At 44.4% G+C, this 1,153,433-nt stretch overlaps 1 protein-coding gene across 1 annotated transcript; it reads right to left on the bottom strand.

Moving 5' to 3' along the window:
• Window positions 1-406,235: 406,235 nt before the first annotated feature.
• Window positions 406,236-908,865, bottom strand: LOC147718874 (glycine receptor subunit alpha-4). Its single transcript, XM_086966795.1, has 8 exons — window positions 908,763-908,865; window positions 837,165-837,232; window positions 692,767-692,990; window positions 662,842-662,924; window positions 661,513-661,650; window positions 644,175-644,389; window positions 553,397-553,546; window positions 406,236-407,184 (listed from the first exon to the last, which is right to left on the bottom strand). The coding sequence occupies exons 1-8, from the start codon at window positions 908,839-908,841 to the stop codon at window positions 406,888-406,890; spliced, it is 1,254 nt and encodes a 417-aa protein (XP_086822921.1). The 5' UTR covers window positions 908,842-908,865; the 3' UTR covers window positions 406,236-406,887.
• Between the last annotated feature and the right edge of the window lie 244,568 nt (window positions 908,866-1,153,433).

A 1,153,433-nucleotide genomic window follows, 5' to 3' on the forward strand; every position in this document is an offset into this window, starting at 1 on the left:
GTCTTTTTGTGGTGTACTTTACACGTTTTTCAGCTCTGGCAAAGTAGGCCCCGAATTCTGCCATCGAGCCTTTTTCTTGTTTTCTGACTCCGAAAGCTTCAGCCTAGGCTGTCTGTGTACCCGTGACCTCTGCCTTACTCCCTGTGCGGCTCATGGCGCTTAGCTCAGCCTGCTGCCTGCCAAGACTGTATTCTACCTTCGAAATTATCTGTTCCGCTCCTCGAAAATGCATTCCTGCCTACTAGTTTAAGTAAACATTCCCCCAGCTGCAGAGCGAAGGGCCTGGCCTCACTGTCTCCGCGCAAGTAATTCATAGCCTCTGTTTCCATGGAAGGCCCATGCCCCTCGCATCTCATGCAGACACTCAGGCGCTTATACACGCACTCACAGTCAGTATAGAATAGCTTCTGCCCCAGAGACCTTTCCCTCTAGATAGTATGGTTCCCAAACATCAGATATCAGATATGATAGAAGTACGAGTTGATCTGACATGCCAGACTTCTGTCTCTTTCCGCCAGTGTAAATGTCAAGTCCCCTGCACCCTCCGGTTTCACGTCAATCATACGTCATGCAGCTGCGCGCGCATCCATGCCTCTGATTTCTGCTGACATTACAAGATTCTGCTTTGTTGCCACCCACTTGTGACACCTACTTGTGACGTTTCTAGCACACACCTCTGTGTTCACGCCCAGTTCACGCCTTCTAATTACGTATTGCTAACACGTGGATGCTGTTATCATGCTGTTATCTTGTTTCTCTCAGCTGTTACGCCTCCTGTATTGGTGTCTATAATGCAACTCAAGTATATAAGCTATGTATTGTCAATAAAATATGGCTCTATCCCTTCCTGAACCCCTGTGGTTGCAGGAACATGATATCCAGGTCTTGACCATTCCTTTTTAAGGAATAAAACCCCTAAGAACTCTAACACCACGGACTCTGCCTCTTTCTTTCCGATTGAGTTATTATTGATTAAGTACTTACCTGCATAGAAATTAAGACGGTAAATTAAATATTTACCACAATGGTAGAGAATGGAGGGATAAATGAGGTCCACTAGTTTGAATTCCATGCCCCTAGTCCTTTGCCAGGCAGAAGACTGATGGCAGGGTTTTACAGGGAAGGTGGGCCAAACTGTGATACTGGTGGGGATAGAGGTGTTGTTGATAGCCCTGGTGATAATGCTTGTGTGGTGCTAGTAGTGATGATGGTGATAATGCTGCTAATAGGTGTAATAGTGGTTGTAGTGATAATGATCATTGTGACAACAGTGGTGATGATGTTGGTGCCAGTGATCTTGGTGATAGTGATGGGGGTTGTGATGTTATTGATAGTGTGGATGGTTCTAGCAGTAGTGGTGTTGATAGTGGTTGCAGTGATGATAGTAGTTGTACTACTGGCGATGGTGAGAGTGGCCAAGTAGTGATTGTAAGAAGTTGGGGTAGTAGTTAAGAGGGGTGAGAAATCCACTCAAGTAAGAAACACAACCCTTGTCAGGGTGAACCACAAAAATCACTAAATAAACCTGTGCTTAACCCTGTGTTAGCTTGGACCAAAGGCAGTTAGGCTTAACTTAAAGGCAATACGAAAAGTACTTTTGCAGCACTTAAACAGTAATAAAGTGAAAGCACAACACAAAAAAAATTCCAACCCAATATAGAAAAATAGAGTAAATTTTTATAAATAAAATGACACAATACAACAAAAACCCAAAAAGTAGAACTGGAGTAATGAATTTTTAAAGGTTTAGGCAAAAATAGCGCCTAAAAGCACAAAGCGCCAACTGCGGTTATGCAATCGAGCTGGACCGGGTAAAAGTCAAAAGTTCAGGCCAACCACGATAGAGTGCAGGTCAGATGCAGAAACCAGGTTTGTCCCAGTGAAAAGTTTACCCTTTAACTTAGTCAAGTTTTCACACCGGAAGCACTCGTCAGCGAGGTCATCAGTGGCCCGGCTACAAGCTGTATCGGGAGAGCAGTTCATCGGCAGCAGGTTGGTAACATCTCAGGCCTTGGTTGGGACATTGCATTGGGTTTGAAAAACAATCTCCCCTGCCCCAATGCTAATGGCTCTTAATTTATCGCCCCAACTCATGCTCCAAACTTGATGCTTCCTCTCCAGTGCCCATACCTTCCCTAACAGCAGGGCACTTCTCCCCCTCAACTACGCGCTAGCTGTCTCCCACCAATAGCCTCTTATTTCTCTGCTGTTGCCCTCTCTCACACCTCAATTTCTACCATCTCATCACTGCTCAACAGCCTGTATCATCCTCTACCCAACCATACCAGATGTCTGAGTACTGATGCTGTCCTTGTATTTCTTGCACGCTCTCCTCCCTGAGCTGGGAAAGCTGTTGTCCTCTGCCCTCTTTTTCTACAGAGTAGTAAACGCCATCTCCTTTGCAATTAGGAAGGCCGAACAAAGAAAAAGAAATACTTTAAAAAAGGTAAGAAATGAATCATAAATTATGAAAGAAAAAATAAAGCCAGTAAGAATGAAAGAACGAGAGAATGTAAAATAGAAAGGGCAGTAGGGAAAGAAAGAACGAAAGGAAGGTAGAAATAGTGAGAATAAAGGATGAAAGAACAAGTGTGAGAAATATACAGTTAGACAAAAAGAGGGAAGGATAATAAAAGACAGGAAGGAAATGTAAAGAAACAAAAGAAATAAAGTGACAGGAATAGAAGAAAAACAAAGTGATAAAAAAGAGTAAATAACTAAGAAATAAAGAAACAATGGGTGAGAAAAGAGAATGAAAGATACTAAAGGAAGCTGAGAAGTAGAAGGTTAATATAATAGAAAACTGGTGGAATGAAAAATAAATAAATCTAGACACGAACAAAGAATGGCGAGCATTCAAAGGAAAATAATGAGAAGGAGGAAGTTAATAGGTGTTTTTTGTCAACAAGATTGATCTATGCCAGCGTGTTGGTTAATAAGATATATAGAGAATAGTGGTAGCCTTAAAGTACGATCCAAAGAAAATCCTTTTTGTTTACATGACTGACTGATGTCCAGGAACGGAGCAGCAGGTGCTTTTAAAATGAGAATATACTTGCAAAAATGATGCCCCACCCCAAGTCAGCGCCCGTTGTGGTGGCATAGGTCGTACCGCCCTAGAGCTGGGCCTGCTAGGTATCATGCAGCCCTTCTTGACATACCATCGGATTTCTAGCTATTATGGTACCCACTAGGTGACCATCATTAACATATCATGGGCATCCTAGAAATCGTGGTGGCCATGCCTGGAGTAATGATGGCCATGGAAAAAGTGCTGTTCTTAGGCATATTTATGGCCAATCCATGCTAAGGGGTGTCCATCTCTGGAATGTAATCCTTTTAGAAGATGAGTATTCCTGACGGTTGTATGACAGTGGCCTGCATGGCTAACCACGTGTGTCTCTACTGAGCTGTCCTAAGCATGCATGCATCTAAACCATGCATGCCTTTACCATGCATGCCTTTACCACACACATTTGTGGTAAAGGCATGATTGGTAAAGGGATATATGTGGTAAAGACTACCCTGACCCCTTTTTCCCACCCTAAGCCCTCAAATCCTATCCCCCTACCTCAGCCCCAGCCATGAGGACTAAAACCTACCCTCCCCATAAAAGTACCCCTTCCCAGCCCTGAGGCCTTAAACCTTGCTCACGACCGTAGAGTACCCGACCCTAGCTCCCCCTCTCTGAGCCCTAAAACATACCACTGCACTGTCCTTTAAACCACCGCAACCCCTTCCACTGCCCAGAGGCCTAAAACCCTTCCCACATTAAAAAAAACTACCATGACCCCCGAGCCCTAGAACCTACCCTACCCTGTCCTTAAAAATACTTCTTCCCCTCCCCTGCCCTGAGGCCTAAAACCCTGCCCCCTACCATAAACTACCACAACACAAACCCCAGAGTCCGAAAACATACTGCTGTGTTGTCCTTTATACTACCCCAACCCCTTCCAGTGCGCTGAGGCCTAAAACCCTGCCACCCATTAAGGAAACTCCCCACAAACCCCACCCTTAAAAGTATCCATCCCTCCTCCCCTGCCCTGATCCCCCCCAAAAAACCCTGTCCCCCTTCCAAAAAATACCCAGATCTCCCTTTAGACTCAAAACCGACCCCCACCCCTAAAACAACCCCCCCAAACCCGCCCACACTCCACTTACCTGTCTGTGTCCAGAGCTTCCTGTTCCAGGACTTCTCCTCGCCCATCCAAGCACCAGACTGTTATCTGCCTAACCCATGTATATGCGTGGATAAGGCAGATGTGTGCTTGAGGAAATCATGGTTTCGCTTGCGGGAAAACAGCACATGTGGCTCTGCCCATAGGGGTAAAGGCCATTTCCCATTCCTGACATTTGCTGTCTACCACTAACACATGAAGGGGATTCCGGAAAGTGAATGTGATACATGGACCTGTGTGTCTTATTCTGTCCATGGCGGGCAGTAGTCCCGTTAAAACAGACAAAGTGGTATTTGAGAACCATATTTATAGACTGCTTAAAATGAATAACTGCGTTTTGGTGAGAAAATATTTTGTTTGTAGGGAAATTGAGTTTATTTATCTAAAATGAAAAGTGGATTTTTGGGAACAAATGGGTGTTTTTTATTAAATGTCACATAGATAGTTGTGCACAAAATTATTGGATATCCATAATGCATGTAAAACTGCTGTTTGATGTATAATTAACAGAGTTAGGCAAACTTACTGCTTATGCATTTTCTTTGATGCCAGAGGACACCTACTCCTCTGGATGTAATTTCATGACTCATGATCAAGCATGTCATTATTTATATTGCCACAAATGGCATAACTGTATGGATACATCAGAGTTGAAAACCTTTAAGAACACAGTAATAGGACTGGTATGTCTAATGTATGAGCAAGTGAGATCTCTGTACCCTAAGGGGTAGACCTGCTGCCTCCCTTGACTGTTTTTTTTTTAACACACTATATTATTGATTGCAAAGTTTACATGGTGAAACACAGGGTCAAAAAGCAATATACAATCCTTTTCAAATTTACCCCCCCCGCATCTATAAAACAAGTAAAAGCATATCACTATTTCCTGCATATTACACTATATCTCGTCAGAAGCTGAGCATATTTCGTGGTCATGACCCAACATATCAATTGAGGAGTGTTTTCAGTACATGTGAAATATCAGTGCGATAAAGTGCATTATCTATAGTTAAACAAGAACTCTCATGAACCTACTACCCAATCCAACCCTAACCCGCCCCCACCCACTCCTGGTCGTTCCTGGCACCTCCACAACTAATGGGGTAACTAGTGGCAATTCTCAGACTAAATGGTGTATGAACAAGAGGAAACACCTGTGTCAGTAGGAAGGGTCTCTAACTCAAAAGTACCTGGGGACTCATACACTTCACTGGGACCCAGCCACCTGTGTTGGGACTAAGTCGAGTGTTTCTAATCCGATCAGCATGGCTTCCCACTCCAGTGTTATATAGGTTGTTTACGTAGCCCTTTCTCTTCCTCCCTCCAAAGGGCCGCTCCCTCCGCCCGAACCCACTGCACTAAATCCGCCTTCCACGCGGCCACTATAGGGGATCTGAGAGACTTCCATCTCATCGTTATGACCCTAATGGCCAAAATGAGTGCCAAATCTAAAAATCTCTCAGAAAAGGGGGTGGTGATGGACAGAGTATCTGAATTAAGCAGAACACTCCTACCCAGTCCAAAGATCAGGGCTTGATCCATCACCGTTTTTTAGATCACTGCACCATCCCAGCTCAGAACCTGGCTATATGCAAATTAGTCTGTCCCTGGCCCGGTGCATCATGGGAACAGGGCAAACCAAACTACCAAGCCAATTCTTATACTGGGAAGGAAACAAGCTTCCGGGGACCGGTTTCTGGCATTTCAGCCGTCTTCGGCCCGGCTTGCTTGAATCCTGATGGTGCAGTGAGCAAGGGACTCACATCTGAGTATACCCTTCCACGCTTATGGTGGACAAAATGATTCAGAAAAGGGGGTGGTGATGGACAGAGTATCTGAATTAAGCAGAACACTCCTACCCAGTCCAAAGATCAGGGCTTGATCCATCACTGTTTTTTAGCTCACTGCACCATCCCAGCTCAGAACCTGGCTATATGCAAATTAGTCTGTCCCTGGCCCAGTGCATCATGGGAACAGGGCAAACCAAACTACCAAGCCAATTCTTATACTGGGAAGGAAACAAGCTTTCGGGGACCGGTTTCTGGCATTTCAGCCGTCTTCGGCCTGGCTTGCTTGAATCCTGATGGTGCAGTGAGCAAGGGACTCACATCTGAGTATACCCTTCCACGCTTATGGTGGACAAAATGATTCAGAAAAGGGGGTGGTGATGGACAGAGTATCTGAATTAAGCAAAACACTCCTACCCAGTCCAAAGATCAGGGCTTGATCCATCACCGTTTTTTAGCTCACTGCACCATCCCAGCTCAGAACCTGGCTATATGCAAATTAGTCTGTCCCTGGCGCAGTGCATCATGGGAGCAGGGCAAACCAAACTACCAAGCCAATTCTTATACTGGGAAGGAAACAAGCTTCCGGGGACCGGTTTCTGGCATTTCAGCCATCTTTGGCCCGGCTTGCTTGAATCCTGATGGTGCAGTGAGCAAGGGACTCACATCTGAGTATACCCTTCCACGCTTATGGTGGACAAAATGATTCAGAAAAGGGGGTGGTGATGGACAGAGTATCTGAATTAAGCAGAACACTCCTACCCAGTCCAAAGATCAGGGCTTGATCCATCACCGTTTTTTAGCTCACTGCACCATCCCAGCTCAGAACCTGGCTATATGCAAATTAGTCTGTCCCTGGCCCAGTGCATCATGGGAACAGGGCAAACCAAACTACCAAGCCAATTCTTATACTGGGAAGGAAATAAGCTTCCGGGGACCGGTTTCTGGCATTTCAGCCATCTTTGGCCCGGCTTGCTTGAATCCTGATGGTGCAGTGAGCAAGGGACTCACATCTGAGTATACCCTTCCACGCTTATGGTGGACAAAATGATTCAGAAAAGGGGGTGGTGATGGACAGAGTATCTGAATTAAGCAGAACACTCCTACCCAGTCCAAAGATCAGGGCTTGATCCATCACCGTTTTTTAGCTCACTGCACCATCCCAGCTCAGAACCTGGCTATATGCAAATTAGTCTGTCCCTGGCCCAGTGCATCACGGGAACAGGGCAAACCAAACTACCAAGCCAATTCTTATACTGGGAAGGAAACAAGCTTCCGGGGACCGGTTTCTGGCAAAAGAATTGGCTTGGTAGTTTGGTCTGCCCTGTTCCCATGATGTACTGGGCCAGGGACAGACTAATTTGCATGTAGCCAGGTTCTGAGCTGGGATGGTGCGGTGAGCTAAAAAACGGTGATGGATCAAGCCCTGATCTGTTGACTGGGTAGGGGTGTTCTGCTTAATTCAGATAATCTGTCCATCACCACCCCCTTTTCTGAATCGTTTTGTCCACCATAAGCGTGGAAGGGTATGCTCAGACATGAGTCCCTTGCTCACTGCACCATCAGGATTCAAGCAAGCCGGGCCGAAGACGGCTGTAATGCCAGAAACTGGTCCCCGGAAGCTTGTTTCCTTTCCAGTAAAAGAATTGGCTTGGTAGTTTGGTCTGCCCTGTTCCCATGATGCACTGGGCCAGGGGCAGACTAATTTGCATGTAGCCAGGTTCTGAGCTGGGATGGTGCAGTGAGCTAAAAAACGGTGATGGATCAAGCCCTGATCTGTTGACTGGGTAGGAGTGTTCTGCTTAATTCAGATACTCTGTCCATCACCACCCCCTTTTCTAAATCTAAAAATCTCAGCATAACTTTTGGCTTCCCTGACCGTCGTCGTAGTCCCACAAGGCAAGGCAGTACCTCATTAGGGACCGGAAGTTGTGTCACAGTCGTGAGGGCTTGGCAGACCTCAGCCCAGTATCCCCATACTTGAGGGCAAGACCACATCATATGGATGAAGTCCGCTTTCTCCTCCCCACAGCGAGGGCAACAATGGGGGGAATCCGGAAACATACGGTGTAGTTTCTTGGGGGTAAGATATGATCTATGGAGCACTATCGCTTGAACAAATTTAAGTCTGACATTACGTGACACTCTTTTAGGGTGTTCAAGCATGGTTTTCCATGGTTTGTCCGTAATCTCGGTGACCGATCCTCCGCCCAACTTAATCTAAGGGTCAAGAATGGGATCACTGCATGTGCCCGTATCCCTGTGTACAACCAACGCACCAGATGGCCGCCTGGTCCCATGTAATATAGAAGATGTACTAATTTATGCTGTGTAGGTTTGGTCCGTTGTGGTGCCCATGTGGTCCTAATGTAGTGTGTCACCGTAGCATGTAACAAATATAGGCGTGGTGGAGCCCCAGTCATCTGTACAAAGGAGTCGTGGTCCAGTAGAGCATCATCCCCAAAAAAGGATCCCACTTCCTCCACCTCACTATCCGTCCATCCTTGTAGTCTAGTTCGTGTGAGTCTACCTTGTGGCGTAGGGATGCCTAATAAAGGAATATTTGCCACATAAGGTGGTATCGCCGACGTATAGGAAAGGGCTTTCCTCCAGGATGTAATGCGGTTTTCTGTAAGCGGGGAGAGTCCGGGGGGATCCAGGTCTTAGGTAACAATAAAGAATGGAGTTCCCCTTGGTTAAGTCTCTCTGGTGTAAAGCCGATCTCATGCAAATTCCTACCTGCAGTCCAATAGGAAAGCCACTGGAGCTGACTAGCATAGTAGTATCCCCGAAAATGAGGGACCCCTAGGCCGCCGGCTGTCTTCCCCAGCTGGAGTTTATGAAGGCTGACCCGTCTCCGGTCAGCTCTCCAGATAAGAGTGATCAAGAGAGTGTTCAGGGTGTTAAAGATAGATTGAGGGAGATTCACCGGTAAATTCACAAAGTAATATAGAAGGCAAGGGAGCATAACCATTTTCGAGATGGCGATTCTACCCATCACCGACAGAGGCAAAGAGGTCCAGAACCCTACATTACTACAGAGCCTCGTTATTGCACTCTGAATATTACCATCAATCTGATCCTCTGGTGCCCTATACACTCGTATACCCAGGTACTTAAAGGTGGTAGGGTTAACAGGGATATCATACGTGCCAAATCGTATGTGAGTGAAGTGTAGCGTATTGCGAAAGAAGAAGCTGATCTACTTTACGGGGTTTATCGCTAGGCCTGATAGTTGCTCGAACGTGTCAAATAGAGCGGGTATCGGATCGGAGATATAAAAGAATATCATCCGCGTATATAGAGATAAGGTGCTGTGTTCCGTCAATACGGATCCCTAGATGATCTGCTGTCCTCTCGAGGGCTAAGGCCAAGGGTTCAAGGGCAAGCACAAACAACAGAGGGGATAGGGGGCAGCCTTGTCTCGTACCTCTATGTACAGGGTAGCGTTCTGAGATATATCGGCCAGTGCGAGCCCTGGCCGTAGGAAAATGTATATAGTAGGCGGACCCAATTAAGAAAGTTCTCCCGAAACCCAAATCGTTTCAATGATTCAAACATAAATTCACAGGAGAGGGAGTCAAATGCTTGTTTAAGGTCAAGCGCTATACATCCGGCACGGAGAAGCTCGCGTGAAGTAGCTGCCATTATCGAGTGTAATCTACAAGTATTCAGAGATGTGCTGTGATTAGGAAGGAATCCGCACTGATCCTGGTGAATAAGTGTGGGGAGGTATGATTGTATGCGGTTGGCGAGGGCCTTACTGAGAATCTTATATTTGGTGGAGAGCAAGGAGAGAGCTCTATAGTTGGTCAGTTCTAGCATATCCTGTCCCAGCTTAGGTATGGACGCAACTAACGCCTGCATAGAGGATTCAGGTAGGTGGCCAGTGTCAAACACCACCCGATAAACCATCTCTGATATTGGCACTAGGAGATCTGAATAAGTTAGATAAAACTCCACCGGAAAACCGTCCATGCTAGGTGTCTTATTGCGATTCAGGCTCTTAATCGCTACCCGTATCTCGTGTTGGGTGATGGGGCCATCGATATCTTTCTTAGTATCCTCTGTCAGCACTGGAAAGGGGAGGTCCCATAGGAACTCAGCAATCCTTGCACTGTCTATTGGCACGGAGGGTGCATAAAGGGCCTGAAGATGGTCGCGGAACGCTGTATTTATTTCCGCTTGTTTATTAACGACGATGCCCATATGGTTACGAATGCAGGTTATGTTCGGCGGATCCGGTTGATCTCTCACCAGTCAGGCAAGCAGTGTGCCGGATCTGTCAGCTTCAGTGTGTTTCCATTGAAGGTATTCCCAATAATCTATCGTCCTGAGCGTCTCTAACGTTTCAGCATGGTCAATGAGGGCGGTCTGTAACTTCCCCTTCTTCCCAGGGTCGAGAGCTGCCTCCCTGTCTAGTGTCTGTAGTCTGTCTTCCACGTCGCAAAAGTTTCTGATGTATCTCTTGTCTAGCTCCTACAAGTTGCCCTATTGTCGCTCCTAAGACCATTACCTTCAGGGCGTCCCACTCTATCAGGTTCGAGTAGGCAGTATTCCAGTTCCCTCCCAGGTAATTAGATATGACAGTAGATAATGATGAACGAAAGGGAACGTCCTCTAGCAGGCATGGGTTCAATCTCCAGGTGGGTACCGGGGTCAGTACCCTACCCCAGAGGAGCGTGAGTGTCAGGGGTCTATGATCAGAAAAGGTCTTAGCCAAATACTCTGATCCACCTATGTTAGTGATGATAGATCTGAAACATAGAAATCGGTCAATCCTAGTGTGAAGATTGTGTATTGGGGAACAAAAAGAATATTCCTTATATGTATGGTGGAGACCCCGCCAGGCATCTGCTAAGGTCCAGCCATCTGCCCAGGAAGTGAATTGCTCGGTTAATCTAGTCATGACAGAGGCCTGAAGTGGTGGATGTGATCTATCTAATCCTATGTCTAGTATCGCATTCCAGTCTCCTCCAAGTATCCAAGGAATCCGGCCCAATCCACCAAAACCATACCCAATCTGTATAGGAACCTATCTTGTTCAAAATTTGAAGTATAAATGCTCCCTAGGACCAACAAGTTACCATCCAGAGTACCCTTCACAATTATATATCTTCCCTGGTCACCCACCCGGCGTTCAAGTTCAACAATGGGACCCCATATCGTACCCAGATAGTCGCCCCTCTGACAAAGGCCGAATAATTAGTAGAATAGATGCATCCTCTCCATTTTTTCTGCATCTTTGGCGTTTCGGAATCTGTGAGATGGAATTCCTGGAGGAACGCGATGTGTGTTTGGTGTCTGAGGAGCAACGCATGAATACGGTGTCGTTTCTGTATTGCCCCTAGTCCCCGCACATTCCACGTGAGAAAATCATAGGATCATTTAGTCTCAGCCGTCCTTGTCATATTCCCAATGGTACAGTACAGTCCCCACTCGTGTGAAGTGCTCAAGTAAATTCGACCAGGAGTCCCCGTTCCCCGAAACTAAAACTAAACCCGGCACAATACTAGAACCGCACTGAGCCCAACAGTATTGCAACAAGCAAATAAAGCAAATGAGGGTGCATACGCCAAGAGGGAGGTGGCCAGCCTCTTGCCTGACCATAGTGCAGCCAACCATAGTTACCTGATGGCTCCACGGTACTCCATCCCGGGGGAGATAAAGGCAATGAGTGTGGAGGGAGTGGCAGTGTGGACCCAATCCCACGCTAGGTCCTGCGACAATCGGGAACCCCACGGCCCACCATACAGGTCAACAACAGCATCAAGGTCATGAAACGTATAAATAAAGGTCTCAAAAAGGAGACCCAACCCCCGATGTACTATCTAAGAGTGACTTCATCTGTGGCCCAAGGTACCCAGTCGCAAAAACAAACAGCAATTCCAGACCGAAACAACAAAGCAAGAGCACTGCCAATGTACATGTTCATAGTTCTGCAGAGATAAGGATACGGTGTCTACAATCAATTATCCACTAGGTCATCCGCCGCTCTATGCGAGCCCTCACAATAGGCTCCCGCCGTCGCCAGCGCCCCCTCCTGGTCTCTCCTCTGTTGTTCTCTCGAGGGGCCGGAACCTCCGCCGCCCCGGCCGGACCACGGGGAATTGCGAGCGGTCCGCTCAGGGGCACCCCCCGAGCCCTGCGTAAATACCTCCGAAGCACTGACTTGGCTGGAGCCTATGCACATAACTTCCATCCACTCTTCAACGTCCGAAGGACTTTAAAAAAAGTGTGTTTTCTTCTTGTGGATGACCTTCAATCGATCGGGATATTAAAGTGCATATTTGAGCTGTGCGGTTTGAAGCTTTTTCTTCACTGCTTGGTAGGAGGATCGTTGTCTCTGGACTAGCAATGTGTAGTCAGATATAAGGACACCCAGTGGTTCTCGAATTGAATGAGTGCTTTCTCCCTAGATTTCTGTAACAGAGTGTCCCGGTCTCTATAATTAAGAACCTTTACGATCAGTGGGCGGGGCGGTAATCCAGGTTTAGGTTGAACAGTCGGGATTCTGTGTGCCCTTTCCACACAGAAATACGTAGAAAGTCCGTCAGGTGCCACGTGATCCCTGAACCATTGCTCCATAAACTCCGCTGCCCGAGCCCCTTCGCAGCGCTCCGGCAGTCCAATAACGCATATATTGTTACGCCTATTTCTCCCTTCTGCATCTTTGACCCAATCTAGGAGCGTAGTAACTTGCTGTTGGAGCTGCTTCAAGGAGGTGGAGTGTTCCGCTACCGTCAGTGTGAGATCCGTTAAGGTTAAGCCATGTTCTTTAACTTTGTCCGCCAGCTTGCCATGGTCTTCTTTTAGAAGAGTTAGTCCAGTAGTAAGGTTTCCCTAGTTGTGGTTTCATCGCCGTCCTGGAGACTCGGATCTCTTTAAGAATCAGATCCAATTTGTCTGGGGGTTGTCCATCCACGTGTCCAGTCGAGGTGGCCCCCGGCGAGGAGCTCCCGCTGGCTTTACCCGATATGTTGCGGGGGGCATCAGAGCCATTCTGTCCTTCCTGCCCCTTTGCTCAATTTCTGCCCATGATGTGGAGACTCCCCCAAACTCGCCGCAGGGCCACTACACCGTGCAACCGAGGTACGGGTTCCAGGATCGAAGGCCGTGTAGCCGTGTCAGGCCGCAAAGGCATACACCAGTGTCTAGCAGAGTGGTCCTTGGGGCAAAACAGGTATTCCGCAATGCACAGTGGCGGTCTAATAGAGTGACCAGTGAGGAAGATGCGCCTTGACCAGCACCAACAGGCCAAAGTCCAGGCCGGGGGAGGCCAGCCTGCAACGTCCCAGGCTATCTCCCTCGTGCGACCAAAGCGACCAGTCACAAATTGGGTGTGCCCCGCATCAATAGGAGGGGAGGAAAGGCATGAATCGCAAAGGGCCAGAGAAAGAGAGGGGGGGCCCCTGGGGGACACCGCACTCACCCCTGTCTCTCTGCTGGGCCTCCCGTGCCTGACCCACCACTCCTGCAGCTTCAGCCCCCAGGCCCGACTGGTCCTATCAAGGGGCACGGGCCAGGCCGCCGCGGGAGCAGGTGTTAGGTTCCAGTAGTCAATGCAGGCGTCCAAGTCACCAGGGGGCACATCCACTCAGGCCCGTCATAATGCCACAGGGTCTTCTGCCGGTCTGCTCCCCGGACCTCAACCTCACAGTCCAGAGAGGCGGCCCGCAGTCTCAGGCCTGCCCAGACGCTCCAGATGACTCCGCGGCTCCCCCGCTGCAGGCCCACGCCCCCGTCAGCCCTCGCAGCAGCCACGGTCGGGCCCAGCAGGGAATACTCCAGTCGACGTGGTCTGCACTCAGGCCCTGGCGCATCGACCCATTCCAGGCCTCCAGTCGCTCGGGCTCCCTCTCGCTCCTCCGCTCCCTGGCTCAACGCAATAGAGTCCAATGAAGCCCTCCGTAGGCTCAGGCAGGCACAAGACTCATACAGCCCCCAGCCTCGCAGCAGTTACCAGCAGGTCCGGTCTTCAGTCACAGCGATCTGTAGGGCCTCCCGGACCACGCAGAGGCGCCGCAGCTCCCTCTGCTCCTTCCCACGGATCCTGGCTCCCACTCTCCTCCGCCCGGGCACTCCCACAAAGCTCGTAGCAGGCCCAGTGCAGTGTAAGCCCTACCTGCAGTGATGGGCCTAGCGCTGTGTCGAAATCCGTTGGAGGCCCACCCAGGCCCCTTGAAGGATCACCCACGAGCGTGATGACCGGGGGCGCCCCCAGCCAGGCTGCATCTAATGTAGAGCGGCGCCGTCATGGTCCGCATCCAGTAAACTGCGGCTGCATCCGCGCACCGCGGTTTGCGTTCACAGCCTCGAGGAGGCGGCTCCACGGAGCCCGGCCCCCCGCCTCCACCATAGCTCCCGGCCTCAGCCCTCACTTTATAGCTGGCAGGCCTCGCTCCAACTCGTCAACACCGGGCAAGCCCCAGGGACGGCGTGATCTTCCGGGGGGCACAGAGGTGGCAGCATTACCTTCTCCACTCCCATGCAGGTGCAGGCGCTGCTGGGACTGCACAGTCAGGGTGATTATCCCCGGGAGGGTCCGGAGCTCTATCGGGCTACAACCACCATCTTGGCTGGCTAGCCACGACCCCCTCACCTCCCTCGACTGATAACGAAATCTGTGTACCTTCATAGGTCTTCTTTGCCCCCTTCCCCTAACTGATAGGTGGAAAGTTTTTATGTGTTTATTTATACATTTGCATATCACACATGGCATAATTGAATTGCTGAGAGAGCATGAGATGAATTTGACCACCGGGTCAGATAATAGGAATAATTTCAATTGTTTTATGAATACCAGGAGGTTGTTTAATTATGTAATTGGTGAGACAGGTTATATCACCGGTGTTAGACCTGACAACCTTGGAATGTAGTCCCTAAATGTTATGCCGTCACCCCTCTTGTTTTGCTGGAACCATTTTTGCTGGCTTTAGGTCTCTGTTCACTTTACCACCGGTTACCAGTGCTACAGTGCGTGTACTCTCTCCCTAAAACATGGTACAATTGGCCTACCCCTAATTGGCACATTTATTTTACATGTAAGACCTACTAAATGGTGCCACATGTACCCAGAGCCTGTAAGTTAAATGCTTCTAGTGGACCTCCATCATTTAAAGTAGCCTTTTAAAACATGTCTCAAGCCTGCATTCAAACTGGCAGAATAAACATTTTACCAAGCCTAAACATTCCTATATAAAACATATGTCACCCCTAAATTGGACCCTAAACAGCCCATAGGGCAGGGAGCATAGTATTTAAAAGGTGGGGCATATGTTTTTACATTTTATGTGTCCTGGTAGTGAAAAACTCCTAAATTTGTTTTTCACTACTGTGAGATTGGAAAATGATGCTTGCACTCAAATAAATATGCAATTTACAATTCTGTTTAATAGTAAAGTCGTATGTTAAGTCCCAATTCTGAAAATGCCAGTTTTAGAAAGTTAGCATTTTCTTATCCTAGTCATCTGGCACATGCTGTCTGTGTCCTGGGGGAATGACAGTGAATAGCTTGACAGTTGGTCTTTGTGTATTTCTTCCAGACAGTGAGACAAAGAGGGCATAGGTGTTGGCAGGATGGGCCATCATGCCAGGATGGTTGGGTTGGAGCTGCTCGGGCTCACTTAAATTTCAAAGCGCTGCTTCCAGCACACATACAAAGGGACCTGACACTAGTCTTTGTCACCTCAGATTACTTGGATCCTTGACAGGGGAAGGGAAGAACTTTCCAGAACAAGGGGGCCTATTACGATGGCGGATTTCCCGCATCCACCGGGCCGGCGGAAGCCACCGCCGGCCGGGAGGATGCGGGAAAGCCGCCGCGGAGGCTTGAAAGACCCACCGCCAAATTAGGATGGCTGGTGGGTCTTACAATCTGTCCTCCGCTTTTCCGCCACGGTCGCCTTCCGACCGCGGCGGAAAAGCATTAACATGGCTGGCGGTGTCTGTTAGACACCGCCAGCCATATTAGGAGGGAGTACAAAGTATGCTTTTTCACGGCGGCTTTTCCGCCGTGGCAAAGCATACGGACCTTCACTTCGGGGGCCGTTGAAGGGGGGTGGGGGGTGCACATGGGGGGTACCTATGGTACCCCCCTGCATTTGCGTGGACAAAGCGGCAGGCACCGCGCGGTGCTTGCTGCTTTGTGCACGCAAATGCCGTGCATGCATTTTTAACATTGCGGCGGGTGCAGCTTGAAGCTGCACCCGCCGCAATGTTAAAGATTGAGGATGTGACGGCCACCCTGGCGGTCACATCCTAATCTGCACGGAGGGACGGCCGCAGCCCCTGCGGACGGTCCCTCCTACTCTATGGTGGCGGACGGACTCAGGTCCGACCGCTATCATAATCGGCCCCTAGGTGTGGAGGTAGTATAGCGAGTCCCTCCACTTCAAAGGATGGCACACGGTATACATAGACCTACTCAGCCACTCATCCGAAACCTTTGGACGTATAGGAGACTGCGCTGCTGTTAGAAGGATTGCCCTGTTGCCCTGTTGTCTGAGGAATGAAGCCTTCATCTGCTGTCTAAGCCTAGGACCACCAGTGTGACTCCAAGGGCCAACTGGCTGGCATCCTGTTCTGAGTTACAGGGACACCACCAGCTCCGGAGGCCTCCCTGCAACTTCCCAGATAATCTGCTGCACTTGATCTTCCAGAGCCCTGTAGGCCCCTGCTATAGTGTGAGTATTTGATCCCCAAGAGGTGCCTCTCTAAGTCCGAGAACCATGATTGGCATCAGAGAGAACTCCTCCCGGCCTAACTGGAGGTTCCCTCAAAACCACAATGAAGCAACGTGAAGCCCCGCAAACCTTATCCACATGGCTGAAAGCTTCCTTGGAACAAACGCAAAGTAAGGAAAAGTCCTGCCAAGCCAAGCCGCACAGTTGCAAGCTTCCTCAGAATCAATGCTGAGCGATGCTACACCTTGCAAAGCAACGTCCATCAGAGTTGGCCTGAACATGTGATTTTGTTCTGGTCCAGCGCTATCAGATACTCTCAGTGGTACTATTGTGCTTTTATGTGTTATTTTTACTAAAATCATTGAAATTTAATATCTGTGTTCTACTGATCATATTTTTTCTCATCCTATAATTTTATTTATTAAACTGTCCTCTATTTTTCTAGATTGGTTTGGGCTTTTTCTTGTGTTGTGTTTTCACTTTATTAATGTATATGTATGACATAAATAGTTTACACATTGCCTCTAAGTTAAGCCTAACTGCTTTGTGGCAAACTACTAGAGGGTTAAGCGCAGGCTAGTTTAGTGACTTGTGGTCCACCCAGACAAGGGTTCTTGCTATTCCTTGAGTTGTGCTATTACCCCCCTAAGTCAAAACACGATTTTCTAACAACAGAAAAGATCCAGCCAATGAAAAGGGTCCTGTCTACTTACTTCATGTAGTTTGGTTTAGAGGCAACAAGGAAGTCAAGATTGTCAGAGTGAAGTGGACTGGTGCTATTTCTTGATTTTTGTCTGTAGCTATTTTGTTGATGAATCATTAAGGCAAGTGAACATGAGGCAGTGTGTTTTTAAGCTGACCCAGTTGTTTATTACCAACCAAAACATTACTCAGCATCACAGAAACCTTCCCTGGTTTCTGTGATGCTGGGTAATGTTTTGGTTTTTGCCCAGGACACAGATAAGGTACACTTCAGAATTTTGAACTTTTGACGTCTCTTTATTTCGTTTGTAGGAAGTCAGGGCAGTGAATTTGGGAGTTGAAGTAGTCTAATCAGGAGTTTACCAGCGATCTGACCACGAAGGGGTGGTGTTCTCTGAGAAAGGACTGTAAAGTTATTTCAAGCAATTTTAGTTGGTGGAATGAGGATTAAACCTCTGTTGAGGTTTGAGAGGTTTTAAGCCATTGAAGATATCTCTGAATTTTTTTTTTGTTCCTATGACTTGCAGGTATATTTGCGGTTCATCTTCAGATGAGTTGATTAGGAAGTTGTGGAGTGAATGAGATCAATTAGGGGTACTTTACGTGAATGGTAAACTGTAATAGAGACATCAGGATCCCTGAGGTACCCTGCAGCCCAGTGGGCAAAGGGGAGGGGCAGGAGGTAAACTTCCCCAATCTGGCTTCTTGTGCCTGTCTTTGAGAGCGGATTTGAACCATCCAAGTGATCTGTCTGTGATGTGGGCCACTGACTGCAGGAGATTGTCATATTCCACTAAAGCATATGCACTGGACAGGTCTAGAGGGATCGGTATGCAAACAGATCCATGGTCAGTAATTTCTAGGATGTCGCCCCGGATATTTAGGAGGCTATATCAGTTTCCCATTTGGGGCGGAAGCCAGATTGTTTGGAGTCCAATGTGCTGCTAGTATGGGTGTGATTGAAGGTGAGAGATGGTGATTTTCTCCATAATTTTCATAATCCATCTGAGGCTTGCCATCTGGTGGTAGATGTTAGGATCATCAGGGGTGAGATTGGCTTTTTAGGATTGAGGAGATCATAGAGTGTTTTTTGTGTAAGATTTACCCTGTTGGGAAATATCTATTTATGAATGCAGTTATGGTGGATGCAAGTAAGAAGCGGTTTTAGTGGAGCAAGGGCAACTTCTGTTCTGGCTGGTTTTGAGGTCTTGCAGTCAGGAGGCGGTGTTGGTCCAAGATATATCTGTGAAGCTGAGGAACCATGCCATTGCTATGAGAGGGCTGTCTGTGGGCTGAGGAACTTGGAGGTGATATTGGGTCTATTATTTTGAACTTTTTCAATGAAGAATTATGCACGTTGATATACTGGCTGTGGGCATTGAGAATTGGTGAATATTTAGACTGCTTTAAAGATTTTGTGTGGCTCAAGGCCTTTTTTAACACTGAATATAGCTTTGTACCAGGTGGTTTTGGCATGTTTGAATATCATTGATGATGATTGCGATGTGGATCTGCACCAGGCAGATCTTAGATTGTGGCATTGATGTTTGAGTAGTTTAAGGATCTCTGGGAACCAAGGATTATGTCTGCTCCTGTTAATGCTTTTTCTTATTAGGGCACTTACATCCATAGGGGGGAAACAGCCTTTAGATCGTGGCTTGAACCACGTTGTGCCTTAACAATACAGTCTGAGCCACAAATGTGATTTTACAATGCATTTCTTTACCACACAAGTAATTACAACGACTTGCCTTAAGGTAATCATTGTTGGACTGATGTTGGACTTTAAGCCCAAAACTTTTCCTACTGATGTGCAGACTGGAGTTGGAATAGTAAATTATACTATTCCTAAGTCCAACGCTTTCCCGAAGGAAAGTCGTGGTAACGACTTGCGTGGTAAGGGAATGCATTGTAAAGACACATTTGAGGTTCTGATGCTTTGTTAAGGCAGGCGTGGTAAATGCCTGTGTGGTTCCAACATACAATATGTAGACAACAAGGACCCCCTGATGAGGATAACGTTCCTGGGTCAGGGCAAGTAATTTGTAGAAAGTAATATACCCAGGCAACACACAAACACTGGCGAAGTTCAAGTGACAAAATTTCATGACACGTTATCAAATCTATTAAATTGTATTTTCTGTGCTAATCTAGTGCTTCATTATTTATTATTTATTTTGTCACTTGAACTTCGCCAGTGTTTGTGTGTGGCCTGGGTATATTACTTTCTACAAATTGGTTCCAACATACAACCATTCATTGGTTTAGAAATGGCACTGTGGTTCCAGTCTGGGCCTGGAACATTTATTGATGTGGAATTGAGGTGACCCTCCAGTTTGGATTTAAAAGATTCAGAGTACAGGGATTTTGTTAGCAGAAGTTAGGCATATTGCCATTTTGATCTGCTGTTTGGGAAGAGGGTAGAGAGATCCTGAAGGAAATTGCATGGTGGTCAGACGAGATGACACGGGAGATCATGAGTGTGGACATATGTAAGCTATGTATTACCACAATGTCTAGTAAGTGATCCTTGAGGTGAGAGGGAGAGATAGTGAGGACTTCCATGTTGATGGTCTCACAAGTGTCTGAAGTCTTTGGCTGAAGGAATGTATTGGTTTAGTCTTCAAGCCAGAAGTTGGAGTCTCCTGTGACTAAGATGTGATTAGTTGTAAGGAAGACATCGGTTAACAGTGCAAAGAATTCCTTAGAGTAATTTGTGTTGGGGTAGGCTGGTGGTAGCTTTAATGATTTTGAAGATGTGGTTTGGGTAGGTTTGAAATGATGTGCCATAAAATTTAAAAAATGGGCTTATGAAGATGGTTACTTATTGTATTATAGCTATGCCTCCAGTTCTTCCCTGATGTCTGGTGGTCTGCGTGAATGTGACATTCTGTGGACTGAGGTGTTTAAAGGGTTTAAAGGAGACGTTGGATGATTTTTTGTACAAGATTTCCATGATTAGGTGTATGTTGAGGGGTTTGCCTGTGATGAGGTCATGGAAGTCATAATCATGTTTCATACCACACTTAGGCCCTCATTATGAGTGGGCTGATACATTTTTAAAATATCTTATGTTTTTACACATATCTGAATTATGAGTTTTGCATTAAAAAGGTATCCCCAGATACATGTTGACAGGTCAAACCTGCTGATATTTATCGGAGAATAATTGGTTGGTAATTCTTTGAGCACGTGGATTTTAGTGCATAAAGGACCAGATGCTGCATGCTAGTTCCAAAAACTTTTAAGTGATAATTATCATCCCGATAAATTCTGAGCACACTTTTCAACAGGTGTACTGCAAATTTCATGTTATGATGGCCAACTCACAATGAGGGCCTTAGCATTGTTTGGGATTAAAAGAATAGCTTGCGAGTCGTTCTCCTATTTTCTGGAACATTGTGTTCAAAGTATTAAACTAGGCACATTTCTGTCCACTCCATGGCAATCAAAAAGTGGATTGCCTCAGGGCTCCTCTCTGAGCCAAAGCCTATCTAAAGTGTTCATGACCCTTTGGCTGCCTTGAAACGATCCTATGGCTTCGGTTAATGTCATATGCGGATGACACCCAGATTGTGATCTCCTTCAAAGAGCTACATTATAATCCTTGTTTCCTCTCCCTCCATCTTCACCTCCTGTTGGTGATCAGAGGATTTAGAACAATTGCCATAGCCAAGGAAATCAGCTAAAATCCTAGAATTCTATGTGGATAGTAAGCTCTCTTTTAACACACAAATTAGAAAAATGTACTTGTTCTGTGTTTTTCATATCCGCTTGCTTTGTAAAATCCTACCCCTTCCGATAGGCTACAGGAAGACTGTGATCGAGGTGGTAAATTATTCTCACTTGGACTATTGCAACATGCGATAATCCAAGTCATTACTCAGTAGACTGCAGCTGATTCAGAATAACATAACCTAGATTAACGTGCATTTGACAGCGCACGTTCACCCAAGGGGATCTTGGTGCTGAATAACAGATGTTTAATTAGAGGGGTAAATTATTCTCACCAAGATCCTTGAGAAACATGTGCACAAGGTGCTTTCCGATTATCTGGAATCACATGATCTACTGCACCCCACGCAATCCGGCTTCCGCACCAATTTAAGCACCGAAACAGTGCTTCTGGAAGTTTCAGAGGCTATTAAGGAGGTGCTGGATTCAGGTGGCAAAGCAATGCTGGTGATGCTCGATCTGTCGGCGGCCTTTGACACCGCCCCCCACGAGGGTCTCCTCATCAGACTTCATGAGATCGGTCTGAGGGGGACGGTGCTCAGATGGTTTCGATCTTTCTTGGCGGGCCGTCGACAAACAGTCTGGGCCTCCTCTAGTTCCGCCGAGATGCCGCCATTGGGTGTCGGAGTCCCTCAGGGCTCTGTGCTGAGCCCGACTCTTTTTAACATCTTTATGACCCCTCTGGCGGCACTGGCGGAATCTTTCGGGGCCCATATCGTTTCCTATGCCGATGACACCCAGCTCCTCTTTACGTGCGGGAAAGGTGCGGATTTCGATGGAGAGAGTATCCGGGGTTGCCTTGGGGCTGTTTTTAATTGGTTCCAACTTAACAGCCTCAAGTGCAACTCAAATAAATCGGAGGTACTCTTCTTCGGGTGCAGTTCGGATCCAGAGTGGCAGAAATGGTGGCCGGAGAATATGTTTCCACCTGCAGGGTCGTCCCAGGTGGCCAAGAACCTGGGGATTAAGATCGACAATGGTCTGACACTACGATCCCAGATAATCGGTCCTACTGGCACTTGCTTCGGTTTGCTCCGGATGCTACGCAAGTTTCTTCCCATACTATCGGAAGATCACAGGAAGATAACGGTGCAGGTTATAATTGGTTCGAGAATGGATTATTCTAACATTCTGTATCTCGGCCTGCCGGAGTATCTGCTACAACGACTGCAGGTGGTCCAGAATTCGGCAGCACGAGCCATTTTTGGATTGTCAGGCCGTGCCAGAACCTCGGGCCTCCTGCAGTCACTTCACTGGCTCCCCATCTGGAAGCGGATAATTTTTAAAGCCCTGACTTTGGCTCATAAAGCTCTTCATGCCTCAGGAGCTAAATATTTACAAAAAAGGGTAGCTTTCTACCATCCCACAAGACCCTTGAGGTCCGGGTCTTTGTTCCTTGCCGCGGTCCCTCGTATCAAAAGGGCTCGCATAGGAGGCCGATCTTTCAGACTGTTGGCTCCACAGCTCTGGAACACTTTGCCAGTGACTCTGCGCAGTACTTCAAATTTACTGACGTTCAGGAAGGGCCTTAAAACCTGGCTTTTTACCTCTTAGATATTAGTTTTTTGGGCTGAGTCTTAATTTCCCCCTTCTTTTCTGCTTTTTCTTTCTGTTATGTTGTGATACAGGTGTGCATCAAAGCGCCGGGACACTTTTTGAGTAGCTGTGCGCTATACAAAATAGATATAACATAACATAACATAACCTGTACTATTGCAATAGGCTGTAAATTGGATTATCCAAGTTGTTAATCACTAGACTGCAGCTGATTTGGAATAACATAACATAGCATACTGTGTATTTGTTCAGCGCATGTTCACCCAAGGAGATCTTGGCGCTAAGTAACAGATGTTTATTGCTACCCAACTCAATATTACTCAATTTTGCCACAGCAAGACTCTTGCTAAATGTCCTTGTTGAAGAGTCATCCTGTGCCCTGGTAACCCCCCAACTTTTTGCTGACTGGTACTGGTGGTAACTGACTCTGACTAACCCTGGACTCTGCCTAACCTGAAAGACACTTAGAATACAGTGAAAACATCCACAAACACTAGGGTACACTATGGGTTGGGGTACCCCTGTGATTGGCATGACCTACTCCATAAGCCCCGAGTACATAAATGGGCAGGGGGTTTGAAACTACGTCTAAGTCCCTAACATATAATAGGGCATGGCAATTTAGAGGCCAGCAGCCTTTTCTTCACTTGAATGTGTGCACTGCTGAGCCTGGGGTCAGTTTAATAGTAGTCCTGTGTTGCAGGACTGCTTTAAAAAAGTACATTGTGCCCAAACTCGAGTTTGGTGTTTGGGCCACTTAAAATGGATAACCTACAATGTTTGAGCATATTAGGTACCCTCGGGGTCTCCCCTAGGTGTCCCAGGGGTAGGGGGTAAGGAATGTATAAGGAGGACCCTTATAAAATTAGTTTTATATGCCCTGGGTCTAAGTAAATTGCACATTTAACTCCCAGAAAAATTGTTATAAAGTGCAGCCCAAAATCGACCATAGTGCTAGGAGCACTGTGAAGGGAGGAGCTGCAATATTTTGATATATTCAGAACTCCTTAACTCTCCCCAATGTGTTTTAGGGATGGGGGTCCTGTAGATGTAGGCAGAGTACTTATAAAATATGTTTTTATAAGCCTCTGGTGCTGGAAAAATGGCCCAAGTAATTTTTCCCATTGCAAATCCCCTGCCACGTAAGTTAACATGGCAATACGTTATTAACTACTAACTCTTGATAGGAGAAGGCTAAAAATACCATTCAAAGACTTCCCAGAATGGTATTAATAAACTCAACAATATGATATTGTTAAATTTCTCCTAAAATGTACAGGCAAGAAGTTATAAGACTTTCTAGTTTGTAAGCCCAGATTCAGCCTTCTAGTGGTCTGTCCTGATTGGTCAGAGTTAAGTGGGCTGGTGTCTTTAGCCAGCTCTTCTCTCCCTGCTGGAAAATATGCCACCATGAATTTGGAAGAATTGGTGCACTATGGGACAAAATAGTGCCACACTATGCAGGAAGTGTTCATACCTTGGGGAGGTACCCTACACCCCATTGGAAAGGAGTGACCTCCTGCTTGACCCAGAGAACAAGCATCCTGGGACTGGTTTCTGGCTAATTAGCCGGAAACCGGTCCCAGGGTGTTTGTTTGCAGTCAAGGGTAGACATGGCTTGGCAGTTCGGGCTGGCCTATTCTCATGAGGCACAGGGTCAGATTGATTTGCATATGGCCATGTCTGAACTGGGGTGGGGGAGTGAACTAAAGAATGATGATGGATTAAACCCAGATCAGTTGACTGTAGGTGGGTGAATGCTTGCAATGTTCAACACCCCGTCCATCATCCCCTTTGGTTTTGCTCAGTGACCTTATTGCCAGTGGCAGATCGATATTTTCCCCTACTAATAATTCACTTTCCAACACTCCCTAAATGCCTCTCTATTTAAAAACAATTGAGGAAACTTCACTGGCTTCCTGTGCATAATACAGTCATGTTCAAAGTATTGTGCATCTGCCACAGGTCTACACTGGGTAAGGGTTTTCAGACTATAAAAAAAAAATCACTTCAAAACATCCTGCCCTAAAGGCATGCTTTCAAAGGTCGTTTTCTCAGATTCTTGTTAGAAATGCATCATTTTAAGAAACCCATACTGGAAGGGCACTCGTTCTTCAACCATACAATCAAAGCGTGGCATTCTCTTCTTCTCAAACCTCAGTTGCAATCTGACTTTGTCATTCAAAATAGTTTCAAGAAAGAATATGTATACATCTATGCAAATTTACATATTTAAATTGGTGACCTTGTCGTGGTCTACTGGTTTGGCCAACGATGAGCAATCTCACAAAAAAATAAAAGGAACAGACCGAGAGGCGCCTCAGCTACCCTCTCACCGCTATCTGACATGCATAGAGTGCCGCCTGTGCAAAGCTGGCCACTCATTAACAGTATTGGTGCATACTAATGAGCAATGGCGAGATGTTTTCTTTTCTCTTTCTGAAGAGGAGAGGATGTAGCCTTAGGACTAGAGCTGCCGTCTTTGGAGCCGGGGAACCAGGCTCAAGCCTGGACATCGACTTAACATCCATTGATTCTGGGCAAATCACTTAATCTCCCCATACCTCCCAAAGATGAATGTGCCTTTGTGTAACGTAACTGGTGCTCATGTAAAGTGCTCCAATACCTTATAGTCGAGTTGGCGCTATATAAATCAGCAAAAATAGCCCCCCAAAAAAGCCTGGCGATATTGCACTGGGAGAAGTTTTTGGCAGCCGAGTGCATACCAAACAGGAGAATACATTATGATGTAGTTAAGAGTTTATGACAGAATATATCAGCAGTCTCTAATAGCAGAAAGAACCTGGACCTCAATGCCCTCCTTTAATGTATGCATATATTGAATTGAAAGTTACCAGGAGTTGCACCAAAATACCTCACAGGCTCGAGCTCACAATCACTGTCTCTCCCTTCTTCATTGCTGAGGCAACAATATCATCTACAAAAAATGGCAATATTCTAATACTAGAGTCTGATAAAAACCTAGACATATTTGACGAGATGTTCCACCTACTAAGATCTCACACTATTGCAGAAACACACCAGTACTCATGCCGCACTCCGTGCCATATTGCTCATCTTGAAGTATCACCAAACTTCACTAGTCATCTAGTTCAACTGCACAGAAGTCCTGACTCCTTGCAACAACACCACTCCCGATCCACCCAGGAAAACTCTCCCCAGCCCACTTCACACTGTATCGTCCTTCCCCCAACCAACCCAAAAATTAACACTTCTAGACCCAACATCAGCGTGCCATCCCATCTTAACATCGCAGCATTGCGGACTCTTTCGACTCACAATTCCAAATTCTCCCATTACTGACATCTAGCAGATCATAAACTCCCGACCATACCTACAGGTAGTACCTAATAATCCTGAAACTCCTTTCCTAAGGAGCATTCAACCTTATGATAACCCCACACAGCACCTAACATCACTCGCTCAAATTTTTAAAGAATGTCAGGCCCCTAACCAACACCTTGCAAATGTCTCACCAACCAAACCGACCCATATCTTAGACACCTCCAAGAGCGAACTATAGTCACGCTTTTACCCGACAGTTTGATTAGCTGCCCACATAGATCACCCAAGTCAGAATCCAGGAAACTGTGGGCCTCATTTACAAAACAATTGCGCAGCGTGGCACCGTAAGACATTTTGCTGTGCTGGACTGCGTAATTTTAAAAGCACAGAGATGCGTTGTATTAAAGCTGTATCTATGTGCTTTCCCGTGCGCTGGCGAAAAATTGGCTGCCATGTGCTAGCACAGGCACTCTTGCCTCATGTTGCAAGGGTGTCTGTGTTGCGGGTATGATTTATTTTGTGCAGGAAGAGATATCTTCCTGCAAAATACCAATAATTGATGACAATTTCCTCTTTCTAAGCATGGTGTAGAATGCTCCACCCATAGAAAGAGGAAAAAACGATGAGAAATCAAAGTATTTCTCCTCGTTGCCCCACTCCTACCCCTCCCTTGGGGAGGTGTCGGATTCTGATGCATTCCCAGCTTTACAAATCTGGGAATGTGTCCGGATTCATGGATGTTCCGTGGGAACACCTAAAACAACTCGCATGGAACACCCCTTTCACGCAGAGCAGAGCAATGCGTGAAAGGGGCCCATATTTACAAGGCCATGTAAAGTCATGCAGTGTGACGTTATGTGGCCTTTCAAATATGCGCCGGCACACTGCGCCGCTGGTGCATCACAAAAAAGTGATGTACTAGCGGCGCAATGGTCTTGTAAATGAGGCCTTGTATCTCCTCACCACACGATCCGATCATGCGACGGAAAGCCCAGGGGAGGCACCTGCTGAGACTTATTTGAAACACTCACTCCACTCCACTTCTCTCTTCAAACCTGTTTTTACCTAATGGGACATAAAGCAGACTCTTTGAGTGCAGATCTGATGACCATCCAGATCTGATGACCATCCAAATCAAACTTCAGGGGGCCACACTAGCAATACAGGAGACACAGACAATTATACAACAGCTGGCTACACCCTTAGTAGACAAACACACAATTAAGCTGCCTTGGATATCAACCCCAGTACAAACCAACATTGGGCGGCCAAAAATATCTCACAATCAGCTGACCAGGAGCTACTCTTATGAGGAGGCTGTACTCACCCAGACACAGGCAGCTTCCCACATACCAACTATTAGGAACACTAGCACAGGAAGAACGCTACCGAAGGGGCACGGGGTGAACCCAAATAACCCAATGTCAGTTCCACGCCTACCGAATCACCATCATTCACCCACTACCCCAGCATGAGGTCTAAAATGCATGCTACTCAACTGCAGAACAGCAGGTAAACATGCCATGGACATAGCTGAAGCAATCATATCACTTGAACGAGATATAGCTTTCCTGATCGAAACTTGGTTCAATGACTCTTTCTTCCCCCTCTTGGATATCATAGAAAGATGTATGTAACGGCAACTGCCTTTGCTCTGAACAGCACTCTGATACCTTTGGGTCATGTTCCTGCTTTATGAAAACTTTCGAAACAAAAACAAAATTAATGCCAAAATAAATACATTTGAACTTCCTGTAAAAGTTAGGGATTTTTAATAGAAGCTTAGAGAAAGTTGAATGAAAAATGTTGTATTTTGCCCCCAGGTTTTTTGAAAGATGAACTCTGAATACAACTGCACAGGTTCAGATTTGTCTGGCATATCATTAAAGTATTTGACTACTTCATAAGATGACCCTCTAAAAAATATGACTTGTTTAGCCAAACTATATGAAGATTATGCTGTAGATACACAATGTGATCTAATCTTTTTCAGAAATTACATGTGGGAGAGGGGATAATCATGTGATTGATTCATGTGAACCCTAGTAGGGAAACCTTAAATGTTTGCTCATTCAAAACTGTTTGATAAAAGTTGCACTGTATGCTTACGTCGTTGGTGTTTGTGGGTTTTGAGAACAAAACCAGGGATTTTCCTATTAGATTCAAAATCAGAACACCGGGTAAGGTGGTCGAAAGTTCTTGCGCGGTGGGTCGCCAGCTGGTGTATCACTTTTTCTAGTCATTCTTCATACAAAGGGACTGACTAGTTCGCATTCTTAGCTGGTTCCTTCTTATTTTTCATCTAATCGAAGATTGATGTCCGTTTTGCTCTTCTGCCAGTTTCTGGCTGGTTTGTGGACTTAGTCCGCACTGTATCGTTATCCTAATGAGCGAGTGGCTCGATCTTGTAGCCGAGATAACGAGGACATCCCCTTCAACTCCTTTTAGTTTTTTATTCTGTAGAAGTTTGCAATTTATGGTAGCGAAACTTTTCCCCGAAAATGTTAATAGATGTTTCCGCCAACAAGAAAAAGGTAGAATTATACATAATGAAGTAATGTATCTACTAATTTAAAACTGGAGCTGTCGGGGTTGGAAACGGGCTGCACACTCTGCCGACGCGTCTGTCTCTCTTCCTCCTTCTTTCAGACGCGAGAATTAAATCCATCGGCCTATGCAGAAATGTCCAGGTGTCTGAATTTGAAGAAATTCTCAGAATGAGGCGTGTTCAGTTTTTCCCATCCGCAATTTGTGGACGGTGAAGCCCGAGGTTGTCATGGTAACTGCATCCAGCAGGAATGGGATAAATTAAAATCATAACTCTGGAGGGAAAAAAATGAAATTCTGGAGGAATGCCGTCTCCACAGCTGCTGCCCATGTGCTTTAGAGTTGAACGAAAATCAAATTTGCGCCAGATACGCGGGTCTATCCAGATTGGGGGGGCGGGTGGATACATTTTGATGCTACTTACTAGGCAGCGAAAACAAGCATCAGTAATAGTATGCTAAAATTCACTTGCTCTTCTAGGCAAGAAATATGTTTTGGCGTGCTCCGTTCATGACTGTGTATTCGCGTGGGTGCTAATACAGCCTGTTCCTCACTGTAGTCTCTATGGGCCTCATTATGAGGAATTGACGTAGGGCAGCGCTGCAAGTCTTTTTGTTGCGCTGCCCTATGCAATGTGAAAAGGGGAGGAATGCATCGTATTTGTAAAATATGGTGCATTCCTGTCCTTTCCCCCTGTGCTGACGCACAATTTGCTGCCTAGCGCCATTGTAGGCAGAGTTATTTTCGTGCAGGAAGGGGCGCCTTCCTGTGCAAATCCAATCACAAGAGGTGTTTTCCTTGTTCTGTGTGTGCTGCAGCACAAGTGGAAAGAAGAACAAGCATTGGAAATGCAATAGGTCTCGCATTAGAAAAGTTGGAGCTATTGGTCTTGTAAATGACAAATGTTTTATGTATTTGTTGCTTTTTAAAGTAGCTAAATTGATAACTTTGTCATTTACAATGCCAATAGTTATAACTTTTGCGAATGTGACACCTATAGCATTTGGAATGCAACATGTTTTGTATTTACGTGACTTAGATGGCAGCTCTTGTCGTTAGGCCACATCTTTAGAGAGCAGGAGAGTGCAGCAGGGGAGAGAAGCATAGCACTGCAATAGGTGTTGCATTAGGAAAGTTTGAGCTATTGGTATTGTAAAGGGCACTTTTTTATTTATGTGCTTGTTTTTAAAATAGCGAAAATAATTGCTTTGTTCTTTACAATGCCAATAGTTTTATGTTTTGCAAATGTGACACCTATTGTAACACAATATGTGTTGTAGCACTGAGTGGTGTGAGGGTGAGTGATGTGAGGGTTAAGGGTGTGAGGGTGAGGGGTGTGAGGGTGAGGGGGGTGAGGGTGAGGGGGGTGAGGGGGGTGAGGGTGAGGGGTGTGAGGGGTGTGAGGGGTGTGAGGGTGAGGGTGAGGGTGAGGGGGGTGGGGGTGAGGGGGGGGTGAGGGGTGTGAGGGTGAGGGGTGTGAGGGTGAGGGGGGTGGGGGTGAGGGGGGTGAGGGGGAGTGTGAGTGTGAGGGGGGTGAGGGTGAGGGTGAGGGGGGTGAGGGTGAGGGGGGTGAGGGTGAGGGGGGTGAGGTTGAGGGGGTTGAGGGTGAGGGGGGTGAGGGTGAGTGTGAGGGAGAGTGAGGGTGAGGGTGAGCGGGTGTGAGAGGGTCAGTGAGGGTGTGTGTGAGAGGGTGAGTGAGGGGGTGTGTGAGGGGGTGTGTGAGGGGGTGTGTGAGAGGGTGAGTGAGGGGGTGTGTGAGGGGTGTGTGAGAGGGTGTGTGAGAGGGTGAGGGTGTGTTAGGGTGAATGAGGGTGAATGAGGGGGGGTGAGGGGGGTGAGGGTGGGGTGTTGAGGGAGTGAGTGTGAGGGGGTGAGGGGTGAGGGTGAGGGGGTGAGGGTGAGGGGGTGAGTGTTAGGGGGTGACTGTTAGGGGGTGTGAGTGTTAGGGGGTGTGAGCGTTAGGGGGTGTGAGTGTTAGGGTGTGTGAGGGTGAGGGTGAGTGAGGGGGTGTGAGTTTTCGGGTGTGTGATGGTGCGTGAGTGTGTGTGAGGGCGAGTGAGGGTGTGCGAGGTGTTGTTACACAGAGGGTGTGTGACGGTGTGTGAGGGTGAGGGTGTGTGAGGGTGAGTGTGAGTCATTGGGAGTGAGTGTGAGTGAGGGGGTGTGAGGGTGTTGTTGTGAGTGTGAGGGGAGTGAGCGTGTGTGAGTGTGATGGGGTGTGAGGGTGAGGGGGTGTGAGTGTGTGTGAGTGTGAGGATGAGTGTTGTTGTTTGCGTCTGAGAGTGTGTGAGGTGTAGTGAGTGTGAGAGTGTTGTGATGACTTTTAGGGGAGCGTGTGTGTGTGAGGGTAAGGTGTTTGAGGATGAGGGGGTGTGTGTGTGAGGGTGAGTGAGGGTGTGCGAGCTGTTGTTAAGCAGAGGGTGTGTGACGGTGTGTGAGGGTGAGGGTGTGTGAGGGTGAGTGTGAGTCATTGGGAGTGAGTGTGAGTGAGTGTGAGTGAGGGGGTGTGAGGGTGTTGTTGTGAGTGTGAGGGGAGTGAGCGTGTGTGAGTGTGATGGGGTGTGAGGGTGTGTGAGTGTGTGTGAGGATGAGGATGAGTGATGTTGTTTGCGTCTGAGAGTGTGTGAGGTGTAGTGAGTTTGAGAGTGTTGTGATGAGTTTTAGGGGAGCGTGTGTGTGTGAGGGTAAGGTGTTTGAGGTTGAGGGGGTGTGTGTGTGAGGGTGAGTGAGGGGGTGTGACGTTTCGGGTGTGTGACGGTGTGTGAGTGTGAGTGTGTGTGAGGGTGATTGAGGGTGAGAGAGGTGTTGTTAGGCAGAGGATGTGTGACGGTGTGTGAGCGTGAGGGTGTGTGAGGCTGAGTGTGAGTTATTGTGAGTGAGTGTGAGTGAGGGGGTGTGAGAGTGATGGGGTGTGAGGGTGAGGGGGTGTGTGTGTGTGAGTGTGAGGGTGAGCGAGGGAGTGTGAGTGTGAGTGAGTTGTTGCGGCTGAGAGTTAGCGTGTGTGAGGGTGATGGTGTGAGGGTTATTGTGCGTGTGTGAGGGTGAGGGGATGAGGCTAAGGCTGTGTGAGGCTGAGGGGTGTTGATGGTGATAGAGTGTGAGGGGTGTGAGTGGGTGCGGCTGTCCGGTGTAGTGAGTGTGAGCTTGTTGTGAGGGGTGTTTTTTTTGAGGGGAGTGAGGGTGTGTGAGTGTGTGTGAGTGTGAGGGGGTGTGAGTGTGTGTGAGTGTGAGTGTGAGTAAGTGGGTGTGAGGCTGAAGGTGTGTGATGGTGTTTGAGGGAGATGTTGTGTTAGGGTTATTGAGGGTGTGTGAAGGAGTGTGATAGTTTTGGTGTGTGAGGGTGATGTTATGAGTGTGTGTATGTTAATATTAATTATTTAATATGTGTTGTGTTTAAAAAATGTGATAGATGTTCCCTTTGTATTTCTCCTGTCTTATGTGTATATTTGTATGTAATCTAACTGTGTATGTTTTGTACTAACTGTGTGGTGTTATGTGTGTTTTACGTGTTTGTGGAGTCCCGTAATATTTTTTATTTTTTAAAAATGGCCGACGCAATGCGTCACCTTGACGTTGGCTACGTTAGCGGTCTAGTTTTTTTTGTGTTGCGAGTGTTTACGTTTTTTGATGTTTACTTCTAGCCAATCGGAGCGCGACGTTTTTGACGTTGCGTTCCGATTTGCTTACGTCAACGGTGGAATTCCCCAGAGATCGAGAATGTTGGTGCGCGGAAGGCGTGTTCTTGTTCCTGTGCTGTTGCTGCGTCGTTTGACAGGTAAGAATGTATTCCCAATTTTTTTTTTATGTAATGTAATGTAGTATATATACTATGTTTAAGTTAAAGACTGAATAGGAGGGTGTTTTTATAACTTGAGAAATGTATTTTTTTCGATCGTAATATTTGTAAATGTTTGTAATGTAATGTAAATTAAAGTTTTGTTTTTAATTGTTGATATGTAATGCATATGTTTTCTTAAACTGTAATGTAATGTATTTTTTGCTGTTTTTTGTTATTTGACGTACAAGAGCTGTTATTAGAACTTTGAAGTGCTATTTATTTTATAATATATTTATGTATGTTGCGTTTGCATTTTCTTTTCTTGTGATGCTGAAGTAGCCGGATTATATGTTATTGACGTACTTGATGTATGAAAGGAAACTTTGTGTATTTGCTGACTTTATTATCCCTTGCAATGTATTAAGAGGATGTACAGTGATGTAATGTGTTTTTTTTTTGCGTTTTGTGAAAGAATAGTTTTATTTTCGTAATATGTTTCTTATATTAGATGTAATTCCGTGTGAATAACTTCTATTGTTATATGCGTACGGCTTTTTGTGTAACTCTTGACCATTGTCTTTAATCCGTCCCATTCCCCGGATGAATAGTGCTTGTTTATTGCCCCAATCAAAAGTTGGCTGTTTCACTTTTGTCTTTGTACATCCTCGTCCTCGCTTCCTGCGACATATTTCTCTTTGTTTTGTTGGTGTAATATTGGTGTAATATTGTACGAATGTTTTTTGCTTTTTGGCCCGAAGCCTGATCAACATCCTTGCATGCTGTAGCTCACTTTTGGGAAGTATATTTTGTGTGTAACGTATCTGATGCACTACTCCGTAGACCCCCTATTTTTTTCCGTCCTAAAAGTTGTTTATGTCTATGAAAATGGCATAACATTCTTTAATTTGCAGAGTGGGTGAATGATGCAGAGTGGGTGAATGATGCCGAGTGGGTGAATGATGCCGAGTGGGTGAATGATGCAGAGTGGGTGACTGAAGCAGAGTGGGTGACTGAAGCAGAGTGGGTGACTGAAGCAGAGTGGGTGACTGAAGCAGAGTGGGTGACTGAAGCAGAGTGGGTGACTGCCGCTTGTGGATGCCTGATGCTTGTGGATGTCTGTTGCTTGTGGATGTCTGTTGCTTGTGGATGTCTGTTGCTTGTGGATGTCTGTTGCTTGTGGATGTCTGTTGCTTGTGGATGTCTGCTGCTTGTGATGCTTGTGGATGTCTGACGCTTGTGGATGCCTGCCGCTTGTGGATGCCTGCCGCTTGTGGATGCCTGATGCTTGTGGATGTCTGCTGCTTGTGATGCTTGTGGATGTCTGATGCTTGTGGATGTTTGATGTTTGTGGATGTCTGATGCTTGTGATGCTTGTGGATGTCTGATGCTTGTGGATGTCTGATGCTTGTGGATGTGTGTTGCAATAGGTCTTGCATTAGGAAAGTTTGAGCTATTGGTATAGTAAAGGACAGCTTTTTTATTTATGTGCTTGTTTTGAAAATAGCGAATTAATATGTTTGTTATTTACAATGCCAATAGTTTTATCTTTTGCCAATGTGACACCCATTGTAACATAATATGTGTTGTGAGGGTGAGTGAGGGTGAGGGTGAGGTGTTGAGGGTGAGTTGTTGAGGGTGAGTGAGGGTGATGGGTTGAGGGTGAGTGAGGGTGAGGTGTTGAGGGTGAGTGAGTGTGAGTGAGGCTGAGTGAGGGTGAGGCGTTGAGGGGGAGGGGTGGAGGGTGAGGTGTTGAGGGTGAGGGTAAGTGAGGGTGAGGGTGAGTGAGGGTGAGGGGTTGAGGGTGAGTGAGGGTGAGGTGTTGAGGGTGAGTGAGGGTGAGGGTGAGTGAGGGTGAGGGTGAGGGTGAGTGTGAGGTGTTGAGGGTGAGTGAGGGTGAGTGATGGTGAGGGTGAGTGAGGGAGGGTATTTGAGGGTGAGGTGTTGAGGGTGAGTGAGGGTGAGGGTGAGTGTGGGTGAGGTGTTGAGGGTGAGGGTGGGTGAGCGTTAGTGAGTGAGGGTGAGTGAGTTGTTGAGGGTGAGGTGTTGAGGGTGAGTGAGGTTGAGGGTGAGTGAGGGTGAGTGGATGATGGTGTGAGGGTGACGGTGTGAGGGTGAGGGTGTGAGGGTGAGGGTGAGTGAGGGTGGGCGAGGGTGAGGGTGTGAGGCTTATTGAGAATGTGTGTGGGTGTGTGAGGATGTGTGAGAGTGTGTGAGGGCGGGTGTGTGTGAGGGTGGGGGTGTGTGAGGGTGGGGGCATGTGAGGGTGTGTGGTTGAGGTCATGAGGGTGAGTGAGGGTGTGTGAGGGTGTGATGGTGAGTGAGGATGTGTGAGGTTGAGGGTGTGAAGGTGTGTGAGGGAGGGTGGGGGTGGGTGAGGGTGTGTGAGTGTGATTGAGGGTGAAGCGTTGAGGGTGAGTGAGGGTGAGGTGTTGAGGCTGAGTGAGGGTGAGGGTGGGTGAGCGTTAGTGAGTGAGGGTGAGTGAGTTGTTGAGGGTGAGGTGTTGAGGGTGAGTGAGGGTGAGGTGTTGAGGGTGAGTGAGTGTGAGGAGTTGAGGGTGAGTGAGGGTGAGGGTGATTGAGGGTGAGGGGTTGAGGGTGAGTGAGGGTGAGGGTGAGTGAGGGTGAGGTGTTGAGGGTGAGGGGCTGAGGGTGAGTGAGGTGTTGAGGGTGAGTGAGGGTGAGGTATTGAGGGTGAGTGAGGGTGAGGGGTTGAGGGTGAGTGAGGGTGAGGGGTTGAGGGTGAGTGAGGGTGAGGTGTTGAGGGTGAGTGAGGATGAGTGAAGGTGAGTGAGGGTGAGGGTGAGTGAGGGTGTGATTGGCATATGTGAGTCTTTAGCATGTGTTAATGTTTATTTTAATGTAATGTGTGTTTGTGTTTTTGTATGTGTATTGGTTTTATAAGTGTTTAGTGCATTTTTTTAATCTGTGTTTTATTTGTGTTATGTTAAACTGTCGTACGCTATGTATTCCCTTTACGTTGGTTACGTAAGGGATGTTAGCGTTCTAGTTTTTTTTGTGATGGTGATGTAATGTTTAGCGTGACGTAATTTTTAGCCAATCGCAGCGCTACGTTGTGTGACGTAGCGTTGCGTTTGACGTGCGTCAACGGGGCGTTTTCTAGATTGGTGTGAATGTTCGTGCGGTAAAGGCGTGTTATTCCTCCGTGGTTGTTGCTGCGTCGTTTGACAGGTAAGATGTAAATTTTTTAACATTGAGTACATGAATTTGAATGTATTATTACTTGTGTGTATATACTTATTAGTAGTAGTGTTTTATTAGGATGTATTAGTGTTTTATTTGTATTGCGACTTGTGTATTTTCGACCGTTGACTTAGAATATACTTTTGTACTGTTGTAAACGATAGATGCTGTAATAATGGGAATGTTTATAAATGTTACATAAAGCAATGTATATTTTTGTATGTGTTATGTGTTTTAAATTGCGAACGTTGTAAGATTTTTGGTATGTACTTGTTTATTATATTTGGCAATACTAGAATGTTTTGATTGGGAAAGTTTTTATAATGTATATAAGTAGTCTATTTGTATGAGTATTCCTTTTATTATGTATTTTTTGTATGTATTGCTTTTTGATGTTTTGCATATGTGCGAGTTGGTGCAACATACTGTTTTTATTGGCTAAAATGCATTTTTGTATATCTTTTGAGTGTATTGTATTTTTTAATTGTTATTTTCCTTTAGTTATTTTTTTTATTAATATCCATTTGAAATGAATTTATTAAATATATTATTTGTCGAAAGTGCTTAAACACAAATTGTTATCGTCGAATATTTGAATGTAATACGTCATTCTTGTGGCACGTTTTTGACGCTAACGTCAGTTACGTATATCTTCCGTGTGTATTTGCAGGTAAGACCAAATATTGTTTGTTTATGTAATGTTTTATGTGTGAATTTTATTTCTTATATATATATATGTTTTAAATTTTTTTTCTGAAAATGTTGTCTCGCGTTTACTATGTAGCCAAATTGCAGTGCTACGTTTTGTTTTCAACGTCTTATGTATGCACTGTGGCTGTTTGTGTGCAGTTTGTCGGATTTCTATACTTTAGTCACTGATGTGCTACGCGCGCCAGCTAATTCCCTTTTTAGTAAAAATATATAAAAATATCAGCTGAAAATCTGCGCCAACACTGGCAACAACCCCAATTTTCCAAAGGTGATTCTGCTGAAGAAGCACTAGAAAAATATAATGAATCTCTTAAGTCTGCTATTGACTCTCTTGCCCCGCTAAAACTTCATAGACAGTTTCCCCCCACCAAACAAGAAAAGTGGTATACTCTTGACCTCAGGAAGGAAAAGCAGAAATGCAGGAGGCTAGAAAAAATTTGGAGAAAATCGAAAAATGAGCAGGAAAGGAAAATGTTTTTAGAGGCCCAGGCAAAGTATTATAAAAATATAAAGCTTGCAAGAAAAAATAATTTATCCCTACAACTGGAAGAGGCGGGTAATTGCCCAAGGGAATTATTTAAAATCTTGCTAAGCTTTGTAAAGCCATCAGCTAGTGAGAGCCCTGATGATGCCTCACAGACATTGTGTGAAGAGATCTCCAAGTTCTTTGAGGACAAAATAAACCTGATTTATAATAAAATCTTGGCCTCGCAAGGCACAGTAACAGGGTCCTCCCCCCCATGCACATCTCCGGCACTGACCAAAAACACCTTTCTTGCTATCCCACCAGTTAGTGACTTAGACCTTCCTCTTCTCATTAACCATATGAAAACTGGCTCCCCAAGCGATCACCTTCCTGCTAAAATGGTGGCCCCTCTTATTTCCATCTTGGGGCCTTCCACTCAGTCAGTTATGAACACCTCGCTGACGAAAGGACAAGTTCCGAGAGAATGGAAGATAGCGGCGGTAAACCCTATCAGGAAGAAGGCAGCCTCCCCTTGGACAGATCTGTCCAACCTTCGGCCTATTTCCCTCCTACCCTACATCGGAAAGATGACGGAGAAGCACGTAAACACCCACCTATCGAACCATCTTGAAGCAGTAGAAGGCCTGGACCCTTCTCAATCTGGGTTCAGGCCAAATCACAGCACCGAATCAGCCCTACTGGAAGTTACTAATAACATCAGGTTGACACTAGATAGTGGGGGCTCCATGATTCTGGTGCTGTTGGATTTGTCTGCTGCTTTCGATACGGTGTCCCATGAAGTGCTTCTCGGTCGTCTGAGGGGTGTAGGGTTGGGAGGGACGGCCCTGTCCTGGGTGGAAAGCTTTCTTTCCTGTCGCTCCCAAGAAGTCAGGCTGGGCTCCCACAAGTCCATCTCCAGGGAGCTCACCAGGGGTGTGCCACAGGGCTCATGTCTTAGCCCCACATTATTCAATGTGTATGTGGCCCCCCTGGCCGACTTAGTAAGGCCATACGGGTTTACCCCGATATCCTACGCTGATGACACCCAGCTGATGTTCCCCTTCAAAACCTTCTCACCTGCCCTACAAAAATCCTTCGCGGAAGGCATGAGGGCTGTGTCATGCTGGATCGCTGAGAATTGCCTGCAATGCAATGTGGGCAAAACAGAGGTGTTACTGTTTGGGGAGGCAGCAACACTCTGGTCTGGGGATTGGTGGCCCACAGAATTAGGACCTGTTCCGGTCCCAAAGCAGACTGTCAAAAACTTCGGGGTGTTATTCGATCAAGCCTTGACTTTTAAACATCATGTCGACCAAGTTGCTGGCACCTGCTTCAGAGCCATTGGACTTTTGAAAAGGGTGTTTCCTTATATACCCGATGGTCACAGGAAAACCCTTGTCCAGGCACTGGTGATTAGTAGATTGGACTACTGTAATGGCCTTCTTTTGTCAACCAATGAAGGCCAATTAAAAAAACTACAAGTAGTCCAAAATACGGCGGCGAGGCTTGTTCTCAACCTTCCATCCAGAACTCCTTCCCGCCCTATACTAGCTAAACTTCACTGGCTGCCTGTGCGGCAACGCACAAAGTTCAAAATTCTGTGCACCATTCATAGGTCTCTGATAGGAAAGGGTCCTAAATATCTGACAAAAGTTTTCCTTCCCTACGTGCCAGGCCGATCACTTCGATCGAGTAATCGGTACCTATTACAGGTCCCTAAAATAAAAAAATCCCGCCAGGGAGGTCGCGCTCTGGCATACGCAGGACCCACCCTTTGGAATGCCCTTCCCCTTCAACTCAAACTCATCACCAACCACTTATCTTTTCGTAAAAACCTCAAAACCCACCTTTTCACCACCATTTAATTAGTTTGTGTTTTACCTTTCTGTTTATGACTAGCCCGGGGTTAAGCACTTTTGTTCCATCTTAAGCGCAGAGATATCCCTTCGGGGATCTATTCAGGCGCTATAGAAGCACATAAAATAAAATAAATAAATAAATAAAGAGTGACTTTGTAATTTGGTCCTTAAAATTGTATAAGTTTTTATTTCTGTGAATGTAATGTGTTTTTGGATTTTCTAAATATTTCGCTCGCACTTGCCTTGTGTTTGGCAATTTTCTTGTTATTTATGCGAATGCTGGCTCGTCTTTAAGTTGATTGTTCGCCATGCATTGACTAATCTTTGCTAGTCTCTTCCTGGTATGTAGTTCCTGTAGTTTCGTTTCGCCTGAGGTCGCACTCTGATGTTTATTTTTTCTCCGACTTGCCTTTTTTTTGTGTGGTTTGGACCCGTATGTGACTTGTTTCGCCGCTATGCTTTGGCTTTTTTGTTTGTTGATTGTTTTAGTTACAAGTATTATGTATGCACTGTTTATGTTCTCTTTGTGTGTGTTTTTTTTTTATTTTCTACATTTCAGTGAATGAGCTGCTACGATCGACAGGTAATTACTATTTTATTTTCATATTATTAAAAAGTGCCTTTGTGAGTTGTTACACTTTTGTTTATGCATTTCCTTTTTGTGATGTGAATCTAATTATTGTTTTGGGTCTTGCTTTGTTCGCACTTAGTTTCTGTCCGGCTCCTTTCTTTAGAGTGTGTTTTGTATGTTATCAATGGCTGCTATTTAGTTTTATTTTTTGCCATGGATTGAGTTCCGTTTTGCCGTACGTGTTTTTCGGTCGCACTTGCCTTGTGTCTGGCATTTTTCTTGTTATTTATGCTATTAGTGGCTCGTCTTTAAGTTGATTGTTCGCCATGCATTGACTAATGTTTGCTAGTGTCTTCCTGGTATGCAGTTCCTGTAGTTTCGTTTCGCCTGAGCTCGCACTCTGATTTTTTTTTTTCCTCTGACTTGGCTTTTTTTTGTGTGGTTTTGACCCGTATGTGACTTGTTTCGCTGCTATGCTATGGCCTTTTTGTTTTTTTATAGTTTTAGTTAAACGTATTATGTATGCACTTTTTATGTTCTCTTTGTGTGTTTTTTTTGTTGTTCTCTACATTTCAGTGAATGAGCTGCTACGATCGACAGGTAATTACTATTTTATTTTTGTATTATTAAAGAGTGCCTTTGTGAGTTGTTACACTTTTGTTTATGAATTTGCTTTTTGTGATATGAATCTAATTATTGTTTGGGGTCTTGCTTTGCTCGCACTTTGTTTCTGTCCGGCTCCTTTCTTTAGAGTTTGTTTTTTGATGTTACCAATGGCTGCTATTTAGTTCGTTTTTTTGCCATGCATTGAGTTATGTTTGCGCGTGTCGTTTTGGTATGCGGGTCCTGTAGTGTACTTCCGTCTGAACTCGCCTCCTGTACCCAAAAAATTTTTAGGTTGCTGTTAGCTATTTTTGGTTTGCGTTTCGCCGTACGTGTTTTGTTTCGCAGCTTTGCATTGTCCTTTTGTTGTTCACATTGAAGTATTTTTATTGGTAGTATGTATGCACTGTTTATGTCCATTGCTAGCTGTTGGTGTGTGTGCCTGTTAAAAGCGTACATGTTTGGATTGTATGACGTTTGTCTGCTGAGTAATGCTGTAGTGGTGATGAGTGGTGCTGTGGTGGTAAGTGTTTGTGTGTGGTTGTAGTGTGATAGTGTGTTGTTGTTGAATGATGCTGTTGTGGTGGTGCAGAGTGATGTTGGTGTGTTGCTGAGTGATGTTAGTGTGGTGCTTAGTAATGCTGTTGTTGTGATGTGTTGTTCTGTGCTAGTGATGAGTGGTGCTGTGTTGGTGTTCAATAATTACCACCACAGCATAACTCAGCACCACAACAGTTGCACTTCTCCCAACAACGGCATCACTGATGTCCACGAATGCAACACGCAGCAATACCACTTTATCATTCTGCACCCCCACAGTACCATTGAGCAACAATACAGCATCACTCTGCACCACCACAGCCGTATTTCGCACACCAACAGTCTCATTCATACATACTACTGCAGTACTGATGACTGTTGTGTATGTACGCCTGGTGAAAGCGTCCATTGATAGCTGTTGGTGTGTGTGCCTGTTAAAAGCGTACATGTTTTGATTGTATGACGTTTGTCTGCTGAGTAATGCTGTAGTGGTGATGAGTGGTGCTGTGGTGGTAAGTGTTTGTGTGTAGTTGTAGTGTGATAGTGTGTTGTTGTTGAATGATGCTGTTGTGGTGGTGCAGAGTGATGTTGGTGTGTTGCTGAGTGATGTTAGTGTGGTGCTTAGTAATGCTGTTGTTGTGATGTGTTGTTCTGTGCTAGTGATGAGTGGTGCTGTGTTGGTGTTCAATAATTACCACCACAGCATAACTCAGCACCACAACAGTTGCACTTCTCTCAACAACGGCATCACTGATGTCCACGAATGCAACACGCAGCAATACCACTTTATCATTCTGCACCCCCACAGTACCATTGAGCAACAACACAGCATCACTCTGCACCACCACAGCCGTATTTCGCACACCAACAGTCTCATTCATACATACTACTGCAGTACTGATGACTGTTGTGTATGTACGCCTGGTGAAAGCGTCCATTGATAGCTGTTGGTGTGTGTGCCTGTTAAAAGCGTAGATGTTTTGATTGTATGACGTTTGTCTGCTGAGTAATGCTGTAGTGGTGATGAGTGGTGCTGTGGTGGTAAGTGTTTGTGTGTGGTTGTAGTGTGATAGTGTGTTGTTGTTGAATGATGCTGTTGTGGTGGTGTAGAGTGATGTTGGTGTGTTTCTGAGTGATGTTAGTGTGGTGCTTAGTAATGCTGTTGTTGTGATGTGTTGTTCTGTGCTGGTGATGAGTGGTGCTGTGTTGGTGTTCAATGATTACCACCACAGCATAACTCAGCACCACAACAGTTGCACTTTTCCCAACAACGTCATCACTGATGTCCACCAATGCAACACGCAGCAATACCACTTTATCATTCTGCACCCACACAGTACCATTGAGCAACAACACAGCATCACTCTGCACCCCCACATCTGTATTTCGCACACCAACAGTCTCATTCATACATACAACTGCAGTACTGATGACTGTTGTGTGTGTATGCCTGGTGAAAGCGTCCATTGATAGCTGTTGGTGTGTGTGCCTGTTAAAAGCGTACATGTTTTGATTGTATGACCTTTGTCTGCTGAGTAATGCTGTAGTGGTGATGAGTGGTGCTGTGGTGGTAAGTGTTTGTGTGTGGTTGTAGTGTGATAGTGTGTTGAGGGTGAGTGAGGGTGAGGGTGAGTGAGGGTGAGGGTGAGGTGTTGAGGGTGAGTGAGGGTGAGGGTGAGGTGTTGAGGGTGAGTGAGGGTGAGTGAGGATGAGTGAGGGTGAGTGAGGGTGAGGGGTTGAGGGTGAGTGAGAGTGAGGGTGAGGGGTTGAGGGTGAGGGGCTGTGGGTGAGTGAGGGGTTGAGGGTGAGTGAGGGTGAGGCGTTGAGGGTGAGTGAGGGTGAGGGGTTGAGGGTGAGTGAGGATGAGTGAGAGTGAGGGTGAGTGAGGGTGAGGTGTTGAGGGTGAGTGAGGGTGAGTGTGGGTGAGGGTGAGTGAGGGTGAGTGAGGGTGAGGGAGGGTGAGGGATTGAGGGTGAGTGAGGGTGAGGGTGAGTGAGGGTGAGTGAGGGTGAGGGTGAGTGAGGGTGAGTGAGGGTGAGGCTGAGGTGTTGAGGGTGAGTGAGAGTGAGGGTGAGTGAGGGGTTGAGGGTGAAGGGTTGAGGGTGTGGGTGAGGGGTTGAGGGTGAGTGAGTGTGAGGGGTTGAGGGTGAGTGAGGGTGAGGGTGAGGGTGAGTGAGGGTGAGGCTGAGGTGTTAAGGGTGAGTGAGGGTGAGTGAGAGTGAGGGTGAGTGAGGGGTTGAGGGTGAAGGGTTGAGGGTGTGAGGGTGAGGGTGAGGGGTTGAGGGTTATTGAGGGTGAGGTGTTGAGGGTGAGTGAGGGTGAGGGTGAGTGAGGGTGAGGGGGAGGGGTTGAGGGTGAGTGAGGGTGAGTGAGATTGAGAGTGAGTGAGGGGTTGAGGGTGAGGACTTGAGGGTGAGTGAGGGTGAGGGGTTGAGGGTGAGTGAGGGTGAGGGGTTGAGGGTGAGTGAGGGTGAGTGAGGGTGAGGGTGAGTGGTTGAGGGTGAGTGGTTGAGGGTGAGGGGTTGAGGGTGAGGTGTTGAGGGTGAGTGAGGGTGAGATGTTGATGGTGAGTGAGGGTGAGGTGTTGAGTGAGGGTGAGTGAGGGTGAGATGTTGATGGTGAGTGAGGGTGAGGTGTTGAGTGAGGGTGAGTGAGGGTGAGGAGTTGAGGGTGAGTGAGGGTGAGGGTAGGTGAGGGGTTGAGGGTGAGTGAGGGTGAGGGTGAGTGAGGGTGAGGGTGCAAAAATAACGACACCCTTAAAGTGGTGTCGTTATTTTTATTATGAAAATCGTGAGCATCGAATGTGTCTGTGGGTAGTTTTAAATGCTGGAATTGTTGTTGGTGTGTGTGTACGTCTTGTAAATACAGAACTTTGCTGCGGAGGCGTCCCTTAATGTGTGTGTGGCTACTTGTAAATCCTGTAATTGTTGTTCTTGGTGTGTGTGTACGGGTTGTAGAATGATAAATATGGTGGCTGATTTGTCTGGCAATACATAAATGTAGAGACAGATGTGGCTAAATGTTATGAGCTGATGTATGGTGCTGAATGGGTCAGAGTCCGGATGCAATATTTGCCATCAAAGTTGTGTTGTTATTTTTATTATGAAAATCGTGAGCATTGCTGCGGATGCGGCCCTTAAATGTGTCTGTGGGTAGTTTTAAATGATGGAATTGTTTTTGCTGTGTGTGTACGTGTTGTAAATACTGAACTTTGCTGCGGATGCGTCCCTTAATGTGTGTGTGGCTACTTGTAAATCCTGTAATTGTTGTTCTTGGTGTGTGTGTACGGGTTGTAGAATAAGAAAGATGGTGGTTATCCCAATGAAGGCAACATCGGAAATCTTTCACTGAAGGCAACATAGGAAATCTTTAGTCTGTGCAAGCGTCGACGTACAATCCCCCAATTTTACATACCACGCTCTAGAGGGAGGCTGTGAAATAGTAGGCATGGTATGTAAAGTAAAGGAGTTTTGTTAAAAAAAATCACGTTTCTAGTGTTAGTATTTTCTTTCAGTGGGATTTTTGTTTTTTTGGGTTTGTTGTTGTTCTCGGGCTAACACCCGGCTCGCATCCTGCTGTTCTAAATTAGCACATCCCCAAAGGAACTTCACAAGTGATTACAATCTTGACGACGGCGCTTAAAGTACTCTAGCATCCTGTAGTTTTGTTGACGAAAGCCTTGGAGTCCGTGGCCTGCCTGTGTGTTCATGTAAATGGTATTGAAGAGTGGTCCGAGCAGGTCCGACGTATTGTTGGGGGTTAGGGCGGGTTGCGAGGACTGTTTAGTCACGTGGATGTGCTAGAGGCTCTGTGATGTCACGCTGTGTCGGGGGAGGGAAATAGTAGGTCCGCTGAATGGGACTGAGTCTGTGTCTTTTATTTCGTTTATAATCATGTCAAAATATTAAATGTTTTTTAGGTGCAATGCTATAGATACAATCGCTAATTTTTGCGTAGCACGCTGTAGAGGGAGGGGGGGAAATAGTAAGCCCGCTGAATGGGAGTGAGTCTGTGTCTTTTTTTCGTTTATAATGTCAAAATATTAAATGTTTTTTAGGTGCAATGCTATAGATACAATCGCTATTTTTTGCGTAGCACGCTGTAGAGGGAGGGGTGGGAATAGTAGGCCTGCTGATTGGGGAATGTACACAGCGATGTAGCTTGTAATGCGTCTGTGATTATTTGTTTTTGTCGACAATTTCAGTTTCAAGTCTTTCGTTTATTGTGTTGTGAGAGCCTGGCTGTGTGCAGCGACAGAGAGGGGAGGTGCTGGCGTCTGGGGAGGGGGAGTTGAATTACGAGCCTGGCTGTGTCCGGGAACAGAGGGGGGAGGTGCTGGCGTTTGTGGGTTGGGGAAGAGATGTCGAAGGCTGTAGAAAAGTTTGTTAACAAATAAGTATGTTTCATTGTCCCAAAAAAGAGATTTGTGCAAGTTAGAGTTCAAGACGAAAATCATTTTTGCTGGGCAATAGGTCTTGTTAATGGTAAGACTTTCGTGTGGCAGACAGTTTCACGGAAGACAAGCAGTGCTAGAGTGGTGGTAGAGAGAGTGGGGAGGGGGCGGATCCGGAGGTGCGTCGTGAGGGGGAGTGGAATTGCGAGCCTGGCTGTGTCCGGGAAGAGAGAGGGGAGGTGCTGGCGTTTGTGGGTTGGGGAACAGATGTCGAAGGCTGTAGAAGAAATGCGACACGGCAGGCAGGGGAGGGGGCGGAGCGGGTGTGTGGGAGGGATGCGCCTGAGGTGAAAAACATGCAAGGCAGGCGGCTGCAGGCAGGCATTTATTTCCAAAACGTTTTTTATGCCACATAACTTTGCCTTTAAACACTAAATACATAATATTACTCTTATACTGTTACTAGATAAAAAAAAAAACCTCCGAAATTTGATTTCGGGATCCAATTTTTCGTGAATGGTATGTGTCTTTGTTAGCAGCGGGGAGAGGTGCGACACGGCAGGCAGGGGAGGAGAGTAGGAGGAGGAGGGGAGAGGAGAGTAGGAGGAGGAGGAGGAGGGGGGAGGAGAGTAGGGGAGGCACGGCCTAGCAGCCGTGCAATCAAGAAGTGAGGGGGCGGAGCTGGGGGAGGCTGTGACAGAGAGAGCAGGCAAGGCAGGCGGCTGGGGGCATGTGCACGTGCTTTGAAGCTCATTGCGCATGCGCATTGACCTTAAATTTCTCGTGCACTGCAAGGAATCGCCACGATTCCTTGCAAGTTGGTTAAAGAGTGGATAAGCCCCCATAGTCTCGCAAGCTCGATGCGCATGCGCATCGACAGGCGAGACCTAAAAAACGAAGAGAAATGTAAATATTTCTCCTCCTTACGCCTGCTCTGAGGAGGTTTATGCTTTCTGCAATCTGGTGCAGTGTCAAAATCTATGAGTGTTGACTAGGAACAGCCAGAGCAACCCCCATGGAGAACATCCTTGACGTAGAGTAAGGCAAGGCAGCGCTTTGCCTTATTCCATATCTCCATACTCCATATCTATGAGACCATGCAAAGTCATTCAGGGTGGCTTTGTGTCGCCTCATAGATATGATTGAGAGGCCTGCGCCACCGGATCGTCATAAAAAGTGACACTCTGGCATGAGGGCCTGAATCGTTAACCGCTTAACCGCGGCGCAAATTCCGCTGCGGTGCAGTGGTTTTAATCAGTGGGCGAGGGCGCGTCAGCCAACGGACTTGCGCAGCACTACGGAGGTAGTGTTCACGATGGCGGGAGCACTTAAGGGGACATCCATGCCTCACCTGGACTGACAGGCCTTCAGAGAACCCATAACCAGCAACCTTCTTCAAAAGCCACTTAAAAAACTTGAGAGTTATTTACTGGTGCAATGGCTTTAGGGAATGATTTGGGGGTTCCCAGGATTATCAAGGGTGACTCATCTTCAATTGCATCAATTTGAATTTTTAGCTTTCTTGGGGCATTTTCATTATTGGATCCACAATTGACCCCCTGGGGCCCCTTCGAACTTGGCTCTCAAGGTGACTGGGCAAGGAGAACCAAAGCTGACTCAGACAGATGGTGTGGGCTACAGACCAAGGCCTAATCAAATCATTTGGAAAACTGAATAACGGTATCAGTAAAATTATTGTTTTTTGCTTTAAAAAGAAAAACAACTTATTTTGCACATAGCTGTATACTGCACATTAAAATATAAATGAACATGGAGAAATGACAAAAACGAAAACGGTCTTTTCACAAAAAAATTAATTCCTGGCTATTTGTTTTTACATATTTCAATTTATTTATTTGGAAGTTTTATAGGGTGCTACAGAACACCTTCGAGCCTCAGAGTGCTGCGTACAATGGTATGTGGATGAAAAGGACTTTAAATGGATAGTCAGTGATTGGTCCAATCTGGAACGAGGCTGGTTTGGGGAAGCCAATCAGCCTGTGCCTGGAGCAGGCAGTGACAGATGAGGGGGTTAGCCATATGATTGTTTGCATTTACAGTCAATAATCTACTGCTAGTTGGCTTTTATAACAGCTATTAATAATAACCACCTGCTGAGACACTTTGACAGAGTTTTATTCCACAAGCAATAAGCCACTTCCGCTAGGCTTTGACAACAAGTTTTCACAATCACGAAGCCTCTGCATATCGGCTTTATACCCAGGTTTTATGAGGGCTTATGTGACACACCGGGAAAGTAACTGGTCAGTGCTTTGTCTTCTGAAATGTTTATCACATATAGGCAATGCTTTAAATGGGACGGTATTCAACGGTACTGAGTACTGGCTCTTCTTAGATTTATTACTCTGAATACCAGCACTTCTCTACTGACGTGGAGAGTAACAGTACTCATGAAAAGGTAGGCTCATTGGCTGTGAGTGCTGGTGAGCTGGAGTGGAACATGTATCTGGCAGCCAAGGCACCACTGTAGCCCTGATCTGTGCCCCAGCTGAGCTATTCAGTAGGGCTCACTTGAATAATGTCCGAGTGTTCACCGGCACACTGTGTTTGGCAGAGCACTGTCCATTCAGGCCCTGTGCTGTCTATCAAATTCACACTATGGTGTGCATTTGTGCAAACACAGGAATCATGGCAGTCCCCTGGCAGTGGCATTTAAAAAGCCATGATAGGTGAAGAGTATAAAATGGCTTTTATCATACTTGAGTCATTTGTATGTCTGCTTATGTTTGTGTGTTTGCTTTCATTTGTATGCCTGTTTTTTTGTAAGAAACAAGTGAGAGAAAGAGAGAGAGAATGAAGACACTCTCTGGAGGTATTTTAAAGAAAATGGGTGTACTGTGTAAACCGTGTTATTTTATTTTTATTTTTTCCAGCATAGCGCCAAGACAAAAGCAGAATGCTTTGCCCTAGTCCCATGCAGGAGAAGGCACCCCACATGCTGTCACTACAATTGGGCCCATTAGCACTTATAGAATGAGAATCAGCAGTAGTCTCAGACTGACAAGTCTGCACGAGGGAGGTCCGGGAGGGGCGGCTGCAGGGAGCCTCTTCAGTTTAAAAGATAAGAGCGAGAGGCCCGAGTGAAATCTTCTTAACTCACGGGGCCTCTCGCATGGGAAACAGCATTCCTTTCTGAGATTTCCCATTTCGATTTTAGTATGATGTCTGTGAGGCGTCCGTAATTTGGGATCCCCAAATTATGGACGCCTTGTGGACAGCATACTAAAATGACGGACGGTCCGTGAAATTTACAGACGGTTGGTCACCCTAGCAATGTCACCTGCCTTTGTGGCTGGAGCCTGAGTGGGCTGACAGACGACCTCTTTAATCTCTTCATGCATGGGGGGGCTGTGTGCAAAAGGGTTACTTACATGACTGACATGTGCTGGGGGCGTGTCTAGCAAGCCAGCATGGCGGACGGAGTCTGCTAGAGCTCCGGTGCCGCCGGGGGACAATAAATCCTGAACGCCGTGCCGGAGGGCCGTCCTGCACATCAGACGGCGGGAATCTGTCCCCAAGGTGCCCCGCTAGACTCAACGGCGGTTTGGGGGCTCTGGGTGCTGCGGGAGTCTGGCGGGCCGCGAGCACGTATCTGCGGCCTTGCTCCCCTCAGAAGCCGGGACCTCGAGTAAGGGCTGAGCCCGGGACGCGGTGCGCTGTCTGCCGCGGAGGCGGGAGCTGCCCTGCGGTGTTTGGCTGTTGTGGCGCCTGGCGTGAGGAGGAGCCCGTGTGATCTAAGCTGGGGTGACCCCCTTTCCCCCCCACTGCCACCGATGTGAGAGCCGAGACGGCTGGGGACGACTGCCCGGAGAGGGAGCCTGCTGCATGAACACAAGCCCTACCTGCTGGCTCTGAAATCCCGGGACCGCGCTACGCTGCCGCCTGGAACCGGAGCCTGGTAGGACTAGCGCTGAGCGGGGGCCACACGAGACACCAGAGATAGTGCTGCATTGAGCCTCTTGCCGTTCCCCGCTGCCTATCTCCTCCCCCCTCCCCCATTGCTGCCATTGCTGGCGCCGGAGGAGAGCGAAAACGGGACAGGGCGAGTGTTGGGGACCGGACCTGAGCTGGAGCCGCAGGAGGAGCCACCGCGACTACCCGAGGTGAGGAGGAGGTAGTGACCGTGGGTGAGATCACTGGTCTGGATCAACCTTGCGCCAGAGGGGTGAGGTCCTGGACGGGGGGCCACAACCCAGCGACAACGCGGGAACGGCCTGTGGCCCGACGATAGGCGCGCAGCTGGACGCCATTGCTAACAAAAGGGGAGAACACACACTCGCCCGGCACTGGCACCCATCCTACGAGCTGATCTCTGACGCCCCTTAGAACTGAAAGAAGGTGTAAGTGACTTGCAACCATGGTGCGGAAAGGGGCGAAGACCACGGATGGCAAGGACGGGGCATCTGTGGGGCCTACTCAGGACGCGGGCCTAGGAGGTTCCAAACCTCTCACACTGACCTCTACCCTCTCAGAAGACCAACAGGGGGACAAACTGGACTTAATCCTAAAAGAAATCAGAGACTCTAAAGCTGCGATGGAAACGCAAATGGGCACTCTTACCACTAACCTTTCATTGCTTAAAGCCGACCAAAACAAACTGGAGGACAAAGTCAAAGACCAGGGGCTGACGTTGACGGAACTCACCCCGACGGTGGCGGAACACACTGCGTCGATCAACCAACTCCAACACCAGATGAAAACTCTTGCGGAACGCGTGGGGGACGCAGAAGGCCGCAATCGGCGCAATAACATACGCGTCATTGGGCTTCCGGAACGATGTGAGGGGCCCCAGGCGACGGAATTTATGGAGCAATGGTTCTGCGAGAATGCAGCGGCTGAGAGACTATCGCCGTTCTTCTGTGTGGAGAGAGCACACAGGATACCCACGGGCCGACCGAGACCAGGACAGCTACCACAGCCACTGATCGTAAAGATCCTTAACTACAGAGACAGGGACATGTTTCTCAGACAGGCCTCGGATTAAATCCGTCATAGAATACGAAAATAAACGTATCTCCCTATACCCGGATTATACCAACATGGTGCAGAAACAGAGGTCCTCCTACTACGAGGTGAAAAAGAGACTCCAGAGAGCCAAACTTCGCTATGCCTTGTTGTTCCCTGCACGTCTCAAGGTGATCCACGACAACAAAACGCATTTCTTTGAAAGTCCCACGGACGTGGAAGAATGGCTGGAAGTGATGGACATTGAGGAGAACAAGGACCCGACCCAAGACTCAACGGCCAGCGGCTCCAAGGAGGGACTGAATCACGCGGAGGGCAATCCAGGCGCACGGAGCGCAGAACCAAGGCGGAGAAAACCTACGGCCCAGCAACAGAAACAAGGACAGGAAGATGCTATTGCAGTGCTGGGCTCCTTCAGGGAGGAACATGAAACAATACCCACGGATACTGAGGACAGCACGATTCATTCGGACTCAGAAAACAGTATGGTTCTATTCCCGACTGTTACACCCAGAGCGGCGGATGATCTCCTGGACAATGCCCAAGAATGACTCCTACTATGGATGGGACGCGGAACCCCAAGTCAAACTGGTATCCTTTCTTTAGTGTAACCTGAAGGTACTGATGAGATTTGGTGGGCGAGGGGGGCTCGTGGGCAGGGTGCAGGACTGGAAATACATGGGGATATGCTGACTCTGGTGGTGACGGAGTCGAGCTCTCTAATTACTGTTTTTGACACAAGGTCCTCATGCTCCCAGTACCCCTGTATCACACAAGAATATAGTACTGCATAGACAGGACACCGGGGGTCACCCCCCCCTCCATAAACACGGCTACCAGACATAAGAGATTAACTGTTCCTCGGCACAGACGGATATGGCTCTTTGGACACGGCCCAAGCTTAGCCGACCCCCCAAAAGCGTATGCAACATAGAATGTTTAGTTATGTTTTACTGTTCCATGTTCGGCACAGCAAGGTTCCGAGACTGCGCCTATAGAGTTTGTAGTTGGGAAGGGGAGGGAAACGTCTCCTGGCTAGCAATGAAGATGTACACACTGAAACGTAAACTACTGTTCCTACTAATACCTGACTCTGGATATGGCTGATGCGAAAGGTGAATACAGGCTGGTCACCTGGAATGTGAGAGGGTTAGGGGCGATAAAGAAGAGACATAGGGTTCATGCCTTTCTGATTCGACAGCAAGCACACATTGTGTTCCTACAGGAGTCACACCTGACACAGGCTGAAGCGCACACACTACGGAAAAAGTGGAGAGGCACCATTTTCTCCACTACATACTCTGCCTTCTCCAGAGGATCCACAATATGGGTGAGATATGGTACCCCTTTTGTGGAATTGGAAAGAAGGGTAGACGAACAGGGGTTGTACGTATTGATAAAGGGCACACTAGATGGTATAATGGTGGTGTTGGGCAGTATATACGCCCCGAACTTCGACCAGGACAGGTTTCTAACAACCGTCGGCCGGGCCTTGGCAGACTGGGTAGACATTCCCTGGATTTTGGGGGGTGACTGGAACATGGTATTAGACGTAGAACTGGACAGATCGCACCCTCCCCTACAAGCGACATGGGTACATAAACTGTCTGACTCCTTTAGGACCTGGCTACAGGGATGGGGAATGGCAGACGTATGGCGCGCGCTGCACCCAGAACACAAAGAATACTCATACTACTCCCTACTGCATAACCTGCATACGAGACTAGATAGATTCATATGCACCACCCCTATACTGACTAAGTGTATATCCTCAGACTACCTTGCAAAAACCTTTTCAGACCATAGACCGCAAACACTAGACCTGCATTGGGGTAGGGTGCCTGCACCAGTCCCAACCTGGCGGCTCAATCCCTCCCTGCTTGACGACGGCCCGTTCCGCTCACACCTTGACGACACATTATCCAATTACTTCAGGGAAAATTGGGACTCTACATCCTCGAACTTAGTGGTGTGGGATGCTATGAAGGCTGTGATACAAGGGGCTGCGATTGGTAGACTGGTAGGAGCCAGACAAGAAATTCACGGGAAACTCTGTGAAGTAGAGAATCGCCTGAAGGAGCTTGAGACTGAGGTGGGACGGGACCCAGAGCGCAAAGGCGACCTGCAGCTAAGTAACATAGAACATGCAGAATTGCTAGAGACCTTAAGGGTCAATGATTATGGGGAGTACCTGAGGCGACAGCAGGCGGAAGTGGATAGATCCGGCGCGTTGCTTGCCAGGCTGATCCGAGATGCCTCAGACACCCCAATAATTACATGCGTCCGGGATGCAACAGGCAGACAAGTCCACACACAACTAGAAATCAACAACGTGTTCAAGTCCCATCTAGAGGGACTATATGCTCTCCCCCCTGAAACGGATAGAGATGAAGTGACTGACTTCTTGGCAGATCTGCCGATCCCGACCCTGGCCCCTGAGACCCAGACGGCCCTAGCCGGACCCATAACACAACAGGAAATAAAAATAGCTATCCGCTCACTTAATCGGGGAAAGACTCCGGGCATGGACGGACTGCCTGGGGAGTTTTACCACGTCTACTCCGAGACACTGACACCCGTGTTGAAAAAAATGTATAAAACCGCTTATGAAACCGGCCATCTGCCAGTCACGACTATGCAGGCATTGGTAATATCCATTCCGAAACCCGGCAGAGACACCCTGGATGTGGGCAACTATAGACCCCTCTCCATGCTCTCCTCAGAGTATAAAATCCTCAGTAAAATCATCGCTTTGCGTATACAGGCCCATCTCCCTGGCCTGATTCATACTGATCAATGTGGCTTCCTCCCGGATAGAAGCACTTCCCAGAATACGCGGAGACTCAACGCTCTCATGTCGGCCACCCCACAAGACCTGCCACACGCTGGCTGCATAGCCCTAGATCTAAGACAGGCGTTTGACTCTCTGGCCTGGGATTTTATGTTTGAAGCTCTGCGTCGTTTCGGTTTCCCGGATGCCCTGATCAAATGGATTCGCCTGCTATATACGAATTCGAGAAAATATCTGGTCTGGCCATAAACCCGAGAAAGTCACTGGGTTTCTATTTTCGGAACGGGCAGCGACCCACCCAAATACAGTTTGGAACTCACGAGATCCAGGTAGCACCAACCACGTTTAAATACCTCGGTATTAACGTATTTCGAAGCCCGGAAGACCAGATAGATGGTAATATACTGAAAGCAGTCAATGGCCTTAGAGGCAGCGTGAACTTTTGGACATCCCTGCCCCTCTCTGTAATGGGCCGAGTGGCGGTATCAAAAATGGTTCTACTCCCTAGGATTCTGTATTATTTCGTAAATTTACCAGTATTAATCCTGCGACGCATTTTTGCCACACTAAACACGATATTAATAAACCTTATATGCGGATAAGCCTTAAGAAATTACAACTAAACACCAGACAGGGAGGCCTGGGGGTACCAGACCTACAAAGCTACTACTATGCAAGCCAACTTCAATGGCTGTCACGGTGGGTGGCGGGCAGGAACCTACACGAGATTGCTCTCACGGCAGACCAATTGGAACGTGGAGTTCTTCATTCCCTTTTATTGCCTACGGCTAAGATCCCCAGAGACTGCCACCCCCTATTGCATGTAGCCTTGAAATACTGGCAAAAGGCATTGTCGTATACGACGGGAACCACTCCTTACGCAGACAACATCCCCCTCCTGGGACTCCCGACGCCACATGGGACCCTGACGCGACGCAGATTACAACCTTGGTTGACGGCCGGGTTAGATAGAGTGGGAGACCTGTTTGGGGACGACATTCTACTTGATCATGCCTCTTTCGCACAATACACAGGCGCCCCACAACGCTTATATCTCCTGCACGCCTCGGTGACCCAATATGTCAGACGCACCTGGGCCCCACAATGCACCAAACCTGAACAGCATGAATTAGTTCATCTCCTTCATTACATGGGGACGGGCGGACATCTAGTGAAGTGGCTCTACGTGGGTATCAGGGAACGTGCGGCTTTGCCCCTCACCGCACTTAGGGAAACTTGGGCTACGGACACAGGGGAGACCATCTCAGATGGGGATTGGAAGATCATCCTGGGTCACCACAGGAGGGTGTCCAGAAATGTTAAATTCAAATTTATACAAGCCATGGTTCTACATAGGGCGTACCTCACCCCCCAAAGGCTCCATAGGATGTTCCCTGCCACCCCCCACACTTGCCCTAGATGTCAGGAAGACGAAGCACACATTCTCCATATGCTGTGGACATGCCCGAGAATCCGCAACTACTGGGGGACGATTAGACATATATTGTACACTATAACAGCCCTACAGATCCCTGCGGGGGCACTACCCTGCCTGATAGGACACAGGAAGAGGCCTAAGAATTGTAAGGCGCAACTGAAATTTCAGGATTTAGCCCTTTTGTTAGCCATCAGAGTGCTCACCATGAGATGGAAATCGCCCAGATCTCCGAACGCAGAAACATGGCGATCAGATCTGCTGAAATGGGGAAAGGCGGAAACTGCCGCGCTGCGCAGGGAAGAGGAGAAGGGCCTACGCAAATATCCAGTTGCGCAGGAATGGGAACGAATGCTGTTAGACCTGGACGATGTAGACCTAGAAATGACGCAGTGAGGTACCTGTAGATTGTATGCCAGATGTACGGATTGCCTACAAACATGGGTATTTAGACTACTGGAAGGGTCAACTGGGCCTGAGGACAGTAATATTCTCTGGAGAAGCTACAAGCCAATACATCCAAACTTACAGTGTGTGCGGAGGATGCAGCTGGGAGACGGGGTGGGAGAGGGAGGGTGTTAACGGATAGTTCGCATACAGGCGATACTGCAATTTGTATACTAATGATAACTGATGTAACAGAAAATTACTTGAAAAATGTAAGATAAGACGAGAAATAAGTGCATGATAAATAATACGCCACAGTTACGTTACAGAAAAAGGAAAAGACTGATATAATGTAAATGGAATAATTGTACCATGTAATATCTGATACAGTCACGAATAAACAGTTAAAAAAAAAAATGACTGACATGTGCTTAGTCAAAAGGGGCACGTTATGCATATGTGGCCTCTAGTACCTACTTCAGGTACTGCCGCATGCTGCAGAAGGTACTTTTGTCCAACTCGAAGGACCTCCTGTAGCAACTTCAGGTTCTGCGGCCTGCTTGGGGAAAATGCTGATCGCAGCTTTTGAAAGGGCGTGAAAATGGGAATGCCAACTTCGTTCAAAGTACTGAGAGCTATTGGGTTCCCCAATGCCTTTTCATGCTGCGCTTCCAGGGCTTTAAGTGGGCTGGGCCTCACCGTGTCTGAGCACCGGCAGTTTTTTTAAGGAGGCCTCGAAACGGGTCTCTATCGGGCTCTGTTTTGTGCCCTGGGGCAGGAGGTCCTTCTTTTTTCGTGTGTTATAGGGGAAGAGAAATCCTTCAAAGAGAGTCAGTTTTTCTCTGGATTTCTCTTCTCTTTTCAGAACTAAGGAGCAGCAACATTGTCGTGGTGTCACCAGATCTTTATGTGGAAGCTTTTTCAATATTGTATACAAGCCGCAGTTGCTGCTTATTTATCTTATGCAACTAACAACCATTGACAAAGCCAATAGTCCTGCTTTGTTGTAAGTATGATGTTACTTGTTGTATCATATATTTGGATTTAAAAACAGAAACAACAAAATACCAGTCGGGCGGCACACTATGCTAAGCACAGATTTTTAGATTGTGTTTTTAAGCCACGCCCTTAATTACATAAGCCTCGCCCCCTTGAGAGACCCCCCCAGTTTTTTCATCCCACTTAAAGCCCTGTGCGCTTCCTAGTTTAAACCATATCATTTCTTAAAGGTATAAGAGGTGTTATCATCAACCAACATATTAGCAACACTATATCAGCTTACTTGTATTTAAAACAATAACCCTCGGGTTTCACAGTGATGTCTCCACTTATTGCATAAACCTTCTGAGCTAATTTACAGACTTGTAAAGGAGTGACGAGAGTGTAGGTAAAATCTCCATATGACATTGGGCACAGCCACATAGTTGAAGCTAGTTGAAAGGTGCGAATCACAAGCGTGCACTGATGGTAGAAGTTGTGCTCGCAGCGCGTTGGTGGGAGGGCGCCCCGGCGCCTCTGGCTGTCCCTTCAATAGACTGTTGTTTCAATCTTGGCTCAGAGACACTGGGAGATTGACGGTCCCTGCGCAGCGGTGCCGGCAGAGACGCCCTGCAGTGCTCTGCTGTTCCCAGCTGTCAACAAAGCCTGACTCTGTGGCCTGGCTTGCACTTCATGGCACCCAGGGACAGGGTGGGCTGCTGTGATTGGCTGGTGACAGCTGGTGTTTTCACGCGCCGAGGCTCGCGCGGGAGAGTAGGAGATGGAGGGAACAGCACGAGGCGTGATGCTCGTGACGGGAGGAAGGGCAACTCCCATGACATACCTTCAGCTCGAGCTGCTCAGGTGAAGAGGTGCATGCAGGGTCGGACTGGGACACAAAATAGGCCCGGGCACCAAAATAAAAGTAGCCGCATTAACAGCCGAACAACCGGCCCATACACTGACCTGTGAAGCCGCCCCGATTGCCTGATAGGCTGGACCAATGGAATTATGCAATTGTGCGCCTGTTGCTATTTTCGCATATTTATAGTATTCCAGCATTTGCCACATATTCCATTATCTGCTGCATAATCATAGACTTTACCCCCACATTTGTTTTTCTAGCTCAGACAGTTAAAATGTTACTCTAAAAAACAGCGACAAGTGTTGCAGCACAGTAGGAGGCCCTTTGCAAAGATGGACTGGTTACCTTCTGTTGCTTATTAGTATATTTAGGTGTTAAACAGGTGCTTATGAGGTGCAACCAATACCCAGACAGTATTCACAATTTGATGAAAAATGATGATAAAAAGATGTAATACTAACTATTACAAAATGTGCTGCTTTATGCCACATAATTTACTTAACCCTGCAAGCATAATTTGACACTCTCCTGCCGCAAAATTCCAGTGGCCGTGCCTATGTATATGCGAGCCTCCTATTTCTAGTGGCGCGAGGTCAGACCCGAGTTCATTCCTATTGAGACCATTGGTGTTATATCTTCACTTCTGGTGCGTCACGGGCGACAGAAGCTGCTGCAAGGACGCTGCAGGGAAAAACATTCTGTGGACCATCATGTCTGACTGACTGATACAACCTGCCATGGCTTCAGGTGTTGCAGCTGGCGTGGGTCACGCGCGGACAGACCAGAAACGGAATATGTGTTACTGTGAGCATGCACGTTCTCCACGTAATTATGAATGCTACCTTAAAATGTCTTTTTCTCGATTTCAAAGTATTTTATTGAAGGTTTTATATATATATATATATATATATATATATATATATATATATATATATATATATATATATATATATATATACACAGTACAGTAGTAGTACATACTTTGCGCACTACTCACTTCCTTAAAGACAAAACTAGGGACATGAGAAGCAATAACACATTTTATTTGTTTTATTTGTTGCCACAATTGTACGCACAGTGTTGTCGCTGTCACTTAGTGTATTGCATAAAACACAAGTACAGCATACAGCAGGTTCAATTATAGTCATTGCAGGGTATAGACCAGCGGCTTGCTTCAGGAGTCTTCCAGAGGGGCAGAATGTCTAACGACCACTAATCTGTCTCTTGTATGTCAGGGGCAATGGCCTCTATGCTCACCTCAGCGGGCGCACTCAGGTATGACTCAAGGGGAGACCAGAAGTCTTTAGGACGAGTCCTCACCGGCATCAATGTCCAATAGGCAGTAAGGTTGTCTTGATGGCACCCGGCATCCTTGAGCCCATCATCCTTCTGTGGAGCCAGGGGGCGTCCCCAGTGTATCGCCACTCGACGTTTATCCAGCAAAAGCAGGAGTGCAGTCATTTTCTCAGTTGCAGGGGGTTTGCTCCAGCTGTAGGCCTGTGACTTCATCAATGGTGTTAAAAACAGTAAGTCAGAATCGTCTAGGCAGCCCCAGCCAGGTGCAGAAAATCAGTGCACGGCGTAGAGCAACGGGTACATCGTAAATCTTCAATAAGGTCTACGCGAATGCTCAGGGGTGTGGTAAAGCCTATGTAGATACTTAAAATGCACTAAGCACAGCCGGTAGTTGGATGACAGAGCTCTAGCTTAGGAACAACAGAAACACCACTGGTCTTCAGAAATGGGGGCTGCAAGGACATCAGCCCGTACCTGTCTGGCGCTGGGGACACGCACCAACCTCTGCCTCCCGCATGCTGGCATATATTATGATGATGAGCCTGCGCGGGGACGGGTCCACTAGGAAAGGCTTGAGAACACGAAACGTGGGGTATACCACTGGGAATGAAACATAAAGAGCTCATATCGCCACTCATAGCTGGTCATGAGTGAACGTGTCGAGTATGGTGATGTCTGCTGTGGTGTAGAGAAGGATCATCGGGATGGATAGCACCCATGGTAGTAAGTTGCAACTTGCACATCTATTGGGTGTGCCTGTGTCTAGGGTAATGGGTAAGGCGGGATGGCCAATAAGCAGGATCGAGGGGCCAAAAAGGTTGGCGACCCAAGTTGTCGTCCCTGTTCATTTTATGCCCAGATCATACAGGCTACCGTGTCAAGAAGTGGAGAAGTGTGGCTCACTGTTTAGAGGAGGCAGACCCTGATGCAGAGGTCAGACCCGGGAGCAGGGTTCAATTCCCGACGCGGCAGGGTCTTGAGCTCAAAATGTCCACAGACTTGATATTTCTCGCCTCGGTGCCTACTCAATTCTTGGGTTCACACTCTGCAACTCTGGGCAATAGCTTGCTTAATCGCCACTACGGCCCCACTGCGATGGGATGCCTGGTCTTCACCTCGGGGATGCCCAGTAGGGGTTATCTCGCAGGGAAAGCCAGGACGGGTTCCCAAAGCAAGCGCTAAGAGACCTGTTGGTGATTTGGCGCTATATAAATCGAAATTAACTTAACATAACAAGTGTTGCTCTATGGCATCTCACAGTTTGGTACAATGCCAACCAGAAGGGGCACGGTGCCGCATGATCATGTTCGTGCACCATGTGACATATCCAGCACGGCCATTCCACCCTGTTCAAAGGGAACCGTGAGCACCTCCCATGTAATCCTTGGCTGTTACTCCACCCACGTAAGCGCTACCAGGTGTGAACAGACATGTCTCCTTAAACAGAGCAGCAGCAGGAGGTTATTAAACAGGTACAGAAATTTGGGCAGTACAATCATCTTGACCAGGGTGTTGCAAAGTCTTCTTGTGCCCTGGGCACCCCCCAACTCTTTGCTGGCTGGAACTGGTGGTAACTGACTCTGACTGACCCTGGGCTCTGTTTAACTAGGCCCAGGGCCCGTGCCAAGCTGAAAGGAACACATTAGAATACAGTTAAGACACCAAACATACACTAGGGTACACTATGGTATGGTGGTGTACCCCTGTAATCGGCATGACCAACCCCATAAACCCCTAGTATATAATAGGGCAGGTGATTGAAACTACCTAGAAGTCCCCATTATCCTGGGGCATGGCAGTTTAGAGGCCAGCAGATTTTCTGCACTAGCATGTGTGCAGTGCTGAAGGCTGAGGTCAGTTTAAAAGCTGCACTGGTGGCCAGGATTGCTTTTAAACAGTAAATTATGTCCAAACTCTACTTTGGTGGTGGGGCACTTAAAAATGGAAAACCTACAATGTTTTTGCATATTAAGGACCCCCAGGGTCTCCCATAGATATCCCAAGGTTTGGGGGCCAGTTATCTATAAAGTCCACCGTGATAAAATGAGTTTTTATATGCCTGGGTAAAGTGAAATTTCACATTTCACTCCCCACATTATTTTAAAGTGCTGCTCAAATTCGACTTTGATGCTAGGAGCACTGGGTAAGGAGGATCTGCAATTTTTCTGCAGATTCAGAACCCCTGACGTCTCCCCTAGTTGCATAGGGGGTGGGGGGTCCTGTAGAAATTAGGGAAATACTTATAAAATATGTTTTTATAAGCCCTGTTGCTAGAAAACAGGCCCAAGTCATTTTCCCCATTGAAAACCCCATGGCCCATAGGTTAACATTGCAGGAAGTTATTAAATAATAACCCCTGATAGGAAGGACCTAGAGCCCCCATTCAAAGACTTATCAGAATAGCAGTGCTAAATCCAACAATATCATATTGTTGAATTTCTCCTAAAATGTACATAAATAAGTTATAGGACTTTCTTGTTTGTAAGTCCAAATTCAGCCTTCCAGTGGTCTACCCTGATTGGTCAGAGTTAAGTGGATTAGCCAGGCTGCTTTGAAGAGGTGATAAAGGGCCCCTGGGGTTACCAACTGTCCTGGGAGAGCAATGTGTTGTTCCATAGGAATGCCAGGCCAGGGGGTAAAGTCGTAAACCATGCTCTTCAAAAGCAGAGCGGAGGCCTGAGTTTCAGTTTCACTCTTACACTCTTGACCCAGAGTCAGGGCTAGTCGTAAGGAAGGTATGTGCAGATGGAAGGGGGAGAGGCCAAATAAGCCATCCCAGGGGGTGTGTTTAGCCAGGTCTTACCTCCTTGCTGGAAAATCAGCCATTATGGATTTGGAATAATGGTGCACTCATGGACAAAATAATGGCAGCCTCTACAGGATGTGGTCATAACTATGAGGAGTTGTCCTGCTCTTGTTGGTCAGAAGTGACCTGGTGCTTGACCCAGATAATTTTGAATAAGTATCTGAGAGGGGCAGAGCCCTCCAGATCTTCTGCTTGAAACTTACTGAAGCAAAAAGTGCCCTGCTGAGAAGTTTTGCTGTGCAAAGATTTCTAAGGCCTGACCTCTGAAGACAGCACCAAGTGAAAGTGCAGCCCTGTGGATTTACCTTGTTGCAAAAGGACTCGGTGGACTCCCTGCAAGCTACAGGTTAACAGAGCTCACCTGGACAGCCCCACAAAGAATTCCCAGCCCGGAGTACCAGTGGATTTGTAAGGGTGTTGTTTAGGTGGATGTCGGAATTGAAGTTTCACACTTCCAAGGACCCTCTTCGAGATTCCAGAACCTTGGATTGTGTGTTGGATACTGTGGGACCAGCAAGCAGAACTTAAGGAAGGAGTTCTAACTGGACCCGCCTGCTGGATAGGCGGCACATTTGGTGAGATTCTCCAGAACCCTTTTTAAAGGTGTCCCTGTCAGAGAAAACAAAATGACTAAAAGGGGCACTGTGGGTTTCTAAGCACTAGAAAGTGACTAATCTTTAAAAAGTTCATATCCCTGGTTCCCTACAGTGGATTATTTTTGTTTTGGTGTCATTTAAAAGATAAAAATATTACTTATATTTATAAATTGGTGATGGATTTTTATTTTGTGTTGTGTCTTAATTATTTACTGAAATTGTGTTTTAAATGCTTTACATACCTGTCTTTGAAGTTAAGCCTGTCTGCTCGCAGCCACATTACCAAGGGTTGGGCATAGGAATAATTTTCTAGGACCTATGCTGGGTCCTACCATGTGTTAGTGGCCTTATTGCCAGTGGCAGACCTACATTTGCCCCTACCAATAACCCACTTTCCAACACAGGGGCAGTCTGCCTACCATAGACAGCGGGAGCTTCATCCATGAATCTATCCACCCAGAAAGCTAGTTCATCAGGCGACCATAGTTGGATCTCCAAAGGACATCCAGGTCACACCTCAACCACACCACCAGGTAATTTACCGGCTCAGTTGCCCATTACAGATGAAACTCCGAAGCAACCACTTGTGTTGCAGCTATGAGAGGGAAAATTACTGACTTTGCCCAATTTATCATAATCCCTGAGAGTCCACCGAACCTAGTGAATTCCCTGACTAAGGGGGTCTAGATTGTCACGGGGCTTTTGATGTCCAGAGTAGCGTTGTCCGCATACATAGATAACGGTATAACTCGGGGTGTGAATGTGAGGACTCAATGGGAGTGATGCTGTCAGAGTGTAGCCGCAAGAGGCTCCAATGCAATGGCAATAAGATGGGTGACAGGGGGCATCCCTGGTGAGTGCCGCAAGATATGGGAAACTGAGACATGACCAACCCATTGACTCGGAGGCGAGCATGGGTTGTTCATACAGAATGCCAATTAGTCCAATGAACTTGGGAGTGATACTGAGTCAAGACGATAGAGCAAAGCAGTACAGCCATTCAAGTGACTCAAATGCCTTGGTGGCATCCAAGAAAATTGCAGCAGTGCTGAGAGTGGCTTCAATAGTGTGCAGTAGTACAAAGAAGGTGCGGAGATTGTGAGACGTGGACTGCTCAGGCACAAACCCAGATTGATCCGGCCTGGCTATGAGTAGCCACAGTGGAAGTTACCTGGAAGCAGTCAGTTTAGTGAGGATCTTATTATCCATGTTAATCATGGATAACGGTCTGTAAGAATCACATTGCAGCATGTCTTTGTCCAGCTTTAAAATGGTGATAATTAATGACTCTCGCAGAGAGGGTGGAAGTTCACCCCTCGCAATGGGACTCTTCATACATTGCAAGAAGGTGCGGGGCCAAGAGTGGGCGTATTCTTTATAAAATATAGTTGCAAGTCCATCTAAGCCAGGGTCCTTGTCTCCAGGCATTGCACTTATCACCTTTACTACTTCTTCCTCCCTTAACTGTTTGTCAAGGAACCTACGATGCCTGTCCTTCAACCATAGTAACTGCACCAAATCGAAAAAGGATTCAAGGCCAGGCGAGACAATGGCCTGTGTGGTCTAATATAGTGAGGAGTAGAAATTGATAATTTCCTCCTAAACCAGCTTCCAGCCCAGTCACTACGGGCCCAATTCACAGAACTAACTTAAAACAAAATCCTAAAGTTGCTACCATTTACTCATTTTGGTACTCACAGAAGGAATCTACTGATTTTGGTATTCACAGAAGGCACTTACTCATTGCTGAGTTTTTTTTTGAATACCAAAATGAGTAACTGCCTTCTGTGAATACCAAAATGGTAGTAAGTTTAGGATTTTGTCTTAAGTTAGTTCTGTGAATCGGGCCCAACGTTATTATCATCAGTCAATAATATAGTCACTAGCCCAGGGTTTCCACAGCATGTTGGCCAGTGTCTTGCCAGACCTATTTCCCTCCCCGTACTGCAGCGTATGTGCCATTCTGCTCAAGTAATGTGTCTCCCTGAGCTCTGCTTCCTCAAAATCATTAAGTTTGTTTCTTATACTGGCTACTATGGAGGTGCTATGGTCTGTGAAAAAATTGGACCTCTAGTGCGTGGATTTCAGCTTCAAGTCACATCAGATCTCACCACAGGTCTTGCAACATGCCCACTTGTTTTGCTTTTGACACCCGAGTATCACTGTCTTGAAAGCCTCCCACAGGGTGGAGATCGAGTCAACCGTACCCACATTGTGTGTGAAATAATCCACAATGGCCACCCGGATTTCATCCCTAAATACCTTGTCACGCAGGACACCCGCTGGGACGTGCCTTGTAAAGGCGTGAGATATAGAGACAGACGGGAAGAGGTGAAGTAGTATGGCAGTGTGATCCAAAAAAAAAGTGACAGGTGGGTGACCTCACTGGTCCACGTATCTACATCACGGGTCGCCAGCCAATAGTCTATATGTGACCACATGAGATGAGCGGGGGCTATGCACATTCCTTCCTCACTGTCACCCGGTCGAGTCCTCCAGAGATCAATGAGTTTGTTATCCTCCATTTAGGATCGCAGCAAATCGGCTGCATTTGGAGGTGGGGAGGACGTTTAGAGTCGCTAGATCTATCTGCCAATGGGTCCAGAACCACAATAGACGTGGGCCCCATGCTTGCTGTGCCACTGGATTCAAGCTAGCGCGGCTGATGGGGAGTGATACCCTGAAACCGGTCACAGGATGCTTGTTTCCGGTCCAAAGAGGACCTGGCCTGGCAGTTAGGGCTAGACTGTTCCCATGGGGAGCAGCGTCAGGCCTGATTTGCATATGGCTGGGACCAAACTGGGGTGGCGTGGTGAGCAAAAAAATAAAGGATTAAACCCAGATCTGTGACTTGGGGTGAATGTTTGATCTGTTTAGCATTCCGTCCATCGTTTTTCCTTTTGGCTTACTCAGCCAGGTCTTCAACTTTTTGCAGAATTCAAGAAGGGAAGAGGAGGCTCTGATGTGTTGGGGGAATTTTCCCAGGCATTAGAAGCCAGGTATGAGAAGGCTCGAATCCCCGATCTGCTTTTGTGTATGCGTGGGGTATGTGCTAGTGAGAGCCTGGTAGAGAGGAAGTGTCTGGAAAGTTGGTCACAATGAATGCAGAAGTTCAAATAGGCCGGACCTGTGTTGTAGAGTGCTTCGTAGGTGTGGGTGAGGAGTTTGAAGTGTGCACACTTGTGGATCTCTCATATGATGGACAAGGCAACACTTCTGTCTATATCTTTATCTCTTATGGGAACTGGGAAGAGAGAACTGCTTTAGTTTATCCCCTTCCTTTGCAGGTGTATCCATTTGTGTTATTGTGGGGTGCTATGAGAGTCCTTCCATATTCAACCTTTACATGGAGTCACTATGTGATGTGGTATCTGGCTGTTAGTACATTGATGAAATAGCTCTATTGTATACATTAATTGATTAATTAATGTATTTAATGCAGTTCTTTACTCACCTATATAATTATGAAACAATGCTTCTATGCACATGGAGAGATTGGGAGGAGGTACCAGGGAAACCAAAGAGGTTGCCAAGTCGGCCCGACCCCCTCTGCCTGGGACGACAGCTGGTGGCCGACCACACTAGGAACAGCGCTGACACCCTCAGACCACGCACGCAATCTAAGATTCGTCCTTGACTCCTCCCTCTCCATGTCGAAGCAGGTCAACGCTGTCTCCTCCTCCTGCTACAACACCATCCGCATGCTTCGCAGGATCTACAAGTGGATCCCAACCGAAACCAGAAAAACGGTGACCCAAGCCCTCGTCAGCAGCAGGCTGGACCACGACAACGCACTCTTCGCAGGATTCCCTGCCGAACACCTATGGCGACTGCAACGCATCCAAAACGCCTCCGCCCGCCTGATCCTCAACATCCCTCGTCCTAGCCACATCCCCCCCCACCTGAGAGACCTGCACTGGCTACCAGTCAACAAGAGGATCACCTTCAAGCTCCTCACCCATACACACAAAGCACTCCACAACACCGGACTAGTCTACCTGAACAACAGACTCAACTTCTACACCCTCGCCCTCGCCGCCGTCCCGCGCAGCCAACGAACAACCTCCGGCGGCAGATCCTTCTCCTTCCTCGCCGCTAAGACTTGGAACACCCTCCCCACCCACCTGCGGCAGACCCAGAACCTGATCACCTTCAGTAAGCTCCTCAAGACCTGGCTCTTCGAGCAGTAGCAGCACCCCCCCCCCCCTTCCCCCAGCGCCATGAGACCCTCATGGGTAAGTAGTGCGCTCTACAAATTCACTGATTGACTGATTGATTGAAAGCAATTAATTAAATAGGGATGTCTTGAGGTACTGAACCTGAGAAGGTCAATTTTGTCTCACAGTTCAGCAGACAGAAAGTTCCATAAAGGAAGAGGCACGAAAGAGAAGCTGTCACCTGCGAATGGTTTTTGCTGTCTATTGCTTTGCCTCTTGCTGACAGAAGCCTGGATGATTAATACCAAACACAAATTCAACTAATCTAAGGCTCTGTAAGGCTGGGTGAAACGTCTTTGCTCCAAAACATGGAGCAGTATTTTAAACTCTGGTTGGGGTTGTGTGGTCTTATGACTTTCCGTTTGTCTCCTAGCTGACTGTATAAGCATATATTACCAAAAACCCAGGCAGATCAAATGCAACTCACTTCTTCGTTCTGTCAAACATTTCCTTCCTCCTACCTCCTTTCAGACCGGAGTCCCTTATTTTTTACATCCTGATGATCGCAATACTAATTTAGTTGGAGTACGTCCTTATAAATGACATCTTCTGAAGATGTATTCAACTCACCTGTATGCTCATTTAGCTCAGACATCCGCTCTGCTTTCTCAGGGCCCTGGCACGCAGTCTGTTGTTCCATAGCCCAGACACACATCAGACACCAGACACACACCAGGGTCCTGAGAATTATGCCAAGTTCACCAGCCTGGGGGCACACACCCTGAATTCATTGGACCTGGGCATCTGTAGTAAAGGTTGATGGCCACCTACAGGTTTCAGTAATGCATCTGAGAACAACCAGACATAAATGAGACCTCCAAGTGCATTAAGTTTTACAGCCTATTAGAACACTGGAATGTTGGGAGCTCCATTGAAAACAATGGAGTGCTCTGGGCATCCAATGGCTGCTAGAAGCCTGGTGCTCCAACATTCCAAAGTTGTTGTTCACAGCTGTTGTTGTGAACAAAGGCCAAGGAAAGTAACTCAAGGGCGATGCAAAACCTAGATAAGATATACCAAGCCACGCAAGCTCGCCTTGCGTGGTCCTACAGTGCTTGGTAAATCTGCAAGGCAAGGCAGCGCACGTCGCTGCATTGGGTTACCCTTTCCCCAGGGAAGCGTTCCACTCATGGATTTTGGCTCATTCCCAAATTTAAATTGAGTGGTAGACCTGAGAATACGTCAAAATCCTACACCTTCCCAGGGGAGGTGTAAGAAGGAGAAATATCTTCATGTATCCTTGTTTTTTCCTCTTTCTACTTGCCCTGCCTTCTGCAGCAAATGTAAAAGGAGGAAAAGGCCTCCAAGGATTGTTTTTGTGTAGGGAGGTGTCCTGCCCGAAAATGTGGGCTTAAAATCGCGTTTATATTCGGAATTTTGTATTAAATGTCCTAAAAAATGGGAAATGTGAGAATTTCAACAAAAGCTTAATGCTTAAAATGTTTTAGAGCAGATAGAGTGATAGTAATGTCCAAAATTCGATAACTCTGCTTTAGTAACCCATAATAACCTTTCCCAAATTTTCTCCCGTTTTGCTCTCCCTCACTCTCCTCTGTCTTTGCATGCGCTTAATCTCGTTCATGTTCCCAGTCTAAAGGCACTACACGTATTTCTATCAAAACCGCCGGCAGTAGAGGCCTCTTCTGGCATGGCGCCAGCCCACAATTTGTGGATCTAATTTGTCCTGCTGTAATTGAACTCTGATCTTCCACATCAGCACAAAGCACATCAGCATTCCAGAGGGCCCGGGACTGATTTTCTATTTTATTCACTAAAATGCGTGCATATATCTGTCTTTCCACTGAGACTTCTATTTTCAAGAGATTGTTAATTTCAGACGGGGGTCGCAGTGTAGGGATAAAGAGAGGCGAAAGATATTACAATGCTGGACACACTTGTCGTTATTGATTACTTTGTTAATTCTAGCTAAGCTACCACAGGTTTACAGCAAAACCAATTGCCTTTGGATTTATCACGCCATATTTCATGTAAACTGTCAACGCACTCTGCAGATAATCCTGCTGCTGGGACCCCCCAGTCTGCTTTCACTAACCTTTTGTTAGGCAGGAGGGATCGCCATTAGCACACATAAACCTCTGTAGAATAAAGCAGTTTTGTCTTATTTGTTAGTCGTAATTTAGGACACAATTTTCATTTTATGAGAAACAATATAAAATGAGATATATTAATTGCAATACATCGGAAGTATGTGCAGCTGTAAGGGATTTTTATGGCTTCATACTTTAATGTATTATTAACAATGAGCAAAATTAAATTTTGCTCTTGATTTCACATGTGCAGACTGATGTAGTGTAATTACTTTTGAAACAAATTTTCTATGATGTGTAGAAGTGTCTTTTCCTCGTGTATGTTAACTAGGCCACATTTTAATTTAAAATGCCATCTTGACTAAGACAGAGTGTTCTCTGTCACTTATCCTGTACTCCTCACCCCAAGCTCTCCCCAGCACACATTGTCTGCCCACAAGCTCCGCAGCAACAGTCAAGCTGAAATGTATTGTGATATTTCCACTGTTATTATTTCCTGGTCAGACCTATTCATTCACATAACGCATTATCATTAATGTAACTTGCTCTGTTCCAGAATCTCTGGATGATATTAGAATAGGCGGCGCTGAATAATGATTCAAGTAGTGGGTTAGTGCTGAGGTGTTAAGGTAATGTGACGCTTATTTTTCATGTACTCTGATTGGCTGACAAAATGATGCGCTCGCTCACAACCCGATGACTCTGCAAACATTCTTATTTCATATGCAAGAATTGTGTATAAAAACACTCAATTTTGGGAGTGAGCCAGTAGAGTTTCCGATGTTGCTAGGGATGTCTGAATCTTTTCTGATTTTGCTGCTCATTGAGACTTAGAATATTTTCAGATTTTTTCATACTCTGTATAACTCTGCATTTGAGAGCCTTCATGGCATTGACTCTGTACTGCTTATTTTTAAATTCTGTAATAAAACCAGTTACCTTTTCATTGTTCTAGAACTCAATTATTGAGTGGGCCCATGTTGGACTTGGCCCTTTTTGGCAGGTTCACCCCTGAACTTTTTGCCTTAAGCTCTGACATGGAGGTAGTGGTTTTAGGCCTCTGGGCATTTTAGCACTGTGGCCCAGTGTAAAGTGCATGCACTCTCTGAGTGCGTGTGGTGAGATTGGCCTGCCCTCCCATAGGAATGCATGGGGGATAAGTATGTCCATGGTAATTCCTGGTATGAGAGGAGTGCAGGATCGAGTTTTGTATGTATGAACTCGTGAGGATAAATGCTGCGCAATGGTGTGCGCAGATTTGTGAAAAACTGGTGGAGAAATGCCACTTTAGAAGTTGGCATTTCTGTGTGCTGTGTGTCTGCCTGCCTGATGTGAATTGCATGTCTGGCTTGTGATTGACAGGAGCTGAGAGGTGTGGGTGGCTCCAGGAGGGGCAGGGCGAGTCAGCTAGGCTGAATAGGGACACCTGGGCTAAGAGTAGTGGGAGGAGTAATCCCCTAACTCTGAATAGGACTGTGCCCAGGCTGTACAATGCTGGCTCCGCCCCATGTGGTATGTCTGATCACTGAGCCCCCACTTGACAAAGGGGAAGAGGAGCTTTGAAAACAAAGTGCTCCAAAGCGCCCCTAAACCAGTTCTGACTGGTATCCCCAGCCTCTGTGCTGTAACACAAAGGGATTTTGTAATATAAATATAGGGGCTGTGACCACAGGAAAATGTTCACATCTTGTTCCTATACTCATGGGGGCTTGCTGCTGCTGGGGCCCAGGAGGAACCTTCATTGGGGCTTTCCTCCTTGATGGAGGGCCCTGTGTGCCGACCTCCCTGGGCCCCACCATGCTCCTGACACCTTAAGGACCTGGAAGACCTTTTTCTTCCCCAAGAAGAGCACATGGAGTCTGCAGTGCCGAGCTGAAGTCTTTGTTTCTAGAGGGAATCCCCAGCGTAGGGATTCCCCCGTCCTGCCTTTAGTAGGATCCCACCCCGCGTTTCTGCCGATCACTTGTACTTTTAGGCTTGTGGGTGCCCACCCGCCGGTGTGCTTACTAGCGGGTGCCCACTCCGCTTTCTGGGTTTAATTGAGCGGGTGCCCAACCCACAATGCCGCCAGAAGAAATTATCCCCGCTGTTGCCCGAGCCGCGGCCGACCAGGAAGTCAGGCACGTCTGCCTGTATCGTGGACGGGGCCTGACCGGAGTCCGGTAGCCGGAACACGCCGAGCGGGGCTCCCAGAAGCTGAGGAGAGCCCCGCAGTGCGGGCCCGGGAGGAACGGGCGGAGGCGTTGCTCCATGAAGTGGAAAGCCAGGAGCCTACCCTGCCTCTGTGTGGAGTCTGCCCGCCAGCCTCAGTGAGTGAGGAGGGCCGAGGGTAGAGCAGCTGTGAAGGTAGGAGGAGACCGGAGCAGCACGGCATGGAGAGCTCGGTAAGTAGGGGCTTCTCCAGTGCGTGTGCCGATCGAGGCACAGTTTGAGCGGGCCCGCCAGGAGAGCGGGCCGTTCCCACGTTGCTGGCATAGTTGTTGACAGAGGGCCCAGAGGGGCCCATGCCTTCCCTTTGGGCAAGTTTATTTACAAGCCTGTGGGGGCCAGAGGGCACCGTAGTGCGGGCCCCTTTTTTCATTTACAGCTGCCCGCTTGCTAGAGGGCAGCTGCCACGCTTTGGAGATATGTTGTTTGGAGAGCCCGTGTGCTCAAGCGAGGGGGTCAATGTGATTTAAAAGCCCCGGTGGGGGCCCATAGGGTACAGTGGTGCCATGGCCTCTTTGCCTATTCACAGCTGCACCGCACCAGAGCGGGCAGCTGCAGCGTTTTGCATAATTGACCTCCCAAAAGGCACTGTGAGTGTCCAGGCCTCATGTGATATTCACAGCTGCCCAGCAAGTAATGGGCAGCTGCAACGTTTAGGCCATTCTTTCTTTGGGGGCATGTCTTTTGAGTTAGGAGTGAGATGCACTCCTTTGCCCAATACTTTCACAGCTGCGCAGCACTTAGTGCCAGCTGCAACGTTTAGGTATGCGCCATTGCGTGCTCATGACTACTGCTGCATTGGCAGCGCGCCCTGGCTCTTGGACATAGGGCATTTAAGCCCCTTTTGAGAAGGCCAGTTGGTCAGGGGAATAGTGAGGTTAACAGGGCGCCAGGCCCTAATTTGATTAATGCCTCTACTATGGTCTTTATTAGAAGACAATGTGCTAAATGTGATTAATGTGGTGCTAGGAAATGTGATTCATGTAGTATGATTTATGTACCCTGTTTGATGCCTCTAACTGTGGTTTAGGTATGAGGTTATTTGCATAATATGGTTTATGCTTGGGAGGTTATCCTAAACTGTGATTTATGCCCCTAATGTGAGTTATGCTTACCAGGTGAGGGTTCTAACACGTTTAGACTTATGAGATGGTTGCATAATGTGTTTATGCTGTTGAGGTTGGCGTACAATAGATTTGGCGCCTATGTGATACTGTGCATAATGTGGTATATATTACAGGCTGATGCTGGGTACAGTGGTTACCAGTGATTACTGGTTGTATGTTTATGATATGTCTTACTTTTACTAAGTTCACTTTGTGATGGTTCTGACAGTGGTCCAGTGGGCCCTGTCAGGTGTATATAATCCTTTGTAAATATGACCTAGTGCCAGGTGGCACCATGTATATTATGCGAGTACTAATGTAATGTGTTATGAGAATACAAAGGCTATTTTTGATATAACCTTTTGTGGAGTTCCTTTTGTGGTGTGCCTGGGATGTTGTTGCTGTGTGCGTGTGCAAATGCTTTACACATGGCCTCGGGGATAAGCCTGACTGTTCGTGCCAAGCTACCAAGGGGGTGAGCAGGGGTTATCTTTGGCGTGTTACTCCCTTGCCCTGACTAAAGTGTTGGTCTCTGCCTGGCTTTGGCGCAAGCCTTAGCCAAACAGAGGTCCCATTTCTAACAGCCCAAATTAATTAATGAGTTGTATTTTTCTTGATTTAGATGTTTTGGGAGGTGTCATAGAGTGGGGACACACTGCCTCATGAAATTGAGGTTTAACCTCATCACCAATATCAGTAAATGTGGAAAGTTAAATTGAGATAATATTTTGGGGTGTCCAGATTTTGGGACACCCTTTTGCTCCCGCACATAGCAAAAACATTTTCACAGATAGGCGTGCACAGAGATAATGTTTTAGTGAAAGTAGCAAAATATGATCAGGCTAAGAACAGATGGGTGACATAAGAATAGGGTGACAGGTCCCTGCGGGAGCTGAGGATCACAGTCTACAACTGTGAAAGATCTATGTAAATAGGTGCAACAGGCTAACAAAATGAGTCGAACTGCCTGACAAGTTGAGAGTTGCGACAAGTACTTATATGTGTAGAGGACTCTCAGGTATGTAGAATCATGCATTCAAAAATACAAAGAAGTCAGAATTAGACAAAAGGGAATAGTGCCTGGTTATTTGAAGAGCATACTGAGTTGAGAAAAGGCATCACAAATCATGAATACAATGTCTGTCAATTGGCATTTCATTATGGTGGCTGGTAACAAAAAGAACCTTTAGGTAGCCTATTAAACACTGTAATCGTCACAAATCTGCTATCCCCAAAACACTCAAGAAAAATATTAAATATATTGTGCCTGCTGGAGGAAGTTCTAGGATCATTTCTAAGGGGTATGCAGCTTACACTCCTATGCAAAAGCTTCGGTTGAACTCTAGTGGCTATAGCCATTGATAAGTCTCTACTTAATGCTCTATTTCCAGCATGCCTCATGTAGACTTGTCATAAGTAGTATAGTATGGGAGAGGATGCGGTGTAACAGCCAGAGCTGTCGACTTTGGAGCTGGAGAACCAGGTTTAAGTCTCAGCGTAGGCTCAACATCCTGTGATTCTGGGCAAACCATTTAATCTCCCCATGCCTACCAAAAATGAATGGTCCTTGTGTAACGTAACTGGTGTTCATGAAAAGCACTCCAATATCTTTGGGTTGAAAAAAATATATATATTTCTAGTGCGTGCTACCCCCGATAAGATGCTGTAGTACTATTTCAGACAGGTAGCACACTGACCATGGGATCCCAGTGTTAGTGCTTCACTACGTTTTTGGTTATATTTTGGTTGTAGTGTCATGCATTGTGTTTCCTGTCATACACATGCTACAAAAGGGGTGTTACTTTGTCATGTACTTTGGATAAATGGATGCTTCACACTGTTAGAGATATCATCATGCAACTGAATGTTACAGTTGTTATGCTGTTTGTCAACTGTAAGAGAATGGACAATTCAATGAAAGGGATGGTAGTCCTCTACAAGTAATAATGGCACTATTCATTCAACCTCTGGCAGCTGCAGCACAGAGCAGACAAACTTAATATGGAATGAATGTGTAAAGCATTTGTCACTATCAAAACAGTATAAAAGTAGGAAACACAACGCAATCAAAGTAATACTCCAATTAATAAAAATGGAGCAGTGGCAGCTGGAGACATTTGAAAGTGGAGAGGCGTAAAAATTGTGGATAAGTGCACTGTGGCAAGCAAGCTTAGCGAGTAATCCCAATCTCCATGATGAGGGTTTGAGGGGAGGGGTTCTCCCCCAAGATTTAAAAAAAAAAAGAGTTAGAAAATGGTGCAAGCAAATTGGAGAAAGCAGGAAGGATGATAAAGCAATTGTGATAGTGTAGTTATGACATCAATAAAGAGATTTCATATGATGTTGATGTGGGTAACTGCTTATTCAGCAAAACCACAGGATTTCATAACAGCCTGAGATAATGATGCTGAGTACCTGCAGAGGGACCATGAAGTGGTTTCACTATATGCTCTACCCAAGCACGCACATCCAACCATCCCTAAGATCATGTCACTTGTTCTTGGAAAAAATATTTCTGTATCCAGCTGTGTATTCACCCTCATTGTGAGCACTGCAGCGGCTTCTGAGATCTTGTAGAATTGTATTACCACCAGGCAGATTCATTAGTGAACACTAACACTTCACATTCCGGCAACCAAACATTATTTTTTTCAGCCGGCATCCCCGATTTTCGAATATTCCAGGGGCGGTCTCTGTTCATGGCGATGGGGCTCCGCCCTCTTTATCCCACAGCCCCCACTCAGAGCAGGTCAAAATAAAATCATATTTAAATTAACAGCTATTACCGCGCTTTTTTTGCAAAGTAACTGCACACAGTAAATCTTGCTAACTGGAGAACGGGGTGCTGCAGTCACGCTTGTTATCTTCTGCAGCCTTACGAGGTTGCTTGCTGATTAGTGGGATCCCAATTTGGTTGTCTAAGGCAGGAGAACACAGAGAAGGTAAAGTCTGAAGTGGTATACACCTGTTACAACGCATTCGTTACTCCGCACTACCATTACAACGCGACTTTTACAACGCATACCATTACAACGCATTGCGCTGGGGGGCGCTCTAGGTTAGGGAATAAGTATAATTTACTATCCAACACCTTCCCTAGGGTCCACGGGGACTGGAGTTAGAATAGTAAATTATACTTACCACTATCCAGCACCTCAAAGCGCTATGCGTTGTAATGGTATGCGTTGTAATGGTCGCGTTGTAACAGTAGGTAGTTGTAACGGTATGCGTTGTAACATGGTACATCCGTCTGAAGTCAGTGCCCGGGAAAGACTTGACATCAGTGCTGCTCGACATTAGTCTTGATTAATTCCTTTACAGTCAGACTTAAAAACTTTTCTGAAGGTCATATCTCTTTCTGTGGAGCAAATCAACTAGTCGAGAGCAACAGGCACTTTGACGTTGACGGTTGTGGCTTTGATGGCGATCCCAGTATCCCTTGGTTCTCTGAGCAGAAATTTGGCAGAAATGTTTTAAGTCCCACTTGTTTCAGTTTTGGTGAAAGGGAGATTATACTCTAACACCAGCCAATAGTCTAGGACCTGGGTTCCACCCCTTGGAGGTCAGGATTCATTCCAACAGAGGCCAGCAGGAGGGTCCTGGGCAGCTCTAGTTGGCAGTGGTCAGCTGGACAGTTGCAGGGAGAGAAGCCTCCGGAAGCTTGCTGTGTCTCTGTAGCTCAAATTGACCCTTGGAGTCACTTCTTGGGTACTGGGTTCAAGGCAACCAAATCCAGTCTTCCTTCAGGCTCTTCAGACAACAGGGCAGTACATCTTATTCTTAACAGGTCCAGTTGTGTTCTCAGGATAGGTCTGTAGGGTCGGTTTTATATACCTAATGCCAGACTGTGGGTGGGGCGCAAGCCTTGACCAGCCCCTAAACCAGTTCAGGCCAGTTCCTCTCCTCTCTCAGGCTAGTGATAAGGTAGTGTAGCAGGGATTCTGCTCCTACACAGAACTGTGCATAGAGACTTAGAACCTCAGTGAATTAGGGTGTGCCAAAACTCACCTTAATATCCAAAATCCCCTACCAGACTAGCAATCAGTGTCTCATTGGTACTTACTAAACCCCAATGATTTAGACAACCCAGAACATGGACTTAGAACACCTCAGGTAACGTGGAACACATGAACACTCTTTCGTTATACTAACATATCAATCCAGAACGAGGAGTCAATGAGGACACTTGCGAGTTTGAAATGTTTATTTCTAATGCAGTGTTCTCAAACGCAGTATCTTAGCTAATACAAGCAAACATATTATAAAGATCAAGGTTGATAGCATAGTTCTTATTCCATAAAATACAAAGGGTGAATGCATGTTAAAATGGTAAAGGAAACAGGTTTAAATAGAACATCGGTTTACCCTCCCTAGCCAGTATATTATATTATATCTACAGAAGGTCTCTTTGGGTTTAGAAGGGCAGGCCCATACCTTTGGGTTCAGTGGAAATGGATCACATCATCTCCTGCACCAACACTCTGCATACGGATATTCATCAAGTGTGTGTCCTGCCTTGTGCAGTGCATTATTATTCGTGCCTAAAACCAAAGCCTAAATCATGTTAAAACCAAAGTTGGCCACAGCTGCATCCATATTATGTCTACTCTGTGCGCTGATCAATTCAAACAATAAGCGCTGCGTTGAAATAACCCTGAAGGCCTCGGCACTCACTGTACAGACATAGCTTACCAAGCAAGACTGAAATTATAAGCAAACCTGTTATTATCGTGTAAAGCAAAATACCTAACTAGGCGAAAAGCATTAATAACAAAACGTGTCGTGTGCAGAGGCAGCAGAAAAGGAAAAATGGCGTTTAACTTCTAACCAGCACATGCTAACTTAACACAGTGCAAAGGTGAAACCAATACACAAGACACCCTCCCTTTGATCCGAGCACTGATAGGACAAGAATGAAGGGACAAATTTAGGAACGCAGAGTTCAAGTTCGATAGTTCAACTCAAGTCTCTAATATGGCACTTAAAAAAAAATGAAGACAAAATTTCAATAGTCATGAAACAACTCAGGAAAGGACTTTGATAAAGTCAATAGGCAAGACTTCCCCAAAAAAATTCTTTGAATTCCCCCTTCCCCCCAAAAATCCTAAAATCCAACGAGATGTTTAGGTCAAAAAAAAAACTGAGACTGCAAACACAGTTCATCCTAATAATGAATAGGCAAAATATGCAGCAACAGCCTCCAACAGGAAGTCACTGTTATCATCCGAAAACAGATCAACCATCCAATTTAACAAAGGGAAAGAACATACATGCTCTTCGATTACCGGAGCCTCTTGCACCATCAGAGGACAACTCGATGGGTTCTCGAGGAAACTGCGAGCCAAGAAATCTTGCGCCGCTGCGAACACATTCCAACAACTCAGAATACCATGCATCGCTGCAAAGGCCATAATCCCTCCATCAGAACAAAGCAATTCATGAGTAACTAAGGGACTCATAAGTTGATTATAATCAGCATCGGGAGACACCGTATTGCAGAGACACAAAACCAGGGCCCATTCGAAGTCGCAACTCAGGCAATGGAAAACAGGCTGAACGCATGTAAAGTAGGAAAATCGAAACGATAATCCATAAGCTGCACTCAGTGTAGCAAGCGGCAATGCGCCATAGTACTCAAGCATCCGGGCACGAAGGAGCCCTAGCCGAGACAGCCCGTCTTGCAACACAAGATGTGCATCCATTTTGAAATAGACAGAACAGCAATAGCACGCCAGCAGCAAGAGCCAGTAGCAAGGGAAATCCACCAAACAGGCTGGAGAAAATAGAATGAAAGAAAGCTGGAATGACTCCGAAAATCTTTTGGAAGGAAGTCACCAAGCCACTGCTCACAACTTTAAAAAAGTGAGCCAGCCCCGAAGTGGAGCATGCATTGAAGATAGTATGAATTAATTCACCGAAGTGCAAGGGCAAATTAGTATTTAACAAGGCATGCACCTCTGTGCGGGTGTTTGCCACATGAAGGACAAATGTTTCACGAGCAGATGTGAGGGCAACTTCTTTCTGGGACAATAGAGCTCTTATGCGACTCATCCTATTGAACTCTGCTTTCAAGGTCGGAATCTTAGGCCAGATGGAAACATCAAGTTTCCCATGCGGGGGTGGATACATTACATTCTTGCAACAAACTACACGTTCACTGACTGTAACAACATAAGCAATCCCTTTCATTAACCCACAACGATCCTCATTGTTCAAAAGTAAATAACTCGTTAGCCAGTAACGTGAATGTGGGAACTATCGCAGGCACAGGTGTACCTTTCAAAACACAGGCTAAATTAGGCTTGTTTTGGTTGCAAGAGCCATGTAATTGGATATGTCGACACATTAAGGAATGATCCGGCGTTTCAGTGCATTCTTCACCATTCAAATAAACTTCTCTTCCCTCCCTAAGACATCTATATGTAAAAGGAAGCGACCAGAGATAAGAACTTCCCAGAGGCTCGTATCTGCCAATGGCAAAGTACTTCACACAATTTGTAAATGCAAGTAAAGGAAACAGCAGAGTTATTAAACCATGAATAAGCCATGTAGCAGCATTGGCTTCCGCCACAGAAAACGGTAAAGGCTCTAACTTCTCAAAGTGTAACATGGAAAAAGAAGCATCCCTCATTGATAGTAAGCGTTGCTTGTCAGTCAAATTAAAAGGGGCAAATAAGGATGACGTATTCATGTAATGCTACGGCACTGTTCCCGCTTTAAGGGTCTGCAACGTCCATGCAAATTGCATAATGGAACGCAACTGATTCTGACCATGGTACAAAGCAGACACTTCATCTTGCACAATATCTACAACTGATGACACAATATTATCCAATGTGTAAATGCAAGAAGAGAGCATGTTAATGCTGTTATCTACAACTGCCAGCACTTTTTCTAAATTAGCTTGATCTATAGCCCTAAGGCGAGTAGCCGCCTCAACCTGGGAAGCCTTCCAGATTTCGTTATAAACAGCACATATCCATCTTTTGGATCTACCTTTAGTCGGGCCTTTAATATAATCATTCAAATCAACATCATCGGTCAATTTAGACAAATGCTGTTTAACTGACGCCAAGGTAGAATGTCTGAGCCAGTTCTGACACAATTTGCCTACAGAATAGGTAGTCACAGAATGGCCACTTTCAAAACGGGGATCCACCCTGACCTGTGTAAAGCCTTGAGCTAAACCCAGAAAACGATGCTGGCACGAATCAGCACTTTTGTGTCAGAGCAACCAGCCTTCGGGATCCAAACTGGATATGTTAAAGGAGGAATTCAACAATAGAGTTTGTTACTCTCTCATGGAAAATTTAGTAAAATTACCCCAACCGGAATCTATACTACTATTATAAAGAGAGAACTTGCACCTTTGAGCCAGGTAAACTCGAAAACTACACCACCAATCTGAACACCCAATACATCTTAGAAAACCTCAGGGCAAGCAGAAGGACATAGGCTACATAAAAATAAAAAAAAACATTGTTTAAAATATTTAGAAATAAAAATAAAGTAGTCCCTTGCAAGTAGCGCCGGCCGCGACGTATGAGTGAGGGGAGTAGCGTTGTTCACGAGCAACAGGAAGAGCGAGGACATGAGCGCCGGGAGGAGCGTCTGCGTGAGGGGAGGAGCGGAGTTCACCAGCAACAGGAAGAGGGGAGAACATGAGGAAGCAGAGGAGCAGTGGCAGCGCGGGGAGGAGCAGCGGATGAGGTAGCTGACAAGCGGTCAAGCAGTGGAGAGGTAAACACTCCAGCGTAGGGAGGAGCGGCGGATGAGGTAAGTCGGAACCTGGAGGGGGGGTTACAAAGCCGGGGCGGAAGGCGGGAGGCGGGCGGGAGGGAGGCTCAAGGCGCAAGGCGCGAGGCGGGAGGCGCTATGCCCATTGTCGGGGCGGGGGGCGGCGGGCGGGAGGCTCAAGGCACAAGGCGCAAGGCGGGAGGCGGGAGGCGGTATGGCCAATGTCGGGGCGGGAGGCAGGAGGGATGCGGACTGGGCAATGCCGGGGGGGGTGCACAGAGGCTTAAAATGCTGCCCCCAGCCTCCTTCTGCCCCGGGCAAAGCCGGGGGAAAAGAAGGAGCATTTAATCTTTTACAAGTAGCCAATCCAAAGCATGCCGTTTGTGAAATAGTTGAATTAAAAAATAACATATGGTTCGGGATGAGGCATGCACGGTGCAAAGCCTCAGTGCCTTGCACTTGCCAGCTCTTAGAACCCCAAACTGATTTAAGGTCAATTGTATCCTTCCACAACTCGTAGCCCCCAACGGCCAACTGGTCTAGAAAGGACTTCGAATACAATAATTTAGTATTGGTAAGTCTAACTTTGGAAATGGATTTTTCAGTCACTTTAAAATAAAAGGCATTAGGATTAGACTGATTAAAATCTGTAAAGTATGTGAACCTTTTCAAAAAGGTAGCAGAACTGCCTTGTATAGGAGCTGGACAGTGTTCCCACTGGGTGTAATTCACCGTGAGTCTCCTGGTATTAGCTAAAATGTTGATAACAATACAAATCACCGTAATTAGCAGACTCCAAGTATAAATCTTCAGCATCAAAGGCAGCATAATATTTCAAATCAGAAAACAATGATTCAACGGCCTGAACATCCCAATCATCAGAACGTATATTTTGTTTAACTACATCCCCCATAGACACTCTAAGCACATTAGGTACATTTATAACCTCAGTGGGCCCATGAATTTGAAATCGAACAGCATCCCATACAATCCTATCTAAGACAGGCCAAGCAGTGATGTTAACAAAAGCCAGGTCTCTCTGCACTCTGTGGGAAGAAGAATGGGGAGCCAAAGTTCCATTGATATGTCGAATGCAAGTTCTCTCATCGACATAGTGTCCATTTATGAGACGGAAAAAATAAAACACAAAACCAATTGTCATAAAAAGGTAAATGGAAAAAAGCACCATCCAAATATAAGTCCAAGGGGGAATCAAAAAATGTTTTTTAAACAGTCTTGCCAAAACTGAAATCTTCGAGGGCTTTTTAGATGTGTTGGAAACAGTGTCAAATGAAAATCTGGATTCTTTAGCCAAGCGAGTTTGCAAATCAGGCATCGATAAGTCAGTTCAGTAGGTAAAGTCAGTTTCATCATGTTGAGTACCAGGCAGTATACTCAATAAAGGACTGGAAATTGCAGGCAACTCGAGAGCAACATCAGGCACAGTATTGGGAACCGGGACCAAAACAGAATTTCTCAAAATCGAAGGACATGAGACTGCCGGTGTCATACTAGGAAGAATCGGCCACTCTGTGTATCTTGACATTGTCACTGGAGATATACCTGTTCTTCTTACAACCTGGAAGTGGTGGTAAAATGACTGTTCTTGTGCCCTTCACTCTAAGCACTGGAACCGGAGCTCGATAAGAGGGACCACATTTTTTCTTGTTCTCGATCTTCTCACAAACCAGTTCTCCAACTTGGGGTAGCCAGCCAACTACCGGGATCTGCAACGCATCCGAGGTGGAGGGCAAATGTTCCTTTGCAAGACTGTCTCATGTCTTTTGTAGATCCTGTAAAACATTGCAATGTTCATCTACGTCAAAGGAGGTGGCTTGAGCCACCGAGTCTAGACCGTCAAGGTCCGGTACATACATCTTGATACTAAACAGCATTTCGTATGGGGTCCGCCCATCCAGAGACCTTCTAGGGAGATTATTAAGAACACGCTGCATGCCATTGAGAAGGTCCAGCCAGTTCCTGCCAGTGCCTGTAACTCGAGCCGTCAAAGACTGCTTTAAATCTCGGTTCATCCGTTCCACAACACTATTACCCTCAGGTCTGTATGGAGACGAAAACTTGACACCCAACAAAGTCATGGCATCCTTATACGCCTTAGAGGCGAAAGCCGGACCCTGATCCGAATGGAAGGTGCCACAGGCAAAAATCCCTACAAAGATACCAAGACTCTTATGACAGTCTGTGAATCCGCGCTGCGGTGAGGCCATACCCACACAAAGCGTGTGCATGAATCAACTGCTACTAAGATGTACTTATACGCAGTATCAGAAGAAAACGGACTGCAGTGATCTAAATAAACACACCCAAGGGGTTTATTAGAAATGTACAACTGTGTCTGGGGCGGACGCGCAGCAGTTGAAGGCTTAATCTGCTGGCAAATGTCACATTGAAGGACATAATCACGCGTCTGTCTGTATAGTCCCTGCCACCAGAAACGTTGTTGTAACTGAGCCACAGTAGCGGAAACGCCCACATGCGCAGACGCATCACCTTCATGGGCCGCGGTAATCAGTGTAGCCTGCCGTCTGCGTTGGGAAGTAACCTCTCTCCAACGTCAGGAATTTTCACATAAGGAACTTTATCAGGACTTAAGTGGTATGAATACTTTGAAGGGAACCCTTTTGGATATTTACTTCCCTTCTCAGTTGCAGCAACAGCTGCCAAGATATCATCATCAATCTTATTTTTGGAACGTGTTACTGCTGCAACCAAATATGTCGATACGGCTGATTTTGCTGCCTCAACGGCAAGCGATTTGCCAACAGCGTGGACTCCCACGCGCTGATGACCGAGAGTATGAATCCCAAACACGAGGAGCAACTGCTCTTTAAGCTCAGCCACTCAGACCCAGATCATTTTATGTTTAATTGTGCTACCCTTGGAATCACGAACATCATTCTGAATCCAAAAGAACAGGTTTTCATTGTAAGACTGTACACAGTAGTAAGAATCACTCACAATAAGAGTTGTCCCACCAGGATCAGCATACTCCAATGCAAGCATCAGAGCACGAAGCTCTGCCAATTGTGCGGTGCAGTCCCCAAGACTCTGTGTGTGCACGACTCTGGACTTGAACTCCTCATTCACCATAGCACCTACAACAATAGCGCAAGCGGAAACGTATGCGTGCTTAGACCCATGCACAACCTGCGCTGAACCATCAGTGTATATGATGCAATGGAAGTCCTCCAAAGGCCTCATAGCCAAAGGGGCAGGATGAACAAACTCATACTGCAAAAACTCCTGCGACTGTAAGGAGGCATCAAAAACAAATGTGACATCCGGAGACGTCAATGATTCTGCCCACTGTATCCACAGAGGGTGCAAAGCTTTAGAATTTGGTACACTGGCTTTCGTCACTGCCTCTAATGCAGGAAACGGGGTTACAACCAACATGTGTTTTTCCTGCCACAGTGCACGTTCCTTGAGAATCGCCATTTGCACTGCTGACAAAACTTTCTCCACAGAGGAAAACCGCATTTCAGCCGAAGTGTACAAGTGTGACTTGTAAGCAATAGGTACTGTATCTCCTTCGTTAAAAGTAAGGTACGTGAAACCCACCACCCCAGGGATGATTCTTTGGTTGGTGTGGTTATCACGGGTCAGTAAGATCTCAGATTCTAGAAGATCAGCCTGCAAAGATTGCAAAAATAGCTGAATGTTCTGGCAGCCAGCAAGATTTGGTAAAAGTTGGTTGTATCAAAGCATACAAAGGTTTGATACGCTGGGCATATTCGGGAATGTAAGTACGACCGAAATTCAAAAATCCCAGCAAGGACTGTAATTTCTTCAGAGTTGTAGGAGCGCGCAGTTGCGCATTTCTCCAAGAAGTGAGGAGCCAATCCTCTACCTTCATTGTTTGAGCTCGTAGCCAAGGAACAACACTGTTAACTCTGCTATGTGTGACTTCGCAAAGTTGAATTTGTAACCGAAGTCAGCAAAGTTATAAATTATAAGGTCAACGCGACACAGATGCGCCCAGCGCTCGACGTCTGTGAGATATATGTCATCCACATACGAACACGCATCAGTGTCTATCCTCTCTAAAAGAGTGACTATACGGGCAGCAAACACGCTAGGACTTTTCTTATAACCCATAGGTAAACGAGTATAGTGGCGTTGTTTGCCGCCACAGGTAAAACTGGTCCACTGGGAACTCAGTCCGTCCAAATTGTGGGCAAAAAAACCATTGGATATGTCAAGCGTGGTTTTAAATCGTTTACACACAAGACCATCCACAAGAGCAGAGCCGTGTGTATTCTGTACTGCACAAGTACGGCAATACGAGTTCAAATGCCGGTAATCCAATACCAAACGGTACGAACCGTCAGGCTTGGTCACAGTAAAAAGAGAGTTATTTATCGGTGATACACAAGTTTCAATCACACCTTGCTATTCCAATTGATCAAGGATTTCTGCGACTGAAGCCTTAGCTTCTCGTTGGATGGGATATTGAGGTTGAGGCTGTGGCATAGACCGTAAAGGAATCTCGTGGTGCAGAGAAAATTTATCCCAACCACACTGTGTACGGTACAAAGCCGGCGCTAGAGCCTTAGCCCACTCTTCTGCAAAATGTAGCGCATGCTCTTTCAAGACCGTGTGCGCGAAACTAGGGAGGATCACCTCCTCCCCTCTCGGAGCTGTGAGCACAAAAGGTGGGGGCCAGTCAGCCTCCGCTAACAAAATGTCATATGTAGTCATAAGATTTTGCCAAAATACCCCCTTGATTGTACGTTGTATGTCACCTTCAATTAAAAGGACTATTTCATAAAGTCTATCAGGGGGAGCTACTCTAGTATCAGCTGTCTCCACAACAACATATCGATCAGTCGCTGTCACCTTCAGTAGCGGACGCAGGGCCTCTCGCACTATGGTAATCTCCGCCGCGCTGGCCAGCAAGGTCAGAGCCCATGTCTGATTCCGAAGCTGCATTCTCACTATCGGTGGCATATCTCGCTGTTAAAGCGGCAACTTTCTTTTTCTGAAACTGGGGTCTCTTCGGTGTTGAATCGTCCTGCTTGCCTTTACCGTCTTTTGGGCGGGGCTGGTCTCGTCCCTGCTGGCCACCCCGACCTCTGCCGCCACCTCCACCACCGGTCGATGAGGCCGATGAGTCCTGAAAAGAATGAGGAGAGCATTGTTCAGAAACCTGAAAACGAACAGGTGATTTTATCGTCGCGCGGTCGCGCAAGTCATAAACACGTTCTGTGGGCGCAGGCACTGGTGATGCAGGACGAGACTCCTGTTTCTGTTGTTGTTTACCCTGTTTTAGTTTTTTCGGCCAATTTTGTTTTTTGGTCTTGGGCTGTTCGACATTCTCTGACTTCGGCCCTTGGGGTTGCTTTTTCTCCTTAGAGGAAAATGGCTTGACTCCCACGATATTGCGGGCCAAGGTTTTATAAGCCGCCACAATAATCCTCGGTAACTGTCGGGGTTTGTCGGCATCTGGAACCGCCTATAATGCATTGGACACCTGAAAGTTCACCGCATCCCCCTTGACATTCGCAAGTATGAGATCGGAAACTACGTCAAAGGAGCCGCATAGGCGCATACCCAATTCAACCGCTGCCTCAGGTGCGTGCTCATCCTGAACACGTTTAATGACCGTCGGAAGGACAGTCATAGACGGAGTGCCGAAGCACCTTGCATAAACTGCCGCAAAGATCTTCCCCCACCACTCACAGTCACCAATTTCTGGGGTCAAGTCCTTAGGCATGTTCATTGTCTGAATCCTGTGTTTTTCACCAGAAGTCGTGTTAGGAAATACTGCTTCCAGCTGGGCAAACTTCTTGGCAAGCCAGAAAGGAATTTCATCCTTATCCTGGGGGCGCGTGCCCATCACAGCGTTGACCATTACAGGACTAAGTTTCATTCCGTCCTGTCCAGCAGGAAGCGCCGCACCTCCCGGGGCCCGCCCGGGAGATTGCGGGTAATGTATTGCACTAACGACCTAATCACGCGACTCCATGTAACAGCCGCAAATCAGCAACGGCAACCGCTCCATGACGAGGATGCGGTGTAAATCCAGCCAAAACAGGCCATGTAGCACCTGGAATGGACAAAGGACCTAATCTCAGTGCCGCCAAGGAGTGGGGTAGGGCGCCATTAAACCAAACTCGGTGCTGCCAAGCGTTAATTGGAACCTCCTGTGTCCTATACGGAGCATATTTGTTTGGAACAGCCGTGGCAGTGTATGTGTCGAACACAGTTGTATTTGCGTTCACAGCCGGGAAGGTCACCCACGAATAAAATATTTCATAAGGGTAAGCCACTTCCGCACTCACCACCATGATCACAGCCATGCCATACTCGGGGAAATTATAAGTCTGCAAATGATTGCGCACCGCAATGCGACTATGTTGCGGAATGTCCACCGCGGCCATAGTGACACAGAAAGAAAAAGATACAATGAAAAGTACGTAGCACAACTGGGTCGTAATTCAAGGAAACCGTTTTGAAAGAATCAAGCTTGAAAATACCTATATTAATATAGGCAGGTTTGTCCGACACTACTGTTTTCCGGAAACAATAGCGAAGGGTGTTAAGGACCGATATAAGCACTACTCAAGTGTCATGTAATAAGACCACCAACGATCCGGCGCCATGTAGCAGGGATTCTGCTCCTACACAGAACTGTGCATAGAAACTTAGAACCTCAGTGAATTAGGGTGTGCCAAAACTCACCTTAGTATCCAAAATCCCCTACCAGACTAGCAATCAGTGTCTCATTGGTACTTACTAAACCCCAATGATTTAGACAACCCAGAACATGGACTTAGAACACCTCAGGTAACGTGGAACACATGAACACTCTTTTGTTATACTAACATATCAATCCAGAATGAGGAGTCAATGAGGACACTTGCGAGTTTGAAATGTTTATTTCTAATGCAGTGTTCCCAAACGCAGTATCTTAGCTAATATAAGCAAACATATTATAAAGATCAAGGTTGATAGCATAGTTATTATTCCATAAAATACAAAGGGTGAAAGCAGGTTAAAATGCTAAAGGAAACAGGTTTAAATAGAACCTCGGTTTCCCCTCCCTAGCCAGTATATTATATTATATCTACAGAAGGTCTCTTTGGGTTTAGAAGGGCGGGCCCATACCTTTGGGTTCAGTGGAAATGGATCACATCATCTCCTGCACCAACACTCTGCATACAGATATTCATCAAGTGTGTGTCCTGCCTTGTGCAGTGCATTATTATTCGTGCCTAAAACCAAAGTTGGCAACAGCTGCATCCATATTATGTCTACTCTGTGCGCTGATCAATCCAAACAATAAGCGCTGCGTTGAAATAACCTTGAAGGCCTCGGCACTCACTGTACAGACATAGCTTACCAAGCAAGACTGATATTATAAGCAAACATGTTATTCTCGTGTAAAGCAAAATACCTAACTAGGGTCTTGCCAGTATTAAAGATCTATGAAGCAAAAATTAACTCTGCAATATTGTATGGGGCAGATCTATGGGGTCATATGGACCTAACACCCTTAGTAAGAGCCCAAAATACATTTTTGCGTAAACTGGTAGGCTCTACACCGATCAAACCACTTCTGCTAGATATGGGTTGTAAACCGATAAATGAAATGGCTCGGTATCGGCTTGTAGCACTGTGGAGAAGGATCTGGACGTCGCCGGACCTAAGTCTCTTTGCTAACGAACTAGCGGAAGTGAGATCAATCATGGGCTCTGGTAATATCCCCTGGCTCCGGGAAGTGAAATCAATTTTGGAAAATATGGGACTTAACCAATTGTGGGCTAACCCGGGGTCTTCTGTGTTTCCCTCTAAAAAAGAATTTAAAATGCTTTTCTGGGCTTCTGTTAGAACCCAACTTGTTGCACCGTCTGATGCTACCACCCTAACGGGCCGATTTTTGGTGCACAAATTGGATCCCCTACTTGAGAACTATTGGGATGTTATTACCAGGAGCCTGGATAAAATATTATACCATCAGTTTAGAGTGGGGTCTTTACCAAGAAATGGGATGGTTATACAACTGAGTACTGTCCCTGGTGTAATGACCAAAAGGAGAGTGTGGGTCATTTTTTCTTTGCCTGCCCGGCCTATATTCCCGCCAGAAATAAATGGATTAGGCCCATTTGTCGCCAGTTGAATATTGGAGGGAGTGCAGAGGCGTTGTGGGTTCTAAGAACAAATACCTCAGAGATTGTGGTAATAGGAGTAGCAAAGTACCTAGGGTGGGCTTGGGTTATCAGAGCTAGACACCTGCATGTTCATTGATTTTAACTTTCATAAAAGTTCTCCATTCTAATACTAGGTCTTTAAAATTTACTGTTTAATTCTTGTTTTAAAGTGATGATTTTGGGATGAAATATGATGTTGTTAAATTTTATGTATATTTGATCTGGCTTTAACTCCTTTTGTAAATTGTCTTTTATGATGTAAAAATCGAAATAAAGACGTATGAATCTGAATCTGACCTAACTAGGCGAAAAGCATTAATAACAAAACATGTTGTGTGCAGAGGCAGCAGAAAAGGAAAAATGGCATTTAACTTCTAACCAGCACATGCTAACTTAACACAGTGCAAAGGTGAAACCTATACACAAAACAGTAGGCATCCTTTAAAGCTCAGAAACCGGCTGAGCACAGAGGTGATTCATCCCTTGACATCCTGTCAATGGAGTAGTCACCTTCCCCACATCCAGAGGCCTTTATCCACTGTCCGGGAGCAATTAGCATCTCCCCACAGGCAAGATAACCATCAGTGGTCATGTGACACGGGGCAGTGGCAGAAAGGCCATTTTGGCCCAAGGCAGGAAAATTACAACTTTCTAAAAGTGTTATTTTCAAAATGGAAATATAAAATCAGACTTCACCATTAAGTTGGATTTTAAATTAATTATTATTAAAATAAGTTCCTGAAGCATGTTTTTACTGCTCCCAAAGTGAATTAAGTATTATAAGTTGTCATAGTGTAACTCAGTGTTTTCCTATGAGAGAACCAGCCTTGCCACAGTGAAAAACGACCTTGGAGGTTTTTTAACTGCCATGACATGTAAAACATTAAGGGGCAGATGTATCAACCGTTTTGCGACTCGCAAAGGCCGAAATTTGCAGAATTTCGGCCTTTGTGACTCGCAAATGGTTATTTTGCATGATTTGGAATGTATCATAAATTCGCAAATTAAGAAATCGCAAAGATTTGCGATTCCTTAATTTGCCATAGCATTTAAGGAATCGCAAATTTTGCGATTCCTTAAATTCTATGTATGAAGCATTTTTCTGTTGCGAATTTTGGTTAAGGAATCGCAAATTACCACCAACTTGTAGTTGATGGTAATTTGCGAAGTCCTCAACAAATGCACAAATTTAAATTTTTTAAGTTGGCATGTGACGCGCACACGTGCCCATGGGGCATGTATGTGCGCCATATGCACACATATGTACATTTCAGGGGTGCAGCAGGGTGTCTTTCAGACACCCCTGCACCCTTGAAATAATTCTCAAATTGCGATTAGCAAATTGCGAATTCGCAATTTGAGAATTAGTTCAAAATCATTCCTATGGGCCTCCTGGCCCATAGGAATGCATTGGAAATTATTCCCTATTTGCGAATTCGCAAAATGCGAATTCGAAAATAAAGAATAATAAGGAATCGCTAAAAAATAGCGTTTTTGTACATACATTCCATTTTGCGAATTCTAAATAGCGATTCGCAAAAAATCGCTATTTAGAATTCGCAAATTGGAATCTTGATACATCTGCCCCCTAAATATAAATGCCCTACTTTTTAAAGACCATGCACCTTGTCCTACAGGAATTTAGGGCCTATGTTAGGGGTGACTTTTAAGTATTATAAAGGAAGGTCTTGGCATGGCAAACTGTTTGCCAGGTCGAAATAGCAGTTTAAAATTGCACCCCAGGCTGTAGTGACAGTCCTGGAGAAATATTTTGCAGTGCTTTGTTGGGTGGTACAATCAGTGCTGCACCCCTCTAGTAGCATTTAATTTACATGCCCAGAAACATATGGTACCATTTACTAGGGACTTATAAGTAATTTATATGTGCCAATTTAGGATATGTCAATCATAACATGTTTACAGGGGAACAACACGTACTTTATCTCTGATTAGCAGTGGTAAAGTGCACAGAGCCCTGTGGCCTGGAAAAACGGGTTCAGAAAAAAGAAGGTGAAAATCTGGGGCAAAACCACACAAAAGATGGTAATTTCCAACAATGTTACTGGAACATTGGTTATAAATAGTACATATTACGGCATAGTGTCAGCATTGTGGGAGGAGGGTGTACAGCCGGAAAAGATTGGAAAAGATTTACTTGTGGGGGATTGTTGAGAAATGTTAGTGGCAGGGTCGAAGTGTTGAAGCCAAGATTTCATGCCGTTAGCAGGCGACGGGCGTTCTAGCTGAAAATTACTTTTTGAGCTCTTGCGATAATACCACCATCAAAGAACCAACACTTTCCCACATGCATGTTGCACTTTTCATCAGAGGTACCAAAGCTTCTAGCCAGATACGACCATGCGACATGCCTTTTAGTGGACATTACCAAGATTTTCTAGCTAGGATTTTCGTACCTAGTAACATACGTGGGGGAAAGACAGGGAGGCATATTAAGAGGTTTCCCAATGTGTCATTTGAGGCCAGTGACATTGGTTGGACCTTAATGCGATTTTATAGCCCACCGTGCAAGAGAAATTGAGGTCTGTACACTAAAGACAATTTTAGGACATCAGTTAAGGGCCTTGGAGTTCTCCCCCGGGAGAGTTTGGTGCCATTGTGGTGAATCATGCTTTTTATAGCACATTGAGCAAATAATACTGATCAAAGTTCAAAAGCACCACTTTATGTGGGCTTTTCCACCAAACATTAGAAAATGACTAAATGTCATGGGCATAAAAGAATGATCAAAAATGTAATCAGTTTGAAAGGTCACTTAAAGACCTCCCTCTCTAATGTTGCTGTTTGTTCCCCACTCTTTCTCGTTTACATATGCTCTTCTCACACACTCTCTTTCATCTGCCTCTCTCGCCATTGCCTTTATACCTCTAGAATAACGTTCCGTCTCCTCACCCACGCACACAAGGCCCTCTATGACCTAGGACCCGAATGCCTCAACAAACGACTGTCCTTCTACTCACCCACCCGCCAACTACGCTCATCCAATCAAGCCCTCGCCGCAATTCCGCGCATCAATAGATCCACCATGGGAGGAAGATTTTTCTCCTACTTAGCGGCCAAAACCTGGAATTCTCTCCCCACTCACCTCCGCCTTACACAGAACCACCTCTCCTTCAGAAAGCAGCTAAAGACCTGGCTATTCGATAAGTAATACACCCTCCCTCCCTCAAGCGCCTTGAGACCCTCTGGGTGAGAAGTGCGCTATACTAATCACTGAACTTGAACTTGAACTCCTTATGGTCCTCTTTCCCTTGGCTTGGGCTTGTAATTGCTGCCTTCGTGTCGCCACCACAAATGGACACAACAGCATGCCAAACTACAGCAAATGAGCATTAAAAAGTCATATTCCTAGCTGAAAGGGAACACCCAACTGGGAACGGTCCGTTTTGCCTGAAGCACTGAAAATCCTTGCAGTGTGAACTGGGTGTAGCTAAAGAGGTGGTGAGGGAGGGCTGGCTGGGCAGACTGCACTAGAGCAGGTGGGAAACCGTAGAGAAAGACAGACAGGGCTAGCAGCATATGGTAATGTTTGGCCACCTAAATAATACAGTAGTGAAAAGTCTCTTGTGAAAACTATACGTTTAAATGAACTCCGTTCACCTTGGAATAAATGCTACTTACAAACTCTTGAGGCTGGTGTGTCCATAAGGAGGAGTTAGGTTGTGTCCTCTCTCTGGTTCCAGTTAGTCCCTGGCTCTTTCAGTTCGGGTTATGTAACTCCTTTCATTTTTGGTCTATATCTCGACCATTTCTAATACTGGATGTATGTAATTAAGCTCTACATTCTGGATTTGAATCTGTTCCTGGGACCTGGAGAGAGAGATTTCAAGGCTCCTCAAAGGTTTAACGCCGACCTCAGAAAGAACCAGGGAAAGCACAGGGAGGAAGGAGAAAATGAGGTAAAGGCGCATGGATGATTTTCATAATTAACAACTGTTATGAATAAGTATGAAGATATGCTGTGTGCATGCTTAGTTACAATTGTGTCCGTGAAAAGTTTACTGGTGTGGTGTAGTAGTAGGGCTGAGAACTGGGTTTATAAACCTGGCTTCCTCATTCTAGCATACTGTTTGATTCATGGCAAATCACTGTATTTCCATGTACCTCAGTTCCTTGTTGTCATTGTGACTGAGCGTCCTGACACTCTAAACGTGCACTTGAGGGCAGTGGTGTGACTGCTTTGTTAGGGCTTGAGGCAAAATATTTTTCTGGGGTTGAACGGTGGCTGGATCTGTCTGGATTCAAAACTGTAGATGTAAACTTTGCACACAGATGTCTATAACAGCCAGATCGCCCAGTCAAAACAAACATTTCCCAGTCTCTTTCCTGTTTGTCCCAATTGTCCACATCTACCTTTGTACCTATGTGCCTGTGTCATACCTCTCACCTTACCCTCATTTACAGGATGTCACCCTCATTGGAAGCATCTTCAATCCCCAAACATGGATAACACATCCCATAGTGTTCAATGGGATCCCCCTCACTGCCCAAAAAGGATGTTCGCTCATTGATTTCAATGGATCCCTCTCCAAAATCACTCAATATCACCCTCTTTAGTGGCTCAAAAACTTGAGTGGTATGGTATGTAGACACTGACATTTTTGTTGCTACTGAAAACGATGGGCTTTGTAAATAGTTATCGAACAGTCGGAGGAAAGCATACAGTACACTGTAACTTATACCACGGTGTGCACATACTGTAGACTTGCTTTTTATCGGAATAGCCATCCAGCTTATTCTTCCCACACCAAAAAGAAAATGGGGCTCAAGGGCTTCCGCAAAGCACTTTTACTGCTAAAACTGAAATTGCAATCTTCTTTTTACAATGGGGCATCCATCTCACATGTTGTCAGCTGAAGTGCAGAGCATTGCCTAGACCCTGCCCCAAGATAATTAGCCCCATCTGCACAGTAGCGGCCCATAATGTGCATATGTATAAAGGCAGGCACACACATGCACACTCTTTTTCACCCATCCATTCACAAAATCACACACATACTCACACCCATCCACATGGATGTATGATGTAACAACGCATACTATTACAACGCATGCTTTAACAACGCATTTTTTACAACGCAAGTACCTTTACAACGCCTGACTTTACAACGCATTCTTTTACAACGGAAATAGTATAAGTAATATAAAAGTACCATTACAACGAAATCACTTATAACGCATACCTTTACAACGCATAAAAAACGATACATTTTTAAAAGAAAATTTGTAAAATAAACCCTGGCACGGGATGCAGGGAAAATAGGGGTTTTGGGTGGGGAAGTGTATTAAAATGTGGGAAGAAACCGAACATAAATATAAGGAAGTGAAAAACACCAGACTCAGAAGGTAATTCAAATCATATTTCCAACCTATGAAACAAAACAAATAACAATACTTCGGCATTATTACTCAAGAAAGGTGCTGCAGTAGGGAAAGTAGGGATAGTGTAGGGGCTGAATTTACTATTGTAACTCCAGAAACTTGCAGCAGTAGGAAAAGTGTGGGATAGTGTAGGAGCTGAATTTACTGTTCTAACTCCAGGAAGGTGTAGCAGTAGGGTAACTATGAGATAGTATAGAGGCTGTAATTACTATTCTAACTCCAGGAAGGTGCAGCAGTAAGGTAAATGTGGGATAGTGTAGGGACTGGATTTACTATTCTAACTCCAGGAAGGTGCAGCAGTAGGGAAAGTGTGAGATAGTGTAGGGGCAGGATTTACTATTCTAACTCCAGGAAGGGGCAGCAGTATGGAAAGTGTGAGATAGTGTAGGGGCAGGATTTACTATTCAAATTCCATGAAGATGCAACAGTAGGGAAAGTGTGAGATAGTGTATGGGTACAGTAAAGTAAATTTAAGCTTTTGCACATAAATGCAGACATTTGTGTTTGTTTAAAATACATTTTTACAAATAATTACATAATCATACTTTTCTCTGTTTGCAGAATCTCAAAGAACTCTTCAGAAAACAAAAACAAAGTCAAAACCCAGACAATCTAAGAACAAAACAAGGAAAAAACTCCAGACTCAGAATGTAATTCAAATCATAATTCCAACCAATGAAACAAAGCAAATCACAATACTTCAGTATTATTTCTCCAGAAATATGCTGCAGTAGGGAAAGTGTGGGATAGTGTAGAGGCAGGATTTACTATTCTAACTCCAGGAAGGTGCAGCAGTAGGGTAAGTGTGGGATAGTGTAGGGGCAAGGTTTACTATTCTAACTCAAGGAAGGTGCAGCAGTAGGGAAAGTGTAGAATAGTGTAGTAACTTATTAACTTTATTAAATTCACATACTAAAAGAAATCTCTTTTTTTCACAGAAAATGTCAACTCAGGAAACAGCAACATACATTAAATTTAGAAAAGGAAACCTTTTATTAAAACATTCAGGATATATATATTGTAAAGAAAGGATAAGTGAACAGCGTAGACATTGTAGGTGTGTGCAATACTACTCATCCCATTGCAGCGGCAGAGCGGTTACCCATGATGATATCATTATTAAAACAATAGAACATAACCACTCTGCCTCTGCAATGGACATTGAAGTAAGGGAAACCTTAAATGAAATGAAAGAAATTGCATGCACCTACAATGACACTACTGGATCTATATTACGAGAGGTTGCATGTTGCTAGTAGTATGCCTATTATTCCCAATTTGAGAAGAATTATACAAAGACAAAAGCAGGCAAGTAATACTCAAACTTCAACTCCTCATACTTTTTCTGACATTCAAATTCCTAATGAACTCACTATTTCTTTTTCTAATGAACCTTTCCTCCTGCACGACAACCAAAACCCTCATAAACGTATTCTTATCTTTAGTACACCCCACAACCTTGTTAAGTTAGAAAATAGTGAAATTTGGATGATGGTTGGGACGTTTAAAAGTACACCCCATCCTTTCACCCAAATTTACACTATTCACGCAAAGATTAACCATAATGTAATTCCATTAGTATATAGTTTGCTACCTGATAAGCAATCTGCAACCTACGCTGAGCTTTTATCAGTGATTAAAAGCAAAACATCCAATAAAAGTCCTAGGAAGATAATTATTGATTTTGAATTGGCTATGATCAATGTGATCACTAAAACGTACATGGATACCCAAATTCAGGGATGTTTTTTCCATTTTTCCCAGGCATTCTGGCGTAAACTACAAAAGACATGCCTGGTTGCAGAGTACTCAACTGAAAGCAAACTACAGTTTGAATTAAAAAAACTTACCACTCTTGGTTTTGCCCCTCCTGAAAGTGTAGACGAGTACTACACAGCTATTACAGAATCAGGTTATTTTAATGAAAATGAAGATAAATTGGCACCCTTACTAAATTATTTTGAAGACACATGGATTGGACATCTAAGCAGATCGGGTCGCAGGAGGAAGCCACGTTTCCATGTGGAGTGGTGGAACTGCTACACAAGCTGCTTAGAAGGAGAAGGCAAAACAAACAATGCCATAGAGGCATGGCATAACTCCTTCAACCATACAATTGGCAAACCACACCCTAACTTCTACTCATTTTTGGAAACTTTGAAGAAGGAGCAAAGTGTTCAAGAAATGAGAATCTCTCAAACATTAACTGGTAGTCTAAACCCACGCATTTCCAAAAAATCAAAGGAAATGTCTGAGAGACTATTGGCTATTCTACAACAATTTTTGTTGTGTGTGGCTTTAGACTACCTTGATAATGTTGCTAACATACTACATTTCTAACTTTAATCTACACCTTACTTTCCTGCTTTTACCTAAATTAAATAAAAAATTCAATTCAATTGGCATTTTTAATTTTCTAAATTATTTTTTTTAAATTAAAGTCGGGTCAGCTTACCTTTAGTTGTCTTCATTTTTTTTCTTCCTCTTGTTTCTCCAATAGTAATCCATTAGGAGGCAAAAGGCAAATACCCAAACCAATAAAGCAAAAATCCAAAATCCCCAAAAAACATAATTTAACTAAGTCAATCTTGAAAATTATGAAAGATCACAATGCATCATTTTTAAAATCCAAGGTGCACGAAATACAAATTTTTTTATAACTCCTTCCTGATACTAATCCAAATTCAACGAAATCCACGTTCTATTGAAATCCATGTGGTCTGGTTTCCAAATTCAATATTCATTCAGAAAATCATCCATACTCCACGAAATCCTTTTTTCCCCCAAGTCCATCTTGTAAGGTTCCTAAGGTCCATGTACATCCTAATAACAATCCAAATGCTAGGAAATCCATTTTGTTTCCAAGACCATTTGATAAGGTTTTCAACAACCATGTACATGGTGAAAGCCATCCAAACTCCACGAAATCCATATTTTTCACAAGTCCATCATGAAAGGTTTCTTTCGTCCATATGCATCCTAATAGTAGTCTAAATTCCACGAAATCTATGTTCTTTCCAAGTCCTTCTTGAATGGTTTCTTTCGTCCATATCCATCCTGATAGTAATCGAAAGTCCACAAAAAGCATTTTCTTTCAAAGACCATTCAGCAAAGGTTTGTCAAAGTTCAAAAACATGCTGAAAGTCATCCATAGACCACGAAAGCTAACCAAAGTAAATATACCTCCTAAAAGTTATTCAAAACCCAGGAAATCCATTTTTTCACAAAATCCTACTTAACAGAGTTTTAAAGTCCATTTGCTTCGTGATAGCACTCCAAAGTCAATGAAATCCATAATCAGTTTAAATCATTTTTGAAAGTTTTTCAATTTCGAGATGCGTCCAAAAAGTAAAACAACATGCACAATATCCTAAAACATTCTAAGTCTATCTTACAAATAATATTACTTTCTAGAAATATTAATTTTTACTATGACCTCCTAGCACTATGCGAAACAACTTTGCACTATTTCTGATCTGTCCTTATGGTAATATCTTGTAGATTTAAAAACGCAATACCATACACAATTCCAGTATGTAAAGTTTATAACAACAACCACACCAAATTAATCAAAAATCTACGAAACCAGCTAAGTGTAAAACACGATCTTTCCTTTTTCACATTACATGTATTTCCTGCATGTTAGACGGGGACCTGGAGGGTCGGCCGAGGACAAGGGGAGAGGCCTCCGGTGAGGGCCGTCTCCAGCGATCGTACAGACAAGTAACTTCCCCCCCACAGATGGACACCACACGTAGATGAGGTTGACACTCTTTATATGCAGTTTCTTGAATTAAGGTAGTACGGTACAATGCGGTCAGGACACGAGGGTCCTCTCAATATCTAGTCTCTGGAAGGGAAAGGGGGTAGCGGGACAGTCTTGTTACCAATCTGGTATTGAGATGAGACGATGGGTAGCTCACAATCCTCGAGCTCGGCGTTCGGCAGGTCGGGCCGCGGCAGCGCCAGCAGGTCCCGAGAAGGTCGTAGATAGCAACGGGCCGCGGCAGCGCCAGCAGGTCCCGACAAAGATGGTGGTTGCAAGAGGCCGCGGCAGCGCCAGCAGGTCCCCACGAGGATGAAGGTTACAACGGGCCGCGGCAGCGCCGGCAGGTCCCACGAGGATGAAGGTTGCAGAAGGCCGCGGCAGCGCCAGCAGGCAGGACAACGGTTCACAAGGCAGGGCTACGGCAGCGCCAGTAGTCCGTCAAGGATGAGTTCTTCACGGTGTCTCTCGACTCCAGGATACAACTGCTTTCCTGCTCTGGAGCTGCCTCAGTTATAGGTCTGGCGCCCTTTGATGTCCGGACCCTCGCACTTGGAGGTCGGGAGGTCCGGGATGAGGGAGTCCAGACACCCAGCAGGGGGGTGGAGCCAGCGCCCGGGGAGGCTGGGGGCGATCGGCACCTGGCGGGGGAGAGCCATCGACACTTCTTTCTCCCATTGACCTGCCAAGTGGGCTGTTCACCTCCTGGGTGGATGGTGGTGCCGGGATGTCAGGGCCTGGCCAGGCCCAGGGTTAGGGTCGAGCTGAGGCCACGCGGCCTCGTGGTGCAGTGTCCAAGATGGCGGCTGGTCCGGGCCAAGGATACAGAGATGTCCGGGCCCTGTCATGCGGGGAGGGAGCGAGCCCTTCATGGGGCCTGTCCAACATGCGTCCCCCCCAGCTGAAGGCGGGGAGAGTCACCCATCCTCTTGGGGACTCTCCTCGTCGAGGCGGAAAAAACGGGACAGGCCATCCGCGTTGGCGTGGTCTTGGCCAGGGCGATGTTCCACAGTGAAGTCCATCCCCTGCAGGGAGATGGACCATCGCAATAGTTTGGGATTCTCCCCCCGCATCTGCATCAACCATTGCAGGGGGCGATGATCTGTTTGCACCCGAAAGTGGGTACCGAAGAGGTAGGGCCGGAGCTTCTTAAGGGCCCATACGACTGCAAAGGCCTCCCGCTCAATGGTGCTCCAGCGCTGTTCTCGGGCCAGTAGGCGTCTGCTGATGAAGGCCACTGGTTGGTCGACTCCCTCGGGGTTCAGTTGGGAGAGGACGGCCCCAATGCCATGGTCCGAGGCATCCGTCTGAACGATGAACTCGCGGCTGTAGTCGGGGGCCTGGAGCACAGGGGCGGTGCACATGGCGGCCTTCAGCTTCTCGAAGGCCGCTTGACAGTCGGGAGTCCAGTTGACTGTTTTTGGGTGGTGCTTGGATGTTAGTTCCGTGAGGGGCCCCACAATGCTGCCATAGTCCTTCACGAACCGCCGGTAGTATCCGGTGAGCCCCAAGAAGGCTCGGACCTCGGTTTGGGTTACGGGGGGCTGCCAGGACTGGATGGCAGCGATCTTGAGCTGGAGGGGGGCCACCAGACCGCTTCCCACTTGGTGTCCGAGGTAGGTCACGGACCCCTGACCAATTTGGCACTTGCTGGCCTTGATTGTGAGGCGGGCCTGTTGGAGGGCCTGCAGGACCTCTCGGAGGTGGCGGAGGTGGTCTGTCCAGTGGCGGCTGTACACCGCGATATCGTCCAGGTAGGCGGCGCTGAACTCTTCGAGGCCCGCCAATACCTGGTTCACCAGTCGTTGAAAGGTGGCTGGAGCGTTTTTCATGCCGAATGGCATCACCGTGAAATGGTAGTGTCCATCCGGGGTGGAGAAAGCGGATAGTTCTTGGGCTCTGGGAGTGAGGCCGATCTGCCAGTAGCCCGCTGTCAGATCGAAGATGCTTAGGTAGCGGGCAGCCCCCATGCGGTCAACCAGTTCATCTGCTCGGGGAATGGGGTGAGCGTCGGTTCGGGTGACAGCGTTCAGACCCCGATAGTCGACGCAGAATCGGAGCTCGGGGTGGTGCCCGGGGGAGCAGCCTTGGGGACCAGTACGACTGGGCTGGCCCAGGGGCTGTCCGAGGGTTCGATGACTCCGAGTGCGAGCATCTTGGAGACTTCTTCTTGGATGCAGGCGCGCACCCGATCTGGCACTCGGTATGCCCGGTGTCGGATAGGGGGACTGTCCCCAGTGTCTACATCGTGCAGGCACCAGGGGGTGACCCCAGGGGTGAGGGAAAAGAGGTTTGCAAATTGCCGTAGGAGGGCCCGACAGTCTTGGCGCTGCACCGGGGTTAGGGCATCGGAGAGTCGGACCCCGTCCACCGAACCATCTTTTTCACGGGTCCTCAGTAGATCAGGGAGGGGCTCGGAGTCCTCTTCCGCCCCACTGTCCGTAGCCATCAGCAGGCTGAGCTCCGAGCGCACGAAGTGTGGTTTGAGTCTGTTGGCGTGGAGGACCCGGAGGGGGTTCCGGGGGGATTCCATGTCGATGAGATAGGTGACGGGGCTCTTGCGCTCGACCACCTTGAAGGGCCCCGTCCATTTGTCCTGCAAGGCACAAGGTTCGGTGGGGGACATCACCCATACCTGCTGTCCGGAACTCGATGGAGGAGGCATGTTGGTCGTACCATTTCTTCATGTCCTCCTGACTGGCCTCAAGATTGGCTTTGGCGATCTCTCTGAATCGCCTGGTCTGATTGCGGAGGGTCAGGAGGTACTTGTAGACGTCTGGAGGGGTCTTCAGGGGGGCCATTTCCCATTCTTCTTTCACTAGGCTGAGGGGCCCTCGAACGGGGTGCCCGTACAGGAGTTCGAAGGGGCTGAAGCCGAGGGACTTCTGGGGGACCTCTCGGTAGGCGAAGAGGAGGCACGGGAGTAGCACGTCCCACTGGCGGCATAGGGGTTCTTCCAGCCCCATGATCCCCTTGAGAGTGCGGTTGAACCGCTCGACCAGTCCGTTTCCTTGCGGGTGATAGGGGGTTGTGAATCGGTAGGTGACCCCGCACTGCTGCCAGAGGGATTTCATATACTTTGAAATAAAGTTTGTGCCTCTGTCGCTGACGACCTCCCGGGGGAAGCCCACTCGAGAGAAGATCCCCATTAAGGCTCGGCCTACCACTGGTGCTGTTACAGTTCGAAGGGGAACGGCCTCGGGATAGCGGGTGGCGTGGTCCACCAGGACCAGGATGAATCGATGCCCTTGTGCTGTTCGGGGGTCCAGGGGCCCCACAATGTCTATTCCCACCCTTTCGAACGGGGTGGTGACCACGGGAAATGGTTGCAGGGGTGCCTTGAGCTTGCGGCCGCTCTTCCCGCTGGCCTGGCAGGTGGGGCAGGACCGGCAGTGGTTGGAAACGTCATTTCTCATTTTTGGCCAGTAAAAGTGGGTTACCAGGCGGTTGTATGTCTTGTCTTGCCCCAAGTGTCCAGCCAGGGGGACATCATGAGCCAAGTTCAAAAGGAAGTCTCTGAAGCGGAGGGGCACCACCAGCACTCGACTGGCCCCCAACTCTGCGATTCTTTGTTCGCTGTACAGCAGATCATTGTCCCAATAGATCCAGTGGGCCCCAGCGGTGTCTCCCGCGCTCTGGGCGAGTGCTTGCTGTCGCAGTCCCTCGAGGGAGGGACAGGTCTTTTGCTCTTGCCGGAATTGCTCCTGGGTGGGCCCCCCTTCTTGACGCCACTGAGCCAGGTCTGGAAGGTCTTGGGGCTGAGCGGGCACTTCTTGTGCTTGTTCTGGGGGGTCGGTACGGAGGGTGTCTCCCTCTGGAGCGATCGGGGGAGGAGGTGCTGGCCATTCGGGTTCTTCAGGTCTGGGGATGGTGCGGGCGGCCATGGACCGGGTTGTTACGCACGCCCAGTCCGGGAGGCCCAACATCCCCAGGTGTTCTCTTCTTTCAACGGCCGCCCACGGGGAACTCTCGAGATCGTTTCCCAGGAGGCAGTCCACGGGGGCATCATCGCGGACAGTCACTTTTAGCATACCGGACACTCCTCCCCATTCGAAGGGGACGCAGGCCATCAGACACAGGCTTTCAAAATTGTCGGCCGTTCGGACGGGGCAAAGAACGTTTGGCAGGAATTGTTCTGGGGTCACCAGGTGACAGCGGACGGCCGTCACACTGGCCCCCATGTCCCGCAGGGCTTCGGCCTTGCGCCCATTTATGTTCACCCACTGGCTGTATTTTCTGGTGTTGGCGGGTAGGGGAGCCCCCGGGACCATGTCTCTTCCCCCTAGGCAAGCCAGGACCATGGCGGCGGGTTCCCACTCGGGCTGTTCCTGCTCGTACTCTTCATGTTCTTCGGAGATTTGCTCTTCTCCTAGGGCGGCGGCAGCTACCTGGCGGGGCCCGGGAGTCTGATTCTTTGGGCAGTTCGGGTCACTGGCATAGTGGCCGACTCGCTGGCATCGGTGACAAGTAACATTGGCTCGGAACCCCGGGCGCATCGCGGGGTTGCCCCGGCCGGCCGGGGGCGGGGTGTTGTGAGCGGGAGCGGCCGGGACGGCGTCTCTGCCCCGGCCCTGGCCTCCTCCTCCTCCTCGGGGATGATGATGACCTTGGTTGGTTCTGTTCTGCTCGGTTGGCCCACTCCGGGCCACTTGGGTGCTTTCCCATCGGTCAGCCTCAGCGGCGAGCTGCTGTGGTTCAGTCAATTTACTGTCGAGGAGGTGCTGCCTGAGCTCGACGAAGCAGTTGTTGGAGAGGTGCTCCCACACAATGAGGTTGAAGAGCTGCTCGTAGGTTGTTACATGGCTACCCTTGATCCATCCCTCGAAGGCTCGGCTGAAATAGTTCACATATTCTACCCAAGTTGTACCCGGGATCCGGGTGCAGTCGCGGAACCTCTGGCGGTACATCTCGGGCGTGAGCCCATATCGAGTGAGGAGGGCGGCCTTCATGTGGTCATAGGACGTCATTTGGTGGTCCGGGAGCTGTAGCAGGGCATCGCGGCCTTCATTGACAAACCTCCCCCATAGACCGGCTCCCCAGTCACTTCGATCGATCCGGTGGGAGGTCATGGCGATCTCGTAGGCCTTGAACCACTGCTGTATGTCGTCGTTCCGATAGTATTCACGGACCACATCTTTGGGGATGTGGACCTTTTGTTTGGTAGCGCCTGGGGTGCGCGGTTGCTCGGGCACCCCTAGTTCTTTGTTCTGTTTCCGCAGTTCGATCTCTGCTAGCTTGCGTTCGTGTTCGTATGCCAGTCTTTTTTCTTCAAGTTCTCTCTGTCTTTGCTTTTCTTCCCGCTCTTCTCGGAGCCGTAAGTGTTCTAAATTTATCTTTTGTTCCGCCAGTTTCAGCTCTCCGTCCAACTTGAGCCGTGCCAGCTCTAATTCGTGTAGTCTGCTTTTTTCTCTTTCTTGGATCTCTTCCCGGGAGAGACCCGCTCTCCTTTCTTCCGTCAGAGGGGTGTTTGTCTCTGGTGCTTCGATGTTTTGGTCCCGGGGACCGGCGGCATTTGTTTCTGCCCAGGATTCTAGGGCGTGCTTGAAGTCATCTTTTGTGCTCAGACCGGTGGTAGCAATGCCTAGTTCTATACAAAATTGTTTTAGCTCTCGGTGGTTGTACTCCTCTAGTTTTTCCATCTGGAATTTCTCAGTAGATCCGCTCTCTTTGGTCGTCATTGTGGTTTAGTCGTAGGGTGAGTCACTCTCTGTACGATTACGCGTTGGTTCGGATCGCGCCGCTGGCCACCAATGTTAGACGGGGACCTGGAGGGTCGGCCGAGGACAAGGGGAGAGGCCTCCGGTGAGGGCCGTCTCCAGCGATCGTACAGACAAGTAACTTCCCCCCCACAGATGGACACCACACGTAGATGAGGTTGACACTCTTTATATGCAGTTTCTTGAATTAAGGTAGTACGGTACAATGCGGTCAGGGCACGAGGGTCCTCTCAATATCTAGTCTCTGGAAGGGAAAGGGGGTAGCGGGACAGTCTTGTTACCAATCTGGTATTGAGATGAGACGATGGGTAGCTCACAATCCTCGAGCTCGGCGTTCGGCAGGTCGGGCCGCGGCAGCGCCAGCAGGTCCCGAGAAGGTCGTAGATAGCAACGGGCCGCGGCAGCGCCAGCAGGTCCCGACGAAGATGGTGGTTGCAAGAGGCCGCGGCAGCGCCAGCAGGTCCCCACGAGGATGAAGGTTACAACGGGCCGCGGCAGCGCCGGCAGGTCCCACGAGGATGAAGGTTGCAGAAGGCCGCGGCAGCGCCAGCAGGCAGGACGACGGTTCACAAGGCAGGGCTACGGCAGCGCCAGTAGTCCGTCAAGGATGAGTTCTTCACGGTGTCTCTCGACTCCAGGATACAACTGCCTTCCTGCTCTGGAGCTGCCTCAGTTATAGGTCTGGCGCCCTTTGATGTCCGGACCCTCGCACTTGGAGGTCGGGAGGTCCGGGATGAGGGAGTCCAGACACCCAGCAGGAGGGTGGAGCCAGCGCCCGGGGAGGCTGGGGGCGATCGGCACCTGGCGGGGGAGAGCCATCGACACTTCTTTCTCCCATTGACCTGCCAAGTAGGCTGTTCACCTCCTGGGTGGATGGTGGTGCCGGGATGTCGGGGCCTGGCCAGGCCCAGGGTTAGGGTCGAGCTGAGGCCACGCGGCCTCGTGGTGCAGTGTCCAAGATGGCGGCTGGTCCGGGCCAAGGATACAGAGATGTCCGGGCCCTGTCATGCGGGGAGGGAGCGAGCCCTTCATGGGGCCTGTCCAACACTGCACTTTCTGATTTGTATTTGCAATGCATTTCACATCATAACTTTTAATAAGCAATATAAAGTCTAATTTTCTAATGTAACATTTTCTATTACTTAATTAAAACTAAAAACATCTATTTTTTAACATTTCCCAATTATTTACAGCGACCCGACAAAGGCATACTATAGCAACATGATCAGCGACATGCTGAAATAACATCGTATACATTACATTTACATTTGCAACCTCTCCTTATCCTTTCTTTACAATATATATATCCTAATTAACATTATTATGTTTCAAATGAAGTTTAAAGAGTTTCCTACCTGAGCGCAGATCAGCTTCCTGCTGCTTCCAGCTTCGACGCTCTTCAAAATGGCCCCTTGAATACACATTTACGCGTCAACATCATCTGGAGCTACAAAGATGAAAAAACGACTATTTATATTTATTTATGTATAATTAAATATAATTTATTTTACAATGTATCTTTGCAATATAACATTTTGTAACAAATTATATAATAATGAATACAATTTATTTTATATTTACATGATTTTTTAAATAAAAAAAAGTAAAGGAAAAATATTGAGTCACTGTTTTCAATAATGTAATTATTTTAAATATGATTTTATATTATATGTATAACATAGAAAATTATGATAAATGCTACTTACCTCTATACTGATTCCATTTCCATCCAAAACTTGTCACAAATACCTTTTTTAGAGCTTGCAAAGAAGTTCCGCGGGACTCTTAACTTCAACTATGGAAATAAATAAAGGACAAAACTCTCCATTGAATTCAATGGAAAAGCGTGGGAAAATGTCATTCATTAATGTTTAAACATATAATAGTAACATTTATAAAATACACAACAATATAGAAATGTTTATTTACATTTATGCATATTTTTCAAAGTTTTAATTTAGCCATAACATTTTTTAAACTAATTTTAAAAGATATATTTCACTATTCTTTATTTAAATATTTTTAAAATTATGTTATTAATTTTACATATTTTATAATATATTAATCAATATTATTTAAATATATTATTCTTTTAAAAACATAACATTACTAAATAAAATATATATATATATATTTTAAAATAAGATGTTATTATTTTGTAATATATTTACAAAATTTAAAATATTAAAAATATTATTTATTCTTATATTTTAATAAGATTCAATTAAAGTAATAATCTTGACCAATTATTTAAAAAAAATTAAAATTAGTACACGATTAAATTTAATCCATCATTTACAAATAATGAAAGAGTTCTATTTTAAAAATTCCCATCAAAATTGTAAATAAATTGAGTAATTTTATTTCAATGCTTACATTCAATAAATAAAAATTTAAACATTTAATCATTACTCTTAATTTAAATATTACTAAAGTATTAATTAAAAAAAAATCATTACTCATTAAATTATAAATTGAGTATTAATTTTAAAATAATATTGTTAAATTTACTCATTACTCAAAATTTAATTATTACTGGTTTATTAATTTAAATGATATATTATTAAATGTTCTCATTACTCATAATTTTTTTATTACTCGAGTATTAATTTTATAAAAATATTACTAAATTAAATTTATTTAAATTAACACATTACACTTTTTAAAATTAACACTTGAGTATTAATTTAAAATAAATATTACTAATTAAAATGTATTTATATTTACACATTACTCTATTTTTAGTTTAATACTTGAGTTGTTGGTTAAAAAATAAAATAAATTTACATTTTTTTAAATATACTCATTACTCCTTATTTATTTAATACTTGAGTAATAATTAAAAATAAATATTTTTAAATTTACAAATTACTCATATTTTAATAATTACTCGAGTGTTAATTTTACAAAAATATTTTTCCATTTGCTCATTACTCATAATTTAATTATTACTTGATTATTATTTTTAAATAAATATTTTTACATTTTCTCAGGCATAATGTAATTATTACTTGAGTATTAATTGTAATAAAATATTTTAGCATTTACTCATTACTCATAATTTAATTATTACTTACATATTATCTTCAAATAAATATTGTAAATATTAAAAAATTATTTTAAAAAACGTACCTAAAACATACTTACGTTGTAATGGCATGCGTTGTAATGACATCTGAGTTGTAATGGCATGCATTGTAAAGACATGCGTTGTAAAAGCACTTGCGTTGTAAAAGTTGCGTTGTAATGGTAGTGCGTTGTAAAAGTTGCATTGTAAAGGATGTTCCCCATGATCCACATGCACGCTCACTCACGCCCATCTATTCACAAACATGCACACATACACCCATCCTTCACAAGCACATAAACACACACACTACTCTCATTGGCTGACTTTGTCATAGGTCACCCAATGAAAGGAGGATCTTCCCTAACTCCTCACATAGTGGACTGGGCCAATGAGACTTGCTAACCCGACCCCACGTTGTGACAATGTGTCATTTATAGACAGTCAGCACTGGGCACTTCAGAGCTCAAATCTGAAGCACCCAGGTCTGGTTGTGGCATTGACGCTCCCCCTCGCCGTGAGGGAGATGCCCTCACAGGGCTTTGCTGGGCTGATGAGGTCACACCCCGTGGGCTGTGAAATTTTCAGCCAGCAAACATTGGCTCAGGCTGTCAGGCGCCTGACTATTAAAGAATGCATAGCACCTGGCTGCTTGATCCTGACAAGGTGAGCATCTGTCAGGCTGATGTTTGCTCACCTTGACAGAAACTCATCACCCATCATGCTTTAGAAAAGGGTGGCAGCCCAGAGCCCTTAAGGCCGGGCCACCCTAGCAGCTGCAGCAGCCTTGTTGACAGCTCTGCTTCATGGAATGGATCTGGTATTCAGCAAGTGCTAGTTGTGAGAAAAGTTGTTTATTATATGATGTGATTGTACAACCTCAATGAGTAATACACTCACAAACCCATCTTGGTTCCTGTCAGGATCATTTGCAAGACCTTAGCTCAACCCTGGGTGGCTGTGGCTTTGGGCAGTCAGGCTTTGTCAAAGGTAGTTCAAAGCACTTAGAAGTACCAAACAGCTGATTAAAAAAGAAACACGACTCAAACTAAATCCACCCCATTTTATAAAAATAGCTCTCATTTTTCTGAATGTTTAGACACCACTACAAACAAAATCCACAAGAGAGTTCTGGAGATATAAATTATCAAACAAATAATAAATTCCTGCTTTTCATTCAAATCACAAACAAGCATTGAAAACGGTTAGCGGTTACTTCGAGATCTTTAGAAAACTTTTGTAAAGTTGTGTTTGGGTACTCTGGCCCACTTTGGGTGACCATCACTAGCAGGGAGCAAGTCACAGGGTCCAAAGAGGCTTGGCAGGGCAGCTAACCTACAGTAGAATCAGTCTCCAGTCCAGCTGCAGGCGCTCTGGGTGAACCGCAATTGACATTTTATTATTTTGTTTTATTTATAAAGTTTTATATAGCACGAACTTGACCCAAGAGGGTATCAGAGCGCTTTACATTTAGGATCGTAGCGTTACAAATTACATCAGATACGAGAGCATAGTAAGGTAAGTACACATAAACAATGTTTTAATAATTCGTATGAGGGAGGGGAGGAAGGAGTAACAGCGGGTAGACGAGGAGGAACAATGCCCAATGTCCGGCTGGGTAGGTGACGGTCAAGGGGGAAAACCAGGGCCAATCTCCTCATTAGCTGGCACACAGCTCCACCGGTCATCAGCCATGTTGCTCAGGTCTCAGCGTTCAGGAAAAAAGCAGTTTTGTATTTATTTGATTTGCGAAGGTTATACAGCGCTATATAGACCGGGAGGTATCAGAGCGCATAACCAGGGGAACGTTGCATTAGAAGGTACAGCAAAAGGATTCTAAAGCGCTGGCTAGACCCATAGGTATCACATTGCGTTACAAATTATATCAGTTGCAATAGCGTAGTAAGGTACAGTAAACAAACAACGAGGTTGAGAGAATTTATAGGAAAAAAGGGGAGGAAGGAGCCATAGCAGAAAGACGAGGAAGAACTGTGTCCAATGTCCGGAGAGACAAATAGAGAGGGAAAGGGGAGAGGTGGAGTGAGAAGGGAGAGGACGAGGGGGAAGACATAAAAGAGATAAAGGGAAAGTCAGCCCAAAGACCGAGTGAGTAGGTGAATGCCAGGGAGATAATCCAAAGCCAGTCTCCTCTATAGCTATCTAAGAATCTCCAGCGGGCATCGGTCCGAAAGCGATACAGGATGCTGAAGATGATGAAGGATGCTTAGTATGTTTATATAGTGATGGGTTCTTCCTGAGGCCACCCCTTAGTTAGCGTACACGGTTGGGTGACTTTGACCATGGTGTCCCTAGAAGTTCAGTTGATGTTAAGCCAAAAACCAGTTGCCACTGGTCTACTGGTCTCCAGTTACAGCGAAACCAGTGTTTTTCTTTAACTGAGACTCATGTGTGTTTTGGGCAACCAAACTGCACTCTGACGACTTCCAGGTCCAGCAGACTCAGGTACAACTTTTGAATATTGAGACTTGGTTTCCCAGGCTGCACTTCAGACTTAAGTGGTCAGTGGTGGTCAATGACTTACAGCTACCAACTCTCCAAGGCAGACTTCTTCAGGTTTTGTGGCCCTGGAGCTGTAACACAAAGTCAGCCAACTGACACTTGAAGTACACTTCTGTCTGGGGCTTGGAGATGGCTTTTCTTCCAGCAGGAAAACACTTAAGTCCCTGAATATAAAATTTGGATCTTGTGTTGGGTCAATAAGTTATAGTAATCTAGCGTAACTTATACATACACATCCTAATATTAAAAAAATACCAATTTCAAGTTTATTTCAATCAATACAAATTTCAACAGTGGATCATACATACATTATACACTTTTAGGTACAAATACACTATGGGCTCGATTCCGATCCGGTAAAAAGCGCTCCGAATTGCTGTACGGAGCGTTTTTCCCCGTACGAATCGTACCAGTAGGCGTCCCCGTACGAATGTGCAAGTACGATCACAACTTAATGCGTCACTCCTTACGTCCCGTAAAAAACGCCGTACGAATCGAAAGTCCGTACGAATAGCAGTTGGCTGACGCTCGACGCTACGTCCGTACGTACATAAACCGCGTCTCCCGAACCACAAAGTACGATCCGTGTTCCACACACTCCGTACGGCTCTTTTTCTACGACAGCTCAAAACTACCGTAAAACCAGACTCCGGCACGACCCGCACCCCGGTACGCGACAAGCAGGACATGGACGCCATCGTCCGTGTAATCCCTATCCTGTACGCCCACCACCTCGTACTGAGAAACCGACGACGGCGCAGAAGGTGAGTACAACGAGGTTCTACATACCTGTACGTCTTGCTACACGCGCACATCTCCATTTCACGATTGTAATGTCTGCCCATGTTGCGCCACACACTCCCGCACTACACCAGTGCAATATGGAGACCGGCCGTACCTACGTCATCGACCAGGGGGTACGGTACGTCACCGCACTACACCATCGCAATACGCCGCACCTACGTCATCGACCACGGGGTACGGCAGGTCACCGCACTACACCAGTGCAATACGGAGACCGGCCGTACCTACGTCTTCGACCAGGGGGTACGGTACGTCACCGCACTACACCAGCGCAATACGCCGCACCTACGTCATCGACCACGGGGTACGGCAGGTCACCACACTACACCAGTGCAATACGGAGACCGGCCGTACCTACGTCATCGACCAGGGGGTACGGTACGTCACCGCACTACACCATCGCAATACGCCGCACCTACGTCATCGACCACGGGGTACGGCAGGTCACCGCACTACACCAGTGCAATACGGAGACCGGCCGTACCTACGTCATCGACCAGGGGGTACGGTACGTCACCGCACTACACCAGCGCAATACGCCGCACCTACGTCATCGACCACGGGGTACGGCAGGTCACCGCACTACACCAGTGCAATACGGAGACCGGCCGTACCTACGTCATCGACCAGGGGGTACGGTACATCACCGCACTACACCAGTGCAATTGACGTGTGGCACATATGCCTGCAATCTGATTGTAAGTGTAAGTGGTGAGCAGAACACCCCCCAGTGCCCAGCATCAGAGTGTGTGCCTAACACCCCCCCCGCCCCCAGTGCCCCCCAGTGCCCAGCATCAGAGTGTGTGCCTAACACCCCCCCCCCCCAGTGCCCCCCAGTGCCCCCCAGTGCCCAGCATCAAAGTGTGTGCCTAACACCCCCCACCAGTGCCCCCCAGTGCCCAGCATCAGAGTGTGTGCCTAACACCCCCCCAGTGCCCCCCAGTGCCCAGCATCAGAGTGTGTGCCTAACACCCCCCCCAGTGCCCCCCAGCGCCCAGCATCAGAGTGTGTGCCTAACACCCCCACCCAGTGCCCCCCAGTGCCCAGCATCAGAGTGTGTGCCTAACACCCCCCCAGTGCCCCCCAGTGCCCAGCATCAGAGTGTGTGCCTAACACCCCCCCCAGTGCCCCCCAGTGCCCCCCAGTGCCCCCAGTGCCCAGCATCAGAGTGTGTGCCTAACACCCCCCCAGTGCCCCCCAGTGCCCAGCATCAGAGTGTGTGCCTAACACCCCCCCAGTGCCCCCCAGTGCCCAGCATCAGAGTGTGTGCCTAACACCCCCCCAGTGCCCCCCAGTGCCCAGCATCAAAGTGTGTGCCTAACACCCCCCCACCAGTGCCCCCCAGTGCCAAGCATCAGAGTGTGTGCCTAACATCCCCCCCCCGGTGCCCCCCAGTGCCCAGCATCAAAGTGTGTGCCTAACACCCCTCCACCAGTGCCCCCCAGTGCCCAGCATCAGAGTGTGTGCCTAACACCCTCCCGTGCCCCCCAGTGCCCAGCATCAGAGTGTGTGCCTAACACCCCCCCAGTGCCCCCCAGTGCCCAGCATCAGAGTGTGTGCCTAACACCGCCCCCAGTGCCCCCCAGTGCCCAGCATCAGAGTGTGTGCCTAACACCCCCCCCAGTGCCCCCAGTGCCCCCCAGTGCCCAGCATCAAAGTGTGTGCCTAACACCCCCCCAACAGTGCCCCCCAGTGCCCAGCATCAGAGTGTGTGCCTAACACCCTGTTGGACAGGCCCCAGAAGGGGGCTCGCTCCCTCCCCGCATGACAGAGCCAGGGCCCCAACTCTCCAGAAGCCACCCACAAAAGCCACCCTTAACCCGTCCCGCACGGGACGCCTGCCCCCGAACAGCTCCATATCACCGGCCTGGGCATTCACCAGCACCATTGCCCGGGCCCAGCCGCCATCTTGGACACTGCGCCACTGGCCTCAGCTCGACCCTAACCCTGGGCCTGGCCAGGCCCCGACATCCCGGCACCACCATCCACCCGGGAGGTGAACGGACCACTTGGCAGGTCAATGGGAGGAAGAAGTGTCGATGGCTCTCCCCCGCCAGGTGCCGATCGCCCCCAGCCTCCCCGGGCGCTGGCTCCACCCCCCTGCTGGGTGTCTGGACTCCCTCATCCCGGACCTCCCGACCTCCAAGTGAGAAGGTCTGGACATCAAAGGGCGCCAGACCTATAACTGGGGCAGCTCCAGAGCAGGAAGGCAGTTGTATCCTGGAGTCGAGAGACACCGCGAAGAACTCATCCTTGACGGACTGCCGGCGCTGCCGCAGCCCTGCCTTGTGAACTGTCGTCCTGCCTGCTGGCGCTGCCGCAGCCTTCTGCAACCTTCATCCTCGTTGGACCTGCTGGCGCTGCCGCGGCCTTCTTGCAACCTTTGTCCTCGTCGGGACCTGCTGGCGCTGCCGCGGCCCGCTGTAACTACCATCTTCATCGGGACCTGCTGGCGCTGCCGCGGACCGTTGCCACTTTCGATCGTCTCGGGACCTGCTGGTGCTGCCGCGGCCCGTCCTCTTAGAACACCGAGCTCGAGGATTGTGAGCTACTCATCACCTCATCGCAACTGCCAGATTGGTAACAAGACTGTCCCGCTACCCCCTTTCCCCTTCCAAGAGACTTGAATCGAGGGGACCCCTGAGTCCTGACCTCCTTGTACCATTCTACCGTACTTTAAAATTGCTTATAAAGAACGTTAAACCTTATCTTTGTGTGGTGTCCATCTGTGGGGGGGAAGTTACTCGTCTGTACGATCGCTGGAGATGGCCCTCACCGGAGGCCTCTCCCCTTGTCCTCGGCCGACCCTCCAGGTCCCGTCTAACATTGGTGGCCAGCGGCGCGATCCAAATCAACGCGTACCGTACAGAGAGTAACTCACCCCACGACTAAACCACGATGACAACCAAAGAGAGCGGATCCACAGAGAAATTCCAGATGGAAAAATTGGAAGAGTACAACCATCGAGAGTTAAAACAGTTCTGCATAGAACTAGGCATTGCTACCACCGGTCTGAGCACGAAAGACGACTTCAAGCACGCCAAAGAATCTTGGGCGGAAACCGGGGCCGTCAGACCCCGGGACCAAAACGTCGAAGCATCAGAGACCCACACCACTTCTCCCGAAGAACGAAGAGCGGGTCTCTCACAGGAAGAGATCCAAGAAAGAGAAAAAAACAGACTGCACGAATTAGAGTTGGCACGGCTCAAAATGGACGGAGAGCTAAAACTAGCGGAACAAAAACTGAACTTAGAACACTTACGGCTCCGAGAAGAGCGGGAAGAAAAGCAAAGACAAAGAGAACTCGAAGAAAAGAGACTGGCATACGAACACGAGCGCAAGCTAGCCGAGATCGAACTACGAAAACAAAACAAAGAACTAGGGGTGCCCGAGCAACCGCGCACCCCGGGCGCTACGGAACAAAAAGTCCACATCCCCAAGGACGTCGTCCGAGAGTATTATCGGAACGACGACATACAACAGTGGTTCAAGGCCTATGAGATCGCCATGACCTCCCACCGGATCGATCGAAGTGACTGGGGAGCCGGTCTGTGGGGGAGGTTCGTCAATGAAGGTCGTGATGCCTTGCTACAGCTCCCGGACCATCAGATGACGTCCTATGATCACATGAAGGCCGCCCTCCTCACTCGATATGGACTCACACCCGAGATGTACCGCCAGAGGTTCCGCGACCGCACCCGGATCCCGGGTACAACTTGGGTGGAATATGTGAACTATTTTAGCCGAGCCTTCGAGGGGTGGATCAAGGGTAGCCGAGTCACCACCTACGAGCAACTCTTCAACCTCATTGTATGGGAGCACCTCTCCAACAACTGCTTCGTCGAGCTCAGGCAGCACCTCCTCGACAGTAAACTGACTGACCCTCGGCAGCTCGCCACTGAGGCTGACCGTTGGGAGAGCACCCGCGTGGCCCGGAGTGGGCCAAACGAGCAGAACCGGAACAACCAAGGTCACCATCGTCCCCGAGGAGGAGGAGGAGGCCAGGGCCGGGGCAAAGATGCCGCCCCAGCAGCTCCCGTCAACAACACCCCGCCCCCGGCTGGGCGGGGGAACCCCCCGATGCGCCCAGGGTTCCGAGCCAATGTCACGTGCCATCGCTGCCAGCGGGTCGGACACTATGCCAACGACCCGAACTGCCCCAAGAACCAGACTCCCGGGCCCCGCCAGGTTGCGGCCGCCGCCCTAGGAGAAGAACAAACTTTCGAAGAGCATGAAGAATACGACCAGGAGCAGCCCGAGTGGGAACCTGCCGCCATGGTCCTGGCTTGCCTAGGGGGAAGAGACATGGTCCCGCGGGTCCCCCTACCCGCAAACACCAGAAAATACAGCCAGTGGGTGAACATCAACGGACGCAAGGCCGAAGCCTTGCGTGACACCGGAGCCAGTGTGACGGCCGTCCGCTGTCACCTGGTGACCCCAGAACAAATCCTGCCAAAACGTCCTTTGCCCTGTCCGATCAGCAGACAATTCTGAGAGCCTATGTCGAATGGCCTGTGTCCCCTTTGAATGGGGAGGAGTGTCCGGTATGCTGAAAGTGACTGTCCGAGATGATGCCCCCGTGGACTGCCTCCTGGGAAACGATCTCGAGAGTTCCCCGTGGGCGGCCGTTGAGAGAAGAGAGCACCTGGGGATGTTGGGCCTCCCAGACTGGGCATGCGTAACAACCCGGTCCATGGCCGCCCGTGCCATCCCCAGACCCGAAGAGCCCGAATGGCCAGCACCTCCTCCCCCGATCACCCCAGAGGAAGACGCCGGCCGCCCTGACCCCCCAGAACAAGCCCCCGAAGAGCCCGCTCAGCCTCAGGACCTTCCCGACCTGGCTCAGTGGCGTCAAGAGGGGGGACCCACCCAAGAACAATTTCGGCAGGAGCAAAAGACCTGTCCCTCCCTCGAGGGACTCCGACAGCAAGCCCTCGCCCAGAGCGCGGGAGACCCCGCAGCGGCCCACTGGATCTACTGGGACAACGACCTATTGTACAGCGAGCAAAGAATTGCAGAATTGGGGGCCAGTCGGGTACTGGTAGTACCCCTCCGTTTCAGAGACTTCCTTTTAAACATGGCCCACGATGTCCCCCTGGCCGGGCACTTGGGGCAAGATAAAACCTACAATCGCCTGGTGACACACTTTTACTGGCCCAAGATGCGAAATGACGTTTCCAACCACTGCCGGGCCTGCCCCACCTGCCAGGCCAGCGGCAAGAGCGGCCGAAAACTCAAGGCCCCCCTGCAACCATTCCCCGTTGTCACCACCCCGTTCGAACGAGTGGGAATAGACATTGTGGGGCCCCTGGACCCCCGAACAGCACAAGGGCACCGATTCATCCTGGTCCTGGTGGACCACGCCACCCGTTATCCCGAGGCCATCCCCCTTCGAACAGTAACAGCACCAGTGGTAGGCCGAGCCTTGATGGGGATCTTCTCGCGAGTGGGTTTCCCCCGGGAGGTCGTCAGTGACCGGGGCACAAACTTTATTTCAAAGTATATGAAATCCCTCTGGCAGCAGTGCGGGGTCACCTACCGTTTCACAACCCCCTATCACCCGCAAGGAAACGGACTGGTCGAGCGGTTCAACCGCACCCTCAAGGGAATGATTATGGGGCTGGAGGAGCCCCTACGCCGCCAGTGGGACGTGCTACTACCGTGCCTCCTCTTCGCCTACCGAGAAGTCCCCCAGAAGTCCCTCGGCTTCAGCCCGTTCGAGCTCCTGTACAGGCACCCTGTCCGAGGCCCCCTCAGCCTAGTGAAAGAAGAATGGGAGATGGCCCCTCTGAAAACCCCTCCGGATGTCTACAAATACCTCCTGACCCTCCGCAACCCGACCAGGCGATTCAGGGTGATCGCTAAAGCCAACCTAGAGGCCAGTCAGGAGGACATGAAAAAATGGTACGATCAACATGCCTCCTCCATTGAGTTCGAACCTGGTCAGCAGGTGTGGGTGATGTCCCCCACCAAACCTTGTGCCTTGCAAGATAAATGGACAGGACCCTTCAAGGTGGTCAAACGCAAGAGCCCCGTCACCTATCTCATCGACATGGAGTCCCCTCGAAACCCCCTCCGGGTCCTCCACGCCAACAGACTCAAACCACACTTTGTGTGCTCGGAGCTCAGCCTCCTGATGGCTACAGACAGTGGGGCGGAAGAAGACTCCGAGCCCCTCCCTGACCTACTGAGGACCCGTGAGAGAGATGGTTCTGTGGATGGGGTCCGACTCTCCGATACCCTGACCCCGGAGCAGTGCCAAGACTGTCGGACCCTCCTGCTGCAGTTTGCGGACCTGTTTTCCCTCACCCCCGGGGTCACCCCCTGGTGCCTTCACGACGTGGATACTGGGGACAGTCCCCCTATCCGACACCGGGCCTACCGAGTCCCGGACCGGGTGCGCGCCTGCATCCAAGAAGAGGTCACCAAAATGCTCGCACTCAGGGTCATCGAGCCCTCAGACAGTCCCTGGGCCAGCCCGGTCGTACTGGTACCCAAAGCAGCCGCCCCGGGCACCACCCCCGAGCTCCGGTTCTGCGTTGACTATCGGGGTCTGAATGCTGTCACCCGGACCGACGCTCATCCTATCCCCCGAGCAGATGAACTGGTCGACCGCATGGGGGCTGCCCGCTACCTAAGCATCTTCGACCTGACAGCGGGCTACTGGCAGATCGGCCTCACCCCCAGGGCCCAAGAACGCTCCGCTTTCTCCACCCCGGATGGGCACTACCAGTTCACTGTGATGCCCTTCGGTATGAAAAACGTTCCAGCCACTTTTCAGAGACTTGTGAACCAGGTATTGGCGGGCCTCGAAGACTTCAGCGCCGCCTACCTGGACGATATCGTAGTATACAGCCACCACTAGTCCGACCACCTCTGCCACCTCCGAGAGGTCCTACAGGCCCTTCAGCGAGCTGGCCTCACCATCAAGGCCAGCAAATGCCAAATCGGCCAAGGGTCCGTAACCTACCTTGGACACCAGGTGGGGAGCGGTCTGGTGGCCCCTCTCCAACTCAAGATCGCTGCCATTCAGTCCTGGCAGCCCCCCGTCACCCAAACCGAGGTACGAGCCTTCTTGGGGCTCACCGGATACTACCGGAGGTTTGTGAAGGATTATGGCAGCATTGTGGGGCCCCTCACGGAACTCACATCCAAAAAGCATCCCAAAACGGTCAACTGGACCCCAAACTGTCAAGCGGCCTTCGAGAAGCTGAAGGCCGCCATGTGCACCGCCCCGGTGCTCCAGGCACCCGACTACAGCCGTGAGTTTATAGTCCAGACCGATGCCTCGGACCATGGCATTGGGGCTGTCCTCTCGCAGCTCAACTCCGAGGGGGTCGATCAGCCAGTGGCCTTCATCAGCCGACGCCTACTGGCTCGAGAACAGCGCTGGAGTACCATCGAGCGGGAGGCCTTCGCCGTGGTGTGGGCCCTCAAGAAACTCCGGCCCTACCTCTTCGGTACCCACTTCCGGGTACAAACAGACCATCGCCCCCTGCAATGGTTAATGCAGATGCGGGGGGAGAATCCCAAGCTGCTGCGATGGTCCATCTCCCTGCAAGGGATGGACTTCACTGTGGAGCATCGCCCTGGTCAGGATCACGCCAATGCGGATGGCCTGTCACGCTTTTTCCGCCTCGACGGAGAGAGTCCCCAAGAGGATGGGTGACTCTCCCCGCCTTCAGCTGAGGGGGACGCATGTTGGACAGGCCCCAGAAGGGGGCTCGCTCCCTCCCCGCATGACAGAGCCAGGGCCCCAACTCTCCAGAAGCCACCCACAGAAGCCACCCTTAACCCGTCCCGCACGGGACGCCTGCCCCCGAACAGCTCCATATCACCGGCCTGGGCATTCACCAGCACCATTGCCCGGGCCCAGCCGCCATCTTGGACACTGCGCCACGAGGCCGCGTGGCCTCAGCTCGACCCTAACCCTGGGCCTGGCCAGGCCCCGACATCCTGGCACCACCATCCACCCGGGAGGTGAACGGACCACTTGGCAGGTCAATGGGAGGAAGAAGTGTCGATGGCTCTCCCCCGCCAGGTGCCGATCGCCCCCAGCCTCCCCGGGCGCTGGCTCCACCCCCCTGCTGGGTGTCTGGACTCCCTCATCCCGGACCTCCCGACCTCCAAGTGAGAGGGTCCGGACATCAAAGTGCGCCAGACCTATAACTGGGGCAGCTCCAGAGCAGGAAGGCAGTTGTATCCTGGAGTCGAGAGACACCGCGAAGAACTCATCCTTGACGGACTGCCGGCGCTGCCGCAGCCCTGGCTTGTGAACTGTCGTCCTGCCTGCTGGCGCTGCCGCAGCCTTCTGCAACCTTCATCCTCGTTGGACCTGCTGGCGCTGCCGCGGCCTTCTTGCAACCTTCGTCCTCGTCGGGACCTGCTGGCGCTGCCGCGGCCCGTTGTAACTACCATCTTCATCGGGACCTGCTGGCGCTGCCGCGGACCGTTGCCACCTTCGATTGTCTCGGGACCTGCTGGCGCTGCCGCGGCCCGTCCTCTTAGAACACCGAGCTCGAGGATTGTGAGCTACTCATCACCTCATCGCAACTGCCAGATTGGTAACAAGACTGTCCCGCTACCCCCTTTCCCCTTCCAAGAGACTTGAATCGAGGGGACCCCTGAGTCCTGACCTCCTTGTACCATTCTACCGTACTTTAAAATTGCTTATAAAGAACGTTAAACCTTATCTTTGTGCGGTGTCCATCTGTAGGGGGGAAGTTACTCGTCTGTACGATCGCTGGAGACGGCCCTCACCGGAGGCCTCTCCCCTTGTCCTCGGCCGACCCACCAGGTCCCGTCTAACACACCCCCTCCCCCAGTGCCCCCCAGTGCCCCCCAGTGCCCAGCATCAAAGTGTGTGCCTAACACCCCCCCACCAGTACCCCCCAGTGCCCAGCATCAGAGTGTGTGCCTAACACCCCCCCCCAGTGCCCCCCAGTGCCCAGCATCAAAGTGTGTGCCTAACACCCCCCACCAGTGCCCCCCAGTGCGCAGCATCAGAGTGTGTGCCTAACACCCCCCCGTGCCCCCCAGTGCCCAGCATCAGAGTGTGTGCCTAACACCCCCCCAGTGCCCCCCAGTGCCCCCCAGTGCCCAGCATCAGAGTGTGTGCCTAACACCCCCCCCCCCAGTGCCCCCCAGTGCCCCCCAGTCGCCAGCATCAGAGTGTGTGCCTAACACCCGTCCCAGTGCCCCCCAGTGCCCAGCATCAAAGTGTGTGCCTAACACCCCCCCAACAGTGCCCCCCAGTGCCCAGCATCAGAGTGTGTGCCTAACACCCCCCCCAGTGCCCCCCAGTGCCCAGCATCAAAGTGTGTGCCTAACACCCCCCACCAGTGCCCCCCAGTGCCCAGCATCAGACTGTGTGCCTAACACCCCCCCAGTGCCCCCCAGTGCCCAGCATCAAAGTGTGTGCCTAACACCCCCCCACCAGTGCCCCCCAGTGCCCAGCATCAGAGTGTGTGCCTAACACCCCCCTCCCAGTGCCCCCCAGTGCCCAGCATCAAAGTGTGTGCCTAACACCCCCCCAACAGTGCCCCCGTGCCCAGCATCAGAGTGTGTGCCTAACACCCCCCCCAGTGCCCCCCAGTGCCCAGCATCAAAGCGTGTGCCTAACACCCCCCACCAGTGCCCCCCAGTGCGCAGCATCAGAGTGTGTGCCTAACACCCCCCCGTGCCCCCCAGTGCCCAGCATCAGAGTGTGTGCCTAACACCCCCCCCAGTGCCCCCCAGTGCCCAGCATCAAAGTGTGTGCCTAACACCCCCCCCCAGTGCCCCCCAGTGCCCAGCATCAGAGTGTGTGCCTAACACCCCCCCCAGTGCCCCCAGTGCCCAGCATCAAAGTGTGTGCCTAACACCCCCCCACCAGTGCCCCCCAGTGCCCAGCATCAGAGTGTGTGCCTAACACCCCCCCCAGTGCCCCCCAGTGCCCAGCATCAGAGTAATTGTAATTGTAAAAATATTTGTTAAGCGCGGTTGCTGCCCGTAGGCGTCCAAGCGCTGAGTTGAACCAGAGAGGTGACGGACAGGGGAGCTAAGGTACACAGGATTTGGCAAACAGCAGTGTCTTTAGGTTTTTACGGAATGAGAGAAGATCAGAGTTAGACCGAAGTGCGAGGGGAAGATCATTCCAGAGCCTGGCGGTGTTCAGAGAGAACAGCCTACCCCCGGTCCTGGCTCGCTTGACTCTGGGAACGACGGCGAGGAAGGCCTCCGTCGATCGCAGGTTCCTGTTAGGCTGGTAGGGGGTGACAAGGTCAATGTTAATAGCTGGGCCTGTTTTCCAAAAGGTGCGGTGCGCCAAGCACAGTGCTTTGAAGGCCACTCTCTGCCTCACTGGCAGCCAGTGGAGACTTTTTAGAGCAGGTCTGGCAGATTGGGTGCGCGGGATTTTCAGCAGGGAGCGTGCTGCACAGTTTTGAACAACCTGCAATTTTCGGAGGGTCAGCTCGGGTGCCCCCACGTATAGGGCATTGTTTGAGTCCAGGCGGGACTGGATGAGACCCTGAACTGCCACCTTTTTGGCCTCTAGAGGAAGTAACGGGAGAACCTTCCTCAAGATTCTAAGTAGGCCAAAGCATGTAGCGGACAGTTTTGTGGCCTGGGTGGAAAAAGAGAGTTTGTTGTCCAGCCACACTCCCAGGCTCTTCACGCTTTCCTTGGGAGTGGGGGGGGGGGCCCAGTGCATTGGGCCACAAGGAGGTGAAAGGTACCGGGGAGGTTGGGCCTAGGAGCATGAGCTCCGTCTTTTCTCCGTTTAATTTTAGGGAGGAGTTGGTCATCCATCCCTTGACGTTCTCTAGGCACTTTAGCAGATCGACTGGGGAGTGCCTACTGTTCTCCGTAGCCAACGAGACCACAAGCTGGGTGTCGTCGGCGTATGACACGATTTTAATGCCATACGGTTCGACAACACCCGCCAGTGGCCTCATGTATACGTTGAACAGTACAGGGCTCAGGGAGGAGCCCTGTGGTACTCCGCAGCTTAGAGGTTTACTAGAGGACACTGTCTCACCGTCGAAGATCTGAAACGACCTCCCAGACAGAAAGGAGTCAAACCACCTTAGAGCGTCACCTGAAACTCCGATGTTATGGAGACGGTCCAGCAAGGTGGAATAGCTGACCGTATCGAAGGCGGCACTTAGATCAAGGAGGATCACTGCCACTGATCCTCCCTGGTCCAGTATCCTTCTGGTTTCTTCGGTGACTGCTAATAAGGCGGTTTCTGTACCGTGCTTCGGTCTGAAGCCTGTCTGGGATGTGTGTAGCAGAGAGTGGTCCTCCAGGAACTGAACCAGCTGCTCGTTTATGTACTTCTCTAACACCTTGCTCGCCCAAGGGAGAAGTGAGATGGGGCGATAGCTGGAATGGTCATCTGGATCTAGGCTGGGCTTCTTCAACAGCGCCCGTACCATGGCCTGCTTCCAGGCTGTGGGGACAGAGCAGGCGGATATGGACGTGTTTAGGAGATCCAGGATTACAGGCAGGGTGGCTTTGCTTGCCTGCATCAGGACTTCTGGAGGAGCGGGATCACAGGGGGAACCCGACTTGACTGAACGAGCCACTTTACTTAGAGTGTCAAGGTCAAGAGGAAGGAAATGTTCGAGGGAAGGCTGGTCCGGGTGAAGAGGTGGTCTGGGGGGGAGTGGATTAATCGCATCCGGGGTTGTGGCTGCAGTTGGGAAGGTAGAGTAGATTTTTAGAACTTTGTTGTAAAAGAAATCTGCAAGCTCGTTACATTGGTCCTGGGTTTTATTAGGAGGGGGCGCTGTATTGGCACTGGAGCATTGCTTTATAATTTGAAAGATTTCTTTGGGCTTTGATTTCGCTCCTAATATTTTCTCCGAGTAATGTGTTGCCTGGGCCGTTCTGATCCCTTCTTTATAGGCTTTGACCGCCTCTTTGTAGGAAGCCTTTTTGTCTGGGAGGAAATCTAAGCGCCAGGCTCTCTCTCGTTGTCTGCAAGTACGTTTTAGCTGTCTTAGAGAGTCGGAGAACCAGGGAGCAGATTTCTGTAGTCTCTTCGAGGAGGATTTGCGAAGCGGGAGGGTCGAATCTAGCGAGTGGGTGATCCAGCTTCCGTAGTTGGCGTTTGCCACATTGGGGTCTGGGCAGGGTGAAGGGCGAGTGGCGTCCAGTTTATGCAGCCAAGACTCCAAAGGGAGTTTTGACCAATTTCTCCTGCTGGTGACTTGGGGAGGTATTTGGGGGGTCTTATGTGTGACCCAGGTAAAAGGGACCAGAAAGTGGTCTGACCATGGAAGGGGGATGGGTTTATCAACAGTTAGATCCAGGCAGTTGCTAAATATAGGGTCAAGTAGGTTGCCTTTTTCATGGGTCGGAGCTGCGACCAGTTGGAGCAGTTGCAGGGCTTCCAGATCCTCTAGCAATTCCTGAGCAATATGGTCTGAAGGGGAATTGAAATGGAGATTCAGGTCCCCTAGGATCGTGTGGTTAGGGGACGACAGAATTCTTTCCGCTATAATTTCTGGAAGGGACCTGTGGAACACTTTTGCAGGCTCAGGGGGGAGATAGATCAGGGTACCTGAGAAGGAGCTATTTGTGTTAAACTCTATGCGGAATGCTACACTCTCGCACTCAGGGATAGTATCTGCTGTCGTACGACATCGGTACTGGTTCTTCAATATAATCGCCAGCCCTCCGCCTCTCCCTACCGGTCTATCCAATCTAAGGATATGGTAGCCTACGGGTAGTGCTTGGACCACGTCTGGCTCAGAGTGAGCAGTGAGCCAGGTTTCTGTCAGGAAAACCGCGTCTGGTTTTTGCTCCTCGAGCAGCAGGGCAATCTGTGTGCTATGTTTTGGTAAGGAGCGGCAATTTAATGCGTACATGCGGTATGTTTGTGTCGCGGCCGACGGGGATTTGCGGAAGGAGTGTTTACACCCCAGACATCGGGCGGGTAGTTCTGTGGGAGCGTATATATGGGGGCACTGGGGAGTGGCATTCCTACCTAAGCTGTGCAAGGCCGCCGAGCTGTAGGTCCTGCTCTGGGTAGGAGGGGAGCCAGGGTTTATGGCCCCTGGTCCCGGCTGGTCGCGGACGGGCGCAGACGGGCTTGCCTTAGGCGCGCCTTCGGCGCGCAAACGGCGCTCCCGCTGCGCTCGTCCGCTGCGCTTCCTGTACATGCACATTTGTAAGGAAAAATAGGGGGCGTGGCCTCAAAAAGGGGCGGAGTCAGCGCGCACGCCGGTGGCGATGGCGGCGGCAGGTAGGAGCTAGGAAGGGAGCGAATCGGCTTTTAGATCAGCTGTGCGCAATGAAAGATGCAAGCGCTACGTTGTGCTTTCCGTTTTAAAAGCAGTCAAAAGATCGTGACACCACACAATAATTTTAAAAAGATGAGCAAAGTACCTCCAGCTCCCGGCTTCCGCCTCAGGACTGGGTCAAAGGTTTCTGGTTGCCGCTAAGGTCAGCGGTTTATATAATACAATCAGGGGGCGTGGCCTCAAAAAGGGGCGGAGTCAGCACGCACGCCGGTGGCGATGGCGGCGGCAGGTAGGAGCTAGGAAGGGCGCGAATCAGTGTGCCTAACACCCCCCCCCCCCAGTGCCCCCCAGTGCCCAGCATCAGAGTGTGTGCCTAACACCCCCCCAGTGCCCCCCAGTGCCCAGCATCAGAGTGTGTGCCTAACACCCCCCCAGTGCCCAGCATCAAAGTGTGTGCCTAACACCCCCCCCACCAGTGTCCCCCAGTGCCCAGCATGAGAGTGTGTGCCTAACACCCCCCCAGTGCCCAGCATCAAAGTGTGAGCCCAACACCCCCCCCACCAGTGCCCCCCAGTGCCCAGCATCAGAGTGTGTGCCTAATACCCCCCCCACCAGTGCCCCCCAGTGCCCAGCATCAGAGTGTGTGCCTAACACCCCCCCAGTGCCCAGCATCAGAGTGTATGCCTAACACCCCCCCCCCAGTGCCCCCCAGTGCCCAGCATCAGAGTGTGTGCCTAACACCCCCCCCCCAGTGCCCCCCAGTGCCAAGCATCAAAGTGTGTGCCTAACACCCCCCCACCAGTGGCCCCCAGTGCCCAGCATCAGAGTGTGTGCCTAACACTCCCCCCCCAGTGCCCCCCAGTGCCCAGCATCAAAGTGTGTGCCTAACACCCCCCCACCAGTGCCCCCAGTGCCCAGCATCAGAGTGTGTGCCTAACACCCCCCCAGTGCTCCCCAGTGCCCAGCATCAAAGTGTGTGCCTAACACCCCCCCCCACCAGTGCCCCCCAGTGCCCAGCATCAGAGTGTGTGCCTAACACCCCCCGTGCCCCCCAGTGCCCAGCATCAGAGTGTGTGCCTAACACCCCCCCGTGCCCCCCAGTGCCCAGCATCAGAGTGTGTGCCTAACACCCCTCCCCAGTGCCCCCCAGTGCCCAGCATCAGAGTGTGTGCCTAACACCCCCCCCAGTGCACCCCAGTGCCCAGCATCAAAGTGTGTGCCTAACACCCCCCCAACAGTGCCCCCCAGTGCCCAGCATCAGAGTGTGTGCCTAACACCCCCCCAGTGCCCCCCAGTGCCCAGCATCAAAGTGTGTGCCTAACACCCCCCCCCACCAGTGCCCCCCAGTGCCCAGCATCAGAGTGTGTGCCTAACACCCCCCCAGTGCCCCCCAGTGCCCAGCATCAAAGTGTGTGCCTAACACCCCCCCACCAGTGCCCCCCAGTGCCCAGCATCAGAGTGTGTGCCTAACACCCCCCTCCCAGTGCCCCCCAGTGCCCAGCATCAAAGTGTGTGCCTAACACCCCCCCCCAACAGTGCCCCCCAGTGCCCAGCATCAGAGTGTGTGCCTAACACCCCCCCCAGTGCCCCCCAGTGCCCAGCATCAAAGTGTGTGCCTAACACCCCCCCAACAGTGCCCCCCAGTGCCCAGCATCAGAGTGTGTGCCTAACAACCCCCCCAGTGCCCCCCAGTGCCCAGCATCAAAGTGTGTGCCTAACACCCCCCCCCACCAGTGCCCCCCAGTGCCCAGCATCAGAGTGTGTGCCTAACACCCCCCCCCCCAGTGCCCCCAGTGCCCAGCATCAAAGTGTGTGCCTAACACCCCCCCACCAGTGCCCCCCAGTGCCCAGCATCAAAGTGTGTGCCTAACACCCCCCCCAACAGTGCCCCCCAGTGCCCAGCATCAGAGTGTGTGCCTAACACCCCCCCAGTGCCCCCCAGTGCCCAGCATCAAAGTGTGTGCCTAACACCCCCCCCAACAGTGCCCCCAGTGCCCAGCATCAGAGTGTGTGCCTAACACTCCCCCCCAGTGCCCAGCATCAAAGTGTGTGCCTAACACCCTCCCCACCAGTGCCCCCCAGTGCCCAGCATCAGAGTGTGTGCCTAACACCCCCCCCACCAGTGCCCCCCAGTGCCCAGCATCAGAGTGTGTGCCTAACACCCCCCATGCCCCCCAGTGCCCAGCATCAGAGTGTGTGGCTAACACCCCCCGTGCCCCCAAGTGCCCCCAGTGCCCAGCATCAGAGTGTGTGCCTAACACCCCCACAGTGCCCCCCAGTGCCCCCCAGTGCCCAGCATCAGAGTGTGTGCCTAACACCCCCCCCAGTGCCCCCCAGTGCCCAGCATCAAAGTGTGTGCCTAACACCCCCCCAACAGTGCCCTCCAGTGCCCAGCATCAGAGTGTGTGCCTAACACCCCCCCCAGTGCCCCCCAGTGCCCAGCATCAAAGTGTGTGCCTAACACCCCCCCCACCAGTGCCCCCCAGTGCCCAGCATCAGAGTGTGTGCCTAACACCCCCCCCCCAGTGCCCCCCAGTGCCCAGCATCAAAGTGTGTGCCTAACACCCCCCCACCAGTGCCCCCCAGTGCCCAGCATCAGAGTGTGTGCCTAACACCCCCCTCCCAGTGCCCCCCAGTGCCCAGCATCAAAGTGTGTGCCTAACACCCCCCCCAACAGTGCCCCCCAGTGCCCAGCATCAGAGTGTGTGCCTAACACCCCCCCCAGTGCCCCCCAGTGCCCAGCATCAAAGTGTGTGCCTAACACCCCCCCAACAGTGCCCCCCAGTGTCCAGCATCAGAGTGTGGGCCTAACACTCCCCCGCAGTGCCCCCCAGAGCCCAGCATCAAAGTGTGTGCCTAACACCCCCCCACCCGTGCCCCCCAGTGCCCAGCATCAGACTGTGTGCCTAACACCCCCCCAGTGCCCCCCAGTGCCCAGCATCAAAGTGTGTGCTTAATACCCCCCTCACCAGTGCCCCCCAGTGCCCAGCATCAGAGTGTGTGCCTAACACCCCCCTCCCAGTGCCCCCCAGTGCCCAGCATCAAAGTGTGTGCCTAACACCCCCCCAACAGTGCCCCCCAGTGCCCAGCATCAGAGTGTGTGCCTAACACCCCCCCAACAGTGCCCCCCAGTGCCCAGCATCAGAGTGTGTGCCTAACACCCCCCCCAGTGCCCAGCATCAAAGTGTGTGCCTAACACCCCCCCACCAGTGCTCCCCAGTGCCCAGCATCAGAGTGTGTGCCTAACACCCCCCCACCAGTGCCCCCCGTGCCCAGCATCAGAGTGTGTGCCTAACACCCCCCTCCCAGTGCCCCCCAGTGCCCAGCATCAGAGTGTGTGCCTAACACCCCCCCACCAGTGCCCCCCAGTGCCCAGCATCAAAGTGTGTGCCTAACACCCCCCCCACCAGTGCCCCCCAGTGCCCAGCATCAGAGTGTGTGCCTAACACCCCCCCCCCAACAGTGCTCCCCAGTGCCCAGCATCAGAGTGTGTGCCTAACACCCCCCCCCAGTGCCCCCCAGTGCCCAGCATCAAAGTGTGTGCCTAACACCCCCCCACCAGTGCTCCTCAGTGCCCAGCATCAGAGTGTGTGCCTAACACCCCCCCCCACCAGTGCCCCCAGTGCCCAGCATCAGAGTGTGTGCCTAACACCCCCCTCCCAGTGCCCCCCAGTGCCCAGCATCAGAGTGTGTGCCTAACACCCCCCCACCAGTGCCCCCCAGTGCCCAGCATCAAAGTGTGTGCCTAACACCCCCCACCAGTGCCCCCCAGTGCCCAGCATCAGAGTGTGTGCCTAACACCCCCCCAGTGCCCCCCAGTGCCCAGCATCAGAGTGTGTGCCTAACACCGCCCCCCCCAGTGCCCCCCAGTGCCCCCCAGTGCCCAGTATCAGAGTGTGTGCCTAACACCCTCCCCAGTGCCCCCCAGTGCCCAGCATCAGAGTGTGTGCCTAACACCCCCCCCCAGTGCCCTCCAGTGCCCAGCATCAAAGTGTGTGTCTAACACCCCCCACCAGTGCCCCCCAGTGCCCAGCATCAGAGTGTGTGCCTAACACCCCCCCAGTGCCCCCCAGTGCCCAGCATCAGAGTGTGTGCCTAACACCCCCCCAGTGTCCCCCAGTGCCCCCCAGTGCCCAGCATCAGAGTGTGTGCCTAACACCCCCCCAGTGCCCCCCCAGTGCCCAGCATCAAAGTGTGTGCCTAACACCCCCCCCCCACCAGTGTCCCCAGTGCCCAGCATGAGAGTGTGTGCCTAACACCACCCCAGTGCCCCCCAGTGCCCAGCATCAAAGTGTGAGCCCAACACCCCCCCCACCACTGCCCCCCAGTGCCCAGCATCAGAGTGTGTGCCTAATACCCCCCCACAGTGCCCCCCAGTGCCCAGCATCAGAGTGTGTGCCTAACACCCCCCCAGTGCCCAGCATCAGAGTGTGTGCCTAACACCCCCCCATGCCCCCAGGGGGCCAGCATCAGAGTGTGTGCCTAACACCCCCCCAGTGCCCCCCCAGTGCCCAGCATCAAAGTGTGTGCCTAACACCCCCCCCACCAGTGGCCCCCAGTGCCCAGCATCAGAGTGTGTGCCTAACACTCCCCCCCCCAGTGCCCCCCAGTGCCCCCCAGTGCCCAGCATCAGAGTGTGTGCCTAACACCCCCCAGTGCCCCCCAGTGCCCAGCATCAAAGTGTGTGCCTAACACCCCCCCCACCAGTGCCCCCCAGTGCCCAGCATCATAGTGTGTGCCTAACACCCTCCGTGCCCCCCAGTGCCCAGCATCAGAGTGTGTGCCTAACACCCCCCCTTGCCCCCCAGTGCCCCCCAGTGCCCAGCATCAGAGTGTGTGCCTAACACCCCCCCCACCAGTGCCCCCCAGTGCCCAGCATCAGAGTGTGTGCCTAACACCCCCCCAGTGCCCCCCAGTGCCCAGCATCAGAGTGTGTGCCTAACACCCCCCCCAGTGCCCCCCAGTGCCCAGTATCAGAGTGTGTGCCTAACACCCCCCCAGTGCCCCCCAGTGCCCAGCATCAAAGTGTGTGCCTAACACCCCCCCCCACCAGTGCCCCCCAGTGCCCAGCAGCAGAGTGTGTGCCTAACAACCCCCCAGTGCCCCCCAGTGCCCAGCATCAGAGTGTGTGCCTAACACCCCCCCAGTGCCCCCCAGTGCCCCCCAGTGCCCAGTATCAGAGTGTGAGCCTAACACCCCCCCCAGTGCCCCCCAGTGCCCAGCATCAGAGTGTGTGCCTAACACCCCCCCCCCAGTGCCCCCCAGTGCCCAGCATCAAAGTGTGTGCCTAACACCCCCCCACCAGTGCCCCCCAGTGCCCAGCATCAGAGTGTGTGCCTAACACCCCCCCAGTGCCCCCAGTGCCCAGCATCAGAGTGTGTGCCTAACACCCCCCCAGTGCCCCCCAGTGCCCCCCAGTGCCCAGCATCAGAGTGTGTGCCTAACACCCCCCCAGTGCCCCCCCAGTGCCCAGCATCAAAGTGTGTGCCTAACACCCCCCCACCAGTGTCCCCCAGTGCCCAGCATGAGAGTGTGTGCCTAACACCCCCCCAGTGCCCCCCAGTGCCCAGCATCAAAGTGTGAGCCCAACACCCCCCCACCAGTGCCCCCCAGTGCCCAGCATCAGAGTGTGTGCCTAATACCCCCCACCAGTGCCCCCCAGTGCCCAGCATCAGAGTGTGTGCCTTACACCCCCCCCAGTGCCCAGCATCAGAGTGTGTGCCTAACACCCCCCCCCAGTGCCCCCAGTGCCCAGCATCAGAGTGTGTGCCTAACACCCCCCACCAGTGGCCCCCAGTGCCCAGCATCAGAGTGTGTGCCTAACACTCCCCCCCCAGTGCCCCCCAGTGCCCCCCAGTGCCCAGCATCAGAGTGTGTGCCTAACACCCCCCCAGTGCCCCCCAGTGCCCAGCATCAAAGTGTGTGCCTAACACCCCCCGTGCCCCCCAGTGCCCAGCATCAGAGTGTTTGCCTAACACCCCCCTTTCCCCCCAGTGCCCCCCAGTGCCCAGCATCAGAGTGTGTGCCTAACACTCCCCCCCAGTGCCCCCCAGTGCCCCCCAGTGCCCAGCTTCAGAGTGTGTGCCTAACACCCCCCACCAGTGCCCCCCAGTGCCCAATATCATAGTGTGTGCCTAACACCCCCCGTGCCCCCCAGTGCCCAGCATCAGAGTGTGTGCCTAACACCCCCCCTTGCCCCCCAGTGCCCCCCAGTGCCCAGCATCAGAGTGTGTGCCTAACACCCCCCCCAGTGCCCCCCAGTGCCCCTCAGTGCCCAGCATCAGAGTGTGTGCCTAACACCCCCCCCGTGCCCCCCAGTGCCCAGCATCAAAGTGTGTGCCTAACACCCCCCCAACAGTGCCCCCCAGTGCCCAGCATCAGAGTGTGTGCCTAACACCCCCCCCCCAGTGCCCCCCAGTGCCCAGCATCAAAGTGTGTGCCTAACACCCCCCCACCAGTGCCCCCCAGTGCCCAGCATCAGAGTGTGTGCCTAACACCCCCCCAGTGCCCCCCAGTGCCCAGCATCAAAGTGTGTGCCTAACACCCCCCCACCAGTGCCCCCCAGTGCCCAGCATCAGAGTGTGTGCCTAACACCCCCTTCCCAGTGCCCCCCAGTGCCCAGCATCAAAGTGTGTGCCTAACACCCCCCCAACAGTGCCCCCCAGTGCCCAGCATCAGAGTGTGTGCCTAACACCCCCCCGTGCCCCCCAGTGCCCAGCATCAAAGTGTGTGCCTAACACCCCCCCCACCAGTGCCCCCCAGTGCCCAGCATCAGAGTGTGTGCCTAACACCCCCCCCCAGTGCCCCCCAGTGCCCAGCATCAAAGTGTGTGCCTAACACCCCCCCACCAGTGCCCCCCAGTGCCCAGCATCAGAGTGTGTGCCTAACACCCCCCTCCCAGTGCCCCCCAGTGCCCAGCATCAAAGTGTGTGCCTAACACCCCCCCCAACAGTGCCCCCAGTGCCCAGCATCAGGGTGTGTGCCTAACACCCCCCCCAGTGCCCCCCAGTGCCCAGCATCAAAGTGTGTGCCTAACACCCCCCCCAACAGTGCCCCCCAGTGCCCAGCATCAGAGTGTGTGCCTAATACCCCCCCACCAGTGCCCCCCAGTGCCCAGCATCAGAGTGTGTGCCTAACACCCCCCCAGTGCCCATCATCAGAGTGTGTGCCTAACACCCCCCCAGTGCCCCCCAGTGCCCAGCATCAGAGTGTGTGCCTAACACCCCCCCCCAGTGCCCAGCATCAAAGTGTGTGCCTAACACCCCCCCCACCAGTGGCCCCCAGTGCCCAGCATCAGAGTGTGTGCCTAACACTCCCCCCCCCAGTGCCCCCCAGTGCCCAGCATCAGAGTGTGTGCCTAACACCCCCCCAGTGCCCCCCAGTGCCCAGCATCAAAGTGTGTGCCTAACACCCCCCCCACCAGTGCCCCCCAGTGCCCAGCATCATAGTGTGTGCCTAACACCCCCCGTGCCCCCCAGTGCCCAGCATCAGAGTGTGTGCCTAACACCCCCCCTTGCCCCCCAGTGCCCCCCAGTGCCCAGCATCAGAGTGTGTGCCTAACACCCCCCCCCCAGTGCCCCCCAGTGCCCCTCAGTGCCCAGCATCAGAGTGTGTACCTAACACCCCCCCCCAGTGCCCCCCAGTGCCCAGCATCAAAGTGTGTGCCTAACACCCCCCAACAGTGCCCCCCAGTGCCCAGCATCAGAGTGTGTGCCTAACACCCCCCCAGTGCCCCCCAGTGCCCAGCATCAAAGTGTGTGCCTAACACCCCCCCCACCAGTGCCCCCCAGTGCCCAGCATCAGAGTGTGTGCCTAAAACCCCCCCCAGTGCCCCCCAGTGCCCAGCATCAAAGTGTGTGCCTAACACCCCCCCACCAGTGCCCCCCAGTGCCCAGCATCAGAGTGTGTGCCTAACACCCCCCTCCCAGTGCCCCCCAGTGCCCAGCATCAAAGTGTGTGCCTAACACCCCCCCCAACAGTGCCCCCCAGTGCCCAGCATCAGAGTGTGTGCCTAACACCCCCCCCAGTGCCCCCCAGTGCCCAGCATCAAATTGTGTGCCTAACACCCCCCAACAGTGCCCCCCAGTGCCCAGCATCAGAGTGTGTGCCTAACACTCCCCCCCAGTGCCCCCCAGTGCCCAGCATCAGAGTGTGTGCCTAACACCCCCCCGTGCCCCCCAGTGCCCAGCATCAAAGTGTGTGCCTAACACCCCCCCCACCAGTGCCCCCCAGTGCCCAGCATCAGAGTGTGTGCCTAACACCCCCCCCCAGTGCCCCCAGTGCCCAGCATCAAAGTGTGTGCCTAACACCCCCCCACCAGTGCCCCCCAGTGCCCAGCATCAGAGTGTGTGCCTAACACCCCCCTCCCAGTGCCCCCCAGTGCCCAGCATCAAAGTGTGTGCCTAACACCCCCCCCAACAGTGCCCCCAGTGCCCAGCATCAGAGTGTGTGCCTAACACCCCCCCCAGTGCCCCCCAGTGCCCAGCATCAAAGTGTGTGCCTAACACCCCCCCCAACAGTGCCCCCCAGTGCCCAGCATCAGAGTGTGTGCCTAATACCCCCCCACCAGTGCCCCCCAGTGCCCAGCATCAGAGTGTGTGCCTAACACCCCCCCAGTGCCCATCATCAGAGTGTGTGCCTAACACCCCCCCAGTGCCCCCCAGTGCCCAGCATCAGAGTGTGTGCCTAACACCCCCCCCCAGTGCCCAGCATCAAAGTGTGTGCCTAACACCCCCCCCACCAGTGGCCCCCAGTGCCCAGCATCAGAGTGTGTGCCTAACACTCCCCCCCCCCAGTGCCCCCCAGTGCCCAGCATCAGAGTGTGTGCCTAACACCCCCCCAGTGCCCCCCAGTGCCCAGCATCAAAGTGTGTGCCTAACACCCCCCCCACCAGTGCCCCCCAGTGCCCAGCATCATAGTGTGTGCCTAACACCCCCCCGTGCCCCCCAGTGCCCAGCATCAGAGTGTGTGCCTAACACCCCCCCTTGCCCCCCAGTGCCCCCCAGTGCCCAGCATCAGAGTGTGTGCCTAACACCCCCCCCCCAGTGCCCCCCAGTGCCCCTCAGTGCCCAGCATCAGAGTGTGTACCTAACACCCCCCCCCAGTGCCCCCCAGTGCCCAGCATCAAAGTGTGTGCCTAACACCCCCCAACAGTGCCCCCCAGTGCCCAGCATCAGAGTGTGTGCCTAACACCCCCCCCAGTGCCCCCCAGTGCCCAGCATCAAAGTGTGTGCCTAACACCCCCCCCACCAGTGCCCCCCAGTGCCCAGCATCAGAGTGTGTGCCTAAAACCCCCCCCAGTGCCCCCCAGTGCCCAGCATCAAAGTGTGTGCCTAACACCCCCCCACCAGTGCCCCCCAGTGCCCAGCATCAGAGTGTGTGCCTAACACCCCCCTCCCAGTGCCCCCCAGTGCCCAGCATCAAAGTGTGTGCCTAACACCCCCCCCAACAGTGCCCCCCAGTGCCCAGCATCAGAGTGTGTGCCTAACACCCCCCCCCAGTGCCCCCCAGTGCCCCCCAGTGCCCAGCATCAAATTGTGTGCCTAACACCCCCCAACAGTGCCCCCCAGTGCCCAGCATCAGAGTGTGTGCCTAACACTCCCCCCCAGTGCCCCCCAGTGCCCAGCATCAGAGTGTGTGCCTAACACCCCCCCCACCAGTGCCCCCCAGTGCCCAGCATCAGAGTGTGTGTGGCTAACATCCCCCCCTGCCCAGCTGTTACACAAAAACACATTCCATTGTGAAGCGCATTACCATCTGGAGATTGACACATATGAACATACCTAAATTACAACATGACACCAGCTCCCAGGCACACAGCAGTCACAGACATTATCACACAAAGTCAACTTCAGAAAATAACAAGAATTGCTTTATTCAGCTGCTCCAAAAAAGATACGCAAATAAGAGTACCTGCTCATTAAAGGCCAATGTCCAGTCCAAAAAAGTCTGAGCAATAGTTTGTAGCTCCATGGGTGTGGGCACACCCAAACTTGCCTGCACATGGCGTTTAATCCCCAGTGGAAACGATGTGGCCACCATCTGTGGAATCCTCCGGCACCGCACGGACAGGAGAGGGAAGGACAGGCGGAGTGGGTGCAGGTGTAGTGCATTCAGCCACACTGGCTGGTGTATTGCCAAAAGTAGCTTCGAAAACCTGGCTGCACACCTCAGCCAGTGTGGAAAAACTACCACCTGAACCCGGGGACACATTGGGGGTGGAGGTAGAGGGCTGTGAGTCTGTACTCCTGGGTGTGTGGATGCGTGTGTGCGTTGTGTTCCCTCTCCCTGTGGGTGTGCCTAAATCCCCTTGAGATTGCGTGCGTGGAGCTTTGAGCTTTTTCTGACGTGTGGGTGTGCTGGGTGTGTGTGACCTGTGGCGTCTGCGTGTATGTTGTGTAGATATGGGAGAGGCAGAGGTGGATGGGTCTGAAGGATGGGGGGGGAGACAGAGGCTGCTGGGAGTACATTGCTGCCGTCAGCGTTGACTCTATGGCAGCCACACTCCGACGTAGATCAGACATGGCCGACGACATGCCCTCCATGAACGACATCAACTGTGTAATCAGTTGTGTATGTCCATGGAGGACAGTCAGTATGGATGTCTGACCTACTGCAATCTGTCGGAGTAGGTCCACAGTCTCAGTACTGAGGGCCGCAGGGGACACAGGGGCAGGGGCTGCGGTGCCGGGAACAAAGGAGACACGGCTGCTAGCACGGACCCTAGGGACACTAATGACTGGGAGGGTGGAGATGGTACTGGAGGAGGGGACGCCAGCCAAAGATGATGGAGAGACCATTGCTGCATATTCCCCCTCCTCCTGAGAGTCTGACTCGGAGTTGTCGGCATGGTAAGATGTGTCAGTCACATGTCGTCCGGCCAGCAGACTCTCATCACCCTCCGTGCCACTGCCTCCCTCCGACTCCTCAAAGCAGGTGGCACTGTCGGTGTGTCCCTCTTCGTGGTCCTTGCCTGTGTCCCCTCCAGATTCAGATGATGATGCTATGGGCAAGGAGAAGAATAATAACATATCAGTCACCTGTACACATCAGACATGTCAGCTACAATTCATTAGGCTTCATTTCTGAACATGGCATGCATCATGAGTCACAGGAGACTGAACACTGCACAATGATAAGTCTAGTTGTGGCCAATTGCGAGAGACACTACGCATAATGTATAGTAGGATACAAGCAACAGTGAATGGAAAAATCTATCATGAGCGACACAATGATGATTGACTGCCTGACAACAGGATAGCTGATGAAGCATCACAGCTCATTTACACACCCTGCCACCCAAACCCAGACCTGCACATGTTGAATTTCCTTACACCTTGTGCCACATGGGAAAAGTCCTTCCTGAAGTGACATGTGATGCCATCCTGGGACCTGAACCAAGTGTAAGATCACCTCACACTGGCATCACAGCTGTTGAAACCCCGAGCCTCATTGTGTGACTGACCATCAATAGTAATTACAAAGAACATTTGACTTATGTGGCAACTATGCACACACGCACTGCCCAGTGTGAGTATGCATAAGCCCAAAATATTGCACTTGTACATTGTGCACCTGTAGCCAACACATGACTATTTGAAAGAGTACCATGGACAAAGGCCACTGAGGCTGACTCGTGCAGAAGACACATGTTTAGACTCAAGATAAGTGCCTAAATATGTAGAACAGCAGACACAGTGCACATGTGGTGCCACATGTAAGGTTCCAACAGGTGTCACAGACCCCCCCTCCAACATGATGATGTGCAAAGGAAGATGCATACATAGACATTGCACCATAGGAGTACATGTGAAAAACAAACATCATCCAAAGCGCAGGTCAAAAGTGGATTAGGGCAAGGCATGTAAAGAAGCAGCTGCAGAAACGGGGACATTCTGAGGCCAATGCATGGAGTGCCTGTCTGACCACAACACTCAAACTATGGGAGTGTAACCATGCCTTTGAGCACTGCAAGGAGCATGTGACACACATCACAACAAACAGACATAAACCTACCCACTACTTGCTGCTGTCCCTTCTGCAACTGCCTATGGAGGTCTGGGAACACCACTTCCAGGACCCGGAGCATGTTGGGGGTGAGGTGTCGGGTGCCGCCATGCCGGCGTGGAGCTTCCAGCTTTAGCTGTACTCTGGCGATGCGGCGGCTCCAGCACCGGATGTCCTGCCACCTCTTCTTGATGTTCCGGAGCCTCCTGCGAGGCCCCCCCTCGCTCCTGACAGCCCTGGCGATGTCCAGCTAGATTTCACCCTTCTCATAGGCAGATACCTGTCACAAATGCAAAGTAAAACAGCATCAGTACACCTGGTCCATGTTCCAAACACACACATATGTGCACAAAAAACTTGATGATAACAGGGCATTGTAAGCTAAACACATTAGCATTTTTTGGCATGAGTATGTGGCGTGTGAGCAAACACCACGGCATGACATGCCATTGAAAGGCTACAGATGACATGATGGGTGCTAAACACTCTCCGAGCATGGCACTCACTGAGCAATGTATGCTACTTCTGGGTGCACTGCAGCACGTGACACGCTGTCACACACCCCACTGCAACAAATAAGCCTCTAGTAACAACACTGTACACCCTGGCACTCACTCCCAACAACATTGCATCTAGACACTATACATACACAGTGGCTATAATGTCACACACAAAACAGGTGCACACTCCAAGGTATTGCACACATCACTCACCTGATCCTCTGGTCTCCCATACAGCTTGCTGTAGTTAGGCAGGAGGGCATCCAGCAGGGCCTTGTTCTCACCATCAGTGAATGCAGGTGCCCTCTCCATGCTAAGCCAATCAGGGTCCAGAGGATTCAGAGACAGCAGCTGTGGTTACCACACTAATGTTGTGCAGGCAAGTGCCCTACCACAGCCACATGCTGCCTTATATCTGTGCTGCAGAGGGGCTGTGAGTCCAAGGAGTAGTGTCTGATAGGCCACCATAGTTAGCATCCTACGTTCCATCCAATCACTTCACACATAAGGACATGACACACATATGCATGGTTTGAAAACTGAGCCTGAGCTGAACAACAACTTTTGCAACATTGTATACTTTTGCCCAACTGAATTTTCTCTAACACCTGTAGGAGGCTCAAAAAAATTCAGTATCCATGACAACCTGGTTGCATTTTGAACTGTCCACTGTTCCCCTAGATGTCCCCTATGTATGTAATCAAATACCCACACAAGTAATGTGACATTGCCGTTGCCAATGCAACCCATTCAATGGTGTAACGAGGCGTACACACGCACGTACCATTGGGGTACGCTTTGCTCGCGTAGGGCTGAAAAGCAATAGGGAAACGAGGCGTACACACGCACGTACCATTGGGGTACGCTTTGCTCGCGTAGGGCTGAAATGCAATAGGGAAACGAGGCGTACACACGCACGTACCATTGGGGTACGCTTTGCTCGCGTAGGGCTGAAAAGCTATAGGGAAACGAGGCGTACACACGCACGTACCATTGGGGTATGCTTTGCTCGCATAGGGCTGAAAAGCTATAGGGAAACGAGGCGTACACACGCACGTACCATTGGGGTACGCTTTGCTCGCGTAGGGCTGAAAAGCTATAGGGAAACGAGGCGTACACACGCACGTACCATTGGGGTACGCTTTGCTCGCGTAGGGCTGAAAATCAATAGGGAAATGAGGCGTACACACGCACGTACCATTGGGGTACGCTTTGCTCACGTAGGGCTGAAATGCAATAGGGAAACGAGGCGTACACACGCACGTACCATTGGGGTACGCTTTGCTCGCGTAGGGCTGAAATGCAATAGGGAAACGAGGCGTATGTATAGTGCGTCAGACATGCTCAAGTGAACGTTTGTGTAGGCTGCGTTCCTGACCTCCTTCATGTCACCATTGGGAGAGTGACTCCAGGAAATCACATAGCAGGGATGTACTCTACCCTCATGTTGACAATGTGGATGCATACATCAGCATGGCATCCTCACATCAGCATGCCCCAAGTGTGGCAGACATTGAAGAAGCACAGGGACTGTGAACTAGTGCCTCAGTTGATGTGTGAAGAGCTGGCAAGACTTGTCATTACTCCTTCAGCACATGTGCATCACATGCATACAACACTTTGCACCGGCGTAACGTCTACAACATATTGCGATGCACATCAACACTGGACTGCCACACCATTCAGTACAGGGAACTGGCACATGATGACAGCAACATGCCCACTGTGACAGAGGTGTAATAGACGCACAGCATGACCCTGAGTCACCACGTCATGTGTGTGCCATATGTGATATTGTGCCTGCTGTTTGCATATGAAATGTTCAGGACAGTATCATATTACTCACCTTAGAATATCCCCACGTGTCATCCTGGACATGCCAATTTCCGCTCAGTAGTACACTTGTGTGTCGGTAGGCATGTCCTGTGGCCCACCGTGTGTTGTTGGCGTTGTGTGTGCCGTGATGACGTTGTCTGGGTACTCATACGTGACCTCAGCGGGCTCACGTCAGGTCGTCTGTATTAACAACACCTTCACTGGTCCCGTATAAGTGTAACCTAACTCATTTTTGATACAAGATCATAGTACGATCACTTCTGACCATTTCACTTGGATTGTCTGACTCAGGACGGTGCCAATAGGGATGTCCATTTCAAAGCCTGTGAGGATTGCAACCCTCTCATGTTGGTGACTGACCCTCACCGTCGGTGTCTCCACAGTGTTCACGTCAAGCAAGACAAGTAGAGCTGCTCCGACTGCTGGGACCAGACATATGAATGCAGGTGTGATTGGTCACACATGCCGCTCAGATTCCAGCAGTTGTCCCTGCAGCACAATGGCTCATGGTCTGGACGTAGGAGGAGTGCCTGGGCGTGGGTGTTGAGACATCATTGCCCCTGGATTTGACATCAGTCCTCCAGGGCCAAGTCGTCAGGTAACCCATATATGTGAAAGAGATGTCATCACACTTCCAAATCAACACAATGCACGTGCAATGCTGCATGGGATTCGGGTGACACCGCCCACGCGGCTCTGTCAAATTTGCAGCCGTTGTAGCCTGCACCACGACCTGTGGTACTCATGTCCATGATGTCCCTCACACCACCAAAGGCCTACGCGGCAGATTCTGGCCCAGCGGACCCGTCTGGGGGCACTTGCGCGTCTGGTGATTTGCCCGTGACGCCATCACTCACTTCGTCCCTGACGCAGGCGGCGCATTTGTGCCAGACCCGCTGTGACAGAAAGGATCTGAATGTTGATCCTGGTCCTCGCTGGTTCACCACACAACCTCACTGGCAACTGTCCCCCAGGTGCCAGCCTTTGCGGCGTTCTCGGGTGGTGGTGTCCCCGATACCACACCCTGTACGGCACTGGCGTGGGAACTGTGCGGCAGTATACCGCCATTAATGCTGCAGGGGGAGTTCAACTCCTACGAGCCGGCCACAGCTCATGACAGGCCTGATTATCATGAAATGGGTGTCAATGAGTATTGGGAGGGTCTTGAAGACCCACTGACACATGAGTGTCGGTCCCAAGGTGACAGGACAGGTGGACTGGGGCATGCAAGTGGTCTGGACACCTAGCCAGACACTGGTGATGTCTCTACTCCAAACGTGTTAATGGATGAGCGGCCAACGTACAGTGTAATGTTAATGTGGGCGGCCATAGCCTTGCCCAATCATTTCCCCGTTGCCGCGGTGAGGACCAACCTCCTCACTGAGGTCCTTCAAGTGCAGTCACGCTCCGCTGAGCGTCTGCAGGCCTATCCTGAGGAATGTACTGTATCTATATTGTTCTGCATGTACAGGCACGCTGCATGTTTGGCTGTAGATAGGCACGTTGTCAGACGACCACACCCCTCCCTGGACCGGCCATGTGCCCTGTCCTCCCACCCCACCCCAGAGAGCATGGGCATCCTGCCCGCCAAATCACAGACCACATTCCCCGTAGCTCCGCTGTAGAGGGTATCCAAGAGGTCTGAGCAGTACGGACAGATGTCATCATCCTCCCTGAGTCTGGGACTGAGGTCTTACAACATCACATGCCTCTTTGTCTGCTTCCCACACTGTCTGTGGGACATGGTTGTGTAACTGCTGGCAGAGTGTGCGTTGTAGGTACGAGCAATACTTGGCCAAGCACTTGTAGGATGCCAGTCAGCAACACCGTATTTCATCCAGTGATGGCTCAATATCCCCGACTCACATAGATGGCATCCAGGGAGGCAAATTTGTCTGAAGATTGGTATGTATTCAAAGTCAGGAACATGCTACTTACTACTGTTCCATTATGATATTTTGTTACGAAAGGTAAGTAACCAGTACATAAATTTCAGTACATCTTCTGTAGGAGCATCCATATTGTGTCCTTGCCGTGATTACAGGGTTTCTGTTGGACAGGCCCCAGAAGGGGGCTCGCTCCCTCCCCGCATGACAGAGCCAGGGCACCAACTCTCCAGAAGCCACCCACAGAAGCCACCCTTAACCCGTCCCGCACGGGACGCCTGCCCCCGAACAGCTCCATATCACCGGCCTGGGCATTCACCAGCACCATTGCCCGGGCCCAGCCGCCATCTTGGACACTGCACCACGAGGCCGCGTGGCCTCAGCTCGACCCTAACCCTGGGCCTGGCCAGGCCCCGACATCCCGGCACCACCATCCACTCGGGAGGTGAACGGACCACTTGGCAGGTCAATGGGAGGAAGAAGTGTTGATGGCTCTCCCCCGCCAGGTGCCGATCGCCCCCAGCCTCCCCGGGCGCTGGCTCCACCCCCCTGCTGGGTGTCTGGACTCCCTCATCCCGGACCTCCCGACCTCCAAGTGCGAGGGTCCGGACATCAAAGGGCGCCAGACCTATAACTGGGGCAGCTCCAGAGCAGGAAGGCAGTTGTATCCTGGAGTCGAGAGACACCGTGAAGAACTCATCCTTGACGGACTGCTGGCGCTGCCGCAGCCCTGCCTTGTGAACTGTCGTCCTGCCCGCTGGCGCTGCCGCGGCCCTCTGCAACTTCCATCCTCGTCGGGACCTGCTGGCGCTGCCGCGGCCCGTTGTAACTACCATCTTCGTCGGGACCTGCTGGCGCTGCCGCGGACCGTTGCCACCTTCGATTGTCTCGGGACCTGCTGGCGCTGCCGCGGCCCGTCCTCTTAGAACACCGAGCTCGAGGATTGTGAGCTACTCATCACCTCATCGCAACTGCCAGATTGGTAACAAGACTGTCCCGCTACCCCCTTTTCCCTTCCAAGAGACTTGAATCGAGGGGACCCCTGAGTCCTGACCTCCTTGTACCATTCTACCGTACTTTAAGATTGCTTATAAAGAACGTTAAACCTTATCTTTGTGTGGTGTCCATCTGTGGGGGGGAAGTTACTCGTCTGTACGATCGCTGGAGACGGCCCTCACCGGAGGCCTCTCCCCTTGTCCTCGGCCGACCCTCCAGGTCCCGTCTAACATTGGTGGGCAGCGGCGCGATCCAAATCAACGCGTACCGTACAGAGAGTAACTCACCCCACGACTAAACCACGATGACAACCAAAGAGAGCGGATCCGCAGAGAAATTCCAGATGGAAAAATTGGAAGAGTACAGCCATCGAGAGTTAAAACAGTTCTGCATAGAACTAGGCATTGCTACCACCGGTCTGAGCACGAAAGACGACTTCAAGCACGCCATAGAATCTTGGGCGGAAACCGGGGCCTTCAGACCCCGGGACCAAAACGTCGAAGCATCAGAGACCAACACCACTTCTCCCGAAGAACGAAGAGCGGGTCTCTCACAGGAAGAGATCCGAGAAAGAGAAAAAAACAGACTCCACGAATTAGAGTTGGCACGGCTCAAAATGGACGGAGAGCTAAAACTAGCGGAACAAAAACTGAACTTAGAACACTTACGGCTCCGAGAAGAGCGGGAAGAAAAGCAAAGACAAAGAGAACTCGAAGAAAAGAGACTGGCATGCGAACACGAGCGCAAGCTAGCTGAGATCGAACTACGAAAACAAAACAAAGAACTAGGGGTGCCCGAGCAACCGCGTACCCCGGGCGCTACGGAACAAAAAGTCCACATCCCCAAGGACGTCGTCCGAGAGTATTATCGGAACGACGACATACAACAGTGGTTCAAGGCCTATGAGATCGCCATGACCTCCCACCGGATCGATCGAAGTGACTGGGGAGCCGGTCTGTGGGGGAGGTTCGTCAATGAAGGTCGCGATGCCTTGCTACAGCTCCCGGACCATCAGATGACGTCCTATGATCACATGAAGGCCGCCCTCCTCACTCGATATGGACTCACACCCGAGATGTACCGCCAGAGGTTCCGCGACTGCACCCGGATCCCGGGTACAACTTGGGTGGAATATGTGAACTATTTTAGCCGAGCCTTCGAGGGGTGGATCAAGGGTAGCCGAGTCACCACCTACGAGCAACTCTTCAACCTCATTGTATGGGAGCACCTCTCCAACAACTGCTTCGTCGAGCTCAGGCAGCACCTCCTCGACAGTAAACTGACTGACCCTCGCAGCTCGCCGCTGAGGCTGACCGTTGGGAGAGCACCCGCGTGGCCCGGAGTGGGCCAAACGAGCAGAACCGGAACAACCAAGGTCACCATCGTCCCCGAGGAGGAGGAGGAGGCCAGGGCCGGGGCAAAGATGCCGCCCCAGCAGCTCCCGTCAACAACACCCCGCCCCTGGCTGGGCGGGGGAACCCCCGATGCGCCCAGGGTTCCGAGCCAATGTCACGTGCCATCACTGCCAGCGGGTCGGACACTATTCCAACGACCCGAACTGCCCCAAGAACCAGACTCCCAGGCCCGCCAGGTTGCGGCCGCCGCCCTAGGAGAAGAACAAACTTTCGAAGAGCATGAAGAATACGACCAGGAGCAGCCCGAGTGGGAACCTGCCGCCATGGTCCTGGCTTGCCTAGGGGGAAGAGACATGGTCCCGCGGGTCCCCCTACCCGCAAACACCAGAAAATACAGCCAGTGGGTGAACATCAACGGACGCAAGGCCGAAGGTCTGCGTGACACCGGAGCCAGTGTGACGGCCGTCCGCTGTCACCTGGTGACCCCAGAACAAATCCTGCCAAACGTCCTTTGCCCTGTCCGATCAGCAGACAATTCTGAGAGCCTATGTCGAATGGCCTGTGTCCCCTTTGAATGGGGAGGAGTGTCCGGTATGCTGAAAGTGACTGTCCGAGATGATGCCCCCGTGGACTGCCTCCTGGGAAACGATCTCGAGAGTTCCCCGTGGGCGGCCGTGGAGAGAAGAGAGCACCTGGGGATGCTGGGCCTCCCAGACTGGGCATGCGTAACAACCCGGTCCATGGCCGCCCGTGCCATCCCCAGACCCGAAGAGCCCGAATGGCCAGCACCTCCTCCCCCGATCACTCCAGAGGAAGACGCTGGCCGCCCTGACCCCCCAGAACAAGCCCCGGAAGAGCCCGCTCAGCCTCAGGACCTTCCCGACCTGGCTCAGTGGCGTCAAGAGGGGGGACCCACCCAAGAACAATTTCGGCAGGAGCAAAAGACCTGTCCCTCCCTCGAGGGACTCCGACAGCAAGCCCTCGCCCAGAGCGCGGGAGACCCCGCAGGGGCACGCTGGATCTACTGGGACAATGACCTATTGTACAGCGAGCAAAGAATTGCAGAATTGGGGGCCAGTCGGGTACTGGTGGTACCCCTCCGTTTCAGAGACTTCCTTTTAAACTTGGCCCACGATGTCCCCCTGGCCGGGCACTTGGGGCAAGATAAAACCTACAATCGCCTGGTGACACACTTTTACTGGCCCAAGATGCGAAATGACGTTTCCAACCACTGCCGGGCCTGCCCCACCTGCCAGGCCAGCGGCAAGAGCGGCCGAAAACTCAAGGCCCCCCTGCAACCATTCCCCGTTGTCACCACCCCGTTCGAACCAGTGGGAATAGACATTGTGGGGCCCCTGGACCCCCGAACAGCACAAGGGCACCGATTCATCGAGGAAAGGGAAGCGGAGAGGGAGGAGGAGTCTAGGAGGGTCAGGGCCAGGAAGGCAGTGCAGGTCCACCCCCCAGGGGGGGGTATGGCAGATGTAGGGACGGCCAGGACGGCTTTGAGGCCCGATGGTGCTGGGGCCCGCTCTGGTTTGAGCGACCTGAGGGGTGGGCGGGGATCCAAGCCGGCGGCTGTCGGCAGAGCCCGGGGGTGCCTGGCGGGGCGCAAGACGGCTCCAAGACGCAGGACGGAAGCAGTAGGGCAGTCCGCGGTGGCTGTCCCTCCACCGAGGGCTCGGGCACCTGCAACGCGTGGCGGATCTGGAGTGTGTGGGCGGGGAGGTGTGCAGAAAGGTGTGAAACGTGCGGTGAAGGAGGTGGACAATGTGGGTGTGGATCTGGAACCGGTGCTTGAGTTGGATTATGGTGCCAAGAGTGATGAGCTGGAAGACGGGGAGGTGCGGGATGACTTGGAAGGCGTAGGCGGCGCAGCGGACAACGGCGACCTTGGTGTGTTACAGGTCAAAACGGCGACGAAGACAAAGGCCGGATCGGCGGCAGTCCAGGTGACGGAGTCCAGAGGACGGCCCCAGGAGCGGACCTCGGCACTCACAGGTGAGGGTGCCTGGTGGGCAGCTTGGGAGGACGACCCGCGGGGGGGGGGGAAGGTCGGAAGAGGACTTGCAGGTCGGTGGGTGTGGGGGACGGTTCAGTGCGGGAGGCGGTGAGACCATCGGGCGATCCACCCGGGGATGGTAAGGAGGTGGATGGTAAGTCGGTGACTTTGGGGGTGCAGACGGACAAAGGGGATGGTAAGGATGAGAAGGGAGTGAAGGTGCCTGAGAAGCTCCCATATATGGGGCTGGCGATGCCTCTGGGGTCGCATCTCTCGGAGAAACTCAAGGAGCGGATCTGGAAACATGAGTTTGTCGATGTCTTTAAGTTGCTCCATAGGGAGGTACAGGCTATGGAGGGGTCTAAAGAGGAGGAGTGGGAGCTAACGAGGTGCCCTAGGGTGCCGGTGACGATGGAGAATTGGACGTCAGCTTTCTTGATCTATGCCAGCGTTTATTGCCAGAGGTATTTGGACAGGGCGATTGCACTTTTTGAGTACATGGATATCATTCGCAAGGCACAGATGCAGTTCGGAGGTTTTGCTTGGTTAAGCTATGATGAGGAGTGTTATAATAATGAAGAGATTTAAGTCATTAAATAGGTTTCTTTATTGCAGCACGTAACATGGATCAGCTCCAGGTCAAAGCCAACTTACAAATGCCCTAACTGTACATATTTCACTACAGAGATAAGCATCAGAATTAAGAATGCATTCAAACAATAACTTGGCACATGCAGGAGCTCATGCCAGAGCATGTGCACAGAACATTAATTAAAGGCACAAGACTATTTAATATGATAGGATGTAACACATCTCCCCATTAACAAAACATATATACACAGGAACGAGAAATAAGGAAAAAATTGTAATGCAAAACAAAACTAAATACAGATGAGAGTGGCATGAATTATCCAGATAGTAAAAACCTTTTTGGAACATTGATAGTGCGTTTGGTTTCTTTAACTCTAGAAGCAACAGAATCATTATCACAAAGCTGAACATTCTTATGCAAAACATCCTTGTGCAAATCATCAGGTGCACGACATTTAGCTAGTCTTCTAAAGTTCCATGTCCTACCATCCTGAGTCATAGCACTGTTGGTGAAAACTTTTTTAATCAACACAGGTTCACTATACTTGTTCGAACCTTTACTGATTAAACCAGGTCTGCGAATTCTTACCCACTCTCCTACTTGAAAATATTGTGTCTTAGCACCCCACTTGTTATCATACCATTTCTTAACTTTCAACTGTTTACTTTCAACACGTTTGGCAATATCATTGATACATACTTTATCACCAAGAAAATACTGAGATTTTTCTCTTAGCCACCAAGGTAGAACCTTAGAGGCAGGATTTCTTCCTTTAAACAAGTTGAAGGGACTTACTTGCGTTGTTGAGTGTGGTGTAATTCTATAATTCCACAAACGTTCTCTTAAAGCACTTACCCAATTCACACCAAACTTGATAGAATCAACCACAAAGTTCTTCAAGACTCGATTAAATCTTTCGACTTGACCATTTTCATGTGGTTCATAAACAGATGTGAGCCTGTGGGAAATATTACATTCTTTAAGGAACTCACTCATCTCTACTGAAGTCAATTGAACACCATTATCGGTAACCAAAACTAACGGACAACCTTCCCTAGTAAAAATGTCCTTGAAGAAGTTGATCACAGCTTCAGTAGTAGCCTTTGGGACAAACTTGACCTCTGGCCACTTGGAATGATAGTCAATTAAAACAAATGCATATCGTGATGCCTCAGGCAACATGTGATAAGGACCAGAAATATCAAAAGCAACTCTTTCCCAAGGTCGAGAAGGCCATTTAACAATTTTCATAGGAGGTGTATGTACCTTGAGCATTTTTTCACTGGAATAACACTCTTTACACTCTCTAACTACCCTATCTACAAACCTATCGATGCCTGGCCACCAAAAATAATCTCTGATTAATCTCTTCATGGAGGAAATGCCAGGATGTGTTTTGTGTGCAATGCGTAAAATTACTTCATACATACCCTCTGGAGGAATACATTTACCAGACTTGAAGACAAAATCACCATCCAACTCTAAATCTTCAATAACCTTATAAAAGGAAAACAACTCTGGTTGTATAAAATCTTTTCTTGGCCAACCATTCTTAACACACTCTCTTAAGTCTCTCCACTTTTGATCTTTCTGCACACAATCTTCCCATAACGTCTCTGAAATTTCCTGAAATTCACCACAAACGATATCTTGAACTGAAAGAACAAAATCCGCATCCTTTATAGAATTAACCTCTTCTTGTGCACAAGGTAGGCGTGATAAACAATCCGCTGTAACGTTTTTCTTCCCAGGCACATAAATCGTAGTAAAACTATACTCTTGTAACCTAGATGTTAATCTAGCTATTCTAGCTGTTGCATTCCAACCTCCACCAACCGACAAGATATTCACCAATGGCTTGTGATCAGTCCTGAGCGTGAACTTTGATCCCCAGACATATAATCTAAAATGCTCAATAGCCCAAACGCAAGCCAGTAATTCCCTTTCTATCACAGCATATCTGCGTTCACATTCATTAAGGGTTCTTGATGCAAAGGCAACGTTCCACTCATCGTTACCCTCTTTTTGAGATAAAACACTACCCAAGCCATATAAACTTGCATCAACCGTAATAATGCACTCCCTATTCATTCTAAAAGGCTTAAGAGTAGGAGCATGTATAATGTCATGTTTAATATCCTCAAAAGCACGTTGTTGTATGTCAGACCATTCATATTTCTCCCCTTGTCTAAGTAACCTTCTTAAAGGTTCCATTTTTGTGGCGAAATTTGTGACAAACTTGCTATAATATTCGCAAAGGCCAGCAAATGAAAGTAACTGATCCTTATTTTCTGGAGCGGGAGCCTTAATAATTGCATCAACATTAGATTGTTTTGGAACAACCCCTTCCCCAGAAAGAGTATGCCCTAAGTATTCAACTGATTTCTTAAACAGATTACACTTGTGTGCTTTGAGTGTCAAACCACTCTGTTCCAACCTTGAACACACAACCTGCAAATGTTTCTCATGTTCCATATTATCCTTTGAAAAAACTAAAATGTCATCTTGAAAACATTTTACAAAGCTGTCTACATCTCTAAAGATTTGAAACATAACTCTCTGAAAAACAGAGGCAGCTGAAGCTAAACCGAATGGCATTCTTTTATATTGAAAGAGGCCTTGTGGAGTTATGAAAGCAGTTAACTTCCTTGAATCCTCTGTTAACATTATCTGATGATAAGCAGAACGGAGATCTAAGGTAGAAATTTTTTTTGCCCCATCAAACAAAGAAACTAACTCATTTATGTTTGGCAAAGGATGACAGTCAATTACAATATTGGAGTTTACCGCTCTCAAATCCACACAGACTCTCAGACTTTTATCGGGTTTGCGTACCAAAACTATTGGCGAAACCCACTCAGATGACTCTATTGGCTCTATAATATCTTCTTTAAGTAAATCATCCAGCATATTCTTAAGTTCTTCTCTAATGTTTAACGGAACACCTCTAAGTTTTTGTACCACTGGTGTATGATTCTCTTTCAAAACAATCTTATGTGAGAAGTTTTTAAGTTTACCTAACTTATCACAAAACACATTTTTGAAATTTGATGTAAACTTATTGATCTTAACAGAATCAATGGAAACATCAGAGTTTTCAATAGCTGAAATGGTGCTCATTAAACTATCGTCACATAATGATATCTGTTCTTTAGCACGTGGATTAAGCAAAATACCCAGTTTCCACTGATCAAACCACCCCAAAACATTTATGCCCTTGTTAGTAATGTAGAGTTTAATGTCAGCTCTCCTGTGTCTGAAAGTTAAATTAACATTAAAGAAACCAATGCAATCAATTTTCGTGCCTGAGAAACCACTGGCATTGATATCAGACTCCTTGATATAGTTAATTGGCAATATCTCTGACAAAATAACATTGTAATAATCCAGTGTTATAATGGTCCATGGTGACCCTGAATCAACCATTAAAATCAAATTAATGTTTAACACTTGAAAAGTACATTTTGGTGAACTTAAAATTGATTTAGCATGTGAATCTACCACAGACACTACAAAACCATTATCAGGAACATTGTGTAAAACAGGTAATGTCTTCTTTTCTTCTTCTGTAATAAAAGAAACAGAACCCTTATTGAAAGAACGTTTATCTCTACACATATTGCTGAAATGTCCAATTCTATTACATATTTTGCACTCCCTCTGAAGAGCTGGACATCCTGGAAAATTTGCAAAATGTGACTTATTTCCACACCTAAAGCAAACACCCTGAGAACCTTGAGATGTTTGATGTGGAATAAATTTTGACTTGTTGAAATTAGATTTTTGAAGAAATTCTCTTTTAGGATCAACTCTTTTACCTACAGCACAAATTTCTTCTTCCTGAGATTTCTTGATAGGATCTTTCCTGATAGTGTTCATCCACAAATCTGACTGTTCTTGGGCTTTAGCAGTAGCAATAGTCTCACTTAAGTTAGGAATACCCATGACCCATAACTTGTCCTGGATTTTTTTGCATTTAACATGGACAATGATCTGATCTCTTATCATTTCGTCCGTCATGGTACCAAAACTGCAATGAACACTCAGAGATCTAAGTGATGTTAGAAAGTCATCGAACGACTCATCCTCCTTTTGTTTCCTTGTATAAAATTTAAAACGATTTAAGGCAATACTGACATTGGGTTTAAACCTTTTCTCAAGTCTGGCAAGTGCCTCTGTATATACATTTAACGTATCACCAGATCCATCATTTGGAATAACAATTTGAGGAAGTGATCGAAAAACAACTTGTCCTTCAGAGCCCAAACAATGAAGCAAAATACTTTTTTTTCTTTCTGCACCCATCCTCTCTCCGTCAATAGCTTTCATGTATGTGACAAATTCCTCTTTCCACCTTAACCATGGCATGGGAGGATCACCTTTTACCTGAAGAAACTTAGCAGGTGGGTCAAACTGCATGGCTAATGTTATTATAAGTTGATATGATTTATAGAGTGGAAAAGGTCACTTACAATATTAATTACAATTCCATTTTAAATGTGACTCTGTAAAACTGACGCCATGTCAGAAATGAAATGTTAAATGAAAAACCAGTGCTTTTGTAAACGATGCCCTTATGAATAAAGAAATGTAAGTTCAGCGCTTTATAAATATCCAATGCTGAAAAAGAAATAACTTACAGTTTGTTATTTCATGAAAAACAGTTCCTCGGAGTGAAGCGCGTTGTTGAGCGCGTAGTCAAGGCAACCTAAAATGGATGACAACCAAGGACGCGAGAAACGTGTGATGTAACACGTTATAGCGTGTGACGTAAAACGTCGTCGTTCCAAGCCGGGCTGAGACGAATGGTGGGCAATTACCAGCTCGCGAACACGGAGATGGTTGCTAAGCAGCAAAATGTCGAGCGCTTGCAGCTCAGGCTGAAATACAAACGGGTTGGTACTATTTGTTTTTTTTTAAAAGTTGAAACACAATTGTTGAACGCTTAGTTTTAAAAAAAAAATGACGATGAAAGAATAGAGTTCAAAACAAAAGGGCAATTATTACGGCGGTATTAAGCATCTAAAATGAGATTTTTAAAAATACGAGGCATTGAAGCCAAATACAGCCGCTGGTACGATCAGAGTACGTTTAGAACAGAAAATTACAGTCGCTGGTTCAATCAAAAGAACAGTAAAAATAGATGTACATACCAAGATTTCCTTCGAATTGTGAAAATATTGTAAAATTGGTTCTTCACCACTCCTTAAACGTGCTGCAGAGTGGTGTCCCTCGTCGCCAAATTTTGTTATAATAATGAAGAGATTTAAGTCTTTAAATAGGTTTCTTTATTGCAGCACGTAACATGGATCAGCTCCAGGTCAAAGCCAACTTACAAATGCCCTAACTGTACATATTTCACTACAGAGATAAGCATCAGAATTAAGAATGCATTCAAACAATAACTTGGCACATGCAGGAGCTCATGCCAGAGCATGTGCACAGAACATTAGTTAAAGGCACAAGACTATTTAATATGATAGGATGTAACAAGGAGTTTCGAGCAAGGGTTAGCGCGAATGCCGAGATGTGTCGCACTCCACGGCGTCCACTCACACGGCCAGCGGCCTACCGGTGGTGTGTCGGTCTTTTCCGCCGCGTCTCGCCCAAGGCGGGGCGGGGGGTGGAACAGTGCCCAGCACCATTGTCTCGGGGCAGCAGTCCAAGCAGGGGGGTTATTCCACGGGGGCCTGTTGGAGTTACAATAGGGGGTATTGTTCCAGGTATCCCTGTAAATTCAAGCACGAGTGCTAAAAGTGCGGCAGGAAGCATGCCCTTACGCAGTGCCTCACGCTCGCCTCCTCCTCGGAGCAATGGCGGAATGCCAGGGGGCGGGGCCAACCTGGACCGAAGGGCGCCTACACCGGTTAGGGTGGAGGCGATGGCCCCGTGGCTCTCGTTCTACCCGGATCAGGAGGCTGCGGCGCGGCTCTTCTGGGGTTTCACTGAGGGCTTTAGGGTGGCCTACCAGGGTCCCAGGGAGCGCCGTTGGGCCGAGAATTTGAGATCTGCCAATGAATTGCCGGGGGTAGTGTCTGCTAAGTTGAGGAAGGAGGTTGAGGAAGGAAGGGTGGCTGGGCCATTTACTGACTGGCCGTTGCGGGACCTGATCATTTCCCCGTTGGGGGTGGTGCCGAAGAAGGAGGAAGGGGAGTTCAGGATGATTCACCATCTGTCATGGCCGGAGGGCCATTCGGTGAAGGACTTTATTGCAGTGGAAGATTCGAGAGTGCTCTACGCGTCGGTGGACAATGCGATCCGCCTGGTGAGGGTGTGTGGGACGGGAGCGGAATAGGCGAAGTGTGACATCAAGTCTGCTTTCCGTTTACTGCCTATTCACCCGGCGGATTTTTTGCTCTTGGGCATGCAGTTTGGGGGGGCCATCTACGTGGACTAGGTTTGGCCCATGGGGTGCGCCATCTCCTGCGCTCTGTTTGAGCTCTTCAGCTATTTTCTGCAGTGGGTCTTGGTGCGGGTCAGTGGGTGTCGTGAAGTCACTCACTACTTGGATGATTTCCTCTTCCTGGGACGGGCGGAGACCGGGGATTGCGGCAGGGCCCTGTCGTGGTTCCAGGAGATGTCCTCGCATTTTGGGGTGCCTCTGGCGCCCGAGAAGACGGCTGGTCCCAGCTGTTGCCTCACCTTCCTGGGTATAGAACTGGATTCGGTGCGTTGGTTGGCGCACCTTCCTGCGGCCAAAGTGAGGGAGATTCTGGCATGTTTGGAGTGGGCTGTGGGGGAACGGCGGATTCCTTTGAGGGCAGTGCAGATGCTTCTGGGTTTCCTGAACTTTGCGTGTAGGGTGGTGCGGGCAGGGCGGACGTTCTGCAGGCGGCTCGGCATGGCCATGTCGGGGGCGGTGCTTCCACATCACAGGGTCAGGATCTCCATGGGTGTGAGGACGGACTTGAGGACATGGGTTACCTTCTTGCAGGACTTCAACGGTGTGTCTTAGGACTTTGACGAGGAAAGGGCGGTCTGGCAATGCCAAATTTACTCTGATGCGGCTGGGTCAGCGGGGTTTGGTGTCTTTTGGGATGGCAGGTGGTGTGCGGAGAGCTGGCCGGCCTCCTGGATCAAACAGGGCAGGAGCATTGCCTTCTTGGATTTCTTCCCTTTGCTGGTGGCACTGGTGGTGTGGGGGGAGGAATTTCAAAATAGGTCAGTGCTCTTCCACGTCGCCAATATGACGGTGGTGGAGCTGGTGAATCATCAGAGGGCAAGGGACCTGAGGGTGCTGCGACTGTTGTGGAGGTTCATGTTGGCGTGTCTGCAGTTGAATGTGGTGTTTCGGGCTAAGCATGTCCCTGGGGCGAATAATGACATTGCGGATGCTTTGTCTCGTTCGCAGTGGCAGCGGTTTCGACACCTGGCACCGGGAGCGGATACGTGCAAGACCGAGCTGCCGGCCGGCATCTGGGCCTTGGGGGAGTGAGGATGATTGGGCTGGTGGAAGGATCACTGGCTGCGACCACAAGGAGGACTTATCGTTTAGCATGGTCTGAATTTAGCGCTTTCATGGGCTGGACGGTGGATGGGGTAGTGAGTGGGGGGATTCAACTGTGGTACAGGGGCTGAGGAGTTACGTGTTGGCTTGCATGGATCGGGGTTTGACTGCGGCTACGATATCTGGAAAGTTGGCAGGGATATCGTTCTACTGTGTTTTGTTCCTGGGCTTTGACCCAACTAAGGATGTGATTCTGGCCAGAATGTTGCGGGGTTGGGGCAGGGAACGTGGGGTGGGTGGGGGTAGGCTGAGAGAGGCGGTGACGTTTGAGTTGTTGGTCAGGCTGGTGGGGGTGTTGCCGGAATGCTGTTATGACCTGGGTGAGGTGGGTCTTTTCCGCTTGTGCATGGTGTGGATGTTTTTCGGGGCGTTCCGGGTGTCTGAGCTTTTGGGTACGAGAAGTGGGGCTGGGAGGTTGTTTGAGGAGGTTCGTGTGGATGAGGGGCGCTTGGGTATTTGGCTGCGATGCTCCAAGACGGATCAATTGGGCAGAGGCAAGTGGGTGTGGTTGAACGAGTCGGGCGTGGCGGTTTGCCCAGTGTTGGAATGGCGAACTTTCCTGGGGACAGGGGGGGTGCGTTGTGGGGAGATTTTTTGTCACGCATCTGGCGCGAGAGTGACGGCGGGCCAGTTGTTGGCCGTGTTGCGTGAGGCCTTGAGGCGTTTGGGCATGGATGAGGCTGGTTTTGGGACCCACTCTTTCCGGATTGGGGCTGCGACTGCGGCGGCAAGGTTGGGTTGGTCCTGGGATTGGATTAGGAGGATTGGGCGATGGAAGTTGCGCTGTTGTGAGAGGTATGTGAGGAAGTAGGATGGTCCCAGGCAGGATGTTGGTTGTTTTGGACTGTTTTTCTTGTTCTGACATCTTTTTCTTCGTAGGTTGCGTGGGTGGACCGGGCGGTAGGACAGTGACTTGGATTGTTGGGCACTCCTTCGTGCATTGGGCATCCAAATATGCGGAGCAGCAGGTTTACGGCCGTAACCTGGGACTGAAAGGACACTTGCACGAGGTACAATGGTGGGGCAGAAGTGGAATGCGATGGGGGGCACTACTGCCCAGGCTCGCAAAAAGTGGTCCCACAGAGGGGATGGCCGGATTTGTTGATCATTCTTCTGGGGGAGAACGACCTGGTGCAACTGTCTGCATTGGCATTGTTACAACTCATGCACCGGGACCTGGAGGTTTTGAAATAGAGGCTTGCGGGGACCTGCATTGCCTGGACGGAGTTGGTCCCCAGAAAAGTGTGGAGAGGGGCTGTGAAGCATGGAGCCATAGAGAAGGCTCGGAGGAAGCTCAATAGGGCTATGAGACTCTACTGTGCGGACAAGGACATTAAGGTTATTGCACATGGCGGGATACGACTGGAAGAGCGGTTAGTTTTCAGGGATGACGGGGTGCACTTGTCCCAGCTGGGCAATGCGTACTACATGATGGAGATGAGAGATGTGGTGAGCAAGTTGTGGAATGAGGCTATCTGGTGTCGCAGGGAGTGAATGGTGTGTGTGTGGTGGATGGGCAGCCCTGAGGGGGGGGGGGAGCAGTGAACCACCATACAGGGGGTTCACTGGTTGGCAGGATTTTAAGGGACAAGGGGGGCAAGAGCGGGCACACCCATCCTTTGGGGGGGAGTTCGTAGGGCGGATAGAAGCGTGAATGGCACGACGCAAGGAGTGGGGCTGGATGACGAGTGATTGGGGGGCAAGAATAAAGCGTGGTTGGAGCCTCTAGGGCTTGGTGATGAAGCGGGACGAGTGAAACGAATGAGGGGGCAGTGTGAGTGGGGGTTTGTTGTTATTATTATGTTGATGTTACTGTTATGTTCAGATTCGCAGTTCTGGTCTAATGAAATGGCCTTTTACGCTGACACTGCGTGGTCTGTTTATTGCGCGAGGTGTGTCCACCACATGAAATTGTTTGGCAACTGTAGTATACTATGTAGTGTGATATTTCCCTATCCCTGTGCATTGGGCATGGTGCTTGGGTGTGTCCCTGGGACATATGGGATGGGAGTAGCCTCCTACCCTCCACCTTCCACCCTTTGTGCCTCCCCCTTGCATCAATCCCCATGTTGTTTAGTCATGCTGGGACTCATGGCCACCCACCTCATGCTGCTGGGCACTGTTGTAAGTCCACCCCTGTCACATGTTTTTCTTGTACACTCACCAGGCTCAACGGCTCCTGCTATTCCGTGTACTCCCACCGGTGCCAGCAGCTCCATGACTTTCTGCTCCCAGGGATGGTATACAGGAGGTCTGCGGGGACCACCACCTCCAGTGTGGTGTGCAGCGGCGTACTCCTGGTCCATCTTCCTCCTGACCATCCTCCGCAGATCGTACCACCTGTTCTGGCAATCCGCCCTGGTGCGCCTGATGGGTGCAACAGCATTTACCCGGTCTATGATCCTCTCCCACAGGCGAGTTTTATCTGCCATGCTGGTCTGTCTGACCAATGTGCCAAACAGCTGTGGCTCGACTCTGATGATTTCATCGGTAAGGATCTCCATCTCCGGGTTGGTGAACTTTGGATTCTTGGGTGTGCCCATGGTGTGGTGTGTATGTGATTGAGGTGGTGATGGTGTGTATGGATGAGGGTGTGTGGTTGTGATTGTGAAGGGGGTGGTGTGGGTGTAGATGTAATAGGGTGTATGTGTGAAGGTATGTGGCTGCAATTGTTGGTGTGCTCTCAGTTTCTTTGCTATAATGGGTATGTTGCAAAGGATGATGGGTTGTATGTGTGGAGCCTTTTATAGGTGAAGATGTGGGTGTGGCTTATTTTGAATTGGTTGGGTGTGTCATATATGGGGTGGGTGTCAGTGTTGACCTCTGTTTAGCTGTGACCAGTTCATTCTTACTCAATGGTGTGTACACAGGAGACATGTTTGGTGATGTTGTGGTGTTTTGGGTTTTGGCGTTGTGTGCGTGCGGTACTTGGGCGTGCGATCGAGTTGTACGGGCCGTTGGCGGGTGGGGTGCTCGGGTACGCTTGTTGGGGGGGTGTGCGTGCGGTACTTGGCTGTGCGATCAAGTTGTACGGGCCGTTGGTGGGTCGGGGGGCTCGCGTACGCTTGTTGGGGGGGTGTGCGTGCGGTACTTGGGCGTGCGATCAAGTTGTATGGGCCGTTGGCGGGTCGGGGGGGCTCGCGTACGCTTGTTGGGGGGTGTGCGTGCGGTACGTGGCCGTGCGATCGAGTTGTATGGGCCATTGGCGGATCGGGGGCTCGGGTACGCTTGTTGGGGGGGGCGTGCGGTACTTGGCCGTGCGATCGAGTTGTACGGGCCGTTGGTGAGTCGGGGGGCTCGCGTACGCTTGTTGGGGGGGTGTGCGTGCGGTACTTGGGCGTGCGATCAAGTTGTACGGGCCGTTGGCGGGTCGGGGGGGCTCGCGTACGCTTGTTGGGGGGTGTGCGTGCGGTACGTGGCCGTGCAATCGAGTTGTATGGGCCATTGGCGGATCGGGGGCTCGGGTACGCTTGTTGGGGGGGGCTTGCGGTACTTGGCCGTGCGATCGAGTTGTAAGGGCCGTTGGTGGGTCGGGGGGGCTCGCGTACGCTGTTGGGGGGGTGTGCGTGCCGTACTTGCCCGTGCGATCGAGTTGTACGGGCCGTTGGCGGGTGGGGTGCTCGGGTACGCTTGTTGGGGGGGTGTGCGTGCGGTACTTGGCCATCCGATCGAGTTGTACGGGCCGTTGGCGGGTCGGGGGGGCTCGCGCACGCTTGTTGGGGGGGGTGTGCGTGCGGTACTTGTCCGTGCGATCGAGTTGTACGGCCCGTTGGTGGGTCGGGGGCTCGGGTACGCTTGTTGGGGGGGTGTGCGTGCGGTACTTGGCCGTGCGATCGAGTTGTACGGGCCGTTGGCGGGTCGGGGGCTCAGGTACGCTTGTTGGGGGGGTATGCGTGCGGTACTTGGCCGTGCGATCGAGTTGTACGGGCCGTTTGCGGGCCGGGGGGGCTCGGGTACGCTTGTTGGGGGGGGTTGTGCGTGTGGTACTTGGCCGTGCGATCGAGTTGTACAGGCCGTTGGCGGGTCGGGGGGCTCACGTACGCTTGTTGGGGGGGTGTGCGTGCGGTACTTGGGCATGCGATCAAGTTGTATGGGCCGTTGGCGGGTGGGGTGCTCGGGTACGCTTGTTGGGGGGGTGTGCGTGCTGTACTTGGCCGTGCGATCGAGTTGTACGGGCCGTTGGCGGGTCGGGGGGGGCTCGCGTATGCTTGTTGGGGGGGGGTGTGCGTGCGGTACTTGTCCGTGCGATCGAGGTGTACGGGCCGTTGGTGAGTCGGGGGCTCGGGTACGCTTGTTGGGGGGGTGTGCGTGCGGTACTTGGCCGTGCGATCGAGTTGTACGGGCCGTTGGCGGGTCGGGGGCTCGAGTACGCTTGTTGGGGGGGTGTGCGTGCGGTACTTGGCCATGCGATCGAGTTGTACGGGCCGTTGGCGGGTCGGGGGGCTCGGGTACGCTTGTTGGGGGGGGTGTGCGTGCGGTACTTGGCCGTGCGATCGAGTTGTACGGGCCGTTGGCGGGTCGGGGGGGCTCGCGTACGCTTGTTGGTGGGTGTGCGTGCGGTACTTGGGCATGCGATCAAGTTGTACGGGCCGTTGGCGGGTCGGGGGGGCTCGCGTACTCTTGTTGGGGGGGTGTGCGTGCGGTACTTGGCCGTGCGATCGAGTTGTACGGGCCGTTGGCGGGTCGGGGGCTCGGGTACGCTTGTTGGGGGGGGTGCGTGAGGTAGTTGGGCGTGCGATCAAGTTGTACGGGCCGTTGGCGGGTCGGGGGGGGCTCGCGTAAGCTTGTTGGGGGTGTGTGCGTGCGGTACTTGTGCGTGCGAGCGAGTTGTACGGGCCGTAGGCGGGTGGGGGGCTCGGGTACGCTTCTTGGGGGGGGTGCGTGAGGTACTTGGGCGTGCGATCAAGTTGTACGGGCCTTTGGCAGGTCGGGGGGGCTCGCGTAAGCTTGTTGGGGGGGGTGCGTGAGGTACTTGGGCGTGCGATCAAGTTGTACGGGCCGTTGGCGGGTCGGGGGGGGCTCGCGTAAGCTTGTTGGGGGTGTGTGCGTGCGGTACTTGTGCGTGCGAGCGAGTTGTACGGGCCGTAGGCGGGTGGGGGGCTCGGGTACGCTTCTTGGGGGGGTGCGTGCGGTACTTGGCCGTGCGATCGAGTTGTACGGGCCGTTGGCGGGTCGGGGGCTCGGGTACGCTTGTTGGGGGGGGTGCGTGAGGTACTTGGGCGTGCGATCAAGTTGTACGGGCCGTTGGCGGGTCGGGGGGGCTCGCGTAAGCTTGTTGGGGGTGTGTGCGTGCGGTACTTGTGCGTGCGAGCGAGTTGTACGGGCCGTAGGCGGGTGGGGGGCTCGGGTACGCTTCTTGGGGGGGGGTGTGCGTGCAATACTTGGCCGTGCGATCGAGTTGTACGGGCCGTTGGCGGGTCGGGGGGCTCGCGTACGCTTGTTGGAGGGTGTGCGTGCGGTACTTGGCCGTGCGATCGAGTTGTACGGGCCGTTGGCGGGTCGGGGGCTCGGGTACGCTTGTTGGGGGGGGGTGCGTGCGGTACTTGGCCGTGCGATCGAGTTGTACGGGCCGTTGGCGGGTCGGGGGCTCAGGTACGCTTGTTGGGGGGGTATGCGTGCGGTACTTGGCCGTGCGATCGAGTTGTATGGGCCTTTGGCGGGCCGGGGGGGCTCGGGTACGCTTGTTGGGGGGGGTTGTGCGTGTGGTACTTGGCCGTGCGATCGAGTTGTACGGGCCGTTGGCGGGTCGGGGGGCTCACGTACGCTTGTTGGGGGGGGTGTGCGTGCGGTACTTGGGCATGCGATCAAGTTGTATGGGCCGTTGGCGGGTGGGGTGCTCGGGTACGCTTGTTGGGGGGGTGTGCGTGCGGTACTTGGCCGTGCGATCGAGTTGTACGGGCCGTTGGCGGGTCGGGGGGGGGCTCGCGTATGCTTGTTGGGGGGGTGTGCGTGCTGTACTTGTCCGTGCGATCGAGGTGTACGGGCCGTTGGTGGGTCGGGGGCTCGGGTACGCTTGTTGGGGGGGTGTGCGTGCGGTACTTGGCCGTGCGATCGAGTTGTACGGGCCGTTGGCGGGTCGGGGGCTCGGGTACGCTTGTTGGGGGGGTGTGCGTGCGGTACTTGGCCATGCGATCGAGTTGTATGGGCCGTTGGCGGGTCGGGGGAGCTCGGGTACGCTTGTTGGGGGGTGTGTGCGTGCGGTACTTGGCCGTGCGATCGAGTTGTACGGGCCGTTGGCGGGTCGGGGGGGCTCGCGTACGCTTGTTGGGGGGGTGTGCGTGCGGTACTTGGGCGTGCGATCAAGTTGTACGGGCCGTTGGCGGGTCGGGGGGGGCTCGCGTACGCTTGTTGGGGGGGTGTGCGTGCGGTACTTGGCCGTGCGATCGAGTTGTACGGGCCGTTGGCGGGTCGGGGGCTCGGGTACGCTTGTTGGGGGGGGTGCGTGAGGTACTTGGGCGTGCGATCAAGTTGTACGGGCCGTTGGCGGGTCGGGGGGGGGCTCGCGTAAGCTTGTTGGGGGTGTGTGCGTGCGGTACTTGTGCGTGCGAGCGAGTTGTATGGGCCGTAGGCGGGTGGGGGGCTCGGGTACGCTTGTTGGGGGGGGTGTGCGTGCAATACTTGGCCGTGCGATCGAGTTGTACGGGCCGTTGGCGGGTCGGGGGGGCTCGCGTACGCTTGTTGGAGGGTGTGCGTGCGGTACTTGGGCGTGCGATCAAGTTGTACGGGCCGTTGGCGGGTCGGGGGGCTCGCGTACGCTTGTTGGGGGGGTGTGCGTGCGGTACTTGGCCGTGCGATCGAGTTGTACGGGCCGTTGGCGGGTCGGGGGCTCGGGTACGCTTGTTGGGGGGGTGCGTGAGGTACTTGGGCGTGCGATCAAGTTGTACGGGCCGTTGGCGGGTCGGGTACACTTGTTGGGGGTGTGTGCGTGCGGTACTTGTGCGTGCGAGCGAGTTGTACGGGCCATAGGCGGGTGGGGGGCTCGGGCACGCTTGTTGGGGGGGGTGTGCGTGCGGTACATGTGCGTGCGATCAAGTTATACGGGCCGTTGGCGGGGAAGGGCTCGCGTACGCTTGTTGGGGGGGTGTGCGTCCGGTACTTGGGCGTGCGATCAAGTTGTACGGGCCGTTGGCGGGTCGGGGGGGCTCGCGTACGCTTGTTGGGGGTGTGTGCGTGCGGTACATGTGCGTGCGATCCAGTACGGGCCATTGGGGGGGGTCGCGGTCGCGCAGGCTTGCGCGAGGTGTACACGTGTGGTATGTATTGATTGCGCTTGCTGTGAGGCATGGGATCCCGTACGAATCCATCTTCATGCGTGACTAATTTGGCCCATACGAATCGCGTACAGGGTTCCCCAACTGGATCGTACTTGGGTGGTTGTACGGCAGGTTTACAAATCGTACGGTTTGATTTCCGACGCAGAGTCGTACGGGGGCTTCGACTGTTGTTCGTACGGATGGCTGATATTCGTACGGGAATAGGCGCAAAAGGATCGTACTACGCAGGTCGGATGTTTTTTTACAATTCGTACGGATTCGGCTACGAATACGATTCGTACGGGGGATTTTTTTTACCGGATCGGAATCGACGCCTATGTGTTGTATTTTATGTATTTGTACCTAAAAGTGCATAATGTATGTATGATCCACTGTTGAAATTTGTATTGATTGAAATAAACTTGAGATTGGTATTTTTTAAATATTGTTTAATATTGTTATTATCTTCAGATAAAGATATGAAATGGAATGGAATGGAAGGGCTTTTATAGAGCGCATGGCTACCCGGAAGCATCCCAGTGCTAATAACTGGCACAGGAGAGCAGTGTGTGTATGTATAAATTAAGTTAGATTACTATAATTTATTAACAGAAAACATGATGCTAATTTTATATTCAGGGACTTTAGTGTTTTCTTGTTGTTACCCCGTCCCAAATATCAATTAAATAGGGTTTCTCCCATTTTTTCTAGTTTTATCACAGCAGGGCACCACAGGCACAGTCCTCTCTTTGCTTGCCCAAGGATAAGCATGTGTAGTCAAGTCTTTGGTGCGTCCTCTCTTTGCTGGGTGCAGGCAACAGCAGGGCAGTCCTTCTTCAGCCCTCACCCTAGTGCAGATGGGGTCTGAGATCTGGGTGCCAGGGGTACCAATTTATGCCCACAACTTTCCCTAAGGAGATGCAGTGACTACTAGCCAATGGGCTACCAGGTCTCCTCCTGCTTGATAATGACTTCCTAAACAGTGTGATATCTAGCTATCTCAGAGTGCAATATTGTCCCCACTTCCAAAATGGTAGAATCCCTCACTTGGTATATTGAGCTTGATAGCTCACCATAGTTGTGTCGCTGCCTGAGGGCTACATGCCCACAGAAAAAATGATTTGGCCTGTGTTTCCCCCTCTCTGTCCTCAATGGCAACCTGTACGCCAGAACAAAAAGAGTATCCCTTCTTGTGTGTGTCCACCATTTGCCCTTCAAATGCGGCTTCCCCTTTAAAGCTTGCAATTTGAGCTTTCATCCTGTTCAACCTTCTTGCCAAGGAGAGGGAATACCTCTTCCAATGGCAGGCCCTTTGTATTTTCTTCCTGAGAGTCATTCCCACTTCTTCCCAGGAGGGCAGAAGGCTGTCTAGTGGCCAGCAATTGTAAGCAATCACTGGAAAACCTCAACAATACAGAGGCACATTTCTGAAGTTGCCATTTACCTGAAAGATACATTCAATTCAACTTGGGTATGATGTCGCATTTAATGTAACGAATATTTTGATACCTTGAAGCACAAACTTTGATAGACTCAGTCAGAAATTGCACAGTTGAATCGTCAGCATGTAACCCTGTATTATGCAATAGTGCTACAAGCATTTCTAAAGTAAAAATGACAGTTTGGATTTTTTACTATTAAGATATATAACAACAAGTATTCTTCTGTTAATATACAGCACTTTGCCTTAGGGCTCAATAGACCTATCTTAGGGGTGTCCTGTATATATTAAAAAGGAAGGTCTGGAAATTGTCATTAATTTAAATGGCAAAGTCGAGTTAGCAGTTCAAAAACTACTCTGCCAGCCAGCAGTGGTAGGCTGAGAGTCTTGCTTTGCCAAGTCACACTCATGGAGGCACAATGAGGGATTTATAAGTAAGTTAAATTATGGCAATTGTGGGGGATCCGACCAGCATACTGTGGTAAATAAATTTACCGGACTATTTTTCCATACATTAAATATCAATAAAGATAGCTCAATCAAATGAGAGGCAGAGTCCGTGGTATCTGAGTCATACGGGCTTTAATTATGATCCTCGAGGAACAGGACATCATGTTCCATCACCACTAAGGTTCGGGAAGGGACATTCAACGTTCTATTAACATCACACATTATATATAGTAAAACAGTATAATTGAAATGAATACAGTAGGCGTAACAAGTGAAAAGTAAAAGATAAGAACACATGTGCGTAACAGGAGGCGTGTAAAAGGGCGTACACGTAGGCGTGTACCGAATACGTCACAAGAAGTGTCATAAGTGGGTGGATACATAGTGAATTCCTGCAGGGTCAGCAGAAACCTTTGGCATGGGTGCGCGCGTAACTGGGCATGACGTAGTATAGACGTGTAACTGGGGAGAACTGGGGGCTTGACTTTTAGCACTAGTAGAGGAGACTGGTGTCTGGGATGTCAGAACGACCTGTACCTATAGCATATCTGGTATCTCATGTTTGGAGGATGTAGTATCTGAAGTAAAAGGTCTCTCGGACAGAGGCCGTTCAATACTGGATGCTAGTGCGTGCATACGTGTCTAGGTGCAAGGTGCGGGGCCATGGGCCTACCATGGTAACGGGTTCTGTAAATCACTTGCAAGGAGGACAGGAAGGCCGGGCCCTTTGCTCTGCAGCCGGGAATATGTTTACCTGTTTTACTAGACTGGAATGTGTTTTCGAGGAGGCTGAGCTGATAACTGTAGGCAAAATACTGTCTTTGGCAGGAAGGCCAGGCTGAGCCGGGCACCGCTTCACGGGGCAGGAAGTAAGGCAGAGGTCAGGGATGCATACCTAAACTGCAGCTTTCAGAGACAGAAGAGACTCGGAGCCTCAATTAAGGGCCTAGCTCGACTGAGCCAGGAAACTGAGAAAACGTGTGCAAGATTCAAAAGTGTACCATGTAAAGACGTTGGAACCATAGGCCTAAAAGCCTAATTAACGTGATTTTCTTGGAGAATTATATAACTGACATGTTAACGTTGGACGCAAATGCATATGCGTCTTTCTAGCATGCACGGGAAGGAAGTTACATGACATACAAGGAACATGGGTGCATGGATGGGGTGCGAGTGGGGGACACATTAGCTACCTGAAAATTTCTATTACCTCATTCCCTCCTTGGCCCCTACTACACCCTTTAGGATATATCTATGTGCATGAGACCATCTCTCTGTTCATATAGCATCATTTGTTCATCTTTCTTTATTCGGGAACGGGAACGTGGACTTGGACGGGGAATACAAGCTGTGGCGCACAAGCCGCAAATCGCTGGCCCACATTGCAGACAGAGACAACAACTGAATACTATGAGCAGTTTTATTCCTAGGAATGACAGTACTTTCCATCCCCAGGCGGATATCACACTCCAGAGCCAACCGGACCAAGTCCAGGTTCCTGGATTCTGGTGTATCTGATGAGCTATCTCATGAAGCCTTGTTATCGCTTTATATACAGATGGCGCGTTATTAGGAATAAACACGCAACAACTGGATCCGATGACTCTACAAGCCCCGCCCCTATCGGCCAGGATGACGTCAAGGACAAGGCGATTTTGAAGAACAACGAGTCTCATAGCAGACTGCTCCTCAGTCAGGTTACCTAAAGCAGAAGTAGTCTCATTCACTACTGCTTCCAAAGTTCTGGTCAATCTTCGTATTAATTTACTATTTTGAATGGGGTCTATGAAGAAAAAGAATCCTTTATTGAAATCTGTATATTGCTCCAACGTTGTTTCAGTCTGATCGACAATCGGGGTCTTGATCTCCCTTCTATGTCTTACATGCTCAAGATGTGGATTTCGATGATAATCAGGTGGGGCTAGGAAAACAGGTGGCAATAGGAACGCGACGTAACACGTTCCATCCCAATCTAATGGCAGACGTACATAAGCTGTCTGACCACATATAAAATAAGAATGGCGGGAGGCTTTGAAAATAGACTTTCCTTTGCCACTGAATTCGACCACAGTATTACAATCACTGTGTCCTAGATGTACTGAACCATTCTTTCTGACGCATAATTCGCCTTTCACTGGTAAAACTGTAATAGACGGCAAGTCCGAATTAGTCTCAGACTGCACATTCAGAATCATGAGGTTAAGTGTAAAATTACCTAATCCATATACTTCATTTTCTAGATCGGTCCCTGTCCTTCGGGGAAAACCTTCCTCGTCTGGGAAACATATTTTATTCATAACTGTATTCAAGTTCCCCCATATCCAATCGCCTTGGGAAACTTTAGACTCACTGTCTAACGAGGACATTAAAGTAAACCATGCACCACACGAACCATTATGTGTAAACGGATAGGGAAAAAGGGGCAGAGCTCCCTTGTATTTCTGATAGGGAGGGAGTCGGCCACATACCCAGCAATTGGTGGCATTGCTGGTCTGGTGAGAATGGTGTAACATACGAATAAATGTATTGTTGCGCATTGCTAATCGATAAGACAACTCGTGTGGGGGCAGGTCGCTGAAAGTGTGCTCTACAGTATCATTAGAGGAAGTATGTACATGAGAATCAAGAGGAAAGAAAACATGTAGCATTAAACTTATGCATATGATCGTAAGACTCAGAAGAAACATAAAAATTAATGCGATAACGCATCGGCTGTGCAAATGTTTGCAATATTTTTCTCTCTTTTCAATTCGCCTATCTCTCTGACTACTTGGGTCTATCTTATACATGTCAGAAACCTGTCTAACCGCTTCACCCGAGGGAAACTTAAACAATTAAACGCTGTCTGACTTACTAGACCTCAACTTGGCTCGGTACTCCTGTTGTGGAGTTTTCTCTAGCAGGGGGAGTTTAGAGTCAGTGTCTGAAAGGGGGCAGTCCTTGATTACAGTCTCTGGACACAATCCATAAAATCGCTTCACGTGGCTGGAGTGCAACCATCCCTTCCGGCCTTCGATCTTTACAGCGGTCCTCGTCGTCATCAACACCAGCTTTGGCTGCTTCCACCTCGGTTCCAGAGGGCTCGATCGGTCGAAATTTCGGACGTAGACATGATCCCCTGGAACGATTTCATGCGGTTTTACTTGGGTGTTGTCCGGGAAGGCAGCCGCGACCTGTGAACGACAAGATAGTAGTGCAGACATCAAGGAAGCTAGGTAATCTGTCAGCATAGTACTGTCAACATCAGTGATTCTTCGGGGCATAGGCGTACCCCACATGTTTGGGGGACGTCCAAAAACTATTTCATACGGGGACAATCCAGTTCTAGAATGGGCTACCATTCGCATGTAAAAGAGGGCAACCGGCAGGGCTACTATCCAATCTACACCTTTTTCTGCACAGACCTTCGCTAACCGTGTTTTCAGGGTTTGATTATGTCTCTCAACGAGACCAGCGGCTTCAGGATGTCGTACGCAGTGGAATTTCCACTGGTAACCTAACAGGAGTGATACCTGTTTCATGAGCTCGGACGAGAATGGCTGACCATTATCAGAGTACACGACACGGGGCAAGCCGTATCGCGGGAAAAATTAACGAACCAACTGTTTGGCAGTGGTTACAGCAGTGTAATCTGGGACTGGATATGCTTCTGTCCATCGGGAAAGGGCACATACGACTACGAGGACATACTTGAATCCTCGGCATCTGTCCATCTGGATATAATCCATCTGGAGGACTTCAAAAGGATGGTCAGGAGGATGAAATCCACCTTGTCCCACGGGGATGCCTTTGCCTGGATTGAACTGACAACAGATCATGCAGGTACGCACGTAAATGCTTGTTGAACCATAGGTTCTGTAAACTGTCTTACATGGCTTTCTCTCCCAAGTGTGCTGGACTATGTGTTGTGTTAATGATAACTTGAACCATAGAGTCGGGGAGGAACCATGTGGCTCTTCCCTTCGTCATCCATCCCTGATCTGTCTGGATCCCTCCTTGTTCAGTCCATTTCTTGATTTCGTCTGGAGTAGCATGTGTCTGTATGTCGAGTACTTCTAGTGTGGGATCCTTAACTGTCATGCAATGTGTCAGTGCCGTTACTTCAGTCCTTGTCGTGTCAATCGGAATGTCTGTTTGAGTCTGAGCTGTGAGTTTGGCTGTTCGATCTGCCAGGTCATTGCCCTGGGAAATAGTGTCGGTGACTTTAATATGTGCTTTGCACTTCATGACGGCTATGGCTGTAGGCAAATGTATTGCTTCTAACAGGGCTTGAATGAGGGGACCGTGTTGTATCTTGGCACCGTGAGAAGTTAAAAAACCTCTTTCTTCCCAGAGAACACCGAAGTCGTGAACGACTCCAAATGCATACTGTGAATCTGTGTATATATTTACTTTCTTGTTCTTGGCTAGTCTACAGGCTTGGGTCAGAGCGATAAGCTCTGCTGCTTGGGCAGATAATGTGTCAATACGATGTGTTTCTATGACTTCAGATTCAGTGGTCACCGCATATGCGGCTACTAACTCTCCTGTGCTTGTTCTCATACATGAACCATCCACGTAAAGTGTCAGGTCTGGATCGGGCAATGCAATGTCTGTCAAGTCTTGTCTGGGCTTTGTCACGGTATTAATAACTTCCACACAGTCATGTGGTGCTGGATCTGCTGTAATGGAGGGTAACAATGTGGCAGGGTTGAGTATGTTGCAACGTCTGATTTCTATGTGTGGCTGGAACAATGTCAGTTCATATCCTGTCAGTCGTGCTATGGTCAAGTGCTGAGTCTGGGTTCGGTTTAGGAGAACTTCCACCGAGTGTCGAACCTGTACTGTCAAGGGATGTCCTAATACTATTGAATCGCTTTGTCTGATAGCTAGAGCTGTTGCTGCAACTGATTTCAGGCAAGCAGGCAAGGCCTGGGCTACTGGATCCAATGTACTAGAAAAATAGGCACAAGGCTTGTGGTGTCCTGCTTGATCTTGTGTGAGAACAGATAATGCTGTGCCATCGCGTTCTGTGACAAAAAGTGTAAAAGGTTTACTGTAACATGGTGTCGCTAAAACAGGTGCTTGACATAAAGCTTTCTTCAAGTCATTAAAAGCTTGTGTATGTTCCTGAGTCCAAGGGAGGACAGTCGAAATCGCTGCCTCCTGTGTTGTCAACTGTATGAGTGGCTTGGCTAGATATGCATATTGTGGAATCCATTGTCTGCAGTAAGAAGGGAGGCCAATAAAGGCCCGTACTTCCTTTTGTGTCTTGGGTTGTGGCAGATGTGCAATTAACTGAATACGGTCTGGTGTCAACTGTCTACCCCTCTTGGACAGCAAGTGTCCAAGGTATACCACTTGCTGGGCACAGAATTGTAGCTTCGAAGGGGACACTTTATGCCCCTTTTCGGCCAGAAAATACAAGACTGTCAGTGATGCGCGTTCGCAGTCACGTTCGGTCCGTGCTGTAATTAACAGGTCATCAACGTATTGCAGTAGTGCAGTGTCAGTAGGCATGTGAATACTGTCTAGTTGTCGTTTCAGAGCTTGGCTGTAAATACTAGGACTTTCTGTGAACCCTTGAGGTGCACGTGCAAATTTGAAGCTTCGGCCATTTAAACAGAATCCGAAAAGGTACTGGCTTTCTGGATGAATGGGGACACTAAAGAAGGCGTTCTTGAGATCGATTACAGTAAAGAACGCAGCTTCGGAATCAATGGCAGTCAATAGGGAAGAAATATCTGGGACCACTGGGTACTGGGGTATTATGCATTTATTCAGTTCTCGAAGGTCGATCACCAGTCTGTAGACTGGAGGTGCATTTGGGTCAGTACGTTTAAGGATTGGAATGATTGGAGAATTACATACATTGGAGTCGGTTTCTACAACTACTCCTTGTGCAATGAGCTCGTCAATAATTTTCAGTAAGGCTGCTACAGCCTCAGGTGGTAACTTGTATTGTCGGATTCGAGGCAGTACAACACCTTGCTTGAGCGTGGCACGATATGGTGTAATGTGCATACAACCTACATCAGTTGGACCTTGCGCCCACAAATGCTGTGGTACATTTTGCACTCTTGGATCAAAATCTCTCAAAACATAATGACCTTTGAAGTCACGTAAAAACAATCTTTCTCCTTCCGGAGAACAACATATCACTGCTCCTAGTGCTTTCAATGTTTTAATACCAAGCAAGTTTTCAGGACATGATTTCGTAAGTAACAAGTCTGTAGTACGAGACAATGGACCAACTGCAAGGGGAACTGGCTTGGACACTTCGTTAACAATAGGCTTTCCTGAAAATCCAAGGGAAACATTCTGTGAGCCTGAGAGGGGTGCCCCTGGAACCTCGTCGTGACTGATGGTAGTTCTGCTCGCCCCTGTGTCAATCAAAAAATTTCTGTCTTTCCCCAATACCTGACTATGTACATAGGGACCCTCTTGATCTACAGGAACCTCGATAAGGGGCAAGCCAACCTCCCTCTCTAGGCTGTTTCATGTATACTGCTGATAATCGGGGTACTCTGTCTGTGCATACTGGTACATTTGCTGTGTGACATGTTGCGTGGCCGCAATGGGTTGGGGCCGAGGTACAGCTACTGTCTGTTGTTGTGCATTCTGTGGAGGTTGCGTATTCTGTGGAATATTCTGTGGAACATTTTCTGGTCTAGGTGGACGCGGTCTTTCTTTCATCCTGCCTGTAGCAATATTGTATTTCAGAACCGTACATTCGTTTATATAGTGACCTGGCTGTTTACAGTAGTTGCAATTCCCTTTAACAGGAGCTGCAGGATGACTAGTCTGTGTCGTACCCCTCTTCTGACCATCTGCTGGGACGGACTGGGCAACTAGTACTTTCATTTTCGTATCTTTCATACGTCTCTGTTCATGTTCTTGTTCCTCTCTGATTCGGTTCTGGTGGTACTGTAACATTTGTAACATTTGGGAAGGAGTATTAGCTTGCCATGTACTTTCAACTTTCAGTACTCTGTTTTTAACCTGGGGTAAGGAATTCTCGACTAGTTTGGTCACAAAGAGGTTTGGATATGATTCACTACTTGTTTTCAGACCGCTATTAATAATGAAACATTTCTCAAATCTGGAATAAAAATCACTAGTGTCTTCGTCTTGTTTCTGTTTGCAGGCTGAGATTGCATCCCAGTCTTCCTTTTTAACTGTCAATAACCTAGGCAAGACTTGTACTAATAATCCTGGTAATGCTTTGGCTTTTTCCCCAAGACCTGTACCTGGGATTCGCCTATTTTCTTCGTCTTCTAGTTCAGTCCAAATAATCTTTTTATCTCCCACCTCCCATTCTTTTTCTTTAAGTTTTTCGTAAATGCCAGCAGGCAACAATACCTTTAACATTTTAAGAATGTCGGAATACGTATAATCTCCCATGAGTAACATGTCTTTTAATTCACGGTGGAACCCTGCTGGATCTTTATCATGACAGGGCACTAATTTCTTCATTTCCAATAATTCCATTTTAGTCAGGGGGGTGTATACGAATACTCGTTGAAGCTCACCCCCTGGGGTCTGGACGGGATGAACTTCTCGTAAAGGATTCTGTCTGTCTATGTAAAATGGTTGTCTTACTGGGGGTGGAACAGGAACGAAATGTGGAGTCAGGAAAGTTCTGTATTTGTGGCGTTGTTCTAGAATGGTATTAACTAAATCGGTACCTAGGCCTCTCCATCTTTTTAGGAGTAATCCTTCCAGTACATTATATAGGGGACCTGGATCAGAATGCTGACTTTCATATAGTGTAATGAGATGCTGGATCATGTACATACTGTCATGAAAACCTAGTCATTGCCTGTGTCTCATAAAGCATTGCCTGTGTTTCTTTCTTTACATGAAGCTTAATTGGTTTAGGAAGTGCTTGTTGGTTGTTTGGTACCTTGGTTGGGACAATGCTTATTGAAATCACAAGGTACTGTTGTTCCGTTATGCCGCTCCGTATGCAAATTCGTGAGCACACGTTGGACAGGTGCGCTAAACTGTCATAAATCTACACGTGCCTAAAGACTATAAAAGTCTTGCCAGCGGAAGGCAGAGCGCTTCGCTTCTTGGGCAGACCAAGCGTCACTTCGAGAGCTCAGCCTTCGATTCCAGCCCCGCCCGCCGACTTCTCCTCCCGCTCTACCTTTCGGACCGGGGTTGTGTAAGTCGCCGCGCCACTTACCTGATTCCTTCTTCGGACCCTGCAATCTTCGGCGGCCTTCTTCGGAGTCGCCTATTCCTGGCTTCCGAGATCCCTCTTCAGTTCCGGTCTCCGGTCTTCACTGCTCGGCGAACTTCCGTTTCCTGAACAGCCTTGGTCCCCGGCTAAAGTAATCCTACTAGCAACAAGCAAGTAAGATTTGTTTAAAGGCGCCGATGCACAGAGAACACCGGGGTAAGAACAAGCCTTGCTAAATGCAAGAGTGAACTAATGCAAAGACTAAAGACTTAAACAAACCTTGCTAAAACCTAGGGGGAAAAGCATTTAAGGACATTATCGTGCTAATGTTTCCTTGTACCTATGTAGTGCTCATGATAATGTAGGAGTGTTCAATGTATGTGAGTAAATAGCAGTGAAGTTAACTGTATTACAAATTGAACAGTCGCTCTCTAAGACATTATAGCTCATTGTATTTCTAGAGATTATTTGGAGGTTCTGTGTTCTGTTCTCTCGTTTTCTAAATTCGCAGAACCAGTTACAATTACAGCGTAAAGTGCAAGTTGTGTAAGGTAAGACCGAGTTATTGCATGCTGCTGATTTGATAGTGTGTACTAACCAGTTGGGGACAAGTTGGGAGTTAGAGGTCAAAACCGAAGAAAGCGATCGCTTACCGAATGTCTTATTATTTCAAGGTGATAATACAATTGCATATAAGAAAAGACCTAGAACTTGCACCACAAAGTTAGGATTGGGCTATCTCTCTCTATTGGTATGTATGTCCTAAAATGTAAAAGATAGAGCCTCAGGAGGTAAGAGTAAGTTAATGTTAATTGTTATTTTCTGCGTTTCACTTACTCGACAGTATCAGTGTTTCTTAAACTGTCCTGAGAAGCCCGGTAAACTTCAGGAGAGACGAACAGATTTCTCAAGAAGAGATCCTGTGTTGTTTTTCTCTCTCTCGCTTTCCCATCCCCATCCACCACCCCTTTCCGTCCCCTTTTCCCTTTCCCTTTAGGGGCCAACTAGTTGTGCCAAGTGTCTGGATTTCTTGCTACACTTGTTGGCTCTTGGAGGTATTGGGATTGGTCGGCTACAGGACGGAAACATCTGGACTATTGCAGTGGCGCTCCTGACAGAAAGCGAAGCCAAAACAACCGTCCAAGTTTCCACTTGTAGTCGATTAATTCCATGGAGTCACTAGATACTACTCAGCTGGTTGAGTTAGTGCGCAAAATGAATGATGAAATTCAGGATTTGCGCCTGGAGAATCAGTCACTTAGACAGGCACTGGATCACACCGCAGAGGAACTAGAACATTCTAGGGAGGGTTTTACAGCCTGGAGGGACAAAGGAGAAGTGAAGAAACCCATTTTGTCCCCACCTAAGTTTGGAACCCATTTTCAGAATCACACTTCAAGTTTAGGTCAAGGCCAGCCAGCCCAAATTACAGTGGTATCACCCCAACCAGTCCCCTTAGCCAATCCAGAACGTTTTACTGGGGATAGCGCACACTACAGGTCTTTTATGAGTCAATGCCAGTTGCACTTCTTATGCAAACCTCAGATTTTCACTTCTGACACCACCAAAGTAGCTTTCATTATCTCCTATTTAGGAGGGGTGGCAGCTAATTGGGCCATGCCCTTAGTAGATAAAAACGACCCTTTACTACACAATCTGACACACTTTAAGAATGCAATGTCTAGTCTATTCGCGAAACATGTTTTCTTGCAAGCTTCAGATAATGAGTTGCTAAATTTGCGTCAAGGCACCCGAGATCTGATCTCATACGTAACTACTTTTAATCGTTTGTTGGCTGAGACCCAATGGCCTGAAGATAAAAGAATATCTTTATTTTATCGAGGACTTAGGGATGAGTTGAAAGACTCCCTAGCACATATAGTTAATCTGCCTGATGACTTCACAGAATTTCAAGACCTGGTGGTCAAGTTAGACCATAGGTTAGGTGAGAGGAGGTCAGAGAGACCTAAGACAGATTTCAGAACCTTACACTTCAAGGTAGAAAAGAAGGCTAATGAAGATAAGAATGCTCAGGTAGAACCAATGCAGATTGGAGGCGTCAAGGGACCCTTATCTCAGGAAGAAAAGGATAGAAGGAGAAAAGCAAATTTGTGCTTATATTGTGGTAAGGCAGGTCATTTCGCCAAAGAGTGCCCCTCCAGACCAGCTAAGAAGAAAGTGGTGGCCGCTATTTCTGATACACCACTGGAGTCGGAAAACTAGAAATCTCGAGGGAAGGAGAGATCGCTCACTCGAGAGGAATAGATGACAAGATCTCCCAGTATTTAACTAACGTTCTTAATCACATACCACGACACCTAACCATTAGGTTGATTTTAATTCTGGCCAATCAACAGAAACATAGCATTCCAGTACTTATAGATTCTGGGGCTACAGGGAACTTTTTTGATTTAGAATTCGCTAGAAAATTAAACCTAATAAAAGTTCCTAAGAAGGAACCAGAACCAGTACGGGCAGTTGATGGATCACCACTCTCTTCTGGTCTCATACGATTCCACACCCAACCCCTACTACTTCTATCTGACAATGGTCATACAGAACTAGCCGTGTTTGATCTCATTGACACACCAGCTTTTGGGGTCATACTAGGAATCCCTTGGTTAGAACTTCACAACCCAAAGATCGACTGGAAACTACGCACTGTGACTTTAGATTCAGCATTCTGTAAAACACATTGCTACCAGGAGCATGATGATCTCAAGCACCCTCTCCATTGTGCAGTCTCTCAATCAGTTCCGATAGCCTTACCATCGGAATTTCAGGATTTTGCTGATGTGTTTGACCCTGTAAAAGCTACCACATTACCTCCTCACAGGGTTTACGACTGCAGGATTGATTTAATTCCAGGTGCAGTCCTACCCTGCAGTCGCATCTATGCTTTAACCGAGCCAGAAAACCAATATCTCCAAACATACTTAAACGAACTTTTGGAACTAGGTTTTATACGCCATTCAACCTCACCAGTCTCTTCTCCATTGTTTTTTGTAGCAAAAAAGACAGGAGACTTGAGGGTCTGTATCGACTATCGTGCTGTAAACAAGGCCACGATTAAGAATAGATACCCATTGCCTCTAATACCTGTGCTTTTGAACCAAGTTAAGGGATCCACCATTTACACCAAACTTGATCTCCGCGGGGCTTATCACCTGATTCGTGTAAAGGAAGGTGACGAGTGGAAGACCGCCTTTCGCACCAAATTTGGTCTGTTTGAGTATACGGTGATGCCCTTTGGCCTTTGTAACGCCCCAGCAGCATTCCAGTATTTCATTAACGAAGTTTTGCACGATCTGCTGGATATCTGCGTCATTGTATATATAGATGACATTCTAATCTTTTCCAAAACACCTGAGGATCATGTGCTGCATGTTAGATCCGTTCTCCAAAAACTACGGGATCACTCCTTATTTGCTAAGTTGGAGAAGTGTGTGTTTAACACATCCACAGTAGAGTTCTTAGGTTACTGGTTGTCCCCCGAAGGGATCGTGATGGATCCAAAAAAGGTGAAAGCAATTTTAGACTGGCCAACTCCCATCTCTATAAAAGAAGTGCAAAGAATCCTAGGATTCGCCAACTTCTATAGAAGATTTATCTCTGGGTTCTCAGAAATAGTGGCTCCAATCACCAGTCTGTTACAGAAAGGGAAGAAATTCCAGTGGAATTCTGAAGCAGAAAATGCTTTTAATTTGCTGAAGAAAGCTTTCACCTCTGCCCCAATTTTGAAACACGCAGACCCTGACAGACCGTTTTTTGTAGAAGCTGATGCCTCACAAACAGCAATTGGGGGAGTTCTCTTACAAAAAGATGTTAGTTCTGGTAACTTTCACCCTATAGCCTTTTACTCTAGGAAATTATTGCCAGCAGAACAGAACTACACGATTACAGAACGAGAGCTCCTGGCTATCAAAGCAGTTTTCCAAGAATGGAGGCATCACCTCTTAGGAGCCAAACACACAATAACTGTCTTCTCAGATCACAAAAATCTACAGTTTTACTCCACTGTGAAGGCCTTCACACCACGACAAATGAGATGGTTGCAGTTCTTTAGTGAGTTTGATTTTTTAATTACCTATCGACCAGGAGCCAAACAGTTACTATCAGATACCCTTTCACGCCTAGTCTGTAACAAACACAAGGAATTGGGCCAGGAGGAATTGAGTATCATTCCTGAAGAAAAAATTTGCGCAGAACTTTCTCAGGGTGACTTTTTATCGGAACTCAAGGGACAGATAAGAGCACTAGATCAAAAAAAATGGTTGGAACAAAAACAAGCATCAGTCTCAGAAGGGCTGTTCTTTCTAAAGAAAAAATTGTTCATTCCTACTAAAGAATTAAGGGAACAAGTAATTAAATGGAGTCATGACTCAGCTATCACAGGCCATCCAGGTATTAACAAAACAATCGAATTGTGTGAACGACACTTTTGGTGGAAAAGTATGAAAACAGACATCCAACAATACATTTTGGCTTGTCCAGTATGTGCTCGGCAGAAAAGCTCACATTCTTCCCCTAAAGGCTTACTGCAACCTCTAGAAATTCCTCCAGCACCCTGGCACACCATTAGTTTAGACTTCATTACTGACCTACCCAAATCATCGGGAATGACCACAATTCTAGTAGTGGTAGACTTATTGTCAAAAATGGGACACTTCATTCCTTTGCCAAAACTACCCTCAGCTGTAGAATTTAGTACGGTATTTCTGACCAACATAGTTAAGTTACATGGTTTACCGCAAAAGATCATTTCTGACAGGGGTCCTCAATTTCTGTCAAAAAGTTTGGAAACAGTTGAGTGGTCAGTTGGGTATAGATTTGGCACTATCATCAGCTTTTCACCCTCAAACCGACGGCCAGACTGAAAAAGTAAATCAATATCTGGAACAAAGTTTACGCTGTCTAACCACTACACTATCTACAGAATGGACTGAAGCCCTGCCACTAGCGGAATTTACATATAACAACACAATACACTCTGCTTTAGGTTGCTCCCCATTCTATTTCCTCACTGGTATACACCCTAGAACACTACCAGTAACCTTCCCAGAAAACAGATCGGATATGCCAGCTGTATCTGAAAGGTTAGCTAGTTTACGTAAATTTCAAGAACATGTCAAGCAAACGCTAACAACACAGAAAGCCAGAATGAAAAAATACGCAGATCAACATAGGAAACCAGCACCAGAGTATAAAACTGGGGATCAGGTATGGTTGTCAACGAGGAACATTCAGTTAGAGGGGCCTAGGAAACTAAAACCTCGCTTCATAGGTCCTTTTCCTATTGAAAAAATAATAAACCCGGTATCTATGAAGTTAAGTCTACCTCAGGAGTATAGAATTCACCCAGTATTTCATGTGTCCCTACTCAAACCTGTACACCCGAACACACGTCCTGATGCACCACCCCCTCCAATCATCGTAGGTGATCATGTGGAATATGAGGTCAAGAAAATCCTGGATTCAAAAAGAATCAGGGGACGTTTGTATTATTTAATTGACTGGAAGGGGTATGATAGTTCAGAAAGATCATGGGAACCTGAAACCAGTGTTCACGCTCCTCGCTTGGTTCGTTCATTTCATGCAATGAACCCTGACAAGCCGCGACCCCTGAGGAGGCCTTTGGGAGGGGGAACTGTCATGAAAACCTAGTCATTGCCTGTGTCTCATAAAGCATTGCCTGTGTTTCTTTCTTTACATGAAGCTTAATTGGTTTAGGAAGTGCTTGTTGGTTGTTTGGTACCTTGGTTGGGACAATGCTTATTGAAATCACAAGGTACTGTTGTTCCGTTATGCCGCTCCGTATGCAAATTCGTGAGCACACGTTGGACAGGTGCGCTAAACTGTCATAAATCTACACGTGCCTAAAGACTATAAAAGTCTTGCCAGCGGAAGGCAGAGCGCTTCGCTTCTTGGGCAGACCAAGCGTCACTTCGAGAGCTCAGCCTTCGATTCCAGCCCCTCCCGCCGACTTCTCCTCCCGCTCTACCTTTCGGACCGGGGTTGTGTAAGTCGCCGCGCCACTTACCTGATTCCTTCTTCGGACCCTGCAATCTTCGGCGGCCTTCTTCGGAGTCGCCTATTCCTGGCTTCCGAGATCCCTCTTCAGTTCCGGTCTCCGGTCTTCACTGCTCGGCGAACTTCCGTTTCCTGAACAGCCTTGGTCCCCGGCTAAAGTAATCCTACTAGCAACAAGCAAGTAAGATTTGTTTAAAGGCGCCGATGCACAGAGAACACCGGGGTAAGAACAAGCCTTGCTAAATGCAAGAGTGAACTAATGCAAAGACTAAAGACTTAAACAAACCTTGCTAAAACCTAGGGGGAAAAGCATTTAAGGACATTATCGTGCTAATGTTTCCTTGTACCTATGTAGTGCTCATGATAATGTAGGAGTGTTCAATGTATGTGAGTAAATAGCAGTGAAGTTAACTGTATTACAAATTGAACAGTCGCTCTCTAAGACTTTATAGCTCATTGTATTTCTAGAGATTATTTGGAGGTTCTGTGTTCTGTTCTCTCGTTTTCTAAATTCGCAGAACCAGTTACAATTACAGCGTAAAGTGCAAGTTGTGTAAGGTAAGACCGAGTTATTGCATGCTGCTGATTTGATAGTGTGTACTAACCAGTTGGGGACAAGTTGGGAGTTAGAGGTCAAAACCGAAGAAAGCGATCGCTTACCGAATGTCTTATTATTTCAAGGTGATAATACAATTGCATATAAGAAAAGACCTAGAACTTGCACCACGAAGTTAGGATTGGGCTATCTCTCTCTATTGGTATGTATGTCCTAAAATGTAAAAGATAGAGCCTCAGGAGGTAAGAGTAAGTTAATGTTAATTGTTATTTTCTGCGTTTCACTTACTCGACAGTATCAGTGTTTCTTAAACTGTCCTGAGAAGCCCGGTATACTTCAGGAGAGACGAACAGATTTCTCAAGAAGAGATCCTGTGTTGTTTTTCTCTCTCTCGCTTTCCCATCCCCATCCACCACCCCTTTCCGTCCCCTTTTCCCTTTCCCTTTAGGGGCCAACTAGTTGTGCCAAGTGTCTGGATTTCTTGCTACACTTGTTGGCTCTTGGAGGTATTGGGATTGGTCGGCTACAGGACGGAAACATCTGGACTCTTGCAGTGGCGCTCCTGACACATACCAGCTAATCGCTGTTCGTCTGGGGTAAGACTCAGAAATGTTTGCGCTACTGAATCGTCTTTATATATACTAGTATTTCCAGCCCATTGGACTGCAGACCGTGCTAGTTCTTGATCACGCATGGTACTAAGTTCACTGTAACCTATTCTTTCTTTCAGTATTTTATCGGTGGCTTGGAATACATGTTCAAGAGAACATTGTTCTGGTATGGGAGAAAGGAAACGTTTCTTGTTTTCTAGGCGAATGGGTCTGTCGAAAGGTCTTGCTCTACCTACGTACGCTATTCTATCTGGATCTTCTTCTGCATCATCTATATCGTCATCCTCTGTTTCATTCTCTTTCTCGTCTTCCCTAGCTGTTTTTTCTTTTTCGTGTATTATTATAATTTCTTTACGGATCTTTCTGTACATGGATTCTATACAACTTTGTTTATTATGTTTACCATCAGCTATATTATTACTCCAATTTATCAGGATGTCCATCTCTTCTTTGCTTGTACCTGGCCGATCTCGTTCCCTTATCAAACAATTTATCAAAAACTGTAAGATCATTCTTTGTGTCTCAACCTTGTGTGTGCCATGGCCTCGCGAATGCATTCTGGTCTCTCCCCTGTTCTAATAAAATGGTATATATTGTCTAAATGGTTAGTCATTTCCGGTAAAAGAATCAAATAGTTTGTAACACGTCGTAAACGTAACGAAATTAACATCATATCTTGTTCGCCTGGTACTGGGTCATATCTACAATCTGTTATGTACTGTCTAAGGGTTGCGAATGTCGCGGCTTTGGGTGTACGCTGTAACGCCACTTCTCTAAGCGTCATTCGTTTTACTTGAGGCGGGGTCACAGGGTGACCTCCTACGGCGCCTCCTGAAGCGGAAGCGTAACCATCAACTAGATGTGTTGTTGCTACTGGTGTCATAGCTTGAAAAGTAGGTGCAGGTAATGTAGGCAGACTCTGAGTTGTAAGTGTAGAAAAAGGATTGGTAGGACCGACAGCAGGAGGGACAGTAGCGGTAGTAGTGACAGGATGGGAAATGGCAACGGGTGGGGGAGTCGAGTCTTGAAGGAGTGGAGGTAACGTGTCTTGAACAGGCTGAACAGGCTGTATAGGCTGCTGTACATTATTAGCAGGTGGTACGCGTACATTGGTATATTCTGGAGCTACATCATCTAAATAGGAAGAAAGGAAAATGTCTGCTGCGGTCTGTTTGTGACGGAGTTTAGTCGGGACCAATGGTGGTGGCAAGTTACGGGGTACTTCCGGGGTCGCCTTAGGCAGGCCCTCGGCAAGAACAGGATACATGCCTGTAATAAGGGCATTTCTTTGTCGGTCTTGTTGTTCTATTCTGACTCGTTCTCCTTCTTCTAGTAACTCCTTTTCTTTAGCTTTTTCAGATTCCTCTCTACTTTTCTCTGCTTTCCTGATTTCTTTCTCTGTTCTTCTATACGCCACAATTCTATGGCATCTTTCTGGGATTGTCTGGCTTTCTTTTTCCATAATGCTTCTTCTACTCTCATGATGCAATCAGCATCCCATGTCCCTGAGACAGCCCATCTATACTTCTCTTCCAGATCCCTAGTATAATCCACCCACAAATCTAGGTACAGTATGGCATCTAAGCCGTGTTTGTGGTACATAAAATGTCCGGGAGTGTCCCTAGGCGGGACGAGAACTGCTTCTTCGAGTATCCCTTTCCTAGTTCCTATCTGTCGTAATTTCGAGAACAGTGGCATTTTTGGACTGACTTGAACGTGAGCACAATAACCACAGTAATGAATAGCAAACAATCATTCATACCACGACATTAAACACATTGAAACATGTCAGACTGATATTACCTGGAACATAGAAACACAAATTCTGAAAATCACGAGAAATAATACTAGAATACTGGATTACTAGATGCACTGCTAAAACAGTACAGACAATACCGGTCCCATGAAGAGACACGTCATACCGCATTCACCTAAGTGAACACGTCTGGACCAGGTCTGTGTACCCAGACCTGTCTTGACCGGGCACAAATTAATGAACCCGTCTAGATGCGTTCCCAACAACGGTACTCACCGGGAAGCAGAAACTGAAGGCCTCGGAAACTGGACTGGACTGGACTGCGTCGGGCTACGATTTTCTCCTACGCATGCGCTTCGGAACAGGTGGGCCTCCGGATACCTCGGACCTTGCTCTCTCGGCTTGGGGCTCTGGTCGGGATCCTCCGCATTCCTCACCGCCTCGTCTGGATGCCGGACCGCAGTCTCCGTCTCCTCCGTGGGCCTGAGGGAGATAGCAGGAAAACCCCGCAGGTGTGCACTGGATCCTTCACGGCTGTAGAAGGGGTCAAGGCCTGCGTTACATCGCCGGCGAGTGGGGAAGGGGGGGTCCCTGTTCGGGCGCCAGAATATGTGGTAAATAAATTTACCGGACTATTTTTCCATGCATTAAATATCAATAAGGATAGCTCAATCAAATGAGAGGCAGAGTCCGTGGTATCTGAGTCATACGGGCTTTAATTATGATCCTCGAGGAACAGGACATCATGTTCCATCACCACTAAGGTTCGGGAAGGGACATTCAACGTTCTATTAACATCACACATTATATATAGTAAAACAGTATAATTGAAATGAATACAGTAGGCGTAACAAGTGAAAAGTAAAAGATAAGAACACATGTGCGTAACAGGAGGCGTGTAAAAGGGCGTACACGTAGGGGTGTACCGAATACGTCACAAGAAGTGTCATAAGTGGGTGGATACATAGTGAATTCCTGCAGGGTCAGCAGAAACCTTTGGCATGGGTGCGCGCGCAACTGGGCATGACGTAGTATAGACGTGTAACTGGGGAGAACTGGGGGCTTGACTTTTAGCACTAGTAGAGGAGACTGGTGTCTGGGATGTCAGAACGACCTGTACCTATAGCATATCTGGTATCTCATGTTTGGAGGATGTAGTATCTGAAGTAAAAGGTCTCTCGGACAGAGGCCGTTCAACACTGGATGCTAGTGCGTGCATACGTGTCTAGGTGCAAGGCGCGGGGCCATGGGCCTACTATGGTAACGGGTTCTGTAAATCACTTGCAAGGAGGACAGGAAGGCCGGGCCCTTTGCTCTGCAGCCGGGAATATGTTTACCTGTTTCACTAGACTGGAATGTGTTTTCGAGGAGTCTGAGCTGATAACTGTAGGCAAAATACTGTCTTTGGCAGGAAGGCCAGGCTGAGCCGGGCACCGCTTCACGGGGCAGGAAGTAAGGCAGAGGTCAGGGATGCATACCTAAACTGCAGCTTTCAGAGACAGAAGAGACTCGGAGCCTCAATTAAGGGCCTAGCTCGACTGAGCCAGGAAACTGAGAAAACGTGTGCAAGATTCAAAAGTGTACCATGTAAAGACGTTGGCACCATAGGCCTAGAAGCCTAATTAACGTGATTTTCTTGGAGAATTATATAACTGACATGTTAACGTTGGATGCAATTGCATATGCGTCTTTCTAGCATGCACGGGAAGGAAGTTACATGACATACAAGGAACATGGGTGCATGGATGGGGTGCGAGTGGGGGACACATTAGCTACCTGAAAATTTCTATTACCTCATTACACGTTCTAAGCGTCAGATCATTGGCACTGAGCTCCGTTTAGCAGTACTCAGTGCATTCTCAGAGTGAAAAAAACAACATCATCACTCCAAAACATTGGAGGTGATCATTCAAAAACCTTACACAAGTCCACCTGAGTTCTTCAGCTGTAAATTGATTCCACCTTCCTTGTGGTGTTTTTTTCTGCCTTCTCCGCTCTGCATCAGTTACAAATTCACAAGCTTGAAATAACTCTCTTCAGAGTAAAGAAAATGTCTTAGTTGTTGCCTCGTATTTGTCACACATAAACAAAAAGGGTCCACTTGTGACTGTCCTATCGATAGGACAGTACATTTTTCAGAGAAAAGATATGTTTTCTTAAAATAACCCTCACCCACCAAAGTGACCCATGGTGGCATGTTTCATCATCAGGTTCTTCCTACCCTGCTGCAGGACAGGGCGTGCTGCGACCGACGAAGACGTGGGAGCACTTTGTTGGGTGTTGACTATTAGGGGAAGGGAGTGGATGGATCAAGAAAATACATGTTATTTAAAAGTACCTGGCTAATTGGAAGCTAAAGCTTATTAATCCCTCTAGCTGGTACTAGTAAAAACGGGTGGTGGAGATTTACACAGTGATGGGTGTTATTGTCTCCAGGTCAACATGTTCCATGCCTAACCCTATAGGCTTTTTGTCAGGACCAAAGGTATTGGTTCCAATTACCACTCCGAGCGTGACTCAATAAGACTAGTTGAAGATTCAATAGAAAATTGTGTTACATTGGTGAAATGCTAAATTCATGCATTTACTGGACCTACTAGGTATGTTGATTCAGTTTAGAAATATTTGCTCACTTGTTAAGGCCTCATGAGCACTGCATGGGAAGGAAGGGGTGCTTGTAGTCAAACAGTCGTCAAAGCAATGACCTTGCCCGGCATAATCAGCCTTACCCGTAACTCCGAAGACCATTGAAAACAACTGTTTGACTACAAGCAAACAAAGATAAGCAACCAAAGATTGGGGAGCTGTCTTTGGTGGACTGCGGCAGAAGGGTGGATAATTAGCCCTCTGTGTCTGCGAGGTGCTGGAGAGTACAGAAAAATACTACAGGAGTGCGCACTTACCTCTTCTACATAATGCTTATCCTTTGCAGTAGGTGGAGAAAGATTCCCCTGCATCTGGTAGTTTGGTGTTTTCTCTAGTTACATTATTTTAACTCTATCTTCTCTAAAGAATTTGATGAAGCAGATGCTATTGGGAAAGTAGCAACTAAAGTTTGCAACAAAATTTTGTGCAAGATGTGCATGTTAGGGAGAAGGATGGTGTCAGCACAAAAGTCAGGTCTGCTGTTCAGTTTTCCAGGACGAGGTGTCATCAAGGAGTGGCTTTGAATTTCTGTTGAATGTGATAATGTGTGGCCAAAGTCTTCAATTAGGAAAAATAGACCAATGAGGTAATAAGACTACCTCATTTAAAAGGTTTACTAATAAAGTTTTATTTACTGAGTACACCCAGGGCACTGAATGCATTTCTTGAAGAAGATGTAGTAGCACATTTGTTAATGCAAAAAGAGAGGCAAGGAAGGTTGGTCAGACCAGCACATGCCCTCCCGTAATAGTACAAATAAAAATATATGGCGTGCAGTTCCATGGGATGTGTACTTCTGATCAAATTGTGAGCAAAAAGACCCTTCAGTCCCGAAAAATCATCCTTTTTTTAAAGATGCACATAACCTCACCCTACAAAGTGGCATGCTTCATCATTAGGTCATGCTCCTTGTTGGGCGGGTGCTGTAATGCCCAATGGGCCCCTCGAAGGGGCACTTTGCCATAGATGTTTTCTGTTGATGACACCGGGTTACAAAAACATTTTAATACCGTATTATGAAGCATATTTTTGGAGATAGTAATGTGTGATAAGAATATGTGAACTTATTAATTGTGTGGCCTTTTATTTTGGTGTTGATGTTGGTGGGGTAATGTTCTATTTTTTGTGCTGTATTCTTTTGCTGCATTATTGCAATATGATATTGTTATTTTTACTTTGCTTGTGGTGTCATGTTCTGTTTTGTTTTGTGGTGCCCTGTTATGTTTTAATTGTGTTGTTATGTTGTTTTGTGGTGCCCTGTTATGTTTTAATTGTGTTGTTATGTTGGTTTGTGTGTTATTTTGTTATGTTGTGTAATTCACTTTAGACATGTAAACATATATTGCTATATTTCCAGCCAAAAACAGTACATACTATTACAGTTTTGTGACAGGCAGCGATTTACCATGGTCTGAGATGGAGAAATAGCGCTGCCCTGACTCTGCAGCTATTTAAGACACCAATGAGCTCAAAATTATTTGTGCCGAGATTCTGCCTTAAATTAGCACCGTTGTATGGCCAATTTGGTTTAATATCATTGAAGAGAGAGTGGCATTTCCACAGATTTGAATACTGGTTAGAGCCATGCACGAAAAGGTGATCACATAAATAAATCTCTACTATAATGCAAATTGTTCATCTTGAAACTGTAAACATGGAATGTTTGACAGCACACTTTTGTTGTCATCGGTGAAATAAATGGCCCATGTTCAGATTTCCTTGGACAGTGACAGCATTCAAGCTTCTATGATGTTAAGTGCTAATACATTTTGCAGCAGTTTTAAAATGGGGAGCCCTTCCTTCTAATGTTATCATGACAAACAGAGCGTTGTATGACCACGCCTGAATGCGTCCTGATGTTACATCTTTTTTGTCAACTCAGCAAGGGCAGAATGCCAAAAATGCATGCAGGGAAATCCCCTTTTTGCAAGATCGTCCAGAACTTAAATGTGTTGATGTACTTTAGTGACCAATTGTTTTATGGTGGATGGAAAATATACTACCAAACAAGCATTGGTAAATGCAATAAGTTTCACCTATGTGATTAATAATAAGATTATTTTTTGTTGTAAGTTGTAGCTTGGTGAGCTGTTGTGCAATATAAGTTACTGAAACTCCGTTAAAGTGTTATGACTTGTATATTGAGAAAGGCAATATATTTAGCTGCTACTGGTGGTATTATAAAGTGGAGAGATCTGGTAAATAGGGGAGGACAAAGAAAAAAACATGTTCCCAATAAGTACAGATGAGGCCAGGGACCGAGATTAGTTGAGACTACACCGCGTGTCACTGGCTGCACCTTGCTCTGACTGGAAAGACATCTCACAGCGATAAATGCTGAGTCGTGCACCGGGGGTCCCTTTTGTGCCTCTGCAATGAAGACTTAGGGCCTCAATACGATGCCACCGTTGTGGAATTGGGACCGACCAACCTGTGGTTGGCGGTCCAGAGCACAGTATTAGTATGCGACCACACATGGTGCAGTCGCACACGCCCATTTCTCTATGGGAGCTTGTGCTGCAGTGGGAAACTGTACGCAGTGCAAGCCCTTATATTCGGCTCGAGGCACCTCTAGGCGGTGCTACTAAGGCAAAAGCTAATAAAATACGTTTAAACAAATCATTATTTAATTCAATCAAATTGCTTATTCCATTCTCCCTTTTTCTGTCTATTCAGGTTACATAAAGGTTTTTATGGCCACTTTCATTACGTTCCACAAAAATGTGCTTCACTTATGAAATAGTTTGGCATTCCTTGAAATGAGTCCTCTGAGTTTTAGGTAAGCAACCAGGGCTCTAAAATTGCGCAACGTATGGCACACTGAAGTGCCAAGCCATGAAACCGACACTTCCCTAAATGCAATCTAGAGAGGCGCCCAAGAAAATCAACATACAAGGCAGTGTGCTTCCTGAAACTGTTCAATCTAACCATAGTTTTTGCATTTGTGAATCAGAAGACTCTTTATTCTGAAAGAAATAGTAGAGCAGTCCTCTCTGCCTTGTTTCTCCTCCTTCCTGGCTAACGTCAGAGAAAATCTGTATCCATGTGACTTCTGGTCATATTAAAAGTTTAACAAGGATCATTTCCTAGCAGTGCTCTTCAGCAATCTTTTACATTTATATGCCGAATCATCTCTGCTTTGTCATCGACTTGTAGCAGGAACAAACCTTAGTTCCTTATGTTTGCTGCTCTATTTAAAGTCTACCTTTTGTTTGCCATATGTTATGTTATGTTAATAAAACTTATAAACTGCGCTGATACCCTAAGGTGTCCTGGCGCTGAAAGAGCTGCCTACTTGATTGCTGGTAAAGTGACTGAATCAGGAAAAAAGCCAAGTCTTCAGCCCCTTTCGGACGGAAAGGAGCTCGGTTGCACTTCTGAGATGGAGGGAAAGGCCATTTCATGCTTTAGCGGCACAGCAGAAGAAACTCCTGCCCCCCAAGCTGTTTTTTTTTTACTCGCGGAATTTTTATTCGTTTTGTCTCGGCAGAGCTAGGTGCTCTGCCGGGAACATACCATTGGAGCTGTTGTTGCATGTAGGCCGGGCCGGAACCCCTTAGGGCCTTAAAAACAGTACAAAGGGCCTTAAATTCCACCAGTTGTTTCACAGGAAGCCAGTGTAGGTTCCGAAGTCCCTTCTTCACTGAGACGAACCTCGGAGTACCCAGGAGGAACCTGGCTGCTGCATTTTGCATGACCTGAAGCCGGCTTAAGTGTCTTTTTTGAATGTTAAGATAAAGGCCATTACAGTAATCAAGTCAAGACAAGATAAGAGCAGTGACTACTGTCCTAAGGTTGTCCTCCGGAAGAAGAATTTTAATTTTCCTCATAATCCTGAGAAGATGGAAGCAGGAAGAGACCACTCGGGTGATCTGATCCCCAAAGGGTAGTGCAGAGTCCACAATCACCCCCAAGTTCTTCACCTTGGCGGAAGGGACTGGGGGCGGACCCATGATTTCAGGCCACCAGTCAGGTGACCAGAGGTTCGAGAGATTACCGAAAATGATCACCTCAGTTTTCCCAGTATTCAGCTTGAGGCAGTTTGCTGACTTCCAGCCTGCTATGGCTTGCATGCAATCGTGGCAGTCTTGACCTATCTCAACCTCTTTGCCCTTCTGTACCAACAACACTATTTGTGTATCATCGGCATAGGAGGTCAGCTGGAGCCCAAAAGATATTATAAGGGCTGCCAGCGGGGATACATATACACTAAATAATGTAGGGCTGAGCGCAGACCCCTGTGGAACCCCGAAGGTAACGTAGAAAGACCTCGATCGATCCTTGCCCAGATCCACTGTTTGGGATCTGTCGGTGAAAAAAGATTTTAAAAGGGCGTGGGCCTTGCCTTGAACCCCCCTTTCGACTCACCGGTCCAACAACACTTCGTGGTGGACCGTGTCGAAGGCCTCCGACAAATGAAGCATGATCAGGATAGCGGCACCTCCCTGATCTAATGCCTCTCTGATTTCTTCAGTAGATTTAATCAAGGCCAACTCTGTGCTGTGTTCAGCACGGAAGCCAAATTGCGTTGGATCTAATAGGCTGTTGGTCTTGGGAAAGGAGCTTAGTTGAAAGTTCAATTTAGTTGAAAATACCTTTTGTTTGCCATACACTTAACCTGTTTGAATGAATCATGCTTATTTTTGCCTTGTTTAATATTTGTACCTTTTTAACATCATGATTAATTGTTTTCTAATGCGTGCTATAGCTAGTTGATTGATGATATGCACATTTTCTCATTTTATAAAGGAAAAAAGAGAAACTTATCTAGGATATATGCAGTCTGCAATCTCTCTCACCAAGTCCAAACACAAAAGGTCAAGTAAGTTCAGAGATTATTCACCCTATAGGGAAGAGCTTGTTTGTTTGTTTAACATACATATTGCGCAAGACTTAGAACTCCAAGGCTCACCTAATTCACCAACGAGAATCCAGATAAAAAGCTCATCAGAGTCAGCTTAATTTGAAAAGACGAATGTTAAGTAGTAAGGCGTGAGTTTGGAAGCAAAATCTTCCATAGGTTGTTACCTACCACAATAAGGGGCTTATTCACAAGAAAATTACAGATCTGTGCATTAGAGCTGAGAGGCATCAGTTTCCTTGCGACGGGCAAAGAAACCCTTGTGCCACCATGGATACGTCGTATTTACAATACGTGCCCCATGAGGTAAGAATTGACGGATGCTTCAGAAATTCTGATGCATCTGTCGTGCAAAAGTCATGCATCGCTGGAGTTGTTTTGCAAGCATGACACAACTCCAGAAATGGATCGTGAGGCCTATACTTAATACACTATGTCACTCCTTACGCCTGCTCCCAGCAGGTGGAAGGTTTTAATGCAGTGGCGTTCTAGAAGTGGTGTAGTGAAAGCTTGTAGATTTCACTGTGTCACTTCTACGAGGCTTTCCTGCCTGCATACATTATACCTGACGCAGGAATAAAGTGGCGCAGGACTTTACAAGGTGACGCATCTCCCTAGATCCGTCACGTTGAAAATTGGTCGCAACCTGGTGCATTGTGTACACCGCCCATGCGTCACAAAAAGTAGTACAACAGTGGTGCAAAAGTGTTGCAAGGGGCTTGTAAATCTGATCCTACATAATTTATCCCCATATCTAGCAGTTTCTGAATTGGAGTAATCCGTTTTGGGTCACTAAAAGAGTGCAATTCTCATGAAGAATGCTCTTAAATTGCTAGGGGGTATATTGTGTATGGCTTTCCAATTCTGGCCAAAACCTTTAAATATATCTGCTGTTGGATGGGAAACCAGCCAAGAATTCTAGAGACTCTGACAGATGGTCACATTTTCTTAAACCTGCCACGATCCTACCTGTGGGATTCTGAAGTGTTTGTGACTTTAAATTGGGTCACGTTTACTTAACCCCTTCGCTGCGGCGGCAATTCCGCCGCAGCGCTAGGGTGGGGGGGGGGCCCGAGCGGCGCTCACATGCTCGTGACGGAGCCGCTCCGTCACAAGCCGCGGTTGCGCTGTGCTCATGACGGAGCGGTTCCGTCATGGCCCCGCCCGCTTAATAGAACGTGCCGCGCAGGCCCGAAATCAGCGCCGCGCAGGCGCGGCGGCAGGGCCATGACGGAACTGCTCCGTCATGAGCACAGCTCAGCCGATGCTTATGACGGAGCGGCTCCGTCATGAGCATACAAGGGGTTAATAGCAATCAAGGTGGATCCAGTGAGACTTCAAAAGACCTAGCACAGAGTCTGACTGATCACGGGTTCATGCTGGAATATAAAATGTGTTGGTGTATTATAAAGAAAGATACGCATCTGGAATATCTAGTGAGTCTGTGTAATGAAATATTTGTCACGTGAATTTAAAGCATTAAAATATTAAGTTTCACAGAAGTAAAGAAGTAAAGAAGCAACAAAAACTATTCCCTAGGAACTTGCCGTCCTCCACTGGGGCTCAGATTGACGTAAGTGTCCCGTAACTCAATGATTGAAAATTGTTTCAAAACTACAATCGCTGCCTCATCCCTTAACCCCTCGAACTCCACCACTTGGTGCAGGTTAGCCTTTGAACCAAGCACCACATGCAGGCTCAGTGGACACTCTTGATAAAGCCATTAGACTTACCACCGAACTGGCATCGGAGGACAGAGACTACTAGTATTTCCTGCACCCCCTCTGACAAAAGTTCAACATTTCCTATGTATTCGCCTCCCCCCCCCAGTATATCCAAACAAATCAGGGGCCTTATTTATGAAAAGTGACGCATCGCTGCGTGAAAACAACGATGCGTCACTTTTCACTGCGCACTCCTTGTGGCACCAATGATGCGTCATATTTAATGTATGACGCATCATGTCGCAAGGAGTTACAGATACGTCAGTATTTCTGACGTATCTGTAAGCGCAAAAGTGACGCATTGCTGGAGTGTGTCACAAAAGTGACGCAACTCCAGCAATGCGTCCTTTCACATGGGGAAAGCCCCATGTGAAAGGGCTTGCGTCAGTCTTACGCCTGCTGTGAGGCAGGCGCAAGATTTTGACGCAACAGCGTCCTAAAAGTGACGCAGTGAAATCTCATAGATTTCACTGCGTCACTATGACGAGGCTTTTTGCGGGGGACCGCCCCCTCTGCATACATTATACCTGACGCAGGTATAATGTGGCGCAGGGGTTTAAAAAGTGACGCATCTACCTAGATGCGTCACTTTTTAAATATGGCGCAACAAGGCGCATGTTTTACGCCGCCGATGCGTCACAAAAAGTGACGCATCAGCAGCGCAAAACTGACGCAAGGCCTCATAAATGAGGCCCCAGGAGTGTGGGTTGGTATTCCAACTCTATAGCAGCCATGGATCCTACCTGTACCGTGGGGTACGGAATGTACTGGTTGCTGAATTTGTGGATCATTCTGAGTTAATTATCTCAGAATGGGGAAATGCACACTAATTGCATGTTTACCCAGTTCTGAGATGCTCAAAGTTGGCTTTGCCCAATTTGCAGCCACAGTTGGCACATGTTGAACCTGACATTATAGTTCAGGCAAATACCTATGCAATGTATAATTAAACCCCCAGTTGAAATCTTGATTTGAGCAAAATAGGAGTTTGTGCCTGCACGGGGATTTAAACAGGAGATAGAGTGAGAGCGAGTGTAGTCTTACCGACAGCTCCTGTTTTGTAGGTGAATTAGTTATGTATTATATGCATTTGGTGCTACCTGCTACTAAAAGCGTTTTAGCTCTTTGTCAGAGCTTTGTTTTTCCACAATGACCATTGCTCTTTATGTTTTGTATAGTGTATCTGGCTCAAGAAAGTGATAGTTTTCTTTCAGAGTTATGTTTGCTTTCTGTTCCTGCTGATGTGTCCATGCCCCCGAAGAATGGCGGTAATAGGAGCAATGCTCAGGGTATAGTAGGTCAATATAGAGGTAACATCTGCTACCACTGGTTCTAATTGACATCCATCTGTGCACCAAGGCCGGCCACCTGGCCCAAAAAATGAAAACACATCTGATGGAACTGCATTGGCCCTCCTTGCAGCCCACACCATCTTCAATGCCAGCCGCATCATCTTCAAAGCCATCACCACCAGGACCCTGCTTATTTTGAAGACAGGTTCACTATTTCTGCTAGTTCTTGGCAGACCCACAGCTAGGACTGCAGACTAAAAAGTGTAGAAAAGAAAAAAAAATAGACAGCAGCACTTTTCCATCTATGCATCCAGGCTCTAGAAAAACATCCCCATATCCATTAGGAAAGCCCCAAATTTGCTGCAATCTAGGAAATAATCTTTTTAAAGAATAATACATGAAAATGCATTAACAGTCCACATACCAGTTACCCCTGCTACTACTCCTGGAAGTTATATTGGACTTTGACCATGTGCAACACTCCACTGCCTTTTGGCTGGGATTACGGTATAGAATACCACATACTTACTTAAATACATAGGGCTTGATTACGAGAGCTGGCAGTGGTCAGTCCACTGCATTACGACTCTAAATGTCGTAGCAACGTGAAACCACTGGTTGCACCAGGGAGCAGTTTTTCCCTTGTGGTGTCGCAGCTGAACCACAATGTAACAAGCCCAGCAGGATTGTCACAGTCCAGCTGAGCATATTATGAGATCCTGCACCGCCAGACATTTCATGGCGGGACCCCTGCCATGAAAAAGCTGGTGGTGCTGGATCAAAAGGGGACCACCACACGCACCCACCATGGGGATACATCCAGGGGGGCACAACATGTGCTCGCTCCCCTGTCCCCATCCATGCTGTGCTGAAACTTTTTTTGCTGTTCCTATTGCAGGTGCCTGTTTTCCGGGCACCGCCATGGGATAGGCAAAGAACCATGGGGCATATTAGCAAGGGGAAGTATCGCCGCTTTTTCGTCGAATTGTGCCGAGAAAGCGGCGATACTTCTAGAGCCCTATCCACAAGGGCAGTTTAACGCCTGGCTCAAGCCCACTTTGCATGTCGGCGACAAACATCGCTAATGACATGCAAAGTGGGCGTTCTCACGTCCAACCACATGTAAAATGTGGTTGGAGGTGGGAACACCCTATTACCAAGGCAGGCGTTGGGAGAGACAGACCTGCAATAAACTCGTTTATCGCAGGTCTCCCAACGCCTGCTCTGACCAGGTGTTAGGGCATTGATAACATGGGGGTGTGGATCATAAAGCTGATTCCACCCCCCCATATTATCAATGCACACATTAGCGCATGAAAACAACGTTTGTTTTCATGCGCTAATGTGCCATATCGCCGACTATCGCTGGATTTAATTTCGCCTACGTGATGCGCATTGATAATTGCGCGCTATCACAGCGAAAAAATCCGGCGATATGGGAATGTGCGTTGTGCGTTTTCTAACGCACTTCTAGGTAATATGCCCCCATCTGCCTTACACGAGTGCAACTTGTAATAAGGTGGGCGGTCCTTGCACGGCTTTGGCGGTGCTGTGTCGGCAGAGAGCCCGAGCAGCAACGCCAAACCTGTTATCGGCCCCCATAGCTTTTACCATTACATTTTTAGCCAGTAACCAGAGAGATAATTTACTTGTTGTTACAAAATGCCTCATTATCAGCTAATCCATGAATTCAATAAACTTTCTGTCTACATTGAATACCTAGTTTATTATAGAAAAACTATTCTTGCTTTTTGTTCGCTTTTTGGAAAATGCATACTCATGGTCTATGCACTCTGAAGCAACATCAGAGGGATTTTTTCATTTAAGAGAAAAGCCACATGTTTATTCATGTGCATAGATGTTCCTTCCTGCCAGAGGGATTAGAATTAAAAAACAGGACTCTCTAATTTGTTATCACTGACATGTTTAGCTGGCAGCAAGAAGCAAATGCAAACACAAAATAATGAGCTATGGAATGTGCTTCTGAAAAAGCAAGTACATGCTTATCCTGTCTTGCGAATATTCACACAGGGAAGATGTTGAATAAGAGGAAACACTGAGACTAGGTATACCTACCCCCTTCTGCTCCGGATTACTAATGAAAAGCTGATTGCAGAGTGAGGACGAAGAATGACCCAATGTACGACTCCAATTGTTCTTCAATCGTGGTATTGTGTTGAATGAATAGAAGCTGATGGGCAAATAATAAGAATGCAGTCATTAGAGAGTACCAGAGGCACATTTTTATCAGGATGTTAGCATTGTCTCCGTATATATTGTCTTCCGATCACATTAAAGGTGTAATCATCCACAGCTACTATCCGAATTACAGAGGTGCAGTCCGGCCAACTATAGAGGAAATTACCTTCGAAATTCAAACTTTATTGATGCGGAGGGCAAATTAGTGCACATTGATCAAGGAAATCAAAAGATGTAAAAACCTCACATTTGAAAAATAGGATGGGCTGCACCTTATGTGATTTTCTGCTTTAAAAACGAAACAAAAAAGATTCAACATAATCCACCAAATTTTGAATGCATGGAGTATTTATTTGCTTCAATTTGCTAGGGTTTGTTGATTTTTTATCCTGCAGTTTTGGAGATGGTAATAAAAAAACGAGGGGGCGTGGCTAGCGGTGTCAAGATGGCGGTCGCAGTCTAAGAGTGCTCCGAGACCCCCTCCGTCATCCACCTGCCATCCATCCGTCTTGCCCAGCCTACCTGGTCTTCAGCCCTTGCCTCCCTGAAGACCTCGAGGCCGTCTGCTGCTCCTTTGCTGCTGCTGGAGGCCTCCTTCTACCTGCTTTACGGCGCCTCTACTCCCGGCCGCATTCGGCCCATCCCCCTCAAGATGGCGGCCCCGGTCTGGTGCTCCTGAATCAGCGCGCCTACCCCACCGGAGGCTGCGCTGCTTTCTTTTGCCGGCGGAACGCCGAGCTTGGGGTTCCAGAGGCCCGCTGTCCCTCCGCTGTCTGCCGTGGAGCCCGGGGACGCCGTGTGAGGTTGGTCGCGGGCACTGTTTGTGCCCCTCGCGGCCCGGGCCTGGGCGGCGGCGGGCGGCAAAGCATGACGGCGGTGGCAGCGGTAACCACTGGAGTGTGCCACCTCCCTGAGGACTGACGCTGTGATCCTGTGCGGCGCGGGCTCCCCCGCTGAGGTGAGGGCCCCGGGGGTTGGAGCGCTGGAGTCCCCACCTGCTGCCTGAGCCCTGCGAGCGTTTAGATCATGGTCTTTCCGGACTATTCGAGAGAAGTCCAATCACAGCGCAAATCATATGATGAGGTCAAACAGAAGCTGAGGGCACTCGGACTATGATATGGTCTCCTCTTTCCGGCTGGACTGAAGGTACTCTTCCAAAACAAAACCTTCTTCTTTGATTCCGCCCAGGCTGCCTGGACTTGGCTCATGGAGGAGTGGCCTCTCCTCCCGGGGGCCTCTTCCCTGCCGTCCCAACGGGCCCCGGAGCTACCGGTCTGGGCCGCATCGCGACCCAGGAGACGCAGGACCAGATCTCGGAGGAGGGCCGGTCGTCCGGGTGGAGGCTCCCGATCACCGATGCCGTGGCCCCGGAGCTCCCCGTCCCAACCCCGGGGGCAGGGACCCGGTCCCCAACCTTCGGCCTCCTCCCTGATTGACATAGGCAGTGTCCTTGGACCCGTTGGGACTCTGAGGCGAGCCGTGTCGGACTCTGATCTCTCCGGGAGCCCTGTGGTCCGCGGCTCGGGGGTCGATACTGACCACTGACTGTGGCTGACCCTGGGGCCTGCGTCTCCACTCTGGATCTATCCATGGACCCTTGTACTCTGACCGCCACCTGCGGACCCTCGCTGCCTGCCGGCCTGGTTGAGAGGGATGTTTGCGCCAACGTACTTCTGTCTTGCACCATTTCGGTCCACACATGTTTGTACTCTTAACTTCTCTAAATTGCTGATATTACTTCACCCGTATACATGGAGGGGGTCCGACTTAGCCACGACCCGACCCCGTAGTCGCTAACCGTTTTAGCTTAGCTGTTCGCGTCCTTGTGAGGCACTAGTGTTTGTTCAAGGGCGACAGATTGCTTCCTGTTCTGAAGTATAGGGTGGGGGGAGTTAGGGTGAGAGGGTGGGGGGAGAGACCGTTGTCTCTCGTGGTTTGGTTGTTTCTGGCCACCTCCGGGCTGCCTTGTTCTGTTTCTGTGTGTAGTCACATGCTCCACTGTCCTCAGCATTGGTCACATATGCTCCTCCCTTCCTTGCCCGGGCCCCAGAGCCCCAGACACCGCTGGATTCCTTCCCCGGATGGGAGGGGACCCCTGAGTCACACTCGCTTCACGCCAAATCCCGCCCCTACACATGGCCTACATCTCTGACACGCCACTCCGCATCCTCTCCTGGAATGTGAATGGTCTCCTTCAACACATCAAACGAACTGCGGTGCTGCGTGCAGCCGACTGCCACATGCCTGATGTCCTCCTCCTCCAGGAGACTCACCTTCTGGGGTCCCAGTGCCACTTCCTAGCACGATATGGGTTTGACCAGGTTTGGCACTCCGACTTTGCATGGGGCTCCCGGGGTGTGGCCATTCTTCTGCGATGAGGGCTCCCCTTCACCATGACCCGCGCCATCACTGATACGCAAAGCACATATGGGGCCATCTCGGGGCTAGTTGAGGGCAACCCCCTGAACCTCCTTTGTGTCTATGTGCCTCCGGCACTTATGGCCTCCACTCTTCGACACCTTACAGGTGTGGTCTCCTCCCTTCCCCAAGGCCTCACAATTGTCAGGGGTGACTTCAACGCCGTCCTCCAGCTCTCTAGGGATGTGTCGGGTCCTCCCTCGGCGCGGCGACACGCTTCTGCAAAGGGTCTCGTGAGCTGGGTTCCGGCGCTGGGGCTCTGTGACGTGTGGAAGGTCTGGAACCCCCGCAGGATACAATATACCCACACATCCACGGCTCACCACAGCCACTCGTGGATAGACTTGATTCTGATGCCTGCCACAGACTGCCAGCTGGTGTCCGAGGTCAAAATTCTAGCCCGAGGAATCTCCGATCACTCCCCCGTCGTTGTCCGCATTGGTTTCCCTTCCACTGGTCCCCGGCCTACTTAGCGCCTCAACGCGTGGTACCTACAGGACCCCAACCTTGTAGACTCTGTTGGCCATGAACTCCGACGTTACTTCTGCGCTAATGTTGGATTGGTCCCTTCACAGGGAATGCTCTGTGAGGCGAGCAAGGCAGTGATCCAGGGGGTCGCCAGGGGGCTTGTCCATGCCAAACGCTCGGCCCAGTCCGTCCAGCTGGCACAGTTAGAGTCCAGAACCGTACGCTTAGAACGGCCCAGCTGGAGACCGATGCGGCTGATTCCTCCAGACAACTGGCTCTGATTCGGGACGAGATCCGGCGGATTTCCATAGAATCGGCCCAAATGCTCTGGCGATCTTCGGTGGCTCGTATCTACGGATGGGGCGACAAAAATGGGAAACTGCTTCATAATCTGATTTCCTACCCTGGGGCCCATCGTATTGTCCCCGAGATCTGCACGGCCCATGGAACCTGCCAGATGACCTCCCAGGTTTGCGCAATATTATGAGGCCCTTTATGGTGCATGTCCCCCCTTGCCTCTCTTTCGGACTTGATGGTGGATTCGGGAATCTGCTTGCCCTGCCTTCCTAACGAAACGGCGGATGCCCTTGATGGTCCGCTCACTCCGGAAGAAATCCATGGGGCTATCACCCTGCTGCACTCCGGCAAAACGCCTCGGCCGGATGGATTCCCTCAGGAATACTATTTGATGTTCCGTGAGGAACTGGCGCCCCACTTAGCGGAGCTCTTCCGACAGGCGGTAGACGTCGGATCCTTTCCACCTGAATCAGACGTGGCGACTATCGTGGTCATCCCAAAGACCCATCCACCCTCCTTAGATTGTTCCGACTTTCGGCCCATTTCCCTGATTAATACTGATGTTAAGATTTTCACCACCGCCATTGCCCAGAGACTCCGTCCTCTCCTGAATGACCTGGTCCACCCTGATCAGTGCGGCTTCATGCCGGCTAGGGGTACCCGACACTGCATCCGCCACCTTCATCTCGCCCTGGCCCACTGGCATCGGCTCCCCCCTATTTGGCCCTTCTCCTTCTGAACTTTGAGAAGGCCTTCGACACGGTGGACTGGGGATACCTGGGGAACGTCCTGGAGAAGATGGGTTTTGGCCTCCCCTTTCGCCGTCTGTTCCGGGTCCTATATAGTAGCCCCAAAGCCCGAGTGCTCGTTAACGGCAGACTCTCCAATCCGTTCCCGATCTGTAGGGGCACGCGCCAGGGCTGCCCTCTCTCCCCACTCCTATTCGCGTTAGTGATGGAGCCCCTGGAGGCGCTTATTCGCCAAGACCCCTTGATCCGCGGGCGGCAATGGGATCGGAGCCACGTGGACAAAAATTGCCTTGTACGCAGACGACATGCTGCTCCACTTGGAAGACCCGGAACAGTCCGGCCCCAGGTCCTTGAGAGCCATTTCGGCCATTGAGCAAGTCTCGGGTCTCCGCCTCAATCCGGCAAAGTCCACATTGGTCCCCCTCCATTCCTCACGTGCCTGCTTTGACTGGCAGGTGGTGATCCCCCTCCGGCGCCTGTCCTTTAAGTATCTGGGTGTTTGGGTGACCCTCCTGCCTGAACTAGAGTGGACACTCAACAGCGCCCCCCTGGTTACCCGGATGAAGACAGATCTTCAAAACTGGCAGTCCCTTCCCCATAACCTGCTAGGATGAAGCGCGCTTTTTAAGATGATGATCCTCCCCCGCTTCCTCTATATTTTACAAAACACTTCTTTCCCCCTCACAAGCAGCTGGTTCCGGGAATTGGACAGCGTGCTTATCCGGTTCCTGTGGGAGAGGGGACGCTCAAGAATGTCCCTGGCCCACTGACGAATTCCCCCCTTTGACGGTGGTATGGGAGTCACCAACCTGTACACCTATTACCTAGCCACCAAACTTATTGTGATTCAAGACTGGTTTGCGGGTTGCTGGTCTGACCCCGCCTACCGTGTCAAACTCACTGTCCTCGAGTTCCTACGACTGCAGGGATTCCTCTATGGTTCCCTCGTGCTACTAGACATGCCCTCCATCACCAGATCAGTCCTACTGGCCTGGGGTGCCGCACTCCGTCTGGTGCGCTGGGACCAGAAACTGACTCGACAAATGCCCCTCTGGTGTGGCACCTGGTTGACGGAGGCCTCCGCCCTGTAGGGGTTCCGCCATTGGGACCTGGTGGGAATATCCCTCCTAGGAGATGTGTGGGTGGGAGACCATGTCTGCTCCTTCTCTGACCTGCAACATCGACACTCACTCCAACACTCCCAATTTTACAAATACCTACAGCTCCGCCACACCCTCCATGCCCACCTCCCCATAACTACCTCCCTTCCAGAGTTTAGTCCCCTGTAGGGCCAAGTCATGATGAGTGATCCGGGGAGGGGAGGGGTTTCCCGAATATACCGAGCTCTGGTTAATAATTCCCCCACATCCCTAGATCACCTCAGGGAACAATGGGAGGGTTGGGTGGGCGCCTTGGACGAAGCTGACTGGCACGATGCCCTTATGGCGCCCAAGACCCTAACCACATCTTCCAAATTATGCCTGGTCCAGCTTTACTTCCTTCACGCGGCCTATTTGACGCCGGCCCGTCTCTTCCGCGCAGGTGCTAGATCCTCCCCGGCCTGTCCCCGGTGCTCCGGCACCCCGGCCGATTTCTACCATATAGTGTGGCTGTGTCCGGCCTTGGAGTCGTTCTGGAGAGGGGTGGAGGGAGAACTTACGGGTACACTGGGCTGGGTGGTTCCTCATGACCCGAAACATCTGCTTTTAGGAGTGTTTGCAGGACTGGACGGCTCCCGAGCGGATAAGCACTTTTTGGGCAAGGCTCTGTCGGTGGCAAAACGAGACATTGCAGCCAAATGGACTCAGATGGAGGCACCAGCAGAGGGGAAATGGAGGAGGGGGTTGACTGGTGTGGGACGCAGGAGGAAAGTGTATTTGCGGCCCGAGGCTGCCCGGACCCCTTCCATAAAGTATGGGGCAAATGGTTTGGCTTGTTACCATATTGATGAACTTGTTATGCCACTGGGATCGGTGGATACCGGCGACTTCATCTGCCACTGTTGATATGCTCTGTGATGAAGGGGAGAGGGGTAGAGGGGTCTACCATAGAATATGTGACTCACTACGAATGAACTTGTTTTGTATTGAAACTTTAATAAAAGTTGATTATAAAAAAACAAACAAAAAAACGAGTGCCTTCTGTACCGCAACAGTGATGTGTATGTCCATAAATTTTGGCGATTAACACAAATTCCTTCATGGACATGAGAACTAGAGGCTTTGCACTTGCAACAATTTGTCAGATGCGCATATTCACACAAAAAATGTATTTGAATATTAATGGTGTTGAACTTCACATGTCGCAAATGTCAAAAACAAAAGTATGGCATTGATTTGATGTGCCCAACTGTTATGCTTACCAAAAAAATACAGGCTACAGCGAATGTTGAGTGTTAAAGACAGACCTACTCTAATCAAGAACGTCAAGCGAAACACATTAACAACGCAGCATGGGCAAAGTAATTGCCCAGGTGGGCCCACTTCTCACACCTACAACACACAGATACAGGCAACAACCAATGTTGTGTGCAACAACGTAAATTTAAGAGTTAGACTTCCACAGGGGTTTAGGAAGACTAAATGCAACGAAAAATGCAGCACGGGAGAAGTGCTCATCCTGACCAGCAGTGTCACACTTACCATATCCAAATAAAGGGTAAAGCAGGTACCTACAATGAGTAACTCGTATGCTACCAGTAGATCTCCAGCTACCTATGAGTAGCTCTCCTTTGTGAAGCCCAGACGATGAATATCAAAGCTTTTGCTTGGTTGAATTATATATATGTATACCAAAATTAAAAGGCATGTATTCAAGACAAACATTTGTGTATTTTCACAACTCATAAGCTGATGTCTGTAGAAAAATAGTTGACATTTCAAAATGTGTTTAAAGCTATTATTTGAGTTGGACTGATTTATTGCTCATATTTATACCTTGGTGCCAGGGGGATTGCAGCTTTGAATTGTATGTACTACCCATGTAATATTCAAGCTCTGCCGACCCAACATACCTCAAGAACTACAGACACATCTCCCTGCTCCCCTTCCCAGCCAAAGTCATCAAGAAAGCCATCAACTGCCAACTCTCCGAGTTCATTGAAACAAGCAATGCCCTGGCCCTCTCCCAATCTGGCTTCAGAAGCAACCAGAGCACTGAGACTGATCTCCTCGCCGCTACAGATGACTGTCATATCCTCATCGACCGAGGCAAGACTGCTGCCCTCTTCCTTGATGGGGCTCTCAGCCACCTTTGCCACCATCTCCCACCACACCCTCTGCGCAAGACTCCACAACGCTGGCTTCTGTGACAAATGCCCAGATGCATCAAGCATTTTTGGAGTCGCAAACGGTGCGATTCCTTAAAATCGGCCGTTTGCGATTCCAAAAATGCTTTTTGAGATGCATCATTTGTTTTTGTAGAAAATCGCTAATTTTGCGATTTTCTAAAATGCGATTGCATTTACGGAAATGGCAATTTTGCGATTCCTTAAATGCAATGCATCATTTTTAAAAAAATTGCGAATTTACAAATTGCAAGTGCAAATTACCACGAGGTTGAACCTCGTGGTAATTTGCAAAATTGTTTAAAAATGCACAAAAATGCATTTTTTAAACTGTTAAGTTACAGACACACATGTCCTTAGGACATGTGTGTATGTAACTTATAGGTAAAAGTGCATTTCATGGGTGCAGGGGGGGGGGGTCATTTGGACCCCCCTCTCCACCCTTGAAATGCTTTGTTGAATTGTGATTTTCAAATTGCGAATTCGCAATTTCCATTTATTCCTATGGGCATTTCAGCCCATAGGAATGAATGGGAATTGCGAATTCGCAATTTGAAAATCGCATTTTTTATGCGATTCGGTAAAAATTGCTTCACCCCCCTCAACTGGCCCTGCCCACCATACCACAGATCTGCAAGAACACGGCTGGAGGAAGATCCTTCTCCTACCTCACTGCAAAGACGTGAAACTCCCTGTCTCTGCACATCAGCAAATCACCATCGCTGCCGCAATTCAGGAAGGACCTCGAAACTTGGCTCTTTGACTGAACCGCAGACCCACCCCCACCTCCCAGTACCTTGAGATCCTGACGGTTGAGTAGTTGCACTCTATAGGATCACTTATTGATGTTGATATTGATTTGAAATTGTGAAAGCTATTTTTACATTACTGCAGTACACTCTGCCTAATGCACCAATGTGATCACTGCTCACACTCTTGGATGTAGTGTTCACTTTTACACCACTACTAATAGTAGATAGGGATGATTTTCATTAAACATAGGTATCTCCTGTTAAAATAAAAGGTTAGAGACCCCTGGGCTCAAGCTTAGGTTGGTTGAAAAAATTGACCTACTGAACATTTTGTGAAACATCAACAAACTTCACATGGTCATAGCCCTTGCCTTGGATTTAGTGGGCTCAACTGTTATACTTAGCATGTACACTTACAGGTCTTAATTTATGGCGGATTTCAAAATCAAACTGTATGTGAATATGAACCAAATGCATTGATATGTTTTGAAATACATAACTAGTTAGGCTTCCTAAGTGATATATACCTTAATTTGATGTTCATGAACACAATCTAGAGAGAAATGTAAGCGTTCTCGCACATTTTTCTCAACATACACTTCTTTATTTATGAGATCTGTAAATCTATACATCCCAATGAAATTCCCTGAAAATACAAGCGTTTCAGTGACCTTAAGGCTCAAGGGTTTGTCAATAACCTAAAAAAAGATGCAATTTACAAATTAAAGTCCAACTTTAGCCTTATCTGACACTCTTTCATGACCACTTACATTTAACTCCAACTAGCACCACTCTTTCCAGCATCAAACATGTTTAAACATATACAATACCATACTACACAAAGCAGAATATCAGGAATTACATCTACCACGATACAAGTGGCTGTAATTCATTTTTGACATTTTGTGACAGAAATGAGTAACACCATAAAATACTGAGAAGACTATCAAACAAAAATATATACAGTATAAAGTTAGGACCTCAGCAACAAAACAGCCAGTCATGCCTTTAATGACAGATGATTTCAACTCACAGAGAAGAGATTGCACAATCACCATTTCAATTTTTTAGTTTCAGTCCTCCCATTAAATCACACACTGATAACAATGTTGCACACTCATTAACATACTCAATCTTTCGTTTAAACACATTTGATCTCTGCCTTCAATAAGTGATGAGGTGGCAGTTGAGAATGAGTAGGTCAGGGGTGGGAGATTAGATTAAGGCAGTACCTTGTTAATTGTGTCTTTTTATGTTTGATGCAATTGTCACTATTGAAAGACTCTAGACTCTTCATTGATTTAACATATAAAGCCAGTCCTAAAGGGGGCATGCATAACTTGGCCAGCCAAGATGGTGGCCGTGAGCCCATAGTGCTCTGCTCACTAGCCCGACCATGGCCATCTATCCGGGCCATGCGGCCACTCAGGCCAGCATTCCAGCACAGGTGGTCCACTTAGCACCCCCCTTTTTATGCCTGCTACCTGAGGAGTTCCCACGAGTGCTGCAGCGAGGCCCGGAGCCTGCCGAGACTGACAGGTGTGCACAACATGGTGGCGACATGGGAGGCCAGGACTGGACATGGATTGTCTGGGTGCTGAGGAGGCCTTGCCAGAAGCTGCCCCATCGACATATTGCCGATTGGGACTGCCTCTGGGGCTCATGTTCAGGCTCTGGAGATGGGGGTGCCGACATGTGATCCGCCTGCCTGGTGATGCCCTTTAAGCCCAGACGAGTGGACCGGGGCCAGCTGGGGCCGGACACCCACATCTGGGCCCAAAGGTTGCAGCGCCTTGTGGAGAAGTGTCAGGCCAGGGCCCCGGAAGTGGTGTTGAGGAGTAGAGTGAGTGACATGACTTCCCCTGGACTCGGTAGGGGAGACCTGAGGTGAGAGGCGTCTTAGGCAGGAGGGTGTGCAAATCCCGTCAGTGGAGTGATTCCTCCCTGCTGTGCCTGGCCTTCTCCGACAGCTACTGATTCTGCTTTGCAGCGGAGGGGCTCCCGTAGGACCTTGCCTTCCTCCTATCCACCAGCAGGGAGGACAGGGGCCCTTACCTGCTGCATACCTGCTCAAAGAGGCACTCCGGCATCAAAACAGGGGTGCGTGCCTCCCCTCTGTGAGATGGAGCAGTAGGGATGCACATCACGCACTTGAGTTTGGGGCGCACTGCAGGAAGGACCGCCATTGAAGTGAGAGGCATGGTACAGCCGGGGGATAGTTGGGCCTACCAAGAACAGAGCAGCCCTGATGGACTATGTGAAGCAATCCTCCCCCTGGCTGCAAACTTGCTGGACCTGCAGATCTATCAGGGAGACCGAAGGGGGCCCTTGCCCGTCGCCCACCTGTCCTGAGAGGTGTATCAGCACCACCATCAAGGCGCAGGACGCCTCCTCCGAAACTGCGCTGCTGGTGGTGACTGGCTAGGGACCGGGGTCCCGCCCGAGGTCTCGCTGTTTAGGGGCATCTGCTCGGGGGCCCTCCCCTTCTGCATGGTGGGTCAGTTGGTCCTGAGTTCCTCCCAGGAACCATTGGAAAAGTCACAGTGTTCTACCACCCCGGGGCAGCTCTGGGACCCTCTCCTCTGGACTACACACAACAGGCGCATGTCTTTCTCCCTGCTGAGAGCATGGGGAGCCGGCAATGGACTGAGTCTTCCTGCTAGGGCTCATTTGGGGAGGCCCCTGTCTCACATTTATTCCCAGGGCCTCTGATCATGCTGGAGCCTTAAAGCAGGATCTGGTCCAAGCCGGAGAGATGGGGAGAATGCGATCGTCTTCTGGGGTCCACCGGCCCCGTCTGGCCCCCATACTGAAGCCACTGGCACTTTGCAAGAAGAAGACAGCCCATTCTGCACCACATCCGAAAAGCTGGACAGGGTCCTGACCGCCATAGAGCACTCCTGCATCATGATGGAAGCACGTTTTGGATCCCTTGCAACTGACCTCTCACTCCTCCGAGATGACCAAGGCAAGCTGGCTGACAGGTTGTAGCACTAGAGGCACTCCTATGTATTGAAACCACGTGATGACCTTTGACTACCATTACTTTAATTGACTTTTGGTGTTTTACTTTATCTTAGCTTGAATGTACAACATAATTTTTCCTGCAAGTGCACATTTCCTTGAAGATTTCTTTTGTGTCTTCTTGTAGCTGCGGATGGAGAGAGCTTTCACAGGAGCAGAATGTGTGGGATGTGCATTTGAAAGCATGAGAGAGAGAGAGAGAGAGAGAGAGAGAGAGAGAGAGAGAGAGAGAGAGAGAGAGAGAGAGAGAGAGAGAGAGAGAGAGAGAGAGAGAGAGAGAGAGAGAGAGAGAGAGAGAGAGAGGCGTGGAATGAGCTTCTTGGTCTCAGCGTGCAATTTTAAAAGCAGTGGTGCTCAAATGAGCATTATGTTTGCCATTGGGAGATGAAGTGTAAAAGGCAGTGGTGCACAAAAGTGCATTGTGGTGTAGATTGGGAAGTATTATGAAGTTCTTACTAATGGTTTTGACATGCCCTCATGCCATCTTGAATTTTGTAAGCTAGCTTGACACAGTCAGGCCCCCAGATTACTCAAGTTGTTTAGGCTATTCACGTTCAAGGTTGTTTGTAGCCACTACAGTCACATTGACTGTCTTGAGGAGTATTGCCTCAGGATATCTAGTGGCATGGTCCACTACTACCAAGATATACGTAATCCCTGATGCATTTGGGGGTTCTAGGGGACTCACAATGTCCACCCCCAGCCCCTCAAACGGAGTCTCAACCTCTGGCAGTGGTGTCAAGAGAGACTTTGACTTGCCCCCTATCTGGCCTCTGGCCTAAGAGGTGACACAGAAGCTGCAAAACGCCTTCACCTTCTCAGACATATGGGGCCAGTAGAAATGGTTCATCGACCGGTTCTAAGTCTGTCTGTCCCAAATGTCCTGCCAAGGGGATGTCATGACCCAGGGTCAGGATGAACTCAATGTACCTTTGGGGTACCATCACCGCCCCATGCTCTAGGTTTTTGGCCTCAGTATAAAGCAGCCCATCTTGCCAGTAGATTCAGTGAAATCCATTATCATCCCTTTCCTCTTGCTTGGAGGCAATCTGCCTCAAGCTCTCAAGGGTAGGATAGTCTCTCTGTCCCTGACAAAACTCCTCCCTGGAGGGCCCACCAGCTCCTGTCAGTTCTGCCAAGTCTGACAGATCTGGCAAGGATGGAATCCCTTCCTTAGAGGTCAGATCCAACCAATCTGAAGTTCCCTGGGATGGCTCACCAGACCCAGTGCCCTTGTCCTGGGATGCCTGGCCCCTTGTTCCAGAGTCCAAGCACCCCCCATTTCCCTTCTGGATAGTCTGTGACCTGGTAATAGCACATACCCACTCAGGGAGCACCAATACTGGACAGAGAGTACAGGAGACACAGCTACTTTCATAGGACCTGTCACTCTTCCCCTTTCAAACTCCACCTCAGTCATGGAATGGAGTTTGGTACTGCTGTCTGCATGAGTCACCTGGGGAGACTCACCAAATTGGATTCTCTCTTGAGGCACCAGGGTTTCTAGGACGATAGTCACACTAGCCCCTGTGTTTCTTAGAGCTTCAACCTCAGTTCAATTGACTTTAGGCCTCTGCCTGTACTTATCCATATTTGGAGGTAAGGCCGCCAGGGTTGGAATATTCACCCTCCCCCCATGGATACTAAGATTGCCTCTGCCACTTCCCTACCCCTCTCTGAGACACTCTCCAACCCCACACTTACATTAGCAATACATTGGGATGGCCCATTAGTGGGGGCTTCTTTGTGCAGACAACATCTCCTTTCTTGTACACCCTGGCTGATTACAGTTAAAGCACTTTCCCACCTTTGAGGGATCAAAGAACCTGCCATTCTTTCCCTGATACCCCCTCCCTTTGAATTTGGGCCCCCACTCCTTGTTCAGGTTTTTGTGGGTGTTTTGAGGACTCCTTCTGTTTTTGACCTTCTTTTCTCTGGGATTTCCCCTGAGGGGGTCCTGTGCTCCTTTTATCTGATTACCCCCTCTGGTGCTGATTGAAAACCAAGGTTCTCACCCACTCATCAGCTGCTTCCTACAGCTCCGTGGGGTCTGTCAGCTTAGAGTCCACTAGGTACTGGTGTAAATTCTCTTCAGCACGATGAGTCAAAATGTGTTTTTTCAGAAACAAATCATACGATCCCTCAAATGTGTTTACTCTGTTACGAACAATTCAGGCTTCTAGTGCCTTCACTGAAATGTCCACAAAGTCCACCCAGGACCATGTGCTCACTTTCTTGGGTGTCTCTGAACTTCACCCTGTACTGTTCCGGAGTCAGACCAAACTTCTTGACTAAGCATTGCCTCATGTGAGAGTAGAACTTTGCCTCTTTCCCCTGCAGGGGTAGGAGCATATCCCTCCCAGCTACTGGAATCAGTTCCAACAATTGTGAACACCAATACTTGGGACAGACCCCCCACATCTCAAGGACCCTTTGAAATGCAGTCAGCCATTGATCAATGTCACCACCCCCTCTGTGTACCTGGGTACCTTGGGAAGGTTGTGGTCAAACCCACCGCCCCTGGATATCTCCACCTCTTGTTCATTATCACTGCCAACACCTCATTCTCTTCCTCCCTTTTGCACTCCTTCTCAGTCGATTCCAGTTTCCTCAGCTCCAAAACTTTTAAATCTAGTTGGGCCTAAAGGTGCCTCTCTGCAAGAGACAGCAGTGGTTCCTGAGTAGGGGACCCTGCCTTCCTCCCACCATCTGGAATTACAAAGCTAACTTTGGAGCCAGTGGATGAGAAATCATCCTCACCCTCTTCCTGGGTGTCTGGGGGGATAGCTTCCCCCACCCTTCTTTCTCTGGGGTTGGCTTGCCCCAGGGCTTCAGGGACCTAACCAACTCTGCCTTCCTAATTCTGGTAGTAACAGGTAGCCCCTGAGCATTACACAAAACCTTAAGCTCAGCCAATCTGAGTTTAGTCAAGTTTGCCAGATCCAGCTCAATGGTATCCCTAGTTTTGGGTCACAACAACTATCAATCAGACTTAGAACCACTTTAGAAAATCAAAAAGATTGATACAAAATCAGTTTAGTCCAAATCTCAAAACTGCAAAATCAAAAGCTTTGTTCTTAGGCAATTTAGAGGAATTTTAAGTTCTTAATTTACTTTACTGTAAGGTGTACTTTTAAATACAAGTCTGTATCCACACCCCTGAACACCAAAATGCTGGAAACTGGGTTATTAGTAATGGTATATATGCATTTACTACTGGCAATAAGGCCACTAACACAGTCTAGAGCTCAGTATAGGTCTCAAAAAAATATTCCCATGCTCAACCCTTGGTAGGTTGACCACAAGTTTACCTTAGGAGCGAGGTATGTAAAGCATTTAAAAACACCAATTCAGTAAATAATTAACATGCAATAAAGATCCCACAAAAATTCTAACAAATAGAAATCAGTTTATCTTAAAATTACACCAAAATGACAAGAATCCAACGTAGGGACCTGAAGATCTGAATTTGTAAGGAATTATCACTTTATAATGCTTAAAATCCCATAGCGTCACTCTGGGACATCTGGTCACACTTGACCAGGACAAAGTCAAAGTTTCAGGCTTACAGCGATGGAGCCCTTGCCGGATACACTAAGTGGTAGGCCCCGGTCAAAATGTTACCTTCGTACTAAGAAATTGTTCTGGAGCTTTTTTCTCAAAAGTTCTCCAAACTTCTCCAAACCTCAGAAAGTGGTTTCTGAAGGTCTCCTTATGGGCCCAAAGTATCCAAAGCAGAAATCCAAGGGCCTGGAATGTCCTAGATGGTCCTTGGAAAGTTGGGACCACAATTCCCACAATACACACATTGAATTCTTAAACATCCATTGAATACACTCCAGGCTGGGGACTTTTGGTGGAGATGATGCAGGTGGGCTCTGTTCACCTGTAGCTGCAGGGAGTCCTCTACTTAATCCTTCTTGAAGCAAGGCACAGTCCCCAGGGCTGTAGCTCCAAAGTGTGCAACCTCTCTCATATTTATTCAGATTTCTCCGGTGTCAAGCAGGAGAGCACTCTTGTCCAATGAGGTATAAGGCAGTACCCTAGAGCATGACAATTTCTTCCAATCTGTGGCATAATCTTGTCCCAGAAAGCACTACTCTGCCAAAATTCATGATGGTCGAAATCTCAGCAGAGGATCAAGAACTAGCTAAATCAACCTCCAGTGTGGCGTATTTCTGTAGCTCCCCTCCAACTAACATTTGTGCATTCCATTCTTAAGTCTGTTATCTGACTGGGTTAAGGGGGATGGGTTAGGTAGGCCTGGCATTCCCTGCTTGTTCTGTTCCTCTTTTGAAGCCTCATGCTTTACGACCCCTCCTCTTGCTCTGGCATTCCTGTGTTACAGAACCCTCTCCAGCAGATATGTGGTGTTTTTGGAAATTCTGCTCCCTATTTGACTGAAATTTGAATAGGGTCAACTCCTTTCACTAATCCAATATCTTTCCCTGAAGAATCCCACACATCAGTCATCAACATGTCTCTCAATTCAACAGGCAAATCCTTTGCTGTAAGAAAAGGATATAAATCATTCACTTCAGTCCCTTGCCTTCCCAACATCAAGTTGAACGCAACATCCTCACCTGGCATTTGAAATGCAATGCCATCTGGTGTACAATAGATGGTGCAATTCATTTTGCACAACAAGTTTCTAATGAAATAGGTTTACCGGACTTGAATCACACACCACAAATCGATGTATAACCCTAAATTCTCCAATGTGTACCCTCATTGGTTTTGCCACTGGAGTTTTAATCACCTGGTTTGACACACCTACAACTTGGATAGTATCTATTGAGAGGGGTAGTTTTGGGATTTCCACTGTTCTCACAGTAAAACAGGACACACCAGTGTCTACAAGGAATGTAAGAACATTACCTTCAACTTCTCCATCCACAAAAGGACCACACTGATCTACCTCTAAGGATGCGCCAAGTACGCACTCCTCCTCCCCCCCTCAGGCACCGTCATTGAGATGTATCCGAATCACTCTCCTGACACTGTAACCAATAATGTGAGATTATATGTACATTTTGATTATTACCAACTTGTTCTCCTGCATGAAAACCCACATTCACACTGTATCTTTGTACTTGCGCCTTCACATTATCAGGCATTGGAGCTTGTGAAATTTGTACCTGCGTAACTATCAGTTGCTGCAGATTCATATTCACTTCATTCATTCTGCATCTGTTGATTAACATTTTGATTCATTCCATTATTTCCAAGAAGGCTCCTACACTCGTCCCTATTACCTTTACCTCTGCCCTTATTTTTTATATTTTTTTATTTATTACATTTATAAGGCGCAACAGCTACCCAAGAAGGGTTTCTCTGCACTGGGCAGATCAGAGACTGTGTGACGACTTATAAGGTTACTGGTTAAAAAGCCAAGTCTTCAATGATTTGCAAAATTGAACATACTCTGTTTCATTTCGAAGAGCCCTTCCCTTGAGTAAGAACACCACAATTCATCAAAACACCTCCCATATTAGAAATCAGACCATTATGGACATTCTGATTCTGACCCTTTTCTTGAAAACCTGTTTGAGAATAATCCACAAAAGGTCCACCTTTCTGAGCTGCGTTCATTTTTGTCCACATCAATTTTTCTTTTAGTTTCTTTTGTCTTGATTCAATATCATCACTACAACATTTTGCATATCGCAGAATCTCATCCACACTTTTGTTATGCCAACAAATTAAATGCTGTTGAAAGTGAAACATATTACTAATCTCTCATTTCAAACCAAAGACAAACTTGTATACAAAATGTCCCATATCTTTGTCAGTTATACTTTCAAAACCACTATACTGTTTAAACACCTGTAAAAACCTTTCATAATAAGCATGTACTGATTCTTTAATCTCCTGAGTCGTTCTGTCAATTTTAACCCAATATGTCTCTTTTGGTAAAATCTTACTCTTCAAGTAAGTAATCACTTGATTATATTTTTTCATCACTTCATCTGATGGGGCTCCAGTCTTTGCACCTCTAGGATATTCCTCTTTTGGCCAATCTACTGCAATTTTACACTGAGCCCACAAATCAGCTGGAACCACAATATCAAATAAACCATCCAAATCATTCAACAAAACATTTGGAACCTTTCAAACCTCTCTACTTGTTTGTACCACTCAATCAGTTTTTCTCTCAATCTGGGAAATTCATTAGTAAACGACAATATATCTTGTCTTGACCAAGGAATATGAACGTATCCACCTCTTGGAACTTCTCTCATTGGATATATCCTTTCAGTCATCACTGTTCCTGTTCTTGTCTCCCTCACTGGATACATAGGAGATGCACTTTTGTTTGCAAGCATTTTGCCTTTCTTTGTAGCCCATCTACCTTTCCAACTCCTTAATCTGCAATTGTTTGTCAGAAGCATTCAGATTCTCCAAATATTTTTCACTAAAATGCAATCTATATGTCTTTTGCAAGGCTTTTGATTTTTCAATATCCACTCCACATGTTTGTGCAACCTCAGCAAACCTCTCATGCAAACTCTTTGCTCTCATTGTAATGTGTTTACACAAAAACAACAACTCTTCCGCCTGATATTTGCTTAATCTTTCTGGACTAGTCGAACCTAAAATCATTTCTTCCAAATCTGCTTTTAATCTGCTCACATCCATGTTTGTATTCACTTTATTTGACACCATCCCTCTAATTCATTCATCCAACCCCTCTGGTGATGGCCCTACTGATCCCCCTGAAGTAGGTGTCACTTCTCTTGCATTCTGCATTAATCTTCTAGGTTCTACTTTCACATTTCGCTTTGGGGTTTCCAATGACGTCTTTGAAATATCAATCAATGTTCCCATCTCATTTGCTTCAACACCATTTCTTCTCCTAGTATTATTAATAGGCACTGTCAAAGCATGCACTTGTGAAATATTTTGACCCTCACTATACAGTGGGACTATGCGACCAATTGTCACTGGAACTGATTATGCCTCTGCATTTAAATTCATTTGATTAATTCTTTGGGTCAAATCATCTTTTGTCTTATTAATTACTTCTACATTTCTCTCCTGTGAAGACTGAGAAGCTTCAATTTGAATCAAAGGAGCATTTGGAGTCATTCTTTCCTGTTCTTCCTGATATGGGAGCAGTCTGTTTACTAACAATTCATCTAATATTTCATCATCAATTTCATTTTGGTCTGGATCTGTACATTCCAAATTTTTCCTTTTCTCTTTACATTTTCCTACAGCCTGATCCTCAACAACAACAACTGGATATAAACCATCACCTCCTGCAAATACATCTCTCCTCCATCTTTTTTCTGAGCATCCCATTTCGCTTCTGAATATCTACTCACAGTTTTTCTATATTTATTTGCATATCTGTCTCTTTCTCTCTTGTATGCTTCATATTCCCATTACTTAAGCGCTTCATAGTACATAGGTCTAGGATTTGGTCTCAATTGATTCATCTGATATCTCAAATTTTCTAAAATCCTCACATTGAAATTTCCATGCTCTAGGAAAGCCATATTTCCATCTCCATCCATGTTCATGTATGATATCCTCGTTCTAATGACATAAATGAAGCAGGCCTACCATCAGGTGGAAGAGGAATTCCCTCTCTAATAGGTATAGGCTCATCCTTTCTAAATAGAGTCTTCACCATTCTCAACGACTTCATTTTATGTTTCTTTCTCCCGCTACACTAAACTCAATAACAAACCAGAAAAACTATTCCGTAATTCTACTCGCGCTATTTGTTCACACTGCCCAATACAATGTGACTCATACCAACCAAACAATAATACCACAACACTCTTTGATGACGTTTTCGCTAACTGACCAATGTCAGCACGGCTCTCTGTGAGGTCAGTATAACTCCTACTACTGACCCTCCATTTACAAAATATCTCAACAGTGGATTACAGAATCTTTTTCAAAGGGAAATGAGATTAGAAACAACATAAAACAATCCTGCTTTGTCTGCCCCAATACAAACGAGTTAGATTCAATCAAACAAAGAAATTATTTTGCTACCAGTGGAATATTGACCAGCGTTACTCCACTCCCAATCAAATGGAAACATTTTCAAGACTTCTTCAGTTGAGCCTTCCAAAGGTACCCAACAAATCTCCACTATTACTAGCTTCAGAGTTCCCTATGTAATATTAACAACCTCTTCCTTCCTTAATATCACACCAGCAGACAAAACAATTCTCAGTGTGTACTATCCACACTATTCCTCTGCCCATTAGGCATATACATCCCGGGATCTGAGGCAACTCCATACCTGTTTCTTCTTGACAACATATAACATTAGCACAATATATTAGTAACCAAAAATCATTCATTCCAACCAATTCATTTGCCTAATTAGCTAATTAAACCATCAGTCGGCTGCCAAAACTGATCCAGTGATCAGGGACTAATACATTTAACCACCTAGACCCAATTCAATACCCTACAAGTCCCTTTCACACTGGGTGAGTGTAAACCAAACTTACCAATCCTCATTACCATATCTTCCTCATATTATCCTTTTGTGGCGATGCAATCTTTATTATGTAATCAGGGTTTGGCTAAATAATAAATGGATCCAGAAATAAACTATTATATACTCTTCATACAACCCAGCCAACAACACTAATAAAGACAAATACATTTATGAGTTTATAATGTTTTATCTATAATATTGTGATTGCTCATCAAGTACAATCCAGCTTGAATCATAAATCATCATACAAGAGAAACATCAATGGAAAATGACATAAAAGCATCTCAAATGCTGCGCTCTGAGTGAGTGGAAAGGAGTAGAGACCAAAGAGTAGGGACATAAGTCATTTGCAAAACAGTTATGTCAGAATATCAATCTAACCCAAGTTCAAGAAATTTGGAAAGCTACCCTTTGACCATGAGAGTAAGCAAGGCCCCTCAGGAAGAGTTAAGTTGAAAGTCAGGTTTCAGCAGAACAGCAGCCAGCCCATAGAATTTAAGAAACAGCAACACATCCCTCTCCTCTCACTTAGGGGCCGATTCCGAGTCCGTCTGACATCGGTCAGGAACCGTGACCGACTAACCTACTGTGGTCGGTTACGGCCCTGCAAGTACAATGCGACCGAACCCTGTTTGGTCGCACTCGTTTGTTTCACAATGGGAGCATGCATTTCGAGCGGATTGCATGCCCGCATTGTGAAACAGAAGGGTGCAGTTCATCCGTGCACTCTGTGGCCAGCACCCCAAGTTGCCTGCCACTGGGTGCAGGGATCAACAGTGGGGCATCATTGGTGCCCCTCGCACCAATGGGGACCCTATTGGGGGCTCCCAAACACAGTTTCCGACTGCCTTTTCATGCCGGAAACACCAGCACGAAAAGGTAGTGGAAAACTGCCATCGTACTCCCTAATGTCGTAAAGAGGTGGCAGGGGAGTAGTGACGTATTTCCGGACAGCAGACGGGCTCTCCAATCCCGTCGTAAGCCATCTGGAAATCCAAGTCGGATTCCTTTCCGACCGAGCCCATCAGATTGGCTCGGTCAGAAAGGAATCCGGCGGGCACATTCTGAGGTGGGCAGAAAGGGCTCCGACCATCGTTCGGAGCCCTTCCATCCAAAATTTGAATCGGGCCCAAAGTAGGAAAATCACGCTTCAAACCCCACCCCCGGATACCTGTAATTATACTCTAAATTCTCAAAAGTCCAACCCACATTGTGTCATAACACAACATTTTCATTCAAATCTATTGGTAAAAACAGGGGGTGTTCTATCACACCACTCTTGACATGACAATTTGGCAAAAAGATCCATTGTTCGTTTATTCATTTTATCAACTTCCAGCCAAGGAAATACAAATTTCAAGCTTCCATAATTTGTACACTTCCTCCATATCAGTCATGTATCCATTTTTGTGCCTCGATTGTTTCAATGCGCAGCTCACTGGGGAAGAGTTCCATTCTTTTATTCAATTTGTTTCGTCCATGCAACCTTGGCAGACACACAAGGCTCGCGAAGGACAGTTCACAATTTTCTTCCTTTCTACATTTCTAATAAGGCATTTTTAATTTCAAAAGTGACTCTCAGGCCTTTTTGACAGAGTAGGAAAATCAAACTTCTAGAAAAGACAAATACAAGTGTTATTTATCATTTATTAAGTCATACTATTAAAACGCCGTATGTGATGCATATTTTCTCGCTTTATCTATGCACATTTTAAAGGATTATTCTTTTGATTCAGTTTAATGTAAAATAAAAACTAGCAGCTTTTAGTCTGTTATTTTCACATGCATTTGCAGCCTACTATAGCACTTTAAAATGTGCTTGCACAGTTTTTGTCTTCTCCCATTAGCCTTTTACATTGAGTTTGCACAACCCTCTATTAGTATTTTCACACAATTGGGTTCAATCCGAACAAGTTTTATTCCACTAAAACCCAAAACCATCACTTTACTGTAGATTTATCATTCCAGCAGGGCCATGCAAGATGGCCATGCGTGGCTTGATAAATCTGACTCAGTAGTTATGCTGCCCTTGTGACCCCTTTTGTGGCACAAGGGCGATGCAACTCAATGATAAATTTGGCCATAGATTTCTTGCCACTGTCAACTTAAAATCAACATACCCTTCATAAAAAATTGAAGACTTCAGAAACGTTCGGGCCATCACGTGGGGAGAAAAGGGAATATACGTTACACCTTTCAAGTTTTCGAAATACAATCCAGAAGATGTATTATTGATAGAGCACAAAAGTTTGACATTACAACAGAGGTACATATGAGCTACTACATCGACAAAGATGGCCACCAAAGGGATTGCTGATTGATAGCAAATGAGACAAATTTCAAAACAGCAGCTGCAGTAATTCACCCCTGCTTGCCTAAATGACTTAAACAATCTAACTTCCTTAAGTGGTTTCAGGAGCCAAAACTGATCCACAAGAGGGGCAGCTTGGCTACCAAAGCATATGCTTAAGGCAATAACAACTCTTGCACTTAATGCTGCAAGACCAGCATAATTTTTTTATATTTCTCAATATACCTAGTGTGCTGTTTAATTTACATTCACTCAGTGCTTAATTGGAGCACTGATTACAGGTGGGGTCAATTAGCACTCTTTTGTGGGAAGCAGGAGTTACTTTTAATGATCAAACTGTGTCCCATAACAAGAGAAAGAAAGGTAGCAAAGGCAGGAAGAAAGGGAAAGAGAAATTGGGAATGACACTGACAAAGAGAGAAAGCTGGTATGGAAAAGAACCCAAAAGAGTGAGGTAAAGAGGTACAGAGAGCATTATTGTGGATAAGAGAGGCATGATGTGGATTCAAGACTAGACAGACTTGGGGGAGATTTTCAAACATTTTGCGCTGTGTTAGCGCCACAAAAGTGATGTTAACCAGTGCAACATTTTTTTTGCTATTTACTTTCCAATGTGTTTTGCACTGGAGAACACCCCCAAAAAGCCCAAAGCAGTGTGAAGCATTGGTTTGCGTTTCTGTTAGAAATGGTGGTCTCTAGTTGGCAAGGTAGGTACCTTTGTCCAAATAGGGACCATTGCTTCTAGTCAGGGTAAGGGGGTACACTTCTAAAATAACCCCTGCTCACCCCCTTGGTAGCTTGGCACGAGCAGACAGGTTTATCTCAGAGGCAGCGTGGAAAGCAATTGTGAACACATACAGTAATAAAGTGAAAACACTACAAATGGAAACCATACCAGTTTAGAAAAATAAGTAATCTTTACTAGACTTAACACAGGACCAATCGACAAAAATCCACAATACTGTAATCAAAAATAGACTTTAAAATGGTAGAAAATAGCTTAATTCAATGTAGATGGTAAATGCGACACTTTACTCTCAAAGTAACTTGGATGCGTCATGCAATACAAGCAAAAGGGTCGCAGGGAAGGTGATGTGTTGGTTCCTTGCTTCGGGGGAGGTGATGCATTGGTTCCTTACTGCAGCGCAGGGGAGGTGATGCATCGCTTCCTTAGCGGAGAGGAGGTGATGCGTCAGTTTCTTACTGTGATCCGGTGCGATGCGACAAGATGGTGCATTGATGCGATACGATGATCCGGTGCCATGCAACAAAATGGCGTTGAAATGAGACAAGGTTGGATGCAATGCGTGCACGTTCAATGGCCGTTCAGCAATTTCGGTACTTCTGAGCTGTGACAGGTCCTGCGACACGCTACTCCGGTGATGCGACGGCGACCTCTGCGGCGGTGACACACTTCTCTGGTGATGCGACATGCTTCATTGATGATACGACTGCGAACAGCTGTAGCGGCGGCAAGCTTCTTCGGCGATGCAATGGCAACTGCTGTGGCGGCGACACGCTTCTCCTTGTTACGCTTCTCCTCATTGCGTTGCATTTCCAGCTCCCAGCGACTCGAAGTCTTCTCAGAGGGCCGAAACAACAGTAGGCACCTCTCTGCAGGCAGAATTCCACAGCAGGGGAATTCAGGGGAGCTGGTGGTGAAGTCTTCTATTTCTGAGACTTCAGGCAGGAGGCAAGTTCAGTTCAAGCCCTTGGAGATTCTTCTTCAAGATTGCAAAAGTACACACAAAGTTCCTTTTCCCCTTTCCTTGGCAAACAAAGTAACCACTGCAGGCCAAACCCAGCAGCACAGCACAGGGGCAGTCTCCTCCTTCAGCTTCCTTTATTCGTCTCCCTGGCAAAGGGTTGTCTTGATTCCCAAAGTGATATAAAGTCCTGGGGTCCGGGTCCCCCTTTTTATACACACAAATCCTTTGTCTCTGAAGGCAGGGAGTGTTTGTACTTAGTCCAAACCAGTTCTGGGTACATTCTGCCAGTGCACAACTTCTTCCTGTGTCAGTGTGGGCCAGTGTCATCAGACGCACCACAGGAGGTGAAGCCAGCATTGTGGAAGGCAGGCACAACCCCTATTCAGGCCCAGGTGCTACTTCTCCCACCACTCCGAATGCAGATAGGTCTATTCAGCCTAGTGCTTACTCACCCTGCCTCCTAGAGTCAGACATGGAATACACAGCCTAGCAGAGGCAGGCTGGATGTTTAGGCAAGAAAATACCCACTTTCTAAAAGTGGCATTTTTAAACACAGAATGTTATAACCAACATCACTAAAAGATGTATTTTATCATTCTGAGTTCAGGCATACTAAGCTCAAATTTCTACCTAGGTTCCTGAGTCAGTTAGGACTATAAGATGTTATAATCAAACTGCCCATTCTGGCCTATGGGAACAGGTAGCTTTGTAATAGTGAAAAACTAAATTTGCTCTATTTTACTATCAGGACATGCTACACACATCAGGACATGTCCTACCTTTTACGTACAATGCACCCTGCCCTTGGGCCTACTTTAGGGGTGACTAAAATGTAGAAAAGGGAAGGTTTAGGGACTGGCAAGTAGGTGCACTTGCCAAGTCGACATGGCAGCCCCAGGCTGCACACAGGCTCTGCAATGGCAGGCCTGAGTCAAATTTTACAAGCTGCTTCTGTGGGTGGCACAACCAGTGCTGCAAGCCCACCAGCAGCATTTGATTTTCAGGCCCTGGGCACACATGGTGCACTGTACTAGGGTCTGACAAGTAAATCAAATGGCCAATCATGGAGTCACTAATCCATTACAATAATTTACAAAAGAGAGGTAAAGTGCCCAGAGTCATAATACAGGAGGAAGGCAAAAAGTTCAGGGACGACCCTGCAAAAAGGGCCAAGTCCAACAGTTACTCAGCTCCGATGGGGCATTACATGGGTGGTACATGGGCATCCCATGCAACCACCCATGACTTTTGACATAAAACCATATTTACAAAGATTTGCAGACATGATTTTGCACCAGAAGTTAACACACCTTCAAAGGAGGCACTAACAGGAGAATGCTTTAAGTTCTCCATGCTTTTCTGCCTTTGCATGCGTGCTGCACGGTGCAGCATGCATACAAAGTGGGAAAAGCTTTGCATCATGTCTAGGCATAGTAGTTTGTACAGGAAGGGTGCGTGCCTGGTGCTTGGCAGATAAAATCAGTGCTGGCACAAGGCAATGGGGAATAGAGAGCCATATCTCTGAAGATATGGCGCTCTCTGTCTCCCTCTCTGTCACGCAATGCAGCGCAACCTTGCGGGGCTGCCCTACCTTGCACTGATTTTTTTAAAATCTCCCCATTAGTATTTATTAGACAACCTCAGGATTTAGCAGTCGCGACGGTGGTCTTCTGAGAAAAACATGCCACCTATTAGGCACTGCGTTGGCTCCAGCTTGGAGCATGGTACATAGCTGTCATTCCATGTTTTACATTTAAGGCTGACTTCCAGACTTCAGAAAAAGGTTGCAGGGCAACAGGGAGTCCGAGAAGCAAAGACCGACTCATACTGCAGCCTTCAAAGTTTGAAATGAGTGATGGTCAAGCCATTTCGTGTTTGGATGTTGCACCCTCCAGCTAGCGGCCTGACTGTCTGCCGATTACAGACCATATGATGATGTTTCAAGAAATCATAATGTTTAACATTTAATATATCAGTTTCAGGAAATTAGTTGTTTGCCTGTACACCTGCATTTCAATATCACTTGCATAGAGAGCTATTCGTTTTTAAACATGAGAATCTGATATTTAAATGTGATTTATGTTCAGAGTCAGTAATGTTTGAGTTGTATTTTCGCTCAGCAACATTAAATAGCTAAATAAACACAGAAATGAGTAAGTTAATCATGTCTTTATCTCTTGCCTCCAAGTTTTTTTGCCTCGTCAGCCTCCCCTGCTATGACCAAAGGTTGGCTTGGGCTGCAGAAGGGAATCCACACTCTGAGCAGGTTTGACTGGGGCCTGGGGAGCAGGACTCCGACTCCAGCAAAAGTAAACACCCGAGATCCCAACTCAAAATAATCTAGTCAGATGGAATTTCTCACAATTTTCTTGCATTTTGGATACCAACCACTGAAATCCATAACCACCATTCTTTATTTTCCTTTGACAGTCAGTGTCAGGTCAAACACGCTTGGTTTGTTTCTCCAACAGAAGAGAAAAGATGAGTCTACTAATTTACCTGTGCACGGTTTATAAGACTGAAGTGGATCTGTATTTGTTTCTGATGCATTTCTTTTGAACAGTCCATCCTTTACTGGGAGCAGGAGACAGGAACACAGAGGATGGCACGCTTATGGATTGGGATGCTGCTACCGCAGAAGGTGGTGTTTGGGGCTGTGGCAAGGCTCTATCTCCAAGGTGACACGGAGGCGCATTAATTTCATTAATGGGCGGTAGTGTTTTCTGAGAATCAGTTTGAGTTCCCCAAATGTTCCCAGATCTCCCATCTCAGTGCCCCGACTCTGTATTTCCTGACCGCTGAATAATGAATTGTCCTCGTCGGTGAATGGAGAATTAAGACAGCGTTGTGTAGGTACAGAGATTGAGATGAAGTCTTACATTTTACGGACTCTAAATAAACGAGAATTATTTTCCGCTTTGCGCACACAATATCCTTGTTACTTATTTTCTTAGGAACTTTCTTTCATGTCACTTTATTCTGCGCTGCCCTCTAGTGGCTTTCTTTGGTATTTAGTGTTATGATTGCAGATTTTTATTTTGCCTTAGTTTTTTTCAGTATTCCAAACGATAGTTACCAGTGTTTATTCTTACTTACCTTTATTCAGTGGTGTAGGGAGAGCGCCATGGAGTCTAATGCAAGTAAGCAAAATACACCCCCTATGCGGTAAGAGACACACCTACTTTAGGTACAAAGTGCCCTTCACACCCGGGAGGCCTTCCCTTTTTTATTCCAAAAGTCCTGTTGCCTCCAAAACCCCATAAGAAAAGACATGTATCTACCACAGACACATATGGTCATGCCCTAAAAAATTAGAGGTAAAATGGCTGTGTCCTCCTTTCTACTTAGCTGAGTCTCATCCTGTATTAGTGCGTAGGAGGCTTCTAGTGGTCCTTGTCGGACCTAGGGGAACGTTGAAGAAAATGCGCCTGACATTAGAAAATGTGTATGACTTTGTGATAATCATAGAGAAAACATAGTAAAGGGTTCTGTAAAATGTAATAAATAAATCATGCAGCTTTAAACCGTTGGAGAAGATGCTTTTTTTGAATGTGTAAAATAAACTTGCAGCTTAAATAAGTAGTAGGCTCTCATACTTAATGTGCTTCTATGATTAGGTCTGAAAACTTATTTCGACTTCTGTTTGACATTTAAATAAAATGCCTTTTAGAACTGTTGACTTAACCCTCTGACTGCAAAATCATTCATCACTTTAAAATGTTCTGCTATAAGAGAAATTAATATATTTGCTTGTTCACACCATATGGTTTCCTCATTTCACTAAACAATGTATTTCGCTATATTTGATAATGAACAGAGTATTAATAATGTTAAGCATTATGAAGAAATTGCTTGTATGGTTTCATGAAGACTTACTGATAGAAATGTTTCACTGATTTAGACTAGAACTTTGTCCACACAATGGGATGCTGACATTAGCTACAAAATAGGCCTGCAAAGGTTTTCATGGTAACCTTCTCTCATGTATCAAGTGCAAGACATTTAGAAAGTTTTAGATAACTACTCATCGGGGTGAATGTTTACAATGGAGAATGGGAGGAGAGATGACAGACCATCAGAAGACCTATTTCCATAGGACAAAGATGACTTAACCATTCTGAATGTTGCAAATGTTTTATGTTTTCATATAAACGTGTTCCTAGTTAGAGAGGCATTCAAATCAACCCCAATCATCCAAGCCATTTTCACCTTCGATGCTCTATGCATTGTTTCCCTTATTGTTGCCTCAATTGCTGTGTTCTACTGCTAACTGCGATTCCTGTCTGCTCTGACCTTTTTTCACAGAGACTTTCTCCTTATGTTGATCATAGCTACTGCTGTGGTTAATTTTCTTTTGATTTATTAACAGTTGCTACTGAGTTTCGGAACTGCTTTTTATTGGGAGTTCATTCTTTGACTACAAGAAGCTCCATAATACTGCTCTTTTCTGAGAAAACTCTTAATGGGTTTATTATTTAGGTTAGGACGCTTAGACTAAGATAGGGAACATTTTCTATATGGAAAACACTTTCTATTTTATGCTGACTCTAATAAAACCTTAATCGATATTTCGGTAATTTGGCTAATCTGAATAAAAACAACAAAACAAATACTAATCTCTTAATGAGAAATAAAGCTTTGAAATGATTTCAACCTCTCATCATTGACTAAACATTGAGATACTGAAAGTAGATGATTCAAGTTAAACTAAAATTTATTACCGCTCCATTCTATCACGGTGGCAAAGATCCATTTGCCTGAAGACAGGGGCTGCCAAAAATGGAAGGCCATGGTTTAAGTGCTTTGGGTTTGCACTGGTCATCAATTGGCCCCCATATTTTGGGAGCTGAAGAATCTGGTAGCAGAGTGAATGAAGCTATAAAAGGAATCTCAAATTTTACTTAAAAATTGTGATCCAATGTTCAGAACTTTAAGATCTCAAAGGTGATTGCGGTTTAGAAGGTATGAGTATTAATAGGGCAATGGTTGTGGTTCTGAGTGGGTTAAATTCTGTTTTCTTTGGAGTGTGGGAATGAATGGTAAAAGCATAGAAAACAGGTTGAAGAAAAGAGATTGAGGATTTCAGGCTTGTCATGGCCAAAAGATCCCAGGGTAATATAAAATTGTAACTTGTTTAGAGCATCTAGGTATAGTGTTTGATTTGCCATCATTTAAATCTGTGATATAGTTGTTCAAGTTTGTTTGTGATTGATTAATTTAACAAAGTAATTGATGTACATGGAACCTAATTGCATGAACAGAAACTACATTGATTTGGGTGATTTCTCTCTGTTTGAGAACTCACTTGTTATAGTGGAAAATTCTTGAGTGGTTGTAATACTTTGATTTTTTTAGCTGAGCAAATAAGAAGTTATTTAACACTGTTGTGTGAATGCAGAGAAAAAGTGAAAAGGAGGGTGATATTTGTGAGGGATGAGGTTGTACGTCATCGTCTTTCACACCAGGATTGATTGGTTGGTATAATTTTGCACTGAAATTAGTTGGTAAATTCACAGTGTCGAGCTGGAATTGGGTCTTTGAAAAGTGAATACTGTGTTTGGATTTGGTATTTGGTATTTGATTTCATGAGAAATAATAGCTGAAATTGTATTGGGGTTCTGAAAAAGGAAGTATATGGAATAGAATCATAATATTCGTTTTTAATAGAATTGCCAAAACTAAATTATTACCATGAAATGATTTCAGGATTTCTAATAATTAGTGAGGCACTTCTGAGGGTTCTCCTTGATACATTATGACCACTGATCATGGTTCAACACATGTCTTTGGCTTTGCCAGTGAAGCAGAAATACTGAGAATGAGAGTGCATTGAGTTGTCCTAGATATGGTACATTTAACACCAGAATCCTGGATCATTGAAGGGAAACATTTACTAAATGAAGCCACCACCTTAACCCATTCAATGTGAGGCATTTAATGTTTGGGAGAAAGTTGCAAGGTAAAAGGAGAAGGAAAAGTACCAGAGGAGGATTGGGGAAGCAGTGCAGAATTATACAAATATTCGATAGGATGAAGAACAACATAGATGGATGAAAACTACTATTGAGGGAACTAGGTCCAATGCTCACTTCAGACGTTGCTAATAAGAAAAATAATGCCTGTCACCAAGAAAGAAGGGAATGATACTGATTCAGCGGACGAGATAGTAGAACAGATGATGAATTGCAGACCCCAAACACTACCTACCACCCTTGTTGAGCAATGAGATTTAAGGAACTACTGCTCTAACAGTGGCTACTGCCCCGTGGATCCAAGTGTAACACCAATTGAATGGCCCTTAGAAGTCTTACAGATTTTAACACCAGTTATGGCTCGATCATCAGGTGTAGTTCCCATATTGCAGTTGTTGTGCCTGCCAAAGCCCCAATACCTGTTGTTAATGCCCCAATTGCATCTCAAGTAGTTGTGAGTGCTCCTTTCTCAGCAGAAGTACGGTCAGAAATACAGCCTGCCTCTATGTACAGATTTGGCCCGACTTCCCAAAATTGACAGATAGTTTTGTGGAAACCCCCTCAAACACTGGAAGCTTTGGTGGATGGAGGAGGGACACTGGTCTTTACAACACCCATGGCTCCTAGTGATTTCAATGTTATTAGTGAAGGAAACATTTAGGAAGCTATAGGAGAAAAGAAAACTGAGGCTGTAGAATCACCAGAGAAGCTAGATACAGAAAAAGAGATTCCTTTAGATATACTGTATTTAAAGACAGAACTGGAAGAGATGTTAAAAGGATGTTTGGATTTGGAACATTTAAATAAACACCAGAGGAAGGAATGAATTAACCTGTGTAAGGACTTCAAATGAAGAGCGCCATTGATGCATGATCGATTGACAGAAATACCCAGAAAAATGAGCTAGATCTCACCAGTACCATAAATTTACACTGAAGTTACAGGATAGAATTAGATGAGCCGGCATAGAAAACATGAGAATTACAGGAATGCGCTTGCGTATTGTGAAATTGATCAAATTCATTTGCAGTTGGAAGGATACAGAAACATTGGAAAGTTAGATGGAAAAAAGGAAGCAGTTAGTGGAGGAGCAACATGAGAATGAAGTGTTAGTATATCCATGTAGAGAAATAACAGGAGGAACATACATTCATGTTTCTTGGAGCAAAGGTGAATTGGCAGTATTGACGAACAATTTTCCAAAATTGCGAGACAAGCCGGTGCAATATTATGCACAAGTGGGAAGATTCATAAAAATTCTAAAGTATTGTTGACTGATTTGAATACATTCTTTGACATTTTGGTGCCTGCAAATTTATAGACTGAATGTTAGAAAGCAGATCAATGGCCAAAAGACAAACCATCTAGAGAGAGATGGACGAATGCACGATCACCTGTGTTAATGGAAAAATATGAAGCGTTTGTTACCTTTTAAAGGGCAGAGTACCTCTTAAAGATATTGACTGGCTCAAAATTAAAAGAAATACACAAGAGCTGAAAGACACAGTACATGAGTATTATGAGAGATGGTTGCATGTTTTTCAGCGGCATAGAGGACCTGAGTAACCTGAGGAAAGGACATGAGGATTTATGTGTCCCAACTTGTTTTAGGATTGAAGCCTGATGTCTATGCACACTGAACAGAAAGTGTGATCTGTTTGCAAAATAGATCTCTTGATGAGCTCCTGCGATATGCAAAATATTGTAGCGATGATTTGGTATGAAGCAGAAAAGGATTAAAGAAAAAATCATCTTGTCCGAGACTAAGCTAGCTCAGAAAGGATTTCAAAATACTCCTTTAGTAGGTGGGGTAAATCACGACCTGTTTGCATTGTCCCCCTGCTTTTTTCCCCATTTGAGACCTCTGGATGCAGGTTTTCTGACTCTGAGACTGCCCTGGGCTCTGCTCAGGGCAGGTCCAGGCCCAATGCTATATTGAAAACACCCAGTAAAAATACACACATACAGGAGGGTACACTATATATCAAGGTACACTTATAATTGCCATGACCTACCTTATAATTCCCTAGTGCATAATAGGACAGGGGGATTTAAACCACCTGTAAGTCCCTAGTAGATAATAGAGCATGGCTGTTTAGAGATCAACAGCCTTTCTGCACTTGCATGTGTGCACTGCAAATAAACAGATACTGGATCCAATATCAGAGAATGTCCCAGTAAAAAAAGGTGCGTTCAGTGAAAAGCAACAATTTGTTATGTGTGACACAAGTCCTGTGAATCTGTTAGGGAGAGATTTCCTGTGCAAGTTAAATTCACCATTTATTGTACACCGGATGGTGTTGTATTTCAAACACATGATAAGAATGTCGATTTCAAATTAATCAAACAGCAAGCTGAAATAAGGATGTTCCCTTTATTGACCATTGACCTGAGGAGTTGAGATAAATTGCAAATACAGAAGTATAGGATTTCAAAGGAAAATACATCAGACTTATCAAAGGTGTAGATCCAGTCCGAACAAATGTGAAGTCAAATGCTGTCTACCCTAGAACACCACCATATTATTTGGCTCCAGAAACCCTTGCAGGAATAATAGTAGTGATTGAGGATATGTTACAGAATGGGCTCTTGAGGTAAATGATTGGGAGTCGATGTAATTCCCCAATTATGGGCTTACAGAAGCACAATTCCAAGTACAGGATAGTTCATGAATTAAAGAAGGTGAATGAAATAGTGATGCTCTGTTGTCCCATGGTACCGAATCCAGCCACTGTATTGTTTCAAATACCATGTACTGAAGAGTGGTTTACTGTCCTTGATTTATGGCAAGCTTTTTTTCAATGCCGTTGCATGAAGAAAGGCAGTATATTTTCTCCTTTGTGTTCCAGCAGAAAGTATTAGCATGATGTCATGTCCCACAAGGGTATACAGAGAGTCCGTCCATTTTTAACCAGATTCTGAAAAGAAATCTAGAGACTCTGCAGATGCCTTGTAAATCTACCCTTATTCAGTACAGAAACACATGATGCACGTAAACATGACCCCATTGCACTTTTGAATCACCTGGCTACGAATGGACACACAAAGCCTTATTCACAGAAAAATGACGTGCGCAGCACTGCAAGCCATTTTGCTGTGCCGAGCTGCGTCAATTTAAAGGCACAGGGATGCATCACATTAACAACAATTCAGCGTATCTGTGTGCTTTCCTCTGTGTTGGCGTACAATGGGCTGACATGCACCAGTGCAGGGACCCTTGCGTCATATTGCAAGAGTGTCTACCTTGTGGGGATGATTGTTTTTGTGCTGGACGGCATACCTTTCTGAACAAAACATACATTGATGGCATTTTCCTCTTTCTATGTGTTCTTCAGAATGCAACACTCGTAGAAAGAGGGAAAAAACGAGAAGAAATCAAAGTATTTCTCCTGGTTGCGCCACTCTTACCCCTCCCCTGGGGAGGCGTAGGAATCTGACGCAGTCTTAGCTTTACAAAACTTTGGAAATCTTGGACTATGTCAGGTTCAATGGATGTTGCATGGGAACACCCACAGCAACACATATGAAACAAACCTTTCACACAGAATAAGGTGTGAAAGGGCCCTATATTTCCAGGGTCATGAAAGGTCACGCAGGGTGACTTTACGTGGCTTTGTAAATATGGGCAGGCACACTGCGCTGCTGGTGATTCAGAAAAATGATGCAACAGCAGCACAATGGCCTTGTAAACGTGGCCCAAAGTTTCTCCATGTAAGCTGCAGCACTGCCAAAAAGAGATTCAGAATCTGAGACACTTCATTGTAAAGGGAGCTAGAAAGGTGTCTCCAGAAAGAGTGGAATCCATCTTAAAGATGAATTCAACCCAAATCCATAAGGAAGTCAGAAGGTTTTGGGGAATGGTTGACTACTGTAGGCAGTGGATACCAAACGTTTCCTTAATGGCAAAACCTTTATTGACGTTGACACATGGAGATGTGTCAGATACAACTCTAGGGGACAATTAATGTACAAAAGCATTCCAGGAACCTGTGTCATGCCCTGGCACTAGGAATACCTGATTATACAAAATAATTCACTTTATTTTGCAGTGAGAGAGACAGATGCACTCTCTCTGTATTAACACAAATGCATGGTGTAGCGCAAAAGTCTATATCCTATTTTTCCACTACACTTGATCCTGTAGTGGCAGTTCTTCCTGGTTACCTAAAAGTGGTGGCCACTGAAAGTAATAATCTGGAAAAGAGTGAGAACATAGTGACGGGATAGTCTATAACTATTATGATCCCACACTCTGTAGAGCTATTGATGACAAGAACTATAACGCAATACATGACTATTAACAGATTGGCTCATTATGAGCAGACAATATCAAATTAAACATTGTACAATTGCAAATCCTTCAACATTAATGCTTGTAAATGAACCTGATGGTAAATGTGATGAATATGACTATAATTTTCTAGATGACATGGAAATATGCACATAGGGGCATATGCATCAAGCCCGTATTTTGCGAATCCCAAATAGCAAATTTTACCGATTCGCTATTTGGGAATCGCAAAATGCTATGCATGTAGGAATCGCAAAGAAATTTGTGATTCCTACACATTCCTTAATTTCGGCTCGCAAATAGTGAGTCACAATTAAGGAATGGCTTCCCATTAATTCCTATGGGCCCTCAGCCCATAGGAATCAAAGGGAATTGCATGTGCAATTTGCGAGTACCAAATAGGTACTCGCAAATTGGGCATGCAATTATAAGGGTGCACGGGTGCCAAAATGACACCCTGATGCACCACTGAAATTGCAAATAAAAAACATGTTGTACACACAAAGGCCCCAAGGGCATGTTTCTATGCAACATAGAACTTTGAAAAATGCACTTTTGTGAATTTTTCAAAGTTTTCGCAAATTACCATCAACTTTAAGTTGATGGTAATTTGCGTTACTTGATAGCGAAATCGCATTTTTTTTGTTGCATTGTATTTAGGGAATCATTCCTTAAATGCAATCACAATTTAAGTAATCACAAATTTTGGGTTTACTTAAATAGCGATTTTTGTATTTGGGATGATGCATCCCAAATGCAAAAAAAGCGGTCGCAAAGGGGCAGATTCTGCAAATCTGCCCCTTTGCGACCGCAAAAAGCAATGATGCATGTGTCCCTATACCTCATCCCGATATTAAGGATGAACCACTGAGCCCGACCATGTGTTGTTTGTGGATGGTTCATGCCCAAGAGGAAACAACGGCACGCTGAGAGCAGCATATGCCATGTGCACTATAAATTATGTTATAGGAGCATCATGGCTTCAAACAGTGTTCTCTGCACACCTTGTTGAATTAATTGCTCTTACCAGAGTCTGCAGTTTAGGTGTGAAAATGAGAGTTACCATATTCCCTGACACCCATTATGGGTTTGGGGTAGTCCATGAGTTTGGCCAGCTAAGGTCTCAGAGTGTTTTTCTTATTTCCACAGGAACACCAATAGGGATAGGAATCCATGTCAAGAACTTGTTAGAAGCATTACAATTACCAGGAAAAAATTGCTGTAGTTCAATGTCCAGGCCACCAAAATGAAAGCAGATACATTGCCGTTGGGCAATGGATAAACTGACTTAGTACCAAAGTATTGTGCGCTGTTAGCTTGTTCTTTTAACCACATCGCTGCATGAGAGTTTCCCCTGCTGTACTGGACAGCAATGAAAACGGGTGTGGTCATGACGAGCTGAGCTCGTCATGAGCACAGGAGCACTGTGCTGCATGACGAGCTGAGCTCGTCATGAGCATGGAAGGGGTTAATGGAGCTTTTCACGTGTGGATCGGAGGGAGAAAGTTATTTTGCCTTGTTGATGAAAGCCACTGACAAAAGTGTTGAACTGAAACGAATACAGGAAAATGTGTCAGAGACAGAATAGAATCGATGGGTAACAGGAGGATGTAAGAAAGATGCCAATGACATTTGGATGTCAACTGATGGGAGGCCAATGTTGCCTGATGCTTGTTGTTTCCAATGACACTATATTATCACATGTACACATTTGGGTAGAGATGCCATGGTGAGACTATTCAGACAAAGTTGGTACAACCCCAGGTTTAAAATGCTTGCAGAAGAGATCTGTCACAGGTGTCTGATATTTCAGTAACTGAATGCAGAGAAAAGAACACATGTCACTTTGACACACAGAGGGAGATCAGGTGGTCCTTTTAACAGCATACAGATGGATTTGATTGTGATGTCTATACATAACTGGTTGGAATATATCCTGGTAATTGTCTGTATTTTGTAGAGATGGGTGGAAGCCTACCCAATGAGAAGAAACAACAGTCTGACTGTAGTCAAGTTATTATTGTTGGCAATTACCCCTAGGTACAACATGCTGATTTCTCTTGAGTCAGATAGAGGAACACACCTCAGCAATGAAGTGATGTAGATGATTTGTACAGCCCTAAGTTTGAGCAAAGATTACATTACAATTGCAGACCAGAAGCATCAGGTATCATGGAACGAATTAATGGTAATACCAAGTCCAAATAGGTAAAAGTGTGTGCTTCGACCTCCCTTGGTGTTAATGAGCATCTGAAGTACCTCAGACAGGAAAAGAGGACTATCACCACATGAAATCCTAATGGGCAGTTCAATGAGACTACCAGCTGTGCCTGAAAATGCCCTTGTGAATATTGCAGACAACATCATCCTGCAATAGAGATGGGGCCTAACGGCTAAGGCAGTCAACTACAAATCTGGGGAACCAGGTTTGTGTCTCGGCATCAACGCGCATCATCCTGTGATTCTGGGCAAATCACTTAACTCCCCACGCCTAACACAAATTAATGTGTCCTTGTGTAATGCAACTGGTGCTAATGTAAAGCGTTCTGATACCTGATACTTTCGGGTCAAGTTTGTGCTATATAAATCTTTGGAAAAGTAAAAAAAAAGATTACTGCAAAGAATTGGCTGACGTAGTTCATTCTGTCTCTCATCAGGTATCAGCCGCTACATACGACTCCCACCAAGAAACGTGTTGTGACCTCAGTCCCGGGAATTTGGTCATAATAAAGTAACACATCCAACAGACTTGTCTTGAGCCCAGATGGAAAGGCCTCTTCCAAGTGATCTTGACTACGAACATTGTTGATAAGTGTGCTGGAGTTCCCAATTGGATTCATGCCTCACTCTTCAAAAGAGTGAACAATCCAGAAGAAGTGCCAATCGTCTTTGGACCTGGGAGAAGAGCGTTGGTGATTGGACCACCAGAAGAGAGACCACCCAGACTAGTAGCACCAGTGCCAGTTCAGCCACAAGAAGAAGAAAGGGGTGACGCTCAGTAAACGAAGAGACAAGTGCAAGTTCCTGAAGTGACACAAAGTGGCATTGAGAACTCTAGCAAAAGACAAGAAGAAATTGAGACACCGGTTGAGAGTGTTCAAGGAGCGGTGCAAAGAGATGAGAATGACCCATGTGAAGGTACCTGTACCGGTGTAAGGAGAACAACTCGATAAGGATAGTGGCTAAAATGTTATTAACCCAAGGAGGAGTATCTCAATCACGCAGAATCCAAAAATCATATCTGAAGAAGACGAAACAGACAACAAAAGTGGTATTGATCCAAATAAACAAGTAATACAGCTATCCAAATGAGCACGAGTACCTTGTCGCAGGTACTCTGCACCCGAATGATCCTATTACGTGAACACTGCTCTGAATATTTACACTTGAAGACTTGTACAACGTGAATCCTGAACTTTTAGAGCCACCCTGAGAGCCGAAAGATACCAGAAATAAATTGAAAAAGGTTTGAAGTAAAAGAAGTCAGAAAGACAGTGAGAAAAGACAGTGAACTATAACTAATTGGTTTATTATTTTATTTAATTGTTTTAGAGAAGACTAGCCTAGGCTCGAAAAAAAACTATTGAAGAGTTAGGGATAACATATTAGATGAACATGGAGTAGGTATAAGGATTGTCGATTTAGAAATTAGAAAGTAAGAAAGAAAGAAAGAAAGAAGAAAGAAAGAAAAAAGAAAAGAAAAAAGGACACTAACTGTATCAATAAGTCATCCACAAAAAGTACTGAACTAAGCTTTTGTCTGACTCATAGAGAATGTGTTGCATTTGAAATAACTGTAAATGTCTCATAGGATTGATTTTTGTAATAAGACTAATAACGATCACTATATTACTAGTAGGGTTTTTGTTAACACCTGATTCAGAACTTAAAGCGAAGAATCTTACTAATAAACACAAACCAGACCTTAGAGGAAATTCTCTTAGTAATGCTTTGTTATCTAGAAAAAGGATGACTATTCTACCACTGTTTATTTTAGATAAGTTCAAGAATACCCTAATGTTATTGATTGCTGTGTTTGTGCTCCTCCATTGACACCCAAGTCTGAATGAAAGTTTTAAGAAAGGATTATGTACCATTGGGAACTGGTTTTCAACAGCAGGAAAAAGTATATTGAAAGCTATATTAATGCCAATAGTAATAGTGGGTATAATATTTACTTATGCTCTATTATTGAGTTGTAAATATTTCTTATGCAAAAGACAGAAAAATCTCCAGAAGAAACTATATGAAAGGGATATGTAAATGCATGATAATATGAATGATGACTACATAACATTTCTAAAATGTATGGGGACTAAAAGAAAACAACAGGGCTCAACTCATGACGAAAGTGCACTCTGAAACAAATTTGCATGTGAAACCTTATTGAGCGGTGATTTAAAAAGCATCAGAAGGGAGGGACTGTTAAAGTCTATATTTTTCATGAAAATTGACCTCAGTTAACATTGAAGAATTTGGGCCTGACATTAGTAAATGTGTTTAACTTTGTTATAATCATAGAGAATACATAGCAAATGCTTCTTTAAATCATACAGCTTTAAACCGTCTGAGAAGATGCTTTTCTGAACGTGTAAGATAAACATGCAGCTTAAATAAGTAGTTGACTCTCATACTTTATGGCTTCTACCACTAGGCCTTACCATTTCTTTTGACTTCTGTTTACCATTTAAATAAAATGCCTTTTAGTACTGTTGACCTAATCATCTGACTGAAAAATTGTTCATCACTTTAAAATGTGATGCCATAAGAGAAATGTATTTCTTTGCTTACTCATTACCTGTTTCCATTGGACGAAGATGACCTGATAGTACTGAATGTTGCAAATGTTGTATGTTTTCGTGTATACGTATTCCTAGTTAGAGGCATTTGATTCAACCACAATCCTTTCTATGCCATATTTACCTTCAAAGCTTTATGCATTGTTTTCCCTTCTTCTTGGCTGAATTGCTGTGGGCTACTGCTAACGGCAATTTCCTTTTGCTCTGATCTTTTTGCTGGGAGACTTCCTCATCATGTTGATCATAGCTACTGCTGTAGTTATTTTTCATACTGAATTATTAACAGCTGCTACTGTAACTTATTGGGGAAGTTGGCTCAGTTTCCGGAGCTGCTATTTATGGGGAATTTATTCTTTCGCTAACAAGAAGCTCCAGAATCTTTCTCTTTTCCGAGAGAACTCTTTATGGATTCTTATTTAGGTTAGGGCTGTTAGACTAAGATAGGGACCATTTCCTTTATGGACAACACTGTCTATTTTATGCTGACTCTAACATAATATTTCTCGATATTTCTGTACTTTGACTATTCTGAAAAAAATGACAAAATCAATACTAATCTCTTAAGGAGAAATAAAGCTTTGAAACAATATCAACCTCTCATCATTGACTGAATATTAAGATATTGAAAGTTGATGATTCCATTCAAACTGAAATTTATTACAGCTCCATTCTATCACAGTGGCAAAAATCAATTTGCTGGAAGATGGAGAAATGCCAAAAATAGGAAGCTATGGGTTTGCACCAGTCATAAATTGACTCACCCAAATTTTGCGTGCTTACGGAGTCAAAGCTGAACACCAGCTTTTGAGAGGCCCGCGAAGTAGGTGAAGGCCCCATGGAGGAGCACAGTCAGTAAGCCTTCCAAAAAATCTTCTAGTAACTCTAAAAGAAGAGATTTTGTGCCACAGCATAAGAGGTAGCCACAGTCAGGTGCAGGAAAGCACTAGAGGCAAAGACAACCATGCACAGAAAGTACAACTGTATTCACTGAGATGAATGGCAAATGCACCACTCAACCTCCAATCAAGACTTGGCTGGGGGACAATGGGCTCAGTGTAGCACGTGGCATCCACAATAACGAAAGCACAAGAGTCGAGGTTATGCTTATGATGTCATTAGTCACAGAAGAAGCGACCAAGGAGGTGACTGGTGGCGCTCAGCAGAACTCATAGGGTCTTTAAGCTTTAAATTTCTCCAATTGCTGTTAAAAATATGGCACTGCTGCATCTCTAAAACCACGCCTCCATTTGATACCGCCAAACAGCAGAATATTGGCACCAGGGGGACTGCCTGGATTGAAGAGTTCTATGACTTCATAGCTGCTATATAAGAAAGAGATGACTAAAAGGTCATCAAATACTTAGAGAACAATGCAGGTGACGGAGTAAAAGAAGTAATAAAGAAATATCACAAGAGGATGATGTATTATACCGTCAAATCAACAAAACTTTTAAAACCAAGTGCAATCCAAAGCCGAATGTCGACTAGAAAAGCCATACCTTTAACCAAGCAAGGCAGCAACCTGGTGAGAAGATGGATGAGTTTGTTGAGAGACTTGATGTGCTCATAAAGCATTGCGATTACAGTGAAATAAATGATAAAGAAGCCATGCATCTTAGAGTTATCTATGGTTGCTTCGCTGATTCATTCCAACAATGCATGCTGCAAGAAATGCTTCATTTGGAGAAAGTGCTCATGGCTGCAAGAGCTGAGTAACGTGTTGATCGACAGGCAGCTGATATGGAAGCTGCGATGACTCAGAATGAATAAGCATTGACTATGAAAAGTAAACCAAAACACAAGGCAGAAGCCCACAAAGTGATGTCAAGAAATTGTTTTTCAGCTGTGGATTCTCATTTGCACATGAAGATAAATGTCCCTTCATTGGGAAGATATGCAAAGGCTGCGGGAAAGAAAACCATTTACTAATGGCTTGAAAAGCAAAAAAATCAATTGCATCATAGAGAGATAAGAAGATGGACGCCAGAAAGTTCTAGAAGCTCTCTAGCCACTCCCACAAGACCAAAAGTCAAAATCAACTAAGGCAAGTGGAAACAAACAAAGTTACATGTTATCAAATTCATTTTCAAAGGTTCATGAACCTTTTCACTACTATGCCTCCCAGTGCTAAGTCTTTTTTTGGATATTTGGGGTAGTTTGCAATTATGGCCCCGTAACTTTTTGTCCATTTTTGAGTATGGTAGATTTCCCCTAGATGGACACCAAGCCCAGGGCCAAAAAACAGGGGCCTCCTTTTGCAAAACCAAGTTGTTATGTGCTAGGTAATTTTGATGTCTCCCCAATCCATTTTGGGCCCTTGCCTGGCGCGGGCACTTGGCCCACCCACACGAGTGAAGTACAATTTTTATCAGGGGACCTCGAAAAACGCTGGGTGGTAGGAAATTTGTGTCAGCCTTTTGATCCCACAACTTTCCCACACAGAAGTTTTAGACAAATGTGTTTTTTCAGCTAAATTTGAGGGTTGCAAGGGATTTTGGGTAAATAAACACTGGGGGGACCATGCAAGCCACACCACCAGCCAAGTGTCATCCATGCACACCGCCTCCCAAGCTCCATCCATACACACTGCCAGCCAAGCACTGTCCCCACACACCGGCCGCCATGCGCTATCCACGTACACCACCAGCCAAACGCTATCAATGCACAGAGTCAGCCAAGCAATATCCATGCACACTGTCAACCAAGCACCACCCATGCACTCAGTCATCCAAGCACCATCCCTGCACACTCCCTGCCAAGCAGGGCCGGGCTGGGGACAGCAACCAACCCTGGCAGATTGCTGCTTGACCGGCCCAGTAGGAGCACTAGTAAAAAGCTCCCGCTTACGTTGCTGGTGCACAATATTGCAGCATTGCTTCAAAACCAGCCCCTAGTGACAAAACCACCCAACACTGCCAGAAAACCAGCCCCTCCCCTCCATGCTATCGGGGAAATGCTCGGTGCCCGCTACTGCTAGTACAGCCCTGCAGCTAAGCATCACTCATGCACACAGCCAGCCAAGCACCAGTCCATGTACACGGCCAGCCAAGCACCACTCCACACACACCACCAGGCAAGCGCCAATCTACACACACCGTCATCAAGTGCGAGTCCACCCACACCATTAGCCAAGGGCTGGTTCACACACACCGTCAGCCAAACTCCAGTTTGCAAACACAAACTCTCCCTTCTTTCTAGTTGTTTCTGCTGTCCCCATTTGGGTGCAGGTGAGAATAAAAATATCACTGAAACAGCCAAAATGTATGCCTAAAAAAAGGGAGTGACCCTTGCCTATGGGGCAACTCACTGGCATGACCATAAACATATCTCTGGTGCCTAAGGGGCTTTTTGCCTCCCCCGCAGGGGGGGGGAAGAGAAGGGGCTATTGCCCCAATATGCCTTCTGGGGGGAAAGCCTTTTTTGACAGTTGGGGCATTAGCATGCCAATTCTGGGCAGCCCCCACCCCAATGTCTAAAAAAAATAAATCTTGTTGCCTTGTGGGCTTTCCGCTCCCACTGGGGGACAGATTAGGGACTATTGCCCCCATATGCCTCCCAGAGGAGGCAGTAAGACTGTGGCTAATTTGTAAGGGGGGTGGGGGCATTGGCATATCCTTTTTGGGCCACCCCCAGCACTAAGTATATAAAAAAATCCCTGGGGCCTAGTGGACTTTCTGCCCCCATCGAGGGGCATATCCCGGGCTTTTGCCCCATCTTCCTCCTGGGGGGGCAAAAATACTGTGAATTTTTTTGGGGGGCATTGGCATGTCCATTTTGGGCAGACCCCCTCCCTATATACATTTAAAAAATATCCCTGGTGCCTTGTGTGCTTTCTGCCCCCCCCCAGAGGGTAGATTGGGGGCTATTGCCCAATCTGCCTCCCAGGGGAGTCAGAATGGCTGTGTCAGTATTTTTTAGGGCGGGGTCATTGGCATGCCCATTTTGGGTAGCCCCCACCTCTACCTATAAAAAACAAACAATCCCTGGTGCCTAGTGGGCTTTCTGCCCCCCGGGGGGGCAGACAGGGGTTATTGCCCCCATCTGCCTCCCAGGGGAGGCACAAAGGCTGTGGATTTAATGCATTGACATGCCCATCTTGGACAGCCCCCACACCATGCCAAAAACAAAAAATCCCTGGTGGCTAGTGTGCTTTTTGCCCCCCAGTGGAGGCAGAAAGACTGAATATGCCAACATTATTTGGTGAGAGCAAAGGCCCTTGCCCAAGGGGCTGCTCCCCCTTCCTGGTGTCCAGAGGGTGGATGCCTGCTAGACGATTGCCCTACGGGGGCGATACCCAAGCAGGGATCCACTAGGGAGGGGTATCATTGGAAAGGGGTGATTCTCCCCTTTTTAACGAAACCTGTCCTGACTATCTACATGCTCAGGGGGCTAAGATAGCCCCCTGAGCAAATAGAAAGTGAAACTGAAATGAGCCTATCAGCTCATTCCAGTTTCAGTTTCTTTGAAATGACGTCAGCGCTACGTGCACTCTGATTGTCATTTCAGAAAACCAAAGATACAGCCTCAAGAGATGAGGAAGCCCTTCCCCAGCTCCCAAGGCTGTTGGGGGGGGGAGGCTGGGGGGGGATGGAAATCCCTCTGGTTCCCCCACCAGAGGGAGTTCCAGTTCCATGTGCAAGGATGGCAGGGAGCCATCCGACGCATATGAGCACTGGTGCATCGGATGGCTACTGGCTGTACGATGCACTGAAGGGGTTAATGTCACCATGGAGTGACCGTGAGAAAGATTTGGGATGATGGTGTCAGTAAATGACATGTAGGATTAGCTCCTTGCAAAGAGAAAATGGAAATCTAAAGAGAATTGCTACATAAGCAACAAAGGGGCATATTAGCAAGAACCTCGTTAAAATTATTGCCTTTTTAGCAGCAGGAAACTGCCGCCATTGAAAACAAAGGTATAAACCTGGGCAGCTTCCACTCCCTTGCATAGTCGAGGATCCTTTGCAGCGATCATGCGACACAAGAAAAAGACAGTGTAAGGGCCAATTCATGCCCCCCAATGTACGCCATCGAGTGCATGCTTATTAAGTTTCGAAACTGCTGCTGACATGGAACTGATCTCTATTACCTACAACTTGAGGGCCCATTCTGAAATTGTGAGTCATTTCCCAATGTTGTTTCATGGACTTGAGAAACATAAGAAAATAAAGATGCAGCACCACATCAATTAAGACATTCACCCTATAGCACAGTGACACCATCAAATTGCTTTTCACTTACAATAAGCCGTTGGGAAAGAACTAGAAATACTGTTAAAGAATGCCATCATCGAGTACTCTACTGGTCAAATGCCGTGGGTTTGACCGATTGTGGTGATGCCAAAAAAGGACGGCGGAGGTTCATTACACATTTGTGTTGATGTGCAACAGACCATCAAAGCAATCAAAAGAGATAGACATCCAGGCCCACACAGTGTGGACATGATCATGCAGCTGAATGGCTTCAAAGTTTTCTGATGCCCTGAATTGAACAAAGGCTACAGTGAACTTGAACAGGAAGAAAGCTGTGGGTACATTACTACTCTTTCAACTCATGATGGTTTGTTCAGATATAAATATTTCAGCCTGTCACACATGCTTTAACTACAGTGATGATATATTGGTGTTTTGGGCTACACAAAAGGAACATGATAAAGCACTTACACACGTATGTCGTCTGCTTGCTGATGGAGGTCTCACACTAAAAGTGTGAGTTTCCCAAAAACAGACTTACATTTTTTGGTCAAATTTTCTCTGAAAAGTGACTGAATCTTCACCCCAAAAAGGTACAAACATTGTTGTCTTCTTACCCTCCAGAAGATGTGATCATGCTGCCATCAGTCTTAGGCACGACCTGCTATTGGTCCAGGTAAATCTGTGATTTTGCCACTGTGAGTGCACCGCTAGGAGAACTAACAAAGCAAGTTGTTCCATTTGAATGCTCATCTGAATGTGACAGAAATTTCAAGGAAATAAAACACACAATTGAAAATGCAACTGAACCGGCTTACTTTAATCCAAAATTGCATACAGAGATTGTAGTAAATGCAAGATCAGTGGGGTTGGGCATGATCCTTGCTCAACACAATAGACAGCTTGATGCCCAGAAACATATTGTGGCCTATGCTAGCCGAAGTCTATCTCAGACCAAACATGCTTATTCACAACCTGAGAAAAAAAGCTTAGCTGCAGTATGGGAGTGGGAACACTTTCATGTGTTTCTGTATGGAAAGCATTTCACCCTTACTACAGGTATTGCTCACCATTTCGGAAACCTGAAAGCCAAGATGCCTTCTCGCATCGAGAGGTGGGAGTTGCATCTGCAGGAGTATGATTACACTATTGTGCATAAACCGGGGAAGCATCAAAACCCCACAGACTATTTTTCACAAGTGCCACTACAGTGCCATAGTACAATGTCCAAAGCAGCTGAGGCATACATCAAGTTCATAGTCAAATCAAGTGTGCCTACAGCTCTTTGTATCAAATAGATTCTGACAGCTACAAGTACTGACAAAGCCATGCGAAAGCTTAAAGAAATCATTGTAATGCAGTCATGAAGGAAACATATTCGACCTCTTAGAGAAGATGTGGAGTAGCAGAAATTCAAGAATGTTCGGGAAGAACTTTCTATTACACATGATGGTGTTATAAAAGAGCAGTGAGAATAGTTATCCCTGAAATCCTGAGGCAACAAGTTATTGAACTGGTGCATGAAAAACATCGACGCACTGCTGCCACTAAGAGCCTTCAGGGAAAGAGTGTGGGTCCCACACCTTGATGAATGAGTTGAAAGGGAACCGAAAGCTTGTTATCTGTGCAATTGTCTGTCTCTCAAAATGACTCAGCAACCACTAAATATGTCTGACCTCCTAAGTAGGCCTGGGAGAAGACAGTTGACTTTTTCAGATCCCTCAATAAGGGACATATTCTCATGTTAGTTGATGATGAATACTCATGTTTTTCTCTAGTGGAAGACCTATCATCAACCACACATGAGAAAGTCATAGAGAGGCTGGATGACATTTTTGCAACATTGGGGTTTTCAATTCTCAAATCTGACAATGAACCACCCTTCAATAGCAGAGAGTTCAAAGTATTTCTAAATCATTAGAACCTCAAACATCAGAAAGGTATACCTATCTGGCAACAGGCAAATGGTGTTGTTGAGTGATTTATAAGTACTTTGAAAATGGTGGTTCAGCGTGCTGCGCTCAAAGGCATCGACTTCAGGTCAGCTTTACACCCAGCCCTCCGTGCCTACAGTTTTACGGCCTCATTCTACAACAGGAGAAAGTCTTGCCACCTTTCTGTTCAGGAGATCTCTTGGAACAAAGATACCCCAATGGGCCACCAGCCTGTCAATAGACCCTGATGAGGTCCGCGGCACTGACACGTCTCTCAAATGCAAAATGAAGGCCAACGCTAATAAGCCCTGAGGTGCTCAAAACACGGTCTTTGAGAAAGGAGACCGTGTTCTTGTCAAGCAAAAGCAGACGCGCAAGGCTGAAGCTCTGTTTGATACTGATCCGCTAAGAGTTGTAGCAAGCAAAGGGCATATGATACTAGCTCAACAACCTGGAAAAGCTATAAAGCTATAACCATAGAATAATCACACGTTAAGCATGTGCCTTGATGTTCATAGGTATGGGCGGAAAATCCGTTTCGCTCGCGGATTTTGCGGATTTTCGGGAAATTCGCAATCCGCGAGATTCGCGAATCTCCCGCAAAATCCGCAAATCCGCGAGCAGCGGATTTTGCTCGCACTGCTCGCACTGTTCGCGTGAGTTCGCGGCTTCCCAGTACAACTTCGCGCCCCGCGAATAAGTGCTAAATTGCAGAAATACGATCTTAGCAAAACTGAAACTACTTACCAGGTTCAAAAGTTCAGGCTCATCATTAGTAGCCATTTCCTGTAGTGCTTCCTGAGGGGCCCCTCCAGAGTTCAGTTGCCAGTTGCAACTATTATGTGACCCTGCTCTGAACCTCAGAATAGTTACACATATGCCACAAAGGTCCTGAATTACAGCTAAGGGAGACAAGCAGGAGCCAGGCTGGAAGTTAAAATCCATTAATCAGCCCCTAATTCATTATTGTCAGTTGGGGCAGGGCAGGTGTTGTAACTAATTTTGCAACAATGAAAGCACTTAGCAAGTGCAAAAGATCACTAATCAGGGCGCACTAAGGAAGCAGGTGCCAGCTAAAAAAATATTCTGTGACACATTAATCAGCCCCAAATTAATTCAGGTCACTTGAGGCAGGGAAGGTGTACTTTGCTTTGCCGAAAATAATGTACACTGGACAACCAGAGGGTGTGGTGATGAAACAGAGGGTGGCATGGGTGGGCCAGAGGGTGGCATGAGTAGTCAGAGAGTGGCAGTGGTGACAGAGAGTGGCAGTGATGGAGAAGAGTGTCCCAAACAGGCTGGACACATAGAAACAACAAGTTCGCGAAACTTGCGACCCGACAGGTAAGTTCGCAATTTGCGAAAGTGTACAAAACCCTCGCGAACTGGCAGAAACCCGCGCAAACACAAAAAAAAAAAAAAATCCGCAAATTCGCGAGAATTCGCGGATTTTGCGGATTGCGAGTTTGCAAATCCGCAAAATTCGCGAACGCGAGATTCGCAAAATTCGCCCATGCTTAGATGTTCATCGGTTCCAAACCTCATGAGTGAGGCAAAAGACCTGAGTGTCGAAGTCAAGTCTCCAGCTCTGCTCCAGAGATGCCAGAGGAAGGTGCCTCTCCTAAATCTTATGCAAAAAGATCTAGAAGACTGGTGCAAGCACTTCAATTACTTACTGAGGAGTTATAATAAGTATATATGTAGATATCTGTTCGTACCTTTTATTTAACAAAGGGTAGATATCATATTCTGTGTTTGTACGTACACGCCCTCTAGTTGTACTCATCAAACTCCTTACAAGTACTACGTAATCTGTTGGGTGTGGCTGAGTGTGGTTAATAAAGTTTGTGATGCAGTGCGTTCAGCTAACAGTTGTCGGCTGAAGAATAAAGATGTGCAGACTCTGTGTGCTGAATAGTCTGTTACACATTTCCAGGCTGGAGATGATGCTGAACACAGGACATTTGTTATGTAGTTAATGATTTTTTGTGTTGCCCTGTGTTTAACATGTGTTTAGTTCCACCCATTTGTGTCATCATCAGAAATATAAATACCGGATGCCTGTGTGCATGAGTCAGTACATAACTCAAAACATTATATTCCTCTTGCTGCTAGATACCACATGAGATTCCCCCAAAGTCTAACAACAAAGTGATGACGAACCCACCACCCGCTGGACCCTATGGTCAATACAGGGCCCGCATGCACCAGCTGCCTGAGTCCATTCACAGAGCAAAGTCCGAGGTGCAACGGAATGGCAGGCTGCGTGTGAGAAGGGTGGTCTGCTATGCTCCGCTGCTACTGCTCTTGTGGCACTTCTCTGCAATGCGCCGTCCTACAGCCCAATTGTGCTCACAACACATCTCCCTAATTTATTATGGCGCAGCAGTTCATTTTGCTTTTGCCAAGAAGTGAATTTGTCATGTCTTGGCAAAGTATGTGTTTTTTTTTCTCCCTGTCGTGGATGAGAGATTAAGCCTGTTGTCTCCTCAGTGCCCCACCAACACACGTCTTGTTACCTAAGCACACTCCATGGTAAAGCAGAGGGGCTTTTACCTCGGCATCACTATGCTTTGCAGCAGATAAACCACCAAGGGTTCACAGGAACCAGGACTGTGCTGCTATGTTGGACACCACAACACTGCCAATGCCATCCAACCTTTTGACATGTTTAGAGAACCTTTCTCAATGGCTGTGAATTGGAAGGTGTGAGTAATAAGATTTGAAAATTCATTTATGCTACACAAAGGAAATGCGGAGGCAACAAAAAGGTCAATCCTACTCCACCTGGTAGGTAAAGAGGGTGAGCAGTCTAAATATTGAAAGAAAAAAATTCGACCTCCACTAATATAGATGTTACAATATCAAAGGGACAGAATATCGATGTTAAGAATATCGATGGACACAATATCGACCCTAAGGTAAGTAATATCAAATTTTTTATATCGATGTAAGTAATATCGAAGTTAGTAATATCGATATCAAATATATCAATGTTACTAATATCGATGTTACTAATATCGATATTTATAATATTGTTATGTATTTTATTATGTATTTAATATGTAAGTGTTATATGTGTTTTGTTAAGTTTTTTACTTGTTTTAAAATCGATGTGTACAATTTGTATATGTTAATAATGTTTTTTAAAGTTAATTTTGTTTTTCAGTACCATAGCTGGTATGGGTTAATAGGGGAATAGGGTGGGAAGTAATTTAATTATACTAAATTAATGATTAATTTTCAGTAATTATAAAATGATTTTAATTAATTTTTGCGTTTAAGTTCTGTCGCGGGTTGTGGGTTTATAGGGGAATAGGGTGGGAAGTAATGTAATTGTAATTAAGTAATCATTTTAAATCATTGGCATTGGTAAATATATAATTGTTAATTAATTAATAATTGTTAATTTATTATTATTAATTGGTAATTGATTTTTATTAGTTGATTAATTGATAATTATGTTAAGTGTATTATTTTAATATTGGAGTGTGTTGTGTGCTTATAGGGTAATAGTTTTTGAAGTAATTGAAATGTAATTAAATAATTATTAAATTCTTTTTTGGGTATTGATAATTAATTTATTGGACATTAATTATTAATTGTTGTTTCATCATTAATTGGTAATCAAATATTATTTATCAATATATTTAATTATTATATTAATAAGTAATTATTAATTGGTGAATAATGTTTAATAATTATTATTTCTTGTTATGAAAAATATTGTATTTACCAATATTTATTAGTTGGTCATTAATATTTATTAATTATTATTTATTGGTATTTATTATTATGTTATTGTTAATTAATTATTCATTGGTAATTATGTTTTTATTAATTATTTATTGCTATTTGTTAATAGTTTAGAGTTTTGTAATAATGAATTCATTAATTAAATAAAAAAGTTATTTTATTTATAAGTATGTTATTTTTTTACTTCTACGCTATCCAACACTTTCCCTACTGTTGCACTCTCTGGAGTTGGAAGAGTAATTTTTACCTCAACGCTATCCAACACTTTCCCTACTATTGCACTCTCTGGAGTGGAAAAAGTAATTTCTACCCTCCCGCTATCGAACGCTTTCCCTACAGTTGCAATCTCTGGAGTGGGAATAGTAACTTATACCCCTATGCTGTCCAACACTTTCCCTACTGTTGCACTCCCTGGAGTGGGAATGGTAATTTTTACCCCTATGCTATCCAACACTTTCCCTACTGTTGCACTCTTTGGAGTAGGAATAGTTATTTTAACCTCTACTCTATCCAACACTTTCCCTACTGTTGCACTCCCTGGAGTGGGAATAGTAATTTTTATCCTCCCGCTATCCAACGCTTTCCCTACTGTTGCACTCTCTGGAGTGGGAATAGTAATGTATACCCCTACGCTATCCAACTCTTTCCCTACTGTTGCACTCCCTGGAGTGAGAATAGTAATTTTCAACCTCTAAGCTATCCAACACTTTCCCTACTGTTGCACTCTCTGACGTGTGAATAGTAATTTTAATCTGTACGCTATCCAACACTTTCCCTACTGTTGCACTCTCTGGAGTGGGAATAGTAATTTATACCCCTACGCTATCCAAAACTTTCCCTACTCTTGCACTCCCTGGAGTGAGAATAGTAATTTTAAGCCCTACGCTATCCAACACTATTTTAACTGTTGTTTTTTTGGAGTTGGAATATTAGTTTTATTCCCTCTGCTACATAATATTTTTTGTATTATTTTAGTTAATGTAGTATCTAATTAAATTTAACATTTTGAAAAGTAAGTTAATTTTTTTAAATTTGTTATACATAATTTTTTTATTTTTATTTATGTTATGTGTATAGATGTATTTGTAATTCATAATCATTTTTAATAATGTACACGTTATTAAAATGATCATTACAACAGATTATTATGTAAGTTTATATAATATTTATTAGATGTATATGTTTGATTAATGTTTCATTAAATTTTATATTTTGCTTATTAATTTTAAACATTATGAAATATTTTTGATTATGTTTATTTAATTTATAAGTATTATTTAGTTTATTTTACATATTTGTTAACTAAAAAAAAACTATATATTAATAACAATATTTTTGACAATGATATTTTTTTCTCGATATTTTTGTACTTACCATGTTGTAGATATGATGTTGATATTCTTGATATCGATATTTTTGCTTTGATATTTTTGCAGGTCGATTTTTTGACCTTCAATATTTTGTCAGTGATCCAGGTAAAGAGGTGCATAAAATGTTCATGACATTTCCCAATATCAGCCCTCATGATGACTTTGATACTGCACTGACCGTTCTCAACCTCCACTTCAGCACGCAGGCTAAGTCAGACTATAAATGATTTGTTCAGTCAGACAATGCCCACAAGAAATGACTGATGCCTTATACATGAGGCTTAGCAAACATATGTGAGTTCACCAACATAGAGGAGGAACTATGCGCCCAGTTCATCCAAGGGTGCTGGTGGTAGGCTCTATGTAAAGAAATCCTGAATACTGCTAAGATGCTGCTAGCACCATGTTCACTTTAGGACGTTCACTAGAACTAGAAGATATGAGAGCTGCCCACAGTGCGATGTCTTTGGCATCTAAACCAATCAAAACTGAACCCAATGAGCCCAGTGAAAACTTCGTGCTATATTCCGACGTCAACCAAAGATGGGGCAAAGAAAAGTGTGTGGCTGTTATGGCAATGTGAGGCATGGAGGGCCCAAGTGTCCTGCGAGAAAGACATGCTCAGCCTGCGGCAAAGCAAACCACTTTGCTAAAGTATGCAAACCCATCTAGGCACCTATTGATAAGACAAAGAAAATGAACATGACCACTGTGAGGCATTAAGAATCTGACAGCGAGAAAGGTCACAGCCAGCTGACTCGGATGATGCTGTCTCACCAGTTCTAGAACAAGTTCACTTTATCTCAGCACCTGAAAGTCCCAATCCACCCACCAAGAAAGCCCAACTGCTGTGCTATTTGTACATCCACGGGTGTCTAGTAGATTGACTAATTGACACCAGTGCCATCGCCTGCGTAATACTCAAGGATGACTATAGAGAAATGCACCCCCTTCCTAAGTTAAAAACAATAGGGATGAAGATCTACACCAATCTTCCCTTTTCTTACATGTAAGCCCAAGGTACCCTTGTGGGCAGGATGCTGTTTATGTTAAAGGTAGGACATGTACTGATGTGTGTGGCATGTCCTGATAGTGAAATACTGCCAATTTCGTTTTTCACTATTGAAAGGCTTTCTGTCCCATAGGATACAATGGGGAGTATACTTATAACATTTTATAGGTATAACTACCCATGAGAAGAAGATAGGAAAATGGAGTTTAGTATGCCTGAACTCAGAATATAAAAGTGCATCTTTTAGAAAAGATGATTTTTATATTGTGTGTTTGAAAATACCACTTTTAGAAAGTGAGTATTTTCTTGCGAAGCCATCCTATGTGCCTCTGCTGGTTTGTGTATTGACTGTCTGGCTTTTGAGTGACATGGGCTTGGGAGGTGCATTCTCTCAGACAACCACCGGGGTGGTTAATGTGTGTCCTGCCTTTCCTGAATGAGTAAGGGCTGGGCTGAATAAAACTGGGCTGCATTCAGAGTAGGGGGAGGAGTTCTCACCAGCACCTGAATAGGCCCGGTCTGCATTTAGAGTGGTGGGAGGAGATTTCCCTTGCACCTGAATAGGCCCTGTCTGCCTTACACAATGCTGTCTCCACCTCCTGCTGGGCATCTGCACCAACGAGGACAGTACTGGTTTTGGCTGGGCAAAGAGCTTCTCTGTCACCAGAGAACAAAGGAATTTTGAGTATAAATATTGGGGCCCAGACCCTGACAATTTAGAACTCACTGGAATCAATGAACCTGCCAAGAAGAAAAGCAAGAAGAGCTGACTGGAGGAGTACTGCCCGTTTGTTGTGTTGTTGCTTTGTTGAGTTGGCTTGCAGTTGCTGCTTCTGCTTTGGGCAGTGAAAGAACTGGACTGAACTTTCTTTACTTGTGCTAAGTAGCTCCAAGGGCTTGAAGTAGGGCTATCTTCCAGTTCTGAAGTCTCAGTGAGTGCAAAGACTTTACCAACCTCTGGCTACTGCATCTGGAACCGCTGTTTCAGTTGCCACAGAGAAGGGAAATGCAACTCACATCTCACACTGCAACCCTGGTCTCACTGACGACGATAACTGCCGTTGCAGCCACCGAGCCGCTGCTTGCACCGTACCCTGTGGGCACCGCACTCCACACCACTTCGTTTAATTTCGCCATTCTGGTCTCACCAACACCGACTCTGCTGCTGACTTCAACACCCGTGACGACATCGTGGCAGGGGGCGCTGCTCGTAAGTTTCATGACCCACCGACTCATCCCACACAGCCGTTTGGGCCGACTGATGCCAGCTCCAGCTAACCAGGTTTGTTGCTTGCACTGCAACCTGCAAGCACCGCCTCACCCTGCACCGTAATCCGTGGTCTCACCGGCGCTGTCTGGACAATCATCACTGAACCGCTGCCTGCAACGCATTGTGAGGACACCGCACAATGCACTGCTTCCATTTTGAAACGCAACTGCATCGGTTGCCACAAACAGCAGGCACCAACGTGATGCAACAAGAAAAGTACTGTCCACAAATCTGTCCACGTTTTCACTGGCCCATACTGGCACGGTCATCTGGAACTGTTAGACTCTGTTGTTTTCAGCATCACAGTAGCCCCAGACAGAGCTACTGTGTTTTTGAGATATTTCTGCAATTCTTAGGATATTTTGCAAAGTATATATATGTAAGTACTGTATGTTGAATTCTTATCGTTTTGGTCTTATTTTGGATATATAAAAATATTGGATATTTTTCTAAACTGGTGTGCTGTCCTTCCATGGTGTTTTCACTGTATTACTGTTAGTTATGTACAAATGCTTTACCCACTGCCCCTGACTGCTCGTGCTAAGCTACCAAGGGGGTGAGCAAGGGTTATTTTAGAGTGTATCACCCTTACCCTTACTAGGAAGTATGGTCCCTACTTGGACAAAGGTGCAAACCATTACCAACTTGAATGCCCAATTTCTAACAGTTTTTGTATATGTAACTGAAATGTAAATATGTCTATTAGGAGCACAATTTGTTAGTTTTTTGTTATTATTCTTCGGATGATATGTTTGTAAATCTGTCTAATGCCTTCTGTTTTATCTCATCTTTTAATTATCATTGAGATGGCTCAGTTCAATTCTGTTTGTGTGAGTATTCGCACCACTCATCTGTTCCTTTTACCATACTAATGTGGTTTTTCTCACGGAGTCCAGCTTCCCCTTTCCAGGATCCTCTCTTTTATCCCATCCAGATGATATAGTTGTTGCTTGCGTGACAGTTTAGAATAAATGCATCCTTTCATCTTGTTTCAATTTCAGATGCCAAACTCCCCTCCTTGAGGAAGGCTGGATTTACGCCGGCTCCTGAGGCAGATAATTCTGCCCATGACACTACACCAGCATTAAGGTGAGCCTGCTAATGAGCACTGTGCCACTTCAGAACCCTGACTTTGTGTGGTTGAGCCCCTCACCCAATTCCCTACTTAATTGGCTCGTTTTTACCTTTGGTTGCAGTCGCCTTGAATTGATAGTCTTGCTGGGTAAGGATGAATTAATAACTTGGCATATTTACAAGCCCCTAGTGCCACTACAACATCACTCTATCTGATGTTGTGATGGGAATAGGGGCTTCACCTTATTCACAAGGCGGTGTTAAGCCACTTAATATGGCTTAACATTGCCTTGTAAATAAGGCCTCCTTTCACTCTATACTCAGCATGAAAGGGGTGGGCAATGGGTGTTGTGTGGGACTTCCACCGCACCAACCACTGATTTTGACGCTGCCCCATCTTTACAAGGATACAAGAAACAAACACTATCCCACAAGGTATTACTATTTAGGGGGTTAAATGTGTATGCTGACAGCATTACCCGCAATGAAGAAGGAGACTCAATCTAAGTTCTTGTAAGTGCATATAGCATCATGTATTAAAAAATAAATAATAAATAAAGTATACAGTTGTAGCAGCACTGTATAGACATAAATAAAGAGGCAACCCAAATTGCACTTGGTGCTCAGTGTGAGTGGGTGGCACAAGGTAGCGACGCAAGTGACAATGGTGCACAGCAGAGAAAGGCGCATGTGAAGTGATCGAGATAATATACAGTGTTAATAAGGAACAATGGCTAGAAACATAAGTTGCTTGAATAACGTTTTACAGTTAACAGTTCTGGTGAGCCATTGTAGGGGCTGCGCCCATGATTACGCTGTGTGTTGTCAAAATTTGCGGGTAATGCTGTCAGCATACACATTTAACCGCCTAAATAGTAATACCTTGTGGGATATTGTTTGTTTCTTGTATCCTTCCACCCTGATCCCACTTTGGTCTATGGGTTACACTCCTGTTGCTTTGTATATACCATCTTTACAAGGGCAGGGAAAATATGGGGCAGCACCAAAATTAAGATCAGGGAAAACTAGGTCTTAATCAAGAGCAATGAGGAGAAATGTTTCATTTCTCCTCGTTTTAGCTGTTTCTGCGTGCTGCATTGTGCAGCACACATGGAAACAGCAAAAGGGCATTGACCTTTTATGTGCAGGACGGGCCACCTTCCTCAACATGAACAATTAATAAAAGAAATGAAGTTTTGCAAATTCTATTTGTGCTGCATTAGGCAGCACACATAGAATGCCATTTCAGATTGTTTATGCGCAGGAAGTGGCACCTTCCTGCAAGGGGGGTGCAAGGGTGTCTGCATTGGTGCTAGGCAGCTAAAATTAGAGCCAGTGCAGGGGGAAACTCAGGGCTGCATTGTATCCTCATAAATACTGTGCAGCCAAGCTGTTTGGAAGTGGCAGAGCACAGCGTAAATCCAAGGTGGCTACCACAGCGCTCTGCCACTTCCTCGGAAATATGCCCCTGTTTCTCCCCCTTAGCGCACTAACATTTTTGTGCATAGACATGCCCTTTTGACTTGCCAACCCCGGGATTGGTTTCACATTGCAGCTTTTAAACTGTTCCCTGGAGAGTTCCTGACATAAGCAGGATTCCCCAAATTGCCCACCCTCATATTGCTGAATACTCTGCAATTATTGCTTCAGTAAGTTAAACTCTATATTTCCAACATGGCTTGGTATCTTGCTAGAATGACCTATACCCTTTAAGGATTGGGCGTATATATTATTAATGTTTAAACCATCCAGCTTGGATTTTTATTTCTAATACAGTATCACGTTTTAACTATAGCCACAGTGCCAGCCAGTTAAACAGATGCTTCTACCTCAGGCTGGCTTGACTTGAGGTCATTGACTCACAGAGCTATTCCAGGTCCGACTCCACTGATCCTCTGGGCCTCTTATTAATGGGCTAATCCATCATGTCCCGTTGGTAAACTGATACTACCCTGATCTAATTTATACAGGCAAGTGACCTAATGGCACATATATTATGTAATAGATACATTGGGTCTTTTCTATTTGGTCATATTTATTCTTTCTGCTCACTTCTTTAGATTCAAATGCTCTTGCTCAGACCTTATGATGACATCAGAATTACAGAGGCTGAAATGCCGTCGACAATCAGCCTTAGAGGGTCGCCTTCTAAGCTAAATTAAACATGAGTTGTATGTCTTTTTAAGTGGTGCACTTTTTTTGATTTCTTTTACAACATTTCACTAAAAAGCATGAGCACTAGTTCTTGTCAATTACTGTATATAATTCAAGAAACTTTAGCAAATAAAACTGTACTGTTACTAGAAAAACATTAGTTTCTCACCCTGTGTACATTAATTTTCGTATAAAAAAGATTTATATATATGTATTTTGTTTCCTGTCTGGTGAAACCGTAAAAGAGATACATTCCCTGTGAACCATTGGTTATACAAACATATTACATTACTCATGGTTCTCTAAATGTATGAAGTTACCTTTGTTTTCTCAATATAACTATGTACTGTGGCTCCAAGATGAAAGTCCTGTCCTCTCCTTTGTTACAGGCTAGGGAAAAAGAACAAATGTTTTTCTCTAGTTTTACATGCAACTAAGATCCAATTGTCTTCTCATATTCAATTTCTTGGTCTTTCTGTAATATGTGAGAAGCAGCAGCTTTCTCTCACAAATATCAACCTACATGGGTTCGACAATGAATTAACCATCCAGAAATCTCTTTCTCATTCATCCAGCATAACTGTATGGCTTTTGAATGTGAAATTTCCCTCTCATTCACATTGTCTAAAATCCCTCTAAATGAGCTTGTCTTGCCTTATTATGTACAGCTATATACTGGATAGGAACTTCACATATATAGGCGTTAAGCATATTCCATACGGTAAAACTGCCCTTCTCTGCAGGGGCAGCCCCAAAACCTTTTGCCTTCACCTCTCATGTTTTCTGAACCCATTTTTCTTGACTTCTAGGACTCTGTGCAACTTTACTACTGCTAATTAGTGCTAAAATGCATATGATCTCTTCTTTAAACATGGTAAAATTGGCTTACACCCAGTTGAACTATTTAATTTAGTTGTAAGTCCCTAGTAAAGTGGTACTGCAGGTACCAAGGGCCTATAAATTATATGCAACTAGTGGGCCTACAGCACTGATTGTGACACCTACTTAAGTAAGCTTTTAACGCTGATTCATACCTACCATTGCAGCTCCCCGTCCCACTGGGATTTGAGCCTACTTAACTTGAATAGACGGGGTCTGTCCAGTTGTCATCTGACACCTGCCTGTGACAGGGGAGATCTTCAATCTTTCTTCTTCCCCCAAGTCCATCCACAATTTTCATTCTGTTATGATTTTCATCAGAGACTGGATGAACTGCAATCATCTAAAGTGAAACCCTGACAAGACCGAATTGGTACTCACAGGTGGCAGCTCCAATCCCTGGACCCCTTTATTTTGGCCCCCCTCTCTGGGTATTTCTCCTTCACCTTCCTCCTCAGTCAAAACACTAGCGATAAAACTCAATAACAACCTTACCTTGCACTCCCAGATCAGTTCGGTGGTCTCATCCTGCTTCCTGACCCTTCGCACAATCCGCAAGATCTCACGTTTTTTTCCTTTTCTGCCTCATTTTGTTGGCCATGGTCATGTCACGTCTTGACTATGGCAACATTCTGTACACTGGTGTCCCTGCTTATGATCTACGGCGCCTCCAACTTGTCCAAAACGAAGCCGCCCAACTTATTTATAACCTCCCCAAATCACATCATGTCACACCCCTACTTAAAGCCCTTCACTGGCTCCCTATCCGGGAACGCGCCTTGTTTAAGATGGGTTGCATGACTTTTCAGGCCCGGGCAGGAACCGCTCCAGCCTTCATCAACTCTGAAATTAAAGTATACACCCCTAGCAGAGAGCTGCATTCCTCATCCCAATCCCTCCTTTCTGTTCCTCGCTTTAGGAAGAAGAAATCAGGGGGCCTGAAATTCTCCTTCCTTGCTCCCACTTTCTGGAATACTCTCCCATTTACCATTAGGTCCTCGGTTTCCTACTTTAATTTCCGCAAAGCCCTGAAGACTTTTCTTTTCTCGCAAGCTTTCTCGCTATAGCAGCTTCCCCAACCCTCATTGGGTCTGTATCCCTAGCGCCAAGAAACCGCCTGGTAGTCGTGCGCTTTACAAGCATTTTAACTTCAACTTCAACTTCAACTTCCTCTTTGAAGTAAATTAAGTTCCTGGATACAGCCGAAATGATCATCCTGGCGGAGGAACAGGCCGTTGTCTCTGTTCTGGTAGCAGTTATCATAGCTAATTTAGGACTTGAGCACAGAGGGTCTGCAAAGGGAGGCATCCAGTAGAGAAAAGGTATCTTTCTAAAGATTCCTTTTCCTTAATATTTGTTAAAAACCTGGTTTCATCATTAAAATGGGGTTTTAATAAATATTATAAAGACTCCAAGAATTATGGTTCTAGAGTGTTTTTCTATCCAAATAGAACATTATTATATTTAATAGTGTGACCCAGTGTTTCTCATGAAACATCCAGCCTTGCTACAGCGAAAATAGCTTTTGGGTGCTAGTTACTGAAAGGACATGTTTAACCTTTCTGCATGTCCTACTTTTAAATTGCATGCATCTCACCATATGGGCTATAAGATAAGGCCTACCTAGGTGTGACATTAATATTTAAAAGGAAGGTTTTAAACTGTCAAAAAGGATTTATTTTGACAGGTTGAAATGCGATTGTTTAAACTGCTCCAGTCAGGCCTAAAGCACTGTTTTTCCTGCAACTGTAATGGATGTCATAATAGATGTTGCAGTCCGCTAGTGGCTTCGAAAGTAACTGAGCATATATATGTCATAATAATGAATGTCCTGTATCTTCTTTTAAAACAAGTAAAACTACGTGGACGTTATATTTATAGCAAGTTAAACGAATTGAACTAGTTCTGCCCCACACCATCCTCTAAAATTAAACCCTGACTGTGCGACATCTCCACCAATGGAGTCAAGGACTAAAAGGGAGGAACACTTTACAGTGTGCATGTAGTAGTACATGGTTGCCATGCACACTCACAAAGGGTAACTCCAAACTGTTTCTTCCAGGTTTGGAAGAGGGATGCTTAATCAAACGAAACACAAAAGTCTCCTGCTGACCTCTATTGCTTATCAATGGAACAAACATGTGATTAACAACCCCATTTACTTATCAAATTAAACAATATTCCATTCATTTTTTAGCGCCATGAATCGTTCAATTATCCATTACATATGTTTGCATATATTACAATTTTTCATGAATATTTTCTTCGTATTTCACGAATATTTTCTTCGTATTTTTATCAACAGATAGAGACATTCAATATTTATGTTGATATAAGTCCTGGGTACATTTTGCACCATGTACTGGGAACTTACAGGTAAGTTAAATATGTTAATTAGTGTTATGGCAATTCAACTATTTAAAAGGGGAGTACAGGCACTCTATTATTGGTTAGCAGGGTTAAAGTGCACAGAGTTTGACAGCCAGCAAAAGTGATAGGGAAAAAATCTGGAAGTACACCTCGCAAAAGATAGTCAGTTCCTTATGGTTATTTTAAGTTGGTCAGCTGAGCTACTATGGCATCATTAACATCCCTTATTCCTTTTTCTCACAAGACAAGCATATCAGGCAAGTTTTCCTAGCTTGATCACAGTCTGGGAGACTCACACTGGAGGGTATATATACTAAGTTTTAGTGCCATGTTTGCATCACGAAAGCAACACAAAATGATGCGAAATGTTTTTTTATTAATTTGCTTTCCAGTGCTAAACTTGTTAAGCGCAGGAAAATCACTCAAAAGTAGTGCACAGCAGTGCTTTGCATTACTTAGCGCCAAGGGGGCATCCCATGGGTGGTGCATACATGTTAGGTAATACAAAGTCTGCGCACACCATTTATTTAGGACAAAATGATCAAAGATGAAAAAAGTACTCAAAAGAATGCGTGCAACCCAGTGACAACGTAGCCAACCTAATATACAAGCAAATTCTTCTTGTGGAGAACAACCAGTATACTGGATGGACAGGGAAGAATAAAAGTTAACATACTTGTGAATGTAAAGTTTGTTTACTTTTATTCTTCACAGTGCATCCAGTATACTGGTGGTTCTCCACCAGAAGAATTTGCTGGTGCATACATGTTCCCATGCAACCACCCAATGTTTCTGATGCTAAACCCTATTTACTTAAGCCCTCCCATGCTGATGAGCTACGGTGCCCGTGTGCTGAGGACGAGCTGAGCTCGTCATGGCCGTTAGAACGCTCACACGCGGGGCTAATTCCCATGCTGTGCTGAGCGTTCTAAGGAATGGGCGCGGCCGTGACGAGCCCAGCTCGTCATCAGCACACGAGCACTGTGGCTGATGACGAGCTGAGCTCATCATCAGCACCGCGGCGCAGTGCGCGCCCCCCTTTCGCCCCAGCACAGCGGGGGAATTACCCCCGCTGCATAGGGGTTAAAAAAGTAGACAAGGTTTAGCATCAGAAAATAGCGCACACTTCAACTAGGCTCTATCGTGGCGAAATGCTTTAATTTCTCCTTGATTTTCCGACTTTGCATGTGTGCTGCACTGTACAGCACACATGCAAGGGGGGGAAAGGTTTTAAGTTAGTCTAAGCATAGCATTTAGTACTGGAAGGGCATCCTTCCAGTAGAAAGCCTACGCTAGACTCATGGAGATACTCTTGCACTATGGTGCAAAGGTATCTCCATGGTGCATGGCAGCATATTTCAGCTCCAGCCCTAGGGAGAGGAGAGGCGAGGGTCATATTTCTGTGAATATGGCACTCACCTTCTCACACAGCGCAGCACAGCACAGCATTTGGGGCTGCTGCACTGTGCTGCCAGGGAATCTAGTAAATCTGGGCCATAAAGTGAAAAACATTTTTAGAGTAACTTGTACAGATTGAACAATAAGCTGCAATTTCAATCTTATGAAAACTTCTGTAGTTATTAAAGAGAGCATCAACATCATTTTAATACAAAGATTTGAGATTAATCAAGTGCCACTATTTACCTACAGTACAGACGTCAAATGCTATGGCTTTGCCTTGTGCATCATTCATTTTTTTACATCAGAAATGAGCACTATTTAGGTGGTTCTCAGAGGATGTACAGTAGGGTTTAAAGTTGCCTCCTCTCCCTCCACCTTTTGTGATGTAGAGTACATATGTGTATTTAACTCTAGCACAGCCTGTTTACTCATTAGCATTAATTTGTTCAGTAGAGCAGCCTATTTTTCCACAAGTATTATGCACGGCCAAAACCAATTCAAATTCACTGATCCATGTTATTATATCTGACTGTATAGAGAATTTTGGAAAATAAATACTTAATGACATAGGGATGCATGGAAACACCCCCCTACCGATGCTAGGGTACCTTAGCTGCTTTTAATTACTTCTTTACCATTGTTGTGATTGAACTTTTTAAAGTTTCTCAGTTTATATGAGTCATAATCATAAATGCCCCCTTTTTTTAAACGAGGGAATCTCCGTGGACATTATATTTATTGGAGGTTACACATGTGCTGTTTGAACTAGTTCTGCCCCACACCACCTTCCAAAAGTAAGCCCTGACTGCCCACCAACAGAATCAAGGCATAAAAGGGATGAACACCTTAATGTTGTGAGTATTTAATAGTACGTTATGGTATATACACTCTCAAAGGGTAACCCCCAAATCTTCTTCAAGGTTTGAGAGAGGGGTATTTATTAAAAACATATACAAAAGTCTCCTGCTTAGCCTCTGTTGCTTATCAATGTACCTAATATGTGATCTGCAAAACAATTTACGTACCAAATGAAACAATATTACATTTTTTTAACCAACATGAATTGTTCAATTAGCCATTAAATATGTTTACATATATTAGAATAGTTCATGAAAATATCCTTCATATTTTTATTAACGCATGCAGACATTCAATAATTACTTCAGTAGAGCCTACCCCTTTCCTCATTCTCACTTCACACTCAAACTCGCCATACCCTCTATAAAACAAGTGTTTCTGGATCATATTCATATGCCACAAGTACAGTACTTGTCCCACACGTTTAGACCTTCTTTGGTATACCAAATATTGTAGAGTCATGATTCTGTGGCTAAATGTTCTCTTGCCTCTTTCTCCAGTACCAACACTCATGTAAAAATATTACCTTCTCTATAGGGTAACACAACTTAAACTTGATCTACCACCATGCCCATGCTTCATAATATGGTCTGTCTTTTACCTTGTAAATATGCGTAGCGGGACCCTTCTAGTCCCTGATGGACTCCGTAAAATGGCATAATTGTTTGGGTGTGGTTAATAAAGTTCATGATGCAATGTATACAGTTAGTTAATGGTTGTGCTCTGAAGAATAAAGACGTGCACTACAGAACTCAGGGGCATATTATCAAGCCTAGGCGATAAAATTATCGCCGCTTTATCAGCAGGAAACTGCCGATAAAGTGGCGATAATGGGCTTGATAATATGCTCTATGGAATTCCAATCGAAGCTCATGTTAGATGTCTTTCACATTTAACATGAGCTTTGATTGGAATTCTATAGAGCATGAAATGAAATGAATTTGTACTTGTAAAGCGCACTTATACCCCAACTGGGGTTTCCTGGCGCTGTACGCATACCGCTGTGAAACCCTTCCTGGCTTTTCCCTGTGAAATGTCCACTCCTGGGCACCCCCAAGGTGAAGCCAGGCAACCCAGCACTGTTGGGGCCGTTGTGGAGATTAAGCAAGCTATTGCCCAGAGTTGCAGAGTGGGACCCATGATCAGAATAGGCAGTGAGGCGAGAATTATCAGGTCCGAGGAAATTGAGCCCAAGACCCGCCGAGGCGGTAATTGAACCCTGGCCCCGGGCCAGACCTCTGCATCAGGGTCTGCCGCTCTAACCATTGAGCCACACTTCTCCACATATTATCAAGCCCATTATCGCCACTTTATCAGCAGTTTCCTGCCGATAAAGCGGCGATAATTTATACACCCAGGCTTGATAATATGCACCTCAGTGTGGGGTGTGGTCATTTGCAGGCTACTGGGCTGAGGAGGACGCAACAACTGGCAGCGAGTTAGGCAATCTGCAACAAAGTAACGAGAGTGCTCTCCCTGAGAGTTTGCCAAGGCCCATCAAACTGCTCTTGTGTGCCTCATGTGCCTCAGTCGAAGTGAAGCAGTATACGGTTGCTGTATGCGTAGTCAAAGCACCACTCCAGCCAGTGCAAGGCTTTCAAGGAAGGCAAAAGCCATACAGAAAGTAAAGAAACAATTGGCCCGGAACCTCCTGGCAATACCGAAAGAAGAGCTACTGTGCTGCAACACAATACAGAGCCAGCATACATTCAGTACGGTACCGCTAAAGGCAGTGACAAACAGGTTCATAGAAGCACAGAACGCCACAATATTTAGATGCAAAAGCGTGCCCAAAGCAAAAGCATCTAGGTGTCAGGAAATGCTGTAGGCAGTGTAAACCAGGTACAATGCTGAAGTTGAGAATGGGGACAACCATGCACATGAGATAAAGCAATCACTAACCGTCGAAAATGACAAAGCGGCCATATGTCATGACTTCAGATCGACCGTGATGACACTGATGCAAGCACACAGCGGGAGCTTAGAGATGGTATGAATAGAGCAGGTCCTAGTGAGCAGCAGACTGCACCAGAGAGGGCCCTACTCCCTACGTCAGTGATGTCCACAACTGACTTTGATGCTGACATTTTCTTGAAACTGCTGCTTCCATTCAATACAGCTGAAAAGCAAAATATTGGCACCAGATATTATCTGGATCAAAAACGTGATGATTTCATCAACACAGTAGAAGAAACAAATGACCTAAAGATCATCAAATACCTAAAGAACCTACCAGGTGATGGAGTGAAAGAAGCGATACAGAAAATACCATAAGCTGATGACATATCTTACTGTCAGATTAAGGCAGCATTAGGAATGAAGTTCAATCCAATACCGAACATCAACTATGAAAGGTCAATCTTCAATCAACCTAAATAGGTCGCATTGGACATCATTAGGGATTTTTTAGGAAGCCCTCACTCACCACCCTGGGTGGTGACATGCTTCATCATCGGGCCCACTAAGAGAAGCCGAATGACTACCTGGTGTGCTACAATGCCAGGATACTGCGGAGCTGGTTTTTTGTGACAATAGTGTGAAAAATCAGTGATATTAAAAATGTCAAAGGACTGTACCATACAAAAGTTTTATGCAATGGTCAGCCTGACATGGTTAAAAATATGAGAAATCTACCAAATAATGTTTTGGATGTTTTCACTTAGAGTGGGGTCGACATGTTTCTGCCCTTTTATGTGTAGTTTTACTGGGCTTTCTTCATGACCATTAGTTGTGCACCTCGGCGGTGTGAGCGCGCTAAGGCCCACCCTTACCAGAGGACGTGAAAGTTAAAATAGAGTGTAAAAATGAAAGGGTGCAAAAAACAAACCATCAAGTAGTGGGATTTACCTCAGTTTGAGAGGAACCTGAATAGTTTGTTAATTAAAACATCCACACCCCATAGGTCTCGGGAGGTGGGTGAGGGCGACAATGGCACACCGCCCGCAACGCCCAGCACCCGCTCAGCACCTAGCGTCTCCTGCAACCGGACCACAATCCGGTTGCAGGAGACCTATTTAGGTTGATTCATTCTCTGTTCCTGTGCTTACACACATACATTTTTGTTGCCTTTGACACTCTTCTGTTGTTTGAGTACGATTTGCCTGGGGGACTGAGAGTGTCCCGGTGTTTCCCTCTCTCTCAAATTGTTGTTACCAATCTTCAATCAAGCCAGACAGCAAGTTGGAGAAATGATGGACGAGTTTGCTGAACAATTTGAGGCCCTCATTAAGCATTGCAAGTTCAATGGATTCAATAATGAAGATACCACATGGTGCCTAATCGACTCGTTCAGACGACATATGATGCGTGAGACACTCAGTCTGGAGAGAGTGATCATGGCTGTGAGAGCAGAAGAACATGCAGATCTACAAGCTGCTGATATGAAAGCTGGAGAAGCCTAGAGTGACTCAGCATTGAACATGAAAAGTAAGCAGAGACACAAGGTTGAGGGCCATAAAGTTATGTCTGATTAATCTGAACAAGAGGTATCACCAACTCAAACTAGAGGAAAAGTGCAGATACATTAACACCTTTTTGACCCATATTGGTTTGTTCAGGTATAAAAGACAATTTTTTGGGAATTCGTCAGCTGCAGTTCTTTTTGAGGATACCATTCACTGCATAATACAGCCTGTCACATATGCTTTTACTTATAGCGATAATATACTGTGATTTGGGATCACTCGAAAAGAACATCACAGAGCCTTTACACAAGTGTGTTGCTTGCTGTCAACTTTGAATGCAGAAAAGTGTGAGTTTCACAAAGCAAAACTCTAATTCTTTGGGCATGTTTTCTCTGAAAATGGGATGACTCCAGATCCAGTTAAAGTACAAGCCTTATAGTCTACTACTCCATTTAAGATGTTACCACACTACGATCCTTCGTTGGCATGGCCTGTTACTGTTCCAGGTATGTTTGTGATTTTGCCACAGTCAGTGCTCCGCTGAGAGACTTGACTTGACACTGTGAATGTGACCGATGCTTTAATAAAATCAAACATGCATTTAAGAACTCTACTAAAATGGCCTATTTTGATCCAAAACTTCATACTGAGATTGTAGTAGAAGCCAGCCATGTGGGGTTGAGAGTGATCTTTGCTCGGCACAGTGGACACAGCAATGCTCAAAGGCACATTGTGACTTATGCAAGTCGGAGTCTGTCACAGACTGAACATGCTTATTCCTAACCTGAGAAAGAAAGTCTAGCTGTGCTTTGGGCTTGTGAATACTTCCATGTGTTCCTATAAGGAAAATACTTCACCCTTGTCACTGACTACAGAGCTTTACTTACTATTTCAGGGAATCTGAAAGCCAAGATGCCCTGTCGCATCGAGAGGTGGTGGTTGTGATTGCAAGAGTACGATTAGACTATTGTGCATAGACAACGGAAAGATAAAAATATTGATGGCTACTTTTAAAGAGTGCCAGTACAATGTCACAGTACAACGTCTAAAGTGGCTGAGGCCTATGTTAACTTATAGTCAATTCAAGCATACTTGCAGCTTTTTCAATGGAGCAAAATCTTGCTGGTAAAAATACAGATTGAGATCTGTGTGCTCTCAAATACATTATTGCCCAGCAATCCTGGAAGAAACAGACTCGACCTTTTATTGACAACTTTGAATACCAAACGTTCGAAAATGTGAACGAGGAACTCTCTGTCACACAAGAAGGCATTATATAATGAGGTTCTAGAATTGTCATTCAGAGAGTCTGTGACAACAATATCTTTTGACCCCTTAACAATGGATATCATCTATTCGTAGTTTTTGATGAGTACTCACCATTACCCCTGGTTTAAGACCTGTCATCAACCACACAAGACAAAGTCAATGGGACGTTAAATCAAATTTTTGCATCATGGGATGTCACCTCCATTCTTAAATCTACCAATGGCTCACCATTCAACAGCCAAGAATGTAAGGATTTTCTCACTAACATGAATGTCAAATATCAGAAAAGTACCCCCCTCTGGGCAAAGGCCTGATGTAGAGTTACATAGGCCTGAGTGAAATGGACAGACACTGGTAAGCAAGTAGTAAGGGATCAAGGGCCAGATGTAGGTAAAAGTCCTTTACCGATTCTGAAATACCGAATTTTACCGAATCGGTATTCAAGAATCGGTAAATGAGATGTAGGTAAAAAATCGGTATCAAATACCGATTCGGAAAAAATCGGTATCGGACTTTCGGTATTTACTGAATCGGTATTTACTGAATCGGTAATTACCGAATCGGTAATGGCCATACAACCCTATGGGCCAAAAGGCCCATAGGAATGCATTGGAAATACCGAATCGGTAAATACCGAATCGGTAAATACCAAATCTGTAAATTCCGAATCGGCAAGCAAGCAAAAGTGAAACTAATGAAAACAGCCAATCAGGTGCCACCACCCTCCCCCTCCCTAGCAGGGAGTGGCTACCCAGGCAGCTGCAACTCATTAGAAGGTTCTGGAGAGGCAGTCAGAGCTGAGCAGAGAGACAGAGCAGCAGGGAGAGTTTGTTTGGAGTGAAATGCAGGAAAAATGGCAAGCAGCACTGAGAGCCAGAAGGCTGAGAGAAAAAGAAAAAGAAAGTTCAGCAGCATGGAGCTGCAGGTACTGGTGGAGGAAGTGGTGAGAGTCCACAAACAGCTATTTGGCAGGCAGTCCCTCACTGTAAGCATGGGCGCAAAATCCGTCATGCTCGCGGATTTTGCGGATTTTCGGTAAATTCGCAATCCGCGAACGCTCGCGAATTTACCGACAATCCGCAAATTCGCACGCAGCGGATTTTTTTTCTTGGTGATACAATTTTGCGGCGCGCGGCGTTTACTTACCGTCATTCAGCGTTTGCCGAGTTGTTTTTCTTGATATTTTGCGAGTGCTGCGCCATTTTGGATCTTGCTGCGGGATCCCGCGGGAATTTGGCGAGCGCAATTACGTAATCGCGGCTTGCCAACTTGCACAGCGAGAGTTTGTCAACGCGAGTACGCCGTGATCACGTATCGCGGGACTTCGTAATTGCAAGCTTGTAGATGCGGCGAGCACTCGCCCTCGCACTCGCGCTCGCGAAAATACAAAATTTGCAATTCTGCACAAGAAATCCACCAGAAATCAGCATAAACCTTCTGGAAATGATGATTTTTATCTGAATAACTCCTCAGGTTGACATTTGCCTGACCTTTTTTTGCGAGGAGTTCATTTTGGGGAGGGGGGGTGGGAGGAAGGAAGTGCCCCACAGTCTTCAACTTCCTGTTCCTGTCCAGCAGGCTCCTCCCAGTGCTTTGTCCATCTCCTGGTCACTTTTCATTTGAATCTGGAGCTGGAAGGATTACTTTTTGTGGATGCTGCTGGATATTTGGATTTGAGGCCTTTTTGACTTTCTTTGGATCACTTTTGGATTAGAAATTTCACAAGTAAGTTTGTTTGGGGCATTACAGTTGCTGCAACTACAATTTTGGAATTTTCGATTTTTGGGCTGTTTTGGGGCCTTTTGCCCAGGGGTACTCAGTGGTGGGTGCACTGAGTCTTTCTGTGGGGTGTTTTGAATTTAAACATCATCGTGGGCCTGGATGGTTTGGGATTGTGCTGATTTTTCTGATATTTTCGTTTTTTTGGCCTGTTATTGTGGCCTTTTCACCAGGGGTAGTGAGTGTTGCATGGGCCTAGTCTTTCTGTGGGGTGTCTTGAATTTAAACATCATTGTGGGCCTGGATGGTTTGGGATTGTGCTGATTTTTCTGATATTTTCGTTTTTTTGGCCTGTTATTGTGGCCTTTTCACCAGGGGTAGTGAGTGTTGCATGGGCCTAGTCTTTCTGTGGGGTGTCTTGAATTTAAACATCATGGAGGGCCTGGATGGTTTGGGATTGTGCTGATTTTTCTGTGTTTTTCGATTTTTTGGGGTGTTCATGGGGACAGGGCATGTGGGTGGGGGCCATTTTGAGTGCTGGTACAGGCAGGCCATGTGCTGGGAGGCAAGTGGCCACTTGAATGCAGTCAGTGTTGTTAGGCCTGCAACCATTTTGCCTACTTTTCAAACTTTATGCCCAGGGGTAGTGAGTGTTGCATGTGCCTAGTCTTTCTGTGGGGTGTCATGAATTTAAACATCATGGAGGGCCTAGATGGCTTGGGATTGTGCTGATTTTTCTGTGTTTTTCGATTTTTTGGGGTGCTCATGGGGACAGGCCATGTGGGTGGGGGCCATTTTGAGTGCTGGTACAGGCAGGCCATGTGCTGGGAAGCAAGTGGCCATTTTGAATGCAGTCAGTGTTGTTAGGCCTTCAACCATTTTGCCTACTTTTCAACCTTTATGCCCAGGGGTAGTGAGTGTTGCATGTGCCTAGTCTTTCTGTGGGGTGTCTTGAATTTAAACATCATGGAGGGCCTGTATGGTTTGGGATTGTGCTGATTTTTCTGTGGTTTTCGTTTTTTTGGCCTGTTCTTGTGGCCTTTTCACCAGGGGCAGTGAGTGTTGCATGGGCCTAGTCTTTCTGTGGGGTGTCATGAATTTAAACATCATGGAGGGCCTAGATGGCTTGGGATTGTGCTGATTTTTCTGTGTTTTTCGATTTTTTGGGGTGTTCATGGGGACAGGCCATGTGGGTGGGGGCCATTTTGAGTGCTGGTACTGTGGTATCGGGTTCCCAAGGCCTACATGTTCCGTAGATAACCCACTTACACCGAAAGAACTGTTGGCACGGAAACTGAAAAGTACAAAGAACAAATTTATTAAGACCCCATGGGGTGGTGGTACATTCCTACAGCACCCTTCGGTAATGCAAGAAGTATCACACTGAACGTTGGTGCGAGTCCTTCTTTTATACATTTTTACAGGTAATAAAAGGTAGGCAGTACAAGGTTACAGAGCTTTATGTACATATATGGTCATTTTTGGAGCACAGCCAACTCAGGGGAGGGGTTACAACTCCACTGGTCAGTTTGGCGGAACATTCCTGAGAGGTGACTGGTCAGTTGGGACTGCGCATGTACAAGCTTGACCGTTACTAAAAATAGCCTGTTGCTGGGCAAACTCGGATGGTCAGCGGCACGGACAAAGGACTAAAGGGCATGCTGACCACGAGGCCGCTCATTCCTTAAAATGGCCGCCGTGACATACAAAATGGCGTTTTCTAATATGGCCAAGTTAAGGGAAATAACGTGTAGCAAAGCTAAGCGCTAACCCGGCCATTGTCAAATTACGACAGACGACCCTTTTAGCGTTTAGCTGAAGCTACCTCATAGTGGACGTAGTCGGGATACTCATCTTCGATATCGATTAACATTATTTGAGCAACTTCTTTATGAAGCATCATCTCATTTTGAGCAAGAGCTCGTCTGGATGGAATACAAGCTGATAAGCACATGGAACATAAGGCAGGGCCACATTGTATACATAAACATACAAAGAACAGTATCCCAACAATGATACATAAAATCGTCAGCAGCTTCCAACCCCAAGTAGTGATCATTGACCAGAACCACCCTGAAAGAGTCCAAGTGCCATTGTCCGGGTGTATTTCAGCTGCTATTTTGTGGAGCTTTGAGATGGCATCATAAACAGAAGGCGAATTATCAGGCACGTACACGCAGCAGCTACTTCCGATGATTCTACATGCCCCCCCACGGTCAGCTAGAACCACATCTAGAACCATACGATTCTGGAGCGTAACAATCCTAGAAATCTGGAGTTCTTCTGTTATGTTCCCTAATGCAATAGCAGTGTCATTGGCTACAGCCTCGACAACACGAGTCAGTCGCCGTATTTTCCGACTATTCGAAGCAGCCCCCACAAAGGAAAACAGTCCCAAATTGAAGTCTACATATTGTTGTAAGGCGGTATCGGTCTGGTCGATGCCATCCAGAACCACAGTTCGTTTAACTCGATTTAACACAAAATCATGATAAAGCACGTAGTCATTGTGATATATTGGTGGGGCAATGAATACAGGGGGCAATACAAAAGATACATAACATGTGCCTAACCATCCTAAAGGGAGCTGATGGTAACCTTTATTACCACAGATAAAGTAGGTATTTCGAGATGCCACAAATGATATGCCATTCGGACTGTCAAATGTAAGTGTAATGTTACATTCACTTTTCCCCACCGGGATTGTACCTTTATTGCGAATGCAAAGATCAGCCTTGGTAGTGATAACATTAATAACATGTGAACTGGACATATTAATATTCCTTTGATTACTGTAAACACGGGGTGCAGACACATTATCGGGGCGGTACTCTTCCCATTCAAATCGAGTACCCTCAGCTCGTGGATACCCATCCCGGTCATGGTAACAAATCTTGTTCAAACGGAAGAGCACCCCCCCTTTCGTTGGCCATCGTAAAGTGAATAGAAGAGTATACCAGGCATTACAGGAACCATTATGCGAAAATGGGAGTGGGATGAGTGGAGTGCCCCCTTTCTTCTGATGACCAGGCAACATCCCACACACCCAACAATTTGAAGTGTTCGTCATATTGTGAGTGTGATGCAAGATCTGAATGAAGCTATTGTTCAAGTAAGTCTGTCGGTGCCGTTCTTCATGGTAGGGCAAAGTGAAGTGAAAATGTTCAGATGGAGCCGGGGTAGTCGGCAACAAGTGTTCACGTACAGGCACCACAAGTTCTACTACCCAGGCTATTACTGCTATCACCGCAATTGTCAGTACGAACAAGATGGCACCAAGTATTCTCTTGTCTCGTGATGCAAAGGAAACCATAGTTCAAAGTACACAATGTCTCGAATAGTCTTGAATATACAACTACAAAAATTAAAACAAAACAATGGTGCTGAGCTCCGAGGTAGCCGTTGTTTTCTTATCCGGGGTCAAGACGGGTGTCGCTACTCTTGGCAGAACTGATCCCCCCCCCTTGAGATTCCCGGCTTCCGTTTCACAAACCCCAGAGCGGTAACCAACCAGTCTCGCACAAAAAAAAATCTTCTTCCTATCTTGGCCGCAGATTGTAGCGCTGTCGTCCAGAAGCAGTGTGGTCCGGGAAGGCTCCCTCAGATTCGGCCGATGTCACAGCTGGGCTCTTTTCTTTATCCAAAATTTCTTTGTAGTCGGACAGCACAGTAGGATTCACCAGGTCCGGAGAGACGCGGCGGCAGTGAGTTGAGTGCACCCACCGCTTCCTGTTGGTCACTCGCACAGCTGTTCGAGTTGCCAGGAGGACTTGCTCGGGGCCACGCCACCTCGGTTCTAAGCTATTTGCCCTCTCAAACGACTTCACCATCACAAAGTCGCCAGGACGAAGATTGTGAGTCTCTCCAGCAGAATTGTCAGGGAGCGCTTCTCGAACCTGTTGATGAATAGAAAGCAAATAATTTGTTAATCGTGCCAAATAATCGTTCATCATTATGCAAGGTACATCATGTATAAATCGCGGCTTAGGCACTCCCCATATGTTCATAGGCCTTCCAAACACCACTTCATACGGTGTGAGGCCTGTTCGAGAGTGGGGCACTGATCTAAGAGAAAGCAATGCTAGCGGCAAGGCATCCGGCCACTTCAATGACGTGGACGCCACAATCTTAGCCAGTTTCAACTTCAACGTAGCATTGTACCGCTCGACGAGACCTGCTGACTGAGGGTGGAACACAGCATGAAACTTCTGCTGGATCCCCAACCCCTTCAGTACATACTCCACGATTTTCCCAACAAAATGAGGCCCATTATCGCTCCACAAAAATTTGCAAACTCCAAATCGAGGGAAGTACTCCTTGAGCAACACCTTAGCTGTTGTCAAAGCTGTATTATCTTTCGTGGGAAAGGCCTCAACCCATTTACTAAAGACGCATACCACCACTAAGACATACTTAAGGTTATTGCAGCGCTCAAGCTGGATATAATCCATTTGGAGTACCTCGAATGGTGCAGAAGGTGGAACGAACCCTCCTTTCGGAGTATGAGTCCCTTTTGCAGGATTGTGCTGTAAACATATCAAACAGGTCTGCACTACTCTCTTGGCAGTATTGGCAATCTCGGGATGCTCCCAAACTCGTGTTAACAATCGAGTGATTGCAAGAGCTCCCACATGCGCTAATCCGTGTGTCATCTGAACCATCGCCTGCAAGTAAGCTGCAGGCAATTTCCATCTCTCCATGTCCTTGCTTCTCCAACAACCCTCATCATCTAGTACCCCTTCTGCTGCCCATGCCGCAAGTTCTGATTCAGTCGCTGATTTTTGGATATCTAGTATCTCTGCTTTAGCATCATACCATCGTTCAGCCTGTGATTTTGTTACATACATGGGGGAGTCAGTTCGGGACATAGCTGTTTGTCTTGCTATGCTGTCTGCAAAAGCATTGCCTTGACCCACTTTATCAGTGATCTTTTTATGGGCACTGCATTTAATTATCGCTACTTTCTTTGGACAAAGCAACGCGTTTAGGAGACCACGCACCAGTTCTCCGTGCATAATATGTACTCCATGAGAAGTCAAAAACCCACGTTCTCTCCAGAGTAGCCTGAAATCATGCGCTACTCCGAAGGCGTACCGGCTGTCTGTGTATATGTTCACACATAGGCCAGCACTCAGTTCGCAGGCTCTTGTCAAGGCTATCAGCTCTGCTGCTTGAGCCGATTTCTGTGGTATTCGTGCTGTTTCTACCACTGTTTTAAGTGTCGTGATCGCATATGCTGCTGAGGTCGTGCCACCTGGCAGCCTCAAACACGATCCATCAACCCACAGTTCCCCATCCACATCTGGAAGTGGCATATCCTGTAAGTCGACACGACCCTTTGTCTGTTCCTCGGTCAGGAAAACACAATCGTGATGTTTTTCTTCCTGACCCTCCTCAACCGGATAGGGCAATAAAGTGGCAGGGTTCAGGGTAGCGCATCTTTTCAATGTAATGTGTGGCGCCAAAAGTGTGAGCTCATATCCTGTCAAACGTGCGCTCGTGAGATACTGTGTTTTCGTTTGATTCAACAGGGCATCTACTGCGTGAGGAACTAACACCAACAATTTGTGCGATAAAACTATTCCCTCACTCTGTCGTATAGCTACCGCTGTTGCTGCAACTGCTCGAAAACACCCAGGTAACCCTCGTGCTACAGGGTCAAGAACCGCTGAGAAATATGCACATGGCCTCTGCTTGTCCCCGTGTGCCTGCACTAACACTGATAACGCGCACCCATCTTTCTCGTGCACGTACAACGTGAAGATCTTTGTATAATCTGGTGTACCTAACACGAGTGCAGAGCAAAGGGCTTGTCTCAATTGATCAAAAGCATTTTGACATTCATCTGTCCATTCGAGGGGCATTGGTGTAGTTTTGGACAGTAATGCTAACAAAGGTTTTATAATGTGCGAAAACCCCATGATCCACTGTCTACAAAAGGACGTTAATCCTATAAAGGCACGTACATCTCTCTGAGTGCGGGGGACTGGTGTGTCTAAAATCGCCTGAATTCGATCTGATGTTAATGCACGCCCCTCCTTAGACAAAAGATGACCGAGGTAGGTCACCTTGGGTCTACAGTATTGAAGCTTCTTCTTTGAAACCTTATGATTGTTCTGAGTCAAAAAGGAAAGCAAGGCAAGCGTACTCTCCTCACATTGTGCATAAGTGTCTGCAGCCAACAGGAGGTCATCAACATACTGTATAAGGGCTACTCCAGATTGTAATCTAAAAGAATCAAGCTGTCTTTTTAAAGCCTGGCTGTAGATACTAGGACTCTCAGTGTAACCTTGAGGAACACGACAAAATCTATACGATTTATTATTTAGCGTAAAGCCAAAAAAATATCTGCTATCAGGATGGATGGGGATGGAAAAGAACGCATTTTTAAGGTCAATGACACTGAATGTCGTCGCCGTTGGGGGACCCAATGTGAGCAATGTCGTAATGTCGGACACCACCGGATATTGGGGAATGACAATTTTATTAATTTCTCTCAAATCAATAATAAATCGATAGACCTTGTCGTCAGTGTCTTTCTTAAGAATCGGAAGAATAGGGCTGTTGCAAACATTATAGGGAACTTCCTCCACTACTCCTGCAATGATCAAATCTTGAACAATGTGTGTCAGGGCAATTTCACCTTCCCTGGAAATCTTATACTGTGGTACACGTGGCAAAAGTACTCCCTCCTTTACAGTTATTCGAATAGGTGGAATAAGCATCTGCCCCACATCCGTATCTGAGGTCGCCCATAAAGTGTGAGGGAGAGATGCTAATGCTTCACTTTCTTGTACAGTGCAAAATCTGTCTGAATCTCGATAATTGTCGTTCAAAATAACTCGCACTCCCTCCGGAGCGCAACGTATCGTTGCTCGAAAATATTTGAGCAAATCGATGCCCAGAATGTTATCTGGGGTATGGGGTGACAACAAAAATTGACCAAAACTGAAAAATTTATCAATACAAAGTGCAAGAGGCTTTGATAATGGGCTAGGAGAGGGTGTGCCATCAAACCCTATACAAGTTATCATGTCGCCAGACAGGGGAGCCCTCGGAACCAAGTTTTTAGACAAAGCGCTACGAGTAGCTCCTGTGTCGACTAAAAACTGATCAGTAGAAACCAAAATGCCCGCTGATACATATGGACCTCTCTGATCTACTGGCACTTCAACTGATTCCGTACCCCATCCTACGCAGTCCTATGCATGCACATAATCCTGATGCTCCACATTCTCACCCTCCGATATCTGATACTGGTTCCGTCTATCAAAGGTATTACGTTCATCCTGGCCACGGCCCCTCTCTTCAACCCTACCACGATCACCTCCGCCACCTCTCGCCCCCGAATAACTGTTCCTTGACCTTCCACCTCCTCGACCACGCTGACTACGTTGCTCACGAAGTACCGGACAATCTTCAGCCCAATGCCCAAACTCCTTACAATAGGCACATTGGTCCTCCACTATATCCGTACGCCCATACAACGCATTACTCCCACCTCTTCTGCCTCTATCATTCCCTCTAGATTGCGTTCCACAAACCTGTGCCAACATCACCTTCGTTTTTAATTCCTTCGCCTTCTTATCAACACTTTCTTTAGCCTCCAATACCTGCCGCTCATAATACTGAGCCATTGTTAACAAAGACGCAGGGGTCGCCGTGGCCCAGGAACTTTCACTCGTCTTTAATCGTTTTGCAATCTCTGGTAGGAGATTAGCCACATACTTATCTACAAACAAATGCCTACCCGTATCATCGGTTAACGATTGACCACTGTAATCGTGAAACGCCTCTTCAAAGCGTGTAAAGAAATCTGATACCGTTTCATCTAACTTTTGTTTGCACGAAGCTAGCATGGTCCAATCAATCTTCTTAGATGGAACAAGCGTTTTTAATTTAGTTAAGATAGCCGCTGGGAGTTCTAGAATCAAATCACATGATTTACATGCAGGTTCTCTGTCTAAATCAGCCTGGTTTATTTCTTTCCACGTTCCCCCAAGCATTGTTTCATCATTATTTTTACGAATCAATCTCCACATATCAGGCGGAAGAATTAACCCAAAAAACAGATCTATATCAACAAGAGTCATAACACAGGAGGAAATGGCCCCCTCCACCCCTTCATAGAAGGCTGCTGGATTTTTACGGAGATCGGGTAAGGAATTTTTCAACGCCATAACATCCGCTCTATTCCAAGGCGTATACACCCAATTATATACAAAGTACCCCTTCGCATCCTTCGACGTTTTATCGTCATCTGTACCATCTCCCTTTGGGGGAACATACAAAGGTGCGGCTTCACGCATAGGCATAACATGCACTTTAGGATTCTTATCTGAACCCCGGAGGGGACACTCTTTGGACTGCTCCGCCGACCCCGGCACGGACTCTTTAGCTTTTTCCCTTTCATCCCGCAGTCTGGTCGCCTCATCCCGCAGCTGGAGTAGTTGTTTGAAAAGGTCATCAACATCTGAAAGAGCAAATAAACCTTTATCCAAATTCTCACAATAGACCGACACAGCTTTGGGTTCTAAAGTCTCCGAATGTTTACGAAATCGAGTAACAACTTCATGTGCCAAAGTATTTATGAAACACAGTAATTCTCGTTCTGACCACATTTTCCTTTCAGCTAAAACCGTTGCTACAGTTATATGATCCATGTTTAATTTCCTAGCAAGGCTACGCAAGTCCGCGGCTCTTTCCGCAGTTAACCTGACACTCGAGTTGTCCTTTCCATCCGACTTATCCCGACCTTCATCGCCGGAATCCTCGGACGGAGCCGTAGGGTGGACATACGGAGGCGGAGAGCGATCTAGTAATGAAAAATCATCAATTTCATTATTAAGGACAGGATAAAGCGGACGACGAATAGGAAATTGACCGGTCGTTTGCAAATTACGTTCCCGTGCCTCCCTCTCTTTCTTCTCCTGCGCCTCCTTTTCCTCAAGCTGTAAAGCCTTATCTCGAGCAGCCTTGCGCTGCTCTTTGTCCGCCAAGGCAACCTCACGCTTCATACGCTCACGCACCGCTTTCTCCCACATTCGCACACAATCAAACATATCTTGTCTAGACCTGCGTTGAAACAAACATTGCTCCACAAACTGAACCTTTCGTAAATCAAACGACCCATGTAGTGGCCATTGCAACTCGGGATCGGTTCTGGTATATTTATGCCATAGTCTACTATACAGTATAGGGGGAAGGCCGAATTTCACATACATCTCACGATTTGGAGTTCCTTCTGGGGGAGCCGGCTGTGATTCCGCTAACCTAATTGTGGTACCATTTCCAAAACAGCACATCCCTCGGAGTGTGCTTAAAACAGGCATGTTCAAAAAGTACCACGAAAGCGTGATACCATAAAAAATGGCACTTACAGTACTTCACACAAATGTGCCGCTCAGAATACAAACGAAATCAGAGAAACATCTCTACATGCCTGCCTATGTGAAGTGCACTACACATATAGGTTCAAAGTTCACAAAGTCAAAATGTTAGCTAACTCAAATCATAGTCACAATCATAGAACTTCAGTAAGTGTCCGTAGACTACCTTACCGATCACAAATCTTACCCAAATCTCAAAAGTCCAGATTCCAACTGCCAAGGTCTTTAATCGAATCAGCCAAACGGCACTATCCAGCAACGCAGACGATCAAGAACTCAGTCGGGGACCGGCGCCACCTGGAAGGTCAGATCAGAAGGAAAGGAGGAAAACACCGTGGGTGCCAAGACTCGGGTCACTCGGTGGCAGCGTACGCGTCCATGGCGAGTTTCCAATCCTTCGTCACGACCTCTCTTTCGGGCATCCGAGTCGCCGATGAGTCCCTTCGTGGTCGCCAATTTGTGGTATCGGGTTCCCAAGGCCTACATGTTCCGTAGATAAGTTATAACCCACTTACACCGAAAGAACTGTTGGCACGAAAACTGAAAAGTACAAAGAACAAATTTATTAAGACCCCATGGGGTGGTGGTACATTCCTACAGCACCCTTCGGTAATGCAAGAAGTATCACACCGAACGTTGGTGCGAGTCCTTCTTTTATACATTTTTACAGGTAATAAAAGGTAGGCAGTACAAGGTTACAGAGCTTTATGTACATATATGGTCATTTTTGGAGCACAGCCAACTCAGGGGAGGGGTTACAACTCCACTGGTCAGTTTGGCGGAACATTCCTGAGAGGTGACTAGTCAGTTGGGACTGCGCATGTACAAGCTTGACCGTTACTAAAAATAGCCTGTTGCTGGGCAAACTCGGATGGTCAGCGGCACGGACAAAGGACTAAAGGGCATGCTGACCACGAGGCCGCTCATTCCCTAAAATGGCCGACGTGACATACAAAATGGCGTTTTCTAATATGGCCAAGTTAAGGGAAATAACGTGTAGCAAAGCTAAGCGCTAACCCGGCCATTGTCAAATTACGACAGTACAGGCAGGCCATGTGCTGGGAGGCAAGTGGCCATTTTGAATGCAGTCAGTGTTGTTAGGCCTGCAAACATTTTGCCTACTTTTCAACCTTTATACCCAGGAGTAGTGAGTGTTGCATGGGCCTAGTCTTTCTGTGGGGTGTCTTGAATTTAAACATCATGGAGGGCCTGGATGGCTTGGGATTGTGCTGATTTTTCTGTCTTTTTCGATTTTTTGGGGTGTTCATGGGGACAGGCCATGTGGGTGGGGGCCATTTTGAGTGCTGGTACAGGCAGGCCATGTGCTGGGAGGCAAGTGGCCATTTTGAATGCAGTCAGTGTTGTTAGGCCTGCAACCATTTTGCCTACTTTTCAACCTTTATGCCCAGGGGTAGTGAGTGTTGCATGTGCCTAGTCTTTCTGTGGGGTGTCTTGAATTTAAACATCATGGAGGGCCTGGATGGTTTGTGATTGTGCTGATTTTTCTGTGGTTTTCGTTTTTTTGGCCTGTTGTGGCCTTTTCACCAGGGGTAGTGTGTGTTGCATGGGCCTAGTCTTTCTGTGGGGTGTCTTGAATTTAAACATCATGGAGGGCCTGGATGGCTTGGGATTGTGCTGATTTTTCCATGTTTTTCGATTTTTTGGGGTGTTCATGGGGACAGGCCATGTGGGTGTGGGCCATTTTGAGTGCTGGTACATGCAGGCCATGTGCTGGGAGGCAAGTGGCCATTTTGAATGCAGTCAGTGTTGTTAGGCCTGCAACCATTTTGCCTACTTTTCAACCTTTATGCACAGGGGTAGTGAGTGTTGCATGTGCCTAGTCTTTCTGTGGGGTGTCTTGAATTTAACCGCATCGCTGCTGCGGTGATTTTTGCGCTGTGCGGCATTTTTAAAAATACTGCGTTACATGACGAGCTGAGCTCGTCATCAGCATCGAAGGGGTTAAACATCATGGAGGGCCTGGATGGTTTGTGATTGTGCTGATTTTTCTGTGGTTTTCGTTTTTTTGGCCTGTTGTTGTGGCCTTTTCACCAGGGGTAGTGAGTGTTGCATGGGCCTAGTCTTTCTGTGGGGTGTCTTGAATTTAAACATCATGGAGGGCCTGTATGGTTTGGGATTGTGCTGATTTTTCTGTGATTTTTGTTTTTTTGGCCTGTTGTTGTGGCCTTTTCACCAGGGGTAGTGAGTGTTGCATGGGCCTAGTCTTTCTGTGGGGTGTCTTGAATTTAAACATCATGGAGGGCCTAGATGGCTTGGGATTGTGCTGATTTTTCTGTGTTTTTCGATTTTTTGGGGTGTTCATGGGGACAGGCCATGTGGGTGGGGGCCATTTTGAGTGCTGGTACAGGCAGGCCATGTGCTGGGAGGCAAGTGGCCATTTTGAATGCAGTCAGTGTTGTTAGGCCTGCGACCATTTTGCCTAGTTTTCAACCTTTATGCCCAGGAGTAGTGAGTGTTGCATGGGCCTAGTCTTTCTGTGGGGTGTCTTGAATTTAAACATCATGGAGGGCCTGGATGGCTTGGGATTGTGCTGATTTTTCTGTGTTTTTCGATTTTTTGGGGTGTTCATGGGGACAGGCCATGTGGGTGGGGGCCATTTTGAGTGCTGGTACAGGCAGGCCATGTGCTGGGAGGCAAGTGGCCATTTTGAATGCAGTCAGTGTTGTTAGGCCTGCAACCATTTTACCTACTTTTCAACCTTTATGCCCAGGAGTAGTGAGTGTTGCATGTGCCTAGTCTTTCTGTGGGGTGTCTTGAATTTAAACATCATGGAGGGCCTGGATGGTTTGGGATTGTGCTGATTTTTCTGTGGTTTTCGTTTTTTTGCCCTGTTGTTGTGGCATTTTCACCAGGGATAGTGAGTGGTGCATGTGCCTAGTCTTTCTGTGGGGTGTCTTGAATTTAAACATCATGGAGGGCATGGGATTGTGCTGATTTTTCTGTGTTTTTTCGATTTTTTGGGGGTGTATAACTGAACTGATGTTCCTCTGTCTTCCATTGCTTTTAGGTGCACAAGACTCAAGAGAACCACCAGTGCCAGGAAGAAGTCCTGCAGCGGTGTGTGTGTGCAGCATAACGTCACGCAACGTCACGTCTGGCCACAGACAACTCTGCAACTCGTGCAACTGCGGCCTGCTGTTCTGACCTGCTCTGAAGAAGATGGCCCCAAAAAGAGTTCCCCGTAGCTCCTCTAGCAAGAAAGTTGCCAGTAAGGAGCAGAAGAAGCAAGTTACCAAGGAGGCTGGTGTGCCGGCCGCCACGTTTTTTGGGAGTAGAAAAAAAAGTACGCCTGCAGCAGCAGCGGGATCTGCTGGGGACCAAGCTGGGAGCAGCACCCCCGCTCCATTGGGCTCAGTGCCACCACCACCACCACCACGCCAACTTAAGTCCAAGCCCTTGAGTGCAGCAGAGGCAGTCAGTGTACTTCTTCAATCACCATCGACCAGTGATGTTGGCTCATCGCAAGAAAGTAGTAGTACCTGCTCGTGCTTGACTAAAAAGCACTTTTAATCTGTGCATTTCTCTAGTGTGCTCGATAGCGCTTGACTAAAAAGCGCTTTAGATTAGAGACCCCTTCAGCGCTCCTAAGCGCTCTGTGCCCCTCCCCTACCCCGGACCGCCCTCGGCTGAGCATCGACGCCGAGGGCTGGGATTCGATCTTGGCGGCCATATTGGGTGTGGGCCAGGCGAATCGCGCACTCTAGCAGCGCTATAAAAAGGAATTAGGGACTACTCTTCCAGCGATAACCAACAGAAGGACCCTTTTCCCTCTTGAGGCGGAAGCCGGGAGGTTTCTTTCTTTCACTTTACTTTGCACCCTAGAATCTGTATTTTTACTTTGTTTGCTGCTCGTGCTTGACTAAAAAGCACTTTTAATCTGTACATTTCTCTAGTGTGCTCGATAGCGTTTGACTAAAAAGCGCTTTAGATTAGAGACCCCTTCAGCGCTCCTAAGCGCTCTGTGCCCCTCCCCTTCCCCGGATCGCCCTCAGCTGAGCATCGACACCGAGGGCTGGGATTCGATCTTGGCGGCCATATTGGGTGTGGGCCAGGCGAATAGCGCGCTCTAGCAGCGCTATAAAAAGAACGGTCATGACTCCGCGCAGCGGACGCGTACTGCGGACGCGCCGGACCTGCGCCGGAGTCGTGCCAGAGTCCTGCCCGTTTGCGCCCGTTCGCGCCCAGTCGGGCCCTCGGCCCGGGACCCCTGATACACTAACCCCATGTCCCCTAACATACTCACGCTTGGCACTCCTCACGCTTAAAGGGGTACTTCCATCTTCCTGCAGCCACTCGGTAGACCTTGGACTCGGCTGCCTCTCTTGTAAACATTGCTCTTTTAGGGCAACTGAGGCTACCATCAACACTGCACAAAGTCCTAAAAAAAGTAAAGTTGAGGTTGTTCTAAAAATGGCATTGGTTAACTGCCGTTCTTTACCAAAGCATGCCACTGAAATCGCCTTATTAATCGACGACCTGAACTCGGATATTCTTTTTCTAACAGAAACATGGCTCGGATCGTCTTCCGGCCCCGATATTGTCCGAGCCCTACCATCTGGATATTTGATCCAACATAGGGATCGAGGACCTAAGGTTGGTGGAGGGATCGCCATTTTGTATAGGGAACACTTAGTTTGTCGCTTGATCGACAGCATCATTCCAGACTGTGAGAGTACACAATTCTCCATTACACAATCTTCAGAACTGTCACTCTCCGGCCTTTTAATTTACCGTCCACCTGGCCCGATAGGTCAATTCGTAGAAGGGTTAACTGAAACCACCCTGGAACTAGCCAGTACGGTCTCTAATTTTATAGTATTAGGAGATCAGAACCTCCATTTTAACAATCCTTTGGACACCATCGCACTGGAATTAACCAAAGATTTAGCCGCCTGCCAACTTAATTTGGTTGTCCGGCACCCTACTCACTCCAAAGGAAATCTCTTAGACCCTATATTTTCCAACGTTGCAGAACTGTCCATAGCTGAACCATATCCAATTCTTTGGTCAGACCATATGGTAATTCCTTTTTCATGGAAAATAAATAGATCCAGCTCTATAAAACCCTCCCATAAAACTTTAGGTAGGCGCTGGACGAAATTAGAACCCAGCGACTGGATAGAATCATTGAAGCAGAATGAAACGCTGGCTAATCAGAATATCGACAGGGCCAATACAGACTTCAATCGATGGATTGAGCAATCATAGATAGTGTGCTCCCAAAAAAATGTATCACAAACAAAAAAGGTCCTAATAAACAGCCTTGGTTCAACTCAGTCCTAAGGTCCCTTAAACAGGAATGCAAACGAGACGAAAGGCAATGGCGAAAACATTTCGACGAGGAGATGAAAATTAAATATAGACTCACCATAAAGAAATATAAATCTGCCCTCAACGCAGCTAAGTCCACCTTTTATGCTGAAAAAATTTAAAAATCCGCAAACGCTCCCAGAGAGATGTTCAGAATGGTAAAAGCCCCTGATCCGCCTTCATCTGAATTAACACCAGAGGAATCTGGTGTACGCTGCAATGAATTAGCAAGCTTCTTTGCCACTAAAATCGAAAAGATTCTTCTCTCTCTTCCTCCCCTGCCCGTAGCTAAACCTAACCCTCCGCTGATGGATGATACTAATTCTATCTTACCACACCTTGCATTTTTTCATCCGCTCAGTGACGAACTTTCCCCCCCTCTCTTCAACTCCATAAAAAGCGGCTCCCCACTTGACCCTGCCCCCATGACCATTTTGAAACTGGCCCTACCTCATGTTAGCAAACACATCATCAACCTTGTTAACACCTCACTGGAATCTGGTACAGTACCACAAGACTGGAAGCTAGCAATGGTAAAAGCCCTGTTGAAAAAACCAAACCTCAATCCTGATGATTTTTCCAACGATCGCCCCATCTCCCTCCTTCCCGGCATCAGTAAGCTTACTGAAAAATGGGTGAATAAACAGCTAGCATCTTATTTGGAGACCTATAATTTGCTTCACCCCACTCAAACAGGATTCCGGAAGGGACAAGGAACCGAAACAGCTCTGTTGAGGGTGGTCGAGGCTTCCAGGAGGATTTTGGACGCAGGTGGCAGCGCTGCCATTATCCTCCTAGACCTCATCGCCGCCTTTGACACGGTTAACCACCGTGTCCTCCTAGCTCGCCTTGAGAGGATCGGAGTCACAGGCAAGGCCCTTGAGTGGCTTGGGTCCTTCCTTAGCGACAGAGTCTTTAAGGTTTTCTCGGAAACCAACTGCTCCCTCCCAGTGCCATTACAGTGTGGGGTACCACAGGGTTCTTCCCTCAGCCCCACACTATTTAATGTGTACATGGCACCTTTAGCAGAGGTAGTAGCCCCCTTTGGAATCCAGCTGGTAAGCTATGCTGACGACACTCAGCTAGTAGTCTCCTTAAACCAGGTGGAACCCCTTCCGACTAATCTTTGCAGCTGCCTGGAGGCGGTTGCAGAGTGGATGGATGCGTCCCACCTGAAGTTGAATGGGGGGAAAACTGAGTTGATGCTGCTTGGAAGGAAGGCCACTTTTAATAACTCCACCATGTGGCCTCTCTGTAAAATCCGAGATAAAAAGCCTTGGCTTCTGGCTGGATACGGAATTGTCTTTCAAAATCCAGGCAAGAAAGACAGTGGCTACTTGCTTTGGTCTAATGAAAACAATCCGTAAAATTCTTCCCCAGCTACCAGAAACCGCTAAGAAAACCATAGTCCAGTCCATTATCCTTTCAAGGCTGGACTATGAGAATGCACTCTATCTAGGAGCCCCCATTTCAGTCATCCGACAACTCCAGATTGCCCAGAACTCCGCAGCAAGACTACTCACTGGTACCAGCTACTACATATCAGCTGCACCTTCGCTGAGGACCCTGCACTGGCTCCCAATAAAGGAGCAGGTCCATTTCAAGACCCTCTGTTTGGTCCACAAAACTCTCCATGGGAATGGCCCTCCCATCTTAAATGACATGGTCAGACCATATAAACCATCCAGGGATCTTCGCTCAAAACAGCAAAACCTTCTTATAATCCCCAGGACCAACAGAGCCCGAACAGGGGGCCGCCTCTTTTCCCGAAATGCAGCCAGGCTGTGGAATGCTCTTCCTCTTCCACTTCATCAAGAACCCAGCCTCCTCGCATTTCGAAAAAAGTTAAAAACAGCACTGTTTCCCAAGATATAGATAAGCTGGCTCTTTATTTTTTAGGTTTCCATGCTTATTCCTTCTGTTCAACATCAAGCGCTGGGATGCTTCCGAGTAGCCATGCGTTATAGAAGAACCTTTTCAATTCAATTCAATTCAATGTCCCTGAATCAACACAGGCTGTTGTAACTCATCTGACAAGTGTTGAACAACCACAGCCGCAACAACAACCACATGTGCATGTGCAAGTACAAGCCCAAGTACATGTGGAAGGAGAGGCAGCGCAAGGAGATGCGCAAGCAAAGGTGCATGGAGGGTCACAAGTGCCCACAATAGTTGTTCCTCCCGAAGTAGGGGCACATCAGGAAATCGACAATCAAACCGAGGTATCATTTGAGGAAGCCACTCCTCCTGATGATCATTCATTGTCTTCCACATCCCTAGCAAGGAAAAGATCAAGGGGGGTGTCTACATCTTCTTCAAGCCCACCTCCTTCTGATGATCTGGATGAATATTGGGAACCATCACGGCCGTCTGAGAGTGAGGCACACCATGATCTGACAAAGGTACTTAAGCGTAAAAGGAAGGTCGTCGAAAAACTCATAGTAATGGAGTGTGATGAGGCTCAACAAGAAGTGGCAGATACTGCTGCTGATGAAGCCTCTCACGACGACGAGCCAGTCATCATAAAGGTCACTGCAGCCCCAGCGGGCATGCAGCAAAGAGATATTTTGACCCTAGCCCGAGAAGCTGCTGAGCGTGATGATGATGTCGATGAGGAGGCAATGGAAACACAACAATCATTGGAGTTAACTAGTACACCAACACCTACCGCTTACATATTTCTTCCTCGCAAGAAGGGACCTCCATCCACCTCGACCTCAATTAGTGGTGGTGAAAGTGCACAACGTACTAAAGTTCGGCAATCCACATCCTCCACTTCATCTGGTATTAGCAGCAAGACCACCGCCACCAGTATCGCCGCCTCCTCTGGCCCCCACAGACAATTCAAGTCCCCAGCTTGGGACTTCTTTAGTGTTTGCCCAAAAAGGGAAAACTTCGCCATTTGTAGCATTTGTAAGGTTGCAGTTAGTCGTGGTAAGTTTGGTACCAACTATGGTACCGGAGGCCAGAGAGGTCATCTTAAGAGACAGCACCCTGTCCAATGGTTTGCGCACCTACAGGCGATCAAGGAAGCCCTAATTGCACGTAATGAAAATGTTGATTTTTCATCTGATGATGACGAGGAGGAAGAAGACGTGTCAAACACTTCTCCTACACCCAGTACCCCTGTCCGCAGCACACCCCATGTGAGCCACACTAAGAGTGTGGGAGAGAGTGAGACACCAATGCGAAAAAGTTCATCAGCGAGCGTAACTGGGTCGAAGATATCATCATCATCATCATTATCCCGTAAATGCTTGGTCCAGGGCAACATTAAAAAGATGTTGTTTACAGAAGCGCAATATGAACGCAACCACCCACTGACGCGTCTGTATAACACTAAGCTGGCTAAAATGCTAGCTCCCTTTTTCTTTTGTAGAAGGGGTTGGTTTTCTAGAAACGCAGGTGTTGACCCAGATCAAGTTTTTAAAGCTGCTCGGAAACATGCAACACTAGCCATGTTTGGTTTGGAGAAACGTCACACAGCAGAAAACATTTTGGAGGAGTTTAACACAAAGGTCCTTGACTGGCTGTCCCCAAAAAAGCACCACATTGGTTATGTTTCCACGGATAATGTAGTTAAGGCCATGGAGCTGGGTGACTATTTCAGAGTGCCGTGTTTGGCGCACTGTATAAACCTGGTTGTCAAACATTTCTTGAGTGATAAAGACAGTGCAGCGTACAGGGTAGTGGACACCTGCCGAAAAATGTGCAAGCATTTCAGCCATTCTTTTAAGGCCCGGAAGCATCTGAGGAGCCTGCTATATGAACGTCGAATGCCAGTAAAAGCACTCATCCAGGAGGTGGCAACACGTTGGAACTCAAACTTCTACATGCTTGAGCGTCTTTATGAGCAGTATACGGTACTCGATCACTATTTCTTAACACAGGGTACAGCTCAGAAGGAGGACCTGAGGATGGGTGCAGCGCAATGGGACATAGTTAAAAGCCTGACATACATGCTTTGTCCTTTTGAGGTCTTCACGCGTGCAGTCAGCAAGGAGGACTGTAATTTGGGAAAAGCTATCCCATTGTTGTACATGCTGGAGCACCAACTGAAGGAGGTGTGTTCTGTGTTTCAAAAAGATGAAAAAAACCAAGACCCTTTTGTTTTGGCGGAGAAATTATTAGAGCGCCTACAAGGTGATGAACGTCTTAAAATGATCCACTCAAACCAGCATTACATTTGTGCTACTATTCTGGATCCACGCTACAAAAAGGCGCTGGCAGGCCGAGCATTCTTTCCTTTTGCTGATGAAGATGTTACAAAGTACAAACAGTGGCTAGCCTTCTCAGCCAAGAGGTTTGAAAGAGAACGGCAGAAAATTGAAGGAAAAGGCAGTACATCAGCATCAGCAGGCCATCCCCAGTCAAAACAATCCACTTCTGCACCTGTGGCTGCGGCACAAGTGACCTCTCAGCCGTTAAAGACACCGGCAACCGGATCATCTGCACCAGACACAACAGTAACATTGGAGGCTGAAGAGGATTGGCTAGCTCGGCTTGGGTTTGGTTCTCAAAAGGTCACAGCAACAGCTAAGCAAAGTGGAGGAACCTTGGAGGAGGACCTTGAGTCGATGGTGAAGGACTATCTGAATGACTCAACAGAGGTCTATGTTAATGCTGACCCATTGGCGTATTGGCATGGGAAAAAAGAATTGTGGCCACAGCTCTCCAACCTGGCTTTAAACTACTTGTCTTGCCCACTCGCAAGTGTGTCTTCTGAACGTGTTTTCAGTGCTGCTGGTGGCATTGTAACTTCCAAACGGAGCCGCCTCTCGCCCAAAAATGTGGAGAGGTTAACAATGATCAAGATGAATCAGCACCTCATACCACCAGATTACAGAGTACGAGAAAGCACGCCGGATGAAGACGAGGTGGACAGCAACATAGATGAGGGAATTTCTTCTCTGTCAGGTGACACTGAGCTCACCCTGCCTGAATTCGCAGAGTATGATGACGAAGCCTTATTCTTATTCGTGGACCGTGACACCGAGCCCTGAAAATGAGACAATGAATCAATAACTTTCTTTTTCGTCCTTATTCACTTTTATTCCTGTGTGTCTGTCTTTCTTTGTTGTGCACAGTTAATATAATTCAAACTTTAATCACCTAATCACAAAAACAAGCCCATCAGCAGAACTGTCTTCACTTGTTTGCTAATTGATTTGAAGGTGCCGCAGTCTGCATTCCTCAGGTTCACAAGTTCAGAAGAACATGCTCCTCTATCCTCCTCCTCCAGACTCCTATTTCCATCAAAGCAGAGGGCTGGTTTACGCCCCAATGAAGAAAGACTCAGCACTTGTGGGGGTGTTCTACTTCTTTGCGGGTGAGTTGACGGCTCTGGGGCCATTGCTGGGAAGCTCTAATACCGGATAAAAGTGGTTTGGACCAAATCGGAGGCGGAATTTCTTTTGTGTTTTTGCTGACTTGCTTGCCTTTGAGGTGCTCTTTGGGGGGGTTCCGGCTGTTTGTGGGGGAGTTTCGGGGTCTGGGAGCACTGCTGGGACACTCTAATCTTGATTGCATTTGCTTTTCAGGAAATCCGTGGTGGTAAACTGGAGTTATGGCCTAGCTACACAGCGCGTTTGGACTGAAGGCCGAGAAATATTGTAAGTATGAGATTTAGCTTTTGGGCTGTTTGGGGGTGTTGTGCTTTTTGGCGGGTGGGTTGGCGGGTCTTGGGGCATTCCTGGGAAGGTCTAATACCGGATAGAAGTGGTTGGGACAAAATCCACGCTGATTTTTTGTTGTTGCTATTTCTGACATTTTGCTCAATGTAGCGTTTTCGGGGGCCTGTTTGGGGGGCTTCCTGGTGTTTGTGGGTGGGTTTCGGGGTCTGGGAGCACTGCTGGCTATGGATACTTTAGTTTGCAAGAGGTTTGAAGCAAATCCATGGTGGCAGAGGGGAGTTAGGGCCTAGCTGCAGAGCGCGCGGGGAGTGATTTGGGAAATTGGCAAAAAAATGACTAAATCCCCATTTTTGTACTTTTGCTCTTTGGCTGTTTGGGGGTCTTCTACTCGTTTTCTCCTGGGTTGACGGCTCTGGGGCCATTGCTGGGAAGCTCTAATACCGGATAAAAGTGGTTTGGACCAAATCGGAGGCGGAATGTTTTTTGTGTTTTTGCTGACTTGCTTGCCATTGAGGTGCTCTTTGGGGGGGTTCCGGCTGTTTGTGGGTGAGTTTCGGGGTCTGGGAGCACTGCTGGTACACTCTAATCTTGATTGCATTTGCTTTTCAGGAAATCCGTGGTGGTAAACTGGAGTTATGGCCTAGCTACACAGCGCGTTTGGACCGAAGGCCGAGAAATATTGTAAGTATGAGATTTTGCTTTTGGCCTGTTTGGGGGTGTTGTGCTTTTTGGCGGGTGGGTTGGCAGGTCTTGGGGCATTCCCGGGAAGGACTAATACCGGATAGAAGTGGTTGGGACAAAATCCACGCTGATTTTTTTTTTGCTATTTCTGACATTTTGCTCAATGTAGCGTTTTCGGGGGCCTATTTGGGGGGCTTCCTGGTGTTTGTGGGTGGGCTTCGGGGTCTGAGAGCACTGCTGGCACCTCTGATCCTGAGCAAACTAGAAAATGCTTGATCTCTGCTTATTTTCAAAACACTCGATCTCTGCTCTTGACAAAATGCTTGTTCTGGAACAGTACAACTAGGCGAGCAGGCACAGTCTGATTCTGGTCGAAGTGTAGCTGCCAGATTCAGTCCCATGACAGGGGTTTCAGACTTTTATGGCCCTGAGACTTTGGAAACAGGGGGCAAGCCAGCACGCTCTTGGAGAGCACTTTGAGTTCAGCACACAAAAGGTAGCAGGCAGCAGAGCAGCACAACAAGGCAGGTAACAAGGTGGCAGTCCCTCCTGCTGCACAGCAATCAGCAAGAATCAGGCCAACACAGCAGAGCAGTTAGCAGAGTGGCAGTCTCTCCAGGCAGCACAGCAGTCCTTCAGACAATGTGCAGAGGTACATCCAGCCACGTCTGGTTACAGGTCCAAAAAGTATCTGTTTTTAGGGGGTCAGAGACCCAGTAATTATACCCATAAATACCTTTGATGTATGGGGTGACTTCAAGGGAGCTCTTTGAAGTGCACAAGGAGCCCTTTAAACCCATTCCTGTCTGCCAGGCTATCTGTGGGGGGTAAACAGCCCTTTGTATGTGGACAGGACACTACCTATTGAAGTGTGTCAGCCCCTCCTATTCCTCCATGCCCAGGAAGACACACCAGAATGCAGATGAATGCAGATCCAGTTCAGTGTCCTGTGTGGTGGCTGTCTAGAGGGAATGAACAAATGTAGCGGCCACCCAGCCCAGATGTGTTGAGGACAGGCTGTCAGGCACACAGGGCAGTAAGTGCAGTGAAATGTCCACTTTCTAAAAGTGGCAGTTCTAAAACAGTAATGATAAATCCAACTTCACGAGTATGGAGGATTCATCATTACCATTCCAAAAATATGAAACATGAAGAAGCTACTCCTCTCTGATTAGGAATTACAGCTTAAAAGGGCATTAAGGGATTTCCAATGCTGGCCTACGAGACGGGTAGGCCTCACAGTAGTGAAAAACGAAATAGGCTTTTTTTCAATACCAGGACATGCAAAACATAAAGATACATGTCCTACCTTTTACGTACATATCACCTTGCCCTTAGGGTTACTTAGGGCCTAGCTTAGGGGTTACTGCTACGTAATAAAAATGGGGGATTTAAGGCTTGCCAAGTAGTTTTAAATGACAAGTTGAATAGCAGGAAACTGCACACAAAGGCACTGCAGTGGCAGTCCTGAGACAGATTTGAAAGGTTATGTCTGTGGGTGGTAAAATTATTGCTGCAGGCCCACTAGTATCATATAATGTTCATGCCCTGGATATGTGGTATACACTTTACAAGGGACCTAAAAGTAAATCAAATATGTCAAACAGATGTAAAACAATTATACTATGTTTAAAGGAGAGAGCACATACACTTTAGCACTGGTCAGAGCACTGACCTAGAGTCCCAAAGCCTCCACCTTGGGGGTGCCCAGGAGTGGACGCCTCACAGGGAAAGCCAGGATGGGTTCCACAGTGGTATTCGTACAAGCGCCTTGAGACCCTTGCGGGTGAGTAGTGCGCTATACAAGTATCAATTTACATTTACAAAGCCAACAAAAAGAAGATCAGAAAAAGAGGAGGAAGGCAAACAGTTTGGGGTGAACCTTCTTTGAGAGCCACTTTCCAACAGGGACCCTATCCAGAGAGGGAATGGGATGAGACAATGTTTGTACACAAATATTTTGGTAAGTGTAATACCACATTTTGAGAACGCAAAATGGTTATACACTCACAAATACGGGTAGCTGCATGTAAGAGCTAAATATACATGTACAAGTAGCAGTGAGAACCAGAACCTAGGTGAATAAAGACTAACACCTGAAGGCATTTTGGTGCCCCAAGGGTATGATTCACAAGATTTAGGAAGAAAAGAAATGCCACTGGTAGTTACAAATGACAAGTCCCAAGTCATAGAATCAGGATCGGCAGACATTTATCATTGTAGATTAAATGAAAACCGATGAAAATGTCCAAGTGGGGTTTATACATTGTCCTTAAGTTAGGATTGGGCATTGGGACATGATACTTCCCAGGGCATGGCGGGTTGGGCAATGGTTCAATAGACAACAGTGTCAGATTTGTAGATTGGTGAGTGTTCAGCAACAGTACTGTTAGACCTGCCAACCTTAGGGTGGTTTTCCCTCCATCATTTTGCCTTCCTTTTCTAATTTTCTGACCTTGTAAAGTGCACTACATGTGCCAGTGCCTGTAAATTAAATGCTACTAGTGGGCCTGCCTCCCTCATTGTGCCACCTATGTAGCCCCATAACCCTGACTCAGACTTGCCATTGCAGAGCCTGTGTGTACAGTTTACACTGCCATTTCGACTGGCAAGATAAACCTCTTACCAGGCCCAAACCTTCCCTTTTTACACATGTGTCATCCCTAAGGTAGGCCCTGGATTACCCAGAGGTGAGGGTGAAATGTACTTAAAAGGTAGGACATGCACTTTACGTTTTACCTGTCCTGGGAGTGAAAAACAGCCAAATTAATTTTTGACTACTGCATTGCCTATCTGTCCGATAGGGTAACACTGGGACTACCTTATTACATGGTTTTAAGTGTATTTCCCAATTGTCGATGGATAGATTTTTCAAGTTTAATGTCTTTTGGAATCACAACTTAAAAATACAACTGATGGTGAAGTTGGATTTTAATTAGTTATTCTGAAAATCCAATTTTAGAAACTTAAAAATATAACACGAACACCAGGCTCCATACTAGCCTACACTCCTACTTTTATGGAGTAAGAGGCATTTCAAGAGGCATTTAGTTAAATCTAAATGCGTTTAGTGTTGTATGTATTAAAGATTAACTCATTATTTCTAACACTTTTGTGATATTCTTGCTGAAATACCAAGTTTAGTCCATAAAATTGGATACTTTTCACAAATACTTTTGTGTTTTTCACAGATGATGCAAGCTTTAAATGTTTTCTGTATTTGTTTCATGTTTGTAATCATTTAGTGATTTTGTCGTTTGTTGTAACTAGTTGCAAATAATTCTTATTATGACGTATGTTCAATTTGTTTTTTGACTGTGAATTGTGTTATTTATATGTGATGGTTTCTGTGTCAATTTGAGAAATATGGGTTTCTTTTTCAGTCTTTTGAAAAAATTGTTTTTGATCAGTTTAAAGACTATTTAATAAAAATTCTATTCGGACAAATAACAGAATAGTCTGCCCGATACTCCATAAATACTAGGAGTGTAGGCTAGTACGGAGCCAGATGTTCATGTTGTATTTTGAATTTTGAATAGCCCTACCTGGCACCGGTCCTTTGGGCTTAACACCTATCGTTGTTAGTAGTTTTAGAAAGTTGGAGTTTTCTTTCTTTAGCCATTTGGTTCCTGTTGCCTGTCTTGATACACGTCCGGGGAAGGTGGCAGCTGGGCTTTGTGTATTACCCTCAGACAGCCGTACACAATGGGAGTTTAGGCAAGACTTGATGGGTCATCCAGACAGGATTGAAGGGAGAAGCTGAAGCCAGCCATACTTACACCTGAGTAGGCTGTGTCCTGTTCCGACACAAAGGGCTGCATACCCCCTTGTATTAAGTGTGGAGCCACAGCAGGACGGGAGGACCTTTGTGCACTTTAAAGACCTGTCTTTGAAGTCTCCCCACTTCAAGGGCACAACTGGATATAAATAATGGACCTCATACCCCACCACTTCAGCACACAACTGGACCGGTGGAGTCTGTCAGGAAGAAGGACTACTGTGCTGCTGAGGGACTGCCATTCTGGTGGACTGCTGTAATGCTGGACTTCGACGTTTCTGTGCTGCCTTACTGCCTGCTGTTTCTCTACCTGGGTGAGAAGGACTGGACTTGCATCACTTGAACCCAGAGTGACTCCAAGGGCTTGCTGTCTTTCCTCCTGATTGAAGTCTTGGGACATAAAAGACTTACCACTTACCTGCATCTGCACCTGGACTCTGCCATCTGTGAGGCTGCCCTGCTAAGTGGTGCTACCCCAGTCCTCGACTAACCCTGGGCGGAGTTCACGGAGTTGCACTACGAGGACCTCTGCAAAGTGCAAAAAAACTCAGCCGCACTACGCGGAGTACAATAGAAAAATGCTGTTCGCCGTGATTGTACAGTGCCGGATGCTTGGCCGCACTTTGCAATCATTGCGAACTGCACCATGCACAGTGCAAGCAGTCACTGCTTTCCTCTTCTGCTGCTTGAGTAGATTTTTACTCGAGCAGCAGCTTTTTCAACGCGAACGAGCAGTTTCTAGACATGAGCTGTCGCAAGCATCCGGGACGACTGGCAATGAGAAACCTAACCCCCCTGCATTGAGAAATCTCGCTTGGATGTTGATTTGCCACACTCTCACTCGCCAAGTTGAGATTGACGATCGCAACGGGGAGAAATCTCACCAAGAGGTTGATTTTCTTAGCTCGCGGTCGCCAACTTGACATTAACGTATGCTAGCGAGGGAAAAAACTCCGCTCCCTTCACCGCCCAGGGTTATCCTTGACCCTTGGAAGTAAGGCCTAAGTTGGTTGCTCCAATGAAACCCCTGCATCTACTCTGGAACTGGCACCATTGCGTGGCTCAGAACTGATGCATCGCCCTCTTTTGCTTTTATTGCCCCAATGCATCACCTTTGGAACCAGCTACCTGTGCCGCACTCTTCTCGAGGTCTCAACATCTCCATCAACACCAGTCTTAACAGCGAAGTTGAGACCCTCTGCATCGCAGCCTCTGCACTCATCGGACCTGACACAGCACTGCTGTTGTGCAAACCAAGTCTAGAGCATCATTACCATTGCAAGGATCAATGCTAACGCATCGCTTCAGCTGCACCAAGCATTTTGTTCAACAGCGATGCAGCCCAGATTTAGGTACTTTTGTTCAGGCGGACTGACTGGGTCCCTGTATCTGGGCCATGCTCTATCGCTGTTGGCCTGAGCTTTTGACCAGATATCCCAAGTAAACGATTATTGCTTCTACATACTATTTCACAGTTTATTGTAAAAAATTCATATCTCAAGTTCTACTAATTGGATTTTTGTTATTCCAGTCTTATTTTAGGTATAACATTAAGTTCTTTTTTTCTAACCTGGTGTGCGAATCTTGCTCTGTGGTGTTTTCACTGTTTTACTTTTTGAAGTTTTGCACAAATTCTTTGCATTGCTTCTTAAGTTAAGGCTGACTGCTCTCTGTCAAGCTACTAGAAGGTGAGCACAGGTTAACTTAAAGGTTGCCTGTTTCTTACCCTGATTAGGATTGTGGTTGCTGGCTGACTTGGGCTCATAAACTAGCCAACCATCAACCTAATTTCTAACAAGTACCAATGGTTTTTGAGAGACAGTATGCAAACAACACTTACAGGGTGATTTAGACCTATAGGTAAATTCCTTTTAGGAACTCACTGTGAAATATGTTTACTGCTGTTATGCTCAAGCTCTTAAAACCAGCTTTTAGAAGGTGTCAGCTGCCCATTCAAAACGGTGTGCAAGGGGTATAAACACATAAAATGACTGTAAACCCCATTAATGCAGATAAAACCCCATGTTTGATCACTTGTGTAAATGGGGCATAAATAACAGCTTGCTGCCTCAAATGGTATTTGCACTGAAAGTTGACTGCAAATAACCTAGTTAGTGCTAAAAATACTGATGAAAAATATTTTTTGGGGGGAGCGGCTTTGCGGGAATCTCCAAAAATACATTTTATATGTGTAAATATTAGGCATCTACCATAGTAGTGGACCCTCGTGGCTCGATTCACAAAGGGCCTTTACACTTGTGGTAGAGACCTCACAGTCATGGTGATGGGGCCCACACTCATGGCGGGACATCCTCCCGGCTTTTACTCATTGCAGACATCCCACAGATTGTATCACACTGCACATATTTAAACTGTTCGGGCTGATTCATAAAGGGTCTCCGCAGTTGTGGCGGAGGACCCACAGTCGTAGCGAGGTCCCTCACTTGTGGCGGGACTAATGCCAAACTGCAGTTCGGAGGTCCCACCATGAGTGAGGGCCCACCGCCACGACTGCAGGGCCTCAGCTACGAGTGCGTTGGCCCTTTGTGAATTGAGCCCTTCAACTTTTGCTTTACCATTTAATGACTATTCTTGCACCCAGACTACTCCAAGGATAACAAACCTTATGCTACTTAACACATCCTTTGAGCTCAGCTTGTGGAGTAGGATCTCTGTGTACCAAAATTCCTTCATGGTCAGGAGGCCGACGGAGCGATGGGGTGGGATAGCAAACCCTGTTACAGCGCTATATTACACATTTACACAACCTGCTGCATGGGATGCTGACTTGTGGACCAGGGACTCAGTTTCTCAGAATTCCATTGTGGCCAGGAGGCCGGTGGAGTGAGGGATGGGAGAGCATGTTCCTGGACAGTGCTATATTGCACATTTACACAACCTGCTGCACAGGACACTGATTTGTGGACCAGGGACACCATATCCCAGAATTCCTTCATGACCAGGAGGCCGACGAAGCAAGTTGTGGAAGAGCAAGCCATGTGACAGCGCTATGTAGCGTATTTACACAACCCACTATAAGGATGTGTGTGAGCAAAGACTGGGCCAAGGGTGGGCCCATCCTGCACCCGTCTGCTCTAGGAAGAGGCACAGCAAGGCCACCCTCCTTGACCCTGTGGCTGGTTGTTGTTGGGTGCCCCTGGAAAGTTCTTTGTTATATCCAGGCATATTTCCATTTGCACTGGGGTCTCACCCGCACTTTTGAGCTGCCTCGCATAACACGCCACAACATTTCTCGCTGCTGAGGCTGGGCGGGGACTTTCTTTTTGGCCGTTTGGATTACTGTAAAATTAAGATAATCATTCACCAGTAGTGTCCAAGATGAAGAAGAAGTAAGTTTATTCTTAGAAGGAAAAGGTCCTATCCATCAAGCAGGCTGTGCATGGTGCAACTGACTCAGACCAGAGCAGGTCAGCAACACCAGGTTCTATCACCATGGTGTTGCTCAAAATACTAAAATGTGATTGGGGCCTAAGCAAAGCCCATACAATAAAGCACATTATAAAGCACATTACTGAGCACATTACTACACACCTTCCCTCTTTATACTAAAAGGACAAATGCTGAAAAACAAAAAGAAATAAAGAATAAAAAAAAGAGAAATAATAATAAAGGTTAATACGTGTTAAAATAGAAAAGACTTCATCACCAAAATTGTTCCATGACATAGTCTTTGAATTTTGTGGGTTGTGTGCTCCATGAGGGTGCAAGATCCTTGTGTCCCTTGCACGATGCTGATGTTCAAGGACTGATCACGCATAAAAACATCATTTTTAATAACCACCACTCTTTTGAGATCCTATACATGTGAATCTTCAGTTCTTATAGCATTAGTCAACTGTTTTACCACCCTTTGTGGTCTCTGGAACAGTCCGACGCCTTTCTACCAAACCGTGCCCTGATAAAAACCCAATGTCCAACTTTCACAAGTGTAACTTTGACAGCTTTTCTACTGTCAAAGGTTACTTTCCGAGCACCAATCTTTTTAGTCTCCTTGAGCTTCCATTTGTCATCAGATTACACTTTTCCCCTCTTTTATTCAGCTTCATTGACCTAATGAGGCGCAATCAACATGTTGGTGTTCCTTCCCTCGAGAAACTTAAAGGGAGTGCGACCAGTAGTGGCATGGGCATGGGGAATCTCCACCTTTTTGTTTATTTCTTCTTTTATTTATTTTAATTTGTTTTATTAAACTTATAATGCGCACAGCTACCCACAATGGATTTACCGGCGCGAGGGACAGACTGAAGAAGAACTAGCAGAGTGACATTTCAATAAGAGGAACCTCCGACATTACTGCTGAAAGAGCCAGGTTTTAAGACCCTTACGATCTTTTCGATCTAAATAGTTCTTTTTGGCCATGGCAATGGTTTCCTTCGGGACTCGGTTAAAGCGTTCCACCATACCATTTGTCTCTGGATGATATAGGGAACAGCGTTTGTGTTTGATGGAACAATTTTGTAAAAACTCTTCCATGTCATTGGAGACAAACTGAACACCATTCGGTTAGTAATACCCCAGGTAAACCTTTTCATGCAAAAACCTCTCTGAGAACTGAGATAACATGTTTTGTGTCAATTCCTTTTTGAGCTTAATTTCTGGCCACCTGATATACATATCAATGAGAACAAACACATGAGTATCACAGCCATTTCCTTGAATAGGGACCAAAATGTCTAGCGCCAACTCTTCACAGGGTGCCTTGTGGCGCTCTCTGATGACCATGCGATACAAAAGGGGATGATGGACGGAGGGTTTGAGCAAATCAATAACTCACCTCCAGTCAACTGATCTGGGTTTAATCCATCACCATTCTTTAGCTCACTCTGCTACCCCAGTTCAGACATGGCCATATGCAAATCAGTCTGACCCTGTGCCTCATGGGAACAGTCCAGCCCGAACTGCCAAAGCCAAGTCTTCCCTGGACCGGAAACAAGCATCCTGGGACTGGTTTCTGGCATTTCAGCCGTCATCAGCCAGGCTAGCTTGAATCCATCGGCAAAGTGAGCAAGGGACTCACGTCTGAGCATACCCTGCCAACTTAGGGTGAACAAAGCGATACAAAAGGCGATGATGGACGGAGCATTTGAGCAAATCAAACACTTACCCCAAGTCAACTGATCTGGGTTTAATCCATCACCATTCTTTAGCTCACTCCGCCACACCAGTTCAGACATGGTCATATGCAAATCAGTCTGACCCTGTGCCTCATGGGAACAGTCCAGCCCGAACTGCCAAAGCCATGTCTTACCTGGAAATGGAAGCAAGCATCCTGGGACCGGTTTCTGGCATTTCAGGCGTCATCAGCCAGGCTGGCTTGAATCCAGTGGCAAAGTGAACAAGGGACTCACGTCTGAGCATACCCTGTCAACTTAGGGCGAACAATGCGATACAAAAGGGGATGATGTACTGAGCGTATGAGCAAATCAAACACTCACCCCCAGTCAACTGATCTGGGTTTAATCCATCACCATTCTTTAGCTCACTCCGCCACCCCAGTTCAGACATGGCCATACGCAAATCAGTCTGACCCTGTGCCTCATGGGAACAGTCAAGCCTGAACTGCCAAAGCCATGTCTTCCCTGGACTGGAAACAAGCATCCTGGGACCGGTATCTGGCATTACAGCCGTCATCAGCCAGGCTAGCTTGAATCCAGTGGCAAAGTGTGCAAGGGACTCACATCTGAGCATGCCCTGCCAACTTAGGGCGAACAAAGCTATAAAAAAGGGGACGATGGACGGAGCGTTTGAGCAAATCAAACACTCATCCCCAGTCAACTGATCTGGGTTTAATCCATCACCATTCTTTAGCTAACTCCGCCACTCCAGTTCAGACATGACCATATGCAAATCAGTCTGACCCTGTGCCTCATGGGAACAGTCCAGCCTGAACTGACAAGTCATGTCAGTCCTGGACCGGAATCAAGCATCCTAGGACCAGTTTCTGGCTATCAGCCTTCATCAGCCAGGATAGCTTGACTCCAGTGGCGTAGTGAGCACGGGACCCACGTCTGGGCATACCCTTCCCACATAGGGTGAACAGCAAAAAACACAAGATGTTGGACGGAATATTGCACAATGGCAAAACATTCACCCCCAGTCACAGATCTGGGTTTAATCCATCGTTATTTTGCTCACCAAGCCACCCCAGTTCAGACATGGCCATATGCAAATCAGTTTTGACCCTGTGCCTCATGGGAACAGTCCAGACCGAACTGACAAGCCATGTCTTCCCTGGACCGGAATCAAGCATCCTAGGTCCGGTTTCTGGCTTTCAGCCTTCATCAGGCAGGATAGCTTGACTCCAGTGGCGTAGTGAGCACGGGACCCACGTCTGGGCATACCCTTCCCACATAGAGTGAACAGCAAAACACACAAGATGATGGACGGAATGTTGCATAATGACAAAACATTCACCCCCAGTCACAGATCTCGGTTTAATCCATCGTTATTTTGTTCACCAAGCCATCCCAGTTCACACATGGCCATATGCAAATCAGTCTTGACCCTGTGCCTCATGGGAACAGTCCAGACCGAACTGACAAGCCATGTCTTCCCTGGACCGGAATCAAGCAACCTAGGACCTGTTTCTGGCTATCAGCCTTCATCAGCCAGGATAGCCTGACTCCAGTGGCGTAGTGAGCACAGGACCCACGTCTGGGCATACCCTTCCCACATAGGGTGAACAGCAAAACACACAAGATGATGGACGGAATGTTGCACAAAGGCAAAATATTCACCTCCAGTCACAGATCTGGGTTTAATCCATCGTTATTTTGCTCATCAAGCCATCCCAGTTCAGACATGGCCATATGCAAATCAGTCTTGACCCTGTGCCTCATGGGAACAGTCCAGACCGAATTGACAAGCCATGTCTTCCCTGGAATGGAATCAAGCATTCTAGGACCGGTTTCTGGCTATCTGCCTTCATCAGCCAGGATAGCTTGAATCCAGTGGCATAGTGAGCACGGGACCGACGTCTGGGCATACCCTTCCCATATAGGGTGAACAGCAAAACACACAAGATGATGAACAGAATGTTGCACAATAGCAAAACATTCACCCCCAGTCACAGATCTGGGTTTAATCCATCGGTATTTTGCTCACCAAGCCACCCCAGTTCAGACATCGCCATATGCAAATGAGTCTTGAACCTGTGCCTCATACGAACTGTCCTGACAGAACTGACAAATCCATGTCTTTCCTGGACTGGAAACAAGCATCCTGGGACCGGTATCTGGCATGTCAGCCGTCATCAGCCAGGCTAGCTTGAATCCAGAGGCAAAGTGAGCAAGGGACTCACGTCTGAGCATACCCTGCCAACTTAGGGCGAACAAAGCAATAAAAAAGGGGGACGATGGATGGAGCGTTTGAGCAAATCAAACACTCATCCCCAGTCAACTGATCTGGGTTTAATCCATCACCATTCTTTAGCTCACTCTGCTACCCCAGTTCAGACATGGCCATATGCAAATCAGTCTGACCCTGTGCTTCATGGGAACAGTCCAGCCCGAAATGCCAAAGCCAAGTCTTCCCTGGACCGGAAACAAGCATCCTGGGACTGGTTTCTGGCATTTAAGCCGTCATCAGCCAGGCTAGCTTGAATCCATCGGCAAAGTGAGCAAGGGACTCACGTCTGAGCATACCCTGCCAACTTAGGGTGAACAAAGCGATACAAAAGGCGATGATGGACGGATCGTTTGAGCAAATCAAACACTTACCCCAAGTCAACTGATCTGGGTTTAATCCATCACCATTCTTTAGCTCACTCCTCCATCTGAGTTCAGACATGGCCATATGCAAATCAGTCTGACCCTGTGCCTCACGGGAACAGTCCAGCCTGAACTGTCAAAGCCATGTTTTCCCTGGACCGAAAACAAGCATCCTGGGACCGGTTTCTGGCATTTCAGCCATCATCAGCCAGGCTGGCTTGAATACAGTGGCAAAGTGAGCAAGGGACTCACGTCTGAGCATACCCTGCCAACTTAGGGCTAACAAAGCGATACAAAAGGGGATGATGTACTGAGCGTTTGAGCAAATCAAACACTCACTCCCAGTCAACTGATCTGGGTTTAATCTATCACCATTCTTTAGCTCACTCCGCCACCCGAGTTCAGACAAGGCCATCCGCAAATCAGTCTGACCCTGTGCCTCATGGAAACAGTCCAGCCCGAACTGCAAAAGCTATGTCTTTCCTGGACCCGGAACAAGCATCCTGGGACTGGTTTCTGGCATTTCAGCCGTCATCAGCCAGGCTAGCTTGAATCCAGTGGCAAAGTGAGCAAGGAACTCACGTCTGAGCATACCCTGCCAACTTAGGGTGAACAAAGTGATACAAAAGGGGATGATGGACGGAGCGTTTGAGCAAATCAAACACTCAACCCCAGTCAACTGATCTGGGTTTAATCCATCACCATTCTTTAGCTCACTCCGCCACCCCAGTTCAGACATGGCCATATGCAAATCAGTCTGACCCTGTGCCTCATGGGAACAGTCCAGCCCGAACTGCCAAAGCCATGTCTTACCTGGAAATGGAAGCAAGCATCCTGGGACCGGTTTCTGGGATTTCAGGCGTCATCAGCCAGGCTAGCTTGAATCCTGTGGCAAAGTGAACAAGGGACTCAGGTCTGAGCATACCCTGTCAACTTAGGGCGAACAATGCGATACAAAAGGGGATGATGTACTGAGCGTTTGAGCAAATCAAACACTTACCCCAAGTCAACTGATCTGGGTTTAATCCATCACCATTCTTTAGCTCACTCCTCCATCTGAGTTCAGACATGGCCATATGCAAATCAGTCTGACCCTGTGCCTCACGGGAACAGTCCAGCCTGAACTGTCAAAGCCATGTCTTCCCTGGACCGAAAACAAGCATCCTGGGACCGGTTTCTGGCATTTCAGCCATCATCAGCCAGGTTGGCTTGAATACAGTGGCAAAGTGAGCAAGGGACTCACGTCTGAGCATACCCTGCCAACTTAGGGCGAACAAAGCGATACAAAAGGGGATGATGTACTGAGCGTTTGAGCAAATCAAACACTCACTCCCAGTCAACTGATCTGGGTTTAATCTATCACCATTCTTTAGCTCACTCCGCCACCCGAGTTCAGACAAGGCCATCCGCAAATCAGTCTGACCCTGTGCCTCATGGAAACAGTCCAGCCCGAACTGCAAAAGCTATGTCTTCCCTGGACCGGGAACAAGCATCCTGGGACTGGTTTCTGGCATTTCAGCCGTCATCAGCCAGGCTAGCTTGAATCCAGTGGCAAAGTGAGCAAGGAACTCACGTCTGAGCATACCCTGCCAACTTAGGGTGAACAAAGCGATACAAAAGGGGATGATGGACGGAGCGTTTGAGCAAATCAAACACTCAACTCCAGTCAACTGATCTGGGTTTAATCCATCACCATTCTTTAGCTCACCCCGCCACCCCAGTTCAGACATGGCCATATGCAAATCAGTCTGACCCTGTGCCTCATGGGAACAGTCGAGCCTGAATTGCCAAAGCCATGTCTTCCCTGGACTGGAAACAAGCATCCTGGGACCGGTATCTGGCATTTCAGCCGTCATCAGCCAGGCTAGCTTGAATCCAGTGGCAACTTGTGCAAGGGACTCACGTCTGAGCATACCCTGCCAATTTAGGGCGAACAAAGCTATAAAAAAGGGGACAATGGACGGAGGGTTTGAGCAAATGAAACACTCATCCCCAGTCAACTGATCTGGGTTTAATCCATCACCATTCTTTAGCTAACTCCGCCACTCCAGTTCAGACATGACCATATGCAAATCAGTCTGACCCTGTGCCTCATGGGAACAGTCCAGCCTGAACTGACAAGCCATGTCAGTCCTGGACCGGAATCAAGCATCCTAGGACCGGTTTCTGGCTATCAGCCTTCATCAGCCAGGATAGCTTGACTCCAGTGGCGTAGTGAGCACGGGACCCACGTCTGGGCATACCCTTCCCACATAGGGTGAACAGGAAAAAACACAAGATGTTGGAAGGAATATTGCACAATGGCAAAACATTCACCCCCAGTCACAGATCTGGGTTTAATCCATCGTTATTTTGCTCACCAAGCCACCCCAGTTCAGACATGGCCATATGCAAATCAGTCTTGACCTTGTGCCTCATGGGAACAGTCCAGACCGAACTGACAAGCCATGTCTTCCCTGGACCGGAATCAAGCATCCTAGGTCCAGTTTCTGGCTTTCAGCCTTCATCAGGCAGGATAGCTTGACTCCAGTGGCGTAGTGAGCACGGGACCCATGTCTGGGCATACCCTTCCCACATAGGGTGAACAGCAAAACACACAAGATGATGGACGGAATGTTGCATAATGACAAAACATTCACCCCCAGTCACAGATCTCGGTTTAATCCATCGTTATTTTGCTCACCAAGCCATCCCAGTTCACACATGGCCATATGCAAATCAGTCTTGACCCCGTGCCTCATGGGAACAGTCCAGACCGAACTGACAAGCCATGTCTTCCCTGGACCGGAATCAAGCATCCTAGGACCTGTTTCTGGCTATCAGCCTTCATCAGCCAGGATAGCCTGACTCCAGTGGCGTAGTGAGCACAGGACCCACGTCTGGGCATACCCTTCCCACATAGGGTGAACAGCAAAACACACAAGATGATGGACAGAATGTTGCACAATCGCAAAACATTCACCCCCAGTCACAGATCTAGGTTTAATCCATCATTATTTTGCTCACCTAGCCACCCCAGTTCAGACATGGCAATATTCAAATCAGTCTTGGCCCTGTGCCTCATGGGAACAGTCCAGACCAAACTGACAAGCCATGTCTTCCCTGGACCGGAATCAAGCATCCTAGGACCGGTTTCTGGCTATCAGCCTTCATCAGCCAGGATAGGTTGACTCCAGTGGCGTAGTGAGCACAGTACCCACGTCTGGGCCTACCCTTACCACATAGGTGGGACAGCAAAACACACAAGATGATGGACGGAATGTTGCACAAAGGCAAAATATTCACCTCCAGTCACAGATCTGGGTTTAATCCATCGTTATTTTGCTCACCAAGCCATCCCAGTTCAGACATGGCCATATGCAAATCAGTCTTGACCCTGTGCCTCATGGGAACAGTCCAGACCGAACTGACAAGCCATGTCTTCCCTGGAACGGAATCAAGCATTCTAGGATCGGTTTCTGGCTATCTGCCTTCATCAGCCAGGATAGCTTGAACCCAGTGGCATAGTGAGCACGGGACCGACGTCTGGGCATACCCTTCCCATATAGGGTGAACAGCAAAACACACAAGATGATGAACAGAATGTTGCACAATAGCAAAACATTCACTCCCAGTCACAGATCTGGGTTTAATCCATCGTTATTTTGCTCACCAAGCCACCCCAGTACAGACATCACCATATGCAAATGAGTCTTGAACCTGTGCCTCATGCGAACCGTCCTGGCCGAACTGACAAATCCATGTCTTCCCTGGACTGGAAACAAGCATCCTGGGAACGGTATCTGGCATGTCAGCCGTCATCAGCCAGGCTAGCTTGAATCCAGAGGCAAAGTGAGCAAGGGACTCACGTCTGAGCATACCCTGCCAACTTAGGGCGAGCAAAGCGATAAAAAAGGGGACGATGGACGGAGCGTTTGAGCAAATCAAACACTCATCCCCAGTCAACTGATCTGGGTTTAGTCCATCACCATTCTTTAGCTCACTCCGCCATCCCAGTTCAGAGATGGCCATATGCAACTTAGTCTGACCCTGTGCCTCATGGGAACAGTCCAGCCTGAACTGACAAGCCAAGTCAGTCCTGGACCGGAATCAAGCATCCTAGGACCGCTTTCCGGCTATCAGCCTTCATCAGCCAGGATAGCTTGACTCCAGTGGCGTAGTGAGCACGGGACCCACGTCTGAGCATACCCTTCCCACATAGGGTGAACAGCAAAACACACAAGATGATGGACGGAATGTTGCACAATGGCAAAACATTCACCCCCAGTCACAGATCTGGGTTTAATCCATCGTTATTTTGCTCACCTAGCCACCCCAGTTCAGACATGGCCATATGCAAATCAGTCTTGACCCTGTGCCTCATGGGAACAGTCCAGACCAAACTGACAAGCCATGTCTTCCCTGGACCGGAATCAAGCATCCTAGGACCGGTTTCTGGCTATCAGCCTTCATCAGCCAGGATAGGTTGACTCCAGTGGCGTAGTGAGCACAGGACCCACGTCTGGGCATACCCTTCCCACATAGGGGGAACAGCAAAACACACAAGATGATGGACGGAATGTTGCACAAAGGCAAAATATTCACCTCCAGTCACAGATCTGGGTTTAATCCATCGTTATTTTGCTCACCAAGCCATCCCAGTTCAGACATGGCCATATGCAAATCAGTCTTGACCCTGTGCCTCATGGGAACAGTCCACACCGAACTGACAAGCCATGTCTTCCCTGGACCGGAATCAAGCATCCTAGGTCTGGTTTCTGGCTATCAACCTTCATCAGGCAGGATAGCTTGACTCTAGTGGCGTATAGAGCACGGGACCCACGTCTGGGCATACCCTTCCCACATAGGGTGAACAGCAAAACACACAAGATGATGGACGGAATGTTGCATAATGACAAAACATTCACCCCCAGTCACAGATCTCGGTTTAATCCATCGTTATTTTGCTCATCAAGCCACCCCAGTTCACACATTGCCATATGCAAATCAGTCTTGACACTGTGCCTCAGACCAAACTGACAAGCCATGTCTTCCCTGGACTGGAATCAAGCATCCTAGGACCAGTTTTTGGCTATCAGCCTTCATCAGCCAGGATAGCTTAACTCCAGTGGCGTAGTGAGCACGGGACCCATGTCTGGGCATACCCTTCCCACATAGGGAGAAAAGCAAAACACAAAAGATGATGGACGGAATATTGCACAATGGCAAAACATTCACCCCCAATCTCAGATCTGGGTTTAATCCATCGTTATTTTGCTCACCAAGCCACCCCAGTTCAGACTTGGCCAAATGCAAATCAGTCTTGACCCTGTGCCTCATGGGAACAGTCCAGACCGAACTGAAAAGCCATGTCTTCCCTGGACCGGAATCAAGCATTCTAGGACCGGTTTCTGGCTATCTGCCTTCATCAGCCAGGATAGCTTGACTCCAGTGGCGTAGTGAGCACGGGACCCACGTCTGGGCATACCCTTCCCACAAAGGGTGAACAGCAAAACACGCAAGATGAGGAACGGAATGTTGCACAAGAACAAAACATTCACCCCCAGTCACAGATCTGGGTTTAATCCATCAGTATTTTGCTCACCAAGCCACCCCAGTTCAGACATGGCCATATGCAAATGAGTCATGAACCTGTGCCTCATGGGAACAGTCCTGACCGAACTGACAAAGCCATGTTTTCCCTGGAATGAAAACAAGCATCCTGGGACCGGTATCTGTCATTTCAGCTGTCATCAGCCAGGCTAGCTTGAATCCAGTGGCAAAGTGAGCAAGGGACCCACGTCTGGGCATACCCTTCCCACATAGGGTGAACAGCAAAACACACAAGATGATGGACAGAATGTTGCACAATGGCAAAACATTCACCCCCAGTCACAGATCTGGGTTTAATCCATCGTTATTTTGCTCACCAAGCCACCCCAGTTCAGACATGGCCATATGCAAATCAGTCTTGACCCTGTGCCTCATAGGAACAGTCCTGACCGAACTGACAAGCCATGTCTTCCCTGGACCGGAATCAAGCATCCTAGGACCTGTTTCTGGCTATCAGCCTTCATCAGCCAGGATAGCCTGACTCCAGTGGCGTAGTGAGCACAGGACCCACGTCTGGGAATACCCTTCCCACATAGGGTGAACAGCAAAACACGCAAGATGAGGAACGGAATGTTGCACAAGAGCAAAACATTCACCCCCAGTCACAGATCTGGGTTTAATCCATCGGTATTGTGCTCACCAAGCCACCCCAGTTCAGACATGGCCATATGCAAATGAGTCTTAAACCTGTGCCTCATGGGAACAGTCCTGACCGAACTGACAAAGCCATGTATTCCCTGGACTGAAAACAAGCATCCTGGGACCGGTATCTGGCATTTCAGCTGTCATCAACCAGGCTAGCTTGAATCCAGTGGCAAAGTGAGCAAGGGACTCACGTCTGAGCATACCCTGCCAACTTAGGGCGAACAAAGCAATAAAAAGGGGGAGGATGGACGGAGCGTTTGAGCAAATCAAACACTCATCCCCAGTCAACTGATCTGGGTTTAATCCATCACCATTCTTTAGCTCACTCCGCCACCCCAGTCCAGACATGGCCATATGCAAATCAGTCTGGGCATACCCTTCCCACATAGGGTGAACAGCAAAACACACTAGATGATGGACAGAATGTTGCACAATGGCAAAACATTCACCCCCAGTCACAGATCTAGGTTTAATCCATCATTATTTTGCCTACCTAGCCACCCCAGTTCAGACATGGCCATATGCAAATCAGTCTTGACCCTGTGCCGCATGGGAACAGTCCAACCTGACATGACCAGCCATGTCGGTCCTGGACCGGAATCAAGCATCCTAGGACCGGTTTCTGGCTATCAGCCTTCATCAGCCAGGATAGCTTGACTCCAGTGGCGTAGTGAGCACGGGACCCACGTCTGGGCATACCCTTCCCACATAGGGTGAACAGAAAAACACACAAGATGATGGACGGAATATTGCACAATGGCAAAACATTCACCCCGAGTCACAGATCTGGGTTTAATCCATCGTTATTTTGCTCACCAAGCCACCCCAGTTCAGACATGGGCATATGCAAATCAGTCTTGACTCTGTGCCTCATGGGAACAGTCCTGACCCAGCTGACAAGCCATGTCTTCCCTGGACCAGAATCAAGCATCCTAGTACCAGTTTCTGGCTATCAGCCTTCATCAGCCAGGATAGCCTGACTCCAGTGGCGTATTTAGCACAGGACCCACTTCTGGGCATACCCTTCCCACATAGGGTGAACAGCAAAACACACAAGATGATGGACAGAATGTTGCACAATGGCAAAACATTTACCCCCAGTCACAGATCTAGGTTTAATCCATCATTATGTTGCTCACCAAGCCACCCCAGTTCAGACATGGCCATATGCAAATCAGTCTTGACCCTGTGCCTCATGGGAACAGTATAGACCAAACTGACAAGCCATGTCTTCCCTGGACCAGAATCAAGCATCCTGGGACCGGTTTCTGGCTATCTGCCTTCATCAGCCAGGATAGCTTGACTCCAGGGGCGTAGTGAGCACGGGACCCACGTCTGGGCATACCATTCCCACATAGGCTGGATAGTAAATTACACAAGATGATGGACGGTATGTTGCACAATGGCTAAACATTCACCCCCAGTCACAGATATGGGTTCAATCCATCGTTATTTTGCTCACCATGCCACCCCAGTTCAGACATGGCCATATGCAAATCAGTCTTGACCCTGTGCCTCATGGGAACAGTAATAATGCCATCAACAAGAGAGTAAGGGTCAGAAGACACTCTCATACCCCTTATAAATCCATAACTCAAACAACAGGAGAGTGTTAATATACACAACACAAAAAATGAGCTAGCCAAATTCTATTCAAAGTGCTTCTGAGCTGTTAGAAAAGGCTGTTATTTTCAGTTGGAAAAATAGAGTGCACGTGCTCAAAGAATTAGCTAAGGGGACCCTCAGGCCCCAGTGGAACACTGGTAGCCAGTTGTCTTCATTGGGTCCACTTTTTTGCTAGGAAAGTGAATGTGAGTTTAAAAAGAGTATGCACTACTTCTCAAAATTATTTTAATCAGAGGGTAGCTCTAACTCTGTTAAAAACAGTGATCGAAAAACATGATTGTTTTTCTGGACTACTAAGGTTGTGCAAATTTGAACCAACTAGTCCCGTTAGTAAAGTGATAAAGAAAATAATATATAAAACAAGGTCAACATGTTTCTGCCTGTTAAGCTAAATTCGCTCGGCATTCATCAGGACCAGGAAAACACTATCACTCGCTGTTCAGAGCACGCTAAAGTGCTCAGATACAGGGAGCGATGACACTGAATGATACGACCTGTAGTTTGTCGAGGCTCCTTGTGGGAAAGTCTTCCCCAATTTTCTATAAGCTCCTTGTTATAGGAGAGACAATATGATCTGTAGGGGTAAATAGAAAAAACAGAAATGTCCAAATTTTGAACGCTAAATGTTTAAATCTACCCTGTTAGAACTCTAAACATGTGCACATAAATAGTAAGACCAAACAGTGTCTAAAATGCATGAAATTAGGAAAATTATCCATTTCAAATCAAGAAGAAAAACCAAGCTAGGGGTAAATCGAATAATTCAGTCAATGTTGCAGACAGAGGCTTTTCATTATCCTCTCAAACATTAGATACCAACATGAAGAAAGTGATTGCCTGAGAAACAGTGCTCTATCAAACCGGCTAGGTTTGAAGACTTGTGATAATTACACCACAACAGTACACCTTTGCAAGAAGCATACAGAGCGCAATACACTCCAAAACGGAGAAACTGAGCCAGACACTTACATTATATTTTTAGAGAAAAAGCCCCATGGGCATTGCGGCAGGAGGAAATCTTCACGTTTGGACTCTATCAAGAAGAACAACGGAAAAGCGTTACTCCGTGTTTTCAAAGCCGCTAATTGTGAAATCATAAGTCTAAGTACTCGTATGGATGGGAGAGAGACTTACTTTCCATCAAACGGCTCCCTGCAGGAATACCTACACACGGCCACTTCCGCCGCCCGTATCGACCGACGCGGTTGTGAAGCCGTGTAAGAAATAAACGCTGGGAACGCACGATGCGTCTGGGACGATGACGCCGGTCACGTGACAGAAGTGGTCGCGTCACATTTTTAAAGGGGCCAGTATGTTTGCTAGCACACTTCAAAGCGATCTTTGCTGGTTAGAAGAACCATGAGGGAAAGCCTCAAAAAGCCCAACGGAGGGGCATAATTACATTGTGTAAGAATTTGATCGCGTCACATTTTTGAAGGGGCCAGTTTGTTTACTAACACACTTCAGAGCGATCTATGCTGATTGGAAGAACCATGAGGAGAAAGCCTCAAAAAGCATAACGCAGGGGCATAATTACATTGTGTAAGGATTTATTTTGCGTGGGATTCAATGTTACACCCATGGTGGCAGAATGTCTCATATATTTATTATATTCAGATTAGTTCAAAACGAAAGCCTTGGCAAACACTGGCAAATCCTGACGAGTAATGGTAGAAATTGGCAGAAACCATTATTTTCTTATAAAAAAGAAAGGAGTTTGCAAGATGCCCTGGTACATACCCGCCCTAGAACTAATCAACCTAAACATGATACTACTGTTCTGAATGCCTGGGGCCTGCCTTCTATAACTGGCCATTTCCCATGCGGGGGATGTAGCGTATGTCATTTAACATCAACCACAAAAACACTACAATTAGAAGAGGGTAAAACCTGGCACTTACGATGTCACACAAATTGTAATTCAAGTAACGTCATCTACTTGATTACGTGTCCTTGTGGTCTTAGATATATAGGGATGACCACCAGAAAAATTAAAACAAGAATAGGAGAGCATCGTAGCAACATTCGGTGTGGCAGAACTACCACAAAGATGACGACCCATTTCCTGGAGCAAGGCCATTGTCCAAATGATGTCAAATGGGTAATAATTGAACAGCTGAACTACACTGAAGAAGGCACACTGTTCGAAAAGGAGCAGCAATGGATATACCGTCTATCTACTCATAAACAGGGTCTTAATGATGACATCCCTTGGGGATCAGTCATGCGTAGATAGACGGACCGTCCACCCTAACCATCAGTTTACCTTCGTGCACATCATTTTGTGTTTTTCTAGCTGAAAACTAGAACTAATAACCATTGTACTTTGCCTCCTGACACATGTAAATGGCTGGCTTTCGTTTTGAACTAATCTGAATATAATAAATATATGAGACATTCTGCCACCATGGGTGTAACATTGAATCCCACGCAAAATAAATCCTTACACAATGTAATAATGCCCCTGCGTTATGCTTTTTGAGGCTTTCTCCTCATGGTTCTTCCAATCAGCATAGATCGCTCTGAAGTGTGTTAGTAAACAAACTGGCCCCTTCAAAAATGTGACGCGATCAAATTCTTACACAATGTAATTATGCCCCTCCGTTGGGCTTTTTGAGGCTTTCCCTCATGGTTCTTCTAACCAGCAAAGATCGCTTTGAAGTGTGCTAGCAAACATACTGGCCCCTTTAAAAATGTGACGCGACCACTTCTGTCACGTGACCGGCGTCATCGTCCCAGACGCATCGTGCGTTCCCAGCGTTTATTTCTTACACGGCTTCACAACCGCGTCGGTCGATACGGGCGGCGGAAGTGGCCGTGTGTAGGTATTCCTGCAGGGAGCCGTTTGGTGGAAAGTAAGTCTCTCTCCCATCCATACGAGTACTTAGACTTATGATTTCACAATTAGCGGCTTTGAAAACCCGGAGTAACGCTTTTCCGTTGTTCTTCTTGATAGAGTCCAAACGTGAAGATTTCCTCCTGCCGCAATGCCCATGGGGCTTTTTCTCTAAAAATATAATGTAAGTGTCTGGCTCAGTTTCTCCGTTTTGGAGTGTATTGCGCTCTGTATGCTTCTTGCAAAGGTGTACTGTTTTGGTGTAATTATCACAAGTCTTCAAACCTAGCCGGTTTGATAGAGCACTGTTTCTCAGGCAATCACTTTCTTCATGTTGGTATCTAATGTTCGAGAGGATAATGAAAAGCCTCTGTCTGCAACCTTGACTGAATTATTCGATTTACCCCTAGCTTGGTTTTTCTTCTTGATTTGAAATGGATAATTTTCCTCATTTCATGCATTTTAGACACTGTTTGGTCTTACTATTTATGTGCACATGTTTAGAGTTCTAACAGGGTAGATTTAAACATTTAGCGTTCAAAATTTGGACATTTCTGTTTTTTCTATTTACCCCTACAGATCATATTGTCTCTCCTATAACAAGGAGCTTATAGAAAATTGGGGAAGACTTTCCCACAAGGAGCCTCGACAAACTACAGGTCGTATCATTCAGTGTCATCGCTCCCTGTATCTGAGCACTTTAGCGTGCTCTGAACAGCGAGTGATAGTGTTTTCCTGGTCCTGATGAATGCCGAGCAAATTTAGCTTAACAGGCAGAAACATGTTGACCTTGTTTTATATATTATTTTCTTCATCACTTTACTAACGGGACTAGTTGGTTCAAATTTGCACAACCTTAGTAGTCCAGAAAAACAATCATGTTTTTCGATCACTGTTTTTAACAGAGTTAGAGCTACCCTCTGATTAAAATAATTTTGAGAAGTAGTGCATACTCTTTTTAAACTCACATTCACTTTCCTAGCAAAAAAGTGGACCCAATGAAGACAACTGGCTACCAGTGTTCCACTGGGGCCTGAGGGTCCCCTTAGCTAATTCTTTGAGCACGTGCACTCTATTTTTCCAACTGAAAATAACAGCCTTTTCTAACAGCTCAGAAGCACTTTGAATAGAATTTGGCTAGCTCATTTTTTCTGTTGTGTATATTAACACTCTCCTGTTGTTTGAGTTATGGCCTCATGGGAACAGTCCAGACCGAACTGACAAGCATTGTCATCCCTGGACCGGAATCAAGCATCCTAGGACCGGTTTCTGGCTATCTGCCTCCATCAGCCAGGATAGCTTGACTCCAGTGGCGTAGTGAGCACGGGACCCACAAATGGGCATACCCTTCCCACATAGGCTGAACAGCAAAACACACAAGACGATGGACAGAATATTGCACAATCGCAAAACATTCACCCCCAGTCACAGATCTAGGTTTAATCCATCATTATTTTGCTCACCTAGCCACCCCAGTTCAGACATGGCCATATGCAAATCAGTCTTGACCCTGTGCCTCATGGGAACAGTCCAGACTCCAGTGGCGTATTCAGCACAGGACCCACTTCTGGGCATACCCTTCCCACATAGGGTGAACAGCAAAACACACACATATGGACGGAATGTTGCACAATGGCAAAACATTCACCCCAGTCACAGATCTGGGTGTAATCCATAGTTATTTTGCTCACCAATCCACCCCAGTTCAGACATGGCCATATGTAAATCAGTCTTGACTCTGTGCCTCATGGGAACAGTCCAGACCGAACTGTCAAGCATCCTAGGACCGGTTTCTGGCTATCAGCCTTCATCAGCCATTATATATGACATACAATACATTTTTGTCCTTTTACCCTACTTCAGCACACATGTGGCATAGTAGTTATCCTTGCACTCTGGTGCAAATGTGCCTGCATTGCTGGCAGATTGCTTTAGTTTTTGAAGGGAGACCTACCAGCTCCCAAAAATGAAAATAAATCGGCTTATTTTCAAGCCTCTTGTGCCTCTAGGGCCTCACTTTTGAAACGTGACAAAATGACGTACTGGCGGCACAAGGGTGCTGAAAATTAACCCCTGGGCCACTTTCAACTGTCTCTGTATGCTGCAGAATACAGCACACACAAGGTGAAATATCCACATTTTGGCAAGGTGCGCCTACCTATCTACACCATGGCGGCTTTAGGGAGGCACTATTAGGACAAATTAATTAAATTCTGATTGGTTCTTCCATGTTACATGTGTGCTGCATTCTGCAGTACAAGTGTATCAAGGAAGTTGCACATTTATGTATTTATTTCCAGAGTGTTATATAGTGCAAACTTGACCCGAAGGTATCAGAGTGGTTTACATGAGCATCAGTTACGTTACACAAAGACAATATTTTTTAGGCACGTGGAGATGTAGTGATTTCCCAGAATCAAAGGATGTTGAGCGTCATTGCCGATACGCAAACCTGGTTCCCCAGATTGAGATTGACCGCCCTACCCTATTAGGCCACATCCTCTCCCCTCTCTTGAATATGAGCAGGGAAGTTTCCCTTCCAGCACTGACTCAATCAGCCCCATTACACAAGCACCCTTGCACCATACTGCAAGGCTGCCTACATTGGCACATGGCAAAAAGTGTGTAGTAGACCATGGATGATGTGTCAAAACACCAACATCAACACTCATACTACAACACATTCTTACATAGGACTGGCTGGAAGGTAACCATGATTACAAGACCTCAAAAAGCCATCAGGGTTACTCTACGTTCTATTGAAAATGTTTGCTGAACCATTGTGCTACCAGTATAACTCATGACGGGACGTACAAGTGGTGATGTGGTCTTCTTCATGAGACCCTATGGAGCTTTTTCATCTGCTCCTTGCACCGCTGTTGTGTCACTTGTTTAACGTGACCAAAGGGACACTCCAGTAGTGCAAGGGGCTAATGTATAAGCACATATGCATTTTGCAGGGTATTGTGGGATTTGTAGTTCAGATGGGCTCTGGTGTAAGTGCAATTGCATGTGACACTTCACAGGGGTGGCAGTGGCCTGGTACTGCACTTCTGACATGTGTGTGTGTCATGATGGATCTAGAGTGAGTTGGGCAACATCTGACTGGCCAGTGATGTGACATTTATGTGACACTCAGCTGTAATTGACACATATACCTTCCCTTTGCACAACACATGTCACAAATGAGGATTGATACCTAGGTAAATGCACGGCACAACATTAGCTTGTTAGCCACATTGCCCCTTGCTGATACTTACCCTGTGGGTCTTGCAGTTCCACATGCTCACCAACGTCCTGTCTTGGAAGTCCTGCCACCAACTACTCTGGGATGACAGCTGCCACCTGCTCCTCCAGGACATCTTGCTCCTCCAGGTCTGCATTGCTGCCTTCGGGTTTTGGGCCACTTTCTTTTTGGTCTTGCGCTTAATGTCATGCCAGCATTTCTTCAAATCTGGCATTGTCCTCTTCGATTGTGCCACACAGTTGACCTTTGATAATATGGACTGCCAAATAGCGTCTTTTGTGAATAATGGCAACTTAGAGGTGACAAGCAGCTGGTGTTGGTCGTCTGTCACCTCATTAATTAGTATTTCATTCTCCTCCACACTGAAATGTAATTTAATGAATTTCCTCTTCCTCTTTCCCTGGGTTTCCACCTGGACATCTTGGCTGGTGTAGGGGTCTTTCACTTGGCTGCTGGTGTCTCCTTCCTGCTCCATTTATTTTTCTTTGTCAACAAAAACGATTTTTAATGTAGCTGCTTGTATTTTTGAGCATTTTTTAATCGTGGCCCAGCCACAAAGTGGTGCAAGTCTAGCTTGTCTTGCATCCGAATATGTGATTCTGACTTACAACACTTTTTCAGCACTTGCGTCACTTTTTGATGTCACGATGGCGCGTCTTTACTCTTCACTTACAACATGGTGTGCCAAACCATAAATTTGACGCATTCGTGCTCCAAAAAAGTGATGCCGCGTTTCATAACAAATCGTGATGCATCTCTGCGGCAGAGCAGAGAAGCACCACGTTTCCTAAATGAGGCCTTGAGCACTTTATTATTGTTTTTCTCATGCATGGAACATTCTTTCTCACTGCACCATCAGGATTCAAGCAAGCCGGGCCGAAGACGTCTGAAATGCCAGAAACCGGTCCCCGGTAGCTTGTCTCCTTTCTGGTGAAGAATTGGCTTGGTAGTTTAGTCTGCCCTGTTCCCATGATGCACTGGGCCAGGGACAGACTGATTTGCATATAGCCAGGTTCTGAGCTGGGATGGTGCAGTGAGATAAATAACGGTGATGGATCAAGCCCTGATCTTTGGACTGGGTAAGAGTGGTCTGCTTAATTCAGACACTCTGTTCATCACCACACCCTTTTCTGAATCGTTTTTGGCCACTACACGTGTGGCAGGGTATACTCAGACATGAGTCCCTTTCTCACTGCACCATCAGGATTCAAGCAAGCCGGGCCGAAGACGGCTGAAATGCCAGAAACCGGTCCCCGGTAGCTTGTCTCCTTTCTGGTGAAGAATTGGCTTGGTAGTTTAGTCTGCCCTGTTCCCATGATGCACTGGGCCAGGGACAGACTGATTTGCATATAGCCAGGTTCTGAGCTGGGATGGTGCAGTGAGATAAATAACGGTGATGGATCAAGCCCTGATCTTTGGACTGGGTAAGAGTGGTCTGCTTAATTCAGACACTCTGTTCATCACCACACCCTTTTCTGAATCGTTGGAACATTCTTTAACCCCTTCGATGCTGATGACGAGCTCAGCTCGTCATCAGCCACGGGTGGCATGTGCTGATGACGAGCTGAGTTCGTCATGTATCGCGGTAATTTAAAAAATGCCGCACAGCGCAAAAATCACTGCAGCAGCGATGCGGTTAAAGCATTGCCACCCTGCCCATGTCATAGCGTATCCAGGCAAAGCACGTTACTGTATGCTTTTTTGCACTTTATTCTCTGTGCCACGTCGCTAATTTCTGGCCCCTATTTTACATAAGAGTAAAATCAGATCACATAAACTAGCGCAGATAAGCCTTCAGAAATTAGACACATCAAATATCTGTTTTTCTGTCTAATTTTCATAAAAAGAGCAATCACTATCAGGAAAAGGTATGAGTTTGGCGTATGCACTTCATGAGTTTTTAATATTGCATTGTAATAATATATACTGTATCTTTTGCTATATTTGTATCTGTATGTTTTATTTTATTAGGTTGTGATGCTTTGCTCTTTTCTGGCTGTTTTTTGCCGAATAAAGATAGTGGGGCAGATGTATCAACATCCTGATTTGCGAATCTTAAATAGCGATTTTTTAGAAATCGCTATTTGAGATTTGCAAATAGGGATGTATGTAGAAATTCGCAATTTTTTTGCGATTTCTTAAAATTCCTTAATTGCGATTTGCAAATTGCGAATCGCAAATAGGGAATAATTTACCATTCATTTCTATGGGCCAGGAGGCCCATAGGAATGAATGGGAAGTTGTTCTCAATTTGCAATTCGCAATTTGAGAATCGCAAATTGAGAATAATTTCAAGGGTGCAAGGATGTCATAAGGACACTCTGATGCACCCCTGAAATTTACATGTGTGAGCATATGGCGCACATACATGCCTATGTGCACCATATGGCACCTTCACAAATGCCAAAAAGTGCATTTGTGAAAGAAATCGCAAATTACTACCAACTTGAAGTTGGTGGTAATTTGCGATTTCTTAAGGAGAATTCGCAAAAATGAAATGCTTTTTGCAAAGCATTTAAGAAATTGAAATTTGTGATTCCCTAAATGCTTTCACAAAATTAAGGAATCGCAAATGTTGGCATTCCTTAATTTTGTGATGCGATGTCCCTGATACATAACATTTTGCGAATTTTTTGTCGCAAATGCTGCTTTTTTGCGAATCGCAGCGTATGCGACTAAAAATTGCGTTAATACATCTGCCCCATAGTGAGCTGAACTGACTATTCATCATCCCTGTATGTGACATTAACTTGGTTTTTCTTAAAGTAGGTTCTGCTAAACACAACATCCAGCATAATCTTGTGAAAGCACTTGAGGCGTCGTGCAAGTGAAATTATTTACCTGCCTTCTGCCTTTTTTGAGTGAAATAGTAATAACTCTGCTTCGTTTTCTTTCAAATGAGTAGTTTGTGTATCTGTGCGCTGACAAACTTAGCCTTATCCCAGGGACACATAGAAAATGGAAAGAGGGTTTGGAGTGACGCGGAAGGGATTACTTCTCTTTGTTTGGTATTATATGCATTTCAATAGAATTGTGACCTTTCAGGCAAACCACAATAAAGCCTTCTTAATGCAAACCAAGTGCATAAAGTAGCAATTTCTTCTTTACATGCAGGCAAACATCGTATTCCCTGAAGGACGATGTTTGCATCCTGAACTAACAAGCTATCAGAAGGTATGGAGGATTTAAAAACATATTTTGAGCTTTGTGCCCCGAGAAATAATAAGCTTCCTGATTTCTGCGCAGAAAAAAAGTCTATTTTAATTGTGTTTAAACAAGAGGCAAGTTCGCGAGAAGAAATCAGGCACGATTTATCCTTGAACAAAGATGGGAACGTATGAGCAGAATTGATGTTCAGCAGACTAGAGAAAATGGCCACGGGCTCTGCATTCCTCGTTCTCAATGCTGCAATTTGACAGGTCAGTTTGTTGCCGGAAGTCTGGGGCTGTAGAACAGATGTTTTCGCGTGGTGCAGGAAATCTGTCTGATGAAGCGAGAGGCTCATTCCCTTTGCACACCAAGGAAATTAAGCTATATGGTGAGCAGCAGATATCCCAAAATCAGTATGAATTTTCACTTACATGTCAGATTGACATTTTTCATAAATGTGCTCGTAGTGTACAGAAATGTCGCCTGTAGTTGTCAGCAGAATTTTCTCATAGCCTCAACGCCAGCTTGTCATTTTCGGAAAGTGCATTCATTGCCCCATAAATATCAACTTCAATTTTAGTAATAACCTAATTTTGTACCAAAACATTAGCTCATAATTTTCTCAAGTGACACATTTGTTCCGTAAATATCAGATTTTCATTTTCAGTAAAGGCATTTAGGGGCAGATTTACAAGCCCCTTTCGCCGGGCCACAGGAAGTGGAGATAGGGGCTTTGCCTTATTCACAATGCAATTTTTCACCACCTGGTGGGCGTCCTTAGTGGATTGCAGAGTCTTCTGGTACTTTTTTGCTCACATTCCGTTTTTGTTCCTGTTTAATAACCCTCCATTGGGTAATTGTAAAATGTGATTATTTGCTGTTTTTTTGGTGTCTGTGAATGCAAAGTCCGTTGCGCCCCAGGTTCAATCTATTTCGAGATATATAATTAACAAATAACCAATCAACACAAATATTTAAATATATTTATCACCATTAAGAAAAACTAAACACGTATTAAATATATTTAATTACAATAAAACATATCAAAACAAATACATTGTTACATACATATGATATTAAACAAATTATACCATTAATGAATATATACAAAGTTTTCCAAAATAACACATAGCTGTCAAAATAATTAAACAGGTGCCATAACAACCAGTAAAATAAAAACATAAACAACAAAAACCAATAGAAAGCTTTAACTAATTAAAACAACACTATAAAAGAAGTCAATCAATTAGGCCAAAATTACCTCACAACCTGCAAAGATTGGAGAAGGACGAAACTCTGCCAGATTGAAGCCCCAACAAAGGACCTTCAAAAGTGTCACATCAAACAACTCAAATTCAAAGTAAGTAAAAAACCTAAAAAATGTACATATTCTCCTAACTAAACTTACAATAATTAAAACATGTAAAAAGATTAAATAAATGCACTTCCATATTTTGTTGCCTATTTTACAGACTAAACAAACAGAGTTATAAACCTTACCAAAATCAACTCTGCAAAGAAATAAAATGTGCAGCATTCCACCAATAATACATTAAGAATAAATAAAATTTAAAAAACATTTAAAATAAAGTATGTATAACCATTAATAATTTGTAAACCTCAGTTAAATCAACTGATAAGCAAAGTGGACAAAATAAAACTAATAAACATATTTTTTTCCTACTACAGGCTGTAACAATTCCAATACAAAACCACACTGAAGAAAACAACTAAATCAACCAAAAATAGTAAGTATTGTTTTGAATATTCTTACAAATAAAACCAACTAAACACCAGCAATGCTGAAAAAATGTAAACGTGAAAAATTTCCATCATCATAATAATTATAATTGTTTCACCCAACAGATAACAAAAACAACACTAAAGCACAAGAAAACAGCAAAAAAATGAAAATCAAAATCAAAAACGACAAAAATAACATATATATAGAAGTATTAATATAAAAGCCTGACGTGTTTCAGAGTATTTTACTTCTTGCTCACAGGCAGTGACATAAGGCTGCACAGAAAAAAGGCATCCAACCAGTCTGTCTTTTTATTTTCAATTACCCTAAGGTGGGCCTCATGGTTGAGAAAAACTTTGCATGCTGGGATGTATATATATATTACCTACTGGTGGTCGTCAGTAGGTAGTTATAGTTAGGACCTATTTTCCATAGGAAATCCTCAACATTCTATTTGCAATAACTTTGGCGCCGGTTGACGAATCTTCGCGAAATTTTCAAAACTAGTGGGGCGCTCCAGTCTGCTCCTATCCTGAAACTTAGGGATGATTCGTCAAGCGAGGGACAAGAAAAAAGGGTGTCCCAAAACACGTTTTCCCTATGCAATTTTCCATAGGAACCTTTAGCCGCAGCTACAGCCCGAACTGCTGAATGAAATTACACCAAGTTTGGCAGAGAGGTAGCCCTTGGTTCAGAATCATGCCTTTTTGTTAAATGGTGTAAATCTGTTCAGTAGTCGTTGAGAAAATTAAAAGTAAAATCACAAATATATCTATGGCCGCAGTAGATCTGCGCATCCTGTGTGCACCCTACGCACGCCCTCCTGATCACCAGCTGCATGCTAATTGGCTGTCAACACTGCAAACCAGGAAGTGTTGGCAGCCATTTTGTTCCTCGGTAGAACAGAGAAACAAGAAAACAGTGCAACAAGTGCGCAAAACGTAAAAAGGGGGCAGGGTAGAAACACCCTGAGCCCCTAGACCTGCTTAGGGGGTCCCATAAAAACGGCAGAATCCACGTTGGGTACGCAGATTGTTTGAGAAAAAAAACCCAAAGTGCGGGCTCCCGCGCTTCTTTAATAATTAGCCCCCGGGGGGCCAAATCCTGGGGGGCAAAAATATTTAATGTAATGGAGGGCCCAGAGGGGCCCCCCAGCCCCGATGACCACCACCCCCCAGGGCTACAAAATAAATGGGTGGGGGGCTCAAAGGTCCCCGAGTAAAATACATGGGTGAGGGTGCTCAAAGGCCCCCCAAGCCCCGGGGACCACCACCCCCGCAGCTTTGTACATTGTGGGAGGGGGGCCACATGGTCCTTTTCCTGGAGCCCTCGAGGGCCCTGGGGACCGCCACCCCCCAGGGCTGGTTCCTGCAGTGTCTCGGGGTGCCTACCTCCGGGACACTGCTGTTTGCTATGGCAGGGCAGAAGCCTCGCTGCTCCCGCCCTGTCATAGCAAACTTGGTTTGGATTTTGCTCTCTCTTTCAAAATTCCAACCAGATTGCTTTCCAACACGGGGAGCTGCATATTAGCAGCTCCCCATGTGGAAATGCAATGCCAGCTCCTGAAGGACGCAGGGAGCTGGCGGGACCGTGGAGGCAGTGGAGCTCCCGCCACGGTCCCCAACATTGTGCATAGGCCCCGATGGATGGGGTCCCCGGGGAGAATATAAATTAGTGATCGGAACTAATTTATTTTTCTGTAAAATTAGGAGTTGCGCACCCAACGCGGCCCCCTGGTGTGCTCGCGCTGGGTGCCGACTCCCAGCGCTGCCCCCTGGTGTGAACGTGTTGGGTGTGCGACTCCAAACGCGTTGGGTGTGCGACTACAAGCAAAAAAAAAGTAATATTTGTCAGATATATATCAAGCTTATGTGTTAAGATCTTGGGTGGCACTAAAAAGAGCTGTTGTGTTTATTGGAAGATTTTGGTACCTACAAGTAAGTACCGATGCAGAGTCTAAAGTTGTTGAGGAAGACTCTATTACCCTCATCTGTAAAATGTACACCATTTCTCCTACAGATGCCGTACATATTAAAACGCAGATTGTTGTTGTAAATGGACCCCATTCTATAATCTCTGAGATAAGCAGAAACCGCTTTATTGGCATGTTTCCTAGCTTTCTCAATCTGTGGACAAAATTGTTTGGGCCAGTTCCATTTCTGTCTTTGGAATATGTTAGAATAGACAAAGGCAGTTTGGGGGAAAAGTGACATCAATTCTCCAAAGGTGTCCTTCATAAGCATTTCCAGACCTACCCCAGTCAAAGTGCCTAGGTCATTGCCACGACAGTGCACAATTATGAGGTTAGGGTGTTGGAGATGCAAAAAGGATTTACCCAATGGCATCAATTGGTGCCATTTTAATCCTCTCTGTCCAATCCATTTAATGCCTACATTTGACAAAGCTAGGTCGTGGTCAATACCTCCGTTTTCTGCATACCTTTGGTTCCAGAAAATATAGCTGTGTCCCACAATCCACACTCTAAGAATTTTGAAGGGAGGTCTGGATGCACTCAGAAGGTGTCTGTATGTGAAATGGGCAGTTTGAAAACTAAGATTTTTCTGAAATGGTGGATAAGATGCAGTTTTTTTTTTAAAAAGAAAGAGAAATGATTGGCTGTTTGAAAACATTATAGACTGAAAAATAGGGTGCATGTTTCTGTGTTTCAAAAGCATGTTTCTTATTGGTTAACAAAAACTGTATGAAAGCAACATTACATAGGATAAGCTGATATTTTGAAATGTCAAGCACGCTTGGTTTTTGGATTTGCAACATTGTGTGCTGAAATTGTGACCCGTGTGTTCAGTTGACTGTTCCATGAACTGTTACTATGGTAACAGGCATTAAGCAGAGTGGGGGTAGGGTTCAAAGTTATGTCAATTGGAAAGGGTTGAAATGTGTAACCAACGGAAATGTGTGTTAGCTTTTGAATTAATATGGGAAGCAATGTGATTTGATATTTACATGTATATGTGTACAGAATGAGAGGGAAAGTTTCCCCTTTTTTGGTTTTGCTAAGAGTAGTGCACTACAGACATTCTGTATAAGAAAATCTGGTATGTGACTGACATACTTCTTAATCTATACATCAAATTGAAATGTGAGTTATTAATTTGTGACGGATTGTATGTGGTGTGTTTGTTTTTAAAAAGACTAATTTGTTTCTCCTGCTAAAGTCCAGGGAACAGTCTTGCTTGTCTAGAACTACACTGTGAGTCTGTGTGCATTTGGGCAACCATTGTGAGAGAAGCATATGGTTACTTCATGTGTTTGCTGCCACATAACTGTTTAAAAACCTATTATGTTATCAAGTTTTAGTAGTATGAGAACCAGTCATTGCTTATGCATTCACAGAATGAGTCAGGTATTCACACTAGAGTGCAGTAGTGAAATATGTAGAATTTGTGCAGTCACCTGACTTCTTCTAGACTAGTAAGTCTGTTTTGCTAAAGTCTAAGGAATAGTGTTGCTTGTCTAGAATCACACTGTGAGTCTGTGTGCATTTGGGCAACCTTTGTGAGAGAAACATTTGATTACTTCATGTATTTGCTGACACATAACTGCCTAAAAACGTATCCTGTTGTCAGGGTTTAGTAGTATTAGAAGCCAGTCATTGCTTGTGCATTTGCAGAATGTCAAGTATTCACACTAAAGTGCAGTAGTCAAATATGTAGAATGTGTGCAGTCATCTTACCCCTTCCAGACTAGTGATTCTGTTTTCCGAAAGTCCAAGGAATAGTGTTGCTTGTCTAGAATCACACGGTGAGTCTATGTGTATTTGGGCAACCTTTGTGAGAAAAGCATTTGGTTACTTCATGTATTTGCTGACACATACCTGCTTAAAAACCTATCCTGTTGTCATGTTTTAGTAGTATGAGAAGCCAGTCATTGCTCATGCATTCACAGAATGAGTCAGGTGTTCACACTAGAGTGCAGTAGTTAAATATGTAGAATGTGTGCAGTCATCTTACCCTTCCAGACTAGTGAGTCTGTTTTCCGAAAGTCAAAGGAATAGTGTTGCTTGTCTAGAATAACACCTTTAGTCTGTGTGCATTAGGGCAACCTTTGTGAGAGAAACATTTGGTAACTTTATGTATTTGCTGATACATAACTGCTTAAAAACCTATCCTGTTGTCAGGTTTTAGTAGTATTAGAAGCCAATCATTGCTTATGCATTTGCAGAATGTCAGGCATTCACACTAAAGTGCAGTAGTGAAATATGTAGAATGTGTGCAGTCACCTTACCCCTTCCAGACTAGTGAGTCTGTTTTCCTAAAGTCCAAGGAATAGTGTTGTGTGTCTAGAATCACACTGTGAGTCTGTGTGCATTTGGGCAACCTTTGTGAGAGAAGCATTTGGTTACTTCATGCATTTGCTGACACATAACTGCTCAAAAACCTATGCTGTTGTCAAGTTGTAGTAGTATTAGAAGCCAGGCATTGCATATGCATTCACAGAATGAGTAAGGTATTCACACTAGAGTGCAGTAGTGAAATATGTAGAATTTGTGCAGTTACCTTACTTCTTACAGACTAGTGAGTCTGTTTTGCTCAAGTGCAAGGAATAGTGTTGCTTGTCTAAAATCCCAATGTGAGTCTGTGTTCATTTGAGCAACCATTATGAGAGAAACATTTGGTTACTTAATGTCTTTGCTGACACATAACTGCTTAAAAGCATATCCTGTTGTCAAGTTGTATTAGAAGCCAGTCATTGAGTCACACTGTGAGTCTGTATGCATTTGGGCAACCTTTGTGAGAGAAACATTTGGTTACTTTATGTATTTGCTGATACATAACTGTTTAAAAACATATCCTGTTGTCAAAATGTAGCAGTATTAGAAGCCAGTCATTGCTTATGCATTCGCAGATTGAGTCAGGTATTCACACTAGAGTGTGATAGTGAAATATGTAGAATTTGTGCAGTCACCATATTTCTTCTAGACTAGTGAGTCTGTTTTCCTAAAGTCCAAGGAATAGTGTTGCGTGTCTAAAACCACACTGTGAATCTGTGTGTATTTGGGCAACCTTTGTGAGAGAAGCATTTGGTTACTTCATGTATTTGCTGACACATAACTTCTTAAAAACCTATCCTGTTGTCAGGTTTTAGTAGTATTAGAAGCCAGTCGTGTGCTTATGCATTTGCTGAATGTCAGGTAATCACACTAGAGTGCAGTAGTGAAATATGTGGAATGTGTGCAGTCACCTTATTCCTTCCAGACTAGTGAGTCTATTTTGCTAAAGTCCCAGGAATAGTGTTGCTTGCCTAGAATCACACTGTGAGTCAGTGTGCATTTGAGCAACCATTGTGAGAGAAGCATTTGGTTACTTCATGTATTTGCTGACACATAACTGCTTAAAAACTTAACCAGTTGTCAATCTTTAGTAGTATAAGAAGCCAGTCATGGCTAATGCATTTGTAGAATGATTCAGGTATACACAAACAAGAGTGCAGTAGTGAAATATGTAGAATGTGTGCAGTCACCATACCCCTTCCAGACTAATGAGTCTAGTTTCCCAAAGTCCAAGGAATAGCGTTGCTTCTCTAGAAGCACACTGTGAGTCTGCGTGCATTTGAGCAACCTTTGTTAGAAAAGCATTTGGTTACTTCATGTATTTGCTGACACATAACTGCTTAAAAACCTATCCTGTTGTCAATCTATAGTAGTATTAGAAGCCAATCATGGCTAATGCATTTGTAGAATGAGTCAGGTATTCACACAGTGTGCAGTAGTGAAATATGTAGAATGTGAGCAGTCACTATACCCCTTCCAGACTAATGAATCTAGTTTCCTAAAGTCCAAGGAATAGTGTTGCTTCTGTAGAAGCACACTGTGAGTCTGCGTGCATTTGGGCAACCTTTGTGAGAAAAGCATTTGGTTACTTCATGTATCTGCTGACACATAACTGCTCAAAAACCGATTCTGTTGTCAAGTTATAGTAGTACGAGAAGCCAGTCATTGCTTATGCATTCACAGAATGAGTCAGGTGTTCACACTAGAGTGCAGTAGTGAAATATGTAGAACGTGTGCCATCACCTTACCCCTTCCAGACTAATCAGTCTGTTTTCCTAAAGTCCAAGGAATAGTGTTGCTTGTCTAGAATCACACTCAGAGTCTGTGTATATTTGGGCAACCTTTGTGAGAGAAGCATTTGGTTACTTCATGTATTTGCTGACACATAACCACTTAAAAACCTATCCTGTTGTCAGGTTGGAGTAGTATTAGAAGCCAATCATTGCTTATGCATTTGCAGAATGTCAGGTATTCACACTAGAGTGCAGTAGTGAAATATGTAGAATGTGTGCAGTCATCCTACCCCTTCCAGACTAGTGAGTCTGTTTTCGTAAAGTCCAAGTAATAGTGTTGCTTGTCTAGAATCACATTGTGAGTCTGTGTGCATTTGAGCAACCATTGTGAGAGAAGCATTTGGTTACTTCATGTATTTGCTGACACATCTTAAAAACCTATCCTGTTGTCAGGTTTTAGTAGTATTAGAAGCCAGTCGTGTGCTTATGCATTTGCTGAATGTCAGGTAATCACACTAGAGTGCAGTAGTGAAATATGTGGAATGTGTGCAGTCACCTTATTCCTTCCAGACTAGTGAGTCTATTTTGCTAAAGTCCCAGGAATAGTGTTGCTTGCCTAGAATCACACTGTGAGTCAGTGTGCATTTGGGCAACCATTGTGAGAGAAGCATTTGGTTACTTCATGTATTTGCTGACACATAACTGCTTAAAAACCTATCCAGTTATCAATCTTTAGTAGTATAAGAAGCCAGTCATGGCTAATGCATTCATAGAATGAGTCAGGTATACACAAACAAGAGTGCAGTAGTGAAATATGTAGAATGTGTGCAGTCACCATACCCCTTCCAGACTAATGAGTCTAGTTTCCCAAAGTCCAAGGAATAGTGTTGTTCTCTAGAAGCACACTGTGAGTCTGCGTGCATTTGGGCAACCTTTGTTAGAAAAGCATTTGGTTACTTCATGTATTTGCTGACACATAACTGCTTAAAAACCTATCCTGTTGTCAATCTTTAGTAGTATTAGAAGCCAATCATGGCTAATGCATTTGTAGAATGAGTCAGGTATTCACACAAGTGTGCAGTAGTGAAATATGTAGAATGTGAGCAGTCACTATTCCCCTTCCAGACTAATGAATCTAGTTTCCTAAAGTCCAAGGAATAGTGTTGTGTGTCTAGAATCACACTGTGAGTCTGCGTGCATTTGGGCAACCTTTGTGAGAAAAGCATTTGGTTACTTCATGTATCTGCTGACACATAACTGCTCAAAAACCTATTCTGTTGTCAAGTTTTAGTAGTATGAGAAGCCAGTCTTTGCTTATGCATTCACAGAATGAGTCAGGTGTTCACACTAGAGTGCAGTAGTGAAATATGTAGAACGTGTGCCATCACCTTACCCCTTCCAGACTAGTCAGTCTGTTTTCCTAAAGTCCAAGGAACAGTGTTGCTTGTCTAGAATCACACTCAGAGTCTGTGTACATTTGGGCAACCTTTGTGAGAGAAGCATTTGATAACTTCATGTATTTGCTGACACATAACCACTTAAAAACCTATCCTGTTGTCAGGTTGGAGGTATTAGAAGCCAATCATTGCTTATGCATTTGCAGATTGTCAGGTATTCACACTAGAGTGCAGTAGTGAAATATGTAGAATGTGTGCAGTCATCCTACCCCTTCCAGACTAGTGAGTCTGTCTTGCTAAAGTCCAAGGAATAGTGTTGTGTGTCTAGAATCACATTGTGAGTCTGTGTGCATTTGAGCAACCTTTGTGCGAGAAGCATTTGGTTACTTCATGTATTTGCTGACACATAACTGCTTAAAAACATATTCTGTGGTCAAGTTTTAGTAGTATTAGAAGCCAGACATTGCTTATGCATTCGCAGAATAAGTAAGGTATTCACACTAGAGTGCAGTAGTGAAATATGTAGAATGTGTGCAGTCACCTTATCCCTTCCAGACTAGTGAGTCTGTTTTGCTAAAGTCCAAGGAATAATGTTGGTTGTCTAGAATCATACAGTGAGTTTGGTGCATTTCGGCAACTATTGTGAGAGAAACATTTGGTTACTTCAAGTATTTGCTGACACATAACTGCTTAAAAACCTATCCTGTTGTCAAGTTTTAGTAGTATTGGAAGCCAGTCAATGCTTATGCATTTGCAGAATGTCAGGCATTCACACTAGAGTGCAGTAGTGAAATATGCAGAATGTGTACAGTCACCTTACCCCGTCCAGGCTAGTGAGTATGTATTCCAAAAGTCCAAGGAATAGTGTTGCTTTTCTATAATCACACTGTGAGTCTCTGTGCATTTGGGCAACCTTTGTGAGAGAAGCATTTGGTTACTTCATGTATTTGCTGACACATAACTGCTTAAAAACCTATCCTGTTGTCAGTTTTTCTAGTAGTATCAGAAGCCAGTCATTGCTTATGCATCCGTAGAATGAGTCAGGTATTCACACCAGAGTACAGCAGTTATATTGTAGAATGTGAACAGTCACCTTACCCCTTCCAGAGTAGTAAGTCTGTTTTCCTAAAGTCCAAGGAATAGTGTTGATTGCCTAGAATAACACTGTGAGTCTATGTGCATTTGGGCAACCATTGTGAGAGAAGCATTTGGTTACTTCATGTCTTTGCTGTGAGTCTGTGTGCATTTGGGCAACCATTGTGAGAGAAGCATTTGGTTACTTCATGTCTTTGCTGTGAGTCTGTGTGCATTTGGGCAACCATTGTGAGAGATGCATTTGGTTACTTCATGTATTTGCTGACACATAACTGATTAAAAACCTATGCTGTCGTCAAGTTTTAGTAGTATTAGAAGCCAGTCATTGCTTATGCATTCGCAGAATGAGTCAGGTATTCACACTAGAGTGCAGTAGTGAAATATATAGAATGTGTGCAGTCACCTTACCCCTTCCAGACTAGTGAGTCTGTTTTTCTAAAGTCCAAGGAATAGTGTTGCTTGTCTAGAATCAAACTGTGAATCTGTGTGCATTTGGGCAACTTTTGTGAGAGAAGCATTTGGTTACTTCATATATTTTCTGACACATAACTGCTTAAAAACCTATCCTGTTGTCAAGTTTTAGTAGTATTAGAAGTCAATCATTGCTTATACATTCTCAGAATGAGTCAGGTATTTACACAAGAGTGCAGTAGTAAATATGTATAATTTGTGCACTCACCTTACTTCTTCCAGACTAGTGAGTCTGTTTTGCTAAAGTGCAAGGAATAATGTTGCTTGTCTAGAATCACACTGTGTTGTCCAGAGTCTGTGTGCATTTGGGCAACCATTGTGAGAGAAGCATTTGGTTACTTCATGTATTTGCTGATATGTAACTGCTTAAAAACCTATCCTGTTGTCAAGTTTTAGTAGTATTAGAAGCCAGTCATTGCTTATGCCTTCGCAGATTGAGTCAGGTATTCACACTACAGTGCAGTAGTGAAATATGTAGAATTTGTGCAGTCACCTTACCCCTTCCAGACTAGTGAGTTTGTTTTGCTAAAGTGCAGGGAATAGTTTTGCTTGTCTCGAATCACACTGTGGGTCTGTGTTCATTTCGGCAATCATTGTGAGAGAAGCATTTGGTTACTTCATGTCTTTGCTGACACATAACTGTTTAAAATCTATGATACCCCTTGTATTTCTCTAGTGACCCATTCAGTACCATGTACTAATCCTTTCACTGCCCTAAAACCCAACCACTTACAAATTCACCCAGGCACTCTCCTTGCAGCACTCTAATCAGGCAGTCAGTACCCAGGTACTCATGTAGTGATCCAGAGCCTTAGCACATTGACTGCTTCACACTCCTATGCACTATGCATGTAGTCCTCTAACCACCCACACACTTGTGTTTCAGGCCTTCAATTCCCCAGTCAGTATCCATACACTCTTGCAAACACCCTGTTACTCCCCTTGCAATCCTCCAGTGACCCTTTCAGAACCATGTACTAATCCATTCACTGCGCCAAAACTCAACCACTTATAAATTCACCCAGGCACTCTCCTCACAGTACTCTAATCATTCAGTCAGTACCTAAGTACTCATGCAGTGACCCAGGACCTTAGCACATGGACTGCTTCAACTCCTATGCACTATGCATGTAGCCCTCTAACCACCCACACACTTGTGTTTCAGGCCTTCAATTCCCCAGTCAGTATCCATACACTCTTGCAAACACCCTGTTACTCCTCTTGCAATCCTCTAGTGACCCTTTCAGCACTATGAACTAATCCATTCACTGGGCCAAAACCCAACCACTAATAAATTCACCCAGGCACTCTCCTTGCAGTACTCTGATCATTCAGTCAGTACCCAAGTACTCATGCAGTGATCCAGGGCCTTAGCACATGGACAGCTTCAAACTCCTATGCACTATGCATGTAGTTGTCTAACCACCTACACAATTGTGTTTCAGGCCTTCAGTTCCCCAGTCAGTATCCATACACTCCTGCAAACACCCTGTTACTCCCCTTGCAATCCTCTAGTGATGCCTTTAGGACCATGTACTAATCCATTCACTGCGCCAAAACCCAACTACTTATAAATTCACCCAGGCACTCTCCTTGCAGTACTCTAATCATTCATTCAGTACCCATGTACTCATGCAGTAATCCAGGCCTTCCAACATGAAGTGCTACAAACCTCTGTCCAATGTGCATGCGGTCCTTTAAATGCCTATACACTCCAGCAAGCACCCTGTCACTGCTCCTGCACTGCTGTAGTGACTTATTCAGTACCATCTAGTAATCCATTCACTGCGCCAAAACTGAACCACTTATAAATTCACGCAGGTACTCTTCTTGAGGTACTCTAATCATTGTTTTGATAACCAAGTACTCATACAGTTAGCTGGGCTTTAACACATGCACGTGTACAAACTCCTGTCCACTATGCATGCAGTCGTCTAACAATGTACACGCTTGTCTTTCACATCTATAATTACTCAGGCAGTACCTATACACTCCAGCAAACACCCTGTCACTCCCTAAGCACTGCTCCAGTCAGCCACCCAGCATCATGTAGTAATCCAAACACTGCACCAAAACCCAAACACTTATACATTCATCCAGGCATTCTCCTTGCAGGACTCTAATCATTCAGTCAGTGCCTAAGTACTATTATAATGTCCCAGGGCTTAACACAAACACTGGTACAAATCCTTGTCCATTTCACATGCAGAGCTCTAATCACCTACACAGTTATCTTTATACATTCAATTGCAAATTCAATTAGTGATTACAAAAGAAAGTAGTTAAATGGTTTTTATTTACAATGTGTTTGTATAGTAAATGAAAGGTGTAATTTATAAATGTATTAAAAGAAATGTATTTACGTTTATTTTTTACAGATATTGTTTATCATCATTAAAAGAAACTTATCATGCCTGAAAAATCAAGAAAAACAAAAGGACAATTATTTGAACAAAATTCAACAAGTATTGGATGACCAACATCATGTGGGTAAAAAGAAAAAGTCTTCCGGTAAGATAACAAAATAATTAATTAACAAACTTTCAAAGCCTAGAAACAGTGTTCAGATTGTGCAAAGTACTAAGAATGGTTTGACCAGAAAAAAAGAATATGAATAAAGGCAAAGGAAAACATGGAAAATGATATTCAAAAGACACAATGTATAGTAAAAGAAGGCAAATTCAGTATAAAGAAATCAGAAAAAAAGATTGTTTATAATAGAGTTGTTTTTAACTTGCTAAAATATGTGAAAAACCAAAAAAGAGCACTATTTTATAAAAAGAAGAGGCATATTGAATCCATTGTTCAAAAGGCTTTTGAATTGAAAAGGAAATTCTTAATTTTAGTTTTAAACAGAATTCGATCACTAGATAAACCAATCCATTTTATGAAGGCCAAAAGTAAGAAGAAAATAGTAATAAACAGAACTAATTTTTGTGATTTTTTTGGGTGAATTGAAACACAGTTCAAGTTCAGAACCTTTCTTTAATGAAGAGAGTTATTTTAAGACCAACAATTTATTGCATGCAGTTGATACCAGTGGTCGAGCTTATGAGGTTAGAAATGGTTGTCCAATTGAGAAACAGAAGATGGTTCCCAGAAATATAGAATATGTGATAGCTGATGAAAGCCCGAGTGTATACTTGGGATTGCAGTAGTATTTGTAGTGTTCGCCAGGAATCTATTGATATTTTTCACAATTTCTTATGAGAATATAGTAAAAAAAAGTGTTAAATAAAAGATTAAGATGTTGCAAGTACTAGATCCTTGCAGAGTGAGAAAAAATACTGGTTTGCAAGGTCATTATCTGGCTTCGCTTTCTAGAAAAGTATGTCAAAGTGTTTTTCATCATTTCAGAATATTAGCAGTACATCGTTCTCAAATGTGGAAGTTAGTCAGAAGATTGTATTACGCAAAAAGTCCAACACTAATGTTAAATGAGTTGAACAGTGCTCTTTTGAGTGGGTCAATATCAGATGTGAAGAAGGATTGTGATGAAATTGATTTTCGTTACTTTGCTCCTGAACAAGAGAGTGTAGAAACTGACACATTAATAGAAGAAAATGTTGAAGAAAATGTGCAACATACTACTGCAAAAAATTTTGAAGAACAAATTACAAATTTTAAGATGATTTCAGATGAAAGGTCAAATTATTCTTGTATTTGTTGTCGGCGAACTCACTATAAAAAACAGACTAGGACTGTTGATCTGTATTTAAAAAGTGAAAGACAAAATAATGATAAGAGAAAGGAATTTGCAACTTATTTGCTGGTAGAGAATTGTTTTGAATTGGATTCTGACCAGTGTATTTGCAAATATTGTTATAACAAATAATAGGCGATGGCAAAAATATAATGGAAGAGATTAACTGTCTCGTCACGGGACCTATGAGTAATCACGGGACAGAGCAAATTATTGAACTTAATGAGGAACATCTCTCCTCTGAGGACTGTGATTATGACACAGAGGAGGAATTAGACAAACCTGCGGATAAGACTCTGAATAAGCTACCCCCACGGAAACGCAGAGGCAAGGCCAAGACGATTCATAAAAAAAAAGGTAGAACTTTGACCAACATGGTAGCAGGAGTAATCCCCTTGAGCACAAGAAAAACTGCTACTGACAAAAGTCCGTTAAGAAAGTGGATGGAGGTTAAGGGATTAGTTAAAAATATGACTTTAAGGCTCTCAGGGGGTCGCCCTAAAGACAATGATAATGGGATACAGCAACTTCAAGAAAATGGGTCTTACTCAATGACGCAGACTCCTAATTTAATCACCAACGAGCAGGCTAGTGAACAAATCATAGGGGGGAATGAAGTCCTTTCAGTCGCTTCCCCACCGGATCCCACCGGATCCCCACGGGATCCAACAGCCTCAGTAGACTTGGGCTCGGACTCTGAAATAAACTTATCTCACGCTGAAAGTGGGCAGGGAAAACCAATGGAAGAGCCCAAGCTGGGTAATGCCGACCACCCCCAGCTAGACGCTATCTTAAAGCTCCTTGTAAATCAAAGGGCAGAATCGGAGACACACTACCAGCAGTTGAAAAACGACAACATAAGACTGCAAACTTCAATAACTGATATAGCCTCCATATTAAAGGGAGTCACACAGGAGATAACAGAGCTACAACAGCGTACTGTTATGGTTGAGGAAAGAACGCAAAGGGTTGATGCCAATGTGGAGCGACATGACACAGTCCTAACCCAGCTACAGGGGAAAGTAGAGGACCTGGAAAACCGTCTAAGAAGATCAAATCTTAAACTATATGGTATCCCGGAAGGGGCAGAGGGGTCCGACCCTAGGGCTTTCTTGGTTAAACTGATGCCCCGAGCATTCCCGGAACTCTCTGACTGGGACTGGGACTCCCAAATCCAAAGAGCACATCGGCTACCACTTGGCCAAAGACGCCATAATAGCAAATTTCCGCGCCCATTTCTGATTCATTTTGGCAATTTTCTGCTACGACAAGCGGTGTGGGAAAAAGCTAAACCCAACACTCCTATAACTACCGATAACTTTACTATCTTTGCACGCTCGGATCTAAGCAAAGCTACGATGGACAAGAGATGGGAAATGCGCAAACTAATTGACCCAATTAATAAACTGGGGGGTTCAGCCTATTTGCAGGAACCAGCTCGACTCAAGGTGATCTTGAAAGGACATACAAACTTCTTTAATGAAGTACAGGAAGCGCAGGCATTCTTAACCAGCGTCAGTAAGAGCAAATAGTCACAGAGTTGAAAAGAAAGGAGGGGGTTTCATATATATCTTTACTTTTTGGAAATACAGACTAAATAGACATATCTAGCTGACGCCATCATGAGGGGAAAAAAAAAAAAGGGGGGGGGGGAAACGAATCAATACTATTAACAGATACAAAGTTATTAAAGGTGGAGGGGGGGGAAAGTCCTAGGCTTCTAGCCGCAAGTGCTGCCTCATCAACGGCAGCAGTAGGTAAGGAGGGGGAGGGGAGGGTAGTTCTTCGCAGTCTGGGGTGGGTGTGTGTGGGGTGGATGGGTGGAGGAAGGGTTGGGGGAAAGGGGGGGGAAAAAAACATTTTCAACCTGGTAGAAAGACTCGAGGAGAGATTTATGTTTGCAAGGTACTTTTTTTTATATGTGGGAGAACACCAAACTATGCTGATAATTTGCACCATTGATTATATTTACTACTTTAAAGATGCAAAGTATTAGATGTTTGGCATGGAACGTCTCAGGGCTAAACAATAAGCGTAAGAGACATTTAGTCGCGGCAGAAATAAACTTATATAATCCCCATCTAGTATTTCTGTCAGAAACCCATATCATAGATAGCGATAAGAAGTTGTTGAATCAACTGGGTTTCGAGATGATAACCTATTCAGCAGCTGCCTCTCATGTTAGAGGGGTGGCTATATTAAAAGATAAAAGATTCAAGGTAGAAATAACTAGGACGCAATCTGACAAACGGGGGAGGTGGGCAATCACTCAACTATGTCATAACAACCTGAAGTATGTCGCATGTGTTGTATATGGACCAAACAGAGAAGACCCTAGAATATTTGAACAATTAAATATAGCCCTATTAGACTGGGAAGGAGAAGTTATAATAATGGGTGAGTTTAATTGTATTATGAATTGTCAGACGGATACAACACGCCCAGGTAACCATATTCGAATGCCCAGAACTAGAACATCTATCCTAAATTTATGTAAGCTACATAATGTTAGAGATGTATGGAATTCACTGTATCCAAATACCCCAGGCTATACATACTATTCTGCTCCTCACAAACTATGTTCACGTTTAGATATGGCTTTAATATCGGACTCGTTGATGAGTTCTATAACAACAATGGTCATACACCCACGCATCACATCTGATCACAATCCTATTATGGTTGAACTAACTACCTTTCAAAAACGCAATCCTCCTAGAGCCTTTACGTTTCCAAGAAATTTAATATCGAATATGATCTTCATTTCACAACTGAAACAGCATATTATAGAATTCCTGATCTTTAACAGAAATACTGCCTCTTGTCTAACAGTATGGGATACTTGCAAAGCCAGTATTAGAGGGTTCGTACAGGCGTATGTCCTAAAACAAAATCAAGAAAGACGCAAATGTAACTTAACCCTGACTTCGGATATTGCTGCAGAAGAGACGAAACTAGTAGAGGCTCTAAGAGGAAATATGTCAACCCTGGCTAATAATACAAACCTTAGCCAGCTAAAATGCAAGACCAAAGAAACTTTATTAAAAAAAAGGAGCGCACAGATTCACAAATACAAATTCACACAATATGAGGGGGGCGACAAAATTGGCAACATTTTAGCGTTTAAAGTAGCAGAGGATAGAGCAGAATCCACGGTTTCACAAATTATAGGGGTTGATAATAAGAGATATAACCAGACAGACAATATAATACAACAGTTTGCCAAATACTATGAAATGTTGTACACACCAGAGAACACGCCTAATGACAATACAATTGATAATTACCTAAAAGAAAATCCAACGAATAAAATAACAACCTATGAAGCAGAAAATCTGGCTTTAGAAATAACTAGAGAAGAACTAAAAGAAGCTATAAAATCATTGCCATTAGGTAAAGCTGCCGGGGAGGATACTATCCCTCTGGAATTGTATAAATCATGCTTGGAAGAGTTAATACCCCTTCTTCTAGAAGTAGTCAATCATATAAGTAGAACAGGGGCCGCTCCGCACTCTTGGAATAAGGCAAAAATTGTTTTCTTTCACAAAAAGGGTAAACCTAAAGAGGAGATGGGCTCATATAGACCTATCTCCTTAATCAATGCCGACGCTAAGATTTCCGCAAAATGTTTAGCAAGAAGACTCGCGCCACTACTGCCTAAAATAGTAAGTACACAACAACACGGGTTTGTGATGGGGCGGGACACATCAGCCCATGTTAATACGGCAATAACAGCTTTCGACATAGCAGAGGTAGAGTCTACTCCCTTAGCAATGATAATGCTTGATGCTGAAAAAGCATTCAATCGGGTGGGGTGGGATTATCTATGGCATATAATGGGACATATGGGGTTCGGTGGAAACTTTTTAAATGGGATTCGGGCACTTTATGACAATCCATCCGCATACATTAGCTACCGCGGCCTTATGTCAAAGTATTTCGCAATCAGGAGAGGCACACGTCAAGGGTGCCCCCTTTCACCTTTATTATTTGCTTTATCACTAGAGCCGTTTCTAAAGGCATTGGATAATCAACCAGAAATAATACCCTTTAAAACCAGCAGGCAGAGCTTAAAAATAACTGCTTATGCGGATGACATTGCTATTTATTCGACCAAAGTCATTGACTCTCTGAAAGCAATTAATCTGGAAGCATCCAAATTTGGCAATATATCTGGCTACAAATTAAACACTCATAAAACTCAAATAATAGCTAATTTTGTTCCCCCCCAACCAATGCCTGAAGTTTGTAAGACTGCGACCTATTTAGGAGTACAAATCACCTCAAACATTAAAGAGTTAAATAAGATTAATTATAATAAACTAATGAAAACTACTGCCTCGAATTTAAAAAAGTGGCATCGACTCCCACTAAATTTAATTGGCAGAATAAATTTAATAAAAATGAAAATCATACCCAAATATCTATACTTATTTAGATCAATCCCTTTGGCACAAAATAGGCTTTTTTTTAAACAATTAGATAGCGTTTTCTGTAACTTTATTTGGGGATATAAGAAAGCTAGGAGATCGCTGAAGTTGTTAAAAAATCAAATCGGATCAGGTGGCCTTAATTTTCCCGATCTGAAACTTTACTTCTGGGCCTCATTTATAAGGTGTATTAGATCCTCATTAGATACAGAGAATCTGCTTTTCTACCACCATTTACTTTTAAAAGGAGATTCCAAACAATTTTTACTTCGCATTACAGACCCCAACTTCTACAAAAGGGTCAAATTTAAGACCGCACGGGATTTAGTAAAGATATGGAAAGATATACTTATCCACGGTATAAGCACTATATTTCACACTCAATTAACTTTATGGGACAATCCTGGACTACCTAGCATATTTAGTGATGGGGAATCCCGAAGGTGGCAATCGAAAGGAATCGAGGTACTAGGGGACTTATATACTACTCAAGGCATAATGGATTTCTGCACCTTAAAACAAATATATGGATTGTCTGACACACATGAGTTCAAATATAGGCAAATATACGACTTTTTAGTGCGGAAGAACAGAATTCAAATCTTATCGAGCGGGGGTATCTGGGACATCTTAAACTCTAAAAAGGAGAAATCAATAATCAGTTTGGCATATAAGATCTTCATAGATCTAAAAATGGATGATAACGAATTATTAGCTTATAAATGGAACGCAAAACTGGGAACCAACATAACAGGAAAACAAAAAAAAATAAGCAACTCATACACTAATATTCATTATTATGTCAGATCCTCTAGTCTACGTCTACAGCAATACAGAACTATATATATGCTATACTATACCCCAGAAAAGATTTCTAAATGGGCTTCAAATAACACTTTGGGAGAGAAAACCAAATGCCCAAAATGTGATGAATATGCAGTAGATCTTATACATATGTTGTTCACATGCCCAAAACTTGGGAAGTTCTGGGAAGAAGTGGGGAAAATTTTAGCTATAAAATGTTTCCAACATACCAATAACAGCCCCTATGGTAATACTAGGTCTACATACCACAAATCAACCACACTCCGTATTGTTATCTATCTTACTCTCCTGTGCTAAACTAACTCTAGCTAGAGCCTGGATCAGTCCTAACCCACCCAACGCCTTGGAATGGTGGTATTTGGTTAATGAAATTAAAACTATGGAATGCACGCTAGCAGAACTTAGAGGTGTTAAATCGCTGCAGAAATATGAGAAAATCTGGGGGAAATTAGAACTGAATTGAATTGACATTTAGTTATGATTTCTGTTTAGTACTTTTATTTTATAAGATGAGAACAGATTGTGTATGTATATGACGAATTTGCTGAATTTGAAATAATATCTGAATGCCTTTTGTAACTTTATACCAGGTGAAAATAATAAAATATTTAAAAAAAAAAAAAAAGTGAAAGACAAAATAATGATAAGAGAAAGGAATTTGCAACTTATTTGCTGGTAGAGAATTGTTTTGAATTGGATTCTGACCAGTGTATTTGCAAATATTGTTATAACAAATTAGATGAGAATAAAATGCCCGCTAGAGCGGTCCATAATAATCTAGAATGGGTAACTATTCATCCAGAACTGATAGATTTAAACACTTGTGAGTCTCTTCTGATTCAATGTGTGCATTCATTTCCGGCTATTGTTCGTATGGAGCCTAAATCAGGTAAATTGCCTCCTACAGATTTACAGAGAGGATTAAAAGGAAGAGTTGTATATTTACCTCTAGATTTAAAGAAAAATATTGAAACTATTGGTGTAAAGAATGTAGAAAATGAACCACTAGTTATTCTAGTTAATGGTGTTCATACTAAGAGTAAGAACATCTGGCAAGAATTAGTAGATGTTGGGAAAGTGCAAAAGGCAACATTGTCTCTGATTAAAACAATGAGTACTATAAAAATGTGTATGTGGGAGAAGAAGAAATACTTTTAGGAGATGATACTGAAACGTCAAGTGGTCAAATTGAAAATGTGGACATGTCTAAAAGTGAAGAAATCTATGAACATTATAGTGTGCATCCACTTCATTCAAAAGAAGTCATAGGGAATACTATCAAATTATTCCAAATGAAAAAAGCAAAGGTAAGTCCCATGAGTGTATGGGAAAAAAGTACGGAAGCTCGTTTCCGCAGTTGTTCCAAACAGGAAAAGGTGGACGATATGATGAACGACCTGTGCAGATTCCTGCATCTGAATATCGGACAACAAGATTGTATGCAGAAGATCTAAGATTTCAACAATGTATCCCATATATATTTCATATTTTGTTTGAGAGTGACTTGTCTGGACTTTTATATGCAATTAACCACAGATTGAAAACAGGAGTACATCTTCAAAATGTTTCAGCAAAGGAATTTATGGAAAAAGTACATCTGAGAGATGATAATTTAGAATCTCAGCTGATTAATTTGATGGCATGTCAGCGTGGTAGTAATGAGTATTGGTACCGTCATCATGGAGAACTTAAATGTATACTAAGGAAGTTAGGAACTCCTACGTGGTTCCTATGCTGTGCTGAATATGCTTAGGATGATTTACTGGAATTTCTTCGAGAGGCAAATTCGAATATAAAAAATATTGAATACAAGACACCTGGAGAAATGTGCTCTTTGGCACCCGTTAATGTATGCAGATATTTCAATCATAGATTTGAAGCTATGATGTCTTTTATCCGCAATAAAAAGAATCCTCCTCTTGGAGAAGTCATGGATTTCTTTTGGAGAAAGGAGTATCGGGCTAGAGGTGACCCTCATATTCATATGCTGATATGGATCAAGGATGCACCCAAATTCCAAACTGATTTGGATGATACTGTTTTGTATTTTATTGAAGAATATGCCACATGTGCCATACCAAAAAGAACAGAAGAAAACAACTTAAGACAACAAGTCTTACGATTCCAAAGTCTTCAATGTGGAAAATACTGTTGACAAAAGTACAAGTCTAGGGAAAAGTTTTATACCAAATGTCGTTTTGGATTTCCACGTCCTGTATTATCCAAAGGAAGAGTAAACCGTTTCATGTCAGCTGTGAGGCATACCATCACTAGAGAATCTCCCAAAAATACACACAATTTAGGAAGAAGTGAAGAGTCAAAATACATAAATGATTATAATTAGGGCTCCCAGTTTTATGGTATTTATTTTTGGGTGATTTCTATCTGTATTTATCCATATTTATTTTTGGGCCATTTTATCTGTATTTATCCTTATTTATTTTGTGTTGTGCGTATAAATGAAATTGTAAATCTGTACTTTTCCATATCTATTTAACTGATAGACAAGCACTCATACTTTGATGTCTGTCTTGTTTTAGCTATTTAAGCTTCCAAATATTACACAACAATACATCCACTGGTAAATATTAGTATTATACCACAAATGTATGCTGACATATGCCGTTATTTAATGAAATTTCATCCTGTTTTTCAATTTCCCATGCTGTCTAATTGCTCAGCTGCTGGCCTATAATTCATAAAAAACAGCACAGAGAGTCACTTAAAAGAAGCACAATTTTCTGTATTTATCCATTTACAAAAAAAAATGCAGCTGAAAACACATTGTTTTTTGTCTGTATTTATCTGTAAAAATCCGTAAAAACGGAAACCAGGGAGCCTTAATTATAATCCAGTTATTATCTCAATGTGGAATGCTAATATGGATATTTAGTATGTTGCGGATAATTCCATTGCTGTTGCCCAGTATGTGACATCCTACATTACAAAATCAGAAAAGACAGCATTGAAAGAAATGTGGGAAGAAATTTCTCACAAGAGGAGTCTTATTTAGAAATTATACAGTTTTATTTTGAAAATGTAATCCCATCGCAAAATTGGAGCGTATGAATGCTCAGATCAGTTATCATCTGCAAGTTTATACTCAAAATCTAGAAGAATCATTTGGGTTAGTCTAGGTCTTGCTGCAACATGAAATCGAGCACTTAAATCTGTACAACAAATCAAATATTTAGCAGAAAAAGATCCGGAAAGCACAGATATTGTCAAAACAAACATGTTGGACAAATATTATCCAAATAGAAGTCATCATCTTGTGAACATATGTCTTTATGAAGTGCTGCAAAACTACACTTTTAATGGAATACTGTAGAAAATATCAATGATGGAAAATATGCAGTGATTGGTTCCGAAGGATGTTTGGTGAAACAAAGGAAAGGAAATTTGATTAATCACAGAATACTGAGTTGTGACACTCCTGATAAAAAGGAATTTTACTATTTAGCATTTTTGCAACTGTGGCGTACAGAATTGGAATTACTTGGAGATTTTCAGAGCTATCAAGATTCCTTCAATGCTTGTAAAGATACCATAGGATGTACTGTTTTTGCAAATTATCTAAAAATGTTGAACGATGAAATTGATCAAGAAGCTACTATTGCAGCTGAGATTGCTAGACACAGTTCTCAAGACAAAGTTCTGATTCACTGAGTCAAGATCCACTAGGACAACCAATTCTTGAAAATGAAGCTGCAATCCCAATGAATGAAGTTGAAACAGCAATGCATCAAGTTCAAGAAGATGTCATGGACTTAGGACATTTGGAAGAACAACTAAATGTTGAACAGAAAGAAATATATCACCAAGTGAAACAACAGCTTGACCATGGATTTCTTCATTAAAAAAAAGAAAGAATGCACATGCACATCATTTCAACCTATCCGAATGTATGTCAGTGGTCAAGCTAGAACAGGAAAAAGTTTCTTAATTAAAGTATTGACCAGTTATCTACAGAAAACAACTGACTCACGTTTGTCTTGTGTTGTAACTGCTCCAACTGGGTTTTCAGCACACAACATTAAAGGAATTACCTTGCATTGTTTACTTATGCTACCTGTAGAGCATGAAATAAATTGGAATATCACAAGCTATCTGGAGAAGCTTGTTATGAAGTTGCAAGAGTGCTAAGAAAATGAAACTTCTAATTATTGATGAGGTAAGCATGGTCTCAAACGTAATGCTTGCTTTTGTGCATTTAAGAATGCAGCAAAATCTTAAAACAGAGTATGATGTCTTATTTGGAGGAAAACGCCATAGTTTTTTGAGATCTACTGCAACTTCCTTTTGTTAAAGGAAAACAGTATTTAAAACACTGGTGCATGCAGATATCCAGAAAGGCTTTGGGTAGTGTTGGAAACAAGCTTTGCAAAGTCAACTACTTTCGAATTTGTTTCCAAATAAAAATATAGTTCCTGAGGAAATATATATGAAAATTGCAGAAAATAAATCTATAATCTGCCTAATGCCAACACTGCGCGAGTGTTCTATATTCAATTAACAACTTTTGAAGCTAGAAAATGAAGTACCAATAAAAATGGAAGCCATTGATAAAATAGAGCATGAAGGAATCACTATTATTTTGACCGAAAAATTGAAAAGAAAATTGGATTCTTTAGAAAAATGGAGCAATGGGTGAAGTTGTGGATTTTGTTAATTATCAAAATAGAGATGGAATTGAATTTTTAAAAATCAAATTTGATCAAATTGAAGAAGTAAAATAAATTGGTCCTTGTTCAGTTCGTTTTTTGCTTGTTAAAGATGTGTATGTCCGTTGAAAACAGTTTCCACTTTCTCTGGCATATGCAGTCACTATTCATAAATCTCAAGGATTAAGTGTAGTCAGTGCTTTGGTGAACATTGGATGGAAGTACCATGTTTAAAGAGGGTATGGCATATGTTGCTTTGTCTCGAGTCAGAACTTTATCTGGATTGTTTATGATTGATTTTGATGAGAGAAAGATTATTGCAGATGCCAACTGTCTAAAAGAGTATAATAGGTTAAGAAAAGCGTATGTTCCTAATTTAGGTGAATATCCTGTGTTTGAAAAGTGTGTAATAGGTCGAAAAAGAAGATATGAGAATATCTGCACTGAAGTTATAGAGATGGAAAAAAATCAAGATAATGTTGAGATTGCAAGCAAAAAGAAAAAGGACACTATTGAAGAGATTGTTGGTTATCAGTTAGAATATAGTTCCGGTATTAACTGCTATGCTAATGTAGTGGTCAATGTTATTTTTCTTGAAAGTTTGCAACAGAAAATTATGGAGAATCATGAAAAAAGATTTTGTTCCTTTTTGCATTCTGTTCATGAAAAATTGAGAACTGATAAAAGTAAAATGCAAAGCGTTTCTGATATTCGTAATCTTTTGGATATATGTTCTGGTTCTACACAATTTACTCAGAATATCCAACAATTTTTGGATATTTCTAATGTATATGCTTGCCGTATTGGAAAATGAAGGAATAGAAATTGAAAATCTTTTTGGCCTTTGGTATAAATGGGAACATCAATGTGAAAATTGTATGTTTACATGTAGCGCTAACATAGATACTGAAAGATTTATATATTTGACTTTACCAGACTGTAACACAGTGTCTTTCAACAAACTAGTTAAAGCAGCAAATAAAAACATGGAGTGTAGGCAATGCAAATCAGAAATGTTATCAACATTATTTATACAAAGGTATGGACAATATATAATTTTAATGATACAACGTTGTACAGCTGATGGAAGAAAATTGGAAATTTTAATGAAACGTTTTGTAGCAAGTCAAGTATATCAGGAAGAACATTTGTAGCAGTAGCAATTATTTTTCATGATGGTCCTTCAACAACATCTGGACATTACACTGTCCATTTAAAATGCAGTATAGGATGGACATATTGTAATGATGCTCAATTGGTTTTTAAACACCGTTTGCCTAGCGAATTACCAAATTTGTATCTAATATTTTTAAAGCCAAAGTTTTAAGAAGATAATTCAGCTAATGAGGAATATGTTTAAAAGTAATAATGAAATTACTATTGGACTATTTCAGTATAAAGGATTTCAGGAATACTATTTGGCCTAGAGGAAAAGTATACATTTCAATTAAGGATTTTTTCTTGCACATTCTCACAGCATATATTTTTAAAGAACATCATTTAAATTATATAAGAATTAAAAATAATTGTTCATTGGATTATTATTTGAGTTCTTTCATATTCAAGTAAGAAAATTCTTCTAGAAGTAAGCATTTTATATATGTGTGATTTGTATTATATGGTATGATATTGAGGATGTAGTGTTTATGGAATGTTCAGAAATAGTTGATTATATTACAAATATTTTAGATACGCTTTTGTTTTTTTTAAACAATCTTATTGATTGTTTTGTTTTTGCCCGCTCTTATGTGATGAGTAACATTGAAATCACTGTTTGTAGTGAAATTCAATATATTCTGAGAACAGCAAAAAAGGCAAAGAAAATAATTTATATAATATTAAAATTATGTTGTGTTGTAAAAAATATAATATTATATATTATAACTGTATATTTTCTCTCTTTCACAGATCCTAATTCTAAAATATGACATTTTCTGAAATTTAAATTATAAAAAGCAACTGAAAAAAAAGTTTACCGTTTTTTATATCTATTATTGTGAAGGTAAGATTAACTAAGTATTAATATGCACAGGGGGATGGACGGAGAAGATATGTGTGGAAAGATGCTCTGTGGGCATTTTAAGTTACGGGATAAAGTTGCCTTGAATCCTGAGTGTCCCTGGGGGCCAACTAACCCACCAGATATGTGCAGAAAGTGCCTGAGAGTTGCATTGCAGGGAGGTGTAAAATGGGACATGGCTTCAGACCACCTCTCTGCAACGCACTGTATGGTGTTCAATAGAGAGACATGGTGGGCTACTAGTACCCAGCGACTTTCAGGATTAAAAGAGACTAAATTCCTCAACTTAAAACACATCACAGAGTGTGTTTGCACATTTCACATCAGGCCCTATCCCTCCCCTTCACCACTCTATAAACATGTCCTATCACTTTGCCAAAACCTAAGTACTTATAAATTTATCTTGTTCTCCCTTTGCAGTACTGAAATTGCTCTACTTATTAGTCATATAGTTAAGGATTGGCCTAGCCACTAACCCTAGTACAAGTCAAAATCTTTATATACTATGCATGCAGACCTGCAAGAAGCCACAAAGTATTAATACAGTCTTCAAAATACCCAGTTTATACCTATGCAGTTTCGGAATCTCTCTGTCATAGGATCCCATGTGACCTGAAAAAAAAGATTTGATTGGTTCATAACATTTCCCATTGCACTTATTAAAGGACCACAATCATTTCAATCATTCTTCTTTGAGCATCTTTGGAGAGATGACTCTGTGTTTACCTCCTGTCACTCTTATGCAATTTTTCAATCAATGAACTAGCAATATGTTCTTACTGTAACAGTCTGCCAATACCTAAGCACTTATTGGGCAAATTTAGAAGCATCCTGTGCCAATAATATGTCACTTTTAGTAACATAGTGATAGCGCAAGACACTCTTTCATATTTACAAGAAGAGGAAAAGGCACTCTGTGTAGCTTTTCTTCTCCATGTAAATTCGACCACATCATACACACCACTTTGCGTTGAAGGGGCGTTCTATAGGTCTTGTTGTGGGTGTTTGTACAGAACACTCAGTCTTGTTCTAAGACATCTCCAGATTTGTCATAAATCATAAATCTGGACATGTGTGTGAATGCTGCACCATCCTCCAATTGGTGTAGCAAGGCACAACAAGGAGAACTGTTTTAATTTCTCCTCATTTTTTCTCTTTCAATATATGCTGCATTGGACAGCATACTTTGAGGGAGAAAAATGCCTTCACTGATTGTTTTGGTGCAGTAAGGTGTGTCTTCCTGCACAAAAACAAACTCCGCACGACACAGATATCCTTGCACCTTGCAAGGGTGCTTGTGTCACCACATGGCTACAGTTTAAGCAGCAGTGCAGAGGGAAGCATAGACTTGTAACATATTTATGTACATATGTTGCATCCCTGTGCTTCGGAAGAATCACAGCACACTGTAGCTAAAGAGCTTTCAGTGTCATGCTGCAGCACTTCCTTATAGTTCTGCACTTATACATTCACCATACACTACTAATGCATTCTTTCAGTCAATTATGCACTATGCATACATTCAACCAAACTTTCACACATGATCATACAATTATAGCTCTTTTTTAACCAGAGAAGTTAGTTCTGAAAATAACAATTTTTTGTTGTTTTTTTGTTTTATATTTTTTTGTATTTTTTTGAATAATGTTGTTATTTTTCTGTTTTTTTTTCAAAAGAAAAAAGAGAACAGGACGAACAAAATAGTCAACTTCAGGAAAAAAACTCTAACAGCGATGATTGATTTCTCTGTGCTGTGCAGATTAGATCCACAGACTTCTCTCCGTAGCAGAGTAGTTTGTTGCACTTGATACAGTGGATCTTTAGTTGACCAAATTCTGGACGTATGTCCGGATGTGCTGGCGATGCAGATGTAGCAGAAGTACTAGCCACTAACGGTGGAGAGTTATCTCTAAGTCTTCTGCACTCCTCCCGAGCCATGTTGATAGGGTGCAGAGTTCAGAGGTGCTTGTACATACTTGCTGTACCGCAGGAATATTTCTTGTTGGGATCGCCTCTCGAAAGAACCCTTTCATAATTCTACAGGTCACCTTTGTGGCATTTACTTTTTTTATGCCTTCTGGGATGGAATAAAATTTCCAAACCACTGAAGTAGCTCTTTGCAAATTAAGCAAAAAAAGTTCTTCTCAGGTGTGAGATGTTTCTCCAAAGAAGGTCTAAGAAGAATGATTGAAATGGGTGGGGTCCTTCAATAGTTACAATAGGAAATGTTATGAACCAATCAAATCTTTTTTTTTTAGGTCACATGGGTCCGCGCACCCTGCGCACAGGCAGGACACGCACACAACATGAGTTTGCAAAATTGCATTTAAAAGTAATATAAGTTTATTAAAAGTAAAAGTATATTATTTTTATGATTAGCTTAGATAATGTATTGCCCTAATATGCAGCGACGGCTCGTGGAGGGAGTTACGGTGGGGCAGGAGGGTGGGGAGGGGGAGGGGCAGGGTGGAGGTTGCTAAAAACCGGCATATGGATAATTGCAGGTAAGTAAACAATTTAATTAATAAAACGAATTTCGTAGTGCGCCTTGCATCGCAAAATGCAATGCAGTGCGAGCTACGAAATTCGTTTTATTAATTAAATTGTTTACTTACCTGCAATTATCCATATGCCGGTTTTTAGCAACCTCCACCCTGTCCCTCCCCCTCCCCACCCTCCTGCCCCACCGTAACTCCCTCCACGAGCCGTCGCTGCTAATATGTATATTAAATACATATATATATATCATTTTAGACATTTAAAAATTCAGTGGGAGTCACGCACCCACCGCGTTGAACACATATATGACATTATGCGGAAGCACGCGAGCGTCACGTAAAGTAATGCGCATGTGTGGCGTTTGCGCCATGAGTCGCGTACCGGTCGCATAGCGATCGTGCAGGAAAATACACACCTATTGCACACCCTATACGGATCCTATACAACATTCCTAAAATGGTGGCTAGGTTCCGTGCCGTGATCGAGCAAGGTACGCTTTGGGTGTGCGACTCACCAACAAAATTTGAAAAAAAAGCAATAAAGAAAATAATATAAATATATATCAAAATAAAAATAGAAAACAAAAAAAACAATATTTGAGTTTCAGTTCAGTTAACTTTATTTCGGTCAGTGCGACCTAAAAAAGTACAATCCTAAAATCATCTACAACATACATTAATTTGTATTTGCTTACAGTTGTCGTATTTAGGACATTAAGAACAGCATCCCAACAGTCTTTAAACTTCATGAATTAAAAGGCTAATCGTTAGGGATACTACAAGCTGGTGGGCTATACAATTACATATCGGGAAATGCATGATACAATAAATAAATAAATAAATAGTTAAAAAGAACGGTAATAATCTATAGGGGAAATTAAAACCATAGCACATTAAAAGACTGATCGTAATTTATAAAATATACAATTGTTAAAAGAGTAGTTGTATTAACTCATTGCAACATGCCCTAGGCCTCATTTGGTAGTTTCTATAGAGCCCTTCTAGTGCACCACATGGAAAACAAAAATCTGGAGACTGAGAACACGATCGGGATGCTAAGGTCAGATTTCAGTGTCCGAAATGCCTCCAGATAGTGCCTACTGCCAATGTTTCTACTGATCTGTACCAACCAGCGTTTCCGGGCCTTGTAATAGCGGGGGCAGCCGAAAAACACATGCTGCACTGATTCGTCAGTGAAACCGCAGGCAGGGCATTGTGCCTTTTGGTCCTTGCTCCACTTTGCTGTGTGACAGCGGAGCGGAAGAACCCCAAACCAAAATTGTAGGAAAAGCTTTCTTGCCTCCACCGTTGTAATCAGGTCTAATATTGGCTCAAAGCGGGCAACATCCTTGACTTCCAAGAAGGCCAAGGACAGTGTGCCCGTCTTGGGGCAAGAGTATAGTTGGGCCCTTCTATATTCTTCGTATTGCGCCTTAATTTGCTTCCTTGTGGTTTGCAAACAGGCACGATCTGGGTCTGTCCAACAGTCACCCACACCCAGATTGGTCTGTTGAGATTTTATATGCGCAAACCATGGAAGTGTAACTGCACCCCGGATTGACATAACCTCCAACAACTCCTCCCTGTATGCCACTAGTTCAGGGGTGACCCATAGGCGACGCCAATACAATATAGGTCTAAGGCTTGAAATGTCTGCTATCGCCATCAAACCTGAGTCTAGACTTAACAGGATCAGCGGGGTGCTTATTGGTAGTCTGTACAACTGTCTAAGGAATTGATTTTCAACTTTTAGAAGGGAATCTAGTTTGGTATGGCCCCATAGCTCGGCACCATATAATGCGCCCCCACACGCTTAGGCCTTGTAGATTTCCAGAGCTGGGCTAACTGTTCTTTTGCCTGATCTACTAAAAACCTTCATTATGCCACCTGTCGATTGAGCTAGTTTTAGTGTGCTCTTGGTAATATGAGCCCCCCAATCCAAATTTTCGGTAATCGTGAGACCCAAATAGGTGAAGGATGAGACTCTTTCCAGGTATTTCCCATTTAATTGGGGGTTCAGACGTGAGCTTTTTGGGCTATTAAATGCCACATATTTAGTGTTCTGTAAGTTTATATCTAGACCTCTTTCCTTACAGAAGAGCTCGAATTTGTCTAGAACCCTCTGAATCCCCATGGGTGATTTTGAAACGAGAAGAGTGTCGTCCGCGAACATCATTGCTGAAATTCGGCGGGATGCTAGCTTAGGGGCTTCAACATCTTTTGCAGTTGCAAGTTCATCGATCAGCCCGTTGATATAAAGACTAAATAGCGTTGGTGCTAAGACGCATCCTTGGCATACACCACGTTTGACAGGGATTGGAGCTGTGATTTTTCCATCCTTGCCAAATCTTATTTGGGCGTAGTTATCTTCATGCAATCTTTTAAGAAGAGAAATCAGATATGCCGGGACCCCCAACTCAGTGAAAATGGACCATAGCTTTTCCTGTGGCACCAGGTCACATGCCGACCTTAGTTCTATAAAAATTAGGTATAAGCTGCCCCCCTGAAGGCAGACGGTCTTCCAGTACAGGAGCAGTAGTCTTAGTACTTGGTCCAGGGTTGATATCTTTTCCCTTAACCCCACGTGGAGGGGGACAGTACCCCCTTTTCTTCCATCCAGGATTGAAGCCTGGCTAACAAGACCCTCGCAAATAATTTTTGGCAAATGTCTATTAGACTTATGGGTCTATAATTTATTGGCAGGAGTGGGGATCCTTTTTTGAAAATTGGAATGATCTCCGCTCCCAGCCAGCTGGATGGTATCTTCATGCCCTGTATTATAGCATTGAAAAGTCCACACAAATACGGGGTCCAGATGGCTGGTTCACTCCTATATAGGTCCCCGGGAATCCTATCCAGGCCTGGGGCTTTACCTGGTGCTATTTTTTGCTGTGCGCCCTCAATCTCCTTAAGTGTTATGGATGTATTTAGGCTACTACCTGGGTCTACTTCGTATCCTGCACGTCTTTCTTTGCCTGACCCGGCCAAAGCAGTTTCCATAGGGGACTGGACAACTGAGGGGCCCTCAGAGTCCTTTCCATCATCATAGAGGGTTTCGAAATGCACCCGCCATACCTCTTCGTCCAAGTTTGGTTCAATTGCGGATTTGGGGGTAGGAGCACCTGTGTTAACGATACTCCAGAACATCCTCATAACTCTGTCCCCCAAAGCCGTTTTAAGTAAATCCCAGTTTTCCCTTTCCAATCGCTGTTTGGCTTTGTGGATCGTTGATTTATATGACTTCCTTGTGGTTTTAATAAGGGGATGATTTTTACCCTTAATAGATACCACAAGTGCCTTTTTGCCCTGCGACATTCACTATTGTTACAAGGGTGACTGGAGGGCCTCATCGGTCTGGAAGAAGCATTAGGGTAAAAGAAGGCAAGTGATACATCCCTTAGTTTGCTGTAGTTTGTATCAACAGCTCCCAGATCTAGAACCGCACTGCTTTGGTGTAATGCGGATGCCTCTTCAAGCACAGGGATAAGCGCTTCATACAGATTACTCATCTTATCCTGTGATTGGAGAAAGTTGGACCAACGTACTTTCCTCCTACAATTTGAAATAATTAAGCCAGAGTAGATAGGGCCAGTTGTGGGAGTAGTTTGAGGGTTTAAGGCTTTTATTATCATTATTAGGGCATGATGGGCGCTGTCCATTCGTGTAACAATATTAAAATCGATCATCCTGTCCCAGGAGTTAGTGTCAATTAAAATATGATCTAGTATAGACCCACGTTTCTTGCTATAAAAGGTACAGCCAATAGATGAGTCAGCGCATGATCTCCCATTGCACGCTCTTAATGAGTGTCTTAAAACAAGGCAGTTCATTTGGATTGCTAAGGGGGACCAATTTTTCACTAAAGGGCCATGTGGATTCTGGGATTGCCAGCAGAAGATCCTCATCCACCATGTTTTCGAAAGTCAAGCCCTCGAGGGGCTCAAACTGGTAATTGAAGTCTCCGCCACCAATAATCGTTTGGTTTGGAACTATAAGACTTAAAAAAGTAGATAGGGCCTCTACCGTGTTAGATTCCTTTCCCCGAGGGGTCGGTCTAGAGTATAGATTAATTAAAGTAACGGATGGCTTTGAGCAAAACTGTGGTTGAACACATAAAATGTCCAAAGAACCAGTTTCAAGTTGTACAGCCTTGCAACCTAGGTGGATCCCAATCCAGATCATGAGCTCCCAGACGGTCTCCCTACACCACCTGTTATGGCCGGGATGTTAAAGGTAGCGTAGTCAGGATTGGTTACCTCCTCCCAGGCCCAAGTCTCTTGAAACAAGCAAACCTCATGTTGACTAATGAAAGACTCCCAGTCAGGGTCTCCCAGTTTGTTTTTGATACCTGCCACATTCCAAGACAGAATCTTAGTTACTTGTCTGACTTGTGGAGGAATTTCGGGCGACTTTATAGTAGAAGGCATCAATAGGGAGATTTACACACCGGTATCGACTTTAGGTGGAGGCTTTGTAGTGAGCTGGGGTTCACAGTTTTCCCTCTGGGCACAAGCTCCGCTAGGGGTAGTGCTATGAGTGCTAGTGAAGCCGCACAAGCTTCTACTAGCTAAGCCATCCCTGTTAGGAGAATATGCCCATCTACACTTAGTCCACCAATCCTTGGGCAAAGCGGAGTCAATCTCCTTGATGTGTGTGGCGTCTCCATTTAGTCAGTCCACCCCGTCTAGTGGACTAAATCTGTTACCTGTCGGAATATTAAAACAAGGATAGGTGGTCCAATGTGCTGCTTGTGTGAGTGGAGTATTGTTTGTGGGAAAAGGTCTCCAACCCATCCTCTGGTAGTGGTAAGATTTTTGTGGTATGTTTGGAGGATAGAAGTAGCATAAGTGGAGTGGTACAATACTACCCGAGTTCCTCCCGTACTCTGGTGCTAAAATACTTTGTGATATCTCGGGATTCCTAAAATTTATTATTATGCATTCCCCTGGTATGTCCTTGCTACGCTCACCTATCCAACAGCTCCCAGATCTAGAACCGCACTGCTTTGGTGTAATGCGGATGCCTCTTCAAGCACAGGGATAAGCGCTTCATACAGATTACTCATCTTATCCTGTGATTGGAGAAAGTTGGACCAACGTACTTTCCTCCTACAATTTGAAATAATTAAGCCAGAGTAGATAGGGCCAGTTGTGGGAGTAGTTTGAGGGTTTAAGGCTTTTATTATCATTATTAGGGCATGATGGGCGCTGTCCATTTGTGTAACAATATTAAAATTGATCATCCTGTCCCAGGAGTTAGTGTCAATTAAAATATGATCTAGTATAGACCCACGTTTCTTGCTATAAAAGGTACAGCCAATAGATGAGTCAGCGCATGATCTCCCATTGCACGCTCTCAATGAGTGTCTTAAAACAAGGCAGTTCATCTGAATTGCTAAGGGGGACCAATTTTTCACTAAAGGGCATGTGGATTCTGGGATTGCCAGCAGAAGATCCTCATCCACCATGTTTTCGAAAGTCAAGCCCTCGAGGGGCTCAAACTGGTAATTGAAGTCCCCGCCACCAATAATCGTTTGGTTTGGATCAATAAGACTTAAAAAAGTAGATAGGGCCTCTACCGTGTTAGATTCCTTTCCCCGAGGGGTCGGTCTAGAGTATAGATTAATTAAAGTAACGGGTGGCTTTGAGCAAAACTGTAGTTGAACACATAAAATGTCCAAAGAACCAGTTTCAAGTTGTACAGCCTTGCAACCTAGGTGGATCCCAATCCAGATCATGAGCTCCCAGACGGTCTCCCTACACCACCTGTTATGGCCGGGATGTTAAAGGTAGCGTAGTCAGGATTGGTTACCTCCTCACAGGCCCAAGTCTCTTGAAACATGCAAACCTCATGTTGACTAATGAAAGACTCCCAGTCAGGGTGTCCCAGTTTGTTTTTGATACCTGCCACATTCCAAGACAGAATCTTAGTTACTTGTCTGACTTGTGGAGGAATTTCGGGCGACTTTATAGTAGAAGGCATCAATAGGGAGATTTACACACCGGTATCGACTTCAGGTGGAGGCTTTGTAGTGAGCTGGGGTTCACAGTTTTCCCTCTGGGCACAAGCTCCGCTAGGGGTAGTGCTATGAGTGCTAGTGAAGCCGCACAAGCTTCTACTAGCTAAGCCATCCCTGTTAGGAGAATATGCCCATCTACACTTAGTCCACCAATCCTTGGGCAAAGCGGAGTCAATCTCCTTGATGTGTGTGGCGTCTCCATTTAGTCAGTCCACCCCGTCTAGTGGACTAAATCTGTTACCTGTCGGAATATTAAAACAAGGATAGGTGGTCCAATGTGCTGCTCGTGTGAGTGGAGTATTGTTTGTGGGAAAAGGTCTCCAACCCATCCTCTGGTAGTGGTAAGATTTTTGTGGTATGTTTGGAGGATAGAAGTAGCATAAGTGGAGTGGTACAATACTACCCGAGTTCCTCCCGTACTCTGGTGCTAAAATACTTTGTGATATCTCGGGATTCCTAAAATTTATTATTATGCATTCCCCTGGTATGTCCTTGCTACGCTCACCTATCCAACCCACCCTTTCTGGTTGTTAGGATCTCATCCGATATCTCATATCCCTGGTTACTATTGTTCACTAACCAGTTAACGCATTTATTTTTCAGTTCTCATGGGATTCCGCCAGACCCTCTCTTATGGCCAGTGCCTCTGCAAGCACCACAACATAATGAGTTGAGGCTGGTGGAAGATTAATAACTAATGGAACATAAGTTTTGTTTTTATGGGCCAAAGCCAAACCAGTTACTTGTATATACTTTCTTGGGGATTTCTGTGTTCCCTATTTTTTGTGAGAATTGGTTGACTAATGTTCACTGCACTTGCCTGCGTCGGGGGGGGTTACTAGATTGTTTGGCCCCATGGCCTGTTAGGCGTTTGCCTGACTAGTGGCAGGAATTTGTTCTGTGGCTATTGTAGCGGGGTCGGCCAGGTGGTTATCCCTATTGGCCTGTTGACATGCTCTGTCCTCTAAATTGAGGATAGCCTCATTTGACTCTTTAGGTTTTAGAAAATGGTCCACCCTGACAGATAGCCCGTCTATCCTTTCCATTAGATGACAAAGTTCCTCCTTAATAATAGCCCTCACCTGAATGTGTAGATTATTCACCAGTGAAGACACCCACCCAGGCTGTTCGTTAATGTCACTATTGTACGACCCTGTGGTGTTATCATCCCTGGGCCCTTCTACTGAGTTAGAATCTTGTTGGAGTTTTTTCCGCCTAACAGGTGGTTTCACTTTGGGCTTTGTTCTAGCTTTAATACTTCTGCGCGGTTGCTTTCTGGTACCAGCCTCAGGTGACTCTATGGTAGACTCTAGATCTGCTATTGGGACATTTGGGGGCTCTATGGGTGCTATAGGTGCTACCTCGGTGTCTACGCTAGGGCTATGTGTTGGTGATATGAGGTCGAAATTTGGAGTTATGGATAGTCTTCTCTCTGTCCTTTCTATTTCTGTAGCAACAGCGCCCAGGGCTTTCACCAGCATATCCAGTCAATTGAAGTAGGTTTGGGGTTGGGTATTTGCACAGGTGCCACTTGCTTCTTTTCCACACAAACTCGTTTCCCTATTTTGCAGGATTATGGCAAGTGTGCTAGGACTTGATGAGTAACCCACTGCACTGAGTAATCAGGATATGGCTAGACGATGTAAACTTTAAAATGGGCAATAGTACATCCAGCTCTAATAAGTGGGGGTTAAGATTACATCAATATAATCCATTAGAGAGGATTAACAGTACCTTATTTTTGTCCAGGGCAAGTAATACATATGTTAGGGAGGGTGCCCAGCCCAGCCTCTTCCTGCCGCTGATGGGTGCGGACGGGCCCGCTTGACCCAGGCTTTGCCCGAGCGCGTCCCGAGCTGCGGGGAAGCCTGCCCGGGTTTGCTGTTTCCTGGTGCAGTGCGCCGATGTCACAGGGAGCGCAACACGCGAGGCCCTCTGGGTAGCGTAGTCCTGGGCCTCGCGTGAGTTTTCACAGCGTGCTCCCCCTCTGCCTGCAGGCGATGAAGGAACTGGTGTGGAGTGGCGGTGTTCTATTGCGATGGTGGCCCCCAGAGGTGAGGTTAGATGGCCGTTCCCCTCTCGGCTGGCTCTGGAGAATGCACGCCCCGCGCTGCTGGAGAGCCTGCACGGTTTTACTGTTTCCTGGCGCAGTGCGCCAACGTCACAGGGAGCGCGACGCGCGAGACCCTCTGGGTAGCGTAGTTCTGGGCCTCGCATGAGTTTTCACAACCTGCTCCCCCTCTGCGTGCAGGCGATGAAGGGACTGGTGTGGAGTGGCGGTGTTCTATTGCAATGGTGGCCCCCAGAGGTGAGGTTAGATGGCCGTTCCCCTCACGGCTGGCTCCGGAGAATGCGCGTCCTGCGCTGTGGGAGAGTCTGCCCGGTTTTACTGTTTCCTGGTGCAGTGCGCCAACGTCACAGGGAGCGCAACACGCGAGACCCTCTGGGTAGCGTAGTCCTGGGCCTCGCATGAGTTTTCACAGCCTGCTCCCCCTCTGGATGCAGGCGATGAAGGGACTGGTGTGGAGTGGCGGTGTTCTATTGTGATGGTGGCCCCCAGAGGTGAGGTTAGATGTCTGTTCCCCTCACGGCTGGCTCCCGAGTATGCGCGTTGAGTTTCAATATTTTAAAAAACATTGTTTTCATTTATATTAAAAATATATCATGTAATTTAAAAAATAAAATATGTAAAAATAAACAGTTAAAAAACTATAGGAAATCTGTATAAAAAAATAAATATAACTATTATTACATATAAAACTCATCATTTAAAAAACCTTTGAAATTCACTGAAAAAACCATAGGTTTCAGACATGTTATAGTTAGGAATTAGCTTTTAAAAAAACCTTAGAAATTCACGGAAAAAATCATAGGTTTCCGGAGTGTTATAGATAGCTGGACATTTCACTCGTACAAAACCATTGAAATTCCTCCTTTATAGTTAGTTCTACTAACTATAACTCACGCGCCCGCAATCCACTGCTGATGATGTCACATATTACATCATTCATGACATGGTCAGTGACATCACTGATGACATCTCAAATGCCATCGCTGATGACATCATCCACGTGACAATCTGATACACCTTATCACACAGTAGTATAACCTTTAATCACTCAGTATAAAATACAAAGTACTATTTTTGAAACCATTGACACACCAGTACAAGTTTCTAAAAACCCACTCAGATATTCCTAGGTCTACACACACATCTAAACACTCATCTATAATTTAACTCATACAAGATGTTACAAATCAATAGAACACTATCAAATGCAGTTATGCACCTATATCAAGATTGACACACCAGCACACATCCTATTCACTTATACAGTCATCCTATTCACTTATGTAAACTATTGATCACACTTACATTTACTCAGCTACACACTTATACAAACACTATTTCATTTATTTATACAGATAGTAACTCATATTTAGTGTCATATAAAATCACTATTACAAGTATACAGTCATTGAACAGTCATTTGCACAATCACTGACTCTTATGAATAGTTTTTTATATACAATAACTGTCACATACACGGCCTTTTATTTCTTCTACTTCGTTGCACATGTATCACTAAGAGATATATTTGCTCATCAACACACTCATAAACATACTCACTCACTCAAACAACTGTTTCCACATGCACGCTTAATCTCATAAACGTACTGAATCACCTATTCACACATCTTTGCACAGTCACACCCCCCCCTCCCATTCACACACACACACAATCACACTGCTACTAAATCCTCTATCTAGATATGTATATATCCACTCATTCTTCAATGCGGATTGCTATATATATATGTGTATATATTACAGATTTAAATATCGAACCAAACCACATTCACTGGATGATGTAATCAGTGATGTCATCAGTAATGTCATTAGATATGTCATCAGTGATGTCATCAGTGATGTCGCTGACCATGTCATGAATGATGTAATATGTGACATCATCAGCAGTGGATTGCGGGCTTGCGAGTTATAGTTAGTAGAACTAACTATAACGGAGAAATTTCAATGGTTCTGTATGAGTGAAATGTCCAGCTAACTATAACACCCCTGAAACCTATGTTTTTTTCAGTGAATATATATATATATATATATATATAAGCAGACACTGATCTAAGAATAAAAGTTTGGATTCAGATTCACGGAGTCAGCGCCTTCTTCAATCGTATGAGCATGGTATGAAAGAATATATATATATATATATATATATATATATATATATATATATATATATATATATATATATTGATATATATTGGTCATGGATTGACACGGTCAGGCCCACCACTACATCCAGGTGAAAGAGACGCGGTGATGAGAACATTGTTCCTTGCGCTGGGCTAGCTGCATTGCCGCATGCCCCCGCGAAACAGAAATCTGGGTAGAGTGGTTGTGCGGTGGGGACGGAAGGAGGCTCCTTTAATTGCTAACATGGGAGACATATTGGATAGCGAGTGCGCACCGTCCTGGATTATTGCGTATCCTACTGTCATCACCGCCGCGGGACCCCAAAGTGGAGCACTGTATTCTGGGTCCTGTAGTTCGAGCACCTACAGTACGAACTACCTTTGGCGGAGCCCTTCAGGGGGAGGAGCAGCAGCAGCCAATCCAGCAGCGGCAGGACATTCAAAGGTGCGGACTTACTTCCCTTTCACCATTATTTCCACGGCGCTGACGAAGGCTAAAGATGCCGAAATGCATTCGCCCTGGTGGAATATTGAAAAATAAAGGCTTCCTACCTGTTCCCGTGTTGGCCTCCACCTTTTCTTTTGGGAAGGACTTCTGTGCATATATATATATATATATATATATATATATATATATATATATATATATATATATATCCTACTGGCGGTCGCCAGTAGGTAGTTATAGTTTGGATTTTTTTTCAATGCAAAATCTCAACATTCTATTGGGAATAACTTTGGCGCCGGTTGAGGAGTCTGCCTGCAAATTTCCTCAAATTTGCCTCGCGGCACTTTGGTCCTTCCCTGAAAGTTTGGGGGGGATTTGTCAAGCGGGGGCCAAGATAAAAGGGGGTCCCAAAACGTGTTTTCCCCATGTTAATTTCCATAGGGCGGTCAACCTCACTTTTAGCCCAAACGGCTGAATGGATTTCCACCAAACTTGGCAAAATTGTAGGGACTAGTAGCCCGATGTGCCTTTGCTAGGTCTCAAGAAATGTGCTCCAGAGGATTTTGAGTAATTTAGGTTCAAAAAAATATATATATCTGTAAGCGCGCCCCCGTAAAGTGCACCGGGGAGCGTACCAGCGCGCAATGCGAGTTCGCGCGCGGAAAGCTGATTGGCTCTCGGGTGTCTGTAAACATTCCAAACAGTCCGGAGCGGCCACCATCTTGTGTCTCGGTAGGATCGAGACACAAGAGGTGGCAAAAACAAAGGGGGAAATGACCAAAAGGGAGCAGGGTACACCCCCCCTGACCCCCTAGGATTGATGTGGGGGCCATAAAGGGCCCCGCGGGGCAAAAAAAAATTACTTTTTTTTCGATTTGCATGGGGGAGCGCCCGGTACGCGCACCAGGAAGCGTACCATGGGGAAAAAAGAATGACAGAGTTTTAAAAAAATGTAGTCTTTTTTTAAAAATTGGAGGTAGTTCTAAAAAGAACTGTTTTTTTTCTTCTTTTTGTTGTTTTATATTTTTTTTATTGTTTTTTTGAACATTTTTTAATTTTTTGGGGTTTTCTGAACAGTTTTATATTTTTTTGTAGTTTTTTTATGGGGAGAAACAAAAAAACAGGGAATTGTAAATGGCTCAACTGGAGCAAAAAAAAACCAGAAAAAATTTGGGATTTCACGGGCACTTATGGTTATCCCCAGCACAGATGATAAGTTTTATACTTTCCTCACCATAGCAAATTTACTTTCCACAATATTTGCACATGATTTTAAAATCGTTAAATTTTGGTTGTATGATAGGCATTGTCTCTGTTGCCTCTGAACCCGATGGAGTTGGTTCTTTCGATGTTGAGGGTCTAGATGTTGATGGGGGTAGCTTACTGCAGAGGTCCCTTACCTCTGCAGCAGAATAGTTGATTGGGTGCCAATGGATCATGTGCCGAATCATGGTATGATTCCCGAAGGAATATTTTTTGTTAGGGTTCCCCCTGGACAGCTCAGCATCACAAATCAGACAAGTTACCTTCGCAGCGTAGACTTTTTTGAAACCCCTTGGGATTTTGTAGAACTGCCATATGAAGTGCTCTTTTGGTTTGTAGGGCTGATTAACTTCAGGCAGGAAATGCCTTGTCTGTCCCTCCTCTTCATCATCCTCCTCCTCTTCTTCTTGACCACCAATGTGATCTTCTGGTGGTCTTTTTGATGGTGGTGGTGGGGCAGATGCTCCAGCTGCTGCTGCTACTGTAGCCATTTTAATGTGGAAAAGATTAGAGACAGATCGCCAAACAGGTCTTCCTCAGTCAAAGGACAAAGTCAGAATAAGGAAAAAAGGTGGGGGCTTTCATCATTTGGAAAACAAAACTGTTCTGGACCAATGAAAAGTGGTATTTTCAAGTCACATGAGCAGGGCTTTCATCATTTGGAAACCAAAAGTGTTGTGAACCAATGAAAAGTGTTATTTTCAGGTCACATGACCCGACGCGCTTACGCTACGCGCCCCTGGGCGAGCCCCGAGGCGCGCCCCGGGGGGCGTAGTGTAAGCGCGTCAAGACGTTTCGCGATTGTATGCGCTCGCGTGCTTCCAGGTGCCCTTACGCTGTGCGTCATATGAAGCATCACGCGTCTACGCGATACGTCACGATGTTGTTTTCCATAGCACTGCGCTTACCGGTGAGTGCATCGGTACGCGCCCCGGGAGCGCACCGGGGCAAAATAATTAAAAAAAATATATATATATTACATAATTATACAATATAAAATTCGTAATAAAAAATATTACATTTCATACCTATAGAGATTTGCTATTAAAAACCTTATGAAATTCACTGAAAAACCATAGGTTTCACACCAGTTATAGTTAGGAATTAGCATTTAAAAAACCTATTAAATTCACTAAAAAAACCATAGGTTTCACACCAGTTATAGTTAGCTGGAAATTTTACTCACATAAAACCATTGAAATTCCCACGTTATAGTTAGTTGGACTAACTATAACTTTCGCGCCTGCAATGCACTGCTGATGACATCACATATTACATCACTCAAGACATGGTCAGTGACATCACTCATGACATCACTGATCCTTGTGATACAGTGACAGACCTCCTTCAACTGTAATGTAACCCTTAAAACACATATTCAAAAATAGAAACTAAAATTTTCAAAAAAATGGAGATACCCATCCCAGTTACAACAACCAATTCAATAATTCCACCATCTATATACACATCCACTCATTCACCAACAGTTCTATATAATCACTCATACGTATACTCACTCATCAAATATAATGATACACATATATATCCTGTTACACACCGACAGTCATCCAAAAGATACTCTCACACATACTCACACATGCAAATAAACTATTGAACATCCATTTATTTGCATATACAGCTATACACACACTACCACCTTACTTCTAAGGAACCTTACACATACTTACTCTCTTAAACAATCACTTATAGAAACACATACTTATTTAAACAGGAACTCTTACAATCCCTTAGTCTCAAATATACTCACTTATATACATCAATATTCACATATACTACATTAAAACATATGTAGTTACTATTAAAGACACTAGTGAAACAGTCATTCACTCACTAACATACACATATACACACTCATCCACCCATACAGTCCTGCACATATGCTGTCTTCAAAACACATACAAAGAGAGAGTCAGTCATTCATGCATCTATGTGCTAAGTAATACCCCCACCAAACCCTATAAACACTCATACTGATACTAAGAAAAGCATCTAATAACCCATATACCTACACATGTAGCTACTCACCAACCCATGCAGCCACTTATACACAAAGTGAAACACTAACACATATATTTAAATATTTAAACATCTCTCTAATATATGTATTCACTAACAAACACTCAATAAACCAGTTAACCAATCAATTTTTTAAAAAAAAAAGCATCCATGTAAACACTTATTTAAACATGTATTCTTCCATCAACTTTTACATATACATATATAACACATATTTATTTTTTTTAAAGCCACACATTCACTGGATGGTGTCATCAGTGATGTCATGAGTGATGTTACTGACCATGTCATGAGTGATGTAATATGTGACGTCATCAGCAGTGCATTGCACGCGCAAGTTATAGTGAGTCCAACTAACTATAACGTGGGAATTTCAATGGTTTTATGCAAGTAAAATTTCCAGCTAACTATAACTGGTGTGAAACCTACGTTTTTTTTAGTGAATATATATATATACATATATATATTCACTGAAAAAACCATAGGTTTCACACCAGTTATAGTTAGCTGGAAAATTTACTGACATAAAACCCTGGAAATTCCCACGTTATAGTTAGTTGGACTCACTATAACTTGCGCGCCTGCAATGCACTGCTGATGACGTCACATATTACATCACTCATGACATGGTCAGTGACATCACTCATGACATCACTGATGACACCATCCTTGTGGCACACTGACAGACCTCCTTTCAGTGTAATGTAACCCTTTAAACACATATTCTAAAATAGAAACTAACATTTTCAAAAAAATGGAGATACCCATACCAGTTACAACAACCAATTCAGTAATTCCACCATCTATATACACATCCACTCATTCAGAAATGTAATATTTTTTATAATGAATCCTATAATGTATATTTATGTAATACTATTTTTTTTATGTATATTGTTCATGGTTTTTTAATTTTTTATTTTTTGGCCCTGGAGCGCTCCCGGGGCGCGTCCCGGTGAGCGCACCGGAAAGCGCAGTCTTGCGGCACGCCCTAGGGCGCGTACCGGTGAGCGTCCCGTTAGCGCTTTTGCCGCGAACGAAAACATCATCGTGACGTATCACGTAGCCGCGTCCGCGTGATACGCACGGCGTAAACGCACCCAGAAGCACTCGAGCGCATACGATCGCACAACGTACGCGCTTACGCGACGCGCCCCGGGGCACGCAGCGTAAGCGTGTCACGTAAGGTGCAGGACAGTTTTGGTTTCCAAATGATGAAAGCCCTGGTCATGTGACCTGAAATTAACACTTTTCATTGGTTCAGGACAGTTTTGTTTTCCTAATGATGAAAGCCCCCACCTTTTTTCCTCATTCTCACTTAGCACTTTGAGTGAAGAAGACCTGTTGAAAGACCTCTCTGTACTTTTTTGGACTGAAAAATGGCTTCAGTAGCAGAAGCAGCAGGAGCATCTCAGCCACCACCACCACCAAGAGGACCACCACAACACCACAGTGGTGGAGAGGAAGAAGAGGAGGAGGAGGAGGAGGAGGAGGAGGAGGAGGGAACAATACCCCATATAGGCCAAAGCAGCACATTATATGGGAGTTTTTTTCCATCCCAAGTGGCCTCAAACAGGTGAATGCGCCAAAGGTGACTTGCCTAATCTGTGACACTGAACTTTCAAGGGGGAACCCTAACAAGAAATACTCATTTGGCAATAACACCATGATTCGCCACATGCAGCGCAGGCATCCCAACAACTATGCTGCGGCAGAGGTCCGTGAACTGGCCACAAACCCTCCCGAATCTTCACCCAGCACCTCCAAAAGAAAGCAACCTACTCCATCGGGACCAGAGACAAGAGAGATGGGCCCAAACATACAACCCCAGTTTGGACAATACAAGATCACTTGTATATTTTGTGGTAAGACCATCACCTATGGTGAGCAAAGCATAAAGCTCATCAACCATGCTGGTGACAACCACAATTGCACCAAAAAACAATAATTTTCCCCTGATTTTTTTTGCTCCAGTTGAGCCGTTTACAATTCCCTGTTTTTTGTTTCTCCCCATAAAAATAACAAAAAAAATATAAAACTGCTCATAAAAGCCAAAAAAAGTACAAAATGTTCAAAAAAACATTAAAAAAATATAAAACAACAAAAAGAAGAAAAAAAACAGTTCTTTTTAGAACTACCTCCAATTTATAAAAAAAGGCTACATTTTTTAAAAACTCTGTCATTCTTTTACCCCCATGGTACGCTCCCTGGTACGCTCACTGGTGCGCGTACCGGGCACTCCCCTGCGCAAATAAAAAAAAAACATTTTTTTTTTGCCCCACAGGGCCCTTTTATGGCCCCCACATCAAACCTAGGGGGTCAGGGGGGGTCTACTCTTCCCCCTTTTGGTCATTTCCCCCTTTGTTTTTACTACCTCTTGTGTCTCGATCCTACCGAGACACAAGATGGCAGCCGCTCCGCACTGTTTGGAATGTTGACAGACACCCAAGAGGCAAAAAGGTTTTGCGCCCCGGTGCGCGTACCAGGGCGCGCTTATAGATATATATATTTTTTTTAACCTAAATTACTCAAAATCCACTGGAGCACATATCTTGAGACATAGCAAAGACACATCGGGCTACCAGTCCCTACAATTTTGCCAAGTTTGGTGGAAATCCATTCAGCCGTTCGGGCTAAAAGTGAGGTCGACCGCCCTATGGAAATTAACATGGGGAAAACACGTTTTGGGACCCCCCTTTTCTCTCGGCCCCCACTTGACGAATCCCCCCCAAACTTTTCAGGGAAGGACCAGAGCACCGCGAGGCAAATTCCTCAACCGGCGCCAAAGTTATTCACAATAGAATGTTGCGATTTCCCTATTCAAAATAATTCTAACTATAACTACCTGCTGGCGACCGCCGGTAGGTAATATATATATCTATATATATATATATATATATATATATATATATGTATATATATATATATATATATATATATATATATATATATATATATATATATATATATATGTATATATATATATATATATATATATATATATTCACTGAAAAAACCATAGGTTATAGACCATATATAGTTAGGAATTTGCATTTACAAAACCTTGAAAATTCACTGAAAAAACCATAGGTTATAGACCATATATAGTTAGGGATTAGCATTTACAAAACCTTATTTTACTTGCACAAAACCATTGAAATTCCATATATAGTTAGTTGCACTAACTATATATCGCGCACCCGCAATCCACTGCATTTTTCAATATGTAAGACATATTTTAACTTTACAGAAACATACAGTCACTGGGTGTTGTCATCAGTGATGTCATCAGTGATGTCATTTGAGATGTCATCAGTGATGTCATCAGTGATGTCATTTGAGATGTCATCAGTGATGTCATCAGTGATGTCACTGACCATGTCATGAATGATGTAATATGTGACATCATTAGCAGTGGATTGCGGGTGCGCGATATATAGTTAGTGCAACTAACTATATATGGAATTTCAATTTTCAAGGTTTTGTAAATGCAAATTCCTAACTATATATGGTCTATAACCTATGGTTTTTTCAGTGAATTTCATTGGTTTTTTAAAAGCTAATATCTATAGCTGTAAAATATATTCTTTATTACGTGACGTATCACATAGCCCGTGAGACGCCTCATGACGCATTGCATAACCGTGACGTATCGTCTCTGCAGCGCAAACAAAACCCGTAACGTAAGCGCGCCGGAGCACGCTTACAGATATATATATATTTTTTTATCCTTAATTAGACAAAATCCACACGTGCATATATCTTGAGGCCTTGCAAAGGCACATCAAACAAACAGTCCCTACAATTTTGCCAAGTTTGGTGGAAATCTACTCCTTTAAATTTTATTTTACTGTTTCTCTTGATTTTCCCCTTGTTACGCTTACCGGAACGCTACCCGGTATGCAAACAAACGCTCCAAAAACACAATATGTCAGACTCCCGTTACGCTGCCGGTTAGCTGCCCGTTTTTTTTGCCCCGTGGGGAACTTTAATAGCCCCCTCATCAATCCTAGGGGTTCAGGAGGGGTCTACCTTACCCCTTTCCTTCATTTACACCTTTTTTTTTTCCACCTCTTGTCTCTCGATCCCACCGAGAGACAAGATGGCGGCCGCTCCGGACTGTTTAGAATGTTAACAGCCAATCAGCTTCTCCTCAGACTCCCGTTACGCTGCCGGTTAGCTGCCCAGTTAGCTGCCCGGTTCGCGTACCGGGACGGGCCTCTACGGCGAAAAATCGCATTTTTTTTTTTTTTTTTTGCCCCGCGGGGCACTTTAATATCCCCCTTATCAATCCTAGGGGGTCAGGAGGGGTCTACCTTGCCCCCTTTCCTTCATTTCCCCCTTCGTTTTTCACCACCTCTTGTCTCTCGATCCTACAGAGAGACAAGATGGCAGCCGCTCCGGACTGTTTACAATGTTGACAGCCTATCAGCTACTCCTCAGACTCCCGTTACGCTGCCGGTTAGCTGCCCGGTTAGCTGCCCGGTTCGCGTACCAAGACGCGTCTCTACGGCGAAAAAATCGGATTTTTTTTTTTTTTTTTTTTTTTTTTTTTTGCCCCGCGTGGCTCTATAATATCCCCCTCATCAATCCTAGGGGGTCAGAAGGGGTCTACCTTGCCCCCTTTCCTTCATTTCCCCCTTTGTTTTGGCCTCCTCTTGTCTCTCGATCCTACCGAGAGACAAGATGGCGGCCGCTCCGGACTGTTTAGAATGTTGACAGACACCGGAGAGCCAATCAGCTTCGCTTCGCAAAGCTCCGTTACGCGAAAAGTACGCGAACCAGAGCGCTGTTACAGATATATATCTTGTTTTGAACGTTAATTTCTCAAAATCCACTGGAGCACATATATTGAGACCTAGCAAAGGCACATCGGGCTAACAGTCCCTACAATTTTGCCAAGTTTCGTGCAAATCCATTCAGCCGTTCGAGCTAAAAGTGAGGCCAACCGCCCTATGGAAATTAACATGGGAAAAACGCGTTTTGGGACCCCCCTTTTTTCTCGGCCCCCCCTTGACGAACCCCCCCAAATTTTCAGGGCTGCTCAGAAACAAAATGTGCCATTTTCCTGAAAATTTCAGCCAATTCCGTCCACAAACGCCAAAGTTATTAGACATAGAATTTTCAAAAATCCCATAGAGAAAAAATCCTAACTATATATACCTACTGGCTATCGCCAGTAGGTAATATATATCAACACAGTTGCAGAATACCCATAGTGAAGCAGCCACACGAGGTTGACAATGGCACTTGGTTTAATGGAGATATGCTGGCAGCTTACAGAACAGAAGGTACCGTCATTCAAAGTTTCTCCGCCAGACGCGTTTCGAGAGCCGAATGCTCTCTTCCTCAGTGGCGTGTGTTAAAATGAATAGCAGCGCCGTGCTCAGTCTATTTGCAACACCTGCCTCACGGGGCGTGGCATACACCCCGGCATTCTGGATGCTGTAGTTTATAAGTCAAATTCCCAAGTGGGTGCGCTCGGTATTCAAAATGTCAACACTTTGTAATGGCACAGTGGACAGACGTTCACCTATAAGTCCAAAGATGTCCTGCTTTATTATCTCCATCAGTGCGAGAGCGAATGCTTTCTGCTCAAGCCTCAACTCTCACCTCTTCCTTTAAGCGAGAGAGCCCCCGTTCAAGAGCCCGCTCGGGACCCGCTCACAAGCGGGTGGGCTCGCTTCGCGACCGGGAACAGCCGCTACAATCAACACAGTTGCAGAATACCCATAGTGAAGCAGCCACACGAGGTTGTCAATGGCACTTGGTTTAATGGAGATATGCTGGCAGCTTACAGAACAGAAGGTACCGTCATTCAAAGTTTCTCCGCCAGACGCGTTTCGAGAGCCGAATGCTCTCTTCCTCAGTGGCGTGTGTTAAAATGAATAGCAGCGCCGTGCTCAGTCTATTTGCAACACCTGCCTCACGGGGCGTGGCATACACCCCGGCATTCTGGATGCTGTAGTTTATAAGTCAAATTCCCAAGTGGGTGCGCTCGGTATTCAAAATGTCAACACTTTGTAATGGCACAGTGGACAGACGTTCACCTATAAGTCCAAAGATGTCCTGCTTTATTATCTCCATCAGTGCGAGAGCGAGTGCTTTCTGCTCAAGCCTCAACTCTCACCTCTTCCTTTAAGCGAGAGAGCCCCCGTTCAAGAGCCCGCTCAGGACCCGCTCACAAGCGGGTGGGCTCGCTTCGCGACCGGGAACAGCCGCTACAATCAACACAGTTGCAGAATACCCATAGTGAAGCAGCCACACGAGTTTCTGCAACTGTGTCTGATTTAAAACGGCCTTACCCGGTCGTGAAGATTGCCCACCGCCTCTGTGCGAGTCCTGAGAAGATTCCTGATTGGCGCCTTTCTCACTGAAGGAAAAGGTTCGAGTCGGTGTCCTAGCAGAGAGACACTTACTCGTGCACATGGAAGGTAACAAAGCAGGGCAGCTTGACGTATGAGGATGACTTCAGCCCACTTGGGAATTAACTATTGACAAAAAAACTTTGGATATAAAAGCGCACCCACTGGGGACTTGAAAATTAACTACATGATCCAGAAGGCCGTGGTGTCGGCCACGCCCCCTTTTTGGACAGGTGATGGATATTAACGGTGCACCAGCACTGGCGCTGGTATTCAATGCTTCACACGCCACTGAGGAAGAGAGCAGGGAGCTCTTGAAACGCGTTTGGCGCAAGACTTTGTAAGAAGCTTTTCCCCATTTTGTCAAGCTGTCAGCATAGCTCCCATTAAACCGAGTGTTTAATTTAACCTTTTGCGGCTATTTCTTCGAATGGGTTTCTGCAACTGTGTCTGATTTAAAACGGCCTTACCCGGTCGTGAAGATTGCCCACCGCCTCTGTGCGAGTCCTGAGAAGATTCCTGATTGGCGCCTTTCTCACTGAAGGAAAAGGTTCGAGTCGGTGTCATAGCAGAGAGACACTTACTCGTGCACATGGAAGGTAACAAAGCAGGGCAGCTTGACGGATGAGGATGACTTCAGCCCACTTGGGAATTAACTATTGACAAAAAAACTTTGGATATAAAAGCGCACCCACTGGGGACTTGAAAATTAACTACATGATCCAGAAGGCCATGGTGTCGGCCACGCCCCCTTTTTGGACAGGTGATGGATATTAACGGTGCTCCAGCACTGGCGCTGGTATTCAATGCTTCACACGCCACTGAGGAAGAGAGCAGGGAGCTCTTGAAACGCGTTTGGCGCAAGACTTTGTAAGAAGCTTTTCCCCATTTTGTCAAGCTGTCAGCATAGCTCCCATTAAACCGAGTGTTTAATTTAACCTTTTGCGGCTATTTCTTCGAATGGGTGTCTGCAACTGTGTCTGATATATATATATATATATATATATATATATATATATATTTTTTTTTTTATTTATTTAAAAAAAATAGATAGATAGATAGATAGATAGATAGATAGATAGCCAGACAGTTATATATATATATATATTTATTTATTTAAAAAAAATATATATATATAGATATATTTATATATATTTATTTATTTATTTAAAAAAAATATAGATAGATAGATAGATAGATAGATAGATAGATAGATAGATAGATAGATAGATAGATAGATTGATAGATAGATAGTTAGATATATTCACAGTATAACTAAGAACATGACAGAAGGGGCTTAATTAATTTCTTCACCAAAAAGGGAAACTCCTGCTCTGTTACATGGGCTACACTTATACCCAAGAAAGAAGATCAACTAATTCCATACATTGGAATTGCACCAAATACAACTCTCATTCCTGCTATGGGAGGGCAACAACCAGGGAAACTACAGGTCTAAATGTTAAAGAGCATAACCACCCGTCCCAATGTCACTGACATTGAGGTCAGAGACGTTTTTGAGACAAGAGGCAAGCACTAGCTCCCAACAACTAAGCACTCAAATATTAAAAGATGTCCTAATCCATATCCCAGGGCATGTAATTGGCCAGTTACCTGCCATCCCATCACAAAAATTCCTGATAGCCATAACTAAAAAATATACATTGTCTTCCCCTCAATGCAGACGCAAGGGTGGCTGTGTTGGCGCTCAGCACCAGCGCAGGGAAATTGCAGGGCTGCACCATATTTTTGTAAATATGGTGTAGCCCAGCGTTTCCGAAGTGGCGCAGTGCGGTGTTAAAACAGGAAGGCTAACGCTGCACTCTGTCACTTCTTAGTAAATATGCCCCAAATTTCCTAGATCCCTGTGGCACATTTGAGTATGAAACATGTTGGCTCTACTGAAAATAAACCAATATCTCATAATTATGCCACTTTTGGTTCAGTTTAAAAAAAAAATCTTGACATGGCCAACCACCAGGAATAAACAGTTTTAAAGGAGTGTCCAAAGCCGTTCACCCAGTCTACCATTTATTCTTACCAACACCCAAACTAAGGCAGTATCCTGAACTCATGCCTATACCGGGCCGGGGTGAGAGAAAAAAGATCTTTGACAAAGAACCCCATTCTCTTGGAGCCCGCTGGGTATTGCAGCAATTACCCAGTGAGGCGCAAGACCAATGATGAAGCATGTCACCTCGGTGGGTACAGGCTTTTGCATTCTCAAAATAAGGATTTCCGAAAAGACACCTAAGGATAAGTTAAATCCTTGGTGTCACAGAGGAATGGCATACTATTTTGTGATGTGAATTCTCAGTATGGGGACGATGTGTGCTGGATGGTGCTAAAGAATTCCTCTCCTTTCCCCTCTATTGTGGTTTAGATAGGACAAGAAAATGACAACTTTGTAAGAGTGGTATTTTCAGAATTGTGACTTAAAATCCGACTATACCATGAAAAATGGTTTATAATTACAATTCATTTGAGTGTAAACAGCATATCTCTATCTGATCCCAATTCACAGATATTATGTATTAAATATGATGAGGTAACCAAATGTTAGTCAATGGGAGAGATAGGCCTTACAACTGTGAACAATTACTTTAGGAGTTTTTCACTGTCAGTACATGTAAAACTTAACTACACATGTTCTACTTTGTAAATACAATGCACCCTGCCCTATTAGCATTTGGGGCCTACCTTATGGGATTACATATATGTATTAAATAGGAAAGTTTAGACCTGGCAAAAGGCTTATTTTACCAGATTGAAATGACAGTTGAAAACTGAACTACAGGCTGCATTAGATGGCACAATGAGTGCTGCAGGCCTACTAGTAGCATTTAATTTACAGGCCTTGGTTGTATGTAGTGCAATTTACAAGGCATTACAAGTAAATTAAAGGTGCCTATCAGGTGCCTGCCAATTTTACCATGATTGAAGCCGACAGCACAAGCACTTTAGCACTGGATAGAAGCGGTAAAGTGTGTAAAACAACAAAAAACAAGTTTACCAAATAGGAGATGTAGAAGCAAAACATTTTGGGAAATACCATGCCAAGGATGTCAAGTCTAACACTCAGTTTAAGTGAAGGGACCTCTCTGGACACAGTGGTTATACGGTACCGTAGAGAGGAGGGCATACAAATTGGGTGCAGCATTTCTGTAAGCCTGGGGGTGAAATTCTTTAACCTCCAAATACAATGCTTGTCTAATTGTGTAGTAATTCAAACTACTGTAATATTAAAATGACTTCCTTTTCTAAAACTAAAAGCTTACGGCCAAGGATATTCTAAAAAGATCTATGAACTCCTGAAAATTGGCAAGTGTATGACTATTATTGTTAATTAAAATTGTAGTCCAGATGATGATACCTTGGTCAACTAAGAAAGATATCCAAGAAACATCAGTAAGAAATGCCTGAGATCGGTTAACACAGTGCATCTAGCATTGTGCCATGAATGTCTGAAACTATTTAGGATGGCTGGCTGGCTGGCATACTTCTTCGGCGGGCAATGAGCGTAGCTCTAGCAGAAGTAGTTTTGCCCACAGGATTATGATGCCTAATAGTGGAAGTCGAAGTTGAGGGGTCCGCTTTAATATTAACATTGGGAAACCCTGATACTGATGATTTATGTTGTGCTACTAATTCTCATATTTTTGTCAACACATATTTCTCTCTTGTCAAGCAAACCCAGGGTCTTCCTGAATATTTGCAATACCTTGACAATTGTGTGAAAAGAATTTACATCAGAGTCCATTTCCTAAGGTAACTACTGAACAGGACCTTTGAGCAATTCTTCTCACAATCAAAACAATCTCTCCAGGGGAAAATGAAGGGGGGGTTGGTTCGCTAAAGGAAAGAAGGAAAAAAAACTGGTTATACAGTTGTTCTCTGTAAATCCACAAGCATCGTAAGTTGATCAAGGTGAAAGTTACTCACTATCATCCTTTGGTAAGTGGATAGTTGGAGAACAGATGCATAGGTGACAGAGACATGGTAACAAGGCATTGTATAGTCTCTCTGTACTTCTGGGTGTACTGGGAGCCCACCCCAAGCTTGAAACACTAGGACGCCAGCTTCGGTACTAAGAGAAAACATGCAGCAGCTGGATGATCAAAAACGCTTAACAGCAAAGCTCTATACAGAATCACAGTGGGACCTCACAGAGAATTTTAATATGGAGCTAACTAAAGAAGCGGTAGGACAGTTGTGCTACGGCGGTGCTGCTAGTTGCTTTTAACTGGATTTTAAATGTAAAGATTTTAATGATTTTTAAGAAACGTTTAAATCTGAAACTGCTGCTAGCTTGCTAACAGGCTTGAAACTGTATAAAAACTGCTATTTTGCACATTTGCACACTCGCGCTCACCTAGCGCTGCTTGGTTCTCGCCATCCTACGCCTCAGTCCGACTCGGCAAGTACCGTTGAGCGGAAGGTGCTATTGGGCGGACATATTGGGGGGATTTTGGACACGTCAGGGTGAGAGCTTGTAGCGGACTATCGGCCAGATTCATGAAAGACCCGTTTTGCGAGTCTGAAATAGCGATTCATAAGGAATTGCTATTACAGACACGCAAAACGGGATTCATGTAGGAATCGCAAAATTAAATGCGATTCCTACAGATTCCTTATTTGCGATTAGCAAATTGCTAATTGCAAATAAGGAATAACTCCCCATTCATTCCTATGGGCCAAAAGGCCCCTAGGAATGAATGGGGAGTATTCCTTATTTGCGATTAGCAATTTGCTAATCGCAAATAAGATAGCGATTTGAAGGGTGCCAGGGGTGTCCAAAGGACACCCTGTAGCACCCCTTAAATGCACATTTCAACAGGTGTTGCACACACACATGTCCAAAGGACATGTGTGTGTGTAACATGCAACTTAGAAAAATGCTTTTAAAAGCATTTTTCTAAGTTTTCGCTATTTACCACGAGGTTTGACCTCGCGGTAACTAGCGGCCGAAATTTGCAAATTCGCAATTTTAAAATGTTTCAAGAATAGCATTTAAGGAATCTCTAATATAGATTCCTTAAATGCGAGTTTCTAAATAGCGATTTTTGCATTTGGGATGATGAATACCAAATGCAAAAATTGCACTCGCAAAGGGCCAGATTCTCAGAATCTGGCCCTTTGCGAGCGCAAATATGATTGATGAATCAGGCTGATAATTCCCGCTAACAACACAACTTAACCCAATGCAAGTGCGCACGAGCAGCAGAAGTGGAAGGACTGCTTTGCCATGGCGGTGCTGCTAGTTGGGTTGTACTGGATTTTAAATGTAAAGATTTTAATGATTTTTAAGAAACGTTTAAATCCGAAATTGCTGCTACCTTGCTAACAGGTCTGAAACTGTATAAAAACTGCCATTTTGCACATTTGCACACCTGCGCTCACCTAGCGCTGCTTGGTTCTTGCCATTCTACGCCTCGGTCCGACTCGGCAAGTGCCGTTGAGCAGAAGGCGCTATTAGGCGGACATATTGGGGGGGATTTTGGACACATCAGGGTGAGAGTGGGTATGGGACTAGTATTCCAGCTGACAACACTACCTACCCGATGCAAGAGCGCACACGCGCAGCAGGTGCGCCACCGGCATGCTGAAGGAGTGCCAAAGACAAGCCCCTCTGCGCCCGTCTGCGCCCGTCTCACGCCTAGCGCCAGAACGCCTGTGCATTTTCTGTAGTACTGAGAAATATGACATATTTAAGAGATGAATTAGTGAGGCTGAACTTAGGGTGCAAAACATCTTGTGGTCCGCTTCTTGATCTCAGAAAGAAGCCAAAGAGGTGCGAACACTGTAGGCTGCATCTTAGCTATACGAAAGTGAAGACCTTGATAACACAGCAAAAACCAGCACCCAGAATTAAAACAAAGGAAATTAAAGTTGTGTCAATGAACCTTTTCTGGGCTCGCGTCAGCCAAAGACCGACGCAATGACTCCCTCCCTAGTGCTGCGCACAACCGTTGCCCAACGCAGCCGAGCACACCCTTTAGAACGCCCGCACTGCGGGGAAATGTCCACTGTGGTAAACGTTTTAACTCACGCTCAATAGTAAAACACAACACAGAACTCTCAGAAATGATAGAAAGTCACAAGCTCAATCTGGCCTTTGTAACCGAGACCTGGGCAGATGCAGCATCAGACCAAGAGCTGACACCAGCACTCCCTGCAGTCTATTCTATGACCAGAGCTGATAGAACATACAAGCGGGGGGGGACTAGCTATCTGTAAAATGTTAGCCTTTCAAATACTACTCAATAATATCTATACACTAAAAGGACTTCTTATATATCTTCCACCGAAAGGCCGGACCCCGCTGATGGACAATATTAGTCCTTTCTTGGAGTCCAGAATAATATGTTCAGATTTCACAGTATTAGTAGATTTTAACTATCACCTAGAAAAGGAAGATGACCAAAACACTACAGCGTTTATTGACGCTATGGCAAGTTTCTCTTTGGGACAAATAGCCAGGCAAGAGACACATGCCGCAGGGCACACCCTGGATGGAATCTCCAATTCTAATCCCAGGGTAAACGTTTCAGAAGTTATCCCTGTTCCTTGGTTGGACCACAAAGCAATAATTTCACTGTACAGGATAACTGGCAACAAACACCATCAACTAGCACCCACACGGAGATTGCCTATCATGATTGGCCAAAATCAACATCCAAAATCTACAGGCCCTACTATGCGCATCAAAACCAAGTTTAGACTCATACTCTAATGTTGTGGTTAATAGAGTTACCACCAGGGTTAAAACAGAGGTAGATATGGCAGCCGCTAAAAAGAGCTTTCTGCCCAAAAGGAAAAATCCCTCTGAGCCTTGGTTCTCAGAAAAACTTAGAGAACAAAAAAAGTATGCAGAAGGTCCGAAAGAAAGTGGAGAGCTAATTATGATCGGGTGAGAACAAATGAATATGCATACACCCTGTCAGAATACAAGAAGTTGATTTTCGAGGAAAAAAGCAAATATTTCACAAAGAGAATTTTGGAGGCCAAGAACACCAGCAGAGAGTTGTTTGATACAGTGAAAAAACTAGCCAACCTCCCAGCGAATTCTCAGAAGATGAATAGCCCGGAGTTTTGTAACACTCTAGGACAATTTGTTATAAACAAAGTTGAGACAGTCTGCACAACCTTTAGAGATAGCAATCATTCCTCTTCTGAGAGAATTAAGCCAGGGCCAGATACACAAGTACCCGGCAGGGGTTTCTCCTTTTCCTTGCCCACAGGGGAACAGATTACCCAAGTGGGAAAGACGACCAAATCAGGAGCCCAGGCTGATCCCTGCCCTCCTAAAGGTTTTCATCTGTTACCAGAAATACTCAGTGAGCAACTTAGAGCAGTATTCTCTGAATATTACAATCAGGTCTGTTCCCAGAGGCGTGGAAAACAGCCTCAGTTCAGCCTATATTAAAGAAACCAAACCTCGACCCTAGAGAACCTAGTAGATACCGGCCGATCTCCAGGATTCCCTTCCCGTCTAAGGTGTTGGAGAAACTACACAACATGCAGATTACAACTTTAATTTCTGCTGGAGACCTCATGGATCACTCACAAATGGTTTTAGAGAGGGCCACGGAGCAGAGACGGCATTGGTTATGGCAGCAGAGGATCTCAGAAGAACACTGGATACAGGAAGTACGGCCACCTTGATCTTGTTAGATCTATCAGCAGCTTTTGATACTTTCAACCATGAAATTTTAAATGGCAGACAAGCGGAGTTGGGATTCCAAGATACCTCCATTACTCTACTGTAAACCATATCTAACAAACAGATCTTTTGTAGTAGAAGTGGATGGATTGGCATCTAAATCTTTCAAACTGCCATGTGGGGTGCCTCAGGGCTTCTCCTTGAGCCCCACACTTTTTAACATTTATGTGGCCCATCTGGCAGCGATCATCAGGCAATGTGGTTTCTCTGTGGTCTCCTATGCCAATGACACCCAGGTGGTGGTATCAATTTGAGATTGAAGAGACAGCCGATCGTGTCAACATCTGCATGTCGCATATAAATACATGGAGGCAGACTAGCTGCGTTAAATTGAACGGCAAAAAAACTACTAGGGTCAAACACCTCCTTTTAATCCCCAAGATGGTACCCGGCTGCTTTGGGCGAATGCCCAACCCCTGTCCCAAAGGTCAGGAACCTAGGGGTTGTATTTGATGAAAGAATGACATTTGAATGTCAAATTAATAAGCTTGCCTCCACCTTTTGGGGTATTTAAAATATTATCAGGAAGATCCGCCCTTTAACCCTCCCGGATGCATTAAAAACACTGGTCACAGCCTTGGCCCTTTCCAGACTGGTCTACGACAACGCCCTATATGTGGGATTACAGTCCCAGTTTTTGTTGAAGCTTCAGCGAAGGCAGAATGCAACAGCAGACTAATTCTGGACATCCCTAAATATGAACCAGTCTTCCATCCATTGAGAGGCCTCAACTGGCTCCCAGTGGAAAAAATAATTACATTTAAGTCCCAATGCTTAGCATATAAGGCCCTCCAGGGCAAAGGACCACTGTATTTGAGGACACACCTCAGAAGATATATGCCAGCCAGAAATTTAAGGTCAGCTCATGCACAACTACTGTCAATTCCCAGGTATAAGCAGGCTCGCTTGGGGGAGCAGAAGCTTCCTATTAGGGACAGCGAAGACCTGGAGCCGTCTACCGATCCCGTTAAAGAACAGCACGTCACTCATGTCATTTAGAAGACTGCTGAAAACATTGTTAGTCGCCAACTGAAATGTCAGGATTATCAGGGCCAAGACGCCCTTGGGCATACATGCGCTTTACAAGTCTATAAATCAAATCAAATCAAAGAGGAAGGAAAGCGAACAGAGGTAAGGAGAAAAACAACAAAGGTACAGAAACTAAGATAGTGAAGAAAATAACCATTAGCATGAACCATACAACGAAGAAAGTTGCAGTGGCAGTGCCTCCATAGGAGCGGAGGAGCATTGTTCGCCCCACCACCCCCCACTGCTGCGTAGAAAGCTGGAAAAATAAAATGGTAATATGAAGGATTTTATTAACATTTTACTTTTCCAAACAGAGAAGGCAGGACGGGCCTGTGCATCATTGCTGCTGATCAGCTGATTAAAGTATATCTTAGCATAGTGTTTGGTACTAGAAACGTGTTTGAGGTGCAGGAGAGATGGCAACGCCATGGGTCTGTGCTGGGTTTACCCCTTGCATAATGTAATGCAGCACAGCAACATTGGTTAATGCACTGCACGGTGCAACTATTTAATAACTCTATCCTGCACTTTGTTAAAAAGGAAAATAATTTAATGAGTAAAAAACAATCACAATGAGGAAAATTGGATATAGGGGCAAAGGTAATAGGAAATACAAATATGGTGAGATCAATTAAATAGAGGATCTAAAATTCTAGTATAAGTTTAAGGGCTATGGTGGACTAGAAACTAGGCAGCCTTTGTGGCCAACTTTCAATAAAGTACCCGGGTAAAAGTTGTAGACAAGTTCTGCTCAAACGTTTTTACTTTGGCATTGGAAGCATTTCTGGGGATTGGACATCTTTACTACTCTCCCGGTAGAAGAGAGATGTTCCACACAGGCAAGCAGTATGATCTGCCCTTTCATATCCTTGAGAAACAGAGTGAGTGTATCACCACTATACCTTGGAGCAAGATTATGATCCCAGATGTTAATGCACATCTAAATATATTTATCTCAATAGGCCCCTGTCAGGCAGGCAGGAATTCTTCAGTGCAGCTTGCATGGAGTTTGATGAATCTGTATCTGTTACAGGCAGTTATCTTCAAGTAATGGGCCAAGCTAGGCATTTTGAAGGGCAAATCCAATTAGCTATGGGTGAAGAGCAGTTAGTGAAAAGGAATACCCCTTCTGTGCCATCTTGCCATTACCTTGCAGCAGTGGGATCTGGATCCTGTTACTATTCTAAGGCTATAAAATCTCAATCACATTATTTATTTATTTAAAACATTTATAGAGCGCAACTATCACCTTGCAGGTATCCTGGCGCTGAGATAGCTCCTAGGAACAGATGCACTGGGAGACAGCAGTTGATTCATTTTTAGGGAACAGCCAGGTTTTAACCAATTTCCTGAAAGGGAGAAGTTCACTTGTTTGACGGACCTCCAGAGGCAGGCTGTTCCAGAGTTTTGCTGCAGTAACCCTGAAAGATCTTCCTCCTGTCCTGACTTTTTAAAATCTTGGCACTTTAACAAGACAGGCCGTTGTAGATCGGAGGGCTCTGGTTGGAATGTACCAATCAAACATGGATTGCAGGGGGACGGGCCCAACTCCGTGTAAGGCTTTAAAAACAAGACAGAGAGATTTAAAAGCAACTCGCTGTTTCAAAGGGAGCCAATGAAGCTCGGCCAATGCCGCACTGGCCGAGGATCTCCTAGGCCAGCCCAGGGCTAGTTTGGCAGCGGCTGTTTGAACTCTTTGGAGTCTGTCCAACAGCACAGCCGGGGCCCCGAGCAACAACGCGTTGCAATTGTCAAGGCGGCTAAGAATGGTGCACCTGACTATTAAGGCCCGGGCCTGCAAGGGAAGGAGTGGGAAGATCTTACGGAGTGAGCGGATAAGAGCAGTGCAGGTGAGCACTGTTTTCGCAACCTGGGCTTCCAAGGCGAGCTTATTGTCCATCATAACACCCAGATTGTAACCGGCTGTGGTTTTTCCAGGGTTTCCAGGGGCCAGAACTCCACTGGAAACGGGCGAGGGATCCGACTTCCGGCACAGAACAGAACCTCGGTTTTAGAGGCGTTGAACTGTAGGGAGTTCTTGTGTAACCAGCAGGCCGTGGCTCGTAGACAGTTATGAAACGACTCCAGAGGAATGGATTCCTCACCCTCCCAAGAGAGAATGAGCTGAGTGTCATCGGCACAGTTAATTGCTCTTAGCATAATCTAGAATTCCAAAATGCTGCACCCATTAATCCCTTTCCAAGTCTCCTAGAGCCACCTCAGGGAAACTAAGTTACTCCTACAAACCTACAAAGACAAACTGCACCCTTACATCCCCGTTTGGTAAAGCCCTCCCTTGAGATCTGCTCCTGTACCTCAAGATAAAAGCTGAAGGTTACAATGAAAGATTTGCACTGTAATGTATGACCCAGAATGGCTTGAGATGAATCTCCTTTCCCAAATTAGGCTTTTGTTGGGTTCCTTTTGTTCTGCTACATGCTGGCCCTTGCTCTGAAGGTGAGTGTTAAGCAGGTGGGAGTGATAGAAGCTCAACCACAAATGTGAACACCTTTTGTGTAGTACTTCAATTTATTATGTTTACTAATCCCAAACTGGCTAAAGCACTGTAAATAAACAAAAAACAAAGCATACTCCAGATCTTTTCATACTGGATTTTCCATGCACTGCAAAATCGATTTGATAGCCTCTTCATGTCCAAGATTATCAAATTAAAGTTTTTATCCATTTATGGCAAAATAGATGGATCCTTTAAAACACTATGACACAAATGCTTTGCGCTGTTTCTAAGATAACTAATACCTTCAATAAACTTCAAAGAGCAACCTCAATCTGACCCCAATATATTCTCCAGCAGGTCCTGCATTTTTCTCTCTGTTCCTCTGTATTAGAAACCACAGATAAAGCACCAACTTTAGTTCAGAAAATGAATACTACTCATCAGCATGGGCATGTGCTCTACCCTTTTTTAAAGTTCCTTTAAGATTTGCATCTCAACCAGCAACCTTAAAAACAATTAAAACAATAATTTGTAACACCTAAACTCATGATACCTTTCTTATATACCACCATCAGTAACATCATCTGCCTTGAATCTAACTTACCATTCAGGGTGACATGGCAAACACTGAACAATTTGCTCACTATTATGGATCCCTTTATAGTTCTAGAATAAACTGGTTATTGGGGAATCTAATATATTTTGTTGCTGAATTCCAATTTGCAGGAATGTCACTGTCAGGATACGACAGGGGTGCCCTTACACTTATGTGCAAGTCCATGCAACAGGCTACTCTGTGACTCTTGAACATGCATGTCTTCAGGAGCAGAAGTGGATCGAAGGGTGCCCAGGTTGTGGGTGCTACTTGGGCAGAAACCTTGCATCTCAGAAGGACACATTTCCTGAAACACCTGAAAAAACCAACAAGGGCTACATGCCCCATGAGTCCACAGGACTGTCACAAGACTTGCCAGTAATGGCGGCCATCCTAAAGAAATAAAGTATATCTTCCTGGTTGTACAGAGAATTCTTCTTAGGCGCTCATTATACACAGTAGCTGCAGCCAGGACTTGTTGGTGGAATTCTGTCATCTGTTCTACCGTGAAGTTGAAGAAAAACACCTAGGAAACAACCAAGTATCAAACAAGGATATAGACTTGAACTTGTTGTTTGCACAAAGAAATAGCCATTAGCATTACAAACATGTAGCACTTGTTTGTTTTCACAGGGAATCATCCATTAGAATCACAAAATCTTTGCAAGGAGTCATCTGAACCCCAATCCCCATTTGAGCCATGGATTATTTTTTGATGCAAACTCAGGTGGCATTAGGTTGGCAGAGAATTACTGTTGTATGGGATGTAACAGTTAATTAGGAGCATGGAGAAGGCACTGTCTGAAGATGAGAGGCCGGTGATTAATACAGTCTGCCCTGTCATTGAGTTCCGAAGGATGGGGGCAGCCGCTATCTTGCACCTGTGCTTGATGAAAATAGAGAGGCTCCCGGAGGGTCTTCCGTGGGAGTTGGCCTGAGTAGCTGGTTGGAAAAGTTCATAATAGCCGAAGAGAGGTGTTGAGGCTAGAGACCAAGTCTCCTGTAGACAGATAATATCACTTTTGTTCAGATATTCCACAGCTGATTTAGAGGCCATCGTGGACTTCAGCCCAGCCACATTCCAGGACGTGATAGTCAGATTAGGATCTGACCAGTTAGCTTCCCCGTTAGGAGGAGCGCTGCTGGGCACGTGTAGTTGCAGGCTCTGGGTCGGGATGCCCGTAGCGGTTATCGATGACGTGGGGGACAGGGCGGCTCAACTTGCAGCTCACCAGGTGATGGTTGTTGTCACATGAGATGTTTACGAAACTATCTACTTTCGTCGCTTCTGGGAGCCAGACGTGAGTTGCACCCCGGGACCCCTTCAGAACGCTAATATCCGAATTAACTGTTACCATAATATAACGAAAACCACAAAAGCAACTGCTACAGATCTATTGATTAAACATCTGGAAGATCTGTTATTGGAATTCGCATCTGCAGAGGTACTGCTATTAGGGGATTGTAACATCAAGGATCTGGCAACCAACGCCCGTCCCGCCATCAGAACCAAAGAGCAAGAAGCCATGATTACATTTTTAATCAATCACAATCTACGCTCAGCAAAGCAAATTAGACTGGAACTGAACCCTGGGGCTCTTTTTTTACCAACATTTAAGAACATCTCGACTATTGATTATATTTTCCTTTCACAGTTTCTGGTAAACAAACTAACTGGATGGAAATTCCTCATCGTCACGAGAGTGATCATAACCCCTTAACGGTAGCAATGCAAATGTTAGCGCCTGCCGCCGCTGAAATATCAACGCTGGTTGAACACCATACCATAGTCAGAAGAATCAAATGGGACACATCGAGTTCTGCCAAGGTGGGTTCTTGGCTCACAGAAGAATTTCCAAATCTCATGCATAACGCTACCACTGACCTACATCATCGGTGGGATTACGCTATCATCAAATTACATCCCCTCCTAACGGGTCCCGAGGTTCAACATAAATTCCACAGGCTATGCCCGAAGCAGACCTTCGACCCAGAGCTAGCCACTCAAAGGAAAGCCCTAAGAGGGCCGTGCCCCTGCACAAATTGAATGGCACTGCGCACTCAGCCAACAACAGGGCTTTACTGCGCAAGGCCTACAAAAAATCATTGTGGGATGCTAAGAGACTAAAAGAACAGAATGAGTGGCAAAAAATATAACATGAACAAGCTCCGTTCCTCGAATACCAACAGAGGGAATGCAGTTCGTGAAGAAGATTGGGCCCAGCATGTGACTCAACTATACCGCTGCGACACGGCGGACCCCATGGTGATCGAACTAAGAGACCGTGTCGATTCCACCATGAGAGAAATCCATGAGCTGACCACTGCAGCTGAAGTCTCCAAGTTCCTGAAGGCCATGAAAAACGACAGGGCACCCGGGCCCAACGGCCTTCCTGCAGGGGTATTCAAATGTGCTCTGGAAGAGTGGGCCGAACTTTTGGCCCCATTATACAACAACGTGTTCACGACCTGTCAGCTACCAGACTCATGGCTAGCATCGATGATGCCCCATATTAAAAAAAAGGAGACCCCACGCTCCCAGCCAACTATCGACTTATTGCCCTATTAGATCTTGAGGCACAGGCATATGCCCGGTGTCTTCTTAAGCTCTTAAAAAAATGGGTTGCAGAAAACAACATTCTACCTTACTTTCAAACAGGGTTTCGATCCTCGGCCTCCACTATTGATAACATCACAACCTTAGCCATTCTCAGTCAACAAGCAGCACAAAAAAATCATCCTCCACTCTACTGCTGCTTTATAGACTACAGCGCAGCCTTTGACAAAGTGTCTCCCAACATCCTATGGAGGAAATTGTACAAATGGGGGATCCCACAGAGCCTGCTAGGTGCCCTTATCTCCTTGCACAAGAACACTTGGGTCCGAATCAAAACTGGCCCAAAAACTGTTTCCAGAAAAATTTCTATCGAAGATGGGTTGAAGCAAGGCTGTGTTCTTGCCCCTCTTTTGTTCAATCTCTATACTGCTGACCTGGGAATATTTCTGGAGAAAAATGGGTTGCAGAAAACAACATTCTACCTTACTTTCAAACAGGGTTTCGATCCTCGGCCTCCACTATTGATAACATCACAACCTTGGTCATTCTCAGTCAACAAGCAGCACAAAAAAATCATCCTCCACTCTACTGCTGCTTTATAGACTGCAGCGCAGCCTTTGACAAAGTGTCTCCCAACATCCTATGGAGGAAATTGTACAAATGGGGGATCCCACAGAGCCTGCTAGGTGCCCTTATCTCCTTGCACAAGAACACTTGGGTCCGAATCAAAACTGGCCCAAAAACTGTTTCCAGAAAAATTGCCCCTCTTTTGTTCAATCTCTATACTGCAGACCTGGGAATATTTCTGGAGAAAAGTAATCTTCTCCCGCCAATACTGGGCCCTGTAAAAAGGAATCTGCACATTCTACAATATGCAGATGATATTGTTATAATGGACCAGGCAGAATCGGGGATCCAACGAGCGCTAAGCATGCTCCATTGATATAACACTGCCAATGCCTTAAAAATCAATCAGGAAAAGACCAAGGTGTTGATATTCGGCAGCTGCAAGAACAAGGGAAGTCTAAGGTGGCACATTGGGCCTGTAAAGATCAGCCCAACTTCAAAATATAATTATCTGGGAGTCTGGTTCTGCGAGAATTCTGGACCAACAGCTCACTTAGCTGCCTTGAAAAAAAGAGCAGGTGCAATAATATACTCCCTGACCCGACTGAACCAGTCCCTGAGCAGCCCTTCCGCAGAACCCATTCTGAAGGTGATCAAAGCTACTCTACTCCCCGCCTTAAACTATGGGCATCAGGTCTTCCCTTGTGCATGCTCCGCTACTCTTGACCACGGCCAAGTTTCCACCTACAAAAAAATCTTTCATCTCCTGAAATTCATTCAGAGGGCAAGACTACGTCTGGAGATGGCCTTACAAAGACAGTCCATCTATTGCGAAGCAGACACTTTGAAATATTTTTAAAGGTCATTAAAAGCTGCAGACACTACCTTAAAATTCCAGCTAAAAGAAATCTTTGCCAGCCCTGGAAATCCATGGAATTGTCAGATTACAAAGGCCATAAAATCGCTAGAGATTGACAATTCACTGCTAACGTCAGACACTATTCCTTACTCAGTCTGGAAAAAAGTTATCAACAAGCAGGTGAAAATAATCTCCCATCGGATGGACCTCCAGGCTTTAAACACATCTACTGTCCTGCTCCCCCTGAATATCTCATACCACCCTGGGGTATCGCAATCTTATCTGCTGGAAAATCGGAATGCAGTGGCTCGGAAGAACATAATGTTCATGCGCCTTCTAGGCCTTTGCTCTACTGCCTTTTACAGATGGGCTCCCTCAAAGGAGGGGGGGCGGGGGGCCTGCAGACTGTGCTCCTACCACACCGAATCATGGCTGCATCTTTTGTGTTGTTGCTCTGCCATGGATGCCCCCAGAAGAATACCCGTATTTTTAAAATGGGGCATTAGGTCATGCTGGGAGGCAACGGCCCTGTGTTTTACCTCCTCAGACACTCAAGCGCTCGCAAGGATTGGAAAGTTCGTGAGACTCCTGGACAATCTCCTTTCACCCTCTTGGCCTTAGCGCTTCCTCTCCCTCCCCCCCAAAAACTTATTACAGACTTCTTTTGTCCCTTTGTTTAGCACTTCCTGTCCTAATTTAATTTATTTTTGGTCCAGATCAGTAGTACGAAAACACTGATAACTTTAAGACTGTTTTATATGTATAGACCTTTTAATCCTGACAGAGTGTTTTTTCAGTTTCGTTTTTAATGTGATAACTGTGCTAATGCTGATACTTTATAGCAATGGTTTTAATTAACTGTGCTAATCAAACAAACTACACTAAACTAAACATTGACCAGATCTATGGAACAAATACAACTCTCAGTGGCAAACATAGCCTTTAGTAGATGTCATATACACAAAAGATTTGTGCTAGAAATGGAGGGACGTCAATCTTAAAAACCCTTGTGAATATTGCTCAAGAAATGTACGAATGTGTGGCCTTGAGCTCTGGTTCTATATCCTGCTCTAGTGAATCACACCCGTTTTGTCTGTTTATCGTTGCTCCAGTTACGTGTTAGTTCTTGTTTTACACATCAAATAAAAAGTGCAGAAATAAACTTTAACCCAGAAACTAAACGCAGAGTGACCAATTTTCAAAGTCTTTGCAAAAAACATCCCTTTCAACAGACATGAAAAAATCTGAACTCGAATAAACAATGTTTGTTTGTATGGGATGTCGGTATCAGTGTTAGTAAATATATGATGACCAGGTGCAGAAAACAAGCATGTAGTACTAACAAATGATTTTCATGTTCCAATTAACAACATATCACTTTGAACCTATACAAATCACAAGTTACTTGTTAATGTAGAAGTTAGGTCTCTTTAGTAAACAAACTACTATGACCCCAAGTGTGATTCACAGTTACTATTTTAGTGATAATTATATTTCAGCTCAGATGAAAGATCGAGTTTCAATTTATTACATTAAGTAGAAATATAGAGATTCTCAAGAGGTATATGAAAGACCATATCTAAAGTTAAAACTCTAGTGTCCAAACTATAGGCATGCTAAAGGTCTTCTTTACATGTTTAGCTATCAAATGTCTTGTAGTGCTGTCTAAAGCTAGTTGTGGAACCAGGTGTGTGGTGAAATCCAGTGTGTCTGTTTCTATTTTTATATAATTCCCCTTTCCCTGGGCCTATTGTACATCTGAAGGATAGCAGGGTGGGATTGGCCTTACGTTTTGTGAAGTGTGGAAACTACCATCTCTCCTGTTGGATCTGGCTTGCCAAGTTAGTGTGTTTTGACAGACCCATATTTGAAAAATATTTTTCTGAGGCGAAGCTCTCAAAGGCAGTAACACAGCTGAAAGGAGGAAAGACCTTTAGCCATAATGGATTCCTGACTGACTTTTAAGAGGGAGTCAAGGAAAAGTGTTGGGCATGTCCTTAACATTTTAAAAGTGGCTAGGAATGAGGCAAGGATGGGACATTTGTATTGATTAATATCACATTGGCCACAAATGTAGGAATTAATTAAATTAGCAAATTCAATTAGGACTGTGCTTCATACAGGACCATTTAATTATTGATGCTGAATTGTTGATCATGGTGATAGCTATTGTTTCTGCTGAGTTATTGAAATTCTGATACATCCTGACCAATCTGTATTCAGGCGTGCACATCCATGAGGCTGATATTTGCGTCTCCTGTAGTGATGCTTTAAACTCGAGGAACATGCAGTGATCCTATCACTCCATGCCAAGAAGGCACTCAACTCAATTCACTGGTTATTCATGTCTGCACGCCATGAGAGTATGGACATGGGACTGTCTTTTTTTGCTTCAGTATCTCTTGTTTATAAAGCACCTTATAAAGACGAGATATGGAAGCATGGTGGGGGTTAATGGGACAATGTCACAGGTTTTTGACTTGTAGAGATGGAGTAGACGGCACTACCTCTTGCCATCTCTCCTCTATACCCTAGTCCTTGAGCTCCAGCCTGCTGAATTTGGAGAAACACCCTCATCATGGAATTGAGCTTGAACTCAAGCTAGCACGACACATTATCCATGTTTGCTGCCAATCTTTTACAGAACACTGCTTACTCTAACACCACCATTGGTAGCCTGCTGGTGATCTTTAAGACATATGATGTCATACCCCAGTCTGCCTGTACCTTATGTTTCCTGTTGTCAACACTAATTTGCAATGAGACAGGTGCCATTCATTCTGCTATGTACTTTATTTTGCATACTCTGCTGAGTATTTATTTAAGAGGCATGCTATACACTTTAGTTTGTGTGCACTCTAAATAAGTATGTCTAATGACTGGTATTTGTGTTAAAACAACATGCACTGTTGAGCAATCAATTATAGGCCTGTATTTCCTGCTGTACTTTTTGCCCATTGGAATATCTGTTATATTTGTTTGTATAACGGCTGCTGGCTAACTGTACACAAATGCAAAAATAAAGTCCTGGGCTCACTGTGCCACTGGAATCAAGCTATCCTGGCTGAAGAGGGGTGAAACCCTGAAACTGGTCGTAGGATGCTTGTTTCCGGTCCAGGGAGGACCTGGCTTGGCAGCTCGGGCTGGACTGTTCCCATGAGGCACAGGGGCAAGATCGATTGGCATATGGCCAGGTCTAAACTAGGGTGGCATGGTGAGCAAAAGAATGATGGATTTAATCCAGATCTCTTGACTGGGGTGAATGTTTTGATTTGTTCTGCATTCCGTCCAACAATTGTGTGTCTTTGGCCAATTGTACATAGCCGAGCAATTAAAGACGTTTGATTCCTGATGTCCTCATTTCCTATCAGAGTGTCTGGTATTTTGTTTTTGTTTGTGCAAGCCTGTTGTACTGACAATACATTTCTCAGCAATTAAAGATCTCTCTTTCCTGTTGCCTTTGTTTCCTGCCAGAGTGTCTGGTGTTTTGTTTAATTTGAACAATCACTGCTGACTAATGCAGGGCAGGTGTTTCCTGATGGAGCCTGTCTTCTGATTGGCAGGCAGCTTGATGGGCTATAAATACCATGATCAAATTCTGGCCATCTGCTTGGCTTTGTCAATCTCTGTTGGCCAATTGGCAGTTCAAAGCTCGATATGAAAAGTTAGGCACAGCATAAAAAATGTGCATTCAATCAATCAGGGTTGGTAATGCGCAATTACTCACCTGTGAGGGTCTCAGGGCACTTGGGGTGGCTCTGTTAAGTGCCTGGGTCATCCAAAGAGCATGGTCTTGAGGTCCTTCCTGAAATGGGGCTACGTGGGTAATTTTCGGAAGTAGAGGGGAAAGAGGAGGGTCTGTGAGTGAAATGTCTGCCAGCTACTTATCAGCATCTCCCTAGTAAGAACATTACAGAGGGCAGCACGTAGGACAAAGGCTGACAGGCAGAACTATGGCTAGTCATGACAAAGAGTTTTATTTACGCTCGAGGAAAAAAACTAGTCTTGGGTGGGCAGAGCCTGATTAAGAGCAGACGTCTGCCACAATTTCCCTCTCAGCTGCTATCCTATTTTATCCCAGAATGGTGTGCTATGGGTTAGGCTTTTCCTTGCAAGTGTTGGTTAGGGCTGGAGGGGGTAATATGGCATCTATGGGCAGGATAGGGGCTCCCAGATTCTAGAATTCTCCACCTACATTTTCAAACCTCTACACCAGTAAGAAATCCTGAGAAAAAAGGGAACAATATAGTAAGATGATTGCCTCTCACAGCGAATGAACTCCTCTCTGAAATGTGGAGGACCTACTCTGGACTTGTGCACTCTGTCTTTAGAGCTAGTGGCACTAAATGTCTTCCTTTCTCTCAGAACCAGTGGAGTAGCAGGGTCCCTGAGGGCATAGCATACCATTGGACTTTTGTGGAAATTTCCTGTTTGTGGATGCTTTAAGACTGAGTACTAAAGGCTCAACATGCAAGTGGCTTAAGCCCTTGTTGATTGGTAGGGATATAGGCAAGGAGGGTTGTCTGCCTTTTGGGTCTTTAGAGTATTGCTGTCAACACAACCCCAGATCAGGAGAACACCAGAGGTGGACTGTAGCACAGGTCCAGACTCTTACAGCAAGCTGCTGCTGAAGAAGGGCATGCAGCAATGCCAGTGGCTGTAAAAAGATATCAAGGGATTACTGACTTGCATTCTGGGAGTCAGGAGGTCTCAAAATATCACTCTTATTAGCTGTAGAGCCCCACTAAGAAAACAAAGAAACAAACCCCACCTGAGTTAACCCAGTTGAGTACACAATATTTGAACCCAAATAGCCACTCCTACTCGGGTTTTCATGAGCTACAGCAGGCGCCCTGAAGATTCAACAAGGAGGATCAATTCAACTGTGCCAGGGAGCTTGTCTGTGCTGCTACCCCCAGGGTCCTAGGAACGTTCCCCCGCTAACTTTAAAATCATCTCTTGTAGAGGAGGTGAAACTGCACCAAGAAATACTACACACTTGTAGCCCTGGCCTGGGTGCAGTGGCCCTGTGATGAAGGAAGTTAACTTAACACAGCAAGCATTGTGTCACTCGCTTCCCCACTCCTGCACCCAAGATCAGGCAGGCACGAACTATGGAGGCGTTGGACTCGCCCACCTGGCACCAAAGAAGGAAGAGCAGAGGCAACCATTTACCTTGCAGACCTTCAGCACTTGCACTGTCCTAAAAATGATGGGCCTGATTCACAAAGGCAATCTGAGACAAAAGTCTCACTTTACAACTTTTGGTATTCACAGGGGTCATATTACATGCAGGCTATGATTTGCGCTCCCCTCAGTGTTGACTGTAGTTTCACACTACAGTCAACAATGAGGGGAGAGAAAATTACGGACTGCTCAACACTGAGGGGAGCGCAAATCATGGACTGCATGTAATATGATGCAAAGGAGCAAACTTTTCTGGGAAAAGAGTATTGTCCGGACACAACCTTTTCCCTGCGCAAACTGATTTTCATGACCACCTCTACCATTTATCACATGTTCCTAATGTTTCCTTTTGTAAAACAATTGTATTCCAACTCATTGATTACACTTCTTCCGATGTGAGCTGGAGAGTACAGCTGGAGCCGGAGAGTACGGCTAGAGCCGGAGAGTACGACCCAGGTGCAAAGAGTACGGTCCGGGTGCAGAGATTCCAGCCCAATTGTGGACGTAAAGATACGACTCGAAAATTACCTCTGAGAATACCCAAAAATTGGAAAGTTAGACTTTTGTCTCAGATTGCCTTTGTGAATTGGGCCCTATGAGTGTAAATATCCATGAGGACAGGGGAACATGGAAAAGATAATGGAAATATTGCATGGCCATATGGCAGCCGCCTTCAAGTGTCATCCACAAAGACCTTTGAGAGAAGAAGCATCAAAAAAGCCAGCTGGACCTTTATAAAAATTTACATTTTTGGTGTTGCATAGTCTCATAAGAACCAAAAGCATTTGGTTCTTATGAGATATGGTTAGTATTTTTTTACAAGACTCTGGACGAAACACACAGCTGTGGCAGGCCACACTAATGCTCCATCACTGTAAAAAAGGCCAACAAGTTTAGTCTCCAAGGACAAAAATGTAGTGACCTCAGGAGAAGTCACTCTGCATTTCACATGCTCCCATGTCAAATTTTGTGCTGCCCTGAGAGTGTTATTGGATCCTTTAATTAAAATGTTCTTTTGTATGAAGTCTTGGAAATGGGCTTTTTGTAGGGTCACCCCCCCAACATTTTGCCTTTACCCTCTACTTTTTGTTGAATTCATTTTTGCTTGCCTTAGGACTCTGAGTACTTTACGACTGCCAATCAGTGCTAACATGCATGTGCTCTCTCTTCTAAACATGGTAACATTGGCTTATACCCAGTTGGCCTTTTAAATTTACTTGTAAGTCACTATCAAAATGACACTACATGTGCCCCGGGCTTGTAAATTGAATGGTACTAGTGGGCCAGAAGCACTGATTGTGCCATCCACCTAAGTAGCTCCTTAAATATGTCTCAGGCCTGTCATTACGCAGCCTGTGAGTGTAGTTTAAACTGCCATTTCGACCTGGCAAATGAAACCTTTGGCATGGCCACAACCTTCCTTTTCAATAGATATGTCACCCTTAAGGTGGGCCCTGGACAACCCAGAGGGCAGGGTGCAATCTATTTAAAAGGCAGGAGATATACTTTTAAGTTTTACATGTCCTGGTAGTCAAATTCATTTTTTACTACGGCAAGGTCTATCTCTTCCATAGGATAGCATTAGGATTACATGATTACATGTTGTAAGTGTCATTTCCAATTAAGAAGATATATTCCTTTCAAGTTTGGTGTCTCTGGAATCCTAATTTAAAAACTTGTGGTGAAGTTGGATTTTAAATTGTAATTCTGAAAATGGCACTTTTAGAGTAGTTGGTATTTTCTTGGTTTAGGCATTTGTTGCCTATAGCCTGTCTCTGATTAAATGACTTGTGTAGTTGGCAGTTGGGGTTTCTGTATTCCTCCTAGACAATCACATACAATGGGTACTTGGGAGTGTCTCAATGAGCCATCTCTGGCAGGATGGGAGGGAGAAGCTCAGCCCAACCTCACTCGCACCTGAATAGGCTGTGTCATGTCCAGAAACCAAGGGTTGCATACCCCTTGTAGGGAGTCTGAAGCAAGAGCAAAAGGGGGGACATCTGTGTCCTTCAAGGCCATGTCTTTAAGGACTCTGCCAATTCAAAGGCACCTCTGGGAATAAGTACTGGTCCTCAGTCACCACCATCTCAGTACACGTATGTACCTGTGGATACTCTGCCAGGAAGTATGACTGCTGTGCTACTGAAGGACTGATATTCTGCTGGACCGCCGCTCTGAAGGAGTTGCTGCCTTGCTGTGCTGACCTGCTGACAGTGGCCCTCTTTCCACAAGGGGAAGAAATGGACCTGGAAAACACCTTGAACCCAGGACCCCAGAATGACTCAAAGAGCTTTTCTGCTGGGCTCCTGATCTGAGCTTCCGGAACATAAGAGGTTCCCCACAGCTCCTGGATCTGCCTTCAACAAGTTCCCAGCCCTCTAGATTCACCTCTCAGGTCCTGGGCCCTTGGTATGGTTCACAAGCTCCTAAAGTCAAGCTTTTGGGCTCTTCGCAACTGTGCTTAATTTGAGCCAGGGTTTAATGGTGCTCAGCACCAGCACTTAATTAGTTTCCGATGCTCGGCCCGGCATCTAAATGTCAACACCATGCTCATCTAATTTAGAGATTAGCAGGACAACGGTAGTTTAGGACTACAATATAGATTAAAATTGCTAATACCTGCCTCCTCAGCCATTCCTTTAGCTTTGGGGACCTGGAATACTCTTAACTATTGCATTTACATTTGAGAGAGATGGTTAGTAGTTGTTTTGGCAGAGATGACAAAGGCGATGGGTGGTGCAAGCTGCAGTGGCCTCCGGATCAGAGCCCTGGCACTTAATATTTTACAAATTAAGTACTGAAACCGATGTCACTTTCTTTGGAAATCAGTCTGAGTCACCCCAAGTTCGTCTCTTCACACAGCAAGCATCGTCCACCTACCTGGATCACTACCACAAGGCTCCAGCCCATAAGCACTGATCTTAGTGCTCTGCCAACCACGGACCGTGGCGCAGCTGGTGAACTTCTTACCTGGGAACAGGGCTCTTGGCACAACACTTGAGAAGGTATAACTTCAACAGGACTAATCTGGGACTGTATCCGACCCGCATTCCCTAGTGGTCAGTCTGAAGTTTTGACTTTGACCCGGTCTAGCCTGACTAGGATTGTGGTTGCTGATTGACCAGGGCTCATACCCCAATCAACAAGTAACCCAATTTCTAACATGAAGTATCCATTATTAAAAGTATATCAAAACCAGTAGGTCTTACTATTCAATAAGGAAAGATGAAATATTGTCATTTTTTTGTGTAACAGCACACACATGTTCATTGATATTGAAACGAATGTTAGAACCTAAATATTGTCTGACATAATATGATGTCAGAAACATAGTTTACAAATATATCACTGCATTTGTGTTAATAGCAAATCTACACCTAAAGGACAGTATCTTTGTAAATGATATTTAGGACAAAAGTTTCTTACAGCTCCTCTGATTTGGGTAATAAGGAAAAGAAAAAGGAGATATTTTGTGGCTGTACAGCAGCCACAGCAAAGGCTGATTGAGGAGATTTCTTGAGCTCATGCAGAAGTCATTAAATGAGACTTGGACATACAGAGTCTAGTCTGCATTTAGGGATTTACTTGATCACTTTGATCTTGCCTTAATGTGCTCTCCTTGTAGTTCGGAAGTATCTTCTTGGGAGTGTCCTCATTCGTTTTTCCATCTGACATGTATTATGTGACATTTTTAAAATTGTGTGCACCAAATTTAGATGTATATGTATTAAAGTATATTTTCTTTAGTAAAGCACTGACTAATCACTGATTCATTCAGTGTTTTGTTTTGCCACTGATTTCCGAATTTCTAGCCCACAGCACCTGCCTCAGAACTTTGTAAGTCATGTGCTAATAAGAGTATTTGACATGACGTCCTGCAGTATGGGATCCTCAAACACCAGATGTGAAATATAACTGAGTTGACTCAATTGAGGCCCAGTAACTTTTAATTGACAGTCCTTGAGCTGGCAGCAGTTGTTGTGCCAAGCCACAGGACTAGTAAATTGGGTTCTTAGGTATCAGACAGGGTAAGAGGCCCATAACAAGGAAGAGTAGGAGACATATGGAGCTCGCAGTGGCACTGCCAGCTGGTCAGGCGAGAAATGTTTCCAACTGAGGGGAGATAGTGGAGATATGGTAGATGTGGATGTAGCAGACACTTTTGTTAGGGATTGTTCCTCTGGGCTTTCAGAAGGACAGGCTGCCAATGACTCTACAGTGGTAGCTTCGTTCCTGGTGCCCCTTGGGTTTGCCAGCCTTGAGGCAAAGGACTTTGAGCCTCTCTCAGAAATTCTGATATGCCAGAGACCAGTTCAGCTGCTGGACTCAGCCCATAAGCTGAGTGAGGTGGAAGGTGAAAGTGCCCACCAGAAGATGACCTGTTACATTTCACAAGGAATCTATAGGTCTCAGCATGACTAGTTGGGGACAGGAGGGTTGATAGACATTGGGATATGTCAGATGATGCCAGCACAGTGTCCAGAGGTACTCCCAGTTGGTCCTATGTGGCTTGACAGTCCCTGTGTGGGGGACATGGGCCTTCTTCTCTTGGAGGACAGGTAAGCCAATGTTCCAAGAGAGGTTCCTGATGATGGGGATACCCAAAGATGTATACTGGATCATCTCCAAAAGAAACACACTGGTCCCCCTGAGGGCTTTGTTGTAGTGGTATGGCATTGGCCTGATGGCTGAAAGAGGAGTTTTGACGGCTGGTGCCCCAGGTGGGAACTAGACCAAGGGTCCAAGAAGATTGCTCAGTGAGGAGAGTACTCCAGAGACCAAATGGATTCTACTCCCAGAATTGGAATCCAGTTATCCCAAAAGGGTAGTGACAGCATGAGACCCTCTGTGCAGATGGTTAGAGTTCAAGGTTCTGTCCGAGGCTGGAGACTGCACCTTTAGAGTTTAGTGACCCTGACAGAAAGGTGGAGAATGGATTATCCCTTTTACCCTAGGGCTGTCATTGTGTGCACAGACCTTTTCTACATGACTCCTTGATGGTATTAGTATTGGTGCAGAGCTGTAAGGGTACATTTAGGCTGTGTAACTGCCCACAAGTGTACTGAGGCTATACTGGAAAGCAAGACCCCCCTGTTGTGGTGAGTGAGCACACACTGTCTGACCAGTATCTGCACAGCCCTTGGGAATCTGTAGGTGTTGTTGTTTATCCAGCGAAGGCTAGTTGGATATAGTGTTGATATTGCCATTCTGCATTCTCCAGAGATTGAAAATGATAGCCACCATCTTGACAAGTTTGACACCTATCAGTTATGACAGTAAGCAAATTATGCTTAGATCAATTTGAACCTGGCATTTTACCCTAGTACAGTTCAGCAACTTGGACCTGATGCATTGTAGTAGGGGAAAATTGTGAATGTGAGATAAGGTCTGAATAGCTTGAAATTCTCTATTTTGTAATGATATGACACATATGATAATTTAAAAATTCAGCCAGAAGTAAAGCCATAGATTTTATGCTGATGACACTAAACCCCTCCAATCCTTCCACAACAATGATTTATGTATCTGCTATTTACTCCTTATGATGCTGACTGTGTGTGCAAATGCCACAGGATATTACTAGATATTCCTCTGGGACCAGCTGAAAGGATGCAGTACTGCATGTTGTTACCAAAGGTTCCTCTGAAGTCAGCAGAAAGGTTAAAAGGCTCCTGTTTCTAATTGTACCTTCAAAAACAGCAGAAGTGTTTAGTACTATCACCTACCAGATGTCCTGTGCACTCAGAAGTCTCCAACAGCTTAAATCCACTTAATAACAATGCCGCCAAAATGTGAGCCAACTATTCCTGTTTGAAGAGTCAATGGTCAACAGGTTCATAGGGTGCTGAACTCTTTAATAAAAAGGTCTCCTTGACACTGCCAACAATTCCTATTGTAATGATTTGCTTGATATAGAGGAGACAACTAGTTAAAGTTTATAATTCAGGACGAAAGCTGGATTGATATGCATCCAAAAATAGATGGATTCAATCATTTTAAACTGTATAACCATATTTAATTTCAGCAATTTAGAGTGGATTGGCAATGATGAAGACATTAAGAATTATTGGAGGGTTTCTGAATATAAAGTGAGCCAAACTCTTTGTACAAAAAATGCATAATGATTAAGTAATTAGAGGTTTTAGAGCTGATTTAATTTGAATAGCCTTCTGACCACCATTAATGTAAATAAAAAATATAAAAGCAACAATGTGAAATGACTGTGCATTGTGAAAAATCTGAAACAATATATTTTGGAATTTAAAAGCAAGCTTCAATATACATGTGTTCAAAAATCAACTGATCTCTTGTGAGGCCCTTAGCCTTTGTCCCATACAGTAAATCTTTCTGCTGACATTAGTGTCTGGATCTTCATTTTATTTGTAGAGTGTAGAAAAATGCCCCTTTTAGCATCATCGCTACCTTTTTTTTGTGGATTGATGCAGCTGCTTTGTGTTACTCTTCGTATTGGAACTATGCTATCAAGGTCTCAGTGCATATGCAATGAACCCTAAAACATGTTGTAACTGGCTATAATCTCAATTGGCAAATTTAACTAATCTATAAGACCCTAGTATATGGTACAAAGTTTTAGCAGGTGCAGTAGGTTAAATGGCAGTAGTAGACTGTAGCACCCATTTTGCCAGACACTACTTTGACAGTGCAAGCATGACTTCAGGCCTACTATTGTAGCCTGGCTGTGCAGTCTTAAAACTGCAAAGTCACTGCCCTTAAGGTAGGATGCATAGTATTTAAAAGTATAACTGTAGAAAAAAAAAGTTGAATTAAACATGTCCTTAAAATGAAAAGAGCCCACAATCTAGTTTCAGTGTATCAGGGTTGACTGTTCCACAGAAAAGTGTTCAGATATGAAATGTTATACTGTCATCTAAATATAAATGTTATTCTTGGACTCTTTTAAATATTTATTACAAGCCCAATTCACTGGTGAAGTTGGTTTGTAATAAATAAAGGTTAGTTTTGGAAAGTTATCTTTTCCTTGCTTTCCGTCTGTCACCTGGCAACTAAATAGCCCCCTTGATGAGGTATGGAAACAGCTCCCAAAGCAGAACAAAGGCCTTGGATGTGGGGAGGTAATCTGTTACTCTGGCATGATGACCATCAGGGATGTGCCCAATAACTCGATTAATTTCACAGAGCTCTACCCTGTCACAGACAATTGTTAGCTGACACCTAGGCAGGGCTCTTATTTTTTTCCCAGTCCGGCAGGCACCAATCCCAGACGGAACGGCTACAACTGGAAACTTTTTCCCATTTAGTTAGGGAGGGGCCAGGAGTCGTGCCCATCCACAGGCTAGGGCCAGTCGTATATGTGGCATGCCTGGATACACTTATCAGAACACTACTGGACCTTTGGAAGACAGAATAAGTACTCCAGTTGCTGCTGAGATCTTTGAGGAGACCTGAAAAGCTGAACCTATTCCCACCTGTACCGAGGACAAAGAAGAGGACCTCAAGGGTTAGTTACTAAACTTTTGTTAAGCTACAGGCCTATAAAAAGCTGCAAGAAGCGTTGTTTCATGTAGAGCCCACTGATCAGTTCCAACTGGACATACCCTGAGCCCTGCTAATGGCTACTACTGGAATGAGTCTTGACCTTCATGTGATGTTCTGGGAACTTTGGCCGTGTTAAAGTGTACTCCTTCTAACATTGTGAAAATCATTTGCTTAGATACTTTATGTCTCCAAAGACTTCTGGAGGACGGGGACAAACATGCCAAGTTAATCTGATGAAAGTGTGTTGCGTCTGGGCCAAAGATTCAGGTGTCTCTGACTGTGAGCTTTTCCGCACCAGCAAATCTGTTTCAGCAGGATGTCTTGGAGAGGTATATGGCATCATAGAGATCTCTTCAGATTCTGCTTGTAGCCTTGATCCGCTCCAAAAATGTGACTGAGAGGCAGGTTTCCCATTATTTGTCACATTCCTGTCCTTTCCTAGTGCTGGTGCACTTTTGCCTGGCTTGCGCCATTGCAGGCCCCCTCGCGTCATTTTGCAAGGGTGCCTGAGTTGTAGGCAGGATTGGTTTTGTGCAAAAAGGGAACCCTTTCTGCACAAAAACAACGCTGAGAGGCCCTTTATTCTTTCTACGTGTGCTACAGCATTCAGCACACATAGAAAGAGACACAAGGAGAAATAAAGATATTTTTTCTCATTGTGTCTCACCTGGGTGGGTGTCACATTTTGACGCATTCCCAGATCTACTACTAATGGTAAATCTGGGTGTTGGAAGGTGGTTTATAGGTGTTGGTAAGTATGCACCAACCACCAGTAACAAGGCCACCAACACTGTCTTGGGTTCTAAAAAGGGTCTCTATAATTTAGTACCTTGCTCAACCCTTGATAGCTGATAGCGAGCAATTAGGCTTAATTTAGGAGACAGGCATGTAAAGCATTTGAAAATACCAATACAGTAAATAAGTAAGACACAACACACAATATAAATCCCACTCCCATTTATAAACATAGGAAATATGTATATCTTTAAAATGAGAGCAAAGTGGCCAAAATCCAATAAAGGGAACCAGAGACATGATTTTTTAAAGAATAAATACTTTCTGGTGCTTAGAAACCAAGAGTGACACTCTGGGACATCGTGTTGCTTTTGACTGGGACAACGTCAAATTTTCAGGCTGATCGTGATGGAGGCCTGCTTGAATACACTAAGCCGGAGGCCCTGGTCCTAAGTTTACCTTCACACTTAGAAACTTTTCTGGAGCTTTTTCCTTCAAAGGCGCTCGCTGCTCTTCACAAGGCCTGATTGGTGAGAGTTTGCCGGCATGACTTTTCAGGTAGCTTCCTGTCAAATCCTGAAAGTCAGACCTCATGAGCTCTTTAGCAGGACAAACCTGGAATCTGAGCCGAGTCACTGTTGAAGGTGGCTGGCTTGGCACTTGCGGTCGGGCCGATCACCTTATGGAGCTTTTTTCCAAAAGTTTCCCAAACTTTCCAACAGGTCTCTTTGTAGGTTCCAAGGGTCTCAAATCCAAATCCAATAGTCTGGGATTTCCTAGATGGTCCTTGGCAGGCCTGAACTACACTTCTCACAATGCACTTTGTCAACCCATTAAAAGTCCACTGGATGCACTCCAGGAGGGGGACTCTGGCTGGAGAAGGGTCAGTTATGCTCTGTTAACCTGTTGCTGCAGGGAGTCTGCTCCTTACTCCCCTTGAAGTGAGGCAAAGTCCTCAAAGCTGTAGTACCAGATAGTGCAGCAGGCGCAGTCTTCGCCAGGGAGGCCCTTGAGTGCGAATCAGTATTCCAGCAGGACAGTCCTCCTTCTTCATGGAGTTTCAGGCAGCAGAACTGGGAGGCAATGCACCTCTCAAAAATGTAATCTCAGCTTCTGGGCATCAAGAGGGGGGCACCCCTGACCAATGGGATGCAGGGGGCCACCCAGGCACACATCTACCAAAGGAGCTTCTTGTCCCAGAAAACACTATTCCTCCAAAATCCACCATGGCTGAAATCTCAGCAGATCAGTAAGAGCTAACTAAACCAACTCACTGTGTTGCTTATTTCCATATCTCTCCTCCCCCTAACACCTGCAAATTCCTTCTTTATGCCTCCTAGCTGGCTGTGGCACAGTGGACTGGGGGTAGGTAGTCCTGGCATTCCCTGCCTGTCCTAGCCTCATGATTTATGACTCCTCTCCCCCACCCTGGCATTGCTGTGTAGCTGCAGAGCTCTCTCCAGCAGATAACCTCTCCCCTTGATAGCCACTGATCACCTAATCAAGGCAGCCTTGCTAAGCCTGTTAGCACTGACTAATCAGGGAAGACTGCAGGAAGGGTGGATGTGGGCTTACAGATAAGAAAGTGTTATAACTTATTTTCTGTATAAGTTAGGACAAATTCAACAAGAGCAATCTGTAGGATTTATCAATACCATTTGGTTCAGTCTTTGAATTCAATGTTATATACTTTCCCAACAATAGTTATGTGACCATTAAATATAGCCATGTTAGCCTATGCTGAAAAGTATCTACAATGGGGAAAATGAAATTTGCTATTCCTCTCTCCCAAGGGTTTCTAAAACATCTTTTATAAGGAACCTGCTCATAATCATAGGATCCCTCTCTCTTGGGGCACCTAGAGGAGACCTGGGAGTGGCCTACTATGTACAAATGATGATGATTAATACTTCACAGTGCCCATAGCACCAAAGCTGACTTTGCAGGGGATTTACTACACTGGTAAAAAATAAAATGGCCAGTTTTCTCTCACCAGAGTTTATAAACCATCTTTTATATTGACTCGGCATATAGTTACCTGACCCCTACCCCCACCCCTGGAACAACTAGGGGAGACCTTGGGGGAAAGTGATATGTAACAATAATGTAGATTATCACTACATTATGTTTGCCCCTGCCACTAGTCGGCACCAAAGTCGAGTTTGTAGTGAATTTACTTTTTAAAAGAAGTGCTACAACTCAGGGATGATTTAAAAATGAACTCAGCCTCTCAGGGGTGCACACATGCAAGTGTAAAAAAGGCAGCTGGCCTTTAAACTGCCAGGCCCTATTATATACTAGGGACACATAGGTCATTTTTTATCCCCTTAGCCTATTATCCACTAGGGACTTATAGGGTAGGTCATGCCAATTATAAGTGTGCCTCAATGCATGTATGTATTTTTAACATAGCACTGGCTCCGGGCCTGACTAGCAAGGCTCAGGGCACAGTCAGAGTCAGCTACCATAAGTACCAGTCAGCACACAAAAAGTGGGAGTGAACAAACCAAAAGGGGTACTTTTCTAAAACTGGGAATGCACCACAATTCATCAGTGGATGCTGGAGAAGACCCATGCTCCACCCATATATTACCTCCCTGCCACAGAGTAATGTAAGGAAGCTATTTGGGCTTCCTTGTGCTACTTTATATTTATCAAGCCATATAGGGAAACTCAAGGTGGCCTTCTGTGGATTGATAAATCTCATTTAGGTCTAGTTTCGCTCTTGCACCCGAGTGCGAGGCAAAGAGGACAACGCAAAACCTTGATAAATATGGGCCTGACTCTTAACGTTGGAAATCTTCACTGGTTGAAAAGTATCTGTCTGGTGAAGTGCCGTCATTGGGCACACATTTTGAATTTCTCCTGCTCTGAGATTACTCACAAAAAGTCAGTGGCTTCATTGGGGCCTTGTCTGATGGCTGTCTGAACTCATAGACCCGTTCTTGCCACATCCTGCTGCCTTGCCCCTTTTCGTCTTCCTTTTCAGAGACTAAGTCAGATGATAACATTTCTGGCCAGTACGAACGTAGTTTGGGTCTCCGACCTATGATCCATCGCGGCTGGCCTTAAATATCCCCAAGGTACTGGTCAAGTGCAACCAGACGGTCGCTGTTGCCTCCTAATGCTTTTTGCCACTGTTTTTATAAACTTTAAAAATTCGCATCTCTAGTTCCCCTTATTAGATTGTTTTGGTGGTATTTTGTTCATTAAGTTTTTCCGTATTTTCTTAAATTGAAGTGAGATTTTATTGTGCTGTAGTTTTGACGTTTTAACTCTTTCAATACTTTTAAATGATTTGCACATTTTCTATAATTAGGACTGTCTTCTCTGTGCCATAGCTAGAAGGGGCTGAGCTCAGGATTACATTACTGAAACTTTTACTGGACCTAACAAGAATAGTGAGTGACTCTATTGCTTGGCTACCATCCACCCCCAGTAATAATCCACTTTATCGCAATGAGTAGTCCATAATGCCAATGTTCAGAAAGCAACCAATCTAGGTTTTGCATGCTTTTCCTGGTTGCAGATCACACAGTGGTGCTTATTCCTTCCTTCCAAGTATCATTTATCTTCACAAGTTGCTCACTCCCCCCTGAACCCCAAAACAAAGTTAAGCATTTCAGCGTTACAGGTGGACAGCAAAAAAGGCGTCAACAGTAAAAGTGTTAAATTTAATGTCACCCTTTGTTTAACATTGCTTGCGAAAATATATCTTAATACCACACTATGCAATTCCAATATGGTTTCACCTACATTGACCATGCAATGTTGGTGAGAGACTCCTTTTTCAACAAAGTGCATACCTTTCTCCTGTAGGCTGATACAAACAGCAAAAGACATTAAAAATAAGTGATGCCTGAAGGGGGCTGGCAAGGAATCCACTTGTTGTGTATTTGTGTTTATTGATGGGATGAGCTCTTGCAGTAGCCAGAGTTATAAAATGGCTGTGAATTATAAAAAAAGACCATGGAAAAAAGAAGAGTGAGCAGGCACATTACTGTGAAAGATCAGAAGTGAGACTTGCAATGTAAATCTGGCACTAGGGAGGTTTATGAACCATCCAGGAAATATCTACATGAATAAGGTTGAGTTTGCCTTTTCAAAACTGCACCCACAGTGATATACTGGTTTCTGTTCTTGACTTGACATAGCATTGCTGGATACTATGTCAGAAAGTGGAAGACAACATCATGATAGATTCTTCTCAGCTCCTCACCAATTGCATTTCACCTTTTTGCGTGGACAGCCGCAAAGAGGTGTGTATTTCACAACAAATCTAACAATCACAGAGGCATTTTTACAAGCCCCTTATTCCACCGGAGCGTCACTTTTTTTGATGCTCCGGTGGAGTAGCACCATTCCCCATATTTACAAGGAGGTTCTAAGCCTTTTAACGCGGCTTAACACCACCTTTTAAATATGCCCCTTTCCGCAGCAGTCCGCTGTGGCAAAGGGGCGTGCCATGGGTGTTGATATAGGCGCTCCATTGTAACACCCATTGCAGATTTACAAGGCTGGGGCAGCGCCAAAAACGAAGGCCAGGTAATCCATGGCCTTAGAATGGCGATGCGAGGAGAAATTATTCTTTTCTCCTCATTTGTTGCTCTTTCTATGTGTGCTGCAGTCTGCAGCACACATAGAAAGAGTAAATCGCCATGAAAATGTGTTTATTGACCTTGCAGCGCAAGCTGACTTGCAACCTGGTGGCAGACCGCATGCGCTGGCGCTAGGCATTTTTTTGCGCCAGTGCTAGGGGAAACACTGGTGCAAAAGCATCTTTTCGAAAAAAGAGCGCATCCCTGCGTTTTAAAAATGCCGGAGTGCTGTGTTTCCAAATTTGGTGTTGCACAGCGATCCGACATTTGTTTGTAAATATGTCAATTAGTATTATTTAAATGCCCTGACAATTTAAAAGCTTTAGGTTCACAGGCCAACAGCACTTGGTGCTAGAAACTCTCATTTGTTAATCAGTTCATCAGAGACATCCCACCAGAACAGATACAATAACTTTTTTCATAGAGCAACAGTAGTCATGTTAGAGCCATATTGTACGATAATAATTTATTTGTTAAAAACACATCCTTTTAAAACTTGATGTAAAGTTTGTCCCAGATATGGTACAAGTCCTTGTCAAAGTCTTTTTGAGCGCTTCAGTGGAGAATTTACAGACAGAAAAATCCATCCTGTTTCTTGGGAAGCTTATCCCTGCTGTAGAAATTGATGGCATGCCAGGATGTTCTGACATCTATCTCCAAATGGCTCTTTCAGTTATTGAAAATAATGAAGTACTTGACGTTGAAGTCATTTGAATCATTTTAAAGATGCGTTTGTAAACGTAAGCCAGGTTTCACTAGGACAGAGATGAGAAAGTTTGTTCTGCACCCTTGCTGAGGCAGATTTAGAGCAGCAGGCCATCACGGCATAGTTGTTCAAAATCAATGGCATTGTCAGCATTCTGCTGCTCTCTAGTGGATTTCTGTAGGGTTGAAATGTGTTTCTTCAGGTGACTTTGCCTCTCTCGTGTTATGGGGAGAGGCTAAGTTACTTTTCTATTTGCAGGTTCTGTTGCCCCTGGCCTGGGACCTGATTACAGCTGTGGCCTGGCCTCTTGATTGTGGGTTCTGTGTGTTTTGCTGGCAGGTGATGCATTTGTGCCTGGCAGTCAATTCCCTTAATAAGTCCCTCCCACATCCTGCCACTGTATGGTTCTGACAGCAAGGGGTAATGGGGAGGAGCTGCAGAAAGAGAAGGGACATTAAAAAGAAGCAAGGGTGGCTGGAAGAAGAATATTGTTTTGTTTTGTAGAGGAAAGGGGTAGATTAGGGAGGGTGACTGGAGTAACCTGGGGGTATATTTACTAAACTTTCACACAATGCAGGGCAACAGACAAAGTTGCTGTACTGCATTGCTTGAAAGGGCAGACATGTTCCCAATGTACAAAGATATGGAGCATTTTTGCCCTCCCACGCTTCAGGCAGCTTAGCGCCAACGCAGGCACCCTTGCACAAAGGTGCAAGGGTGCCTGCGTTGCAACAATAATTGTTGTTGTGGTGTAGGAAGGGATCAGTACTTAATTTTAGCCAGTGGTTTCCAGTGCTCAGCACCGGCACTTAATTTTCAGCACTGGCACGTATGACAGTCTGCACATGCTGGCACTGTCAGTTGAATTAAGAGATGTGGTCAACAGCTGTTTATTATTTCAGTACACCTACCACCCAGGCCTTTTTTTACAGCTTTGGGGGCCTGGATTGTCATACTTTTAAGAGTGTGATGATTAGGGGTGTGTTGGTGTTGTCATTGGCAGCTCTGGCAGAGACAACCGTCGGTGCAAGCTGCACTGGCCTCTTGACAAGGGCCCTGGTACTTATTATTATTATTATTTTTTAATAATTAAGCACTGGAAGGGATACATTCCTGCACAAAAACAATATCTTACAGCATTTTTCTCTTCTAAATGTCCTGTAGATTACAGCACACACAGAAAGAGGAAATAACACAAAGAAAAATTATGTTTCTCCTCGTTACGCCATCCACTGGGATACATAGAGATTTCACACAATCTCAGGTTTACAAAACTTTGTAAATCTGGGATTGCATATAATCCATGGGTGGGTGGATGCACGGGGACGCCCAAATTGCATTCAGGGATCGCCTCCCAGAATAAAATGTAACACAATGCAGCCCAAGCCACTGCATTATGGTACTTTTTTATTTTTATAAAGCCACACAAGGCAGGGCAAATCACCTCTTGCATAGCTTTGTAAATATCTACTAGCATTTTGCGTCATGGATGCGCCATAAAAGTGGTGCAACTATGATGGAAAATGTTAGTAAATATGGCCTCTGGTGTTTTCCTGTGGGAATTGTGAGCTGACGAAAGAAGGATGGAAGGTGACTTAGAAGCCAGATGACTATTTCTACATGGGAGGAGAGCAGTCAGGAATCTGTGAGGCAGAAGCCAGCTGAGTCCAGGTGCTGTCTCATGTGTCCACCGGAGACAGAGAATAGAACCAGGCCTTTTTGTGAGGACTTGAAGGAAATAGACAAATCGATGAGAGACTCGCTGGGGAAAGTGGGGTTTTTCATGTGAGGAGGCACCGGCTGAGAGGTTTGAGAGGGTCGCATTAGTGTCCTTTTTTGTTTTCCATAATCCTCCATAATTCCCCTTCATGCCCCTTGGACTGTCTTTACTTTTTCAAAAATAGTTCGATGGAAGAGCTCTGGGCGCGGGAAATGGCACAGGTAAGGAAGGGAAGGGTGCCCTCAGTATTAAACACCCTTCTGTTCCAGTGCTGATGCTTATGAAGCAGTCCAATAGGGGAATGAACGGATCCTTTAAAATGTTGTGCTGTTGACTCTGCTTCCCCGTCCCAGTTCGTCATGGCTCATATCAAACCATTTTTTCAGTGAATAAACTGTTTAAAGCAGGGGGTCGAAAATGCACCTGTTACTGAAACTGCAAATATTGTACATATTAATGCAAGTCAACACAATCATAATACACCGCTAAGAAACAAATTATTAATAACCAGGTCTTTGCTATGCAACAGACATATTAATGATTTTTTTTTAGAAGAAATGAAAATAAACAAGTCCCCTCGAGCCTGATTTGACCCTCCACCCCCACTTCTCCCTTCCCGGGTTTGAAAAAAAACCACTCAGGCTTCCTTTTTCAAATAAATAACCCTCCCCTGAGTGCGCCGACTGCTGACCCAGCACACTTCCCTCGCAGACATTTTCTACTTGTGCATCCGAGTGATGATGATCCTGTGGAAATGGCGCGAGCTGCAGTTTATCATTGTTCGTTCTTGTCACCTTTGCAGAAAACGCTTTGGAAAGGGAGCTCGTGGTAGGCCCTGGGACCACCTGCGTCAGATGCGGCCTCACGCGCCGCTCTCAGGAGCTCAATTAGCGCCAGGCTTCCAGGAGCAACAGAGTCTCGGTTCAGGCCACGCTCCCGACAAATATTGGAGGATTTTGTTTCAAAACATGCGATTGCAGACCAAGAAGTCTTTAAGAACAGCAATTTGTATTTACCCATAAATATGCGTTTACACTCCCGAGCCTAATACTTTATTACAGAGTTGTAAAGTATACAATATTTGCATGAATGGCTTGTTTCCTTAATACCCTTAGTCCTAGGATGCTTAGCTTGTCACATTATTACATTTCTAATAAGCGGATCAATGGTCGGTCATAAAAATTAGCGCTGACATCTGTCTCGAATGTGTTATAAATTGTACCTGCCTAAGCATGTAAATATGATCTCACACATTTATTCTCATGAGCATTTTGGCAAACGGATCATATCTTTTTTTTTTAATCAATGATGCTATATTATTCTAAAACCATGTTTGATTGTCAGTACACATAACTCATTGATGCTGTACTCCAACAAAGAAACTGTGTGATTTCCCTCATTACGAATGGTGCAATTTCACCAGAGCAATACGTCTGGGTGGAATTATGGCACTCAGAAACCCAGAGTTACACTCGACCTCACTTTTCTCCAGCAGGGGCTGCAAGGGGTGGGCAGCAGCACAGCGTGCCACCGCCCGAACCATATAGCAGACAGCCCTCCTCCTTCATGCAGGCAGAAAGAACACGGCCCTGAACCGCTACCTCCAACCTCCCCTCGCCCCCCCACCCCCCCAACAGGCTTTTGGTCTGTTCTTTCCGCTTGCTCAGGACAAGAATGGAAGAGGTTTTCTTTCCCAAATGGGGAAGAAATACATGGGAAATGACCTGCAATGTGCAATTATTCCCCAATCCTGAAAGAAACCTTCAAATAGTGTAATTTGGTGGTGGAAAATTGGCCAGAATCGGATATTCCGGCTCTCCATTATCCCCACACCAAGTTGCGGCAATTCATATTGCGATTCATAATGTTGCTGGGAGGTGAAGCCTGCACAGACAATGTCCTGGAGAGGAACAACATGATATGATTTTGGTAGCTGGACAAAGACCAGATAACGCTAGAAAATCCCAAGACAGGATGAGAGATCGTTTGGCAGGTGGATAATGTCCGGATAATTGAACACCAGCAAGCACTGAAGCATTATTGAGGATGCTAAGTAGCTTGTGCAGGGAAAACTTATCATAGCCATTGGACAATATAATAATATTATATTGGTATAATTATAAGTGATCTACGACAATGCCAGGTGTAATAATGGTGTAAGAAGGAACAGTGGTTCCTGCGAACAATGTCTATAATAAAAGATAATCGTTACGCTCAATGGCAATATTTATGGGTGAAAGATGTTGGCGGGAGAATCAAAATGATACACAAGAAGTTCATAAATATTTGCTGTTAATAAGTTACGTAGTACATCTAGTCAACCAAATAGGTGCTCGGTGTCCCAAGTGAACTTAGAACCTATATTTCAATGTGACAGTTTGTGAGATAGTTTAGGTTTCAAATGATAGAAAAAAACGACCATCAAATCCGAGTACATTAGATCTTAACAGCATCCTAACTTATGAAATACGGACGTAAACCTTTACCACACCGCAATAGACTGCCAGTCCCCCTCCCCTCACAGGGTACCCGGATGGACCACTTATTTTAATGATGTGCACTTCACCACCCTGACAGTCAACTGTTACCTCTTCAGCTCTCCCTCATTGTTAGGTCCTGATGAGACCCCCTGCTGCCTATGGGGTCGAAACACCATCAACAAGCATTTAAACTAACCACTTCTCATCCCCTATGTTTGTGTTAGGAGGCTGTTAAGATCTAATGTATTCAGAGCGTAACAATTATCTTTTATAATATACATTGGCCGCAGGACCCACTGTTTCTTCTTTATAATTGATACCCTGGTTCCGTGTGAGATGGGTGGCCCTTGTTTTTTTAACACAATGTGTAATAATGGTGCAGAGAATTTCACCTAATTTGATCGGAGTGGATACTGCATATCAAGGACATAGTGGATCCTCTTATGTTATGTTAGACAGCACGTGTATCGTGCACAGCTACTCCAATGGAGTGTCCCAGCGCGTGGATCCTGTCCCTCAATGTGGCATGATTTGGGAAACTATAGAGCATTAGTACATGAACATTATGGCAGCACAGACACTTTTCCATCATTTAGCCAACAGAATATATCTAGGGTACTGAAAAGTTATTGTTCATCTTACACACATCAGGCTGGCATATTGTCATATTAAGCATATCCTGATTCCATGGGTTCCAATGTTGCACCACACTATGACAACCGCCCGGGGTGTAGAAACATGGTGTACTGCTAGAGTTGAGTTGATGATACCTCGTGATGGTACAGCAAATACATATGACATAGAGTGACAGAAGTTGTGAATCAGTAGAGCATGTCCAAGGTTCCCTTTAACCCCTTCCATGCGGCCGCGATTCTGCGCCTGTGCGGCAGAATCGCGAGTGGGCGTGTTTATGATGGCCCCCAGCCGTCATCAGCACACGAGCACCGTAGTGCATGACGGCTGGGGGCCGTCATCAGCATGCAAGGGGTTAAGAACAGTCTGAATGTTATGGGCTGTTAGCAGATGGTGCATATCGCTTAGGCTACTTATGTCTAGATTCTGTATGGCACACAAGTGCAACTAGTGTGACATCATGGCATTCTGACTGTCTATGGCTATTGTTTTAGCAGCAACATGGTAATATTATCCTCAAATGTTGCAAGTAGCATATAATACACAACTTTTGCTATCATTAGACCCTGTAACAAGGTAATAAAGTCATTCAGTGTTATGATTGGTTATTGTAACTGTTTGGTGCTCTGGAAACACTTGTAGTTACTATAGAACTGTTACACTCCCAGAAACAATGTAGCTCTGTGTCATGGTGAGAACTAAATAGCGTCAAAAAGATTCTGTAGCTGTAACTGCTGAGTCCTTGCTGAAGGCAGAACCAAACTTATATATTCATATTCACTAGTGACAATTTAAAGATTACATAATTTGGCATGAATGTGATTTTTAGAAACATGTTGGAAATCATCATATTTTCATTGCAGATGAAGACTGAAAAACATGATATGAAACAAAACTTTTTTTAAGGCAGCACTTGCTATTTGTGTTCAGATTTTAACAGTGTATATCGTTTGACAGCAGGTGCATCTTTAACCAGGATTCATTGCCACAGACAATAAAACTGATGACCAGTTCTTACAATAAACGTATATCTAATACTCCAAATTCTTTCTTGTTTGAAGGAAGAGTACCAATTTTGAGACCTATATTTGCCCTCTGAAAAATCCTTTATAACCATTGCATTTCAGAACTTCTTATGGAACATGCTCCTCCCTCTACCACTTTTGTTTACTTAAGTTTCTCTGAACTCTAAAGTTTAAAATTCTGATGTTGGTGTAAATTCCAACCATTTTTGTCTATATATATAGCTGTTGCTGCCACTTTGTATAGACTGTCTCCATCATGCCTTGTGCAATGGTAAAAATGGACTCTTTTCCTAATTTCTAAGAGATCAACCCACCTACTGAAAAGAGCATGTTTTTTCTGTTTAAAAGTGTTTGCATTGATGACTGATACACTGATTATCAAAGAGGATTTGTACAGTCATATCTCATCTTGACCTCCTGGTGTGGTGTTAGCATGACATCAGCCATTTTTAGACAGAAAGCATGATGTGCAGCTAATTACACAAACTAAAGAGTTGCCTGTGTGCTTTTACTGCTACGCATTAAGGGATATCTGTGGCAGAAGTGCTGATTGTCTGTTTTTTTACTATTCTGTATGCTTTGTTGGACAGATAGTCTGTACGGTGACGTGCAGTATGAGAGTACTGGAGAGGAGAAAGACGACCTCATAACTGATGGATCAGCCATTCTGATGACAAGTACTTGCTTGCTATATCTCATAACAGAAACACAAAGGGATGTTATTATTGGCTCAGCACAAACAGGGTTCTGAGTTCGTTTTGATTTTACAAGCTGGTCAAGCTTTGCATGCTTACAGAATTTCTCCATGTGCAGATTTTGACAGGAAAAGAGGTGGGCAGTAGGACAAAATGTAGTATTATGGCACGTTTATACCAATATTGCAGATTAAATATGCAAACAGGCACATAAGTGGAAAGGAAAATGGCGGATTGACTCTGCTAAGGAGATCGCCTTCCGTAACCCTCTCCTGGTGAATCTTCTGCCCCTGGCATCCCCCCTTGAGCATCAGAAATGCTTGATTGAAACCCGCTATTCATAGCGAGGGAGAGGAATGGATCATTCAATAAATGAATCCTTGGAAAACCTACGGATAAATATAGAGAAGGGAGGCCGTTTCCGGTACCTTGAGAGTGGATGTGCTGGCTTTTCTCAGCAGTCGCTTGTGGCTTCATAAATCATAACAGGTCAGCAAGGTGGCTCTCAGCGGGCTCACATATCCCTCCCCGCTTCAACTGCTTTAACCGCATCCTTGGCCTCAGCTCCAGCTGGAGCCTGGTTACAGGAGTGGACAGCATGGCCACAGAAATGACCTGCCACCCTGAAGGGACGCAGCAGTATTAAAGAACTAGTAGCAGCATCAGCTGTTCACTGGATCCTCACATCGGGCAGGGACCACGCCAAACTGAGAAGAGATGCAGCCAAGGAATCAGCTGCAGCATCTGAGGTGGCCCCCGGCTCCCAAATTGGCAAGCTGATCCTCCGCTTGCTGCATTCCGGAAGGGCTGGCGGTCTACTCCAGTCCAGTGGGTCGGAGACTTCCACCCCAGGATCGGAGATGGCTGATGTCCTCATTACAGCAGTGCAGGAGGACGGGGGCATTATGGATGGTCCCCAGTTCATCCTGCTAGTGGCAAAGTAACTTCGGATCTTGAATTGCAGGGGGCAAATGGGAGAGCTAACCCCTCTCTCATGAATATGAATATCACGGAAAAAGATGTAGGTAATTTTGGGCCTGTGTAGGGGGCTTGTGTCAACTTCGAGCCTGTTAACTCTAGCTCTCTCTTGTCACCTAACACTCTACCTGGACCATCCATACACTTGCAATTGGGCACAAGTAACTTGCGGGCAACAAAGTTGGATGCTGTACAACCCAATCCGCAATCTGACCTCATGTGTGGCCCGAATCGTTGAGTCCACTGAGCTCAGGAGCAATCAAACCTCGGTGTCAGTCACCTGTAGCATTGGAAATTACTCATTCTCCCCAAAACATTTGTGCCAGGGCCCAATCGGAGATCCTGGTCCAGCACATGCAACTGACTCTTTTAGAGGAGGCCCCAGAGCCTAATGTTACAAAGGACAGTACCCAGGTGGGGGGTAAATCTTCAATGGGGAAAGAATCCATGGTGCCCGAGGAGCTAAAGGAGAAGAAGGAAAGTGGAGGCACAAAACCACCCGGTACTGCTTTGGGGCAGGGGGGGGGGGCAATTCAAGGACCCAAACTCGAGTGGCATGCGTAAATTGGTGGCCTCAAAAAAAGAGATTAAGCTATCATCTCTCGACTATCTAACTCTGGAAATTGAGACATCGGTGCGCTTGAGGTGAGGGGCCTATCAAAATTCTCTCATGCATGCCGCAATACAGCTGCTTCTCCTCCGGTTCAATTGGATAGCTCTGTTGGGACCTTGGACGGGGCCCCTGATTTCTCTGACCCTTCACCTCTACCTCCTGCACTAGTGGAGCAACCTGAACTCATGTAAGGTCCACTCGCCGGTGACTCCGGACCTGCCGAATGCGTCAAGCCCTCTCTATCCAAAAGTTTACAGTCATTAACCACTCAAAGAGCCAAGGCCTAAGAATATTATCTTCAAGCCAAAGCTGACAGTCAGGAGATTAAATAGGCATTGGCGAATGCTACTACAAAGGTTGCCTCATTATCTTCTGAAGTTCTGGGCTTGCAAGAGGGGGTTACGACAGTTGAAGTAGTCAACACCTTTACTGCGCCATTTGTTAAAACTCAAGAGACTTAGATGACGTTTCTACAGGCTTACACAGTCAGCTTATTCCAGCAGGCATTCCCAGATCTTGCTGACTGGGACATGGACTCACAAGTCCAGTGCGCACATCGACTCCCCTCCTCTATCTCACAAGGGAACCAAGCCAAGTCATCCCATCCTCGTCCAATATTGATATTCCTAGGCAAATTCTTGCTCCATCAAGCAATCTATGTCAATGCCCGTCCTTCCACTCCTGTCAAACAGGACATGATCTCTATATCTGTAAGATCAGATCTTTCTAAATCTACCATGGATAAGTGGTGGGGGCTTCGCCAGTTAATCGATCCCTTTAAGACAGTCTGCTCACATGTCTTCCTGCAGGAACCAGCCGGCTCAAGATTTACAAAGACGGACAGTCGCACTTCTTCTAAACTGAATATAATGCTAAGCAAGCTCTTCTAAGATGGCAGTCTGACTCCACTTAGTGAGCACAAAAGAGAGGGGCTAATACGCAAGGGGGCATAGAGTCTTTTCAGGATTTCCTCTTTCTCTTCTCTCTGAGATATTCTCTTGTATACGAAGGTGGTGGATTGGGGGAGAATGGGGGTATGGGCATGGGGGTCTGGGGAGGCTGCTCTCTTCAAGCTGTCAGTCAGCGACAGCAGGGAAAGGGGATGATTCCTTTCTGTAGGCATAGGAGTGTGGGCTTAGCAGGGTCAGATCAGTGGTTGGTACCTCTAGAGAGCAGCTCTCCGTCATCTCATTGGAGGGTTGGGGAGTGGTGGGGGCTGGTAGGGGTAGGGAAAGTGGTTAAGCAGCCATTCAATAGTTCAAAGCTCACACATAGACGGAAAATGGTACAAGGATAGAACCAGGGGGAGACGGTTGAACCTAGCGTATGTAATGCCTGACTTGAAGATTGTGTTGGAATTTTGCAGGGTTGAACGAGGCTAAAAAGTGATGATTGATCAGTGAGGAGGTTCGAGTATTTAGGCTACAGGTACTAGGCCTAACCAAGACTCATTTACCCTATAAAGACAGATCTGTGTTGAAACAACTGGGGTTTGATGTTTTGATATGTACCTCACAGACAGTCTCCATGAGGGGGGTTGCTATGTTGAAATTTTGAAATGTAACAGTTACTGTGCTGCGACACTAGCCGACTCTAAAGGGAGATGGGCAATATCTCTGTTGTCGATATCAGGGCATAAAATTACGATCGGAGTTGTGTATATCCCCAAATCTGATAGCCCAGACATTTTTAATTATTTATTTTCTGAATTACTGGGGTGGGATGGGAAATTGATTGTTATGGGGGATTTTAACTGTATTATGGGCAACAAAATAGATACGACTAATAGTAAAACATAGGCTAGAATGGTTAGGACCCGGCCAGCTATGTTTGCATTATTGCTTATCCATCAGCTAGAGAATGCCTGGAGGACACTGTTCCCAACGCTGCCAGGGTACATATTTTACTCATCCCCATGCAAACAGTTTTCACACATTGATAAGATTTTTCATTAAGAGATCACTACTGGAAAACACACGCATAGAGGTCTGCCCTTAAATCACATCAGATCACAACCCAGTGATGCTAGAACTACAGAAGCAGTTGGGGGCCAGAGAGGCTTATCGGGCCTTTTCATTTCCCTGACATGTACTTAGCAATCCAGAATCATGAGTATATTGCCGTTTGAATATGGGGAGAGGGTTGGCTGATTGCTGGCTGTTCAGATCTCCAATAGGGAGGCTAGAACGAGCATCAAATGTATCAAAGGAGAGGGTGGTTTGCTCTAGTCTCGACCTTAGGATATATTTAAACAGTTCAGATTATTCTACCCCAAACTGCATTGCGAGTCAGACTCTTATAACATCCGTACTCCCCTAGAATACTTACAGGAGAGCCACCTACCATGGCTTGATACTGCAGGGTTTGTACTATTGCAAAGGGATATAAAGCTAGCTAGGTGGAGAATGCCACAAGTCCCTGCCCTCTTGCAAAGCGGAGGGCGAGGATACCATTGCACTCTAGTTCTATAAAATCTTTAGGGATATTCTGGCACCTGCTCTCATAGATTTAATTACCTGCATTACGAACGGGGGATGCCCCTGCATCCTGGAGTGTGACTAATATAGTAGTATTCCCCAAGAAGGGAAAACCACTTGAGGACAGAGGCTCGTACTGCCCAATATCTGACACCAAAATCTTTTCTAAACTATTGGCTACACGCCTGGCCCCCTTATCCACCAGCTAGTCTCTAATCAACAGTATGGGTTTGTCCCCAGCAGAGACACCACGGTTTATATCATTATAGCTATTGCAGCTTTCGACATATCTGGCAAATTAAACAAACATATAGGGATGATCATGCTAGATGCCAAAAAGGCTTTTGCCAGAGTAGCCTGGGAAGCACTCTGGCTTACTATGTCAATATTTGGTCTTGGTTCCATTTGGTACATAAACTTTATAAAAACTTGGTAGCAACAGTCAAGCTAACCAGCATTTCAGCAGCATATTTTGCTGTTCAAAGTGGTACACAGCTGGGTTGTCCACGCTTTCCTTTACTGTTTGCCCTCTACAGCAAGCCTTTTATAAGACATTTGTTGCAGAACGTGGAGATCCCTCCAGTGTGTCTCAATGGTATTGAACTTAAGTATACTGCATATGAGGATGACATTGCTGTTTTTACTGCCAACCCCATCGTCGCTATAACCGGTATTACAAGTGAAGCTGAGCTTTTCGGCTCCCTTTCAGGATACAATTTAAACTTGGCCAAGACCCAGACAATCTTAAATTACCAAGCTGGTACCCTGCCTATATCCGTAGGGGCTACAAAAATGGCTACATACTTAGGTGTCTGTTTTAGCAGCCAAGTAGATGATATTGTTATTACCCTGAATAACGAGCAGCTTCTTGGCTAAACTGCGTAGTTGGTATCGGCTTCCCCTCCGCATTTTTGGTAGGTGCAACATAATCAAAATAAATTTACTGCCTAAGTTTCTATTCCTATACCGCTCAATCCCCCTGTGGGTGCCAGAGTCTCTCTTCAAGTGGTTGGATAGCACCATGGGCAGTTTTATATGAGGGTATAGACGTGCTAGGAGGGCCCTTTGGTTCATCAAATTGTCTCATAAACAAGGGGGCTTTAAGCTCCCAGATTGCAAGCTTTATAATTAGGCGCCATTTATTGGGTGGATCCAGAGCCTGTGAAATGGGCTGGAAGCTGGTTTGAACTCACTGGCATATCAACTAGCATGTGGACTATCCACTGGGTTCACACTGTACAAGTTTTCTGACCCTAACTATTACAAGCGGGTCAGATTCAAGGTAGTCAAGGATATCGCAAGGTTCTGGCAAGATATCTGTAAGAAATATTCTGTGCCCTCGCTGAATCAGTACACAGTTTTATTAGGTAATCCAACACTTTCTGATATATTTCAGGATTATGTTGGAAGATTAGTCTAGGGCAATTGTACGATGGTCATGGGTTTTGTGCTTTTGTTGCACTAAAAGATGAGTTTGGGCTCCCACATATATCTTTTTTAAAATATCTACAAGTAAGGGACTATTGCCTACAGGGAAAGAAGTTGTCAGATATGTCATGTTTGTCAGAATTACTCTCAGTAATAAACTCGACCTCTGGCAGAGGTGCTATTAGCGCATCTTATCAGAACTTTATCGCAGTAACACGCGTAGATAGCCTGCAGATATCCGCAGAAATAAGCTGGCTTCTTAAAACGGACATATCAGCAGGGGAAATGCAGGAGGCATTGGGCACTGTAGACCAAGTAGTAGCTTCCGTCAATATGAAATTGCAACAGCATCCAACAGTCTTTAAGCTGTACTATATGCTGGAGCTTATGTCTAAGTGGGCAACATCCCAATACTCTGCTAAATCGTACTGCCCATAATGTTAGCTTGTCACTGCAGATTCAAGGCACAGGGTCATAGACTGGCCAACGTTAAATACGTTCTGGAATGATATCTCTACAATGCTTACACTACACCTCAGCTATGATTTCCAGCATACTAAAAAGGAAATCTTTTTGGGATTAAAAACGAACCTGCTAGTCACGGGAGCTCACTAGCCACCATTATCACTGTATGTGCCAGTCACAGCAAGAGCCAGGATAAACCCTATCAGCCCAAAGTCAATGAAATCTGGGCACTGCTCAAACAGGTGTATGAGTCGGAATCAGCTCTAGCCAAGGTCAGAGTTCCCCGTTCTTGGTTAAAATTTAGAAGGACCTGGTCTAGTTTTTTATGGGATTAATTTAGTATTGTTACTTTATCCTATGTGCCTCGATATTTCTCTTTGCAATTTTGCTGTCTTTTTTCCTCTCTCTTTCTCCCCCAAAAGTATTGATCAGCTTTTCTTTTTTCCTATTCTACTGGCCGTATTTGGCTATCTTTGACTGTTATCATGGTAGCCATGGCTCCTCATTTGGAGGGGGAGATATCAGAAATAGCGGTGAACAGGGAGGGTAACAGTTTGCTATCACTCCTGCTTCTGACACCTGGGGATTTTGAAGCGCTGTATTTAAAAATTAAATCAGGTTCTGCAGCGGATGCCCTGTCCCCTGCCTTTTTCCGCCAGGTTCACCATCTGATTTCTCCTGAGTGCTTAGAACTGGCTAATTTGTCGCTTAGGTCAGCCACAGTCCCTCGGGCATGGAAACATGTCAAAGTTATTCCTCTACTAAAAAAATCTTCTCTGGACCCGGGGGAACCTGGCAACTACCGGCCAATTTCCCAACTCCCCTTTCTGGCTAAGCTAGTGGAATCCCACGTGAATTCTACTCTTGCTAATTTTATTAAGCAGAATGCCATTTTTGACCTGTCACAGCATGGTTTCCGACCGAGGCATAGCACTGAGTCTGCGCTATTGGTTGTGTCGGAGGCTATTCGCGGCAGCTTGGATGTTGGGGACTCGGCAGCACTGGTCCTTTTGAACTTAAGTGCCGCGTTTAAAACCGTTTCCCATGACATACTCCTGAAACGCCTCCTGGAAGTTGGAATTGGGGACGTGGCTTTGGCCTGGATTCGGTCCTTTCTGGAAGATAGGTCTTTCCAGGTTTCAGTTCCTCCATTTAACTCACAGGAGTTTGTCCTCCATCGGGGGGGGGGGGGCACAGGGCTCGGTCCTAAGTCCGCTCTTGTTCAATCTGTATGTTAGGCCCCTGACGGAGGTGGCAAGGGGCAGGGGGCTTTTCCTGGTATCGTATGCAGACGATACCCAACTGGTGATTGCTTTCTCTAAGAAATGCAACGCCAGCTTGGGGAAGTTTAAAGATGATCTCCTGGCCATCTCCGACTGGATGGCAGCAGCAAATTGTTTGCAGTTAAATTCCAGCAAGTCGGAGATCCTGTTGTTCGGCAAGGACCGGGACCTTTGGTCTGAGCAGTGCTAGCCGGATCGTTAAAAACCTACCCCACTCCCCAAGGAGGCTGTGAAGAACTTAGGTGTTTGGTTGGATAATGGTCTGACCTTCGATAAACAAACAAAAGCTGCGGCCGGGGTTTGTTTTGGGCTGTTGCAAGGTCTAAGACCGCTGCTGGTTTTTTTTCCTCCCAAGGTGCGCCAGACCATTGTACAGGCCTCTATAATGTCCAGATTGGATTATAGTACTTCTCTGTACTTGGGGGCTAACAAGGCAAGTATCAAGCGATTGCAGAGGGTTCAGAATGCGGCAGCCCGGCTCTTGGTGGCACTGTCTAGGTCCTGCTCGGTGGTGCATGTACTCCTCAAACTCCATTGGCTGCCGGTTGAAAAGCGCATCGAGTGTAAGGTGTTGTGTTTTTCTCAAAAGATTTTGACACATCAGGCTCCAGCAGGGCTATTTCATCTGCTGGCGCCCTATGAGCCGGGGCGTCTATTGTGCTCCGCTGATCTCGCGCTGGATCGCGTTCCGCAAGTATGCAAAGCAAAGGCCGGAGGTCGCTCCTTTTGTTTCCTGGTGGCGAAGCTTTGGAACTCGCTTCCGGTCTTTATGAGAAGCACTATGAATCATCTGGCCTTTCACAAAGCCTTAAAGACCTGGCTTTTCCCTATATCGGCCGTCTAATTCGTTACCCTGCTCCCTTTGGTTCTTCTGTCCTGTGGTTTCTGGTTGCGCTGGGACACCTTGTTGCTGGGGCAGCCATGCGCATTACAAATCTAATAATAATAATAATAATAATAATAATAATAATAATATTCATATTTCTACCATTTACGAGAATGTGCGAATTGCTCCATAAAAAGCCCAAATTAAGTTAGAGGGATGTATTACTTACTAAATACAACACCATTCAGTCCTACTCCAAGGCTGTTTAGTGAAAAGGTGTTAAAGATCCTTCTTTGCCATGCTAATTTGGTATTCCATTACACCTGAGGGTGAAGGAGAGGGGGTTGACAACTTGCTTGACTACTCAGAAATTGCAAAGATGGCTCCGTGAAATCAGTAAAGTTATTTATCATTCTGACAGCTAATCGCAGGCTGCTTGCTGACAGAAGAAACATGTTCATGCTCTTCTACTTTGTCAGACAGTTGCTTCAATGTTTCTGTGTAAGGATGAGGTAGACATTGGGGTAGTATTCTATATTCCAAGCAATAGGGTTGGATGGTAATCTTACCTTTGCTACAAGTACCACACCCCTATTCGATAAGTGTTGGGGCTCAGAGCCACCCATGCGATGCAGGGTGCACTACGAAATTCGTTTTATTTATTAAATTGTTTACTTACCTTCAATTATCCAAAATACAGTTTTTAGCACCCCCCACCCTGCCCCTCCCCCGCCCCGCCTCTCCGCCCCACCGAAACTCCCTCCACGGGCCGTGGCTGCAGTCCAGCCTAGCGCCAACAAAGGCACCTTTAGACATGGTGGTGCAATATGCAGCACACGTAGAAAGAGGAAAATAATGAGGATAAATACATTTATTTGTCCTCGTTTCACCTCCTCTGGGATGGCATGCCTTTTCAAAGTATTCCCAGGGTTATTACTGGTAGTAAATCTGAGAATGTGCCAAAATCCATGGGTGGATTCATGGGTTCACCCACGCTCCACCCATGGAATGCCTCCCAGGGAAGAGTAACGCAAGGCAGCGCCTTGTGTTGTGCTGCGTTGCTACAAATGTATTATTCCACTTAAGATGGGTCTGCATGGTATAGTAAATCTCACTTAAGGCTTGCGCTGCCCTTGGGTTACCTTGCATGACTCAAGAGCAACACAATCCTTTCGTAAATTTGGCACAAGTCTCTCCATTAGGGTAGGGGATGATATTTGATAAAGAGGTCAATGGTGGCTCTATCAGATCCTGCACTGTGGTATTTGCCATTTGATAAAATCCCACCCTAAATAGCTCCATTCACCAAAATGAGGCAAGAATGATACTTTAATGCTCGGGGTATTGGAACAAAGACTGCAGTGCACTCTACCTACCAGGATGCAAAGCAACCTTATTCTCTGCACAGTGAAAGAACATTGAAAAACAGAACTGACCAGGTAATTGTGAAGAAATCTTATATTCCTCTAGCTGAAGTTAATCTAATCACAACTTGGACCGGGTACTCTTTTGCTCTATTTACAGCTCGTCTAAGGTCAACACGTACCATATGTTGTTAGAGGGGGTATCAAACCATATGCTCAAAAATCAGTCCTCTCACTATGCTTCTTTCTTTCAGGAAAGTGCTAAATAGATGCATGTTCTTATTCCTTCAAATCTTACGAGTTCACAGAAGGTCCAGTCCATCTCTTTATGTTATTGTGCCTAGATATGAATCCGTATGTGCATTGCAATGTCTGAAAACAAATTTGGCATAACATAGCACGGCAAACCAACAATTATTTGCAGGCATTGAAAAACCTTTGCTTTACCCATAGCCACAGGCCATGTCAAGGTTAGATAGGGAAAATTGTTGTGTGAGGTTGTGGCATGGTCTCATTCTTACGCCAGCGTAAAGATTTTGTTAAACCTGTAAATTATCTTCACAATAATGCCATATATTATAAAAGAAATTTCTTCTGACAACAAATTAGAATCAATTATTGGCATTTTGCCTAAAACATTTTACCATAACTCAAACCCACTTAGAACCTTAGAGATACAACTATGCTAAGATTCTGGAAGGTAGTGAACGGAAAGGAACACCACCACAATTTGCTGTCTGTCGATTTTCTGCTGAAACCTGTAACTGCAAAGCTCTACGAAAGGTCTCATTTCCCCAACCTGAAGAGTCTTGGACAAAGGCCCTTGCAGTATAAACAGAAATTGGGGGGATAATGCTGTCTCATTCCTGGTAGGACCACTCATAGTTCACAGTACGGCGTGGATGTCCTCCGATCGCAGCACCTTGTAGGTCAGCCAGTAAAAGATGTTGAAGATGAGAAAAGTGAGGGGGAAGAAGGCTCGGGAGACGGTGTCAATCCGCTTTGCACGGTCCACAAAGCGTTTGTGAATGACTTCGCTGTCCTTCAGGAGTGGTGGCGGCGGCGGTGGCGGCGGGCTGTACACGCTCGGACCTTCCATGGCTCCCACATCTCGCAGTTGCAGACAATGGCCGAGGCCATAACCATGAAAATAGAAGCGACTCTCCCTCATGACGTCTTCTTCCTGCACCAAAGCAAGAGAATAACACCACATTTTTGTTACAAGGATTTGGCAACTCACTCTATACAGACTGCATCAGAGATACTGCACACCTCTTGGGGTAACTATCTCATTATTTACCAGACTTTTATTTATTCATTTGTTAAATGTGGAAAATAATGCCAGCTAGCACACAACTAGCAAAATAGACAAAGAAAGCTACCTTCCTACATTTGCAGTCTCTCTCCATAGCAGCATGCACAGATGCACATTTTACAGCTCAACATGTGTAGCAGAAGAGGTTGGTGTATCAGGAAAAGACACATACACGTTAGTGGATTGGCAAAACACACTTTACATACATTCATACATAATCCCCATGAATTATTGACTGCCTACAAAATCGCAAGAGGCTCGCCCGGGAGAAGCCACCAGCAGGTTATGAAAATCCAGCACTAATGAGTCGAGATAAATAATGTATCCGCGGTTAGTACATTGGACACTATGATTTATGCAGCAGCTTGTTTTATATTGTACTTGCTGTTGTGCTTCTGCCCTGCAAGCAGTTTCCTTTTTTAACCTTGCCGAATGGTACAGCAGAGGTTATAGGGGGCACATTCTATCTTTGGGAATGAGAAACTGAGTCAACTTTTATGTGCACTTTTGGGTAGTCTGATTACAAATTTAATTTTCTAAGCAGAACATGTGGTGTTCAGCCGATTGGTCCTCTGGGATAGCGACTGAAAGCTACCTGTTCCACGCTTGCCTCTTGTACAGGGAGGGTATCGGCAAGAACTCTTCCAATGGGAAGTGGCAGATCTCATTAAAAAAGATTCATAAGAATGATTTTACTTTTCACCTCTAAATGCGAAGTTTTTAAGGGCTTAATTATTTTTTAAAGTTTTTTTTAACCCTTTGTATGCTCATGACGGAGCCGCTCCGTCATGAGCTGCGGTTGCGCTGTGCTCATGACGGAGCGGTTCCGTCATGGCCCGGCCGCCGCGCCTGCGCAGCGCTGATTTTGCGCCTGCGCGGCGCGTTCTATTAAGCAGGTGGGGCCATGACGGAACCGCTCCGTCATGAGCACAGCGCAACCGCGGCTCGTGACGGAGCGGCTCCGTCACGAGCATGCGAGCGCCACTCGGCCCCCCCCCCCCAGGGTTGTAGCGGAATTGCCGCGGCAGCGAAGGGGTTAAATGTACTGTGGTAACATTTTAGTTACCAAAGAAGTTCTGGAGGTAGATCTGAATAGAAAACAATGTAGGGGGTGAACAACTTAGAAAAATATAGTAGGTGCCTGTGGCTGATGTTTTTCTATCGTAGCCCATGATAGTCTGCAAGGTTCATTTAGGAAAGGAGCCTGAATAATGCAGTTTCCGGGAGTTTTCTGAAGCACATGTTCAGTTATGAGCACAATGAAGGCATAACACCATTCCACAAAATTGGCCCCTTAACTCAAAGGAATTTGCCACAGTGCCTCAGGGCTGTAACAAGGACAGGGCAGCCGGTGTCACATTACAAGGGCGAGGGCTTGTGTTAGACATATAACTAAAAAAACAGGCCTGACTTCTTTCTTCATGATGCAGTTGATACTGCAACATCACTACTGTGGTGCAAATATTGTGTTTTCCCTTTCCCCACTGCATATGTCTCCTTAATTATGTCTTGAAATCAGTAAGGGGACACTAACTTATTGTCCTTTAGCCACGTCTGTCAGACCATAGGTAGGCAGGGTGCTTTGTACGTAAAAGGTAGGACATGTACTGGTAAGTTTTGCATGTCTTAGTAGTGACAAACACACAAATTCACTTTTCACTACTGTGAGGCCTACTCCTCTCATAGGATAGAATTGGTAATTTCTTAATGCACTGTTAAGATGTTATTTCTAATTAGAAAGAAGTAGCTGTGTCATGTTTTATAACTTTGGAATGGTAATGATAAATCCTCTTTACTGGTAAAATTAGATCCAACATAACTGTTTTTGAAATGCCCATTTCAGAAAGTGGTAAACACATGGAGATGATGGACGGAGTGCTGAAACTTTTCCGACACTCAACCCAAGTCAAGGATCTGTGTTGAATCCAACATTTCTTGATATATTTTTTTTTAAAATCTGTAACTTGCAAAGGTTTTTTTTTAATCATGCAATAAAGTTAATAATAATTACAAAAAAAGTCAATGATGACAAAGTTCACTCCTTCACCGAATAACTGTTTTCTGCCAGAAAACAAAAGGCGAAACTGTAAGGAAATACATCTTTGTGTCATTTTTGCTCTTTGGATAGCTGATATTTATACGTTTAGGCAATGAGGAACTGCTAAATAGTTTGTACCTGCCAGCGCCTTTTGCTAAATTGAGGAAATTATTTTGCTATTCAATTGGCAAGTTTGATATTTTTATAAGTTATCTGCAGAGAGTAGACCAGTAGCACAGTCTGCTTTAATGAATAATTTCCAGTGTGCCTCTGTTGTGGAAGCATCTTCCTCTCACATTTGGAGCAAACTATAAAACTTGACCCTTAGTAAGGTCATGTAACACTCCATCATAACCAAGTATGTTAGTTGTTTTACTTTTTAAATGGCAGGTTGAGCACAGCACAAGACTGCTGTACCTGTGCCTTGCAAAGGTTATGCCCAAATACCCTGTACTTAATCCAAAAATGTGAAATGAACGCAATTATGTTTATAAGGGTAATGTAAGTATTATGTTATTAGGAGGAAGCTGCACGCTTTTAAAACTACACACTGTTCGAAAGCCTATTTTTTTTTAACTAGTGTTTGAAAATATTTTGGAAAGGCATTTCTGTGACATTATCTAATAAAGGCAAAGAAAAAACAATAGTCACGTTGCGTTTTCATTTAATATGTTGCAAATGTCACCTCTATAAGCTTGTCATCTTCTTGTCTTTTAAGGAGGCATTGCGTGGTAGATGCAGGTAAGTTCCCTCTGATTGACATGTAATGTCATATAATTAGGGTCATGCACTTGGTTACCTCCTAAGGGGCTAGATGGTGAATAAAGAAAGTCCCAATCAGGACTGTCATCCCAAACCTGGAACAGAATCTCCCCAAAGTTCTGAGATTGTGAATGCTGTTCAAGACTGGCTTACTCTGTCTCTGGTCCAATTAACTGGCCAAAGGGCATAACCACTGGCAATAGATGCGGCAAAGTATCTCTTAGGTGGGTGTCCATTTCCGGATCATAACTCGATGCAGAAACAAATCTTTTACATCTTTTTCAAAGTTGTTGCTCTGGAGAATATAGTAGGTCAGCACTCACTACTTAGTCGTCTAGTTTGTCCAAACTATTGGGACCTACATCTTGTGTATGAGAGTACCTTGGGTACCCAGAAAAATCCAAAGCTTCACCAGCATCAACTAGACAGCAGGGGTGGAGATTTACCAGATACCTACAAGTATATTTCTTTAAAACAATAACGGTTTTGAAGTGCATTTCAATGGTGCCAGAATCGGTGCACCACCTCCACCCTGTGGAACCAAATTCCATTCTAGGGACTTAAGGCCGCAAGACCCCTTGACTCCCCTGAAACTAGACAGGCCACCTATGAGTACTGGATGAATCATGGATAGTACAGGCTCGCGCAATCAATGTTGTAGTGATGCTTCAGCAACTCTGATTCCCGGTGATGGTGGTCTTTGGTTTCTTCGCTGACCAGCTGGGTTGTATGGATCTTGTCACTAATAGATAGTCCTGGTCTACTCAAGTGCCCTCCATGTGGATTATCTTCTTATATCTTTGTTATATCAGAGCATCTCTTTCTATATTAGGTGCAGTTCAAACACTGTTGAAAGCAGGTATGCCCCCTTCTCTTCACAGATCACAACAACAAAGCTTTATTAAAGAAGCCAACTTGGTGCAGTGTGGAGGAAAAACAGCAATCTAGCAGTAATTCAACTCCTAGCAAATGGGGGCCAGTATTTATCCTTCAATATTGTCAAGTACAGAAAGCTGTAGCTAGGCAAAGACCAGCCTTTTTCAATGTTCAAACAGTTCCATCAACCTTAGTTACATACATTTTTAGTTTATGCCAGTTTCTTGGTCTGAAAGAGCAAGGAGCCACAGGTCAAACCAGTTTGAATGGTTAAGGTGTTTTTTGTATTTAGAGCCAGAACAAGGTTAGCACTGTTTTTGAGTGCCACAGCACCACAGGCAGACGGAGAAGGGAGGTTTAATGTGAGCAGTGACTAAGGGCCATATGTATCAAAAGAGAATTTTGCAATTATCAAACTGCCATTTTTAGCGAATCGCAATTAGAGAATCGCAAAATGCAATGTATGTAGGATTTGCTAAAAATGTTGCGACTCCTACATATTCCTTATTTGCGAATCGCAAATTGAGATTCGCAAATAAGGAATACCTTCCAATTCATTCTTATTGGCCCGGAGGCCCATAGGAATGAATGGGAAGATATTCTCAATTTGCGATTACCAATTAGAGAATCGCAAATTGAGAATGCAATTACAAGGTTGCAAGGGTGCCAAAAGGACACCCTGTTGCACCCCTGAAATGAGCATGTGTGCTCAAGTGGCAAACATACATGCCCTAATCGCATGTATGTGTGCCACATGGCATTTTGAAAAAAGAAAAGAAAGTGCTTTTTTCAAAGAACTCGTAAATTACCATCAACTGTCAGTTGGTGGTAATTTGTGATTTCTTTGCCAAATTCGCACAATTTAGGTGCTTTCTACATCGCATTTAAGGAATCGCAATTTGTGATTCCTTAAATGCAATCACAAAATAGAGAATCACAAATTTTGTGATTCTCTAATTTGCGATGTCCTATTGGGATGATACATCCCAAAAGGCCTTTTCCCTTTTGCAAACGGGCCATTTGCAAATGAGAAAAGGGCTTGATACTTATGGCCCAAAGGGTCTAAACTGGTAGTACCCCCTTTTCCATCACCAGGGTGAAAAGGCTTTAGGGCGGGCATAGCAAGAGTACATGCAGAGTGCATGTGCACGCTGGACAAAGGCAGTCTACATAAAGGAGAGCAACCATCCTGTTCAGTTCGGACACAGGGTCGAAAACGACTCTAACACTCAATCATTACATAGACAACGCAACCATACATCCGCACAAATTCCACACATGTCCTATACTTAAGGGAGGCAAGGACAGCAGGTATGGTCATAGGACGGACCTGTACTAGGGAGAACCAGAAGGCTTCCTCCCTAAATCCCCCCAAAAATGCTATGCCCCTATACCAGTAATTAAAGCCACCACAACCAATCACCATGTAGCCTGTAGGAAGAAGGGGCTAGTGTGGGCGTGTCCACCTGCCATCAGAAACAGCAGCACACAAGATGAACAGTAAAATAAATAACGATTAGCCAAGGGACAACTATCTCCCCCACCTGATGCGGACTTCTTGCAATGTGTAGCATCTAGCTCAACCCTGGGTAGCTGTGGCTTTTAGTCAGGCTCTAACAAAGGAACTAGTTGCAAAGCATTAGATGTACCAAAACAAGTGAATAAGAAAGAAATACAGCACAAAGGAAATCTAACGCCAACCTATAAAGTGATCTTATTTTTATGATTTTTTAGACACCAACAAGGACAAAATCCACCAGAGGGTTCTGGAGATATACATTTTTTAGTAAATCATGAATCATTGCTTATCACTCAATATGCAAAGAAGAATTATCAACTATCATGGTTAACACTTATTTTGAAAACTTTTGTAAACTGTTTATAAAGTTGAGTTTGGGTACTCTGACCCACTTTGGGTGACCAACTCCAGCAGGGATCATGTTGCAAGGGCCAATAAGGCTTAGCAGGGCAGTTACCTTGCAGTCAAAGCAGTCTCCATTCCAGTTCCAGGCTCTATGAGTGAATCACCATAGGCATTAATGGAGTGGTCCTGATGCAAGGGATACAGGATTCCACAGATGCTGAGGATGCGGATCTGGTCAATGGGGTCTTGTTGGAGCCACCCCTTAGTTCAAAAAGGGTTTAGGGTGATGTTGGCCATAGAGGTTGATATCCCTCAAAGTTTAGATGAAGTTTAGCCAAAAATGTAGTTGTCACTGGTCTGCTCGTCTCCAGTCACAGTGAAACCAGCAGTTTATTTTAAATGCAGCTAGTCCATCTTGGGCGACTGAACTGCACTTAGACTTCTGTTTTGGGTCCAGCAGGCATGGGGGCAACCATTGAGTGTCAGGGTTTGGTCAACGGGGCTTCACTTTGGTGGTCAGTGCTGTACAAGTGATTGTGACTACCAACTTTGCCAAGGCAGCTTCTTCCGCTTTTTTGGCCCTGGTACTGTAACAGGTAGTTAGTCGGCTGACTCTAGAAGTTCATCTCTTCTGTCTGGGACTCGGGCCGGATTCTCATCAAGCAGGGCGCGACAGGTAAAGTCCACTAATTGCTTGTTCAAATCAGCATGTGCAGTCCAATCTTTGGTCCAGCCTCTTTTTGCCAAGTCCAGGGAACAGCAGTGTAGTCCTTCTTCACTCCTCTCCCCAGTACGGACGATATTTGAGGTCTAGGTGCGAGCGGTGCCACTTTTATGTCCACAACTTTCCCACTAGAGATGTGGTGTCTACTAGCCAATGGGCTACTAGGTCCTCCACCTAGTAATGACGTGCAATTTGTAGCATCTCACTATCCCAAAGTGCAAAGTTGAGTAAGCAGTTTAAAACTGCTCTACCTGTCTGAAATGGCAAGCTGGGAGAAATGTTTTACTTTGCCACACCAATACCGGAACAATAAGAGCTGCAGCCCATGAGGGATACTTTAACTTACAGCAGCGTGGGTCTGCGGGTCCTATTTTTATACCTGGTGCCAGCTTTGAAGTGGGAGACCCTTGTGTACTGATGGTTCTAACATTTCCTACTGATCTGCTAAGACTCCAAAGAGCTTGGGGTGATGAAAAGCTAGTGTGAAGTTCTTTGTGAGTGTGCAGCTCATATGAACTATAAGTAGAGCAATGAACAGCTCCGCCCCACATATTCTGGCAGGTTGGCCATTCTCCAGACATCTAGCTCCCCTTTGTCTCACTGTCTGGGAGGAATATACAAAGGCTTACTCCCATGCTAATCACAGCCATGTGACCCAGGATACAGGCAGCATTCACAAAGAGTTAGGGCAAGAAAGCATCAACTTTCAAAAAATGAAGTTTTTCAGAATTGTGGCTTAAAATCCAACTTTACTGTTTTAGAGGATTTTAAATTACATTTCTATAAAGACCAAACATGCCATTAAACCTGCTCCCAATCAGAAGTAATCACTTGTTAAATTTAATAAGGTAGTTCAATGTTATTCTATAGAAGAGTTAGGCCCCACAGCAGTAAAAAACTACCAGGAAATGTAAAAAAAAGTGTATGTCCAATTGTTTAAATACAATGCACCCTGTCCTATGGGATGTTTAGGGCATACCTTAGGGGTGACATATGTATTAAAAAGGAAAGTTTCGTTCTTGTAAAGGGTTTATTTTGCTATGGTAAATTGGCAGTTTTAAAAAACTACAGGATTTCTGAGACATGTTTTAAGGTGCAACTTAAGTGGATGGCCCAATGAGTGCTAAAGACCCTCTACGAGCATTTAATTTATAGTCCCTTGGCTCATGCTGTACCATATACTAGGGACCCACATGTAAATTAAGTGTGTCAAGCAGGTGTAGTCCAATTTTAGGGAGAGAGCACAAGCACTTTAACACTGGTTAGTAATGGTACAGTACACATAGCCAACAAAAACAAATTCAGAAAAACAGGAGAAGTGAAGACAAAATGTTTGCAGGTGACCCTGCATAGAGGGCTATGGTGTGTATTCTGAAAGGATGGATATCTGTTACACTTCCTGTAAGGGAGGAATGGTACATGGACGTGGTGATTACAGCTGGCCATGAGCACCTATTTATAGATCAAAGATTAACTACTTATATTGTAAAAACTCTGGGTTCACTTTTTTCTACAGACTTGGGGCAAGGTTGGTGTTGACTGGTTAGACATACAGGGCTCAATGGCTGGGAATACAGATCACTATGTGTAAAGGGGGTAGTGAGTAGGTGTATATATTGGAGGAGTCCACGCTACTATATATGTTTTGCATAACTGCATTCTCATGCTCCTATGTATGCTGTTCTGATAGTTGTATCTGCTATCAAGGTCATCCGAAACTAGGGACCTCATACTGAAAACGCATTCAGGAATAGTAGTTGCAATTTGCACACCAATGCTTACTGAATTAATTTTTATTTTGCGAACCAACCTATTTACTAATAGGTCGGTTCACAAAATGCAGAATTGTAGTGGATTGCATTTTGATCTACCTCATGAATGTTAATGTGGTAGGTCACAAATTGTGACCCACCATGATTGACTTGAGCCACAGGCTTGGTGGCCTGCTGGAATCAGAACACTACGTCTGTGAATGCTTTTCAATCAAGCATTCATTGTTTCTAAATGCAGCCTGTTTTCTAAATGGAAAACTAATGTGTTTAAAAACAAAAATGAAATATTACCCATCCCAATCCGAATGGGTTACCATCACCTGTAAAATATTCTTAATGTTTTGCAAGTGGATTCCGGTTGCAAAACATTAATTCATAACATAAGAAATCAGCATTTGGAAGGGAATCTTTTAACATGCCACTTCCAAATGTTCATTTATAGTGGTGATCTGAATCCATTTAATAATTCAGAAAAAATTGCCAAATTGTTAAATGGGGTTTGTACATTTTAAAAAGTAATTTAGCAGTCTCAAACCCTCTGATTTACAGAATCAGAGGGTTTGTGAGTGCAAAAACCATTAGTACAAGAGACCCTGTAGGAAACTGGGTTATTAGTTGAAAGAGTTGGATGCCCCACTCAAATAATATACATAATTCTTGCCAAGATGAACCACAAAAGTCACTGAATAAACCCATGCTTACCCCTCTGGTAGTATGGAACAGAAGCAGTCAGGCTGAACTTAGAGGCAGTGTGTTAAGTATTAATGCAGTACTCCAACAGTAATAAAGTGAAAATGTAAAATCAGGAAAATCCCACTTTACACTTTTTCACAAATTAGACAAAGACAGTGAATTTTAATATATAAAATGACACCAGCAGAACAAAAATCCTATCAGTAGGACAGGAGTTATCAATTTTTAAATTTTCAGGTGAAAATAGTGACAAAAAAGACAAAGAGCCACTCAAGGACTGGGTCAAAGTCACAGGTTCAGGCAGCACCTCAACGGAGCCAAGCTCAAATATAGTCAGATTTTTCACGCAGTCCAAGTTCACATGAGGAGCCTCAGCCAGAACTTCACGCTGGTGAGAGCTGCGAGAAGATGATTGTCGGCACAAAGAGAAGGTATTCCCTGATGCTTTGCTTTGGCAGGTGACACAGGTGGTCATTGTTGATGCAAAGAGTCCACTCATAGTCACGAAGATCTCAAACCCTCTGGATTTTCACCTCTAGTGCAGTTTTGAAGTAGGAGGAGAACACTCTGATGCCATTGAAGGATCCTGGACCTGGTGGGGCACCTCTTTAGGATTATGACTCACTCCAGCGGAGGCCAGAAGCAGAACTCATCAAGTCCAGTTGGTGATGATTAGCTGGGCAGCAGCAGGGGAAGCCTCTGGAAGCTTGTATCCCTGTAGCACTAACAGGAGGTCAGACAGCTGACCCATGGTATCACTCCTGGGGATCCTCAGTTGAAACCAAGCAGGTTCAGTCTTCCTTTTTCAGACAGCAGGGCACTCCTTCTGAATCTTCCACAGGCCCAGGAGTGTTCTGGTGAGAGGTTGTGATGATGGCACTTTTACACCCAATGCCAGCTTGTGTGTGGGGTCCCTCTCTTCAGCTACCCCTAAACTAGTCCTAGTCAGTTCAGTCCCTTACCCAGGGTTTGGTTCAAAACTGTCTAGGATGACAAAGGGCAGGAAGGCCTAGGTGTCAGCTGCATTTGCTAGTGACAATCAGGCAGCCACAGAAGTCAGGAATGGGATGGACACTTTCCTCAGGCCACCCTTTGAAGCTCATAAGGGTTAAGTACAACCCAGAGTCTACCCTTCTCAGGAGAGGAACAGGCTTTCTCACTCCCAATGCCCCTTTGTTCCCTGTCTGGAAAGAATAAACACCATCACACCACAGGAGGGTCATTTTCAGTCATGTGACCCAGTACACTGGCAGAAAGGTACATCTGGCCTAGGCAGAAAAATGCCTCTTTTATAAAAGTGGAATTTTCAGAATAGTAGCTTACACTCTGACATTACCATTAAAGTAACCCAGAGTTAGTCTATGGGGGAGGTAGCCTTGCTATAGTAAGAACTAACATTTGCAATGCAATATGTATTGCATTCACGCACGTTTGAGCTATTGGCATTGTAAATTACAATGCCTTTTATTTATGTTTTGGGTTTTAAAACATAAATAAAATGCATTGACATTTAGAATACTAATAGCTTAAACTCTCGCAAATGCGAGACCTATTGCTTTGCAAAAATGGCCTTTTCGACCGCTTGTTAGATTGTAAATATCAGAAGAAGAGACCGGCCTGCGATGTCTTCAAAGAAGTGATAAATAGAGCAGTGAAGAAGATGTGTAAGTGTTGTAAATTTCACGGACACAAAGTGCGAAATGAGAGTTACATATGATCAGAGCTATAAACACTAATAAAGCACTCCAACAACTTTAGCTCTGTGATTACACTGTCGAGGTACAAGAGGAAGAGCAGGAGAGGGGGCTATTTCCTTCCCTTGCTGTGATTTGAGTGTGCATTGTGGCATTGCGTAATGTCATTACTATCTTTGTCGAAAAAAAACACACCAGCTTTAGTAGGGCCCTGGCTTCACCTCCTGGTGCAGGGTGGGCTGTGCTTTATGGCAGGCATTGAGGGAGGGAGGAATGGTCTCAGCTGCAGCTCTGGCCTCATACCGTGCCCCTGCTATTACTAGTGAGCGAGAGGCGCTGAGTTGGTGGTGGTATTTGTGGAGCTGGTGTTATTGGTGGTGCTGGTATTGGTGGTGGAGGTGGTGCCATTAGTGGTATTGGTGGTGGTGTTGGTGGTGGTTTTATTGGTATTGGTGGTGGTATTGGTAATGGTGGTGGCGGTACTGGTATTGGTGGAGGTGGTAATGGTGGCAGTGGTATTGGTGGTGGGGTATTGCTGGTGGTGGTATTGGTAGTGCTATTGGTGGTGGTGGTGATGTTATTGTTGCTGGTGGTGGTATTGGTGGTGATATTGGTATTGGTCGTAGTATTGGTGGTGGTGGTATTGGTATTGGTGGCAGTGGTATTGCTAGTGGTGGTATTGGTGGTGGCGATATTGGTGGTGGTGGTGGCATTGGTGGTGGTGGTAGTATTGGTGGTGGTGGTGGTATTAGTGGTGGTATTGTTGGTGGTGATATTGGTGGTGGTATTAGTGGTGGAACAGGTGGTGGTATTGGTGATGGTGGTATTAGTTGTGGTATTGATGGTGGTGGTAATGGTGGTGGTGATGGTATTGATGATAGTGGTGGTGGTATCGGTGGTGGTGGTATAAGTGGCGGTGGTGATATTGGTGGTGGTATTGGTGGAGATGATGGTATTGGTGGTGGTGGTGGTATTGGTGGTGGCATTGGGGGAATGAAATACACAAATTGCAAAGGAGGTATATCTTGATTCACCGCCCTGCTTTAAAAAAGTGACAGCATCATCATTGGGTTAGTTTTGTATGCTTCCTCCATCCAGATGTGAACCACTACTTATTGCAGTAGTGATCAAGGAAAGGTGGGGGTGTTATTGTGAAGTAAATTACAAAAAGTGGTGTTAAAATCTCGTATAACGCACTAAGAGTGCCCATAAAAAAGGTTGACATGTTTGAGCTCTTGTGATTGCCTGTGTGGGTCAAGTGGGCTTTCTTCAGGACCTAAATAAGAAAAAGAAGATGGAGGCCGTATTTTGTTATGGTTTCCTTGAATCTGGATGTATTGACCCAATTTTCACATGGTCTGTTAGTACCTTAAGTCCTAATATACGGACTTCATCGAGCTGCCAGGGAGCTTTTTACCTGCTGCTGCGCAGTGCAACACGACTTGTGCTGGCTCTTCCTATGATGGCCTGAGAGTATATCTGGTGGCATTGGTGGCGGTGGTATTGGATTGGTGGTGGTGGTATTGATGGTGGTATTGGTATTGGTGGCGGTATTGATGGTGGCATTGTTGCTATTGGTGGTGGTGGTATTGGTGGTGGTGATATTGGTGGTGATGCTGGTATTGGTGGCGGTATCAGTGGTGGTGTTGGTGGTGGTGTTGGTGGTATTGGTGGTGGTGGTATTGGTGGTGGTATTGATGGTAGAGGAGGTGGTGGTGGTGTTGGTGGTGATGGTATTGCTGATATTGGTGGTGGTGGTATTGGTGGTATTAGTGGTGGTATTGGTAGTGGTGGTCTTGGTGGTGGTGGTGGTATTGGTGGTGGTGTTGGTGGTTGTATTGGCAGTGGTGGTGGTGGCATTGGAGGTATTTCTCGTGGTATTGGTGGTGGTATTGGTATTGGCAGTGGTATTGGAGGCAGTGGTATTGGATTGGTGGTGGTGGTATTGGTGGTGGCGTTGGTATTTGTGGTGGTGTTGGTATTGGGGGTGGTATTGGTGGTGGTGATATTGGTGGTGATGGTGGTATTGGTGGTGGTGGTATTGGTGGTGGTTTTAGTGGTGGTGTTGGTGTGGTTGTTGGTGGTGGTGGTATTGGTGGTGATGGTATTGGTGATGGTGATATTGGTGGTGGAACCACCAAATACATCTAAAGTATTATCTTTTTCATTGAGTACAACAGAACCCCCGGGCGCTGCGGTCGGAGGAGCAGGGAGGCCGTTTTTTCGAATTCAGATGTTCTAGAGATCGTGAGGACTATAACTAGCTGACGAAGCATACTTAGAACGCGGCTACAGCGATTTATCAAGTCCCTCTCTAGTTTATGTAAACTAATCGGTGGCCCCTCCGACACAGTGTGGAAGTGACAGACCTGATAAAAAAGACAATATCAATTACAAATATACCCTGACTGACCAAGGGGATATTTGTAGTCTTGAGTGTGGACCCAAAACAGGACACCTCCTCCCTTTTTAACGATTCTGACCTCAGAATATAAATCTGAGTGAGATATTTATATATTGTTTGAGAAACAGTCCTGAAGATTTTTCACCGAAACGCTGCGTCAACTTTTGTTCTCAAGAACATTTTTAATGTATTGTGTTATATATTGCATTTTTTTGTAAACATGATGTACTTACTGCCTAACATTTGTACGAAAACAAAATTTTTTAACCTGTGAAATGTAATTTATTTATGCTCAATTTTACTTTTAATTTATTTGTTGTATTATTATCTTTAACCTTTCACAAATCCAAATAAAACAGTCTCCTAGTGAGTGTTAAAACTGCATGCTGTTGCTCGGTCTAGGGTTTATATATACCTGAACTGTTGTTATTTAGATAATACTTTAGATTTATTTGGTGGTTGCGCCTATAAATTAAGTGCAGTGGGTACTAAATTCCGGTTGATCATTCTCACGGGATTACATGACTCTAGGGACATTGTAACTTTTAAAATCTCATTCCCCTGGCCCCAGACCTTATATTAGCGGGCCTCCTATACTTTCTTTGTTGATGTTGGTGGTGGTACTGGTGGTGGTGGTAGTGGTGGTGGTATTGGTATATTGGTGGTGGTGGTATTGGAAATGGTAGTGGTGGCACTGGTATTGGTGGTGATGCGATTATTATTGGTGGTATTGGTATTGGTGGCAGTGGTATTGGTATTGGTGGGGGGTATTGGTATTGGTGGTGGTGGTATTGGTGGTGCGGATGGTATTGGTGGTGGTGGTGGTATTGGTGGTGGTGGTATTAGTGGTGGTGGTATTGGTTGTGCTATTGGTGATAGTGGTATTGGTGTTATTGGTGGTGGTGTTGGTCGTGGGGTATTGGTGGTGGTGGTGGTTTTGATAGTGGTGGTATTGGTGGTGGTGGTATTGGTGGTGCTGATGGCATTGGTGGTGGTGGTGGGGTATTGCTGGTGCTGGTATAGGTTGTGCTAATGGTGATATTGGTATTGGTGGTATTGGTAGTGGTGGTGTTGTTGAACATGGGGTATTCTTGGTGGTGGTGGTATTGATAGTGGTGGTATTGGTGGTGGTAGTGGCATTGTTGGTAATGGTGGTGGTGGTGGTGGTATTGGTGGTGGGGGTATTGGTGGAGGTATTGGTGGCGGTGGTGGTATTAGTGGCAGCATTGGTGGTGGTGGTGGTGGTGGTATTGGTGGTGGTATTGGTGGTGATGGGGGTATTGGTGGTTGTATCAGTGGTGGTGTTGGTGGTATTGGTGGTGGTATTGGCAGTGGTGGTGTTGGTATTGGTGGTGGTGGTATTGGTGATAATGGGGAAGGTGGTATTGGTGATATTGGTGGTCGTATTGGGGTGGTGGTGGTATTGGTGGAGGTGGTGATATCGGTGGTGGTGGTATTGGTGGTGATGGTGGTATTGGTGGTGGTGGTATTGGTGGTGGTGGTTTTATTGAAGGTGGTGGTATTGGCAGTGGTGGTATCAGTGGTGGTGGTGGCATTGAGGGTATTGGTGATGGTGGTATTGGCAGTGTTGGTATTAGTGTTGGTGGTGGCATTGGGGTATTGGTGGTGGTATCGGGATTGGCAGTGATATTGGTGGTGGTGGTATTGGATTGGTGGTGGTGGTATTGGTGGTGGTGTTAGTATTGGTGGTGGTGTTGGTATTGGTGGCGGTGATGGTGGTATTGGTGGTGGCATTGGTGGTGGTATTGGTTGTAGTGGTATTGGTAGGGGTGGTGGGCGGTATTGGTATTGTGGTGGTGGTATTGGTGGTGGTGGTATTGGTAATGGTGGTGGTGGTACTGGTATTGATGGTGATGGTATTAGTATTGGTGGTGGTGGTATTGGTATTAGTGGGGGTATTGGTATTGGTGGTGGTGGTACTGGTATTGGTGGTGGTGGTATTGGTGGTGCTGATGGTATTGGTGGTGGTGGTAGTATTGGTGGCAGTGGTGGTATTAGTGGTGGTATTGGTGGTGGCGCTATTGGTGGAGGTATTGGTGGTGGTATTAGTGGCAGTATTGGTGGTGGTATTGGTGTTGGTGGTACTGGTTGTGGTATTGGTGCAGGTGGTGGTGGCTTTGGTGGTATTGGTGGTGGTATTGTTGGTGGTATTAGTGGTGGTAGTGGTATTGGTGGTGGTACTGGTTGTGGTATTTGGGCTGGTGGCATTGGTGGTGGTGTAGGTGATATTGGTGGTATTGGTGGTGGAATTGGTGGTAGTGGTGATATTGATGGTGGTGTTGGTGGTACTGGTTGTGGTATTGGTGCAGGTGGTGGTGGCTTTGGTGGTAGTGGTGGTGGTATTGGTGGTGGTGGTATTGGCAGTGGTGGTATCAGTGATGGTGGTAGGGGTATTTTTGGTGATATTGGTGGTGGTATTAGTATTGGTGGGGGTGATATTGGTGGTGATGGTGATATTGGTGGTGGTGGTATTGGTGGTGGTGTTGGTGGGGGTGTTGCTGGAGGTGGTATTGGTGGTGGTGGTATTGGTGGTGGTACTGATGGTGGTGGTATTGGTAGTGGTGGTATTGGTATTGGTATTGGTAATGGCGGTGGTGGTGGTACTGGTGTTGGTGGTGATGGTATTAGTATTGGTGGTAGTGGTATCGGTGGTGGTGGTATTGGTATTAGTGGGGGTATTGGTATTGGTGGTGGTGGTACTGGTATTGGTGGTGCTGATAGTATAGGTGATGGTGATGGTGGCGGTATTGGTGGCAGTGGTGGTATTGGTGGTGGTGCTATTGGTGGTTGTATTAATGGTAATATTGGTGGTGGTGGTATTGGTTGTGGTATTGGTGCTGGTGGTTGTGGTATTGGTGGTGGTATTAGTGGTGGTAGTGGTATTGGTGGTGGTACAGGTTGTGGTATTGGGGCTGGTGGTATTGGTGGTGGTGGTGTAGGTGATATTGGTGGTGGTGGTGGTATTGATGGTGGTACTGTTGGTGGTGGTAGTATTGGTGGCGGTGGTGGTATTGGTGGTGGAACTATTGGTGGTATTGGTGGTGGTATTGGTGATGTTGTTGGTGGTGATGGTATTGGTGGTGGTGGTATTGGTGGTGGTGGTATCGGTGGTGGTAGTATTAGTGTGGTAGTGGCATTGGGGTATTTCTGGTGGTATTGGTGGTGGTGGTATTGGCATTGGTGGTTGTGGTATTGGTGGTGTTGGTAGTGGTATTGGTATTGGCAGTGGTATTGGTGGTGGTGGTATTGGATTGGTGGTGGCTACATTGGTGGTGGTGGTGGTTTTGGTGATGGTATCGGTGGTGGTGATATTGGTGGTGGTGGTTTTGGTGGTGATATTGGGGGTGATGGTTGTATTGGTGGTGGTAGTATTGATGGTGGTGTTGGTGGTGGAGGTATTGGTGGTAATATTGGTGATGATATTGGTGGGTGCAGGTGGTGGTATTGGTGGTGGTATTGATGGTGGTACTGGTGGTATTGGTGGTGGTGGTGGTATTGGTGATGGTATTGGTGGTGGTATTGGTGGTGCTGATATTGGTGGTGGTGGTTATGGTGGTAATATTGGTGGTGATATTGGTGGGTGCAGGTGGTGGTATTGGTGGTGGTATTGGTGGTGGTGGTATTGGTGATGGTATTGGTGGTGGTATTGGTGGTGGTGATATTGGTGGTGGTGGTTTTGGTGGTGATATTGGGGGTGATGGTAGTATTGATGGTGGTAGTATTGGTGGTGGTGTTGGTGGTGTTGGTGGTATTGGTGGTGGTGGTGGTATTGGTGGTGATATTGGTGGGTGCAGGTGGTGGTATTGGTGGTGGTATTGATGGTGGTACTGGTGGTATTGGTGGTGGTGGTTGTGTTGGTGGTGGTGGTATTGGTGGTGTTGATGGTGGTTGTGTTGGTGGTGGTATTGGTGACAATGGTGGTATTAGAGGTGGTGGTATTGGAGGTGGTGGTATTGGTGGTGGTGATATTGGTGGTGGTGTTATTGGTGGTGGTGTTGTTGTTAACAAAATAGGCTTTTGAAAACAACCCGTCAGGTGGCTTTAGACAGATGACATGTAACACAGTTGTGCTGTTGTCAGCTTCAGTCCATTAGCATAGGATTATGTGCTACCTGGAATTCACATGACTTAATTCGCTAATCATTTCTAAATCCATTTTACTTTGGGGAGGTTGAAATAGGCATGAGATAATGCTAGGTTAAAGTGATCGAAAGCGGGTCACAGAGTTATAGGGGCAGATGTGCTGCTTAAAAAAACGCAAGCGGTTTTAGCTGAAGCAGCGTACGTCCAGCATGAAATAAGTAAATAATGCTTATAGACTAAATAAGTGGTCCCGTGTAACAGCCAAAGGAAAGGGGTCAGTCTCCATGGGAAGGTACAAATGGTGACAAGGCCATACTAAGGAGGGACTAACAAGCCTATTAACGAATCCGAAGGCAGCATTTACGAAAGACAATGACACAAGCCAATGACAAACATGGGAGGAGAGTGGGCGTGGCTTCTTTCCCATACTCTACTACAGCAGTCTTGCAGAGTGAGTAGCTTATGCGCGCTGCCACTAGGCTTGACTGGTAAACATCGTTTACCACGAAGTTTTTACAACGCAGTACCTTTACCACGCATCCCTTACAACGCAAGTCGTTACCACGACTTGCGCTGGAGGGCGCTAAAGGATTACAAATAGTACATTTACTATCCCAACACCTTCCCTAGGGTCCACTGGGACTGGTGTTAGAATAGTAAATTATACTATTCGAAATCCGCACCCCCAACGCAAGTTGTGGTAACGACTTGCGTTGTAAGGGATGCGTGGTAAAGGGATGCGTTGTGACGGTACGCGTTGTACCGTCATACATCCGGCTTGACCTAAAAAACGACTTTCGGAGGTATTCACTGTGAGGACATGTACAACTTAAGTACCCATGTCTTACTTGTTAAATACCATGCCCCCTTGCCTATTAGCTTTTAGCGCCTACCCTAAGGGTGAACTATAAGTATTAAAATGGAATGTTTTGCGTCTGGCAAAAGGTTTACTTTGCCAGGTTAATATAGCCGAATAAAGTTGCAGAACTGGCTGGAGGCACAGCCTGAGAAATGTTTTAGAGTGCTACTTTAGTAGGTTGCACAATGAGCGTGGCAGCCCACTTGTAGCATTTAATTTACAGTTTCTGGGTACATGGAGTACCATTTACTAAGGGTCTTTATGTTAATTACATTTGCCAACTAGGAGCATACCAATTTTACTATGTTTAAGAGAGAGAGCACAAACACTTTTTCTCTGGTTAGCAAGGCTAACGTGCACAGACTCCTAATGCCACCAAAAATGGGTTCAGCACAAGCTGATGAATGAAGGCGAAATGTCTTGGGTTATATGTCTAACTGCCCCTATGGATTTTAATTTCACTGTTGTACTCAAGGGACTTTCTGTTGGTCCTTATGTCTAAAACAGATTAACATGTTAGCTGCAACAGTTGGATGACTTATTTTTGAGGCAGCATATTTTTGAGATGTGTTTATTAGCCATTCATAGTTTTCTTGATTGTAAATGAGTTTTGCATTGTTTCACATGATGGTGACAAATGATATAGAATTTAAAATAATGCTTTGAGTACATTGTATAAAAATAATTCAAGCTGAAAACAAACACATTTGAAAAATAATATAAAATGGAGGTATTTTCTTTTTTTTATTTTGACTTCCAGTTTGAATCAATTTTTTGGGTATACAGCCTGCCATCAAACAATGATGAGAGTGTATTAACTTGGTAAGCCTATCCCTGAAATACATTTGATGGGAAGTACCAAAAGACACAGGTACATTTCCACTTCTTTATAGAGGTGCACACAATTAGGTGGAAACACGATCACCAGGCAGGGAAGCCACTACAACTGCCATTTAAGTTCCTATCATAACATTTCAAACATCACTGGATTCTCATCGCAGAATCCAGACCCAACACATCTTCCCCTTTATAATAATTTCACAAAATTGATTTAAAACATATGAAACATAAAAGAACCTAACAAAATTAAAACACACCAAAATGAAACACCCCCTCAATTGTTATAAAATAGCAGCTTGTAAATAGTCAAGAAATCTCCAAAAAAGAATACAGTTAATAGGTAGCTTGCAGTCCTGAAATCCTGAAAAGGATAAATGCTAACAGGTTACACAAAGTTTTTAAACCATATGGGGGTTCTCCTCACATAAGTTTACCTTAACACACGAGTACTCCCAACACACCCACTCCCAACACACACAACACCAGCCCCATCAACACTCACAATTACATCCCTGCTCATCTGAGGTGATAACTTCTCCATGATCTACCATTTGATATCCTCCAATTTGACCACACAATACTTGACTTGAAATGCTCTCTTGGGTTTGGAAAACTTGTAATGACCTCTCCCCCTTATTCCAGGAAGCTGAACTATGACCAAATCTCCAGGTTTGATGGACGAGGCATGAACCTTTTCCTGCCTCACACCATCAGAATACTTCCTTTGAGAAATTTCCTGTCTCACTTTCACAAATGCAAGATCCATCTCCTTTACAGAATCCCCCATCCAAGGACCTGCCAGCCGGGTCACTGATTCATAACTCTTTTGGAGAGTGAAAGAAGACACCCCAGCGGCTGCATTGGGAGTGGTGTGAATTTCCCCTAGTAAGTCCTTACTTTCTTTGCTCAATTTCAATATGCTGGCAAAAGATAACTAAATGTTGTCCTTGGTGACCCAGTTGCTTCTCTCGACAAGGCCATTACCGCCTATCACCTGACTCACAGGACACAGCCAAAGTATCTCCTCTTCTTAGCCAACTGTACACACTATTCAACTCAGCAAAACATGCTTGTAAGTGCCCATATGAGCAAAACACTTGTCCTATGGCTAATTCTTCCCAAAGTGATTTCTGACTTCTAACAAATCTTTGTCACACTCTAAACCAGATCTCAACTAAGCTTCAGAAATAATACGCTTTCAGTAATGCTAGCTCTGGCACTAACCACGACAAAATCATCAATATCCATGTCTTCAATTTCCTTCACATCATTCAAGGGCAAATGGAACAGACAATCCACAAAAATGTTCTTTGCCCCTGGAATGTACCCCAAGCGGTAGTGAAACTCTGAAAGCCTAAACTGCCATTTGGCTATGCTTAGTGCGGCATTACAGACACCTTTGGTAGTAAAAAGGTTAAGGTCTTATGGTCCATCCTGATGGTGAATTCCACACCCAATACGTAATTGCTGAAGTGGGTAACTCACCACCAACAGGCCATGGCCTCACACTCAATAACAGAATACGTGCTTTCAGCCCATCTCAAAGCACAAGAGGCAAAAGCAACCGCTTTGTCCTTCCCTCCACATGTCTGCAACAAGACAGCCCCTAAACCATACTAGCTGGCATCAGTAACAATGATGGAAGAATCATGTGTGAGCGAATTTTGCGGATCTCGCGTTCGCGAATTTTGCGGATTTGCGGATTTGTAATCCGCAAAATCCGCGAATTCCCGCGAATTTGCGGATTTTTTTTTTTGTGTTCGCCCGTGTTTCTACCAGTTCGCGAGGGTTTTGTACACTTTCGCAAATTGCGAACTTACCTGTCGGGTCGCAAGTTTCGCGAACTTGTTGTTTCTACGTGTCCAGCCTGTTTGGGACACTCTTCTTCATCACTGCCACTCTCTGTCACCACTGCCACTCTCTGACTACTCATGCCACCCTCTGGCCCACCCATGCCACCCTCTGTTTCATCACCACACCCTCTGGTTGTCCAGTGTACATTATTTTCGGCAAAGCAAAGCACACCTTCCCTGCCTCAAGTGACCTGAATTAATTTGGGGCTGATTAATGTGTCACAGAATATTTTTTTAGCTGGCACCTGCTTCCTTAGTGCGCCCTGATTAGTGATCTTTTGCACTTGCTAAGTGCTTTCATTGTTGCAAAATTAGTTACAACACCTGCCCTGCCCCAACTGACAATAATGAATTAGGGGCTGATTAATGGATTTGAACTTCCAGCCTGGCTCCTGCTTGTCTCCCTTAGCTGTAATTCAGGACCTTTGTGGCATATGTGTAACTATTCTGAGGTTCAGAGCAGGGTCACATAATAGTTGCAACTGGCAACTGAACTCTGGAGGGGCCCCTCAGGAAGCACTACAGGAAATGGCTACTAATGATGAGCCTGAACTTTTGAACCTGGTAAGTAGTTACTTTCAGTTTTGCTAAGATCGTATTTCTGCAATTTTGCACTTATTCGCGGGGCGCGAACTCACGCGAACTCACGCGAACAGTGCGAGCAGTGCGAGCAAAATCCGCTGCTCGCGGATTTGCGGATTTTGCGGGAGATTCGCAAATCTCGCGGATTGCGGATTTCCCGAAAATCCGCGAGCGGAACGGATTTTCCGCCCATGCCTAGTCAAAAGGCTTCACAGGATTATCAGTGGCAACTTCCTTTTTGATGACCTCAAATTCCCAATGTACCTTCTTTCCACACAAATGCTTCATTTCTCTTGAGCAAACTCCTCAAATTGCAGGTCCTTTCTGCACATTCGGGTATGAAACGTGAATAGAATTCCAATTAAGCATGGGCGAATATTGCGAATTCGCGATCCGCGAATTTGCGGATTTGTGAATTCGCGATCCGCAAAATTTGCGAATTTGTGAGAATTTGCGGATTTTTGTTTTTTTGCATGTTTGCGAGGTTTTTTGCGGGTTTCCGGGGTTTTTTGCGTGTTCGCTGGGATTTTTGCGTCTTCGCGAGCCGCTTGCATAGCAAAGTTACTCATGCAGTCGTTTATGAGAGAGGGAGAGAGAGATAGATAGATAGATAGATAGATAGATAGATAGATAGATAGATAGATAGAGAAAGAGAGGGAAAGAGAGAGGGAGAGAGAGAACGAGAGAAAGAAAGAGAGGCCGCATCTCTGAAGGGCCAGATTCCTGAGTTGCCCCTACAGAACATACAGCTTTTTATTTTTAGCAAAATGCATATGAAAATTGTGCTGTAAAGGTCTCTTTTAGTTTAACCCCTCCTGACAACTCAAAATGGGTGTATTTGCCATCCTCTCCCTTCTTCCTGTTTTTTTTATATCTGTAAGTGCTTCCTGATGAGGTTTAATTCCTTGGACAGGTGCCTCGTTGCCTACTTGTAACTATTCTCTGACCCTACTTCAAGGGTCAGAGCAGGGTCAGAGAATAGTTGCAAGTAGGGAACGAGGCGCCAGAAAGCAATTAGCAGCAGGTGTTCAAGTTGAAGTTAATTTGTTTGTAACCCTTTTGTAAAAGGTTACAAAGAAATTAGGTTCAACTTTTGCACCTGCTGCTGTAACCCTTGCTTGGCTGAAAATTCGTCCCTGCTGATTCGCGGATTTTACCGCGATTTAGCGAGATTCGCGGATCGCGAAATCGCAGAAAATCCGCAAATTCGCCCGCGAAACGGATTTTACGCCCAGGCTAAAATATTATTGCACTTGATCCTTGTTAGTGGGAACTGGGAATTCAGCAATTGCCCTCACTAAACTCTCCTTTGGATCCACCCCTTGTCCAGAAAGGTTGTAGCCAAAATAATCCACACAGTCATTAGCAAATTTGCCCTTATCTGCTCTCAACATCAAACCTTTGCCTCTAAAAGAAGCTGAGAACATTGCCAATGACTTGTCTTAGGAGGACTTGTCTTGACCAAAAATCAGGATATCATCCTGCAAACATCAGACATTGGGTATACCTTTGCACGGTGCCTATACTACTCTGAGAAACAGAGGAGGCCGAAGCCAAACCAAAAGGCATGTGTTTAAATCTAAGCGCACCCTCTCGGGTCATAAATGATGTTAAATGCCTCAACTCACTTTGAGTGCATTCTGGTGATATGTGGCTGTTATATCTCAGGTTGTAAACACCTTGGCACCTTTAAGAGAATCCATCATCTCAATTATGTTGGGAAAAGGATGACTATTTACCCAGATTCTGTTGTAAGGTCCCTCAAGTCAATACAAATCCTCAATACTCCATTGGTCTTCTACGCTAACACAATGGAGGACTACCATTCAGAACTTTCAGTAACCTCAATAATACCTTGATCACACAAATTGTTTATTTCTTTCCTAAGTTCCTCCCTCATATTTAGGGGAACATGTTTAACTTTGTGCCCCACTGGAACAACCCCAACCTTTAAAATGATTTGATGAGAGAATCCCTAATGTTTTCCCAGTTTTTCTTGAAACATATCTGGAAATGCTTTCACTAACAGGCAATCACAAATGGTTGGCACTCATTCATCTTTCAACAACACTTGCTCTGGTCTGTGGGGTTCAAGGACTATACCTAACTTCCTCTGCTCCAGCCATCCCAATAGACACGATCCATCTTTGGCTACATACACAGTAGATCACACTTTGTTCCCTTTAAAATCCAACACTGCATCAAATTCACTCACTACCTCTTTGGATTTCTCTCCATACGCAATTGGTTGCTCATTGGACTTTCCTAAACTAATATCTGTGAACCTTTCCCACTCTTTAGTATAAATCAGATTGAAAAAGATACTGAATGAGCAATCATACTGACCAAAACATCAGCTACATTCACCCGGCAAAACAGCCTTTTAACATTTACAGATTCAGTCTGCATCACACCTTTTGCTGAATCATTACTGGCCTCTTGCGCACAAAATACAACGTTCTCATTGTCAGATCCTTCAGACACATCACCCTTACTGATATTGTTTTCAATGATGAAAAATTGCTTAGGAACACTCTTCTCGGTACCAGATTTACAAACCATGGCAAAATGCCCCTTTTTCTTGCATTTCACAAACTTTTAAGCACTGCAGGTCACACCGGAGAATTCCCTAAAGGATTCCTATTCCTACATCTGTACTATTCCATTACTTTTCTCTTAGTGTACCCTTTTTTTTTTTTCCTTATGCTTCACAGAGTTACCTTCCTGGACCGCATGTACCTGTGATCCTGTGATGCCATGTAAATAGTAGTACCTTCAATGCTTCTTGCAATTTTGAAAGCATTTTCCAAGGTTAGGGCATCCAAGGTTAGGGCATCCGTGATCAAAAACTTCTCTTGAATCTTCTTATTCTTAGTTTTCTCTACAATCTGGTCCCTGATCCTCTCTTTCTCAAAACCCCAAAGCTACAGGTAGCAGCTCAGAATATTTATGTTGTGGCATAAGATTCAATAGATTCCCCAGACAACTGTTATCTAGCATAACATGTATGCCTAATAAATAACGCTTTTCTTTTTCTTGAACCTGGCTTTCAAGTTGTTGATGGCTGTGGCATAATTATTTAAAACATCCCCTCCCTCAACACACTATGTAGGTGTTTTAACATTTTCATAGCATCTCACCGAAACACATTCTATCTTCTTTAACAGTGTTCTGGAGTATGTGTTTTTTGGAGAATCTGTATATCTTGGCTTGTCTGTAAGAAACATCTCTGTGAAGATTAAATGAAATAAACCGTTAGAGAATTCACATGCTTATGTTTGTTAAACATATCAAGTATTTGGTTTTATCCCTGTGAGTCCTTCTGAGTATTTGTGAGAGCTAGTATCTCGTGTATTGTGTCCAATGGTAACAACACAACTGCTACCGAACAGATTTGTTCTAATTTCCAGAGCAGGACTGAATCCAGTTTACTGTTACTTTGAGTAAATTATGTTATAGTTGAACACTAGCTAAAAGTAATCATTTGCTTGCATGCTTTGTGCTCCTTTCACTAATAAAAATTACCCCGAAAGGAGGATTCCATGTGGTTACAGTCTACTCTGATATAAGCATTGAATTTGGGTAAAAAAAACCTGATTATACACATGCTGAAAATTGTGCAACTAGGTGGGCCATTTTCTCATTAGGGGAAGGTTATGGTGGACAGCGAATTGAGACGACAGTCATGAATACCAAAGAATGAGTTTTGAGTAAACACAAATTTTGATTCCTGATTAAGAGATTGAGTCTCCCGAAGAGAGAAAGTGAGTTTATAGAAGCATGGTTATAGCATTGTATCAATTCCCGGGCCCATTTATCTAATGCTGTACCTGAGCAAGCCACATGATCATTTCTTATACAGTAGGGATGTTTGATCAGAATATTGAAGAAAAATATATTGTGACATAAACACTGCAGCAAAAATAACGAGGACAACAAAATTGTGAAGGTTATTTTCTATGGGTAAGTACATTTTGCTATACTTAACTCCACATATGTGTACCTTGACGATATATATATCAAACTGAAAATTATTCTCCACAAATGCAGAACATAGACAACTGTAACTCGTCTTTGCCTCAGGGTGAACTTTTAGTATTACATATTTTCTATTGACAGGATATAAGCATTGAACATGTCAAATCTCATACAACCCAGCGGGCCGGCAGAGTTGATTGCAATTGCACCAGAAGGTTGAGGCAGCTTAAGGCCTTTGACTATTATACACAGCATACCGCCTACAACCCGATAGGGCTGGCCGCGTCTTAAGGCAAGTAACTGGTAGGCAAGATTGAGGTCAAGCACTCAAGGGAATTGTGAGGTGGGAGGTCCAAGGTGCCTTTTGCAGACCTTGAGACAATAGACTCAATGTCAAAACAAATCCCACACCCTCCCTCCACCCAACCTCCTCAGTGAGCCATCCAATACAGGAAAAGGGAAAGAAGGAAACAATATTGCTTTCAGGAATCCTATGAACCACCGTTGGGACACTAGATCTGCAAGAGGAAAGAAGAGGGGGAGTCCATGCCAAATATACTTAAGGAGGGGCAGGGTCGTCCTCGGGAATCAGTTTAAGGATACAGAGATATTGTGGGCAGATCACTTCCCGAAATTCTGTGGAAAGAATAGTAAAGAATGGGGCCCAGGTTTTAGCGAAGTCTGCAGACTTCCCAGCAGCTGCCATGGAGAGCTTTTCCATCGCTAGGAGGTTCCACAGCTGATGCCCCCAATGTTTGTGTTCCGGAGCAGTGTCTGACTTCCACCGTGTTAGTATTACCCTGTGCTCAGCGTTCAGTGCAATCGCCATTTGCCTCCCATTAAGTTAGCGTGGGGGAAAGGATAGAGCATTAGGAAGGCCTAGAAGGGTGTATGCAGGGAGCCGGGGCATGAAGGTGGTGAATGCCTTGTCAATGTCATTAAGTATCTGAACTCAATAGCGAGTTAGTTTGGGGCATTGCCATAGTAGGTGTATGAGAGTCCCTGGACTATCGCAACCCCTCCAGCAGAGGTCATCGCACTGGGGTTGCCATTGGGAGATCCTATCAGGAGTATAGTACCAGTATGTCAAGATCTTGAAGGCCGTTTCTGTGTGACTCAAGGAGTAGGTGGTGTGGTGTGCTCAGTAAAAAACATCCTATCATTCCTTGTCTTATAGCGTACTGCCTAGTTACGTCTCCCATCGTTTCCGCCCAGCGGTACGTGTCGAAGGGAGAGCCGCTATAAGGAAAGCATTTTTTAGCGGGATTAGGTGCTTTTCGTCTTTTTTGCTAAGGACCCATTTCTCAAACAGCAGCATTGGGTGGAAAGCCAGGGATCACGTCTCGGGCCCTGATAGCCAGGGTGCCATTTGTGAGTGCAGGTAATAATCGGATGCAGACAGGCTATAGTCTGGTCTGAGTTCTTTGAATGGGATCAGTCCTCTAAGATCAATAGCCTAGGCGTTTACAGCCCCCCTCGATCCTCTCCATTATTCACCCCTGGTGGGAAAGCAGGGTTCATGAAAAGTGGGGTCAAGGGGGAGGGGAAGGTGGACAGATGAGCTCTCCGGGATACCCTGTCTCACGCGAGCATTGTAGGACGCGTGACAGGAGAGGAGTATAAGCCCCATGCCCGAGCCGATCGTGGCATCCAGGTATCGCGCCAAATGTGGTGGCCTGCTACGATTTGGTCCATGAACACCCAATATTTCTCGGTCATGGGGCGGTTCCACTCCGCTAGGTACCGCAGCTGGGAGGCGTAGATATATCGGGCTATGTTAGGGAGGGCCAGGCCTCCCGTTTTCTTAGGTCTCTGAAGCTGTGCTTTGCGCAATCGGGGCACTGAATTGCCCTGGAGGAACCCTTCGATCTCTGACTGCATCTGCCGAAGTGTGTGCGGAGGGGGTTCAAGCGGTATTGTTTGAAATTGGTAGAGAGCCCGCTGTAGTATATTTATCTTAACCGCAGATAGTCTCCCTAACCATGTCAGAGGCAAGCGGCACCAATGGTGTAGATCTGTGCGGATCCATTGTAGCAGTGCTGAGTAATTTATTTCTGCCGTTTTCACTAGGCTTTTATGGAGGACCAGCCTGAGGTATGTGATGCTGTTGGTCACCCAATCGAATGCAAACCAATTCCGGAGAGCCTCCTCCGTCTGCGGAGAAGCTGTGAGGTTGAGCACCTGTGACTTCTGCATGTTGATTTTAAAGCCAGAGAACTGGCTAAATTCACTGAAGTTGTTCACAATAGCCGGTAAGGAAGCTAGGGGTTGGGCCACTGAGAAGATAAGATCATCGGCATATAGACTGAGAAGGTGTTTATCTAGGCCAAAGGGAATACCAAGGGCAAGAGGGTTATCTCTGAGACGCTGGGCCATTGGCTCCATATAGAGGGCGAAGAGCAGGGGAGTAAGGGGGCAGCCCTATTGTGTTCCCCTCCCCACAGCTAAGTGCGCCAAAAGGACACCATTGACCCAAACAGCTGCCCGGGGCGTGCTGTAGATGCTCTCAATCCAGCACCGGAAACTCGGCCCCATTCCAAAGCGTTCCAGAGTCGCAAAGAAGTACGCCCAGTGTACACGATCGAATGCTTTCTCTGCGTCAATTGCTAGAAGAAGAGCCTCTTCTTTTGACCAATGCACCTTGTCGATAAGGTGGAAGATGCGTTTAGTGTTGTCCCCACATTGCCTACTCGGAATGAAGCCGGATTGATCGGGGACAACGAGACCTGGCATGTGGGGATTTAGTCTGTGTGCTAGTATACTAGAAAATAATTTGGCATCTATATTCAATGAGATCGGCCGGTATGAGCTACAAAGCTCCGGACCTTTACCCGGCTTAGGGATGACCGATATAGAGGCCTGCAGCATAGAGGGAGTAAGAGACCCAGTATCCCCAAAGGAGTTGAATAACCGTGTTAGCAGCGGAGCAAGATCCGCACAGAAGGTCTTTTAAAAAAGGGCACTAAAGCCATCAGGGACCGGTGATTTCTGTAGCTTCAATCGTGCAATTACGGATATCACCTCTTCAATACGATAGGTGCTTCCAGAGAACCTGCTTCTCCCTCGGGTAAGGGTGTTATGGCTGCTCCGGCGAGGTAGACCGAGGGATCTGAATGTAAAGAGGGGTCTGCTTTGTAGAGCGCACTATAGAAGGAGCGGAAGGCTGCCACAATCTGGGTGTCGCCGGAGATGGAACGGCTGGTGTCATCACGGAGCGTTGGGACCAAATGCACTTCTTGCTGGCTGCAAAGGCAGTGTGCTAGCATGAGCCTCCCTTGTTGGAGCCGACAAAATATTTGTGTTTTAGGCGCATCGTTGCATGTTGAGCGTGGTCGAGATCTAAACGACGAAGTTGAAGGCGTTCTTTCTCCAGTTGACGCCATATGTGAGGGGCACCTGTATTTTTATGTATAGCCTCGAACTCCCTGACCGCGGATTCCATTTCCGTGCGTTTGTTTGCTAACCTTGTTGTCATAAGAGGCTTTAGCTATAAGGGCTTCCCTGGTGACCAATTTGAGCGCCTCCCATACCGAGGATAGTGGTGTGTCATCCCTGTTGTTAGTCGCAATTTAGTCTGTAATGCAGCGCCTGACGTCCGCAACTACACTGGGGGACCTAAGCGGGGAATCTCGCAGGCGCCAGCGCATTGGGGGCAGCACTCGCAGATGGGTAGCGCATGGACAGTGTGATAGAGAGGGCCCTCACCTCGATAGTCGCCCCTGTGACTAAGGTAACTAGAAAGTTGTCTAACCGGGCATACGTTTTGCGCGCAGGTGAGTAATAGGAATAGTCCTTGATGGTCGGATGAGTGCAGCGCCAGGCGTCCCAAATCCCAAAGTCGCGCAACCATTCATCGCCTGAAGCTGAGATGGTGCCGACACCCCCAGTGCAAAAGCTTGAACGATCGAGGTCCTTGTTCATCACTACCCTCCCACCCCCTCACCTCGATAGTCGCCCCTGTGACTAAGGTAACTAGAAAGTTGTCTAACCGGGCATACGTTTTGCGCGCAGGTGAGTAATAGGAATAGTCCTTGATGGTCAGATGAGTGCAGCGCCAGGCGTCCCAAATCCCAAAGTCGCGCAACCATTCATCGCCTGAAGCTGAGATGGTGCCGACACCCCCAGTGCAAAAGCTTGAACGATCGAGGTCCTTGTTCATCACTACCCTCCCACCCCCTCCCACCACCACCACTGGGTCTGGAGAGTGCAGTACTGCAGCGCAGGCCTCTTAGAAATTTCTCTGGGCTTTCATTAGGAGAGCAAATGGAAGCAAAGGTGCTGAAGGAGGGGCCAATTTGGAGGCGTTGGGCTAAAAGGCGTCCTTTCATCTCCAGTATGGGCCCAATTACTGAACCCCTAAAGTGTTTGGCGACTAGGAAGGCCACTCCACCCCTCTTGCTTGTCATAGAGGACCAGTACTGGTGGGGGAAGTGTTTGTATCGCATGCAGTGGGTGTCTGATGTCAAGAGGTGGGTGTCCTGAAGGAAGCAAAGATCAGCAAACGAGTTTTCTAAAAGGGATAACACCACTCTCCGTTTAGTTGGATTGCTAAGGCCCCGTGCGTTGAGACTGAGTACTTAAAGGTCTAGATCGGGAAGGGAGGAGTGAGTTAGGAGGAACCTGGGAGGTGGAAACTTCAAAATCTGTACGATTATGTTATACATGGCCAGTATAAGGACTCACTGAGGAGGAAACCCACCCATCCCCAAATCAGAAAAAACAAACCCCAATACAGAACAACAAAAAAGGTAAGACAAGGACCCGACAGGGCCGAAATTGGTTGGCTACTTCAACGTGGTACGGAACAACCGAAACCGTGCGGGAATGACAAAAGTTAGTCATAGTAATAGAGTTCTGGGGGAAGGCGTCAGGTCAGGTCCAAGAAAGCGGGCAACGGTGGACGGTCCTCCGGCCCGCTCGAGCGGTGACTTCCATACGTTAGCAAGTGGGAAGAATCAGGCAGAAGAGGTGTTGGCGGGACTGCCAACCAGTGATGCCAGGACACCGTCACGCTCTTTTGCGCAGGCAGCTGCATCCGGGCCAAGGGGCGAGGAGGAGGGTCTGCCCTCGGTGTACCATCAGTCTTGGCGTGTACTGCAGGGCACAGGTGTTCCCCGCGAGCGCGCCGGCTCCGGAGGCGGGAGGCCAAGGAGGTTGGAAGACTTGCACAAGGAACGTATTTAATGTAGTTTTCCATCGTATTCGAAGATGATGCGAAAAGGATGCCCCCACGCGTAGGGGATCCCCTTCTCCCTCAGGCACAAGGTGACGGGAAATTATTCACGTCTCTTGAGCAGTGTGACCGCAGAAAGGTCTTGGTAAAGCGTTGGCGTGAGGCCACAAAATTGCAGGGGGTGAGAGTCTCTGGCCTTACGGAGAATACGTTTCTTTAGTTGAAAGTTGTGGACACACGCCAGGATGTCCGGTGGAGGTGGATTACTCCGGCGAGGCAGGCCCACTCGATGGACTATCAATTTGTATCTCTGTAGTGTGATCTAGGCCCAGGATATGCTTGAACAGGGCCTGCACAAAACCCTCCATGTCGTCTACCTCCACTCCCTGTTTCACCCCTAGGATACGCACATTGTTGCAACAGGAGCGGTTCTCGAGATCCTCCACCTGCCCTTGGAGCTCGATATGTTGTTCTTTGAGTAGGGGAACCTCCTGTTGCAACATCTCAAGTTCCTCGTCACAACCATTCTTATGTTCCTCCAGTCTTGTGACCCGGTTCCCAATGTCCGAGACATCGCGGTGAACTTCCCGTAAATCTACTGCCAGTTGGTCTTTGAGCTCTTGGACGTCCTCTTTAAGGATGGAGAAGAGTGATGTACTGAAGGCCTGGGTGGCCAGAGCGTCCGCTCCACCAGCCGCCCCCGTCGACCCAACCAGGCACGGGCTCATCACCTTGGGTTGGAGCATGTCTTTGACCGAGCGGTCTTTCCTAGGGCGCTCAGATGCCATGGAGGGCCCAGTTCCTAGTAAAGACCCTGCTGTGGTCCGTCGCCGGTAAGCAATGGGGGTACGAATGTGAAGAGGGTGTGTTGAAGGTGTAGTAAGCCTGGTGTATATGGCGAGCGGAGAAGTCAACGGCAGGGTCAGGACAGCAGATGCCTCGATGTCGATTGCAGGTGGTTGCAGTTACTGGCAGACGATGAGGACCCCTAGAGAGAATTGCAGTACCAAAGCCCAGAGCAAGCGGGGTCTCACACAAGCGGTGGGCACCGGGGCCTGCAAGCGTCTCGTGGCAGTTAGAAGGGGGACATCGCCAAGTCCTTTCTCATGCCGTCCACCCCACCGCCCGCCAAACCGCTCCTTCAATGGCCCACTGAAGGTGAATGGGGCCACACCTGGGGCCCTGCGCAGTCCACCGGGAGAGATGTCTCGGTCTCCCCACGGGATTCAGCCCAGCCATTCACTGGATGTTGGAAGCGACCTGCAGGTTCAGGAGGGTGAAAGTCTAGGCGCCGCTGTTGTGGGCAAGGCAGCTGTACCAGAAAGCACAGTGGCCCCTTAGATCTCCCCCCCATGTCAGTGCTAAGGGGATGTCAGCTTCAGGTATTTTCAGGGCTCTTCACCGCTCCCAGCAGAGGGGGTGGGGGAGGAACGCGCTGGCCTGCCTCTGGGTCCAAGATGAGCAAAGGGCAGTCCGTACCCTGAGTCCTCCTGGGCGGAGAGCAGAGTAGTGGTGCGGCGCTGAAAAGCCGGTGAGAGCCTCACCAGTTGCGCTCCGGGACTCGGTTCTTCTATGTCCCGCTCAATGCCCGCCAAAGCTGCAGCCGCTCTCCAGGACGGAGCGGCACTGTGTCCGGCCAATGCACCGGCATCAGGCAGAGCCCAGTGCACCGCGGGAAGGCCCGGTGCGCAGCCGCAGGCCGAGTCTCAGGAGCAGGGCTGTGGCAGTTAAGGCCCGGCTCCTCGACGATTCGCTCTGACTCCCTCGGCGATGCCCAGCAGACAGCGCCCGCAGATTCCACAGGCGGAGGAGGGGGAGGGAAGCACTGCAGGCGAGCCCCAGTCAGCCGCAATCACCAGGCCCCAGCAGCCCGCGATCAGCACCACACGGCAGGGCTCAGCATCCGGGCAGTCAGTGGCAGCCCCCGCACCTTCAACGACCTCTATAGGGTGTCAGAGAAGCAGCGATGGTGTCTTCCGCCCAAAGCCGCCCGTCAATGGAAGGCGATGATAGTGCTGGTGAGTTCGGCGGGCCTGAGCGACCGTGAAGAGCGTCTTACACGGTTGCCATCTTGGACACGCCCCCACAGGGTGAACTGTTATGCAAATTATCTCACACCCCTCAGTGACTGACACAATGTCAAGTCAGTCCTATTGTAAAAGGGATTATACATTGAGAGTAAAAGGAGAACTAAAGCAGAGCATTGCTTTAGGACAGTTAAGCACCAAAAAGCCTTCTGCTGTACAAATAAAACTAAAATACTTGTGGAACTCCTCTCTTAGAATAACTCATTCATACACTAGTGAGCAGGAAACCGAGGCAGATTCATATTAGGAACATTACAGTTCATGCGAAATTAAATGCAGATGTACCTGTTTGCTGATAGAAATATTATTTATCCAATGTATAACCTATGGGCCATTGAAACAATAAAGCTCTACGTAAAAACTGAAATATTGATTTGGGAAGTATTAACCCAAACTCAATGGTGGAATGTATTAGAAGAACAGAAGTATTTAAAAGCCATCAAACCAACGATGGCTCTTAGGATATCAAATATGATGACCTAAAACAAGCTCTTAAACGTAACAAAGCTTTAAGGATAACGGAAGATATTGTGAAGGACATTATGTTGTCATAGTTACAAGTTCTCACTACCATCTTCAGTAACCTGGTTTCAACCATGACCCATGGCCTATAAGGTTCCATGTAAAGTGCCTTATACTTCAGAGGCTGCATTCAGATGCTACTGGTACGGTAAACACTGCTCTGCTGCTCCTCGGAGATAGATGGTGCCCAAAAAATGACATAGGACAACACATTCGTGCTTAATGCTGACACGTCCCAAGATAAAACTTGCAAAAGGCTGGTCTAATCTTTAAAGGAACCAGCTCCGTCTCTGCTGGGTGTGAAAGCCTTGACAGAAGTGGAACTCATTTGCATGGGAAATGCCCCCACACAAAGCGGATTCTCTAATGAGGGAAGCATCACAGGTGTTCAGAATCAGCGGAAGTGGTGTCACATGTGTGCTCTTAAACATTCCCAGTTAAGTCCAGCACACACCGGCCTTATTTTTGCATACACTAGCCTTCCTCTGATAGATGTGCAATCCCACCATAGATAACAGCATTGGAAGAAGTGATAGTGGCATAACAATAGCCCCAGCGACCCAAGGGGGGAGCAAGCTCCAGGGGGCCGCCTCTGATACTGTACATGGGCACAGGCCCCTGACCTGAGAGCTCCGGACTGGATCCAGAGTGAGGGGGCCCCCTCCATGAACTTTGCAGCGGGCCGGCCTCAAGTTCTGTTATGCCACTTAGGAGTGGGCCACATTTCCATGTGGGATGCAAAAACAAATGCGATTTTCTGATGAAGGAGGTATCGCTGGTGTTCCCCACCGGTGGAGATAGAGCACCAGCTCTGCCGCCTTCCCATCATTCTGTGATGGGCAGTACTCTATGTGGAACAGTAACATAGGCCTTACAGCCAGATTCATCATAGTAAATTCGGCTCGCAAAGGGCCAGATTCTGAGAATCTGGGCCTTTGCGAGCGCTATTTTTGCATTTGGGATTCATCATCCCAAAAGCAAAAACGCAATTATAGAAATCGCTAAATTGCGATGAATTGCATTTAAGGAATCTCAATTTGAGATTTCTTAAATGCAATTTATGAACAATTTAAATATTGCGAATTCGCAATCTGGGGCCGCTGTTTACCGCAAAGTTAAACTACGTGGTAAATAGCAAAAACTTTGAAAAATGCACTAAAGTGCTTTTTTCAAAGTTTCATGTTGCGCACACACATGCCCTAAGGGCATGTGTGTGCGCAACATATGTGCACACATCAATTTCAGGGGTGCAACATGGTGTCCTTTAGACACCCCTGCACCCTTGAAATCGCAATCTCAATTTGCGAATCGCTAATTGCGATTAGCAAATTGAGATGGTCTTCCCATTCATTCCTATAGGCCTCTAGGCCCATACGAATGAATGGGGAGGTATTCCTTAATTGCGACTCGCATTCCTTAATTGCGACTCGCAATTTGCGAGTCGCAATTAAAGAATTATTAGAAATCGCTATTTTTGAATGGATTTTTTGATGAATAGCATTTTGCTATTCCTTAATAGCGAATCAGTATTTTTCGCTATTAAGGAAACGCAAAATGTGTTCTTCATGAATCTGGGGGCATATGCTGTCAAGGAAATGTTGCTCTTTTTGCAGTACTCAGTGCTGAGGAAGACACAATATGGGCATTGGAAATGTGCGATTTAATGGTGGATGAGTTTTATACAAAATGATGGATTTATCCCACTTGCCATAGAAGGCCTAATTTGCAGATTTCTCCAAAATATATTGTTTCACTTCAAATTGAACAAAGCGTCTTAAAACTACTTCAAATTGAGGGTACGTTCCATACTTTAAATAAGTAAATTGGCCAACTTTTGCATGTTTTGTGCTTTATCCAGGTATAAAGATGTGAGTACTCTGCCCAGATGGTGCCAATATCCTTCTGTCGGAGCCAGGACATATTCATTCAGCATGGTTAAATGCTGTTTCAATGTTATTAATTTGGGTGGCAAAACTATTATTTCTTAGTTGTGAAATTGTTTGACTAACCTTGCCATTTAAACTCACGCTTATTGTTGTCATGGGCCTCAACTATTTGAAGCGAACCCTTAGGCTCTCATATCAGTTTCCAGGATTTCAGAAAATAAATTGTGCACTCGGTGATTACTGATACCACTGTTTGAGATAAATAGCAGGTGTGAGAATCCCACATTATTTCGAGGTTTGTAGTTTGAAATGCAGAACAGCGAGGCGAAATTGCACATTTTCAGTGATCCAGAACTCCAAATGTCCTTATGATGGAATTCTGTGCACATTTTCCCCCAGGTCTTCCTATACATACATACAAGGGGGCCCAACATCCCAAACATGCTGGTGGTCCAGCTGTGCGTTTTAAAAAAAAAAACTGGTGTGCAATTTTTTTGTTTAGTCACCCAGTGCCTGTTTTTAAATGTACATGTCATTAGCTACTTGCTAGGATCACTTAGTACATACATTCTCCATCCAATCTATCTGCTTATGTATTAAAGAATGGAACAAGCGCATTTTGCTGTCGTCCATAGCAAGGAACTTTGCTTCAGGGCTTTTCAAAAAGAATCTGGGGGCATATTATCAAGGGGGTTTATCTCCGCTTTTTTGGCTTTAAAAGCCAAGAAAGCGGAGATAAAATTATCTCCCTATTACCAAGCTGTCGCTAACACCAGTTAGCGACAGCTAGTAGGAGATAGCGACCATCTTGGGCCCCACTTTGCATGTCAGTGATATTTATCACTAATGAGATGCAAAGTGGGCGTGCCAAGATGTTAGAGACTGAAAACAGTCGCTAACATCGCTATCTCCTATTACCAACTTTTGGAGATATTCGCGCTAAGCGGGAATATCTCCAAAAGCCAACACCTGCCCTGAGCAGTTCTTAGCGATGTTATTCAATGGGAGGTGGATAACATGGCTAAGAGCATTTGCTCGATAATGCATGAATATCGCTGACTTTTCAGCGATATTCATGCATTTCGGCCGTTTTTTATCGCATTTGCGATAAACCTTGTTAATAGCAAGGTTTATCTGCGATAAAAATCGCCGATGTGCGGCGATAATTTTTGTCTCTAAACAAGTTAGAGACAAAAATTATCGCTAGTTGTTGGTAATATGCCCCAGAATCCGTTAATATCCGAGTACAACACGATTTTCTCTGTATTTTCTTCGTGAATACTAGGAATATAAATGAACTGAGTTAATCCCAAACTGAGTTTTTTTCCCCATCGCGTTTGAAGAGTGCAAATAAATCGTTTTTCCACTTCTCACTGCATAAAAGAAACAACAAAGTGCAGACTGCGGTTGGCTTCATTTTTTGTACTGATGCAAAACGTCACTTTTGATGCAAACCTTTCTTGGCCAGTATACAAATAGAATAGAAACTCGGAAATGCATTTGCTTCATTGTTTACTCTGATATAAGATGTTAAGTAGCAGAGCATCAAGGCCTGCATGCAGTAGGTAAAGAGAAAGGCTGCAGCTGCTCTAGTCTCTTATTTGTCATGCTATATAGATGAGCCATCTTGTCTGCACATGGGGGTTACCTATGGTACCCCCTGCGTTTCACAGTACAACATGGCAGGCACCGCGTGGTGCCTGTCATGTTGTGCTGTGAAACGCACAACATGCATTTTTGACATTGCGGCGGGCGGTGCTTTCAGCACCGTCGTCCGCAATGTTAAAAATGCGGGAAGCACCCGCCACTGTGGCGGGTGCATCCTAATTCGGGGCACGGTACCTCCGCCCTTGTGGCACACGGTCCCTGCCCCAGACAGGATGGCGGACGGACTTTGTACATCCGCCATCCTAATCGGCCCCCTAAGGTAGGCAGTTCATAGAGTAATTTACATCTAGGCCTACTGGTAACCTGCAGTCAAACAATCTACAGTTCAATTTTGAATTCTTCCTAGAAGATCTGTAAAAGATACTAATGAAACAGGTGTGAATTCTTCAAAAGACACATTTATGTATTATACATGAAAAGGGTACAAAAAATTTAGACCAGTAAAAAATGACCTCAGGTTTATCAAAATAATTCTGTACTGTTCACACCTAAGAGTCATTGATGCAACCATCTATTCCAAACATAACTATATCAATATAACAGTTAATCTAAACAAAAAGGAAAACACTTTCCACAGAAAACAAATCAAAAGAGGAATTAGATGTAGATGTTGACGTTTCGGTCTTGTTGATGTTTTCATCTGTTAGACCATCTTCAGGACGATCAATAAACTAATATATGACCCTTCTAGTCAATTTTTGGAGAATATCTACAAAATGACTGAATCTGTAAAATAATTGAAATCTTCCAGATCGATTGCACCGGGGAAGAGCTATTAAAAAGCTTTTTTCAACAGGCAAAAAGTGGGGCGTTATTCCTATGACTGGCCACTGCCTTTGTAGTTGGCAACTAATTCTGAGACTCCTTCAAGTGATTCTTTATCATTGCGCTTGCAAGAAGAAATTTCTAAATTGAGCGCAACTCCTCTGACACTCTGCCATAAATGTAATTGCATCGGTAGGAGAATAAAAATGCACCCACGGTCACTTATGTCTGCAAGCGTCAGACTCAAAATCGGGCGCAGCTCTTCTGAAGCACCGCTTTCAAAGCAGTTGGTGGCCATCTGGCGACTCCCATCCACTGCTGCCAGGCAACCACGTTAGTATCCGTGCGACTCACACATTAGGACTGACAAAAATAATGTATAAATGCCTGATGTATTAAAAAAAACAGTCAGGGAAAGCAGCACAGCAGTCAAAAATGCTGTGATGCATTGTGTGACAGGGAGGAAGAAGGAGAGTGGCATATCTACAGAGATATGGCTCTCTCTTCCGCTATCCTTAACACCGGTGCTGACTTTAGCTGCTGTGCGCCAGGCACACACCTTAGTGCCATAGAGCAAGGGTGTGTGCCTGAGTCTACCATAGGTTTTTTCTGGAAGAGCTACCATCCAGTACGAAATACTTTGCTTAGACACACTTTAGAAGTTCTACTACTTTGTATGTGTGGTGCACAGAGCAGCACATATACAAAATCGGAAAGGAGAAAATAAAATTTCTCCTTTTAACGCTTCGTTTGAAATGGGGTAAACGTTTGGCGCTAAATCCTGCCTTCTATTGTTTGTTGATAGGGTTTTACATCAAAAGGCTTGGGTGGCAGCATGGGAATGCTCATGAACCACCCATGTAATGCCCCTTTGGTGCTCAGTAATGCAAAGCAGTGCTTTGCGTTACTTTTAGGGTACATTCCAGCACAAAACAGGTTTTGCACTGGAAAGTACATTAGGATAAAACATTATGTGCTGGTTAGCATCACTTTTGTGATGCTAACCATGCACAAAACGTTTGTGAATGTACCCCAAAGTATTGCACATATCTAGGTTTTTGTCAGCACTAAGATGGTATCCGGGAAGTCCTGTACTATGCCACCAGGATGCTGCTCTTACAGTGAGCGCGCCTGGCAACCCCTCTTCCCAGGACAGCAGCTACTGTCCTTTGTAGCAGGGTTGCTATATTCTATTACCATGCCCGACAGATCCCTTCTAATGACAAACTTTGGCAAAGGCAGTAAATTGAGCCAGTCCTATTGGCTTTGCCACTGCCAGTGTTTTTTTCTGATACCCATGCCCCTGAGAAATGTGAAAACCCCCATCCACTCTTTTTGTGTATTCTTTTTATATTCTTGTAACAGATTAATTTAACACATTACTAATAATTCAGGTATATGACTGGATATGGATGGTACGAATTCTTCCATTTCAAGATTTACCAGCTGTGTTATTGTACCTCCTTCAAAAACAGCTTAGCTTTGTCTATTAGTTCTAAAATACTCATTTCTTATTCAAAAGCTGCAGGATAATGACTGGGCTTTATTATACGAAAGAATAACGAGGCAATTAAAGTCAGTTTTGTCAAGTCAGTGCCTGCGGGTCATTTTAAGCACGGGTCCGGATCCCTGAGCTATTAAAATGCTGGTTATTGCAGGGTTCCCTCGGGTGTGACGTGCAGACAGATATGTGGGGAATAAGGAAACACCGGAAATAGAAGCGAACCAGTTCAATCATCCATCATGGGTGTTATGTGTATCTATTCGTTACTGGCTCTTCCTTTAGCTAACAAAAGAGCTGTAAGCTAAGTGCACCTCGCCGCAGCTTGGAGTCAGCCACCTGAAGTACTTTATAGTTCATGAAGCACACGCCTTTTACACAGCACTGGTGACTCACAAGGTTTGAGGAAAACCAGGTGCGGCTCCTCCGCTAAGGCGGAGGAGCGTTGCCCCACAGCTCTGTGAGAAGTGATTAACCCCTTCACTGTGGCGGCTATTCCGCCTCAGTGCTAAGGGGGCGGGGCGGCCACGCGGCGGCCGCATGCTGGTGACGGAACCGCTCCGTCACCAGCGTTGGTGGCGCTGTGCTTATAACGGAGCGGTTCCGCCATGGCCCGCCCCGCTCAATGGAACGCTCAGCGCAGGCTCTCCGAGCGGGCCATGACGGAACCGCTCCGTCATCAGCACAGCGCCACCGCAGCTGATGACGGAGCGGTTCCGTCATCAGCAGACAAGGGGTTAAAGGAAAACTAAAATAATAATACCCAGCGTTATTATCATTTTAGATTTCCATTTCCTGGTGTGGGTGGGGCTGGACTGCAAGGGCAGGGGCCAGGAGGAGGAGTGGTTGCTTCACTCTAATGCGCACAAAACTGTTTGGGGCTGACCATAACAGTCATGCGCACTTTGCATGTTCTGCACCCAGGCTGCATTACAGCCTGGGTGCAGAACATGCCCAGACCCCTATTCCACGGCGCTCAGACCAATCACAACGCTGCTATGCAGCATTGTTATTAGCTCCGGGAGTCAGGAGCCTGGGTGCTTCCTAGTTTCTGCTTCCTGCAAGAGGCGTGAGCGGGCTGAGAGGCAGCGACCGGTCGGGAGGTAAGTATTGTTTTTTAATTATTTAAATTTACTACCACCCCCCAACCCCTCTCCTTCCCCCACCTTGCCACCCCAGGTATATGGCAGCCGCCCCTGGGAAAAACTAGCCTCTTCCTAGTGTACATGCTTATGTCTACTGTAAAGTCACCACCTGATGTTTGACATACGTGTAAGAAAGGGATAGAGCCTGTAAGGAATCAAAAGCGCTATTATTGCTCAGCATATTCTCAGCAGGGTGGTAGCTAAAGGGGCAAGAGGTTGGAATACCAAAAAGAGCTGGGCCTCAGAGTTTTTCAGGCTTTCTGCACCAGAGAAGAGGGTTCCAGGGACGAGGACATGAGATCAAACGAGATCGGACAATGGAGGAGGCACTATTAGATTTAGAACAGACGGTGGACACAGGGGAAGAAAGGTGTGGATATGTGCCTGAGATTGGTTTGGGGCAGTTACCATACTGATTACCGGCTCAGGAGTAATGCATCCACTAAAGAGACATGTGTTTGACACAATGATCACAGTTTCGAATCCCAGTAGACACACTTCAGTGGCTGCAAAAATGTATACCACACAGTTGATTTGGTTAATAATTATCTTTATTTGAGCTCATGGATCAAAAGACAAAGCATCTCTTCACATATCTCAGACATCGCCCTACTCCACCAGATCATAAAAGAAGACTATTTCATGCGCATTGTTTCATGGTGCCTTTTAAAGCCCATGGCTTTTTAGCAAATCTAGGGGCTATTGGGGCAGCAAAATGCAGAATCCTACAAAAACCCCTTGAGGTAAACGGGCTCATTGATTTGCTTGTTCTATGAAGTTTGGATTTGGTCATTGTAAATTTAGGCTAAGAGTGGCACCAGCATGCTGCCAATGAGGAGAGCAGCAAGCATCCTTCTTTACCAATTTTGTCCATCTTCAAATATTTTTTTTATTTACCGTAGGGAAAGTGCTGAGGGTTCTTCTTGAAGATGGTGGGCTAGAAGGCATGGGCTGAGAGGGGGCTGGCAAATGTACTGCCAAATGATGCATTTGTAAGCACATTAGGCAAGTAACATTAGTCAAACTTTAAAGACAGCTTTATAAGAAGTCTTGTGATTCTCCCTAAAGTATCTCCAGAAAATATTATTGCTGTTAGACCTGGCATCCTTGGGTTGTTTTTCCCCCTAACATTTTGCCTTCACCCCTCCTGTTTGCTGACTTAATATTTGCTGGCTTTAGGAATCTGCTAATTTTCCCACTGCTAACCAATGCAAAAGTGTTTGTGCTCTCCTCTTAAAACATGGTGGAATTGGCTTATACCCAATTGGCATATTTAATTTACTTGTAAGTTTTTAGTAAGGTGGTAATACCTGTGCCCAGGGTCTGCAAATTAAATGTTTCTTATGGTTGTGCAGCACTGATTGTGACACCCATTGAAGTAACACTTTAAAGATGTATCAGGCCTGCTATTGTATCCTGTGTATGCGCAGTTTCAAACTGCCATTTCGACCTGGCGCACAAGTTACTACTTGTGTAACGATATATCTGTAAGAGACATTAGTTAGTGATAGATTCCTTACCTTAGAATATCCCCAGGCGTCAGACTGGATCCGGAAATTTTTGCGTAGCAATACCCCTGCGCGCTGGTAGGCGTCGTCTGCGGCTCCGCGTCCGTCGTCGGCGTCGTGAGCGCCGGGATGACGTCATCGGAGTATATAGACGGCGCCCATGCGCGCTGACGTCAGTTCTGATAACACAGCTTTTCCGCGCCAGATACGCAGAGCCATGATAGAACTAACACTGGTGCCATGAAACTAGGGCCCTGAAAGGGGATGACCTTAACCCTAAATATCGGTTCGCAGAACGGGGAGGATGGGAGGGCGGTAAGGAATCTATCACTAACTAATGTCTCTTACAGATATATCGTTACACAAGTAGTAACTTGTGCATCTGAAAGAGACACGTTAGTGATAGATTCCTTACCTTAGAATAGATACCCCAGCAATACCAACCCCGGTGGTGGGTCTGCGAACCAATATCACACCAGAAAGTCCTGGAGGACGGAACGGCCAAAGAAGCCATCCCTCCGGACTTGACTGTCCAGGCAGTAGTGTCTCGCGAAAGTGTGCAGCGAGGCCCACGTGGCTGCCTGACAGATGTCCTGCAGGGGGACACCGCGGCCCAGGGCAGTTGTCGTTGCCGTGGCCCGAGTGGAGTGAGCCCGCAATCCAGCCGGGGGCTCCTTCCTCGCCATGGAGTAGCATGCTTGGATGCACAAGATGATCCACCTGGAGATGGTCCTCTTGTGTACAGCCTTTCCCTTCTTCGCGCCCACGTAACCAACGAAGAGTTGGTCATCCACCCGGAATTGGCGAGTGCGGTCTAGGTAGTAGGAGAGCGCACGTTTTGGATCCAGACGGTGGAGCCTCTCCTCCTCTTTCGAGGGATGCGGAGGCGGAAAGAAGGTGGGCAAGGTGATGGACTGCCCGATGTGGAAGGCCGTGACAACCTTGGGCAGAAAGGAAGGCCGTGTACGCAACACCACCTTATCAGGATGGACAGACAGGAAAGGTGGAGAAGAAGAAAGAGCCTGGAGCTCACTCACCCTCCTGGCAGAGGTGATGGCAACCAGGAAGGCCGTCTTCAGAGTAAGGAGACGAAGAGGGCAGGTATGAAGTGGCTCAAAGGGAGCACACATCAGATAGGTGAGAACAAGATTCAAGTCCCACTGGGGCATCACGAAGGGAACAGGAGGGAACATGTGCGTGATGCCCTTCAGAAATCTACTCACAATAGGGGACTTGAATAAGGAAGGCTGATCTGGTAGCCTCAAGAAGGCTGAAAGAGCAGAAAGGTACCCTTTAAGAGTGCCCAGAGCAGAGCCCTGCTGGGCAAGGGAAAGAAGAAAGAGCAGCACTTCCGAAAGGGGTGCAGAGAGGGGATCCACAGCCTTTGCTGCGCACCATGCCACAAATCTATTCCACCGGCAGGCGTATACCGACTTCGTGGAGGGACGCCTGGCTGCCAGAATGATGTCACAGACTTCGGGAGGCAAGTCAAATGGCCTCAACTGCCGCCGCTCAATCTCCAAGCTTGTAGGTGGAGACTGGACAGGTTCGGGTGCAGGACCGTCCCCTGCTGCTGCGACAGAAGGTCCTCCCGAAGAGGCAGACGAATCGGGGGATCGACTGACATGCTGAGTAGCTCGGGATACCAGTATCTTCGTGCCCAGTCCGGAGCCACAAGGACGACCTGGGCCCGGTCGCGCCTGATCTTCTTCAGCACTCTGGGCAGAAGTGGTATAGGCGGAAAGGCGTACAACAGGCCGCAGCTCCACTCGCGACGAAAGGCCTGCCAGGTGTTGAACCACCAGGGTCACGCCCTGATGTTCCAGCCACTGCCAGAGGCGCAGAGCCTCCTGGCAAAGGGTCCACGACCCCACACCGCCCTGTTTGTTGCAGTACCACATGGCGGTGGTGTTGTCGGTGAACACTTGCACCACGCTCCCCCTGACAGAGGGGAGGAATGCCTTCAGTGCAAGACGAATCGCCCGCAGCTCCAGAAGGTTGATGTGGAGCCGGGACTCCGCCGGAGACCAGAGGCCTCTGATCTCCGCCTCTCCCATGTGGCCTCCCCAGCCCTGGAGGGACGCGTCCGTCACAACTACGTGCTCCGGCTGGGGGTAGAGAGAGGGGTCTGCCGCTGACCCAGTCGCGGTCCGTGAGCCACCACTGCAGTTGCTTCGCAGTGCCCTCCGAGATCAGGACATGATCGGACAGGTTGCCCTGATGCTGGGCCCACTGAAACTTCAGGTCCCACTGCAGAGCCCGCATCCGCCACCTGGCGTGACGCACCAGAAGGATGCAGGAGGCCATCAGTCCCAGAAGCCGCAGCGTCAACCTGACCGAGACCCGGGATAACGGCCTGAAGACAGGAATCAGAGCCTGAATATCCCGAACCCGCTGCTCGGGTGGGTAAACCCGAAACTGCGCCGAGTCGAGAACCGCTCCGATGAAAAGGAGCTTCTGAGAGGGACACAGGTGTGACTTCGGCACATTGATGGAAAACCCCAGCAAGTGCAGGAGGTCGGCCGTAGTCTGGAGGTGGGTGACGACTGTCTGGGGCGAGCCCGCCTTCAACAACCAGTCGTCGAGGTAAGGGAAGACTGACACCCCTTGCCTGCGCAGATGGGCTGCGACCACCGCCATCACCTTTGTGAACACCCGTGGGGCGCTGGTAAGGCCGAAGGGGAGCACGGTAAACTGAAAGTGCTCGTGGCCTACCATAAACCGCAGGTAACGCCGGTGGGCCGGCAGGACGGGGATGTGGAAATAGGCGTCCTGCAAGTCCAACGCTACCATCCAGTCTCCTGGGTCCAGGGCAGCCAGGACCTGAGCCAAAGTGAGCATCTTGAACTTCTCCGTCCGGAGGAAGCCGTTGACGTTCCGCAGATCCAAGATAGGGCGTAGGCCCCCTTTGCCCTTCTTGGGTACCAGAAAGTAGTGGGAGTAACAGCCACGTCCTACTTCTGGCCCAGGAACGCGCTCGATGGCCCTCTTGGCCAAGAGGGCCGAAACCTCCTCTTGCAGAAGTCGCAAGTGATCCCCCGACACACGGTGGTATTGAGGTGGCATGGATGGAGGGGAAGACTCGAAGGGGAGGGAGAAACCCCTTCGGACTATTTGCAGCACCCACCTGTCCGAAGTGACTGTATGCCAGTGGGAGAGGTGATGGCGAACCCTGCCTCCCACAGGCGTTACATGGGCCTGAAAACTCGGACTAGGAAGGTTTTGAGGCGGGGGCTGCTGAGGGAGGTGTGGACTGGCCTCGCCGCCGGCCCCGACCACCGCCACGGCGGTTCCCACGGCCGCCACCGCGTTGCTGAACATTCTGCGGCGCGTGGCTGACGGTCCGTGGTGGGGCGCCCCTTCCGTGGCCACGAAAGGAGCGAAAGGCACCCGATTGCTGGCGTGGGGCCGTAAGGCCCAAGGACTTGGCCGTGGCCCTGGAGTCCTTAAAACGTTCCAGCGCATGGTCTGCCTTGTTGCCGAAGAGGCGACGGCCATCAAACGGCATGTCCAGGAGAGTGGCCTGGACATCGGCCGAGAAATTGGCGGACCTCAACCAGGCTTGGCGTCGAACCGCCACCGTCGTTGCCATCGCCCTGCCCAGTGAGTCCGTGGTATCCAGCCCACACCGGATAGAAAAGCGTGCCGCATCTCGGCCGTCCGCAAGGGTTTGGCTGAGTTTAGCCCTGACCTCCTCAGGGCATTGTGGCAGCACCTCCGCAACCGTGTCCCACAGAGTGTGGGTGTAGCGGCCCAAGAGACAGTTGGTGTTCACTGACCGGAGCCCTAGGCTCACAGACGAGAAGACCTTCTTCCCGAACTGCTCATATCTCTTGGATTCCCTGTCGGGCGGGGCCGACGGGAATGCGGTCTGGGAGTTGGAGGCCTGGATGACCAGGCTCTCGGGGGTGGGGTGGGTGGACAAAAAGCAAGGGTCGCCCGGTGCCGGGCGGTAGCGTCTGGCCACGTTCCTATCCACAGGGGGACCTGTGGCGGGCTTGGACCAAGTGCCCAGCAGAACGTCACACAAGGCCTCATTGAACGGCAGAAGGGGCTCCGCGGAGCCGGACTGCTGTTTGAGGACCTCAGTGAGGAGATTAGTCCTCACGGCCACGACGGGGAGCTCAAGGTTTAGGGCCTTAGCTGCCTTCGTCAACACTACACTGTAAGCAGAACCCGCCTCCGAAGCCACAGTCGGGGGCGACGTAAATCCAGTGTCTGGCGAGGTGTCAATACCACTGGCCTCCCCAAGCTCATATGTCCAGTCCTGATGAGACTGGCAATCACGTGCCAGAGGGTCCTCGGACCCCTCCCATTGCTCCTCGTCACCCGGCTCCCGGAGACCAGGATTAACAGCCAGGGCCTCCTCGTGGAGATAGAACTCTCCGAAGGCCGACGGAATCGGCGCCCAGCGGCGCCCCTCCGACACCTGAGTAGGACCGTAGGAAGCATTGGGGTCGGCAACCACTTCGGCTGCCGGGGACGACACCTGAAGGGACGTCGCCGGCGAGATCGTAGGGTCGACCGGCGAGGTCCCGGATCCGGAGCCGGATCCAGCGAGGTCGCGCGGCGCCGGGACCGAAGTCGCCAGCGGCGCCGGGGCCGAAGCACCCGACGTCGTCGGGGCCGAAGCGCCCGACCCGGAAGGACCTCCAGACGGAGCCGATCGGCCCGAAGGCGCCACGGGAACCGACTGAGGAGGGAGGGCCCTCATGGCCATGAGGTACCTCTCGACCTCCTCCTGCGACGCGCCGTGCCCAGGGACCCGAAGGTGTGGGGCAGGCGGCGACGCTTGCGACTCCCGCGGAGCCGCGTGGGCGGTGTCGCCCGAATCCCCGGTTGCATCGTGCGAGCGACGGGGCGGGTCGGAGGACCGATGGTGTCGCTCCGACCTCTCATGCCTCTTACCTGAGGACTTGGAACCAGACGATCGGTGTCCACTCCCGGAACGTCGATGACTCCGACCTCGCGACCTGTCCCTCGACCTCCCGTGGGACCGGGACCGGGACCTGGAGTGGCGCGGGGCCGACTGCCTCAGCTCGAGACGCTTGCGGGACCGCTCCCGCCTAGCCTTCGACGTCAGGGCCCGGCAGTCGGAGCAGGTTCGATCGTCGTGGTCGAGGCCTAAGCACTTCAGGCACCGGCGATGGGGGTCCGTGACCGACATGAGTCGGCCGCACTTCGAGCAAGGCTTGAACCCGGGCATCCCTGGCACCGATAGTCGAGAATCGACTAACTAGAGGATCAAAAAGATCAAAAAAGTTTTCAGTCAAAAAGTGACTGGGGGTAGAGCTTCTTCCGGATCTGCGCTAGCTGGCGCGGAAAAAAGAAGAACTGACGTCAGCGCGCATGGGCGCCGTCTATATACTCCGATGACGTCATCCCGGCGCTCACGACGCCGACGACGGACGCGGAGCCGCAGACGACGCCTACCAGCGCGCAGGGGTATTGCTACGCAAAAATTTCCGGATCCAGTCTGACGCCTGGGGATATTCTAAGGTAAGGAATCTATCACTAACGTGTCTCTTTCAGATAAAATAAACCTTTTGAAAAAAAATATTTTTGTTTTTTTACTGGTGCACTCCTTATTTTATCTGAGTTCCCAGTATGTAAATTATAACTCAACTAACTAAAGACTTTTTAGCGTGCTACACAGTGTTTGATGGTCCCCAGAATGCTGGTCCCCCATTCTGAATTATCAACACATTGTTCAGGTAAACATGTGCCTGAATGACTGTGTGCACAGCAGTGTAAATGTGTATCTTTAATTGGTTTTCCAACCTTTGATATTTGTGTGTAAAGGTAGGAAAAACAGTTAAAGGTACACAACTGTGCACACAGTCATTCAGGCACATGTTTACCTGAAAAACCTTCTTTTTTATAACATAAAAGTCACTGTGACCCCCAAGGGCAGGCCCTGGACAGCCCAGAGGCAATGTATTTAAAAAGTAGGACATTCTTTTCATATTACATGTCCTGTTATGCTATTTTCTGAGGATTTGTATAGTGCACTTATCACCCGAGGGGTATCCAGGTGCTGGAGTAGATGAGTAGGCTGATTGGGCTCATAATTTAATAGCCCGGGCTTCAATTACTTACAGAATTCGAGATGGGATGGGGAGGTCCTGATGTGTTCTGGATTGTCATTCCAGGATTTGGCAGCGATATAGGAAAATAAGTGTCCTGCTAACTTGCACCTGTGTATGTGGGGTATTTGCACAAGGTGGGATGACGCTGAGCAAAGTTGCCTGGTGGGTTGGTGGAAGTTGAAGCAGTGGTTGAGGTATGCAGGTCAAACGTTATGGAGGGCTTTGTATGTGTGGGAGAGCAGCTTGAATTGGCAGATCTTCTTTTGTGGAATCTTATGACTTGAGAGAGTGGTGACATGTAGACATTGAGGAGGATAGGGCTCAGTGATGATCCTTGAGGGACATGGCAGAGGAGGTTCGTGGGCTCGGGGTGTAGGGCGGAAGCCTGATTTGCTGGATCTTGTCGGGTAGAAAGATAGTGTCCTGGTAGTGAAAAACTCTTAAATTAGTTTTTCACTACTGCAAAGCCTGCCTCTCACTTAGGATTGCATTGAAGTCACTGTATTACTTTAATAAGCTGAAATTTCCGAATGGGCGTAGTTAACCAGTACATGTTTGGTGTCTTTGGTAACGTAATGAAAAATCCGAATATATGGTGAAGCTGGATTTGAGCATTCCACTTTAAGAAGGTTGGCATTTTTCTGACTAAGCAATTTGGTGCCTGTGTCCTGTCTCTGGGTCACATGACTGGGTGTAGTTGACAGTTAGGCTTTGTGTATTCCTCTTAGACAGCCACACCTAATTAGACGCTTAGATGTGCCTGGATGGGGCATCACTGGCAGGATGGGAGGAGAGAGCTGGGCCCAGCCCCACTAACACTGTAGGCTGTGTTTTGCCTCCACACAAAGGGCTGTATTCTCCTGTAGCTAGTCTGGGCTCAGGGCCAGGAAGGCATGGCAACTGCACACTTTAAAGGACTGCCTCTAGAAGCTTCTCCTAACTTCAAAGGCACAACTGGGTTAAAATACTGGACATCAGACACCAACTCTTCAATACACTTCTGGACCTATGGATACTCTGCCAGGAAGAAGGACTGCTATGCTGCTGAAAGGACTGCCACTCCGCTGGAGCTGCTCTGAAGGACTGCTGCCCTGTTGTGTTGACCTGCTGCCCTCATGCGTGGGTGAGATGGATTGAACCTGCATCTGTTGAACCCAGGACACCAGAGTGACTCCAAGGGCTAGTTGGCTGGACTCCCCACTCAAGCCTCAGGGACAGAAGGCTCCAACAAACTTAAATCCAGCACCTGGACTCTGCCCTCTGTAATTCTACCATGCTAAGTGGTGCCAACCTATTCTTGCACCTGAGTTGATCTACCAGTCCCTGTGGATACGGTGGCACTGGCACATCTCTGCTGCGTGCAGAACAAATGCATCGCATCGGAATCCCTCATCGATGATTTCGCAAGACCACGCATCGCAGCCTCGCCAAACCACAGAACAAACGCCTAGTTTCTGCTGCATGATGCATATTTGATGCAGATCCTCGCAATGCTCTGGAAAACAGCATTAAAAGTACTTTGTTCAGCTGATCTAACTGGGTCCCTGTAGCCGGCCCACTCTCCATTGTGATCAGCCTAAACTTGTGACTTTGTCCTGGTCCAGAATGATCAGATATCCACAGTTACCGCTTTGTGTATTTGGCGCTATTTTTACAGAAATCTTTAAGCCTGCATATTTCCGGTTCTACTGATTGGATTTCTATAAATTTGGTCTTGTTTTATTTATTCAAAATAACTCTATTATTCTAAACTGATGGGATTTTGTTGTGTGTGGTGTTTTCATTAAAATACTGTTTGAAATGTTGTACAAATACTTTACACATTGTCTCTAAGTTAAGCCTGACTGCTCTGTGCCAAGCTATAGGAGTGTTGAGCACAGATTAATTTAGGGTTGGCTGTTGCCTCACCCTAACAGGGGTTGTGGTTGCTGATTGACCAGGGTTCACACCCAGGTCAAAGAACAAGCTCGCTTTCTTTCAAGTGCCAAATGGTGCATTTGCAAGGATCTAAAACACGTAAAATTGGTCAGAAATTAGCAAACACTTAACCAACTGCTATAGAAGGGAACCATGTGTTCGCTCAGAAGAAAAGTTTTTGAAATGTGGAAGTGATTGGCAAATTTTTAACCTTTGTCAGACAGCAGCATTTTATAAAAAAATATTGTGCATGTTTACTTGAGAGTAGGACCATGAGTTCTTTTGGCGCATTTTTTGCAAATAGTACACATTCACTATGTAAGGAAAATTCAGTTTTTCAAAATATGAGTTTCAAAGAACAGTTCATATAGTGGTTGCAGTACTTAATGATTGTTTTGGGAAATCCTTTGGCAGACAGAAAAGTTTGAATATGTTAGACCAGTAGGATTTAAAATTGGAAATGGGGTTCTCCCAAGTCATTTTCAAAGCAGTGCAATCAAAATAATTCCAGATGCTAGTCAAGGAACTAGGGATACAGTAAATGGGTTGTTCATGGTTATTTTCTAAATCTTTCAGCTAAGCAAATGCTGCAAATACATTCATCTACAAAGTATTTGTCATAGCACACTAAAAACGAAAAACTAACCAACTCATGCAAATTTACGGTACTGCCATCCCTAAATGAACAATGTTAGTGCCACAAGACAAGCCCATCTAAAAACAGCTACATACATTTTTTAAAACACACAAATGAGCCTAGATGAAGGAATTAAAGGAAATCCACAATGGTAAAAAACACTCACAAAAGCCCCATTCATACACATAAGCTAAAGTGCTCCGTAAAACGGTAAGCAGCAGCAATTACATTTAAATTAAAAACCTCCATCAATGTAGACAAGCCATAGGAAAAAATAAATTCTGTGCATACGCTGGCAAAAAAAGAAAATGTCAAATTCTAGAGGCAAAATATAGGATCTCAAATATACAACTTAAACGATGTCACCCAAAGAGGCAAACACTTCTTGTAGAATGGTAAACTCACAGCCCACAGTCATTCATGTGGGAATGTGAGGGCAGAGGCTAACTCCTGGCAAATTAAGACTGTTTACATATGAGTGTAACACAGACCAAACATCCTTCAGTCTACATCAAGCATTAAATTGTCCCAAAAGACACCTTCCATACTTCTGAAACATTATTGCATTATCCATTCATTCAACGACTCAAAGGTGCCATGCAACCATTTAATAAAGCTATCAATGCATACAATATCAAAACACAAAAATATCATAAATTAAATATTAATCACAAAAATATTGTCTTACTATACTTAACTGGTGAGAGCAGAAAATTTGAGAACAAAAATAGTGTTGTTAAAAATATAAATTTTTACCTATATCAAAAACAAAAATATCAGATACAAAAGTATTGTTACCTTTAAATAAAAATATATGTCAAAAATATCAAAACACACAATATTGATGAAAATAATATCACCAAAAGAACTAATCACTAATAAATATATAAAAGAAACACTTTTAACATAAAGCAATACCATAAAATAAAATAAAAAATGTTTTCTACACATACTTAAATTAAACGAAACTATATAACATTTAATTTTCACCCACTAAAAATATATAACAAAAAATTCTAACAATACAACGCCAGAAAAATATAAGCATAAACTAGAAACATTTAAACTACAACCTAATTATTATTTAGGGGCTGATTATGAGTACAGTGGTCTCAATACCGCAGTACAGTCGGTGGCAGTCCGATCGCCCGATAATGAGCATGGCAGTTGGACTGCCACAAGACTGCCATCACCACCAGGATCTTCGATCCCACGGTGATGGGAAAAACAGAGGGCAATGGATGAGGTGCCGATGTCGGCACCGCCATGCTGATCCGCTCCTTCCCTGAAAGTTTTGGGGGGATTCGTCAAGTGGGGGCTGAGAAAAAAGGGGGGGTCCCAAAACGTGCTTTCCTCATGTTATTTTCCATAGGACGATTAGACGCGGCTACAGCCCGAACGGCTGAACGAAATGAAACCAAATTTGGCAGAGAGGTAGAGTTCGGTTCGCAGATCACCCTTTTGCTTAGATGGTGTAAATCCCTCCAGTAGTTCCTGAGAAAATCAAAAGGAAAAAAATTATACATCTATAAGCGCGCACCGTACGCGTACCGTACACCTACCGTGCGAGCACCGTACCCGTACGTGCGCGGACCTTTGCGTGCGGGAGCTGCATGCTGATTGGCTGCCAATATCTGTCAACACTCCAAAACAGAAATTGTTGTCAGCCATCTTGTGCCTCGGTAGACTGAGGCACAGGAAAGTAGAAAAACAAATGTGTAGAACTCAAAAAGGGGGCAGGATAGAAGCACCCTGACCCCCTAGGTCTGCTCAGGGGGTCCCACAAGGACCCCCCAGGCCAAAAAAAAATCACTGGGTGCGCACGCGGTACTCCTACCTAAGCGGAGGTACGCGTACGGTGCGCGTACCCCTCAATTTAAAAAAAATAAAAACATTTTGGGGCCTTGGGGGTCATTGTGGGACCCCCTGAGCAGGCCTAGGGGGTCAGGGTGTCTACCCTGCCCCCTTTGCGTGTTTTCCACCTTTGTTTCACTGCTTTCTTGTGCCTTGGTTCTACCGAGGCACACGATGGCTGCCAACACTTCCTGGTTTGGAGTGTTGACAGACAGTGGCCAGAAAGCGGCATGCTCATTGGCTGTCAACACTTCTAACCAGGAAGTATTGGCATCCATCTTGTGCTAGGTAGACTGAGGCACAAGAAAGCAGAAAAACAAATGTGTAGAACAAAAAAAGGGGGCAGGGTAGAAGCACCCTGATCCCCTAGGCCTGCTCAGGGGGTCCCACAAGGACCCCCAAGCCCAAAAATGTTTTTTTTAAAAACCTGGTATGGTTATTTAAAAATTACCCCCCAGGGGGACCAAATTGCGGGGGCATAGTGACAAAGAAGTGTGGGGGGTGCCCAATCCCCCCCACACTGCCCCGGGGACCGCCGCCCTCTGAGAGAGGTGTAAAAAAGGGTGTGGCCTCATTACACCTCTCTGCAATGCAGCCCACTGGCTTATACTGGAGGTCCCAGGTGGGCTAGTTGGCCCACAGGCACCCCCAGTATGCAAGGGGAATTAGTTCCCCCTCTGCAAACATGCCCGGGGGCTGCGTTGCAGAGAGGTGTAAAAAAGGGTGTGGCCTCATTACACCTCTCTGCAATGCAGCCCACTGGCTTATACTGGAGGTCCCAGGTGGGCTAGTTGGCCCACAGGGACCCCCCGTATGCAAGGGGAATTAGTTCCCCCTCTGCAAACACTCCCGGGGGCTGCGTTGCAGAGAGGTGTAAAAAAGGGTGTGGCCTCATTACACCTCTCTGCAATGCAGCCCACTGGCTTATACTGGAGGTTCCAGGTGGGCTAGTTGGCCCTCAGGGACCCCCATTATGCAAGGGGAATTAGTTCCCCCTCTGCAAACACGCCTGGGGGCTGCGTTGCAGAGAGGTGTAAAAAGGGGCGTGGCTTCATTACACTTCCATTTGGGCTTTGTTTTATGTTGGGGAATTAATTCTTCTTCAATCCAGAGGTCTCCTAGAGGACAACTAGTCCAACAGGTATCTCCAGTAAGCGCCATGGAGCTGCGCTGCAGCGTGTTGTAAAAAGGGGGCGTGCTCTCCGAACACCTGCCTGCAAAAATGTAGTAAATCAGTATAAAAAAATAACAATTAATACATTTAAAAATTGTCATTTAAAAAACCTTCGAAATTAAATGAAAAAACCATAGGCTTCAGGCCTGATATAGTTAGGATTTAGCATTTAAAAAAACATTGAAATTCACTAAAAAAACATGGGTTTCAGGCCTTATATAGTAAGGAATTAGCATTAAAAAAAACCTTGCAAAGTCACTGAAAAAACAATAGGTTTCAGGCCTTATATAGTTAGGAATTAGCATTTAAAAAACCTTGCAAATTCACTGAAAGAACCATAGGTTTCAGGCCTTATACAGTTAGGAATTAGCATTTAAAAAACCTTGCAAATTCACTGACAAAACCATAGGTTTCAGGCCTTATATAGTTAGGAATTAAAATTTTTAAAAAACATTGAAATTCACTAATAAAACCATAGGTTTCAGGCCTTATATAGTTAGAAATTAGCATTTAAAAAACCTTGCAAATTCACTGAAAAAACCATAGGTTTCAGGCCTTATACAGTTAGGAATTAGCATTTAATAAACCTTGCAAAATTCACTGAAAAAAACATAGGTTTCAGGCCTTATATAGTTAGGAATTAGCATTTAAAAAACCTTTGAAATTTACTGAAAATACCATCAGTTTCAGGCCTTATATAGTTAGGAATTAGCATTTAAAAAACCTTTGAAATTCACTCAAAAAACTATAAGTTTTAGGGGTGTCATAGTTAGCTGGACATTTCACTCATACAAAACCATTGAAATTGGTCCTATATAGTTAGTTGTACTAACTATATTTCGCGCACCCGCAATCCACTGCTGATGAAGTCACATATTACATCATTCATGACATGGTCAGTGACATCACTGATGACATCTCAAATGACATCACTGATGACATCATCCACGTGACAATCACATGCACCTTTTCATACACTAGTAGTAATCTTTCATCACTCTTTGTAAAATACAGAGTATCATATTTGAACCCATTGTCACAGCAATACAAGTATCTAAAAACTCACTCAGTGATTCATAGATGTATACACACATCTAATCACTTATCTGTAGAATCACTCATACATGCTGTCATTGAACAATAGAACACTATCAAAAATACTTATACACCTATATCGACATTACACACCAGCACACATCCTATTCACATATGAAGTTATCCTACTCACTTATGCAAACAATGGATCATACTTACATATTTACTTAGCTACACACTTATACAAACACCACTTCATCTATTCATTTAGATAGTTAGTCATACTTAGTGAATTATTAAATCATTATTACAAGTATACAGTTATCCATACAGTCACTCACACAATCATTAAGTCTTATGTATACTTATTTATATACAACAATTGACACATACACTGCCTTTTATTTTTCTAGTTTTTTTGGACATGTACCATTGAGAAATATATTTGCTCATCACCACACCCATAAAGAGATTCACTCACCCAAACAACTGTTAGAACATGTAGTTTTAACTTCATATATCTACTGAATCAACTATTCACACATTTTTGGACAGTCACACCCCCCCACCAAACCACACACACTTTCACTCTCCCATACAAATACTCAGTTAACTAATCAATAACTAATATATACTTTCATATAACTAGTAACCAACTGTAGAACCAGTTTACACAACAACTGACAAAGTGATACAGACATTCACACAGTTTAGTCACTATCCACTATATTTAGTGAGACACTATAAATTGGTCAAGTTAACAGTGAATTACACTGCTACTAAATCCTCCATCCAAATATTTATTTATATATATCCACTCATTCTTCAATGCAAATTGCTCTATATATAATGCATATTAAAATAACGAAGCAAACCACATTCACTGGATGATGTCATCAGTGATGTCATTTGAGATGTCATCAGTGATGTCACTGACCATGTCATGAATGATGTAATATGTGACATCATCAGCAGTGGATTGCGAGTGCCCGAAATATAGTCAGTACAACTAACTATATAGGAGCAATTTCAATGGTTTTGTATGAGTGAAATGTCCAGCTAACTATAACACCCCTAAAACTTATAGTTTTTTCAGTGAATATATATATATATATATATATATATATATATATATATATATATATATATATACAGCAGATTATACAGCAGAGTTTACTCGTCATGCAGCATTTGTCTTTTTTGATATATCAGACAAATTTAAACAAGTAACTACTTCAAAAAAGACAAATGCTGCATGACGAGTAAACTCTGCTGTATAATCTCACCATTACAGAAACAATATATACATTTCAACAACTACTTAACCAAAAAAGTGATACTGATGTTTACACTAAAATATAATTGTTATTAAACTTAAAAATCTTAAATAACAAATAATTAATAAAATACTATACAACTTCTGTTTTTTACATAGACTTCCCAAAAGAAAAATCCACTCCTGGAAACAGGGACAAACTGCCTGAAAATAATAACCATCAAAAAGCATCAAAAAGATATAAGAAAGTATACATAAATGGTTACAAAAGTATAAACTCACCCAAGTAGCAAGCAAAAATTAACCTAATGACCTAAACATCTTGAAACTAACAAAAAATACCAAAAGCCCCAGCTCCACATAAGAATACCCACAACGTAAAAGCGGCAAAATAGTGAATAAACATCTATACACAACATACATGTTAGTATGCAAAATAGAAGTGATTGCATAAATTTAAATGCAAATAATAAATACTTAATTGTTATATTTCTACTATTACACTACTTTCAGATTCAATGACAGAAGCTGTAAAGTATATCAGTTTGCAGAAAAGAAAGCAATTACTAAGGGCCTAATTACGAGAGGACCGCCAAACCAGTGGCAGTGGTCCCTGGACAGTCAGACACGCAGTTCACTCGCTATATTACAGCTATGGCAGTGGGACCACCACAGCACTGCCACAACAGCCGGGGATCCCGCAAAGGTGGTGCACTGGTGTAAGAATGCATTATGCTGGCGGTGCTGCTGCGGCAATGCCAATCTTATTACAAGTTTCCTCACAGCGACCCTTTTCATGGCGGTGATCCCGCCATGAAAAGAGTGGCAGTGAGGAGACTGTTGCCTCTGTACATGGAGGTGCAGGCAAGGGGACACATGATGTCCCCCCTGTATTGTGCACCCTCTGTTCCTGCACAGACAGAAATGTTCAACATACTGCATTTCTGTCCATGTACGAACAGATTGTGATTTCCTTCAGCTGAGCCTTTCTAAGGCTCTTTTATGAGCCTTAGAAAGGCACCGCCATGGGAACACCTCCATAGGACCTGACTACGGGTTTGGCAGTCTTCGAATGGGGTGCAGGCGCGCTCCAGGACTGCCAGACATGTAATCAGCCCCTAAATCACATAAGCTATACCTACAGCCAAGAACTTGCAACACAAACTGGAAACTGGAAATGTACTAAATATTATTCTAATGCATGCTATGGGAGAGCAACGACAAAATATGATGTAATGCATGTAAAATAGCACAGCCACCCTCCTAATGTAACAGAAATAGAAATAAGAGAGATATTGCAAGATATAAGAGAGGTAAGCACTAAGTACCAGGAACCCACAAGCAAAATCCTTAAAGATACACTACCTAAAGCCCCTGAACACACAACAGGCCCAACTACCATATATCCCCACTTTAAACAGTTATTTGCACAAACTAAAAGAGCCACCAGTGATACCCCACCAGTGCCTCCAGAAGATACCAAGACATACACATACCTGAACACTTAACAATGACATATAATGAAGAACCTTTCCTTTTACATTACAACCTAAGTAACAAAAAAATGAATCCTAATATTCTCTATAGCACATAACTTACTAAATCGTATTCACAATAAAATGTAACAATCACCATCTAAAAATTAAAAAATTAATTCAGTACATCACATAAAATAATTACAACACATAACCAAACAATTCCACATAACAACACTTAATATTAACTGAAACTTTTAAAATTGCATTTCCACCCAAAAGGAAATAAAATAGTTTATACTTAGAGATCGATTAGATGTCAGTGGGACTGACACTGAATGCACCTCGGTGTCGGTCCAACTGACATCTTTAACTGCGGTCAGACTGCCGCATTATCCTAGGGACAGACCTACAGCTCCCGACAGGCTCAAGGAGCCCATTGGGTGGTCGGTCGGCTCGCATCCCCACCTTTCAGCCAGCCATTTCATGTTGGTTCTTCCGATGTGAAAAGACTGGCGGAAAAGCTTTGTGGGGCCCCTAGCCGTGCCCCTTTTTTATTTATTTATTTATTTAAGTGGTTTTTGGAGCGCAAACTTGACCCATGAGGGTATCAGAGTGCTTTACAAGGTTTACTGAAGAGAACAAAAAGGCATACAAAAGGGCATATCAGTACAGCAGTATCCAAAAAATAAATAAAATGGAGAGGTGCATTGGTGCTGGACCCATGTGGAGTAAAGGAAACACACGTGGATCGTTATGTTAACAGTTAGAGACCATAAAATCCCCATCAAATCTTGGGGGTGTTAATAGGTGAACTGCGGCAAAGGCAGTAGTCTTAATATAGTCAGGCACAACTGAAGTGGTCGACGGAGGAGTTTAGATGAGGAATATACCCATGAGGAAAGATTTGGCCACCTTTTTGAAGAGTGCCAAAGAAGGGATTCTTCTAATGGCGGGTGGGAGAGAGTTCCAAATTCTTGGTGCGGCCCCAGAAAAAGCCCTATTGCAGGTTTTTGTTTCCGGAAACCGGTAGGTTGGAGCAAGAGGTCTCTGGTGGACCGAGAGTTCCTGTTTCTTCCAGATACCAGTAGTTTCTGTGCCAGATATGCAGGGGAGTTGTGTATAAAGCCTTGTGTGTGATGCATGCCAGCTTCAGCTGTATTCTGGCCTCGAGGGGGAGCCAATTCAAAGCTTTCAAAGGTGGAGAGATATGGTCAAATTTCCTGGTAACAGTAAGTAGTCTAGCGGCCGCGTTAAGGCAGGCTTTTAAGGGTGCCAGGGAGAGCTTGGCTAAACCGGAGAGGGTAGAACTACCATATTCCAGCCTAGAGTTGACTAGTGCTTGGACTACCATTTTATGGATCAGGAGCCTTGATTTAAGGTTTCAGCTTCCTTAGGTAGCTCAGATGGAACCTGGCTCTCCGCTAATGGCCCTGTGAGGCCCCTGTGGTGCCCGCTAAACATCCCGCCGTCGGAATCGGGCCCCTACTGTTCTTTAGCTGCAGACCTTTCTGCATTAAAAAATAATATTCCACCAAAAGCAGAAAAAATATTGTCCAAAAAGGAAAAATTCTGAATGCAAAAATGAAACAAATCAAATAAAATTCAGTCAAAGCAAATGGAAATATGTAGAACCATGAGTCTATTTAAAAAAAAGGGGGTGATTATGATGGTGGGCGGATTGCCACCGCTTGGCCGGTGGTGGCGATCCGACTGCCATCACAACCACATTTACCCCCGCCATATTACCATGGTTGGGATACGCGTCAGATGGACAGTCCGACCACTACTTTTCTGCAGGTCAGCAATCGTCACGATTGCTGGCTGGGCGGAACTCGGGCACAATATGGTGGCGGTGCCTTCGATATTATGATGCCTGGTGGTTCAGGCCCTTCCATGGCATCGCTGCCATGGAAGGGCTGGCGGGAATTGCTTTGGGGGCTAGTTGAGGCCCCCCGGGGTGGTGGAGGATTTGGGGGCAGCACTCCCCTACATTGCCATGCTCAAGGTGGCAGGCACCGTGTGGTACCTGTCACGTTGTGCATGGCAATGCACAACATGCCTCTTTGGCATTGTGGCACCCTCCGCAATGATAAAGATGCTAGATGCGACTACCAGGGTGGCAGTCGCATCCTAAATGGCAGTGCGGGACCGCCGCATCCCTGGTGGCCGGTTCCGGGACCACTAGGGTGGCGAGCGGACTTCAGTCCACCTGCCATCCTAATGGGCCCCAATTTCTCCAGGAAAACTGTAAAAAGGAAATCAAATTAAAAAGCATTTTTCTACTTTAAACCAAAAGTTGTTTCCTTAAAAAAAACTCCCAACAGCCATAGCACAAGATCACAGACAGAAATCTGTAAAGTAAAATAAACAATCTACCTGCAAAAACACATTACACTCACAAAAACATAGCTAACATAACTCAATTTGACAACATATTACCATAATAGGATACAAAAATGCAAACCTGCAAGTTATTGAAAAACAGTAACAGTAATACATCTAAAAATACAACAAACCCACAAACAACACTATAACTATCTTCTAGACCCACCCCCCTAAATCCACCTATGGTCAAAACCCTTAAAAGATCCTTAAAAAATATATCTGTTCTTACAAACAGTAGCACCTTCCCACAACCTGGTTCTGGGAAAATAGATTAAAAATAACACAAATAGATTACAAAATTGAAGATAGCTGTAAAAAACACATTTTGCGTTAAATGAAACTGAAAAAAAAGACTATCTCCCCATAGAAAGGTTTGGAAAAAATTGTAAACATTCACACAAAAATTAAAATCAATATTAAACATGTAAAATGTAAAAATATGTTATAAAATGTTTAAAATGTATAAAGTATAAATTAAATATTAGTATAAAATATATACAATCATTTAATATATACTTAAAAAGCATAAGCTTAAATAATATTGAAAATATGTATATTGTAAAGCTAGGAAAAGTTTAAAAAACTGTTAAACAATGTGAAATAAAAGTTGAAAATGTACAACATAAAATATTATGTTCCTCATTACCTCTGACAGGCAGGTATCCGTCCGACGATGAGTCAGCAGTCCCACCTGCCTTATTATGATCGGACTGCCTTGCAGGCCACTGCAGTTTACTGCTGTGGCCCAGGAAAAGGCACTTTGTGCACATCCATGCACGTTTTTCTGCCTGGCATACGGTGCATATATGTGTGGAGCAGCACTACATGTGCCCCCCAGGCCACTTACTAGTGGCCCACGGGAAACAGTGGCTACCTGTTCCTGGCTGTAGGACCACCATGAAAATGCAGTCGGAAATGGACATCCTAATCCCTGCTGAGCTTGCACAGGCACCAACTTCCTTGTCGGCATAGGAGTCCAACTGCCATTCTAACGGCATCCTAGATCCTGTTATAGATGGCAGTCTTACCCCTGACAGCAAATGGTCTGACCTCTGGTATAATGTGGCAGTCAGACAGAAGGGCTGTCAAACGGTCGGACTGCCACCAATAGGCTGTCGTTGTCGGTCCGAGAGGCATCCAAATTAAGCCCTATGTACTTATAATTTACATCTTTTTTTATTAATAAAAAATAAAAATAAATCTTTTATTGACTACATTTTATAGAAATGCTTGTTTTTGACATTTTTTCAATATAATTACAAATGTCAAATTATTCAATTATTAAAGTTTGAAAAAATAAATAAAAGTAAAAAATGTGTGACATGTCTTTATTACATAAAAAATGTAATTAATTATATTATTGCATACAAACATTCACTTAATTATTTGTATTATATTTCTATATCTAGACCAACCATAGTAATAAAATAACGCAAACTATTTCTACAATATGCAGAAATAATAAAGCAAAAAACTGATACACACTAAAGAAGTTACGTTTACTATTCCCACTCCGATCTAAACCAATTTGGGGAAGGTGTTGGACACTAAAGAGGTTGAATTGAATATTTGGATGCAAGGATAGATGTGGTTGTTGGCGCACTGTGACCCCAGCAGCGCCCATATCATTCTGCCGAGCCCGTACAAAGAGCCATATCTGAGGAAAATATCTTCTTTCCTACACTGACATTTATGCAGATGCAACATAAATATTTTTAGCACTTATGAAATCTTAGTGTAACACGGAGCATTCAGAGTTTAACTTAGTCCATTGAGTTTCTTTGAGTTTCGAGAGACTAAGAATGATCCAGCATTCCTTTAAAACTCGGCACCTTCTTGAGGAATTCATGACAGGCAATGTATCGCATTTAACTGTCTAACGACTAGACACTGGACATTCGAGTCACAACTTTAGAGATTAAAGCAACGGCCCCCTGATGAAGGAATTCACGCCGAAATTCACGTAGTGTCTATACACCGACAACCTTTGTGCCTACATATTGTCATCTTTTTCAGATATTCAAGTCTGTCATATTGTGAATTGAATTGCCATTGTATTTAAACTTAATGAATACACATATTGTGCATTAAATAAGATCTGCTCAAGATTAGCATGCTAAGCAGGATTAAATGATTAACAACTGTTTCACAATATAAAAGAACAATTCATGTATTGACTACTGTTCAGGACATTTAAATTATGTGTTATGCTTAAGTGAATATGTCTAATAATTTTCATACAACAGATTAAAAATATTTTTGTGATAATATCTTAAGCAGTTCTTCAAGTCTTTTAATGAATTGTTTCTAAACTATTAGCCTTTTTCCCTGCGATTGGCAAGTCATCTTGCATGCAGGGGCCCCTGCTTTCTAAACTAGTTGAATTGACTATTCCCTCTCCAATGTGATCCAATTTGGGTTAAGTGGTGGACACTAAGGGCCCGATTCCAATGTCAGACGGACCAGAGTCCGTCCGACATCGGTTTGAAACTGGAACCGAATGACCTCCTGTCATCGGTTTCAGTCCAGGAAGTAGGATGCAACAAAACCATGTTTGGTCGCAATCCTATACTTTACAATGCTAGCATGCATTCCAAACGGAATGCATGCTCTCATTTAAAGAGCAGGGGTGCAATTCATCCCTGCACCCCTTGACAGTCAGCTCAAGGTGCCTACCACCAGGTACAGGGAAAAACAGGGCGGCACCACTGGTGCCCCATAAGCTCCCATTGGTGGCCTTGCACCCATGGGAACACTGCTGGGGGCCCTCAAAGACAGATTCCCAATGCCTTTCTGAGTCAGAAAGTTCAGCACAGAAAGGCATTGGGGAGCTCCCCATCGTAATCCCATGGCTGGAAAGAGCCAGCCAAGGGATTACTGCAGGGTTTCCAATTGGGGGACAGGCTCTCTGAGCCCGTCGGAGGCCATTTGAATAAAGGGGTGACATTGACTTATTTAACTGCAATCTAAACATATTGTGGAAGGCACTAGACACTAAAGGGGTGACATTTACTATTCCCTCTCCAATATAAATCAAATTGTTAAAGGCGTTGGACACTACAAACAAGCCTACACAACGCCGGGATCCAAGAGAAGGCCCTGGACTGGACCACATCCTTCCTCTCCAGCAGAACACAGAGCGTCTGCCTCCCCCACTTCCACTCCAATGTCGCCGAGATCACCTGCGGCGTACCCCAGGGCTCATCCCTCAGCCCAAAGCTGTTCAAAATCTACATGGCAACTCTCGCCCGACAGCACGACCTCAACATCATCTCCTACGCCGATGACACCCAGCTGATCCTCTCCCTCAACAAAGACCCTCACACCATCAAAACCAGTCTCAACGAAGGAATGAAGGCCGTCGCCGAATGGATGACGAACAGCCGACTGAAGCTGAACTCGGACAAGATGGAGGTCTTCATCCTCGGATCCACCCCTTCAGCCTGGTTCAACTCCTGGTTGCCAACCACACTGGGAACAACTCCAACATCCACCGACCACACACGCAACCTAGGGGTCATCCCCGACTCCACCCTCTCCATGACTAAACAGGTCAAAGTCATCTCCACCTCCTGCTTCAACACCATCTGCATGCTCCACAGAATCTACAAATGGATCCCCACGAAAAGAGAAGAACGGTCACCCAGGCCCTCGTCAGTAGCAGGTTGGACCACGGAAACGCCCTCTATGCAGGAACCTCGGGCAAACTCCTGAGACAGCTGCAACGCATCTAGAAAGCCTCTGCACGCCTGATCCTCGACATCCCTTGAGCAGCCACATCACACCCCACCTGAGAGACCTGCACTGGCTCCCTGTCAATTAGAGGATAACCTTCAAGCTCCTCACCCAAGCACACAAGGCACTCCACAACATTGGACCAGCATACCTCAACAGACGACTCAGCTTCTACACCCCCACCCGCAAGCACCCCTCCTTTGACCTCACCACTGTCCCCCACATCCAAAGAACGACAGCCGGCAGCTGATCTTTCTCCCACCTCGCCGCCAAGACCTGGAACTCCATCTCCACCCACCTACAGTAGACCCAATACCTACTGACCTTCAGAAGACTCCTCAAGACCATGCTCTTCGAACAGTAGCAGCACCCCCTGACACAAGTGCCTTGAAATCCTCACGGGTAAGTATTGCGTTTTTCAAGTGAAATGATTGATTGATTGACATTTACTAATCCCAATTCAATCTATACCAATTTTTGGAAAGTTTTGGACACTAAAAGGGTTACATTAACTATCCTTGCTGCAAAATAAACGAATTTGAGGAAGATGTTGAACACTAAAGGGGTGACATTTTCCATTCTCACTCCAATCTAAACCAATTTGGGGAGGGTGTTGGACAACAAAGGGGTGACATGTCCTATTCTAACTCCAATCTAAACCAATTTGTGGAAGGCCCTGGACACCAAAGGGGTGACATTTACTATTCCCACTACAATCTAAACCAATTTGAAGAAGGTGCAGGACACTAAAGTTGTTACATTTACTATTTCCACTCCAATGTATACCAATTTGTGGAAGGCGCTGGACATTAAAGGGAGGACATTTACTATTCCCACTCCAATCTAAATCAAATTGTTAAAGGCGTTGGACACTAAAGAGGTGACATTTACTATTCCCACTTCAATCTATACCACTATGGGGAAAGTCTTGGACACTAAAAGGGTTACATTAAGTATCCTTGCCATAATATAAACTAATTTGGGGAAGGTGTTTGGCACTAAAGGGGTGACATTTACCATTCCCACTCCAATATAAACCAATTTGAGGAAGTCATTGGACACTAAAAGTCCATCACTATTTGAAGATGGTGTTGGACACTAAAGAGGTGAGTTTTACTATAGGCACTTCAATATGATTAATTTTTTTTAAATTGATTATATATTTCATAAAGACCAGTGCACTTGAACAAAAAACGTTTATTATCCTTGGTCGGTCCACAAACTGGAAAGATGAATAACCATTTGGCGAAAAAGGGTTCTCAACCTTCTGCTGGCTAAACCAATTTGTGGAAGGCGCTGGACCCTAAAGGGAGGACACTTACTATTCCCACTCCAATCTAAATCAAATTGTTAAAGGCGTTGGACACTAAAGAGGTGACATTTACTAGTCCCACTTCAATCTATACCACTTTGGGGAAAGTCTTGGACACTAAAAGGGTTACATTAAGTATCCTTGCTGCAATATAAACTAATTTGGGGAAGGTGTTTAGCACTAAAGGGGTGACATTTACCATTCCCACCTATCTAAACGAATTTGAGGAAGTCATTGGACACTAAAAGGGTGAAATTTAATAAACCCACTCCAATCTAAAGCTACTTGAAGATGGTGTTGGACACTAACAAGGTGAGTTTTACTAAAGGCCCTTCAATATTAATAATTTAAAAATAATTGAATATATATTTCATAAAGAGTATTGCACTTGAACAAAAATTTTAATTATCCTTGGTCGGTCCACAAACTGGAAAATAGATAACCATTTGGCAAAGAAGGGTCCCCAACCTTCTGACGGTATTTGTTTGGGAGGTGTAGGAAACCGCTTATTAAGGCGGAGGTTATCCCACTAGGGATTATGAATATTGATTGAGGGAACTTATCCCTTTGTTCATTTATATGATTATGGGTACATTGACCTGATCCAATGCTGAGTTGGAGGTAGATGTTTGCTGATTGTTTATTTATTTTTCCAGTATGTGAACCGACCAAGGATAATGATTACTGAGTCCTTGTATTTGATCTAAAGAGCCCTGAAGAAGTTCTCATGGCTTGTTGCCGAATTGAACGAAACACGTTGGCTGCCTTTTTGTGAAATTTCATTTGGATTTGAAAATAAAGGATTCAAAGGAAATATAAAGAGACTGAAAAGTTTTTTGTTCAAGTGCACTGCTCTTTATGAAACATAGCTTCTGAGTCTGTGACCAATGGCACCGAAAGGCAATGGGTGCCGAGAAGTGTGCACAAACCATTACTTTAATAGGACTGCAGCACAGTTGTGAGGTGCTTTTCTACAAGTCAGTTGCCTAAGCTTTCTTGTTGGATTTTCTTATATATTGACTATATTATAATATTATATTGAATATCTAAAATAAACAATGTATACTACATATAGGCATACACATTTATTTACTACAAAATAAATGAAAACAGTACCCAAAACTACAAACCTATATGTACAAATTTAAATATTAAAATTAAAACTTATATTTTAGTTACTATTATTAGTTAAAATATTGTCAACATTTTTCTCTAACATTCCCAAACTTTGAACCGTGAAATAAAAACAATGATTCCAAATTTAAAAATTATAAAATATATAAACATGTAAATACATTTTAAAATGTTATCAATATAAAACATAATTTTTAATGAAAAATATAAATTCAAAAAAATAAACAAATTTACAATCTAAACTAGTTTTTTTACAAAAACTAAGGCCCCCATTAGGATGGCGGGCGACTTTGCCCGCTCGCCATTCTCGTGCAAAACCGGACCGCCCGCCATAGGAGCTACTTGTAACTTTTCACATGTTGGCAGTGATTCACAGATGTGGAGATTTTCTTTTGGAAAAGTATAGGAAGAAGATTAAAAACATATATAAAATTATTTAAAAGGTAAAAATATCTTTGAGATAAATATTCACATAAAACTAATTTTTTTAATGTAGAAAACATTGAAAAAACATGTTGGACTTTGTCCTCTTTGCAGGGCCACCCCAAACATATGCTTTATCCCTCCTGTTTTCTGAAATACATTTTTGTTAGCATTAGGACTCAGTGCACTTTATCACTGCTAAACGGTGCTAAACTGCGTGTGCTTGCACCCTGGAACAAGATAAAATTGTCTTACCCTTGATTGGCATATTTAAGTTACTTGTAGATCCCCAGTATATGTACTACATGTACCCAGGGTCTGTAAATTAAATGCTTTGAGTGGGCCTGCAGCGCTCATTCTGCCACCCACTTAAGTAACACTTTAAAACATGTTTCAGCTCTGCTATTGCAGTCTGCAGTCTGCAGCGCAGTTTTAAACTGCCAATTCGACCCGAAAAAATAAACCTTTTGCCAGGCTTACGCCTATTTTTTTAATACATACAAGTCAGCCCTTTACCCCAAGCTACCTGAGTGACTCAAATGGTCCATTGGCTGACCTCCTACCCTAAGCTACAGGGACAGAGACCTCTCTGCAACTGCCCAGCTGATGTGCTACAACTGGACCTGAACCATGCTGCCCTCTGTTATAGGGAGTTCCTGTACCCAAAAAGTGCCACCCCAAGTCCTGGACCCTTGGCTGGCATCAGCGAGCACTCATCTACAAGAAAAGGAAAAATCCTGAAGTTCTGAACTCATCATGTAGGACTTTGAGAAAGTAACTTTTTACCCAGATTAACCTGGTCCCTGTACACGGCCTGAGCTGCTCCAGAGTGGTCAGACTGAACTTTTGACTTTCCTCTCGGTCTAGCACGACCATAGGACTGCGAGTCTAGTTTTATGCTTTTCGGCGCTATCCCTACCTAACACATTTAAAATAGTATATCTCCGTTTCTACTGATTGGATTTTTCTCATTTTGATTTCATTTTAATAATATAATTTACTATATATTTCTAAATTGGTTTTGGATTTTGCTTCTGGTGTGTTTTTACTTTATTAATGTTTGTGTGCTCCAATAATACGTCAGTGCCTCTAAGCTAAGTTTTACTGCTTTTGTGCCAAGCTACCATACAGTTGAGCACAGGTAATATAGAGACTTTTGTGGTTTATCCTGACAAGGACTGCGTTGGTCACTTGAGTAGGGATTCCACCCTCCTCAACTAATAACACAATTTCTTACATTCGTGCCACTCACTGATTTCGTGTAACACTAAAATCTCTAAAATTGTGCCACATGAAATAACATTTTTGTTTTCTAAATTCTCCTTAGTTTTCGATTTGGATATTGTATCATTTTCAATTTTTTTTTTTTTTTTTTTTTAAATATTTTTATTGATAAATTTTTTCCCCACATTTTATTTCCCCCCCCCCCCTCCCCCATTACATGGACAAGGCACAATAAGTTTCATAAGGCAGCCACATACTCAAACACATATTCAAAAGAAAAAGGGAAAGTGAAATATTACAATATACATACTACATACAGATCCTATCATAATATATACGGATACAAATAATATATGTTAACATTCCATAATACATACATTCCTCAAAATACCTTATTCAGTTCCAGCCTTCCATTGAATCAAAGGACCCCAGATTTGTATACCCAGCTTTTTACCCTTTCTCCCTTTCCTAGAGTAAATAGCTGTTTCCAATTTTTGTATTGACAAAGTTTTTCCTAGCCATTGATGATACGTGGGAGGATTTGGATCTAACCAAGTTGAGGCCACAAGCAGTCTAAAAATCGACATTGCTACAAACAGAAAATATTTACAATTAATTTGTCCGTTGGGGGATATTCCCAACAAAATAGTTGCTGAGTCCAACTCTATTGTTGTGTCTAAGGCATTCCGGAAAAAATTCCCGATATCTTGTTTTATCTTATCTAAGTGTGGACAAGTAGAGAAAATATGTAACAAATTGGCCTCCATACTGCCACATCTAAAACACGAGATGCCCGACACAGCCCCCCATTGAGCAATTTTCCATGGCGTATAATACAGGTGATACAGGCTCTTGTAGTGCTGGGCCTGAAGAGACGCTGAGCATAGTAATTTACATCCCATCTCAAGTGATTCAGAGAAAATATCTCTTTCTCTAGCTATATCTAAATCTGAGGACCATTTAATTATCCATTTGTCAAGATCATCCTTTTTTAACTTTGTCATTTCTAAATAAAATCTTTTTATAGTACAGTCATTACCTTTTTGTATGAGATCCATCATTATACTCCTCCCAAAGCCTAGAGCTCCCCCTTTTTTATTTAATATACAACTCCTTATTTGAAGGTATTTAAAGAAATGATTTGTGTTTAACATATACTTGTTTTTCAAATCTATAAATTGTAAGATGTCATTATCATCCCACATATCACCAATCATTCTTATACCTCGACTCTCCCATTCCTCATATACCATTCCTGAGAACACAGCCCTAGGTAATGAGGGATTATTTTTGAATCTAGTATATACACTATATTTCCCTATTCCAACTTTTTTGGAAAATCCTTTCCATATGCTGTAGGCCGCCATAATTATCTTGAAACGTGTTCTTTTAAAGTAACTTCCATCAGTAAATCTTAAAAAAATATTTTCAGCATTTGTACCCAGAGCTAAACCATATATAGCCAGCGAGCCTGTCTTATCCCATCCATCCATCTCAGCCCCCCCAATTAATCCAACCATTCCTTGTATTGCTGCAGCCCAATAGTATACCTTTAGATCCGGCAGTGACCACCCCCCTCTCTCCCTGGGAAGGGACATATACCTCAATGCCCTCCGGGTTTTACCTCTAGCCCAAATAAAACGATTTACCATACTTTCGCAAATTTTAAACCACTTATTTTCAATTAGAAGAGGGATTGCCCTAAAAAGATACAACAGTTTGGGTAAGATCAGCATTTTAATAATATTAACTCGCCCAACTAATGATAAATGTAAGTTCTCATAACGATCCAAATCTTTTCTTGCCTTTTCGATTACTGGGGCAATATTATTATCCACCAAACTATCTAAATTAGACATAATATTAATTCCGAGGTATTTCCCTGCCGGCACTACTCTTCTATCTTCACAAGGTGTAAAAGAATTTTTAATAATCTGGGTTTTAGACGCGTTCAATGAGTAGCCTGAGACTTGTCCAAATCTTAAGGCCTCGGCCTCTACAAATGTAGTTGCTTCCGTAGGGCAAGGTGTTATCACCGCAACGTCGTCAGCATAGGCTAATATCTTGCATGGCCCAAGAGCTGTATTGACTGGGCTGATCTCTGGTGCTGATTCTATCTTCCGTATTAAGGGATCCATATAGATGGCAAATAGCAGGGGAGAGAAAGGACATCCCTGGCGAGTTCCTCTCTTGATTTTAAATTGACCAGTTATACCCCCGTTTATCCTTAATGCTGCACCTGGATCCATATATAGAGTCTGAATTGCTTTCAAATAGCCTCCTCTAATCCCAACTTTAGCTAGGGTCTGCCACAAATACTGCCAGGAGACCCGATCAAATGCTTTTTCCGCATCCAAAAGCATAACTGCCATCGGGTCTCCTGCTACTTCCGCCACATCAAATAAAGTTATAACTTTTCTAATATGGTGAGTTGTCCCTCTACCAGGAATAAACCCATGTTGGTTATCACTAACCAAGTTACTTATAATTCTTGCAAATCTTGCAGCCAGTGCCTTCGAATAAATTTTGGTGTCATTATTCATCAATGTTATTGGGCGGTACGACCCTGGTTCATTCGGAGGCTTTTCTTTTTTTAAAATTAATACTATATCTGCCCCGCTCCAGGATTTGGGAATGGATACCCCACTTTGTGCAGCTTGAAACATTTGAGTTAAATTATTACCTAAACATCCCCAGAAAGTTTTATAAAACTCAATCGGTAGCTGATCAGGTCCAGCAGCCTTCCCCGAGGGTAGAGCAGTCATTGCTTCTTTAATCTCAATTTCGTCCAACACGGTCTCTAATTCCTCTGCATCTTCAGGGGATATAGTTTTTACCTCAATGTTCTGGAGATATTCATTTATTCTATCGATACTACTGGGATCTTTCTCATCATATAAAGATTGGTAAAACTTCCTAAAGACCTCCCGAATTTCTTCTGGATCTGAATGTAGTTGTCCCTTTTCATCCTTTATTTCCTTAATCGTCCCTGCCGCCGCTATCTGTCTGGTTCGTATAGCAAGGACTCGCCCTATTTTCTCACTGAACTCGTAACATCTCTTCCTTCTGATTGTATATTGCTTTGCGGCTCTATTAGCAAGTTCTTCCTCTGCCTCACTTTTCACCTTCAGTAATTCTATTACGAATTGTTCAGTCGGCTCTCCCCTTATTGCACAGTTATTAAGTTGTTCTTCTGCCTCCAATACTTTTCCCTCTTTCTCCCTATATCGCAGTCTTTCTGTTTTCCTCTTGAAGGCGCTATAACTACACGTTTCACCGCGTGCTCCTGCCTTAAAGGCATCCCATACTATGCCAACTGCAGCAGTTCCTCTATTGTATTCAAAGAATTCAGTAATCCATTTAGACATATGTTTTATATAGTCATCATCTAAAAGCAATCCCCTTTCGAATGTCCACTCCCTTCTTATTTTTGTTCCCCCACTCTGCTTTATCGTTAGGATTAGGGGATTGTGGTCACTAAGTATCCGAGGAAGTCTATCAATTTCCACTATACTAATTAAATCATTGGAAACCAGGAAGTAATCCAGCCTAACGCATATCTGATGCGGTGCTGAATAATATGTATAACCGAGTTGTTTCGATCTGATTGACCCCCAGACATCTCGCAATGTATTATTTTCTAAAAGATCAGTAAGGGCCTTGTAAACCTTTTTTTTCCTCCCCTTATACTGTCTTATTGAGCCTGATCCTAGACCCTCCGCTCCGTCAATATTTAAGTCTCCACCTATAATAACTCGAGGGGCCCAGTCTGCCAACTCAGAATCCAAAAATTGCAGAATTTCTGGATCGTCCTGTGTAGAACCATATGCTGCAACTAATGTTGTCCACACCCCCCCTAATAGTACCTCAACCATCGCCCATCTCCCCCAATTATCTCTTAACTTTCTCCTTGTTACTACATTTTTATCCCTCGATAGAATCGCTACCCCTCTCTGTTTAACTCCTTGTTTAGAAGCAACTATTAATTGAAACCCCAGCTGATTAAGATATATCTCATGGGTACTCATTACATGTGTCTCCTGAAGAAACACAAAATCTACGTTCATTTGCCGTAGCCGTATTCCTATCTTCTGCCTTTTCGTTACATCATTTAGGCCGCATACATTCCATGTCACTAATCTAATAGACATTTTTCCTTTTATTTTTTTTCCCCAGCCAGTTCTCTTCAGACCCTATCTGCTTGCTTTTATTTAATGTTCTAGAAACGATATACAATACTAGGCCTAGCACACTGCATAAATAGACTTCCCTATTAATTTCAATATTGTCTTCCACATCTTCAGTGTCACTACCCATATCATACAGTTGATACAAATTACTTTGTCAAATCCTCTTAAGTGTCTTGTACCTTTGTGCCCTGTCCATTTCCCTGCCCATCCCCAACCCCACCCCAGACTGCCCACCCTCAGAGTCCCACCCCCCCTACAGGCAAATAGGTCCAACGGACCTATGTCTGGCCGACTTTTGCCTCCTGGATGTCAAACCCGTACACCCCCCTAACTTTCCCTTCATCTTACTGTGCTCAGTGTATGTCCAACAAATACCACCCCTATTCGTGCTCAACCTCTACTCCAATTCTTCTTATATTAATACCAATCTTTACTTATTGAAGCAGAAAAAGCTACAACTCAAGAAAACCATCCGATAAAGAGGATTAAAACATCAAATAAATTTTTCATAGACCTTGAGCAAACAGTTTCCTCTACTATTTTAAATAAGTCCTCATATGTTGCTTTCGTCCCCAAAAATTACTTTACACAGTCTCTATTTTCCATATTATATTTATCTTCGTTTCTTTTGGGGAATATCCCTAAGAGCTACTGCATGATCATTATTCTCAACATTCTCCTTGTGCCTTGTTTTCCGTTGGTCTTGCAGAAAGTTAAGATATTCTTGTGCAAGTATCTCAGAGTAGAAAATTTTAAAGTTCCCATTTACTCCAATCTTCAAACGAGCGGGATACAGAAGGTAAGCCTCACAACCTATGTTTTGAAATGGGGTAATGAGCTGCCTCATCCTCCACCTTCTTTCCACAGTGGTGTGGCAAAAGTCAGGACGTGCAAAGAACTCTACGCCGTTGTATTTGCATTTAGCTTGGGGCTTTGCTTTGTTAATTATCTCTTCTCGCAGAAGAAAATTCCCCACGTATAGAAGTATTGCGCGAGGCTTACTCGGCGCTGCTTTCTGGATCAGAGGAAAACGATGCGCCCTTTGTATTTCATGGTCAAGATCCCATGTAGACAACTCTGGGAGGGCACCCTTTAATAAGTCAACAACATACCCCCGAACATCACTTCCTTCTTTCCCTTCCTGTATTCCAATCAGGCGAACAGAAGAGGAAATTTGGGCTGAGAGGCAAGATGGCCGCCGAGACGCCGTAGTGGATGGTCGCACCCTGTAACCCTCCTGACTGGGAAGATGAGGTGTACTACGTGCTCATATGCTTAGATTGCAGACTTACAGATTTGCAGATACACCGATCTACTACCAAGCTAAGTTGATTTAATCTAATCTGCTGCGGAAAATTTGCCTTTCTTACTGGGAGAAAAGAGCACTTGATACTGATAAAAAGCGATGCTGAGAGAACTCACTGGCTTGCTTTTTTTGATATGTGACTTTCCACAAGAGAAAAAGTGGGCTCTGCAGAAATATCTGCACAAACACTGTTCAGTTTTGATTTCCCGTTCGCCCCTACCTGGAAGTCGCTATTGGAAAGTTGCTTCAAAATCTATGGCTACAAAACCTGCACTTTACTCGAGGAAGAATCGTGACCGAGACGATTGGAGCCGTGACTCCGAGGTGGAGGAGGATATGGATAACCTCGGGGCCCCAGCGCTTAATTTAAGAGGGAAAGCACGATCTAAAGCGCAGCAAAGGCGAGAAGCGGCAAAGGAAAATAAATTAAAGAAAATACGTGAAAAAGAGGAAGGAGGGAAAAAAAAGAATGTGACTGTCCCAGCGTCAGCTATTGTAAGGAGAAGAGAGGAAGCAAAACTCACCGCTGGGGAGGTACTTGGAAAGGAAACTGCACTCCGCCAGATGACCATAGTTGAGACTTTTTTGCCCGCAGCAACACCAGTAACGACTGACCAAACAACTTTGCAGTCGAATCTGCCACAGGGAGTGAGAGTCCCCACGTTGGTGAGCCTGTGCAGGATGTTGCAGCCTGCTGTGGAGAGGGAACCGTTTGAACAGGCAGGAGCAGATGGGGATGGTACCTGCACGCTCGAGGTACAGCCTCTAACTGAAGTTACAGAGGCAGCAGAAGGCGGAGACTTTTCTACTGCTGTGGAAGTGGGCGGACCCAAGCTCTTAAAGGAGAAAGCCACAATTCATTGGCACCAGTGGTATCTGGAGTTAAAGGGCCAGGCGCAGAACAAAGCCTGGTGGAGGATACTGTTGTAGAAAAAAGTAATTCTGAGGCTGCAACTAACTTAATTGAAACAGAGCTAAGGGTTGATAAAGATATTAACTTGGATTCAATTAATAAGAGGGATGCAAGCACACGCAAATTACCTGATGCACTTCCTGCCTCTCCCAGTGATGAGGTTTTTTTCACTGGTAATGACGAGGCGGATGATGAGGAAAGTATGAATGGAAGTCTGGGATCAACGACAGACATGGAGTCAGAGACGGAGAGTTCAGATGATGAAACAGTGAATACTGACACGGGAAGTAATGAGACTGTATCAGGGACTGACTCTGAAAACTCCTCAACTCCTATCAGTAGTGAGATAGAACCTATTGATAAAGAATATAAGGATTCAGTTCAAAAAACATTGCAAAAAGACGCCTCTTCTAGATCAAAGACAAATCATGAGGGCAGTATCAGATCTGTGGAAAAAATTAAAACTAAGAGCAAAAAAAAGAAGTCAAGCAAACGAAAAGGGAAATCTAGACAACAGAGATTGTCAAAGGAACGCAGAGGCAATATGAAAACAGTAGTAAAAAAACTAAATTTGGATAAGATGGCAGAGAACTCTGGAATACCGGCAGATGAGTTTGTAAATGGTGAAACTCTGGACTCTGCGGACCGTGGAGCGGATGGTGGTATGTCTAATTTTGAAGTTTTATTTACAACATTAAAACAAATGCAGAGTGAGGCTCGCATTGAGAGCCAAAAAGCAAAGCGCAGGGCTAAACAGGCGAATAGGAAAATACAATCCTCCTTGCGTAAGGTCAGCAGGTTGTATGAGGAGATGGCTGAGAGAGTCTCTGAAGTAGAGACTAGAACCGGGAAATTAGAAGATGATATGGTCAAAGTGAAGGATGACAGAAAAGAACAAGATAAGACTACGGCCGACATGTTATGGAAACTCGAGGAATTTGAGAACAGACAAAGATGTATCATTTTCAAAATGTAAGTTTGCCTCACATCCTTTTTGCTACAAAGTAAATAAAACTGATTAAGGCAGAGCTGCAGAGGAGAGGGAGCTGAATGTACATAGGAAGGCCATAAAGGTAGACCTCCAGGTCGCTCTATGAGCCATTGAGGAAGTCAGAAGGATGTAGACCACCACGGAGGAGCAGGGAAAGGTTGGCCTGAGGATGAGGGGGCAGACCTAGAGGAGGAAGAGGAGGAGGAGGAGGGAGAGGAGGAGCAAGAGGGCCTGGTCACAGGCCCAGAGCTTCAGCACCCTGAAGGAGAAACTGACAACTTGCCTACTGTAGTGAGATCCCCTGTCAGGGAAGGGATAAATGTGTCCATCCACCTCCAATCCCCTGAGAAACTGGAGGACAGGAAGACTGAGGGGGAGCTTCTGCTGCAGCTGGGCAAAAGCTCGGATTTCCGAGGGTACTACTCCTAAAAGGAGAGTACTGTGGCCAAGATAGAGGAACAGAAGACCAGTGGATCAGGGGGTGGTGGGCAGCTCTGAGTACAGAGCACCGCAAGAGGGATCCATGTGAGGCCACTTCAGATCTGGAGGTGCTCCGTGTGCTTCGGAGACCTGCACCAAGCAAACCCCTGTATGACACAAAGTGTGTCACCCGTGAGGGGGGGTGGTGTTCAGTCACAGGTAACTGGCCCTGAACTGGTGGGAAGGAGAGTGGAATTTGGGTGCCTAACACCTAGAGATGCTACCCCCACTCTAAGAAACCTCAGGGGTCTGTGAAGCCTCAAGAGCAGATTGCAACCTCCTTGCATTCACAAGGCTGGAATTAAGTCTGCCCAAGGTCCCCACCTGGAGTCTCCACCTGGCAGTGCATTGTTCTGGGCCTGGCTCTTGATACTGACAGCTATCAGTAGTCCTTGTAGGTTGTTGTCCTTATGGACAGAATACTTTTTGGGTTAGGGACAGAAGTTTGATACAAGGGGTGAAATGTGCTACATCCATTTGTTGGCTATGCTGGTACTCTGTGTGTACTGGGATGCATCTGTGACCGGTTAAGGTTAGTTGCTTCATGGATGGAGTCCACAGGTGAGAATAAGTGTTTCGCCTGGGCCAACTCAGTGGCTCTGGAAATTGTTAACAAAGGCATCCAACTGGGGTCAGAGAGAAACAGAACTGACTGCCCATTGTCCATGTACTCTCGCCTTAACAGGGAAGCCTATAAAGGAATTGATTTCTCTACCCTGGCTTTGGTTAGAGAGTCACCCTCAAATTGTTTGTCTTCAACCCCTCCCCCATTATTCTGAATTTCATTTTTAGGACTCTGCGCACTTTACCACTGCTAACCAGTACAAAAGTGTTTGTCCCTTATATATTGTACTACATGTACTCAGGTCCTATAAATTGCTACAAATGGGCCTGTGTCACGCATTGTGCCAGCCACTTAAGTAGCACTTTAAAATATGCCTTAGGCCTGCCACTGTAGCCTGTAATGCAGTTGTAAACTGCCAATTCAACCTAGAAAAATAAACCCTTTGCCAAGCCTAAGCCTTTCTTTTAAATACATATAAGTCACCCCTACATTAGCCCATAAAGACCCAAGGGGCATAGTGCATTGCATTTAAAAAGTAGGGCATGTGAGTTTAAGCTCCACTTGTTCTTGTAGTGAAAATCTCTCAAATTAATTTTTCACTACTGTAAGGCCTATTTCTCACATTCGATAATATTGGGGTACCTTGGTAAATTTAATAGGTGTTTTCTTTTATTGGTAGTGGGTAGAAAATCTCATGTTTAGACTCTAATGAATTGCACGTTAAAAATCCCCTTAACTGTAAAGTGAGATTTTAGATTATAGTTTTGAAAATGACACTTTTAGAAAGTTTCCATTTTCTTCCCAAAAACTTATAGGTCCTTCTTGGATTTTTCAGTTGCCTAGGTCTGTTAATAGCTCCCCCATTAAGAATACATATTGGGTCCAGACAGTTAGCAATACAGGACTAGCTAAGGGCACAATAGGCCATCTAGCCAGGATGGTTGGGGTAGAGCTGATTTCTGCCCCCTTTACATTTCACTGGTTTTCCCTCCAGCACGCAAAAAAGGATTTGAAACTAATATTTTTTCATCCTAGACTTCTTGGATCATTGGCAGGGGAAGGAAGTAAATTTCCAGGGCCAGATGTGGGATTAGCCTAGAAAATTCCTCAAATTCAAAGGATGGCCTAAGGTATAAATATTGGATCTCCTGAACCATTTCCTCAGTACACTCCAGGACCTGTGCACATTATAGAAGAAGAACTGCCTTGTTCCCCATAGGACAGCCCTGCTGCTTGAGGCCTGCCTTCTTTTCCTGATGACTGCCCTGATGCTGCTTGACACTTGCCTTGTTTCCTAGAGGATTTCCCTGCTGCTTGAGACCTGCCCTGTTCTCTGTGAAGGAAGACTGGTCTTGTTCCCTTCCTTCCAGGTTACCAGAGAAACTCCAAAGGTCAGTTGACTAACCTGTTCTGAGCTGCAGGGATACAGCAAGCCCCAGAGGTTTCCCTGCAACTGTCGAGGTGACCTTCTGCAACTAGACCTTCTTGGATCGCAACTGGACCAGCATGAGACCTGCTGGCCTCTGCTAGAGTGAGTCCTTGATACCCTAGAGGTGTCTCCCTAGGTCCGGGGCCCTTCTCTGGCATCAGAGTGCACTCTTCAACAAGAAAAGGAGAAATCCTGAAGTTCCGGACTCTTCAATCTGGACTTTGAGAAGGTAACTGTTAGAAACTGGCTTCTTGGCTGAAGTGGGTGTGACCCCTCTTCAAGCAAGCACTCCAAGCCTAGTCAGGGTTAAACACAATTGTTGATAATTAAACCTTGTGATTAACCCTTTGGTAACATGGACACAAGCAGTCAGTCTTAACTTAGAAGCAATGTATAAAGTATTTATGCAACACGCAGTAATAAAGTTAAAACACAACACAGAAATGGTCCCAAACCGATTTAGAAAAATAAAGTATATTTTAATAAAATAAAACATCACCAAAACAGCAAAAACCCAATCAGCAAATCTTGAGATGTGCATTTTTTAAGTATCGAAGCAAAACAGTACTTAGAAACGGAAAGTGCTGGAGCACGTGCTGTTGGCTAGAACTGGTGTGTTCAAGTCAGGCACAGGGGAGTCGTGCCAGTGTTGAGGACCAAGTTAGGCCCAGTGAAAGAGTTACCTTCGAGCTGAGAGCTGAAAATGCAAGAATTCACGGAGTCGGTAGTGCCTCCAGGCAATGTCCGCTTACTGTCGGAGTCACAGTAATCGATGATCAGTGCCAATAATCATTGAAGTTGAGAGCTGAAGCAGGCACTGGATCAGGGTCACTGTCATCAGTCTCGGACAGGAGCCACTGGGAATCAGAGCCGCAATAGCTGTGGATCGGGGTCTGCTTCAGAACCGGAGATGGGGAGCAGTCAATGGCTGCTGCTCGTCAGTGGAATTAGACGGGGCCACTGAATTCAGAACTGCTTGTAGCCTTCGATCAGAGTCAGGGCATTGGGACACTTGGAAGATGTAGATCTGAACCGCTTAGGAGCCAGAGTCAGGGATCATGGTGCTGCTCGCCGTCGCTCGGAGTCGTCGAGCAGAAATGTACGGGTATTGAAGGGAGGAACACTCTCTGACACACCCAAGGGTCCTGGAACTTTAGGACAAGGAAGGGAGATCAGAAATTAATCCTTCAGAGGCAGAGAAACAGCTAGCAAGGACTAGGCCATGTTCTGGTCAGGGAGAAGCAAGTGAGGCTCTGGAACTTGTTGTAGTTCTGAAAAATCAAACAGGAAACCAGACAACTGGTTCTTGGAGTCACTCATGAGTCTTGGAAGAGAGAGCAGGTCCAGTCTCTCATGCAGCAAGGCAAATCACTGTGCAGTATTGTCTTCTGGTTTCCAGTCCAAAGAAGTCTCTGAGCTGGGGCTTTTAATACAGGTGCAAACCTTTGAAGTGGGGGATAGCGTATTGACACTAAAGTCTGTCCGGCCCAGTTCCTCTCTCCTTCCTCTGATATGCCAAGATCTCTGGGCCCTGGTCATTGTATGAGTATGAAGACAGGCCATTGAAATGACAGTGTTGTTAGTGTCAGTTCTACCTCCTCATCATGCTCCAAGTGTTCACCACGCAGCACACCCAGACCCTATTGTCTAGTGTCTGGTTGAAATTCAAAACCCAGAGAGACAGTCATTAGCAAGCCATGCAGGGAGACTACAACCAGGAAAGGCTCAAGAGGTTGTAGGGAGAAAAATACCAACTTTCTAAAAGTGGCATTTTTAACATTAGGAGCTAAAAATCTAGCTTTACCATTAAAGAGGATTTTAATCTCTAATGCAAGTAGGTGTAAGAAATATTTTTCTAGCTGCGCCCATTCTTATTCTAGCCTTTTGTGGATTGCACAAAGGTGAATCAGTGTTAGCCTTTGGGAGCGCCAGGCCTTGCAACAGTGAAATCAGAATTTGGGAGATGTCCACTGTTATAACATGTAAAACCTAAATTGCACATGTCCTACTTTTTGACTACACAGTTCCCTGCCCTCTGAGCTGAAAGGGCCTACTCTAGGTGACCTACATGTAATAAAAAGGAAGGTTTGAGGCTTGGCAGATATTTATCCTGCCAAGTCGAAATTGTAGTTTTAAAATTATATTGCAGGCTGCAGGAGTGCAGGCCTGAGGCATAGGCTTACAACTACAGTAGTGGGTAGCACCAGAAGTTCTGCAGCCCACTAGTAGCATTTAATGTACAGGCCATGGGTACCACAGTGCCACTTGCCAGGAACCTACCAGTAAATTAAAGATGCCAAACAAGTAGATATCAATTGCATCATGTTAACTGGGGAGCACAAGCACTTTAGCACTGGTTAGCAGTAAAATAAAGTTCCAAAGCCAACAAAATCTAATTCAGTAACAAAAGGGCCAAAAGGCAAAAGGTCTGGAGAGTGACCGCTCAGCTGATTTTTGGTCCAACTGTAACTTTTTTAGAGGGACAAACCTGGTCCCTGTAACCGGCCAGCTTTGTAGTTCACCCTGTCAGCGATTGGGGTTGTTGCTTGAGTAGGGTTTCCATCCCCTTCAACCAATACCCCAATTTCTTACACAGCATTATTAACTTAATTTTAAATGATATATTTAAATATTTTGATTACATTAACATAATTTTTCTGATGAGTAAAATAAATCCCAGCTAAAGCATGCATTTTATATACATTTTTATGTATTATTCTTTTTAAGTAATTTACAGAATTAATGTATTTGTTTTATCTAAAAAATGAAAGTTACAATATTTTTTTAATTAAAAAAGGTAAGCATATTTTATAATAAACTAATAATAGGCTTCATACATATATATATAAGTAAACATTAAATGTAATGTGTTTATAGTTTAAAAGTTAAAATAATTTCATGTAAAATAGCATTACTCCCTACGGGCTTTTATTTTCAATCCGTGCCTCCATTATTTTCTATGGGAGTTTGTTGCAGTAACAGTGGTTGACAATGTGTGGTGCTGGACTCACTCCAGTTCTGGGCTGGAGTACACGTACAACTCTTTTAGGTCCTTCGTGGCTGTAGTACATATATAAGTGCAGGGTGTGTATTGCAACGGGCTTGCTCTTTTATGAGTGGGTGCCTATCCTTCCCTAAATCTCTTCTTAGCCTCCCCGTTAACCCCTCCTTACTCCTCCCTTAGAACCTCTCCTTTAGTAGTAAATATTCCCATTTTCCAGCCTCTCATGCCAGTCCCTTCATATTTCTACAAAAATATATATCTAGGTGTGCAGAGATCTTGGCAGTCAGACAGAGATCTCTGCACATATAAGATAGGAGCAGCAAATGAGTTGACCCCTGCATGTAGGTTTGTTGATAGCATTTTATAGTGCGTTAGTAGCACTATTGTGGTACTACTAAAGTACTACAAAATGGAGCATGTGAATACTCTTCTTAGTCTTCTGTTTGTTCCTTTCTTCTACCAAACCCAAAAAGTGTCAGTGGGAAACCAGTGAAACATTTGCCAGTATGCCTTTTCAACAGAGCTTAAAATCTCCTTCTTGTGGTACTGAAGTTCGTGTGAAAATGTTGCTTTACTCTCCATGCCCTAAATCACACAGATATGGTTACATAGTTTGCTTCACTTTTTTTATCAACCTGGCTTATTGCCTACTTTCCTTACTACTTTTAACAGTTTGTACCCTATTTTATTTCTAAGTCTTCAACATTCATTCAATGAACACTTCTACCGCTAACTAATCGCCTCTGATCTCTGAACACTTGTCTATTCCTTGATAAAACCTCTCACTTGTAAAATGTCTATTCTGACGTAATTTTCTTTTTTTCTGACAGTGGTTTTTTTGGTTCCTTTTTCCCTAACCTTTAGATGACCAATTTCCTCTCTCCTATTGTTTCTCCTACTATTTCCCTTGTGTTGCCCAAGCTTTCCTTCTTGTTTTTAGTTTGTCCCTATATTCTCCTGACATTCCCCTTCTCAGCACATATATTTTTCCTTCCCCTGACTCAGCTGAAACCTCTCTTGCGTATAGTGCACTATGCAAGGCCAAGAGGAGATGAACGCTTTTTAGATCACCTTCTGAACTCTCTTCTCAATGCTTTTACAACTGTTGATTGAGATAGTTCAGTGACTTAGTTATGCACAGGGCAATCTAAATATGAAGGGCAAATCGCACATCTGCATTATAGCAAGGTCAACTCCTGTTGTATTTTATCATCTAGCACTGTTGCACTTTAGAAATCATGGTAATAAGAACTTCGCTTTCTTTTGCTATTTCCTGATAATGTTTACGACCAAATTATCTTATTGGACTCTATTTGTCTTTTTTCTTCAAGAAAAATGTTTTTTCTCCAAATCCAGATTTTTGATCATTATAAATTGTATTAATTGCCCATCTGCTCTAATCAATAAAAAAAAGGTAATCTCATATTTTTATTCTTCTCAGGTCCACAAAAAGAAGTGCTAGTTTTATTTGAGTAATAATATTTTTGTATAAAAAGTTCAATGAAAAGACTTTTGGAAGAAAGTAATATAACTATGATAGATTATAAAGATATTACTCATTATGTTATCATTTAAATAGCTATTTTCTTCAAGCTCTTTAGCTTATGCTTTTTTACATTGTATATCCTTTGCATTTCCGTTTTTATTGTACCTTTTTTTACCGTTCATGCATCATTCTCTGATTATTTGATATTGTTGAAGAATATAAACTTTGAGTTTCATTAATTCGGTCATTGTGCATTGAAGGACCCCACTAGAGAATAATAGTTAAAAGTGATCTCTTCTAGAACTGGTATGATGATTTTTTTTCTCGTTAAGTGTCTTGGTTCAGGCACCCACCCCTACTTGAAACTAATGACTGTGTCCGTATACATGTGACCTAAGATTCCTACCAGTACACAGAGTAGGTAAAATACTAACCTCCCCATACAAATTAATGAATTCTAATTCAAACTGGCTGATAGGAGTTGATTTCTTCTTCTCTTAGATCTGCTACTCCAATTCTCTTTGACATGCGTCCCGATGAAACCCTAAGAAAGTGACTATAAATATTGCTGAAACAATTTTTGTTTTGACCATTGACTTGCACTAAACAACATTAAGATATATGTCATTACTTTCACGTAGAGTGAATCAACCACGGTAGGCCTGCTTCAGTTCTTCTGACTGTATTTCTGTTTTTTGAAGAATGGGTTCAGTTGTTCCTGATTGCCCTGTTTGAATGGGGGAAGCTGAATCAAGAAGTATCGCATTCAGGTAAGGACAGTATCCTTTTATTCTTTTATTTGTGCATACCTCAGTGCCAGACCCATAGGTATAATTATTTAAAACCTAAAAAATATGTCAATATAACCTCAAATATGTATATATACCCTCAAACTCAAGGCCTTCAAACTATAATACTATAATCTGCTATCACACTAATTTTTTTTAAATACAAAATTAGGTAAAACAAATGTTCCATTTTGTTTAATGGAACATGATATGGCGTTGCCTTTTTATGTTCGGTATGAAAGACAAAAATGCACCCCTAGTAACGTGTAATTGTGAAACAAGCAATATTCTTTGATGAAAAAGCTGTGACTTTTCGAGACTCTCCATGCATTGTTAAGACAAATGTTGATCTAGCTGCCTAGTGCCGCTGCAGTGCACAAAAACACGTACAACACCAGTGCCCATTCAAGGAATAAAGCAAGGACAAAGGGAATTTCACTAGACAGGGAAACCGCAGGAGACTGGGACGGAAACAGACGTGGGGGGTGTACGTTTGTTACCCTGGTGTTGGTTCTGCAGAACTGAGAAAGCGTTCCGTAGGCGGGGTCAATGCTGCTTAGGCTGCTCGACTGTTGGTCAGACGCTATGCTCGTCGTCTCGCTATCCAATCCCTTTTTTCCAAGTAGCAACCAAACAAAAACAGGATAGAATGTGATTGATGTCCCTGCTGGTCGGTTAAAAAACAGAATTTGCTAAGCATGGTAAGCATCTAATACATTCTGTGTGTGTACGCGTTAGTCCTTAGTGGAAGTCTGTTGCTACTGTAAACAAAAGGCTAAACTAGGGACGAATGAATGCGTGTACCTTTAAATAACTGTACTTATTTATTTATGAATTTATTTATTGACAGATTTATATAGTATGGGTAAGACCCGAAGGGTGGCAGTGAGCTTCACGTAGGACCACTTTTGAACAAATAGAAAAGAATAATATGATGAACAATATAGCATTAAATATTATAATACAAAAAAACACATAATAGCATAAGAAAAGGCATTTTTGAAATCATGGCATTGTGATCATAACATTGTCAGGTACAGAACTGGTTTCATATTTCTTTCAAGGTCTTGTGTTAAGGCCTTTCATAGTTTGTTACATTGAGGTTAAGAGTGCAGGCTTCTGGGCTGTTTTTTTTTTTAAATATCATAATCACTGGTGAGATGGGATTCCACATCATAGGTGCACAGAAAATTGATTTTAGTTCTGATGATTTTAGTAGACGGCTGTCCTATGCTTGCAACTGCAACATAATTATTTTCGTATTTATTATGTTTTTATGATTAAAAATAATATATATATGACAATTTATGTATCCGTGTTAGGCGGCTCTTTTTTCGAAAGACATCAGCAGTATCAGCAGCAGTATCATTGATAAGGTGTCTTGGAAGGGCTCACTCGTTAACGCAGAACACTCCCTGTCAGTAAAATGAAACAAGTAGTAGCTATCTTATTATTGTCTGTCGGCCACAGGAATTTATAGCATGGAGCTAGATGCTGTGTATGAACTACTATGGGGCCGATTCCGATCTGGGTCGGAAAGTTCTCCGACCGAGCTGGATCCGGAGTGTTTTCCGACCGAGCCGGAGTCCTGCAGTCCGACTGAGCGATGCGGCCGTACGCTGCCGGACTCAATTTGGTTGGACTCCCATAGAAGTGACTGGGAGCAGGTCGTATGACGTATACATGGCCTCCCATTGACTGAATGGGTACGTCTTGCACAAGGGCGCCCCCTACAGTGGGTAGACGTTGGTGCCATCTGCACCGTACATGCCTGTGTTGGGGAGAGCCTTGGGTCGGGAACTACTTTGTGTGTGGATGTGCTCCTTACGAAATGGCAGCATGCTGTAACACAGCTGAAGTCAGCCAGTGGCTGAAATGGACTGACCCGTTGCCTCATGATGCATGCTGAAGTGAGTAGAAGAAAAATGTGACTGACACAAAGACAGACTAATGAATGAAGTCTGGCTAAAAACCCCTATATATAACCATGTTGTACACATAATGGTAGTAAAAATCAAAGGGGATTGGCTAACACCAGACCTAAAAAAAAGTAAAACTGTCTGCCATTGACTGACACCCTTTAGACTTTACTAATCCCTCTTTGTAATAGTTTTGTAAATTGTTATTACAAATTGACAGGTTTGAAAACAGGTAAATTGAGAGGCTTGAAAAAACAGGCAGAAAGAGAGCGTTGTATAGATAGATAAATAATCAAAGAATGATAGATAGATAGATTTATTTTGTTTTTTATTTTATTTTAGTAGTTTTGTATAGTGCTACCTAGACCATAGGGTATCAGAGCGCTTCACAGCATATACAATACTGAACAGACATGTGATACAGGAGATTGGGGGAACATAGGGGTTGGGGCGGGCGAGGGACTGGCATATGTCCAAATGTTCATCCATCCATAATCTGTAGTCGAAAAGTTTAAACATGGCAGGATTTCTTGAACTGTGTCAGAAGATAGGAACTGATAGTCTGATAGTCAATAAGTTTAAACACCCAAGGATTTCTCGAACTGCATCAGAAGGAAGGATCTGATAGTTAATCATAAGTAATCAGTAATCGGTAATCGAAATGATTATACACGATACGATTTCTTGAGCTGCGACCATGTTGTCAGTCTTGGGTACACTCATTTCAGCTATTGTCTGGAAAGTTTTGGGAAGATTCATCGGTGGGGCAAGAAAAGGAGGGAGGGTTACAAAATGTGCTTTCCCCATTCAATTTCCCATAGCAATTTTAGACACAACTACAGCCCAAACTGCTCAACTGAATTACACCAAATTTGGGAGAAAGCTACATTTTGGTCCAGAAAGAGTGCTTCATGCAATTTGGTTTAAATCTGTTCAGTAATGTTCATAAAATAATGATATTGCTAGAATGTGCTCAGTGCTGACATCAAAAACAAAATGATGAGCTGCTTGAAAGTATCCTGATATCACACCAGGCTCTAAACACAAAGGCAACACTAAAGTAATAAGCACAAATAAATCAGCACTGAACAAATTTACCTTGTGTGCATATGTGCTCCTTGTGACAGGGCAAAATGCAGTCACTGAAAGCGAAGTTAGCCAGTGGCTTAAGTTGGCTGACCCTTTCCTTTATGCTCTATGTTGTGGTGCACAGGAGCCAAATGTGAATGGCAGAACAACAGACCAAATAGATGAAGAGAGCTATCTGAAAACCCTTTTAAATAAGCATATATATGGGGCGGAGCTGGCCACGCCTGAAGATGGCGGATTTCTGAGCGAGCTCCTTTGTTCGCAGCACTATCCTGTATTTATCCTGCACCCAAAAGCCTGCAAATGACCTAAACTCATGAAATAATAGAATCAGAAGATTGTGGCTTGCGCAGAACCCTTTTATACTGCTTGAAATGGCCCAGAACTGTCGAGGTGGTGAGGCCTACAGTAAACGATTGGAAACCGAGGCCGCAGTCAATGTTTTCCACAATACAAGGCACCCTGTCCAATATAGACAGCAAGATATATACTCTTACCTTTTGGGTGGACCGTATGTCCTAGAGGCTGGACAGACATACCGAATGCATAGACATGGTGGAACGTTGGATCTCAGAAGCGGAAGATGTGCAACAGCAAATAGACACAAACCAAGGGAAGATGGACAAGACCTTGGCAGCACTAGTGGCGAAATGTGAAGATTCTGAAGTGCGATCGCGCCTCAACAATCTACGACTCATGGAAATAGCGGAGACAACAATTACCGGTCCAATGGAACAATATATTGAACGCCTGCTAATGACACTGCTGGCAGGGAAACATTTTTAGACATATTCATCATAGGAGGGTGCACAGGTCTCTGGCCCTGCTGCCACCACTTGGAGCCAGACCGCGGCCAATCATAGCCAAACTGTTAAAGTATAGAGACCGTGATGCGGAGCTCCGCAAGGCCAGAGAACTGGGTAGCTTACAGCACGAAGGAATGGAAATCTCTATTTATTCAGATTTCACGCTGCAAGTAAAAGAAGCGATAAAAAAATTCTACAAGTAAAAAAGAAGCTAGAAGAGCAAAATATACCATATGCGGTGATTTACCTGGCTAGACTGTGTGTAACAGACGGAGGAAAAACTACTGCGTACAACAAACCTAAGGATTTCCTTAAGTTTCTACAGCAGAAAGTATCCCAGAGTAATTGTCGAAAATCATCAAGGGGGGGCCACTAGGAGCAGGCTGGCACCTCAGATGTTGAATATTATTATTATTCTGAGTTTTGTATAGCGCCTGGTTACCAATAGGCATCCCAGCGCTTATCAGAACATAACACTATTAAAAGAATGCAGGGATTAAGAGGAGAACAAAAAGGTTTTTAAAAGTTTACGGAACCTAAGAAGGTTGGCTTCCAAGCGCAGTGGTAGGGGCAATGAGTTCCACAAGGAGGCCACATTTATTGAAAACCTTCTGCCACCAGTTCTTGCCTTTTTCACTCTGCCGACCTGAAGGAGATGTTGGTGGTCAGAGCGAAGAGAGCGAGAGGCCTTGTAGGCTGGACCATCTCCTGCAGAATAGGTGGACCTACCCCGTGCAGAACTTTGTGGGCGATGCAGAGTGACTTGAATTTCACCCTGTCCCTCACAGGGAGCCAGTGCAGTGCCCTCAACGCTGGGCGGGCAGATTGACGCCTAGGGAGACCCGTCAAAAGCCTGGCAGCCGCGTTCTGCACTTGCTGCAATCGGTTCAGGGTAGATTCGGGTGCACCCAGGAATAACGCATTGCTGAAATCCAGCCGCGAGATGATCAGTCCCTGGATGAGAAGCCTACGAGTGGCCACTGGGAGCAAGGGCAGAATCTTCTGGGCCGAACGGAGCAGGCCAAAGCACACGCCAGCAGTCTTTTTGGCGTGGGTTTTAAACGATAGGTCCTGTTCCAGCCATACCCCCATAATACAACGGCCCTCTCTGAACTGTTAACCAGCATCTTCAAGCTCTAGAATAACAGTACACGCCAATGTACCAAAGGACAGAGATAAGTGCTGATCTGGGCTATGTGGGTTAAGCTAACATAGTACAGTTGGCGAGCTGTGTGCATAAACATGTTCTGTATGTCCTGATGACAGTATGGGTATTGTTAAGTCTGGGCAGCTCTTCTGTTCCGCTGTTGGAGTGCAGGTTCAGGGGGGCATTAGAATGCATCTTTTAACAAAGCGATGACCCGTGTGATGCCTTCACCGGGGTACTCGGCTGGCAGCTCCCGCCAACCTGTGTGCACCACACCAAGTTAACTTTTTGCTCCGTGACTGGAAGGGGGGCAGGTAGGAATGTTACAAGTTTAATGTGAATTTCTTTGCTGAAATTAGGTTGGCGAAGTGGGTGGGGGGAGGGCCGGGAGGAAAATTGAGAAACCGGTTGGCAACAGAATGGCAATTACCATATGTAATAGAAGGGACATCAGCACACAACATTGTCGAGTCCACTCCAAACAAGTAACAAAGTATGGACAATAGATCATGGCATACAAGACCATTGACATTCATGACATAGAACGTACGCGGCCTGCAAAACCCATAGAAACCCCACAAAGTCCTGGCATACTTAGACCGCCACAAAGAAGACATCGCCTGCCTTCAGGAAATACACTTTACCGACCCAACAGAAGGTAGATGGACATCATATTGCTTGGCGTCCTCATGCTCTACATATGCCTGAGGAGAATTGCTCCTTATTGGGCGACACAAAAACGATGAGAATGACATTACTGATAATTCTTTCTACACTCGAGTTTTACAACAGCGCATGACCACTTATCACTGACAGAGCGGAAATAGTAAATACATTTTAATTTTTTTTTTTAACTATATCATTAAAATCATTTTCTGTGATTTCACAGTTCACCAAATATGTACACAAATTCCAACAACGCAACTACAACTCTTCATGAAAAACAACACATAAACAAAAAGCTCAACAATCTAGACTTTTCTCAACGGATCCATTCGCACCAGTTCAATCACCCACAAAACACTGGTATCATACCACACATACATACACACAGCTCAGTCACGCAACCTTGGCCTCATACCAACTTTACTATCTGTGCATAAACAAAAAAATGAAAACAACTTCAAATTTGAACAATAACAAACTTAACATTAACGCACAAAACAAATGACTATTAAATAAGATGTTTGTTTGGGAATCAACGACACCCGGTCAACGCGTTTCGAACCCTCTTAATTATTGGGTTCTCCTCAGGACCAAACAGCACTGAAAAAGAAAATCAATCAAGAAACGTACTTTAATGAACCAATGGCAAGATGGCAGATTATGCACGTAGCAAGGCTTTTAGATTATTTTTTTAAACTTCTCTTTTAATGTGAGCTGGGTATGCCAACAAACATGGGCAGTGTCTACTGGGGCTTGAATCTAGTACTACGAAGTCCGAATTGGCAACATCGCCTACCTTGTGCTGTGGCTTTTGACACCACTGTGTCTCACCATTGAATTCGGTGGAGTAACTGTCTTGGGTTTGTTGTGGGGCAAAAACTCAGACCTAGAAGCAGACAGAACATCTCAGTCACGCTTCACGCAAGCAATGTTTAACCGGCAATTGATGTAACGGGCATGACGGACTGGCATGTTACCTGAATTGGTGGCAAATCAATTAGCAAACGGCTTCTCCCGTGTCTATTGCCTTTTTTTCTCCATGTTGGTGGTAGCAGAGAGGATAGTCTTTTCAAACATGAGAACTTCCTTTGGTATTTTGTGTGACGGAGGCCAGAAAGTAGATTTTCTGCAAAGGCCTGTCACTTTAAAGGTCTCAGAGGAATTGGCTTCGAGCCCACACAGAGAGGGACATCCAGTGGACAGTTATCTCGAAATTGAGCAAGATCCAAGAGGAGATAACATGGATCTGAAATTAATTCAACGTGAAGCGATGCTGATTGTAAAATGTAATACTGCTATCAATGGGCTGAATGAGTTGTCTGAGCTCTACAAGCTTTGATCACCTGCTTGCTGAAGCCCTGGTTGTTATATCACTTTACTCCATCTTTGGATTTGGCTTTGGAGGCATATGTACAATTTAACAGTTTTTACCATCATTTGCACTTTCACTGAAAATGTATCTATAAGCAGCAGCCTCTACTACGGGAACTGTGTCAGCCCTCATCTCTTGTGAAGCTTTTTAATCAATCTTCATGCTTGCCGTGCCTGTTACATGACTTTGATTTGGGAATTCCAACTTGGAGCGCCGTGGATACAAACCTCAAAACTTCATAACCCAGTGTCCCCCGAGCTGACTCTGTGAGCTTCCGCTACGGGGTAACACATGCATGTTTAACACTTCGTCTCGGAAACTGTGTACACCAAGAGGCTGTCTGAGGCAATAGATACGGAAGAAGCCGTTTGGCAATTGATTTGTCATCGATTCAGGTAAGATGCAACATGCCAGTCCATCATGCCCATTACATCAATTGCCGGTTACACATTGCTTGCGTGAATCGTGACTGAGATTTTATGTCCGCTTCTAGGTCTGAGTTTTTTACCCACAACGAACCCTAGACTATGACTCCACCTAATTCAATGGTGAGACACAGTGGTGTTGTAAGTCACAGAGCAAGGTAGGTGATGTAGGCAATGCAGACTTCGTAGTGCTAGATTCAGGCCCCAGTAGACACTGTCCATGTTTGTTGGCATCCCCAACTCACATCAAAAGAAAAGTTTCAAAAAATAATCTAGAAGCCTCGCTACGTGCATCATCTGCCATCTTGCAATTGGTTCATTAAATGAAAATGTGTTGTCCCCCTTATTTTCAGTGCATTTAAAGCTTGTGAAAGGCAAAGAGACGAATACCTCTACATTCTGGATTGGTAAACAAAGCTGCCATTCATCAGCCTTGCAGGCCCGTATGATGTAAACACGACCCAGCTTTGTTCCATAGTAAGTGCCTGTTGGCTGACCGACCCAAAAAAGACGAGACTGTTTGCGTTCATTTGTGGCATATGTGAATTGAAGTTTGTTCCGTTGTTTGATGTTGTTTATAGACAAAATCTGCACCAGTTTTTCATTGAACACTTGAAAAACTCGAGTTTTAAAGAAATGGTAAGAACACTTGTTTTGGCTGGACACTATGGTGGGCAGTATCTAGATTAGGACCCACAAGTAAGTTTCTTGTTTTATTTTCTTTTTCAGTGCTGTTTGGTCCTGAGGAGAACCCCATAATGAAGAGGGTTCGAAACACGTCGACCGGGCGTTGTTGATTCCCAAACAAAGATCTTGTTTAATAGTCATTTGTTCTGTGCATTAATGTTAAGTTGTTATTGTTCAAATTTGAAGATGTTTTCATTTTTCTGTTTATACACAGATAGTAGGAGTCTGAATTAGATGTGGTTTGGTGTGGCACCTTGGTCTATTAAAGTGAAAAAGATGGTATGAGGCCAAAGTTGCGTGTCTGAGATGTGTGTATGTATGTGTGGTATGATACCAGTGTTTTGTGGGTGATTGAATTGGTGCGAATTAATCAGTTGAGAAAAGTCAAGATTGTTGAGCTTTTTGTTTACGTGTTGTTTTTCGTGAAGAATTGTGGTCGAGTTGTTGGAATTTGTGTACATAATTGATGAACTGTGAAATCACAAACATTTATTATAATGATATAGTTAAAAAAAACCTGAAAATAATATGTAAGTGATAAGTGGTCATGCGCCGTTGTAAAACTCGAGTGTAGAAAGAATTATCAGTATTGTCATTTTCATTGTTTTGGTGTTGAATGGGCTCAGCCTTACTGATTAGAGCCAAACCCATTGTTGTTGTGTGCCTTATCAGGCGAGGCACTCCCTTCACATTACTAGGGTCCATTAGAGTTGACCAGGGCCGTTATGTTATAGTCCAAGACAACATTGGAGCCACAGCTCTAACTATAGTCACAACCTACGGCCCAAATACAGATGACCCTTCCTTTTTTTCACTAATATGGGCTAAGCTGCATACCCTAATGCCCATAACCGTCATATGGGGTGGAGATATTAATGCATGTTTAGATCCATCCATGGATAGGTCCACATGTAATGAGAGATATGGGAAGCAGGCCGTAAAGGTGCTCAGAGAAGGGATGGATGAATATGCAATGTTAGATATATGGCACTTGAGACACCCAAGTTACAAAGAGGGCACTTGTACATCTACAACCCATAATACATGGTCCAAAATTGATTTCTGGATAGCCACGAAAGATGACTGCAAGTGGGCAACATCTAGAGACCATATGCCTAAAACCCTGTCTGGCTACGCACCTGTTCGTCATCCCTACACATACCTGGCGACAATTCACATTGCATCTACAACGAGGCTCGCTTCTAGACGAGGTATTTCGATCAGAATTACACCAGCCATTATGGATTAGTTCGAACACAATGTAGAATTTGCAAGTAGTGCCAAAATGTTAAGGAAAGCCTTCAAAGTAACATTCCGGGGGCCATTGTATCAGCAAACATGCAGGTATATTAAAAGACATACAACAGCAACTTTCCATGATTGAAAGAGAAGTTAAACGATTAGAAGAAGAATACACGATCACACAGCACTTCATAATACTGGCAGAAATAAGGCTTAAGCTAGACACCTATCATGAATTTGCAGACGACGAGATAAAATACTTGTCAACCAGGTACTGCTTGGAATTACGGGGTGGAGGGAAGACCGGGACGGGTGCTCTCAAACAGGATACGCCCTGCACACCGGATGTCCTACATAACCCAAATCACAAACACGCAAGGCCAACACACATATGACACCCCCTCAATTCTGGATTTCTTTTCAGAGTATTATGCCCGCCTTTAGTCCACACAGTCGACCACATCCCCGATGGTGATCAACCAATATTTAGATGGCATTGCCTTAGCGTGGCTGTCGGTTGAACATGGTGAATATTTCTGCCACCACATTACTGACAATGAGAACAAAGAGGCAATCAATTCCCTCCCAAATAACAAGGCTCCTGGTATGAATATGCTCCCAGGGGAGTTTTATAAAGAATACAGAGACTTACTAATCCCACACATGGCTGAAATATATGATGGAGGCCGATGAAGAAGGCCTATTACCGGCATCTTTGCGGGAGGCGCTGTTGATCATTCTCTCCCCAAACCGGACAAAGACCCAGTGAAGTGCGAATCTTACTGCCCCTTGTGCTTAATAAATATAGACGCTAAAATATTAGCCACAATTATTGCAATGAGGATTCAGCCTTTATTGCGTAATCTGGTTTTGCCAGATTAAGCAGGGTTTGTTCCAACTAGATCTGCTTCGAAAACTCTGAGGACTATCTTTGCGATGTTTTACCACTCGAATCCAGACTTGCCTGCAGCTGCGGCCCTTGTAGACGCAGTGAAAGCTTTTGATTCAGTGGAATGGCCATTTATGTTTACGGTACTGCGTAGAATGGGTTTCCCTGAACCGTTTTTACGCTGGATAGCAATGCTATACACGGAGCCGAGCACACGTATAAGGGTTAATGGCTATACCTCAGACCCGATCAGCATAGGCCGTGGGACCAGGCAGGAGTGCCCACATTCACAGCTTCTATTTAAACTAGTGCTGGCACCCCTAGCATGTAAAATAAGGCAAAGACATGTGGACACCACACTGCAATTTCAGCTCCAACCAATCAGTTAATCATTGTATGCTGACGATCTGGTTCTCTACACGATATCTAGATATTAACCTAAACACACTTATCAGAGAAACATTAGATTCGAACACCACTCGGGACTCAGTATCAACTGGGAAAAATCAGTACTGATACCACTTAAACCTGTCAGCCAACTCTTGATTACACACTACAATGGCAGACCGAACTGGTGAAATACCTTTGCATGTGGATACATTGAGATTCAGAAACGGTGATCCGAGAAAACTATGGTAGAACAATATCAAAATTACTGGACCAGATAAATGGGTGGGTCAAACTACCGTTATCAGTAACTGACAGGATAGCCATCCAAAAGATGGTTGTATTGACAAATTTATCTACTTATTCATGAATATACCGATCTGGCTGACACACACAGTATTTACTAAAATAAGCATGGCCATGTTGAGACTAACATGGGCAGGGAAGCAGGCGAGAGTAGGGCTAAAAGATCTGGCCATGCCATATCGGCAAGGGGGCTTTAAAACACTGGATTTACAACTATATTTTTAGTGCAATACACTCATTACTGGTTACACCCACATGGCCATATCCCACACATAGCGGTAGAACATGAGAGTGTGACGCCAACCCACTATCACCTTTCTCTCGGGCCCAAGACGGCACACTTTTAGAGCTGTCATACATCCTGTATATTGTACATGGAAGGCATTGCATAAGCTAGCATAAAGCGCACAGAAACTCACAGTATATGCTCTAGCACTGCACATCTCTCACCACCCATAAATACCGGTAATGCAAGAACCGAATATGTTGACCTTACTGGGGGAAATGAGATTAAGCACTATGGGTAACATATTCCCACAAGACAAATTTATAACACAGAACAACGCTTCCCTTAGTGTGCACCACACGCCTTTAAAGAAATTTGCGTACCTGCACCTGCATGTGGCAGTGAAGGAATTGTACACCTCGTTCCCAGACGAACCACAGATGCTTAATGCCCTACAGATCCTGCTGACATCACCCACATGCCAGTGCTTAGTTACACGCTTATATAACGCGACTCAGGGTGAACAGGTCCAAGCTCCAGATAAATCGATGCAGTAGTGAGAGGAGGCCGTTGGCACCCCTATTACTAAAGGTGATTGGGAATATAGTTGTGTGCAATTGCAACTGCTTAAACCGAACTGCAATTTGTGCATTTTACACTTCAAATTCATACACCAAGTATATTACACGGCAGTGAAATTGCACAAATATGGATTTCGAATGGAGGACAAGTGGCAAACATGTGTGGGCATCGGGTGCAGATTTCTTGCACATGGCGTGGGCATGCCCCCAGCTTCAACCATACTTGCGAGTAGTGACTAGCACTCTTACTCTCATGCTGGCAGAGCAGATACCCAATGAGCCTCTGGTGTGCCTTTTGAGGATATACAAAATCTGGCTAGCTAGGAGGCATAAGCTTCTGGCTGAGGCACTATTGCTGGGAAAAAGACTATTAGCCATACGCTGGAGGAGCAGGCACCTACCAGATATAAGGATTGGATTGCAGACATGACATACTTGCAAGAGTCACTGGAGACATATGCAGAAGAACTACCGCAGGCCTCCAGACCTAGGGATTTTTGGGAACCATTGTACAGTACCTCAGATCCACACCAAATGATGACTGATTGTATAACACAGCTCATCAGCAGTGCTCACACAAATGTGGGCATCTTTGATATAGTTGATGAAAAAGGTGTAGTCCTGAAATGGGTGTGGTGAAGAACAAGCAACATCGAAGACAAAATGTAATAAGTTATACAGATGTTGCGAGGTAAAATACTTAATAGAAATAAGGGAACAGGCTGTATGTGTCAATAAGTGTAATGTCATTGAAATATGCAGTTGTATGGTAAATGATATCTATGTTGTGTAAATATGCCTTCTTCTATCTGCCGACAAGAATAAAATAAACTAATAAAAATAAAAAAATAAGTATATACATACTTTTTGGAAAATTAAAAGTCCTTGCCCAATACTAGACCAAAAAATACAGAGAAAGTTAATGGCTTGAATAATAACACCAGCTGTTACATAACACAAAGACGTCCATGCACTCCTCTTCACCTTCAAAGCAGTGCGTTCATGGTCAAATTAAAATAGATACCTATAATGACAAAAGAAGTACGACATTGGTCCATTATCAAAGCCTGCGACGTTAACACACAGACCTGCCCCTTCTCATATAAAAAGGGTATGGAGACCACATGATGTGTGACACCACAAGGAAAACCTATTTCAAAAGGTCAGTGCACATCACGCATGGTAGGTGAATCAGAATGTCCATCCGGCTATGTGGAAACAGGAGGGCTGTTAGTATTGCTACTCTGGGTTCCCAGCAAATTTACGCTTTTGAAGAATGAAGGTGATGACTGAAGCCATGGGAGGTGCTAAACATGACAAAAGTTTACTTATACAAAATTAAATTCTGGTTACAAATCCCTTCAGTGCCTTGTCAAGCTCGACTATTGGCCCTTTCCACTCTAACAGTCCCTGCACCAGTGCCACTGACCTGAAAGATCAAAGGTCTTCAATTATGCAGTAACTATGCTTGACCATGTTGCTAGATGTCTGACCTATCAGCTAACACAAGTTAGAAATTCATAAGACAGTCTTTGTGTATTATCTTGATAAATGTTTTTAACTGAAGCCTGTCTGGTAGAAATATTCTCTCCTATCCTATTTACTTAATCCCAAATGATTCATATATACACTGTACTACTGCCAATATGTGACAAGTAGAGGACCTGCCATGATCAAGTGAGTGCTTACGTTCCCAAACATTTACAAGTGAAACACAAAATAAAAGTGATCTTTTGCAAATGCACTCTAGCCATTCATCGAAAACCACATAGCATTTCCTATTACCTTATAGGCATCCTCCGTCCTAAGGTTTCATTGTAACTTTCATTGATTTAGTTGACATAAAACCCACAATATTTTACAAGATCAATTTCATGGTAGACACACAGCACCTATTGTAGGAAATGAGCATCTTTGGAGTGAATGTCCCCGCCAATGTTTGCCCTGTTTTTCTTGGCTTAGAACTCTGTGCACTTGCCTCTGCTTTCCGGAGTAAAGAGTTTATGCTTACATTTTAAACATGGTTATATTTGCTGACCACTGATTCATATATTTAATTTGCCTATAACTTCCTAGTATATGGTGTAGAAAATGCACCCAGACCCTGGAAGCTAGATACTCCCTGTGAACAGCAGCACAGATTGTGTCATACACAGAGTGGGACTGTATAGCATGGCTTCAGCCCTACCATGTGTAGCCTGACTGCAGCAACCTAAATACCTACTGTCAACCCTTTTTGGCAGGTGGGAAAACCTGCCTATAGGTATTAATGTCACCTCAAGTACACCTTGCTACCCACAATGGTTAGGTCCCTGATATTTAAAAGTGAAATATGTCCAAAATAAAGTTGGCATATTCCTCCAGTGACTAACCCCCAGAATCTAATATCACTGCAGGTCTGTAGCTGGAACCTAACAATGCTAAAGTACAGATTATAAACTTTAATTTGTAACTTTTGACAGGAAATGGCTAGAATAGTTATCATATTCATCAACAACACAATCCTTTGGAGAAAAGAATCAACAAAAAGAAACCACTTAACTTTTTGCATGGCCGCCGTCTCTCCTTCGTTCCTTCTCTTCCTGGCAAATCCGGAACCAGGAAGCACCCAGGCTCTCCTAATCCAATCACAATGCTGCAATGCAGCATTGTAATTGGCCTATATGCTGTGGTTTGATGCTGAGATGGGGACTGGGAGCCTGGGCATGTTCCCCATCAGACTGTGCAATGCAGCCTGGTGGGGAACATGCTAAGTCTAAGTGCACAAGACGGCCGGGCAAGCAGTCATGCACACTTTGAGAGTGTGCACTCATCACTCCTCCCAGGCTCTGTCCCCAACCTCGCATTAACCCAGCCCGTCAAAGTTATTATCCTTTTTTTTGTATTTTTTCTGCTCTCAAAGCAGGGGGTGCTTTAGCGGAGGAGCCACACCTGCTATCAATCGCAAAAACATTATAAACAACATTGATTCCTTACATATCATTCAAGTAGTGAACTAGCTCTCTTGTTCCTCAGGACCACCAGAAAGTCCAGATTGGTATAGCTAAGAGCTCTATTGGTCCAGTGGGAGGTGACCAGCTGATGGAGAGCATGTGGCCCCACTTTGTGTTTTGACCGATAGGTCATATATAGTGACTTGAATTGTATTCTGCAACTTACGGCAGGCAGTGGAGAGTTTTGAGCACTGCCTGTGCTGACTGTGTTTTCAGGATACTTAACATTATTCGTCTGTCATTGTTCTGAATAATTTGAAGTTTTTTGATAACCAAGACTGGATTGCCCGGGTAAAGAGAGGCAAGAAAGAATCCTCCCTTGAATAGCAATCCTAAGTGATTCCATCGGGAGCCACTCAGTCTTTCTTGGGGATCTCAAGAAGGTCCAAACAGCAGCCCACCACCTTCTTTACTTGGGAGGCCATGGTAAGAGACTTGATCCCTATGCTCTTAACTTTCAGCCTGGTGATGGATGTTCTCCTAGGGAAGTAGGCCATCTGATTTTGTTCCAGAGTGTTGCCTTCTCTTCTCTAGGCAATTATTAAGTCTCATAGAGGTTTAATCTTTATCAGTTGAGTATCATAAGTGTACATACCAATGTAAAGAGCCACATGAAGAGATGATATTAGATAGAGGTTGGACATATACATTAAGAAGTGTGGGGCTCAGAAATGATCCCTTTGGTACCCCACAATTCAACGTATGTCTGGATGAAAGGAAAAGCCCATCATTGATTTGAAAGGTATGTTTCTCCAGGAATGTGACAAGCCATTTTAAGGTATTCTGCGTAATGCCCTCTTCTTCTAGCTGATGCAGTAGGATGGGATGGGAGACGGTATCAAGAGCAGCACTTAGATCAGGTATCTGTAAGCAGTAACATGTGAGCTACTGCACCTCTCTGGCTACCTCTGAGTAGCTCACCTGTGTGCAGTCCAGCTTATTAAATTAGAAATCTTTCACTTGGTTGAATCAATAAACATATACAAAAATTGAGATTATACAACACTACTAACATTTGTAGCTCTCATTGCATTTTAATTAAACTAAGTAGCTCTTAGTACAAAAAGGCTGGAGACCCATGATTTAGATCATGAAGGATCAGTGACACTGACCCACCCTGATCTAGGACTAATTTTAGATCTTCTGTGACCCTTAGAAGGGTGGTTTCTGTTCTGCAACTAGAATGGGAATCTGTTTCAGTAGGATGAAGGATGTTCTTGGCTTCCAAACATTCTGTATGGTGCCTATTTATTGTTTTCTCTAAGATTTTGCTGGCTCCTGGAAGTAACAATATGGGTCTCTAATATTCTACCACCTCAGGGTCCAAAGTGGGTTTCTTAAGCAAAGGGTGAATAATAGCGTGTTTCCATTCCACCGGAATGCTTCAATTATTTAGGAACAGATTATACATATGTGTCAAGGCAGAAAACATCTTGTCTTCCCCTTTCAATATGATATCTATTTGGGCAGGGTCAAGTGGCAAGCCTGACTTGTTTAAGCTTGCCACGGCAATGACTTCCTCTTTTGCGGATTGAGGAAATGTTCTAGAACACATGTCAATATGTCTTACAGTCTATGCACCTACTGGACAACAAGACTTTACATTACAATGATTCATAACTAATAATGTCTGGAAATACTTTCACACTTCACATCTTCACACAGACCTCATTGTCGCCTCTTATTCAGCAAAGGGCCAAGATAGAACTATGATAAACTGAAATGCTGAGTGGCAGGTGTTTTAGTGAGAAATTCTAGTAAAGTAGCAACAAGGCAGGATAGACCAGTAAAAAATATTTAATTTTAAGGTAACAGTCAAAGACAATAACATGCTCCTTGGAGAGCAAGTTTAGAACATAATGTGATTCTGTAGTAAAACACTGCCTCTGAAAGACAAATGAGCGAACATAAAATGGTGATTGGAAAATATAGGTTTTAGTAGTTTCTGCACAAGAATGAATATGTCAGGCTCAAATCAGAACAAGCAATGGTAAATCTTAAATATCTTAAGTAAAGTTAAAATATCAGATGCGATTAAGCCTAACTTAGTTCCAAAAGAAGACCTCTATAACTCTAATACTTTCTAATTCACCCAAGTACTGCTCAACAAAACCCAGAGCAATCATATATCAGCACTATTCACTTGATATGTGGATGATGCTAAATCACCCCCTCTTTTGTTGATACCCAGAACAGGTGCAGGAATTATGTGAAACAAAAGTTCACATTAGGAAATCCGAGATCCAATTCAAAAGACAGGATTTTTAATAAAACATCTGGCCTGCTCATAACTTTTAGGAAGTGTTGTGAGGAGCTCTAATTGTCACTGCACTAGAACATAGTGTCAATCTCTGCGTGGAATCAGAGATGGAAATCAACTCTTTTATGATGGTAGTTGGTAGCCACTGATGAAGCTAGTGAGGGTGGAAACCATTTTGCCTATCTCTTCTTTAAAGACCACAGTGAGGGCTACACGTTCTTAAAAATGAACCCAAAAACACTTCTGCTATCTCGTCAGTATCTATGGAACAGCGCACACTTCCGTTTACATACATGAGTGATCTGAGGTATCATTATGGTTCCGGAACCTACAATGTTCCCCACCCATCCCTTCTTTTGAATGCTTATGCTGTGTAGAAAGAAGATTTACCCCCAGAGACTACATAAACATCTTTTCACTCCTAGACTTTCTGCACAGGATGTTCATTCTTCTGAATTTGATGCTCTCATTGGCATATTCTGCTCCACGTCAACTGTCAAATGTGTACTTTCTCCTTTGGCTCTCCATGCAAGAAAGTATTACATAAGAGTACATGTTTGGTGTACTATACTCACAGTCCTCAAAACTGATTCTTTTTCCAACTAAAAATATTCTATGCCATGCACCCAAATGTTATCTTCTGCCAACCGTGGCCGTGGTTTAGTCAAGGTGCCGTGGTCCCAGGGGATAAAAAGAGTTGGTCCTGGAACCTAAAACATAGAATGTTATCCCAATGACCCAAGATTAAAGACCATCTATCCTTTAGGAAAGCTTTAATCAGACACCTATTTGCAGGATAATTTGTTGACCCCTTCATGCTACTGCTCCTCTATGTCTGTCTTTACTTTGTGCTCTAAGACCACCTATTGGTCATTGTTTCACTTTAAAGACCTCTTTGTCATAACATGACAGAGCATAAACAAGTACGTCATTATCTCTCCTATAATAAAATCAAATACATGAGTTTCTCCCAAACGGGAAAATGTTTGTACAATTCTGTTGCAAAATCTTTTTTTTGTAGGAAAAGAGCAATAATACAATAACATTGGATCACAACCATTATAGCATCACATCACAATCATGAATCTGCTTGAGTACATTAAGTCCTGTTACTCTCCTCTTCCCTCCACCCCATCCCTGTGGCGAGACATCAGGCCATATCCGCCATAGATTGAACCAAATGAAAAATTCAGATTTGGTGGGAGCAGTCAGGGTACATAATCTAACTCGGTAGCCGTTCCACTTCCCCCGTATTTTGGCCCATTTGTTTTAACAGCCCTTTCCCTCGTAAACTGCCCTCTCAACCAGCATGTGCCAATCCGTGTGTTTGCTCCAGTCACTCAATCGTGGCAGCTGGGTGGCCCTCCATTCACGTGAAATATTGTGCTTCGCTACTATTAACCCCAATGTCATGTAAATCTGGTGTGCATTACCATAGATGGCCTTTAGGGGCACCCCCTGAATGCATGACCTGCCTTTCCATATGAAAAGCTGGTTCCCCTTCTGGGAGATGGGCCCAAAGATTAATTGCAAAGAGCTGAGCTGCACAGTAGTACTTTTGTATGTCTGGGAGGGAAATGCTGCTGTTGTACCATCCACTTGTCAGGTTTTTTAGGGCAATGCATGCAGGTTCCCCATCCAAGAGTAGCGTGGAGATTTCTTTATCTGTGCCTGGAAGCAGAATGGAGGGACTGGGTAAGATGTATTGTGAAGTACTTATAGAAAATGGGACAGTTCCATTATTTTAAACAGGGCGGTGTTCTCTAAGAGTAACACAGGTAGGGTCCTCCAATTTTGTACTCATCGAAGGCGTGCAAGAGATGGCTCCAGGTTATGTCTGCAAAAAAACTCTGGATCTGTTGTAATGTAGATCCCTAGATAACAGAGATCCCCAGCAATAGTTTTGGCAGCGCTGTCTCGGGGCAGTCATGGGGCATATCCATGAAGGAGAAAAATGAGGGATTTATCCCAATTGATAGTATATACCGAATAGCGGTGAAACAAGGTATGGATGTTTTTTATCCTCTTGAGTGTAGGTACTGGGTCAGATGTTTACAACAGGATGTCATCTGCATAAAGGGAGATTTGTTCCTCCCAGTCCTCCATCCAGTTTAGTCCTCGGATCCGGGGGCCATGCCAGATCCAGGCCAATAATGGCTCCAGAACTAGGGTAAATAAGGGAGGGGAGAGTGGTCAGTCCCGTCTTGTGCTAAACTTCAGATGGAACACGAAGGACGGACCACTATTGACGGTCACCTGAGCCAGAGGAGCAGTGCATGAGAGTTGTACCCCCATCAAAAAGTACGGGCCGAAGCCCAGCTTGGCCACATGTATGTCCACTTGACAGTGTCAAAGACCATACGCATATCAAGCGACAGTACAAGGGCATTTTCACTGAACCTCTCAGCACACCCCATAATGCCATGGAGGGAGGGTAGGTTTAGAGAGGTGTTGCGCCCTGGCACATACCCGGATGGATCAGATGGATTGATTATGTGATCACGTGGATCAGCCTGGTGGCCAGCAGTTTCACTAATATTTTACTTTAGTGTTTTATAGTGAGATCAGCCTGTTTGAGGCACCTTCTTCAGGAGGTTTACCCTCTTTGTATATCACTATGATATTGGCTAATCTCTGCTCTTGGGACAAAAGGCCCAAATCTCAGCTTTCCCTCTGCATTTGCAGTAAATGAGGTGCAGCCGTGGGGGCTGTGAGCCTGTAGAGTTCAATTAGCAGTGCGCCGGGGCCTAGGGCCTTACCTGGGATTAAATTCTGGGAAGTCTTGATTATTTTGTTCTCTGTGATTTCCTGCTCCAAGAGTGACCAGTCTGCTGGTGTCCAACCCAGGTAACTGAATCGCACCAGTAGCTCATGAGACTCTTCAGCGTAGGCCATGTGTGCCTGGGAGTAGAGGCATGCATAATAGGCCACATGGGCGTCCGCCATTCCCTGTTAGTTGTCAACCCATTCTCCACTGTCCATTCCTATAGTAGGGACCCATCTATCTTTCCTTTTTTGCCAAGCCAAGCTAGGTATTTTCCTGCTCTGTCACCTACTTCGTAGAGCCACTGTTGGGTTGTGCAGTAGCTGGCTCTGGCAGCCTGCACCGTTGTGTCCCTATACTCCTTTTGTTGGGATTTGAGAGTGTGGGGCACGCCATCATCGTTCTCGTGGTTTGAGTTCACAAGCTTGGTCTCAAAGTCTTGGATCTCACTCTCTAGCGCCTCCATGCAAGCCCTCTTTTCTTTTTGTATGTCCTATCAGACAGAGGCCTTGACCGTTTATAACTGTCTTGTAAGCTTCAGATAAAGTCATTGCAGAGTCCACAGAGCCCTCATTCTTTTGAGGTATTGGAGTACCAATCCCCTTTAAATTTTGCCCTCCACCCTATCCCTGTTCCAGGAGAGAACCTTGAAAATGGGAGGAGCTAGTGTAGTGGCAAAAAGGACCATGAGTGGTAGTCATGGCTTCACTAGTGACAGTGTACTACTAATGATTGAACAAGATTAAGTAATAGAAAATAAAACAAACTAACCCCCCAACCATACCCCCCTCCCTGCATGGTGGGCCTAGAATCGCTACCCCCAAATCTGCAGAGTGCTTCTCGCCCCAACCCAACCTATGTAAACTGTGGGAGGCAGAGGCCAAACCGGAGGTGCCCCTCATCTATTTCCCCCATAGCAAACCTCAAGAGACATGCTACCAACAGTACCAAAGGAGAATATGTTATGGCTGAGTCATTCGGCTACCAAATTTGGGTGCTTCTTCAGTTACAGACAGCCAGTTACTGTGTGTTTTCCAGTGATACAGGTCTGTATTCCATTTCAAGAAATCCAGCTGATTCGGGCCAACCTGTCCCCCACAAATGAGTGCTAAAAAACTACTAGCAGTGGAATGATCACAGTGATGAGGTCACTATTTTGCTGGTGATTGCTGGCTCCATTTTGATGCTTTGATGTCTCAGCCTGTCTATCTCGGCCTCCAGATTGTGCCTGCAGTCGTGGGTTCCCCATCTTTCTCCAGCCCTCCAGGCAGTCCCATGTTTCTTTGGGGATTGAAAAATACCCAGTCTTACCCTGAGCAGTAACACAGAGTGTTGCTGGGAAGATTATGTAATACTGCTGGTCTCTGAGTGTTTTTTTTACTTTGAGAAATCTACTGCACATTTTCTGAACTTTCAAAGTAAAGTCTGGGAAGAATGTGATGTGGCAATTTCAAACTTAAGTGGAGGGGCTCTGGGGCCTGTTTCAAGGATAACATGGCTGTGACGATAATTGAATATTCATGTGATGAAAGGGCAGGATGGAATCCCTGGGTTCGGCCGAGTCCCAGGGACATGATTGACCGTTCCACCGACAAGTATTTAGAGAGGCCATGGGGCTGGGGCATCTTCAATACAAGTTCTTCCACAAACATGACAGCCCCTCAGCATGCTCAGGTATACTCCAATGATGCCGACATTATTGCACTGCATGCAGTTCTTCTAGTCTTCCAGCTTGGCTTCTAGGGATTTGGCATTGGCGCCTAGTTCATGGACCTGAGCCTGCAATGCAGTTTTGTCGGTTTTTAGAGTGGCAGTGGTATCCTCCACCTCGTTCATGTGTGCTCCTTATTGCAGAGTGGAAAAAGAACAATTGATGGATAGAATGTTGAACAATGTCAAATATTCACCCCAGTACTATGATCTAGACCTAAACCATCGTTTCTTTGCTCCCCTTGCAATTCAAGTTTGAACCTAGACATATGCAAATCAGTCTTGAGCCTGTGCCTCATGGAAAAAGTCCAAGGTGAACTGCCAAGCTAGGGCCTCCCTGTACCGGAAACAAGCATTCTGGGACCGGTTTCAGGTTATCAACCCTCATCAGCCAGGCTAGCTCGAATCCAGTGGCATAGTGAGCCTGGGACCCATGTCTTTGCATTCGTCACCCCGAGTGGTACAGGTATGCCCAAATGTTGGTTCACTCTGGCGTTCAAGTGCCATGAGTCTCCCCGGGACTGCAGCAGGGTTTCCTCGGTTTCACAGGCCCACTGTCTGGATGAATATAAGCCGCCTGGCAGAGCCTCTGCTGACTCATCATGGTTGCACCCACCTCTGACATGGGCCTCACTGGTCACAAATCATCCTCACTGCTCTACTCTCATGTCATCTTTGCCACCGGGGCTCTTCCAGTCCCCCTCGACCTTGGCCTCGAGCCCTGATGGCAGCGGAGCTAGAGCCTGACAAGTCCATATCGGGTCCCTCAGCATCATGTCAACCCCTTGGTGTACGCAAATGCAGGTTGAGGTTCACTGCCTGGAATAGACCACAGTTTAATTTAGGCCTTAAGGTCGGGCTCACAGCCAAAGAAACTAAGGGTCTAATTATGATGTTGGTCGGAAAGCATTCTGACCAACCAATTACGATGGTTCAGAAAACCGTTCGGTCGGACTATCATTGACTTCAATGGGAGCCTGTGTTCCGACCGATAACATAGGCTCCCATTGAAGAAAGGGGAAGTTGCAAAAAACCTTGAACCCTGTGGCAAGCACCCCATGGTGCCTGCCCCACTATGCAAGGCCTACCCTGTGGTGAGATCTATGTATTATAAAGGAAGGTTTAGTCCTGCTAAAAAGGTTTATTTTGCCAGGTTGAACTGGCAGTTTAAACTGCACACTCAGGCTTTGCAACGGCAGGCATGAGACAGGTTTAAAGAGCTACTTAAGTGGGTGGCACAATCAGTGCTGCAGGCCCACTAGTAAAATTTCATATACAGGCCCTTGGTACATGCAGTATCACTTTACTAGGGACTTATGAGTACATTAAATATGCTAATTGGGGATAAGCCAATGTTACCATGTTTAGAGAAGAGAGCACAAGCTGGCAGTGGTAATTTGCACAGAGTCCTAAGGCCAACAAAAACGAGATCAGCAAAAATAGGAGGAGGAAGGCAAAAGGTTCAGGGATGACCTTGTAAAAAGGCCCAAGTCTAACAACTAAGGAAGATTTTTTTTTGTTTTTTGTAAAGAGCAGTTAGGTAGCAATTTTCCAGACCCTTGCCTTATTTACACAAAAGTAGATAATTAATCATGTAGACCTGGTGCTCACTGAGCTTTTTACTGAATGGGCCATTGTCATGTTGTAAGAACTTTTTATATGGAACCTTGATAAATCCATTACATTTATACAAAAGAAACTACATGTTCTGAAGTTTTAGAGGTCAAATTTGAATGGCAATGAACAAAGGATGATTGCTTTTAGCATAAAACCATGTTCGCCTCTTCTTGTGACATGATAATTTGTTGTCACCACCAAAATTTCCTTATTGAGGGTACTCGCCTGGCATAGTCAAGAAATTGCCTTATATTCTGCTTCTGAAGAGAGGCATGCTTTGCCCACCATTATAACAATCAATAGTAGAAAAAGTTCCCGCCTTACCTATATTGCATTTACATTTTTCCTTCACACCTAAATAGGTAATTGTGATAATTCTTCTAGCTATAGGGAGTCAATAATTGTTTAAGAAAATCCTTCTGGTGCATTGCAATCACTTTATTTTACATATATATATATATACATATATCTCTGCAATACCTCGCAGCACTTCACCGTTTCCTTGGCGAAAAACAAGGCAAGGACCACTTCTTGTAGTTTCTGCAGTATTTTATTTACCCCAACAGCTTGCCATGACGCGTTTCAGCCGTCCCTGCGGCCTTGGTCACATCGTACATATATATATATAGTCACTGAAAAGACCCAAAGGTTAAAGTACCGTTATAGTTAGGTGAAATGTTCAGTAGCAATGTAGCTCTTTAAAGTCTAAAAAACACAGAAGTTCACCAGTTATAGCTATCTCAAGTAACTATAACTCGTCCCCTACAGTAACTATCATTTTCGCCCTCACCATGCACTGCTAATTACTGCACATATTACATCGCTCATGACATCTTCAATTACATCATTGATAATATCACTGCAACTTTTGCAATAAAATTATTGATGAGAAAACTGTGCATGGTGGGGGTGTGAGTTATACATACTAAAGATAACAATAATTGTTGAATTTCTGTGGTTTTCAGAGTTTAACATGCTGTTACTGAACATTTCACCTAACTATAACTTTAATTTACCTTTTCTTTTTTTGTCCCAAAAAAATAAATGGATATAAAATAAAAAAGGTAGCATTATAGTTAGATGAAATGTTCAGTTCTAAAAACCACTGGAATTCAGCAGTTATAGTTAGGGTTATCTCAAGTAACTATACCTTGTACCCAAGGGTAACTATAACTAGCATCCCACCATGCAAAGTGATGCTATCAATCATGTTAAAGAAGATGTCATGAATGATGTAATATGTATGATAAATAGCAGTGCATGGAACCCTGCCCCCCAGGATCACAAATAAAATAAATGGGGTAGGGGGCTGTGTGGCTCACCTACCCCAGCTTCTCACCCACGCCCCCAAGGCCCTTCACAACACCAGACCCCCCAACCTGAACCACCGCCTCACCATCCACGCTTCACAGCGTCCACTCCGCTCGACACAGCTCTCCCTCATGACGGTACCTCGCTTGAAGAAAACCAGAGCAGGAGGACACTCCTTCTCCCTCCTCATTGCCAAGGCATGGAACTCCCCCTTTCCACTTCCAACAGACTCCTTCACTACCCAAGATCTTAAAGGACCTCAAGACCTGGCTCTTCGATGGAACTCTGTGACCTTGCTGGGATCTGCATACCACCCCACCTTCTTCTCCCCTCCCTCAGCGCTTTGAGAGCCTTCGGGTGAGTAGCTTGCGCTTTACAAACCCATAATTGATTGATTGATTGACCTCATCTCCCATGGCTGTTTAAAATAAAGGAGATAAAGGAGAGAGGGTTGCATGGCCCCCCTCCCCAAGCCTTGTTAGGCCCTAGGGACCCCATCCCTCAGGGTCACTAATTATAATTAAGGAAAGGGGGGCACACAGCACCCCTCCTAGGGCTGATGATTTTAGCTCTGTGAATCCCATCCCCCAGGGCCTGGGGCATTTACTGGAGGGAGAGAGAAATATGGACCCCTTTCCCAGGACACTTTTGGCCCCGGGGACACCATTTCGCTGGACCCAGTGCATTTTTTTGGGTGAAGAGGGGAACATGCCCCCTCCCCATGACACTTTTGGCCCCCGGGACTACATCCCCTGGGTTGGTGCAATTTTTTAGCTGAGGGGGAACATTGCTCTCCTCCCCGGGCTGAATCTCTGAGGCCCGGTCTACAAACGGTGGCTGCCCTGGTGCCTACCCAGGCTACAAACAAGGATGTACCTCCCATACCTAATATTAAAAATAATTAACACATAGATGGAACCTTAATAGTATCCCTATTGTTGTCTATGGATAGACTCACTTTTTCTTTAACTATGTTCGAGATAGCATTCACTCCTGAATAATATTCTTATGAATTTGAAAAAAATCCCATTAAATTGTTGTTAAATGTAACTTTTTTCTTTTTATTTATTATTTAGTAAAGTTTTTTTTCACACATATGTAATCTGTACATTTGAAAGCCTAAAGACAGAATACCAGACAAACTTAAATGTGGATCTCACGTTAAAACATTACATAACAACATTACATAAACACATGCAAAAGTTTGTGTCTCAACAAAAAATACCACTCTGTCAGTCCATACAGGACATATTTACAAGCCACAAATATTAGTATCTCATCACATTTATGAATAAATCAAACGTCTTAATAGGAAATACTTTGCCTAGAGGGTGTCCTGAAGGTTGTTTTTGTGGGGACCTAGGCTGTTTTAAGTCCTCCCTACATATAGCGTAACCTACTACTGATTGGCTCTATAGAGGTCAAAGCGTAAAAGGTCTTTTGGATTGGATACATAAATTACATCTCGTAGCGTGCACTGCCACTGTGCACTTAATATTTCAATATATGGTTGCTCTTGGCCCTGGTGATGGTTGAGCTGACGCGTTTCGACTTTCTGGGGTGGGCATATTCAAATCTTTAATGGAAGGTCTTCTACAGAGCGGATGTGTTAGGAGGACACTGGATGTATTTAAAAATTGGCAATTACTGGGTTTGTCTAAGGTTCTATAGCTCATCATTTCTAGCTTGGTTCAGACAAACATGTTTTAGAAAAACGTAATTCTTTAGCATTACCGTTTTCCTATCTTGATGTGCATGACCTATTTTGGGTCATGGCATGTTGTTGATGTTTTTAAATGTATCCTTCGGGAGGTCCTATTTAAGGGATGGACCATGAAACGTAAGTTGAACAATGTATTTTTTAGGGGGGAGGAGGGTGCAAAAAACATAATTTTTTTGTGCGTCATTGTGCCTAGTTTTCCTACCTTTTAGGGATGGGAAACAAAGGATCTTTCAGGTTTTTTCTTTTTAAAGCCTGCATGAGGACAATGGACATTCAGTCAGAACTGTGTTTACATTAAAACATGTGCTCAATTAGTGTTGATTTGACACCAAGGGTCTAGTGGATTGGTGTCTTGGTTCTTTCAAAAGTTGTCAAGTGAGCATGTATTGACGTTCTGCTCTCTTACCAACGAGTAGCAAGCACCTCCTCATGGGAAGCTGGTGAGGCCCCGTGTACCACACACCTATGTGATTGGTCGAAAACATGCAATTGGTGCGCCCTGTGTTACGGTGAATGGATCAAGACTCCAACTTGTTTGCAGGTTGCCTTTGGTTAACGTGGCATACCTGCACTCAGTGCACTTCTCATGGGTCGTGAGGAGATCGCATGCTTGTCTTGCAGCTAGTGGCCCAGTTCCCGTGACTCCTTCCCGACCCAGCTGACTGCCTGTCATCCAGCTCAGTTCTGTTTTATGTCGGAAGCGGTGACAGGAACGGAAATATGGGGGCGGGGAAGACTTTGCCTGACCTGGTTTTTCTTCTGCCTGACTTTCTTTCTGTCCGTGATGTAATAATTTTGAAGAAACTAAACTTTATGTGTGTTGGACTCTGGTTTAGACACTGTTTCACATCATACAACTGTCAAAGACACGATTGCCGCCCAGGGTACTGTATCTATGTCAACTTAAAAAATGTGTCTCAGCTGAGCTAGTGCAGTCTAATCAAATGCAACATTGGAACCTTTGTAAAAATGGTTTGCCACTGGTGTGCTAAGTAACTGTGTTGGCCTTTATTGCTTGGGATCTGCACAATTAGGCATCTTGATGTGCATGCAGACTGAATGGGCTTGTCTAACCAGCCTAATGTACGACCAGTGTGATAAAGAGACAAAGCATGATACTGACGTGGGAATTCACATCAGAATGGTCATGATTGATGTAATATGTGAGGTCATAAGCAGTGCATTGCAGGGGTGTAAGTTCTAGTTAGCTCAGGTATCCATGAATGGTGAATTTCTATGGTTTTGTACAAGTTAAATCGGAGCCTAACGATAAGATCCCTGTAACCTTTGTTTTTTTCAGTGAATGTATATAAGTATGTTGTATGGATGTTTTGGATGACAATGACAGTGATAATGACACCATTCCTGCTATGTCCAGGAAAGGTTTCAGTAATTTAAACCTGAACTCAACCCCTGTTAGCTATGGTATAGAGCAGACAGATTTAAAATTAGAAAATGTGCATTAAGGAGTGGCAAAACAGTTTAAAAAAAGTTGAAAACACAACAAAAAAAATAGCCTGGTTCAATGTATAATAATAGATAATATTTTAATGAAAATATTGACACTAATATGATGAAAGATTAAAAAAGAGAACCAGAGCTATGATTTTTTAAAGGTTTAAATATAAATAGCGCCAAAAATGGCAGCCCACCAACCCTGGGAACTGGAAAATACTAGACCAGGATAAAGGAATCTTTTTAAGACCTAACACAAAGGAGTTTCGGTTGGATTCAAGAACCAGGTTGGTTGGTGGGCCGCTAGAGAGCCTGTCCACAAGATATCCATCACTCTGTGAGACTCCGCTGGCTGGAGAAATCATTGGGCATTTATCTGCTCTTATTGTCGGTATTTGCAGTGGCTGGTCAGCTTGAGAGACCCCCCTAATATTGCTGTATATGGGGTCCCTCTTATACATTTTGCCGATAATGCAGGGGAGGCTGTAGCAGTCCACTGGTGGTTTGCTGCCTAGTCCTGCTGTCCTTATGGTTAGCGCCGGCCTGTGGTACAACGAAGAGTGGCAGAGGAGGAGCCACTCTAGTGTGAGTGAAACAACTACACTGATGGACTGTGGTGACCTGCTGAATGAAGGGTGAGCACCCCTGGTGCGAGACCTGCATTGGATGTGGCACCAGCGGCTGTGGTGAGCCTACGACCTGATTTGAAAACACTGATTGCGGTGCAGTCACAGAGCTGCAGATCGGGGCTGCGGCAGGAGTGGGTGACCTGCTTGGAGGACCGTCACTTAAACACTGATGCCACTACCCCACCTGCGGTGGAGGAGGTGAGTGGGCCAAGTCTGAGGCCCCAAGGGGTCACCGATTGGGGACGAGTGGTTACTATGCGCCCAAGGTGTTCCTGGGGCCATCTGAACTGGTTCCTGCTGCAGCTGAACTGCGATGCAGTGGGGCAGAGACAACTCACTCCTGAGCAGGGAGCGCTGGGAGGCCACGAGGAGAACCTCCTGATTTGCAGTGGACACTGAGCCCCACAGCTAAAAGAGAGGTGAGTGCGGTGGCCCTGGGTAATCCTTATTGCATGCTAGTGATCAGTGACTGACCACACCTGGTGGTGATTGGGGCCAGCAAGGGCCTCCCTTGTGGTTGAATGCCAGTGCGCAGGGTACGGGCACCTTGGTCAGCGTTAGCCACCCCGCCTGAGAAGTGTATGGTAACATACTGTGGCAACTCTGGGCCCACTTATTATCTCCAGTTGGAGGATGCTCCTGATGAGAGCTGAAACCCGAATCCATCTTTGGGGCCCCCTCCATTTGCTGTATGATAGCCCTGGGCCCTTTTTGGCTTGATTCCCTCCCCCTCTGGTCCATGGCACACTAACTGCTGGGAACCGTGGTCTCCTCATGCCTCTCCCCCGATTCGCTTTGGTCAGGAAGAGGCTGGTTGTTGTTTGCAACACTATACGCTACCTTGCCATAATGACTTGATAGACCTCTGGAGGGGTAGGCACAGGGGTAGCGAGGAGGGCACTTGTGTGGCCCCTGCGAGTTTGTTGTGGATGTATATCAACTATTGGCTTGCTTCGTGAGATGTGAACACGTGGACTATTGAGACGTCCCATTTCCTGAGATCTTTCTTAGATCATTCCCTGGTGCTCCATAGGCTTTCCACACGTGTTTCCCAATTGTACACACTCATGGAGTCTACCGCTGGGAGCACTGAGAGATGAGGTATTCAAGGATGCTATCCACACAGCTATAGTGGAATATTTGGCACATAATGAGGGCAAAGTAGATTCCTGCTCAAAGATACGGGAAGCCTTTAAAACCGTCATCAGAGGGAAATGCATAGCCAAACAGGCTGGGGTTCTGCAGTTGATCCGTGGCAAACCGTCGAGAAGTTGAAATTCAGGAGTTTGAGCTCAAATACTCTGCTGATTGCAGTATGGAATTGATTGCACACTTTTGTGATAAGATAAATGAGTTTGAAGAAACAGGGCAGCGGAAGACTCACTTTCTAGGAAAAGAGACATGTGCTAGGTGATATGGGGAGGGAGAATGAGCGGGTGAAACCTTGGCCGGGATCCTGGAAAACCAGGGCTAGTAACTATATAGCTGAACTTCACACTAATGAGGACAATCTGGTTGTTGGCCTAGCGGCATTGCAGGAATAGATGGCTAATTTCTACTATATTCTTTATACCACAAATCAATCACAGGCTCTTCCAGACCTTGACTCCTCCTTTGATTCGATGCAATTACTCTGGCTGAAGATTTTTGTATGAGCCCTTCACCAAGGAGATGATCATACAGGTCATTAGCACCCTCCCTCTGGATAAATCCCCTGCTTTAGGTGGCCTCATAGCCACCTTCCATAGTAAATTGGCGGCCCTTTTAACCCCTCACCTCATGAACATGTTTAGTAAATTCTCAGAGAAAGGCGAATTGCCCCCTTCACTTATAAAGGTACTCATAGTCACTATTTTAAAACCAAAGACCAGCAGTGCTGCGAATCGCGCAGACCATTATCCATGATCAATGATGATAACACAGTTCTTGCTAAACTGATAGCTACTTGGCATCTCCCCCTACTACTTCTCATGGTACACTCGTATCAAACGAGTTTTGTGCCTGGCACGGCAAATTTACATAATATATGCCCCTTTTTCGCAATTCTCCCGGTCATAGAACCCTAACTTAGTGCAGCTGCGATTTTTCTTGATGCCACTAAGGCATTTAATTCACTTGAGTGGTCATACCTATTCACTTTGATGACCCATCTGGGACCCAGCCCCAAATTTTTAATTGATTAGTCTTCTTTACTCTAAAACTACGGTGCGCCTCAGGATCAATGGAGGGATCTACCTCCTTCTCAGTCTCATGTGGAACGCAACAGGGATGCCCCTTCTCACCCATCTTTTTGCCATAGCAATGGAGCCCTTGGCAGCTTGCATTTGGCAGCATCACGGGCACCACACCTCGACTTTCACCCCTCGGGTAGTGCTGGTCTCCATGTACACGGACAATGTTACCCTGTATGTTAAACATCCGGCTGAGAATCTGGATCTCCTTATTAGGAAATTTACCTGATTGATGTACTATCTTAAACTCCATTACTTGAGTGAATTTAATGATTTTTCCACTCACATGGGCAACTGCATAATTTCCTTCTGAATTTCCCTTATTATGGGTGAGTGGTCCAATAAAATTCCTGGGGACCTGGCTGAGCCGCAAAATGGATGACCTCTGGAGTCAAACTAAGGCAACCTAATAAAATGGCTGGAGAGCCAGGTGGCTCACTGAACGGGTCCCTTGCTTTCCATGGCAGGGAGGTTAGCAATTGCAAAGATGGTTGTTTTACCCAAATTCCTCTCTTTGTTCATTAATCTTCCCCTCCCACTTCCCCACTCTTTTTGGCATCAGCTCTAGTCTTGTCTGGTGACTCTGGAATGAGCTAAGAGTCAACTTCGACTTGTTTGGGAAATTCCCACTCTTCCCTTTGAGCAGGTTGGACTGGGCACATCGGACATGGATCTCTATTAAAGCTGTGCACAAGCGTAGTTTGTGTTCTATTGGCCATACCCCACGAAGTTCATGGCCCACACTGTGCCTGAACATGATCACACTGTGCGATATTTTATCAGTTTCTACGTCAGCTGTGAATTATGCTTGATATGGTTAGTTGTATGGTTCGGGCATGGCATGAGCTTCATAGGCGTGAGGCATTTGGCTGTCCTGTTGCTCCGTCGGCGTCGATCCCTCTGACTAGGCACCCGGCCTTACCCTTCACAGAAGATGCTGGCGAATGCAACATATTAACATGGCTGCATCTCACCAATATGGGTTCTGCGTACCCAGGGGGCTCTTTTATCACTCCGCAGAGGGCTCTACAAGACTGCAACATGACTATCCTTGACAGGTTCACCTATTACTAACTGCGAGTGGCCTTGCGTTCTATCTATACCTAATTTCCCATGGAACCGCCCACGCTACGGGTACTTGAAAATCTACTCAGGAATCCCACCCCGCGTAAGCTCATAACCATATTGTACTCTGGAATGCGGCGCACTATGCCAGTTTGGACTCCGACTGTGCGTCAGGCGTGGGAGAACCAGTTGGCATACCTACTTCTGAGGGACAGTGGAGTTTCTGCTGTGCCCAGGTAGGAGCATTTTCGCCCAATTATATGCTCTGACTGGTGCTTTTTACATTTCTGCATAGGCTTTACAGAACTCCAGTGCAACTGTTTAAACAAGGCCTATTAGATGAGGTACGGTGTGTCTGGTGCTCAGAGCCCTGCACAGATTTTATTCATTTGGCTTGGGCATGCCCTGGAATAGAACAGGCAATCAGTTTTCAATGCCATTGACGACATTGTGGGCCTTCAGATAGAGCGCACCCCTCCCCCCTCTAGTTGCAGTATTAAACCATGTTAAAGATGTTCCCCCAGACTTATGGAAGTTAAATGCACTTCTGCTTCTTTTGGGTAAAAGACGGGGGTGACGTGCTGAGGTCTTCTCTAACTCCCCTGATCGGACGACTGGCTCAGAGACGCAGATTACTGCCATGACCAATTAACAGCCGATCACACCCTAAAGATATCTGGTCTCCCCTTTAATCCTATCTGTGACTGCAAGACCCCAAATTAGCTGAGACCAATTTGCATGATATCAATTTGGTTGCTTGAGATCTGCCACTTCCCCCCAAATGAGGCACTTTTTGGGAGAGTGAAAATTATTGGTCATCTCAAGGTCCCCATTGATGTGCTGCCTGAAATTATTCCTATAAAAGCCTTTGTGTCATACCTTCACAGTGGGACTGTCTAACTCCCCTACTTCTCTTCCTTGCTCTTTCCTTTCCATCTCTCCTTGTTGTGCTTTGACTGTATAGTGCTGCAGATTGCTGCTTCAGCTGACTAGATTCGAGACCGCTGACACTACCAGAGTAACCTATCAATCTTGATTATTGTATGATTTATAGTCACTGTACAAGATTCTAACTGCAGTTGTGCTTTTGATCCCTTTGTATTTGAATTATAAACTTAATAAATAAAATAATGTAAAAGAAAAACAAAAAGAACCAGGTTGGTCCCAGTCGAAAAGTTTTCTTGTGACTTAGAAAATTTCTGAGAAGGTAGAGGATCTGGCTCCCGATTCAGGACCTGAAGATGGGATTGTCGAGGACGGAGTGCCAAAGTATGAGGTCTCAGTGAAGCTGACTTCATATGTGGGAGAGCTCTGAGAGGAAAAACCCAGAGTTTGCGTAGGAAAGTTGTCAACTTCAATAGCGTTGTGTCCAGGGAAGACTTCTACCTTTGGACTTGGTTTCTATTCTGGAAGTTGGATTCCTTCTGCGGGACACGGCTGCATGCTGCAGGCTGTAGCTGGAGAGCTTTCCTTGTTGTCGGATGCTGGTGGGGCCACTAAGCCAGATTCGCTGCTGCTGGGAAGCATGCAGTTGGAGCTGAGTTGAAGTAAGGTCCATCCACGATGCACCCTTGAGGGTTCCGCTTGGTAGGTGTTACTGGTCCTCTGTCAGTTCTCCAGACAAAAATCCTTGAAAAACTTTCCAAGTCCCAGATTTTTTGTTCAGATAGGAGGACTACACTCTGACAACAGCCAGAGCTTCCAGGACCTCAGGTACAGCACTTGGGTGTCAGGACTCACTCGAACAAAAGCTACCAGCAGAGTCCAGGGCCGGTCAAGTTCAGACTGGTTAGCTGGGCTCTTTCAAAAAAGGGGGCTTTTGAAGCTTTTGTGTCTCTGTAGCCTAACAGGAGGTCAACCAATTGAGTCCAATTGAGTCCATTCCTTAGTCCTGGTTACAAGGGGGAGCAGGTCCAGCCCTTAGGGTTCTCCTCAAAGGTCACAATAGCAAGTGCAGTCCTTCTTCCTTCTTCCACAGATCTAGAATTGTTCTGAAGAATGTTCCCAGGGGTGTCACATTAATGACTGACACAAGCCTGTGTGTGGGAGTGACTTCTGGCCACTCCTTGACCAACAGGTAAAACGTTTCCATGGGTAACTTTACTCACTTTTACAGCAGTTTTTGTGTACCCTACAGCAAACAGTCCCAGAGGGCCCCTCTCCACCTAAAACCAAGATGGCAGAACCTTTCCTCCCCTTTTTAGAGCTTCTGAGCCCACCCTAGAGGTGTAGCAAGGAAAATGAGGAAACCTTGTCCTGTGGCAACTGAAAACAGTTCTGGGAGCAGTTCCTCTCTCACTGAATTTGTTGACTGAATTGGGTGGAAAGGCAATATTGCATGCTGGCCAAGGTGTGAGCTACATCTGCCTGTGATAAAGTAAACATCAATTGAAGTTAAAGAAGTTCCTGGGCACAATCTATATAGCCATCCTGTTAGGGGAAGTTTAACCATCATCCAATTGTCTCAGCTCTGGGAGCCAATTCACATCTAATCATGGAGAAATTCAACTCAGGCATAAGGGATTTCTAATTAATGTTTTTTAAAGTTCAATAAGTCACTTTTTATCTGGGTCCTAGGCAGAGATGGCATTATTTCATTTTACCATTAACTCACAATGCTTTCATGTGGACCCTAATACACTGAAAATAGCGTTTTAGGACTTTTCACTGTACGGACATGTTTGCTCTAAACCTTTATATATCTACTCTTAACTGCCATGCAGCCTGCCTTATGGGCACTTAAGGCTAAATTACTGGTGACTAATTAATATTTAAAAGTAGGGTTTAGGCCTGATATAAGGAGTTAATTTGACAGTCCAAGTTTGCGGTTTAAAGCTGCACAGCCAGACTACTGATGGTAGGCCTGCAGTCATTATTTGCATTATCACTTTAGTGACAGCACAATATATGCTGCAGTTAACTAGTTACATTTACCTTACAGTACTTGGGTACACTTGGTACTACATATTATGGACTTATAGGTAAGATGAATATACCAATAAGGAGTGTAACCAACGTTGATATGTTTTATGGGCCAGAGCACAGGCACAGGGGCCTGGTCAGCAAAGTCCCAGGGCACAGAGTCAAGAAAACAGCAGCATCAGCCTAAAGAAATGGGGGCAATTATGCCAAAACAGTAATTTTCTTACAATTAACAGAAAATGACATATAATTACAAATTCTTTTAGGTCCCTATGGGTAGAAGCATAGGGTTTCATAGGGATTTATAGTTCAACTCTAGGGAATGAGAAACACAAATTAACTATTCCACTGTTAATTCCTCATCTAGGGTGACCATCTGAACCACACGCATAATGGTCGGTCCATTCTTTCCCTTTAACTGTGAAATAATACTTAAACTAAACATATGAAATCAAATTGCTGTAACACGTTTTTTTTTAATTATAAGCTATATAGCCATTGTATACTATTAAATTCTGTAAAGGCTGAATATAATTGGCTGATAGAAGCTTTACATAGTAAATATGGAACCTAACCTAAAGTACAGATTGTGTGCCTTAATAGACACTTAAAGAGGGGGGCATTGTTGGACCTGAAGCGGCCCAAAGCGGACCAAGGACTTACCTGCTGCCCAGAAAGACGCTGTCCTGCCGGAGTAGCTCCTGGGCGCCACACGCTGTAGTCTCCACGCCGTTTCCAGCACCATCTTGCGGCCAGAGACTACAGCTCTCAGAGAGCTTAGCGGGGACTTCCGGTTTTCGCCACGATCGCGCCCGGAGGCGCTATAAAAGTTCAGGCGCTCCCTCCGAGTCGCGGGACGCGCGCGGGACCAGCCGGTCTAAGCCCGGGCAAAGGGCGGGCCCTCTGTGGCCCTCAGAGGCCTGAGGAGACTGAACTGGGCCAGGGACTCTACACCTTTTAATCTGGACTTCTACTGTGTACTACCTACGTGAGACTTTATTTCTTTATTTTTGTGTATTTCTCGTGAGTGAGTAGTGGTCCTCAGACGACCTTACATACTGCTTTATAACCAAATATAAGATGTCTAAAACCAAAAATTATAACCCTGCCACAGGCCCCGGCCGCATTGACAATTATATGGTGAAGAAAGTAAGCCAGATTAATAACGAACGGCGTGCATCTTTAGGGAAGGGGACTCTGATACAGGATTTGCCTGACTTGTCTCCGCAAGGGGTGACCACAGAGGCTGAGGCAAATACGAGTGGAGTCGTTAGAGTAGATACGCCGACGCCGACGCCCACTACGGTGAGTGTTGAGGTACATTTAGACCAACACGCCCGGTCAAGCGAAGAATCAGGAGAAGCTCCGCCTGTCATAAGGCCGATGCGAACCTGTAGGAAAGTACAGCAAAAACGGGGGGGAAACACTGTACAAAAAGAAGGGATTTGGATGGGAAAGAAACTAATGGCCCTGTCATAAACCCCTTTGTGTTCACCGGAAAGTGGTCTTAATATAAATGCTGAGCAGTTTGCATCGCTTATTAAAAATCTAGAGGCAAAATTAGAAGCAAAAATAGAGGAGATGATTAAACCGCTGACTACTCAGATAGACACCCGGGTTACGGAAGTGGCTAGGCTTGGCGGCCTGCTGTCTACACAGCTGGCTGCAGCCACCAGTGCAAGGGCTAAGGCTGGGGGAGGAGGGCAGGAGGTGACAAGTGCTAAAGTTCATCAGAACACTCGTAATACTGTTGCAGCAGCTACTACTTTGAATGAGGTACTAAGTACACCAGTCGCTCCAGTAGTACCTGCTTTGACACAACCCAATTCAGCTCCAAGGAGCGGACTAGATCCAAGGCCCCCCAGGAGTATTCGATATTTGAACTTACGACCTGACTGTGCACGTTTGTGGCCGTATTGACTAACGTTCCATCTTGTGGTACCCATCCTGCCTCACCCTATGATGAATCTCACGCCTCACTGAAAAACAAGACAGTCGCCTGGCTTAACAAAAACTGTGGTTTTCCTATTTCTTATTCAGATCAGATAATGGCAGTAAGGAGGGTGAACTGGATAGGCCCGTCCAAAAAACTGGGAAGTGGGGATTGCATTGTTGTTAATTTTAAACACCCCCAACATGTGGCAACTGTCCTCTTAAGAGCATCTTCATAAATATATAATGAGAACAGTATATGTGTGCGCCCATTGGGGTACTTTTACCCCATCTGTGCAAACCCCCCCCCCCCAACAAAGGATAATTAGGCTGGTGTTTGAACCTCAAACTCCAGTTATGGACACACAATTTTTATATAATATTGTTAATCCAGGCAGGCCCGGACACACGGCTGAAACCCACAACAGGATTACTAGTGCTGGCCGCTACCATCATGGGTTCAATGTCAACACACAGAATAGGTATGATGCTCTGTCTGGCCTTGAGATGTGTGATTGACGCGAGGTACCTGTGGCTCAGGGCACTGCGGCTTCAGGTGAACTTGTACCCGCAGAGAACTCACAGGACATAGTACCTGGATGTCTGGTTGTCTCGTGGAATATTGCGGGTTTGGCTGCTAAAATGGCTGATGAAAACTGAGTTAACTATATTAAGCAATTCAAGGTCATCTGTCTACAAGAAACTTGGTCGGTAGAGTGTGATCTCTTCTTGGAAGGGTATAAGGCCTTTTACGTGCCAGCTACACCATCAATAAGAGGCAGATCAAAGGGGGGACTTGTGATTTTTGTTTCTATTTTAGTCCCTTGTAAAATTCGTATAATTGAATCACAGCATTCTGGAGTGATTGGTTTAGTTTAAAATGAGAAAACTGTCTGGTTGGTTTGGTAAGTTTTTATAATGCGATTAATGTTAGTGCAGCGTCTAATCAAATATCTGTACTGAATGCTTTTATCACCACTTCTATGAAGGATTTCAGTCATAATCTCATGATCATGGGTGATTTTAATGTGCATCCGTGTGGTGATCCCTTGAAGAAATGTTTAACAGACTTGCGTTGTGAGCGCTTGGGTGGTTTACATATGGAACATACAGTGGATGAAGAACTTTGTATTGACCTAATGAACAACTTGGACCTCTCACTGGCTATGACACTCAGGGACCCGTTAAAATGCTTTGATATTCCTACTTTTAAAGGGCATGGAATGGGCACTTTTATTGATCACATGTTAGTCTCATTGAAGATGCAGACTTATTTGGATTCGTTCAGTATAGAGCATAGTGAATTCAGCGATCATAACCCTTTAATAATTCGTCTGAAGGGACCTTGGGTTAACAAGGAAAAACAGAACTGTAGCTCTGGTAGGCTGTGTACAACAGATGGGAGGAGGCGAGTTAAATGGTCAATGGTTACCCCAGATCTACTATATAAAAATATTGTGGATAAATGTACTGAGGATATTAAGAACTGTACACATGAGGGGGGAGATCCCAGACAGGTCCTTATTGCATATCAAAACCTGTCGGAAAAGGTGTCAGAACTGATGATGGTTCCCGCGAAGAACTTGGTGAAAGGGGGACCTAGGTGGTTTAATCATGATTGTTCCAAAGCAGCACGTAACCTAAGGTTAGCTCTGTCAGTTAATCCAAAAAATCGGGAGGATGTAAAACTGCGTCGGAAAGAATATAAGTCTGTTATTGCATCTCATTAGGAGTTCTTAAGAAAAGAGGCTTGGGACGAGATACTTGACCCCTCCAACTTAAAATGTAGCTCTAAATTCTGGGCGTTAGTTAAAAGACCGTTTCTGGATGAAGACCCGGGTGATGGTCTAGATTGCTGTACAACTAAGGAGGAGTGGGAACTTCATTCTAAACAACTGTACCATTCAGTGGACCCTGTAACAGTTGATGTATTACCTTATGACAGGGGAGGCATCATTAAATTTGATATAAGTGAGGCAATGGAGGCCATAGAAGGTCTCACAGCTAGGAAGGCCCCAGGACCTGACGGAATCCCTCCGGATCTGTATAAATCTGATCCAAGTTTTTGGGCACCTATTCTGGTAGCTGTATTTAATGCAGCTGCTATAGCGGGCTGTCCTTTGTCCTGGGGTCTATCAACAATTGTCCCTGTGTTTAAGAAAGGAGACAAGGGCAGCCCCCTATGTTATCACCCAATCTCATTAATAGATTCCATGGTCAAGATTATGGGGAGAATCCTACTGCAGCGAATGTCAAGTTGGACGTCGGACAACAATATTATGTCCTTCTCCCAATATGGCTTCTGTAGAGGCCGTTCCACCATAACCCAGTGCCTTAATCTTTTCCTTATACTGAGTAAATATACTGTTGTGCAGAAGGGAACTGTCCACCTTGCCTTCATGGATCTGTCATCGGCCTTCGATTGTGTTAACAGGGTAAGGCTGTGGCAGATCATGAGGGAGAAAGGTGTGGACATAGGGATTGTTGATTTTTTGGTGGATATGCACAGTAACACCAGTGAAAATGTAAGGTACTCAGCAAATGGGGACACCACTGGCAATTTTAACATTAAAAAGGGAGTGCGCCAGGGTTGCATTCTGGCCCCATTTCTTTTTAATTTTTACATTAAGGATTTAGATGCTGTTTTACAGGAGGTACAATCAGACTGCCCCAGAGTTGGCAGGCGGGGTATTCCAGTTCTTTTATACGCAGATGATGCGGTTTTAATTTCTAGAACGGAAAAGGGTCTCCAGGCGCTTTTGAATGCTTTTAATATTTTTATGACTAACAGAGACCTATTGGTCAACAATTCCAAATCATATATCATGCATGTTGGCCGACAACCGAAAAAGAACTTTATTTTTAAACTAGATGATGTTTTGATCCCCATTACTCAAACGTTTTCATATCTTGGTGTCGTATTTGACACAAAGCTCAGCTGGGGTCCTCACCTAGCTAGAAAGAAAGGGGAAATGACAAGGGTAAATGCCTCTATCTTTAATTTTGCAACGAAATTGGGGAAGAAGCCAAATACTGCAATGATGAAACTTTATAATGCTAAATCGATAGCTACCACTGTATATGGCAGCGAGTTATGGGGCTACGTAAATGGAGAACAGTTACAGGTCACTGAAAACAATTTTCTAAAACGCCTTCTCTGTGTTCCAGGCAGTACACCTAATCTGGCGGTACATGAAGAACTGGGGACAGAGTACCTATGTGATATATTTGCCATAAGACCGCTGATATGTTGGGTAAAATTGTGGTTAAACCAAGATATACCGCTCACCCACCTGATTGTGAAAGACCTTGTGTCTCAGGATAATTCAATGTGCGTGCCCTGGCTAAAATACCTGAAATCTTGCTTTTTAAGGCTTGGATGTTTGAACTTGTTTGAAAACCCTTGCGGGATTGTAAAGGGGGATGTGGCAGCAATCAAGCGGCTTTTCATATGGACAGGATGGCCCAAAGAGAAGGGGAGGAGCTCAAGAAACCTAATATTAGGAAATATGTTATGCTAAAAACCTGTGACACTATGGAACCATATTTAACATGCACCTTCATTTCTCATGAAAAATTTCTGTTGACGAGGTTAAGGTTTAATATTTTTCATCATCTTTAAATTAGACCAAAGTCGCATATTTTTAATAAAATTGTTGCTCCCTGTGGCTGCGATGGGAAGTCTCCACGGGATATGCTGCATTTTAAATTTTTATGTAGGTTTTATGAATACCCGCGCAGACGTTACCTTGTTTCTCTTTTAAAAAAACTAAATTTTAATCAAATAAGACCAGCACTTATGTATTTACATCTTTTGCACAGTGACAGTGTTCTTCATGTAATAGAATTTTTAAAATTAACTGTCAAACTGAGAAATTGCCTGGATCTGTGATTTTATACCCCTTAAGGAAGATGAGCTTATCTATTGAAAGATCTTATATCATGTTGTAAACCCAGTATTATTTTCACTTCACTGTTGATCTTGTCTACTTACTCATTAATGAAATATGTATAATATATCGTTTTTATGTGATTATGATTTTTAAAGAATGACATTTTCAATGTATTTATGTGTACTTTTATGGTGTGAAACAAAACCGAAATAAAGTCTCTATTGAATTGAATTGAATATTGACACTTAAAGAGATCAAATTGCAGCTGTCAGAGAGAACACCAATGTCTCTATGATTCAATCTTCATTTAATATTCTTGATAGCCAGCCAACACGTGTTTCGTCACGTGGGAGTGAAATGATTCCGCGACCCATCAGAGCTGAAGGGTTGAGGCGGCGCAATCCAGGACGCCAGGCCGGTTATAATTCCAACCCGGCCCCGCTCGAGACCAGGTAATCAGAAGTGGGTCCTGATCAGAAGTGGGTCCTGATCAAATCTGTGTGTTTCTCCTGGTAATTTAGCTTGTTGGTTGTTCAGGAAAAACCCCGTAAATTTGTGGTGACGTAAGCGGCGTTCGGATCTTTAAAATATACGGAATTTACTCGTGTGTAAGTACGAGGTAATCGCTGCCTTGTAGGACAGAGGGTGTGGGTCTTCGGGTGCGGAGGCTCCCTTTTGTTTCATTGCCCCAGTAGGGGGAGGATTATTCGGAGCGTGTTCTTCATTGAGTTAAGGATGAGCCTTGTTCCGGGTTCGGACACCTGTGCGCCCGGTATGTCCCCCATCCTAAAAAACCCTTTTTCAATAGAATTCTATCATTTGTATTCTGGGCTACCTATTTAATGGACTTTTCCCGTGAATCCAGCTACCTAACTCTGATTCACTATGTGCCCTATTGAAATGGATTGAGAGTGCTAGCTTCCAGTGTCTACCTTTTTGGACGAAGCCTACAACTACACAGCTAAGGTAAATGGGTCTGGGCTAGATGCACATGTACATGGGCACATGTGTGTGCACTTGTGACCGGGCTGATTGAGTGAGATTACTGTCTAACTCAACCCTGTATCTGCTCACAGGTAACCTGTCACAGAAGGGACCATTCATAGATTGAGGCTCACCTGGACAGGCCTTATAATATGAGTAAGCATTAAAAGCGTGAATACGTACCTATGTTGTGCTTCACTGAAGTGTGTAGAGTTCTATAGTTTGTTACAGACTATGGTTGAAATCTGCCTCAAAGTATAGTTTTGTCATAGTTAAGCACAGAGACGAATATGGCACACTAATTTTTGGTAAATCTGAACACTGAACGCATCTCTGAAATTAATTTCCACAAATCTACACTCCTTGTGGCAATTCAAAATTAATCCTCTTTCTATAACTCAGTTCTTGAGATTCTGGCCTTTGAATCAACATGCAGGTCCAAGTTAATTGCTGTGCAACCTGGAGGATGAAAAACCTCCCACACAATGAGGCCAATAGGCAGTAAATCGGTCCGCTCCTGGGAGAGGAGAGGGTGGGGACATAATCTGTATCTTATAATTACTTCTCAAATGCTCTTGGACTGGAAAGGATTCACCCCACAGAAAAAATGGTAGCCATGCCTCTGGAGCCAGTCACAGGTGGAGCTGCCTTTTGAAAATTTGGATGGATCAACTAGGCAGCTGTGTGCCATTAGAACCAGGGCTTTGGCTCTCAGAGAGGATCTTAAAACTGACCGCTTGACAGTGCCAGGTTGGAAATTCCCAACACACAGCACAGGAGGGTTGGGCATGGGTGGAGTGATGATGTGCCACACCAGTAATGGGCAGAGATGCCCAACTTCTGAAAACCTCATTCCCAATTAAAACCCCAGCACAAGGGAGAGACTTTTGAGAACAGTGTGAGCCTGAGGTACACGATGCCTGAGAAATGCCCAACTGGAAGAAAGAAGACACTTGATTCCTACTACAAAGATGAATTTAAGAACCTCTGACCTCAGTTGACACCCAGGGACTGGGATTTGTTTCTCCAGGGTCACCCTCTGGAAGACAGTAAAGGGCTGGACCTCCTGGCGAGGATGCTAAAGGGTTCCCCTGGTTTTCTCTGAATTGGCCCTACAAGTGTTTGACCCACAAAGGAGAGGACTCCTGACTCATGCTGACACACAGGTGTCCTGCATGTGGCTAAGAAGCGCAGGACCTGGGGCATGCAGGCAGGGAATGCACTCTGCCTTTGCCTCCTGAGGGTACTGCTGGGAAAGACCCCAGGAGAAGCGCCAGGTGCCCAGACAGGAGACAGGTCTTGTGTGAGAAGTAAAAACAGTAAAAATGAAGCTCCCCAAGGATATACACATTTTAGAGGATAAGAAGACTGAAGAAACCAGTCCTTGTGGCTAGAGCATGCCACCAGTAGCAAAACGACACCTTCTCCATCACTAATTGGGCCCACGAGGCCTGACAAAACATGGAGAGAGGTATGGTCCCCCCAGGGGGAGGAGACCGGGTATGGCTGAGACACAAGTTGTGTCACCTTCCCGGTTTTCAAGCTACCCATAGGGAGCGACAAGGAACTCAGGGTTGGTGCAGAGAAATGGAAAATAGAAGAGGTCATGCGTTGGGCACTCCCAAAAAAGTATTTAGACCTCTGGGCTTCTGGGGGTAGCCCAACTTCTGAAGACCTGTGCCGACAAAAAAATAAGTGAGCACCATCACAGTCTTTTTCTGAAATGTACTCATTTCCCCAGGGATTGAAGAAGAAGACCTTGAGGCTCCTGGGACAGGTCAGAGACCAGGAGCAGAGATGGGTGCTTTCCTACCCTCCATAACCATGTCTGGATGGGTTTTGGCACACCTAACTAGCTGTGCCCACTGGTTTGAAAAAAAGAATTTCTAACTCCCACACTAGCCCTGTGGAGCCAAGCAAGGGAAAGAGGGAGCCAGAAGGGGCTGCAATGGCTCCTGTCAAGCCTCCCCAACATAGCAGGACTCTGGATTCCCAGTTCGGGCCGGGTACATTAAAAGGGGAAAAAATAATTTTGATTGTGGTGTGAGGTTGCTCATAGCATGGTCTAAATGGAAGGAATGTCCTAGAGTTCACTAAGATGCTGAATAAGATTCTCATTTCGTGGTCTGTGGTGGCCCCAGAGAGGACAAGGGTACCACCAATGAGTAAAAAGTGTTTTGGGATGCTGTCATGGATGAAACAGCACCCCCCAAAAACACCCTGTTTTATATTTTATGTCCCTCATGGTATAATTTTATGCTTTTCGCCCTAATTCTCCCAAGTTAAAGGTTCCATGACATGGAGAGATTTTTACTTTGGTTTAAAGCACTCATTGAGCTCTGAAGTGTGGGGATCCCAGTTAGCATGTCCTAAAGCTGAGTTGTAGCAAATATGTAATGTAATGTAATGGACATTTCTACCGCGCTACTTCCACTCCAAGGAGTATCTTGGCGCTTACACAACTCAGATGGAGAGTTGGAAAGGAAAAAGATGTCCTAATCTCTTCACACACATTACACCAGGGTCCGGCACACGGCATCAGGCAGAGAGAAGATCCAGGTTTTCAATGCCGTCCTGAAGGGGGCTTCTTGAGAGAAAGACCGCAGGGAAAGGGGGAGTTTATTCCAGGCCTTAGTTCCCAGAACGAAGATGGATTTGCCACCTTTAGTGATCAGTTTGAAATGGGGTGTAGAGAGTAGGTTCTGGTTTGTGGATCTCAAGCAACGCGCTGGGTGGTATCTTTTGAAACCCTTTTGTAGGTAGGTTGGTCCACGTTGGTGGAAAGCCCTGAAAGTGATTAGGAGAAGTTTGAATAAAATTCTCTTCCCAATTGGCAGCCAATGCAAAATATTCAGGGCTGTTGAGGCTGACGATCTACGGGGCAGACGCAGTACAAGGCGGGCTGCCGCATTTTGGACCATCTGCAATTTGTTAAAATGTGCAAATATTAAAATAGTAAAAAGATTCACAATTACAGTTTATTTAAACTTGAAATGTTTTATTGATAATGACATAGTAAAGGTGAATCATTTCATGTATTGGAAGTCACTGAACTCCATTAATGACAATCACAACGTTAACAGTAAGTTATTATATGCCGTATGAAGTGTCATTTTAAGATTGTCCCTTTCTCAGTGATTTTAATGTTATTGCATTGGTTTATTGCCACATAAAGCTGCTTTTATTAATGCAGTGACACCCAGAAAATCCAGGAGGCATGCTGTTTGATAATTACACACGATGTACTGAGTCAAGGGTGCATGGAGGGTATTGTGGGTATATTCTTCAGCGCTCAATAAGGTGTGAATTCTCAGGAGGGTATCCCAATAGGTATTTCCACCTACCATATTGTACATATTTGTAAATTAATGCATGGTTTTGAGTAGTTTGTGTTTAATACAGTACTTTTTCTTTTATAAGTAAAAGCATTCACGGACAATGATTTATTGGGTGTTGTTTGTTGTGTGCCTGAAGACTAGCGGGCTGGTTACGATGTCTGACAGTCAGACAGCCACCTGCTATCAGGAGACAGTGTCACGGTGCGACCGCCGGGATGGTGGTCACAAAGTGCTCCTTTTTACAGCAGCTTGTGATGCCCAGGAAAAGGGCTGCAACACAAGCCACCATCAAAAGCAGCACTTCTTGTGCATTCCTGAAAAGTGTGCCATGCACCATGTGGTGCATGGAGGTGAGTGGGGCACTACATGCGCCCCAAGGGACACTTTGCAGTGGCCTATAAGGGACGGTGCCCTGTTGGAGGCCCCAATATCTCTACCAACAGCCTGTGCATGGTGGTGTTCCCTCCATGAACTGACTGCCGGAAAGGGACATCCAAATCCCAACGGCGGTGCCTGGCTTGGTACCACTGCCATAGAGGGCCGCATCTTTGACAAAATATCCCCCCACACCCCCATAGGGATCGGAGATCCTAGCAGAGGTGACAGTGTAGACTCCGACCGCATAGAGTCCAACTGCCAGCATTATGATGTGGCGGTTGAACCAAAGGGCTATTGGTCGGGTGCTCGGACCAACAGCCTGTGGATGTCTATGTTCCATTATAGAGTTGACAGTTAATGTAATGAAAAATACTTTTCTTCAGAGCTAATAATTGTCCATGTGTTCAGCACCGTAGGTTTGTCCCTATTTAGTTTTCAATTAAGTACAGCCCATTGTGTAAGGGATAACAGCAATGTTGTATTGGTATAGTCTAGTGTTTCTGTCTAATAATACATGTGACTGCCACTGCAGATAGACCAGTTTTATGCTGGGTATTGTGCAGTAGGTGTGTGCAGTGGGTGAACTTGCCAAATGCACCAGTGGTGTAATGAAAGCATGCTAAAGGAGATGCTATCTCCATCTGGCGATGCTGCCCATTCACAGGTGATCCCAAATTTAGGCTATGTTGTATGTTACAACTTTCCAAGTTACTTTCTTTATTTTTCGTTTTTAAGTGATAAACTTGAACAGATTGCTCAAAGCAGTATGACATCAGGCTCTTCAAATGATGTTTTGCCAGCTAGGCTATGGATGGGTCTATTGCAACGTGAGGGTCCTCACATGAAAAGTAATCAACTCCTCATTCACTACAGGGAGAGTTCCACTAGAATTAAAATCTGCACTGTCCGGTCCACTTTTATAAGTGCCTACATTAAACCCATGCATTCCTTCTAACTGTTAGCCAATACTTTTGGCTAGCTTCAATAGGCAAGTTAATAGAGTGAATGCTCCAGAAACAGTTGCTCGAGTATGTGGAGACAAATAATATCCTCAATATGATGTAAGGAAGATTTCACTCGCCCAGTAGTACAAAGATAGTCTTGTTTGCGGCAATGGATAAACTTCACTGCCAATCGCATGAGGGATCTCAGTAGTTTTGATAGTAATGGATCTGCTAGCAGCATTAACCTCCAAATTCCGATTTCTATACTTGGTGATCTCAATGTCCATGACATGGCATTGGATTGGTTTCAGGATGTTTTAATTTTTAGACATTACCATCCTAAATTTCATCACCTTGTAACTAACTTGTGGAGTGCCTCAAGGCTCAATCTTGTCACTACATTTGTATCCACAATATTTCCCACTTGGCTCAACTTGATCAGTTTTTCTACTACATTTTCTTTATGTATTCCACTGACAAGCTGATAGTGCTAACATTCAATTAAACCCTTCCCTATCTATTACCAACTTTCAAAAGTGCCTAACATCAATTGTTATCTTGAAGAGTGTTAATTGGTTACAACTTAATGATGACAAACCAAGCATACTCTGGTCAACACTTCATTGTAGCACTACTTCGTGTGGCTTCAATCATTAAGAGATCTTCTCATGCTAGTTGCCTACATAAACAATTAAGACTCAACAAGGGACTCCCAATTGAGTATGACCTCTCACATTAATTTGCTTGTGAGCTTGTGCATTTTATGAGTTCAACCAGTAAAAATAATCCTTATTTCTTTTCTTTTCCTTGCAAGTTCTTACCCTTAACATACCAATATCTTCCTTGGTTGATTACTACAATTCAGTTTACTTGGGCCTGCCTAAAGCTTAACTGCTTTGACTGCAGCTGATGCTGTGGTTAGACTGGTGCTGAGTGCTTGGTTTAACCAGAAGGATTAAACACTAGATTCAATTGCCTTGGCCTCACTACACTGTCTGCCCATCCAATAGAAAATTGTTTTTAAATCCATGTGGATTGCAAATACATCTATGCATTCCTAAAACCAACCTAGTCCGAGTATGGAGCAGAGCCTTATCAGTAGGTGCAGTGGTCTAGTAAAACTGTTTTCTTGAGGAAAGCTTAGAAAACCCTGGCTCTACCAGTTTATAAATACCTTGTGATATGTTTCTATTTTAGGGCAACCCTCAAGCGCCAACTTGACTATAGGTATGCAAAAGTGTTTTATAAAACAACATAATGCAGATGAATTGGAATCAGCGGTACAAACAAAGGGGATTGATTCTGTTAAGGAATGGTCAGAGGCTGGAATCAAAAATCATGAATACAATGAACAAGTTGCCTCTGACACCATAGATACAAAAAAACACATCTTTTCCCAAACGGTTTTTTAATTAACGTTGGGTTGTATGTATCACATTTTTACTTCTTTTTACTTTTTTAGCAGTTGCAAAACAACACAGCCCATCAACAGGACCACACAAGTGACCAAGAATAGTCGTACTGTTTTTGCAGACAGGATACAGTGTGCTTGTGAATTATATACAGTGCAGTATTAAGTACTCAAGTATTCTGTACATTACAACAGTGAAACAAATATATACACAATAAATCAAGAGGTACATGAAAACCGAAAACTTCATGTTCGGAAAAGGAGAAGTCCTATTGATTTTTACATATATCAAGGCAGTGTATTGTATTGGACTGTCCTCAAAGATATCTAACTTTTTATTTGCTAAATGAGAGGTCTAAGGGAATTTTACTCCGAGCCCGAAGTAAACACCATTCGTTTGGGAAATGGTTTGGTCCAATTAAGGACCTGATTCCAATTCTGCTCGGCTGAGAGCGTCCCTCCAAAGAACCAACGCGTTTCGACCTTCTTATTGGCACGTTTTTGTGTGAAGGTCTTCGTCAGGGAGAATATGTTTTTCACGCCAGGACTTGTGTACCTTGCTTTTTCTTATGGTGATGCCTGGGATCCTCAGGGAGGGAAAAAATCTTGATGTTTCCCGTGTCTGCTTGTTGAATCAGGAGGGTCTCTTCCTTTCTTTACGGGCTCCAATGGGGACTCTTTACTCGTCTCCGCATCTCCGGAATTACTCCCGGTACCGGTAAAGTTGATGGCTCAATCCTCTTCTTCCGCGTTCTGAGAGAGGCTCTCAGCCGAGCGGAATTGGAATCAGGTCCTTAATTGGACCAAACCATTTCCCAAAGGAATGGTGTTTACTTCGGGCCCGGAGTAAAATTCCCTTAGACCTCTGATTTGGCAAATAAAAAGGTAGATACCTTTGAGGACAGTCCAATACAATACACTACCTTGATATATGTAAAAATCAATAGGACTTTTCCTTTTCCGAACATGAAGTTTTCGGTTTTCATGTACCTCTTGATTTAATGTGTATATATTTGTTTCACTGTTGTAATGTACAGAATACTTGAGTATTTAATGCTGCACTGTATATAATTCACGAGCACACTGTATCCTGTCTGCAAAAACAGAACGACTATTCGTGGTCACTTGCGGGGTCCTGTTGATGGGATGTGTTGTTTTGCAACTGCTAAAAAAGTAAAGAGAAGTAAAAATGTGATACATACAACCCAACGTTAATTAAAAAACTGTTTGGGAAAAAAAGTGTTTTTTTGTATCTATGGTGTCAGAGGCAACTTGTTCATTGTATTGATGTATTGGAATCATGCACAGACTCATTCAGGTAATTTCCACCCAGCATGAATATCTGCGTAAGGTCTTCCATTTCCTCCCTGCATCAACACGTAAAACCCTGATCCATGCCCTGGTACTTAGTCGTTTGGACTTCAGCAATGCTTCGCTCATCTCTGCCAAGGTATCTGCCTTGCAAAGTCTTCAGGTGGTACAGAACACAGCTGCTTGTTTGGTAACCAGTGCACCTTATCGTGCTCCTTCACTTCCCCTGCTACACAAACTTCACTGGCTACCTATTAGCAAAATAATTCATTTTATATTTTGCTGCATTGTGTTCAAAGGCCTAAACCAGCTGGGTCCTGCCTGTCTAGCTGATAAATTAGTTAAATACACACTGTCACGCTCCCTTCGTTCTGAAGGGAAAGGCCTGCTTGTCATCCCTCATATCAGGCAAGCCAGACTGGGAGGAAAATCTTTCTCCTACCTGGCCCCCAAACAATGGAATCAACTGCCCCTCGATATCCGCCTTACCACTAACTATCTAGTTTTCAGGAAAAAACTCAAAACTCTTCTTTTTTAACTTTGCACCCCATACCTACACATGTCCTTAGTGCGGAGATACCCCAATTGGGGTGATTCAGGCGCTTTACAAATGATATAAATAAATAAAAAAATTAAAAATGTAATCAAGTCACATCATTGTACATCACAAAGATTCCAATGTAGTTCAAATATGTAAATGTAGATATTTGTTTATAATTTGACCACATTTGACCCCATTACCTATTCCGAAAACTGCAAGAAAACTTGATTACCGACCTTGAAATAATTATGTGACAAGATCATATGCAACACTTATAGCAAAAACTACATATTAGCTCAATGTTAAAGCATTAATATACAGCCTCCATACCTCTGAAAGTGTGAAACTGAGCCACAAAATAGTTACTGTTTATTATAAAGTCAGTAAATGTAATTTTCCTAACCCATCTTCAGTAACCTGTATGTAGGTAGAGCAGTGATTGTAGAACCATATGTACACATATACAGTAATGTTAGATTTGAGATTGTTCTTGCTCAAATGGAAGTGACTGGTAGTTGACGACTTCGCTTTAATAAAAGTTAAAACATGGGAATCACTTTTTTAAATTGCTTAAAATACATTCTTGTGTTGCCCTTCACCTTTATTTTATGGTATCTTCATCAATTAATTTTAATCTCATAGGATCACTTTTTAAATACATTTCACATTTTGTCATTCAGTTGATTCACACATACTCTTGCTCAAAAATTTGCCTGTGACTAATATTGCACCACGGTTGTAATTTGTTTCTTTTGAGATCTAATAATGAAAAACATTCTTCATATGATTTCTCCTTCACTGACTAATTCTAGATATTTTTTCAAAAAGAATTACAGAAAATGTCTACATTTTTGTTAGAAGCTGGAAAATCAAATGTAAATTTTGGACGATATTTTTCATATGTCTCCTTAATACGAGAATGTTGTTGAAAAACATCTTTAGTCTTTTGTTTCAAAAATGCGGCTCCGCCACGTGGGCGGAGGAGCGGCGCCCCACTGCTTTCTCGCAGTGCGAGAAGCAAAAACATGAATTGGTATTTTAAATAGAATTTTATGGTTCTGCTTCTTGCACTGTGAGAAAGCAGAAGGGTGTGCCTGGTTGGGGGTGGGCGGTCTTACAGGAGTCCAGAGGAGGAGTGGCTTGCCCATTCTGAGTAATCAGACAATTTGGTTGGGCCCTGGGGCGACCAAACCAGTCATACGCACTCTGCATTTCCCCTATGTAGGCCGCATGCAGCCTACATAGGGAAAATGGCCTCTCCATAGATGCCTGTGGGGTCAGTGTCCTAGCCAATCACAACGCTGCCATTGCAACATTGTGATTGCCTTAGGGGAGGGGTAGGAGGCTGCCTGAGAGAGGAGAGAGGAGAGAGGAGAGAGGAGAGAGGAGAGAGGAGAGAAGAGAGAGGAGAGAGGAGACGCGGGACCGGAGGAGATGGTAAGTGTAATTAATTAAAAAATAAATGAACCTCCCACCTCCCCTTCCCATGTGACCCCCTTCTACTTTTATTGTACTCCTCCAAAAACCTTTAAGTTTTTATGTCTAAAAAGAAGCACAAGTGGTAATTCTTGTAGGGGCCTTGAGAGCAGTGGTGATATTTAAGAATCCATTGACCTGATTCAGAGTTTGGCTGATGGATTCTGTACCGGCTCCATTGCAGAGTACTGTACTCTTTCCATGGCAAGGGTACCGTGCCCACCAAATCTAGAATATTCAGCAAACATCTCTTACATTTCCAGGATCTGCCATCACAACAGTTCCTGTAAAAGCACTGAAAACCTTACAGACGGCTCTTTCAACTTGATGGAGCCACGAGTCAAACTTTCAACTTTATTTTTAATGTCAAAAACAAAATCTCAAAGTGGAATTTTGTTTTGGAAATAAAAAAAGCAATGACCCGGACAGTGAAAACTTGTCAGTTGTCCGTTCAATCGTAATAGGGTAGATGGAAAAATGGCAAAACCTCAGTTGCCCAGTACTTTGTTGGGCGATTGCAGATGTATGTTGGAGTAGTCTCTGCCATCAACATATTGAAGGTCCACCTGACTCTAAATGAGACTGGCTATCCTTCAGTACGGTGTCACAAAAGAGTACCTTCTCTGCCAAACTCTAAATTGGGCTCTAAATGTTTCAGCATTCATGCTCATTGGATACACAAACTCGCCCTGTTGGAGGAAATGAAAGGCTGCTTTCAGAGAGAAAAGTGGTATGGCAATTGAAAGATATCTTCTGTCACTTAGTATTAGTTGGCACCAGATATACAAGGGGTTTTTGTGGTTGCAAACCCTGGGATTCAGTAAAATTCAGGGTTTGCTACAGCAAAAACCCTTTGTATTAACTCAATTTTGCAATTTGCACCAGATTTCCTGAATTGCAAAATGGGTTTAGAAGTCATTACAGAATGACTGTAAGGTGCATTCCTTCAAAAATGCTATTCCGTAACCTGTGCATCACAATTTGTGAAAGTAATTCCAGTTGCAAACCATTGATCAGTTATTGACTCCAGAGTTGGGATGGGATCCAATTCACAAAGGGAAAGAAGTCTCCTATGGACCCCTTCCAATTTTGGGAATCAAGGTGGCAGCTTCAGCTAAAGTAGGCAGCTCATGGAAATACAAGCATATAAAACTTTTTTTTAAAAGCTGCCCTGTTTCCCCAGGCTAGTTTAAAAAAAAAACAATTTGGGATGCAATCACAGGAATGGCGTTCTGTTGTCCCTTGCAGGCCACCATCCCTGTGGTTACAGTCAGCCTCACTGGGTTGTAAATTGCGACCTGCCTACTGAATATTGTAGACAACTGGTTTACTGATTGAGGGGGTGGTGAAACAAGGTGAAGTCACAAGCAAACCCCAAATTAACCTGTGCTTAACCCTTTGGTAGCTTGGCACAAAAGCAGTCAGGCCTAATTTATAAGCAATATGTAAATTATTTATGTAGCACTTCGAAAAGTAATAAAGTGAAAAGATAACACAAGAATAAAATCACATACATTATTTGACACCAAAATGACAGGAATCCAATCAGTAGGACCAGATAAATGAAGTTTTAAAAATGTAAGAAGAAATAGTGCTTAAAAGCACACAGTGCCAACTGTGGTTATCTGGTTGTGCCGGACCAAGACAAAGTCACAACTTTAGGCCGACCACCGTGGAGAGTGGGCCAGATACAGGGACCAAGTTAGTCCAGCTGAACAAAGTACCTTAAAACCTGGTTCTAGTGCACTGCAAGATCCTGCGTCAAGCATGGGTCGCGCAGCAGCGGTTTCGGGGATGTCACCATATCTGATGGGTCTTAGCACACCCTCAAAGAGGAAATCATTAGGCTTCAGATTAATAGGTGTAAAAAAGAAAAATACAAGGCAGAAGGACTTTTCCAACTATGCACCAGGATCTGGAACAACATCCCCATATCCATTTGGATTGCCCCTTTGATGTTCCAATTTAGGAAAGACTTGAAGATGCACTTCTTAAAAAAACACTACATCATAATTCATTAACATTCAACCAACCAGCTGCGTGTCCCACAACTTGTTGACCTTAAGCTTGGCTTTGCCCTGTTTTACCAAATTTCAGTGGTACGTTTTTACTGCCATTTTCACCTAACTATAACGTCACTTCAACTCCTTTGTTTTATTAATTGAAAAAAACCTAGAAATTAATTGAAAAATGGTGAACGTAACATTATAGCAGCGCGTGATAAAAAAAGATCTGTTTTTATTTTCTTAAAACCTCAGATATTCACTGAAAAACAAAGGTTATAGTTAGGTGAATATGTCAGTGACAACATTAACGTTTTGAACTGAAAAAACACAAAAATTCACCAGTTATAGTTAGCAGACCTAACCATAACTTGCGCCACCGCCACCGCGATGCACTGCTTATGACTTCACATATTACATCACTCATGACATGTTCTATGAAATACTTTATGACATCACTCATGACACCACAAATGGCATTATTGATGACATCATCCAAAGAGTGTGTTAGTTTCTCTTGTAGTTTGCATAGTGGCAGGTAACTACCATATTGCTTTTCTACCTAATATTGTACAGCCTGTGTCCCGCTAATAGGTTTAATTGTTTACAAAATGCACGTGCTCCTAGTGCATCATAGTTGTGTAGAGGGATTGAACATGGTCCACATCTTTGTATTGAAGAAAAACTCTGTGTGCAGATGATAGGTGATGACTTGTGTTTAGCATGTTCCACATAAGTCTGGGCAAAGACTGTAAATGTAATACAGTATTTGTAAAGTGCAAACAATTACCAGAGGGCCTCAAGGTGCTAAGGTCCGTCTGGAAGATTAAGGTAGCTATTGCCCAGAGTCACATGGTGATGGGCTGATCTGCCGTCAGCCCTGGGGGTCGAACCACGAACCCCTGTGTTCCAGAGGCTGCCACCCTGGCCGCTGCGCCACACCTCTTCCCCTACATAGTATATACTCAGGGGGAGATTTTAAAAAATCTGTGCAAGACAGTGCAGGCCCCCGAGGCTGTTCTGCGTTGCATGACAGTGAGGGAGCAAGAGAGTGCCATATCTTCATAGATATGGCTCTCTCCTCCACTTTCCCTTGCGCTGGCACTGATTTTAGCTGCTGTGCGCCAGGTACACACCTTAGCACCATAGCGTTAGGGTGTGTGTATGAGCCTAGCATAGGTTTTTTACAGGAAGAGTACCCTTCCTGTACAAAATACTATGCAAAGCTTTTCCGACTATGTATGCGTGCTGCACAATGCAGTATGCATGCAAAGTCGGAAAAGCTTGGACAAATGAAAGCATTTCTCCCGTTAGCTCCTTCTTTGCAGGGGCATTAACTTTTGGTGCAAAACCATATCTACAAATCTTTGTAAATATGGTTTTGCATCAAAAGGCATGGGTGGTTGCATGGTAACGCCCATGTACCACCCATGTAACGCCCCCTCAGTGCTAAGTAACTCAAAGCAGTGCTTTGCGCTACTTTGATGGTGTTCTCCAGCGCATAACAAGTTTTGCGCTGGAAAGCAAATAGTATAAAAAACATTTTGCGCTGGTTAGCGTCACTTTTGTGGTGCTAACCCAGCGTGAAATGTTTGTACATCTCCCCCTCAGTATTGTAAACAGCCTTGAGTTATTGGAGGGAATCGGCTCAGCATGACAATTTCTACATAACATAGAAGAAGTACACCAGGTACTAACCTATGTGCATGTGTTACTGTTGCTTCATAAGATGGGCTAAATGTAAAATTTTCACCACAGCATGAATATTGCAGGTACTATGATCTTCAACACCTTCAGACCTTGGTCATTTTAGGCAAAACGTTTTTTTGTGACTAGTGTTGCATAGAGTTTACACTGTTCTTAGTAGATACCTTTTTAATACTCTGTGGTATATTTCTCAGGAGAGTTTCACTGTCTGCAAACAATGTGTTACAGAGTAAACTCTCTCCATAGAGTTAATAGTACCCACTTCCTTACTTATATCCACTTAATTCTCAATGTATGTTCAGTGACTGTCAGGGGTTTAAACACAGGTAAAGAGTATGCATAGTAGGGCATTATTTATGTAATAGGGTTTAAGTATCTGGAGGAACTTGGTTTTTCCTGAACTGTTGTATACAGAATTAACACTGTGAGCAGGATAGATTGCCAATTTATCTGTGGTTCATAGTCAACATGAATTTGGCTACCCATGAAGTGTATGGTATGGGGTCCATATTGCAAATAACAGATGGTTGCTTTACCTGTGGGGGTTGTATGTAAAGCAGTAAAGATAATTCATATTATTCTAAGCTATTTTGCACTTACTTTCATAGCTCTAATGGTATACCCGTTTAAAAAGCAATGTGTACAAAAGAAGCTTGGATGATGTAATCAATGATGCCATCAGTGATGTCATCAATAATGGCATTTGAGATGTCATCAGTGATGTACTAAATAATTTTATATGTAATGAGAGAAGTCATATGTGAGGTGATAAGCAGTGCATGGCAGGGGCACAAGGTATAAATAGTGCTGCTAAGTATAACTGGTGGTTTTTGTGTTTTTTTAGTTCAAAACTTTAATTGTGTCACTGACAAATTCACCTAACTATAATATTAATTTAACCTTTGTTTTTTCAGGTAATTTCTGAGGTTTTTAAAAGAAATAAAAAGTTAAAAACAGATCTTTTTTCATCACCCCTACCTATAAAATTACTTTAACCGTTTTTTCAGTTAATTTCAATTTTTTTTAACGTAAACTAATAGTTCATTATGATACGTAACCCCAACTACCTGCTGCACACAGCCTGTTGTCATGCCCAGCAGGGGGTTGGCCACAGGGCCTGGAGTGTGGCCAGGCCTTGCGGCCAACCCCCACATGCAAACATGCCCTTCAGCCTTGCGTAGTGGGGGTTGGCCAAAGGGCCTGGCCCTAATGACCAGATTCTCCAGAGTCTTTTTTTTAATGGGGGGTGGGTCACAAGGCCCCCTCTGTGATCTTCATAAGAACCCTGTCCCCCCGTTCCATTTTCTTTTATTAGAGGGGAGGGTGGTCATATGGCCCCCCGTTCCAAGTCTTGTCAGGTCCTGCAGACCCCATCCCTAAGGGCCACTTCTTTAAATAGAGGGGAGGGGGCGCATGAGTCTCCCCTTCCCATGTTTATTTCAGCCCGAGTAACCCATTCCCTGGGGCTAGCATGATTTTCAGGGTAGAGGGCCATGTACCCCCCTCGGCAGACCGATTTCAGCCCCAGGGACCTTATCCTCCAGGGCCCGGTGCAATTTTTATGGGGAGAGGAGCATGCGGCCCCTCTGCCCAGGCCAACTATGACCCTGGGGACATGATTCCCTAGGGGCTAGTGAGATTCTTAGGGAGAGTGGGGCACACAACCCCCTCCCTGGGTGTGCAGCCCTCCTGCCTGGGTCAATTTTGGCCTCAGGGACACCATCCCCCAGGGCTCTGCACAATAAAATCTGGGTGCCCTGGTGCCCACCCAGGGCACCCACCATAGTCTTGTTGGGGGCTGCAGGTGAACCCCAAGGCCCCCACAGCTCTAGCCAGCTTCCTGCATACAGCAGGAGATGGCATTGCTTCTCAATGCAGGGACCATCTACTCATGCAGCTTACTGCATGGAGGAGCAATAATGTGATCCGTTTCCATGCGTGCACCTCCACAGGTAGGAAAACAGATCAAAGTGTGCTCCCAGTGGGCAGGAGCATTTTTTAAGCTCCCGCCGGATGGGAGCGGACTTGGTGTTTGCTACCATTTGGCGGGAGTTTTGAAAATGCTCCTGTGAAGCAAGAGCTGACACAGGTGTCCCTGCCCACGCTGCTGCAGGCAGGGGAACTGCTATATCCTGGGGTGGGCTCTCCAAGGTATACTATCTGATCTGGACCAAGTGGAAGGCTCTCCGGGGTCTCTGGAGGCTGGGGGGAGGGCCATGTGCCCCGTCCCAATACAGAATATGTTCAACTGCAGGGGAGGGCTCCCTGGGGCCTCTGATGGCTTTGGGAGGAGGTCGACATGTCACCCCTCCCCATGAACAATATTTTCACCCCAGGACCGGGTTTAGGAGGGCCACAGAGCCCCATTCCACAGCTCCTGGGGTTGGCCTCCCGGGGCTTTACTTTATAAATGCAGGCCTACAATTTCTTTGTTTGATCCTGCATCATTTCTTGCCTTTTGTTTTCATTTTGGGCCCTAGTGTGGTGGGTTCCTCTGGGTACCCCACTTCATTTTTCATTTTGTAATAGCGTCAGGACAGGGTACTAAGTCCCTGAGTCCTGAAAAATGCCTGCCAGCAACATTTTTCTCATGTTGATGGAAGCCAATCAGAGCGCTCCCTCTCGCAGGAGTATGACTCTAATGGAGCGAGATGGCTCAAGTTAAATAAAGCTCCCTGGGCCAATGAGAATGCTCAGTTTTTAAATAGGCACTCCTGCAAGAGCCTCTCGAGACTTTCGCGGACCGAACTGGCTAAATATACAATTATTTTTTACCCTAAATGTCTCAAAATTACTGAACAGATTTACACCAAATCACAAAAAGCACAATCTGCAGACCAAGATCTAGCTTCTTGCTGATTGTGCTGTAATTCCGTTCAGCAGGTTTTGCTGTATCCCATCTTAAAGAAGTCTATGGAAAATACCTTGGGAATTTCGTATTTTGGGACCCCCTGTTTTTTCTCGGACCCCGCTTGACAGATCCTCCCGAAACTTTCCAGGAAGGAGCTGGAGGATCTAGAGAGGTGGATGAACTATTTTTTGGAAAGTTTTGTGATGATTCATCAAACGGGCCACAGTTATTAGCAAACTAAAAATCCTTCTTCCCATGGAAAAGCAGACCTAATTGTAACTACGTACATACAAATGCACTTCTCGTCTGCCTAACACAGACATTAATAATATCATTTTTAATTGCAAGATTGATGCATGAAAGCTCTTATTAAGTACTCTTTTATTACAGCTCTTTTTTTTATCATCACACTTAAAGCTCCTAGTGGGACACTTATACTTTTGGAATTGGCTATAAATATCTTTCGCATTTCACATGCTGAAGCATTAAGAAAATACATATTATTATGTGAAGTGGCAATGTTAATTATCGAAAAAAATTAATAGCAACTTTCTTTTGCAAAGGGTGTTCTTGGTTGTTCAAATAAGGATTTTGATGACCGGTATTTGCTCTAGAGCTCAGCAGAAAGAGGGGGTCACGCCATCTCTGCTTTCATTTTCGTCTGTGAGGTGAGTAGTGTTTTCTGGGCATTAGCGCCTAGGAGTCTAAAAATAGCTGCAATCGTATAAAACTCATGTGCAGTGACAGGTGGGTAGAATTAACATCATAAGTTACCTTTGGCTGCTCTCTACAAAGAGTTGCCATTTTCTTATGGATGTCACAACAGTGTCAGCTTGAATGTGACTCATTTACAGGAGGAAGGAGCTCTATTGCTTTTGCAACTCATTGCCCGCAGCGTATATTGTGTTAATCAAGCAAGGTGTGTTGCCATTGGTCCTCTATACAATTTAGTTATCCCCAATCTGGTTGTTTTTAGGCAGATTGAGCTGAAAACGCCTACAGCTTCCAGGGTCATATATGTTTATCTGAATTTAGGTAACAGCCTCTAATACTTCATCCCAGAGATTGTGATCTGTTGAAGTTTTCGCGGAATGATATATTGAATTTAGGAAGAGTTGGGAGCGCCTTCTGGGCCTCAGGCAAGATCTGCTACCCCTTACCATCTACCTAAATCATATCCCCTGGGAACCCAAATGAGATTACTTTAGGCTTTGAGTAACCCAAACCACCTGGCCAAGCACAGAGGAGCTTAATCCAACTAGATATAAAAATATTATTCTAAAAATCGAGTGATGTATGTAAAAAGGTAATTTTATCAAAGTTATGTCCAGGGTCTGATTGAGCCAAAAACGATGCCGAGGCAACAGATAATAGTGTCTCTCATTAGCGAATCACATTATTGCAAATGTTTCCAATATTTGCAAATAGGGGAGAATTGACAGGTTGTATAGGTGTCTTGCATGGTATGGGAGACTGAAAGCAAGTATGACTGCTACAGATAATATTTGTGGGAATATCAGGGGAGGAGTGTTGTCACAGTTTACATTGCCACATTACCCCTGGTCAAACAGGAGAAGTTGGCCACAGTAGCCATTTTGAATATAGTTTGGGTACAGAAATGCAGTCTAAATTTGATAATGCATTGCATCTAGTCTCTCACTTGTAGGAGTCATGCCAAAACCTACTCAGCAATTGACATAGTAGTGAGTTCAACGTGGGGTGAATTGCATTTGTCCTATAAGACTTCTCTACTCCTAAAACATTAATAAAGTTCAAATTTGCTGCTTGTGTTAAGAATGGTGTCATTTAAAAAGGCAATCATTCATGTACTGTATTTCTAAGGCACTGTGGGCAGGGAAAATCTATACAAGACCCAACTCGGTCAACTTTCTAGAACAGATACAGTACAAAAATGTATATCAATACTATATGCATTGAGGACTGGGCTAAAATTGTATGTAAAGGATTTTAATTTGCAGCTAGTTCGCTCCATACCCACACATCCTCAGTATGATTTTAGATCCGTTGACTTTTGAAATTCCAGCTCACCTTTACAAGAGGTAAAATGGTTCTTACAAGTATGAGACCACAGTTTCCTAAATCAGACCCTATGGGCCTGATACGCAAAGGCAACCTTCTACATTTCGATATTCACAAACTGCACTTTTGTTGTTACTTACACTTTTTTGGTAAGTTAGGGACTTTAAATAAAACCCCATAGTAAATAATTTTAAATTAAATTAAAATATTTCAAATAGTTCAAAAATATAAATAAATGCAAATTCATGTTAAAAATATATTTCAATATTACATATTTATTATTTAATTATAAAATAGTTGATGAATAAAAAAGTAAGGGCCAGAAGTACAAACATTTGGAATTACAATTCACTCCCCCAACACTGCGCAGGAACAGCTGGATACAAAGCAAGGCTTCTATGCCATAGCCGTATTCCCGGCCGGGTTGGGGGCAATCAACTGTACACATGTCCCACTTGTGCCCCCTGCGGATACTGCACACAACTATCGCAAAGAGAAAGCACACACATTCCTTCAATGTGCAGGCAATAGTGGACCAACGTAGACTAATCACCAATGTCATCGCCAACTACCCAGGCAGTGTGCATGATTCCTTCATCTTCCGACAGTCCATCATCAACCAGCGCTTCCAGGATGGCACATATGAAACGGGACTGCTCGTTGGTAAGTACCTAATCAAGATCCCACACATCCTAAAGCCTCCAATGCACAAAGCACAACTGCGGGGATGCACACATGACCAAACCACATTCAACATGTCAAACTACACAACCCCCTACCAAACACGACCACACCACTCCATGGTCATCCTGGGCTACCCCTGCATCCAATACAGACATTTCATGGCACTACAGCCACACACCAGCTGAACATGTGGAGATGGGGAATGCAGCCATGACACATTTGATTTTTTTCAACTATTCTGTCCAACAGGGAACACATAACTACATGTGATGAACAACAATAAATTGTGAATACATTTCGATTGGAGCATCAACGCACAAATTAATGCCATGGGACCGGCCAAAATATGGCACCCCTCCATCTTTATTTCTCGAGTCTGCCTAGCGTTCTTTTTAAATAAACTATAACTATCTAGACATATCAGAATGGTAGTTTATATTCTGGTATGGACTACTACTTCCAGAATGCATCATGAACTATAATACCGCGGGCTCCCTCAACAGGCTTTCACATTCCAGGCCCGCAATTTTTCATGTCGCAATTTTTCATGTTTTAATTTTCTCTTGTCTCGATACACGTCGTTATGTCCATTTCATCAGCAAGCGACTATTTAAAAACCAGGGACTTTGCTGGTTTATTACTTACGCGCATGGGCCTTGGGTGCCTAGTAAGGTACTATTCCCCGAACCGGGAGGCACGTCGGGACGTATTTACGCGTATGACTATGGCTCGCGTCCTAACATTGTTGTGATTGAGATTGACGTTCGAAAGGGAATTTGTGCTTTTGACGGTAAGTGGCACTTATACACACATCCGTTTGGAGAGGGAAAACGATAAGGCAACGATCGGCTTTTGAATATAATTGTTGCTCTATTGACAGCACGGAACTTCATTGAAGTATTGGATTATTCGAAACAGGGCTGTTCAATGCGCGGGCTGGCACCTGGAAGTACGTTAATGTAACTGAGCAGTTGGCGAGCTCTAGAAGGAGGGTGTGGGTTTTAATTTTTTTATAAATTACAAAGGGAGTTAAGCCTACGGTCTTTTTCTGTTTAGAAACAGGATGCCGTCATCGCCGCTCATTTGAACATTAAGTCAAACAGCGCATGAATCTCTAACGTTGGCATTCATCAAGTAAGTGTTTACAGCATTCGGAATGCTGCTTAGCTGGTTGACTGATCCATGCATGACATGTCAAACTCATGGGTTTCTCCCCCTCTTCTTTCTCTTTTTCTCTCCCAACCCTCCTGGGTGTACCACAGAGACTTTCGACTTCTTGATTTCCTTGAAAATAGACCCTGTGGCCTTTTTCAAAACAGGTAAGCAGACATTGAGGCATTAGACGAGATGCGAGCGTCCTTTGGATTTCGAATAGGCGTTTGTCATATAATTTCGTTTTTTGTTTTACAGTGGTTTCTGGTCCTGAGGAGAATCCCAAGAATAAAGGGATTTGAAACGCGTAGACCGCATTTTTTTGCCAAAGAGTAATTTTGTAAATTAGGCTTGGTTGTGTTATGCCCAACTAATGTAAATATTCCATTGGTTGTATATTAGTGTAAATACTGTATAGGGTGTACATACAGAAAAATCATTTTGTAAAGTCAACCACAGTTTTGTTTGGAATTTTAGGTGCTTTCTAGTTGGTGTATTTGTTCTAACCCCCTTTTTTTGCACCAAGCAGGTTGAATGTGTATGGTGTGATACTGAGTGAATGTGCTTTGTTGGAGTGAATGCATTTTGGAAGTATGCAAATGTAAGTGGATTTATCACTAGTCCCTTTGTCGAAATTTATTCCCAATTTATTGATGTTCATCACATGTAGTTATGTGTTCCCTGTAGGAGAGAATAATTAAAAAAAAAAACGTTTGTGTTATTGAAATGAAAGCTACTAATGAGCTGTCTGTATTGTCTTGTGGTTCATTCACCTATGGTTGAAATATTCTAAATAATGGAACAGTATTGGTAATTTTCTTGTTGTTTAGTGTAAAGTGCTCAGCCTTACTGATTGAGAGCCATACCCTTTATTGTTAACAGATTACACATTTGAGGCACAGCTCTGCCTAATGACCCTACCCCACTCTCCCGCAGGTCAGCGTCCCGTGGCAATGGGTCTGTGCCGGCCGCTGTGAATCCGGGGCCACTAGCCCTGTGCGAAATGAGTCATCCCCCCATTGCAGTTCTGACATTGCATTTCTGAGTGCCTTATGACTGTTGTTGTAGTTGCCAGCATCAGTTATTCCCTAAGGGCTGGCTTACCCTCACCCCACACACAGCCAGCACAGGCATCACTTGTTTGGTGGACCTGCCATCACATCCTGACGAACAAGTATTGACTCTTTTCTCCTTGCATTGTCACCGGTGATCAAGGATATGCACTCTGCCCTTTGATGATGACACCCCTCCAAGACCATGCCACACCCGCCCAGAGGCAATGCAGCACACATACCCACCAAGGGCATCGCTGAACGCACATTTGGCGTGTTGAAGTCACTTTTCAGGGGCCTGGACGGCACAGGTGGGAAGCTCCTGTACAGCCTGGACATCGTGTGCAAGATGATCGTTGCATGTTGTGTGTTGCACAACATCCGTGTTCGCACCAGGATCCCAGTTCCTGAGGATGATGGTGGTGATGGGGCAGGTGGCGCACATCCCACTACAGCAGCGGCAGGAATGGCCTGTAGGAATACCATCATTAACACGTACTTCTCATGAGCACGTCACATTGTGACCGTCCATGGCAATCATGCAACAGTAGAAGATGTCCAACGGCACTGCATGTGTGATTAAAACATATTTGCGGTTACAGGTTGTACTTGTACATTGTCATGTTACATTTCCATGCGGTTTCAGATGTGATTTGCCAGGCTGTGCACATTTGCCGTACCAGTTGTGTCCTGTGTTCAATTGTGGCGGGGTTGCTATTTGTACCGGGATGTTGTTAATGTCAAGGTGCACTCCTGCTTATGTGCGTATGCTGCACGGTGGAAGTGTCGCTCCAGCGGCTCTGATTTGTCTGCCTCTGGTCTCTTTCAAGCGGTGTGCCTGTCGGTTCTGTTCTCCCACTGTGCTTGGATGTTGTGGTGTACCTGTTGTCCTCTGCAGTTGGCCAGGGTGCATCCGTGGTACTCCACTATTGATGAATTTTGTCCTGTGACATTTTCCATATGCTGTTCTTCTGCTTTTTCCTGCATTTTTCCTTGCACTAGTTGTGACTGTTTTCTTATCTCACTTTAGCCCATTGCAGGTTTTTTCGCGTTGGGGTTTGTGTTTTTATCTCCATCGAGGTGGTTGTGTCGCTGGCATTGGCTGCCATTTCAGCACACCATCACATGCTACCGCTGTGTTGTGAATTCCACGTTGTCACAGAGTTGTTTTCCCGCGATAGGCTGCAATGTTGAAAGTTGCATTATGCTGCTCTTGCGGTAGTTATCACACGTTCTTGTGAATATATCCCTAACTTGTTAACGAGCCAGCCCTTTGAAACAAGTAGCAGTTCAGCCGGACACAAACTATGTTAAATGTATCCATTTGTCCGAGGAAGGTTAAATAGTGTACAGTAAAAAAAAAATTACAAAAACATTAAATATTTGACATGAACAAAAGTAATTTAAAATATGTGCCAACGTTTAGAGATATACTCATTTAATTCCAAACAATGCAAAAGAGCGGGATATAAATCATTAAACAGATTTAGCCTGGTACGATGGAAGCAGGGTGAATGAGGGAGCATGAAATTAGTGCGACAAGCACAATCCCCGAAAACGAAGAGAAGGAATATGAATGGGGATACACCTTCTAGAAAAATAAGAGAGAAGTATGAAAGAATAGGATTGTGTATGGATCTTCATTTTTGAAAACAAAAGATGGGGTAGAAGTATAGAGAGCAACGTATGTTTTTAACCAAAAAACAAAGAAAACATGAACATCATATTTTTTGCCGGTGAAAATAACACATTTGAAAGAAAGAAAACATAGCAGCATGGGGGAAAGTGCACAGAGTTTGGAGCGGGAAAAACCAGACAGCAAGGAAAAACAACCTCACCATTCTCTGACGTCTTTGTCTTCTTCGCAAGCGGAGGAACTCTTTGTGCTGGCGGGAGACAAAATTCACTGCGGCGTACTCCAGCAGAGCAGCAAACACGAAGAGTAGACACACTGCCATCCAGATATCGATTGCTTTCACATAGGAAACCTAGAAATCGATCACAACATTAGTTGCACTTTGCATAACTTGCATTACTCCCTCTGCAGGGGCATATCTATCAATTGTGCAGCAGGTTCAGTGATGCAAGGGCACAGGAGTGAGGGGAGCCAAATGCACTCGAAATATAACTGTATGTCACAACCTAATCAAGGAATGAGGGGCTCATTTTGCTTGGCTACATTGGAACGTTGCACTGAAGTATAAAAAACAATGATGGATGGAATGGTTGAATTAATCTCAGGCACCAATAATTAATCCAGGCTGCATCCTAGTCAATTGCTATTTTGCACACCAGGCCACATGAATTTGGATGCATCTGTATGCAAATCAGTCTTGACCCTGCTCCAAAAGGAACATTCCGGTCCGAACTGCTAGCCAGGTCCTCCCTGTACTGGAACAAAAGCAACCCCAGATCACTGGCATTTTTCCTACCCCACTTCCTCTCAGTAAACTTTCCACATCAACATCTCAGTTAACTTCATAAAAAGAAGTCACATAATGGCAGAAATAGCAGACATTTAGGAACAAGCATTGGCAAAGCCAATAGGTCTGGCAATGGCCTCTAGCATGGCCTCTAGCATTCTGGCAATTCTTGTTTTGCTTTGTCATGCTTTTTGCAAAACTTTTTTGTTTGGGAATATGCCTGGCCATCATCAACCTAAAAAAAAACTAAGACATTTGCCACAGACAAACATGTTTCTTTGCTAAACAAACACACAGACACATTGCCATAGTACTCCCTTGCACTGAAGAGAGAGTACTTTGTGAGTGGATGTGTTCCTCGTGAAAGGGCACCATGTTGTAACTTGGAGTGAAGTCAGCCAATAGCTGGAATGGGCCAATACATTGCCCCATAATCAATGTGTGCGTGGAAGAAAACTGTGAATGACACATACCAAGGCTAATGTCTGAAGTCTGCCTCAAACCCCTATAAGTGAAGTGAAGTGAAGTGAAGTGAAGTGAAGGGGTTTTGTAGAGCGCGACTGCTGCCCGAAGGCGTCCAAGTAACTATGTTATACACATACATTTAGTAAAAAATATAAAGGTCTTGGCCAACACAAAACTAAAAAGTGTCAACCAGCCTGACATTGGCTGCAATCGTCTTGCCTTTAAGAAAGAAAGGAAGAAAGAACAAAAGAATGAACACAGGCAAGAAAGAAGGCAAAAAAGAACGAATGCAAGAAAAAAGGCAAAAAAGAAAGAAGGTAAGACAAAAGGCAAGGAAGAACAAAAAAGAAAGAAGGAAGGAAAGTGAAAGAAAGAATGAAGGAAAGAGAGAAGGGAGAGAGGGTGAAAGAAAGGAGAAAAGAGAAGGAAAGAAAGAAGGTAAAATAAGGAATAAAAGCTATAAGGAAGAAAAACAGAAGGAAAGAAAGAAAGAGAGCAAGAGAAGGAAGAAAATAAATAAATAAAGAAAGAAAGAAAAATTGTGAAATTTGCCTAATTTGCTTTCTACTAAATATGTAAAATTCTCAATATTAGACAACAATTTGCATAGTTTTGAGGCATCCATATCTTCATTCAATAGCGGCTTGATGACCAGATAATCTGAGCTAGATACCATATTAAAAGATGACTGGTTGTTAGATCTCAGGGATCGATGTATATTGTTACCATGTCGTACTTGAAAGCTTACCATGATATGCACCTGAAATCTTCATGCATGATTTTCCTTCAGAGGCTTGTATGATTAATGATGCAAACAAGAAATGATGATGGACTACAATTTGATATTTAAAATAAATCAATAAAATATTTTTAAAACAATCTGTACATCACGAGAAGGTGTCCCAGGAGCATATCCTCCTCCATTGCACTAAAAAACAGCTTTTCAAATTCACTAATGATATGCTTCATAGTGACCAGGAAGCCACTACAAGGAGCTTCACACCGACCTTTAGGAACAAGGAGATCTAACTATCCTCTCAAGTTAGTTAACATAAGGGGACTTTGCTGGAAAGTTTGAATAACTGCCGATGGTTTTAACTTTAGGCGTTGAATGTTTAAGGTACTCTACTACCTCTAGAGGTGGGTTAACACTCATTGGAGGTTGGTTCTATGCTTGGAAATTGAAAGATCTTCCAGTTTCAGGCTCTGTTGATAGTAGAGTCTAGATACAGGTGGGGACTGACCATTAAAAAAATAGGGTGAATGCTCAGTCAGCCAGCTACATCAAAGCATGCAGGGCGTATTTAGGACTGCATCACTGCATTTGATTACCAACCCACATCCCACCCACTAAGCCATGGGCTTCCATCAGAAGAGAATACAACAAAGCAATAATTACTTGCATGGCTAAAGCTAAACGTATTGTATGAACAGAGTCTTGAATGAGACCTGAGGTCCTTTCATTATTTTACACAAATGGCTGACTCATTGTGGAATTAGGGGCAGTAGATATGGTATGAGTTTGGAAACTGGGTGGTAGCCATACCCTGGGGCTTATTTACAAGCCTGTTGTCCTGCCGGTGCGTTACTTTTTTGGATGCAATGGCAGCGCAGTGTGCCTGCCTATATTTACAATGAATCAATCAATCATCTAATTTGTAAAGCACACTACTTACCCGTGAGGGTCTCAAGGCGCTGGGGGAGGAGGTGCTGCTACTGCTCAAAAAGCCAGGTCTTGAGGAGTCTTCTGAAGGACAGCAGGTGTTGGGTCTGCCGTAGGTGGATCGGGAGGGTGTTCCAGGTCTTGGCGGGGAGGTGGGCGAACGATATGTCGCCGAAGTTCGCTCTTCAGATACAGGGGACGGTGGTGAGGGTGAGGTTGGCGTAGCGGAGCTGGCGGGTGGGGGTGTAGAAGCTGAGTAGTCTGTTGAGATACACTGGTCCAGTGTTGTGGAGTGCCTTGTGTGCATGGGTGGGGAGCTTGAAGGTGATCCTCTTGTCGACGGGCAGCTAGTATAGGTCTCTCAGGTGGGGTGAGATGTGGTTGCCACAGGGGATGTCGAGGATCAGGCACGCAGAGGCGTTCTGGATGCGTTGAAGCCGTTCAGGAGTTTGGCTGAGGCTCCTGCGTAGAGGGTGTTTCCGTAGTCTGTACAAGGCCATGTAAAGCCACCCTGTGTGGCTTTTAATGGGCTTGTAAATATGCCCCCCTTTCAGGCATTACTCTGTGTGAAAGGGGCATTCCGTGGTTGTTGCTGTGGGTGTTCCCAGGCAACACCCATGGAATCTGACGCATTCCCAGATTTACACGGTTTGGTAAACCTGGAAATGCATCACATTCCTATGCCTCACCAGGGAGGTGCAAGTGAGGAGCAATGAGGAGAAATACTTTTATTTCTCCACGTTTTTTCCATGTGTGCTGCATGCAGCACACATCGAAAGAGGACAACGTCTCTCGTGATTGTTTTTGGGCATGAAGGTGCCATTCCTGCACAAAAACAATTAACGCTGCAACTCAGACACCCTTGCACCAAGGTGCATGGGGGCCTGCATTGGTGCATGACAGCCCATTGTGTGCCAGCGCTGGGGAAAAGGGCAGGAATGCGCTGTATCTGATAGCTACGGCACATTCCTCCATTTTATTTTGACGCACAGCAGTGCAACAGGAAGGCTTGCTGCGCTGTGGTGCGCCAAAACATAGTAAATAAGGCCCCCCTGCCTGGGCTGCTGGTGGCACCTCAGTTCATCCTTAGTTTCGATGCAGCAGGTTGCCCCTACAAACAGTAAAGTTACCCTATTGCTTGTAAGTTAAATGGAAAACCTAATGTCCATGTACCAACTCTGACATTGTGAATCCTACTTTCATACTCATAATTTAGGGACTGCAATCACGTGTACCTTGGTCACCTAGTCACGTGTACATTTACTTCTGCAGTCTTCAAAACCAGCATTCCTTAAAAAATATCCAAATAAGAAAACAGGAAAAACTGGCATTCACTATTCCAAGAGATAGTTTATACACTCTCTATATGCTGGGTACAACAAATAAACTTCTGAATTGTAATTCTCGTTGAGCCAGTTTTTATAGCGTGCAAGCATTTTGAGTGCCCAAAAGCTATTCACACATTTTGCTAGGGATGGTTCGATAAGAGATGTGTTAAAAGAGGCAGCGGCCTTTAATGTGAAGAAGTGACATTCACATGCTGTCATATTTGCGAACTCATTCTTATAGCCGGAATAATGTGCTTATGGCCACTAATGGGCGAGCTGAAGGAAGTGTCAAATCGCTCCCAAGAAGCATGCCTAAGACAACTCCAGTATTTGTAAATGCACCATTAATTACATTTGATATTCAGACATATATTACTGTGTGGTATATGTGCCTATTGGATGACCTTCAAATTATAATCGAAACATCCGAGTTATAATTTCCCTGTTGATCATATTCGGTGATACTGGGATCACCATATTGTCTCAGTGTTCCACATTATCCTTATTTGTCAAACTTTGCTGCATTTAGAAATAGGTGCTATCTGCAAAAAGAAAAAGCTTAGATTTTGTTTTGCCATGCAGCCATTTCAAACTGCTCACATTGTTACATCAGCTAAGGGTTAGAAAGTGCAAAAAAAATGTTCACCCCGTTGTGTCGTTGTTGGAACAGTAATATCATGATTTAAAAAAATCTTTTTGTTGAGTTTAATAATATAACAACACATATATAACCCCTACAGTGCATATCCCTTTCCACCAACCAGCAAAGACTGCCTTCCAGCAGCCACCTTCAACACTTTACCATGGTTGTTGCTGTCCCTCATTGCTTTCTACCGACCTCCCTCCTGGCTCCCTCCACCTTTTAATGTGGTGACATGGGAACCCTCCCTTTGCCTCAACTAGGCCTCCTTTTTCTCCATGCCACCCGCGACTCCTTGCTAAGGGGCCCACACTTTCTCAAATTAAAACAGGGAGTCACCGGCATGATAAACCAGCCTCTCCACCCTCATGTACCAATCCAAGTTCGACTTCCATTCTGCCACTGTGGGTCCATTTATACTACCCCAGAACCAGACAATGTCACTCCTAGCCCCATCAACCCCACACTGCAGCACATGAGCTGGTATCTGTTCAATGTTTACTCCCCCCAAATTCCCAAGATCACCAATTGCGGGTGAAAGTGAGTGGCAATTCAGGGCCAGAGAAATCCTCCCATGCACTGCCTCTCAGTAGCTCTGCATGTTTCGGCAGTCCCGTAGTGTGTGTAGAAGGGTCCCTTTAAGCTAACAACCCCTTTAACAGCAATCCTTATCTACCCTGTCCATTTGGAAGAGGCGGGATCTCCTGTGTCAGGCCCCTATGGAGCAGCATCAATTGTACAACCTAAAGCCTGCCTGAATAGCTACTTCTTGGGGATACCTGCAGGCCTTCCCACTGGCATCTTCCTCCATCCTCCCCTTGACAATTTCCCTTTTACTTCACTGAGTGGCCAATGTGGGCTGGGTATGCATCAGCAGGGAGGCATATATTTGAGAGACAGCATGCTTGGGAAGGGGGTCCCCAACACCCTCTATTCTAGTTAAGTTCCTTCTTCTACCTTCCAAAGGAGGCCCCAATATCGGCTGGTAATGTAAATACTGTCCCGTAGTCAATTCATATTGGGCTTGGAACTCAGTGAATGCGATCAGTCATCCATCCCTCCAGATTTCACCCATCTTGAATATGCACAGTATATCCCATGTCCTATGTCACTTTTCAGGCATGCTATTAAGGCCGACTGCCAGAGAGGGGTCTCCAGCATCACCTGTCCCATCCAACCTGTTACTCAAGTCACCTCCAGACAGACTCTAATTTCATGGCCAGTCAGGTCTGGCAAAAAATTCCATCTACCAGTCCCAGAAAGCCAGCCAAGGAACCCCAGAATCCAGAGCACTCGTGTCTGCATATAAAGATGGTTCTTGCTGTGTTGCACAAAGCCAATCGTTGATGTAGTATAACTTAAGATTTGGGATCACCACCCCCCCCCAACTCTCTTGCTTCCTCATCAATACAGACAATGCAGTCCTCGGAAGGCCTCCATCTTAAATTAACAGCCTAGTCATCACCTCAATATGCCTAAAGATTTTTTCCGGAACCCTAAACGGTGTATTCTACAGCTCATACAAAAACTTTGGGAGGAAATTCATTCTGTACAAGGCCGCTCAGCCCAGATCGGAGATTGGAAGCCTTCTCCATGGAACACCCCCCTTTATAGTCATCTAGGATACGCTTCAGATTTTCACACAAAAAGACATCCGGCTGTATGGTAACATACATACATGCCCAGGTACTTAAATCATGTCCTCCCCCATTGCAGTGGACAACTCCTCCCCCATGTGGGAACATTTGAGTCAATAGAAACGCTATCGATTTGTTCCATAACGGAACAGGAATTGTCTACTGTGCATAATATCCAACCATGAGCAATATTTACACCAGTTCAGCAAAGGAATAAAAGAGAGTGATATAACCTTTTAAAAATTTTTTTTTACAAAACAAACATTAAACAAGCAACCGTTCATAACCCAACCACAAATCAAACAATCCTTTGAAGAACTCGAATCTCACTTATTATTTCATCAACGGGTCAACAACATTCATGCAACAACTATGACACAATCTACACGCCTTCACGTAGGCAAATCGTGGCTATGTCGTTACATGCTCAATCTTACCCTATGAAAGAAACCTGCTTATATGAAACAATGGTAAAAGTAATGAACACAGACATCACAAAAGACACCTGCGGAACAATATGGCAATGAGCCTACAAGCCCTTCATTTGTCTACCCTACAAGGAAAACTTCTACTAACTCCTTACGAGGTGGCACTTGCCACCAGTACGGCTACACAACATGTTCGGTGGCTCATACTCCTCCTGGAAGGGCTGTGGGGAGCAGGGCACATTTGTGTATACTTGGTGGGCATATGCAAGCATACCCGGATGCGGTCCTCCTCACTATCCACACCATTGCCTGCACCACTCAACGCCGCGATCCATTAACATTCCTTTTGGGCAACCCTGGCATGGATAGAACTCTTTCTTCATTGACCTCACACGGGTGAATCCTCCGCTATTTATTACTAGCAGCACACCCGTGCATAGTGCAAATGTCGAAACAACCTCAAGCACCTACTCTCAACCTAACGAGGGTAAACGTATGAATTCTATGCACCATGGAAAAGCTTACTGCCATACTCCGAGACAGGGTGGCCGAATTTTGCACAACATAGCGTCCTTTCACTACCCACAAATACGATAGGAGGAATATACCTTACTATGTCTATGACAGTGAAAGCTTCTGACATATGGGTCCCTTCCCCCTCAGAATCCAAGAGGGACCCAACCTTATATGACTATTTTTTATGTCTTCCTTCACACGATACAACATTACACTATTGCAGAATATTTCTCTTTGGGGTTTCTGTATAACATTTGTTCTTTTAATGTAGGGGCTTCCAGAGGGGTGCATGGGCATGGGGACTGTTATGCATTTGGGAGGGCAGTTGGACTTTCCATGTTTAGCCATCATTTTGTGAAGTGGCGTGTGTTGAATATTCCTGTATCTTGCCTTCTCTGACACTTATGATGATGTAGAAATGTGTGTCATAATTCTCTTTATAAAAATGCTAAATAAAGTTGTGAAAAAAAGAAATGCCTTCACGGAAACATTGATCCACCTGGTAGGAACTGCATTCAGGAGCATGGCCACCTGCAGACATACCCAAATATATGTATAAAAGGTGGGTGTTCTGTAATCAACACAGACAAGAACAAAGGCAAAATACAAAAACCCATGTCGATTAGGACCAGTTTAAGGGTGTATGACCGAATATTTAGCACAACAATAGTGTGACACTATAATATAGTCCAGAAAATATTTCGTACAAAGATTTTGAGTTTGCATACTTTGGATGCAAAACTTACAAAATAACAAGTCAAAATATAATGGAGCCGAATAGTGTTAAAAGTATTAGTAAATGAATCGAAATATTCTTGTATATATCATTTATTTAAAATAGAAAACAAAAGTATACTTTAAAATTTTTTGTAGATTTAATTAGTAAAGTAAATAACACATAAAATACATGAATATAATTATATACATATATATGCATATATTATTTGAATATAAAAAATAATCAAACTATTAGCAAAAAAAAATTACAATTATTAGCTGTACTCTAACAATTACAATTAACATATATATAAGACATATATACATAAACTAATTAAAATGTTAACATAAATAAAAACATAATTTTCATTATTAATGTGAATTAATTATACAAATAAAATATATGCCTATACACACATTAAATATGAAACATGATGTAATCAATTAAACAGTTAAATGAAAAAATAACTTAAAATGTACAATTTTATATTAACCAAAGCATATATCACACATAATTCAAAAATATAAAAAACACAAAAATGGAATATAAATAAAAAATACCAATTGTACCTCATAAATAATATAAACATTAAAGAAAAAATAACGAATAATAATAAACATAATGACAATCCAAAACACTCAAAATTTACAAAAGTGTGAGACTTTGAAGGAGTGAGACTTCTTACTTTAACTCCACTCTACTGATCTGCCACGCTCCTTTTTGGTGTTTGCTGACGGTTTCTTTGCCATCGGAGCCCCCTGCCTGCTTCCCGCCATCTCGCTGTTCCCACCACCTTGACAGCGCGACCGCCGAGCGGAGTGCGGGCTGGGGACCACAATTCCCAGCAACCCCTGTGGCTCACGCATCACCCGACCGCGCCAGGAGGCGCATATAAGCGGTGTAAGCCCCGCCTACCGGGACGCCTGGCGAAGCCCGGGCAAAGGGCGGGCCCTCTTAGGCCCTCAGAGGTCCGAGGAGTCTGGTCTGGGCCACGTCCCTTTGCTTTACCAGCAAGACATCGTCCAATGTAAATTATTAAATCATCCCTGCTAAATTGTGTGACTACATTGCGGCTCAATATAGAACTTACCAAGTAATTAAGTGGAATCATGGCCAAAAAGACACCAATGTCCACCGATCCACGACAAGGAAATTAGCTCAGGCAACAACCCCACTCCCAAGCTCAACTGCTATAGACAGAATGTTACAACAAACAATTGGGGTTGCCACTGCTATCAAAAATACCGAAAGACGCCTCTCATTACCACCGAGCATGTGCCTGATAACCCATTCCACGCAAGGAGCTAATATACCTGTAAATACATCACAGCTATGTCACAGGACTCCATCTTATTGCACTCTTATGCGGACTTACCAGGAAATGGTCAGAGCAATGATGATGTATTACAACTGTCACCACCCACTGTGTTCGCTGCTCGGGAAAATAGGCTGTCATTAACTCCCAACTTACAGCCTAATGAGATCCCTCCCCCCCACAGTGATTGATGTGTCTATCGTTAGAGTTGAGTTAGATGCCCGCGATAATATTGATACCAACTTTATAGATGAGACAGTCAACACAAGTCTATCACATAGTATGAGTGATCATGGACCCGGCCAGTCCAAATATGAATTAACATCCAGTAGGAAACTGGTAACTGCAAATAGACATGGGAGGATATATAGAAGAAAAAAGAAGAGACCAAACCAAACTACTGTGAAAGAAGGGGGGGAGGGGAAACACATTGCCGCAGAGCAGGAATTTACAATTAAATGAAAACCATGGCACTGCCCAACAAAATTCACTCCCCAATAACATGGAGGGCCTTATATCACAGCTAGAGCTCTTGGTAAAATCCCATATTACACCAATGGCTGAAAGACTGAGGGTCTTAACGGATAAGGTAGATAACCTAGAAAAGCTGGGAATAGCCAATTTATATCTGCTAGAACATCTTAGTATGCAGAACAAGCAACCCACAGCCAACGCCCCAAAGGTTAATTCTAATAACATCTTGACTGGCAGCGGAACGAGAGTAGACAGTCTTCCGGCTACGGCAAAAGCAATCACCGCCCCAGTAAAATTACCTATTAATACCCCCACTATAACAACAGGGCAGAAATCCGATGTGGGGCAAAGGGAGAAAGGGAGTTCTGTACCTAATAGTATGGACAGAGCAGTATCTGTCCGGAACATCAATAACATAATTCCCACAATGATAAATCTACCACCGGAAAGTAGCGCATACATAGCTATTCTTGCTAACGTACCAAGGCTTAAGCCCACCCAATTTGAAAATCATCAAGCCCTTAAGAACAAAACATTGCATTGGCTTGCCCAAAACTGTGGCTTTCCAATGCGGGGGGCAAATCAGATTATTTCAACACAGAGAGTAGGATGGTTGGGTCCCAGCAAAAAGGAGATAAATGGAGACCGCATAATCATAAATTTTAAAACCCCTGATTGGGCTAGAGACTCGATTTTAAATGCACCCGTACCCTCTAAACGGGAATACAATACAACCCCGCTCCCTTTAGATTATTTTTATAGGGGTCAGTCAGGGAAACACGCTACAGTTCAGATTGCCAATCAACATAGAGCTACCCTTTTTAATCAATATAACACAGCTTATGATCCTGCCCCACTTTATAATCCATGGGACAGCTTTGCAATCCCGACTTACAACAGATTTCAGGTGTTTGGCCCCCCTAAAAGCTCGGCTAACCGCCCTTTGAAGTGGGGCGTCCCACAGGGCTCCTCACTTAGCCCCCTCCTATTTAATGTCTACTTCTCCCCTTTGACTGAGATCATCGCCCAATCAGGTATAAAATCCACTTCTTATGCTGACGATATTCAGCTATTGTTTGTTTACAATAACCCTCATCAGTCCACCTTCGACCCCTTAAAGAACTGCCTAAACAACATAGCCCGTTGGATGGATGACAACTTCCTACGGCTTAACGCCGGTAAAACTGAGGTCCTTTTCTTCCACCAATCCTCCCCCCTTGACTCCAATCTCTGGTGGCCCCATGAATTAAATGCACCCCCCCTTGCCCAAAGAATCTGTGAAAAACCTTGGAGTTCGATGGGACACCAGTCTTTCATTTCATAAACAAATACAAATGGTATCTGCTGCATGCTTTTCTAAAATTAGAATGATCAAATAATTCATCAATTTTCTACCCAATAACACCAGAAGAACAATTATTCAAGCACTGATTACGTCCCATTTGGATTACGCCAACGGCCTCTATATCGGACTCACCTCCGGTCTTTGCCAGCGACTTCAGATGGTTCAAAATGCCGCAGTCCGCCTGGTCTGCGGCATCTCCTTGCGTGATCACATTTCCCCTCATAGACGACGTCTTCACTGGCTTCCGATCAAACAAAGAGCAGAATTCAAGGCCTTAACCTTGACCAATCGAACTGTTAGGGGCAAGGGTTCGGCATATCTCTCCTCCTCCCTTCGCCCCTACAGCAACACAAGACTCCTCCGCTCCAGTTCCAAAAAATTCCTCGTCATCCCTTAATCCAAAAAAGTTCGTTCAGGAGGCAGAACGTTTCAAGTAGGTGCTACTACCCTCTGGAACAAACTCCCTCAATCCATTTGACTGATTCAAGAAGAACTTCCATTCCGAAAAGCCCTGAAATCATTCCTATTCTGTTAAACTCCATTAAGAGCCAAAAATCAGCATACCCCCATACAACGAGCGCCGGGACACCCCGTTGGGGTAGCCGCGCGCTATACAAGATACACTAAATAAATAAATAAATAAATAAATAAATAAATGACTGACTGAGGGAACAAATTACATCACCTCATTTTGAAGCAAATGTATTGAGGGGTATGGTTGAAACCAACCAAGGGTTGCTGGGTACAAATAGGGAAGCAGGGGATACCGCAGTAAGGTCTGCATGCAATGACCAGCACAAAATTGATAAAATAGCCCAGTCCAATGTAACCCCTGTTGCAGACATAACACTGGGTGAGAGTTCACAGAGACCTGAAATGGCCGCATTTTACGATAGCACACATGATATTATTGTTCATGGCCTCACGGTTACCACCTGGAATATAGCGGGAATTGCTGCTAAAATAACTACGCCCTTCTGGAACAGTTTTATTACACATGGATACGATATAATTTGCCTCCAGGAGACGTGGCATAGAGCCCAAATACAAGTTGAGGGGTACACATCATATAGTGTGGATGCAACAGCTCCTTTAGTAGGAAGAGCAAAAGGTGGACTATTGACTTTGGTAGCAACTACCCTAACCGAGTTTAGTTTTATTAGTTGTGTGGAGGTTGCCGTTTATGCATTGATTCTGCGCCTAGTACATGGCAAAGGCAGGGACCTAATTATAGTAAACTTTTATAACAATGTCATTGGAGCCAACCGGGGTATGATTGTACTAGATATAGAGTGGGCCATAGAGGGAGTATTAGAGCTATCAAGTGACTCTCCAGTAATAATATGGGCGGGTGACTTTAATATTCAAGCGTGTAGGCATGCACAGAAGGGGATCTGCGGTCATCGAGGGGAGTACCATAGTAGAGGTAGCAGTGTTTACAATCATTTCCCGCACACTAACTATGGAAGTGCCCTAAATAATCTAGTAGCCAAATTAGACCTTGAGTTGCTAGATTGTACAAAGAATAAAGATAATGAAGAGTGCCCGTCATTCAGAGGGAGGGATGCCCACACTAACATCGATCACATTTTGGTGTCCAATGGATCAGTCTATTCCAACGTATGGGTAGTTGAGCAACCGGTGAGCGATCATAACAGCATATCGCTGGTACTATCTGGCTGGGGGCCAAAAACTCATGCTTATGGGAGACCTGTCCAAGGGATCATAGCCGAAAGACCGAATGGCATGAGAATAAAGTGGATTAAAATTAACCCCGCCCAATTTATGAAGGATGCTCTCTTAAAATGCAGAGAGGAAATAGGCTACTGTCTGGCATCTAAAGTAACTCCAGGTAATTTACTCGCTAACTTCTTAAAAATAACTAAAGCGATTGATGATTCACTTACAGCTAGGAGTCGGAAGATGAGGAAAATCCAAGTGGTGTGGTTTGATAAGCATTGTGCCCAGTCATTAAATAAACTTAAATTAGCCCTTGACACCAAGCCCAGAGATTTAGTTAAAATTAGAGAGGAGCGTCACTATTATAAGACCTCTCTGGCTACTAGGAAAAAAGAACTTCAAAATGAGGCTTGGTCTAACTTGGATATGGCTGCGGAAACAAAAAATCACAAATTATTCTGGGAAACTGTAAATAGCCCACTCCTAAAGAACGATAACATTCCTGATATCACCTCTCATGTAAGCTGTCGCGCCTGGATTGCCCATTTTACTGGGATTTTTAATTCAGATTTTAACCTAGATGGGCCAATTGTAGTCACAGATATAGTGCTTAGTTCAAAATGGCCAAAAATGCAGTTATCCGTGATCCTACTTGAGGTTACCGAGCCAATAAGAAATAGTAAAGGTGGCAAAGCCCCGGGCCCAGATGGGGTGCCTATGGATTTTTATAAATATGAAATTAACCTATGGGCACCAATATTAACACAATATTTTAATACAGCTATAGAAGATAGGCTCCCACCAACATGGGGTCAGTCCATTATCGTACCTCTTTATAAGAAAGGCCTTAGGTCAGAGGCACGCAACTACCGTCCCATCTCGCTTCTGGACTCGTCAATTAAAATTCTCAGTCGAGTCCTTTTAGAGAGACTGGAAGCCTGGGTGGAGGAAAATAACATCTTATCCCCAGTGCAGTACAGGTTTAGAAGGGGGATGGGAACAATGGAGCAGTGCGTGAACCTGGAACTTATAATCGGCAAATACACAAAAGCTAAAGAGGGAAATTTGTTTTTGTGTTTTGCCGACCTAAGTTCAGCATTTGATCTGGTGAAACACTCGCTACTATGGCCAGTTCTGCTGGAAATGGGTGCTCCGACCGAAATTATTCACTTCCTGGCCAGACTATATGAAATATAATAACAACAAAAAATACCTGGGGGTCAAGTAAAGTAAGTCAGACAGAATGGATCACAACACCAATACTACGCAAATAACACCCGTGAGAACATCATGCATGCTAGTAAATGCAGGCCAAGTCAAGGCTCAAGAGCATATGGAGAAAATAGTTCCCATCAGAAGCCACACTGTACCGCCCTCTTTCTCATCATTTGGGTTCTCCTTACCCAGGAGACAAAACGGCCGGTCTGATGTTACCGTGGCCGATAAAAGTGACAAGTGGGTAGTATGTTTTGTACAAGAACAACTCTTCAAACTTCAACTCTTTCTACCTAAGCTTAGCCACATGCACATATTTGTGAACACGATCAGCGGAATAGTATCTGTGTCACAATTCTACTTTAGCCATTAGTCTGACCGCCGGGGTATAGTACAGGCGGGGTTATCTGCATTAAACCAACGTAGTATTTGATGGAGTAACTAAGCCATCTTTTGCCTCCGTGTAAACTCCCCTTTTAACTCTCTGTTGAATTAACTCCAAAAGTAACTCATAAATTGTTTTTAGAGCAGTGCTCCTCAAACCTGAGCTGCAGCCAGGTGGGGTGAAGCCTCTCAACCATCATTTATGGGTGAGTGCATATTGGAACTTATGTCCTAGGATGTGTGAATGTGACTCCATCACACTGTGGTTTTTACTGTAAAAAAACTACGGGAATATGATTCATTCATGTTCTTTTGTTTTCTTGTTTGTTTGTCTTTCTGTCTGGATCCAATACCGTGCGATACAATGCGATAACAGTATATGGGACTTTCAGGTGATATTTTTTCATTACTATTTATTCTAAGCAGTGGTGTTGTTTATCAAGGTCCTGAAGAATGCATTAGAAACTTTGTTCTATTTAATGCAGAAACATGTTGACCACCATCAGGTACGGTTATTATTTCAAACCCGCACTTGCACTTGCTTTTTAACCTTAGGGATTGGGAGATACTAATAAATTTTGTTTTTCTACCCGATTCACCTAATTTTACTATAACCCTTCACTTTTCACTCCTACCACCAAACACTGCTTTTTTTCAGTAGCCACTTTAATTCTTTAATTCCGGCCGTTTTGTCTCCTGGGTAAGGAGAACCCAAATGATGAGAAAGAGGGCGGTACAGTGTGGCTTCTGATGGGAACTATTTTCTCCATATGCTCTTGAGCCTTGACTTGGCCTGCATTTACTAGCATGCACGATGTTCTCACGGGTGTTATTTGCGTAGTATTGGTGTTGTGATCCATTCTGTCTGACTTACTTTACTTGACCCCCAGGTATTTTTTGTTGTTATAGTATTGTGTTTGGCATGTACCTGGTTGGTCGATAAACCCGCCCTTAGACCCTCCTCCAATTGTTTGTTGTGTGTGCAGACTATATGAAAACCTGTCTAGCAAAGTTAGATTTGGATCTTCTGGAGAATGTACACCCTTATTTAGAATTAATAGAGGCATCCGACAAGGATGTGTTCTTGCCCCACTTTTATTTTCTTTATTTATAAACCAGATAGATCAAATTTTAAGAACCATCCAAGTAGATGCCCCTATTATAAATGGTACCCCCATCCCAATTTTATTATAAGCGGATGACGTGGTTCTTTTATCCCGGACCCAAAATGGCCTGTAATGTTTAATTAATAAGTTTCATGCTTTCATTGAAAGCAGAAAGTTGATAATTAACAAAGGAAAAACCTTCATTATGTCTTGTGGCAGGAAGATAAGAAAGAGCAGGACCTTTTATTTAGAAGGGGAGAAATTGGAAACCGTAAGGAAATTCTGTTATCTGGGCATCACATTCTCAGGAGATGGAGGGTGGGTTAACGAACAAGAGAGTGTCCGTCTTAAAATGGTAAGGAATACTAGTGCTGTTTTTAGATTTGCGGTGAAATTGGGGGACCGAAGAATTCAAGAGATGGTGTCCATATATAACTCGAGGTGCATAACATCAGCCCTGTATGGGGCAGGGATATGGGGATACCATACCCAGAGTGGCAACCAAATCCAGCATGAGGAGAATGCCTTCCTGAAACGACTGCTTTGTGCCCCGGCTGCGGCCTCAAATGAGTTAACACATAGGGAAGTGGGCTTAAATTATGTTAAGGACTTAATTGCCCTACGCCCTCTGGCCCTATGGCGATCAATCTGGTCAAAAGAAGAAACAAACTTTACTCAGGATGTGATTATTGACTGTTTAAAGCTCGATCACCGTTCAAATATACCATGGTTATGTCATATTCAATCCTGGTACAAGACACTTTATGAATGTGATATTTTTAGAGTACCTACAGTGGGGATAGGTCCATCAAAGAAGGAGCTTAAAGTTACTTTCCTGGAACATACAAGAAGTACCAGAATGATCAAATATGTAAAACAAAGCACGTTTAACTCTTACTTAGAATATAACGTTAACGAAGGTTTTCAATCATATCTTACTGCTGTCACCAAAAGCTCTCATCGTTTTGTATTATTCCGTTTACGCCTAGGAATTGTGCACCATTTAATGGCATTCCCATTAACTAAGAAACCTGGAACATGCTTATGCCCCTGTGATGGTACATCCAAGCAGAGTAGCTGTCATTTTATGCTGTTTTGCAAATTTTATTCTTCTTATAGAAAATTCTATTTGAAACCCATCTTTTTAAAATATAACACGCGTAGCACTAAAACAGCAATGCAATTGTTGTTTAACTTAGAGAGCTCAGATATATGTTTTTATGTGGCTACATATATTTTAAAATGTATCTTTGCACGAAAATCAATCATTGTATGAATTCAATACATGGCTCAGACTTATATGCACTTCATTATTGCTAGTTTGCACATGTATTATTAGACGATGTACCGATATATACCTCAATATTGTTAATTTGCACATGTGCTGGAAAATGAATACTTTTTATAGCATCCGATAATAGTATATACCATATGCACTTTATTATTGCTAGCTTGCACATGTATTATTAGACAATGTACCAATATTTCCCTCAATATTGCTAATTTGTACACGCGCTAAAAAATGAGTATTTTATACAGCATTATATAATAGTACATACCATATGCACTTTATTACTGCTAGTTTGCACATGTATTATTATACGAATGCACCAATACGCACCTTTATATTGCTAATTTGCACATCTGCCTGAAAATGATTACTTTATACAGTATTGTTGGTACTCGTTAAATCAGAGACTGATGTAATTCTATGATGTATATGCATTTTATTTTGAATTGTTGCTATATGGTTGTATTTATACATACCGAATAAAGCACTTTTGAATTTAAGAACTCCACATTAGTCTAAAGTAGTGAACGTTTTTGACTTTGGAGGGATAGATTTACTATTCTCAAACATTGTAAGCAAAAACAGGATAAGTATTGTACTTTGGAGGGGTTAAATTTACTATTTCCACTCCAATCTAAGCAACAGTAGGGAAAATGTTGACTCTGGAGGGTTTAGATTTGACACTCCCCTTGCAACATAAGCAAAAGGATGGGAAATGTTGGACTTTGGAGGCAGGGCTGGTTTTAACACTGGTGACACCCTGTGCGACCATGTCAGTTGGCGCCCCCCCTCCGAATGACCACCTCTGCCATGGATTCCCTCGCAAGCACCCTTTAACCATGCCCTTCAAGTCTCCGTAAACACTATCTCTCAGATTAATTTAGTTTTATAGCACCGCTCATACGAGTGTAAGTTGTAAGAGCACTTTACCTCACACACACATATGTATGTAAATCAGCATACAGGAAATTTTACATCAGACAGGACTAGCAGGTGTAGGAGTGACATGTCATTACTACTCGTAGGCAATAAAGTTTTCTGGAAAAACACAAATTCAGAATTTAAAACGTAACATCATTGTTAGGGGTTCTCTTTAAAATAAGAATCATTTTTTACCCAATTGAACCCTTTTCACAAAATTAGGATGATGAAAGAGTGGGTAAAAAACCATATAGCTCTAACATATACCATGCAGTTTGCATGCAGCTCTTTGATGACAATTAATAGCTCAATGTTGTATATTACGATTTTGTCTTATAAACGACAAAGTACAAAAAGATCTCTCTTTCAGTAGCAGTATTCTACTGATCTATTCATGTAATATGAACTTTGTTATCTGCATAGTAGATGTTCTTAGCAGCAGGCATTTTAACCCTCTGCACTACATTAGGAAGAGTCAAAGCTTCCACTAAACCTCGTTCTCTTTCCAGGCAGACGATTTATCATCAGAGCTATCTTGACAGTTTCACTGAGGCCTGAAAATTGCTGGAGGCCAGGAACGGGCAGCAGGTGCTTTTAAAATGATAATTTACTTGTAAAAATGATGCCCCCACCCCAAGTCAGCGCCCGGTGAGGTGGCACCGATCGCACAGCCCTAGAGCCCTATTTGGAGGGGTCAGACACTATTCAAATTCTCAATCATTAAAAAAAATTAAATACCTAACAAAATAATAAAAATATTGAAGCATAGTTAAAATAAAAAATATGAATAATATATAAATATAATTACATGTGATTACATGTGGAAAAAATAAAATGTAAACACAAAAATTAAAGTAGAACAAAGACATACATTTCCAAATAAACCAACAAAAAATACAGTATAAGTTAATCCTCAATAACTTAAAATAGTAATAAAAAACAACAAATAAAACAAACAGTAATCATAAAATTAATTTAGAAAAGTGTGTTAATAAATGCCCTTATCAATAAACTTACAATTAATCAAAATGCAACAAATAATTGACATTTCGAATAGCCACTCTAATAATGTAAATCCTACATTATCAAATAATCTTTAAATTAACCTAGAAACCCTCTAACCCACTACTAAATTAAAACTTAGTAGTTAAGCTTCAAAGACTTTTAGTTATATATACAAAATCACAAATTACGCGTACATACTTGAGATAACAATTAACTCACTCTATTTATATACAAACCCAACAACCCACAACTTATAGTTTAAATTACTCATTACAAATCTTAAAATATAGCAAAATAATCAGAATAAAAAGGAATCAATTAACTTTTGTAATTGAATAATTACCAGGAAAATAGTTAATTAATGTAAACATTGATTTAAAATGGGGGCAAGGCCAGGCAAGATGTATTGCCAGACCCCTGTCAACACAGGTGAAATCCTGCCTGAATCCGGCATTCTCCTGATAAAATGCTCCCGGCCACTGCTAATGGACCCCTGCGGCATTGTTGAAGGCTTTTTGTCGTACTGTGGGTTGTATGATCCGTGGAGGTCAGGTGCAGCTTTGATGGCCTGGCCAGCGCCCTTCTCCACTGAAGATTCGGCCGGCGAGGCAGTGTCCTGATTGAGTTACGTCCTGAAGTGATGCTCCCTGCCCCGTTTAAGGTATGGACTGGCTTCCAGCGATCGGACGTGAGTAGCGACTTGGGGAGGGCCACCTGGAGGCGAGTAGCTGCTACAGAGAGTGAAAGTTCCCCTGAGCACAGTGGGGGAGCGGTGGCCCCTGACCCCTTTCGGGGAGCGGCCTGGCTTCCTCGCCTGTTGGTACAGCACAGGATGGACTGTACTGCATGGCAGAACCGGGGGAAGCGCCAAGGAAGCCAAAATGTGAGTAGTGTACTTGAGACCTGACTGCCGAGGACCTGTCCTCAGAATTTTTAATGACCTGAAGAGGGGGCAGGCCTGGGCCGAAGGGGCCCCTCAAAGATGCCAGCTAGCGATTATGTCAGCCTGATTGGCCGGGGACCCCCTATATGAGAGTTCATGCAGCTATTTGAGAGCGGGGTTGTGGAAGTCCACTGGTGCTTGGGGGTCCCCTTGAATTGGTGAGGAACATTGCATCCGGTCCCCCTGGAGTGGCCTTCTGGTGAGGTGTTACATCTACAGAGCCTATGAACTTAAACAACCGAGTCTTATCTGGTGTGGGAGTGGGGTGATCTACGATGTGGATGATGTTGCAGAGCTGATGACTGTTTCCTTGTGCTGCTTAACTGGGGCTCTACCTGGAACTTGTGAGGGGTTCTGAGGGGGGGTTACTGTGAGACAGATTGAGCATTGTTCCCTGAGAGGAATATTGCACCATGGTAAATATGTTCAGTGGGACTGACTTGTGTGGGGTCCTCTGTGGCGAGCCTTTTCTGCTTCCACTTGACTCTCTGTACCTGAATCCTTATTGACCCTTGAAATGGTGAAATGCAAGGGAAATCAAATGACCCAGGCAATAAACATTCTTAACTATGCGCAGCCGGTTGTTCCAGAAGGTGGAGCCCAGGAAGCTGCTCATGATGGCAGTGGAGATACATTGGTATGAGTACAGGAGTCAATACCCTCCTTAACAGATGTGCTGGCAGTGATTCAGAACTCAAGATATGCAATGGTTTATTAATTTGACTCTGTCACCTTAAACATCAACTTTCTGAGAGCATATCTCCACAAAGTCTCAGAATGGGTGACAGCTGGTAGTGCTTTATGGAAGGATGTTCATACCACCCATGGTACTGTAATTCGTCTACAGCAACAGACAGCCCCCTTAGATGATCACATGCAGGATTCTGAAGGCAGATCCCAACAAAATAATCTGCACTTTGTGGGATTTCCAGAAAATGCAGAGGGGAAATCTGTCAAACCTTTCTTGGAGGACTGGATCACAAAGATATTCGCCCCTAAGAGACTTTCAAAATTTCACTTTGGAGCTGGCACATAGGGCTCTTGTTCTCCTGCCAAGACCTGGTGCTCCTCCCAGAGCGATCATAGCCCAGTTGTTCAATTTCTGAGATAGGGATGCACTCTTGCAAGCTACATATATCCGGGCCCCTTCCTGTTTGAATGACATCCCATGGGGGGAGGGGGGTGTCTTGTGATTAAATGATGTCTCCAACGGGATCAACTCAACCATCGGCATTGGGCCAGTCGGGCATTGACTGGCGTCGGAAGGGACAATGGAAGAACCCAGAGGCTCAGGAAGGGAATGAGAGACTTAGGGTTTTTCATGATGGAACTTTACAGGCCAACAAGACGGTCCATGATACTGATGATCCCTCACAGGAGCAATGGGATGATCAAGCTCTAACCGAAAGAGGCTCAACAGGACTCTGATTTTGAGCTAGTGGAAGATGCACCAGGAAAGAAGTCACAAACTTTCCAAGAAGTCCTTTGTATTTCTTTTATTCATGTTTATGAAACAAGCGATTAGACATCAGCCAACGTGTTTCGTTCCTTTCAAAGGGAACTTCATCAGGGCTGAAATAATTGACATAAGACAGAACATAAATAACCACAACATATAAATGTACACCTATAATCAACATAAAATAAAACACATATATACACAATTTACAAAAATCATATTAATCAAAAGTAATATCCTTGTGACATACTAATGAATCAAAACAAAATCTGACTACGAACATATTACTAAATATATCTACATAAAACTTCACACTGTCAAGTCAGAGAATTTATATAGCGCACTACCTACCCAGAGGGTCTCAAGGCGCTTAGAAATGGGAGGAGGATTACTTGTCAAATATCCACGTTTTAAGTTGCTTTCTGAATGCTAGGTGGTTCTGGGTGAGGCGAAGGTAAGCGGGGAGTGAGTTCCATGTTTTAGCAGCCAGGTAAGAGAATGATCTGCCTCCCATGGTGGTCTTGTTGATGCGAGGTACAGTGGCGAGGGCTTGGCTGGAAGAGCGAAGTTGGCGGGAGGGGGTGTAGAAGGATAGTCGTGAGTTGAGGCATTCTGGTCCGATGTCGTAGAGTGATTTGTGTGCGTGGGTTAGCAGTCGGAAGGTGATTCTCTTATTGACGGGTAGCCAATGGAGGTCTTTCAGGTGACCAGAGATGTGTTCGTTGCGCGGGATGTCTAATATGATCCTGGCTGAGGCGTTTTGGATTCGTTGGAGTTTCTTCTGGAGTTTAGCGGTAGTACCTGCGTAGAGGGTGTTTCCGTAGTCCAGACGGCTCGTGACTAGAGCATGGGTGACTGTTTTCCTTGTTTCGGTGGGGATCCAGCGAAATGTTTTTCTGAGCATGCGAAGAATGTTGAAGCAGGATGAGGTAACGGCGCTGACTTGTCTGTTCATTGAGAGTGAAGAATCCAGGATGACGCCTAGGTTCCGTGCGTGGTCTGTCGGGATGGGTGCTTTTCCAAGGGCTTCCGGCCACCAAGAGTCGTCCCATGCAGAGGGGGATGTACCTAAGATGAGGACTTCTGTTTTGTCTGAGTTCAGTTTCAGACGGCTTTGTTTCATCCATTCGGCAACTTCTTTCATTCCTTCGTGTAGGTTAGTTTTGGCGGTGCTGGGGTCATTGGTGAGAGAAAGGATTAGTTGAGTGTCATCCGCGTAAGAGATGATGTTGAGGTTGTGTTGGCGGGCGATGGCCGCGAGGGGGCTCATGTAGACGTTGAAGAGGGTGGGGCTGAGTGAGGATCCTTGAGGTACGCCACAGATGACTTCAGTGGCCTCGGACTTGAATGGTGGGAGGCGGACTCTCTGGGTTCTTCCGGTGAGGAACGAGGTGATCCATTCAAGTGCTTTTCCTTGTATTCCGATGTTGTTGAGGCGTTGTAACAGGGTGCTGTGACAAACTGTGTCGAATGCTGCCGAGAGGTCGAGGAGGATGAGGGCGACTGTGTCTCCATTGTCCAATAGAGTTCGAATGTCGTCTGTTGCTGCGATGAGGGCGGTCTCAGTGCTGTGTTTTGCTCGGAAGCCAGATTGTGAGGAGTCGAGGGATTTGTTGGCTTCGAGGAAGGCGGCGAGCTGGTTGTTGACGGCTCTCTCGATGACTTTGGCCGGGAATGGAAGGAGCGAAATGGGCCGGTAATTTTTGAGTTCGGTGGGGTCCGCTGTGGGTTTTTTCAGAAGGGCGGTGAGTTCAGCGTGTTTCCAGCTTTCCGGGAAGGTGGCGGAGTTGAAGGAGCAGTTGATGACGTCTCGTAGGTGCGGTGCTATGACGGAGTCTGCTTTGTTGAAGATGTGATGAGGACATGGGTCCGTGGGGGAGCCTGAGTGGATGGAATTCATCAGGCGGATTATGTCTTCAGTAGAGATTGGGTTCCAGTCGTTGAGGGTGTTCATGGGGGGAGAGTGTTCAGCAAATGGTTGGGTGGGTCGGTCTCCGGGTTGGTTGTCGAAGCTGTTGTGGATGTCTGCAATTTTGTTGTGGAAGAATGAGGCTTGGGAGTCGCAGAGGGCTTGAGAGGGGGTGATGTCGTTGGAGTTGGCTGAGGGGTTGGAGAATTCCTTGACGATGTTGAAGAGTTCCTTGCTGTTGTGGGCGTTGTTGTCAAGTCGATCCTTGAATGCTGTTTTCTTGGCCTTTCGGATTAGTTGGTGGTGAGTGCGGGTGGCGTTTTTGAAGGCGTCCTTGGTGCTAGTGGTTGGGTCTTTTTTCCAGGCCTTTTCAAGGGAGCGGCAGAGTTTCTTGGACTTCTTAAGATCATCGTTGAACCATGAGGCCTTCTTGTTGCCGGGTTTGCTTTGACGTTTTTTCAGTGGTGCTAAGGTGTCGGCGGTGTTGGATAACCATAGGGTGAAGTTGGCGGCGGCTTGGTCTGGGTTAGAAGAGTGGGCTGGGGTGTTTCGAAGGAGCGATGCGGAGATCTGGTCGGTGGTGATCTTGTTCCAGTTTCTTTGCAGGGTTGGTTGGAGGTGGATAGTGGGTTTTGGCTTGTTGTAGGTGAAGTGAACGCAGCTGTGGTCAGTCCAGAGGAGATCCGTAGTGTGGCTGAAGGAGACATGATTGCTGGAGGTGAAGATGGGGTCGAGTGTGTGACCTGCGATGTGGGTGGGGGAAGTGACTAGTTGTTTAAGTCCGAGGTTGGCGAGGTTGTCCAAGAGGGTGGTGGTGTTGCGGTCGTTGATCTTTTCGAGGTGAAAGTTGAGGTCTCCCAGAAGGATGTATTCTTTGGAGGGGAGCGCGTGTGGAGTGATGAAGTCCGTGATGTCTTCACTGAATTTAGCGCGGGGTCCTGGTGGTCTGTAGAGGAGGGTGCCTCTGAGTGTGGTCTTGGGGTCGATGTGTATTTGGAAGTGGAGGTGTTCGGAGTTGGCGAGGTTGGTGTCAGAGCTAGTTGAGATGCGGATTGATTTCTTATGGACGATAGCGATGCCTCCTCCTGTGTGGCTGGTACGGTCTTTGCGTGTGATCTTATAGTCTTCCGGGATGGCGATGGTGATGTCTGGGGCGGAGGAAGCGTTCATCCATGTTTCCGTTAGGAAGGCGACGTCTGGAGAGAAGGTGTCTAGTAGGTTCCATAGGTCAATGGCGTGCCTGTGCACCGAGCGGGTGTTGAGGAGGATGCATTGTAGGTGGTTGGGGTCGGGAGTCTGTGGTGTGGTCGTAGCGGAGATGTTGTCGGTACCGCTGAATTTGCAGGAGTAGCAAGAGAATGGTCCATGGGTGTGTCCGGGAGCGGCTTGGACGCAGGTGGGGGCGCGACCGGGGTTAAGGGCTCGGAGGGTGGCGGCATCGTAGGTAATGCGGGAGGGCTGGGCAGCGCGAGGGGCAGGGGGTCTGGCGCTGGGCGCGGTCCAGGCGCGGACGGGCGTAGACGGGCTTACCTTTGGCGCACCTTCGGCGCGGATTGGGCGCGGTTGCTGCGCGTGAACGCTGCGCGCGGGAACTCCTGTCATATATGGATGGAGGAAGGGGAGGGGCGAGGGCGTCTCAGCTGGGAGGCGGGGCGGGCCAAAGACGAGCACAACAATAAACAAAATGGAGGTGGAGGGGGATCACTGCAAACGCGCAAACCGAGTGGAAATACACTTAAAATATTCAAGCAAAATGCAGGCAAGCTCAGCGGCGACCAGGCAGGCAGCAGGCACGATCAACTATGCAGCCGTGGGAGCAGAGCGGCACAGCGCGCAGACAGGCTCGAGTCAGCCAAGTAAACACACAAAAGTGCAAGTTTGCTCAGTGGCGATCAGCAGGCACAGGCACAAAACACAGTTGCAATTAAACAGAGCAAAGCGCCAAAAACGATACCAGCGATCTCGGAGGGACACTAGGGAGCGACCACTCAGCTCTAGGGAGAGGAGCGAGTCACGGCGTCTTCAGGTGGAGAAGCGCTGTTCAACTAAGTGGGAGGGCGTCTCAGCTGGGAGGCGGGGCGGGCCAAAGACGAGCACAACAATAAACAAAATGGAGGCGGAGGGGGATCACTGCAAACGCGCAAACCGAGTGGAAATACACTTAAAAAATTCAAGCAAAATGCAGGCAAGCTCAGCGGCGACCATTACATTAACTCACAGTACAAACAAAAAACATATATATATATATACATATATATATATATATTAGTCAGCAATGCGCCAAGCGCTTCAGGAGGGCTGCCCGCGGCGCACCAAACCATCCAGCTTACTTGTGCGCCAATCGATCTCACAGCCTCCCTCCAAGCATTTATTCAGAAGTCCGACGCGTTTCGGGGCAGACACGCCCCTTCTTCATGGACATGAACAGATTGCTCAGGACACTCCCCACTTCGCTTCAAATGCATTTTATTTAAAGCGGGGCCGCCCTGAGTGGGCGTGGCTCATCACGCTGTGCTCCACAGGAAACCTGGTAGCTGTAGTCTTTAGTGGTGAGTGTAATATTATCCCTTGAGTAGGTTGTGCAAAATTGTCAAATAGTCATCTTGGTTATTTTGCCTCATTTGTTCGAGGTGGGGGGTGGGCTCTGGGATGATATTTGTTCACTGATGCGTCGCGCTGTGTAAGCAAAGATTGGTATCTTCGCTCCAGTCCTCGTCATCTGTTTTTCTCCAGGCGACTGGCGAGGTGGAGCCCCTCCCACGGTCATGGCAGACCGGAATTAATGTTAGTCAGCAATGCGCCAAGCGCTTCAGGAGGGCTGCCCACGGCGCACCAAACCATCCAGCTTACTTGTGCCCCAATCGATCTCACAGCCTCCCTCCAAGCATTTATTCAGAAGTCCGACGCGTTTCGGGGCAGACACGCCCCTTCTTCATGGACATGAACAGATTGCACAGGACACTCACCACTTTGCTTCAAATGCATTTTATTTAAAGCGGGGCCGCCCTGAGTGGGCGTGGCTCATCACGCTGTGCTCCACAGGAAACCTGGTAGCTGTAGTCTTTAGTGGTGAGTGTAATATTATCCCTTGAGTAGGTTGTGCAAAATTGTCAAATAGTCATCTTGGTTATTTTGCCTCATTTGTTCGAGGTGGGGGGTGGGCTCTGGGATGATATTTGTTCACTGATGCGTCGCGCTGTGTAAGCAAAGATTGGTATCTTCGCTCCAGTCCTCGTCATCTGTTTTGCTCCAGGCGACTGGCGAGGTGGAGCCCCTCCCACGGTCATGGCAGACCGGAATTAATGTTAGTCAGCAATGCGCGATGCGCTTCAGGAGGGCTGCCCACGGCGCACCAAACCATCCAGCTTACTTGTGCCCCAATCGATCTCACAGCCTCCCTCCAAGCATTTATTCAGAAGTCCGACGCGTTTCGGGGCAGACACGCCCCTTCTTCATGGACATGAACAGATTGCACAGGACACTCACCACTTCGCTTCAAATGCATTTTATTTAAAGCGGGACCGCCCTGAGTGGGCGTGGCTCATCACGCTGTGCTCCACAGGAAACCTGGTAGCTGTAGTCTTTAGTGGTGAGTGTAATATTATCCCTTCAGTAGGTTGTGCAAAATTGTCAAATAGTCATCTTGGTTATTTTGCCTCATTTGTTCGAGGTGGGGGGTGGGCTCTGGGATGATATTTGTTCACTGATGCGTCGCGCTGTGTAAGCAAAGATTGGTATCTTCGCTCCAGTCCTCGTCATCTGTTTTGCTCCAGGCGACTGGCGAGGTGGAGCACCTCCCACGGTCATGGCAGACCGGAATTAATGTTAGTCAGCAATGCGCCAAGCGCTTCAGGAGGGCTGCCCACGGCGCACCAAACCATCCAGCTTACTCGTGCCCCAATCGATCTCACAGCCTCCCTCCAAGCATTTATTCAGAAGTCCGACGCGTTTCGGGGCAGACACGCCCCTTCTTCATGGACATGAACAGATTGCACAGGACACTCACCACTTCGCTTCAAATGCATTTTATTTAAAGCGGGGCCGCCCTGAGTGGGCGTGGCTCATCACGCTGTGCTCCACAGGAAACCTGGTAGCTGTAGTCTTTAGTGGTGAGTGTAATATTATCCCTTGAGTAGGTTGTGCAAAATTGTCAAATAGTCATCTTGGTTATTTTGCCTCATTTGTTCGAGGTGGGGGGTGGGCTCTGGGATGATATTTGTTCACTGATGCGTCGCGCTGTGTAAGCAAAGATTGGTATCTTCGCTCCAGTCCTCGTCATCTGTTTTGCTCCAGGCGACTGGCGAGGTGGAGCCCCTCCCACGGTCATGGCAGACCGGAATTAATGTTAGTCAGAAATGCGCCAAGCGCTTCAGGAGGGCTGCCCACGGCGCACCAAACCATCCAGCTTACTTGTGCCCCAATCGATCTCACAGCCTCCCTCCAAGCATTTATTCAGAAGTCCGACGCGTTTCGGGGCAGACACGCCCCTTCTTCATGGACATGAACAGATTGCACAGGACACTCACCACTTCGCTTCAAATGCATTTTATTTAAAGTGGGGCCGCCCTGAGTGGGCATGGCTCAACACGCTGTGCTCCACAGGAAACCTGGTAGCTGTAGTCTTTAGTGGTGAGTGTAATATTATCCCTTGAGTAGGTTGTGCAAAATTGTCAAATAGTCATCTTGGTTATTTTGCCTCATTTGTTCGAGGTGGGGGGTGGGCTCTGGGATGATATTTGTTCACTGATGCGTCGCGCTCATGTCCATGAAGAAGGGGCGTGTCCGCCCCGAAACGCGTCGGACTTCTGAATAAATGCTTGGAGGGAGGCTGTGAGATCGATTGGGGCACAAGTAAGCTGGATGGTTTGGTGCGCCGTGGGCAGCCCTCCTGAAGCGCTTGGCACATTGCTGGCTAACATTAATTCCGGTCTGCCATGACCGTGGGAGGGCTCCACCTCGCCAGTCGCCTGGAGCAAAACAGATGACGAGGACTGGAGCGAAGATACCAATCTTTGCTTACACAGCGCGACGCATCAGTGAACAAATATCATCCCAGAGCCCACCCCCCACCTCGAACAAATGAGGAAAAATAACCAAGATGACTATTTGACAATTTTGCACAACCTACTCAAGGGATAATATTACACTCACCACTAAAGACTACAGCTACCAGGTTTCCTGTGGAGCACAGCGTGATGAGCCACGCCCACTCAGGGCGGCCCGCTTTAAATAAAATGCATTTGAAGCGAAGTGGTGAGTGTCCTGTGCAATCTGTTCATGTCCATGAAGAAGGGGCGTGTCTGCCCCGAAACGCGTCGGACTTCTGAATAAATGCTTGGAGGGAGGCTGTGAGATCGATTGGGGCACAAGTAAGCTGGATGGTTTGGTGCGCCGTGGGCAGCCCTCCTGAAGCGCTTGGCGCATTGCTGACTAACATTAATTCCGGTCTGCCATGACCGTGGGAGGGGCTCCACCTCGCCAGTCGCCTGGAGCAAAACAGATGACGAGGACTGGAGCGAAGATACCAATCTTTGCTTACACAGCGCAACGCATCAGTGAACAAATATCATCCCAGAGCCCACCCCCCACCTCGAACAAATGAGGCAAAATAACCAAGATGACTATTTGACAATTTTGCACAACCTACTCAAGGGATAATATTACACTCACCACTAAAGACTACAGCTACCAGGTTTCCTGTGGAGCACAGCGTGATGAGCCACGCCCACTCAGGGCGGCCCCGCTTTAAATAAAATGCATTTGAAGCGAAGTGGTGAGTGTCCTGTGCAATCTGTTCATGACCATGAAGAAGGGGCGTGTCTGCCCCGAAACGCGTCGGACTTCTGAATAAATGCTTGGAGGGAGGCTGTGAGATCGATTGGGGCACAAGTAAGCTGGATGGTTTGGTGCGCCGTGGGCAGCCCTCCTGAAGCGCTTGGCGCATTGCTGACTAACATATATATATATATATATATATACATCTATAAACATATTAAAAAATGGAGTGTAGTACAGTCCATATTCAAGTTGTAAAAGTTAGCAGAAGTAAATGATAAAGGAAGAAAAAGTGGAAGATGCTACAAATGGAACCAGAAATAGACACAAAGTGAATCACACTTGAATTAAGCCACATATCATATTTAAACGAACAGTGCAATACATTCCACTAACAAATTACACAGATAGATCTAAGTAAAAGGTAAGACCAGAAACATAGAATAGAAGAGGCAGGGAAAGAAGCATACAGCAAAAAGAAATCAATCCGAAGTTAAAGATATAAGCATTGTTATCAGTTGAGCTACAATAAGGTTGGAGGAGGAGCATGGATACAGAAGTAAGGCCTACAGACATAAGGCAAAAAATATATGAAAATAGTCTCACCAATATAAACTAGGTGAGATAATCCAAGGTTTGTTCACAATATCATTCCAAATTCTTTATTCTTTCAAGAAGAAGCCCCACAATAAGGGTTCAAATCTATTCAATCCAGCCACGTCAGTCTGAAAGTTAACATTACATAATCCAATCAGATAAACATAATTCAAAAAGAGGGGGTCTCCGTCTATGAACAATCACCCCCCATGTTTCTGCACTCCCCTATAAAAACAAGGGGACAAGTCCTTCGGGAGCTATACAGTATAAAAGCCCCATGGCAACAAGGATAGGGAATATACATTTAAAAAAAATATATAACATATATGTATGTGTATTATTCAGTAGTAAGTTATTGGCCCCATCAGAAGGGCTAGAGAAGGTAGATATATATACGTAGATAACCTGTAGTCAGAAACACCCAAAAAAGGCAATGGTCGCCCAACTTGACGTTCCATACATCATGGAAACGTACTGACAATTTAATTATCATAGAGGGCAACACTGGGCAGGTAATGAGAATCCCCAGATAGCCACTGGTTGCATGTGGAATCCCACATCCCCAGGGTAAATATTGTGCTCTAAGTAGCTAAAACAAAAACTCTGTGATGTAGAAACACCCCCACTCACACATTTTATCTAAGCCACATCACAATGTGCAATCAATAATTGAGAAAAAGGGGGCAGGGAGAGAAGGGGAGGAGTGAGGGGGGTCAGTGATACCAACAAGCCCCCACTAACTCATATATTTCTACTGTATGGAACAAAAGTGGTGTTTATAACAAATTACATGCTACTTACACACTGGATTGCAAAGCCCCATTGTACCAGTAACAAATACTGGACATAGCCATAAATATGGTCCAGTTTAGTTAAATACTAATACAGAGGTGGCCCGATAGTGAGAAACCCTCTAGCACTTGCCTGAATAGTCTCTTTTTTATGTAACTGGCAGGTACGCCCATCACGCTAAGTTTATAAAGCCCCACTGGCACTTGCCATACCTAAATCCCAGTTTGGTTAAACATAAAGCCCAGTTCGGTTAAAAAATAATAAAAAAGGCGGCACAGGGATAAAAAAAATCTTTGCACTTGCCTGGAGAGTCTCCTTCTTGTAACAGCAGGTACGCCCGGCAAAAGTGTAGTCCGGGCGCCATCACAGAAGCACAATTTTAAAAATCACAGCCGTGTGGCTTCCTAGCGTGATGACGTCACAACTGAATACTGACGATCCCATGTTAGTGGTAAATCAACAGCGCCATCTTTGAATGGACCCAGTTGGGTAAAGAGAGGGCCGAAAAATTACCAGAAGCGATTTCAAAAGGCACCAGCAAAGAGCCCTGCCGATTGGTAATACACAAATGAGCACATAGGTAGATATACGAATGCTAACGGTCCCGTTTTTCAAATGAAACCGATGGCACCATCTTTGAATGGGCCCAGTAGGGTAAATAAAGAGTCAGATAGTTACCGGTAGCGATCTCAAAAGGCACCGGCAGGAAAACACTGGCGATCTATATTTCCAAAAGGGCACATAGGCGGAAATCTATACCCCAAGTACCAAAAAAGCTGTTCTGTTTTCTTATGCACAAAATAGAAATAGTCATAGGCATATGTTCCAAACATAACCTATTAGTTAAATGATGTAAAGTAATATAAATATAATTGCCATACGTGCCCAAAAGTGAAAGGTAAGACCCAATAAGCGGCATTCCATGATGTCCAAATTTACTAATGAGAATGACGTAAGTGGGTGGAAAGCATAGGGTATCACTGTATCACCCCATGGGGGAGCGCACATGGTATCCCTTTGTGATCTCCTGAATTTTATCGTTATCAGAGGTATAAAACAAAAAAGTGAGTCTCATCTCAGAAGGATATTCCAAATAACAGAAAACAAAGAAAGGAGGACCACTTTAGACCCATATCCAGACTACCCCTCCCAGCAAAAATCATAGAGAGAAACTTGAACGCCCAACTGAACCAGTTTCTGCAAGAATCTCAGGCACTGAACCCAAACCAATATGGTTTCAGAGGGGGGCACAGCACAGGGACTGCGCTCCTCAAGTCCACAGAAGAGATTAGGACTATACTTGATCAGGGAGGAAAAGCCGCATTGATCATGTTGGATCTCTCAGCGGCCTTTGATACGGTCCATCATGCTTAGTTGATGGACTAATTACATGACCAATTGGAAACTGCTCAAACTTTTTTTATCAAACAGAATTCAGACAGTTTGCCTTGGCGAATTCACAGCTCAATCATTCTCTCTGCCCTGTGGAGTCCTTCAGGGGTCATCAATATGTCAAACACTTTTTAATATTTATGTGTCCTCATTGGCACCCCTGATTGAATCCTTTGGCTTTAGTCTGACATCCTACGTGGACGACACCCAAATTGTGGTGTCTATACGGCCAGAAGGGCTGCGGGGAACTGCTGTTGGGATCTGGATGATTGAAAATTGCCTAAAGCTCAACTGTTGGCCAGATGCTCTGGGTACTCATCCCACCCCTAGCAGAAAGGTGAAGAATCTGGGAGTGTGGGTCGATAATAAAATTAGCTTAAGGGATCAAGTGAACACAGTGGCATCATCAACATCCTATATCCTGAGATCCTGTAGGAAAATAATGCGACTGCTGCCCAAAGACACTCAAAAAACAGTCATCACAGCCTTAACAATGTCCAGACTGGATTATTGTAACAGTCTATACCTTAATATCCAGGAAGGACTTATGAACAAATTGCAGATCCTGCAGAACGCTGCTGCCACACTTCTCACTGGTGCACCAAAATTCGCCTCAATCTCGTCTTAGATCAAAAAACTTCATTGGCTGCTGGTCAAGAAGCACATTAAGTTTAAAACCTTATGCTTGGTCTTTAAAGCCCTTCATGGAGCTGGGCCAGACTACTTAAAAGAGTGATTTTACTGGTATGTACGAAAAAGATCACTGCAGTCAACAGATGCAAAACGGGTGGTGGTGCCCTTTGCGAAAAAAGCCAATTGGGGCTGGCGGAAGCATTGTAGCCAGTGCAGCCAAGGTATGGAATGGTCTCCCACTACACCTTAGTTGCATGACCAATCTACATGGCTTTTTATTAATTAAGTCTCGACCATACTCCCACCACTTTAGTTCTCCTGCAGAACTTCACTCAACGCCAGGACACCTTCAGGTAACAGCTCTCTATAAATATAACTAACATAACATAACATAACAAAACATAACATGACAGAAAGGGAATGGAGAGCTTAAATGTAAACAGAGAAATCAAGCAAAGACATACTAGGATAACAAAGACTTTGTCATATTACAATCATAAAACAATATATATTTATATCACATAATTGAACAAGTATCACATATACATAGCTCACCTGGGCAAATTTTTGGGACCCAATTATTTTATAGGAAATAATGCATTTCCCCATCTGTATTGTGACCATGTGTTGTAGCTCAAAGGCAACAGATCCACTTTGATTCAGCTTGTCTAAGTAATATCTCCCTATTACCACAACTCCTACCCATGGCAACATGATCTATGTCGTGAAATCAAAATGTTGTATCTCCAATGTGTTCTATGTTGTGGTGTTCAGTTATGGGGTACCTTATGTTCCTACCTAACAGTGCCCTGAGATGTTCTTGAATGCTGAATTTCAGGCAAAGTGATGTGCTACCTACATACATTATTCCGCATTTACATCCCAGGATATAAACTACAAGGGTAGTATTGCAGTTTATGAAGTGACTGATAACATAAAAATATGGCAACGTCAACGTTTCGACCCCAACAATACGTAGGTGGCTTTGGTCCTTACAAAGGCGTCTTCCTCAGGACTGTGTATGGGGCACCGTGGGCCACCATTTACTGGGCAGTCGAAATACGTATTGTTGGGGACGAAACGTTGACTTTGCCATATTTTGATGGCAGTTTGGCCAACAGTTCTTCTTCACTGTGCCTATTCAATATATACAATAGCTAGTAATTTGTTGACACTCAATTGTAAGTCCGGACAAGCCCTTTAATTGTAAATAGTATTGTGATGCATATATTGTCACTACCTCTCCTTTCACTTTTAACCCTAACCTGATTCCCACAACTCCCCCCTTTCCTTTGTGGGGCACTTCTGTTGTACATAATTTCCAGATGTTTTGCTGGCTTGCTAACATCTAAGGATGTTCAATATGCTAAATAATATTGAGCATAAGTTTAAAGTGCAAGTAATTCAATGCCTGTCTGCATTTAATTGTGTGTGTTCTTAGAAGTTGTTTTAACTGGACCACTCTTTTCTATTGTACTGTGCTTGACTCTGAGTCATCCTGGTTGGTCTGTGGAACATTGACCTCCCTCATGGTCTCCGTTGGAGCCCTTCACTTTTATGGAGACCTTTGGAGCAGGAGTGGCCCGTGCAGGTAAGAGGGGTGGGACGGGCTCGACAGACAACGACGACGACGAGGGAACATTACATATATATTTACGTTTCTCTCGTCATTGTCTGTCAAGTCCTCCATCACCCCACCCCACAGTTCTTACCTGCTCGGGCCGATTTTGCTTTGGGGTAGTACTGAGCCATCATCAGCAGCTTTGGTGGTGTGCCGCTTTGGGTATGGACTGCTTCATCAATACAACCCCAGGCACTTCTTCAATGAGTGCTTTGGTATGATGACTCTCAGTGGTAAGCTCTGGTATGCAGATGACTGTTTTTTTGTATCTGGATCACTTTGCTTTGAGGCATCTCTTTGTACTGTCTGACACCTGCTTGATCTGTTCCTCACAGTGATTTTAATCACAGCGTTATCTTGCAATTTGCTTTCGTTATTTACTGTTCTTTTCAAAACCTGGTTGTATCCGCCTTTAACATTATCACTCTGTATGATGTATACCTTTAGGTTGCATAATAGCGATGCACCTCTTTTTACGGCCTTCTCAGCAGGCTCTTTAGCCAGCAATGTGTAGACTTCTCATTGAAGCCTTTGTTATCTTCAAATGCTTCACACTGTCTAGAATTTTACTTTGACTCCAAGTATGCCAATGTGGATTCTGCACTTTGACTGAGACACACTTGGTATGCATGATCAGTTTGCTACCCATGGCAATATCTCTGGAATAGCAATGTTGTTCTTTGGGTTACTTATCACCTATCTCGTCACCAGTTGTAAGGTCCTACCCAGCCTCTGAACTCACCAATGACTCCACCACACATAGAGCTTAGTATAACATGTATTTATCTATCTGTGTGTACCTGCTAATTCAACATTCTAAACCTGCATTCACTTCACTACGGTCTGACAGTTACGGAGTCCATTCGAAGCCAAAAGGGTTGTGTCATTGCTAACTCACATGAAACGACATCAGTTTCAAGAACTCCGAACACAGTTACCCAGAACCTTGAAGTGGGAGCAATATGAAGATAAAGAGTGAAGGATTCCATTAAACACCACTCCCCCATTACCAGCTCGCGTAACAGTGAATAAATAGGAAGAAGAAAATGAGCTGCCGATTCACGCTGAATTCTCAAGCAGAGAGAGCATGCTGAGGTGTACTAGCAATCAGCACAACCAAAGCCTCTGCCGCCTTAAAGACCAGGATCCTCATTTAGAGTTCAACCAAACGTAGCAGATGCCCTACCGACCAAACTCATGTCACCCCTGATGTGCTTAGATTCGGGAAAGCACCATGTTTCTGATGATGCAGCCTATGCTGGCTCTGCGGGTGCAGGCCTTAGAAGAACTGCCAGTCTGGAGTTGGAGTTTTGGATAATGTACCTCAGACTATCAATCCTATTTACTGCAGACATTCTAATGTAAATTTTACCCTGTTTGGAAAAGCATTGTGTTTACAGCGGGAAACCAAAGAAGTAACCCATATGCACCGAAAGAAAACTCTTAGTGTGCCAGATACACTTCATTTTATTTTTAAATAAAAAAACACTCCTGCTTCTGGAGTTTGTTTTTGAATTTTGGGTCCAGCTTTTCAAAATGCACTGCATAAGTGCAGATCCAACCATGCTGTCGCAACGCGACGCAACACAGCACAATAAAACACAACGCGAAATAGCACAAGCCAAAAAGTTCCTGTGAAAAGTGGATTGATCCCTATGAAAAGAGTGGATGTTCTTGTGGTCTTTAAAGGTGACACGCGAGAAAGGAGCCAGTATTTAGGATATGTTCACACATATAAATATTGACACTGATCTACAAACCTTTCTGTTGGCAGAGAATAGACGCCCAGCAGAAAAATACGCTATATACTTAAGCATGAACCAATCCAGCATGTAATTATAGGTATAGGATTGTTTAATGAAATCCAAAAGACGCTCCCTGAAACTAGAATAATATCCTAAAAAGTTGTCCAATTGCAACATTTACAAATATTTAACAAAACACTTGCTACATAGATGCAGCATTTATAATCTATTGTGCATGCAAAAGAACCTGGCAGAAATGGATTTTAAAGCAACAACAAAAAAATCACTGTTCATAAAATGTGTGTAGGAAAGTGGGTCCTAAATAGAGGTTAAACACGGAAATTGCTCAACTATCCGAATTTACACATGTGTAATGTACATACTTTGTGAACCTGTCTAAACAGTGCACACGTCTTGTCTGGGGATGAGTGCTCATTACATTCTATCTATCTATCTATCTATCTATCTATCTATCTATCTATCTATCTATCTATCTATCTATCTATCTATCTATCTATCTATCTATCTATCTATCTATCTATCTATCTGTCTGTCTGTCTGTCTGTCTGTCTGTCTGTCTGTCTGTCTGTCTGTCTGTCTGTCTGTCTGTCTGTCTGTCTGTCTGTCTGTCTGTCTGTCTGTCTGTCTGTCTATCTATCTATCTATCTATCTATCTATCTATCTATCTATCTATCTATCTATCTATCTATCTATCTATCTATCTATCTATCTATCTATCTATCTATCTATCTATCCATCCATCCATCCATCTATCTATCTATCTGTCTGTCTGTCTGTCTGTCTGTCTGTCTGTCTGTCTGTCTGTCTGTCTGTCTGTCTGTCTATCTATCTATCTATCTATCTATCTATCTATCTATCTATCTATCTATCTGTCTGTCTGTCTGTCTGTCTGTCTGTCTGTCTGTCTATCTATCTATCTATCTATCTATCTATCTATCTATCTATCTATCTATCTATCTATCTATCTATCTATCTATCAGTCTCTCTGTCTATCTGTCTATTTATGTCTGCCGAGCTATCTATTGATCTATCTATCTATATTAACAAACCCTTTACGCTTGAGTCTCATTTGCCCATACATGTATACAGACTGGTATTGCCAGGTACATTGTTGAAAGTATGGATTGTTACGACTCTAGCACATGTTCCATAGTGTTGGATGTTGCTGTCATACATCTGCAGAAACATCAGAAAAGCATTTGTACAATTATAATGTGCTGTGAGAATGTCTGAGAAAGGGGCAGAGGGCTCTCTTGGATACACAAAATACAGCATATCTTAGGGGTTCATGCCTGTGCTCTGATTCCCATCAGGCGCTGCTTTACCTTTTTTCCTCATCTGGGCTCAGCACTTTTGCGGTGCTGGAACAACTCCCAGCTTCTGCTTCAGGTCATGCTCAGCTGCCTCGCAGCCTCTTAACTCTACTGCATGGTCTACTGCCCTGAAGACTCCAGACTCCACTCTTTAAGATGAGCTGCAATTATAGCTCCAGTATTTCTTTGAAATTCACTGTGATCAATTTCTGCACAACATTGCGTAGCTTCCATTTAAATGCTGCTATAGTAATCAAATTTACTAGCAGTTTCGTTTACTTGGTTATCAATTAACTATGAACCCAATGGATGAACACCAAGACTTAAAGGAAACTGACAATCCAAAATAAAAAATATCTTAATAAAAAAATTAAATAATTGAAAGTCAAAAGGCACAACTAAATATTTTGCATCCATATAAAAAGTAACAATATCATTCAACCCAGCTGCAATGAAATGAGCCAAAGGATAAGTGTCATTGTACACATAGGGACAGATTTTCCATTTAAGCACTCAGCGCAGTTTTCTGAAGCTAAACCCTGTTTACTTTATATAGTAAATAGGGTTTAGCGTCAGAAACCTTGGGTGGTTGCATAAGAATGCCCATGCGCTATCCATGGTATGTCCCTTTGGCGCTAAGTAATGCAAAGCAGTGGTGTGCGCTGAAAAAGTTGATGTTGATGACTCACACTCTATTGTTGTGAACATATATATTAACATCTTGGTAAAGCCCCGTCAGACTCTAAGCCTGCTGTTCCTTATTACTTCCTTAGTCTCGATGTAGGCAAACCTTTCTGCATTCAAATGACTAATTATCTGTTGTTGCATGTACTGGTACTTGCATTTAGGCCATGTTCTACTGTCAGTTTTACTGTCAATGGCTTCCTTGATGTTAGGTCGGACACTGAATGGAGGACAGAGAATATGCTTTGTTGTGTCTTGGACAATATGGCAATAAAATGTTACTTTTCCTTCAGCCAGAGTCACATTTCAATGATGACCTGGCGTCTAGACTACTTGTTCTGGAGGCAGAGTGGTACCATCACCACTGAATGTTAGCGCACCTTCAGATTTTCAGGCCTGCCGGACTATTCACGTGGACCACGGTAATGCTTTAACCTTGAATTTTTCAGGGTTCCACAGGAAAGTTTAGCAGAGTATTGAGAGCTCCGTGTGACGTGGCATGTGCACTAAGAGGTTCTTTATTTATGTGCCTAATGAGCCGTCCTGGTAACTGCAAGCTAATTATGTGTGACTGAGCCTGGGGAAACGGTCTTTACAATGCGGGCTGAGCCACGCGTGCTGTTTACCAGCAAGCAGAACCGAGCTCGCCTTAACCAAGTATATGCATGTGTAAGGCAGTGCGCGGTGTAGTTACACAGCTGGATGGGCACCCGGCACAGGTAGAGGGAGAATGGCGAGATTTGCTCTAAGTTTGTTTTGTGGTTTTGGATTTGCGGGTGGGGGATAGTTTTTAGAGGTGGGGTAGTATTTAGGGCTCGTGGGGTCGGAGTTGTTTTCAGGGCTCAATGTTGTTTTAGGGCTCAGGGAGGTCAGAGTTGTTTTTAGGGCTTGGGGGGTCGGGATGTTTTAAGGCTCAGGGTGGTTTTAGGGCTCTGGGGTTGCCAGGTTGTTTTTAGGCCCCGGGGTTGTTTTTAGAACTCAGGACAGAGGGGCTGGGGTGTGATCTCTACCACACATTTCCCTTTACCAGTCATGCCTTTACCACGAAATTGTTTGGTAAAGGCATGCATGGTAAAGGAATGTGTTGTTAAGACGCATTCATTGCTTGGTCTGTGCGATAGAGGCATGCGTGTTTTAGCCACGCGTGCCTCTGTCATACAACCCTAAGCCTGCAATACTTGAGTGTGTGCTGAGTTAAGGGGTAACTTCCGCCTCGTTTTTGAAACACTTGGCCACCACAATGGTTCAGCATCCCTCAGGCTACTTGTATGAGGTGCCTGATGGCGGCTGTAAGTGTAAGACATGTGAGTAGAGCAAACTATGGACCACTTCCATGTTAACTGCCCTAAAGATAGAGTAGGTACACAAGCAAAAGAAGTATGCATTGTTTGTGTAAATTCTGCAGAGATCACCTAGCGTTGTCAGTAATGCCCGCTTCAAATCTGTGTGTGCAACATCATGTCAATACGACAAAAGGAAAGAGTGGGAACAGTGATATGGCTGAACACGTTTGCGCCACATTGAAAGTAAGTAAGTTCAAGCATATTTATCAGTGAACCATTAGGTGAGGAAAGACAAAGATCAAGGGTATCATAATAAGTGATGAAGGACAAAGTTCAAAGATACCAATCAGAAAATCAAGTGAAGTGAGGCCCATGGAAATGAGAAATTTTCATTTAAACTGTTCCCTTTTACTGAGTGTTTGGGAGTTAGTAATCCAGATTTGGAAAACGATTTGTATGTCTTAGCTGGATTCATAATTTTCCATGATCAGTTGGTTCAGTGTTCTTACTACCCCTGATTCAAGAGAAACCTTCAGTTAAGATTCTAGATTTGAAGGAGGTAGTTGTTCCTGTTTGTGTAAAGGAGATAGAGATAGAAATTATCAAAAGGTGTACGTTGAGATATGGAATGAAAGGTGAAGAAGGTAGTACATTCTGTGAGGCTTGTATTAGTAAGGAAAAAAAGTGATTCAATTGCGAAATGTTAGCTGTGCACAAAGACGGAACATATGACCAGCAATAGAGGGTGCATTTCCAGGAAAGCAATGCGTAGGCAACATGGGAGAAAGTGATAGTTTGCAAGGTCATGGAAAGAAAGAAATAGAAAGAGGTTCTAGGAGGTTAAAAGTATTGAAAAAGGCATTGCTGGTGTTTCAGGTGGAGCGCAATGACTATAAACTTGAGATATATTTCACAGAAATCATTTTAAAAGGAAGTATGGTAAATGTTTAGCAGATTCAGGTTCAATTTATATGGTAATTAATAAAGATGTAATCAATGGAATATTTGTGAAGGAGGGATTGCTGATAGAAGAACCGAAAAGGAAATTTGTTGTACATAATAAAGAACAATAAGGATGCTGTCTATAGTAAATAAAGAGTATTTTGTGATTACAACCTGCTTACTGGAGAGAGCAAACTGAGTTGGGTATTAAGTTTGCTCTAAGTGCTGAAGATCCCATCTTGTTAATGGAGAGGATGATGCCAGGTGAAGAAACCAAGCAAAGTATCAACATCCGTTGGCATGACTGATGCTTAAAGTATCAATTCGTATAGAAGAGATGTTCAGTGAAGGCCATATTGGCGACTCCCCGTCTGTCCCAGTTTTAGGAAACAATACTTGCATACAGCAAGTGATCCTGGCTGACAAAGTTACGAGATAGGCTATTCCTGGCAACATTCCACAGCAGCGGTGATCACTCAACATAATATAGCTTCAGTTAGAAAGCTGCCTAAAAATTGGATCTATCACTGCAGCTGGAGAACCTTGCAGTTGGCAGGATAAGTTGGTCAAAGAATCGTCGCAGGCTCCGTGTAAGTTAATACCCTGACATAAAAGTGTACCGCTTAGTGCGCTTTTGCAGTTTGTACCAGTAAGAAATACTTATTTTCCCCCACTCCAACATCTGTGTGTATATGGTAATTCCCAGGTTGACTTGATGTATTCTTTACCCAACCTTTCATACACGCCAGCGGGTATATGTTTCAAGCAATACTGAAAATGGAAAATTGTGACAGGCAGAGTGATTGTCCCGTGTATTAGCCATTCTGTTGCAGGTACTTCTGAAATGGTTAATAGTAATCTTTCCAGTTTCTCAATGCTCAGCACCGTATAGTCTGCTCCTCTTTGTGCCAAAGTGATTTGTTTATCTGGAAGGTTAAATACAGAAAACAATGACGTGGTGTTGATTAGACGCCAAGGCACATATCCAGAACAAAGAATTTGTAACGTCCAGCCTAAAAGCATTATAGAATGCAATTGTGACTGTCCATGCTGTAGCATGAGCAAGTCATGTTCCGTTATGTCTATGGCAGAGGATACTACGCTCTCCAAATAATAAATTCTGGATGACAGAGTCGTTAACCCATTGTCAACTACAGAGAGAGATTTCTCTAAATTAATATGATCAATTTCTCGTATTCGTTCTGCAGTCTCTGCTTGTGTGGCTTTCCAAGCCTCATTATAAGTGGCATATATACCAGCATATATAAAATGTTTATGACGCCTTTTCGCAGGACCCTGTAGGAAGTCCCTTAAATCAATGCCATCCTTGCGTAAAGATAAGTGTTGTTTTACCTCTGTTAGTTTGGATTTTTGTAGCCACTCAAGGCACAATTGTCCTACACTGTATGATGTTACTAACCCTGGATGTTGTCTCTGGACATATCTTGGATCTGGCCTAGTGAATGTTAACCCTTGTGTCTTATTCAGGTATCTATCTTGACAGTTGTTTGTGTCTGTGGGCCAGATTAACCACTTCTTCCAATCAGGATCAGTTCTGTTTTTAAGTAAAATTGTTTTTACGTCCACCCCTCCTTCTGTAGTGTTTTTACTATCAAGTGTAGGTGTAGGTATGGATGGTTTGTAAAAATCTTTTATCTTAGCTAGACCAAGACAGGATGTCTGTTGGACATAGTCGTTTAAAAACATTATTTGTTCAGGGATAATGCATGCTCAAAATAAAACTGTTATTTCCTACACCTGGCAGTCTTTTGTGCCCCAGACAGTTTTTGTCTCAATGTTGTCTCTCCAAAAGTCAAAAACTAATGTGGACAGCTGAGCAAAAAAGGCCGCAGAATAAATTTGCTTAGTATTAGTCAACATACTTTTCATTCCTGTCTTATTAACATTTTTAAAGTAAAATATTTCTGGATTTGAGATATTAAAACCTGAGAAGTATGGACATTTTTCATAGAATATTTTTGAGCACCCTTTGGTGGCGTTAGACAATTTTCCCTTTGATTAAAAGTATAAACATTCCCAAGGTTTACAGATTTGTGCAAATAATGGTGACCATAGTGATTATAACAGTTCATTTGTTCATAATCTGATGAACCTTTTCAGTATTCATGTTTTGTGAATTTTGCAGACATCTCTAAGTCTGACAACATATTATTAACAGTCTCAAAGTCCCAATCATCAGAAAATGTGCTGGATGAAACAAAGTTGCTCAAGGAAACCTTGAATTGGTGTGGAATCTTCAACAGCTCTGCAGGACCAAAGATGTCATAATCAGTTCTGTCCCAAGCTATACCACCAGGTATAGGAACAGCAGTGATGTTCACTGATGTCAAGTCTCTTTGTTCACGATGAGATGATTTGTGTGGCTTGAGGAGTAAGTTGACGTTCTTACTTGCAGTGCCCATTTTACTCTATCTTCCATTTATCAGCATTCCCAAACTAAATACAAGAATTAGCCAAAGTAGGAGAAAGAGTATGCCTAGCACAATCCAAAGTTCAACCCATGGTGAAACCAGATAAGTTTTTCCAAGTTGATGAAAAAGTTCTGTTGCTTGTTCTTTGAAAGTTCTTTTTGCTGGCGTTGTTTCAGGCTCACTGGGATCCTCGTAAAATGTATCAAAGTTAATGAAATAGCCAGAGGCAGTTCTGTCAATGGTAGGTATTGCATCAGGATTACTTGAAATCGCTGGAGCTACTGAATCCTTGTCATATTAGTATAGTCAGATGCTATATCATTGTAGACAGATATTTCTTGGCGAACTGTTATTTGGGTCTCAAGAGGCACAAGTTCCATGGCTTTGTTGCTTAGTCCTTCTTTTCGCACTGCAGATTTTTCAAAGGTGATGAGTCTCTCAGTTTGAACCTCTTGGATAGTAGCCAGATTTGGTCGTCTGCTACATCTTTGGAGTCCACTTGGCCTACTACTTATGATTGGCCATATGATGTGGGTTTACCAGGTCGATGGATACAAACCTGTTCTCCGTTCTTCCAGCAAGGGGCGGCAGTAACACTGTTCTTGATCCTTGGATTGCTAGCACAGGTAGTGGTTGTCTGTAAGAAGGCTCAAATTCCTTCTTATGTGCGATTTTTTCTCTGACTAGATCCCCAATGTTTGGAATTCAGACAGGCCTTGCTGGGACGGGTGGTTCCCCTTCAGAGGTCATTGGCCACTGCAATGGGTTGCTTTGACTTCTCCTAGTTTCATTTAAGTCCTGCAAAACAGCCAAACAGTCTTTGATATCAAAAGGTTTTTGTTCTCCCACTGAAGTGTGCCGATCAAGGTCCTGGACAATCATTCTAGTACCAAAAAAGATTTCTTATGGAGTGATTCCACCGTCTCCCGAGCCTAATACCCTAGCTGTTATAGATTGCTTTATGTCCCGTTTTTTTCTCTCAACTACAGAATTTCCCTCAGGATGGAATGGACTAGAATACCGCAATGCAACGCCCAGATTGGCCCTGGCCTCCTTGTAAGCTTTGGACCTAAACGCAGGACCCCCGCCACCCCAACCACCGAGGGCCACCGAGCCCCCTGCCTCCCGCCACCCCAGCCACCGAGAGCCGCCGAGCCCCCTGCCTCCAGCCACCCCAGCCACCAAGGGCCGCCGAGCCCCCTGCCTCTCGCCACCCCAGCCACCGAGGGCCGCCGAGCCCCCTGCCTCCCGCCACCCCAGCCACCCGAGGACCGCCCCAGATTTTCCCGCCGCCCCAGCCCGAGGACCCGCCCCCCCGCCAGCCGATTGGCTCCCGCTCCGGCCCCCCCCGCAGACCCTCCCTCCCGGCTCCCTCTTAAGGGGAGCCTGACCAGAGCCAGGGAGTGACCACTGCGCCTCCCGGGCTGGTCACCCACATGCTCCTGGGCCTCCCGCCACCCCAGGCACCGAGGGCCGCCGAGCCCCCTGCTTCCCGCCACCCCAGCCACCGAGGGCCGCCGAGCCCCCTGCCTCCCGCCACCCCAGCCACCAAGGGCCGCCGAGCCCCCTGCCTCTCGCCACCCCAGCCACCGAGGGCCGCCGAGCCCCCTGCCTCCCACCACCCCAGCCACCCGAGGACCGCGCCAGATTTTCCCACCGCCCCAGCCCGAGGCCCCGCCCCCCGCCAGCCGATTGGCTCCTGCTCCCGCCCCCCCCCGCAGACCCTCCCTCCCAGCTCCCTCTTATGACGTCACCAGAGCGACAGCGCAGCGGACGCGCGCAGCTGGAGCACCGACTGAGCGCCGAAGGTGCGCCAAAGGTAAGCCCGTCTGCGCCCGTCCGCGCCTGGACCACGCCCAGCACCAGGACCCCTGGCCCCCGCAGACCCCAGCCCACCCGCCGGACGTACGACGCCGCCACCCTCAACGCACTCAACGCCGGCCGAGTCCCGGGCTGCTACCGAGCCACCCCGAGACGCACCCACGGACCCTTCTGCTGCAACTCCTGCAAGTTCACCTGCATCCGGACCTGCTCTACAACTAAACCAACCAAGACGAGCAACAGCAGCAGCCACCTGAAATGCATCCTGCTCAACACCCGCTCCATTCACAGGCACGCCATCGAGGTCTGGAACCTGCTCGACACCACAGCCCCAGATGTCGCCTTCTTCACGGAAACCTGGATGAACGCCTCCTCAGAGCCTGACATCGCCATCGCCATCCCAGACGGCTACAAGATCATCCGAAGGGACCGCATCAACCACACCAGAGGAGGCATCGCCATCGTCCACAGGAACACCATCCGCATCACGACCAACACCGATGACACCCTCGCAACCGCCGAGCACCTGCACTTCCAAGTCCACATCAACCCCAAGACCACCCTCAGAGGCACCCTCATCTACAGACCCCCTGGACAACGCACACAATTCAGCGAAGACATCGCCGACTTCATCAGCCCACACGCCCTCTGCTCCGCCGACTACATCCTCCTAGGGGACCTCAACTTCCACCTGGAGAACAACAACGACCGCAACACCACCACCCTGCTGGACAACCTCGCCAACCTGGGACTCAAGCAACTGGTGACCACCCCCACCCACTACGCCGGACACACACTCGACCCCGTCTTCTCATCCAGCAAGGACATCGCCTTCAGCCACGCCACCGGACTCCACTGGACGGACCACAGCTGCGTCCACTTCAGCTTCGCAAGGACCGCGATCCACCACCACCAGCAACAGGCTGCACGCAGGAACTGGAACAAGATCACAGCAGACCAGCTCGCGTCCTCCCTGAGCATGAACCCTCCCACCAGCACAACGAACACTAGCCAGGCGGCCACCAACCTCACGAAGTGGATCAGCGACTGCGCAGACGAGCTCGCCCCCCTGAGGACCCCGCCCAGCAGACCCGGCAGCAAGAAAGCCCCATGGTTCACCGACGAACACAAGAGCTCCAAGAAGAACTGCCGAGCCCTCAAGAGAACCTGGCGCAGAGACCCAACACTGGACAACATGACTGCCCTCAAGCTCGCCACCCGAAAACACCACCAACTCATCCGCGCCACCAAGAAAACTGCATTCAAGGAATGACTGGACAACAACGCACACAACAGCAAAGAACTCTTCAACATCGTCAAAGAGCTCTCCAACCCCAACGCCGGAAACAACAACATCACCCCTTCGCAAGACCTCTGCAACTCCCTCGCCTCCTACTTCCACAACAAGATCGCGGACAGACACAACAGCTTCAGCACTCAACCGACGAACACCACGACCGAACCACCGCCCCCCACCACCACCCTCCGCGCCTGGACTCCGATCAGCACCGAAGACACCATCCGCACGATGAACTCCATCCACTCCGGATCTCCGACCGACCCCTGCCCTCACCACGTCTTCAACAAGGCCGACGCTGTCATCGCACCCCACCTGCGGGACATCACCAACACCTCCTTCGACACCGCTACCTTCCCGGAGAGCTGGAAGCACGCCGAACTCAGCGCTCTACTCAAGAAGCCATCGTCTGACCCAACCGACCTCAAAAACTACCGGCCCATCTCGCTGCTCCCGTTTCCTGCTAAAGTCATCGAGAAGACCGTCAACAAGCAGCTGGCCGCCTTCCTCGAGACGAACGGATCCCTCGACCCCTCGCAGTCTGGCTTCCGGGCCAACCACAGCACCGAGACCGCCCTGATCGCAGTCACCGATGACATCCGAGCGCTGCTCGACAACGGAGAAACAGCGGCCCTCATCCTCCTCGACCTCTCCGTGGCCTTCGACACTGTCTGCCATCGTACCCTAGTACAACGCCTCAGCAACGTCGGAGTCCAGGAGAAGGCACTGGAGTGGATCATCTCCTTCCTCGCCGGAAGGACACAGAGAGTCCGCCTCCCTCCGTTCAGATCTGAAGCCACTGAAGTCATCTGCGGCGTCCCTCAAGACTCCTCGCTCAGTCCAACCCTCTTCAACATCTACATGAGCCCCCTCGCAGACATCGCACGCCAGCACCACCTCAATATCATCTCCTACGCCGACGACACCCAGCTGATCCTCTCCCTTACCAACGACGCCGCCACCGCCAGAGCCAACCTTCACGAAGGGATGAAAGAGGTAGCCGAATGGATGAAGAACAGCCGCCTGAAACTGAACTCAGATAAGACGGAAGTCCTCATCCTGGCATCCTCACCCGCCGCTTGGGACGACTCCTGGTGGCCCCCCGCCCTAGGCAGCGCACCCAAACCAACAGACCACGCATGCAACCTGGGCTTCATCCTGGACTCCTCCCTCTCCATGACCAGACAAGTCAACGCCGTCTCCTCGTCATGCTTCAACATCCTGCGCATGCTATGTAAGATCTTCCGGTGGATCTCCACCGAGACCAGGAAGATGGTCACCCAGGCCCTCGTCACCAGCCGTCTGGACTACGGCAACACCCTCTACGCCGGAACCACCGCCAAACTCCAGAAGAGACTCCAGCGGATCCAGAACGCCTCAGCACGACTCATCCTGGACATCCCCCGTCGCAGCCACATCTCCGGACACCTGGGAGATCTGCATTGGCTCCCGGTCAACAAGAGAATCACCTTCCGTCTCCTCACCCACGCACACAAAGCCCTACACAGCCAAGGCCCAGGATACCTCAACAGCCGCCTCAACTTCTACGCTCCCAAACGCCAGCTTCAATCGACCAGCCACGCCCTCGCCGCCGTCCCCCGCATCCGTAGAGCCACCACAGGGGGACGGTGCTTCTCCTACCTCGCCGCCAAGACATGGAACTCCCTCCCCACCCACCTCCGCCTGACCCAGGACCACCTCGCCTTCAGGAAGCAACTCAAGACCTGGTTGTTCGAGCAGTAGCAGATCCCCCCCCACCCCCCAGCGCCTTGAGACCCTCTGGGTAAGTAGTGCGCTATATAAATGCAATGATTGATTGATTGATTGATTGACCCTGGTCAGAATGTAGCATGCCGACTGCTTATATGCCGATAAAGACTCGCAAATCTTTTATAACAGTTCGGGCGTCAGCCGAGCGCTGAGGCCACATCCAAATGAATCTTGACCGAGAATCCACTGCCACCATGATATATTTGTAGTTACCATCCCTCTGTAAGGGACCGCAGTGGTCCAGGTAAACACATGCTAATGGTTTATCTGAAATAAACAGGGGAGTCTGCGCAGGACATTTCAAAGTAGAGACTTTCATCTTTTGGCAGATTTCATATTCCAAAACATAGTTTCTGGTCTGTTTCCCCATGCGTGGCCACCAGTATCTTTGTTTTAATAATGATACTGTGGGGGAAACACCTGTGTGTAGAGACGAGCCCTTCATGTGCTGCTAAGATTTATCCTAATCTCTGTTCCATGTTTGGAATTACTCTATCCCCCACTACAGGGATTTGAGCAAAAGGAACATTATTTGCATCAGTTATATACGAGTATTTAAGTGGAAAGCCTTTCAGTAATGTTTTACCGCTGTCTTTGTTGGAAGCGGTGACAGGTTGCATTATTTCGCTGTCTATTTTCGTTTTTGAACGAGTGATTGCAGCTACAGAAGCCGTTTGCACAGCTGCCTTCGCAGTTTCGTCAGCCAATGAATTCCCAGCAACGTGAACACCGTTACCTTGATGACTCAGTGTATGGATCACGTGAGTGTTTTGTAGTTCTTTCTGTAATTGAACTACTTGTTCCCAAAGCAACTTATGCTTGATTGTGCCACCTTTTTCGTCTTTGAAACCATTTTGAATCCAATTCTGCAAGTATTCATTGTAAGACTTAACGCAGTAATACGAATCGCACACTATGAGTGTGGAGAATTCCCGATCGGTATTTTCAAGTGCCATCTTGATTGCTCGTACTTCAGCTCGCTGAGCTGTACAATCTCAGAGAGATTGTGTTTTTGTAACCATAGGTCGGAATTTACCATTGCACCAGCGACGTTTAATAATCGTGCACGCAGCACTGTGAGCTTGTTTACCCCCAATTACGGGTTATGCTGATCCGTCTGTTCTAGAGGCAGAATCTCAGTGGGCAGAGGACATTCTTGTTCGTATTGTAGAAATTCTTGTGTTTTCAGATATGGGTCAAAAACGTATTCAACGTCTGTTGCAGCAATAGAGTTAACCCATTGTATCCATGTTGGATGTAAAGCCTTTGCATTCGGAATGCTTGCTTTTGTTACTGCCTCTAAGGCAGGTACAGGAGTAACAACCATTATGCGCTTTCCCTGTGCGAGGGCTCTCTCTTTTGCTACTGCAGTTTGAACCACTGTCAGAATTTTTTCTGTGGAGGTGAATTTAATTTCAGCTTGTGTGTACAAGTGTGACTTATAAGCAATTGGTACCTTTTCACCTTCATTAAAGGTTAAGTACGTGATTCCGCATCTTCCTGGGATGATTCGGGTTACAAGATTGGATACGTTTAGACGTGTCTGTAAATGCGTTGTTGCTAACATGGCTGTTTGAACTGAACGCAAAATTTCTGTGTGTTTTTGAGTCCAATTAGTTGTTTTGAAATCAGGTTTGATTATTCGTAGAGAGGTTTAACCCTTTCTGCGTAATTTAGAATGTAAGTTCTTCCAAAATTTTGGAAACCTAGAATTGATTGTAAGTTTTTCAGCATTTTTGGAGGTTAGAGCAGAGCACATTTTTCTAAAAAGTTGGCTGCCAGGCTTTTGCCTTCACTTGATAACTCGTATCCTAGAAAAAGGACATTGAGGAGGGCAATTCTTGATTTCTTAAAGTTGAATTTATACCCTTCAGAGGCAAATCCAAGTATAATGGTATTCACTCAGTTCAAGTGCCTGTCCAAGTCATCGTCTGTTAGATAGATGTCATCGACATAAGATAATGCCTCATCATCATACGTTTGTAGTAACTCTGTTACCCTGGCTGAAAATAACCCTGGACTATTCTTGAATCCCTGGGGGAGATGACAGAATTGACGATGTGTCCCTATGATTGAGAAAGCAGTCAAGTACCTGCTTTCAGGTGCAATGTTTTGACAGAAGAAACCGTTAGAAATATCTAAGGTGGTTGTATATTTTTTACGCACAATGTTATTCATTAGTGCTGCTCTGTGTGCATTTTGTACTGCAAAGATTTTGCAACAAAAGTTTAAATGTCTGTAGTCCAAAACTAGACGATGTGTATTGTCTGGTTTGAAAACAGGAAACAAAGGATTGTTCAGTGACTAGGTGCTTGTTTCAATCACCCCTTGGCATTCAAGTTGATCTAATATCTCCCTGACCTGTTTTTTAGCTTCTTGCTTAACTGGATACTGCCTCTGTGCAGTTGGTTGAGTTTTTAACTGGATTTTATGGTGAGAATCATCAACCCATCCTACTTGATTTTTATATAATGCTGGAGCCTGGGCTACAGCCCATTTTCTGGCATAGCTGTATTTAACGTGTATTGGAATATGATTGGAGAAGGGAAGTGTGAGATCGCGCGGAAGCAAGATGGCGGCCACGTAGCTGCGGCCGTTTTAAGTGGAGCAGTGAGGATGATGACGGAGCCCTAAATTGCCTGGGTTAATGCAGCCACGGAAACCCACATACGGAAAATAAACTAGTTTTAATCCGAGGAGACCCTGATGATGATGATCTCTGCCCTTACCTGCCGCGGATCGGCAAGACAGCTAATGCGGACTCTGGCGTTGGCTGTAGCTGTCCTCTCTCCCTGCCGCCGGCTTCTTGCGAGCACAGGAGAGCGGAGCCTACGCACAAGGCAGCGGACCGTTGCGGAGCTCTGTGCGTAGCGCCCAGAGGAGGTAGCAAGGATCGAGGATCGCAAAGCCTGTGGTACCGTAGGAAAGGAAGGCGAAGGCAAAGGGGAGCCATGGCCCCAAAAGTGAACACGGGGGCAAAAGCGGCAATGTCTAAGAAGAAAGCTGGGATGGAAGGGGTGACGGCTGATGAAGGGGAAACCCGACAGAAAAATCAAACGCCCCCGGCAAAGAAGCAACAGGTAGCAGCTACCGCGTCAATTGCTAACATGTTTTCCAAAGGCGGTAAGGAGAAGGGGGCTAAGGATGCTGCACGGCTGGGGGGGATGTGCCGATTTAGGAGGTGGAGGATCAGGATAAGGGGTCCAAAGACAATGTTGGGGAAGGTTACCCCCCCCCCACTGCTCGAAGAAGTAGAGTACATCTCAACCATCCCCCCAGTAGAGACAACTAATCAGAAAGCCCCGGAAGAGATCCTTCAGCCGGACATGGGGAAAACAGTTGCAAATATTTCCTCAATCATGGGATCTGCAGGTGTAATAAACAGCACACAAGAGCAGTGTGAGCTGGTTGCGTCAGCTGTCTCGGCTCAGGAGGCACAGCCAGCCTTAGAATCCCCCAAAGCAAGGGGGGTAGATCTGACTGAGGAGGGAGCCACGAACGATGCAGGCGGTCTGGATTTAGGAAACAGCAATGCTACCTTGGGGGCTGGTAAAGATAAGGAGAAAGTCCCAAGCAAATTTTTCTTTTCAGTATCTGAGGGGGCCGAGGGGTCTGACCAGGATGACGATCGCAGCTCCTTCTTGGAGGATAGCAATCCAGATTCTGAGAGCGACTCCAAATACGAACTTCCAACGACAGCAGTTAGACCTTTAGCTGTATCAAAGGGGCAAGAGCATCCGCAATGTGAGCTAAGCTGGGATCACTCATCTGCAATGCCATTGCAGGGTAGCCCCTGTGTCGAATCAACCCTAATTTCACGCTTGGGGGTAATCCATCAAGAAATTATCGCACACAGGGAGGAAACACGTCAGGACAGTCGCAAATCTCAAGCCGCGATGAGAAAAATGCAGGGCGTGGTGAGAAAGCTGTCCAAAGCCTGCACCAATATGGGGGCCAGAGCATCGAGGAGAGAGTTGTGTCAACAGAAGCCGAGGTTATACCAGCCACAAGCAAGGTCGATGCTCACTGCTCTCAAGTAGTAGATATCCAGTGGAAGCTTGGAGATATGGAGAATAGGCTCAGGCGGAACAATCTTAGGATCCTTGGAATACCAGAGGGGGTTGAAGGATCGGATGTCAGAGCGTTCATTATAAAGCTCTTCGAGCAGGCATTTCCTGAGCTTTCCAGCTGGAACTGGTCTGGAGAAATCCAGCGGGCACACCGTACCCAGTTCAAAATGCACAGAAATGCAAGAGAAGGAGATAAACCCAGGGCGATACTAATCTTCCTGGGTAACTTTGTTTTGAGGCAGACCATCGCAGAGAAGGCAAGACCAGATGCGAAGAGGACCAGTGAAGGGGTGTCATTCTTTGTCCGCCCAGACTTTTGCCATTCAACCGTTGAAAGACGCTGGAGATGAAGGCAAATGATTAAGCCCTTTCAGGAGAAGAAGATGCAGGCCTACCTGATAAATCCAGCCCAACTAAAGATAATAAATGAAGGGAGGACTCAATACTTTGCATCTGAAATCAAAGCGAAGGAGTATCTTGACTCTCTGGGCTATTAGCCATTTATTATATATTTGTTTTCTTTTAGTATATTTTAGCATTCAATAGAAAGGTGGGGGATTGGATGGCTGTTGATATAGATAGAAGTTTATAAGGGGCAATCAGTATAGTTGTATTAGTTTTTCTTAAATATTCCTCACTGCTTCTACTGCAAACCATCACATGCACAGACTAGGTCTGAGCGCTTCACGAAAGAGAGTGCAGGGGTGGTTACAGGGGGGGGGCTGGGGTCTGAGCCGGGTGGAGAGGGGGGAATGGGGGGTGGGGAGAGGGGGAGGGAGGTAAGGGGGGAATACAAAAAAATGAGATCATTTGGTGCTTTGTTGATTTTCCTTGTTTCTTGTTTGGTCTGGGCAATGGCCCAGTTAAGACCTGGATACATTTACTTCAGAAAAGTGTAGGTGACGATTTAGATAATCAAAATGCTGAACATTAGAATTTGTACAATCAATGTGGGCGGGCTGAATGACTGGAGGAAGCGCCAAAGGCTGGCTGATTTTGTTAAATATAATGGGATTGGTGTATTGTGTCTCCAAGAGACCCACCTACCATGGGCAAAAAGGAACCTGATGTATATTAGAGGTTTTGAGCTTTTGGCATGTTCATCTCAAACATCGTCAATCAGGGGAGTTGCATTTTTAGTAGGATCCTCCCTAGGGGGGCCAAGCGGCTTAAAGTTGATTGCCAGGGGAGATGGGTAATAGCTGAGCTCTATTTAGGTTACACAATGTGCATAGTCTATGGGTCAAACCAGGATGATCCAGAGGTCTTTGATTTTCTGGAAGGAGAGCTAGCCGGCTGGCCCACCCCTACTATAGTCTGTGGTGATCTAAACATTTCTGCTGACTGGTATAATCAATCTGTATACGTAGGATGGAAACCCAGAGTGTTTTGGGCTTTGACTGCTCTCATGAGTTCACATGGGCTAAAGGATGTTTGGGGGGATAAGGAGCCACAGAACCCCGGCTTTACATACTTTTCGAATCCTTTCCAGAAATATACCAAGCTAGATTATTTTTTAATTTCCTTTTCAGAAATGAATAAAGTTTGCATTAAGAAACTCCTGAAAGCAATTTCGGACCATAACCCACTGATTCTGTCCTATGAAGTGGATAAGTTAGAGAAGAAACACACTAGTTGGACCTTCAAAAGGAGGCTATTAACGGACAACAGATTTGTGGAACATCTTAAGAAAGGGACAGGGGAATTTTTTGATGCAAACCGGTATAGTACTTCGCGCAATGGCGTATGGGAAGCATGTAAGGCTGCCCTAAGGGGGGGAAACCATAAGTTGTTCAGCAAGGTTAAGGAGAGAGGACAGGAGAGAGGTAGAGAGACTCATGGGGGAACTAGCGAAAGCAGAAGAGCAGCATATCAGTGACATTGCACAGGGGGTAGATGGTGCTGAGAGCCAAAGAAAACTGATGATTATTAAAGCAGAGCTCCAGAAAATGGTAACGCAGAAGGCAACTAGCGAATATCAGACCTCCAAGGTAAAGCGATACAAAACGGGGGAGCAGGCAGGAAGGGCACTGACGCTTCATATCAGACAGGATAAAATCAAGAATATAATCTCTAGCATACATGAGGATGGCAAAGAGTATACAGAGCCAAAGGAAATATTACAGGTTTTTAAGAGTTTTTATCAAACATTGTATGATGAGGAGGGTTGCTCTAGTCGTCAGAGTGAGGAGAGCGGGGATGAAGGTCCAATACTGGATGAACAGGGCAGAGAAGAGCTGGGCAGAGATCTGATTATGAGTGAGATCACAGTCGCATTACAGGAGCTAGCGGCCGGAAAGGCTGCAGGCCCCGATGGAATCCCCTTGGAGGTCTACAAAAGTATTCAAACCGAGATCGCGCCATTGCTGTTGGATCTCTTTAACTCCTTCGACGCTCATGACGAGCTCAGCTCGTCATGAGGACACCCCTCGTACACTCATGACGAGCTGAGCTCGTCATGAATGCATTGTTTTATGAGTTATTCAGCACAGCAAGGGAATTGCTACAGCGCTGATGGTGTTAATGGTATATTGTGTTGAGGTGTAATCCCAGACTCCTGGAAGGAAACAAACATCATTGTATTTCATAAGAAAAGGAAACCAAAGGAAAACCCAGGGGCATACCGCCCAATCTCGCTTATTAACGCGGATACAAAGCTGTATTCTAAAGTTTGAGCTAAGAGACTGGGTAGGATCATTGGCGGTCTTCTCTACCCGTGGCAGCATGGGTTTGTGCCTGGGCGAGGTACGACGGACCAAACTAGATGAGCTATAGCGCTGTTCGATGCCCATGGTGCCGCGGGAAGGGGGGGGGGGAGATGGCCGTGATCCTCCTCGACGCAGAGGAAGCATTTGACCGCGTGGTCTGGGATTATCTTTGGGGCATTCTGGCTGATAGAGGCTTTGGATTTAAAGCTATGAGAGCTCTTAAAGCAATGTATAAAGATCTGTTTGCCCGAGTTGTAGTAATGGGAGCGGGCTCTGATAAGATAGTAATTAAGAGGGGGACGCGTCAAGGATGCCCCTGCTCCCCGATTCTTTTTTCATTATACATTGATCCCCTGATCCAGAAGATTTTGGGTTGCCCACAGATCAGCCCTATGGTGCTTAACGGCTATGCAAACAAATTGCTAGCCTACACCGACGATCTGGCAATAATAACCACTGATCCTCAGCAGGTGATGCCTATTCTGGCCCACCTGGCGAAGGACTTTGGTAGTTGGTCAGGGTACCTACTAAACGAAGGGAAAACACAAATAATCTGTACTAAAAACATCATTAAGGCAGACGCCAGATATGTTGATTCAGCTGTATATCTTGGGGTGAGAGTTAACACCTCAGTCGATAAGATTATTGCAGATAACTATCTGCCTCTTATTAAAACGATTGAAGCCGAGGTTTTGAAAAGAATAGACGTGTTACATCTCTCTTTGATAGGGAGGGTAAACGTCTTAAAAATGACAATGTTCCCGAAAGTTTTGTATTTGTTCCGGGCCATACCACTTCTGTTAGAGGATAGAGTACTCAAAAAACTTAGAATCAATCTTTATAAGGTTTTTTTGGCAGTATGGCAAGGTCAGGCGTTCCACTAATTTTATGTCACTTCCACAGAAAAGGGGTGGGTTGGCCATGCCAAACCTTAGGCTATATTGGACATGCCTCTTGACACAGATGACCATACTTTTTCAATCAGATTCAAGCCCGGCTGTTGGTCAAGGAGATAATCAGAATCCCCCTTCCATTTTTGAGCTTTTACTGGGGAAAAGGGCTATCAGTCTATTGATGTGTGAAGTAGACCGCAGGTACTACAAGAGGGCTCAGTATAAGATCATGGAAAGGGTGTGGGGGACCTGGAAGGCGGCCCAAAAGGTTTTCAATATTCCAAAGATAACCGCAAATCTTCATCTATGGAACTCTAGCCTTTTTCCCCATCTTGGCACGGATAGGAACTGTTTGTTTTGGAAGGAGCATGGAGTGAGGATTTTAGGAGATATTACAGCAGGAGATGATATCTTTGGGTTTGAAATAAGTCAGCAGAAGTATGGTATCCCTCCCAATCATTGGTTCTTGTACGGCCAGCTTGTATCAACCTTGTCGGCTTTCAGGCCTAGGATCTCTCTGTCAACAGTTAATCCAATGATTGATTATTTAGTAAAAGGGGGCAAGAAATAAAAATAGTTTATAATCATCTGTTGTTCGGATTACAAGATGACCTGGAGAAATCCGAATCAGCACTGGCGCTGAAGCTGGGAGACCCAGACGTCGATCTGGATCTAGCCCTTCTTTTAAATAAGAAATTATTTCAGTCCTCAAATTTAAGGGCACAGCATTATAAAACATTTGTTTAATCTTTATCATATTCCTGCAAAGCTGTTTGTTTGGGGGGTCAGGGAGGATGATAGGTGCCCTAGGTGCATTGTTGGCCCTGCAGATCTACTACATATGTTCTACCACTGTGATAAGCTTGTCTCAATTCGTAGGGAGATTATGAACTTCTGGGAGGGGCTGCTAGATTATAAAATCAATCTATCCCCTACCCTGATGTTCTTAGGCACGGATGGTAAGCTGAAGTTGGGAAGGGAAGTGGAAGCTTTGGTTTTTATCTCAGTGGCGGTACTTCAGATTCTTATCGCCGCGGGATGGAAGGATACCATCGCTCCCTCTTTCCAAATGTGGCTCACCAGATTACTGGGAATGCATAATATAGAGTCTTGTTCATATGAACAAAGAGGGCAAAAAAACTCGGGGACTGGGTAGAAGTATCTGGGACCCACTTAAAAAGTGGACCGAATAAAGACTTTAACAGAATGTTTTATCTAAGAATGCCGAATGCTAATATTAATCGTTGGAATTTTAACACCTTGGCTTTTACCATCTGTCTGTGGCTATATATTATTTATATATTACTTATTAACTTTTCTGAATATGTATGATGATATCTGTACTTTATAAGAAATAAGGATGTAGGAGGTCGTAATTCCTCCACCACATCATCCATCTTGCCTTGCTTTTAACTGCTGATAAGGGCCAATTTTTTAAAATTTAATAAGCCCTCGGGTATTGGGACCCCTGTCAAGCCGTTTTAATCTCACTCCACCTTTCACTCCACTGCACTCTCAGTAAAATACCTGCTCCGCAGTAACCAGGTGTTGAAGCACACCCGGGACACATTAGGTGTCATTGGGTGGGCCCAATGATGAAGCATGCCACCAACCAGGTTGGTGGGTTAGGGCTTCATGACGACACCAAACAGGTGCCACCGGACAAGATATTTCAGAGCCCTATATACAAGTCTTTAGTAGCTAGTTCTTTTTGATACATATCAGTAGTTTCATACCCAGATTTAAAGCCGGTTCTGCCCCGTATTTATTTTGAATCTGTTTCAGGACATCTGGTATTACTGCCATGTGTTTTGTGTAGATTGCAGCAAAGACTGTACCCCAAGTGCCACAGTCCTCCAGGTGTGGTGCGATCCCCATTGGTAAACAGATTGTTAGAATCCTGTGTTTCTCATGAGGGGTAGTATCCGGAAATACTGCCTCGATTTAACTAATTTTTTTAGCTATCCAGAATGGAATTTGTTCCCTTTTTGCTGGCAATTTACCAATGACTGATTGTATAGTCTGTGGTGTGATTTCGTTTGTGTTCCCCTAGTACGGGTTTGTTGTGGAATCCTTATAGGAGGTTGCACTGTTAGAGTCTGCATGACATACTGAATCAATTGTCTATGGATTTTGATTAGTTGTTTTAGTTGAACTAATAGTTCCGCGTTTGACATTTCTTCAATGTCAGGATTTGGTGTATAGCTGGCTAGTACCAGCCATGTTGCTCCTGGTCTACCTAGTGGACCGAGCCTGGTAATGTGATTTTGATGTTGTAGGGCGCCTTTACACCAGAGCGCATGCTCTTGGTAAGTTATTGGAATTTCATCATCCTCGAAAGGAGTGTTTTCCATTGGCTGTTCCTCTACTTTGTAGAAGTGAAACACTTGTGATACTGGATTTGCTTCAGAGAAGAAAATGCATGAATAGAATACCTCTGTCTGCCGATATTCATGTACCTCTGTGACAAAAATTACCCTACCACCCCTTGGTGATAGGCCATTCTTTATAAGCTTTATAGTGATGGTTTTCCTTAAGTTTTCCGGGATGATTATAGCATCTGGGTCGTCTTGTTGGAAACCTGTAACATCTAAGCCCGGTTGCATTGCAGTTGCTGCAGCTCCACCGGTTGCGTTATTGCTGTCGTTATTCGACATTGTTTAATGAAATTTTGCAGAGCAAGTTTCAAGGAAACAAAGATAAGGTGCACAATATTTTGGAGCACTGTATCCTTCAACGTTGAGCAAACCAAAAATTTGTGCATTTTCGTCTTACTCAGTTAGGGCAGATATTTTATCCTTTTACCCACTTCAGACGTCTGTTGGAGTATTTTAAGGGAAAAAGGGGTCTCTTTGAAAAGCACGACTGAGTTACTCTAGCCTTAAATTAGTGCCATACCAAACATTGGGCGCCCTGTAGTGTATTTCCAATATTCCCAATAAGCTCTGCGCATTGCAATAATATATTCTATAGATTTGACGTAGGAATTATGTCTACTAGGACTCTATTGAGTATACTAAACTTAATTGTGAGTGCCAGCTAGCTCAGAAGTCACTAGAAACTTTCTCGAATTCACAAGAAGGGATTCGTTTCTGACAACTGCAACTGCATAAACATGACAACTTTGTTTTCCCAAGAAAAAACGTATCTTCAGAGTCATGGAAACAATAGATAAATATTTTACTCAGTCAATCGTGTGTGGCTCAATGGTTAGAGCATTTAACAACAAGGGGTGGTGATGGACAGAGTTTCTGAATTAAGCAGAATACTCTCACCCAGTCAAGAGATCAGGGCTAGATCGAACACCGTTTTTTAGCTCACTGCACCATCCCAGCTCAGAACCTGGCTATATGCAAATTAGTCTGTTCCTGTCCCAGTGCATGATGGGAACAGGGCAAACCAAACTACCAAGCCAATTCTTACACTGGGAAGGAAACAAGCTTCCGGGGACCGGTTTCTGGCATTTCAGCCGTCGTCGGCCCGGCTTGCTTGAATCCTGATGGTGCAATGAGCAAGGGACTCACATCTAAGTATACCCTTCCACGCTTAGGGTGGACAAAATATTTAACAACAAAGGGTGGTGATGGACAGAGTTTCTGAATTAAGCAGAATACTCTCACCCAGTCAAGAGATCAGGGCTAGATCCAACACCGTTTTTTAGCTCACTGCACCATCCCAGCTCAGAACCTGGCTATATGCAAATTAGTCTGTTCCTGTCCCAGTGCATGATGGGAACAGGGCAAACCAAACTACCAAGCCAATTCTTACACTGGGAAGGAAACAAGCTTCCGGGGACCGGTTTCTGGCATTTCAGCCGTCGGCCCGGCTTGCTTGAATCCTGATGGTGCAATGAGCAAGGGACTCACATCTCAGTGAGATAAATAACGGTGATGGATCAAGCCCTGATCTTTAGACTGGGTAAGAGTGGTCTGCTTAATTCAGACACTCTGTTCATCACCACCCCCTTTTCTGAATCGTTTTTGGCCACTATAGGTGTGGCAGGATATACTCAGACATGAGTCCCTTTCTCACTGCACCATCAGGATTCAAGCAAGCCGGGCCGAAGATGGCTGAAATGCCAGAAACCGGTCCCCGGTAGCTTGTCTCCTTTCTGGTGAAGAATTGGCTTGGTAGTTTAGCCTGCCCTGTTCCCATGATGCACTGGGCCAGGGACAGACTGATTTGCATATAGCCAGGTTCTGAGCTGGGATGGTGCAGTGAGATAAATAACGGTGATGGATCAAGCCCTGATCTTTGGACTGGGTAAGAGTGGTCTGCTTAATTCAGACACTCTGTTCATCACTACCCCCTTTTCTGAATCGTTTTTGGCCACTATAGGTGTGGCAGGGTATACTCAGACATGAGTCCCTTTCTCACTGCACCATCAGGATTCAAGCAAGCCGGGCCGAAGACGGCTGAAATGCCAGAAACCGGTCCCCGGTAGCTTGTCTCCTTTCTGGTGAAGAATTGGCTTGGTAGTTTAGTCTGCCCTGTTCCCATGATGCACTGGGCCAGGGACAGACTGATTTGCATATAGCCAGGTTCTGAGCTGGGATGGTGCAGTGAGATAAATAATGGTGATGGATCAAGCCCTGATCTTTGGACTGGGTAAGAGTGGTCTGCTTAATTCAGACACTCTGTTCATCACCACCCCCTTTTCTGAATCGTTTTTGGCCACTATAGGTGTGGCAGGGTATACTCAGACATGAGTCCCTTTCTCACTGCACCATCAGGATTCAAGCAAGCCGGGCCGAAGATGGCTGAAATGCCAGAAACCGGTCCCCGGTAGCTTGTCTCCTTTCTGGTGAAGAATTGGCTTGGTAGTTTAGTCTGCCCTGTTCCCATGATGCACTGGGCCAGGGACAGACTGATTTGCACATAGCCAGGTTCTGAGCTGGGATGATGCAGTGAGATAAATAACGGTGATGGATCAAGCCCTGATCTTTGGACTGGGTAAGAGTGGTCTGCTTAATTCAGACACTCTGTTCATCACCACCCCCTTTTCTGAATCGTTTTTGGCCACTATAGGTGTGGCAGGGTATACTCAGACATGAGTCCCTTTCTCACTGCACCATCAGGATTCAAGCAAGCCGGGCCGAAGACGGCTGAAATGCCAGAAACCGGTCCCCGGTAGCTTGTCTCCTTTCTGGTGAAGAATTGGCTTGGTAGTTTAGTCTGCCCTGTTCCCATGATGCACTGGGCCAGGGACAGACTGATTTGCATATAGCCAGGTTCTGAGCTGGGATGGTGCAGTGAGATAAATAACGGTGATGGATCAAGCCCTGATCTTTGGACTGGGTAAGAGTGGTCTGCTTAATTCAGACACTCTGTTCATCACCACCCCCTTTTCTGAATCGTTTTTGGCCACTATAGGAGTGGCAGGGTATACTCAGACATGAGTCCCTTTCTCACTGCACCATCAGGATTCAAGCAAGCCGGGCCGAAGACGGCTGAAATGCCAGAAACCGGTCCCCGGTAGCTTGTCTCCTTTCTGGTGAAGAATTGGCTTGGTAGTTTAGTCTGCCCTGTTCCCATGATGCACTGGGCCAGGGACAGACTGATTTGCATATAGCCAGGTTCTGAGCTGGGATGGTGCAGTGAGATAAATAACGGTGATGGATCAAGCCCTGATCTTTGGACTGGGTAAGAGTGGTCTGCTTAATTCAGACACTCTGTTCATCACCACCCCCTTTTCTGAATCGTTTTTGGCCACTATAGGTGTGGCAGGGTATACTCAGACATGAGTCCCTTTCTCACTGCACCATCAGGATTCAAGCAAGCCGGGCCGAAGACGGCTGAAATGCCAGAAACCGGTCCCCGGTAGCTTGTCTCCTTTCTGGTGAAGAATTGGCTTGGTAGTTTAGTCTGCCCTGTTCCCATGATGCACTGGGCCAGGGACAGACTGATTTGCATATAGCCAGGTTCTGAGCTGGGATGGTGCAGTGAGATAAATAACGGTGATGGATCAAGCCCTGATCTTTGGACTGGGTAAGAGTGGTCTGCTTAATTCAGACACTCTGTTCATCACCACCCCCTTTTCTGAATCGTTTTTGGCCACTATAGGTGTGGCAGGGTATACTCAGACATGAGTCCCTTTCTCACTGCACCATCAGGATTCAAGCAAGCCGGGCCGAAGACGGCTGAAATGCCAGAAACTGGTCCCCGGTAGCTTGTCTCCTTTCTGGTGAATTGGCTTGGTAGTTTAGTCTGCCCTGTTCCCATGATGCACTGGGCCAGGGACAGACTGATTTGCATATAGCCAGGTTCTGAGCTGGGATGGTGCAGTGAGATAAATAACGGTGATGGATCAAGCCCTGATCTTTGGACTGGGTAAGAGTGGTCTGCTTAATTCAGACACTCTGTTCATCACCACCCCCTTTTCTGAATCGTTTTTGGCCACTATAGGTGTGGCAGGGTATACTCAGACATGAGTCCCTTTCTCACTGCACCATCAGGATTCAAGCAAGCCGGGCCGAAGACGGCTGAAATGCCAGAAACCGGTCCCCGGTAGCTTGTCTCCTTTCTGGTGAAGAATTGGCTTGGTAGTTTAGTCTACCCTGTTCCCATGATGCACTGGGCCAGGGACCGACTGATTTGCATATAGCCAGGTTCTGAGCTGGGATGGTGCAGTGAGATAAATAACGGTGATGGATCAAGCCCTGATCTTTGGACTGGGTAAGAGTGGTCTGCTTAATTCAGACACTCTGTTCATCACCTACCCCTTTTCTGAATCGTTTTTGGCCACTATAGGTGTGGCAGGGTATACTCAGACATGAGTCCCTTTCTCACTGCACCATCAGGATTCAAGCAAGCCGGGCCGAAGATGGCTGAAATGCCAGAAACCGGTCCCCGGTAGCTTGTCTCCTTTCTGGCGAAGAATTGGCTTGGTAGTTTAGTCTGCCCTGTTCCCATGATGCACTGGGCCAGGGACAGACTGATTTGCACATAGCCAGGTTCTGAGCTGGGATGATGCAGTGAGATAAATAACGGTGATGGATCAAGCCCTGATCTTTGGACTGGGTAAGAGTGGTCTGCTTAATTCAGACACTCTGTTCATCACCACCCCCTTTTCTGAATCGTTTTTGGCCACTATAGGTGTGGCAGGGTATACTCAGACATGAGTCCCTTTCTCACTGCACCATCAGGATTCAAGCAAGCCGGGCCGAAGACGGCTGAAATGCCAGAAACCGGTCCCCGGTAGCTTGTCTCCTTTCTGGTGAAGAATTGGCTTGGTAGTTTAGTCTGCCCTGTTCCCATGATGCACTGGGCCAGGGACAGACTGATTTGCATATAGCCAGGTTCTGAGCTGGGATGGTGCAGTGAGATAAATAACGGTGATGGATCAAGCCCTGATCTTTGGACTGGGTAAGAGTGGTCTGCTTAATTCAGACACTCTGTTCATCACCACCCCCTTTTCTGAATCGTTTTTGGCCACTATAGGAGTGGCAGGGTATACTCAGACATGAGTCCCTTTCTCACTGCACCATCAGGATTCAAGCAAGCCGGGCCGAAGACGGCTGAAATGCCAGAAACCGGTCCCCGGTAGCTTGTCTCCTTTCTGGTGAAGAATTGGCTTGGTAGTTTAGTCTGCCCTGTTCCCATGATGCACTGGGCCAGGGACAGACTGATTTGGGTAAGAGTGGTCTGCTTAATTCAGACACTCTGTTCATCACCACCCCCTTTTCTGAATCGTCAATGGTTAGAGCGGCAGACCCTGATGCAGAGGTCTAGCCCGGGACTAGGGTTCAATTCCCCGTCTCGGCGGGTCTTGGGCTCAAAAATTCCACGGACCTGATAATTCTCGCCTCGGTGCCTACTCCAATCATTGAGTCCCACTCTGCAACTCTGGGCAATAGCTTGCTTAATCTCCACAACGGCCCCCACAACGCTAAGGATGCCTGGCCTCCACCTTGGGGGTGCCCAGGTGTGGACGCCTCACAGGGAAAGCCAGGATGGGTTCCACAACGGTATTCATACAAGCGCCTTGAGACCCTTGCGGGTGAGTAGTGTGCTATAAAAGTATCAATTTACATTTAATCGTGCATGCTTCATTTCATCAGAGGTATGGAGAGACGGGCGTTTTCAGTCTTCTTTCTTATGCAAGTTAAGTGAACTGCTACATTCGTAATGCAGGCTGCAAAGTATAATGCGTACAGCGAGAATAGAATTATAAAACAATACTGTAAAAGCATTGTGTGGTTTCTAAACCATAGATAAATACATACATAAATAACAAAGTCTGAAAGTACTCAACTGGTGCTTCTAAAATACGCCTACCCCAATGTACCTAACCTAAGTCTAGTATGAGGGAACAAATAAGTGTGGTGTAGCATAGGTTTAGTTGTCTTTGCCAAGAATCTATGCAAGATTTTTCTTAGTGTCTAATCAGCTCCATACCTTACTTTAGAATAAAGGAGTTCTGGTATAGTTGAACTGCTCTGAACCATCGTGTCTTACTAGAGCCAGTGAAGGCATATTTTTACCTTGAAGGTGCTTAGTTTGACGTAAAGCCGGGCATATTAACGTCAGTAAAAAACCCCAAGGGAATGGTAGTTCTTTGTAAACTCCATGAGTTCTTGGACAAATCAATATTCAAGCAAGGGGAGGTCCCTGACTGCTTAAGCCGATTTTCCAAGAAATCATTGTGTCGTTGTGGTACGGGTGGAAGTAGCCATGCCTGTATTTGGACTGCATGAACTATGTCTAAATATGGGTATGATTTCTATGCCTATATTAGGGCAATGTGAACTGTACCTATATAAGGGCATGAATCGGAATTTTCGCTCGGATCCTAAATGTCATACAACACTCGTTAGCACTTATTGATTCGTTGATGGTATTTCATTAAGAAGGCCTTCACTCTAAATCAAGGAATTTTACATCTTTTTTTTGGGTCTTGGGGTTATTGTGGCTTTGAAGGATGCTTTTTGATTTGCATTCACCAGCTGCTGAAAGCATCATACAGACATCTTTTAAGGGGCTTCAGAATGTGGTGATTCAAAGATAACATCTAAGCCAAAGTGTGTGATCATTATAGGAGTGCTGAAAATTTTGAATGGCAATGTTCTTTGTAGGGCCAGTGAAATTTGCCAAGGTGGTGGGCACATTAAGGGATCTTCTCAAGAAAGGGGCTTTATTTGGTTGGATTAGTTCAGATGTGCTTTTTAGATGGATAAAAATGGTATATGTCATGCACCTTCTTTGGATAGATTTGATGTTTCAAGGCTTATAATTGAACATGGATGCTAGTAACAAAGACTTTAGTGGTAACTCTTACCCAGGATGTTGAAAGCAAAACAAGCATTTTATCTTTTGCTTAGAGTGCCCTAAAGGGTATGGGGATTGAACCATTTAGCATGAGGCCTTAGCATGTTTTCAGCTATTATACAGTTTACATTTTTCCTTTGGAAATTGTCTTTTATGGTGCACATTGAACATAAGCCTCTGCAATTTCTTTGACTTAAGTGGGTGCTCATGTGAGCACTAGCTACTGGGGGTGTAAGAGCATCATTTCAAAGTAGAATATTAGGATGATAGCTAAATTGGAGGGTATTGTTGGTTAACTTAGGTTAAAATAGTAGATTAAGGTGATGGTGTGGAAGGTTCAATTTTGACAGTTGAAACATATAGTATCGGATAAGAAGAATGGGATCAGAGTAATAGAGATAATGAGGTGTTGACTTTGATTAAAGTGGGACTATTTTTAGCCGGTCACGGGAAACAGATGAATAAGTGGATATGAGCAAGTTTGGGTGGTGAGAAGTTACATCTTGGGGATATATTGATACTCGCTCTTGTACTAGAAGTAATTTTAGAAGTCTGCCAAAGATCAGAGCATGTTACTGGTACTTGTTTTGGGAATTCTGGAGCACAAACTCATGAGGTGGTTAATGTGTGCTGCAAGTAGCAAGGTAAAACCTGAATCAGTCTTTTGCCTGGGGTATGAGAGCACTATTTGTTTTGGTCCATGTTTATTATCATGTGGTAAGTTGGTGCAAGAATATCCATTTTAGTTACCATGAAGGTGCTGACTGAAATACTAAAGGGATGTGTTAATAATGGATAATGATGTGCAACTATTGTCTGAAAATTATAATGTTTAGAAGAGCTGTCTATAAGGCATTTGAAAACAGTGTTGAAATGCCCAGAGCAAAGGGATTGGTGCGGTGGGTAAAGAGGATGTCTAATTATTGTCTGCTCCTTATCAACCTGAATTTTGCTCCAGGCAGTGCTTAACAAGAGCTGCTAGTTTTCAGTGCTCAGCACCAGCCACCTCTGAGATGACCACAACAACAGTCAATTGTTAATTCACTATACGTTAAAAATGACTACTACCTGCTGCCCAAGCCATTCTTATAGCTTTGGGGCCTGGAATAGTCCGAATTGTTACACTTGTCATGTTGGTTAGTATTTGTTTTGTTACTATCATTGGCGCATATGCCTGACATACTATGTAGGAGTTATCATAGAAGAAAGACGGCGAGGACAAGGAAGGAGCGTGGGCATGGTTAGGAGGAGGCAGCCACGGTGGGTAGGTGATTTTATTTTACATAATAATTACTTTGGGAGGGGGGAGGGAGCGGAGTTCCACTGAGTTTTTTTCCAACTCTGTGGAACTCCCCATAGAGGCACTATGCCGGCTCTGTCCATACTTAAAACAAGATCAAAACATCAACAATCTAATGTGTACAAGTTGAGATATTACATTTTGATTAAATAAATGTGGTAAAGTGTTTAGAAGCAAGTAGCATTAAAAAGTTACTTTAGGTTGTGCTCGACCAGGGTAAAATCATAGTTCGTGCCTACTGCAATGGAGCGCTGGTCGGCTACAGGACTCATGCAGGCCCGGTGAACAAAGTACCTTTCCTGGTCGCAAGCAGTGAGATGCATCAATCTCCTCATTGCAGTGAGGGCAATGCGTCAGTTCCAAATAAGGGAGTCGGAGTCCAGAGACATCGATCTATGCATCGGTTTCTGCAACGCAGTCGAGGTGATGCGTCAATATCACCAAGCAGCGGTGATATGTGGTCTAATACATCGATCTCTGGAGGCAGAGCGTGGGTACTGAAGCGATGCACTGATTTTACTCGTGCAACTGGGTCGATGCACAGTTCTGCTACACACAGACAGTAGATGCATTAAAATCCATGTTGGAAGTATCTGGGCCACTTCCAGTGAGCCAGGCACAGCATTAAGGGTAGAGACTTTGATATCCCTGAATCTCAAGCAATAGGAGGCAAGCAAACAACCATTGGAGATCAATTGGAAAAAGGCAGAGTCTAGCTCTCTTACAGCAGAGTCAGAGAGCAGCAGGGCAAAAAGCAGGACAAAAGGCCTTCCAGATCAACAGTCCAGTTGAGTCCTTTGAGCAGCACAGCAGTTCTTCCGACAGAGATTCAGGTGTAGGTCCAGAAGTGTCTGATTTGCTGTAGTCAGAGACCCAGTACTTATTCCCAAATAGGCCTTTGAAGTGGGGAAGACTTCAAAGAATGGCTCTGAAGTGCACCAGTTCGCTTTCAACCCAGCTCTAGAGAAATGTCAACTAAAATATTTTTTGTAACAAAAATAGGGAAGGGTTGGGCCTTTAGCCGCAAACTAGATTGGGCCTCCCTAAACTTTATATACTAACCAAGTATCTAGTTGCCATGTATTTATTATGCTTACTCAAAATAAAAGGACCAATAATATTTCTCATTAGCCCATGTGATTTATTTCACTTTTCTTCTATATTAACTGCAAGATCTCATATACTTCAGCAGACATGCCTTTTATGAAGGGTAAACTGTTTTCTAGAAGACAAACTCAAATGTACACATCAAAACACATTTAACATTGCAACAAATACAAAAAGCATTGTAGAAGCCATCTTTCTTATGTGATATAAAATGCTGTAAGCTTTTCAGGCCCTGTTAAGTTGACGTGAAAATCACTGCACAAGATGCTTGTACTTTTCCTTGGCTCCATAGAAACGGCTTTAGTAACGCAAGGCTTGCTCAAGACAGATACGTGACAAAGGAAGATGCTCACTTACACACTAGCACTTCAGCATATCACATTTTGCAATATTTCTGGTCCTTTCTATTATGTGGCACTCATTAACTGGAGAGGTACCAAGGCCGATACATTGCAGTAGAAAATCCACAAGATGCCCATTGGTCAGCAACAGTATATTTCGGACCTTAAATGGTATAGCAAAGCCTAGGCCTTTGCTAACTGGTCAAACGAACTATGCGTAATTTGTACTAAGTATGGTATGATGCTGTATCCTTTGCGGTTTGGGCCTATAAAAACTGTCAGAAATGTCACATCGTTGGAAATTCAGTATCTATGCTGTCTGTCTCTGTGTCGTATGTACTTTACAATGTTTGTTGGTCTCCAATAAATTCTGCAATCTTCTGTGCTGACAGAGAACTGTATTTGTGGTATTATTTCTGATTATTATTATTTCAGATCCTACATTTGGTTTGATAATGCAACCCCAGGATCACTGACGACTTCAACGGCTACCAGCTGCGGGACCCCTGCTTCCATCGGAGTTCGGAGACCTGAGATTTGACCGCTTTTCAATTTATCTTCTCTCTCTTCCAATACTTTGGCTGCTGGAGCACTGTATGCCTGTGGGTTGACTTCATCATATCTCTGGCTCCTGCTATTTCACTCTCTCAGCACATTCGTATGGCTTTCGCCTAATGAGTCTTTTCTTGCACTCTTCTTCTGCCCTTGATCCCTCTTTATGCACAGGACGGTCTGTTTGTGTCCTGGTGATATCTACATCTCTTGCTTTTCAGATACCATGCCTGTCATAGCAGCCATTCTTATCACTTTCTTCTGCGCCCTTTTTGTAGCTCTGGTTAACACCAGAACCTAGGCTTCTATGGGAATTCACAAGGGCATATTATCAAGCCCATTATCGCCGCTTTAGCGGCAGTTTCCTGCTGATAAAAGCGGCGATAATGTATCGCCCTTGCTTGATAATATGGCACTAAGTTCCATACCATACATAAATGGCATGACCTGATAGCTAGGAGAACGGACTTACAATTTCCGTGTCATTGGACATACAACATAAATAAGTTGCCATATTTGAGACAAATGTTAAAGTTGAAAGGAAAGAAGGTCAGGCCGGCTGAGTGGGAATCGTTTTTTCAGTGGGATTAGTGAAAAGCAAGCTAAAAAGCAGGGAGAAGGAGAAGAGGATTCTGTCCCAGAGGACCTTTTAACGGGGTGAATATGATGCTCTACAGTCTCACCCTCCACTCCCGTTGAAAAACCCACTAAGCTAGCTCAAGTACAGCAGACAGCTGCAATAGCTCTAATATGTAGAGTTCTCAGCAAAGATGCAGCTAAAATAGATTTGGACGCCATCCAAGACATCGCAGTCCAAGACATCACGTCTTACAACTGAAGAGGAATGAGGCTGTCCAGGCCGCCTCCAAATATGGTGATAGGAAAGAGCAGTTATTAGCAAAATGCACGCAGAGAAATGTGACTTCCCCACAACTAATAGGTTGTGAATGGAAGCAACTATTCGATGACACAAAAGCAGCTGGCAGGCTAACAATTACGCAGTGGCAGGACTTAATTTGGGACGCGTGCACACATGCACTCCACACAGCCCACAACATCACCACCATAGAGCAAGTTTTAGAAGGGAGACTGCAGGCTAGGCGAGACAGTCTCAGTAGAACAAATAGTGCTACTTCATCCCCACATGGCTCGCCCACAGTACAAAAGAAACTGCTAAAATCAGACACAAATAAATGCCAGAATTTATTACAACAGATGGAGGAAGGAACGCTACCAGTAGACACCTTCACAGAACATCAGAGCAGGCAATAATTAGAAAAAGTACTATCATTGTCACGAGCCCAGCTAATGGAAAAGGGTCGCCAAGCACACAATGCATGTGTCCAGAAAGCAAAGAACAAATGCTGAATCCTACCTGTGCCCCTCCACCACTGCCTGCACAGTATGACTGGGACATTGCAAGGTTCAGCTTCACAGACTCAAAACTACAAACATACGATATGGACAAAATAAAAGACTGCTATAACCTACAGTTCGCCATTCCTCTTCTTTAACTACCTTTTCCCTGCTCTCAGACAGGATGAGTGCTGCTGTGCTTGGTGATGTTTGGAATGTTTGGTGATGTCGTAGAATGCATGGGTGCCTGGTGTGGTTTGGAGTGTGAGTTGTAGTGTGCAGGCTGAGCAGCAGGGAGGCTGCTCCTGGTGGGGCATTACATGGATTTTACCATCTTCCAGTTACCTTTATCTGAAGCTATGACCTTATGAATAAACCAATAACTTATTCCTACACAACCTGTCTATGAGACATTCTTCATTTTAACACTGGCGACGAGGAAGGACCTGCGTGTTCCTGAAGGGAATATACCCTGCTACTAGAACTAAGGATCTGACTAAAGAAATTGAAACTTATGAACTGGAACTCCAAGGAAAAGGTAATTCTACAGAAAGGCCCTGGTTAACCCCACCAGTGTCATTTTATGAACAGGGCAATTTGCAGCCTAGGGCGTTTGACCTTCTTCTACCGGTTTTCAAACAATTACAGTGGAGCCTGCAGTCATCCAGATGCCTTGTAACTAGACAGTTTTTGCCTGTGTCCCCGCCGTTTGTGAAGTGAGGAGTTTCACGAAAAGGTCCCTCCACTATTTGTCTCTGTGGCTGCAGCTGCTGTGAGCTGTCCCCTGGGCTATTGTGTACAGCCTGTATGGGGAGCTTGATCCTTGCTTCTTGTCAATGGGATTAATTTTGGGAAAATTGGCACTGCTGGAGTGCTGCCACACTTGTTGACTTTATTGCAGGTGTATGCATAGTATTTCGGATGGAGCCTGCCCGTGATGCCTGTGGCAGGAGCAAGTATTTTTTTGGCGGTGAGAATAATACAGCTACAGCTCATGGTGTACCGTGAAAAGTTGTTCTACTACTTTCTGGTCTTTCAAAGGCACCCCATTTGAACCACCTTCATCCAGAATCAGCAAGCAGCATGCACCGGCAGAGGAAGAGAAGTATGTATCTTGACTTGTGCTTGCCTACAAAGCTGAGGCAGGACAGCACTCTTTCCAGGTATACCTCAAGCATCAGCAGGAACGGGCAATTCACATCTATGGTCTTCTCTGGACAGGTACTGAATGCCACCGAATGAATACTATCCCAATAAAAAAGCCCCATGACCATGCCTGGGGGGCAATCAACATGTAGAAGGCTGACAAATGTTCTCCAAGAGGCTTCCTACCCCGGGCTGTTCCATAATACAATGGGGGTGTCAAGCCCCAAAAGTTAATTGCATTTTGAAATCTGAGGTGTCCTGGAGGCTGTGTTCCCAATGGACACTTCAAAGAGCAGGCCATGAATGGCAGGCCCATTTTCCAGGTAGAGGGAGCTGAGGTTGCTTGTGTGGACTACCCAGGTGGGACTGTTTGGCCTGACCCTACCCTTAACCCGTCCAAGTAATTAAACCTCTCAGTAGCTTTTTTGTTACTTTAAATTTGATTACTTTCAAAGAAGCAAATGTATTTAGCACTATTCTCTAAGGTAAATTGTTTTTGGACACACACCAGAATTGTGTTTGTTTCAGACCTTTAAAGGTCACAATCACAGAGGTAGAGATCTTGGGGGGACAATAATCTCAATACAGTCCACTTCAGTTTGTATGTTCATATATAACATTTAATATTTGGACTAAATCTGTTTTCAAGCAACCACAGTTTTTGCACATAAGCCACATGAGGATAACATGTTTTGGCCAGGATCACGCAATTTGATATGGTAAGAGAATCAGGGTTTAGAAGTGTTCTTATTTGGTGCCACAGCTGACAGTGTAATCACTAGAAAACGTCTACCTTAGTGAACAAACGGCCAATATTCTGTTAAAGGAACCTAAAATGGTGAAAATAGCGCACAAGAGGAAAAGTTCATCTAAATGTCTTCCTCATGGAAGGAAGTTAATTATTTCATAATGAATACATTGGTCTGTGGAATGTTAGGTAGACCATAGGAACAAAATCACAAATGGCAAAACCAGATGCTGAGTCGACACTTGATCATATGCCATATTTATGGCCCTTATGGAAAATGTATGACTGAAGGTAGGGAAACATGGGAACTGGGGACAAAAAAATAAATCATTATATGGTAACAACTGGCACTTAGAAGTTAAAATGAACAAGTCAGTATCCACAAAAATAAACTTTCAACGGCTTTCAAACATATAACTGATGAATAGCAATGAGTGAGGCAAACAAGCTGGACACTTGTCCAGCTGTTTACCAAAATTTGATCTTTTATCCATCCTTCTTCTCCATCCATTTCTCCATCCATCCATTCTTCACTCCATTTACCTATCAATACAATTGTTCTTTCTATCCACCCTTACTTCTCTCCAGCCATCAATCGATTTGTCCCTGCCATCCATCAATCCATCCTCAGCCAACTCTCCATCCCCAGCCGCACACACCTACCCAGAGCTTAAGTTGAATAAGTGTAGGATTCATGACACCATTGGTAGTAGCTACAAATCAAAATCATGCCCTCCTTCTCAATGCATTTCATTACTATCTTTAATAGTGCCCCTCATCTCTCCATTGCCACGTGTCACAATTACTTTTGTAGTGCTACTCATTGTGTGGCAGTGGGCCAAAGTGGTGGGAGTTGGGGCCCCCTCAATATATTTGCAGGGGGCTCCAATCAGGTTTTGTTACATCCCTCGGTCTTCCACTTAGAGATAGTCTATTTGAATGTTATTGCTTTTGATTGCCTAAACAGATGCGACTAATATATCTTGCAGCCTGGTTTTTAGTTAGCATATCCCCTAAACTTGAGACCTGTTAGGATAGACGTTTTGATAACTTAAACCTTTAAGGCTGTGAAATAAACTGCGATATCTCAAATAGAAGAAACATTCCATTGTTTTCTAAGAACCTGAGAGCATGACTACAGTAATCCAAGAGAAGCTGTGAAACAACATATTGTGTCTCGTAGGAATGGTAATATGTTTATTATGCCTTATGTGGAAGAACAAGGGATCCTTAGGTTCACTTTAAGTATTTTTATTGTTAGATTCAAAAACACAAAATACAGTGCAGTTCTAGTTTAAAATCTGTTACCTGAGCCTATATGGGACCTAGACGTACATTTAATTACAAACATAAAGGTAGGGAGTCACTTTAGAAGGTAATGATAAAAAGACATTGATTAAACATCACTTACCTGCAAAGTTCAGCCACCCACATAACTCATCGGAGTTACCAGTATCTCTGGTGAAGAACTCTGTTGTCTGTCCATAAATGCCAATAAGAGTAAACACGACAGCAGGACACCTAGTACCGACAATGAACTTCACATCTTCTGCTGCTTCAGGCTGGTCTACCTGCCTTTCTGAAGCGACTGAATTTACAAGAATCTTTGCAAGACTCGCAGGTCTATTTCACTATAGCTGACAAACCTAAAGTACAGAGTCCTATCTGCCTCATCCGTTCTTGGTTTTATTGCTGACTACCCCTGAGAAGGGCACAATTATTCCTACAGCACTGCCCATTGAAAGCCTACCCTCCTGAAAGGGTTTGGGATGCTGATATTTGGAAAGTGGGTTATTAAAAGTGGTAAATGTATATCTACCACTGACAATAAGGCCATTAACACAATATAGGGCTCAGTACAGGTCTTAGAAAATAATTCCCATGCTCTGTACTTGGTAGCTTGGCTGCAAGCAGGCATGCTTAACTTCAAAGACAGGTATGTAAAGCATTTAAAAACACCAATTCAGTAAATACACCCACAAAAAAATCCAAGACCAATTTTTGAAAATGGGAAATATTTTTTATCTTAAAAATTACACCAAAACAAAAAGAAATCCACTGTAGGGAACCGGAGATATGATTTTTTTAAGCTTTAGCACTATTTAGATAAACTTATAGTGCCTATTGGGACATCTGGTTACTTTAAACCTGGTCAAAGTCAAACCCAGTAGGTCTCGGTCAACTTTTTACCTTCTGATTTAGAAACGTTTCTGGAGCTTTTTTCCTGGGGTCCCTCGAAGCTCTCAGCCAGACCAGGCTTGCCTTGTGATGAGCTCTCTGTCTAACGTATGGATGTCTAACCTCCAGAGATTTCCAGCGGGACAAACCAGTGATCCAGGTGTAAAGTAGAGATGGAGGCTGTTGTATCTCGTAAGGTTTATTTGAGAGAAATGATAAAACAGGTGGAGCCAGGAAGCACAGCTAACAGCAGCAGAGGAAGGCTTCAACTGGCCTCGCATGGAACACGAATGCAAGAACAGTAATTAACATTCTGCATGGTGGCACGCTCTAACGCGAGCCTTAAAGCAATATACAAGTAATAAAGAAAAGCACAACATAACACACCCCCCCCCCCTCACAATAATAGGCAAAAGGAACTGCAAGGAAAAGGCAAGGGAACAAGGGAAGGGAGGAAGGAACAAGGAGGGAAATAATAAACTACTTCACATAATCCTTAAGCCAACAAGGCAACACTCGTGTCCTATTGGAACCTTTAACAGCAGGTAGTGTGGGTGCTGAAACAGCATCATTGTTAACAGAAGAGGAAGTTACAATTGGAAGGGAAGGCACACTATCATGCACATGACCAGTGTCAACTGAATTGGGTTCCTGTTCAATATTGTCAGGTTTATGTGAGAATTTATTTGTCTGACAACCGTGAGAAACAGGAGAATCGGTTACCCCATCCCCCTCCCTTAATTGAGGCAGAGAACTATTAGGCGCAAGTTGAGACTGCAAACTGCTGCCTTGAAAGTAATCCTCAACCCAATCAAAATCAGTAAGTTTGTCTCTCACAATCTCATCTGCATCATGGTTTTGACAAATATCCAAAGCCACATCTTTCAGGTTCCAAACCTTACCGTCACTTAACCTGACTGAGTTCCTAAGAACTTCAAGAACCTGTTTAGGCGAATCAAATTTGTTCTCACCTTTCAAGACCTTGTACGGTTTCTTAATCCTGACCCAATCACCATTTTTTATAATGACATTTTTCACGCCATGGCGCTGATCATAGTAAGCTTTGCTCTTGTCATGCACTAATTCCAACTTTTCTTGACCTCAATAGGTGACCACTGCTGGACGTTATCTTTGAATAACCAACCGGGGTTGAATTTACACCTAGGTAACCTGCCACGCATCATCACAAAAGGGGAAACTCCTGTGCAGTTATTTAAAGTCACTTTGTAAGACCATACAGCTTTTTGTATTTCCAATTTCCAATCTAAACCTTTGTAATTCGCAGCTTGCAAAATCCCCTTAATGACTCTATTGAAACGCTCAACAGTTCCATTCCCACTGGGATTGTACAAAGAGGTCGTTTTGTGTGTAATACCACATTTCGCAAAATAGTCTTGGGCAACTTTGGACAAGAACTGTACACCATTGTCCGTTAGGATGTTAACGGGTAGACCTTCCACAATAAAAATTTTATCCAAAAACTTCAACACGGTCTGAGTATCCACTCTGTCCACAAACTTCACTACGGGCCACTTGGTAAACAGATCAATGGCAACAAGCCCATATTCTTTTGGGTCACCTACAGGGCCAAAAATATCTACCGCGATAGTTTCCCAAGGCATGCTAGGAATGAGTCCCTCACTCATAGCTGGTCTAAGAGTCCTCAAAGACTTGTCTGCAGAACTGCAAACAGAGCAACCTCTGACAAAGGTTTCCACCTCACTGTCAACTTTGGGCCACCAAAACAAGTTTTTAACCGATAGCTTAGTCCTTACTATACCGAAATGTCCCTCGTGACATAACTCTAAGATTTTTTTCCTCAGCCCAGAAGGTGGAACAATCCTGTCCCCTCTCAGTAGAACCTCTTTTTCAAATGATAATTCAGAACGTACCTCCCAAAACGGCTTCACAGTGCCAGATAAAAATCTCTCTTTTGGCCAGCCGTGGCAAATAAACTTTGAGACTTCCACTAATTCCTTGTCAGCATTGTGTTCTCTTAACCAATCCTCCCTGCTAATGGCTGGGAAACCAGAATCATGAATAAATGCTACACTAATGTTTCCCCAAGGATCATCAACGCATTCTTCCAGAGGAGAAGGGAGTCTAGACAGGCAATCAGCGACAACATTGTCTTTACCAGGTACATATGTGATCACGTAAATGTATTCTTTCATCCGCATAGAGATCCTTGCCAACCTGGCAGAAGCAGTAGCTGTGCCATCAGTGGATAAAATGTGGACCAACGGTTTGTGATCAGTCCTAATGTGAACCATTTTCCCCCAAACAAATGCACGAAAATGTTCTAAAGCCCAAGCGCAAGCCAAGGCTTCCCTTTCTATAATCGGGTATCTGCTTTCAGCAGGTGACAGGGCTCTGGATGCAAACAAAATTATTCTGTCTTTACCCTTCTCATCAACCTGTGATAAGACTGCGCCCAAACCCTTGTCACTCGCGTCCGTTGTCAGATAACAATCTAGATTAGGGTCAAAACTAGACAAGGCGCTCACTTTTTGCAATTCCCACTTGATTCCAGCAAACTCTTTCTCACACTCTTTAGACCATTCAAATTTTACATTTTTCTTCAATAGGGATCTGATGTTGTATACCTTTGAAGCAAAGTATTTGATGAACTTAGCACAATACTCAGCCATACCCAAAAAGGATTTGATTCCTTCTTTAGAATCAGGTGCAGGTGAGTTGACAATACTTTCTATTAGTGAAGTTTTTGGTCTGACGCCCTCCTCACTAATTATATGGCCAAGATATGAAACACTTCTTTCCCCGAATTTGCATTTAGACAGTTCAACAGTCAAACCAGCAGAACTAAGTGTGGTAAAAACTTTCCACAACTTGGTGTCATGATCCTCTTTATCATTGCCAGCAATCAGAACATCATCCTGAAAGAAACTAATACCATCCATGTCACCAAACAATCTGTGCATTAGGCGTTGAAATACAGCCGCGGCTGATGCAAGGCCGAATGGCATCCTTATAAATTGGAAACAGCCAAATGGTGTGATGAAGGCTGTTAGATGCCTAGACTCAGGATCCAAAACTACCTGGTGGTATGCAGCGGAAAGGTCTACTGTGGAAAACCAAGTCGCTCCCCTTAAGGAAGAAACCATTTCATTAATTTTGGGCAAGGGAAAACGTTCAATCACTATATTTTGATTAAGATGGCGTAAATCAATACATAAACGGATTTTTCCGTTGGGTTTCCTCGCTACGACTATTGGACTAATCCACTCCGAAGAGTCTACCTCCTCGATGACACCTTTAGCTAATAGACCCTGAATTTCCTTCTTGACTTCATCTCTTATCAAAAGGGGAATAGGCCTAACCTTATGCACTTTAGGTTGTGCATTGCCTTTGAGCATAATTCTATGCTCAAAACCCCTAAGCTTGCCTAACTGTCCGCTTACTACATTGGTGAATTTATCTTTTAAAATATCTTCCAATTTGCTGCCCTCATCTACGACAAGCACCTTCTCTTTGCTATTCGGGTCTAAGATGATATGAAGACTTTTCTGGTCATACCACCCCAGAACAGAAGGTCCTTTTTTTGCAATGTATAACTTGCCCCTGGTCACCCTGCCTTTAAATATGAAGGTGAGCCATCTGAAGCCTAAAAGTTCAATTTTACCACCAGTATAACTTACCGGACTAACATCTGAGGCATTTAATTTATCCCCTATTTTCTGTGTGAAATTCTTTTTCCATATCTCCTCGTTGACAATCGTATATGGAGATCCCGAATCTGCATATACCTTAACTTTAACGCCGCCAAAAGAGACTTCACAGATAGGTTTGCCCTCCATTGCTTCATCAGTAATGTTCAACATATAATTGCCTTCCTCAGTAATGTTCAACATGTAATTCCCTCTCACATTCTTTACACAACCACCCTCATCATCACTACTTCCATCAACACACTCATCCTCATTCCAAATACATTTGATATTAGAACGCCTGCGGCACATTTTGCTAAAATGGCCAATGAGACCACAAACACTACACTTTTTTCGTAAGGCAGGACATGACTTGTAGTAAGCCATATGTTCTTTGCTACCACAACGGTAACACTTTTTATCTTCCAACTTGTTATCCATTCCTTGGTTCTTATAAGGTTGACTAAAACTTTTGTTATAAGCTTGCTTATTCTGATATTTTGGTGTTCCTTGGATTTTGAAGACAGCCGATGACGCCTTGTCAGAATCTTTAACAGTATCCTTAATTACAGTAGCGCATCTTCCCGACATTTCTGATTTCCTCATTGCGAGTACATCGTCGAGAGGTGCATCGCCATTTACCCAAAGGCGATCTTGAATAGGAGAATTGTCGTTGTGCATCACCAGCTGATCTCGAATAAGTTCGTCATGTAAGTCTCCAAATTTGCAATCAATAGCAAGTTTTTTAAGGTCATCAACCCATTCATCTACCAATTCATCCTTTTTTTGTTTTCTTTGGAAGAATTTGTGTCTCACAACACCTATACACACTTTAGGTGTGAAATATCTATCCATATCAGCAATGGCATTGTCAAATTCACTTGAATCAGCGTCAGCTAACTTTTGCATACGTGAATATGTTTTTAATCCTTTAGGACCCAGTGAATGTAGAAGTATTCTTTTCTTTTGCTCCGGTTTCATTTTAGCATTTTCATCAATAGCACAGATGTAATTATTAAAATACTCTTTCCACTCCACCCACTTCATGTCTGGTTGTGATCCAGTAGCCCAAAAGGGTTGTGGGGGGCTAATGACAAAGCTTTGTTGAGCCATTACTGCTTCAGAACTTTCTTCACTTTGGGGTTGATCCCCAGAATCCATATATATATATAAACAATACAAGGGGTTTGTGCAGTAATCCCGTTTTAAAACACAACACTTGGTTGATTAACAAGGAACAAGTGCCCCGACAATCTCACCTGTTTATCTTTAACCTCCTTCTGAAATAATGTTGTCCAATCTGTTGTGAGCCAAAGGTAGATTAACGCTGGTTCGGTAACGCTGGTTAAATAAAGTGCGTTTTTTTTTTTTTTAATGAGTTCCTTCGGTGACAGCGTCTCGGTGACTGATTTTCCGATATTTACTCGACCAACTCAAAATGGCCGCCACGCAGGGTTACGCAACGTGACCTTAGCGCAAGTACATCATCACGCGATTGAACTGAGAGCATGTGTCAGACGTAAGGCTGTGGTCGCGCGTATAGAGATCGCGCTTGGAACTCGGCATCAGATTGAAAAATGCCGGCCTGCGCAATCAACCGGCGTCTGGAAATCAGTGAGTCACAGTTAAAATAAATTGTAAATATACGAACCAGCTAGCATCGTTGACTGTAGATGGTCGTTGAATGTAGAAGGCTCAATAATTAGTAAAGTTGTAAAGCGATTTTCTCCTTCTTTGTTAGACGAGGAATGAAGAGTAGGGAGAAAAAAAAAAAATGAAATCCAAGGTTGTATGATGCAGGGTGTCGATCCCGATCGTCGCCAATTGTAAAGTAGAGATGGAGGCTGTTGTATCTCGTAAGGTTTATTTGAGAGAAATGATAAAACAGGTGGAGCCAGGAAGCACAGCTAACAGCAGCAGAGGAAGGCTTCAACTGGCCTCGCATGGAACACGAATGCAAGAACAGTAATTAACATTCTGCATGGTGGCACGCTCTAACGCGAGCCTTAAAGCAATATACAAGTAATAAAGAAAAGCACAACATAACACCAGGCTGACTCCCAGTTGAAGGTGGAAGGCTTGGCTCTCGCGGTGGGTCCCTCTCATCTTTTCTACATTTGGACTTAGACACTTTATGGAGCAGATAAGGCTGCTGGCCTCTAAACTGCTATGCCCTATTATATAGTAGGGAAATTAAGATAGTTTCAATCCCCCTGCCCTAGTATGTACCCTAGTACATAATAGGGTGGGTCATGTCAATCATAGGGTTACCCTAAACCCATAGTGTACACTAGCGTATGTAGGTGTTTTCACTGTATTCTGTCTCTTTCAGGAAAGCACTGGCCCTGGGTCTGGTTATAGAGAGCCTAGGGTCAGTCAGAGTCAATTACCACCCGTACCAATCAGCAAAAAAGTTAGGGGTGCCCAGGGCACAGGATGACAACACTGATGATCTAAGCCTCCTAGCACCTCTCTACATTCACTTGTGAACTGTCTATTCTGACCAGTGGTTAACCCTCGAGTCACATGCCTTCCAGTGACAAGCATCACTCCGGGATTTTTGCTTACTGCCAGTAGTTGAACAAGGCTAATGCAGATAAAGCGCCTGCTTGTTATACTAGCAGTCTACCAAGGGATGAGATCTTGTGAGGATGTCTTTGGCAGTAGTCACAAACCACAAGCAAAAGAGAGACAAGTCCAACAGTAAGGCGCAAGCTCCTCAAAGAATTGTTTGACGTGTTGGAATGACTGAATAAAGAGCCTGACATTTTAAGATTTTCTGCACGCTGAAATTGATTTCCTGAATACAGCACTTTAAATCTCTTCCATTAGAGCTGGCGTTAGAATAAAGAGGTATTGCTGGAATTTAGTTTAGTTATTAAAACCCATAAATTAAATTTGCAAGCAAAGAGGCCCAGTTAAAAGAGGTACATACACTTCCAAGTTAAACTTAGGTGTACTTTCATATAGGAGTGCAAACTCAGTGAAGCTATTTACTAAAGATGAATTAGACCCGTAAATGTATCTATTTACATGTAAATTGGTCTCAGGCATCGGCTTGTACCATTTTAGGGTGCTGGTGCCGTAGGGTGGCTGCTAAAAACCTACAAACTTGCATGTTTGTGGTATTCACAAAGGTCTAGCACACACATTTCCAGAGATTTACTCTAGCCAAGACAGAAGTCATTTTAGGTGTGAAGAGGAAATGAACAAGCAGACATTGGTGTGGGTAATCTCCGTGGAGGTAAACTATTCCAAATGTCAAATTCTCCTTTAGGAGGCACATTTAGGTTTGCACAAATGTTAGTTTAGTGCATGTCTGCATGAGTAAATATGTATACCTGTGATTAACAAGCAATGTACTACCCATCCGAAACGTCTGCCAATACTGATTTATAGGAGGAGTCTTGGAGTCTTTGGGAGTTTTAGGATAGTCATTCATTGAGTACAATCATACGTGCAAGCATAAATGAGATAACTCTTGAATATCCTTTATGAATGAGGGCCGGTGTTTCTGTTTTATATTCTTCAAAGTTTACAGTTAGCTTGATGGCTGAAGGGAGCTTAATCAACTTTAATCATTTGGCACTACATTCCTGCCATTTTAAAACAATGGCCTGCCTGCTACCGGCAAAAAAATCATATTTAGAGCAATGAGTTAGAATTAGTAGAGGTTGTGCTTGATATTTGATGATGACAGTGCAATCTTTAATTCGCCATACAGTATACCCTGCATCTAACAAAGTTCAGCAAACAATTGACAGTAGTTAAATTCCTTCCTAACTCTGCACACCATATGTGTCAAGACTCTATCTAGGCATCAAAAGTGACCGCTCCCTGTTCATTGTCACAGAAGAATAGGGTACAAGAGAAACCGTACTGTGAGAGACGAGCATTATCAGTAGTAGGGCATACTATCCTTGTTTTGCCCAGCACAGCTAGTTAATGGTGTGGTGCAGTGTAAACAAGAATAGGTCCCCCTAACTGTAACATGGCCCCTGGATTTAAAAAGGAGGTCACAATAGAAGTGAAGAGCTTAATTCTTAGCTCCTCTCTCTAAAGCAAAGAAATGCACCAGAGACTGATCACAGGATAGGTGGTCCGCAGGCAAGGAACTTGGGGTCAGATGTAGGAAGGCCATTACCAGTCGGTAACGGCTGAAATCGTCCGTTACCGACCAGTAATAGTCTTTTCTTATGTAGGTGGTATATTTACCGATTCGGTAAATAACAAATCGGTATTTACCGATTCGGTATTTACCGAATCTGTAAATGAGATGTAGGAAGCACTTTAAAGAGTGCTTTTGTGCTTTAAGGATTCGTTATTTACCACCAACTATTAGTTGGTGGTAAATAACGAATACCCGCGTAAATGCAAATCTGTGCATTTACACCTGCGCCATGTGGCAGACATACATGCCTTAGGGCATGTATGTCTGCCACATGTGCACACCAGCACTATTCAGGGGTGCAACAGGGTGTCAAAGTGACACCCTGCCACCCTTGACTCTTTCCCAATTTTACCGTATCGGTAATTTCCGATTCGGTAATTGACATTCATTCCTATGGGCCTCCAGGCACATAGGAATGAGTGGCAATTACCAAATCGGTAAAAACGTATTCGGTAATTACCGAATCTTAACGATTCGGTAATTTTTACTGAATGTTTAGCTACATAGCATTTACCGATTCGTAAATACCGAATCAGTAAAATTAGGTATTTACGAGTCGGTAAATACTATTTACCTACATCTAGCCCTTGGTCACTAGAACAGTGAAATGAAACAAGTGCTAATAAATTGGATGAATTGACAGGGAAAACAGAACCAAATGTAGAGTATCACGCTTCTCACACAATATATGAATACAACTAGAGACAGGACTTCTGAGCTCGAGCACAGAGTGGTGGCTGTAGAAACTTTCTATTCACAAGCAGAGTTGAGATATGTCCACAATGGAAGAACATACTGTACTGCAGTTGTTTGTTTCAGAAAATAGACAAAGTCTGAAATAACCTATTGGGCTCTTTAGTTGTGTGTTTAGTGGTGGGTGGAAGGGGTTTCTGTGCTGTGCTTGATCCAATCCAGATGCTTCTGAACATAAGGCAGAAGCATAACCTTGTTAAAATTTGTAGAGATAGACACACCTTGTCTATGGGTTATTTATTTAGTTGAATGCTTATGACTCAGGCTTGTGCAATGATGTTATGATTACTTAAAAGCAAACTATCTGATTGAAAGAAGGTTCACAACAAAGTTCTGATAAATAACAAAATAGACTGATCTAATCTCAGTTACCCAGATTTTCTGAACTCTCTACAGACTATTACAGCTATTAACATTGTGATACATAGCCTATATCACGAATGAGGATGAATATCAGAAATACTTGACAAAAAATGAAAAGTTTTTTAAAACAACTTAGCAGAATAGGAAGAATATAAAGCAACCATTACGGATGTACAGCTATCTACAAAAACATTGACCGATACCCTATCTTCACTGGAACAACTGTACTGTGGTGTGAAATCGTATTCAATAGTGAAAGCAGACGTGGCATGGGTAAGTGGACAGCACAGAGTATCATTAAGCAGAATTGTCCAAACCCTGCTTACCCATAACAACCTCAAGCTGAATGCCATGAAGACAGAATTCCCTCTTCTCCTTCTACCTCTCCTAAACGAAGTCCCCCGATGATGCAGGACTGGCTGAACGATTTAGATGCACTCAAATGCAAGACTGCAGCCATCAAATCCAAAAAATCCTGATAAAAAACCTGAACATGCAAGGCCACATCAGCGCATCCCAAGAAATGCTCAGGTCTGAATTTACTCAAGAAGTTAAAATCACTCATCCTGCCACCAGACTACAAGAATGTAGTACTACCAGAATAAACTTTGGCATTGCTACCCTTATTGGAACACAGACAGCTCACCTAGCCCCTCTTAAGGTGACGCTCAACATTAGCATCAAGGCAGGCAACCAGGACTAGAAACATCAACCGTACTACACCCTCTCTCATATGCCTTCAGTGGATTCACATTGAAGCCAGAAGTACACTCAAAATTGCTTGTCTGACACAGAAATTGTACACTTGAGCACCCACCCAAAATATCTAACAAACTCCCCCACCACCTTTTTTTTTTTTTTTTTTTTAGTGTATCTTATATAGCACACGGCTATCCCAACGGGGTGTCCCGGAGCTTGCATTGGGAACCCGTCCTGGCTTTTCCCTGTGAGATAACCCGTACTGGGTATCCCCAAGGTGAAAGCCAGGCATCCCACCACGGGGGGCCATAGTGGAGATTAAGCAAGCTATTGCCCAGAGTTGCAGAATGTGAACCCGTGATTCGAGTAGGCACCGAAGTGAGAATTATCGAGTCCGTGGACACTTGGGCTCAGACCCTGCCGCGTCGGGAATTGAACCCTGGTCCCAGGTCTGACCTCAGCTTCCGGGTATGCCTCCTCTAACCATTGAGCCACACTTCTCCACCTTGAGAGGCAACTGCACACTTGGTAGCTCAATTTTTCTTTAACTGAAACTTCGGAGATTGAAGAAAAGTAGGACCTTTGCTACAATCATCTCTGGAGCAGCCCCTGAAATCTGAAACTCCCTCCCAACAGAAAATCACACCAATCCATTGGCTGTTATGTTCAAGAAGAAAGTGAAAACAATACTGATGACAAAATTCTTCCCTCAAGAGCAAACTACAGCAGGCTGGATGCTGTGGGATTTCCAGTATCATGGGACAACTCAAAAAGAATGCACTCTGGTGGGGACCCCATGCAGCTTACACAATGGTAGCCTTGAGAATAAATGACTTGAGAATAATACATGAGAATAAACAACTGCTTAGTGAGTCAGCTGATTTATCTCTGCCTTGTCGCTGACTTGACGTGAAATGGTGCGGTACAGATACCATCCCAAGAAAATACACCAATTTTTGCCTGTTCTAACTACATTTGTTTAAACTACTACAAAACTCCCATTAAATAATTTTCCCTTTCCAGCCTCAGTGTAATTATGAAATGATGACCGGCAAATACTTGCCACTGGTACACTGTTTGTAAGTCATCAATTTGTATACACTTCTAATATTGAAATGACCTCTTTGGGTAGGGCTCTTACATACTCCGGACTATTTGCAATCATTAAACGAACATCAGTAAATATTTCCATTTGTAGACCATCTGTATTAGTGAAACAAGTATTTTGTGAAGTGCTCCAATGTCCTCGGGTCACGTTTGCATGTTAGAAAACTCTCTAAATAAAAGAGACCAACCCTCCTAAAGTTACACCACTAACCACAACACCACACAGCTTTGGATGTTTCCCATGAGGACAAAGCCCTGTTAACACACTTTCCCTACACTATTGAATTGACCTGGCATAGTAGTTGTGCTGCATTGAATGCCTCAGTATCAAAGTGGAGAGTAAGTAAAAACTGCAATGTCAGCATTAAACCTCTGCATGCCATCTTCTGGCTACATCTAGAGCATTGGTTCTTAACTTGTGGTCTGGATTACCCTTGGGGTTCCACAACGCCTATTCTGGGGTTGGCGACTGCTTATAGTATTAAGTATTATTAATATATTATTAAGTGTATATAAATAAAGAAGCAACATTCTGGAAATGTGTAGGAATTTGAAATTAGAGTCTAAAAATGAATTTGGTAACCTCAGATTGATTTGTGAGAGTAATGCCAGTGCATCAACCAGAATATAGTATGGACAATGGGAGGCCTCTCTTTAAATTTTTCAAAAATCCAACATTGCAATTAAAATCAAAACATGTATTTGTTTATATTTGTTTGTGAGTTAAGTAACATAATTCATAATTTGTGTATTTGTTTCATGAATGCTTGTTTTGTTTTTGTATTTTTCATTTTATTTTGTGGTTCAATTTAGCAAAATTGCTTAGGCTGGGCTCCCCCGATTTAAATAATGATTCAGAGGTGGTCTCCAAGTTCCATTAATGAATAAGTGGGGGTCCACAGACATCAAAAAATTTAAGAACCACTGATTTATAACATACCCAATAGAAGGTGTTAGACCTGTCAGCCTTCAGGTGATCTTTCCACATACTTTGATCCTTACTCTTCAATTTTTGCTGATATCGTTCTTGCTGGCCTTACTACGGCAAACCAGTGCTGCAGTGCACGTGCTCACTCCTTAAAACATGGTAACATTGGTTTAGCCCAAACCGGTATGTTTTATTTACTTATACGTTCCTAGTAAAGTGGTATCACTTTTTCCCAGGGCCTGTAAATTAAATGCTACAAGTGGGCAAGCAGCACTCATTGTGCCACCTACTTAAGTAGCCTCTTAAACAACATCTCTCAGGGCTGCCATTACAGCCTGTGAGGGTAGTAGTAAGCTCCTTTTTTGACATGGTAAAATAAACATTTTGCCTGGTCCATGCCTTCCTTTTCCAATACATATAAGTCACCCTTAGGGTATGCCACGGACACCCAAGAGGGCAGGGTGCAGTATATTTAAAATATAGGGTGTCCATTTAAGTTTTACATCTCCTGGTGGTGCAAAACTCTTACATTTATTTACTACTGCAAGTCCCATCTCTCCCACAGAATAGCATTGGAGTTGCCTTATTATATTTATTAGGCTTTAATTTTGAAATGGGAGCAGGCGACCAGTACATGTTTGGTGTCTTTGGACTTTGTAATGAAAAATCCTCTTTTATGGTAAAGTTACAATTTGCTGCCTGGATGGGCCATCATTTCAAGGATGGGAGGGCGGAGCCCAGCACAGCCTTACTTACTTTTGAATTGGCTGTGTCCTGCATCCAAACGAAAAGGACTGCATACTCATGTAGTTAGTTTGGAGCCAGGGCACTGAAGGCAGAATGCCTGAGGACTTCAAAGGGAAACCTCTAGAAGCTTCTCCCAATGTAAAGGCATTTGAAAGGAAGAACTGGGTATAACTATTGGACCTCAGACAACAACTGTTCAGTACTCTTCTGGGCCTGTGGATACTCTGCCAGAACTGCTGTGCTCTGAAGACTATGGCACTGCTGTGCTGACCTGTTGCCCTCTTACCTGAGTGAGAAAGTTTGGACCAGCATCTGTTGAAACTAGGACCCCAAATTGACTCCTGACCAGAGCATCAGGAAAAGAAAACTCCAACAAGGTTGAAATAAGCATCTGTACACACCCATCCATGAGTCCTGCTCTGCCATGTGGTGCCACCCCAGTTCTGGACCCTTGGAAGTGGACCTGAAGGTGCTTTGCCAGCCCATCTGTGGACCTAGCAGAATCGACTCATTGACTCTGCTGGGAGGGTTCTTCCAATGCAAGAACCCCACATTGACCTAACAGCCCATATCAGAACGACTGCCTGTGTGTAGCTGTCCCAACACAGCACCTCGCATTGCAAATCTCTCATCAATGGAAGCCTTGAAAATGACACGGGTTCATGCATCGCAGTCTCACAGCTCCTCCAAACTGATGCATCACCTTGACTGTGCAACACATCATGGACACTGGACTTCAGATCTTAATGCCTCATTGATAGGATCGTTGGTGATGACACAGGACTTTGCATCGCAGTCTCGCAACTCCTTGGAACCAATGTATTGACCCGGCTGCATGACACATCCTTGGAGCGGAACCTTGCAGTGCTCCTAATCCAGAATTTAAGGTACTCTTGTTCAGCAGACCTAACAGGGTCTCTGTAGCTGGCCCATGCTCCATCGCAGTCGGCCCGAACTTGTGTCCTTGTCCAGCGCGGCCAGATATTCACTGTTGGTTCTGTGTGCTTTTTGGTGCTATTTTCACTGAAAACTTTAAACCTGCTTATCTCCGGTTCTGCTGATTGGATTTTCGTTGTTCCAGTCTTGTTTTATATATTAAAAATTACTAACATATAAATATTTCTAAACTCATGTGTGAACCTTTTGTGATGTGTTTTTGCTGTACTATTGTTTGAAGTGCTGTACAAATACTTTACATGTTGCCTCTGAGTTAAGCTAGACTGCTCTGTGCCAAGCACAGGTAAATTAAGGGTTGGGCACAGGTAAATTTAGGGTTGAGCACAGGTACAATAAGGGTGTCCTTGTAACTGCACCCTGACAAGCATTATGGTGTCTGCTTGTGTAGGCTGTGACCCTACCCCCAGCCAGTAACCCACCCCAATTTCTTACGCAGGGAATGTGTAGTGGAATGTGTAGTTGAAGTGTTGTACTAATACTTTACATGTTGCCTCTGAGTTAAGCCTGACTGCTTTGTGCCAAGCACAGGTAAATTTAGGGTTAAGCACAGGTAAATTTAGTGTTGAAGACAGGTAAATTTAGGGTGTACTTGTAACTGCACCCTGACAAGCATTAGGGTATCTGCTTCTGTAGGGTGTCACCCTACCCCCGAACCAGTAACCCACCCCAATTTCTTACACAGGAAATGTATAGTGCTCTACTCTTTCCTCGCGGGGCAGCTCATGCACGAGAGTCTCCACGTGGAAATAGTAATAACACTTCTACTATTTCCTTGTGGAGACTCTCTGTGTGAGCTGCCCCATAAGGAAAGAGTAGAACACTACAGAATGTTGTTGCTTGGGATATCTTAACGTATTGCTTGCTAACATGTTTACCTTTGTGCAACCACGATGTCAACAATTTACTTTTTAGGGGATAACTGTGCATACGCTGAATATACATGAATTACAGGGGCAGCTCTGTGATTCTATTATAATACTATACTTACATGAACCATTTATTTTGGTAGCATTGCCTTTTGGGCTCTCGTAGTAACAGTTTAAACCAATCCAGCACAAGTACAGTGATGGAAAAGTGAAAATAAAGTAACTGAAGGACAAAATTATTGAATGTAAGAAAGCATGTAGTGCTTCACAGAAGCAGGTCAGAGGGGGAGGAGCATCTGGAGGAGGAGCATGTGGGCACCATCAGGGTGAATGTTTAGAGAGGAGGAAGTATTTGGCAATATACAGAAAACAGCATTTGTATGAGGGGCCCTTCTGTTTCCCTTGTACACAAGCCCTTCCCAATATTTCTCAAGAACTAACCAGCACGACTGCCCCCCTACATCTTAGCCATGGAGAGTACCCACATTGGTACCCTGGGGAAAGAAAAAGGGTGGATCATCTCACCTGTAAAAGCCTTGGAGAAAATATTTTATGATTTGTGAGACATGAGGGTGCCTCCTCCCTGAGGCTCAATCTGAACATATTTACTGTAAACGACCTACAAAAAGCTTGGAACGAAAACGTCTATCCAGAATTTAGCAGGTTTTGGACGCCAGAAAACAGAGATATTTGAGTTTTTGTCCTGAAAAAAACTCATGCTGACCATCTATGCAACATATTTTAATTGGGGTTGCCATAATGTTATGAGTGCCCTGTAATTGTTAATATTAATAAATCTTACCAAATATGTTCTGATTGTAATATTTGCTTTTCCCATTCGGTACAGTAAAAAGTCAATTGTGTTCCTCATATTCAAAAATATTGATGCATAGATGTATGCTTTTCCCACATGTTCAGATGTATTGTATTGCTAAATTGAATTTGGGTCCGCAAATAAAAATAATTCAGATGGTATATTCCAGATTAATTCTGATTTTTTGATCTTTGTAATAGTAAAATGCACAGACAACACCGTGCTATACCACCACTGTTACAATTTTTATCACCATGTATTGAGTCTTGCTCATTTTTATGTTCCCAATTTTTTAATAATTTCAAAGGTTATTCGCTCCCTATGTCATCTCCGATTTTTGTCCCGACTCAAAGGGGTCGATTCCGATTTGGGAAAAACCGCTCTGAATAGCCATATGGAGTGTTTTTTCCCAAACGAATCGTACCCTGCAGCGTCCCCGCACGTACGATGAAGTACCAGGAGCAGGACTTGATACGAATCGTACAAAGACCGTACGACTTGAATCTCCGCACGATTCTCCCTCGCAACATCCATACGGTTCGAAGCAGGTTTTCCCAACCCAGCAAGTACGATTCGTGTCAGGTACGCACCGTACAACGCATTTTTTACGGGAGCCCAAAATGTCCTGAGAAGCAGAGTTCGCCCCGAAACAGGTACGGAACGGCACCCCTGGGTATGGTGCATACACGCCATGTCTGCAGGGGTACGGTGCGTACCCCTGCGATCATGGGGTGTACGCACTCTACCCCTGCAATCATGGGATATACGCACTGTACCCCATGATTGCAGGGTGTACGATGCGTACACTCTGCGATCATGGGGTGTATGCACTGTACGGTGTGTATGTGATTGTGTGGTTGTTCGTACGAATCGCCCTTACCTGACCTGGAACGTAAGAATTGCGTCCTCCTACCCCGGGCCGGATCGTACTCGTTGGGTCGTACAGCATGTTTACAAATCGTACGGTTCACTGTGAGGGTCCGTGTCGTTCGGTTTCACCCTTGAAATTCGTACGGTTCATGACGATTCGGATGGATTGACGAGATACGGATCGTACTACGCGATTCGGACGTACGTGTACGATTCGTATGGAGAGGGCTCCGGATACGATTCAGGCGGACGCTTTTTTCCCGAATCAGAATCGACCCCTAAGTGTTCTTATTTTCTCACGTGACTTAATGTCACAATACATCTAAAAACCCCTGCTGACATCATCAAACAACTCAACATTGTACAATGATGGTAGAGATGCAGGAGTTGGAGAAGATACTGTTTTCTCTGTATTGGATGACCCTTTTAAAAAGCTGGTAACCAGAACCACATGGTGAATGATTCTCTGTAAAATACCTTACTCTAAGTCTTGTCTTATCGAAGATCTATTGCCTGCAATACAATGTAGTAAAAGTGGAGTGAGCTTTGGTCTGTTCTTTGTACGTTGGATGGCTTTCCTGTCTGCCTAGGTTCCATATTTCATGGCATTCCTCTATAGTCTTGTGTGTGTCCTGCCCGTGAAGCATTTCCACTTTACCCCATATCTAATTGGGTGACTTGTAGCTTTCCATTGCAGATATCGAGGACTGAGGGGCATATTCACAAGGATTTATCTCCGAATTATCCCCACTTTAACGCATCAAAAGTGGTGATAGAATTAACACCCCATTCACAAGTTGGTGCAAACTGCAGAAAACACCAGTATTCCCGCAATAACTGCCCCCAAATTTATCTCCATGGTGGATACCACCAACTAACACTAATGAGATGCAGAGTAGGCGTTCCCGTGCAATAACACATGAGAAAACCATAACACCACATTCACAACGAACTGCCAATTCTGCGGAGCGAAGCAAAAACAGGATAACCCGCGGTAGCACCAGGGATTTGACACCTGCCTTTTGCTGGTGTTAAGCAGGACGACTACCTGCAGCATGGAAGGGAACATCCAAGAGCCTTTTAAGATGCAGGTATTCCAGATGGAAGTTGTCTGCCTAAGTTAGCACCACGAAAATGACAGTATTTTTGGTTCAAACAAATGGACAGACTTCAAGGAAGCTGATTACCGCGGTCACCATGCTGCCAGTCTCACAGTGACACCTGGCTTCCAGCAGGGACAGTGTTGGGCCGGGAGCTAAAAGTAGTGACATGGGACTTTTCAGCTGATTATCGGCCATTCACAACGTATCGCCAGCTAACGCAGGATTTCAATTCGCCATTAAGATGATTAGTACGTGGGTTTTGACACCCCTTCCCTGTTACTATCGCCATGTACCACGGGCTTGAAAATACCCCACTAACATGGAGATATTATTCAGGGTTAGGCAGCGATAACTTTTCTTGCGATGACTGATGATGGCGATAGTTATCGCCCGTCTTTGTGAATATTCTCCTGAGTTTTTAACTGTCGTTCAGCACTCCATGGGAATGCATTGCTTTCCACACGCTCTCTTTCCCATCTACTTGCTATCACCCCCTTTCTCCTCCTGCTCGCCTTTTTTTTTGCAACTGAGCACATGACACCGAGCAAGGCTCTGTACCCCTTTACATACTTCAGCAGTTATATTTGTAGCATTCTTGCAGACTTAAACATTCATATAGTTTCTAATTGGACAGGAGAAAGAATTAGGGTAACAGAACCTGCCCCCACAAAGAGTTATACGTTCCGACATATTAATTTAATTTACATTATTTTTATGGTGAATATTTACAAAACCAAGGCACTATGTAACATTGCGCTAACCAAAGCATCTCATTTGTTTATATTTTCCTCTTTCACGCACCATGACATATTTTCCAAGCTTTGTAAACCCAGACATTACTGACACCAGCCATGACGTAATCATATTGTAGCTGAAGAGACACTAAGACACTACATACCCTTCCGTGCCTCTAATACTGACCTTTGGCAGAGAGGCGCGGGATCCGGAGCTCTGGGTAGTCATGGTCAGCACGGTGGTGATGCCAAGGCCTACTCTGGCCGGGGCAGCGTCCATGTTTATCCAGAAGGAGACCCAAGAGAGGATGACGATCAGCAGACTGGGGATGTACATCTGAATCAGGTAGTATCCCATCTGCCGCTCCAGGTGAAACTTTACTTCAATGCAGGTAAACATGCCTGAACAGCCACAAATCACAGCAAAAGATCAAAATTCAGAGCATATCTCATTTTGGCTAATTTAGAGGCTATAATAATTTGCAGTCAAGTTAGGGGGGCACAACATAATCGGCTATTAAAAAATCAGAAGATGCAACACTTGCACACAAAGGAAATTACAACCTGGTAACCCTTTCCCCTCTTCCCTACAGCATATATTCAAATACAACACAGTGTTTGCATTTTCTAGATTTTCCTCGTCTAATTTTCATTAATATTAAAATTAATATTAACACCAAACAGTAGACTCACTGAAGGATTGAATCCTTAAGCAAACAAGATATAGGACATGCTAACGTCAGTAAAATTAATCTGAAAATGTCTCAATGTCTTCAGCAACTTTCATCTTTTTACAACACATTTTAATTGGTGTTTTGATACTGTTGGCAATGATCAGATATTTTCTTATCAACAAGTCTTAGCAAAATACCATATTTTAATATCTGTTTTCAGTATTATAAGGATTCTAGCGTGTTTATGTTTGAAACACAAATGAACTTGTTTTTTCATTTTTTTTAGAGCCTGATTTCAATCTGTCACAATCCTTCAATGAGACCAAAACTGCTAAAAAATGCAATAATGATGAGAAATTCCGCATCCAGATTCACGATTTGTGGAATTTTATGATTGTAAATGACACCTACAACTTATACAATGCACCAACCATCGCAAAATCATTATTATTATTTTATTGAGCAGAAACCTAGAGAGTACAAAAAATAGCTGCAAACGATTTGATAAATAGGCAGCCTTGTAAACATATAAAATTTAAACACCAACATATATGAAGTGCAACATTCCATATTTATTCACTATGGGTCATATGTATCATTCCTAATTCGCAGAATTGTTTCGTTTGCGATCGCAATTAGGCTTAATGGTATGTATGAAAGCAAAACTGCTTCGCAAAATAAGGAATTGCAAAATTTGTGATTCCTTATTTTGCGATTGCATTTAAGGAATCACAAATTGCTATTCCTTAAATGCAATGTAAGAAGCACAGAAAAAGTGCAATTTGGCCTTTAGGAATCGCAAATTACCAGCAACTTCAAGTTGGTGGTAATTTGCGACTTCTTTGAAAAATACTTTTTTGCATTTTTCAAAGTGCCATGTGGCGCACATACATGCCCTCAGGACATGTATGTGTGCACATTTCAGGGATGCAACAGGGTGTCCTTTTGACACCCTACCATCCTTGAAATTGCATTCTCAATTTGCGATTCTCTAATTGAGAATCGCAAATTGAGAATGTCTTCCGATTCATTTGAATGAATGGGGGTTATTTTCTAATTGTGAATTGCAATTTGCGATTCGCAATTAAGGAATATGTGGATTTCACAAAAATTACTTACATACATAGCATTTTGCGATTCTCAAATAGCGATTCTCTAAAAATCGCTATTTGAGAATCGCAAAACCTTAGTTTCATACATATTGTCTATAAATCTTTCCAATAAAAATTAACTTTGGCTTCCAACAGTATATTTTAGCAATAAAAAGTACAATATGCCAATTCACCATCTAGACATAAAGGTAAAAATTAGTCTTGCAGAAAAATTTAGCAGAGTGCAATTTGGAAATAGCAAATAGCATACATTATTTAACAAGTATATACTATTCCTGTCAAATTAACATTGATTTCTTATGGAAAGATTCTCCTCTAAAGTGCAATGTGCTGATTTACCATCTAAACGTGATGTACAAAAACTCATCTTCCTGGCACCCATTGCCAAAAGTGCAGCCAGTGCAGTTTACTACAGTTCTTTACAAACTACAAATTACTAAATTGTAAAAAACAATTTCTTTTTGTTTTCTTTTTTTCTTTATAGATTCAACTCTACTTTTCCAAAAAGGTCTCTAGCCAACCCATATATTTCCATTCAGCATTACACCTTTTATTGGCACCATTCCCTTAGCATATGCTTTTTCAAATCTCTTAGTACGAATCAAAGTATTCATCCATCCCAAATAAGTAGGTACTTTTTGAGACCTCCAATTCTGAAGTATCAGAGAACGTGTCACAAGGGAGGCAATTACTAGAAATGCCTCCTCCCCTCTTGACATTCCAAGCTTTTGTTTCTAACTTGTTTCTGTTATGCTAGACAAAAAAGTGCAAACTGAGCATCTGGATTCAAATAATAAAATATTGAATGTGAGCGTATACATTGTGAGATACTGTAAAAAGACACTGGTTCAAGAAGGAAATGTTTCTCAGCTGTGTTTTAGTGTTCTTGCACGAAACGTCCTGCTTGCACTAGTCTCCCTTGCGCAAAATCTTATATGAAATTTCTTGGTTGTAAAATCACAAAATGTTCAAGTTTCACACAATTTTACCTGCATGAACAAATTCTCCCAACCTACTCCAATCCAAAGGGGAAAGAAATGGGAAAAGCGTTTTTGCCTTTTAAGATTCTTCTTTGGAAGCCAGATCCGACATTTTTAAAGTTACATGATACTTCGGGAAATATTTGCAAACTGCATTTCGTAGTATGTGTAGTAGTACTAATGTAGTATGACTCACATAGTTAAAAAGGCTATTCACAAATGTACATGAGAAGGTCTACGCCTCTCCTACTTTTTTATGTGCGGAGATCCCTGAACTGATTCTGGAGATCTTTGCACACGTACACCTTCAATTTGGGAATAAATGTGGGAGGAAGGGGAGTGGTTGAAAATGAAGAATACTACTAATTGGGAGAGATTTACGAAAGGGTAAGGCGAGGTTGAGGGAGGGTTTAGGAGGATTTTAGGGTGGGACAAGTACTCACCCTCAAAAGAGTAAACCCATTCCAAATCATTTTTTATAGTTAATAGAACCAAAAAGGGACCAAAACAGACATTCCAGCGAAGGTCTGGAGAAAGTGCAGAACGTCACATGGCTAACCACTGGTCCAGCAACACTTTCCCATGGAAAATACTGCAGGCAGAGAGTTAAAATAGAACTCAATAGAAAATAAAGTTAAACTAAATTATTGTTTTGGACTTTAAAGGAACATATATACATATAATGAAATTTAATGATTAAAAAAATATATAATGAATGCAGAACCATATACACTTCCTTCCCCCTTACCCAGGCAATGGCCCCAGCATACATCCCTCCTGAGACAAGAATCTCCATTCCGGCAACACTTGCAAACCTTCCCCTTCTTGAGTCCCTCACACTAAACTCCATCATGCTTCAAGTAAAATCCGGATCTCCCAACGACCCGGCTCCACCATGGTCTCTGCTAACAGTTACCACACACATGCTCCCTACGATCCTAGAACTGCTAAATTCCTCGCTAACCACCGGAACTGTCCCGCTCCCTTGGAAACGGGCTATGGTTAAGGCTCTACTAAAAAAAAACAGCCTAGACTCAAATATCCCGGCAAACTACCGACCAATATCCCTGTTGCCATGGCTCAGTAAGATCTTGGAGAAACACGTCAATAATGCTCTGACGGAGTTTCTCGAAACCCACCAACTACTCAATTCAACCCAAACAGGTTTCCGACCATTGCATGGAACCGAGACCGCCCTTATCAATGCCATAGAAGAGGCAAGGAGGATTATGGATCAGGGAGGGATGGCAGCCGTCATCCTGCTAGACCTAAGTGCCGCTTTCGACACTGTAAATCACAGGATTTTACTACAGCGGCTGATCAATCTAGGAATCTCATCAACTGCACTCTCATGGGTCGAATCATTCTTGAAGGATCAATCCTTCCAGTGTTTGAGGGCTACACGGCTTCCACGAGTAAACCTCTCAATTGCGGGGTACCGCAGGGATCCTCCTTAAGTGCTACACTTTTTGATATATACATGAGCTCCCTCGCTGAGATCGTCCACCCCTTTGGGATAAAGATAGTCACCTATGCAGACGATACTCAGCTAGTGGTGGCTCTCAGCCACTGTCACAACACCCCCAATAGTCTGAAAGACTGTTTAGAGGCAGTAACCTCCTGGATGACATCCTCTTGTCTCAAGCTAAACGGAGACAAAACCGAGCTGATGCTACTAGGCCACCCCCTCACCCTCAACATCGATCACCTCTGGCCCACTTGTCTCGGAACCTCCCTGTGGCCAAAGACACCATCAAGAGCCTTGGCTTTTGGTTGGACAAGTCCTTCAATTTCAATTACCAAGCTGCAAGGTATCAGCCACCTGCTTCGGCCTACTCAGGATCATCCGAAAAATCATGCCCCTTCTCCCATTCAACGCCAGATGGATAATGATACAAGGCCTAATTCTCTCACGCCTGGACTATGGCAATGCCCTCTATTTAGGGGCCCCACAATCCACCCTGAGTAATCTACAGGTTATTCAGAATTGTGCCGCTCGTACTCTACTCCAGATCCCCTGTCGCACATCAGTTCATTCAGAACTTAGAAAGCTTCATTGGCTCCCGGTTAAAGATAGAAATATATTCAAGGGCCTGTGCATTGCACACAGAGCATTTTGGAAATCAGGTGCCATAATCAATCACACCCTGGTCACACCTTACCAACCAAATAGACAGCTAAGGTCCACCTCCTCCCATCTGCTTACAATTCCCAGAATCAAGAAAGCAAGATGTGGTGGTCGTTCTTTTCTCACACCACGGCTAAACTCTGGAACTCCCTCCCCCTCACTTGTGCACAGAACACAACTTGCTATCCCTCAGAAAAAAGCTAAAAACTCAGCTGTTTAACAACTAGACAGGCTCCCCATGTTATCTCACCTGCGTTTTGTCTGCAGCGCTAGGACGCCTCAGGGTAGCTACCGCGCTTTATAAATGTTCTTTTCATTTCATTTTATTTCAAATAAATATAAGTTCATAATAACATTTTCATAACATTGTAATCAAAAATAACTGTAATTATTTTTCTAACTATTTAAAATAATCTAAATTACATTTATACGTAATGTTTTGTAATTTTTAATACACATATCATTGAATATATATATATATTCACTGAAAAAACCATAGGTTTGACACCAGTTATAGTTAGCTGGAAATTTTACTGACATAAAACCATTAAAATTCCCACATTATAGTTAGTTGGACTCACTATAACTTGCGCGCCTGCAATGCACTGCTGATGACGTCACATATTACATCACTCATGACATGGTCAGTGACATCACTCATGACATCACTGATGACACCATCCGGTGAATGTGGGTCTTTCTGTAAAATAAAAATGTTTTATATATGTATTTGTAAAGGTCGATGGAAGAATACATTTTTAAATAAGTGTCTAAATGGATTTTTTTTTAATTGATTGATTAACTGGCTTATTAAGTGTATCTTAGTGAATACATATATTAGTGAGTAATGTTTAAATATTTAAATATATGTATCAGTGTTTCACTTTGTGTATAAGTGGCTGCATGGGTTGGTGAGCAGCTACATGTGTGTGTGTGTATGGGTTATTAGATGTTTTTTTTAGTATCAGTATGAGTAGCTGTATGGTTTGGTGGGGGTATTATTTAGCACATAGATGCATCAATGACTGACTCACTGTTTGTATGTGTTTTGAAGACAGCATATGTGCAGAACTGTATGGGTGGATGAGTGTGTATATGTGTGTGTTAATGAGTGAATGACTGTCTCACTAGTGTCTTTATCAGTAACTACATATGTTTTATTCTAGTATATGTGAGTATTGATGTATATAAGTGAGTATATGTGAGAGTGAGAGATTGTAAGAGTTCCTGTTTAAATAGGTATGTGTTTCTATAAGTGATTGTTTAAGAGAGTAAGTATGTGTAAGTTTCCTTAGAAGTAATATGCTAGTGTGTGTATAGCTGTATATGCAAATAAATGGATGTTCAATAGTTTATTTGCATGTGTGAGCATGTGTGTGAGTAACTTTTAGATGACTGTCAGTGTGTAACAGGATGTATATGTGTATCACTACATATGATGGGTGAGTATATGTATGAGTGACTATATAGAACTGTTGCTGAATGAGTGGATGTGTATATAGATGGTGGAATTACTGAATTGCTTGTTTTAACTGGTATGGGTATCTCCATTTTTTGGAAAATGTTAGTTTCTAATTTTGAATATGTGTTTCAAGGGTTACATTACACTGAAAGAAGGTCTGTCCGTCTGTCACAAGGATGGTGTCATCAGTGATGTCATGAGTGATGTCACTGACCGTGTCATGAGTGATGTAATATGTGACGTCATCAGCGTGAGGAAGACCTGTTTCCAGAGCTATTAGTACCTATTTGTACTGATAAATTGCTACAGTAGCAGCAGCAGCAGGAGCATCTCAACCACCACCACCACAAGGACCACCACAACACCACAGTGGTGGAGATGAAGAAGAGGAGGAGGAGGAGGAGAGGCGGCGCTACCTGCCAGAAGTTACTACCCCCTACAAGCCAAAGGAGCACATTGTGTGGGAATTTTTTTAAATCCCAAGGGGCCAAAAGAAAGTAAATGCGCCACTGATATGCAAATTTACAGTATTGTTATTCAAATGTTTTATGTAAGCTTCAGCTTCAGTCCTAGAACCCTTCCAGAAAACAAAAAGGTTGTCAATATATCGGTGCCACTCAATAATTGAAGAGACCCATTTCTGATTCTCATCAGCCCATGCGACCTGCTTCTCCCACCAGCCGACGAACAAGCAGGTCCCCATCGCCGCACCTCTGATTTGTCTAAAATATAGTTTCTGGACAAGAAAATGTTGTTCAAACAGAAGGTCAAAAACTCAAATAACATCTCATTATGTATTGGAAACTTTAAAGAGCGACTTTTCAGGAAATACTGCACTGCTTTAATACCATGGTGATGGGAGATACATGTGTAGGATCCTGTTACATCTAGAACAATCCTCAGCATGTCGGGTTCCCATACAATATTTGAGATTATCCTAATGAAATCAGTTGTGTCTCCAATATAAGAGGACAAGGTTTTAACATAATCAATCAAAAAGAAATCAAGATATTGAGACATGGATTCGGTGAGACTACCCTTTGATGAGATAATGGGTCTTCCCGGAGGCAGTGTTGCATTTTTATGGATTTTGGGCAAATGATAAAATGTTGGAGTAACTGGTTGTTGGCATGTTAAAAATGTATGTTCATTGTTGTCGAGCATTCCTTTTGAGACCAATTTGTCAAGTAATTCATGATATTCATTATGCTGTTATTATAATCCTCTTTGCTGATTTTGCTGTAACATGGAGTGTCCCATAATTGGCGTAGTGATACAGTGCAATACAATTCCTGCGTCATGAGGACGATGTTTCTGCCCTTATCTGACGGTTTGCAAACTAAATTGGGATTAGATTTTAGTTTGTCCAGTGCCAATCGCTGATCAGTTGTCAGATTCCATTGTTGTTTGTTCGATTTTTTGAAGCTCTTGTTTCACATTTTTTCCAGATCAATTTTTTGGGGTAATCTGAAACTGCTCAGCATACTCGGCTCTACTCATTGGGTGTTCGTCAAATTCAATTGTTGGTTGACTGGCCATTATTTGTAGGACGTTTAAATCATCCCCTTCTAAATTCTCCATTGATGACGTCATACTTGCTGTGTTTGCAGTGATGCTTGAAGGATTTCTTAACTTGTGAAATTTCAATAGGTTTAGCCTGCGTGTGAAGAGGAATAAGTCAATTATGGTCTGTGTATATTCGAAATCATGTGATGGACAAAATGTCAGTCCCTTTTGGAGTACCAATTCTTCATTTTAAGATAATTTGTATGTAGTTAGATTGACTATTGTGAGATCATTCCGAGTCATTGTCTTCTGCTGCCTCTCTTGCTCCGAGTTTGAGAGACTACTCATTGGTATTCTTGTGTGGAAGCCCTCTCTACTTGTCTGTCTTGTCTTCTTTACGGTGGTTTGCCTTTGGCTTCCCTCTGCCTGGACTGTCGCATTAGTTGGAACTCCTCGCAAAAATGGGACTGCAAAGGGACCAGATCTCTTGTTGTTCTCTCATCACCAGATTGTTCGGTATCTGTGGTCACATCCAATTCTGAGGTGACTACTACCTGAGGATTTTTCTTACTGGCGGTATTTCTCAATGCTCTTCTTGGGGCATTGAATTTGCGAACAAATGTTAAGATGTGTCCTTGCTCGCGAGCATCTCTTTGAAATTTGGTCTGTTTGCGTTTCCTTATTTTGTCTTCATAGGCGAGAAGACATTTCTTCATTGCTTCACGAAGTTCATTCCGCTGTGTTGAGTCAGGGTCTTGTGGTATTATAGCCTCCAGTGCTTCAATCTCTTTTTGGCATTTGGCTCTATCACTCCAGGCAAACCTGATAAGGATTTTCAACATGCCTCCTGACATTTCTGCAGTGTAGTTGGCCCACTCGTCAAGTAATTGTGGATCTGGATTTTCATACGAAGGGACAGTGTATACACGGAGCCCACGTGAGATTCTTTGAACTTCTAAATAATTTTGAAGCGAAGTTGCTTCCCACCACTTCCGAATTTCACATTCAAATAGTCTCTCAAGTTGTATAAATAGAGTTTTAAGGGGGCTCTCTGTACTTGATGTGGTGCTGCATGTGGATCTTGTTTGTCCTTGACCTGCACTGATGTTGAATATGGCAGAAGCTGCCTCGCGGCGTGCTTCATCAGAGTACATTTCAAAACCAGTGACGAGGTAACTTTATTTAGTGCCTGTTGTTCAACAAGCTTCAACCGCTTCGCTCCAGCCATGTCGATGCAGCTTGTAATCTGCTGCGAGATAAACACACCCACAATCTATATTTGGCAGAGAGCAAAACGAGGATGCATAGGTCCTCCGACTTACCCGTCTTCGATGCCTTCTCTGCCGTTCGAGTCGGGAATCCCTGTCTGTCCGGGTACGGCGGTGCTGTGGCGATTTCAGTTTCGCTCTGCTTCCATCTAAGAACACCAATGGAGCACTCCGGAGCAGATGCGTGTCTCGAACCGTGGTGATGGAGACCACGGATAATACTTGCACTCAAGTTCCTTCATATCCTCGTAAAAGACCAGACCACACTATCAGGTTGAAGCAAATGCGGGAAGAATCGCAGTCAATGAACTTTAAGCGAGAAACATGTTGACCACACCCTTCACATCTTAGTACTGTATCGCCTTTGGAAACTTAAGTTCCAGCGAGTACAGACTAATCTTGATTTTATTTGCGGCAGAGGACCACCAGAATAAAATTGTTTTCCGGTACCTTGTGCCCCATTTTATCCTCACCCACACCATCTACTCTGTTCTGGCCCCTCACCCACACTTCACCCATAGGCAGTTGGATAAAAGATCTCCGATAAAGAGCCCCTCTTTGAGGTGTGCCCGTTGGGTATTGCACCGCCTACCCAACGAGGAGCATTGCCTATGATGAAGTATGACACTCACAAGGGTGTGTGAGGCCATTATATCCAACACAATGGATACCCAGGGTTAGCTCTCGATAGAGCACTACCCCTTTCACCTTAGTGACCGTCCCTTTCTTCCTTTAGGAACAGCCCAGCCTTCTTTTTGTTGTCCACAATTTCCAGGGCTGCGACTGCGGCTGGACCTTCCACTCACCCTTCTTGAGTGGTAATCTCAGCCGTACTAGATCATAATTGATCCTTCTCCTCCCCTCCTTTTTGTTATATATGCCATTTTGTAGAAGCAGAAACAATTGACTTTAGCTGCCACCAATCACATTGACAGTTAGAAAAGGGTATAGTGCAGAAACACAAGACTGAACGATTTGTGCCGTGGTATTAAATAGCACATAGGAGCAAATTAGCATCAGCTGGGCATGAGATGTTTTATTGTTAGTATAACTGTAACTTGTTTCCAGCATGTTTTACTTCTCATGCTAACAAATGACCAAACTAAGTCCCAGTCTCTAACACTGTGAACCTCTAATTTACAGGATGGGAAGGTATTGAGTAGCTTGCTAAGCTGAAATGTTTATATACCTGTAACAAACTGAATATTGTCTTCTCCTTTACTTCTGATTTCAGTCTTTAAACCCCTACATTGTTTGAATCTGTCATGCATTCAACTTTGCAAAATCATTTATGAAATACTATGTGTGTGCCTTGCCTTTTCTTTGCAAGCATATTTCATCCACAATTTCTGGGGGACACTGGCTTACTGCACCTGTGAATCACAGGATAATATTGTTTTTTTGTTGTTAATAAAACATTTCCGACGTCAAATGGCGTGCAAGCAGAAATGCTTTTATACTACAAAGTTATGAATTCCAGGCTTCAGCTGCAACAACATAACTGAAACATCTGAGCAAAGAGCATCCAACTGCAAACCACAGAAACAAATATTGCTTTTCTGAAAGAACAGTCTGTTCTGTAAATATTTTACACACTAGTCCAAAATATGTGACTGCTTTGGAACACCTGTAAATAAATAATTTGTCATGAGCTATATTCTAACTGAATCCAGTTTACTTTTTGATTACTGGTGCACTTTGACAAATTCAGACTTTGGAAACTTCCCCATGTCTCGGTTGTGACTGTAGGTAGACGGTAAGCACAGAAGGTTCCAAAGGGGAAGAAAGGGAGCCATCTAAGATGATCAATGTCCCGACCAACATTTATACCTAGACAGCGGCATTCACTATATTCGCAAGCGTTACTTGTGAAAAGTCACCGGAGTGGAGAATTGCCTCATGGAAGTGTGTGGAAGTCTTAGGATGGCGAGCATTAACTTGTGGGGCTTTGCATGGTTAAGAAATGACAAACATATACGGCGAATGGTTTGCCAACTCCTCACCAGTCTTTTCTGAGTTGTCCCGCTTGAGCGGGGTGGGAGCTGGGTGGGAAGCAGACCTCCATGCGACCCTGCTTGAATTTTAACGAAGGAAACTTTAATAGGTACCCCTTCAGGTTTCACCATGGCTATTATTCAAAGTGTGGCAGCAGGCAGTCCCTGCTGTGATGCACAGCAGGGGGCAACCCACCGGGCAGGAGGGATGGCATATGAGCCGCAATGAAGGGTGGATACTCCAGTTAGACCAGAGGCAATGCTGCTGTGGTTAAGGCGATATCCTGATGTGTTGCAATGGCTTTCATGTGGAAGGGCTTTAATTTTGCTTTTTGCATATATTATATGCGTCCTAGGTTAGGACAACAAACAGACAACCTGAAGGCCAGTAAAGACAAGGAGGACCTGGTAAGGAAGAAGTTGGGAAAGGAAGTGAGTCAGGGCAGGATGACAGGTCCATTCTCATTGCCACTGTTGAGGAATGTGATGGTGTCCTCGCTAGGGCTAGTATCAAAGAAAGAGGAGAGTCCAGGGTTTATACACCCACTGTCATGGCCTGAAGGGGGATCTGTAAATGACTTCAATGACCAGGTGGAGTATTCAGTGTAATATGCAAGGGTAGACATAGCCCTTCAGTTGGTGTGAAGGTTCAAGGCGAGTTTGAAAATGGCAATACATATATTAATCAGGCTGTCGCCTTCTTCCAGAGCTCCTGGGCGATTTGACATGCTGGGAATATATTTTAAGGGTGGCTACTTCATGAATAAATGTATGTCTCTGGGTTGTTTGGTTTCATGTGCAGTGAGATTTAACACCTTCCTAGAATTGGTGGTTCTCACGTCATTGTCATCAGAGTGGATCCTTCATTACTTTGATGATTTCTTGCTAGTGGAGAGAGTGGGTTGCCGGGTGAGTGTGTGAGATTGATAAAGACATTGGAGTTGGTAGTGGACAGCTTTGGAGTAGCATTAGCAGCCCAAAATCTGGAGGGGCCAACCCCCAGGCAGACATTTGTGGGGATTGATTTGGGTTCTGGTGCTAAAAGTGTTGGGTTATTTGAATTTTGCATATAGGGTAGTGGTCCCTGGGAGTTTTTTGAAGGAACATTGCATTATTGATGTGTTGGGCTGAAAAGCCATATAATTAAGATTTACTTTTCCAGCTGAGTGAGGGAAAACTTGTTGGTCTGGAAGTGGGTCTTGGGGGGTATAGGGCAGAGATAATGTGACTGCAAAATGACCCACTGACATGGAAGGTAGAGATTTTTTTCAGTTGCCTCAAAAACAAGATGTTTGGGGCATGCTCTGGGTGCGGTGCTGGTGTGTAGAGATCTGGCCTCAAGCTTGGAGAGACAATTGGCATAGTATTGTCTTTGCAGAATTGTTTTCATTACTACTAGCAGTGGATCTGTCGGGTGATGAGCCGAGGGACACAAGAGGGATGTCTGGGACTGATAATGCAGCAGGGGTACAGGTGGTGAACAGGATGGCTGTTTCTGTTGCTTGGGTGTTGAAGATTATGCGATAAATGGTACTGCTATGCTTGGAGAAGAATATTTTGTTTAGATCTAGGCACATTGGGGTACTGGACAATGGAGTGGCTGGTGCACTTTCTCATTCACAGTGGGAGATTTCCTGTGGTTTGGCTATGTGTTCCTGAAGACTTGTGGGACATTGTGCTCTGAAAGTGTGCTTGCTAGTGGAATATTCATGTGCGGATTCAAAGAGAATTATGTGCTGACAAGGTTGGAGGGAGTTCATAGCAGACAGTGTGACAGCGACAGGATGGGCTTATTGTTCAGACACTAGGACATGCTAGAATTATTCTTGTGAAAAATAAGAGAAGGGGTTATCTGTGATTTCCACAGGGGCTACGTTGGTGGGAATTTTCTTATAAGGGAAGATGCGATGATAGTAGGACCCATGCAGTGGAAACCTAGGTCAGAGTATGTTAGATGACTAGTCACGACTAAATGGCAAGTTGCCCCGATTTTGAAGGGGGTCCTGGGGGCAATAGTGAAGCAGGCACGAGTCATGTGCACTTCCCCCTGGAAGGCACAGCTCTTCAGAGAGATATTCTCTCTGATGTTCTTTGGAGCCTACAGGGTTTCAGAGTTGATAGGAGTAAAAGGCAGTGCAGGGAATGTGCTGGCTGACCTGGTATGGAGGGCAAAGGATTTTTATGTACATTTGAGGAGTTCTAATACTGACAGAAAGCGATAGAGGGCAGTGATGCATCGAACCATTCGGTGGAGGCATGAGTATGCCCTTGGTTGCAGTTACAGGCTTTTCTGAAGTTAAGGGGCTGGGGAGAGGTTCCATTTTCCTGAATGACAGCAGCTAAGGAAGCTTAGGCCAAGGGATGGAAATGTTGAGAGGATACTTACGGTCTTTCTGGCACAAGATGTTGGCACGCATATGTTTCAGATTGGGGCAGCAATGGAGGGCTTTTGGTTGGGAATGGGGTAGGACCGACTGAAGGGTTGGGGGAGATGGAGAAGCAATTTTCTGTGAATAAATGTTTAGCAGGACCTGAAATAATTGTTTCCTTTATTGACAAGTGCTCTTTGTTCTCACTAGATATATGGATCTGCCGCCACTCCTTGGTTAAGTGGACCAGAGCTCAGGCTGAGAGGCAATTTGGAAGAAATCCGCTTGGGATGGAAAAAGATGGTGCCAAGTTCCATTGGTTTGGACTTGGTGGGATGCGTTTCTGTTGCCTGTGTGGGAGTATAAGACAAAGTGGGGCAAGCATAATGTGTTAGTCATTCACCTGAAGGAGAATGACTTGGTACAATCCACTGGTTTGGAATTGCTGAAGTCCATGAAGCAGCATATGGAAATCATGAAGGTAAGCTCAGGTTCCATGGATGTATTTTGAACTAGGCTTTTGCCAAGGATAATTAGGAGGGGCACACAGTAGCTGCCTATGTGGTTTAGGCATGCTCAGAGGAGTGCAAGTGATAGCATACCAGAGCATTCTGTTTGAGTCACTGCACCTGTTCAGGCTAGCTGTTGTGCATAGATCCGAGCAGTGCAATAACCTCCATATGGAAGGGTCTGGAAGGTCCTTGTAAGGATGGTTGAAAGAAGCTCTGTGTTGGGGGGCAGAAATGACACCTTGGGGAAGGCTATTTATTGTAGTGGAAGAAGGCAAACTGTTCAGCTGATTGGAGGAAATATGGGGGTAAGTACAAGCAAAGAACAATGGATCCAAGATTTGGGGCAAGGACAAGGGCCTGGTCTATTGAACGGGCATGCTCAACATTTGGATTAATGTGGGTTCTGGTGCGACGACCACAATTTGGAATAATCAAAATTAAATCTATAAATAAAGTTTGGCAATTTTATAACACATAAGTCAACAACCACAAGGTGATTATTTTGGGTTCTGGTGCTAGGACCATAAGGTGGTTAATAAGGGACCACAAAGGCTCATGGCATTTGAAAGGTTGTGTGCAGTTGAGAACTGTTTCAGGGGGTGGGATGTTGGAGTTGGGAGGTAATTAGAAGAGACAGGCTGAGCCTTGTGTTAGTTTAGTGTTAAGGGACGCATACCACAACATGGGGGGCAGCATAGGACACCATGGAGGGGTATAATCACCCTAGAAAAAACAATTCTCTATAACACTTTAACTCCTATTGATGTTTTGGTGCCATTAAAAATATCAATCAATACAGTTTAAGAACCAGTTTGCAAATTGCCTAACATCCAACATAAATATTTACTGAACACTTCAGGAGGACTTGGTGCAGGTTTGACATAAGGCAATGCCCTTCTTAGAGAGACTGCTGCTGACGGCCATAGGCCATGCAGAGTGACCCTTGTGTCCAGGAGACTCAAGGCATGAATGAAGGCCACTTACTGTGATCTGAATGGTATACATTGTTGTCGCAGGGGCTAGGGCTTTGATCACATATGTTGGGCTTTGGTCACATATTCTGCCCACAGCTTTGCACAGGGTCACAGATCATGTGCAGCATATTCTGATTGAAAATGCTTGGTTGCAACCAATATATTACAGCCCACAGTTCGTGGCCAAATGGCATGAGAAGTACAGATGTAAGCATGTGGTATTCATATAGCACAAACCTAGCTGAAAGGCAGGATAGTGGTGTAAAGGATCAAAGACAAACATTACAGTAAACTAGTGATTAGAACGGTGGTGGGGTTTTGAGAACAGAGGGTACTGTTGCTGCAACATGATGCAATGTTCTTTAAAGATGTGTGTCCTCAGCTCTTTTCTTAATTGGAGTAATGTTAGGACAACTGATGAATATGGGTTGTCATTCCCTACCCTGGGTACCTATATCAAAAAAGCATATTGCCAAGTTTTTTTCCCCATTTTGTACAGCTTGGTTTCCAGGCTGATGGTGTCCTGGCTGCTGGTGCGCTGCGATCCACCAGAGATGGAATTGAAAGCTTGTTGTCAGGTAGTTGGGGGTGCAGTTTGTGATGACTTTGTAGACGATAAATTTGGTTTTGAAGATGGGGTGGGCAGCGGAGTTCCATTGGGGTGCAAGTGATGATGTCTTATCACTTCAGTCCCTTGATGAGGTGTGCTACAGTGTGTATGGGGCCCTTATGGCGCAATGCACTACCACCATCCAGATATGAGAGTATGAGGTTTAACAGCAGTTTCTAAGTTGCTTTCTGTGAGACTAGATTCACTTTCTTAAGCAGATAGAGCTGTTACCAATCATTCTTGATTTTCTTGGTGATTTGTTCCTTGGCAGTGAGGTCAGTGTTTGAGTTAACTCTGGTTGACCTGGAGTTGAGTGAAATTTGGTACTTTCATGTTCATCGTGTTGTTGACCCACGTTTAGACTAGCACTTGCTTGCTGTTGTTGGTGAATAGCAGCAATTTGGTAGTATTCAGTTTCAGGTAGGTCTTGGACATCCGGATCTGGGTGAGAAACATGCAGGGTTGGAGCTGTTGTGTGTCTGGAGTTGATAGGAATGTTGTCATCGGTGTACTGATGAACCTTTACACTTTTATTTGTGAGTTGATTCATGTAGAGGTTGAAGATGATAAGCCAGAAGATGGAAGGAAGTAGGACTGCGAAAAAAGATCTCTAGATGACAGGGATATTCTTGGACCTGAAGGAGCCATGTGAATGACCTGGTTTCTATTGAATATTCTGGAGAAGAGTCGTGCTCTGTTGAGAAGGTACGGTGTGTACCAAATATGCCTAACATCCACACCCAGCACCCTGTGGACATGTGCAGTGGAAACCTTGGACAGGAATCAAGGTATATTATAATAAAAACCAAACCCTTCTCTCTGAAAAACAGCTTGTTGAAGGGAAGTGCACATACTAGAATAATATCTATTTAATATAGCATCACAATTTATTTAATCAATGATATCTTTGGAGATAGCTCAATGATTTCGCAATTGATATCACTGCTCATTTTGATGAAGCAGGAAATAACAGCTGCTTCAAACAAGAGAAGATTAGCAGTCTAAATGCATCCACATTTCTATATGCATCTTTCGTAAGGACATCCAGATTTTAAATGCCAAAGGCTGAGTTATGAGGGCTATATGGGTAGGGTTATCAGCAAACTGTTTGTCTGACGTGACATCATTTGTGAGGTCATGAATAGTGTGTTAGAGGGAGTTCTGGATGCAATGCAACTTTGAGTGAATTTGTTTGAATTTTTATTATATATTTATGATACCTTGTACCCTCAATCCACAGTATCTGCTGGACATTAAGTTATGTTATGCCTAGCTAATTTTGGGCTTAGGGTGTGGCCTTTGACCAAGACCTGCAGCAATATGGTGCCCAAAGATCCTGCTGGGAACGCTACGGCTTCTATAAGTATGGAAACCATGTCCACTACTGGGCAAGCTATTTCCTCCACTCCCACCTATCACACGGTGATTGAAAGTTCAGCCTTTAAAATTGCAGAGTCTCTATTTTGTTTTTTTACATGTATGAGAATAGACATGTGTGGTGTGACCAATTACACAATTGTTACTAGATTTTCTCCTATTTTCAGTCAACTCATAGTTTTGGCAGTGAAATTCGATTGCAATTGGTCGGGAGCTCCACTTACATTATAGATCCGTGAAGGACAGAGTCAAACTCCATCTCATCTTGTTCTAGGGAAGTCATGACTGTATTTTGTTGATATCAGCCTTAATTTCATACACCTGCTGTTACTCTACACATTTGTGAAAGGCCAAAGGCTTCACTATAACACCGCATTATAAAATATATGTGCTTCTCATTCACTCCTATTGTCAATATTGTATATCACAGGATCTGCCTTGACACAAAATGTTGGCCAGTTTTGTGCACATACGGCCACTGCTTAATGAGGTAAAAGAATATAAGTTAAACATGATAGTAAATTTTTACCATTAGTAATGGGCATTATAAGCCAGTTACCTGTGTTGTAATGTTTTGTACAGTATCCCAGATCCATTTCTGTCTTCAAGATAAACTGAGGCAGTGTCAACCCCTCTGCCACCTGGACAGGTCCTTTGTCCAGCCATTCAAATATGAGGTCATTCATAGTGTAGCCAACTGAAAAAAAAGACACAGAAAGAGAGTTAATGGTGATGTGGTAATGCACTGACAATGAAAGTGTAACAGTAAATCGTAGACCAACAAAGGAGAGAGAACAAACATTAAAAACATCAATAGAGTGTAAAAAGTGGAAATACAATAAAACAGGTGTGTGGTCAAGATCTGGTGGAATGAGAAAGTTCAACTTATTATTTTTTCAAAAAGTTTTAACAAATGTTTACAAAAAAAGGGACACATATAAGGACAATTACAATATAAAATACCTCTCTGCACCACCAGTACGTCACTTTTTGTGACATACTGAAGGCACAGTTCTTTTCTCCATATTTACAAGGAGAGGAAAAGCCACTTTGCGTGACTTTTCCTCTCCTTCTAAATAATGCCCCTTCACACTTAGCACTTTGCGTGGAAGGAGTGTTGCTGTGCGTGTTCCCATGCAACACCCATGGAATGAGACACATTTCCAGATTTATGAGTAATCGTAAATCTGGTAATGCGTGTCAATGCTACGCCTCCCTAGGGGAGGCGTAGAGAGGCGCAAAAAGGAGAAATGTTTTCATTTCTCCTCGTTTTTTCTCTGTCAAAGCGTGCTGCATTGTACAGAACACATTGAAAGAGGAAAATGCCTTTAGTGATTGTTTTTGTGCAGGAAGGTGCCCCTTGCTGCACAAAAACAATCTCCGCACGACACAGACATCCTTGCACCATGGTGCAAGGGTGCCTGCGCCGGCGCATGGCGACAGTTTGTGCGCCAGCGCAGGGGAGAGCACAGGAATGTAACATATTATTGTAAATATGTCTCAGTCTCCAAGAAGGATTTCCCTTTCAGCGTGTTCAACCATTTCCTTCCTAATCAGACACAGTGACATATAACATGTACTATATCATGTACTCCTGTCCCTTGGGTCTCATGCAACCATCTGTGGGTGCATTTTATTTACTTGCACAGAAGTGGAATGATAAAATATGTTATCATGCATATCCATGCATGATAACATGCATATCCATGCATGATAGCCTGCTGCGCCACGAAAAAAGCGTTTTTGGAAAATAATTAATGGGAACACAAATTTAGAATAACATAAGAATCTAGACCAATCGAAATGTTAATATTTAGAAAATTAGAAAGTTGTTGTCTTTTAATTAAACCCACCCAACAGCAGAATGTAGAAAAGTGAATAAACTTACAGCTCTCCAGTTGCATGGTACAAGTTTGGATGTCCATGGGGAAGTTCTTTAAGTCCATTGGGCAAGACAGGATTAGGGTTAACCTGTGAGAACAAGAAAACATACGAATTTAATTGACCTTTTTTACAAATCAAAAAGAGAGTTCGACGAAATAATGAATAATATCAAGTGCATTAATTGAAACTATACCCTGTATGATATATACATGCCACATGTTGATTCTCAAATATTTGAGCACAAATATTATAAAACGTCAGCCTACAAAACAACTTGGTTCATCACGCAGGAAGTTTTTTGGGTGTGTCTTGACACCGCAGCTGTTGCCAGAGCATATGTGAGCATATTTTGGCTTCACCCACATGCTAACTGCCTAGAGAAGTGGTTCTTAACCTGTGACCTGAGGTTCCTGATGAATTGTGATGCCGACACAGGGAGTCTGCAACTGTTTTACAAGATTAAATAATATGAGAATTAATCAATTTAAATTAATGAAGTATAAAAATTAAAGAAGCAACATTGAAAACAAGAAACCTTTTTCCTTATTTGTTTGCAAAATAAACAAAATTATTCAATATTTGAGCGTTTGTTTGGTAATACTTATTTTGATGTATTGTTTCCAGATTAAAATCATATAAATTGCTTAGTCAAGGGGTCAGCAACTTCACTTAATGACTCAGTGGGGGCCACCCGGATTCCAATATTGATTCAGTGGGGTCCGTGGAAGTCAAAAGGTTAAGAACCACTGACTTAGAGTAAAGTAGATTCTGTAGGTTTCTGCTGAAAAAGATGGCTTGTATTGCATGTTTGTTTCCTTGCAGGCAAGTTTATGTTGAATACAGCAGGCCTCAGTTGGCCATGGTGAAAAGCCATTGGTCAAACATGTAGTCCTGATCCGTTTATTTTAAAACGCTAAGTAAAAAGCAGTGTTTTTCATGAAAAGTATATCTTAAAGCCATTACGTTCAAAAAGTGGATTGTTAGTACATCGTGTTAGTTTTGCTACATGAAATCTGACTTCTCCCTTTAACAAACCCTTGGGGTCAAAGATTTACAAAGTGATAATCCTTGTTAGGATCTCTTGTGGATATGGGAGAGTTGTATATTCCTTTGCCATATATGTGCAAGGTTATGAGAGTATGCCTATTGGTTGCCTTGAGGGAAAGCTTACCATCAACACAGTAGGGTTGAATTGGTTATGGTGGCAAACCAACGATACAGTCTGTAGGCCTCAAACCAGATTGGCTGTTTGGGAAGAATGATTTCTGATGAAATAGTTCTGATCTCTTCTGCTTATTATGACAGGTTATAACAATGAAGTAGGCATGTCTTATTTATTGTGAGAAGAAATTTTAAAGCCAATATGCCTTCAAAGATGAATTTTTATTACACTGCGTTACAGCTACAGAAATGCATCATGCTACCTGTGATTCACAGATTACCATAGTAAGCATTGGTTTTGGTGTTGATTATCCTGTCTGGCAAACCCTGAGGAAAAGAAGATTTGGTAGAAAATTTGCACTTTGAGAAATGTTGATTAATCTTGTTAACAGTGGCGTAACAAGGTACAGAGGGCTTTAAAGCAAATAAGAAAAAAATGGTCTCTCTCTCCATTGGTATGATGGTAAAATGAAGATATCACTTGGTTGCAGTGGGCCCATCGAATCCCTGGACCCAGTGCCACTTCACTTACTGCACTATGGATAAATTTGCCCCTGCTTGCTGACACTTTTTAGGAGGATTGTATAATGTTTTGCCAACTGTTAATTTTCACATTTGTGTATTTTTATGGATATGCCTAATGTTGCCTTGTGGGAAAGCTTATGCTCAATACAGTACACCTGAATTGCTTATGATGACAAGCTAATGATCAAGTCTGTAGGCCTGATTGGTCCAATTGGAAAAGTGTATTTTGGCTGTCGTAAGCTTGATCTGTTTACTATCAAATGTTAAAACAAAGGGAGCAGGTCTGAGTTATTTACTGTGAAAAGAGTATGTCAAAGGTGATGGTAATTGCATTATTTGAAGTGAATTATTGTGTGACTATTCCAAGAGGTGACTATGTTTAGAAACATTATGTCAACCATCTAGGTTCAAAATAGCAGTGATTGCACTATGCAAAACATAATGTTGTGTATGATTGAGTATATTTGAAAGGCAGCAGAGTAATGTGCAGGTTCAAAGACACAGTTAACTTGTGGTTTGAGAGGTAGCTGGATTCTAAGTGTGACATTTCCAACATGGCTTCCCAGTGTGATGTTTATTGAGTGGCCATCTTCAAATGGTTTTTGCATCGTGTAACATTGTTTTACTACTCCAAGATGGCTACAAGCCTGCTTCTATTATTTTATTGCAAGCTTATGCCAACCACATTTAGGCTGTGAAATACTTACTTTTTTGTGTTTCTCTTTTATTTCATATTTTGTATGCGTCTTGTATTTGTGCGTTTTATTGTGGGTGAATAAATGGGTGAATGCAAAAATGAGCCTGTGGGTGGATTAATGGATGCCTGAGTGCACGGAAAAGTATTGTATGGTGAAATATTGATTCCCTGAACTCACCAGTAGCTGAATAGGTATTTTCAGTTTTATGCAAGAACTGTTGGCGTTGCCAGTGCTTGTTTATCTACATAATTCAACATATTCATCTTTGCCTTTATCATAAGAAAATATCAGCCCTATTGGAAAACACATCTAAGCACACATACACACACCTGGATCAAAAACAAAACATCAGGTTCCTGGGTCGAGTAACTATAAATTGTGCTTCATTATTTACTTGCCTGCAAAGGTATTATGGTCTGTTGCAGCATAGAAGCTTCCGAAAAAAAACTGTTTCCTCGTCTAAGAGATCGGAGAAATCTTTGTCTAGAGTGTGTTTGGGGGATTGGTAGGGGTTGTCTTTCTGGTATTTTTCTTTTTAGGGTGAGACATTTTTTTTTTAATGGCTAGGGGACGCTCTTAATGCACACTGCACTTTACTTTTGTTGGAGGCCAAGGCAGGCCGCCCTTTTCTCCTGCCTCGGTTGAGCACGCAGCACTTTCTTCCTGCAAGGGGCTGTGGGGAGGACTCCATCTCCCAGAAGGCTCCGCGTCAGGAGGCGCTGCCATCACCCACCCGCGCCAGGAGGCGCATAAATACAGCCCTGGACTCCTGCGGGACGGGACGCTCTTAATGCACACTGTACTTTACTTTTGTTGGAGGCCAAGGCACGCCGCACTCTTCTCCCGCCGGGGTTGAGCATGCAGCACTTTCTTCCTGCAAGGGGCCGTGGAGAGGACTCCACCTCCCAGAAGGCTCAGCACCAGGAGGCGCTGCCATCACCCATCCACGAACGGAGGCGCATAAATGCAATCCAGGGCTCCCAAGGCAGCGTGACGTTCTTAATGCACACTGCAATTTACTTTTGTTGGAGGCCAAGGCACACTGCACTTTTCTCCCGCCAGGGTCGAATGTGCAGAACTTTCTTCTTGCAAAGGGCCGTGGAGAGGACTCCACCTCCCAGAAGGCTCAGCGCCACCATCACCCACCCTCGCCCGGAGGTGCATAAATACAGCCCAGGGCTCCTGCGGTGCGGGATGCGTGCAGACTTGCCCAGGCTGTGCCCGGGCCAAGGGTGGGCCCGTCCATACCCGGAGGAGCCGGGAGGAGGCTGGGCCTACCCCCTTACATCTGTCTGCCGGGTCAGAGGAGGCAGAAGTTACTGTTGATCTCTTTTTATCTACTGGATGCCCAGCCCTTTAACTAGCTTTGATCGTGTTCCTATACCATAACCCTGCTGGGACCCTGGCCACCTTCCTAACAAGGTCTGAATCTGTCCTTGCTCATGAAAATGAGCTAACTGAGAGAAGGCTTTCCTTGGACACACTTATTGCTCATAAACATTCTTCTCTAGTTGGAGGAGCCCTAGTCGTTAATCGCCCGATTTCTTGGCAAACAATAAGTGAGTCCAGCACCGCTATAGCTCCAACGTCGAATTTATCCTCATCTACTGACACCACATCGGAACATTGTACATCCACTCAGGAGCAGTTAGTGTCTCTCCAAGCGGAGATTAACAACCCAGGTCCAAGGACTAGGAATTGAAAGGGAGATGGTCCTTTGTAACAAAAAACACTGTAAAAGGTTTGCACAGAGAAAGGAACTGGGAACGAGGAATTGGATTCAGGACTTCCCTTACACACAAGATCTACGGGAGCTACAAGGCCTAAGAATATTATTAATCAACCTTACCTGGGAAAGGACCATTTTCATGACTCTGACCTGTTGAAAAGAATAGAGTCTATGTGACTGTACTTTTAAACCCTATATTTTATATAATAACCCAAATAGAGGAAGAGTTATCTTCCTTAGAGGCCTCTTACTTATTGAACCAATCCCCCCCAAATACTAATGAGCTAATAGATGATGCGAGGTTGACTCCCCAGCCAGTTAGGGTGCCTCCTGTGGTGCCTTCTATGGTGACTGATAAAATAGGAAGTCGCGACCTACAACAAGCAACAGGGTTGTCTACTCATTTGTTGGGTTCTGTTCGTGAATCAGCTAAAAAGTTGAGCGCTACTGCACATAATAACCATCACCAGATCGCGACCCAAACTAACATAGATAACACTAGCTGTACTAGGTCACATGGAGAACCTCAAGGTTCTAATGGGTCTATGAACATCCACCCCAATGTTAAACCGTCTATAACCTCTACCCCCATAGAGGGTGGAGCTCCAGCTTCTTGTTTGGAAAGGGGGGCTTCACAGCACTTAGCAGAGGCTGGGAATTCCAAAGGAAGGTTAGATGTCCTCCAGCAACCTGCCCGTATGTCATAGTCCTAGCAAATGTACCAGAAATGAAAGCAAATCTATTACAATCTACAGAGCAGTTAATCCATAAAGATCAGCATTGGCTTTCTAACTGTATAGGCAAAATATCTAATGTGTATAAACATATCATTATGGCTAGGAGGGTTAATTGGGTAGGAAGAGCTTCCAAGACTATCAAAGTTGATTGCATTATTCTAAATTGTGCCAACCATCATATAGTGGGGACTTTATTAACTATGTTACCAAGAATCCCATCATTCTACTCTGAAATGTGTGCCCTTACATTGGGTTTCTTTTATTAACCTCATTTCTCACCCCACCACCTTTTCTTAGAGCACACAATGCCCGGAAGCCCTTTCATCTTTCGTTTAACCAGTCACTTCTTCCCTCAGTTTCATCTCTACCTCTTAATAATAGATTTGCTTCATTGGAAGGCATGCCTATACATGACTGACTGGATGAGCAGAGCCCAACAGCTAATGGTGCTGATGATATAGCAATGCAAAATGGGTCTTCTATGCTCAATGTCCCTTCTGTAATTTCTCAACTAAGTACACAGATAGTCCGAATTTATCCCAGACATTGACACATCTAGAGAGCAGTGTAGGGATTGTTGCAGTAAATTCTAGGAATATCGCCGGCTACAACCAAAAAAGTTTAATATAGAATGGTTGTCTTTGTTAACATCCAAAGATATAGTGTTCTTACAAGAGACTTGGGAAATTGACACAATGCATCTGAATGGGTATCGTTAATTTCAAACTCCTGCTTTACCCTCATCAGCTGGTCATGCTAAGGGTGGTTTTCTGACCCTACTTTCTAATGCTTTCCCTATTCAAAGTGTAGTCCTCTTTGAATACATCACCATATTGTAATATTGTTTTATTAGAGTACAGTGTGGACCAATACTGGCTCCTTATTAATTTTTATAACCACAATTTTGGAAGCAATCAAGCAGCTGTGTTGGCTCCCTTAGAAAGTGACATTGCCAATTTACGGAATTTCTTTTACTAAACTCTGTAATATAATCTGACTTGGGGATTTTAATGCTCATCCTTTTGATAAGATCAATACATTAGAATGTCGGATGATGGACGATGATGGGGAGAGTGTCCCCCATTTTAGTCACTCTGATTACAGTAATGCCCTAAAAGACTATTAACTATAAATAATCTTGTGTTTTTAAATATTTTTAACAGTTTAACTGGTCAGCTAGGATTTCATTTTTTAAGTTGTTTCTTCTCCTCTACCCTTGATTATTTTCTGGTGTCTGATCCGATAAGAACATTTTTCTCTCAAATTGAGACACATTTGTAAGCTTTTAGTAACCACGCTGCAATAACGTTCCTCATCCCCTCTTTAATGAAAAAAGAATGCACTATTAAACTTCATGTAAACTCCATAATTGAAAGGGAGAACAGAATTGTTTTGAAGTGGGAGAGAGTTGATACTGGACAACTTAGGGGCCTATTACGATGGCGGGAGGACAAGGATTTCTGAGCAGGGAGAGTACCTTCTCTGGAGTGCCTGTTTTGGGACATATTTCCTCGATCAGTAGTCTGGTAATTCTATGATTCTCTGTCATGTGTTTTAAATCAGTTTCCGACCTGTATTTAGAGGCGCTAGGTCATGTAGCTTGGAAAAACAGCAATTTTGTTTACTAGCTCAATTATAGGAACAAAGATAGTTTGAATTCAATATTTTCTCATTCTTCTTTCTGGTGGTAAATCTAGAAGGCACTTCTAGGGGTCAGTCATCTATTGAGTCATGTTTCCTCATTGATACCATTGAGGTGTTTTTTATTTGGACATATTTCTAAGCTACACCAAACAGGGAGCGTCAAGTACAGGTCTCGTTTTAGATGAGAAGATTATACAAGGCAAGCAGGTAAAAGGCACAGACAATAACTTTTTTTGCATCTACTTCTATTTCGGTTATGCTCTCACTTTCTTTGCTCCTTCTGAGCGGGATGTTGTAGTGGAACCTTGAGTTGATGTAACTATGTCTATCCAGGAATCCATTACGTGTTTTCGCAACATGGGGAGAGGAGTTGGCCTAATGGCTAGGGCTGTCCACCTCGAATTTGGAGAACTGGGTTTGAGTCTCGGCAATGAAGCTGAACATCGTGTGATTCTTGGCAAATCACTTAATCTCCCTGTGCCTAACAAAAATGAATGTGTCCTCATGTAATGCAACTGGTGCTATGTAAAGCGCTCTGATACCCGATTCGGGTCAAGTTCGTGCTATAAAAAATAGTACTAAAAAAAAATTAAAGCTGTTGCTTTTTGGGGAAATAGCACTGTATAGCAACTTACCACTGTCTCACCCTTCCCTGCTTTTTTTTAATTTGAAAACAAATTGTATCCCTCTGTTGTTCCTATTAGTTTGACAAGAAAACCAATATTTGGATCAACAACTCTTAACTATAGGATAATAAAAAGCACAATATTTTTAATATCGTTGATTGCAGTATTTTCTATAATTTAACATGATTACATATGTTGTCAAGATAATCCTTGTTTACAGTAATATTAGTTAGATGTTTTTCTCACCTGCACAACTACAACCCTTGAGTAATTTGCCAATTAGAAATAGCAAGTAAAAATGTAGTTTGTTGTGTACATGAAGCTCATGAAATATCGATGACTGTGTCGAACTGTAACAGAAAATAGGATTGGGGAACCTAAATAACAGTGGCCCCAATAGTGATTTAGAAAGTGGTGCAGTTTTGTTGTATATGAATTTAGGACCCTAGTGTAATGTTCCCGATTCATGCCCATATATAGGTATAAATTACCCTATCCTTATATAGGCATAGAAATCATAACCATATTTTAACTCAGCCTATGAAGTCCAAATACGGCATGGCTACTTCCACTAGTTCCGAAAATATACAACGATTTCTTGGAAAAACCCGCCTTCAGCAGTCAGGGACTTCCCCTTGCTTGAATATTAATTTATCCAAGAAATCATGGAGTTTTCAAAGAACTTAATCTTTGATGACGTTATTATGTCCAACCTTACTTCAAACTAGGCGCCTTCAAGGTATAAATATCCCCACACTTGCTCAGTCAAACACACAGGGGTTTGAAGCAGTTTTACTATCTACCCACACGACACAGCACGCCGCAGCAAGTGCTGAAGGAAGCCAACCCCTCCAGCAGACGCATCGAGCTCCAGTGTTTCCAGGCTGCCCTTGCTGGTTTCTGGGAAATCGAGTTCTGAGAGAGAGATACAAGACCTCCTTCATTCTGAACCCAAGGTACGGAGCTGATTAGACCCTTAGAGAATTCTTGGAGAGATTCTTGGCAAAGAATACTAAACTTAAGCTACACCTCACTTACTTCTTCCCTCGTACTAGACCTAGGTTAGGTACACCGGGGTAGGCGTATTTTAGAAGCACCAGTTGAGTACTTTTAGTCATTATTTATTAATGTATGTATTCTATGTTATATTGTATGGCTTAGAAACCATATCATGCTTTTACAGTATTATTTTATAATACTCTTCGTACTGTACGCATTGTACTTTGCAACCAGTATTACGATTGCAGCAGTTCATTTCTCCTTCATGAGACAGAAGACTGTTCAATAAATACTTTTTATTGAAAACACCCATCTCTCTATTTCTCTGCACCTCTGGTGAAACGAAGCATGCACGATTGACTGAGTGAAATAACTATCTATTGTTTCCGCAACTCTAGAGATACATTTTTTATTCTTGGGAAACAAAGTTGTCATGTTTATGCGGTTGTCAGAAACTAATTCCTTCTTGTGAACTCGAGAACGTTTCTAGTGACCTCTGAGCTAGCTGGCACTCACAATTAAGTCTAATATATTCAATAGAGACCTAGAAGACCTCAGTCCTACATCAAATCTATAGTATATGTTATTCCAATGCGCAGAGCCTATTGGGAATATAGGAACTACACTACAGTTTTGAACTTTTAAAATCATGTTGTATAATATTTTGCATAGCAGGGAAGTCTTCGTGGATTTGAACTTGCTGCAGGCAATGTTTGTTTTGATATCAGGGAAATCAGCAGGAAACCATAAAACAGGTCCACAAGCACCAAATAAATGCAGCCCACACACTGATCTGTGGAGACCAGCCTACCCAGCACTTCCTGCATACCCGATAGGCCAGTCCCATCCTGATCTATATCAACATTGATATATGCAAGAAACAAAACCTTGTCCAATTGCACAGAAAATGAAATGTGTAGGCGTAGTCCCATGACTTTGATACACATATCCTGGTTCTGTGTATATTTCCTCCTGCAGATGAGAACATCGTTATTATCAAATATGTGGTTGAGGAAGCACTTGGGAAGACAGTGAACACTAACAAAGGCATTACATTGCAGGCATTTATAAACCATCACAATGTTTTTGAAGTCAAATGTACATACCTGTAGTCGGGGCAAAAAGGACAGTAAAAGTGTGGTTATTGCGTAATGCAGACACCCTTCCTGTTTTATAGGAGTGCGTGATAACGATTAGTACAGTGTGAAATCCTACATCCAATTACAGTTTACATGCAGTATTTGTTTTTTAAAAAAACACACAAGTTCAGGATTTGCCGAACTTCAAGATTGTCTAGTCTCCAATCCAAGTCATTTGTCTTTCTTCCTCCATCCGATGCATCGTATTTTTCATCAATGCTTTCTACGTTTGTTACTATTTTCCACCGTTTCTGCCCCTATCTTTCTTGCTTTTCTGTTTTTGTCTCGCTTGCTCTTGATCAAAGCCTGATGATAAAAAAATCGGTATGTATGTCATTACAACGCATGCTTTTTCCACGCATGCCTTTACAACGCAGGTTTTACAACGCAAGTCATTACAATGACTTGCGTTGGGGGGCGCTGGATAGTTAATAGTTTAATTTACTATTCCAACTCCAGTCCCCGTGGATAGTAGGGAAGGGTTTGGATAGTAAATTAAACTATTCCCTATCCTACAGCGCCCTCCAGCGCAAGTCGCTGTAACGACTTGCGTTGTAAATCCGGTGTTGTAAAGGTACTGCATGGAAAAATTTCGTTGTAAAGGATGTTTCCCAAAAATTGTCCTACTCCTCGATTTGAGCACTGTTTACATGGTTCTTCAGGGACAAGATCAAACCACTTCCTATTGGTCCTGTATTTCATTTCCTGCTTTATTTTTCTTTTCTCGATTTACTATGTCTCTTCCATATTTTGTTAACATTTCTGGAATGTCCAATCAGCATTCATATAGACATGCAGAGACATTCTCGCAGCCAGAATTCTCGCTTGGATATGGAAGAAGGGAGACCAAGAAGTACCAGTGAAAAGATGAACTCTGTAACATAGAATTCAAAACGGTGCACACATTTAGGTTGTGTGGGAATGGCATAAGGTGTTATCAATGATGTTAGTCTCTCTTTTCTATTTTCGGGTGCCATCATAATCCTGAAATATGTGCATAGCTAGCTGCATGAAGAATGCGTATGATAGGTGACTTCGCCCAGCTGCCATCCTTTGTTGGAAGCTGTGGCATTGACTAGGCTGTTTTATGATCTGTATCCAGTTTACAATCAGTCCAAATGATGTGTAAGTCTCCTCTTACATTACTCTGTACCAATCAATGCATCGAAAAAATAGTGTGATGCAGTTGCGGGTCCTCTTTCTCCAAACATTTTTTTCTGTATGTGCTGAACCATAAGTAGTAAGCAATGTCACCACTTTGTGACAGCCACACACGACTGTGTGCAGACGAAAATCTTAGGGTACCATTTAACCCGTTGAAGCATTTGCTCACGTTGCAACTTTCGGGTTATTTTTTTAAGCATGGCTATCGCTGTCTTATATTTGAAAATATATTTGTACCCATGGCCGCATTCATTAAGTGCTAGTTTGTAGTAGGTGCTTTTGGGTGGGGACACTAAAAAAAAAGATCCATTTATATGAGTTATGTGAAATGTGTTCTCCTATAGACTTAGAAAGGTATTGTAAAGCTTGTGCTGATGCTGAGTGGGTTCCTCGTTCCAAGGGCCCATGTAATAAGCAACTAAGCGACCATTACTGCTGTGGAGAAGAAAACATACAAAATGCTAGGGTGGAGAGCTGAGTTGAAAGCTTTGTTTTCGCTCCTCAGTTTTGGCAGTTGTTGGAACTTTATTTTATTAAACCATCTTCATTGGTGTTTATGATGCCAATGGGCAGAACATTGCCACTCATTCGGTGGAGTAGAATTGCAGCTTGGAAAGTGACTTTTAGGTCTCATTCTGAAAGTCGTGATTGTATTCTATTTAGGAGAAGAAAGCTGGCACCAGCCTCTCAGGCTGTTTGGTTTTCTTTGCAATGTGTGTTCTACAGTAATGTTCAATGCCAATAACAAATCTATGTGATTTGGCATCGTTGGAAATGTATGGAGTGCCTTCTTCCATCTTCACGACAGGGAACTAATCCTGGGCGTGCAGTCACTAACCTGGCAATCCAGATCAAACAGCAGAGATGCTTGTATTCACAATTTCTTAAACCCAGTGACAACCATGTAAATAACATTCATGTCGGTAGTAAGACGTCGATTAGGATGGTGGACGGACTTGCATCCGTCCGCCACCCCGAGGTAGAGTGACCATCTGCAGGGGCAGTCGCGTTCCCTCCATCGGAATTAGGATGTGACCGCCACCCTGGCGGTCACATCCCGTGTATTTAACATTGCGGTGGGTGCTGCTTTAAGCAGCACCCGCCGCAAAGTTAAATATGTATGCTTTGCATTTGCATGCCGCTTTGTGCATGCAAATGCAGGGGGGTACCATAGTGCACCCCATGTGCACCCCTCACCCCGACACCCTGGGGCCCGCAAGGGCCCCCAGAAGCAATTGTCCACATGCTTTTCCACGGCGGAAAAGCCGCTGTGGAAAAGCATGTTTGCACACACATCGTAATTTGGCTGGCGGTGTCTTGCAGACACTGCCATCAAATTGCGGTCAACACCCCGCGGATCAGCCATCTGCCGCTGATCCCTCCGCCATCATGATCTGGCGGGGGGTGTTTCGAGGTCCGCGGTGGTGAATCCGCATCCTCCGGGCCGGCGGTGGCTTCCACCGGCCCGGAGGATGCGGATTCACCGCAATCATATTCGACCCCTATATTTGGGAAAAAAGGAATGGGACAAGAGAAAAATAAAGTTACACTAGATATCTTCACCTCCCCCATTCTTACTAGCGGACTCCATCTGCACTGCAGAGCAACTGATATCTGCAGTGAGTAACTCTTTTGGTATTTGGCCATTGCTGCTTTAGTTCAATATTTCCAGTACGCCCTCTGATATTAATTGTGACAATCTGTGTACAACTAACTCTCTGTTGTCACTGATAATCCTATGACTTCTTAGAACTGAAAGATTGAAATAAACTGTGTAAATAAAGAATAGAATACCCTGAACTGTAATGCACATCTTATAAATAAATCAAAATTCAGCAATATGGAAACCAAGACTGTTGTCTGGACGATTCTTAATATAAATAGTTAGCATTTTGCTTTCACTTCCTAAAATATACACTCATTTCGCCACCTCTGGCAATATCTTATTCAAAGCATAACTCCTTGCTTTCTCATGTTTATTAGGAATACTTCTTTGAGAATAAGGTACTCGACAGCTCTTGATGAAATCGCAGTGAACTCCAATCTTCCGGCCACAAGTTCCCAGCTGCAGCAATTATGTATCATGATTGTCTAGAAAGAAATGCTCTGAACTATGAGGAACCCATACACAGTATGTCTAAAATGAGTGACACCATATGCAAGTCTCTAGAGCGTCCTGTGGCGCCCTGGGAAATGTAGTTTGTATTGATTACACTTTTATGTTGTGTGGAGTGCAGGCGTTGCAGCTGCAAAGACTCGCACGAGTGGTGACAACACTCTGAGGGTACCACTGACCTCCCCTGCAGCATAAAACACCAGCCCCAATGACCTTTGGAGAAGCATACATTTGTATGCACAGGTACGCATGATGCACTGATCACCACACTAGTTTTGTTTGAAGTTGTATGCTATGAAAATGTTTAGCTTCTGCGAAACTGTAAGTGACTCAGTTGTTACTTCACAGTCTGATGTAGAGGGTGCACCTCCAACTCAGTCTGCCAGTTCCCCTCCAGAACATACACTAGCAAATTATCACGTTATAAATCTACCACTTCTACTATTTTCCTATATCTACCGATTTTAATATTTCACTAGTAAATCCAGTGGAAAAAGCTATTGCTCCAAATGTATTGCTGACTCAGCGAGCTCCTTTCTTCTTACTTTTAAAATTTTACCTTTCCTATTGTCCTCTCTTTTCTTTGTTATCTTTTGATTATTTTCTTTTATCTTCTCTTCTTTTCTTTTCATTTTTCTTTTTCTTTCTTTCAGTATAAACAACATGGAATGTACCCTACCTCTGAAGTTAGAGAATGTCAACTCTATATTACGAGCACATGAGAACTGAAAAGGCCAGTTTCTGCCCTTTGTTAGGATCAAGGGCCAGGACTGCGTTGGTGGAGTTTGGGAGTCGGTTTGAGATCTTTATCTCTGTGTGTACTACACTCTTCTTTGCCATCTGATTCCATGCCTAGGCTGTGGCATCTCACAGACTGGAATGCACAAGTCAGGCAATGTTGGTAGAGAAACGGATCACTGACATAAAATAGAATGCCAAAATATCGACTTACCAAAATATTGAGATAAAAATATAGAATGCCAAAATATCGACCTCCTATCTCCAAACAGGTAAGTACAAAAATATCGAAACAAAAATATCGATGTAAAAAATATAGTTAGTCAAAATATCGATTTTTTTTACATGCTTTAAATTAATAAAAAAATAATGAAATAATAAATATAATGAACTTAAACATACTTAAAATACTTAAATAACCTTAAAATTAATAAATAATGAATGTAAGTAAAAATAAACCATACACATTGATTTGTTAATACATATATATATATATACAAACGTAATATTAATAAAAAAATTACAGTATTTTTACCGTAGGATAGCGGAAAGGGAAAAATTTACTATTACCACTCCAGTGAGTGCAACAGTAGGGAAAACGTTGGATAGCGTAGGTGTAACAATTACTATCCCAACTCCGGAGAGTGCAACAGTAGAGAAAGCGCTGGATAGCATAGGGTAAAAATTACTATTAACACTCCAGAGAATGCAATAGTAGGGAAAGCGTTGGATAGCGTAGGTAGCGTGATATCTTTGCTGAAAGAAATGGTGTTAAAGAATTACCCCATTATAGATCTTGCACAGGAGTTTCAGCGGTTGCATCGCAACCCGTTTGAGAGAAATTTGGCTAAGCAGAAGCCCAGGAAGATTCTGGTTAGCTTTTTGACATATACTGTTAAAGAGGATATTTTAACCTCAGCTCTCAGAGAAGGAACTATAACATCTAAAATCTGTCCCAACCCTTTCTCCTTCTCTATTAGATCTGACATATCCCACATCACAGCAACGAAACAGTGGGAGTTGGGGAAGAGACTGGAGGAAATAAATAGGTTGGGGGCTAAGGCCCAACTGAGGTTTCCTGCGGCATTGCATATAATGTGGAACAGCCACATGTATCAGATCCGGACGGTTGAGCAGGTTGGCGCTCTTATTGTTAAGATTAAGAACAGGGTGGAGAATGAGAAGGGGTAGGTTATAGTAAGGAGGGCCCTAGCCAGTGAGACCATAGACCTTAATGTCAAAGTAACTTTTGTTATTTCCCTAATGCCTGATGGGATTGAGGCCAAATAGGCTTAGCCTAATAGAAGGGAGGGTTTCCCATGGGATGAGGATTCACAGGGGGGAGGGTGTGCACGTGGTAGGGAGCAGTGGGTAAAAAACAAAAATAAATCCTCATTCTCATGTTAATGAAGACCGTCTGTCTAGGTTTTTCAATTTGATGACAGGAACCCTTTTATTGATGAGTGAGGTAAAATGTATCTCAAGGAACGCTAATGGGTTAAGGTTCCCATGTAGACAAAGGATACCCGCCCAAATCTTACCCTATTCAGGAGACCCACCTAAGCCATGTAGAATGCCTAACTATATTCTCTAAACATGCCTGGATAAAATATTTTTGTACCTCTGAGCAGACAATCCATAGTAAGGGGGTAGCTATTTTGATGAACCAGGGGGCAGGCTGCTCTATTAAATCTGTCCAAACCGACCATTCTGGGAGGTGGATACTGGCCTTGTTGGATTTTGGCGGTCTAGAGCTGGCATGTGCTTCTTTTTGTGGCCCTAATACTGACGGTCCGGCCTATATCTGCAAATTACAATCTAAATTAATTGAACAAGTCCCCCCCCCTAATCATTGGAGGTGATTTTAATGCTCTTCTTGATCCTCTAAAAGACAGAACAAATCAGAGCTACTATATAGGGGCACCTCGAGTTCGTTGAGTATGAAGAACATGATGCACAACTTGGAGCTCATTGATGTCTGGAGAGCAAAGATGGGCGACAAACCGGGGGTTACATTCCATAGTAAGAAGCATGGTCACTCTTCCAGAATAGATTACGTTTTAACCAATAGGTCTAGTCAGATAATATGTCAGGTATAATGATACTGACTAGTTATTTATCTGACCATAGCCTTGTGCTGTTCTCTTTTATTGAAAAAAGTCATAAATTACAACCCAGATGGACGCTTAAAAGGTCCAAGCTGGCTGATCCTGAGATTATGAGGGTTCTGAAATCAGCTACTCTAGATTATTTCTCCGTGAATATTGGCTCGACCACTATGGATTTGTCTGGGAGGCGTTTAAGGCCAACCTAAGGAGTTTGCTAGATAGTCTTATATGCTCAAATAATAGGACAGAAGCTAGAGACTTTGGAGGGGAGAATCCTCCAGTTAGAGTTGGAATGGGATCGGCTCAATCAAGGGAGCTCTGAAAGGTTGGCACAAGTTCAGAGGGAGTAGGAAGGTGCCCGCCAGGAGTATAGGGGTAGATTGGATCAGAAGTGCAGAGCTCAATGGCTGACTAAAAACATACAGAACTTTGAGTTTGGTGAGAAGGCAGGTACTCTATTAGTGTGGAAAGTAAAAGTGGATCGTTCAAAGAATATTATCAATGAACTGATTATAAAGGAAAACAGAAGGAAGTCAAGTAACATTGAGGACATGCAAGCCTGCCTTCTTTCCCTTTTCACCGAGCTTTATGAAGAGGAAATGGTGCATAGCTCTGAATCCCTACAAACCTGGTTGAGAGGAAAATCTTTGCCAACTTTAACAGATGATAGTCGTGAATGCTTAGATGCCCCAATTACAGAGAAAAAAATTAAAGATCAGATAAATAAGTGTAAAAATTATAAAGCTGTGGGCACAGATGCACTCCTAAGTATGGTCTATAGACTCCTTTCGGATGAGCTGGTGCTGATATTGGGTATTATATTCAATTTGGTGTACAGTTCGGTAGGACAGGTACCTAGGTCCTGAAAAAAAGCAACTATGGTCCTCATTCTGAAAACTGGGAAGGATCCCCTAATGGCAGACTTCTACCAAACGATCTCCCTGCTGAATGCCAACTATAAAATCTTTATGGGTATTCTGGCAGGGAGACCAGCCAAGTTGGCTCCCAGTTTGATTAATGCCAATCAAAAGGGGTTTGTACCTGGGAGATATATCCAGGAGCAGACGCAACAGCTAATTCGTAACATTGATTTGGCTATGGCAAGATCGGATCCCTTGGCCGTAGTAGCCCTTTACGCAGCCAAGATGTTCCACAGAGTCTGTTGGGTTTACCTCTGGGAGGTTCTCAGGTCAATGGGCTTCGGCCCAATTTTTATTCAGACCATAATAAATTGTTATCAGAGAGCCTCTGCAAAGATTTTGTTAAATTACATGTTGACGTCTAGTTTCAACATTCAGAGAGGAATAAGACAGGGCTGTCTCATCTCCCCTTTACTATTCGATATTCATATTGAGCCATTGGCACAAGCAGTAAGATTAGACAACTTAACCTCCCCCTTTAAATCTCAGCAATTCTGTAGTAAGTTGGCCCTTTATGCGGACGACTTCCTGTTACATACCAGCAACCCGGGGCGGTCATACCAAGGGTTGAAGCACTGTTGGAAGAATTTGGCTCCCTCTCAGGTTATTTAGCCAATACTTCCAAAACTGAGGTAATGTGCTGGAACGTTGATGATTGGGGGGGCTCCACAAGTAAAGAATTCAAATATTTGGGCATTGATATTGTTAAGGAACTGGATAAAATCCCCCAGATTAATTTAAATAGGACCAACAATGAGATAGCCCGCCCATTTGTCAGATGAAAGAACCTCCCATTGACAATCTTTGGTAGGGTTAATCTGGTGAAGATGGTAATTCTGCCCAAGCTGACTAATCTGTCTAATGCTATCCCTCTTGCTGTCCCTAGTGAGGACATCAGTAAGATTCAAAGTAAGATCGGAAGTTTTATCTGGGCCGACAAGGGATCTAGACTGTCCTGGAAAAAGCTGAGATGCAGGCTCACCAAGGGGCGCCAGGCTCTCCCAGATATCAGCTGGTATTTTGTTGCTTTTCAGTTTAAAAATATCAGGATGCTACTTGTAAAACTGGAAGAGTCACCATGGGGGAGGCTATTGGGCGAAATGGCAATGATGGAGGGTGGAGGAGAAGACTTTTTGTATAAGTTTGGGGTACCAATATTTTTTAAACGGGTGCGTTTGAAGGTTCTCAGGGCCCCCTGTATATCTGGTATAAGGTTAGATGTAAATGGGGGATTGGGTACTCTTCAGACTTTGCACCCATATGGGATTCCCCGGGGACCCACTCTGCCTGAAGGATAAACTCGTAAACCCAATAAAAAGGGAGGGTATCACCATCTGGTCGGAGCTTGTATCTGAAGAAGGACTCCATCCCTGGGAGGTATTAAGTGCTGAGGTTGGAAGTGGTTTTCCAAGTTTAAATACCTGCAACATGCTTCCTGGTGCATAGCGGAAAAGGGAGACATAAGAGGAGATTGGTAGATGGAGCAATTTTTGCAAATCAAACATCTTAAAAAGAAAGAAGTCTCTATCTGGTATAGGAATCTCATGGAAGCTGACGAAACGGAACTCCCCCAGCAACATATAGTTTGGAATAAGTCTCCTTTTGAATCCAACATTGTAGACCTCTATGAGCCCTCTTTGAAACTTTTGTGTAAATATGTTAAACTGGCTAGTTTAAAGAAGAAACACTTTTTTGTGATCAACAGACTCTACAATACACCTGCTAAAATTGCTAAGTTCGCCCCACTATCCTCCCCTAAATGCCCAAGATCTAATCTTCTTAATGCCAATGATACACATATCTGTGAATGTCCTGAACTTGAAACCTACTGGAAGGAAGTGGGGGATGCATTATGCAGCATTTTTAAAGTCAAAATTGAGGTGAATATTTCTTTGGTAAAATTTGGGGATGATGGTGTGCCTGGGAAGAATTTACTGCAGTTACATAGAGGTTTGATGTTATACCTGGTACTATTAGCCCGGAGAGAGATATGCATGAAGTGAAAAGAACAATGGCCCGTGAGGTGCAAGGATTTGCTTAAAGCCACGTTTGCCATGGCCCGTTTGGATCAGGGAGGAGTTAGGTAAGGAGATGTGAACATTTGGCAGGCCCTAGTGATCTGGGGCCTGGATTTGAGATTGGTATAATCCCTTCTGGTCCTTCCTGGTCCAATGATTACACCAAGCCAACATGAAAGGGGCTGGTCTAGTTTGACCTAAGCGAATGCAGTAGCCGTAGGGCGCCCAGTACGGTAGGACGGCGTCCTTTAAAGATTTGCAGATGCTTATTGGTGAGCTGAGGACCAAAAAAACCCACCAAAAATAAATAAATGGGTGAGACAAGAAAATGCCAATGTTCTAAAAGTGACATTTTTGGAATTGTGACCTAAAATATGACTTTACCATTAAAGAGCGTTTTGAATTACAATTATTTAGACACCAAACTCAACATTACTACCTGCTCCCAATATCACTCATTATATAATAGGTCAACCCAATTGTATCCTATTGGAGAGGCTGGCCTTGTAGTAGTGAGAACATTGTGGCAAGTTTCGCTGATCCTACCAGCCATACAGTCCGTCCAGAAGATGTGTAGCAGACCATTACTACCCATCTCTCCCTTTCCCTCTCCCTCCCCTCTACCTCTCTCTCTACCTCTCTACCTCTCCCTCTCTATCTTTCCCTCCCCCTCCCCCAAAATAACACAACAACCACTGTAATGAAAAAAACATGAAGGTATCCAGGAGTTGTTGTGTTAGTAATGCTGTTTCTGAATTACTGTACCGTATGCTGTACTGTATCACTGTTTATTGTTTTTTTACATGTAGGTCATACCTGGGACTAGTGCAATGTTCTGTGTTACATGCACTATGCGCATTGGTTTCAATTCAGTTGACCTTAGCCTGGCCACTGTGTCAGCAATAAAAATTGAGTTCTGATTTTGCTACTGAGCACCCACTACTTCATGACTCAGTCTTTACTAAGCACTGCTGAATTCCCAGGAGACCTATTGAATGAAAATGCCTCCTCTTAGCAACTTTGAGCTACTCACACCCTAGTGGACCACTTGGGTGTGGTACCATGATCCATAGAAGGGACTCTCCACCCTGACTAGGATACTAATGCGACTTGATATCAGGGATTTATGTACATTGCACCACTGGAATACTTAGTTGCATCAACAAGCAGACCCAGATAAAGATTATACGCATCTTCATTCCTTATGCACTGTACCCACTTTTCTCACAAACAGATAAACCCATCCACTACCCCTCTAACTAGGAAGAATACCTCCCTTCAGGACATTCTGGACACTGTATTCAGCCCATAATGTTTGTATGGTAGTCCAATGCATTCTGCAGTGCTTCGCTTCCATTCATCTAATTAGATTACCACGTTGGAGAACAATGATTTGTAGGTGAAAAGCTCAGAAAGGAGACAATAGCCATACTGACTGAAGTGAGGTGGGAACCTTAACTTCAAAGATCACAGGACCATGTCATTTATAGGGATCTAATTGTTGCACATCAATATGGAGAAAAATATGCTTCAGGAAATCTGCAATTGAGAAACGTTCTCCACATACTTCTTTCTTCTATTTTTTCCAAATTAATGTCGCTCCAGAAGTCAACTTGATCTTGGTAAAAGGTTTATTCCAAAAATACATTAATTCCTTTTTCGGTCTTGGCAACAGAGAGCTTTAGCTGTTTGTTTGCCAGACATATTGTTTCCACTATACATAGACTGGGCTTTTTGTCAGCCCCTTACTCATGAGTGGATAGCTTTGTTGTATATCTAACTTCCCTGCTCCTGATTTGATGTCTTTCCTCCTCATTTACATGTCCTGCTCAGGAGCATATTGGTCTTATGGTGTCCTGATTCTTTGAATTGTATCCTTCCACTGCAGACCTAGCTTGCATTCATGGAATGTTTTGATATTTTAAGTATGCAATGCGTTTTCTTGCACTCTACCCCTTGTACTGGTTGTTTCTTCCTTTACCCAGCAACACTTTCTGTGTTCCTTCTCCACTTTCTCCCCCTCCCAGTTTGTTAATTACTCCTCAACAACCTACCCCCTACTCGCTTCTAAAAAAAAGTAATTTCCTTCTCACCCCACTCCTACTTTGCTCCCCTCCCATCCCTCCTCAGGGTCCCCTTCCATATATATATATATATATATATATATATATATATATATATATATATATATATATATATATATATATATATATATATATATATATATATTACCTACTGGCGGTCGCCAGTAGGTAGTTATAGTTAGGATTATTTTCAATAGAAAATCTCAACATTCTATTGTGAATAACTTTAGCACCGGTTGAGGAATCTGCCTGAAAATATCTGCAAATTTGCCTCGCGCTGCTCCCGTCCTTCCCTGAAAGTTTGGGGGGGGATTCGTCAAGCGGGGGCCGAGATAAAAGGGGGGTCCCAAAACGTGTTTTCCCCATGTTAATTTCCATAGGGCGATCGACCTCACTTTTAGCCCAAACGGCTGAATGGATTTCCACCAAACTTGGCAAAATTGTAGAGACTGGTAGCCCGATGTGCCTTTGCTATATCTCAAGATATGTGCTCCACTGGATTTTGAGTAATTTAGGTTAAAAAAATATATATATCTATAAGCGCGCCCCGGTACGCGCACTGGGGCGCTAACCAGCGCGATACGCAAGTTTGATCGCGGAAAGCTGATTGGCTCTTGGGTGTCTGTCAACATTCCAAACAGTCCGGAGCGGCCGCCATCCTGTGTCTCGGTAGGATCGAGACACAAGAGGTGGAAAAAACAAAGGGGGAAATGACCATAAGGGGGCAGAGTAGACCCCCCTTGATCCCCTATGTTTGATGTGGGGGCTATAAAAGGGCCCGGCGAGGCAAAAGAATTATTTTTTTTGATTTGCGCGGGGGGAGCGCCCGGTACGCGCACCGCGGAGCGTACTGGGAAGCGTTCCAAGGGGAAAAAAGAATGATAGAGTTTTTAAAAAATGTAGCCTTTTTTTATAATTTGGAGGTAGTTCTAAAAAGAACTGTCTTTTTTTCTTCTTTTTGTTGTTTTATATTTTTTTAAATGTTTTTTTGAACATTTTGTACTTTTTTTTGCTTTTATGAACTATTTTATATTTTTTTGATTATTTTTATGGGGAGAAACAAAAAACAGGATATTGAAAACGGCTCAACTGGAGCAAAAAAAACCAGGAAAAAATTAAGGATTTTTGGGGCATTTGTGGTTGTCACCAGCATGGTTGATGAGCGTTATGCTTTGCTCACCATAGGTGATGGTCTTACCACAAAAAATACAAGAGATTTTGTATTGCCGAAACTTTGATTGAATGTTTGGGACCATCTCCCTTGTTTCTGGTCCCAATGGAGTGGGTTGCTTTCGTTTGGAGGTGCTGGGTGTAGATTGGGGAGGGTTGCTGGCCACTTCTCTCACCTCTGCAGCAGCATAGTTGTTGGGATGCTTGCGCTGCATGTGTCGAATCATGGTGTTATTACCAAATGAATATTTCTTATTAGGGTTCCCCAATGAAAGTTCAATGCCACAGATTTTGCAAGTCACCTTTGGCGCATTGACTTTCTTCTTGCCCTCTGGGATGGAAAAAACTCCCATACAATGTGCTGCCTTGGCCTGTATGGGGTATTGTCTTCTGGCAGCCACCTCCTCCCCTCCTCCTCCTCCTCCTCCTCCTCCTCCTCTTCTTCTTGACCACGAATGTGATGTTGTGGTGGTCCTCTTGGTGGTGGTGGTGGTGCAGATGCTCCAGCTGCTGCTGCTACTGTAGCCATTTTAAAGTACAAAATATTACTCTTAGATCTCCAAACAGGTCTTCCTCAGTCAAAGGACAAAGTCAGAATAAGGAAAAAAGGTGGGGGCTTTCATCATTTGGAAAAAAAAACTGTCCTGAACCAATGAAAAGTGTTATTTTCAGGTCACATGATCCGGGCTTTCATCATTTGGAAACCAAAACTGTTCTGCACCAATAAAAAGTGTTATTTTCAGGTCCCATGACCCGACGCGCTTACGTGACGCGCCCCCGGGGGCGTGCCACGGGGTGCGCCACGGGGCGCGTCGCGTAAGCGCGTCAGATGCTTATGTTGAGCGATCGTATTCGCTCGAGTGCTTCCGGGTGCGCTTACGCCATGCGTATCACGCGGACGCGGCTACGCAATACGTCACAATGATGTTTTCATTCACGGCAATAGCGCTAATGGGACGCTCACCGGTGCGCGACCCGGGGCGTTCCGGAAAACTGCGCTTTCCAGTGCGCACACCGGGGCGCGCACCGGGAGCGCACCCGGGCAAAAAAAAAAATAGTATTATATAAATATACAACATAGGATTCATTATAAAAAATATTACATTTCATAGGTTTGAGGCCCTATATATAGTTAGGAATTAGCATTTAAAAAACCGATGAAATTCACTGAAAAAACCATAGGTTTCACACCAGTTATAGTTAGGAATTAGCATTTAAAAAACCCATTAAATTCACAGAAAAAACTATAGGTTTCACCCCAGTTATTGTTAGCTGGAAATTTTACTGACATAAAACCATAGAAATTCCAACGTTATACTTAGTTGGACTCACTATAACTTGCGCGCATGCAATGCACCCTATCTCCCCAGGTTTTAACATCTCGACTGGGTGAGATTGGGGTTCGGGGGGCAGCCCTGGGTCTGCTCTCTTCCTTTCTCGAGTATAGGGAGCAGAGGGTAATGTTGGGAAAATTTCTATCTCCATCCCTGTCTGTGCAATGTGGGGTCCCCCAAGGGTCGGCGCTTAGTCCCACCCTCTTTAACATCTATGTGACCCCCCTTGCCAGACTTATTAGATCTTTCGGGATGGAGGTAGTCTCCTATGCGGACGACACGCAGATCCTCGTGTCTCTCTCCCAGTCAATTGAGCTGACCGCCTCCAGATTTAGATCCTGTATGGAGGCCGTCGGCCAGTGGATGATATACAACTCACTCAAATTGAATGGGGAGAAGACCGAGGTGATGGTGTTTGGTGGAAGGGAAGATATCTGGCCCACGGAGTGGTGGCCTGACTCGCTTGGTCTGTGCCCCAAACCTACCTCTGTAGCTAAAAATCTTGGGGTAATGATTGACCCTACTCTTGACATGCGCCAGCAGGTTAACAGGACGGTATCGACCTGCTGGGGCATAATTCATGTACTCAGGAAAATAAAGAACTACCTCTCCCAGCCGTCAAGAAGACAACTGGCTGTCGCCCTTCTTGGATCACGTCTGGACTACTGCAATGCGCTGTATGCTGGACTGAATAAGAGTCAGATGCAGCGCCTGCAGGTAGTCCAGAATGCGGCAGCTAGATTTGTCCTTGATCTTCCCCGTCGCACTTCGGCCACGCTGGCTAGGAAGCAGCTACATTGGCTTCCGATTAAGGAGCGGATTGTTTTCAAGTCCATGTGTTTGGTCTATAAAGCTTTGGCCAAAAGCAGCTCCACAGGGATCAGAGCCATCCTGACATACTACAACCCTGGCAGGAGCCTCCGCTCATCTAATCATTCTTTCCTCCACATCCCGCGTATTCGGAAAGCTAGATGGGGTGGTAAGGCTTTCTCTCTTCTGGCCCCTAAATGGTGGAATGATCTTCCACTAGAAATTAGGTCCCTCCCTTCCCTCCAATCCTTCAGAGCAGCCCTTAAAACACGCCTCTTTGTCCAAGCGTACATGTAAGTGCATGACTGCCGCTTTTTGATCTTTTTGATAGGCGCCTTGACACCTTCGGGTTTTAGTTCGCGCGGTACAAGATGCAAAATAAATAAATAAATAAATGCACTGCTGATGACGTCACATATTACATCACTCATGACATCGTCAGTGACATCACTCATGACATCACTTATGACACCATCCGTGTGACAGAAGTAATATAACCCTTGAAACACATATTTAAAAATAGAAACTAACATTTTCAAAAAAATGGAGATACCCATACCAGTTACAACAACCAATTTAGTAATTCCACCATCTATATACACATCCACTCATTCACCAACAGTTCTATATAGTCACTCATACATATACTCACTCATCATATGTAGTGATACATCTATACATCCTGTTGTACACCGACAGTCATCCAAAAGTTACTCACACACATACTCACACATGCAAATAAATTATTGAACATCCACTTATTTGCATATACAACTATACACACACTACCTCCTTACTTCTAAGGAAACTTACACATACTTACTCTCTTAAACAATCACTTATAGAAACACATACTTATTTAAACAGGAACTCTTACAATCTCTTACTCTCACATATACTCACTTATATACATCAAAACTCACATACACGAGATTAAAATATATGTTGTTACTAAAAAAGACAATAGTGAGACAGTCATTCACTCACTAACACACACATATACACACTCATCCACCCATACAGTCCTGCACATATGCTGTCTTAAAAACACATACTAACAGTGAGTCAGTCACCAACCCATGCAGCCACTTATACACAAAGTGAAACACTGATACATATCTTTCAATATTTAAAAGTTACCCGCTAATATATCTATTCATTAAGATACACGTAATAAGGCAGTAAACCAATCATTTTTTTTTTAAAAAAAACATCCATTTACACACTTATTTAACCATTTATTCTTCCATCAACTTTTACAAATACATATCTAAAACATATTGATTTTTCAGAAAGACACACATTCACTGGCTGGTGTCATCAGTGATGTCATGAGTGATGTCACTGACGATGTCACGAAGGGTCCTGCTGAGATCCTCTCCCAAGTCAGGTGGCACATGAAGACGGCAAACCCAAATGCTGTTCCAATTCAATCCATTTCACATACAGCGCTCGTAAGCAATGCGTAGTCAGAAGCGGGTTGCTCAAGAATTTTCTTTATTCCCAAATAACGCATTGGGAATAAAGAAAATTCTTGAGCAACCCGCTTCTGAGTGCGCATTGCTTATGAGCGCTGTATGTGAATTGGATATATATAAATATATATATATATTTTTTAAGATTTGGGTGCCCCCTGTTCTTTGAGCGGCGTCGATCTTAAAGTGTTTTTCCCATTATAAGATAGCAGCCTACAGGAGACATGTGCGAATAGATTTGTATTCTTTACAAAAAAATTCAAGAGGACTGTTTAGGGAGCGCTGGCCTGCATGGTGTACATTCATGCAAGCCATCTTTGAATCGGTTCGATAAAATAATACAGATACAGTCAACAGTTCTGCAATATAAAAAAAAAGATTGTACACACACCTTCTTTATATGAAATTGAATATTACGATACAAACTACTGTGACAGAAGTTTAGGGAAGCAACAGATAGCAGAACACGTAGACACAAATGATTACTGGGAATATCGCCCTGTAGGGTTTTCACTTACCTGTTTTGGAAACTATGAAGTATATATTCACACAATGAGGAAGCAATTACTCAAGCCTTTGAAAGAACTCCTGTAGGTGAAAGTCAGGTGGGGGATTGTGAAATCTTCTTGGAGAGACACATATTTGGTTTCCATTGTGCCAAAGTAGCTCAGTTCACAAAATGTAAACCTCAACTTCAAACACAAACATATATGAACAGAGCAGGAGCCCTATTTAAAGCTGAACTTCTGTAGATTCTGTAGATTCCCAAACAAGCTGAAATTCTTGACTGGAGTAAAGATTTAAAGGGAACTGGTCAATTCTGTTGTTGTAATCTCAACTTTTCTCCTCTTCTTAGTGCAGAGCTGATCGTTACAACTTTTAATCACTTAAGAATGTTGAAGGGAACCAAATCACTTATAAACACCAGACTCCTTTTCCCACCTTTCTTGTGCCCGAAAGGTGTCAAGGCTGTGACTTTTTGGGTTTGTCAATGTTTGTTTTATTTTATGGGGCAAATGGCTGTGGACCCTTCTTTTTCCCATCTACTCTCTGTCATGTTAGCGAGGGGTCAGAGCCCCCTCTATGCCTCTCATTTCTCCTATTCCACCGGACTGCTCCTTCTTCTTTCTCACTCAACTATGATTTTCTTTATCCTGCTCTCTACTGATGGAGCAAGGTTTTGCACGTAAAGTGACTTGCTCGGATTCAACCCTCTCGAAATAACACCTACTGTACTAATAAACATGTTTTGTCTTATTAATAATGCACCACATGACATTTCTAGCATCTATGGGAAGCTTTTCTATGTGGTTTTACTAACAGTAACTCGAGTGATCTGATATGACCGCTGCAACGCAGGGACTTTCTGCGCATGCGTCTGTCACACTCCTGTGACATGACGTACTTTCTGCTTTGGTGGGAAAACTTTGCTTCTGCGATCTAGAACTAAAGATGGCTGGTGCTGATGCTTGCACTGCTGCTTGTACTAAACCCTGTTCGTGTTGCCTAATCACTACCGCTATAGTTAAAAAAAAGTAAAGGGAATAGAGTAGAGATAAGTGGTATACAGTGCATTCATTTATTCTTTGTTCTAAAATTGTTTCTCTTTGACTTTGCAACTAGCTCATATTTGGGCCTGATGTGTCATTGCTGTACTCCATCTTGAGACTCTCAACGCGCATGTGCTGAATTCCCTAGAGTCCACAAGCCATGGCATTGAATCTGTGCCAGTAATAGTCTTGCCTGCAATGCGCCTGGGAAAATGAACTTTACCCTCAAAAAGAAAGACAACTTACAAATCTATGTATACATTGTATTTGTTATTGAAACATCCATTGTTGGGTGGAATAAAAGTGCAATGGAAAATAAAACTATGGCAGGGAACATTAATTTGAATATTTGAATTAAATTATCTCATAACTGGTATGGTGTGATGACCTCTCCTAGCTTTTGACCGATCAAATTGAGGGAATACACAAACTTGCAACATTGGGGGGTGGAACAATGCCCTGGAAAATGGTATAACTAAGGTAGGCTTAGCTAGTTAGAGTATCCGACTTGTCCGAATAGCTGGCCTGTCACTGACTCAACATACTCAATAGGCGATCAAGAGTAGAGATGCTGGCGGAGCACTCTGTCAGAAGATTCGATAACCCAATTGGGATTCTGGAAAGGAGTTTGTTGACCCAATCGGGGTCCGACTGTTAGCTGCAGAAAGGGGTGTGACGCTGGCATTGCACTTTAGCTGTGGGTGCCAGTCCTGAACCGTACTTGTCCTGATTCTGGTCTGCACCGGTCCTGTCCTGTTGGCACCTGAACTATTGGGAGTCCTGTCCTTTATCCCAGCCCGTGACCAGGGTTGGCTTTCACACCATTCTAGGTAAATATAAAATTGTGTGGGTATGTTATTATACTGTTTCCCTTTTCTTACCCTTCCTATGTTTCAATGCTTAAAGAAAGTCTCATATCTTCGCATTATCTTGCTTTGATTATTTTCTACCTAATTGAACAAGCTTTAATTGAATTGGTATGGACTAAGACATTTAAGAATTTACATAAATAAAGAGTTTAAACCTTTCCAGGGTTTGTGGTTATTTTATGAATGCAAATGTTTATCTGCTGCCTATTATGCTAACTCCCTTGATCCCTTAGGACTATAGGTACTGGTGACAAGGATTGGTAAGTCAATGGTATAGGTCCTAAAAGTTCAAATCTGATTAAGCGTAGGTTTACCGGTTTAAAGTGTGTATTATTTATGGGCCCAGGTGAGTATGGTAAAACGAGCAGGTGAGCCTGCGCTCTATTACTACTCCTACCTATAGCCTGGTAAATTTACCTCTATCTATAATCTCTAACCCTGCATAACCTCTAATTCCCTTGCCCCTTACTCCACCCAGATTTCTCTACCTCTGCCTATATCATAAAATGTTTACTTCAACCAATAACATAGTACCTTTACTTCTGACCATATTACAGTAATTCAATACCTTCGAATACACTAGAACTTTTACCTATGCTTAACACATTAGAATCTCTCACCCCCTCCATTACAATACCCCTTTTTATCTTATCGCTCTGTTTCAGGTGTGTTTGATTATTTCCTCAAATTAGTTTTGGAAAACTGTTATCCTCTTTTGGAAATTCACTTTGAAGAGGAATGACATAGACCCAAATATTTCCATGACGATATTCCCCACCACCTCTCAGCTCTATCCACTTATGCAGGTTCTGCCCTTCAGCTTCTTCTGGACAAGGAAGCAGCACTACCATGCCAGACCAGAGGCAGGTGCATGCTAAACATAACAAGATCACATAAGACTCTCAGGGAACTGCAAGAACTACTGTCTGCCTCAGATTTAACTGTTTTTAGCATCAAATACAACGTAGCAAGATAAAATCTACTGATTTAACTGGCAGTAAAACTATCAGTTCAGAGGGTCAACATAACAGAAGGAATCAAGACAGGAAAAGATTTAAAATCAAGAAGTGCAAAACAACGACATTTAGAAACAACACGCTTCCTATTCACATCAGAACGTAATATTCACTCCTGCAATTCAAAAAAGAACCAAATATTCAGCAATCCAAGAAACCCCTCTCTTCTAGGTTCTCTGTCTAGCGCCCAACAACATAATTCCAATTCGCTTCCTCACTATTGTACACCATATTAAGCTATTCTCACACCTTGACTGCTCCTAGGACTTCTGGTATGAACAGCACTGCCTTTCTCTTTAGCTAGGTTTGTGTTATATCCAGATTTAATGGTGGGAGGACAAAGGAGTCTAATGGAGAAGTAGGGCACCGATTACACTGGCAGTCTACATTATGCATGCTCTTTCTTGCCCCTGTATCTACGGCCTTCCCTCGCTTCCTCCTGTATGATTGGCTTTGACCATTGAGGCAAGGAGAGTTATTACCGTGGTATGTAGACAATGGAAGTTGGTGGGGCCAAGACTTTCTAGACGGCTCAATATTTGCTCATGGTTAGACATGTCTAAAAGTGGTCTGAGATACCTTGAAGGACATTTTAATTGTTGAATCATGCATTTTCAGGATAGGATTGAACCTCCTCATGATTCAGGTTAATGGAAATGGCTGCCTGCATAAATGGCCACTCCATACATTTTCACCTTCGATTTTTGTAGCCTAGTTCTTTTTTGTCTACACGTGTGGCAAGAACTCTAATTAATATTTTTAAAGGGGTTAGAAACCATTGCTTCCCTGCAGAATCGCCTTCATGACACAGGTTTAGTGAAGATAAGAAATGTTTTTGGAAGAATGGCTGCGCCAACATAAGCATTAAACAAGTATGTTCATGTTTAGAACACGTGCATAAACACTCGCCATGGTTAAGGTTTGAAATCATAACTGCATTGACTTTCCAATTTTGTTAATCTTTTGTCTGAGTCAAGCTATGCAGGATGTCGATTAATAAACTCAGCTCAGAAATAATATTCGCATCGCTTAAGGTAGGTGGTATTATTTCTTTTATTTTCCCTATTCCGTCGTCTATTGACTTCACCTCCGCCACGCCCCACTGCGTTTACCTGCACCAGCTGCAACTGTGTTTTAATCATTTAAAAGGTTTTAGATGTTTTTTTGTCATAGAGAATAATGGGCATGACTGAAACAGGCAGTGAATGTCTATGTGCATGTTAGGCAGTGATTCTCCTCTCTCCTTGTTAGGTTCCATTAGCTCCTTTTTCCCACCACAGCACAATTCTCAGACATTACCTGATGCTGTACAGCACATTGCCATTCTTGAAGATCCGGAGGAGCTTGTTGTCCGTGGTGACTTCATGGAAGTTTGCTCCCTTCTCGTTGGCGAAGAACAAGTCTGGTTTCCAGATTGAGTCCAGCATGGAAGGGTCGAGGTCCAGAGAGTCATCGGGGTACTCCCTGTATGACAGCCGGGGGTCATTCCACTGCTGTCGCAGGAAGACATTTACCCTGTAATCCTGGGATGATAAAGAAACACAAGAATCACTCACATATCAAAGGCCAAGACAGCGCTTGAGTGTGCGGGGACCATGTAATATGATCCCCCTTGCAATGTCACCTGCAATGAGAGAGCATGTGTAGGTCAGAAGCATTAAATGTGAACCATCCACACATCACCCTTCACTGGACTGTATGTATTGCCCTTTGGAATGTGCATTGTCAGCATTTTGAATGTATTGCATTCAAGTAGTCTTTATATATGTCTCATAACAATTACAATTTAGGTGAACTCATTTAATTTGGGTTGAGTTAGACACTATTGTCACGTGGTCAAAGCTTTACTGAGACAAACTTTTTGTGCCATAGATACATTGTTTTGCACCATATATTTATTCAACTGGATACATAGAGACAAAGAGATTAACTGAACAGATTAAATTGCTGTAACATATATGAGGCCTAATGGGCTAGGGCAGTCGATCTCCAGTCTGAGGATCCAGGTTCGAGTTCAGGTAATGACACTCAACATCCTGTGATTCTGTGCAAATCACTTAATCTCCCCGTGCCTAACAAAAATTAATGTGTCCTTGTGTAACGTAACTGGTGCTCATGCAAAGCACTCTGATACCTTTGGGTCAAGTTTGTGCTATGTAAAACTCAGCAGAAACAAATTAGGAACATTACAAGTTATCACACTGCACCTGGTCAGTGTATATGAACAGGTACAGCAAGTTAACATGGAAGTGCGTATGCATTTGTGTGTGTGTCTTTGTGCAATCATGCATGTGCATGTGCACATGTGAATGGGTGTACATTCGTTAGGTTTTGCTTTACACTGTCACTAGCTCTCAGAACAATTTGTCTTGTAGTGTTAGAAACAGCATTCATTGTCTTCACTATTTTTGGATAACTCAGTAAGCACTATAGTATGCATTATGATTGAAGAAAGGCTGACTTGCACCTGTTACCTTGGCAGAAAATACCTTGGTATGTATTGTGAGAGATCCCAAGATGAGTAACCAGTGCTGCTTTCCTATGTGCCAATCGTACATTATGGGGAAAGGAACACAACATCATGGCTTGCACTGTTGTACCAAGAAACATTACTAAACGAACCAGATGTTGAAGCCACTCAACTGCCCACCCAATGCAACACTGAAGCATCTCCATTCCATCCCATTGAGTAGAAGCCTCTTTCACAGTATCCCATGTGTCCATGATAGGGGCTTGAAAAAAGTGAAGGGAATTGTTGAAAGCCGGAGTCCCCGTCCTTCACCTCTGTCAACAAATGGGAGACCTGGGACTCTTCACTCAACGTTAGGCCAATTGAGGACACTGTTTGCGATAGCCCTGCTCACCCCCTTAGTAGCTTAGCACGAGCAAGTAGGCCTATCTCCAAGTCACAAGTGTACAGTATGTGCAACCACACTAACAGCAACCCACTGGTGAAACCACAAATAGACTCCACACACCTTTGATAAAACGAGTATAAACTTTATAAAGAAAGATATAGGTTCAGACCACACAATATAAAAGCCAACATATAATAAAGGGTAATATTCGTTCCCGCTGGCTGCTAGGTTCAAGTCCCAACCACCGCTTTCCAAATGCTATGCTGGCCGTAATGCTAGAATCACACATGTTGCAATTGAAAACAATAGGGCACTGTGTAACGATACAATCCTATGCTGGGCAAAGAATACAATGCATAACAATACACCCCAGTACCTTGAAATGGGAGAAATAATGCAATGCATACCACTACAATCATGTACTGACCAATGAAGGAATAATGCAATGTGTCACACCCCAATCACGTACTTTGCAATGAAGAAATAATGCAATGCTCATTGCTGCAATCATGTACTTTGCAATTAAGGAAAAATGCAATGTGTAGCTACAATCACTTACTTTGCAATAAAGAAATAATGGAATTCGGGCCATTACCATCCTGTACTTTGCAATGGATAAATAATGCATTGCGTGGCGCTACAATCGTGTACTTCGTTATGCAGAAATAATGTCAGGCGTCATAAGACAGAACGGCAGTTCGTTAGCAGCAATATTGGCAATGTGTATTACGACAATCAGCCTCTTCGATAACAGTTGCCCCCCACACGTATCAAATATGACATAAAGTACAGCTTCTCACTCTGGTCCCAGTACTGTCACAACTTTGGTCAGTTTGGGCCCCAATCTGTGCCGAAGCAAAGGCTCACTTCACCAGAAGGACTGAGTGTCCCTCCGAACTCGCAAGCCACCCAGCTAGTGATCCACGTTACTTGGGGAGCGACCCCACTCTCCTCTCCTCCTTCAGCGAACTGGGCCTTCCATGCAGAACTTTCTCAAAGGGCCTCAGCAGCTCAGCCTAGCAGCTCAGCTCCTCCGGGGCTGCCGGGGGGTCTCAGGTGGCCGCAGGGCACACGTACCCCACGCCTCTGAGCTTATGTTACTCCGGGTGCAAGTTCACCACAGCACTCTCCGTGTCTCCTCTGGCATGAGGCCACACACACAATGCTGATGGAACTTCACGTCAACTCCGAGTGCACGTTCACCAGGCACTCCTCCCTGCGGTTTCAGTTGGCACCAAGACACGCGCACCACGCTGCAGAGACTCACTTTCTTCCGGTGCACACAATGAGCCGCTGATCACCTCCACAGTCCCAGGTTGCAACAAAGCATGCACACTGCTTCATTGAGACTTACTCCAACTCCGGTGCCCTGATACCAGGCGCTCTTCACCAATGCCTTCGGCCGCACCATATAATATTGGTTTGTGCTGTGCACACCTATTTATATTGAACAATCAAAACTGAATGTAATTCAAAACCATATGTTTAGGAGAAGTGTGCTGGGAGGGAAAGAGTTAGCTAACCTCCAAAACTTTAATCCAAAATGTATCATACAAAAAATACTTGCACAAAATAAATGGTTTGAATGAAACAAATGTTAAACTATTGTATGCATTTGATTACACAAAACAAATATGTATATTCAGAATACAACACAAAAGATATTTATTTTGAATTAAAATCGTGTAAGACTCATTTTAGAGTTCATATATTTGTTGGTATAAATTGAGCAAACTTTAGTTTGCACTACGCAGTGCGGGTAGGGTCAAGTGATCAGTTGCACTTGAAATATTTGGTTCGGCCGCACCATGACACGCTCACCATGTCCGAGCCTCACTTTTCCTCCGTTGCACTCGATGACCAGGTGCTTTTTAGCAGCGCCTTAGGTGCTACCCGATATGCACCCTGCACGTGCGAGACTCACTCCACTTCTGATGCACATGTTGAGCAGGTGCTCCTCACCAATGCCTCCTGTGCACCACAACACGCACCCTGCGTGTATGAGTCTCACTTCACCTCCGATGCACACGCTGACCAGGTGCACTTCACCAGCGCCTGTGGTGCACCACGACATGCACCCTGCACGTCTGAGTCTCACTTCACCTCTGATACACACGCTGACCAGGCGCTCTTCACCAGTGCCAGCAGTGCACCACGACACGCACTCTGTGTGTACGAGACTCACTTCACCTTCGATGCACACGTTGACCAGGTGCTATTCACCAATGCCTCCTGTGCACCAAAACATGCACCCAGCACGTCCATGTTGAAGAACCGGGTTTTAGAACCCAGCGGCGCCAGGGAAAATGCCCGATGTCTTCGAGTTCCCCTGTCTTGGCAAACAGAGACACGGGACACTTCTCGGTGACGTCAAAGACCAAATGTATTGGCTGCAACCAGGAAAAGAGGTCTACGAAGCACAACACGGGTGGTTCGCTAGAGACTGCACAATTTCATAGAGCGAGACATCGTATTTTATGCCAAAAATCACATTCCTGAATAGCATCAATTATTTACAAACGGACCAATCGAACAGTGACATTTCAAAAGTATCGCATAACGACAAACCCACTTTCGGTTGTCCAGCCCACCAGAAATGACTAGGCAAAATCTAACATTCTTGCTTGGACAAGCCGGACGAACCCATAATAAAAGGACCTCAACCCAAACCACAATTAAGCCATAAAAAGGAAGGAACAGAAACAGATGAGAAGCAAGATAGAAGGGTGTGTGCATGTACCATAAACTCAGCAATGTCCTGCTCTTTGATCTCTATCTGATCAGCTGCCTAACAAGGAACTGGCTCAACAAGGTCAGCTTCGGGCAAGGGAGGCAGTTCGTTCAGGTCACACAAAAGTCAGCTAATGGTGTACGTGTCCCAAAGACTCGTTCGGCCGCAGTCATCGGCCTATGTGAGGGCAACCACAAAATGGCTGCCGTACACAAAATGGAACCCGTAGGTTCGAATGAAATCCCTGAATACGTAGTGTTCCCATTGATTGATTATGACGAAAACACTCGTACATACCGCACTCGTCATTTGCGATCCGCTGATACCAAAATCGTCTAGATACAACGACTTTTATTGAACGGGTTCAGATTTACGGAACCTCAGACCCTCATTTTGCCCTTACATAGGCAATAAACTCAAACCCATGTCAGTCTGAATCCAGGTCTATATTCATCAGATCATCAAGATGTTGCTGTAGCATCATCCTAGTACTTAGCAACTCTCTCTGGACAGGTCTCCTCGCACATGAAGTAGCACAAAGGCCACAAATAGCAGGAGCACACTGCACACAGAGACAGAACAGGAAAAGGATAGCTAAGATCATCCCAATGACCATCAGAATCTTCCATCCCCACGTGGATAACAATCCCCAAAACCATCCTATTAACGACCAATCACCTTCGTCCACATGTACGGACTCGGAGATCTTATGTAGCTTGGAAATGGCTTGGAAAACTGTTGGAGCGTTGTCTGCAATGAAAACGCAGCAGCTCGATTGAATCAATTTACATACCCCTCCTCTATCTGCAAGTATGACATCTAATGCAACTCTGTTCTGAAGAGTCATAAGGCGATCCGACTGGAGCTCAGCAGTCAAGTTACTAAGGGCACCGGCAGTTTCGACTATGGTGGACTCAACCACTCTCGTCAACTGTTGAATGTTCCTGCTGTTAGCCATAGGTCCCCAAAACGGCAGAAAACACTTCAGAAAATCTCCAAATTCTTGTCCTGCTGTATCTTCCTTACTGAAGACACCTCTAACAACTCTCGTCTTATGGTAATCTGCCACAGCTGTATACGTGGGAGGCAACAGGAACGAGACAAAACATGTGCCCGAGAAATCAGGGGGCAACCATGTATACGCTCTATCATAACAGATGAAATAGGTACCCTTAGCTGCTAGAAACGCTGGAGAAGACTGGGACGCAAAAACATACGTCTCAGTACATACACTCTTCCCTAACTGAGCTCTCGGATTCTTGCCATTACCGTGCAGACAATAATGACCCTGATGGGGCACTATCCAAATCGGAGGGGATCTTTTCGCTCGCTGGTTAACACTCAGACTAACTCCATATCCAGTCACGTTCCATCCTATGTATGCTTGTGTCTCATCTCTCGGGATTGTCTCATAGGAACTAATTCCTCTAATCATATCGACTATACCCTTAACTAGAGCACTTGTCTTCGGACTATCTTTCACAGAAAGTAGGGGATAGACTTCACGAGCACAGATGAACATCGTTCTGTATGCCCATACAGAACCATTGTAACTAAAAGGCAAAACCAGGTAAGGAATACCTTTATCAGTAGTATGGGGCATAAGGCCACACACCCAACAATTAGTCGTGTTCACTACTAGCTGGTGTTGGTGCAGAAGCTGAACAAAGGAATTATTAGCAAATTCCATTCTCTTGACAGATTCATGTTCGGGCAGAGGGTGAAAAGAATGTGAAGAAACAGTAGGAGGAGGCATAGATTGTGTAGTGAGCATGAACGTCACTTGAAAAGAGAATGTCACATATCCAATTAAAAACATCATTAACCTCATGGCTGCTGCCCAGATTCATCATCGGTGCTGGGCCCCAATGTTAATGGGTGTGGTAATGACGGAATGGTTCCGTCATGAGCACAGCTCAACCGATACTCATGACGGAACCATTCCGTCATGAGCATCGAAGGGGTTAAGCTAAACAACATAAACAAACACAATATTAAAAAACACTTTCTGCTCATTACTTTACAGAATTTGCTCTTAAAGCTCATTCTTTCAACAGGTCTCTCCATCTTGAAAAACTCCATCCTCTAAGCGTGCTGTTCGCGGCAGTAGGGTGTACCGCGCTAGGGGATGCGTCTGTCAGTCCAGGTAACGCCCTTAGACCAACCAGAACCATCGACCTAACGTCTTCGGCTTGCACTCCAAAGACTTGACACCGCGGCCCTACAGCTGAACCCGGATGGTGGTTCAAAAAACAAAAAACAAAACAGTTCCTTGGAGGAGAGCTAAACCCTGAAAAATAAGCAAAGAAAGAATTTATTATTTTATTTGTCCAGCGACTCTCGGTCGCAAAATATAACGCTCTTTGCCAGGCAATGTCTGTTCTCGAAACAAAAGCTCAGGTTCAGAAGTGTTCAAACGATTCGACGGAGGCACAGCTTCTTGAAGAAGATCGTCGCTTTCACGTTCAGAGTTCGTTCCAATCAAACGGGTATCGCTAAAAGGCAGAAAACAAGGCACGGTTTCAGTCTCAGAATCAGGAAGTCCTTTCTGGACCCATGGGTCATACGGCAGAGGCACAGGGGCCCTCTTACAATGTACGCCGTGAATCCAGTTCTTTTTACTGCGCACTCGCACTGGTGACCGTGTAGATAAAAGAACCAAGTAGGGGCCAATCCAGCGGGGCTGCTCGTTCTTGGTCCGCTGGAAATTCTTTATCAGGATCCAGGTTTGATAGCATGTCCTGGATCTTCAGATGGTTGTGGCAAGGTATCATGAACCTGTTGATGTAAAACACGCAATTTAGCCGTCAATTCATAAAGGTAATCAAGCAACACAGGGTGCTCTATCTCACTGAATTTTGTCGGCCGCGGCACTCCCCAAATATTTGCCGGGCGACCAAACACGACCTCATAAGGACTAAGTCCCATTCGTGAATGCACAGTCTTTCTAGTGGACAGTAGCGCTCACGGCAAGGCATCAGGCCATTGAAGACCAGAGCCCGCTTGAATTTTGGCCAGTTTTAGCTTAAGGGTGCCGTTGTAGCATTCTACCAGACCAGCTGATTTGGGGTGATTTGCAGCGTGGAATTTCTGCCGGATTCCTAACCCATCACACACTCTCTTCATCACTTGACCCACAAATTCACTCCCATTGTCTCTCCAGACCATTCTCGGCAAACCATAGCTAGGGAAAAATTCCTTAATACGGGCTTTCGCTGTGGACAAGGCAGTGTTATCTTTCAAAGGGTATGCTTCCACCCACCTTGAAAAAGAGCAAACAACCACTAACACATACTTCAGGTTGTTGCACCTCTCCATGTGGATGAAATCTAACTTCAAAACCTCAAACGGATACGTTGGAGGAGCAAAATGACCAGCTGGAGTTGGAGTTCCCTTATCAGGATTGTACATCAAACACACCATACAATTCTTGACCAAATTCTCTGCACACTTAGGAATTCCAGCATTGTGCCATACTGTAGCTAACAACTTACAAATCCCTTTCACACTGATATGAGCCATTCCATGAGCCATCGTAACCACTGGAAGTACATACGCATCGGGTAACAACCAACGTTGATGCTCTGACAACTCAATCCAACAACCATTCAAATCCAATTTACCCTTACTTTCTCTCCATTCATTCAACTCTTTCTCTGTAGCTTCAGCTTGAATGGACTTCACACTCTCAATCGTATCTTCACACATACTTCTATCCGGAACCCATCTTGCCAGACCTGCAACATACATTCGACTCATCACATCTCTCGCAGTTTCTTTCGCAACTTCATCTGCAAACGCATTACCATGACCAACATCATCAGTAACTTTCTTATGCGCACTGCATTTCATAATCGCAACTTGCAATGGCAAAGTAAGAGATTCAAGAAGTTCATTCACCAACTGACCATGCTGAATCTTAGTTCCATGCGAAGTCAGGAACCCACGCTCTTTCCACAAACGTCTAAAACTATGAGCCACACCAAACGCGTACTGGCTATCGGTATACAAAGTCACTTGTTTTCCTTTCGACAACACACACACTGTTGTCAATGCAATAAACTCTGCTGCTTGTGCTGAATTATGTTGGATACGTGCAGCTTCAACAATCGTATGCAAAGTCGTAATAGCATATGCCGCAGTCGTATCACCATTCGGAAGCTTAAAGCACGAACCATCAACCCATAAGGTACCATCACACTCTGAAAGAGGAGTATCCCTAAGGTCTATCCTCCCTTTCGTTTCTTCCTCTGTCCTAAGGAAGCAATCATGCTGTTCAGTAACATCTGTCTCAACTGAAATCGGCAACAACGTAGCTGGATTCAACGTGTTGCATCTCTTTATATGCACATGACTCGCTAAGAGTGTCAATTCGTAACCTGACAACCGAGCACTAGTTAAGTGCTGTGTCTTGGTGCAATTCAACAAGGTATCCCCTGCATGTGGAACCATCACAACCAATGTATTATCCATCACCAAACCAGCAGACTGTCGAATCGAGACAGCCGCTGCTGCTGTAGCTCTCAAGCAACTCGGCAACGCTCTAGCTACCGGATCCAAAGTCGACGTAAAATAAGCACATGGACGTTGCTTATCGCCGAACTGCTGAGTCAAAACTGACAATGCACATCCCTCTCTCTCTTGGACATACAATGTAAAAGGCTTACTGTAGTCGGGAGTACCCTACACAGGAGCCGAACACAACGCATCGCGTAATTCTGAAAAGCTCTTCTGACATTCGTCAGTCCAAGGAATAGGATTTGGAGTATCCTTAACAGTAAGAGCTATCAAAGGCTTCGCAAGCAACGAGAAATTAGGGATCCACTGTCTACAGTATGATGTAATACCCAGAAAAGCAAGCACTTCTCTATGTGTCGTAGGCACACTCATTTTCGCAATCGCTTGAATTCTTTCTGGGGTCAATCTTCTTCCCTCCTTCGATAAGAGGTGACCTAAGTAGGTAACTTCTTGTCGACAATATTGCAACTTTGAAAGAGACACCTTATGATGGAAATCAGACAAATGACTCAACAACGACAAAGTAGCCTCTTTACAGATCTCTTCACTGTCAGCCGCAACTAACAGATCGTCAACATACTGAATAAGGGCAGCACATAAGGTAAAACAATCGAATCAAGCTGTGTTTTCAAAGCCTGGGTATAGATAGATGGACTCTCACAATAGCCTTGAGGAGCGCGCTTAAACCGGAAACTTCGGCCTCCTAAAGAGAAACCAAAAATATCTCTACTTTCCACGGCAATCGGGATGCTGAAGAAAGCATTCTTCAAGTCAATCACCGAAAACCACGTGGCTGAAGCCAGTATCAAAGTCAATAAAGCGGTGATATCAGGTACAACAGGAAATTGCGGAACTACAATCTTATTCACCTCACGGAGATCGATCACAAACCTATATACAGGAGGCTGTGAAGAATCAGTTCTTTTCAGAACAGGCAAAAGAAGACTATTGCACATGTTACCTCTTGTTTCTTAATCACACCTTTCTCAATTAGATCATAGATGATCGGCAAGAGTGCTCGTTCACCATCACTAGAAATCCGATGTTGGGGAATACGTGGCAATCTAGCATTCGCTTTCAACGTCACAACATATGGTGGAATCTCCAAAAGACCCACATCGTTCGGACCAGTTGCCCAAAGAGAATCAGGGAGAGAAGACAATTCAGCAGGAAGTTTATCTTTAGATAACTACATCGGAGAGATCACTCTCTTACCCAATGTAAGCTGTACTCCTGAAGGAGAACAATGTAGCGTCGCATACAATCTTTGAAACACGTCTAATCCCAACAAGTTCTCACCACAACCTGTTGTCAGAATGAGGGGTGCTTCGAATTCACAAGGTCCAACAGAAATAGACAACGGACCAGAGATCGGATTCGTAACCGGGGCGCCAGAAAAACCTACTGAAACATTCAAGGTGCGCCAGGGAGTTTAGAATGCATGATAGAACTCTTCGCAGCACCAGTATCCAACAGAAAAGGCTCTGACACACCTGATGCAAACACTTCAACATAAGGTCCATTCTGATCTACTGGAACTGAAACAACTCCCTCTCTTTGTCTATGGCTGTCCTAGCAATCATTACCATCCATATTCTCACCTTCGACGTAGTAATCGTCCGCATAGTACTGAGCTGTCCTACCAGGCTGACCATTCTGCTGATCAAAGCAATTCATAGAATTCTGTGGAGGCAAGGAACAGGCATCCTGAGAAAACACACCACGTCCTCTACCTCTAGGAGATTGTTGAACACCTCGACCTCTCACACCAGAAGCACCATTCGTGCGCTGTAACAGAACCGGACAACTGTTCTTGAAATTACCCTCTTCTTTACAATACGCACACTGATTAGGGCCTACAGGAAAACGCTGTTGAGAAGACTCGAACCTTCGCGAGTTTCTCTGATATTGATGAGGTTGCTGATAATCGCTCTGCCTATTACGAGGCGGATGCGCTTGCTGTAAAAGAACCTTAGTCTTTAATTCTTTAGTCTTTCTATCCGCTTTCTTTTTCTCATCCTTATCCCTATTCTCATAGTACTGGGCAGTAGCCAAAATATGTGCTAACGAAGAAACAGCCCAAGCACTCTCAGAATCCTTCAATTTATTGCACAACTCGGGAAGCAAATTATGCACAAACTTGTCAATGAACACCGTTGACCACCTTCCGTACTCATGTCCTGACCACTATGATCGACAAACGTCTCTTCGAACCTAGTGAAAAAGTCGGACACACTTTCGTCTTTCTTCTGCTTACATGCAGACAACTTGTCCCAATTAACACTCACGGCAGGCATTAAAGTTTTCATGTAATTAACAATCCTACCAGGGAGTTCAGCAACTAAATACTCTGGTTTAGCACCACCTACTTGTCTAGCATCTGCGGCCCTAATATTATTCCATGTATCACCTAACTCTTGCACATGATCCGTATGACGAATCATTCCCCATATAGGCTGTGGAACAACATTCCCAAACATGTCTATGTCGGCCAGATTCATAATACATGAATCCGCAGTCTGTGATAATTCCTTATAGTACCCTGCAGGATTTTTACGTGGATCAGGCAAAGACTGCTTAAGGGCCAAAACTTCAACTCGCTTCCATGGAACATGCACCCAAACACTCTGAAAATGAGGCGGAATAGCTGGATTAGCAGCTGCATCACCCGGTCTCCAAACCGGGGGAACCTCTCTCATCGGATATTGTCGCGCCTTTCTCCGAACTGAAGAATCAGGCTCAAACAACGACCTAGAAAGAGACTCACTCCTAAACGACAACAATGTCGCAACTGCTTTCTCAACATCCATACCCACTATAGTTCCCTTCGCAAACTCAGACTGTATACGAAACAACTCAGGCGGAGCTCGTCCCAATTCACCATCTTCCCATTCCTCACGAAGGAAAGCACACATTGTCCCAAAAACATATCTCTGCGTCGGTGCTTCCCATTGACGGAAAACATCCATGACACACTCAAAACTATAGTGCAAAGGTTAAGTAACCCATTTACGCGCTAAATGATCCAATACTGAACGTTCATCAGGACCAGGCAATTGACTACGCAAGTGTTTACGCTCTGCAACAGGGGTCATACCTGACGACCCAAGAAGAGGAGAAAAGAAAGCAGCAACAGTATCAGTCATTCTCTGTCGTACAGAAGGAGAGGTTGACAAAAGGACAGGAGGAAAGACAGGATGAGCAGAAGCATGCATAGGAGCAGTATCAGAAGGAGTAGACAATACAGGCGTAGGAGTAGCAGACGAAGGAGGTAGCAAAGTCGGCGGCCCTTGAGAAGGCTGCGCCAAAGGAATAGGAGCCAACTGAAGAGAAGCTGGCTGTTGTCGAACCACAGGAGGCAAAGCAACCGGAGGTTGCGCAACTAAGGGTGGTGGAGGTGCTGTAGCACTCTGCACATAAGGGGGTGGTGAACTCAACAAATATGCCATCAAAGGATCTTTCTCAAGGTCTTTCTTTTCATCTTGCTGTTGAGATGGCAATGCTGGATAGCACTTATCTATAGCCAGTTTACGTTGCCTAAGCAACTGTTCGCTCTCTTGTTCTTCTTTGTTATCCCTAAACTGTATAGCAGCTTGCACCATTGACATAACTCGTTCTCGTTTATTTCTCTTCGCTAACTTAATTTCTTTCTGGTTGGCTTCCTTTCGCCAAAGGCGGAAAGAGTCAAACATCGCCGGCCGGACTTTCTTCTTGAACAGTTTGACTTCTAAATTGTCTAAAATCTCAGTTTCAAAGCTACCATATCGGGGCCACTGTAGAACACCATCTTTCCTGGTATACCTAATCCATACTTCATTATACGTAATAGGGCCCACACCATGTTTTAAATAGAGCTCATAAGTCAGAGTTCCAATCGGAGGAACCGGACACGAGTCCTCCAATCAGGAATCCCTATTACAACCACAACAAAATATCTTTCCAAGTCTGCTAAGACCAGGCATCTTCGCTCACTAGTCTAGCTTCAAACTTCAAGGGAATATCAAAGACGATAGCCTCGCGAATACACGAGTCCCTCGGCTTTGGGGCTTGCAAGTCCCAAATCAAAGATCCCAAGGGGATACCCAAAACAAAACTAAGAAATGGGAGACGCTCCACTCATACTTAACTGAAATGTCGATGACGTCGCCAGAAGACCCGTCTATTGTCTTGCACTACAAATCGTCTAATGGCTCCAAGACAGGGCGATAGTCAGGGCAGCAGTCCTTCGTAGCCGTCGGAAAGCGGGGAACCTCGCAGCAAAGACTTTCGGACCACGAAGACATACAGGGGTCGATGAAGTGGCAGGCCTTCCTCCAGAATTTTCACACGAAGCTTCCACGATCTTCAGGCTTGGACCGGTACTGCTAAAGTGGCCCTACGTTGGGCGCCAACTGAAGAACAGGGTTTTAAAACCCAGCGGCTCTAGGGAAAACGCCCAATGTCTTCCAGTTCCCCTGTCTTGGCAAACAGAGACACGGGACACTTCTCGGTGACGTCAAAGACCAAATTTATTGGCTGCAACCAGGAACAGAGGTCTACGAAGCACAACACGGGTGGTTCGCTAGAGACTGCACAATTTCATAGAGCGAGACATCGTATTTTATGCCAAAAATCACATTCCTGGATAGCATCAATTATTTACAAACGGACCAATCGAACAGTGACATTTCAAAAGTATCGCATAACGACAAACCCACTTTCGGTTGTCCAGCCCACCAGAAATGACTAGGCAAAACCCAACATTCTTGCTCGGACAGGCCGGACGAACCCATAATAAAAGGACCTCAACCCAAACCACAATTAAGCCATAAAAAGGAAGGAACAGAAACAGATGAGAAGCAAGATAGAAGGGTGTGTGCATGTACCATAAACTCAGAAAAGGGGTGGTGATGAACAGAGTGTCTGAATTAAGCAGACCACTCTTACCCAGTCCAAAGATCAGGGCTTGATCCATCACCGTTTTTTAGCTCACTGCACCATCCCAGCTCAGAACTTGGCTATATGCAAATTAGTCTGACCCTGGCCCAGTGCATCATGGGAACAGGGCAGACCAAACTACCAAGCCAATTCTTATACTGGGAAGGAAACAAGCTACCGGGGACTGGTTTCTGGCATTTCAGCCGTCTTCGGCCCGGCTTGCTTGAATCCTGATGGTGCAATGAGCAAGGGACTCACATCTGAGTATACCCTTCCACGCTTATGGTGGACAAAAATGATTCAGAAAAGGGGGTGGTGATGGGCCAGGGACAGACTGATTTGCATATAGCCAGGTTCTGAGCTGGGATGGTGCAGTGAGATAAATAACGGTGATGGATCAAGCCCTGATCTTTGGACTGGGTAAGAGTGGTCTGCTTAATTCAGACACTCTGTTCATCACCACCCCCTTTTCTGAATCGTTTTTGGCCACTATAGGTGTGGCAGGGTATACTCAGACATGAGTCCCTTTCTCACTGCACTATCAGGATTCAAGCAAGCCGGGCCGAAGACGGCTGAAATGCCTGAAACCGGTCCCCGGTAGCTTGTCTCCTTTCTGGTGATGAATTGGCTTGGTAGTTTAGTCTGTCCTGTTCCCATGATGTACTGGGCCAGGGACAGACTGATTTGCATATAGCCAGGTTCTGAGCTGGGATGGTGCAGTGAGATAAATAACGGTGATGGATCAAGCCCTGATCTTTGGACTGGGTAAGAGTGGTCTGCTTAATTCAGACACTCTGTTCATCACCACCCCCTTTTCTGAATCGTTTTTGGCCACTATAGGTGTTGCAGGGTATACTCAAACATGAGTCCCTTTCTCACTGCACTATCAGGATTCAAGCAAGCCGGGCCGAAGACGGCTGAAATGACAGAAACCGGTCCCCGGTAGCTTGTCTCCTTTCTGGTGATGAATTGGCTTGGTAGTTTAGTCTGTCCTGTTCCCATGATGTACTGGGCCAGGGACAGACTGATTTGCATATAGCCAGGTTCTGAGCTGGGATGGTGCAGTGAGATATATAACGGTGATGGATCAAGTCCTGATCTTTGGACTGGGTAAGAGTGGTCTGCTTAATTCAGACACTCTATTCATCACCACCCCCTTTTCTGAATTGTACCATAAACTCAGCAATGTCCTGCTCTTTGATCTCTATCTGACGAGCTGCCTAACAAGGAACTGGCTCAACAAGGTCAGCTTCGGGCAAGGGAGGCAGTTCGTTCAGGTCACACAAGAGTCAGCTAAAGGTGTACGTGTCCCAAAGACTCGTTCGGCCACAGTCATCGGCCTATGTGAGGGCAACCACAAAATGGCTGCCGTACACAAAATGGAACCGGTAGGTTCGAACAAAATCCCTGAATACGTAGTGTTCCCATTGATCAATTATGACGAAAACACTCGTACATACGGCACTCGTCATTTGCGGTCCGCTGATATCAAAATCGTCTAGATACGACGACTTTTATTGAACGGGTTCAGATTTACGGAACCTCAGAGTCTTACCTTGCCTCCATGTGTCCAAGATCACAGGGCACACCTTCCGAGGAATCAAGCTGCCACAACACATGCCCACCGCACCGCTGAAACATCTCCTAAAACTTTTATGTTCCTATGTTTCCAAACAGGGAGCCAGCTCACCTCGAGCCCTTGGGATAAAAAGACACAGCACAAAGCACAGTCTTCTTCAAGCAGGGGGGCTCAGCGCACACAGCACAGTCCTAATAGCCTCTTCCTTGGTTGAAACAGCAAACTGCAGACCAGCCCCAGATCACAAAGCAAGTGTTGGTCCTTCCCAGAAGTCTCTTCAGTTGTTCCTTCCTTAGCAGAGGTACCTCTTGACCACAAAGTAGGTCCAAGCCTTTTCAGTCTCAATCCATTTTTACTTCAACGTTCAGGAGCCTCAGCTCTCATAGTTACCCCTAAATGTCTTTGAAGTTTGTTGTGCTCAGGGGTCCCTAACCCCTGCATAAATCAGTTCTGGGTGTCTCTCTCCCAGTATCACCTTTCTCCCGTTGATACTGAGGGGCCTGTATGCTTAATCACTTAGCAGGAGACGGGTCATTTGTTTCATAGCAGCAACCCAGGCCTCTTCACCTCCCGGAGCTTCTCCTCGCCTACTCTCCAGATGCAGGTCTGCCTGATGCCATCTCAACCCCTCCCGGGGCCAAGACCTCAACCAGCTCCTCTCACTTCTCAGATCCAGACAGTCAATCCACATTCAGCACAGACACACAGAAATGCTTAAAGCACAAAACTCAGCCACTTTCTAAGAGAGTGGTTTCTAAACACACAGTGGCAAAACCACTTTCATAAAAAGATTTGTTATGACACTGTGAGTTCATACATACTAAACTTCACCTCTCCATTTTAAACTTATAGGAAACTAGGCTAACAAAACACAAAACCCAGCCTCCCCGTTCTGTCCTATGGGCAGGATGGTCTTTCACCAGTGGAAAACAAAATGGAATGTTTTTCACTTTCAGGACATAGCACACACCTCAGTATATGTCCTGCCTTTTACTTACACTGCACCCTGTCCAGGGGTTAACCGGGACCTACCACAGGGGTGCCCACTGTGTAAAAAAAGGGAAAGTAAGTCCTGACAAGTGATTACACTTGTCAGGACGACAACATGCTTCCCTTCTCCATGCACCTTTGCATTAGTAGACTTTAGTAGTACAGCAAACATACCAATCATGACCAACCAATTAGCATTATACTTTACACAGGGAACACTTGTACTTTGACACTGATCAGCAGTGGCAAGGTACCCAAAGCATCTAAAATGGCAACTCTATGTCAGAAAAACTGTCTAGGGGGAAAGCAAAAAAGTTTAGGAAACTTTAGCCAAAAAGGCCAAGTCCTACAGGAATCAAAACAGACAACCTATTGATTGAATCATGCACAGCGAATTAGATGAATAACTTCATTGAGGGTCTGCTCACGATATAAGTACAAACGTTATAAAACCCAATTTCCTGCAGGGCATACAGCCATAACTCTGATTCATGCTCAATAACTTCAATTCTTGAGAACCCAACAGAAGACCCATGGAAAAGGGCAGGCACCAATATATCCCCAATCCCGCTTATTTTTTAAGTGGCCCCAGAATGAAGTCAAACACCACCTACAAGTGTTTTTCAAAGCCAAGGAACTATTACTCAACGAACTAACCGTGCTTACGCCAGGCAGTGGCCCTGCAGCATTCCTGACAAATATCAGAGAAGGCCTCTTCACAGCAGTGAATAGGAATTAACCAGTATTCCTAATCTTCTAAGATATTTCAGTCATAGATCATACTGTCAAACATCAGGTTCTTCTCTCCCAGCAACAGAAACGAATGGGATTCCCTGGCTTGACATTTCAATCCATCAAGGCCTTCATCACAGATATCAACATTGCAAAGAAGGCAAGTGGGATTCTGCAAATCACTTTTCCAGTTATATTCAATGCTTGCAAAGTATCCGTTGGCTCAGTTCCTCCAACAATATCACATCCACCTTCAGATGTATTCAGATGCACCGCACCCCCTGATCCACGTCCTTCTGGCGCTGGCTTGGAAAACCAGTCCAGTCCTTCTGGCGCTGGCTTGGAAAACCAGTCCAACATCATGTGATGCCTTGAGGGCATAGTCTTTTGTCTGGCAGAAACGTTCTACAACTAATTAGGTCTAAAATAAATATGGCCCAGGAGATGTTCAGCCCAACTACAGATGTACTTATTACTCCACATTCAGGAAAACCCCTGAAGCCCCACTACAAAAGACCAAACAGCCTGAGACAATGCTGCAGTTCTGAACTCCCACAAATATTATGCTGGTGAAAAGCACAGCCACCATCTAACTCTGTCACGTAAAACTCTTCCGTTGCTCCTGTCACACTTCTTCTGCAAATGATAATCACCAACCTAGACTACAACAACACCATGTATGCAGGGCTCCTTAAGAAATACATATTGAAACTACAAATAACCCAGGACTAAGCGGTTCAAATTTAACAATGAAGGTCAAACAATACCAGCCCTAATATCCCTGAACTAAATGAGTCTGGAGCAAAAATGATATTCAAAGGTTTGAACACCATTCACAGTCATAGACGCTGGAAGTAGGAGTGCGGGGAGGGGGGGGGAGGGGCTGCAGCAGTTCCAGAAATAACCATGCTGGAGTTCGGAGGTGAGTGAGCAATAAATATGCTTTGAAATGTTGAGTTTGTCCTGTTACATTTGCTGCACGTTCAAAGCCAGCGGTCACATTTCAAGACTTGTCTTCTGACAAGCTGCTGTTTATTGTTTGAACACGGAGATTGGTGTTTACATTTCGTTTTCTGACTGCAAAGGGAACGTATTTTGTAAAGCGAACTATATCTTGCATGAGTACAAGAAGTGTGAAAGGAAAGGCTGTAGTATATCTTATTTTCTAACACAAAATGTAAATACACGTAAATGCACTGTACAAATATTTCAAAATATACCAGCAGTTAGGAAAGCACAAATGAAGCACTGTTTTTGCAATTCCGAAGTGTGATGGAAGAAAAAAATGTAAATTGGATCAAAACAAATAGACACTTTACTTACTGATGCAAATGGTAATTAGCAGCTGAACCCCTATTTCCACACATTGTTACACTGTGTGCTATATAGTTTGGCTAGTAAAACTGCATGTTTGTGGAAACTTACAGCTAGATTCATCAAAGACCCGTTTTGCGAGTCTTTAATAGCGATTCATAAGGAATCGCTATTAAGGACTTGCAAAACAGGATTCATGTAGGAATTGCAAAAAATATTGCGATTCCTACATCTTCCTTATTTGCGATTAGCAAATTACTAATCGCAAATAAGGAATAACTCCCCATTCATTCCTATAGGCCCATAGGAATGAATGGGGAGTATTCCTTATTTGCGATTAGCAATTAGCGAATCGCAAATAAGATAGCGATTTCAAGGGTGCCAGGGGTGTCCAAAGGTGTTGCGCACACACATGTCCAAAGGACATGTGTGTGTGTGTAACATGCAACATGTAACATGCAACAGAGAAAAAGTGCACTAAAGTGCTTTTTTCTATTTTTTCACTATTTACCACGAAGTCAGACTTCGTCGTAAATGGCGACCAAATATTGCGAATTCGCAATTTCAAATTGGTTAATGAATTGCATTTAAGGAATCTCTAATAGAGATTCCTTAAATCCAATTCCTCGCAAATATGCGATTTCGCAAATAGCGATTTTTGCATTTGGGATGATGAATCCCAAATGCAAAAATTGCACTCGCAAAGGGCCAGATTCTCAGAATCTGGCCCTTTGCAAGCGCAATTTAGCTTGATGAATCTAGCTGTTTGTGGCCATTACGATGGAAACACCTCCATGCTATGTTAATATATTTGCTACAATGTGCTCCAAAATGCAGCTACATATCACAACCTTACCACTCTCCTGGTGACTAGACATTGCCAAGTTGCTACGCTTGTTCTTTGCGTGACACAAGGATTTTTCACAATCGTTATGACTTCGGTGATGTAACAGTGAGGACAGCACCCCCGCTCTGAGAATTGTCACAGCACCACTGTTCACAGTGACTCTCTGGGATAAGATCATAGATATTTTAAGGCATGTGTGGGATGGGCAATACTTACGACAACTAGTGTAATCTGGACTGCACAATACCATTCACAATAAATAAATATACTCACCGAAAACTGGAGAGGCGACATCAAGAACTGAAGAGTGAAACCCGAACTGTTTCCCACTCCGCGTGGCTTCATTACCGAGCATCATCGCTGAAAACATGGCCGGCAGCATTTCATAAACACTCACACGTCGCCATAGGCTGTCCAGTGGCCTAGAAAAGCCACCCTGGCTGGTGTCTCTGGCTACTGTGCTTCATTATGCTCCCATGTTCTTCTGCCACGATGCACGATACTTTATGCCAGGCATGTTGAAAGAAGCAGAAATCATCAAATGTTCTCTTCCGTACACCAATTTCTTTCGCTGCTGCTTCTCTAATTAAAATGCTGTTCTGAGCCTTTTTACTCCAGTTATGTTGGCTTTCACCCATGTGTTGCATCTGGAAACTTGGCAATCTCTACTCAGCAGCTGACGCTAGCCTCAGTTTGGCTTTGGGACTGCAGCAACTGAAAACCATTTTGCGAATTTTAGAATTAATCCTTTTTGTCCCACCTTTTCTATTATTCAGGTTATTTCTTGTACAAATTTCAATTTCAGTAGTTGTTACTAGTGAGAGGCATTCGTGTTCCCTCATTCAGACTGCAAACTCCTGCCATTTGGAGAAGCAACCACATTTGCGGGCTTATTTACATGGCCCTTGCGCCACTTTCGTGTAATTTTTAACATGGGAGAAGTGACACAAAGGTGGCGCAAAGGGCTTGTAAATCTGCCCCTTGGTATTTTAAGGAGTGGTGCTGGAACAGAGTGGGAACCAGTTTCTGGTAGCTGTTGTTAATCCAAGGCCGGCCTGATCACAGACCCTTGCCTGTATGTGGACACTGAGGCACATGCAGCAGTTCCAGTCCCTTCAATGTGTTATGCCAAGGAAAGCTGCAGAGGCCTCTTGTTTTTCCGTTCTAGCATAGAAAGCTGCTGCATAATGTCTCTATTCACACTTCCCTTTTTCAAAGTGGTGGCTAGGCTGGGAACAGCTGGAGATCACAACTGTAAGCTTACACATGGCCAGTACACACTACAGCCCATAGTCGGATACAAGGACACGCCCTGTGGTGGCATTTTACTATTTACCTTACGTTCTTGCAGAGAGAGGGCGCTGTGGAGCACATGAGCTGCGGAGTACACGAGCTGCGGCGAGGAAGACAGCGAGGAGACGCCGACTCCAGCCGCTACCTTTTGCTCACTGCCGGGCATCCCAGGCGCGGCTGCATTGTTCTGTGCCCCCGGATGCAGCTGGTGCGCAAGGAGACTCTCGTGACTGGTGAGCAGGCTGCGGCTGGCGGCTGGAGCTGCGTGTCAGCTGCGGTCGGCGCTTGGGGTGCGGCAGTGCGGCAGTAACTGTGGTTGGACCCGCGAAGCCCTAGCAGGTCACGGCAGGGCGCGGCAACTACCGCGATTGTCGTGCTGGGTGCGGCCGGAGCCACCAGCACCCGTCAGACGCGGCAATAGCCGCGAGTGGTTTCTTGTGTGTGTGGCTGGAGCTGCGAGGTACCCCTGGATGCAGCAGGCACCGCGAGAGGCGTTTTGGGTGTGGTCAGAGCCACAAGAGACTGCTGGACGCGGAGCCGAGGAGTGAGCAGGCTCGCAGTGAGAGACGGGGTTATGAGAGAGCCACCTGCCCGCTGCTCCGTCTGTTTGCTCTGTTTGTTGTTTACTCTGACTACTGGCCCGAACTTTGCCTGAACTTGGCTGGTCTTGCACCCTAATCCTGCCCCTCCGACTCAGCTGCAGACAATGACGACACGGTGAGGAGGCAGGAGGGAGGGGGAGCGGGCTGCCACGGGCTGTTGGAGTAAGTTGAAAGGCGAGATTGCCCAGGTGTGCATTTGGCGTGCCACTGAGTGGTTAAAGCCTCGAGTGGGGCATTGAGTCAGGCATTGAGCCAGTATAGCCAGCATAGCTGCCACCCCGGCAAATTAAACATTCAAATGTACAAACACTCTCTGCAAAACCTCCGCAAAAGCATTAATTAGCCTTAAGGAAACATTCAATGTGCGGGTGGTAGGCGTGGAGCTCCGAGCGCTGTGATAACAACGCCGACACCGACACTGATCAACTTAACTGGACTAGTCATCTACGTTTCCGCTTTGTGATTGCCGTATTTTTCAGCGTTTGAGCAGGAGCTCTGCTCTTTCTCAGTTCTGCCGCCTGTGTTTGCAGACTATCTACCTCCGCCCTGCTACCGCTGGTCCTGCTCCATGGTCCCCCCGCCGCCGCTACCACAATCAAGCGGCCGCTTAGTGGGGGACTACCTTCCCCAGCAGGCAGTGACGTCAGGCACGCGCCAGGTGGCGCCATAAATCGCTGTCATCACACGCGTCGCGGGAGCGCGCGGGAGCACCCGGGGCTAAGCCAAGGTCGGGCCCTCTGTGGCCCTCGGTGACTGGGCTGGGCTGGGCCAAGTTATTGACATTTTCTTTTCAAACAATTGCAAAGATATGTTATGAAGCTGCACTACGTGTGGTAAAAATCGAGGGACTGATCTATTGACCCCGGAAGGAATATTTCTCCAGATTCCCCTTCATTGTTTTATTTTTCTTTTGGACTAATCTTATTCTTATTTTCATTCTTTGTGGTTTTTAGTTTTAAATTGTTTATTCTTATAATTTGTTAAGGATGATGACAAAGAAACTCCGCTCTGGAAGAATATTGGGGGGAAGGTCTTGTGTAAAAACAAGATCCAACCCCCTAAGAAATAAACCAGCTAATAACCTTCTATTGAAGGGTCAATGCCAGCTTTTGAAATTGTGGGAAAAACCCATCAATAAGGTTTTGCCAGTTGATGCAACTGCAGGCTCTGATGTAGGTCCACCTGTGGGTCCTGCAATGGTGGTAGACAATATGAATTCCTCTCCGATTGTGAGGGATTCCTCCCATGCAGGGTCTGTTGTGAAGACTTGCCTTGTGCACTCTGAAGTTCATAGTGATATTAAGCATTCTGCACCAAATTTCGAGGGTGAGCAATATAATAATACATCAGCTCTTAAAGACAATGTGCCTAATGTTCCGTCTGGAGGTGATTCTTCTTTGTCAAGCATTGACCTAGAGCTCTGTGGTCGTTACTTGGATGGTGGTAGCCTGAAATTACCGAAGGCTATCAAGTCCCCAGCGGGCGCTACTCCCTCTGGACGATTGTTGTACAGTAGTAGTCCCTCTATAAACGCGCAAGACATGTCTTCACTGTTAAATGTCTCTAGGAGCCCTGTGCTTAATCTATCAGGCATTTGTCCTCTTGTTCCTTTGGGTGAAAAACCTATATCTGAATCCTTGATTGCCCTTGAACACTTATTGGCCTCTATACTATTACTATTGGGCAAATTCGTAGGAAGCTCTGACTGTATCCTGGATTCTGTTACACAAATATTAAATGCTATGTTGCTAAAAGTCCCGGAAAAGATTCCTGCTCCTTCTCCTGAGGCGGGCTCTCAGAAGGCAACGGCGTGTGGTAATGCTTCTGCGGGAAATTTAGGTATAAATATTCCAGTAGTAGTCCAAAAAAATGATTTCACTGGAATTCCTATCTCTGCGACAGCTAATTGTGTAAAGGTCTCTGACCTTGAAATTGAGGAAGAAAGCATGATTGTTACAGATTTAAAAGCTGTAAATGAGTTATTCCCAATTTTTGTGCCAGAAAAAAAGGGGCCTCAGGATGAAGATAAAGAAAAAGAAAAAGAAAAAAATGGTAAACATAGAAATAACAAAGGGAAAAAAAGGAAACCAGTGCGTAAATACAGGAAGAAAAGACAGAGGCAAATAATTTTTCAAGATCCTAATGCTTTAACTGGTAACGATGATATTGTTAGTGAGTCTATAATTGAGTCCCCGAGTCCAGATGTTGATACCTTCGCATCTGCTTGTGGAGAAAAAGTTCTCTTTAAGGCTCCTCTTGCTTCTGTGGAAGTCATTCCCCCTGATGGTGGAGGAGTGCTGACTTTTCCTCCAGTGGCAGAGGTGATAAGACCTATCCCGGTTGTATCAGGGGCTCTTAACCCCCTAGCTCCTCCTTATTTGTTACCAGAAGAGGTTGATGTACGTTCCCAACACTCTCTGACGAAAGTATCAATGACCTATGTTGACACTCTGATTGTGGACTTTCTGCCATTGTTTGATTCCGACCTGCACTTAAATAGGACATGATTACTCAATTGTTTCAAAGATCTAGAAAGTTTAAAACGTATTCAATCGAGTGATATTGAGTTGGTTACTTTGTTAGGTGGAGACAGCGTGTCACGCATAAGGGTAACATTTTATTCCAAAATTATTGTAAACCTTATACTACAACAGGCTGAGAATTTCCAATGTAGAGGAATTGATGTCTTACCTATCTTCTCTTTAGGAAAGGTTAATTTACCCAAAATGGGTTGGCTCAAAGGGGGAATGGGCAAGATGGGGCCCTTACTTCTTTTAATGGTTTAAAGATTTGGGTTTCAAAAGGCAAACGTTTGGTTTGGTTTCCCAGGTATTGCCTCCCCCGTTAATTCAGAATTCACTTCCTTTAGAGGATAACCAACGGTGGAATTGGCTTCCCGGTGCCTTGTCTAATAAAATCACAGACAATCCCAAATTGTTTCAACATCTTTAACAATAATTTGAAAATTATTTCTTGGAATGCAGCCGGGATACAAAATAGCCCAGAGAAACTAGAGTTTTTGTTTTCTCTGGAGGCTAACGCGATCTGCATCCAAGAAACATGGTGCGTTAATAATTTATGTGCAGGGAAAGACTACTTTGTGCTTGAGGCTGCGGCCGCCCCCTCAAAGAAAGGGCACGCTAAAGGGGGAATTGCTTGTCTTTTGACTAATAAATTGCAGTGGAGATTTTCTCAATATGTTGATTCAAGTAATCTCTTCCAAGCAATAACATTAGGTAGTCTTGCTAGCACTGGCAAGTATTCTGTTGTAATTATTAATGCTTATATTCCTCCCGAAGAATGTTTTAATACTTTATTGAAGCAAGTGTTTCTTTATATTAAGCAGATTAAAGAGGTATATCCCCCACCTGAAGTAATATTTGTTGGGGATTTGAACTGTAAAGTTTCTAATTCTAGTTTAAATTTATTTAGAAATAAATCCAAAGAAGAGGCTTACCTCATCCCACAATCATTCTTCCCAGATAGAATAAAAACTAACAAAAGAGGGAAGATATTGCTGGAAGAACTGTCTGCAGTCGAGGGGCTTATTTTAAACGGGAGACTCCCCTCTGATATTCCTGCGAAATTTACCCATAGGTCCCCTCATAGAGACTCAATATTAAACTACGTGATTTCTGATTATGGTATTTTCTCGCTTGTCCAGGATCTAATGGTATCCCCAACAGCTTTGAGTGACCACAATGTGATCAGTATAAGTATCTCTTTACAACCTACTCCCTCTGATACTTGGTCATTTAATAACAAAGGTGTTAATTTCCATAAAATCTCGGGTAGATGTTTTTGGAATCCAAGTGCCATGAAGGGTGTGCAGGATATTCTTTGTAAAACCTTATTAGAATTAAGTGATTGGCTGGGTTCTGAAATCTTGCACTTTGAAAAATGTATGAGGAAGATCACCTTGGTTGCAAAAAAGTCTAGTTTTCCTAGGAAAAAGTTCCCATATCCTAGTGTAATGCTCCCCCTAAATAAGGAAATAAATAAATTAGTGCGGGAGCAATTTCTATGTTGATCTGGTGAATTAGCAAATAAAATATTGCTGCTAAAAAGAAGGAGAAGTAGATTGAGAATGAAACTTAAAAAAGAAAAAGAAGACTCATTGTGGATAAGTTTAAGGGAAGCCGTTGTGCATGGTAAGGCTAGAGAATTTTGGTCTATAGTTGGCACGGGATGTGGAGTTAGAGCTAGCCCTCTTCCCATTCCCATTTCTGAAGAGGTATGGACCTCTTTTATCTCAAACCTATATGCTGGGAATGGCACAATGGTCGAGAATAGTGGGTTTGTTCAAGCAGTTGAGGGTCCTATCGACTTCCCTTCGGAGAAAACTATAGAAATGGCCATTAAGAACATGCGCTCCTCGGGAGCAATGGGACCTGATGAGTTACCCATATCGGTTTTGAAGCAGGATCCGTCTCTATGGAGTAAGATACTCTTCCCATTGTTTAGATCTTGTTTCATCTCTAAAATGGTGTCTGCTTCTTAGAGGGAAAGCATACTGGTCCCACTATTTCAGAAGGGAGATAGGGACAAGCTTATGAATTACCGTTTGATAGCTCTCCTTGACTCAATCGGAAAAGTTTTTGCTAAGTGTCTTTCAATATTAATTAATGATTGGGTCGATGAAAATAATATCTTACCATTGGAACAGACTGGTTTCCGCAAGGGGCACGGTAAATTAGATAATCTCACCGCCCTTCAGGTGATTTCGGACAAATACATACATGTTCGAGGGGGGGTGGTGTTTGCTGCTTTTATTGATTTCTCCACAGCGTTCGACAAATTAGATCGTCGTACGTTGTGGAGAAATTTAGCAGCACTGGGTATGCCATCTCATTTATTGGATCTTGTACGGGCTCTTCATACGGATACCTGGTGTCGTGCGCTTCAAGGTGGAGAAAGGGGTCTCTCTCAATTAATTCCAATCTTGAATGGACTTAAACAGGGTTGTCTTTTGGCCCCATTATTGTTCTCCCTGTACATTGCTGATCTCCCAGCTTCCCTGTCTGCTTGTGCGGGCATTGCCCCGGCTGTGGGGGGTTTTCCTATTTACTGTTTGCTGTATGCAGACGATATCCTCAGCCTAGACTTAACACCTAAGGGCTTGGCTAATCGTCTGCAGGCTCTACATTTATTTGCTGAGTCCCATTTTATGAGGATAAATACTTCCAAAAGTAAAATTATGTGCATTTCAGGAAAAAAGAAATCCAGATCAGAAAATGTTGGATGGTCTATAGGTGGCCAGAAATTAGAGGTAGTTAGATCCTATACTTTTTTAGGTAAAATAATTTCGGCCAATTTGAGTGAGAAGCCCCATATCGATCATAGCTCACGTAAAGCCCTTTCACATGGCAAAGGTTTGTGTTCCCTTTACCTTGTCACAGGGAAAAGACATTTTGCCTGTTTACTAGAGGTGTTTAGGGCAAAAATTCCTCCAACGCTTCTATATGGAATAGAACTTGTAGAGCTGAAGCATTGGGGTTTCTGCCACACAGTTGAAGGAAAACTATTAAGATCTTTATCTACCCTTAACACAGCTTGTTCGCTGGCCGCATGTAGGCTTGAATTCGGCCTTAGGAGTAGCTGGGTTCAGGGATTACGCGCTTTGGTAAGATGGGTGGCATGTTTGGCCAGAGGAGAACCGGGATCATTGAGAGCTCTTCTTAAAGGAGAATTGTTGGGCAGCTTTAAAGAGTTCTCTCAAATAGTTAGGAATTTCAGAAAAGCTGTGACACTTTTAGAGTTGGATGAAAGTACTCTTTTTACACATTCCCCGACTCAGCTAAAAACCTTGCTGAAACAGGCTTTGTGGGAACTCTGTTTTAAATTGGATAAGAATGTACTTCAAGAAAAGAGGGGACGTGATCTCCTTTTTAACTCTTATTTAATGAAGCTTGCCCAACCGTATGTCACATGGAATATTCCACATGGAGTTCGAAGACTATTTACACTCCCCCAAATTCTGGGCTGGTATCCTGGCAAATGTGTTCACAGCCGCAAACACCTCGCCCCCCCCAAATACATGGGCTACGTCCACCATCGTGCCTATATTTAAAAAGGGCAGAAGGGATGACCCAGGGTGCTACCGGCCCATTTCTCTCCTGGACTCTGCTATTAAGATCCTGGGCAGAGTCCTTCTAGTGAGATTAAGAGACAGCCTGGAGGATTGCGGTGGCCTGGCTGATATACAGTATGGCTTTAGGGAAAAAAGGGGCACGCTAGAACAGTGCTCAAACCTGCACCTTCTGATTTCTAAGTATACGGTGGCCAAGGAGGGGACCTTGTATTTAGCATTTATGGACCTCTCCTCGGCCTTCGACTTGGTCAACAGATCAAAACTTTGGGAAATCCTAACCAATATGGGAATCGACGCCGACTTGGTGGCTTTTATAGCTGCTATGCACCAGGATTTATTCGCTGCTGTAAGAGTAACCAAAGAGGGAAGATGCACGTCAAGTTTTAGATCTCTACGGGGCGTTAGGCAGGGATGCATATTGGCCCCCCTGTTGTTTACTATCTATATAAATGACCTAGGCAAGCATTTACTCGAGGCAGCATGTGACGTACCGCGTGTAGGAGAAGTTAAGATTCCTGCTCTCCTATACGCGGACGATGCTGTACTCATTGCACGCACAGGGGTATGTCTCCAAAAATTGTTGGATGCTTTTGGGACTTTTATGGACCGGTTCGACCTGAAGGTTAATGCCTCCAAATCGCACACCATGGTTGTAGGGACACAAGGGAAAAGTGGCAAGAGAGGAACTAAAACCTTCTTTTGTAAAGGGGAGATTGTGTCGGGATTTCTCGTGTTTCCATACCTGGGAGTGCTTTTTGATAGCAGGGGTACCTGGGGCCCACAGATACGTGCAAAAAGCCTAGCGGTTACAAGAACATCTAGGGCCATCTTAAGTTTTGCTAAAAGGCTGGGACATAGACCCATGAAGGCCATCATCCAGGTTTATAACAGCAAATCCCTTCCCGTGGCTTTGTATGGTGCCTCCCTATGGGGTTATGCACGAGTAGAAGAAATCCAGGTAGCCGAAAATAGTTTTTTACGTTCAGTCCTGTCCCTCCCCCAATCCTCCCCGGTTTTCTCCATTCATACAGAACTTGGTTTGGACTACATCCAGGACAAACTGAGACTGGCCCCATTAATATACTGGCTTAAGACCTGGTTAAACCCTGAACTACTGTTAAATCACACGATCATGAGGGATGTGATGAGTTTAGAGTATAGTCACAAGATACCATGGATGGCGTATTTGCACAAATCTTTTAATGAACTAGGACGTCCAGATTTATTCACCTCCCCCTCATGTATCACAAAGCAGGATGTGAGTCTTACAAAAAAACAGTTTATGTCTAGGGCATACATGTTGCGAGAAGAAGTCGAATTATCAAAACCATCTGTTCGAATGCATTATTTGTCACTCCAGTCACCTGCAATTGAACCCTATTTATGTTTCGTCACTAATCCGTTTCATAGATTTTTGCTTACAAAATTCAGATTTAACACTATTCATTTTTATTTGGGCCATTTTAATACCTGGATGAAACCTGAGTTAGCTCCCCCCTGCACTTGTGACAATTTTTCTGTTCAGGACAGTTTACATTTTGTTATGTTTTGCGATTTCTTCTCCGATCAAAGGAAAAAATACCTGCTACCAGTCTTAAGAGAAGCGGGCTTCTCCCAGGTGAGACCAGCCATGTTATATTTAAAATCACTGGGTAACATCTGTATCACTTTCGCCATGGCCAATTTCCTTGTGGCAGCAACCAGAGCCAGAAGGGGCATGAATTTGGATATCTGATGTACATAATGTGTTTTTTAAATATTTTAATGAACTGATTTTCGTCTCATTAACTTGCTCATAAATGAAATTGTTTAATTCCTTTTTAAATTGTAAATAATACTGTTTTTATGTACTTTGTATGATTTTACCAAATCGAATAAAGTTAATTTGACTGACTGACTGACTATGGTTTCTCCTAAGATATGATTTATTACCTTTAAATCTCCTTTTATCAAAATGGTATGGATCTTCTCCGGTATGTAACCTATGTAATATGAGTGTTCAAGATCGAACTCATGTGTTGTTTATATGTGCTGCATTGCGCTCTTTGCGGTTGAAATGGTTAAAACCGATCTGTCTCCAACTCGGCATTTTTAATGCAAATATCTTTTTGCAGGCTTTGTATTTCCCCCCAAATGAAATGTTTTGCTTCTATATTTTTAATTTTCTTAAAGGTTTTTTAGCTATTTATTAATGAAATATGGAGGTGTCTGCTGTTGATTATTCCTGGCTGATGTTAATTGTTGTAAACTGTCTTCTGGTATTTTATTGTATCCTATTCTATTTGTGTATTTGTATTATGGATTTTATGTGGCCCTCTTTTGAGAGCCAAAACATAATAAAATAAAATTGAATTGTATTTACCTATCCATAAAGGTGGATATAAATTTTTGAACTTTCACAGGTTCTGTGTCTATGTGAGATGTTTCGTGATTTGTACGATCAACAAGTACATTCATTCCATGTTAACATATTTACTATGTGTTTTCCGAAGCTCTGACACTGACGTTCACAACACAGAAATGTAGATCCAAGAGCAAAAAGAAAAACACTGGAAGAGGGTTGATAGTAAATTTAAAAGATGTCTTGGATATGTCCTGTGACTCATAGACAAGGAGAAGATGGAAGACAAGGAGAAGATGGATTAGTCCAAACCAAAGAAATACACATTTGTATATTAAGAAGGAGAGTGAATATGGAGAGAGAAAAAGCATATCATGACGGTCAACATCCTGGTCAAAGGAAATGTAAAAGGGGATTGTTTATATGGCACGCAAAGCAAACTTTAGTTGGTGCTTAGTAACAGAAGGAAGCCTGCAACAAAAGCATTAACTCACTTAGCTATGGTCACCAAAATGCAAATATGTGACCAACATATTCCAAAGTTGCGCTCTGCAGTAGCATGTCAACCAGCTGAGCCATTATATGATCAGTCAGACCTGTGAAAAGAGATTGCAAACAGACCTCTCCAACAAATAAATTAACCACCAGAGTCACATACTTACTTACTTGCCTATGGTTATTATCCCTCATGGGGTGTAGACCTTCAACTATGACTCTCCAGCCATTTCTGTCCTCTGCATTTAAAAAAAAATCTTTTTGAAGTCATCCTTGGGGCGTCGGCGGAAGGTGTTTCTTGACCTTCCTATTTTCTTTTTTCCTGGAGGTGTCCAGGTCAGGGCTTGCCTGGTGGTGTTTGATGTGGGCTTGTGAAGTGTGTGACCTATCCATCCCCACCATTTTTTCTGATTTCTTCATAAGCAGGGAGTTGGAAAGTCTGCTGCCATAGTTAGTTGTTACTGATGATGGTCGGTCAACGGATTCAGAGGAATTTTCTTAGACAGGTGTTAAAGAAGGTTTGCACTTTGTTGGTGCTGGTCACTGCTGTTCCCCAAGTTTCTGCTCCATACAGAAGGAACAATTTTACATTGGTGTTACAAAGCCTGCTCTTGGTTTGCAGTATTAAGTCCTTGGAGCTCCAGATGTTCTTTAGCTGATTAAAGGCAGCCCTTGCTTTGACAATTCTTGCCTTGACATCAATGTCTCTGCTGCTCTTCTTGTCTATGACACTGCCTGTTGGAAAGTGGTTTATTAGTAGGGGTACATAGGTACCCACCACTAGAAATAAGGCCAAGGTAACTGGCTGAGACCAGGCAGGCTTAACTTAGGAGACAGCTATATAAAAGCATTAAAAAACACCAATACAATAAATAAGTAAGTCACAACACACAATAAAAGGCCAACACCAATTTATACAAATAGCAAATATTTTTATGATTAAGATGACACCAAAACTACAATAATCCAATCTAGGGAACTGGAGATATGAATTTTTAGTGAATAAACACTGTCTAGTGCCTAAAAGCCAAGAGCACCACTTTGGGACATCTGGTCGGACTAGACTGTGGCAAAGTCAAAGTTTGAGGCTGACAGCAATTGAGCACAGGTGGGATATAGTTAGTGGTAGGGTTCAGTCAAGTTTTTACCTTCTGACTTAGTCACTTTTTTCGAGCCCTTTCTCTCAATGTCATGCGAGGCTCTTTGTCAGGCCAGCTTTGGGTTTGATGAAGACTTAGCTCAGCATGGTTCCTCGGTCAAGTCCTGGAAGTCTTATCGACAATTAAAACCTCTGGAGCTTCAGTGGGGAAAACCTGAATCTCAGGCCGAATCGCAGTTAGACGTTGCAGGTTTGATTTTTGGCGACGAGCAGGCCAACTTATGAAGCTTTTTTACAAGAAATCTCCAGATCTTCTCAAACTTCTGGAAATTCCTTCAGATGGCCCTTTTGTGGTTCCAAAGTGTCCACAACACCAATACAACGTTCCAGGAACTCTGAGTTGCTCCTTGGGATGCTGGGACTACGTTTCCGTAAATGCACCTTGCCAAATACTTTAAATTCAAGCTGAAGGTGGTCAGCTGGTTTCTTCTTGCTGGAGATGATGTGGGTGGAGCTCTTTAATCTGTTGCTTTTAGGGAGTCTACTCCTTCAGTTTTCAAGGCAGGGCTAATTCTTTGGGGCTGTAGTTCCTAAGGGCGCACCAGGTGCAGTCATTCAAAGTGCAATCCTCTTGGTGCAGGCAAGGTTTCATCAGGGCAGGCCTTCTTCTTCTTGCACTTTCAGGCAGGGATATGAGTTACTGGGCAGCTTGCTCATATTTAAGCAGTGTTCTTGGGCGGCAAGCAGGGGGGCACCCCTGAGGTACAGGGTGCTGTAGAAATCCACAAAAATCCACTTCTCTGGGATCTCACTGATACTTAGTCCATTCAAACCAATAATAAAGAATTTGGCACAGAAGCTGGAAATATAAAAGAACATTTTTATTAACCTCAAATGAGAGACTACGTCACACAGAAGCCTTGGCAACTGAATGAGGCAGTCTGCTAGAATGGTCTTACTTCACATATTATATACTGCTTATCCTGCCCCAGGCATGTAAGGGAGTTGTATTAGTTAACTTTTTATTACATTCCTAAACAAATGGGAAATCTGGAGTGTCAGCAGGTGAGTAGCCTTTGGGGTTTTAGCATGATATCGGCAAAACATTATAATTACATAGTTCACAAAGGTTAATCTGATTTCGATGGCACTGCAGGGCATGGCATGATCACATGTATAGTATCCCAACCCAAAAGTCAATCATTAAGAACGTCCCAAATTCAACCTCCAAAAGCCGAACAAACCTATAATTGAAAGCATAACCCATGTAATGAAGAAAAATAAAAAGAAACGGTAACAGATGATGAACAAGATAAGGCATGTGTAAGGAAACTAAAAGTTAACGATGTCCTGAACATTGATTGGCAATCTCAGACAAAGATCGATCAGGGAAATTGGCTTTGCGAGATCAGTTTCAGGTGAAGAGGTCAGTTTCTTACAATTCACTCCAGTGTCAGAAGGAAACCTAGTTAATGTGTACATGAACCAAGAAGGCCAGGTCACTTTGTTCATCAGACTGCCTTCATGAGCCTACATGAGGGCAACCCATATTTTAAAATGGAGTTGTGCAATCTAGTGTACTTGGAAATTACAGAACCTCAGTGCCACCCAGAAGTAAAACAGCTTTCTCCAAAGTGTAGCATATTTTTGATTCAGATAGCACTGTTCCTTTAAAATCCAAAAAGGAGAGGATCTGGCTAAACCAACCCATGGACAAGGCTTAGTTTCCCTAACACTTTCATTCCAGCCCCTCTGCTAATTCAATTGTTCGGGTTCCTATCTGGCTGAGGGTGCAGGATATGGGGGTGAGCCTGTGTCCTGCTGTCATTTCCACTTTGACGACCAGTTTGGCTACTCCACCCTCATCCTCCATTTTTCTTTGCAGCTGCAGATCTCATCTCCCCACCAAATATCATTTGTTTCAATGCAAGTCACTTCATACCCTTTCAGAGCATTTTGGCTCAGCCTGTCAAAGGATGGCCAATAAGGTGAAGCTGCTGGGAGGGTGGATTTTAGCTCATCAGAAAAGCACCTTCTATAACTTGCTTTTTGTAATAATTATAGCAAATCCAACCTTAGCAAGTTGATTAAATTTAGTCCAACTATCATCTTAACATTTTGAAGTGTATTTTGTAGCTCACTCATGCCAAGAGTTACACTTCATTAAAGTTTTACCATGTTAGCCAATGAGCCAATGTGCTGCAATTAGGAAAACCGAAAAGGCATGTTGTTCCTCAGCAGAACATATAACACATCTTTTAAAATGTCCTTGCTTATTTCTTCATGTCACCCTACCCTGGAGGCACCTAGAGGGCTGATTTATATGTAAATATAAGGTAGTTTAAGACTTTGGAAGTACCTTTAAGTCCTAAGTCGAATTTGCATATCATTTTACTTTAAAAGCAGCCCACAGGGCAGGGCTGCATTTAGAATTACAGCAGGCAGCACATAATTGTGGGTTTATATAGCGCTAGGATAGACTCCCGGAGGAGTATCTCCGCGCTTCGACCGCTGCGAAACCCTTCCTGGCTTCCCTGAGAGATGGTCCCTTAATGGGTATCTCCAGGGTGAGACCAGGCATCCCCGGCGGTCTGGTGGGGCCGTTAGTGCAGATGAGGTAAGCTTATGCCCAGAGTTGCCGAGTGTGATCGCTGATCAGAGTGGGCACCGAGGCGAGAGAATTATCGAGTCCGCTGACCCTGGTCCAGAAACCTGCCGCGTCGGGAATCGAACCCTGGTCCCGGGCCGTCCTCTGCTCTCGGGTCTGCCGCCTCTAACCGGTGAGCCACACTACTGCACATCAGTGCACACTTAAGTGTATTAAATATACTGGGCCTCTACACCTACATGCCCTACAATATAATACAGACTTACAGGTCGGTTGTCAGTACCAATTGTAATTATAAATAATGACCATGTACTTGTAATCAGAGCACAGGCCCTTAGCAGAGCCCAGGGCACAAGCAGAGTCAGAAAACCAGCACTTATTTGTCGAAATGGGGAAACAAGGTGGAGGGACACTACAAAGAAGTCCTTGTTTCTCACACAGCCCAGGTGGGAGAAGGCCTCAACCTCTTCCAGTGCATCACCTGCAAGAGTGTCTGCAGTTGTGCTGGCTGTGTTAGCCTTCAAGATCTTCGCTTTCCCCCTGTGGATATTAAGGCCAAGTTGTGCTGATGTGGCTGCCACTTTTTAAGTCTTCTATTGCATATGCAGATAGTTATGGAGAGTAGGGTCAGGGCGTCCAACGTGTCCACTGGACCCCATTTCCTCTCCTTGCAGTGGATGTCTTCATGATCCAGTAAATGGCAAGCAGGAAGGGAAAAGGTGAAAGCAGACAACACTGGTGGAATCCAGTCCTCAGTTGGACGGCTTCTGTGAGTTATCCTTCATGAACTACCTTGCAGGTCATTGCCTCATAAGAGTTCCTGATGATTCTTACAAATTTATTTGGAACACGGTAGTGGCAGAAGAGTTTCCAGTCACTCTGTTCACACTGTTGAATGCCTTCTCATAGTCAATGAATCTCACTTGCATTCTCTTAGATCTGGGGGTCTCTAGTTGGCAGAGGTAGGCACCAGTGTCCAAATAGGGACCCGTGCTTCTAATCAAGATAAGGGGAATGCACTCTTTAGATAACCCCTGCTCACCCCCTTGGTAGCTTGGCACGAGCAAACAGGCTTATCAAAGGAAATGTGTAAAGTATTTGTACCAACACTTACAGTAACACAGTGAAAACACCACAAATGGACTCCTCAACAGTTAGTTTAGAAAAATAAAGTATCTTTATCTAAACTACACAAGACCAAAATGACAAAAATCCAACATACACAGTTCAAGAATATGATTTCCAAAGAGTTCTGGGGTTTGTGTTAAAATCATCCACAGTTGCGTCACGTTTGGCCCAACGTACCTGTATATGCGACAAAAGTTCCAAGTGGAAGCTGCAGCGTTGAAAAACAAGAGATGCATCACTCCTGAGATCCTGGGGAGGCGATGCGAGAGCCCCGCTGGATGCAGTGGGTAAGTTGCGATGAATCCGGTCTGTAATGGGAGGGATGCGATACCTTGTATGGATTCCGGTGCGCAGGTTCGGTAGGAAGCGTCTCGCACAAGCACGATGCGACGATCTTTGGGATGGCGACGATCTCAGGTGCGGCGGCGATGCGCAGCGTCAATCTTCTCCACTCGCGGCCCCTCGATGCGATGGTTCTGCGATGATGTCCGCAGCGACGTGATGCGGTACGCAAGCAAGCGGTGCAGCGATCTCACCCAGCAGCGACAGGCGCTGCAACGATCTCGATCTTCCCGGTGGCGGAAATTTCCTTGCACTGTCGGGGATGCGCACAGCAAGCGAGCGATGCGTGAAAAATGCAGATTGTCTTCTTTTCTCCTTGTCTAGCTTCCCAAACAGCAGGCACAACTTCCGGAGGACCGACAATCGGATCAAGTACTCTAGGAAGGGCAGAACTCATATAGCCGAGTTCAGGGGGAAGCTGGGGGTGAATTCCTTTTGTTCCTGGGACTTCTTAACAGGAGGCCAGCTCTCCTCAGGCCCTTGGAGATCTCTTCAAGCAAGGAGACACTGCACACAGCAAAGTCCTTCCCCTCTCCTTGGTAGCAAAGCAACTGCAGGTCAGTCCACAAGCACACAACAGGACAGTCCTTCCTCTTCAGTCTTCCAGCTTTCTCCTTTGCAGAGGTTCCTTATAGACTCCAGGATGATCTAATTTTCTATATTCTGGATAGCCCTTTTTATATCAGTCTTTCCTTTGTTCTCTGAAGGCAGAGATGCCTTAGCTAAGTCAGAACCAGTTCTGGTCAGTCCTGGAGCACTTTGTTTTCCTGACTTCTTCTTTCCTTTCATAGAGAGGGGCATGGTCATCAGCCGCCAAGCAGGAGGTGGAGCCAGCATTGTAGAAGGCAGATGCAGCTATTCAGCTTAGGGCTGACTCAGCCAGCCCACTGGGGGCTCCCCAGCCCCTGTCACTCACAAACCAGACAGTCAATTCACAAACAGGTCAAGGCACAGAGAAAGTTCAGACAAGAGAACAACCACTTTCTGAAAGTGCTGCTCTCAAAATTCTGAGTTCAGTGATCCAAGTCTTTAATTTTCTATCTTGCTCCTATGGGAAAATATGCAGGTAAACATTATACACAGCATTCTCCATTATAGCCTAAGGGCAAGATGGCCCTCTGAATAGAGAAAAACAAAATTGGCAGTATTTCACTATCAGGGCATGTCACCTACATCAGGACATGCTCCACCTTTCACATACACTGCATCCTGCCCAGGGGGATACCTTTGGCCTTCCATAGGGGTGTCCAATGTGTACAGAAAGGGAAGGGTTAGGCCTGGTCAATGGGAACACTGGTCATGTTAGCATGACAGTTAGCAACTACACACAGAAACTGCGGTGGCAGGCCTGAGATACCATTTTAGGGCTACTCTTTTGGGTGGCAGAATCAGTGCTGCAGGCCCACTAGTAGCATTTGAATCACCAGCCCTGGCACACCCAGTGCACTTTATTAGGGACTTCCTGGTAAAACAAATATGCCAATCATGGACAACCAATCACAATAACAAGTTACACAGAGAGCATATGCACTTTAGCACTGATCAGCAGTGGTAAAGTGCCCAGAGTCATATTGCCAACCACCACAGGTCAGGAAAAACAAGGGAGGAAGAAGCAAAAAGCTTGGGGATAGCCCTGCAAAAAGGGCCATTTCCAACACATTCCATCGACTGCCCAATGATGATGTGCTGTGTCGCAATCTGGTCTATGCAGGATATACCTTTGTGGCGGTTATGTTATGTTAATTTGAATTTGTAAAGCGCATTATCACCATGGGTCTCTAAACGCTATCAACGGACGTCTAACACCAGTTGAGAGGAGAATGGCCTGCTCAGAGAGACCCCCATGCCTCTAAGATAAGCACAGTCTTCAAACTCTTCCTGAATGGAAGGAGATTCATTTCCTTGCGTAGTTTAACAGGAAGGCTGTTCCATGCCTGAGGGATTGTGGTCGAGAAAGCTCTACCACCCATGGACGAGAGATTAAACCGGGGGCAGACCGGTAGCAAGCATCAGCTGACCGTAGAGTCATGCTCGGGGTATAGTTAGTCAGTGGATCCTTAATGTAGCTAAGGGCTAAGCCATGAATGGTCTTATGCACAATACAGAGGCATTTAAATGTAGTTCTCTGTATGATCAGGAGCCAGTGTAGGTCCTGCAATAAGGGCGTGGCATGTGCATGTCTGGGTTTTTGAAGATTAATCTGGCCGTGTTGTTCATTACAACCTGGAGCCTGGCCAGAATATTTTTTGGTAGACCATAATATAAAGAGTTACCATAATCGAGACAAGACAGAATCAGGGATGAAACTACCAGTCTAAGGGTGGCAAAGGACAACAGTGGAGACAGTTTCCGAAGCTGAAGCATTAGACCGACACTGGTTCCAACCACAGCCGACACCTGTTGTGTCATGGATAACAAGGCATCAATTTTGATACCAAGGCTTTTCACAGCCACTGCAGTTCAGGAAAGGGCCCCAGTTCTGAAGGCCAGAATACATCATTCCAGGGGTTTGATGCTGTGGTGATCGCTAAAACCTCGGTTTTGTAAGGGTTTATTTTTAACGAATTAGCCGACATCCAGTTGATGGTAAACTTGAGAATATCTTGCATTTTCAAGTGAGCCCTAGGTGAATGGTCAATCTGGATCAGAATTTGAGTGTCATCAGCATAGTTATAAACCCTGCAATCCATCTGGTTCAGTGCAGCAATCAGGGGCTGCAGATAGGCATTGAAAAGCAGAGGCGATACAGCTAAACCCTGAGGCACTCCGCATGCCAGAGTGGCTGGGTGGGACACCAAATCTGCTAGTTAGACTCGCTGGGAGCGGTCCGTAAGGAAGGAGGTCAGCCAGGCCAGAGCTGTGCCCTGAATCCCTAGATCCACAATCCGCTATAGTAATTGGCCATGATTAACGGTATCACTCGCCACGGATAGGTCCAGTAATACCAGAGCACACAGCACTTTTCTGTCAGCCCTAAGTCTCAAATCGTCCAGCACAGAGAGCATAACCAATTCCGTGCTGGGGTGGACTCTTAACCCAGCCTGATTAGACTCAAGAAGATAATTAGACTCCAGGTGGCAGGTAAGGGAATGTAAAACATGCTGTTCTAGAACTTTTGCCAGAAAAGGCAGCTGGGAAATTGGCCTAAAATTCTTTAAATTCTTAGGATCAGCACCTGGTTTCTTTAAGAGTGGTAAGGGGTCAGCTTGCTGGTCTTGCAATTGAGTGTTAACTTGTTCCTTCATTCTGCTCATGATGACTATGTTGAACACTTTGCCTGGGGTTGACAAAAGAGTTATCCCTCAGTAGATTGCACAGTTACTCAGATAACCTTCCTGGGGATTTTGGTGATATCTTCCTCCTTCCAGTCTAATGGTACCTTTTCCACTTCAATTATCCTTCCAAATATGGGGTAGAGGATATCTATTAATGGTTCAATGTCTTCAGTGCCTCTGCAGGAGTGTTGTCAGGTCTTGCTGCCTTCCTATTTCTCAAATATTTGATGGCTTGCTGTATTTATTCTTTGGTTGGTCTGCTGCAGTCGACTGGTAAGTCTTTTTCAGCTGGCTGTATTTCTGGTGGAGGCTGTGGCATGGTCTGGTTGAACAGTTCTTCAAAGTGCTCCACCCATCTTTGTTGATGGCCTTTGTTACCCATGAGTGTCTTCCCACCTTTGTCATTAACAGGTCTTTCTGGCTTGCTGTATCTGTTGAAGAGTTTCCTTGTTATGTCATGGAGTTCTTTCATGTTTCCATGGCTTGCTGCTTCCTGTGGTTCTGTGGTAAGACCATTGATGACTCTTCATGTGTCTGATCTTAGACTTCTATTTGCTTCATTGTTGGTTTTGATGTATTTGCCTCAAGCTTTCGATTTTTCTGCTCTTGTTTTACTGGTGTTGACTGACTACAGCTTTCTTTTCCTTTCTCTCTTTTTGATTTTTGTGAAAATTCTCAGTGGAGATCCATTCTTTTTATGCTAGTGTTTCTTAGGACAAAATATCTCCTGGCAGGTTGATATCACTGTTTCTCTGATCTTCTCCCACTGACTTTGTACTAGATCTCTGTTGTCCCTTAGTTCTTACAGGACTTGAAACTTGTTTCTTAGGATGACTGAGTATTTTCTAGTTTTCTGTGCATCTTTGAGTTGGGTGGTATATCGCTGGTGTTGGTTCCATCTATGCTTTCTTCACCTTTGGCATAGACCTGGCCATGACTAGGTGATGGATTTATGCCATTCCAATTCCTTTCATCACTCTCACATCCTGCAGGGACCACCAGTACTTCTTGGCAATGCAAACATGGTTGATCCGATTCTCTGTTAAATGGTCCTGTGACACCCGCTTTACTTGGTGCTTTCTTTTCTGTGGGATTCCCAATAGCCTATCACCAGACTGTTCAGGGCACAGAGATCTGCAAGCCTTTCACCATTCTTGTTCATGTCGCCAATGCCATGGTTGCTCATGACTTCTTTGTATCCAGTGTTGTCACTTACAATCTTGGCACTGAGGTCCCCCAAGAGTATGGTGATTGTTGAACTTGTCCCTTTTTGCAGGGTCATCCCTAAAGTTTTTGCCTTTCTCCCAGCCTTTTTTTTTTACATAGTGCTGGTGGTTTTAGGACTCTGGGCATGTGGCGGGCGCTTGAAAACTTGGTTCCTGAGCTGAGAATTAGGCTCCTTCAGTGCAACTAGAGCGAGGGCAGCCGCACCGGGGACAGGAGCTAGGCGGCTATTACCTGACTGTGGGCAGGGTGCCACGCCCCCCTGGAGAGGAAGCCAAGCTGGCAAAGCCTGGTTGTTGGGGGCCAACGGAGGCTTCACTTCGTGTCCTGTGAGCCAGTTTTAGCAATTCAAGGAGCCCGGGCAGGAAGCCCTGGCTAACTCGTGATGGGCCGTTGCCCTGGACAAGTGGATTCCGTGCTTTTCAGCGGAGGAAGTGGAGAACGGAAAAGTGAGCCTCACCTGTGTCCAGGCCGTGAAGAGAGTGCTGCTTGGCCACCCCTCAGATGAGAAATGCAAAAAGAACAGATTTATGCTTAGCACTTTTCACCCTCAGGTGAGAGGTCTTGCGAGAGGTGGGGATAGTGTGACTCCATTCTCTAGCAATAGCAGATGCCTGAGTGGTAGTGGGCAGCTGCCTTGACCAATTGGACGTACCTGGCGAGATGCAAGGGACCCTGAGAGGTAGCCCCGCCGGAGCAGACAGTGTGTGTCCTATCACCCTCAGGGTACCGCATGTGCTGCATTTGTTGTTGGCAGTCCCCCCGACTGCCTGCAGGACTGCCAGGGCCACTACTCCCGGAACTGGGAGTTGGGGGTATTCTCCCGTGAAGGAGATAGGGGTGAGTTGCACCCTCCCCCCCTGTGCATTACGCATGTTGTTTTTGCTGCATCAGCAGCTAGGGGGGAAGTTTGGAGGCCTCGTGGAGAAAGTAGCATTTTGGGGGTTAGCTCAGAACGGGGCCCTGAACACCCCTCTGTAGCAGCTTGCACCATGTGGGGACTTTAGGAATGTGTGCCCTTTATCAGTGCTTACTTTGGTGCACTGCTTCTGTTGCTATGGCATAATGTGTTGCGCTGAGCACCTCTGTGTGCCATGATTACTGTGCGCCCTGTTGCTAATTATGATGTTTGCATAATGCTTTGTACTAGGGTGCACTCATGATTAGCATGTATGCATGTTGGGTTTATGCTGAATGTACTATTGCCAGTAATTACTGGTTGTTTTTGATCCTACTACTTGTAAGTTCTAAGGGTTAAGACAGTGGCCTGATTGGCCCTGTAATGTATATAATCCCCTGTAAAGTGATATCTAAGGGCCAGGTGACACAGTGTACATATGTGATTACATTCTAATATGTTTTATGAGTAATACAAAGTATATTTTTATATAACCTTGTGTGGAGGGACTTTTGCGGTGTGCCTAGTGTTGCTGCTGTGAGAGTGTTCTGCGCAAATGCTTTACACATTGCCTCTGGGATAAGCCTGACTGCTCTGCCAAGCTACCAAGGGGGTGAGCAGGAGTTATCTTCAGCGTGTAACTCCCTTGCCCTGACTAGAGTGGTCATTTCTGCCTGGCTTAGGCGCTTGCCCTAGTCAACCAGAAATCCAATTTCTAGCAATGCTCATGCCAGGACATTCGCTGACCCACATCTTCATCAGTGCCAGGTCAGCATTGCGACAGCTGGTGAGGCAGATGACTAAACCTCCTTTTTGACACGCCTGCCAGACCCAGAAGGTAGCGTGGCCGCCGCTGAAGGACCAAAGTACATGCTCGTACGCAGCACAGGAGAAGGCGGTGAAAAAGTGTGTTTAGCTGCACATGAGCCACAATCTCCCATTGAGGACAACATTACAAAAATTAAATCGATTGCAGCAGGGCACATTTAAATAAAGCAAATGCGATGTCACCACATCCAAAGGTAGCACAGATGCACAACTGAATAAAGAAAGCGTCATTGTTGCTAGAAAACCAGGACAGCTGTGAAATCTGACAAAAATCGATGTACATAGACAGCAGTCATTTCCCTTCTTCTCCCACTCCCCTCCTTGTGAGCACCATGGATACTGTAAATTATTGACTATATCACCCTGCCAGTAAAAACCCGTACCCCTATACATATGTACAGCCATTCTAGGCACCATGGCCTTTTTACCCTTTGGAATCCCTAGCCTCCCTCCTGCGCGTATCTTGCACCCCCTCTCCCATGTATAGACCTCGACACCCTTTCCCTTTGCGCGACCCTGATGTGAAAGGTAACCCTCCTGCTTGACCCAGGCCTTCTCCATTTCCCTCTCGAAGAAGCATCCTTCGCCTCAGCTGACATAGCCCCCCCCCCCCCAGTTGTATCTGGCTGCCCCTGTTCTCCCATGTACAGGTCATGAGATCTCTCTCTCTCTCTCTCTCCCTCTCTGCGCGGCTCTGGTCCTGCACGCACCCTGTCCCCCCCCCTTCTCCTCGCATGAACAAGTCATAAACCCTCTTCTTACGCAAAGCCCTGTCCTTGAGGGTCACGGCCGCGCCTGACCAGCACCTCCTTCCCTTCCATGAATGTCCCTCTGTTGACAAGCCTTCCCTCCGCGCTCGATTGTCCACGCAGACATGAATACCCCTCCTTTGATAACCCCCTTCCCCCAAGCCCGGCTGACCACACATGTCCGAGGCCATCGCCTATGCCAGGAGATACCATTTACTGCCCTTATTGTATGCCTAGCCACCCCACCCCCCTGGGCCATGATCAGGCGTACATCCTACCAAAGCACTCAGCTGCGTGATTGCCCTCCCCACTTATCAGCAGGTCTAAAGGTCCCCATTGTGAGCATATGTGGAGTAGGATCACCACGAGGATTATAGGGATGACCTTCTTGTGCGTCATACCGTTCTGATTGTATCACCAACTGTTTTGTAAAGGTATAAAAGCACGAGTCTCAAGCTCACTTGTCAGAGCACCTCCCGAAAGACACTGTGTTTCGTGTCCGAAATGACTGGCTCTCCTCATGAGTAATAAACTCTGTTCGTGATTCCTGCCTCCAGCGCCCGTCTCTTTATTTGGTAATTACTCAACATGGGAACTAAGAGGCGGTTTGCGCCAGCAGCCTGGGCATCGATGGGAATATGGTTGCATTTTCCACAATTGGCGCCCCAACGCGGGGTCCATCAGTGACATAGGGTTCGGTAAGAGAGATCCAGGCGAAGAAGTGAACTTCTAAATGATCGGGGTATGCCTGCCTTGAGAGGGCCCTAGCCCGGCTGCCGATCGACAGAACTTCACCAATTCTGAACGGACCTCTCTTCAAGTGACCTATTGTCCTGACTGGAATCCCACAGGAATGCTACATGGAATAAGAGAACGATCGGGCGCTGGAGGAGGGAGTCGAAGAACTGTCCGTATGGTCCGGTCCGGGTAGGATTAAGTAGGGTGTTTTTACATCTGATTGGTAGGGTGGCTCTATCCACCTGATTGATTGATTGTTTGTATTGAAAACCAGTATTTGTATACTGGCATTGTTGGTATTGGTTCATTTAGCTTTGAAGGCTACTTGACATATTGGTTCTCTTTTGAGAACGAGACATTCTCTGTTTGCAAACAGCGGCGAATAGGAACGTCGTCCCTCTTTGCAGATAGAGAAGGGTAGGTAATGCGGACTTTTTGTCCCCATTGTAACTCGTCATACCTACCTTTCTCCCCACTGAATTGTTTGAAGTCGATTGATAACCGATTGTTGTTCTTTAAAGAATTGTTGAAGTCGATTAATAATCGATGTTGTTCTTTGAGAATTGTTTGAAGTCGGTTGATGGTCGATGGTTGTTCTTTGAGATCTTCCCTGTCCACAAACAGAGACGAATAGGAATATTCTGTTCCCTTTGTGGATAGCGAAGGGCAGGTAATGCAGACCTTTGTCCCCGTTGTAATCCGTCATGCCTGTTTTTCTCCCCACTGATTGATTGAAAACCTGGACATTGTTGTTCCAGGCATTGCTTCGTTTGAGGTATTTTCTGTTTGCAAACAACATGAAATGGAAATATTCTGTTTAGTCTTTGCAAGTAGAAAAGGGTAGGTTATGCCCCTTTGTGAATTCGTCAGTCCTACCCACTCCCCACTGGTTGGTGATTGTGGGGTAGCTCGCATGGTCCGCCCAGGAGACTACTCTTATGGAGGACATATGCTCTCTACTCATGGGCCATTTAGTAGAAATAGACCGACTGGTCCGTCCAGGAGGCTACCCTAGTAAATGGAAGTACATCGCTCGGTCTGTCCAGGATGATACCCTAATGAAGGAATATATGTTCCCCTTTTTGATCGATAATCTCGTTCCACCCCGGACCATTTATTGGAGGGAACTCGTCTGGTCCGTCCAGAGGTACCCCCTAATGAAAAGGACACATAAAAATATGAAGTGATCACCGCTCCCTACTAACAGAAAGCTTTAGCTCGAAACACGCTAAGGAAGAGAAAGAAAAATAGAAAAAGGAACCAGGCTAAGTCAGTAACCCCCTGATGAGCTTTTTGATTTCACTAAAAATAAGAAACATTAGAAATAGTTCGTAATAAGAAATATAAAATGGCGAAAAATTTTTGCAGCAAAAGGAGCCACGAGGTAGCTAGGCTTCACTGCCTGTTCTCTCTTTTGCCTGCCCCGCCCAAATAACGGTCACATGAAGTAGAAATAATGTAACCAATAGGTACCTACCCCCATTCCGGAAGCTCCCGAAGTGCAACAGGTCCGCGGTTACGCCCATCCGGAAGGCGAGGCCTCGAGGCACGAGGGGCTCGCCTGACCACGATCGAGAGGAGACAATGTTGGGCAGGCGGTCCAAAAGAATGGCAAAGTCCTCTCCTTCTCTCCTCTTCCGCTGCCCTGCAGGCCACGGGGGGGGGGGCTGTCTTGCCTCAGCCACCGACCACCCCCCCCCTTCTGTCTCTCGCCTGGTCCGACCCACGAAGAAGGCCGAGGCCAAAAGCGAGAATGGCGGCGCTTGCAAGTAGTCCCGCCACATGTCAAATTCCTGGACAGTTCCAGGTAGTCCCGCCACATGTCGACGAGAAAAGGGGGGGGATGTCTTGCCGCAGCCACCGACCCCCCCCCCCATCATCAATGGCTGGCATGGCCGGTATTGAAGACGACGGAGCCGAGGAACGGCGCGGGGTCGCTGGAAGGGGGAGGCGGCGCGAACGACCCTCCCCCACCTCCCTCCAGGTGGAGGCTTCCAGCGACACCCCAATGCTCTTACTTAAAGAGGGTCAACATCATAAAGCGGTCCTCTGCCCAGGACGGGCACACGTTCCATATCGCCTCTCCTCGACCTTGAAGATTCTATAAGAGCCGGGGGGCCCCCGACCCCCTGCATGGGTGCCCCCGCCCCCCCTTCACTGGGAGCCACGACATCGGTGCACCTCCTGCCGGCACCAGCCTCGGATTGGAAATGGCTAAAATGTAGCCACGGCACAGACTTGTTCAGTTCCGGAGGAACACCAGGATGACCCGGTAGGAAAATTGTTGCCGCCCTTCCCACTCTTTGACTCATGGTCCATATTGTTAGACTGTTAACCTTATAGCACAAACTTTTTGAATTCCCAATGGAAGGCCCTGCGCCAACTATGCAGGACTAGAGACACTCTGACTATGCTGGAATTTGCCTGACCCCACCCAAAATGGCGCCGACACCAAATGAGACGTTTTTTTTTATATATAATGAACTTTATTGCACCATGACCACGCAGTTCTTTTACCTCGAGATATATATATATTTTTGGATAAATGAAAGTAGATATGAAGGATATTGAGCATGTGATTAGACAATGAATTGACTTAGGGTGGGTACTGATTATGAGTTGGAAAATGAACTGGTGTAACTGAATTAATTGAAGATGAATTCTTGACATGCATCATGCTTGCTCTGTAAGGAACTTTTAATACGGTTTTATTTGCACTGCTGCACTTTATGCAATGAACTGTCACCAATTTCGTTTATTAAAAAAAAAAAATATTTTGAAAAAGAACGCATGGCTGTAGCAGTTGCATTAATGAGTTTTGGATGCCTTACTATTGCAGAGAAGAATAAGTATGATGAAGGATGTAGATCAAAAGGGATCAGATATTTAGTAGCTACATTATGTATTGCAGGCAGCCCAGAAAAGTGTTTTAGACACCCTTAAAAAGACTCCGCGGAAATGCCACCTGACCGTCACCCTTGCACCCGATAAAGAGGGTTACGATCGAGTAACTCAGGTAGGTAGGCAGATCGTCAATGATTATCTACCTGACATTACTGGTCAATCTGGGCTTAAACGCCGAGATGGTAAAGAAAGGCAGTACGTGAAGATGGGTCGAGTATGTGGTGAGTAAAAATATTTTCGGACTACTACATGCTGATGTACTTTGAATGCTGCCACCCCCACCCCTTCTTTTCCCCACCCTTCTGCAGGTCACGTCAGAACGTCGGCTGAGGTGTGGAAGAGCGATGGTCGGATCACCGACGAAAACAGGAAAAGAGGGAATATGTGTGTGGTCGTTATAATGATAGGTTTTTAAAAGAAAAGACGTAGACTTTACATGACTGTTCCTCCTTAGGACATAGCGACTGAGAGGATAGACTGACGCAGAAACTGGACAGGTACTGATTGACGAAAAATGACTGGAAATGACGTATTAAATAATATAACTAGACGTTTCGACTAGGTAGGGAAAGGACAAAGAAAATTGTACGGGTAAGGGTTGCCACGGCACCACCCGTCTAGAAAGTTAGAAATATTACTGATGTTCCAAATGCACTACCCCCTTTCTCACACTCTTGTAGATATAGCCAAGCTGTCCGACTGCTCTCCCGATCAATATTTGCCGTTGCCTCAGCCTGGAGAACTTTCCACCAAAGGAAGGAACTGAAAAATGGTTTAAGATCCGACCACGGGTAACTAGCACAACCAGGTTAATTTCTGGTCGACCAACCGAGGTGTGAGTATTGGTAATTAGGGACGCTCGCAGGTACAGCAAGCGAGAAGGAAAAAGGGAAAAAGGGGGAAGGGCAGGAAGAGCTAAGTACGTAGACAAATAGGATAGTAGAGGTACGTAGGATATAAAAATATATATATATATGTATAAACAGATCTTGTAGACTAACAATTGTTTTATGTCTTGTTGTGAATGTCTTGTATATGTGTGATATATGTGCCGTCTTCCCTGTCTGGGTTTGTATGTATGTAACGTACGTATTTATGTCCCCCCCCCCCCGCCCTGTCTGTATCTATAGGTCACCTGACCTTTTGCCGTTCTGTGATGTGAGCACGCTAAATGACCTATTTTTGTACACGTCTCTCTCTCTCTCCACCCCCTTTTTCTATCTCTCTCTCTCTCTCTCTCCCTCTCTCTCCCTCCTTACATGTCATACGTGTACCGAATGGCTCGTTTAGATTGCGGACGACTCTCACTCTCTTTGAAAGTCTCCCTATTTTCTCTCTGTCTTTCTGGTAAAATTGTGCTCCACCGGCACCAGTCCGATTTGATACGTATTTTGAACGCGAAGGTGTTCAGCGAAATTGACCGCAACTAAAATGACTGTATCTTGCCATGTTACTGCCTCTCCTTTCTGCAAAATGAATGTACTTGAATTGGCTAAGAAGGAAAGGACAGGTAAGACGACTAAAGTTCCCCAAATCAGGCCGTTTCTAGGGGAACTGTATGTCAATGGCACCCTATGTCTGTTTTTCAGACACAAACGCCAAAAACGCCTAGATTGACACCCAATACCAAGATTGCCCCGCCCCCTTTGCACCCAAGCGCAAGCGCCCGAAGCATCCCCGCCCCATTTTTCTTTGATAGAACCACTCCTGTTGTCCCCGGTATTAACATAATGACCATGGGTAGCCGCTGACCCTTGAGGAAATCTTGTTTTGTCCGACACTCGACGATAGCACCCCCCCCCACCCTGTCTGAAAATGCTAGCCAGTTCCGAAGGGAAATGCTGCGCTGATGTTGAAAATGATGTAATGCACAGTTGATGGAAATATTATCTTGTCCTTGCTCGAATCATAAATGAGCTGATGAATATACCTGCCATAAACTCAGTAGGAATGCTGACACATGCACTGCTTGGTAATAGACCTCTGACTGTGACCGATGACCATAAGAACTCAAATGAAAAAAAAAAAAAATTGAGGGAGGAATTCACATGCGTAGATATCTTCTTCTGCCATTTCTCTAAAACACTGTCTTGTACTCATTCAAAGATGCACGATCACCGAAGGAGATGGGTCGGATGTGACGTACAGCCTGACTACAGATCCTGGGACACGTGTGACCTCGACCAAAGGTGGAGCTGCAGAGCAACAAGATACGGACGAGACAGCACTTTCAACGTGGAAAATGAAAAATGACGGGCCACCCTGGAGCCCTCCGTCTGCTAACCCACGTGTGCCTGGAGTCTCCGTCCCCCTACTCTGGGCCCGATTGATGGGCCTGCCTGCCTGTTATCCTTTGCTCCCTTGGTCTCTTGGTCCCTTTTGTGTGTCCCAGGAACTCTGACCCAACTTCGCTCCCATTGACTGTTTGAACGACAGCCACCCACCTTCCCACGTGACTTTTTGCCAAAGGAAAGAGCTGCAATTATGTGGGAAGAGGGTGTTGCAACAGAACTATAGGTGCCGAGCATAAGGCGCCGCCAAACGGACTGTTTAGGGAACAGGACTGTGGTCTAACAGCAGAGGACTGACCGCACCCTGCGACGCGTAAGGATGGAACTGAGCTGGACCTATAGCTCCACCGCCGGTGCTCAACAGCGCCAACGAAAATACTCGGATTAGAGCCTACCAGTGATGGCTCGCTGATAAAAAGACACTGGGACGAAGAGATCTTGTGTAGTGAGCTGAATTCCGCTCTCAACTATCTGGTCAAACTGTTCATTGGTCACATTTTCAAGTCAAAAAGATTTGTGCTATGTAATGCGTTTAACTGTCAGGAACACACCGAAAATGTAATTCCGTATGTACTGCATTCTTCCCTTCACCTTAGCTGTCTATGATTATACGCCACATGTTAGTATCGACAAAGTGCTAATTCGTCACCGATGCTTGCCTGCATAGAATGTCATAAACTGTAAAAATGATTGCTGCTATGTAAAAAGGGGCGACTGTGAAATCTGACAAAAATCGATGTACATAGACAGCAGTCATTTCCCTTCTTCTCCCACTCCCCTCCTTGTGAGCACCATGGATACTGTAAATTATTGACTATATCACCCTGCCAGTAAAAACCCGTACCCCTATACATATGTACAGCCATTCTAGGCACCATGGCCTTTTTACCCTTTGGAATCCCTAGCCTCCCTCCTGCGCGTATCTTGCACCCCCTCTCCCATGTATAGACCTCGACACCCTTTCCCTTTGCGCGACCCTGATGTGAAAGGTAACCCTCCTGCTTGACCCAGGCCTTCTCCATTTCCCTCTCGAAGAAGCATCCTTCGCCTCAGCTGACATAGCCCCCCCCCCCCCAGTTGTATCTGGCTGCCCCTGTTCTCCCATGTACAGGTCATGAGATCTCTCTCTCTCTCTCTCTCCCTCTCTGCGCGGCTCTGGTCCTGCACGCACCCTGTCCCCCCCCCTTCTCCTCGCATGAACAAGTCATAAACCCTCTTCTTACGCAAAGCCCTGTCCTTGAGGGTCACGGCCGCGCCTGACCAGCACCTCCTTCCCTTCCATGAATGTCCCTCTGTTGACAAGCCTTCCCTCCGCGCTCGATTGTCCACGCAGACATGAATACCCCTCCTTTGATAACCCCCTTCCCCCAAGCCCGGCTGACCACACATGTCCGAGGCCATCGCCTATGCCAGGAGATACCATTTACTGCCCTTATTGTATGCCTAGCCACCCCACCCCCCTGGGCCATGATCAGGCGTACATCCTACCAAAGCACTCAGCTGCGTGATTGCCCTCCCCACTTATCAGCAGGTCTAAAGGTCCCCATTGTGAGCATATGTGGAGTAGGATCACCACGAGGATTATAGGGATGACCTTCTTGTGCGTCATACCGTTCTGATTGTATCACCAACTGTTTTGTAAAGGTATAAAAGCACGAGTCTCAAGCTCACTTGTCAGAGCACCTCCCGAAAGACACTGTGTTTCGTGTCCGAAATGACTGGCTCTCCTCATGAGTAATAAACTCTGTTCGTGATTCCTGCCTCCAGCGCCCGTCTCTTTATTTGGTAATTACTCAACATGGGAACTAAGAGGCGGTTTGCGCCAGCAGCCTGGGCATCGATGGGAATATGGTTGCATTTTCCACACAGCAAGAGCTCAAAATCATCAAAAAAATGCGCCTCGCAGGGGAAAAAATTTCAAATCGAGACGTGATCCAAGGAGCGAGAGCGCCTGTACAGGCTGGAGAGGCGCCTGCATGGAGGGCCTCTCTGGCCCCAACCACAGCAGAAAATTGAACACATTGTCTAGAGGATAGAAAGCAGAGGTGCATTAGCAACAAACAAACCGCTGAAGGCTAAGGTTACAACGACTAGGGTCGGGTAGTAGTCTCAGGTACAGCAGCCTACATAATAGTATTGGCTTTAAAACATATTGCTGTTAAAATAAAAATATGTAAAAGATCTTCAAATTCTAGTTTTGACACCTCGTGAAAGAGTGTTTCTATGTATGTCTAATGGTCGTCAGTAAGCGTACACTGGGGCTGCAGACTCCATTTCGAGTGGTTTGGCGCTGTCCGCCGAATCAGTGCTGAAACAGAGCGCGGAGCCTGAGCCGAATCAGGGTCAGCCATTGTGCCTGGGTGTGGCTGCCCCGTACTCACTTAAAACTCACGCAGAAAAACGGAACCACGGCGGCTGTGAGCCACCTAGCGTCATGTCACCTATAGCAAACATCGTCCTGCACTTCTTAAACAATGCTCTGTGTTTGCAGATTTACCTCCTTCCCGCCAAAAGAGCGAAGATGTTTACACCAAGTTGAGAGAGCAGTCAGAGCGGATCTCGTGAATTGCATTTGTAGTTCATCTTTCAAGACTCTGGTTCACATCTGCTTATCAAGTTTCCGTATAAGGAAGGTTATTTTCTAAAACGCTACTTTGTGGGAACAAAAACCACTGAAATGACAATTAAGAAAAATACGGCTTTCTTTTCATTATAAAAAGAAGGTATTCAGAATTCAAATGGGGCATCAACGCAGTAAGCATTGGGTGCGTTGTTCGAAGCCAGAACGTTTAAATTGGGCATGTCACCAGAATGTCTTTGTCAACAGGGGCACAACCAGACCCGAACTTTGGTGAGCGGGCTGACAGTCAACCGATAGAGGCTGAGCTACTGCTTCAAGAAATGGAACGGAGTTATCCTCGCAGCCAATAGAAGAAAATAGAGTCAAAAACTGTGCATTTTAAACATCGGTCAAAGCCGATACAATTACAACAAACATGTTTTAGTAGATTAGATAATGTTTATAGGCTACTTATAAATCACTAAAAAAGAGAACTAGTGATTTGACAGCTGAAAGGCTTTGATATAGTCAATGCATAGCACTTTAGAACCAGTTTCCACAAAGTTGATTCTGGACAAGGATAACTTTTTGCCAATTCTCAGAAAATTCCTTCAGTGAAATAACAATGAACTCATAAAATACTTTTTTTATTTCATCTTCAGAAATATGCTATTGTCTGAATGTTGACCAAAAAGGACATTTTCAGTCTGCTCATCTGGTCGTTGCAACATAAGCCTCATTGAAGCCACTCACATTCAGAACATTGATCCTAGTGGGCTAACAACCTGTTTTTGGGATGTGGGACTGGCAAGTCTCAGGTTTGATACCTAATGCATCTTTAGTTTCACCTGAAATTGAATACATGAATGCCAATATTTTGGCAATATTACTGTTATTTACTTTGCCAGGATTTTGCACTATTGTAAATCAAAATAAAATCTTGATTCTCAGCACGCCACATTAAGCACTTCTCACATGAGATAACAGAGCTAAATCTATGTAGGAAGCCACCAAGCCTAGAAAACTGGCAAAAACCTACTGCTTGAAATAACTTAGCAAATAATTGTGTTCAAGCATTCGAAGAATAAAAGTATTCATCCAAGCTCCAGACTACACAGAATGTCCTGCAAAGAAAGAGAACCTCTGAATAGCATATGTTATAATAACAATCATTCTTTCAATTATGTTCTGAAACCCCCAGCAAAAAGTGTAAAATCCAATATAGTATACACTTTTTTTCATCAAGCAGGCAAATTGTGCATTATAAAGTGCAATATTTGGTACAAATATCTCCCAAATTCCTTTGAGAAGAATGACCATAGTCTTTATGATGGCTTTTCATGAATGTATTTCCAAAATATAGCAATTAAGCTGGCCTGTGTAGAAAAGGGACAACGTTAGATGGAACAGAAGAGAAAAACCATGCAGACAACATGGGTACCATGCTGTCATTCTCACACTAGAACAGGCAGTGAGAAAGTAGTGCTTTCATTGTGCAACACTTATGTATTGGCACCTGTTAGACCTGGCATAATTAGCTTGGGATTCCCCTGCACTTTTGACTTTGCCTCCTCTGTTTTTGCTGTGTGCTGGACTTTGTTTTGTTGGTCTAGATGCTTTAGGCACATTGCCACTGCTGGTCAGTGCCAAAGTGCAAGTGCTCCCTCTATAAATTGTTATGATGGATTAGTGTTTCCATGATTGGTTTATTTGGTTTACTGTTAAGTCCCGAGTACAGTGCACTCTGTGTACCCCGGCCTGTAACCAAATGCTGATAGTGGGCTCGCAGCACTGATTTTGCCACCCACACAGGCAGTTTGCAACAGAGTCTCAGGCCTGCCATCACAGTGCCTGTGTGTAGTCTAGTACTGCCATGTTGACCTGGCAAGTACACCCACTTGACAGGCCCTAACCTTCCTTTTCTTGCATATGAGTCACCGCCAAGCTAGGCCCAACATACCCCTGTGGGCAGAGTGCAGTGTTTATGAAAGGTAGGACATGCCCTGATGTGTGTGGCACGTCCTGATAGTGAAATGCTGCCAATTTCTGTCCCATAGGACAGAATAGGAGTTCATTTATAACATCTTATAAATATAACTTCCAATTGTGACAATATAGGAAGCTCAAGATTAGTATGCCTGAAATCAGAATATAAAGATGCATCTTTTAGTGAGGACGATTTTTACATTCTGTGTTTGAAAATACCACTTTTAGAAAGTAGTTATTGTCTTGCTTAACCAACCAGTGTGCCTCTGCTAGGATTGTGTATTGACTGTCTTGTTTGGGAGTGGCAATGGCTGGGGATGTGCATTCTGTTCAGACAGCCACTCGGGGGGGATGGTTAGGTGTGTCCTGCCTCTCCAGGGTTAATCACGGCTGGGCTGAATAGACCTGGGCTGCATTCAGAGTAGGGGGAGGAGGTTTCTTTCACAACTGAATGGGCCTGGTCTGCCTTGGACAATGCTGTCTCTACCTCCTGCCAGGGAGCTGCACCAGAGAGGACAGAACTGGTTTTGGCTAGGCAAAGAGCTTCTCTGCCTCCAGAGAACAAAGGATTGTGTACTATAAAGAGTAGGGCACAGACCCCTGAACTTTATATTACTTCTGGGATTCAAGAGAAACCTTTGCCAAGGAGAAGAGCTGGAGAAACTGAGGAGACGTACTGCCCCTTTGCTGTGTGCTATCTGGGGTTGGCCTGCAGTGGCTGTTTCTGCCAAATAAGTTGCTGTGTGCTGTGTCCTCTGCTTGAGGAAGATCTCCAAGGGCTTGAAGTAGAGCTTGCCTCCCTTTTTGAAGTCACAGGGATAGAAAAACCTTACCCCCAGCTCCCCTGACCTTCCTTGCTGGGAGTTCCGACCTGCCAAGAGGTGCCTGCTGCTGTTCTGGGCCTCTGGAGGTTGTTCCTGTTTTTGGGAGCTGGAATAGCAACGTAACTAAGAGAAGCACGATGCATCCTTACCGAAGAAACTAACACAGTGCCTGCCCATGACTCGAGAAATCACTGCAAGCCTCATCACGTGTACCGGTCTAAAGAGTCCGAGATCACTGCACCGATCCTGATGCAAGTCCAGCTGTGCAGCTTCAAGAACCAACATATTGTTGGACTGTGGCTGCAATATCTCGATGCATCCTCAATCCTCATGCATCGCATCTAGTCACCACACATGCAAGAACGCTGGGGCTGCAGTAAGAAACCGATGCATCACCTCCCCGCACAGTAAGAAACTGATGCATCACCTCCCCTTTAGTGAGGAACTAATGCATCACCGCACCTGTGTGGCAGTAAGGCACCAATGCATCACCTCCCCTGAAGTAAGGAACCGACACAGCACCTTCCCTGGGCGTAAGCAACCAATGCATCACCTTCCCTGTGACAGTTTTCTAGGGCATGCAACACATCCAAGGTACTTTGTGTGAAAAGTGTTGCATCTGCAATTTGCTTTGAACAGAACTGTTTCTACCTTTTGAAAGTCATATTTTTATTACTGTATTGTGGATTTTTGTTCATTTGGTCTTGTTTGGTTTAGATAAAAATCACTTATTTTGCTAAATGGGTGTGGTGTCCATTTGTAGTGTTTTCACTGTATTACTTTATGTGTATACAAATGCTTTACACACTGCCTCTGAGATAAGCCTGTCTGCGCATGCCAAGCTAATACGGACTAAGCAGGGGCTATTTTAGAAGTGTATCCCCCTTACCCTGACTAGGAAGAAGGGTCCCTACTTGGACAAAGGTGCAAACCATTGCCAAATAGAGAACCCCATTTCTAACAGAACTTATTCTACACTATGTCAGAATGATGATGCTTTTGAGAGAGCTAGACTATGCATGGCAGCTAAATAAGATTTTACAAGCATTTTGCTTCCAAACTCCACTAGTTTGAAGAGGCAGGACACAGTGATTCAATACGTACGCAAGGGAAATGTGGGCATACTGCGACTGCATAGACGCCATACCGGTGAAAAAAACACAAAAGTAATTCATTAAAGCAACTTCTACATTATGTTACAATGCACTATGAGAGCCTGATCATAGAAGTGTTTGCTTTAGGCGGAAGAGGTATGCCTCTGGCTAATTATATATAAGGCTCCTTGTTTTTTTTTTTACTGATTCTTACAGATAAATACAGACAGAAAACGTTCATTTACTTGTCTGTGTTTAGTTTTTAAATGTGGATAAAATCAGAAATTGGTTTGCGTTTTGAGTAATTCTAAATACTGTCTGCCTTGACTGCCAGACAAACAGATGTGTGGATTGATAGATAAGGAAGTTAAAAAAGAAAGGAATTTTAGTAAATCGGCCTTAACAGCAGCAGATATGCACAAGGTTGATACTGAAATTGGCATATTTTCATATAAGTGCAGAGATTTATCTCTGTGGGTGTTCACAGCACTGAAACCTGGCAGACATTTAAGCATGAGTGCATATTTATCAGTTAAATAAATATGGAAATATACTAATTTCAGCTAAAGTTTCCCACAAATCCCAAAACAAATATGGATAAAAACAGATAAAATTAGCTAAAAAATAAATATGGACAAATACAGACGGAAATGGCAAAAAAATAAATACCATAAAACCAGGAGCCCTAATCATAAATTATATGTTCAGGTTTCACGTAGTTGAGTTACCTCTTAGTCTACCCACAAGCAAAGCAGCAGGCACCTCTCCTATGTCTGAGGTGATAATGCTCCATCACCAAAGGACAAAAGCCACAATTCATAATGTCTGCTCAATGTCGTCTAGTATTCCAACTAGGCCTACATTTCAAGCCTAGGACACCCAATAAATAGTTTAAAATGTTACACATGCAAGGTATCAGTTGAGGTGAGTTGTTACTTATGAAGTGCAACAAATGCCTTAGGCAATCTTGCCATTGAGTTGAGTAACAACATCAGGAAATATATGAAGATAATCAATAAAACAGAATAACTTTAAGAGCCTTTCTAAACATAGAATGGTTCTCTATTTTGCGCAGGCCAAGATGGAGTGCATACCAATCGGAGAAAGCAACAAAAAAGACCCTACTCTCTCCCGCACATAGCTTTCCTAAGTCAGGGGACTGATAGCAGGATGGAAAAACAACAATGGTGCGGTCGCTTAGACTTGGAAGCAAACATATAAGCAGCATGGGGCCTGTTTCATAATAGGCCATATGAGGAAGCATAGCAGCATATAATAGATCCTATTTGCCTGTATGGATCTCATCATGATACAAGCACAGAGACAGATTGGGAGACCAAGGCCATTATTTCAAGTTATGTAGTATTTGGGCTAATATTAGTGCTCATCGTAATTACTGCCACCATTGTGTGGCATATTCAATGGGTGACGAAATTAACTTATTTTGAGTTCCCCACCTCGAATTGAAGCTTAACAAGTAGAATCTGTCTTTACTACGCATGGGCTGAATTAAATTTATGTCGGAATAATCAGAGTAATTTAGGTAATTCCACATTACTCTTTGACATGGAATTACCATATGCAATCACTCCTGTTTGGGTAATTTGGGGAAAAATGCAACAACGAGAGAACATTCAGTGAGCGCGAGTGGCCATTCTTGAATTCACTAATGATATTCTGCTGTATTTAATGATATTTCTCAGCACAAAAATGCATCCTCGCCTCTAGCTTTTGCACCAAGAAATAGCGCTAAATTCAGAGTTACTTTTCTCGTGCAATTCCGCATAATCTCGCAGGATTCTTAGGTAATTCCATGTGATTAAGTTACACAGAATTATGCGAGTTATGCCCACCCCTAGTGTTTACCATACCAATTTCTGCACGATTTGCATATATGTTTTAGCATTATTTCCTGATAGATTTCCTCAGCTTTTTGCAGGGGAAACTTGTCAGGAGAAAGCTACAGATTGTGGTAAATAATGCACGACTCAAAATTCCTCGGAGCAAACATTTATTTGTGCCTGGATAGAAATTTAAAACATATCTTTGAATCAGTGTCCAAGTAAAATATGTATGTTTTTTAAGAAGCAGAGATAGGTTCTGTCAATATAAAATTGCTTAGCTCTGTATTTCTATTATTAGGAACCTGCAGTACTGTAGGGTTCAAGTATTTTGTATTGCATTTTAATTATATTCATATAACACTTCATACTCTTAATGAGGTGCCTCAGTGCGCTTGTGAATTAGTAGCACGCTACTCTGTGCAGTGCCACAGATGGGACAGCACAAGTTGTCATGTCACCTATATAGTTTTTTATGTCATGCGTTAGGACTTGGGCAATGTTTTTAATAGATTTTGTTGCTAAGTCCCTGCATGAATTTTAAGAGAAAATGAGTGAGAGATAAATTGAAGTCATTTTAAGAGATTGGTTTTCAGGCCAGTAAATGTTGGTATGTTGTTAACGCAGCCAGTAAATTCTGAAGCAGGAATACTGGGCCTCTTATGATTGTGCGATACAGAATTGAACTCTACACAAGAATTCCGCTCCGCATTTTCACTATCAGAGCCCCTGGGCACCTTGCATGTGTGCTGATTAAGCAGAGAGAGGGTGGTACCATGAGGCATGAGAAGCAATGAAAAACAAAGCTCCTCTATGTATAAATGGCTTTTGATGACCTCAGTGGGCAGGCTTTATTAGAAACAATACTGTCAATCAATCAATGCATTCAATCAATCAATCAATCAATCAATCAATCAATGCATTTATATAGCGCACTACTCACCCAGAGGGTCTCAAGGCGCTAGGGGAGGGAGATCCGCTACTGCTCGAACAGCCAGGTCTTGAGCTGCTTCCTGAAGGCGAGGTGGTCCTGGGTCAGGCGGAGGTGGGTCGGGAGGGAGTTCCATGTCTTGGCGGCGAGGTAGGAGAAGGACCGTCCCCCTCTGGTGGCTCTTCGGATTCGGGGGACGGCGGCGAGGGTGTGGCCGGTCGATCGAAGCTGGCGTTTGGGAGTGTAGAAGTTGAGGCGGCTGTTGAGGTATCCTGGTCCTTGGTTGTGTAGGGCTTTGTGAGCGTGGGTGAGGAGACGGAAGGTGATTCTCTTGTTGACCGGGAGCCAGTGTCAATCTTTTCTATTTCTCAGAATAAGAGTCATCATACTTAAAAACAAAAACAACACACAATACCAACCATTATAGGATGATGCTGCCCCTAAGTCGCCTCTAGCTGAAAGGGAAGGGAGGTGGTCTCCAGTTCTCTCGAATCCAGGTAGAGGCAGACAGCTAAAGAAGAAACAAGCATTCCCACCAGGGAGTCTGGTAACTGAAATATATGCAAATGTGTGCAATTATTTAATCAGCAAATCTGCAGGCTTATTGGGAGCCCGTATAGATCTTTAGTTGATGAATCGATTTGCAGCTTTATGGAATGAAGGTTTATTATTTTTGCAAGGTAGTGGAAGGGTGTTATAAGCTGTGCTCTGGAGTGCGTCTCTCTAATAAAAACGTATTAAACAGTTTAGCACTACAGATACTCTTTTTGCGTATTACTACAAATATATATTTTAAGGCACTTGTTTCGTCTTAAAGTTTAAGGACCTGATATCCCGATATCCAGTGGCAAACAGTGGTTGCAAATTGCACACCAACATTTTGTGAAAGGAAAATGATTTATAAACCATTTTAAATACAAATAAGTCCGTTCGCAAAATTGCAAATCACTGTCACGATCTGATCTACCTTATCAATATTTATGAGGGAGGGCGCAAATTGAAATCCACTATGATTGGATGGCATCACAGGGCTGTGTGGTGGTCTGCTGGGTCAGGAGATCACCATATCTGCGACAGCATTTAAACAAATTAATACTTTAATGCAGCCTGTTTTTTCTTAAATTAAACGGGCTGCATCAAAAAAATATATATTTTTAAGTTTGATAGTTGGCAGTAGTCCCTTTGACTACTGTATACTTGCCAACAAACTTTGTTTTACATTTCAAAATGTGTCATCGCACCAGCTCAGGAATTTGTACTTTTTCAATGTTCTTCCACCGGTTTTCGGTGACACAATCATAACATATCGCTGTTTAGAAGGAATGCCCTAACTACACCCCTTTCAAATAGAATAATGATTCATTATGCCTTTCTTAACCCATTTTGTGATTCGGTAACCTGATACTAAATCTAAAAGGGGTTTACTACATTAATAAAAGCTATTTATTGGCTGCAAAAACTGTAATTTTACATATTGCAGGCTTTATGACTGCAAAATGTCTTTAATCGCCACTCTCAAAATTTCTTTGCACATTTTGCTGTATGCTGTGTGTAAATAATATTTGAAAATATCTTGCATATTTACAGTGCTTTTAGCTTTTGACTAGGACCTCTTATCACTTTAAATGCTTATCACGATTCCATGGTGCACCAACCAGGATTCAGTTGTGTAACTATCTGGTTACTCACACAGACATCTGCAGTGATCACATTAACCAGCTGAGTTTTCATAACATAAAATAATGAATTTGGCACTGATTACTTTAAATCACATCTATTTCATCATTTAAGGTGTGTGTGTAGTCATTTATATTTACATGTATGTATGTATGTATGTATTTAATATTTATAAAGCACACTGTAACCCTACGGGCATCCTGGCACTGAGACTTGGTAGAAGATAGATAGGAACAGGCGGCGGAGGGCTAACAGCTGCCGGTTACACTCTGGGGAAAAGCCAGGTCTTAACTTTCTTCCGAAACAGCAATAAATCCTGTTGCCTCAATTCCAAGGGTAGACTGTTCCATAACCGAGCGGCTGCCACGCCAAACACTCTCCCCTTCAGTGTAGTTTTCTTGATCCTAGGGATAGTTGCTAGGCTGGCTGCTGAGGAGCGCAAACTTCGAGCAAGGGCTTACCAGCCAAATCTGCCCTTAGGGGGTTTGGGTCCAAATCTGTGAAGCACTTTAAAAGCAATGCACAAGGACTTAAACAGTATCCTTTGTCTGACAGGGAGCCAATGCAGCTCAGCAAGTTCCTGGGAAGTTGAAGATCCACGAGTTCTCATTAAGACAATCTTTGCTGCCGCTGCCTGGATACTCTGGAGCCGCGAGATCAAATACTTCAGGGACTCCAGTAACAAAGCATTGCAGTAATCCAGGCAGCTAAGGACCACACTCCAAACCACTATGCCTATGGCCTGAGGTGGTAACAAAGGTAGTGCCTTCCGGAGTCCTTTAAGGAACATATAGCAATTCCTGACTACTTTGTTCACATGCGACTCCAGGTTCAGCTTGTCATTGAAGCTAACCCCCAGGTTCTGTACCGTACTCACAGGCACCAAAGGTGCATCCATGGGGATAGGCCAGAAGTAGAAGGATAAAGCTGTCAGCACTCTGCCAACCACAAAGTGCAAAATCTCTGTTTTATCACTGTTGTTTCTCAGCCATAATACCATATCCCGCATACACTCGTGAAAGGCCTCTTGAGAATCCGCATGGTCACCTTCCAGGGATACTATTAGTTGGGTGTCATCAGCATAATTAACTACACTAATATTGTGAGCTTTGATGACATCCATAAGCGGCCACAAATAAACATTAAATAGGATCTGGCTAATTGAGGACCCCTGAGGGACCCATGCTCAGTATTAGTGAAGTCTGATTGAAAGGTCGGGAGGGCAACAGCCTGCCGTCTGCCCATCAGATAGGACTCGAACCCGCGCAAAGCCATTTTTGCTACCCCGCTTCTTCCAGTCTTGACAGCAGGGTGGCATGGTTAACCATATCGAAAGTGGCGGACAGGTCTAACAGAATCAATGTCGCAGATTGTCCCCTGTCCGCCCGCATCTAAAGGTTGTACATTACGGTGACCAGAGCTGTCTCAGTCTTGTGACTTGAGCCTGGACCTGCCAGTGAAATAACAGAATTTTTGCAGAATGTGTGGTTCTCTTTTAGCCACTTCTCTGACCATGTTCCCTTTGCACTTAGGATCACCGGACCCTTACATGTTTTATGCAGTGCAGCTCCTGGATGAGCTGGAAATACTTTGTATGAAGCTTTCATTAAGGCCCCATCAACAAGGCATTCCAGCACACCAGCTAAAGAGGTATGCATGTCTTGGAAGCTTCAGCAGCCAGGGTTGAGTAACATGACTTGGGTCAGGAGTTCTAAGGCCATTTTAGCCAAATGGACGTTGGCAAACCTGTTTTGCCAGAATATCAGTTGATTTAAATATTCTGTGCTAATTATCGCTTACAGAAATAAATACAAATAGAATAGAAATAGAAAATCTACGCCCAATGGGACAATCATTTTTTGAACAATATTTAGGACACAATATTTATTTCAATCAATAATTTTGTTTACAAATATTGTAACAACCATAGTGGAAGTTGTGTGTCTTTTCCAAGACAGTTCTGGTCTGCTAGTGATGCATCAGAAAAATTGCTGCACAGGTGAGATGCATTGAACTCCGGGATGCGTTAGAGGTCAATGTGGCAGCGGAAAACAGGCAGTGTGTCGATTTCTTCAGCCATCAGTTCTTTAAGCTGCACAGTAGAGCCTTCATCGCAGTCAATGTTGCAATCTCGGACTTCAGTGTACAGCGGATTGTTCAGCTGCTGACAGGCACTGCATTGATTCTTTGGCTCACAGCAGCCAAGTGTGGAAACCTTTCCCTCTCGAAGGTGCTACATCAGGAAACAGGTACAGGAAGGGTGATGCATCAATTTTCTTGGTTCCTTCAAGCTATTTCAGCTCCCACCCATTGGAACAACCTCCAGAGGCCCAGAACTGGAATAGGCATCTCCTGGCAGGTCAGAACCTCTAGCAGTGTAGCTGGTGGTGAAGTCTTTGTGGCCCTGAGACTTGAGAACAGGAGGCAGGTGCACACAAGCCCTTAGAGATTCTTCATAAGCAGGTTCACAGCTAAGTTCTAGTCTTTGTCCTCACCTTGGCAGAAGCAGCAACTGTGGGCCAAACCAGCAAAAGCAACACACAGCAAAGGGGCTGTACTCCTCCTTACAACTCTTCAGCTCTTCAGCTCTTCCTCTCTTCATCTCTTCATCTCTTCTTCCTTGGCTGAGGTTCCTCTTGATTCCAGAAGTGATCTAAAGTTCTGAGGTTTTAAGTCTAATATGTGGACCCCATTTTCTCTTTCTCTTCTCTAGCCTTGTTGCAAGAGTCTTTGAGCTCAGTAAAAAACAGTTCTGTCCGCCTTGGTCCAGCTGCACTACCGGAGGTGGAGACATCATTGTGCAGGGCAGACACAGCCTATTCCTATGCTAATGAAAACCTCTCCCACCATTCTAATTGCAGAAATGTCTCATCAGCCTGGCTATGAGTCACCCAGGAAAAAGCAGGGTACACATCAACCCCCTTGCGACTGCCTAGAGGGAATGCACTTCACAAGCTCTTGTCACTCCAAAACCAGACAGTGAATACACAACCAGGTAGAGACACACTGGATGCTTAAAGAAAATGCCCACTTTCTAAAAGTGACCCTTTCACCACAAGGTGTGTTATCAAATTCTGAATTCAGAAAGCTTAAACTCCAAATCCCTATTTTGTCCCAATTGAAAGTTATGCATGTAAAATGTTACAGTGCATGTCCAATGATAGCCTATGGTACAGGCAGCCTTTCAACAGTGAAAAACGAAAGACACTCCTATGAGGGTGCCATGGGCCTACCTGAGGAGTGCCTTACATTTAAGAAAAGAGAAGGCTAGGCCCTGAAAGTAGGTGCACTACCAGAACAACATGGCAGTTAAAAACTGTGCAAGCACACACTACAGTGGCCGGTCTGAGACACATTTACAGGGCTACTCATGTGGGTGACACAACCAGTGCTGGAAGCCCACTAGTAGCATTTTACTTGGGACTTACCAATAAGTCAAATATGCCAATCATAGATAAACCATCATAATCACAATTTACACAGGGAGAACTTCCACTTTGACACTGATCTGCAGTGTCAAAGTGCCCAAAGCATCTAAGCCAGCAAATACTAAATCCAGCACACAGACAAAAATGCAGGAGGTACAGGCAAAAAGCCAGGGGAAACCACACCAAAGATGCCACGTCTAACACTGACACTCTTTGATGCAGGAGGTGGTGACTGAGCACTTAGGACACATTTTTTAAATACGAGGTTCGCCTCTGTCCACTATACGTGCTCGCCTGCATGTCTTTCTCAACCCTCTGAACCCTCTAGTCCACCTGGGTCCTCTGAGATTTTCTACTCCTTTTTTATATGTTTTCTTCATGTGCCTACCACCTTTTTATTATCACTTGCTGCTCTGTCACTGACCCCCCCAGATCCCTCCTTCATTTTTGCTTAATGTTTGCTTCTAGCAGTGAATGTAATTCCTTGGGGAGGGTCCCGAATTGGAGGCAAGGGTGAGTGGTTATACCTCTTAAACAGGCAAAGATGGTGGGTTGCAGCAGCCCACAGTCTCCGGCAGGGGTGTTAATATTACCAAGGTAAATGACTCTGAAATTGGACTCGAACTGTAAAATGGGCCAGAAACAGCTGATTAACCACCACCACTTCTCAGCTGAAGGCACATTGAAGAGAAAATCCTCAATATTGGAAGGGAACCAATACCAAGATAACCATCTTGCTAAGGTCAAGAACCAGCAACTCCTGGGTCGAAGCCAACCTGGTAAATTAGATCAACCCCCTAAGTGAAACTCCTGTTCAACTTCCCAGAGAAGACAGCTGCCCTGCTGAAAGGAGAAACAGGATTGGGGAGACACAAGGGACTTCCTCAGTTCGGTACATCTGGAGACCGGCAAGTGGAGATTCAGAAAGTCAGAAGATGAAGCTGTCGTGACCTGCACAGTAATTGTCAATGTGGGGGACAAAGATAACCAAGTGAGGAGAGAATATCTAGCTAAGCCGGCAAAAGAGTTCAGGTCTTCATTCAGCTGTTGTTTCAGCCACACATATGGTGACTTCCCAACCGGACCAAAGTATCTTATTTTCCTTAGATCCAATAAAGGTGGCAGAGGGTGGCCACAATCTACACAAGATCTCAATGCTGGTAAGGAATCGCCAGAACCAATTATGGGGTCCAGATTATGTACAGATGTGAACGAGGAAATACAACTCACTCCCGGCACATGTCCAATGTTCAGCAAATCTCCCTGTCCAAGGAGGAAACTCTGGGAGGAGCAGAGAGGCCTGCCCTATCTCTTCCCTAAGCTTTGGTGTGGAGACAGAATATCGATTGAAAAATATCGAGTTGGAAAAATATCGAGATGCAAATATCATGGGTCAGAAATATCGACATACAGATTCTCGTGGTCAAGAATATCCATTTTAGGTAAGTAATATCGATGTTAAAAATATCAAAGTGTTTAATGTCGTTTGCAAAAATATAGCTGTTAAAAATATTGTTTGTTTATTAATGTTATGTATTTTAGTATTCATTTCATATGCATGTGTTGCAGGTTTTTCTGTATAAGAATTGTTTGTATTTTTAATATATGTATTACATTTTTAGTAGTTATAATTCTTTATTTTTTATTTTGCGTTTTTTGATTTGTAGCGGATTGTAGGCTTGTGGGGAATAGGGTGAGAAGTAATTTAATTATATTAAGGGGGCGATTCCGATTCGTTAAAATGCCCTCCGAATAGCCGTACGGAGCTTTTTTCCCGTACAAATTGTAGGCAGAACCGTACCCGTACGTACGATGTAGTACGATGTGTACCCAAAGCAGTTCTCTGTACGAATCGTACCGAAGACCGTACAACTCACTAATCCATGCGATGTCCGTACGGATCGAAGCTGCATTTTCCGACCCAGCAAGTACGAATCGTATCCACAACACTCCGTACGACTCTTTTTCTACGGGAGCTTAAAACGTCTGCAAAAGCAGTTTTCGCCTCGAAATGCGTACAAAACGGACCCCCCCGGGTATGGTGTGTACACCCCATGATATCAGGGGTACGGTGCATCGGGGTACGATGCGTCCACCCCTGGATTTCAGGGGCACGTATACCCCAAGGTCGTAGGTGTATGGTGCGTACACCCGTGCGTACACCCCTGGATTTCAGGGGTACTGTGCGTATGTGATAGTGTTGCCCTCCATATGAATTGCTCATACGCGACGTTTACCGTACAAATTGCGTACTCATTCCCCGGTCTGGGTCGTACTTGGCGGGTCGTACGGCATTTTTACGAATCGTACAGTTCACTGTGCATGTCGATGTCGTGCGGATTGAACATTAATTTTCGTACGGTTCGCAATGATTCGTACGTATTTTCTTGCAACGGATCGTACTACGCGATTCGGACGGATTCGTACAATTCGTACGGAAACGGCTATGAATACGAATCGTCGTACAGATTTGTTTACCAAATCGGAATCGACCCCTAAATGTATTGATTATTGTTAACTTATTAATATTTGTTTGATCGAGATGTCATAGTGTTAACTATGTAAAGTAATTTATTATCAATTAATTAATAATTGTTTTTTACTTAATTAAAATGAATTAAATAGTAATTAATTGTGGTAATTGTGTAATTAATTTTAGGTGTGTGTTGTGTTGTTTATAGGTGTTATGGGGGTAAGTAGTTTATTTTTAACTGATGAATTAATAATTGTCTGTTAATTAATTGTAATTAGTTAATTGGTAATTAATTATGATGATTGTGTAATTACTTTTAGGTGTGCATTGTGGTGTTTATATGTGTTAAGAGTGGGAAGTAATTTATTTTTTGTTGATGAATTAAAAATTTGTTGTTAATTAATTTTAATTCAGTAATTGGTAATTAATTATGGTAATTGTGTAATTATTTTAGGTGTTTGTTTTGGTGTTTATAGGAGTAAAGGGTGGGAAGTAATTTGTATTTAATTAATTAATATAAAGTTGATATGTATTTTGGGTAATTGTTATTTAATTTGTCTGGTATTTTTTCTTGTAAAGGGGTAAAGGGTGGGTATTGAAAACATTTTAATTATTTTATTATTCATTGTTAATAGTAATAGTGTTTAATTTATAAATAAGTTTCAATTGTGTTTTACTATTTTAGAGTTTAATTTAGGTGAGTGTTGTGGATATCATAGTGTTAAAGTGTGCGTAGTCAATTAATGTTTATTAGTTTAATTTATGAATAATATTTTTTCAATTGATTATTAATTATGTTGATTTTGGAGAAAAAATAATTAGAAATCTTGAAGTGTTTTGTTGTTGGTGTGGTGTTATTGGGTAGGAAATATAATAAATTAATTTGTATCTTTATTAATTTATTGTGGAGAAGTGTGGCTCACTGGTTAGAGGAGGCAGACCTGGAAACAGAGGTCAGCTGGGGACCAGGGTTCAATTCCTGGCTCGGCGGGGTCTTGAGTTCTAAAATGTCCATGGACTCGACAAATCTCGCTCCGGTGCCTACTCGATTCATGGGTTCACACTTTGTGACTCTGGGCAAAAGCTTGCTTAATCTCCACAACGGCCCCTCGCGGCGGGATGCCTGGCTTTCACCTTGCGGATACCCTGCCAGGGTTATCTCACAGGGGAATACCAGGACGGGTTTCCTAAGCAAGCGCTTAGAAACCGCTTGGTGATTTGCGCTATATAAATTCCTGTACATTTACATTTACATTATTTTTTAAATATTTTCAAGTTTAAAAGAATTGTTTTTTATAAATCAATATAATATTTTATACTATATATTATCTATAGGTATTTTATATGTAATTAATATTATAATATTTTTACGTTTTATATATTGATTATATTTGATTTTTCATTTCTAAACATTGTTTATTTTTTTATGATATTTTATAATATTTAATGTTTTTATTTTAGTTTTAACTGTTTGAGTTTGAATTGTAATTTTTGTCCCTTCGCTATCCAACACTTTCCCTACTGATGCACTGACTGGAATGGGAATAGTAATGTTTACATCTCTGCTATCCAACACTTTCCCTACTGTCGCACTGTTTGGAGTGGGAACAGTCATTTTTACCCCTCCGCTATCAAACAGTTTCCCTACTGTTGCATCTTTGGAGTGGAAATAATAATTTTTACTCCCCTGCTATATAAAAGTTTCCCTATTGTTTTTTTTTTAAACCTTTATTTGGAGACAAACAGGAACAAGGGAAGTGCATACACAGTACATACAGTCACATATGGCCATTACAATGGTACGCCAGAACCAAAAAATGAGACAGAAGCAAGTACAGGGCAGCATATTAGTCAATACAGGGAGCCACGTTGAAATGTACAGTGCAAATAAGAGATCAATGATCCAGCATTGCCAGGCAAGCTAATAAGACAATACAGTATGGACACACTCTGGTAGCGTTTAGCAAATAAAGCAAAGGAGACTCAGATAGAGGGGACACCGAAAAAAAAAAGGGGACATTACAGGGATACAATCTCAATTCCTAGCCATCCACTTGACAGAAGGGGAACTACAGCCCACGAAAGCTCGCATGTAGAGGAGAAAGCACAGCCTCTCCCCCGATACTGGACGATCAGCAGGTGTAATATAAAATCCCAGCCCACCATGTTGCCGTCAACCAACCCCCACCCGGTCCCCGAGTTCAGTATCAGAGTCCTGCACAGCTCTGGTTAGAAGGTACACCTGGAGCGGACTCCAAAAGTCCTTCGGTCTGCATCTGACAGGCATCAAGTCAGAGTAGATATTGTATTGATCCTGACAGTATGTGAGGTCAGTCACCCAATCCTGGAAGCGCGGTACCCTGCCACGACCCCAACAACAAGCAACCCTACGCTTAGCCAGCAGCAGGGCCACGTCAACAAATCTGCGGTGAAAGGCAGGCACGTCCTTAGAGTAGCCCAACAACATCACTAAGGGGTCAAATGCCACCCCATCCTCCGCCATAATCTGCAGGGCTTCATGAACCTGAGTCCAATATTCCAGCACCCCCGCACAACCCCAAGCCAAGTGCAGGAAGTCAGCGCCTTCCGCACTACACCTAGCACACCTGTCATCCTCCGCTAAATGAAACCGAAGTTTCCTCGCCGGGGTATAATAGTACCTCTGAACAAACTTGTAGTGGATAATTTTAAGGCGACAACTAGAGGAAGCATTGGCCGTGAGCCCACAGCAGTACTTCCATTGCTCGTCGGTGATAGGGGCTCCCAACTCAGCAACCCACTGCTCGCGCACCCGATTGGCCGGGACCGAACGCTGCCTACGAATAGCCCCGTATAATTTCGACACCAGGTGTTGCCCATCTGATACCAACAGCACGTGGAGGGGGAGGGTAACCCCAGGCTCCGAAGGGAAATCTGGTAGCAGAGCACGCATGCCCTGCCGCAAACGGACAAAGTAGAACAGCTCCAAAGGGGAGCAAGCAGCCGCTCCAAAGAAATGAGCCTGCGTACGGAAGGCACCTTCATGAAACAAGTCACCCCACGTGAGGATACCGAGCCGCCTACACATTCGTTGAAACCCCGTTTCCAACAACAGAGACAAATCAGGATGATAAGACAGAGGCAAGGCCGGCGAATAAAGAAAGGAAACGCCCAGCAATCGAGCCACCCGTTTCCAAGCATCCACCGTGCACGTCACCGTCGTGCGAGGCGTTTCCACATCAGACACCTTGCCCAAAACCATCCCCTCCAGTGGGAGCGGGTAGGCAACCCAATGTTCAGCAGCAATCTGGGGCATAAACGGCGTGGGGCGCATCCAGTGATAAGCGTAATGCGCCTGAGCGCTAAGATAATAAAGCTCAAAGTCAGGAACGTCGAATCCGCCATCAGCATAGGGCAACGTAAGGGTAGCCCAAGCCACCCGCGGCTGCTTGCCCCCCCAGAACAATCGTATGAGCTCGGACCGAAGTCTGCGAAAAAAATAAGCACCAGGATAATACGGAAGTTTTTGAAAGAGGTAAAGAAAGCGGGGCAAGACTACCATCTTGATAAAAGTTTCCCTATTGTTGCATTATTTGGAGTGGCAATAGTAATTTTTACCCATCTGCTAGCCAATACTATTCGTACTGTTGCATTCTTTGAAGTGTAAAAAGTAATTTTGTGGTGTTATAGGGTAGGAAATACAATAAATACATGTATGTGTTTATTCATTTATTAGTTTGGAAATATTTTGTAGTTTAAAAGAATTGTATTTTATAAATCTATTTATTATTTTATATTACTTGTAGTTTTTATAAGTAATTATTATTATAACATTTTTAATTTTTTATATTTATCATATTTGATTTTCCATTACTAAACATTGTTTTTTAATGTTTTTTATAATTCTTAATGTTTTTTATTTTAGTGTTAACTGTTTGAGTTCAAATAGTAATTTTTTGTTTCTTCATTATCCAACACTTTTCCTACTATTGTACTCACTGGATTGCGAAGTGTAATTTTTACTTCTCCGCTATCCAACATTTTGGGGCTGATCTTGATTCGGGAAACAAAACGGTACGATGATTCGTATTCAAAGACGTTTCCATACAAATCGTACAAATCCGTCCGAATCGCGTAGTGGGATCCATAGGATAGATATACGTCCGAATCATTGCGAACTGTACGAAACACAAGGCTAAATCCATACGATTTACACTCTCACAGTGAACCGTATGATTCGTAAACATGCCGTACGACCCGCCAAGTACGATCCGGACCGGGTAATGAGTTCGCGATTCGTACGAAACACGTCGCTTATAGGCAATTCGTACGGAGAGCCACACATTCACATATGCACCATACCCCTAAAAACAAGGGGTGTATGTACAGGGTGTATGCACCATACACCTATGGCCTTGGGGGGTACAAATCGTACCCCTACGTGCCATACGTTAACATTCATGGGATGTATGCATGGGGACATACGCACCATACTCCTGAAATCCAGGGGTGTACGCACCGTCCCTCGACGGGCTGTACCCCTGCTATCATGGGGTATACGCACCGTACCCGGGGGGTCCGTTTTGTACACATTTTGAGGCAAAATCTGCTTTTACAGATGTTTTAAGCTCCCGTAGAAAAAGAGTCGTACGGAGTGTTGTCGATACCATTCGTACTTGCTCGGTCGGAAAATACAGCTTTGATCCGTGCGGACATCGCGTACTGCGCATTCCGAATGCGATTCGTACGGATCAGTAAGTTGGATGGTCTTCGGTACGATTCGTACGGAGAACTGCTTTGGGTACACATCGTACTACATCGTACGTACGGGTACGGTTCTGCCTACAATTCGTACGGGAAAAAATTCCCTACGGCTATTCGGAGGGCATTTTCCCAAATCGGAATCGGCCCCTTTATCTACTGTTGCATCCACTGGAGTGGGAATAGTAAATTTTACCTCTCTGCTATCCAACACTTTCCCTACCGTTGCACTCACTGGATACTGAATGCTCATGATTAACACTGAGAAGCCCAGCAATATTGTGGGCATCTGTTGCATAGCTTGACAGATGGAATAGTAAGTAAATGGGTGGGTCATCTATTACAAACAAATAGATAACGGACTTCTATGAGGGTGCTAGCTTAAAATCACCCCAAAATATTATTTTCAGCAAATTAACTTTATGAGTGTTCCCAACTTTTTATGTGTGCCCAAAAAAATGCCAATTTATCGAGTTTCTTTTGGCAGCAGATATGGATTCTTCTAGGCGTCTTGTAAGGCAGTTGTTTGGAGAAGATAATGTCAATCTAACCCTGAGTATTTGGGGAACTGTAATGGAAAGAGTACACTGGGATACAGTTAGGGAAAGCTCAATGGAAAAGCTATTTTGATCTTAGCTATCAAGGGTCTTATTCCGATGTTGGTCGGAAGGGCCCAGAACGATGCTCGGAGCTCTTCCGACCAAAGAGGAATATGTGGGCCGGATTCCTTTCTGACTGAGACATTCCGATGGGCTCGGTCGGAAAGGAATCTGACTCGGATCTCCGGATTGCTGACGACAGGCTCAGAGAGCCTGTCCGCAGTCCGGAAATCCCTCAGTACTTCCCTGGTCACCTCTTTATGACAGAGGGAGTACAATGGCAGCTTTTCACTGCCTTTTTGTGCCGGTGTGTCCGGCACCAAAGGGCAGTCAGAAGCTGTCTCTGAGGGCCCCCAGCAGGGCCCACCATGGGTGTGAAGTTGATGGATGGCGGCCTGGGGGCACCTATGGTGCCCCTCCGTTGATCCCTGCACCCGGTGGCAGGCACCTTGGGGTGCCGGCCACAGGGTGCAGGGATGAACTGCATCCCTGCTTTCAACAATACAGGCATGCATTCCACTCGGAATGCATACCTGTATTGTTAAGAATAGGAATGCGACCGAACCCTGTTCGGTCGCATCATACTAGCAGGGGTATAACCAGCAACAGCAGGTCAGTCGATTAGATCTTCCGATGGATCCCCACTGAAACGAGAAAGATGGTCACTAGGGCACTCGTCACCAGCCGACTGCACTATGGAAACACCCTCCACGCCGGAACCACAGCCAAAGTTCAGAAAAGACTCCAGCGCATGCAGAATGCCTCCGCACGACTCGTCTTAGACATCCCCCGACACAGGCACATCTCCGCCCACCTGAGAGACCTGCACTGGCTCCCCGTCAGCAAGAGGATCACGTTCAGGCTCCTCACCCACGCACACAAGGCCCTCCACGACCTGGGCCTCAAGTACCTCAACAACCGCCTGGCCTCCTACACGCCCACCCACCAGCTACGATCAACCAGCCTTGCCCTCGCCGCCGTTCCACGCATCCGCAAAGCCACCGCCAGGGGAAGATCCTTCTCCTATCTGGCAGCCAAGACATGGAACTCCCTCCCCATCCACCTTCGACTGACCCAGGATCACCTTTCCTTCAGGAAGCTCCTCAAGACCTGGCTCTTCGAGCAGTAGCGGACCCCTCCCCCCCTAGCGCCTTGAGACCCTACCGGGTGAGTAGCGCACTATACAAATGCCCATGATTGATTGACTGATTGATTACAGCTCCTGGCTGAAGTTAGACGGACTCAAGTCCGTCGGACATCAGAATTGGCCCCCAAGTCTTAAATGGGCTAATTTCCAGTGCATGGCATTTTTTAATGGATGTTATATTCCTGCCGCTAAAGAGGCGATAATGTTTTCGCCGTTCTTGATAATATGGCCCTTTGAACTCTGAATAAGATTTTTCCCACCTCGACCAGAAAGTGCCCCAAATGCAACCAGGAAGGGGATTGGCTAAATATGTTCTGGTCCTGTAGCCCCTTAGAAGCACTTTGGAGGGGTGTATTTCAGATAGGTAGTTTTACAACGGGAGGAGTATCTTGGCCTCCCCTACAAGGGCCCTCCTCAGTTCATTAGACTCCGGGAGGGCCACGCTAATAGCCTGCTCCTTGATTACCACATATTGGAAATTTCCTGCCCCATAGTTGATGAGTGGGTTACATAAATGTGGAAGGTTAGCCAGCGAAAAGCCTGACATTAAGCCCCTGTTCAATCGACTGTCTTCATATTGTATAACATGGGAATAGTGGGCATGTTAGCAGTGAGTAGATCCTATGAAACCAATCACTGTCACTTTAATAATGGGCCCAATAAAGGCAGTATGAGCTCCTGTGCGAATTTCTACTACATAAATATTGTCACTCCTTGTGCAGAAGGGAATCGTTATCAGGGCTGTTAACTTTTGAGATTTTTTTATATTCTGATTAGTACTGCAATAAAATAGGAAGGGTGGGCCTATTTTTTATTTGGGTACATGGCTGCCTCAGAAAGGATGTACATTTAATCGGAACAGCGAGGTTGGCCAGTGGGCGGCTGAGTTTAATGCAAGGCCTCACAGATGAAAATCACACGCTAGAAAATGGGAAATTCTGGGCAAAGGGCAGAATGTCTCGAATAACTTATCATTTATAGCACTGTCACTTTAAAAGTAGGCTTATTTAGGCGGTACGTGTTTCAGAGGTGGTTTGTACTGTAGTGAACCAACACTTTATGCAGATAATTATATTATCCTAGAGGTTGTCAGCTTTAAGTATGAAAGGGGAGAGCATGTAGATTTTAACTTAAGTACAGTTTAAAAATAATGTAGGGATTTTTTGGGCATTACAGGACGATTTTCGGGGGAATCTAGGAACTTTGGGCTATATGTATCAAAATTGGATTTTGCGAGTCTATAATAGCGAATTTTACTGATTCACTATCATAGACTCGCAAAATGCAATGTATGTATGTTTCAGCAAATTTTTGGCGATTCCTATATATTCCTTATTTGCGACTCGCAAATTGCGAGTCGCAAATAAGGAATGGCTTCCCATTCATTTCTTTGGACCTATAGGCCCATAGAAATGAATAGGAATTGCATGTGCAATTTGAGAGTACCCAATAGGCACTCACGAATTGCACATGCAATTTCAAGGGTGCAAGGGGGCCAAAAGGTCACCCTGATGCACCCATGAAGTATGCATGTATGCACATATGGCACACATACATGCCTTATGGGCATGTATGTCCGCCACATGGCACTTAGATAAATGCTAAATTATGCATTTTTCTAATGATTTGCAATTTACCACCAACTTGAAGTAGGTGGAAAATTGTGATTCCTTAAAGCTGGGTCGCAATTTAAAAAGCACTTCCTGCATTGCATTTAGAGAATCACAAATTGTGATTTTCTAAATGCATTTGCCAAATAGGTAACTGCAAAAATTTTAATTCCCTGTTTTGCGATTGCCTTTTGAGATGATACATCCCAAAAGGCTGTTTCCTGTTTGCAAATGGGCTGATTCTGCGTATCAGCCCATTTGCGAACGGCAAAACACTTGATGCATCTGGCCCCTTACATGTTGATTCTATTGTGATATGCTCTGGAATTTGTTTGTTAGGCCCGACTGTACACATATGCAATTTTGTTTTATGAATTTACCTTTCCTTAATTAATTACAATCAATAAAATATATAATTAAAAATGGAAGTCCGAAAATGTAAAAAATAAAGACCTGCAGATGGTAATAGTAAGTTTGGTCCATTCTTATCACCTGTTTCGATTTTCCTCACGTTTATCAATTTCTTGCAAGTGTCTTTCAAACGATGGTCCTTTATTGGTTTTCTTTGAAACTTTCTAAGATAACTATATAGGTGTTGGGTTCTGTTCTTGGACAAGATACTCACCATCCTTGTGACATAGCCTCACTATAGCCTCCTAGCCCTGCCATACTCACATCACGTGCTCCAAAATGCCCCCAGCACTTCCCCATTTGCTACAAAATGCAATCCGCCTATCTGCACCAAGTGCAGCTGTTGTCTATATCAGTGCACACTTTATGCAATTCACAGGGCGTTTAGACCCTTTGGTAGGTAGGTAAAATAATTTAAAACACCTTTTATGTGGCAACTCAATTTGCTTATGTCCGCTTCTTGAATGATTCCACTCTTATTATCAGGGTCAGACAGGCCGTACCAGGCAACTGACGTTTCCCCGGGAGGCTGGATGAGTGGGGGGCGGTTTTGTAGTGGTGCTGGAGTATCGGACCCCAGTATCAAAAGCAGCAAGCAAGCATTTCCAGTGCCAGGCAGTACTTCCCCAGGGGCTGCTCGGAGAAAATTGAGGGGGTAGGGGGTGTTATATAGCACAAACTTGACCCGAAGGCATCAGAGCACTTTACATGAGCACCAGTTGCATTACAGAAGGACACATTAATTTTGTTAGGCACGGAGAGATTAAGTGATTTGCCCAGTATCACAGGATATTGAGCATCCCTGCTGAGACTCAAACCCGGTTCCCCAGCCTCGAGGTTGAACGCACTACCCATTAGGCCAAACCCTCCCGCATTGCCAGGACTACTTTGAGTTCCCAGTTCGGCCCTGCCTATTATTCTCCAAAGTGGAAATCTTCCCAGTACAATGCTTCACACCTGTATTGTATCCCTAGGAACACAGAGTTTGGATGATCCCGTGACACAGTGATCCAATAAATATCTGAAATCTTTTCCAACAAATAATAAATTCCAAAAACTACAATAATCTTAAATTAGTTTCAAGAAGAAAAGCAATCTGAAGGAAGATAATAGTTTGATAACATATTGAATTTACTTCTTTCCTGAAAATAAGCAAGTGCATGCAGGCTTTCTCTAAAATGCTATGCAAATATTGGCCCTTCGTCAAAAGTATTTACTATGCAATATTGTGTTTTTTATGCCTTTCACGTGCGACACTTTCCAGGCAAGATTCTTCTTTAGTCTCGACCACAACACCCTTTTTTAACGGTACAGAGTAACACCGCTAATGCAATCCGTTCACCAAAGTGGCCATTGTTTTGTCATTATTGATATTTGAAGTAAGGACAATCACAGACATATCTTTGTATTATTAAGGAATTCCTTTTCTTCTCCTACCGCACTGGGTTTTTATATTTCATGCTGTGAACTGTGAGCAGCAAGCATAAAGAATGTACTACATCAAACAGAATGAAGCACACATATATAAGCAAAAAGGTGTGACTTATTCATACCTGTGTTTGTTCTTCATTACGATTGCTATGATTTCTAAACAAGAAGGCTAGAAAATTCTTTAACAGGTTAAACTTTTATCTTCCAGACAAATGTTATGTCCTTCCTCGCCTAACCTACCATATTGTACTTAACGTATTATATCTACCTAGCATGTCTAATTATTGAAATCCCAAAGCGCAATTCTACTTCTTGGCATTTGATACCACCACAATGCTATTTTTCTGCTAGGCTGGATGTTTACTGTATATATTTTGATACCCATCATTTGCATCTACCTGCTCATTCAATGATATTGTATGTGATTCACACATTTTGCCATACATGGATTCTTTCTAGTTGCTGCCTTCATCGCTGTGCATCACTCTGTGGTGAACACTGACGTGGATCATACTGTGTAAAATTCTAAACTAAATGAGATATAACTGAATAAAAACCTATTCTTCTACAGAGTTTTATATAGCACAAACTTGACCCGAATCTGGTTCAGAGCGCTTTACATAGCACCAGTTGCATTACATGAATACACATTCATTTTTGTGTTAGGCACAGGGAGATTAAGTGATTTGCCCGGAATCACTTGAAGCTCAGCGTCATTGCCGAGACTCCAACCCAGTTCCCCCAGATTCGAGGTCGACTGCCCTAGCCATTAGGCAAACTCTTCTCCAAACTTAACAAGTCAACTTGCCATGCCTAACTCCCATACCTAATGTACCTCCCAAACCTACCTCCCACTTCTCATCTATCATACCCACTCTAAGTACCAAACCTACCAAAATTATCTACAGTTCCTACCCACTGCACTTGGCTATAACCCTTATCACAATAACCTATCATACCTATATTTTCCACTATGCTTGACCTTATCACACGTACCCTAACATGTATTGTACCTACCTTTCATAACTACAGTAGCATACCTACCTACCACGCCTAACCTAATATACTTATCCTACTTAGCCTAGGGTCCATAACCTACAATGCATAGCATACTTAACATATCATGCCTAATATCTAACTTATCATACATAACATATCATATTATACCTAACCAACAATATCAAGCCTGCCTCAACCTCTGTAGTACCGATATTTTGCTCCTGCTCCGAGGTTGTGGTTATGTGTAAGAGGGGACAGTTATGCCAATGGGACCTCCAGGGATGGCGTAAGGTACTGCAGCCTGACAGAGAAAGCACTGAGGCCATTACTAAATGCCCCTGAAGTTAGACAAATGGTACTGCAGCCTGAATCAAGAAAATGGCAAGTGCAGCTTTCAAAAAGTATAAACATATGAATGCCATTGTTTCCTTAACCCCTTAAGTGCTGCCTCGGTGCATTGGCCGACGGCAGCACTACCTCCCCAGTGCTGCGCACGACCATTGGACGTCCATTCAGCACTAGTTCCAATGGACAGCGCAGCACTGGAGAGGAATGTTTAATAGCATCTATGAGGTTAAAAATATTAAGGCCTGAGTGAGGTTTGCTAATAATTGTTTGTTGTATTTACTATATTGTTGGTTTTGTTATCCTTTCTTACTATCTTCAGCTTATCTTCCATTTATTGTTTTCTACATGCATGCTTGTGGTAACAGCAGTTACTCATTCTCATGAAATGATTCAAGATATGTATAGAAACGGTAATAAATGATGTCTATGGTCTTGATTATGAGTTATATGATACAGATTGGGTGCAAACTTAGTTAAGACCCCACCAGTTCTGTGAAATTACGAGTTAATGCCACAGAATGGGGAATAACTGTACAGACATGGTTTTACTGGGCACAATTTGCTTGTTTCAGGGGAATTAAAACTCACATTTATTACCTGCTTTAACCAGGTGGTAAATGTAAGCTGGGGACAGATGCTGGTTGGAAGGGGAAAATAGCACTCTAGCTGGAGGGGAGTGTCCATTTCCGAAAGAAATTGCTCAGACAGGAATGGGGAAAGAGGCTTGACTGCTCATGCAGCCATTGCTTCAAGCAATGTTATCTGCCATCATTTTTCCAGCTGGTATAGTCATGTCCAGCGTTATTTCCTGTGTGTGGGACCCTTGTGATGGGATGGAGCAGAATTACGTACAGGAATTCCACTCTGCCTGACTCATAATCAGCCGCAATTGTTTATCAAACTCAATATTCAATAGAAATCTCCATTAGATGCTTTATGTGCAGTTTCTTGAGTTTTGTCCACTATGTAAGGTAACATAGGACCAGTTGTGCTTTGGCTTGGGGCCTCTTTGTACTTTGTTGCTTCTCTGAGTATGTTGGTATGCCATCTTGTCTATATGTACACCTAGTCGGTGCCTTTGTATCTCGTGTAGGTAACAACCTGCTACTCCAGTGAACCATCTTACAAGTCTACATCTTGTCCTTTAGTGTTAATTTCCAGTGGGTCTCACTGAGTAAAGGTGCACCAATTGAAAATGGGCTCAATCACTGAAAGCCCTGCAGAAAAAGACTTGGTGGATTCAGTTTTGGAGCGCCAGACGTATCAGAGAGATCTTCTTTAATCAGTGCTCTGCTGTCGTTTTGGCTTGGTTCATGATATATAAACACTACAATTATAATACACTCCTAAACTCATTATGCGTTTGCCAAGTTTCGTGTCTTTGGCTTCCTTCAACTCTCCTATGGAATGGGTGTGGTTTCCTTGTGATGGAGCAGATTTCATCTGCAGTCAGGCATTGTTTTATTTTTTGTGCTTCAGACAGACTGCATTTAAATTGCCACGCACATTTTTGTGCAAGTTAAAAACATGGCACATGAAAAACAGGAAAGTGAGGCCTATTCAGTCTGAAATGCTTTTGCTGAATTAACATGTGTTTTTTTGCAGTGTAGATAAAAGCTGCCTTTTTAGCCTTGAAGATTAAAATAATGTTTCTCTCTTCTCAGCTAATCCTTGTAATCTAAATTCTCTATTCCTGTCTTAAAAAACTTTGGCTTGTTGCATGTTTTGATAAACATTTTCAGGTAATAACACCTCTTTTTATAATATGTGTGAACTAATAATGCACCAAACACTACACATGGGGCTAAATGCTTTTTTTGCATGAAAAGCTATCTAAAACACTAAAGCATGTTGATGTGTGAGCTGTATTAACTGTGTGTGCTTTTAAATTTTACACTAAAGCATAAAAATGCTATGTTGTACATTGCACATTTATTTTGCATGTTGCCATAAATATTAGAAAAGCTGCTTGAAACTAATAGCTTGGCTAGGTAAACATATAAGGGGTATTAGTATGGAGTTGGGAAACATAATGGGCTGATTTACATGAAATTAATATTCTCTTTGTGTTTGCTTTGTTTTTTGGGCCTAGGAGAACATGTCTGCCTGTGAATCTATCAAGGCTATGACTTGCAAATCAGCTTTCCTCAAGCCATGAGGGAGTCGATGCCATCTTGAACTTTGTACATTCTTGTGATTGTGCCAATGTACCAGTTAGATAAAGTATCAGTCCTGCTGCCCTGTGACAGGAAGGAAGGAAAACGATAGAAGCATTGTTCCTAGTAAAAGTTGCAATCATATAAAATGTATTAAATCATTTGCGCTTCTTTTGTTAAAACTGGTATGATCTAGAATTTTCAATGAGTCAGTAAGGTTAGACCTCATGCCATTGTGGCTGACTAATCAAGTACAAGTTTTCCTGAAGATGCAACATTTTTGTGTAGTCTGCCAAGAATTAGAGTATAAATAATGACCTCTCTGGAGGCTTGGCTGGCTTCTTGCTCATTTTGGCTTAGGCTTTGCTTCATTCACATGGGTTAGCTACAAGATCGTCCCGGGAGATAGCTGATAGAGCGGAGATTGCTTCTGAGGAGAAGGGAGGGTTTTTTTTTCAAAGAGTCCTTGCACGTCATATTTTGGCACTGCAGGCCACATTCCTTTGAGGTCCTGTGAAGGGCGGGCTGTTTTGCTCTTTAGACACAGACAGGAGCAGAGTGCAGTGGATTAGGATAGAATAAGATGCTAAACTTTAAGTTTATGCTTTGACTAATTAAATAGGTCTGAAAAGATTTATTTATCTTAATGGGAGATTTTTTGACAACTATTTAATTATTGATTAGCCTTGCAAGACTATTTTTCTCAGAAACTCTTTAAGAATTTTGACTGATATTTTGCGCCCCATTTTCTTTCCTACATGTAATGCTTTTCCTACATGTAATGCTTTAATGCAGACTGTAATGTGTTCTGTTTTAATGCTATTTTTCCTGCTCTCCAAATTCTGTAACCTGATTGATATTTTACTAATGGATAAAGGGTCAGAGAAAAACGTAACTTTGACTAGAAAATAAAACCCTTTAAAATACTCAACAACTCTCTTTATTTGCTTAAATAATAATTGCATTTCTGACTGTTCATGTTTATTTAAAGTCTCCTGAAGGTAATACATGTTGTGAAGGGCCCAACACCTTTTCAGCAGTAAAATAGAGGTAGCATGAGGGTTTTGCATTGAGAAATTACCAGAAGAAATTACCGCTCTATCAGTTTTTGGTAATCAGAGGATGGTCATTATTGATTAGTTTGGTGATTAATGATTATTTCTTTCAACATCAACTATTCAACTAATAGATTATTGACCTTAAAAGGGAAGTAAAATAATTGCCTAAGTTAGATATGCGCCGGGACACCTCCTCGTGAGGTAGCTGTTCGCGCTCTACAAATATCAGTATTATTATTATTATAAATGTCCAAGTCCTGATTCCTGACTCTAATGCTCAGAACCTGAAAACTCGCAAAGCAGTACTGGAAGGTGATGCAAGAAGTGGTGTGAGTATCAATAGGGTTGTGAAATGTTGTTAATTTGCTAGGGTGTATTTTTGAAGTGTTGAAAATATTATGGTTTTTTTTTTACTGTTGGTGACATTTTTCTCATTTTGAATTGATGGTGTTATTGATTATATTGGTAATTTCATAGGACATAGTTTTTTGGTTATTATTACGTTTTAACTCTTCATGTTAAGTAAGTGCCTTGTTCTATGTTGTCTGGAAACACAGGTATGCACACCTGTGGCAGAATCCCGGGAAGTAATAGCGGGTGGTAAGAAAACAAGTTACTTACCTGTAACTACGGTTATCCAGTATTGGTATCTTTCATAGATTCACATGCCTGAATCATTCCCGTCGTCGAGGCGGGAGTCCCACGGTAAAAATATATACAATAGCAGTGCCTAAAAATGTCTTGTAGTAGGCTGGAAAAGCCTAAAGGCCTAGCTAGGCCCAAAACTTAGCAGCCTATCTACCTCATTGTGTAAAAAGACCTGAAATAGTAGCTTCAGCCAATCAGCTGTCCTCACCCTCTAGAACCTTCCTAGCTCAGGCAGTTCTCCTCAGATTTTTCCAGCACCAGTGAGAATAAGTATCCATAAAACAGAACTGCCCTGCCGGGGAGGAGGGTGGGTGCATGTGAATCTATGAAAGATACCAATACTGGATAACCGTAGTTACAGGTAAGTAACTTGTTTTCTTATCCAGTATTGGGGTATCTTTCATAGATTCACATGCCTGAATCGGAGTAGCAAGCAGTGACATCATGTCTGTCGTTAGAGGAAGGTGGGAGACAAAATAAATCATATATACCCCCACACAACCTGGAAGGTTATAGAGCACAAACTTGTTTACATAACATATGCATCAAAAACCTTCATAAAGTACATTACAGATTAGGACAGCGTTTGAAAAGATTAAAACATCATAATGAAATACATATTCTTAAAACAGTCAAATAAAGAATAAAGACTATAAAAAGTCTAACCTTAGTGAAGAAGATGCTGCAGCACCGCTTCCCCAACTGCTGTATCATCATGAGTTGCCGACTGCAGACCGTAGTGCTTCGTAAAAGTGTGCACAATTTTCCACGTAGCAGCTCGTCAAATGTTATCCAGCGTCACTCCAGCGAAAAGGGCCGTTGACGCTGACATTGTTCTGGTGGAATACGCTTTAACCTTTCTTGTTAAAGTTTTGTTAGCTTTGTCATGACAGAAGAGAATCGTAGATGACAACCATCCAGCTATAGTTGACTTTGTTACAGCCTGACCCAGGGTGGCTTGACCATAAGCAATAAAAAGCTGACTAGATTTGCGTATGTCCTTTCTTTTTTGAAGATAAAACTTAAGGCACCGTTTTACATCTAGGGAATGTAAAACCTTCTCTGCCGGCATTTTAGGATCCGGTAAAAAATTCTTGAGCTTGACAGGTTGATTGATGTGGAATTGGGTCGGTACCTTTGGGATGAATCTTGGGTTGGTTCTAAGCATCACAAAGTCTCTAGAGAATTGTAAGAAAGGCTGTGCAATTGTGAAGGCCTGTATCTCACTGACTCTGCGGGCTGAAGTGAGAGCCAGTAAGATAGCCACTTTCCAAGTTAGAAACTTTAGCTCCGCCTTGTGAATAGGTTCAAAAGGCCTTTTTAGAAGTTGGGACAAAACAATATTGAGATCCCACTCAGGAGGAGGAGGCCGAACTTGAGGAATAGCTCGGAAAAGCCCTTTAAGGAATTGTTTGATCAAAGATGATGAACATAATGATGGTTTGTTGGAACTCTTTCTGAATCTGGATATTGCCTCCAGATGTACCTTAATGGACGAGAAAACCAGTCCTGCCCTAGCTAAGGACAGTAAATAAGGAAGGATGTCTTCAGGTGGAGCTTGAATTGGATGAACATTATTTTCTCTATACCAGGAACAGAATCGTTTCCACTTAAAACGATATGTCTTGATGGTACTTTGCGCACAGGCCTGTGATAAAATCACCCTGCAGTCTGAGTGGATGTTAAGATCGTTGAACTCTAAGAAGTCAGGAGCCAGGCGTGCAAGTGCAGTGATTGAGGATCCGGGTGTCGGATCTGGCCCCCCCTCTCTTGTTAACATTGACACTGTCGGCTTGAGACAAAGTGGAGGCTGCTGAGAGAGTAGAAGGAGTTCCTGAAACCAATACTGTCTTGGCCAACGGGGAGCAATGAGGATGAGAGTGCAATGTTCCCTCTTCATCTTTTGCAGTACTTTCGGAATGAGCGGGATCGGAGGATAAGCGTATGCAAATATTCTGGACCATCTCATCAAAAGGGCATTTCCCCTTGACCCCTGTTGAGGAAACCTGCTGGCATAAAATAGGCATTTGCTGTTCTGCTGCGTGGCAAACAGATCCAGTGTTGGTGTTCCCCATGTTTGAAAGATCCTCTCCACTTGATGTTGCTCAAGTTCCCATTCGTGACAGCCTGTGAAAGCCCTGCTGAGGTTGTTGGCTAGAGAGTTCTGGACACCTTGCACATGTTCTGCTCGGAGGGATACGCCGTGGTGTATGACCCATTCCCACATTTCCTAAGCTTCCAGCGACAGGGTGAGAGATTTCGTTCCTCCTTGTTTGTTTATATACTACATGCTGGTGGTATTGTCCGTGCGCACCAGCACTGACGAATTTGCAATCCTTGGAAGGAAGGCTTGCAGGGACAGAAAAATGGCTCTCAGCTCCAGGCTGTTGATGTGCTTCTGCCGGTACTGATGAGACCAACGCCCTTGAATCTGAAGGTCCCGGAGGTGACCTCCCCAACCTTCCATGGAAGCGTCCGTTGTCAGGGTGAACTCTGGTATGTCGTGGAGAAATGTGAGGCCCGGTGACAAATTGTGCACCTTCGACCACCAAAGAAGGGCTTGCTTCATCTTGGATGTTACTTTGATGCGGTCGTCGAACGATCCGTCGACTTGCCTCCACTGTCGAAGTAATTCCTCCTGCAGCGGCCTCATTCTGAGTCTCGCCATAGGGATGAGGCTGATTGCAGACAAGCACATCCCTAGGAGGGAAGCAAATGTTCAAACCGAAAGTGACCTTCTTGCAAATATTTGTTTTGCCAGCTTTAGCAGTTTGTTTTGCCGCTCTTGAGTCAAGAACGCTTTGCACTAGCATGTGTCCAACACCGCTCCCAGAAAGGTCAACTCCTGGAGAGGTTGAAGGTGAGATTTGTTCGAATTGAGGGTCAGTCCCAGATTTGAGAATAGGGAGAGGGAACTCTTGACCGCTTCCATCGTGGAGGTTCTTGATGGTCCTTTTAATAGCCAGTCGTCGAGGTATGGGAAAACTTGTATTCCCTTTGACCTCAGCATGGCCGCCACCGGGGCTAAACATTTGGTAAATGTTCTCGGCGCCGATTTCAGGCCGAATGGAAGCACTTTGAATTGAAAGTGGACGCCAGCTACCGCAAATTTTAGGTATTTGCGGTGTTTTGGGTGAATAGGGATTTGGAAGCAGGCATCTTCCAGATCCAGAGAAGCCATAAAGTCCCCTTTGTTGAGACAATTCAGAATGTCTGTTAGCGTTACCATGTGAAAACTCTGTTCCTTCAGATATTTGTTGAGCTTGTGCAGATCTAATATTAGACGCCACTCTCCTGAATTTTTCTCTACGAGGAAGAAGCGAGAATAAAATCCTTTCCCTTTCTGAGAGGCAGGAACTCGTTCTATCGCATTCTTGTGTAGCATCTTTAAGGCCTCTTTGAATAGTAAGTGAAGACGAGGGGGAGGGGAACCCCTGGGTGGTGTTGTTGGTGGTTTCTGCAAAAACTCCAGAGTGTGTCCATTCCTGACAAGATCCAGGACCCACTGATCCGAAGTTATTTTCCGCCACTGTTGGTAAAAGGCGGAAATTTTGGCGCCCACGGGAAGGGGAGGATGAATGACCTACGTCCGGCAAAGCTCATTGGCGCTTGTTGGAATCACGGACTTGATTGTTTGAGCGCCGTTTCCCTCCCTGACGAGAGAAACTACCAGAGGCAGGCTGTCTGTAGGATGATTGGTAGTACGGTTGTTTGTACTGAGACTGGTACTGTCGATTTTGCTGGTTGGAATAATTTCCTCTGGAGGAGTAACCAAGGCCTCTTGCTCCTCTAAAGGACCCTCTCTTGTATTGTAGGGTACCAAGTGATTTTGCAGTGTCCATATCCGTTTTTATTGCCAGCAAAGCGTCATCGATGTGTTTTCCAAAAAGCGAATCCCCATCGTACGCCATGTCCAAGATCTTAGTTTGGACCTCAGGTCTGAAGGTGGTAGCCCTGACCCAACCTTGACGCCTGAGGACTGCTGCTCCCGCCAATTGCCTAAAGTTGGTATTCGAAATATCAAGGGAGCAATCAATGATTTCCGATGCCGCCCTTTCTCCCTCAAGCACGATCCTGCGTACCTCCTGTTGACGATCCGCAGGGATCAGATCAAGGAACTCAGACAGATCTGACCACATCTGTCTATCATAACGGGCCAAAATTTGCTAACGAATTAGCTGCCTTAATGGAGGCTGCTGCATTTGCAGAAAACTTTTTCCCTATTGCATCTAGTCTCCTGCCTTCCTTGTCAGGTGGCGTTGAAATAGGAGCTGAAGGGTTCTTGGACCTCTGTTGTGCTGCCTGAGATATGACCGAGTCCGGTCGAGGGTGTCCTATTAAGCAAGATGGAGTATCAGGTGGCGCTCGATACTTCTTCTCAATTCTTGGAAGGACTGCCGGAATGGAAGCGGGCATTTTTTATGATGTTTAGGCCCTCTTTCCATATGTAATCAATAATAGGGATAGCTCTGGTAATTCTGCGATACCCCTCTTTAAAGTCATGCAAGAAGCAGTCAGACTGCTCAGTTGTGACCGGCAATTCAAATCTATTAGCCGCACGTTGCATAATATTATGAAATCCGCCAACATTCTCAGGCGGAGAATCTGACGGGCGTGGTGCAGGCGGTGAAGGCATGGGAATGACATAATCATCCCATGGATCCGTAGGTGTATGATCTGGCAACTCGCCCTCTTCCCTGCCATCATCCTCATCATGAGAAGAGGTATCCTTGTCACCTTGGGGTGTAGGGCCAGTATCCTGCCTTGGTGACATTGAAGCTCGTGGTGAAAGAGGCCTTGGCATGTCAACTGGGACAGGCGGCACAAAAGGTGCAACTAGAGTTGGAGGAAATCTCTGGCGATAGTCTGCCAACATAACTTGTAAGTCTTGAATTAAAGTAGATGGCAGATGACTTGTGTCCTCTGAAAGAGGAGGTCTGGTATGGGGCGAATGATATGCCTTTGATAAGTCTTCATTCGTATAATTCTCTTGGTCATCGTCCTCATCTTCCTCCTGATACTTGATGTTCAATTGTGAAGGGTGACGGGCAACCCCAAAAGGTCCCTCATCCTCTTCGCCATCATACGAATCATCCTCCCCATATGTCTGCAAAAGGTGTGATGGTAAGAGTGGAGAAATGTGAGAGTAGTCTCTCTGATAAGTTTTTATTTGGAAATGGGTATATTGCACCCTCTTCGGAAGTGTGCCGTGCAGCAGATGAACTGATGCCATTGATTTCGTAGAAGTCAATGACGACGAACCTGTTGTCATTGGATTTGTTGTTGACGGGATTGTCGATGGCATTTCCGTCGACTGAGCTGTCGTCGACTGTATTGATGTTGCCAACGACAAGACCGTCGAAGGTATCCTCGTCGATGGTGTCTTTGTCAACGAATCCTTCGTCAATGGTGTTGTCGTCGACGAACTCTTCGTCGACGAGGCCGTCGATGATGTCTTCGTCGACGGAACTGTCATCGACGGGCCTGTTGTTTTCGTCAACGGGGCCTTCGTCGACATGGCTGAAGGGATCTTCGTCGACGGAGCGGTCGTCAACAGGACAGTCGACGATGATTTCGACGGCAACTGGCCCTTTGTCGAGCAAGGCTTCACAGGCGACAACAAAATTTTAAAAGACACCAGAGGAGAAGTAATAGCCGAAGTGGTGACCGTAGCAGAAAAAGTTGAAGAGGTAGAAGTCAAAGTAGCAGTATGAATAGACACCAGAGAAACAGTCTTAGTCTGGGCTATACTCACAGTGGACGGTCTTGAAGGAGACGATGCACTCTTTGAGGGTTCTGAGGCTCTTTGAGAGGGTTTAAGTTTTTTCTTCCTCTCAGGAGAAGAGCTCTCTCTGGATCTGGCTCTCTTGCTGGAGGTAGAGGCCTTGTCCTCATCATCTGTGGAAGATGATTTTAACCAGAAAAGAACCCTTGCCTCTCTATCCCTGATAGTTTTTGAAGGGAAGGTACAGCAAATTCTACAATCCTCCACAACATGTGAGGAATGCAGACAATAGATGCAGTCAGAGTGCTGGTCGTCCACATGGACCCTCTTCTTATGGCAGGTTCCACAACCCTTGAAAAGAGCCTTCTTTTCAGACATTTTGAAGAAAAAGAGACACTCAGGGAGACTCCCTTACTCACGAAGTGCGGGGAAAATCTGAGGAGAACTGCCTAAGCTAGGAAGGTTCTAGAGGGTGAGGAAAGCTGATTGGCTGAGGCTACTATTTCAGGTCTTTTTACATAATGAGGTAGATAGGCTGCTATGTTTTGGGCCTAGCTAGGCCTTTAGGCTTTTCCAGCCTACTACAAGACATTTTTAGGCACTGCTATTGTATATATTTTTACCGTGGGACTCCCGCCTCAATGATGGGGAATTATTCAGGCATCCAATACTGGATAAATGGAAGCAACACTGCACTGAGGTTACTCGTCTGTTGGAATAACACTGAGAAGCTAGGTAGGGCTGACAGTGTTCAATTAGGGACTATTTTCTGTGTGAGTGATTGATAGCAAAGAGTTCGCTGCTATAATTTGGTGTGATATCACCTAGAATGGGTCACACTGAAGGAGTAGCAGGTTCATCTGAGCTTGAGTGACAGCAAAGAGTTAGCTGGTGAAACTTTGGTCTGATATTAACTAGAAAGGGTCACACTGAAGGAGTAGCAGGTTCTTCTGTGCTTGATTGACAGCAAAAGGGTTCGCTGGTGAAACTTTGGCCTAACATATATCCTAAAGGATAAGTCCAAAGGAGTAGCAGATTATTCTGAGCTTAAGTTACAGGTAAGCGGAAGTGATTTACCTGGAGTGTTTGAAGAGTAAACGGAAGGTCTTACTTTGTGAAGGGTAAGCAGAATGTGTTACTCGCAGTGAATATAAATCTATCCTTTATTTAGTACAACAGGCAGAGTAGCAAATGTTTTTATGTTGTTACTAACAGAGTTATTGAATAAGAAAATATTGCAGTAAGATTTTGTGGAGGGTCAGTGGTAGGAGTAAAACTGACTGATATTGAGACTGACAGCTTTGGAAAAAGGAAATTGCATTGAACTATTGCAAAAATGAAAATGTTCGAAGGTTTAAAGAAGCTGTTAGGAGGTAAAGTGTAAAATTTGTTTTTTATTGGTGATGCTCCTGGAGGAACACCTGTGCATTTTATATCTACCAATTTGGGACAAAATACATGTATGTGGGTTCACCAATGGTGCAAGATTACTGAAAAAGAGGGTGTTTTGAGGTTTCCAAAAGATGGTACTTTTGAATTGCAAATTATTGACAAATTAAGGGAAGTGTTCTGTGAAATAAATACACCACCTAAAGCTGCACAATTTGAGGCCTTAAGCCTGTGGGGAAAAGCAGCAAGAGAGAAAGCAAGTGAGGATAAAAAGGTAAAGCACCAAATAAAGGAGTAGGGAATAAGTGATGATAAAGAGCTTCAAATAAATAATGATTCAGGGAATGAAATAATGGATGCATTGTTAATTGAGTGTCGACCACTTCATGTGGTTCCCATTAAAAATACAGAAACTAGTGTACTAGTAGGTACTGCAGTGGCTACTTCTGTTGAACAGAGAAAAACACAGTTTGAGAAAACTGTGCAAACATTTCAGATTGACCCATTACCTGTTGATTCAGCACTGACAGTGATACCTCCAGGAGTTACTGCTTCAAATCTGCCTGATTCAGTCCAGGAATTGCTAACTGCAGATACACAGATAATGACTCGAAAAAATATGACTGTCCCAATTAATAGGGTCCCTACTGAAAAGGTTCAAAGAGCTGCAGAATCAGTGATTTTGCCAGGGTTTATTTCAGAAACTCAGAATACACAGATTATTGAACAGAAATTACATCAAGCACTGAAAGGTGAGGGAAAAATGGCCTTTACAACATCTACAGCTCAGGATAAAATAAATATATTTGAAAATGGGATTTATCAAACCTGCTTTGAGAAAGCAGCAGTGATTAAAAAGATGGAGAACATGGGGGAACATATTAACCCAGACCATGAAAAAGAGAGACAGCTTAGTGTTTTAAATTCAACATGTGAACATGAAGACATTTACAATCCCTGCTGTTTAAATAATGAAAATCTGAACCAGTGTCAGGAAAAATAATTAATTTCCCTGAGCAAGGAAACAGCTGTATGTGCTTTAACTACACATAATGGACTGACAGATTTGGCTAAAAATTATGAAACTGATGGTTCAGGAAGTTTTTCATTTCAGAAAAGTCTCAGGGTACATATGGATGATGAAGCAAACGAGAAAATATGTTCTTCAGGAATACATTTGCACATTGCAGAAATGAAATATATTTTTAAATGCAATGGGTTTGAACAATTAGGAGACAAATGGGCAAGAAAACATGATAAGAAAAAGAAACCACCAGACCTAGCAAGGAAACTGGATAAGGAAAAGAAGCCACCAGATCTAGTTTAGAAAAATAATAAGCAGAATGAGGGAGAAGCTTTTGCTTACTCATTGAGAGAAAAGGTGGGAGAAATGTATGTGCATATGCCACAGAATAAAAGTGAACTTGCAGCATTTCTGAACATAATCCCACAATTGAGAGACAAATGTATGCTGTGGTACCCACAAGTAGATAGATTTGATGAAATATTGAAAGAGGTGTGCATTCATTTGGAAATGTTCTTTTACATTGCCATGCAAACTGAATTGTGGTTTGAATCTAAAGTTGTGCAGAGGCCAGGTGAAGAGACAATTAAAAGGGTTTGCATGAATGCACCATCATTTTCTGTTGTTATGGAGGAATATATAGCAGTGATTATTTTCCTGAAGGGCAGAGTGCCAGCAAAGGATGTGGATTGGGTACAGATAAAAAGAACATAGGATGGAAGTAAAGATGTTTTGGTTTGTGCAAATTCAGGTATGGATGTTGTACTGTTGGAAAATGTGTCCTTTTACCATCTTTATAACAGATTTGAGCATTGGAAGAAGAAATATACATTTAAACATGATGCACAAAAACATGGAGAAATGTAGATGCAAAATATACCAGTTAAGCAAATGCAAATGTCAGTTCAGAAACAGGTACCTATGGCAGGAATTTTTCAAGCACAGACTGTCCCACACAATTTGGATAATGCTAACATTAATTTAAATAAGTTGCCCAAAGCAAATGGAAATTATTTCCAGAGACAAAATCAGAACCCAGTCCAACAGGTTGCTGTGTTTGAAAATGAGATTTTTAACCCTCACAATTCGGAATTTACCAAGTCCATTGTCAAGGCAGTGGAAAGTCCAGATTTAATTGCAGGAGTTTTAAACAAAGAAATTACAAACATAGTTTTAAAAGAATTTGCACCAAAATAGGCCCATTTGAGGAAAATTTCCAAGTTTACTGTACATCAGATAATGTTATTTTTCAGATTCCTGATGAGGATGTACATTTTAAAATGGCCCAACAAGAGACAGCTGTAGCATTATTTTCAGAGAAGACAGTTGAAAAATCACATTCTGATTTGGAAAAAATGATAAACACAGAAATAAGAGAGTTCACATAGAAGGATGTCAGATTAATAAAATGTGCAGAACATGTCTTATTAAAATTAGAACCAAATGACATGTATTCAGGAACACCATCAGTTGCAGGAATTTTACCAATAAAAGGATTTTTGATGGAATTGATTAGAAGTTTGTGTAACTTTCTGATCACAGGTTCACAGAAAATAAATGAAAAGAACAGAATAGTGCAGGAGATTAAAAGCATATTTTTTCATGTTGTCCTGTGGTACCGAATCCAGCCAATATATTTTTTCACATTCCATGTGCTGAAGAAGGGCTTACTTTTATTGATTTTTGACAAAGTTCATGTCACAGTGCCATTGGATGAGAATAGTCAGGAATACTGTCAAAAAGAAGATGAATGCCTGGGGCACAAAATTGGAAAGGGAGGTAGAAAGGTGTCACCAGAGAAGGTGGAAATAATTTCCAAGAAAAATCCACCTCAAATTCATAAAGAAGTCAGGACATTTTTGGGAATGGTTAGCTGCTGTAGAGATGGTTACTATACCTTTCCCTAGTGGCTAAGCCTTTACTGAGGCTGACACATGAGGATGTGTCTGATCCGCTCCCATTGAACAACAATTGCAGAAAAGCATTCCTAGAGTTGAAAGAGAACAAATGTCACGCCCCAGCACTAGGAATGAAAGTTTATTTGAAAGAAAATAAACCAATTTGCAGTGAGAGGGAGGGCTGTGCTCTCTCATTGCCTACTCCAAAAGATGAATGTGTTCAAAGGTCTGTGATGTATTGCCCAATGACCTTTGACCCTAACTTTACAGAAATGTCAGCAAATGAATTGGATTGTGATGAAACTGAATATGAGTGTCTAAATATCATGAAAATATGCATAAAGCCAAAATCAGACTTTAAGGATGAACGTCTGAGTCGGCCCAACAATGTCCATTTTGTAGATGGCCCATGTTTGAAATGTGACACATTAAACGCAGCACATGCTGTGCTCCTTATGCAATATGTTGTCAAAGCTTCATGGCTCTCAGTAGTTACCTCAGCCCAAAATTCGAAATTGATTGCCCTTACCATAACATGCAGTATATCTGCTCAATTGGGAATCACTGTTGTCATGGGAGAGAGAAATGCTAATTCAGTTGCACAAAATTGTCTTCGGTTAGCATATACATTCCATGGAATCTTCACAGTTGAATTAAAAGAGGCTCAAGAAAATGATTTTGAAGCTGAACAACAGGGTTGTGTCAGAACTGTTTTTGAGAAAAATGACAACTGCAAAGTGGCAAATGTGTTATTGCAAAGACTGATGCCCAGGTATAGATTGCCAGTTTCTCTGAAATCAGATCATAATGAGGTCTTAAAGATAATGAGTGCAGAACAACAGATTGGACAAGGAATGGATTGGTGCTATCTGCCTGAAGTGTCAAGCATAATAAAGCAACACAATGGCAGCACAGAGTTACCTCTTGCAAAAGACTGTTTTTCAGCATCACCAAGTGCCTTGAAAATGATGTGAACACTAGCCATTGCAGTGTAGGTCTGGTTGATGTACAGTGTGCAGTTTCTCACCAGATTGCAGCTGCTACACAAGATCTGCATAATGGATGGTGCAACGGCTTTGATCTGAGAGATGCTGTGGTGAAACATCTGAATCTGATCAAAGTGAAAAGTGAAAGGCCTAGGTTGAAAAAGTGCAAAGGATTGATGGTGCTATGCCAGAGTTTCTCAGCTAAGTCATCTAATTTGCATGGAAAAGAGTACAGAATGCCACGCTGTATGAGACATACTGATGGCAAGCTGATGGCAAAGAGCAAAGAAATGCTGAAACTGTCCTGTTTAATTTTCCTTTTTATTATTTTAGTTACTTATTTTAAAGAAGACTAACTGTTCCAAGAAGCTACTTACAGAACACTGCCCTAAAACCTTTGAGCTTGGCTATATATGATCTGATTACAGATAGACTTGTGTTTGCCTTAGAAATAGAAGTGAATGAATAAATGACTACTCATTTGTATAGCACATGGTTACCCGGAGGCATCCCAGCGCTTCAGTGGTCCAATTCATCCCCAATGATTTAGGGAAATAGGAAAGTTTTCAGCATGTTCCTGAATCTAAGATGGTTCTCCTCCATCCGAATAGAGTCGGGCAGGCTGTTCCAAACTTTAGCTGACTGAACAGCAAACGCCTGCCACCCATACGGCTTCTCCTTATTCTGGGAACTGCCAGAAAGTTCTTGTTGCTGGATCTAAGGGTCCTATTAGTTTGATAGGGACAAAACAAAGGTTGAATAAGATCAGGTCCTGTTTTGGTTAGAGCTTTGTGGACAATGGTCCTAGCCTTAAATTCAATCCTTTGTTGTACCGGCAGCCAGTGAAGTTGTCGGAGCGCTGGTTTGGCTGAGGTTCTACGAGAGATCTGTAGAAGCATCCGGGCTGTACAGTTCTGTACAGTCTGTAGGACCCTAAGTGTCCCCTGTGGGGCCCCTAGGTAGACTGCGTTGGAGTAGTCGAGGCGCGTTAAAATCAGGGCCTGGACTAATATCCGCCTTGCTTCAAACGGGAGCAGCCCAATGATTTTTCTGAGTGATCTCATCAGAGCGTAGCAAGTAGCGGCTACTTTCTGGGCTTGCCCCAGAAAATTAAGCGCTGGGTCCAGCCACACTCCCAGACTCTTGATTTTCTCTTTTGGGGGGGGGGGCTGGCCCAGAGTGTTAGGTGTTAGACCACCAGCCATCCACCGAGGAGGGTGCGTCATGCCCTAGCATCATGATCTCCGTCTTTGCTCCGTTAAGTTTTAGGAAGGAGTTATCCATCCACTCATGGACTCTGCTAAGGCAGGAGGAAAAGTTTGTCATAGGTCGACATCTGCCCGGAGAGAGTGATGATAAGCTGAGTATCATCAGCGTATGTCACTAGTTGCACACCCCAGGGTAGCACCACCTCAGCCAATGGTCTCATGTATATATTAAATAAGGTTGGGCTGAGGGATGAACCCTGGGGAACGCCACAGTGTAAATGCATAGGAGGGGAAGAGATGTCGTCCTCAAATACCGAGAAAGTCCGCCCAGAGAGGAAGGACTGCAGCCACCTCAGTACGGTCCCAGTGACACCCACATCATTCATCCTTTAGATAAGAATAGAATGGTTAACAGTGTCAAAGGCCACACTGAGATCTAATAACAGTATGGTTGCGCAACTACCTCCATCTACAATCTTCCTCGCTTCCTCAACTACTGCTATAAGGGCAGTTTCGGTACCTTGTTTGCACCTGAATCCGGTCTGGGTTGGATGTAATAAGTTGTTGTTTTCTATATGGCTGGATACCAGGGAGTTTACATATTTTTCTGTAAGCTTGCTGATCGTGGGCAGCAGGGAGATAGGGCGATAATTTGCCCAATCATCAGGATTGAGATTGGGCTTCTTCAATAAAGCCTTTACTCTTGCCTGTTTCCAGTGGAGAGGGACTACGCCAGTAGACAGGGAGGTATTAATCACCTCCTGAATTACTGGGGCCACAGTTTCTGCGACCCGGTTAAGGACAGTGGGGGGGTGCTACATCAGCCGGTGAGCCTGATTTCAAGTTACCCAAAAGCGACTGAACCTTCAAACAGTCAAGAGGGGGGAAAGTCTCAAGGAAGGTCACATCCGGGACTGGGGCCAGAGGTAGTGCTACCAGGGAGCCACTGAATGTTAAATAGATATCTGTTATCTTTGAGGCAAAGAAGTTTGCTAATTCCCTGCAGCATGTGTGAGCAAGAAGAGGGTCAGTCGTGGGGGTAGGAGGGGTAACTAAGGACTTAAATATTTTGAAGATTTCCCTGGAGGAGCTGGAGGCAGAGGTAATTTTTTCTAGATAATAATTAGACTGAGTAGCTTTGATAGCTTTTATATAATTACGTAGCGCGGTCCTGTAACTATTTTTACTGGCTTCAAGATAGTCTTTCCTCCACATCCTCTCTTTCTGCTTGCAGAGCTGTTTAAGGATTCTGAGCTCTGGGGTGTACCAGGCTTTTTTATTCGCCCCACTACGATGGGAGAGTTCAGCCTTAGGTAGGACTGCATCCAATGATGCCTCTAGCCAATGACTGTAATGATCATTTGCTTCTGAGGGGTCATTGCTAGGTTCAGGAAGAGATTCTAAAAGGTTAAGAATCCATTTCTCCTTTGAAAGTTTGGACCATACTCGACCAGTTTTTTTTTGAGACACAAGCCTGGCCAGTCTGTTCCTGACGAGTAAGGGAGAAGGACAGGAGGGTATGGTCAGACCAAGGAATAAAAATGGATTTTTTGAACTCAAGCGTACTTAGGTTAGTGTAACAATGATCCAGCGTATGTCCTGCTTTATGTGTAGGATCTTTGATAATTTGTTTAAGTTGGACCGTGTCTAACACAGTTAGCAAACTTTGACATACTGGGGTGTCGGCTTTATCTAGCTGGATGTTAAAATCTCCTAATACCGTGAAATTAGGAGCATTACAGGACAAATTAATAACAGAGCTTAGCAGCTCTTCACAAAATTGTCCGATCGACCCTGGGGGCCTGTAAACCAAAATCCCCGAGAGCGAGCATATTGGGGAGAGATTAACTGAGAACATCATACACTCCGCCCCAGCGATGATCACCTTCTCTACTCTACAGCCTACAGATTTTTTGTGCACTATAGCGATCCCTCCTCCTCGTCCGTCCGTCCGATCTTGCCTCGAAATTGCATAGTTCGAGGGCAGGGCTCGGACAGTATCGGGGTCGAAACTATCGTTGGTCCATGTTTCTGTGAGGAAGAGTACCTCAAGGTCCAGTTCCTCCAGGAGCAAGGAGATCTCTAACACATGCTTGGGTAGTGATCGACAGTTCAGCAGAGCCAGTGAGAACGGGTGTACCTCAGGGACTTTTATATCCGGGGTAAGGTAATATTGACACCCCGTGCAGGACTTATGATCCCTATGAGTTGCTAGCAGGGTACAATTTGCTCCATTCCTACCTCTTAGTTGCAGGAGTTGATTCCTGTTATATGTAATCAGGGGTTGATCAGCAGGAAAAGAAACAAGGGGGCTGGCCCCTGGGCCCGACGTGGCCCGGACGGGCCCAGACGGGCTTGCCCTTGGCGTGCCGCCGGTGCGCCCGCTGCGCCCGCCCGCTGCGAGGACGGGATCCTCCGTCCATTTTATAGGAAAAAAAACAGGGCAGGTGTCGGCCCGGCAGCTGGTGCGGTGAGTTCAAATTCCCTCACCCAAGATGGCGTCTATCCCTGTGTTCACCGCAACAGAACCTCAGTCGTTCTGGGCGGGGACCAGGGTTCGAGCCCTGCGAGTGGCAAGTCGGTACCTTAAAGTTAAAAACACAGTATTTCTAAACACAGTAAAAACAGCTAAGCACTGGTTTCAAACACGGATTCTGGAGCGCCTAACCACCGGCTTCCGCCTCAGGGGAGAAGAAAATAGAGCACTGATCTGTGCCGCCGCGTCGAGCGCGTTTTAAATATCAAGAGCGGGAGTCGGCCCGGCAGCTGGTGCGGTGAGTTCAAATTCCCTCACCCAAGATGGCGTCTATCCCTGTGTTCACCGCAACAGAACCTCAGTCGTTCTGGGCGGGGACCAGGGTTCGAGCCCTGTGAGTGGCAAGTTGGTACCTTAAAATTAAAAACACAGTATTTTTAAACACAGTAAAAACAGCTAAGCACTGGTTTTTAAACACGGATTCTGGAGCGCCTAACCCCCGTTATGCTCAGCTTTTGAAACAAAATAAATAATAAAAAAAGTCACTTGTGAAATTAAATATGTGTGATGAATTATAAATCATTTGATTATGTGATTTGATATCATCAGAAGGGTGGATTGATTGAGCAGATTTCATCTGCAGTCAGGCATTGTTTTATTTTTTGTGCTTCAGACAGACTGCATTTAAATTGCCACGCATATTTTGGTGCAAGTTAAAAACATGGCACATGAAAAACATGAAAGTGAGGCCTATTCAGTCTGAAATTCTTTTGCTGAATTAACGTGTTTTTTTGCAGTGTAGTGAAAAGTGGGCTTTTTAGCTTTGAAGATTATTAGAATGTGTTTCTCTCTTCTCAGCTCATCCTTGTAATCTAAATTCACTATTCCTGTCTTAAAAAACTGTGGCTTGTTGATTATTTTGATAAATATTTTCAGTTAATAACACCTCTCTTTATAATGTGTGTGAATTAATAATGCACCAAACACTACACATGGGGCTAAATGCTTTTTTGCATGAAAAGCTATCTAAAACACTAAAGCATGTTGCTGTGTGAGCTGTATTAACTGTGTGTGCTTTTAAATTTTACACTAAAGCATAAAAAATGCTATGTTGTACATTGCACATTTATTTTGCATGTTGCCATAAATAATAGAAATGCTGCTTGAAACTAATAGCTTGGCTAGGGAAACATTTATAAGGGGTATTAGTATGGAGTTGGGAAACATAATGGGCTGATTTACATGAAATTAATATTCCCTTTGTGTTTGCTTTGTTTTTTGGGCCTAAGAGAACATGGCTGCCTGTGAATCCATCATGGGTATGACTTGCAAATCAGCTTTCCTCAAGCCACGAGGGAGTCAAGGCCATCTTGAACTTTGTACTTTCTTGTGATTGTGCCAATGTACCAGTTAGATAAAGTATCAGTCCTGCTGCCCTGTGACAGGAAGGAAGGAAAACAATAGAAACATTTTTCCTAGTAAAAGTTGCAATCATATAAAATGTATTAAATCATTTGCACTTCTTTTGTTAAAACTGGTATGCTCTAGAATTTTCAATGAGTCAGTAAGGTTAGACCTCATGCCATTGTGGCTGACCAATCACGTACAAGTTTTCCTGAAGATGCAACATTTTTGTGGTCTGCCAAGAATTAGAGTATAAATAATGACCTCTCTGGAGGCGTGGATGGCTTCTTGCTCATTTTGGCTTAGGCTTTGCTTCATTCACATGGGTTAGGTACGAGAACGTCCCGGGAGATAGCTGATAGGGTGGAGATTGCTTCCGAGGAGAGGGGAGGTTTTTTTTTTTCTAAGAGTCCTTGCACGGCATATTTTGGCACTGCAGGCCACATTCCTTTGAGGTCCTGTGAAGGGCGGGCTGTTTTGCTCTTTAGACACAGACAGGAGCAGAGTGAAGTGGATTAGGATAGAATTAGATGCTAAACTTTAAGTTTATGCATTGACTAATTAATTAGGTCTGAAAAGATTTATTTGACTTATGCATTTAGTTCTCTTAATGGGAGATTTTTTGCCAACTATTTAATTATTGATTAGCCTTGCAAGACTATTTTTCTTAGAAACACATATTCTTTCCTACATGTAATGCTTATATGCAGACTGTACTGCGTTCTGTTTAAATGTTATTTGTCCTGTTTTCCAAATTCTGTAATCTGAATGATATTTTACTAATGAATAAAGGGTCAGAGAAAAACTTAACTTTTTACTAGAAAATAAAACCCTTTAAAATACTCAACAACTCTCTTTATTTGCTTAAATAATAATTGCATTTCTGACTGTTCATGTTTATTTAAAGTCTCCTGAAGGTAATACATGGTGTGAAGGGCCCAACACCTTTTCAGCAGTAAAATAGAGGTAGCATGAGGGTTTTGCATTGAGAAATTACCTGAAGAAATTACCACTCCATCAGTTTTTGGTATTCAGAGGATGGTCATTATTGATTAGTTTGGTGATTAATGATTATTGCTTTCACCATCAACTATTCAACTAATAGATCATTGACCTTAAGAGGGAAGTAAAATAATTGCCCAAGTTAGATAAATGTCCAAGTCCTGATTCCTGACTCTAATGCTCAGAACCTGAAGACTGGCAAAGCAGTACTGGAAGGTGATGCAAGAAGTGGTGTGAGTATCAATAGGCTTGTGAAATGTTGTTAATTTGCTAGGATGTATTTTTGAAGTGTTGACAATATAACGTTTTTTTTACTGTTGGTGACATTTTGCTCATTTTGAATTGATGGTGTTATTGATTATATTGGTAATTTCATAGGACATAGTTTTTTGGTTATTGATTACATGTTTTAACTCTTCATGTTAAGTAAGTGCCTTGTTCTATATTGTCTGGAAACACGGGTATGCACACCAGTGGCAGAATCCCGGGAAGGAATAGCAGGTGGTAAATGGAAGCCACATTGCTCTGAGGTTACTCGTCTGTTGGAATAACACTGAGAAGCTAGGTAGGGCTGGCAGTGTTCAATTAGGGAATATTTTCTGTGTGAGTGATTGATAGCAAAGAGTTCACTGCTAGAATTTGGTGTGATATCACCTAGAAGGGGTCACACTGAAGGAGTAGCAGGTTCATCTGAGCTTGAGTGACAGCAAAGAGTTCGCTGGTGAAACTCTGGTCTGATATCAGCTAGAAAGGGTCACACTGAAGGAGTAGCAGGTTCTTCTGTACTTGATTGACAGCAAAAGAGTTCGCTGGTGAAACTTTGGCCTAAGATATATCCTAAAGGATAAGTCCAAAGGAGTAGCAGGTTATTCTGAGCTTGAGTGAAAGGTAAGCGGAAGGGATTTACCTGTAGTGCTTGAAGAGTAAACGGAAGGTCTTACTTTGTGAAGGGTAAGTGGAATGTGTTACTCGCAGTGAATATAAATCTATCCTTTATTTAGTACAACAGGCAGAGTAGCAAATGTTTTTATATTGTTACTAACAGAGTTATTGATTAAGAGAAATATTGCAGTAAGATTTTGTGGAGGGTCAGTGGTAGGAGTAAAACTGACTGATATTGAGACTGACAGCTTTGGAAAAAAGAAATTGCATTGAACTATTGCAAAAATGAAAATGTTTGAAGGTTTAAAGAAGCTGTTAGGAGGTAAAGTGAAAAATTCGTTTTTTATTGGTGATGCTCCTGAAGGAACACCTGTGCATTTTATGTCTACCAATTTGGGACAAAATACATGTATGTGGGTTCACCAATGGTGCAAGATTACTGAAAACGAGGTGTTTTGAGGTTTCCAAAAGATGGTACTTTTGAATTGCAAATTATTGACAAATTAAGGGAAGTGTTATGTGAAATAAAGGCACCATCTAAAGCTGCACAATTTGAGCCCTTAAGCCTGTGGGAAAAAGCAGCAAGAGAGAAAGCAAGTGAGGATAAAAAGGTAAAGCACCAGATACAGGAGATGGAAATAAGTGATGATAAAGAGCTTCAAATAAATAATGATTCAGGGGATGAAATAATGGATGCATTGTTAACTGAGTGTCCATCACTTCATGTGGTTCCCATTAAAAATACTGAAACTAGTGTACTAGTAAGTACTGCAGTGGCTACTTTTTCTGTTGAACAGAGAAAAACACCGATTGAGAAACCTGTGCAAACATTTCAGATTGACCCATTACCTGTTGATTCAGCACTGACAGCGATACCTCCAGGAGGTACTGCTTCAAATGTGCCTGATTCAGTCCAAGAATTGCTAACTGCAGATACACAGATAATGCCTAGAAAAATTATGAGTGTCCCAATTAATAGGGTCCCTACTGAAAATGTTCAAAGAGCTGCAGAATCAGTGATTTTGCCAGGGTTTATTTCAGAAACTCAGGATACACAGATTATTGAACAGAAATTACATCAAGCACTGAAAGGTGAGGGGAAAATGGCCTTTACAACATCTACAGCTCAGGATAAAATAAATATATTTGAAAATGGGATTTATCAAACCTGCTTTGAGAAAGCAGCAGTGATTAAAAAAGATAAAGAACATGGGGGAACATATTAACCCAGACCATGAAAAAGAGAGACAGCTTAGTGTTTTAAATTCAACATGTGAACATGAAGAAATTAACAATCCCTGCTGTTTAAATCATGAAAATGTGAACCAGTGTCAGGAAAAATAATTAATTTCCCTGAGCAAGAAAACAGCTGTATGTGCATTAACTACACATAATGGACTGACAGATTTGGCTCAAAATTCTGAAACTGATGGTTCAGGAAGTTTTTCATTTCAGAAAAGTGTCAGGGTACATATGGATTATGAAGCAAATGAGAACATGTGTTCTTCAGGAATGCATTTGCACATTGCAGAAATAAAATATATGTTTTAATGCAATGGGTTAGAGCAACTAGGAGACAAATGGGCAAGAAAACATGAGAAGAAAAAGAAACCACCAGACCTAGCAAGGAAACTGGATAAGGAAAAGAAGCCACCAGATCTAGTTGAGAAACATAATAAGCAGAATGAGGGAGAAGCTTTTGCTTACTCATTGAGAGAAAAGGTGGGAGAATGTATGTGCATATGCCACCGAATAAAAGTGAATTTGCAGCATTTCTGAACATAATCCCACAATTGAGAGACAAATTTATGCTGTGGTACCCACAAGTAGATGGATTTGATGAAATATTGAAAGAGTTGTGCATTCATTTGGAAATGGTCTTTTACATTGCCATGCAAGCTGAATTGTGGTTTGAATCTAAAGTTGTGCAGAGGCCAGGAGAAGAGACAATTAAAAGGGTTTGCATGAATGCACCATAATTTTCTGTTGTTATGGAGGAAAATATAGCAGTGATTATTTTCCTGAAGGGCAGAGTGCCAGCAAAGGATGTTGATTGGGTACAGGTAAAAAGAACACAGAATGGAAGTAAAGATGTTTTGATTTGTGCAAATTCAGGTATGGATGTTGTACTGTTGGAAAATGTGTCCTTTTGCCATCTTTATAACAGATTTGAGCATTGGAAGAAGAAATATACATTTAAACATGATGCACAAAAACATGGAGAAATGCAGATGCAAAATAGACCAGTTAAGCAAATGCAAATATCAGTTCAGAAACAGGTACCTATGGCAGGAATTTTTCAAGCACAGACTGTCCCACAAAATATGGATAATGCTAACATTAATTTAAATAAGTTGCCCAACGCATATGGAAATTATTTCCAGAGACAAAATCAGAACCCAGTCCTACAGGTTGCTGTGTTTGAAAAAGAGATTTTTTAACCCTCACAATTCTGAATTTACCAAGTCCATTGTCAAGGCAGTGGAAAGTCCCGATTTAATTGAAGGAGGTTTAAACAAAAAAATTACAAACATAGTTTTAGAAGAATTTGCCCCAAAAATAGGCACATTTGAGGAAAATTGCCAAGTTGTTGTTGTTGATTCAGGCCTAGCAAGAAAACAATTGTTTTGCAAATTAAGCAGTTCAGATTACTGTACATCAGATAATGTTATTTTTCAGATTCCTGATGAGGATGTACATTTTAAAATGGCCCAACAAGAGACAGCTGTAGCAATATTTTCAGAAAAGACAGTTGAAAAATCACATTCTGATTTGGAAAAAATGATAAACACAGAAATAAGAGAGTTCACAGAGAAGGATGTCAGATTAATAAAATGTGCAGAACATGTCTTATTAAAATTAGAACCAAATGACATGTATTAAGGAACACCATCAGTTGCAGGAATTGAACCAATAAAAGGATTTTTGATGGAATTGATTAGAAGTTTGTTTAACTGTCTAATCACAGGTTCACAGAAAATAAATGAAAAGAACAGATTAGTGCAGGAGATTAAAAGCATATATTTTTCATGTTGTCCTGTGGTACCAAATCTAGCCAATATATTTTTTCACAATCAATGTGCTGAAGAATGGCTTACTTTTATTGATTTTTGCAAAGTTCATGTCACAGTGCCATTGGATGAGAATAGTCAGGAATACTGTCAAAAAGAAGATGAATACCTGGGACACAAAATTGGAAAGGGAGGTAGAAAGGTGTCACCAGAGAAGGTGGAAATAATTTCCAAGAAAAATCTACCTCAAATTCATAAAGAAGTCAGGACATTTTTGGGAATGGTTAGCTGCTGTAGAGAGTGGTTACTATACCTTTACCTAGTGGCTAAGCCTTTACTGAGGCTGACACATGAGGATGTGTCTGATCCGCTTCCATTGGACAATAATTGCAGAAAGAGAACAAATGTCGCACCCCAACACTAGCAATGAAAGTGTTTTGAAAGAAAATAAACCAATTTGCAGTGAGAGGAAGGGCTGTGCTCTCTCATTGCCTATTCAAAAAGATGAATGTGTTCAAAGGTCTGTGATGTATTGCCCAATGACCTTTGACCCTAACTTCACAGAAATATCAGCAAATGAATTGGATTGTGACGAAACTGAATATGAGTGTCTAAATATCATGAAAATATGCATAAAGCCAAAATCAGACTTTAAGGATTAACGTCTGAGTCAGCCCAACAATGTCAATTTTGTAGATGGCCCATGTTTGAAAGGTGACACATTAAAAGCACCACATGCTGTGCTCCTTATGCATTATGTTGTCAAAGCTTCATGGCTCTTAGTAGTCACCTCAGCCCAAAATTCGAAATTGATTGCCCTTACCATAACATGCAGTATATCTGCTCAATTGGGAATCTCTGTTGTCATGAGAGAGAGAAATGCTAATTCAGTTGCAAAAAATTGTGTTATGTTTGCATATACATTCAATGGAATCCTCACAGTTGAATTAAAAGAGACTCAAGAAAATGTTTTTGAAGCTGAACAACAGGGTTGTATCCGAACTGTTTTTGAGAATATGGGGGCATATTACCAACAACTAGCGATAGTTTTTGTCTCTAACTTGTTTAGAGACAAAAATTATCGCCGCACTTCGGCGATTTTTATCGCAGATAAACCTTGCTATTAACAAGGTTTATCGCAAATGCGATAAAAAACGGCCGAAATGCATGAATATCGCTGAAAAGTCAGCGATATTCATGCATTATCGAGCAAATGCTCTTAGCCATGTTATCCACCTCCCATTGGATAACATGGCTAAGAACTGCTCAGGGCAGGTGTTAGCTTTTGGAGATATTCCCGCTTAGCGCGAATATCTCCAAAAGTTGGTAATAGGAGATAGCGATGTTAGCGACTGTTTTCAGTCTCTAACATCTTGGCACGCCCACTTTGCATCTCATTAGTGATAAATATCACTGGCATGCAAAGTGGGGCCCAAGATGGTCGCTATCTCCTACTAGCTGTCGCTAACTGGTGTTAGCAACAGCTTGGTAATAGGGAGATAATTTTATCTCCGCTTTCTTGGCTTTTAAAGCCAAAAAAGCGGAGATAAACCCCCTTGATAATATGCCCCTGTGTTATTGCAAAAACTGATGCCCAGGTATAGATTGCCAGTTTCTCTGAAATCAGATCATAATGAGGTCTTAGAGATAATGAGTGCAGAACAACAGATTGGACAAGGAATGGATTGGTGCTATCTGCCTGAAGTGTCAAGCGTAATAAAGCAACACAATGGCAGCACAGAGTTACCTCTTGCAAAAGACTGTTTTTCAGCCTCACCAAAGTGTCTTGAAAATTATGTGAACACTAGCCATTGCTGCGTAGATCTGGTTGATGTACAGTGTGCAGTTTTTCACCAGATTGCAGCTGCTACACAAGATCTGCATAATGGATGGTGCAACGGCTTTGATCTGAGAGAATCTGTGGTGAAACATCTGAATCTGATCAAAGTGAAAATAAGAGTGAAAGGCCTAGGTTGAAAAAGTGCAAAGGATTGATGGTGCGATGCCAGAGTTTCCCAGCACCTAAGTAGTCTAATTTGCATGGAAAAAGGTACAGAATGCCACACTGTATGAGCCATACCGATGGCAAGCTGATGACAAAGAGCAAAGAAATGCTGAAACTGTCCTGTTTAATTTTCCTTTTTATTATTTTAGTTACTTATTTTAAAGAAGACTAACTGTTCCAAGATGCTACTTACAGAACTCTGCACTAAAACCTTTGAGCTTGGCTTAATATGATCTGATTATAGATAGGCTTGTGTTTGCCTTAGAAATAGAAGTAAAATTGCTATATGCTCAGCTTTTGCAATAAAAAAACGTCACTTGTGAAATTAAATATGTGTGATGAATTATAAATCATTTGATTATGTCATTTGATATCATCAGAAGGGTGGATTGATGGAGCAGATTTCATCTGCAGTCAGGCATTGTTTTATTTTTTGTGCTTCAGACAGACTGCATTTCAATTGCCACACACATTTTGGTGCAAGTTAAAAACATGGCACATGAAAAACATGAAAGTGAGGCCTAGTCAGTCTGAAATTCTTTTGCTGAATTAACATGTGTTTTTTGCAGTATAGAGAAAAGTGGCCTTTTTAGCTTTGAAGATTAATAGAATATGTTTCTCTCTTCTCGGCTCATCCTTGTAATCTAAATTCACTATTCCTGTCTTAAAAAACTTTGGCTTGTTTCATATTTTGATAAACATTTTCAGTTAAAAACACCTCTTTTTATAATGTGTGTGCATTAATAATGCACCAAACAATGCACATGGGGCTAAATGCTATTTTGCATGAAAAGCTATCTAAAACAGTAAAGCATGTTGCTGTGTGAGCTATATTAACCGTGTGTGCTTTTAAACTTTACACTAAAGCATAAAAATGCTATGTTGTACATTGCATATTTATTTTGCATGTTGTCATAAATAATAGAAAAGCTGCTTGAAACTGATAGCTTGGCTAGGTAAACATTTATAAGGGGTATTAATATGGAGTTGGGAAACATAATGGGCTGATTTACATGAAATTAATATTCTCTTTGCGTTTGCTTTGCTTTTTGGGCCTAAGAGAACATGGCTGCCTGTGAATCCATCAAGGCTATGACTTGCAAATCAGCTTTCCTCAAGCCACGAGGGAGTCAAGGCCATCTTGAACTTTGTACATTCTTGTGATTGTACCAATGTACCAGTTAGATAAAGTATCAGTCCTGCTGCCCTGTGACAGGAAGGAAGTAAAACGATAGAAACATTTTTCCTAGTAAAAGTTGCAATCATATAAAATATATTAAATTATTTGCGCTTCTTTTGTTAAAAGTGTTATGCTCTAGAATTTTCAATGAGTCAGTAAGGTTAGACCTCATGCCATTGTAATCACGTACAAGTTTTCTTGAAGATGCAACATTTTTGTGGTCTGCCAAGAATTAGAGTATAAATAATGACCCCTCTGAAGGCGTGGCTGGCTTCTTGTTCATTTTGGCTTAGGCTTTGCTTCATTCACATGGGTTAGGTACGAGAACTTCCCGGGAGAAAGCTGATAGGGTGGAGATTGCTTCCGAGGAGAGGGGAGGTTTGTTTTTTCAAAGAGTCCTTGCACGTCATATTTTGGCACTGCAGGCCACATTCATTTGAGGTCCTGTGAAGGGCGGGCTGTTTTGCTCTTCAGACACAGACAGGAGCAGAGTGCAGTGGATTAGGATAGAATTAGATGCTAAACCTTAAGTTTATGCTTTGACTAATTAATTAGGTCTGAAAAGATTTATTTGACTTATGCATTTATTTCTCTTAATGGTAGATTTTTTGCCAACTATTTAATTACTGATTAGCCTTGCAAGACTATTTTTCTTAGAAACTCTTTAAGAATTTTGACTGATATTTTGCGCCACATTTTCTTTCCTTCATTTGCACACTGAATACCTTCAGTGGGTCTGTCTGTATCTTCGACTGCCAAATACCTTGATACACCACCTTAAGTACCTGCAGGAACTCTGATTAACAGGAGACAGTGGTGTCATCACATGTCTGTCCACTGGGAGAGCTCCATTAGTCACTGACTTTGGAACTACTGAATTCAAAACCCACTGTGGAGTGAAGACGTCCGTTCAGCAGATAGGGCAATGTTTCTAACTATCAGATTTTGCTGCATCATTTCATTCTGTGGATAGAGGTCCCTTCTAGGCAATATTTTCCGGAAAGATTAAACTGGAGGACATGCCTTTGTGGTGCAAGCAGTAGAACTTGGAGACATAGGGCCCCATTACGATGGCACTGTAATGGAAAACGGGACCCGCAGGGCCAATTAGGGTGCGACCACCACACTGGCGGTCGCATCCTGCATCTTTTACATTGTGGCGAGGGGTGCTGTAAGCAGCACCTGCCGCAATGTAAAAGTTGCATGTTGTGCATTGGTGTGCACAACATGACAAGCACTGCGCGGTGCCTGCCACCTTGTGCATGCCAATGAGGGAGGGTACCCCCCAAGTACATCCACCCACCCCTGCCTCCCAGGGGGCCCGCAACAGGAACCTGAAGACATTTACCATATGCCTTTCCATGGCAGAGTCCCCTCCAAGGAAAGGCATACACACCGCATACATCATAATATGAATGGCGGTGCCTGCAAGGCACCGCCACCATATTGTGTGCCTTTTCCGCCATGCCGGCAATCCGACCGGTGGAAAAGAGGCAGATGGACTTTCCGTCCACCACGGGACCACCACCATAGTAATATGGCGGGGGTAAATTGTGGCGTGATGTTGTGCTGATCACCACCGCCCGCCACCGCCGGCCAGGCGGTGGCGATCCGCACGACATCCTAATGACCCCATTCATGCAGGGATCCTATTTGCTCTTTAAAAAAAATCTAATTACGGTGTTGCTCACTCTTAGCTCGTCTACTCCAAGCTAAGCTTATTTAGGTGATTTTGTGCAATGGTTTTGTGACTCTTTGCTTTAGAATCATGAAGGCCATATGTAAATTGTGCTCTATAAATAATGTATATAAAGAGACCAATACAGCTATCCACCTTCCCAGGGTTCTAAATGCCTCAGATCACATTTCATGGCTCACTAAACATTCTGGCCTCCGACTCTATTGTCCACCTCGCTTGACAGCCATAGACTGGAGTACCCTAACTATTCAAATATGTATACTTTCTAATAACACAACAACTATTCTTTATTGCATTATCTTGGCATAATCTTGTTTGGTCTATATGATTCAAAAGTCAGATATAAAGATGATATATCTCGTGAGTGTATTTTGACTAACAGTGAAGTTGCTGAATGTTCAAGTTCACATTTAGCTAAATTATATTTTCCAAAATACAAAATTGATGAAAGGAACAGCATAGAAAATTGTATCCCAGAGCCTAGGGTACAAAAAATATAGCATTTTATAATTCATAAAATTAAACTGAAATAATGGTTTGCATGGACAAATTCACTATATACATGTTTGAGTGTGTCAGAAGTGGGATATTAATTTGGGAAGGAGGGGTATTGATCTATGTAATAAACACACATTTGTTAGTTCTCAACACACGTCTGTGTGTGTGAGAATCCTTTTATTGGCATATCAAAAAGAAATGAAACATATCAAATGTCAACCATCATTGGTACACATATTTCCCAGCAAGTCCCCGTACAAATAGGCCATGTTCATCAGAAGTAGATAATAGAAAGTCAGTCTAGCTCTGCCGAGGCAGTGACCTGAACAGTAAGAGTAACACGAAAATAAAGCTATATAAGAAATGCAAAAAATAGGAAGGCAAAGAAAACAGGGAAAGGTACACAAAGAGGGCTCATTGGGAAGGAATAACACAAGTCTCTGTGAAATCTGGCTCAACACTTGGTAGCTATGACAAAACAAGCATTGGAAATGTAATTGTCTCGCATTTGTTTGAGTTAGAGCTTTTGGCATTGTAAATGGCAATATCTTTTACCTATGTGTTATGGAGTGTATGTATGAGGTGTGTAGTAGATTATATAGGTCAGATTGGATTCGTTAGTTGAGTAATTGTGTGGTGTGGAGTGGATTTGTGTAGTTGAATTATGTGGAATGGTGTGATCTCGATAAATGTGGATATAATGATGTGGTATTGAGTGTATTAGAATCCTATGGAGTGGGATTGTGTGTTATGGAGTGGAATTCTGTGGAATGGTATTGTGTTGTGGAATGGTATGTAGTGGAGTTTAATTATGTGGAGTGCTGTTCAATTTTGTGGCATGATGTGTAATTGTATGGTGTGGATCGAATGTATGTGGTGTGTTGTGTAATTGTGTTGTTGAGTTGCATTATGTGGTTTGGTGTCGAAATATGTCACATCGATTGAAAATGTGTGAAGTTGAGTTGTGTGGATAGCTTTGGGGTTTCGAGCGGTATTGGCATTGTCAGTGTATTTTAACCATGTGCTATTGAGTGTATTGGATGTATGTGGTGTGGAGTGGAATTATGTGGGTTGGATTGTAATTGTTTGTGTAATTGTACGGCGTAGAATTGTGTGGTGTTGAGTGGAGTTATGTGTAAAGGAATTATGTGGCAGGGCGTGTAGTGGAATTATGTGGATAGTAATTATGTGGCATTGAGTGTACTGAAATTATGTGAAGTGGGATTGTGTGTTATGGAGTGTAATTATGTGTAGTGGTAAGTGTGTATCCTAGAGTGGCATGTAATGGAGTGGAATTATGTGGTGTTGAGTTTTGTAGCACAATGTGGAATTTTTTATCGTAATTTGGATATATGTGGTGTGTAGTGAAATTGTGTTGTGCCATTAAATTATGTGGTTCGGTGTGGAATTATGTGGTGTGGATTGGAATTTTGTGCAGTTGGATTGTGTGGCACGGAATAGTGTGGCGTTGAGTGAAATCATGTTGAGTGGAATGATGTGTCAAGATGTGGAGGGTATTTATTTGGATTGTTTTGTGGCATAGAGTAGATGCATGTGGAGTGGATGTATGTGGTATTGAGTAGAGTGAAATTAGGTGGAATTGAATTATGTGGTCTTAAGTGGTATATGTGGAGTGTAAATATGCTGAGTGGTGTTATATGGTGGGCTTGTAGAATCATGGTTGCATTGTCATGTTGCCGGCATCCAAGTGAATACCTATAATAAACTGCTGGGAATGCTGATTGCGGAACCGGTCACCATCCAGAATTAAAAGGTGGTCATAAGAACAGACAGCAAATTGACAAAGGAACAAATGAAAAAACAAAGGCTAGAATATTGATATTTCGAATTAAATTAGGGGATTTCTCCTGTTGTTATTACACTATTTTCAAAGAGAAGCCAACGTCTTCCAGTCGTATGGTATGGTAAAAATTTCAGTAGAGAAAATATACAGCTTGCCCAAAGCAACAGGCAACCGGGAAAAGCACTAAAGGCAAATCAAGTAAAACAAAGTCCACATAAAAAAGGACAATACGCAGCATCAAGCATATACGCTCATGCGTAATGACTATGCATTTTTTTGCTATTTGGCCAGTTCCAGTAGGCTGACATGTATGAGCTCACGTATCATGATGCCCATGACGCTGCAGCAGTGCTTTTTTTATTTTTATTTACTGTTTCAAGATGGCGGGTGCCCATTTTGAAGCAGTAAAGTAAAAAGGTGCACAATAGCACATTATTGAGACAGGAGCAGCTTAGTAGCACAATCTATTCGGTCTGTTGCGTTTTTTTTTACACACTTCATTATAAGATGTGCTAGTCTGTTTTAATTTACGAAAATAAAGACTCATTTGTCTTTCTTAATGAACGCACAGATATTGATATGTGGTATTAGACATACATGGATACCGAAAGATCTGGCAACCAGAGATGCAAACTTACCACCAGCATGCATGCGGTGCTTTACTCAAACCCTTCACATAAGCGTAGAAATACAGCCGCAGCTGAGACAGCACAAGGGTCGCTTTTATCATCAGAATTAAAAGCACGGCCTAATTTCGAATACCACCTTCGTATTTTACAGTTGTCTGACAAAGACTGTTGAAAAAAGCTGAGCAGCTATTTAATAGGCACGGTCCTATTAATCACTTTTCATTGTGAGAGCATTTTAAATCACCCATTTCAGCCAGTGGCAACATAGTAGCGCCCCCAAACCTAGGATTGACAAGAGAAAATATGTGCTCTGCTCCTCTAGCCTCTCCCTCCTCTCTAAAACTCCCCACACTTCTTTTTTCCACCTTTAATTGAGAAAGGAGGCATGATTCATCCAGTTAGGTGAGATGTTTATCAACGTGTATTTGATAATGCCACTGGCAGTGTGATCACTTCATCACTGCTGTGCTCGTAGAAGGAGAATCAATGTATTTGCCTGTGCAGTATTTTTTTTTTTTTTTGAGCAGTCAAGATAGCATGCTTTTTGATGGCTGGAAGACAGCAGAAAGGCATAGCAGTGCATGTCGTCGCAAGCTGGAGACTGATCTGCAGTAAGCCAGCAGGCATGTGGGAGGTAGTGATGACACCACTAAGGTTTGCCCTACTTGGCCCAGAGGAGAGCAGCAAACCCTTCTTCCTTCTGTCCACTCTAGATCGCGAGGATCAGGCACAGACAGTGAGCCACATAGAAACACGGGCTACCCGGCACAGTGCTAACTAGGTCGAGAAGGGTAAGCCAGCACTAAATTAGGCAGAGTAGACCCCTCAAGTTACGGAGTGGGTAAAAAGGAAAGCAGTAGCACAGGTGGAAAGTGCAAGAAGCGGCCCGAGGGGACACGGGGAGTAGATCAGAGCAGCAGCTGGACACAGAACTACTGAGGCAACCGAGGGTAGGGTACAAGCAGCAGTACCGGCCTCCCGGGCCGAAGCTGCGGGAGGTGGAGGCAGCTGCACTGCAGAAGCTGCTTGAAAAACATAATAGTAAATCAAACAAGCATGGACGGCATAAAGTGGGCACTACAAGCGCCTCAGTGGTAGCAGCCACCATTTTGCTCCAGTTAAAAGAAAGAAGATAAAGCACTCTGCTTGTGAAACTGGTGCGGTGCTGACCGTTAAAGTCTGTTCACAATAAGAACAGCGGCCACCATCATCCTGGCTGCGCACGTTGTTCTGCCTGCAGTAAGATAAAAGAAAAGAGTGCTTACAGAATAATAAACATGTACCGTGTAACATCAGAAGTAAAGGGGCCAGTAGCCATGGGAGGTAACAAATGAAGAAAAGGGGGCCGGCATTTACGAAGGACAAAGACAGAAGCCAATGACAAATATTGGCCGAGAGTAGGCGGGGCTTCTCTTCCATATGCCACTACTGCAGCTCGCCATAGCAATGCATGTGTGCTGACTCAGGCTCGACCTAAATAGCAGCTAATTCCCCAGTGAATTGTGTGTTGGGCTCAAACAATACCAACAACTTTAAAGTCAAGCAGATGACATAATAAAACACCCAAACCAATCTCGAGAAAGAGCGAAAACATATGAAGCATAAAGACTAAAACATTATGGGAATCTGATTTGGGACCAAAGATATACATTCTTAAAGTATTATGTCAAAGTAGCAAAAAAAGTAAAGCGCCAATGTAAAGTCTTTGGGGCATATTACCAACAACTAGCGATAATTTTTGTCTCTAACTTGTTTAGAGACAAACATTATCGCCGCACATCAGCGATTTTTATCGCAGATAAACCTTGCTATTAACAAGGTTTATCGCAAATGCGATAAAAAACGGCCGAAATGCATGAATATCGCTGAAAAGTCAGCGATATTCATGCATTATCGAGAAAATGCTCTTAGCCATGCTATCCACCTCCCATTGGATAACATGGCTAAGAACTGCTCAGGGCAGGTGTTAGCTTTTGGAGATATTCCCGCTTAGCTCTTTGTCTCTGTTATGGAAGAAAAAGTCTTCCAGCAGGGTAAAGTCCGAGATTGAAGCCAGCGAAAGTCATGCAAAGTCAGATTCGTTGCCATCAAGCTCTCACTAAAGACATTGGTTTAGATGGCAAAACCTGTAAGTGGGGCAGTGGATTTTGTAGCCTCAGAGGTTGCTTCACGGCAGGGTAAGATTTGCTGCCTTATACAGGTGCATGTTTCAGTCACTTAATCACCTTTTGCTTATCAACATTTTCAGCTGAGAAAGGCTGGAAGCTGTAGGTAGGACAATGTTGTGTTGTATTGCACGAGTCGGCGCGAGTACATGCTGAGTGCGAGGCGCCGACTCGTGCCATTGTTGTTATTTCAATCTGGTCTCGAGTGATGTTGTGATTCAATTGTGCATCACTCGAGACATTCTCAGTGTGTATGTAATGTTCTGTTGGCTCCAACTGTGTTGGGGGTCAGTTACAGTCAATGTTCCTCGACAGTGGATGTACATGCAGGCTGTGCTTCATTTGTACCATTAAACTTCAGAAAACCTACTTTCCTTGTTGGTATTTACTCAACAAATCTGGCGACGAAGGATGGAGCATTGAACCTCAAAGAAGCACTTCCTGTCTCATCTGTACGCGTCTTTGTTTACCATCGCGTTGGTGAAATCTTCCTCCACACGGATTGGATAATCACAGAACAGAGGTTATTGCTCTGTTCCTCACGGAAACTGAAACCCCGTTTTTTATTGGCTTCCTTGTTTTGCTGAAACAGACAAGGTGACTTCGTTTTTTCTTCTCCCTCTTCGTGTACAAGAAAGAGATCTTTACAGAAGAAACGGTTTAGGAGTTTGGAAAACAAAAAAAAAACGGATGGTGATCTCAAGTTCAAGAAGACTTTTGAAAATCTTCATCTAAACACAGGAAAATTATTCTGCATTTCCAGGATTGGTTTGACTATTATATTTTCTTTTCCCATCAACATTCAAGTTCTTTATTTAATTATTTTTCTACTAAGACTAACTACTTACTGTCTTTTTACTAGCTGTACCATTTATTTTTATCACTATGTGTGCTCAAGGTTATACTCTTGCCCCCCCACAAAGTTATTGGTCTGCTGATAGTGCCCCTTGTATGCCTTGGATTGAATGGAAAGCTTACTTTTTGAATTATATTGAGACTTTGGATGCAAATGGTAAGATGAAGGCTCCAGAAAAAAAGGGTATTTTTTTACACAGTTTGGGTCCTGAAGGATTAAAAGCCTTCAATCAACTCCCCATTTCACAAGCTAGTGGTGACATGAATGTATTTGACAAAGCTATTTATGATTTTGATAAGTACTGTTCTCCTAAAGTCTGCATAGGTATTTCTAGGTTCAAGTTTTTCCAGAGAAAACAGTTATGTGATGAGACTGTAGATAATTTTGTTTCATCTCTGAAAACTTTAGCTCTAGATTGCAAATTTGGGAACTTACAAGAAGACCTTATAAGAGATCAAGTAGTTATGCACTCTAAAAATGAGACTATACAGGAAAGACTTTGGATTAATGGTGATGAGAACTTAGACTTTGTCTTATCAATCGTTAGAAAAGCTGAGCTTTCTTGTAGAAGTGCATTACAGGTTAAAGGGAATGATGCCTCTGTCAGTAAGAATGTTGTTGCAAAAATTAATCAAAAATATGATAGTAAAAATAGAGATACTTTCAAGAAGAAACAAGTATTTTCTCCCAAAGTAAATCCTGAAATACCAAGGATTAATCTCAAATGCTTTAGGTGCAACAGCAAATCGCATTTGGCTAATGACAAAACTTGCCCTGGTCTAAAACAGAAATGTTCCAATTGTGGTTTGAAAGGACATTTTACTTCTGCCTGCAGAAGAGGTAATGTCAACCAAAAAGTCAAATGTATTGAATTGAATGAGAATAGTGATGAGGATGATTTCACAAATGACTCCAATGACTGTTTATTCGTTTTAAACATAAAAGATTCTGCTGTTTTAAATGTAAATGACCATTCCATCAAGAAAAAACCATTGTGTGACATGGTTATCGGAGGTGTAAAGATTAACATGTATGCAGATTCTGGTTCACCTTATTCTATAGTGTGTGAATCTGTCTGGAAAAAATTGTTTGTACCTAGACTTGGTAGCCATTTAGAAGAAAGTGATATTAATCCTGAAGGATATTCTGGTGGAAGGATAGATATTTTAGGATTCAGGACTTTAGTTTTCAGATTTAAAAACAGGAAATGCATTGCAAAGTTGTATGTTTCAAAGAAGGGTCCTTCAGTTCTGAGTTGGTTTGATTTTGGCAAACTTGACATTGTACTGGATCCTAATAGCCCTACTCCAGTGATGTTGATTGATGAACAAAATGGGATTTCTTCCTTGATGCTCAGCAAATTTCCAAATGTTTTTTCCAAAGGCATTGGAAAGTTAACTAGCTTTAAGCATGAAATTCGCTTAAAAGAGAATGCGTGTCCTAAAATACACAAAGCTCGTAATATTCCTTTTGCTGTCAGAGAGGAAGTCAAGAATGAATTGGATGGTTTAGTGGAAGGAGGTATAATAGAAAGAATAGAATCCTCCGAATGGGTTTCGCCCATAGTGGTTGCCAGGCAAGCTAATGGCAAGGTGAGATTATGTATTGACCTTCGCCATCTTAACAATAATATTATTGTAGACCAGTTTCCTCTTCCCCGCATTTCCGAAATGTTATCTGTAGTTGGGGGATCTAATATTTTTTCAACTATTGACCTATCTGCTGCGTATCACCAGATAGAGTTAAGTGAAAAGAGTAAGGATTTGACAGCATTTATTACACCATTTGGGTGTTTCAGATTCAACAGGATGCCTTTTGGACTGGCGTCCGCAGCAGCAATTTTCCAGAGAGTCATGCAAGATATTTTGAAGGACTGTAAACATGCCATATGTTTTCAAGATGACATTTTGGTATTCAATGATGATAAAGACAAACACATTATGGCTTTAGAAGAGGTCTTGAATGCACTTAATGTACATGGTCTTACCATCAAGCATGAGAAATGCAAATTTGGTGTACATTCTGTAAATTACCTAGGCCATGAATTATGTGCAGAAGGTATCAAGCCCAAACCTTCACTTTTAGAAGCTATTAAATCGGCTCCTCATCCTTTATCTAAAGACGATGTAAGGTCCTTTTTAGGGTTAGTTGAGTTCTACGCTAGGTATGTACCTGATTTCTCGTGCAGAACATATAATATCAGGCAACTAATCAAAAATAGAGTTGTTTTTGAGTGGACTAGTGAATGTGAGAAGGAGTTCAGTGATGTTAAGAATGCTATCTGCTCAGCAAGTGCGTTATCTTGTTTTGATCCTTCCCTAGAAAACATCATTACTACTGATGCTAGCGCAAAGGGACTAGGGGCTGTGTTTTCTCAAAAGAATAAGGAGGGAAAAGAAGTAATCATTGCACATGCTTCTAGGGCACTTACTCCTGCTGAGGAAAAGTATTCCACAATAGAAAGAGAGACTTTAGCGTGCATTTGGGCTTTAGAACATTTCAGGGTGTTTGTCTGGGGTAAGGAATGCACTCTTAGGAGTGACCACAAACCGTTGGTACGGTTACTTACTACAGAAGGCATGTTAAGAGCTTCAGCCCGAATTGCACGCATGTCCATGCGTTTGCAGGATTTTATTTATAACATACAATATTTGCCAGGGAGAGAAAATGTTTCTGCTGATTTTTTGTCTAGGATGCCTTTACCTATTCAAGAGGATTTACATAATGAATGGGACAATTTCCAGATTGCCATGATTCATGATGAAGGTCCCATTTCCATTGATCAGAATTTGTGGAAAGAGAAATTTGAGGATGATGCAGTGTTAATGAATGTTGCCAGTTATATAGTGAGTACTTGGCCTGAAAAGAAGTGTTTGAGTTCAGAATTGAGAAGTTTCTGGGAAGTAAGGTCAGAACTCTCATGTTGTGAGAACATCATTAAAAGAGGCGAGCGTATTGTACCTCCAGTAGGTTTAAGGAAAACTATAGTCAGGCAGGGTCATGAAGGTCATAGTGGCATGGTTAGAACCAAACAACAGGTTAAACATTTATTTTGGTGGCCGGGGATGGACATGTTTATTGAAAGGTTGGTCAGAAATTGTGTAGTATGTGCTAATTCTGACAAGTCTCTAGTTACTTTGAAACCCAATATGGGTACACATAGTATCCCTAGTAATCCTTGGGAAACCATTGCCATAGACATAATGGGTCCCATTGGGTATGAATCCAAGTATGTTATAGCAGCCATTGACATTTTCTCAAAATGGCCTATTATCAAAATTGTCCAGAAAATAGACACTGAGTCAGTTTTGTGTTTCTTAGACAAAGTTTTTATTGAGGAGGGATTACCAGTAAGGATTATATCTGACAATGGTGTACAATTTATCTCCAAGAAGGCTAATGACTATTTTTCAAGACTTGGCATTGTTCATTGCACTACGTCATTATATAATCCCAGTGGAAATGGGGTTATAGAGAGATTCAATAGGGTTCTTAAAGGAGCCATACAGATCACTAATAGCAACGATAAAACATGGGAAGTAGAGATTTTTAAGAAGGTGTGGATGTACAGAACAACCACAAATTCTATGACTGGGTACTCTCCTTTTGAGATCATGAGAGGGAGAGTTCCTAGGACAAAAGTGAACCCATCATGGTTAGTGAAATCCACTCCCTCCAAGGTGGACTTAGGTTTGGTCAAGGAAAATCTCATTCGCACCCATTCCTCAAACAAAAAATACTTTGATGAGAAATGTGGTTCAAGAAAAGAACCCAAGGTAGAAGTTGGCATGATGGTAAAGGTCAAGAAACCATGGAAGGTCAAGAAAGGCGAAAGTTCATTTATGGGTCCTTTTGAAGTTTCAGAAGTTTTAAAAAACTCTGTGAGACTATCCAACAATAAGGTTTGGAATCTGAGTAGAATTGCTATTCTCAAGGCCAATAAGGATGTTTATCGTAACGAGCCTGTTTCTGAATGTCCTGATTTCTCCTTTTTGGATGAGGACTCCCATGTTACTGATGTCTTACCTTGCTGCTCAAGTGATGGTTTTACCAATCAGGATTCTACTCCCACCACTACTGCGGGTTTAGATTACAGTCCCACCAGTCAAGATGCTACTGTTTCTTTACCAAAAAGAGTCTCTAAGAAACCAAAGTGGTTATCTGATTTTGTTGCTTTTATTATGAAAAAAGTATAATGTACAGTGTTTTTTTTTTTTTTTTTTTTTCTCATAAGGGGGGAAGGTGTGTTGTGTTGTATTGCACGAGTCGGCGCGAGTACATGCTGAGTGCGAGGCGCCGACTCGTGCCATTGTTGTTATTTCAATCTGGTCTCGAGTGATGTTGTGATTCAATTGTGCATCACTCGAGACATTCTCAGTGTGTATGTAATGTTCTGTTGGCTCCAACTGTGTTGGGGGTCAGTTACAGTCGATGTTCCTCGACAGTGGATGTACATGCAGGCTGTGCTTCATTTGTACCATTAAACTTCAGAAAACCTACTTTCCTTGTTGGTATTTACTCAACAGACAATACCTTCACTATTTTGCTGAACCAAGTTCAGACCTGCATAATGTTGCAAGCTGGATGAACCTGGTGAACCTGGTTTTCTTGCCTTAATAGCATGCATCCTCTCTGAAAAAGCTGCAGCACTTGGAGAAATGGAAGGAGAGAGATGGAAAGCCGAAAAATATAATGAAATTAAGAAGAAATGTGAGATAAAAGGATAGACGGCTGAAGGAAAGAGGTGAAAAAGAATGAAAGAGTTAATGGAACACAAAAGAGAAAAGATGCAAAGAGTGTTCAAAGGAATGACAGGAGTATAATAAGAGTAAAGGAATAAGAAAGCTAGGAAAAAAGGACAGATGGAATGAGAGAAGAATAGTAAGAAGGAAAGAAAGATGGAAAGTAAGAATGAAATATACATAAAAACAAAAGAAAGAGAAAGAAAGAAAGAAAGGAAGAGGAAAAAAAGAAAGAATGAAAGAAAGGTAAGGAAAAGAAAGAAAGAAAGAAAGAAAGAAAGAAAGAAAGAAAGAAAGAAAGAAAGAAAGAAAGAAAGAAAGAAAGAAAGAAAGAAGCATAAAAGGAAAAAAAGAAAATGTAAAGGATGAATGAGAGTCAATGCTGGTAAATTTGTACTTTTGTGCCAAACTCCTTTAAAATCACACAATAATATTAATAATTTTGCACCATTTCCTGCAAAATATCAACAGGGGCACAATGACTATGGCACTTCATAGGAAGGATTGGGTTGCTCACTTTACTTGCAAATCATGTGTCGTATATGGGTCAAAGTGGAGAATATTTAATATTTCTGGCTACTCCCTTGGTGAGAGGGAAAATTCCATGTAACCTTCAGACCCTCCCACTTTTACCCTTTTAGGGAGACCTGGCTCCCAGTAGCATGCTGGCGATCATGTATTTGATTTCATTGATAAAAAGAATACATAAACATAACTGCTGAATTGTTAAACATGTTCAGAGCGGTCGATTTTATAGAATTATTGGGAGAAAATGTTTGTCCTTCTTGGGAGCCCAGTTTTCCATTTTTTGTTTTCCATGGGGGAGGCGAAGCGGCTGCATTAAAAAGTTTGAGCTGTCCTTGACCTGCTGTGGCTTTTGTTCTCACCTTCTGTGACTACACCAGCGCCTACGCTACAGCTAATATTTTATTCATCCTTCAAAGCCCTTCTTCTCATTCCCCACTGGGACTTGTAACACATTTGCTTTAGCGCCACAGCAAAGGCCCATTGATTGTCTGACTCTGCAAGCTACGTATCAATAATAGAGGGCATACGTTTTTTGTAGATTCATTTGATATTTTCTACTGCCTGTTCGTGCCGTGTGACATTGATAGTAAGTAGGACACCTCTAGGCAAACTGAAATGTTGGAAATGGTCCCTGATGAATAACTTCACCGTCCATAGGCACTTGTAAGGGAATGAAAGAAACTTACATGCTTCAAACTGCACATTCGAAGGGGGCATTCACTAATTACACTGCAATCTCTGCAGATGGAAACAAACTAAATTCAAGAGTTCAAAACGCGTAGACTGTTTATAGCCATAAGAATATCTAAATCAAGCTTTAATCAAGCATAAAATGTTGAAATTTTGATATTTGCTCTTCTATGGCTTTGTTCTAAGAAAGATTCAACTTTATTTGTATTGTAAATAGATAAAGACAATTGTACAAAGAGTGTATGAATGTGTGAGTTTTGCAAAGGTGATTGAGAGGATGGAGAGCAGAGTGAGAGAGATTGAGAGTTTGTGTTGCGAAATTTAAAATTTGTATATGTGTATGTTTTAATGCGATATTTGTGTTGTAATTTTGGAAAGATGTTTTGAAAAATTAAAAATGTCTCCTTTGAAAAATAATAAATAAAAGAGATGAATTCAGACAGAACTAGAAGTCTTTAGCGTGTTTTGTTTAATTTTTCAATACGGCTATATTGATTGGACTATTAATACAAAGAACAGTATTGGCGTCTATTTTGTTTAAAAGCAAGCCCACTAGAAGCATTTGATTTACAGGCCCTGGGCACACACGGTTCACTGTACTAGGGACTGACTAGTAAATCAAATAGCCAATCATGGAAACACCAATCTATAGCAGTAATTTACAAAGAGAGAAACTTGCACTTTGGCACTGAACAGCAGTAGCAAAGAGCCTAGAGCATTTAGACCAGCAAAACAGAGTCGGCATACAGCAAAAGCACAGGAGGCAGGGCAAGAAATGCAGGAGAGACCCATGCCAATGGTGCCAAGTGTAACAAACTCTTTATGGGGGCTCTAGATCACTAGGACCTCATTACTAATGCTCCGTTATTTGGTGTGGAAATACCCCATTGTATATACCAAAACAGTGGGATGCTGTACTTACTGAGTTTGGGAATACTGCACCCTTCAAGTCCCATTGAAAGGAAAGATGTGTAATTATGCTATAATACCATGTTTTTCCTCATTCTGATATGCAAAAGTGGAATGTGCGGTACTTCCCTCTACACATTCCGCCTGGCGAAATTTGTGCTGGGTAGAAGTGTAGTATTGGAGCACCTGTTGTGCTCACAATTATTTAGCACCAGACTCCGAATGAGGGCCTAAGTGTCACAAAATATGTTTAATTCATTTATTGTAAGGAGAGCTCCGATACTTGCTAGAACAGCACTGATTATCGTGAAGTAAAACAAGAAAATACTTGCCTGAGTTCTCATTCTTGATGATGAGTCTCATTCTCATTCATCCCAAAATATGTTGCAGGTTTTTGGAAGCTGTTTATATTTTTCTATACAACTACCCTCTTTGGGTGCCCAGAACCTTCTTTCTTTTTGCCATCATTCCCCTGACAGTAACTGTCAGCCACTTTCTTTGGTCTTTTTCTTCTTTCCAAAAGTGAATTTTAGGAAACACACATTTTCTGAAGGGTTAACCTAGATTTTTCGCCGTTTACTACACCCTGATTTTTTGTTGGCCTTAGAACTCTGTGCACTTTATCCCTACAAACCACTGTTAAAGCACTTGTGGTCTCCCTTTAACCATGGCAAAATTGGCTTATTCCTGCTTGGCACATTTAAGTTGCCTGTGTGATCTTACTATCTGGTGTGAAAAGTGCAACCACAGCCTAGAAGTTAAATGCCACTTGTGGTCTGTAGCATCCATTGTGCAATCCACTACAATAACAGTACAAATATTAGTGACACTTCAAAAAACAGGGAAAAATCCTACACATTGTGCGTTATTCAGCCAGCTTTACTTGTTAAGTATGGGTAAATAAATACTGACTAAGTTATTGGCAAACTGGCTATTATTGCTTCTCCCCAATATGACCCAGCTGGTTTTATACCAGGCAAATTAACTGACCACAACATTTGGTCTCTTTTTGCACTGATCCATCAATAGATCCCAAAACCGAGGCATAGCAGTCTTCCTAGATGCCGCCAAACCTTTGACTCACTAAAGTGAGAGCTCCCGTTTGCTGTCTTGTATGGGTGTTCAGTACTGTTATTCAGCTGATTTTGACTACCGTGAAAGCAAAATGCCACAATAGAATGATTGATTGGTTCCTCTCTGATCCTTTTGCTATAAGACAGGGAATCCATCAGGGATACCCATTGTCCCCTCTACTACATGCCCTAGCCTCAAAGGCTTTGGCTGGTGCTGTTAGAAAATATCATGCACATAAAGGCTTGCGATTTAGATTTTGGAATGTAATAAGTTCCTTATAAGCTGATGATATTACCCAGTCAGTCAGTCAGTCAGTCAGTCAAAATACTCTTTATTCGATTTTTGTTAAAATCATAAAAGGACAACATACAAATACAATTTAAAAACATCAGTTGATCTAGTTACTGAATTACAACATGTTAACTTCATTTTCCCAAAAGATTATAAAAGTTAAAAATTATTATTACAGTTGTTAAAAATCTCCATTTAAAACCAAGTTTGAATTAAGATAAGACTTTCTTAGATAATCTTCTCTTCCTTGTTCTAAATGCAGCTGTTAAATAACAGGCAACACTAAACATGGTATGGGTATCTGGTAACATTTGGAGAAAGATTAAGGCTGGCCTTATTTGAATGAAGCCAGCTGCCCGTAAAACAGGAAGTAGATATTTTACCCTCTCCCTAGTATAGAAACCACAGAAAAATGTAAAATGTAGCGTGTCTTGAACTGAGAACTGATCACAATCACATGGTGGTCCATCTTCAGGTTTTGACCACACAGGGAAATTTCCTAGTGAATAATGAATTAAATTCAGCCTAAATTTTGTGAGTAAAAGTCTATGGAGTGGGTTGGTCACAATTTTTAAGTACGGTTCCAAAGAGGGAGTAGTCGTTAAAACTACGTGTGCCCTAACAGACGGTTTCTTCAGTTCCAACTCCTCTCTAGTCATACAAGCCCTCTCCAGGAACGCCTTCTTGACCCATCCGATATCTTCCCTTCTGATGTTAATTGGGTCACTAAAGAGCTCCGGTCTCCCCAGCATAGCAAAGGTAGATCTAATATATTTCAGCCAGGGTATTTTCATGGCGTTATCCCTCGAGATAACATCCTTAAGGATAGCATGGTTTGAAGTCAAGTCAGAGTTCAGCCATGTTTTCGACCAAAAAAGAAGTGGGGCTAGTTTTAATTTAGCAGCAATATAGGGCAAGCCCATTTCTTCATGAATCGAGAAGGTGGGTGTGGAATTTCGAACAGATAGAATTTTCCTAATGATACCATTTTCCACCCTCTGTATTTTTACCAAATTTGCATATCCCCAAATAGCGGATCCGTACATAGCGATCGGGACACACTTGCTGTTATATATCTTAATCACTGCCTCCATTGGTTTTGCTCCTAATCTTTTTGTGAAGGCCAGCAAGGCTGATGATGAACGTGCTAGGCTAAGACTCTTTGCTTTAATCTGCGGAACCCAAGACCCTCTTTGATCAAAAAGGACCCCCAGATAAGGAAAAACTGGTACCCTAGATAGAATCTCGCCCTTGCAGGTAAAGGATTTGTTATACAACATATTTACCTTACGTCCTATGATCATGGTATGAGACTTAGTTACATTAATTTTCAGATCTAAGTTCTCCATGAAGGAGCCAAAACGGTCCAAAAGGGCCTGTAAACCGATACCGGTTTGTGCAATTAAGACGGCGTCGTCCGAGTATAGGAGGGCTGGTATCTGTTCTCCTCCTATACGCGGTACATCAGCCATTCCTGCTTCTAGGTGTTTCCCCAGCCCATTTATATAAATGCTAAAGAGAAGGGGGGCCAGGATACAACCCTGGCGCACCCTCCTCTCAGATTTAAAAGTGTCCGAACACCTTCCATCCCTAGTGACCCTTATTTTGGCATTAAGGTCCCGATGTAGCCTAGCAATAAAAGCTACCAGGTGTTCTTCTATGCCTATCTCAAGAAGGAGAGTCCATAGCTTACTCCTGTTTACCAAGTCGAAGGCCGAGGAGAGGTCAATAAAAGCCAGATATATTGACCCCTCCCCGGCCACCGTATACTTGGAAACCAAGAGATGAAGATTGGAACATTGTTCAAGCGTCCCTCTATTTTCACGGAACCCATATTGGATATTTGAGAGCCCCTCATGCTGTTCTAAATTTTCCCTCAGTTTGCCCAATAAGACTCTACCTAAGATTTTAAAGGTAGAGTCAATAAGGGAAATTGGGCGGTAACACCCTGGGTCCTCCCGGTTTCCCTTCTTGAAAATAGGTACAATAATAGATGTTGCCCATGTTTCAGGGAGGGTTCCTTCGTTTGTTACTCTGAACACTCTAGCCAGCACTTTGCTCCAGAGTGTCGGGCAGTACCTAAAAAAGTCAACCGGCACTCCGTCGGGGCCTGGTGCCTTGTTTTTTGTAGATTCCATAATGGCTTTGTAAACCTCCTCTTTAGTAAACTCTACTACGGCTAAACAATGGTCTGTCTCTGTTATATCTGTGGTTTCATTTTGGTTATCTCCATATATATTACTAAAATGCTGAACCCATTTCTCGTCAGGAATTACACAATCTGTATCCATATTATCATCCCCCGAAAAGAAAGAATGATTAATAATGTCCCAAAATTGTTATTACCCTTTACCTGAAAAATCCTGCCAAAAACCTGCGCCCCACTATTCAGGAATGTACCCTTTTTAAAACATGAGCAGAGATTTTGATAAACTGGAATAAATCAACTATTTATTTCCTGGTATGCGTATATGTGAACAGGAGTTCCCCCTTTCTTGGACCCAATTACTTCAGAATATGGATAAGATGGGATAGAAATACAGTAATAGTTGAAAACTGCAGTAAGCCTTATCTAAAATCCGAGCTCAAATAAAGTGATGGATCTCCCTCCACAATTCTCTGATGGGCTGAATTGCCTGATGAAAATGGTAATCATGCCAAATCTGCTCTAATTAGTGTACAATATTCCCTTCCCACTAAGTATGTAATTTCTCAAAGCACTCAGATCACACATGATTACATAGTCTTGGGTGGAGGGCAGCCCTGACTAAATTAAAAACGCTTCACGCTACCCCATAAACAAGGGGCATTTGCAGCCAACAGGCACAGTTCACAAACTTCTTGGCATAAGTTGGACGCGGATCACTTCCGTGACCCCATTCTTACCCAAAGGTCTAGTTTCTCCAATAACCTGGACAGAGCTAACAGTATCCTATCAGATTGGCTCTCGTACACACTTGACACCCTGATCCCGGCTAAGTTGACTAACAGCCGCAGAACTCGATCGTGCCCATGGCTCAACGACAAACTAGCCCAAGCTGGGAGTGCGGGTAAAGCCCTGATAAGGCCGTGGCGAAGACAGTATGACCCTATTCTGAAACTGCAATATCGAGCATGCATCAAACAATATCATAAGTCCATCCTGCTGGTTAGAATGGACTAAATGTATATTCTCCCTTCTCAAGGATCTTAAAACTTCTGGGCAACCTACTTCATCCCCACTCACTTCCAATGAGCAGTGTGAGATCCTCGCTGCCTGTTTTATTAAAAAGGTTGACAATATTTATAAGACTTTTCCTCACATAGTGCCCCATTTAGGTTGGTCCTATCCTTTGGCAGCGACCAGTCCATCACTTTCTGTTTTTCCGGTACTTCCCCAGGAAGCCATGCAGTCTATCTGCGACAAACTTTTTATGTTATGTTCTGTTATGTTATCGGTGCTTAGATAGCGCACAGCTGCCCCAGCAAAGTCGCATCCCGGCGCTTCCAGCATTAGAAAATGGGCCTAACCAAAGCCTAAACTTAAAACGGGATCACCGGCAGATCCTCTTAAACCGGACCAATTCAAGGCTTTTTTACCACAATTATTGCCTGTGTTCTGTGACCTCATATATTTGTCCCTAACCTTTGCTACAGTTCCCATGGCCTGGAAACATGCCAAAGAGATCCCTCTCTTCAAGAAACTCACACAGGATGACTCCAAGCCTGCTAATTTTTGCCCTATTTCCCTTCTCCCTTTGATGGCCAAAATCACTGAAGCTTATATTAATTCTATCCTCTCTAGTTATATTGACACCTACAATATATTGGACCCCTCTCAGAATGGTTTTCATCCATGTCATAGTACGAAATCAGCTCTCCTGGCGGTCATGGAACATCTGCGGAACACTCTGGACTCTGGAGGCACTTCTGCTTTGACACTGTGTCTCACCAGATTCTTTTGCAGCGCCTGGAAGACATTGGCATCAGTGGCACTGCCTTGGGGTGGATTTCCTCATTCCTTTCCGAAAGATCTTTTCAAGTGATTGCCACCCCCTTTTTGTTCTCAGATGCTCTGTGTCCGCCAAGGTGTTCCACAGGGCTCTGCCGTGAGTCTGACCCTTTTTAACATTTATATCCCGCCCTTGGCACCGTTGGCTAAAGATAGGGGCTTGACTGTTGTCTCCTATGCAGACGATACACAGTTAGTGATCGCTCTGTCCAATAACCCTGCTCTGGATGCTGCTAAGTTTAGGGAGGATTGAACAGAGGCCGCAAACTGGATGACATTAAATCGCCTTCAACTTAAAGCCACCAAATCAGAAATCTTGCTGGTGGGAAAAAACACCAGTTTGTGGAATGAGCAATGGTGGCCTTCTGTCCTTGGTTCTCTACCCTCACATAAGGAAACAGTTAAAAATGTGGGCGTCTGATTCCGGCCCTTTCCTTCGAGCCACACATGAAGGCTGTGGCTGGAGTTTGCTTCGGACTCCTTCAAGGTCTTAAACCTCTGTTGGGCTTCTTTGAGCCCAAAATTTGGCAGGTCATCATCCAGGCTACCATATTGTCTAGGCTGGACTATGCTAGTGCTCTATATTTGGGAGTTAATAGAGAAGAGACACAGCACCTACAGAAAATACAGAATGCAGCAGCCCGACTGTTGTTTGGGCTCCCCAGAACTTCCCATATCCCAGAATTCATTAATAGACTCCATTGGCTCCCTGTGGAAAAGCGTGTTCTTTTTAAAACTCTGGGGCATATTAGCAAGAACCTCGTTAAAATTATCGCCATTTTAGCAGCGAGAAACTGCAGTTTCCTGCCTCTAAAACGGCGATAATTTTAACAAGGTTCTTGCTAATATGCCCGTATGTGTATTGCTCACCGGAATCTCAACGCCCAATCCCCAGAAATCCTTGCATACCTTCTTACATAGTACACGCCATCCCGCCTCCTGCGCATCTTTAATCTGCACCTGGCGGTTATACCGTGGGTTAAAAAAGCCAGAGCCGGAGGGCGTTCGTTTCGAGCTTTAGCTCCTAAACTTTGGAAGGCCCTCCCGGTGAACATCATAAGCATTTATGATCATATAGCTTTTCGTAAGGCTATAAAAACATATCTGTTCTCTAATTAATGGGTTGGGACGTTGTCTCTGCCGGTCTTCCTTTTGCTGTCTGTGCTCAGCGCTCGGACGCCCCTTTGGCGGGGCAGCCATGCGCTCTATAAATTGTATAAAATAACATAACTTCTGAATACATTCGCTGCCTGGTGATGCAATAATACACTATGGGCCAGATGTAGGTAGCGTAATACCGGTCGGTAACGGCTGAAAATCGGTGAATTTCTCGTTACCTGACGGTATTTAGCCCTTCCCAATGTAGGAGGCTGTAAATAAGGATTCAGTAATTTACTGATTCCTTATTTTAAGGAATCGGTAAAATACTGATTGCTTATTTTAAGGGATCAGTAAATGACTGAATCCTTAAAACCTATGTAGGTAGCACTTAAGTGAGTGCATTTTTTCTTTAAGGATTCGTTATTTACCACCAACTACAAGTTGGTGGTAAATACCGAATATCTTTAAAAAAGCTATTATTTCCTTTTTTCAAAGTGCCATGTGGCAGAAATACATGCCCTTAAGGCTTGTATGTGCGCCACATGTGCACACATGCACAATTCAGGGGTGCAACAGGGTGTCTATGTGACACCCTGCCACCCTTGACTATGCTCCCGCTATTACCGATTCGGTAATTCCTATGGGCCTCCAGGCCCATAGGAATGAATGGGAAGGTATTCCTTATTACCGAATCGGTATTACCGATTCGGTAATAAGGAATATCACAGAATCTGTATATTTACCGATTTTTTTTACCTACATCATATTTACATATTCCTAAATACCGAATCGGTTACATTCGGTATTTAAGAATTGGTAAATTGAGATTACCTACATCTGGCCCTGTATATCCAACCCCCGTAAAGGCAACGATTTGTCAAGTTCTGTGTGGCGGCAGCTAAAAAATTAACTCAGCCGCTTGTACAATTTTAGCTTAGGAGGAAATCAAAAAATAAACTTCATGTTCTACTCTTAACTCACCAGAGCAATCAATATCACAATACCCTCTTTGCTAGCAGACACTTCTCCATACAATATGAAAATGGGGAGCAAACACTATTGGTGACATATTTACAGATCGTACATTTTTAGAATATGTGCAAACAGAATGATGGCATGCACTCTGTTTTCTCCGTATTAATCTTTTTTACCAGCTTCTGAAAGGCAAATATTTAGCGTGCTGGCTTGCCCCGTGGTCTGCCCTGGTAGCACTGTCGAAAGTTCACTCTTTAAGCTGGCAGGTAATCACCCTCCAGATTCAAGCCACTACTGATATGCGAATATTCCATTTTAGGAGACTGATATCCATAAAACAGTTTTAAACCATTTAATCCATATTTTATTCCAAAGGTTCTTCAATATCATTGCAAGTGTAGTATGACTTCACACTTTTAATGCAGCAGACAAGCCAATCCAGGCCTTATTCTGTTGCATGTGAGAATACTCTTTACATCCTTGGAAACCATGCTTATATATACCAAATGCACTTCTGGCTAATAAACCCTTCGTCAGAGGTATGAAATGTAAATGAAAACCATCAGTTAACCAAATTGATCACAAATATGCATTTAAAAAACTCTATCTTATGATTTGCTGTAGGTAAAATTTAAACTCATCAAAAAACAAACACTCTTTTCTGTGACTTCCTTGTTATTGACACCGCTACTGTAAACTTAATTATAACCAAATTATCTGGTTGCTGCTGCTCAGAGACACGATTCTGCCCTCCTGCTGCTGAGCCAAGCTCGAGCAGGGGAAGGTAGAACAATAGACATCCTGTCACCGGGAGGTGTGACCACCTCCCAGACAGGATTTAGTGTATTTGGGATGGGGTCGGTGTGCTTGCCAGCACCTCTCAGTCTGCATGAGGGGCACATTTGGTGTCTCTGTGCATAGTCCAGTTCAAACCTGTCCAGGGAGCCGTTGGCGTCTGCTCTGATGCAAAACTGGACAAAGGACATGGGAGTACCCCCCCTGTCCAGACCGTCCCCTGGGAGGGTCCCCGAATCTTCCCAACCCTTTCTGTAGGGCACTTAAGGGCTTACCTGAGTGTAGGTCCCTAGATTCTTCATGGGCTAAGATTCAGATCAGACACCACTGCACTTCTACTGTCTATGCACTCTGGACTTCGCTGGACTTTTTTTGGGTCTGGCTTCATCTCCCTTCTAGTATGCTGCATTATCTGTGCCTGTGCATCATACAAGAACCTTCAAAGGCCTGTGAAGCATCAAAGACACTTGAAGAAATCTCCCTTGGAGTGAAGGAGTTACTCCCCTGCATTTACAGGCACCACACCTAAGTCGACCAGTCTGCAGATCCTGAGCTCTTCCAGACTCTGTGGGCTCTACAACACAGGTGGTGGTTTTCCACAGCTCCTAGTCCTGCCCAGCCCTCTCACCAAGTTTGAGGCCAGTATCCTTTGTGGGGGTTGCAATAACCGAACCCCTGTGCACTGCGTCCAACTTGCAGTTGCAAAGGCTTTTTGGCTTCTTTTCAAGAAGTTCTTTGGGCTCTAGGTAACCCCAACCTTGAGCACCTTCAGTGACCAGAATCTTCAGCCACACCCCATCGTGTGCATCATGGCCTGCATCTTTTGGTGACTGCTTGAGGTCCTCCGTCGACTCCAGCGCCTCTGGCCTGTGGGTCCACTTGAGGGTAACTGTTGTCTATGTTGGGCTCCCCTGATTGCTTGGGGACTGCCCTGATTCCCCAGCTTTTGGTGAGTCCCCTGGGCCTTACTTGATCTGGACATTGCTCCTTCTTTGATTTCAGCATAGGTTGCATTTGCCAAGGCTAGTTGGTGTTCCCGCCAGACACCAAGCCCCTCAGCACTCGACATCCTTTGTGGGACAGCTCATGCATGGCTCCTGGTCCTCCTCAGCATCGCCTGGTCCTCACAGCTGCAGAGACAAGGTCATCATCACACATACTGCAACACCTGGCATCGGAGGGCATTTGTCTTCCAAGTCTCTTGGTCACTCCTGAGTGACATAGACTCTGTCCCCTCTGGTTGCAGGTACCTCTCATCTAAAATCCACCTTCGGATTCCAACAGACACTTTCTCCTTCTTTAGCAGCGGCACATTCCTGAAGTCCTCCATTGTGTTCAATGACGGTTTTCGACACCCTTTCACTCGCATGCACCCGGCTTCCCTCGTGTAAGTAACGTGTGAACTAGGGTATGCACAGGTAGGGTGGCTCTCCAACCTTCTGTCTTCCACTGGTTTCTTTAGGGTCCACTGGGAAGGGTCCTCAATCTTTAAAACTCCAACCTCGACTGAGTTGGACAGAGCATGCGGTCGCATTCCACACTGCAGACGCTCTCCGTGGGGTTATTTATTTATTTATTTATTATTACATTTATTGAGCGCGCAGCTACCCGGAGGTTTCCCGGCGCTAGGGCAAACTGAACGGTGAAGAGGAGGAAAGGACACTAGTTGTTGAAGAGCCAAGTTTTTATTCCCTTGCGGAATTTCAGAAAGCACGATTCTGTGCGCAGAGATTGAGGAAGAGCATTCCACAAGGATGGGGCCAGCAGGGCGAACGAGCGGCCTCCCATTTTGGCTCTGATTGTGCGCGGAATTGTAAATTTGTTCTGCGACGAGGACCTAAGTGTCCGGGGGGGGATATATTGCTGAACCAGAGCAGAGAGGTAGCGAGGGGTTCCTATCTACTCGCCTTGGGTGGCTCCTTAGGGTCACAGCACTTCTATGTCCTCTTAACCTTGTCTTGACCTGATTCGTGGTTCTTATACCACATTCTTAGTATATGGTTTGGTCCCCCCCCTGGGTCCACTGTGTATTTTTTGCTATTTACTGTCTTTCTTTGCTGAAGTATTGTGTGTGTTGTGCATTTCTCGGGGTAGAATATATTTCTATGTGTTATAGAGTATTATATAATAAATATATATTTTTGTAAATACTATGTGTTTTTTTTCCACTTAATCTACATTATAAGATTGCATTCTGGTGAAACAAGCTGCTTTACACTCCTTCTGGACTAAGTCTGAAGGCTGTTATCCACAGCTACTACTTAGAGAGCTTTCCAAGGTTGCCTAAGACCTCTTAAATCACCAAAAAGTTTGTCTGGACTGGTGCAAGGTGCACACTTATATTAGTGGACATAATCTACCAGGCTAGGATCTCATAGAATGAATAACATGTATAGCAATAACAATAAGCATCAAAAACAGAGGGACATAGTTCCAGAGCACCAAAATGGCACTTCTGTATATGTATTGTTTTCAATGTCAGTTTGTATATTGGGTTGATTTACTTTTATTGTTCATGTTGCTTGTGTATGTTCAGATGTGTCTATGTGAATACTTGCATGCGTATGCCTGCGTGTCTGTGCATGTGTTGCACTCCCTATGTGATTTATGGTTGCTGTAATGATTTTCCATTATGTCTGTAACATTTTTGAATGCCATGATTTCAGGAAACAAACAATAAACAATACAAACCTGGCTCAATTACATAACCCTTGAACAATTTTGAACCCTAACTTTCACTAAAAGCAAAGTCACTTGAATTCACCCTGGGCACCAACTTCTCCCTCAAACAACAGTTACCCCAAAAAATGATGACCTGGCACCAGAAAGTGACCACATAACTACTGTTCAACCCGTCGTGCTCTTCCATCTTGATGATGGTAACACCTCGCTCGATGGCCTCCCAGAATCTACACTGCAACCTATTGAGGGCATCTTACACACTGTAGCACTTCTCATCCAGGTCATAAAAAAACTGGTCATATACCTCCCATCCTAATGGAACTCATTTGGCTTCCCTGACTGGTCAGCATCATCCTCAAAACCAGTAGTAATCACAACTAGCAACCACTGTTTATCTTGCAGACTTGCTCACCATCTCTTAGCACACCAACACCCACAGCCAGGACACCATCAGACTGTGGATTAGATATTCTAAAAAAGAAAAAACTAGCCCGCAAACCTTTTCCATTCATGTACCCAGCATCTGGAACAACATCCCCATATCGATCAGGACTGCCTCAATGCTGCGCTAATTTAGGAAAAACTTTAAGATGTACATCTTTAAAAAACACAACATCACAATGCATTAATACTCCACAACCAACCGATCTCTTCTACCAATCATTGACTTTATGCTTGTCTTTGGCTCATTGGCAGAAATATAGAAGGAATTCCAGTGCCAAGAATGCAGGATGGAGCCTTGTGTCCTTTGCTTGCAACTTTGCCATCTTACCTGTGCCTGTGCTGGAGCCCAAGTAGCTACTGCAGTTATCAGAGAGGGATCAGCTTGGGGAAGTAAAACCACAACCCCCAAGCTGCAACGCGGAGCGCCCAGCAGGCATGTCACTAGCTTGATGCTGCCAGCACTGGAGGTGCTTTAAATTCTGGGCAGGGTGTGCCCGGGCCAAGAGCTGGCCCATCTACGCCCATCCGCATCAGGACATGGGAGGGCAGGGACAGCCCCCATGTCTGTGCGATTGAACACGACGGTAATGAGTTTTCTGTTATTTGACCACCGCTACCACCATCAAACATGGGCAAAAGGAAATTACCAACGCTAGGAGGAAAAGTACCCCCTAACACTGCCCCGATAATAAACGATTTAAAAAGTGCAGTGGGCATTATTGAAAGCGAAATCGTACAAGTTGAGGAACAATTGTCGGCTACTAAAACTACACTTAATGCCGTGATAAGGGACAATGTATTAGAGGGCGAGGTCATACCACGATTAGGTGTGCATGAGAAGGGTGAAAAGCCTAAGGAGAAATGTTGTAGTGGAAGTATTGATCCTGAGTCTGAACACTCTTATGGACTATCAAATGAACAACTCAATCCATGTGTGTTTACCTCGCCACTGGAGATTTCTTTGCTGTCTAATGTTACATCACCAATATCCCCTCCAGCTAAAAAAAAAAAGAATCAACCGGCAACTGTCACCATCCCCCTAACGGAAGTGCAGGTTGAGGGGCAGGCAACTAAGCCTACTCTCACCCCTATGATAACATCTAAAACTAAGAATAAAAGGGGGGCTAAAACTGTTTTCAAAAGGGATGATTGTAAAAAGAATACCCAGGAGGAATGTGGTCATGAAAAGTTATTCAAAAAAATCCACTGTAAACTAGACTACATCGAAAGACGTCTTATGACTGAAATCAAATCACTACAGAAAGACGTGGCCTTTCTAACAGACCTTGTTCTTAATAACCAACCACCAAATGAAAAATGAAATATCTGGCCCTATGGGATTAGATCGAAATGTACTTGGCAAAGATACAGAGGAAGGGGAATGTGTAACCACTATAGATAAGCCTGTACACTGAGAGTTAGAGAAAATAAATATGCCAAACTTGAATAAAGAAGTTATAGTGCGACCGGAGTTAGGCCAAATCCCATGATAATTCTTATTCCATAAGGGAATCCAATACCCCGCCCTCATCTAGAAGAGCATTAACTGGTGAGGATGAACCTAATCGTCCAATACTGTTTAATCTCCCGCCCCAGGCCACACTATACGTCATTGTATTAAAAAAGTTTCGAAAGACAAATACAAACTAGAGAGAAACGTATGATTCTTTAAAAAATCAAGTAGTTCACTGGTTTGCCACAAATAGTGCTGTTGGGGCTCATACCCTCTACCAAGAAATAATCATGCTAAGGAGAGTTGACTGGGTGGGCGATTCTAGAACATCCTGTGATGGAGAAAGTGTAGTGGTTAACTTTCGAAACCGCAAGTTAGTGGGCAACTTGCTACATTACTTAGTGGATAATTACAATGGTCTTTAATTAGCTACAAACGATTGCATCATGGCAGTCCCACTTAGTTTCTTTTATAAACCCATCCCAAATAAACACCTCATAACACAGAGATACCAACCAATGTTAAATTTCCCTCTGTATAACCGATTTTCCCAACTCCGTAGATGCAGTGAAGTAGATTGACTTAGATGGACAAGGGGTCACTATCGGAATCTGAACTGGGGTAAAAATGTTAACCTTTGGTCTCCTGACATGCATATAACAACACAATTAGAGTGGACGGGTGAAGCAGATCAAATGCCGACTAGCGAAGGCGTTTCTAATGTAGTTAATTCGATCATTAATATGGAACAAGAAAATCAAGTGGCCCCGGGCACACAAGAGGATATGGTTAAATTGCAAACCCATGTTACTAAACATCCACTAAAGGGTGAACAGGAAAGCGGTGGACTTTTGTTACCTATTGGAGAAACTTTTAAATTTATGACCTGGAATATAGCAGGCGTTAAAAGTAAACTTAAGGACGAGGATTGGCTAAAAATGTTAGATGGTTATACCATCATCCTGGTGCACCAAGCCCTTTTTCATAAATGGCTTCTGAATGATCAGCACAAACGCTAGGTCGTCAAGTATGGGAATAGCTAAAGGTCGTCTTGCTATTCTGATCGCAGTCACGTCACCTCTAAGCTTAAGAAATTTTGTTTTGTCCGAATATTACCAATTCTTGGAACTTCGTTTGCATTGAAAGTCAGGTTTTTGTCATAATACATTTTTGTAATAATATTTTTGACAATTAATGTAATGTCATCGCTAATGATCTGGATACAGCTTTGAAGGGTGTCAAAGGGGATTATAATCTTATATGGGCGGGCAATTTTAATTGTGTTAAGTGTGCTCATTAGATGGGTGAACCCTGCGGTATTATGATGTTCTCGGGGATAGGGTTCCACACTTTGTACACAATGGGTATGGTGAGACAAATAACTATATGATGCAAGAGTATGATGTATCTGTCTTAGAACCAACAGGTCTGGATGGAAAATATTCGGTACCTTCATTTGTAGGAAGTAGATCGTCCTGTAATAGAGATCATTTTAATATATCCTTTACAAGGTGATTTCTTCTTACATTGAAAATAGCCTCTTTAGTGACCATAACCCATTAACTGTCACAATTAGGCTCGACCTTCCTTCTAGAATAAAAGGAAAACAACTAGTTGAAGGAATTGCTACTCATGGTGACAATTGAATCTCTAATAAATGGACAGGAGTGAATACAACAACTTTTAGTTTACAGTTTATAAGGAAATCGCAAGGTGCTATTGACATTTGTCTTGAAGTCTCTTCCACTGTCCCGGCAATTGTTGATGCCTTTTGCAATATCGCCACCTGTATTGCCGGGGACCTCACAAATAAAAGAAAAAAGCAAATGTGCAATATAAATCCTAGATGGATTAACCATCTATGTTCAAAACTAAATAGAGACTTGAAATTGGCGTTAAAACAAAAACCAAGAGGTAATATAAGGATCCGTACGTGAGGGGGCGTGGGAAAAAGTAACCCAAGCTGCAGCCAAGAATGATTAAGTGCTATTCGGGAAAGTTGTAAATCTACCTTTTTTTAAAGAGAATAGTGTAGTAATAATTGATACTGTTATCCCTCCGGAAGCGTGGGTATCCCACTTTGAGAATATTTTTAACACAGGTGCTATAAAAAATATTAATGTAATTGTAGATAAATTTATAACTATAGAATCGGTCGGAATGGCTCCAAGAACTCCAGATGAGATTAAAACTGCACTGGAAAAAAGTGCAAATGGGAAAGCGCTGGCGCAGATGGTGTGCCAATTGACACATTCAAGTTTAACATGACTCTATGGATTCGTATTTTATTGAATGTTTTTAACGCAACATTGAAAGGTGCTTTACCAGCAACCTGGGTAGAGCGCATTATTGTACCCATATTCAAAAAGGGGGACAGGGGAATCACAAATTGCTACCACCCAATATCTCTTCTTGACTCCTCCTTTAAAGTGATGGGCCATATTTTGTAGAAAGCCTTGAAAACTGGCCAAACGAGGGCATCATCTTATCAGATGGCCAGTATGGATTCAGAAGAGGTATTGCAACGGTGGAAGAATGCCTGAATTTATATTTACTACTAGGGAAGTATTCCCTAGTAAAGGAAGCAGCTCTACATCTATGATTTGTAGACCTATTTAGTGCGTTTGACCTAGTTAATCATCAAACAATATGGCAAACACTAAAGGGGCAAGGAGCACCCCAAGAAATGATCAACTACCTGTCCCAGATCTATAATTTGTTAACTTCTAGGGTACGTTTTGGTAAAAGATGAGAATGTACATCAGCCTTTGGAGTTACACGAGGCATAAGACAGGGTTGCGTTTTAGCGCCTTTTTTATTCTCTCTTTATATTAATAGTCTAGATTCCTTCTTACAATCACTACCAGTGGATGCTCCAAAAATTGGTACACACCCTACGCCAGTCCTCTTATATGCGGACAACGCTGTCCTAATCTCTAGGACAGCAAATGGGCTGCAACTTTTGATTGAAAACTTTGTGTCATTTATGACCGACAACATTTTACAGCTAAAAATTTTTAAAAAACTTTGTGATGACATGAGGGAAAAACAGACCTAAGATCAGACAACATCATGCTGGCAGCATTGTTATAAATAGAATCTCCACCTTCTCATATTTAGGAATGCTTTTTAGCAAAACTGGCCGTTGGAATATGCACATCGAACTTAATAGCATGGCATTTTTAAGAGTGACGGAAAGTATTTTTAGATTTGCCACAAAACTAGGCAATAAGCCCATATGAGAGATTTAAGCCCTGTACCGGAGCAAGTGCATTACTGGGGTTTGATCTGGGGCTGCGATCTGGGGGAGAGCACCTATTGCTACTATGCAAACACAAGAAAACACATTTCTTAAAAGATTATTAGCGGTTCTTCTAGCTACTGCTAATTGCATAATACATAAGGAATTAATGGCTCCATACCTAACCAATATTATACATTTAGCTGCCCTGCTCCTGTGGCTGGGGATATGGTTCAAGGATGAAACTAAATTTACGAAAGAAATAATAATGGACTGCCAGACACTCGATTTTAATAGGAAAATCCCATGATTGGAGCATATTTCCAAACTATTAACTATTAGCCTATTGTAAAATTGACTTTGACAAAAAAAATACATCTACCATCCAAGAGATTAGTAAAATGGACCTGAGGGCTTGCTATACCAAACTTGTGGAAAACGTTAGAGATATAGCTGCTAATTCTAAAAAAAGTGTTGTCTCCTACCATGAACAGGTGGTTACGGTTGGCTTACCCTTATACCTTGTATTGGTGACAAATAGCCAGCAAAGATTCTACCTAAAAAGGTTGAGGACGGATACTTTACATTTTTTAGTAGCCTTCCCTAAAACGGAAAAATTGAATTTCAACTTACCTAACTGCCCATGTGATGAAAGATCTGCACAAGCAACCATGCACTTTATCCTATTTTGTAATTTTTATACAGGTCTACGGAAATTGTTTTTAAAGCCTTTATTTTTATCTAATAGAATTTTTAATTATAAACATGCTTTCCACAATATTTGTAATCTGGGCAATGCAAAAATCATTAATTCTGTGATCAGATATGTACACCTTGCAATTAGAAAAAGAAAAGACTATACCTATCTGGAAGCCTTATTATATGAGATTGAGGATGACATAATCTTACTGTGTAAATATAAACTTTCATAAGACTAACTTGTAGAGAGAATTTTAGCCCATAAAATATTATATATATCCCATCTTATACACAAGTATTTGTATTTCCTGAAGGGAAATAATTTATGAAATGTTGTCTTATCATTTTTATACTGTATGAATTGTGATTTTTGTGCTTTTATGGTGACTTCTGTATAAACCGAATACATCTGAATTAATTGAATTTAATTGCTTGTCTTTGGCCCTGTACAGAGCTCTGCCGCCTTTTGGCCAGGTTCACAGTACAGAAATATCACATACATGTACATGTATACATACATATATAGAAGGATGTAACTAAATCGAGTAAGAAGTTCACAGCCAGTGATGTGTTGATATTCATGTGAAATATACAAAACATACAAAAGTAATGAAAATGCATTCTATTATACATGGGTAATGTGCCTGTGCCCATGGAATTCTTGTCAGCCAAGAAATTGTACAAATTAACAATTCAAAAGTATTGTATCACATTACATGCCCTTGTGGCCATATCTATAGAAGTAAATCGAATTTGAAATACAATTCAGAATAGTAAAACAAAAAGCTTTATCCAAAAGGTGAGAACAGGTCTTCTAGTGAACATTTTGTAACCTGGTTATAATTCAGAGTATTTAAAAAAGACAATACGGAAAAGAGGGAAAATGTTAATTTGCTTCTGTTCGGAAATTAACTTGTTAATTGTGTTACAACCTCATATTCAAGGAATTAAATGGCCCATTGTGTTAATACAATAAATCACTCTTCCAGACAAATTATAGAAATCATTAAGTCAATAAATTGATTCTAAGGATGACAAGTCCAAATAAAAGAACTACATAAAACCATTGATTCAAACTAAAACTTCCAAAAAGAAGAAAAATTCGAATTGGGTGCAAACCGCCAGAACGTGTGTGGCTGTTGTTTGCGGCACTCGTTTGCTACTTGTGTTTTACTGCTCCATTTTTAAAGTGCAAAGAATCCCCGCGTACCAAATTGACACAGGGAAGCATTCCTGGCTAAAATATAGCATTATATGGCAGTCTTACTTTTTGCATAATTATCTGTAATTTTGTTTATTTTACCATAATGATGGTTAATTTCGCAAAAGCAGATTACACAATTTTTGTACCCTCCTACTTCTTATCTAATCAATTAAAGTTGGTTGAAATTGGAAATGATACATTTTGAAAGCTTGGTATGCCATTTGTTGTCCTTCAAAGTTAATTGTCAAGATATGATATCCTTCAATATTCTGATGATACACAACTATACATTAAAACTTATTTTTTATGATGACCTATGCCTAAAAGTCTGCCTTTCAAAATTTCAACAATGAATGCGCAGCAACCTTTTGAACAAGAAGCTGCAAAAAACTGAGGGGCATATTATCAAGGGGGTTTATCTCCGCTTTTTTGGCTTTAAAAGCCAAGAAAGCGGAGATAAAATTATCTCCCTATTACCTAGCTGTCGCTAACACCAGTTAGCGACAGCTAGTAGGAGATAATCAATCAATCAAGGCATTTATAGAGCGCGCTACTCACCCAGAGGGTCTCAAGGCGCTTGGGGGCAGATAAAGTCGGCGATGTCTTCGCTGAATTGTGTGCGTGGTCCCGGGGGTTGGTAGATGAGGGTGCCTCTGAGGGTGGTTTTGGGGTCCGTGTGGATCTGGAAGTGCAGGTGTTCGGCGGTTTTCAGGGTGTCGTCGGTGTTGGTCGTGATGCGGATGGTGTCCCTGTAGATGATGGCGATGCCTCCTCCAGTCTGGTTGCCGCGGTCTCTTCAGGTGATCTTGTAGCCCTCTGGGATGGCGATGGCGATGTCGGGCGCTGAGGAGTCGTTCATCCAGGTTTCCGTGAGGAAGGCGACGTCAGGAGCCGTGGTGTCGAGGAGGTTCCAGAGTTCGATGGTGTGTCTGTGGACGGAGCGGGTGTTGAGTAGGATGCACTTGAGGTGGTTGCTGCTGGTGTTTGGCTTGGCGGGTGCTGGTGCAGGGCAGGTCCGGTTGCAGGAGAACTTGCAGGCGTGACAGCTGAAGGGTCCGTGGGATCGTCTCGGGGTGGCTCGGTAGCATCCCGGGATTCGGCCGGTGTTGAGTGCGTTGAGGGTGGCGGCATCGTACGTCCGGCGGGCGGGCTGGGGTCTGCGGGGGCCAGGGGTCCTGGCACTGGGCGCGGTCCAGGCGCGGAGCGTGCGCACGGTCGCCATTTATGGCGAAGTGCAGGGAGGGAGGGGCAGCTGGGAGGCGGGAGCGGGAAGGAAGGGGGCGTGGCTACACTCCCCAGCGGCGGGAATCGGCAGCGGGGAGCGGGTGCAGGGGTCGGCAGCACATTGGGGGGGAAACCAGGGGCAGCACGGGGGACAAAATAAACAAAAGTATCAGGGCACAGTAAAAACAATACAGCAGGAACAGGCAGACAGAGGTACAGAACGCGGAGGAAACAGCAGGCGGGGGGCGTGGCCTGAGGGCGGACCCGAGGGCGGGAAGGCTCTACGAGGCAGGCAGAATCGGCAGGCGGGGGCACACGCAGCAGCTGGTGGCCGTGCGGCGCGGGGGTGTCCTACAAGTAGGTCACACTCACCTGTGCCGCACGGTCGCCGTTTATGGCCAAGTGCAGGGAGGGAGGGGCAGCTGGGAGGCGGGAGCGGCGGAAGGGGGCGTGGCTACACTCCCCGGCAGCGGGAATCGGCAGCGGGGAGCGGGTGCAGGGGTCGGCAGCACAATGGGGGGGAAACCAGGGGCAGCACGGGGACAAAATAAACAAAAGTATCAGGGCACAGTAAAAACAATACAGCAGGAACAGGCAGACAGAGGTACACAACGCGGAGGAAACAGCAGGCGGGGGGCGTGGCCTGAGGGCGGACCCGAGGGCGGGAAGGCTCTACGAGGCAGGCAGAATCGGCAGGCGGGGGCACACGCAGCAGCTGGTGGCCGTGCGGCGCGGGGGTGTCCTACAAGTAGGAGATAGCGACCATCTTGGGCCCCACTTTGCATGTCAGTGATATTTATCACTAATGACATGCAAAGTGGGCGTGCCAAGATGTTAGCGACTGGAAACAGTCGCTAACATCGCTATCTCCTATTACCAACTTTTGGAGATATTCATGCTAAGCGCGAATATCTCCAAAAGCTAAAACCTGCCCTGAGCAGTTCTTAGCCATGTTATCCAATGGGAGGTGGATAACATGGCTAAGAGCTTTAGCTCGGTAATGCATGAATATCGCTGACTTTTCAGCGATATTCATGCATTGCGGCCGATTTTGATCGCATTTGCGATAAACCTTGGTAATACCAAGGTTTATCTGCGATAAAAATCGCCGCAGCTCAGCTGTAAATTTTTGTCTCTAACCAAACAATAGCGATAATAATCGCTATTGGTTGGTAATATGCCCCTCAGTTTCTTCTAATGACCATTAAACATCAATATAAGTTCACTAGATCAATGGATTTCTCCTCTTGATCATCTCATCAGTGAAATCATGGGACTTCATTCATACTGGACACTGCCCTCTGCTTTATCCATCTCATGAACAGAATCACCCAAGCCACTAACATCTGGACAACAACAATGTCTACTTGATGGGAATACATCATTAGCACCTTTCCCTCTAAAAGACTTTTGCAAAGAAAACATTTGAATACATGTCCATAGAATTTAGGGATTTACATTGGCTCCACACCAAGGCAAGGATCACATTTAACATTTCTCACATTACCTTGAAAACAATCAACCTTAAAAGCCATCATTCTGCACTAACTTCTAAATGTGTCTCCTCCTCTCTTGCCAAACAACTTTCAGCTCCTATCTGTTCCCTTCTTAATCTTTCTTTGAAGGAGGGTCATCTTCCACTTGAATGGAAGGCGGCACAAGTCATTCCAATTCGTAAAAACACTAAGGCCTCTATGGAAGACCTTTCTAATTTGCGACCAGTTTCCCCTACCTCGCCTGAGCACACAGTTGGAAAAGTATATTAACAAACACCTGTCATACCATGTTGAATCTTCAGGAAGCCTTGACGCATCGCAATCAAGCTTTAGGCCCAAACATAGTATGGAGACAGCCCAGGTGGCTGCCACGTACAACATCAGAGAGCATTAGATAGCAGCCAATGATGGCTAATCCACTCTCCTGGTGCTGTTAGATCTCTCAGTCTCATTCGACATGGTCGGCCACCAGATTTTGCTCCGAAAACTGGAGGAATCTGGAATCTTTGGAATGGCCTTTCGGTGGATGACAAGCTTCCTCTCCAACTGCTCTCAGACAGTCAACCTGGGACCTTTCCTATCTAAAACTAGGGAGCTGACCAAGGGAGTGCCCCAGGGCGCATGCTTAAGCCCAACTTTGTTTAATATCTATGTCGCTCCCTTGGCCGACCTTCTGAGGACTTATGGGCTTACGCCAATATCATACACGGATGACACCCAGCTTACCTTCTCATTTAATAAAATCACCCTCTCCGCTCAGTCTACCTTCTCCTCCGGCATGTTAGCAATCTCCCAATGGATGCATAACAATATTTTACAACTAAACGCCGGGAAGACGGAGATTATGCTCTTTGGAGAGGCTTCACTGTTGTGGTCACCGGAATGGCTGGCTGGCTGCTAAGTGGTAAATCAAGCACCTACTTTCCTTTAAGATGATATTAAACATCCACTCAGAAGCCTCATTGGACCCTTGTCCACACTCAGGGCCTCATTAGGATCCCAGAGCAGGAGGGAACCTCCGCATGGCATGCGGAGTTCCCTCCTGTGCAATTAGGATGTGACCGTCACATCCTCTATTTTTAACATTGCGGCGGGTGCGGCTTCAAGCTGCACCCGCGGCAATGTTAAAAATGTAGGTGTTGCATTTGTATGCTGAAAGAGGCAGGCACCGCGCGGTGCCTGCCACTTTCTGCATACAAATGCAGGGGGTACCATGGGTACCCCCCATGTGCACCCCCCACCCCCCTTCACCTAGGGGGCCCGCAACGGGCCCCGCAGTGAAGTTACACATGCTTTTCCACGGCGGAAAACCCGCCGCAGAAAAGCATCTGAAACAGGCCATCCTAATATGGCGGACGGTGTCTGACAGACACCGTCACCATATTAGAGCTTTTCCACCGCGGTTGTAAGCCAGCAACGGCGGAAAAGCTGCGGACGGAAACCAGGACCCACCAGCCATCCTAATGTGGCGGTGGGTCTTTGGTGGGTCCGCTGCGGATTTTCCGCATCCTCCGGGCCGGCGGTGGCTTCCGCCGGCCCAGAGGATGCAGAAAATCCGCAATCCTAATAACCCCCTTAATGTTCACCAAAGGACACATCCCCAACTGTGCTGCCCTCGCTAGTATCCTCAACATTTCTCTCACCATGCCATCTTCCCAGACATTTGGACATTTGGAAACATGCCATCATCCTGTCTCTTTTGGAAAAACCTTCAGCGGACCTGAAGTCTCTGTCTCCTTACAGACCCATCTCCTTTCTACCCTACATGGCAAAGGTCTTGAAAAAACGAATCATCGAATGTCATGGTGACCACCTCAGCAACTACTTCCTTCTAGACCCTTCGCAATCTAGATGTATGCCGAACAATAGCACAAGACCAGCCTCACTGCTGCCCCAGATGACATCCAGCTCATCATGGGCAAGGGTGACTCTATGACACTCATCATCTTTGACCTCTTTGTCTTTTGGAAACCATCTCCCACTCCATCCATCTCGTCCACAAAATCAGAATTCAAGGCTCGAATGCGAAGGATAAGCTCCTTCCTGAAAGACTGCATGCAACAACTTTTATCAACTGCATGGCCAAAGTTGCACAATGGATAAAGACCAACTGCTTAAAACTCAACACCAAGAAGACAGAGGAGGGACTCTTCAGAAAAGACACCCCACTGTGGTCCTCGGCCTGGTGGCTATCAGAACTAGGACCTACACTCATCCTTTCAGATAAAGCCATGAATCTAGGGACCATAATCGACAATCAACTCCCGAAATTGAGCTAGGTTAACATGATCACCTCCTCCTGCTTCTACATCCTCATACTCCTCAGAACAACTTTCAGATGTCTCCCACTCATCACATACAGTTTAAATGTGATGTGATGTTATTATTGTAATGCTAGAAATATGTGTATGGCATTCATATTGCCCAGGAGGGTATCCTGCACCCAGAATGAGGCGCCGCCCTGACTGAGGCCCAAAGCAATAGCCATGTTTTAAATTTTTTGTAGAGTTATAAGGCTGAACTAGCTGTTCTGATTTGCCGCAGAAGGTTGTTCTAGGCTTCAGAAGTTAGCTACATGAAGGCACAACTGTGGCTCTCACTCTTCAGATGTCTAGGACTTGGGCGAGCAGGAGGTTTACAAAGCAGAGGAACGTAGTTGGTTTGTGAAAGTTTTGGCTTCCATTGGCTCACCATTCACAAATTCTCCCTCTTCAAACTTTTTGCAGATACAAACATACAAAGTAATAAACAAGCAAGGAACAAAATACCTGATCAGCCATATCAACTTTCACAAACCAACTACGTTCCTCTGCTTCGTGAACCTCCTGCTCGCCCAAGTCCTAGACATCTGATTCATATTATTTCTTCTTTTGGTCTCAGTAGTTGGCAGCACGGGTAGTCTCTTGTAATTTTTCTGAGCCCTGTTTTGCATCAATAATGCCCCTGCTATAATAAGCATATTTTATGGAGGTTGTGTAATTAGAGGTATCCCGACTGAGATCCAGTCTATTTGAACTGGCTGGTTGCCATGTCCCCCTCCCAATCTACTTCTTTCGGCCATTCAATACTTTAGTTGCTCCTTTACTGATAATACAGATCTAGCAACCATTGTGTGCAGTTAAAATGAGGAATAATGAGAAAAGCAGCTGGTGTGGGACAACCATTTTGTTTATAGCTGTGGGTGGTTTCAAGTAATATTTCAATAAACCAAATATTAACTTTAGCCTTTTTCAGCCACACCACTCCAAGCAGCTTTATTATGGCTCATTGAAGTCCCACAGGCCGTACACAGTTTCATCCAGAATGTGGTGTGTAATTGAAGTTCACCCTCTGCCGGTGGTGGTATGAAGAAGCACTGCTTAGTTAAATTGCTTCTCAGTGCCTCCAATCACAGCTGTAACCCTCATAGGCTCTTTTTAATCTGGGTCACATATGACATCCTGTCAGAGCCTCTGGAGTTCCTACTCTCCTTCATCAATGTTTTGTACAATAACTGGCTCGACTTATAAAAATGCCAGCAAATAGTAGAAATATGACCGCACATTTATTGAATGGTCCTATTATCACTCATGGATGACTTCGCCTAAGGTTTTAAAATATATTCGTACAGACAAGATATGCTTTGCTGCAACAAAAAATGCTACAATAAGGGGCATATTTATGTGCCCCTTACGCCGCTTGAAATCCTGTCTATGAGGCCACGCAAAGACGCTTTGTGTGGCTTTGAATTGCCTCATATATATTGAGTAAGGCAAGGCAGAGCTTATCGCTGTATTGCCTTAATCTGCACTAGGGAGGCGTTCCATGGGCGTCGCAGTGGGCATTATCACACATCACCCATGGATTTTGAACCTTCCCCAGATGTACAAAACCATGTAAACCTGGATGTGTCAAAACCTTACGTCTCCTTAGGTGAGGTGTAAAAAGGAGAAATACCTTAATTTCTCCTAATTTATTCCTCTTTCTATGTGTGTTGCATTCTGCAGCACACATAGAAAGAGGAGAAAAATACTCTCAGGATTGTTTATGTTTCTCTGCACAAAAGAAAATCCTTTCAACAACACAGGCACCCTTACTCCATGGTGCAATGGTGCCTGCATTGGCACTAGTCTGATGAAATGGGGCCAGGGGAGGGTGAAAGGGCAGGAATGCACCGCATTGCATAAATACATTGCATTCCTGACCTTTCACTTTCATGTAGGGCAACATAGAAAGGTGACTTGCTGTGCTGCCATACACCAAAACCCCATAAATGAGGGCCAACGTATTTCTGGTCAAGACAGCTAATATTTCTGTTAATGGGAGACAAGCACATTTTATGGGATGCTTAATTTGAGCAGATTGTTTCCAGTTTCTAGGCACCAGCACCTAATTGTGAGTCACTGAACTATGACTGTCTGCCACACAGTGGCGCTGTCTGTGTAATTTAGAGATGAGCACAACTACAGCTGTTTATTGATGCCATATACATTAAAAACAATTATTTCCTGACACACAAGCCTTTCTTATATCTTTGGGGGGCCTGGATTAGTCTGAATAATCACACAGGTAGGAGTGTTATGGTTAATAGCTGCATAGGTACGGTCGTTGGCAGCGCTGGCAAGGTAATGGGTAGTCAAAGCTGCAGTGGCCTACCGGCGAGGACCCTGGCACACATTTTGTCACAAATTAAGCACTGGGGCAGGTGTGGACTTGCGCCAGAAGTCTTTACGTCCAACTACTCAAATATTAATCTGATCTTGCTAATTCAAAGCACATTCTAGAAATAAAATAATATGAAAATACTAGCTGTCAGAAAATTGCGAGTAAAAACACCCACATTGCTGGTGTGATCTGTAAATACAGCACAGCACTGTGTGCAGTGTGAGAAGTTGTGTACATCAGCTTTTGTATTTGTTGTCAAATCTCAGTAATTTTCAAATTATTAAGAACTGTGGAAAGGAATGTTTTTAAAAGAATCCTACCATCGTAGTCTCCGTCACCGACCCAAAACTGTTGATGAAAATGTTGCATGTGACATTGACAGGAGGCCCTGCAAGACAACAAATTCAACATAGGAAAACACAATTAATTTATTAAGAACCTGTGAAAGAGATTATTTTCTTCTGTATTAAAAACACACCTGTAAACAGTAAATCTCCTTGACTTCCATTTTTTTCATTTAAAATGTTGTTTTTCGGTAAATGCTGATTCATGAAAGTGAGGTAGTTGTTTCTCATATAGATGGCAGAGGGAGCAAGGGGAGTGGAGAGGAGGGTTTGAAAGAAGTGAAGACAAGGGATAAGAGGGGAAAGATTGAGCATTAAAAGACAAGAAAGGAGAGGGGAGTGGCTCGACCAGAAGGGAAGGGAAGGAAGACTTTTGAACTTTTGAAATTGTTGAAAGGGCAAGTGTATAGGAAATAGTAGCAGGAACAGAAGAGGAGACGAGACGAGAATAGAAGAGAACTGAGAGAAGAGGAGAAAAGAAGCAAGCTCTGTGCACCTCCCATCACATAGATCTCCACCCACTTGAGCTAAACAGTTACCACAACATGCAGAACTCCCCAGACAGAAGACACAGCTTTCTTTGAAAGTCAAATTTAGAAATGCATTCTGCTCAGCAAAAATAATGTAAAATGTAAACTTCCGGTCACTTTGTCGCCCCACTCGTCCCTGCCAGTCAAAGAAAAAAATTATAATGAAACATTATCATTTTATGTGGCCAGGCCATGACAGGCAAGTGGTGGAACTTAGAAGTGTGCATGTATGTTTGGCCGGCCTTCCTAGGCTGTGCAAACATACCATGCACACTTCTATTTCTCCAATCCTGCTGTGAGCACGGCGGTGTTCACAGCTTAGTTGGAGAAATGCCTCAGGTTTACAGGCAGTGTCTGAGCGGCAGAGCAGGCCGCTCAGACCAATCCAGACGCTGCTCTCCCAACAGGTCAGCGCCTGGACTGGCTGAGCAGCCACTGCCTTCTAAGAGGCTGCTGGGAGACCTCCAAGGTGGGAGGCGGATCAAATTAGATTAAATGTTTATAGATATAGTAAAGGGGATTTATGATTGCTTGAATATTACAGCTGGGATCCTAACCGCATATATGCATGTTAATTTGGAAAATTCTACTCATCGTTAATTCATTTTAGTGCAATATTTTATTATTGGGAGGAAAGTTAATGGATAAAGGATTTGCAAAACACACCTTCCCTAGCTCATTTTTAATTTAAGTAATCCCCGTTCATCCCACCATAAGGGAGGCATTCAGCATTGTGTACCCTCTCAAGATGTCGCTCAAAGGAGAGGCCATTGAGGCAGCCTTTGAGGACTGTGTTGATAAAGCATGAACCTTCGGTGGGTTATGGTCACTGTCCTTTCTAGTGAATTATCCTTAAGAGGGGTCACCTGGTTTAGCTAATAAATACTTTTTTCTTCACCCTCTCTCAGTGTAAGAGGATTCTGTGAATTTGGCAATGTGTCATGCTACCTGTTTGAGATATTCAAATTCATTTCATGTTATCTATTCTAATTTCTTACATTTTACACCTCAGGCAAGCTATCAACAGCTATCAAAAGTGGCCTTCTCCATTTTGAGAAAATCATCCCTTTTGCCCTGATACCCCCATTTTGCTTGATACTGGTAGTAACTGATACCAACTGTGCCCTGAGCTCTGCTTACCAGACACATGGCCTGTGCTTTAAGGAATTTTACTGCTTAGGCATAATTAAAATCAGCAATGACAGACCTCTGTAAGTCCCCAGTATATAATAAGGCAAGAAGAAATTCCAACTACCTATTAGTTCCTAGTTTATAATAGGGCAGGAAGTTGTAGTCTCCCATAGGTGCCCCAGGGGTAGGTTGCCATGTAACTGCAAACAGGGATATTATAAAAGATGTTTTATAAGTCACGGTGAGGGAAAAAGTACCAAATTAATTTTCCCCAATGTAAATATTTAGCTCCATGGGGTAACATAGGAACATTTTATTTAGGTATAAATATTGACAGGAGCGAGCTAGAAATGTCAAATAAAGACTTAAAAAGATTGTAATCATAATTCCAACAACTTGCCACTGTTAGACATATAATACCTGACACAGAAAAGAAGTTATTAAACTTTCTGTTCTGTAATCCAAAATACAGACTTCCCGATACCCTCTCCTGATTGGCTAGCCTCTGCCAGGCTGAGCCAAGCTGTCTTAATGAGGTGTGAAGTAACCTGCTAGAAATCCAATGGGTTTCCAGTGGGATGAGAATTGAACCTGCAGAAGCAGAAAGCAGGAGGGAGGAGGGGTTGGCCAAACTGGTCTTCAAAGGGAGAATGACACTTTTGATAGCACAGGTTCACTCCAACATCCTGCCACTCAGGAGCCTCTGTGAATAGACTAAGGAGAGGGATGAAAGTGGAGTGTTAGGGAATCCCAGCCACACCAGTGGGCTCACTTCGCCTTGTCTAAGCTCCAAGGAGAGAATTTCTCCACATTCTATTTTGAGATAATAGTGTTTTCTGGGACAAGAATATGTCTCACTTTGGAGGAAGTGGTCATACACCTTAGTGTCACCCTGTATTCTATTGGTCAGGGGTACCTCACTGCTTGACACCCAGGAACACAGCATACATATTGAAGAGTTGCCAAGCAACTCAGATCTGCTGCCTGGAACTAAAAGGAGAAGAAGGGCTGCTCTGCTGCAAACCTGATCTGCACACTGGAGAACCACACCTGATGCACATTTTGGGACTATAGCGCTAAGAGATATGCATTGCTTCAAAAAGGTTTAAGGAGTAAACCCACTATATGCTACAGGTTATCAGAGCCCGCCTGCATCATCTCACCTAAAAGTACCCATCCTCAAGTGTGTCTAGTGGACTTTTAAGGATTTGGCCAGGTGCATTGTGCGAATTGTAGTCCCAACATCCCAAGGACCATCTTAAAAATCCTAGACCCCTGGATTGGTGTTAAGGGCACTTTGAACCCTGAAGGAGACCTTCTGGAAGAAGATCCAGAAGTTTTGTGAAGTTTGGGAACTTTTTGGTAAAAGCTCCATTAGGTGACCGACTCGACTTCGAGAGTCAAGCCGGCAACCTTCAACAGCGCCCCTGCCTGGATTTCAGTTTTATCCCACTAAAAGCTCCAGACTTCCAGGATTTGACTGGGTCCTCACAGAAAATCAAGTTGACGATGTTGATGCAAATATGAGGTTTAAAAATTTTGACAAGGGCCTCCTGCTTAGTTTATCCGACCAGGGCTGCATCAAGGTCAGCCTCAAAATTTGACTTTTTCCTGGTCAAGCATGACTAGGTGTCCTAATTTGGCACTATACTTTTTAAGCACTAGACAGTGTTTGTTCTTTAAAAATTCAAATCTCCAGTTCCCTACATTGGATTTTTGTTGTTTTGTGTCTATTTGTTCATAAAAATATAACCTATTTTTATAAATTGGAGTCGTGTATTTGGCGTCTTACTCATTAAATGCATTGGTGTTTTTAAATGCTTTACACATCTGATTCTTAAGTTACGCCTTGCCTGTTCATTGCCAGCTACCAAGGTTGAGCAAAGGAATAATTTATTGCGACCCTGACTGACCATTTTATTGTGTTTTGGCCTTTTTTAAGTGGTAAGTCACTATTTATCACTACTAATATTCTACTTTCCAACATCCATATATTCCACATCCCGCCCCTATATATCCACAAATAAATAAACAGCCCTCCAAACCTCTCAACACACACACAGAACACACTCAAGCTCGTCAGTGCAGACTCTGAAAAAAGGACTTGTACACAATGAACATCCAATTACATCTTCCTCTTAACGTACCATACAGAAAACCCTATGGACCTTGCCCTCTCCTTAATCCACACCCTTCAATAAAATGACCACATTGCAATCTAAACGACCTACACATTTCAGCCTAGCACGTTGCTGTCAGCCAAAGCCCATCTTATAGTGGTCCCAGTCATTCAAACACTACCCCACTAATTATGCACTTAAACCTGATCACAGTAGCCCCTTCATCAATCACCTTCTCAGTTGTCAATTCCACACTCAACTCCCTCAACCACTAATCAATAACCATATAGATGCTCCTGGTTTATGAAGCAAACTTACCATTGTTAGCTACGATAAGAAATTGCTAATTTCACAGCCCAAGGAAGAACTTAATGCTTTCCATTTCAAAGAAATGTGGAAGCTCACATCATTAGATATATATTGTATGGAAAACCATGGAAAACATTCTGTTTTTGGACTCACCAGGACTCTTGAATTGCAAAATGGTTTGGGGAGTCACAAGCAGATAGAGCTATTTACTGGCTACGGAAAGCCAGACAAAAGGGTCTAAACACCGAAAGCAGATATGATCGAATATAGGGCACTCAATTAAATCCAGTTCATTGTCTATTGTGAGTGGCAGATAGACAGTCTTGACGAATGGTGCTGGGTCTCAAAAGTACTGCTCATGATTGGATGGGTGAGCTGGCTTTCTAACTGCTATTCATGACCCGCTGTATGATACCTGCAGAATTTTGGATTGTGGTGCTAGGTTTCACAAAAGGTAGACTGGCCCATGTATGTATATTTGCAAATCAAGGATTGTCTAAAATCTTTCTCTCACACATACTTTTGAAATCTGAAGTGAGCTGCATGTCCTGAGTTTGATTACCTGCAGAACCAATTTCGGATCCATATAGAGAGTTGGGCCACCATATGACAGAGGAGCAGAGTAATGACCTCTGCTGTCCTGGCAGGCTACATTCTGATGCATTTAAAAATCTCTGCCGATTTGGTGGAGATCTCCATGGCTACAATGAAGCCTTTGAACGTCTCTAAGTATCATGAGGCCGCTTATTAAACTTTTTTGGTCTACAAAAACAAACTCTCAAAATGGGAGTTTGTTTCTGTAACACAAATACAAAAATGACTATGACATCCTGGGATTTTTCTCCTAGGGTATCGGTGTCATTTTTCTTTTTTTCTCTCCTGGATAGCCAGGCTTTCATCAGCGGACCTGAACAGAAAAATATATACATCAGCCAGCCTGCTCTAAATAGGGCTAACAGTCTGATGTACTTAGAATGAAAAACCCGAGTTCATCAAGTTGTCGGTGTTAGGTTTCCACTGCCAGAGAGAGCGGGGAACCCCAGGCAAAAACACGACAATCCTCCTAACTCTAAATAGAGCAGCTGCACCATGAACTTGGTGGATTGGGTGCTACGCCACTGTCCACAAAATTCTAAATCCCGCCCCTTGTCTTTACTCCTCTTAATTTAGCAGCTTGCATAACATTACATTGGATATTAGTAATACCTGCTAGTCACAGTATTTACAAGTGGCAGAAGTGGCAGATAAAGAAATGTATGAAAATAGGTTATTATTATGGAGGTGTATTTCAGGCAATTGTAATGGTCCACATAGTTATGCAATCCACTATTTGCTTATCCTAGTCTGATAAACCCAGAGAGTGCCCAGTCCAGATGTTGATGTGATGGGCCAAGGTGACTGAGGGCAACATAACTTCCAGCCCAGTAAAGAAAGGGCATTCAGTCGCAGACTTGAATCCATCATCACCTGATCTACAGTAGAATAATCTCCATGCCTGCAAGAGGTTTACTCAACCTCCAATACTTCTACATTAGGTGATGCCACTATCAAGATCCTTGCCTTCTAAGCCATACTCATAAATATGGTACACAGATTCATCAAAATGTTATACAATCATGCCTTCGACCTGCAAAATGAAACTGTTGATAAAAAAAAAACATGGCATCCTCCTGATTACCCGAAACGAATTAACACACATTATTCCAGGTCTTTAGTGCATATTAACCTACTCAAAGTCCAAAACAGATAAACTGGACATGGGGGTAAAGGACCTATAATCCACAAAACAAAGAAATGTGGAGTTCTGAGTGTATCTACTCTTAGCCCCACTCTCTATAACACTATAACAAGTTAACCACACACAATGTCACTCATGCATATCAAAAACATATGTACTATCTCACAGGCAGGAAAGCTGATCACCACCACCAGTAAAACTATGAAGCCTTTTAAAGTAAGGATGGCAAAGATCAATCTCAGATTTAATGGACAGATTACTGAAATCATTGTCCTTGACTTCTGAGGCAAATTGACACCTCTCACCCTCTTGTAACTTTTTATTTGCGAAATTCTTTCCCACCAGACAGAAGGCAAACATCTGTATGTCCCATGACGTGACCTCTGCATTGATTCCAAATCTGCAGTGGTCTAAACAACCCGCTAGCAATGCAGCCTCCTAAAACGTATTCTGTGATTCCTCCCATCCTTCAACTAAAGATCCAGGCTCTCTTCACCGATTCATGATGAAGCCAGTCTTGACTACACCAATGTCCTCTATGCAGACACCTCCTGAATTCCAAATCAACATGCTATAGAAGAAACAGATTGCATCAGGGCTAGTAATCTCTAGCTTGCAAATGGGGACACCCAAACTAAACATTCAAAGTGCTGTGTCTCACGTGTATTTAGATCCATAGAAGGTTGTGCCCCAGCAGACATTAATCAAAGAATAAACCATTCCCATCCCAGCTCGGGCCTGCGCTTTGTACCTGCAATGTACGTGAGCACATCAAAATCAATGTGCAAAGGCACACCATTTATTTTCTAAGCAAAGCAATGCAAAGCACTCCAAAGTTACATAAAGCCTGCAGATGTACCATGATATTGTGCAGGTCTGCACAAATACTCATACAACCCTTAGTAAGAAACTCCCCCAATGTTCTTATCTTTCACTTACAGAAACAACATTTCCAAAGAAATCTGCATAGTTGTGCCACTGTTGGATTTAAGGGCCTTATAATACATGGGATTCTGTAATACCGGTATAAACGTCAGTCTTTAATTTCTTTATAATCGGCGGCTTGTGACTCACCCAGTCGCTGATTATAAAGTAAATACGTCAGAACTCTACTATTATGAGTTATTACAGTTGAGTCAGGTCAGGGAGCACAATTGAACCAGCTGTTTCAAACAATAAAAGACAGAATGTTGCTTTTCTTCCTCTGGTCTATTTTTCTAGCTTACAATGTTAAGCAGAGAGAACATGTTTATTTTTTGCTCTCCTTAGATAGTTAGAGAAAAGCTAGAATCTTTCTGCATGTTTAATCATATTTTGAGCTACTGCAGGTTGTTTTATTTTTTATATGACTTGTATTGAACTGTTTCTAATTTCTGTTTGCAACAAATATCTAACAGGTTTTTGATGAGTTCAATTTCACTCTGGGGGATTTGTTTGTATTCTTCATGTTAGCAAACATGTTTGCTCTTTCATATGAAAGATCTATGTGCCAAGGTTTTAAGGGATTTGTGGGAAAGGTAATGGTGTGACCCTGTGTTATATGGTACAAAATACCCCCTGGCATACATGATAAGGATATTGCAGGGGGGCGCTAGAGGGCGCCAGGCAAGATGGCCGCACATACGTGAGGCTCCGCCACGACCGTGTAACATCCTTTATTTATCCTACGATCCCTGCTTCTACGCCTTCCCAGCCCGACGGGAATTATCAGCTGCAGCGGTGTGGTGAGCGGTGAGGTGTCTTTCAGCTGCCGAGCAGGACGCTAACCGGCTTTCCTGGAAGCGCGGTGCTACACAGGGGCCGGCTCTGGAAGTGGGCGGCACTAAAGTTTGAAGCCGGCGGCGGCCTTGCGGGACTGCGGCGCACCCCTTGCTCAGCGAGGACGGGTGAGGTGCCGGTGGCAAGAGCTGGTGGCGGAGAGAGAGGGCCCTGACGCGGAGCGGAGGAGCGAGGATCTCGAGGCCCGGAGCTCGGCCCTGCTGGGTGCGGTGAGTGCGGTGGGGTACTGCGCGAGCCCGGGGCTGCGGAGGTGGCACTAGGCCGCGTTAGGCCGCACTGGGCGAGCCGTGTCTGGCGTGGGAGCAAGCAGGGCGGCTGCTCTGGATGTGAGGATATCGGAGAGCAGTTTTTGGACGCAGCACACGAGTGGGGGGTGCTGCCGGTCTTACAGACTGCTGGTTGGGCTGCTGCACGGACTGGGAGAAGGGCCCTGGCCGGAGTGGGTCGGCGCTTTGAATTTTAGAGCGGAGACTGCATTTTGAAGGCGGCAGGAGGACCCAGGCACATTCAGGCCTCACTGGTTCTTATAAATTGGAGGCCCTGCACAGAGTTGAGTGCTAGGGAGTCACCCTTGAAGTACAACTGCCGGGTTGGTCGCACAAATTAGAGGCTCGAGATGGGCAGGCCTGAACGTAACCAGCCCAAGCTGAACTTTGATGCAAAGAAGACGGCGCTGTCCTCCTCGCAGGGTCCTGCGGACAGTGACCCCCCCGGGGCGGTCGGTGGCACCACTAACCTGGAGGCCACTTTGATTGCGATGCAAAAGACACTTCAATCTATAGAGGGCACCATGGAGTCGGTTAACCATGGGTTGGACCACATGGCAACACAATTTGACCGGCAGAATGAACGCATGGGCGGGGTGGAGCAGAGGGTATCTGCCACTGAGGATGGGCTGACCACGGTGACCACGAAAGTGTTTAATATGGAGCGAGTTTTAGCGGTCATTCAGGCTAAGAATGAGGAGTTGGAAGGGAGGTCCAGACGCAATAACATCCGCGTCGCGGGCCTGCCGGAATCAACGAATGTGGGCAAAATGGAGGACTTTATGGAGCGTATGCTGGTGGATATTTTCGGGGCTGACCAACTATCGAGAGTATTTATAGTGGAACGCGCGCACCGCTCCTTGGCGAAGAGGCCGGTGCCAGGGGCGCAGCCTCGCCCTGTCATCGCCCGTATTCTCAACTATAGAGACCGGGATGTTATCTTGCGCCTTGCCCGGGAAAAAGGGACTGTGGAGTATCAGGGTAACAAACTGGAATTCTATCCAGATTTCACAGTTGCGGTGCAAACAGCGCGTAAGGAATTCGCTTCAGTAAAACAGCTTCTTCGCGCCGAAAATGTCCCTTACGCCATGCTGTATCCGGCGAGACTTCAGATTGGGCCTCCCTCAGATAACAAAATCTTTGCCTCCCCTAAGGCGGCCATGGACTACGCCAAAAAACAGAAAAAACGTAAAAGAGATTCCAACATGGCGCAGGACGGCGAGGATGCTTTGCAGGAGGAGGTGGCTTAAGTGAACCCACGGTTGGTTTTAGCAAATGGCGGACGATCACGGACCGTTGCTCGGCTTCCTGATGCTGGGCAGGCCTAACCTCGACATGCAAAAAAACTGCTCACACTAAACTTTTCTTTATCAGCGGGCACCTTTTGGCTATTCACTGTGCTGAGTTTATTGAGACTTGATGATTGCGCGTTTATTCTGTTGCATTGCAAATAGCTCAGGTCTCATGGGCCATTTTGTGCTGGGGAATGTCTGCGACAGGGTGGGTCTGTATTGTACTGATAAGTCCGCAGCTGGACTCTCCGAGGGTTGTCGGACGCTGTCTTGAGGCACAGTTTTTTTCTATCATGGGCTGTGGGGGGAGGGCGGTGCTATTGAGGCTCTCCTTCTGCCGATAGCTGAGGGTTGTTATACATTGCATTTTTGACTCTTTTGGCTACTGAAGGGCTGGGGTGGGAGAGGTGGGATACACACATATTTCCCGGTCTGCTCTTCGTTAGTTCGCTAGCAAGAGCTGGGCGACTCTGCGCCCCCGATATAAGGGAGATCCCCACACATTAATGGTTGTCTGGTTGGGGTTTTGGGGTCTATGGGGGAGGGGACAGCTTTGGCAGGTTTGGGGTGCTGAAGTGGGTGGTGGGGGGATGTTGGGTTTTCGGGTCTTGAGGGTCAGGGCGATTTGTGGACTGTGTTCTGATTTGGGGTTGGACTGGGCGGGAATGAAACTGAGTCACGTTTGGTTGTTGGGAGATGATAATTGGGCGGCGGCACCTGCTGTCTGTGTTGCACTTGCTTTTCTTCTGCTATGCACTATATGCGGGGCACTGCACCTCTTCAAATGCTCACAGGATGTACTTGGGTTCTGGATCCATGAACAGGGGGCGTAAGCTGACTTGCATTACCTGGAAAGTGAGGGGGTTGAATCGTCCACGGAAAACTAGACAGATGCTAGCCTTCCTGAACAGGCATGGCGCCCACGTGGCTTTCATACAGGAGACTCACCTACGGGGGAGGGCGGCTGAAACTGTGGCGAAACAGTGGGCTGGTACTCGGCTAGCCTCGAGTTATTCAGCATATGCACGGGGTGTCATGATTTTGATCAAGAAAAATGTGCCATTTGTCTCAATACATGAGGAAATAGATGAGGACGGTCGATATATTATTTTGCATGGTAGGCTGTGTGGTACTCTGGTTACGCTCATAAATGTCTATGGCCCCAATGCTGACGACCCCGATTTCTTTGTCCATCTATGGAACAGGGTATACCTGCTGCCCCCTTCGGCTATAATCTGTGGGGAAGATTTGAATGTCACTTTGGATGGAGTCTTGGACAGGAAACAGGATAGACCCTCTGTGCGAAAGAGAGCGGCTGACGCGGTGTTGGATGGCATGGGAGGGCTTGGAATGGTGGATGTGTGGCGGTTGAAACATCCTGGGCGGAGGGAGGGCACGTGTTACACATCAGCTCATGACACGTGGTCCAGGCTGGATTATTGGTTGGTGACCCGAGATGTCAGCGGATGGGTGGTAAATGTTGGGCATCTTCCCCGAACGCTTTCTGATCATGCGCCAGTGTGCATGGAGGTAGGAATGCCGTCGCATGTGCCAGCCCCTTTTACCTGGAGGCTCCCACTGGGCACTCTGAATGACTTGGTATTGCGTGAGCGTTTGAGGACGGTTATTGAGGAGTTTTTTGACAAGAATGTTGGGTCTGTTGACAGTATGTGCACGGTGTGGGAGGCCTTCAAGGTTACGGTGAGGGGAGCATGTATAGGCCTGCAATCGAGTGTGCTTAAGTCCTTGAGAGACACGATGACCAGGTTGGAGGGCGAATTGATGATGTTGGAAAGGCAGCTGGAAGAATGCCCGGAGGAGACTTTGTTGGCTGCTATTCGTGTGAAGGCCACTGAGTATAATGATTTGGCAGACCAGGAGGTAGCATTTCTGTCCAAACCCACCAGAGCACGCTATTATGGTGAGGGGGGACGGCCAGGGCGGGGTTTGGCGGATCGTATTAAGGAACCTTGGGCTAGGCATTGTGCGGTACAGGAGATAGAGGACGGGGATACCACTGTCACTAAAGCGACTGACATTCTGCAATGCTTTACCAAGTACTATGAACAAATGTATGGATATAAGGAGACGGCGGAGGAGGATGAGATTGCACAATATCTTGAAGATATCGCGCTGGTCTGGCTCTCAAGGGGTCAACAGGAGTTTCTTATGCACCATATTACGGAGGGGGAGTTTCGGGATGCAATTGCATCCTTACCAAATGGCAAGGCAGCGGATTCTGGGTTGCCGTCAGAATTTTATAAGGAATATGTGGATCTATTGCTCCCGCATCTGGCGATGGTTCTGGAGGAGGCGGTGGAACAGGGTCAGTTCCCGCCCACAATGAGAGAGGCACTGATGGTTGCTCTTCCAAAGCCGGGTAAACCTCCGAACAAATGCGAATCGTACCGGCCATTGTCCCTTATGAACACTGATGTTAAAATTATATCGAAAGTGTTGGCGACCAGATTGCGTCTGCTCCTCCCGGCCATGGTCTTGCCATACCAGTCTGGCTTTATTCCCCTCCGATCTACCACTAACAATTTGAGAGCTCTCTTTGCGGTACTACATCTTCTTAAACCGGACCTGGCTGCGGTGGCTGTCATGCTAGACGCGGCAAAAGCCTTCGACTCGGTCGCATGGCGTTACATGATAGCGATACTTCATCGTATGGGGGTGCCGTTTTTCTTTACGTCCCTGGTGACTTTATCATACACAAATCCAGTTGCGCGGGTTCGGGTGAATGGCCATGTCTCGGCTCCATTTCCTGTGTGACGAGGGACTAGGCAGGGCTGTCCATTATCGTCTTTACTATTCGCTCTTGTGATGGAACCCCTAGCATGTGTCCTACGGCAGCGATATGCGGACGCTGCCCTGAAGTTTCCTCTTAGGTCCCTGGCGGTGTCCATGTACGCCGATGTTATGGTCCTGTATGTGAGGAAGCCAGTGAGGTATCTAGAGCCTATGCTGCGCGAGTTTATTCGGTTTGGCCATCACTCAGGGCTCTCCATCAATTGGGAAAAATCTGTTATCTTGCCACTCACGGACACTGCGGTTCCCTTCCCACTGGAATTCCCCTTGGAATGGGCCGAGGAACCGGTACGCTACCTTGGTATCTTGGTGCACCGAGACAGTCAGGAAGTTATTAGGGCTAATTATGGCGTGGCTATTGCTAAGCTTGAAGATCAGGAGGCGCGCTGGATTCGCCTCCCGCTTACATTTGCTGACCGGGTATCTCTCATTAAAATGGTTATACTGCCGAAGTTTTTATATTTTTTTGTTAATATTTCTATCCCGCTTAAATCGTATTTTTTTGCTCGATTACAGTCTTTACTGATAACATTGGTGTGGGCCGGTAAGAAACCAAGAGTGAAATGGGACGTACTTACTAAGCCATATGCTTTGGGGGGCTTCGCCATCCCGGATATGAAGCTTTACTACCTATGCGCTCAGGCGCAGTTCGCCGCTTATTGGATATCAGCCCCGCCGTACACGCCGCATGTGGCGCTTGAGGCCAGTAAGGTTCTACTTATTCCATTGAAAGCAATGATTGTTAACTCGCACTCTGTGTTTGAGAAGGGGAGGTAGGCACGGTGCGATCCACCGCTAACGCCTGGCAAGAACTGGGTAGGCGGGCGGACCGGCTGCCACTATACGCCCCAGATATGCCACTGCTGTACCACACGTGCATCTCGGTCTCCAGTGAGCTTGGGGCTTTACAGCTCCTTCAGGGGGTAGGCCTCAACACGGTAGGGGACCTTTATCCAGGTGCATCCTTTCTCTCACTGCGGGATATGACGGATCGTTCCCCGAACGTGGTTATGTCCACGTTTATATATGCCCGGCTCCGAGCTGCTATTCGCACCTTATATCCTCTGTATCCGAATGAACCGCTATCGCTGGGTGCTCTGCAGTTACTGAACACCGTGCCGGATAAAAGTAAGCTGCTCTCCAGAATCTATAAAGCCTCGCAGGAGGATGAGGGGGGGGGGTGCAGTGAACGCAAAGTCTAGGTGGGATGCGTGCTTGCCTGACCCGCTAACGGATGATGAATGGGCGGAATGTTGCTCCATGACTGGGAGTTTTGTAGCCAACGGCAACTTTCGTCTCATACACTATAAGCTTCTGCATCAATGGTACTACACCCCAGTACAGCTGGCGAGGTTTGGTCTTCGAGAGACATCTCAGTGTGTTAGATGTGGGGCAGATGGGGCGGACTTTGTACACCTGGCCTGGGGCTGTGCGCGTGTGTATGCTTTTTGGGTCGCTGTGACAGATGCCCTCTCTATAATGACGTCGGTTGAGGTTATGCTAGATATCCGCTTATGCCTGTTGGGCATGGCATCTGGAGTGCCTGCAAGTGTGAGAAGATTGATACTATTTTCATTACAGATTGCTAAACGTAGAGTGGCTATGGCCTGGGGAGGGAGGCGTGCACCAGAGGTACGATTGTGGCTGCAGGATATGGCGTATTGCAGGGATCAACTGGTATGCTACCACGAGGGGCTCCCCGCGAATTCGCGCCCACGCGATATTTGGGGCCCGTTTATGGCGTATATGCTTTCTTTGGATGCGGACGGAAGCTCTAGCAGTATGACTGATGGCTCCCTGGTAGGGGAGGGAGGCTTGGGGTAATTCGGTGTGGGGGGGGTTCACTACAGAGAAGTGCTGGATGCGTGTTGCGATCTCTCCGATTCACAGACTGTCTTCAGCTACTCACCAGTGGAGATGTAAGGGCAGGTTGGATGTATGCTGCCGCCGGGCTCGGGGAGCATTTGTCAATAATTAAGAACATTTGAGATGTGTTTCCTTGATGTCCTCAATGGCTGAATGTTGTTTGGTGCTAGCTCTGAAATCTGAAGCACTGTGTACAGTTATCAGAACCTGACTCATGGGGTGTGGGGAGGTGGGAAGTTGGGGTATTGCATTGTTAACTGTATAAAGCATAAAATGAGACCATATTTCCTGTGTACAATGTTATTGTAAGATGCAAGTGACACCTGGAGAGCGGAAAGAGACTGCCTTCCTGATACCACTATGTACCGTTCACTGTGACTAACTATGTGCTTCCTTTTGTTGCTGCCAAATTGATTGCGGCGTCCCTACCAATGGGTTGTAGGCTGATTTCCGTGTACTTGTATTCTTTGTAATAAAGGTCTACCAAAAAAAAAAAAAATAAGGATATTGCAAGTCACGCCAGCATACCATAACCTTTTAAAGGAACTCAGCCTTTGGCCTCGTTCTACTTTATGGTAATGGAACTACCCAGTGACTTGCAATATCCTTATAATGTGAGGCAGGCAGGGCCAGACTGAAAATGCAAACTGGCCCTGGCAATTAAGCCTAACCGGCATGGGGGGCTGGTGGAAAACATAGCTGCTGCTTTTGGTACAGGGGATCAATATTGCAGCACTGTTGCAAAACCGGCCCCCTGTACCAAAAATGCCTCCCACCAGTTCAAAACTAGCCCACCGGAAAACACATGGTGCCCGCTACAGCCAGTCTGGCCCTGGAGTCATGGGGTACCTTTTTCCTTATATATGAAGACATACCAAAGCACGAAGGCCCAACATTGAGCGCTACCAAGGTAGCCAGTCAGAAAGGGAAAAGCCCAGACACAAAGTAGGAAGGACTAAACCCTGAAGGTCAACAAAGCCAAAAATATCTGTATCAACAAGGCAACAAGCACCTTAAGCACAAAAGGCAGATGGGACAAAAGAGCGGGGGCCAGCAAACATTAGGAAATAACCGCAACACGACCCACAAGAGGCAACAAGAAAGCCAAATGGAGTAGCACTAACTCACAAGTAGCGATTCAGGCTACCACCGAGAAAGGACCAAAAACACCGGCAGGAACTCCCTCTATCATAGCAGGCACTTGCAAAATCATGCATAAATGGGAGCCGACAGACGAGAATGTCATTAAACCCCAACACGGTGGGGAGGAAGGAACAGTGGTGTCAAATGAGAATGCACATGTTCAAGACAGGAGACAAGGACCCTCAAAACAAACTGAACCTCAAATACCCTTGAATTAACAGGGCAAAGGCAACAAGCAGGCATTATGCCATTACCAGAACAGGGCACAAGAGTACATTGGTTCTAACAAAGGCAAACCAAAGGTAAAGCAAGAACCAGGGCCAACGGTCACCAATAAGGCAGCACGCAGTGCCCGACACACAGAAGGTGAAGACTCCGCTCAAAGTAACAGGCAGGCCAGAGTAAAATAATTAATACCAAGCCCAGAAGATGAAATATATGCATGCCATGTACAAATGTGAGCCTACCAGACAATCCCGGCCATCGATAATACAAGGCAAGTGGGGGTTAAGAATCACTGGAGAAAAGGAAGCAAGGAACCAACCAGCCAAGAGTTGATACAGCCCTACCTGGTGCCCAACTGGGAAAACCTGGCAAAGTATGTGATCTTGTCAGGGATTGGTAGGAATCCAGGGCCGGAGGGGTGTTGATAATAATTAGCTGGAATAGGCTAGATGATATGCTTAGTACATACACAAAACATGGCCCTAAGCTGGGGCTCAATATGTAGAGGCTGCCACCATGCTCACAATCTCTCAGGATGCGAGGTCGATCTTGAAGAGCCATCCTCTCAATATGCACACTTTGCAGCTCACTGGGCACAGTGATAAATCCCATACTTGGCATTTACAAGTACCTTTACTTCAACTTCTTTTGTAGAATGTTTAAAAACAGAAGGAAGACTGTCTCACTCCAGTTCTTGCGGGACAAGTTCTTCCCATGTGACCATCTTGGGTGAGGCATCTGTACAAAAGGCTAGAAATATACCTTGCTCTTCACCAATGGCAGCGAGAGACACCAGGGGTCTGGGTTTGCTGTTGCCCGACAACACAGCAATTAGGATGGGATCACACACCTCTTTTCAGGAAGGACAAAAGAGACCTCTCCAACAACCTTTACAGGTACAGTATTGGAGAGTTTATTCATCAACAAGGCATATGGATGAGTATATCTTTTGAATGGTAGCACATTAGAGAAGTTAGATAATTGCAAGTCCAAAGACTCATTGTGTAAGACACTGAAAGGCAGGAACTGCATGTGAATGCCCCATAAAAGTGTTTGTGAAATTGTGTTTTATCAAGTTGAAGTGAACCAAACGACTATAAATCAAGCATGAAACAGTGTCTACTCTTTCTCTTTCAGTAACATATAGTGGGAAGTCTGAGATGGAAGAAAACATTAACAAGTATTGGGGGTGAATGCTTTTTGTACAGATTCCCAAGGAAGCTTATATTTTCATATCTTTAATTTCAAGCTACATACACATCAAGTATGTTAATGCACATGAAAAGAAAGCAGTAAGACTGAAGAAAGTCCAGTGGGGATAGCTGGTATATGTATCAGCGGTGCTTCAAGAGAAAACGTACTGAGGATATTGATCTGTGGAAAGGGTAGTAGTGATTGATGTTTGTCAATGACAAAGGAGCCTGAGTAATAAACAGAGAAACCCTAACCAGGACAAATCCTCCCACTGTGATGAATTCAGTGTCTTTTCTACTCATTTCGTATGCCCTCCCAAAGATCTATAGTTAAACCCATGTGGTACTCAGTAATCACAATTCATAGGTGGGATTGGCTCGTCATATGGGTTTCACTGTGTTCCTGCAGCACAAACAAGTACTTTCTTAACATACTGGACCCTTCCCAGAAAAAGCATGTAAGAGAGAAAGGCAAAGTCCCCACCAAGAAGGCATGCAAAAGTAGGCAAAGCAATCCCAGAGAAGATCCAGCTCCCACGCCACCAAGGAGCACAGGGATAGGAACCACCAGAATCCTGAGCCCACAACTTCAACTAAAAAGGCTGCAGCAACCAGAAATAGAACTTCTAGGGCATCTTATGCCATAGGCTTGAAGCCCCATATGGCAGCCAGGACTGTAGAACCCCAGGGGTGCCACTAAAGGCCCAAGAAAGAGAACACATTATAATACGCATAGTGAAGCAGCAGAAAAGAACAAGCACACACTGCAGTCTTGGAAGGACAGGACCATTAAAAAGGCACAAAAACTACTAGTCCTGGATGATGCAGGAGCAAGGGGTAGCCTAGTAGTGGACAAACCCCCAGAATGAGCAGGTCAGAGCACACAATCCTTTGATGGGGTGGAGGGATCAGAGGTGTTACTGGAACAAGACGAAAAAGGCCAAGACAATCCATGTCATCCTATGCACCCTGAGGCGAGCATCAAAGAGAAAAAGAGGTAGGCCAGTAAAAAGCCAGAATCCCCCTAGAGCATTAAAAGGGCCAAAGACCCACACTCAAAGACCAGCAGAAAAAGAAGTAATACATAAAGGGAGCAAGCTAACAACAAGGGAAAAGATACAAGCACCCAAACTCATCGATAATAATCCTCTTCCACAGATTTTCAGAGATTAAATAGGGACACTGAGAATCAACCCACCAGCCGAGTGACACAAAGTGCTGATTAAGACACTTAGGGCGACCGAAGTAGGCAGCAACATGTCAAGCATGCCTGTGTGGGGAGGAAATACCCCAGATCGAAAAACTGCCAAGGTGAAAACAAGGTCAGCCAGCCAACAAAGAGGGACAGAATCATAACAGAACAAAAGCACTCCCCTCCAGTAAAGTCAAGTCCCAACAAGAAGTAAATGGCCCACCACCAAACTATATGACAAATGACCAGGATGGGGCAAAATCCACTAAGAACAGAAGCTCCATTAGAATAACCAAAAACGAAAATGAAGTTAAGAGTGGCACAACTCCTTTAGTACCAAGAAAGGAACATAAAACTCAGGCCGAGGGGCAGGTTGAGGTAAAAACCCTAAAAGGACCCCAGGGCAAGAAGAATGTGACCAGCAACCACAGGTTCCAAATCCTATGGGAAGCAAGAGATGCACACTCAAATGCAATGAAGAGGCACAGGAACCCATTCAAAAGAAGGCAGAGGTACTAGCCTTGAATAAAATGCAACCCCCTTCACAGTAGCCATATAGTGAGGTGAGAAAAGTAAGACTGACCACACCCAAAACCCTATCAAAAATAAAGTGGAGTGGACCAAAACGCAAGCAAGAATGCAGAACCAACCCCTCCAGTAATGAAGTGTGGTGCCAACCCTAACTGAAACGATCAGGGGAACCAGAGAGCAACACAAAAACACCAAGTGTAGCAGAGAGAGGTGGTTGACCCCAGAAGAAAAACAATCAGCGCACTATATCACACCATGATGACACATGTGCCCATCTCCTGGGCTGGGTCATGCAACAGTGCAAAGGCACACCTTGAAGGGGAGGACTTTACATATTTTATTTTAGGTAGTCAGAGGGGTGATTGTCTCCAGGGTATGGGCACATCTCATGATATAAGGACTGGAATGAGGTAGCGAGGAGGAGGTAATAGTATTTCTTCACTAAATAGTTCAACTTTGCAACATAAATCTTCTCAGGAGAGAGTGAGTGATCTCACTGTTGATAGTCATCCAGTCTGTAAAACCTCGAGCCAATAGCCCTAATGAAGGGATGACACAAAAAATGACTGTAAAATATGTGAATACCACCAGAAGTACTATCTTATATGTGAACTGGGGGAAATTAGTAAAGCACCCAGCGCCCAATCCTTTTCAGCAATCGTTAAGTGGTCCTTCTCAGCAATCTTTAGGAGGAGAAATATGAGAATTTGATCCACTCTCAAATGTGTAGGTGTGGAATCAAAGATAGTACAGCCCCTGGAAGGTCGTTGGAAGTGGACTGAATTTCCCTCAGTGATGTAACCATCATCTCAGTGAGTAAAGATCAGACTATAAATGTTACTGTAGATAGTTGAAATCACAAGGCATAACAGTGGCCCTATTCACGCTGACATTAATGACAGGGCAGAAGGATCTGCCATGTTCATGTCAGAGCTTACTCACAAAATGGAGAGCTTGAAAATTACTATATGGAGCCAGGAGAGCTGATAGCCTTTGCAAAATAAGATAGGTAAGTGGATTATTAAGAGGACAAGAGTAGATCAGCCTGTGTATTTTCAAAGGAAAGGTTTAAGACCAACCACACACCTCAAAATGCCTTAACAAAATCCTACCAAAAGAAAAGAAAGATTATTAAGCTACCACTTATTTCTATATACCACAGCATAACTACCAATGAAACTGTCACTCATGTTTCAGAGGATAAAACCATGGGAATAGATAGGCTTAAGCAACCAAGACAACAGCAGATATCTTCAATGATAAGAGCTCATTTAATGAAGTGGTGCTCTAAATCAAACAACCATGAAGCTTATTTTAGATCCTCAAGATCCATATTTACAATATTCCTGGTAAAGGGAAAGAGCATTAAAGATAAACACCCTATATATAATCATAAATAATGTTCAACAGATCTCCAAATACAAATTCTGGAATACCCTAAGGAATTTACTCTTGAAGGCTCAAGAAAACAGGAAGATTATCTGACCTAGAAACTGTAACATAAGTCTTGTTAACAAAGTGGGAGCATGGATTATTACTGATTAAGCATTGATGGTGGCATTGGAATATTACCAGAATCAATAAATTATATCAAAAAACTATCATCAAAACCCTAGCTTGATATTAATACTAGACTATGTGCCTAAGTAGCAATGTTTTTGCAGCAATAATATCCCCAATAATGCCTGACTATGTTTACAGCTATTTGGTCAATCAACCCACTACCCATGGTAACAGTTAATAAATGCTCTTCTATTCCAGCAAAACTGGTGGTCAAAATAAGCTGGAAAAATAAGGCCAAAATTTAAGTGGGCTGAAAGTGAATGTAATAATTATCACACCTAATAAATCACCATAGTCATTGTAGGAAATTGGGCTTTTGATTGAGGGGGTTGAAGATCCTTGTCAAGCAGCAACCACAATCCGTGCCAGGGTGAACCACAAAAGCCACTAAATTAACTTGTACTTAACCCACTGACAGCTGGGCTCAAAAGCAGTCAGACGTAACTTAGAGACAATGGGGCATATTACCAAGGAAGTGGCGGAGAGAGGCGGTATCCATTTTGGCTTAACGTCTCTCAACGCCGAAAACGCCAGGCTGTACCATATTAACAAGGAAGTGGTGCAGCCTGGCGTTTCCCCCTGTGATGACACTAAGTTACATGAATTAGCGCCAGCGCAGGCACCCTTGCATCAGAGTGCAAGGGTTTCTGCGAGCAGGGAGGTTTGTTTATGTGTAGGAAAGAGTTCCTTCCTGCACATAAACAAACCTAAAATGTCATTTTGTAACTTTCATGTGTGCTGCTTCATGAAGCACGTATGGAAGTTACAAAACGGCATTTTGAAAAACGGTTTGTTCATGTACATGAAGGAACACTTTCCTGTACATGAACAAACCATGGCATTTTTCTTTTTCCATGTGTGTTACACAAGGCAGCACACATGGAAAATGGAAAAATAAAGAGAAATAAAGCAATTCTCCTCGCTTCGCCACCTTAAGACCAGGATTTTTCTTCAAACTTGATAATAGGTGGCAGCGTCAACTTCAATGGGTGTTGCGGTGAAACATCCACCGCAACACCCACTGCATGCCCCCTTTCACATTAAGTTTAGAGTGAAAGGGGCCCTATTACCAAGGCAGCGTTAAGCCACTTCACAAGGCTTTAAGCCATGTTAAAAGGCTTAACGCTGCCTTAATAATAGGGTGCTGACCCTATCGCCACCACAACATCACAAAAAGTGAAGTAGTGGTGGCAATAGGGACTTGATAATATGCCCCAATGCCTAAAGAATTTATTCAGCACAACAGTTATCAAATGAAAACACAACATAACAAAAATGCCACACCAATTTAGAAAATGAGAGAAAGATGTAATGCATACTTTGATACCCATTTTCTTTAAGTTTTAAGTAAAAACTAGCGCCTAATAGATCAAAGTGCCAGCTGCCGGCATTTAGTTGCGAGAGAATTTGCTGCTGCAGAGAAAAACGTAGAGGAAGCTACCGAAAATTCAGGTCAACCACAATGCACCTTGGGCCGATTGGCAAGCAGGTAGTTCTCAGTCTCCTGTCGATTTTCATGTCACTTTCTGTTGAAAATATTTTAAGGCTCGAGTTTTGAACTTTGGTAGTTTGGGCAACTTTAACACCACTTCCAAGGATCCAGAACTGGTGGGGTACCACTTGGAGGGCAGGACTCCCTTCAGGCAGGGTGTAGGTGCAGGGCTCATCGTTGTTGGAGCCATTGTGTCCCTACACATGACACAGGGAGCCAGCCAACTAGTCACTCTGGTAGTCATATGATCAAGCTGCAAGGCAGCCCTTAGGCAGCAGAACAGTCCTCTGAGGGTACAAGACAGGCTTCAATCAGCAGGACAATCCTCTGATAGCAGCAGGGTAGTCCTCTGAGGTACAAATCAGAACTCAAGCAGCAGAGAAGTCCTATGAAATGCAGGGTAGCCCATATGGGGGTCTTCTGCCGGCTCATGAGTGAACCAAAGAGTCTGAGGCTCCAATATTTATACCTGGTGCCCGCCTTTGAAATGGAAGACACTCTACATGTCTCCCAACATCTGGTGCTGGAAATCTCCTTCCTCACCTGCCCAGGCTCCAAAAGGTCTAGAGAGACAAAGACTGGTGTCAACTTTTTTGCAGGTGTGCTGGAGGAAGTCCCTTAAAAATGTAAATGGGACAGTGAACAGCTCCGCCCCTCCCATCCTGGCAGGATGGCCCACTCTGCCAATACATAGTTCTCTATTCTCTCACTGTCTTGGAGGAATACATAAAGGTAAACTGTCACTATACTCAGTAATGTGATGCAGGATAAAGGCTGCAGGCACCAAATGGTTAGGACAAAAAGAAATTGCCAACTTTTCTAAACATGGCATTTTCAGAATTGTGACTTAAAATTTGGCTTAACCATTAAGGAGGATTTAAAATTACCATTCTTTAGAGACCAATCATGAAATTTATCCCTGTTCCCAATCAAAGGTTTGCAAATATTACATGTAATAAGGTAACCAAATGTTATCCCACATGAGAGGTATGCCTCACAGTGAAAAAAACTAATTTCAGGGTTTTTCACTGCCAGGAAGTGTAAAACTTAAAAGAACATATCAAACTTTTTAAGTACATTATACCCTCCCTGTGAGCCATTTAAGGCTTAACTTAGGGGTGGATTATATGTATTAAAAAAGGAGGCTTAGACCTGGCAAAAAGTTGATTTTGCCAGGTTGAATTGGCAGTTTAAAACTGCAATCAGCCTGGAATAGCAGACCTGAGACATGTTTTAAAGGGCTACTTGAGAGGCACGGTAATTACTGTAGACCCACTAGTAGCACTTAATTTACAGGCTCTAGGTACATGTTGTACCATTTTACTAGGGATTATAAGTAAATTAAATGTGCAAACAAAATGTAGGCCAATTTTACCATTTTAAGCACAAACACTTTAGCACTGGTTAGCAGTGGTAACGTGCACAGAGATCTAAAGCCAACAACATCAAATTTCAGCAAACAGGAGGTGATGAGGCAAAAGGTTTTGGAGAAGACCACAACAAAGGCTCCCAGATCTAACACTCATGGATTTGGACTTTGACCTCAATTGCAAGTTGGGCAGAATAGGGTTGTGTATTTACCACAACCGACAAATACAATTGGCCTGAAGTGAAGTATTTACTGGGTGTAGCATATACCTATTACTCAGAGTTTGCTATCAAATCAGGAATAACATGTGCACAACAAATTTTGCAAGCTTTGCCTTTTTTCATAACTTTTCGCACATTAAATTTGGGTAAGTTTGGAAAACTGCAGCTATCATTTAAACGGTAATCCTGATCCCTGTGCAGATCAGTATTTAATCCTAAGGAGGTAATGTAGAACTTTATCAGGTGCAATATGTATCCCCTAATCCTAGTATTGCCCTTTTAATTGAGGCATAGCATATGGATTTTGTTGCTTCCCACATAGAAATGCTCATGTCTCAGCATTTGCTGACCTTTTTCTTGTATAAATTCTGGAAGCTTTGTGCTCCCAAAATTGAATGGGGTTGCGAACCCCCAATACACAAACTCCTATAGAAGTTTTCTAGGCCGCTATAATCACGGCCTACACCTGTGGCATTTTAATGTTCATCAACAGCTTGCAAACCACCAACATCCTTTCACCTTTCCTTTGTGACCTCTTGCCTCAGCCACAAGTTCTGAACTCCATCAGATATCTCAATTTCCTTTTGTTTTTCAGCACCCTATTTAATGCATGTTTTATTATGTTTGGTTCTTCCTATGATACACCAAAATCAGGCGGGCGAAACAAAATTGTAAGAACTTGAAAAATGAAAACATGCAGCTTAATTAGAACAAATTGAATACTTTATTGCTGTCAACATTCCTACAGAAATTTCAAAAAGACGTCAGTTATCTTTTGCCATCAGCCCACATGAATAGGATGGGGTCAGGTTTTCGATTGGACGTAGGGCTTAGGGTCTCATGCCTGATTGGATACTGGGACTAGGTCTGTGATTCGCCGTAAAAGGCTTGCCTCCTATGGTCCTAGGACTTAGGACTAGTGTTGTGATTGGTTAGGGTTAGGGCTAGGGTTAGGGTTCCCATTGGCTGAAGGGGTCACCTGATTACTGGGGCTGTTTAAGGCCAGGGTTTAGGGCATCCCTGCCCAGGAATCGAGGCTATGGACAGAAAGGACAAGACCAGTTGCAGGTTTGAGCCTGGTCGGGACTCGGGCCAGAAATGCTGCCTATTTTCTCATTGATCAACATCCACCCTACCCCATCCTCAACCAGAGTAACACACTCACAGCACATGTGCTTTACTCATTCACTACAAACTAACCCAAGACAAAGTTCAATGTCTTAGCACCCACTACAAAACTCCAGAAATCAAACCTATACACCCTTTTATCCCAGCTACACAACATTTCCACTATCATCCAAAACACAAAGTAAGCAACTTTATCCTTACCACTAACCAATCCGCTCATCACTAAAACAACTCAAATTCACAGCATACTTAACTACATCCCATCCAAACACACACTCCCCGCTCTAATTACTCACAACAGATCTCTTTTTGTCACTAACAAACCTTTACCCAACCTTCAATCATTTCTCCAACACCCTCCTCTTCTTTCTACCACAATAACAGAACCGCACAACACTCAGTCTCCACTGTACCACACATATTACCTCTTGCAGCAACCACGTCTAAGACAAACACTACTTCATCCCTGCTTACACACAACATACATTCTACTCACAAACGCATCATCACCTCCTTTACCTTACAATTTCCACTCACAAACAATACTATACTGAAAATTCCATCTCATAAAACAAAAACATCACCACCTCCTTTCACTACTCCTTAAAAACAAAACATAACAAGTGCAAACCTCATAATCCTTTCCATCTCACACTACATACATACACCCACCTTTCAGACTACTATAAATGAACAATCTTTCATTCCAAGCTTTCTCTCTTCCACCTCAACTAATACATGTACAGCAACACAGCAACTCTCTTTTGACCGCCTCTCATCCATTGGACAATTTAGAGCTTACAACATGACCCATATGCTGCACCACCACCCTTAACTCATACGGATCACTGACTAAATATTAACAACAAAAATATAGAATGGACAGAACATCGACACCAAAATATTGAAGGACAGAATATTGACTCCCTATCTACAAACAGGTAAGTTCAAAAATATCGAAGACAAAATATTGCTGTTTGAAATATAGTTTGTAAAAAATATCAATTTTTTAATATGTTAAAAGTAATATTAACTTAAATAATCAATATAATTAAATAAAACATACTTACAATTAATTTAAAAATATTAAAATTAATAAATAATATATGTAATCTCTCAAAATAAATTTACATCATCGTTGGATAGCGGGAGGGTAAAATGTACTATTCCCACTGCAGTGAGTGCAACAGTAGGGAAAGCATTGGATAGCTGGAGGGTAACAATTACCATTCCCACTCCACTGAGTACAACAGTAGGGAAAGCGTTGGACAGCGTAGACGTAACAAATACTATTGCCACTCCAGAGAGTGCAACAGTAGGGAAAGCGTTGTGTAGCGGGATGGTAAAAAATTACTATTCCCACTCCACAGAGTGCAGCAGTAGGGAAAGCGTTGGATAGCATAGGGGTAAAAATTACTATTCCCACTCCAGTGAGTGCAACAGTAGGGAAAGTGTTGGATAGCGTAGGGGTGAAAATGACTATTCCCACTCCAGAGAGTGCAACAGTAGGGAAAGTGTTGGATAGCATAGGGGTCAAATTTACTATTCCCACTCCAGTGAGTGCAACAGTAGGGAAAGCATTGGATAGCATAGGGGTCAAAATTACTATTCCCACTCCAGTGAGTGCAGCAGTAGGGAAAGCGTTGGATAGCGTAGGGGTAAACATTACTATTCCCACTCCAGAGAGTGCAACAGTAGGGAAAGCGTTGGATAACATAGGGGTAAAAATTACAAACCCACTCCAGTGAGTGCAACAGTAGGGAAAGTAATAATTTAATGTTTAAATAAAAATAAATTCATTATCAATACCAATAAATAATTAATTAAAATTAATTACCAATGACAAAATATTTAATAATTAATTAAATATAAATAGCCAACATGTAATTATTACACATGAAATACCTATTAATAAATAATTAACAACCAATTAATTTTCAATACCAAAAATGTAATAAGTAATACAACATGTTACCAATTAATAATTCATTAACAATACATTAATTAACAATACAAAAACATAATTTCAATAATTACTTAATTACAATTAAATTACTTCCCACCCTATTCCCCTATAAGCCCAAAACCTGCTCCGAATAATAAATGAATACAATTAACATAATTATCAATTAATCAATTAATACAAAGGAATTACCAATTAATAAAAAGAAATTACTAATTAATAATTAATTAACAATACATTTAATAAATATATAAATAAATAAATATTTACTTATTTACAATTAAATTACTTCTCACCCTATTCCCCTATAAACCCACAACCTGCTACAGAACTAAAATGCCTGGGGATGTTCTAGGGTAAGGAATCTAATAATAACTACTATTTCTTACAGATATATCGTTACCGAAGGTAAGTAACTTGTGAAATAGTTTTGTAAAATATAATTAGTAAAATATACATGCTTTGTGTTTGCATTATATTGTGTGACAAAAGGGGATGCAGAGATAACCTGCTGTTCGAATGAATGTTACTTGCATGCGTCCTAAAAGAGGTATTTGGTATGTTTGGTTTTATGGCAACGTTTTAAATTTGTACCTGTTAATATGGCTATCACAGTTTTTTAGTGGTTTGTAAGGGTAGAAGCTATACTGTTTTGGTTTCTACAAAGTAGAAAGCATTTTTATACATTACAAAATATCTTAGGTCTGGGGAGATGAAAAATGTGTTTATATGTATAAAAATTGTTACATGTGAAAAGAGATTTATATTTATATGTGCTAAACAATTCTTTATGCATATGTGTGTTTTTGAGATAAACACCAATGCTTTTTTTGCGTGATACCTTAATTAATGTACAATACTTTGTTACTTTTAACACACACAGCTGAGTGTATTTCTTATAATGTAGTGTGAATGTGTAAAAAATATAGTCTACAAATAGTAGTGATTGGTGGTGGGATTAGCTGCCGAGTAATGGTGTGGGAAGAAGGAGCAGGGTGGGGGATAGTAATGTATGGATTTTGGAGGATGGCAGGTGGGTAAACATATAGATGAATGGAATGAATTTCTCTACGTGTACTGCATCCTCCAATTCCATGCAGTGCACGCAACAAGATTTGTTGTATTTGTTTGTGTTTGCTTGCCTGTGGTTCTTTGTAAGTTATGGATTATTGCCTCCTATCCTGCTCCTGTTTCTCCCTACCTTAATGCTCAGCAGCTTCTCTTAGTAATAACCGCTACAGTGTACCAAGTATCGTTCAGATGAAATATTTTGTCTGATGCCCGATGGAGCTACCAGGTTTAGCTATAGGGGCAATGGGCCGTGGATTCCCTCCTTGGTCGTCACCTACCCAGTCGGTCTTTAGATAGACTTCCTTTCATTTCTCCTTGTTGTCTCTTCCCTTATTCCCTGCTTGTCACCTCCCCTGCCCCCTCGACTACTTTTCTCTTTTCTCTCCTCTCCAAATTGTATTGCCTATTTTTTGATGTATTGTGTAATTGTTGATCTTTTTCCTGTTACATTGTTGATTCTCATGTAAAGCGCTCTGATACCTTCGCGTCTAGCCAGCGCTATATAAAACTCTTTAAATAAATAAATAAATAAATAAAAGAAGTTACAAAAATAATATAGACTTTTAAGACATATACTAACATACAAAACACTTTTAAAAAATCGATATTTTTAAAAATTCGATATATTTTAATGCCTATATTATGTACTTCAATATTTTGACAGTCAATATTACTTACCTGCATTTCGGTATTATTGACCACTATATTATGTCCATTCATATTTTGAATTCGATATTCTGTCCATTCTATATATATATTTTTCAATATTGTGTCTAGGTACCAACTCATACACCTTCCGCCCTAAACAGACACAAACAAAATAAGCAACGTGCCACACCTCACAACTTAGCTTCTCCATGTCTACTGCAAAACAAGGTTACACTACAAAAACAAGACAGCACACCAACTCACTCTCAATCACTGTTTCCACCTCCTAAACATGCAGACCCATGAAAATGCCTTCTTAACCTGCTGGATGAGGAACACGATACAGAAAAGCAACACAATTGCTATCCTTATACAGATAATACCAACACTAAAGACACAACTTCTGCAAGCCCACAAAACACTGCTCACTCTTCTACAAAACAAAATCACAATATCGCCAAAGTACATTCGCTAAACTTTCTACTAATAAATGCTCAATCGCTCTCTAAGAACAAATATCACGTCTACGACCTTCTCAGTGACGCAAAACCTGACATACTCTTCATAAATTAATCATAGTTGGGGGATGATATGGCTTCAGTGCTGCATGAAGTTGTTCCTCTAGGCTATCAAACAATCACCCAAAATCGTATATAGGCAACACCAAGCTGTTGTGTTCAGACAAACATTACATATCACTAAAGCTGACAATGTCTCCATAAAAGATTGTGAGGCACTTTTCACCAGATGTAATCCTACACCGTCTTCCTTATGTAACTTCCTCCTCCGTTACAGACCTCCACTCCACCTAGCAATGCAACACTCCCAGACACACTTCTAGACAGGTTTCAAACCTGATAATGCTACACTCCAACCTGTGCGTTCCAGGTGACCTCAACATTGGTTTGACAACCCAATATGTCCCACTCGAAAACAATCATCGCTGGCCTAGACGCACTGAACTTGCATCAGATCATCCACAAACCCACACACATCACTGGACAAATCCTAGATGTCATTTTTGCCAATACAGAACTAGTCACCTTTCAAACAATGACTCTGGTCACATGGTCAGACCACCATTTGCTTGCTTTCCAACATAAAACAACACTAAACAACACACCTAAAATCATCTTATGTGCATCCACCTATCGATCGTGGAACAAACTAAATTTGGAACACGTAGAAACCCAACTAACATCCAGTACAGAGCTAGACACAATACATTCTGTTAAAAAACTATATGAGTGGCTACAGGTAGCTTTTGATATCCTGATACTACTAAAAACTACTCAACAGAACAAAAGAAAACAAGGACCTTGGAGAAATAAAGAGATACAACATTAAATTAGAAAGCTGTAATGTGCTTGGCTCAAAACAAACACCAATCAAAACAAACTTTGCCTACAGAAAATTAACAAATTAGACAAGTCGGCCACCAAAAAAGCTAAGAAAAGATACCATACAGACAGAATTCAAAATGTTAAATGTGCACATAAAGAATTTTATAAAATTCTCCATTTCGTAAAAATTTGCCTAGAAGGAACTCATCCCAAGATTTCGCAGACAAACTGGCAAACCATTACAAGACCAAAGCAGCCGCGTTGGACTCATACTTAAAACAAAGACAAAGCATTAACACTGACCCTTTTTCAAAGCAGCGATCAAAGAATCAGCGATGTGGAATTTTTATAGCCCAATGCCTGGGACATCTTGTTTGGGGTCAAGGGCAACAAGTTTCCATGTGTATTTTGTCCTTAAGACAAATAGGCCTAACCCCCTACATCACAAACTCTTTGACTGCTAGCTTACAGTATTACCTTATTGATCAGGGAAAGGCATTGCCTGCAGTTAAGATAATATTTGTGTCCATGTGTTAACACTGTTGAAACTTGTATTTATGGTTCATTAATGCAAAACCTTTGTTATTAGTCTGAGCGATCTAAGTACATGTTGTAAGTTCAGACTGTAGTACTGACAGTGGTTCCAGTATAAAAATGTGTACACATATTTTCAAAGTTTAGCAATATGAGGCTATGCATTTAGCTCCCAGAAAGCTTTCTGATTAGATGAAAATGTATGCAGAATCTTGAAAGCAAGATTGATTATTCCTTGCTTTCAAAATAAAATGTTCACAAACAAAAATGCAAACAAATTTCGGTAAACTACTGTAACATTTTAGGTACCATTTTCCTGCAGCATCATTTAGTAAAATGTGTTGATGTATGCTAGTATTTCCCAAAAATTTTCATAATGGAAAATCAGTGTAACCAGCTTTAATACGATTATGGGAAACATAAAAATAAACAAGCATTGGTAAAGTTGACAGGTCTGAAATTGTTAGACAGCCTTTTGGTATTGTCAATGTGTGACTTGTTTTGGCATTTTTTTTGTAAAACCTTATTGGTGTGGGAGCAGCCGGGCCCTCATCATTATAACAAACATTGGCAAAAGCAAAAACTGCTTTGGTCTCCAAAAGCACACATTGCCACAGTAGTTCCTTGCACTGAACAAAACGACTGTGTGTTGATTATGCTCCTTGTGAAAGAACAGAATGCTGTCACTCACAATGAAGCTAGCCGATAGACAGAAGCAGAATTTTAATAAACACAAAATGTCATGGTTAACGCCAGACCTAATTCTGGGCCCAATTATTAAATTAAGTCTCAAAAGTGCACTCATGTCCTTGCATTAATTGCAGATATATGACTTTTGTGAATTCACAAGACTTTACAGAAGTAGGCCAAGAAATAGTGGTCCTAGAAAATATCTGTGAACTGCATTTTAGCATGAGCAAATCTGCTGGTGTAGATTTGCTTATGCAAAAATCTGAGTGTTTTCAAGCTCACTTACCCTCCGACCACTTTTTCCCATCCCTGGCAGAAGTTTAATGTCTGCCATTGTCTGGAGTACATTTCCAACCTTTCTCGGTATGGGAAAAGATTCAAGAAGAGTTGGTGAAAACCCTTAAAACATGCAAGTTAGTAGGTTTGTGCAGACTCAAAAGGGCATTCTAACCCTGGAACTGATGCTTACCTTCAGCGCCAGTATGTATATCTGTGGAAATGTGGCAACATAAAGAAATTGCTAGTTTTCAAGCCCTACTATGGAAGGAGCCCTGGCATAATCAGAGAGGCTATTTCGGAGCTCCTATATAAAGAGATTGCTGCCCTAATTTGTGACCTCAATAATTGGCTCAAAAGGGACACATGGATTTTGTTACAAGACAAGTAGATTTAAGAAGCAACCTGCCCCAAGTAGATATTGTATTAAATTCCACACCCCTGAAGAATACTCTAACCCAGCCTCTCTGTTCATTCCAACACATTTCACATGATGAATTTATGAACCTGGTCAAAGCAAGAAGGCCTACTGGCAGCCCTTCTGACTCTTGTCTACCGCAAACCTTCAAGACAAATCTTCTAACAACCTCTGCTGCCTTTCCAGTAAGAAGCATCATTAACAATTCCTTAACTACTGGAATATTTCTAAAAGAACTCAAAAAGTCCTACATACACCCATCACTATAGAAAACAAACTTGAACCCGCCGAACCCTGACAACTACAGACCGATTACAAATGGACCTTTCCTGGGCAAACTGATAGAAAGAGCAGCATTCTCCCAGATGTCACAATTCATTAAAGATAATGCCATACTTTCGAACTTCTAAATGGGAATCTGTCTAGGGAGAGCCACAGAATCTGCCCTGCTTGTTGTCTGAGACGATCTGAAGACCTTAGTTGACTGCGACTGGGTTACTGCGCTACTTCTCTTGGACCTCTTGGCTGCCTTTGGCACAGTTGACCATGACACTCTGATACAAAGACTCTACAAAGCCAGCATAGAGGGAACTGCTCTAGACTGCATCACATCCTACCTTCACAACAGAACTAATGTCATCCACATCCCCCCTTTCTCGTCCAAACTGGGCTTCACAAACGTCGAGGTCCTTCAAGGTGCCTACATCTCACCCATGCTTTTCAACATCTACATAAAGTCATTACCGGCACTGACCAATCAATTTCACCTCATTTGCTATAATTATGACGATGATATGCAAATACTCCTTTAAGTAAAATGCCCCAAAGACATAGGAAACTCACCAATTTTCAGTTGTCTCAGAACCGTGAATCAATGTAGGACATCGAGCCATCTCAAATTGAATGCTTCCAAAACAGAAATACTCACATGTGGTGATTGGAAACATTATGACCCGCCTTGCCACATGGTCTGATGATCTGTAAATTATACCTAAAGTATGAAAGGAAGTGAAAAACTTCGGAATGACCATGGACTCCAAGCTATCAATGAATACCCAAGTGAACAAACTAGCAAGATACTATAAAAAATCTGCGACAAATCTTCCCCCATTTGGGATTTTCACACAAGATCCTGGCTACCATCTACCTTGCTCTGTACAAACTCGATTAGCCCTCTACAAAGGATCACCTTTAACAATTAAGAAAAGACTACAACAGATTCAGAACTCAGCTGCCCAACTACTCTTACACATAAAACCGCAAGACCACATTGACTCTGCCTTGAAAGCCCTGCATTGGTTACTGGTTGCCAGAAGATCCACGTTGAAGCTGCTCTGTATCACCCACAAAGCGATACATGGAACACAACCGGTCTTCATGAGGAATAAAATCACCAAATACATTCAACAAAGGAACCTCCGCACTAGAGTGGCATCTTGCCTCAAAATCCCAATGTACAAGAAAAAAAACATTGGTGGCACATCCTTCTCTGTTCAAGCAGCCAAACTATGAAACACTTTACCCCCAACATAAGATCCATGGATAACCACGTTATCTTCAGAAAACTACTCAGTAATTGGCTTTGCCCCACATAACCACCAGATGCAAACAGAAATATACAGCATATCCCTCTGTATATAAGCATTTATTTGTACAATAGATATGTACCTATATATGTGTATTACTTTGTATAAATGTGTTAAATAATTATGTTTTTAAAAAATAGAGATGTTTGTTAGTTCTGCCTAAAGAATGTATATTACTGATAGTTACATTATTCTATGTTTTTAACATGTATATAAGTGACTGCATAAATAACTAAATCTTTTATCATAACTATTTATCTGCAATTGCCTCACTATTGAATTACAAATAAAAATAATTTAAAGTACGACAACTCTTAAAAGCCGGACTTTATTTAGTGCATCTTTAATCTACATATACTTCCTTCCTTTATGCAACTATATACCTTCCATATACTTATTTATTACTTTTCTTCGAATTCAGCATATTCAATGAACTACCCTATTTATCACCATATATCGCTCTTAATACATCCTCTTACTCAACTCTCTGACTCATCTCAATCCTCTTTTTACAACTCTTTTCAATGCACTACCCTATTTCTCATCATATACCTCTATCAATATATCCTCTACCTCCAGTCTCTAATTCATCCCAAACCCCACACCACTACTATGATCCCCGAAATAGCCCTTTCTAGATTCTTTCATACTCTAACCCTCTTCGCATCATCTCAAACCTATTTTACTGTTCCAATCCCCCCAAAAAAGCCTTTCTAAACCCTTCCCTCTGACTCCTCTCCCTCCACCTCCCTTTTACTCGTCCACTCGTTTCACTGACCACTACAACACTTCCATGTCAACTATTCTCGATCGGATTGCCATCTGAAACAAAAAAAAACAGGAACATTCCATCCAGATCCTGGTTCAACACAGACATCAATAACAAAAGGAGACAACTTTGAGCCACAGAAAGACTCTGGAGAAACAACCCCTCCGCTAGCACTCTCGAACAACTCAAAGCAGCTCGGAGAAACTACAAAAAAAAATCCACAATGAAAACAGATAACTTCTTCTGCTCCGCCCTGGACAATGCAAAACACAGGCCTAATGAACTATTTAAAATCATCAAGCTACAAACCCCTAAGACCACAACAACTTTCACCCAGGCCTCCACGGAACTCTGCAAAAATGTTTCCATCTTCTTTGAAGAAAAAATCACCAAGATTGAACACTCGCTAGACACCAGCAACGATCCCCCCAGCGAAAGCCTGCCCCTAGATACTATAGAAAATACATGTCTTCACAGCGCAAATACATGGAAGGCCTTCGCTCCTATCATGGAAGCCGAGATCAAAGAGCTAATCTCAACCTTCAAACCCGCCTCTCACCTTCTAGACCCTATGACAACTCAACTGACCAAAAATCTCAAACTCTCCATAGCTCCCTTCTGGTGCAGAATCATCAACAGCTCCCCACAATCCGGCATTATACCTGATTGCCTCAAAGTTGGGCAAGTCACGCCACTATTAAAAAAACAGGCCTTGATTGCATGGACCTGAACTACTTCAGACCTGTCTCCAATCTCCCCTCCTATCCAAAATCCTGGAGAAGTGCGTCCTCTCACAGCTAACTCAACACATGGACAACATCAACCTTCTTGACCCCCACCAATCGGGGTTTAGAAAATGTTTCAGCACTGAGACGGCGATCCTCAACATCACAGACGACATCCACCAGTCAATGCTGCCTTCTCATTCTCCTCGACTTATCAGAAGCCTTTGACACAGTAGACCACCAACTTCTCATCAAGGCCATACAAGAAAGGGTTGGTGCCGATGAAAAGGTCCTCCGATGGTTCACCTCTTTCCTTCAGAACTGCTCGCAAAAGATAAAAATCAAGAACTTTACCTCTGACCTCCACCCTGTCAGCAGAAGTGTACCCGAAGGCTCAGTGCTCTCACCACAACTGTTCAACATATACATGGAACCCCTCACCACCATTCTTAAAAAGGCAAAGATCCCCTTCCACCTATACGCCGATGACACCCAGATCTATCTAGAAACCTCCTCGCCAAATGACATCCTCAGACTCAACAACACTCTAAAAGAAATTCAACTCTGGCTATCCCAAAATCACCTTAAACTCAATCAAGAAAAAACGGAGATCCTCCTTATCTCCAACAAAGAAGAGAACCCACAAATTACAGCGTGGCTTAAAGCTTTGGACGCTCTAAACGGTTATCTCACCATGGCCAAATCCGGAAAATCCTTAGGAATCACCCTAGATCCCAAACTGGACATGACCAACCACACCTAAAGCTTTGCAAATACTGCCTTCCTCAACCTAAGGATTCTATACAAAATCAAACCATTCATTCCTGCTAAAGACCTCAAACAAGCCAGACAATCGCTGGTGCTATCCAGGCTCGACTATGGCAACGCAACCCTCACCGGCGCCTCAAAATCCAACTTGGCTCCCCTCAGAACAACAATCAATGCAGCAGCAAGAATGGTTACTGGAATCAGGAAATATGACCACATTTCACCAGCACTAAGAGAACTAAAATGGCTCCCAGCTGAACAGAGAGCCAATTTAAGAACGGCATGCCTCACGCACAAAGCCCTCCACACTGGAAAACCGGACTATTTAGCTGCCAAACTTAAGAGGGTCGGGCAGACGAGAAACGTCAGGAGCTCAAATTCCCTCCTTCTCATCCCCTTGAGAACACGCAAACACAAAACAGCTGCAAGATCATTTGCCGGAACCGCACCAAAATTTGGAACTCCATCCCAGCAGACATCAGAACTATCCCTTCCTTCACAAAATTAAAAAAACACCTTAAAATCTTTCTGCTGAACCGCACCCTCCGAAATGGATAGCCAACCTATCACTGAAGCTGGTGCTTTCCGACTATACTCTGCTCACATCCTCCTCAGCCCGCCTCAAGACTAACTGTGCACAAGATTAAGCGGCCTCACGATCCTCGGTCTACCTCAATTCCGCATTCAACAAGGCTACCTCAGGACTCTACCACTACCAATGGAAGACTCGGCACTCTTGGACTGCCGAACTCCTTCGGCCTACCGAAACTTAGCATTTAACAAGGCTACCTCTGAACTCGACCACCACCTCCAGAAGCCTCAGCACTCTTGGACTACCGAACGTTTTTTCTTTTTTGCTGATGGTTATTCTAATATGCTCAACTATCTTGAAACAATGTTATTAAGCGCTCCGATACCCACAGGTCTGTTTAGCGCTATATAAAACTCAAAAAATAAAATAAATAAATAGAATAAATGATCTCCAAAACATCCCTCCACTATCCTTTTTAATCCAAATAATAGACTAATGTGTCCACCACTCAAATTATTTTAACATTTCACTAAACTAATTCATCACTAATCCTTTATGGGTTCCGGAGTAGTGTGCTACTTGCCGAAAAAGCTCTTCAATATCATAAATAAATGCAAACCGTTTTCCCTTTTTTATCCCTCCGCTATCGTTCTCAATAAAATAACAGACTAACATATCCACCACTCAAATTACTTTTGTTTTTCACTATACTAATTTACCACTAATCCTTTATTGGTTCCAGAGTAGCGTGCTACTTACCGAAAAAGCGCTTTAACGCCTCATCAGGGACAGTAAGCGCTGTATAAATGCAATTACAATATGATACAACAAAGTACAATGTGTTTCAGATATAACATTTGCAAATAGCACCGCTTGTAATCCAGAAGTCTTATAAATTACTTAATTGAATTACTAAACAATGCATGTTATAGCAATGGAGCTTTCTAAAACCTCCAATCGAAATAATTCTACTTTCTAAGAGCACTTGTGATGTGTTTCCCATGTCTCACATCCTGAGTATGCTGGTCCATATGTACAAAATAGCCCGCTCTCAGAGCAGCATTATTTATGTGCAGCGCTAAAACAGGACCAGTGCCTTTGCTTTTGCCCAATTTACCAATGGAGACCAGGGCAAAGGAAATGTGTGTCATGCTCCTCCCCTGACCTACTTCATGAATATGGATGCACTATGTTTTGGCAAGACCTTCTTTACAGGTATGGAGACCTAAGAGGGACACACAACCTCCCCACCTGCTTTCAGTTCCACAATGCGCTGGCATGCTAACCCCTGTACAGCATATACCAGCACTGGGGCCACCGTGCCTCAATGAAAAGCTCACTGAGAATCCATTATCCACAGAGATCACTAGGCCCCACTGTCTACCCTCTCTCCAAGCAGCTCCGTCAGGCACAATGGAAATGGACCACCATGCACCACTTGAGTACTGTTCAGTGCTTTAAGGTTGCATGTTTGGTGGCACTTTAAGCTCAATTTAAGCCTATAGGCCAATGTAAACCTATTTATTAAATCAAATGCAATAATCATTCAAAATTAAAGTGAACCACCTGGTGGTCTGGGTTTGCTTCATGAGAGCTGTAGACAACTCACTCAATAAAGACCACAGACCGTTCAAGTCCCCACACAAGATACACCTATACTCTGATGCTTGACGTCTTCTGGTCACCATAGATTCTGTTGTCCTGGATACATGCATGTTTCCGGTCTGCTTACCTTCTCTCATCTTTACCTCCCGTCTCCCTTGCTCGAAGTTACTGTTGGATGGGTGTGGCTCAATCAATCAATCAATCAATCAGTCATTTGTAGAGCACGCTACTCACCGTGAGGGTCTCAAGGCGCTGTGAGTGGGGGGGTGCTGCTACTGCTCGAACAGCCAGGTCTAAAGAAGTCTCCTGAAGATCAGTAGGTCCTGTGTCTGTCGCAAGTGGATGGGGAGGGTGTTCCATGTCCTGGCTGCGAGGTGGGAGAAAGATCTGCCAAGGATGGTCGTTCGGTGGATGCCTGGTGGTGAGGTCGAGGTCAGCGGAGCGAAGCAGGCGGTTCGGGGTGTAAAAGGTGAGTCGTTTCTTGAGGTATGTTGATCTGGTGTTGTGAAGTGCTTTGTGGGAGTGGTTGAGGAGCTGGTAAGAGTCATCCCAGGCAGAAGGAGTGGAGCCGAGGATGTGGACCTCTATCTTGTCAGAGTTCAGTTTCAGGTGACTGGTCTTCATCCATTCTTTGACAGACTTCATTCCTTTGTGGAGGTTGGTTTTGGCGGGGGCGGGGTCCTTGGTGAGGGAAAGGATCAGCTGGGTGTCATCGGCCTATGAGATGAGGTTGAGGTCGTACACTCGGACGATGTTGGCGAGCGGTGCCATGAAGATGTTCAAAAGGATTGGGCTGAGGGGTACGCCGCAGGTGATCTTGGTGACTTCAGATCGGAAAGGGGGGTACCAGGCTCTCTGGGTTCTGACGGTGAGGAAGGAGGTGATCCAGTCCAGGGTTTTGTTATGGATTCCTGCGTCGTGGAGGCGGGTGTGTAGGGTGTGGTGGCAGACGGTGTCGGAGGTAGCTGAGAGGTCCAGGAGGATGAGGGCTGCGGTTTTGTTGTTGTCCAGCAGATATCGTCAGTGGCGGCGTTGATGGCGGTTTTCGGTGCTGTGGTTGCCGCAGAATCCAGATTGGAATGAGTGCCTGATGTTGTTCTCCTCAAGGAAGCGGGTTAGTTGCCTGTTGACTGTCTTCTCAATGGAGCTTGGTTTGTTGAAGATGTGGTTATGGCAGGGGTCGGATGGTGATCTGGAGTGGATGGTGTTCATGATTTTGATGGTGTCATCATCGTTGACCTGGTTCCAGGAGAGCAGATGGCTAGTGTGGTTGGGGGGCAGTGGGTTTGAGGTGTCAGTGGCTGTTGGGGGGGTCTGGGTGTTGAAGCTGTTGCAGATGTATGAGATCTTGCGGTGGAAGAAGGTGGCTTGGGAGTTGCGGAGGTCTTGCGATGGCGGGATGTCGTTGGAGCTGGAGCTGGGGTTGACAAGTTCTTTCACGATGTTGAAGAGCTCTTTGCTGTTGTGCGCATTGCCGATGATGCGTTCCTTGAAGGAGGACCTTTTGGCGGTCCGTATGAGTCGGTGGTGCTTGCGGCTGGTATTCTTGAGGGCTGAGTGGTTGTCCGGTGTCTGTTTGTGGCGCCATTTCTTCCTGAGTCTGCTTGGATACCTGGAGGTCAGTGGTGAACCAGATGCCCCTCCTGTCGGTGCATCTGTTTGAGGGTTTCTTGATCGAGGCGAGAGTCTTGGCGCAGTCGTCAATCTATTGCCTAAAGTTGAGGGCAGCTGTGTTGGTATCGGTGGGGTCGGTTGGTGAGTCTCGGGTGAGAGTGGTGATTAGCTGGTCTTCGGTGACCTTGTTCCAGCTGCAGTGGGGGATTTGTTGCGGGTGGTTGTGTGTGTTGTGTATCTTAAAAGAGAAGTGGATGCAGTGGTGGTCGGTCCAGTGGTGTTCGGTGGTGTGGCTGAAGGTGACATGGTTGCTAGCAGAAAAGATGGGGTCGAGCGTATGTCCGGTGGAGTGGGTGGGTGTCGTAACAAACTGTTTAAGTCCGAGGTTGGCGAGGTTGTCAAGCAAGGTAGTGGAGTTGCTGTTGTTGGCGCTCTCGAGGAGGAAGTTCAGGTCCCCGAGGAGGATGTAGTCTGTGGAAGCAAGGGCGTGCATTCTGACGACATCTGTGGTTGGGGTCCGAGGGGGTCTGTACACGAGGGTTCCTCTGACTGTGGTGTTAGGATCGATGTGGATCTGGAAGTGCTGGTGTTCGGCAGTGCTGAGGATGTCTTCGGTGCTGGTCAAAATTCTGAGGGTAATCCTGTGGACGATGGCAACTCCTCCTCCTGGATTGTTGGTGCGGTCCCTGTGGGTGATCTTGTAGCCGTTCGGGATGGCTATGGCAATGTCCGGCGCAGAGGAGGGGTTCATCCAGGTCTCTGTCAGGAAGGCGACGTCAGGGGTGGATGAGTCAAGTAGGTCCCAGAGTTTGATGGCGTGCTTGTGGACGGAGGGGGTGTTGAGTAGTATGCATCTGGGATGGTTGTGACCTCCCCTGGTGGGAGGGGCAGGATGTGCAAGTGTTCGATGGCTGGTGAAGTTGCAGCTCCTGCAGGAGAAAGGTCCGTGGGCGAGCTACAGGGTGGCCTGGCAGCAGGTGGATGATCAGGCGGTGTTAAGTTAGTGGAGGAAGTTGGAGTTATAGGCGCGTAGGGTGTTGTGGCGCTCGTGGGGGCCAGGGGATCTGGCACTGGGCATGGTTCAGGCGCAGACAGGCTTGCCTTAGGAGCGCCTTCTGCACGCCAGCGACGCGTCCCCTGCGTGCGGCCACGCAATGGCCACCATTAAGAAGGGGAGTTGGGAGGGAGAAGCAGCTGGGGTGCGGGTGGGAGGACGAATGGGCGAGCGAGTGGCGGCGGGGCCGCAGGGGATGCAGTGGCGGGGAGGGGAAGTGGAAAAGAAAGCCAAAAAAGGGCAACCAGGGACCTGCAGGGAAGAAGGACGGTGGAAAAGGCAGACAAGAAGAACGGGCAAATTAGTTAAATTTAGGAAGAAAAAAACAAGCGAACAGGCACAGGGTCGCTAGGTAACCAGTGGTTCCCTTACAGTCACTCGAATGCACTCCAGGTGTATAGTAAGGCCATCATATCATCAGACATATCTACCCTGATATATACCAGTTCTACTGGTTACTGCATACTACTTGATCGTTCACGTAATATATGTAAAAAGTGTTTTGCTTTTACTTGTTCACTCCTTTGTCACTGAAGAAGTAAAGAAAAAAGTGAAAAAAGAGTAAAGAAAACAAAATAAAAAGCACAAAAGGTGCTGAATCGAGTGTGATTGAAATAGGCGCATGAGACGGAATCCCAGTTTGTGAGAGACAAGCATTAAAAGGCATCGCGGATGCTCTTCGAGCTGCTGCCCCGCTGTCAGAGGCTGTCAGTGGCATTGTTTCAAAGCCCGAGGAGAGGCAATTGGACGGCGGGGGATGCGTTCCGCAGCACCTGCGGCCACGCTGTGAGCTGCTCTGAAGCACAGCGCCAGCATCACGGCGCGCGCGCTAGTCGAAGCTGGCAGTGACGGCTGATGGCGCCGGACTGGTGGACCCCTCCGCAACCTCGGATGCTTTTAATTCTCCACATGAGCCTTCGAAGGACAAAACCCAATTTTAACCGACAGCGCTATAAATTGAAAGCTTCTGCTGACCAAGGAAACGTACAATTTCTGTTGAAATCCCTCGGATGAAAGTGCCCTTCGTGACACTCAGTTCCTGGCCCTTCTTATACTCGGGGTAGCGTACCTCAATTTACAATGGGCTTTGATTTGTGCTTGCATTTCTCATGCATTCCTTCTTTACTGTTAGCACGGAGGATTGAAATTCTGATTGAAAGATTCCTACGCCTGGTGGGCACTGATGGAAAAATAATCTTAGAATATGTTTAGGTGTGGAGTGGTTACATCTTAAAAGGGTGAAAGCTGCCCCTGGAAATACTGGGTCTTCATCTCTCCACTAGATTGGTATTATTATTTTTATAATTATTTTTATTATTATTATAACGAAGCATTTACACACATTGTGAAAATCTGTAACAGTTTTTAAAGGTTCCAAACTCAGAAATAGGATCAAGTGACAGAGAGGAGCCTTAACAAGGCAGAGGGCCTTTAATAAAGGGAGAGGGCCTTTAACAAGGCAGAGGGCCTTTAACAACTGGTTTAGACCGAGGAACATTGATTATAATGCTATTAGATCAGCGCTTCCCAAACTTTAGACCCAGGATCCAATTGTTAGAACGTAAAACTTTCTTGACACGCCTAGCTTTAAAGATCTAGGCGGGTGCAACTTTTTTATGTAAAAACAATTGTTTTAAAATGTCACAACCATGCCCTTCAATATCAGACTGTGGCTAAGATATTGGTCTGCCCATAACAATGGCAGATGAGTAACTGTATGGAGTCTGGAGCTAGGCGACATCTATATTTCTCAATTCATTTGTGAAAGTCATACACAAATGGTATTGTTGTGTAGGATAACGTATATTGAGCACATTCTCTGTTCAAATGGCTTTGTGAAGTAAAAAATATTGCAGCAAAAAATAGTGGCAGGATTACCTGGAGCCTGGTGAAAACTTGCAAGGGTTTGTTTTAAAAACTGAACTTAGAGTCCTTGTTCAGCACATATGCACATATGCCACACTAGCGGAGCGCGAAGAAAATAAGGATACACTAGGCGCCAAAAACAATGACAAACCGATGAAAGTGCCACCTGACACCATCAACCATTGATGGTCCATTAGAACACTCTCAGCCTGATTATCTGCACTGTCCTACATTTCACTCACCCTGCCCCGATGAAGACCTGCGACCAAACTAATTGTGGATCGGCCAAGGAAGGTCGAAACGCATTGGCATTTTCACCCGGAGGCCGAGAGTAATCAGACCAAAATACCATAGTAAAGGGAGTAATGACTGCGCCTGATTAAATTGGCACAGCCCAAGAGTTGTACATTTATACTCTGACCTCCCAAGGACCTTAGAGAAAAATCACACTGAGGACTCAAAGGCATAGGTTCTGGTTCATTTAAAAAGAACAGTAGGACTGATAAGCTCGGAAGATCCACTTTTGTATGATTTGTTTGTGTATTAATTACAGCAACCTTATTACTGCACTATGTTTGTTGATTTGTCTTTGGTTCTAATTTTTTTGGTGAACACTTTAGTATTTTGTTGTGTACTATGTATATATTTTATTATTTGTTCACATTGTTCATGTACATACTACTAATGACATAGATGTGTATGCCTTAAACTGTCTTTAAAACAAAGGGAAAATTTTTTTGAAAATAATATAAAGAAAAACAAGCAATTTATCTCAGAGTCAATAAATGTAACTTCCGAGTTGATGTGACTTTCTGTCTGATTTTTGGTTGGAGAGGTATGTTGCATATTGACACTTAATTTGATTCCAGCCTCTCCACTCCTTAATTGAATCACATTCCCTTTTGACGTAACTCAACATATATTACAGTGCACCTACAACTCATGGGAATGCCAGTATAATACAAATAAGGTATTCCTTTCACCTGCTGTCCAAGTGCCTTCAGTTGACTATAATGGCTTCTCAAATGTGTTTGCCCATAGACAAGGAGAAGGCTTTCTAATGCAGTAAGGGTTTGAAGACATGTCCCAACCACTACATGTATTACTTGAATAGTTACTCTTTCCCATGGCTGTCCAGGCTCTGCTTTCTGAAGTTATTGCTCTTTGTGAGCGATCTACATCTTCGTCCTACTAATGCCTTCTTGATGATTAAAATTCCCACTGGCCTGACGGGTCCTCTCCTTTTCTCCACTTGCCTTGTACTGTGCAGTTTCTTTTAGGAAAGGTCTAATAAAACAAGCTGTACGCCCATTACAGCTCCTTCTATGAGATATACCTCACATCATTAAAGTGGTTCTTCTTGGACCACCTCAGCAGTCACTGATGAGAAGCCTTTCAGCCGCTCTGAGATTCGAGTCCAAGAACAAGGAAACACTTCCTCCTCCCCTTACTTCCTTACTCATTTATTGTACATTGTTGGACTTGGCCCTTTTTGCTGGGTCATTCCAGAACTTTTTGCCTTCCTCCTGTATTTTTTCTGACCTGTTGTTGGTGGTTAAATGTGCGACATGTCCAGGTAGTGACAAACAGCCTATTTGGTTCTCACGGCTGTGAGGCTGCCCTCTCATAGGGATGCATTGAGGATTCCCTGATATGTGCTTCAGTGCAGTGGTAAATCCTGACATGAGAGGGGGAGCATGATCAAGTTTGGTATGTTTGGAATAGTGGTGATAAATGCTGTGTATTGGTGTTCACAGATGTATTATTACTCTTTTAGAAATGCCACTTTTAGAAGTAGGCATTTCAGTGTGCCATATGTCTTTGGCCCTCTGCTAAGAAGGGTATTGACTGTCTGGCTTTGGAGTGACAGGGGCTGGGGCAGTGCAGTGGCTCCAAAGAGTCTGGATGAGTCTGCGCTAGGCTGAATAGGCCTGATCTGCATTTGGAATGGTGGGAGGAATAGCACCTGCACCTGAATAGGGCAGTACCTGCCTTCCACAATGATTACTCCACCCCCTGTGGTGTGTCTGGGGCCAGGGCTCACACTTACAGTGGGGAGTGTTGTGCACCTGCAAAGTGCCTCCTAGAACTGGTTTGGACTTGGCTCAGAGCTCTGTGCCAGGGGAGGACAAAGACACTTACTGGTATAAGTACTGGGCCTGTGAACCCATGCCTGTTGAACTTTTGGATCGTACTAGGATCTGAAGAGCACTCTGCTAGGAGGAACCACTGTGGGACTCAGCTGCTGCCTGCTAGGTGGTTGGAGGAGAAACCTTCTGCTGGGAGGTCCTGTGTGCTGACCTGCCTGCATTTTCTGGATGTCCCTTCCTAGACCTCCAACAAGCGTTTGATATGCTTGGTTGTGATTTTATGTTCACAGCCCTTGCATGTTTTAACATCCTTCTTACCTACATATGCTGGGTTTGACTGTCATACAGAACCTCCACAGCATAGGCCAAGATGGGATCTCATATCTCTTCGCCATATCCCGCATCCCGCGGCACCAGACAGGGCTACCCGTTCTCACCTCTACCTTTTGTGCTGGCGCTGGAGCCATTGGCACAGTGCATCAGACAATCTGCTTTGGGATGGGGTCATATTACGCATGCCATATTGCTATATGCCGATTACATGATATAATAAATCTGCAATCTCGGAGCAGACCTGATGCCTATGTCTAGGGTCCTTCACTGTTTTGTAACTTGTCTGGCCTCCGGGTGAACTATGACAAGTCCCATGCTTTCTCCTTCGCAGATACCACCGATAATGATACTCTTCCTTTTGGCCCTGATAACATATGAATATCGCACCAAGCATTTCAATACTTGGGCATACAGATATATTGTGACCTAAAGAATAAATGGATGGAAATTTTGAGAGAACTATTGACTCGTTGAAATCTCAAATTGCAATTTGGGTCATCCTGACACTTGCCAAAATGATCATGTTACCCTGTCTGTTGTACTAATTTGGCAACCTATAGGTGGTCACCCCTCCACTAGTCTTCCAACTACTAATCTCCTTATTTATTGCCTTGATGTGGTGCCCCAGGAGATGTAGAATTTGTCAGCCTAATATGAACTTGCCACCTTATTGTGGTGATAATGGAGCCCCAGATGTCGACGCCTATTGCTTTATGGGACAGCTGCAGTGGCTGTCCTACTGACTGGCCATTGGCTGGACTCAATCTCGGCAATGCAAAATGGAGCAGAAATGATTAACAACATCGAAAGCCAAAGTAAGAGAGTGGAAAGAGGACTGAAACAAGTGAGTAATCACTCGCATACAGGGTACTAAATATGCTCTTGCGGTTGGATTTCCCCCCCCCCCCCCAAAAAATGATTCTAAATACACAAGCAGACATAATCCCATTATTATTTGCAATTACGCAACAAAGAGTAATGCAGAATTACTGATATTACTCTGATTACTTTGGTGTGATTAAAATGATGTCCAGGCCTACTTATTATGAACTTTTTGCCTCAAATCTCTCTCTTTTTTTTTTAACACCGGAATTTCTAGCAAGAACGTGCATACTCGGTAAGCATGGGCGAATTTTGCGAATCTCGCGTTCGCGAATTTTGCGGATTTGCGAACTCGCAATCCGCAAAATCCGCGAATTCTCGCGAATTTGCGGATTTTTTTTTTTTGTGTTTGCGCGGGTTTCTGCCAGTTCGCGAGGGTTTTGTACAATGTCGCAAATTGCGAACTTACCTGTCGGGTCGCAAGTTTCGCGAACTTGTTGTTTCTACGTGTCCAGCCTGTTTGGGACACTCTTCTTCATCACTGCCACTCTCTGTCACCACTGCCACTCTCTGACTACTCATGCCACCCTCTGGCCCACCCATGCCACCCTCTGTTTCATCACAGCACCCTCTGGTTGTCCAGTCAGTGTACATTATTGTGGCAACGCAAGCACACCTTCCCTGCCTCAAGTGACCTGAATTAATTTGGGGCTGATTAATGTGTCACAGAATATTTTTTTAGCTGGCACCTGCTTCCTTAGTGCTTCCTGATTAGTGAACTTTTGCACTTGCTAAGTGCTTTCATTGTTGCAAAATTAGTTACAACACCTGCCCTGCCCCAACTGACAATAATGAATTAGGGGCTGATTAATGGATTTGAACTGCCAGCCTGGCTCCTGCTTGTCTCCCTTAGCTGTAATTCAGGACCTTTGTGGCATATGTGTAACTATTCTGAGGTTCAGAGCAGGGTCACATAATAGTTGCAACTGGCAACTGAACTCTGGAGGGGCCCCTCAGCAAGCGCTACAGGAAATGGCTACTAATGATGAGCCTGAACTTTTGAACCTGGTAAGTAGTTTCAGTTTTGATTAGATCGTATTTCTGCAATTTTGCACTTATTCGCGGGGCGCGAAGTTGTACTGGGAAGCCGCGAACTCACGCGAACAGTGCGAGCAGTGCGAGCAAAATCCGCTGCTCGCCGATTTGCGGATTTTGCGGGAGATTCGCGAATCTCGCGGATTGCGAATTTCCCGAAAATCCGCAAAATCCGCGAGCGAAACGGATTTTCCGCCCACACCTAATACTCGGATAATTCTCCATATTTTGAATCTGGGGAGAATCTCAATGTAAAGGGTTGTTGTGGGGCTGTGTGGTAAGTAGGTTTTCCAGCACTGTGTACTTCTGCCCATTTCCATGGGCCACTATTTAGGGTATTGTCCTGTGCAATAAGACAGTTTACAACCCCAAATTCTGACAGTTTAGTTGGTGACAGTGCAGAACATGTATGACGCCAAGTATTGGGTCAGAATCGTACAAAGCAACTGAAAATAGATGTGCAAAATGACAATTGGCAAAACGGACTCAGGCAACCATGTTGGTCATGTTGAGACATGTCTGTCTGGTCAAATGAAATTTCCAGGACTAAACTTATATCCGACCACAGAAAGACCTTCCATCTGTGGAAGGTCTGTGGAAGACAGCATACAAACCACACAAAACATTGAGGGGCATATTTACAAGGTAAGTGGTGGAGTGAGGCGTTAGCCTTCCTGGCTTAACGCCTCACTCCACCACTTCAGAAACATTGGGCTGCGCAATATTTACAGGAATATAGTGCAGCCCTGCGCTTCGCCCTGCGCTGGTGCTACACTTAGCAGGCTAGCACCAATGCAGGCACCCTTGCACCATAGTGCAAGGCTGTCTGCGTACAGGGGAAATTGTTTATGTGCAGGAAGGTCCTCCTTCCTGCACATAAGCATTCTTTAAATGCTGTTTTGTAACTTCTGTGTTCTGCTTTATGCAGAACACATAGAAATATCAAAACTGCATTTTTTTTTACAAATGATTGTTTATGTACAGGAAGGGGGACCTTCTTGTACATAAACAATCATTGGCCTTTTGATGTTTCCATGTGTGCTGCACAATGCAGCACACATAAAAACAGCAAAAACTAGGAAAATGAAACATTTCTTCTCGTTGCAGCAGGGTTAGACAAGGTTTTTCTCTGGTCTTAATTCTGGCACTGCCTCCAATTGACGTCCCCCTTGTAAATGGGTGTTGTGGTGGAACGCCCACAGCAACACCTATTGCCCTCCCCTTTCATTCTATGCATAGCGTGAAAAGGGGCCTTATTTGCAACGCAGCGTTTAGCCACGTTAAGAGGCTTAACGCTGCCTTGTAAATAAGGTGAAGGCCCTATCGCCACAGGAACGTCGTAAAAAGTGACGTTCCTGTGGCGATAGGGGCTTGTAAATTTGCCCCTGAGTTACACCAGAAACTACTTTCAGTCCGACTCGCAAAATGTTGGGTGTGTGCAGATATTTTACAACGCTTAACCAGTTCCATGCTCATGACGGAGCCGTTCCGTCATGAGCCGCGGTTGCGCTGTGCTCATGACGGAGCGGTTCCGTCATGGCCCTGCCGCCGCGCCTGCATGGCGCTGATTTTGCCACTGCGCGGCGCGTTCTATTGAGCGGGCGGGGCCATGACGGAACCGCTCTGTCATGAGCACAGCGCAACCGCGGCTCGTGACGGAGCGGCTCCGTCACGAGCATGCGAGCGCCGCTCGCCCCCCCCCCCCTAGCGCTGCGGCGGAATTGCCGCCGCAGCGAAGGGGTTAAAGAATAGCCAGACTCAAGGAAATAAACAGAGTGGCAAGCAGGTCGCAATGTGCACAGCTCCTTGAGCACACAAGGTAGAAGGAACAATTCTGTTGTTCGGATCTATATATACTTGTCACTGAAACCTTGAAGGACTCAAGAATGTTTGTACCCAGGGTCCAAAGACAATCTTCCACACCAAAAATGCTATATGGAAAATGCCCCCAAAGGCAATGCGGTGACCAGATTATTTAAGAAAAAGGTGGCATAACCTCAAAAAGAGTTTCCATGAAAAGGCTGCAGAGCACCATGAACACTCAGAAGTGACTGAAGGTAAATCCTGACCACCACATATGGCAACTTGGCAGTAGTTGGGCCGGTGTTTGATGCAACGGGGCTAGAGACCATAGAGTAGTCTGAGTGGTCCATATGAGAGCTCAAACACAGCTTAGACCAAGGATGGGACCTCTTTCCCAAAGATCCTAGTGTACTGGCTCTTTACAGCACATCAGGCATAGAAAACAGTGTAGAATGTATCACTATCCCTATTACCTTTGTGCCATGGCGTGTCAATACTGGTTGATGCCCTTGGCCTAAGTCAATATTATAAATGAATACACATTAGAATGGTGAACTCCTGCAATAGCACACAAACTCTAAACTCAACCACGAGGACGCAATACAGAGCAAGCATTTTTCAGAACACCATTACTAATTTTAAAGGGACTCACGATATCTGCCCAGAATGTAATATACACATAATATGTGCGCCCTTTCGGAGCAAGGCCTTAAAGCCAAAGGTACCACGTGCAATTTTTCCAGGGTCTGGACAGATTGGTGCCAGAAAATGAGGCAGAGGGAACCACAGGCATTTCCTGCTGAACAACAAAGGCAACATTATGAACGGAATTTACAAAGACCACCTGTACCACCCCTTGAGAAACTGTCACAATAAGGCTTGACAGAAATTATGCAGATACAACAAGAAATCTTGCAAACCAAATACAAGGCCAAGTAGGAAAGGTCCAGCTTGTGGGTGGTCACTGACCACCCAATAACAGTGACCCATGTAATATCCCAACAACACTATCCCCAGCAATGCCAAACCGCACACAATGACCATAATAATCAGCATTGATCAATAAGGTCTAGAAACAAAGTTAAGCCACAAATCTGAACAGAGCAACATATGTCAAATTCATGACAGGAGCCTGTTAGCACACAATGGTCTCGATTTGCAAAGGTGTCATGCAATGAGGTGCAGAATAGCATATAGACCACAATAGGCTGCTATACAATTCCAATGTCCAGCCGGACAAGGATTTTTATTTGTAATTATTCAAAAAAATAGAGTAAAAGATATCAGAACAAATCAGACTTTCTCTAGTGGTTTCACAATTCACCACTGTGTTTAATTTGTTGTGATTTCCACTTTGGCTATATTTGCATCTGATACACTGATTTTGCTCAGTCTTTGCCTGTAACCTTATAAGTGTTGTATGTCCCTTCTCACTTCTATTTCCTCTCTAAATATGGTCGAGGACTGTGCCCTACTACAACTGATGTTGTCCTGCTATCTTTTACTAACTTTTTTGAATAATTACAAATAAAAATCCTTGTCCGGCTGGACATTGGAATTGTATAGCAGCCTATTGTGGTCTACATGCTATTCTTCACCTATTTTTCTAAATTGCTAAGGACCTTTCTTCTTTTAAATGTATAATTGATACCCGTGGTCCTCAGCCATTATTTCGAGTCCCCTTGTTTACATGTAAAATGCAATGAGATGCAGCATCCAAAGTTGCTGGTCTTTGTTGCATGACAGGGAGAGAGCAGGAAAGAACCATATCTACAAAGATATGTCTCTCTCCAGCGCAGAATCGTTCAGCGGAGAGCCACGCACACACCTTTGCGCCATAGTGCAAGGGTGTGTGTGTGAGTCTAGCATAGGCTTTGTACTGTAAGTTTTACCTTCCAGTATAAAATACTCTGCCTAGAAAACTTTTAAAACTTTTTCTACTTTGTATGCGTGCTGTACAGTGCAGCACACACGCAAACTCTGGAATAATGGAGAAATGAAAACGTTCTCGTTTTAACACCTATTTTCACATGGCGCATTTTTTACGCAAAACCCTTTCTGCTATTGTAAGCCAGGGTTGGTAGCACGGGAACGCGCATGTGCCACCCAAGGAAGGTCCCTTTGATGCAGAGTCACTTAAAGCATGGCTTCACGAGGATTTGCATTCCGTTTTCTTACAAACCAACGCAGATAGCACTTTGCGTTGGTTTGGAAATGGCCTAAACGATTTTGCGTCAGGTCTGAATTACAAAAGTACCGCAAAACGGACTCCTACAATACTATCTCCCCGTCCTGTGGTCATCTCTGCAAATGTATGCGTTTTGCTAATTTCTACAGGCTCATCGAACGCTGTGATGCCATCCTGTGAATCAAGTCTGTTGTCAAATACATCCAGCAGTGCACCATACCTTGAAGAAAGTCTTGTCGATGTGCAATTTATATCCACAGTAAATTTGACTTTGGCAGAGTCAACACCATTACCCTAATATTATTTTGTAATTTTTCTAATCAAAAATTAATTAAGGTTTATGGAATTAGTCACTAAATCCCATTTTCAGAGTAAATTTCGCAGTTAAGAAAAAAAGCTCCCGACTGCCACCTGAGCCTCTGTTTGTAAATTAAAAAATCTTACTGGGTTACACAGGGGACTTTTTGATGCTAAACTCACTGCGATGCAAAGTAACTTTTTTTTGCTAGGAGGCAAGCTGCCCTTGCAGACGCCTACCCCTCACTTTTGTCATTAAATAGGGAGCATTCAGCCTGATTCATCAAGCTTAATTGCGCTCGCAAAGGGCCAAGATTCTGAGAATCTGGCCCTTTGCGAGTGCAATTTTTGCATTAGGGATTCATCATCCCAAATGCAAAAATCGGCCCGCTATTTACCGCGAGGTCAAACCTCGTGGTAAATAGCGGAAAATTAGAAAAATGCTTTTAAAAGCAGGTTTCTAAGTTGCATGTTACACACATCTGACCAACCTAGAAAACCTATGGGTCTAACATCTGAGTCATTGGTCAGAAATAGAGCTATTGTCTCAACCACAGATTGGCACTTACCCGTCTGATCAGATTCTTATGGTTGTCCAAGTGTTGGCAGGTGTAAACTATGTGTCCGTAAATGGTACTACATTGTCTCAATGATCTAGAGACACTGGACCTAGGACGGAGGACCACATGAGAATATTGATCATACATGATATTGATGGGAATCCAACATAGCGATTCACGTTTCTAACACAGGGTTAACCATCTTCTGGATGACGCCTTGAGCTAGTACTCTTACCAATCTGTGGTTGAGACAATAGCTCTATTTCTGACCAATGACTCAGATGTTAGACCCATAGGTTTTCTAGGTTGCTCGGATTCTGGTATACGGGGGATGAAACCTATGCAGGTCTTTAAATGTCCGTCAGGCCCTCCCCAATGAAGTGTGTTATATTTGCATGTTACACACACACATGTCCTTTGGACATGTGTGTGCGCAACACCTGTTTAAATGTGCATTTAAGGGTTGCTACAGGGTGTCCTTTGGACACCCCTGGCACCCTACAAATCGCTATCTTATTTGCGATTAGCAAATTGCTAATCGCAAATAAGGAATACTCCCCATTCATTCCTATGGGCCTTTTGGCCCATAGGAATGAATGGGGAGTATTCCTTATTTGCGATTAGCTATTTGCTAATCGCAAATAAGGAATGTGTAGGAATCGCATTTAATTTTGCGATTCCTACATGAATCCCGTTTTGCGAGTCTGTAATAGCAATTCCTTATGAATCGCTATTATAGACTCGCAAAACGGGTCTTTGATGAATCAGGCTGTTAGTCTTTACATGTTCCTCGTTATTTTTATAAAGACGATCTCTTGAGAAGAAAAGAGCAGGCAGCCCTTTCTTAACCGCGTCATTAGAATGCAGCACAATAGAGCAGCTTGTCGCCTACATGCCGAAATTCCGCGGAGAACTAGGTCTTTAACCCAGAGCATCACTTTCATATTTTAGGACTATGTGTCACACAAGAAGACAGTTCCTAAAGACCCCTTTAATCTTGCACACGCTACAGATGTTCTGTACAGTCAATGCATTCTCGTGAGATTTGTGATAGAAGCCGACACTCTTCATTGTCACAACTAGTTCACCCTGGAGTCAGTTTTGAATGGGTTTGAAGACAACCTCTGCATGCTGCTAGAGCGTCTCCTGGCTTCTCTTTAATTTCAGCAGTGCGTCCTTTGGAGTTTAGCATTCAAAGAACTCCCTCCTTCTTCACTTTAAGTTTTTGACTGAAACATTCTCGGCTCTTTAAATGTTCATAGCTAATTTATTCAGAACCTACTTTTGGGTTGCAATTGCCAAGTGCACAAGAAATGGCGCTCCTTCATGGCCCCCTTCTCCACTGTGACAAACTCCACCGGACAACTTTACAAGAGGGTAAGCTACCGACCAAGCAATACCAAATTCGATTCGAAGAGCTTGAGGCTCTCACCTGGCGAATGTTTTGCTGTTTTAGCATCTTACTAAGTTAGCATGAGCACATGTTCATGTTGACTAGTTGATGAGGCATGAATGAAATTGCCCTCAAAGTCACTGACAGAGAAGTTCAAAGCCCAGATTTAAAGTGTGAAAGGATGACAGATGTAACCGTAGTGGGTTAAAATTTCATAACGGTGTGGATCCTGAATCTTCTGACACTACAGAATATCGTGGGTCACTAATATCATAGACAAATATGTATTCAGCATATCAAGGTACAAAACCATACCACCTCCGTTTGGACTCAGTCATATGCAAATCAGCCTACATCCTGCTCTAATAGGAACAGTCCAGCCCGACCAGCCTCCCCATGTCGTCACAAACACGGAACACAAGCAATCCAAGACTGGTTGTGCCCTAGTTGGGGCTCTTCAGTTGAGTGTAACTTGGTTCCAGTGGCACAGGACCCACATCTATTCATAAAAATAGCACTTAGGGCATCACAATAGAGATTATTTCCAGAATGCCATCATCACCTTTTTGTATATTTCACTATGACTCCCTAAGTGGGATGTGTATGCTCAGACGTGGGTCCCTTGCTCACTCTCCCACTCGAACAAAGCCACACCTGACTGAAGAGCCTCATTCAGGAATAAAACTGGTCTTGGGTAATCTGTGTTCCAGTTCAAGAAGGACCTGTTGTAGCAGTTCAGGCTTGACTCTTGCTATTGGAACAGGGTCAAGGTTGATTTGCATATGGCTGGGTCCAAACTGAGGTGGCATGGTGGGCAAAATAATGATAGACTGGGATGCGCCTGAGTAATTACCCGTAGTTCAGATTAATTCAAGCATTCTATCCATTACTTTTTTGTATATTTCGGTAGAAATAATTAGTGCACACTGTGCCAAAAGAGTAAGCGGTCTGATAGCTGTTGAGCCAATAGAATGGAAAAGTCAGAAAGACCTGTGGAGAAAGCCTTCAGAAGGTGAGAGTCTGCCTGCTTTATGCCCCATAACTGTCTGGGTACACGAGGAGTGTGATAGATATTGGCCCCTCTGACCAAATCGTATTTTCGTCTCAGGAGTTGTACAGCCATGACCAGTGTATTTCAAAATGGTCTGTAAGAAGTGAAATTATGTCACAGCTGGTCTGAGTGCTTTTTTTATGTTAGATAACTGTTTGTCTATCTCCTACATCAATGCATTTAAGTAGGGTACAATGTATTTATGAATAAAAGTGAACTATGATTTCATCAGCCAATATTCCAGGAGCAGCCAGAAAAGGATAACATCTGTGAAATGAGAAAGGCATTTTTGGCTGTTGTGACAGTAAGTAGTCAGTAGAACCCCAAGCAAAGAAGAGAGGAGACTCTCATTTCCTCAATTCCCGTGAAAACCAGGGATGATTCTGACAATAAATACTGCACTAGACTCTTCTTATGGCTAGTATGCAGGGATTCCCAGGTTTATTATCTCATGGCCTTCCCTTGTGTCAGCAAGGATTAGCAATGAGAGATGAAGTTTGTATTTATAGAACTATATGTTTCCAATCTGGATCGTATTGATGTTGCACTGACAGAAGGATATCCTGATGATGCTGAAAAAGAGGGGAGTTGGCAGGACAGGCAATGTCTGGGTGAGAATGTTGGTAACTGATTGTTCCTTAGAAATTAGGGGAATTTAGGCCATCATTTAAGGTTGGAGGAGTGGGATCTTTACTTTAAGTCAACAGAGCTGAAACTATGTCAGGTGATCTGATGTAGCGTGAGTAGAGGTAGGGCCTGGCTGTCCCACCTGGTCAGCAGACTTCCCAGTGGGGCTTAAATCATATCATTACAACCTCATAGTGTTAGGGTCTGATTGTAAACCTTGCTCTGGATAGAAAGGTACATTCTATACAAATGGAAGGTGGTCAGTAGTATCTTTCGCTAAGAAGAATGCCTCACATTTGCCCTCAAGATGCTGAATGAAAGTATATTTGCTAGACACAGGTTTAATTAAGTGAGTAAAGTAAAAAGAGCCTATTGTTGTGTAGGAAAATATTTTCTTAAACTTAGGCGTTGAGGACACTAATGCATATGCACCCCGCAGGTGAAAATGCCAGACACACGCCAGAGGATATAGATTCATACCCATGAGCTGTTCTAACAAGATGAGACCTTCTTAGCCAGTAATGGGGTTGTGAAAGTTTCATTTACAATATCCATTTACAATGCAAGCTCCAGTATACCTGACCAAGCCAGTGCAGTCATCATTAGACACAGCCTTAAGACAACCATTTCTGGTGAGAGATAGGTTCATACAAACATAGGGCCCGATTCAAAGGACTAACTTAAGACAAAATCCTAAACTTACTACTTCTGGTATTCACAGAAGGCATTTAGTAGTCTTAATTCAGGATTTTGTCTTAAATTAGGATTGTGCCTTACATTTGGATTGTGTCCTATGTTAGGATTTTGTCTTAAATTAGGATTTTGTCTTAACCCCTTGCATGCTGATGACGGAGCGGTTCCGTCATCAGCTACGGGTGAGCTGTGCTGATGACGGAACCGTTCCGTCATCAGTACAGCCCTGGGGGGGAGCGCTGGCGCTCCCCCCCTGGGGCATCGATCGTGGTCCCTTTAGCAGGGGTGGCAGCGGAAGACTTTCCGCTGCCACCCCCTGGCCCCCCCATGCTTCCTGGTGACGTCAGCGCGCACAGCGCACGCCGACGTCATCAGGAAGCGCTGGACGCGCTGGAAGCCATTTGTTTCCAGCGCGTCCAGGAGCAAGGTGCGTGTTTGCTGCTCCGGTGGGGCGGGGGGGCCGGTTTTCGGTGCCTTGAGGCATCGGGGGGAGGAAACTGTGTTTCCTCTACCCTGATGTCCCAATGCAGGGCATTCCTGGTGCACGATCGCGCACAGCGTCGCAATCGTGCACCAGGAATGCCCCACTAGACACCAGGGAATGTGTTTGGGCATAAGTTTTTGTGTAGGAAGCGACCCCTTGGGCAAGGGTCGCTTCCTTTGGGGGCCTAATTATGTTTTAGACTTTTCTGCCCCCCCTGGGGCAGATCGGCCGTTTTTTTGGCCGATCTACACCCAGGGTGGGCAGAAAAGCCCACTAGAGCCAGGGATGATTTTTTGTTTGAAATCGGAAGCGACCCCTTGGGCAAGGGTCGCTTCCTTTTGGGGGCAAATAATGTTTCAGACTTTTCTGCCCCCCCTGGGGCAGATCGGCCGTTTTTTGGGCCGCATCTGGACCCAGGGGGGGGGGGGGCAGAAAAGCCCACTAGACACCAGGGATTGATTTTTATTTATAAAGGAAGCGACCCCTTGGGCAAGGGTCGCTTCCTTAGGGGCATTCAATATTTTTCAGACTTTTCTGCCCCCCCTGGGGCAGATCGGCTGTTTTTTCGGCCGATCTGCCCCAGGGGGAGCAGAAAAGCCCACTAGTCACCAGGGATTTGTTTTGATTTGAAAAGGAAGCGACCCCTTGGGGAAGGGTCGCTTCCTAGTGGCCCTAATATTTTTTTAGACTTTTCTGCCCCCCCTGGGGGCAGATTGGCCATTTTTTGGGCTGCATCTGGACCCAGGGGGGCAGAAAAGCCCACTAGACACCAGGGATTGGGTTATATTTATAAAGGAAGCGACCCCTTGGGCAAGGGTCGCTTCCTTAGGGGATAACGTATTTTTTCAGACTTTTCTGCCCCCCCCCCCGGGGCAGATTGGCCGTTTTTTGGCCGATCTGCACCCAGGGGGGGGGGGGGGGGGCAGAAAAGCCCACTAGTCACCAGGGATTTGTTTGTATTTTGAAAAGGAAGTGACCCCTTGGGGAAGGGTCGCTTCCAGGGGGCATTATAAATATTGTAGACTGTTCTGCCCCCCCTCGACTGTTTTTTACCGTTTCTGGACCCAGGGGGGGATAGAAAAGCCCACTAGACTTCAGGGTTTTTTTTTATAGGGAGCGACCCCTTGGCCAAGGGTTGCTTCCTTGTGCCCATTTCAAAAGTATGTTCTGCCGTGTCTGTATTTGGGCTCTCTGCCCTCCGTAGGGTTGCTTCCAGGGGGCCCACGTTTATAATGATTTATAATCTTCCCCCCTTGGGGACAGACCCCCCATTTGTGACATAGCCTGTTGTAATGTGTATTGTTTTTTTTCTCTTTAGAGTGTTGCAGTGTGCGGTTCCGTTACTGGTGGTTCTGTTGTTCTGCTGTTTCTGTAGTTGTATGTGTTTGGTAAGAGACCTCTTTTTTGTTCAATTGTACTGTAATTGTATTTTTTTGCAAAGTGTGTAGTAAAATACGAGTATGTTTGGTTTCTGTTTGTTGTGATTGTAAAACATGCTTTGCATTTGTTTTTGATGTGTCCTTCTGTAGATGTAAGTTTTTTTTCTTCTTCTTTCTAGTGGGATATCGTTGCCTCTTTGCTGTGTCTTTGCAGAGTAGGTGCTGGTGAGTGTAGTTGTGTCTTGTAAGTGAATTGTATATATTTTCTAAATTAGTTTTTTTTTAAAAAGGCTTACATTTTTTATCTTACTTTGCGCAGTGTTGGGGTTGTTGAGTTGTTTGTGCAGACTCCTTTATTTGTAAGGATAATGGATAGCCGCCGGATTACTGCTCAGCAAGTTGTTGGAATGCTTTTTGATTCTTCCTCTGACCATGGTCCAGAGTCTGACTCTGATTCTGATCCAGAGATGGGAGGTGAAGATTCAGGTAGTGAGTTTTCTCTACACATGGCTTCATCTGATGATGAAGACACTCTGAGTGCTGATGAAGCTACTTTTGGTGTGGATGATGTGCCTGTGGTTGCGGAGGACATTGCTGCGCCTGTGGTTGCAGAGGACATTGTTGTGCCTGTGGTTGCGGAGGACATTCCTGTGCCAATAGTGCGGCAAGAGACATCTGGGCTGCAGCCTGGGGTTGCTAGTCTTCCAGTTGGTGCAGTGAGACGAGAGGCAGCTGGGCGGCAGCCTGCGGCTGCAAGACTTGATGTTGAAAGTTCTGACCTCTGGGTTGCACCAGGCATGGTGCAGCCGGCATTGCCTGAATTTACTGGTGTTCCAGGGTGTAGGGTGAACACTGAAAACTTTTTGCCTATTGATTTTTTCAAGTTGTTTATGGATGATGTGTTTGTGGCTGAGATTGTAGAGCAGACTAATTTGTATGCTGAAATTTTTTTGAGGGTGAACAGTGCCAGCCTTAAGCCCCACGCTAGAGCTACCCGGTGGACTCCCACAAATTTGGAGGAGATGAAAAAGTTTTTGGGTTTAACTTTTTTGATGGGCTTGCTTAGGAAACCATCAATGGCTTCATATTGGTCTACTAGTCCCTTGATGGCAACAGCTATATTTCCGCCAGTCATGAGTCGTGATCGGTATTTGCTTCTGCTTCGGATGATGCATTTTGTTGACAATAGTCTTGCTTTGCCACGAGATCACCCTGATTGTGACCGTCTTTTCAAGATTCGGCCTGTCATTGATCATTTCGTTGATCGATTTTCTGAGATCTTTTATCCTGGGAAAGAAATTGCAGTGGACGAGTCTTTGCTGTTGTTCAAAGGCTGCTTGGTATTTCGGCAATACATTCCTAGTAAGAGAGCACGCTATGGAATCAAACTGTATATGCTGTGTGACAGTGAGACTGGATATGTCTCTAATTTCAGGGTGTACACTGGTAAGGAATCCAAGATTAACCCCCCTGGTTGTCCGTCGACTTTTGGAGTGACTGAGAAAATTGTGTGGGAACTTGGTCGTGGATTTTTTAACAAAGGCCATCATTTGTATGTCGATAACTTCTACACTGGTGTGCGGTTGTTCAGGGAATTGGGCAAAGTGGACACTGTAGCTTGTGGCACAATCCGCTCAAACCGTAAAGGTTTCCCAAAAGAACTTGTGTGTCAGAAGCTTGCTCGGGGACAGTGTAGTGCATTGCGTTGTGAGGAGCTTCTAGCTGTGAAGTTTTCAGACAGGAGAGATGTCTACATGTTGACTACAATACATGATGAAAGCACTGAACCGGTGACTGTTTGGGGTCAGGTTGCAGAAGTGCGCAAACCTGTGTGCATAATGCACTACAATAAGTACATGGGTGGTGTTGACAGAGTAGATCAGAGGTTGGAACAGTATGCTGCTCTTCGTAAGTCTTACATTTGGTACAAGAAGTTGGCTATCCATCTTTTCCACTTGGCAACCTTTAATGCTTTTGTTGTGTTCCAGAAATCTTTTCCCCAGTCAAAGTTGTCTTTTGAAAAGTTTCAGGAGTCTGTAATAGGCAGCCTTGTTTTAGTGCAACAGGCAAGTGTTCCTAGAGTTGGAGTGGTGGGGGATATTGCCAGATTGAAAGATCGCCACTTTCCTGGTCAAATTTCTCCTACAACCTCAAAAGACTTTCCCAGTCGGAGATGTAGAGTCTGTTGGCGAAGAGGTTTGCGGAAGGAGGTTCGTTTGTACTGCCCTGACTGCCCTTCAAACCCCGGGCTGTGTGTACCTGCTTGTTTTAGATTGTACCACACGCAAAAGAATTTTTGGGAGTATCAATGAGTGGTAAAGTGAACTGGTTGGTCTTATTTTTCAGTTTCAAAGTTTGCATTTTTAGTGTAGTTGTTGAGTTAGTAGATTTGTATCAATTTGCAATTTGTTTTTGTTTTTCTTTTATTTTAAAAAAAACCTAAAGTATGATGTTGGTTTGCGTGTAGTGTCCATTGTCTGACGGTGTGCATGGTTTGGCGCTTGGCTGCCGGTGTCTGTGGACTGGTGCTTGTCTGGCGGTGTCTGTGGACTGGTGCTTGGCTGGCGGTGTGCGTGGTCTGGTGTTTTGTTGGCCGTGTGCGTGCTCTTGCGCTTGCCTGGTGTTGTGTTTGGATTTGTCCTTGGCTGGTGGTGTGCGTGGAGTGGCGCTTGGCTGGTGGTGTGCGTGGAGTTGCGCTTGGCTGGTGGTGTGTGTGGAGTGGCGCTTGGCTGGTGGTGTGTGTGGAGTGGCGCTTGGCTGGTGGTGTGCGTGGAGTGCTACTTGGCTGTCTGTGCACGGAGTGGTGCTTGCCTGGCGGTGTTTGTGGAGTGGCACTTGGCTTGGGGTGTGCGTGGAGTGGTGCTTGGCTGGTGGTGTGTGTGGAGTGGTACTTGCCCGTCGGTGTGCGCTGAGTGGTGTTTGGCTGGCGGTGTGCATGGTCCGGTGCTTGGATGGTGGTGCGCGTGGAGTGGCGCTTGGCTGGCGGTGTGTGTGGAGTGGTACTTGGCTGTCTGTGCACGGAGTGGTGCTTGGCTGGTGTTGTGTGTGGAGTGCCGCTTGGCTTGCAGTGTGCGTGGAGTGTTGCTTGGCTGGTGGTGTGTGTGGAGTGGTACTTGGCTGTCGGTGTGCGCTGAGTGGTGTTTTTGGCTAGTGGTGTGCATGGTCTGGTGCTTGGATGGTGGTGTCGGTGGACTGGCGCTCGGCTGGCGGTGTGTGAGTAGTTACTTTCTGTTGGTCACTACACACGCTGCTAGGTGAGTGACACTCCACGCAGTCCATCATTTTGTGTTGTTGCAATGTCAGAAATGTGGGCGTTTGAAAGTGATGGGCCCTTGAATGGCGCTGTCTGCTGGTGTGAGTGTTGAAATGTGATGGGTCCGCGGCTGGCGGTGTGAATGTTTTGTATGTGTCACACGTACGAAAGGTGTATGAATGGCCTGTAAAGAGGTTGGTGCCTTGACGTGGCTTTACAGCTCACGAGCTGTGAGTCAGTGGTTCAGTTTATCATACTTTCAATTATACGCAGTGTATTTCATTTTTTTGAAATTACTTGCGAATACAATTGTATGTACTGAATCATCACTCACCCTCGTGCCAAATCCAACCAGAATGTGTGTGTGCTTGCGGATTAGATGGCTGTGCAGTAATGTTTGTCTTTTATCTCTTTCTGAAGTAGGGTGTACCTTGTCTCTTATTGTGATTGTTGTAATGTGTTGCTGTTCTTTCCGGATGGTGTCAATGGTCTGGTTTGTATCAGGTATGAAAGGCGCGTGAATGGCCTGTAAAACGGTTGGTGCCTTGTCGTGGCTTTACAGCTCACGAGTTGCGAGTCACTGGTTCGGTTTTTATGCATTTATTTATTGACAGAGCATTTCATTTTTTGAAATATCTTGTTAATAAAATTTTATGTACTGAACCATCACTCGCCCTCGTGCCAAATCCAACCTGTATGTGTGTGTCTTTGAGGAATAGTTAGCCGTGCCTTGAATGTTTGACTTTTGAGTAACTCTGTTACGGTGTACATTATAGCTATAAATAACTTACTAAATTTAGTTATTATTGTTAAACCATGGAAGTATATGGTCATGTCTTTCTGGTGAATTCTATTGTTGATTTTTATTCAGAATCTCCTGCAAACTTGAAATTGTCTGTCACAATTTCCTTGAATTACACGCTCTCAAATTAAAAACGTAATTCTCCACTGTACGATTTGGACCGTTTCCTGTTGCTGCCACTATGCCTACCCACGCAAGTGAGGTACCATTTTTATCGGGAGACCTGGGGTAACGCTGGGTGGGAGGAAATTTGTGTGAGCCCAGTGATGCCACGCTTTCCCATGCAAAAAAGTGTGAAAAAACTTTTTTTTTAGCTAAAATTGAGGTTTGCAAGGGATTCTGGGTAAAGGAACGTTGGAGGATCCACGCAAGCCATACCTCCTTGGAAGCCCCCGGGTGTCTACTTTTCAGAAATGTATGGGTTTGGTAGGTTTCCCTAGATGGCCGTCTAGCACGGGGCCAAAAACCAAGGTAACCCCTCTTGCAAAAGCTGGTTGTATTGAATGTCAATACCGCCAGCTTTTGCAAGAGGGGTTACCTGGGTTTTTGGCCCGTGCTAGACGGCCATCTAGGGAAACCTACCAAACCCATACATTTCTGAAAAGTAGACACCCGGGGGCTTCCAAGGAGGTATGGCTTGCGTGGATCCTCCAACGTTCCTTTACCCAGAATCGCTTGCAAACCTCAATTTTTGCTGAAAAAAATCAGTTTTTTCACACTTTTTATGCGTGGGAAAGCGTGGCGTCACTGGGCTCACACAAATTTCCTCCCACCCAGCGTTCCCCCAGGTCTCCCGATAAAAATGGTACCTCACTTGCGTGGGTAGGCATAGTGGCTGCAACAGGAAACGGTCCAAATCGTACGGTGGAGAAATTATAATAACCAATAGCCACATTACCTTCTTTTTTGGGGGGTAGGATTGAGTTTTTGGACCGGGGCTCGGCGGGCATCTTTGGAAACTACCAAACCCAAACAGTTCTGAAAAGTAGACACCCGGGGGAGTCGAGGGAGGTATGGCATGCGTAGGTCCCCCAATGTTTTCCTACCCAGAACTCCTTGCAAACCTTAAAATTAGGTAAAAATATCACTTTTCCAAACTTTTGTGCGTGGGATCTCCGTGCCGGCAAAAATGTCCTACCACCCAGAGTTCCCCTTGTTCTCCCGAGTAAAAGGATACCTCACTTGTGTGGGTGGGCCAAAGGCCTGTGTCTAAGGCAGGGGGCTTAATTTGTAAAGCTCAAATACTACTTTTTCAAAATTCATTTTCGGACTGTTCTGCTTTGGGGCACCCACACAAGTGGGGTATCCTTTTACTCGGGAGAACAAGGGGAACGCTGGGTGGTAGGACATTTTTGCCGGCACGGAGATCCCATGCAAAAAAGTTTGGAAAAGTGATATTTTTACCTAATTTTAAGGTTTGCAAGGAGTTCTGGGTAGGAAAACATTGGGGGACCTACGCATGCCATACCTCCCTGGACTCCCCCGGGTGTCTACGTTTCAGAATTGTTTGGGTTTTGTAGTTTCCAAAGAATACCACCGAGCCCCGGGCCAAAGACTCAGGTGCCCCCCCCAAAAAAATCAAGGTTGTTTTGCATTTGGGTATTGTAAATTCACCACCGTACAATTTGAACCGTTTCCTGTTGCAGCCACTATGCCTACCCACGCAAGTGAGGTACCATTTTTATCGGGAGACCTTGGGGAACGCTGGGTGGGAAGAAATTTGTGTGAGCCCAGTGACGCCACGCTTTTCCATGCAAAAAAGTGTGAAAAAAATGATTATTTTTAGCTCAAATTGAGGTTTGCAAGGGATTCTGGGTAAAGGAACGTTGGAGGATCCACACAAGCCATACCTCCTTGGAAGCCCCCGGGTGTCTACTTTTCAGAAATGTATGGGTTTGGTAGGTTTCCCTAGATGGCCGTCTAGCACGGGGCCAAAAACCAAGGTAACCCCTCTTGCAAAAGCTGGTTGTATTGAATGTCAATACCGCCAGCTTTTGCAAGAGGGGTTACCTGGGTTTTTGGCCCGTGCTAGACGGCCATCTAGGGAAACCTACCAAACCCATACATTTCTGAAAAGTAGACACCCGGGGGCTTCCAAGGAGGTATGGCTTGCGTGGATCCTCCAACGTTCCTTTACCCAGAATCGCTTGCAAACCTCAATTTTTGCTGAAAAAAATCAGTTTTTTCACACTTTTTATGCGTGGGAAAGCGTGGCGTCACTGGGCTCACACAAACTTCCTCCCACCCAGCGTTCCCCCAGGTCTCCCGATAAAAATGGTACCTCACTTGCGTGGGTAGGCATAGTGGCTGCAACAGGAAACGGTCCAAATCGTACGGTGGAGAAATTATAATAACCAATAGCCACATTACCTTCTTTTTTGGGGGGTAGGATTGAGTTTTTGGACCGGGGCTCGGCGGGCATCTTTGGAAACTACCAAACCCAAACAGTTCTGAAAAGTAGACACCCGGGGGAGTCGAGGGAGGTATGGCATGCGTAGGTCCCCCAATGTTTTCCTACCCAGAACTCCTTGCAAACCTTAAAATTAGGTAAAAATATCACTTTTCCAAACTTTTGTGCGTGGGATCTCCGTGCCGGCAAAAATGTCCTACCACCCAGAGTTCCCCTTGTTCTCCCGAGTAAAAGGATACCTCACTTGTGTGGGTGGGCCAAAGGCCTGTGTCTAAGGCAGGGGGCTTAATTTGTAAAGCTCAAATACTACTTTTTCAAAATTCATTTTCGGACTGTTCTGCTTTGGGGCACCCACACAAGTGGGGTATCCTTTTACTCGGGAGAACAAGGGGAATGCTGGGTGGTAGGACATTTTTGCCGGCACGGAGATCCCATGCAAAAAAGTTTGGAAAAGTGATATTTTTACCTAATTTTAAGGTTTGCAAGGAGTTCTGGGTAGGAAAACATTGGGGGACCTACGCATGCCATACCTCCCTGGACTCCCCCGGGTGTCTACGTTTCTGAATTGTTTGGGTTTTGTAGTTTCCAAAGAATACCACCGAGCCCCGGGCCAAAGACTCAGGTGCCCCCCCCCAAAAAATCAAGGTTGTTTTGCATTTGGGTATTGTAAATTCACCACCGTACAATTTGAACCGTTTCCTGTTGCAGCCACTATGCCTACCCACGCAAGTGAGGTACCATTTTTATCGGGAGACCTTGGGGAACGCTGGGTGGGAGGAAATTTGTGTGAGCCCAGTGACGCCACGCTTTTCCATGCAAAAAAGTGTGAAAAAAATGATTATTTTTAGCTCAAATTGAGGTTTGCAAGGGATTCTGGGTAAAGGAACGTTGGAGGATCCACGAAAGCCATACCTCCTTGGAAGCCCCCGGGTGTCTACTTTTCAGAAATGTATGGGTTTGGTAGGTTTCCCTAGATGGCCGTCTAGCACGGGGCCAAAAACCCAGGTAACCCCTCTTGCAAAAGCTGGTTGAATTGAATGTCAATACCGCCAGCTTTTGCAGGAGGGGTTACCTGGGTTTTCGGCCCCGTGCTAGACGGCCATCTAGGGAAACCTACCAAACCCATACATTTCTGAAAAGAAGACACCCGGGGGCTTCCAAGGAGGTATGGCTTGCGTGGATCCTCCAACGTTCCTTTACCCAGAATCCCGTGCAAACCTCAATTTTTACTAAAAAAAAAACATTTTTTCCACACTTTTTTGCATGGGAAAGCGTGGCATCACTGGGCTCACACAAATTTTCTCCCACCCAGCGTTCCCCCAGGTCTCCCGATAAAAATGGTACCTCACTTGCGTGGGTAGGCATAGTGGCTGCAACAGGAAACGGTTCAAATTGTACGGTGGTGAATTTACAATACCCAAATGCGAAACAACCTTGATTTTTGGGGGGGGGGCACCTGAGTCTTTGGCCCGGGGCTCGGTGGTATTCTTTGGAAACTACCAAACCCAAACAGTTCTGAAAAGTAGACACCCGGGGGAGTCCAGGGAGGTATGGCATGCGTAGGTCCCCCAATGTTTTCCTACCCAGAACTCCTTGCAAACCTTAAAATTAGGTAAAAATATCACTTTTCCAAACTTTTTTGCGTGGGATCCTCGTGCCCGCAAAAATGTCCTCCCCCCAGCGTTCCCCCTGTTCTCCCGAGTAAAAGGATACCTCACTTGTGTGGGTGGGCCAAAGGCCTGTGTCTAAGGCAGGGGGCTTAATTTGTAAAGCTCAAATACTACTTTTTCAAAATTCATTTTCGGACTGTTCTGCTTTGGGGCACCCACACAAGTGAGGTATCCTTTTACTCGGGAGAACAAGGGGAACGCTGGGTGGTAGGACATTTTTGCCGACACGGAGATCCCACGCAAAAAAGTTTGGAAAAGTGATATTTTTACCTAATTTTAAGGTTTGCAAGGAGTTCTGGGTAGGAAAACATTGGGGGACCTACGCATGCCATACCTCCCTGGACTCCATCGGGTGTCTACTTTTCAGAACTGTTTGGGTTTGGTAGTTTCCAAAGAATACCACCGAGCCCCGGGCCAAAGACTCAGGTGCCCCCCCCAAAAAAATCAAGGTTGTTTTGCAATTGGGTATTGTAAATTCACCACCATACGATTTGAACCGTTTCCTGTTGCAGCCACTATGCCTACCCACGCAAGTGAGGTACCATTTTTTCCGGGAGACCTGGGGGAACGCTGGGTGGGTGGAAATTTGTTGATCCACGCAGATTCCAGAACTTTCCACCACAGAAATGTTAGGAAAATGTGTTTTTTTTGTCAAAATCTTAGCTTTGCAAGGGATTCTGGGTAACAAAACCTGAGGGTAGGCAGAGGAGTCACCCCATCCTGACTTCCCCTGGGTGTCTACTTTTCAAAAATGTATAGGTTTGCTAGGTTTTCTTAGGTGCTGGCAGAGCTAGGGCGCAAAAACAAAAGGTAGTCTTTTTGTCAAAAAAGTGCAAAATTTTACTGGGAAATTGAGGTGCAACCATGTTGCGTTTTGCGCTGTTTCATGTCGCAGCCACTATGCCTACCCACGCAAGTGAGGTACCATTTTTTTCGGGAGACCTGGAGAAACGCTGGGTGGGTGGAAATTTGTTGATCCAAGCAGATTCCAGAACTTTCCACCACAGAAATGTTAGGGAAATGTGTTTTTTTGTCAAAATCTTAGCTTTGCAAGGGATTCTGGGTAACAAAACCTGAGGGTAGGCAGAGGAGTCACCCCATCCTGAATTCCCCTGGATGTCTACTTTTCAAAAATGTATAGGTTTGCTAGGTTTCCTTAGGTGCTGGCAGAGCTAGGGCGCAAAAACAAAAGGTAGTCTTTTTGTCCAAAAAGTACAAAATTTTACTGGGAAATTGAGGTGCGACCATGTTGTGTTTTGCGCTCTTTCATGTCGCAGCCACTATGCCTACCCACGCAAGTGAGGTACCATTTTTTCCGGGAGACCTGGGGGAACGCTGGGTGGGTGGAAATTTGTTGATCCACTCAGATTCCAGAACTTTCCACCACAGAAATGTTAGGGAAATGTGTTTTTTTCGTCAAAATCTTAGCTTTGCTAGGGATTCTGGGTAACAAAACCTGGAGGTAGGCGGAGGAGTCACCCCATCCTGAATTTCCTTGGGTGTCTACTTTTCAAAAATGTATAGGTTTGCTAGGTTTCCTTAGGTGCTGGCAGAGCTAGGGCGCAAAAACAAAAGGTAGTCTTTTTGTCCAAAAAGTACAAAATTTTACTGGGAAATTGAGGTGCGACCATGTTGTGTTTTGCGCTCTTTCATGTCGCAGCCACTATGCCTACCCACGCAAGTGAGGTACCATTTTTTCCGGGAGACCTGGGGGAACGCTGGGTGGGTGGAAATTTGTTGATCCACTCAGATTCCAGAACTTTCCACCACAGAAATGTTAGGGAAATGTGTTTTTTTTGTCAAAATCTTAGATTTGCAAGGGATTCTGGGTAACAAAACCTGGGGGTAGGCAGAGGAGTCACCCCATCCTGAATTCCCCTGTGTGTCTAGTTTTTAAAAATGTATAGGTTTGCTAGGTTTCCTTAGGTGCTTGCAGAGCTAGGGCGCAAAAACAAAAGGTAGTCTTTTTGTCCAAAAAGTGCAAAATTTTACTGGGAAATTGAGGTGCAACCATGTTGCGTTTTGCGCTGTTTTATGTCGCAGCCACTATGCCTACCCACGCAAGTGAGGTACCATTTTTTTCGGGAGACCTGGGGGAACGCTGGGTGGGTGGAAATTTGTTGATCCACTCAGATTCCAGAACTTTCCACCACAGAAATGTTAGGGAAATGTGTTTTTTTCGTCAAAATCTTAGCTTTGCTAGGGATTCTGGGTAACAAAACCTGGAGGTAGGCGGAGGAGTCACCCCATCCTGAATTTCCTTTGGTGTCTACTTTTCAAAAATGTATAGGTTTGCTAGGTTTCCTTAGGTGCTGGCAGAGCTAGGGCGCAAAAACAAAAGGTAGTCTTTTTGTCCAAAAAGTACAAAATTTTACTGGGAAATTGAGGTGCGACCATGTTGTGTTTTGCGCTCTTTCATGTCGCAGCCACTATGCCTACCCACGCAAGTGAGGTACCATTTTTTCCGGGAGACCTGGGGGAACGCTGGGTGGGTGGAAATGTGTTCATCCACTCAGATTCCAGAACTTTCCACCACAGAAATGTGAGGAAAATGTGTTTTTTTTGTCAAAATCTTAGATTTGCAAGGGATTCTGGGTAACAAAACCTGGGGGTAGGCAGAGGAGTCATCCCATCCTGAATTCCCCTGTGTGTCTAGTTTTTAAAAATGTATAGGTTTGCTAGGTTTCCTTAGGTGCTGGCAGAGCTAGGGCGCAAAAACAAAAGGTAGTCTTTTTGTCCAAAAAGTGCAAAATTTTACTGGGAAATTGAGGTGCAACCATGTTGCGTTTTGCGCGGTTTTATGTCGCAGCCACTATGCCTACCCACGCAAGTGAGGTACCATTTCTTTCGGGAGACCTGGGGGAACGCTGGGTGGGTGGAAATTTGTTGATCCACGCAGATTCCAGAACTTTCCACCACAGAAATTTTAGGAAAATGTTTTTTTTTGTCAAAATCTTAGCTTTGCAAGGGATTCTGGGTAACAAAACCTGAGGGCAGGCAGAGGAGTCACCCCATCCTGAATTCCCCTGGGTGTCTTCTTTTCAAAAAGGTATAGGTTTGCTAGGTTTACTTAGGTGCTGGCAGAGCTAGGGCGCAAAAACAAAAGGTAGTCTTTTTGTCCAAAAAGTGCAAAATTTTACTGGGAAATTGAGGTGCGACCATGTTGCGTTTTGCGCTGTTTCATGTCGCAGCCACTATGCCTACCCACGCAAGTGAGGTAACATTTTTTTTCGGGAGACCTGGGGGAACGCTGGGTGGGTGGAAATTTGTTGATCCACGCAGATTCCAGAACTTTCCACCACAGAAATGTTAGGGAAATGTGTTTTTTTTGTCAAAATCTTAGCTTTGCAAGGGATTCTGGGTAACAAAACCTGAGGGTAGGCAGAGGAGTCACCCCATCCTGAATCCCCCTGGGTGTCTACTTTTCAAAAATGTATAGGTTTGCTAGATTTCTTTAGGTGCTGGCAGAGCTAGGGCGCAAAAACAAAAGGTAGTCTTTTTGTCCAAAAAGTGCAAAATTTTACTGGGAAATTGAGGTGCGACTATGTTGCGTTTTGCGCTGTTTCATGTCGCAGCCACTATGCCTACCCATGCAAGTGAGGTACCATTTTTTTTGAGAGACCTGGGGGAACGCTGGGTGGGTGGAAATTTGTTGATCCACGCAGATTCCAGAACTTTCCACCACAGAAATGTTAGGAAAATGTGTTTTTTTTGTCAAAATCTTAGCTTTGCAAGGGATTCTGGGTAACAAAACCTGGGGGTAGGCAGACGAGTCACCCCATCCTGAATCCCCTGTGTGTCTAGTTTTCAAAAATGTATAGGTTTGCTAGGTTTCCCTAGGTGCTGGCAGAGGTAGGGCGCAACAACAAAAGGTTGTCTCTTTGTCCAAAGAGCGCAAGATTTCACTGGGAAATTGAGGTGCAACCACGTTGCGTTTTGCGCTGTTTCGTGTTGCAGCCACTATGCCTACCCAGGCAAGTGAGGTACCATTTTTTTCGGGAGACCTGGGAAAACACTGGGTGGGTGGAAATTTGTTGATCCACGCAGATTCCAGAACTTTCCTCCACAGAAATGTGAGGAAAATGTGTTTTTTTTGTCAAAATCTTAGCTTTGCAAGGGATTCTGGGTAACAAAACCTGGGGGTAGGCAGACGAGTCACCCCATCCTGAATTCCCCTGTGTGTCTAGTTTTCAAAAATGTATAGGTTTGCTAGGTTTCCCTAGGTGCTGGCAGAGCTAGGGCACAAAAACAAAAGGTAGTCTCTTTGTCCAAAGAGCGCAAGATTTCACTGGGAAATTGAGGTGCAACCACGTTGCGTTTTGCGCTGTTTCGTATCGCAGCCACTATGCCTACCCAGGCAAGTGAGGTACCATTTTTTTGGGAGACCTGGGGAAACACTGGGTGGGTGGAAATTTGTTGATCCACGCAGATTCCAGAACTTTCCTCCACAGAAATGTGAGGAAAATGTGTTTTTTTTTGCCAAATTCTTAGCTTTGCAAGGGATTCTGGGTAACAAGACCTGGTGGTAGGCAGTCGAGTCACCCCATCCTGAATTTCCCTGGGTGTCTACTTTTCAAAAATGTATAGGTTTGCTAGGTTTCCGTAGGTGCCGGCAGAGCTAGGGTGCAAAAACTACAGGTAGGCACTTTGCTAATAAAGGGTCAATTTGTAACTGCAAAATTTAGGTGTCACCACGTTGCATTTTGCGCCGTGTCCTGTCGCAGGCACAAGGCCGACCCACACAAGTGAGGTACCGTTTTCATTGGGAGACTTGGGGTAATTCAGATTTGTAAATCAACTGTTATTACCAATTGAGCTTTCGCGCATTTCTCCCTTTCAATGAAAGACATTGTGTAAAAAAAAAAAAAATTTGAAAAATGACCAATAATTCTCATGCTAGTATGAGTATTCCCAATTTTGAAAATTAGCAATTATATACTGTTTCTGAACTCTATAATTTGTACCCAATTCAGAAATACAGAGGTGTCTTTCATACAGATTTTTCCATGTATACATTTTCCAAGACAAAGTGCTCTATACCCAGTAAATGAAAAAATACCATTGCAAATTGCTGCTCAGTTTTTGGATTTGGGTTCATCGTGGTTCTTGGTAAAACTACAAGTCCTATATATCCCCACAACCAGGAAGGTCTAACGGATGTAACGGTATATTGCTTTCCAAAATTAGAAAAAGTTATAGGTGAAAACGTTGAGACAAAAGGCTATTTTTTTCAACAAATTTTCAATTATTCCAATATGTAACTGTTAGTTTCTATAAAGAAACCTTCATGGATTTAGACAAATGACCCCTTTCTGAATTTGGAATTTTATCTACTTTTCGAAAATGTACAGCTTTCTAGGATCCATTATTGCTTTCAAACTCATTTCTACCATTAACTGGAAGGAGGTGGAAAGCTCTAAAAATAGCAAAAATAGGCTATGTCCCAGAAAAATGCCAAAACTGTGTGAAAAATGTCGGTTCTCTGACAAAAGACTGTCATTTCCTAAAAGCTGAGAAAATGGAGATTTCAGCCCCACAAACCCTTTTTTGATAACATTTTCAGGGAAAAACCCAGAGGCTTTCATTTGCAGCCCGTTTTTCCCATTTTTCTGAAAAAAACAAAAGAAACACTATATTTTGGTTAATTTCCGGGACCCCTCCAAGGGAATCCACAAACCCTGGGCGACTTTAGAATCCACATGATGTTGGAAGAAAAGGACGCAAATTTGGCGTGGATACCTTATGTGGTCAAAAAGTTACAAGGGCCTAAGCGCGCACTACCCCAAATCGCCAAAAAAGGGCTTAGCACAGGAGGGGAAAAGGCCTAGCAGCGAAGGGGTTAAATTAAATTTAAGTTTAACATAAATTTGTCTTAAATTTAACATAAAACAAAGTACTAATTTAAGACAAAATCCTAATTTAGGACAAAATCCTAATTTAGGACAAATTCCTAACTGAAGACTAAATCCTAATTTAAGACAAAATCCTAATTTAGGACAAAATCCTAATTTAAGACAAAATCCTAATTTAAGACTACTAAGTGCCTTCTAGGAATACCAAAAGTAGTAAGTTTAGGATATTGTCTTAAGTTAGTCTGTGAATCAGTCCCCATAGAAATCCCAAACAATCCGGGGCACATTTATCAAATTTTCGTGCATCACAATGCAGCAAGCCACCTTGGTGCATGAAAGGGCAGGAATGTGCCATATTTACCATCATAATGCACATTCCTGTCCTTTCCATGCGTTGGCGCACTCTTGCCTGCCTAGCACCAATGCAGGCACCCTTGCACCATAGTCCACAGGTGCCTGCATTGTAAACAGGATTGTTTTTGTGCAAGAAGGGCCACCTTTCTGCAAAGAAAACAATCCTCTGCGGCATTTCCCTCTTTTTATGTGTGCAGCAGCAGCAGACATAGAAAGAGGAAACACCTAGGAGGATAAAAGATATTTCTCCTCGTTATGCCTCACCTGGGGAGGCGTAAGATTTTCAAGCATTTCTAGGTCTATCAGTAATAGAAATTCTGGGAATGTGTCAAAATCCACGGGCGGATGCATGGGAACACCAACTCTCCACCCATGGAACACCTCCCTGGGGAACAGTAACACAATGCAATGATTTGTGTTGCCTTGCTTTACTCTAGCTTTATGAAGCCGCTCAGGGCCTTGCAAGGTGACCTTGTGTAGCTTGATAAATATGACTTTGTTGTTGCATTGGCTTTGCGCCGCTTGCATGGCTCAAGGGTGATGCAACAACAATGATAAATGTGTCCCATCCACCTTTTTCACTGAGGCAAATGCTCAGTCCTTTTTGATGATAAGCACTGGTCTGCTAAACTTAATAAGGTCTCATTGTACTACCATGTTCATTGCTGAGCTCAATTCTGAGAAAGCATTCAGAAAGGTTTCAGCTCTAGTTTCAAGGTTGCAGTCCATTTGTTACCCTCTGTTATTTTCACCATAGGCAGTCATCTGTAGGATGCTTCTAATATGCCTTGGGCTCCGTTGACACTTCCGTCAATTCCCAGCTAATCTCACGTCTCTGGATTCTGCTGTTTTTGTGAACATTTTACTACCTTTAATTATTTTACTTAACCAGCAAACCGATCTTTCGGTAATATATATATTTTGGAATATATTCCTTATCTTTCTGTATACTGTTTATGTTGGCCCTTAACACTAGGTTTGTTCGATATAAAAACGCTCAATACCACCAACAATAAAATAAATAGTTAAAAACAGGCTGTATTCAATTACTCTTTACCTTTGAAGTTCGGCCTGATTCGTGCATCGTAGCCCGACGTTCGTCCCATCAGCTTGTCTAGAAAATCAGAGGGAGACATTGGCTGAGATGATTTAATTTCTTCTTTCGCAGATACGAACCTAAAGAAGAAAATAATGCAAGTTGCTGCAGGGTAATATTGATTACACTTAAGTTTCATAAAACTACTGTCATGTGATAGGAGCCCATGGCAGGATTTAAAAATTGGCGATATAAATTTGAATACACCTCAATTACATGTTCCTTCATCTGGCGATCCATGTGATCAGGGGGTCATAAAGGTAAAAAGAGAAACAAAAAGTAACAAGCACTTGCAAAGCCAAGGATTTCAACGGATTCCTGTGCGCTATTCTCTTTGCAAAGGCTTCTTCATTTACTAGAGAATGAGTGCAGACAAAAGCGTCTTAAAAATGGATGGTACTGAAAAACTGCTTGCTTTTTACTGTATTATCCATCATTCAGACGCTTTTGTCAGCACTTGATCCTGATACTGCAATGCTGCTCTCTGAATTATTATATACATGTTGGCCATCTTGGAATGGTAAATTGTAATAGACTACGTGCAATATCATTCCAAGATGGCTGCCATCATTATTCATGAGTTTTACCAAAGCATTAAGGTCCAAGTGCTTTGAAAAGCATCTGAAAAATGAATGATCCATAACATAAAGCAACCTTTTCTTCAGTAGCATCTGTTTTCCAGATGCTTTTGTCAGTGCTCACTCCCCAATGCTACCAGGCTGCTTCAAACTGTAAACTAGTGTGTCTTGCATTGCAAAGGAGGTGGCGAGACAGCCCTTAAGGGCCAATACAAAAATATTGATACCAAAACATTTTTGTGGGATGATACAAGATACAAGTATTTGGCCTGAAACACCCACTAGGAGAGAACTTTCTGGTTCACTAACAAAGTGGTACTACCTCTTCCCAGGGCCTATAAATTAAATGCTACTAGTGGGCCTGCAGCACTGATTGTGCAACCAACTTAAGTAGCCCTTTCAAACTTGTCTCAGGCCTGCCATTGCAGCCTGTGTGTCGAGTTTTAAGCAGCCATTTTAACCTTGTAAAATAAAGCTTTTACCAGGGCCAAACCTTGCCCTTAGGGTAGGTCATGGACAGCTCAGATGGCAGTATTTAGTGTATTTAAACAGTTCAGTTTTACATGCCCTGGCAGTGAAAAACCCCTTACATTCATTTTTCACTACTAAAAAGCTTACGTATCACATCGGATAATATTGGTGTTACATTGTTACATTTAATAAACTGTAACTTCCAAAGAGGAACAGGTAAGTAGTTCATGTTTGATGTCTTTGTAAATGCAATGAAACATCCTCTCCTACGGTAAAGTCTGATTTTAAATTACAATTTTGAAAATGCTACTTTTAGAAAGTTTGCATTTTCCTACCCTAGCCATTTAGTGCCTGCAGCCTGTCCCTGGATCACATTACTGGATCTATCTGACATTTGGATTTTGTGTATTCCTCCTAGACAGCCACACACAATATAGAGCATAGATTTGCCTGGATCAGCCATTACTGACAGGATGGGAGGGCAGAGCTGGACACAGCCATGTTTACACTTGAATAAGCTGTGTACTGCCTCCAAACAAAGGTTTGCCTACCCACTGCAGTTAGTCTGGAGCCAAGACAGAGGAGGCAGGAAAGCTGTGCACTTCAAGGGGGAAACCTCTAGAAGCTTCTCACACTTCAAAGGAAGTCCAGGTATAAATATTGGACTTCAATCACCAACTCTTCAGTACACTTTTGGGCCTGTGGAGATTGCCAGGAAGAAGGATTGCTGTGCAGCTGAAAGGACTGCCATTCCGCCATACTGTGCCCTGCTTTATTTATTTATTTTTTGAAGGTTTTATATAGCGCTGGCTAGACCCAGAGGTATCAGAGTGCTTTAAAAGATTATCAGACCATAATTGCAGGTTACATCATTACAAAGGTTACACAGTTATTAGAGCCTGGCAACAAAGTTACAAGTAAGGTCGAGACAAACAAAAAGGATATATACGCAAGAGAAAAAGCAGGCAAGGGGAGAGATTCAGGGGAGGGGGGTAAGATCAGGGGAAGTAGACAGAGAATGGAGGAGGGAAAGAGGAGGGGAGGGTGAGAGACACAGCATCGAAAGAGGAGAGGGAGGGTGATGGGGACACAAACGGGTAGACGAGTCAAAGCTGCGTCCAAAGTCCAGTAAGCTGTGATCCCAGGGGAAGTGGTATCATTTCCCCATCTCTGTTGCGTGAGGCTCCCTAAATGCAGTGGACTCTCTCAAAGGGGTCTCTGAGACTCCGAGGCCTACATACTGGATCCTTCCCCAAAAAGGGGAGAGGGAGTGCTTTGGCAAGGGGTGCCATACCATACCTCAACTGTGAGGGGCTCCCTTGGAGCTGTGGACTGTCTCAGCGGGTTCGCTGAGACTCCAGTGTATATATATTGGATCTTTTCCCAGCAAGGGGAGAAGGAGTGCTTAGTCAAAGGGCACAAAAGGACAGGGCGCTAGGTGGTGTAGTGGGCAAGGGGAAAGATTCAGGTGAGAGGGGATAGGAGAAAGGGAAGTAGACAAAGAACGAGAGAGTGCAAAATGGGAACAGATAGATAGGAGACAAGGAAAAAGCAGAGCTACAGAAATACGATGAGGGGGGATGCGCGAGATAGGGAGAGGGGGAGAAAAACTGTGCCCAAAGTCCGGCTGGGTAGGTGACAGTCAGGGGGTGAACCAAGGCTGATCTCCTCAAAAGCTGAACAGAGCAGCACCACCGGGAGTCCGACGTAGTGCTCGGACTCCGCTGTCAGGATGGAGGTAAGGGGTATACTCAGAGATTGTCATTGTGCGTTGATTAGGTAGGGGTCGTTTCCACCCCTCTCTCACCTCTGCTCATCACTGCCTCTTTGCTCTGTTTACTGTGTCCCAGGGTCCCGACAGGCGCCCCGGTCCCAGGCACATTCCCTACCTGGTGAAAAATATGGTAGCTTCAATATCTGAGGTTTGTGGTTGGAGAGCATCTTGGACATACTTCAAGTCCTGAATTCCAGCAAGCTCAGGTAAACCAGATGACATCATCAAGGAAAGCAGATTAAGAAATAGGTTTTCGTGTTTACTGATCAAATTGTAAGCTTGGCAACAGAGGTCCACAAATAACTGGAAGCGAATTGTGTGTTTTTCACCACTATTTATGACAAATGCCATGTCTGAAGTTAGCACAAAAGGAGCACGATCCCTTTTAAAGCTGCCAAACATCTGTGCATGGCTTAAAAACTTGCCAAAATCAATATGAAACATATGGCCAGTGTTTCAAAGCATTATATTGTCATTGTGGCGATCGCATATTACCAGTACGTACGTTGCTACACAACATCCAGCACAAGAATAGATTACGTTTTCTGATACCTTTTTATAGTCTTCATCTGAAGGGTTATACTTTCTTAACCACTCTGCAAGCGGCTTATCCTTAAATGATCCTGTGACTCCATATTCCACTCGAATTTTTCGAAGTGTTTCTGAAGACAGAACTAACTCCACCATTCCTCTGTCTTTGCCAGTAGAAAGGCACTTGAAAATGACAATTCGAAGACCCAATCCTTCCCGAAGCCATATCTTGTCCATGATTTTGATACTCTGCAAAGTCAGCATATCCTGCCGCAGATCTTCCCCTACCTAAAACATGACATTGGCCTCATCACCATGGGGGTCTGCATTTAGCATTGTAACTTTCAGTGGCACTACATTTGAATTGAAGAAGGAGCACACCTTAGTATAACAATCCTTTGGTACCAGGCTTGGATTAATAGGAAGTCAGCACTTATTCTTGATGAAAAAGGTCTGTACACGTTCCATTTCCAATTAAAGAACAGTCTGTCTTGACGATCCACTGGCTTGCCGAACCTTTTCAGCAACTAAACCTTGCCAAATCCTGCTGGACTGCGGCCTTGCTGGATTGCTGCCCTGCTGCCCTGCTGCCCTGCTGCCCTGCTGCCCTGCTGCTTTGCTGCCCTGCTGCCCTGCGGGCCTCCTGCCTGAATTAAAGGGATTGGATTTGCTTCTGATCCCAGGACTTCCATAGTAACTTTGAGGGCAGTGTGCTGGTCTCCTACTCAGAGCCACAGGGACATGACAGGCTCACAATCACCTGAACCAGAACCCAGGTCCAGCTGGAACAAGGCCCTAACCCCCTAAGTGGTGTCCCTCAGGTCCTGGACCCTTAGTGCATCCTTAGAGAGACTCAACTGAAGTTTTTGAGCTCTTCACAACTGTGAACGGGCCTGTTGGCACTCGCAAAGGCTGCCAATGTGAAGTTCCCTCAAAGCGGCTCTTCATGCTATAGGGTCAACCGGTCGGTGGAGGGGTGTCAACGTAAAGCTCTGTCCCGCTCGCTCGCTACAACATCAGGATCTTCGCACTACAACAACACCTGTCCATGACCCCTGGCCTGCTCTTCACTCTACATTGATGACTATCAGTGACACTTCTCTGCTCCTCGCAGCCCCCTACACAGTGAATGGGAACTGTGCTAGACTGAGAAGGTAACTTTTCAGTGGGACTAACCTGATCCCTGTATCCAACCCATGCTCCATTGCAGTCAGCCTGAATTTGTGACTTTCTCCGAGTCTAGCATGATCAGATAACCATTAACTTAAATCTTTTAAATTGCATTGCTCCGGTTCTACTTATTGTTTTTCATTTTGGTCTTGAGTTGTTTATTAAATCTTGCTCTAGTCTTTTAAATTGGTGTGGGATTTTTCTTATGTTGTGTTTTCACTTTATTACTGTTTCACCCCTTTAACCAGTAAACCAATTTCTCACATTGGTGGTCAGCAATGAGTATTAGGACTTGTGTTTGTGCAGTGCCATGCAGTGATTTTGTGTTACATTGAAAATCCCAGATTAATTATCTGAGATCAATTTGAGTTTTAAATTCTCAGTGATTGACTTTTTTTGCTATTTGTAACTTTACCCCATCCTACATGGCTGTTGGTGCCTTCGACATCACTCCCCAAAATGGAATTTGAGCTCCTCAATCAGCAGAACTACACAGTGGCTAAGCTCAAGATGTTTTGTGAGCTGCCTGTCAAAAGGAGCACCAGGAAGGGGTAGCTCCTAAAGTCTCTAAGGGCATGGGCGAAGGTCGTTATTGGCCTGTCATGACAGAGGACTTGCATAGAGAGGATGATGTGGAGGAGCCCGAGCAGGGCTTGGATATCAGTCATGAGATGCAGCATTCAGCTGAGGTGGATGACTTGACTCCTGAGTTGGAACTCCATGCCAGATCAGACAGCAGTGCCTCTTATTGAGGCCTGTACCCAGAGGAGCTGGTAGACAGGGAGGCAAAGATGTAAGTTAGGCTGCAGATGGCCCAGTTACAAATGGAAGCAGAGCAGAATAAATTGGCATGGAGGCAAAGCAAAAGAAACTGACCTTGGAGGAAACACAACTGGCCATGGAGGAAAATAAACTGGCAATGGAGGCTGAGAGAGCCTTGGAGGAGAGACAAATGTTACTGGCAAATAAACTGAGTCTGAAGGAGCTGGAGATCAAGGCCAGACAGGCAGGGTCCAGCAATAATAGTGGCAGTGTATCTATGGTGCCCTCTGGAGACAAGATGGTCAATATTTTTACAGACCTGGTGCCTGGCTTTGTTTTTTTTTGGGGGGGGGGGCATTGACAAGTGGTTTGAAGATTATGAGGCTGATTTACAGGTGCATAGGATCCCTGAGGAGGATTGGGATGTTAGACCCTGGAAGCATATCCCTAGTGAGGGAAGTGACACCTCACTGACTCTAAAGAGAGGGGACATGATGAGGTATCCCTCCCTGAAGAATCTATTGTGTCACCCTTGAAAGGTACTGGCAAATATTTAGAGACAGACAGAATATGACCCAGCAGTCCTAGGTGGATTTTGTGAAATTCCTCTTACAAGGCACTGGATGATTGGGTGAAGGGCAGTGATGTGAGTAATCTGTTTGCAAGTGAGTACATGTTCAGAAACTGTTTTCCAGAGCTGCACCAACACTTAATTGATAGTAAGCTCACTGACCAGAGGGAGCCTGCTAAGGATGTGGACTGCTGGCTCAGCACCAGGCTCCACAAGTGGGTATCTGAGGGGATAACAACAGGGGTGGGCAGGGTCACCACCAGAAGAAGGACGGAGGAGACAAACATAAAAAGAAACAATTTTCTAAAGGTCCCTAAACAAGTTCTAAGGTTCAGGGCTCCTAATCCCCGCCAGAACCGGAAAAGAGGTGGATCCCTGATAATAAGCCTTCAGGGAGGGCATTCCCTGGTGCTATAAGTGCTAACAGGATGGGCAGTACAAGGGGATGCCAAGTGTCCGAAGCCAACATAACCCCGGCAGAAACTGGGGTTGGCTAGTGTAGCACCTGGGGAGTAAATTTCTCGGATAGTGTTTGGGTAGTGTAGACGTTACCCTAGTGTCCCTGGGTACCAGAGAGATGGCGCCAAGGGCTTCCATGCCTAGTAATACCATGAAATACACCAGTGGGTCACCATCAATGGGCAGAGGGTGGAGGCTCTGAGAGACACTGGAGCCAGCATGATAACTGTCAGATGTCATTTGGTGACCTCAGAGCAGGTAGTTCTATTGTATTCCACAAGGTTATTGTAACTGACACCATGAGAGTCACTATCAAGTGGTTCTGATTCCTTTTGAGTGGGGGGATCTCAGGTTTGTTGAGGGTAGCTATGAGCCCATCCATGACTATAGAGTGTCTGCTTGACAATGACCTAATGCACACCTTCTGGAAAGAGATGGAGCTCAGGTCTCACCTGGAGATGCTGGAGTTGCCTAAGTGGGTGTGCCTGACCACACTGTACATGGTTGCCCAAGAGGGTAGTCCGGTGGACCTGGAGCCTGGAAGAATGGGCCAGTTGCATACCATAAAGAGGAAGGGTAAAGGGGGTGGGAAACCAGCTTCAGAAACTCCCACAGTATAGCAGGAAGCTGAACCTGAGGGTGATGCTCCAGAACCTGCAGGGGAGGACATTGCTGCCCTGCAGAAACTACCTGAACTGACCAACTGACAGCAGGAAGGGGGTTCCTCCTAGAAGGCACAGATAGAGTGCCCTACTTTGGAGGGCCAATGGTGGGAGGCCAAGGTCCAGGCAGCTGGCGTCACCTCGGATGATCACCTGATCTATTGGGAGAATGGTCTCCAGTATAATTGGCCTAAGGTTCCTGAGCCTAGCGTATTCCTTGTGTTGGTGGTCCCAAAGTGCTACAGGGCCTTCCTACTGGAGCTGGCTCATGATGTTTCCCTGGCAGGTCAGCTAGGGCAGGACAAAACCTTTCAAAAGCTTGTTACCCATTTTAATGGGACTCGGATATGGCCTCAGATGCGTTCTGCGGATCAAGCTCTCCCTGCCAGGATAGTGGCATGTGAGGAGGAAAGAGCAAGGCTCCCCTGCAGCCATTTCCTATCATTGGCACTTCCTTCAAACAAGTGGGATCACATTGTAGAGGCCTCTAGACCCCAAGGCAGCCCTGGGCAACAGGTTTATTCTGGTCTTGGTGGACCATGGCACCTGATATCCAGAGGCTAAACCTCTGAGGACAGCGACTCTCTCACCACTGTACTGACTTTGTGTTTGCATTCATAAAGTTAATGTGGAAAGAGTGTGGGGTAAGATATAAGTTATTCACTCCCTACCATCCCAAATCTATGGGCTTGCTGAGAGGTTCATCAAGACCCTATAAGACATGATAATGGGCCAGCAGAGCCTTTGAGGGGGTGAAGAACCGGGTTTTTAGAACACAGCAGCACCAGGGACACGCCCAAAGTCTTCGGGTTCTCCTGTCTTGGCAAACAGAGACACAGAATACTTCTAGGTGGCGTCAGAGATCAAATTTATTAGCTGTAGCTAGTAACAGTAATCCCAGCAATACAACACGGTGTACAACTCAAGAAACTGTTCAATTTTGTAGAGCAAGACATCAGTATTTATACACAATATTCACATTACAAATGGACACCCACTGCAGCAAATTCTGACCAATAGAAGCACATTTCTATACATTATCACATTCCAAAAGGCTCACTTTACATTGTACCAACACCACAAGTTAATTATTAGGATGTCCCAAATTCAATTTCCACAAGCCGGACAAACCCATAATTGAAAGCACAATGCATGTAACGAAGGAACATAAAAAGGAAACAATGATAGATAACGAGCAAGATAAGGCATGTGCAGAAAAGCTAAAAGTTGACGATGTCCTGAACTTTGACTTGCAATCTCAGATAGCAATCAACCAAGGAAATTGGCCTTGCAAAGGGTCAGTTTCAGATAAAGAGGTCAGTTCCTTACAATGCACCTTAGAGTCAAGAAAAGGCTTAGTTAATAAGTGCATGAACAACTAAGCCCATGCAACTTTGTTCGTCTAGTTACCTCCATGGGCCTACGTGATGGCACCACCAAAATGGAGGCACAAACCCCATATTCGAGACAAAGTCTCTGATTATGTAATGAACTCGCTAGTTAACATGACAAATTCACTCCATATTAGCCATACTTGCTAAATACGGTACAACATCGACAAGATCGTGACGGAACCATAACATCACAGGACAAGGCAGAATTTTACAGAACCTCAGGGGAGGTAGGATGTCTTCCTGCCATGCCTGTTGTTTGCATGCAGGGAGGTACTGCATAGTGGGGTTGGATTAAGCTCCTTTAAACTTTTGTATGGGTAGCCTGTGAGAGGACCTCACTGCATGGTGAAGGATGGTGGTTGGGGGCACGTTCCCAGGAATCCTCCCAGGATTTAGTCCACCCTGGTTGAATTTCAGCCTAGCCAAAAAGTGTGGGTAATGGAGCATTTGGGCCCTACAAGAATACTGGTCTGGGCCATATGAAGTAAAAGAGTGCACCTCAGACCTCCCAGGAACCCTTTAAGTGTTTTGCATGTCAATCGCCACAAGCCCCACTTTGAGAGATCTAAGTGAACCTCTCTACGACCTCCTTTCTTCCAATGAACAGGATAGGTCAGCGGTTGGTGCCAGCTTCTCCCCTACCCTGACCCTAGGAAGGTGTAGGGACAAGAACAGTAGAAGTCAAAGATGCAGAAGCAGAAGGCAAAGGAGTTTGAGGCAAAGCTGGTAGGAAAGCTGGCAACCCTAACTTTACTACTACTAAATTGTGAAAAATCGTCATTTTAGGACTTTCAGTATTCACAGAAGGCATTTAGGAGTCCTAAAGTTAGGAGTCCTAACTTCTTTGAATACCGAAATGAGTAAATTCATTCTGTGAATACCAAAAGTAGTAAGTGCATTCTGTGAATGACAAAAGTAGTACGTTCATTCTGTGAATACCAAAAGTAGTAAGTGCAATCTGTGAATACCAAAACAGTAGTAAGTTTAGGATGAGTCTTAAGTTCATTCTGTGAATCGGGCCCAATAAGTCTATTCTGTGCCCCTAATAGGAGAGGTGGCATAGGGGATGAAAAACATGATGGGCTCGATTACAGTTCAGATTAACAACCAATGGCAGAGGATAATTCAAGTAATCCAACCATCCCATTGTTTTACTGTCCTCAATAGTAGAAGCAAGCATTTTAAGCCCAAGGCTTTCAGTTGTGAAAACACCTCTCATCAACTCACACAGAAAAGGCACATGTTCTAAATCCTTATTTTAACATTCTCACGTACCCAGGGAGCTGTATTAATAGGTACTTCAATCCCTAACTCGCTCGCTCACTCACTCACATTCAGATCTCTCACACAGGTCTTTGTTTTCAAAGCACCTGCCATTTTTCTCATCATGTGTCATTTTCTGAGTTACTAGGGGGAAATATTATCCAGCAATATGGCTACCACCTCCTTAAAATACTCCTTGACACCACGGAACACTCATATACTGTGAATCAGCATCTACACTAGTCCTATTGTATGAGAAGTCAGACTGTGAGATGCAGGTGATGGGCAATAGAAAGCTTTCTGCTGCCCTTGGGGTCAGAGGACAAACACGCATCTAACCAATATACAAACTGTGCCCTGCCTAGCAAAGGGACTGTTAAAATGGTTTGTTAAGGATCGTGAGGGGCCCCAGCTTTTCACAATTTCCAATGAGCCATTTTGAATTTATGCATGTGTCCAGGGTAAGATCTCTGCCAAACTTGGACTGAGTGAAACTTCTCACCGAAGCTGGGATGGCTCTTGACAGACATGGCAAGACATCAAGATAAGAGTGTCATGGCGCTAGATTGACCTTCAGAAGAAGAGAGTTACCTTGACTTCGCCACACCTAAAACCATCGAGGTCCACTTAGCTGTACTAACGAACAGGGCAAGACGGGAACAGAGGGAACAAAGTAATAATCCCCGACGTCCCAAAGCTGTCAAGATTCAATATAAAGAGTGAGCCTGACAAGCTGAAGGCCCATGTGGAATTTAAACTACAATGTATAATGACAATAAAAGGACTATTAAATGGTGTAAAGGATATACACACCTGAAAATCACGAATGGAAAATTGAGCGTGTAGGCTACAAATATATGCCCACAAATTCAAACTGCGAAGTAAATATATCAGAAATAGGCCCAGACGGAGGACTTTGAAAGTTAATCAAGAGGTCCAGGAGACAAATGGAAATAAATGACTCATGAATAATTAAAAAAAGAAGACAGCTTGTTTTTAATATTTGTTCAGTCCTGAGGAAGGTGTTTACACAAATTAAAGTTCAAGCACCGAAACGCGGCGACATAAGGACTCCATGTGGTTATTTTAAAAATGTTTATAAAATCTTTTTAATGATAACTGTGATATTTAGGCAACATTGTACTGAATTTGTTGTTTTTTGTAAAATTTTGTGCAACAAATGTATGTGAAGATTTTTATTATGTAATGAAATGTGCAGGTTTTAACACTGAATAGAGATTGTGCTTAATTGTGTAGTGTACAATTTTAACCAAAAATCTTTTCTATCAATAAAATACGAGTACAAAGAGCACTTTATAGAGTTTTTGGTTTATAAATATCCTTACATGTCTAGTTACAAGTTGTTTATGTTCATCTGCAAAGTGTCTAATTTCCAATAGTTAATTGAACAACACAGAAAGGAACCCCCCTTTTGTTCCATGGCGCTAGATTGATACAGGTATTAACCTTCCTCTCAAAGCTATCAGCCAGTGCCGGATTAGACCCAGGAGCGGGCGATACACTGGAGGAGCGGGGGCGGTGTGAAGGGGCACTAGAGACCGCGGGGGAATAACTTTTGTTTTTTAAACTTACCTTCAGCTGGCTGTGTCCCATGTCACGCTTCTCTTTTCCTCTTCAGGAAGTCACAGGCTCCCAGAATGCCATGCAGCCAATCCTGAAGCTGCTCTCTGAGGGCAGCTTCAGGATTGGCCTGAGCTCCCTCAGTTTGTGCTCCAGGAATGACTGTGAGTCTGTGCCTGCTCTCTCCAACCCAGCTGCGTTGCTGGGTTGTAGACAGCTTTTACTGCGCATTATGGTTTGGCCGGCCTGAGACGGCCTGCCAAACCATCATGCGCAGTGATGGGAGTGCACTACTACTCCCCTCAGTGCCTATCACTACCAGGCTGCACCCACAAGATTCGTCAGGCGAGGAAAAATAGAGCGAGTGTCATTTTATTTTTCCTTTCCTGCCGTTTTTGGCGGGGGCACTCCTGCGCCATAGCAGAGGAGCCGCCCCTAATTAAACCCTATGGCGGCCCCTAGGTAGTTTACATTTCCAGACCCCCTCGCAAATTATCTCCTAAACCCCTGGATTTTTTTACAAACTGACAGCTGCCAGAAGATGAGCTGTTAAGAGACAAACTGTTATGTGAATCTGATGTCCCTGGTTTATGTTCTTTAATTTGTATTTTGATCCATTGTCGTGGGCTACTAAAAGGAATGGGGCCCATAGGCTGGTGCCTAATTTGCCTTTTTGGTAATCCAGAACTGCAATCAGCTTTTAGTAAATAAGGAACCCCGTATTATTTCAGTGGATAGCAGAATGGGGGAGCAGGACCGGCGTAGTTGTCCAGTGCACAGCCCTTTGGAAAGGGGGCTATAAAGGCCCCAGTATTACCAGCCATTGCATAATCTTAAAGGCTGCACCACAACATAGTTCCGACTCCAGCGGGGCTCAGTAACACTTCCACGACTGTGATGAGGCTCATGGCTTAGGGATGTGGACACTAGACAATGACACTGTGGCAGCCTGTTCTAACCACAGAGATTAAACCAGGATCTTGTTAGCTGGAAAAGTATTTACTAAAATAGGGATCCAACACAGTTATCAAGTTACAAACCAAGTCGAACTGCCATGATAAATATATACTAAACAGGTTGACAGACTGAAAGAAGCATTTTCAAAATTAGTCGGTTTGGGCTACAATGGTAATCACGTTTCAAACACCTGAATTTCTAACTTAAACCAAGATTTTAAAAAGTAATGTAAAGTGATACCAGACAATAATAACATTACAATATGCAGACAGGAACCGTGTTTTATTTATAAACCTGTTGTACTGTAGAAACCTAACTATAAAGGTGAACTGTGTTTTCCCTGCTTAGAAAGATGACAGGTACTGAGGTCAGAGTCCTGACCGGATGATTATGATCAAGCTATATTATGCTAAAAGAATATTAGTAAATTTTGGAAAGGGGCTTGTAAGATTTCAGCCATTATGGGAGAGGGCCCAGTCAACAGCTGCGTTGAGGGTTATGGAGGAGCTGAAAAGGTTTGAGGAGGAGACTGCGGGTGGCCTAAAGGGTCTTATTGAATTTATGGTCACAGGCACATTTTTGTAAAATTATTTGAGAGGGTGATTTGGAATCCTAGTGGAATTGACATCAATATTTGGAATATGCAGAGTGCTGTAACTGTCTGACTGCGTTAGTTTGCAAGGTACATTGTTTTCCTTAGCAATATATCATTGGGGTGAGTGTGAAGATGACAGTATGAAATTTCGAGTTGAAAATATTGAGTCCCTAGAATATCTTAGCTAAAATATATTTACCAATGCTTTGCCAATGCCTAGGCAAAGTGTCTTTTCGCAGAAGCTTAACCAGGGATTGACCTTTCTAGCTGGTATGCATCACCTACAAAAATTAGCAGAAGGAATTAATGGGTATTAACATTTCCTCAGCAGTATCCTTGCTACTTGTGTTTATCCTATATGACTGCTTCGCATGTACCTGGATTCGTTTTGGTACCAATACAATACAGTACGAATAACAAAGATTTTTTTGGGGCAACAATCCCCCAAAAATAAAACTAAGTAAGTTTATAGATTTGTTTTAATAACAACTTCAGCGATTTGAACCTCCTTAATCCTTCTGATAATTTCTTAATAGACGGTTGCAAAGTATGACAACTCGTACATATACTTTATCGTTTTCTAAATATGAAATTCAAATTTAAAATTAAAATAACACTTGGAGCGTTTCATAGAACAATTAATTTTCCCAACATCTTCACTATTTCTGAAATGTTGGGAAAACAATCCTGAATTGTTTTAAACGCCAATAATCGTTTACAAATAGAATGCTTTCATTTTATGAAATTATTTCTGAGCCTGAAATATTACGTGCATAATAGATTAGAAAAAATAAAAATTCGGGCGTAGAATAATTAACACATAGCTTTATGTTTTCAACTGTGTTATGGAGTAACTTCTCATAACGCCGTAGAAATTAGTAGAAAATGTTCCTACTTTGAAAAATCTTCCCTTTTCCCACTCAAATTATGGTGGCCATGATTAGAATTTTCAATTTTCCTGGTAGAATTCCAAAATGAAGACATGTGATATCCTGTCTGAGTGGTTCTATAGAAATCTGGCTAAAATAATAGCATAATACCCCAGGCACGTCAGATGGTGGTTAGGAGAGATCTCGTCTGGAGCAATTTTTCCTCCTCCATTAAGTCATCCAACTAAATATTTTTGTATAAGATGCACACATCTTTGTGTAGCCTGCACATAAAAGATGCAGACTCTGCCTTTCATCATGCTCTGGTCATCAAATATGATGCCAATTCTGAAATATGTGTTATGATAGTTAGGTAAATATTTTTTCCAGGCGCCCCCATCTAATAGCTACTAGTCACTCCATGGGCAGGAGTCAAGGTGGGGAGTAGTCTGTTGTCAGTTTCGCCATGAAGGAAGGTCATGATATGGTGAGGCGTCCAGGACGGGAATATTGAAGGTGTCAAGAGGCGAGGGAATGGCCGCTGTTATCCCCACTGTGCACCAGCATACAGGATCAAACAGGTCCCAGAGTTTTTGCAGGCTTCGAGTTGCAATATCAAAGGTTACTATGGTAGATGGAGGGGCGCATTGGGGGGAACTGCCATTAGCGTAGCCAAGGTGCATGGTCAGGTCAGTATTGAGGATGATGGGGGAGCAGGTCAGGCAGAGGCCAAGTAAAGTAGCCATAGCATGTAGAGTCTATACCATTGGGACTCAAGTGCTGTAAACGATTTCTAAGTTGTATGGCTGCCACTAGCAACAGAGAGCCTGATGGCTCCACAGTATGTGCCCTCTCTACTCCATAACCTCCTTTTAAGATAGGGCTTGATTCCAATGTGCATGGGGGCTATAAACAATAAGCAGAAAAATAACTTTGTACTTTATGATGCAATTGGAGGTGCACCTCGCTAAAATGGTGGCAACATGGTCCCAGGAAGATGGTCTGGCATATCCGGAAGGGGGGTGTGGCTTGCAGCGGCACAAAGAGCTTTCAGTAGACCACTACGGTGCCAGAATACATTGGTGAAAGGCTCTCAGGTCACGCATTGTTTTTCGGTCTGTTGCAATCACATGTTTACTTGCATATTGCTCGCTTCTTAATCTCCCCACAAATTTGTAATGTTCTCAGCTAAAGCATTCTTCTAGTGACCTTTCAGCAAGTTCTCTTTTTAGTATCCCGCAAAAATTAAATAAGCAAAGCAAACTGTTATAAAAGCGCCTTGACGCCCTCGGGCAATTGTTTGCGCTTTACAAATACTGGATTTACAATGACTTGCTGCCTGCTTTCAGGCACTTTGAACCTCAAAGCCCGTCAATGAGGTGTCATATACTCATCATGTCAGTATTTTTCCTGAAGGGTCCCTGTCTGTTCAATGTTTAGTGTGAAGGTCAGTGTGCTGCCATGTTTTTCTATTCCCGGATGCCAGTGTTACAAAGACCTGCTGTCATTGGTCTGGCACATGATAAACTGCCAGGATGCACGAACAGTAGAAGACCTTCCCCAAGCATACTGATTCAAACGCCCTCACTTAACCCGGGTTCAACCGTCCTGCCTGAATATACACCTCTGGATTTTAGGAAGAGTGGGGTGGTCGCTTCTGAAATGGAGAAGTTGATGCACTTACTCAAGCCGAGGGTTCCAGGATGTAGTGGGAATGTTGGGGCATATTACCAACGTTTAGCGATATTTACCGCTAACGATGCTTAGCAACAGATTTTTTAACGCTAAGCATCGCCGGAAATTATCGCAGAGATAACTTGCTATTAGCAAGGTTTATCTCAGTAGTGATAAAAATCCTCGCTCTAACTGCCAATTGAGAGATTATCGCTGGAAAACTAACGATAATCTATCAAAATTTGGTGTTAGCTTGATGATAGGGGCTCACAAACTTAGCCATGATATCCACCTTCCATAGGATATCATGGCTAAGTCAGGAAAATACCAGGTGTAAAAAAAGCAGTGCTAACCGCGGTTAGCGCTGCTTTTGTTATCACTAACAGTGTTAGCGAAATCCTTGATAATAGGAGAAATGCCGCTTAACAACATTTCTCCTATTATTTTTCTCTGGAACGCCCCCTTTGCATCTCATTAGAGCTGCAAGGTAAGTGTAGAGAAAAAGGGTGCTAACATGCGAATTTTCGTGTTAGCACCCTGTCGCTAATAGGGAGATAATTTTATCTCCACTTTTTTGGCTTTTAAAGCCAAAAAAGCGGAGATAAATCCCTTGATAATATGCCCCGTTATTCTTGGCTGAGAATTCTTCTAGAAAGTAAAAAACAACTGGATTAAACAACCAACCTTTATGTTGTAGAATGTCTGTTAAAGATTTATTACAGGTTCGTATCCTGTTCAGCCTTTTATATCCCGGATGTCCAGAGAATGATTATCCCTTCGCCAAATTAAATACTTAGTAAAAAAAAATAGTAAAAAATGTGTCTCTATATTATACAAGATGCTTGTGGGTGAGCTTGCACTTTACATGCACGTGTTATATGGTTAAGGATTCCCCTCTGCATACTTTCCTATGCATATACGAGGACTAGTGACGCCACCACGTGAAAGGAAAGTTCAGGGGCACCACTGATTGATGAGGACTTTTGTGGGTGCTGGGCAAGTCAAATCTCCCTCATTTATAGTATATTTTTCTAACATCAGTTCAGTTCAGTTGTACATTCAGAATAGCATGATAATCCCCGTGTAAGGCTAAAAGAAGGGATGCCTGGTATGCAATCCATGCCTAGGTCAGTTTTCCTTAAAGACAAACCTCAGCTACCAGGAACTCTGCTCAGGATCTATTCTTCCATCAACTTCTTAGGTCTGGGCAGTGCTCAATTTGTGCCTGTGGGGCTGCCGGCACTTACTTAGGGAACGGGCATTTCATTTTCCTCATCAGCCATTTCCCAAGAGCAAAGGTGGGGAAAAGAACACAAACGAGAAAGACCAGGAAGAGAAAGAGGAGGAAAGTTACATAAGGGGAGAAAGTGCAAACATGGGACAGCAGGCTAATGGGGCAGGGAGATTCTTGTAGGGATTAAAGGGGGCCTGAGGTGGATTCAAGACCACTCAGGCTTGATATTCAATAGGCGGACATTTAATCTCACTGTCCATGGGCTCCGGGTCAGTACTTTGGCACCGGCTCTCTTTATTTTACAAATTAAGAAATGGATCTAGGTTGCCCCGGTGGTGGGTCTGGTCCCATATGGCTGTCACGCATGATGTCTAATGGGGTAGAGTTACAGTAAAAATGTTGGGATGTTTATTCAAAGCATAAGGCAAGCACCCATGCGCGTTTGCTGGGTCTGCCACCCAAAATGTTCTCCACAGTACATAAAAGGCACATGTACTAGTCATTTTCACGTAAGCATTATGGCGCCAAACATAATCAGGAGAATGCCCTGTGCAGGGGCTTACTTCTCCACCTTATCCCCTACAGCTGGCACAGGAGGGGGTGTGATAGTGGGTGCTGGTACAGGAAGAGCATGTCACATTATTGGGGAGTTCAAAATCAGAAACGCCCGGAATGGGACTTTGTAAGTCCTAAAAGTTAAGCCATACTTTAAGGTGGGAGTGCATATGGAGTGCACATTGAAGGCCCAGCAGAGTGCCTGATAACATCCTTGTCTAGACTGGGTATACTGGAGTCATGTTCATGTTCAGCACTCCCATGAGCACAATAGGAAGCAAGTGTAAGAGGGAGTTTATTGCACCACTTGCATAGTTTAATGTTCCAAGAGGGCCATGGAGGAAAATCTGCAGTTCACTGTATTGTCAGTTTATGTCAGTGCATGGCTCCATTGCTGTGAGTCTGGAACACTCCTCTATCTAATGGGCCTGGAGGTTTAAAGTATGGCTTTTTTAGGGCAAAGGAAATAGGGTGTGTCCCCCCCATGTTTGAAATCAACAGTTTGAGCCTGTTCAGTACTGAATTTATTGCATTCTTCAATGGCAACTGTGGGAACTTTCTGTGCCACCCCACAATGGACAATATCTGTAAATGAGCATGCTAGCAAGGTTCAGTAATAATTACTAAAGACATATATTATATCAGAGCATTTGGTTAATATTGACTGACCGCTGAATTGTTTTAAGCTGGTTGAAAAGTCTGGCTAGTAACAGGAAAGATTAAAATGTTTTCTAAAGTTCCTGTTCCTGATAAAGCCAACACAAACTTTGCATGCTCTTAAGGTGTGAGCATTTAGGTTTGGCAGAAAATAATATGCTTAAGAGATGGAATGAGAGTTTGCAGACCAACATAAAATACAAAAATCACATAGCGGACAACAAGTGAATGGTTTAGCAAGGCCTAAGCTAAGCCACCAGGTCTTGAATATAAGACGTGCCATGGTATGGTATAGCTTAGATAAGTGGTTCAACCTCGTAAGAGTGATTCGAGTTATAGTCAGTAGTGAGCTACAATTTACAGGTGTCATGACAGGTGGTGGATTTTATGCAACATGCATAGCATTATCATTGTAGGGTCAGCTATTTTCTAGCCCCGAGGGACCTCTAATGATGAGTCTTAACTGTAAAAGGACAAAGCACCATCTTCCACATAAAGAGTAGCTTCTGACAAGTTCATGTCAATTTATGAGGTTCTCTAAATTTCGGTAAACACAGCAAGTTTTGGACTCTTCATAGCCAGAGCATGTCTTTCATTGCCTCCAGGCGTGATTAATATTTTCTGTACAAGAGGTAGCCGGCAACCCTGGGCAGGTCATTCAGTTTGGATATTGGGGCTACACAGGAGATACAAAAAGGGGAAGGGTTTTGTTCACTTTATCGCTGTCTCACTACAGCGAAGGTTGGTGCTTGTGGAGCAGAAAGTTTGGAGCAGAGGCAGCCAAGCGAAACCAGAGAGCAGCAGTGGGTATCAGGGCCATGGAATACTTGCCTTGTACAAGCATACAATTATTCCTATTGGATACTTTAAAAAGCTCTGTTGTAGTAAAGTATTTTTTTGTCAACTTTTCACTATCTCGTGCATTAATTCCACCTAATGACATTAAGGTGATATTAAGCCAGAACCAGGTTGGCCTAGAAATGAGGTGGTGGGATTTCATTTTCCTTTGAGCATACTAGCCCACAACCGTCCACTCGAAGTAAGTGCACCCGGAAAAAGAGAAGTGAGCAAGTATGCAGCAGCAATTTGAAGGTAGGCTGTGCCCAAAAGGGCTTCTCTGAGATAATGAGTAGGACCAAGTTTCCCTTGTATGGTCAGTCACTTTCCTTTGGGGTCCAAAGGGCCATCGAATGACCTTATGGATGTATGACCATGACCAGTGGGCACGTCTAAAGCCCCTCTGCCCCAGTGGGGAATCAGTAGGGATCCTTGCATATGGAGGTCAAAGGATGCACAGCAACACATTCTCACTATGTTATCTAGTAATTGGAGCTCCAGGGTTAGTACTGGGAGCCATTATCAGACAAGGCTCAATTTTTATAGTGGTTTGTTTATATATGGGTATGGATTTACCGAGGCACTACAGGTAAGTGGTAAGCCAACCCCTGGAATGAATACTTGGATCGGTTGGAGATTATACCTGGGTCAGTATGGCTAAGTAGTTCATGCTACAAGGTGCGGTATTCTCAGTGCAAAGGTGAATCCCGAGATACTGAGACTGTTTTTCAAACTATTTGTCTAATTGTGGGCTCAGGTATTGGTACCATTAGGCAAAAAATGTACTCAAGGTTCAAGAAGGCAGAGAAATCTATCTGTGGTGTGCTACATCTGCGGGGTATGGAGTCCTAGATAAGCTTTAAAGATGCCAAATGGGCACAGAAGGGAAAATTCATCCATGGACAAAGGTGGTTGAGCAAGGGCACATTAGCCTCCTAGTTGGAAGGATACTGGGATTTCGTGGAATATTTACATGGCCAGATCGAATTGATACATGATATGATATACTGCACAGTAGTTATTAAATTAGAGAGGTAAAGGGAAAGTAAGAAACCAGGATGTGCACACCGGCGGAGCTGTCTCCATACACAGCTAGCACAGTATGTAGATAGATGCTGTAAGTCAGAGAATGAGAGAATCACTCTTCTAGAATAAACAGGAAGCTTTGTGCCCGTGACCCAATGCAGTTTATAAAGAATGTTCCTATCCAATACACAGAAAACTTAAAAAGTCTGTGAAGCTCTGAAAAGTGGCAAGTAGCCCATGCACTTGTAGGCGGAAGGGTTTTATGTACAAGGAAAAAGTGTTGTGCACTGTTCCAAACTTATCAGGGTAAGGAAGTAAAAAATGGTGGCACCTGCAGCTCATTTGTGCCGATGAAGGCCAGGGTAGGAAGTGTGGTTAAGAGTAAGCATGGTAGCTCTGGCAAATCCTTCAAAATACATTGGCCAATGCATCTGCAAGTGCCAAATGGAGAACTCTACTTTGGATTACTCATGTCCGCAGGATTCAAGAGTGAATGATATTCATGTTAATGTCCTTGAATCGAGCTGCTCTCAGGGCTCCACGCCCACCTCCCTGAATCTAGCTGCTCCCAGGGATCCACGCCCACCTCCCTGAATCTAGCTGCTCCCAGGGATCCATGCCCACCTCCCTGAATCTAGCTGCTCCCAGGGATCCATGCCCACCTCCCTGAATCTAGCTGCTCCCAGGGATCAATGCCCACCTCCCTGAATCTAGCTGCTCCCGGGGATCCATGCCCACCTCCCTGAATCTAGCTGCTCCCAGTGATCCATGCCCACCTCCCTGAATCTAGCTGCTCCCGGGGATCCATGCCCACCTCCCTGAATCTAGCTGCTCCCAGTGATCCATACCCACCTTCCTGAATCTAGCTGCTCCCGGGGATCCATGCCCACCTCCCTGAATCTAGGTGCTCCCAAGGATCCATGCCCACCTCCCTGAATCTAGCTGCTCCCAGTGATCCATGCCCACCTCCCTGAATCTAGCTGCTCCCAAGGATCCATGCCCACCTCCCTGAATCTAGCTGCTCCCGGGGATCTATGCCCACCTCCCTGAATCTAGCTGCTCCCAGTGATCCATGCCCACCTCCCCGAATCTAGCTGCTCCCAAGGATCCATGCCCACCTCCCTGAATCTAGCTGCTCCTAGGGATCCATGCCCACCTCCCTGAATCTAGCTGCTCCCAGGGATCAATGCCCACCTCCCTGAATCTAGCTGCTCCTGGGGATCCATGCCCACCTCCCTGAATCTAGCTGCTCCCAGTGATCCATGCCCACCTCCCTGAATCTAGCTGCTCCCAGTGATCCATGCCCACCTCCCTGAATCTAGCTGCTCCGAGGGATCCACGCCCACCTCCCTGAATCTAGCTGCTCCCAGTGATCCATGCCCACCTCCCTGAATCTAGGTGCTCCCAAGGATCCATGCCCACCTCCCTGAATCTAGCTGCTCCCAGTGATCCATGCCCACCTCCCTGAATCTAGCTGCTCCCAAGGATCCATGCCCACCTCCCTGAATCTAGCTGCTCCCGGGGATCTATGCCCACCTCCCTGAATCTAGCTGCTCCCAGTGATCCATGCCCACCTCCCCGAATCTAGCTGCTCCCAAGGATCCATGCCCACCTCCCTGAATCTAGCTGCTCCCAGGGATCCATGCCCACCTCCCTGAATCTAGCTGCTCCCAGAGATCAATGCCCACCTCCCTGAATCTAGCTGCTCCTGGGGATCCATGCCCACCTCCCTGAATCTAGCTGCTCCCAGTGATCCATGCCCACCTCCCTGAATCTAGCTGCTCCCAGTGATCCATGCCCACCTCCCTGAATCTAGCTGCTCCCAGGGATCCACGCCCACCTCCCTGAATCTAGCTGCTCCCAGGGATCCACGCCCACCTCCCTGAATCTAGCTGCTCCCAGTGATCCACGCCCACCTCCCTGAAACTAGCTGCCCCCAGGGATCCACGCCCACATCCCTGAATCTAGCTGCTGCCAGGGATCCATGCCCACCTCCCTGAATCTAGCTGCTCCCAGTGATCCATGCCCACCTCCCTGAATCTAGCTGCTCCCAGTGATCCATGTCCACTTCCCTGAATATAGTTGATCCAAGGGATTCACCCAGATGTACGTGTATTTTCTGTGGACCGAAGGTTGCTGATGCTTGTGATGAGGCATGAGAGGGCTCACCCTAAGCTCCTAACAAGCGTACTGCCAGCCCTCTGCGACCCCACTGCCTTGGCCTATGGGGTTGATCAGATTGAGTGCACAGCTGCTTGATTATAACCTGCCATGTTTCTGCAGCCTGTGGATAATGAGACAAGCATGAATTGTACCATTCGATCTGAAGGATCCCCCTCTGTTCCATGTCCAACCTGGTCTTCAGCCAGGCGGGGTTCAGGAGACAGCCCACTCCGTTCAAACACCAAACTGAGCCTTAAGACGCTAAAATATCCCACGACTTAACAGCTCCACATAATTTAACTAACAGCAATAACACCATGACCTTAATTAGAGGCACTTTACCATTTCATAGCTCTCAGTGCTTGGTTAATCATTTTTGCTAGATCCTTTAGCTTTTTGATTGGGGGCTGTGCCTTATGAAGCTGTGAGGGTGTGTCCCCCTGGGCAGGGCACTGACGTCTGGGCATACTGCCGAATATGTACCGGTAGGACGCTGCTGGGAACGGGATCATTTCATGGAGGGTTGATTGCCATTGACAGGGCCCTCCTCGGCCCCTAAGTTAAATTGGCATTGCACCGCTCACAGCGCTGTAGATTAAACAGGCACTGACAGGGTCCTGCTTCGGCCAAACTCTATCTGTCAGCAATTCTATTTCTAATCTCTTAGGCAGGGGCTTTGTCTGTCTGTGTCAGCTGGCCAGTAAACCCTCAACCATCGCGCACCGTGAAATATATCAGACTGCTATGGAAATCTTCATTATGGAACATAAGAAGTGTAAAATGAAAGTTCCTTCAAGCACTGCTACCTATGTTTTACTCTAAGGTATGTTCTTGCATGTGCTCTTTCTTGAAATCTTACACTCTGCCTGTATGTTCTGACTGGACTATTTTGTGAATGTATCACTTCAATCTTTTTTACCTTAAGGTCTTAGACTGTGTTACATGCCATATGCTGGTATGATGGCTCAGTGAGCTGAACGTTGGCCACAGAAATGGCAGAACTGCGGTACGAAGTGCTGCATATAAAGCAATTGCAGATGTTATGCAGTTTGAGCTGTGGTGATCTTTGGACCTGCAGAAAAATGACCTGTTCTACGAGCAACATATTTAGCAGCCTTTACCAAGCCTGCAGCAAGATTTGACTGCAGCATTCTGATGCCTTTTAGGCCACAACATCTGCGATGCAAGCAACACAGAACATTCCTAGAACTGAACTATACAGTGGAGTACTTGACAGCATTTATTTGCTTATTCATTCATTTGCAGTTTATTTAGCTCGAACCAGACCGATATGTGTGAGAGTGCTTTACCTAGCAAGAGTTACACATTCATAACTACTTTATGGTGCATAATACTTTACTGCAAGCATATTTCGAGCTGCAAGTTACAATCAAGCATCCTTTTTATTCATTTCTTTTATAAGTGAAAGAGGAAAAACAAAGAGATATAAACATATTTCTCTTTGTTATGCCTCCAATGGGAATTGTAGCAGTTTTAATGCATTTCAAGGTCTAACACTTATGGTAAATCTGGGAATGTGTCAAAATCATGGGCTATAGATGGGAAAACATATGCACCACCCATGGAGAGCCTTCCTGAGGCATAGTAACCCAATGCAGCGATTTGTGTTGTGCTGCGTTACTCTGGATTTATCTAGCCACTGAGGGCCATGCCAATCGTATCTCAAGGGTTGCTTCATTTTTGCACCAATTATTTGCGTGGTGCAAAAGCAACTCAGCCCTCGGTAAATATGGCCCAGAATTCAGTGCTTACCAACATATCAGAATATGGTCAATTCAAGTACCCTACACATGAACAACAGGCCTTTCTAACTTTCTTTATTACATTTTAGAAGAAATAATTTCCATTTCCTAAAGACCATATCATGTGTAAAACCACAGAGAGAGGAGCGAATAGTTCATCTTATTGGGACATGTCTAATAGATTCAAGACTTGAAAAAACCAAAGGCCTCTATGACATACTTGGGGGTAAATACATGTTGACAGTCAAAAACAACAGAAATGCATAATAAATGTTCACAAAAAACGTGTACCTTATTATTCATTGTGTAATTGTATTCTTCTGTGTCATAAAAACTCACATCAAGTTTTTAACGAGTATATATATATATATATCGTCGCTCCAATCCCCTCCTTTTTGGATGAGAAAGACAAGCACTCACGGGAGACGTTCTAAAAGGGTTTTATTTTTTGTACAAGAATAAAACCCTTTCGGAACGTCTCCCGTGAGTGCAGGTATTTCTCATCGAAAAAGGATGGCATTGGAGCGACGATGTATTGTGGCAGGCACGGCCACTTCCATGCACCCGCCCGTAAGTGACTCTGCTACTTGTGCGAACCTGAGCTTTATATATATATATATGTTTCCATTTGTGTCCACAAGCAAGGACGCACTCCACTACAGCTGATTCTCCAAAATCTTTATTTTCAGGAAAACTGGCATTTCACGATTCTGATCTTTTCTTGATGCCTAACGTGTTACAAAGCAAGTCTACTCCTTAATCATAGGCTGTTTTTGAGGATGCGCAGATTTTCCCAAACACCTTTTAACCTCTTCGATGCTCATGATGGCTCCCGGCCGTCATGAGTCACGGTAGGCGTGTGCTGATGACGGCCGGGAGCCGTCATGACCACCCCCGCGATTGGAATGTTCAGCACTGCGGAGGAATTCGCGCCACAGTGATGAGGTCAAATTTCTTGATGACCTCTCGCAGGTGAGTATTATTTCTAAGGCATGCTGGATCTTGTAGTGTTTAGGAACATTCTTACCCTTCATTGGGTTCTGCTGCAGAGCAGTATATTTACATCCATATTTAAAGCCCTCCTGTGGGCCTCAGAAAAGAGATAATTTTGTAGAGCCTGTATCCAGCTAATTGGTATATACGCTGGGAGGCTTAATCAGTTTCTTAAGTGGAGACAGGACCCTGCCCCATGAAATGCAGATACCAATTCCACCCCCTCCTATCCATTCCAGGAATGCCCTTCACAGTCAGAGGTGTGTAGTTTCCCCCTGAGTGTCCCTAGTATATGGCTATCCACAAGGAATGCACAGATGTAGCTGTCCCCCCAGCACCCAGGTGTCATCAGGCTGAAAGGGACACAGAGAGCCGCGAGAATAGAAAGGCTCACTTCCCAAATTGGCATTTCCTCATTAGCAATGTCAAATCCACTCTCACTACTGGAGAGGATTTGCCATTACTAATCCATCAATATTAAATACCAACTGCTTCTCTTCTGCAATCATGAAATACAGATCAATAGCCTTTCCACAGAGCCCCCATGTAAGTCAATGTGGAAAACAGGCCTCACAGTACTGAACACACCATTTGATGTTATTCACTACTAGGACATGTAGCGCACAAGGGCATATGCCCTACCACTTTGCTACACCACACTCTGCCTCCAGGGAAATCTCAGATGTAGTGAGAGACATGCAGAACGTGGCAAATAGCTTTTTAAATGTCAAGCTGAGTAGGAGTAACCTGCACACACTGGACTTTCAGCTAACTCAAATCCGCCAGTCATGTATACACTAATCACCAGTATGTATATTTAAAGCACAGCGCTTTGGAACTGAGTGGCAGTGTCAAAGCACTCAAAGTCATATGGCTTGCACGTAGATCAGAGGCAAACCAGGAGGGACAAAGACAAAACAATCATGGTAAAGCACCCTACAAAAGGGCCATTTTCATGAGGGTCTTTCCTGACCCAAAACCTACTATCATCCCCTGACTGTAGCGATCAGATACAAAGGCTGTGACTCATTTCTGGGACTCCTCCTGCTTGGTCAGCGCTCTAGGCTCCAGCAGAGCCTATTTAGGGGCGAGCTGGAACGCACATGCAGCAGACGTGCTCTACTCAGAGTTATTGTTTGAACTGCCTCCTCAATGCAGTGCACTGGCTTGTTGCACACCTTTGCTTTTAGCAGCCCATTTTTTACCTTCCTTGTTGTTAAATTGTATTTTATGGTTTTAATGAATCATCTTACTTGCGACTTTGCACATTTCGTTAACCTGCTGTGATCTTGCACTCTGTTGCCTTTTTGCACTACTAATCCAGTCCTCCCCGGTCTGCCGCAGCATCAGCCGATTGATGCGGAGGGAGGACCAAAGGCCGTGACTTACTTCCGGGACTCCTTCCGCTCGGTCATCGCTCTGGGCTCCAGCAGTGAGCTTGGGTGCACGCGCAGCTGACGCGCCTAATGGCGCGCCTAATGTCAAGCTAGTCTGCACCTGGACTGGGCTTAGGGTTAGGACCCCTGTACCGAAACATATTTGGAACTCTAGAATACACTATTCAAGGGAGAGCCTTCTTTCACTGGGTCAGCCAAGCGGCAAAAATTTCACCAATTTACGTGTGATGAGTTACTCTTAAAAGACAACCCCCATTGTTTAGGGTGATCTATGAATATTTATAAGGATAACATGGAGGAACAACAATCTGTTAAAAGTCCAACCAAGGTTATAAAGATTAAAACAGAACTCAACTTAGCCTTGATCAACGCCAGGTCTTTGATCAAGCACAAATATGAGATCTCGGATTCATTACAGCCAACAAATTGGATATTTTATTTATTACGGAAACCTGGGGTGAGTAAACATCCAACCCAGATTTTGATATTTCAGTGCCGTATGGGTATAAAGTTATTAGGCACAATAGACCCATAAAAAAGGCAGTGTACTTGCAATTATTTACAAAAATGAACTCCTAGCACATTGCTCAACATTTCCTTCTCCAGATTGTGAGGCATTATACATCAACATTAGTGCCTCTGATCAAGAAACCCTCAAGGCTCAACAAACTTGTTATCTTTACTAGAACTGGGTATTTTATCCAGATGCTTTATCATGCAGGATGATTTGAATTTTCACCTGGACACATTAGCAGATAAAGAAACTCAGGAACTTTTAGACATCACTTCGGATGTAGGTCTCCAACAGCTATTGGAAGGCTCTACACATCAAGCAGGTCACTCCTTGGGCGGTGTGTTGACAAACAACCCAGCCTTATCTATCACCTCTATCCTCCCCCTTAAATGGACCAATCACTATGCTGTTTTAATTCATTGGGCCATGCCTGGTTCTATAACCACCAATACAGCTAGTAATAAACTTGCTAGGAGAGCCTGGAATAATATTGACTCTAGAAACCATGCTAATCCAAAGTACCCGGGTCCATGAGCTAGAAGCAGAAGAATTAGCAAGAGGTTACACGTCCTGGCTAGAATCTAACGTTGCCAAACTAGCCCCTATGACCAAGGCAAAGAGAAATAGAAAAACTCCATCGGCCCCATAGTTGTCCGAAGCCCTAAGATTAGACAACACAAGCCTGCAGGAGACAAGAAGAAACTTGGTGGAAAAACTATGATGCAGCTGAAAAAGAACAATCTAAGCTCCTGCTAGCAGACTATAAGAAAAAAAGTAATTACGGAGAAGAGTCATTTTTATACGCAGAAAATAGAGATGACGGGAAACTCTAGTAAGGAACTCTTTACATTCATAAATAATTTGATGACTGCTAAAAAGGATAGCAATGCAACATATTGGCCCAGACGTTCAAAGCAAAGGTAGATCAGATCTACGACCAATTTGCCTTACATATTTCTCACAATGCTGACATAGATTAGGAGTTAAAACCATATCACCTTTTGTAAACTTTAACTCTTCTTCCCCAGAGCAGGTTGCCACCCTTCTCCTAAAGACTACGTCTGGCTCACCGGATGACAATTTCCCTCCTAGACTATTGCATAACATTAGTCACATTATTAGTCCTCAGCTCTGGCATTTTTAACCAAATGCTCTCACAAGGTACCTTCCCTACTTTGTGGAAACAGGCCTGTTTATTACCATTACTAAAAAAAATCAATCTTGATGTAAAGGATCCGGCCAACTATAGGCCGATTGAAAGATTACCGCTGCCTGCTAAAATATTTGAGAAAATTGTTAATATGGAACTTTCTACATACATTCTAGATAATAATGTCCTAGACCATAGCCAATTTGACTTCCATGCATGACATAGTACCGAGACAGCTCTAATTAAGACCACGGAGGAGATTCGCACCGCACTAGATGGCAGCGGATCAGCAGCTCTGATCCTCCTTGACCTGTCTGCGGCCTTTGATAACGTGGACCACAACTTACTGACAGAAAGGCTGAAAGATATTGGGCTTGGAGGAAAGGCCTTGTTGCTTTTAACCTATTTTTTAGCAGATAGGTCTCAGACGGTGCATCTAGGCGATTTTAAATCCACACCTTTTCTGCTGCCTTGTGGGGTGCCACAGGGCTCTTCCCTCAGCCCTACACTTTGCTGACTTTTCGGAAGAGGCTGAAGACTGCTCTTTTCCAGAAAGCTTGGGGAGGGATATAAATTTCCTGTAGTGTTTCTTTTGGTTCCTGTGGTGTTTACTGGACAAGCGCTTAGAGACCCCGGGGTTATATAGCGCTATATAAATCGAAATAAATAAATAAATAAAATAAATAATATATACATGTCCGAACTAGCACCCCTGATCAGAAGTTTTGATCTAATTCCAACCTCGTACGCTGACGATACTCAATTGGTCATTTCAACCATTGACAAGGATGTTGATAACGCTAACAAACTGCATGAGTGCATGATCTCACTGAGTACTTGGATGAGCAAGCACAGTTCGAAGCTCAACTCGAGTAAAACCGAGGTGGTGCTTTTTGGAAGACTGGCTCCCCTTTGGTCACCATTCTGGTGGCCAAGCATACTGGGCCCCCCTCCTACTCCAGTCCTGAAATCTAAAAATCTGGGGGTCATACTAGATGGGAAGCCGAATTTCAAATCACAAGTTTCTAAGGTGGTGTCTTCTGCATTTCTCACCATCAGAACAGTGCGTAAAATTCTTCCATTTATTCCAAAAAGCGCTAGAAAGACTGTTCTAACTTCCCTTATTTTGTCCAAATTAGACTACTGTAATGCCTTATATATGAATCTACAGTCCAATCAATTTAGATTGGTGCTAAATGCAGTGGTGTAAATAGTATATGGACTGCAACATATCCCCAATTGCAAATAGCGGTGATTCACATGATTGCTAATAACCACATGTGAATATTTGTGCGTATCTCTCAATAACATCCACTTTGCGGTTGGCTAAAATTCAACAGTGTTAATAACAAATGTTACTCATTAAGGACTGCGTAAGAATGCATCCCCTATTTACACAGTCACTGTCATCAGACTTTAGAGGGGAATAATGTTGAGGAGCAGATCTCTATATCCCTGCTTGGTCTAGAGTTTATTGTTGAAAACTGTTTGTTTAGTATATGGCCAAGCAGATATTATCCTTGAATTTCGAATGTAATCTTTGTAGTAATTAACCATCAAATCATGTATCTAGTTCAAGCAGTGGCACAAGGGGGGTGTTTAATTTTAAATACATAAACATGAGCACAGCTTGGCTTAAATGTGGGCATACATGATTGGACAATTAATGGAAAGGAGTTTGCATTGAGACTAGAAAGGAAAAAAGGGGAGCTTCTACAGTTTTTGTTAGCAGTAATGGGTTTGGAATCTTGCATCCTTTTCTGGCAAGTGGGTGAGTAACATGGATGAGATCAAAATAAAGTTCACAGGCGTGGGAGGCTTTGGAATCTAAGGACCATCCTCACATTGTATGATCTGATTAGGATTTCCTGTCTACCAGGTTGTGAGAAAATGAGAGTCATCAGAAATAGTAAGTTGTGTTGCAGCAAATTTCCTACTCTTATACCTATGTTGACAACGGCATGAATCATCTGTGAGAGACTCTCCTGAAGAAGATCTTTGAAAGTTCATGATAACTTGAGGGAGATCACATCAATACCAACCATCTCCTGCACAACTACCAAGCTGGCTTCAAAGCACACTGCAGCATGGAGGTTGCTACCTTATAAATGGTAGATAATGCCCTCTTGACATGGATAAAGAAGGCTCCTGTCTAATGATATTGCAGAACCTCTCACCCACCTTTGGCACATCAACAGTATTGACAATCTCACCCACATTCACGATTTAAAGACTCAAATAAGATTAACTAGCAGCATACATAATCTAGGTCACCTCCAACCGATCCAACTGCCACACCCAGAAGATCTTTATTACTTGCAGCCTTCCATCTTGTCCCCACTTCATCTTAAGTCTCTACATGGAGCCCCTTTTGACTCTACGCACCAATAACAGCATCAAAGTGAACCAGTATGCAGACAATACACATCTCTGCTTGAAGGTCTTCTCAGTTCCAGACACCTGTTGCCTAAAACACTTCCTGCACCAGAAAGAAGAAATAACTTGTGCAAGCCTGGCTCGATATGGACCAGGACAGATTCAAAACGCCCTTTCAACCTATTCAAAGTTACTTGGATTCAACCTCAATGAAAGCACTGCCAAGAAAATAATGGCTGCCTGGTACCAGCTCTCAACTAAAGATTTGCTCCTTCCAGAAAGTGACTTCAAAACTGCTGTCCAATACTTCATACTCTTGCAGCATGATGGTGGCATTTACCTGCTACATGGCGTCACTGTCTCCACACAGGCTCCTAAACAGCATCCAACATGCCAGAGTATACTTTATGCATGGCCTACTGAAATATAACCGCTTCACCTCCATTCTAAGGGAAATCCACTCTCTCCCCATGCTGGCTCCCACACTCTTCAAATCCATCTACGTTATTTACAAATCCAAAATGACCAGCACTACAAACATATGGCTGACAATATTACCATCTCAGGGGGCTCTTGGCATACCCACACCCAAGACAACATCAGCTTGCTGGCTTGGATGCCAAAACAACCAAGAAAAAAAAACGAGGCAGCAAGCCTTTTACATATATTTACCCATAATCTGAAACTACATCCCCATATCCATCAGGGTCCATATTACGGTATGCAGTCCATTTTCCTGATTAGTGCTGAGGACAGGCAAACCAGGAAAATGCGCTGCATTATATTAGAGAGTGCTCTGGGCATCTAATGGCTGGTAGAAGCCCAAAGAATCAACATTCTCATGTTTGTTCACAGCTGTTGCGGATTTCAACCCCTCGGGCTTTGTGAGGCTTTGTTTTACAAATTAGAACATTCTGTCCTCTAGGGGCAGAATGTTCTAATAGCTTTAGAGCCCTCTGTAGTGGGCTCTACCGGCCATTAAAGGCTTGCTCCCTTGTTAAATGCCCTAGCCTTCCGCTTGTGTGTTTATGGCCTTTAATGGCCGGTAGAGCCTGCTACGGCTGGCTCTAAGGCTGTAGTGAATGTGTGCCCCATGGCAGCCCCAAACTCGTGTGCCTTGGGGGCAACGCATTCAGGTGAAAACGGAGTGGCTGCTTTGAAGTTGCTCCGTATTTCACAGTGCAGCATCAGCCTGCCTGCACTTTTAAAGGGGATTAGAGATCCCTTGCAGGCGGGTTCAGTGAGTGCCTGTACCCACCTGCGAGGGGATATATGGGGGGTACATGGGGCCCCCTTTCCCTCCTCCAGAGGGCTACTATTAGGGGGCGCAGTAACAGTTCATCACCTTTTAGATGGCGCACTGTCAGTACGCTTCCTGGCAGGTTCTCTGCCTCTGCGCCTGCATCTGTAATATGCTGCGGGTGCAGAGGTAAAGGGATTATCTCATTTTCCTGGGGATACATCCCCATGCAAATGAGGGAACGTCCTCTGATGAAAGCGCTGCGCTTTATGTGCGTCAGGTCTATCGGTATTACAGAAGGGGATGCTCAAACATCTGTGACCCCTTCTGTAATATCACGTGCCTCGGGCGAACAAAGCGGGTGCAAACGCCCCTTGCGCCCCCGGGCACTCTGTTAGTACGGCCCCTTCTGGTCTACAGGCCAAAGTATCTATGAATGTAGCCTGTGCAATTTCCTCTGCTAAAATGTCTTGAGCACAAACTCTACACCTAGAATAAACGTTGTACTTATTATGCTGACAATACTGGTACTGGTCCCTGTGCTTTAAAATGCAATGTAACCCAGATACTGTCCTGAAATGTGACACGTATTATATCAGTACCCTCAAATAATTTTGCCTTGGACTCAGAAGAAAGCCCAACCTCAATTGTTCGCAATGTCAGCCAAATGTGGCTAGTTGTGCCACCCGAAACCTACTATCAGGGCCCTATTATGTATGGGTTGAACTATGTTACATGGAATGCCCTGCCCCTAGCGCAGCCGCAAACTCTGGCTGCCCTGGGGGCAGCGCATTCAGGTGAAAAACGTTGAAGCAGCCACTCCATGTTTCACTGTACATGCGGCAACCAGCCGGCAATTTTAAAGGGGATTAGTGAGCCCCTTACAGGGGGGTGCAGTGAGTGACTCCAGATGCGTGCAAGGTTATGTCTTGGGGGGTCATAGATAGCACAGCTGGTAAAAAATGCATTATACTTCTTGTCCAGCCTCCCCACAATCCTGGTGCATTAGACACATTGGCTTTAACTAACAGCGTCCCCTTACCTGATTATTTCGCTCTATTTTGTGATTTATCTCGAATTTTAAAGCAGTCTAACTTGGAGAGAGTACAGCAAATGAGAGCATTTAGAAAACACTAATACCTGGACGGAGAATATCGTGGCCCTTTTGTGCTGTGGGGCTATTATTTCAATGTCAGTACTGTTCTCTTTCTTTCCCGTCTGTTGTTCCCAAGTGAAATATCCGTGTTACTAGATTTATTCTTCGGGATTAAGGAAAACCACATTTTTAAGCCCTTTTTACTTTTGGGAATTCTTAAAACTACGAAGGCAGACTTTTACTAAATTGGATGCGGTGTCTCTAATGTGCAATATAGATGATGGGTTATCTGCCAGTCTCATAGTGGTTCTGCGCTATGAAGATGTACTGCTGGAAACAGTGGAGCACGTGATGATGAAGCTGTTAAAGCCCCACACAGGGAGGTGTCCATGTTTTTTGCAGCACTGAGTGAGTTGCGTGTTCCTTTAAGTGCACCACTGGGGTCATTTGCTCAGGAAACAATGTGTCTGGAGAACATTCTTCTTTTGACAGCGTTTAATATCGTCGATTCCTTTATATTTCACTTATATTTGGGAAAACGAGAGAATTTGACATGTGTTGCAGCTTCACAAAAATAAAATCTTGCTATTAGGAACAACTTGTTTACACTTACCTTGGTTTACTTAAAAACGAGGCAGGCTTATGTTGTAAGATGTCGCACGATATCTTTTAATAAGACAAAAATGAATGTTTGTTGCATTATATAATTAATTGCCACAATTCTTCGAAAGTAAATGAATGAATTAGTCAACTGTGTAGTGAACTGAACATCAATTAATCACCTTTGTGTACAAGTGCTGATGAATTGTTTACCGTGTGGTAGCACAGGTAGGGATATTTCATTTCATAGAATCTACCAGACAGTAACAAATAACGGCACATACAATTCAGTAATAAGGAGTATATTAATTAATTTTATATTCACTCCAGCCGGCACCCAAGATGTTGGCTTCGTCACACAATCATCTGGTCACTTGTCCTACTTTTAATGTTTTAACACCGATATTAATTCTGACAATAAAAAAACTCCACACCAGCCTTGTGCAGCTTCTGCGAGTGCTCACTTACAGAGCTGGAGGGTTGCATTAAGGAATCGTGGGGCATATTACCAACAACTAGCGATAATTATCGCTATGTTGGCTTAGCGGCAATATTTTTATCGCTGAGCTGCGGCGATTTTTATCGCTTAGGAACCTTGCTATTATCAAGGTTTAACTCCTAAGCGATAAACATCGGCCGAAATGCATGAATATCGCTGAAAAGTCAGCGATATTCATGCATTACTGAGCTAATGCTCTTAGCCATGTTATCCACCTACCATTGGATAACATGGCTAAGAACTGCTCAGGGCAGGTGTTAGCTTTTGGAGATAATCGCGCTTAGCGCGAATATCTCCAAAAGATAGTAATAGGAGATAGCGATGTTAGCGACTGTTTCCAGTTGTTAACATCTTGGCACGCCCACTTTGCATGTCATTAGTGATAAATTTCACTGACATGCAAAGCGGGGCCCAAGATGGTTGCTATCTCCTACTAGCTGTCGCTAACTGGTGTTAGCGACAGCTAGGTAATAGGGAGATAATTTTATCTCCGCTTTCTTGGCTTTTAAAGATAAACCCCCTTGATAATATGCCCCCGTATGTGCCTGTGGCACATACAATAAAAATAGATTAGACCTCAATTTAACACCTCACATGAGGACAAACCCCCTCTCTGCATGGCTTTTGGACAAGTTCAGCATGAGGTTGGCTGAAAGGCCTGGCCCTGTGTCCAGCCAACTTGCAGGCAGCCAACCCCTTGCTGTGTGTGGGCTTCACAGCTGGCTCACTATCAGCCTTGTTTAAATGAAGTAGTGCTCAAACGTTACTGGGAGCTAAAGTGTGCACTATTTACAAAAATATTTGCATTGCACATCCCTTGAAACTAATAGGCCGCCATCCCAAAATAACCTCTGCATAATGCAACTGCTCTCCCGCTCGAAATGGAGTGAAAGACAATTGCCCAAGGAAAGGGCTACCCTTCCCAGTAACCAAGGTGCTGCCCAGTCCCAGTAACTGAGGTGCAGGCCTGTATTTGAATAAATACATGAAATATTTCAAGCACCCTTTAAGGGAATCTCATCTTGGAGGAAAAAGCCAATAGGGCAAAAATGTCTTTTATAATCTTAATCATTCTTGATTGTAATTAAGAGGCACGGCTAAGTTTGATGAGCAAGGCATCGAACCTACTCTGAATCAGGACTGAGAATGAGCCCAGCAAAACTCTTCCTTAAGGCGAAATCCATAAGAAATCCTGATTGAAAAAAGGAAAACATCTGGCATAAAATAAATAGTGAAAGGTAGTGACTGCGACAAAAAAATCAGGGAATGATTATAACATGCTTCTCAAGCCCAAGTCTACTTGTTTATGCTTAAGACAGAAAATTAAATTGTAGAAGAGGAAAACACCGTTTTGGTTTCGGATCCTCAGACAGCATCCCTAGAAAGACAACCATCTTGGGTAGAGGTAGGCCTAAACATAGATCTGCCTAGTCTTTCAGGAAAATTACATTTCTGTAAAAATACTGGCTTGTAGAGGGAGAAGAACCTGCTATCGATCATGTCTCTGCACCTGTCTGTCTTCTGCATTCAGTGCTCCATATGGCTCTTGAAGCGGCTGTGACTATTGTTGGAGAGGAAATCCGTTAAAACTTTTTATGACATAAGAAAATAATGTTGACCCATCTTAAAGAAAAATAATAAACGTGCACCAACTGCACGTGCAAAGATTACTTGATAAGACAAGAGAGCTTTAGTTCCTCTTTGTAAAAGCATTCAGAAAAGACACAGCTTAGATTAAGTAAATTGTGAAAATAATATAGACTGTGATTTACTAATTTACCCAGCACTATATTTTATAAATGTGTGTTAGAATTGTGCAAATGGTGAACTCTTGCGTTATGAAGTTTACCTCTAACCATTCTTTATTATCATTTATATGCGTGCAAAACTAATGAGAAATTATCAGATAATATGATTAAACTTGATTATGATGGCGAACCTTATTAAAATTATTTTGTGTGAGTAAAAGTGTGCACCAAAAATGGCAAATGAAACGCAGGTGGTACACATTCCTATTTAACAATGCATCCTTGAAACGTTCAGAGATTGCATTTCACATGTGTACTAATGTTATGCACCTAAAACGATCATCCTAAAATGTATTGTGAGATATATTTACACACTAGTACTTTCAAAAAGCAATAATATATCATACTGACACACTTTATTTGTAACTGTACTAAATGATTTCAAGTGCATCAGTGTTATACTAAAATAATGACATCTTTATATTTCTTATAAATGTATGTTAGATAATTTTATACTGTATGCTATATTTGCACACATTAATATAGGCCTAACTTCATGCATGAAGTTTCTTGACTTGTTGAATCCACTGCAAATGAGAGAATTTCTCAATATAACCAATAGCATGCAGCATTGTTTTCTATCCTGAGCTCCTATGCATTCTACCGGAGACTTTGATACATTTTTCTGCTACATGTCAAGACAATCTGCCTGGTAAACTGTCCTCTTAACTCGCTCTTGTGCTCTTGCTAAAGGAACATTGTTCCGATGTTTCATATATTGGATTGCTTAAGGACTGTGTAGTTAGCCCACCTATTTCTCTACATTGTGTTTCTTCTTTATGTCGCCTGACAATCAAATACAAACTGACCAATGGACTGAGTGGTCAGACCCAATGAGGTGATTCCAGAGGGTGTCACCCCCAGAGCTTCAGGAATATAATATTACCCGATTTAACTGACAGGGTTCTTGCCTTTTTGCCTGCACATACTTGCTGGACTGCTGTATATCAACTAAAGAAGATTTTACAGAACTTCCTTGGCAATCTTGGCTTGCCTGATGGAGACTCATCTGGCTTCCTTTCCGAACAGACGCATATGGTGTATGCGCCTAGTGGTCTATTCATTCTTTGGAGACTGCTTGAACTGGAATTTATTACATCCTTTCCTGAACTTTTGAGCTTTGGTATATTTTAGAATATGACCACTCATTTTATAATCTGATGCTAATTTACTGATGCACTTGTCTTCCTTAAAATTTTAATAAACGTATCTAAATTACCCTATTGACTCAGCTATCGTGATTTATTCTTATCTAATTGAATGTGCATTCTTAACCTGTGTAACAAATGGTTAGGAGAGATTGTATCAGAGAGATCTTGAAACATCAATTACTAATGCTATTGTTTTGTATTGTTATAACTGAGCTCTTGGTATGTTTGATTGTGGCTCGCCTGCGTTTCTTTAGGAGATTTGGGCTAGCTGTAATACTGGTATATCTTTATAGAATTTTTCTCAGAGTAATTTACATGAATCTAATCTTTAGTTTGTAGACCAGTTATCCGATTCCTAGTTCTCATTGGATGGCTGTTGGACCCTTTGTATCCGACCCCTCTCAGCACAACACAAGATCCATGGGAGGACCAGGAGAGCAGTATAGATAAATGAAATAAAATTGAGAAAGGAAAGATGATGAAAAATGTATGGGCCTATCAGCGCTACAGCACCATTAAGACACTGAGGAAGGCAATGTTGAGCGAAAAGAGGGCATGTGCCCGAAAGGTCTTTTTATCTTGAAATGGGAGGCCTAATGAAGACACCATTAGCAGTAAGTTAGATCTACTCTGAGATACAATCCTACATATCTTGTCACCAACTATTTCTTTCCTTGTCTTCTTATAAGTTCCATAGGTGAAACCTCATGTAGCCAACTCTTGATTAATGCAACATTCCCTCGGGTTTTGTGAATTTTAGGACCTCATACTCCAGGGGATATTTTCACAAAACAAACACATTATAAGCTAGGTACCAGGCAACTCTAGCATAAAGTGTCTTCAGTAATGTGTGTTTTAAAGAGTTCGGAGTGTGTTTGTAGAATGTCAAAGGCTGAATTGACTAAATTGGAAAGATGGCTCACTAACAAAACCCACACGACCAGATAGGTTTGCCTCAGTTTCACCAAAATGTAGCACAGGGATTACTAAATCTGGCACGCTAGGATGGATTGATGGGTAGGAATTATTTCTTCCACTCAATTTCCATGCAAAGTGGTCTATGCTACCATTTTGGTACTGGGTGAAATTGTAGATTCTTCAATAAGTGTCAATGTGCTTGTAAACTTGCATCCCCAATGTACATATCACAGGTCATGCTTTACATTTAGCCATTATATTTTAGTTAAAACAATTAGAGCCATTAGAGAAGTTTCAGATATGTAATCACTGGATTAGTGGTGCCTTATGGACAATTCTCATACTAAAAAGCTATCTTTAAACTCTGCTGCTTATGTTATCATACCATGAGTTATCTATACAGAACTTTACAATACAACCACAGGATAAGTCTCCTAAAATGAAAATAGCACGGCAGTTATTATGCTATGGCAAAGAAAAACCTTTAAAGCACAGCATAACTCTTACAGGGGCCAAATTCACCATAATGACGTGTTTTATTTTGCCCAGGATATTACATTGGTCCCATATAATTTGACATAAGCACTCAGAGTTTTTGAGAAGCTTTCAAAAGTACACAGCAACCCTTTAAAAGCTCTCCCCATGTGTGACAGAGCGTTGATAGTCATTCTCCTCACAGGTGCACAATTTTGAAACTTATCTACACCAATATGTCTCTCAGCGTCCAAAGTCCACTCTAAGTCAAAGAGGCAATTCTATCTTAAATGGACTACACACAGACACACACGCACGCACACACACAAGCACACACACACACGCACACAGACCCACACACATTCACTCCAGTACTTTTGCTCATCTACTAGTCCTCTTCACTTTATAACTCCAATTGCAAATGATCTGTAACTCCAGTCATTTCACAAAGGAATTAGCTTTCTCATGCCCTTTGTGTTCCTGCACAGTCCAACCTCTTGCACCTTCCCCTCCTCCTCCCTCACCATAGGTCTTTATCTTACCCTGCAAAGTTATTCACCCACAATTGCGGCTTAGCTCACCCCTATTAGGCACACCCAAGCTATACCTGACTCTCTGAAGTCCATGTCCTCCCTTTGATGCTCCAATTTCCTTCCCTACCTCTAGTCTATTGGCACAAACCCATAGATGCTTCCTCATCCCCAACGTCCGAGAACTTCTTTCACTCAAGTTGCACCAAATATGTCCATCTATAGATTCTCTCCTTCCCCTTTGCACTCTTGAGAACGCCAAACTCTCCTTGAGTTATAAGCCAACTACTGACTCTCATCACCAAACTAGACACATCCTTTCTTTCAAACTTAGGAGCCTAAGTCACGAATTCAAGGACCATGGGTCTACCCCCAGAGACATCATATGGTACCACTTGACACTCTCACAACACATTTCATTGCTAAAATAGCACTTCCCTAAAAAAGCGCCACAAAAACCTCATATAGAATACAACCTAGTTAAAAGGACCAGAAAGCCACCTTCTGAACAATCTCTCCAACTGCAAGTAAAGAATTCTCAGACCTCTTAAAATGGTAATATATGTCTGGCTCCTCCACCAACTGCTGCCCGAGAGACATCTTCAGGGACCTTTTGCTAACAACCTCTGCAGTCTTCCACTCCAAGACTATGTTAACACCCACTTGCTTCAGAACCCAGATGGATCTCATTCAAGGCACTATTCATTAAATAGCCAATCACTGGCACAGGGCTCACTTCGTAGAACAAAAAACTGACTACGAACCCAGGAAGAACCAAAGGTCAAAATTGACGCCTTTTATTGGCATCAGCAGGAAGCGAAATTGTCACAAGTTGAGCAGCGCAATTTAGGCTCCACCCTTTATTTGTCAAAATTATGTAATTCTATACTCCTAACTGACATCATATTCAGTTTATGCCTTTACTTTATTAACATTTGAGAAGAACTTAAATGTATTAATGGACTGAAACCATTGTACGATCAGAGATTTATACATGTGCACATTAATATTCAGTTGAAACGCACAAGCATGTACTCTTTTACTCACTTTTTGCACTTATTCTTGACATTATATGTATATGTATAATCATGCATTCAAGTTCATATTAACTGCTCAGCTAATTTATCCTGACTAAAGGCCTCAATTAAAATGAAGTGCATTCAGCCTTTCCATCTTATTCTTTTTTAATTTGCAAGTGTATTATCATGATTGTTGTTAGTTAGAGAACGGTTTATTGTTTGTATTAGACTGCTGACATTGAGGCCTGTGGGGAAGAGTTTGGCAGTGAAAGCGGAGAATTAATTTTTGTAAGAGACCTTCAGTTTATCATGTCCCAGGATGGAGAGATGTTCAAGGTTAAGAATTACAGTTCAAGTTTAGATGCAATAGGAAACTGAAGGTATGTTGCAGATGCTCTCTCTCGAGTAACCAGTTGTTTGGTTCCTGATGGTGTGAAAGGAGATAAGGATGTTTACGAATCTCCTGCTACTTTTAAATTGTTGTTCTCACAATAAGAATGCTATGCTCCCTAAATAGAGACTCTTGGTAGATGATCCTATATTTGACTAATGGTTAGGAGAGAGAAGGGAAGTTTCTTTATGGAACACCTGTTTGCTTTAATCTGTTTCTTTATTGTGGCTGTCACAATTCTGTATCTCACTTTTTTGCGACTCGACCTACTAAGATATTTCAGCTTATCTGCTGTATTGCTGTATCTCTTGAAATTATATTTGGTTTGCCTATATCCCGGATTATTATTTACAAATTTTATATAGCGCCTGGTTACCCTTGGGCATCCCCGCGCTCATCCAGAAAGAAACGCTACCACACTAGGCACAGGAATTAGACAGGGAACAGATACGTTTTTAAAAGTTTGCGGAAGCGTAGAAAACTCGTTTCCGAGCGCAAGTGCAGAGGGAGAGAGTTCCACAGGGTGGCCACATTTATGGAGAATCTTCTGCCACCGGTTCTTGCCTTCCTCACCCTCATAACCTGCAACAGGTGTTGATGGTCAGAACGGAGAGCGCGGGAAGCCTTGTAAGGCTGAACCATATCCCCTAGGATAGGAGGGCCTTTCCCCTGCAGAATTTTGTGGGCCATACAAAGTGCCTTGAATTTCACCCTCTCTCTGACAGGGAGCCAATGTAGCGCCATCAGCGCGGGGCGAGCGGACTGACGCCTAGGAAGGCCCGTCAGGAGCCTGGCAGCCGCGTTATGCACTTGCTGCAGTTTGTTCAGGGTGGATTCTGGAGCACCCAGAAACAACGCGTTGCTGAAGTCCAGCCGCGAGATAATAAGCCCCTGAATGAGTAACCTCCTAGCGGCCACTGGAAGGAGAGGTAAAATCTTCCGGGCTGATCGGAGCAGGCCGAAACACACGCCTGCGGTCTTTTTTGCGTGTGTTTTAAAGGAAAGGTCCTGCTCGAGCCACACCCCCAGGCTCTTGATCTCCTGCTTGGGGGTGGGTAAGGGTCCCAGGCAGCTGGGCCAACTGCTAGGTGATAAGGAGGGAGGGGAATTCCCCAGCAGCATCAGTTCCGTTTTGGAGCCGTTAAGCTTGAGAGCTGAGCTACACATCCACGTGAAGATCTTATCCAAACACGGATCTATGACAGAATTTCGACAGACAGAATTTCGACCTACACAAATATCGGCGTAATTATATCGATTGCAAGAATATCGACGCCCTATGCACAACATGGTAAGTACCAAAATATCGAAAAAATAATATCGATGTTAAAAATATCGTTGTCAAATATATCGGTATTTTTGGGGTTTAAAATAACATGAAAAATACTGTAAATAATACTTATAAATTACTTAAACATATTTAAATATATTTAATAATGGTAAAAAAAAATAATAATACATATTTAATAAAAAAAATAATATTAACAAATCATATATAATATATACTTACTTAACAATAATTACTATTCCCACTCCAGAGGGTGCAACAATAGAGAAAGTGTTGGATAGCGTAGGGGTAAAAATTACTATTCCCACTCCAGAGGGTGCAACAGTAGGGAAAGTGTTGGATAGCGTAGGGGTTAAAATTACTATTCCCACTCCAGTGGGTGCAACAGTAGGGAAAACTGACCCTGAACCCAAAAAATATCCCTTTACCCAAGAACTGAAAACTGACTCTGAACCCTAAAAATACCCCTTTACCCAAAAACGCAAAACTGACCCTGAACCCTAAAATTACCCCTTTACCCAAAAACTGAAAACTGACCCTGAACCCAAAAAATACCCCTTTACCCAAGAACTGAAAACTGACCCTGAACCCTAAAAATACCCCTTTACCCAAAAACTGAAAACTGACCCTGAACCCTAAAAATACCCCTTTACCCAAAAACTGAAAACTGACCCTGAACCCTAAAAATACCCCTTTTCCCAAAAACTGAAAACTGACCCTGAACCCTAAAAATACCCCTTTACCCAAAAACTGAAAACTGACCCTGAACCCTAAAAATACCCCTTTACCCAAAAAACCAAAACTGACCCTGAACCCTAAAAATACCCCTTTACCCAAAATTAATTAATATTACAATTAAATTACTTCCCACCCTATTCCCCTATAAACCCACAACCCGCTCCAGTAGTAAAACATATAATTTAGTTAAAAATATACATAAATTATTAATTAATTATTCAATTAATCAATTAAAATAATTCATTGCCAATTAATATTTAATTGCAAAATAAATTAATCATTAAAAAATTAATTATTTAATTACAAATAAAATACTTCCCACCCTATTCCCCTATAAACCCACAACCCGCTCCAGTAGTAAAACATATAATTTAGTTAAAAATATACATAAATTATCAATTAATTAATCAATTAATCAATTAAAATAATTCATTGTCAATTAATATTTAATTGCAAAATAAATTAATCATTAAAAAATAATTATTTAATAACAAATAAATTACTTCCCACCCTATTCCCCTATAAACCCACAACCCGCTCCAGTAGTAAAACATATAATTTACTTAAAAATATACATAAATTATCAATTAATTAATCAATTAATCAATTAAAATAATTCATTGCCAATTAATATTTAATTGCAAAATAAATTAATCATTAAAAAATAATTATTTAATCACAAATAAATTACTTCCCACCCTATTCCCCTAAAAACCCACAACCCGCTCTGGTAGTAAAACATATAATTTACTTTTATATATTTTTTATTTATAAAAACATATTAAACACATATTATAACAATTAATTTAAATACTTAACTAAAATTTCTAACACATATTAGTAAATCGAAATTATTTACATCGATATATATGCTATCGATATAAGTAATGTCGATATTACTTACATCGATATATATGCTATCGATATAAGTAATTTCGATATTACTTACCTTAGGGTCGATATTCTGGCCATCGATATTCTGGACATCGATATTCTGTCCCTTCGATATTAGCAACTCGATATAAGTGTAAGTCGAAATTAAAGATTCAATATTTTGGCTGTGTACCTCCAAACACGTGTGCAGCTGGTCGGGTTGGTAAGCCGACTGGGAGAGGCCTACCACCAACTGAGTATCATCAGCGTAGCTGATGATCTTGATACCCAGAGGCAGTACCACTCTCTCCAGAGGGGCCATATAAATGTTGAATAAGGTAGGGCTCAATGATGAGCCCTGTGGCACACCACACTGGAGAGGGACTGAGGATGATTTCTCGTGGCCTTCCCACACCTAAAATGTCTGGCCTTCCAAAAAGGAAGCTAACCACTTAAGGGCCATCCCGGAGACCCCCACCCCCGACAGCCGTTGGAGAAGCACCTGATGGTCTATGGTGTCAAATGCAGCACTGAGGTCAAGGAGGATCACTGCCACCGATCCCCCTGAATCCAAAATGCTCCTAGCATTCTCCACGACTGCCAGCAGGGCAGTATCGGTCCCCTGACCGGGGCGAAATCCCATTTGACCAAATTTGGAGATTCCTGGTCCTCATTATAGAGTCACATTGACTTCACAAGCTAGAAATGTATTGCTGATGACTTCCGACTTACAGTGCTTCACGCCAACAAACAAAGGCCCATATGACCAATGGAAAAAGATTTTTGACAGCTTTACTAAGAGATTGCATTATAAGTACCAGTGCACTGTCACATTTGTGAGGCTGCTTTATCAGTATAGACTGCCAAACATTGGAACATTCTGCTGCTTTGAACCAAAAAGCTCTCCTACCATCTTGTATTCTCCTAACAGAAAATAGCATATCTTGTCTCATGCGTGCAAGAACCTCCATCATTTCATCAATCACTTCCCCAGGGTAACAGCCCAGTAACAAATGGCTATTATGAAAACATATGCCCTTCCTTCCACTTCTCCGAACACAACTTCATGAGGCTTTTAATGGAAAGAGTCCTCAAAACGTTCAGCAGGAGTTTTATTGCTACTTTCTTGTGCTCAAGCTGCGCTCCTCCGATACAAAGGTTCAGCATGTGAAACAGGGGCAGGTCAATCTTTGTCAAAGCAGTCCATCTTTAGAATTTGCTAGCCCTTTCTCTGTGCAAAGTGATGGATCTACTTCATTTTAGGAAAGCCCTAAAGACCTGGCTTTATACCCAATAATTCATTCTGTCCTCACCTTGTGCAATTATCACTTACCTCAGCACCAGGATAACTCATAGGTCACAGTGCGCTCTATGAGTTTATAACATAACAGTACAGAACTTAACAAAACATGACATTATGTTAACTAGTGGTGCCAAAATCTCACATGTCAACAACTCTTCCCCTATATTTGACACCACGCCTACACACTGCACCGCCTGTCACACAAACCCAAACAGGGTTCACACTTGCCTCGACTCCACTTATCATTGACACGTGTGGAGCATCACTAAGAACAACACACTCCTCACTGGTTATTCCCATATAGGATATAGAACTTCCATACTCCTCATAAAGTACATATGAAAGCCTGTGCCTGCAACGGTCAGAAAAGTTCATAGAAGAGCTCCAGTGCCACATTTGTGACAAGCCAGCAATCAGATGCACTCCTGTTGGTGAAATCTGTCACTCACGGCTTTTCCGTCCCTAAAAGGGGCTTAGTCTGGGAATGTTTTTCAAAAATAATTTCCCCATGAAAAAATTAATTTACTAAATCAATGGATTTACACCTGCTGGCAATATATATTTCACGGTATCTGCTTTCAAAAGTGGCTGTATGTCTTTGCATTAGGCATAAAACAAGGGCCTGCCAGCTTGTAGAACATATTCTTATGACAAAGTCATAAATTATTAAATCAGATTTGGAAATACCTACAACAGCTTACCCAAGCACACTTCCTTCCACACCACCTGGAGTGAGCTACTTTATTACACTCTCTTTGTCTAGATAATCCAGACGGAAGACAACGTGGAAACAAAGCACACACCGTCTTGTTACTTTTACATAAGAAGGAATAGGGAAAAGTTACGTTAGGTCCATTATCCTTCTTTCAGTGGAGGCTGGTGTAATGGTGTGCGCAGCAGTGTAGTGTTCGGGGGTTGGAGCTGTGGGAGGAGTAGGAAGGGGAGGTACAGGAGACAGGAACTGGTCAGTTAGGATAGGGACGAGGTAATAAGCAGACGTGATTAATAAAGCTCCATTATATGAATATAGTGTCCGTCTCTTACTTTCCAAGACAACACTACCGCTGGCGACGAGGGTGGGATCATCGCGCTGTGCCACTGCGCGGATCCCCAGGAGGTACGTGACCGTCCCGTGAGGCACATGTGGAAGGTCGCTGTCGCGACAAACATGCCCAGAGCGAGGACCACCGCCGAAACTAGAGCGGACAGTCTCACTGTGTATGCCCTGCAGCTCCGTGGCTGGAAACCACATCGAGCTTAATTGTGAAAGCGCTGCCGAGCGCTGAAATCAGGTGCTCACCCCAGATGCGTGGTATCGAGTGCGGTGAGTGAAGCTAAGGACGTCGGAAGCCCACCCGGTCCTACCTGTAACGTGGAGTCCTCCTTGCTGAATACTGGAGACACGGGAGCCCCTGGGGAGGATTCCAAGGTCCTAAGTGGTGCGTGCCTGCCTGGTGAGTGCCCGACTGCAATTGTGACTGAAAAGGAGCCAAATCTCGTGAGACACGAGATCTCGAGGTCGGCGGCTTTCTTAGAGTCAGGCGACTCCTCCAATCCCCTGCCAAAGATCCAGGGCGGCCATCTTGAAGTCAGGCAACCAGACTTTTGACAACAAGCACAAGCAAAGGCAACAGTGAACACAACAAGCACAGGCAAATGCAATTGACACATGCAACAAGCACGAGCAAATGCACAGTGTGAAAGTGATAAGCATCAGCAAAAGCAACCAGAGATACAACAAGAACAAATGCAACTGATGAATGAAATGAGCACGGGTAAATGCACATTGTGAACACAACAAGCACCGAAAAAGCCACAAGAAAACAAGCACAAGCAAAGCGACACCAAAATACAACAACCACGTGCAAATACCTACTGCACAACAAGCACGAGTAAAGACAAGACCCCAACAAAGTAAAACCAAGATGTCGACATCACCGCAAAGAAGAGCGGCAGACGCCATTGCGGCCAACCGACCAGGCATGATGGGTGTCTCCTATCTATAGCCCCCTGAACCACTCACACTCGTAGCATTAGGAGGAATGGGCTTCAGGTGGCAAGAGTGGTTTGAGGACTTTGAGGATTTTATGCAAGCCTCCCAAGTGACAGATGAAGACCAGAAGCTTATTGCACTGCGAAACTTGGTCGGTAAAAAAATCAGCAAATTGATCAAAGAACGCCGGGTCATATGTCAAGGTACGGTGCGCCCTGAACAAAAAGTTTCTACACAAAAAGAATGTAGACTATGAAAGACATATTTTTAATCTGGCCACACAGGAAAAAGAAGAACCCATGAGTACGTTCATGATGAGACTCCGTCGACTCTCTCGATACTGTGAATTCGATAACTTCTCCACCGAGGATGCCATCAGACTAGGGATCATCGTAGGATGTCAATCAGAGACTCTCAGAAGGCACCTCTTGAGGAAAAGTCACACATTAGATGAAATCGAAGAAATGACCAGAGTACACGACCAAGCAGAAGAGCATGCCAAGAAAATGGAGGCTGGACGCGCCGAGAAGCGTGAACAAGCTTATCGACTACACGCATCTACCACTCGCAGACATTCTAGAGACAGGTGAAGAACATCGAGGCCCAAAAATTCATCACAACTATTCAGGGCGCAAACGTCATGACTCCAGCCGAAGGGACAAGAGACGGGAGCGACCACTCAGATGTTACCGATGTGGATACGATTTTCCACACACAGATGCCTGTCTTGCACTCGGGCAGCAATGTCGGAAGTGTGGGAGAGAAAACCACTTCGCGAACGTCTGTGGAGACTATCGGAAGGACAGACAGAAGAAACAGTCAAGGTCATCTCGCCCCACCACCACGCGGCATCATGCTAAGGCAGTCCAGGATCGCCAAGGATCATCCTCTGGCTCCTCCCAGTCGAGCAGAGAGTCTCGTAAGTCACAGTGGATGAGAAGATCACCCTCACGTGAATCAAGGTCGGCGTCACCTGTGTCACCGGAGAGTGACAAATATATTTACATGGTGGCTGACCCGGACCAACTCAAGAAGTATCCACGATTAGACATTTGTGTAGGAATCCATGCGACCAAATTTGTACTTGACAGTGGCGCATCACTGAACTACATTCCAGTAACCGATTACCGGAAGATGCAGCCGACACCTCCCCTGAGCCCGGCACACGTCAGAGTGTACACGTGGATGTCGAAAAAACCCCTTCCGTGTTTGGGAAAATTTGCAACTACGCTCACGCACAAAAAACACATCTGTGCAAGCCCACATACATGTCATCGAAGGACCGGCAGCTGATTGTCTCCTCAGTTTGCCCACCGCTGAACGCCTTCGATTGGTTGAAATCCTGTATCGGGTGAGCGATGACCCCGACATCATTCACAAGTTCCCCAAAACTTTTTGCTGGACTTGGGAAAATGGCCCAGTGTCAGGTTCGCCTTCACATCAATGAGCAGATACCACCCGTTGCGCAACATCACAGGCGGGTCCCATTCCATCTTCAACAGGCCATGGAGGACAAAATACAAGAATTGCTACAGGCAGACATTATTGAGCGGACAGAGGGTCCCACCCCGTGGGTGTCACCGGTGGTGATTGTACCGAAGAAGGGTACTCCTGGAAAAGTGCACCTCTGTGTCAACATGAGGGTCCCTGGTCAAAGTAAAAATGGTTCTGTCGGGTGACAACACAAATAATTTGCAAATGCTAATCTATGCAATTCTACCAACAAGAAGAAACCTCCCTCTGACAAGGAAAACCAAAAACAGGTTCTTACAATAAATGAGAGAAAACCTGTATATGACTTGTTATGTTTTTATGCTTATCCAAATTGAATTCATTCAAAACATTTTATACAATCAACAAGACTGACTGTCAATATATTAATAAAAGTGCAACAAAGAAAGTGACAAATAGTGAATAGTGATCACGCGACGGAAGCAATATATACAATAAATTTCAATATGAACAATCTATACAAATATACACAAGTTTTAATCTCATAAAGGCCATCCACAAATATGATTTTACAGAATCCTATATATTGATTTTTATTTCTCTAGAATTCTGGACTTCTAAGGCCTATGAAAAAATGTTGACATTTCGGCACTTTGAGGCGGATTGAGTCAATCCGATCCAGGTGAACTACAGGCAACTGCTTCCAAGGGTGAGTACCATAACCGCCCGCGTTATCAGGCGAATCACTCAGCCCTATAGTCAGCCTCCTCTGATATATATTGTTCCTTTTGAATTAATCACAGACTGTCGTGCCCTACACACTTGTCTTGAGAAAGACCCGCCGCGACCTCAAACATTGGCGCCTCAAAGGATTGAAACGTCGACATTTCTTCATAGGCCTCAGAATTCCGGAATTCTAGAGAATTAAGCCCTTTTAACTTCCTGATAACAGCAATTGTGTCTGCCTGTATATTAGTAAAATATTAGGTATTTAGAGGAGCAATGAAAACATTTGGGCCTGGTGCCACTGCACCTGCTGTGCCATTCAAATCATGACCCTGTTTTCTGCAAGGTAACTGCACTTGTGACTGTCTGTTTGCCTGTTTAATAGTAAAATATAGCAATTGTAGGTGTTTAGTGGGGTGACCAGTGCTTTTGGATCTGGTGTCACTGCACCTTGAAATTATGACCACATTGTTTGTAGGATTACTGCATTTGTGACTGCCTGTTGAATTTAAAATGTTTACAATAATCTGGGTTTGATGGTGTCCCTAGAGCTTTTCGCCCCGATGCCACTGCATGTGCTACACCATTCAAATCAATTCCCTGTAGATGTATTTATGGCTTTCTGTTTAGTAGTAAAATATAGCATAGCTCTTATGTATTAACTTTATTTTTAATCCGAAATGCTTGTTACAACATTTAGAATTTGAGGGGTAGAGGGAGGGCCCCCAAATTCAAGGAATGGCTGAATGACCCTATATATTTGATAATATCAATTCCACACCTATGCTGAACTCCTGCCGCCTTCCTCCAGCCCACACAACATCTGGTCTCCCCTCCAAACATACCTCTTAGTGCAAACTGCCCCTAATAGCACTGACGCAGAAACGCAGCTTGATGGGGTGCGGCGCTCCCACATGGGATTTGGCCTAGCTCACACTAGACCTGATTATGTCTGCAATTTTGACCCTACACTATTCATGCTAATGGGAATATTGATGTCCATCAATGCAATGTGTTAATGCTCGTACATCACTGTACATTTAGATAATCTGCTTTATTAGAACTGTCGAGGGGCAATGTTTGCTGGTCAAGCTTATTGTTACATGACCAAAACTCAATAAAGAAATTTAAAAAAAACATTTAGAATTTGATCATAATGTCTAAAAATATTACATTGAAAAAATCAATCCGATACTGCCTACAAAGTGCAAAGAAAGGTACTGAAGTATGAATAGGAATACCACGAACGTTCTAAGGCTAAAGCATCTGCTTCACACAACTAAGGGGGTGATCACAATGACAGACGGACCGGACTCTGTCCGGCATCATTCTGGAACTGGAACCGAAAGAGCTCCAGTCGTCGGTTCCAGCCCAGTAATTACGATGCCTGCAAACCCTGCTCGGTCACAATCCTATACTTTGTTATGAGAGCATGCATTCCGAATGGAATGCATGCTCTATTAGCAAACAGCAGGCGTGCAGTTCATCCCTGCATCCTGTGGCAGGCACGCCAAGGGGCCTGCCACCGGGTGCAGGGACCAAAAGCAGGGGCACCTATGGTGCCTTGCATCCATGGGTGCCCTGCTGGGGGCCCCCAAAGCTGTTTCCAAATGCATTTTCTGTGCCAGAAAGACCGGCACAAAAAGGCAGTGGGAAACTGCCATTGTAATCCTTCAGCCAGAAAGAGCCGGCTGGGGGATTAATGTCGGCCTTCTGAACGGCGGACGGGCTCTCGGAGCCCGTCATAAGCCATTTGGAAGACTGATTCTATTCCCTTCAGACTGAGCCCATCAAAATTGCTTAGTCAGAAGGGAACGGGAATTGGTGAATACGATAATGGCAGGAGGGCTCCAACCGACGGCCAGAGCTCTTCCTGCCTGCATCGTAATCTGGCCCTATGTAATAAAAAGCAAACATTCCAGAAAACTGTTAGACACTGTCTGCCTTTTCCGTGGGTAGATGTCTTAACTTGACAGTGAATGGGGCTTAAACAGTGTGAAAAGCTGTAGTAGAAGTATCTTTAATGCACGGAACCAGGGGAAATTAACAAAGAAAAAAGGTCAACACAAAAGTGAAGGAACCCATGTTAGAAATGGGGGTCTCTAGTTGGCAAGAATTAGGTACCTTTGTCCAAGTAGGTACCCTTGCTTCTAGTCAGGGTAAGGGGGATACACACTTTAAATAACCCCTGTTCATCCCCTTGCTAGCTTGGCACGAGCAGACAGACTTATCTTAAAGGCAATGTGTAAAGTATTTGTACTGAAAACACACAGTAATACAGTGATAACACCACAAATAGACACCACACCAGTTTAGAAAAATAAAGTATCTTTATCTAAACTCATCAAGACCAAAACAACAAAAGTCAAACATACATGTAGATAAATAGCACTTCAAAAGGGTTATTCCCAAAATATCTCCACCTAGGGCTATTACGACGCTGTGACAGCAAAAAATCCAAAGTACAGCGCTGACCATGACGTGTGCAGCGTCGAGCACGGAGTCACATGGACCCCCAAACACACATTTGGATAACAAAGTCTATAACGATGCATGGCGTCATGGAGGTGACGAAGCAGTTCCAAAGTTGAGGCCAGCTCTCTGGCTGCCACAAGGGAGGTGAGGTGTGTGCATGCCACGTGTCAAAACCAGGACAGCTGATGTTGGTTGCGTTGGCATTGAGCCATCTGTACCAGTGACGATGCAAGTTCTTGGAGTCACCCTCGGCTGTTACCGGCGACGCGGTAACAGGATGCAGGCGCTGGAGATCATGGAGTCGGTGCGAGCACTGGCATCGAGAAATGCCGATAAAGGCAGAAATGGAAGGGCATTAAAGGGCATTGAAGGGCGGCGGGGCTGCAGTGCAGGCCGGGCGATGTGTTGTGCACTTCACGAGCAGTGCCCCTGGCCGCGGTGCAGGTCGCATTGGAGATTGCTTTTCTTGCTTCTCTTAGGATTCTTCCATCTCCCAACACAGGAACAATCTCCATTGGCACAAAACTGGAATAGGCGCCTCCTGGCATTCAGGGGAGCTGGGGGTGAAGTATTTGTGTCCCTGATACTTCAGAACAGGAGGCCAGCACACACAGGCCCTTGGAGAGTCTTCTTCTAGCAGGATGAAAGCAAATTTGTTCTTTCTTTGCAGAAGCAGCAATTGCTGGCCAATCCAATGCAGCACACAGCAAAGGTGTAGTGCTCATCCTCACAGCTCACCAGCTGTTCTCCTTGGAAAAAGTTCCTCTTGAGTCCAAAAGAGATCTAAACTTCTGCGGTTTAAGGTCCACTATGTATACCCCATTTTTTCTTTGATCTTCTTTGTGCAAGGGTCTCTGAACTCAGTCCAAACCAGTTCTGTTCTCACTTATGCAGTATGATCACAGGAGGTGGAGACAGCATTGTGCAAGGGAGACAGACTCTGTTCAGGTGCCAGGAAAACTCTTTCCACTATTCTAAATGCAACCAAGCCCCATTCAGCTCAGCTCTGAGTCATCCAGGAAGGGCCAGGCACATCTCTACCCCCCCCCCGCCCTCCGCAGTGGCTGTCTACAGTGATTGTACATCCCCAGAACCTGTCACTCCAAAACCAGACTGCCAATCCTCAAACAGGCAGAGACACACAGAATAGTTAAACAAGAAAATGCCTACTTTCTAAAAGTCCAAAACACAACACGAAAGACCTGGCTCCGTACTAACATACACTCCTACTATTTATGGAGTCACGAACAGACTACACTTTTATCTGTTCGAATGGAATTTTTATGAAACCATTCCTTTTTACTGAATAGTCTTTAAATTGATACAAATGATTTTTTCAAAAGACTGAAAAAGAAACACATATTTCCAAATTAACACATAAACCATCACATATAAATGACAACAATCACAATGACCTACTATCAAAAACAAATCAAACGTACACAGTTTTGGGGATTATTTACAACAAATTGCAAAAAATGACAAAATCATTAAGTTAATACAAACATGAAACAAATACAAAACACATTTAAAGTTTGCATCATCTGTGAAAAACACATACTGATAATCATAAAAATATCCATTTTTGTGGACCAAACGTGTTATTTCTACAACTATATCTCAAGAGTGTTTAGGATAATGTTTATCCAAAGTTCATCCAACACTCAACACATTTAGAATTAACTAAATGCCTCTCGAAATGCCAACCTGATTCAAGACCTAGGCTGATGGTACTAGGGCTCTCGTAGGGCTTCAAACAAATGGTCGGGATATTCTAAAAAAATAAAAATAAAAGTGATGCAACAAAAGCTTCAACCCCAAACTACCTTCCTCTCTCATACGTAACGCTATCTTATTGTGTATCTGATTTTTAGGATCGGAGCAGCTGCTCCAACTCGTTGATTCCAGGCTTTTCAACTATGTGCCAGTAGACTCATTATGTGGTCACTTGGCAGCACCACGCGCCCGCTTTATCTATATACAAACCTGCAAAAAAATGCAACACCATTCAAAGGATGAATACCTTTACTCAAAACCAAACGTTCACTAACCCTGTGAATGTCAATGAAACACATTGTTTTACCTTGTGCTTTAACTGCGGAGTATAACCCGGATTTGTTCAATTAGGGACTCGCAAATTCACAAAAAAGGAGGAAAGGTATTACATTCCTTTGAAGGTGTGTTAAACCCAAGGCTACACTATGCTATTTAAAAATCAGTAGCCGCGCAGACTTACTTTGGATGTGTGTCCAATTTCAACCTCTCGGAAAAAGTGGCTTATCTTCTGCTCAAATGCGAGCGTGCATTCTCAATACTTGTTTCTAAAATGCAAGCATGAGCGTATTACGCTTGCGATCGTGCATTGATTTAACGTTCATGATTTTACTCAAAACCAAAAACACGAGGGAAGGCACAACGCGAACTTACTTGTGGCGGCTCAAAAAAGTGGTAGAATATTCAACTGTTGGACGTTGCTGGTTAACTTACACACTTTTTCTGAAGAAAAACAAGGGAACGTGCAAGGTAAATAAGGACCTTGGGTAGCGATCATATATGAGAACATTGGTCCTTATGAAGTGCAAAATGATGAATTAGATAAATATAGACTGGAATCAGTGCTATAATTGGAGTGTCCAGCCGGACATTCAATTTAATCAAACAATAAATTCAGAGGAATCCTGTGAACAACTTAATATAGAAGGACACAATCCTGCATCCTACAAAAACGCATGACAATAACAAAACAAGGACATTTAAGGCAAGACAAGGGTTGCTTGTCGAATGTAAATTATGGCAAGGTCAGTACAAACAGTAAATGCACTTTTTTATCACAGTGGATTCATGTGCATGCTGTTTACATGGGTCGACAATGTTTCGATCATTTCAAAACAATACGAGGATCATCATCAGGACAGTAATTAGTTCAAGCCTGAGTTTAGAAATTGCCTTAGATCGTGAACAATCTACAATGCAGGCAATGAGGGCGGTCCTGGGGTTCCGGAGCTGCGTACCATGGAGAAGATCTTCAGAAAATGTACGGTGGAAATGTTTGAGTGATTTGCAATTCCTTATGGTGTGTCAATGCACAATATGCAGTAGGACCCAGGAACAGTCCACTTCAAGTTTGATTACATTGAAAGTCCAGCTGGACACTCCAAATATAGCACTGATTCCAGTCTATATTTATCGAATTCATTATTTTGCACCTTATAAGGACCAATGTTCTAATATAAGGTTAACTTACAGACAGCATCTATAACTAGAGCACTTCCTGTTTGTAAAAGCTATCAATCATGGGTAATGGGTTTTCACCCAATTGGAACATTGTAATAGTACTCGTTTTGTGCAGACCGACAAAATGCATTATGGGGCATGTAGAAACCAAACTATATTCTAGTTAATTTGGTCATACCATTCAACCCAGAGGAAGCACTATTGAATCTCAAAATAAGGTAAGCTTCCTCTCTCAACAAAGACGTGTCGATATCAAAGTGATGTTTAGATGTATCAATGTAAGGCAACACTGTCCATTTGAAATCCTTTTCACTGTGGGAGTTATCAATGAAATGTTGCACCATAGGCGCAGTCAGTACCCTCTTTTTGATCCTTAAGGGGTGCTATGTAATTCTTTGGTTTATCTGTTGATTTGTTTTGCCTATGTACAGGATGGCGCATGGACAAACTACTGCATATATAATGTTTTTTGATTTACAGTTCATAAATTCTGAATGGCGCCATTTGATGTCGTTATAGGAGAATTCAACACCCTCAATTGTAGAATCACAAGCCGTGCACATGCCACATTTATGATGGTCCTCAATAGGTTTTAGATGCCACCGTGTTCTTAAGGACTGTTTATTTCAAGTAGGAAAAATAACTGCTCGTACTAGTTGTTGCCCAAGGCTCTTGTTTTTTCTTATGGCAAACAGGGGTTTAGGAAAACCGCATTCCAATTTTTTGAGCAAATGCAACTGCCAATTTTTCAATATGACTTGTCTGAATCTCTTAGTGTCTGGACCGAACGTAGTTGCACAAATCATGCGTTCTAAGGGGGTTTCTCCTTCTTTTGCAACAGATCTTCCAGGGGCGCAAACCACGCCCTCTTTATGAAATGCTCAAGGAGTTTTTTTGTGTATCTACGAAGCATCATCTGGTTTTTAAAAATAGCCACATGGTGATTGTTAGAAATGGGATTCCTGGTTGGCTAAGGCTTGCGCCAAAGCCAGGCAGAAATCACCACTCTAGTCAGGGTAAGGGGGAAACACACTGTTGATAACCCCTGCTCAACCCCTTGGTAACTTGGCACTAGCAGACAGGCTGTTCCCCAAGGCAATGTGTAAAGTATTTGCACCAACACCCACAATAACACTGTGAAACACCACAAATTGACACCACACAGGTATTTATAAAAATATAAAAATATTTATCTAATTTAGGCAAGATCAAAATGACATAAATAAAAGCTGTTTCTTTAAGAAGTGTTCTTCGGAATGCTCTTGTAAAAATAACTGTACTGGTAAAAATAAAGGAACTTGTAGAGTCAGTATGGCTGTAAACTCTATCTAAAAAATATGTATTTGGAAGGTTCCCCTGGTTATATACACAGGGAGGGGAGCAGATGCAATGGAAAGTAAAGCCCTGTGATTTATATATCCATAGAAGTCAAAATATTGACTATTGCTGAAAACGTTGTGGGGGACTATTAAGGGGAGTGCTAACTAGATTGCATTAAACATTAAACATTAATCCCATTGTGTGTCACATTTATAATCAAGAAACAATAAAACTAAAAATAGAGAACATTTCACAGTTTATTATGGTACCTCCCTTTAGGGTTACACTCTAAATTAAAAACATTTAGTTAAAAAAGATTAATTTCATATTAAAAACCAACAAGGATAAACATAAAAACAGTCAAAAAGCAAGAGTCGACGCGGCGTTTCGGTGGCTTTATAATGGTTGCACCTTCATCAGGACGTTGCCACAAGGAGGTAGCATAAATCTGAGCGCTATTAATTCAACGCGCAGCTACCCATACTCATATCCCGGCTAAATGTACAATGTGTACTAAAGTGCCGTAATAGGATACATTATTTTGACTTCTATGGATATATAAATCACAGGGCTTTACTTTCCATTGTAAACTCTATCTACCAATTTGAGAAAAGTCAGTGTAAAAAAATGTGCGCCTCCCAACAGTGGGCACTTGTACGATGTGCGCATCGCCTCGCTCACACTATGATCGGGTTGGGATAATGATGGCGTTCCTGCTGAAATGGTGCCTTCACTGTTGTGTTTCTCCCAACAATGCCCCTGTGATACTGATAGCGTTACAATAGCGATACAATAGCGATACAAGAATGCGGCTCTTGTAGAAAGGAACGCTGTCATCCATGGACGTCAATATGCTTACTGCCCTCGTAGCAAAGCATTCTGCACTCAAGATGGGTTTAAACAACAAAATGCACCCGCTGTATTATGTCTCACCAGCAGGACGTTTTCCTGCTTCATCTAATCACTTTCAGGGAGAAGCGTCCGGCTCCTGAGAGCAGGCCCCAGTGCTGCAGCACATCAGCTGAGTTTGGATGGGGAGTCGGGAAGGACCGGGCATGGGGGCTCCACCGACCTGGACACTGCCTCTTCCCCACCCCCTTCCAGGTACTTGCACACAGCGGAGTCCGAGCGGTTACCTGAAGGGTTGCCTCGTCGATTCTGCTTCTCCCACTGCGCGTCTCCAGGCTGGTCTTGTCACCCACAGCTCATCTCCCGTGGTTTGTGGCGCTTCTCACTTCCTGATGACCCCGGCTGGGTGGTTCCGCAATGTCAGCGCGGCCTGGGAAATGCTTCTTGGTTGCCAGGCAACCCTCCGGCACTGCTACAACGCGGCTCCTCCTTCCAGCAAACCCACCTCGGGCAGGCGGCGGTGAAATTAGAGTATGCAAGCAGCAATTTTGGGGATCGAGGACCGGTGGTGAGACAATATCGGCCCTCAGTACTTCATTTTGATCACAGGCCAGCTGTGGTGAATTAACCAGTGTCCATGCCGTAATCCTGGGGATCGGGGGCCGGTGGTGACACAATACCGGCCCTCAGTACTTCACCTTGATCCAGGGCCGGTGGCTGTGAATTTACTCAGCACAGCGCTCCCCGTATTCTGTCCTCTGCTGGCAAGGTAGACTTCACGCCAGACACCGGCTGTGCGCCGACAAGCCCACCGAGCCATTGAGGCGATCCTTGGGGTAAATTAGGCACTGATAGAGCAGCCTTCGTGAAGGACACCAGCAAGGCTCAGGATAAACCTTGAAACGTCACAGGGCTGCCCTGGGGAGGTTGGGGCAGTTTTACGGCGTGCAGGCTTCACGATAGGCACATGCTGGTCACAGGGTCCAGATGATCTTTTAAAACCTTTTATCCCTGGGTTTCAGAAACAGGAGGCCAGCTCTACTCAGGCCCTTGGGGACTTTTGGACACAGCACACAGCAAAGTCCCTTCTTCAAGCAGGCGGGTGGGGGACACAGCACACAGAAAAGTCCCTTTGTCCTCTTCCTCAGTGGAAACAGCAAACTGCAGGTCTGCCCCTGAACACACAGAAAGGGCAGTCTTCCACAGTCTCTTCAGCTGATCTTCTTGGGCAGAGATTCCCCTTGATTGCAGAGGTAGTCTAATTTACAGGGGTTTCAAGTCTTACTTTTATACCCCAAAAGTCTTTGTTCTCCATGTGTGAGGGGTCCAGGATCCAGTCCCAACCAGTTCTGGGTGCCCTCTGCCAGGGCAGGTCTTCTTCCTTTGTGAGTGTGGGCCAGGGCTATTAGACGCAGCGCAGGAGGTGGAACCAGCATTGTGGAAGGCAGGCACAGTCATACTCAAGCCCAGGTGCAACTCCTCCCACCACTCTAAGTGTAGATAGGTCTATTCAGCCTTGTGCCGACTCCTCAGCCTCCTGCAGCCACCCCCAGCCCCTGTCACTCACAGACCAGACAGTCAATACACAAACAGGCAGAGGCACACAGAAAGGTTGAACAGGAAAATAGCCACTTTCTAAAAATGCTATTTTCAAACACGGAACTTAAAAACCATCTGTCCTAAAAGATGAGTTATCAAATTCTGAGTTCAGGGATACCAGACTTCAGCTTCCCATCTTGCCCCTGTGGGGAGATATGCAGGTACATATGGGACACAGCATTCCCCATTCTATCCTATGGGCAAGATGGCCGTTCAATAGTGAAAAACGGAATTGGCAATATTTCACTATCAGGACATGTCACCCACACTAGTACATGTCCTACCTTTCATATAACTGCACCCTGCTCAGGGGGGGGGGGGTACCTTGGGCCTACCATAGGGGTGTCCAATGTGTAAGAAAAGGGAAGGGTCAGGCCTGGCAAGTGTGTACACTGACCAGGACAACATGGCAGTTCACAGACTGCACACAGGCATTTTAGGGCTACTCATGTGGGTGGCAAAATCAGTGCTGCAGGCCCACTAATAGCATTCGAATTACCAGCCCTGGCACACTCAGTGCACTTCACTAGGGTCCTTATAGGTAAAACACATATGCCAATCATAGATAACCAATCACAATAACAATTTACAGGGAGAGCATATGCACTTTAGCACTGTTCTGCAGTGGTAAATTGCCCAGAGTCCTATTGCCAACAACCACAGGTCAGGAAAAACAAGGGAGGAAGAAGCAAAAAGTTTGGGGATAACCCTGCAAAAAGGGCTATTTCTAACAGTGATCATAATCCAAATTTGTTGAACAGTTGCGACGTATTCATAACTGTTGACCGTACAGAAGATTTTCTTTCAGGCTCCTGGGATGAGCACTTGTGTGGTGAAGGATAGTATTTTTATCAGTGACTTTTCTATGCAAAGTTGCTGTCAACTTTTTGTCATTGGGCACCACTTCAACATCAAGGAACGTCAACCTTGTCCTGCTCATAGTCAATGTAAATTTTATATCATGATGGCGAGTGTTGAGCCAACCATAGAAGATGTCCAACTCTTCTTTGCAACCATTCCACAGACACCAAATGCCATCCATTACGCTATGTTCTCTTTAAATGGATTGTTGTTAAAAATAAATCTGTCCTCGTGTTTCGCCATGAAGAGGACCGCCATTTCAGGAGCAAATAGACAGCTGATCCCTTTATTTGGATGAAAAAGGAATCATCAAATTTAAAATAATTTTTCTTTAAGGCTACCTCAGCCAATTGAAGAATGAATTGTGAGGTTACCCTATGGGGACGTGGTCTTTCCTCCAAGTATGCCTCAATCCCTTCAACTGCTTCATCTAGGGGTTTCTGTGAATATAATGAGGTGACATCAAACGACACTATCCATTGGGTCAACTCATCGAGACTATTGACCTTCCAGTGGGATTTTCTAACCTCTTATATATTTTGGATAAAAAAATATAGGACGGGGATCCTTAGCAACTTTTTAGACAAGTATTCAAATTCTTTCTGACCCAAGAACCCACCTTCAAAACCTACTTTAAGTATTCCAAAAATGACTTCTTGAGTGGACCAAGTGGGATATTCTTTGACCTTCCTGTACCATTCAGAGTTGTTCACCTGCTGCCTGCCTTCAGACACATACATTTCCTTGGGCCAGATGACTACGACACCGCTTTTATCGGCTTGTTTTATCACCACCGATGTGTCCTGTTTCAATTTCTCAATTGCCATTTGCTGCTGTCTCGTGATGTTACGTTTAATGAAAACTTTTTTTGTTTCCAATTGATTAATACCTGATAACACTGCTTGTTTATAAGGAAAAATTTATTTTGATACTGTCTGTGGACTGGGACAATTTTCGAGTTGTTGAAGAGCCCAGACACCTCCTTCATGTTGGTATATTCTTTTCCATGGACAGACAGCAGTAAATGGCAATTGAGAAGCAATCTTTACTAAAAGATGTTAATAATGTCTGTGTTCAGAGGGTCTAAACCTAATTTCTCCATCTTGTCCCAATGGGAAGTTATACTTGTAAGATGTTAAAAGGGAAATCTAATATGCCAAACAGGGAGAACCAATTGTAATAACAATGTACACAGGGAGCACTGGCCCTTTGACACTGATCGGCAGTGGCAAAGTGCCCAAAACATCTATGCCAGCAAAAATTAAATGCAGCACATCATCAAAAATACAGAGGTAGAGACAAAAAGTCAGGGGATCCACACCACAGATGCCAAGTCTAACAACACAGGGTTTCAGCTTGGTAACTGATAAGAGCCCCCTTTTAAGATATATAAAATATAGGAGATTTCACAAGAACTGTCGCGAAAACTAAAGAGCAGAGTGAAGTCAACATTTCATTCAACATCAGGACTTTTCCATTTGTCTCATGTTTCCAAAAATACAATCCAGCTGCAGATTCTTAATGGGCCTCATTCAGAGAAACACTGCAAGTGCACAAGGAAGTGACCTCATGTACATGTTGCCCATACCCATGGTCCTAACGTACATCAATTTTAATAATTAACAAAACGTTGTAACTTATACATGCATTTATAACCATGTGGAAAACTTACTTAATGTATGAAAATGCTGAGGCAAGGTTGTTTTCCTACACATTGAATACGTAACAATTGCCACCCTCTAAGCAGTCTCGGACGTTGGTGTGGTTTGCCACACTTTCTGCAGCATCATTTCATGATCATTTATCTATGTACCATAGATGTGCTAAAGAGTTTGTAAATCATTACCAAGTTCAGAAAGACTGTCACCACACTTGCACTGGATGTCCATGGCTACTCCTTCTGATACACCCAAGGAACAGCAACTGTCATACAAAATGTGTAATGTATGTTCATGAAGAAGTATATGTTGGAGGTCCTAGGCTACTTAGCCATAGACAGCATCTACTTCACACTTAGAGAGTTCGGCACAAATTGTGCGTGCATACGTTGTAATTTTTTTCTGATAGGAAACAGATTCTTTTATCTGCACACTCTGTGAATTGTTTTCATTACTAATATAGTAGCATCTTCTGAGTTGCTTTCTTAAGAGAACTGGATAATAGAATGCCACTTATGACTGCAACAAAAATGTCCATATTCCCAATTCAACATTTAGTGTGTGAATATCTAGATTTACAAGAAAATCCATACGTGGTAGTCACAAAAAGAACATTTACTTACACATATGGAATTACTCACACACAATTACACACGTGTGCTGTAATTTTAAGTGTAAGTAAATCTCTTTACAGGAATAGTGAGAGGGGGTTCGATGACTTAGTTGCCATGAAAAGAAGATTAACTCTATGGGTGTGCAAAACTCACATAACCTACTTTCACATAATTAAATGGAATTCCAGCAAAGTCAGCATGAACTTGTGGCTGTGTCCAGGTCAAGCGCGACTCGAGGCACTAATACACATAGGGTGCACCTTCCCTGTTTGTGCCACAGAGAACCTTAAAACAGGTGCACCATGTTCAAACAGGGAATGTGCGCCCTATTACATTGAATGCACAACCCAAGGTCCAGCAGCAAAGTCAGGCTGCCCTGGGGCAATGCATTCAAATGAAATATGGAGCGGATTTGAAGCAGCTGCTCCGTGTTTCACTGTGCAAGCAGCAACCCATCTACACTTTTATGCGGGGAGAGAGATCACCTTTCAGGCGGGTACAGTGAGTGGCTGCACATGCCTGCAAAGGGATGTGTGGGGGGTCCAAAGGACCCCCTACTCCCCTCCAGAGATCTGCTATCACTCAGGGGGCACACTAACAGTACGCCACCTTTTAGGTGGTACACTGTTAGTGAACCTCCTGTCAGCTTCTTTTCCTCTGTGCCCAGCGACGGCTCGTGGAGGGAGTTACGGTGGGGCAGGAGGGTGGGGAGGGGGAGGGGCAGGGTGGAGGTTGCTAAAAACCGGCATATGGATAATTGCAGGTGCGGGGAATGAGATTTTGATATCAATTTATGATTATGATTAATTTAATAATTTATCTCATTCGACACTTTGGACCGATTTGTATCTGTCATTGAGTAAAAGACAACCCCCGCATAGGTTAGACAAACCCCATTAACTGACGCCACTCTGAAGAACCACTTACAACTGATAAAGTTTAAGAATTTTATATAAAGTTAGTTTAAATGCAATACAATCCACTCAGGATAAAATCTCCAAGTACACAAAATACAAAATCAGTTACAATATCAGCAATTTAAGCTTCGATGTGAAGTGGTTCCTTCTGCGTCATCTGCAGTAAGATAAAATAATCAAGTTAAAACTGTCCCTACTCTATGCTACGTGACATCCCTACTTCGCAAGTTTCTTCCCTAAAAAGGTGTCAGCAGTTTGACTCCCAAAGAAGTTCAAACTCTCTTAGCCTCTAAAGGAATTCTTAAGTTTCAGAAGCAGTACCCTATCTGCCTACCCATCCGTTCTCTCTAAGGGTCCTCGGCCTACTGCTCCCTTACGCTCTGATGTCTCAGCGCATCTGCTCAAGGCATCTACCCTTCGCCCTTGCTCTGAGCAATTCGTCTCGCTGTTCCTAATCTCCCAATTGCTACCTCCTCCCCGGGGTGCTGTCCCTAAAATACACAATCACGGTGTAGGTGGAACGCCCCTTGACGCCCACCACGGACTTTCCCCGATGATGTCAACTTCCTGCTTCTTCCATTGGTCCACTCCTTGCGTCGTCCGTTAAGTTGACCCTTCTCCTTTAGATGTCATCCTCACCATCTCATCGTCGACTTTTATTGACTCTTTCAGATCGAATGTCATATGAACTTAGACAAGGCTTTAACTTATCTGTACAACTTTCTAACCTTCTAGATCCTGTGAATGGTCTTGTCAAAACATAGTCCACCTCAAAAATGTCTCTCCTCACGTTCGAGCAATAAGCTCCGTCCGGCATTGTCACCTTAAATCTTAACAAGTGCTAGACTTCTTGGCTCTCACGTCCACATCAAGCTATTTACGACTTTTACAAGCCCACTAAATTTCATACATTTGACTATGCTCCTGCGAACTCTTGGTCAGTTAGGTTACAAACACAAATGACCTAAACTCTTCCAGCATTCCTACAGAAACCCTCTACACAGCATAACCTTTGGCATACATTTATATATTCGTACTTTAGCAAAAAGTCTTAGTTATACTTGAATACGTTCTACATCGAATATATAATACATAGAATACGACTGCGTAGAGTATAACTTATGCATTCCCCTTGGTTACATCGTCATGTAAGTTCTCTACATTACTCCACGTTATATTCCTCCACGTCTATGTCTTTCCACGTTATATTTCTCGCCGCTTCTCAAATCTAAAGTTACACACGTATACGAATTCTACTGTGCACGTTCTACATTTCGTAGACACTTCTACACATTCCTATATTTACCCATCATGTATACGGGCCTTCTAAACCTAATGCATATTTAACATGTGAATACATTTACATTTTCTATACCATGTTATCACGTTAGTTGACCTTTATGCTATAGTTGTCAACTTTACATTACGGTATGCATTTCATTCCTACGTTTATAACATATACGTCTAAATATGGCTACGATATACTCTATTTTCAAATTGCGCTCTCTCAGTTCCCCCCTTTGATGACTTTTAGGAGTCATCACTAAAAGCAATTTGAATACATCTTTTTATACTGAACTCGTTACATCAGCTCCTCTTTTCATCGATTCAAGTGTTCTCAGACTTTTATACTGTTGATCTTGTAGAACAGCTAGTCTCCTTTCCTGATTTCTCATCGATCTTTGTAACTGGTTCGACCTATACCATTTATACAATTTTACCAATCCTAATGATGTAATTATGCAAATTAATACTATTAATACAGGCTTTAATATGTACCATATTATACCTTTGCCAAGATTAGCAAACCAACTTCCAACCTTTCCCATTCCATTTCCTACTTTTTCCCAAACATTTATTTTTGATAAATCTTCGATTTCTTGATGAATCTGTGTAATGTTCCGTATAACTTTCTCAAGTGGTTTTGAATTATCAGGAATATAAGTACAACATTCCTGAACCTTCAAAGCTTTACAAACTCCGCCTTCTTTTGCTAATATCACATCCAAAGCAAGTCTGTTCTGTAAAACCATTGCTCTGATCGACTGCATCTCACCTTCTACTAACATTAATGATCTTGCAGTACTGGCAGACAATCTATCCACGACTGTCGCTAACCTTCTAATTTTAACATCGTTAAGAATCAAGCCTAACAATGGAAACATCGCTCCAAATACATCTCCTACTACTTCTGCATCTCCTACTTCCCTTTTCGTTCTCCTCGGAGCCTTTCCTTCTATGATCGCTAAATCCTTTGCATGATATATTTTGGGGAAGACAATTGCCAAGTAACACGAACCATACCAATTGTCTGGAAGTTTTACATAGGCATTTCTCCCACATACAAAATACACATTCGGAATATCTTGCATCCCTTTCATAAAATCTTTCGTGTAGTACTCCAGTTTAAAAGAGTGCTCGCAACTAACTTTACCTACAAATTCACTCTCATAATACGTTTTGCTTCGAGCTAAACATAACTTTCCTTTCTGTGTTCTATCCAATGCTATTGGACCATTGCTACCTTTCTTTTTATGTGCCTTCTCTTCTTCTGTCCAGTCTATTTTCCATTGTCCTGACATTTTTAGAATCTTCTGCCGTCTGCATCGGTCATCTACTTGTGCTATAAACTTTTTCTCTACTTCTGATACTTTGCAAGTCAGATTATTTCTACGTGCATATGATGTATCTAATGTGTCCCAAGGAAGAAAGAATTTAGCCAGTCTATCCTCCTTTTTGTAATAGTCCCACTTATTCATTTGCTTATAATTCGGAACTTCAGGCAGTACCGAATCATAATTTGAAAAGTAGTACTCAAATCCTTCTCTACCATAAAATATACTAAGCAGTAAACTACATGTTATCCCATAAGTCAATGGGAGATGGTGATATCTAATGCCTTCGTCTACAGAAGCCGGCAATTGCATACAAACGTAGCAATCTTTGGCCTCCATGGCATCGATATACTCATACAATAATTTGGCATATGCATTTGACCTAAAGTTTCCCTGTGACTCGTCTGTATGTAATCTACGAGCTTCATCTGTAAGTAACGCCTTTTCACGTATAACAGTGCTCTCCTCCTTCTTTCCCACAAGAGCAGGTTTCAAAGTTGTTACAATTTTTACTTTCGCTATTCTTTTATCATTCTCATCTCCTGTCAGGTAAGATATCGTTACTACTATGATTATGAGGAATATCACTATTGCTATAAGTGTACCTACTATACATCTAGCTTTTCTGTTTGGGTTGCCGTTCTCCATGTCATCAAACAGCGTACCTCGTTCTCTAGCGAAAATTCTCTTTCCAGTCTTTTGGTTGCTTGTTTGCTTTCACAGTCTTTAAAGTGCTTGTATCTTTTTCACCACAATGTCTTTTCTCTTCTTAGCAGCAGACAACCCTAGCCCTTCTCCGTCCTCTAAATGTAATCCCTAATTTTTTCTTCTTTCCACTCGGTGCTAGGTTATCTTCTTCTTTATAACATACGTACAAAGTCTTTTATGCATCAACAATTATTTTCGGACCTGCAGCTTTCACAACAATTATTAACAGTTCAAAGCGAATAACTTTTTCTTCTTCTTCTGACATTTGCTGACCAACTGTTGGAAATTGTAATCTTTTTAGCACTAGATCTTGAATTTGACTCAAACGTGGGGGTATGGGAAGTGTGAAAGTCAGTAACCCCTCAGTCTCGAGTCCAGGCGCCAACATCCATATCTCCACTGCCACAAATGGATCGAGATCGATTACTTTCACACTCTTCACTCTCCCAGATTTCTGTCCCCAATACATCTGCTAGATAAGTCCACTCTGGGGTGGCGTACCTTCTGCAGGGCACACGTACCCTTCTTGATCTTCGTGGACTCTCCGTTCCTGAGTCTGTCGTGTCTTCCTCCTGATCCGATCCTTCAGCGATCGGGGCAAGAGTTCTTTCCTTCTTCCTTTCCGAACTTGGCCTTTTCCTTCTCTCCGGCCAACTGGCTTCTTCACTCTTTTTCTTTCCGCTCCTTGTTCTAGGACCTGTCTCTTGGTCACTCTCAGTTTGCTCGATATCTGTGTCGGACTCCCAATTACTTTCTTCTCCTGAGGCGACTTCGGTCCCACTAGTATCCTGACCTTCGTCGTCCTGTTCCAACACAGTTTCAGTTTCTTCGATCACCTCCACAGCTTGGCTTTCCCCCTCTATGGCTTCTCCGCTTCCTGTCGGATTTCCGTCCGAGAGAGGAGCTGTTCCTTCTGGAGGTGTTGGCACTCTTCGGGTGTGTGAGGCATGTATCCAGTTTGGCAGACCTCCACACTTCACTGCGGTATTCGTTACAAGTATGACTTGAAATGGTCCTCGCCAACGCACGTCTAAGCAGTTCTTCCTGACATGCTTCTTCACCAGAACCCAGTCTCCTGGACTCAGGTCATGGCACAAGTCTTGTACTGATGGAACCTCTGCAGCCTGGACCTGGAGGGACACAGAATTAACGGCATCAGATAGTCCCTTGCAGTAGTCCAAGATCAAATCGTCTGTGATGTTCACTAGCGCTGCAGTCGGAACCGATGGCAATCTCATAGCTCTCCCCATTAGCACTTCGTGTGGAGAAAGGCCTGTTCTTCTATCAGGTGTGCTACGTATGCTCATAAGAACTACTGGAAGTGCGTCTGGCCAACTCAGGGATGTCGATGAACAAACTTTAGCCAGTCTGGACTTGATAGTACTGTTAATTTGCTCTACAATCCCTGAAGCTTCTGGTCGATAGCTGCAGTGTAACTTCTGATCGATATTCAAAGCTGAACACAGCATCCTCACCACTTCGCTATTAAAATGAGTTCCTCTGTCCGATTCCAAAGAGGATGGCACCCCAAACCTCGGTATCAACTCCCTAAGTAACAATTTTGCTACTGTAAGTGTATCGCACCTACGTGTAGGGTAAGCCTCAACCCATCTAGAAAATATGCAGACAATCACTAACACGTATCTGAGTCTGTTGCATGGAGGCATTTCTATGAAGTCAATCTGCATCCTATTGAAAGGCCCCCCAGACCTTCCTATGTGACTCAAGGTAACTGGTGTTCTCTTTCCCACATTTAGTTGCTGACAGATCGTACATCGCTGACACACTGCTTCTGCCGCTACTCTAAACTTAGGATTGAACCACGTCTGTCTGAATACTCTCACCATAGCATCTCTTCCTATGTGTGCTGATCCATGCAATTTCCTTGCCATTGGACTAATGAGTTCATTTGGTAAAACTGCCCTTCCGTCGGCAGAAACCCAAAAGTTCATCTCACTTTTCCCGCAACCTGCTGTTTCCCAGCTCCTTTTCTCCTCATCTGGCGCATTTTCCTGTACTGCTCTCAATTCATCCCACGTATCTACCGTATCTAGTAACATAGTCAATTCAGTTCTTTCCTGGATTCCCCCCACTTTTGCATCAGTGTGAGAATATCCCTGCTCTGCGCAGTAACGCGCTACTTCATCTGCGTATCTGTTTCCAAGTGATACAAAATCCACATTTTTTGTATGCGCTACACATTTGACCACGGCTATGGCCATAGGTTTTTGCAAAGCCTCTAACAGTAGTTTCACGAATTCTCCATTCCTAATAGGAGAACCCGAGGAGGTCATGTAACCTCTTTGAGACCATAACTGCCCATAATCGTGAACTACCCCGAAACCATACTGGCTATCGGTGTATATGGTGACTCGAAGTCTGTCACCCGCTAAGCAAGCGCGAGTCAAAGCCACAATTTCAGCTACCTGTGCGGAGTGTACTCCTTCCAGGCAAGCGGCTTCTATAACTCTGGTAATCGTGCATACTGCATAAGCTGCTCTCAGCTGACCGACATCGTTTCTTACGCATGAACCATCAACGAAGAAAATTTCGTCTGGGTCTGTCAATGGCTCATCTACGATATCAGGTCTTGGTTTGGTACATAGTTCAGTCACATCGAGGCAGTCATGATCTGTACAATTTTCATCGTCCACTTCATTCGGAAGTGGCATCAAAGTTGCAGGATTCAAGACGGAGCATCTCCTTAGGGTCACATTCTCGGCAGCCAGTATGACTTGCTCGTAGCGTGTGAGCCTGCTATTCGTCAGATGCTGAGTCTTCGTCCTGGTCATTAACAGTTCTACAGAATGTGGTACATACACTTCTAACTGATGACCCATAACTACGCTTTCAGATCGTTCAATGCTGACACCCGTTGCAGCTACGGATTTGAGACATCCGGGCAACGCTGCGGCTACTGGATCTAATGTAGCCGAAAAGTACGCCACTGGCCTGCGCGCATCTCCATGGACCTGAGCTAAAACTGCTAAAGCGCATCCCTCTCTTTCGCAGCAGTAAAGCAAAAATGGTTTGGTGTAATCTGGCATCCCTAAAGCCGGGGCGCGACATAAGTCCTCCCTCAGCTGCAAAAACGCCATCAAACACTCTTTGTCCCATGGTACCGGATCACTTACTCCTTTGTGCGTCAGTTGTAGCAACGGTTTGGCCTTCAGTGAAAAGTTTGCTATCCACTGTCGACAATAACCAACCATGCCTAGAAACATCCTGACTTCTCTTTGTGTCGTAGGCGCGTTCATTTTCATAATCGCCTCTATTCTGTCTGGAGACACCTTCCGCTTTCCCTTTTCAATCCTATGGCCCAAGTATTGCACCTCAGTCTTACAATATTGCAACTTACTTGGAGACACCTTGTGCCCGTTCTCGGCCAAGTGATTTAGCAAGGTTATGGTGTCTTCTCTGCAAGCTTCCTCAGTTTCTGACGCAACTAGGAGGTCGTCTATGTACTGGACTAGAACCGAATTCTTGGGCAGTACTAGACTCTCAAGATTTCGTTTCAATAACTGGTTAAAGATCGACGGGCTTTCTGTATACCCCTGAGGGATACGACACCATGTTAAGACGCGATCTTCCAGTTTGAAAGCGAAAAGATACTGACTCTCTTCATCTAAAGGTATCGAAAAGAAAGCCTGGCACAAATCTATCACGGTGAACCATTCAGCTTGGAACGGTATCTGAAATAATATCACTGATGGATTCGGTACCACTGGACAACATGAGACAACAATATTATTAATCTTTCGAAGATCCTGCACTATTCTGTATTTTCCACTAGGTTTCTGCAAACCCATGATCGGGGAGTTACATGGACTACTCACGATCTCTTTCAGTATTCCCTGCTTAATCATGGATTCAATCACAGGCTTTATTCCTGCAATCGTCTCTGGCGTTAGCTTATACTGTGGTGTTCTTGGATACTCAGCATGGGGTCTTACCAAGATTTTTACCGGTTCTACTCCTTTGATCAATCCTATTTCTTCCCCAGTAAAATCCCATACCTCAGCTGAGACTTTCTCCCTCAAGTCCTGCGGAAGCTCCTCCACTGTTAAGGTAGGATATAGTTCCACACACTCCCTTGAGTTTACGACTTTAAAATCTGCATCCTCATCATTGGTCTGCACTTCTACTCCTTCTGGTGTGCAATGTATCGTACAATTCAGTTTGCACAGCAAATCTCTCCCTAGTAAGCACACAGGACTAGAATCGCAGATCACAAACTGATGTTCGTCACTGTAATTCCCTATCCTTACTGACACTGGTTCGGTCAGGGGATTCGTCATCCTTTTGTTCGCGACTCCTACCACCTGAACCATTTCTCCTGATATTGGCAGACCCGGGACGACCGCAGATCTCAACGTGGATCGAGTGGCCCCCGTATCCACCAAAAAGGTTGTAGGACATCCCGCTATTTCAGCCTCTACGTATGGTCCTCTCTGATCTACGTCCAAAGCGGCTCCTAGAGTACAATCTTCCTCCCTATTCGCCCGCTGCCCTGTAAGTGGATCAACGTAGTAGCATTCCTCTCCTCCTACAAACAATGGCATCTGTCTGTAGGTTTTCCCTCCGTTTGAGATGCGAGGTGGTTGAGGAAACGGGGCTCGAGGAGTCTGAGTCCCCCCTTTGACAAACTTGCCCTTCGGGACTGTGGCTCCCTTAACCACGTTATTCTGTACCTCTTCCTCCTCCTGTTCTAATTCCCCTGACTCAACATTGTAAGGACATTCGCGTCGCCAGTGTCCCACTTCGTTACACTGATGACACCTCGTTGTCTTTTTCAGTGTCGCGATATCCATTCTCGGTCTCGGTCTTTCTTCCTCATCTCTGCTCTGATTATTCTGTTTCCTTGCCTGCATTCCTGTTCCCTGCTGCCGCTGTTTATCCTTTCCAGCAGCTTGCATTTGCACTAGCATTAACTTTTCTTTAAGCTTCTTTGCCTTAGAGTCTATCTCGTCACTACAGTACCTTGCATACCTCAGAATTTCATCCAAAGGTTTGTTCTGCCAACAGATTAGATGCTGTTGTATCATCAGGCATATTTCTGGTCTCAATCCGAGGACAAACTTTGAAACAAACTGTCCTATATCCTTGGGATCCATCACATCTAACCCGCTGTATTGCTTGAATGCTTTCAGCAATCGCTCATAGAACTCATGAACTGTTTCCTTCGGCTCCTGAGTAGTTCGATCTATCTTTACCCAGTCAATGTCTTGCACCGGCACTTTCTCTTTAAGCCATGTTATTACCCTCTCGTATTTTTCCATGACTCTAACTGATGGACCATTTGTCCGAATATTTCTCGGCGGCTCGCAAGTAGGCCATTCAACACTGAGCTTGCATGCCGTCCACAAGTCTCCGGGTACTACGATATCGAACAGTGTGTTCAAATCGATCCACAGTACCTTCGAGATCTTCACGAATCTTTCTACCTGCTTATACCACTCGACGGGATTATCTCTAAGCTTTGGGAAGGAATTGGTAAATGCCGCCAAATCCCCCCTACTCCAGGGCACATGAACGTAGCTTCCATTCGCGATTTCTCGCAAAGGGAAGGCTTCCATTCGCATCAAGCCTGCGTCCTGGTACTCCTCAAGCATACTCCGTCTAACGGAGCCCTTTCTGGACCATCTTTCCTCCCATCTATCCAGATCTCTCCATATCCTGATACTTACGATCAATTCCCTTATGTGTACCTTCAGCGCGATCGTTCTGCGATCATCCAAATCCTGATCCGTGCAAGTTAGCCTATGGTTACTCTGTAAAGCCTTAGTTCGTGACAGGTCTACCATGTACCTGTTTGCCAAATTAGATAAGTTCTCATGAGCTGACCTCGCTCTTCGAGTAATATCTTTGGATAGGAACAGTATCTCATCTGGTGTATACGAGGCTAATCTCTCTAATGACACTGTACCATCAATCAATTCATCCAGATCTGCCTTCAAACTCATTACGTCAAGCCGTTTTGCTTTTATTTCAGCTTTCAGCATTTCAGTTCTGTGTTCTTTTCTCATATCCCTCTCACCTCCACTATGCGCCCTACGCCTGAGCACAGGTGAGTTATGAGGAGTCTTCCTCTCTTCTCTTCGTTCCCACCCCTCTAGATCCCAAGCCTTTCCATCTTCGCGCGGGGTATGGTGGAATAATGCTCCATCCCCCAACCCTAGGTTCCGATTTTTAGGCTCGGTTTCTCCAGATGTGAGATAGGATCCACCGTTCTGTTCTAACCCATTATAACTTGCTTGTTGTCTGGTGTCGCTTAATAAACGATAAGGTCCTTCACGGCCCTCCATGTTCCCATGATCTCTTTCGTGACCACCGGATGAATGGCGAGACGTTTCGCGATTCCCTATGTTCTCCTGACTCCGTCCACTATCGCCGGATGCATGTCGAGACGCTTCGCGACTCTCCATGTTTCCGCGATTCCAATGTCTCACATCCTCACCTGGGGCATGGTGTGTGCATCTAAAGGTATTCCGGTACTCCTGTGTCCTACGTTCCCCTTCACTGAAGGTAACGTGAGGCACTTCGCCACACCCTGCACTTCTGTCTTCGCACATTGGCCTATTGCCGCTATCAGTAGGATAAGTATCTCTTCTGCTCTCTTGGCTTCCTCTCTCCCACTCGGGACTGCTTTCGCCAGCTCCACAATGAGAGAGAATCCTGTTATCCTGCTCTCTCCACTCGGATCCCGTTTCTAAACTTCTATTCCGAGCTTCTTCGGCAGCGTCCCATTCTCTCAGGTATTCCCTTAATTCCTTATGGGTTTTCGGTTTAGGACCCCTCAAATCCATTGGTCCTCTTCGACCTCCCTGTTCTACCCTGGGACCCGTTGCAGAATCTAATGGGGTACTCCGACTTATTGGTGCTCGTATTTGCCTGTGGGGATTCATTGTGGCATTCCTATTCTCCACTTCTGCTCTTTCATTGTCCCATCGTGCCTGTTCCTCCTGCTGGACCCCTTCCGGGTTATAGATGGACACAATAGGGCCTATGGTGACCGGAACCTGCAAAGCGTCTGGCATTTGGTACGACCTTGCGCATTGCGTCTCTGGAACCTTCTGGACCACAAATCTTCCCACTACTCTCTGTTCAGAACTAGTTTGGGGTATTTCCTCAGTCTTGTTAGCGTCCCATTCCGTTACCGGGATCGACTTATATTCCCCCCACCTAGCTCCGTCTGTTTGCGGTAATATGGGACTCGCAAGTTCACCGCTGTATGGAGGTGGTCTATCTGTTAACAACCTTTCTATTAGATCCTCCTCCTGTTCGCTTTCCTCATCTTCTTGTTCTAGAGGTTTTCTTTCTCCCGTAGCCTCTATCATGGTGAACAGTTTGTCCGCTTCTATCTTCTGCACCCTCCATTTCTTAGCTTCCTCGTCCCATTTAGCATCCTGCACTGCCTTTACCGATCTTCTCACTCTTTCTTGGCGCCTCTTTACGCCCCTTTCGTGTGCTGTTCTAAACCACACACCAAGAGCTTCAAATTGTGTTGGCCTCGGTAGAGGTCTCTTTGAAAGCATCGTCGCCTTTAGTTGGTTCAACACCTCTAATTTAAACGTTCCAAATCTCGGAAACGCCAGTTCTTTATGCCCTTCAGTTAGCCTGTGCCACTCGGAGATCCATAATATCGAATGTAAGCCTACATTGACTGCCATATGATATGCTGGTGTGCCTTCTGGTGGAGCTTCTTCTCCGACATATAAATTTCTCCTTTTTCTTTTAAAGATTTTTCCTAAACCCTTGAAACACTTCATTTTGGTCCTTGCTAATTCTTTTCCTTATTTGCGTCTTGGTAACAACCACCAATCCCTGTACGACTCTCGCTAATCAGCCTATCCCAGCACGGTTCTACGCCAACCGACCAATCTCAGCGCGGCTCTACGCTGATGTCACTTCTTTCTTCAGCAGCTTCCCTCGTTTCTTAACTCGTTTCACGATCTCACATGCGTTTTCATTCATACATCGAAAAATGACTACTTCCGTCCAAGCGATCACTTTTCTCTGACTGTACGGCCACAGTCTAACTGTAATTGCTACCTCAACTGGCACAGTGTCTTTCCTCTTACGGTCGGACACGTGCCTCAACTGATAGGTTACTTACACACAGTAAACGTACGACCAGCGTCCGCTACTCATTCACTCACACATACGCTCCCCCTATCATCGGTCTGTCGGGAAATCAATGGTACCTCATGACCCCCTTTCAATGGTAGACAAATTACTCTAGGTGTTCGATACACCCGAACCACTTAAGTCCTCTGGACATAAGATTTCATCCGGTTGCGCGCGCTCACAACCTTCCCCCAATCACACTACAGGCATTCAACTCCGCTTGACATTACAACACAGGAACAACATAAAACACCGCAATCTTACAACGCATGACCCTTATACTCACTCTCGACCGACTCTGCTGCTTTTCTCTCGACGCACCATCAGCACCGTCTTCGGCTGCGATTCTTCTTCTGGTCGACGATGACTAGGGACCTTGGGGTAAACTAACCTGGCCTAGGTCGTCTTCCTCAAGAAGATAACCATCATACTCTGCTACCAACTGCGGGGAATGAGATTTTGATATCAATTTATGATTATGATTAATTTAATAATTTATCTCATTCGACACTTTGGACCGATTTGTATCTGTCATTGAGTAAAAGACAACCCCCGCATAGGTTAGACAAACCCCATTAACTGACGCCACTCTGAAGAACCACTTACAACTGATAAAGTTTAAGAATTTTATATAAAGTTAGTTTAAATGCAATACAATCCACTCAGGATAAAATCTCCAAGTACACAAAATACAAAATCAGTTACAATATCAGCAATTTAAGCTTCGATGTGAAGTGGTTCCTTCTGCGTCATCTGCAGTAAGATAAAATAATCAAGTTAAAACTGTCCCTACTCTATGCTACGTGACATCCCTACTTCGCAAGTTTCTTCCCTAAAAAGGTGTCAGCAGTTTGACTCCCAAAGAAGTTCAAACTCTCTTAGCCTCTAAAGGAATTCTTAAGTTTCAGAAGCAGTACCCTATCTGCCTACCCATCCGTTCTCTCTAAGGGTCCTCGGCCTACTGCTCCCTTACGCTCTGATGTCTCAGCGCATCTGCTCAAGGCATCTACCCTTCGCCCTTGCTCTGAGCAATTCGTCTCGCTGTTCCTAATCTCCCAATTGCTACCTCCTCCCCGGGGTGCTGTCCCTAAAATACACAATCACGGTGTAGGTGGAACGCCCCTTGACGCCCACCACGGACTTTCCCCGATGATGTCAACTTCCTGCTTCTTCCATTGGTCCACTCCTTGCGTCGTCCGTTAAGTTGACCCTTCTCCTTTAGATGTCATCCTCACCATCTCATCGTCGACTTTTATTGACTCTTTCAGATCGAATGTCATATGAACTTAGACAAGGCTTTAACTTATCTGTACAACTTTCTAACCTTCTAGATCCTGTGAATGGTCTTGTCAAAACATAGTCCACCTCAAAAATGTCTCTCCTCACGTTCGAGCAATAAGCTCCGTCCGGCATTGTCACCTTAAATCTTAACAAGTGCTAGACTTCTTGGCTCTCACGTCCACATCAAGCTATTTACGACTTTTACAAGCCCACTAAATTTCATACATTTGACTATGCTCCTGCGAACTCTTGGTCAGTTAGGTTACAAACACAAATGACCTAAACTCTTCCAGCATTCCTACAGAAACCCTCTACACAGCATAACCTTTGGCATACATTTATATATTCGTACTTTAGCAAAAAGTCTTAGTTATACTTGAATACGTTCTACATCGAATATATAATACATAGAATACGACTGCGTAGAGTATAACTTATGCATTCCCCTTGGTTACATCGTCATGTAAGTTCTCTACATTACTCCACGTTATATTCCTCCACGTCTATGTCTTTCCACGTTATATTTCTCGCCGCTTCTCAAATCTAAAGTTACACACGTATACGAATTCTACTGTGCACGTTCTACATTTCGTAGACACTTCTACACATTCCTATATTTACCCATCATGTATACGGGCCTTCTAAACCTAATGCATATTTAACATGTGAATACATTTACATTTTCTATACCATGTTATCACGTTAGTTGACCTTTATGCTATAGTTGTCAACTTTACATTACGGTATGCATTTCATTCCTACGTTTATAACATATACGTCTAAATATGGCTACGATATACTCTATTTTCAAATTGCGCTCTCTCACAGGTAAGTAAACAATTTAATTAATAAAACGAATTTCGTAGTGCGCCTTGCATCGCAAAATGCAATGCAGTGCGAGCTACGAAATTCGTTTTATTAATTAAATTGTTTACTTACCTGCAATTATCCATATGCCGGTTTTTAGCAACCTCCGCCCTGCCCCTCCCCCTCCCCGCCCTCCTGCCCCACCGTAACTCCCTCCACGAGCCGTCGCTGTCTGTGCCCACATCTATAATACAACGCGGGCGTGAGGCATAGGGTTTCTCCCATGCAAATGAGGGAACACCCTCTAGTGATAGTGCAGGCGCTATATGTGGACCAGAGCTATCTCGATTACAGAATGGGCCCCATAAGCATCTGTGGCCCCTTCTGTAATACCAAAGTACCCCAGGGTGCACAAAGCAGGCGATAAAGCCCATTGCTCACCTGGGGCACATCCTTAATATAGCCCCGGATATCCACAGTTGGCGCTTTGTGCTTCCAGGTACTAGCCTTGATGTTCGATGACGATACCCTCCTGCTGTCAAAGTCCCCTATTGGAATATTGAGGGCTTTAGATACTTTCCATTTATTCGGCAAGAGTAGGGGCCTAGAGATAAATACTCAGAAAAATAAATACATGGCTTTTAATGCAGGGTACTCTACACGACCCAATTCCCAATAAGATGGGATATTACTAGTGAAAGTTTCTGTTTGGGAATACTGGGGAGTGTCGCTCACTGAGAAAATAGAGTGGGGTGTACAAATAAAAAATGCAAGCTTAAAGTTGGCCCAGGCAATGGGGGGGGGGGAGGGGGGGATAGCAAAGATGCAGAGGAAGTGCACACACAAAACGATTGGGCGCCGGTGTTGGAAATTTATAAGGCACAAGCTAGAGGGGCTGCTTTGTATGGGGCAGAAATCTGGAGCCATCTGCCATCTGACCTTCTTTCTAAGATCGAGAATTCCTTTGCTAGACAACTCCTGGGTCTCCTAAAAAGTACACCGCTCACGCCCCTTCGAATGGATCTTAGACCCTTGTTATACTGACGATGTCTGTGGAGCACCCCAGAGGGGAATTGAGAGAAGTGGTACATTTACAGGAGGCAAGTAAAATTTCATGGTTGGCCCATATTAAAAACTCTCTATATGCTATGGGAATGGGTGATTTATGGGCTAGACCTAGCTGCCTGTCAATATCTAGGAAGGCCCTTTCAATCAAAGAATTACAAGGAATACAATCTTACCTTATTCCAGGGGAGTTCCGTGACTGGTGTATTGACTGCAACCTTCTTAGAATTAAAACTGCAATGTAGGTTAGAACCTGTAATCGATGATATACAGCCAGCCCTTACTAAAAAGTTATATCGGCAATTTAGACACAGTACACTTCCCCTATGTGCTTTTACAAATAATTGGGGGGGGGGGCACTTCAATCCAGGGTTGCCCGATATGTAATAATACACCGGAGATGGACCAACATGTATTATTCTTTTGCCCGGCATACAAGAAAGCGAGACACCAATGGTTACTGCAGCTGTGCAGAAACCTCGGAACAACTAATTGCACACAGGCTTTCAGGATATTAAAATACAATACTAGTATTCCTATTGCGTACTCAGTATCTCACTATCTGTTTTCATTATGGTGTGCACGACAAGCTATTTTAAAGTTAGGGTCCGCCCAATTAAGGTGGAGCGTTAAAGTTGGTCATTACTGTGGCGTGAATAGCAGGCAGGACGTCAGGGCTGTCATCACTGTAGCACAAAGTGCTGGTTGGTCGCTGCAGGTGGAAGTTTCTGGAGCTTCATGTTGTGGTCATCGCTAGCTGTTGTTGCTGTAGCACGGAAAGTAGAACTCACATTGCCGGTCATCACTGTAGGTTGCAGTAGCATGGAAAGCAGGTCTCACTGAATCTTTGCAATATTGGTCATCGCAGGATTTCACCTTTTCTTCTCTAAAGGAATTCAAACTGATGCTAGCCAATAATTCAGGGTTTGGGGGTGGGAGTTACATCCTGGGGATCAGGAGCCCACTCCAGCAGATGCAAGCAGGACTCAAGCAGGTCCAGGCAGGCCTAGTGCAGCAGGTCAGTACCACTTACTAGGGACTTACAAATAAATTAACTGTACCAATTAGATGTAGGCCAATTGACTATGCTTGAATGAGAGAGCAAAAGCACAGTCACAGTTCCGGGTGGAAAATTCCTCCACAAGGAAATGGACTTGCACCCGTGCCCCTAGTGCCCCAACTGGATCCATAATGCAGGTTGTGTTTGTCACAGTTAGACACGGATCATGTGTGTTCACCATAACATCGGCGTGCCTCATGGGTTGCAGTCTTGTTGGGCCAAGAGGGATGGCCAAAGCAATCCCTCATATTAGCAAAAGGCTGCTGCCTTTGCCAGGAGTTAAGCAGGACAAGTGCAGTAGTGGCAGCACACGAGTAGTGATCAGTAGGACTGAAAAGTTCCTATTTACCTGTGTCACTGAAGTGAAGCACACTGGCTCCCTCATTTAATGTGCCACTGTTGTGTGCTAAACTCACACTTGGACAATATCGGCTTACTGGGAAGTGCTGCATAGTGGATGTGTGGTGTACACGTGCTGGGGGCCCAGGCCTGCTGGTCTCCCAGCTCGGTGAAGGAATATCAGCCAGGACTTTCAAGGCCACCTGCCCTGGAGCACCAGTGCCTGCCTGTTTTTGAAGACCACTATGCCCTGGGAGGAAGAGAGAGGTGGAGGGAGTGAGGTCCAGTGGGCTGGACTCCCTTAGCAATGTGTGAGGAGATAGCTACTGCACCAATCAGGTTGTTGCCTGTGTGCATGAAAAAGCTGGCAACCTCTACCTTCCCAGCGGACCATCTTGAAGTGAGCTGTGATCATTGCTGCGCCAAATAAGTCATTGCCCATTTGCAGTGAGGGACCAGTGATCCAATATACTGGGGTCACCATCGATAGACAGATGTGCTGATTGGGCTGTAGCCCATGTACAACTGGTGACTCTGTATTCAAGGAGGGTATGCTGTGAAGGGATCTTCTGTGTGGATCAGTTCGGAGCCCATGTAAAGTGGAGAGACTGCAACTTTGTATGCCAGAGGGTGTCACCAGGAGCAAGCAACAAGTTTGCCCTGGTCAGGATCATCACTGGAGGAGAAAGGGATCTCTGCGGACCTGCACCATGACAGAAGATAAGTATCAGGATATTTGCACTGCTTCATTCCCCCCCCCCCCCCACACACACCATGGGACATACAATAGATTTTACCCAGCTTAAAGGAGCCACAAAGAACGTCCGGTCGCTGAAGCTGCACAACCACATGTGAGGAACTCGAGCACAGCCAAGTGCAGACCGCTTGGCTTGCATGCTGTGAACTCACCTGACCCAGCTGCTTACATTCCAGCCCCTGAGGAGGGGGCACACTCAGGCACTCTGGTGGCTTAGATCCTGCAGGTGTAAGTAAGAAAAAGGGCCCATGGGAGTACTTTTTTGCTAGATATATCTTCGGTGCTGGAACACTTTTGAGTTTAAGATAGAGTTGGAAGGGAAATCTTGAGACTCAGACTACTAGTGGGGATTACCCAGGGGGCTTCTTGGAGCAAATGGGGAATAACCACTATCACTAGAGTAACAAGGGAGTAGGTCAAAAGAAACTTCCAAAGACACACTAGAGACCTGACCTCAGGAGGACTGTAGAAATTGTTTTGAATGTCATATTTCCCTGTGCATTGATAGTGGTAAAATACTTTTTTCTCATAAAAGTAAATATTTAGCTGTACAGTCATTTATTGGCGCAGCACATGTTTTGAATTGTGAGCCCATGTTTACGCACTGTAACTACCTTTCCATCCCCCGCTCTCCACCCTGATTGAGCCTTTGACTGCTTGAAACCCGCTAATAATTAGAAACAAGTTCTGAAGGGGTACTTGGCTCAGTTGCTCAGCATCCATAGTAGTTTGTGCCTGAGACAATAGGAGTAAAAGGCCTCAGCACACACAGTTGTGCCCAATAACCCCTGATTGCCCTTTGGCCCTCCGAAAGGGTTTCTGACACAAAAATATTGTGGGTGGCTCCCAAAAGGTGGCAGCAATAAAAGCACAGTCAGTTGTTTCTGTTGTTGATATAGCCATGACTCAGCATGGAAAAGATGCTGGCTACAGATAGAGCAGTGCTGTCATCTCAATCAAGAGTTTGGGCAAGAAGGCTGTCACGACTTATGCACAGTGGTATCTGACAATGGAGCATCCCTACAAGGTGGTTGAACGAACCATGGAAGCCCGTGCTGTAAGATGTTACCTGTTATAGCTACCCAATCAAGTGCACGGCAAAACTAGCTGTTTTATTAATGCATCCCAGTACATGCTGCTGCTCTCTAATGGTGTCTCATACAATACAAATGTCAATGAGGCCTTCCTGATGTGTCTGGTACCATAGTAGCTCAAGATTTGTGGAGGCTGCTCCATCCAATTGGTAATAAGTCTTTGGTGGGCTTCACTTCTGCCATGGAGGTGGGCCACCATTGGAAAGAATATCCTACCACCTCCCAGAAGCCCCACCATCAGACGGGAATCACCAGCATATGTAAAAAAGTGGGTGTTTTTATTAAGTTATTAAGCAAGGAATACTCACTGAGGCTTGTGCAAAACAGGAGTTCCTTTGTTTACATTAAAGGCTAAATAATTTTGACAAGTACAATATCAAGATAATATTTGCTTTCAAGAATGTTTATAATTCATTTAACATCTTGTACTCTTTTGAGAACACACAGGGAAATAAGTGTGTGTGTGTGTGAAATATAGATTGAAGCAATTGGTAATGTCCCAATACTTACGGCTAATCCTCATTGCCCCGAATTTCTAACTTGTGAGGCATTTACGCCTCCAACAGAGATTTCCATGTCAGGGAGGGAAGTTCCCCTAAAGGTTTCTTCTATCTCTATGGTAGTACTATAAAGACCAACTCCCCTCCGCTGCCCATCCACCTGTAAAATACCAAATCCAAACAAAACAATCTTGTGGAGGTGAACACAAGGGCAAGATGGAGAAATGTGGACTGGGATGAGGAGGACTCCGATTTGGGGTAATGAAGATTACCAGTAAATAATTGGATATTACTCCCTCATCTCCATCCTCCTCGCCCCAATCCTAACTTGTGAGGATATACCAAGCAAGCACACACTGACACAAATTGGATACAAATGCATTAATTGAGATGACAATTACTCCATTGCTGTTTGCAAAACAGCTTCCTCAAAAGAACACTCACCACCCACCACTTTCAAATGATAATGACATGCAGAAGTAGGCTGGGAAAGGAGCAGCATGACAGATCTCCTGTATAGAAGACCCACTTGCCTCAGCCCAGGAAGCGGCCACTGCCCGAGTAGAACACAGACATCCAGAAAAGGGGGTGGTGATGAACAGAGTGTCTGAATTAAGCAGACACTGAGCTGGGATGGTGCAGTGAGATAAATAACGGTGATGGATCAAGCCCTGATCTTTGGACTGGGTAAGAGTGGTCTGCTTAATTCAGACACTCTGTTCATCACCACCCCCTTTTCTGTATCGTTTTTGGCCACTATAGGTGTGGCAGGGTATACTCAGACATGAGTCCCTTTCTCACTGCACCATCAGGATTCAAGCAAGCCGGGCCGAAGACGGCTGAAATGCCAGAAACCGGTCCCCGGTAGCTTGTCTCCTTTCCGGTGAAGAATTGGCTTGGTAGTTTAGTCTGCCCTGTTCCCATGATGCACTGGGCCAGGGACAGACTGATTTACATATAGCCAGGTTCTGAGCTGGGATGGTGCAGTGAGATAAATAACGGTGATGGATCAAGCCCTGATCTTTGGACTGGGTAAGAGTGGTCTGCTTAATTCAGACACTCTGTTCATCACCACCCCCTTTTCTGTATCGTAGAACACAGACATCAGCAGAAGCAGAAGCCGAAATGATAGCCTGTCTGACCTGCTGGCCATTAGACTGGTAAGAAACCTTGTTACCGAGGGTACCAGAGCCAAAAGAGATACAATAATACATGGGCTTATGAAAGTCCTTGGTCCTAGACTAATAGACTGACACAGCAGGACTCACATCCAAGGAAGACAGAATCCCCTCTACATCTGAGAGAAATACTAGTAAGACAGTTTCCTGGTTCAAATGGAAAGACAGAAATCTTAGGAACAAAAGTGGGATCAAGTAGGAGCACCACATGGTCAGGAAAGAAGCGCAAAAAGGGAAAAGAGGGATGAACAGCTCCCAGTTCACTCAAAAGCCTAGCAGACGTGATGGCCACCATAAAAGAAGTCTTGGTAGATAACCTTGATAAGGGACAGGGATCCAAGGGTCTAAAAGGAGCCAATTGAAGACCCCCTAAGAACAAATGACAAATCCCAAGAGGAAACAGTCTTAGACATCACCAGCTCTTCAGGAGCTGGGACACTAAAGTGGAAACCTTAGAAAAATCCTCTTGCACATGAAACACCCTGATGGAAGCCCACTGGGCACAAAGAGTGGATGGAGATAGCCCCTTCAAGAAGCCATCTCGCAAAAGAATAAGAAGAGAAAAACAATCCACAGTCAGGAGATCCAAGGCTTTAGTTAAACACCACTCCTGAAAAGAACCTCAGTGCTTCTTATATGGTTTACGAGAGCTCTGGATATCGATAGCCATGACCTCAGAGCACCCAAGACCCATCAACCCCAACCTTTCACATACCAGGCCGCCAGATGAAGATGACGCATGTGCGACACCAGAAGAGAGGAAGACCGGAGCAGCGAAAGAGACAACAGGTGAGGGAACCGAGGCCTCCGAGGCCAAAAGGGAGGAATCAGAATGATCTTGGTTATCTCCTCCCGAACCTTATGCAGCATTCTTTGAAGGTGGAGGGGAATGGGAGGGAATGCATATTGCAGACCCAGGGGCACTGGTACTGAGAGGGCATCAGAGCCTCAGAACAGAAATGAGGCAGTATCGCATTAGTGTGAAGATGCAAACAAAGCCAGCCATCTACTTTTGAACACCGCACACACATGACTGAACTCCTAAACTGAGATGTGATACAATACCATAGACCTTACTCAGACAGTCAGCCTGAATGATGAGAGGCCCTTGAACATTCAGTGCAAAAAGATTGAGATGATGGGACTCCGCCCAAAAAAAGATCCAGGCCGCAGTGTAATTCAGGCTTTTGCACTTTGTCCCCCCCTGCCTGTTCAGATAAGACTGGGAGACCTGGTTGTCTGTATGAACCTCAAAATTGATCCCCACCAACTGAGGGGAAAAACAAAGGGCCTGACACACTGCCAACAGCTTCCCAAGGCTCCCAAGGACCTTGTCTCTCCTGATCCTGGAACTCCACAACCCAGCCCCATAGGCTGACATCCGACGTGAGATACACCGGTGGGGGATAGCAGAATCACATGACATGCGACAGGTTCAATCCAAAATGCCATCAAGTCAAGGTCTTTCTGACTGCAGGCCTCACAGGAATGGGATGATTGTAGTCACAGTAGCGGGACTCTGGCAAACAAGGACATGATTCACCAAGGGCTTGAGATGAAACCATGCCCACTGAAACACTGCCACGATCCCTGAAGACTCAGCCATGCCCTGACCGACATGGAAGACTGTTCCAAGAGACGATCCACTGAGTTTCGAATAGCCGTCACCTTCTGAGCGTGCAACCGGGCCAACCCCTGCACAGAGTCGAACAGTATCCCATTGAACAACTTGACCTGGGTAGGGTCAAACTTAAAAGTTGATAGGATCCCAACTCCGCCCATTATCAAGGCCAACTCCTCCACCAAAGAATTCCAAACAACCCTAAGCCCTGTCCCTGAATGGCAATGGTTGATTTGACTCTCTCAGCCCCACACACTATACATTTTGTGATCTTTGTAATTTCCTTTCGTGTGCTTGCCTGTCTGTTTTAGAAATGTACGTATGTACACTTCAGTAGTAGTATATTGATATTTCTGCCTACATTCATTGCTTGCATTCACAAACGCTGCCATTTATGCTCATCATACACTGTCAACCCTGCTCTTTGTTAATCATCCATCCAAGGTGCTGTGTACCAATCACTGATCTGGTGTAAAACACCTTTCTTTCTAAATCCTTTGCAGCTAAATAACTTTACCCCAGACATTGAGTAAGATTTACCTAGAGCAGTGTTGATGAGGTGTGTGTGTGTAAGTTAGCGTGTGTTAGGTTATTGTATGCCTTCTGTTTCTGGGTGAGATTTCTGCCTCATACTTAGGTTTATAATGTCATGTGCATGTGGCAGAGCAGCTGTGCAGCGCTGATGGATAAATAATCATGCTTAAGAGAGTGTGACATGCACTGTGATAAGATTTCCCTTCATGAACGTTCTGGCACGCGAACTGCAGAGAGAAGCAGATGGGATCTGTCACTCAAAAGCTGATGATTTCGTTCGTTATTTTTAAAGCACTGACGTGATGCCATAGTTGTAGAGGTGCCTTATTGGCAAGCAAACAGATTACTGTCAACACTGATTACCAGGGACTAATAACCAGCAGCTCAATTCGATTTTCACACTACATTTCAAGGTTTTGGGACCTGCTGTTGATAAGTGCGCTGACGCCAGGGCGTTTTAGAACTTTTTTAAAGTTCAGGATAACGCCTGCCGCAGGGGTTCCTGGATTGCACATCAGCACGTTTGTCTGCTGCATTTGCTTTACCACTACATCTTCGTCCTCCTCATCCCAGTCTTGTGAGGCGTTTCCTCCTCTGACAGAGATTTCCACGCTCGGGATTGATGATATCTATGGTAGCACTATAAAGCCCCCCCCCCCCGCCCGCCCGCCCCCCCCCGCCCATCCACCTGTGTTTCTTCTCTGTCCTTTCGGATCAGAAGTAAAGCATGCAATTGGTATAGGTATATTGTAGGGTTCCAGCTCGGCCGGTCGTTTGACAACACTGCTTCTTAAAGCTCTTTTTGTCAATTGATGACCCCACCTATCATCCCATTTGCAAACCAGGGGCCTTATTTATGAAGGCCTTGCGCCGCCGGTGCGTCACTTTTAACATGGGAAAAAGTGACGCACCGGCGGCGCAAGTCCTTCATAAATAAGGCCCCAGGGTTATGGAATTTGCACACCAGCTGGTTTACAAATGAGAACATAATTTGCACCTTTGTTCAGATGCGACTTCACAACTGTCTATTCACAGGAGGCCAAGGACCATAATGAATATTAATTCTGCAAGTTGAAATAAGCGATCCCTTCTGAATGACTACCAATGCAGGGGTGGAGACCTGCAAGAGATAGCAGACGTTTGTTCCTGCTGTTGTTTTCTTGAACTGAAAAACACATTTCTAAAGCAGTCCTTGTCTATTACACACATAGTTGCTGTTTAGAAGATAAAATCCATTTTGGGAAGACATCGGGGAGTAAAAAGAGATCTTCTAGACCACTACCTCCTCCTCTGAGGCTTCTGAGATGATTCACAAAGGTGAAGGTGTCTCAAGAGGATACTTTGAACATTGCAAATCAGTTAGCTCCCCAACTTGGGGATCAGTAACTCATCAATGGTTTGAGACTGCTTTTGCAGTCCCCAAGCCACTGATATATTCCTTTCCAAATTACAAATAGAGGGGTTATTTTCCAACTTGTAAAAGGGATTTTGTACATTTAAAAAGCCAGTTTGTAGTCTTAAGCCCATGATTTTTATACCACATTGTATGCAACTGTAAAATAACTTTTCACATCGTGTATTACACCTGGCTGCGCACTATTTATTTACAATTATTTATCCTGAATGACATATGCTCCCAAAATATTAGGCATAAAACTGTTTGAATTTCCCCAAAAATAGAATTACTTTCAACATTTTACTCGTGGAATTCTTTGACTTTCTTTCCAAAAAAGCGAACTCATTATCCATTTTTGAATTGGACTTTAAGTAGAGGTCCCTTTCAATAACTTTGAGACAGTTCAATACGGGTCACTAGAAGAGAGGTGAGTATGTATGGAAGAGAAAAATATTTGATTGTCCTCACCGTAGAAATGGTATGAGAAAACAAAATAAGAGATGATACCACAAAGGGGGGGCGTGGAGGGGGGGGGGGGGTGGTATATAGAGACAAAAAGTGGGAACCTAAAGTCGAACCTTAGGAAAAGTTTACTCATAAGGCAGTTAGTGTGGACCACTGAGTCCCACGTAACTAAAAAAGATTTATGTGCAACATTGGAGAGCTAGCTGAGGGCTGAGCTTGAAAAGCCAACAGAATGGGAAGGATGAACCATCGAATGGCCAACTATTGCAAACGTAGTGGGAAGATCGTTCAGTATGAGAATTGATGATATATGATTATGGTGAGGTTATATGGTAAAGTTAGTTAAATATGTGAGAATTGTTTCTGTAGAGGGAAAGGAATATGTCATTTTATAGGGGAGTAAGCAGGGTGTTAACCAAGAGATACAAAATAAGAAAAGGAAAAGCAAGGCATTTTGAAGTAAGTGAGTAAAGATACTTATCTCTATTTCCATGAAGAGGGTAGGTCTTCTTTAGGTTTTCTAATTAGAAATATTACCTTTGAAGACTTGAATCACTCTGTACAGATGCTGGATATTAGGGAGTGAGTAATTAATAAAGTAGACCAGAGAATAATCTTACAGGAGAGAACAAAAGCTTTGCACTCCAGAATAACCTCAACAAATAAACCTCACATGAGTTAGAAACTTAGATGTCGATTCACAAACTGAAATTTGTAGTGTGTATAGTAGTACTAGAATAGTACAACTCATGTACTTCAGAATGCAGTTCACATGCCTACAGTCAGAAACTTCCACCTCTGCCTCTCCTGTCTTTTCTGTGTGGAGATCAAAGCAAACACAAGGAGATGATGGACGGAGAGATGAAACTTTTCAGGCACTCACCTCCAGGCACAGATCTAGGTTGAATCCATCATCATTCTTTAGCTCACTTTGCCACCCCAGTTCAGACCCAACCATATGCAAATCAGTCTTGACCCTGTGCCTCATGGGAACAGCCCAGCCCGGACTGCCAAGCCAGGTCTTCCCTGGACCAGAAACAAGCATCTTGGGACCGGTTTCAGGAAAACACCCTTCATCAGCCAGGCTAGCTTGAATCCAGTGGCAAAGTGAGCAAGAGACCCAAGTCTGGGCATACCCTGCCAACTTAGGGTGAACAAAGCAAACACAAGTAGATGATTGATGGAGAGATGAAACTTTTCAAAAACTCATCCACAGTCACAGATCTGGGTTGAATCCATCATCTTTCTTTAGCTCACTTCGCCACCCCAGTTCAGACCCAGCCATATGCAAATTAGTCTTGACCCTGTGCCTCATGGGAACAGTCCAGCCCGAACTGCTAAGCCTGGTCTTCCCTGGACCAGAAACAAGCATCCTGGAACCGATTTTGGGGTAACACCAACATGGTGTCAACGATCTCTGCACACTTAGCTGTACATTTTCATAGCAATTGAGGGCGGGACCAGGGAAAAAGGTGGTAAATGGGGAGCATCAACTACGAAATAGAACGGATTTAGGGGAAATTTTGGGAGGGATTAAGCGAGAAACTTGCTAATGCAAATGAATACCCACAAAAGAATAAGTTAATTGCTATGGACTTCACTTCTATAGATACTAATGCCCAAAAGTTGTCACAATAGGTATACATGCACTCCATCCCAGCCTTAATGTTAGTGATGTTAGTGAGTTTGGGATAGTTTAATATAATTTGACGAGTTAATGTACTGTTACGTTTGATTTAATTAGTTGTTTGGGAATTAATCATTATTTTAAAGGGATCTACATTTATATTATATGCACCACAATATGCAAATATTGTTCTTAAATAATATTGCTTTTTAATTATCACTATACCTTGCTATACGAAGAACTCGATCTCAGTGGCGGAGAGCTCCACCAACTGATAGTAACTTTGCTTTCGTAAATTCTATGAAAGGAGAATCCATTCCCTCATGCAAATCTCTGCTGGGAAATGGTGAATAGCAAAACAGTGGAGTTAAACCTAGGTGTAGTTTGAAATATATATATATATGTGAGTAAATACACATTTGTATATTTGCCTTTGTGAATCAGGCCCTCAGTGTTTTTCTTTTTTAATAGATGTAAAGCACAAGACCAAGCCAATATACATTAATTTTAAGGGGTATATAGATAAAGTACACGATCCAATTAGAATTCACAGTAAACACAAAGCAACACAAAACAAAGCCAAGAACGCTTCAAAATCAAAGGCAGCAAACATGCAAAATTACATTCAAATATATTAACACTAATTATGCAGCCACTTTTTTAAAAGTGTATTCAAAATAAAGTGTGTAGCGTCTAGTAATAAAAAAATACTAGAACTCTTTAGGATCCCATCATATACTACAGGCCTGTGATGTAACCATTGGAGGGATGTATTGAAGGCAGGCTCAGATGTTGAGTTCTGACTTCCACGCAGTCTAATAAAAACGTGTAAAATGACTATTCGTCTGCAGCGTATTTATTGGCAAGTGCCTAGGATGGCAGGTCACTACGACTAGTAAACGAGATAGGGGATCCAAAACCCGTACACTGAAAGCGCTCTCCCACAGAGTTTGCTGAGGTCCAGCAGACTGCATGTGTGTGCTACGGGTGCTACTGTTGAAATCTCATCGTAACTCCAGCCTTTATAAAATGCTTGAAGATAAAGAAAGTGAAATTAAAAGTCTACATGTTAGTGTCCGGGTACTGAATGAAATTGCCGCAAATCATAGGTACTGCACCATTACACAAATTAATGCCATATGCTTTATCGAGTAAAGAATGCTAAAAGTGGATGCAACCAGGTTACAAAAGCAGAGTACAGAAATACTTCAGTACACATCAAGTTCAAATTCATATGTTACAAAGTGGAGATCTATGAGGTAATTGTGAAGAAACATTTAAGGGACAGAATATTTGGCCTTAGAGGAATATCTGAGTGGACGCGTCGGGAGATAGGGCTGGACTAGAGAACCTAGGTAATGAGGAGCTATACCAAGTTTAATTTTATGCATAAAGCACAGGGCTTTAAATTTAAATAGATTTTCAATTCTCAGCCAATGGGGGTCCCGGAGGGCGCCTGAGGTGGATGATGTTTTCGGGATGTGACAGAGCAGTCTCGCCACGGCGTTCTGTACAGTCTGTAGTTTCCGGATTATTGCTTTGTTAGCACCCAGGAACAGGATATTGGCATAGTCCATGTATATCATTATATAGATGTTATGTATTTGGAAAATAAGAAGTAGTCGCTTTTGTAAACAACAACGTTTTTTGAAACCTTGCACATATTGTCTCACAAACGTTACTTAAATGCTTTGATTCATATTTTCACTTGGGACACCTTACACGACTGTAAATACTTGTTGCTATATGTATGAAATGTGAGTATTTATTCACCATAAATTAATTTTCAATACAATTATTGAACAACAGTCAGTGTATCTGTGTTTCTTTCTCTTTGACACCGCATATAACCCCTGACTATATATGCGAAATTCGCTTCGTCTTATTATTAAGTATCTATTCCACAGGCACCACTGTTTTTCTTAAAATACTTAATTACCCTGGTTCCGTCGTGAGTAGAGTTCCCTTGTCTTTCTTTTACGATTAGAATACAAGGCTTATCTACTTACCAAAACCATTAATAAATCATTGTGCCACAGCGTGCTGTGAAACTGCCTCAAGGAGAGGGTCAGAGGTTGAGGATGCAGAGTTGTCTCCAGAAAAAGGGACCCATTACCAAAGCCTCTGCACAGGGGCCCAGAACAACTCCCAGACAGTCATCAAGTTAAGAGCTCCAATGGACAGCAAGGACAAGATCCAAGTGGCAAAAGCTGTTAAGGTTGCCACCGCAGCCAGCACATCACATGGCGCTATAAAAGCTCTGCCTGTTCCTCAAAAAGCGCTTGAGAGACCACTACTGTCCACCAATGTATATATGGCTCTTGCATTCTTAAAACCACCAACTGCATTTGATACTGTAAAAAAACACAATATTGGCAATAGATGGATTGCATGGATAGAGACTTTTGAAGAATTCATAAATGCAATAGATAAAAAAGATAATAAAAATATTATAAAGTATCTGAGGAACATTGCTGGTGAAGCAGTGAAAGAAGCCATGAAAATGATATCACAAGAAGGTAAAGTGACACACGATCAAATCAAAACATCCTTGAATTGCAAGTTTAATCCAGTGTCAAATGTGGATTACGAAAGTTACATATTCAGTCAAGGGGCACCAGAGACCATGTGAGACCATTGAAGAGTTTGTGGAGAGACTGGATGTTTGGGTGAAGCGCTGTAAATTCAATGGATTTAATGATGAGGAAGCGACCTGCCTCAGAGTGATTGATGGATGTCTGTCTGATTCCTATTGATAAAGAATGCTAAAGCAAACTCCGAGTTTAGAACAAGTCCTCATGGCTGAATGCGGAAAAGCTGTGCTGATTGTCAAGTGACTGACATGGAGGCTGGTGGTGCCCAAAGTCCATCCGTTATAAGCTTAAAAAGTAAGCCAAAGTACAAGGGTGAGGGACACAAAGCAATGTCTTCACAGAAAAAGAGAACGTGTTACAGAAGTGAATTGTCCTTTTCACATGAAGGTAATTGTCTTTATCATTGGACAAACATGCCTCAGCTGAGGTAAAGCGAACCATTTCGTGAGGACTTGCAGGGCAAACAGAAAAGTGAGTGTGTCACAGTGTGAAGGCAAAATGGCCGATTGTGCGCTACCTCAGTGATTTTTGACGCACTCCCCCAAGGCAAAGCAGTCCCAACAACTGAGACAAATAGACGCCAAACGAAGTGGATCATCATCTAAATTGTTGCCAAAGAGTTCCTAAGTCTCAGTTTCCAGTGATAGTGGAAATGATAACTGTGCAATGTTGATGTTTACCTCAGAAAGGCATGCACATGGCGGAGGGGCCAACTGTGAAAAACTGAAAGTGAAGAAGAATGGACATGAAGAAGCACCAAACACATTCAAACATTGTCTTAAGATCACTCTAATAATAAATATGTGTTCAATACTATTCATAATTGACAGTGGAGCGTCGATAAATACAATGTCTGAGGAGAAGTACTGTTTCCGTTAGCCCAACTTACTAAGTCAAAGACAAATGTATGCACATGGGCTACTTAAACACCCTTAAAGATTAAATGATTCCTTGTAGCAATGATGAAATACAAACAAAATGTGATACAAACACCTATTTAAGTACTTCAAGGAATAGCTTCACGTGCCAATTTGCTGAGTTTTAATACTGAGGCTAATATGGAACTGATATCAGTGAACTACTATATGAATTCCCATCATGAACTTGTAAGTCAATTTCCTTCATTATTTCAGGGGCAAGGAAAACTCAAAATAATTAAAGTAAAGTTACACATAAATCAGGATGTTCCTCCTGTTGCTCAAAAACAAAGTGCATTTCACTTGCAAGATGCTGTTGAAAAGGAACTTAATTTGATCCTTATTCATGACATTGAATGCTCCACATGTCTAACACTTGGGTTTGTAGCAGTGTCCAAAAGAAATAATGAAGGAGCTGTACGCATATGCCTTGACATGCATCAGACCAGCAAGGCCATTGAGAGAAAGGCATCCATGCCCGCACATTACTGTACGATAACTCAACTGAATTGTGCAAATAATTCTCATCTTCACTCAACTTAAATAAAAGATATTGCCACTTGGAGCTTGAAGAAACATCCAGGCACATTACAATCTTTTCTATGCATATTGGTCTGTTTTGCTCTAAGCAATTGAGTTTTGGTGTATCCTCTGCTGCAGAACTTTTCATTCAAAGCATCATACAGCCTGTAGTAAATGCATTGAACTATAGTGATGACATATTCGTTTTCATAGCTACACAAAAAGAATATGGCAAAGCTCTTATTCAAATATTTCATTTGTTGACCAATGTAGACTTAACTCTGAATGCTGACAATGTGAATTCCAGAAGAAAAGCTTAAAATGATTTGCCCATCTCTTTCCTGATGGGGGTATGAAGCCTGATCCAGCAAAAGCGCAAGCATTGTCTACTACAAATCTCCCACAAGACATTTCTATGTTAAGATTCTTTCTTGGATTGTCCAGTTACTGGTGGAGATACATACAAGACTTTGCTTTGGTATTTGCACCCTTACAAGAACTCACAAAAAATATATCTTTCATTGGTCAAAAGGGTGAAAAAAGGGTATCCAACACATCATAGAGAGTGCCACCGAAATGGCCTACTTCAATACCAAACTACATACAGAGGTTACAGTTGATGCTAGCCCAGTTGGGTTTGGCGCAATCCTTGAACGGAATAGCAGACAGCCAAATGCCCGGAGACATATTGTGGCATATGCCAGTTCGAGCATGTCACAAACAGAACGTGCTTACTCGCAAACTGAGAAAGAAGGTTTAGCAGTGGTTTGGGCTCGTAAATGTTTATGTTTTCTTGTATAGGAAGCCTTTTACTGTAGTGACTGATCAACAAGTACTGTTGACAATATTGGGCAATCAAAAAAGATTATTTTTCAAGAGTGCCCTTACAATGCCCAGGTATCTAAAATAGCAGAGGTCTACATCAATTTTATTGTGAAATTGAGCACACCATCTGCCATTACTTTAGAGCAATTTGTCACTGCCATGAGCCACGATAGTGACAGGTTAAGAATTAAAGACATTATTGCTCATCATTCATGGAACCAACACTCCTGACCTTTCACTAATGATAATGAGTATTTGAAGTTCAAAAATGTAAATGCGGAATTTCAGTGACACAAGAAGGCCTCATTCAGTGAGGCACACAAACTGTTATTCCTGAGAGTCTACAGCAACAAATAATTGATGTTGCTCATGATGGACAATGATAAATAGTTGCAACCAAGAGAACACTCCATGATCTAGTCTGGTTTCAGTATCTCAATGAAAGGGCCGAAAAAGAATTAAAGGCTTGTCATATGCAACTGTCTTTCATCTCAAGTCATTTAACACCCTTTGAACATGTCAGACTTGCTGTACCATGATTAGGAGAGAATTGCTATTTTGCTATTGCTATTTGTAGGAAGCTGTCTCTGTATATACAATACTAAAATGAGGTATAGTGTACACAGAGTCCAGTGGAACCCCAAAGGTAGGCAGAGGTAAAAGTAAATAGCACCTTACTCTCTATGTGTGGTAGTGTAGGCGAGCAGTAAGGCTTTATGAGAAGGTAGTGTTAAGCATTTGTTGTACACACTCAATCACCAAATGATGTCACACACTCAAAGACTGAACTCAGACCAATTTTGTTTGTGTAAAAAATATTGTTAAGTTATTTTATTTATAGAACCAAGCCAAGCCTGGCGCAGGTAAGTGAAATAAATGCTTTGCAAAATTGTATGCAGTGTTTACAATTGAATGCATGTTCAAATGCAGTTTGATTGAAATACAGGTAAGTCAAAATATTGAAATTACTGTACAAATTACTTTTCAGTTACTTTTTAGATTATTTTTTAAGTTACTTTTCTACTCAGTGTGATTAGCCTAAATATCACACTGGAAAATTTCCTAGAGAAAAGGTAAGTAAAATCAGTTTTGCACAATTTTAGTTTTTTCAGGTTTCCATACAAATCAACTCCACACGTAGAACATTTTTCAGAGAAAAACAGTCAATATATTCCTATGGAGAGAAATTAACTTATTGGCTACCAGGTAAGTACTTGGTCTTTGAGATTGAGTTTCTGGGATTCAAACAAGGGTTACCCACGGTCAAGGATGCACTCTCAAAACACCCTCAGCAGCACTAGGGCGGCCGGGTGCAGAGTGCTGAGGCCCAACGATATCCAATGGGGATAGAGGGCCTCCGGTTGCTGGCTGCTTACGAGCAGATCACTGGGTTGTGGGAGCAAAGCTTCTGGTGTTAGCTCCGGGCAAAGGGGGATCTGAGTTAGCACCCAAGGTACATCCGCAGCAGCGCTGGGACAGCAGGGTTCAGGGTGCTGTTTTGGCATCGGGTGCCCTGTTTGTTTGAATGGGGATTTTCTGGTTTTAACAAAGACTGCAGGCTTGGGGACGAAGACCTTCTGGAGGTGACCACCGGATGGAGAGGTAATTTGGGATACCTGGGGATGCTGGGGCACCCTCATTTGACCCACCCGAGGCCATGGGGTTTTGGGTGCAGGGGTGTCTTTAGGCGTCAGGTTTCTCTTACCAGCTCTGGTCGTGGTCAGGGGGAGTCTTCAGAAAGATGCTGCAGGCTTCTCTGGGAGATTCGAGACAGGTCAGAGATCACCAGATCTCGGGTCAGGATTGCTGGGGAGACCTCCTCGGGGTGTTGGGCCATTTGAACTCGGGCCGTGGGGGAAGGGTGCAGAGTGGTGCAAATTCGCTGATTTGGCCAGAGTCTGTGGGTGAACAAATTCGGTGTTCACAGGAGACACAGTCTTTTCTGTGGAAGGCAGGGCAGGTCCTCAGGGTTCTTGAGGTTGCTGTCAGCAGGATACACCTTAGTTTTGCTTCTGCAAGTTCGAGGTGGAGGCAGGCCGGTAGGGCTTGGACAAAGTCAGTGGGCATCCTGCTCTTTTTAGTTTCAGCACAGATGTTTGGTCCTTCTTTTTTTCTTCTTGGTCGTTCCTTGTCTGAGGAGGCAAGGTTTGGGGTGTTACAGGTAGGTAAAGGTTGGGACCAATGGGTCCCTTCCTTGGAGTGGGCACCCCCCCTTTTATGCCACCCTCCAGTGTGAGTGGGTCATGTGCCTCACTCTGGTTGGCTGGGTCCCCCATCTGCAAGTTGGCAGGGACTTAGAGTTGTGCTTCACCTCACCACCCCCACCTTTTGAGGTTGAACCCTTTACTATCACCAACGCCAAAGCACACAAGGTGACTGCCCAGCCATCCTGGGAAGTCCCTTATGAGAGATTCCTCTCATTTTCGACATGTGGCCTATCACTCACCAAACATTGATGTGAATGTAGAGACTGGGTCTAGACAGACTGTTGATGGCTTTAGATCTGCTGATAATTCCACCTCACCTGTGCAGATCACTGAAACTTCAACTGCCAGTTCCCGGTTTCCAGTGACCCGATCAGGACGTGTGATGCAGGCACCACGATGCTCAATTGTAGAATTGTAATTTCTTATGTATTTATTCATGTATTTATCCATATATTTATGTATGTATTTCTTAATTTATCTATATTTGAAAGTTGTGACTTTTTATTTAACAAATGTAGTGTCTTATAATAAAGGAACGCTGGAACTCTTTTTGTTCCTACTGTATACCGTACGCTTTTGATGAAAGAATTGGACGGATGAGTTTAAGGTAGGCTGAGAATGTTGAATTCTGACTTGCACACAGTGAAATAAAGATGTGTAAAATTACTTTCCATGTGTGGCGTACTTATTGAGGAGTGGCCAGGCTGGCAGTAGGCTACAATGTGTATTTAAAAAGAAAGGTAAACAGGCTATTACAGAAACCTTAAAGTGCATTTATTAAGAGGAAAACCTTATGTTTGCCTTTAAAAGGGGACAAGTTTAAGACTGAGTAGTTGTACTGAGTCAGACGTTTAGCCACCCTTTCTCACACGGACTGAGCTGCCATCTTAACTCTGTTCCATCTGATGATCGCTAATTTATAGTTATAACTAGATGAATGGTACAGAATGGCTGATGGTGCAGGATTGCTGAAAGAGAGTTGAGGGGACCTGGATGTGGAAAGAAGCAGAAAACTTGCATTTTACATGCCTCTGGGTCCAGTGATATTCAACCCAGTTGTGACTTATGTTCCAAAACATGGTCACATTGCCTTAAAACATTGATTACAGAGATTGCTCAATTTATAGTAGCAAGATAACGTTATGCGGGTAAATAAGCACTATTTCAGTTCGAAATTATCACTCACATTTCATTAAGTACTTCAGCACTATAGCAACTCTCAGTTAAGGGCTCATCTTAATTTCATCTTAAACCTAGCCCTGTACATTACCTTGCTTCCTAATCACAAGACTCTGTTATAAACCACAATACTTTGCAGTATCCTTTTCCTCATTACTTCAAAACTATAATGCTGCATACTCTCAGTGTCGGGGAGTACCAGAAGTCTACAGTTTGTAAAATGGTACAACAAAAAAACACACTAACCTTGCAAGTGAATTCACATATGGTAACAAACACCACTACTGAAAGGAACCTAACCACTGCTAAAATACAGATTGGACTATGTGCCTATTCAAAGATGGATGACACCCAGACCTCTAGTTCATTTTTGGGGGGGAAAAGGTGACAAAATTCCATGAAAAAATACTGGAAGAACTTCTAGGTTTTAGGAAGCCCAAACAGTTATAATCCTTACCTGTTGATAGTACATGGTTCTTCAGGACAAATAAATATTCAACTCTGTAGTTCTGTGACCTTCCAGATGGAATGCTTCGGATTTAGATAGTTCTTCAATGGCTTAGCAGAAGTACAGTTAACCATTTAAAAAATCACGGCAAGAATGTAAAAATTACAGGATAGGCAGCAAATACTGTTAAAGGCTACTAGGGGATACCTCATTCCAGTATGTATATTCATTACCTACCTCCTGCATACACTATAATTCTCTTCATTCCTTTCTGATATCGACATGTTCAATTCCTTCTCCTTGTGTGCATTGCCTTTGTATAAGCATCTTCACCCAAGATTTAATACTGAGTATTCGGGCCTTTTTTATTCATTTGTGGGGCCATGTCATGGTCCCCCTGTATGAATCCATGAATATTTACATGCATGCAAAGAATGGTAGAATGTTTATTTCTTTGCTATATAATATTAGACCTATAAGGTGATTGATTATCATTTACTAGCATTTCAGGGAAAATGTTACATACATTATCTCTGTGGAGCCAGAGTATGTGGTGATTGATTATCTTTATACTGTGTCAGTAACCTTGCTCTGCTTTTAATGCAGCTAAAAATGGCGGTAGAATGAAATACAGCTTGGGAAACCCCCTATGTGGGAAAACAATGCAACATTACAATATCACTACTGCCAGCAGTATTTACTGAAATGAACAAATCAAGCCTGTCAACAGAAAGGGTACTGTGTATGGAAAAGACATGTGGAATGTGGAGCTAGCAAAAAGTGCAACATGTATGTGCAGACATCAAAGGAAGAATTTGCTTTCACCTACAAAAACTCACTGGATCCAGGTAGATGCAGGAATTAAGTGCCAAGTCATTTGCATCATATATCAATTCTTTCAGGGCAAAGAACGATGCCTTTAAAATAAATTAGCACTTTTCAGTGCACCTAACTCAAACCTAGGCTCAATGAATGCTTACCTGTGAGCAGTCAGACAGATAAAGCCTGGTGGCAGGAATTTGTGTGCAAAGGCTCAGGTTGGAGAATGTTCTGATTTTAACATCAGGCAGAAGCAATCTACGTGTCATTTAAAAAAAAATGAAAACTTAACTATACTGACTCACCAACAAATGAACTGCAAAGTATTTTTAAATATATTGTCAGTTTGAATTTAAAAACATGAATCGACAAATTACAAAAATTTAAATTTCCAATATAATACAATCATCCACATATATCATCAAGTTAAAAACGATGATGTCTTAATATGGATATCGATGCCTTTGTAAAAAAAAAAGAACTATCGCCCTTATCTATAGAATCACCGGCTCTGAACTTCAAATATACCTCAACATGCAAGTTGGTGGTCAGGCAGGCCCGCAACCAGGTCTGGGACTACTGATTGATAGATCACAGGTGGGAGGGTGTATAGCTGGCAGGTAAACACCCAAGCAGGAAACTCTTGATCAGTTCCACAGATAGGAACAGCAAAATTACAATTGTCTGGGGAGATTGCCCAATAAAGAACACATGGCCGGTTGGGGTACACTCTCCTAAAAACACCATAAAGTTAGGTGCCACATGGGTTAGGAACACTTAGCCAATCAGGGCCCAGCACATGTAGTGAACATGTGCTCCCGATGTTGGACATCTGGAGACATTCCCCACTGGTCACACTGTGTCCATGCAGTTCTGTGGAAACCATTGACCAATAAATGATGACCCCAAAGGCAGCAACCAACATTCCTTGCAATATATGGTATAGGGGAGGGCCAAGATGGGATGCCATGCTAGGGCTGTAGGTTGCAGTTATGGGGTTAACATTCTACACTGATAGATGACATGAGTCAGTGACCCTATTGGAAATAAAACCCACAACTCGGGTTGTGCACTATATCCCTAGATCAGAGAGACCCTTATAGAGACCAGGAGATAAAGGGAGTCTGCTGCCAATATCTGTAATTAGTGGCTGAACAGCTTTTGCCTCGGTGGCAAGGTCTGTTTGCCATGTCATGGCATTTCAGGCTGCACGGTTCCTTTTGGGACAGGAACAAGGCTGATTAACAGAAGGTTGGTCCCTGTTTAAGTGGCCCAGTGAGAAAACAATACATATTTTGGAACACAGCCTTGAGTAATTACCAATGGCTGAGATTAATTCAAGTACTTCACACACAGTTTTTATTTTATGTTTCTTACCTCAGAGACAACCACCTTTGTGGTGAAATCTCTTACCAAAGACATGGCTGTGGTCTTGGCCACTACTAGAAAAGGTAATGTGTACTACGAAAAACCATAACTACGTTTGTTATCGTTGTTCAGCTAGAATTAAGTATACCCTTTGATAATTTTTTCACGCAATAAAATATGTGAGCAAGTTTTCACAAGGATAATTCAGAAGATAAGTACTGGTAAAGCTGAGGACCTCAAAATAATTTTGATAGTGCTTTACACACAGAAGAAAGAACAATGTCCAGTGGCGTGCAACAAAGATGAATTTTGATGACTGCGAATGTGCCAGTTTGCAGGAGCCACAAAAGTCTGCACAAATGTTAATGTAACACGAGGAGTTAATAATCAGAAAGCCATTCCGTAGTGCTATAGTTTAGCACTGAACATTTCATTTAAAATGGCGAAACTGCTTGCAATTTTGGGACATGCAGTTATGACATGCGTTGGAACCGGTCAGTGTTCCCTGTTTGTATGGCTTCGGTAGGAAAGTGCAGTATTATGTGGTGATGCTGGTTAAGCTTCACCATGCAATACTCTTGCAATACCCCAGAAATGGACTTTGGATTCGCAATAATAAATACTTAGCTTAGTCCTGGTAGAGTGGGAACGAGCAGTCAGTCTTTCCCGAGTAGAATGTGTTAAGCTTTTCAGAGTACCAACATGGACGATAAGTAATTGACATTACTCGATAGAAATCTGACACCAATATATACAAATAAAGTATATTGTTATCTTAATTTAGAGACCAAAATGAATGAAGCAGCATACTTATAACTGGAGTTATGGATTTTAGAAGAAAACATAAATCACATCAATTCAAAACTGCAGAACTTTTGCATTTTGGTCAATGGGAAAAAGTGATAGTAACGATCAGTCAACTTTACTTTGAGTTCCGTGGTTCACAAAGAGGGTAGAGGTGATGCAGGTCCCAGGACGAAGCCATGATATTCAGTTCAATTTTATGAGGTTTACAAAGCCCGAGTGCAGAGTTGTCCTGGCTGCCCTGGGTGCTGAAGCGGAAGCTACAGGATAACTGCTTTTACCACTTACTTGGTGCTGTGGGGGAACAGGGTGTACAATATCAACAACGGGACCACTGCTGACATTGGACTAAAGTTGTATGGAGTTCCCTCTAGCTGCAGTGTTGAGTAAAGAGGTCAGTTGCCAGACCAGCGACCAACAAGCCTTGGCAGCGGCAAGCACAGCAGATGATTACTTCGACGTCCGGAGGTCCACGGGAACACAGTAGCTGCCTGAAACTTCAAAGAGGTCAGGACTACAGTTCCAAAAATGCACTAGACCATCTGGATTTGGGTAATTCCACAGAGGGCCAGTGATTCTTCAAATCTGGTACGTGGTTTTTACCTGCAGTTGCAGGGGACTAGTGCCACTAGTCGAGGGGAGTCAAAGAGTGCTTCTGGCTCTCACAGGGGTCCTTCTGTCTTGGGTAACCAAACTGTAGCCTAGCAGGAACCACGGTCATGCAGTTCCAGGAGTGTTGCCCCAGGTACAGAGTATCCACTCTTTTGATTTGTGCAAGGTCTGTTGTCGACTCATGTCTCTTCTTAGTTCTCTTTGAAGCAAGTTGAATCGGAACTGAGGCTCTAGTGTTAGGGGTAGTCCTTAAACCCTAGATCTAGGGGCATTAGGGGTGTGGGTGCAAGTAACCAATGGGCTACTAGCCTCGGGTGCCAATCCGCCCCAAAGGTGACCACATCTGGGGGTGTGTGTCACCTTTTCTACCCAGAACCCACTATTTTCACCAATGTAAAACATAGATGAAGTCTTCCTTAGCTGTACAGATCAGGTAGCCCACCCTATAGGTGTGGCTAGCCTTCTCTGGGTGTATACCCCCTGCATACCTAATTTTCCCACCCCATTAATTCCCATGCCCTGGGTACCACTGGTACCATATAGTAGGGAATTATAAGGGAGTTAAAGTCATTGCTAATTGGGGTTACCAATTCACACATCAGTTTTAGGGAGAGACCACTGGCACTGGGGTCTGGGCAGCATGCTCCAGTGCCCTTTCAGAGTCGAAAGGAAGCACTCAGTAGTCCAAATGGGGGCAAAAACCAGGGGGGAGGGGGGGTCTATAAAATGGCCTGGTTTCTTACAGCTTTATAGACACATACATTTGACTTAATGTGGAGAGCATTTTCTGTTGTCTGTTTTCCCACTGCATTGCCTCCATAACCCTTAGTAACTAGGTCAACATGTCGTCCCTGCATAGATTTGATGACATAAAGTAGAGGTTTGCACAGCGATCTTTCAGCAGACACGTTTAATAAAAAACTTTCTTTCAGGAAGATAGTAACATGAACAAAAATCGAGACATTAGGCACCTTAGCAAAAAACATTGGCAATGCCAATAGATCTGGCTTTAACATAATATTATATGGTAATGTGAAACATTACTAGTATTAGTAAATTGCATGGAAATGGATATGTATTTGTGCAGAAGCTGAGAACTGTAGATTAATATTGGTAAAGGTTAAACGGTCAGGTGGCAGTTGAACTTTCAAGCCTTTCAAGATCTAAACTTCGATGTAGGTTAATGACTGCCTAACTTCCATCTATGCTGCTGCCAGAGAAAAACACCATACGTTTTCTAGCTATCTAAAATACTTTAATAGCTTTACAATATCTTGTGCGTGCTCCTAAGAGTTGAAGCACCAGCAGCTGGATAAAAAAAGAAAATGATCACAGCTGTGTAGGGCCAAGCTCTTTCGGTTTTCCCCACAGTGCGTATGCGAAAGCTATTGCTACCAAAAAAGCTTATAAATTGGCTTAGAGCCTGTCAATTACGGATGTATGACATTACAACGCATGCTTTTACCACGCATGCCTTTACAACGCGGTTTTTACAACGCAAACCTTTACAACGCATAGCGCTTTGGGGTGCTGGATAGTGAATAGTTTAATTTACTATTCCAACTCCAGTCCCCGTGGACACTAGGAAAGGTGTTGGATAGTAAATTAGACTTATTCCCTATCCTAGAGCGCCCCCCAGCGCAATGCATTGTAATGGTTTGCGTTGTAAAAGTTGCGTTGTAAAGGCACTGCGTGGTAAAAGTTGCGTTGTAAAGGATGTTTCCCGTCAATTACTAACCATTCCTTCCACTTCACTCTTGGTTCCTTGCATCTTACTCGTCATGCCTCCTGCTTCCTGTTCGCCGCTCACCTCCTCGTGCAGTCTACATGCCATGGAACATAGACCAAGCACAGCTTCCTATTTGCAGCCAGTGTTGCTGGCCCTTTCCCTCCGCACTACAGTGGTGGTGCGTCCATTGGGGGCGTTGCCCCACTAGGCACTGCCAAGAATTAAAAAGGATTTGAAATAATTAAATCTGAGCGTCCACAGTGACTCGGGCTCCCGCACTGCGCGCTAACGCCCCGGGACAAGCCCAACAGAATCAGGCATTACACAAGGAAGTGGGCTGTTGGGGGCGGGGCTGCGGCAGAGAGTGACAGGCAACCAAAGCAGAATAGCGTAGAAGCAGCGAGAGGCCTGCACATGTGAAATCCAGGAGTACTAAATATTTCGACTGGCCCGCACATGCGTAGACTGGTAGACCTCCCCTCCCCCCTAATAGCACTCAGAGAGACTGTGGCAGGGACCCGGGGCCGGCCTCATTATGGGCAGAATAGTACCTGCTCGTAGCCAATCCTGGCGCAGTGGTGCTGTTAACGCTGCGCCTGGATTGACTGCTGCAGCAGGATGGTGCGGCGCGTGGGTGTTGGCTGCTCTGCTTTTGGGCCACAGTGTATGGCCAATCACTAGCCACTAGCAGAACAGAAGACGAAGGCCCCATTGAAGACAGCAGAGGCGGTGCGGACCCGGTCAGTTAATTTTGTAACTTTATTTTTAACCCCCCACGCTCTCGGCCCCAACCTCGCGCGACCCCCTGCGCGTAGTGCGAGCTGCAACTGAGTAAAGCAGGAGCCAGGATTCCTGGAAGACATGCCGCGGAGCCACAGGTTCGGATGCAGAGGATCACTCGTGCATGCGTTTCTCTTTGTGATGCACCCGGGGCAGAGGCGCCGATATCAGCAGCGTGTGTTGTAAATTGGAATAATGGGACTTGTTTGATATTCTTGTCATAAGTAACCCCGAGGGCCTGGCCCAGGTACCACAGGGGTCCAATCTTAAGCGCTGATCAGACTCGGATGCGTATTGAAGGTCGGAAGTCCCTTCAACTGCAGAGCAGGGACACACCCCACTATGCCTTTCAATTAAGCTTAATGTGACATTACCGCACAAAGCAGTGTAGCATTGGACACTCTATGGCTCTTCATTTAGGTGAGTAAGGCATGCATGCCATTTCAAATAAAACAACAGTGCGGCTTTGGGTCCTAATCACACGGTCATCACAACTTTAATATATGTTCTAGTCTAGCAATTCAGAAATTTTAATTATATTAGGAATTATGCAGAGTAATCTACATGGATTTAAAATATGTGAATAATACCGGGATGTGTTCACTTAAAAAAAAAACTATTATTGACTCTGTCCTCTTCTTCTTGTCTGATTGTCGCCAGTGCGCCAAGAAACCGCTGGTAATCACAAACACGCGCTATGTAAAATCGATTAACATAAACTGAAACCCATAGAGGCACGCTGTGCTGTAAAAATATAGGTACATAAGTTCTGCATTCATTATCTGACTATGCTCCTTGTTTTTAAAGCAGGCTGTATGTGACACCCTCCTGCGTATTTTGTCTTCTCTGATTGCACTATTTATTCTTCGTGCTACAATTGTTGAGGAGCAAGAGTCGCTGATGTATAATTCATGATGAAAAGTTTTTGGACTCGCAGTGTCTGAGATGCCATATTTGTCGAAGTACCACGTCATGTTTGGGAGATTTTTTAGTTATTTAATTTTGATGAGTTTGGCTACTTATCTAAGACCAGTATATCAAATAACTCTGGGGTGACTTACTTACTTTGAATTTGATGGTGCATTTAAGGCATGGAATATGTATGCAAGGGCCTTTAGATTGAAACTGTTGTGTTCTGTGTAGGTTTTTAGGGGCAATTACATGCAACGGGGCCCTATAGGTGCCCTTGCTTACAGAGTTGCTTGCTAGTCTCAGAAGGTGACGGGCAGTAGTCTTTTTTGACACTCCTTGATTGTCCTGGTGAAAACTCCAAGTAGAAGGGAGTAGTAGAATCTCCTTTCTAACCGGAATTATTGCTTTCTTTGAGCAAATCCATTTTTGCAGCAAGGAAGTGCAAACGCTTTCTCTTGTGTTACCAGAAACTGTAGCTTTGTTTAAACTGATAGGTCCTGTTCATTTATCATTTGCCCCTATAGATTTTGAGAACAGATGTCTCTGCCCAATAACAGTACTGTTAGTACACCTCCTGCGCCTGTCCCCAGCAGTTTGACTCATTTCTCTTGTCTTCATTTAAGGCTTTCCGGTTTGTTGCCCTGTCTTACTCGTATAAACTAAAGCACAGGCCCTCTTTTCTGCTGCCTACAAGTCTCAACAGCACACTACCCTGTGACAGTCCCTTAATGCCCTACCCTTCACTGTCCTAAACTATCCTGCCTTTCACTGTTCTGTCTGCAAAGCTCTTCAGTGGCCTTCTCTGCCCATCACTAACTGCCCTTCAGTCCACCTCCCTGCCATGCTTCTTGCTTCCTTGAACGGCCGTCTTCCTCTGCCTTCTCAGCCATGCCCTGACCTTCATTATTATTATCTCACTTTTATTATAATTTTACCACCCTGACTGTGCCAATCCCTCTCATCTGGTTCCCTTTCCTTTCACGCCGATTCCACTGCTCAGCTCATCCTGAAATTTCACTGGCAACACACCGCTCTCATCCTATCCCTTCACGCTGAGCCTAACTGCACTTTCACAATTGCTTTATTAACCTTCCTGCTTTCTCAAATTTGCTTGAAAATGCACCATTTTTCCTCTCTTATGTTGTTCGGGCTCGCTCGCTACGCTCGCTCGCAACACTACAGAATGCAAATTATTTTTCGCCCACCACTTTCAAATGTCACCAGCCACCACCATATCTCACCAGCCCCCTGCAGTCCGCTTCCATCCCCACCCTTTGTCCGTTTTCACCCCCACATCCCCTATGCTTTTTCACCCCACTCCATGCCAATTTTCACACTTACCACCATCCATTTTGTTCCCCCTTATCCGGGCCCTTGTGCTACTTAACTGCCCCTTTCCCCGTGCTGTTTTACACATGTTTCACAGAGGCATGTGCTGCTGTGCAATATGTTTTAAAATTTTAAAAATCAATATGAATCAATCAACGCTGACCACATCATAGCGCTTTTTTAAACTTTCAGCTATGTTGAACAGTGCACTGATGTGCCACATGTCTAAACAATGACAAAACATACAGATGATTTTGTAGAAGCAAAACCTATTGGCTTTGCAAAAGCTTGTTTTTTGTGAAAGTCTACAACTTCTGTCCAATCGAATCATGCACTCCTGGCTCCCAACATGTGGGCGGAGCAAAAGCAACTCTCTAGTGGTCCTCATAATTGTATGGCGATAGCTTTAAGAGTATAAAAAATACGGGCTGGTGCCCACTCTCATCTTCCTTCCACATATGTGCGCCTGCTTGAAATGATGGTACGAGGAGTGGCAGCTGTTTTATTGTGGAAAATATCTCTAGAATCATCAAAAGATCATTTTACAAAAAGTCAAATATGAAAATAAAAACGTGATAGAAAACCCTTTTTTCTAAGATAAACATACACAATATTAAAGAGTTTAAAACTGTGAAAACAGACAAGAGAAACATCAGTTTGAGGAAAAACTGCAAACAAAATGCACTGAATAACACGAATCAACTAATTGACTTTAGGTACAATCAAAATAGCAACATTAGCATATGGCAGGAAGAGAGCATCACTACAAATGTAAGCAGAGCATCCTTAGCCAATCAACACTCTTCAAATGTAGATTCTTTCCATCTAGTCCTCGTGACCATAAATACCAATAGATATATATATTGGTACTTGAGCGCACTTCACATGCCGAAGGCAACATGGCTAAGCTTTGTCCGCCCTATAATAGCAAATACGTAACCCATGACATGAGGTCTAGAAAAGGGTGTGAAAACTATGAACCTCCCTTTCACCAAAGGAATACAGGAAGAAACTGAAAATTCCTACCATTTACCACCCCAATTTAATACTGCGAGTATCATGCACCCACTTTGCCACTTGTATTGTCACATAGGGAAAAGCTGAGATGTGTACCAGACATAAGAACAAAACTGACCACACACATAGCTTACACTACAGTACACCTATTAATGTTACCCAAATAATTGCTATTAGTACTACATTGACAAAAGGGGGAGCTTGCATGTCCAGATTTGAATCTCAGATCTGTGCATCAACAAATTGAGCTGTCTTGCTACTGATTTTGATGTGCTGATTTATGACACATACTATGAGCGTTAAGCTTCTTTTTTCTTGCCTTTTTGGTCAGCACCGTTCCCAGTCCCATCACTTCTTCCTCTTCACCTCTTCCCTAAAGGCGTGCCTCCCGTTCACCTTCATTCTTCTTAACTGTGCTTTTCTAAGAATCTCAGCTCTGACCCCTTGAGTTTCGATTACAGATTCAGGTCTCTGTTTGGCCAGTCATGTTTTCTAATCTTGCTAGAAACTTACAAGAAAATATGTCTCAATCTAAAGAGTGGCACCTGCTGGGAAAGTTTCCCAGGAGAGGTGACTTGGTCTTCAACATAATTAGATTCTAAAATGGTAAGAGCCAGGTTCAGAGAAGTCTGTGATTTGCGCTAGAAAGCAGGCATGGTTCACAGCAGTTGTTCTTATACTGTTTACTACTGTGGAGCCCCACATAATCATTACTGGAGCCAGGGGAAGCCCACTGAATCATTATTGGATTCTGTGGACCCCCATTGAGTCATTACTGAAAGAGGAGGTCCCGACCCAAAGGATTTTCTATGTTTTGAACACCAAATCAATACACAAAAAAACACAGAAGCATTCATCAAACAAACATACAAATGATAAAATATTTTAACTCACAAATATGAAAAACTTTTTATTTGAAGGTTGGAGCATTCTAAATGTAATTGAGGTCACTCGTCGTTCATACTATGTTCTGTTTGATGCGCATGCCCTGCTCCCACGAATTAATCTGAGGACACTAACTTTATTTCTAGCCTCCAATTCAAATTCTTTCACATTCACAGAACGGTTCAAAATTGACATTTTGCTTCTTCATTTATAAACACTTTACTAATGTGTTAATATTATTGAACTATTTTAAGCAGTTGTGGACCCCCTGACTAGGTTGTGTGGACCCCCAGGGGTCGCTAGACCACATGTTAAGAACCACTGATTTACACAACTGTACTAGACAAGAAATAGCCTACCTGGTAGGTTGACCACTCATTCTTTCACAAGAGCGTCTTGTGGTTCTGAAAAGCAAATCAGTTACAGGTCAAATGAGGTGCACCGAAAGTGTGGTAGTTGGGTGACTGTGATAGAGCACAATTTAGCTCTTTCAATTGTAGGGGTGCATTATAATCACATATAGCTCGCATCCACATATAATCTGTTGTATTAACATTTGGTCATTAGATTGTCTTTTGTAATAACGTATAAGTAAAGTGTTGGGTATTTTCTTCATGTAGGCCAAAGAATTAACGTTGTAATGGTAAGTGTTTTGATTAAGTCTTAGACATGTAAAAATATATTCATGACTAATGAACATTTTGATATTAAAATTTCCTATAACGTGTGGATATTAATGACCCATATGGACATGTTTTTTAAACTTGTGTACTGTTCCTATGTTAGTCAAACTTGGTAGGCCTACTTTCGTTTCTCCCTGTTCGCTCTGAGGTTAAAGGTTGCTAATAGAATTCATGTGTGCATGTGGAATTTTCCTCTCTTCACATCTCTTCTGCAGGTGCAAGAATACATCCTCGTTAGTTAGAATAACTTCTTTGTTTCAGGAGCTAGACAGACATAGGGAGGGGAGGGTGCCTTTGAATAACAGTACTGATAGTGTTTGATGTGTTATTTCGTGTCTGGAGAAGGGCTGGGAACCAAGGTCATCAAGCAAGAACTGGAGAGCACCATTGCTTCATGGAACATTACCTATAAGGAGGTCCTTGAATGGATGAGGTAGTCTCGTGATGTATTTGGGGTTGCTATTTTCGACTTTTGTATTGGGTTTAGTAGCAGAGTCCGAGGACTTCTACCTTAGCTGGACAGAAGGGAGTGTTTTAGAATGAGCTCTGTAGCTTTAAGCTACTCAACCCATTCAACCTCAGGGTGCTTCTTTGGAATACTTCACGGGCTGACACCATTCTGGGGACTTGTCTGTGGAAATGCTAAGTAGGGATGTCATGCTAGCAGTAGGGTAGGGACAGACTAATGTGCTTTGTTTACAAACAGCAAATGAAGAAGGCTCTTGATGTAGACTCTATAATGTTCTGTGTTCTGATTCTGGAATTGGTCATTCTGTGCATGTTGCACCATGTACATTTTCTTCGTAGGTTTGGTTTTGTATTAGGGCCCATGTACCTTTACCCTCTCTTGAGGTGTTTGTAAATCCACCTTTTCTTGTCCTTATAATAAAAATACTAAAATTTGAATCAGGAGTCTGTGTTCCTTTAGCGTTATGGGCAACGGTGATGTATAACTGGCAAATGATTTTCTCTCCCCTCCACAAGTACAAGCAGGCAACAAAGACCCATTGGTCAGGAGTTCCAGAGTAAGTCTAGAACGTGGAACCCGGCTCCATCAGCTGCTTAGTAAAATCACAAATCTCTCTGCTAGTGAGTGGGTGAAGAAGGGTCTGCTTTACGTCAGAAACGCATGTCAGTTTGAGGTATAGAGAGATAGCATTTAGATTCCTATCCTCAACTTTTCACCGACCTCTTCCAACATAAAAGCTACCTCTGTAAGCTTACAGTTTGGTTAAGGAGTGCAAATTTGCTCCCAGTAAGGAGAAGCATTCCATAAAGTTACCACCAACCTCCAAAGCAAACGCACTCAAAATGTGAGACTAAAGTAAAAAAGCTAACCTGTTTTTCTTGTAATTTTGCGAAGAAATGCATGAATAAGTGTTTCAAATATTTGTAACACCAAGACTTTTAATGTTAAAAAAACAATCTCATGATTAACAGTATCATGATAAGGCACAAGTAAGTAATTGTGAAAATAAACTGTTTCATTAAAATATACAGTATTACACATACAATGTTACTCTCAGTTAATTGCATAAATGATCTAAAGTTGTGTGGACAATCTTAGCAGTTTCTCCAGTGACGCCATTAGAATGTGATTATGTTGAAATATATAAATATGTATGAGCAGTGTTCTCAAAACAAATACAAAGATGTGTAGGTCAAAGTAATTCTTGTAGGTAGAATAAAATTGGTTGCGTGGCAGCATATTGATGACAAAAACATCCTCGGGCCAAAATATCATCGCAAAAATTTCAAGGACTAAAAATATTGAGAAGATAAGTGCATATAGGTAAGTATAGTTTACAATTGTTAACAACACATCTAAGTACCTTAAGCATATATATAGTCAATGTACATATATGTGAATTTAAGGTTAGTAAACGTATGCTTATCTATAACGTACCTTCAAAATATTTTGATCTGCAATATTTTTATCACAATATTTTGGCCCTACGATAATATTTTTGGTGGAATACCATGAATATACAGCAGATACCTGTTACACAGAACGTTATGACTGTAAACCTATGTTTATTACTGAAAATGAATGATTACTGTCTGTTGGGTGTCCACAAAATATTATCTGGCAGGTGTATCTTGTTTATTTTCTGTGCTACAATACTGCACTTTTGTATACAATTACACTGTAGTAAACCTCACACATTGATGATGAGTGGGTGGACCGCACAACAGTTTACCTTGAGAGTTTGTGATGGCCACAAACTTGTGAGCTTGTTGGCATCAGCATCGTCTCAAGGATTTTAGGGGACCCTTCCAAGACATATTTTGGGGCCCCGTGTTTGTAGTGACTTTGACTTTTCTGACCCACATTTGTGCTGAATATAGCCTGTATGTTGCCAAACGGAAACAGGTTTCTCACAACAACCATTGATATATGCCTTGTTAAGGACCCAAAAGTACTCAAAAACTTCCAAGTTGCACAGCATCCCCATAGCTCTAAAAACATCCCGCTTAGGCAAGTGTTCCCGCAAGGCTCAATATTGAGCCCTACCCTCTTCATTCTGTACATTGGACTCTTGGCAGGGATTGTAGATAAATACAAATTTACCATTGTATTTTATGTAGATGACACACAACTGATAGTCATTCTATCTCAAGACTCGGAGGTAGCAGCCAACCAGTTCTGCTATTGCCTAGGAGAGTCGCCGCCTGGATGACAAACAAGTGCCTTAAATTGAACGTCAGTAAAACTGAGGTACTGCTTGTGGGGAAGGCCCCCCTCTATCTGGTTCTCAGCATGGTGGCCTCAGACCTTGGGCCCAACCCGTCCTCCAAGGAGGAAACGGAAAATACCAGAGTTTGGTTGGATCCCAAACTCTCCTTCGAGACTCATATTAAGAAGGCTGTTGGGAAATGCTTTAGGACTCTTATAGTCCTAAGAGGGACCCTAGACCTACTTCCCCTATTGGATAGGAAATCTCTAGTAAATACCCTTGTTACATCACAGTTGGACCACAGCAACGTCGTATACTTAGGAGTAGTGAAAACATGTCTGATCAGACTGCTATGCATTCAGAATGTGGCTGCAAGTCAGGTCCTTCATCTTCACAAAGGAGCCTCCTTTGCCACAGCCCTGGATACCCTCCACTGGCTGCCAGTGGAAAAAAGGATCTTCTACAAAGCAATGTGCTACTGCCACAGAATTTTGCAGAAAAGAGGAACTAACTATCTTCAACCTATGTTAACTCCTCATAATCCTGTTCACAATTTGAAGTCGACTGGAGCACACTGGGTCATGTGCCTACAGTTCAAAGGCCCAAAATGGCGGCACGCTTCTTTGGTTATTTGGCATCCAGAAAGTGGAACTCCCTACCTCTCAGCTGAGTCATCTGAGAGCACCTTTCAGAAAGGCTTAAAAATATGGCTTTTCCACCCCTGATCTGAGTCTCCCTCTGTTGCCTCTGCTTTGATTAGTTTCTGGACTCTTATGGTCTCTCTGCCCTCTGTTCAGGGGATGGGACCCTAGCGCGGGCACACACCGTTGGATGTAACCAGGTGCTCTATGAATGGAATTCTCATTATTATTATTTAAAAGGTTAAGAGGACACTGGATAAGGAAAAATACAGGGGTAGATGTAGACACAGAGAAGAACAGTGGTTTAGATATGAAAAAATACAGAGGTGAGATTAAAGTTTACTTTCCCAGGGGGGTTCCTTGGAAGGTGGGTACCCTGGACCGTTGCCTACTTTGAGCATGCCTTAAAACCTCTCTGGCTGGCAATAACAAACTCTTCTCTGAGCCTTTCCCTCCTTGGATGGTGCTGAGATTTGCTCCAGCAAATAGCTGTAGTAATTCAAATACCAGAGTGAAGAGGAGTACAGAACACCCTGAAACATTGTGAGAGCATAGAAATAGGGCTTTGTCCATGGGAAAACATGTTTTCCTTGTGAAGGTAATAAAGGAAAAGAAATTGCATTTGAATACTGGAATGCCTATTTACCAATGTGGAGTTGTACTGTTTGTAGAACTTACTAGTCGCTAAAGAAATACCAGAACGCACTCTACGTTTCCAGTGGGGTGCTTGGAAACCTAAGACGGGTGCAGATTTCCAGATGTACTAAAGGGATTGTCTGTTAATTCTCAAACCTTATAAAGCAACACTCATGCATAGGGACCTACATAAGTATTGGTTCACAAGCATTTTTGTTAATTGGGTCCAGCCTCTTTAGCAATATTAGAAAATAATCCTTTCAACATATGCAGGGAAATACACATACTGAATCCATTTTAGGTCTTGTCTTTGCACAGCTTTGGCTAACTGCTGTCAAAAGACAATACTAATACTTACATTAGTTGTGCCAGCCTATTGCTTATCATTGTTTGACTTTCTTGTCAGTCTCATTTGCTTGTTTCTGAATAATGACTATTCATGTATATGTTCCTACTCTTGAAGATAAGTACTTTCCCAGCCATTGCACTGGATGACTAGTGCTCTTGCACTGCTTACATGTACATTTTGTTTTGTTTTTAGCACTCCATGGGAGTGCATGTGCTTTCTTGCTCTTTCTTTTGTTTCCTTGTATGCTGCTTTCCCCTTCACACCTCCACCACTCCTTGTTGCTCGTCCATCTAGCAGCTCAGTTGCTGCCTGACTTTCGCTATTTACCATCTTCATAATTCAGGAAAATTTACTTTTATCTCTTCAAACCCTCTCTTCCATTGCTCCATCTGCAATTTGCTACCAGGACACTGCAAATCCACTGTAAGGGATCTTTTTTATTTTGTCAATTCACCACTTAATGTTTTCTGCCCAGTTAATTATAAAATACATGATGCAGGATGAAATATGTAAATGTAAATATAGTATACTTGTAAAGCGCACAGCTGCCCCAGCAACTGGGCGTCCCGGCACTGTATAACGCTGTGGAACCCTTCCTGGCTCTCCCTGTGAGATGCCCCTCCTGGGCACCCCCAAGGTAAAGCCAGGCATCCCAGTGTTGTTGGGGCTGTTGAGGAGATTAGGCAAGCGATTGCCCAGAGTTGCAGCGTGGGACCCATGATTAGAGTAGGCGCTGAGGCGAGAATTATCGAGTCCGCGGACAATGAGCCCAAGATGTGTGTGTATACTTAGCATGCTTGGGTTTGTGCAGTGTTGGGACACATATGCACAAGCGTTTTGAAGCATGTGCACATATACATCATCATGCTGGGATAGCAAAAAGCATTGCAAGGCCAAACATTGAGAAATATTGACTATGCACATGTTTGGTCTATTACTAGGTTTATTGTGATGTCCAAATCTGAAGTAAGGTTCCTATATTGAACTTGATTTTGATAGTGTAGAATATGCCACTTTCTACATTTATGCTGACAGAAAAAAATTATGAAGTCAATCCTTCCCTTCACAATGTCTCACTCTGTAAATATTTGATTATTGGGGCTGATTTGCAAGTACATTTGGAAGTTTTATCACAATCTATCATTCAAATTTAAATGTTTTTGTCTGGTCTTATGCAACCCATTATTAATTTGTTGCTCTATGAAGACTAGTTTGTCATTTTCATGTGTTTGTTATATTCATAAAGCAATCCAATCGTATACCATCTTTTAATAGCCAGGCCATTAGTCCCATTCTAGGTATTCCTCTAACCCATCATTGGGGTATTATAGGGTAAACAAAAAGTTGTACGTATTATTTTCCAAGAAATACAATAAATTCCAAGTTGATATAACGAGTTTAGGTTGAGCTGAGCAAACTCTCCGCAATATCCAAATCTAATGTATTTACAGTTTTATCCATATAAAAAATGGATGTAGGATCTCAACAAAACATTTGCACATATCAGGGCACTGGATTTATCTAAACTACAACTTCCTTCTCCAGTGAAACATGCTTTCTTATTTGGGCTCATGGGAGAAGGCTTGCAGGCTCTTCCCGAAGACCAAAAAGAAAGAGTGAGTCCATCTGACAAGATATATAGGTTTCACTGAAGAAACAATTTCAGTGTCTTCTGGGTATTCTGAACTTCATCACTTAAAGGTCAACAAGAGCCCAGATTCTCAAGACTTTATGGTGGTATTTCAGTTCCGAGAGTTCAGGACAGAGTGCTGAAAACATTATAAAATATTTCATCCCCCACCATCCATCAACACAAGAAGTGGTATCAGTGGATTTCCAATCATCCACCTGCACACAATGTGACATCACTGGATTTCTCATCATAAATCTGACAGGTCGTGATATTTTCTGGGCTTTCTCATTATCCATCTGCACAGAGAGGGACTGCACTGGATTTCTGCCAAAACATCTTTAACAAAAGAAGCCAAGAGTGATAGTTTCAGTTCCCATTATCTTCATGCACAGGAAGTGGCTTCAATGGATTTTTTTTTTTGAAAACCTTTATTTTGGAAGAAGAAATTACAGTTACAGACCTACAACCACGGAGGCTGGTCAGTTGCACTCAACACCAGTAGCACAAAAATACACAGCTCATCAGCCGACAACCCAAGGGCCCGGCAGCGAGAAGCCACGATATAGTGGAAAGCATGTGGCAACAAGAGGATAAGTGAAAGGTGTTACATTTTATATTTTATAAATAAGAACAAAAACTGAACACAAAAAAGATCGAGGTGGTACCGTGCAATGCAATGACTGTCTCATACGGCATGGGGAGACAAATAATTAATGAGCAATACTATGAAAGAGTAGAGATCCTGGGAGGGGCGAGAGTAAAACGTTACATCACATATAGTGGGAAGCTAATTAACTGAAACGCACAGTCAAGGGAAGTGTAGAATATCAGGAGCTTCAATGAAGGGGGGAGTGCAGATCTCTCCACGGTACGAATTCCATTGAGCCCAGATCCTTCCCCATTTCTTGGGCCTACCACGGGAGACATACACAATTTTTTCTCTAAACATGGACCAGTCCATGTTTTCTTTCCAGGTTGAGACTGTCGGTTCCCTCTGAGATCCCCACAATTGAGCTATGTCTCGTTTCGCGATCATGTTACCCAGTGTGACCCATTGAGTCTGAGCAACAGTGCAGTCATTTGGCTCCCAAATATTCAACAGGCAGCGTCTGGCCTCAGGCAATAACTCCACACCCGTCACTTCACCCATCACCGCATGCACCCGGTTCCAGAAAACCACTACTTCCGGACATTCCCATATAATGTGGAGGAAAGTAGCTAGCATACCACAACCACGCCTACACAGCCCATCCACCGAATAACCCATATGTATCAAACGTGGACCCGTGACGTAGACACGGTGTAGAATCTTCAGTTGCACCAGCCTGAGACGTGCCGGAATCGCGGCCTCTTTAGGGGAGGATATCGCAGCCTGCCAGTCTTCATCATCCAATTCCAGCCCATCGCTATTCCAGCCACCCCGAAGTTGTACAAGAAGGTCCGAGCGATCATTAATAAGTTTTTTATAAATAAGAGAGATAGTGCTGTCAGGGACGTACCCGTTTAGCACTCTATCTTCCAGAGGGGAAGACTCCGGGATCGTAGTTCCGGCTGGGAAAACCGATTCGAGTGCGTGTCGGACCTGGAGATATCGGAAATATTCTCTATCCCTCAATTTATACTCCTGCTGGAGTGCATCAAAGGTCTTAACTCTGTCCTTGGCCCAGAGGTCGCCCACTTTACTAATACCAATAAGGTCCCACCTATCAAATCCCTTTGATGTCCATAGACCGCCCAGTTTCTCCGCCGCATACAAGGGGGTCGCTCTAGTCAGCTTGTCAGTCCAACCCGTAGCTGCGGTTGCACTACCCCATATCCGCACCGCCACCTCAGTGGGGCCCGTCAGGCTCTTCCTGGCGGCTCTAGAGTAGAGCGCTCTATTTAGTCGCCCCCGGGCAGCTGCCACCTGTCCATCTCGAAAGCAGGATTCGGAACAGGACCGTACATGGCATGGTTGACAGTACTCAGTTGGGATGCCCAGTAGTAGCGTTTAATATCAGGCAACACAATACCACCGTCATACCATGGCAAAGTCAATTTTGCCAATGCAATGAGCGGTCGTCCGCCCCATACCAGCTTCCTCCGTAGGCCCTCAATTTCACAGAAATAGCTAGCTGGCACCAAGTCAAGTGTGTTTTGGATGACATACAAAAATCGGGGGAGAGACAACATCTTGAACAGGGCCGCCCTTCCCAAGGCGGACAGAGGCAAGCCACACCACGCCACAATATCCGACCTGTTCAATGGATTTCTTATCATCCATCTGCATAGGAATTGACATCATGGTTTTCCCACCAAAAACATCTTTCCAAGAAGAAGCCAAGCAAAAAAACTTTATTTCTATCATCCGTCTGCTAAGAAAGTTACATCAGTTAATTTCCCATTATCCATCTGCCAAGGATGTTACATAGCTGAATTCTATATTATTCATCTGCAAAGAAAGTGACATCACTTCCTGCTTTTTCCCTGCTTCAATCAATGCTTCAGGGTGTACTATGTTCTTGGTGCACCCAACATGTGTATGGCCTGTTTGAGTTTCCTAGGGCCAGGAAGTGTCTTGGGCCAGAACCCCTGTTCCACGGAGAACTCCTGTTAGAAATGGATGTCTATAGTTGGCAGAGGTATGTAACTTTGTCGAAGTAGGGACCACTGCTGCTAGTCAAAGTAAGGGGAATGCACACTATCGATAACCCCTGCTCACCCCCTTGGAAGCTTGGCACGAGCAGACAGACTTATCCCAAAGGCAATGTGTAAATATTTGTCCACACAGTAATGCAGTGATAACACTACAAATGGCCTCCACACCAGTTAATCAAAATAAAGTGTCTTTATCTAAACTCAAAAAGACCAAAATGACAAAAAAATGAACATATATGTGGTAAACTAGCACTTCAAAATAGCAATTTCAAGAATAAAGCTTGTAAAAACAAATAGCTCCACCTGGGGCTATTGCGACGTCATTACAGCAATAAATCCAAAGTACAGCACAAACCGCGAGGTGCGCCGTGTCAGGCATGGAGTCAGACACCCCCCCCAAACAAACAGGTACCTTCAGATAACGAAGTCTATGACAATGCACAGTGTCGTGGAGGTGAAGTGTCAGTGCCGAGGTCGAGCCCGGCTCAGTGGCTGCCACGGGGTAGACAAGACGTCGTGTCCACACGGAGATGATGTGTTGAATCCCGGACAGGGAAGTCGGATGCATCAGTGGTGAGGCATCGGTTCAGGTGACGGTGCGAAGTCAGTGAGCTCATGGAGTAATCCTCTGCGGTTATCGGCACCTTGATAACATGATACAGGTGCTAGCAATGACGGAGTTGGTTTGAGCACTGGCATCAGGAAATACCGATAACTACAGGTGTCAGCAGACATCGGCAGGTGTTGGAACTGCGATGCAGGCTGGGTGGTGCATCTTGCACTTCGCAAGTGGTGCCCCTGGCCTCCGTGCAGGTCGTGGCATCACAGCGACATTGCTGACGGCATCAGAGACAGGTTTTCTTTCTACTTTCAAGTTGCTTCCAGCTCCCAACAGCAGTAAAATCCTCCTGTGGCCCAAAACTGGAATAGGCACCTCCTGGCAGTTCAGAACCCTCAGCAATAGAGTTTAGGGGAGCTGGGGGTGATGTATTTGTGTCCCTGAAACTTTAGAACAGGAGGCCAGTACATACAGGCCCAAGGAGATTCTTCTTCAATCAGGTTCACTGCAAAGTTCCACTCTTTGTTGTTTCTTTGGCAGAAGCAGCAACTGCAGGCCAGCCCCACATAGCACACAGCACTCAGCAAAGGGGCAGTACTCCTCACAGCTCCCCAGCTCTTCTCCTTGGCAAAGGTTCCTCTTGAGTCCAGAAGTGATGTAAGGTTCTGAGGTTTAAGGTCCACTACTTATACCTCTGACACCAGTCCAAACCCACTCTGTCCTCACTGGTACAGTATGAGCACAGGGGGTGCAGACGGCATTGTGCAAGGGAGACAGGTCCTATTCAGGTGGAAGGAAAACTCCTCCCACTACTCTAAATGCAGCCACATCTCCCCCGTGGCTGTCTACTGTAAATGCACACCCCAGCTTCTGTCATTCCAAAACCAGACATTCAATTCACAAACAGACAGAGGTCACACAGAATGGTTAAGCAAGAAAAAGCCTACTTTCTAAAAGTGGCATTTTCCAACACACTATTTAAAAATCGTATTTACTAAAAGATGTTAATAAATTCTGAGTTCAGAGAGCCTAAACTTTGTTTCTCTATCTTGTGCCAATGGGAAGTTATATTTGTTAGATGTTACAAAGTACTCCCATGTTACCCTATGGGACAGATAGCATTATAATAGTGAAAAACAAAATACTCTATTTCACTCTATACTCTATACTCTATTTCACAATCAGAACATGCCATACACAGTAGTGCATGTCCTACCTTTCACATACAATGCAACCTGCCCATGGGGGTACCTTTGCCTACCATAGGGGTGCCTTACATGTAAGAAAAGTGAAGGTTAGGGCCTGGCAAGTGCCTGCTCTCGCTAGGTCGATATGGCAGTTTAACACTGCTCACAAACACTGCAGTGGCAGGTCTGAGATATCTTTTCAGGGCTACTCATGAGGATGGCACTGTAGCGCTACTGTCCTCTTGGGGTCGAAACAGAGTAGCAACACGTAGAAACCGCCACGGCACTACAACTCCCAGAATGACCTGGGTTATGGCAAACCGGAAGTCGTGTGCGGGAACAGCGTTATAAGCACCTCCCAGACACTGGCCGGTGCTTGTCAATCCTTTCATGATTCCTGAGAGAGTGAGCCTGTGTACTTTGTTTGAGCAGCAGCGGACGCTTGCCTTCCCGCTTGGAGGACGCCGAGCCCAGCAGCAGCGGAAGCTTGCCTTCCCGCTTGGAGGACGCCGAACCCAGCAGCAGCAGACGCTTGCCTTCCCGCTTGGAGGACGCCGAGCCCAGCAGCAGCGGACGCTTGCCTTCCCGCTTGGAGGATACCGAGCCCAGCAGCAGCGGACGCTTGCCTTCCCGCTTGGAGGACGCCGAGACTTGCCGTACCGAACACTTAGAGGTAGGCACTTTGTAGTTTAGCACGGCCGTGCTAGATAAACTGTTTTCTATCTCCGCTATAGCCTTCCAGTGGAGTCCCTACCCCCTTGCTTTGAACTTGTTCCCAGCCTACAGTGACTGTAACTAAAAGGCAAAGAGACGTATTCGAAATTCTTTTGTTAATCTTTGAGAGTGGATGGACTTATGAGGCTCTAGCCTGTCGACCCACTACTACATCGACCAGAATCCTTTTGGGCACGTACCACGTAATATCCTGTAAGTATAGGTCTTTCCTTAGCATATACAGCGAATGGCATGTCCCATGCAGGCTAACGGTCTGTTCTTTTGTGTTTCCCCAGTTGTGTTGTGACTTGAAGACCGCCTTACCTTTTGACCAGACCAAGAGGGGTATCTTCATAACAACGTCCTCCTTCGTTGTTCCCTCCCTTTGTCCTGGAGTGCCGTCTGTCCCTTGCGTGTGCTTCATGCAGGGAGAGTAGGCATTATTGGGAACTGGGAGACTTATCCTCGCGCTGTGGTCCCCGCTGGCTAGTACCTGAAGGTTAGTGGCTTGAGTATTCTCTTCTTGGGATATCTGGTCGCTGCTAACCGCGACAGGCACAATCAGTTCTGCAAGCCCACTAGAGGCATTTGATTTACAAGCCCTTGCACACTAAGTGCACTTTACTAGGGACTTACCAGTAAATCAAATATGCCAATCGTGGATAAGCAAGTATATTCACAATTTAAACAGAAAGCATGTGCACTAAAGCACTTAGTAGCAGTGGTAAAGTGCCCACAACAGAAAAAGGTCAAGAAAAAATAGGCAGAAAAAGCTAAAAGTTTGGGGATAATCCCGCAAGACAAGAAGGGCAAGTCCAACACATCCAAACTAAAACATAAGCATGTGTCTCACCCAACACACACTCTACTGCCACAACACATAGGCCTAAGTACTATTCCAAATTTGGCTTGATGTTGTGATCATTCAAACACTGAGATTCTTCTCATAGATTTAAATTTAATGCAGGAGCCAAGGCATGATATCTCTAAGCAAGCATATTCTATATTCTTTACAAAATCCAACAACAGCCCAGCCAAAGCATTTCATCCCTAACATGGACTTCATTAAGAATTAGAAAAAAATATTGTTCTTTTTGTAGTATTGCTTTTCTGGATAGAGATGTCCCATAAAAATGGTGTAGAGTGAATGTATCTCCAATTGGACCTGCTACATTAAGCAAAATGGCGCCAAATCCCATATCCACAAATTCTTATCATCATCTTGCACCCAATCACCCACATGTCCAATGCCTTAACCCTACTAAACAACTCTAACACATTTTGTGGGAAACTATGTGTACATCCATGCCCCTATTAAAATATTCCAGAGCAAACTGAAGCGTTTAGCACCCTGGTACTGTATAGAACTTGCTGACAATAAAAAATCAATATGCAGACAGGAAATTAAACCGAAGAAAAATGACTCCTAATTGCCTCATGATACTGAAGTCTCTCTTCGCAACATGCAGACAGCTTATCAAATCAGCCAAAGGAAAATAGTCTACCAAAACCATCAATGAAGTTAACAGCAAAAACAGATTGCTTTTCAAGTCACTCAAGCCCTGACACAGCCCTCGCTGTACAGGAATGTGCAATGCCATTAACCTCTGTTTCACTGAAAAAAATGCAGAAGATCCAACTGCACATCGTCAACACTAAGCCTGTTTCATCTTTTACTCCCCTTCCTGAAAAATCTTGCAATCTCCAGCCTTCAAAGCCCTATCTTTCACAGATCTCACCAACATTCTCAGCTCCATCAAGGCCACTTCTTATGAATATGATATATTACCTTCATTCTTCTTCAATGCACTCTCTAGGAATGCTCTCTCACCCCTACTCACCATTGTCAATTCTTCCCTTGCTTAAGATATCTTCTGAAGAGCTCTCAAGACAGCCCAGATTCTAGCACTCGGAAACAAACCTACATTAGAGTGTGACAAGCTTGCCAACTTTCCTGACTCAGTAGCCCCTTGTCTGACCAAGATCTTTAGAGCCAGATATATCAAGCTAATTTGCGATCGCAAATGCTGAAATTAGCAGAATTTCAACATTTGCGATCGCAATTTAGCTGTGTGCAATGTAGGAAAGAAAAATCTACTCACAAAATAAGGGATCGCAAAATTTGCGATTCCCTATTTTGCACAAGCATTTCGAGAATTGCAATTTGTGATTCCCTAAAAGCTATTCTAGCAGGCATCACAAATTGCTATTTTGTGATTACCTTGTAAAATGCACATTATAGCATTTTTCAAAGTGCCATGTGGCACACATACATGTCCTTAATGTATGGGCATCACATGTGCACACATGCACATTTTAGGGGTGCAAAAGGGTGTCCTTTAGGAACTCTTGCACCCTTGGAATTGTGAGTGCAATTTGCGAGTACTTATTGGGTACTTGAAAATTGCGCACGCAATTCTCATTTATTCCTAAAGGCCTCTTGGCCCATTGAAATGAATGGCAAGCCATTCCTTATTTGCGACTCACACTTTGCAAGTCGCAAATAAAGAATGTGTAGGAATCGCTAAATATTTTCAGATTCCTATATACATTGCATTTTGTGAGTTTATATTAGTGAATCGGTAAAATTCGCTATTATCGACTCGCAAAATGTAATGTTGATACATCTGGCCCTTAATGCCATGTTTAGTATGGGTGTGTTTTCTCAACAGTGGGTTCTCCCACTGCTGAAAAAAATCCAACTTAAATGTGCTGGACCTGAATACTTATCGCCCCATTTCTAGGCTCCCCTTCTTAGCCAAGCTGATACAGAAGCTCATGAACCTGCAGTTGGCTGTGTTCTTGGAAAATAGTTACTTGCTGGATGATACACAGTTTGGTTTCCGAAGTGGTCACAGCACGGAGTCGGCGCTGATTGTGACCACTCAGAAAATCAGGGTCTCAGGGAATGGAGGTGGCAATGCAGCCCTCATCCTGCTCAATCTGTCTGCAGCATTTGAACGGGTCAATCATGACCTTTTGTTTGAACGATTACAGAGCCTAGGGATTGAGGGTGAAGCCCTGGCCCTGCTGCGTTTTTTTCTTACAGATTCTAATCAATCTTTTCCATTTGAAGATTATACATGTGAGCCATTTTTGCTAGCATGCTGGGTCACACCTGGATCCTCCCTTCAACTTATATGTTACAACATTGGCAACTCTGATAAAGTCCTTTGGATTGTCATTAGTTTCTTACGCTGGTGTGACCCTAATTGTGATCTCGATCTCTACAAAGGGCACAGATATGAGCAACACCTTTAGGAACCACATGAGCGCAGTCAGGCTATGAATGAACAAAAACTGTCTTAAATTGAACTCTTCTAAGAGAGAAGTCATCCTATTCCTCAATAACATCTCTTTCTGGACCAGAGGGGCGTTGAACCCTTCTGACACAAGCTAAGAAGGTCAAAAACCTCTGTGCTTTGATTGATAATAGAGTAACGTTCAAACAGCAAGTAGACAGAGTAATTATAGTATCCTTTTATATCCTATGCATTATAAAGAGCATTGCTAATTGTTTGCCATCTGACCTGCTAAAGGCAGTGGTGATTGCGCCGGTCTTATCTAGAGAAGATTAGTGTAATAGCCTTTATCAAAATCTTCAGAAAAAGTCCCTGAACAAAAAGCTAATTCTTCAAAACTCAGCAGCCTGGATGCTGATGAAGGTGCCTAGATTCCATTCGGCCTCACAAGCCATTAAGAGGCTACATGGCTCCCCGTAGAGAAGCAGATACTTTTTAATTAACTTTGAGGTAGATTTTCCAACATTTTGCACTGGTTTAGTGTCACAAAAGTGACACTAACCAGCACAAAATTATTTTTTCGGAAGTTAATTTCCAGTGCAAAACTTGCTTTGAGCTGGAAGTTCCTTAAACGTAGCGATAAGGACAGCTTTGAGCTACTTAGCATCAATGGGGATGCCTTTTGATGCAAAAGCCTATCAATAAAGAATTGCAAACAGGGTTTTGTGACAAAAGTTAATGCCACTTTAAAGGAGGTTCTAACAGGAGAAATGTTTTCATTTCTTCTTTCTTTTCAGACGTTTTCATCCGTACTCCACTGTGCAGCACACATGCAAAGCGAGAAACCTTTTTGAAGTTGAATAGGCATCGTATTTTGTACTGGAAGGGTAACATGCCTGTACAAATCCTATGCTATACTCACACACGCACCCTAAAGCTATGGCGCACAGCAGCAAATATATCAACAACACTAGAGAAAGGGGAGGAGAGAGCCATATCTCTCCTGCACCCTTCCTGTCATGCTAAGCAGCACAGTCTCTGGGGCTGTGCTGCATTGCATGCCTTTTTTGAAAATCTGGCCCTTTGTATTGCTTTCAGTTCTCTCCATAGACTAGGTCCAATATATTTTGAAGGAAAAGTTTAGATGGTATCAGCTAGGCAGGACTCTCTACTCGAGCTCTGCAAGAAATTTGGTAGTCCCCCCCAAGGGGAGGCAGAAGCTTTGTCATTTGCATTGCTCATAACTGGAACCATCCCTGTCAGCATATAAAAGCAGTCACCTCTCTAATAAATTTCACACAATCTCTGAAAACCTGGCTGTTTAGTCATGAATAGTTTTATTTGGCTGTCTCGTCACTGGTAAGTGCCAATACGCCTCAGGGCATAAGTTGCGGTCTATAATTTCAAAAATCAATCAATCAAATTTCGGCCGATCACTTACCTACCTCATTAGCAAGATCATTAATAAGCACTTTATGTGCAATTTGAAGATTACATCACAATACCCATCTCCTCAATGTCTACCAGTCTGGCTTTGGATCATGCGCAGCACAGAGACTGCCAACTTGCAAATTGTAGACCATGTCCCCCTGGCCTAAGCCGAAGGTTACCATTGCCTCTTGAATATTGCTGGGCCTCTCAGCTGCCTCCAACATAGTCAACCATCCCACCCTGACATGCACACTGGTGTCTTGGAAGGGATTCACCAGCAATGTTCTCCACTGTGTCTCCTCAATTCTTTCCAACTGACACCAAACTGTTCACACCCCTCAAGGTCCCAACAAATCCCTAATTTCTGCAGAGTTGCCCAATGTTCCATACTGTCTCCTGTCATCTCCAACCTCCACTTGGAGCCGCTTGGTGCTCTACTCACAGATAATAGCATCAAGATTCACTAAAATGCTGATAATACACAACTTTATTTGAAATTCCCCTGTGCGTCACGGCATCCACTGCCTCAAATGAAAAAGTGCCGTTACCAAGTGGCTATTACCACGCAGTGCCTTTACCATGCAGCCTTCACCACACATGCATTTACCAAACATGCATTTTTGGTGCTTTTACCTACATACTTTTACAGCGCATGGTGAGTCTAGATAAGGTAAGTGTATATACAGAGCTCTGAAGGCTGGACATTTTGGGATTCTACAGGAAGGAGTGGGAGTAAAAGATGAAGCAGTCTTAGTGTTGTCAAACATCTTCTGTATTTAGTAATTAATGTTGTGCTTTTACCACGCAGGCCTTTATCAAGCAAAAAGGCAGCATGCAACCAAATCGCCGGGGGTGCTCGCAGAAAGCCTGCACCCAGGTGCGTTAAACTACACAACTCTTCTGTCTTGGGTAATAAATGGAACAGCACTCCTCACAATCTCCAATAGAAGTTTATTTACATAGCAGATTCACACTTAAAAAGCATCAGACGTGTGTCGGCTTACTTAGCCTTTTTCATGAGGCCTGCGCACAGGAGGCACAGTGATTATATTTCCTTATCGCAACACTAGAGAGGGACAATCCATTTAATTCGAATGCAGCGGCCATTTTTGAATTTATTCTCATATCTTTTGTATTGGAACCCTAATACAAATTCAATTGCAACCCTATTGGGCATTTACATTAAATTTCTATACATGAAAAATTTCTCTGAATGTATATGGTAGAAAAGTATCGATATATGGAAAATTATACCTATTACTTTACATTTTCTTCGCACCAATGAACAGCTAAGGCAGCTCTAATGTGTCCGACACTTTTTAGTGTGAATCCACTATGTAAATAAACTTCTATTGAAGATTACGAGGAGTGACGTTCCGTTTATTACCCAAGAGTTGTGTGTGTGTGTGTGTGTGTGTATATATATATATATATATATATATATATATATATCTCTACTGGTTAACTCTTCCCCCGTAGCCTAGTTCCTCAAGGCAAAGAAAGAGCGCAGACCACTGTGGCGAGTCAGCTGCAGTTTATTCGAACTCCGTAATCAGCGCAGCAGCCATGACGCGTTTTGTCCATCATAGGGGACTTGATCACATATATATATTACCTACTGGCGGTCACGAGTAGGTAGTTATAGTTAGGACCTATTTTTCATAGGAAATCCGCAAAACTTTATTACCCATAACTTTGGTGGAGGTTGACGAATCTTCGCAAAATTTTCAAACCTCGTGGGGCGCTCTGGTCCTCTCCTTTCCTGAAAGTTTGGGGGGGATTTGTTGAGTGGGGGCTGAGAAAAAAGGGGGATCCCAAAATGCGTTTTCCAAAGGTTATTTCCCATTGGAAATTTTAGACACGGCTAATTGGCTGTCAATACTCCAAACCAGGAAGTGTTGGCAGCCATCTTGTGCCTTGGTAGAACCGAGGCACAAGAAATCAGTCAAACAAGTGCGCAAAACGCAAAAAGGGGCAGGGTAGAAACACCCTGACCCCCTGGGCCTGCTTAGGGGGTCCCACAAGGACCCCCAGGGCCCAAACTTTTTTTTATTTTTTTTAAATCGGCAAAATCCGCGCAGGGTGTGCGGATCTTACTTAGAAAGAAAAAAAATAAAGCGCAGGCTCATGTGCTTCGTTGCTATTTAGCCCCCGGGGGGCCAAGTCCCGGGGGCAATATTGCTATGTAATGGGGGGCCCAGAAGGGCCCCCAGCCCCAGGGACCGCCACCCCTGGAGCTTTAATACAATATGTAGTGGGGGGCTCACAGCCCCCCCAGCCCGGGGGATCGCCACCTCCCGGGGCTTCAAACCTAAATGGTTGGGGGGACTCAAAGCCCCCCCAAGTCCCGGGGTCTGCCACCCCTGAGGTTTAATTAGATTATTTGTGCGGGGGACTCACAGGCCCCCCCAGTCCCAGGGACCACCACCTTCCTGGGCCTTTGGTAATCTGGGGAGGGGGGCCGCACGTCCCTCCTCCTGGAGCCTTGTCATGGCCCTGGGGACCGCCACCCCCCAGGGCTGACTCCTTCAGTGTCCCGGGGTTCCCACCCCCAGGACACTGTACTTTCACCCAAGGGACCCTCAGGATTCAAGGGGGCGTTTACACAGGGGCAAAGGGAAGCGATGGGGCCTGAGGTGACGTGTGCAAACACGCCCTGATGTGTGTTTTAAGTTAGGGAAATAATTCCCCTTCAATCCTGATAGCCCCTGGTGGCCAACTAGCCCACCATGTGCTTCCAGTAAGTGTCATTGTGCTGCGTTGCAGAGAGGTGTTCCAGGCCGTACCCCTTGTTACACCTCTCTGCAACTGCGCTTACTGGAGGTACCTAGTGGGCTTGTTTGACCCTAGGGACCTTCAGGATTCAAGGGGACGTAATCTCCTAACTTAGAACGGACACAGGGCGTATTTACACAGTGGGGAAGGTAGGGGTTGGGGCCTGAGGTGACGTGTGCGAACACGCCCTGGTGCATGTTTTAAGTTGGGAAAATAATTCCCCTTCAATCCTGAGGGCCGCTGGGGGATAACTAGCCCACCAGGAGCTTCCAGTAAGCCCCACTGCACTGCGTTGCAGAGAAGTGGTCCAGGCCGTACCCCTTTTTACACCTCTCTGCAACACAGCACTGTGGAGCTTACTGGAGGTACCTAGTGGGCTAGTTGGACCCTAGGAACACTCAGGATTCATGGGGACTTAATCTCCCAAATTAAAACGACTACAGGGCGCGTTTACGTAGTTTTGAAGGCAGGGGAGGGGGTCTGAGGTGACGTGTGCAAATAACACCCAATAGCGTGTTTAAAGTAGGGGAAATAATTCCTCTTCAATTCAGAGGGCCCCTGGGGGCCAACTAGCCCACCAGGTGCTTTCAGTAAGCGCCACTGCGCAGCGTGGCAGAGAGGTGGTCCAGGCCGTGCCCCTTTTTACACCTCTCTGCAACGCAGCTCTGTGGCTCTAACTGGAGATACCTGTTTTGCCTTTTCAGCTTGTTTTTCTGCCCTCTGTTTTGCCTTTCCTGCTCATTTCTCTTCGCCCTGTTTTGCACTTGTCTGCTTTGTTTTGCCTTTTCTGCTCATTTTCTGCCCTCTGTTTTGCATTTCCTGTTAATTTTTCTGTCCTCTGTTTTGCCTTTTCTGATCATTTTTCTGCCCTTTTTTTGTTTTTCTCCCTCTAAAATATGGGCTGCCGTAATTTCTGCCCCCTCCCTCTGCCTATTTCAATCTTGGGGACATCATCTCCCAGGGTCCACCATATTTCAATGGGGTAGGGTGGTTGAGTGCACCCCTTCTTTGGCTGATTTTGGCCCCAGGACCCCATCCCCAGAGGTCCAGCCACAAACAAATGGGGAAAGGAGGCTGCCCGACCTCCCTCCCTGGCTGATTTTGGCTTTGGGGGCTTCATCCCCCATGGCTCAGCTCCAATTCAATGGAGGAGGAGGAGGCCGCACATCCCCACTCCCTGGGCTAATTTTAGACCCTGGAGACCCCATCGACCAGGGTTCAGTCTTACTATATATACATATTTCATGGGTGAGGGGGGGCACATGGACATATAGTCAGGAAATAAAATTTAGAAAACCTTTGAATTTCACTATTAAAACAAAGGTTACTGGGAAGTTATAGTTAGGTTCAGATTTTACACACACAAAACCATAGAAATGCAACAGTTATAGTTATCTCAAGTTACTACAACTCTTACCCTAATATAACTATAACTCGTGCGCCCCCTTGTGCGCAGTTTTATTTTCAAAAATGTAACTGAAAAAGTTACTGTGATATTATCAATGATCTCGTAGAAGATGTCATGAGTAATGAAATGTGGGGGTAACGAGTTATAGTTATCTTAGGGCATAAGTTATAGTTACTTGAGAAAACTATAATTACCTATATTCAATTTCCTAACTATAACATCCTTGTAACCTGTGTTTTTTCAGTGAATTTCTATTTTTTGAATGCTCTTTCGTAACTACAATGTCCCTATAACCTTTGCTTTTTCAGTGAATTTCTATGGGTTTTAATGCTATTTCCTAACTTTAATATTCCTGTAATCTGGGTGTGGCAGTGGTTGTGTGGATCTATAAGTGGGTGTTTGAGTGTTGGGTGTTTAGGTTAGAGATTGCGTGAGTTGCTGTGTGGGTCTGTGAGTTGGTGTGTGAGTGGCTGTGTAGGTCTGTGAGTGGGTGTGTGAGTGTTTTTGTGTGTATCTGAATGGGTGTGTGTCACTATCCAGGTGTGTGAGTGTGCATGTGAGTGGTTGCATGGGTGTGTACATGGGTGCGTAAGTGGGTGCATGAGTGCCTATTTGGATTTGTGAGTGTGTGTGAGTGGTATTCCTGATCTCTCAGTGAGTGTGTGAGTGGCTGTATGGGTGTGTATGTGGGTGTGTATGTGGGTCTGTGAGTGCCTTTGTTGGTGTGTGAGTGGTTCTCAGGGTCTCTGACTGGGTGTGTGAGTGAGTGGCTGTATGGGTGTATGATTAAGTGTGTAAGTGGTTGTGTAGGTGTGTAAGTGGGTGTGTGTGTGTATGTTAAGGGGTTGAGTGCGCTACTGGGATGTAGGCGCATCCCTGCTTGTGGGCACACTAATGTGCTTCGTTGTTACAGCACAACTGACTCCAAGAAGGTTCAAAAAAAGTTCAAAAAGTCGAGTTATTGTATTTTATTTTGAACGTTCATTTTCAAGTTCATAAGTTTTCCATATATAACATTTAGTAGTTCATGTTATCCACTTAATGGAAGTTTAGTCAGAAATGCTCCAATGCATTTCGGACCCGGAGGGCCCTTTATCTAGGAGCGCTAAAAAGAAACAGGATATAGCTCTAATCAATGGTTTGTGCAATAAATCAAAAGCATCACATACAATCAATTTTCAAACATAAGATGGTTCACATAAAATAATCAACCACATGCACCAGTGTATGTACAAATGCATTTTAGTGACATGTCGAGTGTCAAAGCTCAGAAAGATGAGAGGGTAATCGTGCATGGATCATTAAATAAGGGTGAAGTGAAGGAAAATGAGCGGGATCGTGCAAGGTGGCTCTCCGCCGGTGCTCTTTAAAGAGAAAGTGACGGGGGTTTGGGATAGTGAAAAGTATGGTAGGAGAAGCAATTAACCAAGCCGCTCGTGTAAAAATGAGACTTACGTGATTCACTTAGATTGGATTCCTCATAGGATCCGGGGAGACATAAGGTAGTGGGTAGGTAAGTGTCGAGACACTAGTGAGTGAACATCCTCGGCAAAAACTAGCCTCAGATTAAACTTACTTGGAATGATAAAGCGTACGCGGCTTGGCGGGGTGTCGGCACCGGAGTTCAATGATTTCGCGTAGTGAACGCGGAGTTTCTGGCCGGGGTCTAAAAAAAGGTGGAAACCAATGAGGGACTAACGTAAAAGGGAACGTGTTGTGCGGCCATCTTGGAGTGGGGTGAAAACGGAGGGAGTGATGGAACCGAATCAGTTTACAAAGTAAATCAACAAGATAAACAAACTGTATAGGCACAACAAGCAAAACTGGGTCACAATGTATCAGTAATGTACCCGAAGGGTACTATAAGTAACAGCTGAGTTCGGTTTGATCATTTAAGCCGTGAGGCTTCAGTGATTGGAGTCTGTAAATCCATGCTGTTTCCCTCTGTAAAAGTACCTTATTAATGTCTCTTCCTTCAATTTTTGGTACAGTTTCCAAAACTAAGAATTTAAGTTGAGCCACATGGTGGTTGGCTTCATTTAAATGAGTCACAACGCTGAATTTGATGTTTTTTGTGCGAATGTTAGATTTATGTTCGTTCAGACGGATTTTTATTTTCCTGGTAGTTTTTCCGACGTATATCATGCCGCAAGGGCATTTGAGGAGATAGATGAGGTTTGATGAGTCACATGTTGCATCTACCTTCAGTATTATTTTGAAGCCTCTCATGGGGTGATTCAGACTGTTTCCTTTAATTACGTTGTTGCAGTTGTTGCAGTGGTGACAGGGGCGTGTGCCCGTGTGGTTCACTGGTTCCTTGGTTGTCTTAGATAAGATCTCTTTGAAGTTCTTTGAGCGGGTGTAGGCAAAGATGGGTGGTTCCTTAAATAGGTCCCCAAAATCTGGTTCGGAGGATAAAATCCGCCAGTGTTTTATGATTATACTTTTGAAAGTTCTGCTGGATGTTGAGTATCTCGAGACCAGAGCCATTCTCTTATTGTCAGCCTTGGCAGTGCCTTTTAGGGCTTCTGAACGAGAAATCAAAGATGTTCTTGTGATGGCTTCATTGATCACTTCTTTGGGATATCCTCTATTGAGAAATCTTGATGCCATGGTTTGCGTTTGAGAAGTTCTGGTTTCTGGGTCAGACACAATATGTTTGATCCTTAACATTTGGCTGAACTGTAAATGTCTTTTCAAAGAGCTTTGGTGAAAACTGCTGTGTAGTAAGGTGTTGTTGCGATCCGTGGGTTTACGGAAAAGGTCGGTTTTTAGGCCGTTGGTAGTTATTTTTATGAGTACGTCCAGATGAAAACATTCATCCTGGAACTTATGATATTTACTTTATATCACAGTTATTTTTCGTTTGACCAGAAATGGTACCTACAAATGTCCGGCATGGCTATGGGCAATTGCGCCGCACCAACATACGCAAATATCTTCATGGGGAACTTTGAACTCAACAACATCTACATGAACAAAACTTGGGCAGACAACCTAAAACTTTATGTACGTTACATCGACTACCTATTTTTTATTTGGAAAGATTCCCGAGAAAATTTAGAGCTAGCTCTAACAGACTTGAACTCCAAAGACGATCGGATTGAATTCACATGGAACATCAGCGATCAGGAAATAGCATTTCTGGATGTACTCATAAAAATAACTACCAATGGCCTACAAACAGACCTTTTCCGTAAACCCACGGATCGCAACAACACCTTACTACACAGCAGTTTTCACCAAAGCTCTTTGAAAAGACATTTACCGTTCAGCCAAATGTTAAGGATCAAATGTATTGTGTCTGACCCAGAAACCAGAACTTCTCAAACGCAAACCATGGCATCAAGATTTCTCAATAGAGGATATCCCAAGGAAGTGATCAATAAAGCCATCACAAGAACATCTTTGATTTCTCGTTCAGAAGCCCTAAAAGGCACTACCAAGGCTGACAATAAGAGAATGGCTCTGGTCTCCAGATACTCAAAATCCAGCAGAACTTTCAAAAGTATAATCATAAAACACTGGCGGATTTTATCCTCCGAACCAGATTTTGGGGACCTATTTAAGGAACCGCCCATCTTTGCCTACACCCGCTCAAAGAACTTCAAAGAGATCTTATCTAAGACAACCAAGGAACCAGTGAACCACACGGGCACACGCCCCTGTCACCACTGCAACAACTGCAACAACGTAATTAAAGGAAACAGTCTGAATCACCCATGAGAGGCTTCAAAATAAAACTGAAGGTAGATGCAACATGTGATTCATCAAACCTCATCTATCTCCTCAAATGCCCTTGCGGCATGATATACGTCGGAAAAACTACCAGGAAAATAAAAATCCGTCTGAACGAACATAAATCTAACATTCGCACAAAAAACATCAAATCCAGCGTTGCGACTCATTTCAATGAAGCCAACCACAATGTGGCTCAACTTGAATTCTTAGTTCTGGAAACTGTACCAAAAATTGAAGGAAGAGACATTAATAAGGTACTTTTACAGAGGGAAACAGCATAGATTTACAGACTCCAATCACTGAAGCCTCACGGCTTAAATGATCTAACCGAACTCAGCTGTTACTTATAGTACCCTTCGGGTACATTACTGATACATTGTGACCCAGTTTTTCTTGTTGTGCCAATACAGTTTGTTTATCTTGTTGATTTACTTTGTAAACCGATTCGGTTCCATCACTCCCTCCGTTTTCACCCCACTCCAAGATGGCCGCACGACACGTTCCCTTTTACGTTAGTCCCTCATTGGTTTCCACCTTTTTTTAGACCCCGGCCAGAAACTCTGCGTTCACTACGCGAAGTCATTGAACTCCGGTGCCGACACCCCACCAAGCCGTGTACGCTTTATCATTCCAAGTAAGTTTAATCTGAGGCTAGTTTTTGCCGAGGATGTTCACTCACTAGTGTCTCGACACTTACCTACCCACTACCTTATGTCTCCCCAGATCCCATGAGGAATCCAACCTAAGTGAATCACGTCTCGTTTTTACACGAGCGGCTTGGTTAATTGCTTCTCCTACCATACTTTTCACTATCCCAAACCCCTGTCACTTTCTCTTTAAAGCGCACCGGCGGAGAGCCACCTTGCACGAACCCGCTCATTTTCCTTCCCTTCACCCTTATTTAATGATCCATGCACGATTACCCTCTCATCTTTCTGAGCTTTGACACTCGACATGTCACTATAATGCGTTTGTACATACACTGGTGCATGTGGTTGATTATTTTATGTGAACCATCTTATGTTTAAAAATTGATTGTATGTGATGCTTTTGATTTATTGCACAAACCATTGATTAGAGCTATATCCTGTTTCTTTTTAGCGCTCCTTGATACAGGGCCCTCCGGGTCCAAAATGCATTGGAGCATTTCTGACTAAACTTCCATTAAGTGGATAACATGAACTACTAAATGTCATATATGGAAAACTTATGAACTTGAAAATGAACGTTCAAAATAAAATACAATAACCCGACTTTTTGAACTTTTTTTGAACCTTCTTGGAGTCAGTTGTGCTGTAACAACGAACCACATAAGTTTGCCCACAAGCAGGGATGCACCTACATCCCAGTAGCGCACTCAACCCTTTAACAGTCTGGACGCATTAGGACAGTTGCGTCACCTGCTGGAGCACCTTGATCCTTCTCAAATATTATTCATCTTTAAATCAAACTATCTTTCAAGCTACAAGCTGTGCGCCGTGCCTACATTTTTTATTTTGTGTGTGTGTATGTGTCATTGGCTGTGTAGGTTTGTGATGTGTGTGTGATTGCGTAGTTGTGCAAGTTGGTGTTTGAGGGAGTATGAGAGTGGGACTGTAAGTGGGTGTATTGTGTTAATTGGGTATCTGGATCTGAATATCTACTGCGGAGTAACATGGGTGAGTGCCGCGGTGGATCAGTGTATTCTCGCCTGCCCAACAAAAAAACACTTTTGGACAATTTCTTGCCCATGAGGGGTTCCTCACAGATCCCTCTATCAGACCCATGGGGTCAGGATACCTCTACCCTGGCCCCCTAATGCCCTATTTACACTTTATATCCCCCCCAATTGGAACTGGGTCCCAATTGACAAAATGGCAGGTGCAACTTTTCTTTCAGGTTGTGGTAAGACAATCACAGCATTGCTGTTGGCGAATGGGTTCGTGGATCCACTGTGGAGGATCTGCAACTCTAGATATATATAAAACGTTTTTCTTTTTTAACTCCAAAACGATTGAACAGATTTACACCAAATTATAAAAAGCACTCTTTCTGGACCAAGATCTAAAATCTAGAACCAATACGAGACCAGGATCTTACAGCCAATCTTAGCCAAGCACCCAATCAGTTAAAAAAACGTGAACGCTACGTCCAATAGAGGCCCTAGCCCTATCAGTAGTCCCAACCCAAGTCCAAGCAACCAATGGTACAAGAAGCCCTACTTTTAATAGAAAGCCTAACCCTACTCTTAGTCCAACAACTAGTCCAGCAACCAATCACACCAGAAGCCCTAATCGCTACTTCCAATTAAAGGTCTAGCCCTAGTCCCACCCTATTCCCAACAATCAATAACATAGGAAGCCCTAGTCCCTACTTCCAATAGAAATCCTAGCCCTAGCCCCAACCCTACATTGATTGAATCACAAACCCAGAAACCAATCAGAATCCAGAAATACCCAACCAATGAGGACACTAACCCTAATCCAATAGAAACACCAGATACAACCACCAATCAGTGTACACATGTATAAACCACTAGCGGACCACATGGTCCTGGCGACCGCAGACTAGGTTTGCTGGCCAGGGAGTTGGAAGCTGCTTCTCCCGCTCAGAATGTCCTAGGAGACAGACAGGCTCAATCCACACTTTGGACTTCAGCAGGTAAAGGCCACACTAACTTGAAATCTAACAATATTGTTTGAAAAAAAACTTTACCCCCTCTCCTGGCCAAAAAACGAAGTGCACAGTCCCTAGTAAACACAGTTTCAACAGCTCACAGAAGCACCCTCTGATGTAGAATATCCCTGTTTGGGGGGGGGGCACAGGGGGGGCTGGTTTCACTGGCTTGTGAACACAAAATGGTGGCTGGGGGTGCACTGTTTTAACATACGGGTCTTAGCACAGAGCAGGGATTATGGGAACGAAGCATCCCGAAAAAGCATCAATAACAAAGAAATGCACTGAAGCACTAGAGGCAGAAAAGGTGCTTTATTCAATATTGATACTGGCAACCTGCTCTCTTTCCGCGATGTGTTTCGGCTGCTGTAATCAGCCCTTTTCACAGGTGACCAGTTCCAACATCAAGGGTGACCACATGCTTTTAAAGTAATATTGCATAAGTGGCTCTAGAGCCTTTTTGGCCCTATAAGTCCCACAATACACTTTGAAAATAATTCAGGACTGCCGTGCAAACAGAAAATAATCTTTTAATCAATGGCATCTAGCGCAACAGTTATCATTTAATATCAAAATATTTTCAGAAGCGCTGCTCATGATTGCCATAATTTAAAATGCCTCTGCACACACATCCTAGATATTGAAAGAGTCAGTGAAATACTCATACCTACCTATTCTCTTGCAGTATTCTTCATGATAGAAGAAAGTAAATTCATTCTATGCAGACTAGAATATAGTCTTGCACCAAACATTCAAGAGAAAACATTAATGGCATCTCTCTTGAGTAGACAGTGAATGGCACTCTTGTTGTAGGTGCACCTACCGACCCTACATCAATCCACAACTTAGGTCAAGCCTGGATGAACAGCGATGGTCACCTATGGTGGTCGAACATGTCATTTCTTTTTATATTTTGCTGTGATATTAAATCTTGATATATGTATCCACTTGATATAGATTGGTAGGTTCAATGCATTACTGGGTTGATCAAAATATGAAAGGGGACTTATCTTTATTATTCATGGCGTTTGCAGAGTTAAGAAACACCATTTAATAGCTGCTTTTCGGCTATGCACACTGTCATGGGGTGTAGTAAACATGTAAATTGTGATGCCATATGTGTCAGTATTGAAAGTAGCTTGCAAAATGTTAGGAGGTGTGTACGATAATTCTTGCTAAACTAATGCCTGATTGGGTAGGGAGTGTGATTGTACAGAGTGGTTGTAAATCACTGCCTTGTGTGCTTTATTAGGTCTCGCCCTGGAATTCGCATCCAAAGGATGCGTCTAGGGTCGTAGACTTATAGTTATCGGACACGGGGGAATGAGGACAAGAAACTGTCATGAGCTTTTGAAGGCAGATTTGGGTGCGCGAACGCGCACGTTCCGTCCTGCGCCGCGCCGTGCACTTCCCTCCCATACTCCCAGCAAGTCAGCCTAACGCGCATGCATGCACACAAACGCGCACACGCATTTACACTTACACAGACACGCAGGCACCCAGACAGGCAAGCCCCCCCCCCACAGTCACACACACACACGCATACACACAGACTCCAAGACACATACACACACACACGCATGCTCACACACATACACAGCCCGCCGCCGCACGCGTGCACGCGCACACACATGCCCCCTGCCCTCGCAGCCCAGCAACAAGGCGAAGCCCCACTCACCGGCTTCCTTGGTGCAGCGGCTCTCACCGGCAGCAGGACTCTTCCTCCCTTCTTCGGCACCAGGGTGCAGGGTAGGCTCCTGCCTGCTCCGGTGCTCCAAACAATCGCAGCTCTTCCGTGGGAGGCGGGGTAGGCTCCCGCCCTCCTACTTCCTGTTTCCGGTTGTCCCGCCCGGCCTGCCTGACTTCCTGGTCGCAGGCCGGCGGCGGACTGCAGCACGCGCTTCACACATCCTGCTGTCATGCTTGTTCCAAGGAGAGGCCGGCGGCTCTGATAAGAGTAAGTCATTCATGTAATCCACTCATGATAATAATACACTTCTGGTACTTGAGATTCGCCCCTGTGTGCCCTTTGCCCTCGCTGTAGAACGATTGGCCGACTGTAATTAATAATATTCGTTTGCGTTTCTGGTCTATGTCATTGGAAATGCTTATAAATTGAATCAGCTGGCGCCGGCAGAATTGGAAGCGCGCCTCCTTTTATCACTGGGGAAAGAATTACATTAGGACTGGAGCATCGTTCGACATTTCCCTGCCGGACGGATGTAGACAGATATTTATCTCCATATATTTGATACTTGCCAGCCTACCCCTTGTTATTATTTAGCAATGCTCAAGGCAGAGTATCCAAGCTGCGCGGAAGCACTGTTAGCTAGAGAGGAACTTCAATCCAGGGACTCCGGGCTGCGGGTCAGGCGGTAGCAGTAAACACCTTTCCTTGCTGAAGGCTACAGACAATGCATATCAAGTATTTTGTCAGGTTTATGAGCCTGCCTGAAAGCAGACAACATGGATGCTGAGGCATAGAGGCAGGAACAACAGGTGTCTCCTAATTGGACAGTACGTGTATTGCTCAAGAAAGGTATGAAGGTGTGGGAGCAAGCCCATCTATGTAACTCAGCTAGGCCCTTCGTAGTGCCAAAATTAGTTTAGTTGGCCAGGGGAATCTTAATTTAAAGAAATCCTAAAGCACTGTAATTGTATTCTGTTTGACAAACATCATAGCCACTATCCTGTTTATTCGCATATTAACAACTATTCATATTGTGTGCTCTTGGATTGATTTTAATCAAATATACACATTGCTGCTTTTGACACGAGGCCACCATTAAAACAAGAGTCCATGTTATCAGCAGTTAGTTATCAAATGCAGTGGTCTCTCATCTTGCCAGCGAACTGCCCTCATGGCATGGGCCTGGTGACTCCTATGCTAATATTACCAATCAATAATCCATGCCGTGGCCTCTGCCTCGTGCCTAGGTGTCAGTTTCCAGCTGTGGTATTATTAGCAGTCAATCTACGCCATGGCCGCTGCCTAGGGTCAGTTCAACACATATTAAATTACAAATGCTATTGGTGTCCCATTTGCGAAAGTTAAAACTATTGGCATTGTAAATGACAAAGCTATTAATTTCGCAATTTTCAAAACCAACACATATATAAAATATTTGTCATTTACAATACCAATAGCTCAAACTTTCCTAATGCGAGACCTATTGCATTGCAAATGCTTGTTTACTTTAGAAAGCGAATAAGAGACGACGGGTCTTCAAAGTAATTCTGAGGACAGATTAAATGAGGGGGTTTCTATCGTTTGAGAACGCCTATCTTCTGGAAATCACTTCCAACTTCCCCTTCCAAACACTTCCTCTTCCTCATCCTTTCAGTAGGTGGAACGCCACTTCATGAATAAGGGAACGTGGGGAAAGAACAGTTAACATAAACAATCTGGTCTGTAGTCACCTACAAATAAGGGCGTGCTCCAGACGCACCATATCACATAATGATTGTACTCCTTTGGGAGGCGGTGACCAGGATTGTTCAAGGCCAACTGCATATTCAGCACAGCTACTCTTAATGCATGCCTAAACCTTTGGTTTGCTCCCAATATCCCGTTCTGCTACCCGAATATGGTTAATTATTGACATATCGTCATCTGTTGTAGAGTATAAAGGGCGTTTTGGAGTACAGGGTTTATTTTGGAGCATCGTTTTTTTGTAATACAGGGTGTGTTTTGTACAGGGTGTGCTTTCGATCACAGGGTGTTTTTATTACAGGGTGTGTTTTGGAGTACACGGTGTGTTTTGGCATACAGGGTGTGCTTTGGAGCAGAGGGGTGTGTTTTGGAATACAGAGTGTGTTTTGTACAGGGTGTGTTTCTGAGCACAGGGGTGTGTTTTGGAATACAGGATGTGTTTTGTACAGTGTGTGTTTTGGAGCACAGGGTGTGTTTTGGAATACAGGGTGTGTTTTGTACAGGTGTACTTTGGAGCACAAGGTGTGTTTTGTAAGGGATGTGTTTTGGAGTACACTGTGTGTTTTGGCGTACAGGGTGTGCTTTGAAGCACAGGGGTGTGTTTTGGAATACAGAGTGTGTTTTGCACAGGGTGCGTTTTGGAGCACAGGTGTGTGTTTTGGAATACAGGATGTGTTTTGTACAGGGTGTGTTTTGGAGTACAGGGTGTGCTTTGGCATACAGGGTGTGCTTTGGAGCACAGGGGTGTGCTTTGGAATACAGGGTGTGTTTTATACAGGGTGTGTTTTGGAATACAGTGTATGTTTTGGCGTACAGGCTGTGTTTTGGAATACTAGACTGGTTGTGCTAGAATTCTGGTGACATTAAATAATATAAGAGTTATTATCTTTTATATGAAACTATGTGAGTTTGGCACGTGCTGGGTCAGGATTGGAAATTCTTTGACAATTCAGATAGAAAAAACATTCCTGACCTGAGGGAAAGTGCATAGAAAGTTAAGCAATAGTCACCCAGTGGGAGGACCAGTGAAGCGCGAAAACTGAACTGTCACACTTTCAAAATGGACAAGGAAGTAACCTGCGGTCACACCCGCTGAATCAAGCTGCCTAGAATGGTTTTGGTGATGTGTCAGCAAGTACTTTAGAAGTCTTGCCAAGGTGGTCGCTTTGCATGAGAGAGTCTGATTGGCTTCTCCAAAGAGCACATAGTATCCAGAGGATGAACTGTTTGCTTATTGACTTCTTTAAAGACCATTGGCAGAATTTTGCAGTGCTTTCAGAAATGATTATGTGCTGAATAAACTTACTATGTTGACCTATCACTGCAATTTCATGAGAGCAGAAATGTCAATAATGTCAAATCATTTACATAATTAAATTCAGAGTTTTACTCTTTTTTTCTTTAATGTGATTTATGAAACCTCAATAACATTAGCCTAACGAACAATATTGGCAATACATATGATAATATATATTTTAATGTATTCACAGAATTAATATAAATATCATTTGACATATCTATCACTCTGATAATAAGGTATGCCCCTAAATGAAAACACTGAATGTTAAGGAATTTTGCTGGACTTAGTCCCTGCCACTGTTGTTACATATGTTAATAGTATTTCTGGCTATAAGAAAGTGATTTCGGATGCCAGGAGAAAAATAATTTCGTTGGAAAATGTACAAAGCATATGTATTTTGCATTACATTATTATACGTAACAACTTGCAACTGCATATCTTTTGCAAGAATGCATTTCCCTCCTTTTCTTTTCCAATTGTTATGCAGAATTGTATGATATGACCTCGCTAATCCACATGGCCCTTGCATAAGAATATGGTGCAATTTACTTAGAATAAAATAACAGCATATAAGGTGTCTGTGAGATCCTGGATTACAATTTAGTGAAAGATTAATGTAAGAACTGTTGCAAGTTACCAATCCAGAACCTTTTTACATAAAAGCAATTTCATTAAGAAGTATTAGAATTGCAATATATTATTTAAAGGGCAACACAACAGCATTAAACTAAAACCCAAGAAAAACAAACAAACAGAAATTTCCCCATATGAGTAGAAAAAAACATTTCCTTTCTTCAATTAATTTCTGTAAAAGTACAACCTAGAAACTTAGGGGCATATTTACGGGAGGTTTAGGTCATGCTTGCACCACACAACCTGGTACATAAGTGATGTAAACTTCTAAGTCTGATTTATGAAGCCACGCAAAGTCACTTTGCATGGCTTTGAATTTCTTCATACATTTTTGAGTAAAGAAACGCAGTGCAAATCTCTGCATTGTATTATTATGCGCAAGAGAGGGGTTCCAGGGGCATTGTGTGGGTGTTCCCACACAATTCCCATGGTTTTTTATGGATATCCAGATTTACCAAACCTGGTAACACTGGGAATGTGCTAAAAATATACGCCTCACCAGGAGAGGGGTAATGAGGAGAAATATATTTCTCCTCATTACTTCCTTTTTCTTTGGGTGCTGTATTCTGCAGCACACATCAAAAGAAGAATATGCTTCCAGGGATTGTATATGTGCAGGAAGGTCCTTCCTGCACAAAAACAATCCTGAAAGCAACGCAGACACCCTTGCACCGTGGTGCAAGGCTGTATGCATTGGTGCTAGGCTCCCAAAAGGGCTCCAGTGTTGGGTGAAAGGACCGGAATGTACCATATGCCTTAAATAGCTCTTGACCCCAGGTCTTGTGTGCCACTCCCCCACTGCATAGCTCCTCCAGACGCTGATGCGTCCTCCGACCTCAAGGCCTCAGGTACGGTCATGCTGTCGGGGACCGCTGCCTGGTTGATATTTTTTACTGGTATTTCTTTTGCTGCTATTTCATTTTAGTATAGTTTTAGCCTTTAGTTCAGTTTTAGCTCTGTGCTAGCCTTTTTGGTTGCAACGCTGTTTAGTTGTTTAAGGGGCTTGCTTCCCTCTTAGTGGTTTGGTTTCCACCCTGCCGTTTTCTGGCACTTTCCCGCTGCTTCCCCGTGCACCATCCTGGTGCCTCCCTGCCAGCCCCTCTCACCTCCCAGGACTACTTATGGAGGCCGCTGTGCGGCCGCACAGCCGGTGAGCTGGAGGTGCGCCAAAGGTAAGCCCTTCTGCGCCCATCTGTGCTGGACTCTGCCCATCATCAGGAACCCTGGATATCCTGTCATCCACTGCTACACCGCCAAGGAGGTCCTGGCCCTGGACTCCAGACACAGGAACAAAGTTGCTTCACGTCCTGCCCCCGATCAACCAAAGGACTCTTCAGCTGCCACCACTGTTCCTTCTCCTGGGACACAGGGTCACCAGCCCACACTGGACCCCGTACTGGAGCCCCTCAGAAGGCTAAAAAGAACCAGGAACACTTCCACTGCATTTTGCTCAATGCCCATCCCCCCTGCAAACATTCCACGGAACTCTGTGACTCCATCACCTCTCTCTCCCCGGACATTGCCTTTATCACTGAAATGTGGTTCAACCCTCCTCGAACACCGACCTCACCCCCGCCACTCCCAAGGAAACGATCCGACGCCCCATCACCAACGATGACCCAACACCTCAACTTCTGACTACAGACCGATGCTAAAACCACAATAAGAGGCACTCTCGCCTACAGAAACCCAACACCCTGACAAGCCGTCTAAGATGCCGTCTCCAACCTCATCGCCCCCTAGCCATTAACTCCTACCACCATGTACTACTTGGCAATCTCAATTTCCACATTGATGAACCCAACGACTCAAACTCCATCATCCTCCAGGAGAATCTGAACAACATGGGCCTCTCCCAACTGGTCACTGAACCCAATCACAAAGTCGGACACACACTCAATGCCATTTTTACCTCCAGCAACAGAATTAAATTCACCCACATCACAGAACTCACAGCGACCGACCACACCATCATTCACTTCACCGTCGCTGAAGCTCCACCCACTGCAGCTGGGTCAAAGTAACCAAGACATAATGGACACAGACCTCAACACCACACAAGCCGAAACCTCAGCTGACCAGGCCGTCCAGAACTACTTCGCTTAGATCACCAAATAGGGAGACAGAGTCACCCAGCTACAACAAGCAAAAGCCTACATAACCTCAAAATAAGCTAGCTGGTACACCCCGGAGTTCAGAACCAACCATTAAGTGCAACTGCTACCGACTCAAGAAACGATGGTGCATCACCAGGGACCCTCCAAGAGAGACGCTCACAAAGCAGCCCTTCGCAACTACCAATTGCGCATCAAGGAAGCCAAGAAAGCAGCCATCATCACCTGCATTGACACCCTGACCAACCACAGTAAGGAACACTTCAAAATAGTCAAGGATTTCCCCAACCCAACAGCTACGGAAAACACCTCTCAAGAGCTCTGTGACACCCTCACAAACCACTATCACAGCAAGATTGCCACAATCTATAACAACTTTGACCACCAACCCACCACTCTCTGCGTTGACAACCTCAACCACCCCAGCCATCATGTCATCCATCCACTCCAGGACACCCACTGCCCCCTGCCCCCACCATCTCTTCAACCTTGGAATCAACCCAATCAGCATGAAACTCACCAGCATCCTCAACACCTCCATCTCCACAGCAATTTTCCCGGACGGATGGAACTATGCAGGGGTCAAACCAAATCCTAAAGAAATGCTCCAGCTACTCCAGCGACCTTAAAAACTACTGACCGATCTCCCTGCTCCCCTGCCCAGCCAAAGTACTTGAAAAAGCTATCAACCAAAAGCGCACCAATGACCTGGAACAAAACAACCTTCTTGACACCTCTTAATCAGGATTCTGAGCCAACCACAGCACAAAGACCGCACTGATTGTCACCAAAGACGACATCAGAACTCTCCTTGACCGTGGAGAAACTGTGACCCTGATCCTTCTCTCCCTCTCTGCTGTGTTTGACACCAACTCTCACCACACCCTCATTGACAGACTCTTCAATATCGGCATACAGCAATACACCCTCAAATGGATTACCTCTTTCCTCACAGGATGCACACAGAGCATCCAACTGCCTCCCTTCACCTCTGCACCAAAGGACATCATAGTCAGCGTACCGAAGGATCATCTCTCTGTCCTTCCCAGTTCAACATGTACATGACCCCCATCGCAGACGTCGTCAGATCCCACTGACTCAACATAACCTCCTATGTAGACGACACTCAATTTATCCTCTCACTCCCTGAGGACCCCACCAACTCAAAAACCAAACTCTGCAATGCCATGACCAATGTAGCCAAACGAATGAGAGACAACTGCCTCCAACTCAATAAGAAGTACTGGACAGTGGTATCTGGTTTGGGGACTGGAGGCGCCACTCAGGAGAAATCACACACAACATTTTTGGTATTAAACTCTCTATTTTTGTTACGGTGCTGCAAGGTGAGGAGAACCACTGACCTCCCCAAAACTAGCGGCCTGAGCAAACCAACATGTACAGAAAAAAAATCTCAGCACACATATGTTATATCAAAATAGTCGTAGACGTGCATAATGTGAGCACAAATTAAATACAAGTAGTGAATTCTTGTTCTTTCTCTTTTATTTCTGGGTGTTCAGACAGCCAACATGTGTTTTGTCGCATACATGGGAATTTGTCCCACAACTTTATCAAGGCTGCACAAGAAACAAAAGTGAATACTCAATGTATCACCTCAAACTCAACTGTGACAAAACAGAGGTGCTGATCTTTGGCAAGAACACCTCCGCATGGGACTACAGCTGGTGACCAGCAGAACTCGTAACAGCGCCCACACTGACAGACCATGCACACAACTTGAGCATCATCCTTGACAGCCAACTGACCATGAAACAACAAGTCAATGCAGTTGCCTCCTCCTGCCTCCAGAACCTTCGCATGATCTGCAGAATCTTCATATGGATCCCAAACCAACATCAGAAAGACCGCCACACAGGCCCTTGCCACCAGCTGCCTCGACTACGGCTACACCATCTACGCCGGAATCTCCATCCAGCTCCCCGGAAGACTGAATACCATACAGAACACTGCAGCCAGATTCATCCTCGACTGCCCAAAATGGACCCACATAACCCCCACCTCAGAAGCCTCCACTTGCTCTCCATTTTGAAGAGATACCAGTTCAAGGTCCTCACGCATGCATACAAAGCCCTACATGAGCAAGGACCATCCTACATCAACCATCGACTGAACTTCCACCTGCCCGCAAGACACCTGTGCACTGCCTCACTCAGCCTCGCACACACCCCCACATCCAGTGCAGCCGCAGTGAGGGCTACTTTTTCTCCTACATCGCCACCAAGACCTTAAACAACCTGCCCCACCACCATCGAACAACTCCCTCTCTGTCAGACTTCAGAAAGAAACTCAAGACCTGTGTTTTTGACACAGACACGCACCCTCAGTGCGCAGATACCCCTAGTGGTGATACGGCTGCATTCTACAAATGTTGATTGATTGAAATACAGTGCATTGCTGCCCTTTCCCTGTGACACAGGGCAGTGCAGCTGTTCTGACCTGCACCACAATCTTCATAAATATGTCCCTCTAACTCTGCTGTAATTCTTTGCATATTAGCCTCCCAGCCTGCTTAGTGGCAGAGAGCAACGTACCTCACATTTAAAGGCTCACCTAATCCTAGAAGTAAACAGATGCTGCCTCATCACAACTCCAATCTCTGTACTGAGTCTCTATCCACAAAAGCAGTATGGCCAAGGCTATAAGTCTATGCCATGATGCACCATGTGGAACATCACGCAGGTACATGATCTTTCAGTTCTGCCCTTATTTACTCCACAGACATGTTCATTCATAGCAGATATTCTGAATAGTCCCAGTTAAGATCCCTCCTAGGCCACCGTGCCTTCTCATTGATCATCCATAAAGTCTGCAACTCGCTCCCACCAATACATTGTACAGCTGCATGTCACACAATTCCCCACAAACTTCAGAAAACCCATCTTTTCCCTAACGAAATGTCTCTTCATTCGTGACAGTGCAGCCTTTTCCGGGTTACCATGTCCTTTAGAAATTGTAATGCATCCATTCAAATGTGTTCATCTCAGATGTACAAATGCACATTTTGTTTAATCATGATTTGCCCATGGTGAGTGAATAGACGAACATGACAGTCAAAATATCGTATCTGACAGTCAAGAAACAGCACTGACGTAGAGTAAACCTACCACGCTCAATTCTGAAATCCACGAGGGATGACAATTGTATAAAATGCCCGTAGAAGGAGAGAAGAAGCAGCACTTTCAAAATTAGACAGCGATTGGCCAATTTAGCCTATATAAACTAGGAGAGGCCCAGAAGTGAAGAACCACGAGTGGTAGAACGAGAAAGGAAAGAAAGGCCTCATTTTGCTGATTTGCTAAAGCTATGTCGTGACTGGTCCATTATCAAACAAGAGAAACATCATTAGGGAAACACTGAACAGGTGCCATACCTGTGACAGAGGAGAAATTGAAGGATTATGGAAACAAAGGGGCAGATTTATGTTACCTGACGCATCTCTGCAAATCAGCAGAGATGCGCCAGGAAAGATACGGCATGCAAGTTTATCCTTGCGCCACCCATGATGCGCTGCATTTACAATGCGGCACACCATGGCGCAGGAATAAACAAATGCGTGTCGTATCTAGGGCGTGAAGTTGGCGCAGTGATGAAGTTGTGTTGTGTGCGGCACGCAACTCCAGCACTTTTCCAACTTTGCCATATCTGTAACGTGGTGCGTCAAGCCTTACGCCTGCTACAAGCAGGCGTAGGGTTTTGACGCATCAGCGTTGGTAAAGTGACTCAGAGAAATCTTGTAGATTTGACTGAGTCACATTTCAGGGGCGTTCCTGCGATGAAACCCCCCCCCCCCCCACCCCTCCCCTGCGTGGAAACGCCCATATGAAACCTGGCGCAGGTTTCATGTGGCGCAGGGCCTTACACCGTGACGCCGTCACAATATAAGTAGGTCGTAACGTGGCGCAGGGTTTACACCGCCGCTGCGTCACAGAAGTGACCCAACGGCGACGCAAAAGTACCACAAGTCCGACATAAATCTTCCCCAAAATGCATAGTAAATAAACCAGTATGCATATATAATAATATATTTGGTCATGTGATATAGATAAACGTAAATTATATCAGAGTGTTTCATGATGCGCAGCGATGCCATAGCAAAGTATGACTCCATGTAATTTTAAACTCATCGTTCCAAATTTACAGGAAAAATAATGTCTTCTGTTTGCAAATCCCCAAAAAAGAATCTGAATAGATGCAAATCAGCCATTAAACGAGAGGCAAAGAAACGTCCCTCTAACAGAACTATGCTTATGATTTTTATATTATGCGAAGATAGAGCTGATTACACTAACTGAAATACAATATACACGAACACGACGGTCAATAATACTGAGGGCAGTGAGCATGCTTTGTGTAAATCATTATAGTTATTAACATCATGATCTCATAATATTATTATTATTATTATTAATATAGTTGTTGTTGTTATTGTTATTACTATTACCAGTCATGATAGTGCTTATAATGAAAATGTAGTTTTTGTTGTGCTCTCCATTCTGACTGCCTTCCTCACATGTTGCATTGATACAAGTGGGTCGTTGATCCTCAAAGTACATGTTTTCAGGGTAACAACCTTTAAAATGAGGAGTATCTGCGTAACCTTGGGCACATTTCCCATTATCACTTCACACATGAGGGCTCTGGACTCATAAGGTGCTCATGTTGCACACGTACTATCTCCTGCACATATTTGCACAGAGCACATTCTCTGCACCAACTACCACCAATCAGCATTGATTGCAAGATTTTGCATTCCTTGGGGGTTCATTAATTATTTTCTATTCATCTTAAATGTTCTTATGAAACAAACAAAATAGTCGGGTAAACTAGCAGCACCTAGATAACTTTATTGATGAGATTCTTAAATTCCTCAGAAAGGCCACGTGGCTACTCCTGTTGTTAAGCAGAGTAAAGTGTTCATGCCCAACTAACAAGCTGCTGTTTAAAGGCCTATTCCCAAGTCACTATTCAGTGTACCAGCAAAGGTTTCACAAACCAGGTGGATAAAAACCCTTGTACCCGAGACATTATAAAGGCAAACCACTCTGTGTTACTGAAGATCATCACGATATCCCCCCCCCCCCCCCCCCATCAGAACTTTGAGACCCTAGCGGGTGAGTTGTCTCGCTTTACAAGAAACCTAATTGATTGATTGAATCCTTCGGAGTGACAGAGAGGAGGCTTTCCAGAGGACGGAGCCTTGCTTGCAAAGCTGCTGCAAGGAGTGGGTGAAGTGGGCAAACGCCCAGGGCCCCTACCTTCCAAGGACCCCCTGTATAAGCGATTGCACCAGTCAAAAGTTCCGCAGTAATAACATAATAACAGTGTACTGAAGAAAGATGTTTTTTAATCTGATAACATAATTAATAACGTACATGGGAAAAGATTCTGTCTTTATTTAACAGATGGTATGCGTGCTCCACAGAGGTTTGGGTGCATGCCTAGGTAGCCACAACTGTAAACGGTGGTATCCCAGGTAGTCAGCGGCAATTACATTAAAAAGAAATCTTTCTGTCTCATGTCTCTCTTCTTAGTTCATCCCATGTCCTCACCCCTCTCTCATTAACTGCCTTACACTATCTAATAATGTTTGCATCTCTGTGAACATGTCCCATCTCAATCTCTGCTCTCTCTCTACCTTACCAATGCCGACCTCTCCTCTCTCTCTACCCAATCTCTCTCTCACAATCTCACCTCCTTCTCTACTACTCTTTGTTCCTATCTTAAAATCTACCTCACTACCTGGTCTTCTTCAAATTTCTCACTACTTCACCTCACCTCTCAAAGCACCTCCATGCTCTGTTTCCCTCTAGTTTCTCTGTATTTCCCCTTAGCTACATTCCCTTGCTACATACCATTGTCGCTCACTTTAACTTACCTCACTATTTCACTCTCCACCTCACAATACGTCACTTCTATCACTGCCCCTTCTCTCCATTAACTCTCTCCACCTCACATTCCTTTGTCTTGCTCCCTCTCTCATTTCTTTCAATTTCTCATAACTCTGTAACAATGTCCTCTCTTTCTCTACCCCACCTCTCCCACATTACTTAACATCTCAATTAACCTCACCATCACTTTGCTGCCTCATTTCTTCACCTCCTCCTTTTTCTTTCTGTTTCTCCAAATTTACCTTTCTCACTACCTTTATTCTTTCTTGCTACCCCGTCTCTACCTCTAACTTTTTTTATCATTCCCTATTTTCTTATCACTCTGATCTTCTTCTCAATTTTGACTCACACTCACTACCTCACTTCATCTCTCTTGCTCTCTATCTGACTTGCTTTTCTCTATCTCTGTATCAACTTCACCTTTCTTTCTGTGCATCTTTGTCTTTCTTTCTCACTACCAGTTCCTTATCTCTATACCTTACATCTCCCCCTACTTCATTTGTTTCTCTCTCCTCTTTCCTAATCTTCCTTCTCTACTTTAGCATTCTCGCTACTTCATCAATATTTTATCCTTTTCTCTCTAGACTTCATCTCTCTTTCTGCTCTTCTCCCTTCTCTACCTTTCTCTCTGCCACGCCTCTGTGGCAATCCTTTCTCCTCTCCCCCTGTCTCACTGCTCTCTCTCTACGTTGCATCCCTCAATAATCCACTACCTAACTCACCTCTCTACCTTTCTACTGCTCCCATTCTTTGCCTCAATCTCTCTCTAACTCACCTAACTTTCTACCATAATGCTACCACTAACTCAGTTCCCAGTAAGTACTGAATGTTCTGCTTAACTCAGTAAAGTTATACATAGTCTGCAGGGAGCATTACTCTGTAGGAACAAATGCCCTTACACACCTAGATAGGTGTCATGCTTCATCATTGGGCTTTTGCTCCACTTCTGGCCAGCGCTACAATGCCCAACGGGCACCCTCAATGGGACCCTTTACCGGAGATCTTTTTATAAGCTGTATGGTGAAGTGTGTTTCAAGCCTAATTTAGTCATATGAATGATCTAGCAGCTTTTCTTCAGGACCATAAATACCTAATCTACACAGTGACTGGGGTTTTGATATATGAGTTAATTTGTGTTACTACCAGCCACCTATACTTTTCTATTTATCAATATTGGTAAATCAAATTTGAGAAGACCTAATTAGGGTATAATCAGGACTCCTAGAGTATTTGGCCTGGTGACACGCTTATTAGCGTGGAACTCCTGTATATCAGCAGACTCTGTGGGACTTAACTGACCTAAGCAGACACACCCGTACTTACTAGAAACTACATACCCCTGTGATCTTGATTAGCTGATCAAAGCATGTATGCTGGACCTTTATGCACTCAGAGTCCCTTCCTCTTCATATATATATAAAGGCTGATTAACCCCTAAATGCCCATGAAAGCACTAGCAAAATCAAAGAAGAGGGCCCTGTTACATACATTCAAGGGTGCGGACAAGGGTAACAAAACATCCTATCACATAAAAGAAACGCCAACCCCACGGTTGATATACATTGCATGTCACACAAACAATATATTACAATAAAGAGCTGATGAGCCAAAAAATGTAGGGGCATATTTGCAAGCCCTATCACCACAGGAACTCACTTTTAGTGACATTCCTGTGGCGATATGGGTTTTGCCTTATCTACAGGGGAGCTTAAGATATTTAACATGGCTTAATGCTGCCCTGTAAATAAGGCACCTTTCACGCTATACTTAGCGTGAAAGGGGCAAGCAATGGTTGTTGTGGTGGATGGTTTACCGCAACCCCCATTGATTTTGATGCTTCCCCATATTTACAAGGGTGACGTAAATATGGGGCAGCACCAACATTAAGACCATGGAAAACCTGGTCTTACCCATGCTAAACGAAGAGAAATGCTTTATTTCTCCTTGTTTTTGCTGTTGATTGAAAAGTGTTTTATCAGATGATATGTAGGGACCCTAATAAGAGTCAAAGTGTATCTTGGTGCAATTTCTATCACTTATAATGAACACATATAATATTCTTCACAGGACCATTGCAGCTGCTAAACTCTCATGAGAAACTGATAAGTGGGACAGTCTGAAATCCACCCTGGATTCTAAAGATCTGAAATCTTTTTGGAGCATTGAGACTACCGGAAGTAACACAGGCTACACGACACTTGAGCCAAATATTGCGGCTGACTGTTGGAAAGACCACTTCCAAGCCCTCTATGCCTCACTAGATGATACAGAGGGAGGCTAGACCTTAGCTACCCTGATTCCACTGGGACCTGGGACAGATACTCCCGAGATAACCTTGACAGAGGTCTAAAAGGTCTAAACAAAATCATACCTGGTAAGGCAGCCGTACTGGATAAGATCCCAGGGTATCTTTATCAGACCGAACCAAAGATCTGGGGCCCATATTTCTGGGTGATCTTTAATGCCATCTTGCAGGGAAAGGTGCTACCTGCAACGTGGCTTGGCGCCAAGATCATTCCAGTGTATAAGAAGGGATCACCCTTGTTACTGGCTAATTATAGACCGATCAGTTTGATCGAAGTTGCGCAGAAAATCTTTGCCACGATCCTCTTGAACCGGTTGCAAACCTGGCTGGAAGAACAAAAAAGTCTGATCCCCCTGGAGGCTGGTTTCAGGGAGAAAATGTCAACAATAGACCAGATATTCAGGCTCCAACTTCTCTATTGGAAAACAGTTGAACTAGAAGGGGGTAGCCTGTGTCTGGTCTTTGTTGATTTGAAGATTGCTTTTGATTTGGTACCGAGAGATGCACTATGGAGGGTTTTAAGTGAGTCGGGACTTCCCTTTTACCTCTTAAATATACTGAGCAGAGTACATAATGGAAATTATGTCCAAGTCCGTTTTGGGAAAATTGGGAAATTAACGCAGTCCATTCCTGTCAATAGGGGAATTAACGCAGTCCATCCCTGTCAATAGGGGGACCTGGTTCTGCATTTACATCAACGGGTTGATAGATGCTTTGAGATCATGTAAAGACACAGATGCTCCGAAAATCGCCCAAAAGCATTTCCCAGCTATGATGTTTGCAGAGGACACTCTCCTCCTCTCCAAGTCGCCGATGGGCATCCAAAGAATTCTAGATGGGTTTTGCAAGTTTGGTAGTAGTAGGGGATTAGAGATTAACATAAATAAAACCAAATTTATGATCTTCAACCCCAGCAAATCTACACGCCCAAACCCACATATGAATGGAATTCCTTTGGACCAGGTCTCTGTATTTGACTATTTGGGCCTAACCCTTACTGAAAATATGTCATGAGGGGCCCAGATTAAGAAATCCAACCTCAAATTGAAACAAACCACAGGCGGCCTGGATACGTTTTTTAGAAAGACTTTTCATTAGCCAGTTAGCCCGGTTATGGAGATCTATAAAAGCCAGGCAAGGAGCGCAGCCTTATATGGATTTGAACTCTGGAGGCACTCTAATCACAGGTCCTTAGCCATTACAGAGAATAATTTCCTTAGACAATTTCTTGGGCTACCGATAAGTTACCCCATGGTTCCATTGCGTTTGGACCTAGGGGTTACATCCATTGCTGAGGTAATTGCCTGCAGGCCACTACTCTTCGGGCGGTGCCTTTGGGCAACACCAGAACTATCTGAGTACAGACTAGAGCTTTCGGAAATCCTGAAATTCCCTGGCTCAGGGAAAGTGCCATGGCTTCTATTTGTCAGGGTGAGCCTCTATGAAATAGGCCTAAAACAATTATGGGATAATCCCAACACAACCTGTTCGAGCATATCACGAAAGTCTCTGATTACTAGCTACTGGGGCATATTATCTGCAAAACTTCATGCAGAACCCCCACATAGCACCCTTACTTATCTCTTCCTGGAAGTAAAAGACACCTGCAGGCTGGAGGCATGTCTCAATGATATCACCCCAGTACTAGGAAGGAAACTATATGAGCAGTTTCGCCATGGCTGCCTCCCTCTGCGGGCTTTCACGGGCAAATGGTCGGGTGGAAGTACAAGAGGGTTCCCAGCATGCATTTTGTGTGACGAGACCGAAGTCGATGTCTTCTTCTTTTGCCCTGGCTATCAAACAGCAAGATGTAGATGGCTGCTTCAGCTGTGCAAAAACCTAGGCACTTCACACTGCAGGGAAACATTTAGAATCTTAAAATACAACACAGATTCTTATATAGTCTTTTGCAGTTTCACGTTTTTTAAGTTCCATGTGGTGGGTCAGGAGAAATTTCCTCAAGATGCAAGATCATGGATATGATTGTGCCTGAAATTATTGCCATTTCTTATAGTGTATTATTTGAGATGAATTCTTTTTATTCTTCTTAAATTTTTATCTGCTTGTATATACTTGTGGCTGTTCCTTTATGGTGAAATACCGAAATAAAGAAATATTGGTATGGTATGGCATGGAAAGGTAAATTTGCACTAAAAGGCATTGTGGTGTAAAAATCATTAGGTGCACCATGCTGATCTGATTAAACACCTACAATCTGCGTAGTTTCGCAAATTATTTGTGGGATAGTAAAACTAAGTAGTATAGCACCACATGAAAATTTGCAGCACTACATTGGAAGAAAGGTACACAAATTTGCCATGCAATATTTCCTAAGAATTGTATGCTGTTCAGGGAATTTCCAGCTTTGATGAAATGGTTCATATGGGTAGGAAGCCACAGCTCAAAATTTAAAAATTAGACATTGCAACTGAAAGCAAAGCAACTCCCACATATGGAATAATACTGGCTTGCACATCAGTTGGGATCACTATGCTAAATCCTTCACCAGGCCTTAGACACACCTAGATGAGCCTCATTAGAGAGTACATTTTTTAACAGAAAAAGGCCACCTATACCCGTTATAAACAAGTCACAAATAACCACAGTTGTCCCACAACCCAATCGAACAGACCACTGTTTATGTGTGGCACATCAAAGGCAATTATGTTGAGCCTGTACAGGACATTTAATGACAAGGTATTTTCCAACCCTACATGAACTTCCTTAAGGACTGATGGTCTGAAGTTCTACACCTTGACTACCTTGACAAGGCTGGGATGACTTCATGACCACTCATGTCAAAGTCTTCTGAGAAGCACGTCTTAAAGTTAGCTACTTGAAGAACCCCCACAGGTGGCAATGGACCCCTTAGAGGCTACATGATATGGGGATACTTCCAGGAGCAAAATGCTGGCGATATCCTCCTCTACGGCTTTCTCGGCACAATTCGCCGAAAAAGCAGCGATACTTCCCCTTGCTAATATGCCCCCTGGACCTTTAAATACGGGCCTCCGTTTGCTCCAGTCCCCTATAAAAATTCCAAGTGATATAAATGGCCAATCCAGCCATAAACTCTGGAATTTTGTGTGATTAATAGGGAATGAAGACAAGTCATTTCAGTCTGTGGGTGAGAGTTAAAATTCAATTTGGAAGTCTGAGGTTTTGCCTCAGAGAAGTGCGAACTCTGTTTTGATTGGGTTCAACTTCAATTGGTCGGAGGAGCTCCAGGTCTGTGTTAGTAAAAGGCACACATTGATGTATTCATTTGTGTTTGGAGATGAATTGCTTCGCATCTCTTCAGTGTATAAAAATAAGGAAGTTTAATTATTAATAGTTGTTTAGTTGCACATTATGCATTTGTTGTAGACTTTCAGATTAAAGCATCCTCATAATGGAGTAAGGCTAATCTCAGTAAGCTGATAATGCTAGCTGAGCCATCCAGTTTCAGGGATTCCAATGACTGCTATGAGAGCAGGTCTCTGGGAAATGATGGATTATCAACATGGTTGTTTCAATTCAATTCAATTCAAGTTCATTCTCCACTCAGTTACTTTCCTGTCTCCAAGATAAAAACATTTTTTTTTAAACAGGTAAATAAGTAATATATGATGCCTTGAATAATAGATAATGGAGGTTCCGGACACCCTAGATGACTAATGATGGCTGCAAATCCTAAATGCTTTAATAGCATGAGAACTATTTTAAAATTGTTTGAATCATTCCTTTCTTTAAGATCCCTTTTTATAAAACTGCAATCTTTTGAATCAATCACATACCCTATAACAATTGGAGTTCTAGAAGTACATCTTTACCCTTTATCTTTTCAACTTATTTGTGGAACCTCTGTACGTCAATGGCACCCAGTTATATGCTCATGTCTCGGACCTCTTGCATTACAAACCAGAAAATCTTCTTGGAGGAACCAACTAAATGGATTTGTTTTCTCTCTGTAAAAAAGGAATCTGACCAAAACAGAAATCATTGTACCCTCCCCTAAAGACTCTCCTCCTAACAAAAAATATTTGGTTTAATACATTCCATTGGCATTTCCCATCTTTAGACCCACATGTGAAGTCTCTTCTCTTCATCATCAACCACAATCTAACCCTGAATGAACACATTGCTAAACTAACCAAATCTGTGTCCTGTCAACTACATCTGCTCACAAAATTAAAGCCTTCAATCCCTTGATCAGACATCAGAAGCATGGTGCATTCACTCATTCACAACCTCTTAGATGAGGGAACATCAGTTATTTTTTGCCTGCCCAAAGCCTCTACTGTTCCTGTCAGAGACATTCCCTGGACTCCATACTCATACTTCTTTCAGGTGCCAAACCCATCCTGGAACAATTCCATTGTTTCCTTGTCAAAGCAAGGATCAAAAGCTCGGTTTTATGCATAACCTGCAAAGCTATCCACAATGGCTTACCATCCTATTTAAAGGAACACCTGTAATTCATGGGATATAAGTAAAATAACATGGACAGACTGATCCTCAAAATCTCTAAAGCCAAGAAAAGCAAAGCCTCAAAACAGACCTTCCAGTCCCTTGCTCCAAGACTATGGAGCTTTATAACTGACCACATCAAATATAACACAGAGACTTTGGATCTTTTTAAAATAACTGAAAACATACCTCTTCAAACTATACTTCACTGATCAAGAAGAACTCATCAATAGCTCCTTTAGTATTTATTTGTATGTTTATTCACCAATATGTTACCTTCAAACATGTCACATGCAAAATTCTCATATCTCTTTATTAGCTGCTGTGTTATATATAAAGTGCTCTGCTGCCCTAATGCTAGGTCCACACTATATAATAACTACAAATAAAAGTATAAGTCACATATATTTTTGCAGATGACATAAAGGTGGTATGTGCTAGAAGGTATACATGTGTTGCTGCTATTTATTTGTAACATATATCCATTAACAATGTTCTTTATATGTCAGTACTAGAGCACCCTGTTTCAGCACGTGCTGCCATTCTTGCAGGAGGTACTAATGCATTTGGGTTAATCATTTAACCAATCATGTGGCTTCCTCTCCAAGCCCTACCGCCCACTGCAATTAAGCCTTTTACGTTGTAGAAGGGTCTGCTATGAAGCAAAAAGGAGTCTGCGCCTTCATCTGTAGCCATTAATCTCCTACTTCATGATAGAGACTTCACTTGCACAAGAACGTGCCCTTTGTGGCCATTTCCCTTTTTAGGTCTCGCTAGAGTCAGCGCATGCGCTGATCTTGCAAGAAATTTAGTAGGTGGTTTAAAAGTGCTACCCAGGCCGGCCACCAGCTTGCTATTACGCACACAAGCACACCGACGTGCACAACACTTTTACCTGTTGCGCGCACGCGAGCGCACAACTCGCATCATCACTTGCTTTTTAAAAAAAATTATTTTGCAACCGCGCAGCTTTACTTTTACGCCCGCGCAGCCAAAGCTTGTTTTTCATGCCAGGTGAGTGCTTGCAAATAATGTTGCTCGATTTTACCCACGAGTTTGTCTGGCTTTTGGATTTCTGCCTCTGCCCCTTTCATGCTGTGTCCTCTAAAGGCCCTGTGTGTGGTTTGTGACTTACGGTTTCTGAGGTTGTTTGAACACATATATTTTCTGATACGCCCACCTCCCCAGCAGCTGGGTTTACCTTCTTTGGCCTCCGGCTGTATGGCGTCGCAAGGGGTAGAAACACTATCTGTGCTTCGGGCTCTTATTTAATTATGCGTCTCAATTGGGTATCCTGGCAGTCTCTTCGGTGTTTAAGTGCCTGCTCTTCCTTCATGAAAACAACTGCTTTTGTTTTGTGTGACCTTTTCTACAGCAGAAAGTGTGTCCTGCTTAGTTTAAACCGCGTGAGAGAATGTCTTTCTGACTGAACCTCAAGCAGCAGTTTACCTTGGGTCAGACTCAATGAAACCATTATTTGCAGTTCGCCCCGACAATGACGAAATATTAAAGCCTGCGAGTACCAACAAACAGCCAGGCAGATCCCGTAAAAAAAATGTTTTTGTCATATTCATTGTCTTCCTTCTCCTGTTCATTCTTTGCGGTTTCGCCCACTTCTCTTCCCCTTCTGTCACACTCAAGATCTTTCCTTCCCTCTACACGTCTTTCTACGCATCACTCACACACCGCGTCTTCACCTCCATTCAGATGCCTCATGTCTGCTCTCATCACTAGGCCTTCCTCCGCCCATATCTCCTTCTCCGCCTCTCACACACCAGGACTTACCTTCCACCCACTGCTGGTTTGCTCTCTTTCCCTAACACACCGTGTCTTTGTCTCTTTCAGCTCTGTCTCTCCTCACGCCAGTCATAATGCCCCCCCACACCTGTCTGTCTTCCCCATTTTCACTCACTAAGTCTTCCTTTCCCTCTGTTCTGTCTCTCTCTCCTCCCAATCACACGCATATCGGGTATTAATTAAACTCCATTCCAACCGACGTTCCCCGTCACTCACACATAAAGGGTTCCTTTCCAACCAGTGCTTTCAATGGGCGGGCGCTATCAGAACTAAGAACCCGCACTGCTTTCATTAGAGAGGGATGGTACCTTTCCCTGTCAGCACTGCAACAATGCTTGTAATGGGAGAGTACCGAAACTTAGCATCAGCAAACAGCTACTCTGAGTTATTAATAAAAAGCGTTGCATATGCATGTCATCATAAGCATTCTTTAACATAATTTAGACAAAATTTGTTGACAAAAGTAAAAATCGCAATATGGTGCAGGCCACTGGAGGTGAAACTTTGAGTTTAAAGCTGTAAGTAAGGAGAGACAAATGTAGCAATTTTTATGCAGTGAACTATTTTAAGATTGAACAAATAATGACGATATAAAGCCAAGATAAAACGTTTAAAAACATAGACAACAAGCATTGGCATAGCCAATAGGTCTCGCCTTTGGGACCTTTTTAAGTGTTTAGCTATGCAACAGTTGATGTTGTTGCACCAAGTATTTTGTGCTGCATAACTAAATACTTATAAGGTCCCAAAAGCGAGACCTATTGGCTATGCCAATGCTTGTTAAATTCTCTTTATGGGGAAGGAATTACATCTTGACTTCAAATATGCGTTCTTTCTTCTGTAGATGGGATCAGATATAGATTGGATTTATATTATAGAGAGACTATGGGGCAGATGTATCAAGATTCGATTTTGCGATTTCGAAATAGCGATTTTTAAAGAATCGCTATTTAGAAATCGCAAAATGGAATGTATGTACAAAATCGCTATTTTTTAGCGATTTCTTATTTTTCCTTATTTGTGAATTTGCATTTTGCGAATTCGCAATCAAGGAATAATTCCCATGCATTCCTATAGGCCAGGAGGCCCATAGGAATGATTGTAAAATAATTCTCAAATTGCGAATTCGCAATTTGCTAATCGCAATTTGAGAATTATTTCAAGGGTGCAGGGGTGTCTCAAAGACACCCTGCTGCACCCCTGAAATTTACATGTGTGTGCATGTGGCGCACATACATGCCCTATGGGCATGTATGTGCGTCACATGCCACCCTCACAAATGCCAAATATGGCATTTTCAAAAGAAATTGCAAATTACCACCAACTACAAGTTGGTGGTAATTTGCGATCTCTTAACCCGAATTCGCAATCTGAAAAAGTTACATACATCTCATTTAAGGAATCGCAAAATTTGCGATTCCTCAAATGCTTAAGCAAAATAAGGAATTGCAAATTTTTGCGATTCCTTATTTTTCGAATTTTTGTTACATATCAATAAATGCTAAAATGCCTTTTCGAGTCGCAAAAGGCTTGATACATCTGCCCCAAATTGTTTCCAGGTTTAGTGAGCTTAAGTTTTTATGTGTTTGTTTCTCTCTTGTCTTAAAATTATGTTATTTTTACTCTTATGTAGAAACCGGCCCTTGAGCCTTGTACTGTTCTAGAGGCCCACTTTTTCTCCCTATCAAGCAACTTGCAAGGATTTTTACTACTTCTCAACTATTGTGAATGCTTGAATGTACTGATATATTTGTGCCAAAACTGGTCCACCATTCTTAGATGTTTATCTTTTGCCCAAATATATGACAGATGATTAGAGTGTGAATCTGGGTCCTAGTGTAGCATGAGAAACATTTTCATTATCATTAAGTGATCTTCCTATGAGCTTAACTTTTTGTAGTCTATTTAAATTACTCCCAAGTTCACCCCAATAGGAGGCAAACCTAGCAATTTTAGCATAGGCACACTCCTGTACTCTATAATTCCCCCTTTATTCCTTAAAAGTGGTAGTCACTTATCTCTGATATGTGATACAAAGAACATTTTCTTCCCTCAAAGGAAGTATTAAGCCTAAACTCACTTGGCTAACAAATTATGCCAACCATTGAATTACTCATAAACAGTTAAATAAGCGTTTCTTATGCTTCAAGAAACAAATTTTACACCATATGCAATAGCTCCAACATGACTGCGCAGTGAAGGTAAATGGTGACAATGCAGAAGCAGGTGTGCGCTTTGCTATACACAAAGAATATACGGAAAACTAGGGGCTGATATAAATGCAAACTTTCACAACATGACTCCAACTAAGAGTACAATGCCTACATAAATGTAATTAATATCGGTACACTAGTGTGGTTGCCAATGTTTCGACCCCAAATAAGTCATTTTGGAAAGGTTCATCATCAGGACAAAAAACTTGGTAGCACCCAGTGTGGGGCGATGAAACACTGTAGACAATTTAGTTCAAAATCAATCCCACAGTGAGTTAGGACACTATACGATTTTATAATATCTTTCAAACTCAAAGGTACTTGAAATGTGCCTTGCATCATGAATATGGTATAACTTTGGGCAGAGCTGTAAACTTTATTGATTTGTCAGTTGTAGGTCATTGGCTTAATATGTATTAATTGTGGGTTCATCTACAATGGTATTAGAAAGGGGATTTCTTGTAGGCTGGGGCATGTGCCTAAGCCAGGCAGAAACCACAACTCTAGTCAGGGCGCTGGAGATAACCCCTACTCAACCCCTTGGTAGGTTGACCGAGCAGTCAGGCTTGTCCCAGAGGCAATGTGTAAAGCATTTGTGCAACACACTCACACAGCAGTGACACACTAGGCACACCACAAAAGAAACTCAACACAAGGTTATAATAAATAGCCTTTGTATTATCCAAGAAACACATTAGAACACAATCACATATATATACTGTGACACCAGGCACTTGTCATGACTTCACAGGTAATACATAAATCACCTGGCCAATTGGGTAATTGTCATAACATTACATACATCACAAGGCCAATCAGGCCACTGTCATGACCATTACAGTTATGGACTAGTAGCTACTGGTAATATTGCGCTTAGCACAACAGGTTATGCATACATCTAGTCAGTAGTGCACCTTAGTAAACACTTACAGTAGAACAAAGTATGCACACACCTTGTCCACAGCCTAATTACATCAGGGCACAACACATGTGCATAAGCATGCAGCCCACAGGGTAAGCGCTGAAGTGCTGTGGCTGCAGAGGTGGGGTAGGGGTGCAAGTACTTCGGTGCCGTACGCACGGGCTTGATGACTCAGGTGCCTGTGAGCCCTGGAAGTTGTCTTATGCGCATGTGTTGTGCCCTGATGTAATTAGGCTGTGGATAGGGTCAAATACCTAAGGGAGCAGAATCCTTACGTGATCGTGTGGTGCAGATCGGGACTCACAAACACACCGGACAACTCTCCTGGTCCCCAGCATGCAATTTCAACAATGCGTGTGGAAGGCAGCTGCCTGTGATTACACAGAGGGGAAGCTGCTGTATGGTAACTCGATCGCAACCAGGGGCAGGGACTTCTCCAGAGTTCCCCCCTCTTGCTTTTTCTCAAGCAAACTCACCCATGGCCTGGGTTAATCAGAGTCCTGGGATCCCCCGTGGGGTCGAGCTGCCCAGTCTCTGTGACTTCCGGCCTCCTGCTTCCACTCTGAAGGAGCCTCTCACGGCGGGCGCAGCCTCAGCTCAGTGGAGCAAAGTCTCCGTCGGCGTCTCTCCTCCTTGTGAGAGCCAAGCCCTCAACCAGGCTCAGCCTTTGCCTGGCTTCTGCCCTCTTTCCACATCCGCTTTCCGGCCAGGACCTACTGAGCACCCGCATGCTCTGGTCAGGGAGTGGAGCCACAACAAATGCTCCTTCTGCTTGTACACGATAAAGCACCCTTGTTGGAAAATGGGTTATTGGTAGGGGCAAATATAGGTCTGCCACTGGCAATAAGGCCACTAACAATGGTAGGACTCTGTATAGGTCTTAGAAAATTATTCCTATGCTTGACCCTTGGTAGCTTGGCTGCGAGCAGACAGGCTTAACTTCAAAGACAGGTATGTAAAGCATTTAAAAACACCAATTAAGTAAATAATTAAGACACAACATGTGATAAAAATCCAATACCAATTTTAAAATTAGGAGATATTTTTATCTTTAAAATGACACCAAAACAACAAAAGTCCAATGTAGGGAACCGGAGATATGACTTTTCAAAGATTTAGCAAAATATAGCACTTACAGCCAGATTCATCAAGCAAAATTGCGATCGCAATAGCTGCGAATTAGCTATTGTGATCGCAATTGACAGAAAAGCAATTCATGATGTGACAAACACAGAAATTGAGTATTCGCAAAAATAAAATAGCGATTTCGCAAAATAAATCCCAGAATCTAGGAGAAACCCCTATAGCGAATCGGAAATAGCGAGAATCCATGGATTCTGCAAAATATTATGCGACATCGCTAAATATTCGCAAACGCAATTCATGAAAACTCACTATTTGCGAAAAAGCTGAAAATCGCTATTTGCGACGCGCAATTTAAGAAGAACCAAAGCCAGGTGGTAACCATGAAGAAAAAAAAAAATGTTTTAAATGCAAACTAGCCACAAGTGCTGTCCTGATCAAACACACTTAAGGAAACACAGTAGGAGCATGAGGACTCTCACAATGCCAGGACTCTGCATGGTGGTCAGACGGTGAAGGCTCCAGGCTGCAGCACGGAACAGACGACGCAGGATCCAGGAGCGAATGTTCCTCCAGCGTATCACCCTTCTGGGCCAATCTGCGGAGCAAATTTACTCTAAGTACCTCCTGAAAGGGGCAATGATCATCAAGCTGATCCGGTACCTAGACCCCCTGATGCAGCACCCAACAAGGAGGACCAATGCCTAGCCCACCCATGTCCAGGCCTTTTGCAGCCTGCACCTACTGGCCTCCGGAAGCTTCCAGGGGATAGTCGATGTTGCAGGGGGGATATCCCAGAGCACCATGTCCCGCTGCCTAAGGAGTTTCCTGGAGGCAATGCTGACCCGACTACACCACTACATCTCATTCCCGACCACCCAACAGGACTTGAATGAGACCAAGCTTCATTTCTACAACATTGCACAATTCCCACATGTAATAGGATGCATTGACTGTACCCACATCCACATCTGCCCACCAGCACAAACAGAATACATGTACCGCAACCACAAGTCCTACCACTCCCTCAATATCCAGATGGTGTGCAACGCTACGACTATCATCACGGACATAGTGGCACAATACCCGGGGAGCACACATGACTCCTTCATATTCCGGCACAGCGGCATGCACACACGACTGTCCAGGGGAGACTTTGGCGAAGGACACCTACTAGGTAAGTACACATGCCCCCAAATAGTACACTGTGATCATGTAGCTGCGCAGAAAAGGCACTCAACATGCGCTTCTTTCATTCAGGTGACAGCGCCTACGGTCTCCGTGAGTACTTCCTCACCCCATACCTCAACCCTGCAACAACACAGCAACAGCGTCACAATGCTGCACACATATGCTCAAGAAATTGCATTGAGAGGACATTTGGCCTTTTGAAGAGCCGATTCCGCATACTTCACAAGACTGGTGGGGCCATCAAATACGAGCCTGAGGTCTGCTGCCGCATCGTGGCCGTGTGTGCAATACTCCACAACATTGCTACCAAGCACAGGATACCTGTCGAGATCTCTGGCAGTGAGTCGGAAGGGGACAACCGCCCACCTGCACATGTGCGTCATGCACGCGGGGAAAATCCTGCAGAAGGACACAGGCGCTGCAACCACATCACTATTAACTGTTTCTAGTGCACCCATTCCCCTCACACAACACTGCACTTATGCATGACAAATGTAATAATGACATGAATTGGATTTACGTGAGACCATAAGTTTTTATTGTTTAATCACAATAATGTGGCCTTTTTTGCCCATGATTTCACATGAGGACAGTATTGCGTCATACGTCCCCATGCACGGGTAGAGGGCTTGCTTATAGATCCAGCATGGCCCTGCAGACAGAGTGCAAGGTGTCACTGACGGCTCCGTCCAGACGCACCGAGTCGCCTCTCAGAGTCCTCAATGACAGTGTTGGCCCGTGATGCTGCAGTGGGCCTGCTGCTGCAGCGGCTTTCAGTCACCGGCGGCAAGGACATGCTGCTGTGGCTTGACGTGCCCTCGCTGGCATCATCACCCCCCTGGTTCACCATGGGCAGTCGGCTGCAGACTATGCACTGCTGCTGTCACCTATTCCAGTGCCCTGGCAACGTCCTGGCAACACTGGACCATTTGCACCTGCATTGCAAGGGACCGGCCGGAAAGTTGTGAGGTTGCATTGCCAATGATGTAATTGGACCTGGTGTAGGCTGACAGGCGGGTCAGCAGCTGGCGGTGGCGGCGGCGGGTGACATCCTGTTGGGATACCAGGATCTGGCTATTCTCTCGAACAGCTGCAGTCATCTGTCCAACATTTTGCGCGGTCTTCTGCAGCTGCAGATGAATGGCTACCAGGTGACGCGCCTGTGTCTGATGTACCGCGAGCATGCGGCGTTCAATGGCTAGGCCAGGATCCCATACATGGACAGCCCTGCCCGCGCGTGTTGAGGCGTCACGCTGCTGGCGGGTCAGACCGCTGGACTGCGATCTTACTGCGGCTGTGCGCCTCGTCTGCCTCCTGGCTGCTGGTGGTGTGGCCTGTACCACTGCCGTGGGTGTCAGTTGGGGTGGTTGCTGGGCACCTGTGGCTGCAGGGGTGGCCCTGTCCACATGGGGGGTGGTGGTGGTACTGCTGCAGGTGGCTGAGATGGTCCTGGTTGTGGTTCAGGTTGGCCCTCACCCTCGGTGTCCTCCGGGTACTCCTCAATATGTAGGGCCTCACTGTCCGGTGCTGGGTTGTTCTGCAGCACCTGTGATGTAAATGGGTGCATGAATAATGATATGTATCTTGCACATGAGATGTTGCTACATGCATGCAGGCTTGCTTTCCCTGACTGGCTTTTGGAATTACTTTGAATTGACAAGTCTGGCTGTGTTGGGCTATCTGGGAATTTTGATTACACTACAACTACCACAATGCATTAGGGCATTTCAGATGTGCATGGCCTGCATTACTGGGGTTGTCATATTGCTAGCTCAGGAGTCATGGGCATTGTTAGGGGACGGGGTTGCAGTCAAATGGCACTTACCTTGGGAATGTTGGGTGAGTCGGGACGAGTCAAGCTGGGTAACCCCCATGCAGGCTTCTGGAGTCAGGGTGTCCTCCACAAGGTCCTCCAATGGAGTGTTGGGTGTGGCAGTGGGGACCCCTCCACCGGTGGCAAGTCGCTCCACAAGCCTCTCCGCAATTCGCTCTTTGGAACGCCCTCTGAGGTCGTACCACCTCTTTTTTAAATCGTCTATTGACCGCTGGATCACCCCAACAGAATTGACTTTGGCGTGGATGCGCAGCCAGATGCGGCGCTTGTCAGCCTCTGGCACCCTCCGGGAGTCCTTGCCAAACAGGTGTGCATGGTCCTTACAGACCCCTTCATTGAGGAACTCAAGTTCTTGCTCCGAGAACTTTATCTTCCTCTTCCTCCCTGGGGCACTGCTCCCTGCTGCTTCCTGGGACATTTTGATGGTGGTTAATGTCCTGCTTTGGTGCTGCAAGTGGACTGTAGTGGAGCTCTTCCCAGTACTGCTTCCACTTTCAGGCTCAGTGATCTGAATGAGGGAGGGAACAGCCTACTTCCTGGTTGTGATGTCATCAATGGGCTCGAAATGCGACTTCCCCTTTTTGCGATCTCGCAGTAAGCCAGATCGCAAATTGTGATTTCCGTAATTTCAACATGGAAATCGGGCGATTCTGCGATTATTATGCAATTGGGGCAAAATCGCAATCGGCAATTGCGGCCGATTGCGATTCGCTTTTTTTTATCGCATTTCTTCATGAATGCCATTCTGCGAATTCTAAATTGCGATTCGGTAATTATCTCAATTTGAAATTCGCAGAATGTTGCATTGATGAATCTATGTGCAAGAAACATATAGTACCACATACTGATACCTGCTAGCGATAGACGATAGACCCGGTCAAAGTCTGAGCTTCAGGCCGGGCGCGAAGGAGCCCTGAGCGGCTACAGCTTGCGGCAGGTCCCAGTCTCAGTTTCTACCTTCACATTTAGAAACTTTTCTGGAGCTTTTCTTCCAAAGGTCCCTCGGTGCTCCAAACCAGTCCGGATTCGTGGAGGGTATGCGGGATTGCCTTTTGATGAGCTCCTGGTCAACGTCCCTGGAGGAGACTTTGAAAATTTTTCTCTAGCGCTTCAGCGGGGCAATCCAGGAATCCAGGCCAGCATGTGATGGCAGGCAGACGGCTTGGCTATCTCGGTTGCTCCCGGTCACCTTTCCTACGAGCGGACTTAGAAACTTTTCTGGAGATTTTCTTTGCGGTGTCTCTCGATGCTCTTCATGTAGCCAGATCGGGAGAGGGTTCGCTGACTTCAGATTTCTTCTAGTCCCGGTCAAACCCTGGAAGTTAGAGCGATGGAACTTTTAGCGGGACAAGCCAGGTTACCTTGGCCTGCTCGCAGTAAAAGGCAGGTGGCCTGGCTGGCCAGGTTGAGTCGTCCCTCTATGGAGCTTTTTTTCAAAGTTGCTTCAAAGTCCTCCAAACTTGTCAAACTTCTTCCTGAAGTTTCTCAAGGAGTCCCACAGTGTCTCAAACTCACTCCAAGGTCCTGGAAGCTCCAAGATGGTCCTTGAAAGTTGAGGACTTCAGTTCCCACAATCCACTGGTACAGCACCATTACAAATCCACTGGTGGTTCTCCAAGGTGTGGATTTAGGTGGTGATGTTCCATATGAGCTCTTTCAACCTGTAGCTTTCAGGGAGTCCACTCTTTAGTTCTTTTTCAGCAAAATAATACACAGGGCTGTAGTTTAAGATGGTGCAGTTTTCAGAGGACAGGCCTTAGAAATCTTTGCACAGTAATCTTCTTAGCTTGTCAATGTCTTGCTTCAGTAAGTTTCAAGCAGCAGATCTGGAGGGCTCTGCCCCTCTCACTTATTCCAAGTACTCTGGGTCAAGCAGGAGGTCCCTTCTGACCAATGGGAGCAGGGTAACTCCTTCAATATATGACCATATCCTGTAGAGTGTGGCATGAGTTTGACCCAGAGTGCATCAAATCTTCCAAATCCATAATGGCTGATATCCCTGCAAGGAGGTAATAGCTGGCTAAACACACCCCTGGGATGGCTAATCTCCTTAGATTCTCCCCCATGCATCTGCTCATACCTTCCTTAATCCTACCATCTGCCTAAGGTGGGACGTTCAGAGTTGTAAATGACACTGTTCTCTGCTTTCCTCTTTGAAGAACATAGTTTATGACTCCTACCCAAGGCCTGGCATCCCTATGGAACAGCACACTGCCCTACCAGCCAAGTTAACCCCAGTGGCTCTTTAGCACCTCTTTCAAGGCAGCCTGGCTAATCTACTTAGCTCTGACCAATCAGGGCAGACCACTGGGGGGCTGAATTTGGACCTGCAACCAACAAAGTCTTATAACTTCTTGCATGTACACTTTAGGAGAAAGTCAACAATATCATATTGTTGGATTTATAGTACCATTCTGGGAAGTCTTTGAATGGCATTTTTAGCCCTCTTCTATCAAGAGTTATTAATCAATTACTTCCTACCATGTTAATCAATGTAACAGGGTATTTGCAATAGGAAAAATGACTTAGGCCCTTTTTCCAGCACTAGTACTTACAAAAAAATATTTTATAAGTACTTGTCTTATATCTACAGGACCCCACCCCCATATGCAACTAGGGGAGACTTTTGGGTTAGGAATCTGTAGAAATATTGCAGATTCTCCCTCCACAGTGCTCCTAGCATCAAAGTCGGATTTGAGCAGCACTTTACTACAATGTGGGGATTGAAATGTGAAATTTAACCAAGGGCATATGAAACTCATTTTATAAAGGTGTACCTTATACATATCTGACCCCCCGCCCCTTGGATACCCAGGGGAGACCGTAACAACAAAAAGTGCAATTAGGGTCCCAGGGAATTTACGGTTTGTAGACCAGCAAGGAGAAATTTCACCTCTAAACAGAATGAACAACAGACTGTCTCCACGGGTCTTGTCAACGCACCATAGGCCTATACTAGACCAGAATGTGCGGTATATATCCAAACTCTCTCATTGACGAAAACTGAAAAAAATTGTGACAGTAAGAGGAAAGTTATCCCTTAAGGACTAGAACCTTCACTCACCCGTGGGTGACATGCTTCATCATATGGGTTCCTCCTTACAAGTAGGAAAACCTAGTCCTACTGGTAGCTACGACTTCTTTACTGTGATGAAGGAGCTCAGAGATGTTTTCTTTGGTTTGTTATTAAAGGGGAAGGATACTAAATCCCATATGTGAGCCTCAAGGAGTAGCAAGGGTGCAGCGCAGATAAAAATGATGTGAATGATGAATGCGAAAAGTGAAATATTTAAAACTGTCTAGGTTGATGGACAACCACGATTTTTATTCATGCGCTCTTCCTGACAGGATTAAAAAGCAATGCAAATAAGTAGTATAGATTTAAAACTACTAATTGTACAAAGTTGACATGTTTCAGCCATATGATCAGTATCCTGTATCAGTGGCTTTCTTCAGGACCAGCAAGAGTGAACAATTGTGTTTGCTGCTGCTAATATATACAGTGTAATAAAGAAAGATAGTATTCCTGCGACGTAATGTCAGGTAATACATGGGATATCTGAAAAGTAAATGAGAGAGAAAAGAAAAAACACAAAATTCATTATGAGTTCTCTGCTACTGACATAATCTTTTGTCATCAAATTGTCAATAGCCTCAGAAATCTACAATAGATAATGCTTTACTTAGCCTCAATAGTAGGATATTTAAGCTTCACCTCAACCTGGCAGGCAGCTCAGGGAAGGAGGCGCCGCTCTGTGGGAAAAATGTAGAAACTATATGTCACTCCTAATCAAACCATACAAGTTTTTTGGGGTGACTTGAATGCTCCAGTGTACTCAAAAGTGCCAGATTACCACGTATTAGAAAACATGTATGTATCATAGGGCTAGGTTGAAAATAATAATAATGAACAATGCTGTATTTTAGTCTGCCTCACTATCGATAGAGGAGCTATTATAGCTTACAGTCACAAGGTGGTTAGCTTTTTACAGCATGTCTATGTAGAATCTGCAACTAGTACTCTTCTGCTGTAATCAACAACCACCAAACCCTATTGCTGTAGGGCTCCATTCTGTATACAATATTAGACACAAACGTGTTTAAGGTTACTATTATTTGCAAATGCCTCCCACAATACCCTGCTGTCTTTCTGTTACTCAATCCCATTCCTAAATGGGACACCCAAGGTAAAGTGAGGCTCTGACATATTCATAGTAATCAAAAGTAAATATTACTTAATTCCCAAAAAGGAATGAAACAAGGAGTGTCACCCAACTTTCTAACAGCACAGTACCATGCATTGTATTTAAAGCCTTCATCAGTCTAGAGAAGCTGTACAAAAGTAAGTGATAGAATTGGTAAAAAGTGGCCAAACCCCTTACCTGTCTGGTCGGTACCTCGTGGCAAGCAGTGGCTGCCTCGGGAGGTACCAACCAGACTGGGGCACTGGATTTTATAGTGTCTCCTCAAACAAGCTGCCCGCGTTTTCGTGAGGCCCTGTGTTGTCTACATCATTGCCTGCAAAATCTATTAGTTAGCTCACATGCGCGGTGTGAGGACACTACTTTGTGTGCATGCGGCGGACGAAAAAATTAACGGCGTTCTATTTTCCGCGCATGCGCAATACTTAGGAAAGTGTTGGCATGTTTTTTACATCACCTACATTCTTATTTCACCCGTTATGAGCTATAAACTCATTGGAATTTTGCATCATTAGAGCGTTTACTGCAAAGCCATAAGAAGTGCATTATTTTCTTGTGTTGAATTCTTCCTTATTCTTGTTGGGCATGCGCAAATGAGCGGTGTCACTAGCCTAATATTGCGCATGCCCGGTTTTAACAAAGCAAAAGTACCTGTTTTGATGTAAATGCTAGTAAATGGCTCTTGCACACATCTAAAGCCAGGGGAACAACCTTTACAACACAACTTTTACAACGCATGTCACGACAACGCATACCACTACAACGCATGTCATTACAACGCAGTCATTACAACGCATACCATTACAACGCATAGTTACACTATCCAACACTTACCCTACTGTTGCACCCCCTGGAGTTAGAATAGTAATTTTTACCCCTACACTATCCAACACTTACCCTACTGTTGCACCCCCTGGAGTTAGAATAGTAATTTTTACCCCTACACTATCCAACACTTACCCTATGTTGCACCCCCCCCTGGAGTTAGAATAGTAAATTTTACCCCTACACTATCCAATACTTACCAAACAGGTATGCGTTGTAAAGGTAGTATGCGTTGTAGTGGAATGCGTTTAAAAGGTAGTTTTAAAAGATGCGTTGTAATGGAATGCGTTGTAAAGGATGTTGCGGTGTAAAAAATGCGTTGTAAAGGTATGCGTTGTAAAAGTATGCGTTGTAACGTCATACATCCCTAAAGCCATTATGGAAACATAATGTGGTACTACCAATTATAATATTACAATGCTAGAAATCTTCTAATTAGAGGACAATAAATATTTCTATTGTACTTAAATTAATTGCCCTATTTTTTAAGGTTGTAATATACAATAGTTTCATGTAGACTGGAGGGGCTTCTCTTTTTCTACATTTCAGAACCAATTGTCACTGTACAATAGTAACTACCACTCTATTACCATAAGCTAGTGTGAAATATATAGCGGTACTCATATGTGTCTTGTATCATAGTTATATGTAACAAAGACCCAAGTTGTTCCAAGCACTAATGAGATGCGCGTAGTATTTCATGTCCGGTAGATATCATATGTTACTTATATTATGGCGATAGCCAGCACTTTCCTAAGTATTGCGCATGCACGGAAACTAGAACGCCGTTCATGTTTTCGTCCTGTGCATGCGCACAACGTAGTGTCCTCACACCGCGCAGGTGCGCTAATTAACAGATTTTGCAGGAAGTGATGTAGACAACACAAGGCCTCATGAAAACGTGGGCAGCTTGTTTGAGGAGACACTATAAAATCCTGCGCCCCAGTCTGGTCGGTACCTCCTGAGGCAGCCTCTGCTTGCCACAAGGTACCGACAGACAGGACAGGGGATTTGGCCACTTTTTTACCAATTCTATCACTAAAGAACAGAAAGACAGAAGGGTATTGTGGGACGCATTTGCAAATAATAGTAACCTTAAACAGGTTTGTGTCTAATATTGTTTACAGAATGGAGCCCTACAGCAATAGGGTTTGGTGGTTGTTGATTACAGCAGAAGAGTACTAGTTGCAGATTCTACATAGAAATGTTGTAAAAAGCTAACCACCTTGTGACTGTAAGCTATATTAGCCCCTCTATCGATAGTGAAGCAGGCTAAAATACAGCATTATTCATTATTATTATTTTCAACCTATCCTTATGATACATACATGTGTTCTAATCTGTGGTAATCAGGCACTTTTGAGTACACTAGAGCATTCAAGTCAACCCAAAAAATGTGTATGGTTTGATTTGGAGTGACCTATAGTTTCTAAATTTTTCCCACAGAGCGGGCCTCCTTCCCTGAGCTGCATGCCAGGTTGAGGTGAGGCTTAAATATCCCACTATTGAGGGTAAGTCAAGCATTATCTATTGTAGATTTCTATGGCTATTGACAATGTGATGACAAAAGATTATATCAGTAGCAGAGCACTCATACTGAATTGTGTGTTTTTTTCTTTTCTCTCTCATTTACTTTTCAGATATCCCATGTATCACCTGACATTACGTCGCAGAAATACTGGTTTTGTATCACTATTTTTCTTTATTACACTGTATATATTAGCAGCAGCAAACACAATTGTTTACTCTTGTTGGTCCTGAAGAAAGCCACCGATACAGGATACTGATCATATGGCTGAAACATGTCGACCTTGTACTAATAGTAGTTTTAAATCTATACTACTTATTTGCATTGCTTTTTAATGCTGTCAGGGAGAGCACGTGAATGAAAATCGTGTTTGTGCATCAACCTAGACAGTTTTAAATATTTCACTTTTCACATTCATCATTCACATCATTTTTATCTGCGCTGCACCCTTGCTACTCCTTGAGGCTCACATATGGGAGTTAGTATTCTCCCCCTTTAGTAACACACCAAAGAAGACATCTCTGAGCTCCTTCATCACAGTAAAGAAGTTGTAGCTCCCAGTAGGACTAGGTTTTCATACTGGTAAGGAGGAACCCATATGATGAAGCATGTCACCACGGTGAGTGAGGGTTCTATTCCTTAAGGGATAAATTCCCCCTTACTGTCACGATTTTCTTCATTTTTTTCATTTTTAATCAATGAGAGAGTTTGGATATAGACCGCACATTCTGATCTAGTATAGGCCTATGGTGCGTTGACAAGACCCGAGGAGACAGTCTGTTGTTCACACCTAGGGGAGACCCTGGTCCTAATATGCCAAAACATTGTAGGTTATCTATTTTAAGTGCCCCAAACCCCAAAGTCGAGTTTGGGCACAATTTATTTTTTAAAAGCCATCCTGGCACCCAGGGCTGCTTTTAAGCTGACCTCAGGCTTCAGCAGTGCACACATGCAAGTGCAAAAAGAGCCGCTGGCCTCCAAACTGCCATGCCCTAGGACACTAGGGACTTCTAGGTCGTTTCAATCCACCTGCCCTATAATATACTAGGGGCCAGTAGGGTAGGTCATACCAATCACAGGGGTACCCTACCATTCCATTGTGTACCCTAGTGTACGTAGGTGTTTTAACTGTATTCTAATTTTTTATTTTATTTATTTATTTTATTTTGAAGGTTTTATATAGCACGAACAAGACTCTTGCGAGTATCAGAGTGCTTTACAGGTCATAATTAGAAGGCAAGATATAATATACGAAGAACAACATAATAGGAATAACGATGGATAGACATAGAGATGAAGTGAATTTAGCTATGAGGATGGCTTTCACTACTCTTTTGAAGGAGGCAGTGGAAGGGTTCATTCTTGTTGCACTGGGTAAGGCGTTCCATATCCTCGGAGCCATACCCGAGAAGGACTGGATAATGTTTTTTTCGTGGCAAATCGTTGAGATTGTAGGAGAAGAGTCTTGGCACTCCTGGAGGCTCTTCTGCCCGCAGAGAGCACCAGTTTCTGAGCTAGGTATTGTGGGGCGTTGTGGTAGAGGGCCTTGTGTGTCATGCAAGCGATTTTTAGGTGAAATCTGGTTTCAAACGGTAGCCAGTTGAGTGCTCTCAGGTCTGGGGAAATGTGAGTGTTTCTCTTAGAACCTGTGATGAGTCTTGCAGCTGAGTTGATCGTAGCTCTTAGAGGAGCAGTCGATGACCTAGTAAGAATGCATAGTGTTACTGCACCATATTCCACGCAAGGAATTACTAGGGCTTGAACTGCTTGTTTGAAATCGTGTGCGGGCAGAAAGGGTTTCAGTTTTCGCAGGGTCTTAAGGTGGAAGTTGGCTCCTTTTGTTGATGCGCTAATGTGTTTCTGCATCTTTAAGTTCTTGTCTAGCATTACCCCTAGAGATTTCGCTGAGTCCACTATGAGCGGTTGTCCATTAAGAGCTGTGAGGTGCTTCATCCAGTCCAGGATCATGTGAGTTTTGTTCGGGGAGGGGCGATTAAGAAGAATTCCGTTTTGAGTGAGTTAAGTTTCAGATGGTTTTGGGCCATCCACGTTTGGGTTTTTTGTAGAGTGGTGTTGAGCGATTTGATGTCCTCTAGTGAGTGCATCTTTATATAAATTTGGGTGTCGTCTGCAAACATGTGGAAGTGTATCTTGGTGAGGCTGAGAAGATCAGTAAGAGGTTCCATGAACAGGTTGAACAAGGTGGGTGATAGGGTTGAGCCTTGTGGGACTCCTAATGTGACTAGCATGGGGTTGGACAAGGATTGATTAACCTTGAATCTTTGGGATCTATTTTGGAGGAAGGAGGCGAACCTGTTAAATACAGTTCCAGACAACTCCATTCTGTGTTTTAGGAGATCCAGCAGGTTGTCGTGTTTGACGATGTCGAAAGCTGATGATAGGTCGGGTAATTAAAAGGCAGGCTTCATTTTGGGCTAGGATTTTGAGAGCGTTGTCTAATACATGTGTCATGGCTGATTCGGTGCTCTGACCTGCTCTAAAGCCTGATTGAAATTGGTTCAACAGGTTAAATCTATCAATGTGACTATTCAGCTGTATGTTAACACATTTTTCTAGGAGTTTGGCTATCATAGGGATGTTAGATATCGGACGATAGTTATTTAGGTCTGAAGTGTCTGCAGTGGTTTTCTTTAGGATAGGTGAGACCTGTCCAGTTTTCAGGATGGTTGGAATGGAACCTTGAAGGAGGGATGTGTTAATGATCTTGGTCCAGCTGGGTAGTAAGAGGGGCATGAAGTCTTTTAGGTAGTTTGCTGGTAGCGGGTCAGTGAAGTGATTGGAGGGCTTCAGCGTGTTTATCGTCTTTAATATGGAGTCTTCACAGTACGTGTCGAAGTGGGACCAAGTTGCGTTGTTTTTTAGTTTAAATAATGGGAGGTCATTCGCTAGGGCACCAACCAGAGGCAGTGATGTGCTCTTTTTCAAGTCTGAGATGGTAGATCGGATTTATTGGATTCTGTCTTAGAGGCGAAGAAGGAGGCAAATTCATCACACAATGTGTCTCTTTCAGCATAGCACTGGCCCTGGACCTGGTCAGGCAGAGCCCAGGGTCAGTCAGAGTCAGTTACCACCAGTATCAGTCACGAAAAAGTTGGAGGGTTCCCAGGGCACTGCATGACCTCAATGGGCTGTTTTAGACCCAAGCCATGAAAGAAGGCAATTCTGCGCTTTACAAGTGCTTCCTGCAGATCAGCAGACAAGTGCTCACCATGTTCTCTAGTTACAGGGACTAGGGGAAGCCACCAGCACTCCTCCTGTTCAGCACCTCCTGGGAGAATGCTGACAGCACCACCCCAGGGCATAAGCAGGCCAGTACAAAGGCTTTTGGTAGTAGAAGTTGCAGTCCTTCCCTCCATAATAAAGTCCAAAGGCGGTTCCTCCTGGGACACTGCAGTCCACGCAGTGTTTCAGTTCTAAGTAAGCTCCAAAATTTCACAAAGTACCACAGACATGGGGTCGCAGCCCCAATACTTATACTCCTCAAAGTCTTTGTTCTGCCCTGGTATAGGGCCCTCGACCCAGTCCAAACGAGTTCTGCAGGGCACTTGAAATTATTCTACAGTGCACAACACTCCCCATTGTAAGTGTAAGCCCTGGCCCCAGACACACCACAGGGGGGAGAAGCCATTATTATGGAAGACAGGCACAGCCCTTTTCAGGTGCAGGTGCTACTCCTCCCACCACTCCAAATGCAGACCAGGCCTATTCATCCTAGCGCTGACTCATCCAGACTCTCTGGAGCCAATGCACCTCTGCAGCCCCTGTCACTACAAGGTCAGACAGTCAATACACAACAGGCAGGCACAAAGATATCTAGCACACAGAAATGCGTACTTTTAAAAGTGGGATTTCTAAAATAGTACTAATAAATTCGCAAACACCAATACGCAGCATTTATCACTACTATTAAAAACATACCAAACTTGATCACGTTACCCCTCTCATGTCAGGAATTACCACTGAAGCACATATCAGGGAATCCCCAATGCATTCCTATGGGAGGCAGCCCCTCAGCAGTGAGAAACCAAATAGGCTGTTTGCCTCTACCATGACATGCCACACAGTTAAGGCACAGGTCCTACCTGTTACCTATTCTTCACCCAGCCCTTAGGGCTAGCTAGAGCCTACCTTAGGGGTGACTGATATGTAGTAAAAGGAGAGTCACATATGTGGCAACCAGTTTATGTGCCATGTCACAGCAGCAGTAAACTGCACACACAGGCCCTGCAGTGGCAGAGGTCTGAGACAGGCTTGAAAGGCAACTTTGGTGGATGGTGCAAGCAGCGCTGTAAACCCACCAGTAGCATTTTAATTTACTGGCCCTGGGTATATGAGATACCACTGTACAAGGGACTGATAGGTAAGTAGGGGACTCTTAAAGGCACCTAAAGGCACTGGGACGTTGTTAAGCAGCCTCCGCTGCTGCTGTCAAGGGAATGGCTCAAAATCCACCATTCCTGGCCTTGAGGTGAACGTCCCAACTACAACCCCCAGCAGCCCTTGCGCCCTGCACGCCAGACTCTGCTAACGTGCCTGGAGGCACGATAAAAACCACTGCGGCCCTCCAGCAGCGCAGGGCTCTTAAAGCACCGAAGGCACCGGGACATCGTTAAGCAGCCTCCGCTGCTGCCGTGAGGGGAACGGCTGAAAATCCACCATTCCTGGCCGTGAGGGGAACGGCCCAATTACAACCCCCAGCAGTCCTTGCGCCCCTGATGCTGCTAACACACCTAGAGGTGCAATAAAACCACTGCAGCCCTCCCTTTGCAAGGGACGGGCGCGAGCATTCCCGAGCTGCGCACGGGCAAAGCCCGGGCCAAGGGAGGGCCAGTCCGTGCCTGTCAATAGCAGGAAGAGGCAGGGCTGGGCCACCCCCTTTTCATCTGTTGGTCCGGCTGGGGATTCAATGTTGAGACCTCGTGGAGATTATCACAAACCCCCCAAGGTACTGTTTGCACCCTACTGACTTTGACTGAATGACTAAGCCACTAATGAAACTGTTTGGTTGAAATAGTCGCCTCTAATTTGTATTCTTGCAATATTTCCTCCTTTTGGTGTTTGGTTGTAATACTAGAGTTGGCGCTCGCAAGGAAATATCGTATTGAAGAGAAGTTGTAGTATGTACGTTGGATGTTCTGTTTGTCTGAAGGGGCACTTCGCCTGACCCATAATGGTCAGCTATGGGCAAAAGAAAGCTACCGGGTGGAAATGGGGATGGGGCGGAGGCTGGAGGCATTGGATTAAATCGGGGCAGCAGGGGTAAAAAGACAAGGAAGGTCCAATTACATGCAGGTAGTAATTGTGTTTCAGATTGGATTGATATATTAATAGGAGAGTGTGAGGGCATTTTGGAGTCTGTGCCCACTAAACAGCCCACCTGTATTACAACCCCCCCAGTTTATCCCCACCAACAAATTCCACAACTCCCGCCATCCCTGAAATGTTCCATAAAACACTTAAAAATAAAGTGTCTAATAATAAGGATGATGGAGATGAGGCTAATGTGGGCATAGCTAATATAGATTACACCGCTCCAGTGCTACATTGTACAAACAGATTTCTGCCATTGATAGACACATCCGATAACAAAATAGGGAGATGGAGGGCTACAGATACCACAGATGACACAGACCTCGCCAGAGCAGGGAAAGGATGTAGGGCCAGGTATGACTAAGGAGCTCAAAGATATGCTACAGCAGGTTATTTTATTGAGGCAGGAAATGGGATTAATGAGAAGTCGGATAGAGGAACTAACAGCGATGGTTAAGCAATTGACATCTGCCCCAACTCAAACTGGGGATGCAAGGGAGAGTATAACTGCAGCTACCCAAGTAACATCTAGGGCTACACCAGCTACTGCCCCTCAAGCAATAAAAACTATTGTACAAAGGGCTTCATCCAGTATGGGTAGGCCCAGGTTAGATAATATGAGGCCAACTCCACTAAAGTCTAGACTCACTCCACACCCGCCTGCTATTTACACTGACAACCCCTACAAAACAGCCCTCATGAACGCACCGACACGGCATAATGTGAACCGTGTAGTATATCCTATCCAGCCACCGATCGGGCAGAGACACACGCAATTAGCTCATCATTTTGCAGATCAACCTAGCACCCATAGATTTTTTTGGGGTGAATGTACCAAAACGTGATGAAAGTAAAAGTCCAGAAAACAAGGATTCCCTATTAAATAAAACAATTCACTGGATACGGCATGTTAGGGAATGCCGATCGGTAATAAGGGAAGACACAGCAAAAGCTTGCAGGTTTTTTCTACCGGCTAATCATCTGGATTGCATCGAGCTCACGATGACTAGGGCAGATCTAGCACATGATTTATTTGTTTTAGAGTTTCGCACAAGCCCGCTGGGGCGCTCAGCTATCCAGTTTAGACCCTGACCCGTTAGTAGCGAGAATACCTGCCCCCTCACCCACAAACTAGCTAGAAGGTAGGGAAGCTCTACCGTAGAAAATATAGACTGACTAGAGGAAGAATTGTCCATAAGGCAGCAGGAACATCAAGTAGTTAATACCATTCAAAGGGGCAGTCCATCAGGTATTGAGCACTTAAATATAGTGATAGACCAAACCCCTGAAGCTGAAACCCCACTAATTAGACAAAAGATGGTCCAGGACAGGAGGACAACCACATTTCGGTAGCCCAGAGTGGTCATTTGTCTGTTTGTATAACACCATTAAAGAAAACCCTGTTGTCCTGGAACATCGCAGGACTTTGTTCCAAACTGGGATCTCCAGAGTGGCATGCTTTCATTGAAGGTTTTGAAATCTGTCTTTTTCAAGAAACTTGGGCAGAAGTCCCCCTCTTTTGTGTGGATTATCTAAACTTTTACATCCCGGCCGTTAAAGGCTCGAAAGGGAAGCCATCTGGGGGTTGACAATCTTGGTGAGGCAAGACCTAGGGCTAGACATCCAAGCACTCCCAATTTTTAATCAAGACATCCTGGCTGTCAAAGTTTCTAGGGGAACTAACAGGATCATGGACATATATATATATAATATCTATATGCGAGGTACAAGGGGGAGTTCTAGAGGCTTTTGAAGATCTTCTCATTGGCAGCCAGACAAACACAAACACCATTGTCGCGGGAACCTCAACACGACATTCAAGACTCTATTGAGTGAGGAGGGTAATTTTTTAGATGAGGAAGACATTAAGTGGGGTGTCCCAAAGCTGGAACTTGATCCAATAAAAAGATGGACAGATGCGGTGATCCAAATTAATTCCATCTGTATGGAGAAGGGATTGCGGGCAATTAATGGCCATACACCGTCAGACAAAATGGGGTCTAAAACACTTGACAATGGCTATAGTGTTAGCAGGATAGACTATGTATTGGTTAGTCTAGCACTTTGGCATGCCGTTAAAGATATGAGGGTTTACGATAGATTGGAAAGTGACCGTAATCCATTATGTGTGGACGTGGACCTAAAACGGTTCAAGGCTTCCCATGAACAATGGGACACATATTCCACCGCTGATGTTGTTCCATCAAAAGTCTTGATGCTCCATAAATGGGCTGAGATAGCTGAGCTACCCAAAGTATTGGCCAGTATTGAAAAGGATATAGATTATGCCATAAATAAGTTCCAGGCCAGTGTAGTAAACGCAACCGCCCTAAAACAACCCACTTGCATACATAATACATTTTTTGGCCAGCTACTTATGTACTTCATCAAAAAGGGTAGAACTAAAAAGGTAGATATTTCTAATATGAAGAAATGGTATAACAAAGAATGTAAAAAGGCTTGTGCAATCGTAGGGGCATCTTTCAAAGAAGGTATCCCACAGCGGTAAGAGCAGCGAGGGCTACCTATCGGGGCCCAAGTAAAAGCAAAGAAAGAATGGGGCAATGAAAGGTTGGAAAGAACTTAGGGAGGCATGTGTTAGCAGAAACCCAAAGCAGTTCTGGAATGTACATGAATGGGACAGAGCTGGATAGACCTACCAGCCCCAGAACACAGTTGGAGTGGGTAAACCATTTTAAATCACAATACGCCCCAAATGTGCATGAAAAAGAGGACGGTATTGTCAAACTTTTTTTTCAGGAGGCAGTTTTTACCAAGGCAGATGTTGAGGTGGCACTGAAATCCATCATGGCTGAGAAAGCATCTGGCTCAGATGGAATACCGGCGGATGTATTCCTTTATGACAAAGAGAGATGGTGTAAGTACATCCACCTATTGACAAACGCTATAGCCCAGAGTGCGCCGGTCCTAGACTCCTGTAAATGAGCAGAAATCATGCCAGTTTTTAAGAAAGGGGACAAAGCGTGCCCAGGGAATTATAGGCCAATCAGCCTAATAGATTCTTTGCAAAAGGTAATGGGTAGGCAGGTGCTCAACAAAGTTCAAGAATGTATCGATTAATTTACCATTCTATTGCCATTACAAGCAGGGTTCCGTGCTTTTACTAGCAGAATCGACCAAATGTTCAGGTTTAATTTGCTTTTTTGGAAAACGGTATCCCTGGGTAAGGGTAGTGTGTACGCCGTCTTTGTTGGCCTTATGTCAGCATTGGACCTTGTACCACGTGTTCAACTTTGGCGGACATTACAAGAAATGGGGCAACCATCCGATCTGTTGACACTAATCATTAGAATGCATGACTAAGATTCGCTGGGGTATGCAGGGTGAAGTTACAGAATCTTTCCCGGTAGAGAAGGGAGTTCAGCAAGGATGTGTGATGGTCCAACACTATTTTCCTTATACATAAAAGGGAATAGTGAACTGTATGAGGTCAACCCCCACGGAAGCCCCAACACTAGCAGGTGAACAAGTCCCCATACTGATCATTTCCAAGAGACAGAGCTGGCTCCAGAGAGCTCGATCAGTTTTTGAGGAGTTCTGCTCGAGTAGTGGATTGGAGGTAAATGTGTCTAAAACAAAATTGATAACCTTTAATCCGCATAGGGCCTTTAAGGGGGGGCATTAAAATGAACAACCTCCTGCTGGAGCAAGTCAAGGACTTCACATACCTTGGGGTAAACATACAGGAGGGGTTAAATTGGGCACACCAGGTCAATATAGCATCCCTAAAACACTGTCAACTGCCAGGGGTGCTGCAAAAGGAACATAACAACTCATTCTCTAAGACAATCAGCCCGGCAATCGAGATCTATAATATGAAAGTCATCAGCTCTGCCTTTAGTGCAGAGCTTTGGGGGCATGAGAACCTAGTGAAGCTCACACTTTCTGAAAATAAGTTTTTCAGAAATATCACACACTTGCCACAGACTACCCCGCCCCGCCAATTATTAAACGATCTTGGGAGAAAGTCAATTGCAGACGTTGCTAAACTACATCTCCTTTTGTACTGGCGTGGACTCTGGTCCACCCCAGAGTTCTCAGAATATGCAGCTGGTTTATCAGCTATAATAAGGGTAGACACGTCACACCAAATAAAATGGTTGCGGTATCTTAGAGCTATCCTAATGAATATCAGTATGAATTCTTTGTGGGTGGATTCTAAAAACACCACTTTTCTTCCCAAAAAGATTCTGAAGGCCAAATATTGGGAATCGGTCCAGATTAATATAGTGAGAAGTTGTGAGTCCTCTTCTTTAAGAGGGCTATTTCTGGACTATAAACCTATTCCCAGGCTGGAACAATATTGGGATTTTATCACAAAGCACCACAAGCGGAAATTATATTTTCAGTTTAGGGTGGGTACATTCCCATTAAGAGTCTTTACTAGTAAATGGTCCAAACTTAGCAATGTCTTGTGTCCGGTATGTATCTATGGTTTGAATGTATTGAATACAATGCTCCACATCGTGTCTGGTTGAATCCAATTTGTAAGCTATTGGGAACAAGAAGGGCAACCGAAGCGGAAAGAATCCAAAAAACCGACACAACAGATGTGATTGTCATAGCAATGGCGAAATACCTGGGGTGGGTGTGGGCAATAAGATCACATTTCCAAGAATAAGCATTAGATTAAATAGGATTATGTCACGCTGTATTGTATTTTTCGATTATTTGCCCCTTTTTAAATACCCTGCTTCGAAACCTAAAGTTTCTATCATGAACCATTATAAAGTTTTATCACAAATAATTTTTAATGGTATTTTTATATTTGTACATAGTGTTTTTATCGTTATTGTATTTATCCACCCATTTGGGCGTGTAACATGTGATATGGTGTGTTATGAACTGTTTTAGAAGTCTTATGAATTGTCTTAAATGCATTTTTGTGTGCTTTTATGACTTAATACGTTGAATAAAGCTTTTTGGAATGGAATGGATAGGTAAATTAAATATGCCAAACAGGTGTAGACCAATTTCACTAAGCTTACCATGGAGGGCATATGCACTTTAGCACTGAACAGCAGTGATAAAGTGCCTATAGTCCTTAAATACCCAACGACAGGTCAGAAAAAATACAGGGCGAAGGCAAAAAGTTCTAGGATGACCATGCAAAAAGGGCTAAGTCCAACAATTGGGTATTGGCGGAGTAACTTATGTTTTCACTCTATTTGTACATCCTTGATTTCATACTGTTAAGAGAAATGCATTTGTATGTTATTGGATATATTCAATATAAATATACTTGCACTTTATTCATATACTCTTGACTGGATGATTTGCATGCTTAAACCAAAGAGACTATAATAAATTAATATAGAGCTATGACAATTACTTCTTTTAAACTTCTGCATTATCATAACTTCCCTTGTGATTAGGGGTCGCATCACTAATGATAGTTTTTCTCTTATATGCTAGATCACGAAAGCCTACTCAGGCCATCTGTGACAACCTGCCAGAAGATCAGCCACCAGTATTAGAAAAGTAATTGAACTTTCTTTCTTACCCTCTTTTTCTAAGGATGAGGTAACTCAAGTGTATTTTTGTCTGAAGTTGGTCTCCCCTGACAGGACCTGTCCAGTAAAAATTCTTCAACCCCTAGAAAAATGCATTAGCAAGCAAATGTGTGCTTGTATTAACTCCTCTGTGTCTTTTATTATGTTCTATGGAATTTAAGTACCCTTGCTGGTGTGTCCTCCAATTGTCTTTGATTGTTTTTATGAGGCCAACTCAGGGTGTATCATTGCCGTCTTTACATTCAGTCAACTAACTGCTAAGTTCCCCAGGGTGTGGCCCTCTCACCTATAATATGCGATCTGTATGTGCAACAGCAGTCATAGATTGTAAGTTCATTTTGGTTTAAGAACATTCCCTTCCAGCACTGACATTTAGCTCCTATTGAAATTTAATTGAATTGAAGTTGAATTGATAATTGGGGAAAGTTGCTTCGTATGCAATGCAATCAAAAGGGGATATGAGAGTGACAAAAACAACTTAGAGTACACTCTCTCAATTGTTATAATCTTCGTACGTGGTTCTTAACCATTTGACGTCTGTGTTCCCCCAATGAATCATTACTGGAAGCAGGCAGACCCCGGCCTAAACAATTTGCATACATTGAACCTTGTTAGAAATGCGGTTTCTGGTTGGCTAGGGTACGCACCTAAGCAGGCAAAACCCACAACTCTAGCCAGGACAAGTAAGTTACACACCAAAGATGACTTGTGCTCACCGTCTGGTAGCTTGGCACAGAGCAGGTAGGCTTATCATCAGAGGCAATGTGTAAAGCTTTTGCGCTACACACACACGCAGAAACACAATGAACACACCACAAAAGAGAGTCCACACAGGATTATATAAATATATATGGTACATTATACATAACACAAGACCAAAAAGACATTAATCTTAAATAGAGTGCATACTATGCTAATCTTGAGATAGTACTCTTTCACCTGACAATGCAAGAATCAAAAGGACATACATTACAACATCAGGGAATGAAATGAAGCAGTTTGATTAGGAGGAACAAAATGTACATGAATCATAAATGCATTCTCCGTGAGTCATACATACTTGGTACATTAGGCATGAATTATAAGTAATCCACATGTAATACCATTAGAAAAACTTGAGTCACAAAAATACTACCACAGGTGTATGGGCCACAAAGTACCACCAATAAAACCTAGGGCACAGCATATCTGCATGCCGAATACACATAGTAGGATGATTTAGGGACTTCCAAATGCATTTCCTGTGGCGGTACTCTGTCGTGCTCTGTGGATCTCTGTTGATGTTTTACCCCATAGAGGATCTTGTCAATACTCTGACGAGTTCTCTACCCACTTTTTGTCCTGATGTCAATCTCATGGAAGGAAAGATCTCTGAGTAGGTATCATTGGCCAGCAACACTCACGTTCCACCTGTCAAATTCTCCCGCACCAGCCACGCGGATGCCCACAAATGGTTTACCTCAGATCTTAAAGAACAAAAGCTTGCGCTGCGCCAAAAAGAGAGGAAATGGAGATTAAATTACTCCATTAAAAACAAGGAGCAATTTTCTACAGCTCGCAGAGAATATAAAAAAAACATTTTGAAGACCAAAGCGGCCTATTTTTCCACAAAAATGTTAATCTCTCGTAACAAATCTAAAGAAATCTTCAGGATAGTAAGTGATTTATGTAATGATGAGAGAACGTCATCCACCCAGGCCCCTACCCAAGAGCTCTGCAACTCCCTGAACAACTTTTCATGGATAAAATGTCTTCCGGTAAAGATAGCCTCCCTAATTCTTCCAGTTGGGATCCACTGGATGATATTTCTCATAATCATTCTATTATAGACGCCCTTCAGCCTATTTGTCCTAAAACACTTGTGGAGTTAATGACCCGTGTGAACTCTGGGTCTCCTAATGATAGCTATCCACCACATGTTTTAAAAGAGATATTCTCCGCACTCCCTCAGTGTGTACTCCCTCTCCTCAATGAGACTCTTGCTCAAGGCAAGGTTCCCAGCACCTTTAAGAACGCAACGGTCGTTCCCCTTGTAAAAAGGTTCGCCGCGTTTGTATACGGTATTTCACCTTGGGGCTAGACTCTAATCTGATCAACTTTTTTTATTGAATTATTTAACAACGATATAACAAATATGGTTTTCAACGTTTTATAGATCGCAGTGTCGATCCAACATAGCAGCGCCCAGAGGGTCGCTCCCTAGAGAAAGGGAACGCTTTCTTTATTTGTAAAATATTGGAAGCCCATGTATCTAGGTGTCTCTCGAATTTTATAGAACACTCTGATTATCTAGAACCCAATCAAGCCGGTTTCCGCCCGGCGCACTCTATGGAGGTTGTCATTTTTGCAGTCCTGGACACTCTCAGAGCAAATGCTGATAGGGGGGCCATCAGGCTCTGGTGCTCCTAGATTTGTCGGTCGCGTTTGGCACGGTCGATCATAACATCTTGTTGAACCGTGTTGAGCAGGCTGGTATGCGAGGACCCGCACTCAGATGGATAGAATCTTTCCTGGCCGACCGGAGTTAATCAGTCAGGCTTGGAAAGTTTACGGCTCTTAAACTCACCAGTGTTTCCCAGGGCTCGTCTTTATCACCGTTATTATTTAATTTATATCTTAGATCCCTGATTTATTCTTTAAAGAATAGGAAGATCACCATTTTCAATTATGCGGATGACCTTCAGCTCATAATCCCACTTGGTTCCCAAAATACAGCGGCTGAGTTTCGGGTGACCATGTCCCATATCCAGAATTGGATGGACTTGAACCATCTAAAGCTCAATCCAGGCAAGACGGAATTAGTGTTGCCTGGGAAGAGCAAGATCAGCTGGGGCCCACACTATTGGCCACTGGAACTGGGGTCTCTGCCTACTCCTTCCCCCTTAGTGAAAAGCCTAGGGGTTATTCTTAATGCTGATCTTTTGCTCAAAGGGCAGGTAGGAGCAGTGATCTCTTCTAGTTTTTTTCAACTATGGAAAATAAAGGAAATCTCACACCTGCTAACACTCTCAACTCTCACACAGGTGGTGATAGCCCTGGTACTCTCGCAACTCGACTTCTCGAACGCAATCTACCTCGGCCTTCCAGCAGGTCTATTAAAACGATTGCAGATTGTCCAGAACCTGGCAGCTACACTCATTTTTATACAGCCTAAATGGCAGTCAGCCGTATCGGGACTGATGAAACTGCACTGGCTACCGATGGCCCAACGGGCAGCCTTCAAGACGGGATGTCTAGTCTTCAAGGCCCTGCACCGCAATGGGCCTAGATTCATTAAAGACATGATCACTAAATATGAACCTCTGTGCAATTTGCGCTCGGCCCACCTGAAACGGCGTTTCTCATACCTAGCCCCCAGTTTCTGGAACTCTCTTCCTTTGACACTTAGGAGCTGCGATAATCTTATGTCTTCAGGAAAGCCCTGAAGACCTGGCTGTTTGAGCAAGCCTACGTTTAGGTACTTTTGTCAACTCCCCTCAGACTTAGCGCCATGAAGCCTACGGGTGTCGTCCGCGCGCTCTATAAGTTGGTATTAACATAACATACCATAACATAGAGTGAGCTGGAAATCTAATGCCCCCCCAAGGTATGGCCCAAACATGGGGAAGGTACAACTTAGGACGACGGGGGAGGCCTTGTTAGATCCCCACACAATCAGAATGCACAAAAACACAGCTGCCAATGAAAGCTCGGTGCACCTGTCTTAGCACTCACTCAGTGACCCCCGGCGGAGACCTCTCCCTGTCTTGTGTCAGGCTCCACTGCCCAACATGGGGCCATCAGTGAAGGAGTGCAGGAAGGTTCTGTCTGGACCTTGGAGGTCTGAGCTCCCGCTTTTGGTACTTGCTAGCAGGGCATTACCAATCACCCATCATTGAGGCCACTGGGCTGCATGGGCAACTCTCCACCATCCCCAACCCCATTAGACTCACAGTACTGTGAAGGGGCCAAGGCCAGCTCCAGAACTGTAGGTGGACCTCTAGAGTGAGGCCTGTATTATCTCTTCGGCCTACGTGTCATCAGGCACGGGTGGAACTTGGAGCAGAGCTGCAGTTGGCCTGTCTCCTTCTGATGAGTAGGGGATGGGCTGCATAATGTGGTGGCTTTGGATGAAACAGCTGATTCCCCCACTTGCAATTGGCAAAGTAGATATGTTGACCCTCGCATGTGGTTGCTAATGCTTGGCACAACACTCAACAGGGCGGGGGAGCAACTAATTACAGTGCTGGAAGCAAACACACCCTCCCTCTCTCTATAATCCAGGAGATGAGCGGCTAATCACAGTGGTTGAGCCCCACAGCAGGAAAATCAGTATAATGGCCCTGAGATTCCTGGACTGGGGGGGGTAAGCCAGTATGCCTTTTGACAACACTGGGGGCACAGGATGAGGAGCAGACAGGCAGGCCAGTACACAAAGTGGCAAAGTAGCAAAGTGACAGTCCCTTTAGCAGCTTAGAACAACAAAGCAGGCAGTCCAAATGGTGGATCCTCCTGACAGCTTAACAGTCCTCAGGCAATGGGCAGTCTGTAGAGCCAGCAGCATGTGTTTGCAAGTCCACACAGTGTCTAAAATAAAGGGTCAGAGCACCACTACTTATTCTCAAAAATGTCTTTGATGAAGGGGTTACTTCAAAGGGATTGGCTAGAAGTGTGAAAAAATCCCTTTCAACTCAGCCCTGGCTCCAGACATCAGTAGGGGGTAAATCAGCCCATTGTGTGATGGCAGAACTCAACCTAAAAAATGTTTAAGTGTGAAACACCTCTCCTCTCCGAGCCCAGTAAGACCATCAGTATGCAAATGAATGCAGATGGAACCCTGTCACACTCAGCTCCCTGTGTTATGGCTGTCTGGAAAGTATGCACAAACTGAAGCTGTCACCCAGGCCCAGAGGTGGATTTGCATCAAGCTGCAAGAGACAAAGAGTTATAAGGACAGAGAAATGCCCACTTTCTAAAAGTTGCATTTCTAAAATAGTAATGTGAAATCCAACAACATGAGTAAGTAGGATTTCTCACAACAATTCTAAATATACCAAACATGGCAACACCACTCCTTTCAGATCAGGAATTACCACTTAAGTTTATAGAAGGAAATTCCCAATGCTAGCCTATGAGAGGAGTAGGCCTCACAGCAGTCAAAGACAAAATAGGCTGTTTGTCACTACCAGAAAATGCCATACATAAAGGCACATGTCCTATCTTTTATTTACACAGCACATTGCCCATAGGGGTACCTAGGGCCTAACTTAGGGGTGACCTATGTATAATAAAGGGGGAGTTTAAGGCTTGGCAAGTAGTTTTAAATGCCAAATTAAGTGGCAGTAAATTGTGCATGCAGGCCCTGCAGTGGCAGGCCTGAGACAGGTTTGAAAGGCTACGTCTGTGGATGGCACAAGCAGTGCTGCAGGCCCACTAGTAGCATTTCATTTATATTCCCTGGTTAAATGGTATACCACTTTACAAAAGACTTACCCATAAATTAAAGACATCAAACATGTGTAAACCAATCATACCATGTTCAGAGGAGAGATCACATCAACTTTAGCATTTATTAGGAGTGGTAAAGTGCCCAGAGTCCTATAGTCAACAAAAAGAGGGCAGAAACATAGGTGGAGGAAGGCAAAATGTTTGGAGATAACCCTGTAGACAGGGCTAGGTCCAACAAACTGTAAAATAAACATAAAAACAGAAATAAATATGAATTAGAGACTTCCACAAATTATAAAATATTATATTTAATTCACAAACAAATATTGAAAAATTGAGATTTTAATGGGGAAGATGAAGCTTTTCAATAAATGATTTTTCTTTCTATATTATGCTTGCTGTTCTTTCACTGCTCCCACAAATCAAGCTAAAGATACTACCTCACATTTTAGCCTACAATCTCAACTACTGTCACAGCATTGATGCATGGCCTACTTTCTGGATAAATATTTTCTAGAATCTCATCGGAAATTATGTACTGGAATTCAAGGGTGTAACATAGGCCCCCATAGCCCCCGCAGTGCGGGCAGGCCCTCGAGCTCCCGGGGGGCCGCTCAGCACAATGCACACTGGCTCAGGATATTAACATGCAGTGTCAGGGCAACCCACGCATTGGCTGGACACAGTTTCCGAGGCAGAGGAGCATTTAAATAATGATAATGGCCTGCCACCTATGCACCGCAAAGGCTGGCTCTATGCACGGATGCAAGATCTTTATTAAAATGGGCCCTCAGCCTCTGAGAGAGATGCTGGGCTCACGCAGCCGCACTGCAGCACATTCACATTTAGTACTCCAACCGTGCACCATCACGCAAGGTGGGGCAGGGCGGTAAATGCGCGCACTATAAACTACACGTGCAATGGCACTCGCCATCTGCGCCTGCCTCCATGGATGCTACAGAAGTTACTAAATATGGAGCTTGAGCTGTTTATCACTTTACGATCTAGATTGAGTAAAGAAATAGAAACAAAAATAGTAGTAACTTTATAGTTAAAAATTAGCATTTAAAAAACCATAGAAATTCACAGAAAAAACCATAGGTTTCAGGGACGTTATAGTGAGTTAGGCATTTCACTCGTACAAAACCAGAGAAATTCGGCTGTTATAGTCAGTTCAGCTAAATATAACTTGCACCCCCGCAATATATTGCAGAGAGGTGTTCTGAGGCCACACACCCTTTTTACACCACTCTTCCATGTTAGCCATATTGTAGAACTTTACAGACCTAATGACACATTTGCGAGTAAGACCCTATTAAACAAGTTGGAATTGTACAAATAGTTGTTTTTAAATGCGGGAAGGAAGGTGTGTGAAAGGGCGATGTAATTCTACTCCACATTAAGATAATAACAATTACCAATCTTAACATCTTTGTTTAACTATCTTTTAGATGTAGAGCTTCAGGGTGCATTATGTCCCGGTACGTGGTGAGAAACACACCGGTGACAGAAAGGTGAGCTGCGAATATTCTTTTCAGTCACTCTCTCATTTCCTCTCTCCTTTGGTAAAGAAATGACACACAATGTTAACTTCGTTTTTATCTTACAGGTTGTGTTTCACAAATTGGCGTCCCTCCTACACCAACTAAACAAAAAATAGGTGTGTGGAGGGTCAAGGGGAAAATATTTACCGACCTGTCAACTCGTATCCCCATTCTCATGATACAAAAACACAACAGAGAAGTACAGGTCCAGGGTGGTGTGCTGTTAATTAGGTGACTAGAAATCATAGGGGTTCATGCATGAAAGGATTACTAGAGTCACACATGGCTGAGAAATACCCATCAGACCGCCCTTTATGGCGGGATTTCATCATGTGGGTGTAAGTAAATAATCCGATCACCGCCCAAACCATCAAGTGACGGTGCGGAAGAGGATATCAGCACTCAAGCCAAATTGTTGCTCAACAGAAAAACAGTAATAAAGTGCAGGGCTGTGAGAAATAAAGATAAAGGTAAAATTAACTACTAAGACCAGAGATGTACTCACTGGAAATGGTCTGAGTGTCAAAGTTAAAACCACGCCAAGTAGTTGAAGATTGAAACTACACTATGGCGCTGTGCAGGTTACCTTTGTCTTTATTTCTCACAGCACTGCACTTTATTACTATTTTTCTGTTGAGCAACATTTTGGCTTGAGTACTGATATCCTCTTCCGCACCGTCACTTGATGGTTTGGGCGGTGATCGGATTATTTACTTACACCCACATGATGAAATCTCAGGACACTGCTATTTGTTATGAGAGGGCGGGAGTCTCGCGGCTTCCGCCCTCCCATTGCAAACTTGGTTTTGTTTTTTTTAGTTTTTTTATTTATTTTATTATTCCACAGTTACAAAAAAGGAGAAAGGGCAAGCTCAGCGAGCATGCTCGAAGCCTTCAAACATAATAATCAAACATCATATATTCATGTGGTCATAGAAGGCCCCCCATATATACATACCAAGTTTGCACTTTCTTACCCCCATTATAGAATACAAACTCCATTCTAAGTTAAATAAATTATACATTTTGGCAGGCCAAAACTCAAACGCTGGAGGCTCTGGTTGGAGCCAATCAGATGAATACATAATCGTGCAGCAGTCATTGCAACAAACAAAGAAAAGTGGTATTTATATATTTTTAATATCTTGGCCTATCCCTAATAACATTAAAGCCGAAGAAATCTTAAACGTAACACCAAGAATTTCGGACAACATTTTTTCAATGTCCTGCAAATAACTAGTCAACTTAACACAACCATAAAATATATGAAGACTATCTGCCTTGTCCCACCTACATCGAAAACATTTACCATCATGTTGCTCTTCCCATTCAAGCATACGCACCGGGGTATAGTACTAATTGAATACTGTTTTAAAAAATTTAGCTCTGAAATTAGCTGATAGGAGAACTTCCCTCGACCTAACAATAGCATTCACTATAGATAAATCTGGTTCCACCAAAATTGCCTGCCAATACGCATTGTGTTTCTCCAAATAATCCAGTTTGGTAGATAGTACTGTTTTATATAACCCCCAAATTTTTTCTTGACGTCGTACAGCCTCGACCAAAGAATTCGGTGTCAAGGCCATATTCTTCCGGCTGAGGAAATCGCGAATTTAGAGATACTTAAAAAATTGAGAGTTAGGTAAATCATACTTCCTTGCGAGGTCCTCATACAATGGAATCAGACCCCCGCTTCATAAAAATCTCCCACCTGTACGATGCCCTTATTCCCCCAGCCTAAAGCCACCCAGTCCGAAAATATAGATGGGAGCAGTTTTAATGCATTCGTAGGTGTGTAATAAGTTAAGCTATCCAAAGCCAATAATTTACGTAACTTTCTACAAATTTTAAATGCAGCTTACAAAGCTTTAAACCTAGTCCTTTTGTAATAACTACCATCAATTTCTTTAAATAAACATCTTCTAGCCTCGGTCCCTAAAATTAGCAGGAATATAGATGGCGCCTCCGCTATATTACCAACATCCTCCCCAATCAATATTATACGCAAAGGACCTGTCAAAGGATCTTTATTCAGTGATTAAAAAACGAAATAAAAGCACATATATATACACAATTTAAAACATAATTAAATATTATCTAGACCCCGACTAATATTTATACAAATGAATTAAAAAGCTTTACAAAGTCCACGATCAGGTCGACCCTCTTGTTTTCCTTAATCTTAAAGAAACTTTCAAGAAATTCATTACACAGCACAATGTACGGGGGTCATTCGCCCTTTGCAAGAAGAGTAGAGCGGCTTTAGCATGTCTGAACTTGGTCTGTTTTAATATGTCCACCAGAAATCTACGCCTAGGTATTACAAAAGTACAAAATGAAGGGTGTCTTGCGGAGACCTATTGTCGCAGCCGCAGGCACCCTTCAGCTCAACTGATGAGGTAAAACCTGATGGATCAGCTAATAAATTAGGTAAAAGGTTGAGCCTAAAATGAGTCATTAGAAACCTCTCCTGGGCATTATACATGAGATAGAGGTACGGTTCCATTCCCTCTGTGCTCTTAACAAGGCCATAGGCAGTTACTGAGCGTTTGGTCCCTTCATTTGCTGCTCTACGGGTAGCTCTCCAGTCCAAAAACGCTCTCTTAATTTTAGGTTTGTCCAGTGGTAAAATTACTGTTGGGTTTATAAAAAAGATCCTTCTGGTCTAGGTCTTCCAAGGTGGTCTTCACATACTTCTGACACGCTATTTCCAGGCCTTTATCCCTATCCAAGCAGTCTCTTAAAATTTGTCTGCTCAAAACTGCCTCGGGTGTGCCCAGATTTTTATCCATGCCATAATCGGTCTGAGCTTAACCAGTCCTCAATTTATGGCCTCCCTAGTTCCCTGTGAGCAATTACAGCAGGGGTACTTTCAAAATCGATCGCAAGTATTTATTTTCCTCCCGCTGCAATTGGTCAACATTTACAAACCCACACTTCGGAACCATACTTAGCTTTGGAGCAGCATATAAAACTATACAAATTCATAATTTGTTCCGGGGACCAACGACCCAGCCTACGCCCATAGCCTGCTATAGCACCATTTGAGGATACCAATCTGCTACATCGTTCTTTCACCAGGGAATCAAATTTTAATGATCCGTCAAATAACAGACCGAGATAGGAAAAAGGCTGCACCTTTTCTAATGTGTGTTTCAATATTCTATAAGAAAATCTTTTGCATGGTTTTGTGCCAGCCAGCAATACATAGGACTTTCTTAGGTTCAAGGAGAGATCTAATGTTTCCATAAATTTGGCAAATCCGTCAATTAGGGTCAGTAAGCTCTTCAGGGTGCGGGCCAGTAGGACCGCGTCATCCGCGTACAAAAGCACCGGGATGTGGCGTGTTCCTACTCTCGGACAAGCTGTCTTCAAAGCAACCAAAGCCTGCTCTAAGTTGTTAATATGGAGCGAGAACAAAAAGGGGGCAAGAATACAACCCTGCCTCACTGCGCTAGTGCACGGGAAGGGTTCAGTATTCTCCCCCTCCGTGTTATAGCGGACCTTGGCGGTGGTATCCCAATGTAGTTCTCTGAGCATATTGATCAGGCTCGGAAGTCCATAAACCCCAATTAGATCGCTTCGTTGCTGGTTTTAGTGTGTTTTGCTACCAGCAAATAAAGGTTCAAACATTGATCACTTGTGGACCTCCCTGTCCTAAAGCCGTACTGAGTGTCCGAGATGATGTCATGTTCTTCGGTCCACTCAGTAAGACGATTAAGTATTACCCGACACAGAACTTTGGCGCAGACATTAATTAATGAGATAGGCCGATAACACTGGGGGTTGTCCCTATTGCCTTTTTTAAAAATAGGGACAATTATTGCCGTGGCCCAAGAGCGGGGTAAACCCCACCTAATAGCCGCATTTAGCACTCTAGTAAGAATAGGGGCCCATAGGACTACATTACTCAGGACCTGGTGCTTTATTTCTTGTCAAGCCCTGGATGCCCACAGTAATTTCCTCTACGGAGAATTCTACTACTTGGCCCTGCCGGCCCACACATCCCCCCCTCCAGCGCAATGTCCTGGCTGTGATTATACAGGCCCTTAAAGTGTGTGAGCCATTGTTCTGGTAGGATATTTGCACTGATCTCAGGGGCATTATTATCCTGGAAACATGGCTTGTTAATTATTCTCCAGAATTCTGTCATGTCCCTTCTATCTGCAGCCTCCCTTAAATCTGCCCATGCATCTGCTTGGAGGGATAATTTCCTCTTCTTTATTGCGCTCTTATATGCCTGTCTGCACTGCACTACTCTTTGTTTGTCCCTAGGATTGTTTTTTAAACTAATTTTTAACTCCTTCAGGGCACATGTACATTCCCTGTCAAACCATCTTGGGTTGGTGATATTTTTCCTGGGGGAACTTGTGTTCATAAGCCCCTCATTCAAACTAGTTACTAGCTCAAATGCCCTAACCACCAATGGCCTCTCGACCGCAAGATCAAGACACTCGCAAATAGGTACTGTCCCAGTGACCATTAGTGATTTATAGAAAGCCTCGCCATCAATTTTTGACCACCTGAGCCGTCTTCCCTGATCCGTTACCCTCACAGAGGTCCCAACCACGGGTCTTATCATAGGTCGACCCAGGTACGTGAGCTCTAAAACCAGAGGATTATGGTCACTGAATGGGCTCCACTCAATCCCCACCGATCTAATCCAGTTTTTAGATAGCCTGGACGCTAAGATATAGTCAATATATGACGAGCACCCTCTCCCTGTAAAAGTTGGGGCGAGGGTTCCCTCTTCCTCCAGTCTAATCATATCGATGGTATGTTCCAGGACATATGTTTTTAGAATTTTACTAAAGGCTATTCCCTCAGTTGTGTGTTCAAAATGAGGGCCTTTCTACTAGACAACCGGACCATTCTGCATTCAAGGGGAACAACTTTGGACATAAGTGACAATTAAAATCACCCATGACAAGAACAGTGGGTTCCAAGACCTCTTTCCTTTCGGCTAGTTCCTGGTTGAGTCTATGGTCTAATTCCTGGGGTGTGGGAATATTTTCTCAGAGGGCTCCTTCGTTATATACATTAAACAGGATCAGCCTTAGCCTGCTACCCCTAAACCTCAATTCCAGGAGATTTCGAGATATCCAGGATGGGCTAGTCCATGTTCCTTGTAGGTTTAAATCTACATATACGGATAGTCCTCCGATTGCTCTTCAAGATCTCAATTTCTGGGCGGGCACGAAAAAACATTTGTACCCTGTCATATGGAAAAGGCTATTATCCACCACCCAGGTCTCTTGTGAACTAATTATCTGGAACTTTCATATTTATTACAGCCATTCAATATTATCAAATTTACTCGCTAGGCTGGCTACATTCCATGAGATTATTTTTAACCCCCTTTCTAGTGACTGATCACAAACTGGTCCTTGAGCACTTAGGCTTCCAGTATCAGACTCATCATCTGCCCTTAAAGACATTACTTGAGTCCCTCGACATTGTAGTGAAAGCAGGGATAAATCATCCCTTAACTCCACCTCACAGCTAATAACTCCCGATGCAGGCCCGATCTTGTTTTCTGGCGTACTGACTGGTTTCACCCCAAAAGCTCATTTTACTATATGAACCTCTTCTATAGGGGAATAATTTGTTAAGGCAACCCGTGGCACCCTCGGCCCCTCACCTTGTGATCCCTGCGGGTTCATGTTCCCATTTCCTCTTGTTACTACCTTCTTTGCTGTGAGGGGGGCCTTATCAGTCAATCATTTTCCTCTAGGGACGTCAAGGGGCTAAATCTGTTGGTCCATTTAGATAGTTCCCAATCTCTTGCCACAGGGCCTCTCAAAGTGTGGTACCGAGCCTTATTTATATTTGGACCTTCCCTAGATTTCCCAAAGAGGTAGGCCGGATCAAAGGGGGCATTTTGTCTGGGGTAAAAATAACCTAAAGGCAGAGCTCTTATGCTACTTGCCTGGTTAACCATCCCACAAGTTAAAATGTGCTGCACTGCACTTATGTCCCTGAAATTCATAATAATACAATTCCCCACTAGCAGCCAGATTCCTCAAGCGAAATGTGCTCGCAAAAGGGCCAGATTCTGAGAATCTGGCCCTTTGCAAGTGCAATTTTTGCATTTGGGATTCATCATCCCAAATGCAAAAATCGCTAATAAAGAATTCGCAATTTTGCGAGGATTAGCATTTGAGGAATCTCTATTAGAGATTCCTTAAAAGCTATTCATGAAACAATTTAAAATTGCGAATTCGCAATTTAGGAGTGCTATTTACCACGAAGTCAAACCTCGAGGTAAATAGCGAAAACTTAAAAAAATGCATTTAAATGCATTTTTCTAAGTTGCATGGCCAAAGGCCCATAGGAATGAAAGGGGAGTTATTCCTTATTTGCGATTAGCAATTTGCTAATCGCAAATAAGGATGCGATTTCAAGGGTGCCAGGGGTGTCCAAAGGACACCCTGTAGCACCCCTGAAATGTGAATTTACACTGATGTTGTGCACACACATGTCCAAAGGACATTTGTTTGTGTAACATGCAACTTAGAAAAATGCATTTAAATGCATTTTTTTAAGTTTTCGCCTTTGGCCCATAGGAATGAATGGGGAGTTATTCCTTATTTGCGATTAGCAATTTGCTAATCGCAAAAGAGGAGGATGTAGGAATCGCAATTTATTTTGTGATTTCTATATGAATCCCGATTTGCAAGTCCTTAATAGCGATTCCTTAATAATCGCTATTAAGGACTCGCAAATCGGGACTTTGATGAATCTAGGTGTATATCTTTACATCTGGTGCCAATCCAGCTCACCCTTCTAAAGTGGAGAATTTCCCCGTTTTTGTTACCTACAAGAGGCCTGTTCTGATTCAGCCAGTGTGTAGTCTTATTTCTCAGTTCATTGTGTGACTCACTCTGTTCTTTCTTTAGGTCTGGGACACCCGTAAGTACTACTACGTAGGGGCATGCTTCAAGTGGTAAATTTATGATTGGTAGGGTTTCACTAGTTGATATATTGGCCACCCGCCCAGTCTGGTTGTTTGCCACTGCTACTTCAGGTTTGAGGGAATGATTACTTGGCCGTTCTATTGATGGCTCGGGAAGTCCCGCCCCTGCCAGAAAAACCCCCTCTCCAGAAGCCATGCCCCTATCCGAATGCAGGGGAATACCCAGTAGACTAGGGGCCTGTGTGACCGTAGGAATTAAACTTGACATCCTGCTTGGTTGTATAACCGTCTGTTGATCTTGACAAGGTTATTCGTGGTACCAGTATCCAGGGCTATACCATGTGCCCTACCCCTATTCCTTAGGTCCTTTAAAATTGTATCCAGCCTACTGGCTAGTGGCTTTATCTGACTGACAATCAATACTTCTAGTTGGTTTTGTAAGTCTAAGACTATGTGGGCCATCCAGCTCGGGGGGCTAGCGGCTGAGGTGCCTGCTCGGCCCTAATTCCTTTCAAAAAGCTTCCTGGTTCAGATGGGGGAAGGCTAGTTTTAGTTTTCTTAATTCTTAGTTTCTTTGGGCAAACTCTTCTTTTCCTTCTAGTTACAGTTTTTTTGCCGGGCATAGAGTCCACCCTATCTTCAGCGGTACCCCGTTGCGCACAAGTGATATCCTGATCAGAGGGGTCTAAGAAGGTGAGTTGGGGTGGCCATAACCTCATTTTCTAGTTCCTGGGCCAGAGTGGGAAGGTCGAATATTGGTGTGAGTGACAAGCGTCTTTCCGTGCGCTCTATTTCACTTGATACTACCCCAATGGCTTTCCGCAACATGCAATCAATTGCGGTGGGCTGTGCAATAAAAAGGGGCGGTATGCTTTTATCATGTGGGTCCACCCGAGGGGTGGGAGGGGAGTTCAGCTTTGCTTTAGCAGAGCGGGTTTTAACTTTACTGGCCATACTGGGAGAAACCAATACAAAACACACTCATATTAATTCTCCTCCCCCTACCAGAATACAATCCAACATTAGAAAGAGAAAATAAAGAGCACAATCCAGCCCCCAACACAGTCCCTCTCAGTAAACTTGCGTTTCGCTGGGCCCAGTGCCACTATATGGTCTGCCTCTCCTCTAGTCTTTCTTCTTTCTCAGTCACCGGTAGTCCACCTACTCCGATGCCAGTTACCAAATCCACAAGGGGGGGCCCAGCCCAGCCTCCCTTGGCCCCTGACGGCTACAGATGGCCCACCCTTTGCCCAGGCTTAGCCCAGCGCAGTCCCACGCTGGTCCCACGGGGCGGGAGGTGTTCCGCGCTCTTCTAGCACCTCCGTGCGTGGCGGAAGCGTCAGAGATGCGCCGGTGGTCCCCGGGGCAGCCAGGAACTGTAGCTGGGGAAAAGCCCTGGGAAGAGCGCTGATGACTCAGATAGCAGCCGTTGCCCTCACGGCCTCCCACACTCCGCCCGATTCACTGGCGGTAAGTTTGTGGCCCCCAGAGCACGTTCGGCGCTTCCCGCTCTTCTAGCACCTCCGTGCGCGGCGGGAGCATCAGAGATGCGCCGGTGGTCCCCAGGGCAGCCGGGAACTGTAGTCGTTGCTGGCCGTTGCACTCACGGCTGGGGAAAAGCACTGGGAAGAGCGCTGATGACTCGGATAGCAGCCGTTGCCCTCACGGCCTCCCGCACTCCGCCCGATTCACTGGCGGTAAGTTTGTGGCCCTCTAATATACTCATTTTTTGCAGAAAACAAACATAGTAGTAAAAAACTAAGGGGCAAATTATCAATGACAGGCGATACATTATCGCCGCTTTTATCGGCAGGAAACTGCCGATAAAGCGGCAATAATGGCCTTGATAATATGCTCTATGAATTCCAATCGAAGCCCATGTAAGATGTGTACCATCGAACATGGGCTTCGATTGGAATTCATAGAGCATATTATCAAGGCCATTATCGCCGCTTTATCGGCAGTTTCCTGCCGATAAAAGCGGCGATAATGTATCGCCTGTCCTTGATAATATGCCCCTAAATTTGGTATGGTCCGACCACCTCTTTCAATTGGGAGTGTCATAAATCTCAAAGCCCGCCGGGGTTTACCAGGAACCCAGAGAAATATCAGAACATAGGAATTGCAGCTGTTGCAATTGTGTTGACGATACTTTCAAAGGGATGGATCTAAATAAATATAATACCTTTGGTAAGATGTTCATCTTTATAATATTGCCTCTACCTATTAAAGTAAAATGAAGTCGTCCCCATCTATCTAGCGAATCTCTTATATTCCGTAATACTGTCACCCAGTTCACATCTACTAATTCTTTCATTGACGTTCTTATTTTAATACCCAGGTATTAACTTCGCTTACTGATCTTGGATCTTGTATTGCAATATTATGAGAACATAAAATTAGCGTTTTAGCAACATTGAGTTCATAGCCAGAATCCTGGCTAAAATCAGATGCCAACCGCTCAATCTCTGTAAGAGCCATTACTGGATCGTCGGAAGTCACAGCTATGTTATCCGCATACGCGAAAACTGAATGAGGAATGCCCTGTACAGAAAAAGGTTTCATTAAATGACTATTACATAACATTTCAACAAAAGGACTTATATATAAAGCTAAAAGTAAAGGAGAGCTGGGACATCCTTGCCTGGTTCCTCTTGTAATTTTTACCACCTCTGATCTCATACCCATGGCCGCGATTCTAGCGACTGGTGAAGCATATAACACCTGTAGAGCAGTCATAAAGCCTTTCCCAAAGCCCGCCCGGTTCATCACTTTCCACAAATAATGCAACTCTGTGCGATCAAACTCTTTTTCAGTGTCCAGTAAGCTAATCTTACTGGCCGCTGACCCCAATTTCCATTTCTCAGCTTGAGCAATTTCGAAAAGAGTCCCAACTTTATTGACCTGTGTAACAGTCCCCCTATCAGGAATAAACCCATGCTGATTTAGTGATACTAATGAAGTAATAACCTTTGATATACGACTAGCTAAAATGTTTGAGTACATTTTACCATCACAGTTAAGCAAAGAAATCGGGCAGTATGATCCGGGCAGCTCCGGAGCTTTACCCTTCTTACTAAAAACCACTATAGTGGCCTCATCCTATGACTTGGGTGCCTATCCTGCTTCTGCTGCTTTAAAAGTCGTGAGCATTACCTCCTTCAACTGACCCAAAAAAAGCTTATATATCTCACCTGGGAGATTACAGGGCCCGCCGCTATCCCCGTTGCTTAAACTGTTAACCGCAGTTTCTAGCTCCTCCATAGTAATTGGACTATCCAAAAACTCAATCTTGCTGGTATCTAGCTGGCTAAAGGATCCCCCAAGTATTACATTATCAACTCCATCCTCCCGTGTCTGATGTGTATAAAGCTCTGTGTAAAACTGATGAAAAATAGCCAAAATCCTTTGAGGATCACTGCTTAGTTCTCCTGACCTATCCTTTAGCGCTACAATGCGCCAAGAGGTTTCTTTCATGCGTGGCCTTAGTGCCAGGCATCTCCCCGTTGCTTCCCCATACTCATGACATTGCTTTTTATAGACCAGGTATTTCCTCACATTCTCAATGTTCTAAACCCCATTAATTTTAGCCCGGCACCTAGCGACTAAATTCTCCAAATCCAAGATATTCCCCTGCTGTGTTATCCCTTGAGTTAAATTCTCCTCTGCTACTCTTAAAGCAGAATAAAGTTCCTGCATCTCTATTTTAAGCTTCTTTTGATGAAATAGGCCATAGCTCAGTACTTCACCCCCAAAACAGACCTTAAAAGAATCCCATATGATGTCTATACGAGCAGATTGTTTATTATTATCAAAAAATGTCATTATCCAATTCGACATATATTCCCTAAATTGATCATTTACACAATTTTCGATCGAAGGAAGAATTTCTAATTTTATGAACAACCCCTTGAGCCGGCATTTCTAAAACAATAGGAGCATGATCAGAAGAGAACCTAGGAAATATTTGCATGGCCGCCTCAGCTAGAAAAGTAGAAGACAGAAAAAATAATTCAATCATACTACTTTTTTATGGGGAAAAGAATAAAACGTATACCCTAAATCTGTAGGAAATAAACTACCCCATGCATCAACCAAACCATGAATTTTTAACAAAGTGTAGAGGGCTTTAAAAAGATGTGGTTTGCGTCCCCTATAATATTGAGGTCCTTCTGTAAACTCCTGGGTAGTAAGATTAATATTTATATCTCCACATACTACCAATGGAGTTACCCATGTAGCCAGCTTTAAGTTTAAGTCCTCCAAAATTAATGTCTCATCTAAATTGGACCCATAAATAGTGCATAGTGTAAATTGGCAACCCTCCAAGCCTTATTCTACTATGGCCCAACGACCCAGCTTATCTGCCAGGCATCGGCCCGCTAAACATACATTAGGTTTAGCTAAAATCGCAACTCATCGAATCATTGATGCTTGTTGTGAGGCATCAATTAGAGAATACCCTAAGTCTGCTAATTGATGACGGTTACTCCAAGGTAAATGTGTCTCTTGGAGACATATCAGGTTGGGTTGTATATTTCGAAGTTCAGCAGCTATCCTCTTCCTTTTATTAACATTATTGAGACCAGAGACATTTAAAGAGCATATTTTAATTCCTCTCGAAACCATTATAAGGTCAAGAACAAATTCGTAACTGACACCCTATTATCATCTTGTAATTAAATAAATAACTGCTTAAAGATAGTTTATCTGTTTTGTTACTCAACTGCCTTACTGAAACTGTGGATTTTTCCCCCCTTTTAACCCCACCTCAGTGCCCCAGCACCCCAAACACCCCCTACTCCACCCTTCCCCCACCCCTCCCTTTAGCGAGGCTTTCAGACTTATGGTCCTGTAGATGTCAAGCTTTCCGTGAATCCCCTGCCTTTGCTCACAATCTATTCATTCAGATTCAAAACATAACGAGTTACATTAGGAGAAGCGGGATAAATTAGCAATATGATACAATCATGATACATCCTACTGAGAGTCCATTACCCTGATAGCCCTAAATAGAATTCAAGAACTCCTTAGCAAGCCCCTCATTTGTGAAAAAGCAAGTGTGTTCCTGAAAAATAACCTTTAACTTGGCGGGGTTCATTAAACAAGCTTGGGTCCCTTTGTCCTGAAAATGCATAATAAGCTGACGGAGCTGCCAGCCAGCGATTCTCCATTGTATAACGACAAAAATCAGGCGTGACAAAAAATTCAAACCCCAGCCCTGCTCTTTTCTTGTTATGTTATGTTATGTTATAACAATTTATTATGCGCACAGCGACTCCAGCGAAGGAGCATCCCGGCGCAGAGACACTAAGCAGTCATAACACAGCATGGAGACAATGCCACAGAAAAATACTAAAACAGGGAAGCTAAAATAGGAAGGTTTTTATGGCTCTACGAAACGACAGCAAGTCCTCTATCAGCCGAATTTCAACTGGGAGGGTGTTCCAGATTGACGCGGCTCTCCCCCTGAAGGAACGGCCCCCCCATCCTGCTGAGCCTAAATCTGGGGACAACAGCACGGGCCTGCCCTTGAGATCGAAGATTGCGGGTAGGGACATAGAAGGAAATGGAGTTGGCCAGGATCTCGGGGCCTATGCCTCTAAGGATTTTGAAGGTCAGACACAAGACCTTAAAAAGAATACGCTTTCTAACCGGGAGCCAGTGCAGGGAGCGGATGACATGAGACACCGGGCAGAACTTAGGAAGTCCAACAATGGCTCTCGCCGCGGCGTTCTGCACCCGCTGCAGACGGGTTAACTCAGCCTGGTTGGCCCCCGCCAGCAAAGAGCTGGCGTAGTCCAGACGAGAGATGATGGTTGCCTGGACCACAAGCTGTCTGGTAGGGGCGTCGAAGAACTTAAGCACCGGCCTTAACCCTCTTAGGAGACCGAAGCAACAGGCTGCGATTTTTTTGGTGTGCCCTGTAAATGTAAGACCAGCGTCTAACCAGACCCCGAGGTTCTTCACCTCCGACACTGGGGTCGGAGTGGGGCCCAACTCCGAAGGCCACCACTGGTCGCCCCAGAGCTCCACTCCCTTCCCGACAACCATAACCTCTGTTTTTGTGGCATTAAGCTGGAGACAGTTGCCTGTCAACCAGCTGGCCACCGCCTTCAGTCCGGACTGAAACCTGGGGGCATCCTGTTCCGCATCCCCGCTGAGAGTAACCGCCAGCTGTGTGTCGTCGGCATATGAGACCATGGTTAGGCCCCACTGCCTTGCGACATCAGCCAGCGGTCTCACGTAGAGATTGAACAGCGTGGGACTCAGCGAGGATCCCTGCGGAACCCCCATGGCCAGAGGCTGGAACCTGGACTTGAAGGGAGGGATGGCAACACAGAAGGAGCGGTTGTCTAGGAAGGAGCGGAACCATTGCAGCGCCTGGCCGCCGATACCAATCTCTTCGAGCCGCCTAAGGAGGATGCTGTGCGATACAGTATCGAATGCGAGCTGAGATCTAACAAAATCAGCGCCGCCGTCTGCCCATCATCCAACCTTGCACGGAGATGTTCCACCATCACCAGAAGGGCAGTCTCTGTGCTGTGGCCAGCACGGAAGCCATTCTGTGTGGGATCGAGGGCATTGGACCGGGCTAAGTGTTCAGACAGGGCCAGGTTGACATGGGCCTCTGTCAACTTAGCTGGCCAGGGCAGCAGCGAGATGGGACGGTAGCTTTCCGGCTTGGATGGGTCAAGAGTTGGTTTTGTAATGATCGGAGACACCACCGCCTGCTTCCAGCTGATGGGAACGACCCCAGTCTCTAGGGAGAGATTGACAAGAGAGCGTATGGCCACGCGCCCCACAAAGGTCTGGTCTCGAAAGAGGGCAGGCCTCACTGGATCGGATGGGGACCCAGATTTAACTTGCGTAGCAAGTTTGTCAAACCCTTCCAAGGTGAGGGGGGGAAATGAGAGCAGAGCGGGCTGGTAAGATGTCTCCTTAGGGCTACCCAGCGCTATACCAGTGCTCGGGAAAGTCCGATATATAGACTGGACTTTTCCCAAGAAATAGGAAGCGAGGGATTCACAGTGTGTGACAGAGCTCTCAACCGTTGAGATAGACCGCTTAGACATAAGATCTTTCACCGCCTTGTTAGAACGTACCAACAATAAACCTCCTCTCTGGCTAAAAAGCTGTTAAAAAAAAACAAAAAGGGTCTAGGCTTAGCCTCGGCCTGCCCTGAGCGAAGTCAAATATTGAAAGGAAACCTGTGCGCTCTTTCAATCTCTGTATCCCAATCCCATCTGGTAAGTTCAGGAAAAGCATTTTTAAAAAGTTCAACTATAAACTTGCTGGGGTCCTGTCCTTCTTTCCCTTCTGGAATCTGCATCACTCTCAAGTTATTTATCCTTGCCCTATTTTCAAAATCAGCCATTTTCCACTGGGTATCCTCCTTAATAGTACGTAGCAATTCCGTCATTGCCTTCTGCTGAGTAAGTTCATCTTCCAAATTTGAAATTCTTGTCTGCCTCATTAAACCTTGAAGCGAAATAAGCATGGGATTTAGCCAAACGTCGTACTGAGTTGTGCAATTTTCGACATAGATTGTGCACCCTTTGGCTCTCCTCACGTGTCTCATCCCGGTGAGACATGATTGACTGATATATCAATGATAAAGTGATGTCATCATCCATGTATTCTTTTTGTGCTGAATTAGTAGGCCGGAGTAAGTTTATTTCCTCACCCCCCTCATCAAAAGTCATTTCAGTTTTTTTCCGCACTGTGTGGGTGTTTCCATCCATAAAATCAGTCATCCAGTCAAATGCTGCTATGGGCGCTGCCACCGCCCATATTCATCTGTTTGGAATACTGTAACGCCAAGTCTTCACAAGATGAAGATCCCCAGATTCAGAGTTCTGTACTTGTGTCTGTATCTGGTCGTCCTTCTGAGAGATATGTATATGGGTCTGAGGATTACCGATTTATTTAAGCCCATCTAATGTGGCTTCTCCACCACCGGCACCACATGCACTCTCAGAATCAATAAGGACATGCATAATCACAGCACCATCTAAGTCGGCAGTGTCTATTTTGTCAGCAGAATTTATTAGTGGGACTATATCCATAGCTATATCGGAGCCGTTTCTAATATTCTCTGGGCCAACTTCTCCCTCTGTAGCTAGCTTCACAGCATCCACTATATGTGTATTTATAGAGTCTTGTTTCCTTTCAACAGCAGTGAGTGTCTTTTTGCCCTTCCGTTTCTCTTTGGCAGTTGAAAAAATTGATGGAATGGTTCTATTATCCACCACACTTCCTTTACTTCTGCTTGCCTCAAAGTCAATGGTATTAGGCAAACTACTCTAATTTTTTTCACTGTTATCGCTCACCTCTGTCTCACTATTGTGAATACCGCCCTCCTGGGCTCAAGGTCTGCCGGGGGTTCCCTTCGGTGGCATACCTGAGATACAATCAGGGCTGGTGTGCCGCTCACTGGAATATCCCCAGGTTGAGACAATCGCTATCTCCCTCAACCTAGTTGCAGCAGCGGCCGCCTACCGAGTACATCGACACCTAGCGATTCCTGCCGCGAGTGCTAGCAGTGCCTCCAGCATCGGCCGTCCTCCTCCCCGCTGCGAGCAGAGAGATCCATTTGGTGATGCCTGCATAGCCGATAGAATCCTCACAGCTAGGTATTTCCGCAATGCTAATCTGCTAAATATTCCCTTGTGGCAGCTCCCATATTGACGTGTGTTTTCAAGTTTGGGACAAACTTGGAGCTTTGATAAATAGATGGGCGTGTGAAATGTGATGACCACGCCTCTGATGAAGTGCGGAAGCACTGAAACGCATCAGGCGTTAAGAACTGAGCAGACAAGAAGACTCTAATGCCGCTGCAACTTGCGGCATGCTGCCTCTGTTTTTACCCGTGACTAGTGGGTGTTGGCGTGCGTTTTCAAGTTTGAGACAAACTCGGAGATTTGATAAATTGCGGTGGTCCAGCCGCAGAAAATGCACCACCCTGCTAAAGTGGGGGCCATGGGACTCCTGATATTACAGAGCCTCAATATGGGAACTGCCACAAGGGATAGTTAACAGAACAACATGCCGCAACAGAAACCCCATGTCCCAGAATTCCCTCTGGACTCAACCGAGCCGCTCATTGGATGCAGAATATTCAAATGGATGGGCATGTGAAATGTGATGACCACGCCTCTGATGAAGTGTGGAAGCACTGAAACGCGTCAGGCATTAAGAACTGAGCAGACAGGAAGACTCTAATGCCGCTGCAACTTGCAGCATGCTGCCTCTGTTTTTACCCGTGACTAGTGGTAGTTGGCGTGCGTTTTCAAGTTTGGGACAAACTGGGAGCGTTGATATATATATATATATATATATATATATATATATATATATATATATATATACACACACACACACACACACACACAAATATAGGGCTGAAAAGTACTCTGCATATTTAAAGACATGCACCCCTGCCCTGAGGGCTCTACTGTACTGTTGTCTGGCTAATGCAGATTCTTTTGTCATAGGTGAGTACAGATCATGAGGGTGTGCCATGACATAGGCCTGTCTCACAAATGCGACCTTGTTGGAACAGGAGGGGCACACAAATAGCTACTGTCAGTCATAGTGGTGGAAGGCTATTGCCTACACCAGGAGTTAAGCAAAGGAGGTTGTGGCAGCATACTGTGCAGTGAAAGGACCTTTTTACCCTGTGTCACTGGAATGAGGCCTACAGGCTCACTCACTTTCTTAAAAGCTCAGCTGCTGTGTTTTTGACTCACCCGTGGCCTACTTCACGTAGATGTGCAGTGCTGCATAGGATTTGTGACTGCGCTAGATTTCTGTGTGCCTGGGAATGGTCCAGTACAGGGATTTTTGTATGCAGCTACTTGCAGTACTTGTTATTGTTTAAAAAATTCACTGTGACATATTCGCACCTTCATGCACAAACCAAAGGGCCATAGTTTGATTAAACTTGTTTGATTTTTGTGTGCTGCTGTGCTTTTTATTGTTTGATCAGTCACTTTGAAATAATTGTGCCTTCATGCACAAACCAAAGGGGGAATTGTTTGACCAACTGAGCTTTAATTCTGCATACTGCTGGGCTTGTTTTTACCATGCAGTTTGAAAGTGTTTTTACCTTGATTCAAGAAACAGGATTGTTTTACCAAAAAAGTTGTGTATATTGCTAGATTGATGTTTGTTTTATTATACACTTTGAAAGTATTTGCACTTTTTCCTTTGCTTCACCAGCTACAAAAAGTATAGATTCTGTCATTAGGTACTTGCTGGCATGGTTTGTTTTTATCCTACATGAGGTGTTTTTTCGGGTGTTGTTAGCACTTGTCTATAATATGTGCACCTTAAATCTTGTAATTAGCATTGTTTACACTACAGAAATGATAAATACAGGCAAATATCTGCATCAGTGTTCTGAAGCATTCAAGCAGTTTCCATCCTCAGCCTCATTCGCTTGCCTATTTTTATCCTACTAACTAATAAAGTCAAGATGTTAGACATTGAAATTGCTTCCTCAGTTCATTTTAAATACTATAGAGTGGTAATTATCAGACACAACCCTTGGCAGACACAATTGTGTGGCATGCAGATAATTCAAACCAGTTTATTTATCTTGGAGGTGGCAGGATGCTGAGTTATATCTTGTGTACTACTCATGTATTTTGTCAGTTGAGTCTGTGAAATTGCAGGTTTGGGTTTGAGTTTCAAAGTTTCAAGGTATTTTCCACCCATGTAAATTCTAATTCAGACCCTATGTAGTTGTTCTTTGTTCTTCAGTGATAGGCAGTTCCTGAGACAACAGGTCAGCTCCATGGCATTGTTCTGATCGCTGTCTCAGATAAATATTCTGCTCTTGATGATAATGTTACAAATTGCGTAGCTTATATGTTAAGTGTTTCTCACTTTCTTATTCGAACTCTGAGCTAGGAAATATAGAGTTATTTCATTGAATGTTGCAGGTCTCAATTCAAAATATACCAGATTTTTGGGCAGTTGGGCAAAGTGGTAGGTCGTGGGACCCCTCCATGTACATTGCTGGGGGGCCCCCTCAGGTTTCGTTACGCCACTGCTGAAATTCAAATGTATACATCACTAAGATGTGTCATGTCTAAGTGGGGCTTGTAGCATGCTTCCTGTTACAGAAAGTATGTTCTTGCTGCACTAACTAAATGGTAATAATGCAGTAATTCATTGTGAATTGGTGGATCTTCCAAAGTAAAGCATGGCCAGGGATCACTGTTAAGCTATAATATTAGGAGTTGGCTACATGTTAAAACAACATACATGTTTGAAAGTGCGTTAAAAGTAGAGATAACATGTTTCACTGCCCAAAACATACGTAGATTTTTCAGCACCCATAAACCCTACAAAATGTTCACAGTGCCTCCAAGGCAACCTTTATGTTCCCCAGAAGTGTGATGTAGGGTATGGCTTCTTCCGTGGTAAAATGCAAAAGTTACCCAAACAAATGAGCTCTCTTGTCGGAGAGTGTTCCACTGATGCAAATCCATTGTTTCACATCGGCCCTTAGACCTACCTAAAAGTGTGTTTTTTTTTCTTGATGGAAATGCTCTGGTCAATTAATTATTTACAACATTTTCTTGGAGAAGAACGGCTTGAAACTCCACAAGACAAGGCAGGCTTGCATATATTATTATATGGTACAGTGAAGGTATGAATATGTTCACCAGGGCTGATTTTGAGCATCAGTCTCACCCAGAGGCAAATGCTTGATATTTCGCCGACTAACAGAGCCTATCTGGAATTTTGGAGAAACACGTCTAGCACTTGAATAACCCCAAACCAGCCAAACCAACCTTTCACAGACACCTGTCTAACAGCCAGCTGACTGTGGAACACCATGTGTAATCTGACCTGGACTACAGTACAAATTAACTAGTGTTCTGAGGTGATTTTGGAACTTGTGAGAGGTACCAGACAATTGCAAGTATCCTTGAATATCAGTGAGTGCCAATGACGATAACATTTCACGTTGTGCCCCAGACCCTTTGCACTTCTCACAGTTCCTCATCAGTTTACTTGGTTTTCAGTTGCATTAGCATATTGTTGGATTGTCTCGGCTCTTGCCTAGCTACCTTCCTGGGTTGAGTTGAAGATGGGACATTCTCTTCATCCACCCTCGACCTCTCTGTGCACTGGCCTAGAATGTGACAGACTGTGACCCAATCCCACCATTTTTTGAGGGTTGTGTCTGACATGAGGGATCTTGAAATACACAGGCCTTCGCGCAACATGCAGTGAAAAGCAAAGTATTATATCCTCATCCCTAAATGCAGGGAGGCCTCTTATCCTGTACTCCAGGGCTCATATGTCTCCCCGGCCTCCATTGTATCTTTCCTTGCACTAAAACAGGTCCCCCGTGAGGCAGTGCATCCTTTGAAAATAGGAGGAGGCACGTATTTGCACTATCATCATCATCATCATCATCATAAATTATACCTCAAGCACCCATTTTATGGCAGGATTCCAGAGTCTAGAACAGTTTGAGGGGAAAACTTAGAGAATCTGGAACTTTACCCCCCTTATTCTCATTTTCAGTTATAGTTTGAGTTGTCTGTGATACTGTAGGTGAGAAAAAATTACTAGGGGGTGGGCGCAAAGCTCCGCAAAATAGTAAAAAAACTCAGTGAGCACGCAAAAATTTCACAAACACGTGGACTTGATTGTCCTGCCCGTTCGCGATGCTTTTTTCCTGTTCGCGAACACTGTTTGCGTGCTCGGGGAGAAATATCTCACGAACACGCATTTTGAAAGTGCGAACAAGCAAAAAAATCTGCGAAACCGCAGATCGCGGAATTCTTGGCAATTCCACGTTTTCCACGGACCGCAAAATTCCCCAAATTCTGCAAGCGGAACGGATTTGCCGCCCAGGCCTAAAAATTAGCCTCGACTGGGTAACAGTGTAACTTTTAATTAAGGGAAGTTTTCCTTAAAAAGATCCATGTTGTCACTTCTTAAAAATATATTCTAGATGCTGTACTTCTAATACAAAATCTAGGCTTGTCCCCTCAGAAAATAATCCAGTTAATTGCACTTTTTTGTGAGACGTTCATATTGGTAAATATTTATTAAAATGATCCATTTGCATCAGGCACCAAATAAGTGAATATCATCAATTTACATGCATTTTCTAATGTGCCTGCTTGTTAATCCGTTCATACATTGATTAATGGTGTGTGCAAATTAATAAATCTACAGATAGGAATCTTGTCTATTTTTATTGATTCAGAAGTTGATGATGAACTAAAGGTCTTACCAAATATAAAACCATTGGCTTTACCCTATTTTAGCCATGAAGAACGAAAACAATCGTTAGAGGTTATCATGAACATACATATTATTGTTCAAGCTATCTACTGACAAACATTCAGTTTCTTTGCAAGTAACATATAGGGAATTATGTAGATGAGGCAACCAGTATTTTCTTTTATAACCCCTGTAAACATTTGCATTTCCGTTCAAGAGCATCAGAACCCAAGGGACCCTGGAAAATGAAGATAAACATCTCTCTACTTCATGGCTCTGTTATTAAACACTTCCGCAACAAGGCTGTTAACACTCTTGATATTAATGTATTGCATCTCATTATTTTACTCTCTAGGAAATGCTCATTGCCTCTATTTCGGTTAACATGAAATATTATGTATTCATTTGAAAAGAAACAAACACCAGAAAATAATTAATCTTGGAGACGCTGAGCAATTAAACTCTGAACGTTTTTTAAATGAAAAAGAAGAGGCGCTGGGAACATTAACAATGACACAGGCAACAATAAATTAATTTCGGGAAAAGTCACCACAAGGCCTTTATTTTATAACTACCTGGTTGGTAATTAACTTTCTTGAAACACGGTGGGTGTAGCTCATATGGCCTCAGTGGAACACATACTCTCCTGTGGTTATATGAGAGAGGTTTGTTTTGGCTGGGTCTTGCTGTCCTTTGACTTCCAATACTGCCATTGTTTGCTCTTGACATAAAGTTTCTAGTAGCTATTTTTGGAGGGCAGTGGAAAAAGAGAATGACGAAGGCCTTTGAAAAAGTGAAGGTAAGGCAATGACAGTCAAGAGTCGTGAGGTGGTATCACTGCTGTTTGGAGGAAAATAGGTGATTGACTAGCTGAAATAAAAATGGCGAGACTGATCAATTTTTGTGCTCAGTTATTTATTTCATAATTGTATGTAGTGACAAACCTGCTGGGTTGTGGTCACTATGCAGCTATGCTGTGTAAATAACCATGGGCCTGATTCACAAAGGTAAACTTACACTTTTGTGTAAATAACGATTGTTTTGCATTCACAAAGGCAGTTTACTAGTAGTATTCTTATGAATGTGGAGTCTCTGCATATCAAAAGAAAGAACAAGCCTATCTACTATGGCAACAAATATAGAGTTTCACATATGTTTGTGGCTTCGTCAATGGCATACGATCAGCAAAAAAGAAGAGCCCTTAAGATTTCCACATTATGACACATTTGATTTAAGAGTTATTGAGAACTTGGGAGGAGTATTGTATGACTTGAAACCTCCCCTTAGGCAAGCACAGTTTGAGATGCTGAATTTTGAAAGCATGCTGTGCATGCAAAGGATAAAGAGACATACCAGACTAGCGCTAAGAAAGCAGTGCGTAATTATGATGATGCTAAGTGGGATGAAGAACAGCATAGGTGGAGGAGATGCATAGTTGAGGGAGCTAGGTTTTACCCCGTATAGACTACTAAAGAGTCTCAGAAGAAAGCAGGGAGACAATAACACCAATGCTGCTGGTGTCTAGCACTGATAGTGACTCCAGCGATGATCCCTTAGATGCTTTGTTATCCTCACTTCAAACACCTTATGCTGTCCAGTCATTCGATCATGACAGTGCTACTGCCAGTAGTAGTATTGTTTACACAGCCCCTGCTGACCTGAATGTAACTCAGATTGGAGGACCACATCCAACTCTTTCCGTTGCTGCTGAACCTACTGAGACAGCTATTACTGTGGTTGCCTCGGTTGTTCCTGCTCCTGCAGTGCCTTTTCCTGCAGCAATTCTACAAGCCATATGAGCTCAGACTTTAGCTGTTCCTGTTGTACCTACCCCAGGAACAGATGTCCCATTTCTTGCTTTCCCAGGAGCTGTGGAGGTGAAGTCATGACAGGGTTTTTCCAGACATCCCAGAATTAACACAATATTGCATGGAGCCCACCTCAAAATGTAAAATCCATGAGAGAAGGAAGTAAACTTGTGATAATGGTACCAAATCCTTAAAGCGAAGGGGGACAGTTTGATAATGAAATATTTTTCCTGTGATTCTAGGAGTTCCCTGAGCCAACCCTGAGTAAAAAGTTTTGGGGCCAGACAGCGGTAGTCATTGGAGAAACGACCAATGTGATTAGCAGAGTTGGGAACGTGTGGTCAACTTTAGGACAGCATAGGTTGTCACGAACAAGGAGTGCATAGGTTGCCAGCTAACTGTGTTAGGCAGTATGGAACTGCTCCTGTAAGGTAAAACTAGTGCAGCAGTCACAGATACGTGGCTGAGGTAGTGTGTGCAGTCCAGTGTGGGGCGCATCTGGAGGTAAAGCACGCCATTTAAATTACACATCAAGTGCAGCAGTTAGGTCATGTGGAGGGACAGGTGCCATGTCTGCAAAGGCTTGTGCATTAAAATATATATGAAATATATATAAACTCAAGTCAAGTATACTGGTCTGGTGAGAGCGCCTGATCGTCGTGAAGGCTGGCCGATACAGTGTCATGTGACCCGTATAGCAAATTGGATGTTGCCAGCTGAGCTAGAAACAGAGGCGACTCCTCTTCTATGGCGGAGGAGCACCACCCCCCAAAAATGGAAGGAAAGGAAAAAGAAAACCACCCTCATTTTATTTCTCCCTTCCTGTCGAGTTCTAGGGGCAGGGCCCTTGGGATGACGGCACTGAGGGGATTGGTTGTGCACTCCCTTCACTGCACATGATGGTTTGGCCAGCTGTCTTAGGCAGGGCAAATCATTCTATGCAGTGAACCTCTCTCCAACCTCAGCTGAATTGCAGGGGTTGAAGAGAGCAGGCACAGACTCCAAGTCTGTCCTGGAGCACTAATGAAGGGCACTCAGGCAAATCCTGAAGCTGCTCTCATGTGATAAAAGCTTCAGGATTGGCCGCAAGGCAGGCTGGGAGCCTGTTCCTGAAGCAGACGAGTGCAATGTGGGAAGCGGTCGGCTGAGTATGTGTTTTTAGTAAATGATTATATTCCCCCTCCCTTTGCGACCCCTACGCCCCTCCTCACCCCCCCCCCTGCCCAACCACTATTAGCAAGCATAGGCCACTAAAAACAACTAGACCGCCAACCTACTCCTGCAAAACCTGTTTTTCTACACTGCTAACATACTGTTTAAAGATCTATTTATTATAGAGTGTGGACTACAGTAGCTACATTTATTTTGTTCGTTTGTTACTTTCTTTGAGTTTGGTCATCGGTGATCACATTATTTGTTTAAACTGTGGAGTAACACGAAGTTGTAGATTGTTGTGTGGTGTGTGTGTGTGTGTGTGCGGTGAACCATGCAGGGCATTGTAGTCCTGCCTGTTTTCGTAAATGCCTCAGGGGATTCTAGTTTGCCATGAGAAGATTGGCAAGAACCGTTTGAGACCTATTTAGAAGCTTTAGAACGGGGGACTATGATTATAGACAAATGGAAGTTTGCGCTGTTCAAACAAAGCCTGAGAGCAGAGAGTAGGAAGGTATTGAAAACTCTACCCTGCAGAAGTGTTGACACTGAGAACAATGGAAAGTCGGATGAAAAGGAGGATGTACACTGTATTGCTATGAAAGCATTAGAAGTGTACTTTGGAAAGAAAGTCAGTATAGTGGGAGAGCTCCATACATTGTTTTCACTAGTGCAGGCATCAAGTGAATCAATAGACCTACATGTAAGCGTATTGCATAGATTAGCTGTCGCATGTAATATCCATGACCTTCATGAGGAGATAATAAGTTATCAGTTGATAACTGGTACAAGAAATATGAAGGTGTAAGAAAAATTGTTGAGTTTTGAAAGATCTGTCTCTTGAAAAAGCCATTGCAGTTGCCAAGCGTATAGAGAACACTTTGCGTTATGTGAAAGAGTTATAGAAAAAGGAGGTGATGAAGCAACTGTACAAGTAATAAAAAGGAGTATAGGAATAAGAAGGTGAAAAAAACAGTGAAGGAGAAAAGAGAGCATGTTACAGGTGCGGGAGCATAAGACATGTAGCATCTTCGAGCAATTGTCCTGCTATGAAATCTGAATGAAACAGAATTGGGCATTTTTCAAGGGTGTGTATTCATAGAAAGCTTCAGAGTAAAAGGAGTGTGAATTATGTCCAAGGTGACACCAGAAGGGTTGTAGAAGATTCATCTGACGATCACACTGAGGTACTAATGTTGGATGATCTTACAAAAGGTGTTCATGATAGAGAATTCATGATGAAGGGAATGTGTGGGGAACATGTGAATATGTTGGATGATAAGCAATATAGTCCTCCTAAGTGCAGTGTGTCAATCAATGGAGTTCAAGTATAGACGTGGACTGATTCATGTTCGCCGTACACGCTAATTGATCAAGGGACTTGGGAAAGGGTACGAAACGAAGAGCTATCTACAACCAAGGTGGAGTTAGTGGGTTATGGAGGAAACAAATTACCTGTTATTTGTTCTTTCCAAAACAAATTGATTTTTAAACACAGAGAGATCTCCTTCTGCATTTATGTAGTAGAAAAAGGACAATGTCTACTATGTTGGAGGAAACAAAGAGCTTTGAACATTGTATTAGATCCAAACAATGTGGAACTAGTGCTTCGAGAGTCCATGGTGATGCTAAAATGTGTTCAGGAGTTATCAGGGGTGTTTTAAGAAGTATTCTCATGAAATTGTGCTAAAGGAGGGTGATGTTGCAAAAGTTCATGAAGTAAGAAATGTGCCTGTGGTACTGAAGAATGCAATGAAAGCAGAATTGACAGGGATATTAGAGTTGGGGGTGATCAAACAAATTCAAGCATCGGATTGGTGAAGCACGGTTGTGATTGCCCATAAACCAAATCGAAGCATTAGGATGTGTGTGGACTTAAGAGTGTTAAATGGCTATATATGGGTGCTCCTCTATCCTAACAGCAATGAGCTGTTGGCTGGTGTTCAAGGGTGAAATGTATACTTAACACTTGATCTATCAAGTGCATACCACCGGATAATGTTGTATCCAGAGTTGAGGCATTTGACTTCATTCATAACACCAGGAGGAGCATTTCAATTTGTGTGTATGCCCTTTAGGCTTGTTTCTGCTTCAGCAGTGTTTCAAAGGGTTATGCAAAAATTGCTGGGTGAGGTAGAAAATGTACAATTCTTCCTAGATTAAATATTAGTGTGGGCAAAGGACAAAGTGAGGCATGATGGGTTATCGAGAAGGGTGTGTTAAATTTTGGAAAAAGTCAGACTCACAGTTGAAGTGAACAAGTGTAAGTTTACATGTCAGTGGGCAGTGGGTGCAGTACCTAGGCCACATATGAGGGGAAAAACCCAAGCAAAAGCTAATGGATGCTATTGAAAATGCACCATGCCCAATAGATAAGGACCAATTAAAGTCGTTTTTAGGCTTAGCGGAATATTATGCTAAATTTGTCAGAAGGGTTTGCAGATGTTGCATAACTATTGCATGTGTTGATGAGAAAAGGACAGAAGTATGGATGGACAAAGGAGTGCTAGTTGCCATTTGATGAAATTAGGAAAAGTATTATAAATGCGGTTGAGTTAAAACTTTTTGTTTAGTGTGACTACACCATTGTGTCCACAGATGCCAGCATCCATGGATTGGGGCAGTAGTGATGCAAGTAAGAAATGGGAAGAAAAGAGTAGTGGCATTTGTATCAAGAACATTAAATGGGGCATAAATAAGTTATTTTACGATCGAAAAGGAAGCTTTTGATGGTTGGTGGGGAGTCCATCATTTCAGAAATTGTGTGCGGGGTAGAATGTTCAAATTGAGGACCGATCACACACCTTTCGTTGATGTGTTTATACCGAAAGGCGCGAGCGGCGCTTCCTTAAAAATTGCAAAGTGAATACATATGTTACAGAAATACACATTTACAATGAAGTATGTCCCAGGAATTTCAAATGTAAATGCTGTTTGTTTAACGAGATTACCAGTACAGTCAGACAATGATGACGAAGTGGAAGAATGAATGGTTGCCAACATTATGGATATGATGCCAAATCAGTGTCTGAAAGTGAATGGAAAGAGGTGATGGCAAGGGATACTGAAATGCAGGTTCTTGCAAAAAGGTTACCTAAGGAGTGGTCTAAATTAGAAGGAGATATCAAGAAATTGATGAAGTATAAAGAAGTATGGTCTGAGTTGTCATACCAGGAAGGTATCATAAGAATAGGTGACAGGTTGTTGGTGCCATTGGAGTTGAGAGAAGGATAGTTGGGGACCCTGCATGAGGTAATGGAGTTATGTCTGGTATGAAAAGAAAAATTAGGGAGAGTTTTTGGTGGCCCAGAGTAGATCAAGATTTTGAGAGATACGTGAGAAATTGCAAGAGTTGTGCGTGTAGTGACAAAACACATGTGATGAAGGAAACACCTGTGGTCCCTTTTTAATTCCTGTGCAAGCCATGGCAATAGGTGGCAATGGACATTAGTGGACTGTTTGAGTTGGAAGGAAGTGGGAAACTGTTTGTTGTACTATTGATTATCATTCAAAGTGGCCGGAAGTTAGTGTAGTGAGCGATGTTAAATTGTGTGTGATAAATGAGTTTTGTGAGGAGGTATGGAGAAGAGAAAGTTTCCGGAGGAGGTGGTGACGATAATGGGCCCCAGTTTGTATCAGAGGAGTTTGACTTGTACTTAGCACAGTGTGGGGTAAAGTATGTTGAAACGGCAGTGGGACACCTTCGCAAAAACTGACTAGTGGAAAGGTGTAATAGACTAGAGTTGTTAGACTTGGCATATTTTGGCAATGTTTCCCCTGAGTTTTTGCTTTCTGACCTCCCGGTTTTATCTCTGTTTTTGCTGGTGTAATGATTCTGCACAGCTTTCTCGCTGCTGACCAGTGGTAAAGTTTAAGTTTATGTTTAAAATATTTATTAAGCGCAACATACATCTGAGCGGTTTCTTGGCGCTGAGATAGCAAACAGCCAGCTAGGCAGAGTCAGTCGCTAAGACATAGACTGAAAAGAGGAACAAAGTTTAAGACAGAAAAGCCTGAGTGAATAAAAATGTTTTCAATGCTTTACGGAAAATGGAATATTGGGTGAGAGACCTAAGGTGGAAGGGGAGAGAATTCCAGAACATGGGGGCAAGAGTGGAAAATTTCGAGCCACCCTGTTTTTTTTTTCCGGTAGCGAGGGACTGCTAAAAGATGTTGTGCCGAGGAGCGAAGGTCTCTGCCAGGGACATAAGCTTTGATGGCTGAAGATATAAAAAGAGGGGCCAGGCCCGTCCTGGCCTGAAACGCCATGCAGCCTAATTTAAACAAGGCGCGTTCCCGAACGGGAAGCCAGTGAAGGGTCTTCAGGAGGGGAGAGGTATGATGGAATTTGGGAAGACCGAAGGCAAGGCGGGCCGCCTGGTTCTGCACCAGTTGAAGTTTGCGCAGGCTGTACTGAGGGATGCCATTGAACAAGATGTTCCCGTAGTCCAGGCGGGACAGGACCAGTGCGGACATAATTAGTTTAAGTGCAGAGAAGGAAAAAAAACGAGAAATAGAGCGGATAGTACGGAGAGTAAGAAAACAGGAAGAAACCACCGAACCTATCTGGGAGTGCATAGTGAGTTTGTCATTTAGCTTGATGCCAAGAGTCTTAACAGAGGAAACTGGGGTAGGAGGAGAACCAAAGGAGGGGGGCCAAAATAGAGAATTCCAGGGACTGGAACAACCACCCGTAACCACAAGTTCCGTCTTATCGGGATTGAGCTTCAGGTGGTTGAAGTTCATCCAGTCCCTGATGAAAGATAGAATAGATTGGAAGTTAGAGATGGAGTCAGAGGAAGAGGATAGGTTAAAGATGAGCTGGAGGTCATCGGCATAGTTATATACCGTGACCTCCAGCTGCTGTAGAGCAAAGATAAGAGGCGAGATGTAAAGGTTGAACAGTAAAGGAGACAGAGAAGAACCCTGGGGAACACCGCACTGGACCTGGCAGGGGGTAGCTGAAAACTCCCCAAGATGAACCGCCTGGGTCCGGTCCCTCAAAAAGGACGGGAGCCAAATAAGGGCTGAGCCTCCTATGCCCGCCGCCCTGACACGGGAAAGTAAGATGGAATGATCCACCGTGTCAAAAGCGGCGGACAAGTCAAGGAGGACCAGCGCCTGAGATTTGCCTACGTCCATACCCTCTCTGAGGGTATCTAGTACTGACACCACCACTGACTCTGTCGAGTGCTTGGGTCGAAACCCAGCCTGACACGGGGCCAGCCTCCCATTCTCCTCGACAAAGGAGCTGAGCGCAGATGTAACATGTCGCTCAAGCACCTTCCCTAAAAAGGGTAGAAGGGAGATGGGGCGATAGTTGGCCATCACGGAGGGGTCGGCTCCTGGCTTTTTTAAAATAGGGACGATGGAGGCGGATTTTAGTGATGGAGTGACAACCCCTTGGGCCAGTGAATCGTTAAGGAAGCCAAGAGGAGGCAAAGTACAGACAGAATAGACCTGCCGTAAGATGTGTGCCGGGCAGATGTCTGAAGGGGAACCGGATTTGATTTTGGGAAGGAGAGACAGGAAAAGTTCCTCAGAAAGAGGGGGAAAAGAATTGAAAAAGGCTGGGGCGGGGGTTGGCAGGAGGTCAACAAAGAGAGGGGAAGGAGGGGGGATGTTGGATTTAATTGTCGCGATTTTTCCTACGAAGTAGGAATTCAGCGAATCGCAGAGTTTCTGGGAGGGAGGGGGTTTGAGTGAGGTCCTGTCGGAAAAAGCCAGGTCGTGAGTGATGGCGAAGATCTCCTTCGGTTGATTCTCGGCCGCCAAGATTTTGGCCGAGAAATAGGCCTTCTTGGCCTCAGTGATGTTTTTTTTGTAAGTCCCTAGGAGAAGGACATAACGGGTCTTGGAGATGGGGGAATAGTCCAGTCTCCATTTGCGTTCTGCCCGTCGAACCGTAAGCTTCAGTTCTTTCAGATCATTACTGAACCACCGATTGGCGTCTTTAGGGCGCCTAATCGAGGTGCGCCGAAGAGGAGCCAAGCAGTTGCTTCCATTCGTAAGCCATGAACCGATGGCTTTGGCTTGAGCTGCGGAGTCCAGGCCCAATAAAGAGGGAGAGGAGGCCAGAAGTGAAGTCGTAAGGTCGGACAAATTGACCTTGCCCCAATTGCGAGCCCATGAGTTTTTAGCGTGAATAAGTGTCTTGGTCAGACAGAGGCTAAGGGAAAAGGAAATTAAAAAGTGATCAGACCAAGTGCAAGGGGTAACAGACAGTGCAGACAGGGGACAGTTGAGAGACCAAACTTGGTCTAGGATGTGGCCATGAGTGTGGGTGGGAGTGTGGACAAGGGAGGTGAAATTAAGAGAAAGGAGGGTTTCCGAAAATTCCTTCGATGAGGCGCATTCCTTAGGGTCCGTCGGCCAATAATTGAAGTCCCCGAGGACTAGAACCGAGGCATAGTTGACGGCCAGGGTGCCGAGTAAATCTTGAAAGGCCGGAAGAAAAGATGGGGTTGGTTGAGGTGGGCGGTAGGCGAGCACGATGGCTAGGTGGGGGGAGAGAGAGGTGGAACGGGCCACCAAGTAGTCAATTCCTCCCAAGGGGGGTGAGGGGAGAATCTGGAACTGGAAGTCAGTACGGGCGATGAGGGCAACGCCTCCACCCGTTTTCCCACCCGGGCGATCGGCACGGATAGCGTAGTAGGTCGAGGGGAGGGCAGCCAGTAGAGACGGAAGAGAAGATTCAGAGAACCATGTCTCCGTTAATAGCAGAAGATCGGGTTTGTCCGTGTCTAAGAGAATGAAAAGTTCCTGGTGGTGTTTGATGGCTGACCTGGTGTTTAGTAGAATAATAGATAATGGGGGAGAGCGGAGGTCAGAGATGGTTGGTGAGAGGAGAGCCGACGGGGAAGCCAAAGGAAGAGGACAACCTAGTGGGCAGGCATGACAGGGAGAATAACAGCCCATAAAGATGGTCCGTTGAATAGTGCGAGGGTCGAGGGGCCAATGACCTTGTAGTAGGGTCAGGTCTGTGGAAGAGTATCGGAGAAGAGGACCAGGAGTAGCGGCCCCTAGCCCCGGCCGGCCGCGGACGGGCGCAGACGGGCTTAACTCTGGCGCGACTCAGGCACGCCTACGTCGCGCCCGCTGCACTCGTCCGCTGCGCTGACACATAGTGGTCGTTTTAGTAGCTGTGTGGCGAGGGGGGTGTGGTCAAGGAGAGGCGGACCAACAACCCGACCCAAGATGGCGCCCGCAGTCGAAGGCGACCGGCTTCAGACGGACCAGGAGGTAAGTGTGGCAGGCTTGTAATCAGCGAGCCACAGGGGTGCAAGTGCTCCTGTAGTAAAATGTGTTATAGATTGATGTTTCCATGATTGGCTCATTTGATTTATGTGTCAGTCCCTATTAAAGTGCACTGCATGTGCCAGGGCCTGTAAATCAAATGCTGTTGGTGGGCTGCAGCACTGGATTGTGCCACCCACTCAAATAGCACATAAAGTGTAACTCTGCCTGCCATTGAAGATAATGTGTGCAGTCTGGGACTGCCATGTCGATTTGGCAAGTGCACCCACTCACCAGTCCCTAAACCTTCCCTTTTCCACATGTTACTCACCCCTAAGGTAGGCCCAAGGTACTCCTGTGGGCAGGGTGCATTGTAAGTGAAAGGTAGGACATGCCCTGGTGTGTGTGGCATGTCCTGATAGTGAATTACTGCCAATTTCATTTTTCACTATTGCAAGGCTACCTGTTCCCATAGGCCAGAATGGGCAGTTTGGTTATAACATCTTATAATCCTAACTGACTCAGGGAACATGATATAAAAACGAATTTAGTATGCCTCAACTCAGAATCTAAAGATGCATCTTTAGAGAAGGTGATTTTTACATTCTGTGTTTGAAAATACCACTTTTAGAAAGTAGGTATTTTCTTGCTCAGTCATCCTTTGTGCCTCTCCTGGAATGTGGAATGCCTGTCTGGGTTTTGGAGGACGGAAGGCTGGGGAGCAGGAGTGGCTCCAGATAGTCTAGGTGGGTCAGGAAAGGGCTGAATAGACCTGGGCTGCAATGGAGGAAGGGGGAGGAGATTACCTTGCACCTCAAAGGGCTGGTCTGACTCTGACAATGCCGTCTCCACCTCCTGCAAGGAAATCACACCAGAGAAGGCAGAACTGGTTCTGGCTGTGCACAAACACTCTCTGCCTAAGAGTTCAAAGGATTTCGGTATATAAATATTGGGGCCCAGACCCCTGACTCTTTTGGATCAAGAAGGCTGCCAAGAAGAAGAGCTGGAGAAGCTGTGAGGAGGACCTACCACTTTGTTGGGTGCTTTGCTGTGTTGGTCTGCAGTGGCTGCTTCTGTCTTGGGCAGTGAAATGACTCGACTGAACTTTCTGCAATCTGCTTTTTGAGTTTTTCCAAGGGATTGAGGTAGAGCTTGCCCCCGTTCAAGAAGTCTCAGGAACAACAAAGACGTCAAGCTCTTCTGCCTGCAGCACTGGGGACTGTGTGTTTTGTGCTGCAACAGAGGGAAAGCAACTCGACAACATTTACGATGTCGCTGCCGACTTCGTGGCCTGATGGCACCGTCCCAATGCCACAACCCGACCTTGGACCCACCGACGCCACCTGCTAACGCCACCACTGAGCCACTGCTCGCACCGTGACTAGGAGTGGGCGACAAATTCCGTTCCGCTCTCGGAAATTGCAAAATGTTGGCATTTTCACGTTCCACTTCCGTGATCTGCGTCAGAACACATTTCGGCGGGCATTAGGTATTTTTAAACCTCACCAGGAAGCACTTGCAGGAGCCTGAGTGTCCACTTCTCTGCCTCCCTCCCTCTCTCCCTCCCTGTCTCTCCTCTCTTTATTTCCATCCGACTCTACCTCGATTTTGATCCTACTGACTTGCTGGCAAACTTCCTCTGTTTGTTCCCCAGTGAAATGGATCCAAAATTGAATGAAACACTGTTGCTGGAAAATCAGTCTGTTTCTTTCATTTTTCTCTTTCAAAGTGTAGTGTCTTGATTGAGACACTTGCAGGAGCTCGAGTGTCACTGTCAACTTCTCTGCCTCCCTCCCTTCCTCCCTCCCTCCCTCTCTCCCTCTCTCTCTTTCTGTCCATCTCTACCTCAATCTCGTTCCTACTGACTTTCTGGCAAACTTACTCCATTTGTTCCCCAGTGAAATGGATCCAAAATCGAATAAAGTTCCCTACGTTGTGAGAGATAGATAGATAGATAGATAGATAGATAGATAGATAGATAGATAGATAGATAGATAGATAGATAGATAGATAGATAGATAGATAGATAGATAGATAGATAGATATATAGATAGATAGATAGATAGATAGATAGATAGATAGATAGATAGATAGATAGATAGATAGATAGATAGATAGAGGGCAATAGATAGATAGAGAGATAGAGTGAGGGCGATTTGATTTGATTTGAATAAAATTTATATCACGCAGACAATAACCCGAAGGCATCAAGGCGCCTAACAAAGCATATCATTAACATAGGCATGACACCATTACAGATAAGTCTGCACAAAGAGATGCGTCTTAAGGTGGAAAAAGCCCTGCCGCCCCATTTAGCTCTTCTGACGCGAGGGACTGACAGGAGAAGTCTACTAGAGGAACGCAAGTCCCTAGAGGGAATATAGCGGGACAGGATAGATCCTACACCAGTGGAACTGTTTTTGGCAAGGGCCCTATAGGTCATGCATAGGGTCTTGAAATGGATACGGTCCTTAACAGGGAGCCAGTGTAACAGCTTTCTGGCCTCTGTGGACGAGGCACGCTTGGGGAGATCCGGCACAAACCTGGCAGCAGCGTTCTGGACTACCTGCAAGCGCTGTAGTAGACTTTTATTCAGTCCCGTATACAGCGCATTGCAGTAGTCCAGCCGGGAACCAATGAGGGCAACTGCAAGCTGTTTTCTTGCCTGCAGAGATAGATAGTTCCTGATTCTCCTCAGAATGTGTTGGTTCTACTAACCTGGTTATCTAAGTTGAGGGCAGGATCAATCATGACCCCCAGATTTTTTACAGAGGAGGTAGGGGAGGGGCAAACTCCTAATGAGTCTGGCCACCAGCAAGATGACCATACGTCATCTTTCCCTCCAAACACCATCACCTCCGTCTTCTCCCCATTCAGTTTTAATGAATTGTGAATCATCCATTGTCCGACTGCCTCCATACAAGATCTAAAATTGGAGGCAGTCGGGGCACCTGACTGGAAGAGAGAGACAAGGATCTGGGTGTCATCCAGATAGGATACTATCTCCATCCCATATGATCTGATAAGCCTGGCAAGTGTGGTCACATAGATGTTGAATAGGGTCGGACTAAGAGCCGACCCCTGGGGAACCCCACATTGCACAGACAGGGACGTAGATAGATACTCCCCCAACTTCACTCTTTGCACTCGATGACTGAGGAAAGAGGTGAGTAGATCTAAGGCTGAACCCTGAAGCCCAACCTCCCTCAGCCGAGCTGTTAACACTGAGGGAGAGAGGGTATTGAATGCCGCCGTCAGATCCAAAAGGATCAGGAGGGTGGTCTGGCCCCCATCAACACGCGTGCGGATGTTATCCAATACTATGGTGAGGGCTGACTCGGTGCTGTGTTCCCTCCTGAAGCCATGTTGGGAAGAGTCAAGACAGCCCGAACTCTCTACAAATGCGGCAGGATGTTTATTAAGGTGTGCTTCCAGCATCTTTGCTGGAGCAGGGAGCAGAGATATGGGCCGAAAGTTTTTTAGGACCGCAGGATCCAAAGAGGCCTTTTTAAGTAAGGGATTTACCACCGCGTTTTTCCATTGGGTGGGGAAAAGGCCATCCCTCATGGCTCTATTCATTATGTCAACCAGGGGGGGGGCAGGATAGTATCCCTACACTGTTTGAGAATCCTGAGAGGGCATACATCCAGGGGTGAACCAGATTTCGTTTTATTGAGGAGACTATCCAGATCCTCCAGAGAGAGAGGGGGAAAAGAGTCTAAAGTTCCCAAAGGAAGTGTTTCAGCCGGGGCATGGTCCATAGTTCCCAGAGTAGGAGGCCCACTAATGAGAGATTTTTGCAGCTCCAAGGCAGAGTAAATGTCTAAAATGTTTGACTGAAAGAAGGAGGCAATATTATTGCACAGCTCTTGGGATGCTACTGCGGGATCTGGGGTTTGGAAGGTTATAAGGGAATCCACTACCTTAAAGAGCTCTTTAGGAGAAGTCAGTGAGGTAGTCAGGGCCGTAAAATGCTCTTGTTTGGCCTTTATGATTTCAACCTTATATTTCCTCAGCAGAGTCTTATGTGCTTCCTTATCCTTTAGGTCCCAACCCGAGTGCCATAGTCGCTCCCGCCTCCTCACTTCTTGTCTGAGGAGTCTAAGATGTTCCGAGAACCAGGGGGCTGATAGACAGATAGATAGATAGAGTGAGTGCAATAGATAGATAGAGGGAGGTCAATAGACAGATAGAGTGAGGGCGATAGACAGAGAGATAGAGTGAGGGCGATAGATAGATAGAGGGAGGTCAATAGACAGATAGAGTGAGGGCGATAGACAGAGAGATAGAGTGAGGGCGATAGATAGATAGATAGATAGATAGATAGATAGATAGATAGATAGATAGATAGATAGATAGATAGATAGATAGATAGATAGATAGATAGATAGATAGATAGATAGATAGATAGATAGATAGATAGATAGATAGATAGATAGATAGATAGATAGATAGAGTGAGGGCAATAGATAGATAGAGTGAGTGCAATAGATAGATAGAGGGAGGTCAATAGACAGATAGAGTGAGGGCGATAGACAGAGAGATAGAGTGAGGGCGATAGATAGATAGATAGATAGATAGATAGATAGATAGATAGATAGATAGATAGATAGATAGATAGATAGATAGATAGATAGATAGATAGATAGATAGATAGATAGATAGATAGAGTGAGGGCAATAGATAGATAGAGTGAGGGCGATAGATAGATAGATAGATAGATAGATAGATAGATAGATAGATAGATAGATAGATAGATAGATAGATAGATAGATAGATAGATAGATAGATAGATAGATAGACCGATAGACAGATAGAGTGAGGGCGATAGATAGAGTGAGGTGATAGATAGATACATAGATAGATAGATAAATAGATAGATAGACAGATAGATAGACAGATAGATAGATAGATAGATAGATAGATAGATAGATAGATAGATAGATAGATAGATAGATAGATAGATAGATAGATAGATAGACTGATAGACAGATAGAGTGAGGGCGATAGATAGAGTGAGGAGATAGATAGATAGATAGATAGATAAATAGATAGATAGATAGATAGAGGGCAATAGAGAGATAGAGAGAGTGAGGGCGATAGACAGATAGATAGATAGAGTGAGTGCAATAGATAGATAGAGGGAGGGCGATAGACAGATAGAGTGAGGGCGATAGATAGAGAGATAGAGTGAGGGCCATAGATAGACAGATAGATAGATAGATAGATAGATAGATAGATAGATAGATAGATAGATAGATAGATAGATAGATAGACAGATAGAGTGACGGCGATAGATAGAGTGAGGGCGATAGATAGATAGATAGATAGATAGATAGCTAGATAGATAGATAGATAGATAGATAGATAGATAGATAGATAGATAGATAGATAGATAGATAGATAGATAGATAGATAGATAGATAGATAGATAGATAGAATGAGGGTGATAGATAGAGTGAGGGCGATAGATAGACAGATGTGTGTGTGGTTGTGGTTGTGTGTGGTTGTGTGTGTGGTTGTGTGTGTTGTGTTTGGGGTTGTGTGTGTGTAGTGTTTGAGGTTGTGTGTGTGGTTGTGGGATTGTGTGTGTGGTTGTGGGGTTGTGTGTGTGGTTGAGTGTCGTTGAGTGTGGTTGTGTGTGTGCTTGTGTGTGTGCTTGTGGTTGTGTGTGTGTGGTTTGTGTGTGGTTGTATGTGTGTGGGGTTGTGTGTGTGGGGGGTTGGGTGTGTGGGGGTTTGTGTGTGTGGGGGTTTGTGTGTGTGGGGGTTTGTGTGTGGGGTTGTGTGTGGGGGGGTTGTGGGGGGTTGTGTGTGGGCTTATGTGTGTGTGTGTGTGTGTGGTTATGTGTGTGTGTGGTAGTGGAGTTGTGTGTTTGGGGGTTTTTGTGTGGGGGGGTTGTGTGTGTGGGGGTTGGGGAGGTTGGGTGTGTGTGGGGGTTGTGTGTGGAGTTGTGTGTGTGGGGTTGTGTGTGTGTGGGTTGTGTGTGTGGAGTTGTGTGGGATTGTGTGTGTGTCTGGGGCTGTATGTGTGTGGGGGGGAATGTGTGTGTGGGGGGGTTTGTGTGTGTGGGGACGTTGTGTGTGGGTGTGTGTGCATGTGGGTTTGTGTGTGTGAGGGGGTTGTGTGTGTTGGCTTGTGTGCTTGTGGTTGTGTGTGTGTGTTTTGTTGTGTGTGTGTGTGTGGCAGAGTTAATTACACTCTTTCACACGCTCAAATTCCTCAATTGATAGTTCTGTAGAAAGATGAAAATATATTCTTACAAAAAGCCACATTATCCGGAGTAACCTACGAGCAACTCTCGTTTCCAAATACACAAAAAAAAGCAAATCGAGAGTGAAACTATTTAAAGTCGTACAAACAGTTCTGTGACAATTAAGGGAACAAGGGGCAAGGATGTGAGCGTTGGTTAAAGGCCAGATCTACCAAATTTGGAACTGGGAGACCCCGTTCGAGTGTCGGCGTTGGCTCATCATAATCTGATTTTGGGCAAATCACTATACTGCCCGAGCCTCAAACAAAAGGATGTGTCCTTGTGTCATGTCACTGGTGCTTGTGTGAAGCGCTCGAATACCTTTGGGTCAAATTTGCTTTACAAAAACTGCAAAAAAACAGGCCAAACTATTTCTTTGTTTAATTCCCAAAATGAGGGGAGAGAGAGAGAGAGTATGTGTATTTGCGTGTGTGTGAGATTAGTTGGTTGAAAAATACACTAAGCCAGAATGTTCTACATTCCTTGCGATGTTTCATGGACCATTGCCAAAAGATGATGTCACTTCCTAGAAAGTTACGGCAGTTTCGTTGCTATCATTCTATTTGTCCTGCCTCATACATTTGTAGGCCCGCTTCTGAGATTGCCCTTTAAGGGCTGTGGCATGGGTGATATTACATTGCATCACATATTCGGCCGAAACCACAGTGTAATTAAATGAAGCATGTTCTACTCATGGAGTTCACACAGATCACTGCAAGGCCTTCTCTGGTATGTGATGCCAGATCAGCGTGGGAGATGTGTGCCATAGCTTCCAATGAGTTTCACAATTCACTGTAAACACATGCTAACGAAATATGAGCATACTTCGCAATGGGGGCACTGGTGTACCTTTGCAGTGACAATGGCCACATCTGCTCTGCACTACGCTGTGGCATTAACTCAAAATAAAGGATGCTCACATTTCCAGACTTGGAGCCTGATGTACCAAATATTTTTCCCCAAAATACAGGCTTTGCGGGAGCTGCGCATCTATAATAGGCCTGCGTGGCTACAGGCAAAATACAATTAGCCGTGCACTGTGCAGGTGAAATCCCGGGGGCGGGGGCGCTCTAATTACCGGGCCTGTGTGCACGGGCACCAGAGCTGCTAACGACCCCTACGAGAGGCTCAAGTTCTGAGGCGCTAATGAGGCCACTGTGTGCAGAGAGTGACACTCCAGGAAGGCCACTGTGCAGACATCCTTAGGGGCGCACAGTGCGACACATGGCGGGAAAAATGGTTTGGGGCAAGGACCAGGTGCTATAGAGCTTCAAAGGCAAACAGAATATGGATAATTTGGACAAAAAGTGACGTAGTGCTACTTGCTAAAAGCGTCAGGAGGTCCAAAGGGTACACGGACCAGAAGAATAAAGCACATAAGTAGAAGGAAAGGGAGCATAGCAGATGGGGACAGAGAATGGGGGTCATGGAGCATGGAGAGTAGGCGCTATAAAGACCAGGAAGTAAAGTGGGGTCCACGGGTGCGAAGCAGCATAGGAACAATCGGAGCAGAGGGTGGGGCAGGGGAGCCAGTCCGCATAGGCAGAAGGAAACAAAAGGACAAAGAGGAAAGGCGACCTGAGATCATGGGACCCAAGCAGCAGAGGGACGAAGGACGGCGACCGCTTTAAGGTGTAGGGCACAATTACAAATAGGCAGATGCTTCTGGAAGCATAGTGTTAATGGACACAAGCGCACATAGGGAAAGGCATCGGGGACAAGGAAACACAGGAGGCACCGTGACACGCTGGCTGGAAAAACAACAAGCAAAAAAAAAATTATAGAAAAAAAAAAGCTTGGGGGTGAGACAGAAAGCAAGACAGAGAGAGGAAATGAGAGGAGATATAATGAGACAGTGTGAGAAAGGAAAGAACGGAGACGACAGAGATGGCGGGAAGAATGAAAGAAAGAATGTATCGCCAAATATTTTTGTTGTTTTCTTTTTTCACTGCAGCAGACTACAGGCAGGAAGTGGGATAAGGGAAGGGGTGGCAAATGGTGGAGCTGAGTGGAGTAAGCCGCGGAGAGGCCGTCGCCTTGCTGAAAAATACCTCCTCCTCCGTGGTGCTCAAGGCCCTGGAGACAAAAGAAGAGGAAGTCCAGGATGATGTCGACAGTGACGTATTTTTCCATGACGCCAATCAGAACAACCCAGACAGCAGCGAATGGTCACCGGCCTGGGTCATGTGGCTGAAGTTCCCACAGGAAGGTCACGCTTGACATTCCAAAGGCGAGCGACAGGAAGGACTTGTGTTTCTTGGCCGAGCTCTTGGTTTGGCTGATTCATTGGTCTGCCCTATCTTAATTAAAACCAGACGTGAACAGATAGCTTCACTCTAAACTCCTGACCCTCCCTCTTTAATTGCGTATATGTTTAAACTATTAGGTTCATGTCTTGTTTCGAAAGATTACAAAAAATCTCGAGTTTCATGGTTAAGGAACAGAGTCTGGCAGGCTATACTGAACATGGAACTCTTTAGCATGGAGCCCTGCAGGATCACAGTGTGCTCTGTAACAGGACCCTGCAGCTCCCCAACTGTACGAAGAATGAGTAAGTTAAATACAGCCGAGGCCACTCCGCACACCCGATAAGATGTGCACAGATTGTGGTGTGTTTCTGGGAATAGACTTTTTTTTTCTCCTGCCTCAAAAGTTAATTTGATATATACACGGCGCAGCTGTGTTGTATTTTTAATGAAAGCAATTAAGTAAGCAAAGCTCCCCAGTGCAAAACAAATGTTCAAAGCTGCACTGCAAGGCTCGGCGATTCAGCCTGCAAGCCTTGAAAGATGAGCTCTGTCTTGCAGTGCAGGACCTAAGAAGTGTTAATGACTTGCGTATGCAAATGGGAACAATGCCTGGTAAGTACAAAGACATAAAAAGCGGCCGGGAAATGCTCTCGGCATTGCGGAGCGGGGGCGTATTCCTTTGCAATGTGAAGCAGGGGGCGGGGGAGCAGATCCCTTTGAAGTGAAGCTCTCGGAGGCAGGCGGCTTGGGGAGCAAATGGCAAGCGCGTGCACGGGCGCGTGCACGGGCGCATGCACTCAACGTAATCCGCCTGGTGGTTTCAGAGCTTGGTTGGCCCTCAATACTCTCGTCTATTTATCACTTACGTGATAGAATAGTCAAGACCTAAAAAACAAGAAAAGAAAAAAAACTATCAAATGGTGTACAAGTAAATGGAAAACCGCCTCCAACACCCCCAGATAGAAAAAAAGGTTCAGACATTCCCTATGAGAGAGATACCAGGTGGAGGGTATGTTCATGTACCATGGAGTTGAGGTGATCTAGAGACATTCATGAAGAATTTCCCTAAATTGAGAAAGAATCCAGCCCTATGGCACACCCAGCTGCACAGGTTTATTAAGAGTTCAAAGGTTCAGTGGACAGTTTTTAATACTTTTTTTGAGATTGTGGAACCAAGTGATTTATGGGCTCAGGTAAGGTAAGGTAAGGCAATGATTTTATTTGTACATGTTTAATTAAACAAGTCTAAGGAATATCCCTGGACTGACTATAAGACAAACAGATTCTGTGGAAATACCACTATGATCACATTTCATCCATCCATATACCCTTGGGAAACAGGCCAAGAACTAAAATATAACGTTTACAGTCTTTATTAAAATATAATCAGATTATTTCAAGTTAAAATTTCAGAAAAAACAAATATTCTGAAAAAATACAATATAAAAACATCTTATACATTTAAATAAAATACATATAGCAAATAAAAAAGATATTTTATCAACACAATTCATAAGAGAATGACCTAATACAGTAAATACACTTCACATTGCAATCAATACCAATTAGAGAAAATACAAAGCACACAAAACACCCCTTGTTCTCTGATGGTTCGAATGATATTTCTACCAATTAGTGGGATCCAATCGCCTTAAACAATTCATATGTTATTCCCAGAGTTCATAGATTAGACATATAACTGGTGACTTCTAGACTTTACTTGGATTCTCTATTTTTCAGTGCGTTGACGCGTTTCGGTGGAGGTACCGTAGATAAGGTCCTACCTTCTTCAGGACACATTAAAACGGGGTCCTCTGTTTCATATGTTAGGAATCCTTCTAAAAATGTTTTATTGTCGGCGTGGTCTATTGTTACTCTCGCCCGATGTCATCTATCCAATCGCCAACATATTCTGCATGGTTTATAGTTTAGCTTCTTGATTCTTTTGTAATATTGTCCGGGTTGCCGTGGATTGACAGGGTACTATATAACCAGAATCCCAGGATATGAGAACTGGCTGCCCTTTATTCTGGTATCGTTTTCGTACATCTATATTTAACTTCTGCGCGTTTACTTTCTCTCTCTCCACCTCCAAGGTTTAATGATGCTTTCTTTTTTTAGGGTATGCAGAAGTCGTTTGTTTAGAGGAATGTTGGTATTTGTAAAGCACAGTTTGACCGCCTGCCTACGAGGCTGCAGTACTACATAGTTGTAATCCAGCCGTGTGCTCTTTTGGATAGTGTCTTCTTGTCCTCAATAGAGGAGATGATACATACTGATATTTTTGTGATTTTTTTAAAAGTCAAAAGATCAGTAGAGATGTCCCAGAGGTCTGACAGTCTCAAGATTTGGAGTGAATCAAATAAGTAGTCTCTGGCAGGGGATTTTCGTTGGCGAAGCAGCTCTTCCCATAAATTTGAGTTTAAAGAACCAACATAGGCACTCCGAATCTTGTGCCAGATAGTCAGTCAGTCAGTCAATTTTCTTTATTCGATTATTGAAAATCATAAAAGAACGAGCAAAGTTACATGTCACAATTTCATTGAAGCACAAAACATTTTAACAAAATTAAAACTTGCGATCATTATTATAAAAACAATTAATCTACAATACAACATACATAAATATCTAAAAAGAGCTAAGAGGAAGGACATATTAAAACACAACTCATTTAGATAAATGGCAAAAAAGAGAAAGTTCATTTTTCAGAGATAAAGTGCCTGTGCCTTCTGCGATGCTTGTTTAAACGTGCACCTGCAACCAAAAAGCTAGCAACTGAAAAAGCTACCTTAACATTAGGGAGAAGTTTCAGAAACAACAGGGCTGGTTTAACCTGAATAAAGCCCTGGTTACGTAAAATAGGGAGCAGATAACTTTTCCTGATCTCAGTGTAATGTCCGCAGAACATAATAAAGTGCATCGTGTCCTGTATTGAGAAGTGGTCACAGTCGCATGGTTCGGCGTCATCAGGTCTAGACCAAATTCTGAAGTTACCCAGTACGAAATGAATTAAATCAAAATGAAATCTCGTTAAGAGAAAACGATGGTAGGAATTTGTAATAAAAAGGAGATAAGGTTCCATTCCTGGAGCTGAGGAGAGCATACAATATTTCCTGACCATGGTTTTTTTTAGCTCTACTTCTTCCCTCTCCATGGCATATAAATTTGTCAAGGTGTTTTTGACTGATTTTAAATCATCATAAGTTATCCCCTCTGGAGAAGAGAAGAGCTCCGGGCGGCCTGCCAAGGTAAGCTGCGTTTTAACATATCTTAACCAAGGAATGTAGAGAGCTCTATCCAGGGCTAAACAATCTATTAAGATGGTGTGGTTTAAATTGAGCTCCTGGTTGAGCCATGTTTTTATCCAGCCAATCACTGGGGCTAGTTTTAAAATATCAGAGATATAGCCCAGACCTAACTCTGTATGTAATGCAAAGGTCGAAGTTGATTGGGGAACAGAGAGCAAAGATCTCAGAAATTTATTTTCTACATTCTGTATTTTGGCTGAGCTAGTATATCCCCAAATTACAGAGCCATACTGGGCGACTGACAAGCATTTGGATTTATAAACTTTGATGATACTTTCCATGGGACGGGCGCCCAGTTTTTTGGCAAACCCTAGCAGCCCTGCGGCCGCTCTAGCGACAGCGCTGCTTTTGGCCAAAAGCTGGGGGCCCCAAGTGCCCCTATCGTCAAAAGTCACTCCTAAATATGGGAAGGAGGGGACTCTCTTGACCTCCTTTCCTGCACAGAAAAATGTTGGCGACTTTATTTTCCTAAACATTGGTGGTGGTCCGCACTCCAATATTGATCTATTTTAATCCATATTTCTTCCGACCAAAATATTTACACAAATGCGTGCGTCCCTGGGATTGTGCAAGCCCGAATACACTAAAAAGTATAAACATGTGGGGAGCATGCATGCGCACACTCCACTCCCAGGTGCACTGCTCGGGGGGATATCAAATCCAGCTTCATTTAAACACGTTTTACCATTTCACATTTTCTACATTGTTTGTCTTTTCTTATTTTTACGTTGTTGTCACTTTCAATCAATCCACATGATTCTCGCACTGCATGTAAGTAACTTCTCGTATTTCAATGTGCCCATCCGGACCTCTTTTGTAAATAAGATCTTAAATGCACAAAAAATGTTCAGAGCAGCAATCTTTTTATTTTATATAGAACCCAATGCATTTCGGGCTATAGTCCAGCCCTTCGTCAGGGGTAGCTGAAAAACGAATAATATTGAGTAATATATTATTGTAAAATAGTACCAATGTTACTACAGCCCTTTTTAAAAAAACATTATCAATACAAGCGATCACGGGGCCAGTGTTAGTTAAACTCTGTATGCATCAACTTTACACAAATCCGCAGTCATCCTCATTACTGCTTAAACCATAAGTTTAACATTACTAACGTCACCGCAAAAGATGCTTATTATATCACTGGGGAGTTTAAATTACTGTGTATTTATATACCTGTGTAGCACCACACAAAGAGCTTTGCATTATACAATTGCATTCGGAGAATGCCATTAGCCAGACGCATGAAAAACATGTTACAAACTAAATAATTGCTATCACAAAAATACTTATACTGTTTCCACTTGCTGTTCGCTTATCAAGTAGTTGTAAAATATTTAATCTTACTTGCTGGTACAATGCACATTGAATTTTTGCCCATTAACATATTACCTAACGTTAAAACACGTTCTCCTGCCTATCGTACCTGCTCATTTTCACTTTTTCTTACTGCTCGTCCTGCGAACTGCTACTAATTAAATCTCCCACACGTGCGAGGTCACGTCTTTAAAACGCATTATGCTCCACCCATCGCCTCGACTAGCTTGACGTATGCTCAATCCACATCATTAACTGCGTTCCCCACAATGCACCATTAGTGCTTTAGAAAAAGTCACTTGTTTGAAACGTTTAAATCCATTGTCCATCTTAATCCAGGCTGTGTTGCTTTCCATATTCTTGTGATGCCACCTTTGAAGGATTGTAGCTCCGAACATAGTTCAATTCTATGTGGATTCACTAATTTTCTTCCAGCGTTTTATGCGTTTCTCCTACGGGTGCAATGACCAACGGGGGGCTTTTAATTATTAAACATAAACATTGGTGGTGGTCCGCACTCCAATATTGATCTATTTTAATCCATATTTCTTCCGACCAAAATATTTACACAAATGCGTGCGTCCCTGGGATTGTGCAAGCCCGAATACACTAAAAAGTATAAACATGTGGGGAGCATGCATGCGCACACTCCACTCCCAGGTGCACTGCTCGGGGGGATATCAAATCCAGCTTCATTTAAACACGTTTTACCATTTCACATTTTCTACATTGTTTGTCTTTTCTTATTTTTACGTTGTTGTCACTTTCAATCAATCCACATGATTCTCGCACTGCATGTAAGTAACTTCTCGTATTTCAATGTGCCCATCCGGACCTCTTTTGTAAATAAGATCTTAAATGCACAAAAAATGTTCAGAGCAGCAATCTTTTTATTTTATATAGAACCCAATGCATTTCGGGCTATAGTCCAGCCCTTCGTCAGGGGTAGCTGAAAAACGAATAATATTGAGTAATATATTATTGTAAAATAGTACCAATGTTACTACAGCCCTTTTTAAAAAAACATTATCAATACAAGCGATCACGGGGCCAGTGTTAGTTAAACTCTGTATGCATCAACTTTACACAAATCCGCAGTCATCCTCATTACTGCTTAAACCATAAGTTTAACATTACTAACGTCACCGCAAAAGATGCTTATTATATCACTGGGGAGTTTAAATTACTGTGTATTTATATACCTGTGTAGCACCACACAAAGAGCTTTGCATTATACAATTGCATTCGGAGAATGCCATTAGCCAGACGCATGAAAAACATGTTACAAACTAAATAATTGCTATCACAAAAATACTTATACTGTTTCCACTTGCTGTTCGCTTATCAAGTAGTTGTAAAATATTTAATCTTACTTGCTGGTACAATGCACATTGAATTTTTGCCCATTAACATATTACCTAACGTTAAAACACGTTCTCCTGCCTATCGTACCTGCTCATTTTCACTTTTTCTTACTGCTCGTCCTGCGAACTGCTACTAATTAAATCTCCCACACGTGCGAGGTCACGTCTTTAAAACGCATTATGCTCCACCCATCGCCTCGACTAGCTTGACGTATGCTCAATCCACATCATTAACTGCGTTCCCCACAATGCACCATTAGTACTTTAGAAAAAGTCACTTGTTTGAAACGTTTAAATCCATTGTCCATCTTAATCCAGGCTGTGTTGCTTTCCATATTCTTGTGATGCCACCTTTGAAGGATTGTAGCTCCGAACATAGTTCAATTCTATGTGGATTCACTAATTTTCTTCCAGCGTTTTATGCGTTTCTCCTACGGGTGCAATGACCAACGGGGGGCTTTTAATTATTAAACATAAACATTGGTGGTGGTCCGCACTCCAATATTGATCTATTTTAATCCATATTTCTTCCGACCAAAATATTTACACAAATGCGTGCGTCCCTGGGATTGTGCAAGCCCGAATACACTAAAAAGTATAAACATGTGGGGAGCATGCATGCGCACACTCCACTCCCAGGTGCACTGCTCGGGGGGATATCAAATCCAGCTTCATTTAAACACGTTTTACCATTTCACATTTTCTACATTGTTTGTCTTTTCTTATTTTTACGTTGTTGTCACTTTCAATCAATCCACATGATTCTCGCACTGCATGTAAGTAACTTCTCGTATTTCAATGTGCCCATCCGGACCTCTTTTGTAAATAAGATCTTAAATGCACAAAAAATGTTCAGAGCAGCAATCTTTTTATTTTATATAGAACCCAATGCATTTCGGGCTATAGTCCAGCCCTTCGTCAGGGGTAGCTGAAAAACGAATAATATTGAGTAATATATTATTGTAAAATAGTACCAATGTTACTACAGCCCTTTTTAAAAAAACATTATCAATACAAGCGATCACGGGGCCAGTGTTAGTTAAACTCTGTATGCATCAACTTTACACAAATCCGCAGTCATCCTCATTACTGCTTAAACCATAAGTTTAACATTACTAACGTCACCGCAAAAGATGCTTATTATATCACTGGGGAGTTTAAATTACTGTGTATTTATATACCTGTGTAGCACCACACAAAGAGCTTTGCATTATACAATTGCATTCGGAGAATGCCATTAGCCAGACGCATGAAAAACATGTTACAAACTAAATAATTGCTATCACAAAAATACTTATACTGTTTCCACTTGCTGTTCGCTTATCAAGTAGTTGTAAAATATTTAATCTTACTTGCTGGTACAATGCACATTGAATTTTTGCCCATTAACATATTACCTAACGTTAAAACACGTTCTCCTGCCTATCGTACCTGCTCATTTTCACTTTTTCTTACTGCTCGTCCTGCGAACTGCTACTAATTAAATCTCCCACACGTGCGAGGTCACGTCTTTAAAACGCATTATGCTCCACCCATCGCCTCGACTAGCTTGACGTATGCTCAATCCACATCATTAACTGCGTTCCCCACAATGCACCATTAGTGCTTTAGAAAAAGTCACTTGTTTGAAACGTTTAAATCCATTGTCCATCTTAATCCAGGCTGTGTTGCTTTCCATATTCTTGTGATGCCACCTTTGAAGGATTGTAGCTCCGAACATAGTTCAATTCTATGTGGATTCACTAATTTTCTTCCAGCGTTTTATGCGTTTCTCCTACGGGTGCAATGACCAACGGGGGGCTTTTAATTATTAAACATAAACATTGGTGGTGGTCCGCACTCCAATATTGATCTATTTTAATCCATATTTCTTCTGACCAAAATATTTACACAAATGCGTGCGTCCCTGGGATTGTGCAAGCCCGAATACACTAACCCCTTTACTGCTAAGGCATTACTCTTGTTTCTCATTTACTTTCCATTGAAATCAATGGAAAGTCCATGACGAGTTACCCTTGTCATTAGCGGCGAAGAGGTTAAAAAGTATAAACATGTGGGGAGCATGCATGCGCACACTCCACTCCCAGGTGCACTGCTCGGGGGGATATCAAATCCAGCTTCATTTAAACACGTTTTACCATTTCACATTTTCTACATTGTTTGTCTTTTCTTATTTTTACGTTGTTGTCACTTTCAATCAATCCACATGATTCTCGCACTGCATGTAAGTAACTTCTCGTATTTCAATGTGCCCATCCGGACCTCTTTTGTAAATAAGATCTTAAATGCACAAAAAATGTTCAGAGCAGCAATCTTTTTATTTTATATAGAACCCAATGCATTTCGGGCTATAGTCCAGCCCTTCGTCAGGGGTAGCTGAAAAACGAATAATATTGAGTAATATATTATTGTAAAATAGTACCAATGTTACTACAGCCCTTTTTAAAAAAAACATTATCAATACAAGCGATCACGGGGCCAGTGTTAGTTAGTACCAAATGTGAAATGGTAAAACGTGTTTAAATGAAGTTGGATTTGATATCCCCCCGAGCAGTGCACCTGGGAGTGGAGTGTGCGCATGCATGCTCCCCACATGTTTAGACTTTCTTTTCCTGCCTGCGGGTCCCGCGATCATTACATGTGATTTATCTGTATTAATTTTCATGTCCAATGATGACATAAAAGTCCCAAAAGATGCAAGGAGTTTGTTTAACGCAACTCCGGAGCGTGCCAGAAGGACAGCATCGTCCGCGTACAGGAGTACAGGTATCTTCGTCTCCCCTGCACGCGGAATATCACTGTGGGATGTTATCATTACTGCCTCTAGGTCATTAATATATAAAGTGAAGAGGAGGGGGGCAAGTATACACCCTTGCCTAACCCCCCTCTCTGACTTAAAGTGACAAGTGCATCTTCCTTCCCTAGTTACTCTGACTGAGGTCATAAGGTCCTTGTGTAACTCAGCCAGGTATTCAACCAAGGGGGGGTCAAGACCCATGGCCAAGAGGATCCTCCACAGCTTTGCCCTGTTGACCAGGTCAAAAGCTGATGACAGGTCCATAAAGGCCATGTATAATGAACCCCCCTTGGCGATCACATATTTGTTTAAAATTAATTCTAAATTAAGGCACTGGTCTAAAGTTCCTCTTTTGGCTCTAAAGCCATATTGTGCATTGGATAAAATGCCCTTACTTTCTAAAATAAGGGTTAGTCTTGATAAGAGGACTCTCCCCAAAATTTTTACGCTCGAATCAATAAGGGAAATTGGCCTGTAACAAGCCGGATCTGTCCTCTGTCCCTTCTTAAAAATTGGCACTATGGTCGAGTTTGCCCAGCTAGAGGGGAAGATAAATTCCCTTGTAGCATTAAAAATGTTAGTTAAAATCTTTGAACTAAAATCAGGGGCACTCTTAAAAAAGTCTGCCGGAACCCCATCTGGTCCTGGTGCCTTTTTGCAGAGGGTATCATTGATAGCTTTTTTCACCTCTTCCTGAGTAAAAGGAGAGATGGGATTTAACGATTGGGAAAGAGGAAATGCACATTCTGTAATCGTATTAGTGTGACGGTAAATATTACTAAAATGTGTCACCCAATGTTCATCTGGGATAATACAGTCCGCTCTTTGATGGTCTAGTCCTACAAAATACGGATGATTTATGACTGCCCAAAATTTAGCACTGTCTTTCTGTGTCTCAGGCATTAACAGATTATTCCAGGCTTCATCTTTTATCTCGGATTTCCTCTTTCTAATGGATAAATTATATTGTTTCCTTAGAAATGCTACCAGTACTCTGTTTCTAGGTTTGTTCTTTAAGGCTTTGAGTAAAGTTGAGTGAGCCTTGGAACAATTTGTGTCAAACCATTTGGGGCCCTTTGTCTTATTTGATTTTGCCTTCACGGTCAGATCTATATTGACTTGTTGACAAATAACGCTGAAGGCCTCAACCATAGTAACGCTAGAGTTTTTATTGTCTAAACAAATGGCAACTTCTCTTTCGACCTTGGCCAATGTGTCTTGTAAGAAGGTTATAGGGGTAACTTTGTCCCATTTAAGCCTTCGATTTTGATCTCTCAGCACAAGGTCTGTTGCACAGAAATTGTCAGACGTCCTATTTCCCAAGACTCCCTGAGCTAAAACCTCTAAAATCACGGGATTGTGATCGCTAAAAACAGAAGTTAATACTTTATAGACAAATACATCAGATAAAACTCTAAAAGATACAAAGATATAGTCAATAATTGTGCCTCGGTCCTTGCCCACATAAGTCGGCAACCTCAAGTCATTAGAACAGGTACAAAATTCATGAAGGTTAAAGGTAGCCAAAAACAGTTCCAGAGCCTCACCACTAAGTGTGTGTTCAAAATGCGGCGTGGGAGAGTATAAAAAAGATTCCTCTGTTTCTCTTTGACAACCTGCCTGGCAAGGGTGAATGTTAAAATCTCCCATGAGGATCACCTCATACCCATGAGAACTGTTCACAGTATAAGTGGATAAGAGATCCTCAAGAGATGCCAAATGCTCGGTAGGAAATTGACTGGCTGGGGAGTTATAAAAGTTTATAAGTAAAATAGGGTGGGAGTTTGATGAGGTCCATTCAACCATTAAACAGTTTTTAGTATTAGACTTAATGTGCCTTGGTTTTCCTTTAACATCAAGTGAAATATATACAGCCAACCCACCCCTTGCTCTACCTGCTTTACTGGGATCTGCAGGTACATAAAAATGAGAGTAGCCATCTAAAGCCAAACAATCTGATGTTTCCCAAGTTTCCTGGAAAGCAAGAATATCATAGTTTCTAATTAAGTCCAGCCAATTCTTATCTTTAAGTTTAGCTCTGAGCCCGGCGATATTCCAGCTCATAATTCTTCGAACCCCAACACTTGCTGAAGAATGAGCTAACGAACCAAGAGCAGGCTGTGTACCCTCAGAGTTATTATCTCCGGCTGGCAAAAGTCAATCGTTTTGGTCCATAAATGAAAGTGGCGCAAAGCGGTTAAAAAGTTCCAGTGGCTGTGTAACAGGGTTAAATATTGGAGGTTGACGATGACGGTGAACTGAGGCGTTATTCCTTAAATCTTGGCCCCATCTGAAGTGAGAATCCCAGTTGGTATCCCACCCTGGAGCGGGAGTCCTTGGAAAAGATACGTTCTGCTGTTCTCCGTAAAAAAATTTCAAAGTTAGGGGAACCACAGTGCCTCTTCTTCGTTGGGGAGGAAAAATGTTTGCGAGAATATTGGGAAGAACATCTGGATTTGAGAAGCTCACCGCCACACAGTCCCCTTTTAATTTTTTGGGCCGGTTTCCCAGCCAAGGAACCCTGGTTGCAGATTTAATCACGCTTGCAAGATGATGTTTCCCCCCTGGTGCTAGTCGCATATTACTAGTTAACCAGTGTAGGGCTTTGCTGCAAAGTGAGTTTGAACTTTCAGCTATGCCCCCTTCTAATGGGGGGACATTTGCGAGGACCAGGACCACTGGTGTGGCCTCGACGATGAATTGCAAGGGATCCGTAGAATGAATTTGAGCTTGTACTTGTATTTGTGCAGGAGGATTGTTAGCCAAGGGAGTTGGATCTGATGTTGAGCATGCTGGTATGGAACCCTCATTTATAGCTGATTGGGTTTGTAGCGTTGAATTCTCCCCAAGCAGTTCTGTTCCATCTCCAGCACCCATATCACTTCCTGCTTCAGCTCCTCTATGGTTGTTATCCGGATGAGTGATTAACATATTAATTTTTTCAATACCACTTGCAGCTGTGTTTTGGAGTGCGCCTAACTTCTTGACCTCTGCTTGCAGTTTATCGATCTTGGATATGAGAGGTTTAACAATGATATTGATTTTCATCTCAATGAGATCAGCGATTTTCTCAAGTAGGGCTTCCTCAGAGGAACAAATAGGATGATCCTCAACATGAGTGACTTGTTTGTGTTTTGGAGTGGTTGCCCTCTTCCGCTTAGTCCCTGAGCCTAAGCCCCCCCGCTTTGAGGGATTCTTTGTACATTGGCGTTTAGGTCTGCCGGCATGTCCTATAAGAGATTGGTCTAAGACGGAGACCTGTGACTGTGTGTCTTGCTCAGGGTCGTGATCAATATCAATGTCTGTATTAACTTCAATGGGCAAGCCTTCAAAAGCCGGAGTAACGTTCTCCGGAGTTCCAGGTATAACTTGGGGTGTGATATTAGCGATAGAGTCTACACTGTGAGTATCCTGCGTTATTATTCCGTCAGACAGAATAGAAACAGATATAGGTGGTGATGGGCAAAGTAGATCAGGCGATAGGCTCAACCCCAAAGACTCCCTCCTTTGCATGTTGATTTTCTGAACAGTCTGTACCATGTAATTATTTATCTTGTTTTGTTGAACTGCAACAGGTTTTTTAGACATTGCTCAGACTGTATAATATATTTAAATGACGCACAAGACTTACTTGAGGATGAATCACTAAGGGGACACCTGCAGCGTTTCTGGCCCTGCCCCTGCCTCTTCCTGCCGATGAGGGCCGTAGAGGGCCCGCCCTTTGCCCGGGCTTCGCCCCGGGCGTTCCCGCGCGCGACTCACGGGGGCGAGGGGGGTGTCAGCCTTTTACCAGCGCCTCCGGGCGCTTCTAGCACGTCACGGGCGCGCTGGTGCCCCAGGGGCTGCTGGGGATTGTGGTCCGTGCCTCCCGGTGCATCCCGGATTTGTTACCGCCGTTTCCCTCACGGCTCTTCTCTGCCCGATGGCGAAATGAATAAGGTAAAGTCTGGTGTCCCCCCTGGTCTCGTGGGGGTCAGCCTTTTACCAGCGCCTCCGGGCGCTTCTAGCACGTCACGGGCGCGCTGGTGCCCCAGGGGCTGCTGGGGATTGTGGTCCGTGCCTCCCGGTGCCTCCCGGATTTGTTACCACCGTTTCCCTCACGGCTCTTCTCTGCCCGATGGCGAAATGAATAAGGTAAAGTCTGGTGTCCCCCCTGGTCTCGTGGGGGTCACCCTTTTACCAGCGCCTCCGGGCGCTTCTAGCACGTCACGGGCGCGCTGGTGCCCCGGGGCTGCTGGGGATTGTGGTCCGTGCCTCCCGGTGCCTCCCGGATTTGTTACCGCCGTTTCCCTCACGGCTCTTCTCTGCCCGATGGCGAAATGAATAAGGTAAAGTCTGGTGTCCCCCCTGGTCTCGTGGGGGTCAGCCTTTTACCAGCGCCTCCGGGCGCTTCTAGCACGTCACGGGCGCGCTGGTGCCCCAGGGGCTGCAGGGGATTGTGGTCCGTGCCTCCCGGTGCCTCCCGGATTTGTTACCGCCGTTTCCCTCACGGCTCTTCTCTGCCCGATGGCGAAATGAATAAGGTAAAGTCTGGTGTCCCCCCTGGTCTCGTGGGGGTCAGCCTTTTACCAGCGCCTCCGGGCGCTTCTAGCACGTCACGGGCGCGCTGGTGCCCCAGGGGCTGCTGGGGATTGTGGTCCGTGCCTCCCGGTGCCTCCCGGATTTGTTACCACCGTTTCCCTCACGGCTCTTCTCTGCCCGATAGCGAAATGAATAAGGTAAAGTCTGGTGTCCCCCCTGGTCTCGTGGGGGTCACCCTTTTACCAGCGCCTCCGGGCGCTTCTAGCACGTCACGGGCGCGCTGGTGCCCCAGGGGCTGCTGGGGATTGTGGTCCGTGCCTCCCGGTGCCTCCCGGATTTGTTACCGCCGTTTCCCTCACGGCTCTTCTCTGCCCGATGGCGAAATGAATAAGGTAAAGTCTGGTGTCCCCCCTGGTCTCGTGGGGGTCAGCCTTTTACCAGCGCCTCCGGGCGCTTCTAGCATGTCACGGGCGCGCTGGTGCCCCAGGGGCTGCTGGGGATTGTGGTCCGTGCCTCCCGGTGCCTCCCGGATTTGTTACCGCCGTTTCCCTCACGGCTCTTCTCTGCCCGATGGCGAAATGAATAAGGTAAAGTCTGGTTTCTAGCGCGTGGGCGGGATGAAGCCAGATAGTAACATACATGCCCTGTCTTTCCAGTGTTTGTTTTAGCAGACCAAATTCAAGCCGGATTTGTGCTGGAGAAATGTACCTTGGCAGATTGAAGATTGCCCTGTATGAGTTTGCTATCACTGTGTCCAATAGCACTGCATCCTTTCCTTGAAGGGGTTCACTCCCGTATGTAAGGGTCGGTTGTAGCTTTGCTCGCAAGTCCTGGAGCAGCATATTAGGCGTTAAGTCGGGGAGCTTGACCTTTAGAGATTTTATTGCCAAACAGGTCATGGTTCCCTTTCCTTGCAAGGATTCCAGTTGGGGCTTAAACGTGTTCTTGTGGTCCAAGATTACACCCAGACTTTTATACGTGGTTACCAAGTCCAGCCCATGTCCGTTTAGATGCCAGATGTGTTTCCTTTTTTTCCGATTATTCACTGCCATGACTTTTGTTTTGGCAACATTTATTTGCAGTCGGTTCCTTTCCGAGAAGGTGTGAGTTGCATTCAAAAGATGTTGAAGGCCAATTGGAGTTTGACTGATTAAAACCAGGTCGCCTGCGTACAACAGATTGGACAATGTGGTTTTCCATAGTTTTGGTGCGTGACAGGGACAGTTGTCAAGTTCTCCTAACAGGTCTGCAGGGAAAATGTTAAATAAAAATAGTGCTAGAACACATCCTTGTTAAATCCCTTTTGTTATTGGAATCTGTTTGGAGAGGTGTGTTCCTGCTCCTAATTTAACCCTAATCCAGGTGTTTGTGTGCAGTAGTATCAGTTGGTCTAAGAGTCGTTTTGGTGTACCCCAGTTTGCCAATTTCCGCCAAAGTATATTTCGATCAACGTGATCAAAAGCGGCAGTATAATCAATGAAACACAGTTAAAGGGGAGTTTTGGTCTCTTTTGCTGCATCCATCAACAGGGTCAAGGCCATGATGTCTGTAACAGTCCCTTGACCTTGGCAAAAGCCTGTTAGTTTAATAGGGAGGATGGATTTGTCAGACGCCCATGTTGTTAACTCCTCCAGTATAGTTCCTGCAAAATACTTGGCCTCCACATCTACGAGGGCAATAAGGCGGTAGTGATTTGGACGTTTCCTACTGCCCTGTTTGAAAATTGGGCTTAGTACTGATCCAAACCAGGACTCCGGTAATGTCAAAGTGTCCTTTATATTTTTGAAAACCGGGTTTAGTGCTACAGACCAAAATTCAGCGTCTGATTTATATAAAATTGGTGGGATACGATTTGGACATGGGGCGCCAGTCGGTCTGCCCCTAGTTATTTGTATCTTGATTTCTGCTGGTTTGAGAGTGGAGTGGTCAATCTCAGCAGAGGTAGAAAAACTTGAATCTAGCCATAAATTACCTATGCAGGGAGGTTGCTCGGTTCCTCTTGGGTCTGGGTCCTAAAAAGGTACAGTTATGCAGTTGTTTTTTTCTGCAAACTACTTTACTGGGCCCTATTGTCCCCACTTCTTCAAGATACTCCCTGTTGTCAGCAAATGTGTTGTTGAAATGCTTGAAAAGGTAATTTATCAGCTTCTTGTGTTCTCATTTCATCCTTATGGGCTGAGTGAAATATAGCCATATAGTGGCCTCATACAGAACCCCAAGGGATCCACAGACTCATGCTCCATCTCCAACAGTGATGACAAAGTATGATGAGGTGATTACATTTTGAAGGAAAAGGTCTGGGCAGAGGATATTGAGTGGATTAAGATCAATAGAATGACCAAGGAAGCTAAAGAATCAGTGCTTGACTATTATGAATGATTGTTGCAGATGTTTATGCAAAACAGTGGTCAAGAGTATCCTGTTCTGTATCACAGTTTGTTCTTGGATTACATCCAGGAGATTAGCATGCATATCCAACAGAATATGATTTGCTGGTAGACTAATCAATTGAATGAGATCTTGAGCTATGCCAAGTACTACAGTGATGAGTGATGCACTTTCAAAGCATTACACAACATGGGCCAGCTTACCTGAACAGCTGGGTCTTCTTCCACCAACCATCCAGGCACTTCCACTCAGCCAGATTCCTACTCACACATATTTCAGGCATCCACAGGAATAAAACTGGAGGTCAACCTTCTCTTTCATTGCTCATAAAGCCTGAAACGAACTCCCACTTCAAATGAGAGCCTCCTTCTCACTTCTTGAATCCCAAAAGAAGCAGAAGACCTGGCTTTTTGATTGAACCCCACCCTGTCCTCATGGTAAGGCTCCCACACCTGCTCAGCACCAACATTCCCTCTTGCATGATTCTACACTTTACAAATATACTTAACATAACATAACATAACACATTGTTAGCAGTATATTGGAAACTACAGTTTCCAAAATGTAACTTTATAGACAGAATGAGTTTGTTTCTAAACAAAGCAATAGCACATTTTTATTAAAAACCCAATTTATAATCTCCAGAATTAAACATATTTGTGTTGTGTTTACTGCCAATAAGCAAATCGTATAGTCCAGTATGTCACTTATTATTTTCAATAAACATTTTCCTATTTGAAAAAGTAGTTTTTTGAGTTAATTGCCTCAAAATAAATAGATTTTATATATATAAAAAAAATGTACAAGCATGTAACTATGTAATGTTACAAGAACATTCAGTGAATATATGTACTACATGCTGTTGGGTGCTTTTATTGCACAAAAGTGGAGTAAAACTCATAGTATTACACAGAGCCCTTGAAATATGGAAACTAGTTCATGGGTAAAATACAGATAATATTGCACAGGGCCTAGTGAAATATGGTTTCATCACCATAATGGCCACCCAAAACCCCTCTGCACAGCTTTAATGTTGACATTTGTTTACTCAATATTGGATTCATGACACAATACCAGGACATTATAATTCCAATCATTGCTAATTTCTAGCTTTACTGACAGTGAGAAGGTTCAGCAATATCTTATTCCACAGAGAGAATGTGTTTTATCAAAGCATGGGTGATATTCTGAAATTATACATGATTAATTCCATAATTACATAGATTTCTCGTTTTTAGAAAGATAACCAAACAATATAGTCCAGTATTCTATGTACTGGTTTCAGCAAACATTTCCCTACGGAAATAAACATATTTTGTTCTCTAAGGAAAAATGAATTGAAAATAATAAGTAAACAGCAAAACATTCAAATATGCAGATTGCACGCAACTCTACATAAACCACATTAGTAATTGACATCACTTGGATCTACAATTGCCTCATAACTTCTCCAATATCAAGGTCTGGATGTCTAAATCAGACTTGAAGAACAACACTAACTGATGAATAAGTTTATTCTCCAATGGCATCCAATAGGAACCTATGCAGGGACAGCTCTCAACGATGATCCTTGACAGTTCACCCCGCACACTGGTTAGCCACACCACCCTAACCTTTCAGAAAGCACATCTTAAACATATAAACTGCCTGGCATCCACTCATCATTCTGCACAAAGTGAAAGTTTTCCCAATCACATCTCATTAGAAGCAAAAATTTATTTTTGCTAGTGTCCTGAAAGCCGCTCTCCGAAAAGCCTTCTTCATACTCTGACTGTTCATGAGCTTTGCCAATATCTCACCCACAAATAAATCCACCAGCTCCTCAATCAGCCCTTAGCACATTCTGCTTCATCACCTACAAAGTATTGAACTTAAGCATCACATCAAGAAGGCAAAATCAATGTCTCCAGGGAACTAAAACTTGTCTCTACGCCTACATCAGACTTTAGACACAAATACACAGTAAGGACAAGCCTTTTTCCGACAGGACAATAGGAACTCCCTCCCTACTCAAGTCTTGGCAAGCACAGTCACTCCTCTTCGGGAACAATCTCAATTTGCTGTTCTAAAAGCAGCAAAACACAGGTTCTATCGACCTCCTCTACATTTATGTAAACCTCTGGGTGATGGACCCTGCATGAATCCCCCGTGTATGGTCTTCATCCTGTCCATGTTCATCCTCTTTGATACTCCTCCTCTCTCACCATCATACAGGGCAATGCTGTATGCAGCTAGGGTTGAGCTATATAAATGACTATATAAGCATATCCTGCTCGAGTTTCAGGTTTACCACCTCAATCAAAATGGCACAAATCTTTCAATTGCTTAATCCTCTCAGTTTTGACAATGAAATCATAATATATTTTACCTGGTATTGATCATGAGCTTCATAATCATTCAGCTTTTTAATAGCTGTAATAATCACTATTACATACATTTTGTTAGGCTAATTATGCTCTATATCTTTAATTAAGATTTCCAAAATTACTAGAAACATTTGCAAGGCTAATTTCATGTATAGGATGAGTACTTTCATAGAAAACGAAAACATTAAGGACTAATACTGAGCCCAACCTTTGCTTATCTATGTGGTCAAAGCGGCCAACTTTACTACAGATCCTCAGGCTCCCTTAGACCAAATATATTTAATTTCCTTCCCCAAAAATATTTCATCTTGCAAATCACTCACATTCAAATTTTCCAATTTACATTAGGTATTTTTGCCAATGAATGTTGAGTTATTTGAAAACTGTTTGTTTTTTCTCAACTTAATAAAAGTGAGGTATTGTTACTTTAAAACTTCACTGCTTATTCAACAGTTGTGTTTGTAATACATGTATAAAATTCTTTGAAATTGGTTCTTCTGGATGTAAGCCTGTTAGCATCGCCTCCACTGGCCTCATACTTTATGATAATATACAATGCCCACATATGTCATCCTGTACTTATAGAAATTAAAATGGCTACTTTAATAACAACTGTAAAGATGGATGTTAATTCCTATTCGTGTTTTTGATTTCTATTTTCCAGTCCTTTGAATGTTGAATAGAGCAGGGGCCTAAGAGTCTGAGTAAATAAATAAATAAATATATATATATATATATATATATATATATATATATATATATATATATATATATATATATTACCTACTGGCTGTCGCCAGTAGGTATATATAGTTAGGATTTTTTCCCTATGGGATTTTTGAAAATTCTATGTCTAATAACTTTGGCGTTTGTGGACGGAATCGGCTGACATTTTTTAGGAAAATGGCACATTTTGTTTCTGATCAGCCCCTGAAAATTTGGGGGGGTTTCGTCAAGGGGGGGCCGAGAAAAAAGGGGGGTCCCAAAACGCGTTTTTAACATTGAGTTTTCCATAGGGCGGTTGGCCTCACTTTTAGCTCGAACGGCTGAATGGATTTGCACGAAACTTGGCAAAATTGTAGGGACTGTTAGCCCGATGTGCCTTTGCTAGGTCTCAATATATGTGCTCCAGTGGATTTTGAGAAATTAACGTTCAAAACAAGATATATATCTGTAACAGCGCTCCGGGCTGCGCTCCGGTCCGCTTACTTTTCGCGAAACGGAACTTTGCGATGCGAAGCTGATTGGCTCTCCGGTGTCTGTCAACATTCTAAACAGTCCGGAGCGGCCGCCATCTTATCTCTCGGTAGGATCGAGAGAGAAGAAGAGGTGAAAAACGAAGGGGGAATTTAATGAAAGGGGGCAAGGTAGACCCCTCTTGACCCCCTAGGAATGATGTTGGGGTTATTAAAGGGTCCCGTGGGGAAA

This window comes from Lissotriton vulgaris, chromosome 4_1 (genome assembly GCF_964263255.1).
Source record: "Lissotriton vulgaris chromosome 4_1, aLisVul1.2, whole genome shotgun sequence".
Classification (NCBI taxonomy): Eukaryota; Metazoa; Chordata; class Amphibia; order Caudata; family Salamandridae; genus Lissotriton; species Lissotriton vulgaris.

Coding starts and splice junctions, on each gene's coding strand:
- LOC147718874 (XM_086966795.1), bottom strand. CDS start 908,841: ATGTCTCCCTCTGATTTTCTAGACAAGCTGATGGGACGAACGTCGGGC. Junction 644,390..661,512: donor TACAAAACATTACAACACAG/GTAACTGGCTTA, acceptor GTGGCTGTTCAG/GCATGTTTACCTGCATTGAA. Junction 553,547..644,174: donor CCCGCGCCTCTCTGCCAAAG/GTCAGTATTAGA, acceptor ATCGATTTCTAG/GTTTCCTATGTGAAAGCAAT.